The following is a 1,153,433-nucleotide window of genomic DNA, read 5'->3' on the forward strand; positions in this document are numbered from 1 at the left end:
CCATACATGTACCACCTGCTGTGAGAAAAAATTATGCCTCAGGTCCTTATTAAATCTTTCCCTACTCACCTTAAATCTATGCCCTCTGGTTTGGGATTCCCCCACCCTAAGAAAAAGACCTTGGCTATTCTCCCCATCCATGCCCCTCATGATTTTATAAACCTCTAAAAGGTTACTCTTCAGCCTTCAACACTCAAGGAAAATAACCCCAGCCTATTCAGCCTCTCCCTATAACTCAAACCCTTTCTACATCCTTTGAAGTTTAACACATCTTTCCTATATAAAAGCGACCAGAATTGCATGCAGTATTCAAAGAGGGGCCCCACAAATGTCCTGTACAGTCTCAACATGCCGTCCCATATCTTATATTCAATGTTCTGACCAATGAAGGCAAGTGTGCCAAATGCCTTCTTCATCACCCTGTGTACTTGCAACTCCACTTCCAAGGAACTATGCACCTACACCCCAAGATCCCTTTGTTCAGCAACACTGCCCAGAGCCCTACCACTAACTGTGTAAGTCCTGTTCTGATTTGCCTTACCAAAACGCAACACCTCACATTTATTTCAATTAAACTCCATCTGCCACTCCTCAGCCCATTGGCTGATCTGATGAAGAGTCATATTGGACTTGATACATTAACTGTTTTCTCCTCAGATGCTGCCAGACCTCTGAAATAAGGAAACACGTAGCCAATATACAAATAGCAAAACCGATACAAACACCAATGTGATCAGCTGTCTTTTGTGATATTGATCAGGTCTCTTTTTCTTCATCAAAATAATGAAATGGAATGGTTAACATCCAGCTGAGCAGGCAAATGGGACTTCAGTATAATCCAAAATGTGGCATCTCCAGCCGTACAACACTTACTCTATACTGTACTGGATAGTGAGACTTGGGATTTCTGTTCAAGTGTGGGACATAATTCGGAGTGACATTGATCATGGTATGGCTGTATTTTCAAATCAAAATAAGCACTGCCACTGACTAACATTTGACATATCCAAGGTCAATGCAAAGTCATTGAAATGAAAAGAATTTTGATTATCTTAATAAACCAAAATTGTGTTCACTTTAACAAAAAAGATACTTGTTACTCAATATTGAATTTAAGTGCTTTGGGGAATTGCTGGAAAAAATTAAGCTGAGGGAAAAATAAAATATAGTAAATTTTGCCTGATATTTCAATACGCCGTCTTGGTCTCATGCGCACATTCTGTCTGAGGCCTGTTGCAGTGCTCCGGTGAAGCTGTACATAAACTGGAGGAGTGGCACCTCATTTTCCACTTAACTATTTTGCAATGTTTCAGGGCTCAACATTCAGTTGAACAAGTACAGATCATGAACATTATATTGCCTTTTTTGCTGCCTCATACCTGTGTTTCGTTTGCTTGGGTTTGCCCTGAACAACCTGCCTGACCTGTTGCGCTTTTCCAGCAACACATTTTCAGCTCTGATCTCCAGCATCTGCAGTCCTCACTTTCTCCTGAACAACACTGACCCATTTCTGCTATTAAAACTGGCAATTGATGCCTCATTTTACTTTTCATTTATATTATGCTTCTCTGCTACCTAGAGTAGTTATTTTACTTTTTCCATTTATTGCCATGGGTTTGAATCCTACCATGGCAGTTGGTGAAATTTGAGTTTAGCAAAAGTCTGGAATTTTGAAAAGCTGGCCTAAAGGTAACCGTATAACCACTGTCGATTGTCATTAAAAAAAATATTTTGTTCACTAATGTCCTTCAGGGAATGAAGTCTGCTGTACTTACCTAGTGTAGCTAATTTCTGATTCCAAACCTACAGAAATGTGGTTGACACTTAAGTCTCCTCTGGGCAATTAGGGATGGGTAATAAATGCTGATATAGCCAACAATGCCCACCTTACATGAAAGAATAACCAAAATGCCCTGTCAGGATAAGTACCAAGTATTGGCTAAAACAATGCAAATACTCAGTAAGTTTCACATTATTTATTTGATATTGAGGTCCTTCTGTTCTGTTGGTAATACTAACTGCTTACTAGTTAAACCATCGAGAGTTGGGCAGGAAGGAACATTTCAATATAAATTCCGGATATACTGTAATTTTTAAAAATGTATTTATCATATGTGGGCATGGTTGGCTGGGCCAGCAGTAATTACCCATCCCTAGTTGCCCTTGTGAACATGAGAAGTACAGGGAAGGTAGATTTCATTGAATTGCTCATTCCCAAAATTATGTTACTCAATCAGACACTGAATGCCTCACAACAAGAGATGGGCTCTGCATGCTCATCCCTCCCACTGATCATGGGGTTAGAAACAGTAGCAGAATCATGGGACCATTAAATGAAGATCGAGTCAATCCTTAGAAGAGTATAAAGGCAGTAGGAGTATACTTAAGAGAGAAATCAGGAGGGCAAAAAGGGGACATGAGATAGCTTTGACAAATAGAGTTAAGGAGAATCCAAAGGGTTTTTACAAAAACATTAAGCAGTAAAGGGTAACAAGGGAGAGAATAGGCCCCCTCAAAGATCAGCAAGGCGGCCTTTGTGTGGAACTGCAGGAGATGGGGGAGATACTAAACGAGTATTTTGCATCAATGTTTACTGTGGAAAAGGACATGGAAGATACAGAATGTAGGAAAATAGATGGTGACAGCTCAAAAAAATGTCCATATTACAGAGGAGGAAGTGCTGGATGTCTTGAAATGCATAAAAGCGGATAAATCCCCAGGACCTGATCAGGTGTACCCTAGAACTCTGTGGGAAGCAAGGGAAGTGATTACTGGGCCTTTTGCTGAGATATTTGTATCATCGATAGTCACAGGTGAGGTGCCAGAAGATTGGAGGTTGGCTAATGTGGTGCCATTATTTAAGAAAGGTGGTAAGGACAAGCCAGGGAACTATAAACTGGTGAACCTGATGTTGGTGGTGGGCAAGTTGTTGGAGGGAATCCTGAGGGATAGGATGTAAATGTATTTGGAAAGGCAAGGACTGATTAGAGATAGTCAACATGGTTTTATGTGTGGGAAATCAGGTCTCACAAACTTGATTGAGTTTTTTGAAGAAGTAATAAAGAGGATTGATGAGGGCAAGAGTGATAGATGTGATCTATATGGACTTCAATAAGGCGTTCGACAAGGTTCCCCATGGGAGACTGTGAGCAAGGTTAGATCTCATGGAATACAGGGAGAACTAGCCATTTGGATACAGAACTGGCTCAAAGTTAGAAGACAGAGGGTGATACTGGAGGGTTGTTTTTCAGATTGGAGGCCTGTGACCAGTGGAGTGCCACAAGGAACGGTGTTGGGTCCACTACTTTTCATCATTTATATAACTGATTTGGATGTGAGCATAAGAGGTAAAGTTAGTAAGTTTGCAGATGACACCAAAATTGGAGGTGTAGTGGACAGCGAAGAAGGTTACCTCAGAATACAATAAGATCTTGATCAGATGGGCCATTGGGATGAGAAGTGGCAAATGGAGTTTAATTTAGATAAATGCGAGGTACTGCATTTTGGGAAAGCAAATCTTAGCAGGACTTATGCACTTAATGGTAAAGTCCTAGGGAGTGTTGCTGAACAAAGAGACCTTGGAGTGCAGGTTCATAGCTCCTTGAAAGTAGAGTCGCAGTTAAATAGAATAGTGAAGAAGGCATTTGGTATGCTTTCCTTTATTGGTCAGAGTATTGAGTACAGGAGTTGGAAGGCAATGTTGTGGCTGTACAGGACATTGGTTAGGCCACTGTTGGAATATTGCATGCGATTCTGGTCTCCTTCCCATTGGAAGGATGATGTGAAACCTGAAAAGGTTCAGAAAAGATTTACAAGGATGTTTCCAAAGTTGGAGGATTTGAGCTATAGAGAGAGGTTGAATAGGCTGGGGCTATTTTCCCTGGAGCATCGGAGGCTGAGAGGTGACGTTTTAGAGGTTTATAAAATCATGAGGGGCATGGATAGGGTAAATAGTCCAGAACCTCTGGGAGGGCATAGGTTTAGGCTGAGATGTGAAAGATATAAAAGAGACCTAAGGGGCAGCTTTTTCACGCAGAGGGTGCTTTATGTGTGGAATGGGCCACCATAGGAAATGGTGTTGGTTGGTACAATTGCGACATTTAAAAGGCATCTGGATGGGTATATGAATAGGAAGTGTTTGGAGCGTTATGGGCTGGGTGCTGCCAGGTAGAACTAGATTGGAGTGGTATATCTGGTCGTCATGGATGAGGTGGAAGAGTCTATTTCTGTGCTGTAAATCTCTATGACCCTATGAGTCTAATTGCCCGCTTAAGGGCTTAAATTGGCAGTCGGGCAGAAATGTCATCCAGTAGCATTACTGGTATGGATTTATTCAAGAGCAGAGGTGGCAGCATTCCCATCTGCCATCCTCCTGACCAATTAAATACCTCCACTCCTCCGAGCCTGCTTTGGAAAAAGGCTCAAATTCTGGCATCCTCATGAGTTATTTTCATCCAAAACATCACATGCATGATCATCTGCAAGTGCTCAACTCCTCCTGGAGAGGTAAGTGAACCTTTAAACCAATGTTCCTCATTAATGTGAACAATTATCACCTGTAGTTCAGTTAGTAGCATTCTCACCTCTGAGTCACTAGGCTTTAGGGTAAAGTTGCCCTTCAGAGCCTGAGCAGCCAAAGCAAAGCTGGCATTTCATTGGAGTGTTGATGAAGCACTGCACTTTCAGAGATGTGGTCTTAAACTCAGTTCCTGTGTACATCACATGTCAATATTCCAAAGAAGAGCAGGGAGTTATCCCAGGTGACCTGGTGAATATCTACTGCTCAATCAATATCACCAAAACAGACTACCTGGTAATGTTCACATTGTTGCTTATGGAAGAATGACATACATGAGTGGCTGACTATATTTCCTATGTTACAGCAGTGACCTAAACCTCAAGAAGCACTTCATTAGTTGTAAATGCTTTTGAGGCACTTGATGGTTATAAAAAAAACTCTACAGAAATGCAAGTCTTTCTTTTCTTTAACCTTACGTGTTGCTTGGAAGGGATAGTGGGACCCTATCACTCAGAAATCTTCCTGTACAGCATTAAGGAATTGAAGATTAGGCAGAGCAAGAAACTTTAGTTAAAGATCGCAGGCATATGAAACAAAATGTATTTTAATTTTACATGAATTTATTTCATAAAATGTAAAAATATTGGTGGGGAATAAAAGCTTCTTTACAAGTAGTCAAGAATCAATCAAATTGAAAGGAGTCTGATATCCCTCTGGGCCATCAATGATGTTAACAATGTTCAATAGATAAAAAACAAAGCACTGTTGTTTATTTCTGAAGGAATAAAATTGAAAAGTTATGTTAAACTTGTATTGAACCATTGTTATACCACACTTGAAGTTCAGCACACAGATCTGGTCTCCATGGACTGGAAAAAATGCAAATAAAAAACTACAAGGTTATTCCAGAATTGAACAGTGCTGGACATCTTCCTCTGGAAAATGAGAGGAGACAAACAGATCTTTAAAATTCTGAAGAGTAGACTCTAAGAAAATATTCCACTTATGGGAAACCAACCTTAGGACCCATAAATATAAGATAATCACTAATAAGTCCATAAAGGAATTCAAGAGAAACCTCTTTACCATGGTCAAAATATAGCATAAAAACAAAATTCTGCAAATGTCGGATAAACAAAATGAAAACCAAAATCACCAAAAATGCTCAGTAGGTCTGGCACTGTCCATGTACATTGAAATTGAGTTAATGTTTCAGGTGTGGGATATTTCATCAGAATACTGTAAAGAAAAGGTGGTGGATGGTTGGAACAAGGGGAACCTTTTGGGAGGAGAATGGATGAGAACAGAAGTGAGGGAAATGGAATGGACACAGCAACTGTTTCAAATTCAGAGACCTGTAACTTTTAAAAGGCGATTTGAATTTCCACTCAGTAACACAGGAGTTTTGCTCCAAAATCCACAAATGGGTCTGCTCTGGCAGACTCTTTATTTCAGCTTGTTCTGCTTTATTGAACTTTTTTTTTCCAATGCCCCTCCCCCAAGTCCCTCCTCCCTACCTTTTATCTTAGCCTGCTTGGCACACTCTCCTCATTCCTGAAGAAGGGCTCATGCCCGAAACGTCAATTCTCCTGCTCCTTGGATGCTGCCTGACCTGCTGCGCTTTTCCAGCAACACATTTTCAGCTCTGATCTCCAACATCTGCAGTCCTCACTTTCTCCTGAACTTTTTTTTTCCCTATCATGACTTTTTTCTGCCCCTTGTCCTCCCATCTACATTTGTGATTCTTCAAATGCTTTATGCTAGCTCCACAATTTCCAATTTGTTGGCCCCATCCACCTCTTCTTCAGTGCGACATACAATCTCTCTACACCTCTGTCACTAATCAGGATGGTCTGAGGGCTGTCTGTTTCTTTCTTGTAAAGAGGCTTGAACAGTCCCCAATCACCACCAATATCCCTGAAGTGACCAAACTTATTCTCGCTTTAATCAATTTTTCCATTAACCCATTTCACTTTCTCCAAGCCAAAGGTGTGGCTTTGTATTCCTGGATGGATCCGAGTTATGCCCATCTCTTTGTGAGCTATGGGGCCCTTACCCACAATTCTTTCTTCAATAGATTGATGATGTCAATGGTGTTTCCAGCACTTCTTTGGAATGAGAAAAATTCATCAGTTTTGCTTTCAATTTTCAACCTTCTTCATGGGACCTTCACCTGATCCATCTCTGACACTTCCCTTCCTCAACTTCTCTGTCTCCATTTCTGGGGAAAGTTAAAAATCACACAACACCAGGTTACAGTCCAGCAGGTTTATTTTGGAAGCACTAGCTTTTGGAGAGCTGCTCCTTCATCAGGTGGTTGTGGAGAATAAGATTGTAAGACACAACCACCTGATGAAGGAGCAGTGCTCTGAAAGCTAGTACTTCCAAATAAACCTGTTGGACTATAGCCTGGTGTTGTGTGATTTTTAACTTTGTACACCCCAGTCCAAAACTGGTGTCTCCAAATCATTTCTGGGGAAAGGCTGTCACAAGTATTTATTATAAACCCACCGACTTCCATAGCTACCTTGACTACACTTCGTCACACCCTGCTTCCTGTAAGGACTGTATTCTATTCTCTCAGTTTCTCCATTTCAGTTGAATCAGTTCCGATGGAGCCACCTTCCACATGGGTGTTACCAACACTTCTTCCTTTTTCCTCAACTAAGGATTTCCTCTACTGTGGTTGATGTGAACCTCAGCTGGATCTGAATGATTTCTTGCACTTCAACTTTCATCCCTTCCCCTCCCTCCTCGAAAATAATAAGGTTCCTCTTGTCCTCACTTTCTGCATTCAAAAGACCATCCTCCCCATTTCTGCACATCAGGCAGAATGCCAACACTATATGCATCTTTCCATCTCCCCTTCCACATGGCCTATGCCAGCCATGACACCCTCATCCACTTCTCACTCACTTTTAACAACTTTCCACTTTACCATGACATCTTCACATACAACTGGAGAAGGTGCAAAACCTGACCCTTTACCTGCTCCCTCCTCACTGTCCAAGGGCCTGAAAACACCATCCAGGTGAAGCAGCAATATATTTGGGACTTAATTCAATCCAGTCTGCTGCTCACAATGTGATCTTCTCTACAATGGTGAAACCAAACAAGGCTGCATGACCACCTTGCAAAATACATCTACTCTGACTGCAAGAATGACCCTGGCCTTCTGCCTGATTGTTATTTCAATGCACTGTCTTGCTCTCTACTAACATTCCTGTCCTAGGCCTGCCACAGTGTTCTAGCAAAGCCTAATGAAAGCTGGAGGAGCAGCACCTCATTTTGTGTCTGGCACTTTACCCAGTTTCATAATGTATAAAACCCCATCACTGCCTATGGCCATGCTAGTTTGAAAAGGTCTGATCCCAGAAATTAAGCAGACTCAGGCCTGGTTAGTACTTGAAAGGGCCACTGTGGTACAATGTGAGTGTCTCTACCTTTGCATTAGAAAGCCTGAATTCAAGTCCTACCGGCTCCAGAGGTGTGTTGTCACATGTCTGAACAGGTTGATTAAAAATATCAAAAAACCATCACTTTTCTATCCCCCTTCAATCCAGTGGAAGTCATGTTGGAATCATCTTGTTAGGTCTGTTTCTCTCTCACAGATGCTGCTGAGTTTCTCAGCACATTCTGTTTTAAATCATAATTTCACTTTTACTGTAACAAATGACTAAAAGCATTGTTGACTAATAACTATTTTCTTTTTGCAAATAATTACAGTCTACAGAGAGGAACATTCCCCTGAATTATCACATGAATCATCAATTAGAATAACAGTCTGTTCCTTTAGCAACCAGTTCACAGTTGCTTCCAGTTGCTTCACAGTCAACCACCGGATAAAGGAGCAGCGCTCCGAAAGCTAGTGCTTCCAAATAAACCTGTCAGACTATAACCTGGTGTTGTGTGATTTTTAACTTTGTCCACCCCAGTCCAACACCGGCACCTCCAAATCGTGGCTTCCAGCTTAAACGGGTTCCCACATCCTTGGTTTCATTGACTAGTGATTTCAGTGACCTTCTGCTGATACTTTTCTCAATTTTTAGACAGTTCTTTAAACCCACCACCAATTGTAAGGTAATGATTCAATGTTCTTCTTCTTTGACCAAGCCAAGATTATTCTCCTGAAGTCCTTAGATGTAGAATGTGTCTCTTCAACCAGAAACTGTCTCCGTCCCGTATCTGGCTGACATCACTCACAAAGTCAAGCAGCCTTATCTCTATGCCGATCACATCGCTGTCTGTCTGTGATTTTTTATTGAGTTGTAGAGATACCTGTAACCAGACCTTAATAATTGTATCCCCATGACAACAGGAAAGTTATTCAGCTTTCAAATAGAAATGCTAATTGGCTATTCTTAACCTAACTCCCTATCATCTGAGGAGAAATGGACAGATTTCAACACAACTGTTTATAAACAGAGTTAAAAATCACACAACACCAGATTATAGTCCAACAGGTTTAATTGGACGCACTAGCTTTCAGACCGCTGCTCCTTCATCAGGTGGTTAAGGACCGGCGTTCCGAAAGCTAGTGCTTCCAATTAAACCTGTTGGACTATAACCTGGTGTTGCGTGATTTTTAACTTTGTATACCCCAGTCCAACACCGGCATCTCCAAATCACGTTTATAAACAGATACATCTTGAATTGTTTGAGACTGAGAACCTACTACTTGTAAACTCAGAGACTGCTGCCATTGTCTCCAAGAGTAACATTTTGCACCTTGTTTTTAGTAAGTAATTTCAGTAAACAAAATAAGCTTACCTTTGATCCCTGGTGATCAAACCAATCAGACTTACTGCAGCACAGGACATATGACCTCTTTGTTTATCCTAAATGTAAAGATAAAATCCCAAAACATAACAATCTTACCAGCCTCACAATTGTCACTGCAATATCACTGAAAAAACACATCTGATTCCTTCTGTTGCCAATGCTTAGTTTTACCTCACCATTGCCATCTCTCTGCAGCTTACCCCTTGCCTTTAATTTGCCATACTACTTATGTCATGTCCATTTTAATACAGAGTCATAGAGTCAAACCGTGCAGAAACAGACTCTTTGGTACAATTCGTCCATGCCGATCATTTTCCAAACTAGACTAGCCCGATTTGGCCCTTATCCCTCTCAACCTTTCCTATCATGCATTTGTCCAAATGTTGTAATTGTACCTGCCTCTACCAATTACTCTGGCACTCATTCCATATATCATCTGTGTGGTAAAGACCCTTTTAAATCTTTCCCCTTTCTCTTTAAACATATGCCCTCCAGTTTTGGACTCCCCTACCCTGGAGTTTCCAAATTTGTTTCCAAATCCCTCAGTACTTTCATTTATTTTCATCCCTGTCATCTCCTTCAGCTCTAAAGCCCTCTGTGATATCTGTGCTCCTTCAAACCTGGCTTTTTCCAACTCCACTGTTTTAATCTTTGGCAGCTGGAGATTCAGCTGCCCGGGCCCCTATACTCTGAAATTCCCACCCTAATTCTTTTCAACTCTTTACGTTCCTATCAACTTTGTTGATTCTTGACCAAATTTTCACAGTCACCTACTCTAATAACTCTTTATATGGCTAGGTGTCTAACTTTCTTTGATAATTACTCCTGTAGAGAGATATTTCATGACTCTAGGGCATTATAGGGGCTGAATTTAATCAGCTATGTCAGTCACTTGTGGCACTTTGACTGCACATTTTGCTCAGCTGGCTACTGGTTAGTTGCTATCAGGGCTCAGGTCCCTTTTAAGCAGAGACCGTGGAAATGTCATTGGATTTATATTCCAGAGGTCTAGGTCAATATTCTGGCAATATGAGTTCAAATTCCACAATGGCAGCTGCCAGAATTTAAATGCAACGCATAAAACTAAGGAATTGAAAGCTTGTCTGTGTAATGAAGACTTTTTTATATGTTAAGCACTTGAAATAACATTTATTGGAGTTTATGGAAAGGAAGATGAACATTTTATGTGAAAAAACAATGCTTCAAACAAAGACAGAAACAAAAACCATCACAAATAATTTCATGCATAACTTTACTCCATTACTGTAGGCATTGAAAGGAAATACTACAAATGGAAACCCTCAGTTATGCAAGAAAATATCATCTTATTGATTGTTGTAAAAATACACCTGATTCACTCATGTAAGATAATGTATATCTTTTAACTGTATTTCTTTATTTTGTGGCTTGTGGCTTTTTTCTCTATCTGTCTAATTTTGTACCGAAAACCTAAGATTTGCAGCTAGGTACTTTTACCTAAGATGGTACTGTATGTGGCGACATTATACACTTTTCACTGTGTTCCTGTACTTTTGTACTGGAGTACGTCTGACAATAAATCTAATTCTAAAAACAAAAGTCTAGTGTCCTTTAGGGCAGGAAAACCACCATCATTACCCAGTTGACCCACATGTTACTCCAAATCCACAGTGAAGAGGTTGACTTTTAATTGTCCCCTAAAATAACTTGACAATCCATTCAGTTCAAAGGCAATTATAGATGGGGAGAAAAGTACTGGCCTCACCAATGACAACCAGATCCCATTAAAGAATAAAGGAAATGGCAAGAATCCATCTTGAAGAGCTGCTGGCCAATCAGAGGGCAGGCTCAGCAGTCCAGATAGTGCTAATGTGAGCATTAAGCCATAGAATCTTACAGCACAGAAGGAGGCCATTCAGCCTATCATACTTGTGTCAGCTCATTGAACTAGCTGGCTATTCATTCATGCAGCAACTCCCTCCCTGCTGATCCCTCATGTCCCTGTCGGATTTTCCCTTTCAAGTGTATATCCAATTAGATTAGACTAATTACAGGGTGGAAACAGGCCCTTCAGCCGAACAAGCCCACACCAACCCGCCTAGACCCATTCCCCTACATTTACTCTTGCACCTAACACTATGGGCAATTTAGCATGGCCAATTCACCTAACCTGCACGTTTTTGGACTGTGGGAGGAAACCAGAGCACCCGGAGGAAACCCACGCAAACACTGGGAGAACGTGCAAACTCCACACAGTCAGTCGTCTGAGGCAGGAGTTCAACCCGGGTCTCTGGCGCAGTGAGGCAACAGTGCTAACCACTGTGCCACCGTGCCACCCACATCTGCTTCTAAAATTTACTATTTAATATGCTTTCACCTTTCAGGCAATGCATTCCTGATCACAACAATTTGCAATCTCTAAACAAAGATGAACAAAGAACAAAGAAAATTTACAACCCAGGAACAGACCCTTCCACCCTGAATATTGACTAATCAAGCAGGACAGGCCCCTTGCTTCTGTTCTTAAATAGTGCCATAATTCACCTTGTGCAGACAGTCAGGATCTTGACATATATCACATCTGAAAGACAGCAACCCTGACAGTACAGCACTCCATCAGTACTGTGTTGAATATTGCAGTCTTCAGAGTTGGATTTGAACATGCACCCTTTGATTCTGTGGCTGGTGTTAACCCACAAATACCGACACCTATAAGTTACAAAAGTCATTAATAATCAAATTTATTTGAATGAGATTGCAACTCTTATTATTTGATCTATGAAGTGAATGAGGTAAAAGACTTTCTATTGTCATTATATAATTCTGTGATAACTTTGTTAGATTATTATTTCATTCACTATTTAATAAATTCACTTGATGTCTTCAAAAAGCAGTTCAGTTCAGCTACCTTACTGCTTTCATAAATTGAAGTTACTTGTTATCTAATTGTAAGACAGCATGAAGCAGCAACTTATCTGTTTCTGAATCTTTAGTTGATTCTCAAAGCAAGGGTCAGCACTTCCAAAAGCATAGAAAATCAGGATTGATCAATGGGTGGGAGCAGAGTCTTTGAAGATCTTTGAGGCAGAGTTTGATTGATTCTTGGTGATCAAGGGAGTGTAAGGTTATCAGGGTTAGGTGGAAATGTGAATTAATTGAATCAGTTGTTATTGAATAGCAGAGCATTCTCAAGTGGCTGAGTAGCCTGCTCTTGCTCCTAATTTGTATGTTCACATGCTTGTACAGCAGTGATTTCAGGTAGGAAGGTCAGAATAATCTGGAATAATAAACTTTAAAAGCAACAATAAAGAAACTGTTGATAGCAGTTGTTTTCTGTGTAAATACAATGTAATGATAGCCATTTAACAGATCAGGATGCAATGCGAAAATCAAGTATCTACGAGCAAGGAAACATGGGGTGGCACAGTGGCTTAGTGGTTAGCACTGCTGTCTCACAGTGCCAGGGACCCGGGTTCAATTCCAATCTTGGGTGATGGCTGTGTGGGATTTGTTCATTCTGCATGGGTTTGCTCTGGTTATCTCCCACAGGTCAGGTGAATTGGCCATGCTAAATTGCTCATAATGTTTGGCGCATTAGAGTCATAGAGATGTACAGCACGGAAACAGACCCTTCGGTACATACTGACCAGATATCCCAACCCAAACTAGTCCCAACTGCCAGCACCTGGTCCAAATCCTTCCTATTCATATACCCATCCAAATGCCTCTTAAATGTTGCAATTATACCAGCCTCCACCACATCCTCTGGCAGCTCATTCCATACACGTACCACACTCTGTGTGACAAGGTTGCCTCTTAGGTCTCTTTGATATCTTTCCCCTCTCACCCTAAACCTATGCCCTCTAGTTCTGGACTCCCCCACCCCAGGGAAAAGACTTTGTCTATTTATCCTATCCATGGCCCTCATAATTTTGTAAACCTCTATCAGGTCACCACTCAGCCTCCGACAATCCAGGGAAAACAGCCCCAGCCTGTTCAGCCTCTCCCTGTAGCTCAGATCCTCCACCCCTGACAACATCCTTGTAAATCTTTTCTGAACCCTTTCAAGTTTCACAACATCTTTCGATAGGAAGGAGACCAGAATTGCATGCAATATTCCAACAGTGGCCTAACCAATGTCCTGTACAGCCGCAACATGACCTCACAACTCCTGTATTCAATACACTGACCAATAAAGGAAAGCACACCAAACGCCTTCTTCACTATCCTATCTACCTGTGACTCCACTTTCAAGGAGCTATGAACCTGCACTCCAAGGTCTCTTTGTTCAGCAACACTCTCTAGGACCTTACCATTAAGTGTATAAATCCTGCTAAGATTTGCTTTCCCAAAATGCAGCACCTCGCATTTATCTGAATTAAACTCCATCTGCCACTTCTCAGCCCATTGGCCCAGCTGGTCCAAATCCTGTTGTAATCTGAGGTAACCCTCTTCACTGTCCACTACACCTCCAATTTTGGTGTCATCTGCAAACTTACTAACTTTACCTCTTATGCTCGCATCCAAATCATTTATGTAAATGACAAAAAGTAGAGGGCCCAGCACCGATCCTTGTGGCACTCCACTGGTCACAGGCCTCCAATCTGAAGAACAACCCTCCAGTATCACCCTCTGTCTTCTACCTATGAGCCAGTTCTGTATCCAAGTGGCTAGTTCTCCCTGTATTCCATGAGATCTAACCTTGCTAATCAGTCTCCCATGGGGAACCTTGTCGAACGCCTAAGTCCATATGGATCACATCTACTGCTCTGCCCTCATCAATCTTCTTTGTTACTTCTTCAAAAAACTCAATCAAGTTTCTGACATCATTTCCCACGCACAAAGCTATGTTGACTGTCCCGAATCAGTCCTTGCCTTTCCAAAATCCTGTCCCTCAGGATTCCCTCCAACATCTTGCCCACCACCAAGGTCAGGCTCACTGGTCTATAGTTCCCTGGTTTGTCTTTACCGCCCTTCTTAAACAGTGGCACCATGTTTGCCAACCTCCAGTCTTCCGGCACCTCACCTGTGACTATCGATAATACAAATATCTCAGCAAGAGGCCCAGCAATCACTTCTCTAGCTTCCCACAGAGTTCTCAGGTACAGCTGATCAGGTCCTGGGGATTTATCCACTTTTAACCGTTTCAAGACATCCATCACTTCCTCCTCTATAATCTGGACATTTTGCAAGATGTCACCATCTATTTCCCTGCAGTCGATATCTTCCATATCCTTTTCCACAGTAAATACTGATGCAAAATATTCATTTAGTATCTCCCCCATTTTCTGTGGCTCCACACAAAGACCGCCTTGCTGATCTTTGAGGGGCCATATTCTCTCCCTAGTTACCCTTTTGTCCTTAATATATTTGTAAAAACCCTTTGGATTCTCCTTAATTCTATTTGCCAAAGCTATCTCGTGTCCCCTTTTTGCCCTCCTGATTTCCCTCTTAAGTATACTCCTACTTTTCTTATACTCTTCTAAGGATTCACTCGATCTATCCTGTCTATACCTGACGTATGCTTCCTTCTTTTTCTTAACTAAACCCACAATTTCTTTAGTCATTCAGCATTCCCTATACCTACCAGCCTTCCCTTTCACCGTGATAGGAATATACTTTCTCTGGATTCTTGTTAACTCATTTCTGAAGGCCTCCCATTTTCTAGCCGTCCCCTTTACCTGTGAACCTCTGCCTCCAATCAGCTTTCGAAAGTTCTTGCCTAATACCATCAAAATTGGCCTTTCTCCAAGTTAGAACTTCAACTTTTAGATCTGGTCTATCCTTTTCCATCACTATTTTAAAACGAATAGAATTATGGTCGCTGGCCCCAAAGTGCTCCCCCACTGACACCTCAGTCACCTGCCCTGCCTTATTTCCCACAAGTAGGTCAAGTTTTGCATCTTCTCTAGTAGGTACATCCACATACTGAATCAGAAAATTGTCTTGTATGCACTTAAGAAATTCCTCTCAATCTAAACCTTTAACACTATGTCAGTCCCAGTCGATGTTTGGAAAGTTAAAATCCCCTACTATAGCCATTTGTGGGTGGCACAGTGGCACAGTGGTTAGCACTGCTGCCTCACAGCGCCAGAAACCCAGGTTCAATTCCCGCTCAGGCAACTGTGTGTGTGGAGTTTGCACATTCTCCCCTTGTCTGCGTGGGTTTCCTCCGGGTGCTCCGGTTTCCTCCCACAGTCCAAAAATGTGCAGGTTAGGTGAATTGGCCATGCTAAATTGCCCGTAGTGTTAGGTGAAGGGATAAATGTAGGGGAATGGATCTGGACGGGTTGCTCTTTGGAGGGTCAGTGTGGACTTGTTGGGCTGAAGGGCCTGTTTCCACACTGTAAGTAATCTAATCTAATAACTACCTTATTATTCTTACAGATAGCTGAGATCTCCTTACAAGTTTGTTTCTCAATTTCCCTCTGACTATTGGGAGGTCTATAATACACGGTCCTGTCCCCATTAGTCCAAGAACTCCCCACCTACGTTCGTGACACCACCCACGCCCTCCACCTCCTCCAGGATTTCCGCTTCCCCGGTCCCCAACGCCTCATCTTCACCATGGACATCCAGTCCCTGTACACCTCCATCCCCCATCACGAAGGACTCAAAGCACTCCGCTTCTTCCTTTCCCGCCGTACCACCCAGTACCCTTCCACCGACACCCTCCTTCGACTGACCGAACTGGTCCTCACCCTGAACAACTTTTCTTTCCAATCCTCCCACTTTCTCCAAACAAAAGGAGTAGCCATGGGCACCCGCATGGGCCCCAGCTATGCCTGCCTCTTCGTAGGGTATGTGGAACAATCCATCTTCCGCAACTACACTGGCCCCACCCCCCATCTTTTCCTTCGCTACATTGATGACTGTATCGGCGCTACCTCGTGCTCCCACGAGGAGGTTGAACAGTTCATCCACTACACTAACACCTTCCACCCCAACCTCAAATTCACCTGGACAGTCTCGGATTCCTCCCTCCCCTTCCTAGACCTTTCTGTTTCTATCTCAGGCGACCGAATCAACACGGACATCTACTACAAACCAACCGACTCCCACAGCTACCTGGACTACACCTCCTCCCATCCTGCCCCCTGTAAAAACGCCATCCCATTCTCCCAATTCCTTCGTCTCCGCCGCATCTGCTCCCAGGAGGACCAGTTCAAAATACGTACAACACAGATGGCCTCCTTCTTCAAGGACCGCAATTTCCCCCCCGACGTGGTCGACGGTGCCCTCCACCGCATCTCCTCCACTTCCCGCTCCTCCGCCCTTGAGCCCCGCCCCTCCAACCGCCACCAGGACAGAACCCCACTGGTCCTCACCTACCACCCCACCAATCTCCATGTACAGCGCATCATCCGCCGTCACTTCCGCCACCTCCAAACAGACCCCAGCACCAAGGATATATTTCCCTCCCCTCCCCAGCTTTCCGTAGAGACCACTCCCTCCGCGACTCCCTTGTCAGATCCACACCCCCCACCGACCCAACCTCCACTCCCGGCACCTTCCCTTGCAACCGCAGGAGGTGCAACACTTGCGCCCACACCTCCCCCCTCACATCTCTCCAAGGCCCCAAAGGAAACTTCCATATCCGCCACAGATTCACCTGCACCTCCACCCACATCATCTACTGCATCCGCTGCAGCCGGTGTGGCCTCCTCTATATTGGGGAGACAGGCCGCCTACTTGCGGAGCGATTCAGAGAGCACCTCTGGGCCACCTGGACGAACCAACCCAACCAACCTGTAGCACAGCATTTCAACTCCCCCTCCCACTCCACCGAGGATATGCAGGTCATTGGACTCATCCACCGCCAAACCATAACAACGCGACGGTCGGAGGAGGAGCGTCTTATCTTCCGACTGGGAACCCTCCAACTGCAGGGGATGAACTTGGACTTCACCAGTTTCTTCATCCCCCCTCCCCCCACCTTGTCTCAGCCGGATCCCTCCAGCCCGGCATCGCCTTCCTGACCTGCAGTCTTCTTCTTGACCTCTCCGCCTCCATCCTACTCCGACCTATCACCCTCACCTTGACCTCTTTCCACCTATCACATTTCCAACGCCCCTCCTCCAAGTCCCTCCTCCCTACCTTTTATCTTCTCCTGCTGAACACTCTCTGCTCATTCCTGAAGAAGGGCCTGTGCCCGAAACGTCGAATCTCCTGTTCCCTGGATGCTGCCTGACCTGCTGTGCTGTTCCAGCAATAAAGTTTCAACTTTGATCTCCAGCATCTGCAGACCTCACTTTCTGCTCTATAATACAATCCCAATAACGTGATCATCCCTTTCTTATTTCTCAGTTCCATCCAAATAACTTCCCTGGATGTACTTTGAGGAATATCCTCCCTCAGCACAGCTGTAATGCTATCCCTTATCAAAAATGCCACTCCCCCTCCTCTCTTGCCTCCCTTTCTATCCTTCCTGTAGCATTTGTATCCTGGAACATTAAGCTGCCAGTCCTGCCCATCCCTGAGCCAAGTTTCCGTAATTGCTATGATATCCTAGTCCCATGTTCCTAACCATGCCCTGAGTTCATCTGCCTTCCCTGTTAGGCCCCTTGCATTGAAATAAATGCAGTTTAATTTATTAGTCCTACTTTGTCCCTGCCTGCCCTGACTGTTTGACTCACTTCTGTTCTCAGCTGTACCCGCCTCGTATCTCTCTGGGTCCCACCACCACCACCCCTCCCCCCCCCACCCCACCTTACTAGTTTAAATCCTCCCAAGCAGTTCTAGCAAATTTCCCTGCCAGAATATTAGTCCCTTTCCAATTTAGGTGCAATCCGTCCTTCTTGTACAGGTCACTTCTACCCCAAAAGAGATTCCAATGATCCAAAAATGTGAATCCTTCTCCCGTACCCCAAGCATTCATCTGCTCTATCCTCCTATTCCTGCCCTCACTAGCTCGTAGCACTGGGAGTAATCCAGATATTACTACCCTTGAGGACTTCCTTTTTAAATTTCTGCCTAACTCTCTGTAATCTCCCTTCAGAATCTCAACCTTTTCCCTGCCTATGTCGTTGGTTCCAATGTGGACAATGACCTCCTGCTGGCCCCTCTCCCCCGTGAGAACATTCTGCACCCTCTCTGAGACATCCTTGATCCCGGCACCAGGGAAACAACACAAAAATTCTGCTTTTTCTCTGCTGGTCACAAAAACGTCTGTCTGTACCCCTGACTATAGAATCCCCTAACACAATTGATCTCTTGGAAGCCGACGTACCCCTCGTTGCATTAGAGCCAGTCTCAATCCCAGAAACTTAGCTATTTGTGATACGTTCCCCTGATAATCCATCACCCCCTACACTTTCCAAAACAGCATACCTGTTTGAAATGGGTATATCCACAAAAGACTCCTGCCCTAGGTGCTGACCTCTCTCACCCTTCCTGGAGTAAACCTGTCTATGTGACTGTATCTGAGACTTTCCTCCCTTCCTATAACTGCCATCCATCATATACTGTTGCTGTTGCAAATTCCTGATCACTTCTATCTGTCTCTCCGATCCACTCGATCTGATAAGATTCGCATCCAACAGCATTTATGGCAGATATAATCCGCAGTAACCCTTAAACTCTCTTTAAACTCCCACATCTGACAAGAAGTACATATCACTGCAAAGGCCATTTTTGCTCCTTCACAATCTACAGACCCAGAAAATAACACCGTCTTATTCCTCTACAAACACTGCCCCAGGTTAAATTAATAGCTATGGCTTATATGTTAAGTTTAATCAAGAGACTTATCTCCAAAAACATATAATCAAGAAAGAATCCACTATACTCACTACTGCAGCCTTTCCCTTGGACAGATTTAAAAGAACAATTAACTTATCTGATTCTGTGCTGTGAACTTCGCCCAACAGTTCCTCCAAGATTAGTTATGAATTTCATCGTTTGTTAATTTTCCCAGATGTACTCCGATGTCCAGCGATACACGAGTTCAAACACCAAAGGTGGTAACTGTGCTAGTCAGAGGGAAATGACTCAGTGAGGACTTGGGCTGAAAGGCCTGTTTCCACACTGTAGGGAATCTAATCTAGTAAGAAAAGATGATCATGCCTGATCTTTTCATGAACTCAGCTCCACTCACCTTTCTGCTCACCGAAACCCTTAATTCCTTTACTGTTCAAAAATCTTTGCCTTAAAAACATTCAACATTCAACAAAAATTTAAGTTAACAAGGTTGCTCTTTTATGTTCTGTATTGACTAACACATAGTGGCATCCAGACTGATGACTAGGTTTCTGTTTACATTCTCACCAGGGGAATGTTAAGAGTTGAAAAGTGTGGTGCTGGAAAAGCACAGCAGGTTAAACAGCATCCAAGGAGCAGGAGAGTCAACATTTTGGGCATAAGCCCTTCATCAGGACAATATGCACAAAACATCGACTCTCCTGCTCCTCGGATGCTGCCTAACCTGCTGTGCTTTTCCAGCACCACACATTTCGACTCTGACTCTTCAGCACCTGCAGTCCTCACTTTCTCCAAATAGAATGTGAAGGGCTTATGACTCCATCGGTTCACCATTGTACAAATTTCATTCTTCCTTTCCTCCCATTGCCACAAACTATCTGTACAATAGATAATAGATGGAGAAACTCAGCAGGTCTGAAAAACAAGAGTTTACCAGTCAGTTCTTCAGAAGGTTGACCAGACTCAACATGTTAACTCAGATTTTCTCTCCACAGATGCTGTGTTTCTCCAGCATTTTCTAGTTTTATTTAAGACACCCTGCATTTGCTGCACTTTGTTTTAACTTTTGTATGTTAGATGATGTTTGCTAAGCTGTTATCAAACCTCTTCAGCAAAGTTGGAGGTATCCAGATAAGCCCTGAGTTAAATTTGGCAAAAGTGAGGACTGCAGATGCCTGAGATTAGAGTCAAGATTAGAGTGGTGCAGGAAAAGCACAGCAGGTCAGGCAGCATCCGAGGTGCAGGAAAATTGACGTTTCAGGCATAAGCTCTTCATCAGGAAAATAGACAATAAACAATAGACAATAGGTGCAGGAGTAGGCCATTCTGCCCTTCGAGCCTGCTCCACCATTCAATATGATCATGGCTGATCATCCTTAATCAGTATCCTGTTCCTGCCTTATCTCCATAACCCTTGATTCCACTATTCTTGAGAGCTCTATCCAACTCTTTCTTAAATGAATCCAGAGACTGGGCCTCCACTGCCCAGTGGGGCAGAGCATTCCACACAGCCACCACTCTCTGGGTGAAGAAGTTTCTCCTCATCTCTGTCCTAAATGGTCTACCCTGTATTTTTAAGCGGTGTCCTCTGGTTTGGCACTCACCCATCAGTGGAAACATGTTTCCTGCCTCCAGAGTGTCCAATCCTTTAATAATCTTATATGTCTCAATCAGATCCCCTCTCAGTCTTCTAAACTCAAGGGTATACAAGCCCAGTCGCTCCAGTCTTTCAGCGTTAGGTAGTCCCGCCATTCCAGGAATTGACCTCGTGAACCTACGCTGCACTCCCTCGATAGCCAGAATGTCTTTCCTCAAATTTGGAGACCAGAACTGCACACAGTACTCCAGGTGTGGTCTCACCAGGGTCCTGTACAGATGCAGAAGCATCTCTTTGCTTCTATACTCAATCCCTCTTGTTATGAAGGCCAGCATGCTATTAGCCTTCTTCACTACCTGCTGTACCTGCATGCTTACCTTCATTGACTGGTGTACAAGAACACCCAGATCTCTCTGTACTGCCCCTTTACCTAAATTGATTCCATTTAGGTAGTAATCTGCCTTCCTGCTCTTGCCACCAAAGTGGATAACCATACATTTATCCACATTAAACTGCATCTGCCATGCATCTGACCACTCACCTAACTTGTCCATGTCACCTTGTAATCTCCTAACATCGTCATCACATTTCACCCTGCCACCCAGCTTAGTATCATCAGCAAATTTTCTAATGTTATTGCTGATACCATCTTCTATATCATTAACATATATTGTAAAAAGCTGCGGTCCCAGTACTGATCCCTGCGGTACCCCACTGGTCACTGCCTGCCATTCCGAAATTGAGCCGTTTATCACTACTCTTTGTTTCCTATCAGCCAACCAACTTTCAATCCAAGTTAGTTCTTTGCCCCCAATACCATGCGCCCTAATTTTGCTCACTAACCTCCTATGTGGGACTTTATTAAAAGCTTTCAGAAAGTCCAGGTACACCACATCTACTGGATCTCCCTCATCCATCTTCAGAGTTACATCCTCAAAAAATTCCAGAAAATTAGTCAAGCATGATTTCCCCTTCATAAATCCATGCTGCCTCTGACCTATCCTGTTACTACTATCCAGATGTGTCATAATTTCATCCTTTATAATAGACTACAGCATCTTTCCCACCACCGAGGTCAGACTAACTGGTCTATAATTTCCTGTTTTCTCTCTCCTACCTTTCTTAAAAAGTGGTACAACATTAGCCACCCTCCAATCTGCAGGAACTGATCCCGAATCTATCGAACTCTGGAAAATAATCACCAACGCATCCCCGATTTCTCGAGCCACCTCCTTCACTACCCTGGGATGTAGACCATCAGGCCCCGGGGACTTATCAAACTTCAGACCTAACAGTCTCTCCAACACCAATTCCTGGCAAATATAAATTCCCTTAAGTTCAGGTCCTTCAGCCACTGTTACCTCAGGGAGATTGCTTGTGTCTTCCCCAGTGAACACAGATCTGAAGTACCAATTCAATTCTTCTGCCATTTCTTTGTTCCCCGTAATATATTCCCCTGTTTCTGTCTTCAAGGGCCCAATTTTAGTCTTAACCATTTTTTTGCCTTTCACTTACCTAAAAAAAACTTTTACTATCCTCCTTTATATTCTTGGCCAGCTTACCTTTGTACCTCATTTTTTCTCTGCTTGTTTCCTTCTTAGTGTTCCTCTGTTGTTCTTTAAAAGCTTCCCAGTCCTCTGTTTTCACACTTATCTTTGCTGTGTTATACTTTTTCTCTTTTAACTTCATATGTTTCTTAACTTCCCTCGTCAGCCACGGCCACCCATGCCTCCTCCTAGGATCTTTCTTCTTTTTTGGAATGAACTGATCTTGCAACTTTTGTATTATACACAGAAATATCCACCATTGTTCCTCCACTGTCATCCCTGCCAAGGTATTGCACCATTGAACAAGCTCTTCTCTGGATGCTACTGGGCAATTTAACATGGCCAATCCATGATTTTCATCATTTATATAAATGATTTGGATGTGAACATATGATTAGTAAGTTTGCAGATGACATCAAAATTGGAGGTGAAATGAACAGTGAAGAAAAGCTTTTCCTGATGAAGGGCTCCTGCCCGAAACATCAATTTTCCTGCTCCTCAGATGCTGCCTGACCTGCTGTGCTTTTCCAGCACCACTCTAATCCTGAGTTAATTTTACCTCTTGATTTCTCTTTGCATTGTGCAGGAAAACAATTAGGATAAAAGTTACTCTTTTCATCACATTGAGTGAATCCACAAACTTTGTCTGTCATAAGCACATTTATAATATTATAGAGGAGATTCCACCTTGGGATTCTTTTGTTGGTATCTCTCTTGCATTAAAGGGATAATTATAATCATAGAATGATAAAATCCCTAAAGTGCAGATAGAGGTCATTCAGCCCTTTGAGTCTGCACTGACCCTCCAATGAGCATTCCACCTAGACTCATCCCCCTATCTCCCTTCCCTGTAATCCTGCAATTGGCATGACTAAACCACCTAGCCTGCACATCTCTGGATGCCATGGGGCAATTTAGCATGACCAATTCATGATTTTCATCATTTATATAAATGATTTGGATGTGAACATATGGTTAGTAAGTTTGGAAATGATACCAAAATTGGAGGTGTAATGAACAGTGAAGAAGGTTACCTCAGAGTACAATGGGACCTTGATTAGATGGACCAATGGGTTGAGGAGTGGCAGATGGAGTTTAATTTAGATAAATGTGAGGTGCTGCGCAGCGTTGCTGAATAAAGAGACCTTGGCGAGGAGGTTCATTATTCTTTGAAAATTGAGTCAGCGGTAGACAGGATAGTGAAGAGGGTGTTTGGTATGCTTGTCTTTATTAGTCAGTGCATTGAGTTGGGAGGTCATATTGCGGCTGTACAGGACGCTGGATAGGCCACTTTTGGAATATTGTGTGAAATTCTGGTGTCCCTACTGTAGGAAGGACATTATGAAACTTGAAAGGGTTCAGAAAAGATTTACAGGAACATTGCTAGGGTTGGAGGGTTTGAGTTATAAGGAGAGGCTGAAATAGGCTGGGGTTGTTTTCTCTGGAGTTTTGGAGGATGAGGGTAACCTTATAGAGTTTTATAAAATCATGAGGAGCATGGATAGGGTGAGTAGCCAAGCTCTTTTCCTGGGATGTGTGAATCCAAAACTAGAGGGCATCGGTTTAAGGTGAGAGGGGTAAGATTTGAAAGGGACGTAAGGGGCAACTTTTCTAAGCAGAGGGTGGTGCATGTATGGAATGAGCTGCGAGAGGAAGTGTTGGAGACTGGTACAATTACAACATTTGAAACACATCAGGATGGGTATATGAACAGGAATTATCCATAGAAGGATATGGACAAAATGCTCACAAATGGGGCTAGATTAATTTAAGATGTCTGGTCAGCATGAACAAGTTGGACCATAGGGCTTGTTTCCATGCTGTGCAGCCAGATGACTCTCTGACTGGGTGACTCAATCCACCTATCCTTTGGACTGTGGGAGGAAATCGGAATACCTGGAGTAAACCCATGCAGACATGTCGAGAATGAGCAAACTCCACACATAAGTTACCTAAGGGTGGAATTGAGCCCAGGTCCCTGATGTTGTGCAGTCTATAATTCTTCACATGGGCAACAACAGACAAAAGGCCTGCATTTTTATTGCGTCGCAATGATTTGTCAGCCCTTTAAAAATGGGTGGCAGGTCCCCATTCTAGGATTTCTAATCCTATTCCAAGTGATTCCAATGTTCACCACAGCGTTCCACATATGCTACTCACATCCTGCCTGGAACCATTGTGTTGATGGGGAAGTGCCAGTCCTCTACAGTGTTGCAGAATTCAGCCAGCTTTTCATAGAGTTGTGGTCATCAGTATCTCAGAGATCTTGTGCACCATGAACTCCATGAAGGAACCATCTGAAATATAATTTGAAAACGTCTCCCTTATGCCGATCAATGCTAGACTTTGGGCCCCCACCTACATCCCCATGTCATGATCTTTTCTGCCCTATGCATTTCACTTTGGCATTTCACCCACTCAACTTGGCAGCTCATGCTCCCAATGCCTATTATATATTGTAGAGGAGCAATGAACCCTGGAGTGACACAATGCTTATTTACACAAGGTTAAAAGGCTTCAAGTGCTTACAGTTTCTATTATTGATATTTCAAATGTATGGATTATTGGCACTTTTATTGGCTTATAGTCAGTGGAAAGTACTGAATGCATTTTTATAAAGACACCGTATTGTTGCTATACAGTCTATTACTTCCACACAGTGTATCATGAGTGAATGATCAATGATGGGGCTTGGCAGGGGTGTGACATGGCAAACCAGTTGGCATAGGGAGCCAAACAGGGTATGGGGGAAATAGGTGAGTGGCACATGAGATGGCATCGATGGGACAAAAGAAGCATGTGGGAGGTGAGGCAGTGTGAGAGATGAGGGCTAGAGGATCATTGTAACTGAGGCAGGTCTTTTAAACTGTCCACTACAGCACCCTCCAGCTCCTGTGGCCTTCTGGCCTCTTTCTCAGGTCAGCTAGTTTGCCTGCACTGAACATAACTAACACCCTCTTCCCCTCCCTACCTCCACCAGCAATGAAAATCCCATAATTGTTGTGGTTCTGTTCACCGAGCTGGGAATTTGTGTTGCAGACGTTTCATCCCCTGTCTAGGTGACATCCTCAGTGCTTGGGAGCCTCCTGTGAAGCGCTTCTGTGATCTTTCCTCTGGCATTTGTAGTGGTTTGAATCTGCCACTTCCGGTTGTCAGTTCCAGCTGTCCGTTGCAGTGGCCGGTATATTGAGTCCAGGTAGATGTGCTTATTGATTGAATCTGTGGATGAGTGCCATGCCTCTAGGAATTCCCTGGCTATTCTCTGTTTGGCTTGTCCTATAATAGTTGTCCCAGTCGAATTCATGTTGCTTGTCATCTGCGTGTGTGGCTACTAAGGATAGCTTGTCGTGTCATTTCGTGGCTAGTTGGTGTTCATGGATGCGGATCGTTAGCTGTCTTCCTGTTTGTCCTATGTAGTGTTTTGTGCAGTCCTTGCATGGGATTTTGTACACTACATTAGTTTTGCTCATGCTGGGTATTGGGTCCTTCGTTCTGGTGAGTTGTTGTCTGAGAGTTGTTGTTGGTTTGTGTGCTGTTTTGAGTCCTAGTGGTCGCAGCAGTCTGGCTGTCAGTTCAGAAATGCTCTTGATGTATGGTAGTGTGGCTAGTCCTTTGGTTTGTGGCATGTCCTCATTCTGTTGTCTTTCCCTTAGGCATCTATTGATGAAATTGCGGGGGGTATCCGTTTTTGGCGAATACATTGTATAGGTATTCTTCCTCTTTTTCCAGTTCTGGTGTACTGCAGTGTGTTGTGACCCAATTGAATAGTGTCTTGATGCAACTTCTTTTGTGTGTTGGGGTGGTTACTTTCGTCGTTTAGGACTTGGTCTGTGTGTGTGGCTTTCCTGTATACCTTTGTGGTGAATTCTCCATTCGGTGTTCTCTGTACCATCACGTCTAGGAATGGGAGTTGTTGTCCTTTTCTTCTTCTCTCGTGAATCGGATTCCTGTTAGTGTGGCGTTGATGATCCAGTGCGTATTCTCTATTTCTGTGTTTTTCATGATTACAAAGGTGTCATCCACATATCTGACCCAGAGTTTGGGTTGAATTTGCGGTAAGACTGTTTGTTCTAATTTTTGCATTACCGCTTCTACTATGAGTCCAAAGATGGGTGAGCCCATGGGTGTGCCGTTGATTTGTTTGTATATTTGGTTGTTGAATGTGAAGTGTGTTGTGAGGCACAGGTCCAGTAGTTTGAGTATGCCGTCTTTGTTGTTAGGTTCAACGTTCTGTTGTCTGTTCTGTATGTCCAGCAGGTTGGCTATTGTTTCTCTGGCTAGGGTTTTGTCGATAGAGGTGAACAGTGCCGTGACATCGAATGAGACCATAGTTTCTTCCTTGTCTATGTGTATATTTCTGATGATGTCCAAGAATTCCTGTGTTGATTGTATAGAGTGTCTGGATCCGCTGATCAGGTGTTTCAGTTTCTGCTGTAGTTCTTTAGCCAGTTTGTGTGATGGTGTCCCTGGTAGTGATACTATGGGTCTGAGTGGGATGTCTGGTTTGTGCACTTTAGGTAGTCCATAGAATCTGGGGGTGTTGTTGCTTTCAGGTTTCATTCTTTGTAGGTCAAACCTGGTTATCTGTCCGTTTTTTTGTAGGTTCCTCAGTGTGTTGTTTATCCTATTGGTGAGCTGTGGGGTGGGGTCAAACTCCCTCTTTTGGTAGGTGTTGGTATCTGCAAGTAGTTGTTGCGCTTTTTGGATGTAGTCTGCTTTGTCCAGGATGACCATCATTCTGCCTTTATCTGCTGGTAGTATGATTATGTTCTTATCATTTCTTAGTGATTTCAGTGCTTCCCTCTCCTTGGTGTTGAGGTTATGTGTTTGTCTTTTCCTTGTTATCAGAGGTACGATACTTTGTCTCACTGTTTGTTGGGTCTCTTCTGTCAGTCCATTGTTCCTGAGTGTGCATTCTAGTGCTGCTAGGAAGTCTGCTGTCTTGGCGTCCCTGTGGTTGTAGTTGAGTCCCTTGGCCAGTATTGTTCTTTCCGTGTCTGTAAGCTGTCTGTGGGAGAGGTTTCTAACCCAGTTGTATGTTGTGGTGTCCTCTCTGTTGTGTGTTAGTTTGGACATTTTTTTCTTCTAGTGCCGTTTTTTTGCGGTGTGTGGTCCTGTTCTGTCCTATGCTGATGTCCTGTTCTATGGTTCGGGTTAATTCCTGATTGGTGGTTTTTGAAATTAACGATTTTTGGCACGCAATTTCTTGTCTGTATTTGTGAAGTCTGTTGTGAGCGTCTGTAATCATTACCTGGATCATCCTGAATCTGTTCTGTCTGGCTGTGTCCCTGGCCTGTGGGTTGTTGATTGGTGGTCTGTATCTGACACATGGTGGAAGGATTCGATTCTTTCGGCATTCATGCAGGAACCGGAGTTGTTCATATGTGACGCTTAGGTGGTTGGCACAGGATTCCCATTTCCTGGCTTGTCTTAGCGTCTCTCGCCTGTAGGTGTTTGGCTTGTCCTATAATAGTAGTGTTGTCACAGTCGAATTCATGTTGCTTGTCATCTGCGTGTGTGGCTACTAGGGTTGGTGGTCGTGTCATTTCGTGGCTAGTTGGTGTTCATGGATGCGGATCGTTAGCTGTCTTCCTGTTTGTCCTATGTAGTGTTTTGTGCAGTCCTTGCATGGGATTTTGTACACTACATTGGTTTTGCTCATGCTGGGTATCGGGTCCTTCGTTCTGGTGAGTTGTTGTCTGAGAGTTGTTGTTGGTTTGTGTGCTGTTATGAGTCCTAGTGGTCGCAGCAGTCTGGCTGTCAGTTCGGAAATGCTCTTGATGTATGGTAGTGTGGCTAGTCCTTTGGGTTGTGGCATGTCCTCATTCCGTTGTCTTTCCCTTAGGCATCTATTGATGAAATTGGGGGGGGTATCCATTTTTGGCGAATACATTGTATAGGTGTTCCTCTTCCTCTTTTTGCAGTTCTGGTGTACTGCAGTGTGTTGTGACCCAATTGAATAGTGTCTTGATGCAACTCCTTTTGTGTGTGTTGGGGTGGTTGCTTTCGTAGTTCAGGACTTGGTCTGTGTGTGTGGCTTTCCTGTATACCTTTGTGGTGAATTCTCCGTTCGGTGTTCTCTGTACCATCACGTCTAGGAATGGGAGTTGGTTGTCCTTTGCTTCCTCTCTAGTGAATCGGATTCCTGTGAGTGTGGCGTTGATGATCCGGTGTGTTTTCTCTATTTCTGTGTTTTTAAATGATTACAAAGGTGTCATCAATGTATCTGACTCAAAATTTGGGTTGAATTTGCGGTAAGACTGTTTGTTCTAATCTTTGCATTACTGCTTCTGCTATGAGTCCAGAGATGGGTGAGCCCATGGGTGCGCCGCTGATTTGTTCTCTGGAGAGAACAGCCAGGGAATTCCTAGAGGCATGGCACTCATCCACAGATTCAATCAATATACCGGCCACTGCAACGGACAGCTGGAACTGACAACCGGAAGTGGTAGTTTCAAACCACTACAAATGCCGGAAGAAAGATCACAGAAGCGCTTCACAGGAGGCTCCCAAGCACTGAGGATGTCACTTAGACAGGGGACGAAATGTCTGCAACACAAATTCTCAGCTCGGCAAACAGAACCACAACAACGAGCACCCAAGCTACAAATCTTTTCACAAACTTTGAAAATCCCATAATTGTGTGCAGACAATAATTGTGTGCAGAGGATAAATCTCCATGATAAATTTCAACACAGCGCGCAGGGCTTTTAGAGATTTGCTGATGGCAAATGCAGGTGCCAGCAGTCATGGTGCCGGTTGTGGTTCCATTGTGCTGGCTACATCCTGTCCCTTGACCATTTTTCTGGAAGTAGAATGAGAGGGAGCATGATGACCTGATCATATGTGGCATAGACGGTCGACTAAAGGCCCCGAGGAATGGGGAACCTGTATTCCAGGCCTCACCCCTGCATTAGCCCGGTCACAGCCAGACACTGCCCTGAGCAGCATTTTCCGCCACAATGCTGCCAGGCTGCTCAGGTTTCAAAACTTCCAACATGCATTGAGGATGTACCCCAAGATGGAGATTCCTCTTGCAAAGACCGTGTATTTTTAGTTTGCTGTATTTTTGTTTGTGGACTGAAATGGGAAAGGGAAAATGTAAAAATGTTTTAAAAACCAAGGATGACTTTCAAAAATAAGTTCTGATGCTCATGTAAGGCTTGTTTACATTGCTGGGTGTTCAAGCAGTGGAGTGATGTTTGTTTCCAAGTTAAATGAAGCCAAGCAGTGTATATGAATGGAGATTTGGCCAGCGATAAGTAGCTGATTGGTCTCGGGCATGGTCATCCATTATCAACAACAAAGATCTTCAGCCTGCTACTAATAATGTGATTGGCTGCCAGGTGGCTTGTAGGTGTGATTTTCTTTGGGGTCAGAAGCTATTAGACCTCTGGAAAGAAGATGTTACCCTTTACTCCACAGTAAAAAAAAATTCCAAGCCTGAAGTAAGCCAATTTGTTTTTCTCTCATTTAGTTGCTGTAATCTGGAGCTTCTACCCAATAGGTCAGCGATGTTCTAACCCAGAAGCCATCACCTTTTGCCTCCTACAAGCAAGTGAACTATCTGGAGAAGGAACAGTGAGGAGCAGCAGATTTGACAATCAATCTTGTGGACAGGAACCAATGCACTACCTTCCCAGTCTTTCCCTCCACTCCCCACATCCCTTTCTCTCGTCTATCAGTATGCCTGTGTGTACTACATGGGGGTATTTATAATAGGATTACAGTTTTAACCAGTAGAATGATATGTTGACAGTTCATAATTAGAGTGTCATAAAGTCATACAACACAGAAGCAGACCCTTCAGTCCAACCAGTCCATGCCGACCGTAATCCCAAACTAAACTAGTCCCACCTTCCCACTCCTGGCTCATATCCCTCCAAACATTTCTTATTCATGTATTTCGCCAAGTGTCTTTCAAATGTTGCAACTGCACCCATATCCACCACTTCCTCTGGAAGTTCATTCCATGCATGAGCCACTCTATGTACAAAATAGTTGCCCTTCATGTCTTTTTAAAATCTTTTACTTTAAAAATATTCCCCCTAGTCTTGAAATCCCCCATGCTCAGGAAAAGACGCCTGCCATTCACCTTATCTATACTCCTCCTGATTTTATAAACCTCTGTAACTTCACCTCTCATCCTCCTATGGTCCAGTGAAAAAAATCCCAGCCTATCCAGCCTTTCCTTAAAACTCAAGCCCTCTATTCTCAAAAACATCCTGGTAGCTCTCTTCTGAATCCTCTTCAGCTTAATAATATTGTTTATCTGTAGTTAGAATCTATTTTTCTGTAAGGAACAATAATTCATATTGATTAGAGATCTGTGCTTTCTGTCAATTTGGGTCTAACAGACGGCTAAATTGGAGAATTTTGCATACTTTTATAAATTTTTAATGTTTGTGATGTCTCAGGGAATAGCAGGACATGGTTTCCAGTGCAATACCCTGCAAGTGAGAAGTAATACTGTCTCTCTATATCCTACTTGAACTCAAGGCTGTTGTTGCGTCCTATTGTTCTGTTGTCCTGCCCATAGTAGACATTGACAATGCCAACTCATGGACATCTCTTCCTACTGCCCCCTTGACCACAACCACACCTCCCATCACCAAATCATCAGCTCCTAGACCATCCACAACCTCATCACCTCATGGGATATCCCATCCACAGCTTCCAACCTCATAGTCCGTGAACCCCGCACTGACCAGTTCTACCTCTTACCCAAAATTCACAAACCTGACTGCCCATTGACCCATTACATCCAGCTGCTCCTGCCCAACTGAACCTATCACCCCCTTGGTCCAGGAGCTCCCCACCTACATTCAGGACACCACCCATGCCCTCCACCACCTCCATGACTTTCGTTTCCCAGGCCCCCAATGCCTCATTTTCACCATGGACATCCAGTCCCTGTACACCCACCATGACAAAGGCCTCCAAGCCCTCCGTTTATTCCTCTCCCGCCGACCCAAGCATTACCACTCCACCAACACACATTCGCTTGGTGGAACTGGTCCTCACCGTCAACAACTTCACCTTCAAATCCTCCCACTTCCTTCAGACCAAAAAGGTAGCCATGGGGACCCGCACGGGCCCCAGCTATGCCTGCCTCTTTGTTAGATACGTGTAATAGTCCATCTTCCATAGTTACGCTGGCACTATGCACCAGCTGTTCCTCCGTTACATCGATGACTGTATCAGCTCGTGCTCCCATAAGGGTGTTGAACAGTTCATCAACTTCATGAACACCTTCCAGTCTGACCTCAAGTTCACTTGGACCATCTCGGACACCTCCCTCCCCTTCCTGAACCTCTCCATCTCCATTTCCGGTGACCCACTCAACATGGATATCTACTTCAAACCCATTAACTCCCACAGCTACTTGAACTACACCTCCTCCCACTCCCCCTCCTGTAAAAATGCTATCCCTTACTCCCAAATCCTCCACCTCTGCCGTATCTGCTCCCAGGAGGAGCAATTTCACTCCAGAACATCCCAGATGGCCTCCTACTTCAAGAATCCCAATTTCCCCTCCAACTTGGTCCAGCCCTTGAACACTACCCCTCCAATCGCAACAAGGACAGAACCCCTGGTCCTCAACTTCCACCCCACCGATGTCCAATATACCACATCATCCTCCGCCATTTCCACTATCTACATTCATACCCCACCATCAACGATATATTTCCCTCATCACCACCATCAGCATTCTGCAGAGACCATTCCCCGTAACTCCCTCGTTAGGTCTACACCCCCCACCAACATAACCCTCCACTCCCGTCACTTTCTTTTGCCACCACAAGAGGTGTAAAACGTGCGCCCATTCCTCCCTGCCCCTCACCACCATCCAGGGCCTCAAAGGATCCTTCCACATTCGGCAGAGATTTTCCTGCCCATCTAAATATCTCATCTACTGTGTCTGTTGCTCTCGATGTGGTCTCCTCTGCGTTGGGGAGACAGGACGCCAACTCGCAGAACGTTTCAGAGAACACCTCTGGGACACACGCACCAAACAACCCCACCGCCCTGTGGCTGACCACTTTAACTCCCCTCCCAGTCCGCCAAGGAAATGCAAATCCTGGGCCTCCACTGCTGCCAAATCCTAGAGGAAGAACGCCTCACCTTCCGCCTTGGGACCCTCCAACCACACAGGATCAATGTGGATTTCAACAGTTTACGCATCTGCCCTCCTCCCATCTCATCCCAGATCCAACCTTCCAACTCGGCACTGCCCTTTTGAAATGTCTTACCTGTCCATCTTCCTTCCCACCGAACCGCTCTGCTTTGACCTATCACCATCACCCACCACCTGCATCTACCTTTCACCTTCCAAGCTATCTTACCCCCAGTCCCATGCCCCCCCTGTTTCTCTCTCAGCTCCTTCCCCCACCCACATTCTTGATGAAAAGCTTATGCCCGAAACGTCGACTCTCCTGCTCCTTGGATGCTGCCTGACCTGCTGTGCTTTTCTAATGCCACACTTTTTGTCTATGATCGCCAGCATCTGCCATCCTCATTTTCTCACAGCAGACATTGAGCTCATCCTTGGCTACTAATTGATTGATCCAAGTCAAAATCCTACCAGGTGATTGTTTCGCACTCAAAGCAGACTATGATGCTCTAACTATGTCTGTAAATCAAATCCTGACCCTAATTAGATCAGATTCCCTATAGCATAGAAACAGCCCTTCGACCCAACAAGTCCACACCGACCCTCCGGAGAGTTACCCAGCCCAGACCAATTCCCCTACATTTACCCCTGACTAATGTACCTAACACTATGAGTAATTTAGCATAGCAATTCACCTGGCATGCACATCTTTGGATTGTGGGAGGAAACAAGAGCACCTGGAGGTAACCCCCACAGACACAGGAGAATGTGCAAACTCCACATAGTTAGTTGCCCAAGGCTGGAATTGAGCCTGGGTCCCTGGCGCTGTGAGGCAGCAGTGCTAACCACTGAGCCACCATGGCACCCCTCATTGAGCCAGGAAAACCATTACATATGGAGCCCATATGTAATGATATGGCCTGATTCAAAAGGCAAAGTTCTGTTCTTTTAATGTTTCAATAAGCATTGCATTGCCCATATTTACAAATTGTAAAATTGCCCTCTTATTTTCTTGTTAGGAACTTGTGCTTTACAATGGAACAGATTCTCCTGTTTGGACACCACGGGTCCATAGCAAACATTTTCACTTCAATTATTTTAAACATGCTTAGACAAGAGCTCTTGTGGTGCAAGGGTAATGTATCTGCATTTGGGCTCATGTCACACTCGCCCCAGAGTGTACTACAACATGTCTGAAGAGGTTAATTAAAAACAATTGCCAGCACTCTGTATTCTTCTGAATATCTGGACTTGTGACATTTTTAGATTGATTTGATTTAATTTATTTTTGTCACGTACTAAAATACAGTGAAAAGTATTGTTTTGTATGCTAAGAAGACAAGTCATACCTCACGTAAGCACACCAGTTTGGGATTAATTGTTAATTATTGGTGGGGTCAACACTACAGCCATTAAGTTTAGCCTTCGGAGTATGGAGCCCATATACGTAATAACCCAATTTTCCTAGTTGCAATGAGTTAAGCCAGTTGCTGTCAATTAAATTTGGAAAGATCTTGGTTTACATGACTTTGAAACTTGCTGCTGACCTATAGGAAATCTATATTGCCATAATGATACTCAATGCGTATATCAGGGAAGACAGTGCAAATACATAAATATAATTGGAACTCTTGCATATTTCTGTGTTGATTTCGATCTTCAAATTTTGAGAAACAACTCATTTTCACTAAAATAGAATTTCGGTCATTTAATTGTAATTGTACAGTGGCTTGATCTTTGATGTGCTGCAACTTAACTGTTGCGTGGCCATCAAGACTAAATAATGATTTATCCCAGAATTTCACCAGAATCCTTATTCGTCTGAATTCAGTAGTTACTGCCTCTGGCCTTTCTGTGACAAGAAAACCAGATTTTTGCAATCACAACCATAAAGAAACCTCCCTGTGATTGGAACTATTCTCATGGAGTCGTCTTAAATCCAATCAGTTGCCACGTAATCAATAATATTCTGAAAATGAACCGTCAAATGTTAAAGTCTGCAATATGCAATATTTTTACAATCAGCTCAGTAAATATTCCACTGATCAGGTGTTCCGTTGTGGGCTAATTTAAATTGATTCCACACAATGGTTTTATTTGTTTTTATTTATTTTTATTTGTGGTTTTATTGTGGATTTGATTGGGACTTGTTAAATTTGTTTGGGTAAACCAGACTGCAATTTAACTGGGCGAGACTGGTATAGTGAAGGGATTAAACCAGAATATGCAAGTGTACAGCAGTGCAGTGGAGAGAGAAAAGAGATGATGATGAAGAACAATCACAAATTTAAATCATTGAGTTTAAAGTGCTGACAGGAAACTGATGGTTGGATGAATTCTGGATTCTGAACTGATGCCTCAAATGCTCATGTAAGGCTAGTCTGGAATGCAAATACTGTCATTGAGCAGGAGGTGAGTTCAGTGTCAATTTGTGGCATTGACCAGGTCCAGGGAAGCAGGAGCTATCAGCCTGGTGCTGCCTGCAAAGGTAGGCAACAGCCATTTTGGGACCTGCTTCTGTTTTTCTGAAGAAAGCAAGCATCTCATCAGAAGACCCAAAGGATAAATTCTTATGTTTGATGGCGAGCAGACTGAATCAAGGTAACATGGGAGCCTGATAAACTTTACTGCCAGTGGCTTCTTTGGTCTTTTGGTGAAAGTAACAGATATACACCAATACACACCCGTTTAAAAATTACATTCTTGACTTGTAGTTCGCTAGTTTGTGAAGCAGCTGAATGAGGCGTTAATTGGGGGTGAGTGGATTCCTCAACTCTCCCCAGTTCCTCTGCCAGCACTTTGAAAATTCCAAAGACATCCTGAGTGCTGTGAGAACCCGGAACAAACACTGGCAGAGTAATTTTCAAATTGTGCCTCCCTCAGATCACAACTTCACCATCATTTGAAAATTTGGTGCAGTAACTCAATTACTCTGTCCTCAGATTTCAATGCTGACTGTTTCCAGCATTGTATATCATTATTGCAAATTTCCAGCATCTGCAATATTTTTATCTTGTGTGGAATACCAGTAGCCCCCTGTTGGGTTTGGTTTGCAATCAATTATTTTCTGATCTTTAAGCTGTGTGAATCACCCCCAGCTCCCTGGTTCTGGACACTGGACTTTATTTAGGGAATGTGAAATGAAGAGGGAGCACACAGGTGATCCAGGGCAAAAGAATCTCCACATTTATTTAAAATATTAAAGATAATTATGACACAAGAAGACAAATAATGCAATAAAACAGGAAAATTGATACAATCAAGACACAGGTGAACAATACACTAGTAACTAGGTAACCACTCTAAGAAGGTAAAAACAATGACTGCAGATGCTGGAAACCAGATTCTGGATTAGTGGTGCTGGAAGAGCACAGCAGTTCAGGCAGCATCCGAGGAGCAGGAAAATCAACATTTCGGGCAAAAGCCCTTCATCAGGAATACAGGGCTTTTACTAATCCAGAGGCACTCTAAGAACACTATCCCACTGACCCACAGGAAGCAACAGTGTTTAATTTCAGACACTTTTAAAAAATAGATTTCCTATCCTTGGGGTCCCAATGCACTGTCACCACTTGCCTTCTCCTCCCTGCTAGCTAAGTCGGAACTTTGGGGTCTCGGGGGCTTACTAATGTTTTGAAGTATGCTGAAGTTCTTGCTTTTGATTCGTTTGGTTTGAAACAAGCCCGTTATAGCTAATTCACACTGAAGAAACATGCCTTATAGCTGAACTGATTGTACTGGACATTCAACCTTGCTTAAAACACATTCACACACACGGAAAGCCAATGAACTTCAGAGAAGAACATCAAGGAAGTGGGAAGCAGTTGTTCAGATAGCGTTGGCTTCCCACTTCCTGGATGTCCTTTGTTCTGACAATGGTTTGGCTTCTTGAATCAGTTCCTCGGCTCAGCCCCTCGATTTAGCTTCTCTTCGAAAGCTGCTTGTTGGGGGTGGAAGCCTCTGGAGAAGCAGATCACGCAGGAGCTTGTTGTTGAAAAAGGCTCTCCTCAAGTGAGGCCAGGCTGGCAGTTATATGGACTGTGGGCCCCGTTATCTCCCCTGAAATTGGTATTCTTCATCGAGCTCTTGATGTTCTTCTCTGAAGTTCATTGGCTTTCCGTGTGTGTGAATGTGTTTTAATCAAGGTTGAATGTCCAGTACAATCAGTTCAGCTATAAGGCATGTTTCTTCAGTGTGAATTAGCTATAACAAGATTGAAGAATTTAGACTATTACTTGTAGAGTGCAAACTTTTCTTAACTGTATTGGCTATAACACAATTTTGGTCCCATTGATTTAAACAATGCTGTTATTATGTGATTTTCCTATAACGCAGGATCACACAGGAACAGAACCATCGTGATAAACAGAACAGACTGTATCTCTGTTGCCCCATACTGTCTACATTGTGTAGCCTGAGGTGTAAAAGCAGTCTCCAGCTAGGGTCTGTTGGTTTTGATTGATTGTCTTTCTAGAGAGGAGGCGTAAATTGGAATTCCAGGCTGAACAATGATTCCAGACAGCCACCTCCATTCCATGAGTTGTGTTTGTGTATTTTCCACAGATCAGCTGTCTCCTTTACCTTTTACCAGGGTTTTGTTCAGTATTTTAAGTACTGGGGATTTTTGCTCAAACCTATACCCAGAAAAAGACACGTGTACCCAAATAAAAAATGCAAGTAATTTTAGGAGAGAGCTAGCTTGCCCATATCATACAGAATCTCAAGTGTGGGAGCTTAAGAAAAATTCATTCTCAGGATTTGGGTGAAGCTGAAATGGTCTGGATTTATTGCACATCCCTTCGTCTCTTGGGTCTTGAACCACTGTAGTCCGTGTGGCAAAGATGTTTCTTCAGTGCTGTTCAGTGAGAGATGGTTTATTTGTTTTGGAGATGAGCTGGTGTAGTGATAATTAGAAAACTAGTGGCCTAGATTAATAACCGTGGTGTGGGTTCAAATCCTACCAGGACAACAGATAGAATTGAAATTCAACTACTAAAAATCTGGAACTGAAAGCTAATCACAGTAACATGGACCATTAAGGTTTTCTTATTCCCTTTTCATTCTCAAATGGGACATGGCATCACTGGCTGGGCCCAGCATTTACTGCCCATCACTAGTTGTTCTTGAGAAGGTGGGAATGAGCTGCCTTTTTGAACTATTGCAGTCCATGTGCCATAGGTTGACCAACAATGCCCCTAATGAGGAAATTCCAGGATTTTAACCCAACGCCACTGAAGGAATAGCAACATATTTCCAAATCAGGATGGTGAGTAGTTTGGAGGGGAACCTGAAGGTGGTGATGTTCCTGTGTATCTACTTCCTTTGTCTGTCGAGATGGAAGTGATCATGCATTTGGATGATGCTGTCTTGGTGAATTTTTGCAGTGCATCTTGTAGATAGTACACACTGCTGCTACTGAGCATTGGCAGTGAAGGGAGTGGATGTTTGTGGATGTGGTGACAATAAAGTAGGTTGCTTTGTCCGGGATGGTGTCAAGCTTTTTGAGTGTTATTGGAGCTGCACCAATCCAGGCAAATGGAGAGTATTCCATCTCATTCCTGACTTGTGTCTTGTAGATAATGGGCAGGCCTTGGGGAGTCAGGAGGTGAGTTATGCGCTCCTGATTCCGAGCCTCTGACCTAGTCTTGCAGCCACTGTGTTAATAGGATGGGTCCAGTTGAATTTCTGGTTAATGGTAACTTCCAGGATGTTAATAATGGAGGGTTCCATGATGGTAACTCCATTCAATGTTGAGGGGCTTTGATTACGTTGTCTCTTATCGGTGATGGTAATTGCCTGGCATTTGTATGGGGTGAATATTACTTGCTATTTGTCAGCCCAACCCTTGATATTCTCATTGCATTTGAATGTGGACTATTTCAGTAGCCGAGGAGCTGTGAATGGTACTGAATATTGTACAATCAAGGGTGAACAACAACACTTCTGACCTTACGATGGAGGGAAGCTAATTGATGAAGCAGCTGTGGTTGATTGGGTCTAGGACACTACCCTGAGGCAATTCTGCAGAGATCTTCTGGAGCTGAGATGACTGACCTCCAACACCCACAACCATCTTGCTATGTGCCAGGTATGACTCCAACCTGCGGAGAGTTTGCCCCGATACCCATTGATTGCAGTTTTACTGGAGCTCTTTGATGCCACACTCAGTCAAATGGAGCCATGATGTCAAGGGCTGTCCCTCTCCCCTCCCCTCTGGAATTCAGCTTTTTTGTCCATGTTTGAACCAAGACTGTAATGAGGTCAGGAGCTGTGTGGCCCTGGCGGAACCCAGACTGGGCTTCACTGAGCAGATCACTGTTGAGCAGTTGCTGCTTGACAGCACTGTTGATGACACCTTCCATCACTTCACTGATTACCGACAGGAGAAACATGGGACATAATTTGTCGGATTTGATTTGTATTTCTGTTTTGTGTACAGGATGTACCTGGGCATGTTTTCTGCTGTACTGGAAGAGCAACAAGCTCTGGAGCACAAGTCATTAGTGCTACTACTGGGCCAATAGCCTTTGCTGTAAACTATTATTATTAAGAAATTGTTATCGATTGTCCTAAAAACCTATCTGGTTTGTATAGCCCTTTAGGGTAAAAAATCTGCCATCTTTGCCCAGTCTGCCCTATATTTTAATCCCAATCCACATCAATATGGTTGACTCTTAACATATCCCTTATGGCACAGGAAACCATTTCATTAAAGGTCAATTAAGGACATATAGCAAATGCCAGCGACACCCATGTGAATAATGAAAACAAAGAGGTTGTGAATTCCAGCATTGCGAGCCAGTGACAACATTGTGCCTGTGTTTGCCTTGCTCCACGCTCACTAACGTGTGAGCTCAATCATAGCTGTTACTGCCGGTTACCCATGTCACCCATATGCTCAAGGCGCCTATTTAATTTCGAGAAAATGAAACAGCCAATCAAAAACCGAGCATAGGACCATGGATTCATAATGAGCTCCAAGGCCTGTGTCAAGTTCATTTTAAACTGCCCATCAGGCAAGTTGCCTGGGATCAAGTCTTCCAGCATCAGTCTTCCCCATCCATGGAAAAGCATCTGATCTCTGCTTCCCATTGTGGTTCAACTTGAATTGAAGATTCCAGAATAGTAGAAATATTCATCTGCAGCATATCACTCCATAGTGCAGTCAAAGGAATTTTTTGAAAGCTTAATGCCTTCCAGTTCTTTTCTCTATTTCCCAGAGTCTGCTATATTTTACAAGAGGAGGATAATCTCCTTCCAGGTCATCATTGATGGCATAATTAGTAGCTGTTAGTATTTCCTTTCTACACTATGGGCTCTTGTCAATGAAGCCTTGAATTGACACCCTCTTGCACTTTGGAGGAGTGAGATCTCAGAGGAGTGAGGTCTTAGAGGAGTGAGATCTTAGAGGAGTGCGATCTTAGAGGAATGAGATCACATATGGAATGAGATCGCCAGAAAGTGGAGCAGAGCGTTCCTTTATTCTGAAAGTAAGAAGATTGAGGACTCAAGCCTCATTCTGACAGTGATACTCCAGTGCAATGTTGAGTGAGCACTGCATTGTCAGACCTACTATCTGAATTTTTAATCTGAGGCTCTGTCAGCCCTGTAAGATGGACGTAAAAGATATTTAATGCTATTTCGAAGAAGAACAGGAGAGATCTCCCATTTCCTGGCCACTATTTCTTCTCAAATAATATCAATAGAAAAAACTAGTCATTAGCACATTGTGGACCCTGATGTTCACTGCGTTTCCTATGTTAAAATAAGAATTGACTTTGGAGAATCTAGTTCTTCCTTTCTGGACTGATATTCAAATAAAAGCAATGAAAATTAAGTTTTTAAAATAAGACTTTATTTTGGTCCTATTGCTAATTTTAATAAAAAGGCTCAAATGAAATCAAGAATAGCTGCTTATTTACAGCTAGAAATTCCTACCCCCAGCGCTCCCAGAATTTCTCCTCCATGGCTAAGTGAGCTGACGTTAACCATGACCGTACCATAGAGATTGGATCCCAAATCTCCACAGGAACAGTATGAACATTTAGTACAATTCTCCTTACTGTGTCAATGGCCTGTGTAAGTGAAATTTCCGCTCCACATGTCAAAGGCAGACTGCAGTGCAAACAACCAGTGAACCATCAGCCATGGCAGTGAAGGCAGTACATGAAGGTTTCTGCGAATTCACAGATGCCTGTGGTTCTGTGTTCAAACACTTCAGTGGTTTGTGTGAGGAGATGCCCTCCAGTAGCAGCATGTGTGGAATAGCAGAGTAGCTGTCAGCCTAATGGTGTTGCGTGTCCCCGTGCCAACTTTTCATTTTTGCGTTTCTCCTGACTAACCTGCCTCTAACCTGACAGCAAACATGACCATGCAAATGGCTCCTCACAGAATGATTCAGAACATAACAAGGACACTGAATTTCGAGAACAGTGACTACATTTCAAACATGCTCCAGTAGCTGTAAAACACTTTGGGATATTGAGAGTTTGTGAAAGATCTTTAATGGATGCAAATCTTTATTTATTTAATAAAAAGAGCCATTGTTCAGTTCATCAGACCTTTGCTGGATCTTTGAGAGAGATAACCAAATAATCCTGTAGCCATTCCTTGTCCCATATGGTGTAACCTGTATGTGAAGTGAAATACTGAAATAATTATTGGTGCAAAAGTTACAAGCAAATTAATAATGAATTTAATATAACCACTATTAGTGCATAAAAACCCAGAAACTTGTTTTGAGGAAGAAATATGCCATGATTTCCAAATTGCTGGATAATTTGAGATGCTCTGCAGTTAGTTTCACTAAGATAGTGGTTCACTTTAATCTCCACTGCATTTACACTGCTAACATTAAAATATGATTCGGAGGTGCCGGTGTTGGACTGGGGTGTACAAAGTTAAAAATCACACAACACCAGGTTATAGTCCAACAGGTTTAATTGGAAGCACACTAGCTTTCGGAGCGACGCTCCTTCATCAGGTGATTGTCTAGGAGCGTCCTGATGAAGGAGTGTCGCTCCGAAAGCTAGTGTGCTTCCAATTAAACCTGTTGGACTATAACCTGGTGTTGTGTGATTTTTAACATTAAAATAGTTCACCCCAGAAAATGAGAGGGTTGGTACTGCATAATGTGAAGATCTTTTCATTACAAAATCTTCTTTCCACAATGTCATGCAAACTCTCTGGTCCAGAAAGACAATCCAAACTATAGCTTTCCAAAAGGATGAAGGTGTGGCACAAGTTCTTGCATAAAATGAGATCTTGTGGATTGGGGGTAAAGTTTGATCATTGACGAAATATTGTTAATGGACAAGGAGGAGGAATAAACAGGTTATTTTTGGGTTGGTTGATTGTAACTGGAAATGAACTGGGGGCTGAGTTTTCTCATTTTCCATGAGGGTTTTGTCAAGGGAGATTCATGGATCCTGCTCTGCCATGGCTTACTGTGAATTATTTTACACAATATTTCACTTTTCCCTGTAGTTGGGCTCCCATTTGGAATCACTGGGCAAAAGAGGTGAAAATGCTCACCGCTGCTGGGATTCTCATCCAGCTGGCACTATGTTTGAGGTCCAGCTGCAAACCACTTTGTACACTGCAAGCCAGGGACTGGGCCCTCCCTCTGTGATGCTTGATCTGAAGAAATGTCCCAGGTTGTAAAGCTCACTCAGGAAGTAAAGTTCCCTCTATGCTTCATGGACAGGGAACTGGTGGATGGGATGCTAGAGAGGAGGGCCATCACTTCTCTTGCTGACTGCCACAGGAGGATTACAAGATAGCTATCTCAACAAGAACCAGATTCACTTTGCTATGTATCATATGAACTAACATATACAAAAATTGCAGCAGTTCGTTAACTTTTGTTCAGGATAGGAGGCTCAGGTGCAAGTTCCACTTGCTGCAGAGATGCCTTATAGTATCTCTGACCAGATTGGTTAGAAAATATCTAAAGAAATCTATTGAAATTAAACAGTCAATCCAGAAGTCCACATTAGGAGACCATATCAGTGTTAGTCTCCTAATCTAAGAAAGGACATAATCGTGCAGAAAGAGTGCAACAAAGGTTCATTAGATAGCATCCTGGGATGAAGGGACTGTCTTAAAAGGGGAAATTATTCAAACTAAGCCTGTTTTTCCTGGAGTTTAGAATATTGTGAGCTGACCTATTGAAACATAAAATTCCTAAGGGACAGGATAGTTCCCCTGGTTGGGGTTATAGTCTCAGAATGAGAGTTGGCTAGTTAGGACTAAAATAAGAAGACATTTCTTCACTCAATGGGCTGTAAATCTCTGGAATTCTCTACCTCAGAGAACTGTGTATACTCGATCATTGAATATATTGATGAGGGGATGATGGATTTTTGGATATGTAAAGGAGTTAATGGTTAAGGGAGCAGATCAGAAAAATTGAAGCAGACCGTGATCTTGATGAATGATAAAGAGTTTCGAAGGGTGTTGGGTCTTGTTCCTTAATCTTGTGTTCTCATGTAAACAATGAGAAGGTTATGAACAGGCACGAGAGGATATGGACTGGTAAAGTGAACAGGCACAGAGCTGATGTTATTCAAAACAGAAATGTGACGTCATGTAACTTATTCTTCAGAATGAGACAATATAAACTAAATTATGCAATTTTAAAGGTTCCCAGGAACAGGAAGGCCAGTGACTGTATGTACAAACGTATTGGAGAAAATGATAAAATATGAAATGAATGTTTCACTTTGATGACACAGGCAAGGGATTGAATTTTATCACGTTTGTAGTCTCAGCATAGGAAACAAGCAGGGTGGTCTGAAAACTCAGGAGGCCGCGGGTGTAGGGAGTTTCTGTAACCAGCCAGCATCATGGCATTTTGCCAGCTGCAGGGAAGGTGGCAGACAGCCCGAGACTAATTATGTCACACAAATAGCCAATGAGGGATATTTTCCTGCTGCTGCTGCCAATGTCATTGGTGTTTGGGATGGGGGTCAGAGCTCTCTCCCATGTGGAGGGATGCTGTGGTGATCTTTGTGCACACTCATCGGATCCTTCCTGATTAGATACTCTATGGATTACAGAGGTGCCTCATGTGGTAATGGCAGCCCCTGAAGCAACATTCCCCTTTGCCCTCGCCAACCACATCTCCCTTTCCCACTGGCCCTGATAATCCTTACCCCACATAGCCTGCTGTCCCATTGATGAGCATCTTGGCTGATGCAGTGCCTACTGAAGCCAAGGCAATGAGTCCTTGTGTCAGTGAGTGACAGGGACAATGGATCAGTGGGTCATTAAGAGGAATGGTCCAGAATGATCAGGAGTATCAAAAAAAACAGGATGAGTTGGGGCGGCATTGTGGTCAGCACTGCTGCCACGTAGCACCAGGGACCTAGGTTTGAATCCAGCCTCTGGCAACTGTCTGTGTGGAGTTTGCACATTCTCCCTGTGTCTGTGTGAATTTCCTCCGAGTGCTCCAGTTCCCTTCCACAATCCAAAGATGCACAGGTTAGGTGATTGGCCATGCTAAATTTCCCATAGTGTTCAGGGATGTGTGAGCTAGCTATGGTAAAAACCTCATACAGGGATGTGGTGATATCCCTGTATCCCTGTTTGGAGGGTCGGTGCAGATTTGATGGGCTAAATGGCCTCTTCCTGCACCTTAGGGATTCTGTGAACTGCTGTCAGCAGGAGGCAATATAATTAAGAAATTACCTTTTTATATTTATACAATGACTGCATTTAATAATACTGAAATTCAGTATGGAATCTACAGTGCAAATAGAGGTCATTCAGCTCATCAAGTCTGTTCCAACCTTCTAAAGAGCACCCCACCCCATATCCATTCCCCCACCCTATCCCTGTACCCCCATTACCCCAGGCTAATCTACCTAGCCTACACAACCCTGGGCACCCTGGGGCAATTTAGCATTGCCAATCCACCTAACCTACACATCTTTGGAATGTAAATGTAACACATTGTATTTCAATTTAAAGGGTATAATGCTTTCTCTGTCTGGAAAAGCACAGCCAGTCAGGCAACAACTGGGAGCAGGAGAGTCAAAGTTTCAAGCATAAGCTCTTCATCAGGAATGTGGGAGGGCTCAAGGGAGCTGAGAGATAAATACGGAGGGGTGTGGGAATGGGGGAAGGTAGCTGGGAATGCGGTAGGTAAATGAAGGTGGGGGGGGGGGGTGCTGCTGATAGGTTGGAGTGAAAGGTGGAGTAGATAGGTGATAAGGAAGATGGATAGGGAGGACAGTTCAAGAGGGCGGTGCCGAATTGAAGGGCTGGATCTGGGATAAGGTGGGGAGAGGGGAGATGAAGAAACTGGTGAAATTGATATTGATCCTGTGTGGTTGGAGGGTGCCAAGGCGGAAGATGAGGCGTTCTTCCCCCAGACATTGGGTGGAAGGACGCCAACTTGCGGAACATCCGCCAACTTGCACCCCGCTAAGGACATGCAAGTCCTGGACCTCTTCCACCGCCAAATTCTAACCACCCAACATCTGGAGGAAGTACGCCTTATCTTCAGCCTTGGAACCAACCCTCCAACCACACAGGATCAATATTAATGAGTAAGGCCGCTGTCCCCTTTAAGATAGTTACTATCAAAAAAGCGCTTCTGTGAAGTTGAATGAATGAATGAGTAAACTGGCAATAAAGAATGAAATCTCAGGACCCAGCTGTGGTAATCAGTTTACTACGCCTTCTGCTTTTATTAAGTACATTTTTAATTTCTGATTTGGTTAAATCACACTCCTCATTCCTCTTCTACAGTCCCATCTTCTGGTCCATGACCAACCCATATTACCATGAGACCAATCTGATACTTCCTCGCTGTTGGGGTGGGGGGTAGTCTGAATACAGCTGAAAATGTGTTGCTGGAAAAGCGCAGCAGGTCAGGCAGCATCCAAGGAGCAGGAGAATCGACGTTTCGGGCATGAGCCCTTCTTCAGGAATGAGGAAAGTGTGTCCAGCAGGCTAAGATAAAAGGTAGGGAGGAGGGACTTGGAGGCAATAAATGATGTGTGTGGAGGTGCAGGTGAATTTGTGGCGGATATGGAAGGATCCCTTGGGGCCTTGGAGGGAAGTGCGGGGGGGGAGGTGTGGGCGCAAGTTTTGCATTTCTTGCAGTTGCAGGGGAAGGTGCCAGGAGTGGAGGTTGGGTTGGTGGGGGGGTGTGGACCTGACGAGGGAGTCACGGAGGGAGTGGTCTTTTTGGAATGCTGATAGGGGAGGGGAGGGAAATATATCCCTGGTGGTGGGGTCCGTTTGGAGGTGGCGGAAATGACGACGGATGATACGATGTATATGGAGGTTGGTGGCGTGGTAGGTGAGGACCAGTGGGGTTCTGTCCTGGTGGCGATTGGAGGGGCGGGGCTCAAGGGCGGAGGAGCGGGAAGTGGAGGAGATGCGGTGGAGGGCATCGTCGATCACGTCTGGGGGGAAATTGCGGTCGTGAAGAAGGAGGCCATCTGGGTTGTATGGTATTGGAACTGGTCCTCCTGGGAGCAGATGTGGTGGAGACGAAGGAATTGGGAATATGGGATGCCGTTTTTACAGGGGGCAGGGTGGGAGGAGGTGTAGTCTAGGTAGCTGTGGGAGTTGGTCAGTTTATAGTAAATGTCCGTGTTGATTCGGTCGCCTGAGATAGAAATGGAGAGGTCTAGGAAGGGGAGGGAGGAGTCTGAGACGGTCCAGGTGAATTTGAGGTCATGGTGGAAGGTGTTAGTGAAGTGGATGAACTGTTCAACCTCCTCGTGGGAGCACGAGGCAGCGCCGATACAGTCATCGATGTAGTGGAGGAAAAGGTGGGGGGTGGTGCCAGTGTAGCTGCAGAAGATGGACTGTTCCACATATCCTACGAAGAGGCAGGCATAGCTGGGGCCCATGCGGGTGCCCAGGGCTACTCCTTTGGTTTGGAGGAAGTGGGAGGATTGGAAAGAGAAGTTGTTCAGGGTGAGGACCAGTTCAGTCAGTCGAAGGAGGGAGTCAGTAGACCTCAAATTTATCTGGACCGTCTCAGACTCCTCCCTCCCCTTCCTAGACCTCTCCATTTCTATCTTGGGCGACCGAATCAACACGGACATTTACTACAAACCGACCGACTCCCACAGCTACCTAGACTACACCTCCTCCCACCCTGCCCCCTGTAAAATCGCCATCCCATATTCCCAATTCCTTCATCTCCGCCGCATCTGCTCCCAGGAGGACCAGTTCCAATGCCATACAACCCAGATGGCCTCCTTCTTCTAAGACCGCAATATCCCCCCAGACGTGATCGACGATGCCCTCCACCGCATCTCCTCCACTTCCCGCTCCTCCGCCCTTGAGCCCCGCCCCTCCAATCACCACCAGGACAGAACCCTACTGGTCCTCACCTACCACCCCACCAACATCCATATACATCGTATCATCTGTCATCATTTCCGCCATCTCCAAACGGACCCCACCACAGGGATATATTTCCCTCCCCTCCCCTATCAGCGTTCCGAAAAGACCACTCCCTCCGTGACTCCCTCGTCAGGTCCACACTCCCCACCAACCCAACCTCCACTCCCGGCAGCTTCCCCTGCAACAGCTAGAAATGCAAAACTTGAGCCCACACCTCTCCCCTTACTTCCCTCCAAGGCCCCAAGGGATCCTTCCATATCCGCCTCAAATTCACCTGCACCTCCACACACACCATTTATTGCCCCCAAGTCCCTCCTCCCTACCTTTTATCTTAGCCTGCTGGACACACTTTCCTCAGTCCTGAAGAAGGGCTCATGCCTGAAACGTCGATTCTCCTGCTCCTTGGATGCTGCCTGACCTGCTGCGCTTTTCCAGCAACACATTTTCAGCTCTGATCTCCAGCATCTGCAGTCCTCACTTTCTCCTCGTAGTCTGAATACAGGTTTCTTCATTCCTGCCTTGTCAATTAAGGGGAGAAGTTTTTGCCTGCATGCAGTGTGGGACAACTTTCTTTCCATATGGTAGACGAGAATGATAAGGATGATCAAAACAAACACTTGTGACATGACGAGGATGTGAAAGATAATTCTGATTCAAGGGTGGATATTAGCCTTTAGTCAAAAGGCTTTCCAATCCTCCCACTTCCTCCAAACCAAAGGAGTAGCCATGGGCACCCGCATGGGCCCCAGCTGTGCCTGCCTCTTCGTAGGATATGTGGAACAGTCCAGCTTCCGCAGCTACACTGGCACCACCCCCCACCTTTTCCTCCACTACATCGATGACTGTATCGGCGCTGCCTCGTGCTCCCACGAGGAGGTTGAACAGTTCATCCACTTCACTAACACCTTCCACCACGACCTCAAATTCACCTGGACCGTCTCAGGCTCCTCCCTCCCCTTCCTAGACCTTTCCATTTCTATCTTGGGCGACCGAATCAACACGGACATTTACTATAAATCGACCAACTCCCACAGCTACATAGACTACACCTCCTCCCACCCTGCCCCCTGTAAAATCGCCATCCCATATTCCCAATTCCTTCGTCTCTGCCGCATCTGGTCCCAGGAGGACCAGTTTCAATACCGGACAACCCAGATGGCCTCCTTCTTCTAAGACCGCAATTTCCCCCCAGACGTGATCGACGATGCCCTCCACCGCAACTCCTCCACTCCCGCTCCTCCGCCCTTGAGCCCCGCCCCTCCAATTGCCACTAGGACAGAACCCCACTGGTCCTCAACTACCAACCTCCATATACATCGTATGATCCGTCGTCATTTCCGCCACCTCCAAACGGACCCCACCACCAGGGATATATTTCCCTCCCCTCCCCTATCAGCGTTCCAAAAAGACCACTCCCTCCATGACTCCCTCATCAGGTCCACACCCCCCACCAACCCAACCTCCACTCCTGGCACCTTCCCCTGCAACTGCAAGAAATGCAAAACTTGCGCCCACACCGTGGGTGGCACGGTGGCACAGTGGTTAGCACTGCTGCCTCACAGCGCTGGAGACCCGGGTTCAATTCCCGCCTCAGGCGACTGACTGTGTGGAGTTTGCACGTTCTCCCCGTGTCTGCGTGGGTTTCCTCTGGGTGCTCCGGTTTCCTCCCACAGTCCAAAGATGTGCAGGTTAAGTGAATTTGCCCGTAGTGTTAGGTAAGGGGTAAATGTAGGGGTAGGGGTATGGGTGGGTTGCGCTTTGGCGGGTCGGTGTAGACTTGTTGGGCTGAAGGGCCTGTTTCCACACTGTAATGTAATCTAATCTAACCTCCCCCCTTACATCCCTCCAAGGCCCAAAGGATCCTTCCATATCTGCCACAAATTCACCTGCACCTCCACACACATCATTTACTGCATCTGCTGCACCCGAGGTGGCCTCCTCTATATTGGGGAGACAGGCCGCCTACTTGCGGAACCTTTCAAAAAACACCTCTGGGACACCCGGACCAACCAACCCAACCACCCCGTGGCTCAACACTTCAACTCCCCATCCCACTCCACCAAGGACATGCAGGTCCTTGGACTCCTCCATCGCCAGGCCATAGCAACACGGCGGCTGGAGGAAGAGCGCCTCATCTTCCGCCTCGGAAACCTCCAACCACAAGGGATGAACTCAGATTTCTCCAGTTTCCTCATTTCCCCTCCCCCCACCTTGTCTCAGTCCCAACCCTCGAACTCAGCACCACCTTCCTAACCTGCAATCCTCTTCCTGACCTCTCCACCCCGACCCCCACTCCGGCCTATCACCCTCACCTTATCACGCTCACCTTGACCTCCTTCCACCTATCGCATTTCCAACGCCCCTCCCCCAAGTCCCTTCTCCCTACCTTTTATCTTAGCCTGCTTGGCACACTTTCCTCATTCCTGAAGAAGGGCTCATGCTCGATTCTCCTGCTCCTTGGATGCTGCCTGACCTGCTGCGCTTTTCCAGCAACACATCTTCAGCATTAGCCTTTAGTCCCCAGTTCCAGAACTGCTCAGACCATTTGATCCATTCTTCAACCTTGGCTTTGGTCTCCTTAATCTGGATTCCTTCTTTTATTCACTGGTTAAAAATCATGCAACACCAGGTTATAGTCCAACAGGTTTATTTGGAAGCACTAGCTTTTACAGCACTGCTCCTTCATCATGTGGTTGTCTATAGATTTGTTCCTTCAGGTTAGTCATAATGTCCCTCAAGGGAGCAGAACAGGTGTCTTTTGGTATAGTGTGCTGCTGAGGTAGCAACATTTACTTGCTAATTTACGAACACATAATGCAATTGTTGGATTTGGTCCTTTTGGATGTCACAATTGTCACTGTGGTGAAGTCCACAGTGGGTGCTTTCAGAAATCACATCTGTTGGGCAAATCCAAAAAGAGTCCCAGTTCAAGTAGCCTTCCTTGTTGACAGCTTTCAATTATCTGTGTTTTGTGATTTTTAACTTTGTACACCCTAGTCCAACACCGGCATCTCCGAATCATGATTATCCACTAGTTTTCCACATCCTGAGCCTCAGTTAATAATTATTGCCAGTCATGGTAGATGGGGGTTGAGGGTAGGAGAAGGTCTTGCTGAAATTGCATTAGGTCAGCCTCCAATGTGGAAGATACTGTGAAATTTGCCTTTACCTTGATATCCTGGTGCGGGGGCTTAGGGTTGGGTCAATAGTCTCCCCTCCAGCAGCGATTTGTTCCTTCAGATTAGTCATAACCGGATAATGTCCCTCAAGGGAGCAGTACAGGTGTCTTTTGGTATAGTGTGCTGCTGAGGTAGCAACATTTACTTGCTAATTTATGAACACATAATGCAATTGTTGGATTTGGTCCTTTTGGATGTCACAATTGTCACTGTGGTGAAGTCCACAGTGGGTGCTTTCAGAAATCACACCTGTTGGGCAAATCCAAAAAGAGTCCCAGTTCAAGTAGCCTTCCTTGTTGACAGCTTTCAATTATCTGCGTTCTTTTACTTCTCTGCTCGAGAGTCCCTGGGGTCCAATGGCCAGTTCCACTAAAATGTGTCAGATTGTGGTGACAGAACAGAGGTTTGGATGATTTAGGGTATTCTGGAACCTTTAGACTATCCCGAGTACATTTGGCACATCATGGGGCATGACAACAAAGATGGGGCATGGTGGCTCAGTGGTTAGCACTGCTGCCTCACAGAGCCAGGGATCCTGGTTCGATTCCAGCTTCGGACAACTGTCCTCTGGGTGCTCGGGTTTCCTCCCACAGTCCAAAAATGTGTGGGTTTGGTGAACTGGCCATGTTAAATTGCCCATAGTGTTCAAGGATGTGTAGATTAGGTGCATTAATCAGGGAAAATGTCAAGTAATAGATTAGGGGAATGGGTCTGAGTGGGTTACTCTAAGGAGGGTTGTTGGGGACTTGCTGGGCCAAAGAGGCTGTTTCCACACACTGTAGGGATTCAATGAGTGAATTTCTATGAACTTAATGGTAACTATCCACCGGTTTCTGAAGTACTCTGATATGTAAGGGTTCTATGGTTAAACTGTCATTCTGTAAATATATCATATTTTCATTACATGTCTGGGTTTCTGGGGTAGATCACTGCCCAATCCTAATCTGTTATGTCAACTTCCCTGTGCACTTCGATCCATTATCTTGCCTACATCAGATTATTTTTGTCCCTTCCTCACATTGTCAATACTCTATGGCATAATTATATGAATCCATCCTGAATTTCCTAAATTCCTTTCCTGTCCTAATGTTAGCTTGATTATCTGCTCGTGACCGTTTAAGTGAACTGCTATGTCCTTTGACAACCACACTACGCTGACCCTGCAAACTGGAGCCTTTGATACTGTTGAGGACAGAACTTAGGCAGGTCGTCTGAGAGGTGTACAAGGAGCTGTTACTCTTGCAATCTGTCACCCAAAATCCATCATAGTTAGATATCGAAAAGGGAAACCCGGCAGAGTTCAATGTCCTTTCTCGGATGGTTCAATCCTTAACTCTCCATTTGTGCTGGAGTCCTTCTAGTTGGTATAATAAATCACACTATTCTCTGAATGTTTTTACCAGGTGTCATTGCTGGTGTCGGTCGACCCAGGCAGTGTGATGGTATTGACGCCAAAGGTCCCCACTGAGCATGCTCCAATCAGGTATCATCTGTTAAGGCAGAAAGAGGAATCGCAAAGCTTTGCCAGTTGACAGTTAGTGATTACATATTTTTATCTGTGAAGGGTGGCACCATTTCCCTATGTTGGCTTCATTTACTAAAACTCCATAATTACCTGTTCTCATTACTTCATAAGGTCCTTCCCATTTCAGAGTGAAGCCCCCTGCCTCTCCTAGGGAAATAATCAAACCATGATCTGATCTCCCAGTTTAATCTGCATGGCTTCTGTTTGTTCTTCCTCTATCTCCCAATCTCCTCTCTCTCCCAATCTCTGACTGCTTGCTGCTAAGTGACTTGCATTTCCAATCTATCTAACTGCTAACACAGGATTCTGCCACTGTTGGGGTAATCGTATTTGCATACTTGTTCAGGCTTGTATAGTTGATGGTCAATCTATATGAGCCATCTGGTGTCTTTACTGGCTTCTTCATTGTGAGTTTATAGTTTAGTTAGTTTCTTTACCTATTTCTCATTCCTTTATTTACTGCACTGACCTTTCGGCAGCCTCTCTTGTCCCAGTCTTGTGGGGTACTGCGGTTGAGGCGGATGTACTAGCCCAGGTATCTGGATAGGTGGTATTTCAACTTGCCCGCACTCTGCTTTAGTGGTAGCCCACAACAAAGGGGGGAACTGTACTTTTCCTCTACTTGTTGCCTGCTGTCATCGCCCAATTGACTATCTGATTGTATGGATCTCCAATTGGTATGCCATTTGAATCACTGACTTCAAATGCGGGCATATTCCACCCTTCAATGCCTGCAGAAATATAGCATCAGGGACTCTTACTTCCCCCATGGTCACAGTACACTTTAAACTTCATTTCTGCATAGACCTCAAAAAGCTTGCCTTTTTTCTGGGTTATCAGAGTGACATGGGTCCAATGGCCTCAGTCATCGCCCAGGGCGACCTCTACACTTTGTTTAAAATCATTGTATTTAGTCTGGTTGGTACCTTGTTGGGATGTTATCCAATCACTGCCCTGTTAGGCATGTTAGCCCAAACTGCTACTGTTGGTACTTCTGTTTTCACTAGTACACATAGGTCATCTAAAGTTAAATCATTAGATTCCTTGTAACTTTTCCCAGAATTCTACATTGCTGGGGTTTTGGGAAGTAATCTAACATTTGTTGCTTCCCCTGGGGTTAGGGCCACTTCTATTTGTTTGGTTTGAGTTTGTCCCCGGCCTGTAATCACTTGTGTTCTTGCAGGTAGGACCAGGTATAAGGTACTTGTTCCCCATTCCCCGATCCAATGATCGCCATTATCATGGTGTTTATATGTAACGCAGTCAATGGCTATGTCCCAGTCAGTGTCATTACTGGCCACCTGTCCTTTAATTATGGGTTCCAAGGATGTATCGCTACCTGGGGTTACTGTTCGGGAGGGTGGAGAGGCGCTAGGTGGAGTGGAGAAAAGGCCTCTGTTGGCTGGTTCCTTGCTACTTCCTCCTGTTTCCTAGCAGACATTATCTGCCTCTCCTGTCGTTTACAATGAAAACCATGTTTATATTGTGCTGCTATTATAACAACTCCTTTCTCCTTGTCATTATTTTGTCCCACCCACAAGGTTCTCTGCTCAGCTGCTGACCTGTGCTAATTTCACACAACCTTAGCCATTTTAAAAATCAACTGTTGATTTGCCTCACAGAATATTTATATGATGGAGCAGTTGGGGCCCTAAATCTCCTCATCCAAAGGATAATTACTCATCATGTTCCTATCTTTTAAACAGTCCTTTCTTGCAACTGTGTCTGTGCCTAGCTTCCGGCTGCAGCACTCTCAAAACCACATCAGTCTGTCGGAATTAATTATACTAGGCTTGTGCCAGTGTGTCGGCACTGCTTAGAGTCATAGAGATGTACAGTACGGAAAAGACCCTTCAGTCCGACTCATCCATGCCAACCAGATATCCAAACCTAATCTCGTCCCATTTGCCAGCGCTTGGCCCATATCCCTCCAACGCTTTCCTATTCATATACCCATCCAGATGCCTTTTAAAATGTTGTAATTGTACCAGCCTCCACCACTTCCTTTGGCAGCTCATCCCATACCTGTACCACCCTCTGGGTGAAAAGGTTGCCCCTTAGGTCCCTTTTAAATTTTTCCCCTCTCACCCTAAACCTGTGCCCTCTCGTTCTGGACTTCATCACCCCAGGGAAAAGACCTTGTCTATTTACCCTATCCATACTCTAATGATTTTATAAACCACTATATGAACACCCCTCAGCCTCCATCACTCCAGGGAAAATAGCCCCAGCCCCTATTCTCCCAATAGCTCAAATCCTCCAACCCTGGCAATTTCCTTGTAAATCTTTTCTGAACCCTTTCAAGATTGAAAACATCCTTCTGATAGGAGGGAGACCATAATTGCACACAGTATTCCAAAAGTGGCCTAACCAACGTCCTGGACAGCTGCAACATGACCTCCCAACTCCCACACTCAATGCTCTGACCAACAAAGGAAAGTATACCAAACAACCTCTTCGCTATCCTATGAATCTGCACTCTAAGGTCTCTTTGTTCTGCACCACTCCCCGGGACCTTACCATTATGTGTATAAGTCCTGCTCTGATTTACTTTTCCAAAATGCAGCATCCCACATTTATCTAAATTAAACTTCATTTGCTACTTCTCAGCCCATTGGCCCATCTGATCAAGGTTCCGTTGTACTCTGAGATAACCTTCTTCGCTGTCCACTACACCTCCAATTTTGGTGTAATCTGCAAACTTACTAACTAAATCTTCTATGTTCACATCCAAATCATCCATATAAATGACAAAAAGCAGTGGACCAGCACCGATCCTTGTGGTACACAACTGGTCACAGGCCTCCAGTCTGAAAGGCAAACCCCCACTACCACCCTCTGTCTTTCTACCTTCGAGCCATTTCTGTATCCAAATGGCCAGTTCTCCTTGTATTCCATGAGATCTAACCTTTCTAACTAGTCTTCCATGAGGAAGTTAAACTCAGTAATTTAACAAGAAAACAGCCAGGAATTGAAAGCCCATCGCAGTAATAGTGACTCTGAAATTATCACTTCAGTGACCCATCTGGTCCATTCATGTGGAATCTGCTGTCTTTCCCCAATCTGGCCTACCTGTGACTCCAGACCCACACACTCTTAATCACCATCAGAAATAGCCCAGCAGGTCACTCAGTTCAATTCGGGGCGGTCAACAAATGTTGGGTTTACCAGAAACACCTACATCCCGTAAAAGGCAAATCCAGGTTATATCTTTAAACTAAAGGGGGATATTCAAACAAGGCCATTTCATACTAGTTCAGGTAAAATGAGAAAGATGTTTTCTTTCACAGATGCAGTGATGAAACTGTTGACAAAGTGCAACCCAGCAAATATCTATCAAATGAAAAGACACTACTGATTGGAGAGAGGGTTGCGTTACTCCTCATAGATAGGCCTAATGGCCATCCACATCCATTAGGGTTAGTCAGCTGGCAGCGCCACTGTCAGTGGTTAGGGCTTTGGGGGTTGCCCAGGGTTGCCACAGGCTCCTATTTCTGCCAACACTTCAGCTTGACGTTAGAGATGTACAGATTCTTTTCACATTCTTTCCAGCCTATTCAGTCAGTCTTAGACTGAGTTTTCCAGGTGTCAATGTTGAGACATTTCAAGGAGGCTTTGAGGTTGGTCTTTGAACAGCTTCTTCTGTCTTTTAGGGCTTTGCTCATCGTGTCAAAGTTTTGTGTGAGGCATGCAGACGATGTGAACTCTGCCTCCCGAGTAGAGCTGATTGAGGCTGGTTAATGTCTCAGTGTTGGGAAAGTGGGCCTTGAGCAAGTACTCTCACATTGGTGAGCCCAGCCTGCCAATGTATCTTGCAGAGGCAGGGCTGGAGGTATCTCTCCAGAAGACCAAGGTGAGCACTGTACCCAGTCCTTGTCTCTGGGCCATTATCACTATTGCTCTGTAGACCATGAGCCCGCCAACCGAAGAAGGTATTGAGTCTTGTTGTTGGTGTCTGCCCTTGTTGACAGTAGGCGCCCACCCCCCCCAAGGTATGGAAAGTGGGCAGTGATCTCCAAGGCCTCATCATGGATTTTGGGAAGAGGATCAAGAACAGCATCGGTGCGATGACACACATTGACTGATCTCCATCCAAATGTTGGATCTGTGCTGAGGGAAACAATTAAAGGGCACTGTTTTCACGCAGAGGGTGGTGCACGTAAGGAATGAGCTGCCAGGGAAGTGGTGGAGGCTGGTACAATTACAACAGTTAGAAGGCATCGGGATGGGTATATGAATAGGAAGAGTTTAGAGAGGTATGGGCCAAATGCTGGCAAATGGGATTGGATTTACTTAGCATATCTGGTTGTTATGAATGAGTTGGACCAAAGAGTCTGACTCCATGCTACACATCTCTATGACTCTAAAAATGCAGGGTACAACACCAACCCTTCTATGTATCTTCCTTTACCTCACAAAGGTCATCAACATTCTCAATCACCAGGGATAATGGACTGCCATTCTTTGTTTCAACTTCCCTCCCAAATTTTGTTGCAATTTTCCTTCTGCTCTGCCTCCTGCCATACAAGCTGTGATCCACCACCACCCTCTGTCTTCTAACTTCGAGCCAGGTCTGTAACCAAATGGCTAATTGTCCCTATATTCCATGTAATCTAACCTTGCTAACCAGTCTACCATGAGGAATCTTGTCGAACGCCTTACTGAAGTCCATATTGGTCACGTCCACTGCTCGGCCCTCATCAATCCTCTTCGGTATGTCTTCTAAAAAACTTAACCAAGTTAGTGAGACATGGTTTCCCACATGCAAAGCCATGTTGACTATCCCTAACCAGTCCTTGCCTATCCGAATACATGTACATCTTATCCTTCAGGATTCCCTCCAACAACTTACCCACCACCGATATCAGGCTCACCAGACTTTTGTCCCTTGGTTTGTCCTTACCACCCTTCTTAAGTACTGGCACCACGTTAGCCAACATCTAGTCTCCTGGCACCTCACCTGTGACTATCGACGAAACAAATATCTCAGCAAGAGACCCAGCAATCACTTCTCTAGCTTCCCGCAGAGTTCTGGGGTACACCTGATCAGGTCCTGGGGATTTACTCACCTTAATGCATTTTAAGACATTCAGCCCCTTCTCCTCTCTAATATGGACATTTTTCAAGATGTCACAATCTATTTTCTCACATTCTATACCTTCCATGTCCTTTTCCACAGTAAACACTGATGCAAAATACTCGTTTAGTATCTCGCCCATCTCCAGTGGCTCCACACGTAGGCTGCCTTGCTGATCTTTGAGGGGCCTTATTCTCTCCCTAGTTACCCTTTTGTCCTTAACATATTGATAGAATCCCTTTGGATTCTCCTTAACCTTATGCCTATGCTTTTTTTATTTTCTATTGTGCCAGTCTGTTGGCACTAATTGTGCTCAGATTCTGGTTGCAGCACTCTTAAAACCACACCAGTCCTTCGGTGTAAATGACTTAAAATGCCGCAGGGACTGGTTGCTGTTCCTCTGTGCTCCAGGCACCCTCACACTCTCATTTTTTAAATTTACCAATGGATACCATGGTTTACAGGGTCCCCCGAAACATGCCTGCTCTGACCTACAGGGTTGTAAAATTAAATGTACCCCTTTTAGCAGTTGTATCTTGGTGGTTCCAGGCAGGGTGCCCTGATTTTGTGGCATCAAACTGTCAGAGTGACCTTGGTCTCTCAGGTTAGAAGAGTCCGAAGGTGTCGGGAATTCAGCAGGACAGCAGTTTACCCGAGCGGTAATCAATTACAACAAAGAGTGGAACTCAAGATCATCATGTAGGACGACCAAGCTCACTCTGTCAAACACCCTCACAATACTACTTATGTACTTTCTTACATTAAAATTACGTAAGTCTACAAATTAACTGTTATTATGTAGTTAATCATATCAAGATCATAAGTCAATCAACTGGGCGATGATTACTTCAAGTCTGTAAATAAATTGCCTAAGCAGTTAATTAGATCAGGTCTGTAAATTAACCACATCAAATTTATAACTCAATTAACTAGACATTTTGATGATATCAGATCGTTGTGCATTACATATCGACTCGTTGGATTCAAACACATGTTCGCATATGTGGTCACTTGATTGTCATGTAACCTTTGCCCTTGGATATCCCGTGATCTGCTAAGGTTCTGCCCAGCTTACTCATAAATGCTCGCAATTAACAAAGCCTCCATGCTCTGGGTGGCATGTCTTTAGAGATGCAGAGAGTCAATCGCCTTAAAACATCTTATTCTATGGTTTTGTATGATAAGTTTCTTTATTTTTGTATTTAGATCCTTTTTTTACCAATCCACTCAGAAGTGCTCTATATTTAATACTATTGCATTTCATTCATCCAATCATAAAACTGTGGTCTCTCCACTCCCCAGCAAATTATGCCACCTGAAAATATGAAAAGAATTCATAGCTAGGTAAATTAGCCATGAGAAATGCAGGGTTGCAGGGATAGGGTCAGTGAGCTGAGTCTGATTGGGATGCCTTTGGAGGGTCAGTGTAGACTTGATGGGCTGAATGGCCTCTTTCCCTGCTGTATGATTCCAGTAATATAAATTGTGTCTGTAATTGCCCTTACTTCAAATATAAAGTATCTTTTTAAAGGGGCACTATGATTGTTACCAAATTAAAAATTAAGCTTAACATTTGCATGCCTTCATAACAAGATGTTTTGCAATATTTACTTCTGGTCAATTGATGCCAATTACAGAAACAATGTGCTTTTTCCTTCCATCCATCCTGCTGTCTGTCTTTTCTCCTTTTGTCATTTCCAAAGAGTGGTCCACATCAACGGGCAAATTACTGTTGGACTTTGGAACTGCCTTCTGCAGGATGGCTAACCCAGGAGACTCAGTAGCTGTTACCACTAGCCAACAAGGGTATTGGAAGGATCATCAAACTGAAGAAGGGTCAATGAACTCGAAACATTAACTCTGTTTCTCTCCACAGCTGCTGCTAGACCTGCCGAGTTTCTCCAGCAATTTCTGTTTTTGTGTGTTTCAGATCTCCAGCACCCACAGTTCTCTGTTTTCTTTTTATAATAGTTAACTTGTTTAGCCATCTTACAAATGCTTCTTCCATGAGCAACAAGTATGAGTTTCAAACCCAGAGTTTCTGACTCAGAGGTAAGGACATTATTAACTGCGCCTCAAACCCTCTTGGTCATCTTGTTAGGTTCTTGAATATTTAATGTGGAATTCATGGTGAATTTTTTTTATATTTCATAAATGGGCTTTATTCATAAAAATATCTTTTTACATATACATAGTCACAAATGCAGTTTGGTTCTGTCCAATAGTGCATGAGGATAGAAACAAATTGGAGTTTGCCTATCTAACAAACATAACGAAGGCATCTCTTACTTGTACAAAATTATATTTACATGCATTTGAGGCACTGGGAGGGTCTGATTACTGGATGGTGCCCCATTTAACTTCAGCAGGAAGATATCAGATGGTTGTCGTTCCCCACTGCGCCTTGGTAGCAGCTGGCTCAAGCTTTAGTGTGTCCCTTAGCACGTAGTCTTGGATCTTGGAATATGCCACATAGTCAGGCTATCCTTCTTTAGTAATCCTGAGAACTGTTCTACTGATCCCACCCAATATTTGATGGCGTACTACAGTTAACAGGTTCATGACTGCATGCAGGATCTGATTACTAAATTAGTCTTTTCTCTGCTGCTGCTCCTTTTTTCTCCAAAACTGTAGACCTCAGAACTGGATGAACCAACTTACTTGCATTTACACAACTGAGGTATCTCATTAACTAACTGAGAGGCAAGAAAAGTTATTAGTTGACAGTCCTGCACTCTTGCTGAAGAAAAGTTGGGCACTGTTCATTGGGGATTTTGTTCGTGGAAATTAAACATCTTCATGTTTTGTGGAAATATTGTTGTTAATTACTTAATTTTATCCAATTATTTTCAATCGTAAATGGGATTTCAAAGAAAATACCTGGCAGGGAACAAGACTAAAAGACTAAAATCACTGAAAATCTAACTGTTGTTCATTGAGCACCTTCCAGCATATTTATACTATTGTCTTAACAGGTTTCTGAAAATGGTAATATTAAGGGGCTAATTGCTCTAACACCCATTGATGTCAACAGCTGAGGAGTCAGCTTCTCAGTCTTGTTAACATTAAATTTAGCTGCATGTAGAATTCGCTGTTCTTGCATGAAACAGATTGAAGAGAAGTGTTACCACCTTCAAGTGAAATGATAATTTTGTGTAGCATTTTACTAAAAGTCAAGAGTTCAATGAAAATTTAAGAAAATTCACATGAACTTTGTCGTTTTTGCAGCAATTAGTACACGTCAGTACAGTTAAATGCTCACCCAATGCACTGTAAATATAATACCTTTCTTGATTACATCCACACTGCTCCCACTAGCAGAAGGAAAAGTGAATCCAAAAGGAGTGGAGGAAGATTTTCTTAATGGAGTGAATTGTTCTGATCTGAAAAGGGCAGTGGAAGCATATTCAAAAGCAACTTGCAAAAGAGATTTAGATAAGTACTTGAAAATAAATAAAAATGCAAGGAAATAAGGATAGAAAGTGGGGAGAAAAACAAATTGGATATCTTTAAAAGTTCTGCCGACAAGCATAGAATCAAATGGTTTAATTCAGAGGTGTCTGATACTAAGAAACATAGAAATAATTTTCCTTCCTGACATGTATAACTGCTCCTACTTTTCTATTTGCAGATGAAATATCTTCATATTTTAATATCCCCACAAGGGAAAGAATGCAAGGTTTGTGAAGGTTTGTAGCTCAGGTTGAGGTTTAGGGTGTAGCTTTGCTCGCTGAGCTGTAGGTTTGATATCCAGATGTTTCATTACCTGGCTAGGTCACATCATCAGTGGCGACCTCCAAGTGAAGCTTTCTATTTATATGTTTGTCCTGGATGGGGTTCCTGGGGTGTGTGGTGATGTCATTTCCTGTTCGTTTTCTGAGGGGTTGATAGATGGCATCTAGCTCTATGTGTTTGTTTATGGCGTTGTGGTTGGAGTGCCAGGCCTCTAGGAATTCTCTGGCATGTCTTTGCTTAGCCTGTCTCAGGATAGATGTGTTCTCCCAGTCGAAATGGTGTTTTTTTTCCTCCATGTGTAGGACTACGAGGGCTAACCAGGATACACGAACACCAGCTAGCCACAAAAAGACACGACCCTCTCTCCCTTGCAGCCGTATACACGGAAGAAAAAAAACACCATTTCGACTGGGACAACACATCTATCCTGAGACAGGCTAAGCAAAGACATGCCAGAGAATTCCTAGAGGCCTGGCACTCCAACCACAGCGCCATAAACAAACACATAGATCTAGATGCCATCTATCAACCCCTCAGAAAACGAATAGGAAATGACATCACCACAAACCCCAGGAACCCCATCCAGGACAAACATATAAATAGAAAGCAGGAGACAACAGCTTCGCTTCACTTGGAAGTCGCCACTGATGATGTTACCTAGCCAGGTAATGAAACGTCTGGATATCAAACCTACAGCTCAGCGAGCAAACCTACACCCTAAGGGAAAGAACATTTATCAATTTCTCTTCATCTCAGGTGTCCATTATGTGGGGATGCTGGTGTTGGATTGGTGTGGACCAAGTTAAAAATCACACAACATCAGGTTATTGCCCAACAGGTTTATTTGGAAGTACTAGCTTTCAGAGTGCTGCTCCTAGTTACTTGATTTAGGAGCAGCACTCAGAAAGCTAGTGCTTCCAAATAAACCTGTTGGACTATAACCTGGTGTTGTGTGATTTTTAACTTTGTCTCAGGTGTCACCTGTGACTGAGGTTTCAGTGCACTCGTCGTTGAGTCAGATGGATGAGGATTCAAGACTCACCTCAGGAATAGACACAAAAATCAAGGCTGACGTTTCAGTGCAGGACTGAGGGGGCCACTGGAATATTGGGAGATGTTAAAACCAAGGCCTCTCTACTCTGAGAGGTGGATGTGAAAGATTGCATATTACTGTATTAAAGAGGATTACACCAATCTTCTCTCCATTAGCAACACTAAAGCAGATTATCTGATCATAGTAGTATTGTTATTTGTGAGAGCTTGCTGTGCATGATTGGCTGCTATATTTCCATCTTAATATACTGAGAATGTACCGAAGGTACTTAATTGTCTGTAAAGTGCTTTGTGATGTCCTAGGGTCATGAAAGGTGCTTTATAAAGGCAAGTTTTACTTTGTTTCTAAATGAATGAATCTTTTCCTATATTTCTATAGCACCTTCTTGTATAGGACAATCAGGACCTGAAAGGGTTAACTAGCATCATGATATAAGCTCCACCCATCAGCATATAAAGGACTGATTTGGCTAGTGTTCCATATGTTTTAATTGCATCTTGTTAATATATGTAACTGTATAAACTGATGGCTCACGAGAGACTACCACGTAACTCAAAGGCAATATAACTGCATTAAGTACTATCAAGTACTATGTAATGAACAACAAATCACATTGTTGAGGAGTATCCACTGACTAAACTTGAAGGTGGGCTTAAAGAACTTCAGCCTGGCACTGACAAGGCTACTGCTTAGCTCTGTGACTATGTACACAAGAAATAAGCAATTCAAGGATGACGGAGCTAAGGCTTTTCTCATTGGAGCGAAGAAGGGTGAGAGGTGACTTGATAGAGGTGTGCAAGATGATGAGAGGCATAGATTGAGTGGATAGTCAGAGACATTTTCCCAGAGCAGAGATGGCTACTATGAGGGGCATAACTTTAAGGTGATTGGAGGAAGGTTTAGGGGAGATGTCAGAGGTTGTTTCTTTACACAGAGAGTGGTGGGTTTGTGGAATACACTACCAGCGGTGGTAGTAGAGTTAGACACATTAGGGACATTTAAGCGACTCCTGGATAGGCATGTGGATGATTGTAAATCAAAGCGTATTTAGGTTAGTTTGATCTTAGAGTAGGATAAAAGGTTGGCACAACATTAAGGGCCGAAGGGCCTGTACTATGTTGTACTATTCTGTGTTCAATGTTCTAAATAACTCTCCCTATGAGAGAATCTTCTCTTTATTTCTATTATCTTCCAACTCTCAAGCAATATCACAATATAATGTCCAGTTCTGTGCACTTACATTTTGCTAATAATCTCTTTATCAGAATGTTATTGAATGACTTATGGAAATCCACATAGCCAACATCCAAGACACTGTCCTATCCTCAACACTAATTATCTCCTCAGAAAAGTTAATAGAATTAGTCTTATATGATGTAAACCTATGTTGGGTTACATAAACCCATGTTGCATCATACTTGGCCAAGTGTTCCGTCATTTTGCCACCTCTTCCTCTTCTAGTCCAGCACCCATAGTGTAGTAGCTTTCCATTGATCTTCATTCATGTTAATGTTTGTTAGACCATAAGACATAGGAAGAAAGGCAGGCCATTCAAACCTTGAGTTTGCTCTGCCATTCGATGAGATAATGGCTAATCTGCTAATTCTCAACTCTATTTTTCTTCCTTTCCTCCATCACCTTCGATTCCTTTCTTGACTGAAAATCTATCTATCTCAGCTTTGATTTTTTTTAAAGACCCAACTTTGACAGCCATCTATGGTAAAGAATTCCACAGATTCACTACCCTATGACAGAAGAAATTCCACCTCATCATTGTCTTAAAAGGGCAACCCCTTATTCTGAGATTTTGCCCTCTGGTCGAAACCTTTCCATAAGAGGAAATATCCTTTCTGCATCTACCCCGTCAAGTTCTCTAAGAATCGTGCACGTTTCAATAAGGTGGCCTCTCATTTTTCTATATTCCAATGAATACAGGCCCAATCTACTCAACGTCTCCTCATAAGCCAGCCTCGCCATACCTTGTATTAGCCTCATGAAGCTTCTCTGGACTGTCTCCAATGTTAGTGTATCTTTCCTTCGATAAAGGAGCCAAACTGTTCACAGTTTTCCAGCTAGGGTCTGACTCGTACCTTATACAGCTTTAGCAAAACCTCCATACTTTTATATTCCATTCCTTTGGAAATGACGGCCAAAATTATTTGCCTTCCGTATTACCCACAGAACTAGAACATTAGCTTTTGAGATGCACGAATGAGGACACTGTGTTCTGCAGCTTTCTGCAGTCTTTTTCCACTTAAATGATATTCAGCTCTTCTAGTTTTCTCGCTAAAGTGCATAACCTCACATTTTCCCACATCATATTCCATCTGCCAAGATTTTGCTCACTCACTTAACAAAGAGCAAAAAAAAACAGCACAGGAACAGGCCCTTTGGCCCACCAAAATATTTAATCCTGCACAGATCTTTAATTCTTATTTAGACCCACAACTTATTGCCTACATGTGGTTTCTATCCCTCTATTTGCCTCCTGTTCACGTGTCTATCAACATACACCTTAAGCATTGCTAATGTGCCTGCTTCCACCACTTTCAATGGCAGTGCGTTCCAGACATCCACCATCCTCTGTGTGAAAAGTTTTACCCACACTTCTCCCCTCTCACTTTGAACCTGTGCCCCTTTGTAGCTGACCTTTGCAGCCTGAGAAATACCCTCTGACCATCCACCCTGTATATCTGTCATAATTTTGTAGACCTCAGCCTCCATCTTTCCAGTGAAAACAGTCCGAGTTTATCCAACCTGTCTTCATACCAAAACCCTCTACACCAGGAAGTATCCCAGTTAACCGTCTCTGAGCCACTCCAAAGGTTCCACATTGTTCTGGTAGGGTGGCAACTAGAACTGCATGCAATATTCCAAATGTAGCTGAACTACGAGTTTATACGGCTGGAATATAACTTGGCAACTTTTTATATTCGATGCCCTGGCCAATGAAGGCAAGCATGCTGTATGCCTTCTTGATGACCTCACCCACCCATATTGCCACTTTCAGGGATCTGTGGACCTGTATGTCCAGATCCCTTGGTATGTGAATTTTGAGAAGATTTGTAGCTCAGGTTGAGATTCTGGATGTAGGTTTGCTCGCTAAGCTGGAAGGTTCGTTTCCAGACATTTTGTCAGCCTACTAGGTAACATCTTCAGTGGGCCCCATCTACCACCCCCTGAGAAACAGAACAGGAAGTGACTTTACCACAGGAAATGACATCACCAACCCAAAGAAACGCAAGCATATAAATAGAAAACAGGAATTATCAGCAGTGCTTCGCCTGAGGCCCACTGAAGATGTTACTTAGTAGGATGATGAAACGTCTGGAAATGAACCTTCCAGCTCAGTGAGCAACCCTACATCCTCAGTATGTCAATGATCCGAATAGTTTTGCCATTTATGATATAATTTGCATCTGAATTTTAATTACTGAAATGCATCACCTCGCATTTGTTGGATTAAGCTCCATCTGCCATTTCTATGCCCAAATTGACAATCTATCTATATCTCACTGTATCCTTTGACAATCCTCACTATCTGCAACTCTGCCAGTATTGGTGTCATCCGTAAACGTACTAATTAGACCACCTACATTTTCCTCCAGATCATGTATATATATTACAAACAAAAAAGGTCCCAGCACTGATCGCTGCAGAAAACCACTAGTTACCAATCTCCATTCCGAAAAGTACCCTTCCATCGCTACTTTGTTTTCTATGATCAAACCAGTTCTGTATCCATCTAACCAGCTCATCCCAGATCCCATGAGAATCTACCTTTTGTACCAGCTTGCCATGAGGTACCTTATCCAATGTATTGCTAAACTCCATCCACGGCCCTTCCCTCATCAATTATTCTTGTCACCTCCTCAAAAAATTCAATCAAGTTGGTGTGATGTGACCTTCCCCGCACAAACTCATGCTGCTATCACTAACAAATACATTCACTTCCAAATGTGAATAGATCCCACCTCTCAGTATCTTCTCCATCAGCTTCCCCACCATCAACATCAGGTTCACTGGCCTGTAATTACCTACATTATCTGTTTCACCTCTTAAACAAAGGAACAACATTTGACATTCTCCAGTTCTCTAGAACCTCACCTGAGGCAAAGGAGGATGCAAAGATACCTGCTAAGGCCCCAGCTACTTCTTCCCTTGCCTCCCACAGTCTCCTGCGATAGATCTCATCTGGGGGCTGGTCCAACTTAATGCATTTCAAGACACCCAACACTTCCTCCTTTATTATGTTGACCTGCCCAAGAGTGTTCACGAACCTTTCCCTAACCTCAACATCTTTCATGTCCCACTTTGGTGAATACTGATGTAAAGTACTCATTAAGGATCTCACCCAATTCCTCTGGCTCCACACATACCTCCCTCCTTTAACCACGAGTAGGCGTACTCTTTCTAACCTGTCTATTCTCTGCAGATTCCTTGCGTCATTCTTACCATTTGCCTTTCCATATATTTTTGTGTCATCTGCAGACTTGGCTATAGAACATTCACTGCCCTCATCCAAGGCATTTATATATAGATATTGGAAATGATTGTGAGCTCAGCTGTCATCCTTGTGGCACAACCAGTAGTTACAGTTTGTCAACCCAAAAATGCCCCCTTATGCCAACTCTCTGCCTTCTCTTAGTGATCCAATCCTCTATCCTTGCTAATACTACACCCAACACCAAAGACTCTTATTAAGTAGCCTAATGTGTGCAACCTTATCAAACATCTTCTGAAAATCAAAACATATTATATTCCTTCATCTATCCTGTTTGTTACTTCCTCAAAAGAATTCCAGTAAATTTGCCCTTCATGAAGCCATGCTAACTCCACTTGATCATATTCTGTATTTATAAATGCTTTGTTATTACATCCTTCATAATAGACTCTAAAATTTTCCCAATAACAGACATTAAGCTAACTGCCCTTTGGTTACTTGCTTTTTGTCTCTCCCCTTTTAAAATAAAGGTGTTGCATTGATAGCTTTCTATTCCTCTGGGACTTTTCTAGAATCTAAGGATTCTCAGAAAATGTCTGCCAGTGCATCCACTATCACTGCAGCTAATTCCTTCAATATCCAGTGATGAATCACAGCAGGTCCGGTGATTTGTTGGTCGTTAGCTCCAATCGGTTCCCCTAGTATTGTTTCCTCTAGTGACAGTTTATAGAATCCCTACAGTGCAGAAAAAGGGCATTTGGCCCATCAAGTCTGCACTAGTCCTCCAAACAACCCACCCAGATTCTGTGGCCCACCCTATCCCTGCATTTTCCATGGCAAATCCACCCAGCCTGCACAGTACAGGGCAATTTAGCATGGCCAATCCACCTAAACTGTACAACTTCGGATTGTGGGAGGAAACCAAACCACCGGAGGAAACCCAGGCAGACACAGCAAACTTCACATAGACAATTACCTAAGGGTGGAATCAAATCTGGGTTGTCGGCACTGTGAGGCAGCACTGCTAACTACAGAGCCATGTGCTGCCCTGTGAGCAGTTATTCTATTATCTCCTGGCCTTTTGCCCCTTGAATATTTAGTATTTTGTAATGTTATTAGTATCTTCCAACTCGAAGACTGATGCAAAGTATTTATTCAACTCCTCTGCTATTTCTTGTATCCCCATTATTATTTCCCAGTCTTACGTTACATGTGTTTGTACTGAATCTGCTTGAGCTCCCATTCCTTGGTTCAGCAAAGCCCTTTCAGAGGCAGCCAGGTTAGGGAGGTGCAACCAGATCTACTTTCATATGTCCACAGTAACATAGAATGGTATCGCCATCCCTGCCACTCTAATAGTGTGGTTTTATATAAGACATGTTAAAGAACAGTTTTACTTTAAATTAAAATAAAATTAAAATTAAAGTTAGAATGTTTCTTCAAAATAGAGGCCATGTCTGTTACACTGGGCAATTCAAAACCTATTGAACTCTGATTTGGAGGAGCCAGCGTTGGACTGGGATGGACAAAGTTAAAAATCACACAACAACAAGTTATAGTCCAACAGGTTTATTTGGAGACACTAGCTTTTGGAGTGCTGCTTCTTCATGAAGTGCTTTGAAACCTCATGCCTCCAAATAAACCTAATGGAATATAACCTGGTGTTGAACTAAGCTATCTTAGCCTCAAATCACAGAAGGGAGACAGTTAGAGTAAGCAAGTATAAGCCTGTGACCCAACCCTGCTTTTACTTGATTAATGGTGAAATGTGGCCAGGATGTCAACCAACAGATACCTGTCTCCGAATTTTCCATAGTTTGATCCTTGTGCAGTGTTGTTCTTTAAAATTTTGCTAACATGGAGTTTTGGTGTTTGATTCTTATACAAATTTTCATTCTTTGATCTATGTGTGATATTATTGATGATTTTTAAAAAGTCTTTTCATCCAAAATGCTTCAAACCTGCAGCTGGTTTCCTTATCTGAAGTAATTTCTTTGTTTCTTCTTACGTTTGGCATTGACTGTCTGTTCAAAGACAGCGCTTTCCTGTGATTAACTCCTTAAATTCTTCTGCAGGGCAATCAGTTATCCCTGTGGCATAAAGCATCCAGTTAATCGAGCAGCTATCAAAGTAATTTTGTCTGTGTAGCCTCCATTCCCAGACATGGCTAATTGCTTTCAATTCCTGTATAAGTTTGTCCTTGTCCTTTTGTAGTTTATTCCAAACAGAGTTATTACTGATTCTTTTTGCGTGTGATTGTTTCTCTTTTTTGATTCATTCAATCCATGAACAGTTATTAAAATTCTGAAGAGTACAATATCATAGTCTCCTCTTTGTCCATTACTTTTAATATGATGAGTGAACAGTAGTCATTTGGCCATTTACCACAACATTGGTTCATACCGAGTTCGCTACACCATACACTATTTAGAAATGTACCATTCCACTATGCAGTACAGATATAAGCAAACCAATAAGCAATAAATGAAGTAGAGAATAATAATCCTAAGTGTAATAAACATGGATTATGTTTCACCGATTACAGCTGTTAAGTTTATCATGTCTTAACAGGACAGCAATAAAATGTGAAATAATATTGACCCATTGTGTGTATATTACTTCCCAATTTCAGATGCCAGCTCACCAAAAATGTTCCTTAATGTTTTTACTTTCTCTCCTGATTCACTGACTATTCTGCTAAACCTTAACATGTCACCTGTATGTTTTTCTCAAAATCCCTTTTATTTCCTCCAGATGTTCCCTTTGCAGGACAATATGGACCTCATATCTTTGCCAAGAAGACATAACCATTTCTCTAGCTGAATCAGTCACGTCAAAAGTCACAGATTTTCTCCTCCTGATATTAATCAATTCCATTGTTCCAATGGGCATGGGCATTTAGAGGCATAAATGCAAAATGTTGACTCAATGATGGGACAAGGCAGGTTATGATAATGATATTCTTTTAAAGATGTTGTGATGCAGTTTTCTCTTTCGCCTGCATATCCAAATTCGATTATGTTGTCTCGAGTGGTACTTGAAGTATCAAAAGTACAGTTAACTGTTTAATTACCACTGGATTCAAAACTGCATGTGACTGGTCCATTTGTGTTAATGGGATAGGGACAAAAAATAGTTTTATTGGTCTGTTGACATTCCTTAAGTGCTGTCACTCCAAGTCTTTCCCCCCTTTCCTACCTCAAAAGGCACAATCCTCTTTAACTCTCATCCTGATGGTGTTTTGGATCACTGCAATTTTTTTACTGTTGTAACGTTTAATGGTTTGTGATCTTTAGATATAACAGGACTCTAACACAAGACCCATTCCATTCCTTCCCATACATGAATCATGTGTCCATATTTTTGTTAATCTTCTGAGCTCACAGATAGAGATTTTACTTAAAGTTCCTGTCCCGTCATCTAATTTCCATAATCTAGTGTCATCAATCCATGTGGGAATTTCTCCCTTTCTAATTCTATTTACATTTTCCATGTACTGATTTAGCGTTCAATTGCCATATACACAGAGGAACCTCGATTATCCGAAAGAGATGGACCGGCACTGAATTGTTCGGACAATTGATTTTTCCGAGAATTGAGAGTATGGTGCTGGTAAAACACAGCAGGTCAGGCAGCATCTGAGGAGCAGGAGAATTGACATTTCAGGCAAAAGCCCTTCATCAGGAAAGTAGCTTGTGAGCTGAGGGAGTGGTGAGATAAATGGGAGGGGGTGGGGCTGGGGGAAAGGTAGCTGAGACTGCGATAGGTAGAGGAAGATGGGGGGTAATGGTGATAGGTTGAAGAGGAGGGTGGAGTAGATAGGTAGGAAGGAAGATGGACAGGTAGGAAAGGTCATGAGGATGGTGCTGAGTTGGAAGGTTGGATCTGGGATAAGGTGGGGGGAGGAGAAATGAGAAAACTGGTGAAATCCACATTGATGTGGTGTGGTTGGAAGGTCCCAAGGCAGAAGATGAAGTGTTTTTTCTCCAGGCATCGGGTGGTTAGGGTTTGGTGATGGAGGAGGCCTAGGACCTGCATGTCCTTGGCGGAGTGGGGGGGGGAGTTGAAGTGTTTAGCCAAGGGACGTTCTCTGAAGCACTCTGCAAGTAGGTATCCTGTCTCCCCAATGTACAGGAGACCGCGTCGGGAGCAATGGATACAGTAAATGATGTATCCATCACAAACGGCACTAAGTCAGATAACTTTAATATTGGGAGACGTAGTCGACAGGGGTGTCCTCTGTCACTGCTGTTAATTACCTTGGCAATTTAGCCGTTAGCTGAGGCTCTCTGGAGGGATCCTGAAATAGTGGCACGAGGGGTGGAATGGGGGCCATAAAATCACCTTATATGCTGATGATGTCCTTTTGTTCTTGGCCAATCCAGGGGAGTCTGTTCCTCGATTGATGGTGATGGAGCATCTCCCTCAACACTACCTCACAAATATAGCGCACCGTGAAATGGAGCAGTTTTACAAGACGTGGTGGCCCTTTTAAAATTATATTGACGCAGACATATCAGCAAAATTAATTAAGGCCCGTATAGCCGTGGGAATTAGTCTGGATGCCCATGGGGCCCTGGGAGGGGAGGCTGGGGGAAAAGAATACGGGTACAATGACTGGTGCTCCCAGGAATGGGAGCCTCAGTGGCGGTGTGGTGAGTGAAATAGAATAAAGTAGTGAGATATAATCTAATTTAAGTTAATTTGAATTCAGATTAATTTAATTTTTATTTAATTTGTTTGTAGTTTACTTTAAGTAGATATATTTGTTCTGGTAGAATATTAGGTAGTTCATTATTAATAGCATCATGATATGACATTGTTGTACGGCCTCTATCTTTCTGTATTTTGGTATTATTCTTTTTTGTATGTAGATGTTGTGTAAAAGATTTAAAAAGGTTTCTAATAAAGATATTTATAAAAGAAATAAATTAATCTTTACATTCTGCAAATTACAGGTGACACTGAGAAGGACTAAACCCTGACCATCACACAAATACTGGATATGAGATCCCAGCATTAGCAAGGTCCCAAACAGCTTTTACAATCGCAAGAGCATTTGTCAGTTTCTGGGAAGTCAGTCTCGCGATAGAAACGCACGAGCGTTTACTGTCTCTGCCAATCTTTCATGAACGGCCCGGTAATGTGATGGGAATACTGTAAAACACTTACTTTGCAAAGGGCTGTGTAACTAACCCTTACCTAAAAAATATCCAGTCGCTGATGCTTTGTTTTTGCCAGCAGTTTCACATTTTGTGGGCGGCACGGTGGCACAGTGGTTAGCACTGTTGCCTCACAGCATCGGAGACCCGGGTTCAATTCCCACCTCAGGCGACTGAAGGTGTGGAGTTTGCACATTCTCCCTGTGTCTGCGTGGGTTTCCTCCAGGTGCTCCGGTTTCCTCCCACAATCCAAAGATGTGCAGGTCAGGTGAATTGGCCATGCTAAATTGCCCGTAGTGTTAGGTAAGGGTTAAATGTAGGGGTATGGGTGGGTTGTGCTTCGGCGGGTCGGTGTGGACTTGTTGGGCCGAAGGGCCTGTTTCCACACTGTAATGTAATCTAATCTAATCTTCTTTCGTACAGGCAAATCGAGTACACTTACTTCTTTGATGTAATGCTTTTGCGGGACCTTGAGATCTTTGGATAATCCGAAATTCGGATAACTGATATTCGGATAATCAAGGTTCCTCTGTATTACATAAGGTTCCATTTACTTGATGTTGTCTGCTCTTATCTGCTTTCTTTGTTAACTTATTAATCCATCCTACATGTGATTCTAAGATGTCAACAAAATGAAATGCCATGCTGTTCAGACTTTCCCTGCCTGACTACTAAGTTTAGTGCACCTAGCATTCCTCTAATTTTAGAAGTTAATTGATTTAATCAATCACGTTTAACACTGATGTCTATGCCACTAACTGTAGAAATGTCTGCACACCACAAATGCCCACAGCATCTCCTGTCAAACTTCAGTGCTTCCTGTTTTTCTCTTCAATTCTCTAACCCTCTCAATTAAACAACCTCTTGACCAAGTCCTTCTAAATGCTAGGTGAAGGTTTTGGACACCATGATGGTACCTGAATACCTGAGAGATTCAGACTTGCTGAATTAAATTCATAATGGACGTTTTCATACATTACTTCACCTGTATATTGCATAACTATCCGTCCTCTGGGTCCTCGTTTTCCTACAAGACACATAACAGAGTTTTCAGTCGTTTCTAATGTAAGCGTGAGTATGACCTTAAGTTCTGTGCAAATCATCAGCGCAAATGGACTTTACTTCCATGTTGCATGTAAAATTATTGCTTGAAGCTGTGGGCAGAAGCATCACCCAAAGCCGTCAGTTTGCACATTTCAGTGTGTGGTTCTGTTTACAAACCATGCCCACTTCCACTGAGCACTGAATCCCAACTGCTGACTCTGTACTTCACTTGCAAAAACCAAGCCAGCAATATAATTCCAATAGGAATTCCTGAACAAGGGCTCATGCCCGAAACGTCGATTCTCCTGCTCCTTGGATGCTGCCTGACTTGCTGCGCTTTTCCAGCAACACATTTTCAGCTCAATATAATTCCAATAGTCAGCTTCATAGTTTATCGAAAGCTCCGAAACAAAAAATCAAGATAGTTCCTGCACTTATTTACAGTTCCAGTTTACACAGATCTTTAACTTGAATGTTCTTCTTCCAAAATTTGCACTCTTGTTGTCTGTAAAATGTTTTATTCTGACACTTCAACAAACTTATTACTGTAAAAAGACCTTTACCTGGGTGCTGTTACTTTATCAGACCAACAAAACGCTGCAGCTCAAACTTAGTTTTATTCCCTTTCACTCTCTCTCTCTCAAAGGTTTGCCACAGAATTATGGGAATCATTGGGTTTGGGGTCCGGTTTTTGCTAAATTCGCATTGCTGTCTCTCTAAGTTTAAGGGGGGCACAATCCTGCCTGATTTGATTCCAGCCTTAGGCAACTATCTGTGTGGAGTTTGTACATTCTCCCTGTGACTGCGTGGGTTTCCTCTGGGTGCTCCGGTTTCCTCTCACAATCCGAAGATGTGTAGGTCAGGGGGATTAGCCGTGGAAAGTTGCCCATAGTGTGCAGGCTAGCTGGATTGGCAATGGGAAATATAGGGTTGGGCTGGGTTTGGATGGGATATGGAAGGTTGGTGTGGACCTGTTGGTCTGAAAGGCCTGGTTCCACAGTGTAGGAATGTATGATTCTAGGTGAATCAGAAAAGCGCGTCACATGCTAGGAGATGGGTCTTAATCCTACTCATGGCTGACTCTAGAGTTTACCACACCCTTAACTAACTTAGCTTCAAATTCTGCCATTTGTTTATCTCACTTTTCAAAACAGCTGGTTTAATGCCAAATTATTAGTCGATCGCCTGTTCTCAGTGTGTTGTTGGATTTTCATTAAAGCTTTATCCTTACCTTGGGTATGTATCAGACAGGCACAGGTGGATACAGGAAACTTTTATCTGGGTATGGCAGAGGGGTGCTGGAGTCAGGATTATAATTATACTCCCTGCCCTGAACTGAATAATATACAGCTTCATCCTCAACCAGTCCCCAGTTGGGATCACACCTTTCATTGCTTCATTTTTGTCTGGGTCCCAAAGCACAGCAAAACCGTGTCTGGTTGAAAAGCTGTGACTTTAAGGCAACAATTTTTCATTGACATTTAGAATGATCAGCATTTTGCACTTGTTGCTCAAGTTGTACTTCATACAGTACAGCCCGGATATCTTTACTTACTAGTTCCTGAATCTTAATTCCTGAACTTGTTTCTGTGACTTCGCAGAATTTCTGCTCACTGTCTCAAATTGACTTTGATCATTTAAGAGGTAAACTATCTTCTCCTGTTTGGTAATCTCTTGAGGTTTAACTTTTCCCTCTAATGTTGGATTTTCCAGCTGGAACGCTGACCATAATGCCATGCTTCTTCTCCCGGCTTACAGGCAAAAGCTCAGGCAGAAGACCCCTCGCAGATACAGGCCCAGTGCTGGTCGGGGGAGGCAGAGGATCAACTCTGGTGCTGTCTGGATTGGCTGATCAGGCCATGTTCAAACGGGCCGCAGGTACCTTGGATGAGTACGCCACCGCCGTCACAGACTTCATCAGCAAGTGCGTGGAGGACTGCATACTGAGGAAGTCAGTCCGAGTGTTCCCCAACAGGAAACCCTGGATGAATCAGGACATACAGAACCTGCTAAAAACCAGGCGTGAGGCCTTCAGATCAGGAGACCCATCAAATATAAACAATCCAAGTATGACCTTCACAGAGCCATTAAGACAGCCAAGGACCAATACTGATCCAAACTAGAGACCCAGACAGACACTCGGCGACTATGGTAAGGGCTGAATGATATCACGGGTTCTAAACAGAGATAGTGCAAGATAGCAGATGATGACATATCCCTCCCAGATTGTCTCAATGCCTTCTATGCTCGCTTTGAGCAGAATTTCGGCGGAGAGGGAAGTCCTATTCCGACAAGTCCTGATGAACCTATCCCAACAGTCACTGCATCAGAGGTCAGATCAGATTTCCTTCGTGTGAATCCAAGGAAAGTGATGGGACCAGATGGAGTACCAGGCCGGGCACTCAGAGCATGCACAGGTCGACTGGCAGAGGTGTTCTCGGACATCTCCAACCTCTCCCTACAGCAGGCCACTGTCCCTGCCTGTTCCAAGAGGGCCAACATTATCCCTGTGCCTAAGAAGGCTCATGCAGCATGTCTCAATGACTACCGCCCAGTGGCCCTAACTTCAGTGGTCATGCAGTGCTTTCAAAGGCTGGTCATGGCATTAATTAACTCCAGCCTCCCCACTACTGTTGACCCATTCCAATTTGCCAATCGGACCAACAGATCTACGTCAGATGCCATCTCACTTGCCCTTCCCTACTCCCTAGAACATCTTGACACCAAGAACAGCTATGTAAGAATCCTACTCATTGACTACAGTTCAGCCTTCAACATTATTATTCATTCGAGATTGATTACTAAACTTAGTGATCACAAACTAAGCCCCACTCTCTGCAACTGGATCCTCAGTTTCCTGACCCACAGGCCACAATCAGTGAAGATTGGGGACAACATTTCATCCTCACTAACACCTAACATTGGAACCCCCCAGGGTGCATATTCAGTCCCCTACTGTACTCATTGTATACCCATGACTGCGTCGCCAAATACCAGACTAATGCCAGAAGTTCATTGATGATACCACCATAGTCAGGCAAATCTCAGATTGCGACAAAACAGACTACAGATGGGAGGTGAAAGACCTGGAAAAATGGTGCACTGAGAACAACCCAGCTCTCAATGCCGGCAAAACCAAGGAACCTTCGACGGGATGTTACTCATGCCCCCTACACATTAACAGCACAGAGATGGAACGAGTGGAGAGCATCAAGCTCCTGGGAGTGGTCATCCACAACAAGCTTTCTTGTACTCTTCAGTGGATGCACTGGTTACAAAGGCCCAACAATGTCTCTTCTTCCTCAGGCAGCTGGGGAAATTTGGCATGACGGCAAATTCCCTTGCCAACTTTTGTCGGTGCGACATTGAGAGCATTCTGTCTGGACATATCACTACCTGGTATGGCAACTGTACCATTCAAGACTGGAGATGGTTACAGAGAGTGGTGAACTCAGCCCGGACAATCACAAAGACCAACCTCCCATCTATAGAATCCATCTACCAGGCCCGCTGTCAAGGAAAGGCCGCCAGCGTTCTCAAAGATCCATCCCACCCTGGCAATGTTTTTCTACAGCCTCTACCATCAGTGAGAATGTGCAGAAGCCTGAACACATGCACCAGCCGGTTTCGAAACAGTTTCTACCCTACTGTTATTAGAATACTAAATGGACTCACAAACTCTTAACATTCGCCTGTACCTGTGTTTTTGTTTTTGCCGCTGTTTACCTATTATTTACTTATCTATGCTATTTAAGTATGTGATCTGCCTGTATTGCTCACAAGAAAAAGCTTTTCACTGTACCTCGGTACACGTGACAATAAATTAAACTCAATTCAACTCAACTCAATTCAACTCAAAACAACCCTTTTCTGATTTAGCTCTGCATTTTCTGACTTTAATTCCATATTTTCTGACTTCAACTCACTTATTTCAGCATTTCTCTGCTTTAACACATACTCTCTGAACCAAGTTTTTGCAAAGAGCCAACAAATTCCCATCAGCCCATCCTCTTTGGGTGTGCAATTTCCCACAGGCTTCCCGATTGGCTGATCCACTGCTCTAGGGCTCGTAACATCACAAAGCATTCCAACACTCTACCCACTTCGGTAAGTTCTAATTCAAGTATTCCTTAAACAAGTTCTCCCATTCAGGTTGATTGCCATGCTTTTAAAGCTGAATTCTGATGCTAAATTCAATCACATAAAAATTTCAATGTTGCCTCAATCTTCATCCATCCACTTGAATGGGGCAGCTGCCTGCTTAATCAGACTCAGGCAGGCTTTCTGAGAATACAACGATGTCAAGTTCAACTACAGAGCAACTTAATGTCAGTTCTTATCGAAGCCTACCCAGGGATGCCAATTGGAGGTAAGTCACCACAAGTTACCTTTAATTCAACTACTCGTTTAAGAAATCTCATGGATGGGGGGACCCAAGATGGCGATGATCTGAGCAGATCTGCCTTGCTGAGCTCTGCACCCCAGCTCAGCAGTGGTGATATTTTTTACCCCCAACCCCCACCTTACCTTTTTTTTGGGAGAAAATTGATGTTAAACGCTTATGAAACCGTTTAAATCCATTTGCAGTGGAGCCTTGAGTGTCTGGACAAGATGGGTGGGGAGTATTTTGTTTGGATGATTGATCATTCGGGTGGCTGGAAACAAGCGGTAATCTATAAGTGCCGGTTTTAAAGCATTTCCCGATTACCTGGCAATGCATGCCATAATGCCGGTTAGCCAAGAGCTGCCAGTTATTGAACATCTCTTGGATATCTGACAATGCCATTTAACTGCTAACTGAATGCTGGGTTGCCTGGTACCACTTGTGCAGGGTCCAGCATGGGATTTGGTTGGTTGATACTTGGATGGTTCTACTGTAAATCCTTTTTGAGCGAGCGACGATGACGAAAGGAAAGTATACAGCCAAGCTCCAACACACGGGACACTCGCTGAAGACATCGGGTGGGCCTGCGACTGTGACTGCGGATGCAGCTGCAGCTCCCTCAGCAGCAGAGAAAGAGGTACCTGCGTAGCAGAACGTCGCTGACAAACTCGTGGCGATCTGAGGGAGGATCAAGGAGTTGATGGAAGACAATCGTACTCGGCTGGAACCGATTTTGGTCATGCTGCCAAAGCATGAGAAGGAGTTGGAAGGGCTCGGGAAGCGAGTTGAGAAGGTCGAGCAGTGGACCGCAGCGTCGGAGATGGAGGTCAAGTCCTTGATAGGGCGGATCCAGGCCCTCGAGAAACAGGTCCAGGGCCTTGACTGAACAGGTCGATGATCTGGAAAATCAAGGTAGGAAGAAAAATATCCAGGTTGGTGGGCTGCTGGAAGGAGTAGAAGGTGGGCAGTTAACAAGCTTTTTTGAAGACTGGCTGCCACAGTTTCTTGGCTGGGATGCCGAAGAGGACCAGGTGAAGGTTGACAGAGCTCATCAGGTTACGCTGTGCAGATTCTGATCTGGATCGATGCCCCCGCCTGGTACTGGTATGACTTCAAAGCTACAGGGACAAGCAGAGAGTCCTGGAATCTTCTAGAAGAATGGGGAAAGATCCACAGGCCCTGACTTATCAGGGAACTAAGGTAATGTTTCTCCAGGACTTTTCTGCTGCAGTGATCCATAAAAGGAAATTGCTTGTTGAGGTCAAGAGAAAATTAAGGGACCATGGCGTTCAATAGTCGATGAGATACCCAGTGGTGCTTCTTATTATTCACAAGGAGATAGTGTGGTCATTTGATGCCTCAGAACAAGTGAAGCAGCACGGTGGCACAGTGGCTGGCACTGCTGCCTCACAGCGCTAGAGACCTGGGTTCAATTCCCGCCTCAGGTGACTGTGTGGAGTTTGCACATTCTCCCTGTGTCTGTGTGGGTTTGCTACGGTTTCCTCCCACAGTCCAAAAATGTGCAGGTTAGGTGAAATGGCCATGCTAAATTGCCCGTAGTGTTAGGTGAAGGGGTTAATGTCGGAGAATGGGACTGGGTGGGTTGTGGGTCGGTGTGGACTTGTTGGGCCGAAGGGCCAGTTTCCACACTGTAAGTAATCTAAAGCTGCTGTTGGTGTGTTTTTTTCTCTCCGATTAAGATTGGTGTTGGTATATAGTTGGGGTGGCAGTAAGCTCATTATTTTGTTTCCTTCTATTGCTTGGGTCTGGGGTGCGGCTCGAGCTGGACAGGGGAGCGGAGATGTGTGTGAGAGGTGTAAGCGCCCTCTATGGGCAGGGGGTACAATCTCTCATTAAGTGCTTTAGTGATTTGTAGTTCGTTTAGTGTTTTGGTTTTTCATAAATAAACTCCACGAGTTTTCTTTTGTATATGCCCAGCATGCTGTAAGTCAGATTCTTCATCTCAGCAGGTCAAAGATGTTTGTAAAGGATCATAGAACATAGAACATAGAACAATACAGCACAGAACAGGCCCTTCGGCCCACGATGTTGTGCCGAACATTTGTCCTAGCTAAAGCACCCATCCATGTACCTGTCCAATTGCCGCTTAAAGGTCACCGAAGATTCTGACTCTACCACCCCCACAGGCAGCGCATTCCATGCCCCCACCACTCTCTGGGTAAAGAACCCACCCCTGACATCTCCCCTATACCTTCCACCCTTCACCTTAAATTTATATCCCCTTGTAACACTCTGTTGTACCCGGGGAAAAAGTTTCTGACTGTCTACTCTATCTATTCCTCTGATCATCTTATAAACCTCTATCAAGTCACCCCTCATCCTTCGCCGTTCCAACGAGAAAAGGCCTAGCACTCTCAACCTATCCTCATACGACCTAATCTCCATTCCAGGCAACATCCTGGGAAATCTTCTCTGCACCCTCTCCAAAGCTTCCACATCTTTCCTAAAATGAGGCGACCAGAACTGCACACAGTACTCCAAATGTGGCCTAACCAAAGTCCTGTACAGTTGCAACATCACTTCACGACTCTTGAATTCAATCCCTCTGCTAATGAACGCTAATACACCATAGGCCTTCTTACAAGCTCTATTGACCTGAGTGGCAACTTTCAAAGATCTATGAACATAGACCCCAAGATCCCTCTGTTCCTCCACCTCACTAAGAACCTTACCGTTAACCCTGTATTCCGCATTCTTATTTGTCTTTCCAAAATGGACAACCTCACACTTGGCAGGGTTGAACTCCATCTGCCACTCCTCAGCCCAGCTCTGCATCATATCTAAGTCCCTTTGCAGCTGACAACAGCCCTCCTCACTATCCACAACTCCACCAATCTTCGTATCATCTGCAAATTTACTGACCCACCCTTCGACTCCCTCATCCAAGTCATTAATAAAAATTACGAACAGTAGAGGACCCAGAACTGATCCCTGCGGAACTCCACTTGTAACTGGGCTCCAGGCTGAATATTTACCATCTACCACCACTCTCTGACTTCGACCGGTTAGCCAGTTTTCTATCCAATTGGCCAAATTTCCCTCTATCCCATGCCTCCTGACTTTCCGCATAAGCCTACCATGGGGAACCTTATCAAATGCCTTACTAAAATCCATGTATACTACATCCACTGCTCTACCCTCATCCACATGCTTGGTCACCTCCTCAAAGAATTCAATCAGACTTGTAAGGCAAGACCTACCCTTCACAAATCCGTGCTGGCTGTCCCTAATCAAGCAGTGCCTTTCCAGATACTCATAAATCCTATCCCTTAGTACCCTTTCCATTACTTTACCTACCACCGAAGTAAGACTAACTGGGCTGTAATTCCTGGGGTTATTCCTATTCCCTTTTTTGAACAGGGGCACAACATTCGCCACTCTCCAGTCCCCTGGTACCAGATGAAAAGATGAAAAGATCATTGCCAATGGTACTGCAATTTCCTCTCTTGCTTCCCATATAATCCTAGGATATATCCCATCAGGCCCGGGGGACTTGTCTATCCTCAAGTTGTTCAAAATGTCCAACACATCTTCCTTCCTAACAAGTATCTCCTCTAGCTTACCAGTCCATTTCACACTCTCCTCTTCAACAATATGGTCCCTCTCATTCGTAAATACTGAAGAAAAGTATCATGGCGAGCAGTGTTCTTAAATGGTGCACCTGGAATATTACAGGGATCCATTCGCCAGTTAAAAGGAAAAAGGTATTGTCAAGCCTCAAAAAGGAGAGGGTGGATGTTGTCCTGTTGCAGGAGACTCACCTTAATGACAAGAAACACTTGAAGTTACAGCAGGGTGGGTTTGATCGAGTGTTTTTCTCGTCCTTTAACACTAAGAGTAGGGGTGTGGCCATACTTGTCCAGAAGAATCTTCCATTTAATTTAATAGATTGTGTTAAAGATGAATATGGTCGTTTTTTTTATCCTTAAGGCCCTAATAGATGGTGAGGAAGTTGGTATTCTGAATGTCTATTGTCCTCCGGCCCAACCCCTTAAATTTCTGACTGATGCCCGATCTAAGTTGATGGCCTTTGCATTGCGGCATATTATTATGGGTGGTCTTTAACTGCCTTATGTATCCTGTGCTGGATAGACTGCCCAAAGGGCCCCCAAAACTTTCTGCACACTATAAACAGTTGGGTGTCTGTGTGTGGAACTGGAGTTGGTAGACGTTTGGAGATGTCTCCACCCTACGGGCACGGACTTTAAGTTCTTTTCCAATCCTATAAGTGACACACGAGGATTGATTTTTTTTCCTAACTCCTGCGGCTCCTCTAGATTCTGTGGTATCTTGATCAATTGAGAATATTGCCATCTCTGATCATGCAGCAGTATATTTAGTGGTTGAGATTAAGGATAACGCAAGGAGCTCACGGTACTGGGGAATGGATCCTTCATCCTCAAGGACAGCAGGTTTATTGAGTACTTTTCCAGGGAATTTGAAGCATTTTTGGCCACCAACTTGGGTACAGCTAATAATCTATCCATTCTTTGGGAGACTGCTTAGGCCTATGCTAGAGGGATAATTATCTCATACTCAGCCAGTCAGAAGTGAAAGCAGCAGCGTCTGCTTGAGGCACGACTGAAGGCAGCTGAGATGGCATATTACAGTAGTCTGTCAGTCACAAAGCTGCAGCGGATCACAGCCCTTCGATCCACTAGGAAGGAACTTGCTTTTGCGAAGCAAAGGCTGTTTGAGCATGGTGATAAGCCGGGTAAATATTTGGCATATCTGGTGAGGAAGAAGAATGCTTTCCAATCTATTGTTTCTATTAGGGGAGGGAATAAGACTCTTGTAATGTTAAAAAGATCAGAGTGGCATTTCAGAGGTTCTGTTCTGAACTGTTTCAGTCTGAATGTTGTGAGGATAGACGGGATAAAATGGAGTCTTTTTTGAGGAACTTGGATCTTCCTGGGGTGTCTGCTGAGCAGGACGTCTCTCCTTAGTGCTCCATTAACAACACAAGAGATGCAGGAGGCAGTGAGGCAACTTCAAAGTGGGAAGGTGCCCGGACCCGATGGTCTTCCCAGTGAGTTTTAGAAAGAATTTGTAAACATACTGTCAGGACCAATGCTAGACATGTGTAGCTATTCATATAAGTGGGATTGCCTTCCACCATCCTTGAGAAAGGCTAATACCACTCTTATCCTCAAGAAAGGGAAGGTCCCAGAGGACTGTGCTTCTTATAGGCCTATCTCGCTCTTAAATTCTGATTATAAAATTTTGTCTATGACTTTGGCATTGAGATTGGATGGGGTGTTAGCTTTTATTGTTAAAGAAGATCAGACAGACTTTATAAAGGGTCACAGATCCTCTAATAACGGTAGGAGGTTGTTTCACATGATTCAAGTGTGCCAGCAGTGATCGGTTCAAGGGTTGGTAGTCTCTGGATGCGGAGAAGGCATTTGATTGGGTGGGATGGCTGTATCTTTTTTCTACCCTGGAGTGGTTTGGCTTGGGTGAAGTGTTTATTCGATGGGTATGGGTCTTTTACAGTGATCCTCTGACGGTAGTTCTTACCAATGTTATAAGGTTGGCAGAGGCCATTCGTGGGGACCCTAATATAGCTGCCCAAATGTGGGGTCAAAGGTGCATAAGATTACACTATATATGGATGATGTTCTCATTCTTCTCTTGAACCCGGCAGTCTCGGTGCCCTGTTTGATACGGTGTACTAATTCATTTGGTTCTTACTCAGGTTACAAGATCAATATTTCAAAGTCAGAGACCCTGCCTATGGGAGAGGGGGGTCTTAGGGGAATGCCTCTCTGGGATCCTCTTTAAGTAGGCACAGGGAGGTTTTCTTTACTTGGGCCTCTCTGTTACCCCTAGTTTTGATCGGTTAGTCAAGGCTAATTTTGTTCAGTTGTTCGACAACATTAAACAAGACCTTCAAAGATGAGGGGCCCTTCCAATATCATGGCTGGGTCGAGTCGCTCTTATCAAAATGAATTTTCTTCCTCGCTTATTGTACCCTTTGCAGATGCACCCTTTGCTCTTTCCTAGGCATTTGGAAATTGAATGGCTGGTTTACTTCTTTTATTTGGTGCTATAAGCGCTCCCTTATTAAGCTTGTGAAACAGCAATTGCCTCAGTGATTGGGGGGAGTGGACCTCATCTTTGAAGGTCTTGTTTAATGTTGTCAAACAACTGGGGGCCCGTGGGGACTCGGCGTCGACATGGTTGGACATTGAGGCCTCCCAGATGAAGTGTCCTCTTATCAACTTATTGATTTTAGATAAAATGAGGACAATTGCGGAATATTGCCATAATCCAATGATTACTGTCAAAGCAAGGAGGGCAATGAGGCAGATGCAGGGTCATAAGTCCAAAACATCTTTTCTTACTCCCATAGTTGGCATGCCGGGTTTCTGGCCAGGGACAATGGATCCCAGGTTTAAATTTCGGGGGGATAGGGGAGTTTCTTGTGTTCTGTTTGAGGATGAACATTGATGACATTTGACTAAATAACTCGGAAATATGAATTGTTGAGTAGGGATCTCTTATGTTTCTTTCAGATTAGAGATTTTATCCGAAAGGAGACCACAGTTTTGACTGAGGGTTATAGATCTGATATGGAAAAGAGGATGCTTCAGGCTAAGAATGCTCTTTCAGGGAGTACTCTCTATCAATTGTTGGGGGAAGGTTCCTCAAGCGACATCGAGCCTCTATGTGAGGTCTGGGAGAGAGAGTTACGAGTTGAGATCACTTCAGAAACTTGGAAGGATATTTATGAGAATGCAAAGAGGATTTTGCTATGTAATATGACCCATGCTATGCAATTATAGATTCTTCATAGGACTCATCTGGCCCCAGATTGTCTTGCAACATTTAAGCAGGGAGCGTCGTCAATGTGCACCAAATGTAAAATAAATATGGGGACCCTCACTCATTGTCTGTGGTCCTGCCACAGGCTCCATTTGTATTTACGTGCTGTGGCAGGAATAATAGAGAGGATTTTGGAGACTGAAGTCAAGGTGGACCTGGTCTCTTTGCTCTTGAGTCTGCTGAATTTACCCCCTTAGATGTACATGGGAAAAAGCTTTTTTACATGCTCACTTTTTGTGCAAGGAAGAACATTCGGATGTGCTGGGTGTCTGAGAACCCTATGGGTCTGTCAGGGTGGTGTAAGTTAATTATGGAACACATTCCTTTAGACTTTCTTACAAATATGGTGCACTGGAAAATGGACATTTTTCACAAGACGTGGCATCCTTTTTTGAATTACTTGGAAGCAGATCTGTCCGCCATTTTGATTAGGGCTTTTGTCTGGTCATGATGATTTGGTCTGATAAACCTAAGGGCATGAGAGGAAGAATTTTGAACAAATGTGGGTTTAATAATTGATGCTCTCGAAGGTTGTGAGCTATGGTCTATTTGCACTGAGTGGTGTTATGGTGAATTGGCCATGCAAAATTTATTTATTAATTTGTATTAAGTGTAGTTTTGATTTCTTTTGTAGAGTAGTATTGTAGTTGGTTTATTGTTTGTTGTTGTTTTTGATGTATTTCATATTTGTGTAACTTTCTAATTTTGGAAAGAAATATTTTTCAATAAAAATACTTAAAAAAAAGAAATCTCATAGACAACCAAATATCGAAACAACAATTTAAACTTCATTGCATGGAGCAACCAAATGTAAGATCCTTCAAGTAAGCCAGTATAAGTCCATGACCCAACTTAGCTTTTACCCGATTAATAGTGAAATGTGGCGAGGACTTCAGTCAACAGTCATCTATCTCGTTGGAAGTTTCCAGGGTTCGGTCCTTCTGCTGTGTTGTTCTTCAGAGTTCTGCTAAGATGGAGTTCTGGTGAATTTTTTTTCATAGTGTGGAAACAGGTCCTTCAACCCAACATGTCCACACTGACCCTTTGAAGAGTAACCCACCCAGACCTATTCCCCTACCCTATTATCCTATATTTACTCTGACTAATGCTACTGATGTGCACATCCCTGAACACTACAGGCAATTTAGCATGGCCAATTCACCTAACCTGCACACCTTTGGATTGTGGGACGAAACTGGAGCACCCGGAGAAAACCCATGCAGACATGGGGAGAATGTGCAAACTCCACACAGACAGTCACCCGAGGGTGGAATTGAATCTAAGTCCCTGGTGCTGTGTGGGTTTCCTCTGGGTGCTATGTATGTCCCACAAGTCCATCATTAGCCAAATGGTCGAACTGTTAATGGAATTCAGGAATAAAGTGAATATGCATTAATAAACAATAGACTTGTCACCAAATATTGCTTTACAAATGTTTCTTTTGATCCAATAATCTTTAGAGATGAACACATGGTAGGGTGCTTTGATCTCAATTCCCTCTGTTGGCATTCTGAGTGAATACAGTATTTTGATTCATCCTGCCATCCAATGCCTTGCATTGGGTGATAAGGCAGTGAGAGTTCAATGTAAGCAAGTGTGAGGTAATCCATTTTGTACCAAAAGAGGAAAGACCACCCGCACCAACCAATCCCACCATCCCGTGGCCATACACTTCAACTCTCCCTCAGCAGGTCCTGGGCCTCCTCCATTGTCACACCCTCACCACCCGATGACTGGAGGAAGAACGCCTCGTCTTCCACTTTGGGACCCTCCAACCCATGGCATCAATGTGGATTTCACTGGTTTCCTCATTTCCCCTCCCTGCACCTTATTCCAGTTCCAACCTTTCAACTTGGCACCGTCCTCATGATCTGTCCTACCTTTCCATTTTCCATCCCACCTAACCACTCCAGCGTCCCCACTGACCTATTACCTTTACCCCCACCTCCATCTACTTATTGCACTCTCAGTTATCTCCCCCTGCCCCACCCCCTCCCATTTATCTCTCTATCCCCTCGGCTCACAGCCTTATTCCTGATGAAAGGCTTTTGCCCAAAACGTCAATTCTCTTGCTCCTCGGATGCTGCCTGACCGGCTGTACTTTTCCAGCACCACTCTAATCTTAACTCTGATCTCCAGCATCTGCAGTCCTCACTTTTGCCTTGTTCTAGATGTTATGAAGTTAAATACTGTGGATGGCCAAAGAGACTTGGGGGTTTAGGTGCATAGATCTTTAAAATGTTGCAAACAGGTGCAGAAAATAATGAATACATCTATTGGAATGCTGGCCTTTAAGTGTCTTGTATCACAATGGTAATGTCCCTACCTCTGAGCCAGTCGGCCCACATTCAAGTCCCATATGTCCTAAATATATGTTACAACATGTCTGAAAAGGTTGATTAAAATAGTGTTGGCCTTTATATCTAGAGGACCAGAGTACAAGGATGCAGAAGTTATACTGCAGTTATACAGAACCTTGGTTAGACCACACCTGGAGCACTGTGAGCAGATCTGATCTTAGGAAGGATATATTGGTCTTGGATGGAGGACAACATAGGTTTACAAGAATGATAGTTAGAATTCAGGGGTTAAATTATAAAGAGAGATTATACAAATTAGGTCAGTTTTCTCTAGAATTTAGAAGGTTAAGGGGTGATATGTTCAAAGTCTTCAAGATATTAACAAGAAAAGTCAGGGTAGATAACAGCTTGTTTCTACTGGTTGGGGATTCTTGAACAAGGGGGCATAGTCTGAAAATTAAGGCCAGGCCATTCAGGAGAGATGTTAGGAAGCACTTCTACACACATCTCTATATACATCATATAGGAAGGATGTTGTTAAATTTGAGAGGGTGCAGAAAGAATTTACAAGGACATTTCCAGGACTGGAGGATTTGAACTATAGGGAGAGGCTGAATAGGCTGGGGCATTTTTCACTTGAGCATTGGAGGTTGAAAGGTGACCTTATCAAAATTTATTAAATCATGAGGGGCATGGATAGAGTGACTAGCCAAGGTCTTTTTCCCAGGGTAAGGGAGTCCAAACCTAGAGGGCATAGGTTTAAAGTGAGAGGGGGGGGGGGGGGAGATTTAAAAGGGACCCAAGGGGCAAGTTTTTCACACAGAGGGGGATGCACAGAACGAGCTGCCAGAGGAAGAGTTGGAGGTTGGTACAGTCACAACATTTAAAAGACATCTGGATGGGCATATGAATAGGAAGGATTTAGAGGGATATGGGCCAAATGTTGGCAAATGGGACTGGGTCAGATTGGTATGTCTGATTGTGTTGCGGATGAGTTAGACCGAAGGGACTTATGCTGTATGAATCTATGATTGTATGACAAACGGTGGTAAAGTTTTGTCTCTTCCACAAACAGCATTTGATTCTAGGTCGGTTGTTAATTTTAAATCTGAGATGGATAAATTTTTGTTAAGCAAACATATAAAAGGCTCAAGGCAAATAGATGGAGTTAGGTCACAGATCAGCCATGATCTCACTGAATGGTGGAACAGGCTTGAGGGGCTGAATGGCCTCTTCCTGTCCCTATGATCCGATATGTTGTGGTCGATTCTCTGGAGGTCTTTACTAATAACTGGGAGACACTGGAATACTGGCAGCATTTGTTCCCAGTGATACGGTAAGGTAATCTGCTCTCTCAGTTTACTCCCAGCTGTGAAAACAGAGACAAGCAGCAACATTGAAGTAAAATTTCACTTTGGACACCAGATTTAAATATAAAGGAGCAAATGTGGAACAGTCTATCAATAATTACCATGACCTGGGCTTTCCCCACTCTGCACAGTTGGTAAACAATACAAAGTGACTTCAAAACCAAACAGCCAACAGTAATCAGCAGAGTCAGACATTACACTGAAACATCAGGAGAGAGAATCCATGAAAATACTGCATGCATTTCTTGCCAAAATGAAACACAAGGCTATCATACAGAGCTAGAGAAAGGGAGAAGAGTCCAATAACTGGCGATGAAAATGAGTATGAATCTGTGACTGATAGCGTGTGAGCATTTCCAGATGAATTAATTAACGTCACAGCTACAACTGAATGAGGAATTTCATCCAAGTCTCAGCAATGTTCGTACACATTTGCACCAAGATGGTGATGAAATCAGAGAGGGGTAACTACCCATCATTTTGTCTAACAGACATCTTCCATCAGCTTGTAATTATATTTAAGCACCTAATGATTTGGCGGGGTGGGGGGGGCAAAGAAATCTCACAAATTGGGAGAGCAGAGGAAGACATACAAGGCTTAACATGTTTGTACCATCTCTCCACCCCTTTCTTCAAGCTTATGAACCAGACGTGGCCGGCTAGGTATCCCTTGTTACTGGTGCTGACCAAATAATGTCCCTCTAGAATTGCTGCTATTGGCATTTGCCATGTGCGCCTGCACGAAGCAGGTTTGTGCGACCTGACCTTTTGGGGCAGGCTGTTATTTTGAAGGTTTGTGTCTGTAAAGGAATGGATCCTTGACTGATGACACATGGATGGCAATTAAACAACCAATGAATTGACTTTAAAGGGATTCAGGGACAGTCACATAGAGGAAGAAACCATTCTGCATCATGCTCCTGGCCATTTGAAACCTGACAGGCACAATAGTGCCTCAACTGGGAAAGGATGTTATGAAAACATTTTTCAGTATTAACATGGAGAAACAAACCAGTGGCACTGGGGGTTGAGTTGTCAAATAAATGGGGCTAGATGAGGTTGGGATATCTGGTCAGCGTGGACAAGTTGGACCAAAGGGTCTGCTTCCATGGTGTACAACTCAATGACTTAAAAGGCCTGCAGCAGGCTGCTGTTAGAGAGTCAGGTGAGAGATGGGCTTTGGTGTTTGTCATTACACCTACCATTAACATCAAGAGAGGTACTTGGCTTTTTGAGTGAATTTGAACTAGATATTTATTCCTTTGCCTGTCTATGCTGATAAGCTATTGTTCATCAATTATGGATACAGACCATATCTCTGACACCTTCGCCCTCTATCACAGAACAGCCTCCTATTTTTAGCAAACAGCATTAACCATTTACTCTTTACACTGACTGAAGTTAATTCCAAAAGCAGTCGTTGGAATTCATTAGGCCTGTGGCTATCTTTGCCATTAATCAACATCTTTACACCATCATTGAGTGTGCCTCAGAATAAGTGGCAGGTTATAATATCAAGAGAGTAAAAGAAGCTACCTAAAGTTTCTAATCCAGATGTTAATATCAGAAATAATGTCTGATACATGCAATGGAGCTGCATCGACATGGTGACTTTGGTGATTTCCCCAGGCACAGCAGTAAAGAGCAGCACAATGCTATTTCAGAAAAATAAATGACCTTTCAGCAACAAAAATATATCATCACATCAGGAAGACATGGCATCAGAGATAATATTGCTGGAAATATTAATACATTAATGTTTTCCCGACAAACATGAGGTGATGCATTTTGGAAGATCAGATTCAGGTACAAATTATACAATATATGACAGAACCTTTAGAAGCATTGACATACCGAGGGATCTGGGTATACACGTCCAAAGTGACAACATGATGAATAAGGAGGTCAAGAAAGACATAGAGCACACTTGCTTTCATTGGTCGGAACATTGAAATAAAAATTGGTAAGTTATGTTACTACATGAAACTTTAGTTAGGCCATATTTGGAATATTACGTGGAGTTCTGATTGTCACACCACCAGGAATGATATGGATGGTTTGGAGAGGGTACAGAGAAGGTTTACCAGGATGTTGCCTGGTCTGGATGGCTTTAAATATGAGGTAAGGTTGGATTGTTTTCACTGGAAAGGCAGAAGCTGAGAGGCAACCTGATAAGAGATCTTCATAATTATGTATGAAGAGTAGTCAGAGGTTTTTTTTTCCAGGGTGGAAAGGTCAACTACAAGAGGGCACAGGTTCAAGGTGAGGGGAAGAGGTTTAGGGGAGAAATGCGGAGAAAAATTTTCAAACTAAGAGTGGTCAGTGTCTGGAACTCACTGCCATTGGAGGTGGTGGAAGCAGGCACGTGAGCTATTTTGATTTGAATAGAATTGAACACCTTGAACAATTTCTGAGATAAAGAATAGTTTTCAAACTATATACTAAGTTGCACAAGTAATTACTTTCTATACACAGCTGGCAATGGTATAGCTCGCCATGGCCTAAAAGGAAGAATAGATACTTACAAGTTGGTCCTAAGAGCTTTTGTCAATGATTTCAGCTTCGGTACTAATGGTAGCAACAGCAATAGAACAGTCCAGTATCCAAGTAAATCCATAAATGATTGAATCAATGATCGCTAGTGTGAACAAATGTGGTTATGGTGATTTAAACTCAGAATTCATAAGAGATAAATTGCTATAAGAATTGCTGCTGAGTCTTTGTCAGATTTATTACAATTCAATGAAGACCTGACTGGAGAAAACCAATTAAATGCTGACTGATGCACAAGTCTGGAAGCATTGCAGATCAACCCTAAGAAGAGAAGATCAATTTTGGCACAAGAGATAGCAGAATCTATTTAATTATTAAAACAGAAAGCAAAACACATAAATCCCCAGGATCTGATCAGGTGTACCCTAGAACTCTGTGAGAAGCGAGGGAAATGATTGCTGGGCCTCTTGCTGAGATATTTGTATCATCAATAGTCACAGGTGAGGTGGCGGAAGACTAACGTGGCTAATGTGGTGCCACTACTTAAGAAAGATAGTAAGGACAAGCCAGGGAACTATAGACTGGTGAGCCTGACATCACTGGTAGGCAAGTTGTTGGAAGGAATCCTAAGGGACAGGATGTACATGTATTTGGAAAGGCAAGGACTGATTAGGAATAGTCAACATGGCTTTGTGCATGGGAAATCACATCTCACAAACTTGATTGAGTTTTTTGAAGAAGTAACAAAGAGGATTGATGAGGGCAGAGCAGTAGGTGTGATCTATATGGACTTCAGTAAGCCTTTCGACAAGGTTCCCCATGGGAGATTGATTAGCAAGGTTAGATCTCATGGAATACAGGAAGAACTAGCCATTTGGATATAGAACTGGCTCAAAGGTAGAAGACAGAGGGTGGTGGTGGAGGGTTGTTTTTCAGAATGGAGGCCTGTGACCAATGAAGTACCAAAGGGATCGGTGCTGGGTCCACTACTTTTCATCATTTATATAAATGATTTGGATGCAAGCATAAGAGGTACAGTTAGTAAGTTTGCAGCTGACACCAAAATTAGAGGTGTAGTGGATAGCGAAGAGGGTTACATCAGATTACAACAGGATCTGGACCGGATGGGCCAATGGGCTGAGGAATGGCAAATGGAATTTAATTTAGATAAATGCGAGGTGCTGCATTTTAGAAAAGCAAATCTTAGCAGGACTTATACACTTAATGGTAAGGTCCTTGGGAGTGTTGCTGAACAAAGAGACCTTGGAGTGCAGATTCATAATTCCTTGAAAGTAGAGTCGCAGGTAGTTAGGATAATGAAGAAGGCATTTGGTATGCTTTCCTTTATTGGTCAGAGTATTGAGTACAGGAATTGGGAGGTCATGTTGCAGCTGTACAGGACATTGGTTAGGCCACTTTTGGAATATTGCATGCAATTCTGGTCTCCTTCCTATCGGAAAGATGTTGTGAAACCTGTAACGGTTCAGAAAAGATTTACAAGAATGTTTCCAGGGTTGGAGGGTTTGAGCTATAGGGAGAGGTTGAATAGGCTGGGGCTGTTTTCCCTGGAGTGTTGGAGGCTGAGGGGTGAACTTATAGAGGCTTATAAAATCATTAGGGGCATGGATAGGGTAAATAGACAAAGTCTTTTCCCTGGGGTGGAGGAGTCCAGAACTAGAGGGCATAGGTTTAGGGTGAGAGGGAGGGGAAGATGTAAAAGAGACCTAAGGGGCAACTTTTTCACACAGAGGGTGGTGCGTGTGTGGAATGGGCTACCAGAGGAAGTGTTGGAGGCTGGTATAATTGCAACATTTAAAAGGCATCTGGCTGGGTATATGAATAGGAAGGGTTTGGAGGGATATGGGCTAGGTGCTGTCAGGTGGGACTAAATTGGGTTGGGATATCTGGTCGGCGTGGACGAGTTGGACTGAAGGGCCTGTTTCTGTGCTGTACATTTCTGTGACTCTCTGACTCTGTGACGTGAGAAACTAATATAGCACGTAAAACTAGTTCTAGGCACTACACGCCCATGTCAGTGCTGCAGAGTAAAGAAACCTCACAGCTAAAGACAATGCCTCGCCAATAAAAGTGAATACTATATCTGCCACACAATAGGTCACTTGCAGAAAATGAGCAGAAGCAGGACACAGTTTTAGAAAAGAAATTAAATAGCTACCCACATAAAGCGGATAATGAGGTAGAATAATCTACAACAGGAGAAAAATCTAAAGTGTTGTTTGGAGAAGTAGATGACCCAGACTTTACATTTTGGCAAGTCAACATTTCGGTTATTTGCCATCTCATTAATTTCAATTAGAGACTGGGGTGAATGTCACTACATTATGAGAGAGTGATTGAAGGTTAAGAAAACATTGTACACAACTGCAACAGTGCAAGTACTTGGTCAAGGAGGCATACCAATCAGATTAATGGTATTCTACAAGCAATGGAACACTATGGGAGATGCCAAATTGTAGAATACCTGCACATACTGCATCATACATACCTACATAATCAGGAATGCTCACTCGAGTAGCAAAGCATGTCTTGACCTTAATCTTCTTCAATAGCAGAAGGAATTCAATGTTATAAAGTCAAGGAACAGCCAGTCAAGGAATAGTGAGTCCAAGAACAGCAGAGTAAAGAATTCATTGAGTTCCCTCGACTCATGGTGGAACTTAAAACATTTGTTTCACATTATCAATGGAATGGGAGCCAGTGACCATCCTGTATTGACACAAATGTTTCCAACAGTGGAAAGCTGTGCAGGTTAGGTGGATTGACTACACTAAATTGTCCATAGTGTCCAGGGATATTTAGGTTAGGTGGATTAGCCATGGGAAATGCAGGGTAACTGGAGGGTGGAGGGGGGTAGGTTCTAAGAGGGATGCTCTTTGGAAGGTTAGTGTAGACTTGATGGACCGAATGGTCTGATTCCACACTGTAATGATTCTATGATTGACTTGGTTTCCTTTTTCAATTGGCATAGCTGTACTTGGTTTCTTTCTGGGAATCTTCTGCATTCACTCAATGCTATCTTCTTCAGCTAACGTCTATGCAAAAACCAGGTGCCAACTCAGCTCACTTATTTCTTAGCACCAAACTGTAAGGTGCACACTAGCAGCCTCAGGATTGGAGGAGTTGATTCATCTGTCCCTTTTCTCTTGTTTTTGCTTTGAGCTATATGCGACACAGTAAGTGCTTATTGCAAAGAACAAGTGGGGAAATCATCAACTCATTTTCTTTTCTTTGTGAGATATTAATTATCAATCACACATAGAAGCAGGAGCCAGTTCCGCAACTTCAGCTAATTCTGTGATGATACAAAGAGAAAAACACAAGTCTGCTCTGTCATTCACTTTGATCATGGATCATTTGTAACGCAAAATTCACTTATATGTCATTGATCCAAATTCCCCCCTTGAAAATTTCATTGATCCTTCGCATTTTGGACAATCCCAATTTTCTGCAGATGTGCTCCCTACATTTCCTCATAAGTGGTCTAGGTTTTAAGATTGCTCTCCTTGTTCCACGTTCTGCTAAGCAGACAGAGCCAATTGTTTTTAGGAAGCAAGAGTGGCTTGTGTAGGTTATTAACAAATATTAGACAGTGATGCAAGCAGCTTCAGTTGTAAAGAAATAATAACAGACTCAAAACATTAACTCTGTTTCTCCCTTCAAGATGCTAGCAGACCGGCTGAGTTTCTCTGTGATTGTAGATTCAGTTGTGAGTAGCACTGGAGGCTAAACATTCTGACTGAAAATGTGTTGCTGGAAAAGCGCAGCAGGTCAGGCAGCATCCAGGGAACAGGAGAATCGACGTTTCGGGCATAAGCCCTTCTTCAGGAATTCGTGAAGAAGGGCTTATGCCCGAAACGTCGATTCTCCTGTTCCCTGGATGCTGCCTGACCTGCTGCGCTTTTCCAGCAACACATTTTCAGCTCTGATCTCCAGCATCTGCAGACCTCACTTTCTCCTAAACATTCTGACTGGCAAGCATCACATTCTGTAGTATATACTAACTACCTGTCTGGGGGCTTTCAGCAGCGTGAACCAGTACCTTTATGCAAAACTATACTTTATTCATCAATTATCAATAAGTAAGTACAAATGTCAAAAACAGATCTATACAGACTTTGCAGAAAATACAGTAAGACTTGACATTCCTCATTTAATCTTTAATCCAGTTATAACAAAAAACATTTTTCTAGTCATGGAACGAAATTATTTCCATTTCCATTCAGGCAATAAGGGGGTCTCAGATCTTAACAGATCCTTGTTTTTTCTTGTCAGAAAGATCTTACACTGTGGTTTTTCCCCACTGCCCCAAGCTTTACTGCACGTCTCAGCACGTAGTCCTGGACCATGGAATGTGCCAGTCTGCAACACTAAATCGAGGAAGATTAACAAGTTTCGGGTAGACCAAAGAGCATTTTTCACAAATCGATGGTCCTCCAAGTGCAGTCAATGTTTGCCTCAGTGTGTGTTCCAGAGAACAGACCATAAAGCACAGGGTCCTGTGTCACATAGCTGCGCAGGTCAAACCTCAACAAAAACAAAAATGTCCTTTCCAAAGGCACGTTCCAGTAGGAGATGTGTGACAGTCTCCACTCCCCTGCAGCCACTTCGAGGGCAACGTATAGTGGTGTGGACAGACCAGGCGGACATGAAGGATCTGATGGGCAGTGCCCTCTCACCACTAGCCAAGCGATGTCTTGGTGCCTGTTGGAAAGGTTTGGCGATGAAATATTCTGCCAAATAACTTTGACAGTCTGTTCAGGGAACCAGGCAACAGGGTCCACCCTCTCCTTTTCCCATATGGTCTTGAGGATGCTATGTGCTGACTCCTTGCTGATGGACTGGTGGTCAAAAGTGCTTTTCAAGACATTCAAGATGGTGACAGTGTGAGTTGGTCTCTGTGCCATACCCCGGGCAAGGTGGGCTCCAACACCACCCCTCTCCCCCCGTTAGTCACCCCTGAGGAAATATTTTAGTATAAAGTAGGTAGAGCACCTAGAATCCCTTTAAATTAGGATTTGGAGGCTTTGGAGTTGAAATGAAGACATTGAAAGGAAAGGGGAGCGAGGGGAGTGCAGCAGGCAGAGTACTCCCCTGCTGTGTCAGGCACACCCACAGCTACTGCCTCGAGTCCCACGGTAGTGCTTTTAACTTTGCAATCGAAACAACGCTGGAGTCGATAACTGCTATGCTGACAAAGCACGAGGAGATCCAGGCTCTGGATCGGTGCATGGAAGTGGTGGAATGAACGACTGTGGCCTCAGTGACCACGACAGAGAACTCCGAGGGACGGGTCCCAACCTTGGAAAGTGAGCTTCGGGTCTTGCTGGAACAAGTAGACGACCTCGAAAACCGAGGTCGGAGAAAATACTTACGCTTTGTGGGTCTTCCGGAGCATGAGAAGGGTGGAAGCCTTGTTGAATTTCTTGAGAGGAGGCTCCCGGTGTTCCTGAGGCTGGAGATTGAGTCGAGCTGGATGAGTGTGGAGCGGGCCCACCAGATTGTGATGTGCAGCTCCAGGCCAGCCCAGTGCCCCCGCGCAGTCCTAGTGCAACTCCAGCACTATAAAGAAAAGCCGTCAATAGTAGAAACAGCCAGAAGACTGGGAAGAGATCCACAGGCTCTGGTTTATATAGGTTCGCGGATAATGTTTTTTCTGGGGCCACAATTAAGAAAGGGAAGACTTTTGATGATGTAAAGAAAACATTAGGAGACTTAAATATTCAATAATCTCTGGGGTACCCGGCAGTGCTACATTTTAATTATGGAGGGATTTGTCTATAACATCGACTCGGCGGAAAAAGCAAAAGAATTTTTGAACTCGCTGAAATAATAGACTTGGACTGAGGGGGAAAGAGGAAAAGATGTGTACGGACAATAGCATAAATTTATTTTAATCTTCTCTTTCTTTGTTCTTTTTCCTTTTGTGGTTTCGGGTCTGATAGGCTTGGGATTGCTTTGGGGTAAAACCTAGTTTGTTTTATATTACATCCATTTAATAGTTATCTATTATTCTACTGTACTGTTTTTCTGGGTGAGGGGCGGTTACTTTTTTTGGTGTAAAGATGTGTGGGGTTGAGATGTGGGAGGGGAGGGGAGGGAATCCATTGTTAACTTACAGGAGTGTAAATAACATGTTTTTTTCCATTGCCTGGGTTTGGGGCATGGCCCTAACTGGAAGTACCAGGACAGCTGTAAGGTTGGGAGTGAATGCCCCCTATGGAGGGGGGAGATCTCTGGAGATTTGTGGTTTTTGTATTTATTTGTTCAAGTTAGGTAGTGGTTTTTCTTCCTTAGTTTTAGTAGTTTTAGTTGTGTTTGTAGGAATAGTTTTTCGATTTGATAAGGTCTGTGGTTTTTCCACTCGCTGCACATTGAATGGGTTACTTCCTCTCGGGGGACTGCGGGCTGTAGTGTGCGGTCATGGCTAGCGATCTGTTCAGGTGGTGCACCTGGAATATAAAGGGGAGCCATTCCCCCATTAAAAGGAAGAAGGTGCTTTCAAATCTTAAGAAGGAATGGGTTGACATCGCTCTGTTGCAGGAGATACACTTAACCAATAGTGAACAGCTGAAGTTACAGCAGAGACACGATAGAGTATTCTTCTCCTCCTTCAACTCCAAAAGCAGAGGAGTGGCCATACTGGTACAAAGGAACCTCCTATTTCAGGTGACAGACCACATTAAGGAAGAATATGGATGGTTCATCATTCCCAAGGCTCTGGGACACAGAGAAGAATATAGCATCCTGAATGTTTACTGTTTCCACTCCCCCACCCCGGTGCATCCTCTTAAATTTCTATTCCACGCGGTCTCTAAATTAATGGCTCTTGGGATGCGCTGTACGATTATAGGAGGACACTTTAATCGTCTCATGGACCCTGGGGTAGACAGGATGCCAAAGGGTCTGCCGGGTACACCCCTGAAGTCTAGACAGTTAGTGGACATGTGTGAGGAGTTGGGGCTAGTAAATGTGTGGAGGTGTCTCCATCCTAATGGGAGGGATTTTGACCTTCACTTCAACTCACACAAGTTCCACACAAAAATTGACATGTTCTTTGTTCTGTTGGTGTGTTTGGACTTGGTGTTGGCCTGCAAGATTGGGAACATAACTATTTCGGACCATGTAGCAGTGTATTTGGATGTTAAGACCAAGGTTAGTGGAATAGACACACGGCAGTGGCACATGGATTCATTTCTGTTGAAGGATGGCAACTTTATACAGTACATTACAAGGGAGTTCAGGGCTTTTTGGGACATCAATTGGGATACGGCCAGTAACCCATTGGTGCTCTGGGAGACTAAGAAAGCATTCTTAAGGGGTCTGATTATTTCATACTCAACATCGAGAAAGAGACAGAGAGGGGAGCAGCATCTGAAGGCAGCCTAGTCGGCGTGTTATAAAAGACCATCTGTGGTTAAATTACAACGGGTTACGCCTCTTTGGACTGCTCCGGACTCAGTGCTCACACAAGCGGCGAAGACCAGGGGTCTACTTTGCAAAGCAAAGGCTGTTTGATTATGGGGCTTACCTGGCTAGGAAGAAAGTGCCCCACAGTCCATTGTGTCTATTAGGGAGAGAACTGGCAATGTCACTCATGAGCTGAAAACAATTAATGCCAGATTTCAGGAATTCTATGCAGTTATACTGGTTAGAGGGCTGTGGGGATGGACTAGATTAGATTCCCTATAGTATGGAAACAGGCCCTACAGCCCAACAAGTCCACACTGACCCTCCGAAGCGTAACCCACCCAGACCCATTCCCCATACTTACCCCTGACTATGAGCAATTTAGCATGACCAATTCACCTGACCTGCACATCTTTGGATTGTGGGGAGAAACCGGAGCACCTGGAGGAAACCCACACAGACATGGGGGGAATGTGCAAACTCCACACAGTCAGTCACCCAAGGGTGGAACCGAACCTGGGTCCCTGGCGCTGTGAGGCAGCAGTGCTAACCACGGGGCCACTGTGCCACCCTGGTGCCAAGGTCCACTCCATGGTGGCAAGGCATCCGGTTCAGAGGAGTTCCCAAGTGAATTTTATAAGCAGCTTACACACGTTAGCTGAACCACTGCTGGAGATTTGTATAGCCAGGACTGCCGTCTGCCCTCTCTAAGGGAGGTCAATATCTCCATTATTTTAAAGAAAAGGAAAGAATAGAGAGAATGGAACCCTTTTTTGAAAACCTGGACCTTCCTGGTATAAATGTAGATCAGGCTTCCCTTGTAAATGCCTCTCTGACTATAAAGGAAGTGCAAGAGGCAGTGAGGCAGCTCCAAGGTGGCAAGGCACCAGGTCCTGATGGGTTCCTGAGTGAGTTTTACAAGGAGTGTATACATGTTAGTTGAGCCACTGCTGGAGATGTATAGTCATTGGCATAGCCAGGACTGCCTACTGCCCTCTCTTAGGGAGGCCAATATCTCCCTTATTTTAAAGAAAGGGAAAGACCCTGAGGATTGTGCATCGTACAGACCCATCTTGCTGTTGAATGTGGACTTCAAATTGTTATCAAAGGTGTTGGCTCTGAGGTTGGAGAAGGTTCTGCCCGTTATTATAATAGAGGACCAGATGGATTTTTTCAAGATCTGCAACTCCTTCAAAATATCAGACGGGTTTTGAATGCAGTGCAAATATGTCACCAGAGAATGATTCTGAGTTTGGTGTTCTCCCTAGATGCAGTTCAATCGGGTGGAATGGTTGTATCTCTTTTCTGCTCTCAATTGCTTTGGTCTGGGAGGAGGCCTTCGCCAGGTGAGTGGCAGTGTTATACAGAGACCCCAAGGCGGCAGTAATCATGAATGGGGTTAAATCGAGCAATTTTGGTGTGTGGGGAGGGGCAGCCAGCAGGGATGTCCCCTATCGCTGCTGCTGTTAACCTTGATACTTGAACTGTTGGCAGAGGCCATCCAAGAGGACCCTGAAATAGTGGTACCAAAGGTGGGGATTGGGGAACACAAAATTACTCTTTATGTGGATGATGTCCTTCTGTTTTTGGCTAACCTGGAAAAGTCCGTACCCCGATTAATACAAAACATTAAACCAGCAGTCTTTTGGGATACAGGATAAATTTTGCAAAGTCGGAAGTCTTGCCCGTGGGGGGATTGGTGAAAGTACTGAAGCTGGAGGATGGAATGGAATTTCCTTTTAGATGGTCACAGGAAGGTTTTCTCTGTCTGGGAATTTTTTTTAGCCTTACCTTCCGTCAGCAGTACAGAGCTAACTTTGTAGAGTCGTTTCAGAAAATAGAACAGGACTTGCAGCGGTGGGAGGAACTAGCCATATCATGATTAGGCCGTAAAGCCTTGATTAAACTGAATGTTCTTCCTCGGTTGTTATATCCTATGAGGATGCTTCCGTTATTATCACCCAACCAGGAGCTGCGGAGGTTTGCTGGTTGGCTTGGATCATTTATTTGGTTCTGTAGGCGCCCCCTAATTAAATTTATCAAGCTGCAACTACCACAGGATATGGGGGTGTAGGGGTGGGTGGACCTCCCAGAGATACTAAATAGGTGTCCTGCTGTGATATGTGGGTGAATGGGTGTGTAAGGACTCACGGTCAATATGGCTTGATGTTGAGGCTTTGCAGGTGAGATGACCCCTCATCAGCTTATTGTTAATGGATAAGATGAGATCTGGGATTGAGCCCTGAGAGCCCGATTATTATAAATGCGGTGAAGGCATGGAGGATAATGCAGCAGGGTGAGAGCAATTTGCTTAAGACTTCGCCATTCACCCCATTAGTGGGTGCCCCAGGATTTAGACCGGGTTCAATGGGCTCCGGCTTTAGAGCATGGGAGTGACTAAATAAGCAGGCAGGGAAAGAGTTAAGTTCTGAGTTTTGTGAAACAAGAAGTTCAGCTGAGCATGACTGAGATCAGATACAAAGTTATAGTTAACAGTGGGGTACTGGAGGCAAGGGTAATGGGTTAACAAGGTGGAAAAGCATTCATTATGTAGAGCCATTTAACAAGATGAGGTAGCATTCAGTATGGAATGTCAGTTAACAAGGTGAAAAGTATTCATTATGTGAAGCCAGTTATTCATTGTGTAACAGCAGATGGATTAATCTTTACTATTGACATTCACTGATTGTAACGGTCACCCAATCAATATGCGTGTTGCCTTCTCTGGATGCTCCTCCTTGTAAAATGACTATATAATTAATTCAGAAACTGCTCTTCCAGAGAAGATCATGAACTCACATCTCTGTGCACATGGGCAATCGTTCTCTCTCCGTCCAGGCCCCAGAATAAAGATGAAGGAGGTGAAATCATACTGTGTCTCTGAATGCTTTGCTTTGACTGAGGGGGGAATGGGACGACAATATTGGCGTAGTCAGCAGGATTCAAACGGATGGTTACAAGCAGACGGTGTCAGCAGCCATCCGGAACATTGGTAACTCGAGACGGACGGGCCCAGAAGGTAAGATTTTAAACCTTGGTCCCTCTCAATATTCCTGTGTGCTGGAGATGATCCCCTTGTTCAATCGCTCTCTATTCTACGGATTCCTCAAATTAATTCAGTTGAGAGACACAGTTTTGCAAGCGCGCTGGCAGGCAGAGGTTCGGGTCCTCTGTACTGCATTGGCAGTAGGGAGGTGTGATTAAGGTTCAAGTCCTCTGCATGGTACTGGGGTTAGAGTCCCCTGGGATGGGTTTGGTTGAGGTTCGAGCTCTCTCTGTTTGAGTGAGGTTCAAGGTCTCCATATGTTTGAGTGAGGTTTAAGCTCTCTGTGTTTAAACAAGGTCCGAGCTTTCTGTGTTTAAGTGGGATTTGGGTTTTCTGATTCAAGACCCCATGATGAGTAAAGTGAGAAAGGGATTAAAGACTCCTAGTGGCGAAATTTGAGGCTCTCCAAGTCTTTGTTCTGGGGGAAGAGAGTGGCTTAGACTGCGGTGCCATGTGGTCTGCTGCAAGGGCTTTCTCTTTTGATATGTGTAATTTCAGTGAGAGGATGCGAAAATAAACGAGAAATGCTGAATTGAAGGTTGTTCTAATACTTGGGTTGTAAAAGGAAAGTTTGAATGTAAATTATGCTGTGAGTGCTTGATGTTTAAAAATGTTGGTTTGTTAAAATACTGTTTCGGAAAATCCTTTTAAATAACTGTTTTACCTTGATTGAATCAGGATCTCAATTCAATGTGTTTTGTGGGTGATGTTATGGGGCAGATTTTGTTTTTACATTGAAATTGTACAACATTATGTTCTTTTTAGAATTATCAAACTTGTAACCTTAAAACAAATTGATTGAGTGCCTTGATTTGTTTGAAATTCTGCAATGCCTGTTTAAAAAGGAACAGTTGGGTCAGTGGTCATGCTTTAACCAGATGAGAGTATTGTATTATTGTATCTGTGTTTTTAATGCAGAGTGTTCACAAAAAGAAGAGTGCATTTTGAGTTTGATATTTTGTTAAGATTTTCTAGAGAATATCAGAACTTGAGGCTGAGCTGTTTAAATTCTGCTAATTAATGTTAAGACTTCACGGGCCCCTTTCATACTGCTAATTCAAAGAAAGTTGATCTCCACCAAAGTTGTCATTGTAATTCCAACTTTTTTTGGGAGAAGTTTCATTTGGAGAAAATATTTTAAAACATTATGTGTTTGTTTCCCATGAACATTTGAGATTTAAATCTGAACTGAAACTGCCTCTTCAATTGCTAAAGTACAGAAACATTTTGTTTACTTGCTGTTCCAAACTTTTAAAATACTTTTCCTGACAGCTTTCACATTAGCCAAGTATCAATTTGTTAAAAGAAAATAATTTTTGAATAATCTGAAAGGAGGCCCCCAAGGGTTTGATTTTAGGACCATTGATTGTTGTTTTAATTGACTGAATTGTTTAGGCAATACAATTTAGAAGTTTATGATTGTATAAAACTTGATAATATCATAAATAGTGAACAGAGTAACAGGCTTCAAGAATTCAAAGAATATTGAAATGGGCAAACCCAATTTGGTGTAGTTAAATGTGTGACTGTCTTCATACTGATAACCACCTTGGCAAGGAAGGAACGAGAGAGGAAGTGCAGAGATATTTTCAGCAGCTAACATTGTCTCTAGAATTTCTCCATTCACAGGTAAAGCACACCTTCAGATCACTGCCCACCTGATCCAATGGATTCAATCAGCTCCCCAGTCATGAAGACAAAAAGTGAATAATTTAACAACAGTGAAGAGGAGGTTGGTATGCTTTTTGTTAGTAGTCTTCCTACGGACATTAAATCACATGAGCTTTACCTTGTCTTTCATCATTTAAGGGATATGAAGGTTCACAGATCAAGCTAACATCAAAACAGCCAGTTGGCTTTGTTACATTTAATACCAGAGTGGGAGCAGACACAGCATGAATGCTGCATTCACCCAGCCTGCAGCTGCTACACTGCACACTCAGATGCGCTGGTATCTTCCATTTGAAACATCTCTGCAAGGACAGAAGTCTCCTCAGCTTTATTAAGTATTTAACTGCCCTTATCCAAGAATTCAGATTTCTCCGTGGAGTGGTCTAGAAGGACAGATTGGATTTTGTTTTCCGGTTGGACTTTACTCAAGGAGTTTTTTTTGGAGAACTGGCCAGTTTCCACTTGACTTGGAGGGGATGGAGTAGTCACTAAGGACTGTGGATTCAAGAACTTTATAGGTGAATTATAATTACCTAATTACTGTAACGGACTAGTAATTTTTGTTGTTATAATCATTGTATGTTGTGTGTTAATAATTTGCTTAAATACTGGCTGTCAGAGTCTTATGAAAGCTGGTAGTGCCACCTCAGTGGTTATCATGAAATGATAAAAGGAGGGAATGAGAATGTGGATAGGGTATAAGCAGGCAGGGCAAGAGTTAAATTCTGAATTTTGTGGAACAAGAGGTTCAGCTGAGCAGGACTCAGATCAGACAAGACCCTACAGTTAACAATGGGGTGCTGGACGCAAGGATGCTGGTTTAATAAGGTGGAAAAACAGTCATTATGTAGAGCTATTTAACAAGATGAGGTAGCATTTAGTATGTAACATCAGTTAACAAGGCGAAAAGTTTTCATTTTATGAAGCCAGTTATTCACTATGTAACAGCAGATGGCTTAATCTTTACTATTGACACTTGCTGATTGTAATGATCACCCAATCAATATGCATGTTGCCTTATGTGGATGCTCCTCCCTGTAAAATGACTATATAATTCATTCAGAAACTGCCCTTCCAAAGTAGACTAAAAAGCCATGTCCTTGTGCACATGGGCAATTGTTTGCTCTCCCTCCGGGGCTTGGAATAAAGATGAAAGAGGTAAAACTACACTGTGTCTCTGAGCGTTTTGCTTCGACTGAGGGGGAAACAAGAGGTGAGGCCATACTGGATTTGGTTCTGGGTAACGAACCAGGCCAGGTGTTAGAATTAGAGGTAGGTGAGCACTTTGGGGATAGTGACCATCATTCGGTGATTTTTACTCTCGTGATGGAGAGGGATAAGTGTGTACTACAGGGCAAGAGTTATAGCTGGGGTCAGGGAAATTATGATGCGGTGAGGCATGACTTAGGATGTGTGGCTTGGAAAAGTAGACTCCAAGGCAAGAGTGTAAATGATATGTGGAGCTTGTTCAAGGAGCAACTATTGAGTGTCCTTGATAATTATGTACCTGTCAGGCAGGGAGGAAAGGGTCGTGCGAGGGAGCCGTGGTTTAATAAGGAATTGGAATCCCTTGTTAAATGGAAGAGGGCGGCCTATCTCAAGATGAGACGTGAAGGTTCAATTGGGGCGATTGAGAGTTATAGGGTAGCCAGGAAGGACCTGAAGAGAGAGCTAAGAGCAGCAAGGAGGGGACATGAAAGGTCCTTAGTTGGTAGGATTAGGGAAAACCCTAAGGCTTTCTATAGGTATGTTAGGAATAAAAGAATGACTAGGGTAGGAATAGGTCCAGTCAAGGATAGTAGTGGGAAGTTGCGTGTGGAGGCGGAAGAGATTGGGGAGACACTGAATGAATACTTTTCTTCAGTATTTACTCAGGAACAGGGCATTGTCGTCGATGTGAATACTGAGTCACAAATAAGTAGAATGGATGGCTTTGAGGTTTGTAGAGAAGAGGTGTTGGAAATCCTGGAAAAGGTGAAAATAGATAAGTCCCCTGGGCCTGATGGCATTTATCCTAGGATTCTCTGGGAAGCAAGGGAGGAGATTGCAGAGCCATTGGCCTTGATTTTTATGTCCTCTTTGTCTACTGGAGTAGTGCCAGAAGACTGGAGGATAGCAAATGTGGTTCCCTTGTTCAAAAAGGGGAGTAGGGATAAACCTAGTAACTATAGGCCGGTGAGTCTCACTTCTGTTGTGGGCAAAGTCTTAGAGAGAATTGTAAGGGATAGGATTTATGCACATCTGGATAGGAATAATGTGATCAAGGATAGTCAGCATGGTTTTGTGAAGGGCAGGTCGTGCCTCACAAACCTTATTGAATTCTTTGAAAAGGTGACGAAGGAGGTTGATGAAGGGAAAGCGGTAGATGTGGTATATATGGATTTTAGTAAGGCGTTTGATAAGGTTCCCCATGGTAGGCTACTGCAGAAAATACGGAGATATGGCATTGAGGGTGAGTTGGAGGTTTGGATTAGGAATTGGCTGGATGGAAGAAGACAGAGGGTAGTAGTTGATGGCAAAGTTTCTTCATGGAGTGCCGTCACTAGCGGTGTTCCGCAAGGATCTGTTTTGGGACCATTGCTGTTTGTCATTTTTATAAATGACCTGGAAGAGGGGTTAGAAGGTTGGGTGAGCAAGTTTGCGGATGATACGAAAGTCGGTGGAGTTGTTGACAGTGAGGAAGGATGTGGCAGGTTACAGCAGGATATAGAGAAGCTGCAGAGCTGGGCAGAAAGGTGGCAAATGGAATTCAATGTAGCTAAGTGTGAGGTGATTCACTTTGGGAAGAATAACAAAAAGATGGGGTACTGGGCTAATGGTCGGATACTTGGTAGTGTGGATGAGCAGAGGGATCTTGGTGTCCATGTACACAGATCTCTGAAAGTTGCCACCCAGGTAAATAGTGCAGTGAGGAAGGCATATGGCGTACTGGCTTTTATTGGTAGAGGAATTGAGTTCCGGAGTCCTGAGGTCATGATGCAGTTGTATAAGACTCTGGTGCGGCCGCATCTGGAATATTGTGTGCAGTTTTGGTCGCCATACTATAGGAAGGATGTGGAGGCACTGGAACGGGTGCAGAGGAGGTTTACCAGGATGTTGCCTGGTATGGAAGGAAGATCGTATGAGGAAAGACTGAGACACTTGGGGCTGTTTTCATTAGAGAAAAGAAGGTTTAGGGGTGACTTGATTGAGGTGTACAAGATGATTAGGGGGTTAGATAGGGTTGACAGTGTGAACCTTTTCCCGCATATGGAGTCGGGTATTACAAGGGGGCATAGCTTTAAATTAAGTGGGGGTAGATATAGGACTGAAGTTAGGGGTAGGTTCTTCACTCAGCGAGTCGTAAGTTCATGGAATGCCCTGCCAGTAGCAGTGGTGGACTCTCCCTCTTTATGGGCATTTAAGCGGGCATTGGATAGGTATATGGAGGATAGTGGGTTAGTATAGGTTAGGTGGGCTTGGATCGGCGCAACATTGAGGGCCAAAGGGCCTGTACTGCGCTGTATTCTTCTATGTTCTATGTTCTATGAAACGGGATGACAGGAGGATAAGGGAATATCCTGTTTGGGAGATGTATTCGAGGGAGCTGTCTTGATGTCTTTCAACCAATTAAGTCAGAAATATAGCATCCCTAATAGGGACCTTTTCCAATACTTCCAGGTTAGGGATTATATACAGAAGAAGACCACACTTTTGGCTCAGCCCTACAAGTCAGATATAGAAAGAACAGTGCTGCGATGTGGGGGCGCTCTCTTGGTTAATATCATATATCATCTGCAGAGATGGAACACCTTGGGGGATATGGAGAGACGCAATGGGATCTGGAATCAGGAGCTAGGGGAAGAAATCTAATTGGAAACATGGGAGGATATATCGGGGAATAGAAAGAAAATTTCAATATGCAATAAAACATGAGCAATGCAATTGAAGATACTTCACAGGGACCATATGGTGCCAGAGAGGTTAGCAAAGTTTAAGAAAGGATCTTCTCTGAAATGTCCTCAATGTAAAGTCTGTATAGGCACCCTTACACATTGCTTTTGGTCCTGCTATAAGATTCACGGATATTGGGGTGCCATAGTGAATGAGCTGGAGAGGATCCTGGGAATGGAAGTTAAGGAGGAGCTGGTATCCCTTCTTTTGGGACTGCCCAATCCGCCCTCTCTGGGTGAGCATGGGAATGGGTTATTTAACATTCTTACACACTGTGCATGGAAGAACATTTTAATAAATTGGATATTAGGAAAACCTCCAGGTCTTGCGGGATGGTGCAGACTTGTGATGGAGCACATCCCTCCAGATTATCTGACAAGTATGGTGAACCATGGAACAGAGCAATTTGATAAGACATGACAGTCCTTTCTAAATTTCATAGACATGGATCTATCGGCGATCCTGATTAGGGCCTTTATATAGCCACGAGGGCAGTATATGGTGGCCCGGGAACCCCGGGGTGGAGAGGCCTAGTAAATACAGGTATAGTGACTGTTACTCTCGTGGACGTGTGCTTCGGTGTATGTGCTGTGAGTGGAGTAAGGTAATGTAGTGTCATGTAATGTAACTTAATTTTAGTGGACTGTAATTTAATTTAATACTAGTTTATTTAGTTTGAGTTTATTCAAATGTGGATTAAGTAAAGTAAATATGAGACGATTGTTTTCTACCTCAAAGGTAGAAAACAGAGGGTGGTGGTGGCGGGTTGTTTTTCAGACTGGAGGCCTGTGACCAGTGTCCCACAAGGATCGGTGCTGGGTCCTCTACTTTTCATCATTTATATAAATGATTTGGATGCGAGCATAAGAGGTATAGTTAGCAAATTTGCAGATGATACCAAAATTGGAGGTGTAGTGGACAGTGAAGAAGGTTACCTCTGATTACAACAGGATCTTGATTAAATGGGCTGAGAAGTGGCAGATGGAGTTTAATTCAGATAAATGTGAGGTGCTGCATTTTGGAAAAGCAAATCTTAGCAGGACTTATTCACTTAATGGTAAGGCCCTAGGGAGTGTTGCTGAACAAAGAGACCTTGGAGTGCAGGTTTATAGCTCCTTGGAAATGGATTCGCAGGTAGTTAGGATAGTGAAGAAGGCGCTTGGTATGCTTTCCTTTCTTGGTCAGAGTATTGAGTCCAGGGATTGGGAGGTCATGTTGCAGCTGTACAGGACATTGGTTAGACCACTGTTGGAATACTGCGTGCAATTCTGGTCTCCTTCCTATCGGAAAGATGTTGTGAAACTTGAAAGGGTTCAGAAAAGATTTCCAAGGAGCTTGCCAAGGTTGGAGGATTTGAGGTACATGGAGAGGCTGATCAGGCTGGGGCTGTTTTCCCTGGAGCGTCGGAGGGTGGTACATGTATGGAATGAGCTGCCAGAGGAAGTGATGGAGGCTGGTACAATTGCAGCATTTAAGAGGTATCTGGATGGGTATATGAATAGGAAGGGTTTGGAGGGATATGGCCGGGTGCTGGCAGGTGGGACAAATCGGGTTGGGATACCTGGTCGGCATGATCAAGTTAGACCAAAGCGTCTGTTTCTGCGCTGTACATCTCTAAGGCTCGATGACTCTATGATTGTATCTTGTAGAGTAGTAGGTAGTTTATTGTTAACATTACTGTAACATAATAATGTGATATTATTTCTTTTCTGTACTTCAGTACTTTTATAACTTTATGGTTTTTTTTTGTAAGAGTAAAAATTTTTCAATAAATATGTATATAATGAAAAAAGGTTGCTTTTCTTCTCCACAATGGACAGGCGATATGGAACGGTCCAACTATTTGGAGCGTTCTGCGACACTGAGGCCAGGCCCATCCTTTGCAACACAAGGGACAGGTAGAACGTTAGTACATAGTGACACTTGTTGTTTGAGTACCAAAGCTCTACACACCGCTTAATAGAGCCACTCACAAAGATGGCCATTACGATGAGGGCGTCATTGGATAAATTTTTCCACATCACTCCCCACCCCCTGAACTCCTTATCCAGAGCTTTGGACATGGTGTCCCTGGTGACATTGTCCATCTTATACCACCAGATGAAGGGGAAAATGGCTCGGGTGACTGCAGTGGTGCAGATTCGGGCAGTTTCTGCTCACCTTGGCCATACCCTCCTCCAAAGATTTTGTGTCAGCCCTACTCCAAAACTCAATGCACTGACCAATGAAGTCTAGAGTATCAAATGCCTTCTTCACTATCTACCTAACTGCGACTCCACTTTCAAGGAATTATAACCTGCACTCCAAGGTCTGTTTGTTTGGCAACACTCTTTAGGACCTACCATTAAGTGTATAAGTCCTGCTCTGATTTGCCTTACCAAAATGTAGCCACCTCAAATTTATTGAGATTAAACTCCATCTGCCACTCCTCAGCCCATTGGTTCATCTGATCAAGGTCCCATTGTATTCTGAGGTAACTTTTCTTTGCTGTCCACTACATCTCCAATTTTGGTGTCATCTGCAAACTTACGAACCAATCCTCCTATGGTTACATCCACATCATTTAAACACTCTGCACCTTTGTTGCAGTCTGGAGTGTCCAATTCTGGATACCACAGTTTAGGAAGGATCTGAAGGCAATACAGAGAGACAAAAAAAAATTATTTATGTCTCTGGGCTCTTCACTGGCCCATTCTAGAATCCCTTGAGAAGGTATAAAAAAATTGTTTTCTTGAACTTCTGCGGTCCATTTGGTGCAACAGAATGTTCTTAGGGAGGGAATTCCAGGATTTTGACCCAGTGACAGTGAAGGAATAGTGATATATTTCCAAGTCAGGATAGTGAGTGGCTTGGAGGGGATCACACAGGGGGTGGTGTTCCCACGTATCTGCTGCCCTTGTCCTAGATGGAAGTGGTTGTGGATTTGAATGGTGCTGCCTAAGGAACCTTGGTGAATTTCTGCAGTGCACCTTGTGGATCGTACACACTGCTGCTTCAGAGCGTCGGTTGGTGTTGTGAGTGGATGTTTGTGAATGTGGTACCAAGCAAGTGGGCTGCTTTGGCCTGGGTGGTGTCAAGGTTGTTGAATGTTGTTGGAGTTGCAGTCATCCAGGCAAGTGGGGAGTATTCCATCACACTCCTGACTTGGGCCTTGTAGATGGTGGGCAGACTTTGGGAGTGAGGAGGTGAGTTACTTGCTGCAGTATGCCTAGTGCCTGACTAGTTGGGGATCAGGTTTAAATTTAATCAGCCAATGTTGCAAAAGCTAACATGAGGAAAATCATAGCGAGTTGTTCGGTTCCAGAATGTACTGCCTGAGAATATGGTACAGGCAGATACCTTTCAAAAAATGGTTACTTAAAAAGGAAGAATGCTCTAGGTTCCAGGGAGAAGACAGGGGAATGGCACTGATGAGGATGATGAGGGGCTTTTGCCCGAAACATCGATTCTCCTGCTCCTCGGATGCTGCCTGACCTGCTGTGCTTTTCCAGCACCACTCTCTCAACGCAGATGAAGATGCTCATCTATCTACATCATTGTAAGTTCCTCCCAGCCACAATGGGCTGAATGGCTTCTCCATGCTCTGTAACCATCCTCCGACAGATGGTTCGGACAGACCTACTCAGGCAGCAGCACCACAATATGAAGCAAAATCTGCCTCATTCTGAAAACACAACGGGTGATCCAATTTACCGTAAATTCAAGTGATTTTGCACGAGACAGGGGAGAGGGTTATAAACTGAGCACAACTCTCCTGAAGGCCATCCAGTCGACAGGTAAGCTGTATAAAGTGGAACTATCTGAGGACAGTGCTGAGCTCGCCAACTTAATGCAGAGCAGCACCTGGGTGCCCTTGCTTCTGTCTAAAATATGAAATGTTAATGTGCGTCCAAACACAGAAACAGGTACGTGAACAAAGATAAGGAAGAGGCCATTCAGCCCTTTGAGTGTGCTGCACCAATTCAATTAGACCATGGTTGATCTGATTGTGGTCTCAATGGCACCTTCCCACCCACTCAGTGGGATTTCATAGGGTACAGAGAGGGCTAGAAACTGGCTCCTGTACAATGCCGTGGGTAACAGGGGCTGCACATCACCTACAGGACACAGAGTTCTCTCCTTAGTTCGTCCCGTTTTAAAGACACTGGTTTGTAGACTAGACTGCCACCTGGTGTTATAGATGCTGCCCGTCAAACTTCAAAACCGGGCAACTGACAGCTCTCTGGAAAAACAAAACCAGAGCAGAGGCAGCTGTAAATGCTCAGTAGGTCCTGGCCACGGGTGTTGTGAGAGAAACACAGTTAGCGGTTCCCATATCCATGTTAAGATGAGGGGCAATTGTCTGGAAATGTTGGGCACAGTTTAATGGCCCCTGTGTTAACGGGTTTGGAAATTGGCAGGGGTCGGGGTTGGGGTGGGGGTAGTTTAGACAGGAGGGTGTCTTTCCTGCCTCTACCCCAATTTAATGGGTGCTGGGTGGGCCCATGGATTCTTACCGTATTGCCAAGGAAACCCTTTGAGGCAACTCCTTTCTCTCCGAGGGCCTCCACGGGCACCACTGGAGTTAGCCCAGTGCCGGCTGTGGGCAAGGAGACTCACCATGTGGGTACCACAACAAGCAGACCCGAGTGGATCTGTCCACAGGCTCTCTGCGTGTGTGTGCCTGTGTTTATGAGTGTGCGTGTTTCGGCATGTGACTGTGTATATGAGTCTCTGTGTGTGTGTGCCTGTGTATGTGAGAGTGTGTGTGCAAGTGTGAGTGTGTACATGTATGTGCAGGTATATCAGTGTGTATGTGCACGTTTGTTGTACGCCTGCGTGGGTGTGAGAGTATGTGTGCGGGAGTGTGTGTGCATGAGCAGGTGTGAATTTGTGTGTGCATATGCACATACATGTGTACGGATATATGCGTGTATATGTATATATGCATGTATGTGTGCTCTCGTGTGTGTATATACGTACGTGCATGTGTGTACATGCGTGTGTGTCTGAGTATGTGAATGAGCATGTGTACGTGTTTGTGTATGTATGTGTGTATGTGTCTACATTTATGGGGGAATCAAACCAGCCATTACCTCTCCTTCACTGACTCCGTCTGGCTGGGCGGCTGGTTTCAATTCCCGCTCTGGCGGAGGTTAATGAAGACTCTCCTTCTCAACCTCTACCCTCACCTGAGGCATGGTGACCCAAAGGTTAAACCACTACTTGTCGGCTCTCTCTCTAATGAGAGAGCAGCCCTCTGGCCTGGTCAGAGTATGGTGACTTTTCTTTACCTTTCACAAATAGAGGCATAGAATACGAGAGTGGGAGGTTACGATGAACTTGTATCATGTACTGATTAGACCTCAGCTGGAGTTCTGTGTACAGTTCTGAGAGCCAAACTTAGGAAGGATATGAATACATTGGAGAGAGATGTTTTATGAGAGTGTTCCAGAGATTGGAGGAGCCTGGACTAACTTCCCCATGAAAGGAGAGGGCTGGGAGGAAATTTGAAAGAAGTTTTCAAAACCATGAGGGAGAAACTGAGATCCAGAAGGCAGAGTTTTAAATTGTTTCGCAACATAAACAAATATAAGGTGAGAAACGTTTTCACACAACGAGCAATTAGGGCATGGAATGCAGTCCCTGCAAATATGGAGGCAGGTTCAGTTGAGGCATTGAAGAGGGCATTGTTTATATTTAAATCATCAACCAATGTGCAGAATTACAGAGAGAGGGCAGGAGACTTGCACTGAGTGAAAATGGGCTGAATAGCCTCCTCCTATATTATAACAATTCTGCGGTTCTGTTGGTGATGTTCAATGGGGTTAAGACAAGGTCTTGTCCCTGTGGTGTATTACAGATCTTTGCTGGTATAGGGTCAAAGTACATAGGATGACTGTATTCCTTCATTCAGGAGAATGCTTTTTGTTCAACTCTCAATATCTGGGCAGCTAACATTGACCAGAAATTGACCTGGACTCGCCACATAAACACAGTAGCGACAAGAGCAGGTCAGAAGCTAGGAACACTGTGGCAAGTAACTTACCTCAGGACTTCCCAAAGCCTGTCCACCATCTACAAGTCAGCAGTGTGATGGAATACTCCCCACTTGCCTGAATGGATATAGATCCAATAACACTCAAGAAGCTTGACACCATCCAGGACAAAGCAGCTCACTTGATTGACACCACATCTACAAGTATCCAGTTCCTTCACCACCAACGCTCAATGTGTACCATCTACAAGATGCAGAAATTCATTAAAGATCTTCAGACAGCACCTTCCAACCCCTGACCATTTCCATCTGGAAGGACAAGAACAGCAGATATATAGGGACAGCGCCACCTGCAAGTTCTCCTCCAAAACACTCACTATCCTCACTCACTCACTCAATCATTTCAGTGTTGTTTGGTCCAAATCCTGCAATTCTGCCCTGTAGGGCCTAGCTACAGCACACGGTCAGCAGTGGTTTAAGAAGGAGGTTCACCACCACCTTCTGCAACTAGGGACAGGCAATAAATCCTGGCCAAGCCAGTGTCACCCACAGCTGACAAGTCAATAAATTAGAAATCATGATACAATTCAAATATTCCATTTAATTTCATGGGCTCATCACTCTAATTTGAGAAACCCAAGACATAAATCCTTGCTTTAAAACAAATGATTTATTTACAGATCTGGCTGAGTGAGTTCCTTCAATCACGAGACCTCCCATGTCACATCCCTGATCAACTGACATCGATTCGTTGTAGTTTCGTCTCTCCCCGAACAGGGGAGACAGAATCCTCATTCCTCAGTTGGGTGGCCATGGGTATGTTTAGACAGATGATGGAATATGTGCCTGATGAAAGTCGAGGATGTGTGAAAACAGAAAACCACTTCCCATAGTACGGAAAAGGTCCTGATCAAACTGTGGGGTGCAGGTTCCATGTGGAAGTTTCGGGATTTCATGCCGATAATAAATTGCACGCTTATGGGAATAAAACTGGACACGATCACACGCAAAGCAAAGTCTCCCACAAAAAAGACATCGGGACAGGTACATGAATAGGAAAGGCTTAGAGTGTTAGGGGCCAAGTGCAGGTAGATGGGATTAGTTTACTTTGGGAAACTTGGATGACATGGATGATTTGGACCGAAGGGTCTGTTTCTGTGCTGACTCTGTCTGTGCTCCTATGCCTGCTGGAGTAAAAGTCATCTCTTGGATAATGCTACAATCCTGGGTTGGAAACTGCACGGGGACACTGAGGTTCCCAGTGCCACTGGGCAACAACCAGTCTCTACAGGTGCCACCCAGTCTCCCCTTGAGTAAACACTGCAGCCCAGACCCTACTCTCTGCCAGGTACTCAGACCTGATACTGTTTCGAATGGCCCTTTATCTCAGAGCAGGGCTGGATCCTGATAAAAGGCAGGCAGATCCACACAGGACACGTGTACTATGCAACTTGATAAATGGGCACAAACTTAGCGCGTTGTCTGTACCCACTCAGCCATGGGCTGCAGTGGATTAAGGAAGCAGCTCGTCACGATTTATCAAGGGTAATTATGGACAGGTAATAAATGCAAGTGCAGCCAGCAATGCTCACATCCTCTGGACAAATGAGAAAACCCCAAACAGAACCATCAACAATAGGCAGAGAGCTGCAAACGCCTGAAGAATTAGTGTCAGGGACCCAGGAAATCACAACAACAAACATCTTCACTCATGATTTAATTATAATTCAATTATTTCAGTCTGCACAAACAAAACCCATGCAGTAGGCACCAACAGTTGGATCATATCGACAGGACACCTCATTAACAAGACTCTGTACAACACTGACTCAAAATAACATCGGTCAACTTTACAAGAAAATAATACCTGGACATATAAAATTTGCAAATACTTTCTCTTTACAAGCCAATGTTAAAAAAATTGAGATGGTGACTGATTATAGACAGAAGACACATCTCGAAGTGAACAAGGGTGCTGTTGCAATGTTTAAAAGATATTTTGCTAAGTACGTGAATAATAAATGTTTGGAGGGATATGGGCCAAGCACAGGCAGGTGGGACTAGTTTAGTTTGGTATTATGGTCGGCATGGACTGGTTGGACCGAAGGGTCTGTTTCCGTGCTGTATGACTCTACCCCTTTGGGTCCTGAAGGCAGCTTTGGTGTCCAGGCCACAGCCTGACTCTGGGTTAGAAAGGTTTTAAGATCAATCTGTTCAGAAATGTTATGACACACCTCTGGGGCTGATGGGACTTGAATGTGGGCATCCTAGCTTAGAGGTAGGGACACTACCAGTGTGCGATAGAAGCCCTCGTATTCATGGATCCACAGCAAGACAAGGAGTTAATAAACAAACATAAATTCCAACTGCCTAAAAATACCAACTGATCAAGGTTCATTTCTTTAATTCATTTAAGGGATGTGGGCTTTGCCGACTGGGTTAGCATTTATTGCCCCTCCCTAGTTGCCCTTCAGGTGGTTGTGCCTTCTTGAACTGCTGCAGTCCATGCTAACTACACGTCCTCTTACTCCTGACATCTCAATCGTTACATCACCCAGGAGACCTGGTTCACATTGACATCTTCACCTAGACAGTGCCACCTTCTTTCTCTCAGTGCCACTACAGCTGGCTGAGTGTGCTCCAGCGGGTTCAATCATGTGACCTCCCATGCCCCACCCCTGATCACCTGACATTGATTTGTTGTGGTTTCTTCTCTCCCCGAATCGGGGAGACAGAATCCTCATTCCCCAGTTGGGTGGCCATTGACCCAGTTTTCTCCCCAGACTTTAATACCAATGAAACAAGAATTCAAGTGAAACCATTTATTTTAATGGCTACACCCACTCCTCGACCAGTCATTGCTCTCCCTCATGGGTCTGATCAGCATCTTGAATTTCACGCTTCAATACCAGGTGACTCCAGGAAAGTCCTGACAAATCAGTAACTCACTAAGTGTTGTTCTTTATATGGAGGCTTCCATACTGAGTGCTGCCATTTTATTTTACCATTGGTCTCTCCTGCGGTTCACATACGTAATAATTTCCATGTATAATTACCAATCTCAAGCAATCTTCCCTCCTCTATCGCTCCTGAAATAATATGATCTCTGAGTGGCATTCCTCAGACTTAAAAAGAATGAACACGCGTGGTCAATATAATTCAATTCTGCATTCTAGCAGCGGGAGGCACTCACTCTGACAGATGGAGAATGTAACTTGGAAAACCTCAGCCTGGGAACACAGAGAGAACAGTGCTCCTGAAATAAAAAGGCCCACTGGACATGAGTCACTCGCTCTGTTTTATTCCTCTCAAACTCGGACCTGCTGAGTTTCTCCAGCACTGTCTGGTTTTTATTTCAGATTTCCAGTATTTCACGTGTTTTATTGAATAATCAACACTGCTTCAATCATTTAGCTGTATTGATAAATGGAACTGATTTGTATTAATCACCCCCAGGATGTGGGGTGGGGGTGGGGCACTGGCCTAGCCCGTTTGCTTGCCCAACTCTAGCTGCCCTTGAGAAGGGAGTTTTCTTGACTGCTACAGTGTAGGTACACCCACAACACTGTCAGGGAGTCAGCTCTAGGACTTTGACCCTATCACATTTGTTACAATTTAATTTGATTATATTTAATTGCCAGTGAGACAGTAATATTTTTATTTGAAAAATAAAAACACTTTCTCTGCTTTACAATTACCTAAACACAGGGAGCAAAGTTATATCCAGAACACTGGGCCTTTCATTGAGATAGTAACCTTAAACAGTCCTAGTCCTAGTTAAACACTGTATGCGAGAAAACAGTTATACTGGCTTCCCTGCAAATTCTGATTTTAATGCATGGTGGTGAGAGGTAAGAATCTTGAGATTAAATACAGGGAGAGTTGCTGACTGGGAGATGGACAGACAAGAGGTTCGGAGAGTTGAATGGAATAAGTACTGCAGCTGATAAGTGTGGTCATAACCAGCATGAGCCACAGTCCCATCCAAGCATCATCCCGTAATATAAAGTAACCTATTCATAAACCTAGCCCATAATCAATCCTCAAACCACACCACCTCTCCTCAATCCCTTTCCAGCACTTAGATTGCCTTCAGTTGTTAACCTGCAGTTGTATCCCATTCCACTGCTAACACTCTGTCCCACTGATCAATCGGCAGATTATCTTCCTGCGGGTTCCCCTCCACCTCACTCTCAATCCAGGCTTGGGAACTGTATTATCATTCCTTCACTGTTGCCTGGTAAAAATCCTGGAACTCTCTCCCTCACAGCACCGTGGGTGTCCCTACACCTCAAAAAGCTGTTTAAACAGGGCAGCTCACCACTACTTCATCCAGGGCAATTAGGGATGGGCAATAAACACTGGCTCAGCTAGCAGCGCCCACACCATGTCAATGAATTTCAGAAAACAACTTTTTTTGGAGACAAGTGATTGGCAGAGCTGGCAGCGAACACAGGGACTCCTCATTTTGGGCAGTGTTATGTTCAAGATTAGACTAGTGTTGATGAATTCCTGATGAAGGGCTTTTGCCCAAAACTTCGATTCTCCTGCTCCTCGGATGCTGCCTGACCTGCTGTGCTTTTCCAGGACCACTCTAATCCTGACTCTAATCTCCAGCATTTGCAGCCCTCACTTCCTGATGAAGGGCTTTTGCCCGAAACGTCGATTTTGCTGCTCCTCGGATGCTGCGTGAACTGCTGTGCTCTTCCAGCACCACTAAACCAGAATCTGGTTTCCGGCATCTGCAGTCATTGTTTTTACCTAGTCCTCACTTTTGCCTACTGTTATGTTCAAGCCTTGTGGTTTCAGTCCATGTCAGTCCCAAGTTTTAGGATGGATCATCTCAGCAATTGAACCCAATCACCTTTAAATTACCTTCCTCACTGACAAGTACAGAAGAATCGAATGGTGTTTAGAACCTGGAGGCTTTCAGATTGACAGTTCTTCTGTAATCATCTCTTTTCTCTAGCAGCAGGATTCGAAAATGAGGGTGGGGGGGGGGGGGGGGGGTGGGGGCGTCATCTTAAGAATAAAGCTGTACATTTCACAAAGAAATTTGGGATCCACCCCACATCCCTGCATTTCCCCCCCCAACTCAATACCAATGGCCAGGAGGACTGTGAAACTCCCACCTCCAGAAGCCCGCAGGCGACTGTGAGGTTTTCAGCGAGAGATTGTGGAAGGCTGTGAAGTGATACGGGTGAAACGTGGAAACATAGAGGTGCGGTAAAGGTCAGCCATGATCTGAAATCTCAGTCAGTGACTGCTCGGGTCTTGCGGAAAGAAAACACAGTCACAATTGGAAATGGATTTCCTGGAGCACTGTTCTGAGGTCAAGTTGGGCCAATATGCGTCATTCACAAGTTTCCATGGTTTCTCCTTACCTGCAATTATGGATCATCTTCGGCCAGCAATCCAACTCCCAGGGTCATACCTGCACTGACGTTTACACAAACCTGCTGCAGTTCTGTTTCGAATAGCCTTGGCCCAGAAAGGGAAAACATTCTCGCCCAGTTTCACCTTGTGATTTCTTTCCAGGCGTCAGCGGTAGCACTGAACCAGGTTATGATTTCCTTCAGTTTCTCAAATTAAAACACCAAATTTTGCAAGCACCGTAATTCCATGCTGGATCCACCTAATGGACCTGGCCGTAGAACCCTACAGAGTGATAGTCATCAGCGCATTGTGCTGGTGCTGGCCTCTGTCCAAATCAGGCCCACTCATCTTCATTCTTTTCTTGTAACCCTGCCATTTTAATTTGTTTCGATGTATCGCATTAGAGCCTTTGTTCAAACATGGACATAAGAGCTGCATTGCAGAGGTGAAACGAGAGTGACATTCCTTGACATCAAGGCTGCTTTTGACTGAGTGTGACATCAAGGAGCCCTGGCAAAACTGGAATCAATTTGTATCGGGGGCAAACACTCTGCTGGTTGGAGTCATACCTGGCATACAGGAAGATGGTCGTGGTTGTTGGAGATCGGTTATCTCAGCTCCAGGACATCTCTGCAGAAGTTCCTCAGGGCAGTGTCCTCGCCCTAAGCATCTTCAGCTGCTTCATCAATGACCTTCCATCCATCATAAGGTCAGAACCGAGGGTGGTCACTAAGGGTTGCACAATGTTTAGCACCATTTGCAACTTCTCAGTTAGTGAAGCAGTCCATGTTCAAATGCAACAAGATGTGGACAATATTCAAGCTCGAACTGACAAGTGATAAGTAACACTCATGCCACACAAACGCCAGTCTATGACCATCACCAATAAGACGAAGGTGAGGCCTGCAGATGCTGGAGATCAGAGTTGGGAGTGTGGTGCTGGAAAAGCACAGCAGGTCAGGCAGCATCCGAGGAGCAGGAGAATCGATGTTTTGGGCATAAGCCCTTCATCAGGAATGATATGTGAGCTGAGGGGGTGGAGAGATACATGGGAGAGAGGTTGGGGCTGGAGGGAAGGAAGCTGAGAGAACGATAGGTAGATGGAGGTGGAGGTGATGGTGATAGGTCGGAGAAGAAGATGGCACCACCCTCATGACCTGTCCTACTTGTCCATCTTCCTAGCCACCCATCTGCTCCACCCTCCTCTCTTTACCCTCACCTACATCCACCTATTGCACTCTCAGCTACCTTGCCCCCGGCCTCACGCCCCTCCCATTTATCTCTCCATCCCCTCAGCTCACAGCCTCATTCCCGATGATAGGGTTTATGCCTAAAACATTGATTCTCCTGCTCCTCAGATGCTACCTGACCTGCTGTGCTTTTCCAGCACCACACCCTCGACTCATCACCAATACCAAGAGACAATCTAACCACTACCCCATGACATACCATCACTGAATTCCCCACTATCAACATCTTGGGGGGTTACCATTGACCAGAAACTCAACTTGACTCACCACATAAACACAGTGGCTACAAAAGCAGATCAGAAGCTAGGAATACTGTGGCGAGTAACTCACCTCCTGACTCCCTAATATCTGTACACCATCTACAAGGCACAACTCAGGAGTGCAATGGAATACTCCCCACTTGCCTGGATGAGTTCAGCCCCAACAACACTTAAGAAGTTTGACACCATCCAGGACAAAGCAGCCTTCCTGATTGGCACCACATCCAGAATCATCCACTCCCTCCAGTCGCTCAGTAGCAGCAGTGTGTACTATCTACAAGATGCGCTGCAGATAATCACCAAAGATCCTTAGACAGCATCTTCCAAACCCACAATCATTCCATCTAGAAAGACAAGGGCAACAGATACATTTGAGCACCACCTCCTTCACATTCCCCTCTAAGCCATCCACAATCCTGAAAAACTATCTCCATACCTTCACTGTGGCTGGGTTAAAATCCTGGAATTCCCTCCCTCAGGGCATTGTGGGTCAACCCACAGCAGCTCACCCCCACCTTCTCAAGGGCAATTAAGATGGGCCAGCGACACCCATATCCCACAAAAAATGAAGAAATATTCAGTTCCGATTGGGATTCATTCCTGAATCTGCTTCCACCACCCTTTATGGCAGCATGTTCCAGATCATTCTAACTCACAAACCAAAGAAACATGCTTCTCTCTCGCTCTCTGGTCCTTCTGCCAAACACCTTGAGTCTCTGACCATGCTTTCCCCACAAGTGCTCTCTCAAAAGAGTTCAATTTTGAGAAATTACACTTCCCCTTAACATTCTCTGCACTGAGACCAGGTGCAACTTCTCCGGCCTCTCATCCTTGGTCCAAGTTAGGCAAATCTTCTTGACATCCACTGCAAGACTTTGACAACTTTCTTAAAGTGTGATGCCTAGAATTGTACACAATCCTCCAGCGGAAATCAAACATTTCTTTCTCATATTTCATTCCGAAACTAAAAGGCCAAAGGTGTTGCATAGGAATTATGACATTTTCTCCTCCATCGGTTTGATTTGAGCTTCCCAGAATCAATCACTGACAGTGCAGACTACAAACTACACACGCACATCTCATTAACAAGCACAATCATTTGCTTTCACAACAGAAATGAAATCAATTAAATCCCTAGAGAACACACAGAATATCAAAGTTGCTAGAAAACATGAGGGTGAAATGATGGAAGGATATGTTGGATGAAGTATGAAGAACAAACACCAGCATGGACTAGCTGGGCTGAATGGCCTGATCGTCTGCTGTGAATTCCATGAACAATGCCTTCTTTGTTAATGTCTCTCATCCTGACTTCATGCTGGACTGCAGTTCGAACGTTCCCACTCCCCCATACAGTCTTTCACTCAGATGGCCATTGTTGGTGTGAGTTAGCAGCCAATTGAGCTTAGCCCTGCACCAACCCAACGATGATTCCTGTACTTCACAATGAGCGAGTAATCAAATGTGATGCCTGGTTTGATAGCTACTCGTTAGGAATTAAGAGGATCACTGAAAAATTGTATCAACAAAAGCATTTACACAGGATTTTTTTCTTACACCAGTTAACAGTACACTCTGTAAACATCATAAAGACATTGTCCATGGATGGATATGACAAAGGGGACAGAATGAATTTGTAAAGTCTTAAAACAAAACAGACCTCTTAAAAACACAGACTTCTGAAGTCCACATTGTGTTTTTGATGTGTCCATAGAGGGGCTTATATCTCTTTTCGATTGACCTGTAATGTTCGAGAGAGCAGTCAAGACAGATCTGTAATCATTGGTATTTAACTCTGGTGTTCTGCATTGCAAATTATCTCAAGAAAGTCAGATCAAATTTGAAACCTTTATGGAGGTTATTCATCACAGTTCTGAAGAATTATATTGGACCCACATTTACTGCCAGACCTGCTGAGCCCCTAAAACATTCTGCGCTTTGATTTCAGATTTCCAGCAGCCAAGGCATCTCACTTTTATTTGCTGGTTATTCTTTGCAGAGAATCATAGCCTGAGGGTGGAGGATTTCACAACAGTTTCACAGTAGATGTCGAAGTGGGAGACCAGCTCCTGTCACAGAGACAAGTCCACATAGCTACCATTCCAGCAGAGGAGAATGTGTCAGTTTTCTAAAGGCTTCACCAAGTGAACAATCAAAAACAAAAGAAGAATGTTTCTTTTCTGTGATGTTGCTGCTCCATTGCGCTGTGCTAATGGTAGAGATGCCTAGATCCACAGAATTAGCAAATGAAGGGAAGCAAGGAGTGATTCTAGTGACAGTGTCACTAGGACATTCACACCCTCCTGCTAGCAAGTGAAATTACGGTTTGCAAAAACAGTAAAATGAGGCAAAACAGTAGGATGGATCATGGAAAAATGAGTCAAATAGTAAGTATAATATTCAGCCCAGATACCAACCATATACATATATTTTATATCTATTACAATGGTGTGGTAAAGGCCAGTGGTATTTAGTTAAATTCACATATATCCTTTTGACATTATTACATTTTCACTACATCTTCAAATCTCTTCCACATCATGGGAGTTCCTTGACCCCAAGATGATACATTTCCTCTTGCCCACTTTCAGCAAGGCTTCTGCAGCCTTAGCATTGGGAAGATGAAGTAAATCAGAGGGGATGTAATTGTAAGGATGGAGCATGGTGGAGCATCAGAAAGCTGACATCCTGTTGTAGGTGTTAGTGCTACTGCTTCTCTCAGACTGAAAGAGGATTTGGGAGGGGGGGCATTTAAATTTGTTTTTCTTTGAAAGTAGTTATTCAGAATTGGGGAAGTAATGTCCCAGTGATATTATCGCTAGACTATTAATCCAGAGACCCAGGTAATGTTCTAGGGACCTGGGCTCAAATCCTGCCAAGGCTGATGGTGGAATTTGAATTCAATAAAATGCTGGAGTTAAGAGTTTAATGATGACCATGAAACAATTGCTGATTGGCTGAAAAAAGAACCCATCTGGTTCTGTAATGTCCTTTAGGGAAGGAAACAGCCGTCCTTACCCAGTCTGGCCTCCATTTGACTCCTGACCTACAGCAATGGTAGTTGGCGCTTTACTGCTCTCTGGGCAATTAGGGCTGGGCAGTAAATGATCACTGAGCCAGCAATGCCCTCATTCCCATGAATGAATTCAAAGAAAAGCATAATATTGTCCATCAAAATATAAGCCTTCAGCTTTAGAACTCAAGTTACATCAAAAGGTGGATGTGAATTAAAGTGAGTTGATTTACAGTTGCAATGTGCGGTAACTTATTAAAGCAGAACATAAATGCTCTGAATCAGAGGTAGCACCAGCCTAACTTTGGGTCTTACCAACTGGGTAATGAGGGCCTAGTGGTATTGTTGCTGAACTGTTAATTCAGAGATCCACGTAGTGGTATGGGGACATGGGTTCAAACCCTGCCACTGCAGATGGTGGAACTCAAATTCAAGAGAACAAAATCTGGAATTAAGAGTGTAATGACGACTATGAATCCATTGTCAATTGTGGGAAAACCCATTTGGATCATTAGCGTCCTTCAGGGAAGGAAACTGCCATCCTTACCTGGTCTGGTCAACATGTGACTCCCGAGCCACAGCGATGTGGTTGACTCTCAACTGCCCTCTGGGCAATTAAGGATGGATAACTAATGCTGCCTAGCCAGGGATGCCCACATCCCTTGAATGAATAGATGTGCACCGTGGAAACCAATCTACCATGAGCTGCCCATATCACACACATTCTTCAAATGATAGAATCTCATCAACCCCCTTCAACTCAACTCACTAATCCCCTTCAACTCACCAAACCCCTTCAACTCACCAAACCCCTTCAACCACGCCGTCCAACATGACCTCTACCACCCAGAAAGACAACAGCAGAAAGTGCACAGGAACACCATCACCTGCATGGATTTATTTGTAGGTGTTGGTGAGTTAATTCATCCTGTCCTGTTGCAGTGAACAGCACTACCGACGCAATCCTATTCTGTCTGAAACATACTTCACTGTTCACTGCAGCTATAAGGAGCAGTCACCTTCATAACTAGACTTAGACCATTTGATCCTCTCCACCTCATTTCCACTTTGACCACAATCATCTTCACATGAATATATGCAGAGGAATAGGCCATTCAGCCCCGCAAGCCTGCTCTGCCATTCACAGCTGATCTCCGTGTGCTTCAAATTCTACTTTTCCATCTATCCCCAAATCCTCGATTCCCTGTCTAGCAAGACTCTATCTATGTTCACCTTAAAAAACATTCAACATCACCCCCCTCCACCACCCTCTGAGGCAGAACAGTTCAAAGTCTTTCAACCCTCTAAAAGAAAAAAACTCTCATCTCTGATCTACAACACTGACTCTGAATGTGATATCCGTGCCCCATAATTCTGGGAGAGGGAGGTCGGAACGCTGATAGGGGAGGGGAGGGAAATATATCCCTGGTGGTGGGGTCCGTTTGGAGGTGGCGGAAATGACGGCGATTGATACGTTGTACATGGACTGGACTGACCTTCATCAGGAAACACCCTGTCACAAACGTTCAGGATCTTATACACTTCAATCAAGTCACTCCTCACTCTTTTGAACTCCAGCAGAAACAAATTCCAGCTGGTCCAACTTTTCTTCATGGGTAAACCCACTCATTCCAGTATCAGTCTATCTAAGCGTGGAGCAAGACAGGTATCTGGGATCTTTCTGTTCACCCATTATACTCCCTCAAAGAGCACTCACGGTTCACATTAAAGTAGGTTTTAAGCATGCGGGCGTTGTCTATCTGCCCCTAACAGTGGGCCAGGTCCCTCCTGAAGGTGCAGTGATCTCTGTTAGATTATACTACTACCACATTCCCAATGTAACTTTTTAACATCATGGTGGTAAGAAGCTGACCTTGAGTACTCAGGGCATGGCTCTGGTAAGATGATCAGAGATAGGCCAGGAACACCCCAGCTTGCAAATGAACCCACCAACATGCCAATGGAGCTAATTGAAAAGCAAGGGCTTAAATAAAAGCAAGAAACAATCTTTCTCCAGGATATCCTCAGCCTCCTGCAGGAGTTCACTTTAGTGTCAGTATATGAGGGGGCAAGGCAGATTCGGCAGTTAGTGAAGGGTTTGAGCACTTGTCTGTCTCCCCCCAATCTCCGGCCAGGTGAAGGGGCAAAGTGCACAAGAGAATGACTGTGTCAAAGTAATGGGTAGGAAACACTGAGAATGGGCAAATGAGGCAGATAACATTCAGAATTTCTCTCTCAGATTAAATTACATTTCAGTGTACTTAGTCTGAGGCAGGTACACTCCACATAAGACTACAAATGATAAGCAATATCAAAAACCGACACCGGGAATATCCTGGGAATGTTCCAACTTTGGCAGAAGAGACCCATTTGCCAGTGCAATCAGGGATCCCCTCAGAGACACAGAGATCCATTGCAAACCCCCAAGGGAATCCCTCAGTCACATTCTTTTACAATGTTAAGTATTCATTTTACTGAATAGAAATAGTTAGTTAAAGTGTGTGATGTCCTGCAGCAAATCAGCAATTGTTGGTTTTTTTTCTGGTGATGATTGTCCTTCTCTCTTTGAACAACACTGTCCAATATCACCTGGATACTTGGTCACTTGCGGGGTCTCACAGGTTCCAGTAGCATCCACTGTTTGGGAAACCGAGTAAAAGATTCACACTGTGCAATTTGCAGGCTTTTCAATAAAATAAACCTCCCTCCGCTGGGAGGCAGGGTAACGTCCTGATTGAGGACTCGCCCATCCCCTCACAATGTCTCTCCCCGCTTTGTTGCTGCAGGAATTTCAGGCGTCCCATTCTCCACACTCACCACACCTCACACTTTCTCACAGGGTTCATCGGGCTGCCCAGGGGGCAGTTGAAGTGTTTGGCAAATTCCACCGAGTTGGCCACAGTTCCAATCACCCTGTACATCGAGGGGCTGTGGGGATCCGTGACAAGCCCCTCGTGGGCACTTTCCGGGGTCCGCACCGAGCACCAGACCTGAACGGAGCAGAAACTAACCATACTACTCACTTCATAACACCGATTGCATTTCTAAAATACTTCATCAGCTATGCGGCGCTTGGGGAGTTACTGAGTTCACAATGGGTGCTAGTTGAATTAAACTGATGAGGAAAACATTAAAGAATTCTTATGTGGGACATGAGCAAAACAAGTGCTTGTAGGCACTGGTGTGAGGCATTGTGACAGGGTAGGTAATCCAGAAACCCAGGCTGATGTTCGAGAGCCATGAGCTCAAATTCCACCATGGCAAATGTGAAACTTGACTTCAATAAAAATCTGGCGTTAAAAAGCAAACCCAGTGGTGACCACTGTCGATTGTAAGAGCCCATCTGGCTCACTAATGTTCTTTAGGCTGGGAAATCAGTCTGTCCTACACGTGACTCCAGACGCACAGTGACGTGGTCTACTGTGAAATGCCCTCAAGGTCATAAGGGATGAGTATCAAATACTGTCCTGGCCAACAATGCCCACATCCCATTAAACATACTCAAAAAAAATCCACAGTGGCCCTTGAACTGATTGGTTTGCTGGGCCATTTCAGAGGCCAGATTAGATTCCCTACATTGTGGAAACAGGCCCTTCGGCCCAACAAGCCCATACCGACCCTCCAAAGAGTAAACCACCCAGACCCATTCCCCTCTGAGTAATGCACCAAACACTATGGGCAATTTAGCACGGCCAATTCACCTGACCTGCACATCTTTGGACTGTGGGAGGAAACCGGAGCACCCGGAGGAAATCCATGCAGACACGGGGAGAATGTGCAAACTCCACACAGACAGTTGCCTAAGACTGGAATCAAACCTGGGACTCTGGTGCTGTGAGGCAACAGTGCTAACCACTGAGCCACCATGCCGCTCTTAGAAAGCTAGTTAGAAGTCATATGTAAGGTCATACCAGGGCAGTTTTCCACATTGTTGGGCAGATGCCAGTGTCATAGCTGTACTGGAAAAGCTTGGCTGGGGTGGGGGGGGGGGGGTGGTAAGTTTGGGAGGGCAAGTGTTTGAAACTATTGCCGGATTGGTGTCAGAACCATAAGCATTTGCAGCATCCAGAGCCTCCAACTCTTTCTTGATATCACATGGAGTGAATAGAATTAGCTGAAGACTGGTGTCTGCGATGCTGGGGAGTCCGAGATGGATTATCCACTCGGCACTTCTGGCTGAAGATTGCTGCGAATGCTTCAGCCTTACCTTTTGCACTGATGTATTGGGCAAGAGTCCAGAGGAAGGGTTACGTTCGGGTAGGAATGCTATTGGCAGTGGCAGAGAAAGGGAGCCAATGGGCCCGGGGACTCCAAGAAGCAAGTCTGACTGGGCAGCTGAAGGAGTTGGGCTCACTGCACAATTTCAGCCTTACCATGCGTGTAAAGTAGTGATGGCGGTGGGATGATGCCCCCAATTCACTGGCTCCTCAAGGCTGTCAGTAGGCCTCAGGATGGGTACATTGCTTGGCATCTCCTTTGAACCCTTGTAATCATCTGGACATGGGTAATGGAGAAGCCAGCTGGTGGGTTTGACTTGCCCCTTGACCGGCAGATTTCCAAGTTATTGGTCAATACCATTCCAGTGGTAAAAGTGGGAAATTTCAGGTACTGACTGCCTCAGACCCAGAAGGACATCAAGAGTATGATCATTCGTACAACCAGAATTCTGAGGGGAATGGCCGGGCGAGATCGGGATTGGATCAGAAATCCTGACATCCACTAACAAAGTGCCGCAGCAATGTGAGACTTCTGTGCGGTTAAATACCATTTCGCCTCACCTGAGCAAATCCAAGGAAGAAGAGCTGCCTATTGCTGAGGCCCAGCGTGGGCAGAGTCAGTTCTTCACCGTTCTTCTTCACCCAGTTCTCATAGGCCTGAGGAGCAGATTTGTTTATTAACGTCAATAGATTAATGTAAACAATCCTTATGGCATCATCTCTGGTTTACGAACAAAGTCAAGTTGTTTTGAATCATTTACTGGGAATAAAGGACAAACTTGCATTTGCGTAGCACCCATAGAGCTATTGAACAGTATTATAGACTTGAGGAGGAAGGACACGGCCTCAGTTTAATGGCATGTCTGAACTAATGCAGTGTGGGACTCTCTCAGTGCTGCACTCAGCCGAGGTAGGTGCTCACTTTACGACAACTACAACCCCTGACTCAGAGACTGAAGGACAGCAGCTCATTACAATACTGGGAAGTGGTCTCAGGCAGGTTCAGGTTCAGCAGTGTTCTGCCCTGCTTTGCACATTTGCAGCAGCAGAACTGAATCTCAGCACGTGACCTAAGGGTATAAACATCTCATATTCCACCATAACTTGGATCACTTGAAGCATGGTATGTTACTGAAAGCATACCTCTCTGAGTCACTCATTAGCTTAACATTAGACCAGACACTCACGTGCCCAAGAAATGCAATGTTTGCGTGTAGTAGCTCGCTGCCTTTGATGGCCGAAAAGCCTCTTCTGTACTGTTTACCTCTAGTACAGGATAGACTGAAACAGAGGGAGGCCTGAGGGATCAATCCAAGGCCTGAAACATTTGGGGACAATTCCCTGATAACATCATGTGAGAGTGATTCAATGACACCTTCCCACCTGCTGTTAGTTATTCTCGGTTTAAGAGGAACAGGAGCCGTCCGCAAGGCTCAGCCAGGATGTTCCACAAGTGAAACAGAGAGCTAGACTCTTCTCCCACACACCCCCCACCCCTTCCTTCCAACCCCATCCTGCCCCTCGGTCATTTCCCAAGAAGGGGGATGCAGGGCAACTCACTGGAAAGTGGCATTTAGCTGAGCACACTCGTTAAGGACCACTGAAGGCCAATTGGATAGGGCCAACAGGAATATTCCAGGGAGTACAGGCTAGAGATCTCAGCTGCACAACAGGCCTTTCTAGCAGCCTGGGGCTGCAGAGCTCAGTGCAGAGGTGCACTTCAGTCCCAAACCCACCAAGCCATGACTGTGTAAGCCTTCTCTTTCAATATGAAAAAGTCAGCCAATTGCCTCCTCCATGTTGAATCATCTTTCTTACCTTCCACTGCAGTCACCGTCTCTGGTAAGCAGGGAGGTCTCTGATTGGCCAAACAGCTTCAGGAGCACCCAACCTCAGTCCCTGCCTTTGGTTGGAGGATGGACCCAATTGGGGAAGATCAGGCCAAGGGACTGACATGGGGGGGGGGGAGGGGTGGGAGCGTCTGACTCTCTTCCAACTCCTGCAGTTCAGCCTGTGTTTGAGGAACGGAGCCAGAGGTGGAGTCTGAGAAGCTCTTTGAATCGATCATGCGTCGTGTTTAACAGATGCCTTTGACAGTCACCAGGAATCTCAACCAGAAACAGGTACTTACATGGTAGGCTGCTTTCAGACCTCCGTTGTCAGCAATATTCTCCCCCAGTGTCTGCTTGCCATTCACTTGCTCGCTGTTGACGGTGAAGTTATTATACTGCTCTATCATGCACTCAGTCTGTTGCTTGAAGGCCTCCACTGAGGAGTTCTTCCACCATGACCTCAGGTTGCCATCTTTGTCGTACTCCCTCCCTACGTTTTTAAAAAAAGAATTGCTTTCATCAACAATTACTTCAGCGAGGAATTAAATGAAATAGGAGGAGCTGTGTCAGAGGAGCCGGCAACCAGAGGACAAAACCTGAACATGATTAAAAAAAAAATCAAAAGTGAGTTGAGGAGAGTTTGATTTTTTAGCACAATGCATTACAATGGTCTGGAAAGTGATGTCGAGAAGGCAGATGCTCCAACGTTCCATAGGGTTACGAGGCAGAGCTCTTTGTGGGGTAAGAGTAGCCAAGTGGGACAAATTGAATTACTCTTTCGAGATGGCAGCAAGATGGGCTGGATTGTTTCATTCTGAGATGGTGAAAAAGAGACATGATGGTTCTCTCCAACAAGTCCTTTGGGATGCAAATAAATCCTGGTTATAGTATCTCAGGGCCAGCTAATGTGCTGGAACACTATCGTGAATAAATGGGAATGGACTGGGAGATCAGAGTGGGAGCAGTCACTGCACTGCCATGGGATATACAGAGACAGCACATTGGGAATGTGGCCCCTGACTCAGGAAGTGGGGGGGGGGGGGGTCAGGTTTTCTTGACCGAGGAGCTTGGAACTTAAAGCCATGTGTGATTTCCGGATGGATTTCCATTGGTTTCTGATGTACCTCAGCTCAGGGATCGATGAACCTTCCTATTTCTCAATGCCTTGCTTTATATCATCATCTTATTGTCTGAACACCTTAGTGACCAGAGTATGTTCGAGAGAAATTGCCCTCATGTAAGCAGGTCACTGTTAGTGGCTTACACTACCTACTGACTGTGCCTATCAATGGCTGCCAATGCTAATGGCTGGACCATTTCTACTGCATTGGTCAGAGCAAGAAAAAAGGAGGAGGCTGACAGAAGGCGAGGGTGAGAGACAGAGAGAAGGAAAACCAGAATCTTCACTTTAACGCCGTTCACAAACTGAGGCTCTCCCAAAGCCCTTTACAATGAAGTGTACATTGTAGCAACATAGGGATCGCACAGCAAGCTCCCACATGTAGCAGTAAAGGAAAGGACTGGATGATCTGTTTTGGTGACACTGGTTGAGGGATAAATGTTTCCCGGTCACCAGGAAAACCCACCTTCATGTCTCTTAAATAACCAATCAGTTTATCATCATATCAAAAAAAAACCAAATCATCATTGATCCTTTCTGAATTTTTGCACATTGTATGTGGGACATAAATGCCCGTGTGCTGTTCATCACTGGTGCTTTTTGGCTTCTGTATCCCCATCACAAACAGGGATTTTTGTATTTACTGTTATTTGAGAATAAATAGTGAAGAAGGTGTTTGGTATGCTTTCCTTTATTGGTCAGAATATTGAGTACAGGAGTTGCGGCTGTACAGGTCGTTGGTTAAGCCACTTTTTGAAAATTGTGTGCAATTCTGATCTCCTTCCTATCGGAAGAATGTTGTGAAACTTGAAAAGGTTCAGACAAGATTTCCAAGGATGTTGCCAGGGTTGGAGGGTCTGAGCTACAGGGAGAGGTTGAAAAGGATAGGACTGTTTTCCCTGGAGCGTCAGAGGCTGAGGGGTGACCTTATAGAGGTTTATAGAATCATGAGGGGCATGGATAGGATAAATAGACAAAGTCTTTTCCATGGGGTGGGAGAGTCCAGAACTAGAGGGCATAGGTTTAGGGTGAGAGGGGAAAGATATAAAAGAGACCTAAGAGGCAACTTTTTTATGCAGAGGATGGTACGTGTATGGAATGACCTGCCAGAGGATGTGGTGGAGGCTGTTACAATTGCAACATTTAAAAGGCATCTGGATGGGTATATGAATAGGAAGGGTTTGGAGGGATATGGGCCAGGTGATGGCAGGTGGGATTAGATTGGATTACGATATCTGGTCGACATGGATAAGTTGGACCAAAGGGTTTGTTTCCGTGCTGTACATCGCTATGACTCTATGACAAGATGTGATGACTTAAAACAGAGACTGCACTACAGTTTTGATGATTTATATTTGAACAGTCAGATCTACAACTCTCTGGTTAAAGAAAATAGCATGTTACATAACACAGATACTAGAAGGTGTGAAAAGAATTAATATATCCAAAACCCAAAAGAATTCAGGAGTGTATTCCCTCAAATTAAAATGATGAGGAGAGAACAGGATACACCATTAATTTTTCTGCACAAGGAGAGCGTCATCGAGCACGGAAACAGGCCTTTCGGTCCAACCAATCTCTGTTGACTATAATCCCAAACTAAACTGGCCCATATCTCTTTCCTGTTCATGTACTTATCTAAGTGTGCTATAAATATTGTTACTTTTAAATGTTGCTACCTCCTCAGAACATTCATTCCACACACAAACCACCCTCTGTGTAAAGAAAACCCTCTCTCCTCTCACCTTAAAAATGTGCCCCCTAGTCTTGAAATCTCCCATCTGAGGGAAAAGACAGCCACCATTAGAAGACACCTACCATTAACCCATCATGATTTTATAAACCTCTATAAGGTGTGATGGTGAAGAAGGATCACTCCCATTATTTCAGAAAATAATTTAATTAAATAATTAACTTTTGTTAGTCTATTTAATGGATGTTATATTTGGGCTCAAATTCAACCAGATGGTTTGTGAGCCAAACCTTTACTTGAACTTATGTTATTTATTTTGATTCGAAGTTTGCTTGATGTAATTTTCAATCCCATGGAGTAACACAGTGTAATCTGAGACACTGTGGGGTAGTCTACCAAGCCCTCAGAGGGAGGATTGGAGGTGGGGGGGAGGTAAGGGTGGGTGGAATGAATGAAGTTAGTTATAAGTGTGACAGGCTAGTTGGTGGGTATGCCCCCCCACCTTCAGGTGCCTCTCCCAGGGGCAAGTGGAGTCTTGCCTGTAACTGGGCAACTCATCACCAACAGGTCACCTTTACCCAGAGTCAAAGGAGATCCCATGTTGTATTAACATGTCAGTGAACCCAGGGAGTTGGCTGCACAGTGGGAGGTCAGACAGGAATGAGAATTCAGGGTTTCGGATCATTTACACAGGTATAGTGATGCTAATGTGTTCCAGTGACAGAGAGCTGCTGGGACCAAGGGGGCACTTGGAGGATGCTGGGGCTGTTGACAGCTCCATGCGTGGTCCTCCCCACCTACCCCTCCACGATGCCCTCAGCAGCACTGGCACTGCAGACCCAGAGAAAGCAGCCAGTCTCATTGACAATGAGGTGGTCTGATTTCAGTTCCCACCTTCTGACACAGCCCACTGGCTCTCATCGAAGGCAGGGGAGTGATTGTCTGCCTTCCGGGAGGTTGAACTGAAAATGATCCCAATGGTCAACAATCTTCAACTCTTATATGTTGGACATTCAGAGTTGTTCTTGTGATGGCATTAGCCTGGACAAAGCAGCCCCTTCCCCAACATCTTCAGAATTCACTCCCTCTACCACCGATACACCAAGCATGTACCATTTACAACACACACTGCAGTAACTCACCAAAATTCCTCCCACAGCACCTTCCAAACCGTCCATCACTCCCACCGCAAAGGACAATAGACACAGAGGCCCACCATTGCTTGAGCCACACACCATCCTGACTTGAGATTATGCCACCGTTCCTTCACTGTCACTGGTCCAAGTTCTGGAACTTCCCCTTTATCAGTCTGTACACCATGCAGCATTTTAAAAAGGGCAATTAGCGATGGGTGACACAAATGCTAACTCAGCCAGTGCTGCCTCCATCCCATGAGCAAATTTGAAAAAAAAAGTTCATTGATAAGAGCAACAGAGACTGGGAAACTCAAACCAGTTCATAATCTTTCCATGTTGTTGTAGTGTTTACCATGAGGAAATTACAATAGCAATCTGCGTTTAAATAGCGCCTTCAATGTCGTGAGGTATCCTAAGGTGGTTCCTAAGTAGTAGTATAAAATAAAGTTTGACACCGAGCCTCATAAAGAAATTCATGGCAGATGCTAAGTCAAAGCCTGCCCTAAAGAAGGAAGACGAGGCAGAGAGATTTAGAGAAGAAATTCCAGACCTTGGTAGCTCATCGGTTGAAAGTGAAATGGTGAGTGATAAAAATCAGTGATGTTCACTGGGGTCAGAATTGGAGCAGTGCTGATATTACAGAGGGTTGTAGGGCTGGAGGTGGCACAGCAGTTAGCACTGCTGCCTCACAGCGCCAGAGACCCGGGTTCAATTCCCGCCTCAGGCAACTGTCCGTGTGGAGATTGCACATTCTCCCCGTGTCTGCGTGGGTTTCCTCCGGGTGCTCCGGTTTCCTCCCACAGTCCAAAAATGTGCCGGTTAGGTGAATTGACCATGCTAAATTGCCCATAGTGTGTTAGGTGAAGGGGTAAATGTAGGGTAAATGTAGGGGAATGGATCTGGGTGGGTTGCTCTTCGGAAGGCCAGTGTGGACTTGTTGGGCCGAAGGGCCTGTTTCCACACTGTAAGTAATCTAATCTAATCACAACGCAGAGATCGGGAGAGGTGAAGCAGGTTTGGAAGTCTGGAACCTACTGGGGAAAAGCAACTTGAGAGAGATATTATTCTTTGCCTGGACAGTTTAAATCTTGTGGATTGGAATACAGAACATGCAGAATTCTCAAATCCATGGAGATTTCCAATTAACCTACCCTGATGGAGTATAGCCAGGTTCAAGACTGACATTAATCCTGTGTGCACAAAAGACTTCGTTGGGTTACCTGATACGGAATATAAGTAGCCTACGGGCCTCTTAAAACTAATGACCGTAAAATTTATCTGCCCAAAGAGGGGAGTGGGGATTTGAGAAAAAAGGATATTCTGTTCTCCAGTGTGCAAACAGTAATCCCATGTGATGGTTACACCATAAATGCTAATGAATTATATCAGGTTCACATCATTTTAGAGACTTCTGTAAGTGAAATTTAAGCTTGACCTGAATCAGTGGCGCTGACAAGTTTAAATCAACTCCATTACTCTTCAGTCTCTTACATACTAGTGTACGGCAGGCAATAGATTTCACCTGGAAACTTCGCTAAGAGAAGGGTTGAGATGGTTAAACAGACCAGGCTGATGAAGTGAGGTCATCCTGAAGATACACTTCCATTTTTAACAGCTCAGAAATAACCACGACTGAGACACAAACATCAAATCTCCTCATGTTAAATTCTCTGAGTAAAGCAAACTGAGCTGTAAAACTGTTTCATAGAATTACTACAGAATGGAAGCAGGCCATTCAGCCCATTGAGTCCACACTGACCCTATGATGAGCATCCCACCCAGTCCCACTCCCCACCCTATCCCTGTAACCCTGCATTTCCCAGGGCTAATTCCACCTAGCCTGCAGATCCCAGGGCAATACAGGCAGTTTCCCAAGGCCAATCCACCTAATCTGAGTATCTTTGGACTGCAGGAGGAAACCAGAGTACCCAGAAGAAACCCATGCAGACACGAGGAAAATGTGCAAATACTCGCTCAAGGCTGGGATCGAACCCAGTTCCCTGGTGATGTGAGGCAGCTGTGCTAACCACTGAGCTACTGTTTATGTTGAACTAGCTGATCTTCCCTAGTTGCATGTTTCCAGGTTTGGTTTACAAGCTATAAATGTTACACCATCACTTTGGGGGGAATGGTGGCATAGTGGTAATGCCACTGGACAAGTAACTTAGAAACCTAGCCTGATGTTTTGGGATATGGGTTCCAACCCGACTTCAGCAGATTGATCTAAATTTAGAATGTAAAAGCTCGCCTACCATTGCTGATTGTTGTAAAATCCCATCTGGTTCATTAAACTCCTTTACAGAAGGAAGTCTGTCATCCTTATCTGGTCTGACCTACATGAGACCCAAAGCTACAGCAAAGTCGGTGACCCTTAGCTGGGGATTAATTAGGGATGGGCAATAATTGCTGACCTAGCCAGTGACACACACATCCCATGAATGAATAAAGAAAAATAACTGACACTCATCGAATCTGTCGATCATGGGATTTCTTACTGAGATTGAGTGTCACTTGAGATTTGACTGAAAAAGTCGTGCACACCCATCCGCAGAGATAATTGTGGCTCTTTTTACAAAGATTACCCATCAATCCTCACACACATCCTACTTTGGTATATTGACAAATCATAAACAAAAGTTTTCAATGAGTGTGTTACTCCTCCCAAATCTTTGGTGTGAATGTTGTAAAAGTTGTGAGTATAATGTCAGACCTCAGAAATGTTAAATTATAAACCACCAAGGCTCTCTCAACCTCAGCTGCCATCTTGGATGGAGTCACGCAGATTGTGTTGCCATGGTTACTACTATGAAGGATTGGAGTTCCACTGCTATCCTGGCCTTCCCCAAATTTAGTGCTGCCTGAGCTGGTCAGAGCCTGGTCACTCAAGCACTGTGCTTCATCAGGATCTATTTTAGATTAGATTCCCTACAGTGTGGAAACAGATCCTTCAGCCTGACAAGTCCACACTGACCCGCCGAAGAGTAACCCACTCAGACCCATTCCCCTAACACTAAGGGTAATTTAGCATGGCCAATTCACCTGACTTGCACATCTTTGGATTATGGGAGGAAACCGGAGCACCCGGAGGAAACCCACGCGGACACTGGTAGAATGTGCAAACTCCACGCAGTCAACCGAGGCAGGAATTGAAACCAGGTCCCTAGTGCTGTGAGGCAGCAGTGCTAACCACTGAGCCACCGTGCCGCCCTGCCTCTTCCTCAGAGTCCGGATGCGTTTGCGCGCATGAGTATTCAATGTGCAGTCCCAAATATGTATTCCAGAATCACTGCCCCATCGCCCTGATTTTAAAGAAGCTGTTGGGAAGAGAACTGTCATTCAAAATGGAACACCCCCCAGAAACCTGTTTCATTCACTAACTCCACAAACCAAAGGTCAAAGGTTAGTGAATGAGACTCTCTTTGTTGAGTCAGAATGCACAACTGTTAAGATTTTTGAAAAGTTTATTGCAAACCACTTTCAGATGCAGTAAGCTCGACTTAATTAAAATAACTGTTGGTAAATTTGAACCAAATCTCTTGATCTTTAAGAGTTTGAATCTTGATTTAAGGGATGATGGGGTTTGAATTGACTGTTGTAACGGTGAAGGGCATGCTTAATTTAATTGATTAAGACTACAAGATGGTTATTATCTTGAGGTGGTGATCGTCTAGTGGTATTTTTGCCAAACTATTAGTCCAAAGACACTGGTAATGTTCTGGGAACCGAGTTCAAATCCTAACACAGCAAATGGTGGAATTTAAATTTAATTTTAAAAATCTGCAATTAGTAGTCTAATGACGACCACAAAACTATTGTTGATTGTTGGGAAAAACCCATCTAGTTCACTAATGTCATTTAGGGAAGGAAACTGTCATCCTTACCTGGTCTGGCCTACATGTGACTCCAGACCCACAGCAATGTGGTTGACATTTAACTGCCCTCTGGGCAATCAGGGATGGGCAATACATTCTGGCCTAGCCAGCAATACCTTCATCCTGTGAAGGAATTAAAAACAAACTACAGTAAACAGACACTGAGGTGTAAATGCGATCAGACATTTCCTTCAATACCTTGTTAAAAGGTGTGACTCCTGATTAAAAGGATTTTCCAATTATTTAAATTGTCTTCTTTTCCTTTTCAATGTCCATTTTTACAAAAATTATGGCATTAATCTACACTTGAAAGTGTGACAGAAATCTTGCAGCTTTCATATCCAGATTATACTCAGCTTTTCTGTAAAATACCCACTTTCAGTTGGATGTTGTCTGTCGCACTTTTCTCGTGATGATGCTGTTCACTAATTGGTGACCATTTTACTTTGAGCCAATCAGAAGAGACTGAGTATAGAAAATGCCAGTCAGAAACAAGGGTAAGAGTAATCCCATCGCTATGAGTCTGGAGTTACTTGTAAGACCAGGTAAGCGCTGCAGTTTCCTTCCCCAAAGGACATGAGTGAACCAGATGGGATTTTACAACTATTAACTGTGCATATGTGGTCACCGTCAGACTTGCTATTAATTCCACATTTTTAAAAACTGAATTTAAGTTTCATCATCTGCCGCAGTGGTACACAAACTCTTGTCTCAGAGTGTTCACCCAGTGTGCTAGTTTACAAATCCAGTAATATTATTGCCATCACCAGTGTAATACTGAGGGAATACTGTCTTTTGATGCCCTTTGGATGTACATTGTCCCCCATCACAATCTCAAAGAGGAATTCTCCATGGAACCCTGGCCAATTGTCATCCCTTGACCAAGGGTGGGATGGTGGCTCAGTGCCAGGGACCTCACAGTGCCAGGGACCCAGGATCAATTCCATCCTCGGGCAACTGTATGGAGTTTGTATGTTCTCCCTATGTCTGCGTGGGTTTCCTCCCACAGTCCAAAGCCATGCAGGTTAGGTAGATTGGTAATACTAAATTTCCCATAGTGTCCAGGGATGTGCAGGCTAGGTGGGCTAGCTATGGGAAATGCAGGGATAGGTTAGCAGGGCAGATCTGGGTGGAATACTCTGTGAAGGGCTGGTGTGAACTTGATGGGCCAAATGGCCTGCTTCCACACTTGTAGGAATTCTCTGAAGATTGTGAAAACAGGAGATCTGGCCATGATGGCACTGATGTTTGTGGGAGCTTGCTGTGCATACATTTGCTGCATTTCCTACATTACTATAGAGTTCAGAAAGGTGTCAGTAAAGTGCACTGGCAGGGTAGAAGGTGGTGAATGGTGCTATATCCAATGGAAGTTCTCTCTATGACACTCACACACACACACTCTCTCACACACACACACGCGTGCGTGAGCACGCACACTCTCACACACATACACACACCTTCCTGTTCTTAGCCAATGCTCAGAGACAGACATTCACCAGCAGAGGCTGCTGGGTTAGCGTGAGGTCACATGACATCAGTTTAACCCCAGGTGCTGTATGATGTGGGCGGCGTTGAGTGGGTGATTGGCTGGTCAGCCCTTGAACCTGTTTAACCATTCATTTTGATCTTTTAGGATTTGTATCTGAACTCTGTTTATTTGCTTTGGCTCTTTAATGGCACCATTTACAAGATGCACTGCAGCAATTATTACAGCCCCTTAGACTGCACCTTCCAAACCCATGTTCTCTGTCAGTCTGAAGGACAAGGGCAGCAGATACATGAGAACACTTCCACCTGCAAGTTCCCCTTCGAACCACACACTATCCTAACTTCAAAGTATATTGCTGTTCCCTCACAGGCTAAAATCCGGCACCCTGTTCTTAATGGCACTGTGGGTGTACCCACAGTACATGGTCTACAGTGGTTCAAGAAGGCAGTTCATCACCACCTTTTCAAAGGTAAGGGACAGCCAGGTGTGTGTGGTGCGTGTTTATGTGGTGGGGGTGGGGTGGGGTGGGGTGGGTTGCTTCTCGACATCAGCTCAGCTCCAGTTTGCAAGTTCAGCCCTGTGTTCAGGATTCCCTCATCAGGCAAAATAATGCACACCAACCCTACCAAACTCTTGTACGGGGGGGGGGGGGCTCCGCTATTTACAAACATCATATTTGCAAACGTAATCTCATACAAGGATGGAACTTTAAAGGTCCGACATATGAGCAATTCCTTTATTTATGAACGAGTTTATCATATTGTCCTGCATTGTCTTCCAACTTGCGTACAAATCCGGGACCTGCCCGTATCTTCACAACCCTTTAACCCACCATAACAAATCTTCTGTTCTCGTGGGATGACCAGGGCAGCCTGTGGACCAGCTCAACTTGTGAAGCTGCTGGAATCCTAGGAATCTATTTGTGCCTAAGAGCTCAGCTTGTCCTCCCCAGATCTGTGGGGAGGACATTCTGAGGACATTCTGTGTTGGACATGAGTTGGATTCAGCTCCTTCAACAACACTTCAACCTGCAAGAGAGCCCAACACAATGTAAAACGTAAGTTGAAAATTTCCATACCTTGATCATCAAATGCATGTGTTAACTCATGGCCCATAACCACTCCAATTCCTCCAAAATTTAGAGCCCTAATAATAGAGAAATAAGTCTCATTAGACGGTGCAATCATTGCTCAGGGTCACTGACACCCCCCCCAGCTTATGGCCAGTTTGTAAATGCCCCCATGGAAGCACGTTTTCTGGCGATCAAAAAACACCCAAGGGTCAACAGAGTGGGAGCTCAGATATTTATCCCTATAGAGTTCATCCATAATCCCAATAATTAAAGTCACAGCTTTATCCTTATGTTCACAAAAAGAACAGCAAGAAAGATGGGTTTTTCGAGCAGTCCCCGAGAGCACTAAATTATACAAGAGGTCTAAACAATTTCAATTAACACCAAGATGGAAGTCGTGCCAAGCAGGTTGATGTGCCCAGCGATATCAAATTCATCACACCTGGGCCAGCGTGGCTCCTGCTCCAGGATTCACCCGATGTTCTTGTGAGTGGAAGGAATCAGTTCAAACATTTTGTTGAACAAAGATAGGTTTCTGAATGGAATAAAGTCATCAACGCAAGGAGTGCATTTTACAAACTTAATGGGCATCTCCAGTGTTCAAAGTCAAATAACTAAGGGGTTGTTGTTAAAATAGACTACACAAGTTTAACTTTCTCCTTTAGTAGGATAGATGGGTTTGTGATTTGTGCAGATGCAGGAGTACACTCCAAACGCTGTAATCTATCGGGCAGTAGATCATGCGGGTGGGATTAAGTTGCATAGCTACTTTCCAGCCAGCACTGGAGGTGGGGGTGGGGGTGGTGGGACATGACTAAAGGACATTACTGAACTGGTCTGTGATCTGTCATCAGACATGGGGAGACCAGCATAAAGGGACCCAGTGATGACCAGCAATCCCTCCTTCACTATGTAATATTGGGTTGGAGAATATGCAACCTGTCCTGAGAAGCCTTGTAACAGAGACTGAAGCCTCTAAGTCCTGCCCCTGACTTCAATGTGTTTTGGCTGAAATCCCATGTGCTTTTTTCACAAAGTCTGTGGTCAGGTCCCAGGACACCTTCCCAACTTGGGAATGAAACCTTAATAAAGATTGATGTCCAAGGGAAGTTGTGTTCTTTAAAATCTGAGCCCCTGTACTTTCTGTCCTCTTGAGAATTGACCTTGCAGTCCCCTCAGCCTTTTAAAAGCAGTCAGCTGCTTTATTTCCTGTGACTTTGTTTTAATTAGTTCCACACAAATACTCCACATTAATAGCAAGTGCTGGTCTAATTGCACCGATTACCACATCATATGTTGAAGCTCCAGGTTTGATGGACCCACCTAATGAGTGGTTTATGAACTGGCCCATCTTCAATGCCATCACTTTTAGTCAGCACACTCACTTAAAGTGACTTCTTGATCAGAAACCGCCATTTATCGTGAGACTTTAGGAAAAACAAGTTTACCAGTCATTTGAAGCTCAGTTAGGTGAAAGTGCATACTGCAGCTGCTGCAGATTACAGCCAATATTAGAGTCGTGCTGGAAAACGTCAGGCAGAATCCGAGCAGCATTCCTGATGAAGGGCCTTTGCCTGAAACATCGATTTTCCTGCTCCTCGGATGCTGCCTGACCTGTTGTGCTTTTCTAGCACCACTCTAATCTTGAGTTGAAGCTCAGTGCCCAGTTGTGAACCCTTCCCTTTGACAATCACACAGTAGGACCCAGCCCCATAAAACAGAAAGGACTGCTTTGATGAGATTCTCTCAGCCCTGGGGTTGCGACTTCTCCAGAACCACACACAGCTCTGTTCAGGGGCTTCACTTCCACACTGTACAAGCTCAAAATCGGACCCGTGTACCTTTATTCCACACACCATGTGACACAGGATCCTGTTTTTGCCCTTCAGCCAGGCAAACAGAGCATCCCTGAATCTTCCTCTTCTCTCCTGGAGACCTGAATTCATATCATATTTTATCAGTGACTTGGAGACAGTAAGGACTGCAGATGTTTGAAGAGGTTTGCAGCACAGATGGGTGGTTTGGGGCTTTCTGCTCTATGAGAAGGCTCCTCCAATCCATTTCCCTTCACCGTCTCAACATAGCCATCTACCCCTTCCTCCCTCATTCTTACAGTTTCTCTTTAAATGGGTCTATTCATTTCCACTTCATCAAGTGGGTCTGTGAGTCACTTATCACCACAATCCACTCGATCTAACACCTCAGACTTACTTCGGATAATCCCTGGTGTAGAATGGAGCCTGCAGTATTCCAGCTGGGAATACAATTTCATTCTTTGTCGGGGAGTAGTAAGCATTAACTGTGGGAGGGGTCATACTCCACCTGATGGGGGAAAAACCATGATTAATATCAAATAATTGCTCAGTAAGACAGAACTTAAACATTGCTAAAAGGAGACAAGGAGCTGAAATTTCTCATCTTCTGCTCATCAGGACTGAGATGCAAGAACAATAATTTTGGAGTACAACCATTTATCCACATATCTCCATGTTAACCCTAGTCCAATCAATTAGCTCCTTTCCCTCATGCTGTAGAAATTGTTAGTTCCTTTCTGATATCAGTTTTCTTGCATCCTAATCCCAATAAGTGCAAGTTAAAGTCACTTCTAAAGTAATATCACGGGAAAGTCAAATTCAAAATCACCACCAGAAATGCAGATTGATGCATAAATGTAAAGGAAAGGCCTTTTCTGGGTGTGAGTTTCTGGTTATGGTTACGGCCCATGTCCCGAGAAAAGAGAGGGAGAGACTGATGTCAAGTTGATGAACACTGAAACTGTTAAATACACGTCACGGGTGTTGTCCGCATTAATTCTGTGCAGCCACTAGAGGGAGCAGCGAACACAGTGTAAAAGGCAGCGACGTTAAAAATCACACAACACCAGGTTATAGTCCAACAGGTTTATTTAGAAGCACTAGCTTTTGGAGCACCGCTCCACAACCACCTGAAGGAGCAGCACTCCGAAAGCTAGTGCTTCCTAATAAACCTCTTGGACTATAACCTGGTGTTGTGTGATTTTTAACTTTGTACACCCCAGTTCAACACCGGCTCCTCCACATCATGAAAGGCAGCAGGTTCTGTAGGCTCAGTTTGAACAAGGAGTCCCTTGTAGAATTTGCCCTCCCTGTTAAACCCGACTCCTATCGTCAGCCTGCTGAAACCCAACATACAGATTTCTGTAGTCCAGTATAGATTCAGCCAGTAACATTTACTCCAAGACAACGTAGCTGAATTCAAGTAGAACCTTTTGCATATGCAGAATGTTCCCAAGTGCTTTCCAGGCAATTAAGTACATTTTGAAATAAAGGCCCTAATGATTATGATGTGGCATCCAATTTGTGCACATTAGCAGCCTGTGAATTGTGATACTGTATTTTTCACTGGCACTGATTGAGGGATTAAAATTTTATCAGGGTACAGTGTGTAAACTCCCTTGTCCCCCACTTTGATCTTGTGTATCTATCTGAAAGAGGAAACAGGGTCCTCCTTTATTGTCACATCTGAAAGATAACACCTTTGACAGTGTAGTACTCCCTCAGCACGAACCGACAATCTCTGACTTGAGCTGAGAACACTGCCTGCTGACAGCAAATCCCTGCAGATTTTCCTCGCTCTCCAAACAGGCAGCTTGTACTGTTGATGGTACAGAACAGGTAGCAAGCACGGGGACTTCTGTTGAGGATTGACCCTTTTGGTGACCACAAGGCTAGCCTTCATGAGGGAGGCCATGTTTGAACTCTAACCTTCCCTTAGCTGTAAGCGGCTTGTACAATAACTGGAGATGGCGTGGGGGTGAGGGTGGGGGTGAGGACACACTGTCCCTGGGGAGGGTAACTGAACGCACTTGTTGCTCTGCACAATCCCTCCAATGCTCCCCCCCCCAGCTTCAGATTGTACATGAGGTGTAGTTGCTCTGACATCAAGCACTAACCAGTGACAACAGACAATAGGTGCAGGTGTAGGCCATTCTGCCCTTCGAGCCAGCACCACCATTCATTATGACCATGGCTGATCATCCTCAATCAGTATCCTGTTCCTGCCTTATCTCCATAACCCTTGATTCCACTATCCTGAAGAGCTCTATCCAACTCTTTCTTGAAAGTATCCAGAGACTTGGCCTCCACAGCCTTCTGGGGCAGAGCATTCCATACACCCACCACTCTCTGGGTGAAGACGTTTCTCCTCAACTCTGTTCTAAGTGGCCTACCCCTTATCTTTAAACTGTGTCCTCTGGTTCGGGACTCACCCATCAGCGGAAACATGCTTCCTGCCTCCAGAATGTCCAATCCTTTAATAATCTTATACGTCTCAAATAAGATCCCCTCTCAGTCTTCTAAACTCAAGGGTATACAAGCCCAGTCGTTCCAACCTTTCAGCGTAAGATAGTCCCGCCATTCCAGGAATTGACCTTGTGAACTTATGCTGCACTCCCTCAATAGCCAGAATGTCTTTCCTCAAATTTGGAGACCAAAACTGCGCACAATATTCCAGGTGCGGTCTCACCAGGGCCCTGTACAGCTGCAGAAGGACCTCTTTGCTTCTATACACAATTCCTCTTGTTATGAAGGCTAGCATGCTATTAGCTTTCTTTACTGCCTGCTGTACCTGCATGCTTGCTTTCATTGACTGATGTACAAGAACACCTAGATCTTGTTGTACTGCCCCTTTACCTAGCTTGACTCCATTTAGGTAGTAATCTGCCTTTCTGTTCTTGCCACCAAAGTGGATAACCACACATTTATCCACATTAAACTGCATCTGCCATGCATCCGTCCACTCACCTAGCCTGTCCAGGTCACCCTGTATTCTCCTAACATCCTCCTCACATTTCACCCTGTCACCCAGTTTTGTATCATCAGCAAATTTGCTAATATTACCTTTAATACCTTCATCTATATCATTAATGTACATTGTAAAAAGCTGCGGTCCCAGCACTGATCCCTGCGGCACACCACTGGTCACCGCCTGCCATTCCGAAAGGGAGCCGTTTATCACTACTCTTTGTTTCCTGTCAGCCAACCAATTTTCAGTCCATGTCAGTATTTTGCCCCTAAATACCATGTGCCCTAATTTTGCTCACTAACCTCCTATGTGGGACTTTATCAAAGCCTTTCTGAAAGTCCAGGTACACTACATCCACTGGATCTCCCTTGTCCATCTTCAGAGTTACATCCTCACAGAATTGTGGAAGATTAGTCAAGCATGATTTCCCCTTCATAAATCCATGCTGACTCTCACCTATCCTGTTACTGCTATCCAGATGTGTCGTAATTTCGTCCTTTATAATTGACTCCAGCATTTTTCCCACCACTGAGGTCAGACTAACTGGTCTATAATTCCTTGCTTTCTCTCTCCCTTCTTTCTTAAAAGGTGGGACAACATTAGCCACCCTCCAATCCGCAGGAACTGATCCTGAATCTATAGAACATTGGAAAATGATCACCAACGCATCCACGATTTCTCGAGCCACCTCCTTCAGTACCCTGGGATGTAGACCATCAGGCCCCGGGGACTTATCAACCTTCAGACCTAACAGTCTCTCCAACACCAATTCCTGCCTAATATAAATTCCCTTCAGTTCAGGTCCTTCAGCCACTATTACATCTGGGAGATTAGATCTGTCTTCACTGGGGAAGACACGAGCAAAGTACCAATTCAACTCTTCTGCCATTTCTTTGTTCCCCATAATAAATTCACCCGTTTCTGTCTTCAAGGGGCCAATTTTAGTCTTAACCATTTTGTTCTTTTCACATACCTAAAAAAAGCCTTTACTATCCTGCTTTATATTTTTGGCCAGTTAACCTTCGTACCTTATTTTTTCTTTGCATATTTCCTTTTTAATTATCCTCTGTTCTTTAAAAGCTTCCCAGTCCTCCGATTTCCCACTTATCTTTGCTATGTTATACTTTTTCCCTTTTGTCTTTATATGGTCCTTAACTTCCCTCGTCAACCACGGCCACCCCTGCCTCCCCTTAGGATCTTTCTTCCTTTTTGGAATGGACTGATCCTGCATCTTCTGCATTATACCCAGAAATACCTGCCATTGTTGCTCTACTGCCATCCTTGCTAGGGGATTGCACCATTGAACTTTGGCCAACTCCTCCCTCATAGCTCCATAGTTCCCTTTGTTCAACTGAAATATTGTCACTTCCGATTGTACCCTCTCCCTTTCAAACTGCAGGTTAAAGCTTATTGTATTGTGGTCACTACCTCCTAATGGCTCCTTCACTTCGAGGTCCCTGATCAAATCCGGTTCGTTGTACAACACCAGATCCAGAATTGCCTTCTCCCTGGTAGGTTCCAGTACAAGCTGTTCTAAGAATCCATCTCGGATGCACTCCACAAACTCCCTTTCTTGGGGTCCAGTACCATCCTGATTCTCCCAGTCTACCTACATGTTGAAATCCCCCATAACAACAGTAGTGACATCTTTGCGACAGGCCAATTTCAGCTCCTGATTCAACTTACACACTACATCCAGGCTACTGTTTGGGGGCCTGTAGATAACTCCCATTAGGATCTTTCTACCTTTAGAATTTCTCAGCCCTATCCATACTGACTCTACAACCCCTGATTCTAGGTCCTCTCGCGCAAGAGACTGAATATCATTCCTTACCAACAGGGCTACCCCACCCCGTCTGCCGGTCAGTCTGTCCTTACGATAGCACGTATAGCCTTGAATATTCATTTCCCAGGCCCTGTCCACTTGAAGCCACGTCTCCGTTATCCCCACAACATTGCAACTGCCAATTTCCAAATGAGCCTCAAGCTCATCCACCTTATCTCTAATGCTTCGTGCATTCATATATAATATTTTTAATTTGTTACTCCCCTCACCCTTCCTATCAATCCCTATTTCATTTGACCTTACAGAATGATCCTTTTTTGAGTTTTCTGCTCCATTGATATAGTTGTCTTTCTTGACTTCTCTTGTTCTAACTTTCCCTTTAACTTCCTTCTTAAACTTCCATTTCCCCCCCCTTCCCTCCCCCCCCGCCCCCGCAGTGGCAAACCTACCTGCCAGAATGCTGGTCCCCCACCTATTAAGGTGCAACCCATCCCTCTTGTATAATTTATCCTTACTACTGAACATACCCCAGTGATCCAAGAATTTAAATCCTTGCTTCCTGCACCAGTTCCCCAGCCACACGTTCAAGTCCATTATCTCCCTGTTCCTGTCCTCTCCAGCCCGAGGAACTGGAAGCAAACCAGAGATAACCACCCTGGACGTCCTGCTTTTCAGCCTTCTTCCGAGTTTTCTGAAGTCCCGCGTTAGGCTGCAGGTTAGGGCCAGGTGGTCCTGTCCTTGCACTCAGTACTGGGCCAGCCCTCATTGGCTGATCCCCCACCAACCGGGAGGTGCAGGTGGCTGTAACCGGTGGTAACAAAACCCCGCCATGCCAACATGGACGTGTCGGGCCGAAGGGCCTGTTTCTGAGCTGTAATGGGCTCCAAAACAGCAGAGGAGGCCTCAGGATTGGGCTGGGAAGAGAGGATTGCTTCGGAGAGCTGCAGCGGTTGTGGATTACTCACTGATCCTTGTTGGGAGGTTTCCGTAGCTGATCGGCTGTCACTCGAGCAGAGAAGTTATAGAACTGGAGAACGTTCTGGAAGTAGAGGTCAGGAACCACTTCGTACTGCGTGAAAACAAACAATACTCAGTCAGCAAGTACTCAAAGCCCCAACCCCCCCCACCGAAACGATTCTTCATGACCAGGAACCAACATCCCTTTCCACCTTAATTTGGGAATGTGAGATCAGACCGATTTACCCCAGATGGAGACAGTGTTGGATTATGGCTCATGGCTGAGCTCTGCCATCTCTTAGTCAAAAGAATCTATTTACCTCCCTCTCGAGCTCCAAGTGGAATCACAGCCTTATTGTGAAGCGTCTCCCACTTTTTCAGAACCCTTTGAATTCCCTGATTTCACTCCTCATTGATCCAGATGAAATTCTAATGTTGCACCCCTCCCAATAATGGGGCACTTGTAGTACAGTGGTAGTGTCTGTAACTCTGGGCCAGGAGGCCTGGGTCCATGTCCTACTTGCTCCGGAAGTGTCCAATAACATCTTTGAACAGCTTGCTCAGCAAATCTCTGCCCCCAATCCCAGCAAAACTGCACCTTTTCCCCCCAATCCAATCTACCCCCTTTCCAATCGTTTTCCCTATTAAACACCCCCACCAGATTTCACCTTAACTTCTGAAGGGGAGGGAATGTGCAGGATTTGATTATACAGATTGACAATCTGAATTTTGGGTAGCGAGGACATCATTTCAATGTTTGCGACGACAGGAAGCTCTGAAATGTCCCGACAGTGGGAGGTATGGCAGTCGATCGGGGTTTGGGATTGGTCAGAGGGCCTCAGGTTCATGGATGCCCATTGGATGAGACAGGTACAGAAACACAGAAACCAAGAGCAGGATTGCATCCATTCGACCTGTCCAACCTGCCCCACAGTTAACATGATCACAGCTGAGTGTCCATCTCAATGCCATATTCTCACATTCTCCCCATACCCCTTTAAAATTAAAACAAAAGTATCAATCTCTTTCTTAAAGATATTCGGTGATGTGGCCTCCACAGCCTGTGGTAGCGAGTTCCCCAAGCTCACTATGCTTTGAGTGAAGACATTTTTCCCTCATCTCAGTCCTAAATGGTCTATCCTGTCTCCTGACTCTGTGTCCCATGATTCAGGACTCCTTAACCAGGGACTCCCCGCATCCAGTCTGTATAACCCTGTCAGAATTATAGATGTTTCAATCTGATTCCCTTTCATTCTTCTAAACTCCAGTGAATACAGGCCTAGTCGAATCAATCTCTCCTTATGGGGCAGTCCTGACATCCCTGGTATTAGCCTTGCGAACTTCTGCTGCACTCCCTCTACGGTCGGTATATCCTTTCTTAAGTGGCTGCCCTGTTAGCGACAAACCCATCCCAGTCTAACAAGCCCCTGCCTCATTTTTTGGCCCTTGTGTATTGGGGAAAGCAGGCAGGAGGAGGAAATGATGAAAGGACAGGAAGATTGGCCCTTTCCCCTTCCAGGGAGATCCCAATCCAAGAGTACGCTGAGCTGGACAGCCACTAACTATTAAAAGTGAGTTTTGGTGGGGGTGTGGGTAGGAGGAGAGGGGAGGGCACGCTGGGTAAAAGGCACCAAAGGCAATTTCCGGATAGGAAGCGTTCCGGTAATCCGGAATATGAGAGCTTCTGATGTCACAGCGAGTACGAGGAGCCCTCTTTGTTGAGGGGCAAGAACGGACAGAGACATGAACCTGAAACAGAGTAGAGGGCAGTGCCCTGAGAAACTGAACTTCTTGACAACATACCACATGTACCCAGAGGACACGATCAAAACCAGAAAGCTGCTCTGTGTGTCGCTACGGTTTCAGTGTGGAGATGTTCTGCTCCCTGACTCTGTAATTCTGCATTGAGTGAAGCCTTGGAGAAAGAGGAGGCCATTCTGTCTTACAGACCTTGACTGGAAGTGGGCTGGTACTGGCAGTCAAGTCCAGGCCTCTCTGCTGAATATCACAAGTACAAATCCAAACAGAGGGACAGGCACCAGTCCAAATTCCACTAGGCCTTACCTAGAAAAGCTGTCTATTTCTGTGTGTAATCAAGGTCAGTGCCCGAGTGCTGTATTTCAGGTTTGCAAAAAAAAAACCCTCAACTTCATTGCACGGTTCCAGCAATGCTCACAGCTGGGTGCTGTCCTTTAAACATTAACTACACACTCATTTGGCAGACCGCGCGGCCTTACTTTGACCTTGCGGTACAGATATCTGCATGGCACGGCCCACCAACACACAAAATTCACACAGCACTGGCCAGACACGACGGGACAGATGCAGAGGTTAGAACGCAAGGTTACAATCTCAGAATGAACATTCACGACCATGATAAGGGGACTTTTCTACATGCAGAGGGTTCTGAATCTTTGCTCCGTGGAAACTCGGCTGCTTGGTATATTCAGGATACAGATTTTGGGCATTACTGCGGAGATCAAATGAGATTGATCAATAAATCCAGTCGTGACCTTATCAAAGGGCAGTGCAGCCTTGAGGGTTCATACATAGCAGCTGCTGCGTAGTGATAAAGACAGATACAGGAATGTATAAATAATCTGTATATCTGTTTCACTGGATGTGTATCACTGTTACATTCTGGGAGTTTTTGACCAAATAGTTGAATGGCTTCCAACTATTTCTGAGATTGTTTATAACGAGATGAGAGCAATGTGCAAAGCTGATACTGCTCAAACATCCCTCCTTATGTGTGTGCTTCCCAGCTAACTCAGTGCTTTTGATCTGCTCTCCTGTCCGCCAGGAAATAGCGACTTACGTCACTGAAGAGTTTATCCAACTCCTTAGGATCCATGATGAACTTTGGGTAGCCAATCATGTCGTAGATTGAATCAGCCTAATTCAAGACAAAAGCACAGTGTTACTCAAGGAGCGGTGATGAAAATGGCATTCTGCAAACCGGTGACACCGGTGTAACCATATGAACACTAACCCCTCTCACTGTTCCTGACAGAGCTCGCTTACAGAGTCAAGTCTGTGAATCAATGTTTGAGGCACACATGGGGTTCCTCAACTGTTAACTGTGTGCATGAAGGTATGGGTTGGGGGGTGGTCATTATATCTGCTCATTGAGATATTTCAGGCTCATGTGATGCAGTGGTAGTGTTCCTATCTCTGGGCTGGAAAGTCTGGGTTCAAGTCCCGGTTGCCCTTGGAGGAGTGTTACAACATTTCTAAGTAGGTTTTCCAAATAAAAATAATAAGGCACTTTAATTAATATTTAACATTCGTCCACGCTTTGGATCTTGTACAGTCTCCTTTTAAGAGGCTATCACCAATTAATTTGTTTAATTAGTTTCCTGCAAACAAATATAATGAGACTATTCCTGTTTGTGGAGAGATGGTGCCCATTGGCACACCTCTGCGACTGGTGGGCACCACAGGAACTGCACTGCATCATCACCACCCCCCCAAAATGGTATATCGATGCAAATTTCTTCACGTTCTTTTCGAATGTGTTTTCTTTTCTAAGTATTCTGTTGGCTGGCTCCAGTAATCTGAAGAAGGGCTTATGCCCGAAACGTCGATTCTCCTGTTCCCTGGATGCTGCCTGACCTGCTGCGCTTCTCCAGCAACACATTTTCAGCTCCGGTAATCTGCCCTTTCAGCTCCATCCTGACCTGTGACCTCTCGCGCTGCTCTGTGGCTCTCAGACTTAGTGTTACCTTTTCCTTTGCAGCTTGTTTGGTCTGCTCATCCATCCACTCGGTTTGCTTCAGACTCTGCTCGAATGCGGCCTTAATTTCTGAAATCATCTCTTCCGCCTGAGGAACAACACAACAACTGAATCCATTGCTCCGTCCCACACAGGAGACAATACAATGCAGAGGATAATCTGCCTGCCATGCTGCCTTGTTTCCTGGATTTGAAAGGCTTGCCACAATGAGTGTTGAGGAGGAAATGGTCTACATCCAAATGCAATACTTTCTAAACATTTACTTTTGTCCTTAAACTCTCCTCTCTTTTCTGACTACAGCTGAACGGGTTGTAGAATTGTCATAGACACCCTACTGTGCAGATAGAGTCCATTCTGCCCATTGAGTCTGCACCAACCCTCCAAAGCACTTCTTACCCAAACCAACTCCATCCCCATAACCTCACATTTCCCATGGCTAAGCCTCATACCTACACAATCCTGGACAGTACAGGGCAATTTAGCATTGCCGATCAACTTTACCTGCACCTCTTTGAATTGTGGGAGAAAACCCATGCAAACATAGGAAGACTGTGCAAACTCCACACAGACACTCGCCTGAGGCTGGAATCAAACCTGTGTCCCTAGTGCTGTGAGACAGTATTGCTAACCACTGAGCCACCATGCCTCATCAGACGTGATGCATTCTGCAAAAAGTAACTCCCCAAAGCCTTGTCCACCATCTACAAGGCACAAGTCAGGAGTGTGATGGAATATTCTCTGGATGGGTTCAGCTCCAACAACATTCAAGAAGCTTGACACCATCCAGGACAAAGCAGCCCGTTTGATTGGCACCACATCCACAAACATCCCCTCCTTCCACCGTCTGTGTATGGTGCCTAACTTCAACATCTCTCCCAGAGTTTAACAAAGCAACTTTATCACTTCACATAAGTAGAATTCAGTATACAAGAACAAATGCCCCCCAACCAGGCTTGCTCTGATGTCCAACAAATTGTGGCTGATTCTTGGCCATAACTCTGCTTCCCACTTGCAGCCTTTACCTCTGATAGTTTAGAGACCAAAATTCTGTCTGTCTCAGCCTTTTAACAATAAGGCATCCACAACCCTCTGTGTCCTTGTTATAGACACTATTATTCCAAATCTATCACAATTATTGCGTAAAATGTCTTACAACGGTCTGGTCTACTCAGGAATACCAGAGGATTAAGACAAACACTGTTTGAACTTGAGACCATATTTTTAAAGAGAGAAGTGTTAATAGAATAGAATCCCCACGATGTGGAATCAGGTCATTCGGCTCAACAAGTCCACACCGACCTTCCAAAGATCACCCTACCCAGACCCATCCTCCTACCTTATCTCTGTAACCCTGCATTTCCCATGGCTAACACACCTAACCTACACATCCCTGAACAGCATGGATAATTTAGCATGGCCAATCCACCTAACCTGCACATCTTTGGACTGTGGGAGGAAATCGGAGCACCCGGAGGAAACCCACGCAGACACGGGGAGAATGTGCAAACTCCACACAGAGTCACCCGAGACTGGAAATCAAACTTGGGTCCCTGGTGCTGTGAGGCAGCAGTGCTAACCACTGGGCCACCGTGCTGCCCCTTGGGGGCTTTGTGATAAACAAAGTAAACGTTGAGATACAACTTAAGAGTGGGGTTTTGTTGTCGCACGTTATTGTAGCTTTTCTCTGAAACCTGGGTAAAGGGTATACACAGCTGCAGTGTATTTGATTTTGTAGATGTCCACATGCCACGAAGAGAAGATTTGCCTCAGTCTGACCCTCTCTTCAGTAAGTGATTGCTGATTGAAGAACATAGGGCAGTAAGCCCGACAGCACACACCTCCTTTAGCACAGAGCTCAGGGAGAGGGGTCAGCACTGCTCAAGAGAAAGCTCTGCTTTGTGTGACTCTAGTGCTCAGACACGCTATAGGTGAATGGCCTTTCTCTCAGGCCTCATTCTAAGAGCTCAGTCAGATGGAAATTTCAAACAAATACAGAGAATGCTGGAGAAACTCAGCAGGTCTGGCAGCATCTGTGGCGAGAGAGTCAGTTAGTGTTTCGAGTCTGGTATGACTTCTTCAAAAGAGTTATGTGACTCAAAATGAACACAGACATGGAACGCAGAATAGTACATCACAGTACAGGCCCTTCGGCCCATGATGTTGTGCCCAGTATTTATCTTAATCTAAGATCAACCTCACTTACACACTCAATTTACTGCCGTCCATGTGCTTGTCCAGCAGTCACTTAAATGTCCCTAATGTCTCTGACTCTACCACCGCTGGCAGTGCATTCCATGCACCCAGCACTCTCTGCATAAAGAACCTACCTCTGACCCACCTCTCCCCTATACCTTCCTCCAATCACCTTAAAATTATGACACCTCATGACAGCCAATTCTGCCCTGGGAGAAAACTCTCTGGCTTTCTGCTCTATCTATGCCTCTCATTACCTTGTACACCTATATCAAGTCACCTCTCTTCCTTCTTCTCTCCAGTGTGAAAAGCCCTAGCTCACTTAACCTCTCTTCAAAAGACAAGCCCTCTAATCCAGGCATCTACATCCTTCCTATAATGAGGCAACCAGAACTGGATGCAATATTCCAAGTGTGGTCTAACCAGAGTTTTACAGAGCTGCAGCAAGCCTGCCGCTCTTAAACTCAATCCCTCTGTTAATGAAAGCCAAAACATCATATGCCTTCTTAACAATCCTATCAACTTGGGTGGCAACTTTGAGGGATCTGTGTATGTGGGCCCCTAGGTCCTGCTGTTCCTCCACACTGACAAGAATCCTGTCTTTAACTCTGTATTCAGCATTCAAATTCAACCTTCCAAAATGATCAAAGGATTCTGGGTAATCCAAGATGGAGGACAGGAAACATTTCTGGCTGTAACAGGCTGCTCCTTTTTGAGGTATTTTAGGTGTTGGAGGTGATTTCCTCGAATTCCAGGAGCAGTGGTTACTGTTTTATATTGCATTGTTTTGGAACTTTGGAGAAAAAAAAGGCAAAACAACGGCACTTTTAAAAGGGAGAGAGACTCACAAAGGCAGCACATGATCAGGTCAGTGCAGGAGAGAGAGAGAGAGAGAGAGAGAAAAACCCACACCGCTAACTGACACAGCAGTGAAACTGCGCAGTTACTGCCTTTGCTGCTGAATTCATGTGTCGCTGGACATCGGAGTGCGTCCAAGAAAATTAATGAACTGTGAAATTTACAGCTAATCTTGGAGGAATCTGTTTGGGAAAGGTCACAGCACAGAAATAGATAAGTGAATAGTCTTAAGTACAGCCTTGCTGTACATCTACAATAGTGAGTAGAGTTGGTTCTTTCTTGATTATATGTCTTCTTTGAGATGTGTCTCTAGATTAAACTTAAAAATATAAGCCATAAGCATTAAGTTAGCCTGGAGCAGTACTTGGAAGAGGAATAAGATGGTGCTATTTTCTGAGTTTGTAGATTGAAAGAAGCAAAAATAGCCTTTAGTAGAGTAATATGCTCTTCTTGTCGGATGTGGGAGTTCAGGGAGAGTTTACGTGTTACTGAGGATTATGTCTGCAATTAATGCCGTTGGTTGCGAATCCTATCAGATTGAATGGAACAGTTGGAGAGACAGTTAGAGGTAATGAGGAATTTACAAGAGCAGGGGGGTGAGTTGGAAGGCAGTTATAGGAAGGGAGAAGAGCCACAGGTACAGTCAAATAAAGGTACCCATGAAAGGTAAGACAGGTAGGCAGATAGTGCAGGGGTCTTCTGTAGCTATCCCCATTTCAAACAATTATGCTGTTTTAGAAAATGTAGGAGGTGATGGATTCTCAGGGGAACGTAGCACGAACAGCCAGGTTTCTGGTATTGAGACTGGCTCTAATGCAATGAGGGGTACGTTGGGTTCCAAGAGATCAATGGTGTTAGGGGACTCTCCAGTCCGAGGTACAGACAGACGTTTCTGTGGCTAGCAGCGAGAAATCAGAATGGTGTGTTGCTTCCCTGGTGCCAGGATCAAGGATGTCTCAGAGAGGGTGCAGAATGTTCTCAAGGAGGAGAGGGGCCAGCAGGAGGTCATTGTCCACATTGGAACCAACGACATAAAAAGGGTAAAGGAAGAGATTCTGAAGGGAGAATATAGGAAGTTAGGGAGGAATTTAAAAAGGAGGTCCTCAAGAGTGGTAATATCTGGATTACTCCCAGAGCTACGAGTTAGTGAGGGCAGGAATAGGAGGATCGAGCAGATGAATGCATGGCTGAGGAGCTGGTGTATAGGAGAAGGATTCACATTTTTCAATCACTGGAATCTCTTTTGGGGTAGAAGTGACCTGTACAATTAAGGACGGATTGCACCTAAATTGGAAGGGGACTAATATACTGGCAAGGTGATTTGCTGAAGCTGCTCAGGAAGATTTAAACTCATAAGGTGGGGGGAGGGGGGAGGGGGAGCTATGGTGAGGAAAGGGATCAATCTAAGATTGGTAGAGTTGAGAAAAGAAATGAATCAAACAGTCAGGGCAGGCAGGGACAAAGCAGAGAAAAGGTAGGACTGATAAATTAAACTGTATTTATTTCAATGCAAGGGGCCTAACAGGGAAGGCAGATGAACTCAGGGTATGGTTAGGAACATGGGACTGTGATATCATAGCGATTACAGAAACATGGCTCAGGGATGGGCAGGACTGGCTGCTGAATGTTCCAGGATACAAATGCTACAGGAAGGATAGAAAGGGAGGCAAAAGAGGAGGAGAGTTGCGTTTTTGATAAGGGATAGCATTACAGCTGTGCTGAGGGAGGATATTCCCAGAAATACATCCAGGGAAATTTTTTTGGGTGAAACTGAGAAATAAGATAGGGATGATCACCTTATTGGGATTGTATTATAGACCCCTTAATAGTCAGCAGGGAATTGAGAAACAAATTTGTAAGGAGATCTCAGCTATCTGTAAGAATAATAGGACGGTTATGGTAGGGGATTTTAACTTTCCAAACATAGACAGGGACTGATAAAGGTTTAGATGGAGAGGAATTTGTTATGCATGTACAAGAACATTTTCTGATTCAGTATGTGGATGTACCTCCTAGAGAAGGTGCAAACCTTGACCTACTCTTGGGAAATAAGAGACCTTGGAGTGCAGGTTCATAGCTCCTTGAAAATGGAGTCGCAGGTAGATAGGATAGTGAAGTGGGCATTTGGTATGCTTTCCTTTATTGGTCAGAGTATTGTGTATAGGAGTTGGGAGGTCATGTTGCAGCTGTACAGGACATTGGATAGGCCACTTTTGGAATATTGCATGCAATTCTGGTCTCCTTCCTATCGGAAAGATGTTGTGAAACTTGAAAGGGTTCAGAAAAGATTTACAAGGATGTTGCCAGGGTTGGAGGATTTGAGCTACAGGGAGAGGCTGAACAGGCTGGAGTTGTTTTCCCTGGAGCATCGGAGGCTGAGGGGTGACCTTATAGAGGTTTACAAAATTATGAGGGGCATGGATAGGGTAAATAGGCAAAGTCTTTTCCCTGGGTTGGGGGAGTTCAGAACTAGAGAGCATAGATTTAGGGTGAGAGGGGAAATGATATAAAAGAGACCTGAAGAGCAATTTTTTTTCATGCAGAGGGTGGTACGTGTATGGAATGACCTGCCAGAGGAAGTGGTGGAGGCTGGTACAATTGCAACATTTAAAAGGCATCTGGATGGGTATATGAATAGGAAGGGTTTGGAGGGATATGGGCCGGGTGCTGGCAGGTGGGACTAGATTGGGTTGGGATATCTGGTCAGCACGGACGAGTTGGACCGAAGGGTCTGTTTCTGTGCTGTACACCTCTATTACTATGACTTCACATTTATCCAGGTTGAACTCTATCTGCAACTTCTCAGCCCAGCTCTACATTCTGTCAAGGACTGTAGCCTGCAACAGTCCTTGACAGTATCTACAACACCACTGACTTTTGTATCATTAAACTTACTAACTGACTCTTTCACCTCTTCATCCAAGTCATTTATAGAAGCTACAAAGAGCAGAGGCCCAAGAACAGATCCCTACGGCACACCACTGGTCACCGATCTCCAGGCAGAATACATCTACTACCACTCACTGTCTTCTTTCGGCCAGCCAATTCTGTATCCACTCAGCCACATTTCCCTATATCTCATACCTCCTATCCTTCTGAATGAGCCTACCCTGGGGAACCTTATCAAATGCCTTATCCATATACACCACATCCACTGCTTGACCTTCATCAACTTGTTTCGTCACATCCTCAAAAAAACTCAATAAGGCTTGTGAGGCATGACCTCACAAAGCCATGAGTGTGGTGCTGGAAAAGTACAGCAAGACAGGCAGCATCCAAGGAGCAGGAAAATCGATGTTTTGGGCAAAAGCCCTTCATCATGTCGACTCCTGAAACGTCGATTCTCCTGCTCCTCGGATGCTGCCTGACCTGCTGTGCTTTTCCAGCACCACAATCTTGACTCTAATCTGCAGTGCTCACTTTTGCCTCACAAAGCCATGCTGACTATCTTTAATCAAAATATGTTTTTCCAAATCGTCATAAATCCTTTCTCTCAGAATCCTTCCAGTACCTTGCTTACCACAGATGTAAGACTGGCTGGTCTGTAATTCCCAGGGATTTCCTTATTCCCTTTTTTGAACAGCGGAACAACATTCGCTTCCCTCCAAACATTTGGTACTACTCCTTTAATAAAATAGTTAACTCATCCTCCCTCCACAGATGCTACCAGACTTGCTGTGTTTCTCCAGCATTCTTGATGTTTTTTGAAGCGTTTAAATGTTTCATGGGATTTAAGGAAATGGTTATGTTTGGCTCTGCTGTGACTTTGTGAAAGTTTCTATTTCCATTCAGTGAAAGTGAATAATACACTGAGCAGAGGGTGGGGCTGGGTGTACTTGAGGGAATGATGTGCATGTACACTCAGATTGAGGGAGAAGCAGAATGAACTAACGATGAGGTAAACTGATGGTCATTCAGTGCGTTTACGCTGTCAAAGTTGGCAAAACTCCAGATGCAGTTTCCTCGATATCGTTGTGAGCACAGCTTTAAATGAAAAGTAAACTCTGAATTAAATCTACACTCAGAACTGTTCGCAGGCTCTTGGTGATCAGAATAAGCTGCTCTCGACTTACGATCTGCTTGCTGTCCTCTGCAAATGTTGCTTTGACAAATAGAGCTCCGAGCGAAAACCCGAGGGTACCATCCGTGTCGCTGACACACGTCTTCCATCGAGTGTCACATGTCTGGAGGAGAGGAGACACAGTGAGAGGTCAAGGTTACAGCAGGTCAAGAAGATGAACACAGAGAGAGACACAGAGAGAGAGAGTGTCTGTCAGAAGCTAATTGTTGGGTCCTGCCTGGGACTGAGACGGATTGGAGCACTTTTCCAGGCTTTGATCCCAGACAGACACTGCGTTCCCCCAGACTGTATTGGCATTCCCAGTGCTTTTGTTGTCTGGTACCAGAGTCAATCCAGTTTCACCGTTTCAAAACCAAAAAACACCTTGGAATTCTATCACCTGTAATTGTACGAGCAAGAAGTTATGCCTGTAACTGAATTACATCCAGAGAGTATTTGTGGTTTGACTAAACTGAGACTGAATATGCACAAACACCTTTTTGTTCGGATGATGGTCGTGGGAGGTTGAAGCAGAAGGGGTTTGTAACACGCCCCCTCCAGTTCTCTGCCAGCACCTTGTGCTGTCACCCTCAAATCTACACACAGTGACGCCCCCCACCCCCCCCAGGACCAAACCCCTGCCTCAGAGTAGCAGCCCCTAGCTACCAGAATCAGATCTCCTTTCCTGATTGGCTTCGGGCCTTTCTTCAATGAGATCCTGATTTTTCACCAAATGCAACACAAGAAGCTTAGCTCTTCAGGCGTCTGTGCACCACGGTCTGGACTGAGACTGTTTAAACTCAGTAGATACCACGTACAAAATGGCTGGATTGAAATTGTGACACCAAAGTAGATCGCGATCAGCTTTAGTAATCCTGCACACTTTAGAGGAAGTTTTTCTTCTGGCTTTATTGTTCTAGCAGTGATCTATTCTCTTAACACGCCATCCTGTCACACACAGACAACTTCAGAATCCTGGAGGAACTTTCACTGTAGTCATAAATCAGGACATATTACAGTCAATGTTGTCATTCCATTGCCTAATATTGTTTCAAGGTAGGTGGATAGTATTGATTTGAATGCTGCAAAAAACTCATAGAATTCCTACAGTGTGGAAACAGGCCCTTCGGCCCAACAAGTCCATATTGATCCCCCAAAGAGTAACCCACCCAGACCCATTCCCCTAACTAATGCACCTATCCTACACATCCCTGAATGCTACAGGCGATTTAGCATGGCCAATTCATCTGCACATCTTTGGACTGTGGGAGGAAACCGGAGCACCCGGAGGAAACCCACACAGACACGGGGAGAATGTGCAAACTCCACACAGACAGTCGCCTGAGGGTGGAATTAAGCCTGGCTCCCTAGTGCTGTGAGGCAGCAGTGCTAACCACTGAGCCAGTGTGCCACTCCAAATAAAATCAGCAAGTTGGAATTGCTGCTGAGATTGAGTTCTTTATTTGAATATATTTTCCAATCTCAATGGGGCAGCATTGAGGAAGCATTTCAGACTGTAAAACACAATCAGTCCGGGCTCCCTTTCCTTTTCATCTCCCCCACACCGCCCTCCCCCCCCCAAAAAAAGTGATGAAAACAGGAATGGGACAAAATAATGAAGACTGAAAGGCTCAGTTATAGTGAAAATAAAAGCAGTAAGCACTATAGGAACTGCATCCGTCCTGAAGAAAAATATCGGACTTGAAATGTTAAATGTGCTTCTCTCTGTTGACAGATGCTGCCAGACCGGCTGAGTTTCTTCAGCACCTGCAGTATTTTGCTTTTATTTGAGATGTCAGAGCAACAGTGAATGTTACAGCTGTGGATGGATGCCTCAATGGGCAAACTCTTTCTGAAGTCACTATCCATCTGGACAGGAAAGGGCACAGCAAGTCACCATAGTCTTACTGGACCATGAGGCTGCTCTCTTATCAGAGAGAGGCGCCTGGTGAGGGTTTAACCTGAGGCTCGCCACACCTCCAGGTGAGGGGAGAGGTCGAGAAGGAGAGTCCTTCATGGTAACCTCAGCTGGTTCGGGAATTGAACCCACATTGTTGGTATCACAGTGCTTTGCAAGTCAACCAACCAGCCAACGGGGGGGAGGGAGAGGAATTTGTTGCCCTGGCCTTGGGCTGTGTGGCTTGCTCGGCCATTTCAGAGGTAAATTAAAACTCAACTGTATTAGTGACAGCCTGGACTCACGTGTAGGCCCGATCGGGTGAGGACAGCAGATCTCCTTCCCTGAAAGGTATTCGTGAAGCAGATGATTTTGTTTTTACATCAATCATTGATAAGAAGCCTCCAAATTTTAAGTTCTATTAGCGGTGCTGGGATTTCAAACCATGCCCCAGAGGATTAGCCTGGGGCCTCTAGATCATTAATTCAGTGACATTACCACGATATCACAACCTCCCCTGTTTTTGAAGCTTTTAGATTTTGAGTGTGAAATGTTTAGGGAGAAAGCCCAATTAAACTCAAGCTTAGACCTGAAGGAAGACACAAAGTTTGAACCCATGGATTCAAACACGAAAAGAAACAAAAGGTCCACATGCTGGTGTTGCTAAGTGACCAGATTCAAAGTCTATTCTCATAGAATCCCTCCATTTGGCCCATCGAATCTATACCAACCCTGCAAAGAGCACTCCACGCACCACCCCATAAATACAGCATTTCCCATGACTAATCCCGCTAACCTACAGACCCCTGGACCACTATGGCATGGCCAATCCACCCTAACCTGCACAACTTTGGACTGTGGGAGGAAACCAGAGCATCCAGAGGAAACCCACGCAGACACAGGGAGAATGTGCAAACTCCACACAGACAGTCGCCTGAGGCTGGAATCGAACCTGGGTCCCTGGTGCTGTGAGCCACCACGTCACCTCTCATCCAGTTAGTTTTCCCTCTGAATTTATATTCTTGTACAATGCCATCGAGAATGAGCAAAAATGAAAAGCTTAAAAAAAATGTAGCTTCAGCAATACTCAAAGCAAAAACTATTGTCCTCCTTTGCCCTTGATTTAAATTAACAATTTTCAGAGAAAGCAGAATTAATGTTTCGGGCCCAGTGGCCTTTCTTCAGAACTTTTCCAGCAATTCCTGTTTTTGTTTCTGATTTCCAGCATCCACAGTGCTTTGTTTTGTTTTCAGAGTTTAATCTGCTGCTCAGGTCCCACAGCAGCAGTTACTGATCTTTGACACACGAGCGCGTACACTCCCCAGGGGAAGTTGGAGTTTGACGTGGTGACAGATGATGAAACGCTGGCAGCAAGAAAATTGAAAAAGAAACAACGTCAAATGACTCAACAGCTCTGGCTACAAAGCACTCAACTTCTGTTTGGAGAAATTGGTTCAAATTGTTTGCGGCAAGAAAATTATCTTTAAAAATAAGTTTTTGAATCACGATCTTAAGTTCGTCTCTGCTGGCTTAGCAAGTCAGGGGGAACAGCATTGGTGAAACCAGCCAGATGTTTTGGAAAAAGGCATCTGGATGCGTATATGAATAGGAAGGGTTAGAGGGGTAGGGACCAAATGCTAGCAAATGGGACTAGATTAATGTAGGATATCTGGTCGGTATGGACGAGTTGCGAAGGGTCTGTTTCCCTGCTGTACGTCTCTATGATTCAATGTTATATTTTATTCTTGTCCCTTCTTTAAAAGTTTTAATTTATTTGTGGGATATGGGTGTCACTGGCTGAGCCAGCATTTGTTGCTCATCCCTAATTGCCCTTGAGAAGGTGGAGGTGAGTTGCTTTCTTGAACTGCCGCATGTGGCAGGTTGACCCACAATGTCCTTAGGGAGGGAATTCCAGGATTTTGACCCAGCGACAGGGAAGGAACAGGGATATATTTCCAAGTTAGGATGATGAGTGGCTTGGAGGGGAACTTGAAGGTGATGGTGTTCCCATGTATGTGCTGCCCTTGTCCTTCTGGATGGAGGATGTCATGGGTTTGGAAGGGGCTGTCTGAGGATCTTTGGTGAATTTCTGCAGGGCATCTTGTAGATAGTACACACTGCTGTTACTCGGTGTCAGTGGTGGAGGGAGTGAATCTTTGTGGATGTGGTGCCAATCAAGCGAGCTGCTTTGTCCTGGATGGTGTCAAGCTTCTTGACTGCTGTTGGGGCTGCCCCCATCCAGGCAGGTGAGGAGTATTCCATCACCCTCCTGAGTTGTGCCTTGTAGCTGGTGAACAGGCTTTAAGCAGTCATGCGGTGAGTTACTCATTTGTCAGTCTTCTTGGGGCAGGGAGCAACTACTATAGAAGGGATGTTGAGTTGGGGGGTGGGGGGGGGGCACAGAGGAGGTTGGCTGGGTTTTGACATTTAGTAATATCACTCTGAGACGCCCAATGCAGGAAAGGCTGGTGCTCAGTACCTTTCTCCTTGTCTGACCAACTTGACTTGGCTGCTGAGGTGGAGAGAGAGAGAGAGAGAGAGAGCGCGCGCGAGAGTGAGAGGTTTAAAGTCCAATATGACTCATCCAATTTGTTTGCTATGACTGCACCAGTCAGTGCAGTTGGCTGTTAATTGAATGGTTGGTGGTTCAAGACTACCCAGGGCTGGAGCTTTCACTGTTTAGGGAGGGTCAGTGGTTAGCACTGCTGCCTCACAGCGCAGAGGACCCAGGTTCGATTCCAGCCTCAGGTAAATATCTGTGTGGAGTCTGCACTTTCTCCCTGTGTCTGCATGGGTTTTTTCTCACAGTTCAAAGATGTGCAAGTTAGGTGGATTGACTATGGAAAATTGTGCATAGTGTCCAGGGATGTGTAGGTTGATTAGCCATGAGAAATGCAGGGTACAGGTATAGGGTGGGATGCTGGTTGGACAGTTGGTGAAGATTCGATGGGTCAAGGGGCCTCTTTCTACACTTTAGGAAATTCCACCATGACTTGACCTCACACCCTGCTTCCTGCTGTAAACTCTGATGCTTTCTCCACAGGGACTGTCAGACCTGCTGAGTTTCTCCAGCCCATGTTGACTTTATTCCATCATCCACAATATTTTGCTTCTATGTTTCTGTTGAATTAAATAATAATACAAAAAGGGCAGTAACACAGATGGGGAAGCTGAATAAACTAATGACGGTGGAAGGATGGCAGAGATACAGTGATGGACAAACGATGGAAGCATGATCACGTGGAGCATAAAGACCAGCATAGATACCTTGGGCTGAATGGCCTGCTGGCATAGATGAATTGGTGGGAGATGAAGAAGGGATACGTTTGGATTTTGACTCAGGGTGCACCTGGGTCAATGTGACCACTAGGTGGAGCACTGTGCATGCAGAGAGTGCTGTTTTAAAGCTTGCATCCCTCAGCCAAGTGCAGTGTCTCATAACACAATGTCACAAAGTCACTACCCAAGAAAGAAACACAGAAATAAATTTCAGGAATGATTCTAGGGAGAAAATATAAAGTGTTGGTGTTAACATTTGGTGTTAAAGAAGGAAAGTTACATCAATATTCTCTCTCCAGTATTTACAATTTGAAAATTGCAAAATATTGTTCTAAAATGTGAAAGTTTAATCCTGTTTGGGAGTCACAATATATTTTACACAAAGCTACTTCAGTCAGCGTGGATAGCAGAAAGCCACTGTATATTTGAAGTGTTACACCACTTCCTTTAAATTTAAGACTGAGATGAGGAGGAATTTCTTCTGTCAGAGTTGAGGGTCTTGTCACAGAGAGCTTTAGGGGAACAGTCCTCATGTATATTTAAGCCTTGGATAGACAGAGTCTTGATCAGTCAGGGAATCGAGGGTTATGGGCAGGAATGCAGGCATGAGGAATGTCGGATCAGCCATTGAATGGTGGAGCAGGCTCGAGGGGCCGAATGGCCTACTCCTGTTCCTATTCCTTATGGGCTAAATCATACATACCTTATTTGGAGAGGTTTCAATTACCGTCAAAAGCTAGCACTAGGTCATGATGCAGATAGATCCTGGCAACCATATCTAATGGCGGTGCTTGTCTCTTGTGTTGGAAACGCAAATTCCTTTCTCTCAAAGGGCAAAGAAGCTAAATAATGCCCACCTCAGTTGTGGTCAGTGTGGCCTGCTTGTCATATCCAAGGAAACTGCTGGCAATTGGTTCCATTCACACAGTGCAGACCCATCATGTGCTGGGCTCGCTATTGACCCTAGTGAAACACTGAGTTTGAATTTGACAACGACTTTAAGAATTTATCAAGAGGCTGGCATTATGCTGGGCAGCACGGTGGCTCAGTGGCTAGCACTGCTACCTCACAGCTCCACCGGGTTCAACTCCACCCTCGGGCAACTTTCTCTGGGAGTTTCCATCTTCTCCCTGTGTCGGGGTGGGTTTCCTCCCAAAGTTGGATTGGCCATGCTAAATTGCCCACAGTGTCTAGAGATGTGCAGGCTAGGTGGATTGGCCATGACTGATCTTGCTGCAGTCTCATTTCTGTTTGTTCCCCATAATCCCGGACTCCCTTGTCTCCCAAAAAGCTGTCTCACTCAACCTTGAAGACAATCAATCACCCAGATCTCTCAGAGTCATAGAATACAGACTTCAGACCAACTCGTCCAACCGAGTTAGTCTGCCAAACTGAACTAGTCCCACCCGCCTGTGTTCGACCCACATCCCTCTAAACGTTTCCTATTCATGTACCTGTCCAAATGTGTCACTGTACCTAAATCTACCACTTCCTCTGGCAGTTCATTCCACGTACAAACCACCCTCTGCGTGGAAAAAGTTGCCCCTCAGGTCCCTTTAAAACCTTTCTCCCCTCACCTTAAAAATATACTCCCTAGTTTTAAACTTCCCTACCCTAGAGAAAAGACCTTTGCTATTCACTTTACCTATGCCCCTCATGATTTTATAAACCTCTATTAGGTCACCCCTCAACCTCCTACACTCTAGTGAAAAAGTCCCAGCCAATCCTTATAACTCAAACCCTCCATTCCCAGCAACATCCTGGTCAATGTTTTTGAACCCCTCTCCAATTTAATAATATCTTTCTTACAGCAGGGCCAGAGCTGTACACAGTACTCCAAAAGTGGCCTCACCAACATCCTGTACCACTGCAACATGACGTCCTAACTCCTATACTCAATGAAGTTGGGGCAATGACGCCGAGCATGCTAAATGGTTTCTTAACTACTTGTGATGCAACTTTCAAGAAACTATGTACCTGAACCCCTTGGTGTCTCTGTTTGACAACACCACCCTATTAACTGCATTAGTCCTGCCCTTGTTCATTTTGCCAAAATGGAACACATCGTATTTATCTATCTGTCACTCCTTGGTCCATTGGCCCAATTGATCAAGATGCCTTTGTAATCTGAGATAACCTTGTGCAGTGTCCTGTACCACCAAGTTTCTGGCATAGAGAATGCTACAGACTCAAGAAAAAAATCTTTTCCTCCTCTCTAAAAGGCATGACCTCTTCTTCTAAAACCAATCCCCTAGTTCTAGTCTACAAGAGGAACATCCTCCCAACATCAATCAGGTCCAGTTCCCTTAGGATTTTATCTGATTTAATAAGATCACTTCTTCTGAACTGCAATGGATACAGGCCAAGTCTCTTTCAGTATGGGCCGGGTGCTGGTAGGTGGGACTAGATTGGGTTGGGACATCTGGTCGGCATGGACATGTTGGACTGAAGGGTTTGTTTCCATGCTGTATATCTCTACGACTATACCACAAACAGTAGACGCTTCACCCCAGGAATCAGTCCAGTGAACCTTCTTTTAATTATTTCTAACACAGTTAGGTCTTTCTTTTTAAGATGAGGTCCAGACCTTGTACACAGTGTTCCAGATGTGGTCTCACCAGATGTTGTTCGGAATCATGGAGAGATTCCCACTCTATTTTTCGGATTTGGAACAATTACTTTCATTTTGCACAAATCAACCAAGTTGCAACTGCTGGCCTGAGGGAGATCACTGGGTACGACACTGGAATCTGGATAATCGGGGCTTGTAATCGAGTAAGGGAGATGAAAGAGCCTGAACCATTCAAACGGTGCAGAGCCTGACAGGATAAATAGTGCGTCTTTCACAATGATTCGACTGTCTTTGCTCAGCCACTCCCTCCGACCATTCTAATGTTGGCAAGGATTGCAGGAGCTGGAATCAAAACGCTGCACGCATATCACCAGAGAAGCCAAAGCATCTAAAGACTTGAATGTCTTGCTGAAACTCAGTAATCTGGTTTTTATTTTGTAAAAGCTATATATTCATTTGATCAGATTTTTATGAAGTGGTGTTGGCTGGTGACAGGCAGGATTGAATGATTATTTATGAGCATGGACACAAAGTGAATACCACATGTCAGGCTGCCTCAGCTTCCTGACCCTGTGTTGTTACAGAAGCGTTATCCATGTGTCTTTAATTCACAGGGCAGAGGTCATCACGTCAGCAGGATCTGATAGTAGGAGAGGCTGGTTCCTGTGATTTCAGACTTCTCCTCCAAATAATTACCGCATGTTATTTCATTCTCGCTTTCAAGTTAAGGCTGAGTCGTGCTCTCTGCAATTAACCCTCTGATACGGCCTGCAAATTATTTTTAATTGCTTATTGCAACTGTGCAGGCAGGCTGCATTAACCCCTCACCTGCTGAACATACAAGGAACAAATCTGAATTTGAAAAGTCTTACATCTGAAATTTGAGCTGATAATTAAGTGCTGGTTTTGGGAGCCCCTGTGAAAAGGTTTGAGATATGGGGATGGACCAACCTTGCTCTGATCGCCAGTGGGACTTTTGCTCTTCCTGGGATATGGGTATGGCTGGCTACCATCCCCAATTGCCCTTGAACTGCTGTTCAATTTCAGAGTCTGTGGGTCTGCAGTCACATGGACAAGGATGGCAGATTTTCTTCCTGATTAGTGAACCAAACCCAATGGGATTTTACGACCATAATAGTCGCCACGGTTGCCATCACCAAGTCTTCATTGTATTCAAATTCCATCAGCAGCTGTAGTGGGATTTGAACCATGCCCATAGAGCATTGCCACGTGACAGAACCACAATGCCAGCTTCTCAAACCTAAATCCCGGAACTCACACCACATCCGATCAGTGGCAGCCCATTAACAATGGCCATTCCTATTAAGGCCAGCCCCTTGCTCCCAACAGCATCCAACCAGAGGACTGGCAGCTCAGCAGCACCACCAGAACCAGTGGCCGCTGCAGGAGTTGCACCTGGAAGAATGAGAGTGAGCTATTGTAGAGGTTTAAAAAATCATGAGGGGCACAGGTAGGGTGAACAGCAAGGTTATTTTCCCTAGGGTGAGGGAGTTCAAAAGTTGGGAGGCATATCTTTAAGGTGAGAGGAGTTGATCTAAAAAGGACATGAGGGGCAATGTTTTACATAGAGAGTGGTTTATGTGTGGAATGAACTGCCAGAGCAAGTGGTAGATGCGGGTACAGCTACAGTGTTTAAAAGACATTTGGATAATTTCATGAATAGGAAAGATTTGGAAGGATATGTGCTAAACACAGTCAGGTGGGATGAGTTTAGTTTGGGATGGTTATTTCCGTGCTGCATAACTCCATGACTCTAATTCCTGAGCCTCATGGAATGAGATAAGATGTTAGGGACAAATTAATGGATATTGGATTAGAAAACATGATCAATACAGGGAGCTAGTAACCACTGGGGTGAATTGCATGGAGTGGGGCTAAATGAAATAAAGCTTTCACTGAAGTTATCTTCTGTGCAGTCACTCATTAACATTCCTCCAAAAGCACCTTCCAAACTCACAGCCCTTTTCTATCTAGAAGGACAAGGGCAGCAGATGCATGGGAACACCATCCCCTGCAGGTTCCCCTCCAAACTACTCACCATCCTGACTTGGAAATATATCACTCTTCCTTCAGTGTTGCCAGGTCAAAATCCTGGAACTTCCTAACAGCATGGTACCTACAGCCCCAGGACCGCAGCGGTTAAAATACACAGCTAACTACCACATTCTCAGGGGCCTCTTGGGATGAGCAACACCAGACAGTGACACCTGAATGAATTTCTGAAGAAATTGGTGTATGCCCTGTTTCCATATGTTGACTCCATGTGGTGGTGTGACACATAGGTGCAGTGGCAACTTGCACTGTTATATATTCAAGCTATGGATAGTAATGGTTGAGACTGCAATACTCCTTCCACACGGGCGAGCAGGAATCTCTCCCACTCTTAAACGTGCTGCCTGTGTTGTGTGTACGAAGGATTGATAATCTTCCTGTTTGGCTGTAATCTGAATACACCTTTCTCAGGCATCAAGTCATGGAAGGGGACTTGAACCCAGAGCTTTTGACTGAGAGAGAGAGAGAGAGACAAGATCAGGGGTGAACATAGTTTGTCTTTATTGACGGCTAGTTTGAGATTTTGTTGAGGGCTACTTTTTAAATTTTGGGGGCTACTTTTTCATTCTCACAGTGATGAGGTCATGTAGTGACGTCTTTTGTATTTATATTGACACATATTTGGAGTCACACACAAGGATTAGAATCATTTCGCAGCCCCCTCAATAATCATCTGCTCTCCTATAATCTTAAAGTCATAACACAAGGAAGGCAGTAAATCCTAGACACCATAGTTTTTAAATTGGTACCAGATAACAGACCTAAATTAACAGGAGTCTTTTTCTAAAATATCTGATGCATGTCTACATATGAAAATCCATAACACTAAAAACGCCTTCCACACACCAGAACAGTCACTGCTCATGTATTGGCACCACAAGCTGGGATAATTTAACAAGACAGTTACAACTATATTTACTACATCTCAGATCTCACACTCAGATTTGAATTTAAGAATTGACAAGGCATTCATTATAGTTAGACTCACTACATCCAAGTATAGTGATTCCTGAATTTATGCAGTCCTAAACTAGAGATTCCATTTTCAAGGAATTAAATATCTTGGATCCCAGTTAGCAGAGTAACTATATTTTCTGACAGGTTTAAAACTGTTCTCATTGCTCCAACCCTCCCTCCACAACATTTGCAGCATCCCTCGCCCACCCCCAGACTTTTTGTAACCCTCCTTACCCTTTCCCAAACCCTTCCTCCTCTTATCCCTGCCCTCTTCTGGCTGGTGCCCCCTTTTGAGCCCTGGCAGCAGGGTTTTACCCTGCACTCGATTAAGGGACCCCCCACCTCAACCCCGATCTGCACCTGCTGTTCGCTCAGAGAGCAAGTGGAGAATGGAGCATGGCTCTGGTAGGTCCTAACACGTCTGTGGGAATTCTTTCACTGCTTGGTAACAAGGTCCCTAAATCTATTGGAAATATCAGCAGCAGCAAACAAACCACCTGAGTTGAAACTTCCAGAAAGTTGTTGGTCAGGCAACTATCTAAAACACCGAGGTAAAAACAATGACTGCAGATGCTGGAAACCAGATTCTGGATCAGTGGTGCTGGAAGAGCACAGCAATTCAAGCAGCATCCGATGAGCAGCGAAATCGACGTTTCCGGCAAAAGCCCTTCATCAGGAACAGACTGCTTTTAGACATCTCAAGGTCCTCACTACTCTGTCCTTCACCAGTACAAAGGCTCATTGTCCAATATTCAAGAATCTGTTAATTTTCCATCACTCTTTTTATGTTAATGTTGAAGATTCATGTAGGGAGTCAAAAATAAGAATTTCGACACTTCCTATGCACATTAAATAAAAGATAATCACAGAAATTGCTGTGGCTTCATTCCCTTACATCACTTTCATAGCAAGATATAACTAGCATTCTGTTTGAATAAAGCATGCAGCTTAAGTAGGGTTGATAAGATTTTATGAAACAGACTTCAAACTAACATGGGACAGTACTGGGAAAGCCTTGATGCTTGTACTGGACAGAGTAGTGAAGGTCTTCAGGAGTTTACAACCAGCTGCCTTTTAGATAGCTGCCTGCCTAACAAACCTCTGCAAGTTTCTAGTTAGATGGTTGCTTGCTGCCACTAATGTTTTTATGCCTAAACTGGGTATAAAATGTGTGATCAAACTCGGAAGCTTCTTTTGAACTATCACTGCTCAAACCCCACAGCTCAAGGTGAATGTCAAACTATCAGGATCAAGGTCCTCTCATTGAGCTTCATTGACTCAGTTCATCCATAAGGACGTAAAGATAAACAGGAATGGATCCAAATGTCTCCTGGATTGAACCAAATGTGGAATGACTCGGATCTATTCATTACAATTTTAAACAGTCACTTATGCGATTATTACTGGACAGCCATTTGTAAGACATTACGCTGTGTTCTGTCTATGATTTGCATTAAACAAAAGTACTGGAAAAGTTTGCTTTTCCCTCAATCCATCCCGCAGCAATATGCACATATCTATCAATTTTCATTACCTGAAAAAAGTGAATCCAGGGCAGTTAGGGATGGACATTAGGCATTGGTCTTGCCGATGATGCCCACATCCCCAGGATGAGAAAATGATTCCCATCTTGAAAACTCTCCAGCATCCATAATCCCCTGGGATAAGGAGTTTACAACCATTTTGTGTGAAGTTCTCCTCATCTCAGCTCAAAATGGCTGCCCCCTTATCCTGAGACTGTGGCCCCCATCTCAGCCCGGTGGGATATATCCTTCCCAGCACCTACCCTCTATCAAGTCCTGTGAGAATTTCAGGAATTACAAGAGGTCAGCTCTCATTCTTCTAAATCTGACGGAAGGTAGGTCTGCTCACCATCTCACTGACCGAGGGACTTTGAAAGTCTTTCACTCACCTTTTTCATTCCCGACATGGCCATTATGAGTTTCTCCTCAGCTTCCTGGAAGCGATGATCCAGATTGTAGGCAGTTTTCTTCACAACGTTCCATATCATGTAGTTGTTGAGAATGCTGGAAGCAGCAACATAAGAAACACCTTCAGTGCTTCAATGACACAAACTGAGATCGGAGCAAGGCGCAGCTGGGAGCACAGTAAAAGGGCTACTCGGTTGATTGGTGGTCAGGGTGACACAGGGGAGGACATGCCAACATCATGGTGGGCATCAATCTCCCAGTGGCATCAGAATGCAGGTTGGCAGCCACCAGAATGGTTGCAGATAGATCTGCATGCAGCTCCCAAGCTCTGTCCCATCCTCCAATCACCATCCTGGAGCAGGTCCCATTCCTCCTGCAGGTTTAATGGCCAACCAAGCTTCTCAAGGGCCAGGTGAAGGTAGTGAACTGACATTGTCCAGCTGACCTGCTGATGCCTAGAAGAGGAGTTTGTGGGAGTGGGTTTTTTATACTAGGAGGTGGCCTCCATTGGCAGGCTGGAGTTTTTGGGAGGGGTTGGGTAGGGAGCATGGTATGGGGGTAAAGGTTCAGCTACAGAACACCAGGGTGACTCGACAATGCCAGCCTGCCCTCTCTCTCTGTGTAAGCAGTGTGCTGCATCATAAGAGACAGTCCCCTTTGGATCTGACATTAAACTGAGAGGCAATGGTACAAGTGGAGGTTCTAGATGCCAGGGCAACACTGATTCTGGTGGGCGAGTGCTTTAACCAGTACCTCCATTGGTATACCCTCACTCCTACATAGGAACAGGAATAGGCCATTCAGCCCCTTAAGCCTGTTCCAACATTCAAGAAGATCATGGCTGATCTGCAGCCTAACTCCACATATCTGTCTTTGACCTAATCCCCTATATAATTCAGCTTCGGAAAAATTTCACTCTTTTGGATTTACAGTCAACAACTGATTCAGCATCCACTGCTGTTTGTGGAAGAGAGCTCTAAATCTCCACCATCTTTTGTGTATAGAAGTGCTTCCTGACATCTCTCCTGAACACTCTGGCCCTAATTCTCAGACTATGCCCCTTAGAATCCCCAACCAGTGGAAATAGTTTATCTTTATCTCCCCTGTGGTTTTCTTTCCATGTCTTGAAGACTTCAATCAGATCACCCCTTAACCTCCTAAATGCTACAGAATAGAGGTCTAATTTGATAATCGCTCCTTAGAAACCTTAAGTCCAGGTGCTGCTGATGGGAGCCTGAATGAGACAAAATGGTGGCCACCTTTGCCTCACTTTGAGGTAATTCACAGTTGGTGAAGTTATACGAGACTTTCCTAGAGGACTTGACAGATGCTTTATAAATGTGCTACTTTCACAATTTTTGAGATGGAAATTCTCGAGGTTTGTGGGTCTTTGTTAGTGCAAGCCCAGTTGCAAACAATATAAAGGCTTGATTTGCCCCTTTGTGATGGTCTGGTCCCTTTAAGTTGACCCGAAATGGGTATCTCTCAGGCAGGGCACAAAGAGCGAGATCTAATGTCAGTGTCAACTTTCTATGACATACCCGTCACGAGATAACAAAATGACAGAAAGACAACAAGAGATGGATTCTGACCATTTATCGGTGGAGTTTATAAGGTCAGAGACCTTCTGTAGATATTCCTTTGCGTATACAACCACAGGCTCAGAGTCATTCAACTCGACTGGATAGAAGATGGCAGAAAGCAATGGCAGCCAATCAATAACAGGAGCTAACGCCTGGAAAAAAGCAAAGAGAATCTTACTACAGGAAAGTAGGGCACAGGGAGAAGACAAAAATGTTCTAGACTGAGTAAGTAGTGTAAACATTGGACTCTGAAATCAGAAACGGCACCATGAATGAGCAGGACACTAATATTTATCAGTTAGTAAGTGAGTTGTGCTAAAGGACGATTCAAAACCCAAAGGAATTAAACTCTCCACTCAGTAGCTATTTCAGAAGCAAATTCTTTCTAAACTTCACCTGGTGGCACGTTCCAGTTGAGACTGTGTGGAAGTGGTTGGATATGGAGGTTGGGGGAGGGAAAATATTTGTCCCTTTCACTTCGAGAGGGTCAGACTATAGCTCAAGAAGAAGCATCATCTGGGTTTTATTGTTTTTCAGAATATTTTTGTTATTTTTTCAATAGGATCCAGGAGGATTGAAAGACGAGATGGAATTAAGCAGCTGAAAATTTCCTTGTTTGTCATATCTCTAACACTGACTGTGTGCAGACTCGATCATTGTAATCAAATGCTAGCTGCATGTGGCTAATTGAATTTCTTTTGACTTAAATAAATGGATTCATGGATACTGTTGTGAGCTTGAACCATTTTGTGCATCTGCTGGTAAAATGGGAAGGGGAAGATCAGAATATGTTCTTTGATCACTGGACACACTGAATTATTGTGGGGTCTGTTTGTGAAGTCAATGGAAATGCGAAGCACATTTTCATGTATTGACCATACGGAGCTTTCCACTTACAATGAGAACATGTGGGTCAAACGTTAGCATTTTTTTTATTTCTCTATTTTTGTATCTAATCTATTTTCGTAACTATGATTTGTAACTCGGTACGTTGCATTAAGATGGCATGCCGGCACCATTGTACACTTTTCACTATACTCCTGTACTTTAATAAAATCCCAATTCTAATTCTAAATTCTAAACTGTTAAACCTTTAGCTGGTCAATGATTTCTATTGGATAAAACTGTAGTTTGTCAGTTTTTTGACCCTTTGGCAAATGGAGACGGCTCAGTTCAGAGGAACGACATTGTGAATCCCTTTACATAACCTCACTACAGCAAGGTCATGTCATGGCCATGGCTAATACTCCAGCTGAACCCGCTGCTCAAGATACTTCAAGCCCCCACCACTAACAAGAAGCTGAAAGTCTGTGCAATTACAAGTTCCAAAATACAAAGGAATCTGTTGTGTATACTTTAAGATTTTATTATGCACATCTACCCCAAACGTGTAGATATTCACTGTTAATAAATTGCTCTGATGCAAGAAAGGTCATGCGGTGCAGTGGTAGTGACCCTGCCTCTAGTACAGAAGGTCCATAGAACGTAGAACCTAGAACGTAGAACCTAGAACATTACAGCACAGCACAGGCCCTTCGGCCCTCGATATTGCGCCGACCTGTGAAACGCATCTGAAGTCCAACTAACCTATACTATTCCATTATCATCCATATGTTTATCCAATGACCATTCAAATGCCCTTAAAATTGATGAGTCTACGACTGTTGCAGGCAGTCTCTGAAGAAACTACCTCTGACATCTGTCCTATAACTATCACTCCACAATTTAAAGCTATGTCCCCTCGTGCTAGCCATCACCATCCCAGGAAAAAGGCTCTCACTGTTCACCCTATCTAATCCTCTGATCATCTTGTATGCCTCTATTAAGTCACCTCTCAAAGTTCTTCTCTCTAACAAAAACAGCCTCTGGTCCCTCAGCCTTTCTTCGTAAGACCTTCCCTCCAGACCAGGCAATATTTTGGTAAATCTCCTCTGCACCCTTTCCAATGCTTCCACAAACTTCCTATAATGCGGTGACCAGAACTGTATACCGTACTCCAAGTACAGCCACACCAGAGTTTTATACAGCTGCAGCATGACCTCATGGCTCTGAAACTCAATCTCAATATAAGCTAACACACTGTATGCCTTCTTAACAACCCTATCAACCTGGGTGACAACTTTCAGGGATCTATGTACATGGACACCGAGATCTCTCTGCTCATCCACACTACCAAGAATCTTACCATTAGCCCAGTACTCTTTGTTCCTGTTGGTCCTTCCAAAGTGAATCACCTCACACTTTTCACATTAAATGCCATTTGCCACCTCTTAGCCCAGCTCTGCAGCTGATTTATGTCCCTTAGTAACCTGCAACACCCTTCAGCACTATCTACAACTCTACCAACCTTAGTGTCATCCACAAATTTATTAACCCATTGTTCTACGCCCTCATCCAGATCATTTATAAAAATGACAAACAGCAGTGGTCCCAAAACAGATTCTTCTGGTACACCATTAGTAACTGAACTCCAGGATGAACATTTCCCATCAACCACACCCTCTGACTTCTTTCAGCTAGCCAATTTTGATCCAAACCACTACATCACCCTCAATCCCATGCCTCCATATTTTCTGCAATAACCTACTGTGGGGAACCTTTTTATCAAACACTTTACTGAAATCCATATACATCGCATCAGCCACTTTATCCTCATCCACCTATGTGGTCACCTTCTCAAAGAACACAGCAATGTTTGTGAGGCATGACCTACCCTTCACAAAACCGTGTTGACTATCCCTAATCAAATTATTCCTTTCTAGATGAATATAAATCCGATCTCTTATAATCCTTTTTAACACTTTACCCACAACCGAAGTAAGGCTCACTGGTCTACAATTACCAGGGTTGTCTCTACTTCCCTTCGTGAACAAGGGGACAACATTTGCTATCCTCCAGTCTTCTGGTACTATTCCTGTAGACAATGACAACATAAAGATCAAAGCCAAATCTCCCCCCTAGCTGACCAGAGAACTCTAGGCCCAGGGGACTTATTATTTTTCACACTTTCCAGGATTGCTAACACCTCCTCCTTGTGAACCTCAATCCCATCTAGTCTAATTGCGTGTATTTCAGTATTCTCCTCAACAACAATGTCTTTTTACAATGTGAATACTGACGAAAAATATTCATTTCGTGCCTCTCCTACTCCTTGGACTCCTCGCACAACTTCCCACTACTGTCCTTGACTGGCCCTAATCTTACTCTAGTCATTCTTTTATTTCTGACAGACCTATGGAAAGCTTTAAGGTTTTCCTTGATCCTATCTACCAAAGACTTCTCATGTCCCCTCTTGGCTCACCTTAGCTCTCTCTTTAGGTCTTCCCTGGCTAACATGTAACTCTCAAGCGCCCTAACTGAGCCTTCACATCTCATCTTTACATAGGCCTCCTTCTTCCTCTTGACAAGAGATTCAACTTCTTTAGTAAACCACAACTCCTTCGCTCGACCACTTCCTCCCTGCCTGACAAGGACAATACTTATCAAGGATTTTTATCTCTGTAATCTTCCCCAGCCCTACATCCACATATCAAGGATCCACAATGAGATTTTCCTAAACTTTAGAGAATAATGGTCTAGTCTCCTCAAAATTTTTTCATAGAGCAATCTTGTTATGATTATGATTAGATTAGATTCCCTATGTGGAAACAGGCCCTTTGGCTCAACCAGTCCATACCGACCCTCCGAAGAGTAACCCACCCAGACCCAGTTCCCTCTGACTAATGCACCTAACACTTTGGGCAATTTAGCACAGCCAGTTCACCTGACCTGCACATCTTTGGACTGTGGGAGCAAACTGGAGCACCCTGAGGAAACCCGCGCAGACACGGAGAATGTGCAAACTTTATGTCGGCAATCAGTCTGCTGAACATCTGCTGCAGTCCCTCAATGGCATGCCTGTCTATTCATTGGTAAGGGGACCAGAAATGTATAGGTGCAGTCTCACCACTTTTCTATATAAGTGAAACAAGACTTCTTTACTCACTAAAGAGGTACGGCATAGAGAAAGTCACTCAGCCCATTGCGTCTGCACCAACCCTCAAAATCAGCGCCATGACTTGATGCCATTTTCCTGCCGTTTCCCAAACCTGTGCTTTTGAAAGAAGGATTTTACAAAGATGGCTGAACAATTACCCAGCAAGCACAGGATCTATTGTAAACTCTGTTTTCTGTGGCTATGGGTTCCTGCAATCTGTAGACGATCACAAGCTGAGGAGTTGCTTACAAGTGAAGGTGACTGGTTCCCAGCTAACTGAGCAGGTTGGAACTGGGCAAATTGCAGAGACACAGACAGAGAGTGAAAAAGACACGCAAGAGTGTGCAGTTGCTCTCTCCAGCAGAAGGTATCTGTTCTCTGCTCAAAATAAAAAGCCAGCTTGAATTTGAAGAAAACCAGTTATCCTTCCTGCACTTTCTGTACCATTTGAATTGATAAATTGGAGACATTTTTAGAGTGAATGTGTTGCTCTGTACTTCTTACAAACCAGTGGAAGTTGCAGAGAGACAGAAAGAGAAGGAGAACTGAACACCAAGGATCTGGCTAGCTGCAGATTGATCATCTCAGCATCGGGATCAGGAAGATCACAGAACGGACTTTCCAGATTTTTTTTCTACCAATAATTTATTTTCCCTATTTGTTAGAGTGAGTGAGTGAGTGAGTGAGTGAGTGTGAGTGAGTGTGTGTCTAAATATAAGTAAGGGGGTGGGGAGCAGTTTATAAGGGGATTAAAGCTGTTGTCAGTAATGTTATGTGCCAATGGTTTATATCTGGTTCCAGGTAGTTCTGCTATAACATGATGGTTGCGTTCTTGTGCAACCCTGCATTATAGAAAAATCGCTTAAAGTGTTGGCGATGTAATTGCGTTACAGCCAACACACATTTTAAATGTTCCTGCTTTCGAAACATTGTCCCCAATTTGTCAATCATGAATCAGTGAATTTGCATCAATGAAACGTGTACTATAGCTGAACGACCTGTACTCGTAGCTATAGTCTATTTACTTAGTACAAAAACTTGGTCTGAAAGTCAGCTAAGTTGGGCCACTGTGTGTACCTTAAAGAACAATGTTAAGGTCTAGGAAGAGCAGGCCTCAGTTTATGACAAGGTTAGAGTGATGCTGGAGAAGCACAGCAGGTCAGGCAGCATCCAAGGAGCAGGAAAATCAACGGTTCAGGCCAGAGCCTTAGGGCTTTTGTCCGAAACGTCAATTTTCCTGCTCCTCGGATGCTGCCTGACCTGCTGTGCTTTTCCAGCACCACTCTAATCTTGACTGTAAACTCCAGCATTCTGCAGTACCCACTTCTGCCTACTTGATTTAAAACACTCTACCCCATTGGACCATGATAAAGTTCCAGAGGTTAACCTGGATCCTGACCCTCTTCCCAGCCACACACTGTTTACCTGCAGGTTCCGCACACTCATCTTGTTGTAGATGAGCTCTTCATCTCGCCGGTTTTCCTGGGGGACAGTGATGTTGGCAAGGGCAGCCTCAAAGTCCAGCACCTGCTGCATCTGTGCCCGCGTGGAGATCTCCTCACCACCCAGGAGCACTCCCAGCTCCACCATGTAAGTCAAGTAGGCCGTGAGAATCTGGGTGAAAGGCAGGAACACAGCGAGGTTAACAGCACAATTACAAGATCACACCGTCAAATACAATGCAAATCTAAGGTTGATCAAACTGGTTAATTTCAGCTTTGTTTTCAAAAGCTGTTGAGTTTTATTTTTTAAATTCTGGGGTAACTGGTCTGTATTAGAGTTTTAGGTAATCATAAACAAGGCTTGAAGATTTAACACAGAATTTCCTGGCATGACATTGCTATGGTGATCACAGCTTCCTTGTAACAATCTATAAAGCATTGATAGCTGGGTTCCCAGTGAGCAGTTTCTTCAAGAGTCACTTTTATACCCTGTGAACTTTGTGTCCTGGTTTTCAGCATGTGACCTGTTTGACCTCTCACGTTGGTGGCCCTGACAACATGATGCTTCTGACAAGGAGTTATTGTTGCTGGAGTCTTGTTTTGACTTGTTCTGTCATGAGATTTGGTTGTTGTTGGCAAGACCAACATTTATTGCCCACTTCTAATGCCCTTAACTGAGTGGCTTGCTCAGCCATTTCAGAGGGCATTGCTGAGTCTCTGGAATCCCATGTAGGCTAGAGTGGGTAAGGTTGGCAAATAACCTTGTCTATAGGACATTAGGTGTGTTTTTACAACAACCTGTTTCCACGCTGGGATTGGAACCATTCTGCCAAGGTCACCAGTCCAGTGACATTACCGCTGTCACTATAGCCAGTGTCCCTTCAACTTCTGTACCTTGCAGCACTTTCAGAGATGCATGTCATCTCTGACCAGGTGGGCTGGGGGCCTCAGAGTCTCTTAGCACTGCGGGCAATGCTCCCTCAGAAGGCCCAAGCAGTGACCCCCAAATCTGCATCTAATGGGAGTACAGCGACAAAGTGGTAATGTCACTGAAGTACAAATCCAGAGAGGCAGCCTAATGATCCGGGGAAATGGCACCCAGGGGAATTTAAATTTAATGAGTAATGCTGGAATATTAAGCTAGTCTCAGTGATGGTGACCACGAAACTATCAAGAATTGTCCGAAGAGCCACCTGATTCACTAATGCCCTTCAAGGATGGAAATCTGCTACCCTCACCTTGTTTGCTCCAAATGTGACTCCAGAGGCAAAAAGGCAAAATGTCATTCCTGATGAAGGGCTTATGCTTGAAACGTCGACTCTCCTGCTCCTCGGATGCTGCCTGACCTGCTGTGCTTTTCCAGTACCACACTTTGTGACTTTGATCCCCACCATCTGCAGTCCTCACTTTCTCCTAAATGTGACTCCAACCCACAGCAATCTGCTTCTCTCTAACTGCCCTCTGAAGTAGTCCAGCAAAGCTACTCAATTTTCACTGCAGTGGAAGATGGGCAACAAATGGGGGCCTTGTTCACATCTCATGATGCGATTAAAGAAAAACTACTGAGTCTCAGGGGATCTCCTGCTCAAACACTCTCAAATGTTTGCCCTGATATCAAGCTGGGTTAATGATCATGGTCCCAGCCATAAGGAGATAGTAAAGCCTTTCTGAGGGCAGCACAATGACTCAGTGGTTAGCACAGCTGTCTCACAGCACCAGGGAACCAGGTTCAATTCCAGCCTTGTCTGTGTGGAGTTTGCACATTCTCCCAGTGTCTGCATGGGTTTCCCCCCACAGTCAAAAGATGAGCAGGGTAGGTGGATTAGCCATGGGAAATGCAGGGATACAGTGATTGGGTGGGATACTCTTTGGAATGTTGGTTTGGATTCGATGGGATGAATGGCCTGCTTCTGCACTGTGGGAATTCTAGGATTTAGTAGCAGAACTGATCTTTGACCGCCCTTAGATAAAAACCATCAGCTCTCATGACACCAGATTTTAGATTCATCTTTAATTTTTGGAGATATTTAGTTAACAAAATGGGAAGGTAACTACAATACTGCATATAATTATAAATAACGTCAACATAATCCTTGAAGAAAATGGAAATATTTGCCATTTTACTGCCAAGTTATTTTGTACTCAACACTTACTTGTGCCTCCTGCCATGCCAACCAGCTGTTGGCATTAATTGGCACCATGCACCTTGCTGAGAATTTAAAACTATTTGACAATTTTAACAAACTACAAATTCAAACAAATTTGAATTAGCATGCTTAAAAACTTTTTTAACAAGTAACCAGGGTGTACTGGATTGAAGTAACTGTCAACTTGATTGTAAAGGAGTTGCTGACTGCGGAAGTAAATGGACCGAGTACATTGCAATGTTTATTTCTGAAGTGGCATCGTTTCTCATTCTAACTGCAGCTTGTCTTTAAAGTTCCTGTGAGTTGATGAGAAGGATTACTGCCAAGCCAAAACAAGCCAGACGCGTCCTGTCACATACGGACAGCCTAACTATATACCCGTACCTCCTTTGTCCATCTCATCCTCATCTCAACACCATCTCATCCATGAGCAATGCCACAGGACGTCAGCTAGCCACTTTTTCTAAAATACAATGCGCACTATAGTGTTGCGGTCCAAATGAAAACGAGGCTGCTGCAACTGCAATGTTTAAGAGGCATCCGGATGGGTACATAACGGGAAGGGTTTAGAGGGATATGAGGAGAAAGTGAGGACTGCAGATGCTGGAGACCAGAGTTGAAAAATGTGGTGCTGGAAAAACACAGCAGGCCAGGCAGCATCCGAGGAGCAGGAGAATCGACGTTTCGGGCATAAGCCCTTCTTCAGGAATGAGGCTGGTGTGCCAAGCGGGCTGAGATAAAGGGTAGTGGAGGAGGGACTTTGGGGGAGGGGCGCTGGGAATACGATAGGTGGAAGGAGGTGAGGGTGAGGGTGATAGGCTGGAGAGGGGGTAGGGGTGGAGAAGTCGGGAAGAAGATTGCAGGTCAAGAGGGTGGTGCTGAATCCGGGGTTGGGACTGAGATAAGGTGGGGGGAGGGGAAATGAGGAAGCTGGAGAAATCTGCATTCATCCTGTGTGGTTGGAGGGTTCCTAGGTGGAAGATGAGGCGCTCTTCCTCCAGGTGTCATATGGTCAGGGTCTGGCGATGGAGGAGGCCAAGGACCTACATGTCCTTGGTGGAGTGGGAGGGGGAGTTAAAGTGTTCAACCGCGGGGCGGTTGGGTTGGTTGGTGCGGGTGTCCCAGAGGTGTTCCATGAAACGTTCCGCAAGTAGGCAGCCTATCTCCCCAATGTAGAGGAGACCACATCGGGTGCAGCAGATACAGTAAATGATGTGTGTGGAGGTGCAGGTGAATTTGCGATGGATATGGAAGGATCCTTTGGGGCCTTGGAGGGAAGTGAGGGGGGAGGTGTGGGCGCAAGTTTTGCATTTCTTGGCGGTTGCAGGGGAAGGTGCCGGGAGTGGACGTTGGGTTGGTGGGGGGTGTGGACCTGACGAGGGAGTCGCGGAGGGAGTGGTCTCTCCGGAACGCTGATAGGGGTGGGGAGGGAAATATATCCCTGGTGGTGGGGTCTGTTTGGAGGTGGCGGAAATGACGGAGGATGCTACGATGTATCCGGAGGTTGGTGTGGTGGAAGGTGAGGACCAATGGGGTTCTGTCCTGGTGGCAATTTGAGGGGCGGGGTTCAAGGACGGAGGTGCAGGAAGTGGAAGAGACGCGGTGGAGAGCATCGTCGACCATGTCGGAGGGGAAATTGGGGTCTTTGAAGGAGGCGGCCATCTGGGTTGTACGGATTTGGAACTGGTCCCCCTGGGAGCAGATGCGGCGGAGACGAAGGAATTGGGAATATGGGATGGCGTTTTTACAGGGGGCAGGGTGGGAGGAGGTGTAACCTAGGTAGCTGTGGGAGTCAGTCGGTTTGTAGTAAATGTCTGTGTTGAGTTGGTCGCCCGAGATAGAAATGGAGAGGTCTAGGAAGGGTAGGGAGGAGTCTGAAACGGTCCAGGTAAATTTGAGGTCGGGATGGAAGGTGGATGAACTGTTCAACCTCGTCGTGGGAGCACGAGGTAGCGCCAATACAATCATCGATGTAGCGGAGGAAAAGGTGGGGGGTAGTGCCAGTGTAGCTGCGGAAGATGGACTGTTCCACATATCCGAACAGGCAGGCACAGCTGGGGCCCATGTGGGTGTCTATGGCTACTCCTTTGGTTTAAAGGAAGTGGGAGGATTGGAAGGAGAAGTTGTTAAGAGTGAGGAACAGTTCAGTCAGTTGAAGGAGGGTGTCAGTGGAAGGGTACTGGTTGGGTCGGCGGGAGAGAAAGAAGCAGAGGGCTTTGAGGCCTTCGTGATGGGGGATGGAGGTGTATAGGGACTGGATGTCCATCGTGAAGATAAGGCGTTGGGGGCCGGGGAAGCGAACATCATGTAGGAGGTGGAGGGCGTGGGTGGTGTCCTGAACGTAGGTGGGGAGTTCATGGACTAAGGGGCACAGGACAGTGTCGAGGTATGCAGAGATGAGTTCGGTGGGGCAGGAGCTCTGCCTTCATTGCCTTTTGGTATCACTGACAGGGGGTCTCCCAGCGTCCAACTCTGATTTTTGGCTCCTACTCAAGTTGAACAACCTGTCAAACCTTATTATTTATTGGTGGGATAACAAATTTAAACAAATTTAATTCCAGCGTTAGCAATTGTTATTATTGAGTAGTAGGGTCTGGCAGTTATTTCTGAGACCAAATGGAACTAGGGAAGTAGTGTTGTCTGTTATGTGAGGGATAATTGGGTAAGACAAAAACAGAGATTGCTGGAGAAGCTCCGCAGGTCTGGCGGCATATGTGGCGAGAAAGCAGAGTTAATGATTTGAGTCCAGTGACTCTTCATTCATCATCGGGCCCAAAACATTGACTCAGTTTTCTCTCCACACATGTTGCCAGACTTGCTGAGTTTTTCCAGCAGTTTCTGTTTTTGTTTCTGACTTCCAGCATCTGCAGTGCTTTGTTTATAATATAGTAGGGTGAGAACTTGAATGGGTGTATGAACTGGGGAAATAGGTAATCAGTGTGTTGGAGTTGGAATAAAACTCCAACTCATTTAGTTTGTCTGGATTCTGCTGTTTAACAGCCATTATAGTTCACAATAACCTTCAAAAACTGCACAGCACAAGTTTAGATTAAATGAAGCTTTGAAATGAAAATAGCTCATTACTTATAAATAGATATTATATCCTGTTAATCTAAACACTGTGGAATGGACACTAACAGACCAGGACAATATTCTAACAGTTTGGCACAATGGCTCAGTTGGGGTGGCACAGTGGCTCGCACTGCTGCCACACAGCGCCAGGGACCTGGGCTGTCTGCGTGGAGTTTGTACATTCTCCCAGTGTCTGTGTGGGTTTCCTCCCACAATTCAAAGCTTTGTAGGTCAGGGGTAATAAGTTAGGGGTACGGGTCTGAGTGAGTTACCCTTTGGAGGGTTGGTGTGGACCTGTTGGGCTGAATGGCCTGTTTCCACACTGTTGGGATTCTATGATAAACCACTTGTCGGAAGGTGTGAGCTACTTGCATGGTGACCACCAGTATTACTTTATCTGGTTTAAGTCACTAGCCGGCTGAAATCACTCTCACAAAGAAAGCTCAAATTCAAAGAACAGTCCGGACTGCAGAAGGCTGCATGGCGCTATATACTCACACCCTCCCTCCTTCATCAACCCCGCTCCACATTTTCAAAGTGGGACCTTCTCCATTGAAGTAATAACCAAATATTTTGGATTTGTGGAACTGGCCGACAGAGAACTCCAGTGGTGAGCTGAAGAGCTGTTTCACTTCTTTCTGACTGTATTTTGCTGTCAGTCTTTGTATGAAGAAGCTGGCGGTAGGACAGAGAAGTGAGTTGGGAGAAGTGGCCAAGATTCCTGACCTCAGGCCCCAGTCCATACACACATACTGGAGTCACAGCCAGTGCCTTTTCACTTTCAAATCTTTTTTTTGGGGCTCCTTACACACTTGATGGAGGGAAGTGAGAGGGAGGGAAATGTGAAGTTGTTTAATCGTGTACTAACCACCAGCATTGAATACCTTTTAAAAGGTGCTTCTCCTCAAAGATTCCCAGCTGCTGCTCCGAACCAACAAAGGCCAATGAGGGTGGTAATGAGGCAGGGCAGAAGGATTTGCAAGGAATTGAAGATTTTGGAAATCTGAAGCTATTTCCAAATCCTGAGCGTGTCTAGACGCACTGAATTGTTGGGGAGTATCAATGCAATCACCGATAGCGCCCAAATGTCAGCCTTTCCAAGTGGCGTGGCAAAGGACACGCGTGCCTGGCCACCAGGCCCATGATGGAGCACTTAACAAGGAGAACTGTGAAGGGGACCGGAGAGGGGAGACACTATGCAACACTTTCCACGAATTTTGTCACAAGATACACATGCCAATAAATAAGTCAAGGTGCAGTGAGTAGCACGGTATCCTCTGAGCCTGTAGGTTGTGGGTACACCTTAGATTCTTGAGTACAAGAGCTAGAGTGACAGCGCTAAGTGGGTGCTGCATTGTTGGAAATGCTAACTTTTAAACAAGGCAAAGCTCTGCCTGCCACCTTACCCTAGATGTACAAGATCTCTCGCCATGATTTTGAATGGAATAGGAGCTCCCTATGTGCTTTGGTGAAGGTCTTAAGTCACGTTCAGACAAATGCCACACAATGACCACCTCCAATAAGAGAGAATCTAAGGACCTTCCGATGACAACAAGACTATTGCCACATCTTTCATCATCCATAGTCTGGGATTCATCACGAAGCAGCTCAGAAACCCAGAGCTCAACTGACAGGGGTTCACCTCCTGAGTCTTCAAAGCCTGTCCACTATCTACAAGGCACAAGTCAGGAGTGTGATGGAATACTCTCTGCAGCTCCAACAGCAAACAAGAAGCTCAACACCATCCAGGTGCTCAACCAGTGCGCTCGACAGGCATCCAAACCCCCCAACATTCACAATCACTCCCTGCACCACAGGCGCAAGCTACTGAAAACCACACACCACTCTGACATATCACAGTTCCCTCACTCTCGCTGGGTTAAAGTCCTGGCACTCCCCTCCTCGCTAATGACACTGTGTGCCCCGACACCAAAGGGACTGCTGCGGTTCAAGGTGGGATAGGTGGGAATGTGGAATTCAAACCACAACAGATCAGCCATGAACTTCCCGAATGGCGGCGTGTGGGGCTGAGTGGCCTCTCTCTGCTAGTGATAGTGTAGAACTATCCTTTTCCTGCTAAAAGCGATGTACGTATTTTACAATGGGTTCAGAATCAGAGGAGAAGCTACAGAGACATCTGGGTAAATGGGTCCCTACTGTGTTTTTTGGAGCACTGGGTGGTCTCTCCTCTGATTCTACCTTCAGGCTGAGAAAATTATAATTTAACGATGAGAAACTCTACTTTGACTGATTATTTTGTCACTCAGTATGCTGGCAATTTCTTTTCCCTTAACGAATGAATCTTAGTGCACAGACCGTAGTCCCACATCAATCCCAAATGCAGCTGCTATTAACTGTACAGAGAAGTGAAATGAGCTACTTTGCACAATGTCAAACAGTACGGTGAGCTTAGGAAAACAAAGGTAGTGACAGCCGGAAATAGCAACAGGTTAACAGAGCCAAATACATGAATGTGCTGGTTACTGTGTGGTTATGGATTCTGATCTATGTCACTCTCCGGTTGCATGCATTATCCCCTTATTATACAAAGATGCCTTGCATATTGGGTGACTCAGTGGCTAGCACTGCTGCCTCACAGCACCAGAGACCTGGGTTTGATTCCAGCTTTGGCAGACTGTCTGTGTGGAGTTTGCAGGTTCTCCCTGTGTCTGCGTAAGTTTCCTCTCAGGATCCAAAGATGTGCAGGCTGGGTGAATTGGCCATGCTAAATTGCCCATAGTGTTCAGGGATGTGTAGGTGAGGTACATTAGTCAGGGGTAAATGTAGAGTAATAGGGTAGGGTAATGGGTTTTCCTGAGCTACTCTTCAGAGGGTCAGTGTGGACTTGCTGGGCTGAAGGGCCTTTTTCCACACTGTGGGGAATCTATGATTCCAGCATTTATTACTTTCTTGGCTCAGACTCCCTTTCCAAAGGTTTGATTCTCAAAGCCTCTTCATGTAAAATCCTTATTGTCTGAGGATCACTCATTATGGCTAAATATTTCTGAGGAAGGGTCACCGGACCCAAAACGTTAACTCTGATTTCTCTCCACAGATGCTGCCAGACCTGCTGAGCGTCTCCAGCAATTTCTGTTTTCATTTCTTATTTCCAGCACCTGCAGTTTTCTAGGGTTTATGGCTCAGTGATGCAATGTTACCACAACAGAGCAATGGAAGAAACAGCAGAGGTTCAGTCCACAGACATGGGGACTGTTAATTTTATTAAGCAACTCACTGTGAGTATCTGAGCCAACCAGCTTTACTGACCAGTTTGCTCAGAAGTCTTCACATCTGTGATGGGGCACGTACATATTATATATACACACGCTTGCCTTCCCTGATCTAATGCAAACAGAACAGGTGGCTGAACATCTAACCTTCACTAGGTTTTGTCTGTGATTGGCTGTCTTCTAGGTCTCTTTAATCTTCAATGCAGTCAATCCAATCTATACCAGTGCCAACTCTGTAAATGTGCCCAAACAACTAGACTAAAAAAGGTCTAGTTAAGGTCGCAGTGGGGACATTTGTCAGTCAAACAGAAACTGTGAGCATGTTTTTACTGAGGGGCTGTAGAATCCTTGGCTCTCACCTCCTCACTATGTGACAGCATGCCTTTTCTTCTACTTGTTGATGGGATGTGGGCATCACTGACTGAGCTGGCATTTATTACCCATCTCTGGTTGCCCTTGAGAAGGTGGTGATGAGCTGCCTTATTGAACCGCAGCAGTCTGTGTCTATGAAGCCAGTGTTCCTTGATATCCCTCAAAAGGAAAGATTTCCTTGGGGGGGTTTGCAACATCACAGCTACTTCCCGCCTCAGGCAACTGACTGTGTGGAGTTTGCACGTTCTCCCCGTGTCTGCGTGGGTTTCCTCCGGGTGCTCCGGTTTCCACCCACAGTCCAAAGGATGTGCAGGTCAGGTGAATTGGCCATGCTAAATTGCCCGTAGTGTTAGGTAAGGGGTACATGTAGGGGTATGTGTGGGTTGCGCTTCGGCGGGGCAGTGTGGACTTGTTGGGCCGAAGGGCCTGTTTCCACACTGTAATCTAATCTAATCTAATCTAATCTATTTTGACCACAACGGGCTTGACCCTGGTCCTCAGAAACATTTCTGCCCCTCGGTGCTTTGACAGTCAGTGGGAAAATGTATCAGGTGCTGCACTAAACTATCTGTGGAGGGCCTAGAGGGTGAATACCCCTACCAATGCTAAATTAGCTCCTCTCCCCTGGATTGGTATGTTACAATTGGCTTTACCATTCCTGGGTCATGGCAGCAGACAGTGAGGGCTAAATATTCATGGGGTAGAAAATACTCTGATGCCAAAGATTGGTGAGTGAAGAATCGTTGTACAGCCTCGCCATCAAACCACCACCAAAACCCCCCTGGCACAGGCCCGAGGAGTCACTTACAAATGCTTTCAGGATGTCAACCTCTTGGAGTGCACCTACCTTGTCATTGGCTGTTGCATTGAGATAATAATCTCTCGAGGGTAACCCAAGGCCTGATTGGTCCACCTGTGGGGCAGGAAAACACCAAGTGAAGGTCAGAGAACTAAAACGTAACTGAGCTCAGGTTCCGGAAAGTTCCAGCTTTTTAATTACCTCCTCATCAAGGCTATGCCTCTCCTGAAAGCAGCAAGCTTCTCACTGAATATGGCCTCAGACATGGATCCTTTCAGAGGGCAATTAAGGGTCAACCATATTGCTGTGGACCTGGAGTCACATGTGGGCCCAGACCAGGTAAAGACAGCTGATTACCTCCCCAGAGGACATTACTGAGCCAGATTGGTTTTTAACAGCAATTGATGGTGTTCACAAGGTTATTTTTAATTCCATATTTTACTGAATTCTAGTTTCACCATCTGTAATGATAGGATTTGAACCCTTTGTTCCCAGACCATTAACTTATGGTCTCCGGGTTACGGGTCCAGTGACGTTACCAGGGAACCACCTCCTCCCCTCGAGTCAACGATACAGTTCAGTGAGCACTGGCTAAACTGCGGTTGCAATGGCTCACACATTTGGTAAACCCTTTGCTGTGCGTCTCCAATGGACTCAGCATTGTGCTGCTGCAACCCACTGTTCTGGACACAAGCCCAGCCTGTGGCTCACAGTCTCTCTCCACTCCCCAACGTTAACTCAGCTAGCTCCTCCCCATTTACTGTGCTAGACCCCTGAGCCTCCTGCCCCTATCAGCCAGGGCTCTGGCTGTCTAACCAGCCACCTGCCTGGATGACGTTACTGTTGGAGTTTTTCGAGTCTGTGCTCAGGTAGATGGTGAAGAATGGGGAGGTCCGGTAATGAGCTGTTACAGACTGAAGCACTTCCTGAAAGTTGTCCTTATCCCATGGTCTTGTGATATTCCAGCCTCCGAGCTGCAAAAGGAATTCAAAGAGATTATCATACCGCACGGAAACAGACCCTTTGACCCAGCTCATCCATGCCGACCAGGTTTCTTAAACTGAACTAGGTCCATTTTCCTGCATTTAGCCCATGTTCCTCTTAACCTTTCCTCTCCATATATCTGTCCAAATGCCTTTTAAATGTCGAAATTATACCTACATCTACCATTTCCTTCAGCAGCTCATTCCACACACGAGCCACTCTCTGTGTGAAAATGTTTCCCCCTCTGTTCCCTTTTAAGTCTTTCCCCTCTCTCCTTAGACCTGTGCCCTCTAGTTTTGGACACCCCCTTTCTGGGAAAAAGACCGTGGCTATTTAGCCTATCCATGTCCCTCATAATTTTATAAACCTCTATCGGGTCACCCCTCAGCCTCTTATGCTCCAGGGGGAAAAGGTCCCAGTCTATCTAGCCTCTCCTTATAACTCAGACTCTCCAGGCCTGGCAACATCCTGGTAAACCTGTCCAGTTTAATAACATCCTTCCTGTAGGAGGGTGACTCGAATTGTACGCAGCGTAAAGTTATTGTGGAGGGAGCAACTGCAAAGTCACAGCTTTGTTTATCTGCAATCATGCCTCTTTTTGCATTCCAAAATCATATGGCACAGGAGGAGGCTATTTGGTCCATCTAGCCCATACCAGCACTGTGCAAGGATTTCAATTCATCCCACTCCCCTCCTCTTTCTCTGATACGCCTGTAAAATTCTGCTTCTCAAGTTTACATCCATTTCCTTTTTAAAATGCTGTTGAATCTCTACTCAGGCACCTCCTTCCAGATCTATATGGCATACGTCTGCTGCAAATAAAAATGTCTCCTCAGCTCCAATTTTTTTTTTCTTCCCAATTATCCCAAACCTGCATCCTCTACTCATTGTCCCTTCTGTGGAGGGAAATAGCTACCTTCTGAAAAGGGAGGAGCTTAGAGGCAACTACATTTTTTGAGCTTGGTGTCACATGTAATTAAAGATCAGTTAAAGGTGCCAGCTTAAATTCCTTAAAGGACATTAGGGACCAGCTTGGTTTGTCCTGACAACGGATGACTGTTTCACGGTCACTATCACTGAGACTACCTTCATACTCCCGCAAATTCCACGACAGCATTATCCTGGGGTCTTCAACAAGTTGCCCGGTGACATAAACAATCCACCATTGTCTCTCCGCCACCCTCTAACTGCTGGCAAGGTGTCAGTTGCATTCGGTTCCAGTGGTTATAAAATCAGGGCCTAAGTTAGTCAGACTTCCTGCCTGGGGCTGGAAAATGGGTTGTGATGCCCACTGTAGCTAATCAAGGAGTGTGAGCGCGCAAGACAGGAATAGCTGCTGGGTCAAGGATTGATGGCCATCACTGCACGGTGAACATGGGACCTTTTTCTTGTAGGGACTGGTTCTGGTTGGGGGTGGATGGGACTCCGATGTTATTACACTTATATAGCCTAGTCGCTAGAGTGTACTGGGGACAGAGTGTTGATGGGGGAAGGGATTGTTAGCATGTGGTGCATTGTCAGATTCAAATAGGCTGACGAGGTCAGCTACAAGTATTGAGATTCTAAAGATGGCCTCTTCTTGGCTGTGACAATAAAAAGGGGGGAGTTCCTTTAGCAGAGAGGGAGATGGAAAGGATAAACACAGAGCACATCAGGTGTTGATACATGGTTATTTCACAAGGAAGCACCACTATAATCAAGGCATACACCAGTGACACACTTTAACTGGTTTATCGTGGTTTTTAAAATACATGATCTGACATGAACTGTGTCTGCCAGCATCTTCTATATAATCAGAGTAAAATACAATCTCTCAATGCCGACTCTGTGTTTTGAGAAGCAGATAGTGGCTGTCCCACCAAGCTGTGTCAGGCTGCGGGCTCTGACCTTCCCCAGTACATTCAGCATGGAGGTGAGGCTTTGCTGTCCTTTCTCAGATGCTATCCTCTGATGAGACATCATCCCAAGGCCCTCCGTGCTGGCTGAATGATATTTTCACTCCACAGGGTTGGGGGGGGTGGTGTGGGGATGTTTATCTTACCCCCTGATCACTGTCTCAGGAGCTTTCTCTCTCCACAACGCAGTGAAGACGGGATCACAAATACTCCGAAGACTCGGGCAGACTGAGCGGTTTGTTAGACAGTGGGGCAGGGAGGTACAGTTAAGGCACCGTGATCCCACTGAATTGCAAAGGCCTGACGGGCTGAATGGCCTACTCCTGCTTCTCATCTTCAGGGGATGGATTAAATAAGCTTGCTAGGTACCTCGGAGTTGTTATGTTACAAAGGGAGTGGAAGCTTGTTATAATCGCTGAAGCCTGGGGAGGGAAAGATGGACAACAGTGAACGTGGGAGAAAGCCTGCGCAGGAAGGAGCTTTTGCAACTCAGAAATAAAGAAAGGGGAAATGAGGGATCAGACTCAAAAAATTGTACAATCCCATGAAGGAGGAGGGGACTGAACTGGATGATCAGCCATGATCATATTGAATGGTGGAGCAGGCTTTAAGGGGCTCAATGGTTTACTCCTGTTCCTATTTTCTATGCTTCTATCTGCTGCCAAACGTCAGACAAACTTATTCAAAGCAGGGGCAGCAAAACAGTCCATAGTGGCTCGGTGGCTAGCGCCTCACAGCACCAGGGACCTGGATTCAATTCCAGCCTCAGGTGACTGTGTGTGTGTGTGGAGTTTGCACATATACCCGCCACGTAGAACATTCAGCACAGTATAGACCCTTCAGCCCTCGATGTGACCTGTGAAACTAATCTGAAGCCCATCTAACCTACACTATTCCATTTTCGTCCATATGTCTACCCAATGAGTATTTAAATGCCCTTAAAGTTGGCGAAACTACTACTGTTGTAGGCCCCGACTACTCTCTGAGTGAAGAAACTACCTCTGACATCAGTCTTATATCTATCACCCCTCAATTTTCAGCTATGCCTCCTCATGCTAGCCATCAGCATCTGAGGAAAAAGGGTCTCACTGTCCACCCTATCTAACCCTCTGATTATCCTATATGTCTCAATGAAGTTACCTGTCAACCTTCTTCTCCACAACAAAAATAGTTTCAAGTCCCTCAGCCTTTCCTCATGAGACCTTCCTTCCATACCAGGCAACATCCTAGTAAATCTCATCTGACCCCTTTCAAATCTTCCGCATCCTTCCTGTAATGCGCTGTTTTGCGTAGCTGCAACATGACCTCATGGCCTCAAAACTCAATCCCTCTACCAATAAAAGCCAGCACGCTGTGTGCCTTCTTAACAACCCTATCAACCTGGATGGCAACTTTCAGGGATCTATGCGCATGGATACTGAGATTTCTCTGCTCATCTACACTACCTAGATCTTACAATTAGCCCAGTATGCTGTATTCCTGTTACTCCTTCCAAAGTGAATCACCTCACACTATTCCACATTAAACTCCATTTGCCACCTCTCAGCCTAGCTCTGCAGCTTATCTATGTCCTTCTGCAACATCCTTTGTTACTATCTACAACTCTATCGACCTTCGTGTAATCTGCAAATTTACTAACCCATCCCTCTATACCCTCATCCAGGTCATTTATAAACAGCTTTGAGAGAAAGTGAGGGCTGCAGATGCTGGAGATCAGAGCTGAAAATGTGTTGCTGGAAAAGCGCAGCAGGTCAGGCAGCATCCAAGGAACAGGAGAATCGACGTTTCGGGCATAAGCCCTTCTTCAGGAACCTTGGTATTTTGTGCAATAGCCTACCGTAGGGAACCTTTTCAAATGCCTTACTGAAATCCATATACAACACATCAACCGCTTTACCCTCATCCACATGTTTGCTCACCTTCTCATAGAACTCAGTAAGTTTTGTAAGACATGACTTACCCTTCACAAAACCGTGTTGACTATCCCTAATCAACTTATTTCTTTCTTGTGTCTGCGTGGGTTTCCTCTGGGGGCTCTGGTTTCCTCCCACAGTCCAAAAATGTGCAGGTTAGGTGGTGTGGCCATGTTAAATTGGCCATAGGATCCAGGGATGTGCAGGTAAGGTGGATTGGCCATGGGAAATGTTGGGTTGGAGCAGTGGGCCTAGGATGGGTGTAGACTTGTTGGTCGAATGGCCTCTTTCTGCATTGTAGGGAGTCTGTTAGAGATGGTGGAAATGTAAAGATGCATGCAGAAGTGATGTGCCTGTAGATAGTGGTACCAATAGCCAGTGAGTAGTGGGGAAATACAGGAACACCAAGGATGAATCCTCTGGAACACCAGAGATAACCAGTTTTGGAGTTGCGAGAGAAGCTATTGATGATGGATGGACAGATAGGCTCGGAGCTCAAATGGAATTATGGCTGGACAACACAGCTGGACAATTGAGCTGAGGCACCAAAAGATAGCGATGTGGTCAATAGTGGGAGAAATCCTGATGGTAGCAGTTCACACATGGATATGTAGGACAGAGGTCCAGTTGGGAGGCAGTATTGACTGATAACACCTTCCATGATGCCTCACTGAATAAGTGCTCATTTTGGTCTCTTAGAGCTTATGAACATAAGAATGAAAAACAACAAAAAGGCCATTCAGCCCCTTGAGAATGCTGCACCATTTGACACAATCATGACTGATATCAGGACCACAACTCTGCACAGCTCGACAACATTTGACCTACTTGTCATTGAAAAATCTATGAGGCTTTTTCTTGATAATATTCAATGACCTCACCCCCACTACTCTCTTTATCTTCAGGAATTACTCTAGACTAAGAAGGAATTCCTATTAATAAAGATGGGGATGCTGGTTAACTTCCTCCTCCTGAGGTCCTTGTGTATAATCCCAGTCATCTCAGCGAGCTTGTTGAAGACCGAAGGTCAATTCCAGAACCTGACAGTGCTCTGCAATGACGTACATGTGCTACAGAGACTTCAACTGAACCGAAGCACAGCTGACGGGGTGGATGAGTTCACAAGGACTCAAAGCAATCATTATCCCAAACCCAAGTGACTGAATGAGCATAAAAACATCTGTGTGGCTCCTAGCACAGGGCTGGGAAAACAATCAGATCTTGGTTTAACATTGAGTAACCTTAGTAGCCTGTCTGAAAATGAAGAACTGGAAAAACGATTGATGTAAGAAGGTTAGGTTGTGTAAGGGCTTCAGGACCCTACAGTAACCTTGTGATGATGATGATGATGACATGAAGCTGCACATCACTGGGTACAAATACCACACTGTGGGTGGTGTCACAACACACTGGATTTGGATGATTAGTACGACCACTTGCAGAAGATACATTAGTTCTTTGCTAATGTGATGCTAAGGTCAGATCCTGGTATATCTATGATTACTGTGGACAGCAGTGTTGAATATTCATGTATAATATACAGAGTTGAAAAGTGTGGTGCTGTAAAAGCACTGCAGGTCAGGCAGCATCCAAAGAGCAGGAGAGTCGACGTTTCAAGAATAAGCCCTTCATTAGGAATGCTTATGCCCCGAAATGTTGACTCTCAGATGTTGCCTGACCTGCTGTACTTTTTCAACATCACACTTTTTGACTCTGACTCTCCGGCATCTACAGTCTGCACTTTCTCCTGTATAATTAACAGCGCTACTTTGGAATCTCAGGCATGAATACCGTTCTTAACTTTGCCCTCTCTCAACCAGTCTGTCTTGAACCCAAACTCGGAGTGTCAAACCATGTGATACAAACTGCTGGCAGAGATGGGTTTGTCCTCATGCTCGCAGTCCTCACCTTGTTAATGATGTCAAGAAGTGGCTGTCCTTGTAACTCCTCGATCTTCTGCTCGTTCATGCAGGCCTGGAAATAATGCTGGGCTTTACGTTCAGCTTCACTGGTGGTGTTCAATGTCGTGTTTTCTAGTGAGGAGACAGAAACTTTGTTTCACAAACAACTAAGACTACATTTTTGAATCATTGAATAAATGCAATGGAAATCTTGATGCTTCCTAGTTAATTAAAACTTATTAAAAAGATTAGCTGATACATCCCTTTGGGGTGGTGGTGGGGGGTGTTGCCTCATAACGAGAGGTGGGACAGGCTAAGCCTGTACTCATTGGAATTTAGAGATCGAAATGTGTTGCTGGAAAAGCGCAGCAGGTCAGGCAGCATCTAGGGAACAGGAAAATCGACGTTTCGGGCATTAGCCCTTCTTCCTGAAGAAGGGCTAATGCCCGAAACATCGATTCTCCTGTTCCCTAGATGCTGCCTGACCTGCTGCGCTTTTCCAGCAACACATTTCCATCTCTGATCTCCAGCATCTGCAGACCTCACTTTCTCCTCATTGGAATTTAGTGGACTCTGAGGCAATTGTATTGTGACACAATGACCCAGTAGATGCTGAAAGGATGCTTCCTGTTCTGGGAAGGTCTGGAACTAGGGGGCAAAGTTTCAAAATAAAGGCTTGCCTATTTACAATGGAGCTGAGGAGGAACTTGTTCGTTCAGAAGGTCATGAGTGTTTGCCCAGACAGTAGCGCAGGTGGGGATCATTGAATACTTTTTAAGCAGAGGTAGATAGACTCTAGATAAGACCATAAGAAATAGAAGTGGAAGAAAGGCCATTCGGCCCATCAAGCCCACTCCGCCATTCAATCATGGCTGATGGACATTTTAATGCCACTTACCCGCACTTTCCCCGCATCCCTTAATTCCTTGTGAGATTAAGAAGTTATCAATCTCTACCTTGAAGACATTTAACATTCCTGCTTCCACTGTGCTCCATGGCAGTGAATTCCACAGGCCCACCACTCTCTGGCTAAAGAAATGTCTCTTTATTTCCATTTTAAATTGACCCCCTCTAATCCTAAGGCTGTGCCCACAAGTCCTAGTATTCCTGCCTGATGGAAACAATTTCCGAGCGTCCACCCTTTCTAAGCCATGCATTACCTTGTAAGTTTCTATTAGATCTCCCCTCAACCTTCTGAACTCTAATGAATACAATCCCAGGATCCGCAGCCATTCATCGTATGCTTGGCCTACCATTCCAGGGATCATCCATGTGAATCTCCACTGGACACACTCCAGTGCCAGTATGTCCTTCTTAAGGTGTGTGGCTCAAAACTGGACACAGTATTCTTAATAGGTCCTAACCAGAGTTTTATAAAATGTCAATAGCACATCGCTACTTGTACATTCCAACCCTCTTGAGATAAATGACAACGTTACATTTGCTTTCGTAACCATGGACTCAACCTGCAAATCAACCTTTAGAGAATCCCAGATCCCTTTGTACTTTGGCTTTATAAATTTTCTGACCATTTATAAATAGTCCTTGCCTGTGTTCTTTTTTCCAAAGTGCAAGACCTCGCATTTGCTCACATTGAATTTCATCATCTATTTCTTGGACCATTCTCCTAACTTGTCTAAATCTTTGTGCAGCCTCCCCACCTCCTCAGAACTACCTGCCTGACCACCTAACTATGTATCATTGGCGAACTTTGCCAGATTGCCCCCAGTCTCTTCATCCAGATCATTAATATATAAAGTGAACACTGCGGCCCCAACACTGAACCCTGCGGGACACCACTTGTCACCAGCTGCCATTCCGAAAAAGAACCTTTTATCCCAACTCTCTGCCTTCTGTCAGACAGCCAATCCTCAATCCATGCCAGTAGCTCACCTCAAACACCTTGGGCCCTTACCTTATTCAGCAGCCTCCTGTGAGGCACCTTATCAAAGGCCTTTTGGAAGTCTAGGTAATTAACATCCACTGGGTTTCCCTGGTCTAACCTGCTTGTTACCTCTTCAAAGAATTCTAACAGGTTTGTCAGGCACAACCTTCCCTTATTATGTCCATGCTGACTTGTTCTAATTCGACTCTGCACTTCCAAGAATTTAGAAATCTCATCCTTAACGATGGATTCTAGAATTTTACCTACAACCAAGGTTAGGCTAATCGGCCTATAATTTTTCAACTTTTGTCTTGATCCTTTCTTGAACAAAGGGATTACAACAGCGATCTTCCAATCATCTGGGACTTTCCCTGACTCCAGTGATTTTTGAACGATTACAACCAAAGCCTCCGCTATTTCTTCAGCCACCTCCCTCAGAACTCTAGGATGTAGCCCATCTGTGCCAGGAGATTTATCAATTTTTAGACCTTTTAGCTTATCAAGTACTTTCTCCTTTGTAATGACTACCATACTCAACTCTGCCCCTTGACTCTCCTTAATTGTTGGGATATTACTCACGTCTTCCACTGTGAAGACTGACACAAAGTATTTATTAAGTTCTTCAGCTATTTCCTTATCTCCCATCACTGCATCAATTTGGAGCAGCCCAATCTCTACTTTTGCCTCTCGTTTGTTTCTTATGTATTGAAAGAAACATTTACTATCAACAAGATATAAGGTTACAGGGGTAAGAGAGAAAATGGGATAAGCTAATCAGCTGTGATCTTGTTGAAAGGCAGAACAGGCTCAAGGGATCGAATAGTCTGCTTCTGGTGAAACTTAAGAATAGGAAGAGGCCATTCAACCCCTTCAGCCTATACTGTCCTTTCAATTGGATCACCACTGATCTGTACCTCAACTCCATTTTCCTGCCATTGCCCCATCCCCTTATAAACTATACCCGAAAAGAAACCTCAGTCTTGAACATTTCCCCTAACCCAACATCCTTCTGAGGGAAGCTAGTTCCAGTTCTGGCCCGGTCGCTCAGTGGTTAACACTGCTGCCTCTCAGCGCCAGGGACCCAGCTTCAATTCCACCCTTTGGGTGACTGTCTGTGTGGAGTTTGCATATTCTCCCCGTGTCTGCGGGGGTTTCCTTTGGGTGCTCCAGTTTCCTCCCACAGTCCAAAGAAGTCCGGGTTAGGTGGATTGGCCATGGGAAAGGCAGATTTACAGGGAGAGGGTGGGTCTGGGTGAGATGCTCTTCAGAGTGTCAGTCTGAACTTGATGGGCCAAAATGGTCTGCTTTCACACAGTGGGGATTCTATGATTTCCAGCGTGACAAAAGCTTTCTCTTGAATAAAGGAACAATTCTAATTTTGAGATGATGTTATTTGCTGTGAATCCTATTGCATTGGTAAAGTAATCGTGCGGTTCTCCCTCTGTCCTGCCCAAGCTACTGCCTCGTTTATCCTGTTGATGCTTCATGGAGTTTCTTGTGCATAAACCGACTGCTGCTTTTCCCACATTAGAACAGCAACTGCACTTTAAAAATACATCACTGGGAGAGCCTTGGAACTAAGTATTATTGAAAAAATCTCTGTAGAAATTACAATGGCCTTTACCTCACCTAAAATATTTAGTCAGTCTTGTTCTGTCTGCTACAAATCTGAGGTGATGGATGAGTTATTCAACATAAATCCTACTGAGTATTCATGTAATTGTACCTGAAACAAAATGATCTTCATCTGGATTATACACTAAACAAACAAAACTTAAAAACCACGGATACTGGAAATCAGTAACAAAATCAAACACTGTTGGGAAAACTCAGTAGGTCTGGCAGCATCTGTGGAGAGAAAAAAATAGAGTTAACATTTCAGGCACAGCAACCATTCTTCAGTTCAAGACTGGACTTGAAGTGTTAACTCTGCTTTCTCTCCACAGAAGCTGCCAGACCTGCTGAGTTTCTCCAGCAATTTCTGTTCTAGTTTCAGAATCCAGCATCTGCAGTTCTTCAGTTTTATTCTCTTGACTTACTGGCTGCATCTTTGAACCTGTCCAATGGCAACAAAGGAAGGACTGTATCAATACCATTACACTCACTCTGCCTTGGGTCAGGCAAAATAATGACTACTCGTGCCCAAAGCCCTGGGAGAGATTCCATGCTCCACAAGGTAGAAATCCTGCACCTGCCAGCAATGCCCCACCAGTGTCTGTCTGTCCCTAAATCTTCAGATCCAGAAATCCCTTCCTCAAACTCTCTCCTGTGAGACGTTCCTATAAACTGACTGAATTTTAATCATTGCTTCCATCACTTGGTTTTTGTTGATTTCACACCCATGAAGCACCTCGGGATGTTCAATATGTTTGGCTGCTACTTCAATGCAAGTTGTTGATGACTTTTTTAAAGCCAATGATAGCTGTGTGAGAGGCTCGGCCAGTTACAGGTGGCAGTGTTGTAACTCCAGCTGTTAGCTGGGTGCAGTATAGTGGAGTCAGAGTTGGAGTCCAGTTAACATCTTAAATAAAGGCAGTGCTCCGAATTGGCACTTAACCACTCAAACTGCTAAAATGCTCTTGCCAAGCAATTAACGAGGAAGGATTTTAATGCAAATGACCTGCCACATGCTAACATTTCTCATACACGCCACCTCAAGGAAAGGAAACAGCAATTTCTGTGGTTTGAGTGTATGGTATTAGCTCACACTGGGGAAACAAAGCATTCCCCTCTATCAATTCACGAGCTGAAGTTTGATGTTTTACAGAATTTCCTCCTGCACAGTTTTAGACCATTTTGGCTAACTGGGCTACACCAGTTTTTTTAAATTTAAAATTTAAGATTGCTGCGTGTACTTAGTACAGGAGTACAGTGAAAAGTACAAAATACTGAGGTACAAAGTCGTAAAAGAAACAAACATTTAAAACATTAAGCATTACCTTCACAGATTGAGCAGAAAATAAAGAAATAAGGTAAAAGTTAAACTTAATTCACGCAACGCGGACATTGTTGGCTAGCTTGGCATTTATTTCCAAACTCTAACAGCTCCCCATATTCAATTCACCTAATTACCTGGTTACCCAGCTAATAAACCCCAGCTGTCCCATTTAAGCTGCTGCCAGTAACTCCATGATCATGACCTCCATTTTGTTCCCCTCCCAGGTGTGCACTCAGGCAGCAGCAGCTGATGTGTAAACGTCTCGGGTGACTGTCTGTCTGGAGTTTGCACATTCTCCCCGTGTCCGTATGGGTTTCCTCCAGGTACTCTGGTTTCCTCCCACAATTCAAAGATGTGCAGGTTGGGTGGCTTAGCCATGGGGAAAACAAGGTTACAGGGACAGTGTAGGCGGCTGGGTCTGGATGGGAAGCTTTTCGGAGGGTCAGTGTAGACTTGATGGGTCAAATGGCCTGCTTCTACACTGCAGGGATTCTGTGATTGTATTCTATGATTCTAAACAGTGTATTCGCACTGATCTGAACTTATGCTACTCCAGCTCATCTACAACCCCAAACCGTTCACCCCTTTCTACACAGTATCGCAGTGATTAAAAACCTGAAACAGAAACATAAAATACTGGGAATTCTGAGCAGCATCTGTGCTGACAGAAGCAGAGTTACTGTTTCAGATCAGAAAGCTGTCCTTCAGGGTGTGGACCTGAAACATGAACTGCTTTAGACTCTGACTGACCAGTTTAGCAGCATTTTCTTTTCACTTCTATGTCTGCAACATCACAAGCTCAACTCTGATTTCACCACCTTCCCTAAGCCCCACTCCATTGCTGCTGAAACATTTATCCTCATGCCTTTTAATCTCAATCAATATTCCACTTCCATTTGCCTCCTCACTCCAACTTGCTCCAAAAATTGGACTAAAAGTTGTGTGAGAAAGAAGTGGAAAGTTGGAGTTGACAGAAGGGATATTAAAAACACAACTGACAAGTATCCCTGGTTCCAACTGTTGCATCTCTCAGTGCAGTTTGATACGGTTTGAGAAAGGTTAACGGCCTGGAATCCCCTCAAAGCTGAACAACTGTGCAATGACAGTGCAAGGCCGAAGGCTGGTGGAAAATCTTAGGCACACACAGCTTCTTAACACCATATTGTACCAATTCTGCAAATCCTCTCAAATCTCTGTCGCTCATTGACAATAAGCTTCCCAACCCAAGCAAAAATATAGCACATGATCTCATTGAAATATTTAGCATTCTTAAGAGCCTTGGCAGGGTAAATGCTGAGAGGATGTTTCCCCTCATGGGAGAGTCTAGGACCAGAGGACATAGTCTCAGAATAAAGGAGTGACAATTTAAGACTGAGATGAAGAGGAATTTCTTCTCTTGAGGGGTTGGGAGTCTTTGGAACTCCTTGCCACAGAGAGATATGGAGCCAGAGTCCTTGTGTATATTTAAGGTTGAGATAGATTCTTGATCAGTCGGGAAATCAAGGGTAACGGGGAAAGGACCAGGCCCAACAAACCTCACCCCTCTCCCCTCCAATCCCTGCCTCTTCATTACTGTAGAAGCACCAGCGGACATTTAAAGTCAAAATGTCTAAGCATGTTTAAGACAGCAATTGATCTCTAGATTTTATAGACATCGAGGGAAACTGGGGAGCAGTGCAGGAAAATGGTGTTGAGAGAGCAGACCAGCTGCAGAATGGCGGAGCAGGCTTGAAGGGTCAAATATTTCCCACCTTCCTTTGTAAGCAAAACAGTGGATGTGTTTGGGGAAGAGGATGACCATTTTCAGAACATTCACGCCAAGTGTCAGTGAGAAATACCATAAAGCCTTGAAAGAAAAATTGATTTTGGATAGGACAGAAATAGGGCAGCCCAGTCCCAAAGTGAATGGGCAGTAGCTTTTAGTTGGAAATACAATATGGTGTATTGTATGCAGCACACTGGATTACATAAACGTGTCACAAAAAGCTGTCCTTCCCTTTTTAACTGAAGTAAAAAAGCACATACACACATTTTCACTCAAGGTTAATGTTCCTTTAAGTCTCGAGCATTGAAAATAAAAGGGTTCAAAGAACAGACAAAGGAGACATCATGCTGATAGTTCGCCTTTCAGCCATAAAAAGGTAGTTTTTAAAATGTGATTGGGAATCTGAGTGCGTGAAAGAGAACCATCTCCTGTGAACTGCTGTCATGTCTCCATGGTGACAAGATTACAGAGAGGAGGCTTTTTCAATGGGAACGGGAGCCTCACAAATGGGAAAAGGCAGTTCTGAAAGAGGAGACACTGAATCAGAGAAAAGGGACAAATGGACATTTACACTAAACCTCATTCCCCCACACCCCCTTCAAACGTAAAGCTCTTTTCAAAGCAGAGGTTAAATGTTGCATGTGCCATTTAATTCTTTGAATTAATGTCTTTGTAACCTAGATTTTCTCTCTTCTTCTCCTGAAGGTTTCTACTCGTACCAAAGACCCCCAGGAAGACCATAAGAATCACGAGCTAGAATAGGCCATTCGGCCCTTTGAGCTTGCTTCACTATTCAATATGATCATGGCTGATCTGACATTCCCTGATGCCCACTTTCTTGCCCTTTCCCTATAACCCTTGAGTACCCAGCTGATCTGTCTCAGCCTTAAATATATACAAGGACTGTGCACGAACAGAGGCAAGGAGTTCCAAAGACTCTCAGCCATTTGAGAGGAGAAATATTTAAAAAAAGTTTTAATAAGTGCATGTGGAGAGATGGCCAGAGTCGATGTGGGGTTGCCTGCCCTCCAGAAGGGTCTTGAGATCTCTGCACAGGCCTCTGACCGATTCTTAGAACTGACAAAAAGAGTTGGGTGAGTCTGTCAAAAATTTGACAAAAGTGTCAAAAAATAGACTTCTGAGAGCTCTTTGGCATGCACCCAAACCTGCCATTCAAGTGCTCTGTCCGTGGAACCACTTTTCAGATGCCTTTTAAAGTGGTCCTGCACCGCCATTTTGTTCTGTTCGACAAGATTCCCCATGGGAGACGGGTTAGCAAGGTTAGATCTCATGGAGTACAGAGAGAACTAGCCATTTGGATACAGAACTGGCTCAAAGGTAGAAGACAGATGGTGGTGGCGCAGATTTGTTTTCAGACTGGAGGCCTGTGACCAGTGGAGTGCCACAAGGATTGCTGCTGGGTCCATTACTTTTCATCATTTATATAAATGATTTGGATGTGAGCATAAGAGGTATAGTTAGTAAGTTTGCAGATGACACCAAAATTGGAGGTGTAGCAGATAGTGAAGAGGGTTACCTCAGATTACAACGGGATCTTGATCAGATGGGCCAATGGGCTGAGAAGTGGCAGATGGAGTTTAATTTAGATAAATGTGAGGTGCTGCATTTTGGGAAAGCAAATCTTAGCAGGACTTATACACTTAATGGTAAGATCCCAGGGAGTGCAGGTTCATAGCTCCTTGAAAATGTAGTCGCAGGTAGCTAGGATAGTGAAGAAGGTGTTTGGTATGCTTTCCTTTATTGGTCAGAGTACTGAGTACAGAAGAAGGGAGGTCATGTTGCGGCTGTACAGGACATTGGTTAGGCCACTGTTGGAATATTGCGTGCAACTCTGGTCTCCTTCCTATTGGAAAGATGTTGTGAAACTTGAAAGGGTTCAGAAAAGATTTACAAGGACGTTGCCAGGGTTGGAGGATTTGAGCTATAGGGAGAGGCTGAATAGACTGGGGCTGTTTTCCCCAGAGCATCGGACGCTGAGGGGTGACCTTATAGAGGTTTACAAAATCATGAGAGGCATGGATAGGATAAATAGACAAAGTCGTTTTCCATGTGATGAGGTGTCCAGAACTAGAGGGCATAGGTTTAGGGTGAGAGGGGAAAGATATATAAGAGACCTCGGGGGCAACCTTTTCACACAGAGGGTGGTACGGGTATGGAATGAGCTGCCAGAGGAAGTGGTGGAGGCTGGTACAATTACAACATTTAAAAGGCATTTGGATGGGTAGAGGAATAGGAAGGGTTTGGAGGGATATGGGCTGGGTGCTGGCAAGTAGGACTAGATTGGGTTGGGATACCTAGTCAGCATGGAAGGGTTGGACTGAAGGGTCTGTTTCCATGCTGTACATCTCTACGACTCTATAATTCCTCCCCATCTCAGTCTTAAATTGGCACCCCCTTATTCTGAGTCTAGGTCCTCTGGTTCTAAACTCTCCCATGAGGGAAACATTCTCTCAGCATTTACCCTGTCAAGACCCTGAGGAATCTGATATGTTTCAATGAAATCCATCTCTCATTCCTCTAAACCCCAGTGAGTAGAGTGCCAACTTGCTTAGCCTTTACTCATAACTAAACTCCTCCATACCAGTGATCATCCCAGGGAACCTTTACTAACCTACTTCCAAAGAAACAATCCCTCCTTAAATCTGGGACCATAATTGCTCCAGTACTCCAGATTTGGTCTCACCAGAATTCTATAGTTGCAGTAAGACTTTCTTACTATTATACTGTAACTCATTGAAATAACAGCCAATACTCCATTAGCCTTCTGATTACATTAGCCTGCTGCCCCTGTGCACTAACTTTCTGTGTTTCATGCACATGTACCCCCAAGTCCCCTTGTGTTACAGCTTTCTGCTGTCTTTCTCCATTTAAATCATACTCTTCTTCTGTTCTCCCTTCCAAAATGAACAACTTCACATTTTCCCTCATTGTTACTCAGCTTGCCAGCTTCTTGTCTATCAATAACCTTAACCTATTATTTGCAACTTGCTTTTCCACCCATTTTAGTGACAACTGCAAATTTAGCTCCAATACATTCACTTCCTTCCTCCAAGTCAATAATACATACTGTAAACAGTTGTGCTCCCAGCTCTGATGCTTGTGGAACCTCACTGGTCATGGGTCGCCAACGTGAAAAGGAATCCCTTATCTCCACTCACCATTTCCTTCCCATTAGTCAGTTTTCTATCCAATATACTACCTCCAACATTCTGGGATCTTATTTTGCGACCTATCCTTTTATGAAGTATTTTGTTGAACACCTTCTAGAAGTCCAAATACAGCACATCTACTGGTTCCCCTCTACGCACTGGTTGAGATATCCTCAAAAAACTCTAATAAATTAGTCAGGGACCATTTCCCCTTCATGAAGCCATGCTGATGCTGCTTGATTAGATTATAATTTCTCAAATTTAGATTATAATTTCTCAAATGTGCTGCCCTTACTTCATTCACAATTGATTCCAACATTTCTCCAACAAGAGATGTTAGGCGAATCAGCCAATGGTTATCCACTTTTTGCCTTCCTTCCTTTTTGAACAGAGGTGTCACATTGGCAGTTTTCCAATCCTCCATTACTTCTCTGGAATCCAAGGATTTTTGGAAAATTACAAGCAATACATCCACTAGCTCTATAGTTATTTCTTTTAGCATCCTAGGAGGTAAACCATCAGACTTACCTGCCTTTAGCCCCATTAGCTTATCTAATGCTACTTCTTTAGTGATGGTGTTGGCACTTAATTCCTTCGCTGTATTCTTTAGTGTTGAAGGGGTCATTCTTTATTGGTGGGTCTTCATGGCAAGACCATAATATGCAATCTCACATCCAATTGATGGGTTCTGGATTAGGTTTGAAATGACTCCCCATTGTCATGGAGTAGCTGGGTCTGATTTCTTGCCTCAGCATGACCTCCCCAGTCCGGTGACCTGGCACTCCGTCCTTCCCCTGCATAGAGATGCTCAGTTCAACATTCTACACCTGTCAAAAACCACATGATTCTGGCCAAGCCTCCCCGTAGTAACCATCATAGCAATACCCCCTCCCCCATAGGAACCAGGCCGGATGTCTCCTTCCCCATAGTAACTAGACCTGACACATCCTCCCCCATAGTAACCATCACAGAAATACCCCCTCCCCCATAGTAACCAGACCTGATACACCCTCCCCCATAGTAACCATCACAGAAAAACCCCCTCCCCCATAGTAACCAGATCTGATACACCCTTCCCCATAATAACCATCACAGAAACACCCCCTCCTCCATAGTAATAGGACCGAATGTCCCCTTTCCCACAGTAACAAATACTGTATCAACCCACCCTTCTGGTAACTATTGTCAAAACACTCCCTTCCCCACTGTATCTGGGAGTGTCACACCATCCCCAAAGTAATCAAAAAGAGGACCCACATCTCAATAGGAATAAGGATTAACACATTCCTCCCCATAGTAACAGGAGCTAACACACCCCTTCCCCCATTGAAACTGAGACTGACACACCCCTCCCCCACAGTAACCAACATACCCTTCTCCCACAGTATGCTTTCCTTTATTGGTCAGAGTATTGAGTACAGGCGTTGGGTAGTCATGTTGTGGCTGTACAGGTCATTGGTTAGGCCACTTTTGGAATATTGCATGTAATTCTGGTCTCCTTCCTACGGAAGGATGTTGTGAAACTTGAAAAGGTCAGAAAAGATTTACAAGGATGTTGCCAGGGTTGGAGGATTTGAGCTATAGGGAGAGGCTGAACAGGCTGGGACTGTTTTCCCTGGAGCGTCGGAGGCTGAGGAGTGACCTTATAGATGTTTATAAAATCATGGGGGTCATGGATAGGGTAAATAGACAAGGTCTATTCCCTGGGGTGGAGGAGTGCAGAACTAGAGGGCATAGGTTTAGGGTGAGAGGGGAAAGATATAAAAGAGACCTAAGGGGCAGCTTTTTCACACAGAGGGTGGTACATGTATGGATTGAGCTGCCAGAGGAAGTGATGAAAGCTGGTACAAATACAACATTTAAAAGGCATTTGGATGGGTATATGAATAGGAAGAGTTTGGAGGGATATGGGCCACATGCTGGCAAATGGGATTGGATTAGGTTAGAATATCTGGTTGCCATGGACGGGTTGGACTGAAGGGTCTGTTTCCGTGCTGTACATCTCCATGACTCAATGAGTAACTAAAACAGCAAACCCCTCCCCCACAGTAACTGGGACTGATCCTAACTCCCCAGAAGTAACTGTGACAGGTACACTCCCTCCTGCTAGTAACCACGCGCTTCCACAGTGTCCTGCCCTTGCGTGTTTGGAACTTCACACTAATATTTAAATTTTACAAGTGACCAAGACGACTGACAAACACTGACTGTCTGGGGTTGTCCAACTTCTCTCGTGGTTTTAAACATTGCCCTGTCTCAAGAGGGGAGCAAAAGGAACATTCCAGACTGACACTGATTCAATGCCTTTTCCTGAACCTGTACCAAGAGAACATTAACAATTGATCGTGCCCTTCCAAATATAATGATATTGACGGTTTTGAACGCTCCAGTTGTGAAAGCCACAGCAGGAACAATAATTGACGTAACTATCGAGAAAAGGTCTCTGCAATGTCACATGATAAGGCAGCATTTTGATCTGTCTGGAAGCTTGGTTTAGACAGTAGATTTGGATCAGCTCAGGCTTGGAGGGCCGAAGGGCCTGTTCCTGGGCTGGAAACTTTCTTTGTTCTTTTTAAAATGGCAGCAGAGTTTGTTCTGAAGACAGGTTTCCATCAGAAAACCACCGAAACAACTGAAAGTCAGCAAAGCAGTGAGATACCATGAAGTTAGAAATGGGTTCGACTGAATCAACTGCCTGGATGTTTGGTGACAATAAACCTTACTGCATACTGAGAAACTTCTAAATCCAAACCGAAAGGACTGCGGACGCTGTAAACCAAGGACAAAAATAGAAATTGCTGGAAAAGCTCAGCAGGTCTGGCAGCATCCGTGGAGAGAAATCAGAGTTAACGTTTCGGGTCAAGTGACCCTTCCTGTTCGGTGGCTCAGACCTCTGAGCTCTTCCAGAAATTTCTATTTTTGTCTGAGGAGCTTCTACTTGATAAGCTCTTTAATTTAATCAACCAATTGAAGAAACTAAGGCCTGCCATGAAAAAGACTGAACTGCATTGTTCTAACTTCATCTGTATCTAATCTGTGTGTATGTGATTGTGAGAAAGAGACATATGGAGTGAGATGTAGCATCTTAAACTGGACAAATCTGTCATAATAAATAAACTATTTTTTGTTTTTAAAGTCACAAAAATGCTTGCCACTGTAATGATTTAGTTCAGGTAATCACTATCATGATAATAGAAAGGGACACAGTTCTTACGTCTGTGACAAATGAAGAATTAGAAGAATTTATCAATATCATCAATAACAATCAACACTCCATTAACTTAAAGCCAAAACACAGCAGCACAGTATTTAAAGTGGCATTAGACAATGGCTTTAAGTAGGGACATTTTCAAAATCACGGACACACAATTCTACACACAAAAAGCCATCACCCCAAACAGACCGCTTACAGACTAAATGCAGAATACTGTTGATGCTGGAAATCTGAAACAAACAGACACCCCTGGAGAAACTCAGCAGGTATGAAGTTCTGAAGAAGTGTTTTACCAAACTCAAAATCTGTTTTCTCTGCACAAATGCTACCAGACCTGCTGAGGTTCTCTAGCATTGTTCTTCGTTTCTCCCACTGATTGGTGAGGTTACAGCCAATGCATTTCCATCACATATGCTCAAAGTTGAATATTTTTAAAATGCATCAACAACCTTATATACTGCATCTCAGATCTCAATCTCAGATTTAAATTTAAGAGTTGGCACAGGATTCTTTACAACAGCATTCACAACATACTTCTACACCCACTTTGTAAGTCGTGAATATTCCTAGCCTTAAGCTAGAAATTCCACATTAATTTGCATTAGGAAGAAGTGCATTATCTCAGGTATTCAAGATTTCCTAGTTCCTTGTTTGCTGAGTACTCTTTTGCTGGCTGATTCAAAACTGCTATATTTCCTTGCAGTTTTCCACTCTAGCCCAACTTCTTACACAGCCTCTTTTCTCCCCCCACTCCATCCTCCCAGAAGATTGCTTCCCCCATGGACTGCGGCTGCTGGAAATTAGAAACACAAACAGAAATTGCTGGGGAAACTCAGCAGGTCTGACAGCATCTATGGAGAGAAAGCAGAGTTAATGTTTCAGACCCAGTGGCCCTTCTTCAGAACAGAGCCTCAACTCTGCTTTCTTTCCACAGATGCTCCCAGACCTGCTGAGTTTCTCCAGCAAATTCTGCTTGTGTCATAAGTAGTTTAGAAGAATCAGTAGGGAGCTGCTCCTCCAATCACAGGCTGCTTTTCACATTGCTGCTGATTAGCTCGTTTTGAGCCAATCAGCAACAAACACAGGATAGAAACAGCCAATCAGCAGATGGAACTCTTTGCACTTGGTTCTTTGGCCTTGGAATCCTAAGCTAAAGCCTTTCGCAGCCCAACTCGGTTGTCTCCCCCTTCACAAACAGCCTTGAAAGATCCCAGCAAAAAGCCTCCTGGTCTTGGAACCCCGAGTAAAAAGAGACCCATCTCTGACAACTCTGAACCCCGACCCACTCCATCCTTCACCCTGCCATCTCAAGGGCTTGCTGACTTCCTTTCCTTTCCTTTCCTTTCTCACTGCTCTGCCAATAGGCTGTTTCTATCCTGAGTTTGCTGCTGATTGGCTCACAATGAGCCAGTCAGCAGCAACGTGAGATAGAAGTGACCTGTGATCGGAGGAGCAGCTCCCTACAGATTCTTCTAATTTTCTTATGGCACAAGCAGTAATTGCTGGAGAAACTCAGCAGGTCTGGCAGCATCTGTGGAGAGAAAGCAGAGTCAACGTTCTGTTCTGAAGAATGGTCACTGGGTCTGAAACGTTAACCCTGCTTTCTCTCCATAGATACTGCCAGACCTACTGAGCACCTCTAGCAGTTTTTGTTTGCATTTCTGATTTCCAGCATCTTTTTTTGTTATCTTCTATGGTGTGGTGTTTGAATATTTTCGGGAGTTTTGGAAATGGTGTCTACCCACCAATGTAACCAGAACAGTCTACGCCCCCAACCAAGGCACTCTGACAGACAGCCTTCCCTTGTGTTAATGCCAATGAAATGCAAGCTGGTGCCCACCTTATTTTGCACTGACCAGGTGAGGGAGGAGAGACGATGGGAGGTGGGAACATGGACAGAGCAAATGAAGCGAAAAGGGTCTTTCAAAACTTGGGTTTACATATCGAAAAGAGAGGTCTGAGAGCCTCAGTTCATTATTCGCAATGATGATTTAAACAGCCCTGTGGGGGTAAGTGGTTGAGCCGAGGTGGTGCACATTTGCAACGTTACTCAAGCCAAACTTCAGTGGGACTCAGGAAAACTAAATTGAAAGGAAAGGAAGTCAATTGGCCAGGTTTATCCTCGGCCGACCCATGCCAAACACTGAATTTCTTTATTCTCAATTTTCTTTCTCAAAATGCAAGACAAAAGGCGATTTGTGAAAAAACGAATAATTTAAATCTCATTAGCATACAGAATATCTGATCTCGTGAATGGTATATTGTTTTCTAATTCAATTGCCCACTGTCAATATGAAGTACTCCCAGGTCACACATAAAATAGCCAGCTGCCAAATGACCTTTATTCAGCACTATTCCACATCCTTGTACACAGGCGCACCTGTCGGAGTCTCTCCCACACCCACACAGACACTTCCTGACCACTACTGCCAACTAGTGTTCATTCAGAGCCTTGTCACCCATGGCAAAATGTCTTATTGACATTTGTTAATGAAACTCACCTTGTTTAATGTGACCATTTGACAAAAAGTAACTTTAGATACATTTGGCTTCTTCATTTGTATTCATAAAATCCCTCAGAGTGTGGAAACGGCCATTTGGCCCATTGACTCCACACCAACCCTCCAAAGAGTATCTCACCCAAACCCAATCGTACACTATTCTTACATTTCTCATGGCTAACCTACCTAGCCTGCACAGCATGGGCAATTTAGCATGGCCAATCCACTTAACCTGCACATCTTGGGATAGTGGGAGGAAACCAGAGCACTAGGAGGGAACCCACACCGACTTGGGGAGAATGTGCAAACTCCTCATGGACAGTCATCCAAGGTTGGAATCGAACCTAGGTCTCCAGTGCTGTGAAGCAGCAGTGGTAAGCACTGAGCCACTGTGCCATCCTGTATCGTTTGATTTGCATATTATTATGTGTGAGCAATTCCATTGTTACATTTTGTGTCATGTCAATCCCAATGCTTCTGACCCACAAACGGATTACTCAAATCTCTCCTCAAGGTAAGAACATTCACAATTTGGAAGGTGAAGGACTCGATGATGAACATTACAAGATTGTCTGCAACATGCTCAATAACTATGAGTGTTAATACCCAGTGATGGGATACCCACTGACTGCAAATCTCACTTCCACTGATATTGGTCATATAACATGGGTGGAAAGATTTAATACACAAGACAGAACAAAGACCTGAAACCTTTCAATCATTACTGCATACCAAAGTTCCAACTCTGAAGAACTGGATCACAATGGTGTACCTTTTACTGGTTCAAATGCAAGATACCGACCAAACGAAGGATCTAGTTAGTCACTTCTCGCAGGATTTGAGCTCCCAGACAGCATGTAACATGAGGAAAAACTACCTGTGAGGATCGCTTCAGGCTTGTTCCTGCTCTGCTAATGTTAATGCTAACACGACAGTGGTGGAGTAGGAAAAACTCTAAGGAATTCCAGACTGTACCCTGATGCTCATCAGAAGACAGTAGTGTAGTTATAAGCCACTGGACTAGTAAGCTAGAGGCCCAGGCTAATGCTTTGGGGACATGGGTTCAAATCCCACCCAGGCATCTGGTGTAGTTTGTATTCACTTAATGAATCTGGACTCTAAAGTTAATCATGAGCAATAATGACCATGTAACTCTTATCAACTGCTGTAAAGCCCATCTAGTTCAGAAGACCTGCGGATGCTGTAAATCAGAAACAAAAAACAGAAATTGCTGGAAAAGCTCAGCAGGTCTGGCAGCATCCGTGGAGAGAACTCAAAGTTAATGTTTCAGGTCAAGTGATACTTCCTCAGAAAACCTGAGCTTTTCCAATAATTTATGCTTTTGGTTCCATTAGGGAAGGACACAGTCTCCCTGAGTTCCGTTTTCCCGACTCTCAGGTGGCAGTACTCTGGGAAGGACAGTGAAGATATTCTAAAGCTCTCCTTCAAGCACAGCAGCTGAGTGACTTGGAGGAGCTTGTCCATCATCGTTCAAAATGGCTGCTTGATCTGAGTGATTTTTTTTCCTCCTGGTGGATTCTTGAACTAGGAGACCCAGATTCCCAATGAAGGATTGCAATGGGGAAGAATTTCTTCTCTCTAACGGTCCTCAATGTTTGGAAATTTCTTCCCAGAGAGTGGTGAAAATGAAGGCTGGGAACTATTGAATACCTTCAAAATTGAGTTAAACAAACATTGATCTATGCTGGAGATGAGGATTATAGAGGGAAACAGACCAGAATGGAGAATCAAGATCACAATCCAATCAGCCATGATTGTATTGAATGGTAGGATAGGCTTGAGGGCTGAATGGCCATCTACTACTTCCATTTCTTATGATCTTATTTTGTCATTATCGATCCTTCAGTTAGCATCACTGTTGCTGCTCGTGTGAGCTGGTGATACACATTTTAGGGGTGGTATTGCTGCCTCACAGCACCAGGGACCAAGGTTCAATTCCAGACTGTCTGTGTGGAGTTTGCACATCCTCCCTGGGTCTACGTGGATTTCCTCTGGGTTCTCCGGTTTCCTCCCACAGTTCAAAGATGAGCAGGTTAGATGGATTGGCCGTGGGAAATGCAGGGTTACAGATTTAGGGTAGGGCTATGAGTCTCGGTTGAGATGGTCTTCAGAGGGTTGATGTGGACTTGATGGGCTGAGTGGCCTGTTTCCACATGGGAGGGATTCAATGACATTGGCTGCCACATTTCCTGCGTGCAACGGTATCCACATTTCAACAGCGATTAATTCAATTTAAAGTCTTTTGGAAAGCTCTCCAGTTGCATGCATTATCCTCTTTTTTTAGAAGATGCTTTGCATGTTGGGTGGCCCAGTGCCTCAGTGGTTAGCACTGCTGCCTTACAGTGCCAGAGACCTGGCTTCGATTCCAGCCTCGGGCGACTGCTTGTGTGGAGTTTGCACATTCTCCCAATGTCTGCGTGGGTTTCCTCCGCGTGCTCCAGTTTCCTCCCGCAATCCAAAAGACGTGCAGGTCAGGTGAATTGGACATGCTAAATTGCCCTTGGTATTAGGTGCATTAGTCAGGGGTAAATGTAGAGAACTGGGTCTGGGTGGGTTACTCTTTGGAGGGTCGGTGTGGACTTGTTGGGCAGAAGGGCCTGTTTTCACACTGTAGGGAATCTAATCTATGACAAAATGAAACTGGGCATGAAAAGTCAACTAGTTCTGGCAAATCAGTGGATTTACAGTTTACACAATCCAGACATAAATGTGTTCCTTTAACAAGTCCTAATTTGTTTATAATAAAATATTAAGCAGGGTTTACTGGCATAAGGAAAGGAAAAAAAGACGAATTATCTTGGGCTCCTTTGGTAGTTTGTTCATCTACCTTTTTTGTGCTAAAAGTCAGAGACAAGGATACAGGAGTAAGGGACAATGAGTACATTAAACTTAGTTAAAAATCACACAACACCAGGTTATAGTCCAACAGGTTGAATTGAAAGCACACTAGCTTTCGGAGCGACGCTCCTTCATCAGGTGGTAGTGGAGGGCTCAATCCTAACACATCATCCAAATCATTAAACTTAGAGAAGAGATCACTGATAAATGTGATCCATGTAAAACATTTGGAATGACACCATCACGGCCCTCGGTGTGACTCCTCCTAGTAGAGACTTTTCAATGAACTTTAATGTCTGAGATAAGGCACTTTGCAGACACCGCCAATATATTTACTTTGTCTATGATAAGGTACAGTAAAGAGAAAACAATAATAGGAGAAGAGGTAATGGAGAGATACAGAGGGATCACCATTGGGGACAACAGCTAAATTCTTAAGCTGCAATCTCAAGTCAGTGGGTGCAGTGAAGAGTTTGCTGATGATGAATTGAGGGACATGTGTGACAAATTGAACATTGTGGTAATGAACACAGCAACAGAAAGTCTCTTTCGTCATGAAGTGTGTGAAACAAGTTAACGAAGTGACAGATGAAAACCTAATCCAAATGGGCAACCCAATCTGAACAGTCACATCTGTCCTGGCTTAGGGAATCCATGTGAAGAGCTCACTGCAAATTATTGGGTACTCCAGTCCCGTTACAGTGGGAGAAAACCAAACATTCCTTCAGTAGTGAGTGACCATTTCCCAGTTTGGGAAGGCACTGCAATTAACTTCACTTTTTCTGTGCACTGATATGACCTGCATTCACTAAGGCTGAGTTTTTAGAGAAAACGTGGTGAGCCATAGTCCATCAGAAATAAGTGAGAATCCAGGGGAACATGGTAATTACAAAAGAGAAAGGCAGAAACAATGGAAACGTCTGGGTAAGATTAAAGGGAAGTGACAGAAAAACAATAATTTTACAGCACAGCAACCAAGCAATTAAGGCACACTCTTCAATGTTAACTGGCACTGATTATATATTTATAGAATCTGAACAAGTCACAGAAAGAGATGAGGCATCATAAATGTTGCATACACAAATGCTGGAGAGTTCTACTGCCACAGTGATAGTGTCCTTACCTCATCTCAAAGAGACATGGAGATCAACAGCACAGAAAAAGGCCCTTTAGCCCATCGTGTCCACGCCAATCATAAATAGCCACTATTCTAAGCTCATTTTCCAGGGCTTGGCCCTATAGCCTTGTTTGCCTTAGCATCTCAAGTGCACATCTAAAATCTTCTTTCATGACAGGAGGTTTCTGCCTCTAACCCCTTTTCAGATTGAGATTCCCACTAACCTCACAAAAACAAACCTCACATACCCTCTAATTCTCTTGCTCCTTACCTGAAATATATACCCTCAGTCATTGATCCCTCTACTAAGATTGGCTTCTTCCAATCTACCCTGTCTATGCCCCTCATAATGTTATACATTTCAAATCATGTTCCTTCTTAATCGCCTCTGCTCTAAGGAAGACAATCTCTCTTTATAACTAAAACTCTCCTGCCCAGGCAACGAACTGTTAAATCTCCCCTGCATCAACTTCAGTACAATAACATCGCACCTACAATATGGGTTCCAGAACCACATGCAATACTCTCGCTGTGGCCCAACCAATGGTTTATACAGTTCCTGCTCTTAAACTCCATTGTCGGCTAATAAAGACAAAGACATCATGTGCCCTCTTACCCAACTTATCTACGCGTCCTGCTACCTTGGGGGAACAGTTTCATACACACCAAGGTCCTTCTGATTCTCAGTGCTTCCAGGGTCCTCCCATTCAACATGCTTTCCCTTGCCTTGTTTGTCCCACCCTAAGGTACTACCTCACAGAGAGTAGTTCGTGTGTGGGATGAACTTCCAGAGGAACTGGTGGATGTGGGTATAGTCAAAAAGTTTAAAAGACACTTAGATAAGTACATGAATAAGAAATGTTTGGAGGGATGTGGGCCAAGTGCAGGCAGGTGGGACTAGTTTAGTTTGGGGTTATGGTCGCCATGGACTGGTTGGACCGAAGGGTCTGTTTCCATGCTGTCTGACTCTATGACTGGCACAAGGTGCAATAAGAGAACAGGAGCAATCACGCAGTCAGGACCGTACGCTTCGATGCTCTTCATCTGAGTGGCATTGCCTCCTCAGTTTCCTGCCTATTCCTTCAGAGTGATTATTTTGGCAACATTTTGAATTCTGTGCATGACTTTAAAGAGCCAAAAGATTTGAATGCTGACAACCCAGACTGCAAGTTTCCACAAATGATTGTGGACTCTCCATCCCCAGTGCAGTTCCTTTCCAGGTTCTTATCTTTAAGTTCCTTGTTTGAGAGCCAGGTCATTATATTTTTCCGTTTCCTCCTCTGGAGAGCAGTCCTCCTTTTTGAGGACAGGATTGAATTTGAGCCTGTACATCCTGTAGCATTGCGCGTGGGTCCATAGGACTCTGACCTTCAGTTGTGAAGCAAGATTACACACCACTGGAGAAAATGTTGCCCCGGCAACATGGAGTTGCATAAAAAGTGCCAAACACAAGGGTTGGATTTGGCCAGTTACCAAGTATATTTCTCTGATTACTTCAATCTGCACTTAATGACACTCGCTTTTCAATCAACCCTTTCCATGCATGTTCACAGTTCAAACCACCATTTCCCAACTGAAGTTTTAAAACGTGATGTAAACGCCACGTGAGAAACTGAAAATTCATCAACCATTCAATGGATCCAACAGTTACTCAGCAATTGGACTATTTGTGGACAACTGTGTCCAAATGTTAATTACTAAGCTTCACCCTTCAGAGGTCCTGAGTTCTACAGAAGTCTGCTTGACATCCTCCATTTAGGAGATAATTAATTTCATATCTTTAATCCTTTTCATGACACTTACATTTTAATATTTTCATTAAAATTTTTCAGTTATGTTCTTTGGCTAGATGTTTACTGCTGTCATACCTGTTTTACAGACACAAAGTGGGAATCTAAGCGCATACTGATTGGTTTGCAAGTGGTAGAGGTATTGTCTTAGAGAATGTACCAGTTAATGATGATTGACAGATAAGTGCCAGATTTGAGTGGCTTCTCAAGTGTAATGTTAAATATTATAATTGGGGACCAATATTTCCAAATTTGCTCATGACAAAAAATTGGGTAAAAGCTGGTGTGAGGATGCTTCAAGCAGGCTTGGATAGATTAAGTGAAGAGTGACAGATGGAATATAATAAGAACAAAAGGGATGTTATACACTTTGTTAGGTGAAGAAGGAAGGCAAAACATTTATGAAATTGCAGAGGCACCTCAAATATCCAAATATCAATTATCCAAATTTCAGATTATCCGAAGCAGATCTCAACGTCCCAATAGACGTCAAAGAGCTGTTTCAACACTGATCATGTCTTTTGTTTACAATGATTAAAAACGGGAGTGGGGGGGGGCAATGTTGGATGGGGATGGGGGGGACGGGGTGGCAGTGTTGGACGGGGTTGTGGGGGTGTGGACGGGGGGCAGTGTTGGATGGGGATGGGGGGACGGACAGGGGGCAGTGTTGGACGGGGTCGTGGGGATGCGGATGAAGGGCAGTGTTGGATGGGGATGGGGGGAGACGGATGGGGGACAGTGTTGGACAGGGTCGTGGGGGTGCGGACGAGGGGCAGTGTTGGACGGGGATGGGGGGACGGACGGGGGCACGGACGGGGGCAGTGTTGAACGGGGATGGGGGGGACAGACGGGGGCAGTGTTGGACGCGGTCGTGGGGATGCAGACGGGGGGCAGTGTTGGACAGGGATGGGGGGATGGATGGGGGCAGTGTTGGACAGGATCGGGGGGTGCGGACGGGGAGCAGTGTTGGGCGGGGTCGTGGGGGTGCGGACGGGGAGCAGTGTTGGACGGGGATGGGGGCACGGACGGGGAGGCAGTGTTGGGCGGGGTCGTGGGGGTGCGGACGGGGGGCAGTGTTGGATAGGGATGGGTGGATGGATGGGGGGCAGTGTTGGACAGGGTCGTGGGGGTGCGGACGGGGGGCAATGTTGGACGGGGATGGGGGGAACAGATGGGGGACAGTGTTGGACGGGGATGGGGAGGACGGGTGGCAGTGTTGGACGGGGTTGTGGGGGTGTGGACGGGGGGCAGTGTTGGATGGGGATGGGGGGACGGACGGGAGGCAGTGTTGGACGGGGTCATGGGGATGCGGATGAAGGGCAGTGTTGGATGGGGATGGAGGGAGATGGATGGGGGGGCAGTGTTGGACAGGGTCGTGGGGGTGCGGACGGGGGGCAGTGTTGGACGGGGATGGGGGGACGGACGGGGGCAGTGTTGAACGGGGATGGGGGGGACGGATGGGGGCAGTGTTGGACGGGATCGTGGGGATGCGGACGGGGGGCAGTGTTGGACAGGGATGGGGGGATGGATGGGGGCAGTGTTGGACAGGATCGTGGGGGTGCGGACGGGGAGCAGTGTTGGACGGGGATGGGGCGACAGACGGGGAGGCAGTGTTGGGTGGGGTCGTGGAGGTGCGGACGGGGGCAGTGTTGGACAGGGATGGGTGGATGGATGGGGGGCAGTGTTGGACAGGGTCGTGGGGGTGCGGATGGGGGCAGTGTTGGATGGGGATGGGGGGGTGTGGACGGGGGCAGTGTTGGATGGGGATGGGGGGACGGACGGGGGGGCAGTGTTGGACGGGAACGTGGGGGTGCGGATGAAGGGCAGTGTTGGATGGGGTCATGGGGGTGCGGATGGGGGGCAGTGTTGGACAGGGATGGGGGGATGGATGGGGGCAGTGTTGGACGGGTCGTGGGGGTGCGGACTGGGGGCACTGTTGGACAGGGTTGGGGGGTGCAGATGGGGGGCAGTGTTGGACGGGGATGGGGGAGACGGACAGGGGGCAGTGTTGGACAGGGTTGGGGGGGACGGACGAGGGGCAGTGTTGGACGGGGTCGGGGGTTGCGGACGGGGGGTAATGTTGGACGGGGATGGGGGGGACGGATGGGGGCTGTGTTGGTCGGGGTCGTGTGGGTGCGGACGGGGGGCAATGTTGGACAGGGTTGGGGGGTGCGGACGAGGGGCAGTGTTGGACAGGGATGGGGGGATGGATGGGGGCAGTGTTGGACAGGATCGTGGGGGTGCGGACGGGGAGCAGTGTTGGGCGGGGATGGGGGAGACGGACGGGTGCAGTGTTGGACGGGGTTGGGGGGGACGGACGTGGGGCAGTGTTGGATGGGGTCGGGGGTTTCGGACGGGTTGTGGGGGATGGATGGGGGGCAATGTTGGACGGGTTCGGGGTGGACGGACTGGGGGCAGTGTTGGAAGGGGTTGGGGGGGTGGATGGGGGGCAGTTTTGGACGGGGATGGGGGGGATAGACAGGGGGCAGTGTTGGACGAGCCGCGGGGGATGGATGGGGGGCAGTGTTGGACGGGGATGGTGGGGACGGATGGGGGGCAGTGTTGGACAGGGTTGTGGGGGATGGACAGGGGGTCAGTGTTGGACGGGGATGGGGGTGCGGACAGGGGACAGTGTTGGACGGGGTCGGGGGGATGGATGGGGGCAGTGTTGGACGGGGTTGTGGGGGTGCGGACCGGGGAAGTGTTGGACGGGGATGGGTGTGGATGGATGGGGTTGGATGGATGGGGGGGCAGTGTTGGATGGGTCGTGGGGGTGCGGACGGGAGGCAATGTTGGACAGGGTTGGGGGGTGCGGATGGGGGGCAGTGTTGGACGGGGATGGGGGAGACGGACAGGGGGCAGTGTTGGACGGGGTTGGGAGGGACGGACGGGGGACAGTGTTGGACAGGGTCGGGGGTTTCGGACGGGTTGTGGGGGATGGATGGGGGGCAATGTTGGACGGGTTCGGGGTGGACGGACTGGGGGCAGTGTTGGAAGGGGTTGGGGGGGTGGATGGGGGGCAGTGTTGGACGGGGATGGGGGGGATAGACAGGGGGCAGTGTTGGATGAGCCGCGGGGGATGGATGGGGGGCAGTGTTGGACGGGGATGGTGGGGACGGATGGGGGGCAGTGTTGGACAGGGTTGTGGGGGATGGACAGGGGGTCAGTGTTGGACGGGGATGGGGGTGCGGACAGGGGACAGTGTTGGACGGGGTCGGGGGGATGGATGGGGGCAGTGTTGGACGGGGTTGTGGGGGTGCGGACGGGGGAAGTGTTGGACGGGGATGGGTGTGGATGGATGGGGTTGGATGGATGGGGGGGCAGTGTTGGATGGGTCGTGGGGGTGCGGACGGGAGGCAATGTTGGACAGGGTTGGGGGGTGCGGATGGGGGGCAGTGTTGGACGGGGATGGGGGAGACGGACAGGGGGCAGTGTTGGACGGGGTTGGGAGGGACGGACGGGGGACAGTGTTGGACAGGGTCGGGGGTTGCGGACGGGTTGTGGGGGATGGATGGGGGGCAATGTTGGACGGGGTCGGGGGCGGGGACAAGGGGCAGTGTTGGAAGAGGTTGGGGGTTTGATGGGGGGCAGTGTTGGACGGGGATGGGGGGGACAGACAGGGGGTCAGTGTTGGATGGGGTTGGGGGGACGGACAGGGGGCAGTGTTGGAGCGGGATGGGGGCTGCAGACAGGGAGCCGTGTTTTACGGGATTGGGGGGGGTGTGGACAGGGGACTGTGTTGGATGGGGATGGGGGGACGGACGGGAGGCAGTGTTGGACGGGGTCGTGGGGATGCGGATGAAGGGCAGTGTTGGATGGGGATGGGGGGAGATGGATGGGGGGGCAGTGTTGGACGGGGTCGTGGGGATGCGGACGGGGGGGCAGTGTTGGACAGGGATGGGGGGATGGATGGGGGCAGTGTTGGACAGGATCGTGGGGGTGCGGACGTGGAGCAGTGTTGGGCGGGGATGGGGGCAGTGTTGGACGGGGTTGGGGGGGACGGACATGGGGCAGTGTTGGATGGGGTCGGGGGTTTCGGACGGGTTGTGGGGGATGGATGGGGGGCAATGTTGGACGGGTTCGGGGGGGACGGACTGGGGGCAGTGTTGGAAGGGGTTGGGGGGGTGGATGGGGGGCAGTGTTGGACGGGGATGGGGGGGATAGACAGGGGGCAGTGTTGGACGAGCCGCGGGGGATGGATGGGGGGCAGTGTTGGACGGGTATGGTGGGGACGGATGGGGGGCAGTGTTGGACAGGGTTGTGGGGGATGGACAGGGGGTCAGTGTTGGACGGGGATGGGGGGACGGACAGGGGACAGTGTTGGACGGGGTCGGGGGGATGGATGGGGGCAGTGTTGGACGGGGTTGTGGGGGTGCGGACGGGGGAAGTGTTGGACGGGGATGGGTGTGGATGGATGGGGTTGGATTGATAGGGGGCAGTGTTGGACAGGTCGTGGGGGTGCGGACGGGAGGCAATGTTGGACAGGGTTGGGGGGTGCGGATGGGGGGCAGTGTTGGACGGGGATGGGGGAGACGGATAGGGGGCAGTGTTGGACGGGTTTGGGAGGGACGGACAGGGGACAGTGTTGGACAGGGTCAGGGGTTGCGGACGGGTTGTGGGGGATGGATGGGGGGCAATGTTGGACGGGGTCGGGGGGGGACAAGGGGCAGTGTTGGAAGAGGTTGGGGGGTTGATGGGGGGCAGTGTTGGACGGGGATGGGGGGGACAGACAGGGGGTCAGTGTTGGATGGGGTTGGGGGGACGGACAGGGGGCAGTGTTGGATCGGGATGGGGGCTGCAGACGGGGAGCCGTGTTTTACGGGATTGGGGGGGGTGTGGACAGGGGACTGTGTTGGATGGGGATGGGGGGACGGACGGGAGGCAGTGTTGGACGGGGTCGTGGGGATGCGGATGAAGGGCAGTGTTGGATGGTGATGGGGGAGATGGATGGGGGGGCAGTGTTGGACAGGGTCGTGGGGAGGCGGACGGGGGGCATTGTTGGACAGGGATGGGGGGATGGATGGGGGCAGTGTTGGACGGGTCGTGGGGGTGCGGACTGGGGGCAATGTTGGACGGGGATGGGGTTCGGATGGGGGGCTGTGTTGGACGGGGTCGTGGGGGTGCGGACAGGGGGCAATGTTGGACGGGGATGGGGGAGACGGACAGGGGGCAGTGTTGGACGGGGTTGGGGGGGACGGACGGGGGGCAGTGTTGGGTGCGGTCGGGGGTTTCGGACGGGTTGTGGGGGATGGATGGGGGGCAATGTTGGACGGGGTCGGGGGGGACAGACAGGGGGCAGTGTTGGAAGGGGTTGGGGGGGTGGATGGGGGGCAGTGTTGGACGGGGATGGGGGGGACAGACAGGGGGCAGTATTGGACGAGCCGGGGGGGATGGATGGGGGGCAGTGTTGGACGGGGATGGTGGGGACGGATGGGGGGTAGTGTTGGATGGGGATGGGGGGACGGATGGGGGGTAGTGTTGGACAGGGTTGTGGGGGTGCGGATGGGGGGGCAGTGTTGGATGGGGTTGTGGGGGTGCGGACGGGAGGCAGTATTGGACGGGGATGGGGGGTTGGACAGGGGACAGTGTTGGACAGGGTCGGGGGGGGATGGGGGCAGTGTTGGACGGGGTTGTGGGGGTGCGGACGGGGGGCAGTGTTGAACGGGGATGGGTGTGGATGGATGGGGTTGGATGGATGGGGGGCAGTGTTGGACGGGTCGTGGGGGTGCAGACGGGTTGTGGGGGATGGATGGGGGGCAATATTGGACGGGGTCGGGGGGGACGGACAGGGGGCAGTGTTGGAAGAGGTTGGGGGGTGGATGGAGGGCAGTGTTGGACGGGGTTGGGGTGGACAGACAGGGGGTCAGTGTTGGATGGGGATGGAGGGACGGACATGGGGCAGTGTTGGATCGGGATGGGGGCTGCAGACGGGGGGCCGTGTTTTACGGGAATGGGGGGGGATGGACAGGGGGCTGTGTTGGATGGGGTCGGGGGGGGCATGGATGGGATGCAGTGTTGGATGGGGATTGGGGGGACGGACAGGGGGCAGTGTTGGACGGGCCAGGGGGCGGGATGGATGGGGAGCTGTGTTGGATGGGGTCGTGGGGTTGCAGATGGGGGGCAGTGTTGGATGGGGATGGGGAGGACCGACGGGGGGGCAGTGTTGGACGGGGCTGTGGGGGTGTGGACTGCGGGCAGTGTTAGACGGGTATGGGTGGGCCTGGGGGACAGTGTTGGGTAGGGTTGTGGGATTGCGGATGGGGGGCAGTGTTGGACGGGGATGGGGGGTGCAGATGGGGGGCAGTGTTGGACGGCGATGGGGGGGACCGACGGGGGGGGCAGCGTTGAACGGGGATGGGTGTGGATGGATGGGGTTGGATGGATGGGGGGCAGTGTTGGACGGGTCGTGGGGGTGCGGACGGGTTGTGGGGGATGGATGGGGTTGGGGGATGGACGGGGGCATTGTTGGACGGGGTTGGGGGGAGTGGATGGGGGGCAGTGTTGGACGAGGTTGGGAGGAGAGGACGGGGTCAGTGTTGGACGGGGGGTTGGGGAGGAATGGACGGAGGCAGTGTTGGACAGCTTTGGGGGAGTGGACAGGGTCAATGTTGGACGGGGTTGGGGCGAATGGACGGGGTCAGTGTTGGACGGGGTTGGGGGGGAGTGGATGGGGGGCAGTGTTGGACGGGGATGGGGGGGACAGACAGGGGGCAGTGTTGGACGAGCCGGGGGGGATGGATGGGGGGCAGTGTTGGACGGGGATGGTGGGGACGGATGGGGGGCAGTGTTGGACAGGGTTGTGGGGGTGCGGAGGGGGGCAGTGTTGGATGGGGATGGGGGGACGGATGGGGGGCAGTGTTGGACAGGGTTGTGGGGGTGCGGATGGGGGGGCAGTGTTGGACGGGGATGGGGGGGAATGGACAGGGGACAGTGTTGGACGGGGTCGGGGGGGGGGATGGGGGCAGTGTTGGACGGGGTTGTGGGGGTGCGGACGGGGGGCAGTGTTGGACGGGGATGGGTGTGGATGGATGGGGTTGGATGGATGGGGGGCAGTGTTGGACGGGTCGTGGGGGTGCGGACGGGTTGTGGGGGATGGATGGGGTTGGGGGGTGGACGGGGGCATTGTTGGACGGGGTTGGGGGGAGTGGATGGGGGGCAGTGTTGGACGAGGTTGGGAGGAGAGGACGGGGTCAGTGTTGGACGGGGGGTTGGGGAGGAATGGACGGAGGCAGTGTTGGACAGCTTTGGGGGAGTGGACAGGGTCAATGTTGGACGGGGTTGGGGCGAATGGACGGGGTCAGTGTTGGACGGGGTTGGGGGGGAGTGGATGGGGGGCAGTGTTGGACGGGGATGGGGGGGACAGACAGGGGGCAGTGTTGGACGAGCCGGGGGGGATGGATGGGGGGCAGTGTTGGACGGGGATGGTGGGGACGGATGGGGGGCAGTGTTGGACAGGGTTGTGGGGGTGCGGAGGGGGGCAGTGTTGGATGGGGATGGGGGGACGGATGGGGGGCAGTGTTGGACAGGGTTGTGGGGGTGCGGATGGGGGGGCAGTGTTGGACGGGGATGGGGGGGAAATGGACAGGGGACAGTGTTGGACGGGGTCGGGGGGGGATGGGGGCAGTGTTGGACGGGGTTGTGGGGGTGCGGACGGGGGGCAGTGTTGGACGGGGATGGGTGTGGATGGATGGGGTTGGATGGATGGGGGGCAGTGTTGGACGGGTCGTGGGGGTGTGGACGGGTTCTGGGGGATGGATGGGGGGCAATATTGGACGGGGTCGGGGGGGACGGACAGGGGGCAGTGTTGGAAGAGGTTGGGGGGTGGATGGAGGGCAGTGTTGGACGGGGATGGGGGGGGCAAACAGGGGGTCAGCGTTGGATGGGGATGGAGGGACGGACATGGGGCAGTGTTGGATCGGGATGGGGGCTGCAGACGGGGGGCCGTGTTTTACGGGAATGGGGGGGGGGATGGACAGGGGGCTGTGTTGGATGGGGTCGGGGGGGGCATGGATGGGATGCAGTGTTGGATGGGGATTGGGGGGACGGACAGGGGGCAGTGTTGGATGGGCCTGGGGGGCGGGATGGATGGGGAGCTGTGTTGGATGGGGTCGTGGGGGTGCAGATGGGGGGCAGTGTTGGATGGGGATGGGGGGGACCGACGGGGGGGCAGTGTTGGACGGGGCTGTGGGGGTGTGGACTGCGGGCAGTGTTAGACGGGGATGGGTGGGCCTGTGGGACAGTGTTGGGCAGGGTTGTGGGATTGCGGATGGGGGGCAGTGTTGGACGGGGATGGGGGGTGCAGATGGGGGGCAGTGTTGGACGGGGATGGGGGGGGACCGACGGGGGGGCAGTGTTGAACGGGGTTGTGGTGGTGTGGACTGGAGGCAGTGTTAGACGGGGATGGGGTGGACTGGGGGACAGTGTTGGGCAGGGTTGTGGGGTTGCGGATGGGGGGCAGTGTTGGACGGGGTTGTGGGGGTGCAGACAGGGAGGCAGTGTTGGATGGGGTTGGGGGGTGGACGGAGGCATTGTTGGACGGGGTTGGGGGGAGTGGATGGGGGGCAGTGTTGGACGAGGTTGGGAGGAGAGGATGGGGTCAGTGTTGGACGGGGGGTTGGGGAGGAATGGATGGGGGCAGTGTTGGACAGGTTTGGGGGAGTGGACGGGGTCAGTGTTGGACGGGGTTGGGGGGGAGTGGATGGGGGCAGTGTTGGACAGGTTTGGGGGAGTGGACAGGGTCAATGTTGGACGGGGTTGGGGCGAATGGACGGGGTCAGTGTTGGACAGGGTTGGGGGGGGGAGTGGATGGGGGCAGTGTTGGACGGGGTTGGGTGAGTGGAGGGGTGCAGTGTTGGACGGGGTTGGTGGGGATGGAAGGGGGGCAGTGTTGGACGGGGTTGGGGGGTGTGGATGGGGGGCAGTGTTGGATGGGGTTGGGGATGTGGAAGGGGGGCAGTGCTGGACGGGGTTGGGGGGTGTGGACGGGGGGCAGTGTTGGACGGGTTTGTGTGGGACGGGGGGCAATCTTGGACGGGGTTGTGGGGGTGCGGATGGGGGGCAGTGTTGGACAGGATTGGGGGGTGTGGACAGGAGGCAGTGTTGGACGGTGTTGGGGGGTGTGGATGGGGGGCAGTGTTGGATGGGGTTGGGGATGTGGAAGGGGGGCAGTGCTGGACGGGGTTGGGGGGTGTGGACGGGGGGCAGTGTTGGATGGGGTTGGGGATGTGGAAGGGGGGCAGTGCTGGACGGGGTTGGGGGGTGTGGACGGGGGGCAGTGTTGGACGGGTTTGTGTGGGACGGGGGGCAATCTTGGACGGGGTTGTGGGGGTGCGGATGGGGGGCAGTGTTGGACAGGATTGGGGGGTGTGGACAGGAGGCAGTGTTGGACGGTGTTGGGGGGTGTGGATGGGGGGCAGTGTTGGATGGGGTTGTGGGGGTGCGGACAGGGAGGCAGTGTTGCACGGGGTTAGGGGGTGCGGACGGGGTCAAGGGGGAGTGGACAGGGGGCAGTGTTGGATGGGGTTGGGTGGGAGTGGACGGGGTCAGTGTTGGACGGGGTTGGGGGGGTGTGGACGAGGGGCAGTGTTGGATGGGGTTGGTCGGGGGGCAGTGTTGGATGGGGTTGGGGGGTGTGGACGGGGGGCAGCGTTGGATGGGGTTGGGGAAGTGGATAGTGGTGTAGTGTTGGACAGGGTCGGGGGTGATGGATGGGGGGCAGTGTTGGACGGGGATGGGGGGGACGGACAGGGGTAGTGTTGGACGAGGATGGGGGCTGCAGACAGGGGGCAGTGTTGGATGGGGATGGGGGGGACGGACAGGGACAGTGTTGGACGGGGTCGGGGGGGGATGGATGGGGGGCAGTGTTGGACGGGGATGGGGGGGACGGACAGGGCGTCAGTGTTGGACGGGGATGGGGGGACTGACGGGGGGGCAGTGTTGGACGGGGATGGGGGCTGCAGACAGGGGACAGTGTTGGACGGGGATGGGTTGGACGGACGGGGGGGCAGTGTTGGACGGGGATGGTGGCGGCAGACAGGGGGCAGTGTTGGACGGGGATGGTGGGGACGGACAGATGGCAGAGTTGGATGGGGTCGGGGGTGGATGGATGGGGGTCAGTGTTGGATGGGGAGGGGGGGACGGACAGGGGGCAGTGTTGGACAGGGTCGGGGGTGATGGATGGGGGCAGTGTTGGACCGGGATGAGGGGTACGGACGGGGGGCAGTGTTGGACGGGCCGGGGGGGATGGATGGGGTCGCGGGGGTGCAGACGGGGGGGCAGTGTTGGACGTGGATGGGAGTACGGACAGGGGGTCAGTGTTCGACGGGATTGTGGGGGTGCGGACGGGGGGCAGTGTTGGATGGGGATAGGGGGGGACGGACAGGGGGCAGTTTTGGACGGGGTTGGGGGTGGGATGGATGGGGGGACAGTGTTGGACGGGGATGGGGGGGACGGACAGGGGGCAGTGTTGGACGGGCCGTGGGGCGGATGGATGGGGGTCAGTGTTGGACGGGGTCATGGGGGTGCAGATGGGGGGCAGTGTTGGATGGGGATGGGGGGGACGGACAGGGGCTCAGGATTGGACGGGATTGTGGGGGTGTGGATGGGGGGGGCAGGGTTGGACGGGGTTGGGGGATGCGGATGGGGGCAGTGTTGGACGGGGTTGTGGGGGTGTGGACGGGGGGCAGTGTTGGACGGGGATGGGGGGGTGCGGACGGGGAGCAGTGTTGGACGGGGTCGGGGGGGTGCGGACGGGGGGGGCAGTGTTGGACGGGGTCGTGGGGGGATGGATGGGGGGCAGCGTTGGACGGAGATGGCGAGGACAGGGGGGCAGTGTTGGACGGTGTCGGGCAGGGGATGGATGGGGAGGCAGTGTTGGATGGGGATGGGGGGACAGACAGGGGGCAGTGTTGGACGGGCATGTTAGGGGTGCGGACAGGGGGCAGCGTTGGACGGGGATGGGGGTGCGGAGGGGGGGCAGTGTTAGACGGGGATGGGGGGGGTGCGGACAGGGGGCAGTGTTGGACGGGGATGGGAGGGACAGGGCGGCAGTGTTGGATGGGGTTGTGGGGGTGCAGACGGGGGGCAGTATTGGACGGGGTCGTGGGGGGGATGAATGGGGAGCGCAGTGTTGGGCGGGGGATGGATGGGAGGAGCAGAGTTGGACGGGGTCGGGAGCTGCGGACGGGCGGCAGTGTTGGATGGGGATGGGGAGACGGACGGGGGCAGTGTTGGATGGGGATGGGGGGGACGGACAGGGGGCAGTGTTGGACGGGGATGGGAGGGACAGGGCGGCAGTGTTGGATGGGGTTGTGGGGGTGCAGACGGGGGGCAGTATTGGACGGGGTCGTGGGGGGGATGAATGGGGAGCGCAGTGTTGGGCGGGGGATGGATGGGAGGAGCAGAGTTGGACGGGGTCGGGAGCTGCGGACGGGCGGCAGTGTTGGATGGGGATGGGGAGACGGACGGGGGCAGTGTTGGATGGGGATGGGACGGACGGACAGGGGGCAGTGTTGGACGTGGTTGTGGGGGTGCGGACAGGGGGAGCAGTGTTGCACAAGGATGGGGGTGGCGGACGGGGGGCAGTGTTGGACGGGGTTGGTGGGGATGGAAGGGGGGCAGTGTTGGACGGGGTTGGGGGGTGCGGATGGGGGGCAGTGTTTGATGGGGTTGGGGGTGTGGAAGGGGGGCAGTGTTAGACGGGGTTGGGGGGTGTGGACGGGGGGCAGTGTTGGACGGGTTTGGGGGGTGTGGACGGGGGGCAGTGTTGGACGGGGTTGTGGGGTGTGGACGTAGTGCAGTGTTGGACGAGGTTGTGGGGGTGGCAGACGGGGGGCAGTGTTGGACGGGGATGTGGGGGACGGACGGGGGGCAGTGTTGGACGGGGTCGGGGGCTGCGGATGGGTGGGGCAGTGTTGGACGGGGTCATGGGGGGGATGGATGGGGGGGACAGGGGGGCAGTTTTGGACGGGGCAGTGTTGGACGGGGTTGTGGGGGGGGATGTGGACAGTGTTGGACGGTATCGAGGGGGGATGGATGGGGGGGCAGTGTTGGACGGAGTCGGGGGGTGCGGACGGAGGGCAGTGTTGGACGTGGTTGGGGGAGACAGACAGGGGGCAGTGTTGGACGGAGATGGGGGACGGACGGACGGGGGGGCAGTGTTGGACGTGGTTGGGGGAGACGGACAGGGGGCAGTGTTGGACGGGGTTGGGGGGTGTGGATGGGGGCAGTGTTGGATGAGGATGGGGGGGCTGGCCAAGGAGCAGTGTTGGACGGGGTTGGGGGAGTGGATGGTGGGGCAGTGTTGGATGTGGTTGGGGGTGTGGAAGGGGGGCAGTGTTGGACGGGGATGGGGTGGAACGGACAGGGGGCAGTGTTGGACGGGATTGTGGGGTGTGGACGGAGTGCAGTGTTGGACGGGGTTGTGGCGGTGCGGATGAGGGGCAGTGTTGGACGGGGATGTGGGGGACGGACGGGGGGCAGTGTTGGACGGGGATGTGGGGGACGGACGGAGGGCAGTGTTGGACGGGGATGTGGGGGACGGACGGGGGGCAGTGTTGGACGGGGTCGGGGGCTGCGGACGGGGGGGGGGGGGGACAGGGGGGCAGTGTTGGATGGGGTTGTGGGGGTGCGGACAGGGGGGCAGTTTTGGACGGGGCAGTGTTGGACGGGGTTGTGGGGGTGGGATGGGGACAGTGTTGGACGGTATCGAGGGGGGATGGATGGGGGGGCAGTGTTGGACGGAGTCGGGGGGTGCGGAGGGGGGACAGTGTTGGACTGGATGGGGGGGACGGACAGGGGGCAGCGTTGGATGGGGATGGGGGTGACGGACGGGGGGGGGGGCAGTGTTGGACGGGGTCGTGGGGGTGCGGACGGATGGCAGTGTTGGACGGGGATGGAGGGGTGCGGATGGGGGGGCAGTGTTGGACGGGGATTGGGGGGGATTGACGGGGGGCAGTATTGGACGGGGTTGTGGGGGTGTGGACTAGGGGCAGTGTTAGATGGGGATGGGGGAGCGGGGGGGGGACAGTGTTGGGCAGGATTGTGGGGTTGCGGACGGGGGCAGTGTTGGACAGGGTTGGGGGTGTGGACGGGAGGCAGTGTTGGCCGGGGTGGGGGGTCCGGACGGGGGGCAGTGTTGGACGGGATTGTGGGGGTGCAGACAGGGAGGCAGTGTTGGACGGGGTTGGTGGTGGACGAGGTTGGGTGGGAGTGGACAGAGGGCATTGTTGGACAGAGTTGGGGGGAGTGGACGGGGGCAGTGTTGGACGGGGTTGGGTGGGTGGATGGTGGGCAGTGTTGGACGGGGTTGTGGGGTGTGGACGTAGTGCAGTGTTGGACGAGGTTGTGGGGTGTGGACGTAGTGCAGTGTTGGACGAGGTTGTGGGGGTGTGGACGGGGGGCAGTGTTGGACGGGGCAGTGTTGGACGGGGTTGTGGGGGTGGGATGGGGACAGTGTTGGACGGTATCGAGGGGGGATGGATGGGGGGGCAGTGTTGGACGGAGTCGGGGGGTGCGGAGGGGGGACAGTGTTGGACTGGATGGGGGGGACGGACAGGGGGCAGCGTTGGATGGGGATGGGGGTGACGGACGGACGGGGGGGGGCAGTGTTGGACGGGGTCGTGGGGGTGCGGACGGATGGCAGTGTTGGACGGGGATGGAGGGGTGCGGATGGGGGGGCAGTGTTGGACGGGGATTGGGGGGGATTGACGGGGGGCAGTATTGGACGGGGTTGTGGGGGTGTGGACTAGGGGCAGTGTTAGATGGGGATGGGGGAGCGGGGGGGGGACAGTGTTGGGCAGGATTGTGGGGTTGCGGACGGGGGCAGTGTTGGACAGGGTTGGGGGTGTGGACGGGAGGCAGTGTTGGCCGGGGTGGGGGGTCCGGACGGGGGGCAGTGTTGGACGGGATTGTGGGGGTGCAGACAGGGAGGCAGTGTTGGACGGGGTTGGTGGTGGACGAGGTTGGGTGGGAGTGGACAGAGGGCATTGTTGGACAGAGTTGGGGGGAGTGGACGGGGGCAGTGTTGGACAGGGTTGGGGGCGTGGACGGGGTCAGTGTTGGACGGGGTTGGGGGGGAGTGGATGGGGGCAGTGTCGGACGGGGTTGGTGGGGACGGACGGGGGGCAGTGTTGGACAGGGTTGGGGTGTGGATGGGGGGCAGTATTGGACGGGGTTGGGGGCGTGGACGGGAGGCAGTGTTGGACGGGGTGGTGGGGGTGCAGGCTGGGAGGCAGTGTTGGACGGGGTTGGGGGAGAATGGACGGGCTCAGTGTTGGACGGGGTTGGGTGGGTGGATGGTGGGCAGTGTTGGACGGGGTTGTGGGGTGTGGACGTAGTGCAGTGTTGGACGAGGTTGTGGGGTGTGGACGTAGTGCAGTGTTGGACGAGGTTGTGGGGGTGTGGACGGGGGGCAGTGTTGGACGGGGTTGTGGGGTGTGGACGTAGTGCAGTGTTGGACGAGGTTGTGGGGGTGGCAGACGGGGGGCAGTGTTTGACGGGGATGTGGGGGACGGACGGGGGGCAGTGTTGGACGGGGTCGGGGGCTGCGGATGGGTGGGGCAGTGTTGGACGGGGTCATGGGGGGGATGGATGGGGGGGACAGGGGGGCAGTGTTGGATGGGGTTGTGTGGGTGCGGACAGGGGGGCAGTTTTGGACGGGGCAGTGTTGGACGGGGTTGTGGGGGGGGGGATGTGGACAGTGTTGGACGGTATCGAGGGGGGATGGATGGGGGGGCAGTGTTGGACGGAGTCGGGGGGTGCGGATGGAGGGCAGTGTTGGACGTGGTTGGGGGGACGGACAGGGGGCAGTGTTGGACGGGGTCGTGGGGATGCAGACAGGGAGGCAGTGTTGGACGGGGTTGGGGATGGACGGGGTTGGGGGGGAGTGGACGGGGGCATTGTTGGACAGGGTTGGGGGAGAGTGGACGGGGGCAGTGTCGGATGGGGTTGGGTGAGTGGAGGGGTGCAGTGTTGGACGGGGGCAGTGTTGGATGGGGTTGGGGGGAGTGGACGGGGGGCAGTGTTGGATGGGGACGGGGGTTGGACAGGGGGCAGTGTTGGACAGGGTTGGGGGAGTGTACGGTGGGGCAGTGTTGGATGGGGTTGGGGGTGTGGAAGGGGGGCAGTGTTGGGCAGGGGGGGTGTGGATGTGGGGGCAGTCTTGGACGGGGTTGTGGGGGTGCGGATGGGGGGCAGTTTTGGACAGGGTTGAGGGGTGCGGACGGGGGGGCAGTGTTGGATGGGGTTGTGGGGGTGTGGACAGGGAGGCAGTGTTGCACGGGGTTGGGGGGTGCGGACGGGGGGGCAGTGTTGGACGGGGTTGGGGGGTGGACGGGGTTAAGGGGGAGTGGACAGGGGGCAGTGTTGGATGGGGATGGGGGGACCGGGGCTCAGGTTTGGACGGGATTGTGGGAGACGGGGGGCAGTGTTGGACGGGGTTGTGGGGGTGTGGATGGGGGGGCAGGGTTGGACGGGGTTGTGGGGGTGTGGATGGGGGGGCAGTGTTGGACGGGGTTGTGGGGGTGCGGACGGGGGGCAGTGTTGGATGGGGATGGGGGGGTGCGGACGGGGGGCAGTGTTGGACGGGGATGGGGGGGTGCGGACGGGGGGCAGTGTTGGACGGGGTCGGGAGGTGCGCACGGGGGGCCAGCGTTGGACGGAGATGGCGGGGACAGGGGGGCAGTGTTGGACGGTGTCGGGTAGGGGATGGATGGGGAGGCAGTGTTGGATGGGGATGGGGGGACAGACAGGGGGCAGTGTTGGACGGGCATGTTAGGGGTGCGGACGGGGGGCAGCGTTGGACGGGGATGGGGGGTGCGGAGGGGGGGCAGTGTTGGACGGGGTCGGGGGGTGCGGACGGACGGGGCAGTGTTGGACGGGGATGGGAGGGACAGGGGGGCAGTGTTGGATGAGGTTGTGGGGGTGCAGACGGGGGGCAGTGTTGGACGGGAGAGTGTTGGACGGGGTCGTGGGGGGGATGAATGGGGGGGCAGTGTTGAGCGGGGGATGGATGGGAGGAGCAGTGTTGGACGGAGTCGGGAGGTGCGGACGGGGTCAGTGTTGGATGGGGATGGGGGGGACGGACAGGGGGCAGTGTTGGACGTGGTTGTGGGGGTGCGGACGGGGGGCAGTGTTGGATGGGGATGGGGGGGCGGACAGGGGACAATGTTGGACGTGGTTGTGGGGGTGCGGACGGGGGGGGCAGTGTTGGACAGGGATGGGGGTGGCGGACGGGGGGCAGTGTTGGATGGGGATGGGGGGACGGACAGGGCGTCAGTTTTGGACGAGGTTGGGGGTGATGGATGGGGGCAGTGTTGGATGGGGTTGGGGGAGTGGATGGTGGGGCAGTGTTGGACGGGGGTCAGTGTTGGACGGGGTTGGGGTGCGGACGGGGGTCAGTGTTGGACGGAGTTGAGGATGTGGACAGGACGCAGTGCGGGACAGGGTTGGGGGTGTGGATGGGGGGCAGTGTTGGACTGGGCTGGGGGATGAACGGGGGATAGTGTTGGACAGGTTTGGGGGGTGTGGACAGTGGGGCAGTTTTGGATGGGTTGGTGGGGATGGACAGGGGGCAGTGTTGGACGGGGTTGAGGGGTGGGGACGGGGGGCAGTGTTGCACGGGGTTTGGGGGGCGGACGGGGGCAGTGTTGGATGGGGATGGGAGGGTGCAGATGGGGGGGCAGTGTTGGGCAGTGTTGTGGGGTTGCGGATGGGGGGGCAGTGTTGGACGGGGTTGGGGGCGTGGACGGGAGGCAGTGTTGGACGGGGTGGTGGGGGTGCAGGCTGGGAGGTAGTGTTGGACGGGGTTGGGTGGGTGGATGGTGGGCAGTGTTGGACGGGGATGGGTGAGTGGAGGGGTGCAGTGTTGGACGGGGATGGGTGAGTGGAGGGGTGCAGTGTTGGACGGGGATGTGGTGGACGGATGGGGGGCAGTGTTGGATGGGGTCGAGGGCTGCGGACCTGGGGGGCAGTGTTAGACGGGGTCATGGGGGGGATGGATGGGGGGAAGAGGGGGGCAGTGTTGGATGGGGTTGTGGGGGTGCGGACAGTGGGGCAGTTTTGGACGGGGCAGTGTTGGACAGGGTCGTGGGGGGGGAATGGGGACAGTGTTGGATGGTATCGGGGGGATGGATGGGGGCCAGTGTTGGACGGAGTCGGGGAGTGAGGACGGGGGGCAGTGTTGGACGTGGATGGGGGGACAGACAGGGGGCAGTGTTGGACGGGGTCGGGGGGGGGATGGATGGGGGGCAGTGTTGGACGGGGATGTGGGGGACGGACAGGGCGTCAGTGTTGGACGGGGATGGGGGGACGGACAGGGGGCAGTGTTGGACGGGGATGGGGGCAGACAGGGGGCAGTGTTGGATGGGGATGTTGGGGGTGCGAATGGAGGGCAGTGTTGGACGGGAATGGGGGGTGCGGACGGGGGGGCAGAATTGGATGGGGATGGGGGGGGACTGACAGGGCATCAGTGTTTGACGAGGTTGGGGGTGATGGACGGGGGGCAGTGTTGGACGGGGTTGGGGGAGTGGACGGTGGGGCAGTGTTGGACGGGGTTGGGGAATGGATGGAGTTGGGGGTGTGGACGGGGGGGCAGTGTTGGATGGAGTTGGGGGTGTGGACGGGATGCGGTGTTGGACGGGGTTGGGGGTGTGGACGGTGGGGCAGTGTTGGATGGGTTGGTGGGGATGGACAGGGGGCAGTGTTGGACGGGGTTGGGTGCAGACTGGGGATCAGTGTTGAACGGGGTTGGGTGGGAGTGGATGGGGGGCACTTTTGGATGGGGTTGGGGGTGGGGACGGGGGGCAGTGTTGGACGGGGTTGGGGGGATGAACGGGGGGGCAGTGTTGGAAGGGTTTGGGGGGGATTGACGGGGGGCAGTGTTAGACGGGGTTGGGGGGAGTGGACGGGGGCAGTGTTGGACGGGGTTGGGGGGGATGGATGGGGGGCAGTGTTGGACTGGGTTGGGTGGGAGTGGATGGGGGGGCAGTGTTTGACAGGTTTGGAGGGATGGACAATGGGGGCAGTGTTGGATGGGTTTGGGGGGTGTGGACTGGGTTGGGGGAGTGGATGGGGTTGTGGGGCATGGACGGGGGCATATGAGCCTAGAGCCTGTTTAGTCTCATTATCGTAATTCAGCTTCCCTGGAAACAATAGTCTTCCTCAAGCTCTACTCAGGATAGCTTAAACCGTAACACATAGGAATGTAGGCCATTCAGCCCACTGGGTCTGCTGCACCATTCAATGGGATCATGGTTAATCTGTTAATCCTCAACTCCACTTTCCCACCTTTTCCCTGTCATCCAAAGCAATTCCTTTACAGTGTTAAACAATATCTACAGTTTTTTATAAGAGAAGGCTGTGCAGAAGAGTGAGGCAGTTTACCAGCTGCCCCCAGTAGACCTGAAGACTGCTGCCACCTGGCACCTCCTCACTTGCTCCTGATAGTCCCAATGCCCTGCTCTTCCCTCCCATCTGCCCCCTATTATACGGCATACCCTGCTTCACCTTGTGAACCAGTAACCTGTCTTTGCACACCGGAGTTATTGACTTCAGCTCGATCTGCCAACGGTGCATTTGTGGGTGGCCCTCAAGTTTCAGACATCTTGGTATCTCTCCACGGGCATTTATTTCACTCTATCAGAAACGGGAACATCTATCATGTTAAACAACACTTCCTCCATTGCTCGCACCTCAAATCAAGCTCCTTTTACTCAATAATGCAACCAAACCCAGGAATCATCCGGATTCCTCCGCCCGTTATCCTGAACAATGACCAAAATCTGGCTCTTGTTTTACATATGGTTGAATTTAAATCAAAGAATCGCATTTGTTTTCTTTACCTCACAGCCTGACCTTCCTGATCCTAACCCAGAATTGATGCACTATCCGGCAATGAGGTTTCCACATTCAGTCGGTGATCATTGCCAAATGACTTTGAATTCGTTTGCCAGATGTCATTTTGTCCTATTGCTGGAAGACTCTGCGGATCGAGGATTGATTGGGAAACACGGGAAGGCACCAGTCCCTCGTGGCAAACCACATCCGCTTTGAACTCCCAGAGTGAGAACTGTTGTTGCTAACTACGTTCAGGCCAAGTCAGGGGTCCCGTGTTGTCAACCTCCAGCATTGGGGCCTCAGGAAAAACTCCTTACGAATTTGTAGAGACACACACACATACAAACAGGGCCACGCACTACTGAGGAGCATCTACTCTACAGACCAAACCTTTAACTCAGCAAGTCTGGTGACTTTCATTGGTGACCGAAATTTCTCTCAGTAAATAGTGGTGTGACGCTTATGTTGCTGCAGTGCTAATCCAGAGAGTTGGATGAATAATCCAGAGAATAAAAACTTGATTTTTTTTTTAAAAAGTCCTGTAATTTTGAAAGGTGGCAAGCAAATAATTACAGAGCTGTTGATTGTCACCTGCCTGGTCCTCGAACACTCTTTGGGTGAAAGGTATCTGCAGTCCTCACCTGGCCCGATCTAGCCCCGTACAACTAGAGTCCCTACAGTGTGGAAACAGGCCCTTTGGCCCAACAAGTCCACACCAACCCTCCAAAGAGTATCCCACCCAGACCCAATCCCCTACCTTGTTACTTGACATTTACCCCTGACTAATGCATCTGGCGTACACATCTTGGATTGTGAGAGGAAACCGGAGCACTCGGAGGAAACCCACGCAGACATGGGACGAACGTACAAACTCCACACAGACAGTCGCCCGAGGCTGGAAGCAAACCCTACCGCTGTGAGGCAGCAGTGCTAACCACTGAGACACCGTGCCACCCTCAACTGGAAGGATCTCTAAGCTCACTTAACCAAACTGGGATTGCAGCCATTCAAACACCAGCTTCCTGAAGGAGGTGCTGGAGTGGGGATGCTGGTGGACAGTGACGAGGGGACGGCTGGCAGAGGGATGAGCACAGGACTCGGCATTGGCTGCTACGCTGATGAGGCAAAATCGGTGAGGTAGGCCCAGCGGTGTAAGATACGGCAGGGGATCACTGACTCCAACGTTGGTTGGGTCTGGCACTGGCAGTAGCGAAGGGTTTTGGACTCTCTTTAAGATGTCTCATTTTTCTCATCATTCACAAACTATTCAAAATGGTGCCATGGCGACAGTGGAAGCTTTCCACGATATTTTACTGTATTTTTACTGCAAAATACACGCGACAACAAAAATCATTCAATCATTCCCTATCACAAGGCACACAATCTCACCAGCAGAAACTTTGTAGCATTTCCTAAACTGCAGCTTACTTTGTAGAAATTCAGACACAGAGAACCAATCTGTGCCAACTCTAGGATTTTACTGCAGACCGAGAGGATGCTTTTCAACCAGTTGCTAGCCAAGGACTAATTCTGCCATTGAGTGCTTCCTGTGTCGCAACTAAGGCTACCATCAGCTGATTACACCTGGGCTCACTGCTCATAAAGGTCTCCATTGAAAGCTCACACCTGGTGGTCAGGTCCTCCCGTAGTCACTCTCAGACAGCCCCTTCAGAGACCCCTGCATTCCTCCAACTCTTGTCAAACTTGGATGGGCATCATATCATCACTGCCAGCCGTGATTTTAAACTCATTGACACACATCTGAAATAGAACATCTGCAGGCTATTCGGGCCCTCCAGCCTGTTCTGCTACTCAGTAAGATCATGGCAGATTTGGACGGCGTCAACTCCATTTTCCTGCTGTCCTCAATTCCCATTAGTCAAAAATCTATTAGCTCGGTCCTAAAAATATTCAATGAGCCTACCTCTTTTGCTCTTTGGGGAAGGGAGCATCACTGGTACCACCATCCTCTGAAAGAAAAGAATTCTCACCTCCATCTTCAAAGGCAGACCCTCTGTGTTTAAGCTGTGACCCCTATGCCCCCTGTGACTCTCCTATAAGGGGAAACGTTTTTCAGCAGGCAGCTTGTCAAGTCCTGTCAAGATCTTATGTTCCAATCAGATCGCCCCTCCCAATTCTTCTAGACTCTCAGTGGGTGGCACAGTGGTTAGCACTGCTGCCTCACAGTGCCAGGGACCCAGCAACTGTCTGTGTGGGGTTTGCACATTGTCCCTGTGTCTGCGTGAATTTGCTCCAGTTTCCTCCCACAATCCAAAGATGTGCAGGGCAGGTGAATTGCCTGTGCTAAATTGTCCAGAGATTTCAGGGTAAATGTAGGGGAGTGGGTCTGGGCGGGTTACTCTTCGGAGGGTCGGTATGGACTTGTAGGGCCGAAGGGCCTATTTTCAAACTGTCGGGAATCTAATCTAAAGCATACAGTTGTGGGGCGTGTCGTTGGCTGGTCAGTATTTATTGTCCCTGAGAAGGTGATGCTGAGCTGCTGGAGTTTACCTGCTGTGGGTTGACTCACAATGCCATTAGGGAGGGAATTCCAGGATTTTGACCCAGTGACAATGAAGGAACAGGGATCTATCTGCAAGTCAGGATGGTGAGTGTAACTTGAAAGTGGTGTTCCCATGTATCTGCTGCTCCTTGTCCTTTTACACGGAAGTGGCCGTGGGTTTGGAATGTACTGTCTCAGGAGAACTGGTGAATTTCTGCAGTGCTTCTTGGGTAGATAGTACACACTGCTGCTACTGAGTACTGGTGGTGGAGGGAGTGGATATTTGTGGATGTGGATGAGAGCAGTCCCAACAACACTCAAGATGTTTGACACCATCCAGGACAAGTGGGGAGTATTCCATCATACTCCTAATTTGTACCTTGTTGTTAGTGGACAAGCTTAGGGGAGTCAGGAGGTGAATTAATCGCCACAGTATTCCGAGCCTCTGACTCTGCTCCTGTAGCCACTGTGTTTATGTGGCGAGTCCAGTTGAGTCAATGCCAACCCCCAGAATGTTGATAGTCGGGGATTCAGAGATGGTAACCCCACTGAACGTTAACAGGTCCTCGTTAGTTAGGCTCTTATTGGTGATGGTCATAGTCTGGCTGTCATTAATAAGAAACAGTTTAACCACAGCCCCTGGACATTTCTTCATAAGATAACCCTCCACCATCACTCCAGGCATCAGTAGAGTGAACTTTCTTGGAATAGCTTCTCATATAACTATGCTTTTCTTAAATAAGGAGACCAAAACAGCACACCGTCCTGCCTTTGTCCTTATCTCCCCCTTTGAGCCAGTTCCTAAAATCTTCCTCTTGGCTGATCAATCCCAATACTAATTTTTGATTTGATGTCGATTTCTCTCACACTCAGCTCCTGCGAAGCATTACAGGATGTTTCAGTATACATATAAAAGGTTAAAAAGTTAAAGTACATAAAGTTAAAGACCTTCAGACAATTGCCGAGAATATAAAGACCAGCCCATATCAAGGTTCTTGTAACAGAAACCTCCAGGGAAAAGCTTTAAGTTCTGAAAGAATCCCAGAGTTCGCTCCAGAGAATGGCTCACTTGGAAGAGGTCCAGCAGCTAGTGTGCCGTGTTACAGATCAGCTCCTCGCTTTCTGTTTGAACTGGACGATGAGAGTGTTGGCCATGGACAGGGGGATTATGTGCCAGGTAAATCTGTCAGCTTTAAGGCTCTTGGCACTCAGTGCTTTGTGAGCTCAGTCCAATCACCCACATTCCAAGCCTCCACATTCCCTCCAATACCACCACCCCCCTCCCGCCCGCCCAACCCAACCACCACAAAACATGTCATTCCAATAACCCAGACAGAAAGCCTACCTCCCTTGATCTACACCACCACTCTACCTCACACACAAAGGTCTGTACTGAGCCAGGGATCCCTTAGGGTATGGTACTGACTTCAGCAGGTCAACAGTCCTAAAAAGACTTTTTAAATTGAAAAGGAAGACACAATTCATTTGGCAGCAACTGTTTTCTGATTAGCCTGCTCCTCACGGACACCATTCCTCCGGCTGTTGGGCAATTGTGCAACTCCAGATGTGTCCGCACATTTCTGATTCTGTGTAACTGCCAGTTTAGCAAGGCTTATCACATTAAATAAAAGGCTTGTATGAACAGCTGTGAATTGTGACTCCAAGCATTAAAATTCAGCGTCATAGCATGAGCCTTAGAGATGAAGACTGTTAGAAAGGCCTCTCTCGCATATACACCTCAACAACAGCAACCAAGACTAGCACTGGTGTGGGTCAACAAGCATGTGCAGTGTACACGCACACTGTCAGTAATAACCCCCCTACCCCGGGGCTCACTCTTGCCTCCATGTTGTAAGGCCATAGATTCAAGTCTCACTCCTCAGACAAGCACCGAATCAAGCCTGACAACCACCGCGCAGTGTTGAGGGAGTGCTACGCTGTCAGAGAGAGGCACCATCTCTCAAATCACGGAATCCTTTCAGTGCGGAAAGAGGCTGTTTGGCACATTGAGTCGACACTTAACCTCCGAATAACATGCCAGCCAGATCCAAACCCCAACCCGTATCCTTGTAACCGCATTTACCATGGCCAATCCAGCGAAAGGTGCACATCTTTGGACTGAAGCAGGGAGAGCTCAAGAATTCCTTATCCCTAAGTCCTTAAAGAATCTAGAATCATAGAATCCCTACGGTGTGGAAGTAGGCCATTCAGTCCATCGCCTCCGAAGAGCGTCCCACCCAGACCCACCCCTACCCTTTCTCTGTAACCCTATATTTCCCATGGCCAATCTAACTAACCTGCAGATCTTTGGACTGTGGGCGGAAACCAGAGCACCCAGTGGAAACCCACACAGACACAGAGAAAACATTAAAATCTACACACTGTCATCCGAGGCTGGAATCAAACCCATGGCCCTGGCACTGTGAGGCAACAGTACTGACCACTGAGCCACCACACCACTCAAGGTAGCATTTCAATCAGCACACTCAACACATTGTACATCCAATGTCGTTCACAGCGCACTCTACCTAGTATCCTGTCAATATTCCCCTCCACCTACATCATCCTGAAGAGGAATAATCTGCTCCGTGTTGCTCAGTTGCTCGTGGGGCCTTACTGTTCACAAATTGGTTAGCCTGGTCTCCTACATTGCAACAGTGAATAGGCTTCAGAACCATTTCACCAGTGTGAGGTACTTTGGAATGGTCCAAGGTAATGAAAGGCACTATGTAAATGCAAGTACTTTCTCATCAGCCTAGGACCTGGGAGGAAATAGTAAAACCCTAATGAGCTATTGATTACACTCCCTGTGAAACAGTCCTTTTACACACACACACTTCACCCATATGGGCTACACTCCAGCAAGCTGTTAAATGACATCTGTATAACCTGCTGGAGCTGTCTGTAAGCGAGTTTGAGAAGATTTCTGGAAACCTCACATTAAAACATCATCATGATTTTTACCTTGGTTCGACAAAACAAGGTCACGACCATAGCACTGACCTCCAGCTCAACATCAAACAGATGGTTCAGACCATTCAACAGGAAATAATAAATGTGATCGAGACAATTTTTGTTTCTTTTCATTCCTTTAAATTTACTCAGTAAGAAACACAAAAGATAACACAACAGGAGGCCTTTTCAGCCCATCATTCTACATTTGAACAAACCAAAACTAACCTCCCACCAGAAGGGGAAGCCAGTCACACTCAGGAATGAATAAACTGAAGCTCTGTTTTGAGTTATACAAGATGAACTGGATCAGTCATGTGCCAGTTTAGCAGTTTCTTTTCTTTTTGAGTATAAATTGACGCTCAGCTGGAGGCCAGACTGTAGGCTTGTGAGAAAGTACCTGCATTTATATAGTGCCTTTCAGGGTCCAGTGTTCCTGAGGCAAACACTTACCAAGGAGATGCTTCATGATGGCCTGGTTGTGGTCCCACAGGTTGTTGAAGGTTCCCCACCGGGACTTCCCATCAGGCAATGGGTTGGCCTTAATCCAGCCGCCACAGGCATAATTGTAGAAGTTCTGGCAGGGGTCCGCAGATCGATCCAAGGATTTGAGGACGTTGCTGGCGACGATGACACAGGACTCGGTCAGACAAACCTTTGGGGTATCTGAAAGGGAAGCCAAAGAAATCCGGTGGGTTCGAAATGTTCCACCCAGATCCCTGAGCACTATAGAGGCACCCGCATCGAATTATCAGTGAACTGAGACTAGTTTGACACTCTTATTGGGGCCCAGTTAAAAGGAGGGCATTGTCTGTGAATCATGGAATCAGAATCATAAAACCCTACAGTGAGCAAGCAGGCCATTTGGCCCATTGAGCCCGCACTGACCCTCTGAACAGCGTTCCGCCAGGACCCAGCCCCCAACCTATCTTTCCCATGGCTACTCCACCTAGCCTACACCTCCCTGGACACTATGAAAAATCCACTTAGCCTGCACATCTTTGGACTGCTGGAGGAAACTGGAGCACCCAGCGGAAACCCACACAGACACAGGGAGAACAGTGTGGTGGCTCAGTGGTTAGCACTGCTGCCTCACAGTACCAGGGACCTGGGTTCAATTCCAGCCTCAGGTGACTGCCTGTGTGGAGTTTGCACATTTTCCTATTGTCTGCGTGGGTTTCCTCCCACAGTCCAAAAATGTGCAGGTTAGGTGAATTGGCCATGCTAAATTGCCCATAGTGTCCAGGGATGTATAGGTTAGGTGCATTAGTCAGGGGTAAATGTAGAGTAATGGGGAATGGGTCTGGGTAGGTTAGTCTTCGGAGAGTCGGTATGGGCTTGTTGGGCCAAATGGCCTGTTTCCATACTGTAGGGATTCTATGAATGTGCAAACTCTAACACAGACAGTCACGCCAGGGTGGAATTGAACCCAGGTTCCTGATACAGTGACGCAGTAGTGCTAACCACTGAGCCACCATGCTGCCACACTGTGCAAGACATTCACAATAAGAATTTACCCCAACCTGCTGAGATTGAAAGGAAACGTGAAAATGAAAGCATCAAGTCAGCGGACCATGGTGTGCTATGCTCACTCAGCCCATACCAGGAACAAACCCCTTCCAATTCAGGAAGGAGGTCACCTTGCATTGAAGGTGGTGAGGGAGATGGGCATGTACCAGCTGTAAGGCAGTGAAAACACCGACACCCTGCCGTGCCCCACCCTGCCGAGCTGGATCACAAATCTGTCAGCGGCAAACACTAAACTACATTTGCATAGCAACTTCCATGTGCCACAGTGCTTCCCCATGATGATCACAGTTATATTTCAATGAGTCAATCACTTCACTCTCAAAAAAGCTCATTCGTTCCACAGGAAAATAGTCCAAATTTAACCCTTTCAGTCACAGGCTGCAGCTTCCAATTCTACTGCGTCAGTCAAAGGGAACTGGCTTGTTGTGGTCTACATTATCCCCTCTCTTCAGGATTCACCACTCAGCCATCATTTCTCAAAACTGAGAACAAACAGTCATCCTCCATTCACCATCAAAATCCCCCGGCAATTATTACAATGCAACAGGAGGCCATTCAGCCCATCATAGAGTCAGACAGCACGGAAACAATACCATCAGTCCAACCAGTCCATGGCGATCACAATCCCAACCTAAACTTGACCCACCGGCCTGCGCTTGGCCCATTTCCCTCTTATTCATGTACTTATCCGAATGCCTTTCAAACCTTGTTAACTGTACTTCCTCTGGCAGTTCATTCCACATACTAACTACTCCCTGTGTTAAAAAAAATTGTCCCTCATGTTTTTTTAAAATTTTTCTCCTCTCAGCTTAAAAATATGCTCCCAGACTTGAAATCCCCTACCCTAGGGAAAAGACACTTTGTCATTTACCTTATGTATGCACCTCATGATTTTATAAACCTCTATAAGACCACCTCTCAACTTCCTACACTCCAGTGAAAAAATTCCCAGTCTATCCAGCCTCTCCTTATAACTCAAAGGCTCCCTTCTCAGCAACATCTTGGTAAATCTTTTCTGAATCCTCTCCATATCAATAATATCCTTCCTACAACATGGCAACCAGAAGTGGAAACAGTTGTCCAGAAAAGGTCTCATGAACCTCATCATGTCTACACCATCTCTTCAAATAAGCATCATGATTTGGTGCCATTCTCTGTCGAGTTCTCCATATCCCCGCACATCATTACTGTTTAAATAATCATCAATGGCTTCTTGAATAACCCAATTAAATTGGTTTCCATCACATCTGTAGGCAATGTGTTTCTGACCCAAACCACTCACTGTGCATAAAGGCCTTTTCTCACATCACATTTAATTCTTTTTATAAATCAGTTTAAATCCTTCCCCTTATGTTCTGTTTATGAGTGAGAATAATTCCTTCCTGACACATCAAATGTTAGTCAAATCTCCTTTTAGATTAGATTAGATTAGATTAGATTAGATTAGATTACAGTGTGGAAACAGGCCCTTCGGCCCAACAAGTCCACACCGACCCGCCGAAGCAAAACCCACCCATACCACTACATTTACCCCTTACCTAACACTACGGGCAATTTAGCATGGCCAATTCACCTGACCCTGCACATCTTTTGGATGGTGGGAGGAAACCGGAGCACCCGGAGGAAACCCATGCAGACACGGGGAGAATGTGCAAACTCCACACAGACAGTCGCCTGAGGCGGGAATTGAACCCGGGTCTCTGGCGCTGTGAGGCAGCAGTGCTAACCACTGTGCTACTGTGCCACCGTGCCTTCTCTTCTCCTTGGAAAACAGCCTCAATACTGAAGTTTGTTATTCTCTTACTCCTCTCCTGCATTCTCTCCAATGCTTTGTTATCATTGTTAAACTGTGGTGCTTGGAAATGTAGAGGTCTAACTAGTCTCGTGTACAAGGTCAGCATAACCTGTTTGCTCTTGAGATCACTATTAACAAAGACGAGAATGCTGTTTGCTTTATGAACTGCACTTGGTGCCTGTCTTACAACCTTTCATGATTTGTACACATATATGCCCAGCCCTCTCTGCTCCTGAATGCCCATTAGAGTTGCACTTTAACTTTATACTATCTCTCCCTGTGGGTGTGTCATCAGTGATGTTCCACAGGGATCGGTTCTGGGTGCTCTCTTGTTTGTCATTTATACAAACAATTTGGATGAGTATATAGAAGGCACGGTTAGTAAGTTTGCAGACGGCACCAAAATTGAGTAGCGTTAGACACAGTGAAGCAGGTTTTCTAAGATTACATAGGGATCTTGATCTTCTATGTTTCTATAGTTGGATGATCAGCCATGACAGACTCGAAGGCTGAATGGCCCTTTCCTGCTCCTACCTTCTATGATTAAATGGGTCAATGGGCTGAAAGATGGCAGAGAGAGTTCAATCTGGATAAATGTGAGGTATTGCACTTTGGTACAACAAGCAAGGGTAGGGCTTATACAATTAATGGTTGGGTCGTTGGGTCATGTTGTAGAACAGAGGGACCGAGGGGTGCAGGTATATAATGCTTTGAAGTTGGCATCACATGTAGATAGGATGGTTAAAAAGACCTTTGGCATGCTTGCCTTCACTGTTCAGTCCTTTGAGTATGGGAGTTGGGAAGTCATGTTGTCGAGTCATTGAGATGTACAGCATGGAAACAGACCCTTTAGTCCAACACGTTCATGCCAACTAGATATCGTAAATGAATCTAGGCCTATTTGCCAGCACTTGGCCCATATCCCTCAAAGCCCATCCTATTCATATAGCCAGCCACATGCCTCTTAAATGTTGTAATTGTACCAGCCTCTACCACATCCTCTGACAGTTTTTTCTACACACGCATCATCCTCTGCTTGAAAAAGTTACCCCTTAGGTCTCTTTTGTATCTTTCCCTTCTCACCTTATTCCTATGCCCTCTAGTTCTGGACTCCCTCCAATCAACCTTGTTTGTTATTTATATGTCTATTTACTCTATCCATGCCTCTCATGATTTTATAAACCTCTAAAAGGTCACCCCTCCGCTTCCAACGTTCCAGGAAAAATCGCTCCACCCTATTTAGCCTCACCCTGTAGCTCAGATCCTCCAATCCTGGCAACATCCTTGTAAAAATTTTCTGAACCCTTTCAAGGTTCAAAACATCCTTCCTATAGAAGGGAGACCAGAATTGCGAACAGCATTCCAAAAGTGCCCTAACCAATGCCCTCTGCAGCTGCAACAAGACCACCTACCTCCTGTACTCAATGCACTGACTAATAAAGGCAAGCATACCAATACCTTCTTCACTGTTGAGGCTGTACAGGACATTGGTGAGACCTCTTCTGGAGTACTGTGTCCAATTCTGGTCATCCAGTTATAAGGCTAGGAGAAAGTGAGGACTGTAGATGCTGGAGATCAGAGCTGAAAGATGTGTTATAAGGCGGCTAGAATTAAGCTGGAGAGGATTCAGCAGAGATTTACCAGATGTTGCCAGGAAAGGAGGGTTGAGTTATAAGGAGGGGCTGGATAGGCGGAAACATTTTTCACTGCAGCATAGGAGGTTGATAGAAATTTATGACATATCGAGAGGTATAGATAGTGTTAATAGTACTCGTCTTTTCCCTAAGATGTGGGATTTCAAGACTAGGTTGCACATTTTTAAGGTGAGAGGGGAGAGATTTAAACAAGACATGAGGGCACCTTTTTACACAGAGGGTGGCTCGCATGTACAATGAACTTCCTGGGGAGGTGATGGGTGCAGGTACAATTACAATGTTTTAAAGACATTTGGATAAGTACATGAGTCGGAAAGTTTGGAGGGATATGGGCCAGGAGCAGGCAAGGTGGGAGTAGTTTAGTTTGGGACTGGTTGGACCAAACGGTCTCTGAAGTTCTATACTGTGCTAACAGCTTACAATCTTCCTAGTTTTGTATCATTTGCAAACTTTGAATGTACCCCCCTGCACTGCAAGTTCTAGATCATTAACCTATATCAGGAAAAGCAAGGGTCCCATTACTGAGGCCTGGGGAACTCCAGTACACACCTTCCCACAGCCAAAAACATATCCATGATCCATTGATCTGTTTCCTACCCCTCAGTCAATTCTGTATTCACATTGCTACTGTCCCTTTTAGTCCATGAGTTCCAACTCTTCGCACAGGTCTGCGGCACTATAGTACTCACCTTCTGGATGTCCATGTACACCACATCAACTTCGGCACCCTCATCAACTCTCTCTCTCTCAATTACTCAAAGAATTGCAGCAGGTTAGCTAAACATGATTAGGCAAATAGGCCTAATCCATCCTCTATCCCAGTAAATATCCTTTTAGCTGATCTTTGTTCTGCACACGATGATCTGAGTGCAAATACATTGGTTTCAGCTTCTAGATGTCATTGTCATATATGGACCTCAGAAATCCAGACTACATTGTCATTGGGAGTGGTGGTTTACAGCATCAAACAGTTCCAATGTCACACAGGAGGCGCGTTGTTGATGTTACACATGCCGATGATGAGGTCTCTTCTGGACTATTTTGTGCAGTTCTGGTTGCCCTGTTATAGGAAGGATATCATTAACCTGGAGAGGGTTCAGAAAAGATCTAACAGGATGTTGCCAGTATGGAGAGTTTGAAGTATAAAGATTGACTGGAAATTCTGGGACTTTCTTCACTGGAGCATAGGAGGTTGAGGGATGACCTTATAAAGATTTATAAAATCATGAAGGGTATAGATGAGGTGAATGACAAGGGTCTTTTCCCTGGGATGGGGGATTTCAAAACCGGGGGGCATATTTTTAAAGTGAGAAATAAAAAATTTAAAAAGGACATGAGGGGCAACTTTTTTTACACAGAGTGGTTTGTTTATGGAGTAGTGGTGCCCCCTCCTCTTGAAATCCCACATCCTAGAGAAAAGACAACTACCATTGACACTATCTATACCTCTCATTATTTCAGAAACTTCATAAACCTCTCAACCTCCTATGCTCCAGTGAAAACAGTTCCAGCCTATCCAGCCTCTCCTTATAACTCACAACATTTAAAAGATATTTGTAAAAGTTCACAAACAGGAAATAGTTGGAGGGATATGGGCCAAGCACAGGCAGGTGGGATGAGTTTAGTTTGGGAACATGGTCAGTGTGGACTGGTTGGATGAAAGGGTTTATTTCCATGCTGTATGATTCTATGACTATCATAGAGGTAATTACAATGTCCCATTTTTCTGATCATTGAGTGAATCTTTCGTGTACACAAAGCTGTCGAGTGTCTGCTTTGGCAGCTGCAATTGGCAAATTGGTTGCAACCTGAATTGCTTTTCCAAAATGATCACAAATATTATCATCCATGAACCATTACATTAAAAAAAAATCCTGATGTCTTTGCCTGATGCCAACCTCACACAGTTTCACTAATAAAATTGGATTTATTCCAAGTTAGTGCAAATCAAGTCTCACACCTGAACAATCAGATGTTAAACATTTGTACAGTCACTTCAGAAAAAAAAACTTCATGCTTTGGTTCTTGGGTGTACACAAAGCAACTTTTTCTCCAAGGTAACTTTGCGATTTAAAAAGATGGCTTAATTTCCAGGGCATCCTCAGAGAGTTGCAAATGGATATGATTAGCAGAAACCCTGGTGATTTATACAGTGTGGGGAGTGGTCAGTTTTAGCGATGGAAATGGTTTCCAGAGAATTTTTTTTTTAAGAACTAATGTTTAAGATTATGAATATTTACCTTTGGTGCAAATTGATTGTTTATAATTCCTCATTTGTTTTCACGGTTTAAGCCTGTGTTAGAAAAACCAGTAGAAACTTGCAGAAACTGCATCCCAAGATATTAATGCTTTTTGTTCAAAGGGCGACTCCAAACTAGACACAATATCATAATTAAAGTCTAACCAATGTCCTGTACAAATTCATTATAACCTCTTTGACCTTGGACTGTGTACCACTTTTCTGCTGGTAGTTTCTATTGCTTTATCTGATATTTGTTACTTCAAAGTTTCAAGGGACTGGGTTTCACTGTTTTTCTACTTTCCAGTACTGTACAATGCATGTCAACCTGAAAAAGAGTCCAAAAGACAGTGCCCTTGGTTTGAAAGTTGCTTCAATCAAACTGCACTTAGTATTTTCTAGGGACAGCATGTTTACATTGACTGCAGGCACAGGGTGCATGAAGTGACACTGACAACTGATTTAGATTGTCAGTTCAGCTCACTGAGTTGTGCACTTGTCAGAACTGGAAGTTTCATATATCTTAGTACACTGTGCCCTGCAGAGAAAACATGCACTACAACATGTACCTCTTCCAATCCAATGTATTAACTGACTGGCTCATTTCTCAGGGAGAAATGCCTTGATCAATTCCAGTAAAAGTGCCAGGTTTAAAAAACAAGGAAACCTTGACAGTTTATTGTCAATCATCACCTAACTGGTGCATTCTTTATGGCAATGCCTTGACTAATACGCTGCCAACCATCTCAGCACTCTCCTCTGATACCGTATAAACGTCATTTTCTTTTGCATTGGTATTCTTGGGAATTGTCTTGATGAGTGTAAGATGGAAAGCTTTGACAAAATGTGTTAAACGCAAGTGATATGTTAGCTCTCAGACCAAGAGGATTCAAGTACAGCAGGAGGGATGTCTTGCTGCAACTGTACAGGGCATTGGTGAGACCACCCTTGAGGCATTGTGCACAGTTTTGGTCTCCTTACCTGAGAAAGGATATCCTGGCTATAGAAGACGTGCATTGAAGGTTTACCCAACAGATTCCTGGGTATAGCAGGATTAATGGACGAGGAGAGACTGGATTGGTTAGGATTATGTTCACTGGAATTTAGAAGAATAAGAAGGGGTCTCATAGAAACCTATATAATTCTAAGAGGACTACAAGGGTAAATGCAGGATGTTCCCAATGAGTGTGGAGTCCAGAACCAGGGATCACAGTCTAAGGATATAAGGATAGACCGGTTAGGACTGAGATGAGGTGAATTGTCTTCATCCAGAGAGTGGGGAGCCTGTGGGATTTTCTACCATATAAAGTGGTTGAGGCCAAAACACTGAATGTTTTGAAGAAACAGCTAGATATGGGGGAGAAAGCAGGAAAGGGGGACTGAGTTGGATGTTCAGCCACCATCATATTGGATGGCAGAGCAAGTTCAAAGGGCTGAATGACATACTCCTGCCTGTATTTTCCTTGTTGCTGTGTGACCTTTCTCAGCAACACTGAAGCACATGATCTTCCGTGTCCCTGTAGCAAATGGCTAAGGTCAGGACTGGGGTTACAGGGGATGAGGGTGGTTTGTAAATTAGACACAGTCCACAACCTGGTTGCCATCCAATGTTTCTTCCTATAGTTACATTGGGCAGGGGACAGAATTATGGCTCGCTCGTGACCTTCCTATAACCAAACACAGCTCCAGAACTTATACAAGGTTCCTGCTCCGGGCCTACCGCAGCTAGGATTCCCCAATCTGCCATCGCTGCTACCGACACCTCATGGCCAAATCCAGGAGTCCACCCATCGGGCCAGGGGTCCCTGCTCCGGTCACTGCCGACACTGCTCAGGCCTACCCGTGACATCAGCAAGGTGAAGAAAAAGAAAAAAGATGAAAGGGAGAGAGAGGAAAAAGAAAGGAATGGAGGCCTACCACGATGGTGCCATCATATAATTGTACCCCACAGGAGGAGAGAAGAGATATGCATGACCAATGGAAGTCAGACATCTATCGTCAACAGATGCATGACTTTGGTTCATGGATGCATTATTTTATAAAGTTATTCTTTCATGGATGAGAGCTTTGCTACCAAGACCAGGATTTGTTGCCCATGTCTAATCGCTCTTTAATGGAGTGGCTTTTTGGATCATTTCAGAGGGTTCCAGACCCACAGCAGTGTGATTGACTCTTAAACTGTCCTCTAGGCAATAAACGCTGGCCTAGCCAGTGATGCCCACACCCAATGAATTTAACAAACAAAAAAAAAAGAATTTCCCATTCATTGTCTCAATGTTGGCTTATTAGCCCCTCCTCCAGGGGACTGCTCTTTATTTGCACCAACAGTCGGTTTTCAGCTTTTGAAGTGGATGGAGGCTTAACTTGGTGCAAATGAAACAAAGGGCAAGAAAGTCTGATGCCCTTTGCTCCCTGACATCACATAGCTCATATCCAGCAGGATTGTTCTGGCCAGGCACTCGGTTCAACTGGATGTCCCATCTCCTATGTCATGGAATCATATGAATCCCTACAGGGCAGGGAGATGCCATTCAGTCCATACCGACTCTCCAAACAGCATTCCGCCCGGATCTACCTCACCACCCTATCCCATAACCTCATATTTAGCATGGCCAATCCACCTAACCTGCACATCTTTGTGACTGTGGGAGGAAACCCACACAGTCACAGGGAGAATGTGCAAACTCCACACAGTCACCCGAGGCCGAAATTGAACCCGGGTCCCTGGTGCTGTGAGGCTGCAGTGCTAACCACTGAGTTACTGCGCCAGCCCTATTTCTGTCAAAAGCTCTAATTATCTGTTCATCCCCTTTTATTAAACTCTGCAGCACTCAACAAATAACTTTGGCTTCCTCGATTGCTTAGGCCTGACCCTCCTCAAGAATCAAAAATGAACTACATTTATAATACACCTTTCATGAAATCCAAATATCTAAAAGAAAGATATTTTATAGCCAATTTTTGAAGCACAATTGCTCGATAGGTGAAAGAAACTTAGCAAGGATCCCACCTATACAGATAATTGATCAGATAATCTGATATGGCAATGGCCAATGAGAAACACTGTGTGACTTCTCCTTCCAATGGGATCTTTCACACCCCTCTGCAGAAGCAGTCGGTCCTTCAGGTTTATCTTAGGCTCTCGTCCATCTCTCAACAGGGCAGCACTCACTCTGTATTCAGATGTTGCCAGCTTGGAATACATGCTCAAATTGGGCAGTGTCACGATGCCACTGGGCACCATCCGCCATGGATAGGCACCAGTACACTTCCCGTTGAACAGCATAATCACAAAGGACATGGGGTTAAATATGGTATTTGACATTTTTGTGGTGAGTTGAATGTGCTGTTATATTTGGAACATAGTGACTAATTCACTGGAAGTCTCTTTGTTCTGCATCAATACTCCAGGGCTCCCTTTGTGGGATGGAAAGGATTAAACATTGGTGCAAGTCTGACTTCATCCACCAACACTCTGGAGCTCTTATCACTTCAGTCACAAAGCAGGAGTCATAAGGTGTCTTTCATCATGGGCTTGGTCAAACTGAAGTGCTTCATTAGATTGCAATCTTTCAGAATCTAATGACCTTCAGATTGAGGCAATTTGTACCAGACCTAGAAACGGGATTGGAAGTTGCTATCTGTTTTGAACTCCTACATTGGATAGAACACACTCTACGATAAACTATCCAGTCATTCCCAATGGGCCATTCTTCCCCCACCTACAAACTGCACCTGTTTAAGAATATTTCCAAGTCCCTTCTGAATCTTCAGGCAATGCATTCCTGATCATCAGCTCAAAGAGAAGTTGCTGGAAAAGCTCAGCAGGTCTAGTCGCATTTGTGAAGAGAAATCAGAGTCAATGTTTCAGGTCTGGTGACCCTTCCTCAGAACTGACGGGAACTCAGAAAATGTTGGTTTAACTGCAGAAGATACAGTGGGGGAAGGGGTAAGGAGTAAACAATTGGTCAAGATGGAGTTCAAAGAAAGAGAAGAACAGTCAGACAGACAAAGGACTAGATAATGATCTGGCTTGGAGGGTGAATAACAGAGACTGTTAGTGGCTAACAGTAGGTAGTGTGTCATGGCAGACTTTGTGATAACAAGGCCTGGTGTGCACGGTAAGGCGCTATGATATGGGAGAGCTCAGGCCATAAAATTATTGAACTGGATATTGAGTCTGGAGAGCTGCAGAGTTCCCAAGAGGAAAGTGAGGTGTTGTTCTTCCAGCTTGCACTGAGTTTCGTTGGATCACTGCAACAAGCCTGAGACAGAAATGTTGGCCAGGAAACAGGGTGGTGTGTTAAAGTGGCCAGCAACGAGAAGCTCAGGGTCTTTTTGTAGGTGGTCACCTAGTCTATGCTTCTTTTCCCCAGTGTAGAAGAGACCACATTGTGAGCAGCGAATGCAGTAGACTAGATTGTGGGAAGTGCAGGTAAAGTGCTGCTTCACCGAGCGGTTATGTTTGGGGCCCTTGGATACTGAGGAATGAGCAAGTAAATGGACAGGTGTTACACCTTCGGCGGTTGCAGGGGAAGGTGCCATGGTGCTGGAGGAGTGTGTTGGGAGTGAAGGAAGAGTGGACTAGGGTGTCTTGGAGGGAACAGTGTCTGTGGAAAGTGGACAGGGGAGGGGAGAGGAATGTGTGTGGTGGTGGAAATGGCAGCTGATGATCTTCAGGATGTGGAAGCTGGTGGGATGGTAGGTAAGGACAAGGGAACCCTATTGCTGTTGTGGGAGGGAAGAGAGAGGGTGAGGACAGAAGTGCGGGAGATGGGTCAGACCTGGCTGAGGCACCTGTTGACAACAGTGGTGGGGAATCCTTGGTTGAAGAAGAAGGGGGACATTCCAGAGGCGGCCTTGTCAAAATTGACCCCATCAGCGCAGATGCGTCGGAGATGGTGGAACTGGGAGAATGGAATGGAATCCTTACAGGAAGCAGCATGGTGGCTCAGTGGTTAGCACTGCTGCCTCACAGCGCCAGGGACCCAGGTTCAATTCCAGCCTTGGGCGACGTCTGTGTGGAGTTTGCACTTTTTCCTGTATCTGCGTGGGTTTCCTCCGGGTTTTCAGGTTTCCTCCCACAGTTTAAAGATGTGCAGGTCAGGTGAATTGGCTGTAGTGTTCAGGGTTGCGTAAGTTAGGTACATTAGTCAGGAGAAATGTAGAGTAATAGGGTGGGGGAATGGGTCTGGATTGGATACTCTTCAGAGGGTTGGTGTGGACTTGTTAGGCTGAATAGCCTGTTTCCACACTGTAGGGATTCTATGATTCTTAGCAGGGTGTGAGGATGTATAGTCCAGGTAGCTGTGGGAGTCAGTGGATGTTAGTGGCCAGTCTATCCACAGAAATGGAAATACAGATGTTGAGGAAGGAAAGGGAGGAGTCAGAGATAGACCAGGTGAAAGTGAGGGCGGAGTGGAAATTAGAAGCAAAATCGATGAACTTTTCCAATTCCAGATGAGTGCGGGATATCATTGATATATCGGGGAAAGAGTTTTGAGTGGGGAACAGGACTGAAACAAGGAGTGTTCCACGTACCCCACGAAGAAACAGGCAATAACTGGGGCCCATGCGAGAACCCACAGCCACCCCTTGACCTGAACAAAATGAGAGGAGTTAAAAGAGAAGTTGTTGAGGGTGAGTTGTACCCGGCCAAGCAGAGGAGGGTGGTGGTGGGTGGGGACGGTTCAAGCCTTTGTTACAGGGAAAAGTGGAGAGTCCTGAGACCATCCTGGTGGCAGATAGATGTCCATGGTAAGGAGGTGGTGGCTGGATCTCAAAGACAATTCTCTTGATGTCAATTTTCTTAAATGAGTATCTTCCAGTTGCTGACCCTTCTGTAAATGGAATCCATTCCACCACCTTCTTTTTGTGTATAGATGGGATCTGAGCATTGATGGCTGAGCTAGCACACGTTGTTCATCTCAAGCTGGTTTGAGGTGGTGGTGAGCTGTCTTTTTTAACTGCTGCAGTCCCAGATTATTAAGGTGAAAGAGTTCCAGGATTTTGACTCAGTGAACGAGCAGTGACATAGTTCCATATACGCAAACAAAACTCAGGATTTCGAACACTTCTATCAGACCTTCCGCACTGCGTTTGCTCTAAAGACAATAGGCCCATTTTACTTAATCCCTGCACATTCCTTTCATGACAGTTACACCCACACACATCTCCCACATCAGCAGCTAGGAGGGCCCAGCCTTGTGAAAGGTGAGAGCTGATACACTCGCTGTCCCTGCGCCCCAGGCTATGTTCCAGGAAGTGACACGTAGTTGTAGAGTTGTTTGGTTACTTAGTGAGTATTCATACATTCCTCCCTCAGAAACATTCACAAGGCATCAACCCTGAACAAAAAAAACCTATGAAGAAATCATCATAGTTAATATGCACCTTTAGAAAGGAAGAGACCGCTGGATGTTCGAAAGCGAATGAAGTACCTTGGAGGTCCCATCACAATGCACAGCAGGATCCCACGTTCAGCACTATGATACCGACTTAATAATCTGTTTTGTTTTCTGGGATTGTTGGGGGTCTGGGTCAGGTACCTTCTTCAAAATAACAGCACAGTCTGTTTGAAGTCCACCCGAGAGATCAGATGGTGCCTCAGCTTAACGTCCCATCTGAAAGAAAGCACCGGGACAGATGCAGTGCTGCACTGGAAAGCCAGCATTGGTTTTTGGTGTTCAATCCTGGAGTGGGACTCAAACACATGAGTTTCTAACTCAAAGGCCAGAGACTGCCACCCACTGAGCTGTGGCTGACATGGCATGTATGCAAGGTGCTACATAAATGCAAGCCTTTCCTTAAAAAGGCATGTTCCGCGATCGTTTTTCTTATTACTTTACAAAGACTCAAGTCACTTCCAGGGATACAGCTTTGTCAACATCTGAGATAGGATGAGGATAGGTAGATGAAGGGAGAGAGATTGAAAGGGATTTGGGGACAGTAACTCCGCACTGTACAGCTAGAGTCAACTCGCCAACCAATCAGCACCTGGTTCTCAGGCATAAATTGCTGTTCCCTTTGAAATGTGAATTCTTGAGATGTATCCTGAAAATCTTCAACATGACGAGCCTGTTTTCAGTAACGTTTCCGAGTGACTCTGTGTATCTGAGATGTTGTTCCTCTGCTCCCTCACTGAGCCCTGTGATGGGAATGGGGAAGCAGCCCTTTGCTTGCCTCCTGAGTAATCCCTCTCAGAGTGAACCACAACAGACTGCTGCACAGTTTTATTCTGCTGTCATGAACAATGTATCACCAAGTATTGCCAGTAGCTCCATAGTGAGACCCAAAAGTTTCAGTCTTTTTAATTGCCTTATCAGTCGCTGAAAGTAATAATCACTGAATTTATAGGTTTGAGTTTGATAATTTGCTCACACTGCTCATCATCATGGAATCCCGACAGTTTGGAAGCAGGCCATTCAGCCCATCAAGTCCACACTGACCCTCTGAGCAGCATCCCAACCAGACGTACTCCCTATCCCTGTATTCCCGTGGCTGATCCACCTAACCTACATATACCTGAACACCACGGGCAATTTAGCATGGGCAATTCATCTAACCTGCATATCTTTTAGATTGTGGGAGGAAACTGGAGCACCCGGAGGAAATCTACGCAGACACAGGGAAAATGTGCAAACTCCACACAGGCAGTCACCTGAGGCTGGAATTGAACCCGGGTCCCTGGTGCTGTGCTAACCACTGAGCCACTGTATTGCTCCACTCAATGCGAGTGAGAGTTCATTCAATCCATTAGGTACATATTTTCTAATCAACTTGTTCAGTGATATAGTGACACACCATCTGGGATTGAACTCAGTTCTCCTGGCTCAGCGATTGGGACACAACCACTGCAGCACAAGAGCCCAGACACCATGAGGTAATGTACACTGTAGAACATGATCCTGTTTCACCAGTAGCAGGTTCAATACTGACTCATTACCACAATGGACTGATTAACCATTTTACACTAGTGGGAGATGAACTCAAATCCAGGAAGAAAATAGACTTCTCACTAAGCTTCCTGAACCAGCAACACCAGCAACTGATTGAAAATATCCCTACGAAAATTACCAGCACTTCTCCTTAACCCTTTCTCACTTCCATTTGGCCAAGTTCCAGGACTCCAGGAGAAGCCAATCAGCAACACCATTATCCCCCAACACAGAGTCAGAACAGCAAGCAGGAGACCATTCAGCCCATCAAATCCAGGCTAGCCCCCTGGACAGCAATCCAACAAGGACCTTATCCCTGCTCTATCCCTGTACTTCAATTTCCTTCATGTGATTCTAACTTATGGTTGATCTATATTTTAAGTCCATTTAGCCCTTGGTTCTAGAACCCTTAACCATGGGTACTTAACTGAAATAAACTCCACCTCCAGTCTGAAATGCTCTGGTGGCCATTTTAGATTCCTGTCACACACAAGCTAATAAATGTATCAAGTGTTATCTATTGGGAAGGTGCACTTTTCATACAAATCTGAGGTTTGAGGTTGGATTTAATCTTCTCTCTTTATCCATTCAGCCTTGTAAAATGAAAGTTTATTGTTTGGGGAAAGGTTGTGTCTATGTTTTATTTGAAACCAGAGTTCAATATACACAGGTAAGAGGATAGTTCCGCAAGGAGCTGTCCTTCCAATTGGAAGAGCAGGCTCATGGAGAGCCTATCAGCAGCAAATGCAGGTGAGAACGAGGCTCTGATTGGAGGAGCAGGGGTGGCCCGAGGCCTGCAGAAGAGAACGGCCCAAGGCCTGAAGCCTGGGGAGCCCAGCGCAGTACGAGGCTTGGGACCTATCAATGAGGCCAGGCCTGAGAATAGGAGTGTCTCAGGGAGACTCTGGGGAAGAGTCGCTGGTTATGAGAGCCACAACACGGGGAGTAAACAGTGAGAATCAGGTGGAGAGAAAGGATCATAGAATCCCTACAGTGTGAAAACAGGCCCTTGGCCCAACAAGTCCACACAACCTTCCCAAGAGTAACCTACCCAGACTCATTCCCCTACCCTATTACCCTACATTTATCCCGACTAATGCACCTATCCTACGCATCCCTGAACACTAGGGCAATTTAACATGGCCAATCCCCCTAACCTTCACATGTTTGGACTGTGGGAGGAAACCGGAGCACCTGGAGGAAACCCACGCAGACACAGGGAGAATGTGCAAACTCCGCACAGACAGTCACCTGAGGTGGGAATCGAACCAGAGTCCCTGGTGCTGTGAGGCAGCAGTGCTATTCACTGAGCCCCTGTGCCACCTGGTTGGGCTGTAGCTGTGAGCGGGGATTGACAGTTAAGCCATCGGATCATTCCTGCTAATTTTTCTTTGATTTCACTTTTGAAAAAGAAATATAGAATATAGAATATTCCAGCACAATACAGGCCCTTTGACTCTCGATGTTGCATCGACCTGAGAAACCAATCTGAAGCCTATCTATCCTACACTATTTAATTTTCATCCATATTTTTATCCAAAGACCATTTAAATGCCCTTAAAGTTGGTGAGTCTACTACTGTTGCAAGCAGTGCACTCCATGCCCCTACTACTCTCTGAGTAAAGAAACTACCTCTGACATCTGCCCTCTATCTATCACCCTCAATTTAAAGTTATGTCCCCTCATGCTAGCCATCACCACCTGAGGAAAATGTCTCTTCAGAGCCCACCTTACCTAAGCCTCTGGTTGTCTTTTATGTCTCAATTATGTCACTTCTCAATCTTCTTCTCTCGAACAAAAACAGCCTCAAATCCCTTAGCCTTTCCACATAAGACCTCCTCTCATAAGACGTTCCCTCCATACCATGCAACATCCTAGTAAATCTCCTCTGCACCGTTTCCAAAGCTTCAACATCCTTCCCGTAATGCAGTGACTAGAACTGTATGCAATACTCCAAGTGCAGCCGCACCAGAGTTTTGTACAGCTGCAGCATGACATTGTGCTCCAAAACTCAATCCCTCTGCTAATAGAAGCTAACACACTGTATGCCTTCTTAAGAACCCTATCGGCATGGGTGGCAACTTTCGGGGATCTATGTACATGGACAGAGATACCTCTCTGCACATCTACACTACCAAGAATCTTACCATTAACCCAGTACTCTGCATTCTTGTTACTCCTTCCAAAATGAATCACCTCACACTTTTCCACATTAAACTCCATTTGCCACCTCCGAGCCCAGGTCTGCAGCTTATCTATGTCCCTCTGTGACCTGTAACATCCTTCAGCACTATCCACAACTCTACCATCCTTAGTGTCACCCGCAAATTTACTAACCCATCCTTCCACTCTCTCATCTTGGTCATTTATAAAAATGACAAACAGCAGTGGCTCCAAAAAGATCCTTACAGTGCACCACTAGTAACTGAACTCGGGGATGAACATTTCCCATAAACCACCACCCTCTGAGTCCATTAAGCTAGCCAATTTCTGATCAAAACTGCAAAATCACCCTCAATCCCATGCCTCTGTATTTTGTCCAACAGTTTATCATGGGGCACCTTATCAAACGCCTTGCTGAAATCCATATACACCACATCAACCGCTTTACCCTCAATATCTTTCAGGGGGAGATGGGGGAGGGGGTGGCAGTGGTGGAGCTTGGCTGCTTTGCTTTCAACACAAAGCGTTCGCAGTGGGGGAGCTAGGTTAGGGTTAGAGGAGACTCTGGGACAGCAAAACCCCATAGAATACTTCCTTGAAGTTAAAGGTGGGGGCAGATTAAGAACGGAGAGGGGAAAGAGAGGGGTGTTAGGGCAGGGGAGAAAGAGAGAGACAAAGGAGTGTCAGAGAGAATGAGGGAAAGGGCTCAGAGTACAGGAGAGAGAAAGGGGTGAGGGAGAGAGGGAAAACGGGCTGATCTCACCTCTGACTCCCACTTTCATGTGAATTGGACTGAGGCCAGTTCAGAGTGTACCTCACCAGGAAGTATTAGTGTAACTGAACTACAGCCTTCTGATGTTACCACAGCCTTCTGATGTGATCATGGGGCTGATTCTCTCTCTGCCTTCTTTACCAAAGAGCAAGAACTGGCTTTGTTAAAAAAAAACGTTGCCGCTGAGCATGTTTCAATGGTCATTTCTATTATTTACTTGTGTAAAATGATCAATTTATTGCTTTTGAAATTCTTTTGAAGAAGTTCACGTTTATTGCTGTGGCAGCCATAGAGTCATACAGCACGCGAACAGACCCCGTCAGTTCAACCAATCCATGCCAAACATAATCCCAAATTAAACTAGTCCCACTTGTCTGCTCCATATCTCTCCAAACCTTTCCTACTCATGTGAATATTCAAATGACCTTAAACATTGTAATGGTAACCACATCCACCACTTCCTCAGGACATTCACTCCACACGAGAACCACCCTCTGTGTGGCAAATTTGCACTTCATGTCTTTTTTAAATCTCACCTTCAAAATGTGCCTCCAGGTTTTGAAATTCCCCATCCTAGGGGAAAAACCAACTAGCATCAACTCTATTTATACCCCTCATTATTTTGTAAACTTCTATCAGGTCATCTCCTAGTGGAAAGAAATCCCAGCCTATCCAACCTTTCTTTACAATTCAAACTTTCCACACCTGGCAACATCCTGGCAAATTTCTTCTGAACCCTCTCCAGCTTAATAATATCCTTCATATAACCAGAACTGTACATAATTAGATTAGATTACATTACAGTGTGGAAACAGGCTCTTCGGCCCAACAAGTCCACACCGACTCGCCGAAGCGTAACCCACCCATACCCCTACATTTACCCCTTACCTAACACCATGGGCAATTTAGCATGGCCAATTCACCTGACCTGCACATCTTTAGACTGTGGGAGGAAACCGGAGCACCCGGAGGAAACCCACGCAGACACGGGGAGAACGTGCAAACTCCACACAGACAGTCGCCTGAGGCGGGAATTGAACCCGGGTCTCTGGCGCTGTGAGGCAGCAGTGCTAATCACTGTGCCACCGTGCCGCCCACAAATATTCCAGAAGAGGCCTCACCAATGTCCTGTACAACCTCAACGTAATGTCCCGCCTCCTGTCTTATGTCTTTTTGAAATCTCTCTCCTCTCACCTTCTTCCAGTTTGCTCAATAGCAGACACCTCCAATGAGGAAGAAAAACAGTGAAATGTAACCCACACCACGAAAAGGCTGCCTACCCTGATCGAGCTCAGTCAAACGCGAGGTCTGAGAGGCAGAATGGCCTCTTCTACTTCCTATCGCCTGTCTTGGCTGTGATCAGTTCACTCTAAGTTCAAGGACTTACGTTTGTATTTAAAGACGAGTGCGAGAATGATAGAGAACAACACCAGCAGCACCAGCAGGATGGCAGTCAGAACCAGGAGACATTTCTCAAGATTGGTCCGCTTGGTCCAGCAGACCCTTAGGTCTTTTGACTTCCTGAAAGTCATCTGGGGAGAAAAAGAAAGAAGGAATTGGTGGAATGATCCCGTTAGTGCAACAAAACACATTTCAGTTTTTTCAAGTAAAGGTCACAACAAAGGGCAGGGCAACGAATGCTGATCTTGTAACTGGTGCCCACATTCCAAGAGTGAAAAGCCCTCAAGCACGGTCACCCAGTGGTTGCCGGGCGAGTGTAGGCCCAGCAAGGGACCTGGCATCAGCAGCCTGTTGGTGAGGTGGGCCCAACGACGATGAGATGGCCCCTGAAAAACGGCGACTCTGGTGGGTCTGGTGAAGGTGGCAGAAGGATGGCAGTGCAGGTGTCATTGGTCAGCCTGCTCAGGGCTCATGGTAGAGATGCCAGAACAAAGATGGCTTCTCTTTCAGCTATATCTTTTTATGCTTAGTCTATTCACAATGGCACCGGATTGGGGCAACAATTGAAACTTCTCACTGTATTTTACAGTGATGTTCATTGCAGAGTACAAGTGACAGTAAATCATCATTCATTGCTTCATTCAGTCAGTTCCTAACCACAAGCTACATTAAACAGGGTTTCCTCGTAATCCTGCTTTTGTGTTTCACCTCAAGTAGATGCACTTCAATTCCAGTCCCTTCTGCCAGTGGCAACCATTTCTCCATCTCCACTCTATCCAGGCCATACTTGCACATGGAATAATTTTATTGAATCCTGAAAAACCCATGTATATCCTTTTGGCCAAGTCTCCTGGATGTAGACTCCCAAGGAGGAACAGTCCCTTCAACACTGAAAAGTTTGAACAATTTGTTCGTTAAACTTCGAAACTCCCGAAAATCCAACCGTAGGCTTCATAATTGCTTGTCATAGTTTTTCCTGTTACTCATTCGTGGGAACGTGAGCATCACATGGTTGTACCCATCCCTAACTGCCCGGGTGAGCTGCCTTCCTGAACCACTGGTGTTCAATCAGTATAAATGGACCCACAATGCCCTTAGGGAGGGATTTCCAGGACTTTGACCCAGCGACACTGAAGGAATGGTGATATATTTGGTGCGTCATGGAGGAGATATTAGGGGTGATGGTCCTCCCATGTGCCTGCTGCTCTTCTTCCTCCAGTCAGTAGAGATCGCGGATTTGGAAAGTATAAATATCCAACCCACAGCAGTCCAAGACTCATTCTGCTAATTCTATGCTGCACTCCCATCAAAGGCACATGTATCCTTTTGAGCTGGGTGCCAACAATTGAATACAATACTTCAGGTGAGGCCGAAATAAGAGCTTCTCTTGGGGACTGCCCACACACACAAATCCAATCCATGCTACAATAACGTCTGTCAGGCCACTGGAAAATTCCTGCCAAGGGAACTAGCTATCAAGTGTTATGTTATAAACCTTCACTGTTTCTCATGAATGAGGTTCTCTTCTGCCGAAGTCAGCTTGTGGACATCCTTCTACTGCATCCGCTGCAGCCGGTGTGGCCTCCTCTATATTGGGGAGACAGGCCGCCTACTTGCGGAGCGATTCAGAGAGCACCTCTGGGCCACCCGGACGAACCAACCCAACCACCCTGTAGCACAGCATTTCAACTCCCCCTCCCACTCCACCGAGGATATGCAGGTCATTGGACTCATCCACCGCCAAACCACAACAACCCGACGGTCGGAGGAGGAGCGTCTTATCTTCCGACTGGGAACCCTCCAACCACAGGGGATGAACTTGGACTTCACCAGTTTCTTCATCCCCCCTCCCCCCACCTTGTCTCAGCCGAATCCCTCCAGCCCGGCACCGCCTTCCTGACCTGCAGTCTTCTTCTTGACCTCTCCGCCTCCATCCTACTCCGACCTATCACCCTCACCTTGACCTCTTTCCACCTATCACATTTCCAACGCCCCTCCTCCAACATCCTCCCTACCTTTTATCTTCTCCTGCTGAACACGCTCTGCTCATTCCTGAAGAAGGGCCTGTGCCCGAAACGTCGAATCTCCTGTTCCCTGGATGCTGCCTGACCTGCTGTGCTGTTCCAGCAATAAAGTCAACTTGTGGACATCCTTCCCCATTTGACATTTATAATGTGGACTGCTACAAATAGGAATTGGCGATTGTCATTTATCCCAAGGCATCCTGCGGTTCCAACATGTACAATACCAATGACCTGACCAACATTAGCCCTTACAAATCATTTGTAAAACACCATTTCACACATTGAAGTTTTAGCTAGTTTGCCATGCACTGTTTGTTATTCTTTTAAAGTAGCAGTGCACTTCAAAAAGTACATCATTAACACTGAAGCAGCTTCAGTGTCCTCTGGATGTGCAAGTAATATGTGAATGCAGGCTTTTTTAAAAAAATAAGCTCTTTCTCAGATACAAGTAGCATGGTGCATTGATCCCAGTTCTGATATCAGTCAGCAGGAACCCTGTGTTACTACAATGCGTGGCACTGACAGCATTACACTGGCTTTTTTCAAGATAGGAATGTTCGATGAGAGCAGAAGATAAGAATTTTCATAATATTACACTGTGTGTCTATCAACTGAGATTTCAACCCAACATCTGATTTGTTTGACATTTAAGTTGATTGGATGATGGGCCAAATGGGGGCCTTGCGTTTCAAGTAAAATACTTCCCTTCTTGGGATCTGAGGCCTACTTTCCTCCTATAAGATTAAAAAGCATACTTATGCCATCAGCCCATCGAGTCTGCTCCACCATTCAATACAATCATATCTAACCTCATATCAACTTTACTCTCCTGCCCTTTCCCCCAACCCTCAATTCCCTTCCTGATTAAAAGTCCGTCTATCTCAGCCTTGAATATGCTTAATGACCAGTCATGACAGTCCTCTGCAGTAAAGAATTTCACAGATTCACTACCCTCCAAGAGAAGAAATTCCTCCTTTTCTCAGTCTTAAATGGATGACCCCTCAGTCTGAGATGAAGCTCGCTGGTCCTACTCCCTCCCACAAGGGGAAACAACCTTTCCACAGCTGCCCCATCAAGGCGTTTGTAAAACCTGAGGAATACGAGGCTGTCAGGGAGACTCTGGTCTAGGGGTGGAGATGAGAGTCACACTTGGGAGAGAAGGCAATTCCAGTTGGATTGTTGGAAACGATGACAGGGGGGTGGGTATTCCTATGTGAGTCGTGACCATGAGTAGGAAGGGTTGGGGGGGGGGGGGGGTGGGTGGGTGGGGAGGGGGTAGTGAGGTTGCTGACAGGAGGCAGAGCTAAACTTAAACTAGAGATCAATCCTGCATCTTGGGCTTGCCGGTCTTTAGAGAAGTTGTAAATGCCCTGAAGGTTGGATGGGTCTGTTGAACAATTGAGCTACTCATATGGATAGTCATACGGACAAAAATGGCAACTGTGTAGGTTACATGGGCTTCAAGTTGGTTTCACAGGTCAGTGCAACATCGAGGGGCGATGGGCCTGTACTGCGCTGGAATGTTCTTTGTACTCAAATGGCCAGCCCTTTAAAACTTGAGGTGAACTGCTTGCCTGTGTCTGTTAGTTGAAAAACAAACTGTTCTGCTGGTTTAAATAGCTGTGGGCTTACGTAATCCCAACTGTTACCATTACAGCAGTATCTGCAATCTGTATCACCGGGAGGAGGGGGGGGGGGGGGGAGTGGGGATGAAAGTCCACATTTTGATTGTCAGCTCAAAGAGGTTATTGAAGGATGAGCTGTCTTTAACAAGGGGCTATGAATATAAATCAGTTTGTTCTGATGAGGGTTTAAAGTACTTGAAGAGATTTAAATCACTTCTTGAATGTGTTATATTAGGGAACTTCATAACAGATGTTTAGAACTTCATTTCATCCCACCAGGTCCCTGAGATAGCCCACGGTAAATACTCAGTGAATTGGTGTCAGCGCTTAAAAGGGCAGGTGGAAATGGATTGGAGGTCATGAGTTGGCATCACGCTAGCACAGGGGCTATAAGAGTCATTGGGATGACGAATCATGGATTGGCATGGAGGGAGCTCTATGGGTGGATGGAGGGCATGAATTGGCAAGGGTTGGCATAGGGAGTAGGACTGGAACATCCACTGTTTAATAAACCAAGGGAATGGAGTCAGGAGATTTGGACAGCCTGCCTTCCAACATGGCAGCCCCCTCCAATCTGCTTCTGGGAGCAGTGAGCCTGACTCCATTTTACACCCACCTCCTTAAACCAAGATCTGGGTCACCCCCACAGCCTCCTAAACTCCAAGCAAAAAAGTCCCAGTCTATCCAGCCTGTCCTTACAACTCAGGCCTTCCAGTCTTGGTAACATCCTTATCAATCTTTCTTACACCCTTTCCAGTTTAATAACATCCTTCAGGAATTGTGTCCTTGTCATGTTTCAGTTATAAGGAGAGGCTGGATAGGCTGGGACTTTTTTGTAACATCACAGGCTGAGAGGTGACCTGATAGAGGTTTATAAAATCACGAGGGGCATTGATAGGGTGAATTGCAAAGGTCTTTTCCCCAGGGTAGGGGAATCCAAAAATAGAGGGCACAGGTTTAATGTGAGAGGGGAAAGATTTTAAAAGGACCTGAGGGGCATCTTTTTCACACAGAGGGTGGTGCACGTATGGAACAAGCTATCAGAGGGAGTGGTAGAGGCTGGTACAATTACAACATTTAAAAGCTAAATATCACACAACACCTGGTTATAGTCCAACAGGTTTATTTGGAAGCACCAGCTTTCAGAGCACTGCTCCTTCATCAGATGGCTGTGACAAATAAACCTGTTGGACTATAATCAGGTGTTATGTGATTTTTAACTTTGTCCACCCTAGTCCAACACCAACACTTCCACATCATAACATTTAGAAGACATTTGGACAGGTACATGGATAGGAAAGGTTTAAAGACCAAAGGCAGACAAACAGGACTAGTTCAGTTTAGAAAAACTGGCTGGCATGGATGAGTTGGGCCGAAGGACCTGTTTCACTGCTGTATGACTCTACATATCACCATCAGGGAGACAGCCAGGAAACTTCAGCTGGAAATGGGCAATCCGCTTGTGTGGGACTTGGTGTTGACATCTATGCACGGAGTAAACACAGAAAAGCATGAAGCGTCAATGTGATCAGAAATCTAGCTGGTGGGCCGAGCACAAAATACAAGACTACTGTGCCTGAATGTTGCCCAATCGATGCTGAACAAGAATCCAGGGTATGGGGGCTCAAATTTCCCAAAAGGCTGGGCGATGGCATTTCTGCAACATAGAGTTAAGGGCTTCCTCTTGTTTATTTTCCTGGTGGTGTACATCACAGAGAGAGCTGAAAGGAATGAGGGGAAATAAAAACATTGTCTGGGAGTTTCAGGCCTGAGCAGGCAAACAGTTAAGCTTAGTAATCATTCTATCACAAGCCATTACCATTTAGGGTCATTGCCCAGTACTGCACCCTTCAAATATTCCAAATATTGTACCGGGTCGTCAAAGAACAATAAAGGAACGTAATGAATTGAAGTCATTTGCAGGTCAGAAGTGAGTAATAGAACAATCGCTGACTGGAATTTTACAGAACGGAAGTTAACTGGAATATGCCACAGTATTAAGAATGAGGTATCCCTAGCTGATCAGCTCCTGTCTGATACCTGATGGCCCAGATCTAGAAATAAACAATAAGATCAGATCATTGCAATTTGATAACATGGAGTTATTGCAAGCGGTACTCACACACACACAATGTCCAAGTCAGGTTTAATTCAATTAGAACAAACTCAGCCAAAATATAAATTGCCTTCGAGGGACCATTACTTACAACGTCACAGCCTGAACTGCACACGCTTCCAGGAATTATTTCATTAACCAGTACAATCCATGCTAAGGGCATAAAACCTGAGATATGGCATGGCTATTGGATAAGGCTGCAGCACAAGGTACAGGTTTGATCGATATTTGAGGAGTAACGGCAATACAGAAAGAGGAGAGATGGGCTAAACCTTGATTGAAACAGTGCTGGGAGCTCAGCTAGGTTATAATCTTGATCGAAGAGGTTCAGGCAGGAAACATGGGAGTAATGACACTAAGGATTGCAGATGCTGACATTCTGGAACACATCTGGAAAAACTCAGCAGATCTGGCAGCACCTAGGGAGAGTCATAGAGATGTACAAGATGGAAACAGACCCTTTGGTCCAACTTGTCCATGCCGACCAGATATCCTAAATTTGCCAGCACCGGGCCCATATCCCTCTAAACCCTTCCTATCCATATACCCATCCAGATGCCTTTTAAATGTTATAATTGTAGCAGCCTTCACCACTTCCTCTGGCAGCTCATTTCACACACATACCACCCTCCCTCGGGTTGCTTTTAAAGCTCTCCCCTCTCACCCTAAACCTCTAGCTCTGGATTCTCCCACTCCAAGGAAAAGGCCTTGTCTATTTACCCTATCCATGCTCATGATTTTACAAACCTCCATAAGGTCACCCCTCAGCCTCCGATGCTCCAGGGAAAACAGTCCCAGCCTATTCAGCCTCACCCTGTAGCTCAAACCCTCCAATCCCAGAAACATCCTTGTAAATCTTTTCTGAACCTTTTCTGTAGCAGGGAGACCAGAATTGCACACAATACTTCAAAAGTGTCCGAACCAATGTACTGTACAACCACAACATGACCTCCCGAACCCTATACTCAATGCACTTGACCTATGGTCAGTGGACTCAAAACAAGCTGTTTCTTTCTCCTCAGATGCTGCCAGACCTGCTGGGTTTCTCCAGGAATTTCAGGAAACGTGGGGGTCCAGTTTTTCCTTCTAGTTGATGAAGAGTTGACTTCTGACAGGCTCCCTGACTGGATGTCAGCTTGATTGACTGTCTCGGCTTCCGGCCAGGCAAGCAATCCTCCAGAATGGGTTGCAGCCAAGGGGGAGAGAGGCTGCAGCTCCAGTAAGAGGGGATCCATTTGCAGAACATGGGAGAAGGAGTTATTAAAAGGAAGAAAGTGAACTTGGGAGGGGCGGGGTAGAAAGCAGATCCTCTCATTCCCACAAGCTCTCAATCCACAAGCACTACTTTAAAGGCACTTGTGACTTTTCCCTTCAGTTTTCCAAGGTCTGGGAAATCAGAGCAACAAGGGTTAATCTTGGAAAGCAGATTATACATAGGCTGCCAGTATATTTTTACAATGTTTAAATTGCTAACCCACATCCAGCAAGGCTGACTCTCTATCCCTGGTTTGTTAAATCTTCAGGGGGATGGTTGGGGGGAGGTATGGGGGGGGGGGGGGGGGGGGGGGGGGGGTGATGTTGACAGCTTTTATTTGGTTCTGATTCGGAGATGCCGGTGTTGGACTGGGGTGTACAAAGTTAAAAATCACACAACACCAGGTTATAGTCCAACAGGTTTAATTGGAAACACTAGCATCTGGAGCATTGCTCCTGGTGAAGGACTACAGCCTGGTATTATGTGATTTTTAAACTTTGTTTGGTTCTATTATTTTAAAGTTTTAACACTTTGCTAGACCCCAACACAGCTATTTTTTCATGTGTGCGTGTTGGGGGTGGGTGGATATATAGGTGTGTGTGTGTGTTGGGGTATGTGTGGGGGTGGGTGAAGGTGTGTGTGTTGGGGGGGTGGGTGTATGGGTGTGTGTGTGTTGGGGTGCGTGTGGGGGTGGGTGGAGGTGTGTGTGGGGGTGGGTGGAGGTGTGTGTGGGGGGGTATGTGTTGTGGTGGGCGTGTGTGGGGGTGTGGATGTATAGAGTGTGAGGGTGTGTAGGTGAGTGTGTGTGCGTGTGTGTGTGTCTGTGTGGTGCACATCCAGTTGATCACAATGGTATCAGGGGATAATGAACAAGTCCAGTTAGATCCAGAGGCTGCGGGAACACAGGAGGTTCTCCTCAGAGCACAACAGGTTAAGAGTATATTTCAAAGATGCTTCACGTTGATGAGGGCAGTTAAGGATCAGCCCTTTCCACAAGTAGGAGGATTAGATACCAGAGGATACAGAATTGAGGGAACAGTAACGGAACTGGAGGGGAGATGAAAGCAATAAACTTCCATAATACAAGTCCTGATGATTTTGAGTAAGGATGTACTGGAAGCAAATTTCATAATAACTTTCAAGAAGATACTGGATAAATATTCGAAAGAGACAACTTGCAGAGCTCTCGGCACACAGCACAGGGGGAGAGTGACTGGACAGTGCTCTCCAAGAGCTGGCATAGGGACAATGGGGAAAATGGGCTTCTCTCCACTTCTTAATTTTGGTAACACTGCTGCCAGAGTTACATTCAATATTGAGTCCTTGGTTTTCAGGTTGCTCTTTTATTAAATAAATAGGGGATAGGCATCAGACTCCCAGACGCCAGTGACCAGTTCCTTCCCTCCTCCATATTCCTTGGCACATCAATCCCAGAAAGCACACAGTTTGATTATAAACACATACCTTGATTGCTGAACAATGACTAACTTGGCAAGCGGTAGGATCTGCTGCCTCCCAGTTGTGTGCTATCAGAAGGTTCTGGGCAAGTTCTACAGGAGGTTGAAAGGTGAAAGCAAACGCATATACCGCTTACCGCCTGCAAAACACTAAATGTTGGCCCACTTAGCATTAAATCTCGGTACTTAATGTAAGTAAAAACAGGAGTGGACTACGGGGTTGAGGGAAGTGCCGAATTGCAGGAGTGGGGCTTGTAGCAAACATTGGCTTCTTCTCCTGCTTATCCTCAACTGGTTAGAATGACCGAATGCCAATGTTCTCGGCACTTGGGATCTCGGCTGTGTCTGGAGCCAGTGAGTAAACAATAGGAAATACCAATGCCCAATCTGCAGAATGTTCATTGTTTTTCTATAGTCTGCACTTCCTGCAGAAGTGAAAGGCATGACTGAATCTGAACTTGCATTCCATGCGCTGTGTGTTGTTTTATTGGGCCCAAAGGGACGATTCAGGATCAAGCTTGCATTAATCTCCAATCTCACGGCTAGAATGTTGAACCAGGAACTCAACAGGCAATTCTCCACCCTCTCCCCCTCCCATCGGGGGGGGACAGGTGGGTTTGGAAGCAGTAACGGGGGGGGGGGGTTCATGTCAACATTGTTTCAAGGCTCACCCTGCTTATTTCTTTTTTTTTAAACCAAATGAAGGCTTCTTTCAGATCATCCTTCCATGAAAAAGCAATCTGGAAAGGTCTTTAAGGATGCAACAATAGTGAGGGAAACACACAAGAAATTTGTTCCATTCTTCCATTTGGTTTTATTATTGTCACACATACTGAGATGCAGTGAAAAGTATTGTTTGCGTTCATCCAAGGCAAATCATTACCTTACATAAGTCCATCAGGGTAATAGAATAGAATACAGTGCTACAATTCTGAAGCAGGGTCACTGGACCCGAAATGTTAACTCTGATTTCTCTCCACAGATGCTGCCAGACCTGCTGAGTTTTTCCAGCAAAGTCTGTTTTTGTTCCTGATTTCCAGCATCCACAGTTATTTCGGTTTTGATACTGTTACAGCCACAGAGAAGATGCAGAGAAAGACCAACTCTAATATATGAGAGGTCCACTCACAAGTCTGAATACAGCAGGGAAGATGTTCTTAAATCTGTTGGTACCTGTTTTCAAACTATTGTATCCTTTGCCCATTGGAAGAGTTTGAGGGGGGGGGTCTTTGATGTTGGCTACTTTCCAAGGCAGTGGGAAGTATAGATGGAGTCAATAGATGGAAGACTGGTTTTCATGATGGACTGGGCTCTGTTTACAACTCTGTAATTTCTTGCAGTTTTGGGAAGAGAAGTTGCCGTACCAGGCGGTGATGCATCCAGATAGGATGCTTTCTATGGTGCACCTAGTAAAATCTATAAAAGTCTTACCACCTTTCACACACTTGAGATCTCCGAAAGCCGATATTGCCTACTAAAATATAACCAGTGGTCTTTTGGAGGCAGCCACTGTGCATGAGCCTATGAACAAGGAGCAGTATTAGGCCACTTGCTCCCTCTGGTCTGCAATTTGTTTAAATTGTGGCTGATCTGATTGTAACCTCAAATCCCCCCCAATGGCCTGTCACCCCTTCACTGAACAAGAATCTATCTACCCTCTGTCTTAAAACAGTCAAGGACTCAGCACCCACCCCTTTTGCTGGTAGAGAGTTCCAATATTTGAAGACCCTCAGAGGACACCCTTTGCCTCATCGCATTGCTCAGCTTGGCTCCCAGACGGTGGCAATGTGAGAAATGGCGAGTGGAGGTTATCAAAGTGCCGGGCAGGGGCACAGAGACCACTCACATTCATAGGCTGAACACCTCCGACAGGGTTGCACTCTGCGTGCACTGCACTCAGTGTCAGCTGCAGTGTTGCACGGCAAAAGGACAGGGCAAAGGGGTAGGGGATCTTCTCAGATCATCCCAAAGCAGTTCATAGCAAAAGTACTTCTCAAGGGCAGTCACATAATTCCAGCAGCCCAGCTGGGCACAGTATCATCCCACAAACAAGATGATGACGCACAGCTCATGTGTTTTATTTTTAGTAACTTTGTTTCACCAAGTTACCAAGTGTCATAAAACAGGCTACAGGGGGTTTCTCAGTTTGAAATCTCATCCGACAGCTGACTCTCCTAACTGTGTGGCATTCAATAGTGCACTGAGGTGTCAATCTGAGCATTGCTGAGAAAAGGCACATGCTCTTGAAGGTTTCCATCTGCTTTCATCAGGACAGAATCGCAAGAATGCAAAATCCGAAAGAGACCAACAATTTCTATCTGATGTTGCTTCAGAAGAGGATGCTGGTTGCTTGGAAATTGGACTCTGATTGGTCGAGGCATTGCCTTGGAGAATGCAGCAGGGAATAGTTAACTGCCAAGTTTTTGTTTAAATTCACACCAGGAATGCCAACTTTGATTGGTCAAGATGTTGCTATGGGGAACTGAAGGTCCGCTCGACCAGGCAAATATTTGAAGTGACAAAGTGGATGCAGTGCGGTGCTCACATCACTGGACTGGAACTTAATGTGTGCTTTTGTAATGTAGAGGAGAGTGTGTCACCACTGAATCACAATCAGCATGCTATTAAATCATGTTAAACATATTTACAATTGAACAATTATAGGGCTGTGGCTATGGGTTTGCCTGGAATTCTGAACAGCAATTAAAAAAAAAACTGAAAGGAGACTTGGGTATGAAATCCTTGGCTTGAGCAGAACTGGTGTTGCTCTGCTTCCATTGGACACATGAACAGAAGCAGGCCATTCAGCCCATCGAGTCTGCTCTGCTATTCAATGAAATCTGATAATCCTCAACTCCAATTTCCTGCTCTCTCCCCACCCCACCCCAACGCAATCCTCGATTTCCTTCTTGACTAAAAATCTATCTCAGCCTTGAATATTCTTAAGGACCCAGCCTCAACATCCCTCTCCAATACAGCATTCCACAGCATTACAATCTTCTGAGAGAAGCAATTCCTCCTCATCTCTGGCTTAAAAAGGGTGATCCCTCATTCTGAGGTGATGCCCTCTAGTCCCACTCTATCCCACATGGGGAAATGACCTTTCTGGATTGAACCTGTAAAGTGCCCTAAGAATTTCAATCAAGCCACCTCTCGTTCTTCTAAACTCCAGTGAGTTCTTGAACTGCCGCAGCTTGCTGCTAACCAGAAAAGCCTGTGCTCCTCACTTTTTTGCTTTATTCATTCATGGGATACGGGCACCGCTGGCTGGGTCAGCATTTATTGCCCATCCCTAATTATGCAAAGGACAATTAAGAGTCAACCACTTTGCTGTGGGTCTGGAGTCACACATAGGCCAGACCAGGTAAGGATGGCAGTTTCCATCCTGAGAGAACATCAGAGACCCAGATGGGCTTTTCCAACAATCAACAACGGTCATCAGTAGACTCGTAATTCCAGATTTTTACTGAACTCAAACTCCCCCCATCTGCGATGGCAGAATTTGAACCCTAGTCCCCAGAACATTACCTGGGTCTCTGGATTAATAGCGATAATAGCACCTCCCAACGTTGCCCCCCCTGTGACCTTGTTCCTGCATCCTATCTTGTCCCTCTGGCGCACTATCTTCAGCTGTCAGAGTCTCATGCTAGCATTAAACCATTTTGCTTCCTTCTAACAACGTGTCTCCTCAGTCTGCCTTTAGCTCAGTTTGCCAACGTGCCTGTGCATAGTGCAGTTTGCGCTTGGCATCAGGTGATCATTGCTCCATGTATTGTCTCTTCCTCCAACTGAACCAAACGTCGCTCCCTTTAGGATCATCTGGGACACACAAGGAAAAGAAAAACACTCCTGAAAACAACTGCCTACTTTGAGCAGTCAGAGAGGAAAGCCCATCTTGCCATCCCTTCCAATTAAGTTCTTTACAACCTCTCACTTCAATCAAGTATCTTCACATAACAGCATTCTGAGGGACTATTCCCTCCGTAATGTCGTAGTCCAGTCTCTAGTCAGTCCCATACATGCTGCCCACCCACAGCTGCTACAGCTGTCCTTCCACCTCCCACTTCACACTGTCCAAAGGCCCAATCGCCCCTTCCAGAGATCTCGTCTGGTCATGATGCTATCCCTCCTGCAACGGGGTGACTAGACATAGACCGAGTGACCTCCAGTTAATGCTGACCACTGCTGTTAGTCAGGGCTAGCTCACAGCACTGTAGGAGCTGCTGCTCACATTCAGAGTTACTGAACACCCTCTTCAAGTGTAGAAACCTCCAGGGCCTGTTGGTCTAGTGCAGTAGTGGATAACCATTCTTGGTCTAACTAGAAGAGCCTGTTGTCGATACCAAGATGTAATTCATTGTGTGTTACCAACTCGTTCCAGGTTCCAGTCATCTGATGGACATTATTACAGAGACCAGGTGTTACGTCTCACCTCTTGGGGATTTTAATCTGCTCTGTCTTCTAATCCAAATGACATCACAGTCCATGCTTCTGGAAATCCTCTATATTAACCCTTTTTCAACAAATCTCTCTGTTCCAGTACGAGGCCCAGCTTCAGGTCTGTTGAATTCCCAGCCCCACTCACGCCTGGATTCCCCTCTCCTTGGCCTTCCTCACTTTTCCGATGAAGACAAGTTAATCTCAACGCAGGTTCAAGAAGGAGCAGCTCAGCTTTTCACGAGGCACTCCACTGCCCTTCCATACTCAACGGAGTTCATTTCAAGTCCAACAACTACTGCCTGCCCTGCCAGGATTTATTTTATTGATTTCAATTTATTTCAATTTAGATTTATTTTACTCCTTTCTGATGTTGCTATGGAACTGGCTCAACCCTTCGATATTATCCTTGTGTCCACTCCTCGAGCAAATTACCTCAGAGCCTTGAGATTTGATCGCACTATAATGTGTGCCATGCTGTATTCCCAAAAGACGTGAATCCATACAGAAAATTCAGCATCTCTCGTACTGGTCACTAATAGTCGGAGGTTTTATGTTGTCTGGTGAAAAGCATCTCCCTTGTTTGCCATCTCCAGTGGGACATACCTTGTGTTCAAAGAATGTTTTAATGGTATCACTGATTCAAATCCAGCCTCTTAAAACAAAAGTGCAATCTATTAAGTTATAAAGTGTACTTTATGACCTGCAGAAAGTTTTCGTGCTAAGGGATGGTGAGTTGAACATCCCCAGGAGCAATTCCTGGTTTGTGCCATACCTAAGGATCATTGCAAAGCTGCTGAAACAATCGGTCTTTGCCCAAGGCACCTTCCTGTCCAGGTTCCCTGTCCTGAACTTTAATCAATGGTCCCTGCTGGAGAAAACTCGGGCCTCGATAAGGACAGGATTCAGCAGGGTTACGATGCCACACAGTGGGTCGACACGCAAAGTCTAGGGTCAGTCACGTGGCACGGCCTCATTCTTTGAGGCCCTGTGCCATGGAACTGTGCTCCTGCTGGGAGGGAAGTAATGGGGGGGGGGGGGGGGGGGGAAATGTAAGATGAAAGGTGAGAGCTTCAGGGATTCCTTGCGCGTTAACAAACCTCCGATTCCAACAAGGGCAGCCACCAAGATGGCTGACCATTTGGTTTGATGTCAAAAATGGTGAGGATAACTTCCATTAACATTCAGGCGTGAAGCCTTGTAGCAGGAAATGGAGGGCGGGGGGGGGTCAGTGAAGGAAAATCACCTTGGGAAACACGTCACCAATTCCTCTCACCAGAGAATGGAAAGGAAATGTTAGGGGATTCATTTGGACTTTGTGCCGTGAACTGAAAGCATTTAAATCTCTTGCTCCCACTGAAATCACATTGTAAACTCTCGCCTGTAAAAGAACACAGTACACTAAACCTAATGAACCAGAGACCTTTAGAAGATGACCCATACTTTCGCAGTCATCATTATGGAGGTGAGTCTCCAATTCCAGATTTATTAAGTGAATTCAAATTCTATCAATGGCGGTGGTGGGATTTGAATGCATGACCCATAGCCTGGGCCTCTGGATTATCGTGCCGGTGACATTACTGCCATGTTTGTTGCGGCAAGCAGACCAGAATTACAAGCCAGCTGGTTTCCAAATGATACGACTGGACCGCCTTCATTACCACCGAAATCAAACTCTTTCTGCAGCCCGAAACCTACAGCTGCCGAACACCATGACCCCACATTGAAAATCTCCTGTTCCACATCCAGTCACTGAGAATGTTATACACACACAGATGAAACCCTGAGCCTGCCCTGCTGGTCAGGAAGGTCATGGCTAATCTGTTTGTATTTTGACTTCCACCTTATCCCCCAATAGATTTGATTCACTTGTCTGAAAAAAGTTGCAAGCAAGTTCCAAATTCACACAATCATTTCAGAACGAAGATTTCTCCTCATCTCAATCTTAAAGCCTCTCATTTCAAAATAGCACCTCCTATTGATTGATAGACTCCAGCTCAAGGAGAAACAACCTTTTCACATCCATCTTGTCAAGACCATTCACTTCAATCAGGTCTCCATTCTCTCTTCTCAACTCCAGTGGGAGGAAGCCCAGCCTGCTCATTCCATCCTCATTAAGATAACCCACTAATTCATACAATCCCTACAGTGTGGAAACCAGCCATTCAGCCCATCAGGTCCACACCAATGACCGACCCCTCCACCTTATTAGCCTGCATTTCCCACGGCCAAGTCACCTAACCTGCACTTCTTTGGATTGTGGGAGGAAATCAATGCAGACACAGGGAGAACAGGCAAACTCCACACAGACAATCACCCAAGGGTAGCATTGAACCCAGATCCCTGGTGCTATGAGGCAGCAGTGTTAGCCACTGAGCCACCATGCCGCCAACAACTGCAGGTCTCAATTTGGTAAACGTCTTCTGAACCACTCCCAATGCACTTACACCCTCCCTTAAATAAGGAGACCAACACTGCACACAGTATTTGATATTTCAGTTCCTGTAGAACTGAAGCACATTTTTAAGTTCTCTAGTTTAATTTCTCTTGTACTAATGAAGAGAATCCAATTAGCCCATATGATTGCAGGCTTCTTGTGACTCATTTACTAGAACATCTTGATCCCTTGGGACTTCAGAATTCTGGAGTTTTTTTCCCACTTTTAAGTAATACTCTGTTTTTTACATTCTTTCTGTCAAAGTAAAAGAAGAGTCTTGTTTTCCCAGATTATAATCCATCTGGCAGATTTTTGCCCATTCGACTTATCTATGTATTTCTGCAAACTGTGTGGCATGTAGCTCAGTGGTTAGCACTGCTGTCTCCCAATGCCAGGGACCTGGGTTCGATTCAACCCCTGGGTAATTGTCTGTGTGGCATTTTCAAATTCTCCCTGTTTCTGTGTCGGTTTCCTCCCACAGTCCAAAGATGTACAGGTTAGATGGACTGGCTATGCTAAATGTTCCATTGTGTCTAGGTGGATTAGCCATGGGAAATGCAGGGTTACAGGGACGGGATTGGGTCTGGGTGGGATGCCCTTCTGAGGGCTGGTGTGGGCTGAATGGCCTATTTCCACACTGAAGGATTCTATGAAACTCCTTATGACTTCTTCACAACATACTTTCGTATCTATTTTTGAAGCATCTGCGGAGTTAGTAACCATGTATTCTCCCGTCATTGAAATAAGTTGTTGTAAATTATAAAATATCAAAGCTCCGGAATGGAATCCAGTCACATTCTGCTAACCAGATAATTAACCTTCCTCTCTGTTTTCTGTTAGCCAGGCAATCTTCTATTTGTTCTAAGGAAGGGTTACTGGATCTAAAACATTAACTCTGATTTCTCTTCACAGATGCTGCCAGACCTGCTGAGCTTTTCCAGCAATTTCTGTTTTGGAATTTTCAATCCATGCCAATATGCTACCCACTACATCATGAATATTTATTTTCCACAAAACCTTTGATGTGGCACATTATCAAATGCTTTCTGGAAATCCAAGTACAATATGCCTACAGACTCCTCTTTATCCACAAGGCATATTGTTCCTTCATGGACCACTGTAAATTTTTAAACGTCATTTTCTTTTAACAAAACTATGCTGACTTTTTCCAACCACCTTGTTTTTTTTATCCTAAGTGCCTGGCTATTATTAGATTGTCTCAAACACCTTCCCATGACATACACCATGCTAACTGGCCTAAAAGTTCCTGTTTCCTGCCTCCCTCCCTTCTCGAATAACGGTGTTATTTTTGCCATTTTCCAATCATATCGAATCTTTCTAGAATCTAGGGAATCCTGGAAAATCTATGTTAATGTACCCACTACCTAAGACCTAATATGAAATCTATTTGGATTCAGAAACTCATCAGTCTGCAGCTCTGACAGTTTGCTCAGTATCACTGAATATCATTATACTGAACTCCTCTCTCTCTTCCTCCTCCCTGGTTTACAGCTCTTCCTGAAATTACTGGCAAATTACTGGCAACCAGAGCAAACTATTTTACTCATTTAATCTGCTGTTTCCCCATTCTAACTCTCTGGAGCACTAACAATCACTTTACTTATTTGTTTCATTTCAAAATATCTGTAGAAACTCTTGCTGTCTATTTTTACATTCCTAGCTAGCTTTGCCTTATACCCTTTTGGTTATTCTCTGCGGGGGTCTAGCCTGACCATTCACACAATTGTCTTTGTTCAATTCCATTCTTTTTCCTTTGGTTTAATGCTTTCCCTAACATTTTCCTAGTTCGTCCTATGCCATTGGTATATACAAGGACCATTACAGTGGATCCTCCACTTCCCAATGCAGGTCCTGCTCCAGCTCTGAGGAGATGTCCTGGACTCTGGTACCGGACATGTGACTTGCATTCTTTGTTGCAGAGAACAGTGCCAACTCTCCTCACTATACCATCCCCAACTACTATTACATTGCTTTCCGCTCTCCCACTTCAACATCCTCCTGTACCACAGCACCATGGACACGTGTTCATTAATCTGGCAACCTTGACTCTCAGGCTTCGGGAACTTCAAACTGACTGGCCAAATGCAGAGACTGTGGCTCCTATACTCCTGCCCTCTGGGTCCCTTTACCTGGCTCACTCTCAGTCATACTCACCTGTCCCTGAACACTTACCAATCAGAAGATCCTATCTAAAGTGGTGTAACTGTCCCAGTGCAAAACATCAAGATAACTAATCCCCTTTCCTCATTTGCTGTGGTGCCCTTTATAGCTTGGCTTCCGATTCCATCTCTGAGCCAAAGTTTCTTGCGCCACAAACACTGATTGCCAATGTGTTTGTCCTGGAGTACAATAGTATCCAGCGACTCCCACATGCTGTAGACGTGACACACCTGTTTTAGTTATAAGGTTAATTACATATTTATTACCTGTACCACCTATTTATATACAATGATGAAACTGAAGAGGAGAACAAGCCTTAATCACTTACCACAAAATAGCAAGAGAAAGAACCAATTCCTACAGAAGAGTAGAAAAGTACACAAATATCGTCTTCCTTCATTTTAGCAGATTCCTTACCTTCCAAACTCTCAGGTTTGCACTCAGCTGTACATACAGTCATAGAGATGTACAGCACAGAAACTGATCCTTTGGTCCAACTCACCCATGCCGACCAGATATCCCAACCTAATCTAGTTCCATTTGCCACATCTGGTCCACATCCCTCTGAATCCTTCATATTCAATTACCCATCCAGATGCCTTTTAAATGTTGTAATTGTCCCAGCTTCCACCATTTCCTCTGGCAGCTCATTCCATACATACACCACCATTTGCATGAAAAAGTTGCCCTTAACGTCCCTTTTAAATCTTTCCCCCTCACCCTAAACTATACCTTTTAGTTTTGGACTCTCCCATCCCGGGGAAAAGACCTTGTCTATTTATCCTATCTACATGATTTTATAAACCTCTATAAGGTCATCCCTCAGCCTCCGACGCTCCAAGGAACGTTTGCCATACTGAGATTTGCCCTCAGGCTGACCACTGACTGAGCTTGGTTGGATTGAGGAGGGTTTGCTGAAACTATTATTTTTCTTCCTGTGATGGTGATGTCACTAGCAAGGCCAACATTAGAATGTCTTCAGTCGAGCTGATGCAATCACCAGCGCAGGGGGTGGCAATAGTTGGAAATGCTACTCAAATGTCTTGCAAAGTCACGTTTACAAGGTGTGGTGTCACAGTGGAATTAGTCAGTTTTGAGATTTGTAGCTCAGGTTGCGGTTCTGAATGGAGGTTTGCTCACCGAGCTGGAAGGTTCATTTCCAGACATTTCGTCACCCTACTAGGTAACATCTTCAGTGGGCCTCCTGGTGAAGCACTGCTGCTGATTCCTGCTTTCTATTTATATGTTTGGGTTTCTTTGGGTTGGTGATGTCATCTCCTGTGGTGATGTCATTTCCTGCTCTTTTTCTCAGGGGTTGGTAGATGAGTATTGTCACTGGTGTGAACTAATGCTCTGGGAACTCAAGTTCAAATCCCAGCACAGCAGCTGGGGAATTTATACTGACTTCATTAGATAAATCTTGACTTCAGCAATGAAGCAAACCAGTTCACCAATACCTTAAAAGGTGGCAAATCTGCCATCTTTATCTGGTCTACATGTGACTCCAGACCCTGAGCAATGTGGCTGACAATTAACTGTCCTCTGAAGTGGGCAAAATCAATCAGTTGCATTCAAGAAGGTGGCTCAGCACTATTCTCTCATTCAGGGGTAAATGAGAATGGGCATGAAGTGCCAACCTTGCCAGGGAAGCCCAACAGCACATGAATTGATTAAAGCAAAACGCACAATGGTACTGACTGGATGCCTATGTGTCCCCAGTCTGTACGGCGTGGGAAGGATAACATGGATGGACAAAATAGAAGCAATGCAAAGGGATAAACATAACAGTAGAGTAGTCCACCAGCAATTACAACATTTAAAAGACATTTGGATATGTAAACAAATAGGAAAGGTTAGGAGGGATATGGGCCAAATGCAGGCAAGTGAGACTAGTTTAATTTGGGAACATGGACTGGTTGGAGCGAAGAATCTGTTTCCTTACTGTATGACTCTATGAATACAGAAAAGCCAAAGAAATGAGGAGCTTGAGGGAAGCTTGAAATAAAATATGTTAAAGGGCTTTAAAAGTTTCCAATGTACACGAGAGGTGATACATTTTGGCAAAAAAGCATTAATGACGTCAGTCTGAACGGGAGTAAGCTCAGCGTTTGGGAAGAGCAAGGATGCAGCAATTGAAAAGTGGGGCAGAACATGCATTTTGACAAAAAAAGAGGATAGATTTTCAATGTCCTACCTGGTGGCCCTCTGGGTACACTTCGTCAACAGTGGAGTCGATCAGGTCATCCTCGTCAAAGGTAGCTCGTTTGTAGGTCGACATCTGAAGAGCCAAATGGACAACAGACTCTCTGAGTGTTTCCATCTCTGTTAGAGTCACCCTGTGGGCCTGCCATGTGCTGGGTCAGGATACAGTGACCCCACAAAACCTGCAGAAACCACTTCTCAAACACCGTTGGTGTGCCTCATCACACCTGAACACAAGTATTCCTTTGAGGTGGGGAGAAAAAGCTTCCTGAAGTTACTAACGCTTTCCTTTTGGGACTGACTGACCTCTGCTGCAGCGAATTCGACTGAATGCACCTCTCGAAGCAGGAACACTTTAAGATTCCTTTTGTAGTATTTCACAATGTGATTTGCGAAAAGTGCCTCAGCATCGAAAACACCAGCTTAAAACACAAAGGTTAGCTTTCTTAAAAAAAAACCCGACACTTCCTTGTTCCTACATTCCCACATGGGCAGCTCTCAAAGATCTTGGGAAAGTAAATATCCTGTCCTGATACAAATCGCACACAAGAGCTCACTCGTTTGTCAAGAGTCTTTTGTTACTTTACAAATGTTGTCGTTGCTGCTGTTACCCCAGAGTGGTTGGACAGGGGGAGGAGCTTGTTACTACATTCCCCAAGTGCTTTAACTTCCCTGCTGCACTCAGAATGGTTGGAGTTATCGCGGTCAGATCTGACTCACCAAACAGCTGGCCAGGTGAATCAAAAACTCCGTCTTAACCCTTTCAGGGACCTGTCTGCCTCTCAGGAGGAAGAGTTTCCTCTCTGAGTGCAGAGCTGCAGCTGTGCACTCTCACCGACTGAATTTTCACCCTATATTCCCATTAATGCCATACCCTAATAGACTGTGCCAACACAGTGGAGCAGCAGAATCCAGGGCACTTGCTGTTTAAGAACTGAAGGAACTGTGGATACTGTAAATCAGAAACAAGAACAGAAAATGCTGGAAAAGCTCAGCAGCATCTGTGGAGAGAAAAATAGAGTTAACATTTTGGATTGAGTGACCCTTCCTCAGAAGTTCCTAGGAAGGGTCACTTGACCCAAAACATTAACGCTGATTTCCCTCAACAGATATTGCCACACTGGCTATTAACATGCTGAGGTAGTGTGCTGTCTTGTAATTTGTAAGGAGGATGGTTGACTCAGTTGACTTGAAAACCTTGAACACTTTTATTATCAGTTCAGATCGCAACCTGCAGTCATCCATCACTGTGAACATGAGTTTCTGCTGTCTCCTGCAGCACACTAATGTGGTCTCAATCCTGCTCCTTGGGTCTGAGTGGGATGCTCTTTGGAGGGTCAGTGCAGACTCAATGGACCGAATGATCTCTATCTGCGCTGTTGGGATTGTACGATTCTAAACGATTCCATGGTATAACTTGTGGATGAGAATGGTGTGTCTGACACTGACACCCCACGTCTCTTTGCCTGTGGTGCTTTGCTTGTGATCACAATTACCTATTTGAAAGTGCCTAACTACAAAGGTAATGCTCACAGTTTTTGCTATATAAATGCAAGTATTTGCTGTTTACCTGGGAGCTCAATAAAGAAAGATAACAATGCCATGAAATTGTACACCGCTACAATATTGTGAGATAGATTAGTCTCAAACTCACCTCTAATTTACCAATTCAGGTTTGGCTCTAAACTTAAAAGGAAGCACATTTCGTTCTCAGTAAGTCAAGTGTGTCTATTTACACGCACATTTCCAACTATTCAGTCACCAAAGGAGTGTTTGCACTCAAGCTTTACCAAACACTCACGCTCTGCTTTTGGTTTCCCATTTTACCAAATAAACACAAAGGTTGGCACGTGTAGGAGCAGATCTAAAAGCCAGACGATATGTTCACTGCTCTATACTTTACTGCTCAGAAATCCAGTTAGGTGCATCCAATAAGGTTCACAACCAGCCACATGGGATTAATATACTGGTCTAACATGATCCAGTAAACAGCCAGTAAAATAAAGGGGCTAGATGACAGTAAACATTATATTAATGGGGCGGCACGGTGGCACAGTGGTTAGCACTGCTGCCTCACAGCACCAGAGACCCGGGTTCAATTCCCGCCTCAGGCGACTGACTGTGTGGAGTTTGCACGTTCTCTCCGTGTCTACGTGGGTTTCCTCCGGGTGCTCCGGTTTCTTCCCACAGTCCAAAGATGTGCAGGTCAGGTGAATTGGCCATACTAAATTGCCCGTAGTGTTAGATAAGGGGTAAATGTAGGGGTATGGGTGGGTTACGCTTCGGCGGGTTGGTGTGGACTTGTTGGGCCGAAGGGCCTGTTTCCACACTGTAATGTAATGTAATGTAATCTAATCCAAAGATGTGCAGGTCAGGTGAATTGGCCATGCTAAATTGCCCATTGTGTTAGGTACATTAGTCAAGGGGTAAATATAGGGTAGGGGAATGGGTCTGGATGGGTTAATCTTCAGAGAGTCGGTGTGGACTTGTTGGGCTAAAGGGCCTGTTTCCATATTGTAGTGAATCTAATCTAATCTAATCTAATTAAAGGAGGCCGGTTTAACAAGACTCGTTGACATTTACAGCACAGAACAGGGCCATTTGGTCTATCGGGCCTGCACCAAAGATCTGACTGTACTAAACCCATTTTCCAGCTCTTGCCCTGGAGGCTATGGCAATGTAGGTGAAGGCTTAAGTGTTGTGAGAGTTTCTGAGTCAACCAACCCTGTCAGGCAGTGAGTTCATGACACCGTCTTGAGGAGAAATCTTTTTCACTTACTCTTCTCTGAGCCTTCTACCTCTTACATTACATCTATATCCCCTGGTTACTGATCCCTCTAATAGTGGGGAAAAGTGCCTTAATATCCACTCGACCAATTTAAGTCAGTCTTATACACCTCTATCGGGCCCTCTCTCAATATTCACTGCTTCAAGGAAGATAACCCCCAGTCTATCCAATTATTCCTCACATCGCAGACTTTGCAGCCTACAGGCAGCATCCGAGTAAAATGTCCTCTGCCCCCTCTCTAATGTATTCATATCCTGCCTATTATGTACTGGATGCAGTACTCTGGCTATGCCTCATCAGCGTTTGATATGGTTTCAACATAACCATCTTGCTCTTGTGTTTTATTGATAGGCCCTGATCAGTAACCCATCTATTTTAAAGCAGGCAACCTGAGCACTAAATTTTCTGTTCATCAGAAAGTATAGACTTCAATATTAAAACAGCTTTACACTTGCAATGCATCTTTTAGATTGTAAACATTTTAGTCCTGGTAGACTTGAACAATTAGACTTTGAATTAGTTTTATTGTCAAACGTACTCAGGAATACAGTGGAAAGTCGACAAGTCACCACTTACAGCTCCACCTTCAGTACCTGGGTACAGATTCTTAAGTACAAACTCTGAGGGAAAAAAAATAAGAAAACTAAGGAAATAAGAAGTTCAGCAACAAGTTAGAAAAGTAGCAAAAGAAGATTTCAGAATAACAGTCTTTCTAACCCAGACTTCATAAGGCACTGGTTAGGAGGAACCCGCTATAGTCAAAGAGAGAGACTTGAGATGGCTCTTGAAAGAGCAAAGTGATATAGAAAGAAAGGAGCTCAGGAAGTGATTTCCTATTTGTGAGACAGCTCCTGGACTTGTGCAGTGGAACTTAGGGGTTCACACAGCAGAGCATAGGATACAAACCTGTACAGCGGGCTTGAGGTGATGTGGGGTGGGCTTAGATAGAGACTTCACAATTCTGAGCTTATTCTCTGGTACTCCCCATGCTAGGTAGAGCAAGAAATACTTGCGTTTGGGTAGCATCTTTTGCATCCCAAGGCACTGCACATGCTCAAGACTGTGATGTCCACATTCCACAAATGGAAAAAAAGGCAGAGGAGCCAAAACTCCCCCATGCCCAGACAATGAACCTGTAGATGGAACAAGCAATTTGAAAAGTCAATGCTTTCCTCTAATCCCTAAGAATAAAGGACTATTGCTGCAACTCTATAGCACCTTGACAAAACCATGTCTGCTGTAACAGGGAAGGAGACACAAACTGTACAAAAGGAAGGATGTGCAGTATCTGCATATTCTCGAGGGAGTGCAATGAAGGTTCACTGGACTGACACCACAGATGAAGGCACTATCCTGTGAGACCAGACTTGACCTCCACTCATGAGAGTTTGAATGGGTTAGAGGTGACTCTACGGATTTACAGCTGACTCTTCAGGGAAATGTTTCTTCCTTCAAGATTGCGAACATCAGTAGAATTGGCAGCTTTTGAAACCCAGAGGAGGTTGCAATTCTTTGATAATGGAAGGCTTATGAGGAGAATACTTAATTTAAATGGTTTAACTTCTGTTTACTCTTTGTGCTGCCCATCCCATACGGTGTGTTCATTGTATGTGCTGATTTAATTGAGGTTTCACTTCAGCATGTTGCTAGGACTGTCATGGTGCAATGGTAGTGCCCCTACCTCTGACCCAGCACATCCAGGTTCAAGTCCCACTTGCTCTGGAGGCACATATTGAGAGCAGACCGACAAAAAAACACCTCGAGCAGATTACTGTGTTTCATACCTTGGACATTTGCAGAGACAACACGTCTCTACATCTAATAGGCACTTTATTGAGAAATACTTTTGAAATGTTTGCAGCGAAAGTTTCCAGTTAATGTTCAGTTCAGTTGAAACAAAGCAAAGAACTGTGGATGGTGGAAGTCTAAAACAGAAATTACTGGAGAAACTCAGGTGTGTGGAGAGAGAAAATAGAGTGGATGTTTCAGGCCAAGTGACCCTTCTTCAGTTTAGTTTCTTGTTCTCAATAACCATACCCAGGCCTGGTGAACAGCACACAGAAAAGAGAAAGTATCAGGCACACAACACAGTTTCACCATTAGTCAGTGTTAAGCTGAAGAAAGACTGGCTCTGGTAGTCTGGTGAAAGGCTCTTTTTAATCTCAATCAAACCTACGGGCCTTCCAGGGCACAGACACCTCTTGTGAGCGGATGGACACATTCCAAGATTTGGGATCGTGTCGCTGTGGGGAAAACAGAGGCTTGGGGCAGCAGGGGTAATGTAGAAAGGGAGGGAGGAGAAAGTTACTGTAGATGCTGGAATCTGAACTGAAAAGAAAATGTGCTGGAGATCGCAGCGGGTCAGGCAGCATCCATGGAGAGAGAGCAAGCTAACCTTATGAGTCGAGATGAGTCAGAACAAAAAAAGGTGGCCACTGTCTAAGATCCACCTGCTATAGTGTAGACAGAGGGACTGCAAACTTTGTAAAATATCCAGTAGCTGTTTCTTTGTCATGGGATGTTTATTGTGAATGTTGTGTGGAGTTGAAATTACACTGAGGCACCTCAGAGCGCCAAATGCTACACAAGAATAACTGAACTTCATCTTGGTGCCCATGCCAAGAACCAATCTTGGTGATGTCCAGTTTGAATTACTGCAGTACATCATTTTACACATGTTTAAGAAGTAAGGATATTTTTGAAGGAAAAAGAAAATCCCTCTTCTTGTAATGCATTTGCCTGTGATTTGCTAAAACGTGGACTTGAATGTTCAAATACAAAACTTGCACCAATTCACAAATTGCTGAATGTTGCAGGTAAGATTAGTTCCACAGTAGATCTGAAACATCTCCCCTGCGCCTCTGATGTGACAGCTGGTAATGAGGTACAGTCTCCCAGTCCCTGTGTTCCATTGGTATTCTAGAATTAACCGACTCAGAGATGTTATAATCTCTGGAGCAGGTGGGGCTTGAATCTGTGCCTCCTGGCCTAGAGGTAGAGACTCTACTGCTGTACCACAAGAGTCAGACTGACCTGGATACTGTAAGAGACACCTGTGTTTCGCATCTCGCTGTGATAGGATCTTTTCTGGTGGAACTGGCTAACAACCAATAACAAACCGGAGCTGATCAGTTATAGATTAGAGCTATTCCAAAACTTCGGGGTTAACCCTTTCAAGCCAGCAGATGATCCACACTGCCCATGCCAAGGGCTAGTGTGGGCAAACTGGCAGGCCATTGATTTGATGCCTAACTGATATAAAGATGGTAAGGAAGGGTGGCATGCATTCAGGGATGAGTAAGGAGGGCGGGAGAGGGGCATCATTGCACTCACATGCCATCTGCCCACCAAAGTCCAACTCCACCACCCTCGCCAGCCATTGTCAGCCCCTCCCTAGGGTCTGGCATCCCTTCTGGTTTTATACACCTGGTCGTTCTCTGTCACAGCTGTCCATCAATCTCTGGGCTGGAATGATCACACCCTCCACAATAAAATCAGACCATAGAAGCCAACAAATAATGCTGATGGTTAAGGTCAGCTGTTGTCTCATTGTCCATTCTTTATGGGATAATACAGACAGGGCATGAGGTATTGGACCATCAAAACCAAATCCACATGGATCAGATCCACTCTGATCTTGAGGGTTTCTTAACCTGACACTAGATCAGAGGTAAAAAGGTGAAATAGACAGTTCCTGGCTATGGAGTGAAGGGGAGAATGTCCTGTTCTATTGGGCCAACTATCACAATGGTTTGCAAACGGTTGAGCTCTGTGATGTGAAATCAAACCTCACTGGGATCAGATTTGTCTCCAATCCAAATTCAATGGCCCAGAACCTTTGGTACTTTGACCCTGAGGCTACCAGAATGAGACCTAGCACTGTTCCTACGGCAACGCAATCCATTGGCTACCTGCAGCCTTTCCACACACCAAGACTTAGTGACAGCCCTTCTCTCTATTCTCACAATTCAGATGGAGTTTTCAATGTGTCAAAGGTCACAGGTCTCCAGAGAGGCCAGAAGGTGCCAACTGTTGGAGCTGGGGAGGCCTTGTTATGTATTACACCTCAATGTCTTTGAAAGCTCTCGATGATGTTCCAAATCTGAGACTATTAAATAAATGTAAAGCTCTGGCAAATCCGGGTAAAGGCTGGGAATAGATAAAGAAATGGCAGAAAGCTCAAGGAGAGAATCACAGAATGGTTACTGCACAGGGGGAGGCTATTCAGCCCATTGCGACTGTGCCGGCCTGTCATAGGAGCAACTCATCACGTCCCACATTCCCCACCTTCTCCATGTGAAGCTTCCTTTTCAGGCAATCATCCAATTCTTTTTGCAAAGACTTGAGTGAACCTGCCTCCCCCACAGTTGGATAGTACATGCCAGACCCTAACCACATAAGTGAACCTGCCTCCCCACACTGTCAGTCTCAGAAGTGACCAAATGGAGTTCGACAAGATAAGTAACTGGATGTGACAATAGAAGACTGAAGGTATAATAAGTAAATAAGAAGGCAATTTGAACGTGTGGAGTGAATTGGAGAAGCTAAAAGTGGCCCAGAGGTGTTTCTTGGTACAAGTCCACCCAATGTGAAATAGCAATCTACAAAGTTAGTGAAAGGTGCAACTACATAATGGGAAGAGTGATGCTTACTTGGGTCAGTGGAAATAATGATCAAACCACTTAAGGCTCTCACCAAAACATACTTTGAATAGAGAGTTTCCACTTCTGGTCACCCAGGAACCACTTTGTAAAACTCTGGAGGTGGTGCAGATAGGAGCTAATGTCAGCATCAGCTAAAGAGAAATGAGGAAATTTTCAGCGCAGGAAATGCTAGCTGAGAGTTGATAACCTTGTGATACACTGATGCTGCAAGTGTAGAAAAACATGGGGTATTACTGTGAATTAAACCGGGGGAGTAGGACCAAAGCCCATGGGCTCAAAATGATAAAGGGTGAATTTAGAGCTCTAATCAGGAAGAAATTCTTTACACAGAGTTTGGTCAAAGTGTGGAATAAATAAATAATGAAAACTAATCTTTGGAATCATTGAAGAAAGAGAAATAGGATGGAGTGGGGGAGGCAGGGGAAAACCACACTTTAGGATTGTCCTGAGTGAACGAGTTAAGACGGACTGAGCAGTCTCTGTCAATTTGAGAGATAACACCCATCAATAGATAAATGACATTGCAGCTCAACATGACTCATCTTAATGTCATGATTCGGAGATGCCGGTGTTGGACTGGGGTGTACAAAGTTAAAAATCACAAAACACCAGGTTATAGTCCAACAGGTTTAATTGGAAACACTAGCTTTCGGAGCGACACTCCTTCATCAGGTGGTTATATGAAGGAGCGACGCTCCGAAAGCTAGTGAGCTTCCAATTAAACCTGTTGGACTATAACCTGGTGTTGTGTGATTTTTAACTTTGTACACCCCAGTCCAACACCGGCATCTCCGAATCATGACTACTATCGACACCACTAACTGCCGGCTTAAAGTGGAGAGGATCTCCAAGAAGATTGCACATATCGACACAGACATCTTAATGTGACAGCTCTGAAAATAGATTTGGATAGGTGTTGGCTGTTTGAAAAGAAAGAAAAACCAGTTCAGGTCCTGTTTTGTAAAAGATAAAAATAAACAAATCTTGAAAATTGGACAAGACAATGTTAACAATGTGATGAAACCTGCCCATCCCATCAGGAAGTATTCTCCAAAATATAGGAGTCACTAAGACATCGATTGGACAGCAAACCACTCACATTTTTTAAACTTTTGACAGCGAGCAGCTGGGCTGAGGTAAAGGTAACATATAAATGAATGTTTATAAAATATTGTCATTTGATTCTAAAATGGAGGTAAATGGGTTTTACATTTTCAGTTCTGTGAGGTGATTTTTCTTGCTATGGGCCAGAAATATGCTTTTTTAAAACAATGTGTCAAAACAATATTTCCAAGAAATCACATCATAGAATATAGAAAAGTACAGCACAGAACAGGCCCTTTGGCCCACGATGTTGTGCCGAGACTTAATCCTAATCTAAAATATAGTAACTTAACCTACACAACCCTCAACTCACTGCTATCCATGTGCATGTCCAGCAGTCGCTTCAATATCCCCAATGACTTCGCTTCCACCACCACAGCTGGCAACGCGTTCCATGCATTCACAACTCTCTGCGTAAAGAACCTACCTCTGATGTTTCCTTTATACCTTCCTCCTAATATCTTCAAACTATGACTTTTCATACCAGTCAATCCTGCCCTGGGGAAAAGTCTCTGGCTACTGACTATCCATTCCTCTCATTATCTTCTACACCTCGATCAGGTCTCCTCTCTTCCTCCTTCTCTCCAGAGAGAAAAGTCTGAGCTTATTCTTCCTTTCTTCATAAGGCAAACCCTCCAGTCCAGGCAGCATCCTGGTAAACCTTCTTTGCACCCTCTCCAAAGCCTCTGTATCTTTCCTATAGTAGGGCGACCAGAACTAGACACAATATTCAAAGTGTGGTCTCACCAGGGACTTGTAGAGCTGCAGCAAAACCTCACGGCGCTTAAACTCGATCTCCCTGTTAATGAAAGCCAAAACACCATATGCTTTCTTAACAACCTTATCCATTTGGGTGGCAACTTTGAGGGATCTATGCACTTGAACACCAAGATACCTCTGTTCCTCCACACTGCCAAGAATCCTGTCTTTAATCCTATATTCAGCATTCGAGTTCAACCTTCCAAAAAGCATCACTTCGCATTTATCCAGGTTGAACTCCATCTGCCATTTCTCAGCCCAGCTCTGCATCCTGTCTATGTTGTGCTACAGCCTGCAGTAGCCCTCTATACTATCGATGACACCTCCAACCTTTGTGTCACCCGCACATTTACTAAGCCACCCTTCAACATCCTCATCCAAGTCATTTACAAAAACTAAAAAGAACAGAGGCCCAAGAACAGAGCCCTGCGGGACCCCACTCAACACTGACTTCCAGGCAGAATACTTTCCATTTACAACCACTCTCTGCCTTCTGTCAGCCAACCAATTATGAATCAAGATAGCCAAATCTTCCTGTATCCCATACTTCCTGACTTTATGAGATGAATATCGAGAAAAGGGGTGGTACGGTGGCACAGTGGTTAGCACTGCTGCCTCACAGCGCCAGAGACCCGGGTTCAATTCCCGCCTCAGGCGACTGACTGTGTGGAGTTTGCACGTTCTCCCCGTGTCTGCGTGGGTTTCCTCCGGGTGCTCCGGTTTCCTCCCACAGTCCAAAAATGTGCAGGTTAGGTGTATTGCCCATGCTAAATTGCCCGTAGTGTTAGGGGAAGGGGTAAATGTAGGGGAATGGGTCTGGGTGGGTTGCGCTTCGGCGGGTCGGTGTGGACTTGTTGGGCCGAAGGGCCTGTTTCCACACTGTAAGTAATCTAATCTAATCTAATCTAAAAAAAAGCAACCGGAGATATTTTCCTTCAAAGTGTGTTTGAAGAGCATGGATAGGATGAATAGCTAAGGTCTTTTCCCAGGGTAGGGGGATCCAAAACTAAATGGCATAGGTTTAAGGTGGTGAGAGGGGAAAGTATAAAAGGGACTCAGGGGGCACTTTTTCATGCAGAAGGTGGTGTGTGAATGGAACGAGCTGCCAGAGGAGGCTGGTACAGTTGCAACATTTAAAAGGCATCTGGTTGGGTATATGAATAGGAAAGGTTTAGAGGGATATGGGCCAGGTGCTGGTAAATGGGACTAAATCAGATTAGGACGCCTGGTTGGCATGGATGAGCTGGACCAATGGGTCTATTTCCATGTTGTACAACTCTAACAGGTGCAAAAACATAGCTTATGATCTATCAAGTCAGTAAATTCAAATTCTAGAATAAAACCTATCAACTGAGATCAATACAATTAACATGTTTGTAAGTTAAGCAAAAGATGGAAGCTAATTGTATGTGCTAGACTTGCTGCGAGAGAGTTAGAAGCTATCCTATTTCACAATTCACTCATCCAGCCCCCTTCTTCAGTCCACCACAGTCAGCTTCAGTCAATGGGCTATTTAACAGACTGACATCCAGCTGCTAAATTAGGCAGCAAAAGAGTTTCAGAGATTTACAAGGGGCTTATTGTAAATCTATAGTTTAGCACCAACTGCAGTTTTCACCTTTTCTTTCTGGACCCTTTGCCTGTCCCCACCGGGAAGAGCCCAGCTCCTAAACACAACGTCCACTGGGCACCACCTCCCTCTCAATAGACTCTGGAGCTGTTTAGGTTGGCCCTGAAAAGGGATCTACTTTTCTAACCCAAGCAGGAGATAACACGTGCTCCAATATCTTTTTCTCTCTCTTACCTCCTTTTCCGAAGGCTCTCCCTGCAATCACCTTTGTGACCCCTTTGTGGAGTTTGCACATTCTCCCGATGTCTGTGTGGGTTTCCTCTGGGTCCTCCAGTTTCCTCCCACGGTCCCATTTTCTCTTCCATACAGAGATCGAACCCCAGATACATCCTCTGAACACGGCCACTGTGCTAATGACTACAACTGGATCTGACAGCTTGACTGCAAATGCAATCAATCACTCATAGAAAGCCTAACTTTGGATGGGAAGCGACCAAATCACACAGATCAAACCCTGTCCTAAACAGACAACTGTTTTAATATTAATATCATCTGGGAGGGGTGTAGTCAGTATCACACACAGGTAATTTGCTTTTTTTTAAAAATGCGACTACATTACTGATAGCACAGTGAGCTGTGTGGAGTCCTTCTGTGTGGGTTTCCTCCGGGTGCTCCGGTTTCCTCCCACAGTCCAAAAGATGTGCAGGTTAGGTGAATTGGCCATGCTAAATTGCCCGTAGTGTTAGGGGAAGGGGTAAACGTAGGGGAATGGCTCTGGGTGGGTTGCACTTCGGCGGGTCGGTGTGGACTTGTTGGGCCGAAGGGCCTGCTTCCACACTGTAAGTAATCTAATCTGATCTAAAAAAAAGCAACCGGAGATATTTTCCTTAAAAGTGTGTTTGAAGAGCATGGATAGGATGAATAGCTAAGGTCTTTTCCCAGGGTAGGGGGATCCAAAACCAGATGGCTTTTGTTTCACCCCATCTATTGATTTACTGGGAAAGCCACAATAATTAAATACTATTTCCTACCTCCTCGAAAATTATACTTGATTCGTAACATAGGAGGTGCATCACAGTGCAATTTGAGATTGCATCCTCACTGCCATTAAAATTCCTGATGTGTATAGCTGAGAGGGTTTCAGCTCCTGTGTGAAATACATCAGGGCCCTAAGCCTAGCTCACTGCATGGTGAAACTACTGCCATGTCTCATTGCATGTGGTACCAGAGCTGTGAGAGTCTGCAGTGCAACTCCCTTCCATTTACAGGTTCTGCTCAAACCTCTATTTGCTATTCTGAGTGCGATGTGCAGCAGTTTATTTAAATATCTGCCCAGAGGAAAGAATCATAGAACTCCTACATCACAATAGCAGGCCTTTCAGCCCACTGAGTCCACACCGACCCTCTGATGAGCACCCCATGCAAACCCCCCCATCTGCCCTATCTATGTGCAGCCTCATGGCGCCATGGACCCAGGATCAATTCCAGCCTCAGGTGACTGTGTAGAGTTTGCACATTCTCCTCATGGCTGCGTGGTTGTCCTCTAGGTTCACCAGTTTCCTCCCACAGTCCAAAGATGTGCAGGTTAGGAGGATTGGTCTTGCTCAATTGCTCCATAGTTCAAGATTTGTGTAAAGATTTGTAGCTTGGGTGCAGGTTGTTGTGGTTGTGGGTATGTTTGCTGAGCTGGGAAGCTGATTTTGTTATGACACAGTGTAAACCCTCCTGCTTAATTTAAAACTAGCAATACAGAAAATATTTACCCTGTGCAGTAATCTGTAAAAATTTGAGTGGCCAAGAATTATTTAAAGTAAAAATTAACAACTTCATTTCTTAAAGTATAACTGAGAATAGTTAACTAACAACTATTTACAATTCCTTCCTCTAAGCTATGCTTTACCTTGCTTTCTATGATACTAGTCTGATAAAACTCCCAATTAAGATTTACTGAAAAAGTCAAATTTTAAAACCAGCCAGTGGTCGAATCTTCCCTTTATCTTCATCGGTAAATTGGCTCTCCAGGTCAGCATTGAGGTTTTTCTCCATGCAAACTCCTTCTCTAGACAGGTACCTCTCCCAGAATTCTGACTAGCAGTCTACAGCAGTTGGACTGGTGGCAGTTCTCCTCCCAACTGTTCAATTTTCCCCGGTCTTATACCCCAAAGCATCGGATTGTGTCATCTCTTAAGATGGTCAATATATTCAATTTAAACTGGATTGGAATTTGGTATTTTCGGGCTATAATTCAAACTGATTGGCCAAATTCGAATCTGTTTTGTCGTTTCCAGGCAACCAGCTACCCCAGTAGCTGAAGCACATGTTACATTGTGTCTTATTGAGAACACTTGGTGCTGTCACTGCTAGCGTTTACTCTCTTAAAGGGACAGTACAATCACATCTTCATAACAATTTGCAGGTGTTTCATCCCCTGTCTGGGTTACATTGTCAGGGCTTTGGAGCCTCCCGTGAAGTGCTGCTGTGCTGTCTCTTCTGGAATTTGTTTGGCTCTGTTTCTGCTGCTTCTGTTTGCTGGTTCCGATTGCGCGTTGTAGTGGTTGGTATGTGTGGTCCAGGTCAATGTGTATATTGATGGAGTCCGTGGAGTGGTGCCATGCTTCTAGGAATTCTCTGGCTGTCCTTTGTTTAGCTTGTCCTATGTTTATTGTGTTGTCCCAGTCATATGTGTGGTCCTTGTCATGTGTGTGCATGGCCACTAGGGACAGCTGGTCATGGCGTGTAGTGAGTAGTTGGTGCTTAGGAATGCGGAGTGTTAGCTGTCTGCCTGTTTGCCCTGTATGGTGTTTCGTGCAGTCTCAGCATGGAATCCTGTAAATTACGTTAGTCTTGCACATGATTGGTGGAGGGTCTTTTGTCCTGGTGAGTTATTGTCTGAGCGTGGCTGTTGGTTTATGGGCTGTCATGAATCCCAGTGGTCGGAGAAGTCTTGCTGTCAGTTCCAAGACCTTATTTTAAAATCAGGCAGCATGGCTAGTGAGTTAGATCATGGCATGTTCTCAGCACGTTGTTTGTCTGTTAATGTCCAGGGATGCATACATTAAGTAGACTAGTCATGGGAGATGCAGGCTGCAGGTACAGGGGGTGGGTCACTCTTCAGAGAGTTGGTGTAGATGGGCTGAATGGTCTGCTTCCACTCTGAAGGGACTCTATGATTCTTTCCTCTGGACAGCGCACTCATTGGGTTATTTAATTAAGTAGCTGTGCATCACACCCAGGATGACATTCCGGCACAGGGCTAAGCCTTTTAAAACAAAAGACCGCAGAAATATTCAGCAGACCAAACTTGCACAGAAAAACAGGAATCAGCTTTCAAAAGGAGCGTACTGATGACATTAAGTAGCCCCACACCCTCGAACGTTGGCATGTAGTGGGTTACTGGTCTGCTCAGCAATGTCCCCATTCAGGAGGGGGAAGGGAGATCAAATCCAGCCTCTGCCCACAAGCCCTCCCTGTCTCAGGGAGTCGAGAGGTGTGTTAGCTCCCCCAACTCCAAATCACAGGATTCCACACACCAGATTAAAAACTGCAAGTGCAAAAATACAAGGACATTAGAAGGGAAAAAAATAGAAAGGAATGGAAGTGCCCCATTGCATTCTAAACTGTAGCCCTTCTGGATATAATCCCTGTTTCAAAACATTCAGCCCTGTTACTGCGCAGAGTGAAATTGTTCCCACAGAGTGAGACTGTCACTGCAAGAGGCTGGAAAAGGTGAGAGATGAATTAGGGCTGAAAGATCCTTATAAGTAGCACATGCATGTATTACAGAACACCTCTGTGAGCGGTTAAAGTGGGATCTGCCGTTCGCAAACAGTCAATCTAATGCAAAGTGGTTTTGGGTTTGCCCTTCGATGTGCTTCCATTATCAACCCTGCGGCACGGAGCGTGAAAACTTTCAGTCAGTCGTGTGGCTCCTGACGTTAGTTGTCAGCCCCAATCTACTATACATGACTAGGGGCTGCATTTTCACACACCAACAAAATACAACAGCTTACATATACAGAGAGGTGACCAGGAAGTGTTTCCGTGATCTGCTGTAATCTGCTCAGGAACAGTATCCATGTACACATCTGGTAAATGAAACGTAAATCTAGTTTAACCAACCTGTTGTTGTCAGACCATGTTGGGACATGTCCCTGGCACAGGTGGGACTTCAATCTAGGCCTTCTGGCTCAGAGGTGGGGGAACTACCACTGTGCCAGAAACCAAGGAGTAATGAGTCTTTACTTCAATAAAATGGCAGCTTGGCCAGTGACACACATATCCAGTGAATGAATAAAATAAAATAATCCTGCAGCGAAGTCTGACACAGGCCAATTCTTCTCACTGGATGCTTCTGCCCCAAAGATGGATTTAAAGCGATGTCTACTGGTGCTCTTGTGGAGGCACGAGAGAGAGAGAGAGAGAGAGAGACTTGTTCTGTGCTTTGTAGACTGTCATAACTCAAACATAGTACACCTTCACAAATTAGGAAGTCTATTCATATTGGGGGCAGGGCAGGGCAGGATGTGGGATGAAGATCCACTCAAGGATCTTGCACACCTGGAAACAGAGAAAACCAGAACAGCAGGAGGCCATTTGGCCCTTTGAACCTGTTCTGCCATTCATCCAACTCAGTTCCCTGTTTCTGCATTCTCCCCTTAACCTTTGATCATTTTAGCCCTAACAACTAGATCTAATTCCTTGAAAACATCCAATGTTTTGGCCTCAGTCACATTCTGTGGCAGAGAATCCTGCAGTGCTGTGGGTGAAGGTATTTCTCCTCAGCTCAGTCCTAAATGGCTCACTCCTTATCCTTATCTGACTGTGACCCTTGCTTCGGGACGCCCTGGTTATTGGGAACATCCTTCCTACGTTTACCCGGTTAGAACTTGATAGGTTTCTATGAGATCTCCCTTCCTTCTTTGAAATTCCAGATTTCATGCTGCCACGTCAGTGTTATACTGAGGGAGTGCTGCACTGCAGAGGTAGTGGGACTTTAATGGGACTTTAAATTGAGGCCTCTATTTGTCCAAGGAAGAACTTGGTCACCTTGCTTAAAGACTTGTGTTCCCCCAAAGCCCTGCCAATGTTCGAGAGTAAGTAGCTCATGAAGATCTTTGTCCAGGTTTTATTGGAACTATTTAACTCAATCCGATTGCATTGGTCATCAGGAACATTCTTCCTGCATTTACCTTGTCCATTCCTGTTGGAATTTTAGAATTTTTCTTCTAAACTACAGCGAATGTAGTTGCAGAGTGTGGTGCTGGAAAAGCATAACCCTTCATGATGAAGGGCTTATGCCCAAAACGTCGATTCTCCTGCTCCTCGGATGCTGCCTGGCCTGCTGTGCTTTTCCAGCGCCACACACTCTCAACTCTGACCTCCAGTATTGGCAGTCCTCACTTTCTCTGACACTGAATGTAGCCCCCTAGCTGATCCTGCCTCTTTTCATACGTCAGTCCTGACATCCCAGGAATCAGTCTGGTAAACTTTTACTGCAGTCCCTCCATAATCAGAACATCCGTCCTCAGCTAAGGAGACCAAATCTGCTCACTATACTCCAGGTGGGGTCTGACCAGAGTCCTGTACTACTGCAGCAAGACATCCCTACTCCTGAACACAAATCCTCTCACTGTGAAGCGCAACAAATTGTTTGCCACCTTCAGCACCTGCATGCTTACTTTCAGTGACTGGTTTACAAGGACATCCAGGTCGATTGAGCGATAAAGATTGGCCAGGGCACTGGAGAAAACTCCCAGGCGGTTTTATTTTTGTGAAATACTGCTCGATTTGATTTAATTTATTTATTGTCATATGTCTTTTGCGACAAAATACAATAAGATGCATTGTATACTGTCACCATTCTCCAGCACCATCTAAAACACAGAAAACTCAAAACACAGAAGATAAAGGCAGAAAAGTAAAGAAACAAAGGAAAAAAAGTGTCCAACTTTACAGTCCTTCTTGCTAAGTGCTCCGTCATGGGCCTGGTAGCCAGGCATGAGTCTGTTTTGCCACGCTGCCTCTGCTTGACTGAGAGTCGCCCACTCTGTGGTGCCATCTTGCTTCCACCAACACCCTCATCACTGAGTCCTCGCTGAACCTCACCAATACAGACACCTCCAATACTGCCAGGTACTGAACCAGCCCAAACTCAATTCCACTGCTGCCATACGTCTACATCAGGCCCAGCTCACTCACGCAGCTGCTGCTGATGCCACTTCGTCTCATACTGGATCCAAAATCACCTCTGACGTTGCCAACTGGAGTCCATGCCCAGCCCACTCCAGCCCTTGCCCTGGGCCCACTCCAGCCCACGTCCAGCCTGCCCTGGGCCCACTCCAGCTCGCGTCCAGCCTGCCCTGGGCCCACTCCAGCCCGTGTCCAGCCTGCCCTGGGCCCACTCCAGCCCGCGTCCAGTCTGCCCTGGGCCCACTCCAGCCCGCGTCCAGTCTGCCCTGGGCCCACTCCAGCCCGCGTCCAGCCTGCCCAGGGCCCACTGCAGCCCTCGCCCTGGGCCCACTCCAGCCCGCCCTGGGCCCACTCCAGCCTGCGTCCAGCCTGCCCTGGGCCCACTCCAGCCCGCGTCCAGCCTGCCCTGGGCCCACTCCAGCCCGCGTCCAGCCTGCCCTGGGCCCACTCCAGCCCGCGTCCAGTCTGCCTTCGGCCCACTCCAGCCTTCGCCCTGGACCCACTCCAGCCCATGCGCTGGGCCCACTTGGGCCCACTGATGTTGTCACCATGACCAAGCTCTTCCAGAAGAGGCAAGCAGAATAAAGGAGAAGAAAAAAGGAATGAGAGAAGAGGGGGAAAAAATGAAAAGAAAAGTGGACGGAGCAGACAAGCCGTGACCTCAGAAGCCCTCCTCCACCGCCATGTTTCCATTCATTTGGGACACTGGCAGACAGGTTACAGATTACAGATTACAGACAGGTTACAGATCTCATCCGACAGACACAACCTTCTACAATGCTGTACTGCCTCAGGACTGCACTGGAGTATTTCCACTGATTCATGCATTTGTGTCTCTGAAGGATAGGTGCACGATAATTTTTATTTCCTGTATACAAGTCTTGCCTGTTGGAATGTGATTAGGTTCAATAACAGAGTCAATTCAAGAAGACTGACAATAAAGAATATTAGGCTACAGTTCAGACCTCTGGCACGTACAGCTGAACTGCAGACTCTTGTATTTAGGTGTGTGAACTTCGGTTCAGTCAGTGACATACTTGTTCAAGTCAGAGCTTTCTCAGGCTACTCCCAAAATATGAGAACACCAAGGTCAGCAATTCAGCACAATGTAGATTGTGCGAATTTGAGTCTACATTAACTTAAGGCACCATTTGTTCTTTACAGTCAAACAGAAAAGACTCCCACTGCACTAAGTGCTGCCAACCCTCTAGGATTGATCTGAAGTGTCCAGTAGTTGCAGTCAGAATCCTGGACCACGCTCCCTAACATCACTGTGGGGTTCCCAGCATCACATGAGCTGCAGTTGTTCACAAAGACGGCTCCTCTCTGCTGTATGTGTACCTTGCCTTGAAGGGAGTTTACATTTAAGGACTCCACATACACTGGGTACACAATGCTGTGACTCTGCTTGACAGTAGTCTGCTTTGTGCTTGAAAGCCATGCAATCTCTCCTCAATTCCTGCCAATCTGAGGGTAGGTAACATCAGAGACTACCCGCCACAAGGGAAAATCACCACCTCACGGTTTTACCCTCACATGGAGTTAACATTTATGTTGGTCAGAATGAGATATGTCTTTTGCCCTTTTGTGGGAATTTTCCGATTGGGAATTCGATGCATGGAATACTAACTGTTCAAAAAGTGCTGAACATTTATTTCTTTTCTATCCTAATAAATATTTAAACATTTTTTTTTCAGTTCCCCAGACTGCTCACAATTTACTGTTTCATCAAGGGCTAATCCTCGTTCCTGAATCTGGACTGGTTTTGTTGGGGTGATGGAGAGGGAGTTTAAACAGACTCCACGTGCCCGTTGGCATCTTTGCTACTTCTACCTATTTGGAGATGGCACTGCCACCTACAGGCAGTACATGGACATGCCCTTGATTCCTACACAGAAAGCTCCCAACCATAGCAGCCGCTCTGAGCACGGCTCAGGCTAATTCACACTCTAGCCCGGCAGATTTGGGGTTAAGTAAAGTGCACTTGTTGGATTTCAAGACTGCAGTGTCTGCACCTCGAGTCGATTAAGGCTAGAGTCAAAAAGTGTGGAAAAGTACAGCAGGTCAGGCAGTATCCAAGGAGCAGGAGAGTCGATGTTTCGTGCATACGCCCTTCATCAGGAATGACCTGCATGTGGTGTAAGTACCACCCCTACCCACAGTGCTGTTCCGTGTATGTTCTGGGATTTTGACCCAGTAGCGATGAAGGACCATTGGGATGTTTCCAAGCAATGCCCCTTGGAATCATCACTGCCTGATAAAGAGCTTACAGTTGAAACATCGATTCTCCTGCTCCTCGGATGCTGCCTGACCTGCTGTGCTTTTCCATCACCACCCTTTTTGACTCTGATCTCCAGCGTCTGCAGTCCTCACTTTCTCCTGGTCAATTAAGGATAGTTATGACAGAAGGTTAAGAATTCCAAGTCCTCCTCCAGAACTTGAGCGTACAACCCAGGCCCAGAGCTCAGTGTCAGACTGGGGGTCTGCTGCTGGAGCCTTGGTCTGAATGAGACTTTGAAGACAGTCTCTCAGTCAAGATTGTACAGTGACTCCCACCCATATTCCAAGGGGCACGGCCGCACTCACGTCCATCATTTATCCATCAGCCAACACTTCCAACAGGTTTCTCTGGTCATCAGCACACATTGTTACTGGAGGGGCCTTTCTGTGTGCAAACCTCCGGCTCTCACAATGTTCCAAAGTGCTTCACGACCAACAGCAAGGCAGAAAGGCGAATCTTGCAGGTGTTGAGAGATTTTTACACTGGCAGTTCTCTCAGTGAGGAAATCTTCCAGTCCATCATTGGCCAGCTTTAGTCAAAAAATCAATGTAGTAGTGTTGGACCTGTCCTCTGACTCCTGTTGTTCAACTGTGTGAACTCCAAGGTAGTAAATCATTTATTGCAGAACAGCAAAATTAGAATCCGGTTTGTATCCGCAGGGATATTCGATAAGAGTATTTCCGATCCTAACCCTGGAAGCAGTTTCCTCACAGCAAGGTGAACGACCCTAGTGTGACCTCTCCAAATGGAGAGCAGACCCCAGCCAACTTCGGGTCCAAAGGTGAAGGTCGAATCTGTCAATCTTCAACTGGAAAGTCTTTAGATGGCATCTAATTGCAGTTTGCCATTACATGATGATGCGTGAAGTTAGGAGGAGGGAGAAAGGGAATGCTAACCTAATGAAGAGTCACAACTTTAAGACAAACTTAAGCTCAAATTTTCTTTGAAACCTCCTGATGGAAATCAAGTACGAGAACTAAAAGTCTTCGAGTACACAATCCTGAACCATTTAACAGTGCAGCCAATTCTTCCCTGCTTATAAATATTTACAAGGAGCAATGTGTGGAATGTGAAACTGGATTGAGATATGCATTTGTCTCCATATTCTTCACTGGACCACGATGACAGTTACATGTGTTTATCAGACACTGCTCGGTTTGATTCATTAGTAAAAGGTTAACGTTTCCTTTAGTATTTACTTGCTGCACAAACATAAAATCCATCTACTTCCAAGTCCCACTTCTTAAAAATCAATGATGGAAGTTATTTTACAGAATCATGGAGAGAGGCCATTCAGCCCATCAAGTCTGCACTGACCCTCCGAAGAACTTTCACTTCCAGAATTTTATTTATTGCTGATGGGATTTGAACCTATAACCCCACAGCATTAACCTGGGCCTCTGACTTACTATCCAAGTCATTGTTCACTCGAATGCACTTTCCACTAATTCTATGTTTTGAACGTTTATCTATAACGGCATGAATGTGGACTTTATATGAAGAAACATTGATAATTGAGGTAATAATGGTTGGCACATATGCTGAGGACAGATGCAACAGTGAGGATGCTAAATGACAGTTGGACAGAGCAGATATCTGGATTGACACCTACCCACCAGCATAAGCATTCACTACCCCACCCCCCGCAAGCAGCTAGGGCAACGCAGTGGTTATGTCCCATGTGCAAAATACACTGCAGCGCCTCACCCAGACTTCCTGAGAGATTACCTTGCAAACTCATGGCCCCTAACATGGAGTCCCAAGAGAGTTGGGTTTGTGATGACATCATCACCTCCAGAGGGCACTGCTTGAAAACATTTCATTGGCCTTTCATTGCCACTGGGTCAAAATCCCAGAACACATGAGCAAACAGCACTGTGGGTGGGGGTGGTACTTACACCACATGCAGTGACTTCAAAGGGCCTGTTTATTACGCTCTACTCAAGGGCAATTGGGAATGTTCATCTTGCCTCATTCCAAAACGAGATAGAAAATGTGACTGAATGGCAGGTTATAATTTGAGACTTCACCATGGGGCCAAGACTTTTCAGAATATCCTGCTCCTGCCCCAGCGAACATCCAACCATATCAGAAACCAAAACCACTGGTATTTCCTCTGGCCCAGCCTTCCGGACTGGGGAGTTACATAAATCTTCTGATTAGCACAGGATTCTATATCATTTTGCCTCATTGCCTCATTGAAGATTGGCTGGGGTCTGCGCTCCATTTGGAGAGGTCACACTAGGGTCGTTCACCTTGCCGTGAGGAAACTCATTGTGGGTGGCACGGTGGCACAGTGGTTAGCACTGCTGCCTCACAGCGCCAGAGACCCGGGTTCAATTCCCGCCTCAGGCGACTGACTGTGTGGAGTTTGCACGTTCTCCCCGTGTCTGCGTGGGTTTCCTCCGGGTGCTCCGGTTTCCTCCCACAGTCCAAAGATGTGCAGGTCAGGTGAATTGGCCATGCTAAATTGCCCGTAGTGTTAGTTAAGGGGTAAATGTAGGGGTATGGGTGGGTTACGCTTTGGCGGGTCGGTGTGGACTTGTTGGGCTGAAGGGCCTGTTTCCACACTGTAATGTAATCTAAAATCTAATCTTAAGAAATTATATAAAAATAACTGTCAAATCAACCTGTTTCAAGATGTCATTACATACTTCTGCAGCAGATGGGGCTTAGAGTCATGGAGATTTACAGAATCGAACCAGGCCCTTCGGCCCAACTTAACAGAGTTCCATTTGCCTGTGTTTGGTGCATAGCTATCCTTCCATACCTATCCCATCCACATACGTGTCCAAATGCTTCCTTAATGACAAAATCGTACTTGCCTCCACTACCACTTCTGACAGTCTATTCCTGACAACTCACCACCCTCTGTGTGAAAGAGTTGCCCCTCTGGACCCTTTCATATCTCTCCTCTCTCGCCTTAAACCTACCACTACGCGACAGGAGTGCTCACTGGATCGGGGGTCGCCCTGCCATCTTTGACACTCGAGGGAATGAAAGCCACATTCAGAAAGCGGTCGACATTTTGGCTTCCCACAGGCCATTGCAGTTTTGCAGTCAGGTTCCTCCTATGTCGCTGAAGGCGTTACTCCATTTTCTTCTTGGAGTCACCAGTATTTGACTGAAAGCGATGTGTTCAGACTACAGCACAACACTACAGCTTTGGTCTAGGCAGTGGACGGTTCTCAAACACGGCAGAGTTTAATCAAAGCCATGCTGGATGTAATGGGGGTTAAGAATTCAGCCCCAGGAATGATCACCAGACGTCTCCCCCTGATATGAGGCACAGCTGAAAGTGAACCCACTCTCGGGGAACAAACTGTCTGGGCCTGCCATTTCTAGCAATCCAAGCGTTAGAGATAGAGAATTATTAACTGCACTTAGCAACTGCTAGCAGATGATAGCTCCAACCCATTTCACAAATTCACAGCAGCTGAAACCAAATTAAATCACATCATTACAGGCAATTGCTGCTCATTTTGATACAAATGAAAACACAGGCAGCTGTTCTCCTTTGCGAAATGAATCAATTCTGAATCCACTCAAGGTGACTCTCGCTTTTAAATCTATCCCTTTTCTTTCCCCACAATGGGATAGATTGCTCCACAGGAGGAGTAAAGCGGCTGGGAACACTTTCAAACACTCGCTAAAACAGAAAATGGGGCCATTTCTCCACAGAAGGGATATAATTTACAGGTTAGTGTCTTGCGCAAAACAATTCGGACCATCCTCAGCAAAAAAAAAATGCTCAAGAAACTCAGCAGGTCATAGAGTCACTGAGATGTACAGCACGGAAACAGACCCTTCAGTCCAACCTGTCCATGCCGACCAGATATGCCAACCCAATCTAGTCCCACCTGCCAGCACCTGTGGAAAGAGAAACTGTTTATGTTTCAGGTCAATGGTCTTTTATCAGAACCAAAGAGAGAGAGGGAGAGAGAAAGCAATGTGACAGGTTTTTAAAAAGTGAGAGGAGGGAAGTTGAGGGACGGGTGAGGAGGAACAAAATGGAAGATCTGCGTTGAGGGTTAGTGACATGAAATGAGAGAAGACAACAAAACTGAATTGTCACCACGCCTTGAGCTGGTTCCAAGTTTCTAGCGAACTCTACAATAACGGTAGCCTTCTCTTGGGCATGGGGAGCTGTATGGTGTTACACTGGGGCTGAAAGAGCAAAGTCCCGGACTTCGTGGGGCCCACTGTGCTCAGGTTAGAGGGAGGTTGGGGCCTTTTTTATTATTTTTGAATAAAGCATATTTTTGAAATATCTTTGTATACCTGTACATACATCACAGTTTGGATCTGTACAGTAGCATATGAAGAAAACAAATGAATATTGGAGTTTGACTCTATCCAACAAACAAAGCAAAGGCATCTCTTACTTGTGCAAGATTATATTTACGTTTATTGGAAGTACCGGGAGGGTCCGATAATTGAACAGACCCTTGTTATGCGCGGACTGTGGTCTTTCTCCACATTGTCTTGACGGCAGCTGCCCCAAGCTTTAGTGTGGCCCTCAGCACGTCGTCCTGGACCTTGGAATGTGCCAGTCTGCAGCACTCGGTCAGGGTCACCTCTTTACACTGGAAGACCAACGAGCATCTTTCACTGATGGTCTTCCAGGAGCATTCGATATTTGTCCCAGTGTGCGTCCTGGGGAACAGCCCATACAGCACGAGAGGCCTAGGACAGGAGTAACACCAGGGTCTATCATTTCTGTCCCTGGCCTCTAACATCTCGAGCTGAATCCTAACAGAAGGCGGCTCTCTCACAGTTGTAGCTTATTCAGGGTGTAGAGTACGTTGAACAGCTCCACAGTGTCATACTTCTCCACAGCCCCTATGAGCTCAACTGATGTTCTCTCAAGCTTTGCTGTTGTCAGGGTTACATGATCATTGACTTTGTTAGCGTGTTTATCATATGACAGCAAGAGGCTGATAAAAGAAAAACAAGGCTTGGCCGGAGGAGGTGCAAATAGTTGGACAACAGTTGGCTCAAAGTGATCAACTGCAGAAAGGGGATACGATGGAGGCTGAGGTTCTGCTGACTTCAGTGTTGGGGCCAGAGGTGGAGGTGGAAGGTGATAACTGGTTATCGTGCTGCTGTTTCAGGATTGTGTTTTGTAACAAGTTGCCTCTTTCTCTGCCCTCCTTTACAACCGACATGTGACTACCTTTCAAACCCAGTTTATTGGCTGTGAACCATCCCCAGGTTATCACGTCTTTTCAAAGGTCTTACGCTGATTACATCAGAGCGAAAAACAAACATCTCTCTGCAAATAATCAGTGCTAACACTAGCATGTACTGCTCAGACATGGTTACACTCTGTTCCAGACAGGCCCAACTCAGCTCCAAGCAGGATCTGCCTGCCGTACATTCCTCTGATGTTGTGAGGAGCACCCAGAAACTGTTAAGGGAGGCAGGCTCACATTTTATCGTCATCAGTTTGGGTTATAATGCGACCCTCTCACTAAAATTCAAAGCTGTCAATACAGAAAGAAAAGGAGGGAGTGGAGGGGTGGAACAAGAAGAGTACAGAAGGTAAAGTCCATTGGAAGCAGGTGTAATGTCAGACTTAAAAATGATCTCTCCAAACTGGATTGGACAGGATTAATGGTTAAAGGTGAATTGAACACGGCAATAAGCAACTGAACAGAAATCTGTGAAAAGTGTGACAGCAGCCTGGTGCTGCTGGAGGGTAACTGCAACGACCTTGGCTGATTTGGGAACAGACTGTTGCACAAAGCCACAGAGACTGTTTCTGCATAAAGGAATGCTGGGAAAAGCACTCAGAGTTGGCAGTGCACCAGGAGATATCAGATTCACAACCAGATTAATATTGGGGGCTTTCCCCAGCTCTCGGGACAGCTTTCACCTTCGGACTGGGCTTTTCCAGCCTGAAACTGGGATTCAGAGAGTGCTCGGAGTGCCCATTCTTACCCCAGAGTCCCATGGGATAGAAATCAGTGAGACTCACTTGTTGAATATGTCTAAAGTAGTTTGAGCCGATACATTTGCTGATTAGTTTCTATTATTATTTAGGTTATGGTTATTATCTGATTAGAGTTTTGTCACATGTACCTAGGTACAGTGAAAGGTTTTGTTTTGCATGCAGTACAGTCAGATGATACCACACAAAGATCAGAGGGTAATAGAACAGAGCGAGGAATACAATGTTACAGCTGCAGAGAAGGTGCACAGAGGGTGAGATCAACATTAAATTAAACATTTGAGAGGGCCATTCAGAAGCCTGAGAACAGCGGGAAGAAGCTGTTCTGGAATCTGTTGGTACATGTATTTAAGCTTTTGTACCTTCTGCCTGATGGAGAAGGTTGGAAGAGATTCTAACCCGGGTGGGAGGGGTCTCTGATGATGTTGGCTGCCTTCCTGAGGCAGTGGGAAGTCAAGATGGAATGTTTGGAAGGTTGGCTTGTGGGATGGACTGGGCTGTGTTCACAACCCTCTGTAGTTTCTTACAGTCCTGGGCAGATCAGTTGCCATTCAAAACAATGATGCATTTGGATAGAATGGTGTTAGTTTATTAGATTGGCATATAATTAAATTATATCAATCTAATATATCTGCTTTATATCAAAATGTGTGTGCCCTCTTCCGTGCATTTTGATCAGGTCTTAAAAAAATCTGTTAGGAACTTGCATCCTAACAATGTAGCAGGTCAGCAAAAAGGAAATAGCAGATCTCAGTCAGCTGTTACCACCAGCTACAGACACAGAGTGTGTGCTGGAGAAACTCAGCAGGTCTGGCAGCATCACTGGGGAGAGAGAGAGAGAAACAGGGTTAATGTTTCCAGTTGAACATGACTCTTCTTCAGTTTAGATTCACACTCGAAGGCCATACGAGCCTCAAAATATTTCACTCTCCACAGGTACCACCAGACCTGCTGAGTTTCTCCAACGCTCTCTGCATTTCATTCAGATTTCCAGCATCTGCTTTTATTCAAGTGACTGTAGTCAGCCACTCAGCATTCCTGTCTGGGTTTCACTCACTTGTTCCCAATCAGGAGGGACCACAGTCACTCTGAAGAAAAGAATATTAAAAAAAACCTGCAACAGATGTCACCAATGGAATGGTTGTCAGGCTGGAGTGTAGAGATTTAAAGGGTCATTATGTGTGTCAGAGTTACTTAGCGACTGAACACGGGCAGCTCGATGCATTCTGACACGAGATATGGAGACTGCTCTTTGACAAACAAAGGATGATGACAATTCCCCAACCCACGCGCTCCCTGCTCCCCCCCCACCGGGAGTTTATCCTGTTTTAGTGACAGGAAGATTATACTATGCTTGACGTGCATTTTAAAAAGACACTGGAGCCACTGTGAGGCAGGAATCAATTCTGAGCTCAGCAAAGCCTCACCTTCATCTTGAAAATGAACTTCCAGAGCCATACCAGGGGAAAGAAAATCAACTAATCAAATCTGAAGACAGAATATTGATCCACATGACAAAAATGAACAGTGCTGGCATTCAAACTGATGGTCTGTGTATTTAAGCCCTTAATAGAAGGAGCAAAATCTTATTTTCTTGGGGTGTGGGTGATACTGGTAAATATTTGATTCCCCACCTCAGAACGGCACTGACACCACATGGCAGCTAGATCCAGAGAGGGTATTACTGGGGTGACGCAGGGCAACCCTTTCACAATGCCAGCCTGAAATTACATCAGATTTAAACTCATTGTTTACACTGAGACAGAGGCGGAGGCTGAGGGGGCGACCTATAGAGGTCGACAAAATTCAATAGGATGGATAGTCAGAGGCTTTTTCCCTGGGTGGAGAGGTCAACGATAAAAGACACAGATTCAAGGTGAGGGAAAGGAAGTTGAGGGGAGAGGTAGGGGGAAAACTGTTTCACACAGAGGGTGCTGGGCGCCCAGAACACACTGCCTGCAAAGATGGTGGAAGCAGCCACGTTAACAACGTTAAAGGCATGTCTCGATAGACGCGTGAACGGGATACAAACAGAGGGATAGGAACTGCGTCTGGGTAAATGGGTCTAAACACAGACTAGGAATCGACACAGGCTTGGTGGACTGAAGGGCCTGTTCCTGTGCTGTACTGAATTGTATCAATTGTGTACAGCACTCGATTATCCAAATTTCAGTTTATGTGACCAAGATTACTAGTTCCCGATGCTTGGCTAAACCGCGTTATCCAGCATCCGATTATCCTAGTGAAATATCCCCGCCTGTGTCCTTCGGATAATTGAGGTCCCTCTGTAATTGTATTGATTGGAGTACAGTTCAGGAGGGGATTTGGACTCAAATTGCCTGTCCCTGTCCCCTCTCTCAACCAAAAGGCCAATTTTGCCAATGTCTCCCCCCACCCACACATTACTTCTGCAAAATAAACTGCAGGCAAAGTTTATCAAAGATAATCTAGTGACACGAAATAAATTCCTTCACGTTAGATATCAATTGCAGGAAGAGAGAGCTGGAGCTCAGAGCAGGGCGATTTCCAGCCAGTGGCTCGAATGAAATTCTCTGGTTCGGGCTGCAGTCACCCCACTGCTGCCATCTAGAGGCCATCAGGAAATACACCGGCTGCTTTTCCGAGGCAGGAGAGGGAGTCACTCATTCAAACTGAGCCCACAATGTGACTCTGTCCTGCTAACCCCACAGTATTTATTGCCCATCCATAATTGCCCAGAGGGCAGTAAACAACCAACCACATTGCGGTGGGTCTGGAGTCACATGTAGACCAGACCAGGTAAGGCTGGCAGTTTCCTTCCCTAAAAGGACATTAGTGACCCAGATGGGTTTTTCCAACAATCGACACTGGTTTCACAGTTTCATCATTAGATCATCAGTCCAGTGACAATGCTATTAGGCCATCACCTTCCTTAAATTCGATGTAAAAGAGCCAAAATGCTTGAAAGTGAGCCCTCTAAGTTGGCCACAATGACAGTTCTACAATCCCGACACCCCTCTCTCGTCCCCATGTCCCCAATCCCTCTCAAAGGGGAGCTCAGATTGTTCACATAATGAACAGCCAGTGTTCCTAAGACACTGCCCACATGATCTTAGTTACAGAACATTAAAGGGTTACAATGCTGGCGAGGATGAGCTGCAGGAACACACACACAGAGACTTCGGAAATCTGCTTTGTGAGTAACTCCCAGATATTTGGCCGTAAAATACAGGTGCAGAGCCACAGGGAGGGATGGAGAGACAGAGAGGGAAAGGCAGAGAGGAAAATGTGCAGAGAGAGATAGAGGAAGAGAGAGAGAGAGACAGATATACAGAGAGACACACACAGGCACAGAGAGAGAGAGAAAGACAGACTGACACATACACACAGCTCCCGTTTGACTGTTCCTTCAGTGCTGTAATATGGGAGTCCTGGCATTGCCTCCCTGATGGCATTGTGGGTGTCTGTACACTCCAAGGACTGAGGCCCACCCCCCCCCCCCCCCCAAGCAGCATCTTCTGCAGGGCAATTAGGGATGGACAATACTCACTGGGCCAGCCAGTGATCTCCACATCCCACCCTGAATAAAAACAAAGCACAAGTCAGCCCAGCTGCTGCTGACAGGAGGCCAGGAAATGCAGCTCACCACAGGCTTCCTTCTGAAAGATAAGGAAACGGAGGATGTTTAAAAACAACAAACACGGAGAGGCGGCCCCTGGCAGGCACGGAGAGAATTCTGACAGCGCAATCTGACAGTGAAAACATTGGAATCAGTGCTACCCAGATTACTGGAACCTCGGGCTGTCAGTAATCAGTGAACGGCCTCCTACATGAAGCTTTAAGCTCAGCTGCCACGTGCAAGTGACTGAGAAACAGTATAATAACAAGCAATTGCCAAATCAGAGCCAGTTTCTATGAGAAAATATTAGTTCCCTTATAAGGCCTAGTCACAAGATGGAACAGTTATAAAGGTGATAGAGGGCAGGAAATGAAGTACACTGGAGCACACAACATGTCAAACAGACCGACAGAATGGAAATGGAGGATGGGGCAGCCTTGTTCGTAAAGGATGGAGGAAACGATCAGGAAGTCGATTCCGAAGGCTCAGGGTGTAGATTCATCCTCATTAACTTGGAGCCAAGTCTGTAGGTGATGAGGCCTTTCTTCTTGTGATGGGGTTTATTGAGTAAATAGCCACCCAGCCTCAAAGTACCACCTCCACCCACTTACAAATCATTCTGAATCAATTTTGGGACAGCTGATGACATACCTCTGGGGCAGGTGAGATCTGAATTCAGATCCTCTGGCCCAGAGGCAGGGACACTGCCACATGATCTTTTTGGGTGCTCCCCCTTTGCACCTACCCAGTCGCACACAGCCTCTGTTGGCAGCTTAACCCTTGAAATACTGACTGGGAACACAAAATTAGCACCTAGGTTTAGAAAGCATTTAAGAAAGCAAGTGACCCATTGGCCTTTACCACATGAGGATTGGTGCATAAGGAATCAAAACGTTAGTTACAAGATCAGGCCTTGGTAAAAGCACAGCAGGAATACTTAGTTAAAGAAAGGATACATCGGCATTGCAGGCTGTGCAGCAAAGACTCCTCAGATTTGTTTGAGGTGTGTCCCAGGATGACAGGCTAAAAAAAACGTTGGTTCCCATTCACTGGGAGTTTAGAAGAATGAGATGTGACCTTTAAGGAAAGGTACCAGATTCTGAAGTGGTTGGACGGAGGGAGATCCTGAGCTGGGGAACTATATAAGGTCGCACCCGTTTTGGGTTAAGAGTCAGTCCTTTAGGAGTGAGACAAGGAGACACGTCTTGTTTCAGAGAGCTGGGAAACTTCATGATTCTCTACTTCAACGAGATGTGGCTGCTCCTTTCCTGAGTAGTTATAAAACTGAGACTGACAGAGTGGCTGGCGGCTGGAGGTGAAACCTGAAGATGAGCTGAGCCTATTTTGAATGGCACAGAACTCTTCTACGTAGCTACTGATTGTTGTAATCGCCCACATGGAGGCTGCAATTACTGACAGTAGTCTGACAGATGACTGACCCCCAACCGGGTCTGACCCATCTTCTGCATCTTGGCCTTTGCCCCCTCTCTTCCATCCCACAACAGCGATAAGGTGCCCCTTGCCCTTACTTACCATCCCACCATCCTCCACATCCAGAGGATCGTTAGCTGCCATTTCCACTACCTCCAGCATGATGCCAGCACCGACACGTATTTCCCTCCTGGCAGTCTTCCACAGGGACTGTTCCCTCTAGGACACACTGATGCACTTCTCCTTTACCTCCAAAACCACCCTGCCCACTTCTCAGCACCTTCCCCTGCAACCACAGAAGGTGTACCACCTGCCTGTTTCCCTCCTCCCTGCTCAGTATCCAAGGGCCCAGATACACCTTCCCAGTAAAGCAGTGATTGACCTGCACTTCACACAATCTAGTCTACTGCATTCACTGCTCACAATGTGGTCTCCTCTACATCGGGGCGATGAAGCAGAGACTGGGTGACCATTTTGCAAAACAACATATGTTCTGTTCATTAAAAAAAGACTGAGTTTCCAGTTGCATCCTGCTCCATGGTGAATATCTCTGTCTCAGGCCTCCTGCAGGGTTCCAACAAAGCTCAGTGTAAACTGGAACACCACCACTCATTCTCCACTTGGGAACTCTGCAGCCATCAGGACTGAATAACTTCGGGGCTTCTCCCATTTTAAAAAAAATTAATTCATGGGTTGTGAATGTTACTGGCCGAGGCATAGAGCTGTATAGCATGGAAACAGACCCTTCAGTCCAACTCGTCCATGCTGACCAGATCTCCAAAATTATTCTAACCCCGTTTGTCAGCAATGCTGCCTGGACCAGCATTATTGCCTCTCCCCCAGAGGGCAGTTAAGAGTCAACCACATTGCTGTGGGTCTGGAGTCACCTGGAGGCCAGACCAGGTAAGGATGGCAGTTTCCTTCCCTAAAGGAGATTAGGGAACCAGACGGATTTTTCAGGCAATTGACATGGTCATAATTAAATGATCATTTCCAGATTATTATTGAATTCAAATTTCACCATAACAGGATTCGAATCCTGAACATGACCGGGGTCTCCGGATTAAAAGTCTAGCAATAATAACACCTATCACCTCTCCCAAGTCCTTACCTCAACCCCCGCATACCAGGCCTTTAGTCATCACACAGGCTGTTACCACACCAACCTATTGTCAGCCATAACAGTCCCCATTTGCAGCTATTTATTCCCTCAGAGTGACCTTCACCCTGGAGGAGAAAGTTAGGGCTGTAGATGCTGGAGATCAGAGTCAAAAAGTGTGGTGCTGGAAAAGCACAGCAGGACAGGCAGCATCCGAGGAGCTGGAGAGTTGACAGTTTCAGCATAAGCTCCTATTGCTGATGAAAAGCTTATGCTCAAAATGTCGACACTCTTGCTCCTCGGATGCCGCCTGACAGACTGTGCTTTTCTAATGCCACACTTTTTGACCTTTACCCTTTGTCTGTCTGACTGTTTTTCTCTCAGTCTGGGCTTCATCTCGACCTCTCATTTACTCCCCCCACAACCCCATCTTCTGCATGAACACCAACTGTTTCCTGCCATCTAGCAGTTCTTGAAGGAGGGTCACTGGACCCGAAATGTCAACTTGGATTTCTGTCTAAAGATGCTGGCCCACCTGCTGAGTTTTTCCAACAATTTCCATTCGCGTTTTTGATTTCCAGCATCTGCAGTTCTTTCTAGGTTTTTTTAAATTTGAAAAATACTATTTGGGTGTTTCCACTATGTTATGCAGCAACCTCCTCCCACTATTCGGCATAGTAACACAATGCTAACATGCAGTGACTATGGGTTTGAATTTACTGTCATCTCCCCCCACTATGAGCTAAAATGCACCTCGACCCAGTCTGTCAGCAGCACCGCACTTCACTAACTCCAGGAGGATAAGCCTTGGTGGTGCAGCTCGCTCCAAAAGATCAGACTAAAGAGGTCACAGAGAGGATGTGACACGATGAGGTAGGCCTTACAGTTGGTTTGGCTTGTACAATCACTCATAGAGCCCTGAGCTTCCCCTCTAACTGTTGCTGCTGTTACTGAACAATTCAAAATGATCTTAACTCCAAAATGTGGGCTAGATTGTGTGAAGACAATTGTCTCTGACACCAGGCTTGAATTTTTTTTTTTGATAACTTACAGTGTGGAAACAGGCCCTTCGGCCCAACAAGTCCACACCGACCCGCCGAAGCGTAACCCACCCATTCCCCTACATTTACCCCTTTACCTAACACTACGGGCAATTTAGCATGGCCAATTCACCTGACCCGCACATCTTTGGACTGTGGGAGGAAACCGGAGCACCCGGAGGAAACCCACGCAGACACAAGGAGAATGTGCAAACTCCACACAGTCAGTCGCCTGAGTCGGGAATTGAACCCGGGTCTCTGGCGCTGTGAGGCACTAGTGCTAACCACTGTGCCACCGTGCCGCCCTATTTTTGCTTTCTATTTTTTTTTAACTTATGCCCCTTTGTCCAACTTGGTCACTTCAAATTGTGTAGCTGGTTTGTCTTCTCTATCCTTTTTATCCCCAACTTTGTTCAAGGCCAGAGTGAGTCATCCTTATTCAAAACCTTCCCTCAGAACTCAATCTAATGCTACAGAATGAACAGTTTTGCTTTCCTCTCTCCACTGCATCTCTCTGCACAGTCCAGGCATTGAGTCATTATGTGAAGGTTCACACCTCCTGGCCACTTTAACAGAGTCAAACTGAAAGAACATTCATAAATGGCTCTTTCTCAAGGTCATAACTGTCCCATTTTATATTCCTCCCTCCAACATCTTTGCCAACTGGGCAAAGCTGCTCGGGTCACAAGTTTTCTCTGCCCTTGACACCATGGCCTGTGGAACAAGGCCTTGTTTGTTCAAAGTTAATTAGCACTGGTATGTGGACTGCCAAATACCCACCATCCTTGCTGAAGCCAACACTGAGAACCTCACCACGCTCCCCAATGCCCGCAACCACCTGCCTTTGTCTAATTGGTGAGGGTGACCCTCCCAAAAAGAGGCATTGGAGCTGAACAGGGGGCTCAGATGATCTTATACACAAATATCAGAAAGTCAACATGGTGGTAGAGCCAACAAACAGGAGGACAATTTGGTGCACTTGTTGAATGAACTGCCAGAGGAAGTGGTAGATACAGGTACAGGTACAACATTTAAACGACATTTGGACAAGTACGTGAATAAGAAAGGTTTGGAAGGATATGGACCAAATGCAGGCAAATGGGACTAATTTAGTGTGGAAAACTTGGTTGGCATGGACAAGCTGGACCGAAGGGCCTGTTTCCGTGCTGTATGTCACTATGAGTAAATAAACCCTCAGGAATTAAGAGTCACTTTGGGCTGGGAGCAGGGAAAAGCAAATGGCTACTCTGTGTAAGGTTTACCCGAGAAATAAGCTCCACTGATTAAATTGCAAATTGTCTCTAAAAATTGTGTTTAGTCAATCCTGCTTTCAAAATGTTTGCTCCAGTAAACATCTTAAAAATGCGAAGTTTTGCTGGGACGCCCAGGGGCAGGGACAGAAATCAAGGGCCTCAGGTCCCTAGCTCCCCCAGCCTGAATCCACTAGATTCCCTCGAGCTGTACATCCTGTTAACTGGGGCCTGATTTACACCCAACCCTCCAAAAGCCGATCCTGGACCCTGGTGTCATTTCCTTTATCTATTAATTGGAAGGCTGAATTTCTCATTGAGGGTTACACATCTCCACCCAGAGACTGTAATACAACAGTCAGTGCAGTCGGTGGTGCCATTGTAAACCTTTCAACACTCCGTCAGAAACTGCCCATGAGTGACTGGATTCGCCAAACTGTTAGCAAGTACTTGACATGTACACTCAATCTGACAAGAGGAGGGTAGGTGAATGCATTCATTTCTCTGCAGGAGCTCAAGTTGGAGCCCAATCAGGAGATCTCAACTGGGAAAGGGTGCTAATCAAGTGACAAAGCTGAGCTTGTGCAGGTACAAGCAAGTTCAAAGAGAGCAGGAGGCAGCTGGAAGTAAACATTATCAACATTTCATGGCCTCCACAGCCACTCTGGTGACGTCAACTGACTCAATCCCTTCCAGTCATACAACTCTGGAAATTCAAAGAAGTAGGCCATTCAGCCCCTCAAGCCTTCCCTCCCTTTCAGTAAAGTAATGGCTGATTTGTTTGTGCTCGAACTCCAGATTTTCATCTACCACTGATAATCTCAATTTTCCAACTAACAAGAATCTATCGCCACCTTAAGAATATCCAAGAACGCACTTTCACGGCTTCTGAGGAAGGGAGAGTGTCACAGTCATATGACCCCTCAAAAGAGAACATTTCTCTTCAAGGGTGCAGGTCCATAGTTCCTTGAAAGCAGAGTCACAGATAGACAGCCTAGTGAAGGTGGCATTTGGTACGTTTGCCTTTATTGGGCAGTGCATTAGATTAGATTAGATTAGATTACATTATATTACAGTGTGGAAACAGGCCCTTCGGCCCAACAAGTCCACACCGCCCCGTCGAAGCGCAACCCATCCATACCCCTACATTTACCCCTTACCTAACACTACGGGCAATTTAGCATGGCCAATTCACATAACCTGCACATCTTTGGACTGTGGGAGGAAACCGGAGCACCCGGAGGAAACCCACGCAGACACGGGGAGAATGTGCAAACTTCACACAGTCAGTCGCCTGAGGCGGGAATTGAACCCGGGTCTCTGGCGCTGTGAGGCAGCAGTGCTAACTGCTGTGCCACCGCGCCGCCCACAAAGTAGAGCAGTTGGGAGGTCATGTTGTGGCTGTGCAGGACATTGGTGAAGCCACTTTTAGAATACTGCATTCAATTCTGGCTGCCTTTCTATGGGAAGGATAATGTTAAACTTGTGTGGGTGCAGAAAAGATTTACCAAGTTGTTCCCGGGACTGGAGGGTTTGACACATAGAGAGAGACTGAACAGGCTGGGGCTTTTTTCCCTGGAGAGTCGGAGGCTGAGGAGTTTTATAGAGTTTTATAAAATCATGAGGGGCATGGATACAGTGAATAGAAAACGTCTTTTCCCTAGGTTAGGGGGGTTCAAAACTAGAGGGCATAATTTTAAGGTGAGAGCAGAAAGATTTAAAAGGAACCCAAGGGACAATTTTTCACACAGACGGTAGACTGCACATGGAATAAACAGCCAGAGTAGGTGGTAGACACAGGTACAGTTACAACATTTAAAAGACATTTGGACAGGTACATGAATAGGGAAGGTTTGGAGGGATAAGGGCCAAATGCAGGCAAATAGGACTAGTTTACTTCGGGAAACTTGGACCAGTTGAACCAAAAGGTCTGTTTCTGTGCTGTATGACTGTATAGCTGGACAACTCCTTAAGGTTTAAGTTACAATGTGAGATGAAACAAATTAGGCCAGTTTTCTCTAAGTGCTGATCAAAATCTTCAAGACATTAACAGGAGGAGATGGAGTTGATAAAGATAAACTCTTCCCATAGATTGATGATTCTATATCTTGTCCAAGAATTAGGGCCAGGAGAGATATTAAGAAGCACTTCTACATATAAAAGAATGGTAGAGATTTGGACTGCTCTTCCACAAATAGCAGTTGATGCTGGATCAGTTGCTAATTCTAAACCGGAGCTAGATAATACTTTTGCTGAACAAAAAATGCAAGGAATACATATGGAGTAAGGCCAATAATCTCACTGCATGGCAGAACAGACTTGAGGGGCTGAACGATCAACTCCTGTTCCTAGATTCCTTCAAAGAATCAGTATAGGCATGATGGGTTGAATGGCCTTCCGGTGGTCTGCGAGACTCTACATATAGAAAATAAATCTCCACCACCAGCTGACGGGAGGAGCAGTACAGATGGGCTGAATTGCCTTACTCTGCTATTCTAACCATATAGTTTTAAAAAAAAAATCACACAACACCAGGTTATAGTCCAACAGGTCTAACTGGAAGCACTAGCTTTCGGAGCACCGCTTCTTCATCAGGTAGTTGTGATGAAAGAGCGGCGCTCCGAAAGCTCGTGCTTCCAATTAAACCTGTTAGACTATAACCTGGTGTTGTAAAGATTTTTAACTTTGTCCACCCCAGTCCAACACCGGCTCCTCCACGTAATATGGTTTTAAGGATTGTGGCTAAACAAGGGGGAACACTCAATCACACAGTGAGTCTCATTGCTGTAGAGATCTCATGGACAATCTCCCTGCCTCTGAGCCAGAGATCTGGCTTCAAATCCCACTCTGGGATTTGCTGACCATGGAAGAAGCACTGAAGGCGACAAACGAGCGCGCTAATCTGAGCAACACTTTGCTACTATACTTCTTGAAAGTACAAAACCAGACACCATTTGAGATTATACAGGCGGCCTCTTCTGGAGTATTGTGTCCGGTCCTGGTCATCTTGTCATAGGAAGGATGTTATAAAGCTGGAGAGGGTTCAGAGGAAATTTCCCAGGATGTTGTCGGGAATAGCAAGCTTATTTTATAAGGATGAGGCTGGATAGGCTGGAATGTTTTTTCATTGAAACATAAGAGGTTGAGGGGCAACCTTACAGAGCTTTATAAAATCATGAGGGGCATGGATAAGGTGAATGACAAAATGTCTTTTCCCTAGGGTGGGGGATTTCAAGACTAGGGGGGATATTTTAAATATGAGAGGAGAAAGATTTTAAAAAGACACGAGGGTCAGTTTTTTCTTATTGACACAGAGTAGTTTGTGTGTGGAATGAACTTCCAGAGAAAATGGTGGATGGGGGTACAGAGACACTTGGAGAAGTACATAAGAACTGTTTGGAGAAATATAGGCCAAACACAGGCAGGTGGGACTAGTTTAGTTTGGGATATCTGGTCGACATGGACTGGTTGGACTGAAGGGTCTGTTTCCGTGCTGTATGACTCTATAAATCTATAAATACAATCATTGACAGTTGATACTTGAGAACGAAGACAGCTGGGTAGGAAAGGACAGACAGAAAGACTTGAACACGTAAAAGATGTTTAAATCATTCCCTTGATGGCAAATGACCATTACCACAGCAATAGTGAAATGTAACAAGTGCAAGACTGGAGTTAATACTAAAATTTGCCCTGTGTTTGAGTGGAATGGAGAGGGCTGCTTTCCCTTGTTGGCGAGATTCTGGAACAGAATAACAACGCATGGTGCTGGAAAAACACAGCCAGTCAGGCCACATCCGAGGAGCAGGAGAATCGATGTTTCAAGCATAAGTTCAAGCATAAGGGAATGAAGATTCTTCAAATGTGCTGAGAGATAATTGGGAGGGTGGGTGGGGCTGGGTGGGAAGGTAGGTGGTAAGGTGGCTGGGAATGCAATAGGTGGATGAAGGTGGGGGGTAATGGCGATAGGTCGGAGAGGAGGATGGAGCGGATAGGTGGGAAGGAAGATGGACAGGTCGGACAGTTCAAGAGAGCGGTGCCAAGTTGGAACGCTAGATCTGGGATAAGGTGGGGGGAGGGGAGATGAAAAAAACAGTGAAATCCACATTGATCCCATGTGGTTGGAGGGTCCCGATGCAGAAGATGAGGCGTTCTTCCCCCGGGTGTCAGGTGGTTAGGGTTTGGCGGTGGAGGAGGCCCAGGACCTGCATGTCCTTGGGGGAGTGGGACGGGGAGTTAAAAGTGTTCAGCCACAGGACAGTGGGTTGTTTCATGAGTGTGTCCCAGAGATGTTCTCGGAGAAGTTCTGCAAGTTGGTTCTGGAGCAGCATATAGTTATCGTTTAACCTTAACCTTGTTTACAGTGCATAGGTTGAAACTGAACATTGAGAAAAGTGAAATAGACCAATTGTCTGGCAGGCAGTAATTTTCACAGAGCTGCTCAACCAACCACCAACAGCTTGAACTTTGCACTCCCCCCAGCGGGATGACAGCTCAATGATTAAATTGGCGCCACTTAAATGCAGCTCAAGCCACAGAGGTCAGGTTGGGACTAGGACAACAGACCAGACTGAAATCAAAAGCACAAAAACGGAGCTGGGAATGGTTAATCCGACTGGATCATCCTTGTAGCCCGAACTATCACAGCAGGCTCCAGGAACTAAGAGGCCTTGAATTTTGAATCCATTATGCACAATCCCATTCCCAGCTTTGCGACAACACCAATTGCCCCCTTCGTGCCTGTAATTCCAGAAAACTACCAAAACCCATGAAGGGAGTCTGTCTCTCCCAACCTGATTCCTTCTTTGCCCATACACCGGAGGAATAAAACATCATAAACATCCCCAGTGCCAAAAACTTTCAGATTGAACATTAAATTCCACAGCTGCTGACTCACTGGAAGCATCATTATACACAGATCAACATCAGCCTGACCCTAAGACAGTGGTTAACACTGCTGCCTCACAGTGCCAAGGACCCAGGTTCAATTCCATAGAACATAGATCACTATAGCACTGTACAGGCCCTTCAATCCTCAATGTTGCAACGACCTGTGAAACCAATCTGAAGCCCATCTAACTTACAGTATCCCATTACCATCCATATGTTTATCCAATGACCATTTAAATGCCCTTAAAGTTGGTGAGAGACGGTTGCAGACAGGGCATTCCATGCCCTTACTACTCTGAGTAAAGAAACTACCTCTGACATCTGTCCTATATCTATCACCCCTCAGTTTTAAGCTATGTCCCCTCATGCTAGCCATCACCATCCAAGGAAAAAGGCTCTCACTGTCCACCCAATCTAACCCTCTGATCATCTTATACGTCTCTATTAAGTCACCTCTTAACCTTCTTCTCTCTAACGAAAACAGCCTCAAGTCCCTCTGCCTTTCCTCATAGACCTTCCCACCATACCAGGCAACATTGTGGTAAATCTCTCCTGCACCCTTTCCAACGCTTCCACATCCTTCCTATAATGTGGCGACCAGAACTGTACACAATGCTCCAAACGTGGCTGCACCAGAGTTTTGTATAACTGCAGCCTGACCTCATGCCTCTAAAACTCAATCCCTCTATTAATAAAAGCTAACACACCGTACGCTGTCTTAACTACCCTATCAACTTGGGTGGCAACTTTCAGGGATCTATGTACATGGACACCGAGATCTCTCTGCTTAGCTACACTACCTAGATCTTACCAGTAGCCCAGTACGCTGTATTCCTGTTACTCCTTCCAAAGTGAATCACCTCACACTTTTCTGCATTAAACTCCATTTGTCACCTCTCAGCCCAGCTCTGCAGTTTATCTATGTCCCTCTATAACCAGCAACATCCTTCAGCACTATCCACAACTCTACCGACCTTCTGTAATGGCCAAATTTACTAATCCATCCTTCTACACCCTCATCTAGATCATTTATAAAAATGACACACTGCAGTGGCCCCAAAACAGATCCTTGCGATACAGCATTAATAACTGAACTCCATGATGAACATTTCCCATCAACCTCTGTCTTCTTACAGCTAGCCAATTTCTGATCCAAACCGCTAAATCACCGTCAATCCCATGCCTCCGTATTTTCTGCAATGGCCTACTGTGGGGACTCTTATCAAATACTTTACCCTCATCCACCTGTTTGGTTACCTTCTCAAAGAACTCAATAACATTTGTGAGGCACGACCTACCCTTCACAAAACCATGTTGACTATTCCTAATCAACCTATTCCTTTCTAGGTGATAATAAATCCTCTCTCTTATAATCCTTTCCAACACTTTACCCACAACCAAAGTAAGGCTCACTGGTCTATAATTACCAGGGTTGTCTCTTCTCCCCTTCTTGAACAAGGGGACAGCATTTGCTATCCTCCAGTCTTCTGGCACTATTCCTGTCGTCAATGACGACATAAAGATCAAAGCCAAAGTCTTGGCCATCTCCTCCCTGGCGTCCCAGAGAATCCTAGGATAAATCCCATCCGACCCAGGGGACTTAACTATTTTCACTCTTTCCAGAATTGCTAACACCTCCTCCTTGTGAACCTCAATCCCATCTCGTCTATTAGCGTGTAGCTCAGTATTCTCCTTGACAACTTTATCTTTTTCCTGTGTGAATACTGGTGAAAAATATTCATTTAGCACCTCTCCTATCACTTTGGACTCAATGCACAACTTCCCACTACTGTCCTTGATTGACCCTGATCTTACTCTAGTCATTCCTTTTTTTCCTGACATACCTATGGAAAGCCTTAGGGTTCTCCTTGATGCTACCTGCCAAAGACTTCTCGTGTACCCTTCCTGGCTCTTCTTAGCTCTCTCTTTCGGTCCTTCCTGGATAACCTGTATCTCTCAAGCACCCAAACTGAACCTTCACGCCTTATCTTTATATATGCCACCTTCGTCCTCTTGACAAGAGATTCAACTTCCTTAGTAAAGCACGATTCCCTCGCTCAATGACTTCCTCCCTGCCTGACAGGAACATACTTCTCCAGGACCCGTAGTAGCTGTTCCTTGAACAAACTCCACATTTCAGTTGTTGCCCATCCGCTGCAGTTTCCTTCCCCGTCCTATGCATCCTAAATCTTGCCTAATCGCCTTTCCCCCAGCTATAACTCTTGCCCTGTGCTATGCATTGCTAAAGTAAACATAAAGGAATTGTGGTCACTATCACCAAAGTGCTCACCTACCTCCAAATCTAACACCTGGCCTGGTTCATTACCCAGTAATGTTGCTTTGCCGCTTATTGGCTTGTCTACATACTGTGTCAGGAAACCATCCTGCACACACTGGTCAAAAACTGACCCATCTAAAGTACTCGAACTATAGTGTTTTCAGGAGGAAGTGAAGACTGCAGAAGCTGGAGCTCAGAGTCGAGAGTGTGATGCTGGAAAAGCACAACAGATCAGGCAGCATCAGAGGAGCAGGAGAGTCGACCTTTCAGGCATAAGCCCTTCATCAGGAATCAGGGTATAGTGTTTCCAGTCAATATTTGGTAAGTTAAAAACCCTTAAACAACTACTCTGTTACTTGCATTCCTATCCAGAATTATCTTTGCTGTCCTTTCCTCTACATCTCTGGAACTTTTCAGAGGCCTATAAAAAACTCCCAACAGGGTGAAAACCAATTCCGCCTTGGGTGACTGTCTGTGTGGAGTTTGTACATTGTTCGTGTTTGTGTGGGTTTGCTCCAGTTTGCTCCCACAGTTCAAAGATGTGCAGGTTAGGTGGAATGGCCATTTTAAATTGCCCTGTTATGTCCAGGGATGTGCAGGCTGGGTGGGTTAGTCATGGGAAGTGCAGGGTTACAGGGATATGGTAGGTGTGGGTGGGATGCTCGTTGGAGGGGTGTAGACTTGAGGGGTTGAATGGTCTGCTTCCACATATAGGGATTCTATGCCCTGCAGTGTTTTAATTGTGATATAGTGTCACGTTCATTGAAAGTGAGGGCTTTGTAACAGTGAGTGATTAAAATCCTCTCACGTCAGTGAGTATAACATGGAGAATGTCACAGCCCATCAAGAATGCCATTGAACCGATTGTTACAACTCTCCATGGCAACATTTGAAGAGTTAACAAGTGGCAAGCCCTTCACTCAAAATGCTTCATCTCACGCAGCCAGCTGGACAGGTTTTTGGGCAGTGCCATTATCTTGTGCTGTAGAGTTGGGGAGTTAGGAGGCAGATCCCGAGTTTAACTCAGCCGGAGAGTGGGGATTGAACCCATGCTGTTTGACATCATTTAAAAGCACACCTCAGCCATTTCGCTGAGTGAGCTAAATGGCCCACTGTGGTGGTAAGGCACCAATTTACCAAAAAAGCCGCAACAGGGCTTTTTTTTTTAAAAGAAAGAAAGCACTGGTCAAAGGAGACTGCATGCTGCGTGATTCCCTTCCCTCATGTCCTACTATCAAACTTTTGTTCTTCTCTCCATTGAAGGCAAAGTTAGCCTCTGGGAATACTCAGTTCCCGGCTTTGGAGCCCAATCCTGATTTAACGGACAGTTACACTTGGGATTTTATCGCTCCCTGATACAACATGGAAACAGACCCTTCGGTCCAACCAGATACCCCAACCCAATCTAGTCCCATTTACCAGCCCCTGGCCCATATCCCTCCAAACCCTTCCTATTCATATACCCATCCAAATGCCTTTTAAATGTTGTAATTGTGCCAGCCTCCACCACTTCCTCTGGCAGTTCATTCCATACACGTATCACCTTCTGCGTGAAAAAGTTGCCTCTTCGGTCCCTTTTAAATCTTTCCCCTCTCGCATTAAACTTATGCCCTCTAGCTTTGGACTCCCCCAGACTAGGAAAAAAAGACCTTGGCCTATCCATGCCCCTCATGATTTTGTAAACCTCTATAAGGTCACCCCTCAGCCTCGGACCCTCCAGGAAAAGCAGCCCCAACCTGTTCAATCTCTCCCTATAGCTCAAGCCCTCCAATCCTGGCAACGTCCTTGTAAATCTTTTCTGAACCCTTGCAAGTTTCACAACATCCTTCCTATAGCAAGGACACCAGAACTGAATGCTATATTCCAAAAGTGGCCCGACCAACGTCCTGTACATTTCACATCCATTGTTCAATAACTGGCCCAGGCTCCTGAAGAGAAAGTCTGCCAGCCTGTTCGTTATTTTATGGCTTTGTTTTTCAAATGAAACAGAACATGCGACCTGGAGATTAATCACCATGGAGACCAACAGCCCAGAGGAATACCAATCCACGTTACCCAGAGGATGCACATCAAAGAGCCGGCAGCAGCTCCTGAGCTCAGCTGACACCTCCAACAGCTGCTGGATCTCTGTGAAACCTCTCGAGTGGGGCTGTCACTGTCTCAGTCAGGGCTCACTGCACTCTAGGACGGGGACATACACGATGCTAGCTCAAAGCATGCTTCAGCTTCTCCTCCAGAACAATACGCCACTGACCAGGGAACTTAGGAAAAATCATAGACTAGAATCCCTACAGTGTGAAACAGGCCCTTCGGCACAAAAAGTCCATATCGACCCTCTAAAGAGTAACCCACCCAGACCCATTCCCCCTGACTAATACACCCAACCTACACACCCTGATCACAGAGCAATTTAGCATGGCCAATTCACCCTATCCTACACATCTTTGGACAGTGGGAGGAAACCCACACAGACGTGGAGAGAGTGTGCAAACTCCACCCAGACAGCTGCCCGAGGGTGGAATCGAACCCGGGTTCCTGGCGCTGTGAGGCAGCAGTGCTAACCACTGAGCCACTGTGCAGCCCAAGGGACGGAGAATATGCAAACTCCACAGGGAAGGGAGGGATAGCGAGACCAACAGTGTGACTGGGCTGCACTTCCATAAACACTCCCAGCAGTTGAGGCACTAACTTAAAAGTCCTGTATGAAGATCAGGGAATTCTCCCAGTTTTCCTCACCAAACAGCACAAAGAAAACAAAAAATAGTTAGCTGCCTATTTCATCTGTGTGAAAGTGAAGTGTCATTGCAGGTCAAGTTAACTCATTTCCCAAATTAATCTCCCATTGTACTGCTGCACATGAGGAGAGGTCAGGAAATAATTGGAACCGAACAAATGGTGCTTAATTTAAGGCCCATATTTTTGAATGGAAAATACCTATGTAAATGAGTCATGCTGTAAATGCACCACCTTGCCATGAGTGGCACAGCTCAGTGGTTAGCACTGCTGCCTCACAGCACCAGGAACCCAGGTTCAATTCCCACCTTGGGTGACTATGTGTGTGCAGTTTGGATGTTCTCCCTGTGTATGTGTGAGTTTTCTCCCACAGTCCAAAGATGTGCAGGTTAAGTGGATTGACCATGCTAAATTGGCTATAGTATTCAGAGATGTGTAGGCGAGATGGGTTAGCCCTGGGAAATGCAGCGTTAGGAGGATAGGATTTCTTCGGAGGGTTGGTATGAATTCAGTGGGCTGAATGGCCTGCTTCCATTTGGTTGGAAGTCTATGATGATTCTAAACTCCTCCCACCAATATCCCACCAGACCTGTTCAATTATGGCATTACATGTTTCACCAGGATGTTTGATCAGAACCAAGCAAATCCTCAATTTTTAATCAACTGCAAAAGGCTGCCTTTATAAAAAGTAAATAAGCATTTAGTTTATTTCTTTTTTAAGTTTCAACCTGTTCGGATATTATGGCACTTCTATGGTCATCATATCCTAGCCCAGAGATGGTGGAACTATCCTTGGAAAAACAATAACCTGCCTCAACAGGTAATTTATTAATATAAGCTTCTCAATGCTGTTTGTGGGAATTCAATGTCTGCCAACCGGCTGTCACATTTACCTACAAAAGATTAAGTCACCATCGTCCCAGAGGACTGCTCTCTCATTGCACAGAGACACAACTGGTGCTGAGTCTAAACTGAGGGGAAACCAAATCCAGTAATACATGAGAGGCCTCAACTGGTTGTGAAAGACTTTGGGGACAGCCCCAGATCACAAAACGTGCTACAAGAATGCATGTGCACTCCCTTCTCCAGCTCCTGTCGCTGTTATAGTCGTAGAGATGTACAGCATGGAAACAGACTCTTCGGTCCAACTAGCACATGCTGACCAGATATTTTACATTAATCTCGTCCCATTTGCCAGCATTTGGCCTATATCCAGGTCACACTCTACCTTAACACCTTAATTAATTCAACATTCATTCTGTTACATCAATTCCTTTGTGAAAAATCATGCACAGACAGTTCCTTATATTTCCCCCATCATTTCCCAAACAAATTCTTACTGAAAGCAAATCAGAAAGAATTGGAACTTGCCTCCAGTCTTGTTTGGCCACTCTGTAGTAATGCATGTTTTACTTGGCGCAAGTTCATTTGATCCTAACAGTGAGTTTTCCAACTGTTTGATCGACTGACACGAGGTTGGAAGTGCTGGAAAAGTTACCAGATTTATTTTCTTTTGAGTAATACACAGACAATTTTCCAGTTTTCCAGGAAATGTCCATTTGCAAGATTGTTTTGAAGACGGAATGTCTGCTGTTTCTGACCGAAGTAAATATTGTGGATGCTGGAAATCTGAAACAAACACCAAATACTGGAGAAACTCAGAAGCAGTTTGGATGAAGAGTCATATTGGACTCAAAACATTAATTGTTTCTCTCTCTACAGATGCTGCTAGACCTGCTGAACTTCTCCAGTATTTTCTCTTTGCTCTTATAGCTGGATGCAGACTTGCCCAATTTGACTATCTTTTATTTTTGATCGTATGTGACCGTATCCAATGCCCCAGCTTATGACGTTCCCTCCACCCTCCCCCCTGTCGAAGCAAAATGCTCAGAGACACAGTTGTTTACCTCCATCTTTATTCCGGGCCCTGTAGGGAGAGAGAACGATTGCCCATGTGCACAGAGATATGAGTTCACAGTCTTCTCTGGAACAGCAGTTTCTCAATGAATTATGTAGGCATGTTACAGGGAGGAGCATCCAGATAAGGCAACATACATATTAATAGGGTCACCGTTACAATCAATGACTATCAATAACAGAGACCAAGCCCTTTACTGTTATACAATGGGTGTTCTTAACTTTGTTAACTGGTTTCATACAATGGATGCTTTTCCCCTTGTTAAACTAACCTCACATACTGAATGCTTCCAATCCTGTTAAAATGGCTCTATGTAATGACTGTTTTTCCACCTTGTTAACCCATTACCCTTGCTTCCAGCACCCCACTGTTAACTGTAAGTTCTTATCTGATCTGAGTCATGCTCAGCTGAACCTCTTGTTTCATAAAACTCAGAACTTAACTCTTCCCCTGCCTGCTTATACCCTATACACATTCTCACTTATGTCTGATGTCAACACTAGCTCAGTGGGAGCATTCTCACCAGAGACAGAATGCTGTCAGTTCAAATTCCATTTGGGAGATTACAGCACAAGGTAAGCTGATGGGCCACTGATGTACTGAGGAAACACTGCACTGTTGGGAAGTTTCATCAATCAGATGGAACATTGAAGGAAGGAGCGCTCTGTTAGCCCAGGTAAAAAGATCCTACAACACTCTTCAGCAAAGCGCAGAGATATTTCCCTGCATAGCATTTATCCCTCAATCAGTATTGTCAAAACAGAAACACAATCTGGCCCCTCATGTTGCTGTTGGTGAGAGCTTGCTATCCACAAATTAGTGATTGTGCTTCTTCTGTCACAAGAGAGTGACCAGACTTTAAAAGGATTTTAATGGTTGTAAAACTTTTTAGTACTCATCATGATCATGCACAGATCCTGTATAAATGCAAGTGTCCCAACCTTGGACCAGTAGATCTGTGTTCAAGTCTCACCTGACCCTGAGATGTGCCCAAATACAGTGATTAAAATAACTATAAACCTAATTTTTCTTTTTCAAAAAACACATCCATTACTTGTGAAAGCCAAGGCAAATACTTGGAGTATCTGACATTCTTCTGCTTCCAAATACACAGTCTCATCATTAAAACTTGTAACATTTATTTAGTTCACAAAACATTTTCACCAACTTTACAGATCCCCGTTTTCTGGATTGACTTTTTAAGACATACATGCAAATTTCATTTAGCTTCATAGAACATAGAAAAGTACAGCACAGAACAGGCCCATTGCCCCATGATGTTGTGCTGAGGATTAATCCTAATGTAAAATAAAATAACTTAACCTACACACCCCTGAATTCACTGCTATCCATGTACATGTCCAGCAGTCGCTTAAAGTGTCTCTATAGACCCACCACTACCGCTAACAACTCATTCCATGCAGCCACAACTCTCTGCGTAAAGAACCTACCTCTAACATCCCCTCTCTACCTTTCTCCTAATATCTTCAAAAACTATGACCACTCGTGCCAGTCAATCCTGTCCTGGGGAAAAGTCTCTGGCTATTGACTCTATCCATGCCTCTCATTATCTTGTATACCCTGATCAGGTCACCTCTCTTTCTCCTTCTCTCCAGAGGGAAAAGTCCGAGCTTAGTCAACATCCCTTCATAAGGCAAGCCCTCCAGTCCAGACAGCATCCGGTAAGTCTTCTTTGCACCCTCTCCAATGCCTCTGTATCTTTCCTATAGTAGGGCGACCAGAACTGGACACAATATTCCAAGTGTGGTCTCACCAGGGACTTGTAGAGCTGTAGCAAAACCTTGTGGCTCTCAAACCCGATCCCCCTGTTAATGAAAGCCAAAACACCATATGCTTTCTTAACAACCCAATCCAGTTGGGTGGCAACTTTGAGGGATCTATGCACTTGAACACCAAGATCCCTCTGTTCCTCCACACTGCCAAGAATCCTGTCTTTAATCCTATATTCAGCATTCAAGTTCATGTAAATCCTATGTTCGATTCTTTCAATATAATAAAGTGACAAGTGATTTTGAAATAGACGTTAAAAGTTTGCAAGCCAGGGACAAAAAAAAGTCTACTTATTGAGGTAGAAATCCAGAGTACTGTCTATGCACACATGGTGAATGTGCAAGAGGAAAGCCAAGGCCTCAAGATGTGGTCTAGGTTCAGTGCCGTGAATCTGAAGATAGGAAAGGCAGGAAGACACAGAGATGGAGCTCTGAAAGGACACCCAAAAATCAGGAGTAAAAGACAGCCAGAGCAGACCAAGGTGTCTTTTGGCTTGCAGTTTTATGCTCCCATCTAGGAGTCTGGGTTCAAGAAAGAATAGTTGAGGAGAAGGCAAGGTCAGGAACTCTCTTCAGGCTTAGGCTTCTTTCTAATCGGTACAAATTAAGACTAAATTCAACAAACCTTTTATTATCCGACATTTGTGTGTGCCAGTTGGTCTAATCTTCCAGATAATATACATTAACCAACACAAAAACACCACTAAGTAATGGAAACGTAATGCGGGGGTATATATATATATCATTGCTGTTCTTTATTTACAGTATAGATCACTTCAATATTATTGCAACTTTGCCTTAGATTAAACTTAGAGACAGAGAGCCTTCTCACTCACACCCTGAACTGACCACTCTGACATTATGACAGATGTATTTGAGGAGGAATCGACTTGAAACCGAATCCTCCATCTGGTAATTTTATATGGAAATTTGATTGAACAGGTATATTCAGACAGAGGTAGATAAATTTAAAACCTATAATAATTGGTCAGAATAATACAGCAAACTTCAGTAAAATACAGTAAATTGCAGTAAACAACTGTTATATTATATAATTTCTGCCGTTTTGTTGAGATTGCTGGTTCATAAGGAGCTGGGTAACACAAAGTTTGGTGTACTGCTATACATGGCAATCTGAGATATACTGCACTCTAATCTTACTGGACATTATTGAAAGATTATTATGTAGCAGAGCTTCTCTCTATCAATCTCAGGCACACCTCTTCTAACTAACTCCACCTGCACTGCGCTATTTGTACCCAGGGTGAAGCATGACATCATCACAGGATTACTCCAGGGCCCTAAACACAAGGTTGGCGCAGGGGAATTGCTGGGACATAGGATTTCCAGGATCTGGAAATGATGGGTGCTGTGTATTTTAGGTTTTGATTAAAACCTAAAACCAGCAAACAACTTGATGCTGTAAAAGGAACTCAACAGTGCAGGGGTGCAGGGAGCATGGACAGTGTTTGGTGATATGTTTGCTGTCTATAGGAGATAACAATAATCGAGATGATAAATTAAATATACACCAATTGGTAGAATCCACTGCTTTAGCTGGATCATTAGCCTGTTGTTGAGGGTTGCTTTTCAGACTGGAGGCCTGTGACCAGCGGTGTTCCACAGGGATCAGTACTTGGTCCACTTTTGTTTGTCATTTAGATTAGAATATAGAAGGTGTAGTTTGTAGGTTTGTAGATGACACCAAAGTTGATTGGACAGTGAAGAAGGTTATCTAAGATTACAAAGAGATCTTGATCAGTTGGCTGAGGTGTAGCAGATGGAGTTTACTTTGGACAAATACAAGGTAAAACAGTTTGGTGAAACAAATATGGGCAGGACTTACCCAATTAAAAGGAGCACCTTGGTCAGTGTTGTATACAGAGAGACCTAGAGGTTCAGGTACATAATTCTTTGGCATTTGTGTCACATGAAAGTAGGGTGGTTATGAAGCTTGCCTTCATTGCTCCGATCTCTGAGTATAGGAGTTGGGATGTTATGGTGAGGTTGTATAGGGCACTGGTGAGGCCTCTTCTGGAGTACTGTGTGTAGTCATGGTTGCCCTATTATAGGAAGGAGATTATTAAACTGGAGAGGGGTTCAGAAAGACTTACCAGGATGTTGCCAGGAATGGAGGCTTGAGTTATAAGGATAGGGACGGCTGGATGACTAAATAAATTGAGGTTTTGGTTAAGAAAAAGAAGGAAGCATATGTCAGGTATAAACAGGATAGATCGAGTGAATCCTTAGAAGAGTATAAAGGCAGTAGGACTATACTTGAGAGTAATCAGGAGGGCAAAAATGGGACATGAGATAGCTTTGGCAAATAGAGTTAAGGAGAATCCAAAGGGTTTTTACAAATACATTAAGGACAAAAGGGTAACAAGAGAGAGAATAGGCCCCCTCAAAGATCGGCAAGGTGGCCTTTGTGTGGAGCTGCAGGAGATGGGGGAAGATACTAAATGAGTATTTTGCATCAGTGTTTACTGTGGTAAAGGACATGGAAGATATAGAATGTAGGGAAATAGAGGGTGACATCTTGAAAAACGTCCAAATTAGAGAGGAGGAAGTGCTGGATGTCTTGAAACGCATAAAAGTGGATAAATCTGCAGGACCTGATCAGGTGCACCTTAGAACTCTGTGGGAAGCAAGGGAAGTGATTGCTGGGCCTCTGACTGAGGTATTTGTATCATCGATAGTCACAGGTGAGATGCTGGAAGATTGGATGTTGGCTAACGTGGTGCCACTGTTTGAGAAAGGTGGTAAGGACAAGCCAGGGAACTATAAACTAGTGAACATGACGTCGGTGGTGGGCAAGTTGTTGAAGGGAATCCTGAGGGACAGGATATACATGTGTTTGGAAAGGCAAGGATTGATTAGGGATAGTCAACATGGCTTTGTGCGTGGGAAATCATGTCTCACAAACTTGATTGAGTCTTTTGAAGAAGTAACAAAGAGGATTGATGAGGGCAGAGTGGTAGATGTGATCTATCTGGACTTCAGTAAGGCACTTGAAAAGGTTCCCCATGGGAGACTGGTTAGCAAGGTTAGATCTCATGGAATACAGGGAGTACTAGCCATTTGGATACAGAACTGGCTCAAAGGTAGAAAACAGAGGAGGGTGGTGGTGGTGGTGGTGGTGGTGGAGGGTTGTTTTTCAGACTGGAGGCCTGTGACCAGTGGAGGCCACAAGGATTGGTGCTGTGTCCACTACTTTTCATCATTTATATAAATGATTTGGATGCGAGCATAAGAGGTACAGTTAGTAAGTTTGCAAATGACCCTAAAATTGGAGGTGTAGTGGACAGCAAAGAGGGTTACCTCAGATTACAACAGGATCTGGATCAGATGGGCCAATGGGCTGAGAAGTGGCAGATGGAGTTTAATTTAGATAAATGTGAGGTGCTACATTTTGGGAAAGCAAACCTGAGCAGGACTTATACACTTAATTGTACGGTCCTAGGGAGTGTTGCTGAACAAAGAGACCTTGGAGCGCAGGTTCATAGCTCCTTGAAAGTGGAGTCGCAGGTAGATATGATAGTGAAGAAGGCGTTTGGTATGCTTTCCTTTATTGGTCAGAGCATTGAGTACAGGAGTTGGGAGGTCATGTTGCGGCTGTACAGGACATTGGTTAGGCCACTGTTGGAATATTGCATGCAGTTCTGGTCTCCTTTCTATCAGAAAGATATTGTGAAACTTGAAAGGGTTCAGAAAAGATTTACAAGGATGTTGCCAGGATTGGAGGATCTGAGCTACAGGGAGAGGCTGAACAGGCTGGGGCTGTTTTCCCTGGACCATCGGAGGCTGAGCGGTGACCTTATAGAGGTTTACAAAATTATGAGGGGCATGGATAGGATAAATAGACAAAGTCTTTTCCTAGTGGTGGGGGTATCCAGAACTAGAGGGCATAGGTTTAGGGTGAGAGGGGAAAGTTGACCTTAGGGCCAACGTTTTCATGCAGAGGGTGGCACGTGTATGGAATGAGCTGCCAGAGGAAGTGGTAGAGGCTGGTACAATTGCAACATTTAAAACGCATCTGGATGGGTTCATGAATAGGAAGAGTTTAGAGGGATATGGGCCAGGTGCTGGCAAGTGGGATTAGATTGAGTTCGGATATCTGGTCGGCATGGACGGGTTGGACTGAAGGGTCTGTTTCCGTGCTGTACATCTCTATGACTCTATGACAGGCTGCAACATTTTTCACTGGAACATAGGAGATTGAGAGGTGATCTTATAGACGTTTATAAAATCATGAGGGGTACAGATAACGTGGATGGCGAAATATCGCTAGGGTGGGGATTTAAAGACAAGGGGGCATATTTTTAAGGTGAGGTGAGAAAAATTTTAAAAAGACATGAGGGGGAGCTTTTTTATACAGAGAGCGATTCACATGTGGAATGAACCTCCAGAGAAAGTGGTGGATGCGGGTACAGTTACAACATTTAAAAGACATTTGGATAAATTCATAAATAGGAAAGATTTGGAGGGATATGTGTCAAGTGCAGGCAGGTGAGACTAGTTTAGTTTGGGAACATGTTCGGCATGAACTGGTTGGATGGGAGGGTCTGTTTCCATGCTGTATGACTCTATAACACGCGGGGTATTGTGCATTGGGTCGTGCCCACGCAACTGTTATTTTAAAAACTTCTTCAGAAAGTGCAGAGGCTGCATTTTGTTACAGCTCTTTAGAGGATTAGACAACAAATCTAGTCAGAACTAGTCCAGAGGAAGCAGTACATCAGAGCGCATGACCTTTGCAGTAAATTCACGACAACTTCTGTGAAAATACCTTCTCTAATTACAAACAGAAATCACAATCAGTTTTCCTGCTCTGTACCGTCCCCTCAGACCTTCTCTCACTGCCAAAAACAATAGAAGTTTTCGAACCCTCCGCAACAATTCATGTTTTGAAGTGAACCACTGGATAGGCCTCACCTAGATCACATGATGGCTGAGGTCATTCACAGAAGGGAGACACAGATAAGGAGGATATTTTTCCCCTTCAGCTAATGGGTTTGTGCAGCCGTGAAAGGTCTCAGCCAGATCTTTGCCAGGAACCAGCTGGGACAGGACAAGACTCAAAAACATTCAGCTCCTCGTCCCTCACACAAATGGGAGCTTCCCTTCTGCCCAAACGGCACAACTCAAGCCTTCAAAAGTTGTCTGAGGGAGATTGCTGTTAGCCAAGAGGAGCAAAGACTGATGGGAAATAAGTGGGCCAAAATGCAGATCGTCTATGATCTGAGCGAATAGCAAGGCAGATTGGAGAGACTAAGTAGTGCAACCCTGAGAATAGTGGTTGTCCTGAAGAGTCATACAATCCCTAGCATGTAAGCAGGCCACACGGACTCTCCGAAGAGAGTCCCACCCAGACCCACCCCCTTCACCCTATCTCTGTGACCTTTCAAAAGGAGGGTCACTGGACCCAAAACTCTACTTTCTCTCCATATGTGCTGCCAGACCAGCTGAGTTCCACCAGCAATTTCTGGTTCTTTCGCTCAAGAATAACAGGTTCAAAACAGTTACAAAATGGGCCACTATTGTACTGAATAAATGGCCTACGACAGCAGGACTTTGATAGGGAAGAATTCCAAAAGGCAGGCAACGGGAGGCCGGGTTGAGTTCTCTCTGTTCTGATTCTCCTCCTCTCCTATGGGATCCCCTGGCACCGAGCAAGGCTACCTGCCCACTTCTGGCAGATCTAGCACTTCCAGACCCTGTTGCTTTCCCTCGTATTCTCCCCATACAACAACAACAACAATTAGCAACAAGGATCGATAGATCCATCACTAGCTTTCAGAAGCTCCCATCACTGCTGCATCTTTTCTAGGAGCTGATAACATAACAGCACTGCAGGGGGTTTAAAAAAAAAGCATTTCCCTTTCATCCGTTAATTTAAATGGCTGAACTCTGGTTATTGAACACCATAGGAGAAAGTGAGGACTGCAGATGCTGGAGATCAGAGTGGAGCGTCTGGTGCTGGAAAAGCACAGCGCATCCCATCCAGATGCATCACAGCTCGGTATCGCAACTGGTCTGACCAAGACCATCAGAAATTAAAGAGTAGTGAACACAGCCCAGTCTGTCACAAAAACCAGCCTTCCATCCACTGACCCCATCTATACTTCCCACTGCCTTGGGAAAGCAACCAGCATAATGGAAGACCCCGGTTATAATCTCTTCCACCCTCTATTTGGCAGAAGATACAAAAATTTGAAAACATATACCAACAGATTCAAGAATAGCTTCTTCCCCACTGTTATCAGACTTGTGAATGGACCTCTCATACGTTAGAGTTGGACTTTCTCTGTATCTGTAACACTATATTCTGCATTCAGTTCTAATGCCTTGATGTACTCATGTAAGGTATGACTCGTCTGGTGAGAGCACAAAACAATATTTTTCACTGTACATGACAATAATAAATCAAACCAAACTTGGATGATCCATCATTTCTGGACAATTTCATTTCCTTTTCGATCAGCTCAGCTCCAAACTGAGAACAATACCAGCTTCTCTGATCACGCAAGTTCCACCATCCTAATTCAGGAGCTTCTGAACTCAGGAGCTGGAGGGAGAAGATTTAATCGACAACACACCTGCTGAGGCTTGCACAGTTTCAGCAGAGTTTCCTTGATTCTGTATTCCTCCATCGAAATAAAGCCATCCATTCAACCATCAATCAATCAATCAATCAATCAGCACAACAACACATCGGAAAGGCAGCACCTCCAAAAACCAATATTGCTGCCTTGCACTAGAATCCTTGCTCAGTGTCCTGGAAACTAGGAGGCGAGATTTCAACCAGTGGGACACTATCGGGGGGGTCACAGTCTTTGAGGGGGGAGGGGGCTGAGAGGACGGAGATCAACCATGCCCTCAGGAACCTTGCTGTTTGTATCAATAATTTGTCCAGCTTTTGCAAACACAGCCCACTTCAAAATCTGATGATTTCATATCAAATTAATTCCGATCAGAGTTTTCCGAATTGAACTTGAACTCTTGGGGATGTTCTCTTGCTGAGTAAATCCTGCAGAACCCATTTCAGGGAATTAATTAATAATGCTAGAGTCACAGTCGCTCGCGGTTAGCACACAGATCAGAAAGACTTGTAATTAACCTTCAAATTATTAATAGAGAAGCGCATCCCCTTGGAGACTGAGGGACTAAAAGGCGTTCTGAAACATGTTTAATATTATAATATTAGAGGAGAGCTCGTAGTGATCCCTCTCACAGTGATGAACGTTGACCCACCCTTTACATCACTTCCTCTCAGACTCGAGCCCGTCTTGGAGCCAGCTTTCAGATAACCCACAATGTTGTTGGAAACAAGATAAGATTTAAAAAGAGTGACATAATATATCTGATACTAAAGGGAACCGACAAAAAGCAGATGTAGGGTGGATGCTTCCCCTTGTAAGGCAATCTAGAACTAGGGATCAGTGTGTTAGGATAAGGGCTGACAGATTTAAAGCAGATGAGGAATAATTACTTCTCTCAAAACTTCATGAATCTGAGGAATTCACTCCCCCCACAGTGCGGTGGATGATGGGACACTGAATAACTTTAAGAAGGAGATGGTAGGTGGTTTTTAATTAGTAATGGATTGAAGGGCGATGGAGAGCAAACAGGAAAGTGGAGTTGAAGCCAGGATGCGATGAGCCATGATAGTATTAAACGGTGGAGCACAGTTGAGGGGCTGAATGGCCTACTCCTGTTCCTAGTTCTTACATTCATATTAAAGAGTGCCTTAAGCACCATTCACTATGTTGGTGGATGGTGGACTTGGTGAGAGAACAGCTGAGGATCTCAAAAGAGTAAGCCCAAGCATCCAGGTCATCCGAAAAGTCTCCGTAACTACATTCATTATGTTAACATAACTAATACATGCAACAAATTACACTTCAGAGTTATTGATTCAGAGAATGATACTGCACGGAAACAGATTCTTTAGCCCAACATGTCCATGCTGACCAAGTTCCCAAACTAAACTAGTCCCATTTGTCTGCGTTTGGCCCATATCCCTCTAAGCCCTTCTGATTCATGCACCTGTCCATGTGTCTTTTAAATGTTGTAACCGTACCTGCATCAACTTCTTCCGCTGACAGTTCATTCCACATCCAAACCACCCTCTGTGTGAAAAAGTCTTTCTCCTCTCACCTTAAAACTTGCCCTCTAGTTTTGAACTCCCCTATCCTGGTTAAAAGACCTTTGCTATTCACCTTATCTATACCCCTGATGATTTTGTAGAACTCTCTAAGGTCACCCCTCAACCTCCTACACTCCAATGCAAAAAGTCTCAGCCTATCTAGCCTCTCCTTACTCAAACATTCTAATGCTAGCAACATCCTGGCAAATCTTCTCTGAACCCTTTCCACTTTAATAATATCCTTCCTACAGCAAGGCAACTGGAACTGGACACATTACTCCAGAAGGGGCCTCATCAATGTCGGGTGCAACCTCAACATGATTAAGACAAAAATCTCATTAGATCTGGATGCAGCAGGCTCTGTAGATCCCTATGAGGGAAGAGGATTGGGCCAACAACTTGCAGAGTACTCATACAATGAGTTAAACATGGGATGGATGGATGGATGGATGGTCAAACCACAAACGCCAATGTACACCAAGGGAGAAGCTCCTCCCAGTTCCCTCATCACTTAGTGTCTGCCAACACCTTCCTGCACAGAACATAAACAAATGGTGGTTGCATTGACCTCCAGGTCTACACTGTCAGCTAGACCTGCGTACAAAAACTGTGACGTTATCTGTGCAACTGCATTCGATCTAAAGCACAACATTAAATATGAGTGCCATGAGGACAACATGTTTGATCTCTGGTGTGAGGGAGCTGGAAGGATCAGGAGGGCTGATGCTCCCCCCCAGATTGAGGAGAGCTCAATATCTCAGACACTGAGGAGGGAGACGGACATCAGTGAGAGCCTGGCCTTGCCTTGCCTTTCAGCGGATGGGCACAGCAATAAAATCGGGCAAAGCTGTAAACACTACTGTTCACCCAGCTAGCCACAAATGTAAACCCCAAAAATAAATGCATTTTGGGAATGATGGTGTTTGGGGTCAGACTGAGGCTCTCCCAATAGTGGAAGGTAAAATGGGATGGGTTTGTCAGTTGTCCACCTTCATTGCCGAGTTAGGGTTCCAACGATAGGATATAGCAGGTATAGTGACTCTTACCCGCCCAAAGTGAGAATTCCTGGGCACAGTATACAAGATGTGTGATCAATCCCTTCAGAATCTTCTAACCACACTGCTACCGTCTGCGGTAATGTTTATTAGAGAAGGATGAAAAAGAAAGGAAATAAAGTCACAAATCTCAAATTACATCTCTGTAAATCATTAAAGATTTGTACAATCTAATGTCTTCATGTTCCAATTTTTAAAACAGGGAGGAGCTAAAAGAAAGGAAAATGAAATGGAGACAAGATGGCTCCAAGGTTATAACATTCCCAGGTTTGGTTGGAGTTCAATTCCTGTCAAATTATCAGTTCCCCTCGCTTCCTGGTCGTTCATTTCTTTTACTCGTATACGACATGGGAGTGTCACTGACTAGGCCTGCATTTATTGTCCATCCCTAATGGCCTACAGGGTAGTCAGGAGTCAGTCGCATTGCTGTTGGTCTGGAGTCACATGGAGGCCAGACCAGGTAAGGATGGCCCTTTCCTTTTCCAAAGGACATTAGTGAACCAGATGGAATTTTCTGACAATCGACAACAGATTTACAGTCATCATTAGATTCTCAGTTCCAGATTTTTATCGAAGTTAATTCCAACCTCTGCCACAGCAGGATTCAAACCCAGGTCATTGGATCATTACCTGGACTAGCAGCCCAGCAAGCCATCGCCTCCCCCAAATTAGGGAACATTGGCAAATTTCAAACAGAAGCTGTGTCTTCAAGGATCAAACTTTTTCCCTCACTAGCGTTGTCATTGAAAGGAAACCAGTCACTGCGATGGTTAAATGAGGAGTTCTCTCTCACTCACACACCTTCCATACTGACAGTGATTTGCCATCAGTTTTCTATGTTTTCATTATGGTCTGTCACATTTGAAAGGCCAACACTTCCCGAAAACAAATCCCTGGAAGGTGGGGTCACCGACACAATTACCAACTCAAATGGGACTTGCCCGCTAATGTCCCATTGGGAAAGAGGTTCTCTGTAGTGCAGCATCTTTGCTCATTGCTTCACTTTGGTAGTTGTGCAGGGAGCTTCAAGCGCCCATGGCTTGAATGTCACCCCACCACAGGAAGATGATCTTCCTCTCAAGACCTCTGGCTTTTGTATCTGTCATTGCAGGCTCCCCCCCCCCCAGCCGAGTTTCACTTCAACTAATGGTGCACCATTTGCAAACCTTTGCATACATTCATGATACCGGTAGTTTTATGGAAGTGGGGTTTAACGGACATACTCAATACCGCTACCGTTCAAAAAGAAACAAGTGTTTATACCCCCCACTGCTTTTCCTGCTCTGCCATGTGGAATAGGGATGGGGTTTGGTGGCGTTCGATACACAGACGGTGCACAAGGCGGGAGGTCCAGCACTTGGACCCTGCAGGATTCAATTGACCATGCTTGACCATGTCAGTTTAGTTAATAAACTATGATCACTGATCTTGATTGGTTAAGCCTACATCAAACAAACAGGCAGCCTCAGAGTTCTGGAGAAAATGTTGGAATTGGCTGCTTTGTCTCGTTCTAATTAAGTACGTTTTAGTTGAAGAGTGTTGGCTACGTCTTCTAGAAATGGTTGTGACCAACCCAGAGGAAGTCACTTTTATTCACTTATGGGACATGGGTGTTGGGCCCAGTATTTATTGCCCATCCCTAGTTGCCCTTAAGAAGGTGGGTAGTGAGCTGCATTCTTGAACTACTGCAGTCAAATGTGCTGGAGGTTGATCCACCATGCTGTTAGGGAGGCAATTCTGGCATTTTGACCCAGTGATAGTGAAGGACCAGCGATATATATGCCAAGTCAGGATGGCGAGTGGCTTGGAGGGGAACTTGCAGGTGGTGGTGTTCTCACCTAAAAGTAAAGTAGATTATCACCACTCCACCTGACACAACAGCCTCTGGTTATTAGCTCACTGCACAGGTTCAGAAGAACCAGCTGAAAATGTGCTTACACCAGGTAAGCAGGCAAGTAATGGAAGCTCCACGTTCAAACCAAGTATGTGATCCTGTTTAAGTGGTGACTATCCTTCCCAGCAGTTTAAACAACATCAGATACAGCTTAAGGGCAGGTTAATGAGGTGGATGAACAGGAACAAAAACGTTAAGAATTTTACTCTCGAGATGCCATAACACTACAGGCTTCTGAAACAGGCTTGGGTTTTAATGTGTCAAAGACTGGTTAACCCCAGGTTAAAGACAAGCTCAAGAGTTCGCTTGCTGCCTCTCAGTGTGCCCCCTGGTAATGTTGGCAACTGTACAGGTGCCACAGGGGCAGTCACAGGGAAAATTAAGGCCAATTCCAAACAATACCTTGAGTCCTACACTCCCAAATACCAGCGGCTCAGAAGCAAAGTACTGTTGGATGCTGGGAGATCTGAAATTAAAAACAGTAAATGCTGGAGAAACTAGCAGGCTTGGCATTGTCTGTGCAGAGGGAGTCAGAGCTGCTTCCTCAGCACAGTAATGTGGCAGGTAAGAACATAAAGGAATAGGAGCAGGAGCAAGCCACCTGGCCCACTGAGCCTGCTCTGTCATTCAGCAAGATTGTCACTGATCTGCTCATGGGCTCAGCTCAGCTCCACTTACCCGCCTGCTCACCATAACTCAGACCAGAATGACCCACAACTGCCCCAGGCCCGCTGCCCATTTTCCAAACCATAATGGAAAAGAGGAACAACTATATGGAGGCATAAGCAAGACAGGCTGCTGCGAAATTGGCCCATCTTCAACTGGAGACAGACATCCAACAAAGGCCAATGGCAGAGGTGGCTAGTGAGATCGGCATTTTTGATACTGCCAACTGGCACCATCTCGTGGCATGGATTAGTCTCCTTGCCAACTGTGCAGCTCAGACTGTGGCCTTGTGATGATGGCACTAGATTAGAGTGCGTGCATCTTTGTCAATGTGGCATTGCATCAGTACACGGAGGAATGTGGCCAGACATTCCTTAACAGGAAGACATTGGTGGGCACGCACCCAAGTGCTAACTGAACACCAGAGTGCGGGGGAAGCAGTTTCCACCCTGTTTTCTCGATGCTCAATTTAGTAACACTTCTAGTGGGAAGATAAGTTGATAGTAATGTGACTTCATTCTCGAAACATAATCCGAGAGGATAATTCTGGAAGAAATGCAGCAGAGGATATGGCATAAGAGAACTGGATAGAGAAGGGCAAGGAGTGGGAAAGGAAAGAGACACCAATGAACCCTGGCTCTGCTTTTAAAGGGTGGGGGAGTTCTCTCAGTGTTCTGGCCAATATTTATCCCTGAATTAACTTAAGATCATCCAATTACTTATCCCGTTGCAGTTTGTTGTGTCAGTCCAGAATGCAATGAGGCCTTTTGAGTTTCCTCTTCTGCGACATTGACTGCATCATTGCCTTAACATGGCTGAAAGGCAAGTGGATGCTGAACTCTCTCCCCGATAGGAGTTATTTGGAGGATTTAAGCCTGGCAGATTGGTGATGAGGTTATGAATACCAGCTTACCCCAACTGTTCAGGGCAGGCCAATACCCACCACAAACAGACATGGGGTCCTCTGCTTTCCAAAATGCCCCACAGGAAGGGGCTGATGGTTGATGAGAGCACCCAATGTATCAACTGCAGGTTCCTGTGGGCTTGTCACACCATTCCACTACTCAATCACAGGAGAAAGCTCTTCCACAGGTTCTTGGTATTCCCTAGTTAACATGTCCATCAACACGGTCCTTCGTGGACTCGAGGAGTTTGATCCCAAAGCTTCCAGCAAAACAAAGAACACGCAAAAAAAAAATGCTACTGTGCACATTGACATCATCCTTACAGGTACCACAGTTGCTGCTCAATCTTTTGTATTTCCTTTTGCATTCTTCACCCAACAGCTGCTTTCCAAACTTGCATTTGTGCTCCTGAAGCGGCTTAGGTGGCCTTAACCAGGTTGGAACCTTAAAGGACAACAAGGAGGCCTATTACAGTTAGGCCCACTTCACCATAGCAACCAGCCTCCTTCCCTGACCCATCAACTCCCTCTCTGCAATGGTCATTACATGTTTCCTTCCAAGTCACCCCAGCACATGTATCTCCCAGTGGATGCTTTTACAAAGAGGACAGGGTACTAAGCTCAGCCACGAATCCACTTTACATCCAGATCTTGCACATCTTCGATGGAAAGGCTAAACCAGCCAATCACAGCCTCTGTCTCCAGAATTCATATATACAAGCAAAACAGTGAGAAGAAAGTGGAGGCCATTCAGCCCCTCGAGCCTGATCTTCCATTTACAAAGGTAGTGGGCTGATCGGACTACTGTGTTGTTAGTCAAGAATCTATCTAACTCCTTCTTAAGAAAAACTGTGCAATGACTTTGCTTCTGTACATCCCGATTAACACTGGTACACCTCACCCAGCAATGCGACAAAGTTTACCTTTGTTCCTAAACCAACAGCCTCCTTAAAATATTCCATCCTTGCAGCTCCCCACACCCAAATTTAACAAAACCACTTCATCTTCCGGAGTGCAACACACCATCAGAACATCGGCAGACTGTGCCAAGAAACGCCAACTGCAGATGATTGTTTGTCATTAGGATCCTGCAAACACCCCATTAACTCGGAACATCGACTCATTCTGATGGTGCAATATTCCAACTCTCACAGGGCTGACAGGCCTCGCCTCATTTCCCTCCACCTCACCTCCACATGAGGTTACGGCCATGATCACATTCTGACAGCGCATTCCCTTTTTGCAGAAAAAGGATTTGGTTATTTTAAAATTTCGAGAACCAGAAGTGAAATAGCGGGTATTGAGAGGAGGGGGAGAAAGAAGCTTGCTTTTGAACTATTGTTTAGAGAGTTGGGGGGGGGGGTGTCTGTCAGTGCAAGGATTAGGAAAATACTGGAACAGCGACAGCTCAACGAGACCCATGTCTGTACACGTCAGGCGGTCACTCCTCTCTGCATTAGACTCTGAACAAGTAAAACCTTTAATCAAAATACTACAGCCTTTTGTCCTAAAGCATGGAAACAACCTTCCTTCCAACCAATCTATGTCGATCATGATCCCAAACTAAACTAGTCCCCATCTGCCTGTGCCTGGTCCCTGTCCCTCCAAACCTTTCCCATTCATGTACTTATCCAAATGTCTTTTAAATGTTGCAACTGTAGCTGCATCCACCACTTCCTCTGACAGTTCATTCCACACACAAACCACTGTCATTTTTTTTTACATCTTTCTCCTCTCACCTTAAAAGTATGCCCCATAGACTTGAAATCTCTAACCCTAGGGAAAAGACCCCTGTCATTCACTTTAGCTAAGCCCTCATGATTTTATAAATGTCAATAAGGTTCACCTCTCAACCTCCTACACTCCAGTGAAAAACGTTCCAGTCTTTCTGGTCTATTTTTATATCTCAAACCCTGTATTCCCAGCGGCATCAATAACAGCATACAGATATCCTTTAGGCAGTCAGGTCTGCACTTTCCTGGAGAATATACAGACTGCTTGATCCTTGCTCTTCGGTTGATTTGCTCAGTTAGTCTCACTCGCCCCCTCTCCATCCCCATATGCCTGAAAAATGTTCCAAACTGAACTGGATCCAATTCAAAAGTCCAAAAAACAGAGTTTTGCCAAGGCTAGAAATTGAAAACAAAAGAAAAAAAATCCTTTGTGGAAGCCATGATTGAATCTTATCACAGCACCCTTCCTCAGGCTGTGATAAGATTCACAATTACCATTCACAACAGGAAGTGCAAAAACTATTCTCATCTTACCTCTTGCCAATGAATCCCACACCTTCTCACTAATTGAAACAGTTTCTTCTTGCGTACTTCACAAAACCTCTCAAAACTAGGAACAGCAAACAGGACCAGAGATGGGCCATATACAGCTTCTTCAGTCCACATAGCCATTCACTCAGATCATGGCTGAACTTCCAGTTTAACTTTTCCTTCCCACGTTGTCCCAATATCCTTAAATTCCAAAAATCTATCACAGCCCTGAACAATCACGGCTCTGTTGGATAGAGAATTCTAAAACCCAACCATTCCTGATGAAGGGCTTTTGCCTGAAATGTTGACTCTCCTGCTCCTCGGATGCTGCCTGACCAGCTGTGCTTTTCCAGCACCACACTCTCAACTCTGATCTCCAGCATCTGCAGTCCGCACTTGCATCTAGAGAATTCCAAAACCCAAGTGGAAAAATTGCTCCTCATCTCAGTAATACATGATCAACTCATCTGTTTTAGACTCTTCGCCTAGGACAATAAATGCCTCAGTGTCATCTGATTTATATCCCAGAGCTACAGAGGGATGGAATTGATCTAATGAACTTCATTGTAATCTCTCTCTTTAAAAGAAGAGTACATTCTTCCTTAGACAATGTTGCAGTTTTGGTCTCAAGTCTTCCTCAGAAAGAGAAACAATTCCAACTTCTCCAGTCGTAACATAATCTTAAATCCTTTATCCTTGGTACCATTCAAGTCAACTGCATCCACACTGGATCCAAAGGATTTGGCAACCTACTCCTACGAATTAGAGTTTGGGACCAGTATCTTCCACAAGGACAACCTAAAACAATTTGTTCATTGAGCTTTTTCAGTCAGAGAGCAGACAGAGGGATACAGACAGGGAAACTCCAAGCAATGTGGTCACTGATGTGCGATGGGGCTACATATTGGTAAATGAAGACAATGGTGTCTTCTGTTAGTAAAAAGAGTCACGTAGCAATCAAACCTCAAGACCTTCAGGTTTGCTTTGTTATTCTTTGGTGGAATGTCCTTCGTATGTGGAAAGAACTGTTAAGGCAGTACAGTTGCCCATCTCACAATGAACCAGAGAGTCAACCAATGATTGGAATTAGTTTTAGGTCAGATTAGACACTGGTAGTCATAGTAGTGAACTGGCTTCATTTTTAAAACAAGAAGTGAGCATTTTTCCCCATGTAGCCAGTTGTCTGCGCATAGCTCGCCAAGTTAACAAAGGCAATATATAATGTGGGTCCATGGAAAGCAATGTCTCTGGTATTTGGAATAATTGGGCCAAAGTGTTCTATTTGTCTGCAGCTCATTCCATCATTTCAAGATTGTTCTGAGGAATACTTGAACCTGTGGCCCCTTAGCAGCACATCCAGTACGTCAAACACCGATCTAACATAGAGTCGAGGCCTACAGCACAGAAAGAGGCCCTTCAGCCCAACCTGTCCATGCTGCCCAATTTTCACAATTAAAATAGTCCCATTTTCCTGAGTTTGTTTCATATCCCTCCATGCCCATCCCATCCATATACTTATCTAAATGCTTCTTTAAAAAAAATTGTATTCACTTCCACCACTACCTCTGGCAGCCAGTTGCAGACACTCACCAACCTGCGAGAGAAAAACTGACCCTCTGGACCCTTTTGTATCTCTGCCTTCTCACCATCAACCTTTTAGACTCCCCTACCATGGAGAAAAGCTCATGGCTAGCTACCTTATCTGTACTTCTCATGATTTTAGAAACCTCTATAAGGTCAACCCTCAGTCTCCTATGCTCCAGGGAAAAAAGTGCCAACCTATCCATTCCTCCCGATAACTCAAACCTTTCAATTCAGGTAGCATACCAGTAAGTCTTTTCTACACTCTTTCTAGGTTAACCATATCCTTTCCATGTATGGCAATCTGAACTGCACACAATAACATACACAATTGTTCTGGATGTAGGTTTGCTCACTGATCTGGAAGGATTGGTTTCAGATGTTTCATCACCATACTAGGTAACATCATCAGTGAGCCTCCGGATGAAGCACTGATAGCATAGCCCACTTTTTATTTGTGTGTTTAGGTTTCCTTGGGTTGGTGGCATCACTTCCTTTGATGATGTGATTTCCTGTTCTTTTTCTCAGGGGTTTGTAAATGGGATCCAAGGCAATGTGTTTGTTGATAGAGTTTCAGTTGGAATGCCATGCTTCTAGGAATTCTCGTGCAGGTCTCTGTTTGGCTTGTCATGGGATGGATGTGTTGTCCCAGTTGTAGTGGTGTCCTTCCTTATCTGTATATAAGGGTACTAGTGTGAGTGGGTCATGTCTTTTTGTGGCTAGTTGATGTTCATGCATCCTGCTGACTAGTTTTCTGTCTTAGTGAGTTTTGAGAAGATTTGTAGCTCTGGTTAAGATTCTGGATGTAGGATTTCTTGCTGAGCTGAAAGGTTTCAGTGGGTAATATTTCAGTGGGCTTCTGGGCGAAGCACAGTTGATAAATCCTGCTTTCTATTTATATGTTTGGGTTTATTTAGGATGGTGATGTCATTTCCTGTGATGATGTCATTTCCTGTTCTTTTTCTCAGGGGGTGGTAGATGGGGTCTAACTCGATGGGGTCTAACTCAAAGTGTTTTCTGTCTGTTTGTCATATGTAATGTTTGTTACCGTTCTTGCAATATATTTTGTAAATTAATTACTCTACTGATGTCTCATTACTGTATCAGGGCTTATGCCCGAAACGTCGATTCTCCTGTTCCCTGGATGCTGCCTGACCTGCTGCGCTTTTCCAGCAACACATTTCCAGCTCTGATCTCCAGCATCTGCAGACCTCACTTTCTCCTCATTACTGTATCACTCTTGTAGGTTGTCGGAGTGACTGAACGGATTTGAGAAAGACAGACAAGTTCGCAAAACGCCGATGGGGAAGGACCGAATGCAGATGGTAGGAAGCTATGTACTGAAGTGTGACTCAGCTTGGCTTGGGAAGCAATTATTGAGGGTGTTTGTGGGATAGTAATCCATTTGGTCTGGAGGAGGAGGAATTCAAAGTTGCTCACCCTTCGACAATAAACAACCAACAACCAACCAGTGAACATTCAGGCGCAGCAGTCTACTGTCCCACTCTAGTGAATCTCTACTCTATCCGATATGTGAGCTGCAGGCAATGAGTCAGCATGAGGCTTCAAATGATCCAGAAGTCAATATTCACATTCGGGAAGAAATGAGTACAATTGGGAGATGCATTGGAAACTTGGAAGCAAGAGCAGAAATCAAACTGCTGGTGGGGTTTGGATTGCCAATGGGAAGGATCAGGAAGAGAGTAGTAAAAAAAACCCCAAATCTCAGGAAAATGAAGGTTACATTCAAAGTGCTACAGAAATGGTCCAATGTAAATTATGGGCAGTAAGACCACCTTCATCTTTATCTTGACAAACCAGGAATTGGATATGGTTTAAAACTCAGGCTCCTAATGTGAACATACCTCATTACCAACATGCCTGGCAGTGCTTTGAGTGTTTTGTACTGTACAAGTATAATGCTACATCCAGGGTAATTTGTGTAATCGCAGCACTAATACCTGAATTAGAACTGAACTGAAATTCAATCGTGGCTTGTTATGCCTTGGGGGCTCAGTTTGCTTTCTCTGGCAGTCACCCAACCTTTCTCAGCCCTTCCACACTGTGGAACTACTTATTACTCTCATCGTTATTGTCTCTTATTTTAAGTGTTCAGGTTGTGGGTTTAAAACCCCACCACAGAGACTCAGTATTTATTCAGAGCTGCTACTCCATCATCATTTATTTATTCACCTCGTTAGACACTGGTGCCATTGGCCAGCCAGTATTTACTGCCTATCCCTTAAGCTGGTGAGCTGCATTCTTGAAGTACTGCAGTCCGCCTGCTCTAGGTAGACCCGCAATGCCCTAAGGGAAGGAAGTCAGGATTTTGACCCAGTGACACTGAAGGAAGGTGAGGAGTCAGGATGGTGAGTCGCTTGCAGGCGAACTTGCAGGCAGTGGTGTTCCCATGTATCTGCTGCCTTTATCCTTCTGGACAGAAATGGTCATGGATTTGGAAGGCACTCTCTAAGGAGCCTTGGAGAATTTCTGCAGTGCATCTTGTAGATGGTACACATTGTTGCTACATTGGAGAGAGTGGATGTTTGTGGGTGTGGTGCCAAACATGCTGGCTGCTTTATCCTGGATTGTGTCAAGCTTCTTAAATGTTATTGGAGCTGCTGCCAGCCATGCAAGTGGGAAGGATTCCATCACCGTGGTGACTTGGGCCTTGTAACATCAGATGGGGAGTTACTCGCCACAATATTTCGAGTCGCTGACTTGCTCTTGCGGCCACTGTGTTTATGTGGTGAGTCCAAGTTGAGTTTCTGGTTAATGGTGACCCTCCCCCCGCCACCCAGGATGTTGATATTGGGTGATTCAGTGACAGCCAGAGGTGCCAACTTTCAGCAGAGACAGAGGCTCCCCATTTGTCCTGTAAAGTGTTCACAAAATTATCCAAAAGCAATACTTCTAAACAAACATATGAGCTCCCCCAGAGAGTTCTAAATAATATTTAAGTCTTTCAACTGTCTGTCTCACAGCTGGTATACCAGTATACCTTTAAGAAATATACTCACATCATCACAGTATTGTAACACATGACCGAAGGTATAAAGGTCTCTTACTGCACCTTAATTGGGGTCACTTGAAGCATGATATGTTTGTGTGAGCCTGCTACTCTTTCAAGACGAACAGCTTAATACAAGCCCAGACACTGAACAGCCTGATACGTGTATATATCCGGGACTGTAATGAACATCTGTTAAATCTTTAAATACCACATCACTCACATCTAACTCTTATGTTTACAGAAACTACCAGAAGGACTGCTGTGTCTGGTACAACCACCCAGAGGAGGCAGTTCATGGAGTCTGACGATATAGTCATTGTCATATTCAAGTATGTGGGAGCTCACTGTGTATAGAAAGACAGCTTTGTTCACAGAAATTCAGAAGTACAGCATTAATTGTAGACCACTTTAAGACACCCCGAGGTTGTGAAATGAATTAGAGTTCATCCTCAGAACCTTAAAAATGACAAGCCAAACATTAATGAGAAACATTGCTGCAGGACTCTATTGGAGTCAGAGTTCGACAGCATGGAAACAGACCCTTCGGTCCAATTCATCCATGCCGATCAGATAACATAATCTAGTCTCATTTGCCAGCATATGGCTCATATCCCTCTAAACCCCTCTTATTCACATACCCATCCTAATGCCTTTTAAATGCTCTAATTGTACCAGCCTCCAGCACTTTTCCTGGCAGCTTGTTCCATACACACACCACCCTCTGCGTGAAATAGTTGCCCTTTTAATTCTAAAGGAATCTTTCCCGTCTCACCCTAAACCTATGCCTTCTAGTTTTTCCTCCCCTACGCCAAGCTAAAGACCTTGTCTATTTACCCTTTCCACATCCCTCATGATTTTATAAACCTCTATAAAGTCGCCCCTCAGTCTCCAATTCTCCAGGAAAACAACCCCAGCCTATTCAGCCACTCCCTGTAGTTCAAACCCTCCAACCCTGTCAACATCTTTGTAAATCTTTTCTGAACCCTTTCAGGTTTCACAACATCCTTCCTATAGCAGGGAGACCAGAATTGTGCACAGTATTCCAAAAGTAGCCTAACCAATGTTTACACAACCACAACATGACCTCCCACCTCTTAGAATCAATGCACTGACCAATAAAGGAAAGCATACCAAACGCCTTCCTCACTATCCTATGTACCAGCGACTCCACTTTCAAGGAACTATGAACCTGCACTCCAAGGTCTCTTTGTTCAGCAACAGTCCCCATGACCTCACTATTAGGTGTATACTGCCCTGATTTGCCTAAAATGCAGTACCTCAGAATTATCGAAATTAAACTCCATCAGCCACTCCTTGGCCCATTGGCCCATCTAATCAAGATTCCGTTGAACTCGGAGGTAACCTTCTTCGCTGTCCATTACACCTCCAATTCTGGTGTCATCTGCAAACTTACTAACCATACCTCCTATGTTCACATCCAAATCATGTATACAAATGATGAAACGACACAGCACTGATCCTTGTGGCATCTCACTATAATTTTCAGGAGTTCTGTAAATGTTAAACAAACCATTTCCTGTTTCTCACCCAAGGTGAGATTTTATTAAGTAGAAGCAAGGAGGGGGAAAAGAAATTGAGGAAAGCAATGACAACCCTGTGTTTCATGAAGCTGTCCTTAGTAGATTTGACAGAAAGTAACTGGGTTTGTCGGCACCAATTTTAACAGGAGACACGGATCGGGGAGATTGAAATAATGTTAACAATGTTAAACATGAAAATGTCCAACCTCCAACTCCATAGCCCAAGCTCCCAGTTCTTTCTCTGAACATTGAAACACATCTGGCTCCAATCCAGATGTACAAGAGACGACAGACTCACTGACAAGGCAGCTGCAAATCCCCAATGTGTCACTTGTAATATCCAGAGCTGGTCAGACTTGTGCAAGTCACTGCCTTTGACAGCAGAGTGTAACTGATACCGCAGCCCAGTACAAGCAAATGCCATATTTGTTTAAAAGTTGTATATACATTCTCCGATGTCAAGGAATACTTAAAAACAAATCCCAAGATGCTTTGTCATTTGAAAGTTGAGCGCATGAAAAACAGTCATTATTACAATTTCAAAAGCTTCAGGCTATTTTTAAACTTTTCTTTTGCAGTAACATGATTGTAAAGTTGTTGATTTGATCCATGATCCTGAGGGTCTACTGGGTGTAACGTTGCCACCTTTTCACACACCAATCTTGAGCCATAAACGAAAACAAAACCACAATCATATTTTAAATGTATCTCTCCACTACCTTTATATAGGCACAAGTTAGGAGTGTGATGGAACCTTCTGCACTGATCTGGATGGGTGAGGTACAGCAGCAGGAACACAGAAGGAATGCTCAATGCCATCGTTTTGAATTAGGCTCCATTTAAGATATGCACTCCCTCCAGCACTCCACACAGTTTGGCTGCACTATGTGCTGGCTAGTGATGACCATGTTAATCTATCTAGTTCCCATGGTTCTTTCCTGCTACCATGCCAACTTATAACATTCCCATTCATTCTCCATATGCTCTATATAGAAGCAATGAAACTTGTAGCAACAGGTTAAAAAGGTATCTGGATAGGCATATGAATAGTAAGGATTTAGAGAGGCTGGCAAATGGGCTCGATTAATTTACAATATCTGCTCAGTGTGGACGAGTTAGACCGAGGGGCCTGTTTCCATGCTGTACATCTCTATGACTCTAAGATATGTCTGAAAGCTTTTTAAGTAGTCTTAAGTTTCTACTTAATTAAAAACACTGCAGCCCTATAATACTGTCAATAACGTACCAATTGCAGAAACTGCAAGCACTTAGCATTCTATCTTCAATAAATAAACATTGTGCAACTGATAAGAGATCACAGAGCAAGAGTTATCAAACAAAACTATTCTGAGTAATCTGCCAAGCCTCATTATAGTTTGTTGGCAAATAAATTAGCCCATCCGGTTCACCACTGTGCTCAAGGGAAGGAAATCTGCTGCAAGTGACTCCAGAGCCGAAGCACTGAATCCAGAATCTGAAATGTACCCTGAACTGGTCAAGTAAGCCACTCACCTCAATTGTAACAAAAAAGAAAGAGGGCTACATAAGGCCTGACTTGGGAAGGCCAACTTGCCCAAAAGTTAATCTGATCTAGAATTTGGCTTAATGAAGATTGTACTTTTGAAACATGAACCTCTGTTTCACACTCTCACTTGGTAATGAGAGCAGTGGAGGTAAAACATTGGAATCATTGGAGGTACAATTAAATGTTACAATCAACAAGTTTTTTTTAGATTAGATTAATTACTTACAGTGTGGAAACACGCCCTTCGGCCCAACAAGTACACACCGACCCTCCGAAGAGCAACCCACCCAGACCCATTCCCCTACATTTACCCCTTCACCTAACATTACAGGCAATTTAGCATGGCCAATTCACCTGACCTGCACATCTTTGGACTGTGGGAGGAAACCGGAGTACCCGGAGGAAACCCACACAGACACTGGGGGAATGTGCAAACTCCACACAGACAGTTGCCCGAAGCAGGAATTGAACCCAGGTCTCTGGCGCTGTGAGGCGGCAGTGCTAACCACTAATTCCAATCTGATGAATGACTTTATTGATCTGTTAGAACTCATTGGATTCAATAGGCAAATTTTTGTTTTAATCCCTACAGTTTTAATCCCTGGAAGCAGGCCATTCACTCCGAGTCCACACCAACCCTGTGAACAGCATCCCACCCAGACCCATCCCCGACCCCATCCCTGTAACCCTGCATTTCCATATGGCTAATCCACCTAACCTGGACACTATAGGTAATTTGGCATGACCAATCCTTGGACTATGGGAGGAAACCAGAGCACCCGGAGGAAATCCATGCAGGCATAGGAAGAAACGCAAACTCCACAGTCACCCTAAGGTGAACTGAATCTGGGTCCCTGGCACTGAGAGACAACAGTGCTAGCCACTGAGGCACCGTGTCAAATAGCATGAGTCAAACTCTTTCAAAATCTAGAGACTGGGAGACTGACACTTTGACTACGTTTTATATGGAGCCTTGTTTTGAACATAATCCAATATCTGTTTGAAATTCCAAACCCTGGTGAATGGTCCAAATGGGGCCCAACAACATCAGCAATAGGAGGAAACGATCTGCTAAGGGAGATTCAGAAGCCAGGCTACAAAATCAAAGGCAAGACATCAGAAAAAGACATGAATTTCTGATTACTTTACAAACCATGTGAACACTAGCACTGAGCCAGTTCAGAGGTTTAAATTCATGGCTTGAAGACAATGGGAGACAAGGAGCCAAGAGCACTTTCACTGGGATGAAGTTTCCTTAAACTAAGCTGGGACTAGTACCCTCATGAACTGAATAATTAGGGTAATAAAAAAGGGATTTAAACTAATAATTAAGAGGGAGGATTCAGGTAAAGGTAATTTTTTTTCTAAAGAGAGGAGTCACCTGGTAAAATTAAGCTGGTTATGTCAGGAAGGGAGCTTAATAACTGGTGACTAGTGAGGCATGATTAGTCAAGTCAGCCTGATGGCTACAAGTTAGTTTAGCTATCGACAGAGCACCACTTCCGGTATGCTAATGCAGCCTTTGGCCACCAGAGCAGAATGCTGTGAGGACAACAACATCAAGCTCATCGTTTACAGAGCTGTGATGGTTCCTGCACGCCTGTATGGCTCGGAGACATGGACTGTCTACCACTAGGGTCTGGAACAGTACCAGCAACACCGCCAGTGCAAAGTCCTGCAAATCTACTGGGAAGACAGACGCGTCAACACCAGCATCCTCAACCAGGCCAACATTGAGGCACTGATCTCCTCCCCCTCCGCCCCGCATCAGCTTCGATGGGCTGGACACATCGTCCCCATGATCGACACGAGCCTCCCCAAGCAGGTGCTCTCCTCCCAACTCCAAATCGGCAGGCAAGCCCCAGGTGGACAGAGGAAAGTGTTTCAGGGACTCCCTCAGGGCCTCACTGGCGAAGTGTGGCAATCCCACAGACACAAAGGCAAATCTTAGCAGGATTTACACACATAATGGTAAAATCCTGGTAAGTGTTGCTGAATGGGACTAGATTAGGTTAGGATACCTAGTTGGCATGGACGAGTTGGACCGAAGGGTCTGTTTCCATGCTGTACATCTCTAAACTCTATGACCTAGGAATCACTGACCCAAGACCTTCCAACGTAGAGGAGCCGCATCCAGCAAGGCGTCAAGCATCTGAAGACTTGCTGCTTGGATTAAATGGAATTCAGGAGGAAACAGCAAAAGGAGTGCACTGTCACACCAAATGTGCCACCCATCCCTTTCCATGAACACCTTCTGCTTCAAGTGTAACAGAGCCTGCAATAGTCTGTACCGATACCAAGGGACTCACCCTGACAATGGAAGAGAGTCCTCCTCATCGGTGAAGGACTGCCGATGATAGTGATGAGGAGGTAGTTGAGCAGAATGCCAAATTCATGGTCTTTAACTTCCCTTCCAGGTGCCGTTGGGGTCTATCTCCTCTGCCTGACCCACAGTAAAACCATGGCTTAGTGATCAAATATTTGAGGATACTCCCATTAACAGAAAGCGGGACACTGGAACTAAAGCTACATCAGGTAAAGCAACAGAAGCACACTATCTGAATGCAACTTAAAACACTCATGATAAGATGGACAAATGTTTGAATATGAATCCTTGCTATTGATGTCTCTTATCTCCTGAGACTTGAGAAAGATTGGAAGCTAAGTCGAAAGCAAGTATTCCAGGTCACTTGGGCTTTTAGATAAAAGCAAAAACGGAAAACAGAACTGGAGTAGAACTGATTAGGAAAGAGTCTTAACTGCACAGAATCAATGTGGGTAGATCGAAGAAATAACAGCAGACAGTCACTAAGTTTATAGGCCTCCTAACAGTAATCAGCACTGGGCAGAGTATTACGGAACAAATAACATAATAATCAACAGAGATTTTAATCTTCACAGAGAGAAGCCAAATCAAGTTTATGAGATGTACTGAAGACATATTTGAAAACAGGACAGCAAGAATATAAGGGAGTGAACTATCTAAGATTATATTAAGTATTGCAACAGGCTTAAATCAGTGGTGTCTCGTACTGTAGAAGGTCCTCTGGGGAAAAGCAACGATAAACTTTATGTCAGGCTTGAGAGAGATGTGGTCACGTCCAAAATTGAGAGTTTTAAAATTTAAACAAAACTAATAGTAGAGTCTTAAATATAAATAAAATTAATGGGTGATGAGGGATGCATGTCGAAGGCAGACTAGGAAATTAGATTAAAAATAAATGCCCTCATTGCTTATCTAAAAAGATTGTTAATAACTGTCGATGAAGATCTATTCCTTGAAATGTAACCTCACGACTCAAGAAATGAGAGAGAGAGACAGAAACTAGTGAAGGAGAGACCAGAAAGCCTGGCATCAGTAACAAGGAAAACATGCTGAGGGCAAATGGGTGTGGTCATGGAAGGCTCATGGCATCAATGACAAAGTGAAATGTCCCGTTGTTAGATGCATCATTTGGCTGTTAAATCAAATTTAATTTGGCAGCTTCTAGTTTGTGTTGAAGTGAAAAAAGGATGATTCTTAAGGAGGCATTGGCATAATGGTATTGTCATGGGACTAGTAATCTGAACCTCAGGGGATAACGTTCTGGGGATTGGCATTCAAATCCTATCATGGCTGATGGTGAAATTTGTATTCAATAGAAATCTGTAACAAGCAGCTGCTCTTTTGTCAATCATTGTAAAACCCAGCTGGTTCTCGAGTGGCCTTAACAGGTCACACTCTACATGTGACTCCACACCCAAGCAGAGTGACTGACTCTTATCTGTCCTCTGGGACAATAAATACTGATGCGGCCAGGTACGGCCACGTTGCATGAACAAATATGAAAAGAAAACTCAGTAACTTCTCCATTTGGAGTGAATCACTCAATCCCTACAGTGTGGAAGCAGGCCATTCAGCCCATCGAGTCCACACCAACCCTCTGAACAACATCCTAGGACACTATGCGCAATTTATCACAGCCAACTCATCTAACCTGCACACCTTTGGATTATGGGAGGAAACCGGAGCACCCAGCGGAAACCCACACAGACACGGGGAGAATGTGCAAACTCCACACAGACACAGTTAGGTTTCTGGCGCCGTGAGGCAGCAGTGCTTCACACTAACCCATGCTGTTCATTACATTTGTTTTCTTTTGTTTAACAATTTGTTTGTGGGATTTGTAACATACAGCAAGTTCCTCTGAACATCAACATTTGAAAGTTTCATACCTTTTCAAAAAAAAATTGCCTATGTTCTTATTACCAAAATTAACTTCCTCAGACTTCTCCACATTGTAGTCCACCTCATAGGACAAGTGAGTACACAATCTACATCTCTTCACAGCCTCTTTGTATCCTGCTCACAGCTTACGACCCCACCTAACTTTGTATTATCAGTAAACCTAGAGGCATTACTACCTGTCTCTTCATCGGAGACATTAATATAGAATTGCAAAGCAGCAGAGGCCTCAGCACGGATACTGGCCTTGCTGTCGTCACAGCCTGCCAACATTAAAATGCCCCAGTTATCTCTACTTTCTCATTCCTGTCCATTAACCAATCCGTCCAAGCTTGAAGCCAAGGAAATCAGTGAATATAGAATACTTGGATTTCCAGAAAACACTTCAGGAGAGAGTGTGGCTATCAGTTTCATGATTTTATGGTAACGTTAGCCTGGATTGAGGACTTATTAACTGACCGGGGTAAATCCAGGTTGCTAACGATACAAACCTGGTGGAAATGTGAGCTGAGGAGGGGACAAGGAGACTGCAAAAGGATTTAAATCAGTAAAGTGGGTAGGGAAACAGTGAAACTCACCACTCTGACATGAACAGCAGCACTGGCGTTTCTGAGAAATGGACAGCCATTAGCACATTTGTGTATTCAGTAAGATTCAGGTCCCCTGTACATGAACTGCAAATGCAGAGTTCGGCCCCTTCTTCCCGCATGGGATGTGGGCATCATTGGCTGGGTCAGCTTTGTGTCTGGAATAGCTGCACAGAGGCCCCGATTCCATCACCAAGTCACCCTTTACTTCCACGTGCACAGTACATACTCTGACCAGCGAGCTCAGAGCCAGGCCCTAGCCGGAGGAGAGTCTCTTAAACTCCTGCTCATATCTGTCAGCCAGGGCTCCCTGATCGTTCCAGGTCAACAACCCCAATCAGGGAATGTGTACTCAATGAAATCCACCTGGCTAACCTCATTAAAAATCACTAGAGTCCCAACCCTCACTAATCTAAACAAAATGGCTTGTGAAACCATTTCAGAGGGCAGTTATAACAGAAATATTTTTCACCACAAAAGGGAACTAAGAGATATGGCAAGAAAGCAGAGTTGATATGGAAGTTAAGCCAGTGTCTCAGTAGCTGGAGCAGCTCAAGAGGGTTATGTGATCAGCTCCTGGTTGTTACAAGTTCCTAGCTTGGATGTGTCTGATGTTTTCTTCATACATTACTACATCCTGATCGCCCCAAGATCCATCCCTCACACAACAGAGGAGCTCAGAGCAGAGATGGCGAAATAGGCAGATGTGTCAGTTGTTCATGAACAGACATCATGTGATTTTAAAAACAGGCACAGAAAATCAAGTAGAAGCCATCACAACACATGAATATTACAGGTCTGTGGGGTTGACTGACACTGCTCAGTTCATAACAAAACATGGCTATGTGTTCCAAAACAGCATTCTTCCCTGCAGAGAAGTTAACAGGGGCCAAAGATCAGAGCTGTTCATAACACAAGATTTACAATCCTACAATGACTGGTTGTAAAAGCTGATTCAACAAACTGGATAATTTCAGAGCCGGGATTATAATGTTTGTTAAAATGCTGTTTGGGATGTGGGTTAAGCCATCATTGCCCACCAGAATGCCAGGTGAGCCACTACTACACTCCATCTGAAGAAAGTACTCCATCATGCTTTTAGGGATTCTAGCATTTTGACCCAGGGATGCTGAAAGAACAATGGGATCCTTTCTAATCCAATCCTCTGCGACTGGAGAGATGATCTTAATTACATTACTCCTGAGATGAGGGCATCACTAGCCGGCCAGCCTTTATGGTCCATCACAAATTGCCTTTGGGAAGGTAATGGTGAGTTGCTTTCTTGAACCGCTGCAGTCCACCTGCTGTAGGTATACTCAGAGTGCCCTTTGGGAGTACCAGGAATTGGACCCAGCATCAGTGAAGGAACGGTGATATATTTCCAAGTCAGCATGGTGAGTGGCTTGGAGAGGAACTTGCAGGGGATGGTGTTCCCGTGTATGTGCTGTCCTTGTCCTTTTAGACAGTAGAGATTGCGGGATTAGAAGGTGCATTTTGTGGATGGTCCACACTGCCATCAATGTGCGTCAGTACTGACAGGAGTGAGTACTGAAGGTGGTGGCAAGGTACTTAATGATAAGAATCATACTAACTCCCACAGTGAGACTAATTGGAATTATTTACAGTTTCCAATGGAGCAATGACAACAACAAGACGATCCAGTGTACATGCTCAATTGCACAGATTGCCTTTTACCTTGCAATCCAACCAAGTTTCATTTTGGTGCATTTTCCACCATCAGCAACTTACAGTACACCCTAATGTCAGGAGTGTAGGGGATGCTTAGTTAGACCACAGGAGCTGCTAGGTAAAATAGTGCAGATGCTGAAAATCATAAATAAAGACAGAGAACATCAGAAACACTCAGTAGGGCTGACAGCAGCTATGGAGAGTAAAACAGAGTTAACCTTTCATCAAGGAACTTGAAGCAAGGGAGTGGGGGTAGGGGGTGGGGAAAAGGGGAGGGGGTGTTCAACAAGTTAGGAGACAGGAGAGATTCAAATGGCAAAAGGATTGTGGATGCAGGGCCAAGTGAGGGCTAATAAGGACAAAAAAAAATGAGTTCAGAGAACACCAGTTAGAGGAAACACAGAGGGTGGCAAGGGTATCAAAAGCCCTTTGGGTGGGTTCGGCAGTAGCACTGCTGATTGAGCTGGTCGGGTCCTGAAAGACATAGCTGCTAGACTGGGTCTGCAGCAAGTGGTGAGGTAACCAACAAGAGAATAAAGCATACTTGACCACATACTGACCAATCTGCCAGCTGCAGGTGACAGTATCGGTAAGAGTAACCAAAGCCCCCGTTCACATTGAGAATAACCTCCATTGTGTTGTGTAGCACTATCACCGCGCTAAATGGGACAGACCTGGAACAGATCCAGCAGCTCAGGACGGGACATCCATGAGGCACTGTGGGCCATCAACAGCAGCAGAATCTGTACTCCAGCACAATCTGTAGCCTCATGGCCTGGCATATCTCCCACTCAACCCTTACCATCAAGTCAGGGGATCAACCCTGGCTCAATACAGAGTACAAAAGGATATGTCAGGAGCAGCACCAGCCACATCTAAACAGGAGGTTTCAATCTGGTGAAGCCACCCAAATTGCTCTACTTGCGCACCAAACCGCATAAGCAACTTGTGGTAGAGAACGCTGAACAATCCCATAATCAATGGATCAGATCTAAGCTCTGCAGTCCTGCCACATCTAGTCATGAATAATGGTGGACAATTAACAACTCATTGGAAGAGACTCCACTAATATCCCCATCTTCAATGATGGAGGAGCCCAGCACATCAGGGCAAAAGATAAGGCTGAAGCTTTCGCAGCAATCTTCAGCCAGAAGTGCCGAGTGGATAATCCATCTCAGCCTCCTCCAGAGGTCCCTAGCATCACAGACACCAATTCACTCCACATGATATCAAGAAGTGGTTGGAGACACTGGAGACTGCAATGGATGTGTACTCTGACCATATTCCGGCAATAGTAATGGAGAGCTGTGCTCCAGAACTTGCTGCATTCCTAGCTGTTCCAGTACAATTGCAACACTGGCATCTCCCCAACAATGTGGAAAATGTGCCCAGTTATGTCCCATGTACAAAAAGCAGGACAAATCTAACCCAGCTAATTATCGCTCCATCAGTCTACTCTCGATCATCAAGCAACATCTACTCAGTGATAATCTGCTCTGTGACACCCAGTTTGGGTTTCGCCAGGACCACTCAGCTCCTGACCTCATTACAGCCTTGGTTTAATCATGGACAAAAGAGCTGAATTTCAGAAGTGAGGTGAGAGTTATATCTCTTGATATCAAGGCCGCACTTGACCAAGTATGGCATCAAGAAGCCCTGGCAAAACTGGAATCAATGGGTATCGGTGGCTAACTACTGCTGTTTGGAGTCATGTCTGACACTTAGGAATATGGTTGTGGTTGTTGTTGGAGGTCAGTCATCTCAATTCCAGGACATCTCTGCAGGTGTTCCTCAGGGTAGTGTCCGAAGCCCAGCCATCTTCAGCTGCTTCAATGACCTTCCCTCCATCATAAGGTCAGAAGTGGGAATGTTCATTGATGATTGCACAACATTCAGCACCATTCACAACCCCTCAGATATTGAAGTGGTCCATGTTCAACAAGATCCTGGACAACATCCAGGCAGGGGCTGAAAAAGTGGTAACATCTTGGTGCCAAATAGTGCTAGACAATGACCACGTCCAAGGATGAATCTAACCACTGAACCTTGACATTCAAAGGCATTACCCTCACTAACTCCCCGATTATCAACATTCTGGAGTTGTAATTGACCAGAAACTAAACTGGACTCACCACACAAGTACAGTAGCTATAAAAGCTGGTCAGAGGATAGGAATACTGTGGTAAGTAACCCACCTCCTGACTCCCCAAAACCTGTCCATCATCTACAAGACACAAGTCAGCAGTGTTAGAATGCTCCCCACTTGCTTTCTATGAGAAAACAGCCTACCTGATTGACACCACATCCACAAGCATCCACTCCCTCCATCAGTGATGCTCAGTAGCAGCAGTGTGTGCTACCTACAGGATGCTCTGCAGAAATTCACCAAAGACCCTTCGACAGCACCTTCCAGCACAACCTTGACCACTGAGATGCCAAGATACATGGGAACACCACCATTTCCAAGTTCCCCTCCAAGCCACTTGCCATCCTGACTTCCCAACATATCATTACTATTAAGTGTCACTGGGCCAAAATCCTGGAATTTCCTCCCTGAGGGTATTGTGGGTCAAACTACAGGAAGTGGACTGCAGCAGTACCAGAAGACAGCTCACCACCATCTTCTCAAGATGGACTAGGGAACAAAGGTCCTGATGTTCAACAATTCAAAAATTGTTGAATGAGTCCACAGGGCTGTAGCATAGCTGGTTGAAAGGGCACGAGCTGTTCCTTGAACTGACTTTGTGCCTCACTCGAAGACTGCAGGAAGCTGCAGGCAGACTGTAGTCCTGGTAGTATCAAGGTATCAATATGGATAATAGATGTACAAGGGGTCAGGAGCCCTGGGTCATGGGCTGAATAGAGGTCCTCCAATCTGCGGTTGGTGTCCACTCTCTACAGTAGACTGCATCATGGGGAGTGAATACAGTCAACCAACCTGAAAGAACAGCATGGAAAGGTATTGCTTACCTTGGGGCATTTAAAACCGTGGCAGGTGAGGAGTCAGGAACTGGAATTAGAACTGAGATTTTATTGTCAATAACGCATGAGTACAGTGAAAAGTGTATAAAGTCACCATTCTCAAAATACCAGCTTAAAACACAAAACCAGAATTCTAAAAACAAACAGAGCCATAAACAAAAGAACAACTGTCCAGATCTTAAAGGGGCTTATCCAAAACAAAAGGAGAAAGTCTAGATTTTAAAGTGAGCCTTCCCTGGACCTAGCCCTGGCCTGGAGTTTCAATCAGCCTCAATCTGCCGCCCAGAACTGCTTGCTAGCAAATGGTGAGAGGGGGATTAAATGTTGTAAACGATTTATTTTTTGTCCCTCCATGTCCAATCCTGGGAGGTGGGTGTGGCTGGCTAAGGAAGCATTTATTATCCATCCCTAACTGCCCCTTGCACTGGGTGTCATTTAAAGAATGGTGTCGAATCAGCCACATTGTCGTAGGTCTGCAAACCAGACCAAGTAAGGCTGGAGATTGCCATCGCCAAAACAAAGGCATCAGTGAACCTTTTTTTATTATGAAAACAACTTTGGACAGCAGTTACCGCTAAACCTGCTCTGAATTCCAGATTTATGAATGGAATTTCACTATTTACTGTGGTGGGATTTGAACCCACGTTCCCAGAGCTTTAGCCAAGCTCCGTGGGTTACACGTTAAAAGGGAATAGCTCTCTGCCACTGTTTCACCTTCAGAAATTGGAATTAGGTTTATTATCACATATAGTCAAGGACAGGGAGACATGAATACAGCAAAAAATGCACAAAGTCACCAATTGATTAGATTCTCCTCAGGGTGGAAACAGGCCCTTTGGCCCAACCAGTCCACACCGACCCTCTGAAGAGTAATCCACCCTGACCCATTTCCATCTGGCTAATGCACCTAATGCTACGGGCAATTTAGCACGGCCAATTCACCTGACCCGGACACCTTTAGACTGTGGGAGGAAACTGGAGCACCCGGAGGAAACCCACGCAGACACAGGGAGAATGTGCAAACTCCACACAGATAGTTGCCCGAGGCTGGAATCGAACCCGGGTCCCTGGTCGTGTGAGGCAGCAGTGCTAACCACTGAGCCACCGTGCCACCCCATCACCATCTTAGGTACAAATTTACCCCAAGTACAAAATCTTAGATTTAAAATTAGAAAATTGAAGAAATAAAGTTAAAAGATCAGTGGACTGGAGTGTCCCAAAGGGAACAGTCATTTCTGCAGGCAGAAGACAAAACGCGTTTGGTGGTGACTTCACAGTGGCTTTGATGGTGGATGGTCAACTGAATACCGAGGCTGATTGGCTGGAACGGGAGGTCAACAGGATTCAAATCATCTTTCTGGGGGGTGGGGATGCAGGGGTAGGGGTGAGATGAGAGGTTGAGGAAATGGGATGGACACAGTGGAGGTTGAGGTTAGGGGTCTTCAGTTGAGGCAAAATGAGTTCCATCAGGAATGTTGGTGCGGAAAGTTGCTTCACCAGAGGTGGCAGAGATGGAGGGATGGGGTGAATGGATCTGGAACCCCCCCCCCCTCCCCCCTACAGCGAGGAGGGTATAGAGGGTGTAAAGGGTGTCACTGATGCACCCACAACAACTGCCATCATGCTCAAACACAGCCCTCCACACAACACACTTGTTTCCAAAACAGAACAGCTCGAGAAAAGCAGGAGCTGAGCGATGGATTGGGCTCTGCAGTGACACTGAGAACAAGGAGAAGAATTTCACCAAGTTTCACTTTGAGGAGCATCAATTATAGACGGATGAGCGAGGGATTGAATAGGGTAAAAACAATGACTGCAGATGCTGGAAACCAGATTCTGGATTAGTGGTGCTGGAAGAGCACAGCAGAACTGCTGTGATCTTCCAGCACCACTCTAATCTAGAACGAGGGATTGAATAACCTGACGTGCACAGAGCTGGACAGCCATTCTCCCCTGTCACTTTCTCAAACGTCTGCTGGCTTTGGGTGCTCTCTGTTTAACAGCAGGAGCTGCTGCACATTTCCAATGCAGCTGTTTCCACTGGAGGATGGAACAGAAAGAAATGCTGGGGCTCGTCTCTTGCCTTTCCTAAATTCTTTGAAAACTCAGTCAGTGCGGTGATCCTTTTATCTCAGTATGAAAGGAAATGAATTATAACTTCACTCATCAAACGGGAAACCTGGCAATCAAACTGTGTTCCTCCCCGTTCACTTCACCAGACCCCATCGAGGTGAAAGCTCAGCCCAAAAGCGTTGACTCGAACCTGGGCTGTGGGCCACACAGGGCACATCAAGAGGGGAGAGTGAGACAAGTGATTACCGAAATGTATGGAGGAGGTTGCTGCAGTGGACTGGGAATTGCAAACAAATGCAAAACCGAAAACAAGGGGGAATGGGAGCGAGTCGCTAACCCCACGCGTGGCGGAAAGTGAACAGATGAAAATTCACAGAGAAGTGAAACTGTACTGTGTACAGCAACTGGACTCGTTTACGCTCAGCAAAAGTCAACAATTAGCTCCAGCAGTTCACCGGCAATCATTAAACTTCCTTCTCCTGCGTTAGAATCAAAGCTGCAGTTACCGGGGGGGGGGGGGGGGGGGACACAGCATGAAGAGGAGTCAAGGTGGGAATTGGCTGCACTCTCCTGCTGGTATCTAATTTCACACGATCAACACAGACAGAAACAAAATATTCTTCATAAAACATCCATCAAACACAACTCCCCTTCCTCCCCCCCCCAATTAAAAAAAACCTTCCCTACCATGCTGGCCATACGCTGTGCTCTGCTGTACCGTTCCTGTCTGTGTTAAAGGAGCCTCTCCCTGCTATTGCACAACGTGAGGCAGCACCGAAACGCCCACTCCCCCGATTGACAGCGCCCTTCCACCAATGGCAGGGTCAGGGGCAGGCTGTGGGCGGGGATCTTGGCACGGCATTCACCAATCTCATTCCAGGGGAGGCGGGGCTATGGTATTTGCATTAACCTCTTCGGTGCTGGGGGCTGTGTTTTGGAGAGTCTGAGTTTCAGCAGCGTTTAATGATGACAAAGGTGTCATCCACCTACCGGATGTTTCCTGAATTCCTTCCAAGAATTCCTGAAGACCATCAAAGGCATCAAGAAAGAAGAGGATGAAACAGCCCTGTTCACATCCATCAACATCAACCTGGCCAAGGAAACACTGACTACACTATTAGAAGACCCAAAGACACATACACCAAACACCACCAACTTCACCAGCCAGGATAGTATCACCAAGATGGTGGGCCTATGCCTTACCACCCACTTCTCCTGCAACAACAAAACCTACAGACAAACCTACAAAACACCCATGGGATCTCCGATGTCAGGGTTCTTAGCAGAGGCAGTAATGCAGAGACTCAAACAAACAGCTCTGCCAAGCATCCACTCCAAGATTTGGGTCCACTACTTGGATAATGCCTTTGTCATCACTAAACCAAACATGTTAGAGGAAACCTTCAAGACCATCAATAATACCCTTACTGGCATAAATTTGACTAAAGAGGAGGAAAACAACAACAAGCTGGCATTCCTAGATGTCGTAGTAGAGCTAAACGCCAATGAGTTAGAGTGGTGCTGGAAAAGCACAGCAGTTCAGGCAGCATCTGAGGAGCAAGAAAATCGACGTTTCGGGAAAAGCCCTTCATCAGGAATAGGCTCTTGCCCGAAACATCAATCTTCCTGTTCCTCGGATGCTGCCTGAACTGCTGTGCTTTTCCAGCACCACTCTAACCTAGAATCTGGTTTCCAGCATCTGCAGTCCTTGTTTTTACCTAAAAGCCAATGGGGAAACTTCAAACCAGTGTCTACAGGCAAACAACACATACGGGCCAAATACTGCACTTCAGAAGTAATCATCCCAACACCCACAAACAAAGCTGCATTAGAACATTATTTCAATGCACCACCACACACTGCAGCACAGAGGAACTATGCAGAGCAGAGGAAAATCATCTATACAGTGTATTCCAAAAGAACAGGTGCCCAATGAACACAGTCCGCCGATTTCTCAATAACAAACCCAAATAAGCAGACAAAACATGTCCAGAAACCATAGCCACTCTCCCCCTACATTAAAGACACCTCAGAAATGACTGCTAGACTACTCAGACCCCTTGGCATCATGGTAGCCCACAAACCCACCAACACACTAAAATAGCTGCTGATGAACTTGAAAGACCATATACAGGCAACAAGCAAAACTGTCATTTACAAAATACCATGCAAGAACTGTAACAAACACTATATTGGACAAACAGGCTGAAGACTAGCTATCAGGATACACAAACATCAACTACCCACAAAACGACATGACCCACACTCACTAGTATCCTTACATACGGTTGAGGAAGGACACTACTTTGACTGGGACAACACATCCATCCTAGGACAAGCCAAACAGAGACACGCATGAGAATTCCTAGAAGCACGGCATTCCAACTAGAACTCTATCAACAAATGCATTGAGTTGGATCCCATTTACCACCCCCTGAGAAAAGGAACAGGAAATGACATCACCACAGAAATGATGTCACCAACCCAAGGAGACCTAAACACATAAATAAAAAGCCGGCCAGACCACCAGTGCTTCACGAGAGGCTCACTGATTATGTCACCTAGTAGGGTGATGAAATGTTTGAAAACAAGTCTTCCAGCTCAGCGAGCAAACCTACATCCAGAACCTCAACCTGAGCTACAAATCTTCTCAAAACTCACTAACATATCCATTTTGTAAAAGTTCAGCATCTAGTCAGAAAGCCCAGTAAATGTTAGTACACGGCAAGTTCCAACATACTGCACTGAGGTGCATAAACAGTTGGTTGAGTTAGAAATTTTGACTCTGTCCCCAGGAAAACAGTTTGTTCTCTTGTTTCTTAAGCTAAGGCTATGGGGATCTGTGATAGCCACACAAAATTGCACCACAGTCAGTGGGATCATGGTTGAATGCCTCAGCCAAAGGGTTGCTCCACTGACACACTCCGTCCAAATTGAACTGAAGGAGAGCCAGTGAGAATGATGATGCTGATAGAGTGAGAAAGCACAAGTGAGAAAGAGAGAGTGCGAGAGAGAGAAAGATAGAGGGATAGAGGGAAAGGGAGAAAGAGAGAGGGACAAATAAAGTGAAATGAGAGAGAGAGAAGGAAAGAAAAGAGAGACAATGAAAGAAAGGAAGAGAAAGCAAGAAAGAGAGAGAAAAAGAGAAAGCAAGCAAGAAAGAGAAGGAAGAGAGAAAGAAAAAAGAGAGGCTGAAAGAGGGAAAGAAGGAAAAAAAGAAAGACAAAGAGAGAAAATGCAAGTAAAGAGATAAAGAGAGAGAGTAAAAACAAGATGAGGTAACACTTCTTGATGTAAATAATAGGAAAGGACTTTTCCTGTTTACAGTGTGGGAGTGCTGTGTTGTCTCTAGCTTTGCAAATCACTGGGATCACTGTGCAGCATCCCCAGTGCTGGAATGAACATGCTTGATAGCTTCCAGGAGACAGGGTGTATCAGCAACACCCTGACTTGTTGGATAATGGCTATGGTCAGAGTCAGGGTCAGATTTAGTCTGCACTCCAGAATTCCCTGATAAACCACGGTGCAGGCTCTGAGTACTGGGTTGATGCCCATGAAGGGTACTTGTGCTGTGTGTATGTGTGTGTGTGTGTGTGTGTGTATACCCTTCCCCATCAAAGCAGGGCTCAGCTCAGTTCAGTTCTCCAGTGAGTGAGTGCAGGTTGGGGATCATTCACAGGTTCCATGCCTCCACCTGTACCATGGAGTCATGCAGCTCAGAAGTGGTCCTTTAGACAATTGAGTCTACATCTCGGGATCAGCTTGACCCCCAGTCATGGCACTGCCCTAGATTCCTGTTTTTGCAATCATCTGCTTTGCCTGTAAGCACATTCATCTCTCACCTTCAACCTCAAAGATCAATGCCTCATGAGTTTCTTGATACAAGGACAATCTGTACTGCTACAACATCTGAGAAACACTAAAGTGGAATTGGAATGGAACCTGAAGGGGTCTTGTGGTGCAATGGTAGCATCCCTACCTCTGAGCCAGGTTCAAGTCCCACCCGCACTGGAGGTGTGGAATAATATCCCTGAACAGGTTGTTAAGAGAAGGTTCAGAAAAGATTTATTAGGATGTTGCCAAAAATGGAGGATTTGAATTATAAGGAAAGGCTGGCATTTTCTTCACTGGAGGTTAAGGGGTGACCTTATAGAGGTGTTTAAAACCATGAGGGGTCTGGATAAGGTGACTGGCAGGTGTCTTTTTCCTAGGGTGGAGGATTTCAAGACAAGGGGGCATATTTTTAAGGTGAGAGGAGAAAAACTGTAAAAGGACATGAGGAAGAACTGTTTTTACACAGGGAGTGATTCGTGTGTGGAATGAACTTCCAGAGAAAATGGTGGGGCCATCGACAGTTACAATGTTTCAAAGACATTTGGATAAATACATGAATAGGAAAGGTTTGGACTGATATGGCCAAGTGCAGGCAGGTGGGCACTAGTTTAGTTTGGGATTATGGCAACATGGACTGCTGTGGTTCTGTTCGCCGAGCTGGAAGTTTTTGTTGCAAACGTTTCGTCCCCTGTCTAGGTGACATCCTCAGTGCTTGGAAGCCTTCTGTGAAGCGCTTCTGTGGTGTTTCCTCCGGCATTTATAGTGGCCTGTCCCTGCCGCTTCCGGTTGTCAGTTTCAGCTGTCCGCTGTAGTGGCCGGTATATTGGGTCCAGGTCGATGTGTTTGTTGATGGAGTTTGTGGATGAGTGCTATGCTTCTAGGAATTCCCTGGCTGTTCTTTGTTTGGCTTGCCCTATAATGGTAGTGTTGTCCCAGTCAAATTCATGTTGCTTGTCGTCTGCTTGTCGTCACACACACACACAACCTAGACTCGGGACCATCTTTCCTGGTTTGAACAAGAAGCAGCTCGTTTGGGGGTGAATTTCTGCAAGGTTCCCCAACTGGAGAACGAAAGAGGAGGTGATGGCCTGTTGGTATCATTGCCAGACTATTCACCTGGAAATGCAGGAATTGTTCTGGGTGCTGAAATGTGCCATGGTAGATGGTGGAATTTGAATTCAACAAAAATCTGAAATTAAGAATCCCGGGATGGCCGTGAATCCATTGCCAATTGTTTTTCAACCAATTAATGGTAGTCCTTTAGGGAAGGCACGGTGGCACAGTGGTTAGCACTGCTGCCTCACAGCGCCAGAGACCCGGGTTCAATTCCCGACTCAGGCGACTGACTGTGTGGAGTTTGCACGTTCTCCCCGTGTCTGCGTGGGTTTCCTCCGGGTGCTCCGGTTTCCTCCCACAGTCCAAAGATATGCAGGGTCAGGTGAATTGGCCATACTAAATTTCCCGTAGTGTTAGGTAAGGTGTAAATGTAGGGGTATGGGTGGGTTTCGCTTCGGCGGGTCGGTGTGGACTTGTTGGGCCGAAGGGCCTGTTTCCACACTGTAATCTAATCTAAATCTAATCTGAAACTGCTGTCTCTACCTGGCCTGGCCTACACATGACTCCAGAGCCACAGCAATGTGGTCGACTCTCAACTGCCCTCTGGACCATTAGGGATGGGCAAAAAATGCTAACTTGGCCAGTGACACTTTCATTTTGTGAATGAAAACAGAAAAAAAACCCTTTATGATTGGCCAAAACCGTAAGGAAAAGCCACAGGGACAGAACTCATTGCTTGAAAATTAAATGAATGCAAACTCGATGTGAAACTCTGTTTGTGTCATGAACCTTCACATCCAGTCATTTACATTTTCCAACTGCTGCTCTCTGAAGACTCCGAGTTAAATCAAAGTATTGAACAATTCAGCCTTGTTTAAATATCCTGGAAATAATCCCAGAAACATGTATCAATAGAGTTAAGAATATCTTCTCTCCCCGCTGGTTAATAGACTCTCAAATATTAAATTTAATGTTGATCTCACTGTCTGTGCAACTTCTCTGCAGCCACAACACTATATTCCTCGCTCTGTTCTATCTCCTTAATGCACTTTGTATGGTATGATCTGTCTGTACTGCACACAAAACAAAACTTTTCACTGTACCCAGGCACATGCGACAATAATACATCAAATTCGAGCTCGATCGATTGAAGTAATGGCAATCCCACACTGGTACAATCAGCTGAATTTGAACTGTCCCCTGCAAGTAAAATTCTCCAACTGCCTTTTTAACCATTTACTTCGCTAGCCTGACCTGACTGGGATTGAATAAGCAGTAGGGTGAGACTCAGTTGGCTTTCCTATTCTGGCATCAGTCAAGGCCCTAACATTGACCAGCGTATGGCCACTTAACTGCCTCTTCGTGTCTGGCCGTACTTTGTCAGCCAGCAGGAGGTTAGCTACATGCAAGATGCTGCCCGGGAGAAAGGGATGACCCTTCATCATGAGTCCCATTTTCAATAAGTGATGCCCCCACCCCAAATGTCTGTCCCTCCCTCCTGCCTGGACTGTGCATTTCAGTGCCCCCTCATCCCTGAGGCATCCTGTCGTGGTGCCAGTGAGAAGCTCCCATCCTCCATTTAACAAACCTGCCATCTGCCTCATGGCTCCCCCTCTTCAGGAATGAGATGAAGTTCCAGTGGTAACCACTGGTCCCGGTGGTGCTGTTAAGACCAATCCAATTGGTCAGTTACTCTCTGACCTTCTCCTCAGAGTGTTAAGTGATTGCACGGAGTGCAGAATGGGGTTTAGAGAGAAAGAGTGTTACAGTAATATTTTCAGGGGCAGGATATTGTCAGTTTTTCATTTTTAAAATGTCTGTTCATGGTTTATGGGTATTGCTTTAGTGCCCATTGGCTATTAAGAGTCAACTACGTTACTGTGGGTCTGGAGTCACATGTAGACCAGACTTGGTAAGGATGGTAGATTTTCTACCATGAAAGACATAGTGAACCAGATGGATTGTTAACAATAATTGACAGTCATTGTATGGTGGAGAAAGTGAGGACTGCAGATGCTGGAGATCAGAGCTGAAAAATGTGTTGCTGGAAAAGCGCAGCAGGTCAGGCAGCATCCAAGGAGCAGGAGAATCGACATTTCGGGCATAAGCCCTTCTTCAGGAAAAGTCATTGTATGGTCATCATTTAACCAGCTTTATTGGATGTTTCTTGGGTTGGAGAGTTTGAACTATATGGAGATGCTGAATTTTTTTTAGTGTGGAAACAGGCCCTTCAGCCCAACAAGTCCACACCGACTCTCCGAAGCTCCCTCCACCACCACCCTCTGTCTTCTACCTTCGAGCCAGTTATGTACCCAAATGACTAGCTCTCCCTGTATTCCATGAGATCTAACCTTGTTAATCAGTCTCTCATCGGGAACTTGTCGAACGCCTTACTGAAGTCCATATAGATCACATCTACTGCTCTGCCCTCATCAATCTCCTTTTTACTTTTTCAAAAAACTCAATCAAGTTTGTGAGACATGATTTCCCACACGCAAAGCCATGTTGACAATCCCGAACCAGTCCTTGCCTTTCCAAACACATGTAAATCCTGTCCCTCAGGATTCCCTCTAACAACTTGTCCACCACCGATGTCAGGCTTACTGGTCTATAGTTCCCTGGCTTGTCTTTACCACCCTTCTTAAACAGTGGTATCACTTTGGCTAACCTCCAGTCTTCCGGCATCTCACCTGTGACTATCAATGATACAAATATCTCAGTAAGAGGCCCAGCAATCACTTCCCTAGTTTCCCACAGAGTTCTAGGGTACACCTGATCAGGTCCTGGGGATTTATCCACCTTTATGCATCCACCTGGAAGATATCCAGCACTTCCTCCTCTGTAACCTGGACATTTTGCAAGATGTCACCATCTATTTCCCTACATTCTATATGTTCCATATCCTTCTCCACAGTAAACACTGATGCAAAATACTGGTTTGGTATCTCCCCCATCTCCTGTGGCTCCGCACAAAGGCCACCTTGCTAATCTTTGAGGGCCCTATTCTCTCCCTAGTTACCCTTTTGTCTTTAATGTATTTGTAAAAACCTTTTGGATTCTTCTTAACCCTAATTGCCAAAGCTATCTCATGTCCCCTTTTTGCCCTCCTGATTTCCCTCTTAAGTATACTCCTACTGCCTTTATACTCTTCTAAGGATTCACTCGATCTATCTTGTCTATACCTGACATATGTTTCTTTCTTTTTCTTAACCAAACCCTCAATTTCTGTAGTCATCCAGTATTCCCTATACCTACCAGCCTTTCCTTTCACCCTGACAGGAATATACTTTCTCTGGATTCTCGTTATCTCATATCTGAAGGCTTTCCATTTTCTAGCCGTCCCTTTACCTGCGAACATCTGCCCCCAATCAGCTTTTGAAAGTTCTTTCCTAATCCTGTCAAAATTGGCCTTCCTTCAGTTTAGAACGTCTACTGTTAGATCTGGTCTATCCTTTTCCATCATTATTTTAAAACTGATAGAATTATGGTCACTGGTCCCAAAGTGCTCCCCCACGGACACCTCAGTCACCTGCCCTGCCTTATTTCCCAAGAGTAGGTCAGGTTTGCACTTTTCTCTAGTAGGTACATCCACATACTGAATTAGAAAATTGTCTTGTACACACTTAACAAATTCCTCTCCATCTAGTTTGGAAAGTTAAAATTCCCTACCATAACCACCCTATTATTCTTACAGATAACTGACATCTCCTTACACACTAGTTTCTCAATTTCCCACTGACTATTGGGGGTCTATAAAACAATCCCAGTAAGGTGATCATCCCTTTCTTATTTCTCCGTTCTACCCAAATAACTTCCCTGGATATATTTCCAGAATATCCTCCCTCAGTACAGCTCAAATGCTATCCCTTATTAAAAATGCGACTCCCCCTCCTCTCTTGTCTCCCTTTCTGCCCTTCCTATAGCATTTATATCCTGGAACATTAAGCTGCCAGTCATGTCCATCCCTGAGCCATGTTTCTGTAATTGCTATGATATCCAGTCCTATGTTCCTAACTATGCCCTGAGTTCATCTGCCTTCCCTTTGGCCTCTTGCGCTCAGAGGACTTTGCATGAAATTTACATCAGTTGATACACATGGGTGATTTACTGGTGCTGATTAATAGGTGAAAAAAATGCCCTGGGTGATTTGGTGATAAAGAATAGAGGCACTCGGTTGAGTGAAAATGCACCTCTGGATATAAAACAAAAAAAGAAATAAATGTACAGCCAGAGGATTGCCATCAGTAGATTCCTTTAACTGTCTCGAATGTTATCTCTGGTATCCCTCAAGGATCTATCCTGAGCCCCTTCCTATTTCACATAGAGTCATAGAGATGTACAGCACAGAACCAGACCTTTCGGTCCAACTCATCCATGCCAACCAGATATCCCATTTGCCAACATTTGGGCCATATCCCTCTAAAGGGTGAATAGTCAAGGTCTTTTTCCCAAGTTAGAGGAGTCCAAAGCTAGAGGGTGTAGGTTTAAGGTGAGAGGGGAAAGATTTAATAGGGACCTAAGGGGCAACTTTTTCATACAGAGGGTGGGACGTGTATGGAATGTGCTGCCAGAGGAAGTGGTGGAGGCTGGTACAATTACAACATTTAAAAGGCATTTGGATGGGTATGTGAATAGGAAGGGTTTAGAGGGATATGGGCCAAATGCTGACAAATGGGACTAGATTAAATTAGGATAACTGGTCAGGATGGGAAAGTTAGACTGAAGAGTCTGTTTCCATGCTGTACATCTCTATGACTCAATGACTGTTGTTGTGTGTGTATATTTCCAGGAGGTCTTCTGACTGAGTGGTTAGCATCCCTGTGATAGCTGCAGCTCCAACAACCTCTCCATGTTGAAGGGTTCCAATTGCAAGCTCCCAGCCCAGTATAGGCCTATACTCCTTCCTGAGATGGGCAACTGATGGTTTCACCAGAACTTGAAGAACTTGAATGCAGTGTTGGAAGTTGGTTCAGATATGATAACTAGGCCAACTGACATTGCGGCACTTCAGCAAGGTAGAGAAAACTTGGGAGACTCCTTGCCTCTTTAAGCTTCAAAAGACATACATTTCCATGGACAGTGGACGAGAGGGGCTGCCTTTGGATCGGAGATGACAGGCCGGGACAGTATTTGAAGAGGAAGTGAGGTCCTCTTGTGTCTTACCAATATTCATCTCACCATTAACTTCACTAAGCAGATGACCTGGTACCATCTCATGTGCTGTTTGTGGGAGTTTGCTGTGCACCAATCCCTGCTGTGGTTCCTACGCTAGGAGGGAGAGGATTAGTAATCCAGGACAATGTTCTGGAGATACACAGTCAAATCGCATAATGATGCAATTTAAATTCAACTCAAAAGGTTGTTGAGTTTCAGGAATACCGACGGCGTAACTATCAAAATCCAAGATAGTTCACTCAGGTCCTTTAGGGAAGGAGATCTGCCATCCTTGCCTGGTCTGGTCTATACAGTATATCCTACTGTGGGGAGGTGATGGCCTAGTGCTATTATCACTAGACTGTTTACCCAGGTAATGTGCTGGCATCCAGGTTTCTATCCCACCAGAGCAGTGGGTGGAATTTGAATTCAATTGAAAAAGAAGTGTGGAAATAAGAGTCTAATGAAGACCATGAATCCATTGTCGACTGATAGGAAAACCCCATCTGGTTCACTAATATCCTTTTGGGAAGGAAACTGCGATCCTTACCTGGTCTGGCCTACCTGTGACTCCAGGCCCACAGCAACGTAGTTGACTCTTAACTGCCCTCTGGGCAATAAATGCCGGCCTAGACAGTGATGGCCTCATCCTGTGAATATTTTATCAGGAGATTAGAAGAAATGGAAGTCAAAGCAGTTGCAGCTCTTCCAGTAATTGACAAGTAGATGGAGGAATCACACTGGCCAGCCCCTGGTTGTAGAACAAGAGGATGCAGAATATGAGGTGGACCATTTAAAACTGAGAATTTTAAGAATTTCTTCACTTAGAAGGTCGTGAAACTTTGGAATTCTGTCTGAGAGAGCTGTAGGATCTCATTTATTGAATATGTTCAAGACAGATATCACTAGATTTCTACATTGAAGAAAACATGAAGGGATTTGAGGATAGAGTGGGAATGTGATATGGAAGTATGATCTCATTGAACAGCAGAGTAGGCTGATGGGTTGAATGGCCTGCTCACCCTCGTATATTTTTATATTCTTATATACATGCATGCAGATTCACAGCATTGTTGTTGACTCAGAACGGGCTTCTGAAACGGCTCAGTTCAAAGATAATTAGGGATTGGGCCCAAAGGCCAGTCTTGCCAGTAATGTCCATATCCTCTGAGAGAATGAATTAAAATGAAAAGTACTTTCAAAGTACTCAATTAAATGTTGAATAATGTAGGAACATTGTGAGGTTGGAATTGGACATGAACATTGACTTGCTTTTTGTATTGTAGGTCCACGGGTCTAATTTGAAAAGCTTTCTTGCCAACGAGATCATCTTACAGTGATTTGGCATTGAAATCCCAAATACCTCTTCAGTTCTAATATTTCTGACCAGGTGCTTCACATTAAATTGCTCCCTTGAATAGATAGTTGCTCACATTCCCATCCACATTGCAAAGCCAGCCAATAAATCCCAATTTGAATTTACTGTGCAACGATGATCTTGACTGCATCTTGGAGAAAATCCCACCTCCTGGAAAACAGGAAATTCATTTCCGCCTGGATGCAGAAAAGTAATGGAAATTCTCACGGTGACTGTGCTGCCTGTCAGGATAAGAATATACGCAAATTTCTCAATGTCCTCGCTGGAAAAACAAACAGGAAATTCTTTGGAAGACTGGCGATAACAGTAGGGATTAATTTTTGCTGTGAACTGGACAAAACCCTTGTACCAAGTGCACACAGTAACTCCGCACATTTCGCTAGTGGAAGAAAAGCTATGTTTAGCACAGGCTGCTGAAGTTGCTCCTTCGAGCAATTTGGTTCCAACGCACAACTATACATTTCTGCCTTTTTTATTTAACTTCATAGAATCCCTACTACATTAGGCCCATACTAACCCACCAAAGAACATTCCCCCCCAGACCAACCCCCTCCCCTGCAACACTGCATTTCCCATGGCTAGTCCAGTTAGCCTGCATATCCCTGGACACAGTGGACAATTTAGCAAGACCACTCCACCTAATCTGTACATCTTTAGGAGGAAACCAGAGCACCTGGAGGAAACCCATGTGGACACGGGGAGAATCCACACAGACAGTCACCCAAAGGTAGAATTGACCCCAGGTCCATGGCACTGTAAGGTGGCAGTATTAATCACTGGGCCATCATGCTGCCCTACTTAGATTAGATTAGATTTTTTTTTTTTAGATTACTTTACAGTGTGGAAACAGGCCCTTCGGCCAACAAGTCCACCGCAAACCACCTTACCTAACACTATGGGCAATTTAGCATGGCCAATTCACCTGACCTGCACATCTTTGGCCTGTGGGAGGAAACCGGAGCACCCGGAGGAAACCCACGCAGACACGGGGAGAATGTGCAAACTCCACACAGTCAGTCGCCTGAGGCGGGAATTGAACCCGGATCTCTGGCGCTGCGAGGCAGCAGTGCTAACCACTGTGCCACCGTGCCGCCCACTAACTTGTTAACTTCTGTTGCGCAGTAATTAATGGGAACCACACTGAAGCACTCAAAGATTTATTTTATTCCCATTTAATTCCGATTTGTCCTGATTTAATTTTGCTCGAGAATGTTGGGATCTGAATGGTGAGCAGATTTGGTCAACACTCTCTGCCGACGGTAAAATGGAAGACGATCCTGTTGAAACTCTTCAAGGGCTCAACAGAATAAATGTGGGGACTGCTTCCACTCAGCTGAAGGCTCTAGTACTGGGAGCCAGAGTGTCAGGTTAAAGGTGCTAGTGCTTAGGGCTGAGATGAAGAGAAATTAGGCTCAAATCGGAGCAGAAACACCACCGTGGGCTAGTTGGATCAAAATGTTTCCACGTGCTGAGAGTGTTTTATAATTTTCTTTCCCTGTGGGATTTGGGCATTGCTGGCAAGCCCAGAGTTTGCTGCTTTTACCTCATTGTCCCTGAGCTCTTGTTGGACCATTTCAGAGGGCGGTGAAGAGTTGAACACATTATTGTTGACCCTGAGGTGGTCGGACTGTGGAAGGAATGATTGATGTTCTTTGCTGAAGACAATCACCAGACCTGACACTGGATTTCAATTCCAGATTTATGAAAGGAAGTTAAATACCACCAGCTGCCTTAATCTGATTTGAACCCATGACTCGCGTTCAGAATTACTAGGCCCAATGCCTTGACCACAATGCCAGCAACTGCTTCCCTCAGAGAATTGTGAATCTTTGAAATTTTTGATTGCAGAGCACAGTGTGTATTCAGTCGGAGAGTATTTTGAAGGATTGAAAGATTTCTGGGTACTAAAGGGATTCAGGCAAATGGAATGAAGTCCCACCATGATTTTTTTGAAAGAGGCCATAAGGCCTAGTCCGGCTCCAAGTTCTTGTCTTTTGGAGTAAAGTGGTAATCAAACTGCAACCCATTCTTGCTAATTCGGCCTTTAGTTTCCTCCATTTCCTCTGCCTTTTCCTCATCTGTGAGCCATGACTCACTTCCTGACTGAGTTCTTTACTTTGTGAATGGTGCGGAGTGTGATGTTTATTGCAAATGTCAAAAGTGCGAACTCCTTTAACACATAGGAACAGAAACTCAGCACTTATTGTCCATCTTTAACTGTCCGCAGCGTTAAAAAAGAGTGTCCCTGGCCAACACCCCCCCAATCCCTGAACCAACATCACCGAAACGGGTGATCTGGCTATGGTTTTGTGGGATCTTGCCGGACGTCTGGCCTCTATGTTTGCTTACATTACAATAGTGATCACACTTTCAGAAAGGTACTCCATTGGTTGCAAAGTTTTGAAGATACAAGCAGCACTAGACAAATGGAAGCTCCTCAAGTCTTTCTTGAAGTGAAGATTCGAGTTCCAGCAGCAGGGATCTCTTTCTAAGATTGTGGAAAGCCTTGCTGAAATCACACTTGGAATAGCGTCTGTGGTTTTGGTCTCCTTCAGAGAAAGGATGTTCTCATTGTGCAGGGACCAGACTGATTCCTGGGATTGCAGGACTGATTTATGAAGAGAGACTGAATGGGTTAGGACAATATTCACTGGAATTTAGAAGAATGAGTTGGTGATCTCACAGAAACCTGTAGAATTCTGACAGGATTAGACAGATTATATTCAGGAATGATGTTCCGAATGACTGCGGAATCCAGAACCAGGAGGCACAGTCTAAGGACATGAGGACTTTAGGACTGAGGTGAGGAGAATTTCTTCACCCAAACAGTGTGGAATCCTCTGCCTCGGAAAAGCAGTTAAGGCCGAAACATTGAATGTTTTCAAGAAGGAGTTCAGTACAGTTCTTAGGGCCAAAGGGATCCAAGATAGAAAACAGCAACTGAGGGGACTGAGTTGGATGATCAGCCATGATTACATTAAACAGCACAGCAGGTTCGGTGGGTCGTATAGCCTGCTCCTGCATCTACTTTCTCTCTTTCCTTCCCTCTCCTGCGTGACGCCATAATGATAAGCTGGAACTGCTGAACAGCAACTTCTTTAACAATAGCTAAGGGACACTTTATTGCTTTTCAGGGCACATTGTTTCTCGAACCTTCTACACTCTGTCCCTTGAGCTGTGACGGGATGTGGGGTCCCATTCAGTCGCTGGGCAATGATGTCCCAAAATCTTTGCATCCATTCAGCCTTTAAATGGTTGTGTGCCTTTGACTGAGATTGAGCACACAGGCACTTCCATGGCTCCCCCCTTGGTGAAACGGGCCTTCCAAGTCCGTATTCAGCTCATTGACACTCCAGGGTATGCCACTGCCTCCGGGATTTCCAGCTGGAATATTACTGCAACACCTTAGATTATGATCAGTTGTGTAGTGATTTGAAGCAGTGCCATGTACATTTCACTGACAATAGGATCCTTGACTGGGGTTGTTAACTTGGGCCAATCAGGGAGCCCTGGCTGATGGATATACACAGGGGATTCAAAAGGTCTCCTCAGTCTAGGGACTGGCTTTGAGACCATGTACTCTGCACATGTAAGTAAAGGGTGACTTGATGACATAATATGGCCCCTCTGCAGTTATTTCATTCGGTTATCTCAGGGTGGAAAAAATAGGACAAAGTGAGGCCTGCAGATGCTGGAGATCAGACTCAAAGATCACGGTTGAATATACTTGAACAACTACTGTAGACACTCTGAGATAACCCAAGTCAAAGAGTGTGGTGCTGGAAAAGCACAGCAGGTCAGGCAGCATCCCAGGAGCAGGATGAATCGGCGTTTCAGGTTCCTGCTCCTCGGATGCTGCCTGACCTGCCCACACTCTTTGACTCAGGTTATCTCAGGGTGTCTGGAGTAGCTGTTTGAGTATATTGTGATGCAATATACTCTTGTAGCAAAGTGGTAGTATCCTTACCTCTGAACTCAGAGAACCTGGCTCAAGTCCAACCTGCTCCAGAGGTGTGGAATAATATCTCAGAGCAGGCTGATTAGAAAATATCTGTATCTGTAGGCACTAACTTGCGAATTAAAGACTTTGATAGTATGCAAAAGAGGTCGTTGTTTGAGAACCAGACACAGGAGCATTTTATGATACGTACTAAAGAGAGGCCAAACAACCTGGCTTTAACAGTCACTTCAGTAACTTCAGGGATGAGTAGCCTCAAAGCATTAGTCAGGGAAATATAGAGTATTATGATAGGGGAATGGGTGGGATACTCTTCAGAGGATCAGTGTGAACTGGTTGGGCCAAATGGCCTGTTTCCACACTGTAGGTAGGGATTGTATGATTCTATGAGATGTGACCTGGCTAATGTGCTTTTACTGCCTCAGTGTGAAATTTTATCCAGTCATACTCCATTGATATATTTTAGGATGTTTTATTACAACAGAAGTGTCATATAAGCATATTTTTGCAGTTATACTCCCTCGGATTTATTGAAATGCACATTTGTGTCAGAAGGTCCTCCACTGTTTCAAAAATAATCGAAGCATCAAAATATCTGCAGAGGTGTGAGCAACAAAAATCAATACGGCACCTAGTAAACATGAAAACATTAAAATAAATCACACCGTAGCAAAACTGCACGACAATTAATTCAAGTCTGTGCCCAAAAAATGGACTTAGATTAAAAATGGGGAATCGATAGTCAGCAGAAAGCACACACCCTCGACAGTATTTGTATATGACGCCGGTCGTTCAGCACAGGACTGATTGATAGCAATTCTCATCTCTTCTGCTGTGCTGGAGAAAACCACAGTGTACAGCAAAATTCTGCATTCAATCAATGCTGTGGACTTTTGTTTAACCTGGGAGCCTGCATCAGAGGTTGAGCATTCCATACGCCTTAATTGAGATGGGACTTTATGACCTAGACATTTTCCTTTCTTTTCAGCTGTGTTTCTCGATATCTGCAGTTGTTTTGTAGCCAAGTTGACGCTGGTGAATGGCGACTTAGGTGGATGGCCTATGGTTAGGAGGATTGGCCATGCTAAGTTGCCCATTGTATCCAGGGATGTGCAAGCTGGGTGGATTGGCCATAGGAAATGTAAGGTTATGAGGTGGGGAGTGGGTTTAGTTGAGTTGCTCTGCAGAGACAGCTGTGTGGATTTGATGGGCTGAACGGCCTGCTTCTACACTGTAGTGATTCTATGATTCAATTACTTTGTACACTTTTCATTGTTCTCCTGTAATCCTGTACTTGAGCACACATGACAACAAAATCTAATTCTAATTCTAATAAATGACAACTTTATCCTTCGTTTTGAAGTTGGAATGAATTTGGAATTGGACGAGGGGTTAACTAATGAAGAAACGTCCCTGTGTCTGCCTGAGATTCTTCTCTCTCTCGTTACATTCCAGAGATTAATCCAAATCGTAGTGACAGAACTTTCAAGATGCCACCCAATCCAACGTCAAAAGCTGTTTGTGGAAGTGTTTGTCAGATAGGACCTTGACTTTACAGAGCTCTTGCTTTCTCTCACTTCAAGTTGATAAGGAACCTCATTTTTAATTATACTTGTGACTGATCAGTAATTGTTCATGAATTGGATTATTCCCACAATTTAAATATTGAGGATCTGAAATATTCCAATTCCCTAATCTACCAGAAAAACCGGCTCCCTCCCTCAGCTTGAACCATGTGGTGTAAAGCTCAGAGTCAGATATTTTATCCCCAGATCCATCAAATGTCAGGATAGAGTGGGTGCACTTTAAAGCATATTCGTGCCACAGGGATTGGTTAAGGTGAGTTAGGCAGCACATTGGCTCAGTCATTAGCAATGTTGCCTCATCAGTGCCAGGGACCCGGATTTGATTCCACCTTTGGGTGACCGTGTGGAGTTTGCACATTCTCCTCATGTCTGCACGGGTTTCCTTCCACAATCCAAGGATGTGCAGGCTAGTGGATTAGCCATGGAAAATGCAGGGATAGGGTTGGGATTGGGATGCTCTTCTGTGTGTTGGTGTAGACTTGATGAGCCAAATGGCCTCCTTCCACACTGTCGGGTTCCTATGTTTCGATGAACAGCACAGTTGGATTTAAAAGGAGGAATCTGGTGAAGCAATGAGGGAGAAAGGATAAGACAGTAAAGTTGCCAAGGCCGGATGAAATAAAAAGGGTTGGAGTGAGGTTTGTGTGACTAAGAGCCAGACGGCAAGGAAACAGACCAATTTGTCCATGCCAACCAAGGTTACCAAGACAAACTATTCCCACATGCGGGGCATAGATAAGGTGAAGAGCAAAGGCCTTTTCCCGAGGATGGGAGAGTTCAAAGCTAGAGGGCAGCGTTTTAAGGTGAGAGGCGAAAGATTTAAAAAGGACCTGAGGGGCAGCTTTTTCACACAGAGAGTGGTTCATATAGGCCAAATATCTCTGATATATACGAGAAGGCAGCCAACATCTGGGGAAGCAATGTCTTGGTGGTATTATCACTACACTATTCATCTTCTGGGGACCTGGGTTCAAATCCTGCTATGGCAGATGACTTCAATTAAAAAGAATCTGACAATAGGGTATAATGATGGTCATGAAACCATTGTCAATTGTTGGGTAAGACCCATCTGGTTCACTATTATCCTTTAGAGAAGGAAAGTGCCATCCTTGCCTGTTCTGGCCTTCATATGGCTCCCATCCCAGGCATGTTGGCCTGGCCAGTGACACCCACATCCTGTGAGTAATAAGAAGAAAACAATCTTGCCCAGCTCAAATCCTTGGAGATTTCTCTGCAATGGCAGGATGGAGCTCCATTATCATTATCGTCTCTCAGGACAATATCGAGACCCTGGGATACAGCCAGTCAGCTACAGCTGGTGGATCACATTGCTCACATGGCACAAGACTCCAAAAAGAAGCTGTACCACGGCAAGTGGTTCCCATCAAATGGTGTCCTCAAAGCCTCCCTAAAGAAATGCACCCTTCCCACTGACTGGGGAAATCCCTTGCCCAAGACTGCCCAACCTGGGGAAGAAACGTGGGCAAAGGTGCCAGCCATTTCACTGCCTCCAACAGACCCAAGTGGAGGCTGAGGGCAAACTCACAACAAGAAGAGAGAGCTGTGTGAGAATCCGAGCGTCCAACCCCACCTCAAATCTCGCCTTCCCCCACCCGTGGCTGAGTGTGTGGATCCAGGATTTGTCTCTTCAGTCACCTCAGCATCCTCAACTCCGCAATGGAAGCCTCCATCCAGAGGAAGCTGCCTACAGAGAAGAGAGAGTGGGCCGAATGGCCTATTTCTGTCTTGCGATCCCAATAAAACAAGTTTCCTCAGACTAAAAAGTGCTTAACCGTGGGAAGTTAATAGTCGAGCACCCTCTGTGGATGTTTATCATCTTAGTGGTATTCTGTTCCCCAGCAACAAAAGAAAAACATTTAAGAAAAAAAAATATTTCTTGCTCGACAAATTTTGTACTTCTGAAATCTTATAAATATATGTAATTCAGTGCAGGTCATCACAGAGGGGAGATTTCACATTGACTTCAACAATCATTTGAATGTATTCAGCCGGAAAGGAGAGTGTGGGAGGATGGGGAACAATTGTCTCACTGTTTGAAACAGTATGTGGCCATGCAAAGTCTCAATCTGTGATGTAAGATTCTATTATTCAGATTTGAACAATATGGGTTAAGTGGGAGGTACACACAAGAGGAAGTTAGCACAATCCCGTTAAAGAGTTTTTAATGGTGCCACAGTTACACTTTAGATAAATGTATGCAGCTCTGCCAAATTTGAGCCACACAACCTAAACTTAAAGGAAAACAGGAACAGGAGTAGGCCATTCTGCCCGTCGAGCATGTTCTGCCATATCATGGCTGATCAGTGGCCTAATTCCATATACCTACCTTTGGCCCATTTCCCTTAATACCCTTTGAAATAACTGCACACAGACCGGGTCCCGCCACTAAATCACTCTTTATTTACTGGTGTATCAGAGCATTGGCTGTGGCCAGCCGGCTCAGAGTCCACTCTCAACTGAGGAAATTCGAATGCCCTGGTTATATTGGTCAGCCAAAGGCCCAGGTTAACAACCCCACTCAAGTTGGTCCCAATCACTATCTCTCTCCCCCTATCTCACCCTGCACCCCCCTCCCCGGCCTACCCCTCCCCCAACCCCAATCCGAGGATGTAGGCCTGGTCGATCGCTCGTAGCTCCTTTTGGGACGCTTTCAAACAGGTCCCGTTCCTCTGCCTCAGACCCAGACACAGGTGGCGTGTACTTGACCGTGGCCCATCTATTGCGTCCAGAATGTCTTGGAAGAGTCTCCTCCTCTTCTTCAGGCAGCAACAGTATCGAGGTTGCATCCATTTCAGACTGTGATGTTTCCTCGACATTAGCTGCAGTTTCTGCCTGGCCTTCAGGCTGTTCTGAGGGGCCAGTTTTGTTTTGCTCCTCCCCCATTTGTGAGGTAACAGCTTTCAGGTGATCCATGTGTTTGTTCTGGACAGAATCACCTACCCGAACTTTGTATGTCACAGGATCTGACTTCGCGTCAACCTTGCCTTGTATCCATAAAGGGCCATTTCCATGATTCCAGAATCAAACTTCATTCACTGAATTAAACTGTATCTCTCACTTAGAGGAGATATTTGGTCAGTATTGGCATTCCTGCTACTGTTTTACCCTCCCTCCCCAGGTCTGCAAATATCAGATTTAACCTGGTGCAGACTCAGCAAATCTGCTGGAGCTACCCTGTTATTGTGTATGGGGTAATCCGATAATCAAACAGGAACCGGGACAGTTTCGTCACAATTGAGGCTGTAGGCTGTTTCTTTAAGCCTTCCTTCAATTTTTGGACCACTCTTTCTACGAGACCATTGGACAAAGGATGATATGGAGCTGTTCTTATGTGCTGAACGCCATGGGACTTTTGGAATATTTGAATTCCCTGCTGGTAAATAATATCCCATTGTCCAAGACCAATAACTCTGGGAGTCTGTCTTCTGCGAACAATGCTCACAGCTTCTCAATTGTCATTCCTGAGTTTGCTGAACGAACCTTATGCATGTCCAACTACTTTGAATGGGCGAACACAATGACCAGGAGCATTGACCCATGAAAGGACCACCATAGTTGACATGCAACCGAGTCCAGCCATTTCCATAAATGTGGGGTGATGGCAATTTTTGTCTTTGTTGGCAACTGCCGCATCAACGTAGCTATGTTGGCATCCAACCCTGGCCACCAGACATAGCATCTTTATCTTGGAAACCTGTTGATTACCCTGTGGAGTTCGGCCAGTACCTGGCGACGACCATTACTCAGGTCAATCACCCTTGCTCCCCATAGTACTATCTTCGAGGAGAAAGTGAGGACTGCAGATGCTGGAGATCAGAGCTGAAAATGTGTTGCTGGAAAAGCGCAGCAGGTCAGGCAGCATTCAAGGAACAGGAGAATCGACGTTTCGGGATAAGCCCTTCTTCAGGAATGAGGAAAGTGTGTCCAGCAGGCTAAGATAAAAGGTAGGGAGGAGGGACTTGGGGGAGGGGCGTTGGAATTGCGATAGGTGGAGGGAGGTCAAGGTGAGGGTGATAGACCGTTGTGTTCCCAATTCCTTCGTCTCCGCCGCATCTGCTCCCAGGAGGACCAGTTCCAAAACCGTACAACCCAGCTGGCCTCCTTCTTCAAGGACCGCAATTTCCCGCCAGACATAGTCGACGATGCCCTCCACCGCATCTCTTCCACTTCCCGCTCCTCCGCCCTTGAGCCCCGCCCCTCCAACCGCCACCAGGACAGAACCCCACTGGTCCTCACCTACCACCCCACCAATCTCCATGTACAACGTATCATCCGCCGTCATTTCTGCCACCTCCAAACGGACCCCACCACCAGGGATATATTTGCCTCCCCTCCCCTATCAGCGTTCCGAAAAGACCACTCCCTCCGTGACTCCCTCGTCAGGTCCACACCCCCACCAACCCAACCTCCACTTCTGGCACCTTCCCCTGCAACCGCAAGAAATGCAAAACTTGCGCCCACACCTCCCCCCTTACTTCCCTCCAAGGCCCCAAGGGACACTTCCATATCCACCACAAATTCACCTGCACCTCCACACACATCATCTATTGCATCCGCTGCACCCGATGTGGCCTCCTCTATATTGGGGAGACAGGCCGCCTACTAGCGGAAAGTTTCAGAGAACACCTCTGGGACACCCGGACCAACCAACCCAACCACCCCATAGCCCAACACTTTAACTCCCCCTCCCACTCCACCAAAGACATGCAGGTCCTTGGACTTCTCCATCGCCAGACCATGGCAACACGACAGTTGGAGGAAGAGCGCCTCATCTTCTGCCTGAGAACCCTCCAACCACAAGGGATGAACTCAGATTTCTCCAGTTTCTTCATTTCCCCTCCCCCCACCTTGTCTCAGTCAAATCCCTCTACCTCAGCACCGCCTTCCTAACCTGCAATCTTCTTCCTGACCTCACCGTCCCCACCCCACTCCGGTCTATCACCCTCACCTTGACCTCCCTCCATCTATCGCAATTCCAACGTCACTCCCCCAAGTCCCTCCTCCCTACCTTTTATCTTAGCCTGCTGGACACACTTTCCTCATTCCTGAAGAAGGGCTTATGCCCGAAACATCGATTCTCCTGTTCCTTGGATGCTGCCTGACCTGCTGCGCTTTTCCAGCAACACATTTTCAGCTCCCCACAGTACTATGCCATCCTCTAGGGTGAGCTGGTCTCGCAGAGTCTAAAAAGGTTTCAATCCTGGTTGCGATGGCCCTTCTGTACTCTATGCTACTCTCTCCCCACCCCCACCCTCCCCTAGCTTATCTCTTCACGCTTCAGGCTCACTGCCTTTATTCCTGATGAAGGGCTTTTGCCCGAAACGTCGATTTCAAAGCTCCTTGGATGCTGCCTGAACTGCTGTGCTCTTCCAGCACCACTAATCCAGAATCTGGTTTCCAGCATCTGCAGTCATTGTTTTTACCTACTATCCCAAAACCGTGTGGGGTGGTATCACCTGTCAGCACTATTTCTCACTTTTAATCATTGTGGGCCAACACCTTAGATGACAATGGCTGCTTTTTCACTTCCCTAAGGCTGCTTCTTGGTTTGGCAACTGTTTCCAAGCCTGACGTTTTTTTTTAGAGGTGCCAAGATGGACGCCAGGTTACGGGTGAATGTTCTGTCATAATTCACTAACCCAAGGAGAAACCTAAGCACCAGTACAGACCTGGGAGCCAGGGCTCCTTTGATCACCCTCACTTTCTCTTCCAACGGGTGTAATGCGGTTTTGTCGACTCTGTAACCCAAAGTAGGTCATTTGGGGCTTCTGGAACACATATTTTTCTCTTCTAAGGCGTGCGCCCACCTGGGAAAAACATTTAAGCACCATGTCCAAGTTCTCCAAGTGCTATTTATTGGTCCTCCTTGTCATTAGTATGTCAACCAGATTAATGGCAACCATGGGGTCCCCTCGTAAAATGTTTTCCATGGTCCCCTGGAAAAGAGCACAGGCTGATGATATCCCAAATTGTATATTGATATAAACCCTAATGGATATTAATTGTAGCATATGTCTGGGTACCAATTGTAGCAATGTCTAACTCCAGTCAGGCATTGTACAATGCCTTTGCTGTCTTGAGTGCATATACCGGCAGCAACTACAATGGCTTGCTGGGCCAGATCCTGAAGAATTGCTTAGCCACTTGGGGTTCTGCTGTGGATTGGGCTACCAGGGCCCTCTGCTCAGGACATGCCCTGCATGAGGCTCTGCAATTGCCTACTCTCAAGTGGTGTTCCCCAAGCTCAGTTGGACAGGTGAGGTTGTCCACTTCCATTGGGATGCCCTATAGTGTCCATGGTCCACTTGGCTACGTCTTTAATTCCACACACCAAATGGTCTCTCAGCATCTCATTCATGGTTAACCCAAAATCACACGCCTCTCGTCAAAACTCCTGAGATGATCTCCCCCCGTTCTCTAACAGCCGAATATAACCAACGTCATGTCAGGATTAGAGGGTGTTTGGGGTGGTAATATTTCTTAACCAACTCTGTCAACTCTTGGAAGGTTTTAATGCCTGGTATCACTGGGTAAGTTAAGCCTCTTATAGCTGAGACTGCTGGGGTCCACACGCAGTCAGAAGGATTACCCGTTGTTTTTCATCTGCCCCAATATCATTTGCCCAGAAAAAAAATTGCATTCTTTCAACATACTGGGGCCAGTCTTCCATAGCAGGATCAAATGAGTCAAGCTTCCCAAATGAAGGCCTGATGCCAGAAATGCTTACCCCATCTCCTGTTGTGAGGGAATGTTCTTTCGGAAGGTCCTGTTTTCTCCTGTCGGCGCTGAGATAACTGCACAGAGGCTGGGCCCTGTCACCACGTCACCCTTTATTTACTCGTGCACAGTACACTGACTGCAGCCAGTCTGCTCGGAGTCAATTCTCAACTGAGGAGATTCTAATCTCCTGGTTATATTGGTCAGCCAAGGCCCAGGTCAACAACCCCAATCGAGCATTTTGTAGTTAACAAGGTCAACCTGATCCCAATCACTATACCCTTGCTTGACAAAAATTTATCCATCTCAAACTTAAAATTAACAACCGATCCAGCCTCAACTGACATTTGTGGAAGAGATTTCGAAACCTCTACCACCGTTTGTCTGTCAGAGTGCTTCTGAATATCCCTCCTGAGTGGTCTGGCCCTAATTCTCAGACAATGCCTCTGCTTCTAGCATCCCCAATCAGTGGAAATAGTTTATCGTTATCTCCCTTATGTTTTCTTATTCATATTTTGAAGACTTTGTCAGATCACCTCTTAGCCTTTTAAGCGCTAGTGGAAACAGGCCTAACTTGTATAGTCTCTCCTCATATCTTAACCCCTGAAGTCCAGTTATCATTCTTGTAAACCTACGCTGTTCTCCCTCCAAGGGCAATATATCCTTCCTCAAATGTGGTGCCCAGATCTGCTCATTGTACTCCAAGTGGGGTCTAACCAGGACTTTATACAACTGCAGTATAACTTCTGTGTCCTTATATAAGATAATCAGAGGGTTAGATAGGGTGGATAGTGAGAGCCTTTTTCCTCAGATGGTGATGGTTAGCACGAGGGGACACAGCTTTAAATTGAGGGGTGATAGGTATAGGACAGATGTCAGAGGTAGGTTCTTTACTCAGAGTAGTAAGGGGCGTGGAATGCTCTGCCTGCAACAGTAGTAGACTTGTCAACTTTAAGGGCATTTAAATGGTCATTGGACAGACATATGGATGAAAATGGAATAATGTAGGTTAGATGGGCTTGAGATGCGTATCACAGATCAGCGCAACATCGATGGCCAAAGGGTCTGTACTGTGCTGTAATGTTCTATCAACTATACTCCAGCCCTCTGGATATAAAGGCCAGCACTCCATTAGCTTTCTTGTCATTCCTGATGAAGGGGTCTGGCCCGAAACGTCGATTCTCCTGCTCCTCGGACGCTGCCTCACCTGCTGTGCTTTTCCAGCACCACACTCTCGAATTTTATTAATCAGTCAACTCATAACATCGCTCAGCTGTGTTTGTTGGAAGTGACGTTTCGATGTGACCCTGATGTTCTAACCTTGTTTGTGTTTTGACTTACTAGGGGCTCTATACTTTCCCATTGTTTTCTCTATGGCAATGCCCTGGTGGGAATCTATTGCCAACCTATCAAAACTCTTTCCTCCCATGTTGTTGTCACTGTCTGTAATTTTGCCTTTATCCTGTCGAGTGTACATGGAGAAGCTAAGGCAACAAGCTTCCCTTATCAGCAAGAGTGGTCTATTCTTAAATGCTTTATCCTGGGTTGTCAACTAAATAGTCTTTACAAAAGATTTCTCAACAATCTTACATTAGGTAAATTGGCCATGCTAAATTGCTCATAATGTTCAGGGATGTGTAGATGCATTAGTCAGGGGTAAATATAGAGTATAGGGTAGGGGAATGGGTCTGGGTGGGATACTCTTCAGAGGGTCGGTGTGGACTTGTTGGGCCAAATGGCCTCCTTCCACACCGTAGGGATTCTATGATCCTAATGAATCCTAGGAACTGTCATTCAAAATCCATGTCCTCTAAAGTTTAGCAGCATTATTTCCAGAGATGTGACATGATAATAAATCAGGGAAGTTCACGCACAAATTCCATTAGTCAGGGAGCTACATTAGTTCCTCGACAAGAACATCTCTCACTTTTTCATTATTTTTGAGTAGATGGTAAAAGGGTGAGGGAGCTGGCAATGATTTAAATATTCCATTGTTTTATCTGGTCAGATAAGTGGATCCACTGATTGTTTGAAACTTGATTTCACTGTGGAAACTCAGCCCACAGCCTTGGCAAGTCAAACATTGACACATTAGTACTAATGTGCTCAATGCACAACATTCTGTCACTCTGTCTGAGCTGTTAGAGTCCGGAACCACCTCAGCAACGTTTACAGTTGGTGTCTTCCTGTGATCAGGAGCTGCATTGGCAATCAAAGCTTGTGGAGCGGTCAAATGTAAAATGAGGTTAAAAATAGGAATGCCAGCTGGTTGGCACTGTGGGTTGGTGATTAACAATCTCTATTGAGGGGTGTAAGGGGGAAAGAGTGTGACATATGCCCCCTACTCCTGATACGAAGAATCTCGGATCATCATGATTTCAGGTACAGAAAGTTCCAACAAGGAAAGTGGGAAAATGTTTGGGAATTTCTGGCAAATATGACCTAAGTGGGCCATTCAGCCCCTTCAAGCCTGCACTGCCATTCAATAATGTCATGGCTGATCAATTTATTTTGAACAAACCCATCTATCTCCCAAAACTTCCGATTTCTTTAGCCCAACACTAATTCTGCTTTGAAAGGATTTTCTAGAAAGCCTAATTGGAGGCAGAGAGTTCTAAAGGTTGCATGACTTTGAGAAAGCAAAACCTCTCCTCACCTGTCTGAAAAGGGTGACCGTTAATTTTCGAAACAGAGCACCCTCATTCAGGATGCACTTGGTTTCTCTGAGATGTTGAGAAAAGATTGGTCCCTCCGTGAGCTGGTAGATAATGCTAGGCTTTTTAAAAACAATGTCCATTCAGCCCGTTGTGCCTGCTTCCCCATTCAATAAGATCATGGCCCCAGACCACTTGCTGCTCAATCCCATAATCCTTCACACCCTTCTTAGTCATTCTGTTAAATGTATTCAATAATCCCATCACACACTGCAAAAGGATGGCCTATTTCTATACTCCATTCTGTTTCAGGCAAAACACCAGCCTTCCATTTGCCTTTCTAATCACTTACTGTACCTGCATTCGAAATGATGGATCAATGTATTTGCTGGGTTTTAACTGGGGAGGGGTGAAGGGGTCACAGACAGCTGGGCATGTACCCCTAGAATCAGGCAATCTGACATTCCTCTCCAGTACACATCAGGAATAATGGTGTGTGTGCTCTGTCCCTGATGGAACGCCATGCAGTGTGCCAGAGCATGAAGGTGCGAGGCTGTGCCTACACTCAAAACCACAATTCAGTGGGAGTGAACATAACAATCACCATCAAGGTGTAACAAAACCAGAAATTGCTGGAGAGACTCAGCAGGTCTGGCAGCATCTGAGGAGACAGAAAGCAGAGTCAATGTTTCGGATCCAGTTACCCCGCTACAGACTAACAGCGGCTAGGAGAGGTGCTATATATGCTGGTGACAGGGGGCGGGGAGGTAAACGAGTAGGTGATAGGTGGAAGCAGAGTGCAGAGCGAGAGAATGACAGACATACAAAGAGATGGATAATGGGAAGTGAAGGTGAAAGAAGAGCTGATGATGGGGATGATAGGTAGCTGAGAACGCGTTGGCTCCACTGAAAGCAACCCATGTCAGGGCCTGGGGGGTATGGGGGTGGCTAAAGGACATGGGAGAAGGTGCCTCAAACCCTAAAATTGTTGAACTCAATACTGAATCCTAAAGGCTGCAGGGTTCCCAAGTAGAAAATGAGGTGTTGTTCTTCCAGCTTACACTGAGCTTCACTGGAGCACTGCAGCAAGCCTGATGTTGGTGAGGGAACACAATGGTGTATTGAAATGGCAGGCAATTGGCATTTTTGCAGGCAGGTCATAGAATCATAGAGTCATAGAGATGTACAGCATGGAAATGGACCCTTCGGTCCAACCCGTCCATGCCGACCAGATATCCCAACCCAATCTAGTCCCACCTGCCAGCACCCAGCCCATAACCCTCCAAATCCTTCCTAATCATATACCCATCCAAATGCCTCTTAAATGTTGCAATTGTACCAGCCTCCACCACTTCCTCTGGCAGCTCCTTCCATACACGTACCACCCTCTGTGTGAAAAGGTTGCCCTTTAGGTCTCTTTCATATCTTTCCCCTCTCATCCTAAACCTATGCCCTCTAGTTCTGGACTCCCCGACCCCAGGGAAAAGACTTTGTCTATTTATCCTATCCATGCCCCTTATAATTTTGTAAACCTCTATAAGGTCACCCCTCAGCGTCTGATGCTCCAGGGAAAACAGCCCAGCCTGTTCATCCTCTCCCTATAGCTCAAATCCTCCACCCTAGCAACATCCTTGTAAATCTTTTCTGAACCCTTTCAAGTTTCACAACATCTTTCCATTGGGGCGAGACCAGAATTGCACGCAATATTCCAACAGTGGCCTAACCAATGTCCTGTACAGCCGCAACATGACCTCCCGACTCCTGTACTCAATACTCTGACCAATAAAGGAAAACATGCCTTCTTCATGATCCTATTTACCTGCGACTCCACTTTCAAGGAGCTATGAACTTTCACTCAAAGGTCTCTTTGTTCAGCAATACTCCCTAGGACCTTACCATTAAGTGTATAAGACCTGCTAAGATTTGCTTTCCCAAAATGCAGCAGCTCATATTTATCTGCAAAGCAGTCACTCAGTCCACGTTTCAGCTCCCCTCCCCACCTCATCCCAATATAGAGGAATCCACATTATAAGCATCCAAACTTCTGTGGGTTAAAACTGCAGCGAGCACAAATAAATCTCGCATAAAACAGTTGTGTAACACCAAACAGCAGGCTAAAAGAATTAGATAGGAACACAGCAGCTAGTCAGCATGAGAATAACCTAGGGCAACCACACAAGATTCAAAACAGTATGAAAATTAGCCCACACAAGAGAAAAAATAAACCTAATGTAAAGGCAGTTAGTGGAAGAATTGGAAGTTAAGGTTGTTGGAAGCTTGAAAGTAAAGAACACAGAAAGCCAACGTGTGCTGTAAAACCAGCAGCTAAAGACTGCCAAGCTCATATCGGAGTTTATTGGGATGTGGGATTCTGCTGTGAGGCCCATGTCCTAACACCTCCCTGTTTACTCTCCATCAAATGTTGCTTTTTAAGCACAGTGCTGATTTGAAAGTTCTCCCTCTGTTTGTCAAAACTTCATGGCTTCACTTTCCCAATCACTTGAATCTACTCCAGCCTGACAGGAATATCTCTACTGCTCTGAAGATGACCCTTTGAGTAACTCTGACTGCTCTTTGGCAAACGGTGCCCAGATGCTAAGCTCTGGGGCTTCATCTCAAAACCTCCCCCTGACTTTCTACCTTGTTTTATTTCTTCAAAACACTCCTTTAAAAAAAAACCTCACTGCTTTAGCCAAACGTTTCTTCATCTGCCTTAATATTTCCTTAAATGGCTTGATGTCAAATTTTGTTCTTAAATGGCCCTTTTTAAGGGAAACGATGGTATAAGGATAATGCAGATCAATGTTTTTGGGACATGGGCTCGAATCTCACCAGGGCAGCTGGTGGAATTTAAATTCACTGAATAAATCTGGAATATAAAATGTTTCTGAGTGATTGTGAGAAGGTCATGATTATCGATTGTTGTAAAAACCCATCTGATTCACTCATGCCCTTCAGGGAAGGAAATTGCCATCCTTACCTGTTCTGCCCTACATGTAACTCCAGACTCGCAGCAATGTGGTTGACTCCTAACTGCCCCCGCTGAAAAAGCCAAACAGGCCACTCATTTCAAAGATAATTAAGAATGAGCAAGAAATACCAACCTTACCAGGATACTCACAGAATAAAGAGAATGTGTGTTGGGACATTACATTATATGTTAAAGGCCCTACATGGATACTGGTGAGCCATAAATACTGGGGTGTAGTAACATGTAAGAATGCTGCAAGGGATCAGTCGTTAAGACAAAAAAAAGTGGCACCTTTTGGTGGGAGCAAAAAGCCAAGGGCCAAGATTTAATTGAAAGTTTGATTTCTTGGAGGCCTCTCCTAATCTTCCAAAGAAACGCTGGCTAGAAACTTTTTTGAGTGTCAACAAGGTTTCTGGAAAGCTCCTAGAGTAATGTCAAAGAAGAAGCTCCAAGAATTTAGAATTAGAATTAGGTTTTATTGTCACATTTACTCAAGTACAGAAAGGCATGAGTACAGTGGAAAGTGTACGTTGTTGGCATTCCTGGCACCATCTTATTTCCGAAGTACCTCGGTACAACATCTTAGGTACAAAGTAGAAAAATAAAGAAACAGAAACAAAAGTTAGATGTTACAGTCGTTAGAGTCATAGAGATGTACAGCACAGAAATAGACAAAGTGGAGAAATAAAGAAATGAAGTTGAAAGTTAAACATTATAGTCATTCTTAGTATAAAGTTGAAAAATAAGAAAATGAAGAAATTGTACAAAGAAGTTTATCACTCTTAGACCTGGAACAGGAAAACTGAGGAGAACATTATCGCAGGTTAATATGGAACCACTTACAATAACAAGCAACTATTGAGGCAAGGACTTGGAAATCATTTCAAATGGAGTTGGATAAATATTTGAAAAAAATTGTACAAAAGTGGCTTGAAGAATTAAAATTTGATATCGTCAGCTGAACAACAGAAGGGTGGTGGGCATAATGGTTAACTTGCATGCTACAATTTCTATGATTCCCTATTTCACTCACAAAATTAAGTTTATTTCTTCCTGTTTTGAATTATAGTGGATGCATTGACAGTAAACAGCAACAGAATAGGACAGGAAGAAGAATATGGCTAGCACAGGAATGATGGGCCAATTGGTCACCTTTGCTGCAGTATGATTACCAAAGTTAAAAATGGAACCATGCAAGCTGGAAGAATCATCTGGGACAAGCCAGAGTTAATTACCCACGATGTGCATCAAACTGTTTCTGAAAATTCTACTGCAAATATGTCGGTAATAACGATTCTGGAGATAATTCCACTGAATCAAACTCCTTCGCAGTCTCAAATCCTGTGTCAATCTTGTGATAACATTTCTGTCCCATGTGAAAATCATTCTCACTGGCCTATGGACTCCCTTCTAACACAACGAAAGTAGATTCAGTGCATTACAATCTAACTCAGTCACACTAGTCTAGTTAAACGTGGAGAATTATTGGAAGCTTGGCTCAGTGTCCTTTTGCAACCAGTCAACTTTCTCTGGCGACAGATGCAGCAATAAGGCTCAATGCTAGAACATCAGCTGGCAGCCGAACATACTTGGGAGCAGGACAACCCAACCTTGCTCCATTCATTTCATTGATAGAAAACCACGTCAGACAGACACTTAAATTCTCAATATAAAGGTCTGGGGTCAGGGAGATGACAAGAGAAACAAATGTTGCTCCTCTGGATCCGATAAAAATAACCCGGATAGCTGCAGTTATGTCCATCTCCTTTCTCAAAAGTTGGCGTGTGTTGTGCGTGGACACATAACTTACTGGATCTGAGAGTCTATGTACATATTGGGGGGGGTCAGCCTGGGAGATTCAGAGGCTGCAGGTCTGTATGAAAGGCCTTGGATGGTCTCGTGGTATTATCACTAAACTATTAATCCAGAACTCAGTTAATGTTCTGGGGACTTGGGTGAAGGTATCAACTCTTAATTCTTCAAGCCACTTTTGTACAAGTTAATTTTTAAATACTAATCCAATTCCATTTGAAAGGATTTCAAAGTCCTTGCCTCAATATTTACTTGCTGTAGAGTAATTCCATAATAACGTGCGGTGTGGACAATGTTCTCCTCAGTACTTCTCGTGATAAACCTTTTGCACATTTTCTTCATTTCTTTATTTCTCCACTTTGTCTGTTTCCGTGCTGTACGTCTCTATGACTCTAACGACTGTAACGTCTAACTTTAAACTTTGTTTCTTTATTTTTCCACTTTGTACCTAAGATGTTGCACCGAGGTACTTCAGAAATAAGATGGCATCAGGAATGACAACAATGTACACTTTCCACTGTACTCATGCCCTTCTGTAGTTGAGTAAATGTGACAATAAAACCTAATTCTAATTCTAAATTCTTGGAGCTTCTTCTTTGACATTACTCTAGGAGTTTGGCAGAAACCCTGCTACACTCAAAAGAGTTTCTTGCCAGCATTTTTTTGGAAGATTAGGAGAGGCCTCCAAGAAATCAAACTTTCAATTAAACCTTGGCCCTTAGATTTCTGCACACAAAGGGTGGTGAGGGCCTGGAATACACTGCCAGAGGTGGTGGTGGAGGCAGACATAATAGCAGCATTTGAGAAGCGCCTGGATGAATACATGAATAGGAAGGGAATAGAGGGAGACGGATCCTGCAAGTGGAGACAGTTTTAGTGTGGAAGGACAAAATGTATTGGCTTGGAGGGCCAAAAGGCCAGTTCCTGTGCTGTATTGTTCTTTGTTCTTGGATCCTGCTAAGGCATATGGTGCAATTTGAATTCAATAAAAAATCGGACAATACGAATCTATTGATGACCGTGAATTCATTGTCGATTGTCAGAAAAACCCACCTGGTTCACTGATGCCCTTCAGGGAAGGAAATGGCTATCCTTACCTGGTCTGGCCTATACGTGACTCCAGATCCTCATCAATGAGGGTGACTCTTAAACTGCCTCTTTGGGCAATTAGGGATGGGCATCAGCCAGAGCCCGTGAACAAATATGAACGATGAGAGTGAGCTTGCCCACCCAGAAAAAGAGAAGTGAAAAGCCAAAGTACAAAGCAAAATCAAATGGGATAAGTGGACCTTGGAAGAGTGGGAACACGGTGACTGGAAAGGCTCAACTTCAGAACAAGATTAAGTGGCACCAATGCACAGAGGAAGAAGTAATGTATGGTGACAGGGCAGGATTGAAAGGGTGCCCTACACATTCCATACATGTGGCACACACACTGATGGACTTTCCCATTATGATACAGTTTGGCAGGAAATGAGCGCAGTTCAAAGAGAAGTTGGTCACGCCATTGGCTCAGGATGGTTAACCTTAGTGGAACAGCCTCTTTGCACAATCCTCGACCATGACTGGTCTCTCAGAATCTACTGCAGCAATCAGGCTTCTCCTATGGGTGAATGCAATAGACGAGCAGCTATAAGGTCATTAACCAGGATAAATGTTAACCAGGATATTCACAGAACCTAAATCAGAAAGTGCTGGAGAAACACAGCAGCACAGAACAAAACAGAGTTAGCATCTCAAATCCAACTTGACTCTTCTTCTGAGTCTGTAACTTAAAACTCTGGTGTCTCTTGACCCAGATGCTGCCAAATCTGCTGAGCTTTTCTGGTTTTAGTTCAGATTTCCAGCATGTCCTTTGGTTTAAATTGGTGGATCTCCCTGCTCACCTCCGATAATCGTACCAAGGGCATCTTGAACAATCACTAGAGAGAGTTGGGCTGACCCTTTATCCAGCAAGTTGCCCCTCTGACAGTGAAGCACTCCATCAGTTGTGTTCTGCAGTATCAGCATGAAGATGCACTCAAGACTTTGTAATCGGGCTTGAATCTTTGGGTTAGGAATCATGGAATCATTCAGATCAGAAGAGGCCCTTTGGCTCATCAAGTATGTTCTACCAAAGCCACACTAAACCTACACTCGTCCCACGTTCCAGCACTAGACCCATAGCCTTGAATGTTATGACATTTCAGGTGCTAATCCAAGTATTTTTTAAAGGCATGAGGGTTCGACTATACTCCCAAGCAGTATATTCCAGACCTCTACCTCCCTTTGGGTGGAAAAGCTTTTCCTCAAATCCCCTCTAAATCTCCTGCCTTTCACTTTCAAATTATGCCCTGAACAGCTACTTTTTATTCACCCTGTCCAGGCCAGGCCCCTCGATAATCTTATACACCTCTATCAGGTCTCCCTTAACCTTCGCTGCTCTAAAGAAAATAACCTGAGCTAATCCAACAGTGGCACAGTGGTTAGCATTGCTGCCTCACAGCGCCAGGGACCCGATTTTGATTTCAGCCTTGGGCGACTGTCTGTGTGGCACATTCTCCCTGCGTCTGCCTGGGTTTCCTCTGGGAGCTCCGGTTTCCTCCCACAGTCCAGAGATGTGCAGGTTAGGCGAAGTGGCCATGCTAAATCACCCATAGTGTTCAGAGATGTGTAAGCTAGGTGGATTTGCCATGGGAAATGCAGAGTTAGAGGGATAGGGTGGTGTGTGGGGCGGGTCTGTGTCAGAAGCTCTTGAGAGGGCCAGTGTGAACTCAATGGGCTGAATGGCCTCCTTCCACACTGTAGGGATTCTATGATTCGATATGATTATTCAGCCTCTCTTCATCACTGAAACGTTCCATCTCAGACAACATCTTACCAATGTGCAAATTCTGAGCTGAGTTGAATACGCAGCCAAGACCAAGAAATGCGTTTCCATTAAAGACAATCGATGCAGCCTTGATTTTTGCCAGTCTGTCTCAGCTCATGCGGAATGCCAACATCCCCCACCCCCTCCAGTGCAGGAAGGGAGGGAGTGCCACCACTGAGCTGTAAACATCGACGAAAGCAGGAGGACCAGGTATCGCAGTCATCATCAACACACATCGGTAAATCATCAGTGGACCAGCCAGTGTTGAAGGACCCTGCTGCAGTACACCCACCCCCACAGAGGCTGACCCCTCACTAACATGTACAGAAGACCATGGATCACAAACACAGCCGGGTCTTTGGTGTGTTACCATACAACACACATTTTCCGATGGACATTCTGGTTTTGTTGTTTCATTCCCTGCTTGTACAGCAAGGCAGTTTTTAAGCATCTCATTGTTAGTTAGTGGCTGCTGCATTCTACATGAAGGAAAATCTGGAGAAAATGGCAGCTACACTCAAAATAAAGATGGTTAAAACCTGGACATGAGTTTGCACTCATCGACCCTCACCAAGGGTGTTCCGCATGAACTAAGACAGAAGGCTGCATCAATTGTCTTTAATGGAAACACATTTCTTGGTCTCAGCTGTGTATTCAACTCAGCTCAGAATTTGCACATTCGTAAGAAAAGACATCATAAAATCTATCTCCAGCTCACATTGCTACTAAGCTTACGACTGAAATTCCATCTCTTACAGTCTCCATAAAAGGCTCAGGTTTCATGTGCACAGTTAATGGTTTTGTCAGAAGATTTCAATAGGCCTATAAATCACTGCCATCTGCTGTTAATGGACTGTAGTCTACCCCAGGCCTTGTCTCCAGGGCAACACCACACGTTCTCCATTGGGTGTTGCCGTTAGTCTTCAGAACAAACATCATTGGTTCTTGCCCTGGCTGACACACAAACCTCTCCCAGGACAACACCGCCATGAATATTCCATTTACACATCTCAAGAGCTTCCATTTGAAGTCTTTGAGCAGAGAATGTGCAAGATTTATTATGGCCTGTCGGAGAACATCAGTTTTATGACTAAATGAGGAAAAACTGGCTATAGCCACAATGATGAGGTGATTTATCCAACTGCCCAGCATTGTATTTACTTGATGATGGCACCAAGACCATTTCTGGTCTTTAGATATCTTCCAAAGCTTGCTAATGGGCCCCTTGTGATGAAAGCACTTTTCACACATTGGTTTCATGTAGAAAATAATTGAATTTTGCAGTGCATTTATCGCCTTCAAGGCAGCCCAAAGCACCTCTTAGCTAATGAAGTATTTTTGTTTTGTCCATCGTTGTGAGGCAGGAATGCACAGCAGACAGGCTGTGCACAGCAAGATCCCACAAACAATGTGCTTCCTCTGCCACTCCCATACAAATAGGCACCACAGTGCAAGCAAGGTGGATGGTATAGAAACTGCAAACGACAGTCTGACATGAATGGTAAGATGCCAATTGAGTGTTTGGGGATATCTAAATAGGACTGACTTTGGGGTTCCATCAGGCGGTGAGACAGGTGTTAAGCAACATTGAAAAGCTGACATTGCACAGTGGCATCTACGTGTACTGAGTAACAGTTAGCTCCTATACTTGCGTTGATCAGAGGCTCTCACAGCCTCCTGCCTGCCTACCACCATGTGCCTGATGCTGCCCAGGGAGGTGGCTTTGCGTGCCCTGTTGAAGGGCACAAAGGCGGTGACCCTGTACAACAGCTCAAAGAGAAACCCCAAGTTGTAAGGCTAACTCCCCCCACACAGAGAGATCCTGGGAGCAGCTGTGTACGGCACACCAGTACTGATGACATGAATCCACACATTGATAAGAGCAGTAACCACTTAGCAAACAGAACTACTATAATTTGCTTGTTTTTCTGCTTCATTAACTATGCCATATGGCTGCTTCAGTAACACGTCATGAATCACCACAAATGTGAGGGTATCTGGCGCCCTCTCTGGTGGGAGCCATTGTGACACAGAGGCTCGGACATTTCCTGTCACACTGTACTGTCCTTCAGTCCTTTTCCTGAGGGGTGTCTGACCCCCAACCTCCCCACGGATACAGGCAATGAAACAGTTCCTGAACCTACCCCAGCTTCAACAGGCATTGAACCACACATCATTGGGATCAAAGTGATCACTCTGTCCATCCAAGTAACTACCCTCCCCAGGCATGCTGGTTGCCATGGCAACACTCCTTTCTCTCTCCATGTTGTTGTCCAAAGCTGTGGTTGGCCATGGCTGGGGCTTCCAATTTCTAACCATGACCAGAAATCTCTCTCACTCTCACCACCTAACATTGGCCTGGACCTTAGAAATGAACTTTGGGCTGGATATCACGAATGAACCTTCCTTGGCCATCAAGGGCAGGAGGAGATCACGAACCTGGAGCTTCTGACTCAGAGGCAGGGACACAACTTGCTTTATCACAAAATCTGTGCACTCTTGAGGTACTAGCACAGTGCTGCCCACAAAACAGAGGTACCCTTCCTGCCCACAAAACAGACATACTCTTCCTGCCCAGTGAACAGAGACACCTTTCCCGCCCAGAGAAAAATATAAAACATAGGTACCACATTATCCTGGAGCAGTGTTTTTTAGAGCAGTATGACTGCATTATTTTCTGGGTCTGTAAATTGTTAAGGTGCAAAGGTGGTCTTTAGTAGAGTGATGTGTCCTTCCTCTCGGATGTGGGAGATTAGGGAGAGTCTGAATGTTCCTGAAGGTTGCGTCTGCAGGAAATGTGGTTGTGAATCCTATCAGATTGTATTGGTCAGTTGGAGCAGCAGAGAGTCATGGAGTCAGAGTCCTACAGCAAGGAGACAGGCCCTTTGGCCCAAACTGGTCCATGCTGACCCAAATGTTCATCCACACTAACCCCATTTCCCTGCACTTGGCCCATATCCTTCTAATCCTTTCCTATTCATGTATTTGTCCAAATGCCTGTTAAATGTTATTAATATACCTACCTCAACTACTTTCACTGGCAGCTCATTCCATTACCCTCTGTGTAAAAACTTTTGCCCCTCAGATTCTCTTTCATTCTTTCCCCTCTAACCTTAAACCAATGCCCCCGAGTCCTCAATTCCCCAACCCTGGAAAAAAGACATATTGCATTTACTCTATCCGTGCCTCTCATCATTTGACACACTTCTTTAAGATCCTCCTTCAGTTTTCTGTGCTTTAAAGAATAATGTCCTAGCTTGTCCAACCACTCCCTATAACTCAAATCGTTGAGTCCTGACAACATCCTTGTAAATTTCTTCTGCACTGTTTGCAGTTTAATAACCTCCTTCCTGTAGCAAGGTGACCACAACTGAACACAATACTCCAAGTGCAGCCTCACCAACGTCCTGTACAACTGCAACCTAACTTTCCAACTTCTACACTCAATGCCCTGACTGATGAAGGCCGGAGTGCCAAAAGCCTTCTTCACTGCCCTGTCTACCTGTGACTCCACTTTCAGAGAACCATGCACCTAAACTCCAAGTCCCTCTGTTCCACTACACTCCTTAAGGCCCACTCAGCATAACACTCCTGCCTTGGTTTGACTTTCCAAAATGCAAGATCTCATCCTTATCTATATTAAACTTCGTTTGCCATTTCTCAGACCACTTCCCCAGCTGACCAAAGTCCTGCTGCAATTTCTGAGAACTTTCCTCACTGTCCATAATACCACCAATTTCAGTATCATTTGCAAACTCACTAATCATGCCTTGTACATTCTCATCCAAATCATTGATATCAATAACAAACAGCGATGGGTGCAGCACCGACCCCTGAGGAACCACCACTAGTCACAGGCCTCCAGTCTGACGAGCATCCTTCCACTATTACCTTCTGCTCCCTACCATCAAGCCAATTGTGTATCCAATTTGCCAGCTCCCCCTGGATTCCATGCGATCTAACCTTCCAGAGCAGCCTATCATGTGGGACCTTATCAAAGGCCTTACTGAAATCCATATACACTACGTCTACCACCCTGCCCTCGTCAACCTTCCTGGTCACTTCATCAAAGAACCTTAACAAATTTGTGAGGCATGATCTCCCATGCAGAAAGCCATGCTGACTACTGCTAACCAAATCTTGTCTTTTCAAATGCATGAATATCTTGTCTCTCAGAATCTTCTCAAGTAACTTACCTACCAATTCAGCTTATTGGTAGATAGTTCCCAGGCTTTTCTTTGCAGCTTTTCAGGAAGGAGAAAGTGAGGACTGCAGATGCTGGAGATCAGAGTCAAGAGTGTGGTGCTGGAAAAGCACAGCCAGTCAGACAGCATTGAGGAGCAGGAGAAGAAATGTTTCGGGCATAAGTCCTTCAGGAAGGTAGAAAAACCCCAGAGACAAGTCATGTAGATGGGTTATTTCAAGGAAAGGTAGGAGAGATAGGCAGGTCATGCAGAAGTCTCCTGTGACTTTCCCCATCTCAAACTGGTATGCTGTTTTGGAAAATGTAGGGGGTGATGGACTCTCAGGGGAATGTAGCATGGACAGCCAGGTTTCTGGTACCAAGACTGGTTCAACTATAATGAGGTGTACATCAGGTTTCAAGCAATTGCTTGTGATAGGGGACTGTCTAGTCAGAGGCATAGACAGACGTTTCTGTTGCCAACAATGAGACATCAGAATGGTATGTTGCCTCCCTGGTACCAGGATCAAATATATCTCAGAGAGGGTGCAGAATATTCTTAATGGGGAGAGGGATTAGCAGGAGGTCATTGGACTCATTGGAACGTTCAACATTGAATGAAAAAAGAATGAGATTCTGAGGAGAGAATATAGGAAATTAGGCAGGAATTTAAAAGGTAGGTCCTCGAGAGTATCTGGATTACTCCTGGTGCTATGAGTTAATGTGAGAAGTTTTGGAAGGATAGAGTAGATTAATGTGTGGCTAAGGAGCTGGTGTGGGGGAGAAGGATCATTAGAATCCATTCTGGGGTAGAAGTGACCTTTACAAGAATTGTACAGATTGTACCTGAATTGGAAGGGGACGAATATACTGGTGGGGAGCTGCTCAGGAGGATTATACTGGTGGGTGGGTGGGTGGGAGATAGTGAGGAAAGGGATCAGTCTGTGATGGTGTAGTTGGGAAAAAGAGTGAGTCAAACAGTTAGGGCAGGCAAAAACAAAGCAGAGAATGAGGTAGGACTGATAAATTAAACTATATTTATTTCAATGCAAGGGGCTTAACAGGGAAGACAGATGAACTCAGGGCATGGTAAGGAATATGGGACTGGAATATTATAGCAATTACAGAAACATAGCTCAGGGATGGACAGGACTGGCAGCTTAATGTTCCAGGATATAAATGCTACAGGAAGAATAGAAATGGGGGCAAGAGAGGAGGGGGAGTGGTGTTTTCAATTAGGGATAATATTACAGCTGTACTTAGGGAGGATATTCCTAGGATTAGATTAGATTACTTACAGTGTGGAAACAGTCCCTTCAGCCTAACAAATCCACACCAACCCTCCGAAGTGCAACTCACCCAGACTCATTCCCCTACCTTTACCCCTTCACCTAACACTACGGACAATTTAGCATGGCCGATTCACCTAACCTGCACATCTTTTGGACTGTGGGAGGAAACCGGAGCACCCAGAGGAAACCCATGCAGACACAGGGAGAATGTGCAAACTCCACACAGATAGTTGCCCGAGGTGGGAATATGAACCCGGGTGTCTGGCGCTGTAAGGCAGCAGTGCTAACCACTGTGCCACCGTGCCACCCGTGGGAGTACACCCAGGGAAGTTATTTGGGTGGAACTGAGAAATAAGAAAAGGTTTAGCACCTTATTAGGATTGTACTATAGACTCCCCCAAAAGTCAGTGGGAAATTGAGAAACATATTTGTAAGGAGATCTCGGTTATCTTTAAGAATAATAGGGTGGTTATGGTAGGGGATCTTAACTTTCCAAACAGAGACTGGGACTGTCATAGTGTTAAGGCATTGGATAGAGAGGGATTTGTTAACTGTGTGCAAGGAAAGTTTCTGATTCAGATGCAAAACTTGACTTACTCTTGGGAAATAAGTCAAGGCAGATGACTGAGGTGTCAGTGGGGGAGCACTTTGGGGTGAGCAACCATAATTCTAAAATAATGAAGGAAAAGGATAGACCAGATCTAAAAGTTAAAGTTCTAAACTGGAGGAAGGCCAAATTGGAGCGATTAGGCAAGAACTTTCAAAAGTTGATTGGGGGCACATGTTCACAGGTAAAGGGACAGCTGAGAAGTGGGAAGCCTTCAAAGCTAAGATAATGAGAGTCCAGAGAAATTATATTCCTGTTAGAGATAAGGACAAAGCTGGTAGGTGTAGGGAATGCTGGATGACTAGAGAAATTGAGGTCTTAGTCAAGAAAAAGAAGGAAGCATATGTCAGATACATGCTGACATATACCTGACAGAGTTTGAATGAATCCTTAGAAGATGGCACGGTGGCACAGTGGTTAGCACTGCTGTCTCACAGCGCCAGGGACCCTGGTTCAATTCCATCCTTGGGCAACTGTCTGTGTGGAGCTTGCACATTCTCCCCGTGTCTGCGTGGGTTTCCTCTGGGAGCTCCGTTTCTGCCCACGGTCTAAAGATGTGCAGGTCAGGTGATTTGGCCATGCTAAATTGCCCATAGTGTTCAGGGTGTGTAGGTTAGATGTATTGGTCAGGGAAAATGTAGGGTAATGGGTTTGGGTGGGATACTCTTTGAAAGGGCAGTGTGGACATGTTAGGCCAAAGGGCCTGATTCCACACTGTAAGAATTCTAATTCTCATTCTAAAAAAAGTACTATAAAGACAGTAGGAGTATACTAAAGAGGGTAAAAAGGGAACAGGATACAGCTTTGGCAAATAGGGTTAAGGAGAATCCATAGGTATTCCACAAATACATTAAGGACAGAAGGGTAACTGAGGAAAGAATAGGGCCTCTCAAAGATCAGCAAGGTCACCTATGTGTGGAACTGCAGGAGATGAGGGAGATACTAAATGAGAGTATATTGCATAAATGTTTACTGTGGAAAAGAATATGGAAGCTACAGAACTTAAAAAAATAAATAGCGACATCTTGAAAAACGTCCATATTACAGAGGAGGAGGTGCTGAATGCCTGAAAACACATAAAGGTGGATAAATCCCCATGACCTGATCAGGTGTACTCCAGAACTCTGTGGGAAGCGAGGGAAGTGATTGCTGGGATTCTGGATTAGTGCTGGAAGAGCACAGCATTTCAGGCAGCATCTGAGGAGCAGTAAAATCAACGTTTCGGGCACAAGCGCTTCATTAGGAATACAGGCAGAGAGCCTGAAGGATGGAGAGATAAGTGAGAGGAGGGTGGGGGTGGGGAGAAAGTAGCATAGAGTACAATAGGTGAGTGGGGGAGGGGAAGAAGGTGATAGGTCAGAGAGGAGGGTGGAGTGGATAGGTGGAAAAGAAAATAGGCAGGTAGAACAAGTCATGGGGACAGTGCTGAGCTGGAAGTTTAGAATTGGGGTGAGGTGGGGGAAGGGGAAATGAGGAAACTGTTGAAGTCCACATTGATGCCCTGGGGTTGAAGTGTTCCGAGGCGGAAGATGAGGCGTTCTTCCTCCAGGCGTCGGGTAGTGAGGGAGCGGCGGTGAAGGAGGCTCAGGACCTCCATGTCCTCAGCAGAGTGCAAGGGGGAGTTGAAATGTTGGGCCACGGGGCGGTGTGGTTGATTGGTGCGGGTGTCCCGGAGATGTTCCCTAAAGTGCTCCGCTATGTGGCGTCTAGTCTCCCCAATGTAGACGAGACCACACCGGGAGCAACGGATACAATAAATGATATTAGTGGATGTGCAGGTAAAACTTTGATGGATGTGGAAGGCTCCTTTAGGGCCTTGGATGGAGGTGAGGGAGGAGGTGTGGGCGCAGGTTTTACAATTCCTGCGGTGGCAGGGGAAGGTGCCAGGATGGGAGGGTGGGTTGTTGGGGGGGTGTGGACCTGACCAGGTAGTCACAGAGGGAACGGTCTTTGCGGAAGGCAGAAAGGGGTTGGGAGGGAAATATATCCCTGGTGGTGGGGTCTGTTTGGAGGTGGCGGAAATGTCGGCGGATGATTTGGTTTATGCAAAGGTTGGTAGGGTGGAAGGTGAGCACCAGGGGCGTTCTGTCCTTGTTACGATTGGAGGGGTGGGGTCTGAGGGCGGAGGTGCGGGATGTGGACGAAATGCGTTGGAGGGCATCTTTAACCACGTGGGAAGGGAAATTGCGGTCTCGAAAGAAGGAGGCCATCTGGTGTGTTCTGTGCTGGAACTGGTCCTCCTGGGAGCAGATACGGCGGAGGCGGAGGGATTAGGAATACGGGATGGCATTTTTGCAGGAGGTAGGGTGGGAAGAGGTGTAATCCAGGTAGCTATGGGAGTCGTTGGCTTAGTAAAAATGTCGGTGTCAAGTCAGTCGTCGTTAATGGAGATGGAGAGGTCCAGGAAGGGGCCCTGTGGCCCAACATTTCAACTCCCTCTCCCACTCTGCCAAGGAGATGGAGGTCCTGGGCCTCCTTCACCGCCGCTCCCTCACCACCAGACGCCTGGAGGAAGAACGCCTCATCTTCCGCCTCGGAACACTTCAACCCCAGGGCATCAATGTGGACTTCATCAGTTTCCTCATTTCCCCCACCTCACCCCAGTTCCAAACCTCCAGCTCAGCACTGTCTCCATGACTTGTCCTACCTGCCTTTCTTCTTTTCCACCTATCCACTCCACCCTCCCCCCTGACCTATCACCTTCATCCCCTCCCCCACTCACCCATTGTACTCTATGCTACTTTCTCCCCACCCCCACCCTCCTCTCACTTATCTCTCCACACTTCAGGCTCTCTGCCTTTATTCCTGATGAAGGGCTTTTGCCTGAAACGTCGATTTTACTGCTCCTCGGATGCTGCCTGAACTGCTGTGCTCTTCCAGCACCACTAATCCAGAAACATCTCAAGGCGCCTCACTGGAGATTTAATATATGGTACAAAGCCACATAAGTACAGGTAAGATCAAATGACCAAACATTTAGAGTTTTATAGAATGTCTTTAAAGGTAGAGTGGCCGAGAAATGTAGGGAGAGAATTCAAGCGCTCGTGACAGAGACTTCAATTGCCTCGCCCTCCCCCCCCAGGGTGGAATGATTATAAAATCGAGAATGCGCAAGGAGAAAAAAATTTTAAAAATGCAGAAATCTCAGGGTTGGGGGCGTTATTGAGATAGGGAGGACCGACTTCATAGAGCGATTTGAAAAATGTTTACAGCCTAAAAACAAGATGTAACTGGAGCAAAACAAAATGGGCAAACACTACACTGATGTCTGCTGCTGAAACAAACAAGCTGTCAGAGTTCAGCATTATTCTGGGTGACTGACTGACTGTTTAAACTGGAGCTTAATATAAACCAGTGGAAATTAATAAATAACTTTTCCAAATGCAGCAGGGAAGCTTACGCCTTTATTATTACAGATCACTTGGCTAACGGCAGTAAGTGTAGGAGAGATTCCTGGTTAACATATAACAGAAAGGAATTGGGGCTTGATCTGTGACAGTGAATGTGCTGCAGCAGGTTAAACAGCCAGGCAGTAGAAGCTAACATGTTCAACAGCACCTACAGCCTCTGGGCATTGTACAGCAAAGTGCTATATGGTCCTTCCTTTAGGAAGAAACAAAGGTGAGTCTGTTGGGACACAATGCATTACGTAAGACTGGTACATTAGATTAGATTACATTAGATTACATTACAGTGTGGAAACAGGCCCTTCGGCCCAACAAGTCCACACCGACCCGCCGAAGCGTAACCCACCCATACCCCTACATTTGCCCCTTACCTAACACTACGGGCAATTTAGCATGGCCAATTCACCTAACCTGCACATCTTTGGACTGTGGGAGGAAACCGGAGCACCCGGAGGAAACCCACGCAGACACGGGGAGAATGTGCAAACTCCACACAGTCAGTCGCCTGAGGCGGGAATTGAACCCGGGCCTCTGGCGCTGTGAGGCAGCAGTGCTAACCACTGTGCCACCGTGCCGCCCATGTGGAGAGTGCAGTGATTGACAATAGATCTCTGTGCCCACCAGGAGTGCAATACAAGAGAATATTACATGGAAGGGGTCCTGTGACGCAATGATAGTGTCCCTACCTCTGGGCTAGGACAGCTGGGTTCAAGTGCCAATGCTCCAGAGGGGTGTAATAACATCTCCGAACTGGTTGATTCAGAAAATATCTAACATCACCCAGATGGGACTCTTGTGGTGCAGTGATAACATCCCTATTTCTGTTCTAGGAGGCCCAGGTTCAATCCAGAGCTGTGCCATAATATGCCTGACCAGACAGATTTGCAACCATCTAATTACACAGCTGGGTAAGGTAAAGAAAGTCACCTTGAGTTTCTGGGAATAAAGCATGTGGCGATGCAATGGCCATGTGGGATTAGTAATCTGGAGACCCAGCCTAATGCTCCATGGCAAATGGTAGAATTTCAATTCAATTAATCAATCTGGAAGTGAATGCTCATCTTAGTAATGGTAACCATGACAATTATTGCCAGTCCAGTTTACTAATGCCTCCATAAGGGAGGAAGGCTGCTCTCCATACCCATCAGGACTATATGTGACTCCAGACTCAGAGGTTATATAAACCTCTATATGGTCACCCCTCAGCCTCTGATAATCCAGGGAAATAACCCCACCCTATTCAGCCTTCCACTTGAGCTCAACCCTCCAACCCTGCAACATCCTTGTAAATCTTTTCTGAACCCTTTCAAGTTTCACAACATCCTTTCTATAGCAGGGAGATCAGAATGGAATGCAATATTCCACCTATCCACTCCACCCTCTCCTCTCTGACCTATCATCTTCATCTCCTCCCCTACTGACCTATTGTACTCTATGCTACTCTATCCCCACCCCCACCCTCCTCTAGCTTATCTCTCCACGCTTCAGGCTCTCTGCCTTTATTCCTGATGAAGGGCTTTTGCCCGAAACGTCGATTTTGCCTGTCCTCGGATGCTGCCTGAATTGCTGTGCTCTTCCAGCACCACTGATCCAGAATCTGGTTTCCAGCATCTGCAGTCATTGTTTTTACCTCATATTCCAAAAGTAGCCTCACCAATGTCCTCTAGCATCCACAACATGACCTCTCAACTCCTATACTCAATACACTGACCAATAAAAGCAAACATACCAAATGCCTTCTTCACTATCCAATCTACCTGCAACTCCACTTTCAAGGGACTATGAGCCTGTACCCCAAGGTCTCTTTGATCAGCAACACTCCCCAGGACCTTACCATTAAGTGGATAAATCCTGCTCTGATTTGCTTTTCCAAAATGCAGCACCTTATATTTATCTGAATTAAACTCCATCTGCCACTCCTCAGCCCATTGGCCAATCTGGTCCAGATCCTGTTGTAATCTGAGGTAACCCTCTTCACTGTCCACTACACCCCACTTTTGATGTCATCTGCAAACTTACTAACCATACCTCCTATGTTCACATCCAAATCATTTATATAAATAACAAATAAGAAATGGACCCAGCACCAATCCTTGGGGCACTCCACTGGTCATAGGTCTCTGGTTTGAAAAGCAACCCTCCTCCACCACCCCCTGTCTCCTAGCTTCGAGCCAATTTTATATCCAAATAGCTAGCTCTCCCTGTATTCCATGTGATCTAACCTTGCTAACCAGGCGACCATGTGAAACTGATCGAACACTTTACTGAAGTCCAAATAGACAATGTCCACTGCTCTGCCTTCATCTTATCCTCTTTGTCACTTCTTCAAAAAACTCAATCAAGTTAGTGAGACACGATTTGCCATGCATAAAGCCATGTTGACTATCCCTCATCATTTCTAAACCACTGATTCTTGATGCATTGCCACAAAAGCACTTCTGCCTATTTGAACAGCCTGTATTGGGTATCAGTATCACCCAAACCCCAAATCTTAGAACAGGTTGGCATGGATGTTTTGATTGGGGAAATGATGAATTGGTATGGATTGATCATGGGGACATGTGTTGGGGGGAGGATTGCTGAGTGGGTGTGAAAGTTAGTGGGCTTTGCTGGTTTATATTATAATAGTGACAGAGTATTAGAGCATTTGTAAATGGCTACTTGTGAATAGCCCACCTGTGGCTGCCTTAATCATACTCTACAACCCTGTCATCCAAGTGGAAATCTGAATGCTCCCCAAGCCATCCATATAACTGAAATGCTTCAATTTTGAAAATAGTCTCATAAAACTTCTTGAAACCTTTGTTGAAGTCTTCCCCCGTTTCCTGATGCATGGTGCCCAGAATTGGACACAAAACTCCAGATGAGGCTGAATCAGTGCTTTATATAAAAAAAAGCTTCAATACCTCCTTGCTTTTGTGCTCTTATACCTCTACTTTGAAAGCCGAGGGTGCCTTTTTAACCATTTCACATCCTTCACTTGGGAATATATACCTCTGGGTCCCTTTGTTCTTGCAATTGCCTGCAAAACACAACTGTTTGTTTTTGTGTATCCTTCTAAATGCACATGGAATGGAATCTGCCTGCCATGTGCCCTGGAAGTTGATTATTTTCATGATAATTCACACAGGATTATTTTGTGTCATTTGCACATCAGGATTTGATTTGGTTTTGATTTTATTATCAGGTGCACAAAAGTACTGGAGTACAGTGAAAGGTGTAAGATGTTGCCACACAAGTCGCCATCTTAGATACAAGTTCTGAGCTACAGAATCTTAAGAACAAGAAAGAAACAGGTAAGTTAAAAGTTAAACATCGCAGTGCTTATAGTACAGTGACACCTTCATTATGCCCCATACATCCTCCACTGTTCTTTAATGCATAAATCAAAGAAAGCTATTGTTCGAGGACTGACCCCTTGGGTTCCTACTATATACATTTGTCCAGTCTAAAGACACTGTTTCACAGAATCCCAACAGTGTGGAAAGAAGCTAATCAGTTCATTGAGTCCCTCCACAGAACGTCCCACCCAGATCCAGTGCCCTACCCAAACCCTGCATTGTCCATGGTCAATCCACCTAACCTGCACATCTTTAGACTGTGTGAGGAAACCAGAGCATCCTCACGCAGAAATGGGGAGAATGTGTAAATTGCACACAATCGCCTGAGGGTGGAATCGAACCCGGGTTCTGGGTGCTGTGAGGCAGCAGTGCTAACCACTGACCGCTCCTAACCTTCATATGTTGCATGTTCTCTAAAGCAATCCTGAGAATCATGTTGTTTTATAATTCCATTTTAATCAGCAACTTTAACATAGTAAGGCATCCCCTGGCACTTCACAGAAACAACACACCTTCCCAAAACATTACAATGAGTGACCTCGGAAAGGTGGGTCAGCTGACCTCAAGCTTGGTCAGAGATGTTGGTTTTAAAGGGAGTTTTAAGAGATAAAGGGTTCATAGAGAGGTGAGAAGAGCTTGCAGCCGAGACCACTGAAGGCACAGCACCTGTGGTGTAAGGGATTAAAACTGGAGAAAGTTCGACGAACACAGAATTTGGGGAGTGCAGATATCTGAGTGGGTTGGAGGGCAGCAGGAGTTGGGGGGGGGGTCAGGGTGAGTGGTGATAATGCAAGACCATGCAGAGATTTGGGAATAGGGATGAGAATCAGAATGTTAAGACCCGTTGGTAGGCAGTTAAAAAGGTCACTCTGGACAGGGGGAGGCAGCTGAAAGGGGCTTGGTGTGGAGTTAAGACATATGTTTGGGAAGAACTCAGTTGTAAAGAGGTTGTCATGTGGGAGATGAATCAGGAGTGGTCAGGTCTGGAGACAATGACAGCATGAAAGGAGGGTTTCAGAAGCAGACTGGCTGAGGCAGGGGGTAAAACGTTTGGGCAATGTCCACATTGGAATCAGTCAGCGTGAATGGTCACTATCAAACAAACATGATGTCAAAGGTCTCGCTCAGACAGTTGCCGGGGAACTGAATGGATATTGCACCTTGGGAGTGATGTCCTTCCAGTTTTCCTGATAATTAATTGGAGGAAATCTATGCCTAGCCCATTGCGTAAAGAAGTAGTTTGATAATTGACCAACAGTGCGGAAGCTGAGAGTCGGGGTTGAGGCAGAGATGCATACAGGCAATGTGGGAGAGGAGTAGCCTTTAGATAATGTTGTTGAGCAGCAGCAAGAAAGTGAGAAATAGCAGGGGGTCAAGGATCGGTGGCGGCGAGCAGAGGCAGCAGCGCAGGAACTGGAGTAGGAACATATCAAAATAAGTTTTCTTCACATTCACCCCATCACACTGTCCCAGACAGATATAGCACAGGTTACATACATAGTGAATCTCCCTTCACATTAACACCATCACACTGTCCCAGACAGACACAGCACAGAGTAGACACACAATGAATCTCCCCTCAGATTAATCCTGTCACACTGTCCCAGACAGATACAGCACAGGTTAGATACACAGTGAATCTCCCCTCACATTAACCCCATCACACTGTCCCAGACAGACACAGGACAGGTTAGATACACAGTGAATCTCCCTTCACATTAACCCTGCCACACTGTCCTGGACAGATATAGCACAGATTAGATACACAGTAAATCTCCCTTCACATTAACCCCATCACACTGTCCCGGACAGACACAGCACAAATTAGAAACACATTGAATCTCCATTCACATTAACCCCATCACACTGTCCCAGACAGATACAACACAGGTTAGATACAGAGTGAATCTCCCCTCACATTAACCCCATCACACTGTCCCGGACAGATACAGCTCCAGAGAGATACAGCACAGGTTAGATATACAGTGAATCTCCCTAAACACATTAACACCATCACACTGTCCCAGACAGCAACAGCACAGGTTAGATAAACATTGAATCTCCCTTCACTTTTATTCTGTCACACTCTCCCAGACAGAAAAGCACAGGTTAGATATACTGTGAATCTCTCTTCACATTAACCCCATCACACTCTCCCAGACAGATACAGCCCTGGTTAGATACAGAGTGAATCTCCCCTCACATTAACCCCACCACACTGTGCCAGACAGACACAGCATAGTTTAGATACACAATGAATCTCTCTTCACATTAACCCCATCACACTGTCCCGGACAGACATAGCACAGGTCATATACAGAGTGAATCTCCCCACACATTAACTCCATCACACTGTCCCGGACAGACATAGCACAGGTCAGATACAGAGTGAATCTCCCCACACATTAACCCCATCACACTGTCCCGGACAGACATAGCACAGGTCAGATACAGAGTGAATCTCCCCACACATTAACCCCATCACACTGTCCCAGACAGATACAGCACAGGTTGGATACACAGTGAATCTCCCTTCACATTAACCCCATCACACAGTCCCGGACAGATACAGCACAGGATAGATACAAAGTTAATCTCCTCTCACATTAACCCCATCACGCTGTCCCGGACAGACACAGCTCAGGTTAGATAGACAGTGAATCTCCCTTCACATTAACCTCATCGCGTTGTCCGAGACAGACACAACACAGGTTAGATACACAGTGAGTCTTCCCTCACATTAACCCCATCACACTGTCCCGGACAGACACAGTACAGGTTAGATACACAGTGAATTTCCTCTCACAATAACCCCATCACACTGTCCAAGACAGATACAGCACGGGTGAGATACACAGTGAATCTCCCTTCACATTAACCCCATCACACTGTCCCAGACAGAACAGCACAGGTTGGAAACACAGTGAATCTCCCTTCACATTAACCCAATCACTATGTCCCAGACAGATACAGCATAGGTTAGATAAACATTGAATCTCCCTTCACATTTAATCTGTTACACTCTCCCAGACAGAAACAGCACAGGTTAGATACACTGTGAATCTCCCTTCACATTAACCCCATCACACTGTCCCAGACAGACATAGCTCAGGTTAGATACACAGTGAATCATCCTTCACATTAACCCCAACGCATTTTCCTGGACAGACACAACACAGTTAGATACACAGTGAATCTCCCTGTACATCACACTGTCCCAGACATTTACAGCACAGGTTCGATACACAGTGAATCTCCCTTCACACTGACCCCATCACACTGTCCTGGACAGACACAGCACAGGTCAGATACAGAGTGAATCTCCCCACACATTAACCCCATCACACTGTCCAAGCCAGATACAGCATGGGTTAGATACACAGTGAATCTCCCCTCACATTAACCCCATCACACTGTCCCGGACAGACACAGCTCAGGTTAGATACACAGTGAATCTCCCTTCACATTAACCCCATCGCATTGTCCCAGACAGACACCACACAGTTAGATACACAGTGAATCTCCCTTCACATTAACCCCATCACACTGTCCCAGACAGATAGCACACAGGTTAGATACACAGTGAATCTTCCCGCATATTAACCCCATCACACAGTCCTGGACAGACACAGCTCAGGTTAGATACAAAGTTAATCTCCTCTCACATTAACCCCATCACACTGTCCAAGACAGATACAGCACGGGTGAGATACACAGTGAATCTCCCTCCACATTAACCCCATCACACTGTCCCAGACAGACACAGGACAGGTTGGATACACAGTGAATCTCCCTTCACATTAACCCCATCATACTGTCCCAGACAGATACAGCGCAGGATAGATACACAGTGAATCGCCCCCTCACATTAACCCCATCACACTGTCCGGGACAGACACAGCTCAGGTTAGATACACAGTGAATCTCCCTTCACATTAACCGTATTGTGTTGTCCTAGGCAGACACAACACAGGTTAGATACTCAGTGACTCTCCCCTCACATTAACCCCATCACACTGTCCCGGACAGACACAGCACAGGTTAGATACAGAGTGAATCTCCTCTCACGTTAACCCCATCACACTGTCCAAGACAGATACAGCACGGGTGAGATACTCAGTGAATCTCCCTTCACATTAACACCATCACTATGTCCCAGACAGATACAGCACAGGCTAGATACAGAGTGAATCTCCCCTCACATTAACCCCATCACAATGTCCAAGACAGATACAGCACGGGTTAGATACACAGTGAATCTCCCCTCAAATTAACTCCTTCGCATTGTCCTAGATAGCCACAACACAAGTTAGCTACACAGTGAATCTCCCTTCACATTAGCCCCATGACACTGTCCCGGACAGATACAGCACGGGTTAGAAACACAGTGACTCTCCCCTCACATTAATCCCATCACACTGACCTGGATAGGTACAGCACAGGATAGATACAAAGTGAATCTTCCTTCACATTAAGCACATCATAATGTCCCAGACTGATACAGCACAGGATAGATACACTGTGAATCTCCCTTCACATTAACCCCATCACACTGTCCCAGACAGATACAGCCCTGGTTAGATACAGAGTGAATTTCCCCTCACATTGACCCCATCATACTGTCTCAGACAGATACAGCACAGGTTAGATACACTGTGAAACTTCCCTCACATTAACCCCATCACACTGTCCCGGACAGACACAGCTCAGGTTAGATACACAGTGAGTCTCCCCTCACATACACCCCATCACACTGTGCCAGACAGACACAGCATAGCTTAAATACACAGTGAATCTCCCTTCACATTAACCCCATCATTCTGACCCTGACAGATGCAGCACAGGATAGATACAAAGTGAATCTCCCTTCACATTAACCTCATCACACTGTCCCAGACAGATACAACACAGGTTAGATATTCTGTGAATCTCCCTTCACATTAGCCCCATCACACTGTCTCAGACAGATACAGCACAGGATAGATGCAAAGTGAATCTCCCTCCACATTAAGCCCATCATAATGTCCCAGACAGATACAGCACATGTTAGATACATTGTGAAGCTCCCCTCACATTAACCTCATCACGCTGTCCCAGACAGACACAGCATAGTTTAGATACACAGTGAATCTCCCCTCACATTAACCTCATCACTCTGTCCCAGACAGATATAGCACAGGTTAGATACACAGTGAGTCTCCCTTCAAATTAACCCAATCGCACTGACCCAGACAGATACGCCATAGGTTAGATATAAAGTCAATCTCCTTTCACATTAACACAATCACATTGTCCTGGACAGACACAGCACAGGTTAGATGCATAGTGAATCTCCCCTCACATTAACCCCATCACACTCTGCCAGACAGATACAGCACAGGTTAGAAACAAAGTGAATCTCTCTTCACATTAACCCCATCACACTGTCCCAGACAGATACAGCACAGGTCTGATACACAGTGAATCTCCTCTCACATTAACCCCATCACACTGTCCCGGACAGACACAACACAGGTTAGAGACACAGTGAGTCTCCCCTCACATTAACCCCATCACACTGTCCCGGACAGACACAGCACAGGTTAGACACACAGTGAATCTCCCCTCACATTAACCCTATCACACTGTGCCGGACAGACACAGCATAGTTTAGATACACAGTGAATCTCCCTTCACATTAACCCCATCGCGTTGTCCCAGACAGATACAGCACATGTTAGATACACAGTGAATCTCCCTTCACATTAACCCCATCACACTGTCCAAGACAGACACAGCACGGGTTAGATGCACAGTGAACCTCCCCTCACATTAACCCCATCCAACTCTTCCAGGCAGACACAGCTCAGGTTAGATACATAGTGAATCTCCCCTCACATTAACCCCATCACTGTCCCAAACAGATACAGCACAGGATAGATACACTGTGAAGCTCCCCTCACATTAACCTCATCACACTGTCCCAGACAGATATAGCACAGGTTAGATACACAGTGAGTCTCCCTTCAAATTAACCCAATCACACCGTCCCAGACAGATACGGCATAGGTTAGATATAAAGTCAATCTCCTTTCACATTAACCTAATCACATTGTCCGGACAGACACAGCTCTGGTTTGAAACACTGTGTATCTCCCTAAACATATTAACCCCATCACACTGTCCCGGACAGACACAGCACAGGTTAGATACACAATGAATCTGCTCTCACATTAACCCATCACACTGTTCAGACCGACACAACACAGGTGAGTTACACTGTCCATCTCCCTTCACATTAACCCCATCACACTGTCCCAGACAGATACAGCCCTGGTTAGATACAGAGTGAATCTCCCCTCAAATTGACTCCATCACACTGTTTCAGACAGATACAGCTCAGGTTAGATACACAGTGAATCTCCCTTCACATTAACCCCATCGCGTTGTCCTAAACAGACACAACACAGGTTCGATACACAGTGACTCTCCCCTCACATTAACCCCATCACACTGTGCCAGACAGACACAGAATAGTTTAGATACATCGTGAATCTCCCTTCACATTAACCCCATCACACTGTCCCAGACAGACACAGCTCAGGTTAGATACAGAGTGAATCACCCTTCACATTAACCCCAACGTATTTTCCTAGACAGACACAACACAGGTCAGGTACACAGTGAATCTCCCTGTACATCACACTGTCCCAGACAGTTACAGCACAGGTTCGATACACAGTGAATCTCCCTTCACACTGACCCCATCACACTGTCCTGGACTGACACAGCACAGGTCAGATACAGAGTGAATCTCCCCACACATTAACCCCATCACACTGTCCAAGCCAGATACAGCACGGGTTAGATACACAGTGAATCTCCCCTCACATTAACCCCATCACACTGTCCCGGACAGACACAGCTCAGGTTAGATACACAGTGAATCTCCCTTCACATTAACCCCATTGCATTGTCCTAGACAGACACAACACAGTTAGATACACAGTGAATCTCCCTTCACATGAGCCCCATGACACTGTCCCGGACAGATACCGCACAGGCTAGATTCACAGTGAATCTCCCTTCACATTAACCCCATCACACTGTCCCAGGCAGATAGCGCACAGGTTAGATACACAGTGAATCTTCCCGCATATTAACACCATCACACAGTCCCGGAGAGACACAGCTCAGGTTAGGTACAAAGTTAATCTCCTCTCACATTAACCCCATCACACTGTCCAAGACAGATACAGCACGGGTGAGATACACAGTGAATCTCCCTCCACATTAACCCCATCACACTGTCCCAGACAGATACAGCACATTTTAGATACACAGTGAAGCTCCCCTCACATTAACCTCATCACACTGTCCCAGACAGACACCGGACAGGTTGGCTACACAGTGAATCTCCCCTCACATTAGCCCCATCACACTGTCCCAGACAGATACAGCACAGGTCTGATACACAGTGAATCTCCCCTCACATTAACCACATCACACTGTCCAAGACAGACACAGCTCAGGTTAGACACACAGTGAATCTCCCCTCACATTAACCCTATCACACTGTGCCAGACAGACACAGCATAGTTTAGATACACAGTGAATCTCCCTTCACATTAACACCATCACGTTGTCCGAGACAGACACAACACAGGTTTGATACACAGTGAATCTCCCTTCACATTAACCCCATCATTCTGACCCTGACAGATGCAGCAGAGGATAGATACAAAGTGAATCTCCCCTCACATTAACCCCATCACACTGTGCCAGACAGATACAGCACAGGTTAGAAACAAAGTGAATCTCTCTTCACATAAACCCCATCACACTGTCCCAGACAGATACAGCACAGGTCTGATACACAGGGAATCTCCTCTCACGTTAACGCAATCACTCTGTCCCGGACAGACACAGCACAGGTTTGATACAAAGTGAATCTCCCTTCACATTAAGCACATCATAATGTCCCAGACTGATACAGCTCAGGTTAGATACACAGTGAATCTCCCTTCACATTAACCCCATCGCGTTGCCCTGACAGACACAACACAGGTTAGATACACAGTGAGTCTCCCCTCACATTAACCCCATCACACTGTCCCGGACAGACACAGCACAGGTTAGGTACAGAGTGAATCTCCTCTCAAATTAACTCCATCACACTGTCCAAGACAGATACAGCACGGGTGAGATACACAGTGAATCTCACTCCACATTAATCCCATCACACTGTCCCAGACAGATACAGCACAGGTTGGTTACACAGTGAATCTCTCTTCACATTAGCCACATCACTATGTCCCAGACAGACACAGCACAGGTTAGATACAGAGTGAATCTTCCCTCACATTAACCCCATCACAATGTCCAAGACAGATGCAGCACGGGTTAGATACAAAGTGAATCTCACTTCACATTAGCCCCATCACACTGTGCCATACAGATACAGCACAGGTTAGATACAAAGTGAATCTCTCTTCACATTAGCCCCATCACACTGTCCCAGACAGATACAGCACAGGTCTGATACACAGTGAATCTCCCCTCACATTAACCACATCACACTGTCCAAGACAGACCATGCTCAGGTTAGACACACAGTGAATCTCCCCTCACATTAACCCGATCACACTGTGCCAGACAGACACAGCATAGTTTAGATACACAGTGAATCTCCCTTCACATTAACCCCATCATGCTGTCCTGGACAGACACAGCTCAGGTTAGATACACAGTGAATCTCCCTTCACATTAACCCCATCGCGTTGTCCCAGACAGATACAGCACATGTTAGATACACTGTGAATCTCCCTTCACATTAACCCCATCACACTGTCCCGGATAGACATTGCATAGGTTAGATACACAGTGAATCTCCCCTCACATTAGCCCCATCACACAGTTACGGACAGGCACATCACATGTTAGATACACAGTGAACCTCCCTTCACATTAACCCCATCACACAGTCATGGACAGATACAGCACAACTTAGATACACAGTGAATCTCCCTTCACATTAACCCCATTACACTGTCACAGACAGATACAGCACAGGTTATATACACAGTGAATCTCCCTTCACATTAACCCCATCAGACTGTCCCAGACAAATATAGCTCAGGTTAGACACACAGTGAATCTCCCTTCACTTTAGCCCCATCAGACAGTCCTGGGCAGTCACAGCACATGTCAGATTCACAGTGAATCTCCCCTCACATTGACCTCATCACACTGTCCCTGTCGGAGATAGCACTGGACTGACTCACAGACACTCTCCCTTTACACAACCTCCATTACACTGTCCTGGGCAGATACAGCATTGGACAGACACACAGAGACTCTCCCTTTCCACATCTCCCTTACATTGTACTGGGCAGATACAGCTTTTACAAGTGTGTTTTTGGCTTAAACTAAATTGATATGAATCCAACCATTTGGAAGCCATGCTACCTAGCATGAAAGGTGTTGGAAGACAACAGTGTGGCCACATCAGTTGTCCATTGGGTGTACACCTTACCTTGCCAACAGCAAAAGGAAAATGTTACACATAAGACATCACAACTATTTCGAAATCTTTTGAAAATCATCTGTTTATAAAAACAAATAGTCATTTCATCCAAAAGTTGGAGTAGGGGTTTGCTGGTTTTACAGAGAAGTTTTTTTTTGAATAATCAGCCTTCATCTTCCTATGCTTGTGTAAATGAATCCCATTGCCTGTTTATTATATGAGCTACTGAAGTCAATTCGCAGTCACTCATGGCTGATAATGCTCCAGATCTCTCATTCCCATGCAGAAGAGCTCCTCAAATGTTGTATTACATTCAAAATTGAAGGCACGCTCTGCTACCTCCTTATAGGACATTGATGCCACTCTGGTTATATTGAAAAGCTCATTACTCCAACATACAAATAAACTTGATTAATGATCCTCAACTCTGCAAGGCGCCTAACTCAAGATGTGCAAAACCCACTCCCAGTATTTCAAGTCTATTCATGGGATACAGACATCTCTTGCAAGATCAATACAAATCGTCCATCTCAATTTGAGAAGGTGATGGGGAATTGCCTTCTTGAACAACTGCAGTGCTGGAGTGTAGAGACACCAACAATATCATGAGGGAGGGATTTCCAGGATTTTGACCTCGCGATGATGGAGGAATGGATATGTGGTCAGGGTAATGTGTGTGACTGGGGAGGGGAACTGGGGAGGTGGAGGTGTTCCCATGTGTGTGCTGCCTTTGTCCCTTGACGTGGCATAGGCTGTGGGTTTGGAAGGGGCTGCCAACTGGATTGTGGTAAGTACCATCTTGTTGTGGTGCACACGGCTACCACTCTGTGTTAACGGTGAGGGGAACCGAAAGTTTAAAGATGGAGCGTGGGGTGTTTGCCCAGGGGCTGCTTTGTTGGAGCTGCACCCATCCAGGCAGGTGGAGAGCATTCTGTTACGCTACTGGCTTTTGCTTTGCAAGTCTGTCTTTCTGGTACCTCCCAAAGATCTGTACCTGATCATTGAGTGGCATTATTGAGAACAACATTCTGGTTCTCCAGGAAGTACATGAATTGTTAACAGAGAGCTCATACAAGCACGGTAGCTCAATGGTTAGCATGACTGCCTCACAGCACCAGGGCCCCAGGTTCGATCCCAGCCTCGGGCGACTGTCCGTGTGGAGTTTGCACATTCTCCCTGTGTCAGTGCAGGTTTCCTCCGGGTGCTCTGGTTTCCTCCCACAGTTGAAAGATGTGCAGGTTCGGTGCATTGACCGTGCTAAATTGCCCATAGTGTCCAGGGGAGGTACAGGTTAACCATAGAGAATGCAAGGTTATGGAGAAAGGGTTGGAGGTGGGATGCTCTTTGGAGGGTCAGTGTGGACTTGATGGGCTGAATGCTTCCACACTGTAGGGATTCTATAACAGCCTCATGACATTGTCACAGGAGACAAAGAGCAGAGGCTGAGGGAAAACAGTGCCACAGCAGCTGAGCTCAAACTCCACCTACTGCCCAACTGAAGAGTGACACTAATATCAAAGTCTAAAGAGTAGCGCAGTTTAACCTGAACTTCAAATTTTAGATGTCCTCCTGTCTTTGCTAGTGCAGTCTTAGGGGCACAGCTGTGAATTTGAGTTCTGCTTGAGGAGATGGCAAGATTAAGATCAAGAACTGCCTTCACAGAGTCACCCAGCACGGAAACAGACCCTTTGGCCCAACTTGTCCATGCTGACCAGGTTTGCCAAGCTAAACTAGTCCCTCTTGCCTTTGTTTGGCCTATACCCTCTAAACCTTTCCTATTCATGTATCTGTCCGAATGACCTTTAAATGTTGTAACTGTACCTGCATCTAGGACTTCCTCAGGCAGTTCATTCCACAATCGAGCCACCCTCTCTGTATGAAAAGGTTGCCCCTCATTCAGTCTTAGGTTTCTGTCAAACTTTATTTTGATAGGTGGTTCAGATTTTATTGCTGCATTGTCAGGAGACATGTCCCTGAACCCCAATGATCTTCCACCTTTGATCGAACTACTTTCAAACTAACTCTGTCCACACTGTGTTATTTATACCCTGGGGAAAGCAGCTCCGTGACATCATTATAAGGCTGTGGCAGGGTCCTGAAACCCTTACAGAACATAACGCATCAAGAGTCACATGCAGGCCACAAAGCACACGCTTACATTGGTTTTATACAGCTCCAGGAAAAAGCTCTCAGTCTGAAGCCAGAGGTATAAGCTTGAGGAGGTGCCTGCCCATGTATCCCTCCTACCCTTACCATCAGCATACATGTATTGGAATGCTAGTCATTAAGCCCTCCTCCAAGGAGATAAGTTCCTTTCTGTCTATCTTTACAATACCCCTCATAATTCTATATATCTCATTGATGTCCCCCTCCCCTCAGTCTGCTCTGTTCCAAGGAGAGTCTGTCCAATCTCTCTTCAACAACTGAAACTCTCCAGCCCAGGCAACATCCTGGTAAACCTCCTCCGCACCCTCTCCAGTGCTATCATATCCCTCCTTTAATGTAGATTCCAGAACAACACACAAAACTGTAGCTGCGACACAAACTACTTGTTGTACTTTGTCCTGTCAATCAACTCCCCACCAGCAGAAAGCTTCATGGAGCTGGGGGTAGTGCGTTACAGCTAAGGTGGAGAGGAGGAGCTTTGGTACAATTACACGACATTGTTTGACGCCAGCTTGCACACCTTTCTGACCTATACTGGATCCACTGGTGAGGATCACTGTTTGTTTACTGTCATCCAGCAGTATGGGATGGGCACTCCACTCTCAGTATCCTCTCTCAGGCTAACAATTCCAGCATCGATGAGAAGCAGTGTCTCAATCCACTGTGTGAGGTCAGTTTTATCACAACAAGCAGTTCCTGTCAGTGACAACGTCAAAGGTACCCCCCTAAAAAATGTCACATTCCTGCTCAAATGTGGGGATCTTCAGAACTGCTAGATCAGAGGAAACCATTTACAATGGAAAGGGAAAATGGAAAGAAAGGAAGAAAAGGAGACAAAGTGAATCTAAAATTACTATTTCTTTATATTTTAAAGCGAAAAAGAGCAAGAGGGAGAAAGGGAGGGCGAGGAAGAGAGTCAGAGATAAAAAAAAGACAAAAAAAAGGTAAAAAGAAAGAAAGGCGACAAAGTGAATCTAAAATGACTTTTTTCTGCTTTTTCCTTGATATTCTGGAGCATTCTACAGATGAGAAAAAAACCTCAGCTTAGAGATGAGGCTGTTGATGAATACACAGGTAATGAGAGCAGCAGTGCAGAAACATCAAATAATACTTAGCCTTGGTATTTACCTGGGAGAGGAATGCAGTCTATTAAAAAGCCATAAAAAAACATTGGCAATACAAGGAGAGATATAATGATTCAAAAATGGTGAGGATAAAATCCACTGGTCCAGATATATTTTATCCAAGCTTATTTAAAAAGGACATGGGGAACAGATAGCAAAGACACTATTACAGAAATATAACCATTCATAAGAAAAAGGAACAGTGCCAGAGTACGGGCAGAGTCTCATGATTGCTATGTGTAAAAAGTAAAATAAAACATGTCCAGGGAGTTCTGGGCCAGTTAGCGTAACATTAGAAATAGGGAAGATGTATAAAAGATATAATTGAAAAGCATCTAGAAACAAAAAGTAATTGATCCCACATTGATTACTCTTGGTCAATCTGTGATGTAAATCGTATGGTTTTCTGTGTGTTTAAGTTAATAATTAACTTGTATGCTTTTCGGTAGCCATGGTGATTTCTTTTCAAACAATATTTGAGCTTTAACATTAATAGGTGGATTTTCTTTTGTGACCTAGCAGGATTAATAATGGGGGTCTCAATCCTAATCAGAGATTTCAGGTCCTTGTTTCTTTTTAACAAGGAAAGCACATGTGGGTGGAGAGAGATATAGATTCTTATTTTGAGGCTTGGGCCTTTGTGTGAAGTGTTTGTGAAGACGGCTGTGCTTCTGAGAAGGAAAATATGGTGAAACTTGATTATCTTTGAGTGAAGAGTTAGTGATAGTCCCAGACCAGAAGTGTTGAGATAAAACCCTGAAGAGATTACTTAAAGGTGAATATATTTAAAGCCAGGTGTCTAATTGTTCCAGGGAGAAGTTATCCCCAGGTCCAGTCTATATGTTAAAGTCGCAACTGACTTAAACTAATTGAAGTGTTCGAGACAGGAGCTCTGAATTGAGTACTGTAAAAATGGTGTTTTTGTAATACACAAGATGCTTATTGGATACTTTACAAAGACTGCTGCTTCTCTTTCCAATATATAAATAAATATTTTGGGATTACTGGGATTATACTTTTATAGTATTCTTAAATATTCCTGAATTTGTGTTATAGTAGACAGTTGGATTTGTTCTATTTGATCTTAATTTCTTCGGTGTGCTGTGTTCTGGGACTTTAATGTCCAGAAGCACACTCAGCTACTTTGATAGCTTCTCTGAAAGAATATGTTTGAGATGTAAGCATGCAGAATGCCCGGTGGGTAGGGTGCCTGGTTGGTAGTATGCCAAATGGGTAGGGGGCCTGGTAAATGACTGAGTGCTTGGGGTAGGTTGAAGCGGTGATGATGTGGACAATTGGTGTGGGAAGGGAGGTGGGGGTGTCTCACATTCAGGAAGAGGTCATGCAGTGATGGTTTGGAATTGCTGCTTGGCAAGTCCGCTGGGGAGAGTAAGGTGACGGAGTATAAGAAAGAGATAGAGAGCTCAGCGGCATGGTGTAAAGACAACCACCTCTCCCTCAATGTCAGGAAAATGATGGGGCTGGTCATCGACTTCAGGAAGCCGAGTGGAGGACACACCCCTGTCTGTATCATTGGTGCTGAGGTGGAGGAGGTTGAGAGCTTCATGTTTCTAGGAGTAAACATCACCTATCCTGGTCCATCCACATTGATTCTATGGTCAAGACAGCACACTAACGCCTCCTCAGAAGGTTAAGGAAATTTGACATGTCCACGACGACTCTTACCAATTTTTATAGCTGCACCATACAAAGCACCCTATCCGGATGCATCTCAGCTTGGTACGGCAACTGCTCTGCCCAAGACCACAAGAAATTACAGAAAATCATGAACACAGCCCAGTCCATCATGAAAACCAGCCTTCCATCCATTGACTCTGTCTACACCACCTGCTGCCTCAGGAAAGCAGCCAACATCATCAAAGACCCCTCCTCCCACCCCAGGTATACTCTCTTCCATTGGGCAAAAGATACTAAAGTTTGAAAATGCACAGCAACAGATTCAAAAATAGTTTCTTCCCCGCTGTTATCAGACTCTTGAACAGACCTCTCGGATATTAAAAGTGATCTTTCTCTGCACCTTCTCTGTAACACTATATTCTGCATTCTGTTCTGTTACCCTGATGTACTTATGTAAGGTATGATTTGTCTGGTTAGCTAGCAAAGCAATACTTTTTACCATGTAAAGTTGTTGATCGGTTTGCTGAGTTGGTTGACTTACTTGCAAACATTTTGCCTCCCTCTTGGGTGACACCTTCAGCGCTGGGTAGCCTCCAGATGATGCACTGTCATTATGATCTGCTTCATGAGTTCACAACAACAGCACTTCATCTGGAACAACCCAGCGCTGAAGGTGTCTCCCAAGAGGGAGGCAAAATGTTTGCAAGTAAGTCAACCAACTCAGCAAACTGACCAACCAACAACCCGAGCTACAGGGTATTCCCTAAAACTGTTCACTGTATCTCGGTACATGAGCCAATAATCAATCAAGTCAAAATCACATCAAATGTAGGTGATATCAGAAACAGAGCTGGCAAGTATGATATTTGTTAATAAACCCAACAGGGATTTCAAGAGTAAAGCTTTTGGCTAGAGAATGGTTGGAATGTGGAATTCACGACGACAAGCTGAGGTGAAAAGCAGAGACATATTTAATGAAAAACCAGACATACACTTAAATTTAATGTTGACCTCACTCTTTGTGCACCCCCTCTGCAGTTGTAACATTGCATTCTTTGTTCTGTTATCCTAATGCACTTTAAAAGGTGTGATCTGCCTGAATTGCACACAAAACAAAACTTTTCACTGTACCTAGGTACATGCGTTATGGACCAGATCAGGCCAACTCAAAATATTTTAAGAAGGTAGCCTAGACTCTAACGTTTTCTTATTTTGAAGGTAGATGTGAAGTGCCGTGCTTCTGATGCAACGCAATCGGTCAAACTGTTTGACGTTAAGCAAAATATAGTTTATTTGAACACTATAGTTAAAATACAAACAAAAGAAAGAGGAATTTAGAATAACTTGACTATTGGGAACCTCAACTGACTAATAGATACAGTACCTATTACTAACTGATGTTTCCAGCATAGAAACATCTCATAAACACACCCCTTGGCAAAAAGGTAAATTCAGACACAGATTCTCACATGCAGTTCTCCAATCCAGGAGGAAAAATCATTGAGAGAAAATTCAGGGAAAGTAGCAGCTAGGAGACATTCACCGAAGCTCCTACCTCTTTTGATAGTCCAATGGCTTCTGTTTAAAACTAAACCTAAAAACTAAGAAAAACAACATAGCTTACCCAATCTTTCCTCATAGTTACAATTTTCCATTTCTGGAAACATCCCAGCAGCTGTCCTTTATCTTCTACAGTCGCTGCACTTCTGATTTCCAACCTCTGCAGTGATTGGTTTTTCTAATTAAATAAAAACAAGGAGCCCCAGAAGCATCTACATCACCATTTAGCTCCCCTCCAACAGTGTGTGACCGATCAAATAATTCCCAAAGAAAAATCTCATAGAAAACCTATACTGTAGAAACAGGCCATTCAGCCTACCAACAACTATCTGAAGAGCATTCCACCCGATCCCTGCATTTCCCATGGTTAACCCATCAAGACTCCATAGTATGGGCCAATTTAGCATGGCCAATCCACCTAACCTGCACACCTTTGGACTGTGGGAGGAAACCCATGCAGGCACAGAGCAAACCTGCAAGTTCCCCACAGCAGCCACTCAAGGATGGAATTGAGCTCAGGTCCCTGGTGCTGTGAGGCAGCAGCGCTGACCACTGAGCCACTGTGGCACCCACTTCAGACTCCACAGCCTTAATACTGTTTCTTTCCACAGATGTGACTAAACCTAAGTCTGTCCAGCAACTCGGGAAATCAGGAGGGAAATAAAGGGATGTGAGACAGTTTTGGCAAATAAGGTTAAAGAGAATCCATTGAGATTCTATGAATACATTAAGAACAAAAGGGAAACTAGGGAGAGAATAGGGCCCCTCAAAGATCAGCAAGGCAGCCTATGTGTAGAGCCACAGGAGATGGGGGAGATGCTAAATGAGTATTTTGCATCAGTCTTTACTGTGGAGAAGGGCATGGAAGATATAGAATGTGGGGAAATAGATGGTGACATCTTGAAAAATGTCCATATTACAAAGAAGGAGGTGCTGGACGTCTTAAAACGGATAAAGGTGGACAAATCCCGAGGATCTGATCAGGTGTACCCTAGAACTCAGTGGGAAGCTGGGGAAGTGATTGCTGGTCCTCTTGCTGAGATATTTGTATCATTGATTGCTACAGGTGAGGTGCCGGAATACTGGAGGTTGGCTAACATGGTGCCATTATTTAAGAAAGTTGGTAGGGAAAAGCCAGGGAAATATAGATTGATGAGCCTGATGTCGGTGGTGGTCAGGTTGTTGGAGGGAAACCTGAGAGATAGGATATACATGTATTTGGAAAGGCAAGGAATGATTAGGGATAGTCAATGTGACTTTGTGCATGGGAAATCATGTCTCGCAAACTTGATTGAGTTTTTTGAAGACATAACGAAGAGGATTGATGAGGGCAAAGCGGTGGACGTAATCTGTATGGACTTCAGTAAGGCATTCAACAAGGTTCCCTATGGGAGACTGGTTAGCAAGGTTAGATTTCATGGAATACAGGGAGAACTAGCCATTTGGATACAGAACTGGCTCAAAGGTAGAAAATAGAGGGTGGTGGTGGAGGGTTGTCTTTCAGACTGGAGGCCCCTGTGAGCAGTCGATTGCCACAAGGATTGGTGCTGGGTCCACTGCTTTTTGTCATTTCTATAAATGATTTGGATGTGAACACAGGAGGTATGGTTAGTAAGTTTGCAGATGACACCAAAATTGGAGGTGGAGTGGACAGTGAAGAGGGTTACCTCAGAGTACAACGGGATCTTGATCAGATGGGCCAATGGGCTGAGAAGTGGCAGATGGAATTTAATTTAGATAAGTGTGGGGTGCCTTATGTTGGAAAAGCAAATCTTAGTAGGACTTATACACTTAATGGTAAGGTCCTGGCGAATGTTGCTGAACAAACAGACCTTGGAGTGCAGGTTCATAATTTCTTGAAAGTGAAGTTGCAAGTAGATAGGATAGTGAAGAAGGCATTTGGTATGCTTTCCTTTATTGGACTCAGCACTGAATACAGGAGTTGCGAAGTCATGTTGCGGCTGTAGAGGACATTGGTTAGACCACTGTTAGAATATTGTGTGCAATTCTGGTCTCCCTCATAGCAGAAGGGTGTTGTGGAATTTGAAAGGGTTCAGAAAAGATTTGCAAGGATGTTGTCAGGAGTGGAGGATCTGAGCTATAGGGAGAGGCTGAACAGGCTGGGGTTGTTTTCCCTGGAGCGTCGGAGGCTGAGGGGTGACCTTGTAGAGGTTTATAAAATCATGAGGGGCATGGATAGGATAAATAGACAAAGATCAGGTTGGCATGGATGTGTTGGATTGAAGGGTCTATTTCTATGCTGTACATCTCTATGACTCTATGACTTTGTATTTATTTTAAAATAATTTAATGAGTTTGGTTTCTGTATTTGAATGACTCAAAGTCTCTTTATTTTCATTGTTGGTCTTTATTCAAATGACATTGCAAATTCTAAACTTTGGCTTCAAAAGTTCCACGTGGTTCGAGAGCATTTAAATATCCTGGATTTAAGCCGAACGAGGCAGGCTGAAACATAACTATTATTGACACCTCAGGTGAATGGGACTAAAGTTTGGGAGCTTGCCAGAAGCAGACTGACCCAGAATTCCCTGCTGCCTATCAGATCTCTCCTCTGTTAGTCCAGCAGATGTAATCATTCATAGAGTCAGAGAGCAATACAGCATGGAAACAGGCCCTTCTGCCCACACTGGTCCATGCTGCCCACTCAGCTAGTTCCAATCAACTGCATTTGGTCCATAGCCCTCGAAACCCTTCCCATCCATGCACCTATCCAAATGTTTTTTAAATGTTGCGATAGTGACCTGTCTCAACCACTTTCTCTGGCTGCCAATTCCATATACAGTACACACCACTCCCTATATGAAGAAGTTGCCTCTTAGGTCCTTCTTAAATCTTTTCCCTCTCACCTTAAACCTATGCCCTCTAGCTTTCAATTCCCCATCTCTAGGAAAAAGATTATGCATTCATCCTATTGATCCCCCTCATGATTTTATACACCTCAATAAGGTCACCTCTTATTCTCCTGTGTTCCAAGGAATAAAGTCCTATCCTGGCCAACCTCTCCCTATAACTCAGGCCTACTGGTCCAGGCAACATCCTCATAAATCTTCTTTGCAGTCTTTCCAGATTAACTATGTCTTTCCTATAACAGCTCTCAAATCTTTGAAAAGTGATCAGAGGGTTCTATCAACTTGAGGTGCCCTTTCTACCCCTTGTCTGCACTACTGCAGGCTGGTGATTTCTGCTCCTGTTGACCAGCCAGCATAAGGAGCTTGACCACCGCGTTCTGAGCAGACCCTCCGGCCTCCGCACTTCAGTGGGATGGGGTGTCAGATCCTGATGTCAGGGTCCAGACCTGAAACCAAAGCCCTGCCCCTGGTGCGTTACCGACCTGTAAGGTGAAGCAACATGTTACAAATGGTCAATCACCTCGTTCTGCTCAAGAGAACGTGTTGACCACTTCGGATGCCTCCCTGGCACTGGCATTTTATAAAGGGTGAAGAAGCTTACCAGAGGGAGTTCTCATTGCTCCCTTCAAACAAAATATACAAACATTCAGGAGGTCAATACCAGAGTCACCGTTAGTGCAAGTTTGAGACCAACATGGTGTCTTAACTAAATCATTGCCATTTCAGGTGTCTCCCTAAACGTAAGGAATTGGGCTTGGATACCATGGTATTGAAGAATCCAACAGACATTTATTACAATGAACTATGAAGCACAAACAGTACATTCCTTAGGAATCTAATTGGCTGAGCTAGTATTAAGCAACATATAACATGCTTCCAATGCAGTGTGATTGGAGATAAGGCAGAGACTGGGATCTTCATACCCTCAGGTCCCATGCTGTAAGCCACTGATGATATTATCAGAATGTCCGTCAGACTGGTATATTGACCATCTGACAGTGTGATATATCAGGAATAACCACCACCAGGTTTTCCTGAGATGCGGGGTAGAAGATGGTGATGGAGTCAGGTCCAATTTGTTTAATAACTTATGAGACTGCAGTGAATTGGCCCTTGACACTCTTGCCAATTATCATTAAGTCACAATAGTGACAATTACTGTAGGATGTTAATAAATAATTAGTAAATTGAGAACAATCCAATACTCACCAACTTTATGTTCTATTAACTTACTCCTGTCCCACTTACAGTCATCGAGTCGTCGAGACGTACAGCACAGAAACAGACCCTTTGGTCCACTCGTCCGTATCCTAACCCAATCTAGTCCCACCTGCCAGCACCTGACCCATATCCCTCCAAGCCCTTCCTATTCATATTCCCATCCAGATGCCTTTTAAATGTTGCAATTGGACTAGCTTCACCACCTCCTCTGGCACCTCATTCCATACACGTACCACCCTCTGCGTTAAAAAGTTGCCCCTTAAGTCTCTTTTATATCTTTCCCCTCTCACCCTAAACCTATGCCCTCGAGTCTGGACTCCCCCACCCCAGGCACGAGACTTTGTCTATTTATCCTATCCAGGTCCCTCATGATTTTATAAATCTCTATAACGTCACCCCTCAGCCTCCGAAGATCCAGGGAAAACAGCCCCAGCCTATTCAACCTCTCCCTGTAGCTCAAATCCTCCAACCCTGGCAACATCCTTGGAAATCTTTTCTGAACCCTTTCAAGTTTCACAACATCTTTCCGATAGGAAGGAGACCAGAATTACACACAATATTCCAACAGTGGTCAAGCCAATGTTCTGTACAGCTGCAACATGACCTCCCGACTCCTGTACTCAATACTCTGACCAATAAAGGAAAGCATACCAAACACCTTCTTCACTATCCTATCTACCTGCGACTCCACTTTCAAGGAGCTATGAACCTGCATTCCAAGGTCTCTTTGTTTAGCAACACTCCCTAGGACCTTACCACTATGTGTATACATCCTGCTAGGATTTGCTTTACCAAAATGCAGCACCTCACATTTGTCTAAATTAAACTCCATCTGCCACTTCTCAGCCCATTGGCCCATCTGATCAAGATCCTGTTGTAATCTGAGGTAACCTTCTTCGCTGTCCACTACACCTCCAATTTTGGTGTCATCTGCAAACTTACTAACTGTACCTCTTGTGCTCGCATCCAAATCATTTATGTAAATGACAAAAAGTAGAGGACCCAGCACTGATCCTTGTGGCACTCCACTGGTCACAGGCCTCCAGTCTGAAAAACAACCCTCCACCACCATCCTCTGTCTTCTACCTATGAGCCAGTTCTGTATCCAAATGGTTAGTTCTCCTTGTATTCCATGGCATCTAACCTTGTTAATCAGTCTCCTGTGGGGAAACTTGTCAAATGCCTTACCGAAGTCTATATAGATCACATCTACCACTCTGCCCTCATCAATTCTCTTTGTTACTTCTTCAAAAAACTGAGTTAAGTTTGTGAGACATGATTGCCCATGCACAAAACCATGTTGACTATCTCTAATCAATCCTTGCCTTTCCAAATACACATACATTCTGTCCTCAGGATTCCCTCCAACAACTTGCCCACCACCGAGGTCAGGCTTACTGGTCTATAAATCCCTGGCTTGTCCTTACCACCCTTCTTAAACAGTGGCACCACGTTAGCCAACCTCCAGTCTTCCGACACCTCACCTGTGACTATTGATGATACAAATATCTCAGCAAGAGGCCCAGCAATCACTTCTCTAGCTTCCCATGGAGTTCTAGGGTACACCTGATCAGGTCCTGGGGATTTATCCACTTTTAACCGCTTCAAGACATCCAGCATTTCCTCCTCTGTAATATGAACATTTTTTCGTGATGTCACCATCTATTTCCCTACATTCTATATCTTCCATGTCCTTTTCCACAGTAAACACTCTGCCCTATGGAGACAGAAATACTTTAATCGTTTTTACTAAAGCCCCAAGTACTTTGTGATTAATGCCAAAGCAAAATACTGCAAATGATGCAAATCGGAAATAAAACAGGAAATGTTGGAATGAGAGCCATCCACTGTTGATTGGCTTCAGCTGTCGATGGGTGGGACCTCCTCCCCCATCCCACTGTCTGACTTCAGTGAGCATTCCCAAGTAAAGGAGACCAAGGCTATTCACCAGCTCTTCAGCCAGTGGGCAGGATCCCTGTCTCTTCCAGGAAATCCAGGCCAAAGACCATCATCAGAACTGGGCATACTAAGAATCATAGGATCCCTACAGTGTGGAAGCAGGCCATTTGGCCCATCAAGACCACCCTGATCCTCAGAAAAGCATCCCACCCAGACCCACATCCTTACCTTATCCCTGCATTTCCCATGGCTAACCCACCTAGCCTGCACATCCCTGGACATGATGAGTAATTTAGCTTGACCAATCCACCTGACCTGCACATCTTTAGACTGTGGGAGGGAACAGGGCATCCAGAGGAAGCCCACACAGTCAAGGGGAGAACGTGTAAACTCCACTCAGACAGTTACCCAAGGACAGAATTCAATCTGGGTCCCTGGCGCTGTGAGGCAGCAGTGCTCTGTGTCACTGTGCCACCCCTAGAGAGAACATTTTTGAAGTAAACAGAGGAGGGGTTGATTAACAGAATGATGGTGCATGACCAAAGGAGACTGTAGTGTTGTGGTGGGATAAGAACAGACAGAGATAGGACCGATGTAGAAATTGGGAGAATGGAAGAGATAGTCTTTCCAGGATTTTGGGTGTGAGGGAGAGTATTCATGTTCGCTGTGTGAGAGTGGGGGAGTTTGGAAATTGGTTGACAGCCTATCCCCAGAAAAGGAGACAGAAGGCCTCAGCAGTGGAAAGAAAGAGTCTGAGATGGGCCATGTGATAGGGAACAGAGAGAGAAAAAAAGGAATGCCATTTTCCAGCTCAGGGAAGAGTGGGAAATGGCACCAAGTCTGTCTTGAATGATCAATATTGATCAAAACAAAGCAGAAGGCAATGGGCAGAACTGGAACAAAGGAAGTTCCATCTAGTTTCCCACAAAAGGACAAACATGGCCAAGTCTCCTGCAGTTAGCCATAGCAACACACTGAGGTAGTGAATAGAATTGAAATTGTTCAAGGGGACAATAGGTTCAGCCAGTGGACAGAGGGTGGTGAAGGAGGGAGAGTAGTTGGGTCTCTGTTTGACAGAGATGTAGAGAGTCCTGGATGTGTACTGACAGACCCAGAAACACAGGAAACACTGGCAGATGGGAACAACGGAGAATCCAATAAGATGAAGAGCGCTCAGTGAGGCCATACCAGTTTGAAAGGAGCTGTCTACGAGGGTCAGGCCTTTGCGGCTTTTAGTAGAATATAGAAGCAGATTGCTCGCAAATGGAGGACCAGGATGTTGGAGGGAGGATTTCCAGACGAGAGGGGGTCACTGTCAATCTTAGAAGTGACACCATGAGGTTTGGTGTTCGGGTCAGAGAGAGAGACAGGAGAGGTGATAATGAGTTTGATTTTGGGGTCAGAGACAGAGAGTTGGTAGAGTTGATAATGTGGTTTGGTGTGAGGGTCAGAGGAGTTGATAATGAGGTGTGGTGTGGGGGTCAGAGGGGTGATAATGTGGTTTGGTGTGAGGGTCAGAGGGGGTGATAATGAGGTGTGGTGTGGGGGTCAGAGGGGTGATAATGAGGTGTGGTGTGGGGGTCAGAGGGATGATAATGAGGTGTGGTGTGGGGGTCAGAGGGGTGATAATGAGTGTGGTGTGGGGGTCAGAGGGGTGATAATGAGGTGTGGTGTGGGGGTCAGAGAGGTGATAATAAGATCTGGTGTCGGGGTCAGAGGGGGTGATAATGAGGTTTGGTGTGGGGGTCAGAGGGGGTGATAATGAGGTTTGGTGTGGGGGTCAGAGGGGGTGATAATGAGGTCTGGTGTAGGGGTCAGAGGGGTGTTAATGAGGCTTACTGTGGGGGTCAGAGGGGGTGATAATGAGGTTTGGTGTGGGGGTCAGAGGGGGTGATAATGAGGTTTGGTGTAGGGGTCAGAGGGGGTGATAATGAGGTCTGGTGTAGGGGTCAGAGGGGTGTTAATGAGGCTTACTGTGGGGGTCAGAGGGGGTGATAATGAGGTTTGGTGTGGGGGTCAGAAAGTGTGATAACGAGGTTCAGTGTAGGGGTGAGAGGGGGTGATAATGAGGTCTGCTGTAGGGGTTAGAGGGGTGTTGATGAGGTTTGGTATGGGGGTCAGAATGAGTGATAATGAGGATTAGTGTAGAGGTCAGAGGGGCTGATAATGAGGTCTTGTTTAGGGGTCAGAGGGGGTGATAATGAGGCCTGGTATTGGGGTCAGAGGGGGTGATAATGAGGTCTGGTATAGGGGTCAGAGAGGGTGAGAATGAGGTTTGGTATGGGGGTCAGAGGGGGTGATAATGAGGTTTGGTGTGTGGGTCAGATGGAGTGATAAAGAGGTTTGGTGTAGGGGTCAGAAGGGGTGTTAATGAGGTCTGGTGTAGGGGTCAGAGGGGGTGATAATGAGGTCTGGTGTAGGGGTCAGAGGGGTGATAATGAGGCCTGGTGTCGAGGTCAGAGGGATGATAATGAGGTTTACTGTGGGGTTCAGAGGGGGTGATAATGAGGTTTAGTGTAGGGGTCAGAGGGGGTGATAATGAAGTCTGGTGTAGGGGTCAGAGGGGGTGATAATGAGGTCTGGTGTAGGGGTCAGAGGGGGTGATAATGAGGTTTGGCGTGGGGGTCAGAGGGGGCGATAATGAGGTTTAGTGTAGGGGTCAGAGGGGGTGATAATGAAGTCTGGTGTAGGGGTCAGAGGGGGTGATAATGAGGTGTGGTGAGTTTGATGTTGGGGTCAGAGACAGAGAGTTGGTAGAGTTGATAATGAGGTTTAGTGTAGGGGTCAGAGGGGGTGATAATGAGGTGTGGTATGGGGGTCAGAGGGGTGATAATGAGGTTTGGTGTAGGGGTCAGAGGAGGTGATATTGAGGTCTGGTGTAGGGGTCAGAGGGGGTGATAATAAGATCTGGTGTCGGGGTCAGAGGGGGTGATAATGAGGTTTGGTGTAGGGGTCAGAGGGGGTGATAATGAGGTTTGGTGTGGGGGTCAGAGGGGGTGATAATGAGGTTTGGTGTGGGGATCAGAAAGTGTGATAATGAGGTTTAGTGTAGGGGTCAGAGGGGGTGATAATGAAGTCTGGTGTAGGGGTCAAAGGGGGTGATAATGAGGTCTGGTGTAGGGGTCAGAGGGGTGATATGAGGTTTGGCGTAGGGGTCAGATTGGGTGATAATGAGGTCTGCTGTAGGGGTCAGAGGAGGTGATAATGAGGTCTGGTTTAGGGGTCAGAGGGGGTGATAATGAGGTTTGGTTTGGGGGTCAGAGGGGGTGATAATGAGGTTTGGTGTAGGGGTCAGAGGGGGTGATAATGAGGTTTGGTTTGGGGGTCAGAGGGGGTGATAATGAGTTTTGGTGTAGGGGTCAGAGGGGGTGATAATGAGTTTTGGTGTAGGGGTCAGAGGGGGTGATAATGAGGTTTGGTGTAGGGGTCAGAGGGGTGTTAATGAGGTTTGGTGTGGGGGTCAGAGGCGTTGATAATGAGGTCTGGTGTTGGGGCAGAGGGGGTGATAATGAGGTCTGGTGTAGGGGTCAGAAGGGGTGATAATGAGGTTTGGTGTAAGTGTCAGAGGGGGTGATAATGAGGTTTGGTGTGGGGGTCAGAGGGCGTGATAATGAGGCTTAGTGTAGGGTTCAGAGGGTGTGATAATGAGGTTTGGTGTGGGGGTCAGAGGGGGTGATAATGAGGTTTGGTATCGGGGTCAGAGGGGGTGATAATGAGGTTTGGTGTCGGGGTCAGAGGGGGTGATAATGAGGTTTGGTGTAAGGGTCAGAGGGGGTTATAATGACGTCTGGTGTAGGGGTCAGAGGGGGTGATAATGAAGTTTGGTGTGGGGGTCAGAGGGGCTGATAATGAGGTTTGGTGTAGGGGTCAGAGGGGGTGATTATGAGGTCTGGTGTAGGGGTCAGAGGGGGTGATAATGAAGTCTGGTGTAGGGGTCAGAGGGGGTGATAATGAAGTTTGGTGTGGGGGTCAGAGGGGGTGATAATGAGGTCTCGTGTAGGGGTCAGAGGGGGTGATAATGAAGTTTGGTGTGGGGGTCAGAGGGTGTGATAATGAGGAGAAAGTGAGGTCTGCAGATGCTGGAGATCAGAGATGGAAATGTGTTGCTGGAAAAGCGCAGCAGGTCAGGCAGCATCTAGGGAACAGGAGAATCGACGTTTCGGGCATTAGCCCTTCTTCAGGAATGAGGAAAGTTGGTCCAGCAGGCTAAGATAAAAGATAGGGAGGAGGGACTTGGGGGAGGGGCGTCGGAAATGTGATAGGTGGAAAGAGGTCAAGGTGAGGGTGATAGGTCAGACTGGGGTGGGGGCGGAGAGGTCGGGAAGAAGATTGCAGGTTAGGAAGGCGGTGCTGAATTTGATGGATTTGACTGAGACAGGCTGTGGGGAGGGGAAATGAGGAAACTGGTGAAATCCGAGTTCATCCCTTGTGGTTGGAGGGTTCCTAGCCGGAAGATGAGGCGTTCTTCCTCCAACCGTCGTTTCGCTGTGGTCTGACGATGGAGGAGTCCAAAGACCTGCATATCCTTGGTGGAGTGGGAGGGGGAATTGAAATGTTGAGCTACAGGGTGGTTGGGTTGGTTGGTCCGGGTGTCCCAGAGGTGTTCCCTGAAACGCTCCGCAAGTAGGCGGCCCGTCTCCCCAATATAGAGGAGGCCACATCGGGTGCAAAGGATGCAATAGATGATATGTGTGGAGGTACAGGTGAATCTGTGGCGGATATGGAAGTTTCCTTTGGGGCCTTGGAGGGAGGTGAGGGGGGAGGTGTGGGCGCAAGTCTTGCACCTCCTGCGGTTGCAGGGGAAGGTGCCGGGAGTGGAGGTTGGGTTGGTGGGGGGTGTGGATCTGACGAGGGAGTCACGGAGGGAGTGGTCTTTACGGAATGCTGATAGGGGAGGGGAGGGAAATATATCCTTGGTGGTGGGGTCCGTTTGGAGGTGGCGGAAATGGCGGCGGATGATGCGCTGTACATGGAGGTTAGTGGGGTGGTAGGTGAGGACCAGTGGGGTTCTGTCCTGGTGGCGGTTGGAGGGGCGGGGTTCAAGGGCGGAGGATCGGGAAGTGGAAGAGATGCGGTGGAGGGCATCGTCGACCACGTCGGGGGGGAAATTGCGGTCCTTGAAGAAGGAGGCCATCTGGGATGTGCGTTTTTGGAACTGGTCCTCCTGGGAGCAGATGCGGCGGAGTCGAAGGAATTGGGAGAATGGGATGGCGTTTTTACAGGGGGCAGGATGGGAGGAGGTGTAGTCCAGGTAGCTGTGGGAGTCGGTTGGTTTGTAGTAGATGTCCGTGTTGATTCGGTCGCCTGAGATAGAAATAGAAAGGTCGAGGAAGGGGAGGGAGGAATCTGAGACTGTCCAGGTGAATTTGAGGTCGGGGTGAAAGGTGTTGGTGAAGTGGATGAACTGTTCAACCTCCTCGTGGGAGAACTCATTATCACGGTGTGATAATGAGTTTGGTATAAGGGTCAGAGGGGGTGATAATGAGGTTTGGTGTAGGGGTCAGAGGGGGTGATAATGAAGTTTGGTGTGGGGGTCAGAGGGGGTGATAATGAGGTTTAGTATAGGTGTCAGAGGGGGTGATAATGAGGTTACCATGTAGCACCTGCTCATTAAAACCATTTCTTCTGAGGATAACCAATTAGATGTTTGGATGATCTAGGCCAGGCGGTAAATATTTTTCCACCTTCCGTGATTGTGGCCATGAAATGTCCACACAAGGTGAGCCAGTTGGGTTGCACATTGATCTGAATAGATCCCTTCACTGAAGATCATTCATGAACAACTGGGGTCTTCGCGAAACACTGAGGCTTGCAGTGCTCTCTTTGTTTCAGGCCTGTGTCTTCAACTGACTCTTCACAATCATTTCAAAATTTTGCAGTGTGACACTGTGTTGGGGAAGTTACCCATAGGCTCTGTGTCATTAGTTCACTTCCATAAACACAAGACCAGTCGGCGCAGGGCGAGCAAATTTTAAAACAAGTCCAGCTGACCCAATGATGTGGTTAAGCAGTGCATCACTCTCCAATACAACAGTCCCCAAGTACCTCACTTCCCACTATAATAGACTCCAAGACATCACACTCCAATACAGCAATCCCCAACTACATCCCTCTTCAATACAGCACTTGCCAAGTACATCACTCTCCAATACAGCTGACCTCACAGGCTTCACACTCCAATACAACAGACCCCAAGTACATCACTCCCCAATACAACAGACCCCAAGTACATCACTCCCCAATGCAACAGTCCCCAAGTACATCACTCCCCAATGCAACAGTTCCCAAGTACATCACTCCCAATACAACAGACCCCAAGTACATCACTCCCCAATACAACAGTCCCCAAGTACATCACTCCCCAATACAACAGACCCCAAGTACATCACTCCCCAATACAACAGTCCCCAAGTATGTCACTCTCCAATACAACAGTCCCCAAGTATTTCACTCTCTAATATAACGGACCCCAAAGAAGATCACACTCCACTATAATGGACCCCAAGTACCTCACTCTCCAATACACAGACCCTAAGTACATCACTCTCCAATACACAGACCTCAAGTACCTCACTCTCCAATACACAGACCCTAAGTGCATCACTCTCCAATAGACAGACCCCAAGTGCATCACTCTCCAATACACAGACCTCTGAGGAACAAGTGGTGACAAGGATTCAATCCATATCGAAGCATTAGCATACACACAGGCTGCTGTAATATTAAACAGGTCATTAATTACCTCTGAAACCAGACAAAACACAGAGCAGACATCTGTCACTGTTTGTATTCATTAAACATAATCTTGTGAAAAGATACGCTATCTATTGAACAGAATACGCTAAAGAAATGGGCTGAGAGAAGATAAAAGACTGTTAGATTTTAAAAGCAGCAGCCATCCCTCTTCACCTTGCCAATGTTCTGTATGTGAGCAGCATTATGCAGTCAAGGTTTAACAAGACGCTGGGTTTTGTGTGTAGTAGTGGAAACAAGACACATCAACCTTGCCCATTTGGTTCCAGTAACTTAGACTGGTATCCATAAGAAGGACTGGGGGCAGTAAATCTACCCAAAGAATCTCAGATGTGTGGTGACACTATGGCATTAAGGTGCACATTTGGTTCTGGTTTATTTTTGTGAAGAGATATTAAGACAGAGGTAGTGAGCAGTCTGTTCCAAGCCAATAAACAGTTGGGTATTTTTAAAAAGTTGCCCTGGGTATTTTTAAAAAGTTGCAATAATTGAGTGAGCATGAGTGAGAATGTTCGGGTCTGGAAGCTGCTTCACACCTCTCCCTTCTCCAGCAAAATGCTGGAGTTCTCTCTCTCTGTTTCCCAGAATTTTTTCTTGCTGATCTTTCCTCCTGGACTGAAGGCACGTTGCATGTGATACAATGTATAATACTGACTTTCCCTTTGGCAAAGGGTGTGTTTATGAGAGTCAAGATTAGAGTCAAGATGAGGGCTCATTCCTGATGAAGGGCTCCTGCCAGGAACGTCGATTTTCCTGTTCCTTGGATGCTAACTGACCTGCTGTGCTTTTCCTGCACCACTCTAATCTTGACTCTGATCTCCAGCATCTGCAGTCCTCACTATTGCCCTGTGTTTATGAGATGTTACCATAATGGAACAGTTGGTTATTTTGCTTAGTTTTCCAAGAATTAAAGTTAGACTAATTCTTCTTCCTGTGTTTATATTTTAACTGTAGAGTAAGACAAAAGTCTGTTTTGCTTACTGTGCCAATCAAACTACATCTGGAACACAGCACCTTACACTTGCTTTTAAATAAGGTGAAAGTTAGGGTCAAGGTTATCTCCTTGATATAGATTTGAAGGGGGTTTGAGCTGGTCCATTACAGACAGTTCTGGGGGGTATAACCACAAAGGATATCACACTGGCTGAGCTGGTATCCAAACAGAGATTGTTTTGTCCAAACAATTCATAGCAGCAAGAACCTTGATTCCATGTCCCTTTATCCATCACTCTCTTCTTCAGGGATCTCTCTAACCATTTCAAACAAGCTTCTTCCCTCTCCTGCTTCCATGTCTCTCCATGCAGGGCCTTGACCTCCTATCTACCTGGTGACAATAGTTTGACCATCTTCCACCCTTTGACCATGTTAGTTTGGTTCATGAATGACAGGGAGACAGTGAGGTCTGTAGATGCTGGAGATCAGAGTTGAGAGTGCATTGCTGGAAAAGCATAGCAGGTCAGGCAGCATCCAAGGAGCAGGAAAATCGACGTTTTGGGCCAGAGCCCTGATGATGCTTTTCCAGCAACACACTCTCAACTCATGAATGATAGGGCAGACTGCTGGGCTGAATAGCCTTCTTCCACACCTACATTTTACAGCTAGAGTATTTCAGTGACTAACTCTGCTTTTTAAGAATAAACAATAATCCAACAACTTTATGGTGACTCATATAGATATCAGCTTATGCATTTTCGCTTTTCAAAGAGAAGCCCGATTTCAAATTTTCCAAATGGGATTTGAACTTGGGTCACTGGATTATTGATCAATTAACACCACCGTTCTCTGGGACATCCTTTAACGGAATTAATTTTCGTTCCATGATTTCTCATTGAAATACTGAACCAAGGATCGATGTACCAGCTGTAAACTATTATTAGTAGATAGTAGGTTCAAATCACCCAGTCTGTCCATTACTCCAATTTTAACAGCAATGATTGATTGAAACTATAATAATGTGTGCAGAGATTGTGTTTTATCTGAAAACTTTGCTTTTTTCGAGTAATGAACATAAAACATAGGAATGTGCAGCAAACTTACATTAATTACACCTTTCAACAGGGATTTTAAAATGAAATGGCTTAGAGTCAATATTAAAATAGCAGACAGAAACAGAATACCAGGCAAGTGCATTCCGAGTTAATGTATGAATATGGTGAGTGACGTTTGAACGCCTTCCAGTTTGATATGATTACAGGGCTCTTGCTGTGTCAGTCCTGCTGGTGTGAGTGCACTGCTCTCCTTTAATGAGCATCATTCAAACCAGAGGCCTGAGTTTAATGAGGGTCTCGATTCTGCAAGCACTGGTGAACTGTAATCACTGAAACGGGGTCTGAGCTGGCAATTACAAATAAGAGAGTTCCTTCAGCTATCTACAGCTTTCACATCGGAGATTGGTTAGGCTCGTGATCCATGGCAAATACAAATTTGAGGACCCCACCTTCTTCAGTCGATTACTTTCTTCAGTTCTCTGAATGTTTGGTCTGACTGTGATCTCCACATGGATCACACCACACACTGGTCATTCAAAGAAACTGATCCCTAAGGAGTCAGAGTTGGGGCATCTTACTTTCATGTATTTTATATTATACTTTGGAATTGTTTTCTGTTAATCACATGAGTAACCAGGAGTCTTACCATGCATCACTGGGAGATATTGGAAGAGTTTACATTCTGAATACACCTCCTTTGGCATCAGGTTCTGGTGTAGAATCGGCTCTGAGGCAAGAACGCTACCCACTGGGCCACAGACCACCTCTGAGAGTTCATAACCATCGCTGTTTCAGGGATACTTTTCCCCAGTTCCTGTTCTACCCCTTTGGATTATCTGCATTTTTTCCAGCAGCATTTCCTCCCATCTCACAACTAAACCTTTGTTAAGAATACTTCCAACTCCCTTCGTTATCAAAAGCATCTCAATGAGTAGCATTAACTAGCCGCCGAGTCAGAAGACCATGCACACAATCCTCAATCCTGAGCTTTGAAGACTTTGCCTCGGCTGCCACTGCAGGACCTCTGCAACGTCAGAGGCACTGTCTTCTGACTGAGCTGTTGAATGGAGACCTTGTTTCTTATGGATGGTGAAAGACCCCAAAGCAGGATTGAAAGAAGAGCAGGGGAAATCCCTCTCAATGACCTGACCAAAATCTTGTCCCTTCGACCAACACCATCCAGACAGATCATGATGTTGCTATTTGAGAGGGTTTGCTGTGTACCAGCTGGCTGCTGTGTCTTCCACAAAACAGAGGCTGCATTTTGAAAAGGATTGGAACACGTTAAATACAAGTCTTTTGCGTTCTTTTGTTAAATAGCAGTCATGTAGTCTCAACATTCAGGGTTGTTCTATGCACCAAGCATCTTCTGCTAACGCAGTTCATGAGCACATAGGCTACAGAAACATTAACATATTCCCATTCAGCAGCCATTGGTGGCCTCAGTGGTTAGCACTGCTGCATCACAGGGCCAGAATCCTGGCTTCAATCCCACCCTGGGGCAAATGTCTGCATGGAGTTTGAATATTCTCCACATGGGTAGTAGGTTTCTTCCCACAGTCCGAACATGTGAAGGTTAGGTGGGTTGGCCAGGTTAAATTATCCATTGTGTCCAGGGATATGCAGGCTAAATGGATTAGAACGTAGAACAGTACAGGCCTTTCACTCCTCAATATTGTTCCAGCCTTTTATCCTACTCTAAGATCAAACGAATCTATATACCCTTCATTGTACTACCATCCATATGACTATCCAAGAGTCGCTTAAATGCCCCTAATGTACCTGACTCTACCACCATTGCTGGCAGTGCATTCCGCACACCCACCACTCTCTGAATAAAGAACCTACCTCTGACATCTCCCCCAGATCTTCCTCCAATTGCCTTAAAATTATGTCCCCTCATGACAGCCATTTCCATCATGGGAAAAAGTCTCTGGATATCCAATCTATCTATGCCTCTCATCATCTTTGATTCCTGATGAAGGGCTTTTGCCCGAAACTTCGATTTCGAAGCTCCTTGGATGCTGCCTGAACTGCTGTGCTCTTCCAGCACCACTAATCCAGAATCTTGTACACCTCTATCAAGTCACCTCTCATCATTCTTTGCTCCAATGAGAAAAGCCCTAGCTCCCTCAACCTTTCTTCATAAGACATACCCTCCAGTCCAGACAGCATCCTGGTAAATCTCCTCTGCACCATTTCTAAAACTTCCATATCCTTCCTATAATGAGGCAACAAGAACTGAACACAATATTCCAAGTGTGCTCTAACCAGAGTTTTATAGAGCTGCAGCATAACCTCACGGCTCTTAAATTTAATCCCCTGCTAATGAAAGCCAACACACCATTTGCTTTCTTAACAACCCTATCATCCTTAGTGGCAACTTTGAGGGATCTATGGACATGGATCCCAAGACCCCCAGTTCCTCCAAACCGCCAAAAATCCTGCCTTTAACCCTGCAGTCTGCATTCAAATTCAACTGTTCACAGTGAATTACTTCACACTTTTCCAGGTTGAACACCATCTGCCACTTCCCAGCCCAGCTCTGCATACTGTCAATGTCCTGTAACAACCTACAACAGCCATCCACACTATCCAAAACTCCACCAACCTTCATGTCATTGGCAAACTTACTTACCCACCCTTCCACTTCCTCATCCAAGTCATTTATAAAAATCACAATGAGGAGAGGCCCCTGAACAGATCCCTGCAGAACACCACTGGTCACTGAGCTCCAGGCTGAATACTTTCCATCTATCACCACCCTCTGTTTTTTATGGCTCAGTCAATTCTGTATCCAGACAGCTAGATTTCCCTGTATCCCATGCCTCCTTACTTTCTGAATGAGCCTACCATGGGGATCCTTATCAAATGCATTGCTAAAATCCATATACACCACATTCACCCTTCTACCTTCATCAATGTGTTTTGTCACGTCCTCAAAGAATTTAATAAGGTTTGTGAGGCAGGACCTGCCCCTCACAAAGCCATGCTGACTACCTCTAATCAAACTATGGTTTTTTTAAAGTAAGCATAAACCCTGTCTCTCAGAATCCTCTCCAATACTTTGCCAACCACTGACACAAGACTGTCTGGTCTGTAATTCCCAGGATTATCTATATTCCCTTTCTTGAACAAGGGAATAAAATTTGCCACCCTACAATCATCTGACACTATTCCAGTGGACAGTGAGGATGCAAAGTTTATCACCAAAAGTGCAGCAATCTCTTCTCTCACTTCCTGTAGTAACCTTGGGTATATCCTGTTTGGCCCAGGGGATTTATCTATCCTTATGTTTTTCAAAATTTTCAGCACATCCTCCTTTCTAAAGTCAATGTGTTCGAGCATATCAGTCTGTTTCACATTGTCCTCAGAAACATCAAGGTCCCTCTCAGTAGTGAATATTGAAGCAAAGTATTCATTAAGGACCTCCCCTACTTCCTCTGACTCCAGGTGGAGGTTCCCTCCACTATCCCTGATTGGCTCCATCCTAACTCTGGCCATCCTTTATTCCTCACATAAATGTAGAGTGCCTTAGGGTTTTCCTTAATCCTACCCACCAACATGTTTTCATGCTCCCTTTGAGCTCTCCTCAACCTATTCTTCAGTTCCTTCCTGATTACCTTGCAAACCTCGAGAGCCCTGTCTGATCCTTGCCTCTTGAACCTTAAGTAAGCTTCCTTCTTCCTCTTGACTAGATATTCTACATCCCTTGCCACCCAAGGTTCCTTCACCCTACCATCCCTTCCTTGCCTCAGTGGGACAAACCTGTCCAGCACTATCAGCAGGTGCTTCTTGAACAATCTCCAAATTTCTATTGTGCATTTCCCTGAGAACATCTGTTCCCAATTTAGGCGTCCCATTTCCTGCCTAATAGCACTGTAATTCCCCTTCCCCCAATTAAATACTTTTCCACACCATCTGCTCCTATCCCTCTCCTTGAGTATAGTACAGGCCATGGAGTTGTGGTCACTATCACCGACATGCTCTCCCACCGAGAGATCTGACACCTGGCATGGTTTGTTGCCATGCACCAAATCTAATATGGCTTCCCCTCTGGTCATTGGGAAATGTGGGGTGATAGGATCGGGTACTAGGCTGGGTCTGGGAGGGATGTTCTCTGAAGGGTCAGTGCAGACTTGATGGAACAAATGGCCTCCATCTGGTCTGTAGAGATTCTGTGATGATGAACGACAAGCAGAAATAAGGATGGTTGTCACTGAGTGTTTATCATTTCGTTTATATTCCCAAAACAAATTCATCAAATATAACTTCACAACTTAAATATCCTTTGCAAACCTTGCACAAAATGACTAATATGAAGTTACCTGCTCGTCCCTGAGCTGGTTTTATTGTCTTCATATTGTTCCACTTCACTGATGTTCACATTTCTTCACTGAGACGGGCGATAGAGTTGTTTATTCATTGGTTATCTATTTTGTATATATCCAACTTACCACAGAGGAATGCAGAGAGATGATTTTAAGTTTACAAAAGGTTTATTAAGAGTGCTCTGAAGTACGTCAGCTTTCGCAGGATTTTCATATCTCTGCTTTCTGTTTCTTTTTGGAAGCTTCTGTTTACATTAGGCCTCAGAGACTTTAAAATCAAATCAAGCATAGCAAATATAGGTCAGTCACCAGACTAATGTAATCAAATGGATTAATAAATGTGTTGGAGAGAGTGCAGGAGCGATTTACAAGAATGGTTTCAGGAAAGAGGAACTTCAGTGATGAGGATAGATTGAAGACGTTGGGACTGTTCTCCGTGGAGAGGAAAAGGATGAGAGGAGAATTGATCGAGGTTATCAAAACCATGTGCAGGCTGGATAGATTAGATGGGGAGAAGCTGTTCACATTCATAAAAGAAACAGGAACAGGATGTTGCCGGGAATGGAGGTTCTGAGTTGTGGGGAGAGGCTGGATCGGCTGGGGCCTTTTGCACTGGAGCACAGGAGGTTGAGGGGTGACCTTGTAGAGGTTTATAAAATCATGACGGATATAGGTAAGGCGAATGGCAGGTGCTTTTTCCCTAGGGTGGGGGATTTCAAGACGAGTGGACGTATTTTTAAGGCGAGAGGAGAAAGATCTGAAAAGGACATGAGGGGCAACTTTTTTACACAGAGTGTGGAATGAACTGCCAGAGAAATTGATGGATGTGAGTACAGTTACAACATTTAAAACACATTTAGGTAAGTACATGAATAAGAAATGTTTGGAGGGATATGAGCCAGGTGCAGGAGTGTGGGACTAGTTTGGTTTGGGATTATGGTCGGCATGGACTTATTGGACCGAAGGGTCTTTTTCCGTGCTGTTTGGCTCTATGACTCCATAAGAATGAGAGGACATAGATGTGCATAAAAGCAAAGGTGCTGTGTGAGAGTTTCCCACACGGTGTCATTAAGGTCCAGGATGCACTGCCTGAAAATGTGGTGGAGGCAGGTTCAACTGAGGCATTGGATGATGATTGGGATTGAAATGGTGTGTGAGGCTATAGAGAAAAAGCAGGAGATTGGTTATCGGTAAAAAATGATCGTCTGAAGAGCTGGACACCCAGGTCTCATTGCACCTCCCCCTATCGTCATTCGGATAATAGTCTGCTTTCCTGTTTTTGCTTCTAAAGTGGATACCCTCACATTTATCCAGATTATACTTCATCTGCCCTGTACTTGCCCATTCCCTGTTTGTTTCCTGCCCATTCCCTGTTTCATTCTTCCCCCCGTCCCACTACCCCCGCTACACCCTTTCACGTTATTCCTGTAAATCGACTTTTACACCGACAGCATTGCTGTTAATGACCAACTGAGTGTACAACAAAGACTTATTTAAAAATATGATTGGCCCCTTGACAGTTTGTCTACAGTTAAAGCCAGGAAAGTAGGCATCGAAATATCAATAAAGCCATTTTAACTGCTTGACATCAATGCAGGAAGAAAAAGTTGAGGTTAGTGAGAAACAGGCTCCCAGAATCACAACCGGCACATTTCATACTATTCAAATAAGTCCTGGTCCACCTCCATCCCAGTTCTGGGTAACCCCATCATGCCCTGCAACACTCCAAGAAATTCATGATCCATCAGATCCTGCCTCTTGCGTATCTCCAGTCGCTTTCAATCCATGGTTAGTTTTTAGCTGCCAAGGTTTGAAGATGTGAAACTGCCTTTGCTAATTTCTCGGTTTGTTCCCCTCTCCTTCAAACCTTTAAGAAGTCTATGCCCACTGCCCTGATGGCAAAATGTTTCTTCTGCTTGCCTCCTTGCTCTTCTGTGCAATGCCTTGTCATGTTTTATAACCTTATGTATTTATTGCAAATTGTTGCTAAAGGTGTAGGATAATAAAATCTAATTCTAATTTGTATTAGTTTACATTTTTGCATGCGTTCAAAATTCCTCGGCCTGCCCTTAACCCAACTTAATCAAATTCACCCTCTTTGGGCTGTTGGCATTTTCCCAGTCAGCCAAAGTGTTTCTCAAGAAGATAAATGGCTCTTGTGCAAGCAGCAGACTGGGAGCCTTTGTTAAACTCTTTTGAAACAGTGACATTGAAAAAAATTGTCAAGAGCGTGGAGCCCACTGTATTGACACTGGCTTCCTTGGTACCACTACCTCAGCTCTGGTCGCATCTCCTCTCTCCCAAAGCATACAATCTGTACAAATCAATTCACAGAATTGTTCCAATACAGAAGAAGGCCAATCAGCCCATCGTGCCTGAGCCAGCTCTTCAATGAGATCTGGGTGTCCCTGTACATTAGTCTCTGAAAGTGAACAACACAGTTGTGGCAGGTGGTGAAGAAGGCAAATGGTTTGTTGGTCTTCATAGTGAAAGGATTCAGGTACAGGAGCATGGATGTCTTACTGCAATTGCACAGGACCTTGGTGAGACCACATTTGGAATATTGTGCACACAGTTTTGGTCTCCTTATCAGAGGAAGCTTGTTCTGGCTACAGAGGGAGTGCTATGTTCCCAATGACTGGAGAGCCCAGAACCAGGAGTCTCAAGCCAGGTCTCTGTGATGTTTAGAGACAGCATCCGTGGAGAGAGGGAAACCCAGTTCACATTTCATGTCTGGCTAAACATTCATCAAAACATTCATCATAAACATTCATTTAGTCAGATGTATGGGATGGTACAAGGACCAGAGGAATTCTGGGATAGGGCGGAAGGCAATAGAGTGAGTCCCTCAAGATCATAGAGAGTGGAGAAAGAGCGAGGCAAGAATCCCTCCTTCCTTCTATCCCTTCATGGAACTTCCTCTTTGTTGTTAACACACACTCCACTTGCTCAAAACCCACCTCACAAATTATTTTCCCAGTTCTGATGAAAGATCACAGCCATTGAGTCACAGAGTCAGATAACACGGAAACAGACCCTTCAGTCCACGCAATCCATGCCGACCATAATCCCGAACTAAACTGGTCCCACCTGCCTGCGCTTGGCCCACATCCCTCCAAACATTTCTTATTCATGTCCTTATCTAAATGTCTTTTAAACGTCGTAACTGAACCTGCATCCACCACTTCCTCGGGCAGTTCATTCAACACAGGAATCTCTCTCCATGTAAAAAATCTCATGTCTTTTTTTAAAATCTGTCTCCTCCAACTTTAAAAATGCACCCCATTGTCTTAAAATTCCCCATCCTGGGAAAAGACACCGCCATTCACCTTCGCTGTAACCCTTATGATTTTATAAACCACGAAAGGTTGACCCCTCAAGCTCCTACCCTCCAGTGAGAAAAGTCCCAGCCTAACCAGCCTATTCTTTGAACTCAAACCCTCCATTCCCGACAACATCCTGGTAAATCTCTTCTGAACCTTCCCAGCTTACCGTAACAGGGCAACCAGAACTGGATGTATTAATATTAACATATTAACTCTGCTTCTCTCTGTTTCTCATGTTGCCTGATCTGCTGAGTATTTCCAGCATTTGTTTCCTTTCTTGTTAAGTTTAGATTTCCAGCATCTACAGCACTCTGTTTGTGTGTGATTTATTAGTTGAAATCTCTCGGATTCATTTTCAGCAAATCACCAGTGGTCTTTCTTACACCTCCTGCATCTCTCACTGATAAGTTGCTTGAAGCATAGAAATTAGGAGGGGGAGTAGGCCATTCAGCCCTTCAAGCCTGCTCTACCTCCTGCTCATTGATGCTGCCTGACCTGTTGTGCTTTTCCAGCGCCACACTGTTCAACTCCACCACTCAATATGGAATGGCTGACCATCCAATTCAGTGCGTCATCCTGCTTTCTCCCTATACCCTTTGATCCTGTTAGCTCTAAGGATGACATCTAACTCCTTGAAAACACTCAGTATTTTGGCTTCAGCTGCTTTCTATTGCAAAGAATTCCATAGATTCACCACTCTCTGAGTGAAGACATTTCTCCCAATCTCAGTCCTAATCGGCCTACCTCATATCCTTAGGCTGTGACATGAATAAGAAATGTTTGGAGGGATGTGGGCCAAGCGCAGGCAGGTGGGACTAGTTTAGTTCGGGATTATGGTCGGCATGGATTGCGTGGACTGAAGGGTCTGTTTCCGTGTTATCTGACTCTGTGACTCAATGGCTGTGATCTTTCATCAGAACTGGGAAAATAATTTGTGAGGTGGGTTTTGAGCAAGTGGAGCGTGTGTTAACAACAAAGAGGAAGTTCCATGAAGGGATAGAAGGAAGGAGGGATTCTTGCCTCGCTCTTTCTCCACTCTCTATGATCTTGAGGGACTCACTCTATTGCCTTCCGCCCTATCCCAGAATTCCTCTGGTCCTTGTACCATCCCATACATCTGACTGAATGAATGTCCATGATGAATGTTTTGATGAATGTTTATCCAGACATGAAATGTGAACTGGGTTTCCCTCTCTCCACGGATGCTGTCTCTAAACATCACAGAGACCTGGCTTGATACAGGGGCTAAACTGCTGATGTCAGTGTCATACTTTTAAACAGCTTTTCACCGAATGCCAGTTAATTGTTCACTCAAACGTGCAAATGCATACTGTTACCCCAAAAGGCTAACACTACCTTTATGTTCAAATTAATTGGAAATACGCCACAGCTCTATCTCGTAATTCTGAAGGACATTATGAAGGAACAATGCTGACGTACTGCTAATTAATTCTGGAACCAAATTAGTATTTTATTTGAAATTAAAACAAAGTACTAGAGAAATTGAACAGGTCTGGCAGTGTCTGTGAAGAGAGAGATAGAGCCCAATATGTCTCTTCTTCAGAAGTAGCATTCTTTTTACGATGGCTCAGTTTATAATCTCACGGGAGCCAGCTACTTTTTTTGAATTCATGGCATTTATTAACCATCCCTTATTGCCCAGAGGGCAGTTAAGATTCACCCATGTTATTGTGGGTCAGATAAGGTCTGCAGTTTCCTTCTCTAAAGGACATCAGTGAACCCAGTGAGTTTTTCCAACAATGGTTTCATGATCATTATTGGATCCTTAATTCCAGGTTTTTATTTCAATTTAAATTCCACAATTTGCCATGGTAGGATTCAAACCAGCATTCCCAGAACAAGGGCTGAGTTTCTGGACTAATAGTCTAGTGAATATACCACTAGCCCATCACCTCCCTGATACATGGCTTCATCCTAATTTACTCATGAACAGGTGAATTACTGTAATCCTCTGTCTTTATTTCCATGAATACCATGATGTGTAAACTTTTCATTGTAGCTTTTTAGTTCGAGGATCCCTCTGGAATTTATCAACATGTGATATATTCCCTAAGACTTGATAAACACATCACCTACATAAAAGGTAAATGATGCTTTTAAGAAGTTTTAAAATAAAAATCTTTTGACACTCTGTCATTTTTGCAATGTTTACTGCTGAACTGCTGAATCTCTACAGATTGATGATAATCTACTGTTTTGTTAGTCGGATTCTTCAATATAACCGATCTTTGTATCAGGTGGTTATTGTATCTCCAAACATTCAACTGTGAAATATGAACTGTAGAATGTGAAGTGATTGCTGCTGTTAAGGTCTTAATGACCCTGAAGCTCCCTTGTGATGATGTCACAGAGCTACACCTCACTGGGCATAATTAGCAGAGTGTAGGCGGAGTTCAGATGCAAGAGAGGCAGAAGCTTGACGTCCAGTCATGTGAAGGTTAGAAACACGTGGAGAAATGCATGTAAAGTAGACTGACGAGCATTAAGTCGTTGAGTTTATGGAATAATCTTTCAATAATGAGCCAGTAAGATTAGAAGCTGGTGTATCTCTGAATACCATGTATTGCAGTATTTAGTCTTATAAGTAATAAACAGTGCTGGAAAGTCTGAAGGTAGGTCTAGTTTTTGCCTTCTTAATGAATCTGCCTTGAGCCAAACTCATGGATGTCAGCATAAAACCACACAATAAAAGAACTGCTTTTGAGAATGATTAATTTGCACTTTTCCATCTGCTAGGGAGGACGGAACTAATTCTGAATTCCATTTGGAAAAACATTGACAGGTCACAAAGCTCTCTCACAATGCCTTGAACTGCAAAACAACCTCCCTCCTCTCTCTTTCTCTAGCAAGCGATCATTCTCAGCTCTGCTCACCAGCATAGCAGGCTGAGCTCTACCCTTGTGCACGCGCTATTCCAGGTCCCCTCAGTCCCACACAGTCACACCATCCTCAGCTGAAGACACTGGCCAGTGACCATTCCACAAGCAGTTCTCATGAAAGATGCTTTAAGAGCAACTTCTCAACACTGCTCTCCATACGGAAGTGTCCTCCCGTTCAGCGCCCGTCGACAATTCAGGTGAGATGGAGCGATGTTGGGTGGTCTTAGCCAACCGAGACAAAAATTGAAACATCCACCCAAATCCAAGATAACCCAATCTCGGCATTCGAGAGGGGGTGAAACCTGTTAGAAATAATTCCTAAAAAGCAGACCGATTTTAGCTCATCTTTTTCTTGCACAACTCTGGTTGCGAACATGTTTCCAAGCAATATTACCACACACAACTATCATGCTCTTTGCCCCAGATTTTAATTCAATAAACAGACATTGCAATTCATGGAAAGGAAAACAATTCCACATTTGATAAATGGGCTTTAAATTCAAACAATTCACATTTTTTGACCTGCAAAATGTAACAGCTGTGCATGAATCCTCACTGAAATAGCACATTAACATTGGTACAGGACCAAGTTCCTTTCCTGTATTAACTTGGAGATGACTGGATTGAAGTCTCTTTGTGAATTGTCTTTTGCAGACTGTACCAAGGGCAGAGAAAACAGAACAAAATGTTCTTACACCCTCCCTTGTGTACTGCTGAGGCTTTGCAAATGTTTGTTTCCTCATCCATCAGTTCCTTGGTTAAATCGGCTGAACCATGCCGACAGGCAGTCTCCTCATATCAACCTGTGACAAACGTCAACTTGCACTCGGATGTTGCACAGAAATGACATCCTTTGCATTGATCATGGGTGGAGGAAGTCTTTATCGCTTTACCTTTCCGTTGGTGTTAGCCCCCCTGTGGTTGGGTTCAGTGTTCTGTGCAGCGGTGTGTTATCTGTCAAACCCCTGCCCAATGTGCCAGCTCCTCACTTTCCACAGATTGCCTTGTCACCTGCTTCCCAGCTCACTGTACCGTCTTACAACATGGATCATTTCAAATAAAAACAGCCACTGTCATTTTATCGAAGAGATCAGAGCTGTCACTTACCATGCAATGACTCCATTGTAACTGCAAACAGCAGAACCCTCTTGGCTAGTGTTATTTAGATTGCTGTACAGGGCAGTGCCTCTCTCTCCTACTCCTTTAGCTCTCTCTTCTTCCCCCCCCCCCCCCCCCCCATCCCAACACTCTGCACCGATACGGACACAAACTGCATTCTTGCATTCATTTGCTGCTGGCTTTGACTTTGCACTCTTGGAAAAGAAGCGCACTTCAGTCTTGCAAAGCAATTAAATGCCTCTTACCGTTCCTCCCAGGTCACGCAGAGCCACATTCATGGTGAGGAAGGCAGCTCTCTCAGTCCTCGGTCCTGTGGGTTGTTCAGTCAACACTCAAATCTGGAGAACACATGGACGCACTCACTGGGAAACAAGGCATGGTTTGCAGAGATAGTGTTGCAGACACACTGTGCAGTAGCCTGTCCATCTGTGTGTGTGTGTGTGTGTGTGTGTCCTTGCCAGATAGTAAATCTAAAAACAAGTCTATTCCATCGCCAGTTTGCAGATAGCAGTCCCGAGAGGTTTTATTCCTGTCCCCAGTCAATTTTCAGGAGGAGAGGGCGAATCCACAGGCTTCACTGACATCTGGTGCTGCAAGGTGGTACTGTACCCTCATCTCCTCGCGACTGGTCCCCTGTCAAACATCTACAGCTTCTGGTACAGAGCTTGCCAATTTGTACCTTTAATCATGATTTGGAGGTGCCTATTTTGGACTGGGGTGGACAAAGTTAAAAATCACACAACACCAGGTTATAGTCAACAGGTTTATTTGGAAGCTAGTGCTATTACCCAGTGTTGGACTATAACCCAATGTTGGACTATAACCCAGTGTTGTGTGATTTTTAACTTTAATAAAGTAATGGAGGCTGGAGAGAGATGGTCGAGGGACAAGTACCTTCAAAGAAATGTTGTCAACTCCATAACAATCCATATTGCACAGTATTGATCCTTTATCCCAAACCCAATCCCCATCCACAGGTTTCTCCGTGAAGCAGAGAGGGATTAAAAATTCAGTGGGAGAAGTTAACCCCTTACTTACCTGTATATGATTTCTGATGCATTTTATTTTCTGTTTAAAATCGTAGTCATAGAGTCATCCAGCACAGAAACAGACCCTTTGGTCCAATCACACCAAGCTGAACATCATCCCAAACTGAACTCTTGCTACCTGCCTGCTCCTGGCCCATATCCCTCCGAACCTTTCCTATCCATGTCCTTATCCAAATGCCTTTTAGATGTTGTAACTGTCCCTATATCCATTACTTCCTCAGGAACTTCATTCCACCCACAAACCACCCTCTGACTAAAAACGCTGCCTCTTCTGTTTTTTTAAAATTTCTCTCCTCTCACCTTAAAAATGTAACCCCTAGTCTTGAAATCCTCCATTCTAGGGAAAAGACAATTGCCATTAACTCTATCTATACCCCTCATTATGTTATAAACTTCCATAAGGTCACTTCTCAGCCTCTCAGCCTCTTAGGTTTTGAAGCAAAGCTATTAACATTATTTCCATAGCAACATAGCTTCCTTCTGAATTTGTCAAGACGGATTCAGGCTTTGAGTTAAGCTATCTGTTTTGCTATTGATTCAGCTAAATAGAACAAGCAAATGGAATGTGGATGAGATTTTAAGGATTGATTCATGTGGATTCTAGTGCATTAGAATCTGCTATAGTCTACTCTGAGTGTGAATTGGGATTGACCTGCAGAAATGGGTGGCACGGTGGGCGGCACGGTGGCACAGTGGTTAGCACTGCTGCCTCACAGCGCCAGAGACCCGGGTTCAATTCCCGACTCAGGCGACTGACTGTGTGGAGTTTGCACGTTCTCCCCGTGTCTGCGTGGGTTTCCTCCGGGTGCTCTGGTTTCCTCCCACAGTCCAAAAGATGTGCAGGTCAGGTGAATTGGCTATGCTAAATTGCCCTTAGTGTTAGGTAATAAGGGGTAAATGTAGGGGTATGGGTGGGTTGCGCTTCGGCGGGTCGGTGTGGACTTGTTGGGCCGAAGGGCCTGTTTCCACACTGTAAGTAATCTAATCTAATCTAATCTAAAATAATCCACTTGTCTCTGACTGACATGACTATTCTCTCCCCCTCCCCTTGTATCATCTGCGTCCAGTTATTGACCTAAATAAAAACTGAGAGAACTGTAGATGCTGTAAATCAGAAACAAAAATAGAAATTGCTGGAAAAGCTCAGCAGGTCTGGCAGCATCTGTGGAGAGAAATTAGAGTTAGGGTTTCAGGTTGAATGACCCTTCCTCAGAACTGAGAAAGGGCCACTCGACCCACGACGATAACTCTGATTTCTCTCCAGTTATATTCTGTTCCTTCCCTTTCAGCCTCCACTCAAGGGGCTATTTAGAGGCACTAACACCTCATGTTCCCATGGGAATGGGATCAGGAGCATTATTGACAGGATCACCAAGTTCCCAATTCATAAACTGGATGAGGAATCTCACACAGAGATGGTCAGATTGATAGATTAAAGAGACACCCGCTCACACATTCAACAACTGGAGGCCTAGGGATGAGTTGGGAAAATGAGCAGGGCACAGGTTGATGGAATTGAAAATGCTCAATGCATCTTGGGAGAAGCCTGTGACTTTGGTGATGGTCGCTAAAGTTCTCCACCATGGGGGCTGGAGGATCAGCCCCTCACCTTTTCATTCAGCACTTTACAAAATTCCAGACTCAACATTAAGGCCAAGAATTCCAACCCACGAATGTTGTCCTTTTTGTTCTGTACCTGTGATTTTTAAAATTTCAGTCAGAACTGTTCACTAACATGCTAGTCACACTCACACTGGCCCAATTAATCGATTCTTTCCTTTAACCAGAACCACTCCTCTTGCCTATTCTTTCATGATATTTTCTGCCCGTCAACTTATCCATCACCTTCCTTTACATTCCAACTCCCTTCCTCTTTTCAATAGCATCAAACCAATCATATTTCCACCTTCCTTCGTTCTGAGGAAGGGTCCCATTGCTGAGAAATTCTATCTCTGTCTCCAGAGATGCTGCCAGACTTGCTGCATTTCTCCAACTCCCTCCGCAACAGCATTGGGGGGGTCTACCTGCAGTGATTTAAGAAGGCAGCTCACCACCACTTTCTCAAGGGGTAGTTAAAGATGGGCAATAAATACTGACCAGGGCAACGATGCCCACATGCCTAAAATGAATTAAAACTAAAGCAGCTCTCTTTCTTTGTTCATCTCACATCACTCCTGGGTCTGGTTAAGACTTGAGATTGATTGTGATGATTTTTCAATCACCCCAGTGCGGTTGTTAAAACCAAAGAAACGGAGAAACCAAACTGGATGGATTGTGGTCTTGTAGTTATTAGCCTAGTGTTTGGAACAATTTCAGCCAGGTGGCCGTCATAGAATATGAGTTCCCTGATTGGGGCTGTTAACCTGATCCAATCTGGAACCCTGGGGGACAGACAGGGTTCAGTGTTGGGGCCGCAACTGTTCACGTTATATATTAATGATCTGGATGAAGGGACTGAGGGCATTCTAGCGAAGTTTGCCGATGAAACAAAGTTAGGTGGACAGGCAGGTAGTACTGAGGAGGTGGGGAGGCCGCAGAAGGATCGAGACAGTTTGGGAGAGTGGTCCAGGAAATGGCTGATGGAATTCAATGTGAGATAAAATGCGAGGTCTTGCACATTGGAAAAAAGAATACAAGCATGGACTACTTTCTAAACGGTGAGAAAATTCATAAAGCCAAAGTACAAAGGGATCTGGGAGTGCTAGTTGAGGATTCTCTAAAGGTAAACATGCAGGTTGAGTCTGTGATTAAGAAAGCGAATGCAATGTTGTCATTTATCTCAAGAGGGTTGGAATATAAAAGCACCGTTGTGCTACTGAGACTTTATAAAGCTCTGGTTAGGCCCCATTTGGAATACTGTGTCCAGTTTTGGTCCCCACACCTCAGGAGGGACATACTGGCACTGGAGCGTGTCCAGCGGAGATTCACACGGATGATCCCTGGAATGGTAGATCTAACATACGAGGAACGGCTGAGGATCCTGGGATTGTATTCATTGGAGTTTAGAAGATTAAGGGGAGATCTGATAGAAACTTACAAGATAATACATGGCTTGGAAAGGGTGGACGCTAGGAAATTGTTTCCGTTAGGCGAGGAGACTAGGACCGTGGACACAGCCTTAGAATTAGAGGGGGTAAATTCAGAACAGAAATGCGGAGACATTTCTTCAGCCAGAGAGTGGTGGGCCTGTGGAATTCATTGCCGTGGAGTGCAGTGGAGGCTGGGACGCTAAATAGCTTCAAGGCCGAGATTGATAAATTCTTGATGTCACAAGGAATTAAGGGCTACGGGGAGAATGCGGGTCAGTGGAGTTGAAATGCCCACCAGGGCCTCAGTGGAATGCTGTTTGGAGGTTGGTGTGGGCTCAATGGTCTGTTTCCACACTGCAGGAATTCTATGATTCTATGTAAGGTGTAATGGACAGACTGCAGATTGTAACCAATATTGGACTTGATGAATCTGACAAATTGTTCCAAGTCAAACTTTAGGGATAGAAGGGGAGATTGGTTAAACTTAGCTAATGGTAAGCAATCTTTTTCACTCAGTGATCAATCCATTGGAGCCTCTGAGGAACACGACAAAAAAAATCCTTAGAAATATTTTAAAATAGGAGTGTTTGGGCACAGCAGAGAGGAAATGTGCTGGATTAGTTGAGACGTAGTGAGAGATTGTGTGGTCCCTGTATCTGAACGAGACACTTAGGCTTTGCGTCTTTGTTGCTGAAAGGTGGTTGTGTCAGTTAACAGAATGACTGATATGGGCCCGATGTGTTCCAATAGTACTTTCTGCTCTGGCTGGGATGAATAGAGCACCTCCTCACCCTGGATTGGACACAATGTTCCATTTCAGGTTTATTGTAATTTGCTTTTGTTTTTTTTTAAAGTTTAGGATCCTGTGGATGTAAGTTAGTTCGCTGAGCTGGAAGGTTTGTTCCCAGACGTTCCATCACCACGACTAGGTAACATCGTTGGTGAGAGTCTCCGGTGAAGTCATGATGGTGAAACATCTGAAAACAACCCTTCCAGCTCAGTGAGCTAACTTACACACATACCATCCACCTGAGCTGCCAACCTTCTCAAAAATCGCGAGCCCATGGCCCTGTCAGTCGTTAAAACGGCTCTCTCAATCTGCCCTATCATCTTCATTCATCTGTGCCCACCGCGCCCTGCTTCATCCTCCCCTTTACCTTTGGATCCTTTATTTTTAGATTAGATTAGATTCCCTACCGTGTGGAAACAGGCCCTTCGGCCCAACCAGTCCACACTGACCCTCCGAAGAGTAACCACCCAGACCCATTTCCCTCTGACTAGTGCCCCTAACACTACGGGCAATTTAGCATGGCCAATTCACCTGACCTGCACATCTTTGTGACTGTGGGAGGAAACCAGAGCACCCGGAGGAAACCCACGCAGACACGGGGAGAATGTGCAAACTCCCCACAGACAGTTACCCGAGGCTGGAATTGAACCCAGGTCCCTGGTGCTGTGATGCAACAGTGCTAACCACTGAGCCACTGTGCTGCGAATATATATTTTATATTGTCCCTCCTCAATCAGTCATTATAATGTGTCACTTCATACTTCTATGCATTAAATTTCATCTTCATTCCATTTCTGTCCTCTTCTGAATCGGTCTCACTCTTTTCACAATCCTTCCAAGTGTTGAGTCAACAACAGAAATTCAAAGTGTGCCACCCACAACCAAGACCGGCCATTCACGCAGATGAAGCAAAGCAATGATCCTAATAACAGGAAATCCAACCCCACACCTTTCTCGAGTGTTAATATCTCGTCATCTGGACTCTCCGTTTCCAGTTCCTCAGCTAGCCTGACACAGTCAGAACTTCCTCATCTACAAGCCTTGTCTCAGTCAGGCTGGACTTGCAGTCCTGAGTCAGAAGCTGTGCAGGTTAGCCCCCCTCTTAACACAGTGATTCTGAAGCAGGGTCACTGGACCTGAAATATTAACTCTGTTTTTCTCTCTTCCCACGGATGCTGCCAAACCAGCTGAGTTTCTCCAGCAATTTCTGTTTTTGCTTCAGATTTCCAGTATCCACAGTTCTTTGCTTCACTTTCAGTGTTTAACTCACTGCGATATCTCTTCCAGTTTTGCCCACTTTGAAGAGGTTCTGCTCCTCTCTCTGACAGGCAGATTGTACCATACAAAGATCACAGGGTGATTGAACTGAGCGAGGTATACAAAGTTACAGCTGCAAGGAGGGTGTATAAAAGACAGAGCATTGTTAGTCATCTTTGCAGACTTAGAATTGAGGTTTAAAAGTGCAGAATGATTGGAAGAAATGGGGGAATAATATCTACTGAAGAGAGCTCACAAACAGTCGCACTATCCAGCGCCATCTTGAATCTCACGTTCCACCTCAGCACTTCCTGATCATGGAAGGTGTGTCATAACCTGACTGAACAGCTTCATTATTAATCTGCAAATCCTCCTGGTATTGCAATAGCAGGCAGTAAGGAGATTGTCAGCCACAATTCTGTAGTAGTTAGCAACATGTTCCCTTATAAGCCATTCACCATCCTGACTTGGAAATATATCACTGTTCCTTCACTCTCGCTGGGTCAAGATCCTGGATTTCCCTTCTTAACTGCATTGTCTACCGACAGCACATGGACTGAAGCGGTTCAAGAAGGCAGCTCACAACACCTTCTCAAAGGCAACTAGGGATGTGCAATAAACGCTGGCCTAGCAGTGAGGCCCACCACGTTCCTCAAAATAAAATCCGTTCATCTACCGCAGGACATTTTATCAAAGGGCTCTTGGAAACTAAAGCAATTGCATTATTCCTTGTCTACTCTTCCTGTTAATGATGCAAATAAAATCAATAAAGATGGGTCAAGGAAGACTTTTCCTTTCCAAATCCATGCAAATTATTCATTATTAGACATTCCCTTCTCTTTGTTTCTAAACATTTTCATTTTCTCCTTCTGCATTGTGTTTCAATTGGCAGTGGTCACATGGTCAGCATTAGGCTGGCTTCTTTTTAAAAAAATTCTGTATTTTTATTCAATTCAAATTTCTCCATCGGCCATGGGCAGATTTGAACTGATTTCCTCAGATGTTTGTCGGTGACACTACCACACCTATCAACTAATTGGATTACAGTTCCTTGGACATTTTAAGTCGTCTGTCCAAATAATAGTAAACATAGAAACGAGGTGCAGGAGTTGGCCATTCGGCCCTTCAATCCTGTACAACCATTCAATCTGATTATGGGTGATCAAGAAATCTCAGTGTCCCATTCCCACTTCCTCCCCTTGCCCTGATCCCTTTAGCTGCAAGGGCTATGTCTAATTCCCTCTTGAATACATCTAATGACCTGGCCCCAATAGCTTTCTTTAGGAGAGAGTTCCACAGCTACACAACTCTATGAGTGAAGAAATTCTTCCTCATCTCAGTCCTGAATGGCTCACCCCTTATTTTTAGACTGCGACCCCCAGTTCTAGACTTGCCCCAACATCTGGGACATTCTTCTCACATCTAGCCTGTCCAGTCTCATCAAGATTTCATTTGCTCCTATCAGATTCCCCCCTCATATTTTAAATTCCAATGAGTTCAAGCCCAACCGATCCAGTCTTTAGAGTCATACAGTCAGAGATTCCTACAGCATGGACACAGGCCTTTGGCCCAAACGGGTCCATGCCAACCAAAATGTCCATCAACACTAACCCCATTTCTTGCACTTGGCCCATATCCTTCTAAACCTTTTCTATCCATGTATTTGTCCAAATGCTTTTTTAATGTGCCCACCTCAACCACTTCCGCTGCCAGCTCATTCCATGTGCTTACCATCCTCTTCATAAAAAAGTTGCCCCTCAGGTTCACTTTTATTCTTTCCCCTCTCACCTTAAACTGATGCCCTCCAGTCTGTGATTCCCCAACCCTGGGAAAAAGACTGAGTACTTTTACCTTATCTACACCTCTCATGAGCTTATACATTTCTATAAGATACCCTGCAGTCTCCTATGCTGTAAAGAAAAACGTTCTAGTTTGTCTAAACTCTCCCTATAACTCAGACAGTTCAGTCCTGACAACATCCTTGTAAATTTCTTCCGCACTCTTTCCAGTTTAATAACCTCCTTCCTGTAGCAAGGTGACCGAAACTGAACACAATTCTCCAAGTGCAGCCTCACCAACGTCCTGTACAACTGCAATATACCTTCCCAACTTCTATACTCAATGCCCTGACTGATAAAGGCCAGTGTGTCAAAAGCCTTCTTCACTGCCCTATCTACCTGTGACTCCACTTTCAGAGAACCATGCACCTAAACTCCAAGTCCCTCTGTTCCACTACACTCCTTAAAGCCCTACCATTCACTATAACACTCCTACCTTGATTTGAATTTTCAAAATGCAAGAACTCACACTTATCTATATTAAACTCAATTTACCATTTCTCAGCCCACTTCCCCAGCTGATCAAGGTCCTGCTGCAATTTCTGACAACCTTCCTCCCTGTCCATGATACCACCTATTTTGGTGTTATCTGCAAATGCACTAATCATGCCTTGTACATTCTCATTCAAATCCTTAATATATACGTATAACATAACAAACAGAAATGGGCGCAGCACCAATCCCTGAAGCACTCCACTAGTCACAGGCCTCCAGTCCGACAAGCGTCCTTCTGCTGTTGCCTCCTGCTCTCTACTGTCAAGCCAATTGTGTATCCGATTTGCTAGCTCCCCCTGGATTCCAGGCGATCTAACCTTCCAGAACAGCCTACCATGTGGAACCTTATCAAGGGCCTTACTGAAATCCATATAGACCACGTCAACCGCCCTGTCCTCGTCAACCTTCCTGGTCACTTCATCAAAGAACTCTAATAATTTGTGAGGCACGATCTCTGAAAACACACAACGCCAAGCTGACTATTCCTAATCCAACCCTGTCTTTCCAAATGCATATGTATCTTATAATCTTCTCATGTAACTTACCCACCACGGATGTCAGGCTTACCGGTCTACAGTTCCCAGGTTTTTCTTTGCAGCTCTTCTTGAATAAGGATGCAATATTCACTACCCTCTAGTCTTCCTGGACCTCACCTCTGACTAATGATGGTGCAAAACTATCAGCCAGTGCCTCCGCAATTTCTTCTCTGGTCTCTTGCAGGGTTCTTGATTATGTCTGGTCAGGAGCAGGAGGTTTATCCACCTACATACGTTATAATATGTCCAACATCTCCTCTACTGTGATATGGACTTTCTTCACATGTCAGTCCTGTCAATCTGGGAATCTTTCTAATGAACCTTCGCTGAACTCCCCCAGTAAAAAAAGGTCCTTCCTCAGACTAGGAGACCAAAACTGCACACTATGCTCAAGGTGTGGCCTCATCAAGGTCCTGTATAACTGCAGCAAGACATCCTTACTCCTGTACTCAAATCCTCTCACTATGAAGACAAGCGTGCCATTAGCTTTCCTCATGACACCATTCACACATCAGGTCTCTGTCTATCCTCTGGAAGTCCACCTTTTACTAATGAATTATCACATGTGCGTAATGTAAACGTCTCTCCAGGTCTAAAGTCAGGAGTTCAGGAGAGGTGACCACCTGGCGATCTGCCTGAGGTATAGCTGCTGTTCTCCCTCTCTGTCAGCCTCAGGAAATCACAGTATCAGCCAAACATCGAGCCCCTGAACCCGTGAGAACCACTGTTCCCACTCGGAGGTCACCTTCATCTCAAACCTTGAGATGGGGCTCACAATAAGAAAACATTTGTATGATGTGCTGCTCTGGACTCTTTTAAAATTTCTGCATTTAATCATACAGACAGGCAGTTATTTCCTTTATGTTTAGTACTTAATGGTTTAATTTACAAGATTTAGCATTTCTCATTGTGTTGTTTTATTCTCAAGTACACATATTCTCATCTCATGTTCATGTGAACTATCTTCCTGTTAAATACTGAATGAGATGAAATATTTAATATTATTTAATTGTTATGGCATTATCACTGCCTGTGATTGTTATCCAGTGACCCTATTTCTGTGCAATTTATTTAATAATATGCTCCCGGGTAAGTTCCGGTTTCCGTTGCTAATTGCTCGATTTGGTTTCTTTCCTTGTGCCCCTCTTTGTTCTTCTTTAGCCCTCATTTGAATTTACGGGGTCGCATTTCACACAACCAATGTTACAGAAGGTCACCCCTCAGCAACAATACACTGGGGACAACTTCAATGAGACGATTGGGACCCTTCAGCCCCGCTGGGATAGGAGGATCCTGCTCTCAAGAGCTGCTGGCCAAACTGATTCATTGGCAGCACCCAGCAACAGCGCCAGGACGTGGTAGAGGATGCTGCTGGAACTGCAAGGGCTCTCCGAAAAGCCAACATGGTCGACGTACATTGGGAGCTTTAGGCACTGGGAAGGCTCAGCAAACCCGAGGGAGTTTGGGAGACAGGAGGGAGGTGAAGGGGCGAGGACAACAGTGGAGTCACCATGAGGGGTTACCATGTTTGAGGGAATGAGTGAGCGCCCTATTATCATTTACAGAGGAACCTCAATTATCTGATATTCAATTATCTGAACATCGGATTATCTGGCAAGATCGTAAGGTCCTGATGCTCGGCTAAACGATGTTATCTGGCATTCCGTTAACCAGAATTTGATTAACCGAACGAAATACTGCCTGCCCATGTCATTCTCAGATAATCAAGGCTCCTCTGTATTTTGGTCTGAAGGAACACCTGAGACCTAGTGGAATGAGGGAACTGATGGTAATTATATTACGAAAGAGTTCATTGGGTTTGAATTGATTGTATAATTATGAGGAGCTGGTAATCAATGGAGTGCGAATTTTATGTAGTGTAGTTAATTGGAATAAAGCTCATATAAAAGTTGAATTCTGTTTAAATGCACTTGTCTTTTGGAGGACAGCATGATCCACGGGGCAAAAGGCACTTACCTCCCACATTTCCAGCTTTCCATCAAGATTGGGATAAAACAACTTCCTCTGTTCCCACCATCTGCTGCATTATGGCAACCAAGACAGATTTAGACCTTTAATCGTCCAATTAGGGTCTCAAGCGACCTCAGCTCCATTAGATTGGTTGATGCATCACCTTGGGGGCACAGTTCAAGGATGGGCAGAAAGGCATTAGGGTACATTTGTGCTTTACTACACTCCCCCATACCCCTGCAAAAGTTCAAAATGGCAGCTGATCCTGGGCTGTCAGCTCTGAGCGGTTTTCTTTGCCTTTTTTTCCCTCTTCTCTTTTCACTTTCCTTGGCCTGAGCTTGGATGGCATCGGTGGCGGTGAGAGCCTGGGGCACTGACCTTGAGCCAGGCCCAGGGTGTGCACTTCGGGTGGGCCCAACGCAGAGGAGAGAGAGAGAGAGCGAGAAAGCGAGAGAGAGAGAGAGAGAGAGAGAGAGAGACCCTGTTTATTTTTCTGGAGCAAACACAAGGCCTGGAATCGGCAGCTGCCATACCGGCAGTGCGGTGTCAGTGAGGCAGGAACACCGGCAAAAGCTCGGCAACTTCGATGTGGGTTGTGTCCGGTGTAGACGGCGGTGACGCTGGAGCAGAGGGATGGTGGCACAAGCGTCATTGATGGTGATAAGCTGCTCAGGACCAGCAGGCATTCTTCAAGCCAAATCCTTTTTTTTCCCCATATTCGTAAATTATTCAAAATGGCGCTATATTGTGGTGACAAATGAAAGCTTTTCACTATATTTTATTGTATTCTTATTGCAAAATACACATGAAATAAAATCAAAAAGAAAGAAAATAAACATGTCCGCCAAGGGGTTGCCAACACCCCCCCCCCCTCACCGACCCCCCCCCCACATTAGAGCAAGCCCCATTCCTCACCCTCCGTTGTTCTTCAATATCTTCACTTGTCGATCTGGTCTCGCTGGTGATCAGTTTCTTCCTGACGTTTGGCAGATTATGTTTTTCCTGTTGCCCACTGTTTGAAATGTTTACACATTGCTTGTCAAAAATGGTGGCCACTTTATTTTCTGAGTTCTATTTTAAGTTCTAATACAGAACGTCACGATCAGCGTTCCCCCGAGCTGTTACCAGCTGAAGCTGATGGAGCCTGTGTGACTTAGTTATTGTTCCCCAGAAATGCTGGGCGGTATGTTTCTGTGTGCAGAGCTCCCACTGCGGGAGACGTGCATCACTCAATCTATCTTCCTGATTTCCCCATTCTTTCTCAGGGCACCTGGCGATGTTGAAATGTTGGACCGATCACCCACACACACACAGACAGACACACAAATACAAACACAGACACACAAACACATACACACACAGACACACAAACACACACACATAAACACACAAACAGACACACACACACAAACACAAACACACACACAAACATACACACAGGCACACAAACACACACAGACACACAAACACAAACACACAGACAGACAGACAGACACACACACACACAGTTCCTTCCTAACCTGCAATCTTCTTCCTGACCTCTCCGCCCCCACCCCCACCACCACTCCGGCCTATCACCCTCACCTTAACCTCCTTCCATCTATCACATTCCCAACGCCCCTCCCCCAAGTCCCTCCTCCCTACCTTTTATCTTAGCCTGCTTGGCACACCCTCCTCATTCCTGAAGAAGGGCTCATGCCCGAAACGTCGTTTCTCCTGCTCCTTGGATTCTGCCTGACCTGCTGCGCTTTTCCAGCAACACATTTTCAGCTCAGACAGACATGCACACACACACACACACACACACACACGCAGTTACAACAACAGCCTTGGCTCAGTTAATGACACTTTCACCTCTGGGCCATGATGTAACTGAGTTCAGGCCCCACTGCAGAAACTGAACCCAACAATTTAAGCATCAAGTGCGTGGAGGTACTGTGGGAGCACTGCACTATTGGAGGTGCTGTCTTTCAGGTGCGATGTTAAACTTTATTAATCTGTGGAGGTAAAAGATCCTTCACAATACCATTTGAAGAATGTTCTTGCCAGTGTTCAATATCTATTCCTTAACCACCTTAAATAAAAAGCAGACAGAGGACCATTTTGGCTTTGTCAGACTGCAAAATGGCTAATAGCAAACAGCTCGATAGTTTTTCTGATTCAAATCCTGGCCAAGAAACTTCCAGTCATTGGATCCAATTATTCTACTTGCCTGCCCTTGTAACCTTTAAATCTGTCTTTGTTCAATAATTCAATTTTGAAAATCATAATGAGATGTTTCCATCACCATTTCATACAGTGCACTCCGACCTGGACAAATTACCCTGTGAAGAAAATTACTATTTCCTTTGTATGGTTTTGTACTTTAAGTTGGTGTGCATGGGATCAAACCTTCAGAAATGGTTTCAAAACTCTCAGTTCCTGCAGCTTCTCTCCAATCTCTGATGCCCCTCCTCCCTCAGCGGAAATCCTGGCAAGAAAAGCTAAACTGCAAATCTCAGGGCCTCCATGTTGTATAGGTCTTACATCAGAGTTCAGTTTAGCCTCATTGCTAATCAATATCTTTCAATTCCTACATCAGCACTAACTCAACAAGGAGTCTTAAGACTCTGGGCTTGTGCACTCACAATTTGAGATGATGTACCACTTTCAAATCTTGCATTTGCTTGTGATTCTGAGAAATCAAACAATTATTTCGGATTCCCTTGACCCATATGTGACCCTGTGGTACCACTTTCCATAGGTATGTCAGGAATAAAAGAATGACTCGAGTAGGATTAGGGCCAGTCAAGGTCAGTAGTGGGACATTGTGCGTGGGGCCCGAAGAGATAGGTGGGCGGCACGGTGGCACAGTGGTTAGCACTGCTGCCTCACAGCGCCAGAGACCCGGGTTCAATCCAACCTCAGGCGACTGACTGTGTGGAGTTTGCACATTCTCCCTGTTTCTGCTTGGGTTTCCTCCGGGTGCTCCGGTTTCCTCCCACAGTCCAAAAGATGTGCAGGTCAGGTGAATTGGCCATGCTAAATTGCCCGTAGTGTTAGTAAGAAGGGGTAAACGTAGGGGTATGGGTGGGTTTCGCTTCGGCGGGTGGGTGTGGACTTGTTGGGCCGAAGGGCCTGTTTCCACACTGTAAGTAATCTAATCTAATCTAATCTAATAGGAGAGGCGCCGAATAAATATTTTTCGTCTGTATTCATAGTGGAAAAAGGCAATGTTGTGGAGGAGAATACTGAGATACAAGCTGTTAGACTAGATGGGATTGAGGTTCATAAGGAGAAGGTGTTAGCAATTCTGCAAAGTGTGAAAATAGTTAAGTCCCTGGGCCGGATGGGATTTATACTAGGATTCTCTAGGAAACTAGGGAGGAGATTGCAGAGCGTTTGGCTTTGATCTTTATGTCATCATTGTCTATAGGAATAGTGCCAGAAGTCTGGAGGATAGCAAATATTATCCCCTTGTTCAAGAAGGGCAGTAGAGACAACCCTGGGAATTACAGACCAGTGAGCCTTACTTCGGTTGTGGGTAAAATGTTGGAAAAGGTTATAAGAGATAGGATTTATAATCATCTTCAAAGAAATAATTTGATTCGGGATAGTAAACATGGTTTTGTGAAGGGTAGGTTGTGAGTTCTTTGAGGTAGATGAGGGTAAAGCAGTTGATGTGGTAAATATGGATTTCAGTAAAGCCTTTGATAAGATTCCTATGGTAGAAAATACAGAGGCATGGGATTGAAGGTGATTTGTCAGTTTGGATCAGAAATTGACTAGCTGAAAGAAGACAGAGGCTGGTGGTTGTTGGGAAATGTTTATCTTGGAGTTCAGTTATTAGTGGTGAACCGCAAATATTTTGGGGCCACTGTTGTTTCTCATTTTTACAAATGACCTGGATAAGTGTGTAGGAGGATGGGTTAGTAAATTTGAGGATGACACAAAAATGACCTGGATAAGTGTGTAGGAGGATGGGTTAGTAAATTTGAGGATGACACAAAGGTTGGTGGAGCTATAGACAGTGCAGAAGGATGTTGCAGGTTCCAGAGGGACATAGATAAGCTGCAGGGCTGGGCTGAGAGGTGCCAAATGGTGTGGAAAACTGTGAGGTGATTCATTTTGGAAGGAGTAACTGAAATACAGAGTACCGGATTAATGGTAAGATTCTAGGTAGTGTGGATCTCGGTGTCCATATACATAGATCCCTGAAAGTTGCCACCGAGATTGATAGGGTTGTTAAACAGGCATATGGTGTGTTAGCTTTAATTGAGAGAGGGATTGAGTTTCGGAGCCATGAGGTCATGCTGTAGCTGTACAAAACTCTGGCGTGACCGCACTTGGATTATTGCATGCAGTTCTGGTCACTGTATTATAGGAAGGATGTAGAAGTGTTGGAAAGGGTTCAGAGGAGATTTACTGGGAGGTTGCCTGGTAATGGAGGAAAGGTCTTATGAGGAATGGCTGAGGGACTTGAAGCTGTTTTCATTAGAGAGATGAAGGTTGAGAGCTGAAAATGTGTTGTTGGAAAAGCGCAGCAGGTCAGGCAGCATCCAAGGAGCAGGAGAATTGACGTTTCGGGCATAAGCCCTTCTTCAGGAATGAGGAAAGTGTGTCCAGCAGGCTAAGATAAAAGGTAGGGAGGAGGGACTTGGGGAGGGGCTTTGGAAATGCCTGTTCCTTGGATGCTGCCTGACCTGCTGCGCTTTTCCAGCAACACATTTTCAGCTCTGATCTCCAGCATGTGCAGCCCTCACTTTCTCTCAAAAATGAAGGTTGAGAGGTGACTTAATAGAGACATATAAGATGTTCAGAGGATTAGATAGAGTGGACAATGAGAGCCTTTTTCCTTGGATGGTGATGCTTAGCATGAGGAGAGATAGCTTTAAAAAGAGGGGTGATAAGATACAGGACAGATGTCAGAGGTAGGTTCTTTACTCAGAATAGTAGGGGCCTGGAAGTGTTGGCTGCAACAGTCGTAGACTCACCAACTTTAAGGGCATTGGATAAACATATGGATGGTAATGGAATAGTGCAGATGAGGTGGGCTTTAGATCGGTTTCACATCAGGTTGCTGTAATGTTGAGGGCCATAAGGCCTATACTGTGCTGGAAGGTTTTATGTTCTATGTTCTATGCCCCCCTTGTTTGAAACGGTGAGCTGGTTTAATCTGAACTGGTCTGCTCGCATGGTGTATGGATGACCAGCAGATGGCAGCATTTGAGCAGCGGACAATAGAGATCTGTTTCCTGATGCTGGAGCTCAATGTCCGAAGAGGCAGGACACTGAAGGTGACATACTGCTTTGTAAAAATCCTCACTAACACAGAAATAGTGGAATATTCAAATCCTTGAAGCTGTTCTGCTAGCAATGGCCGACTAGTCCCTCAGTTTCATTTATCTATATCCCTTCCTAACACAAGCCTCACCATTCTTGTCTTGATGATCCTCATCATCTACAGTCTTGGGGGGAGCTCATTTCCAATCAGAGGCTACCCTGAGGATGAGGAAAATAACAAAATAAATAGCAGTACGTGGAAATAGGGCGGCCATTTTGAAGTCTGCAATTCGGCCAGTCTGTGTCATTCCCAAGGTTTTGTCAGACCCAGAGCAGATTGGTTGGGGTCTGAGAGGGATGGAGGAGCTGACTTTGGGATGTTTGGAGCTGGTATGTACAGACAAGGGAAAGAGACTTCCTGCACCTGATTTTCAGGTTTCAGTTGAGGGCAAGTTGTTATGAGGCATCCAAGAGAGGGGCCTTGTTTGTTAGCCCCACACAGTAAGGAAATAACAAATGGGCTAATTGATGGGCCTGACAGCACAGGACTGCTGGGTCCAGAGATGTGTGAAAATCTGCAGAATGTCCTTTCCCCCTCCATCCTAGACATCCACATCTCAAGAGTGGGGCAGCGTCAGCCCCAACTGAGCTGCAGATACCAAAGAGCACCAGGCAGGAGCAGAGATGCCCAGACACTTTGTACCAGGGCATTTAAGGCAGGGCGTTCCAGTTAATGGCCAACAGTAAGGGGACAGCGGGCTATGACTGTCAACCTGACAGCTCAAGATATCCAACTGGGTAGCAATCCACTTGACTTTGTCACAAGAGGCATAAGATGTTTGTTACCTCTGGGACACCCGCACCAATCAACCACACCGCCCCGTGGCCCAACATTTCAACTCCCTCTCCCACTCTGCCGAGGACATGGAGGTCCTGGGCCTCCTTCACTGCCGCTCCCTCACCACCAAATGCCTGGAGGAAGAACGCCTCATCTTCCGCCTCGGAACACTTCAACCCAGGGCATCAATGTGGACTTCAACAGTTTCCTCATTTCCCCTTCCCCCCACCTCACCCTCATTCCAAACTTCCAGCTCAGCACTGTCCCCATGACTTGTCCGGAGTTGTCCGACCTGCCTATCTCCTTTTCCACCTATCCACTCCACCCTCTGTACCCTGACCTATCACCTTCATCCCCTCCCCCACTCGCCCATTGTACTCTATGCTACTTGCTTCCCACCCCCACCCTCCTCTAGCTTATCTCTCCACGCTCCAGGCTCTCTGCCTTTATTCCTGATGAAGGGCTTTTGCCCGAAACGTCGATTTTGAATCTCCTTGGATGCTGCCTGAACTGCTGTGCTCTTCCAGCACCACTAATCCAGAATCTGGTTTCCAGCATCTGCAGTCATTGTTTTTACCTCTGGGAATGAGGAGAGGGATGAGAATTGTGCAAACTGACAGCCTGCATCACTGCAGAGAGGTGCACCTTGGGAAGGAAGCTGCCATCTTGAACAGCCGCAATCCTTCAAGCACATGTACGCACCCAGCGCCATTGTGGGGGGAGTTCGAGAGATTGGAGTCAGTGACACTGATTGTTACAATCTGTACCAGGTCAGGAAGTGAAGACTAGTACGATGTGAAGGATGACACAGGTATGAACAAGTTCAAGTTATTGGGAGAGATACATGAAGCAGGGGCTATTCTCCCAGAAAGACACATTATTAGGGAGACAGAGAAAACTCAAATACTTTTTTTCAGGTTATCTAATGTGAAATTCTTTTCAACAGCTGCAGGGTCAGTAATAGGAGAGACAGATCGCAGGGTCAGTAACTGGGGACAGAGATCGAAGGGTCAGTAACGGGAGAGACAGATCGAAGGGTCAGTAACTGGAGAGACAGATCCAAGGGTCAGTAGCGGGAGATACAGATTGAAGGATCGGTAACTGGAGGCACAGATCGACGGGTCAGTAACTGGAGATACTGATCGAAGGGTCAGGAGTTGGTGAGTCAGATCGAAGGGTCAGTAACTGGAGAGACTGATCGCAGGGTCAGTAACTGGAGAGACTGATCGAAGGGTCAGTAATTGGAGAGACTGATCGAAGGGTCTGTAACTGGAAATACTGATCGAAGGGTCAGTAACAGGAGATAATGATCGAAGGGTCAGTAACTGGAGATAATGATCGAAGGGTCAGTAACTGGAGATAATGATCGAAGGGTCAGTAACTGGAGAGACAGATCGAAAGGTCAGTCAATGGAGATACTGATCGTAGGTTCAGTCAATGGAGAGACAGATCGAAGGGTCTGTAACTGGAGATAATGATCGAAGGGTCAGTCAATGGAGAGACAGATCGAAGGGTCAGTAACAGGAGATAATGATCGAAGGGTCAGTAACTGGAGATAATGATCGAAGGGTCAGTCAATGGAGAGACAGATCGAAGGGTCAGTAACTGGAAACAGTAACTTGGGACACTGATCGAAGGGTAGTAAAAGGAGACATTGATCGAAGGGTCTGTAACTGGAGACAGATCTCGAAGGGTCAGTAAGTGGAGAGACTGATCGAAGGGTCAGTAAGTGGAGATATTGATCAAAGGGTAAATAACTGGAGATACTGACCAATGGTCAATAACTGGAGACCCTGATGGAAGGGTCAGTAACTGGAGAGACAGATCAAAGGGTCAGCAATTGGTGAGACAGATCCAAGGGTCAGCAATTGGTGAGACAGATCCAAGGGTCAGTAACTGGAGATATAGATTGAAGGGTCAGTAACTGGAGATACTGATTGAAAGATCAGTAACTCGAGAGACAGATCGAAGGGTCAGGAACTGGAGATACTGATCGAAGGGTCAGTAACTGAAGAGACTGATCAAAGGGTCAGTAACTGAAGATACTGATCGCAGGGTCAGTAAGAGGAGATACTGTTTGAAAGGTCAGTAACTGGAGATAATGAAGGCAGGGTCAGTTGCTGGAGATATTGATCGAAGGGTCAGTAACTGGAGATACTGATTGAAGGATCAGTAACTGGAGGCATTGATCGAAGGTCAGTAAATGGAGGGACAGATTGAAGGGTCAGTAACTGGAAATATTGATCAGAAAGTCAGTACCTGGAGATACTGATCGAAGGTTCAGCAATTGGTGAGACTGATCGAAGGGTCAGTAACTGGAGAGACTGATCAAAGGGTCAGTAACTGGAGATAATGATCGAAGGGTCAGTAACTAGAGAAACTGATCGAAGGGTCAGTAACTGGAGATACTGATCGAAGGGTCAGTAACTAGAGAAACTGATCGAATGGTCAGTAACTGGAGGTAATGATCGAAGGGTCGGTAACTGGAAGCATTGATCGAAGTCAGTAAATGGAGAGACAGATGGAAGGGTCAGTAACTGGAGATACTGATCGAAGGGCTAGGAACTGGACATACTGATCGAAGGGTCAGTATCTGGAGATAATGATCACAGGGTCAGCAATTGGTGAGACAGATCGAAGGGTCAGTAACTGGAGATAATGATCGAACGGTCAGTCAATGGAGAGACAGATCGAAGGGTCAATAACTGGAAACAGTAACTTGGGACACTGATCGAAGGGTAGTAAAAGGAGACATTGATCGAAGGGTATGTAACTGGAGACAGATCTCGAAGGGTCAGTAAGTGGAGAGACTGATCGAAGGGTCAGTAAGTGGAGATATTGATCAAAGGGTAAATAACTGGAGATACTGACCAACGGTCAGTAACTGGAGACCCTGATGGAAGGGTCAGTAACTGGAGAGACAGATCAAAGGGTCAGCAATTGGTGAGACAGATCGAAGGGTCTGTAACTGGAAACATTGATCAGAGAGTCAGTATCTGGAGATACTGATCGAAGGGTCAGCAATTGGTGAGACAGATCCAAGGGTCAGTAACTGGAGATATAGATTGAAGGGTCAGTAACTGGAGATACTGATTGAAAGATCAGTAACTCGAGAGACAGATCGAAGGGTCAGGAACTGGAGATACTGATTGAAGGGTCAGTAACTGAAGAGACTGATCAAAGGGTCAGTAACTGGAGATACTGATCGCAGGGTCAGTAAGAGGAGATACTGTTTGAAAGGTCAGTAACTGGACATAATGAAGGCAGGGTCAGTTGCTGGAGATATTGATCGAAGGGTCAGTAACTGGAGATACTGATTGAAGAGACAGTAACTGGAGAGACAGATCAAAGGGTCAGTAACTGGAGGCATTGATCGAAGGTCAGTAAATGGAGGGACAGATTGAAGGGTCAGTAACTGGAGGCATTGATCGAAGGTCAGTAAATGGAGGGACAGATTGAAGGGTCAGTAACTGGAAATATTGATCAGAGAGTCAGTACCTGGAGATACTAATCGAAGGTTCAGCAATTGGTGAGACAGATCGAAGGTTCAGTACTGGAGAGACAGATCGTTGGGTCAGTAATTGGAGACACAGATCCAAGGGTCAGTAACGGGAGATACAGATTGAAGGGTCAGTAACTGGAGACACTGATTGAAGGGTCAGTAACTGGAGATACTGATGGAAGAGTCAGTATCTGGAGATACCGATCAAACGGTCAGCAATTGGTGAGACAGATTGTCGGGTCAGTAATTGGAGACACAGATCGAAGGGTCTGTAACTGGAGACAGATCTCGAAGGGTCAGTAACGGAAGAAGCCAATCGTAGGGTGAGTAGCTGGAGACAGAGATCAAAGCGTCTGTAACTGGAGATACTGATTGAAGGGTCAGTAACTAGAGAAACTGATCGAAGGGTCAGTAACTGGAGATACTGATCGAAGGGTCAATAACTAGAGAAACTGATCGAATGGTCAGTAACTGGAGGTAATGATTGAAGGGTCGGTAACTGGAAGCATTGATTGAAGTCAGTAAATGGAGAGACAGATGGAAGGGTCAGTAACTGGAGATACTGATCGAAGGGCTAGGAACTGGACATACTGATCGAAGGGTCAGTATCTGGAGATAATGATCACAGGGTCAGCAATTGGTGAGACAGATCGAAGGGTCAGTAACTGGAGACACTGATTGAAGAGTCAGTAACTGGAGATAATGATCGCAGGGTCAGTATCTGGAGATACTGATCAAAGGGTCAGTAACTGGAGATACTGATCGAAGGGTCAGTAACTGGAGATACTGATCGAAGGGTCAATAACTAGAGAAACTGATCGAATGGTCAGTAACTGGCGAGACTGATCGAATGGTCAGTAATTGGAGATACAGATCCAAGGGTCAGTAACTGGAGACACTGATTGAAGGGTCAGTAACTGGAGATACTGATCAAAGGGTCAGTAACTGGAGATACTGATCGATGGGTCAATAACTGGAGATAATGATCGCAGGGTCAGTATCTGGAGATATTGATCGAAGGGTCAGTAACTGGAGAGTCAGATCGAAGGGTCAGTAACGGAAGAGGCCGATCGTAGGGTCAGTAACTGGAGACACAGATTAAAGCGTCTGTCACTGGAGATACTGATCGAACGGTCAGTAACTAGAGAAACTGATCGAATGGTCAGTAACTGGCGAGACTGATCGAATGGTCAGTAACTGGAGGTAATGATCGAAGGGTCAGTAACTGGAAGCATTGATCGAAGTCAGTAAATGGAGAGACATACTGATCGAAGGGTCTGTAACTGGAGAGTCTGATCGCAGGGTCAGTAAGAGGAGATACTGATCGAAAGGCCAGTATCTGGAGATAATAAAGGCAGGGTCAGTTGCTGGAGATATTGATCGAAGAGTCAGTAACTGGAGGAGACCCTGATGGAAGGGTCAGTAAATGGTGAGACAGATCGAAGGGTCATTAACTTGAAACATTGATCAGAGAGTCAGTATCTGGAGATACTGATCGAAGGGTCAGCAATTGGTGAGACCGATCGATGAATCAGTAACTGGAGACACAGATCGAAGGGTCTGTAACCGAAGAGACTGATCAAAGGGTCAGTAACTGGAGATACTGATCGCAGTGTCAGTAACTGGAGGCTTCGTTCGAAGGTCAGTAAATGCAGAGACAGATCGAAGTGTCAGTAACTGGAAATATTGATCAGAGAGTCAGAGGGTGGACTCTCTCCTCCCTGACCTATCACCTTCACCTCCTCCCCCACTCAGCCATTGTACTCTATGCTACTTTCTCCCCACCCCCACCCTCCTCTAGCTTATCTCTCCACGCTTCAGGCTCTCTGCCTTTATTCCTGATGAAGGGCTTTTGCCCGAAACATCGATTTTGCTGCTCGTCGGATGCTGCCTGAACTGCTGTGCTCTTCCAGCACCACTAATCCAGAATCTGGTTTCCAGCATCTGCAGTCATTGTTTTTACCATACAGATCGAAGGGTCAGTAACTGGAGACACTGATCGAAGGGTCAGTCACTGGAGATACTGATCGAAGGGTCAGTCACTGGCGATACTGATTGAAAGATCAGTAACTGGAGATACTGGTCGAAGGGTCAGTAACTGAAGTGACAGATCGAATGGTCAGTAACTTGGGACATTGATCGAAGGGTAGTAATAGGAGACATTGATCGAAGGGTCAGTAACTGGAGAGACTGATCGAAGGGTCAGTAACTGGAGATATTGATCGAAGGGTAAGTAACTGGAGATACTGACCAATGGTCAGTAAGTGGAGATACTGAGCGAAAGATCAGTAACTGGAGACCCTAATGGAAGGGTCAGCAATTGGTGAGACAGATCGAAGAGTCAGTAACTGGAAACATTGATCAGAGAGTCAGTATCTGGAGATACTGATCGAAGGGTCAGCAATTGGTGAGACAGATTGATGGGTCAGTAACTGGAGACACAGATCCAAGGGTCAGTAACTGGTGATATAGATTGAAGGGTCAGTAACTGGAGATACTGATTGAAAGATCAGTAACTCGAGAGACAGATCGAAGGGTCAAGAACTGGAGATAATGATCGAAAAGTCAGTAACTGGAGGCATTGATCGAAGGGTCAGTAAATGGAGAGACAAATCGAAGGGTTAGTAACTGGAAATATTGATCAGAGAGTCAGTATCTGGAGATACTGATCGAAGGTTCAGCAATTGGTGAGACAGATCACAGGGTCAGTAATTGGAGACACAGATCGAAGGGTCAGTAACTGGAGGCATTGATTGAAGGTCAGTAACTGGAGATACTAATCAAAGAGTCAGTAACTGGAGAGACAGATCAAAGGGTCAGTAACTGGAGGCATTGATCGAAGGGTCAGTAAATGGAGAGACAGATCGAAGGCTCAGTAACTGGAAATATTGATCAGAGAGTCAGTATCTGGAGATACAGATCGAAGGTTCAGCAATTGGTGAGACAGATCACAGGGTCAGTAATTGGAGAGACAGATCGAAGGGTCAGTAACTGGAGATACAGATCGAAGGGTCAGTAACTGGAGATACTGATCACAGGGTGAGTAACTGGAGATACTGATCGAGGGGTCAGTAACTGGAGATACTGATCGCAGGGCCAGTAACTGGAGATACTGATCGAGGGGTCAGTAACTGGAGATACTGATCGCAGGGCCAGTAACTGGAGATACTGATCGAGGGGTCAGTAACTGGAGATACTGATCGCAGGGCCAGTAACTGGAGGTGATGATCGCAGGGTCAGTAGCTGGAGATATTGATCGAAGAGTCAGTAACTGGAGAGACAGATCAAAGGGTCAGTAACTGGAGGCATTGATCGAAGGTCAGTAAATGCAGAGACAGATTGAAGGGTCAGTAACTGGAAATATTGATCAGAAAGTCAGTATCTGGAGATACTGATCGAAGGGTAAGCAATTGGTGAGACAGATCGATGGGTCAGTAACTAGAGACACAGATCGAAGGGTAGTAATAGGAGACATTGATCGAAGGGTCAGGAAGTGGAGACAGATCTCGAAGGGTCTGTAACTGGAGAGACAGATCGAAGAGTCAGTAACTGGAGATATTGATCAAAGGGTAAGTAACTGGAGATACTGATGGAAGGGTCAGTAACTGGAGATACTGATGGAAGGGTCAGTAACTGGAGATACTGATGGAAGGGTCAGTAACTGGAGATACTGCTCGAAGGATCAGTAACTGGAGGTGATGATTGCAGAGTCAGTATCTGGAGAGACAGATCGAATGGTCAGTAACTTGGGACACTGATTGAAGGGTAGTAATAGGAGACATTGATCGAAGGGTCAGTAAGTGGAGACAGATCTCGAAGGGTCTGTAACTGGAGAGACTGATCGAAGGGTCAGTAACTGGAGATATTGATCAAAGGGTAAGTAACTGGAGCTACTGATCGAAAGATCAGTAACTGGAGAGACAGATCGAAGGGTCAGTAACTGGAGATACTGATCGCATGGTCATTAACTGGAGATACTGCTCGAAGGGTCAGTAACTAAGGGACAGATCGAAAGGTCAGTAACTGGAGATACTGATCACAGAGTCAGTAACTGGAGAGACAGATCGAAGGGTAAGGAACTGGACATACTGATCGAAGGGTCAGTATCTGGAGATACTGCAGAGTGGACTCGATGGGCCGAATGGCCTTACTTCCGCTCCTATATCTTATGGTCTTATACTGATCGAAGGGCCTGTAATTGGAGAGACTGATCAAAGGGTCAGTAACTGGAGATCTTGATCGAAGGGTCATTAACTGGAGGGATTGATCGAACGTCAGTAACTGGAGAGCAGTTCGAACAGTCAGTACTGGAGAGACAGATGGAAGGGTGAGTAACTGGAGATACTGATCGAAGGGTGAGTAACTGGAGATACTGACCAACGGTACTGATCAAAAGATCAGTAATTGGAGAGACAGACCGAATGGTCAGGAACTAGAAATACGGATCGAAAAGTTACCAACTGGACACACTGTTTGTAGGTCAGTAACTGGAGGCATTGATCAGAGGTCAGTAACCGGAGATACTGATCGAAGGGTCAGTAACTGGAGGGACAGATCGAAGGGTCAGTAATTGGAGACACAGATTGAGGGGCCAGAAACTTGAGACACAGATTGAAGGGTCAGTATCTGGATATACTGATCGAAGGGTCAGTATCTGGAGAGACAGATCGAAGGGTGAGTAACTGGAGACACTGATTGAAGGGTCAGTAACTGGAGACACTGATCAGAGAGTCAGTATCTGGAGATACTGATCGAAAGGTCAGTAACTGGTGAGACAGATCAATGGGTCATTAACTGGACATACTGATCGAAGGGTCAGTTACTGGAGATACTGATCGAAGGTTCAGGAATTGGCAAGACAGATCGAAGGGTCAGTACTGGAGAGACAGATCAAAGGGTCAGTAATTGGAGACACAGATCGAAGGGTCAGTAACGGGAGACATCGATCGAAGGGTCAGTAACTGGAGATAATGATCACAGGGTCAGTAACTGGAGAGAATGATCGAAGAGTCAGTAACTGGAGATACTGATCGAAGGGTCAGTAACTGGAGATACTGATCGAAGGGTCAGTAACTGGAAGCATTGATCGAAGGATCAATAACTGGAGACCCTGATGGAAGGGTCAGCAACTGTAGAGACAGATCGAAGGGTCAGCAGTTGGTGAGACAGATTAAAGGGTCAGTAACTGGAAACATTGATCAGAGAATCAGTATCTGGAGATACTGATCGAAGGATCAGCAATTGGTGAGACAGATCGAAGGGTCAGTAACTGGAGACACTGTTTGTTGGTCAGTAACTGGAGGCATTGATCAAAGGTCAGTAACTGGAGATACTGATCGAAGAGACAGAACTGGAGAGACAGATCGAAAGGTCAGTAATTGGATACACAGATTGAAGGGTCAGTATCTGGAGATACAGAACGAAAGGTCAGGACTGGAGAGACAGATTGAAGGGACAGTAACTGGAGACACAGATTGAAGGGTCAGTATCTGGATATACTGATCGAAGGGTCAGTAACTGGCGAGACAGATCGAAGGGTCAGTATCTGGAGATACTGATCGAAGGGTCAGTAACTGGCGAGACAGATCGAAGGGTCAGTATCTGGAGATACTGATCGAAGGGTCAGTAACTGGAGAGACAGATCGAAGGGTCAGTAACTGGAGAGACGGATCGAAAGGTCAGTAACTGGACATACTGGTCGAAGAGTCAGTAACTGGAGACCCTGATGAAAGGGTCAGTAACTGGAGAGACAGATCGAAGGGTCAGTAACTGGAGATACTGATCGCAGGGTCAGTAACTGGAGAGACAGATCAAATGGTCAGTAAGTGGAGATACTGATCGAAGGGTCAGTAACTTGAGATACTGATCGAAGAGACAGAACTAGAGAGACAATTCGAAGGGTCAGTAATTGGAGACACAGATCAAAGGGTTAGTAATTGGATACACCGATTGAAGGGTCAGTATCTGGAGATACTGATCGAAGGGTCAGTACTGGGGAGACAGATCAAAGGGACAGTAACTGGAGACACAGATTGAAGGGTCAGTATCTGGATATACTGATCGAATGGTCAGTAACTGGCGAGACAGGTCGAAGGGTCAGTATCTAGAGGTACTGTTCGAAGGGTCAGTAACTGGAGATACTGATCGAAGGGTCAGCAACTGTATATACTGATCGCAGGGTCAGTAACTGGAGAGACAGATCGAAGGGTGAGTAACTGGAGACACTGATCGAAGGGTCAGTAATTGGAGATACTGATTGAAAGATCAGTAACTGGAGATACTGATCGAAGGGTCAGTTACTGGAGATACTGATCAAAGGGTCAGTTACTGGAGATACTGATCAAAGGGTCAAGAAATGGCGAGACAGATCGTATGTGCAGAGGTAAAGGGTCCGGAACTAGGGACAGAGATCAAGCGTCAGGAACTGGAGAGACAGATCGAAGGGTCAGTAACTGGAGACCCTGATGGAAGGGTCAGTAACTGGAGAGACAGATCGAAGGGTCAGTAACTGGACATACTGGTCGAAGAGTCAGTAACTGGAGACCCTGATGGAAGGGTCAGTAACTGGAGAGACAGATCGAAGGGTCAGTTACTGGAGATACTGATCAAAGGGTCAGTTACTGGAGATACTGATCAAAGGGTCAAGAAATGGTGAGACAGATCGAAGGGTCAGTACTGGAGAGACAGATCAAAGGGTCAGTAACAGGAGACATAGTTCGAAGGGTCAGTAACTGGTGATATTGTTCGAAAGGTCATAACTAGAGATACTGATCGAGGGTCAGTAACTGGAGATACTGATCGTAGTGCCAGTAACTGGTGACACAGATCGTAGGTGCAGAGGTAAAGGGTCCGGAACAAGGGACAGAGATCAAGCGTCAGGAACTGGAGAGACAGATCGAAGGGTCAGTAATTGGAGATACTGATCAAAGGGTCAGTAACTGGAGACCCTGATGGAAGAGTCAGTAACTGGAGAGACAGATCGAAGGGTCAGTAACTGGACATACTGGTCGAAGAGTCAGTAACTGGAGACCCTGATGGAAGGGTCAGTAACTGGAGAGACAGATCGAAGGGTCAGTAACTGGAGATACTGATCGAAGGGTCAGTAACTGGAGAGACAAATCGAAGGGTCAGTAATTGGAGACACAGATCGAAGGGTCAGTAATTGGATACACCGATTGAAGGGTCAGTATCTGGAGATACGGATCGAAGAATCTGTACTGGAGAGACAAATCGAAAGGTCAGTAACTGGAGATACTGATCGAAGGGTCAGTAACTGGAGAGACAAATCGAAGGGTCAGTAATTGGAGACACAGATCGAAGGGTCAGTAATTGGATACACCGATTGAAGGGTCAGTATCTGGATATACTGATCGCAGGGTCAGTAACTGGAGAGACAGATCGAAGGGTGAGTAACTGGAGACTCTGACCGAAGGGTCAGTAATTGGAGATACTGATCAAAGAGTCAGTAACTGGAGATACTGATCAAAAGGTCAGTAACTGGAGATACTGATCGAAGGGTGACTAACTGGAGATACTGATCGAAGAGTCAGTAACTGGAGATACTGATCACAGGGTCAGTAACTGGAGGCATTGATCAAAGGTCAGTAAATGCAGAGACAGATTGAAGGGTCAGTAACTGGAAATATTGATCAGAGAGTCAGTATCTGGAGATACTGATTGAAGGTTCAGCAATTGGTGAGACCGATCGATGGGTCAGTAATTGGAGACACAGATCGAAGGGTCAGTCACTGGAGACACTGATCGAAGGGTAGTAATAGGAGACATTGATCGAAGGGTCAGTAACTGGAGACAGATCTCGAAGGGTCTGTAACTGGAGATATTGATCAAAGGATAAGTAACTGGAGATACTGACCAACAATCAGTAACTGGAGAGACAGAGCGAAGGGTCAGGAACTGGAGATACTGATCGTCAGGTCAGTAACTGGAAATACTGTTCGCCTGGTCATTAACTGGAGATACTGATCGAAGAGTCAGTATCTGGAGATACTGCGAAGTGGACTCGATGGGCCGAATGGCCTTACTTCCGCTCCTATATCTTATGGTCTTATACTGATCGCATGGCTGTAACTGGAGAGACTGATCAAAGGGTCAGTAACTGGAGATCTTGATCGAAGGGTCATGAACTGGAGGGATTGATCGAACGGCAGTAACTGGAGATACTGATCGAAGGGTCAGTAACTGGAGAGACAGATCGAAGGGTCAGTAACTGGAGACACTGATCGAAGGGTCAGTAACTGGAGACACTGATCGAAGGGTGAGTAATTGGAGATACTGACCAACGGTCAGTAACTGGAGACACTGATCGAAAGATCAGTAATTGGAGAGACAGATCGAATGGTCAGGAACTGGAAATACGGATCGAAGAGTCACCAACTGGACACACTGTTTGTAGGTCAGTAACTGGAGGCATTGATCAAGGGTCAGTAACTGGAGATACTGATTGAAGGGTCAGAACTGGAGGGACAGATCGAAGGGTCAGTAATTGGAGACACAGATTCAAGGGTCAGTAACTGGAGACACAGATTGAAGGGTCAGTATCTGGATATACTGATCCAAGGGTCAGTAACTGGAGATATTGATCGAAGGGTCAGTAACTGGAGAGACAGATCGAAGGGTGAGTAACTGGAGACACTGATTGAAGGGTCAGTAACTGGAGACACTGATCAGAGAGTCAGTATCTGGAGATACTGATCGAAAGGTCAGTAACTGGTGAGACAGATCAATGGGTCAGTAACTGGACATACTGATCGAAGGGTCAGTTACTGGAGACACTGATCGAAGGGTCAGGAATTGGCAAGACAGATCGAAGGGTCAGTACTGGAGAGACAGATCAAAGGGTCAGTAATTGGAGACACAGATCGAAGGGTCAGTAACGGGAGACATCGATCGAAGGGTCAGAAACTGGAGATAATGGTCACAGGGTCAGTAACTGGAGATACTGATCGACGGGTCAGTAACTGGAGACCCTGATGGAAGGGTCAGCAACTGTAGAGACAGATCGAAGGGTCAGCAGTTGGTGAGACAGATTAAAGGGTCAGTAACTGGAAACATTGATCAGAGAGTCAGTATCTGAAGATACTGATCGAAGGGTCAGCAATTGGTGAGACTGATCGAAGGGTCAGTACTGGAGAGACAGATCGAAAGGTCAGTAATTGGAGATACTGATCGAAGGGTCAGTGACTGGAGACACTATTTGTAGGTCAGTAACTGGAGGCATTGATCAAAGGTCAGTAACTTGAGATACTGATCGAAGGGTCAGTTACTGGAGATACTGCTCGAAGGGTCAGAAATTGGCGAGACAGATCGAAGGGCAAGTACTGGAGAGACAGATCAAAGGGTCAGTAACAGGAGACATCGATCGAAGGGTCAGTAACTGGCAATATTGATCGAAGGGTCATAACTAGAGATACTGATCGAGGGTCAGTAACTGGAGATACTGATCGTAGGTGCAGAGGTAAAGGGTCCGGAACTAGGGACAGAGATCAAGCGTCAGGAACGGGAGAGACAGATCGAAGGGTCAGTAACTGGAGACACTGCTCGAAGGGTCAGTAACTGGACATACTGATCAAAGGGTCAGTAACTGGAGACACTGATTGAAGGGTCAGTAACTGGAGACACTGATCGAAGGGTCAGTAACTGGACATACTGATCGAAGGGTCAGTAACTGGAGACACTGATTGAAAGGTCAGTAACTGGAGACACTGATCGAAGGGTCAGTAACCGGACATACTGATCGAAGGGTCAGTAACTGGAAACCCTGATTGAAGGGTCAGTAACTGGACATACTGATCGAAGGGTCAGTAACTGGAGACCCTGATGGAAGGGTCAGTAACTGGAGACACTGATCGGAGAGTCAGTATCTGGAGATAGTGATCGAAGCATCAGCAATGGGTGAGACAGATCAATGGGTCAGTACTGGAGAGACAGATCGAAAGGTCAGTAACTGGAGAGACAGATCAAGGGTCAGTAACTGGAGATATTGATCGAAGGGACAGGAATTGGTGGGACAGATCGAAGGGTCAGAACTGGAGAGACAGATCGAAAGGTCAGTAACTGGAGAGACAGATCGAAGGATCAGTAACTGGAGATACTGATCACAGGGTCAGTAACTGGCAGTACTGATCGAGAGTCAGTAACAGGAGACATCGATCGAAGGGTCAGTAACTGGAGAGATGAATCGAAGGGTCAGTAACTGGCCATATTGATCGAATGGTCAGTAACTAGAGATACTGATTGAGGGTCAGTAACTGGTGACACAGATCATAAGTGCAGAAGTAGAGGGTCCGGAACTAGAGACAGAGATCAAGCGTCAGTAACTGGAGATACTGATCGAAGGGTCAGTAACTGGAGAGATAGATCGAAGGGTCAGTAACTGGAGATACTGAACGAAGTGTAAGCAACTGGGGAGACAGATCGAAGGGTCAGTAACTGGATTTACTGATCAAAGTGTCAGTAATTGGAGGCAGAGATCAAAGGGTCTGTAAGTCGAGAGACAGATTGTGGGGTCAGTAACTGGAGACACTGATTGAAGGGTCAGTAACTGGAGAGACAGATCGAAGGGTCAGTAACTGGAGAGACTGATCGAAATGTCAGGAATTGGTGGGACAGATCGAAGGGTCAGTTATTGGAGAACACAGATCGAAGGGTCAGTAACTGGAGATACTGATCGAGAGTCAGTAACAGGAGACATCGATCGAAGGGTCAGTAACTGGAGATACTGAGCGAAGGGCCAGGCAATAGGACAACATCTTTGTCACAGATTGATCTATTATGTCTTCTGTTGGCAAAGCTGGTGATTCAGAGATTTTTTGGAATCCAGTGATGATCGCAACCCTCTACTGTCACTCCCAACAATTTCCTGGCAGGAATCTTTTAAGCTTGGTTGTAACCTACCCTCCAATGTGGGGTTTCTTACTTATGCACCAGATGCACACCAGACTATATGTAACCTTGTTGATTTGGGATTTTCTGACAGTTCTCCAGAGACGAGGGCTTCTGAGAGCTGAATCTCTGAGCTGGTGAAGATGTTGACTAGGGGATCAGGAGAGAAGTAAATGTGGATATTTGGGATAATTCGTCATTCTTTGCCCGCTGAGTGTAAACCGTCACAGCTGTATTTTGAAACGTGCACTTCATTTCAGCATTTACATTTATTCAGCTTGTTTACTCAGGGAAAAAGAAAAGAGGTAGAAATTTAAAATCACTTAAAGATTGAAGTGGTCACACACTACCCTTTGTTGTTCGGTGATGGGATGTTGGTGCCCAGCACTTGTTGCCCTTGAATCGGGTGGCAGAGGTAGTTAAGAACCAACCATGTTGCTGTGGGTCTGGAGTCACATGTGGGCTAGAGCAGGTAGGCGTGGTAGATTTCCTTCCTAAAGGACATTACTCGGTGTTTATGATGATGGATGACCATTGTCATGGTCAGCATTATTGAGACTAGCTTTTCATTCCAAATCTATCTATCATTGATTTTTACCCACTGCACTGGTGGGATGTGTACCAGTAGGATTTGTATCAGTGGGATGTGTACCAGTGGGATGTATACAAGTGGGATGTGTACCAGTGGGATGTGTACCCGTGGGATGTGTACCAGTGGGATGTGTACCCATGGGATGTGTACCAGTGGGATTTGTACCAGTGGGATGTGTACCCGTGGGATGTATACAAGTAGGATGTGTACCAGTGGGATGTGTACCCGTGGGATGTATACAAGTAGGATGTGTACCAGCGGGATGTGTACCAGTGGGATGTATACAAATGGGATGTGTACCAGTGGGATGTGTACCCGTGGGATGTGTACCAGTGGGATTTGTACCAGTGGGATGTGTACCCGTGGGATGTATACAAGTGGGATGTGTACCAGCGGGATGTGTACCAGTGGGATTTGTACCAGTGGGGTTTGTACCAGTGGGATGTGTACCCGTGGGATGTATACCAGCGGGATGTGTACCAGTGGGATGTGTACCAGTGGGATGTGTACCCGTGGGATGTGTACCAGTGGGATGTGTACTAGTGGGATATGTACCAGTGGGATTTGTACCAGTGCGTTCTCATGAGCTTAGGCCACTGTCTAGTGATATGACCATGTCACCAATTGAACCTCCCGGCTGTTATAGTCCACTCTCAGCAATATGTGATGTTTTCCCAAATACGATGCCTGATTGTGTTCTCGATAAATGGCCATGTAATCAGCTAAAGTAGCCTGGTCCTGTTGTTTGTGGCTCAATAATTGGTCACGTTTGTTCCTTGTTGATTGCAGCTCTCTGTCTGAGCTCTTGATCAATGGTAACAAAGCTACAACCTCTTTTCCTTTCAATGATAAACAGGACGTTAGATCACCAAAGCATCATTGACCTCTCCAGGGTCATCTTTGATTGTGATGGCCAGTAATTTATCATGTTTTTGCCCAGAAAAATGATCATTCAGTGTAAATCTTGAACTCACTCCCCAATGGCTTTATATTAGATTAAATTAGATTAGATTACTTAGTGTGGAAACAGGCCCTTCGGCCCAACAAGTTCACACCGACCCGCCGAAGCGCAACCCACCCATACCCCTCCATTTACCCCTTACCTAACACTAGGGGCAATTTAGCCTGGCCGATTCACCTAACCTGCACATCTTTGGACTGTGAGAGGAAACCAGAGCACCCGGAGGAAACCCACGCAGACACGGGGAGAACGTGCAAACTCCACACAGTCAGTCGCCTGAGGTGGGAATTGAACCGGGTCTCTGGCGCTGTGAGGCAGCAGTGCTAACCACTGTGCCACCGTGCCGCTTTGTTGGTCTAATAGACTGCAGCGGTTCAAGAAAGCAGCTCATCACCAACGGTAACTAGGGATGGGCTATAAATGCTGAGCAGCCAGTGCTGCTCACATTTAACCCGCGTGACCCTGTTTATCTTCCTCAGACTTCCTTTCCATGTAGCTCATTGCCTGGAGATCACAGTAACAGTCGGTTGGCAGGAGAATTCATGCCATTGTGGGAAATATATGGCTTTTAGTTGACAAGTAGGCATCATCCAATTGGGTAATGCATCTACGTGCTTTTCTATTGGTGGAAGAAGGCAGGGCATCACAAGGACAGATGCATTGACCAACTAAAGGCTGGAGCGTGGGGATGGGAAGGTTAAATCATGTGACAAAACCTCAGGGAGACATCTAATCAACCCTACTCAGCAGGTTTCAATTGCAAAACAAGATTACATCCATCAGCAACAAAAATAGAAATCGCTGGAAAAGCTCAGCAGGTCTGGCAGAGTCAGTGGAGAGAAATCAGAGTTAACGTTTCGGGTTGAGTGATCCTTCCTCAGAACCCCTGGATGGGTGCAGTTCCAAAAACATTCAAGAAGCTTGTTACCACCCAGGACAAAGCAGCCTGCTTGTTTGATCAGATCCAGGTGATATGTTAGTCATAGAGTCGTAGAGATATACAGCACAGAAACAAACCCTTCGGTCCAACCCGTCCATGCCGACCAGCTATCTCAACCCAATCTAGTCCCACCTGCCAGCACCCGGCCCATATCCCTCCAAACCCTTCCTATCCATGTACCCATCCAAATGCCTCTTAAATGTTGCAACTGTACCAGACTCCACCACTACCTCAGGCAGCTCATTCAATACACGCACCCTCTGCATGAAAATGTTGCCCCTTAGGTCACTTTAAAATCTTTCGCCTCTCACCTTAAACCAAAGCCTTCTAGTTTTGGACTCCCCTACCCTAGAAAAAATACCCTTGTCTATTTATCCTATCCATGCCCCTCATGGTTTTATAAATCTCTATAAGGTCACCCCTCAGCCTCCGACGCTCCAGGGAAAACAGCCTGGCTTTGGCCTGCCAAAAACTAGATGAGAATTGAAGTCTGTTGTGATTACAATATTACTCTTTTTGCATACACCGCTAAAATTCTAGTTTACACCATACCCAATGCTGTGACTACTGTCCTGGGGCCTGTTAAATATTTCCACCAGTGCTTTCTGTCCCTTAGATCCACCCAGAATGATTTTACGCTTTGATTTTCAGAGTTAAGATCCTTTTCCAGTTCTTGTCTCCTCCCCATTCTTTAATGTTAAAGAACACCCCGTCCCATTTTACATTTTGCCTGTCATTTCCAAAGCTCAGGAATGCTGGAACATTTCATCCCCTATCTGCAATTAAATCTCCTTACAGCCTGGTGTCAGTTATAGCATCGCCATTTCTGGCCTTTTTGGGATCAGTTCACGTTTGCTGTTATTCGTTCTTGGGATGTGGGAATCACGGAAAGCCACTACTTCCTCATCCCAAGTTACATAAATGTTCAACCACAGAAGTGCGGAGTGATTTCGACGCAGATTAGCAACCCCAGTTTGGTTTTGAACAGCAACTCTAATGGCCGTTTATCTGGGAGGATTTAACCTCACAACCTCCTGGTCTGCTACCATCACCACGAGCTCAGTGGGAAACACCAGCTGGGAATTGTAATTTTAAACGTGCGGAGGACTGAATGAAAACCTGCAGACACTTGTAACGGCTGTAGAGGCCGTCAAACTCTGGGGGAAATGGCTGCACATTGACACAGTTTCTCTGTGGCCGCTGAGCATTGCAGCCAATTGCCTGTCATAGCAGTTTTTCTGTGTGGACTCACGCCGACAGAACCCAGACTGTTTTAGATTCGACTTGGAGAGGAAACATTTCATCCTCATCTGACTGACACATTCATATCGGCTGCCAAAGAGAGTGAGAGGTCAGAGACCAGACTGCTTTACTGCCCTGTCTTAGCTGTAGATGTGTGTACGTGCTTTTTTTAAAAAAAAAACTTTTACCCACTTGAATGAAGATGTGCAGCTGGGAATGGTCTCAGTGAGGTGGACAGACTCAGTCAAGACCTCCAACAATGCGAGCAATGTACAAATCACAGCCACCTCTATGCAAGTGCTGTTTATTTAAACATTCAGATTCTGGAAAGTTGAATATTTTTTGGTATTTGCCTAACTATAAACACAAACAAATATTCTAAATCAGTCGCTTCATCGAAGTGTCCAGTCAGAGCATGCACTGATGTATTTGTATTTCAAAATATTTAATCTGGAGATTTAAATTTACTGTCGCCTTTTGGGAATGTTGGTCATTCCCACAGGCCAAAATCTAAGATTCCCATGTGCATATTATTAAAAAAAAACCCCATCTCATACAGATCGCTGATGGGAGATTAAGGAAATTAGACCTCTGACTATTTTGTGAATTAGCATGTCGTTTCTGTTTTATCACTGAATAAAGATTTCTCTTCTTCAATCCAGTTAAGGAGCTGTCATTATCTGTGGATAAATTTTCCACGCAGGGCCTTACAGTGGTTTCAAGCTAATTCCACAACAGGGGCCAAAGGACTTTGAAAACAAACAGTTGAAAGGAAACATCCTGTCTCCAGACCAGCTCCAGCGACACGACTTTGCAAAACCGGGACTCAAATCAGGGTTTCTTCATCTCTCTGAATGTCGTGCAGTGCTGCAGACAGCTTTGTTCACTTTATTATTTTTCTGTGGCCGTTAGCTCCACACAGAGACCACAGTGACAGCTTGACTCAGCACGAACTGATACGGCCATGGGGAGTACTCTCAGCTCTCGGTCAGGAGGCGTGTGGGTTTAAAAACTATTCCAGACAAACTTCTCGGCTGACATTTCAGTGTTTTACTGAGGGAACACTGCAAGCGGAAGCCCCATTTCCTGGTGACCAGTCAAACCAAGGCCTAGTGGGTCCTCTCAAGCCTAAGGGTGAGGTTAAAAAGACCATGATTCTGTAAAAGAGGGGTCGCGATGGGTTGGTTAGCCCTCTGCCTCCCGGGTCTGTTGGTCCAGATGACTGGTGGAAACCCTTCACAGTAGGCTCGAGACTTCTCATTGACCTGGAAAAAATTCCTCTTGGTTTTGTGGCACTGGTGAATTGTGGAATTCGACACCGCCAACTCCTGTCTCTCCTGAACTTTGGTGCCTGACCCTCATGGATTGTGCAGGGCCCTTTTTTAAGGCATGCAACGGCCCAGTGGGATTATGGCTGGACTGTAAATCCAGAGACCTAGCTAATGATCTGAGGACCAGTGTTCGAATCCCACCACTGCAGAATTCTAATTCAATGAAAGAAATCTGGAATTAAGAATGAAATGATGACCATGGAACTATTGTAGATTGTTGGGGATAAAAATCCATCTGATTCACTAAATGCCCCTTCAGGGATAGAAACTATCATCCGGCCAACAGGTGACTCCAGATATACAACACTGTGGTTGACTCTTAACCGCCCTCTGGGCAATTAGGGCTGGTCAATAAAGGCTGGCCGAGCCAGTGATGACCTCATCCTATGAAAGAATGAAAAAAAGAGTGGGCCTCAGAGCAAGGCTTAATTGTAAACTTCACCCTATCCTGGACATCCCTTCCACAGGGCCGTGGTTAATGAGGAGATGAGATTTTGTAAACCTCCAAAATCCCCTCCCCCGACAATGCTTGGATTGTCCTGGAAGTGATTGGGAAAAGGGAAGGAAGCCGAGCATCAATGATTTGACTCTCCCTGACATCTGAACCTATTAGTCCTGAGCTCACTAACATATAAAAGTGGATTGGGGTTACATTTCCCACTCATATCCCTTTCACCCGTGACTTTGTTTTTTACGTTCTTCTGGTATGCCTGAAATCAGGAACTCCGTAGAGAGGACCATGGTCTCATTCTCACCTCTGGCCCACTGATCCATGCACAGCAGGCAACATGGTGCCCGGGATCCTGGTTATTGATCCCTGCCCTGGACCCTGGACCCTAGTTATTGAGCTGAAAATGTGTTGCTGGAAAAGCGCAGCAGGTCAGGCAGCAGCCAAGGAACAGGAGAATCGACGTTTCGGGCATAAGCCCTTCTTCAGGATTCCTGAAGAAGGGCTTACGCCCAAAACGTCGATTCTCCTGCTCCTTTGCTGCCTGACCTGCTGCACTTTTCCAGCAACACATTTTCAGCTCTGATCTCCAGCATCTGCAGACCTCACTTTCTCCCCTAGTTATTGATCCCTGCACTGGGCCCTGGTTATTGATCCCTGCACTGGGCCCTGGACCCTAGTTATTGATCCCTGCCCTGGACCCTGGACCCTAATTATTGATCCCTGCACTAGACCCTGGGCCCTGGGCCCTGGTTATTGAGCCCTGCCCTGGACAATGGGCCCTGGGCCCTGCTTATTGAGCCCTGCCCTGGGCCCTGGTTATTGAGCCCTGCCCTGGACCCTGGGCCCTGGGCCCTAGGCCTTGTTATTGATCTCTGCCCTGGGCCCTGGTTATTGAGCCCTGCCCTGGACCCTGGACCCTGGACCCTGGTTATTGAGCCCTGCCCTGGGCCTTTGGGCCCTGGTTATTGAGCCCTGCCCTGGGCCTTGGGCCCTGGACCCTGGTTATTGAGCCCTGCCATGGACCTTGGGCCCTGGGCCCTGGTTATTGATCTCTGGCCTGGGCCCTGGGCCCTGGTTATTGAGCCCTGCCATGGACCTTGGGCCCTGGGCCCTGGTTATTGATCTCTGCCCTGGGCCCTGGTTATTGAGCCCTGCCCTGGATTCTGGGCCCTCCACCCTGGTTATTGAGCCCTGCCATGGGCCCTGGGCCCTGGTTATTGAGCCCTGGGCCCTAGACCCTGCTTATTGAGCACTGCTGTGGGCCCTGGGCCCTGGTTATTGATCCCTGCACTGGGCCCTGGGTCCTGCTTATTGAGCCCCGCCCTGGACCCTGGGCCCTAGTCATTGATCTCTGCCCTAGGCCCTGGTTATTGAGCCCTGCCCTGGACCCTGGGCCCTGGGCCCTGGTTATTGAGCCCTGCCCTGGGCCCTGAGCCCTGGACCCTGCTTATTGAGCCCTGCCATGGACTCTGGGCCCTGGTTATTGAGCCCTGCCCTGGGCCCTGGTTACTGAGTCCTACCCTGGGCCCAGGTCCTGGGCCCTGGTTATTGAGCCCTGCCCTGGACCCTGGGCCCTGGGCTCTGGTTATTGAGCCCTGCCCTGGTTACTGAGCCCTGCCCTGGACCCTGGACCCTGGGCCCTGGTTATTGAGCCCTGCTCTGGGCCCTGATCGGGATCCCTGGGTTTCTATTCAGTACATCAGAAATCCTGAAGCCAAGCTTCAGGGTGGGGGTCCAGGGTGGTGGGTTCAGCAAGATTGCAGTAAAAGGTAAGGGCACTCACAGACCCATGCAGGGGACAGATGGCAAGGCTTGGCAGACAGGCAGTGGACAAGGCCGGACGGGCCAAAGCCCATCTTGGAGTGTCTGGATCAGAATGGTGAGGTAGAGCTAGGCCTCACAACGTGAATCTTCCCTCATTAACCACCACAAGCGCTGACATACTTAGTTAGCAGGGCCTGGTTGTGAAATCATAGCAAACAGTGACCCAAAACCACCTGACCCAAGCGATTGTACCAACCAGAAACAGCAGGTGGCAGTGTTTGCAAATACACAGGGAGACCTAAACAAAAACATTTATAAACCATCCTCCAGCGAGCCATGGAAAGGGTAATCTCTGCCAACTGCCTGCCCCCTTCATTGGTCATGCTCAGGCCCGGGTATTGTTAGAGACAGAGCATGTGGTGTCCAGCAATACTCTCGACACCTTTAGGGAGACGTGGGCACCCAGGAGTGGAGTGCTTTATTTCCCCCTCCGACTCCATTTTGATTTAGCCCCCTCCCTCTCTCCCAAACGCCCCTCCCTCATGTTTTGATGACAGCTTTACCCTTAACAGCGTTGACTTGTGAATGTTCACTTGGCCACATGGCTGTCTTCCTGGTGGGGCAAGGAAAAAGTACAATAAAATATTTACACAGTGCTGTCTCTCCTCTATGTCACTATATATTAGAAAATAAGGAATACATATATATAAAACCATGGGTGATTTTGAAACGAAAAATAAATGGCGCTATTTGGCCCTATAGAAAAACAATCAGAAAAAAACCCAGGACAACTGCCCTCACATATCACTGCACACAGAAGTTTTCCAAAACATTTCCTCTGACCAGGCTCCCAGGGGATGTTTCGAGCTATGGGAGGGTAGGGGTAAGATGATGTGAGGTAGCTGCAGGATCTCCTTTCTTCGATGGTCCACTCTGTGGAACTTCCCAGCCCCAGGGGAGGGTGGGAGACACATAGAGAAGTGGGGGAGGAGGATGTGAGAAACATATTCTCAGAGTTAGACCATAAGACCATAAGACATAGGAGTGGAAGTAAGGCCATTCGGCCCATCGAGTCCACTCCACCATTCAATCATGGCTGATGGGCATTTCAACTGCACTGACCCGCATTCTCCCTGTAGCCCTTAATTCCTTGTGGCATCAAGAATTTATCAATCTCTGCCTTGAAGACATTTAGCGTCCCGGCCTCCACTGCACTCTGTGGCAATGAATTCCACAGGCCCACCACTCTCTGGCTGAAGAAATGTCTCCGCATTTCTGTTCTGAATTTCCCCCCTCTAATTCTAACGCTGTGTCCACGGGTCCTAGTCTCCTCGCCTAATGGAAACAATTTCCTAGCGTCCACCCTCTCCAAGCCATGTATTATCTTGTAAGTTTCTATCAGATCTCCCCTTAATCTTCTAAACTCCAATGAATACAATCCCAGAATCCTCAGCCGTTCCTCGTATGTTAGACCTACCATTCCAGGGATCATCCGTGTGAATCTCCGCTGGACACGCTCCAGTGCCAGTATGTCCTTCCTGAGGTGTGGGGACCAAAACTGGACATAGTAGTCCAAATGGGGCCTAACCAGAGCTTTATAAAGTCTCAGTAGCACAACGGTGCTTTTATATTCCAACCCTCTTGAGATAAATGACAACAGTGCATTCGCTTTCTTAATCACTGACTCAACCTGCATGTTTACCTTTAGAGAATCCTCGACTAGCACTCCCAGATCCCTCTGTACTTTGGCTTTACGAATTTTCTCACCGTTTAGCAAGTTAAAGCATCATACCGCACGGAAACACACCCTTTGGTTCAACGCCGACCAGGTTTCCCAAACTAAACTAGTCCCATATCCCTCTTAACCTTTCCTGTCCATGTACCTGTTTTATAAATGTTGTAATTGTAACAGCCTCTATCACTTTGTCTGGCAGCTCATTCCATACACGCACCACTCTCTGTGTGAAAGTGTTGCCTCTCAGGTCCCTTTTAGATCTTTTCCCTCACACCTTAAACCCATGCCCTTTAGTTTTGGACTCCCCTACCTGGGAAAAAAAATGTTTGCTATTCACCTTATCCATGCTCCTCACGCTCGAGGGTAAAAGTACCTATCCAGCGTCTCCTTATAACTCAAGCCCTCCAGTCCCTATAACACCATTGTAAATCTTTTCTGAACCCTCTCCTGTTTTTAATAACATCCTTCCCCTCACACAGCAACCAGAACTGTACACGGTACTCTAACGTAGCTTCACTAATCTCCTGTACAGACATAACATGGCGCCCCGCCTCCTGTAGTCAGTGCTCTGACCAATGAAGGTAAGCACGCTAAATGCTTTCTTTTGTGTGGAAGCTACAATAGGGTTAAACAAAAAAGGCTGTCCTTAAAAAAGCTATGATGTGGAAATGCCCGTTTGAACTGGGATGGACAAAATCAGAAGTCACACGACACCAGGTTAGAGTCCAACAGCTTTATTTGACATCACAAGCCTTCACAGCTCTGAAAGCTTGTGATTACAAATAAACCTGTTGGACTATAAACTGGTGTCTTGTGATTTCTGACTTTAAGAAGCTGACTCAGCATTGATTTTTCTGCATTCTACCCTCGCCTGGCCTTACCATGAACAGAGTTACACATCTTGCTCAATGCCACGACAGACTGCACCAGTTTATTACACATTTTCGGAGCGGTCCTCCATTACAGCATCCAATTGCTTCCTAATTGATTTTGGAGGTTGATGCTCTCAAGATTCAAGTTGATGTTGATCACTCTCTTAGCGAAGAAAATGTTACTGGGTAGCTGTTCTGAAGTGACTTTAAACTGGGTTCTCTGCTCCGACTCAGTTTCATTTGAAGTGAAACCTGCATCCTGGTATTTCCCACAATCCATGGTGAATAGCAGCAGTTCAAACACTGAGTTCTTAATCTCCACACGGTGCAATGAGCTGTGGAAAGGCCTCCTCTCTCACTTCCACCTTCAAGCTATTGTCCAAGAACAGCAGAAAATGGAGGATTTTAGTCCGTGCGCAAGAATGAATGAGCCATGTCACTGAAGGAAGCAAGGGAGCAGAATGCAAGATCAGGAACCACAAGTTATCTAGGATCATGGAAGTGTGGAAGCAGGCCATTCAGCCCATCAAGAGCACATCGATCTCCAAAGAGCATCCCACCCAGAACCACAAGTTATCTAGGATCATGGCAGTGTGGAAGCAGGCCATTCAGCCCATCAAGAGCACATCGATCTCCAAAGAGCATCCCACCCAGAACCACAAGTTATCTAGGATCATGGCAGTGTGGAAGGAGGCCATTCAGCCCATCAAGAGCACATCGATCTCCAAAGAGCATCCCACCCAGAACCACAAGTTATCTAGGATCATGGCAGTGTGGAAGCAGGCCATTCAGCCCATCAAGAGCACATCGATCTCCAAAGAGCATCCCACCCAGAGTCACCCGCCTGCCCTATTCCTGGATGTGTTACCTGGGGTGTGTATTTGAAGCTGGCAGGCCATTGTCTCACAGGTTCCCTGCCAGATTGATGCTAATGGCATGGCCCCATGATTCCTGAACTGCTGTAAGCTCTCTCAATTCCTGCTGTTGTTCAGGGGTAACTGACAGATAATTTCTGTGAGTATCTTCACCCAATAAAGTCAGAAAATAATGAGGAATGCATGCCATTTCCTCTCTTCGTTACCATGGTTGAGTAGACATCTTCTTGTATCCAAGGTTACATGCGTCTGTGTAGCTCTAACCGATGACAGGCAACTTACCCAAAGTCACATTTTTAGCAGGAACACACATTTTCGGTCCCCGTGACGTTGTGCCCTAACACTATCCTGCTTGAAAGTGGCCAAGTCAGCTCACATACCGAACTGAAGAGAAGATCCTAAATGCCCTGAATTAGTCTCAGGTTTTCTGCCTCTCTCTTCAAGGTGGCAACACCCTCAGGGCCGGGGCCTCATGATTGAATGCGTAGCGTGCCAACCTCGAAGTCAGAAACTCCAGGTTGAAGTCCCACTCCGGCACTTGTCGGCCAAGGATGATGTGTTCATCGCATGGCCAAACAAGTTAGTTATCAGCCTCTAAAGGCTTCCATCGGGCCTGAGGGTGGGAAAGTCTCCTGGTCAGCAAACCCTGAAGAAGAGACGACCCAGTGGAAGGTTATGGTTGCCAATATCCTCTTCGGGCATGGCACCTGAAGAGAGAGACAGAGCGATGCTTAGGTGCAGGAGTAAATTACTGCAGATGCTGGAATCTGTACTGAAAACAACAAGTGCTGGAGATCATGGGTGCTGCCTGGCCTGATCTCCCACAGTTTTTGTTTTCAGGTGCTTAGATGCAGTTCTGCAAGTATTCTTCAGGGGCTCTCTATCCTTCAGTGAACAGAGGTGGTTGATTTAGTGTGAGAAACAAAACTTGCACATTAATAAATTTCAGTCTGAGTCAAATTCTGAAGCAGCGAATTTTATTGATAGGTACTTGCAAGAACGGGTGACTAATGAGTAAGCGCCCCAATCTGAGGGTTACATTCTGATTTATGTGTTCAGCTGCGTCTCTCTGTCCTTCCCTTTCACCCCATTGGTTACCTTTACTGTAGCATGTAGCCTATCACAAGCTCTAGCTTCACTCCACCTTTGTCTAGCATCTCTCTGCCTCTGTTTACTTCTCCCATTACTCTAAGCCTGTCGCCCCTTACTCTTATTTATCTCATTCCTTATATGTGGCTATCCTGGCATAGTTGGCTGTCTTCGTGCGATCATCCTGCCAAACTAAATTCCATCCATTGGCCACATCCCTCCTGAGACTGGCACACTATTCTCCTGTTACTGGTACATCCTGCTACACGGTCGCTCTGCCCTATTAGTCACAGATAATTCTACCTGTTTTTGGTTCTCATTGTTTAGTATTGGCATGTGCAGCCTAATTTTATAATGTAAACTTTTGCAGAAGCAACACCTGTTCCCTTATTCTGCACAATTTTAACCCTATACCTGACATTTAGCAAACTTCTTAACCTGATGGCACAAATCAAACCCTACGTCTGCTCTCCAGCATGTCCTGACTCAGTGCTTTGAGTCTGCGCTTGATCGAGATATAAATCCTCAGACTGGGTTCAGTGTTGTTCTGCTCAAGGTACTCTCAGCTCATTGTTAATATCCATGTCCCCAGCTGAGTGATCCCATTGCCCACACAACGCTGTCAGCCACAGCGAGCTTTCTCACCTATGGCCCATAGACGAGTTACTGATCTGCTGGTTCTGAATGTTCGAGGCACCAAAGTACAATGGAAGTACTTTGAAGGGAGTTTCTTTCCAAGATCACTACAGTGTGGAAAGAGGCCATTCGGCCCATCAGGTCCACACCACCCCTCCGAAGAGCATCCCACCCAGACCCACCCTATTCCTGCATTTCCAATGGTTAACCCACTGAGCCTGCACATCCCTGGACACTATGGGCAATTTAGCATTGCCAATCCATTTAACCTGCACATCCTAGGATTGTGGGAGGAAACCCATGCAGACTTAGGGAGAACATGCAAACTCCACACAGGCAGTCGGCCGAGACTAGAATCGAATCCGGGTCCCTGGTGCTATGAGGCAGCAATACTAACCACTGAGCCACTGTGCCACCCCAATGTTTTGCCCTCCTAGTCATTGCTGTTGATTTGGAGACTTGACTTAACTTTTAACAACCAACAGTGCATGGAGATATCAACAGCAAGGAAACTGAAGGCACTTACGAGATGAGAAATAAACATGGGTGCGTTGGAAAAAGACCCATCCTATTGCAAATTACAGAACGTCAATACATAGAATAACATCTAATAGACACCTCCGAAAATAAACTGACTCGATATAGTATTACAAATCTTGAAAATGTTCAAAGTCACCTTCTCCTTATCATAATTTGTGGTCAATTCTCTCTCAAAACAAAATCACTTTGCAACCACCTATTTAAGTCCTTTGACTGGGAATTCTGGATGTAAACAGATTGCCTATAATGATGTTGTTACAAACTCTGGCCGGAAGGTGGTGTGTGGGCACAGGCTGTTGAGTCTCCCAGCAATGACGCCAACAGGCAATGCCAGGGGCGATTCACTGCCAACGTTGATAGGTTAGAATTTGCTTGGGATTTTCTCATCGGGGCTGCCTTCCTTGATCGCTACCCATTTTTAAGCACTTTATGGTGAACCCAAACAACTGGCTTCCACTCTGAGGTAGGAGGTGGCGTAAATAATATCGATCTGGGGAGTAATTCAACCTGCACGTCATAATGCTGTGCAATAAAAATTTGTATAGAATGTAAAAATTGCTAGTGGGCAAAGAAGGAGGATATTTGAATAACTGGCTAATTATGAAGTTAAAGAGGATGTTTTTAAGAAGTCCCTAAAAGGCAGAGAGAGAATTGATGAGGTGAGGAGGGCATTCAGATTATGTTCTGATTTTAAGCCCTTTAATTAGATCCCCCATCCTCCCTCCCACCTCCTCCAACTCCCCAGACTGAATTCTAGCTTGCATTTTTGAAACAGAAAAGCACGCCATTATTAAACGGTCATTGCCCACTGTGTGTTTGCCTGACTCTTGCTGCCTTGAAGTGGACTTTGCCCGAGTAGAAATTCGATGTTTTGCATGGCGACACCACAAAGGCTGGCGCAGCGACTTCTCAGAGAAAACAAGAAATATACGACTTGGAAGCTGCCCTGCTGTAACACCAACCACCAACCCGACTCCTGGCAACGGGGGAGGGGTTGTGCAAACAGAAAAGGGGCACTGGGTGCTGCCTCATTCAGTAAATGTAACACGACCATTATGTTCCAACACCAATAGGGTTTAAAATAAACGTTGAGTGCTCTACAGCAAGAACAACTCGTTTTGTAACTCACAGACAGAGACAGTGGGTCTAAAGGACCACCTAAGACATCCTACTGGAAACACATAGCGACTTCATTATGCATCAATGTTCAGGAAGTTTCTTGTGTAAGCCTTTTTATAAATGACCTCCAACAAACACATGCACGGATATAAGGTACAGTAAGTACGATTTTTTGTTTAGCTTATGTTGGCAGCCTTTGACACATTTCAGTGTATGAGCTGCAATAACAATGAGTGCTTAGCCTAGCGTTTAACATGTTTAGGTTTTAACTCATCAGGAGCAGCAGCGTGAGTGGGATTAATGCTGACCATCAGAAATCTGAAATGATACAGACCAGCGGGGAGAAACATAACTAAGAAGCACACAGCCCAATCTGTCATCATCTTAAAAAGGGAAGACAGCTCCATAATGTATCTGACAGAAATAGTAAGAATGCATTAGGGAATGTTGTTTCAGGTCGTGATTTGTATTTACACCAATGAGACTTTTATTCTCATGATTATATAAAGATCAGTCATAGCTATTGTCTAACACTGGCTAGGACATCCCAATGTGCTTCACAAACTTCAAAGTACTTTTGAAGTGTAGTCTCTCTGTTGTGTTAGAGTAAAGTTAAACCGTCAACTTGACCACAATGTCTCAGAAGCAGCACTAAAATAATAAATGGCCTATTTCTGTGCTGTAAACTCGATGGAATTAAATCATTCCTTAGAGGTGTGCATTTAGGGATAAATGACACTGGGTTCTTTCTCACTGTGTGGGGCTGGAACTTTAAAGAATAGGCTATGAGTTTAATGTGGTGTTCGATATAAATGAAGGCTGACCCCTGTCAGCGTAACCCCTGCTCTTCACTCTCCTTGGTGCTGTGTGTTGTGGGCACTGTCCATTCGGTACAACCAAGATACAGCAACAATTTGGTCAGAATTACCACAAAGATGCAGCAACCCCTTTGCTCAGTGGAAGCAGCTGTGTGTGTGAATTAGGTGCTGTGGTCCTCAAACCCTAATCTGGGCAAGGCCCACAAATGGGAACTGGAATTCACACCTCTGCAAGATATTGGATAACAGAATCTCTACAGTGTGAAGACAGGCTATTCAGCCCAACAAGTCCACACCAACTCTCCGAAGACTCATCCCCCTACCCTATCATCCATCTAACCATACATCTCTGGAGACTTTGGGCAATTTAGAATGGACAATCCAACTATCTGCACATCTTTGGGAGGAAACTGCAGCACCTGAAGGAAACCCACACAGACAAGGGGAGAACGTGCAATCTCCACACAGGCGGTTGCCTGAGGTTGGAATTGAACCCAGGTCCCTGGTATTGTGAGGCAGCGGTGCTAACCACTGAGCCACCGTACCAGAAGCTTTCAGAGTTGCTCATTTCTCAGGTGAAGTACCTTCACAAGTGACTTCACCTGATGAAGGAGAAGCCCTCCAAAAGCTTGTGGCTTCAAATAAACCTGTTGGACTATAACCTGGTGTCATGTGACTTCTGACTTTGTCCACCCCAGTCCAACACCAGCATCTCCACATCTTAATTTAAACTGAACCGGACTTACCATGTAAATACAGTGGCTGCAAGAACAGGCCAGAGGCTGGGAATACTGCAGTAAGTTATGTCCTGACTCTCCAAAGCCTGTTCATCAATTACAATGAGATGCTCCCCATTTGTCTCGTTGGGTGCAGCTCCAACAACACTCAAAAAGCTTGACACCATCCAGGACAATGTAGTCCACTTGGTCGTTACCACATTCATCACTTTCCATATTCCCCCAACACTAACACAGCAACAGCATGACATGATGCACTGCAGCAACTCATCAAGGATCCTTTGACAGTACCTTCCAAACCCATTGCCTTTAACATCCAGAAGGACAAAGGGAGCAGATACATGGGATCACTACCATCGGCAGGTTCCCCTCCAAGTCACTCACCATCCGGATGTGGAAATACATAACCACATCACCACACTGTCGCTGGGTCAAAATACTGGAACTCCTTCCCTAACAGCAGTATAGGTGTTCCTCCATCTGAAAGATTGCAATCCCTACCACCTTCTCCACAGTAATTCAATAAATATAAATTTGGACCCAGCCAGTAGTGCCCACATCTCAGGACAAGTGAAACACCCTGCTGGCTATTGGGAACCAATGTGCGTTGTGTTCATTTTGTAGTTTGCTACCCTTTCTGGGAGGTAACAAAAGAGAAGGACATGAACATATGAAGAAAGCAATGCAGAGGTTTCCCAACAGACAACAAATATTGGAGTGGTCATTTACACACATACAACCTGGTGAAGGTGCAGGATAGCATGAAATCCATATAGGAGCATATCCCAGGAAAGGCCGGGAGCGGGAGGGAAAGTTCTTTTCAAAATCTTTGACAATGTGAGGTTTTGAATGAGTGAAAGGGTTAAAGGTGAAACCATTGTTGATTATCAGAAAACCCCATCTTATTCATTAATGTCCTTCAGGGAAGGAAACTGTCATCCTTACCTTGTCTGGTCTACACGTGACTCCAGACCCACAGCAACATGGTTGACTCTTAATCTCCCTGTGGACAATCATGGATGGACATAAATGCTAGAGGTGCGCAGATCCCATGCATGCATAAAAAAAGCCTATTCTGTCGTCATTGGTAGGCATAAATTGTCTGGTTTCTGTGGCAGTGGGAAGCGAAGGATGGTGTGCCTGATCCTACATTTTGTACAGGGATCCATACTTGGAGGATGGTTGAGATTCAGTGACCTAACGTCGTGTTGGACACATTGCTTCCTGCTTTGATCATGACATTGGGAAATTCACGTTTAACAAGCGTGTCTGTTTAGCAGATTTCTGTATTTACCCAAACCACTCTACATTCAAAATAAATCCGTGATTGCTGTCAGAAAAAAAAACATACAGCAGATATCAATGTATAATTATACAGCTGTGTGTATATTTAAGAAGATAATTTGTTTTGATATTTTTGCTTCATGAGTGAGCATGAAACAGTGTTCATTCTCACACACCTCAGATGTACCACTCGGCATACACTCTGCTGAGGTCTACAGTCACACCCAGTGCTCAGTTTCTGCAGATCTAACCCTGCTCCGTTTTGTGCCCACAAACACATCATGTCTCTGTTTAACAAAGAGCTGCCAGTTGTTTTTGTGAGTAGCCTCTGTCCTTAAGCCCCTTAACCGAGAGGTAGTGGATCCATTGATCCCATCCCATTCCAATTCTACCAGAACCTGCTCCGTGACAAAAAGCAGAAACTCAGCAGGCCTGTGGAGAGAGAAACAGAGTTAAAGTTTTGAGTCTGATTTGACTTTTCTTCAGAACTGATTCATAGAATTTCTGCAGAAAGAGGCCGTTCGGCCCACTGGGTTGGCACTAACCCTCTACAGTTCACCCACCCACTCACCACACCAGACCCACCCAATCCCTGTAACCCTGCATTTCCCATGGCCAACCCACCTAACCTGCACATCTTTGTACTGTGGGAGGAAACCGGAGTTCCCAGAGGAAACCCATGTAGGTTTTGAGCTGTTCCTCCAGCGTGTTTGCATTCAAATGGGAACATTCCCTCCAGTCTTCATAGGGAGACGATGAGGAGGCTGTGAGATCATGGTTGGTCTGTACCTCATCTCCATCTTGTTCAGCTTTGCCCCAAATCTCAAACTAACAGAACTGATTGACCCCAGTCTCGAAAGCTTCAGTCGTCACCCATCATCTAGCCCTTGTGAGTGAGTCAATTCTGGACGTCCACTACCCTTTATGTGACAGGGTGCTTCTTAATTTCGTATTGGGAAAGATTTAAATTTAAGATCCAGCTCCTCCTTCCCCCTTCCACCCACCTCCTCCCCCAAAATTGCCTCAACAGGGAAAATTAGTTTTCTGAACCAATCTTATCAAATTCTTTGAAGATTTATTTTTAATTGTTCATGGGAGACGGGTGTCTGAGCTAACCCTTATTGCTTGGCTCTAATTGTCCTTGAGAAGCTGGTGGTGACCTGTCTTCCTGAACCACTGTAGTCCATCTGCTGTGGATTGTCCCACAATGCCTTTAGGGAGAGAATGGCAGGATTTTGACCCGGTGAAGGAATGGCAATATATTTCCAAGTCAGGATGGTGAATGGCTTAGAGAGGAACTTCGAGGGGGTGGTGTTCCCATGTATCTGCTGCCCTTGTCCTTCTAGATGGAAGTGGTCTTGTGTTTGGAAGGTGCTGTCTAAGGATCTATGGTGAATTTCTGCAGAGCATCTTGTAGATGGTACACACTGTTGCTACTGAGCATCGGTGGTGGACAGAATGGATATTTGTGGATGTGGTGCCAACCAAGCAGACTACTTTATACTGGATGGTGTAGATATGTTTGCATGGTTTTGAAGCTGCACTCATCCAGATAAATTGAAAGGATTCCCTTTTTAAACACATCACTCTGTTCCCTCCTCCTCCCAGAATGCTGGGCCTCTTGCTGAGATATTTGTATCATCGATAGCCACAGGCAAGGTATCGGAAGACTGGAGGTTGGCTAATGTGATGCTCCTATTAGAGAAAGGTGGTAAAGAAAAGCCAAGGAGCTATGAACCTGTAAGCCTGATATTGGTAAGTGGGCAAGTTGTTGGAAGGAATCCTGAGGGACAGGATTTATATGTATTTGGAAAAGCAAGGACTGATTAGGGATAGTCAACATGGCTTTGTGCGTGAGAAGTTGTCTGTGAACTTGATTGAGTTTTTTGAGGAAGTAACAAAGGAAATTGATGAGGGCAGCGCAGTGGACATGATCTCTATGGACTTCATGGTGTGGAGGTGCAGGTATTTGACTGGGGTGGACAATGTTAAAAAACACATCAACACCATGTTATAGTCCAACAGGTTTATTTGGAAGCACTAGCTTTCAGAGCACTGCTCCATCATCAGGTGAAAGCAGTGCTTCGAAAGCTAGTGCTTCAAATAAACCTGTTGGACTATAACCTGGTGTTGTGTGATTTTTAACTTTATTATATCCTTGTAAATCTTTTCTGACATTCTGGAGATAACATAAGGTTTTATAAAAAAAATGTTGACATCTCAGCTCAGATAACTGCGCATCAATCACCTGACAGGGATGTTCCCTTCCACTCGGGGAACACTTCGGCGGTCAGGGATATTCGCCTCAGATCTTCGGGTAACCGTCCTCCAAGGCAGACTTCGGGATCCGAAACAACACAGAGTGGCTGAGCAGAGGCTGATAGCCTCAAATGGGAATGGCCTCAACTGGGACCTTGGGTTCATGTCACACTACAGGTGACCACACACAGACACACACACGCTCCCATTTTCTCTCTCTCGCTACCTCACATGCACATATAAATCTACGGGGTGAACTTTGCAGAATTGTGAATGCAGATACATTCTATTTTTGCTCAAGAAGCACACAACCTGCAGGCAGTCAATCCATGTGACATTTTATAAATTCCTCCTTTGGCAATAGAACCAACAGAACCTCAGCTTTTTGCAGGTCCCATTATCCAATGCTTGTAAAATCCCTACAGTGTGGAAGGAGGCCATTCGGCCCATCAGATCCGCATCAGCTCTCTGAAGAGCATCCTACCCAGACCACCACCCTGCCCTATCCCTATAACCCTACATTTCCCAAGGCCAATCCACACCTTTGTGACTGTGGGAGGAAACCAGAGCACACCCGCACAGACATGGAGAGAATGTGTCACAAACTCTACACAGGTAGTTGCCCCGAGACTGGAATCAAACCCAGATCCTTAGTGCTGTGAGGCAACAGTGCTAACCACTGAGCCACCATACCATGGCGTGCCTCCCCGGTAGCTCCATAGAACTGGCCTCGGGTCTTATCACAGATTATGAGCTCCAACGTCCCTATCGCCTGTGCAAAAAGCAACTTTTAGAGTGTGTCAACCACTTTCACTATCTTTGTTTGGAATCCAAGCAGACTCTAACCTTACACCTTTAATGCATTGTCCGAGCTGAGATGTTACCATTTTTTATTAAACCTTATGTTATTTTGAGAATGTGACTTAAAAGAAGTTCTTGGATTTACTTATTAATGAACCAAAACCTAACAGCAATCTTAGTTTGTTCTAAATATTGTTTTAATTGCATGACGCTATAAATTCTGTTACAAGGATGTTGCCAGGATTGGAGGATTTGAGCTATAGGGAGAGGTTGAATAGACTGGAGCTATTTTCCCTGGAGAATCGGAGTCCGAGGGCTGACCTTATCGAGGTTTATAAAATCATGAGGGGCATGGATAGGGCAAATAAACAAGGTTTTTTTTCCCCTGAGCTGGGGGAGTCCAAAACTAGACGGTATAGGTTTACGGTGAGATGGGAAGATTGAAAAGGGATCTAAAGGACAACTTTTTCACACAGACGGTGGTACGTGTATGGAATGAGCTGCCAGAAGGAGTGGTGGAAGCTGGTACAATTGCAACATTTAAAAGGCATCTGGGTGGGTATATGAATAGGAAGGGTTTAGAGGCATAAGGGCCAAGTGCTGGGAAATGGGACTAAATTTATTTAGGATATCTGGTCAGCATGGACGAGTTGGACTGAAGGGTCTGTTTCCGTGCTGTACATCTCTATGACTCTATGACTCTATCTAGGCTGAATTGATCACAAGCTAAGGTACTTTAGTGTGTTGAGGTTGGGTATTATACTGATGAATCGCATTGCATCAAGGTCAACAAGTCTTTTCTGAGGTTCACTGCCCAGAACTGAACACAGATAATCAGAAGGTTAGATAGGGTGGATAGTGAGAGCCTTTTCCCTCGGATGATAATGGCTAGCACAAGGGGACATAGCTTTAAACTGAGGGGTGATAGATACAGAACAGATGTCAGAGATAGTTTCTTTACTCAGAGAGTAGTAGGGGCATGGAATGCCTGGCCTGCGACAGTAGTAGACTCATCAACTTTAAGGGCATTTAAATGCTCATTGGATAAACATATGGGTGAAAATGGAAGAGTGTAGGATAGATCAGCTTCAGACTGGACTCACAGGTCGGCACAACATTGCTGTGCTGTGCTGTAATACTCTATGTTCTATGTTCGGTGCTCCAGGTAGCATCTGACCAAGACTCTATATAATAGAACATCAGTTCTTCCCATCTCTTTGTCCTCCAAGCGTCTCAGCACAAACACCATTTGCCTTTGTGTTTTTTTTAATGTAACTTGACCTCTGGCTTTTAGTTGTTTGTCTCCTCACCATTAAATATCCCTTGGTACACAAAATGTGCAGTGCACAGAAAGGAGTGAGACTTTGCTAAAGATTCTCATCTACACTCATCAGGACCAATGCAAGAATGCCAAATTTCAATTGATCACAACAATTTTTCTAATAGAAGAGAGGGTACTGATTGGTTGGCAACTTGATCTTGATTTGCCAAGGTGAATGCCATTGTAGAAAGCAGTGGTGAACTATAGGCTCCCCAAGCCCTCCCGTTATTCAAAAAAGACACAAACCTCATATTCCTGGGAACCTATAATTCTCTGAGCGCATGAGGAACATTTTCGGCAATATGTCTGTCTTTTCACAAACCTCAAAATATTCTGACTTAAGTTCCTTCTTTCAAAGTGGATGAGATTGGATTTTCCCCCAGTGAACTCCATCTGCCAAACTTTGGCCCACACATATTCTCTTGTAAATTGCAAATTTACAATACGAGACAGTTCTCTGGGTTATACCTAAGTTGAGATGTGATTTAAGATCAGCAGGATGTGCCAGGGCTGAAACAGAGGTGGAGGTGGAACCGTGTTCCTACTTAACTGTCAGAATGATGTGAAGCAGCATGTTGAAATGAGAAAAGACAAGAGTTAAAATGACTACTGGCGAAAATTATGTTGAATCAAGGTTTTTCATGTGGACTGGTGGGTTTTTTGAATGGAGTTTTAGATGCGTTACCTTATGCACACATGTAAGTGGTACCTATAACATTGTGAATTAGCTGCTGACACTTTGCCTGTGTTCAAATTCAGACGGAAGAAAGTGAAACAGTGCAGATAATCTGTACTCTGTAGAAAACAGGCAACAGTTAAACAGCTATTGCTAGGCAGCTCTCCAGCTTCTAATCTCTGAATGCATTTGGTTTTGTGTACTACACCTCAGGAAGGATATATTAGCCATGGAAATGAAAATCACAGGGAGATGTATCCGCTATATCACACCAACTTAAACTTTTGATTAAAGTCAACATCAGCTGCAGTGGGATCTGTGACAAAGGTAGTGAAAGTGGTTGACACACTCTAAACGTTGCTTTTTGCACAAGCGATAGGGACGTTGGAACTCATAATCTGTGATAAGACCCGAGGCCAGTTCTATGGAGCTACCGGGGAGGCACATCATGGTACGGTGGCTCAGTGGTTAGCACTGTTGCCTCACAGCACTAAGGATCTGGGTTTGATTCCAGTCTCGGGGCAACTGTCTGTGTAGAGTTTGTGACACATTCTCTCCATGTCTGTGCGGGTGTGCTCTGGTTTCCTCCCACAGTCACAAAGATGTGGATTGGCCTTGGGAAATGTAGGGTTATAGGGATAGGGCAGGGTGGTGGTCTGGGTAGGATGCTCTTCAGAGAGCTGATGCGGATCTGATGGGCCGAATGGCCTCCTTCCACACTGTAGGGATTTTACGAGCATTGGATAATGGGACCTGCAAAAAGCTGAGGTTCTGTTGAACTGTATTAGGAACTTAAATAGTGTTTAAAGGTCCCACAGCATGACTTAAGGAAGGGTGTAGAGTTCTTATACTTTAGGGAACCTCCCCTCCATTGCCAACAGCCCTGAAAACAGGTTCGCCTCATTACTGATTGTGGGATTTTGCTGTGTACAAAATAGCTACTTTATGATCGCTGTGCTGACATTAACTGATGACATCTATAAAAATATTCCGGATGTCTCTGAGTGGTGTAATAATTAGGAACTCAAAGCTTTATTTTCTTTAAGATAAAAGCCCCTGGGATGTTCTAGAACATATTATATTGGAATTTATGACCAGTTGACGAGCCTGTGCTCAAGAGTTTGGGTACATCCCAGGTGACCTCACAGTGTGCTTGATCTGTGGAAGGGATGTGAAAGTGAGACTCATTTATTCTTTTAAAGACCCCCCACCCCCTCTCTCCTCACTGTACTATTGTCTTCAGTCAGCCCAGAAAAGTCTGGAATCCAAACTCCCTCACCACCTTCTGCTTATGAACTCACAAGAGGTATGTGATGACTGCAGGAAAGTTGTAATTGAGTGAGAGATGGGCCCTTTAAGGTGTAGGGTTAACAGATCAGCCATTCTGGTCTGTTTCAATGCTGACGCTATGTTGCTGTGGAGAAGCACCAGGGTACATTGATACCTGAGGGTCACTGGACTCTGAATTGCCACCACTGCAGGGGGTTCCTCACCATGCTTCCAGTACTCTCGCAATAGGGAGATGTCAGTCTGCAATGCCCCCTCTCTCAGGGTGGTAATGGATTACAGAGCATTGCTCTGAGAATACGGCACTCATCGCGGTTACTGGGATAGCTCTTTGATGCTTCTGTGGTGGATGAGTCATTGAAGTGTTGAACTGTTTAATCCTTGGAGTTCTGAATAAATGACAACTCAAACCAGGAAAAAAACCACATTAAATACACTGATCATACTAGAGCACCATTTTGAGGTCCCAGTGTGTACCATTCACAATTTTTACTGCTTTATCATATGGGAATGCTTCTTCTGTCTATTGTTACAGTACTGGTTTTGATTTTTATAGAGTAAACTGAACACCTTTCTGCACAAAGTTTTTTTATATATTCATCCATGGATATAGGCCTTTCTGGCTTGGTCAGCATTTATTGCCAATTATTGCCCTAATTGCCTAGAGAACAGTTAAGGGTCAACCACACAGCTGTGGGTCTGAAGTCACATGTAGGCCAGACCAGGAAAGGATGGCAGCTTTCCTACCCTAAAGGGCATTAGTGAACTAGATGGGTTTTTATGACAACTGACAGTTGCTTTACGGTCATTATTAGACCCTTAATTCCAGATTCTTTACTGAATTCAAATTCTACTCTTTGCCATGGTGGGATTTGAAGCTGGGTTCCCGGAACATTTGGATGAATAGTCTGGTAATAATACCACTAGGCTATTACCTCCCCTAAGGTCAAATTAGCTGTTTTTTAAAATCAAAGCCAAAAGGTGTGGTGCTGGAAAAGCACAGTCAGTCTGGCAGCATCTGAGGAGCGGGAGAGTTGATGTTTCGAGCATAAGCCCTTCATCAGGAATGTGATGGAGGCCTAAGGGAGCTGAGAGATAACTGGGAGGGGTGTGGGGCTAGGGGGGAGGTATCTAGGAACATGATAGGTAGATGGAGGTGGGGGTAAAGGTGATAGTTCAGAGAGAAGGGTGGAGCAGATAGGTGGGAAGGAAGCTGGACAGGTAGGGCAGTATCGAGTTGGAAGGTTGGATCTGGGATAAGGGTGGGGGAAGGGGAAATGAGGAAACTAGTGAAATCCACATTGATCCCATGTAGTTGGAGACTCCCAAAGTGGAAGATGAGGCGTTCTTCCACCAGTCATCAGGTGGCTACGATTTGGCAGTGGAGGCCCAGGACTTGCATATCCTTGGCGGAATGGGAAGGGGAGTTTAAGTGATCGGCCACGCGCAGTGGGGTTGTTTAGTGCGTGTGACCGAAGATGTTTCAGAGAGGCAAGGGGAGGTGATGGTGTAGTGGTATTATCGCTGGATAATTAATCTAGAGACCAGGCAACATTCTGGGGACCTGCCATAGTCTAATGATGACTATGAAACCATTGTTGATTGTCAGAAAAACCCATCTGGTTCACTAATATCCTTTAAGGAAGGAAATCTGTCATCCATACCTGGTTTGTTCTACATGTGACTCCAGATTACTTACAATGTGGAAACAGACCCTTCAGCCCAAAAAGTCCACACCAACCCTCTGAAGCGCACCAACCCACCCAGACCCATTCCCCTACATTTACCCCTTCACCTAACACTACAGGCAATTTAGCATGGGCAATTCACCTAACCTGCACATTTTTGGACTGTGGGAGGAAACCGGAGCACCTGAAAGAAACCCACGTAGACATGGGGAGAATGTGCAAACTCCACATGCACACAGTTGCCTGAGGTGGGAATTGAACCCGGGTCTCTGGTACTGTGAGGCAGCAGTGCTAACCACGGTGCCACTGTGCAGCCCACGGTGTAGTTAGTTCTTTACTGCCCTCTGGGTAACTAGGGTTGGGCAATAAATGCTGGCCGAGCCAGTGATGCCCATATCCTATGAATGAATAAAAGAAATCTCCCTCTCATTTCTGGTTTCTCTTTATGTTCACATTTAATGTCACGTACTGTGTTCTAGGCAGCAAGTTAGGATATTTGGATCTTGGGATTATTTGTATTGCTGGTTTAAAACATGGAAGGGGAAGGGATTCCTGTTTTGTCCATGTCATTCTAACTCCTCAAAGAACAGAAAATGCTACAGAAACTCAGCAGGTCTGAAATTATCTGTGGAGAGAGAAACAGACTCATTGTCTCCTCACTCCCTCGACACCCATAGCTCTGGGGTACTTTGTCCAAATGCCAGATTGAGACCGAATCTGCACTGAAGCAAACAGCTTTCCCCAGCAGTGACAGGGAATTAAACCTGCCATCTCGCATTAAAGCACCGATTCAAGTTATTGTGTATTTGATTGATATCAGAATAAGTTAGGAGAGCGAATCTTTAATCTCTCTCCTGTTTTCTGTGTATATTCCAGCATTAAATCACTTCCTTTTTTTGGACATATTTAGAATATTGCAATAATGGGAATGCGCAATAAAACTATTAGACCTCATTGTAATCATCACCCTTTGGCTTTTCAGTGTTACCAACAATTCTCTTGAGAAGCTGCTAAATGTCAGAAGGTGCAGATTTTTTACATTCCTCTGCCGAATTTCTGACAACTGAACCACATCACAAGGATGAATGGAAAATCATAGAATCCCTACACTGCGGAAAGAGGCTGTTCGGCCCATCAAGAATGCACCAACCCTCAAAGAGTACCAAACCATGCACCGGCCTCCCACCTTAGCCCTTGAACCTTGCATTTCCCATGGCTAATCCACCTAGCCTGCACATCTTTGTGACTGTGACAGGACACCAGAGCACCTGGTGGACATTTGTTGGTTTAGCGTTTGGTTTGGATCAGGCAAGATCAAGCTTAAATCTGATCCCATCTTGATCCCCAAGTCGAACTCCCCAATCACTGACTCTCCCTGATGGACTGAAGGGTCTGTTTCCATGCTATATGACTCTATGAATCTATCCTTTGCAATCTCTCCCTGAACCATCCCTCACCTCATAATCGATCTAGTTCAAGCTCCCTATGTCCCTCCTTACCCCTGACTTTCAGTGTCCCAACTAGGAACACAGGAGCAGGAGTAGGCCTTAATCCTGCTCTGCCATTCTCGATCTTGGCTGATCAGCTCGATGTTGTTTTCCTGCAATGATCCCCATATACTCGATGTCACTCATATCTAAGAATCTATCAATCTCCACCTCAAATCGTATGATCAATTGAGCGTCCATAGCTCTCTGAAATAAGGTGCAATAATTTCCAAAGTCATGGGCTCTGAGGGTAAAGTGGACACATTAATTATATTGTTAAGGGGCTCAATAGAAATGGTAGGAGGCTGAAATGTCATAAGTGTCACAGAGATAACAACATAAAAGAGAACATGAAGGATGAAGGGAATATCTTGTGTCAACTCATCAGGACATAAAGTTGGATGCTTGCCATGTTGGATTGCAATTCAACTGTACAAGAACTGCACAAAATTGCTAATGTCACGTGCGAAGTTGGTGGAGCAAGTTATTATTTCTTTTCATCAGTGGCAGGGTAAAACTCTTGGAATCAGAAGCCTTGCTTGTGGCAATGACAGTAATCTTGCCTCCATTGCTTCACTAATGCCACCCATCAGGCTTCAATTCACATTTTGTTCACAAGACACTCACTGCCCAAGAATGTACATTCCATACATTGCCCTCAGACAACCAGCAGCATCACTTTGTGCACATTAACTCCCTCCTTGTTATGACCGACCCCAGGCTGGCTTGATATGGTGGCGTGGCATCGCAAGCTTGGTGTAAGAGTAAGCTTCACACAGACAGGAAGGAGAGGTCCAGGGTGAGATCAGCCTGAGTGAATATATAGCTCAGGGAATTTGATGCAGAGGGGATTGAGGTGCTTTTTGCTTGCTTTCTTTGACCCAGGTACTGTCAGGTTTTTTAAACAGGATAAATTGAAGACCAGCATCAAGAGAATGCCATTATAGGTAAAGTTAAAAATCACACAACACCACATTCGACAACAGGTTTATTTGGAAGCACCAGCTTTCGGAGCGCTGCTCTTCATCAGGTGGTTGTGCGGTGATCGGGGCTCTGATAGCTAGTGCTTCCAATTAAACCTGTTGGATTATAACCTGGTGTTGTGTGATTTTTAACTTTGTCCACCCCAGTCCAACACTAGTATCTCCAAGTCATTACAGGTAAACTGTAAGTTCATTGGTTGACCATGGCTATCAATTTGACTATCTGTTATAGTTTACTTTCAGATTTAAGGTAAATAGGCAAAATAGTTACAGGTTACAAACTAAAAGACCAAAATTTTTAAACATCAAATTAAGAAAGAAATAATTAACATAGAGATGCCGGGCTCGGCAAGATGTTGGACCTGCATGTCACGGGAGCTGGTGGGCTCCATTGTGATCATATCTGGAGAATGAGTTGTTTGCTTGAGGAACTCCTGAGGAACTCAGGCTCAGATTTGATGAGCTGGATTCTGAGCTTCAAAGAGTGCCACACATCAGGGAGTGGGAGAGCTATTCGGTTGCTGTGTTTCAGGAGGCAGCCACACCCCTCAGATTAACTGCCTCAAATTCATTCAGAGATCAAGGGCAGGAGGGTGTGACTACCAGTGAGGTAGGTAGAGGGATCCAGGAGGTAGTGCTGAAGGAGCCTTGGCCCTTGAGCTTGTCAAAGAGGTTTGAGATTCTTGCTCCCTGTGGGGGTGAGAGCAGGGCCTATAGGGAGGATGAGCACTGTGATACAGGGAGCCACTCAAGAGGGGGGAGAAAAGGGGAAAGTATTTGTAATCAGGGATATTATAGTCAAGGGGATAGACAGTGTTCTGTGTGACCGGGAACAAGAGTCCCAAAGGCTCAGGAAGAGATTGCCTGCCTGGTGCCCAGATTCAGGATATCTCCATCTGGGCTGCAGAGGAACTTGGAGTGGGAGGGGAATAATCCAAATTTCACGGTCCATGTAGGTACCCAATAGAGAGAAGGGAAGAGGTTTTGCTGAGAGAATATGAACAGCTAGAGGCTAAATTAGAAAACAGAACCAAAAAGATAACAATCTCCAATCAGTTCAATATGCAGGTGGACTGGGAAAAGCAAATTGGGAGCACATCTCAAGAAAAAGAGTTTGTGTAATATATATGAGATTGTTTCTTTGGAGCAGCTTGTGGTAGAGCCCACTAGGCAACAAGAATTGGGGACATGTATTGAGGCAGACTTGATTAAGGAGCTTAAGGTGAAGGAACCCCAAGGGGCAGTGACCATAATATGATCGAATTCACCCTGCAGTTTGAGAGGGAGAAGCTGGAATGGGATATAAAGACATTCCAGTTGAGTAAAGGTAACTCAGAAGAGATGAGGGAGGAGCTGACCAAAGTTGATTGGAAGGGAAGCTGAGCAGGGAAGATGGTGGTGCAGCAATGGCAGGGGTTTCGGGGGCTAATTCAGGAGGCACAGTAGAAATTCAACTCAAGGAAGAAGAGACATACTAAGGGAAGGACAAAGCAGCCACGGCTGACAAAGGAAGTCAGAGACAGCAGACTAGCAAACGAGAAAACACGCAATGTGGTGAAGTGTCAAAACATGCGGTGCTGGAAAACCATAGTAGGTTAGATAGCATCTGAGGAGCAGGACAGTCAATGTTTTGAGCATAAGCTCTTCATCAGGAACATGCCTGAAATGTCGACTCTCCTGCTCCTTGGATTCTGCCTGACCTGCTGTGCTTTTCCCGCACTGCACTTTTGGTAGTGTTGAGGAAGTGGGGAGGCTGCAGGAGGACTTGGACTGGCTAGGTGGGTAAAGAAGTGGCAGAGGAATACAATGTGGGAAAGTGAGAGGTTATGCACTTTGGAAGGAAGAATAGAGGCGTAGATTATTTTATAAATGGGGAAAGGCTTCAGAAATCTGCAGCACAAAGGGACATGAGATTTCCTAGTTCAGGGTCAACTTAAGGTTAGCATGTAGGTTCAGTTGGCAGTTAGGAAGGCAAATATCATGTTAGCATTCATTTCAAAAGGGCTGGAATACAAGAGCAGAGATGTATTGCTGAAGCTGCATAAGGCTCAGGTCAGACCACATTTAGAATATTGTGAGCAGTTTTGAACTCTGTATCTAAGGAAGGATGTGCTAGCATTGGAGGAGGTCCAGAGGAGGTTTACAATAGCTATCCTGGGGTTGAAGGACTTGTCATATGAGGAGTGGTTGAGGACTCTGGGTCTGTACTCAATGGAGTTTAGAAGGATTTGTGGGGGGGGGGGGGGGGGAGGGGATACGATTGAAACTTTCAGAATACTGAGAGGCAGATAGAGTGGACATAGAGAAGATGTTTCCATTAGTAGGATCTGAGGTCATGGCCTCAGAGTGAAGCCTTTTGAACTGAGATGTGAAGGTATTTCTTCAGCCAGAAGGTGGTGAATCTGTGGAACTCATTTCTGCAGAGGGCTGTTGGAGGCCGAATCATTGAGTATGTGTAAGACAGAGATAGATGGGTTCTTGATTCGTGAGGGAATCAAGGAATAAAGGGAGAAGGCAGGAGAGTGGGGTTGGAAAAGGCGGCATGGTGGCTCAGTGGTTAGCACTGCTGCCTCATAGTGCCAGGGTCTCAGGTTCGATTCCAGCCTTGAACTGTGTGGAGTTTGCACATTCTCCCTGTGTCTGTGTGGGTTTCCTCTGAGTGCTCCCGTGTCCTCCCACAATCTAAAGATGTGCAGGTTTGGGTGATTTGGCCGTGCTAAATTGCCCATAGTGTTAGATGCGTTACTCAGGGGTAAATACAGGGTAGGGGAATGAGTCAGGGTGGGTTATTCTTCAGAGGGTCGGTGTGGACTTGTTGGGCCGAAGGGCCTGTTTCCACACTGTAGGGAATCTAATCTACAATCCTAAACAAAATGCATCAGCCATGATCGAGTGGCAGGGCAGACCTGATGGGCTGAATAGTCGAATGTCATCCCATGGCAGTCAGTTGGTAAAAGGATGGCTCTGCACTCCATCACCGAGTCCAACAGCTCCAGCATCTGGTCTGTGAGCTTTCCTGGCAGTGCCATATTAGAGATGTCCAGCACCCACAGTGTGAAGGGCTTACAGCATCTGAGATGGCATCGAGCACAATGCTCAATGATGTGAGGACTGAAAGGTCCCAGCGCTGGTGAGGAAAACCCAGCTCCAGCCATTCGCCAGGATGGGTGCCCATGAGCCCATTTCTGTCAGTAGTATGGTGAAGGGTGACAGATAGTGTGAGCAAAGTCAGTTCGGATCTTAGTGGATCAGGTGCCCTGAAGCTCACCCGACAAAGACACTTTAGCTGCAAATTGGAAGACTTCAGCCTGTGGGTTAACTTTTGTACTCAGAGTCAATACACAGGCTTGCATGTTCCTCCCAATGTCACCATGCCAGACTGAAGTCCTTACTGCCTTTACTTCAATAGAATTAAGTAAACTCTGGCTCCTGCTGTGTACATTTGCAGGCAATGTAGCTTGAAGAGTTATGTTCTTGATGTACTGTTGATAATATTCCATGTAAAAGAACAGGTTGCTAGAAAACTGTTTGCATTTTCTTGTTTGACAATACAACCCTAAATCTTAACAAGGAGATGATTTTCACAATGTGTGGATTGGCCCAAAGTTGATTGTTAAAGTGTCAATGTTATATTCAGAAACAATTCCCATGTTTTCTGTATTAATATGAGAAAGACTTGAGTCTTTATCAGATCCGAAGAACATCCCATCCAGACTCACTCCCCTACCCTATAAACCTTCATTTCCCATGGCTAATCAACCTAACCTACACAACCCTGGACACTACTAATCTAGCATGGCCAATCCACCTAACCTGCACATCTTTGCATTGTGGGAGGAAACCAGAGCACCCAGAGGCAACCCACACAGGCTGGGCGAGAATGCGCAAACTCCACACAGGCAGTCACCCGAGAGTGGAGTCAAGCCCCGATCCCTGGTGCTGTGAGGCAGCAGTGCTAACCATTGAGCCACAGTGCCAACTCATCTAGCCCCATTTCCCTACCTTCCCCCCAGAGCCCCGAACAGGTAATTTGTTTTTCTCCAGATAGTGGTCTAATTCTCTTCTTCAATAAAATCTTCCTACGGCACACTCTCAGGCACTGCTTTACAGATCCAAACCACTTACACCATAAAAGATTTCTCCTTACGTCTCCATTTCTTCATTTGCCAATTTGCTGTAAATCCATGCCCTCTGTTTCCTCGATCTCCTGCCAAGCCAATGGGAATAATTTTCCTCAAAGGCTACTCTGTCAAGACCCCTCATGATTTTGAACACCTCTATCAAAAACCCTTTTAATCATCACTTTTCCAAGAGAAATAGCTACAATGTCTCAATTTATCCTCGTAACTGGAGTTCCATATCCCTGCAACCATTTTTTTTTAAGCACTCTCTCTAATAATGGTGGTCCAATCTTTCCTAAAGTATGGTTCCCAGAACTGAATGCAATAATCCAAAAATTGTTTTGTCGAAATTAATCCTGACTTTTTTGTTTTAGCATTCTATGACACTATGTACGAAGCCCAGGATTCTGTATGTTTTATTAACCATACTCGCAACTTTCCTGTCATCTTCAATGATTTGTGTTGATATAAATGCAGGCCCATTTAGAGCTGTAGTCTTTATATTGTCTCTCTGTGTTTTTTTCTACCATAGCAAAGGATTTCCCACCCCTCCTTACACAATTTAATTTGACAATCGTCTGTCCATTGTGCCAACTTGCCTCTGTCCTTCTAAAGTTTAACAGTATCCTCCTCACAATTCACAGTATTATTTTTGCATTATTTGTTATTTTTGACTGTCTGTAGCCAGTGGTAAGTCAGCATTCCAATCTTTCATTATCATTTTCAATGGCCCAGTTCCCCCAGTGTTTGATTCCAATGCTTTTTATCGGATCTCTTGTCTTGTATTTTCTGTAGTTTGCCTTGAGTTAAATCACTTTCTGCTCTTTACCTTGAACATTATTCTGGGCTTGCTTTATCCACTCATTAAGACTTGCACACATTCCTCCATTTCACCCTCTTCTCACGGAGAAGACGGGGTTGAACTTTTCCAATCTTTCCTCAGAACTTTCCCATTTATTCGGAGTCATTCTTAGTTCTGAAGGTGGGTCACTGGACCCAAATGTTAACTCTGCTTTAGTTCAGCATGGACTGGTTAGACCAAAGGGTCTGTTTCTGTGCTGTATGACTCTATGACTCTATGATGCCAGACGTGCCAGACTTGCTGAGTTTCTCCAGCAATTTCTATTTTAGTTTCTCATCCTCACTGATCTTCTATGTGTTTTTCCAACATTTATCTATCTCTTTTCATTTTGTTCTGAATAGCGTAGGTTACAAGGATGTCCTAAAGCTGTCTGTAATCCCTGTTTTGATTACAGATCCTATTGTTTGATTTGAGTTTTAAGTCCTTCCCCAAACAGTCTTTACATTGGACATGGAGAGATTACAAATGCGCATATGTCCATTTTGTGATACATTTCTAATGCCCTAATTGATGAAGTCTAAGTTACTTCTGATGTTAAGTCCTTGGCCAGTGTAGCAGCTGATCCCTACACTTACTGTAGGGTTTAGGACTTAGGGAGGGAAGTTGACTTGAGCAGCTGTTCCCCTTGGTTGAGGGGACAATCATGATAGGGCACAGTTTTAGTTAAGGGGCAGGGGATTCAGAGGGGATTTGGGAAAGAAAACTTTTACACTGGGTGGTGGGAAACTGGAATGCACTGCCTGGGAAGGAAGTGGAGGCTGGAAATCTTACAAACTTTAAAATATATTTGGATGAGCACTTCAAATATTACAACATTCAAGGACAAGTGCAAAAAAATTGGGATTAGTGCACTTTTAGCGGTTGTTATCATAGAATCATAGAATCCCTACAGTGTGGAAACAGGCCATTTGGCCCAACAAGTCCACACCGACCCTCTGAAGAGTAACCCACCCAGACCCATTCCCCTACCCTATTACTCTACATTTACCTCTGACTAATGCACCTAACCTACACATCCCTGAACACCATGGGCAATTTAGCACGGCCAATTCACCTAACCTGCATGTCTTTGGATTGTGGAAGGAAACCGGAGCACCCAAAGGAAACTCACGCAGACATGGGGAGAATGTGCATGTGTCAGTGCAGACTTGATGGGCCAAAGGGCCTTTTCTGCTCTCTATGAATTAATGACTGGAGCTGCTCTTAATAGCTTGATCACCATTTCCAACATGGCACGCCCTGCATTTATTGTATCTTTATCCTTTCATGGGATGTGGGTGTCACTGGCAAGACCAACATCTAATGCCCATCCCTAACTGCCCTTGAACTGAGTAGCTTGTCAGCCATTTCGGAGGGTAGTTAACAGTCAACCCCAGTGATGTGGGACTGGAATCACATGCAATCTAGATTGAGTAAGAATGGCAAATTTCCTTCCTGTAATGACCTTAGTGAACTAAATGGGTCTTTATGATAATCAGTGATAGTTGACATGGTCACCGAAACTGAGATGGGCTTTTGATCCAGATTTGTTAACTGAATTTGAGTTGAATCAAATTGAATTAGCCTTATTGTCACATGTGCTTAAATGAGTACAGTGAAACGTTTATGTACCACCCTACTTAACGACACCATCTTAGGTACAGGTTACCTAGGTACAGAATCTTCAGTCCACTTTCTTAGGAAAATGGAATTAGAAACATGAAGAAATAAAAAGTCCAGCATTACAAATCAGAGGAGTAAATTAGAAAAACAGAGAAATAAAGAGTTCAGAATAACAGTCCTTCCAACTCAGTCCACACCAGCACCTTGCCACCAGTGTACACCGGGCCTGGAAGTCCATGCTGAGGCCACACTGGGCTGGGAAGAAGCCACGTGGGCTGAAAGGAAGCCACAGCAAGTCAGCGGGAGGCCAAGAGTTCAAGGCATTGCTGAGAAGAAAGAAGAGAGAAAAACACAAAAACACGAAAGAATGGTCAAGATCTGCTGTCATCTTGGAAAGTCCACCAGCTGCTATGATGGGATTTGAACCCATGCACTCACAGAGCATTAACCCAGGCCTCTGGATTAATAATCCAGTAACATTATGTCTGTGCCATAGTCTCCCAATACTTGCAGCAATACATGTGCAGGCAGTTCACTAAACTGAGGGTGTATGAAGCCAGTCAGCACTCAGAAAGCCAGAATACACAGGCTAAATTCTCAGACAGGGTCACATTTCCTGCAGCTCAGACAAAAGCTGCGGCGGTTTACAAGTTGTCTCCTTGATTTGGTTCAGCCAAAAAGATGGAAGAAAATAAATCGCAAGTAGTTTTCCACCAGGTGATAACGAAGGGCAAGTTTGATCTCCATCTTTAAGGGAGGCTATACTTATGTTGGATGCAATACAGTGGCATTTCGCTAATCTGGTCTAAAACTAGAGGGCATAGGTTGAAGGTGAGAGGGGAGAGATGCAAAGGGTTCAGAGGGGCAAGTTTTTTCACAAAGAGGGTGGCAAGTGTTTGGGATGGGCTGCCAGAGGTAGTGGGGAAGGTGAGCACAGTTTTGTCAATTAAGAAACATTTGGGCAGGTACATTGATGGGTCAGGTATGGAGGGACATGGAGCAAACACAGGCAAATGGGACTAGATTAATTGTGAAAACTGGGCAGCATGGACACGTTGGGCCGAAGGGCCTGTTTCTGCTGTAAACATCTATGACTCTATGGTCCCTGATGTTGTCCTCCAGTGAGGGACTAATTACATGGGGTCAATATTTCCTGAAGGTTAGAAGAGCCATAGAATTATCGAATCGCAGATTCCCTACAGTATGGAAACAGGCCATTTGGCCCAACATATCCACACCCACCCTCCGAAGAGTAACCCATCCAGACCCATTTCCCTTCCATGTTACTCAATTTACTTCTGACTAATGTACCTAACCTAGGTGAAAGTGAGGACTGCAGCTGCTGTAGATTCAAGTCAAGATTAGAGTGGTGCTGGAAAAGCACAGCAGGTCAGGCAGCATCCGAGGAGCAGGAAAATTGACATAGATTTTCCTGCTACTCGGTTGCTGCCTGACTTGCCGTGCTTTTCCAGCACCACTCTAATCTTGACTCGAATGCACCTAACCTACAAATCCCTGGACAGTATAGGCAATTTAGCCTGGCCAATTCACTTAATCTGCACATCTTTGGACTGTGGGAGGAAGCCGGAGCACCCGAAAGAAACCCACACACAGGAAGAATGTGCAAAGGGGATTTCATTCAAATATGTAAGATTGTGCAGGGGCTTGATGAGGTAGATACAGAGTGGTTTCTTTCCGCCCTTGAAGAAATGAGAACTCAGGATAAGGGGCCAAGGTGGGGCGGCACGGTGGCTCAGTGGTTAGCACTGTTGCCTGACAGCACCAGGGACACAGGTTCAATTCCTGCCTAGGGCAACTGTCTGTATGGAGTTTGTACTTTCTCCCCGTGTCTGTGTGGGTTTCCTCCCACAGTCCAAAGATGTGCAGGTCAGGTGAATTGGCCATGCTAAGTTGCCCATAGTGTTAGGTGCATTAGTCAGAGGGAAATTGGTCTGGGTGGGTTACTCTTTGGAGGGTCGGTGTGGACGTGTTGGGCCAAAGGGCCTGTTTCCACACTGTAGGGAATCTAATCTAATCACTTGGGATTGAGATGAGGTTAAATGTCTTGACACAAGGGGTTTTGGATTTTTAGCTGAAAATGTGTTGCTGGGAAAGCGCAGCAGGTCAGGCAGCATCCAAGGAACAGGAGAATTGACGTTTCGGGCATAAGGAATGAGGAAAGTTTTGGATTTTTAGAATTCCCTACCCTCAGAGAATGAGCTACTGTTGAATATTTACGTTTTGGATAGACAAACTTTTGGTTGTCCATGGAATCGAAGGATATAGGCAGGAAATGGGGAGATGGAGTTGAAACTCAAGGACAGTCATGAATGGTACACCTCCCACACTCACTCCCATGCGCATACCCTCTCACAGGCTTATACTCTGTCACATTCACACAGACACTCTACCAAACATGTATGCACACACACACTCACACTCGCACTCTCCTACACACACTCGCACTCTCTCTCACTCTCTCTCCCTCATATGCACACATACGCATATAAGTCTATGGGCTGAATTTGCATTTGCAGAATTGTATTTGCAAATACATTCTATTTTGCTCAAAAAGCATACAAGGAATTTATAAATTCCTACTTTGAAAATAGAACCAGTCTGAGTCAAGGTTGGAATACAGATAGACTCTAATCTCACACCTTTAATACATTGTCTGAGCCGAGATGGCACCTTTTTTTATAAAACCTTAAATTATCTCGGGAATGTGAGTTAAAAGAAGTTCTGGGATTTACATGTTAATGAACCAAAACCTGCAACCCATTCTAAAAGATGAGACTTAACAGCAATCCACGTTTGTTCAATACATCACATCAGTTGCATGACACTTCGATCTTTTACTATGAAGTCTGCGTCCTGTGATCCTGCCCCACTAGCTACCAGATAAAGGAGCAGCACTCTGAAAGCTTGTGCTTCCAAATAAAGCTGTTGGACTATAACCTGGTGTTGTGAGATTTTTTTTAACTTTGTCCACCTCAGTCCAACACCAGCACCTCCACATCATGGCAACCATCAACTGCATTACGAAACAAGCCTGACCTCTTCCAGATCCGCTCGCCATTCAAAGGAACGTCTGTCGGACCAGGAGTGGTGCTTTAAGTGAATGGAAAAGCAAAGCTTTGGAGACCGTCTCGCCAGTCCAGCAGTTAGAGCGAGAGAGAGCGAGAAGGAACAGATATTGGCATGGCACTCCTGAAATAACTTGGAGTGCCAATATGAAAGCAGAAACGTGCCTTTAAATCACTCATGGTGCCTGCAGGCTTCATCACCCCTCATTTACATTGCAGGATGAGTGCACGCACATTTCAAACTTCTGTTCAAGCATTCCCAAAACGTCTTGAAGGGAAACAATCGAATTGACTGTCTTCATGGCCCAAGTAAAGCATGTTGCAGAGATTCCATTCAAATAAATGGGGAATCCCATATAAAATTATGGATAAAGCAAGGAAACAGCCAGTCAATACTGAGTAGATTGAAAACAGGTCACAGTTGAGTGATGCCTGACACTTGCTCTTTGAAACTGGATGCAGCTCAGGCTCTGGGTGCCACTCCATGGGCAGCACTATTCCCTCTTTGATACAGAAGGCGGTCCCAATCGAGAAGCTTCAGTGCACCATCTTGGCTGACTCTCTTGCGTAATGCTCAGGGACAGCTGTGCCAAATTCAAATTGAGACACTGAGATGGACAGGTGGGACAGAGGGAGAAGAGACATTCCTCCCTGGTACTCTGCACTGATCCTCACCCAATCCCACTGAGTCACAGCATCATTGCTGTTCAGGAGGGAATGCTGTCCATTCATTGACTGCTTTTTGCAATTTTGGAGAAGGTTTGTAGTTCAGGTTGTGGAACGGATTGTAAGTCTGCAGAGCTGGTAGCTTTGTTCTCAATTGTTTCGTCACCATGCTCGGGAACATCATCAGTGAGCCTCTGGTGAAATGCTAGTGTTCTGTCCTGCCTGCTCTTTATCTGTCTTGGTCTGTTGTGGTGGGTGATATCACTTCCAGCTCTTTTTCTGAGAGGTTGGGGTCCCAATATACTCCATATCTGAATATTTTACTGCTGCTCAGCCAGCTCCTGGAGAACATGTGACCCTCTAGTGTTAAATGTTTCTGAAACTTTAGCTTTGAAGCCGAGGCTGAGAAATATGGTCAGGGAAACTGAGGGCAGGACCAGTCGCTGGGTGATGTAATACCAGCTGAGCAACATCAGGGCAAATGATTCCTAACTCCTGAATGGCTTGCATCTATCCTTTAGAGACACCAGTCTGTGTGTCCTCATAGGTGAACAAACATTGGCAAAGATGTATACTGTCACTCTGAATAGCATTACACTTTAATAAATTATAGGTGATATAAAGGATAAAGTAAAGGGAAAGCAATGGCCTAGTGGTATTTTCACTAGACTTTTAATCCAGAGACTCAGCTAATCATAGAATCCCTACAGTATGGAAACAGGGCATTTGGCCCAACAAGTCCATCCAGCCTCATTCTCCTAACCTATTTACCCCTGACTAATACACTAATACACATCCCTGAACACTATGGGCAATTTAGCATGGCCAATTCACCTGACCTGCACATCTTTGGATGGTGAGAGGAAACCGGAGCTCCCAGAGGAAGCCTACGCAGACGTAGGGAGAATGTGCAAACTCCACGCAGTCACCTCAGACTGAAATCAAACCCAGATCCCTGGTGTTGTGAGGCAGCTGCGCTAACCACTGTGCCACCATGCTGCTCGGGTGAGCTGGGTTCAAATCCTGCCGTAGCAGATGGAGGAATTTGAATTCAATAAAGAATCTGGAATTAAGGGTCCAATTATAAAACCATTGTTGATTGTGGGAAAAACCCATCTGGTTCACTAATGTCACTTAAGGAAGGCAATCTGTCATCCTTACCTGATCTGGCCTACATGTGACTCTCCTATGTGGTTGACTCTTCATTGTCCTCTTTGGGCAATAAACGCTCGACTAACCAGAGACACCCACATCCCTTCAATGAATAAACAAGTGGGAATTCTAGTCAGGGCTGGCGAAGTCTTGTTGTGGCAGTGAGTGGTGCCCCTGCTTCTGAACCAGACGCTCCGGGTTCGAGACTCACTCCACATGTGGTTGGCCAAGGCAAGTGTGTTTGTAAAGCAGCCAAGCTGATTGTAACTTGTAAACCTTCCCAAAACACACCAATAGCTAAGAGTCGGAGTGCCATTGCTATCTATGATGCAGGTGCGATGCAGGTAAGAGAGCACATTGCTATATAACCCATAACCTTTCGGAGTTAGGGGAGGTGCAGTGGGCTGGATGCCTGGTGCAGATCCAATTGGTGTCATCAGCAGGGGGTTCAATCCCAGTTGGGGGGTGGATACTGGATCTCCATCATTTCCCTCCCGAGGTGGAGGCTGCAGGCATTATGGGTTGGACTTGTTGCTATGTAGAGAACCCAAGAAGACGGAGTCAAGGTTGGTGGTGGTGGTCCCTTGTCTCCTGATACCCTTCCAACACACACTTGTGTTTACTGCCAACAAGAATCATAGAGTCATGAAGCATGGAAACAGATCCTTTGGCCCATCCTGTCCATGCTGACTAGGTTTCCCAAACTAAACTAGCCCCATTTCTCTTTCCTATTCATGTGCCTGTCCAAATTTCTTTTAAATGGTGTAACTGTACCTGCATCAACCACTTCCTCTCGTTCATTCCACATATGAACCACCCTCTGCAAGAAAATGTTGTCCCTCAGGTCCCTTCTAACTTTTGCCCCCTCATCTTAAAACTATGCACTTCTAGTTTTGACCCCCCTACCCTGGGGAAAAGACCTTTACTATTCACCTTAACTAGAGCACTGAGAGAAAATCTTTCTCCACTCAGGGATAGACATTGTCATTATGAACTGGGCTATGCAGAAGGTGTCTGCCTCATATTCCGAAGATGCAAGGTGAAAATCCTACTACTGTTTCCAAATGATATTGTTCCTGTTTCAATCACTTTCTGCAATCACATTTCCCATTTACCAAATGTGGTTTTCCTGGCTGCCAGAGAAGTGGGTCTGGTGCCCACTGCCTGTGCCTCAATTTAGTGCCATCCATGGTAAGATCTGCAATCAGGTAGCTCCTACTTTGGTAATGCCACGGCAGCACACAGGAGGGCCCTGCATGTTGGCTTGCCTATGACTTTGTGTCCCATTGTGGCACTAATTCATGATGTCACAGCACAGGGCACAGTGCATGGGGATATTTTCAAACTCTGCTCCTTTCACCACTGGCTCACAGCGGCAGGGTGGCACAGAAGTAAAACCCAGGGCAAGAGGGCACAATGCCCTTTCATCCTTTCGACTCAGCCTTGAGCTCAGTCCAGACTGAAAGAGGTTTCCTATGAAAATCGAGGAATACAGGATCAATGCAGAAATCTGGTCACAACATAGTTCAAAGCAACACCTTGTTGAAGACTATCATATTCAGGGACAAGACTACAAGACAAATGGCAAGATTTTGTAGGCAGCTTTTAGAGATTGGTGTGGTTGGGGTGAATAAAAAGCATTTTGTATCTGGCTGTACTTAACCTGGCCAATGCTAGGAGGCCAGAGTGAATATAATCTCTACTCTTCGATGCAAACATTGTCATGTTGTTTGGCAGAAAGATCCTGCAAAATGTACAACTTAGAAGGTTGTGGAGATGAAGCAAAACCTGACAGGATCCAATCTGGACCTCCTAATGGGTTGAATCCACAGGAACAGAGCACTTTACGGATGCATCCATGGAGATACAAACCCAAGGAATAATCCCTGGGAAAGGAATAGTAATGCTGCTAGGACTTGGGCTTTAGTGAAAGGAGATAGACACACCACTAACATAGTATGCATCCTGAAGAAGATCATTAGCAAATCAATATTGGATTCCAGATCCCCGTGTTGCTAGAAATAGTCCTCAGGCCGTTCCAATTAGTGAGGTCTGGGGGAAGACAAATAGGACAAGGGACAAGGAATTGGGTGGGAGTTGGGAAATCAAGAGGAAGTATCCAGCACTATAATAGGGTTTAGCATGGTATTGAAAAGGACACTGCTGAGACCAGAGGTGGTTAGTTGGAAAGAGTGAACTATATTATATCTTTCTAAATCATGTCACAATTCATTAAGTAGGTTTGAATGTTAGATAATTTATGCATGCCATAATTCCAGACTCAGCAAGTGACTGCATCATCTCTTTAATGATGTTGGCTGAAGGATTAATGGACAAAATGGTCAAATCGCCTTGGTCTTCAAGTCATGCTCTGAAATTTTTTGCTCCATTTCAGAGAGATAAAGAGGCCTTCGTTTAACATCCCAGCTATAGAATGGCACCTTTGATTGGGCAGCACTCCCTCAATATATCACCAAAGGCTGGAGAGATTGTGTATTCAGGTCAGGGAGTTAACCCCCATGACCTTGTGGTTCAGAGACTGAGGTTGTTCACTGAGTTACCTCCGACACCTCAACACACAAAACAGCTTTGATTCCAGAGGCAATACTGCCAAATGTCTTTCAGGCACTGCCCACTAAACCACAGAACCCAACGTTTGTAAGTTAATTCCCAGATCGTCCTGAGTTAATGATCTTACCTTGAAAAGCAGATGAGAAATTGGCTCCTGGAGGGAAGAGGCTCCATACTTGACTACTACCTGCTGGAAATATGTGCCAGGACTTTAGTCTAAGATTGGATAGGTCCTGACCAGCGTACTTTGACATCACTGATAAGAATATCTGCTCATTGAGTGACAGGCTTTGTGACCAGTGCTGCTGTTAATACATTTGCCTTTTTTCTTTCATGGAATTTGATTACTTACAGTGTGGAAACAGGCCCTTCGGCCCAACAAGTCCACACCGAACCGCCGAAGAGTAACCCATCCAGACCCATTCCCCTATATTAACCCCTCATCTAACACTACGAGCAATTTAGCATGGCCAATTCACCTAACCTGCACATTTTTGGACTGTGGGAGGAAACCGGAGCACCCGGAGGAAACTCACGCAGACACGGGGAGAATGTGCAAACTCCACACAGAGAGTCGCCTGAGGCGGGAATTGAACTCGGGTCTCTGGCGCTGTGAGGCAGCATTGCGAACCACTGCCAAGATTTGTTCCCATCCCTAATTGACCTTGAACTGGAAGCTTGGCTAGGCCATTTTAGAGGGAGTGGAAGAAAGTGAGGACTGCAGATGCTGGAGACCAGAGTTGAAAAATGTGGTGCTGGAAAAACACAGCAAGCCAGGCAGCATCCGAGGAGCAGGAGAATCGACGTTTCGGGCATTCCTGAAAAAGGGCTTATGCCCGAAACATCGATTCTCCTGCTCCTCGGATGCTGCCTGGCCTGCTGTGTTAGACCATTTTAGAGGCCAGTTAAGAGCCAATCACATGTGGTTGGCCTGAAGTCATATATAGTCCAGATGGGGTGAAGACTGCAGATTCTTTTTCTTAAAGACCCAGCTGGATTTGCATAACAATCACTGATCGTTACCATGGTCACCATCACCAAGACTAACTTTATATTCCAGATTCGTTAACTGAATTCAAATTCCATTATTTACCATGGTGGGATTTGAACCTGTGTCCCCATCATCTTTACCTGGACCTCTAGTTCAGTGACATTACCGCCATGCCACTATCTTCATCATTCAATATCCAGCGCTATCAATTTCCAAACTAGGAATTATAGAGTCTCTTCCAGAATACTGTACACCAAAAAGGCCCATGGATACTCACCGATGACTAAAGGCAAGATAATCATCAAAATGCCCTGAGAAATAAATAGTCCACAACAGTGAAGACGAGAACATTGAAATCATCAAGGATAATCAATGTACAAAGAAACTCCCTCACGCAATATTACATAAATATATCTCAAGGCAAAAGTACACAAATCCTGGTCCAAAGGGAAAATGCACATCTGATTACTCATCCACTGGATTCCAAGCAGGTTAAATATTGCTGCACTGAAGGTGGGCAATAATGGAGCCAAGGAACCAATTTTGATTCAAATTGGTGTTTTCATGAGCTTCCAGGGCCAACAGTAGGTTGGTGACTTGGTCCAAAGTCAATAATAGTTCAACCTCTAAACCAAACGGCTCTTTGGCACACAGTCCAAGCTACTCATCGGGCCCATAGTAACATATACTCTCTAATTATTTCCTTTTCCCTGCAAGTTGAGTAAGCATTTACAGGAACATTCTTATCGATTGAGAAAATAAACAACAACTGTTAGTGTTCTCGCCTCATTCAAGTGCTTGGCTCTGCTGTGGATGACCAGGGCATGTGTAAGAAATATTTTAGAGGCAGACAGTATGAAGTCCAAATTAGTTGGATGGTTAATTCTGGAACTGAAATTGATGCAGACCACCTCAGTGCCAGTCTTGGTTCTATAACCCAACCAAACACTACCCACCCACCAAGCAGTACATTATGTTGTTTTCTGTCTGGGCCAAGAGGAACCATTTGAAACATCTACTTTGTTATTCTTCCTCAAATCTTCTTAGGTCATTTACTTTCCTTGTCAACAGGAGATCTACTCTTGGCTCCCTGCCGTTGGCATCCCATAATGAGCCATTGGAAAGTCCAGTTTTCCTTCTTTCCCTGAGGAGACATTGACCTTGCCCGGTGTTGTCCACACCTCGTGTTTCACTGTGTAAAGACTCAAGGATACGAGAGCATGCCCTGAGTCTCACTTGATCCCACCTGCCTTGGGTTACAACCTTGGGTTCTGATCTCCCACAGAGTATATCACTTAGCAACCAGATTAGCAGCAAGATTCCAATAGTGGAATGACTTTCTGGCATGCACTATCTCGTTGGTGAGGCTGTGGAGGATAATTAGTATTGGCTGAACCACCCTCCAGGTTTGGTCACTTCTCCAAGAGACAATTTTAATAAAGTTGAGCCTATCATCTGATCAGGGTGGAATCAATCTCAGACACCATTTGGAAACTCCCATATACTCACTTAAAAATTATTTTAATCCTCAAATGGCAATTGAGTTTAATTATTCGTGTTTGGAAGCACCTACGAGCAACTGAAATGCTGTATCAAAGACAGCTGCTTCTGTCTTGGTTAATGTGCATCTACGGTGGGATTGATGTTGGTGTGGAGGCTTTATGTTGAAAGCATGAAAACAGATGTTGGTTTAAGGGTCTAAAGGTCAAGAGGGGTCCTGTGATCTCTTATTAGAGGAAATGATTTTGGGTTTAAGGAACACATTTGTTCACCTCTAAAGTCTGTAAGAAGATACGACAAGTTGGAAATCCCTGCTCAGAGTGGAGCTAAGGTTAAAGACTCAATTCAAAGCCATATTCATAAAGGATGGTTTCGGATGTTTGCATTATACATGGTTCATATAAAGGTATATAAATATGTGGATGATTTATATAAGCTGTGTGTATGGGGTTTCTGTACACAGTGTAGTTGCAACATTAGTTGATTATTCTGTTTCATATCTAATTGCATATCAAGATATCAATAGTTCTGTTCTGTGTAGTGTTAACACCATCTGGATAATGGAGCACAGTGAGAGACTCCATTAAATCCAATAAGCAGATTATTGTAAGGTTACTTATTGTCAGCCCCTCAGGTTAGTGTGCTTTTGTAAGAACAGATAGAGAAAAGGTACAGTTCTCAGATCAGGCGGCACAAGGGAATAACTGTTAACTCTCAAGGCAGAAGGTTGCTTTGAAAAATAACAATCATTGGCAGGACATGAAACATAGGAAATCATAGAGTTGGCCAATTGCACAGCACAAAAACAGACCCTTTAATCCAACTCATCCATGCCGACCAGATATTCTAAATTAACCTAGTCCCATTTGTCAGCATTTGGCCCATGTCCCTCGAAACTCTTACTACTCATGTCCCCGCCCAGATGCCTTTTAAATGTTGTATTTGTATCAGCTTCAGAATAATGGAAGAAAATAGCAATTCTATAAGCATATGAATCCTTGAGGGGACCCAGAGGTTTTTCAGAGCCAAAGCCACCCAGAGATTTGGGTGTAACAAGGTAACAACAACAGGGCAAATGCCACATGCCTTTCCAATTGACTGTTGTGAACTAATATTTACAGCTACACAACGATAACTTGAACCACTGTCAATTTACTCAACTGTGATTGATTCCCAGGATAACACTGTCCACACAAGGTCTCAGACTTTGCTGTGAATTATGATGTCTGGCTATCACCTCGCTCAGCTGATAAGGATCGGAACTTTGGCAAGGATATTGAGATTATGATTGGTCTCTGTGGTGTATTCAGACACAAAAAAGCTGCAGATGCTGGAATCCAAGGTAGGCAAGCAGGAGGCTGGAAGAATGTCAGGCAGCATCAGAAGGTGGAGAAGTCACCATTTTGTGTGTAACTCTTCTTCAGGACTTGGGGTGGGGGTGAGGGGAGCTGCAGTTAAAGGGGGGAGGGGCAGGGTGGTGAAGCAGAGATAGGTGAACACAGGTAGACGGTACAACCTGGATGGTTGTTGGGAGGGATGAATCTGGTTGGTAGCTGGAAGGAAGGGTCGGTCAGAGGAGTGAAAGGGAGGGGGAGGGCCTGGGAAGGGTATCAGAGGATGGGGAGGAAGATTACTTGAAATTGGAGAACTCAACATTGAGTCCTCCAGGCTGTAGGCTGCCCAGGCGGAAGATGAGGTGTTGTTCCTCAACAGGGAGTCCAAACGTATCTTCCCTACATGGGGGAGACCAGACGTATACTAAGGGAACGTTTCACTGAACATCTCAGCCAGGCTCACAGCGGCCGACTGGACTTCCCAATCACTGCCCATTTCAATTCCCCTTCCCACTCCCTTTCCAACATGACCATCCTTGGCCTCCTCCATTGCCACAATGAGCCAAACCGCAAATTGGAGGAACAACACCTCATCTTCCGCTTGAGTGGCCTACAGCCCGGAGGACTCAGCATTGAGTTCTCCAATTTCAAATAACCTGCGTTACCATCTCTCCCTTCCCAGCAACTCCCTTCCATTCCTCTCATCGACCCTTCCTTCCAGCTACCAACCGGATTCATCCCTCCCATTAACCAGCAGGTCGTACCCTCTACCTGTGTTCAGCTATCCTTACTTCACCATCCGTCCCCTCCCCCTTTATCTGCAGCTTCCCTTACACTCACCCCCAGACTCTGTGGTGTATTTGGCTATTACCTGGGAGCCTGGGAATTCAAAACTACTCAGCAATTAAGCTTTAGTACAGAATTTCTGTCATGTCGTGGTTACCATGTTGACCAGAAGCTCCAAGTTCAACTTCCACCTGCCTCCAAATAGCGTGTATCCAAATAGGTTGATTTTTAAAAAACCCTAGTTTTCAAATGAAAACAGAAAATGTTGAAAAGTCTCAGCAGGTCTGGCAGCTTCAATGAAGACTGATGCTCGAGGTCAATGACCTTTTTTCGGAACTGTTCTGATAGAACATCGACATTCTGAGGTTTTCATGCTGCCTGCCCAGTTTGAGGGAATGTCCTGACTTAGTGCTGACAGCACCCTCTAAAAACCTCCAACACATGGTGGGAGTCACCAATCCCGGTTTTTAAATAGACACTGGGCAAAGTTGCAGAATTGGCATATTCTTTGCAGTCCCTCCCGCCAGAGATTCCCAGAAATCAGGTCACTGCCAGGATCCAGGACTCCGCAAGACTTTATTTAAGTTCAAACATCTTTGTCACTTTGGCAATACCCATAACTGTCCTTTAAGAATGCTTTTGATATTCCTTTGTGGCATCCACATTAGAAAGTAACAGTGAATAGAAAGCTATAATCTTGAATGTTCAGAGGACATCCCTAAACCACTTTGGGTTGCACTCCTGTGGTTGATGATGTAAACTAAGTCTCCACTCTTCAATTACAGTCTCATCTCTCCCGCGCAGCCACCAATAATGTATCAGAGAGTAAATATTTTGGTAAGACAGCCAAGGGAGTATTTCTTACTTACCTGCTCTTTCTGCTTGAGTGGGTCTGAATGATGAACTGCACTGGTCGAGTTGGAAGACATGATTCTTAGCAGTAGATGTGGTGTTTTTGTATCATTTGGTGTATTAGAGCGGTCAAGCTAATGTCTTCCAGGAGTAACTGTCACCACCATATGATCTCTCCTGTATGGTGAGCACTCTATCTCATCTTGGCTGCTATTGGCTGCTAATAGGAATCAGTCATGGTACAGCTGGTAAATCTTACTACTGAGTCAGATTTTTATGAGTTCAAGACACACTGAAGAAACTTAAAATGGAATTCAGCTAGACAATCCATTGGAGCAGTACTGAAGGAATGCTGCACTGTCAGTGGGAGCAGTGCTGAAGGGATGCTGCACTGTCAGTGGGAGCAGTGCTGAAGGGATGCTGCACTGTCAGTGGGAGCAGTGCTGAAGGAATACTGCACTGTCAGTGGAAGCAGTGCTGAAGGAATGCACTGTCAGTGGGCATTCTGGCCAATATTTATCCCTCAGCCAACATTGTTAAAACAATTTTGGATAATTAACACGCTGTTATTTGTGTGAGAGCTTGCTGAACACAGCTTAGTTGCAGCATTTTTGACATTGCACACATTTGAAGAGTAATCACTGTTGTGAAGTGGTCTTATATTAGGTTAGATTGCTTACAGTGTGGAAACAGGCCCTTCGGCCCAACAAGTCCACACCGACCCGCCCAGACCCGTCCCCCTACATTTACCCCTTCACCTAACACTATGGGCAATTTAGCATGGCCAATTCACCTAAGTTGCACATCTTTGGATTGTGAGAGGAAACCGGAGCACCCAGAGGAAACCCACGCAGACACGGGGAGAATGCGCAAACTCCACACAGAGAGTCACCTGAGGCAGGAATTGAACACGGGTCTCTGGCGCTGAGAGGCAGCAGTGCTAACCACTGTGCCACCGTGCCGCCCCTATTCTTCCTTTCTCAGGTACTGCCCCTTATTCAGAGAGCAAATGGGCATGACACTGTCTGGGCTTTCACTGCTGATCTCATTCCCGGGTGTATTCACACCAGCTCTGAGCCCCTTTCCTGGGGATGCTGTGAGAACTGGAGAATTCATATACATCCTGATCCTTCTCCCTCACCAAGGAGGAAGAAACAGGGGAATGGGAGGGAAGGGTGAGCAGAGTGGAAGGATGAAATTAGGAAGAGAAACAGTTCTTGGAGGTTTGAGAGTTGTGCTCAGGACCTTCTCTGAGGCGAAGTGCCAGTGAGGGGAATTGACAGAGTGGGGACCACACTGGGAAACTGGCCTTTAAATAATAGTGATAGCAGCAATGTAAAGAAATATAGGGAAGGTATAGACCATTGAGCCCATGGAGTGTGCTCCACCATTTCCACATCATTGACCCCAGGATCTCTTCCATGTGCTAGCTCCACGCCATGAATGTCATTAATCTCCAGAAACCTACCCTCTGTCTCAACAATTGAAACTCGACAGATCTGGTGGGGGCGAGGACAGGAAATTTCAAAGATTCAACGGCCACCCCATAGAGTTCCTCCTCATCTCGCTAATTCCCCACAATGGAATGAGGTTGCGGTGACTGATGAGGACTTGGTCATAGACAGGGGCCGAAGGTAAGTGACAAACTCAGGGCCAAACACACTGCCCTCTCAGACTGAGCCAAGGGCACGCTTGAATTCCGCTGCACACATCGCAGAAGCCTGTGTCGTTTGTTGCTGCGGGTTCGGTTCCCCAGTTGCTCCTCACAGAGACAGAAAGAAAATATATAAAGCAGCCGACGGTAGGTGGAGCTCTGTCTTAGAGCAAACCCCCTTTCACACATTCAGTCAGCAACAGCCAGACAGGGGCTGGGACCTTCCTCCCCCCAGGGCAGGCACTGTCAGCACTAAGTGAAGAGCTATAAAGGGGGGAGCCCTTCAGACTCGGAACACTCCCCACACCGGCTTTCAGCTGGGCAACTTTCTCACCCCATCCTCTGTCAGGTATTTAAAGGCAAGGTCCCAGGCAGGTGAGTTTCTCTGGCAACCTTCAGAACGCTTTTGATGAATTTGATCAGTCATTTCTTTTCTCTCTCCCTCACTACAGCCGGCGCCTAAAAGTTATTCTCGATGTTTGGAGTTAAATTCGTTTGAATGAAATGTTGATTTGTGAACGCTCTAGGGTTCGTGATTTTTTTTTTAAAAAATGAAATTTTACCCAGAAAATCTGTGGCAGGTGACATTGTTCATTTATCTGGTATTTCATGATGACAACCTGCAAAAAAATGATATTCACAGAAACCGTTCTTCAATTCCGAGGATCAGGGGGACAGGTACAAATATCATTTGAACCAAAATTAAAGCATTTATGAAAGGCATCCGAATAGGTGATTTCATTATTTAATTGTGTGTAACTGCCGATTTTAACCCTAAAGAGCAGTAAAGGCATCTTGCACAGACTTAAATATTCGAAATATATTCTTACATCTTCATATTCTGCTCCAACTCCGCTCAGCCGGAGCTCGGTTATTGTTAAACTGAACCAGCTCTTCGGTCCACGGCGTTTCTTTTGACAGGTTGATCAGTACAGATTAAAGAGGGACAGTCAAGTGCAAACTGGAGAATTCTAATATTGGATGAGGGATCTTGTGGAGCACAGTCTACTGGGAATACACAGAGCACTGGAAATGGGAACAGATGTCAGTGCAGTGAGAGCGACTGGGGGACACTGTCTGTCTCTTCAATGAGATTAAGAATTGAGGAAGGAACCGAATACGATCATGTGGAGTTAAATCGGAAAGTGAAATAAAGAGAGAAAGAAATACAGATTTAGTGAGTTCAAAAGAACAGAATTTGGAAATTAGAAGAGCATGTGCCTTTTCCCTTTCCAAATTTCTGAAGTGTTCACTGTGTGGGATGAGACTGAACAATTAAAACATAATAATTTAAATCAATCTGTTCAGACATCCATTTGAGGCGAAAAAAACCCAGAAATCGCTGGAAAAACTCAGCAGGTCTGGCAGCATCTGTGCAGAGAAATCTGAGGTCCAGTGACACCTCCTCAGAACCTCCTTCTGAGGTTCATCAGTTCTGAGGAAGGGTCACTCAACCCGAAATGTTATCTCTGATTTCTCTCCACAGATGCTGCCAGATCTGCCGAGCTTTTCCAGCGATTTCTGTTTTATTTTGCCTCTGATTTACAATTCGCAGTTCTCTGAACGTGGAACTTCCGGCTGAATTGTTTAAGATGTTCCCTTTCTGGGTCAGTGAGTGTTGCATCAACAGTTATCATGTTGTTTAAAGGATAATTAAGAGCCTTAATTTTCAGTGGTAAGTTTAATGAGTAGTTAATGTGCAAATCCAGCAGGTTCTTGAAAATAATAGATGAGTTTGTGGGGGTGGTGGGGAGGCTAGAATGCAGGATGGTATTTGGATGAAGCAGTTTGTGGTGCAAGTCACTCAGAAAAACAGGGAGATCTACAATTTCTGGGGTATCCATGAAAACTTGCTGAGCGATTTGTATGACACATCCAGCATTCACGTACCACTGTACCTCCCACAAACTTTTTGGACTAAGAGAAAAGGCGATGAGACCACAGGAAGATCTCGGAACAGAGTTTCTGCTTTGACTGTTATTCAGCACTGTGTGTTTAGCACTGGTGGAGTGTTCAGGCCAATACTTGGGGAAGATCACATATCCAGGAGTGGGATGATTGTAAGGCGACCTGAGAGAACCCACTGCCTCAGGTTAAGTGCGAAGAGATGATCTTAGACCTAGTGGAAACATGGAGTCAGTACATAGTAAATTGTCTCATTTGATCAGCTTGATTAGTTTTGTTGTTCTTATTTCAGATTTGGTAGTTTTAAACATTTGGCCTCAGCAGCCGGTAGATCATGAGGAAGTGTCCTGTTGTTTATTCTATCTGCCCTTTGCCCCAGATTTCTCCGTCAACCTTCTCCCTCAGGCCACCTCGGAGAATTCTCGTTGCCGGTTGATTTCCTTCCTGCTCTCCTCCTAACTCCCTGTCTGCTAATGTTAGTTTAAAAATGTGTTGCTGGAAAAGCGCAGCAGGTCAGGCAGCATCAAAAGAGCAAGAGAATCGACATTTCGGGCATAAGCCCTTCTTCAGGAATGAGGAGGGTGTGCCAAGCAGGCTAAGATTAAAGGTAGGGAGGAGGGACTTGGGGAATACGATAGGTGGAAGGAGGTTAAGGTGAGGGTGATAGGCCGAAGATGCTCTCTGCTCAGGCAGTTTTAAGACAACTGCGATTACTTCCCCCACATCACAGTAAATAAACCTCCCGGACATTGCTGTCCTGATTATCCAGCTCACTGCCTCACCAGTCAATCGAGAGGGTTTACCTAACAAAGAGACAGAAACCCTTCATTGTCAGCTCCAGATTGAATTATTTCAGCTGTACCCCAAACCATGCTGTGACTAGGTGTTCTTAACATTTACTCTGTCCCTTGTTGTTTCAAACTTAATTTTAAAAAAAAAATCACTCGTGGGTTAAGGGTATTGCTGGCTAGACCAACATTCATTGGCCAGAGGATAGTTAAGAATCAACCACATTGCTCTGGGTCTGGAGTCACATGGAGACCAGACCAGGTAAGGATGGCAGTTTCCTTCCCGAAAGGAACCAGATGGGATTTTTCTGACAATTGAATTATGGTCGTCATTAGACTCATAATTTCAGATTTTCTTTTGAATTGAGTTCAAATTTCACAATCTGCCGTGGCGGGGTTTGAACCCAGTCTATGGAACATGATCTGGGTCTCTGGATTAATAGTCCAGCAATAATACCAGCAGCTCATCACCTCCTCCAGTGATGTAATTAGAGTCCTTTTGTCCTAAATCCCCTTGTGGGCACATGCTTCCCAATTTCTTGATCCTCTTTCAACTTTCCAACTCTCCTCATGTTTTTGGTCTGTGTTGGATCTTCCTCAGCAATGCAGCCTCCTCTACCCCAGCACTGGCAGCAGGACCTCCAGCCTTCTTTATCTCATGATCACAGATTGTACATCCCGTGATAGCTCCACATCCTTCTGCCCGCTCCTTATCTCCTTGATTAAACTTCTCGTCAGCCTTCCCAATATTTTGTCCTTCACTTCACCAGTGTTTGTCCTTCACCATTCAATGCTGTTCTTCAGGTTGTGAATCATAGAACATAGAACTGTACAGAACATTACAGGCCCTTCGGCCCTCGATGTTGTGCTGACTTTTTATCTTATTCTAAGATCAAAGCAACCTACATTTTACTATCATCCATGTGCATAGCCTAGAATCGCTTAAATGTTCTTAATCTATCTGAGTCTACTACCACCGCTGGCAGTGCATTTCACACACCCAGCACTCTCTGTGTAAAGAACCTGCCTCTGACATCTCCCCTAAACCTTCCTCCAATCACCTGAAAATTATGCCCCCTTGTGATAGCCATTTCCACCATGGGAAAAAGTCTCTGGCTATCCACTCTATCCATGCCTCTCAAAATCTTGTACACCTCTATCAAGTCACCTCTCATCCTTCTTCACTCCACTGACGAAAGCCCTAGCTCCCTCAACCTCTCTTCATAAGACATGCCCTCTACTCCAGGCAGCATCCTGGTAAATCTCCTTTGCATCCTCTCGAAAGCTTCCATATCCTTCCTATATTGAAGTGACCAGAACTGAACATAATATTCCAAGTGTGGTCCATCCAGGGGTCTATAGAGCTGCACCATTACCTTGCGGTTCTTAAACTCAACCCCTTGCTAATGAAAGCCAACGCACCATACACCTTCTTAACAACCCTATCAGTTTGGAATCCTATCAGCTCGGGTGGCAACTTTGAACGATCTATGGATAATGTCCCCAAGATCCCTCTGTTCCTCCACACTGCCAAGAATCCTGCCGTTAACCCTGTATTCTGTATGCAAATTTGACCTTCCAAAATGAATGACTTCACACTTTTTCAAGTTGAACTCCATCTGCCACTTCTCAGCCCAGCTCTGCATCCTGTCAATGTCCCCATTGCAACCCACAACAGCCGTCCACGCTATCCATAACTCAACCAATCTTCGCATCATCGTCAAACTTACTAACCCACTCTACCACTTCCCCATCCAAGGCATTTATAAAAATCACTAAGAGCAGAGCTCCCAGAACAGATGCCTGCAGAAGACTATGGATCACTGAACTCCAGACTGAATATTTTCCATCTACTACCAGCCTCTGTCTTCTATGGGCTAGCCGATTCTGTATCCAGACAGCCAAATGGCCCTGTATCCCATGCCTCCTTACTTTCTACCATGGGGAACCTTATCAAACGCCTTGCTAAAATCCATATGCACCATATTCACTACTCTATCCTCATCAATGTGTTTTGTCACATCCTCAAAGAATTCAATAAGGTTTGTGAGGTATGACCTGCCCCTCACAAAGCCATGCTGACTATCTCTAATCAAACAATGACTTTCCAAGTAATCATAAATCCTGTCTCTCAGAATCCTCTCCAAAATAATTTGCCAAACACAGATGTAAAACTGACTGGTCCATAATTCTCAGGGTTATCCCTATTCCCTTTCTTGAACAAGGGAATAATATTTGCCACCCTCCAATCATCTGCCACTACTCCAGTGGACAGGGAGGATGCAAAGATCATCGCCAAAGGCGCAGCAATCTCTTTTCTCATTTCCTGTACTACCTTGGGTATATCCTGTCTGGTCCAGGGGATTTATCTATCCTTAAGTTTTTAAAAAAATCTCCTTCTTAACATCAACCTGTTTGAGCATATTAGCTTATTTCACACTGTCCTCACAAATGTCAAGGTCCCTCTCAGTAGTGAATACTGAAGCCAAGTATTCATTAAGGACCTCCCCCACCTCCTCTGACTCCAGGTACAAGTTCCCTCCACTATCCCTGATCGGCCTTACCCTCACTCTCCATCTGTTGTTCCTCATATATGTGTAGAATGCCTTGGGGTTTTCCTTAATCCTACCTGCAAAAGGTTTTTCATGCCCCCTTTGAGTTCTTCTAAGTCCATTCTTCAGGTCTTTCCTGATTACCTTGTAACCCTCTAGAGGCCTGTCTGATCCTTGCCTCCTCAACTTTAAGTAAGCTTCCTTCTTCCTCTTGACTAGATGTTCTACATCCCTTGTCACCCAAGGTTCCTTCACCCTACCATCCCTTCCTTGCCTCAGTGGGACAAACCTATCCAGCACTATCAGCAAGTGCTTCCTAAATAACCTCCACATTTCTGTTGTGCATTTCCCTGAGAACATCTGTTCCCAATTTAGACATCCCAGTTCCTGCCTAATAGCTTTGTACTTCTCCTTCCCCTAATTAAATACTTTCTCACGCCATCTGCTCCTATCCTTCTCCATGACTACAGTAAAGGTTTGGAAGTGGTGATCATTATCGTCGAAATGCTCTCCCACTGAGAGATCTGACACCTGTCATGGTTCATTGCCAAGCGCCAAATCCAATATGGCTTCCCCTCTAGTCGGCCTATAGAGTCAGGAATCCTTCCTGGACACACCTGACAAAATATGCTCCATTCAAACTATTTGCACTGAGGAGATTCCAATCAATATTAGGGAAATTCAAGTCACCCATGACAACAACCCTGTTACTTCTGCATCTTTCCAAAATATGCCTCCTAATCTGCTCCTCTGTGTCTCCGTTGCTATTGGGGGGGGTCTGTAGAAAACTCCCAATAAAGTGACCGTGCCTTTCCTGTTTCTGACTTTCACCCATATTGACTCTGTCGACAAACCCTCCTCAACGATCTCCCTTTCTGCAGCTGTGATACTGACCCTGATTAACAATGCCACTCTCCCACCTCTTTTACCTCCTTCCCTATTCCTTTTGAAACATCTAAACCCTGGAACATCCAACAAACACTCCTGCCCCTGCGATATCCAAGTCTCTGTAATGGCCACAACATCACAGTTCCAAGTATTGATCCATGCTCTAAGTGCATCACCCTTATTCCTGATACTTCTAGCATTAAAATATTCACACTTCAACCCATCACACTGACTGCAACTTTGCCCTGTCAACTGTCTATCCATCGTCCCAGACTCCCTGCACACTGTATCTGGCTGTACATTAGCTACTCCATCATCTGATCCATAGCTCCAGTTCCCAGCACCCCCACCAAACTAGTTTCAACCCCCCTGAACAGCACGAGCCAACCTTCCACCCAGGATATTGCAGCCCATCCAATTCAGGTGCAACCCATCCTTCTTCTACAGATCCCACCTTCCCCAGACGGTATCCCAATTTTGCACACATAAGTGCCATCTCTAAATGACGCAAGGAGTGGGCATGTACAGAGGTTAATGTTGATGTCATTCATCAGCGACAGAAGGAGTTGTCTTGTTAAGGGGTTAACTCAGGCCTGGTAGGTTTCTATTTGGGGGTTGACCCAGGCCCATTATTTATGAAGTGCCCTTTCTCACGCCTCTGTCTCTCGCAGACTGAGGAGCAGGAATGGCTGCGTCCTTCCAGCTGTGGCACCACAATGCATGTGTGCACCAATCTCACTCTAACACACACACCAGCTTCCACTTGGCCTTCACAGATGGCTCCTGGAGTGAGGATGGGCCATGTGCCTTTACCCTACACAATTTGGGTAACAACCCCCCCCCCCATCGAGAGGTCTTGGAGAGGGTGTGCCCGTCATTTCAAAATCTGATTGGTATGGAGCACAGGTGAAGCAGTCTGCGCATGTACTGGTGCTGGCATAACTGCCCGTGGAACATCACATGGTCAGCAGCACATGCTTGGCTGCATCCTGAAACTTATCGCAGCCATCCCCCTCACCTGCCACCATTTTGTCAAGGTCCTGTGGAGTGCTATGTTCCATGTTCCTACGCGAAGGCTGCTACATGAACAAAAAGCATGCCATTGCCATTGATTAGTGCTTCCATTTTCTTATGTGGTTCCCTCTTACTCAATCTGCCCGGTGAACTGGAATGAGCAGTTTTGCACTCTCTCACTCTGTGGAGTTTGTCGATCTCGAGATTGATAATCAGTATAACTCTGGTTAATGGTTAATCCCTGGGCCTCAAAATCTGTCATGTCAACAGTTGAAAAGAAACCCAAAACCAATTTAATAGTTGGTGGTCTAAGTAGGATGAAACACTCCCACAGAGCTGAAGTTAAACTATGAAATGTAAAAGATTAGAGGTTAGATAGTGATAGAGAAATCTGAGTGAAAGGGATGTGGCGAGCTCTCCCACACAATAGTTCTTGAAGTGAAGCCCAAGGAAAAGTTTCATAGAGGAAGTGTAAAAGAATATTTTTCGTCAATCTGTTTGGATGGGTTAAGACACAGCTGTGGAGCTAGTGGGGCTTGAGTCCATTGCTAGGGCCATGCGTACTACTGTAGAATGGGTTGGGAAATTGGGATATTGAAGAGTCAGAGGAGTGAGCAAGAGCAGGAACAGGGGATTAGATGCTTGTCAATGTGAAGTAATCCAATCCAATACTATCCTATGAAGGAGCTAGATTAGCAATGGAGGAAGAGTCAGAAGGCATTCTGAAAAGGGTCACTGGACCCAAAATGTTAACTCTGATTTCTCTCCACAGATGCTGCCAGACCAGCTGAGATTTGCCAGTAATTTCTGTTTCTGTTTCAGATTTCCAGCCTCCGCATTTCTTTCTGTTTTTTTTTGAGGAAAGTGAGAGCCAGGTCTCAGCTCCATTATGAGACAGAGCTGGCATAGTGGCACTGGATTACGGGGAGAGGGCAGGAGAATGGGGTTGGGAAATGTATCCGCCGTGATCGATTAGTGAAGCAGACTCGATGGGCTGAATGGCCTAACTGGACTGCTGTAACTTGTTATTACGGTCGTGGAAGAGAAGGAGACCAAACAGAAGACTGTTAACTGAGAGCACATTATAACAAGTCTTCAAAAATCATAGCTTGCAAGCCAGACATAGTGCTGTGGGCATCATGCCATAGGTACTGGCGCTGAATACTGTGCTCACCCATGGATAAATTGGTTGACCTCACTGGAAATGGGGAGTTTAGCTCTTTGGCATAATTTGTTGGTGCATTGCACATTAGTCTTGTGGTGCAAGGGAGTGCTTTGGGAACCTTCAGTGTGCAGTGTCGACTCGGTCTAGACACCTGCAGGTATCAGGCTGGACTTTGTACGCGGCTTTGTGGAGTGGGATTTGAAACGCCAAAGCTTACAACACCTGAGGTGAACTGAGCTAAGGCTGATTCCAGGAAGATGGTGCAAAGTGGGACACAGGTTTTCGGCAGGGGTAGGAGCCCAGATAGGCATCATAGGCTGGAATTCTGTTTCAATACATCAATTAATAAGAGAGTTGAATACATTGGGTGGATGCTTCTTTGTGAGGAGCGTGTGCCCATATTGCCAGCGATGTTGCCCCACATTGTTCCAGCGTCTCCACAGTCTCCAGCTACTAGACAACATAGGAGGTGAAATGTTCTATATAAAGGAACGGGCTCTCTTACATGTCACATCCACCTGAGGTGGCATTGAAATCCCCAGGCACATTGTTGTCCTCCTCAGGCCTTTGTGCCCCCTGTACCAATCGTAAGATGGTGGTTTTGGCACTGGTCTCCTCCTCTGTCAAAACTATAACTAACTATCCCATTTCCCAACATCTTTCAGAACTGAAGAAGAATCACACTGGGCTTGAAGCATTCCTTCTTTCCACAGGTTACTGACAGACCTGTATTTTTCCAATATTTTTGGTTTTAATTTCAGATTTCTAGCATCCACAGTCGTTAGCTTTCATTGTTGTATGATGTGGGCGGCATGGTGGCACAGTGGTTAGCACTGCTGCCTCACAGCGCCAGAGACCCGGGTTCAATTCCCGCCTCAGGCGACTGACTGTGTGGAGTTTGCACGTTCTCCCCGTGTCTGCGTGGGTTTCCTCCGGGTGCTCCGGTTTCCTCCCACAGTTCAAAAGATGTGCAGGTCAGGTGAATTGGCCGTGCTAAATTGCCCGTAGTGTTAGGTAAGGGGTAAATGTAGGGGTATGGGTGGGTTACGCTTCGGCGGGTCAGTGTGGACTGGTTGGGCCGAAGGGCCTGTTTCCACACTGTAATGTAATCTAAAAAAATCTAATCTAATTTGGAGGTGCCGGTGTTGGACTGGGGTGGACAAAGTTAAAAATCTAACAACACCAGGTTACAGTCCAACAGGTTTAATTGGAAGCACTAGCTTTTGCAGCGCTGCTCCTTTATCAGGTGATTGTGGTACAACCATCTGCTGAAGGAGCGTCGCTCCGAAAGCTAGTGCTTTCAATTAAACCTGTTGGACTATAACCTGGTGTTGTGTGATTTTTAACTTTGTTGTCTGATGTTAAGCATATTGAGGAACAAATGTTGAAATTTGTTTGGATTTTAGAACCAAAGGAATCGTAAGATGAATGAAAGATCAAGATGTGTAATTCACCATCTACCATCCTGCTAGACTCTAATGGGCTGTTTGACTCATTCCAACTGTTAGTCTGTGAACAAGACAAGTGAGAGATAATAGAAAACATGGGGAGCTAGAGATCTCAGGCATGTTACACTTCTTTTCTGTTGTGTACAGATGAAACATTAACAGCAGTTCTTTTTAATTAAAGGTCTAAGTAGGTGATAATTCTTTACATAAAAAGACGGCTGCTTTAGTTAAATTCTTTTCATTTTTAATTTTCACTTGGCTAACTATAAAGTGCTACACACAATGTTCCTCTCAAAGTGTTTAACTGTACCACTGTCTGACAGGATCGAGTTTGTTATGGTTTCATGCCAGACAGAAATTGTGGGTTTTAAATGCTATTTGTAAAGATAACACTTACCCGTGAAGTACATTCTGATGCGACTGTCCTGTCTGGCCCTGGGCTGGTCAGGGTCTCAATGCTTGGGTTCCTAAATTACAAAGAAATTGCCTTCTATCAGCAGTAGAGAGGATATTAGACTGAGGAGCTCTGTGTTTCAGTTTTATCTGCCTCCTATTTCTCAGATGGGGAAGAGATTCTTTGTTAAGTCCTGTTTGAATCTGAGGAATGTTTGAGCAGTGTTCCAAATTTACAATCCCAGTACAGGCTTGCGAGCATTACTGTTGTGGCGTAAAGGGTAATTAGTCCAACAGTTTGATGATAGCTCCTGAGCATTTGCTTAAGAACATACATGTTGCACGTTGTACACTGAATGATTGGACAAATCATTGGACAGACTTTGTTACCAAAAATAAATCCATCAACCTGTCCAGACAATCCTCCATATAGATAAGACCTAAAGCAAGGGTTTCTGTATCAGAGATACAGGCCACTACGATTGTGTGATGGCACCCCTTAATGTCCTTTTTACGATTTTAAATTAAACAAATCAAAGCTAAATAGGATACATAGCTCGTACAGAGCACAGTAACAAGTATCAAAATGCCGAAAGAAGCTTACAGATTTAAATTAATTTTTTTGTGGGACAAAGATGAACCCCATACCCTGCGATGCCCCAGTCATGGGAGGCTTGGATATACATGTGGGGCGTGGCATGCTCCCTCTCTAAGGACACATGGGCATGAATGTAACCACAGCGGGCAGTGGGTATAATAGGCTTCTCCTGGTCTTGTTATTGACCACTCTGGCAAGACCTCAGGAGCTGGTTCCCTATAGCTCTCTCCTTCTCTATGTCACACTGTCCAAAGATCTGGAGTCCAAGTGCTATTTAACAATAGCTCTTTTAAAAAGCAAGCATGGGTTTGAAGGCTATATAAATATAACTCAGAGACTCCTCGAGGCTGACATAATTACAGGCTGTCTGTAAACCTACTTAACCTCAGATGGTAGAAGGCCACAGGCTCTGAGCTGGAAGGCCTACCATCTACCAGGTCCCCAGAAGATATTTTTAGATCAACCTTTTTGGATATAGAGTCCCTACAACATGTAAACAGACCATTGAGCTCATCAAGTCCATACCATAACTCTGAAGAGAAGCCTATGCAATCCCTGTAACCCTGCAATTCCCAAGTCTAACCCACCTAGTCTATAGATCTCTGGACACTATGGGCAATTTAACATGGCCAATCCGCCTGACCTGCACATCTTTGGGTTGTGGGAGGAAACCGCAGCACCCAACGGAAACCCACGCAGACATGGGGAGAATGTGCAAACTCCACACAGACAGTCACCTGAGGGTGGAATCAAACCCTGGAGCTGTGAGGCAGCAGTGCTAACCACTGAGCCACTGTGCTATGAGCGAAAAATCTTCAGGGACTTGAACACAGATTTTCTGATCCAGAGGTAGACACTACAACTGTCCCCTGGATTCCTAGGCTGAGTCTAAATGGTGACCTAATTAATTAGCCATGGGAGAGAACGAACAACAATTGAATCTTAATGAGATGAGGCTCTTACCTTACACAAGATGTGCCTTATTGCATGAAAGTAATCGGTTACACTGACGGTATGGGAATAATTAGAAAGATTAACCAGAGTCAGAGATGGCACATCTGTCTCCATGGAGACCTCATGCTAGGCTCTGCTGCACAAAGAGATTTGACATTATAGGTTTGGGAAGACCTTAATGTAGCTTCAACATTAATGCCTCCAGAGTCAACAATGCAAACATACAAATTAGGTCCAGGAGAAGGCCATTCAACCCCTTGAGTCTGTTCTGCCAGTGAATATGTTCATGGCTGATATGAAACGCCACTTGCTGTCTGCCCCCCAGTAGCCATTGACTCTTCATCAATCTGTCTATCTTTGCTGTGGAAACATTTAATGACCCTCAGCTCCACGGTTGTCTGGGGAAAAAGAGTTCCATAAACTCTCAGTCCTCTGAGAGAAAATAATTGGTTTGATTTCTGCTGTAAATGAGGAGCCCCTCATTTGTAAATGGTGTCCTCTAGTTCTAGGTCCACCCAGCAAGGGGAAACAATATTTTCAACGTCAAGAAGCAATGTCAGATGATGCCAGATCACGTAGGCACTGATGGTGAAGCTCAACTTGGCGTAAAGTTTACAGGCAATAACCATTAGCAGTTGCCTTGTCTTTAGCCCAGCCTTCTGGAGAGAGCTTTGGGGGACATTTAGAAAGAGAGCAAGAAAGAAATTGACAAAATGCAAGCAAAGGGATGTGATTGGCATGTGAATGGGAGAGCCAAGGAAGGGTAGGGAAAACAAGAAGTGATAGTTATCAGAGCAGGAGTTTGTGAGGTTGGATGAATAAGACTTGGAGGGAAAGGGAGTGGGAGGTGGAGTGAGGTGAAAAGAGTGCAGGAGCTAGAAAGAGATTGAAAGAGTTTAGAGGGATATGGGCCAAACATTAGCAAATAGGACAAGTTCAGTTTGGGAAGCCTGGTCGAGTTGGGCCGAAGGGTCTGTATGACTCTGAGTGAAAGACTTAATCAGGAGTTTAGAAAAAAATTGACACGAAACTTAAAAATGTCAGGATCTAGAGATGCGCTAATCTGCATATTTTGTGTGGTTTGTCTGTTACAACTGTGGTATGTACTATGTTCTTCTCTGGGTTTTGAACTTTGAAATGTTGGCCACCCATGGTTTCCCTTGTGGTATAAAGCTGTGAGACTGTGGATCATGAAACCGCACTTTGTTGTAATCTCAGGAAAAGCCTGCTGCTTTGTGACATTTGTTTCTTTATGTGATGCTGTTTTTTTGTCCGGGGTTTTCTTTGACCCACTACCTCAATTACCACTCTGAGCAGCCCACACATAAATGGCAAAGCCCTGAACTCATGCCATTGCAAATCCTGAAGGTAATCTCAACAAAGGGAGTTTTAAATTGAAAAATAACCAAATCCACAAGACAGGAAGTCATTTGGAAGAGACTGAAACCATTTGCCTTTTCAATGAAAGGCTAAGGAAAGTTCTTTGTGTGTTTCAATGAGACGGAACCCTGATTCCAAAGTGAGAGGCAAAAGGCATTTTAACACTAACCAGGAGACAACAAAGAGCTAAAATCTGCTTCAATTCTGTTTTCAGGCTGAACATCATTATCAGTTCCTGTACTAACTCTGGCATTGGCATTTGATAACGCAAGTCAGTGACTCACGCCTAGAACACGGGAAGATTACAGAGAAGTAAGTTCATCTTTTCTTTTGAATTATATTTACTCCAAAAGCTGGTATCTTCTTTGTGTGAAGGTTTACTTGGTGTTAACCATTGTTTTTTTTCACAATTTCTCTACTCCCCCGCCTCCTAAGACCATCTGCTGACAATCCTCAGCCAATGACAGGCTGTTCCATCCATGAGGGGGCTGAGTGTCCTTAGAATTTTCATTGGGCTTCTACCTAGCATTTCCCCAGAGGGAAGAGACCAAAATATCCCCTAGTCCGACCTAGCAAATGTCTCCGCCTTACCTCTGGGTACTCTGCTCTTTCCCCGTTAAGACCTTCAGGATGGAACTGTGAAGAATAGGAGAAAGGTTTGGAGTGTACTGCTGCGATTTCACAGTCAGAGAAGGATGTGGGTTACAAAGCTGTTGTTTTTTTCCCAAACCTAACCATTCGCTGTGCAAAAAAAAACCCTTCCCACATGACGCCATTGTTTATTTTGCCATTTGTCTGAAACCCATTTTTCCATATTTCTAACCAACTGCAAATTGGAACAGCTTCGCTTAATTGTTTCAGTTTAGAGTCCTCATAATTTTGAACACCTCTATTAAACCCCCATTTTAGCTTGCTCGCCTGTAATGAGAACAGCCTTGGCTTTTCCAATCTAACCTCAAACTCAATTTTCTTACCTCTCAGCTCAGTCACCGACATGTCAATACCCTGTTTTTTTCCTGCAGCATAAATTGATGCTCCCTCCAAAATCTGAGATTCTTACACCCGTCCTGATGAGTGTGAGATGAAAAGCTATGACATGCCTATCTCTCTTTTTAATCCTTTCCAGACAATTAGTTGATGAGTAAAGTTGATGTTCCATCCCCAAGATGTTCAGCCACTCTCCCCTCCTGCTCCAAAGACATCCAACGCATGTTAACAGAGAAATTATTATCTCTGTCACCAAGATAAATTTTCAGAAATATCAATTTGAACAAGACCTAATGCAAACAGATGGTTCCGTATCTTGTCAATTCAAACAGCAACCAAATTCAGTTTGATACATTCTTTGTCTTTGAATAAGTTCACAAATACAATTCAGCCAGTTTAACTATTGGTTACTACGCATTCTCTTTGATAGAAAGAAGAGGAAAATTTAAAGAGTTAACATCTCCAACTAACCCCCGCATCCTTTACAAAGAGACATAGCTGGCTGATACCATTTTACGTCTTCTTCTCCTTCCGTATTCTGAAATGACACAAAGTAAAGACTAACAGAATTCTTTGTGATTGCACAGGGACAACCAAGAGTTTTGTGTTTTACACAAAAATACCTGCCCAAATGAATATTGACGACCGTTGTCAGTTTGGGAAGCAGGTGACCACAGAAGGGAGGTCTGACCTGCCTTTAATCTCAGGTTTGGTTTGGCGCAGTCCCCTTAATATTGATCTAGTCATCTGCTGTATTTAAACAGTGCCCTTGACGTGGGCATTATCACTCTTTATTCACACTGTATACAATGGCGTATCAACTTCTTAACCAAAGGCTGTCACAGTCCCTTAGTGAGGGGGGAGGGAGACCTGTCAGAGCAAAGGTAGGGTGGCAGTGTGCAAGTGTGGGCTCTGTCTGTTAGCATGGGATTCAGTCCTTGGAACCCAGTTACAATGGCGGCCATTTCTTCCTTGAAGCTCACAATCTGAAATTTCCAGAATGTGACCCCATTTCCTGACCTCCCACTTTGGGAGGCTCTGCTATTTGCATTAGTGCTGCCTAGTACGGACTGTTGCTTCTCACTCTCTCTGTCTCTATCTCAGCTTTTAAATGTCCCCAGCTTACATCTAGCCTGTATCCTCAGTTACATCACTGACTGATTTATGTTAACCACAGACTCCATAATAGTTTCAGATATTTTATTCGCTCCATGGAGCAGTGACAAGAGATCCAGTATCCTGTAGCCAACAAGCACTGTACAAGGTATAAAGATTTACACAACTACTTAGTATGATCGCGGTTGACCTTCTGCCTAATCTTGTGCAAACTCACTGTGCCTCTGATCCCCCACAGCCTTTTGCCACTTCCGATTAATAAGGAAAGAGAAACAAGATAAACAGATGCTTATTGTGGTGCCCCTGGGAATTGGTTTAGCTCCATTGGCTGGATTGTTGGTTTATAGACCAGTGTGATACCCAACAGCATGGGTTCAATACCCATCACCGGCTTGAGGTTACCATGAAGGCCTCTCCTTGTCTCTTGTCTGAGGTCTGGTGGCCCTCACGTTAAATCACCACCAGTCACTTCTCCGAAAATGAGAGCAGCCCCTATGGTCTGGTAAGCCTATGGCAACATGACACAACACTATGGTGTTCCTCAATGTAATGGGAAACTGGATTTAAATCCTGAGACTTAGGATCATGGTGTTCAGCGATGTGTTTGGGCATCATTAGGAAGGGGTTCAAGTCAGTGAAGACCAACTTCCTTGGAATTGAATGAACAAGGAAAGGAAATCTGCTTTAGATCATCTGAGGAATGAAACTGAGAGAAGCTAGAAATGGCCATTCAGTATCTCCCCCATTTTCCTTTCAGTCTTCCAGCTAAATTGATATCGTTCTCCCTAAGAACACTAAATGCTCGCTGAAGGCTTTGTTGCCAGGGTTGGAGGATCTGAGCGACAGAGAGAGGCTGAGCAGGCTGGGGCTGTTTTCCCTGGAGCGTCGGAGGCTGAGGGGTGACCTAATAGAGGTTTACCAAATTATGAGGGATATGGATAGGATAAATAGGCAAAGTCTTTTCCCTGTGGTCGGGGAGTCCTGAACTAGAGGGCATAGGTTTAGGGTGAGAGGGGAAAGATATAAAAGAGACCTAAGAGGCAACTATTTCACACAGAGGGTGGTACGTATATGGAATGAGCTGCCAGAGGATGTGGTGGCGGCTGGTACAATTGTAACATTTAAGAGGCAATTGGATGGGTATATGAATAGGAAGGGTTTGGAGGGATATGGGCCGGGTGCTGGCAGGTGGGACTAGATTGGGTTGGGATATCTGGTCAGCATGGACGGGTTGGACCGAAGGGTCTGTTTCCATGCTGTACATCTCTATGACTCTATGATTCTATAATGGTTGGCTTGTGTTCCTTTTTCTCCCAACTTAGCTGAATAAGGAGATGTTTGCTCCCGCTTTTAATAAATGGGTAAGTATCTAGACTCAGGGCTATGTTCCCAGGCTGAACTTAGAGAATGATTTAAACTCAGTCTGGATGAATTCATTTCTTTGTTGTGTGTATGAAGCATAATTTTCCATTCAGTGAACAGAAGAATGAAAGAAGAAAATATAGCGTGTATTTAGTGACTGTCTGACCTTTAATACATAGATTCAGCATCATCCCCTTTAACATCCAAACCTTGGGAATGATCTACCATCCAGGACCCAATCAGCACAGTAAAGGAAATTGTATCGTTTCGGGGCTAGTTTGCAAGTTGAAAATCAAGATAAATATATGTACCTCTGACTTTAACCATGGTCTGATGAATGTGACACTTTAAATCTTCTATGTCTATGCTATTCACTGCTGTATTGGGATATCTCTAAATGGAATCTCCATAGACACCCAGGTAGCTCTGATTATTCAATGAATAAATATGCAATAAGATAAGTCACTGAGACCAAAGGAGTCCCAAATACAAATTCTGATCTGTGCTAATCTCAACCAAACCCTTTGTAGGAGCATGTATAAACATACAGAAACAGGACAGGCCATTTGGTTCATTGTGCCTGCAACATTGTTGCATTGCTAGAGAGTTAGCAGAGGTAAGAAAACTTTATTTAAGATACATGTCATTGTGGTGCCATGTTGCCTGGGGCTGCAAGAGAAAGCAAGGTCATGTGACATTGCATCACTTCCTGTGGTGTCTACTGTCTCATTAGCATGTCACGCAGCTAACACTAACCTCTTCTATTACTTCTGTCTGTAGTCCTCTGGTTCTACTCATTATAGTACAGGAAGGTCAGTACAGGTCACTTGTAAAATGAGAATTGGTCTGACTGCCATTTGTAAATTACCCAATAGCACTCCTTATCCACACACAAGCTAGAATCAATATTGCAGCTTTAATCGTCACTGGCAGGGGCAATTAGTTAATAAATGGAGGATGTTTTGAATTTCGTGTTTAAACTTTGTAAAAATTCATCGCAATTTATTGTTGCCAGGTTACGGCTTGCTGGGAACCATTCTTTCCCTTTCCATCATTGTGGTCAGAAATATACAAAAAAATTAAAATGATAAAGAAAAAGTACACTGAACTGATGAGATATTGGTGGAAAGTGAAAGTTTTCAGAAAAACTGCAAGAAGAGAAAATCTTCCTTTCCTCACCCTTCTCTGCCTTCCGCGAGGACTGTTCCCTTTGCTAATCCTTGGTTTGAGCCACTCTCCCCACCAACACCACCATAAGCCCACCCGAACCCCAAGGTACCTTCCGCTTCAACGAGAAAAGATGCAAAACCTGCTGGCACATCACCCCCGACCCCTGCACCCATGGCTCCAAACAGTCCTTCCAGGTGAGACAAAAGTTCACCTGCCTCTCCTATTTGCAATCTGATTTGTTGTGGCAATGGAGGCAGCCAAGGATGGTCATGTCAGAAAGGGAGTGGGAAGGGGTCTTAAAATGGGCGGTGACTGAACTGGTCCTCACCCTGAACAACTTCTCTTTCCAATCCTCCCACTTCCTCCAAACCAAAGGAGTAGCCATGGGCACCCGCATGGGTCCCAGCTATGCCTGCCTCTTCGTAGGATATGTGGAACAGTCCATCTTCCGAAACTACACTGGCCCCACCCCCCACCTTTTCCTCCGCTACATCGATGACTGTATCGGCGCCGCCTCGTACTCCCACGAGGAGGTTGAACAGTTCATCCACTTCACCAACCCCTTCCATCCCGACCTCAAATTCACCTGGACAGTCTCAGATTCCTCCCTCCCCTTCCTCGACCTTTCTATTTCTATCTCAGGCGACCGAATCAACACGGACATCTACTACAAACCGACCGACTCCACAGCTACCTGGACTACACCTCCTCCCACCCTGCCCCCTGTAAAAACGCCATCCCATTCTCCCAATTCCTTCGTCTCCGCCGCATCTGCTCCCAGGAGGACCAGTTCCAAAAACGCACAACCCAGATGGCCTTCTTCTTCAAGGACCGCAATTTCCCCCCCCCCGACGTGGTCGACGATGCCCTCCACTGCATCTCTTCCACTTCCCGCTCCTCTGCCCTTGAGCCCCGCCCCTCCAACCGCCACCAGGACAGAACCCCACTGGTCCTCACCTACCACCCCACCAATCTCCATGTACAGCGCATCATCCGCCGTCATTTCCGCCACCTCCAAACGGACCCCACCACCAAGGATATATTTCCCTCCGCTCCCCTGTCAGCATTCTGTAAAGACCACTCCCTCCGTGACTCCCTCGTCAGATCCACACCCCCCACCAACCCAACCTCCACTCCCGGCACCTTCCCCTGCAACCGCAGGAGGTGCAAGACTTGCGCCCACACCTCCCCCCTCACCTCCCTATAAGGCCCCAAAGGAAACTTCCATATCCACCACAGATTCACCTGCACCTCCACACACATCATCTATTGCATCCTCTGCACCCGATGTGGCCTCCTCTATATTGGGGAGACAGGCCGCCTACTTGCGGAGCGTTTCAGAGAACACCTCTGGGACACCCGGACCAACCAACCCAACCACCCTGTGGCTCAACACTTCAACTCCCCCTCCCATTCCACCAAGGATATGCAGGTCTTTGGACTCCTCCATCGCCAGACCACAACAACACGACGGTTGGAGGAAGAGCGCCTCATCTTCCGCCTAGGAACCCTCCAACCACAAGGGATGAACTTGGATTTCACCAGTTTCCTCATTACCTCTCCCCCCACCTTGTCTCAGTCAAATCCATCGAATTCAGCACCGCCTTCCTAACCTGCAATCTTCTTCCTGACCTCTCCGCCCCCACCCCAGTCTGACCTATCACCCTCACCTTGACCTCTTTCCACCTATCACATTTCCGACGCCCCTCCCCCAAGTCCCTCCTCCCTACCTTTTATCTTAGCCTGCTGGACAAACTTTCCTCATTCCTGAAAAAGGGCTTATGCCCGAAACGTCGATTCTCCTGTTCCCTGAATGCTGCCTGACCTGCTGCGCTTTTCCAGCAACACATTTTCAGCTCTGATCTCCAGCATCTGCAGGCCTCACTTTCTCCTCTCCTACAACCTAGTTTACTGTATCCAGTGCTCCTGATGTGGTCTTCTCTACATCGGGAAGACCAAACGTAAACTGAGGGAATGTTTTGCTGAGCATCTTGACCAGGGGTTGACCCGACCTCCCAGTCACCGCCCATTTTAAGACCCCTTCCCACTCCCTTTCCGACATGACCATCCTTGGCTGCCCTCATTGCCCACAACAAATCAGATTGCAAATTGGAGGAACAACACCTCATCTTCTGCCTGGGCAGCCTACAGGCCGGAGGATTCAACATTGAGTTCTTCAGTTTCAAATAACCTTCCTTCCCATCCCCTGACTCTCTTCCCAGCCCCTCCCCCTCCTTTTCATTCCTTACATCAACACTTCCTTCCAGCTACCAACCGGATTCATTCCTCCCATCGACCAACCAGGTCATACGCTTTATCTGTGTTCACCTATCCCCACCTCCCCACCCTGCCCCCCCCCCCACCTCTTTTCTCTGCAACTTCCGTTACACCCACCCCCAGTCCTGAAGAAGGGTTACACCAGAAACGTTGACTTCTCCACCTCCTGACGCTGCCTGGCTTGCTGTGTTCTTCCAGCCTCCTCCCCGTCTACCTTGGATTCCAGCATCTGCAGTTTTTTTGCCTCCAGCCTAGTTTTTGGCAACTGTCCCACTTACCTTTTCTGATGGAACCTTTTCCAAATCTAGGGAATTTTGGAAATTAAATTCAAATCATCAACTATCTCTCAAGTCACTTATTTGCAGAGCCAAAAGGAAATGCATTGGGACCCAAAGGCTTGTCAGCCTATAACTCTAACAATTTACTCTTTACTATTTCTCTGATGTTTGGAATTTATTTGAGTTCTTCACTCACTTTCATTTCCTAATTTATCGTTTCCTAAATAAATATTTTTCTCTCTTACTATGTCGCTACTCTTTGATTTATCACTTTTATTATTATGATCCCATGCCATCATTATTTCATTTAAAAACTTCTCTGCTTCCCGACTTGCATAGCTCATTGGAACATTGGTTCCACCAAGATTCAAATATGGACCATCCCAATGGGGCAGCTCTGACTTTCCCTAACACTGATGCCAGTGTCTCATAAAGCATGGCCCATGTGTTAACATTAACCAGCTATTTTACCCATTCGTATTTGCTTTGTATTTCTATGTCACACAAACTTGATTGAGTTCTTTGAAGAAGTAACAAAGAGGATTGATGAGGGTAGAGCAGTAGATATGATTTACATGGACTTCAGTAAGGCATTTGACAAGGTTCCCCATGGGAGACTGGTTAGCAAGGTTAGATCTCACGGAATACAGGAGAACTAGCCATTTGGATATAAAACTGCCTCAAAGGTAGAAGTCAGAGGGTGGTGGTGGATGGTTGTTTTTCAGACTGGAGACTGTGACCAGTGGAGTGCCACAAGGATCAGTGCTGGGTCCAGTACTTTTCATCATTTATATAAATGATTTGGATGTGAGCATAAGAGATATAATTAGTAAGTTTGCAAATGACCCCAAAATTGGAGGTATAGTGGACAGCAAGGAAGGTTACCTCAGATTACAACAGGATCTTGATCAGATGGGCCAATTGTTTGTGAAGTGGCAGATGCAGTTTAATTCCGATAAATGCGAGGTGCTGCATTTTGGAAAAGCAAATCTTAGTAGGACTTATTCACTTAATGGTCAGGTCCTAGGGAGTGTTGCTGAACAAAGAGACCTTGCAGTGCAGATTCATAGCTCCTTGAAAGTGGAGTCGCACATAGATAGGATAGTGAAGAAGGCGTTTGGTATGCTTTCCTTTATTGGTCAGAGTATTGAGTACAAGAGTTGGGAGGTCATGTTGTGGCTGTACAGGACATTGGTTGGCCCACTGTTGGAATATTGCGTGCAATTCTGGTCTCTTTCCAATCAGAAATTAGCTGTGAAACTTGAAAAGGTTCAGAAAAGACTTACAAGGATATTGCCAGGGTTGGAGGATTTGAGCTATAGGAAGAGGTTGAGTAGGCTGGGGCTATTTTCCCTGGAGCGTCGGAGGCTGAGGGGCGACCTTATTAGAGGTTTACAAAATTATGAGAATAAATAGACAAAGTCTTTTCCTTGGGGTTGCGGAGTCCAGAACTAGAGGGAATAGGTTTAGGCTGAGAGGGGAAAGATATAAAAGAGACCTAAGAGGCAACCTTTTCATGCAGAGTGTGGTACGTGTATGGAATGAGCTGCCAGAGGAAGTGGTGGAGGCTTGTACAATTGCAACATTTAAGAGGCATTTGGATGGGTATATGAATAGGAAGGGTTTGGAGGGATATGGGCTGGGTGCTGGCAGATGGGGCTAGTTTGGATTGGGATATCTGGTTGGCATGGACGGGTTGGACCAAAGAGTCTGTTTCTGTGCTGTACATTTCTATGACTTTATGACTCTAATTGGAATCATCAAGTCATGGAGCTGTACAGCTATGTCCAGCTGTCCAGCCTATTCAACCTCTCCCTATATCTCAAACCCTCCAACTCCAGCAATATCCTTGGAAATCTTTTCTGAACCTTTTCAAGTTTAACAATATCTTTCATAAAGTAGGGAGACCAGAATTGAACACCGTATTCCAAAAGTGGTCTGAACAATGTCCTGTACAGCTGTAACATGACATCCCAACTCCTGTACTCAATGCTCTGACCAATAAGGCATGCGTACCAAGCGTCTTCTTCACTACCTTGTCGACCTACTACTTCAAATTCGAGGAACTATGAGCCTGCACCCAAGGTCTTTTTGTTTGGCAACATGCCCCAGGCCTTACCATTTAATGTATAAGTGCTGCCCTGACTTGTCTTCCCAAATGTTAAGATAATATCAAATATCATATTTAAACTTTTAACAGGAAATGAGCGAACAAACACTTGAGTATAGAATATTTGATTGCAGGGCTTCTCATTTCAACTCTTTGGACCAGATCAGATTCCACTGGCACATAGGTGGCAACTGTTTTATTCTGTCACCCCTCATCTGTTGCATCTATTTTGTGACTTGGGCGCTGTATGCTTCTACGGCATATAACGTGTGTTCCACAATAGTAAAATTAAAAATCGTGAGTTTCCAAGAACCAAGGTCCCAAGTCCTTCTTTTTAAATAGAGAAATGGCCGTTCCATCTATGATTAACATTCCATGGCCACACAATGCCATATATTTATCACAGGGCTAGAAATTACCGAGGGCAAAATCCAAAAGATGCTTCCCACAAATTAAACATTTCAATAGTTAAAAAAAAAATAGGTTAACTCATTTATTCATTCCTTTCTAGTGCATATGAAGCATCATTTTCCATTCAGTGAACAGAAGAATTAACAAAGGAAATATAGTGTGTATTTAGTGACTGCCTGACCTTTAATACATAGATCCTTTGCAGCGCCTTCCCCTTTAACATCCAAATATTGGGGATAATCTACCATCCATGATGCAATCAGCACAGAAAAGGAAATTGTATCAAGTTGAAAATCCAGATACAAACGTACCTCTGACTTTAACCTTGGCCTAATGAATGTGACATTTTAAATCTTCTATGTCCTATACTATTTACTGTGTATCTCTAAATGGGATCTCTATCCTCTTTGGTCTGGGGACTGCTACTGGTTTGGTCACTGACATTTTGTTTTTTTAATGAATGAAATTTCAAAAGGACACGACACATCACAATTTGAAACTTACATTTCTTTGTCCTTTTCGAAATTTATAACCAAGAGATTTCGAGCAGTTTGAAAGTGTGAAATCAGGTATGAGTGAGGATACAGTATTCCATGATTGTGAACGCTGAGATTTTAAACACAGTGCAAGTGATGAAGTTTCGTCATCAAGGACCTTGCAAAGAAAGAAATCAGAAATTTAACAGCTGATGTTCCTTTCTGTTGCAGTTCATTTTAGTTGGTTTTTCCAAACAGTAGAAAGCACCGTCTCAAAGGGTTCATTTGCGCAAAAGCTGAACTGGGGAAGAAATTGTAAAGTCTGGAATTATTCAAGTCAGGCTCTGAATGTTAATTCAACTGCGCCTTGCATGCTTGGCTTTCAAGTCAGTATCTCAATGACATTGAAGCATAATACTCACAATTGTCAAAGGGGAGAGGAGGAAACCAATTGACTGAGGACAAAAGAAATAGTAAGGACGGTCGTATAACCCTTTGTGATTGATTTTAAAAGGGTTCTGGATGCTGGGACCCTCTCGCAACTTGGCTTTTCTGAGTAAAGAAAACTTGAAACTTTGTAGCATGTCCTCAGCTTCTCACAAAGCCTTGTGGGTCAGTTCATTTGGTTGATTGTCAAGAGAAGTTGACCTTGTGTTAATTCTTTGCCAAGCTTCTCAAACAGACTGCAGTGTTCACAGCAGAACTGAACCCGTCAAACATTGTGATTCTAATTTCTGTTGCGCGCCGTGGCGTCACTGAGCAAGCAGATGGTCCATTGTATTCGGCGATCTGACCCTTCAACTCTGAACAGGCAAGTTCAAAGCCAACTTAGAGGAAGGCAGATGGAGGTGTCTGTTTAGAGGCTCGTGGTAAAAGGCACAGAGTCATTTTCAGTTGCTAGTTTTTTGTTTTAAAAGAATTTACTGTAAATTGGGAAACCTTAACATCAAGGTACATGTTTTAAAAATCTTTGAATACTAGGCACTAATTAAAATAAAATACTTAAAGCGACGATACACAAGAAGAGGCAATTTGATATTTCTGATGTGGAACCTTTCTTATAATTACTCAAAATCTGTATTTAACTAATTTCTTCATGGATTTGGTGATTTGTCCTTTCAGCTCTTTTTTTCCATTTCTTTTTCGAGCACCTAATATGATGCCATTTGGAGTGGTATCAGGTAAAATGCCCATGCCGCAAGTTGTGCTGCGTTTCTCCTCAGAAGTACAAGTTAATTCTGCACTTTTGGTTGCAGGTCAGTAGTTGCAATTGTAAATGACTTTAGTGCTCCCTTCCAGTGTCCTGTAGATACTGATAGAGGACTGAGAATACAATGAAGCTTGGTTGTAATGAGGTCTGTGTAATAAGGATTATCTGATGTGTGCTATGGTCAAACTGATGCACTGTTTCCAGGTTGGAGGACAACACCTCACTCTGTTCACTTCGTTTCAAGAATGAGAGGTGATCTTGTTGAAGTGTATGAAATTCTGGCTTGTCTCCTTGCTATAGGAAGGATGTTGTGAAACTTGAAAGGGTTCAGAAAAGATTTACAAGGACGTCGCCAGGGTTGGAGGATTTGAGCAGGGAGAGGCTGAACAGGCTGGGGCTGTTTTCCCTGGAGCGTCGGAGGCTGAGGGGTAACCTTATAGAGGTTTACAAAATTATGAGGGGCATAGATAGGATAAATAGATAAAGTATTTTCCCTGGGGTGGGGGAGTCCGGAACTAGAGGGCATAGGTTTAGGGTGATAGGGGAAAGATATAAAAGACACCTAAGGGGCAACTTTTTCACATAGAGGGTGGTACGTGTATGCAATGAGCTGCCAGAGGATGTGGTGGAGGCTGGTACAATTGCAACATTTAAGAGGCATTTGGATGGGTATATGAATGGGAAGGGTTTGGAGAGATATGGGCCGGGTGCTGGCAGGTGGGACTAGATTGGGTTGGGATATCTGGTCAGCATTGACAGGTTGGACCGAAGGGTCTATTTCCATGCTGTATATCTCTATGACTCTATTTGATGGTTTGAGCTATAGGGGGAGGCTGAATAGGCTGGGACTGTTTTCCCTGGAGTGTTGGAGGCTGAGGGGTGATCTTATAGAGGTTTACAAAATCATGAGGGGCATTGAAAGGATAAATACTCAGAGTAGGAGTGTTCAAAACTACAGGGCATAGGATTAGGGTTCTGGGGAAAGATTTAAAAGGAACCTTACGGGCAGCTTTTTCACGCAGAAAATGGTGTGTGTATGGATTGAGCTGCCAGAGGAAGTTATGGAGGCTGGTACAATTGCAACATTTAGAAGGCATCTGGATGGGTATATGAATAGGAAGGGATTAGAGGGGTATGTGCTGAATGCTGGTAAATGGGTCTAGATTGGGTTGGGATATCTTGTCAGCATGGAAGAGTTGGACTGAAGGGTCTGTTTCCGTGCTTGTACATCTCCGTGACTCAACTCTGTGACTCGATAGGGTAGTTACAGAAGTGATGTTTCCCTGGCCTAGGAGGGTACATGATTTCAGAGTAAGCAGCAGGTCATTGAGGACAGGAGGAAAGAGGATGGTGATCATTCTTTAGAATTCCCAACCCCGTCAGATTCTGGAAGCTCAATCCATGAGTATATTCAAAATGGAGGTCAATAGATAATAAAGTCATTGAGAAATGTGGGGATAGTGTGGAAAATGATGTGGAAAACAGGAACGATCCAGCAATATGGTTGACTCTCAGCTGCCGTCTCAAATGGCCAAACCAGCCACTCAATTGTATCAGTCACTATGAAGTCTGAACAAGGAAATGAAACCAGATAGGTCCCCTGGCTTCTAACTGGGCACTGGCAAAAGACAAAGGCAGAAACAGCTTTGTCAATGCTGGAAAGTCCTCCTTCCTAATATCTGAGGGCGAGTGTCAAAACTGGGAGAGCTGTCTTATCAAGTCTGAGCAAGCAACAGCCTGACATAGTTATCAGCATTGTGTACCATCTACAAAATGCACTGCAGGAATTCACCAAAGGTCCTTTAACAGCACCTTCCAAACCCACGGCCACTTCCATCCAGAAGAACCAGACAGCAGATACAGGGGAACACCAACACCTGCAAGTTTCCCTCCAAGTCACTCAGCATCCTGACTTGGAAATGTGTTGCTGTTCCTTCACTGTTGCTGGGACAAAATCAAAGGACATTGTGGGTTTATCCTACAGCATGTGGACTGCAGCAGTTCAGGAAGGCAGCTCACCACCACCTTCTTAAGAGCAACTAGGGTGGGGCAATAAATGTTGGCCCAACCAGGGACACCCATGTCCCACGAATGAATAGAAAAAAACGGCAGAACAGATTTGATGGTTCAATTGGCCAAGTTCCTAAGCAGCTATGAAAGCAGTGTTAGTGTTTTAGATCCATGAGCTTTCCTGATAACTGCAGTTCCAGTTACATAGCATTCCCTCCACCACTGATGCTCGGTATCAGCAGGGTGTACTATCTACAAGATACACAGCAGAAACTCACCAAAGATCCCTCCACAACCCCTTCCAAATTCACAACCACTTTCATCTAGAAGGACAAGGGCAGCAGAAACATTGGGAACACCACCCCCTGCAATTTCCCCTCCAAGCCTTTCACCATCCTGACTTGGAAATATATCACCATTCCTTCAGTGTCACTGGGTCCAAAACCTGGAATTCCCTCCCTCAAAGCACTGTGGGTCAACTTAAAGCACGTGGACTACAGTGGGCCGAGAAGGCAACTCAAGTGCATCTCGGAAGGGGCAATAAATGCTGGCCGGCCAGTGATGCCCACATCCTACGAGTTACAAAAGAATTCCCAGGATTTAAAGGGCCTTTGAAGCTGTCAGTAGTCACTTGGAACTCCACGGCAACCATTGATGTTCAGCAGATTGAGACTTTAAAGGGAACCTGATCCACTCCTTAGGAAGCTCTGCCCTTGTGTTTCCTGTTCAATGCATGTTTATCCTTTGTCACAATAAGTTGATGTAATGCCAATGCTTGATATTTTCCCTTAAACTTGTTTGTTCATGTTGGCTTTCTGGGTCATGTCACTGTAGAAATAACTTAATTCCCTATCAGCTGCCTTTTCTGCTGACATCCTTTCCTGACACATCTTGACCTGACACATCTTCCTTGCCAGAGACTAATCCCACCATCCGTCTCCAAGGTCACCTGCCCTTTCCCCCTCAGTGTGGCTGCTGAAGCTGCTGCTTATCTCCTTGGAGGTTGTCCTGACCTTTGCTTGGTCTTTCAGTCTCAAATCTTTCATTCCCTGAAACACACAGAAAATGCAGGGATTTGCGAAGATTCCAATGCTGGAACCTCCAGTCTCCAGAATCCAATTCCGGTGTAAATTCAAGAATTCATGGCATGCCATCCAGGAAATGTATGAAAAATTGGTTTGGCCCTGGTCCTAAGTGGCAGGGGAAAGTTTTGTAAAACACGTCCACAGAATATTCATTAGGGGCCGATACAAGGTACAGAGGGACTGGATGAGAAGATGTTAAGAGGATAAGAGGGTGGCATCGTGGCTCAGTGGTTAGCACTGCTGCCTCACAGCACCAGGGACCTGGGTTCAAATCGGGCAACTGTCTGTGTGCAGTTTGCACATCGTCCCTGAGTCTGTGTGGGCATCCTCTGTGTGCTCCGGTTTCCTCCCACAATCCAAAGATGTGCAGGTTAGGTGAGTTGGTCATGCTGAATTGCCATAATGTTCAAAGATGTGTAGGATAGGTGCATTAGTCAGGGGTAGGGTTTCTCTTTGGAGGGTCAGTGTCGACTTGTTGGGCCGAATAGCCTGTATCCACACTGTAGGGATTCTCAGATTAGGTCTGTACTCATGAATATAAAGAAGAATGTAGGGTGACGTTATTGAAATGTACACGACTCTCTGGAGACTTGACAGAAAGGTTGTTTCCCTTTCTGGAGAGTCTAGGACCAGAGGGCAGAATCTCAGAATAAGGGATTGCACATTTGAAATGGCGATGAAGAGGAATTTCTTGTCTCAGAGGGTAGTGAATCTGTAGAATTCTTTACCACAGAGGGCTGCGTCGCATGTTCAAAGTTGAAACAGAAAGATTTGCAGGCAGTCAAGGAATCAAGGAAAAAGCAGGAAAGTGGAGCTGAGGATTATCAGATCAGGCATGATCTCATTGACTGGTAGAGCAGCCTGCGTGGCTTGAATGGCCTATTTCCACGTCAGAGCTGAAAATGTGTTGCTGGAAACGCACAGCAGGTCAGGCAGCATCCAAGGAGCAGGAGAATCGACGTTTCGGGCATGAGCCCTTCTTCATGCCCGAAACGTCGATTCTCCTGTTCCTTGGATGCTGCCTGACCTGCTGCGCTTTTCCAGCCACACATTTTCAGCTCTGATCTCCAGCATCTGCAATCCTCACTTCCTCCTATTTCCACGTCAACATGTTTTAGCTCTTGTGGTTTAACTTAGCTCTGATGATGTTTGTTCCTGCTTATTGACTAAACTAAGTACCTGTACAACAAAAAGCAAGTTAAACTAAAGGCTCTCTACTACCTCAATAGGTGAAGTATCCTCCTTCAGAAGTAGAAGCCTTGGATGAATTTATTTTAAAAATTGTTTAGGTAAATCATTGCACCGGTGGAGTTGGGGTTGAATGTGGAGATTGGATATTGCTTGGGGACTGAAGGAGGAACTGAGACAAAATCAGTGGGAGGAAGAAAGTTTGAAGGGAACCATTACATCTGCAAGAGATTTTGGACCAATGTGTCATTGAGCCTTTGAAAGGAACAAGATGGTTTTTGTCCCTTGTGAATAGAATGGCGATCTGACTGTAATCATTTGGCCATTTCACTGAGAGTGCTGACCCTCATGAGCACTGAGCTTACGAACTATACAGGAAAGTCTGCAGTAAATGGTTAAATGGTTTAGGTAAGAAGTCAAAGAGTTGACAGTCCATTGTATAATTGCAGGTCTATTAGAGCAAGGCGTTTGCTTGGATTCAAGCAATACAATGTAGGTCAGTTGGAGATAAGATTACAATGGAGCGTGTATAATTGTTTTTGTAGCCTCCCTCTTGCCCGATCACAAAGGCGCCATGCCACAACCAGTGATATGGATGGACGGATGGGATCACTTGGCCTACTCAGTGTGAAGTTTTCTTCAGATTGAAATTTCAACAACACACTGCACAGAATTCTTCAATAATGTGTGTCTTTTAGAAGCTGCATCTCTGACAACCATCAGCATAAATTCTACTCCAATCCACAGCATCCCTGATACAAGTATTCATTATAGTTGTTCTCACCACACAGTGTGTGTTTGCCTGGACTTTACCCATAGCCTTTACTGACCTCAAATTCCATTTGAAATGCTCCTCATTCACAAAAAGCTTCTTCACTTCTCAAAATATCTCCTTTTTTTTGGCTTACGGCTCTCTGTTTGCTCTATTTTCCTATGTTTAAAGGCACTGTTTAAATGTAGGTCATGTCTGTCAGAGTTACATCCTACCCTTCCCTGTCCTTTCAGTTTGTAGATAATGTTCTATTAATGATTTTGCTTTCCCAATCATGTTACACTGAGTGATAGCACAGAAATGGGCCTTTTTTTCTATTTAGAGTCATAGTCATAGAGATGTACAGCACGGAATCAGACCCTTCGTTCCAACTCGTCCATGCTGACCAGATATCCCAACCAAACCTAGTCCCAACTGCCAGCACCCTGCCCATATTCCTCCAAACCATTCCTATTCATATACCCATCCAAATGCCTTTTAAATGTTGTAATTATACCAGCCTCCACCACATCCTCCGGCAGCTCATTCCATACACGTACCACCCTCTGCATGAAAAAGTTGCCCCTTACGTCTCTTTTATATATTTCCCCTCTCACCCTAAACTAATGCCCTCTAGTTCTGGACTCCCCGACCCCAGGGAAAAGACTTTGTCTATTTATCCGATCCATGCCCCACATAATTTTGTAAACCTCTGTAAGGTCACCCCTCAGCCTCCGACACTCCAGGGAAACAGCCCCAGTCTTTTCAACCTCTCCCCATAGCTCAGATCCTCCAACCCTGGCAACATCCTTATAAATCTTTACTGAACCCTTTCAAGTTTCACAACATCTTTCTGATAGGAAGGAGACCAGAACTGCACACAATATTCCAACAGTGGCCTAACCAATGAGCTGTACAGCCACAACGTGACCTCCCAACTCCTGTACTCAATACTCTGACCAATAAAGGAAAGCATACCAAACGCCTTCTTCACTATCCTATCTACCTGCGACTCCACTTTCAAGGAGCTATGAACTCCAAGGTCTCTTTGTTCAGCAACATTCCCTACATAGAATTTTAGTTAAAGAGAGGATGTAGGAGAACATGTGTTCAGTCATGAGGTGAAAGTGAATAGGGGCGATGGCGTCATTCCAAGGTGTGCGAAAGGCTCGACCATTGACTATTTCGGCAGAGGAGAATCGAGTTTTCCTACTTTCTGGGCGGCTTTGGCCAGGCCAGCATGTATTGCCCATCTCTAATTGCCCTGAGGGCAGTTAAGAGTCAACCATATTGCTGTGGGTGTGGGGTCACATGTAGGCCATGGATTTCCTTCCCTAAGGGACATTAATGAACTAGCTGGGCTTTTCCTGACAATCAACAATGGATTTGTGGTCATTATTAGATTCTTAATTCCAGACTTTTCATTGAATTCAAATTCCACCATCTGCCATGGTGGGATTCGTACCCAGGTCTCCGGAACATTTGTTGAGCTTCTGGATTAACATTCGAGTGATAATCCCCCTATTTGGCCCATCTGATCTCTGTTGCCATTAATGATCCAAACAAATTTCCTCTCCCTTGGGGTGGAACCTTCTGAGCCTTGAGCCTGGAGCTAAGAAGGCAAATTGATTGGAGGGGATGGTAAGACCCTCAAACTCTGTTACCTTCCAGCTTCTGCCTGAGTTACTTTATGTACATGAAGACTAAAGTGGTCATAATGCTCCACTTCAGGAGGAATTATCTCAGTTCTAGATGTGATGAGAAAACGTTGACCCACTTGACTGTTAAACTAGTGTGGGTTGTGTAACCTATGCATGATGAGGGCACTAGACATGAGGTAAGGGGTGGACACTGAGAGCGTCTGATGCACACACGCACACATATACCCCCCCCCCCCACCAAAAGTGACTAGTCCTCACCATCTTGGTGTTCCTTCTGGCACAAGCCGTGGCCTGCTCAGAATGGCTGCCAGGTGTGCAAGAAGTGGCAGCCTCTTATTGATAAAAATGACATGGATGACCGTGTGGGGCCTTGAGTTAGTACATTTGCTGATGACACAAAGATTGGTTGAGTGGGTTAACGGTGAGGTTGAGCATCTTGGACTACGAGAAGACCAAATGGCATGGTCATCTAGGCAGATAAGTGGCAGTTGGAATTCAAACCTGAAAAGTGTAATGTGATACACGTTTGGAAGGAGTAATCTGACAAGAAGGTGTTCAGTGAATGGCATGACACCAGGACGTTCTGTGAAACAATGGGACCTTGGCGTGTTTGTTTACAGAGCTCTGAAGGCAGAAGGGTGTGTTACTATGGTGGTGAAAAATGCACACGGGTCACTAACCTTTATCAGTCGAGATATAGGTTACAAAAGCTAGGAAATGATGTTAGAGTTGTGTAGAACTTTAGAGAGACCACACCTGGAGTATTGTGTGGACTTCTGGTTGCCACATTCCAGGAAGGATGGGATTGCAATGGAAGGGGTGCAGAGGAGATTCACCAGGATGCTGCCTGGGATGGAAAATGTAAGTTATAGGGAAAGGGTTGATAGGCTTGGGTTTCTTTATTGGAGCATTGCAGTGTACAAGATTATGAGGGATGTGGACAGAATGGATATGGAGCAGCTTAGTTGAAGGATCAGTCATGAGGAGACATGGATTCAAGGTGAGGGCAGGAGGCTGAGGGGAGATGTGAGGAGCTGAAACTTTATTGCTGGAACAGCACAGCAGGTCAGGCAGCATCTAGGGAACAGAAGATTCGACGTTTCGGGCACATGCCCTTCTTCAGGAAATTCTTCAGGAGATGTGAGGAAAAATGTTCTTATCTGAAAGGTGGTGACAGTCTAGGAGAAAGTGAGGACTGCAGATGCTGGAGATCAGAGTCGAAGAGTGTAGTGCTGGAAACGCACAGCTGGTCAGGCAGCATCCGAGGAGCAGCAGAGTACAAGCTCTGGAATGCACTGCCTAGGAAGGTGGTAGAGGCAAGTTGCCTCATGGCCTTTTAAAAGTACCTCATGAGCACCCGGCATGTCATAATGTACAAGGCTATAGCCAAGCGCTGGCAAATGGGATTACGTTGAATATCAAAGATTTCTCATTTGTCAGTTCAGACACAATGGGAGGAAGAGCCTCTTTTGCACTGGATGTTTGCATGATTCTTGCCTGGCTTGAGGAATGTCCACAGCTGCCCTCCAAATTGCCCGACTGGAGGTTGAGTTTCCTCAGAAGTGTTAGGCCAGGACTCACCACTTTTCTGAACAGGCGAACAAGGTAGTAATGTAGGATTCTGCTCTCTGTTTCAGCTAACACCATAACACAGCTTTATATTCCTTTCTGTCAGGATGTATTGAGCTTCTTATTCAATGAATCGATGCTGTACTCAGCCAAACCCTTGTCGTTGTGCATTTTACTTCCTTTCTATAGTACTGTCTGACTGGAGGAGTTCTCGTGAAGTCCATACCGGATTTGATAGTGATTATCTTGATCTCTAGACCTGGATCCCTTTGGGACAGGCTGTCCCTTACACCTACATTGTCAGTTGTATCATTATCCTATCCTTTTTTCCATGGATAATAGCCTCAGCCTTCTCAACCTTTCTTCTAATTAATGCATAAAATTCAGCATTCCAAACTTGTATCTGCTGATGCTCTGTTGTAAAGTTATTACATTGAGTTTTGTTTATCAAATCATCCCTCACCGGAACACCAGCCCTTAGTTAAAATTAGGGCAGCCTTTTATTAACAGTAAAAATTTTAATTATAGAGTCCCTGCAGTGTGGAATCAGGCCATTCAGCCCATCAAGTCCACATCAGCCCTCTGAAGAGCATCCCTCCCAGACCCACATCATCCCTGTAACCTTGCATTTCCCATGGCTAATCCTGCACATCCCTAAACACTATAGGCAATTTAGTACTGCCAGTCGACCCTAATCTGCACATCTTTGGACTGTGGGAGGAAACTGGGAACCCAGAGGAAACCCACACAGACGCAAGGAGATGTGCAAACTCCACACAGACAGTCGCCTGAGAGTGGAACCAAACCTGGGTCCTTGGCGCTGTTAGGCAACAGTACTAACCACTGAGCTACCATGACACCCAGTATAGTAAAAGTTAACACCTGAGTTTAGATTAGATTACTTTACAGTGTGGAAACAGGCCCTTCGGCCCAACAAGTCCACACCGACCCGCCGAAGCGCAACCCACCCATACCCCTACATTTACCCCTTATCTAACACTACGGACAATTTAGCATGGCCAATTCACCTGACCCTGCACATCTTTGGACTGTGGGAGGAAACCGGAGCACCCGGAGGAAACCCACGCAGACACGGGGAGAATGTGCAAACTCCACACAGTCAGTCGCCTGAGGCGGGAATTGAACCCGGGTCTCTGGCGCTGTGAGGCAGCAGTGCTAACCACTGTGCCACCGTGCCGCCCACGGAGTTGTTCCAGGCATGAGACACTTAAGTTGTGAAGGTCAATTGGCGAGGTGAGGAGTGTTCGAGGAGAAAGTGAGGTCTGCAGACGCTGGAGATCAAAGCTGAAACTTTATTGCTGGAACAGCACAGCAGGTCAGGCAGCATCTAGGGAACAGAAGATTCGACGTTTCGGGCACATTCCTGAAGAAGGGCATGTGCCCGAAACGTCGAATCTTCTGTTCCCTAGATGCTGCCTGACCTGCTGTGCTGTTCCAGCAATAAAGTTTCAGAGGTGAGGAGTGTTCCCCATGGAGGGGAGGAGGTGACAGGAGATCTGATACAAGATTGCAAAACAATGAGAGGTCTGAACAGAAGAAACCAGGAGAAGCTGATCTTGCTTGTAAGAGAATTGAGAACTGAGGGGGCACAGGTTTCGTGTTTTGGAAAAAAAAAGCAAAAGTGGGCTGAGAAAAAAGTCTTCGTCATTCATTAAGAGTGCTTAAAATCTTAAATGCACTGCCTGGAAGGCATTAGGGGGAGAATTGGAACATTATTTAAATAGAAATAAGGTGCAAAGGTATGTGACAAAGGCAGGAAAATTGCACAAAGTGAAAATGGTCAGAGAGCCGGTGTAGACGCGATGGGCTGATTGGCCTCCTTCTGCCCCATAATAATCCTGTGGTTCTGTAAAACCATGCTGTGCAGTGAATATAATGCAAACAAAAGCAGTCAAAGGAGTTAATTAGCAGTGACTTGGTGCTCAGAAGCTTGTCAAACTAAATATTAATATTTGGTGTGTCGTTTAACCTGACCTAATCCCCCCTTCTGAATGAAAGCTCTTTGTGAGTTTTCAATTTGCTTAATGCTGTCATGGACAAAGACTAGAGCAAGACTGTGTAACCTACTTTTGTTTTGGAATCCCTGCTCAGTTCTGACCCATGTAGTGCAGACTGAATTGGGATCCTGACCTCGAAATGGGATCACAATTTTCTTTCTATGTTAGCCAAGCTTCGATAACCCTTTCTGACTCAAGAACAAAAGCTTGACATTAGCAGATCACTCAGCAGTCTTGATCCTGTCATTTCATTCTGTCTCAATCTGACCAGGTGCCACTTTTAATTTTCGAATTACACTGGGCTGCTGTGGGTGAAATAAATTATTGCGCTTTATTCTTCGTGAGATTGGGATTGAGTGTAAGGTTTACGACAAAGTGTTTCATGAAAATAACATGTATTTGGCATGAAACTACTTTGCAGTTGGTCAGAGATTGATCCCCGGTTAAGTTGTTCACTGCTCTACTGGGATCAAAATACCACAATTTAATAACTGAGCAATAAGTGCAAAAGGGGATTCAGGCAATCTATTACAAACAGGGTGATTGAGTAATGTGAGAAATGACGGGTAAAGGGGACTTATGCATTAAGAATAAAAAGGAATGGAATAACATTGGTTCCCCAGTTCATACCATAGACCAGTGACTATAGCTCACAGGTACATCGTTGCAGGTCAGGATGGCGTGAGATTGTGAAAAGCCCATTAGAAATGTTTTTGCAAAACACATTTACTACTGCTGTGTAGAAGCAGCCGTGTGGCTTTAACGAACCCCACTGTGTTCTGTATTAGTGATACAGCCGTGCTGCAATATATGTGATTGTAATTATTTACTTGTCTGGTATTTCGCTCAGCTTTTGATCTGGTTTTAATGACACTTGTTCAGACGTCAGTTGGAGCACATTTGAACCCACTGGTCTCAAAACAAATTTACGAGCCTTCTTGAGATGATTCTGAAAATGCAAAGACTCTTCCCAAACTGTGCTGCCTCACGGATTCCTTGGAATTATTTTGATGCTTACCTGGATTAGACTAAAGGGGGTTTTTATTGTGTGCTGGTTTTTTTAAGTGACTGTGGTGACATACTTGGTGCTCTGCCTGTCTCTAAAGAGTGGCTAACGTTGTCTGATCATAGCATGTTGAGAGATTGATAGCTGGGAGCTGCAACTATAATTTTCCAGCCTTTAATCCATCATCATGGGGGCTGTTTAACCTCGTTCTGACCCCTCCCAGGACCATCTGATGGTCACCAAAAATCAAGTTAGTTACCAAAAATGATCAGTATTTGAAAACAGGTCAGATTTATAGGATTGAGGTTATCAACAGTTTAACTGTGACCAAGCAAGTAGTAGGTTGGACAGTCCAGTCAGAAGATAAAGCCAAGGAAGTAACAAAAACAGAAATTGCTGGAAAAGCTCAGCAGGTCTGCCAGCGTCTGTGGAGAGAAATCAAAGTTAACGTTTTGGGTCAAGTGACCCCTTCCTTAGAACACTAAGAAGTGGAGAATGTAGTTATTTTGCTCTTTTGGTGTCACAAGGGGTGTGTTGGTTTAGTCCCCACAGCTAAAACTGAGGTGTTCACACCTCATGCTCATGATCACACAATGGTTATAACACAGAAAGAGGCCATTCAGCCCATTCTCCTGCTCCATCGCCTTGCAGGGCTTCAGGTACGTTTGTAAATGAGTTAAGGGTTTCTGCCTCCACCATCCAACTGGGCAGTGAATTCCAGACACCCGCCACCCTCTGGGTGAGAGTGTTATTCCTTGTGTCTCCTCGAATCCTTCTATTAATCTCCTTGAATCTGAAATCCCATGCAATTTACAGTTCCACTGGGGGAAACAGATCTTCTCTGTCTGCTCTGTCCAAGCCTCTCATTAATTAAATCAGACAAACAAATGCATGAATTACGAGTGGAGTAAGGCCATTCGGCCCTTCAAGCCTGCTCTGCCATTCAATAAAGATCACAAACTTGTTGAGATGATTAATCCCATTGAGGAGACGGACCTGGGAGCCATCTCTGCCACCCACACTGTGTTAGTCTGTCACCTTCAGGCGGTGTGATTTCTGACTGCTCCCTGGCTGCAGTGAAATGAAGTTGAAGAAGCCAGGGTCAGAGTTATGGAGCAGTAGCCTAGGTCACACATGCCTCATTGTCCAGATGCTAAGAGGCAAATGTATGCCCAAAGATGTCCCAGCCTGGTGACAGCAGCTCAGACAGTGAGGATAAACCCAAACACCGGGTCAGTGAGGATCAACTCAAACACCGGGTCAGTGTGGATCTACCCAAACACCGGGTCAGTGTGGATCTACCCAAACACCGGGTCAGTGAGGATTTACCCAAACACCGGGTCAGTGAGGATCTACCCAAACACCGGGTCAGTGAGGATCAACCCAAACACCGGGTCAGTGTGGATCTACCCAAACACCGGGTCAGTGTGGATCTACCCAAACACCGGGTCAGTGAGGATTTACCCAAACACCGGGTCAGTGAGGATCTACCCAAACACCGGGTCAGTGAGGATATACCCAAACACCGGGTCAGTGAGGATCTAACCAAACACCGGGTCCGTGAGGATCTACCCAAACACCGGGTCAGTGAGGATCTACCCAAACACGGGGTCAGTGTGGATCTACCCAAACACCGGGTCAGTGTGGATCAACCCAAACACCGGGTCAGTGAGGATCTACCCAAACACCGGGTCAGTGTGGATCTACCCAAACACCGGGTCCGTGAGGATCTACCCAAACACCGGGTCAGTGTGGATCTACCCAAACACCGGGTCAGTGAGGATCAACCCAAACACCGGGTCAGTGAGGATCTACCCAAACACCGGGTCAGTGAGGATCTACCCAAACACCGGGTCCGTGAGGATCTACCCAAACACCGGGTCAGTGTGGATCTACCCAAACACCGGGTCAGTGAGGATCAACCCAAACACCGGGTCAGTGAGGATCAACCCAAACACCGGGTCAGTGAGGATCTACCCAAACACCGGGTCAGTGTGGATCTACCCAAACACCGGGTCAGTGAGGATCTAACCAAACACTGGGTCAGTGAGGATCAACCCAAACACCTGGTCAGTGAGGATCTACCCAAACACCGGGTCAGTGTGGATCTACCCAAACACCGGGTCAGTGTGGATCTACCCAAACACCGGGTCCGTGAGGATCTACCCAAACACCGGGTCAGTGTGGATCTACGCAAACACTGAGTCAGTGAGGATCTACCCAAACACCGGGTCAGTGAGGATCTACCCAAACACCGGGTCAGTGTGGATCTACCCAAACACTGAGTCAGTGAGGATCTACCCAAACACCGGGTCAGTGAGGATCTACCCAAACACCGGGTCAGTGTGGATCTACCCAAACACCGGGTCAGTGAGGATCTACCCAAACACCGGGTCAGTGAGTATCTACCCAAACACTGGGTCAGTGTGGATCTACCCAAACACCGGGTCAGTGAGGATCTACCCAAACACCGGGTCAGTGAGGATCTACCCAAACACCGAGTCAGTGTGGATCTACCCAAACACCAGGTCAGTGAGGATTTACCCAAACACCGGGTCAGTGTGGATCTACCCAAACACCGAGTCAGTGTGGATCTACCCAAACACCGGGTCAGTGAGGATTTACCCAAACACCGGGTCAGTGTGGATCTACCCAAACACTGAGTCAGTGTGGATCTACCCAAACACCGGGTCCGTGAGGATCAACCCAAACACCGGGTCAGTGTGGATCTACCAAAACACCGGGTCAGTGTGGATCAACCCAAACACTGGGTCAGTGAGGATCTACCCAAACACCGGGTCTGTGAGGATCTACCCAAACACGGGGTCAGTGTGGATCTACCCAAACACCGGGTCAGTGTGGATCAACCCAAACACCGGGTCAGTGAGGATCTACCCAAACACCGGGTCAGTGTGGATCTACCCAAACACCGGGTCCGTGAGGATCTACCCAAACACCGGGTCAGTGTGGATCTACCCAAACACCGGGTCAGTGAGGATCAACCCAAACACCGGGTCAGTGAGGATCTACCCAAACACCGGGTCAGTGAGGATCTACCCAAACACCGGGTCCGTGAGGATCTACCCAAACACCGGGTCAGTGTGGATCTACCCAAAGACCGGGTCAGTGAGGATCAACCCAAACACCGGGTCAGTGAGGATCAACCCAAACACCGGGTCAGTGAGGATCTACCCAAACACCGGGTCAGTGTGGATCTACCCAAACACCGGGTCAGTGAGGATCTAACCAAACACTGGGTCAGTGAGGATCAACCCAAACACCTGGTCAGTGAGGATCTACCCAAACACCGGGTCAGTGTGGATCTACCCAAACACCGGGTCAGTGTGGATCTACCCAAACACCGGGTCCGTGAGGATCTACCCAAACACCGGGTCAGTGTGGATCTACGCAAACACTGAGTCAGTGAGGATCTACCCAAACACCGGGTCAGTGAGGATCTACCCAAACACCGGGTCAGTGTGGATCTACCCAAACACTGAGTCAGTGAGGATCTACCCAAACACCGGGTCAGTGAGGATCTACCCAAACACCGGGTCAGTGTGGATCTACCCAAACACCGGGTCAGTGAGGATCTACCCAAACACCGGGTCAGTGAGTATCTACCCAAACACTGGGTCAGTGTGGATCTACCCAAACACCGGGTCAGTGAGGATCTACCCAAACACCGGGTCAGTGAGGATCTGCCCAAACACCGAGTCAGTGTGGATCTACCCAAACACCAGGTCAGTGAGGATTTACCCAAACACCGGGTCAGTGTGGATCTACCCAAACACCGAGTCAGTGTGGATCTACCCAAACACCGGGTCAGTGAGGATTTACCCAAACACCGGGTCAGTGTGGATCTACCCAAACACTGAGTCAGTGTGGATCTACCCAAACACCGGGTCCGTGAGGATCAACCCAAACACCGGGTCAGTGTGGATCTACCAAAACACCGGGTCAGTGTGGATCAACCCAAACACTGGGTCAGTGAGGATCTACCCAAACACCGGGTCAGTGAGGATCAACCCAAACACCGGGTCAGTGTGGATCTACCCAAACACCGGGTAAGTGTGGATATACCCAAACACCGGGTCAGTGAGGATCTACCCAAACACCGGGTCCGTGAGGATCTACCCAAACACCGGGTCAGTGTGGATCTACCCAAACACCGGGTCAGTGAGGATCTACCCAAACACCGGGTCAGTGAGGATCAACCCAAACACCGGGTCCGTGAGGATCTACCCAAACACCGGGTCAGTGTGGATCAACCCAAACACCGGGTCAGTGTGGATCTACCCAAACACCGGGTCAGTGAGGATCTACCCAAACACCGGGTCAGTGTAGATCTACCCAAACACCGGGTCAGTGAGGATCTACCCAAACACCGGGTCAGTGAGGATCTACCCAAACACCGGGTCAGTGAGGATCAACCCAAACACCAGGTCAGTGAGGATCAACCCAAACACCGGGTCCGTGAGGATCTACCCAAACACCGGGTCAGTGTGGATCTACCCAAACACCGGGTCAGCGAGGATCTACCCAAACACCGGGTCAGTGAGGATCAACCCAAACACCGGGTCCGTGAGGATCTACCCAAACACCGGGTCAGTGAGGATCTACCCAAACACCGGGTCAGTGAGGATCAACCCAAACACCGGGTCAGTGAGGATCTACCCAAACACCAGGTCAGTGAGGATCTACCCAAACACCAGGTCAGTGAGGATCCACCCAAACACCGGGTCAGTGAGGATCAACCCAAACACCGGGTCAGTGAGGATCTACCCAAACACCGGGTCAGTGAGGATCTACCCAAACACCGGGTCAGTGAGGATCAACCCAAACACCGGGTCAGTGAGGATCCACCCAAACACCGGGTCAGTGAGGATCTACCCAAACACCGGGTCAGTGTGGATCTACCCAAACACCGGGTCAGCGAGGATCAACCCAAACACCGGGTCAGTGAGGATCAACCCAAACACCGGGTCAGTGATGATCTACCCAAACACCGGGTCAGTGAGGATCAACCCAAACACCGGGTCAGTGAGGATCTACCCAAACACCGGGTCAGTGAGGATCAACCCAAACACCGGGTCAGTGTGGATCTACCCAAACACCGGGTCAGCGAGGATCTACCCAAACACCGGGTCAGTGTGGATCAACCCAAACACCGGGTCAGTGAGGATCTACCCAAACACCGGGTCAGCGAGGATCAACCCAAACACCGGGTCAGTGAGGATCAACCCAAACACCGGGTCAGTGAGGATCTACCCAAACACCAGGTCAGTGAGGATCCACCCAAACACCGGGTCAGTGAGGATCTACCCAAACACCGGGTCAGTGAGGATCTACCCAAACACCGGGTCAGACAGTGCTGGCCAATGAGTGGTATTTAATCAATTCACATAAGGATCCACCGCAGTCTTGTACTTGGGATTGGCAAAGGATGTCTTCATACAAGGAGATGTCAGACTAGAATCTGAAATGCAATCGTCACAGAGGGAAATTGTCGCACATATCTAAGGAAAACATCAGTCACTGATCCCCCCCCCCCCCCACACACACACACACACACATTTGGATTTAGTCAGCTGTGAGTTGGGGCTTAATAATCTATGAGTACAAGCATTGTTGATTGTTGGAAAATCCCAAATGGTTCACTGAAATCATTTAGGGGAGGAAATCCGCCATCCTCACCAGTCTGGCCTACATGTGACTCCAGGCCCACAGCAATGTGGTTGACTTTTTACTTTCCTCTGGGTAACTAGGGAGAGGCAAGGACCGCTGGTCTAGCCAGTGCCCATACTCCATTAATGAAGAAAAAAACAACTCAGATAGCATTGCCTACCATTCAGGTGTGCCAAGGCTGACTCACAAAAGACCAGGCGGCATCTATAACTTCAAGGTGCCACTTCTTTAAAACAGGAATCTTAATTATATATAATATTGACATAATACTATACATTTGCAGCTTCACAATATCCATTAGCACTTTTCTTGGATTGTGCACCATAAATTAGTTGTTATGTAATCTCCCCTGCCCTCCACCCTATCGCAAAAACTTCTCTTTTGCTTTCCCAATAATTCCCTGTCACTGGCTTAAAAACCCTTAAATCTCTATTCCCCTTCAGTTTTCATGTGAAAGGCGAGAGACCTGAAATCTTCTGTCTATCTCAGTCTATCGATGCTGCCATACCTGCCGGGATGTTGAGACTTTATCTTTGCTCTTATTTCAGCTTGCCAGCCACTGTGGTATTTCACTCCATAAGCACATACCCTGGGGTCTAATGAATACATGGTGTACATGGGGGCTCAGTGAGTTACGAATGTACTGTGGGTGGAATATATGGAGATGGGTGTGGTGCCAGCTAAAACTGGGCAAGGGCTTTTGTCCGAAACGTCGATTCTCCTGCTCCTCGGATGCTACTTGACCTGCTATGCTTTTCCAGTGCCACACTCTCGACCCATTTAGCTTGAGTGCCTTCAGAGGTGAACCCCAGATACTGGCACAGTGGGCATTGCCAAATACCTAGCTCAGAGGGCTGTCTCCAATGCTATTGTAAACAACATTGGATAGCAACCAACATTGGAGGCAGCCATAGTTCAGTTGGCCTGAGGAACAAGCATTTCGAGAACACTAACCTGGTCCACAGAAAATCCTGTTGGGATGCCCATTCTTTACCCCTCCCCCTAGCCACAGGGGAAGAGATAGTCATACACTCACAAACCACGGAAACAGACCCTTCAGTCCAGCCAGTACATGCCAATTACAATCCCAAACTTAACTAGTCCCACCTACCTGCGCTTGGCCCACATCCCTCCAAATCTTTCTTATTCGTGTACTTATCTCAATGTATTTTAAATGTTGTAACTGTACCCACACCTACCACTTTCTCTGGAAGTTCATTCCACACACAAACCACTCTGTGTAAAAACATTGCCCCTCAAGTCTTTTTCAAACTTTTCTCCTCTCACCTTAAAAATATGTCCCCTAGTTTTGAACTCCCCCAACCCTTGGGAAAAGATACCTGCCACTCACCTTATCTATACCCCTCATTATTTTATAAACCTCCATAAGGTCATCCCTCAACCTCCTACACTCCAGTGAAAAAGAGTCTCAGCCTACTCAGTTCTCCCAATAACTCACACCCTCCAGTCTGAACCCTCTCCTCCTATAACAGAGTGAACACATCTCTCCACAGTCCTGTACAACATCAACCCAACTCCTATATACAGAGGACTGAGCGATGAAGACAAGCTTGCTAAATGTCTTCTTAACCAGAGCAGGAGTTTTAAAATGAAGGCACATGATGTTAAATGTTGGTTATGATGTGGAGCTGGCTACTGTAGGAATGATCCGCAATCCCAGAGACACACAGTTTGGAAGGAGGACTAGGCCATTCGGCCCCTTGAGACCTCAGTGCTGTTAATTAAGGTCACGGCTGATCCGACCGCTGCCTCAACTCCACCTTCTTGCTTGTCCTCTCCCTCCCAATCTCCCAACCCAACCAATGATTCCCTCTGTCATCAAGGATCGCTTCCCTAACCTGCTCTGCCACCTTCTGAGCCCGAGGGCACAGCCTGGCACTGATCGAGCCGCAGTCAGTCGCGATGTAAATGTGACGGAGCTGTTCCAACAGTGTGAGGAGGTGCTATTGAACAGTCTGTGGCGGAACCGTTCCCATTATCAACCCATTCCAACCGGTGATTCATGAAGTAGATTTGAGAAACAAATCTCACCCTCAGCATTTGGAATTGTAATATCCTGGTGTTTTTGTAGCTTTCCGATTTGCCTACACATCTTGTCAGGATGTAATTCTCAAGTGATCTCAGGGTAGCAGGCTGTCTGGATGTCTGTCACCTTCATACTTTGGCCCTGCCCTGGGGAGATTGCTGGCTAACTCCCAGCACTACAGCAGTCTTTCAGTGAGTATGAGGCACTACGGAATGTTCTAAGCACAAGAGGAATGCCAGTCTTTGTCTCTTTCTGTTATTGTGGCCTGTCAGAGGTAAACACAGAAGGCACAAATAGAATGCTTTTATATTGATTAAGGCAGCTCTTATAACGTGGGCCTGATGCTCCAGGTCTCCCTGTACCTTGGCTGTGTCCAGTGACACAGGATGTGACAGGGTACCAATACTCACATGCCTGATCCATGATCCATGCCTTGATCGGGACCAAATACAAGTCTTCTTATGTTTTGTATTGAAGTGTGGCTTGAAATCCTGATGGTACGTGATTGTCTCTGAAAATGATTGCCGTCAGTCAGTCAGTCAGAACAGGCAATTTTTTTTTATACATTCAGCACCAAAACAGGGGTTGCAGAGACATAAACCGTCTTCCTTCGTGGCTGAGCCAATCTCTTGGATTAGCGTCTGTGCAAACTTGGTACCTTAATTGACACTGAGCTGAACCTCGCAACTGTCCATTGCCATGACCCTTTGATCTCAGATCTGTCACATGACCTGCCTCTGACTTGACTTCTTCTCTATTGCACTGAAACTCTTACCCATTTTTTCATTATATCAGACTTCACCTCTTCGACGGTTCCTGCTTCTCTGTTGATGGCTTTCAGATTTCCATTCTCCCTCTATCATTTGCAAAAACATCTGTAATCTGAACCCCTCCCCCTCCCTCCACTACCCCCACTCCCTTGCTGCCATTACTGACTTTATTGGTGATTTGGAATCTGTGCCTCTGGTACTTCCAGACATGGGAATACTTTACTCAATTTACCTTGTCCAATTACCTCATTGACTTTGAACCCTTCCACCAAATGTTCTTTCAAGAACTCCATCAGAAATTGCCGGAAAAGCTCAGCAGGTCTGGCAGCATCTTTGGAGCAAAACCAGAGTTAATGGTTGAGAGTGACCCTTCCTCGGAGAAAGGGTCACTCACTCTGAAACGTTAACTCTGATTTCGCTCCACAGATGCTGCTGGACCTGCTGAGCTTTTCCGGCAATTCCTGTTTTTTGATTCTGATTTACAGCATCTGCAGTTTTTTGGGTTTTTAAATCTCCTTTTGACATTCTCTTCTCCAGGATAAAGAGCCCTAATTTCTCCAAACAACTCGTTTATGTTAGGTTCCTCATCCCTGAGACCATTCTTATTAACTTTTTTCCTCAATTCACTTTAATGTCCTCACATCCTTCTTAAATGGAAGGCCTGGAATGGCACACAGCACTCCAATCAAAGTTGAACTTGTTGTTCTACACAAATTCTTTGATTTTGTTGCATCCAGGGCAAAGCAGCCCGCTTGATTGGCACCACACCCACAAATACTTACTCCCTCCACCCACCAACGCTCAGTAGCAGCAGTGTGTACCATCCACAAGGTGTACGGCAGAAATTCACTGAGGCTCCTTCAACAACCCCTTCCAAACCCACAACCATTTCCTTCTAGAAAGACAAGGTACACAGTGCAACACCTGTGAGATCCCCTCCAAGCCACTCACCATCCTGTCTTGGGAAATATATCAATGTTCCTTGAGTATTGCTGGGTCAAAATCCTGGCGTTCCCTCCCTAAGGACATTGTGGATCTCCTTACAGCATGTGGACTGTAGTGGTTCAAGAAGGCACCTCACTACCACTTTCTCAGGGGTATGAAGGATGACTAATAAATGCAGGCCCACCAGCAACCCATGCATCCCATGAACGAATAAGAGACAAACAAAACCCTATGCCACTATTCATAAAAATCCAGATGCTTATTACAGAATCCCTGGTCACACAGTTCCCTCTTACTGCTGTCTGGCTGCTATCATTCAGTATTAGTATCTTTACACTTCATTAGTTCTCTGCTATGACCAGAATGAAGAAACTCCCACAATTTGCCTTGCATAAGAATGGGTTTTGTTGTAGGCAGCACATTTTTAATTTGGCTGACCCACATTTATAGACTCAAAGAACACCTAGGGCAGCATGGTGGCTCAAAGGTTAGCATTGCTGCCTCACAGCGCCAGGGACCCGGGTTCGATTCCAGTCTCGTACGACTGTCTGAGGGGAGTTTGAACATTCTCTCTGTGTCTGCGTGGGTTTCCTCTGGGTGCTCCGGTTTCCGCCCACATTCCAAAAGATGTGCAGGTTAGGTGAGTTGCCCATAGCGTTAGGCACGTTAGTCAGAGGTAAAAGGGTCTGAGATAAGACTCCCCATAGCGTGGAAACAGGCCCTTTGGCCCAACTAGTCCACACCGACCCTTTGCAGAGTGCCCCATTTCCCTCTGACTAATGCACCTAACACTATGGGCAATTTAGCAGGGCCAACTCACGTAACCTTCACATCTTTGGACTGTGGGAGGAACTCCACACAGGGAGAATGTGCAAACTCCACACAGCCAGTTGTCCGAGGCTGGAATCTATAACCTTGGACCCTGGTGCTATGAATCAGCAGTGCTAACTACTGAGCCACCGTGCCGCGTCTCATGGGTTACCCTTCGGAGGGTCGGTGTGAACGTATTGGGCCAAAGGGCCTGTTTCCATGCTGTAGGGAATCTAATCTAACCTTTAAAAAAATCCTGTCCTGTGAACTAGTGGTAATGGTAATGGCGGTGGGAGACTGAAGGGTAAGGGTTCAAGGCCCATTCTAGATGTTGGAAGATACAACCTAAACTGACATGCTGATGCGGTATAGACAGACCTCTGACTGTGAGGTATTAAACATCTTTGTACTGCATGGGATGCACCATGGGTTTCTTCAGGAAGGTTGGGGAGCTCTTTCTTGTTTCCAGATGAACACTTACCCCACAATGGGCACACAGTGAAGAAGATTATCATTGTCCAAACTGGAGATTTATGGAATGGTTACAGAATATAGAAAGGATGTTACTCCATTGGAGAGGGTTCAGAAAAGAGTTATCAGTGTTTGGTAGGTTTGAATTATAAAAATAGACTGGGACTTTTTTTACTGGAGTGTAGGAGGTTGACACGTGTCCTGATAGAGGTTTATAAAACCATGAGAGGCATGGATGACTTTATTTTATGTGGTGACTTGTAAAGATTTCATTTGAGTACGTGACAATAAACCGAGCATTTGTTGACTGTCCTGAATTGAACTGAGTGACCTGCTGGGCTATTTCTGAAGGTGGTTAAGTGTGCGTGGGTCTGGAGTCACAGGTAGGCCCTAACCACTGTCAGTGGTGCTGCCAGCTGACTAACCTTAATGGATGTGGATGGCCATTCGGCCTATCTAAGTCTATCTCTGAGGAGTAGCACAATTCTCTCTCCTATCAGCTGTGTCTTTTCATTTAATAGATATTTGCTGGATTGCACTGTGTCAACGATTTCATCACTGCATCTGTGCAAGAAAACATCTTTCTCATTTTACCTGAACTAGTATGAAATGGCATAGTTTGAATATCCCTCTTTAGTTTAAAGATATAACCTGGATTAAATATTTGCATCTTTGCCTTTTATGAGATGTGGGTGTTTCTGGTAAACCGAGCATTTGTCGACTGTCCCGAATTGAACGTGGGTGACCTGCTGGGCTATTTCTGAAGGTGGTTAAGTGTGCGTGGGTCTGGAGTCACAGGTAGGCCAGATTGGGGAAAGACAGCAGATTCCGCATGAATGGACCAGATGGGTCACTGAAGCGATCATTTCAGAGTCAGTATTACTGCGATGGGCTTTCAATTCCTGGCTGTTTTCTTTTTAAGTTACTGAGTTTAACTTCCGCAAGCTCCTGTGTTGCAATTTGAGCCCATTTCCACGCAGTGTTAGCTGGGGTGCACAAGCCTAGTAATAAAACCCTCCCACCCAAACCAATCAGCCGACACCTCTATTGCAGTTAATGGAACTAAGTATCATGGTGTACACTGGGCAGCCTGCCCCCTCTCAACTGTTTTGCATCACCTTCTCAACCAAATTTCTCTCCCAGTCTAACACGAGGCCCCAACATAGATACATATATAGGAGCAAGAGTAGGCCATTCAGCCCTTTGAGCCTGTTTTGCCATTCAATATGGTCATGGTCCAACTCAGGCCCCTATTCCAATCTTTGCCTTTGATCTCTTTAGCTCTAAGAAAGATATTTAACCCTTTCTTGAAAATATTCGATGTTTTGGTGTTGACCGCTTTCTGTGGCAGAGAGTTCCACAGGTTCTGGGGATGAAGTCATTTCTCTTCATCACCCCTTCATCTTTGAGTTGTGATCCCTGGCTCTCACCTCCTCGCTCATTGGGAACATCCTTTCTGCATTTAGATTAGATTCCCTACAGTATGGAAGCAGGCCCTTCGGCCCAACAAGTCCACACCGACTCTCTGAAGAGTAACCCACCCAGACCCAGTCCCCTACCTCATATTTACCCCTGACTAATGCATCTAACACCATGGGCAATTTAGCACGGCCAATTCACCAGCTGCACACCTTTGGACTGTGGGAGGAAACCGGAGCACCCGGAGGAAACCCACCCAGACACAGAGAGAATGTGCAAACTCCACACAGACAGTTGCCAGAGGCTGGAATCAAATTCGGGTCCCTGGCACTGTGAGGCAGCAGTGCTAACCACTGAGCCACTGTGCCACCCCAATTTACCCTGTCAGTTTACCCTGTCTAACCCTGTTTCAATTTTATATAGGCCTCGATGAGACACCCCCCTCATTCTTCTGAACTCCAGTGAATATCTTCCTAACCAATCCAATCTCTTTTCAAACGTCAGTCCCACCATCCCAGGAATCAGTCTTTGTTGCAATCCCTGCATCTCCTTATCCTTTCACAGATAAGGAGACCAAAACTGCAGACAGCACTTCAGGGTGTGGTCTCACCTGCAGAGTTGCAGCGAAACATCCCTGCTCTTGCACCCGCATCCTCTCAATAGGAAGACCGACAGAGCATTCACTGCACCTACCTGCTTACTTTCAGAGACTGGAGGACAGCCTCTGGCTCTTTGCCACTGGATAGCAATGCCCTCCATAATCAGAACTTGGTCCAGACCACAAGGAGTGGTCTGACCGGTGCCCTGTACAGTTTAACGAGGATTTCACAGAATTCCTGATAACTCACCGATTGTTCGCACACCCACCCTGTAACTCGTAAGACTCGGTTACAGCACCCCACCTATTTTGGCGTTGTCTGAAAAGTTGACTAAGTTTACACCGAGTCATTGATGCAAGTTTGCTGCTGTATTTGTCTCAACATGCAGGGATGGCATAATATTGACATAGTTTGTGAATTGCTCTTGTTATCCTCACACCACTTTAATAACACAGTTTTAAAACAAAACTTCCTTTTTTTCAGAGAATCTTTAAGGAGTTTGATGCGGTCGAACTGGAAATTTGATCACTGAAGACAGAATTAAATCTCAAGGAAGTGCCATGGAGTTTGTGTTGCTTCTGCTGATTTCTCATCTAAATTTCATTTGCGGATTCATCCCAGGTAAAGTCACTCCAAAATCCCTGGCTGTATTAGACCCTGAACAAAAGAATTCCTTTCAGTCTAGCAGGCAAAATAAAATCAAAGATTTCACCTCTGATGTTGCATAAGATTTTAGATATTTATGAAAAGAAGCAAAATCTGACTGTGTTTTGTTGAACTCTCTAGTAATCACCTTCTGTCTGATGGTATTCAGATGTGTTTGAAGGTAGGAGACAGAGGGTGGTGGTGGAGGGTTGTTTTTGGGACTGGAGGCCTGTGACCAGTGTTGTGCCACACAGATCGGCGCTGGGTCTACTGCTTTCCATCATTTCTATGAATGATAAAGATGTGACTGTAGGAGACATGGTTAGTAAGTTTGCAAATGACACTAAAATTGGAGGTATAGCGGACAGTAAAGGAGGTTACCTCAGAGTACAACAGAATCTTGATCAATTGAAAAAGTAACAAAGAGGATTGATCAGGGCAGAGCGGTGGACATGATCTATATGGACTTCAGTAAGGCATTCAACAAGGTTCCCCATGGGAGACTGGTTAGCAAGGTCAGATCTCATAGAATACAGGGAGAACTAGCCATTTGGATACAGAACTGACTCAAACGTAGAAAACAGACGGTGGTGGTGGATGGTTGTTTTTCAGACTGGAGGCCTGTGACCAGTGGAGTACCACAAGGCTTGGTGCTGGGTCCACTATTTTTCATCATTTATATCAATGATTTAGATATGTACATAGGAAGTATAGTTAATGAGTTTGCAGATGACACCAAAATTGGAGGTGTAGTGGACAGCGAAGAAACTAACCTCAGATTACAACAGGATCTGGACCAGATGGGCCAATGGGCTGAGAAGTGGCAGATGGAGTTTAATTCAGATAAATGTGAGGTGCTGCATTTTGGGAAAGCAAATCTTAGCAGGACTTATACACTTAATGGTAAGGTCCTAGGGAGTGTTGCTGAACAAAGAGAACTTGGAGAGCAGGTTCATAGCTCCTTGAAAGTGGAGTCGCAGATAGATAGGATAGTGAAGAAGGCGTTTGGTATGCTTTCCTTTATTGGTCAGAGTATCGAGTACAGGAGTTGGGAGGTCATGTTGCGGCTGAACAGGACATTGGTTAGACCATTGTTGGAATATTGCGTACAATTATGGTCTCCTTCCTATCGGAAAGATGTTGTGAAACTTGAAAGGGTTCAGAAAAGATTTCCAAGGATGTTACCAGCGTTGGAGGATTTGAGCTACAGGGAGAGGTTGAATAGGCTAGGGCTGTTTTCCCTGGAGCTTCAGAGGCTGAGGGGTGACCGCAGAGAGATTTATAAAATCATGAGGGTCATGGATAGAATAAATAGACAAAGTCTTTTTCCTGGGGTGGGGAAGTCCAGAGCTAGAGGGCATAGGTTTAGGGTGAAAGGGGAAAGATGTAAAAGGGACCTAAGGGACAATTTTTTCACACAGAGGGTGGTACGTGTATGGAATGAGCTGCCAGAGGAAGTGGTGGAGGCTGGTACAATTGCAACATTTAAACGGCATCTGGATGGATATATGAATAGGAAGGGTTTAGAGGGATGTGGACCAAGTGCTAGATTAGGTTGGGATATCTGGTTGGCATAATCAAGTTGGACTGAAGGGTCTATATCTGCGCTGTATACCTTTATGACTATGACCCTAAATGGGCCGACGAGCTGAGGAGTGGCAGATGCAGCTGAATTTAGATAAATGTGAGGTACTGTGTTTTGTGAAACTTGAAAGGGTTCAGAAAAGATTTACAAAGATGTTGCCAGGGTTGGACGCTTTGAGCTACAGGCAGAGGCTCAATAGGCTGGGGCTGTTTTCCCTGGAGCATTGGAAGCTAAATGTTTATAAAATCATATGGATAGGCTGAATAGGCAGGGTCTTTTTCCCAAGATGGTGGCATCCAAAACTAGAGGGCATAGATTTAAGGTGAGAGGGGCAAGATTTAAAAGGGACCTGAGGAGCAAGTCTTCATGTCGAGGGTGGTGCATGCATGGAATGAGCTGCCAGAGGAAGTGGTGGAGGCTGGTATAACTGCAGTATTTAAAAGGCATTTTGATGGGTACATGAATTGGAAGGGTTTAGAGGGATATGGGCCAATTGCTGGCAAATGGGACTAGATTAGATTAGAATATATGGTTGGCATGGAGAAGTTGGACAGAATGATCTGTTTCTGTATTATGACTTTACCTTATTTTGATCCCTTGAGCATTATTCCATTATTTTCACATTATTTCACATTAGTTGCCATTATTCCACATTGCATTCACTTGTCTAAACTTTATCAAGTGGAATTCTCTCCCTAAATAATTAAAGCTGAGGGTCTTCCATTTCAGGTGGCGCCAAGACAGACTTTTGTTTTCATTCCACCCATGGACAGTGGGGTCTCAGGATAACTTGAAGGCACAGGTATCAGGGTTTGAGCAGGGGATGAGCTGTTGTGAGACCAAAATCAGGCAATGTTATAGAGGTGGTAATCGGAGGCAATTGGGAAAAATAGATAGTTTAAAGCTCATCTCAGGGTCAGTTGTGATACCAAGGTTGCAAAGAGATTGGTTTGATTTCAAACTATTGCCATGGAGAGGGCTGGAGTCAATAGCTCAGCAGCAGAATTTGGACCGGGGAGCAAAAGCAATGGCCTGAGCCATGGGTCAAGGACAGGATAATTGGGCCGAGGATTCCAAAATGGCCCCCACTGTGCTTGGAGTGAGACCTGGCCTGGAAGTTGCGGCGGGGTGAGGGGGAGTGGGGTGGGGGCGGTCATGATGGACAGAGCGGGCTCCTGGGCAAGGGCCGAGTCGAGGGCTCTGATTTCTCTCCCTATCCTTGCTTCAGACTTCCCAATATTCAACAGCAGGGAGTTTCTGCTCATCCTTACTGGGTAAAAGATAGGCCACCCCCTGGTGAATTAGCGACAGTGGAGAAATCGAGAGAGTTGATGGTGAGGTAAAGCTGATGTTGTCAGTGTACATGTGAAAACATGTCAATTGTTGAAGATTATGAATGGCTGAAGTTCTGTGTATGTATGTTAAAACCATTGGGTGCTGCCATCTGCATTAAATTGCGGCTGTGTCGCTGCCTGGGAACCTCCCTAAAACCAATAGTTCAGGCCAGCTCTGCTTTCAATGCTGTCTCCGAGGAGAAAGTGAGGTCTGCAGATGCTGGAGATCAAAGTTGAAACTTTATTGCTGGAACAGCACAGCAGGTCAGGCAGCATCCAGGGAACAGGAGATTCGACGTTTCGGGCACAGGCCCTTCTTCAGGAATGAGCAGAGAGTGTTCAGCAGGAGAAGATAAAAGGTAGGGAGGAGGGACTTGGAGGAGGGGCATTGGAAATGTGATAGGTGGAAAGAGGTCAAGGTGAGGGTGATAGGTCGGAGTAGGATGGAGGCGGAGAGGTCAAGAAGAAGACTGCAGGTCAGGAAGGCGGTGCCGGGCTGGAGAGATCCGGCTGAGACAAGGTGGGGGGAGGGGGGATGAAGAAACTGGTGAAGTCCAAGTTCATCCCCTGCGGTTGGAGGGTTCCCAGTCGGAAGATAAGACGCTCCTCCTCCGACCGTCGGGTTGTTGTGGTTTGGCGGTGGATGAGTCCAATGACCTGCATATCCTCGGTGGAGTGGGAGGGGGAGTTGAAATGCTGTGCTACAGGTTGGTTGGGTTGGTTCGTCCGGGTGGCCCAGAGGTGCTCTCTGAATCGCTCCGCAAGTAGGCGGCCTGTCTCCCCAATATAGAGGAGGCCACACCGGCTGCAGCGGATGCAGTAGATGATGTGGGTGGAGGTGCAGGTGAATCTGTGGCGGATATGGAAGTTTCCTTTGGGGCCTTGGAGAGAAGTGAGGGGGGAGGTGTGGGCGCAAGTGTTGCACCTCCTGCGGTTGCAAGGGAAGGTGCCGGGAGTGGAGGTTGGGTCGGTGGGGGGTGTGGATCTGACAAGGGAGTCGCGGAGGGAGTGGTCTCTACGGAAAGCTGATAGGGGAGGGGAGGGAAATATATCCTTGGTGCTGGGGTCTGTTTGGAGGTGGCGGAAGTGACGGCGGATGATGCGCTGTACATGGAGATTGGTGGGGTGGTAGGTGAGGACCAGTGGGGTTCTGTCCTGGTGGCGGTTGGAGGGGCGGGGCTCAAGGGCGGAGGAGCGGGAAGTGGAGGAGATGCGGTGGAGGGCACCGTCGACCACGTCGGGGTGGAAATTGCGGTCCTTGAAGAAGGAGGCCATCTGTGTTGTACGTATTTTGAACTGGTCCTCCTGGGAGCAGATGCGGCGGAGACGAAGGAATTGGGAGAATGGGATGGCGTTTTCAATGCTGTCTCCACTACCTGGTGTGTATTAACTATACTGTCTGTCGAAACGTAACTATTTCAAGTCTGGTTGACATTTTGGATCACAAACGTGTTAACACTTATCCTGACTTGCCCGGAGATTAGGAAAAGCAACACTCCTCTCAAAACCTGAAGCAGGATGCTCTCCAGCTGACGATTAAATAAATCGCTGCCATTTCTTGGTAGATATTGTGAGAGATGACATTTCCCGTACATTTTCCCACAGGGAAGGTGGTTGGAGCCTGGCTAGCTTTATGCTGACCTTCAGTTTGATATAGCAAAGAAAAAGAGTCCAAGTCAACCCCAATGTATTAGTATTTATGTTGACTCACACTTTAACAGGCTCGATCTCCAGCTATTACCTGTTTCTGGATAAATTATTTATACTTGCAGGATATGATCACCTGACGATCGATAACTTTCCAAAGATGAAGTTTCATTTCAAGATGGCTTCCTCCTGAGGACTAATCACCTTTGATAACTTCTCTCCTTCCAGGTCTTTATCAACCTCCATGCATTGAGAATAGCAGCAGGGTTTATTATGTAGCTTTTACTTCATGTTTTGCCTATCTGGCTCCCATTCACGGGTTCTCCTAACCAGCTTGGTCAATAAGGGTGGATTATCTTAGAGGACTAGCGAGGAGGGATGTTAATGTAGAAGTGAAGTGAGACTCACTGCAAATGTTATTTTATATGTTTATGTCAACTCAGCCACATTTGTTGATTTTTACATTCAGTCTTGGTTCAGTTGAAGTGTGAATCAGTATAAAAAGTGTGATTCTGGTCAGGCAGCATCCAAGGAGCAGGAGGGTTGACATTTCAAGCATAAGCTCTTCTTCAGGAATGATCAGCTTATGTTCGAAACCTTGATTCTCCTGCCCCTCGGATGCTGCCTGACTTGTTGTGCATTTCCAGCACCACACGTTTTGACTCTGACCTCCACCATCTGCAGTCCTCACTTTCCCCTGTGAATCACTACATCTGAGGATTGAATCACAAGTTCATTTCTTAGTCAAGGCCCCATGAATTAAACTGTGTTTGGAGAAATGCCTTTGTATCTTTAATGTACTGACTGGCTCGCCGTGGTCATGTGACTGCTACCTCTGCTGGAAGTGCCTGTGTGTGCGATCTGTGGGGGCCAGGAACCACACTTCACTAATGACATGCTGCCTTATGACTACATTACACAAGCTTACATAAGAAATATGGCACAGAAACAGGCCATTCTGCCCAACTAGCCCATGCCAGTGATGGTGTTCCATTAGAGATAGCTCCCATCATTCCTCATGTAAACCTATCATATTGGCAGATCAAGGTAAATTCTTGATATTAATGGACATGGGATCATTTAGACAAACATTACTGATACTAAAAGGGAATTTTCAGACTACATCTGATCCAGATAGCAGTGGTTATGTGAATCAGTCAGTTTTTAATCATTTCGGAATGGACTGTTGTAGACACTCAAGCATTTCTCATTCCAAATTAATTATTTTACTTCCCATGATTTATTCAAGTTTCTTAACGTATGTGTAGGATGAACTTGTTCAATGTTATTCCTTTTCTTTCCCAGTGAAGCTGATTTACCACGTCAACATTCTGTACAATTGTGTCTGGTTCTGATGATCTACCAGATGGTTAAATCAATGACGTTGACATCATATTTTCCCTTGATCTTAAATGAAATGTGAAGATGTGTGTTCAGTGTAATTTCTAACCATCTGTCTGTTGCCCATGTGTTCATCTTGTTATGTCATGTGTTACCATGTTTCACCTGTTTTGTTACATATGGGCATTGTTTTTGTCATCACCTCTGCAGCAACTTCAGATCCCCCACTCCCGCCACGTGACTGATTTGATTTCATTTGATTTCTTACTGTCACCTGAATGTGTACAGCGAAAAGCATTGTCCTATGTGCTGATCAGGCCCATCATATTATACACGTGCAGCAGGGTAATGGAACAGAGTGCAGGATACAGTGTTACAGCTGCTGAGAAGGTGGAGAGAGAGATCAACATTAACGGATCTTCACCCCTTGGTTCAAAACACTCTTGTTCCATCATAGCCTCGTAACTTCCTCACATCCCCACCACCTTGGTGTTAATGTTGTGCATTTGGAACATTAGAGACACTATTCCCATGATAAGCTCCATGTTGTTTCCCCTTGACACTTTCATAGTGGGAGTAAAAGAGTGAGATAACTCCTTATGATTAAAGGCTCTCTATCCAAGGGAACTGAATGCATTAACCCTAACCCGAACCCTAGCCTTAACCCTAACCCTATTGCAACTTGGCCCAGTATAGGGTGTGATGAGGAGACATGAGTTTCATACTCAAAACTCTAGGAGTGAAACCAAGGATGGATCAAGCAAGGGAATGTGGACTCTGTTAAAACTGATCCTAGTCAGAAGTCACACGATACTGAGTTATAGTCCAATGGGTTTATTTGAAATCACACGCTTTCGTATTGCTGCTCCTTCGTCAGGTGGACTTTACCTGACAAAGGGGCAGTGATCCCAAAGCTAATGATTTCAAATAAACCTGTCAGATTATAACCTGGTGTTGTGTGAGGTCTGACTTTGTCCACTCCAGTCCAATACCAGCATCTCCACATCGAAATTGATCCTAGATATGAAACATTGATTGGTGTTTTTTATTCCACCATGTATGTGTGTTCAAAACGATTAGTGATGGAGAGCCTGGGATATAAGTCAGTGAGGTTCAGTGAGTTAGCATCAGGTCCAAACAGCTCTTGGTAACCTGAGTAGAGTAGATGCGCTCCCAACCCCTGATCTCATTAATCATGATGATTAGCTATGGGGTGGTGTGCAAGACATATTTCTCTGGGTTTGGCTCAGGTTGGCATTTACCAAAGGCAGAGCTGTGAGAGGTGGCACCACATCAGAGCCAGTCTGATGCCACCTCCATCCTGTAGGATTTTAATGCCTCCCTTTTGGACAACTGCCCTACTTCCTGATGTCATTGATCTAATCAGAAAACCCGGTGGGTTGTGCAGCGCAGGAATGAAGCAAAAAGAAATTGCTGGGCAAATCCATAAAAATACATCTGCAAGACTATAGAGGTAGAGAGGGGAATGAGACTGACTGCATTGCTGTACAGAGAGCTGGCAGGACCTCAATGGGCTAAATGGCCTCTCTGTTCTGTGAACTCTGATTTAATAAGTGCAAGATTCCTGCTACTAGCCTACTGTCCACAGAAGACTTTGCATCACCTCAAGGGCTGTAGGATTGGGACAGCCCAGTACGCTGCTTCCTACTTGCCCTTTAATTAAGTCTTCAATTTTTTTCAATGCCCAGTCACCTCAAATCCCTCTGAAGGTCACAGACTCCATTGGAGCCTCCCAGTTGAAGTTTATTTGTATTCACCTTTGTACTGTTGCTGTTTTCTGTATCCCGTGGTGGAAAATAAAGCCCTTTCAAGCAAACTTCATGTTCCTGTCTGTTCGACTTCAATAGGCCTCGCCCCACCGGCTGGACTCAAGAAAAAACGAATCTATCATCAGATCCGCAACCCACCTCCAGGTTAGGTCAAGCTCAGAGGTCCATCTTCTCTCATTTTATGTTCCATTTGTTGTGTCATTGCTGTTAATCTGCTGGGAGCGGGATGCTGTGGTGCTCTGATCTGACTGTTCCCAGGCGCATGCGTACAGTTCTGGATATCTGCTGAATCATTACAACTTGCCTGGAGGGACTTTTGCTGGCGAAAACTTGCTTCTCCTCTCTTCCTGCGCATGTTTGGAATTTGCTGTGCATCATTGCAGATTAACTGTTTCCTACACGTGCAATAATGACAAGTCTCTCACTAACATGAAGTGCTTTCTCTCCTCCAAGTGCATATTATTACTGTGTGTAATAATTGTGCCCTGAACAGGAACTGTCTTGTGAATCTGTCACCATCCCACTGAGTGTGGAAGCAAAGGACTGTATTGACAAGCAAAACAAATTAAGCAGACATTTTCTGTGCATGCCTGGATCTCTCTATTCTTTGAATGATTTAAGGGTTGTGTTTACAGTGCGTGGACAATCCATACCCAGAGCTAAATAGCATTTACTTGTAAGTACCATTATGTTTTGGACGAATTGCCCCGAGTCTTTGGGTGAAGAATGTTGCTTCTTCTCTACTGAAAACAAATGGTTGCAAGGACATTTCTATCCAGCTTTGGCTCTCCTGCAAATGCTTTCCTCTTCTTACTCACATACTCCTTTGTTTCCAGTGAAAGGTGTTGGTAAGTACATTTGAATTAACTCAAAACCTCTGCTAATGGTTTAGAGGAAAACCAATTTCTCTCAACCAAACAGGAGTCAGTTGTAGAGAGTTCCGTCGTGTGGTAATGTTGCTGGATTGGTCATCTAGAGATGAGTGCTCTTAGAGCATGGTTTCCAATCTCCACTATGGCAACTCCAGGAATTTGAATCTGACTCTTAAATCTGGGATATGATGATGGTGACCATTGAACTCTTATTCATTGTTGTTTAAAACCCATCTGGTTCACTAACGTCCTTGAGGGAAAGAAGTCTGCCATTTCTCTCTGGTCTGCCCCTATCTGGGACCCCAGACCCACAGCAATATGGTTGACTCTTGCATCCATTGAAATGGGCCCAGCAAGTTTCTTAATTCAAGGGCAATTTGGGTTGGGCACTCACTTTAGGCTCTGCCAGTGATGCTCGCATTCCATGAAAAGAAATTGGCTTTAACAGATGTGTGAGGGATTAAGACTTCTGGCTCCCATTCCAGCTTAAACTGATCATGGCATCACAGAAATGTTGTGGCATAGATGGAAGTCATTTGGCCTATCATGCCTGAAATAGTTCTATTCTCCAGTGCCAATCTCCTCCTTTTCCCCATATCCTTTACTGCCACCTTCATTTCATCTGGCGGTTCCATGAGGCTAACACTAAATGGAATCTGACTGTACAGTTGCATAGACTCGTAGGTAATCCTATGTATCATTGAAATTAATCACCATCTGTACTTGCATTAGGGTCCTTCTTAGTTGCCAGTAAAGTGAGGAAAGTCAATTCGATATTTGATTCCTTTGGGTGGCTCAGTGGTTAGCACTGTTGCCTCACAGCACCAGGGTCCCAGATTCGATCCCAGCCTCAGGCGGCTGTCTGTGTGGAGTTGGCACATTTTCCCAGTGTCTGTGTGGGTGTGCTCCGGTTTCCTCCCACAGTCCAAACATGTGCAGGTCAGGTGAATTGGCCATGCTAAATTGCCCATAGTGTTAGGTGCATTAGACAGAGGGAAATGGGTCTGGGTGGGTTACTCTTCGGAGGATCGGTGTGGACTTGTTAGGCCAAAGGGCCTGTTTCACACTGTAGGGAATCTAATACAATAAGTATGAGAAATTTGAGGAACACCTGTTTGGAACTTGCAACTAATGTAAAGAATTATTATGTAATGGCATCTGAAAAACTATAATGTAAATGGATGAATTTTTGGCACGAGTTATGGAGACCAAAACATTTTGTGTTTTTGTCTGGAACTTTTGGGAAATGCCCTTCTCTGAGATTTTGGTTTATTATCTTTTGATGGATCAACCAGGTCCCAAAGATGTGGAGATTCGTTTGGTCTGATTGCCTTGTCTTCCATTTTGTAGAGCATGAAATGAACCCAACGTACTGGAGGAACCAAGCCCAAGAAACACTGAAGCGAGCACTTAACCTACAAAAGCTTAACACGGGTGTTGCAAAAAATATTATACTTTTCCTTGGAGATGGTATGTTCCCTATTATCTGGACGATTTACTAAGATTTGTTGAGTTATTCATTGTTTAACCACCAGCATGGAGAAGTTGCTTTGAATTCCCAGTTTCCATCTATAGATTCTTAGTGTTGTAGTTCTCGTCACTGTTCCCCCTGTTAAGATCCATTTCTTGCCTCCTGGCTTGAAGCATAGAATCACAGGCTCCCTACTGTGTGGAAACAAGTCCAGATCGACTTTCCAAAGAGTAACCCACCCAGACCCATTTCCCTACATTTAACCCCCTAACTAATGCACCTAATATGCACATCCCTAGATTGTGGGAGGAAACCCGTGGAGAACATGCAAACTACACACAGACAGTTGCCCGAGGCTGGAATCGAACCTGGGTCCCTGGCACTGTGAGGTAGCAGTGCTAACCACTGAGCCACCGTGCCACCCCTTGTAAGTCTGTTCTGCTTTTCCCTCTGAATCTTCATATCCTTTCAAACGTACACTGTCCAGAACTGGAAACAGTGCTCCACTTGAGGACAAAAGACGGTTTTAATATATTTTATTAGTCTTAATCATTCTTAACCACTTTCTCAATCGGTCCTGTCACCATCAATGATTTGTGCACGCATATCTACATGTACCTTAGAATTGCATCCCATACTTTGTTTTGCTTTTCTTGATTGCTCTGACCAAGATGAGTCACGCTGTATTTTCTTACATTGAATTTCACTGACTACTTGTCCATCCATCCCAGTGACCTGCATGTTCCTCCTGAAGAGTTTCTCTATCTCCCTCACAGTTCACCAAACTGCCAAGTTCTATTTGCCGTTTAAAAGCTTTGAACTTTTGCCTTGTATACCAAAGTACAAACCATTCATACACACCAGGAAAAGTCGAATCCTTTGCATCTGCATTTAGCAAGGAAGAAAATGCTGTTAAAGTCTGAGTCAAAGAGCAAGTTATTAAGATGTTTGATGGTCTTGCTGACAAAAGAATTTGATCAGATATGCCTTTTTTCAGCAAAATCAAAACTTGGTCTATCAAATAACTAGATGGGATAGTCTGAAAGATGATAATGAGAAGGTGTAGAAAGGCTGCCTTTATGAAAGTTGGTATGTCATAAGAACTTGGGAATTGTCTAAGGACACTAAGGGAAAGAAGGATGGAGGAAGAGACCATAATAGACCTCCTTAGAAAGAGGAGTATTCCCAGAGGACAGGGAAATTTTAGATGATGCAATCTTTTTGTCTGACACTCATACAGCACAAAAACAGAACTTTTGGTCCAACTAGTCCATAATCCCAAACTAATCTATTCCCACCTATCTACACCTGGACCATATCCTTCCAAACCTTTCCTATTCCTATACTTATTCAAGTGTCTTTTAAACATTGTCATTACACCCACATCCACCACTTCCTCTGGAAGTTCATTCCACATGCAAACCACCCTCTGTGTAAAAATAAAATTGTCTCTCATGTATTTTTTAAGTCTCTCTCCTCTCACCTTAAAATGTGCCTCCTAGTCTTGAAGTGGCCCAGAGTAGGTACAAGACACCTACCATTAACCCTATCTAAAATGAGAGGCGTAATCTTAGCAGTGAGAAAGCATTTTGAAACAGATGTGAAGTACTGATTTAATGCCTCAGCAATGCCCTTTGCCCCCGGGCCCTAATTTCTCTTTTGTTCCTGAATGAGCCCTACTGCTCTTTTTACTATCACTTTGCGATAGAAGCCTTCTAGATTCTTCTTCATGTTAGTTGCTAACTTCTTCTTACGCTCTCACTTTGCCTCTTGCATCTCCTTTCCCACTACCTACTGAGCTTTCTTAATTCAGCCTGGTTCTCACTTTTATTACCAATCTGAAACCTGTCATTCTTTTAATGTAGGGGAATGGGTCTGGGTGGGTTGCTCGTCGGTGTGGACTTGTTGGGCCGAAGGGCCTGTTTCCACACTGTAGGGAATCTAATAAAAAAAGAATCTAATAAACATTCAGGATAAACCTGCAAGCAATTTCAAGACAGACAGCAACAGCATTTTGAAATGTATAAAATAAAGAGAGAGGCCAAGGTGAGTGTATGCATTCTAACGTTTCAAACCTAACATGGAAGCACTGGTAATAGTCTTCAAAGAATCCTTAGATTCTGGATAAGTGCCTTCGAATTAGAAAATTGCCAATATAACATCTTTATTTAATAACAATGGAAACAAACGAGAATGCATCCGCAATTTTCCACATTGTATTCCATCTGCCACGTTTTTGCCACTCATTTAGCCTCTACATCCCTCCGTTGACTCCATCTGTCATCCTCACCATTTGATTTCCCACCTACTTATTTATCTTCTGCAAACGTGGCTATCGAATATTCACTGTCCTCATGCAGCTATTGATGTATATTGTAACTAATAGAGCGCCCTTGCACTGATCCCTGTAGCACCGCACTAGTTACAGTTTCGAGAGTGTGGTGCTAGAAAAGCACAGCAGGTCAGGCAGCATCCGAGGAGAATTAACGTTTCGGGCATAAGCCCTTCAGCATTCATCATTCCTAATGAAGGGCTTATGTCCGAAGGGTCGATCTTCCTGCTCCTCAGATGCGGCCTGAGCTGCTGTGCTTTTCCAGCACCACACTCTCGACGCTTATCTCCAGTATCTGCAGTCCTCACTTTCTACTAGTTACAGTTTGCCAACCTGAAAATGCCCCCTATTATCCCAACTCTCTGCCTTCTCTGAGTTAGCCAATCCTCTTACCTATGTGAATATACTCGTTCCAGTACAGTGAATTCTTATTGTATTAAGTGGAATGTCTGGTCCTTTGTCAAAAGCCTTTTGAAAATCAAAATAGATTACACCTGCTGGCTCCCCATTGTCTATTCTGCTTGTGGCCTCCTCCCTTCTCTCCATCCCTATTTCCCCTGAATATCTATGATTGAGGAATATTTATACCCTGGCCACTTTTCTTGGGCCAGGGCTCCATTATCGTTATAAGCACATGGCTATTTACCCCTCACTGACATTATTTATCATGCACACAAACCCATGCACTGTTAAAACTAATATACAGCGTATTGGCTCCCTCCTAGTCTGACCACACCTTTATATTATCTCACTCTCATGCCCTTCAACCCTCCCAATGTTTTGTGCATCTTGTTTCCCCTCACACACATTTCACCCGGGTTCCCAAGTATGCTTCAATCCTCCAGACTCCTTCTCCTGTGGATAGAATTGCCCGACCTAGTCAGTGACAGCTACTTCCAAGATGTGTATTGCAAATCTGAAACACCTAATGCAGATCTGTTCACTAGCTCTGTGATGTCAGTCACTGCCTGAGGTGTTCTGAATGGTAGCTTTTTCTTCAATGTTTGTTAACCACATGTTGTTTGCAGACTTGTGAGAGTGAGATCCAGTTACAGAGAAGCACCCTTTGATCTGGATCCGATTCGTTTAACTTCACTGAGGACAAATTGGGTTAACACTAGGTGATGTGGAGGTGTGTACATGGGAGAGACAGCACACTCGCAGGCCATTTAGCCCAGTCAGTCCATGCTGGGCTTTGTCCTGCACTCTATTCTCCTCGCAACGTTTCTCATCTAACTATTATCGTAATCATCTAGTCACTTCTGTTCATGTTTTCCCTTAATGCATCAATACCATTTAACCACTCCTTGTGACAGGTTTTTTGACATGTAGTGTTATACCACGCTATGCATTTGGGGTTAAGACAGATTGGGCATGCAGAAAGCACTGTCAACATTTGATTCAGGCTTAGTCCTCAAAGTGACACTGTTTGTTACACATGAATACAGAATACTGCTGTTCATTGTTACCATTGATATACTAACCTCTAGTTAAGGCCTAATTTATCTTTGTTCATGTCCACGTGCTGTCAAGACTCTCTCTCATCCCTATGCTAACTCTGCTATTTATATTTAATGATGTGTAGCTACATGACATCATCGTTAGGTTGTTCCAGGGTCCTGAAGCCCTCATGCCACTTTAATAAATTTCACAACTTTTCAGAATTCCCTGTTGGATGTCTCGGTGACTATCTCATGTGGTTGGTCTCCAGCTCAATGTTTTGCTCCACAGATGGAAACTGTCCAGGTGATCCACTCCAACAAAGCTTTTGTCATTTTAAAGGCCTCGATTGTGTCACCCATCAGTGTCCTCTCATGAAGAGAGGAGACAGCCCATCAATTCTTTCCTGATATGTACGCCCACAGTTCTCTCATCTGAAAATGCGCAATTTTTTTTTAGATTAGGTAGTACAGGGAGAACAGTACAGTGAAGTGTGCACAATGTCACCACACACTGTGCCACCTTGGGAGAAAGTACCTAAGCATAGAATCTTAGTCACGGAAATGGAAAACTAGAGAAATAAGTTTAAACATTCAGCACTATAGTTTTCTTAGTATAAAAGTATAAAAATAAAGAAATAAAGTTTAGAAAGTCAAACGTTACAGTCTTTTCATAAGCCATGAGCCTACAGACACTCCAAGCTGTCGCATTAGACTTGGTGTTTTCTCTGAGGATAGAATTCAGTTGATGAACTCGATGCCCTGTTGGCTGCATGAAGGAAATAGTCCCTGTGACAAAAATGGTCAGAGTTAATCCATTACTCTATTCATTAATCCATAATGAAAGCACAAGTGCTTTCAACAGGTCACCTAAAAGGTGCTGATGTCTAGGGCAATATTAGTTGGAGCTAACACTAAGGTGTGTGTAAAAACATTGTTACGACCCACTTGGGAAAGTGTACTTGAGCCCCACTCCTCCTGGGGTCACTACAAAATTAATGATTTAATCAAAGTATGGAAAATGTCCAGTTCCACTGTCTGATGGAATTAGTCTCACGGAAAACACTGACCACTTTACTGAAGAAGAATTACTGTTTACTTCAACAAGGTAATTCTAGCCCCAGGTAAACAGAATTATAGACTATCAGCATATGACTCTACTGATTTAAATTGTAACTCTCTTTTAAAGACAACCAGGTGGACATAGATAAATGAAAAGATTTTGGTGCTATGGATGAAGGACAAAAGTACTGGGGAAACATAGTTTCATGAGAACGTAAGAACAAGGAGCAGGAGTAGGCCGTCCAGCCCTTCGACATTGCTGCACCATTCAATGGTCCTTTTCATGGCCTCAGCTCCACTTACCCGCCCTCTCACCGTATCCCTTAACATTTTTATTATTCAAAAAAAATCTATCTTCACTTTAAAAACATTGACTGAAGTAACTTCAGTAACTTCACTGGGCAAGGCATTTCATAGATTAACAACCCTCTGGGTGAAGCAGTTCCTATAGCACCAGTCCACAGGATTCAATGAGATGCTTCCTAAGTGTTCTCATCTTCAACATCCATCTCCAGGCTCTTTCACTTCTTCACAAGGAGGCCAGGGTAATCCATACACAAATTACAAAGTCTCTTCCTTCCTGGTGAAAGGCAACAGCTTAGAGCAACTGGTGGGTGAAAGCAACAAGCTTTCTTCAAACTTTGGGTACTTTTACTGCAGAGAGATGGAGACACACAAGCTGCTTTTCCAGCAACCCAGAGGTTTCTTGCATTCTTTTGTAAAGATCCAAGCTGTCCAGCTGCCCAGGAGCTGATCAGAGAGGTTGATGACATTCACCAAATCGCTGTGTGCGCACACTCCCAGTGCCATGTCATCATAGTTCACCTCCCTAACTGCCTGAGCAGAGCAGCAATGTAAACACAACTCACAATGAGTTCCAGAAACTTGTTTTTAAAAGTACGATACTTCTGTTCACAATCATTTGGCTTAAAAAAAAACTTTTTTTTTACATTTTACATTTTAGCCAACAATCAAAAAATGAAGAAAAATAAAAAGATCATCACAGCCAGATGTGGACAAACATTGAGGGAAAGGAAGAACTCAGTGCTGATGTTATAACTGTCTGAAACTCTTTGGTTTTTGTATTTCTAGGAATGGGGATACCTACAGTGACAGCTGCTCGGATACTGAAAGGCCAGCTGGAAAGCAAAACTGGAGAGGAAGGCTTCTTGGAAATGGATAAGTTCCCCCATGTAGCGCTTTCAAAGGTAATTCATTACCTACATGAAGTTTGTGCTTATTTATTACAAAGAGCTTTCAGCCTTAGGGTCAGTGTCTGAATTTTATCTCCTGCTGATCTTGGAGGGCCACACTCCAGGTAACACCCGTTAGCAATTTCTTAATTATTCAGAAAGAGGTATTTTTCGCTCCATAAAGTGGCAAGAATGTCTTGATTCTCCTTCGGATGGAGGTGGGTCAATATAAATCCCGGCACAGGAAATAATCCCTGCCCTGACAGCTATGATAACAATAGACTTGCTTCCTCCTGATTCCCCTATGGAATTCTGGCAGTAAATGCAGCAGAGCCAGCTGTAAATCGATTATGTAATTGTGGCCAATGACACAAAGTAGTCAAATGCACAGCAAAGTCTCAGGTTGTGAGAATGCAATTTTTAAAATCTTATTTTCAAATTGCGATTTTGTTTTGCCGTCTGTATTGGATTTATTGTGACTGTGACTCTTCCAGGCAGAAAGACAAATTTCAGTACCTTTGATCTGGTTGCCACCTCTTGCCCTTTTTTTTTGCCAGACCTATAACACCAATGCCCAGGTACCTGACAGCGCAGGCACAGCAACGGCCTATCTCTGTGGCGTCAAGGCAAACGAAGGCACCGTGGGTGTGAGTGCGGCTTCAGTTCGGAGACAGTGCAATACCACCTTTGGCAATGAAGTGACCTCCATCCTGAAATGGGCAGAAGATGCTGGTTAGTTTATCAATGTTGCAGACACTGTCAGTGCAAGAACATTGATTGTTCTTTACAGAACATTCTGTCTCAAGCAATGGAAGGATTTGCAACCTCAGGCACCTGAGGGAATATCAGGGAGCAGTTGTTCAACCTTTTAATAAGAAGGAGTTGCGCTCACTCCTTTGCTCATGATTTTGAATAATTCAGAGTCAAAAAGTGTAGCGCTAGAAAAGCACAGCAGGTCAGGCAGCATCGGTCAGGGCAGCATGGTGGCTCAGTGGTTAGCACTGCTCCCTCACAGCACCACGGTCCTGGGTTTGATTCCCGCCTGTCTGTGTGGAGTTTGTACATTCTCCCTGTGTCTGCGTGGATTTCCTCTGAGTGCTCTGGTTGCCTCCCACAATCACAAAGATGTGCAGGTCAGGTGAGTTGGCAATGCTAAATTGCCCATAGTGTTAAGTGTGTTATTCAGGGGTAAATATAGGGTAGGGGAGTGGGTTTCTCTTTGGAAGGGCAGTGTGGACTTGTTGGGCCAAAGGGCCTATTTCCACACTGTAGCGAATCTAATCCGAGGAGCAGGAGAGTCAATGTTTTGGGCATAAGCCATTCATGCATTTTGACTGCTTGCTGGTCTGACAACTGTGAGTGGTGCTGTGAAATGGTCTCATTTAAGATGTAATGGATTGAAAATGAAAGATTGTTCCACGTTTATGATACAGATTAAGCTGGCCTTTCTCTTCAGGACAATAATTTTGATAAATGGCTGGGAGCATTCAGACAGCAGTTCTAATGACTTGGAAATGTCACCCTGTAGGTCAGTTATGTGGCTTTCTTTTCTAGTTCATATTTTTTTGCAGTCCTGAGGATGTCCCAAAGTAACTTATAGTCCATGGAGGTGCAGTCAATGTTACAGCATCAGAGACTTGGCCAGATCTAAGGCTTAGTTGGTTTCTTCTCATGATGTTATTGAGGGAATGATATTGACCAGGGCAGTTGGGTTCTGAGGAAGGGTCACAAGACTCAACACGTTAACTCTGATTTCTCTCCACAGATGCTGCCAGCCCTGCTGAGTTTTTCCAGCAATTTCTGTTTTTGTTTCCAGCATCCACAGTTCTTTCAGATTTCTTTTTGTTTCATGGGGAGAATTCTCTGATCATCTTTAAATGGTGAATTAGAGCTGAAAGGGAAGACAGGGACTTGGAGGTGGGCTTTTGCTGATTGAGGTGGAGAACTTAAGTGGGCGGCATGGTGGCACAGTGGTTAGCACTGCTGCCTCGCAGCGCCAGAGACCCGGGTTCAATTCCCGCCTCAGCCAACTGACTGCGTGGAGTTTGCACATTCTCCCCGTGTCTGCGTGGGTTTCCTCCGGGTGCTCCGGTTTCCTCCCACAGTCCAAAAATGTGCAGGTTAAGTGAATTGGCCATGCTAAATTGCCCGTAGTGGTAGGTGCAGGGGCAAATGTAGGGGAATGGGTCTGGGTGGTGCGCTTTGGTGGGTCGGTGTGGACTTGTTGGGCCAAAGGTCCTGTTTCCACACTGTAAGTAATTGTAATCTAACTCAGTTTTGAAAATGCCCAAGCCAGCTGAACCTGGAAAGGCAACTGCACTGTGTGATTTTCATTCTGGTGGGAGGTCAGTGTTAATGCTTCGGGTATTTGAACTTTAATTAATACTGATTGCTGTGCTTTCTCTACTTCACTCTAGAGAGAGGCTTAAACCCACGATGTTGTGGTTTACAGCCAGAAGGACTAATAACTGAGCCACTTTGCACAAGGATGACCTTTCTACTTTGATTGAAATGTACTGCTTGGTGTGCACACTAAGAGTCATACAGCACGGAAACAGACCCTTTGGTCCAACCTGTCCATGCTGACCTGATATTCTAATCTAATCCAGTCCCATTTGCCAGCACTTGGCCCATATCTCTCTAGCCCTTCCTATTCATGTATCCATGCAGTTGCCTTTGAAATGTTGTAATTGTACCAGCCTCCACCACGTTCTCTGGCAGCTCATTCCATACGTGCACCACCGTCTGTGTGAAAACGTTAGGCCTCAAGTCCTTTTTAAATGTTTTTCCTATCACCTTAAACCTGGGGCCTCTAGTTTTGCACTCCACCACCCTAGCAAAAAGACCTTGTCTATTCACCCTATCCATGTCCCTGATGATTTTATAAATCTCTATAAGGTCAACCCCCTCGCACCCTTCCCCCCCCCCACCAATGCTCCAGGGAAAACAGCCCCAAACTATTTAGCCTCTCCCTGTAACTCAAACCGTCCAACCCTGACAACATCCTTGTAAAACTTTTCTGAACCCTTTCAAGTCTAACATCTTTCCTATAGCAGGGAGACCAGAATTGAACGCAGTATCCCAAAAGTGGTTGAACCATTGTCCTGTACAGCTGCAATATGACATCCCAACTCATATATTCAATGCACTGACCAATAAGGGCTAGCATATCAAACGTCATCTTCACTATCCTGTCTACCTGCCATTCCACCTTCAACAAACTACGAATCTGCACCCCAAGGTTTCTTTGTTTGGCAACACTCCCTAGGGCCCTACCATTAACTGTGTGAGTCCTGCCCTGATTTGCCTTACCAAAATGCAACACCTCACATTTACCTAAATTAAACTCCATCTGCCTCTCCTCAACTCATCGGTCCACCTGATCAAGGTCCCATTGTACTCAGAAGTAACCTTCTTCACTATCCATAGCACCACCCATCTGCAAACTTAACATTTCTTCTGTCTCCTGTTGGGTACAGCAACCTATCTTTATACTAAGCTTCACCTTGCCATAAAGTTCCCCTATCCACCTTCAAGCAGATTGGAGAGCCGTACAAGGGCGTGCCTATGTTGTGATAACTAGATATTGGGGAGTGCAGATGTTCTGTGGTATATGATCCACTTTGTGAGGTGACTAAAGGCATCAGCTGATCTGTGTTGGCCGTACTCATCCTCAGGGGGCCCTTCCCCTGCTTTTGTTTGATTTATTGGTGATAAAGTTGCTGTTGTTTACTTGCATGTAGCAAGCTCACAGCATTGAGGGATGATTCATTTGGAGGACATGTTGAAAGCATCATTTTCTCAACATCTTAATTTGCTGTTTTGCACTTAGTCAAGTGGATATTGAGTGACACAGTGGCTCAATGGTTAGCATTGCTGCCTCACAGCACCAGGGATCCAGGTTTGATTCCACACTTGGGTGACTGTCTGTGTGGAGTTTGCACATTTTCCCCATGTCTGTGTAGGTTTACTCCGGCTACTCTGGTTTCCTCCCACAGTCCAAAGAGGTGCAGGTCAGGTGGCTTGGCCATGAGAAATTGCCCATAGCATCCAGGGATGTGGATGTCTAGATGGATTATGTGGGGTTTGGTGGGTGTGGGTGGGATGCTCTTTGGTGGGTCAGTGTGGACTTGATGGGCTGAATGGTCTGTTTCAACACTGTAAGGATTCTATGATATTGATGAGCCATTTAATTTCAAGTTGAGTTGAAAGAACATTTATAGACTTTAAGACTTGTATTTATTTATTTTTTTGTGATATAAGAACAAGCTGAAGGGTTTCACAGATATCGAGTTGTAATCATTACTGTGACAGAGAAACCAGTATCATCAAGCTTTTAAAAACAAGCTCACATTTCACGTGATGTGGCTTTTCTCTCCATGTAATTGGCTGATTTTAGGAGCAAATAGGACAGGATTACAGAGGATATCTGTCAAAGAACCAGTCCATTCAGCCCGTAGAGCCCTTGCCAGCATTTATGTTTCATTCAAGCCTCCATCTTTCTTCATCAAACTTACCATCGTAACCCTCTACTCCCTTTTCCTCAGATGCTGTCAAGCTTTCCCTTAAATGCATCTGAACTATTCACTTCAACCACTCCCTGTGGGAGTGAGCTCCACATTCTCTTTACTCTTGAGGTAAAGGTGTTTTTTCTGAATTCCCTGTTGGATATACTGGTGTCAATTTTATGTTGACAGTCTCTAGTTCTGCTCATTCCCACAAGAGAAAGCATTATTTCTGTATCTTTGCTATCAAACCTTTTCTTAACTCTTAGACTTTTATAAGGTCTGCCTTCGATTTGCAGGAGAGATCCTTTCTTGCGATTTATACCTACGCACTTCTGCTGTCGTCCTTGTAATTTTTCTCTGCATCCTTTCCAGTGCCTCTCTTTTTTTTAGATTATGACAACCAGATCTACGTACGGAACTCTTGAGTGTGGTCTAACCAAGGTTTGCTGCAGGTTTAGCATAATGTACCTATTTTTAAAATTCTATCCTGCTCAGAAATAAAGCCTTGCTTTGTTTCTTTATGGCCTCATTAGTGTGTAGCGCAACAATAATCAGACCTCAAGCAGCAGGAGGCGATAGTGAGGAAAGGCACCTGTAGCAGTTAAGCAGATGCTTGCTAGTAAAGAGAGGCTCTTAATGAAAGGATTGCTGGTGGGAGGGGAAGTCGATAGGCAAAGGATTCTTTAGCCTAATGTAACCCAGAGGCTTCATTCCATGTACACACTGTAAATAGCTCCTTTCTCATCCTGCATTGTCTTTCCTGTTCATCATACCTGATGCCAGTGGAATAAAGAATCCCTGCTTCATGATCTTTGGTCTGTCTGTGTGTTCAAATCTCATGTTATTGCAATGTCTTTCACTGATACATTTAGACTAATGTCCTTTAGGGAAGGAAACTGCCTTCCTTATCTGGTCTGGGCTATATGTGGCTCCAGACCCACAGCAATGCGATTGATTCTTAACTTCCCTCAGGGCAATTAGGGATGGGCATTCAATGTTGGGGGGTGAGGGGCTTAGCCAGTAATGACCTCGTGCCATGAATGAATTTTAACAAATTTCCAAGACCGCTTTGTCCCTTTACCCCACTTAGACTTGGACCATCCAAGTGCCAGGCAATTTCTTTATTCCTTTTACCAAAATGTATTACCTCACATTTATTGAGCTTCAATTGTCAATTATTTGACCATTCCGTAAGCTAATTTCTGACCTTTTGTAATTTCTCCACATTGACCATAACCCTCCGCACTTTCGTGTCTGGCAAATTCCAAAGTTGCTTTTGATTCCCCAGTCAAAGTCATTACTGTGGTCAGCATCAGTCAAATCTGTGTGGGACTCTCTGCGTTCTATCATGAAGGCAGCTAGCAATACAGTCTGCCACCTGTCCCCTGACTCCAACTTTGCTGAGTGTATTTATTATTTATCATGCAGCTCCTTATTAAAGGCCCTTTGAAAAGCCAGATAAATTACATCTACTGCTTGACCACTGTCTACTCAATCTTTTATCTCCGCAAAGGTTTTTAATAGGGTTGGTCCAGCATGACTTTCCTTTTAGGACTAGCGCAGGAGAAACTCTGACTCCTTGCGATTTTATCCCCGAAACATTGACATCTCCACCTCCTGACGCTGCCTGGCTTGCTGTGTTCTCCCAGCCTCCTGCTTGTCCACCTTGGATTCCAGCATCTGCAGATTTTTTTGATCTTTGTTTTGGCTATGTGCCCTGTAGGTGGCAATATGTCTGGGGTTAAGACCTTTTAATGAGGTAACATTTTCAAAGCTTTGGGAGCCGGGAATTAATGTGCGGGAGACAGGAGAGAAGTCATAAACTAGCTCAGAAATGGGGGCATTTTGGTTACTGATGAGTAATTTTTCACTTGAAAAAAATTAGAGTAAACATAGCAGAATTTAAGAACTATGTTTCCAGGTTGCCATGGAATTGAGTTGATGTTATCTTATTTTTATAAGAAATCAGTTATAGTCACAGATGGATTTAATATGAGGCAAAATCCCCATGAGTTTAGTCATTACTTTCGTACACTGTTGTCACTCAATTCACCCACTTCAATGGAATGGAAATGCTATGGATTCTATCAAACATGGATCACTTGGTCTTTAAAACTATTAGCCAGAATATGAAGACAGAATTTGTACCTGAATTCTGAGTTCAGTCATTACTTTCAACCAGCTTGAATGCTACCTTTTTATTTTATTTTTGCAAACTCTCTTTTGACACTCGGATGGGGAATGATGTCTACCTTAGGGTTATTGGATCACAAGTGGGAACCCACAAGATCCTGTGCAGCAATGTGTGTAGTAATGTACTACCAGGAGAGCAGATGTAGAGTTTGCTTAAGGGATTGCATTCTTGAAATTCTCAAATATAGCCTCCAACACGCTCAAACTGTTTCATCCCAGTTAACAGCTCAGAGGGCTCTGCTGTTCACTTGCAGCAATCCATTTTAGAGAAACCAAGTGTTACCTGACCAATCTCTGCTGGATAAGCTATCTCCCTCATACAGACTGCTGTCCGCAGTGTCTCTCGCTCAGTCCCTCTGTCATTTGCCACTACCATTTGCTGTTGCTAGTGAATGTATAAATAACAGACCCTTTAATGGTAACTGACATCGAGACAATAGTACTCTGAATAGAAAGTCAATACTTGGACATATTAGAGCATGGATCTTTTTTTTTATTCACTCTTCGGATGTGAGTGTCACTGGCTGGAACAGAATTTATTGCACGTCCGTTAATGCCCTGGAGAAGGTGAGGGTAAGCTGCCTTCTTGAACAGCTGCAGTCCATGTGCTATGGGCAGACCTACAACTCCATGGAGGGAATTCCAGAATTTTGTCTCAGCGACGGTGAAGGAAAGGTGATAAATTTCCTAGTCAGGATGGTGAGTGGAGGAGAACTTGCAGAGGATGGTGTTTCCATGTATTTGCTGCCCTTGTTCTTCTCGATGGAAGTGGTCACGTCTTTATCAATTTCTGGTGTTTAGTGCCAATATTTCTTCAACCTAAGAAAGAGACGTAACTATCCATAGATAAACCGCAGGACTAAACCCCAAACATTGAAGTCCATTGTCCACTCTTAGCTGGAACTAACAAAGGACATGCCACGTTTGATTTAGATTCAGTAATGAATCAGATGTAGTTAGCAGTCACATTGGGTTTGGACATTGCTCTAGTATGAATCGTATTTGGAAAGAAAAATGCAGGACAGCTCCTGAAATTTCTGGATTTATTTAAAGATGATTATAATGCAATGAGTCAAGATTAGAGTAGTGCTAGAAAAGCGCAGCAGGTCAGGCAGCATCTGAGGAGCAGGAAAATCGACGTTTCGAGCAAAAGCCCTTCATGAGGAATCTGATGAATCCTAGTACCTGCAGTACCTACTTCCGCCTATAATGCAGTGAGGCACGGACTGTCCACAGTAAACAATTAGAATCTGTTAATGGATAAATTAAAGTCAGTGCAAAGTGCTTTTAAAAGAAAACAAATTTAATGTGACATAAAACAGTTCATAGCCCTGAGGGGCAAGAGTTCTACTTGCCGAAGAACATCCACGGATAACTAAGGAGGTCAAAAACATAAAACTAAAAGAAAAAACATACAAAGGTTAAGAAAAAGCTGAGATGCTGGTGATTGGGCAATAAATGAAGAACAGAAAAGGGTGATAAAACAGTTGTGACCTATAAAAAGGGAGTATGGAAATAAACATACAGGGAAGTGTGGAATTGCCAAATCATTGCTACAATTATCTTGTGAGAAACAGGAACAATATGAACTGTGTTAGTACTGATAACAGAGATCTTGTCACTGAATATATGAGTAAAGAGTTTGCAGCAGCATTACAGTAGAAGAATGGGCCAAGATAGTTAACATTGAAACAGGAAGTCCTGAGCATTAATCTGAACAAAATCTTAGTAATGATGGAAATCATGGTCCAAACGAGTGGCAATTCACATGCTTTCCATTGAAAGGTTTTCATGAAAGTTAGCGAGGACATTGTAGATGCTCCTTTAGTCACAGCAGCTCATTTTTTTGGCACCTTCACAGCCATCGCAAAACTCACTTCACTGTTTTCAGACCGGAATCTCTACTCTAATTCTGCTTCTTTTGTAAGTTCCATTTTCCTCTCATCTTTCTCTTGAGTTTTGCTTTCCGATGGCAAATTGCTCATCCTTCTGCCATTCTCTTCCCTTCTGGACATCACTTCAGTCCTGTTACCTGAACTATCAGCTCTCCCTGCACTGCCAGCTCTTTGACATGTTTTTTATAGCTCTCCAATATTTCACTATGACAGATCTTCCCTTTGCTCATTTTCTATTCACTCCCAATCACCTGCTTTTCAATGACATTTCTATCTTTCCTCAGCTCTGATGTAAGGTCATTAACCTGAAACATTAACTCTGTGTCTCTCTCTGCCAACATTGCTGACCTGCTGAATATTTCCAGCATTTTCTCTTTGTAATCTCCAACTTCAAGCTTTTTGAAAAGTTTTCCAGAATTCTTTTGATTCAGGAATGTTTCCTTTAGATTTGGGAATTGTGCATATCAGTCCCTATTTAAGAAAGGTGACAGAGAAGTGCTTTCATGGAGGAATTATAAGCTAGGCAAAAGTGAGGACTGTAGATGCTGGAAACCAGTGTTTAGATTAGAGTGGTGCTGGAAAAGCACAGCAGGTCAGGCAACATCCGAGGAACAGGAAAATCGACGTTTCGGGCAAAGGTCCTTCATCAGGAATCATAAGGGGAATTATAAGGGTGTTAACCTGAAATCTGTCTTTGGGAAATTGTTGGAGTCTCTATTTAGACTCAAAGGCATTTATAACACAGAAGGAAGCCATTCAGCCCATTACATCCATGCCAGTCAACACAGATCTAACCACATTAATCCCATTTTCCAGCTCTTGGTCCATAGCCCAGAGGTCATTGGCAACACAAAGGATTGTCGAAACACTGTTAAAATGCTTCTGAGTTTCTGACTCAATCACACTTTCAGGCAGTGAGTTCCAGATACCCACTCCCTTCTATGTGGAAATATTTGTCCTGGACTAGTCTTCTATACCTTACGTGGAGATGCCCTGTGCCGGGCTGCTGCGGACAGCCCTTGGAGAGAGACTGTGATCTTTGTCTTTTTAATTTTGCTTCTTGTGTTTCTGACCTGTGGTTATCCTGTGGATAGCTGATACGTGACGCTTTTTCCTTCATTTCTCTGATCTGTGGTGAAGGATTGTACTGAGTACCTTTGTACCTGAGACGGCGCTGTAAAAGGCAACTTATAAACATGCAGCAATAAAGCTAATTCGAATTCCACTTCTAATTCGATGGAAATCTATGTTCCCAGGTTGTTGACCCCTGTACTAATGAAAATAAAAATGTCATCCTATTACCCTATCAATGCTACTCATATTCTTGTACACCTCTATCAGGTCACCCACTCAACCTTTCCTGCTCTAATCCCAGTCTCTCCGATCTTTTGCACAGCTCAGACTCTTTAGTCCAGGTAGCATCTCCTCTGCACCCACTTTTGTGCAATCACATCTTTTTCTTTAATTTAGTGACAGGCTCTCCTTGCTTTCGTATTCTCTGTCTCACCGAATAAAGGTGAGTATCTCATAGCCTCGTTGTATCTACCTGCTACCTTCAGGGATCTGTGGATATCCACGAAAGTCTCTTTGAGTTTCAGTACTTTCCAGGGTGACATAATTCACTGTGTAATTCCTCGCCTTGTCGGCTCTCTCCAAAAGCAATACTTCCCACTTTTACAGATTGAATTCTGTTTTGCTTTCCTCAGGTGACCTGTCTGTTGATACCCCACTGTTTTTTGGGTCCACACACAGATTAACTCGATTGTCCCTAATGGGCTCTTGTCATTCTCTTGCTCTCTATATCTTTAAAACCCTTTGGGTTTTCCTTTATTCTTCCCACTAGTCCTGCCATATCGCACCCCGGTCTAAGCCCAGTCTGTCTGAGATCGCTTTGCTCCTTTAACCTTGCTGCCAGGAAACCAATGTGCAACGTCCAATCCTGGTCTGTCTGTTACTCTGGAAGTGTCCTCACATTTCACACTCCTTTCAGTGTTTAAGGATAGCATGACCTTGCTTTGGGCAAATCGGCTGCCTAGTTTCCCACAGTGATTGCAGTTCAAATGTGTTCTTTGGCTGAAAACACTTCGGGGCATCTTGCAAATGTGAAGGTGCCGTGTAAGAGCTCTTTTTAAATTAGATTAGATTACTTACAGTGTGGAAACAGGCCCTTCGGCCCAACAAGTCCACACCGACCCGCCGAAGCGGAACCCACCCATACCCCTATATGTACCCCTTACCTAACACTATGGGCAATTTAGCATGGCCAATTCACCTGATCTACACATCTTTGGACTGTGGGAGGAAACCGGAGCACCCGGAGGAAACCCACGCAGACACGGGGAGAAAGTGCAAACTCCACACAGTCAGTTGCCTGAGGCGGGAATTGAACCCGGGTCTCTGGCGCTGTGAGGCAGCAGTGCTAACCACTGTGCCACCGTGCCGCCCACAAATTGTATGAGTATAGAAATCGATTGATCATCCTTCGATGTGATTTGATTCGGTTTATTGTCATCATGTATACCTGAGTACAGTGAAAAGCTTTGTTCGTGAGCAGGACAGGCAGATCATAGGGTGCTTAGACAGAGTGAGACATACTGGTTACACTTCACAGGAGGTGCAGAATCAACATCATTTGAAGTTAGAGAGTCCATCCATCAGTCTAATAATGGCAGGGAAGAAGCTGTGCCTGAACCTGCTGGTGCATGTGTTCAGGCTTCTGTATCTTCTGCGTGATGGAAAAGGTTGTAGGAGATCATTACTGGGATGTGATGGGTCTTTGGTGGTGTTGGCAGCCTTTCCACGGCAGTGAGCCGTGTAAATAGAGTCCATGGATGGAAGATTGCCTTCCATGATGGTCGGGTTGTGCACACCACCTTCTGTAGTTTCTTACTGTCCTGTGCAGAGCTGTTATCATAGCTGAAAATGTGTTGCTGGAAAAGCGCAGCAGGTCAGGCAGCATCCAGGGAACAGGAGAATCGACGTTTCGGGCAGAAGGGCTTCTGCCTGAAACGTCGATTCTCCTGTTCCCTGGATGCTGCCTGACCTGCTGCGCTTTTCCAGCAACACATTTTCAGCTCTGATCTCCAGCATCTGCAGACCTCACTTTCTCCTCAGAGCTGTTATCATAGCAGGCTGTTATATACCTGGACAGTATGCTCTCAGTGGTGCATCTGTAGAAGTTGGTGAGGGTCCTTATGGACATGCCAAATTTCCTGAGCTGCCCGAGGAAGAAAAGATGTTGTGCTTTCGTGACTGTTGTATTTACGTGGGAAGCCCAGGTTGTTGGTTATCATCACCCCGCTCTCTTGTTACCTTTCGCAAAGCAGAGAGCACCATCTCTTACTTTGAGTCAATCCCACTCGGGAATTAAAAACCAAGCAGGTTTTCACTTCCCTTAGCTCCACCTTTGTTGTCCAATCTTTTAGCTTCAGATGCTCCAAGTTTAACCTCCTGGTTGCATCTTGCTTTCTCCAAACACGGTGCTGTTCGACTCTGTAAGCCTTCACTCTGCACGTTGGTTTCCTTGGTCATGAAAAGCCTGTCTCTCTGCATAGGTGATTACTATTCAGTAACGTAGACATTACCTTTAAGAAAGCAAACTACAATGGCATCTTGTATGTATGTAGCACCTTTAATGCAGTCAGATACCTCCAAGGTATTTCACAATAATCTTACCAGATGGGATTCGATATTAAGATAGACCACCAAAAGCATGGTCAAAATGATTTTTAAAATGTTTTCATTTGGAGCGATGAGATCAGCACTTGTAAATCATTTCTAACTGGGCTTGAGAACCTGGGTCGTTGGATTAATATACACAGTGCTGTTCTGTACGCTGTCTCGAGCAACATTATGAGGTAGAGTGGAAAGGTTTAAGCAGGTGTTTCAGAGGTGAGGCCCTAGGCAACTGAAGACACAGCCAGTAACATTGGACAAACAAGAGGCAGAGTGCAGACACTGCATTGGAAACGGATTAATCTCCCCTTTCGACCTTAATTTTCTTCACAGGTAAATCCACAGGGATTGTAACTACGACCCGGGTACAGCATGCCACGCCCAGTGCTTCCTATGCCCATTCTGTGAACAGAGACTGGTACGCAGATTCCGACATGCCCTCTGAGGCCCTGGAGCAGGGCTGTAAAGACATTGCTCAGCAACTTATTTTCAACATTCCTGGCATCGAGGTAACTATATCGCTCTGTCAACTTCCTGTAGTACAGGGGGTCTGGCTGCCGAGCTGCTGTACTCACACTGTTCCAGTGGAAATAGATGTTGAATGTTGCAGATATCACAATCAGAAATCAACACAGTCCATGCTCCAGGGACCGGAGCCAATCTCCTGCTCATAGTTTTGCTGCCTTTAATAGGGATCTATTGCATTTTATACCACAGTCCCTCATTACATTCCTGCTGAAGGGTTTATGCCTGAAATGTCGACTTTCCTGCTCCTCGGATGCTGCCAGACCGGCTGTGCTTTTCCAGCACCACACTCCCCACTCTGATCTCCTGCACCTGCAGTCCTCACTCTCTCCATATTAAAGTCTGTACCACTATCTCCCTATTATTGCCTGTCCCACTGTTGCTCCATTACAGTCTGTCCCACTGACTCTCCCTATTACACTGTCCCAGTGACTCCCCTATTACAGTTTGTCCCACTGATTCTCCCTATTACAGTCTGTCCCACTGACTCTCCCTATTACAGTCTGTCCCAGTGACTCCCCCATTACAGTCTGTCCCAGTGACTCCCCCATTACAGTCTGTCCCACTGACTCTCCCTATTACAGTCTGTCCCACTGACTCCCCCTATTACAGTCTGTCCCACTGACTCTCCCTATTACAGTCTGTCCCACTGACTCCCCCCATTACAGTCTGTCCCAGTGACTCCCCCTATTACAGTCTGTCCCACTGACTCCCCCATTACCATCTGTCCCGCTGACTCCCCCTATTACAGTCTGTCCCACTGACTCCCCCATTACCATCTGTCCCACTGACTCCCCTATTACAGTCTGTCCCACTGACTCCCCCATTACCGTCTGTCCCGCTGACTCCCCCTATTACAGTCTGTCCCACTGACTCCCCCATTACCATCTGTCCCACTGACTCCCCTATTACAGTCTGTCCCACTGACTCCCCCATTACCATCTGTCCCACTGACTCCCCTATTACAGTCTGTCCCGCTGACTCCTCCACTACAGTCTGTCCCACTGACTCCCCCCATTACAGTCTGTCCCAGTGACTCCCCCTATTACAGTCTGTCCTGCTGACTCCCCCATTACCGTCTGTCCCGCTGACTCCCCCTATTACAGTCTGTCCCACTGACTCCCATTACAGTCTGTCCCACTGACTCCCCCTATTACAGTCTGTCCCACTGACTCCCCCTATCACAGCCTGTCCCAGTGTCTCCCCCTATTACAGCCTGTCCCACTGACTCCCCCTATTACAGTCTGTCCCACTGACTCCCCCATTACCGTCTGTCCCGCTGACTCCCCCTATTACAGTCTGTCCCACTGACTCCCCCATTACCATCTGTCCCACTGACTCCCCTATTACAGTCTGTCCCACTGACTCCCCCATTACCATCTGTCCCACTGACTCCCCTATTACAGTCTGTCCCGCTGACTCCTCCACTACAGTCTGTCCCACTGACTCCCCCCATTACAGTCTGTCCCAGTGACTCCCCCTATTACAGTCTGTCCTGCTGACTCCCCCATTACCGTCTGTCCCGCTGACTCCCCCTATTACAGTCTGTCCCACTGACTCCCATTACAGTCTGTCCAACTGACTCCCCCATTACAGTCTGTCACACTGTCTCCCTATTACAGTTTGAATCTGTCGCACTATACAGTCTGTACTGCTGACTCCCCCATTACAATCAATCTCACTGTCTCCCTACTGCAATCTGTCTCACTGTTTCTCTATTACAGTCTGCCCTGCTGTCTTCCCCATTACAGTCTCTCCTACTTTCTCTCCTATTACAATCTATCCTACTAGTATCAACAGTGACTGAATCGTTTTCCGCTAATTATGATCCCTCCCTTCCCCCGACCTCAGTAGCTGTGTGATGGTTATGGCCATCTCTCCCTGAGGGTGTGAACAGCTGATGACCCATAAACTTTCCTGTTTTGCTTCGACTGCCTTATTTCATGGCTATCCTTGACTGATTGTCACCTCAGTTTCTGATCCCATTTAAGCATCTTATCAGGCTTAACAAATGATAATGAATATTACATCCTCTCTCTCTGCTGGCTCTTGTGGGGGGTTTATGGGGCCGAATTATGTGTTTGTGGCACAGACGTACGTCCTCTCCATTAACCTCGATGTCATTCAGGAAACAACCCAGCCTCTCTCCCACTGCATTGCCCAATGGGGCAGGACGGAGCTCCTTTCTGGATTCACTGTGGGCGCAGAGTGAAGGAGGATGGGTCCATTTTCAGCCTCCTGCTCATCTTTCTGATCTTCCGAGTGAATTAGGGCTCTCTGAGGAAGCCTGGCGTGCGGGTGCAATGTAATGGAAACCACATCAGCCCTCCACCCCCACACCCCACCCCCACCCCCCAAAAGACTCAAACCAAGGTTTGAGGAACACCCTTCTGAAATGATTTCACACACTTGCTGAGCCTTCCTCAGATAGGCTTGTGTACACTGTCACCTCTAGCCTGCAGGACCCATGGCTGCTCAATTATAGGGCAATACCCAGGGAAAGGAGATGGGTCTGGACTCAAACCACACATAAGGCACGAAGGTGTTGGTGACCCAGTTAAATTAGAGGCATGGAAGGCCCTGTGCACCCAGTCAGAGGCTTGCTGGGAGAGGAAAGGTCACCGGATCCGAAATGTTAACTCTGCTTTCTCTTCATGGATGCCACCAGATCGGTTGCGTTTTTTCCAGCAATTTCTGTTTCCGTGGCTTGTTGAAGTCTGCTTTTCAAAAAGATCAGTAGTTCTTGAGATGTGGGTGTCACTGGGTACACCCATCCTCAATTGCCTTTGAGATCATAGAATCCCTACAGTGTGGAAGTTGGCCATTCGGCCTGTCGAGTACATACCGACCCTCTGAAGAGCATCCCATCCAGACATAGCCCCATCCCTGTAACCCTGCATTTTTCATGGCCAATCCACCTAGGACACTATGGGCAATTCTGCATGGCCAATCCATCGAACCTGCACATCTTTGGACTGTGGGAGGAAACCCACAGACAATCACCTGAGGGTGGGATTGAACCTAGGTCCCTGGCACTGTGAGGCAGCAATGCTAGCCACTGTACCATCCCAAGAAATCAGGACTCATCCAGTAGGGTCAAGTGGCCAAATGGCCTACTCTTGTTCATATGTAGCGGCTGAGGTGAGATTTGAACTCACATCCAGTGCATTAGTTGGGCTTCAGGCTTCTTAGCACATTAATATTAGCACAAGGCTACCCTCCTTCCTTACTTTTCTTCAGTGGAGTGTAAGGCATGAATTCTCATCCTTATAGAACATAGAATCTGTACAGTGTGGAAACAAGCCATTTGGCCCTACATGTATCCCACCCAGACCCATTCCCCTACCCTATTTGTCTACATTTTCCCCTGACTATTGCCACTAACCTACACATCCCTGAACACTATGAACAATTTAGCATGGCCAATTCACCTAACCTACACATCGTTGGACAGTGGGAGGAAACTGCAATCCGTGATTAAATCACATCAACCCCCTTCTTCTTAATGGGAGCTTGTAATGAGAATGCCAAGATTTGTGAAGGATGCCAAGGTTTGGGAAACATTGCATTTGTTATTGAAAGCCTGACATAAAGATAATCTCGTATCATTCTCCCACAGGGCATGCATAATGTCATGAGCACTCACCACATAGTGTCTCTGAGGCTCCAAGAAAGCTCTTTGAATTTCCGAGACTGTGTGAAAAAAATCCTATGATTCATGTAGCAGAATCGAAAATGTAGAGAGAGAGAGATCAAGAAACCTATTGTTTAATGAGAGCCATCTGCAAGGAGATGGTAGCCAAGTGTGTGTTTGCTGTTTAGCTGCTGAGACTGGTTTTGCTGCTGATAGAAAAGAAATCAGAAGTGTGGATGGGCGTGGGTTCACAAGGGACGCTTTGTGCTTGGAGCTAGCAATGCTGGGACTGAGTTTTGAGCAAGGCCATTTTTCAGATATTGAGGGTGGTTAGTGCCCACCTAGTTCCAAGTTTGCACTGGATATTGGGGAACACGATAAAATTAAATTTAAAAATAAATTAACTCTGCCCAAATTGATTTGTTAGCCTTCAATGAGCTTTTAGCTCATTCGGTCAAAGCAGACAATGTAGTGAAGTCCCATCAGAGTCATAGAGCTTTTAACAGCATGGCTCATCATGTCCATTCCAGTCTCTCAGCATCTATCTATTCTAATCCTAATTTCCAACACTTGGCCCATTGTCTTGTATGGCAAAACTGAGGACTGCAGATACTGGATATCAGAATCAAGATTAGAGTGGTGCTGGAAAAGCACAGCAGGTCAGGTAGCGTCCGAGGAGCAGGAATATTGATGTTTTGGGCTGGAGCCCTTCATCAGGAATGAGGCTGATCATTTTGCGGGGTAGAGAGATAAATGGGAGGGAGGGTGGGGAGCGGAACTGGGGAAAGGTAGCTGAGAGTGCAATAGGTGGATAGAGGTGGGGGTGAAGGTGACAGGGGCTCTCTGACCTATCACCTTTGCCCCCACCTCCATCCACCTATTGCACTCTCAGCTATCTTCCTCCCAGCCCCACCTCCCTCCCATTTACCTCTCCGCCACCAAGGCTTCCAGCATCATTCCTGATGAAGGGATTTTGCCTGAAACATTGATATTCCTGCTCCTCGGATGCTGCCTGACCTGCCATGCTTTTCCAGCACCACTCTAATCTTGACCATAGTCTTGTATACTATGGTGTTTCAAGTTCTCATCTAAATACTTCTCAAATGTCTTAAGATTTCCTGTCTCTACCATCATTTTAAACAGTGGGTTCTAGCTCTGCCTCGCAGCGCCAGAGACCCGGGTTCAATTCCCGACTCAGGCGACTGACTGTGTGGAGTTTGCATGTTCTCCCCGTGTCTGCGTGGGTTTCCTCCGGGGGCACCGGTTTCCTCCCACAGTCCAAAGATGTGCAGGGTCAGGTGAATTGGCCATGCTAAATTGCCCGTAGTGTTAGGTAAAAGGGGTAAATGTCGGGGTATGGGTGGGTTACGCTTTGGCGGGTCGGTGTGGACTTGTTGGGCCGAAGGGCCTGTTTCCACACTGTAAGTAATCTAATCTAATCTAATCTACCTGAATTGTTTTCCCTCAACTCCTTTTGAAATACCTTGTTCCCTGCCAATAAAGCTGTACCCCAAGCTTATTGACCCCTGCACTAATGAGAGAGGTTTCTCCCCAACTACCCTCAGAATATGAGACACCACAGTCAGATCTATCCTCAGCCCCCTCTGCTGTAAGGTAAGCAATCCCAGCCTATCCCAGTCGCTGTTCTCCAGCCCAAACACTAGCACTGTGATTCTCCTCTGGGGCCCGACCACCAGCTAAGTGCTCTGCTGTATGATGCGTGTACCCATGAGGGGGGCAAGCGTGCAGGCTAGCTCCAGCTAGACAGACTGAGCTGCTTCCCCAATGGCTCAAATAGAAATTCTGAAGGACTTCTGAAAATTCTCCTTTCCAGATTCCAGCACATCCTGAACCTCCATGTCTTCCCCCAGCCTCCTCATGTTTGTCATTAGTTCCTCAGTTCTACTCGATGCCCATCCTCCTCTGTCAACCCAAACCTTCACTGTTAACCCTGGGTAAGATTGGGAATTGTTCTGCTGGTACACAGCTCTATCCCCACTATGCCCTTTACCCAGCCCACTGTGCCCTTTACCCAGCCCACTATGCCCTTTACCCAGCCCACTGTGCCCTTTACCCAGCCCACTGTGTCCTTTACCCAGCTCACTGTGTGCTTTTCCAGCAACACATTTTCAGCTCTGATCTCCAGCATTTGCAGTCCTCACTTTCTCCACTGTGTCCTTTACCCATCCATTGTCCCCTTTACCCATCCCACAATGCCCTTAACCTACTGTGCCATTTACCCACTGCACTGTGCCTTTTGGCCATCCTGTTGTGCCTTTAATCCATCCCACCATGCCCTATTATCCACCTGTTGCTTCATTTCCCAAGCCTCTGTACCCTTTACCTATTCCATTGTGCTCTTTATCTATCTTGCCATGCCCTTTTAACCACCCAGCTGTGTCTTTTATCGACTCTGCAGTGCCCTTTTCACATCCCACAGTGCCCTTTCCCCATTTACTGTGCCGTTTATCCATATCATCCACCCAGTTTGGAGAAAAGAGTGAAGCCAGGTTCTAGTTCTGAAGTTGTCTGGACAGCTGAACTCACCCTGGCTTTGAATGATTTCCTCACAACCTGTTGGTAAGGCTGTGAGATTGCCAAACAGAGGAAATGAAAGACGTGTGTGTGTGTTGTGAGTGAGTTTGTAGGAAGGATTCAACTGTCTGGCAAGGTCACTGGGACAAAGGTGATTTATGTATTCTTGCATAATTTCCCATTCAGAATTAAAAACACTAATCTTTGACCAGCTATTTGATAAAACCTCCACTTCCGTTCCCACTGTAATGGTTACTAAATGTATTTTGCCTATTGATTACAAAATCTTTTCTTGTGGAGAGAGTTTGTTTGTTGGGAGGCTGACAATATTACACTGCAACTGTGAATGCTTCAATACTGATGGGAAGCGAAAATTCTCAGTTGCTCAGTTTTTTCTTTGCTTTCATGGGATTTGAGCATCAGGGGTTGGAGCCAACATATACTGTACTCCCTGGCCTTTCATTGCCCTGGAAAAGGTGGCAGTGAGTTACCTGTTTGAACCACTGTAGTCCATTTGATGTAAGCACATCTTTAGTACGGTTAGAATCATCGGATTTTTCTGTACAGAAGGTGGGCTATTTGACCCATCGTGTCTGTATTGTTGGGACGACATTCTAGGATTTTGACCCAGTGACAGTGAAGGAATGGTGATATAGCTTCAAGCCAGAACGCTGTGTGGCTTGAAAGGGGGCTTGGAGGTAGAATTCCCATCAATCTGTGCTTTGACCTTCGAGGTGGTCAAGGTCATGTGTTTGGAAGATTCTGTTGAAGGAGCCATGGTGAGCACAGTGCATCTTGTTGATGGTACACACTGCTGCTACTGTGCATTAGTGACAAAGGAAATGACTGCTGAAGGTGGGCTACCACCCAAGTGGGCCGGATGGTATTGTCCTGGATGGTACTGAGCTCCTTGAGTTAGCACTGCTGCCTCACAGTACCAGGGACCCGAGTTCGATTCCACTCTTGGGTGACAGGCCGTGTGAAGTTTGCACGTTGTCCCTGTGTCTGCATGGGTTTCCTCTGGTTTCCTTCCACAGCCCAAAGATGTGCAGGTTAGGGTGGATTGGCCATGCTAAATTCCCCCTGGTGTCCAGCCATGTGCAGGCTGAATGAGTCAACCATGGGAAAGGCTGGGTTACATGGATAGGGTAGGCCGGTGGGTCTGACTGGGATTCTCTTCGGAGGGTTAGCGCAGACTTGTTGGGCTGAATGGCCTGCTTCTATACTGTAGGGATTCTATGGAGTGTTGGAGGAGTTGCACTCATCCATGCAATTAGGGGGTGATCCATCTCACTGCTGACTTTTAGAAGGCAGAAGGGTTTCATTGAGTCAGAGGGTGAGCTAATCGCGACAGACTTCCCAGTCTCTGACCTGCTTTTATAGCCATCGTATCTCCCATGTTATCTGCCTGGTACTAGGGAGGTTCAGTGGGGATAAGCCCAGGTGTTATGATTCAATAAACTTTGTGGATTCTCAAACCACTGCACTCAAATAAGCTGCAGAATTAAAAGTTTTGAATTTCTCCCTATCTGATCTGTGCATGTGAAATTTTCCAAGAAATGTTTACTTGGCAGAGAATAAAAGATAATTCTGTTATGTAGCAATGGATAGGCTCACTTGCGGAATCCTTAACCACAGTTCCTACAGTGTGGAAACAGGCCATTTGACCCAACAAGTCCACACTGACTTTCCAAAGAGCATTCCATCCAGACTCACCCATCCCGACACTATCCCTGTAACCTTGATTTTCCCATGGCTAATCCACCTAGCCTGCACATCTCTGAATGCTATGGCCAATTTAGCATGGCCAATCCACTCTAACCTGCGCATTTTTGGATTGTGGGAGGAAACTGGAGCACCCGGAAGAAACCCACACAGACATGGGGAGAACGTGCAAACTCCACGCAGACAATTGCCTGAAGTTGACAGGCTGGCAGGGATCTGGGTCCCTGGTGCTATGAGGCAGCAGTGTTAACCACAGTGACATGAGCCACAGTGTCAGTTAGTGAAATGGTGTGTTTGTAATGTGCTTGTGTAATCTTTAGCTTTCAAGTGCTCCCTATTTTCTGTTCCAGGTGATCATGGGGGGTGGCAGGAAATACATGTTCCCAAGGGACACTCCCGATATTGAATATCCTAATGACTGGAAAGCCAATGGAACGCGACTTGATGGGAAGAATCTGGTGGAAGCATGGAAAGACATGAAAAAGGGCAAGGTCAGCTTTTAGTTCAGTTTAATAACTGACATTGTAAGCCTTAGTTTTGCAGATATGTGCAAAAATGTTTAACTAATTCTTCACCTCACTTGTATTCTGAGAATGATTAAAGTGGAATGTGTTACCAAGAGTACTTACATTAGTCAGTGGCAACCATTAATTCTACTTACAGTGCTGTCTTTTCCCTCTCTGTCATGCCTGGATGCACTAACCATTTCTCAACTGTATTCCTCTTTCTCAATTTCAAACTGTTCCTGATACAGAGGGTCTTCAGATGACTTCAGAGGTTTTGATTTTCAAACTCATTGTCACGCAAGTGCCTGACCCCACAATTCAAAATCTGGCCTATGATTTCAAACTAAGAAATTCAGAATAGGTTCAGAGTGATTGGGATTTATTTGAAACATCTAATAAGGATTTTAGATTTGATTCAAAGCTTTAGTTCTAACCTGTAACAAGGCCCCTCCTCAACTGTCATATTTGCCTAGATATTTTCAAATCAATCTGTTCAGAGCTGTTATTGCACAACTAGGAAGCTAGTGGGATCCGAACTGAGGCCTGGTCCAGAGGTAGGGACACTACCACTGTACCACACTCTTAGACACACACAAACATACACCCCCACACACACATAGATATATACACAGACACTCATATACACACACAGAAGCCCACACACAGACCCACCCACACAGACACAAACACATCCCTGCAACCCTCTTAAATTCTGGCTTCTTTTTCCATTCACACTGCCTTCATTCTACAATTGGTGACCCTACTGTAGACAGTCCTGGCCCTAAGCTCTGCAGTTACCTCCTTAAATCTTTCCATCACTGTCTCATTTTTTTTCAAGACACCCCTTAAGAAGTATATCTCTGACCAAGCCTCTCTCATTTGTTCTTCTTGTTGTAGTTTCTGTTTGAGAAAGTTTTGGGGCATGTTACTATGTTAAAGGTGCTACATAAATCCAGTCTGTTGGTTCTGTATCTAGACATGTTACTTTTGCGGTGCAAAGAAAGTTTAAATTTCAGAACTGCCCTGCTAACCAATTTTCCATCTTCTGCACGATTGCTCAGTCAAGCCTCCAGGCTTGGATTCAACCCTGAACTATAACTGTCCCCTCACCAACCACCCCCAGCAATTTCACTGACCCTCATTGGATCTTAGCCCCACCCCATTTAAAACACTAAGCTCATCTCTAACTCATTGCACTATCTTCACCCTCCCCTATTTCTTGTAACTTGCCCCCAGTCCTGATGAAGGGGTCTTGCCTGAAACGTCGATTCTCCTGCTCCTCGGATGCTGCCTGACCTGCTGTGCTTTTCCAGCACCATACTCTTGACCCCAGTCTACAACACCTCCAAGATTTCCATTACTTGGATTCCTGACTCCTCATTCATAGACTCGCAGAGGTACACAGCATGGAAACAGACCCTGTGGTTTAACTTGTCCATGCTGACCAGATATCCCAAGTAAATCTAATCCCATTTGCCAGCATGGTCCCTATCCCTCTAAATCCCTCATGTACCCATCCTGATGCCTTTTAAATGTTGTAATTGTCAACACAATCCAACAGCTTATAAAACAGTAATTACTGCTCCAAGAATTCGAGGAAATCAGGTCCAACATTGAAAAACCTCAAACTCTTACAACCAAACTTTTTCCTGTCCTCCATCTTGGATTACCCAGAATTCTTCCTTTGCCTCATTACTGGCCAGTGTGCTCTCAGTAACCTTCATCGCCCTCTCAGATTGCCTGCCTAATCCCCCACCCCCTTCACCCCCTCCCCTCTTTTTGGACCCCCTCCCCTCCTTTTAAAGGATACCTCTCTGGATTGCCTTTTCAGGGGCTAAGTCTCTGTTTTCCTTTCAAGGTTTGTAAAGGAGCTTCAGATAATTCTATTCACAGTCAGGACAGGTCCAGATATATCTAGTTGTCTCCTCAGACACTGTAATCCCTGTCTGTGGAAGTATTTGGAACTTATACAAGAGCAGACTTAGTGGTCTGAATTGATGTGCTTTGAGAAAAAGGGCATGGTAACATGCTTTGATAAGCTTTTACCAATAAGAACATTCTTTTCTGTGTCAATGATACACTAACAGGTATTCCTATTTCCTTAGAACGCTCATTATGTCTGGAACAGAGAGCAACTCAAAAGCCTTGACCTGACCAAGATAGAACATTTACTGGGTAAGCAGATGGAATGTGTGTTATCTACTGCACCCTGGTAGGAATGTAGTCTCGGGTTAAGAAACACACAGTGTGTTCCGTTTTATCCACTTCTTGCCAACTCCCTTTGCCTTGAGAATGTGAGTTGAGAAAAGTTGTCAAAGTAGGATTGAGCTTAAGGATTTATCATGGGGGCCGTTGGAGTAATTTAGGTGATAGGACCAGATAGAAAATCCCAGCTGAGGACCACAAGCCCACTGGGGACTATTAGTGAGATATTGGATATCTGGTTAATTGTATTTTCCTCTAGTCTCCACCTTCCTCCTCCTTCCTAATCTACCGAGCCCCAATCGTAGTGCCTCAATTAAACCCAACTAAATCAGTACAGATAGGCAGAAAGTTGGGATTTTTCTGGCCATAGTGACTACTTGTGCACCAGCACCTTTGATGTTCATCATTGAGTTACTGTTGAAGATGTGGGTTCAGATCCCACCCCAGCAGGAGGTGGAACTTCAATTCAGTCCATACGACATTAGCCTCAGTTTGATGATTAGATTACTTACAGTGTAGAAACAGGCCCTTCGGCCCAACAAGTCCACACTGACCCACCAAATCGCAACTCACCCAGATCCATTCCCCTACTATTACTCCTTCACCTAACACTATGGGCAATTTAGCACGGCCAATTCACCTAACCTGCACATTTTTGGACTGTGGGAGGAAACCGAAGCACCCGAAGTAAACCCACGCAGACACGGGGAGAATGTGCAAACTCCACACAGACAGTCACCTGAGGCGGGAATTGAACCCAGGTCTCTGGTGCTGTGAGGCAGCAGTTGTTACAACATTAGCCTCAGTTGGGTGTGATGTTAGCCTCAGTTGGCTATCAATGGTTCAAATTGGCCGGATTTACTGTAATCACTGTGGTCTGAGGAAAACAGAATATAGGGAAGCGAAGGAGGGGGGAGGCTGTGGTGAAAAGGGAGCATGGGGTGTAGGGAGTAACTGCTCAGTCCCCTGTTTCACACTGATACAGCGCGAAAACCTGTGAAAGAATGGTTGCTCAGTTTGTGCGAGTGTGGATTCATCCTGAAGTTAGTGTCACCAGTCCTATCTACACATGTGTGGGATTTAAACAGCTATTGGAATGGTGATTTTGGCTTTCAGAGTAATTACTATGGTCTTAGTAACAGTGACCCCAAAATGATTGTCATAAAACCCACCTGTTTCTCTCATGGAAAGGAAATCTGTCATCTTTACCTGGTCTGGCCTACATGTAACTCCAGACCCACATTGAGGTAGTTGATTCCTGAAATAGCACAAGGGAGCCACTCAGTTCAAGGGACAATTAGGGATGGGCAACTGATGCTGGCCTTATCTGTGGCATGCACATCCTGTGAAAATAAAGAGAAAGATAGCAATGCTATGATGACTTCTGCTCATCCCAGGATGGTGAACCGACTGGGATGGACTCCTGTAGCACAGTTTTGATGTTGAATTAATAATTTATCACTGAATTAATCACTTTTGAAATTGGCTGGCTGTCATGGGCATCACCAGAAAGGCTGGCAGTTCCTGCTTATCTTTGGTGAAGGTTGTGAGGGAGGGCTGTCTGTGCCAATTGTGAGGTGATGCATTGAAGTGGCACGAGGTGGGACATTCAGAGGATGGTCATGAGTATTAATTGGCTGGAAACAGGATTTCTACTCCTCACTCAATGGGTTGACCTGGCTCGGGGAAGCTGCTGAGCTGGCATCGCCCTAGACCCAGTGCCCGCAGTGGCCAGGACAGGCAATGACTATGAGCTATGCCCAGGAACAGGTAAAACTGGGCAGTCTCGTTGTTGAGAGGGGAGGCGAGAGGGAAGTTGTTGATGCTGGAAAGGGCACCTACCTTTTCTATTCATACAGGGGCTGTGGGAGTTAGGCTGCTGGGCCAGTAGTTATTACCCATCCCTTGATCTGAGTAGAAAAGTGTGGTTCTGGAAAAACCCAGCAGTTCAGGCAGCATTCGAGTAGATAGCTAGGGCCATTTCAGAGGGCATTTCAAAGTTTGCCACATTGCTGTGGGTTCAAAATCACACACAGACACAGGTAAGGATAACAGTTTCCTTTCCCTGAAGGGCGTTAATGAACCAAGTAGGTTTTTTGGACCATGTCACCATGACGCTGACTCTCACTTCCAATTTGTTTTAAAAAAGTTGAATTCAAGTTTAATTATTTGCCTTACCAGGATTTAAACTCATGACACAGAGCGTTAAAATTACAATGACGCTACTCCTGTGCCCTTGCCCCCCCGCAGTTAGATTGTTCCAATATGGCCTTGCCCAAGATGACTCTCTGGGCATTTCTCACTCCCAGAATGCTTCCCACCAGCCTCAGAATTCAGGCCAGGCAGGAACAATTGGCCACTACTAGGCCTCAAAAAGGGTGAGGTGGGGCAGAAGACCCGAAGGCCCGACGAAGCATTTGTAGACAAGTTGGATTTGGGAAATCGGCAGGGGAGGGTGATGGATGTAGGCCCACCAAGTGTTAGCAGTTCCCTGTGTGATTTCTATGCCATGCTACATTGAGCCATGTGTCATTTCTCAGTACAGAGCTTATCGAGCTCAATGATGGAGATTGCTGTGATGTACTCACTCTGTGCCCCTCTCTCTGTTTGCCAGCCCTTTTTGAACATGGTGACCTCCAGTATGAGCTGGAAAGAAATAAAACCACGGATCCCTCCCTGGAAGAAATGGTGACAACAGCAATCAGGATTCTCAGCAAGAATCCAAAAGGCTTCTTCCTACTTGTGGAAGGTAAATGGACAGTGCAGTCTGTAATCTGGGTCATGATTGAATTGCGAACAGAATGATGCTAAACTGATCAGAAAAAAAACTCTTGAGTTTCATTTCTCCCTCTATTTTCTGACATAGCCCACTTGAGGAAATGCTCCCAATGTTTCCAGGTACAAGACTATGCAGTATGTTCAATCATTTCCATTAGATTGAGCACTACCATAGACCCCAATTAAATATTTACTGATAAATCAGTCACAATCTTTTGTAATGCTGTATCATAACCTTCAATTATTTATCACTAAGTCACAGAGGGTACAAATTAATATGATGGGTTATAATCATTGAGACTTGACTCCAGTTATAATGGTTACAGTTGGTAAATCCAGGAAGGTTGATTTTCTATCCACCTAATGTGTTTTATTGGTGAAAACTGCCAAATCAGAGAAGCCCATTTGGGATCACTATTGATCGGGCCACAACATCCAAGCTGAAACAGTGCAGGACTGAGGGAGTGCTACACTGCCTGAGGTACTGCCTTTTTGATAAGAAGGTCAATCAAGGCCCCGTCTATCCTCTTAGGTGGCTGTAAAGGGTGGCACGGAATGACTTCAAAGAAGAACTGGGGAACTCTTCCAGTGTATTCAAACAACATCAGCAAACAGAGATTCTCTGTGCATTGTTACAGACATTGTGACAGTGACTGCTTTATAATAGTCATGTCCCTTCAGAGCTTGCAATGTTCCTGATCAAATGGGAAGGTGCTGTCTAATGAAATTCTTCACCTAATACCTCATTGTGAACTCCGGACATGTTTTAGAGAGCTATTTTGGGAAAAATCTAGAAACTTTGCCCATGATGGTTTTGGTGGCAGGGGCATTTAATCGGAGGGAAGCGGCAAATGGGGACAGCACCACCTTCCTGCCTCTGCCCCAGTTACATCTGTGGCAGGAGACTGTCTACTTGGGCTTCTGACAATGGAGGACCTTAAATAGACAATTAATGCCAACCTTGTTTGCAGGTTGTCAGGAATTCCTGGTTAGCAGGCACTCGGTGTTTGATTGAGGGACGTGGCATAGAGATGGGGGTTGTCTATTGAGAGTGACCCCCTACCCCAGTTACTGACTGTCCTCATCTGTGTAACCCCACCCCCCAACTCTCTGAACTCCTCACCTCTGCCTCAGTCCATCATAAGCTTCAGTACTAGCAGCAGCCACCAATCTCCCAGTGGCGCTGCCAGGCAATGAAGAGTTGGCAATTGCTAATGTGTATGGTCTTTCCTGCCACTGACCTGTTAAATATCCACTATGGCACTTAATTCAATTGGCTTTTTCGAAATTTTTTAAAAATTAATTAATGGAATATGAGCATCACTGGCTAGGATGCATTTATTGCCCAATCCAGAGGGCATTTAAAAGTCAATCATATGGTTTGGGTCTGGAGTGACATGTAGCCCAGACTAGTTAAGGATGGCAATTACCTTCCCTAAAAGGCATTAATGAACTAGTTGGGATTTTTCCTGATAATTGACAGCGGTTTCACAGTCATCATTAGACGCTTAATTTCAGATTTGCACTGAATTCAAATTCCACGGCGTACCCTAGCAGGATTTGAGTTCAGGTCTGCAAAACATTGCCTGAGTCTCTGGTTTAATTGTCCAGTGATGATACCACTGTCCCATCCCCTTCCCCAGAGGGTCTGGCTCTCTAGCTAGTGGGTGGTACTCCTGTTGCCTCCATTAAACACCCCTCAATAAGTGGAATGAACAATACACAGGCTGTAAACCTGGCAGTGATCTGCTCCCTGAGACTTTTGCCTGTCGTATAACAATGACTTAAGAGTAATAGGTTTCAGCCTTTGCCATCTGGGTAGAATCACACAGTTAATTTGAGTGTGTCTTCAGTACTATTTATCATTCATGTACGTGTACAACAGAAGGGGCTCTCAGGAACACACATTGCTCATGTTGTTTACGTCAGTTAAATAATTACAGATGTTGTCTAACTCATTCCATTTTCACACAGTCATAAAGTTCACTCTACATAGTTTGGATTTCAACATATTTTATGACATTAAGAATTCCTTTGAAACTCCTTAACCAGCTTGCAAAATAACTAGTGGCGTTATATTAAATTAGATGAGGATGTTAAGTGATATTTATAGAGTTGTCAAGGGGAAAATTATTTCAGGCAATCTTCTAATTTTGTACATCTGGTGCTGAGTCCCAGCGATCGGAACAGGGTGAGGGCTATGTTTAGGATTCAGGTAAGGTTTAGAGTTAATATTTGAGTTTTGGTTAGGTTTTGGGTTATGGTTAGGACTTGGGTTAGCGTTTGAGTTTGGGTTAGAATTATGACCTGGGTTAGTGTTTGGGTTAGAACTTGGGCTTGTGTTGGCTTTTGAGCTTTGGTTAGGGTTAGAGTTTGGGTTCGGGTTAGGGTTAGAGTTTGGGTTTGGGTTAGACTTTGGGTTAGGGTTAGGGTTAGGGTTAGGGTTAGAGTTTGGGTTAGGGTTAGGGTTAGAGTTTGGGTTTGGGTTAGGGTTTGGGTTAGGGTTAGGGTTAGGGTTAGGGTTAGAGTTTGGGTTAGGGTTAGGGTTAGAGTTTGGGTTCAAGTTTGAGTTTGGATTCGGGTTAGAGTTTGGGTTCGGGTTAGGGTTAGAGTTTGGATTAGGATTAGAGTTTGGGTTAGGGTTAGAGTTTGGGTTTGGGTTAGGGTTAGAGTTTGGGTTAGGTAAGAGTTAGAGTTTGGGTTAGAGTTTGGGTTAGGGTTAGAGTTTGGTTTAGGGTTAGAGTTTGGGTTAGGTTTAGAATTTGGGTTCGGGTTAGGGTTAGGGTTAGAGTTTGGGTTCGGGTTAGAATTTGAGTTTGGTTGGGGTTAGAGTTTGTGTTAGGGTTAGAGTTTGGGTTAGGGTTAGGGTTAGAGTTAGAGTTTGGGTTAGGGCTAGGGTTTGGATTAGAGTTAGGGTTAGGTTTAGAGCTTGGATTAGTGTTTGGTTTAGAGCTTGGGCTAGATTTGGGTTTAGGGTTGGGGTTAGGCTTATGGTTTAGGTTAGGATTAGAGTTTGGGTTTGGGTAAGAGTTAGAGTTTGGGTTAGAGTTTGGGTTTGGGTTAGGGTTAGAGCTTGGTTTAGGGTTAGAGTTTGGGTTCTGGTTAGGGTTAGCATTTGGGTTAGGGTTAGAGTTTTGGTTAGGGTTAGGGTTTTGGTTAGGTTTAGAGTTTGTATTCGGGTTAGGGTTAGAGTTTGGGTTAGGGTTAGAATTTGGGTTTGGGTTAGAGTTTGGGTTCGGGTTAGAGTTTGGGTTTGGGTTAGGGTTAGATTTTGGGTTAGGGTTAGAGTTAGAGTTTGGGTTAGGGTTAGGGTTTGGGTTAGGGTTAGGGTTAGGGTTAGGGTTAGGGTTAGGGTTAGATTTTGGGTTAGGGTTAGAGTTAGAGTTTGGGTTAGGGTTAGGGTTTGGGTTAGGGTTAGGGTTAGGTTTAGAGCTTGGATTAGTGTTTGGGTTAGCTTTGGGTTTCGGATTGGGTTAGGGTTAGGGTTAGGGTTAGGGTTAGGGTTAGGGTTAGGGTTAGGGTTAGGTTTAGAGCTTGGATTAGTGTTTGGGTTAGCTTTGGGTTTCGGATTGGGGTTAGGTTTAAGGTTTAGGTTTGTGTTAGAGTTTAGGTTAGAGTCTGAGTTTGGGTTAGATTTTGGTGAGGGTCCCTTTTTGCATTTGGGATTGGGTTTGTGTTTGCATTTGGATTAGGGTTTAGGTTTTTGTGTTAGGGTTAGAGTTTAGGTAAGATCTTGTGTGAAGGATTGCTTTAAGGTTAGCTTTTATATTAGGATTAGAATTTATGTTAGGGTAAGGGTTGGTGTTAGTTTTGGTGTTAGGGTAAGGGTTTGGATTAATGTTTTGGCTGGGGCTAGAGTTTTGGCTTTGGCTAAGGCTAGTGCTAGGCTGCCTAGGTCAGGGGTCAGGGGTCAGGGTTGAGGTTTGAGTTAGGATTAAGATTTGGGTTAGGTTTGGCCTGATGTTACATTTGAGTTAGGATTAGTGTTTTGACTAGGGTTTGAGTTAAGTTTAGAGTTTGAGGTAGGGTTAGGTCTTAACGAGTTTCGAGTAGATTTGTAGCTCAGGTTGAGGCTCTGGATGTAGGTTTGCTCGCTGAGTTGGAAGGTTCATTTCCAGACATTGCATTTTGGATTAAGGTTAGGTTTTGGGTTAGGGTTAGGGTTTACATTTTATTTGAGTTTGGGTCAATGCTTAGGTTTGTGTTAAGATTAGAGTTAAGAGTTAGGGCTTAGTTTTATGTTTGGATTTGGTTTGGTGTTTTGGTTAGTAATATGACTGGTTGGATTAACTTGATGATTATCAATGGTTATTGTTATGATAAGAATGTTTGGTTCAGTAGCACTCTCCAAGTGATAACATGTCTGGAGGTGCTTCATAGGAGCATTAAACAAAATGTTGCGATTCACATAAGGAAATATTTGGTTCTGTGATTATGAACATGGTATAAGGAATCACTGAAAGGAGTGAAGAGAGCTTGAAAAGGAGAGGGCATTACGGAGAGAATCCCAGCACCAGAGGTCTAGTTAACTTAGGACATGTTCATTTATTGGTAGAGCCAGTAACATCAGAGATACACAAAAAACTAAGAGTAAGTAAGTGCAGCTATCTCAGAGGCTTGTGGTGGCTCGAGGAGGTTACAGAGATGGGTTGGGATGAGGCTATGGAAGAGTTTTGGAAAACAAGGGTGAGAACTTTATCATCAAGATGCTACTTGACCAGAATCCAGTGTGGGTCAGTCAGACTCATGGGGGCCTGAGACTGGCTGCAAGTGAAGTCGGAGGAGTTGTAGACAGTGAGGAAGGATGTGGCAGGTTACAGCGGGATATAGATAAGCTGCAGAACTGGGCAGAAAGGTGGCAAATGGAGTTCAATGTAGCTAAGTGTGAGGTGATTCACTTTGGTAAGAGTAATAAAAAGATGGGGTACTGGGCTAACGGTCGGATACTTGGTAGTGTGGATGAGCAGAGGGATCTTGGTGTCCATGTACACAAATCTTTGAAAGTTGCCACCCAGGTAAATAGTGCGGTGAAGAAGGCATATGCGTACTGGCTTTTATTGGTAGAGGAATTGAGTTCCGGAGTCCTGAGGTCATGTTGCAGTTGTATAAGACTCTGGTGCGGCCGCATCTGGAGTATTGTGTGCAGTTTTGGTCGCCATACTATAGGAAGGATGTGGAGGCACTGGAACGGGTGCAGAGGAGGTTTACCAGGATGTTGCCTGGTATGGTAGAAAGATCGTATGAGGGAAGGCTGAGGCACTTGGGGTTGTTTTCATTGGAGAAAAGAAGGTTTAGGGGTGACTTGATAGAGGTGTATAAGATGATTAGGGGTTTAGATAGGGTCGATAGTGAGAATCTTTTTCCACGTATGGAGTCAGCTATTACAAGGGGGCATAGCTTTAAATTAAGGGGGGATAGGTATAGGACAGATGTTAGGGGTAGGTTCTTTACTCAGTGAGTCGTGAGTTCATGGAATGCCCTGCCAGTAGCAGTGGTGGACTCTCCCTCATTATGGGCATTTAAGCGGGCATTGGATAGGCATATGGAGGATAGTGGGCTAGTGTAGGTTAGGTGGGCTTGGATCGGCGCAACATCGAGGGCCAAAGGGCCTGTACTGCACTGTACTCTTCTATGTTCTATGTTCTATGTTCTAACTTCCTGAAAAGGCCTCAGGTATTGGTGTAGCTGTGGCCCAGTCACCTGCAAACTTACATGAAAAGGATCAACTGTGATGGTGAAAAGTCATTTAAACTCTCCTGGAACTACCAGTTCTCAGATTTGTTTGCTGTGTCCAGTTACAGGTTCCTGCGTACAGTCACATATTCTTGTATACAGTCACCGATTCCTGCGTACAGTCACATATTCTTGTACACAGTCACATATTCTTGTATACAGTCACCGATTCCTGCGTACAGTCACATATTCTTGTATACAGTCACTGATTCCTGCGTACAGTCACAGATTCCTGCGTACAGTCACATATTCTTGTATACAGTCACCGATTCCTGTGTCCAGTTACAGATTCCTGTGTGCAGTCACAGATTCCTGCGTACAGTCACATATTCTTGTATACAGTCACCGATTCCTGCGTACTGTTACAGGTTCCTGCGTACAGTCACATATTCTTGTATACTGTCACTGATTTCTGCGTACCATTACAGGTTCCTGTGTACAGTTACAGATTCCTGCGTACAATTACAAATTCCAGTGCACAGTTACAGATTCCTGCGTACAGTTACAGATTCCTGTGTGCAGTCACATTTTCTTGTATACAGTCACATATTCTTGTATACAGTCACCGATTCCTGCGTACTGTTACAGGTTCCTGCGTACAGTCACATATTCTTGTATACAGTCACCGATTCCTGTGTCCAGTTACAGATTCCTGTGTGCAGTCACAGATTCCTGCGTACAGTCACATATTCTTGTATACAGTCACCGATTCCTGCGTACCATTACAGGTTCCTGTGTACAGTTACAGATTCCTGTGTACAATTACAGATTCCAGTGCACAGTTACAGATTCCTGTGTACAGTTACAGATTCCTGTGTGCAGTTTCATATTCTTGCATACAGTCACATATTCTTGTATACAGTCACCGATTCCTGCGTACAGTCACATATTCTTGTATACAGTCACCGATTCCTGCGTACAATTACAGATGCCTGTGTACAGTTACAGATTCCTGTGTACAGTCACAGATTCCTGTGTACAATTACAGATTCCTGTGTATAGTGCCATTGTCAGTGAGGGATCCCAGTAAGTGGTCACTCGGCTTACTACCCAGAGTTTGTGTGTGTGGACTAAGAGCGAGAGAAGGGAGTAAGGTCAAAAACAAGAAGGAAAACTCACACGAATGTGTAACAAACGCAGAGAATTCTCACGTCCTTTGTGTTGGTTTCAGATTTCCATTGTCCACAGTACTTTTTCTTTTCAATGAAAGATTGAGAGAGCTGTGCTGCCCTTTGCAAGACTGTTACATGCTGCAGGAATGCTAGAGTCTGACCAGAGCACAGTCTGATAAACAGCTTCTGTTTTATTTGACTATTGTGGCTGTGTGTGTCATATGTCATCCAATTGGCTTCCTCTCTGGCTGTTACTGGATCTTGTTGCCTAGTGCCACATCCACAAAGGCTGTGCAGTTTCATCACTGCCTGGCTAGTTCAGCACCATTCCCCAAACACACGTAACCATCTATCTCCTTCCTATTCCAAGCTCCTTCAACATGCCTGGATCCCAATCCATCTGCTGCCACTCTGCTCTTTTACACCTTTGTCATCGACTCAAAGGGTTTTACAGCACAGAAAGAGGCCCATCGGCCCATCATGTCCAAACTGGTCACCAAGCGTCCAACTATTCTAATCCCATTCTCGAGAGCCTTCAGTCATTTCTCAGCTTCCTTCTCTCAATCAGCTGACCTGTCTGGTTTGGTGCCATCTGTACATGTGACCAATTTGGCACCAAGTTTCTGAATCATGGTCAGTCATATAAAGAAGACAGTGCCAGTGATGATCTTATCAATAAATCCTGGACTCTGGAAAGCCTCCCAATCCTGTTTTGTTTTCTTTATCCTTTCATGTCAGTGTTAGCTAGCAAAGTCAGGATTTATTTTTTTGCCCATTCCTAATTGCCCTGGAAGTGTGATGGCACTTGAGAGGACACTTGAGAATTGACTGCCTTGCTGAAGTCACATGTAGGCCAGACCAGGTAAGGACAGCAGATTTCCTTCTCCAAGGGGTATTAGTGAAGCCGATGAGATTTTACAATAATCACTGCTGACTTGATGGCCATCATTACTGAGGTTAGCTATCAGTTCCAGAGTTTACTAACTGAATTTAATTCCAGCACCAGAATATTTATCTGGGCCAGCAACCATGTGACATTACCACCACACTACCATCTCCCTCCTCGAGAGTTAATCAATGTTTATTGTTTCCGTCTCCACACCTAGTTTCATACACCTTCTCTCGGTTTACCCTGAACTCCCCAAATGTTGTGTTTAGTTCAGAATCTCAACATGCAGAACTACCAATTGAGCTCTGCCAGACTTTTTTGATCTACTTGGGTTGTAACTTTCTCAATGGCTGGCCCAGTAGGATTCTCTGCTTACAGATAAAGTCGCACATCCCTGCCTTGCTAAACGTCTGAGGTAACACCGCTGTTGGTCTAAATGACCATATCTTCCAACTTACCTCAAGCAAAGCCACAGAAGCTACTGTATACTTGAGTTGTGCAGAGCTTCACCTTCAGCCATTTCACTCCCTGGTACCTTTCGACAGCCAATAAAGAATGGCTTGTTGCAGAAGTGAGGATGGTGAACTACAGTAAGCCATTCAGCCCCTCTGAATTTTGCTCTGACTCCTTTTACCAGACTTTGCATCTCATCTGTTCTCCATGAGACACATCAGCAGTTCCCAAACTGTCAATGGTGGACTCAAGAGCTCTGAGGCATCTTCATGAAGCCTCTTTAAATGTCCTTGTCTTTTAAATATATATCCAGAAGTGCTCTTACACACAACTGAATATTTTCTATGACCCCATCACCAAATCCCCTGTAGTATTTTTTTCACCGATAACCACCACCAGTAACTCACCCATGCATCCAATTGATTCATTTACATACAAAGCCCATGAAGGGCAAGGCAGACCATCAAAGGTGAGGGAGAGGGGGAGGGGGCTCAGTCTAAATGCAGTTGGAAAGGGAAATAAAGCACTTTAACCCCGAGGGTGCCCACCTCTCTAAAGGCATCAAGAATATTGATACACACCATGCGCTCCCTTTCCAAGGACCCCCCCCCAGTATAAATGTATCTGTTTCTTCTGATTTGGCTGATTCATTGAGGCCTGGGTGGTGCCACAACCAGAATCTGTGAAAATGTGCTCTTTTGCCATTTACAGGGTCAGCTCAGCAGCTTTAATGCCCATTACTCCCACCCTGCAGACCCACCCCACCCCAGTACCCACCATTAGAAAGGTCTCTAACCATCTCACCTGCCAATCACCCAGTCCCTCCCTCCTGCTCATATACTCTAATCATTCTCCCTCCCTACACCGTCCCACCCCCCGACCTCCTTTTACCAGCTTTCACTGTGGGATCACAGGAACCTTTGAAATGGGGTCACATTGGGGGAAAAATATTGGGAATCACAAATGTCAAACAAGGCCATTTGGTCCATCTTGTCTGCATTGACTCTGTGAGCAATAGTCCTGCCTTTACTCTGTAACTCTGCCCATTGTTTCTATGCCCCTCCTGAATGCCTCAATTGGACCTCCCTCCATTAGTTTTCCAGGCAATGCATTCCAGACGTGAGCTACTCGCTGGGTGAAAAAAAGAAGGTCTTCTTTCACCAACTGATTGCATCTTTTGCAAATTCTTGTAAAACTATATCCTTTGGCTCTCCCTCCTTCCATGAGGAGGAACAGTCTCTCCCTGTTGATCTGTCCAGACTCCCTCCTGAGGAAGCTGAAGCCCATTTTGAGCCACTCCACTCCCCCCATGCTGATATTTTTGGTGGAGGTAATGCCCTGGTAGTATCATTGCTGGATTGCTAATCTAGAGAACCAGGATGTGTTCCGGGGACCTGGGTTCAAATCCCACATTAGCAGGTGTTGAAATTTGAATTCAGTGAAGTCTGGAATTAAGAGTCTAATGATGACCACAAAATGATTTTCAGAAAAAAAAAACATCTGGTTCATGATAGGGAAGGAAATCTGCCATTCCTAACCAGTCTTGTCTACTCGTGACTCCAGACCGACAGCTATGTGGTTGACTCCTCACTGGAATGATGACCTCATCCTGTGAAAGAATTTTTAAAAATCACTGTTTTCTACCCTTGGTGGATCTTTGCCCTTCTGAAGTTGTTTTTTTTTGCATGGAAGGGTAAGTCCTTTATTTTTAAAGTTGAAACATTTAAGAGATACTCCCAAGTCCAAGGCAATGACTGAATCTTTCCTTTTCAAAGGTGGAAGAATAGACCATGGACATCACGAAGGGAAAGCCAAGATGGCTTTGTATGAAGCTGTGGAGATGGATAAAGCCATTGGGAGGGCTGGCTCCTTAACCAGAGACACGGATACATTAACGGTTATCACAGCAGACCACTCTCACGTTTTTACCTTTGGTGGCTACACCTTTCGGGGAAGCAACATATTTGGTGAGTTCAACAACTGTAGCAATCCTTTACAGGAGGAAATGTCACAGAAGCCTTGTCAAACAAGTTTATCATCGAGCAACAGGCGGTGGTTTTAGGACAGGTGACCAATGGTTTGGTCAAAGACGTGGGTTTTGAAGTAGCGGGCTAGGAGACGAAGAGAGATAGAGAGGTGGGAAGTCAAAGGGACAGAACTCCAGAGAGGATGGACTTGATCTCTGAAGAGGAGAAAGTGAGGACTGCAGATGCTGGGGATCAGAGCTTAAAAATGTGTTTCTGGAAAAGCGCAGCAGGTCAGGCAGCACCAAAGGAGCAGGAGAATCGACGTTTCGGGCATAAGCTCTTCTTCAGGAATCCTCTGAAGACACAGCCAGCAATGGCAGAGAGATTAAAACTGGGGAAGTGCAGGAGGTCAGATTTGAAGAATCACAAGACTCCCAGAGGATTGGAGATTTGGAAGATATGGGAAGGAGTGAGAACAAGGAAGGATTTGAAAACCAGGGCGGAAAATTTTAAATTGAGGCATTTATTGATGAAAGTCTCTTAGTATTTGCGAAAAAGGTGTCTCAATTGGTAAAGAAATACCAGGATGATTGACTATAATAATAAAAACAGGAAGAGTTCGAGCAGGTCTGGCAACCTTTGAGAGAGTTCTAGTCTCCAGTTCTGAAGCAAAGTCATTGTATTTCACCAATTCCCTTCCTCACACACAGCTTTGAGTTCAAATGCTTCTCCAAAGTGACTGCCGTTTAATTCTGAACATAGAACAGGAAATCATTCTTTCCTGTGATCCTATTCTATTAGGTACTAAGTGATCTGCATCCCAATGCGAGTTACTGGAATTTGCTGCAGATCTCTTGACAATCTTAGATCATAAGATGTCAAAGCAGAAATAGGCCATTCGGTTCATTGAGTCTGCGCTGCATGAGATCATGATTATTCATGAGATCATGAATAATCTGATAATCTTCAACTCTACTTTCCTGTTTTTTTCCATATCTCTTGATACATTTATTGATTAAAAATCTGTCCATCTTGGCCTTGAATATACTTAATGAGGTTTGACGGTGCTCTGTGGTAAAGACTCACTATCCTCTGAGAGAAGAAATTCCTCCTCATTTCTGTATAAACTGGTCCCTTATTCTGAGTTTATATTCTGTGGTCCCAGACTGTCCCACAAGGGGAAACAACCTCTCCTTGTCAAATCCCCTCAGAATCATTTAGGTTTCAATAAGGTCACCTTTCAATCTTCTAGACTTAATGAGTACAGGCTCAATTGACTCAACCTCTGATAAGAACTTCCCTCCATACCCGAGGTAAACCTCATTAACCTTCTGTGGGGATGTGCCTCCAATTCAATGGACCAAAACCATTCACAGTATTCCAGCCATGGTCAGGTTAGGGCCTTGTATAGTTTTAGCAAGGATTCCCTATTTTTATACATCATTCCCTTTGAAATAAAGACCAACATTCCATTTGCCTTCCCCGTTACCTGCTGAACTTATATGCTCGTTTCTTGTGATTTATAAATCAAGACTCCAAATCCATCTGTGCTGCATATTTTTTGTGGTCTTTTCCCATTTAAATAATATTCAGTTCCTCTTCTTTCTGCAAAAGTATGTACTTTCCCACATTACATTTCATCTGCCAAATCTTTGTGAACTTGCCTAACTTGTCTGTATCCCTCTGCACACTCATGTTATTCTCACCACTGACCTTTCCATCTATTTTTGTGTCATCGCAAACTTCATCCTGGCACATTCGCTTTCCACATCCAAGTCATTAACATATTGTTCCCAGCTTTGATCTCCTTGTAACCATGTCTATGTATTGGCTGTCAGACCATAGCTGTTAACTTATATCTGAGGTTATATATTAACCATTAACTTATATATTAATTTGTTTATTTTGTTCCAAATACAATGTGTATTCAAGCAGAGGCATTATATTAGATTAGATTAGATTATCTACAGTGTGGAAACAGGCCCTTCGGCCCATCTAGTCCACACCGACCCTCCGAAGAGTAACCCACCCAGATCCATTCTCCCTAACTAATGCACCTAACTCTACAGACAATTTAGCATGACCAATTCACCAAACCTGCACATCTTTGGACTGTGGGAGGAAGCCGGAGTACCTGGAGGAAACTCACGCAGACACGGGGATAATACGCAAACTCCACACAGACAGTCACCCGATGCTGGAATCAAACCCAGGTCCCTGGCGCTGTGAAGCAGGGCGCTATTATTAGTTCCACCATTTTATCATTTGTTCCCTCTTTAATCCTATTGCTGATATGTTTCTACATCCTGTCCCACTCTGGGTGTTAGTATCCAACAAGCTACCCTGTAATTCTACCATATTGCCTTGCTTTGAAAGCCTACATATCCCGTCCCCCAAACCATACCCCTCTATAATCAGTTTAAACCACCCCCCCCTCACTAAAGACTGAATCTCCAATCTCCTTCACTTGATGTAAGAGAAAGCAATTTAACTGAGTGTCACAGCTACATATCAATTCAGTTTGAGGAACGAAACGTTATTGGAAACAGGCATTGGATTATGGTAACCATTCTACTCCAGGATCATCACTGCAGCAGAATGTGAAAGGTCAAGTTTGGATTAATGTTGAAAATGGCCATGTTTGAGCTGTAATCCTAGTAATGCAGGAAAGTGCTGCAATCAATGCATACACAGCAAGATTCCACAAAACCGAATGCGATAAATGGCAAGGTAACTAATGCTGTTAAAGGAGAAAGGTTGACCAGGACAGTAGAAGAAGTTCTGCAGAACTGTCATAGTAGTCTTTAAAAGTTAACTCTATTTCATTCATCACACATGCTGCCAGACCTACTGAGTTTCTCTAGCAATCTCAGATTTCAGATCTACAGCATCCGTAGCGTTTTGCTTTAAATGTTATTGATATGATGTCTTTTTCCTGGAATTAAATGACTTTATATTTTAGGTGGCTCCAGGCGCTTTGGGAATAGACTTTATCTTGTCACTTAGTTCATAGTAAAATCGAATGCATCACAGGAAAGGCTCCTTCGATGATGGATATTAGTAAGAGAATGTCAGGTTGTTTTTGATGTGGTTTTGTCTCCAGCATGGTACTTTACCTGATGTTATCTCTCGTAACATCAGAAACAGGATTATAAGATGGCATTGAAGAATCTAACAGACAATTATTACAACTAACTATTGTGTACAAACATTACTTTAGTGTCTGGATTAATACTAAGGTATTAGATTGTGATGCTTTAGATGATCTGAGGTCATATGAAATGTCTTTCTACCTCAGGTCATGTGCAGCGATAACATCATGAGCAAGTCTCTTAAAGGGATAGTGACTACATGAACGTATCTTTTAAAGGGATAATGACATACTGACCATGAGACATATTATGTTAGAGGAGAGAAGTTTGAGTAGATCTTTAATCGATTGCTGAACATCCTGAGGCATCCAGAGAAGATCGATAAAGAGAAAATATGCCCATTGACAGAAGGGTTGAGAATGAGTGGATACAGACTTAAAGTGACTTGCAAGAGAACTGAAGATGACATGAGAAAAACCTTTTTTTTCTCAATTAAGTGAATAATTAGGATCTGGAATGCAGGGATTGGGAGTTGGGATTCGATTGTGGTTTTCAGAATGGAAGTGGCTAGGCACCTGAAGGGCAAGTATTTGCGGGGTTATAGGGGTAGGACAGTGAAGGGAGAGCAGTAGAACTTGCTCAATAACTCTTGCAGAACGCTAGCTCGGGTTAAATGGACTGAATGGCCTCCCCCATGCTCGAACTGTTCCGCAATTCGATTTTCCATTCCTGAGCAGACTGCAAGCTAAAGTCAATGGCGTCTGGTTGTTTTGACCCAATGACCTGAACTAAATTGTTCAATTCATCTGCTGGGAAGTGTATTAATGATCAGCCTCAGAACTCAAATTTAATTAGACGATCAATCTGCAAATGTGAATTGTTATGGATGCTTCTGAGCGTTCTGTTGAACCACTTATGGTCTGCAATATCCACAAATTAACTGGGTAGCTGCTGCGTTTTAAGCAGTTGGTTTCCTGGGTTACAGTCCACTAAGCTCGAACGTATCACCTGGAGACCTTCACTGACAGGGCTACGAGTTATTACTGGGATGATCTGGGGATAGAAATACATCTGTTCCTGTTTTCCACAGCAGCTACAGTCATTTGACAGTGACTCTTATCCAAGGTGGTGACTCCTTCATGTTAATTGGGTGCGCTCACAGCACTAACAAACCCTCCAGGGTGACCTGGCCTTTCCAAGTAGGTCCATTCAAGTGGCGGTTATGGAGAGCTATGAAATATTTCCCGTAAAATAATGCCGAGTGTTCTAAAGGTTCCAGCTGTACCTCTCCACAGAACAAGGAGGGAGGGATGTCTCATGATATCTGCTCACAAACAGCACCGAGACGGCATAGGAGGTGGACTATGGTCATGAGGACCAATTTGATTAAAGGTGTTACATAGCAACAGTCACAACTGGCTCTCCCAATGGCTCCAGGAAATTGTCAGAAATGCCTGAAAAATGCAGAATTCTAAGATACTCTTTGGGCTCAGATATTGTTCGCCAAAATTGACCCTTTTTTAATTTAGGTCTGTAAAGGGTGTGAGGGGGACATGAAGTCTCATTGACTCAACATTGTGTTCAGTGTTCTTGCCCAACAGTGGGTGTTCTGTACAATATAATATCGTTAGTTGTGTGCTTCTAAAGAATATTTACAGAGGTATAAGGAAAAGTATAAACACTTTTATTTAAGGTACACTTGACACTATCTTACCTTGAGGAGAAAGTGAGGTCTGCAGATGCTGGAGATCAGAGATGGAAATGTGTTGCTGGAAAAGCGCAGCAGGTCAGGCAGCATCTAGGAAACAGGAGAATCGACGTTTCGGGCATTAGCCATTCCTGAAGAAGGGCTAATGCCCGAAACGTCGATTCTCCTGTTCCCTAGATGCTGCCTGACCTGCTGCGCTTTTCCAGCAACACACTATCTTACCTTGAGGTTGTAAAGCAGTGAGATCATGTGACATTGCATCACTTCCTGTGATGATGTATACTGTGCCTCGTTCGCATGTCATGCAGTCAGATTTTGGATTAAATTAGAATCCCTACAGTATGGAAACAGGCCATTTGGCCCAACAAGTCCACACCGACCCTCCGAAGAGTAACCCACCCAGACCCATTTCCCTACCCTATACTTACCCCTGACTAATGCACCTAATACTATGGGAAAGTGAGGACTGCAGATGCTGGAGATCAGAAGGGCATGATCCCTTTCTGAAGAAGGGCTCATGCCCGAAACGTCGATTCTCCTGCTCCTTGGATGCTGCCTGACCTGCTGCGCTTTTCCAGCAACACATTTTCAGCACCTAATATATGGGCAATTTAGCATGGCCAATTCACCTGACCTGCACATCTTTGGATTGTGGGAGGAAACTGGAGCACTCGGAGGAAATCCATGCAGACACGGGGAGAATGTGCAAACTCCACACAGACAGTTACCCGATGCTGGAATCAAACCCTGGGTCCTTGGCACTGTGAGGCAGCAGTGCTAACCACTGAGCCACCGTATACTACAGTCTGAGGAAATACTGAAGCTTGGATTTGGAATACTTGTGACTGTTGCCATGTAACACCTTTAATCAAAATGGCTGCCATCACCATAGTCCACCTCCTATGCCATCTCAGTGCTGCTTGTGAGCAGATATCATTAAACATACCTCCCTCCTTATGCTGTGGAGAAGTACTGCTGGAATCTTTAGAACGCTCAACGGTATTTTACTGAAAATATTTCACAGTTCCCCATGCTGTCCCTTGACACTGCTGCAGTCCTTGATATGCTGCAACACCTCAGCCTTTTGCAGTGAGTATTGTCCTTAAATGCTACTGTTGAAACTGGGCACTCCAGGAGAGTTTTACGTACTTCACAGCCAGTGGATCAAACCTCACACACCAACATCACACACAGACACACACACTAACATCTCACTCACTCACTCTCTCTCTCTCTCTCACACACCCACATTAACATCTCACTCACTCACTCTCTCTCTCTCTTTCACTCTCTCACACACACACAAACATCTCTCTCACTCACTCTCTCTCTCACTCTCTGTCTTTCTCTCTCTTGCTCTCACACACACAGTAACATCTCTCTCACTCACTCACTCTGTCTCTCACACACAGACACACACACACTAACATCTCACTCTCTGTCTGTCTCTCTCTCTCTCACACACACACACACTAACCTCTCACTCATTCACTCATTCACTGTCTCTCACATGCACGTGCACAAACACACACAATTGGGTTGGCACTCTGCAGCTTTTTTCTTCTGTCAATGACTTCTGTCCCATGTTATAAGGCACTTGTTGCACTTTCGTATATCCACAAATGAATTTATATGTTGCCCATAACCTGAATCTGCAAACTATGGCAACTAAGTGAAATTGGGAGTGAGTCTGGCGTGATTTGATGCCAACAGATGATGGGAACAGCAGAGTCTATCTGCGTTGAGATGTGCTTTATTTCCAAATCCAGGGATTAGGTACAGGCTCTGTAATCCAGCCTTCTGGGAATGAAATAGCACTGCGCATACCCAACAATGGCATCACCTCCACAAAGCACACTCTGCTGTTGCCTTGTACTGAGATTGAAGAAGAACCCTTTCTGGCAGTGTGGTAAATGATTAGCTGCCTTAATAGTTTCCAATGAGGAACACTGCATTGGCTCGCTTCCTGTCATCCTTTTACCTCTTGCTGTCACTTTTACCCAGCTTTATTACCCATTCATCCAAAATGATTTTGTCTGGCTAATGTCAACACACAACAGAGTTTATTCACCCAACTTGGCAAAAGTAGGGTTATTAAAGAATTCCTTTTGCATTGAATCCCTGCAGTGTGGAAGCAGGCCATTCAGTCCATCAAAGTCCACACAGACCCTTCAAAGGGTATCCCACCCTATCCCTGCATTTCCTCTGGCCAATCCACCCGAACCTGCACATCTTTAGATTGTGGGAAGAAACCATAGCACCCAGAAGAAACCCACGCAGACAGGGGGAGAATGTGCAAACTCCAGACAGAAAGTCGTCTGAGGGTGGAATTGAACCGGGGTCCCTAGCGCTGTGAGGCAGCAGTGCTAGCTGCCGTGCCATCCCAAATAGCTAGTAGCATTCCCTTTTACCAGCAAGCAGGCGAGGGGACGCTGCTGTTTCTGCCCACTTTCGCATCAGAGACCTTTCGTGTGTTAGGCAAGCGTGATAACCAGTATACTACAGAAATATGACACAAGTTATTAATGCTGTGTGTCTGCTAAACATGATATAAAAATTTCCACTGCACCAGTCTACGAAAAAGAAGAGATTTCTCCTGGTGTCCATGGCTGTTAGCCCTCTCTCAGTGATTACAGGCTGTTCTGCTGTAATCGCATTTCGTTAACGCAAATTCACTAGAATACAATTGATGAATTGGAGAGACTGTTTCTAAAGTGCGAACTTTTAAAGTGTGTATTGGTTATAATGCGATTCTGTCCCCATTGTTTAAATGGTGCTGCTACTTTGCAATTTTCTTGTAACATGGGATTACATGAGAACGGAACTACTGTGTTATAGCAGAACTGACTGTACACCAAAAACAGATAACCTAATGGCTTGTCCATTCTCTGCTTTTGAATCCTGCTCTATGTGAGTTGATTTGCTGTTTAGTGCTTTGGGAGAAATCCTGATCTGTCCGGCTCATTTAATTCATACTTTTGATGTTTGTCTCTGCTTCTCATCTAAAAAATAATAGAGCCAGATGTGACACAGTGACATTAACAGTTCAGTTCGACTTCCAGCAGTGCGAGTGTTAATGATGGTGTCACCCTCTGTTTGTTCATTTTGAGGCCATGAGAGAATTAGAATTAGAATTACAATTAGAATTCCTATAGTGTGGAATTCCTGTAGAATTCCTACAGTACTCATTTCCAATCTTGTGTCAGTTTTAAATGTGCCAGTGATTCTTGCAGTGATGAATACCTTTTTAACTGGCTTTGAATGGACTTAATTCGGTAAGTTATAGAACATAACGTTAAGGGTTAGAGATGTTTATTGAATTAGAATTCCACCATCTGCCAAAGTAGGATTTGAATCCAGGTCCCCTGGGCATTACCTGGGTCTCAGGATTAACAGTCCAGACCATTAGGACATCACCTCTCCAAATTAAGGAGCTGCAGAGTGATTTATCTCAGTGAAGTTTAAAATCTCAGTGATTGAGTTTTTTGAAGAAGTAACAAAGAAGATTGATGAGGGCAGAGCAGTAGATGTGACCTATGTGGACTTCAGTAAGGCATTCGACAAGATTCTCCATGGGAGACTGATTAGCAAGGTTAGATTTCATGGAATACAGGGAGAACTAACCATTTGGATACAGAATTGGCTCAAAGGTGGTGGTGGGGGGTTGTTTTTCAGACTGGAGGCCTGTGACCAGTGGAGTGCCACAAGGATCGGTGCTGGGCCCTCTACTTTTTGTCATTTACATAAATGATTTGGATGCGAGCATTAGAGGTACAGTTAGTAAGTTTTCAGATGACACCAAAATTGGAGGTGTAGTGGACAGCGAAAAGGGTTACCTCAGATTACAACAGGATCTGGACCAGATGGGCCAATGGGCTGAGAAGTGGCAAAGGAGTTTAATTCAGATAAATGCGAAGTGCTGCATTTTGGGAAAGCAAATCTTAGCAGGACTTATGCACTTAATGGTAAGGTCCTAGGGCTTGTTGCTGAAGAAAGAGACCTTGGAGTGCAGGTTCATAGCTCCTTGAAAGTGGAGTCGCAGGTAGATAGGATAGTGAAGAAGGTGTTTGGTATGCTTTCCTTTATTGGTCAGAGTATCGAGTACAGGAGTTGGGAGGTCATGTTGCGGCTGTACAGGACATTGGTTAGGCCGCTGTTGGAATATTGCATGTAATTCTGGTCTCCATCCTATCGGAAAGATGTTGTGAAACTTGAAAGAGTTCAGAAAAGATTTACAAGGATGTTGCCAGGGTTGGAGGATCTGAGCTATAGGGAGAGGCTGAACAGGCTGGGACTGTTTTCCCTGGAGCGTCGGAGGCTGAGGGGTGACCTTATAGAGGTTTACAAAATTATGAGGGGCATAGATAGGATAAATAGACAAAGTCTTTTCCCTGGGTTCGGGGAGTCCAGAACTAGAGGGGCATAGGTTTACAGTGAGAGTTGAAAGATATAAAAGAGACCTAAGGGGCAGCTTTTTCATGCAGAGGGTGGTACGTGTATGGAATGAGCTGCCAGAGGAAGTGGTGGAGGCTGGTGCAATTGAAACATTTAAGAAGCATTTGGATGGGTATATGAATAGGAAGGGTTTGGAGGGATATGGGCCGGGTGCTGGCAGGTGGGACTAGATTGGGTTGGGATATCTGGTCGGCATGAATGGGTTGGACCGAATGTTTCCATGTTTCCATGCTGTACATCTCTATGACTCTATCTATGACTCTATCAGGAGGTGCTTGTTTGATTGTGTTTGTTTTGTGGAAAACAACGGAACAAGTCATTCACATCCACAAGTTGTAAGCACTCCATCCACAGGTTCAAGTGGATGTTTGCCCAGGAGTTTACTTGTTGAATTGGTCTTTTTCTGGCCTTCTAACCCAATGTTAGTGAGTGGTGTATTGAATTGCTAGTAATGGAGAGAGATCTCATGGCCTTGGTTCATGCTACATGGAGTAGGACGAGTTCGCCTCTCTAATAGTCGCAGCTCCCAAGTTGAAACTTTATTGCTGGAACAGCACAGCAGGTCAGGCAGCATCCAGGGAACAGGAGATTCGACGTTTCGGGCACAGGCCCTTCTTCAGGAATGAGCAGCTTCTGTGCAGAGGAGATGACCTGGGGTGTGCAGTGAGAGAGGGACTCACTGAGATCTTTGTAGAGAGAGGCAGAGAGCTTCTTCAAGGAAGGCATCCTTGTAAGAGGATTCGCAGTAGGTTGAAATCTTTGATCAACTTTGATCTCCAGCATCTGCAGACCTCACTTTCTCCTCGAAGATTTCAACCTACTGCGAATCCTCTTACAAGGATGCCTTCCTTGAAGAAGCTCTCTGCCTCTCTCTACAAAGATCTCAGTGAGTCCCTCTCTCACTGCACACCCCAGGTCATCTCCTCTGCACAGAAGCTGCTCATTCCTGAGGAAGGGCCTGTGCCCGAAACGTCGAATCTCCTGTTCCCTGGATGCTGCCTGACCTGCTGTGCTGTTCCAGCAATAAAGTTTCAACTTTGATCTCCAGCATCTGCAGACCTCACTTTCTCCTTGCAGCTCCCAAGTGCCAAGTGAACAGACGCCAACAAAAAAAATACAGAAATGTTATTCACAAGGAAAGATATGCGTATCGTGGCTTCCTTAGTGGGGGGATCCTCAGATACTGAGTTTATAAAAATTACTATAAAGGAAAAGAGAGTCGAGGACAGCCTGAAAGGAACCAGCACCACTAACTCTGACATCAGGAAGCTGGGTAAGGCAGATGTGATCACATGGGAGTCATTGGACATTCAGGAGGTATCATTATGTTAGAAACAGGCAAATATTCAAAGTGACTGAACAGATACTGTCAACTATACAGTGTCAAGCCTTTCTTAAAGTTTGTCTAAACTGATGACCAACAACAACCTGTATTTATGTCACCTTTAACGTTCCAGGGCAGTTCATGGGCCGGGTGTAATAAAATATCATCCCTCTCAGGAGACTGTAATTTAGGAGGATGCTCTTTCGAAACCTCAAGTCTGACTCAGTTCAGGGTTTGGTTTTTTTGTGTGTATCTTTCTAAAAAGCATGAGAATTGATCAAACCAGCTACGTAACAGACTGGTATAAACAGCCGCAGATACCAAACAGCAGGATCCCGCTGACAGTGTTGACAACAATCCATTCATAATAAGTAGGAAGTCAATCTATCCTCTAGGATGACTGAATAACAAATCAGTTGTTTCCCTTGTCAGTGCACCCACAATCTTTCAGTATTAGCAAAAGGGCTGGAGTTCCTCTATAATCAATCTAGTTTTGCTACGTACCCAATAATTATATGTTCATTAATTGTAGACAGATGCTGCTTTCAGGCAAGAGTCAGTTCCGTTAAGGATCTGGAGGCAGTGAACTAACTTGATGGTTTCTGAGGGGCATCACTTTGCCTTACTCGATGGTTTAGCTTTTCAGGATGTGGGTGTTGCTGGCGAGGCTAATATTTATTGTCCATTAATAGTTGCTTTGAGAAACCACTGGTGGGAACTCTTCTGGAATCACTGAACTGCATAATGGTTTGATACGAGGCCACGTTAGTGGGCAGACGTGAATTGACCACATCTGTGTGGGTTTGGAGTTACATACACACCAACTGGCTAAGGTTGGCAGAGTTCCTTCCCTCATGGGCATTCCTGAGCAAGATGGTATTCAACGACAATCTGAAAACTTCATGATCAGTTTAGCTGATAGCGGCTTTTAATAAGCTGATTTTTTTTTAACTAAATTCAAATTCTCAATTTCACGGTGGGAAATCTGAACAAGCAAAGAGCAGGAATTAGGTCATTTGGTTCATTGGGCCTACTCCGCCATTTTCTAAGGACATGGCTGATGTGATTGTGAACTCAAATCCACATTCTCTCCCACACCAGATAACCTTTCACCCATTTCCTCATCAAGAAGCTAGTGACCTCAGCCTTAAAAACATTCAAACACTCTGCTGCCAACCCACTTTCGAAAAGAGAGCTCCAAACAAATCATGACCTACTGAGAGTAGGCGACCCTAATTTTCAAACAGTGACCTCTAGCTCTTATTTTTCTTGGAAGAGGAAAAATCTTTTCCACAATCATCCGATCAACACCCCTCAGCATGTGCTGTTATCTTAGATGCTTAATCTGGATTTTGATGGTTTTTTTAATACTTTCCTGTTGACTAGTATATATATATCTCATGCTGTACACTTTATTATATATTGCACTTGTTTTTGAAATATAAATGAGGTGAAAGTGAGGACTGCAGATGCTGGAGATCACCCTGCTCCTCAGATGCTGCCTGACCTGCTGTGCTTTTCCAGCACCACTCCAATCTTGACTTTGAAATATAAATCTCCAGTACTCGCTGTTCCTTCCTCTATTTTCAGAGTCCTGATAGCATCATGCCATTGACACATGTGTTCTCACACCGCATTTAGCCAAGCATAGCAAACACAGCTTCCAACAATGTGAACTGTCTATTAATCACTGCAAGGAACCACACAGCTGTATGTGAACAGTTTCTATTAGAACTGACAGGATCTCAAGGGGTGAGGGTCCAAATGAGTAAACACAAAGGATCAGGACAGGTGTTGGGATGAATCAGCAGTTGGAATGGGCTCTGACAGCCATCCTTCAGGAATTTGAGAAGCCTCTGTTGTGTTGGGTGTCCTTTGGGGAGGGTGTGAATGGGTGAACTACATTGTACCAGAGGGCACTCCTTCCCTATTTCTACTTAATGGTCTTGTCATCTATTCAGGAGTGAGCAGTGAGCTGTTCAGATGATAATGCGACCTACTGTGTAAAGTGGCTGAGATTAACTCAGAGTGCCCCTCTGGAATTGAAGCCTAATTCCTATCATATCGCCGTGAGGAAACCAAGACAAAAGTGTGAGGGGGTTGATGTTTTTACCCGTCTTCTTTGAACATTTGTTGTTTATTTGTTGTAAAAATACAAGTTAGGGAAGAAAAGTGCCATTTGACTGGATCAGGGGATGAAATCCCCTGGCAGTTTGAGTTACCTGTACCATGGCAGCATGGGATCTGCCATGTGATCGCTGCAGCCTTTGGCAATGCCAAGGTGACTTTTAGACCTTGAGAGCTTATTTTTAAAATAAATTATCTGTGGGACCTGTTTCCACCCTGAGCTTGGGGAATGTGATGTGAGCTATATTCCTGATGGTAATTTCTGAAATCTGTGCTCTGTCTTTCAGGACTCGCTCCATATTTAAGTGATGTGGACAGTAGGCCATTCACTTCAATACTATATGGAAATGGACCAGGCTACTCCCTGCAAAATGGAGAAAGGCCCAACGTTTCCAACAGTGAGATCTGTAAGTCTTTGAAAATGTTCTTAAATTACCTTCAAGTGAAAAGTAGAATTGACCCAAAAACAGTACAGCCTGTGTGCCATCTAAAAGATGCACAGCAGTAGCTTGCCAAATAGAACATAGAACAGTACAGCACAGCACAGCACAGCACAACACAGTACAGCACAACACAGTACAGCATAGCACAGCACAGCACAGCACAGCACAGCACAGCACAGCACAGCACAGCACAACACAGTACAGCACAACACAGTACAGCATAGCACAGCACAGCACAGCATAGCACAGCACAGCACAGCACAGCACAGCACAGCACAGCACAACACAGTACAGCATAGCACAGCACAGCACAGCACAGCACAGCACAGTACAGCACAGCACAGCACAGTACAGCACAGCACAGTACAGCACAGCACAGTACAGTACAGCACAGCACAGCACAGCACAACACAGTACAGCATAGCACAGCACAGTACAGCACAGCACAGCACAGTACAGCACAGCACAGCACAGCACAGTACAGCATAGCACAGCACAGCACAGTACAGTACAGCACAGTACAGCACAGCACAGTACAGCACAATACAGACGCTTTGGCCCTCGACATTGTGCTGACCTTTTATCCTACTCTAAGATCAAACAAACCTACATATCCTTCATTTTACTATCATCCATGTACCCATCCAAGAGTCAATTAAGTGTCCCTAATGTATCTGACTCTACTCCCACTGCTGGCAGTGCATTCCACACACCCACCACTCTCTGTGTAAAGAACCTACCTCTGACACCTCCCCTAAACCTTCCTCCAATCACCTTAAGATTATGTCCCCTTGCAATAGTCATTTCCACTCTGGGGAAAAAGTCTCTGGCTATCCACTCTATCTTTGCCTCTCAACATCTTGTACACCTCTATCAAATCACCTCTCATCCTTCTTCGCTCCAATGAGAAAAGCCCTAGCTCCCTCAACCTTCATAAGACATGCCCTCCTGGTAAATCTCCTCTGCATTCTCTCTAAAGCTCCCACATCTTTCCAATAATGAGGTGACCAGAACTGAACACAATATTCCAAGTGTGGTCTAACCAGGGCTCTATAGAGCTGCAGCATAACCTTGCAGCTCTTAAACTCAATCCCCCGCTAATGAAAGCCAACACACCATACGTCTCCTTAACAATCCTATCAGCTTGGGTGGCTACTGTGGATATTGTTCCCAAGATCCCTCTGTTCCTCCACATTACCAAGAATCCTGCCTTTAATCCTGTATTTGGCATTCAAATTCGACCTTCCAAAGTGAATGACTTCACACTTTTCCAGGTTGAACTCCATCTGCCACGTCTCAGCCCATTTCTGCATCCTGTCAATGTCCCATATCGGTGTCTTCCAAACCCTTACCATCCTGAGGGACAAGGGCAGCAGATAAACAGGAGTGCCATCACCTGCATATTTCCCTCCAAGCCACCCACCAACGTGACTTGGAGATATATCGCTAACTCTTCAGTGTCACTGGGTCAAAAACTTGGAATTCCCTCCATCAGGATATTGTGGGTGAACATGGAGTTAATGAAGAAGGTGACTCACCACAACCTTCTCAGGGGTAATTAGGGATGGGACACAGGCCCAGCCAGCAACATTCACAACCCAGGAAGAGATAAAAAGAATGTGACATTTAGTTTTGGGATAGATGTATTTGTTTCTGTATCTGTGTGGGAGGTAGTTTATTCTAACCTCTTTTTTTTTGTATTTTATGCCTCTTGATCTCTCTCCATCCTGTTCTACCTATCTCCTTCTTTCTCTTGTACTTTTTCTATTGCTTTTCTTTCCATGCTTCCTCCCCACCTTTCTCGCACTCTTATCTCTCCCCCTCGCCATCTCTGTTCCCCTCTCCCCTTACTCTCATTCTCCCCTTATCCTCTTCCACACTGCTGTCCTCCCAGATGAGAACAACTACCTGGCGCAGTCGGCGGTGCCGTTGAGGCAGGAAACGCACGGGGGCGAAGACGTCGCCATCTTTGCCAAAGGCCCGATGGCTCACCTCTTCCACAGCGTCCATGAGCAGAACTACATTCCTCACGTGATGGCATACGCAGCCTGCATTGGTCAGAACAGGGAGCACTGTGTCAAGTTTGAGCGTGGGCCCTGTCCCAGTGCCGCATGGGTCCCTGTTGGGTCTGGCACCATCTTACTGCTATTGTTGACGCTACTTTCCTGCTTCTAAAGGAGCGGCTTCTCGGAAGGGTGGACTGCGCTCCCCCATTCATCAGGAATTTCCCCCCTCCCACAATCCCTCCCACCCCCTTACAAACGCAGTGATTCTGGTCTGTGGAGCAGTGCGATCGCAGCAGAATGGGAGTAGGACTAAGTGTTAGTGCTCCAGCAGACATAACCCTCACACTGCTCCATGCAACAGAGCAACCATCACCCTTCCTCTTACCCTACCCAATCTCGTTTACCCCCCTGCCAACCTCATGTTGAGACATGCAATGAAAAGCATGAACCTGAACTAAAAACCACTAGCCAACTGCATAGCAATAGGAACATTCAAAGATCAGTTATTTTTGTGCTCTTTTCAGCACCTGGCCCCCTCCTTCCCCCTCCCTATTGCAGCTTGGCTGTTCTGCAGGCTTGACTCCAGGTGTCTTTGTTTATCCCCCTGCTGGATGCGGCCCATGCTGGGAATGTTGGACTAAATGGGCCCTACATTGTTCTGTACAACTACCTTCCTCTGCGAAAGGACAATGTTCATTGCTCAGAGTCGTTTCCTCACCTCCACTCTGACCCTGTTTAATCTTAATCAGACCAGTATCAATGTGTATGAAGGAGAGCTAGCACTCCGCCCATTGCAGTGAGATTCTCTCAGGGCTCGAACTAGATCGAGATCTAGACAGCAGGGGGTCTCCTGTTCAAGCTGACACTCTTTACTGGCTTATGGGTTAAAAAGCAATGACATTTAATGACAGAATGTATCAGCTTAAACAATCAAGTCGTATGGCCAATTGTTCGATTTCCATCCTGGGTTTTAATCACAGGATAGCTTTCAGCACAAGCTGATTATGCAGGGGCATCCCTACTGTCTTGTTAGTAAACCTGGAAGGTAACATGAGTGAAATGTGGGGAAAGCAGCCCAGGCAAAAGATTATTCGGAGCTAATTATCCAGGGAGTGAGGTGCAAGAGCTGGCAGAGTGAATTAATCATGTTTCTTGTGGTTGCAATGGATTAGTACTAGCTGACAGTGCTGGCCTTGCAAAGATTCTTCATTTCAAATCCCCCTAAAGGGTAAACATAATCCAATCGGCCAAAATGCCCTGCAATGTTATCTGTTTTTGTGTAAGCCAATCATTCCTCTCATATCCTGCCTCAAATCACTAATGTTTCAGACAGTCATTGTAACTGGAGAATGAAAGTTACATTTGCAGAACACTTATTTCATTTTATTGCACTTTTCCATGTATAAGGAGCAGTTTAAATATCAAGCATTAAGCCAGCAAGTTACTTCTGTCTGCATGTTCTGTTAGTATTTATCCCTTGTTTTGTTTTAATGAAGTTCGAAGTTTGTTGGTATTGGGACACTGTTGTCATCAGCGGGAGGAGTTGGTTTCCCCATTCTCCATCAACGCCCCGCTCTGACCAATGACGCGGTGATATATGATGCAAGGCAGCTTGGCTGTCACTGTGTCTTGCTTCTTCTCCTCTCCCCTGGGACTGAGGGCAGTGCGAGGGGGAGACAGCCCAATCGATGTGTCAGGGATGTCAGTTTCGATATGACGAACAACACACCAAGATCTAGGAATCCCAGAATCCCCCAAGACGTCGTTCAGAAAAGGGGGCGTTCTTCATTCCTGGAACTCGAGTCCAACTTGGAGTGACCTCTCTGACCTCTAGCTTGGTCAGAACATCTGGATGACTCCCCCAGGTTCTACAAAACGACGAGTTGTTGGGGCAAGATTGCAGATTTAAAAGTACACAGCACGTCAATAATCCAACTGACTTACTCCTGAGGAGCAGAAATATTTTAACAATCATGAGATCAAATATACAACACATTTTGTAAATCAAATTTCAAACGTCAGTCCCATTTTGTTGTGTTACTGATGTCTGTCCTGTTTGAAATTTCAGAAATCTTTTATAAAATAAAGTTTTCTTTTCACTGTTTTATCCAATGTCTTTGGAAATCCTGTTATTTTCAGTTCCCGACTTATTTAGTTACTGAATTCTGACAGCTTATTTTTATTTGACTTTAGAACTACAGAATCATAAAATTTTACAGTTTGGAGCAAGAGGCCATTTGGCCCATAAAGTCTGTATCAGAGCCCAGAAAGAGATACTCAGCTAGTCCCATTCTTCGTCCTATAACCATAGCCTTCTAACTCACCCCTTTCAAATATATCTCCATCTCTCTTTTGAAACCTCCCCATGGAATCCGCCTCCACCTGTCTCCCAGGTAGCACACTCCAAATCTTAATAGGTCTCTGAGGAACAAAGTTTCTCTTCATCTCATTCCTCGCTCTCTTACTGACAATCTTGAAACTGTGATCTTTAGTTATTGACATTCTAACCAGTGGAAACAGAATATCTTTCTTTACCCTGTTAGAATTGTTCATAATTTTAAATCCCTCAATAAGGTCACCTCTTAACCTTCTCTACTCCAAGATTATTAAACCCAATTTCTCTCATCTTCCCATGTACCTATAACCATACATTTCTGGTATCATTCCAGTAAATCTCCTTTGCAATCGCTCTAGGGCTTTCACATCCTCTCTTGAATAAGGTGCCCAGAACTGAATACAATACTCCACATGTGGTCTGACCAATGACTTGTAGAGGTGTAACATCACTTCCTTGCTTTTGTACCCTATGCTTCTATTTATAAACCCAAGGATCCTCTAAGGTTTCTTAACAACTATTTCAATTTGCCCGATCTCCCTCAGAGAGTCCTGCACGTGAACCCTGAGGTCCATTTGCTCCTGTATTCCCCTCGGCGTTTTACTATTGAGCCTGTATTGTCCCTCTATGTTTCTTCTACCAAAATGCGTTACTTCACATTTCTCTGCATTGAAATTCATCTGCCTGGTGTCTGCCCATTTGGCCAGTTTGTCAATATCCCTCTGAAGTCGCTTATCATCGCTTTCACAATTCTCCCTAACTTCCTATTGTCTACAAATTTAGAGATTTTTCTCTCAACACCAGACTTTGACTCTTAATACAAAATCTTCTCATTGCAAATCATGGTCAGCATGTAGATCAACTCATCCAATGGCACTGGAGAGGTCAGTTGGCTGGAGATACCTGGGTGAACCTGCCTCTCTCTTGCCTTCACTTTTCCCATTGTGACCTTACCATGAAACATTAAAGCTATTTAAAAGGGGAAAATCCACCTTTTGCAAGGTTTTCAGTCAAATACTCCATAGGATCCCTGCACAATGCCAGTCTGGAGAGCAGGTCATTACACTCTGAGATTGCAAGGAGTTGAGCAGGAAAGTCAGCCACTGATGGCTGTCAGGGGGTCAGCCAGTCAGAGGCAGGAATCTCTTCCCAGTGACTCCAGTGTACCCAACGTTAGAGCAACATGTACTCCCCGAATTTGAAACAATAGTGCCCGACACTAATGATGAGTGTGGAGGGAAAAGACTGACGTTTAGAGAATACCTTTTACCACTCATGATATTTCAAAGTCATTTTCGGACTTTCTGAAGTACAGTCGTTGTTACAACATTTGCACGCAGCAAGCTCACACGATAAGCAGTCAGTCCCTGCTCTCTCAATAACGTTGATCAAAGGTTAAATATTGGCCAGCATGCCTGTCCTTCTCTTCAGAACCTGGACTTCGAACTCCTGACCTCCTAATTCAGAGGAAAGAGTGCTACAACTGAGCCACAGCTGATTCCAAGGCTGTACCTCAACATGACAAATAAACAGACACAACACCAATCATCTGGACACAGGTAATTTTTAAAAACAAATTATTTCACTAGAACGGCACAGTGACTCAGTGGTTAGCACTGCTACCTCACGCTACCAGGGACCCAGGTTCAATTCTACCCTTGGGCGACCGTCTGTGCAGAGTTTGCACATTCTCCCCTTGTCTGCGTTTGTTTCATCTGGGTGCCCAGGTTTCCTCCCACAGTCCAAAGATGTGCAGGTTAGGTGCGTTGGCCATGCTAAATTGCCCATAGTCTCCAGGATATGCAGGCTAGGCGGGTTAGCCATGGGAAATGCCAGGTTACAGGAAAGGTGTAGGTCTGGGTTGAATGCCCTTTGCAGGGTTGGTGTTGACTTGATGGGATTCTATGTGGGCATCACTGGCTGGGTCAGCATTTACAGCTGATCCTTAACTGCCCAGGAGAAGATGAAGATGAGCTGCCTTCTCGAACAGCTGCAGTCCCTGGGGTGTAGGGACCACGGTGCTAACTGATGTGAATTCCCCTATTTTGACCCAGCAACACTGAAGAAATGTTGGCATGTTTCCTAGTCAGGATGGTGAGTGGCTTGGAGAGAAACTTGCAAGTGGTGGTGTTCCCATGTATCTGTTGCACTTTGTTTTTGATTTCAAAAATATACTTTATTCATAAAATCATCTCTAAGTACATACAAATGTTCCAAATCATATTTGTACAGACTTTGCAGAGAAAAGCAAACAAACAACACATTGCAGCTTTGACATTTCTCTGAGCTTCTCGACAGTAACAAACAACAAAAACATTTTCTCCTTATGCAGGAAGCTATTTATGTTTGTGTTGAGGCACTGATAGGGTCTGACATCTGAACAGATTCTGGTTATACTTTAGCAGCAAGACCTCAGACTGTGGTCTGTCCCCACCGCGCCTTGGCGGCAACTGCCCCAAGTTTTAGTGTGGCCCTCAGCACGTCGTCTTGGACCTTGGAATGTGCCAGTCTGCAACACTCGGTCAGGGTCACCTCCTTGCTCTGGAAGACCAACACATTTCAGGCAGACCAACAAGCGTCTTTCACCCAGTTGCTGCCCTTGGCCTTGATGGAAGGGGCTGCAGCTTTAGGAAGTGGTAGAGGTTTGGGGAAGGTGCTAAATTAACTGGCCTGTTTCACCCACATTGACAGATAGAAGACTCCTGTGCTAATCTGCTCTACCTGGCAAAAGTGGGAGTATGGTCAATATTTGAAGCACACAATATTAATTGTACATTCATTCCGTGTTTAATTATTTTCATGCAATGAACATTAAATGGGAATTCACTTGATCTGTAAATAGAAGCAGCCTGAGAGTGTTCTTTTGATGTTTGTGTTGTGCTTCTTTGTAAATGCAAGCTTATAAATGTTTAAAGATCAGAGTTGGGATCTACCCTTCACTATTAGGTTTTCCGGAGTAGATCACAGAATTTCAGATTACTACCAATTCTACTCCACTTGAAGAACTTATGAAATCAGCAAGGGTAAACGTCAAGTTAAGTGACTCCAAGTTTGATCTAAATATAACATTCTGTACATTCGGGATTCCACAACACTGGCTCAGATTGGGGAACATCAGTCTATTCATTACCTGAAGATCAGATACACAGTAATTACTGCATCAGAAACCTGGAACGTCCTTCCTAAAGCATTGTGCTACATCTACGCCACATGGAGTGCAGTGTCGCAAAGTCATAGAATTACACAGCACTGAAACAGGCCCTGTGGTCCAATGTCCACGCTGACCAGACATCCTTATCTGGTCTAGTCCCATTTGCCAGCATTTGGCCCATATCCCTCTAAACCTTTTTGATTCATATACTCATCCATATGCCCTTTAAATGTTGTAATTGTACCCACTTCCACCCATTCTTCTGGCAGCTCATTTCATCCACACACCAACTTCTGCGTGAAAACATTACCCCTCAGGTCGCCTCTCACCTTTAACCTATGCATTGTAGTTATATACTTCCCTCTCCCAGGGAAAAGGCCTTATCTATTCACCCTATCCATGTCCCTCATCATTTTATAAACCTCTACCAGGTCATCCCTCAGACTCCAATGCTCCAGGGAAAAAAGCCACAGCCTATTCAGTCTGTCACTGTAAGTCAAACCCTTCAAACCCAGCAATATACTTGTAAATTCTTTCTGAAACTTTTCAAGTTTAACTTCGATCCTAAAGCAGGGCGGCGAGAATTGTATGCAGTACAGAGGAACCACGATTATCTGGCACTCGATTATCTGAATATCAGATTATCCGGCAACATCGTAAGGTCCCAATGATTGGATAAACAATGTTATCTGGCATTTGATTATCCAAAAGAAATACTCCCCACCAGTGTCCTTCAGATAATCGAGGGTCCTCTGTATTCTCAAAGTGGCTTCACCAATGTCATGCAAAGGTGTAACATGACATCCCAAATTCTGTACTCAGTGATCTGATCAATGACGGAAAGTGGTTCAAGAAGGTGGCTCAGCACTGTTGTTACAGAGGTTCGACAAGGTAGCTAATCACAGATAAATGCGAGGTGCTACATTTTGGGAAAGCAAATCTTAGCAGGACTTATAAACTTAATGGTAAGGTTCTAGGGAGTGTTGCTGAACAAAGAGACCTTGGAGTGCAGGTTCATAGCTCCTTGAAAGTGGAGTCACAGGTAGATAGGATAGTGAAGAAGGCGTTTGGTATGCTTTCCTTTATTGGTCAGAGTATTGAGTACAGGGGTTGGGAGGTCATGTTGCGGCTGTACAGGACATTGGTTAGGCCACTGTTGGAATATTGTGTGCAATTCTGGTCTCCTTCCTATTGGAAAGATGTTGTGAAACCTGAAAGAGTTCAGAAATGATTTACAAGGATGTTGCCAGGGTTGGAGGATTTGAGCTATGGGGAGAGGCTGAACAGGCTGGGGCTGTTTTCCCTGGAGCGTTGAAGGCTGAGGGGTGACCTTATAGAGGTTTACAAAATTATGAGGGCATGGATAGGATAAATAAACAAAGTCTTTTCCCTGGGGTTGGGGAGTCCAGAACGAGAGGGCATAGGTTTAGGGTGAGAGGGGAAAGATATATAAGAGACGTAAGGGGCAACTTTTTCCTGCAGAGGGTGGTACGTATATGGAATTAGCTGCCGGAGGATGTGGTGGAGGCTGGTACAATTGCAACATTTAAGAGGCATTTAGATGGGTATATGAATAGGAAGGGTTTGGAGGGATACGGGCTGGGTGCTGGTAGGCGAGGCTAGATTGGGTTGGGATATCTGGTCGGCATGGACGGGTTGGGCCGAAGGGTCTGTTTCTATGCTGTACATCTCTATGACTCTATGACTCTATAACACAGATTCAAAAAGGTGGCTCAACACTGTTAAAACAGAGGTTCAAAAAGGTAGCTCAGCACTGTTATAACAGAGGATCAAGGAGGTGGTTCAGCACTGTTATAACAGAGGTTCGATAAGGCGGCTAAGGACTGTTATAACAGAGGTTCCTGATGATAGCTCAGCACTGTTATAATGGAGGTTCGAGAAGGTAGCTCAGCACTGTTAAAACAGAAGTTCAACAAGGTGGCTCAGCACTGTTGTAACAGAGATTCGAGAGGGCAGCTCAGCACTTTTGCAACAGAGGTTCATCAAGGTGTCTCAGCACTGTAATAACAGAGATGGGAGAAGATGGCTCAGCACTGTTGTAACAGAGGTTCAAGAATGTGGCTCAGCACTGTTATAACAGAGTTTCGAACACTAGCTCAACACAGTTGTAATAGATGCTCGAGAAATTAGCTCAGAATTGTTAGAACAGAGGTTTGAGAAGTTAGCTCAACACTTTTATAACACAAGTTTGAGAAGTTAGCTCAGCACTGTTATAACAGGTTTGAGAAGGCAGCTCAGCACTGTTATAACACAGGCTCGTGAACTAGCTCAGCACAGTTGTAACAGAGGTTCACGCTGGTAGCTCAGCACTGTCATAACAGGAGATCAAGAATGTAGCTCAGCACAGTTAAAACAGAGTTTCGAGAAGTGAGCTCAGCACAGTCATATATGAGGTTACAGAAGGTAGTTCAGCACTGTTATAACAAAGCTTCGAAAAGGTGGCTCAGAATTGTTATAACATACGTCCAAGGAGGTGGCTCAGCAGTGTCATAAAAGAGGTTTGTGAAGATAGCTCAGCACAGTTATAACAGAGGTTCGAGAAGGTGGCTTAGCACTGTTATAACAGAGGTTCGTGAAGATAGTGCAGCACTGTTATAACAGAGATTCGAAAAGGTGGCTCAGAATTGTTATAACAGAGGTTCAAGGAGGTAGCTCAGCACTGTTATAATAGAGGCTGGAGGAGGTGGCTCAGCACTGTTATAACAGAGTTTCTTGAAGGTTGCTCAGCACAGTTATAACAGAGGTTCAAAAAGGTATCTCAGCACTGTTATAACACAGATCCGAGAAAGCAGCACAGCACGGTTATAACAGAGATGGAGGAAGGTGGCTTAGCACGGTTGTAACAGAGGTTCGAGATGTAAGCACAGTGCTGTTGTAACAGAGGTTCAAGAGGTAACTCAGCACTGTTATAACAGAGTTTCGTGAAGGTAATGCAGCACAGTTACAACAGAGATGAAAGAAGATGTCTCAGCACTGTTATAACAGAAATTCATCAAGTTGGCTCAGGACTGTTGTAACAGAGGTTCGAGAATGTGGTTCAGCTTTGTTATAACAGAGGTTCAAGAAGGGGACTCAGCACTGTACAACAGAGGTTCAAGAAGGGGACTCAGCACTGTTACAACAGAGGTTCGAACACAAGCTCAACACAGTTGTAACAGTTGCTCAAGAAGGTGGATCATAATTGTTAGAATACAGGTTCACGAAGGTAGCTCAGCACTCTTATAACACAGATTTGAGAGGTTAGCTCAGCACTGTTATAACACAGGTTTGAGAAGGTAGTTCAGAACTGTTAAAACACAGGTTTGAGAAGTTAGCTCAGCACTGTTATAACACAGGTTTGAGAAGTTAGTTCAGCACTGTTATAACACAGGTTTGAGAAATTAGCTCAGCACTGTTATCACACAGGTTTGAGAAGTTAATTCAGCACCGTTATAACAGAGGTTTGTGAACAAGCTCAGCACGGTTGTAACAGAGGTTCACACAGGTAGCTCAGCACTGTCATAATAGGAGCTCAAGAATGTAGCGCAGCACTGTTATAACAAGAGTTTTGTGAAGGTAGCTCAGCACGGTTATAACAGAGATGGGACAAGATGGCTCAGCACTGTTATAACACAGGTTTGAGAAGATAGCTCAGCACTGTTATAACACAGGTTTGAGAAATTAGCTCAGCACTGTTATAACACAGGTTTGAGAAATTAGCTCAGCACTATTATAACACAGGTTTGAGAAGTTAACTCAGCACTGTTATAACACAGGTTTGAGAAATTAGCTTAGCACTATTATAACACAGGTTTGAGAAATTAGCTTAGCACTGTTATAACACAGGTTTGAGAAGTTAGTTCACCACGCTTATATCACAGGTTTGAGAGGTTAGCTCAGCACTGTTATATCACAAGTCCGAGTAGGTGGCTCAGCACTGTTATAACACAGGTCTGAGAAGGTGGCTCAGCACTGTTATATCACAGGTTTGAGAAGTTAGCTCAGCACTGTTATAACACAGGTTTGAGAATGTAGCTCAGCACTGTTGTAACAGTGGTTCTCAAACCTGTGTTATAACGGTACTGAGCTAACTTCTCAAACCTGTGTTAGATTAGATTAGATTAGATTACATTACAGTACAATGTGGAAACAGACCCTTCGGCCCAACAAGTCCACACCGACCCGCCGAAGCGCAAACCACCCATACTACCTACTTTTACCCCTTACCTAACACTACGGACAATTTAGCATGGCCAATTCACCTGATCCTGCACATCCTTTGGACTGTGGGAGGAAACCGGCGCACCCGGAGGAAACCCACGCAGACACGGGGAGAATGTGCAAACTCCACACAGTCAGTCGCCTGAGGCGGGAATTGAACCCAGGTCTCAAGCGCTGTGAGGCAGCAGTGCTAACCACTGTGCCACCGTGCCGCCCAAGATGGCTCAGCACTGTTATAACACAGTTTTGAGAAGGTAGCTCAGCACTGTTATATCACAGGTTTGATAAGTTAGCTCAGCATTGTTATAACACAGGTTTGATAAGTTAGCTCAGCACTGTTATAACACAGGTTTGAGAAGGTAGCTCAGCATTGTTATAACATAGGTTTGATAAGTTAGCTCAGCATTGTTATAACACAGGTTTGAGAAGGTAGCTCAGCAATGTTATAACACAGGTTTGAGAAGTTAGCTCAGCACTGTTATAATACAGGTTTGAGAAGTTAGATCCGCACTGTTATATCACAGGTTTGAGAAGTTAGCTCAGCACTGTTATAATACAGGTTTGAGAAGTTAGCTCAGCATTGTTATAACATAGGTTTGATAAGTTTGCTCAGCACTGTTATAACACAGGTTTGAGAAGGTAGCTCAGCAATGTTATAATACAGGTTTGAGAAGTTAGCTCAGCACTGTTATAATACAGGTTTGAGAAGTTAGCTCAGCATTGTTATAACATAGGTTTGATAAGTTTGCTCAGCACTGTTATAACACAGGTTTGAGAAGGTAGCTCAGCAATGTTATAATACAGGTTTGAGAAGTTAGCTCAGCATTGTTATAACACAGGTTTGAGAAGTTAGCTCAGCACTGTTATAACAGAGGTTCGTGAGCTAGCTCAGCACGGTTGTAACAGAGGTTCGAACAGGTAGCTCAGCACTGTCATAATAGGAGCTCAAGAATGTAGCTCAGCACTGTTATAACAGAGTTTCGTGAAGGTAGCTCAGCACAGTTAAAATAGAATTTCGAGAAGTGAGCTCAATCCTGTTAAAACAGATGTTTGTGAAGGTAGCTCAGCACAGTTAAAACAGAGGTTATGGATGGTAGCTCAGCACTGTTATAACAGAGGTTACAGAAGGTAGTTCAGCACTGTTATGAGGTTCGAAAAGGTGGCTCAGAACTGTTATAACATACGTCCAAGGAGGTGGCTCAGCAGTGTTATAACAGAGGTTCGTGAAGATAGTTAGCGCTGTTATTGCAGAGGTTTGAGAAGGTGGCTCAGCACTGTTATAACAGAGGTTCGTGAAGATAGCTCAGCAGTGTTATAACAGAGGTTCGTGAAGATAGCTCAGCACTGTTATAACAGAGGTTCGTGAAGATAGCTCAGCACTGTTATAACAGAGGTTTGAGAAGGTGACTCAGCACTGTTACAACAGAGGTTCGAAGAGGTGGCTCAGAACTGTTATAACAGAGGTTCAAGGAGTTAGCTCAACACTGTTATAATAGAGGATCGAGAAAGTGGCACAGCACTGTTATAACAGAGTTTCTTGAAGGTTGCTCAGCACAGATATAACAGAGGTTCAAAAAGGTGTCTCAGCACTGTTATAACAGAGATGGAGGAAGATGGCTCAGCACGGTTGTAACAGAGGTACGGGAAGGAAACTTGGCCTGTGCCCGAAACGTCGAATCTCCTGTTCCCTGGATGCTGCCTGACCTGCTGTGCTGTTCCAGCAATAAAGTTTCAACTTTGATCTCCAGCATCTGCAGACCTCACTTTCTCCATGACTGTTATAACAGAGTTTTGTGAAGGTAGCTCAGCACTGTTATAACAGAGTTTCGTGAAGGTAATTCAGCACAATTACAACAGAGATGGAAGAAGATGTCTCAGCACTGTTATAACAGAGGTTCATCAAGTTGGCTCAGCACTGTTGTAACAGAAATTTAAGAAGGTAGCTAAGCACTGTTATAAGAGAGGTTCGAGAATGTGGCTCAGCTTTGTTATAACAGAGCTTCAAGTAAGTGGCTCAGCACTGTTATAACAGAGTTTCGAACACTAGCTCAACACAGTTGTAATAGATGCTCGAGAAATTAGCTCAGAATTGTTAGAACAGAGGTTTGAGAAGTTAGCTCAACACTTTTATAACACAAGTTTGAGAAGTTAGCTCAGCACTGTTATAACAGGTTTGAGAAGGCAGCTCAGCACTGTTATAACACAGGCTCGTGAACTAGCTCAGCACAGTTGTAACAGAGGTTCACGCTGGTAGCTCAGCACTGTCATAACAGGAGATCAAGAATGTAGCTCAGCACAGTTAAAACAGAGTTTCGAGAAGTGAGCTCAGCACAGTCATATATGAGGTTACAGAAGGTAGTTCAGCACTGTTATAACAAAGCTTCGAAAAGGTGGCTCAGAATTGTTATAACATACGTCCAAGGAGGTGGCTCAGCAGTGTCATAAAAGAGGTTTGTGAAGATAGCTCAGCACAGTTATAACAGAGGTTTGAGAAGGTGGCTTAGCACTGTTATAACAGAGGTTCGTGAAGATAGTGCAGCACTGTTATAACAGAGATTCGAAAAGGTGGCTCAGAATTGTTATAACAGAGGTTCAAGGAGGTAGCTCAGCACTGTTATAATAGAGGCTGGAGGAGGTGGCTCAGCACTGTTATAACAGAGTTTCTTGAAGGTTGCTCAGCACAGTTATAACAGAGGTTCAAAAAGGTATCTCAGCACTGTTATAACACAGATCCGAGAAAGCAGCACAGCACGGTTATAACAGAGATGGAGGAAGGTGGCTTAGCACGGTTGTAACAGAGGTTCGAGATGTAAGCACAGTGCTGTTGTAACAGAGGTTCAAGAGGTAACTCAGCACTGTTATAACAGAGTTTCGTGAAGGTAATGCAGCACAGTTACAACAGAGATGAAAGAAGATGTCTCAGCACTGTTATAACAGAAATTCATCAAGTTGGCTCAGGACTGTTGTAACAGAGGTTCGAGAATGTGGTTCAGCTTTGTTATAACAGAGGTTCAAGAAGGGGACTCAGCACTGTACAACAGAGGTTCAAGAAGGGGACTCAGCACTGTTACAACAGAGGTTCGAACACAAGCTCAACACAGTTGTAACAGTTGCTCAAGAAGGTGGATCATAATTGTTAGAATACAGGTTCACGAAGGTAGCTCAGCACTCTTATAACACAGATTTGAGAGGTTAGCTCAGCACTGTTATAACACAGGTTTGAGAAGGTAGTTCAGAACTGTTAAAACACAGGTTTGAGAAGTTAGCTCAGCACTGTTATAACACAGGTTTGAGAAGTTAGTTCAGCACTGTTATAACACAGGTTTGAGAAATTAGCTCAGCACTGTTATCACACAGGTTTGAGAAGTTAATTCAGCACCGTTATAACAGAGGTTTGTGAACAAGCTCAGCACGGTTGTAACAGAGGTTCACACAGGTAGCTCAGCACTGTCATAATAGGAGCTCAAGAATGTAGCGCAGCACTGTTATAACAAGAGTTTTGTGAAGGTAGCTCAGCACGGTTATAACAGAGATGGGACAAGATGGCTCAGCACTGTTATAACACAGGTTTGAGAAGATAGCTCAGCACTGTTATAACACAGGTTTGAGAAATTAGCTCAGCACTGTTATAACACAGGTTTGAGAAATTAGCTCAGCACTATTATAACACAGGTTTGAGAAGTTAACTCAGCACTGTTATAACACAGGTTTGAGAAATTAGCTTAGCACTATTATAACACAGGTTTGAGAAATTAGCTTAGCACTGTTATAACACAGGTTTGAGAAGTTAGTTCACCACGCTTATATCACAGGTTTGAGAGGTTAGCTCAGCACTGTTATATCACAAGTCCGAGTAGGTGGCTCAGCACTGTTATAACACAGGTCTGAGAAGGTGGCTCAGCACTGTTATATCACAGGTTTGAGAAGTTAGCTCAGCACTGTTATAACACAGGTTTGAGAATGTAGCTCAGCACTGTTGTAACAGTGGTTCTCAAACCTGTGTTATAACGGTACTGAGCTAACTTCTCAAACCTGTGTTAGATTAGATTAGATTAGATTACATTACAGTACAATGTGGAAACAGACCCTTCGGCCCAACAAGTCCACACCGACCCGCCGAAGCGCAAACCACCCATACTACCTACTTTTACCCCTTACCTAACACTACGGACAATTTAGCATGGCCAATTCACCTGATCCTGCACATCCTTTGGACTGTGGGAGGAAACCGGCGCACCCGGAGGAAACCCACGCAGACACGGGGAGAATGTGCAAACTCCACACAGTCAGTCGCCTGAGGCGGGAATTGAACCCAGGTCTCAAGCGCTGTGAGGCAGCAGTGCTAACCACTGTGCCACCGTGCCGCCCAAGATGGCTCAGCACTGTTATAACACAGTTTTGAGAAGGTAGCTCAGCACTGTTATATCACAGGTTTGATAAGTTAGCTCAGCATTGTTATAACACAGGTTTGATAAGTTAGCTCAGCACTGTTATAACACAGGTTTGAGAAGGTAGCTCAGCATTGTTATAACATAGGTTTGATAAGTTAGCTCAGCATTGTTATAACACAGGTTTGAGAAGGTAGCTCAGCATTGTTATAACACAGGTTTGAGAAGTTAGCTCAGCACTGTTATAACACAGGTTTGAGAAGTTAGCTCAGCACTGTTATAATACAGGTTTGAGAAGTTAGATCCGCACTGTTATATCACAGGTTTGAGAAGTTAGCTCAGCACTGTTATAATACAGGTTTGAGAAGTTAGCTCAGCATTGTTATAACATAGGTTTGATAAGTTTGCTCAGCACTGTTATAACACAGGTTTGAGAAGGTAGCTCAGCAATGTTATAATACAGGTTTGAGAAGTTAGCTCAGCATTGTTATAACACAGGTTTGAGAAGTTAGCTCAGCAACGTTATATTACAGGTTTGAGAAGTTAGCTCAGCATTGTTATAACACAGGTTTGAGAAGTTAGCTCAGCACTGTTATAACAGAGGTTCGTGAGCTAGCTCAGCACGGTTGTAACAGAGGTTCGAACAGGTAGCTCAGCACTGTCATAATAGGAGCTCAAGAATGTAGCTCAGCACTGTTATAACAGAGTTTCGTGAAGGTAGCTCAGCACAGTTAAAATAGAATTTCGAGAAGTGAGCTCAATCCTGTTAAAACAGATGTTTGTGAAGGTAGCTCAGCACAGTTAAAACAGAGGTTATGGATGGTAGCTCAGCACTGTTATAACAGAGGTTACAGAAGGTAGTTCAGCACTGTTATGAGGTTCGAAAAGGTGGCTCAGAACTGTTATAACATACGTCCAAGGAGGTGGCTCAGCAGTGTTATAACAGAGGTTCGTGAAGATAGTTAGCGCTGTTATTGCAGAGGTTTGAGAAGGTGGCTCAGCACTGTTATAACAGAGGTTCGTGAAGATAGCTCAGCAGTGTTATAACAGAGGTTCGTGAAGATAGCTCAGCACTGTTATAACAGAGGTTCGTGAAGATAGCTCAGCACTGTTATAACAGAGGTTTGAGAAGGTGACTCAGCACTGTTACAACAGAGGTTCGAAGAGGTGGCTCAGAACTGTTATAACAGAGGTTCAAGGAGTTAGCTCAACACTGTTATAATAGAGGATCGAGAAAGTGGCACAGCACTGTTATAACAGAGTTTCTTGAAGGTTGCTCAGCACAGATATAACAGAGGTTCAAAAAGGTGTCTCAGCACTGTTATAACAGAGATGGAGGAAGATGGCTCAGCACGGTTGTAACAGAGGTACGGGAAGGAAACTTGGCCTGTGCCCGAAACGTCGAATCTCCTGTTCCCTGGATGCTGCCTGACCTGCTGTGCTGTTCCAGCAATAAAGTTTCAACTTTGATCTCCAGCATCTGCAGACCTCACTTTCTCCATGACTGTTATAACAGTTTTGTGAAGGTAGCTCAGCACTGTTATAACAGAGGTTCAAGAAGATAGCTCAGCACTGTTATAACAGAGTTTCGTGAAGGTAATTCAGCACAATTACAACAGAGATGGAAGAAGATGTCTCAGCACTGTTATAACAGAGGTTCATCAAGTTGGCTCAGCACTGTTGTAACAGAAATTTAAGAAGGTAGCTAAGCACTGTTATAAGAGAGGTTCGAGAATGTGGCTCAGCTTTGTTATAACAGAGCTTCAAGTAAGTGGCTCAGCACTGTTATAACAGAGTTTCGTGAGGGAGCTCATAACTGTTATAACAGAATTTCGTGAAGGTATCTCAGCATAGTTATAACAGAGATGGCAGAAGATGGCTCCGCACTGTTATAACAGAGTTTCAAGAATGTAGCTCAACACTGTTATAACACAGGTCCGAAAACGTGGTTCAGCACTATTATAACAGAGATTCGAGAATGTGGTTCAGCACTGTTATAACAGAGGGTCAAGAAGGGAGCTCAGCACTGTTGTAACAGAGGTTTTAGAAGTTAGTTCAGCACTGTTAAAACAGTGGATCGAAAATGTGTCTCAGCATTGTTATAACAGAGGTACGTGATGGGAGCTCAGCACTGTTATAACAGAGGTTTGAGAACGTGGCTAAGCACTGTTGTAACAGAGGATCGAAAATGGAGCTCAGCACTGTTATAACAGGTGTTCAAGGAGGTGTCTCAGCACGATTATACCAGAGGTTACAGAAGGTGTCTCAGCACTGTTATAACAGAGGTTCGTGTAGGTCGCTCAGCACTGTTATAACAGAGTTTCGTGAAGGTAGCTCAGCACTGTTATAACAGAGGTTCACGCAGGTAGCTCAGCACTGTCATAATAGGAGCTCAAGAATGTAGCTCAGCACTGTTATAACAGAGTTTCGTGAAGGTAGCTCAGCACAGTTATAATAGAGATGGGACAAGATGGCTTAGCACTGTTACAACACAGGTCCGCGAAGGTGGCTCAGCACTGTTATAAAAGAGGTTCGAGAAGGGGGCTCAGCACCGTTATAACACAGGTCCGAGAGGGTGGCTCAGCACTGTTATAACAGAGTTTCAAGAAGGTAGCTCAGCACTGTTATAACAGAGATTTGAGAAGGTGGCTCAGCACTGTTAAAACAGAGGTTTGAGAGTGTGGCTCAGCACTATGATAACAAAGATTCGAGAAGTTAGCTCAGCACTGTTTATAACAGAGGTTTGAGAAGGTGGCTCAGCACTGTTATAACAGAGATTTGAGAAGGTGGCTCAGCACTGTTAAAACAGAGGTTTGAGAGTGTGGCTCACCACTATGATAACAAAGATTCGAGAAGTTAGCTCAGCACTGTTTATAACAGAGGTTTGAGAAGGTGGCTCAGCACTGTTATAACACAGGTCCGAGAGGGTGGCTCAGCACTGTTATAACAGAGGTTCATCAAGTTGGCTCAGCACTGTTGTAACAGAAGTTCGAGAATGTGGCTCAGCTTTGTTATAACAGAGATTTGAGAAGGTGGATCAGCACAGTTAAAACACAGGTCCAAGAAGGTGGATCAGCACTGTTATAACAGAGGTTCGAGAAGGTGGATCAGCACAGTTAAAACACAGGTCCGAGAAGGTGGTTCAGCAGTGTTATAACAGAGTTTCATGAAGGAGCTCAGCACTGTTCTAACGCAGTTTCAAGAATGTGGCTCAGCACTGTTATAACAGAGATGGGAGAAGATGGCTCAGCACTGATTAATAGAGGTTCAAGAAGGTAGCTCAGCACTGTAATAACAAAAGTTCAAGAAGTTAGCGCAGCACAGTTATAACAGAGGTTTGAGAAGGTGTCTCAGCACTATTATAACTGAGATTCAAGAAGGTAGCTCAGCACTGTTATCAGGCAGGATCGAAATGGTAGATCAACACTGTTATAACAGAGGTTCAAGGAGGTAGCTCAGCACTGTTATAACAGAGCTTCTTGAAGGTGTCTCAGCACAGTTATAACAGAGGTCCGAGCAAGTAGCTTAGCACAGTTATAACAGAGATGGAAGAAGATGGCTCAGCACTGTTGTAACAGAGGTACGGGAAGGTAGCTCAGCACTGTTATAACAGAGTTTTGTGAAGGTAGCTCAGCACTGTTACAACAGAGGTTCAAGTAGGTAGTTCAGCACTGTTATAACATAGTTTCGTGAAGGTAATACAGCACAATTATAACAGAGATTCTTCAAGTTGGCTCAGCACTGTTGTAACAGAGATTCGAGAAGGTAGCTCAGCACAGCTATAACAGAGATGGCAGAAGATGGCTCATCACAGTTATAACACAGGTACGAGAAGGTAGTTTAGCACTGCTATAACAGAGATTCGAGAATGTGGCTCAGCTTTGTTATAATGCAGGTTTGAGAAGGTGGCTGTTATAACTGTTATAACTGTTATAACAGAGATGGGAGAAGGTAGCTCAGCGCTGTTATAACAGAGGTTATAGAAGATGGCGCAGCACTGTTATAACAGAGGTTACAGAAGGTGGCTCAGCACTGTTATAACAGAGGTTACAGAAGGTAGCTCAGCACTGGTATGACAGAGGTTCAAAGAGGTGGCTCAGAACTGTTATAACATGCATCCGAGGATGTGGATCAGCATTGTTATAACAGAGTTTCGTGAAGGTAGCTCAGCACAGTTATAACAGAGATGGGAGGAGGTGGCTCAGCACTGTTATAACAGAGGTTCAAGAAAGTAGCTCAGCACTGTTATAACAGAGGTTCAGGGAGGAAACTCAGCACTGTTATAACAGAGTTTCGCGAAGATAGCTCAGCACTGTTATAACAAAGGGTCTTGAAGGTTGCTCAGCACAGTTATTACAGAGAGAGGAGAAGATGACTCAGCACTGTTATAACGGAGGTTCAAGGAGGTAGCTCAGCACTTTTGTAACAGAGATTCAACAAGGTAGCTCAGCATCGTTATAACAGAGATTCAACAAGGTAGCTCAGCATTGTTATAACAGAGATTCAACAAGGTAGCTCAGCATTGTTATAACAGAGATTCAACAAGGTAGCTCAGTATTGTTATAACAGAGATTCAACAAGGTAGCTCAGCACTGTTGTAACAGAGATTCAACAAGGTAGCTCAGCACTGTTGTAACAGAGATTCAACAGGGTAGCTCAGCATTGTTGTAACAGAGATTCAACAAGGTAGCTCAGCACTATTGTAACAGAGATTCAACAAGGTAGCTCAGCACTGTCGTAACAGAGGTTCAACAAGGTAGCTCAGCACTGTTGTAACAGAGATTCAACAAGGTAGCTCAGCATTGTTGTAACAGAGATTCAACAAGGTAGCTCAGCACTGTTGTAACAGAGGTTCAACAAGGTAGCTCAGTATTGTTGTAACAGAGATTCAACAAAGTAGCTCAGCATCGTTATAACAGAGATTCAACAAGGTAGCTCAGCATTGTTATAACAGAGATTCAACAAGGTAGCTCAGCATTGTTATAACAGAGATTCAACAAGGTAGCTCAGTATTGTTATAACAGAGATTCAACAAGGTAGCTCAGCACTGTTGTAACAGAGATTCAACAAGGTAGCTCAGCACTGTTGTAACAGAGATTCAACAGGGTAGCTCAGCATTGTTGTAACAGAGATTCAACAAGGTAGCTCAGCACTATTGTAACAGAGATTCAACAAGGTAGCTCAGCACTGTCGTAACAGAGGTTCAACAAGGTAGCTCAGCACTGTTGTAACAGAGATTCAACAAGGTAGCTCAGCATTGTTGTAACAGAGATTCAACAAGGTAGCTCAGCACTGTTGTAACAGAGGTTCAACAAGGTAGCTCAGCATTGTTGTAACAGAGATTCAACAAGGTAGCTCAGCATTGTTGTAACAGAGGTTCAACAAGGTAGCTCAGCATTGTTGTAACAGAGATTCAACAAGGTAGCTCAGCATTGTTGTAACAGAGATTCAACAAGGTAGCTCAGCACTGTTATAACAGAGATTCAACAAGGTAGCTCAGCACTGTTGTAACAGAGATTCAACAGGGTAGCTCAGCATTGTTGTAACAGAGATTCAACAAGGTAGCTCAGCACTGTTGTAACAGAGGTTCAACAAGGTAGCTCAGCGTTGTTGTAACAGAGGTTCAACAAGGTAGCTCAGCATTGTTGTAACAGAGATTCAACAAGGTAGCTCAGCACTGTTGTAACAGAGATTCAACAAGGTAGGTCAGCACTGTTATAACAGAGATTCAACAAGATAGCTCAGCACTGTTGTAACAGAGATTCAAGAAGGTAGCTCAGCATTGTTGCAACAGAGATTCAACAAGGTAGCTCAGCACTGTTGTAACAGAGATTCAACAAGGTAGCTCAGCACTGTTGTAACAGAGATTCAACAAGGTAGCTCAGCATTGTTGTAACAGAGATTCAACAAGGTAGCTCAGCACTGTTGTAATAGAGATTCAACAAGGTAGCTCAGCATTGTTGTAACAGAGATTCAACAAGGTAGCTCAGCACTGTTATAACAGAGATTCAACAAGGTAGCTCAGCATTGTTGTAACAGAGATTCAACAAGGTAGCTCAGCACAGTTGTAAAAGAGATTCAACAAGGTAGCTCAGCATTGTTGTAACAGAGATTCAACAAGGTAGCTCAGCATTGTTGTAACAGAGATTCAACAAGGTAGCTCAGCATTGTTGTAACAGAGATTCAACAAGGTAGCTCAGCACTGTTGTAACAGAGATTCAACAAGGTAGCTCAGCACTGTTATAACAGAGATTCAACAAGGTAGCTCAGCACTGTTGTAACAGAGATTCAACAAGGTAGCTCAGCACTGTTGTAACAGAGATTCAACAAGGTAGCTCAGCGTTGTTGTAACAGAGATTCAACAAGGTAGCTCAGCACTGTTATAACAGAGATTCAACAAGGTAGCTCAGCACTGTTATAACAGAGATTCAACAAGGTAGCTCAGCGTTGTTGTAACAGAGATTCAACAAGGTAGCTCAGCACTGTTGTAACAGAGATTCAACAAGGTAGTTCAGCACTGTTGTAACAGAGATTCAACAAGGTAGCTCAGCACAGTTGTAACAGAGATTCAACAAGGTATCTCAACACTGTTGTAACAGAGATTCAACAGGGTAGCTCAGCATTGTTGTAACAGAGATTCAACAAGGTAGCTCAGCACTGTTATAACAGAGATTCAACAAGGTAGCTCAGCACTGTTGTAACAGAGATTCAACAAGGTAGCTCAGCACTGTTGTAACAGAGATTCAACAAGGTAGCTCAGCACTGTTGTAACAGAGATTCAACAAGGTAGCTCAGCACTGTTGTAACAGAGATTCAACAAGGTAGCTCAGCACTGTTGTAACAGAGATTCAACAAGGTATCTCAACACTGTTGTAACAGAGATTCAACAGGGTAGCTCAGCATTGTTGTAACAGAGATTCAACAAGGTAGCTCAGCACTGTTATAACAGAGATTCAACAAGGTAGCTCAGCACTGTTGTAACAGAGATTCAACAAGGTAGCTCAGCACTGTTATAACAGAGATTCAACAAGGTAGCTCAGCATTGTTGCAACAGAAATTCAACAAGGTAGCTCAGCATTGTTGTAACAGAGATTCAACAGGGTAGCTCAGCATTGTTGTAACAGAGATTCAACAGGGTAGCTCAGCATTGTTGTAACAGAGATTCAACAAGGTAGCTCAGCACTGTTGTAACAGAGATTCAACAAGGTAGCTCAGCACTGTTGTAACAGAGATTCAACAGGGTAGCTCAGCATTGTTGTAACAGAGATCAACAAGGTAGCTCAGCACTGTTGTAACAGAGATTCAACAAGGTAGCTCAGCATTATTGCAACAGTGATTTAACAAGATAGCTCAGCACTGTTGTAACAGAGATTCAACAAGGTAGCTCAGCATTGTTGCAACAGAGATTCAACAAGGTAGCTCAGCATTGTTGTAACAGAGATTCAACAAGGTAGCTCAGTATTGTTGTAACAGAGGTTCAACAAGGTAGCTCAGCATTGTTGTAACAGAGATTCAACAAGGTAGCTCAGCATTGTTGTAACAGAGATTCAACAAGGTAGCTCAGCACTGTTGTAACAGAGATTCAACAGGGTAGCTCAGCACTGTTGTAACAGAGATCAACAAGGTAGCTCAGCACTGTTGTAACAGAGATTCAACAAGGTAGGTCAGCATTATTGCAACAGTGATTTAACAAGATAGCTCAGCACTGTTGTAACAGAGATTCAACAAGGTAGCTCAGTATTGTTGTAACAGAGGTTCAACAAGGTAGCTCAGCATTGTTGTAACAGAGATTCAACAAGGTAGCTCAGCACTGTTATAACAGAGATTCAACAAGGTAGCTCAGCACTGTTGTAACAGAGATTCAACAAGGTAGCTCAGCATTGTTGTAACAGAGGTTCAACAAGGTAGCTCAGCACTGTTGTAACAGAGATTCAACAAGGTAGCTCAGCACTGTTATAACAGAGATTCAACAAGGTAGCTCAGCATTGTTGCAACAGAGATTCAACAAGGCAGCTCAGCACTGTTGTAACAGAGATTCAACAAGGTAGCTCAGCACTGTTATAACAGAGATTCAACAAGGTAGCTCAGCATTGTTGTAACAGAGATTCAACAAGGTAGCTCAGCATTGTTATAACGGAGATTCAACAAGGTAGCTCAGCACTGTTATAACAGAGGTTCAACACGGTAGCTCAGCACTGTTATAACAGAGATTCAACAAGGTAGCTCAGCATTGTTATAACAGTGATTCAACAAGGTAGCTCAGCACTGTTATAATAGAGTTTCAACAAGGTAGCTCAGCAATATTGTAACAGAGGTTCAACAAGGTAGCTCAGCATTGTTGCAACAGAGATTCAACAAGGTAGCTCAGCATTGTTGTAACAGAGATTCAACAAGGTAGCTCAGCACTGTTATAACAGAGATTCAACAAGGTAGCTCAGCACAGTTGTAACAGAGATTCAACAAGGTAGCTCAGCATTGTTGCAACAGAGATTCAACAAGGTAGCTCAGCATTGTTGTAACAGAGATTCAACAAGGTAGCTCAGCACAGTTGTAACAGAGATTCAACAAGGGAGCTCCGCATTGTTGTAACAGAGATTCAACAAGGTAGCTCAGCACTGTTTTAACAGAGTTTCAATAAGGTAGCTCAGCATTGTTGTAACAGAGATTCAACAAGGTAGCTCAGCACTGTTGTAACAGAGATTCAACAAGGTAGCTCAGCACTGTTATAACAGAGATTCAGCAAGGTAGCTCAGCACTGTTGTAACAGAGATTCAACAAGGTAGCTCAGCACTGTTGTAACAGAGATTCAACAAGGTAGCTCAGCACTGTTTTAACAGAGTTTCAACAAGGTAGCTCAGCACTGTTGTAACAGAGATTCAACAAGGTAGCTCAGCACTGTTATAACAGAGATTCAACAAGGTAGCTCAGCACTGTTGTAACAGAGATTCAACAAGGTAGCTCAGCAATGTTGTAACAGAGATTCAACAAGGTAGCTCAGCACTGTTGCAACAGAGATTCAACAAGGTAGCTCAGCACTGTTGTAACAGAGATTCAACAAGGTAGCTCAGCACTGTTGTAACAGAGATTCAACAAGGTAGCTCAGCACTGTTGTAACAGAGATTCAACAAGGTAGCTCAGCACTGTTATAACAGAGATTCAGCAAGGTAGCTCAGCACTGTTGTAACAGAGATTCAACAAGGTAGCTCAGCACTGTTGTAACAGTGATTCAACAATGTAGCTCTGCATTGCTGTAACAGAGATTCAACAAGGTAGCTCAGCACTGTTTTAACAGAGTTTCAACAAGGTAGCTCAGCACTGTTGTAACAGAGATTCAACAAGGTAGCTCAGCACTGTTATAACAGAGAGTCAACAAGGTAGCTCAGCAGTGTTGTAACAGAGATTCAACAAGGTAGCTCAGCACTGTTGTAACAGAGATTCAACAAGGTAGCTCAGCATTGTTGCAACAGAGATTCAACAAGGTAGCTCAGCACTGTTGTAACAGAGATTCAACAAGGTAGCTCAGCATTGTTGTAACAGAGATTCAACAAGGTAGCTCAGCATTGTTGCAACAGAGATTCAACAAGGTAGCTCAGCACAGTTGTAACAGAGATTCAACAAGGTAGCTCAGCACTGTTTTAACAGAGTTTCAACAAGGTAGCTCAGCATTGTTGTAATAGAGATTCAACAAGGTAGCTCAGCACTGTTGTAACAGAGATTCAACAAGGTAGCTCAGCACTGTTATAACAGAGATTCAGCAAGGTAGCTCAGCACTGTTTTAACAGAGTTTCAACAAGGTAGCTCAGCATTGTTGCAACAGAGATTCAACAAGGTAGCTCAGCACTGTTGTAACAGAGATTCAACAAGGTAGCTCAGCACTGTTGTAACAGAGATTCAATAAGGTAGCTCAGCACTGTTGTAACAGAGATTCAACAAGGTAGCTCAGCACTGTTGTAACAGAGATTCAACAAGGTAGCTGAGCGTTGTTGCAACAGAGATTCAACAAGGTAGCTCAGCATTTTTATAACAGAGATTCAACAAGGTAGCTCAGCACTGTTGTAACAGAGATTCAACAATGTAGCTCTGCATTGTTGTAACAGAGATTCAACAAGGTAGCTCAGCACTGTTTTAACAGAGTTTTAACAAGGTAGCTCAGCACTGTTGTAACAGAGATTCAACAAGGTAGCTCAGCACTGTTATAACAGAGATTCAACAAGGTAGCTCAGCACTGTTGTAACAGAGATTCAACAAGGTAGCTCAGCATTTTTATAACAGAGATTCAACAAGGTAGCTCAGCATTGTTGTAACAGAGATTCAACAAGGTAGCTCAGCATTGTTGTAACAGAGATTCAACAAGGTAGCTCAGCACTGTTGCAACAGAGATTCAACAAGGTAGCTCAGCACTGTTGCAACAGAGATTCAACAAGGTAGCTCAGCACTGTTATAACAGAGATTCAAGAAGGTAGCTCAGCACTGTTGTAACAGAGATTCAACAAGGCAGCTCAGCACTGTTGTAACAGAAATTCAACAAGGTAGCTCAGCATTTTTATAACAGAGATTCAACAAGGTAGCTCAGCATTGTTGTAACAGAGATTCAATAAGGTAGCTCAGCACTGTTGCAACAGAGATTCAACAAGGTAGCTCAGCACTGTTGCAACAGAGATTCAACAAGGTAGCTCAGCACTGTTATAACAGAGATTCAACAAGGTAGCTCAGCACCGTTATAACAGAGATTCAACAAGGTAGCTCAGCACTGTTGTAACAGAGATTCAACAAGGCAGCTCAGCACTGTTGTAACAGAAATTCAACAAGGTAGCTCAGCACTGTTATAACAGAGATTCAACAAGGTAGCTCAGCACTGTTGTAACAGAAATTCAACAAGGTAGCTCAGCACTGTTATAACAGAGATTCAACAAGGTAGCTCAGCACTGTTGTAACAGAGATTCAACAAGGTAGCTCAGCACTGTTGTAACAGAGATTCAACAAGGTAGCTCAGCATTGTTGTAACAGAGATTCAACAAGGTAGCTCAGCACTGTTATAACAGAGATTCAACAAGGTAGCTCAGCACTGTTGTAACAGAGATTCAACAAGGTAGCTCAGCACTGTTGTAACAGAAATTCAACAAGGTAGCTCAGCACTGTTGTAACAGAGATTCAACAAGGTAGCTCAGCATTGTTGTAACAGAGATTCAACAAGGTAGCTCAGCACTGTTATAACAGAGATTCAACAAGGTAGCTCAGCACTGTTGTAACAGAAATTCAACAAGGTAGCTCAGCATTGTTATAACAGAGATTCAACAAGGTAGCTCAGCACTGTTGTAACAGAGATTCAACAAGGTAGCTCAGCATTGTTGTAACAGAGATTCAACAAGGTAGCTCAGCACCGTTATAACAGAGATTCAACAAGGTAGCTCAGCACTGTTGTAACAGAGATTCAACAAGGCAGCTCAGCACTGTTGTAACAGAAATTCAACAAGGTAGCTCAGCACTGTTATAACAGAGATTCAACAAGGTAGCTCAGCACTGTTGTAACAGAAATTCAACAAGGTAGCTCAGCACTGTTGTAACAGAGATTCAACAAGGTAGCTCAGCACTGTTATAACAGAGATTCAACAAGGTAGCTCAGCACTGTTGTAACAGAAATTCAACAAGGTAGCTCAGCATTGTTATAACAGAGATTCAACAAGGTAGCTCAGCACTGTTGTAACAGAGATTCAACAAGGTAGCTCAGCATTGTTGTAACAGAGATTCAACAAGGTAGCTCAGCACCGTTATAACAGAGATTCAACAAGGTAGCTCAGCACTGTTGTAACAGAGATTCAACAAGGCAGCTCAGCACTGTTGTAACAGAAATTCAACAAGGTAGCTCAGCACTGTTATAACAGAGATTCAACAAGGTAGCTCAGCACTGTTGTAACAGAAATTCAACAAGGTAGCTCAGCACTGTTATAACAGAGATTCAACAATGTAGCTCAGCACTGTTGTAACAGAGATTCAACAAGGTAGCTCAGCACTGTTGTAACAGAGATTCAACAACGCAGCTCAGCACTATTATAACAGAGATTCAACAAGGCAGCTCAGCACTGTTGTAACAGAGATTCAACAAGGTAGCTCAGCACTGTTATAACAGAGATTCAACAAGGCAGCTCAGCACTGTTGTAACAGAGATTCAACAAGGTAGCTCAGCACTGTTATAACAGAGATTCAACAAGGTAGCTCAGCACTGTTATAACAGAGATTCAACAAGGTAGCTCAGCACTATTGTAACAGAGGTTCAACACGGTAGCTCAGCACTGTTATAACAGAGATTCAACAAGGTAGCTCAGCACTTTTATAACAGAGGTTCAACACGGTAGCTCAGCACTGTTATAACAGAGATTCAACACGGTAGCTCAGCACTGTTATAACAGAGATTCAACAAGGTAGCTCAGCACTGTTATAACAGAGGTTCAACAAGGTAGCTCAGCACTGTTATAACAGAGATTCAACAAGGTAGCTCAGCACTGTTATAACAGAGATTCAACACGGTAGCTCAGCACTGTTATAACAGAGATTCAACAAGGTAGCTCAGCACTGTTATAACAGAGGTTCAACAAGGTAGCTCAGCACTGTTATAACAGAGATTCAACAAGGTAGCTCAGCACTGTTATAACAGAGATTCAACAAGGTAGCTCAGCACTGTTATAACAGAGGTTCAACAAGGTAGCTCAGCACTGTTATAACAGAGATTCAACAAGGTAGCTCAGCACTGTTATAACAGAGGTTCAACAAGGTAGCTCAGCACTGTTATAACAGAGATTCAACAAGGTAGCTCAGCATTGTTATAACAGAGGTTCAACACGGTAGCTCAGCACTGTTATAACAGAGATTCAACAAGGTAGCTCAGCACTGTTATAACAGAGGTTCAACACGGTAGCTCAGCACTGTTATAACAGAGATTCAACAAGGTAGCTCAGCAATATTGTAACAGAGGTTCAACAAGGTAGCTCAGCATTGTTGCAACAGAGATTCAACAAGGTAGCTCAGCATTGTTGTAACAGAGATTCAACAAGGTAGCTCAGCACTGTTATAACAGAGATTCAACAAGGTAGCTCAGCACAGTTGTAACAGAGATTCAACAAGGTAGCTCAGCATTGTTGCAACAGAGATTCAACAAGGTAGCTCAGCACTGTTGTAACAGAGATTCAACAGGGTAGCTCAGCATTGTTGTAACAGAGATTCAACAAGGTAGCTCAGCACTGTTGTAACAGAGATTCAACAAGGTAGCTCAGCACTGTTATAACAGAGATTCAGCAAGATAGCTCAGCACTGTTGTAACAGAGATTCAACAAGGTAGCTCAGCACTGTTGTAACAGAGATTCAACAATGTAGCTCTGCATTGTTGTAACAGAGATTCAACAAGGTAGCTCAGCACTGTTTTAACAGAGTTTCAACAAGGTAGCTCAGCACTGTTGTAACAGAGATTCAACAAGGTAGCTCAGCACTGTTATAACAGAGATTCAACAAGGTAGCTCAGCACTGTTGTAACAGAGATTCAACAAGGTAGCTCAGCATTGTTGCAACAGAGATTCAACAAGGTAGCTCAGCACTGTTGTAACAGAGATTCAACAAGGTAGCTCAGCACTGTTGTAACAGAGATTCAACAAGGTAGCTCAGCATTGTTGCAACAGAGATTCAACAAGGTAGCTCAGCACAGTTGTAACAGAGATTCAACAAGGTAGCTCAGCATTGTTGTAACAGAGATTCAACAAGGTAGCTCAGCACTGTTTTAACAGAGTTTCAACAAGGTAGCTCAGCATTGTTGTAATAGAGATTCAACAAGGTAGCTCAGCATTGTTGTAACAGAGATTCAACAAGGTAGCTCAGCACTGTTGTAACAGAGATTCAACAAGGTAGCTCAGCACTGTTATAACAGAGATTCAGCAAGGTAGCTCAGCACTGTTGTAACAGAGATTCAACAAGGTAGCTCAGCATTGTTGCAACAGAGATTCAACAAGGTAGCTCAGCATTGTTGTAACAGAGATTCAACAAGGTAGCTCAGCACTGTTATAACAGAGATTCAACAAGGTAGCTCAGCACTGTTGCAACAGAGATTCAACAAGGTAGCTCAGCACTGTTGTAACAGAGATTCAATAAGGTAGCTCAGCACTGTTGTAACAGAGATTCAACAAGGCAGCTCAGCACTGTTGTAATAGAAATTCAACAAGGTAGCTCAGCATTTTTATAACAGAGATTCAACAAGGTAGCTCAGCATTGTTGTAACAGAGATTCAACAAGGTAGCTCAGCACTGTTGCAACAGACAATCAACAAGGTAGCTCAGCACTGTTGCAACAGAGATTCAACAAGGTAGCTCAGCACTGTTATAACAGAGATTCAACAAGGTAGCTCAGCACCGTTATAACAGAGATTCAACAAGGTAGCTCAGCACTGTTGTAACAGAGATTCAACAAGGCAGCTCAGCACTCTTGTAACAGAAATTCAACAAGGTAGCTCAGCACTGTTATAACAGAGATTCAACAAGGTAGCTCAGCACTGTTGTAAGAAATTCAACAAGGTAGCTCAGCACTGTTATAACAGAGATTCAACAAGGTAGCTCAGCACTGTTGTAACAGAGATTCAACAAGGTAGCTCAGCACTGTTGTAACAGAGATTCAACAAGGTAGCTCAGCATTGTTGCAACAGAGATTCAACAAGGTAGCTCAGCACTGTTATAACAGAGATTCAACAAGGTAGCTCAGCACTGTTGTAACAGAGATTCAACAAGGTAGCTCAGCACTGTTGTAACAGAAATTCAACAAGGTAGCTCAGCACTGTTGTAACAGAGATTCAACAAGGTAGCTCAGCATTGTTGTAACAGAGATTCAACAAGGTAGCTCAGCACTGTTATAACAGAGATTCAACAAGGTAGCTCAGCACTGTTGTAACAGAAATTCAACAAGGTAGCTCAGCATTGTTATAACAGAGATTCAACAAGGTAGCTCAGCAATATTGTAACAGAGGTTCAACAAGGTAGCTCAGCATTGTTGCAACAGAGATTCAACAAGGTAGCTCAGCATTGTTGTAACAGAGATTCAACAAGGTAGCTCAGCACTGTTATAACAGAGATTCAACAAGGTAGCTCAGCATTGTTGCAACAGAGATTCAACAAGGTAGCTCAGCACAGTTGTAACAGAGATTCAACAAGGTAGCTCAGCATTGTTGTAACAGAGATTCAACAAGGTAGCTCAGCACTGTTTTAACAGAGTTTCAATAAGGTAGCTCAGCATTGTTGTAACAGAGATTCAACAAGGTAGCTCAGCACTGTTGTAACAGAGATTCAACAAGGTAGCTCAGCACTGTTATAACAGAGATTCAGCAAGATAGCTCAGCACTGTTGTAACAGAGATTCAACAAGGTAGCTCAGCACTGTTGTAACAGAGATTCAACAATGTAGCTCTGCATTGTTGTAACAGAGATTCAACAAGGTAGCTCAGCACTGTTTTAACAGAGTTTCAACAAGGTAGCTCAGCAATGTTGTAACAGAGATTCAACAAGGTAGCTCAGCACTGTTGTAACAGAGATTCAACAAGGTAGCTCAGCACTGTTGTAACAGAGATTCAACAAGGTAGCTCAGCACTGTTATAACAGAGATTCAACAAGGTAGCTCAGCACTGTTGTAACAGAGATTCAACAAGGTAGCTCAGCACTGTTGTAACAGAGATTCAACAAGGTAGCTCAGCATTGTTGCAACAGAGATTCAACAAGGTAGCTCAGCACTGTTGTAACAGAGATTCAACAAGGTAGCTCAGCACTGTTGTAACAGAGATTCAACAAGGTAGCTCAGCATTGTTGCAACAGAGATTCAACAAGGTAGCTCAGCACAGTTGTAACAGAGATTCAACAAGGTAGCTCAGCATTGTTGTAACAGAGATTCAACAAGGTAGCTCAGCACTGTTTTAACAGAGTTTCAACAAGGTAGCTCAGCATTGTTGTAATAGAGATTCAACAAGGTAGCTCAGCACTGTTGTAACAGAGATTCAACAAGGTAGCTCAGCACTGTTATAACAGAGATTCAGCAAGGTAGCTCAGCACTGTTGTAACAGAGATTCAACAAGGTAGCTCAGCACTGTTTTAACAGAGATTCAACAAGGTAGCTCAGCACTGTTGTAACAGAGATTCAACAAGGTAGCTCAGCACTGTTGTAACAGAGATTCAACAAGGTAGCTCAGCATTGTTGTAACAGAGATTCAACAAGGTAGCTCAGCACTGTTTTAACAGAGATTCAATAAGGTAGCTCAGCACTGTTGTAACAGAGATTCAACAAGGCAGCTCAGCACTGTTGTAACAGAAATTCAACAAGGTAGCTCAGCATTTTTATAACAGAGATTCAACAAGGTAGCTCAGCATTGTTGTAACAGAGATTCAACAAGGTAGCTCAGCACTGTTGCAACAGAGATTCAACAAGGTAGCTCAGCACTGTTGCAACAGAGATTCAACAAGGTAGCTCAGCACTGTTATAACAGAGATTCAACAAGGTAGCTCAGCACCGTTATAACAGAGATTCAACAAGGTAGCTCAGCACTGTTATAACAGAGATTCAATAAGGTAGCTCAGCACTGTTGTAACAGAGATTCAACAAGGCAGCTCAGCACTGTTGTAACAGAAATTCAACAAGGTAGCTCAGCATTTTTATAACAGAGATTCAACAAGGTAGCTCAGCATTGTTGTAACAGAGATTCAACAAGGTAGCTCAGCACTGTTGCAACAGAGATTCAACAAGGTAGCTCAGCACTGTTGCAACAGAGATTCAACAAGGTAGCTCAGCACTGTTATAACAGAGATTCAACAAGGTAGCTCAGCACCGTTATAACAGAGATTCAACAAGGTAGCTCAGCACTGTTGTAACAGAGATTCAACAAGGCAGCTCAGCACTGTTGTAACAGAAATTCAACAAGGTAGCTCAGCACTGTTATAACAGAGATTCAACAAGGTAGCTCAGCACTGTTGTAAGAAATTCAACAAGGTAGCTCAGCACTGTTATAACAGAGATTCAACAAGGTAGCTCAGCACTGTTGTAACAGAGATTCAACAAGGTAGCTCAGCACTGTTGTAACAGAGATTCAACAAGGTAGCTCAGCATTGTTGCAACAGAGATTCAACAAGGTAGCTCAGCACTGTTATAACAGAGATTCAACAAGGTAGCTCAGCACTGTTGTAACAGAGATTCAACAAGGTAGCTCAGCACTGTTGTAACAGAAATTCAACAAGGTAGCTCAGCACTGTTGTAACAGAGATTCAACAAGGTAGCTCAGCATTGTTGTAACAGAGATTCAACAAGGTAGCTCAGCACTGTTATAACAGAGATTCAACAAGGTAGCTCAGCACTGTTGTAACAGAAATTCAACAAGGTAGCTCAGCATTGTTATAACAGAGATTCAACAAGGTAGCTCAGCATTGTTGTAACAGAGATTCAACAAGGTAGCTCAGCATTGTTGTAACAGAGATTCAACAAGGTAGCTCAGCACCGTTATAACAGAGATTCAACAAGGTATCTCAGCACTGTTGTAACAGAGATTCAACAAGGCAGCTCAGCACTGTTGTAACAGAAATTCAACAAGGTAGCTCAGCACTGTTATAACAGAGATTCAACAAGGTAGCTCAGCACTGTTGTAACAGAAATTCAACAAGGTAGCTCAGCACTGTTATAACAGAGATTCAACAATGTAGCTCAGCACTGTTGTAACAGAGATTCAACAAGGTAGCTCAGCACTGTTGTAACAGAGATTCAACAAGGCAGCTCAGCACTATTATAACAGAGATTCAACAAGGCAGCTCAGCACTGTTGTAACAGAGATTCAACAAGGTAGCTCAGCACTGTTATAACAGAGATTCAACAAGGTAGCTCAGCACTGTTATAACAGAGATTCAACAAGGTAGCTCAGCACTGTTATAACAGAGATTCAACAAGGTAGCTCAGCACTATTGTAACAGAGGTTCAACACGGTAGCTCAGCACTGTTATAACAGAGATTCAACAAGGTAGCTCAGCATTGTTATAACAGAGGTTCAACACGGTAGCTCAGCACTGTTATAACAGAGATTCAACAAGGTAGCTCAGCACTGTTATAACAGAGGTTCAACACGGTAGCTCAGCACTGTTATAACAGAGATTCAACAAGGTAGCTCAGCAATATTGTAACAGAGGTTCAACAAGGTAGCTCAGCATTGTTGCAACAGAGATTCAACAAGGTAGCTCAGCATTGTTGTAACAGAGATTCAACAAGGTAGCTCAGCACTGTTATAACAGAGATTCAACAAGGTAGCTCAGCATTGTTGTAACAGAGATTCAACAAGGTAGCGCAGCATTGTTGCAACAGAGATTCAACAAGGTAGCTCAGCATTGTTGTAACAGAGATTCAACAAGGTAGCTCAGCATTGTTGTAACAGAGATTCAACAAGGTAGCTCAGCATTGTTGCAACAGAGATTCAACAAGGTAGCTCAGCATTGTTGTAACAGAGATTCAACAAGGTAGCTCAGCACAGTTGTAACAGAGATTCAACAAGGTAGCTCAGCACTGTTGCAACAGAGATTCAACAAGGTAGCTCAGCACAGTTGTAACAGAGATTCAACAAGGTAGCTCAGCATTGTTGTAACAGAGATTCAACAAGGTAGCTCAGCACTGTTTTAACAGAGTTTCAATAAGGTAGCTCAGCATTGTTGTAACAGAGATTCAACAAGGTAGCTCAGCACTGTTGTAACAGAGATTCAACAAGGTAGCTCAGCACTGTTATAACAGAGATTCAGCAAGATAGCTCAGCACTGTTGTAACAGAGATTCAACAAGGTAGCTCAGCACTGTTGTAACAGAGATTCAACAATGTAGCTCTGCATTGTTGTAACAGAGATTCAACAAGGTAGCTCAGCACTGTTTTAACAGAGTTTCAACAAGGTAGCTCAGCACTGTTGCAACAGAGATTCAACAAGGTAGCTCAGCACTGTTATAACAGAGATTCAACAAGGTAGCTCAGCACTGTTGTAACAGAGATTCAACAAGGTAGCTCAGCACTGTTGTAACAGAGATTCAACAAGGTAGCTCAGCATTGTTGCAACAGAGATTCAACAAGGTAGCTCAGCACTGTTGTAACAGAGATTCAACAAGGTAGCTCAGCACTGTTGTAACAGAGATTCAACAAGGTAGCTCAGCATTGTTGCAACAGAGATTCAACAAGGTAGCTCAGCACAGTTGTAACAGAGATTCAACAAGGTAGCTCAGCATTGTTGTAACAGAGATTCAACAAGGTAGCTCAGCACTGTTTTAACAGAGTTTCAACAAGGTAGCTCAGCATTGTTGTAATAGAGATTCAACAAGGTAGCTCAGCACTGTTGTAACAGAGATTCAACAAGGTAGCTCAGCACTGTTATAACAGAGATTCAGCAAGGTAGCTCAGCACTGTTGTAACAGAGATTCAACAAGGTAGCTCAGCACTGTTTTAACAGAGTTTCAACAAGGTAGCTCAGCACTGTTGTAACAGAGATTCAACAAGGTAGCTCAGCACTGTTGTAACAGAGATTCAATAAGGTAGCTCAGCACTGTTGTAACAGAGATTCAACAAGGTAGCTCAGCACTGTTGTAACAGAGATTCAACAAGGTAGCTCAGCACTGTTGTAACAGAGATTCAACAAGGTAGCTCAGCACTGTTATAACAGAGATTCAGCAAGGTAGCTCAGCACTGTTGTAACAGAGATTCAACAAGGTAGCTCAGCACTGTTATAACAGAGATTCAACAAGGTAGCTCAGCACTGTTGTAACAGAGATTCAACAAGGTAGCTCAGCACTGTTGTAACAGAGATTCAATAAGGTAGCTCAGCACTGTTGTAACAGAGATTCAACAAGGCAGCTCAGCACTGTTGTAACAGAAATTCAACAAGGTAGCTCAGCATTTTTATAACAGAGATTCAACAAGGTAGCTCAGCATTGTTGTAACAGAGATTCAACAAGGTAGCTCAGCACTGTTGTAACAGAGATTCAACAAGGTAGCTCTGCACTGTTGTAACAGAGATTCAACAAGGTAGCTCTGCACTGTTGTAACAGAGATTCAACAAGGTAGCTCAGCACTGTTGTAACAGAGATTCAACAAGGTAGCTCAGCATTGTTGTAACAGAGATTCAACAAGGTAGCTCTGCACTGTTGTAACAGAGATTCAACAAGGTAGCTCAGCACTGTTGTAACAGAGATTCAACAAGGTAGCTCAGCACTGTTGTAACAGAGATTCAACAAGGTAGCTCAGCACTGTTGTAACAGAGATTCAACAAGGTAGCTCAGCATTGTTGTAACAGAGATTCAACAAGGTAGCTCAGCATTGTTGTAACAGAGATTCAACAAGGTAGCTCAGCACTGTTGCAACAGAGATTCAACAAGGTAGCTCAGCACTGTTGTAACAGAGATTCAACAAGGTAGCTCAGCACTGTTATAACAGAGATTCAAGAAGGTAGCTCAGCACTGTTGTAACAGAGATTCAACAAGGCAGCTCAGCACTGTTGTAACAGAAATTCAACAAGGTAGCTCAGCATTGTTGTAACAGAGATTCAACAAGGTAGCTCAGCACTGTTGCAACAGAGATTCAACAAGGTAGCTCAGCACTGTTGCAACAGAGATTCAACAAGGTAGCTCAGCATTGTTATAACAGAGATTCAACAAGGTAGCTCAGCACCGTTATAACAGAGATTCAACAAGGTAGCTCAGCACTGTTGTAACAGAGATTCAACAAGGCAGCTCAGCACTGTTGTAACAGAAATTCAACAAGGTAGCTCAGCACTGTTATAACAGAGATTCAACAAGGTAGCTCAGCACTGTTGTAACAGAAATTCAACAAGGTAGCTCAGCACTGTTATAACAGAGATTCAACAAGGTAGCTCAGCACTGTTGTAACAGAGATTCAACAAGGTAGCTCAGCATTGTTGTAACAGAGATTCAACAAGGTAGCTCAGCATTGTTGTAACAGAGATTCAACAAGGTAGCTCAGCATTGTTGTAACAGAGATTCAACAAGGTAGCTCAGCACTGTTATAACAGAGATTCAACAAGGTAGCTCAGCACTGTTATAACAGAGATTCAACAAGGTAGCTCAGCACTGTTGTAACAGAGATTCAACAAGGTAGCTCAGCACTGTTGTAACAGAGATTCAACAAGGTAGCTCAGCATTGTTGTAACAGAGATTCAACAAGGTAGCTCAGCATTGTTGTAACAGAGATTCAACAAGGTAGCTCAGCATTGTTGTAACAGAGATTCAACAAGGTAGCTCAGCACTGTTATAACAGAGATTCAACAAGGTAGCTCAGCACTGTTGTAACAGAAATTCAACAAGGTAGCTCAGCACTGTTGTAACAGAGATTCAACAAGGTAGCTCAGCATTGTTGTAACAGAGATTCAACAAGGTAGCTCAGCACTGTTATAACAGAGATTCAACAAGGTAGCTCAGCACTGTTGTAACAGAGATTCAACAAGGCAGCTCAGCACTGTTGTAACAGAGATTCAACAAGGTAGCTCAGCACTGTTGTAACAGAGATTCAACAAGGTAGCTCAGCACTGTTATAAGAGAGATTCAACAAGGCAGCTCAGCACTGTTGTAACAGAAATTCAACAAGGTAGCTCAGCACTGTTGTAACAGAGATTCAACAAGGTAGCTCAGCACTGTTGTAACAGAGATTCAACAAGGTAGCTCAGCACTGTTGTAACAGAGATTCAACAAGGTAGCTCAGCATTGTTGTAACAGAGATTCAACAAGGTAGCTCAGCACTGTTGTAACAGAGATTCAACAAGGTAGCTCAGCACTATTATAACAGAGATTCAACAAGGCAGCTCAGCACTGTTGTAACAGAGATTCAACAAGGTAGCTCAGCACTGTTGTAACAGAGATTCAACAAGGTAGCTCAGCACTGTTGTAACAGAGATTCAACAAGGTAGCTCAGCACTGTTGTAACAGAGATTCAACAAGGTAGCTCAGCACTGTTGTAACAGAGATTCAACAAGGTAGCTCAGCACTGTTATAAGAGAGATTCAACAAGGCAGCTCAGCACTGTTGTAACAGAAATTCAACAAGGTAGCTCAGCACTGTTGTAACAGAGATTCAACAAGGTAGCTCAGCACTGTTGTAACAGAGATTCAACAAGGTAGCTCAGCATTGTTGTAACAGAGATTCAACAAGGTAGCTCAGCACTGTTGTAACAGAGATTCAACAAGGTAGCTCAGCATTGTTATAACACATGGTCAAGAAGGTAGTTCAACTCTTTGATCAAGGCGGCTCAGCGCTGGTTTAACAGGTGTTCGAGGAGGTGGCTCAGCACTATTATAACAGAGGTCTGAGAAGGCGGCTAAGCACTGTTATAACAGAGGTTCAGAAAGGTAACTCACCACTGCTTTAACAGAAGTTTGAGAAGGTGCCTTTGCACATTTGTAACAGAGGTTCGAGAAGGTAAATCAGCACTCTTTTCACAGTGGTTAGAGTAGGTGCTCTGCATCGGTAAAACAGAGGTTCGAGAATATTGCTCAGCACTGTTATCACAGAGGTTTGAGAAGATGGCTCAGCACTGTTATAACAGAGGTTCACGAAGGTAGCTCAGCACTGCTACAACAGTTTTGCGAAGGTAGCTCAGCACTGTTATAACAAAGAGTCATAGAGTCATAGAGATGTATTGAATGGAAGCAGACCCTTTCAGTCCAACCTGTCCATGCTGACCAAATATCCCAACCCAATCTAGTCCCACCAGCCAGCACCTGACCCATATCCCTCCAAACCCTTCCTATTCATATACCCATCCAAATGCCTCTTAAATGTTACAATTGTACTAGCCTCCACCACTTCCTCTGGCAGCTCATTCCATACGCGTACCACCCTCTGCATGAAAAAGTTGCCACTTAGGTCTCTTTTATATCTTTCAACTCTCACCCTAAACCTATGCCCTCTAGTTCTGGACTCCCTGAACCCAGGGAAAAGACTTTGTCTATTTATCCTATCCATGCTCCTCATAAACTCTATAATATCACCCCTCAGCCTCTGACGCTCCAGTTAAACAGCCCCAGCCTGTTCAGCCTCTTCCTATAGCTCAAATCCTCCAACCCTGGCAACATCCTTGTAAATCTTTTCTGAACCCTTTCAAGTTTCACAACATCCTTCCGATAGGAAGGAGACCAGAATTACATGCAATATTCCAATAGTGGGCTAACCAATGTCCTGTACATCCACAACATGACCTCCAAACTCCTGTACTCAATACTCTGACCAATAAAGGAAAGCATACCAAACGCCTTCTTATCTATCTGTGACTCCACTTTCAAGGAGCTATGAACCTGCATTCCAAGGTCTCTTTCTTCAGCAACACGCGCTGGGGCCTTACCATTAAGTGTATAAGTCCTGCTAAGATTTGCTTTCCCAAAATGCAGCACCTCGCATTTATGTGAATTAACCTCCATCTGCCGCTTCTCAGCCCATTGGCCCATCTGGTCCAGATCCTGTTGTAATCTGAGGTAACCCTCTTCGCTGTCCACTACACCTGGTTCAAGAAGGTAGCTCAGCACTATTATAACAGGGATTTACGAAAGTAGCTCAGCTCTGCTATAACAGAGATTCATGAAGGTAGCTCTGCACAATTATAACAGAGGTTCCAGAAGGTAGGTCAGCACTGTTGTAACAGATGTTCGAGAAGATGGATTAGCACTCTTGTGACAGAGGTTCAACAAGGTAGCTCCGCACTGTTCTAACACAGGTCTGAGAATGTAGCTCAGCACTGTTATAACAGAGGCTTGAGAAGGTGACTCTGCACATTTGTAACAGAGAATCGAGAAGGTAAATCAGCACTGTTTTCACAGAGGTTAGGGTAGGTGGCTCTGCAGTGGAAAAAACCGACGTTTGAGAATATGGCTCAGCACTGATATCACGGAAGTTCAAGAAGGTAGCTCAACACTCTTATAATAGGAGTTCGAGAACATAGCTCCGCACTGTTAAAACAGTGTTTTGAGAAGATGGCTCAGCACTGATGTGACAGAGGTTCAACAATGTGGCTCAGCACTGCTATAACAGAGGTTCGAGAATGTAGCTCAGCACTGTTGTAACAGAGGTTTGAGAAGGTACACAGCACTGTTATAAGAGAGATTTGAAAAGGTTGCTCTGCACTTTTGTAACAGTGGTTCGAGAAGGTAGTTCAACTCTGTTGTATCAGAGGTTGGTCATGGTGGCTCAGCACTGTATCAAGAGAGTTTCGCAAAGGCAGCTCATCACTGTTACACCAAGGATTTATGAAGGTAGATCAGCACTGTTGTAACAGAGATTCACGAAGGCAGCTCCGCACAATTATAACAGAGTTTCGTGAAGGTAGTTCAGCACTGTTATAACAGAGATGGGACAAGATGGCTCAGCACTGTTATAACACAGGTCCGAGAAGGTAGCTCAGCACTGTTGTAAAAGAGGTTCGAGAAGGTGCTCAGCAGTGTTATAAGAGAGGTCCAAGAAGGTGGCTCAGCAGTGTTATGACAGTGGTTCAAGAAGGTAACTCAGCACAGTAATAACAGAGATTCACGAAGGCATCTCCGCACAGTTATAACAGAGGTTCCAGAAGGTAGGTCAGCACTGTTGTAACAGAGGTTCGAGAAGATGGCTCAACACTGTTGTGATAGAGGTTCAACAAGGTAGCTCTGCACTGTTCTAACACTGGTCCGAGAATGTAGCTCAGCACTGTTACATCAAAGGTGCGGGAAGGTGGCTCAGCACTGTTATATCAAAGGTGCGGAAAGGTGGCTCAGTTTCAAGAATGTGGCTCAGCATTGCTGTGACAGAGGTTCAACAAGGTAGCTCCGCACTGTTATAACACAGGTTCGAGAATATGGCTCAGCACTGTTATAAAAGAGTTTCAAGAAGGTAGCTCAGCACTGTTATAACACAGGTCTGAGAAGATGGCTCAGCACGGTTATACCAGTGGTTCAAGAAGGTAGCTCAGCACTGTTATAAAAGAGTTTCAAGAAGGTAGCTCAGCACTGTTATAACACAGGTCTGAGAAGATGGCTCAGCACTGTTATACCAGTGGTTCAAGAAGGTAGCTCAGCACTGTTATAACACAGGTCTGAGAAGATGGCTCAGCACTGTTATACCAGTGGTTCAAGAAGGTAGCTCAGCACTGTTATAAAAGAGTTTCAAGTAGGTAGCTCAGCACTGTTTTAACAGAGGTCCCAGAAGGTAACTTAGCACTGCCATAACAAAGGTTCAGGAAGGAAACTCAGCACGATTAAAACAGAGTTTCGCGAAGGTAGCTCAGCACTGATATAACAGAGATTTACGAAGGTAGCTCAGCACTGTTATAACAGTGTTTCAAGAAGATTGCTCAGCACTGTTATAACACAGGTCGGAGAATGTAGCTCAGCACTATTATAACAAAAGTTTGGGGAGGTAGCTGAGCACTGTTATAATAGAGTTTTGAGAAGATGGCTCAGCACTGTTGTGATAGGGGTTCAACAAGGTAGCTCAGCAATGCTATAACAGAAGTTTGAGAAGGTCGTTCTGCACGTTTGTAACAGAGGTTCGAGAAGATGGCTCAAAACTGTTGTGATAGAGGTTCAACAAGGTAGCTCCGCACTGTTCTAATACAGGTCCGAGAATGTAGCTCAGCACTGTTATAACAAAGGTTCGGGAAGGTAGCTCAGCACTGTTATAACAGTGTTTCAAGAAGGTAGCTCAGCACTGTTTTAACAGAGGTCCTGGAAGGTAACATAGCACGATTATAACAGAGTTTCATGAAGGGAGCTCAGCACTGTTATAACAGAGATTTACGAAGGTTGCTCAGCACTGTTATAACAGTGTTTCAAGAAGATGGCTCAGCACTATTGTGACAGAGGTTCAACAAGGTAGCTCAACATGTTATAATGCAGGTCTGAGAATGTAGCTCAGCACTGTAATAACAAAGGTTCGGGAAGGTAGCTGAGCACTGTTATCATAGAGTTTTGAGAAGATGGCTCAGCACTGTTGTGATAGGGGTTCAACAAGTTTGCTCAGCACTGCTATAACAGAAGTTCGAGAAGGTGGCTCTGCACGTTTGTAACAGAGGTTCGAGAAGGTAAATCAGCACTGTTTTCACAGAGGTTAGAGAAGGTGGCTCCGCATTGGAAAAAAAGAGGTTTGAGAATATGACTCAGCACTGTTATCATAGAGGTTCGAGAAGGTAGCACAGTTCTGTTACAACAGAGTTTCGTGAAGGGAGCTCAGCACAGTTATAACAGAGGTTCAAGAAGGTAGCTCAGCACTGTTATAACAGAGATTTACAAAGGTAGCTCAACACTGTTATAACAGAGGTTCTGGAAGGTAACTTAGCACTGTTATAACAGGGTTTCACAAAGGTATCTCAGCACTGTTATAACAGAGTTTCTAGAAGATGGCTCAGCACTATTGTGACAGAGGTACAACAAGGTAGCTCAGCACTGTTATAACACAGGTCTAAGAATGTAGCTCAGTACTGTTATAACAGAGTTTCGAGAAGTTGGCTCTGTACATTTGTAACAGAGGTTCGAGAAGGTAAATCAGCACTGTTTTCACAGAGGTTAGGGTAGGTGGCTCTGCAGCAGAAAAACAGAGGTTCGAGAATATGGCTCAGCACTGTTATCATAGAGGTTCTAAAAGGTAGCTCAGCACTGTTATAACAGGGATTTGTGAAGGTAGTTCCACACAATTATAACAGAGGTTCCAGAAGATAGGGCAGCACTGTTGTAACAGAGGTTCAAGAGGATGACTCAACACTGTTGTGATAGAGGTTCAACAAGGTAGCTCAGCACTGTTATAACACAGGTCCGAGAATGTAGCTCAGCGCTGCTATAACAGAGTTTCAAGAAGGTAGCTCAGCACTGTTGTAACAGAGGATTGAGACGGTAGCTCAGCACTGTTATAATACAGGTCCATGAAGGTAGGTCAGTACTGTTCTAACAGAGGTTCAAACAGGTAGATTAGCACACTTACAACAGAGATGGGAGAAGATGGCTCAGCACTGTTAGAACAGAGGTTTGAGAAGGTGTCTCTGCACGTTTATAATAGAGGTTCGAGAAGGTAATTAAACGGGCGGCACGGTGGCACAGTGGTTAGCACTGCTGCCTCACAGCGCCAGAGACCCAGGTTTTATTCCCGCCTCAGGCGACTGACTGTGTGGAGTTTGCACGTTCTCCCCGTGTCTGCGTGGGTTTCCTCTGGGTGCTCCGGTTTCTGCCCACAGTCCAAAGATGTGCAGCTCAGGTGAATTGGCCATGCTAAATTGCCCATAGTGTTAGGTAAGGGGTAAATGTAGGGGTATGGGTGGTTTGCGCTTCGGCGGGTCGGTGTGGACTTGTTGGGCCTGTTTCCACACTGTAAGTAATCTAATCTAATCTAATCTAAGTGTTTTCACAGGTAGGTGGCTCAGCAGCGGAAAACAGACGTTCGTGAATATGTCTCAACACTGTTATAACAAAGATTCAAGAAGGTTGCTGAGCACTATTGTAACACAGGTCCGAGAAGATGGCTCAGCACTGTTATAACAGAGGTTCGTGAAGGTAGCCCAGCACTGTTATAACAGAGGTTTGGGAAGGTCGCCCAGCACTGTTATAACACAGTTTCGTGAAGGTAGCCCAGCACTGTTATAACAGAGGTTCGGGAAGGTAGCCCAGCACTGTTATAACAGAGGTTCAGGAAGGAAGCTCTGCACCTTTGTAACAGCGATTCGAGAAAGTAATTAAACAGTGTTTTCACAGACGTTAGAGTAGGTGGCTCAGCAGTGGAAAAACAGAGGTTCGAGAATATGGCTCAGCACTGATATCACAGAGATTCAAGAAGGTGGCTCAGCACTGTTGCAACAGATGTTTAACAAGGTGTCTCAGCACTGACTTAACAGCGGTTCGAGAAGTAGTTCAACTCTGTTGTATAAGAAGTTGGTCATAGCGGCTCAGCACTGTTATCATAGAGGTTCAAGAAGGTATCTCAGCACTGTTACAACACAGTTTCATGAAGGTAGCTCAGCACAGTTATAACAGAGATGGAAGAAGATGGCTCAGCACTGTTATAACACAGATCTGAGAAGGTAGGAGAAAGTGAGGACTGCAGATGCTGGAGTATCAGAGCTGAAAAATGTGTTGCTGGAAAAGCGCAGCGGGTCAGGCAGCATCAAGAAGGTAGCTCAGCGCTGTTATAGCAAAGTTCGAGAAGGTAGCTCTGCGCTGTTATAACAGAGGTTCCAGAAGGTTACTCAGCACTGTTATAACAGAGATTCGTGAATGTAGCTCAGCGCTGTTATAACAGAGATTCGTGAAGGTAGCTCAGCACAGTTATAACAGAGATTCGTGAAGGTAGCTCAGCACAGTTATAACAGAGGTTCCAGAAGGTTACTCAGCACTGTTATAACAGAGATTCGTGAATGTAGCTCAGCGCTGTTATAACAGAGATTCGTGAAGGTAGCTCAGCACAGTTATAACAGAGATTCGTGAAGGTAGCTCAGCACAGTTATAACAGAGATTCGTGAAGGTAGCTCAGCACTGTTGGAACAGAAATTCACAAAGGTAGCTCCGCATAGTTATAACAGAGGTTCCAGAAGGTAGGTCAGCACTGTTGTAACAGAGCTTTGAGAAGATGGCTCAGCACTGTTGTGATAGTGGTTCAACAAGGTAGCTCCGCACTGTTATAACACAGGTCCGAGAATCGGGATGGGACCATTTGCCACAGCAGATTTGCCGCCAACGATTAGCCACTGCCCTTTGACCACCGCGGACACTTAGCCACCGGCCATTGGCCACTGAAGACGATTCACCACTGCAAATCCACAAATAGAAGTATATACAATATTGGATGAAACCGATCAAGCATTTTTGCTAAAATACAATATACCTGAGAGAATAAAATAGTGGCTATGTTGAACGTACCATCCACAAACCACGACGATTCTGCTAAATGATGTATCCAAGATTCCCTACCAAATATGATTATACGATTACTTCCTTGACCATCCAATAGTGTATATACTTCTACCAAATAAGCAGTATTCAACAAATGTATGCATGTTTGAAATGGTGAGGTCCTTGGTACCTAATCCCAGACCACAGTATATCCATTGTGACTTTTGAGCAGGCAGCTATCAGTGCTATGAGAGAATGTTTTCCTGAAGTTAGAATTAGGGGCTGTTTCTTTCATTTGGCACAAAGTATGTATAGACATATTGCTGCAGTTGGAGCAACTCGTCAATACAACAACGATCCTGATTATGCTTTAAAAGCAAAAATGATAATTGCTTTGGCTTTTATCTTTATAAATAAATCGCGCATAACTATCACAATGAACTAAAATTTCATTGTTTACTATTAATGTGAGATTTTACTGCCATTATAAAGATTTTTAAAATGTATTTCCTTTTTCTGGTTAAAGTTTGTAACTCATTTTTATATATATATTTATTTTACCTCTTTTTTTATGAATATATAGTATGTAATCGCATAAATAAAGGGGACTGAGAAGTATGAAAGAATAGGTGGGAGGCAAAACAATCAGTACATATATATATTTCCAGTGGCGAATAGTTTCCAACGGTCAAATGACCCCAGTGGAGAAACGCTGGTGGAGAACTGGCAGTGGCTAATCGGTGGCGGTGAATCAGCCGTGGTGAATCGGCAACAACCCTCGAGAATGTAGCTCAGCACTGTTATAACAGAATTTCAAGAAGATGGCTCAGCACAGTTGTGATAGAGGTTTAACAAGGTAGCTCTGCACTGTTATAACACAGGTTTGAGAAGGTGGCTCTGCACATTTCTAACAAAGGTTAGAGAAGGTAAATCAGCACTGTTTTTGCAGAGGTTAGGGTAGGTGGCTCTGCAGCAGAAAAACAGGTTCGAGATAATGGCTCAGCACTGTTATCACAGAGGTTGAAGAAGGTTGAAGTTGGTAGAGGAATTGAGTTCCGGAGTCCTGAGGTCATGATGCAGTTGTATAAGACTCTGGTACGGCCGCATCTGGAATATTGTGTGCAGTTTTGGTCGCCATACTATAGGAAGGATGTGGAGGCATTGGAACGGGTGCAGAGGAGGTTTACCAGGATGTTGCCTGGTATGGAAGGAAAATCGTATGAGGAAAGACTGAGGCACTTGGGGCTGTTTTCACTAGAGAAAAGAAGGTTTAGGGGTGACTTGATTGAGGTGTACAAGATGATTAGGGGGTTAGATAGGGTCGACAGTATGAACCTTTTCCCACGTATTGAGTCGGGTATTACAAGGGGGCATAGCTTTAAATTAAGGGGGGGTAGATATAGGACTGATGTTAGGGGTAGGTTCTTCACTCAGCGAGTCGTTAGTTCATGGAATGCCCTGCCAGTAACAGTGGTGGACTCTCCCTCTTTATGGGCATTTAAGAGGGCATTGGATAGGTATATGGAGGATAGTGGGTTAGTGTAGTTTAGGTGGGCTTGGATCGGCGCAACATCGAGGGCCCAAGGGCCTGTACTGCGCTGTATTCTTCTATGTTCTATGTTCTATGTAACTCAGCACTGTTATCACACAGGTCTGAGAAGGTGGCTCAGCACGGTTGTAACCGAGGTTCTAGAAGGTAGATCAGCACAGTTATAACAGGAGTTCGGGAAGGTAGTTCCGCACTGTCAAAACAGAGTTTCGAGAAGATGGCTCAGCACTGTTATCACAGAGCTTCAACAATGTGACTCAGCACTGCTATAACAGAGGTTCGAGAATGTAACTCAGTACTGTTATAACAGAGGTTCGAGAAGGTATCCAGCCCCGTTATAAGAGAGGTTTGAGAAGCTGGCTCTGCACATTTGTAACAGAGATTCGAGCAGTGTTTTCACAGAGGTTAGAGTAGGGGGCTCAGCAGCGGAAAAACAGAGGTTAGAGAATATGGCTCAGCACTGCTATAACAGAGGTTCGAGAAAGTGACTCAGCAGTGTTAAAACAAACGGTCAACAAGGTGGCTCAGCACTGTTGTACAGAGGTTTAACAAGGTGGCTCAGCACTGATATAACAGAGGTGCGAGAAGGTAGATCAACTCTGTTGTATCAGAGGTTGGTCAAGGTGGCTCAGCACTGTTAAACCAGAGGTTCAAGGAGGTAGCTCAGCACTGTACCAACAAAGGTTCAGGATGGTGGCTCAGCACTGTTATAACAGGGGTTCGGGAAGGTAGCTCAGCACTGTTATACCAGAGTTTCGAGAACGAGCTCAACACTGTTGTGATAAAGGTACAACAAGGAGGCTTAGCACTGTTATAACAGGAGGTCAACAGGTTTGCTCAGAACTGCTGTAACAGAGTTTCAACAAGATGGTTCAGCACTGTTGTAAGAGAGATTTGGAAGATAGCTGCACATTGTTTTAACAGAAGTTCGTGAAGCTACCTCAGCACTGTTGTGACAACGGTTTGAGAAGGTAAATCAGCGCTGTTTTCACAGAGGTTGGAGATGGTAGCTCAGTACTGTAATAACAAAGGTTCAAGAAGGTACCTGAGCACTGTTATAACAGGGATTCAAGAAGGCGACTCAGCACGATTATAACAGAGTTTTGCGAAAGTAGCACAAAGGTTCCAGAAGGTAGAACATAGAACATAGAACATAGAAGAATACAGCGCAATACAGGCCCTTCGGCCCTCGATGTTGCGCCGATCCAAGCCCACCTAACCTACTCTAGCCCTCTATCCTCCATATGCCTATCCAATGCCCGCTTAAATGCCCATAATGAGGGAGAGTCCACCACTGCTACTGGCGGGGCATTCCATGAACTCATGACTCGCTGGGTAAAGAACCTACCCCTAACATCTGTCCTATACCTACCCCCCTTAATTTAAAGCTATGCCCCCTTGTAATAGCTGACTCCATACGTGGAAAAAGAATCTCACTGTCAACCCTATCTAAACCCCTAATCATCTTGTACACCTCTATCAAGTCACCCCTAAACCTTCTTTTCTCCAATGAAAACAACCCCAAGTGCCTCAGCCTTTCCTCATAGCTCAGTATTGTTATAACAGAGGCTCATGAAGGCGGCTCAGCGCTGTTATAACAGAGGTTTGCACATGTAGCTCAACACTGTTATAACAGAGGTCCGAGAAGGTGGCTGTGCACTGTTATAAGAGAGGGTCGAGAATGAAGCTCGGTACTGTAATAACAGAGGTTTGAGAAGGTGGCTCAGCATTGTTATAACAGAGTTTCGAGAAGATAGCTAAGTCCTTTTATAACACAGGTTCAGGAAGGTACCTCAGCATTGTTACAACAGAGGTTCAAGATGGCAGCTCAGCACTGATACAACAGAGGTTCTAGAAGGTGACTCAGTACTGTTATAAAAGAGGATCAAAAAGGTGGCTCAGCACTGTCATGACAGAGTTTTGAAAAGATGGCTCTGTGCAGTTATAATGAAGTTTCCAGAAGGTGGCTCAGCACTGTTAAACCAGAGGTTCAAGGAGGTAGTTCAGCACTGTACCAACAGAGGTTCAGGAAGTTGGCTCAGCACTGTTATAAAAGGGGTTCGGGAAGGTAGCTCAGCACAGTTATAACAGAGATGGGAGAAGATGGCTCAGCACTGTTATTACAGAGGTTCAAGAAGGTAGTTCAACTCTGTTGTATCAAAGTTTGGTCAAGGTGGCTCAGTACTGTCATAACAAAGGTTCATGAATGTAGCTCAACACTGTTATAACTGCGGTTCGGTAAGGTACCTCAGCACCGCTATACAGAGGTTCGAGAAGGTACCTCAGCACCGCTATAACAGAGGTTCGAGAAGGTATCTCACCACTGCTATAACAGAGGTTCGAGAAGGTATCTCACCACTGCTATAACAGAGGTTCGAGAAGGTAGCTCAGCACTGTTATACCAGAGGTTCGAGAAGGTAGCTCAGCACTGTTATGACAGGGATTCGAGAAGGTGGCTGTGCACTGTTACAACAGAAGTTTGAGAATGTGGCTTAGCACTGTTATAACAGAGGTTCGAGAAGGGAGCTCAGTACTGTAATAACAGAGGTTTGAGAAGGTGGCTCAACATTGTTATAACAGAGGCTTGAGAAGATACCTAAGCCCTTTTTCACACAGGTTCAGGAAGGTAGCTCAGTATTGCTATAACAGCGGTTCGAGATGGTAGTTCAGCACTGTTGTGATAGAGGTTCTAGAAGGTGACTCAATATTGTTATAAAAGAGGATCAAGAAGGTGGCTCAGTACTGTCATGACAGAGTTTCGAAAAGAGGGCTCTGCACTGTTATAATGAAGGTTCCAGAAGGTGGCTCAGCACTGTTATAACAGAGGTTCGAGAAGGTGACACAACACTGATATAACAGAGGTTCGAGAAAGCATCTCAGCACTGTTATAATACAGGTTCGAAATGGTGGCTCAGCACCGTTATAACAGAGGTTTGATAAGTTAGTCCAGCACTGTTATAACAGAGTTTTGTGAAGGTGGCTCAGCACTGTTATAACTGAGATTGGAGAAGATGGCTCAGCACTGTTTTCACAGAGGTTAGATTAAGTAGCTCCGCAGCGGAAAAACAGAGTTTCAGGAAAGTGGCGCAGCATTGTTATAACAGAGGATCGAGAAGAGAGCTCCCCACTGTTATAACTGGTGTTCGAGAAGGTACCTGAGCACTGTTATAACAGGGATTCGAGAAGGTGGCTCAGCACTGTTAGAACAGAAGTTTGAGAAGGTAGCTAAGCCCTTTTATAACACAAATTAGGGAAGGTAGCTCAGCATTGTTATAACACAGGTTCGAGATATTAGCTCAGCACTGTCGTAACAGAGTTTCCAGAAGGTAGCGCAGCACGGTTATAACAGAGGTTCACGTAGGTAGCTCAGCACTGTTATAACAGAGTTTCGTGAAGGTAATTCAGCACAGTTACAACAGAAATGAAAGAAGATGGCTCAGCACTGTTATAACAGAGGTTCATCAAGTTGGCTCAGCACTGTACCAACAAAGGTTCAGGATGGTGGCTCAGCACTGTTATAACAGGGGTTCGGGAAGGTAGCTCAGCACTGTTATACCAGAGTTTCGAGAACGAGCTCAACACTGTTGTGATAAAGGTACAACAAGGAGGCTTAGCACTGTTATAACAGGAGGTCAACAGGTTTGCTCAGAACTGCTGTAACAGAGTTTCAACAAGATGGTTCAGCACTGTTGTAAGAGAGATTTGGAAGATAGCTGCACATTGTTTTAACAGAAGTTCGTGAAGCTACCTCAGCACTGTTGTGACAACGGTTTGAGAAGGTAAATCAGCGCTGTTTTCACAGAGGTTGGAGATGGTAGCTCAGTACTGTAATAACAAAGGTTCAAGAAGGTACCTGAGCACTGTTATAACAGGGATTCAAGAAGGCGACTCAGCACGATTATAACAGAGTTTTGTGAAAGTAGCACAAAGGTTCCAGAAGGTAGAACATAGAACATAGAACATAGAAGAATACAGCGCAATACAGGCCCTTCGGCCCTCGATGTTGCGCCGATCCAAGCCCACCTAACCTACTCTAGCCCTCTATCCTCCATATGCCTATCCAATGCCCGCTTAAATGCCCATAATGAGGGAGAGTCCACCACTGCTACTGGCGGGGCATTCCATGAACTCATGACTCGCTGGGTAAAGAACCTACCCCTAACATCTGTCCTATACCTACCCCCCCTTAATTTAAAGCTATGCCCCCTTGTAATAGCTGACTCCATACGTGGAAAAAGAATCTCACTGTCAACCCTATCTAAACCCCTAATCATCTTGTACACCTCTATCAAGTCACCCGTAAACCTTCTTTTCTCCAATTAAAACAACCCCAAGTGCCTCAGCCTTTCCTCATAGCTCAGTATTGTTATAACAGAGGCTCATGAAGGCGGCTCAGCGCTGTTATAACAGAGGTTTGCACATGTAGCTCAACACTGTTATAACAGAGGTCCGAGAAGGTGGCTGTGCACTGTTATAAGAGAGGTTCGAGAAGGTGGCTGTGCACTGTTATAAGAGAGGGTCGAGAATGAAGCTCGGTACTGTAATAACAGAGGTTTGAGAAGGTGGCTCAGCATTGTTATAACAGAGTTTCGAGAAGATAGCTAAGTCCTTTTATAACACAGGTTCAGGAAGGTACCTCAGCATTGTTACAACAGAGGTTCAAGATGGCAGCTCAGCACTGATACAACAGAGGTTCTAGAAGGTGACTCAATACTGTTATAAAAGAGGATCAAAAAGGTGGCTCAGCACTGTCATGACAGAGTTTTGAAAAGATGGCTCTGTGCAGTTATAATGAAGTTTCCAGAAGGTGGCTCAGCACTGTTAAACCAGAGGTTCAAGGAGGTAGTTCAGCACTGTACCAACAGAGGTTCAGGAAGTTGGCTCAGCACTGTTATAAAAGGGGTTCGGGAAGGTAGCTCAGCACAGTTGTAACAGAGATGGGAGAAGATGGCTCAGCACTGTTATTACAGAGGTTCAAGAAGGTAGTTCAACTCTGTTGTATCAAAGTTTGGTCAAGGTGGCTCAGTACTGTCATAACAAAGGTTCATGAATGTAGCTCAACACTGTTATAACTGCGGTTCGGTAAGGTACCTCAGCACCGCTATACAGAGGTTCGAGAAGGTACCTCAGCACTGTTATAACAGAGGTTCGAGAAGGTACCTCAGCACTGTTATAACAGAGGTTCGAGAAGGTACCTCAGCACTGTTATAACAGAGGTTCGAGAAGGTACCTCAGCACTGTTATAACAGAGGTTCGAGAAGGTACCTCAGCACTGTTATAACAGAGGTTCGAGAAGGTACCTCAGCACTGTTATAACAGAGGTTCGAGAAGGTAGCTCAGCACTGTTATAACAGAGGTTCGAGAAGGTACCTCAGCACTGTTATAACAGAGGTTCGAGAAGGTAGCTCAGCACTGTTATAACAGAGGTTCGAGAAGGTACCTCAGCACTGTTATAACAGAGGTTCGAGAAGGTAGCTCAGCACTGTTATAACAGAGGTTCGAGAAGGTAGCTCAGCACTGTTATAACAGAGGTTCGAGAAGGTAGCTCAGCACTGTTATGACAGGGATTCGAGAAGGTAGCTCAGCACTGTTATGACAGGGATTCGAGAAGGTGGCTGTGCACTGTTACAACAGAAGTTTGAGAATGTGGCTTAGCACTGTTATAACAGAGGTTCGAGAAGGGAGCTCAGTACTATAATAACAGAGGTTTGAGAAGGTGGCTCAACATTGTTATAACAGAGGCTTGAGAAGATACCTAAGCCCTTTTTCACACAGGTTCAGGAAGGTAGCTCAGTATTGCTGTAACAGCGGTTCGAGATGGTAGTTCAGCACTGTTGTGATAGAGGTTCTAGAAGGTGACTCAATATTGTTATAAAAGAGGATCAAGAAGGTGGCTCAGTACTGTCATGTCAGAGTTTCGAAAAGAGGGCTCTGCACTGTTATAATGAAGGTTCCAGAAGGTGGCTCAGCACTGTTATAACAGAGGTTCGAGAAGGTGACACAACACTGATATAACAGAGGTTCGAGAAAGCATCTCAGCACTGTTATAATACAGGTTCGAAATGGTGGCTCAGCACCGTTATAACAGAGGTTTGATAAGTTAGTCCAGCACTGTTATAACAGAGTTTTGTGAAGGTGGCTCAGCACTGTTATAACTGAGATTGGAGAAGATGGCTCAGCACTGTTTTCACAGAGGTTAGATTAAGTAGCTCCGCAGCGGAAAAACAGAGTTTCAGGAAAGTGGCGCAGCATTGTTATAACAGAGGATCGAGAAGAGAGCTCCCCACTGTTATAACTGGTGTTCGAGAAGGTGGCTCAGCACTGTTAGAACAGAAGTTTGAGAAGGTAGCTAAGCCCTTTTATAACACAAATTCGGGAAGGTAGCTCAGCATTGTTATAACACAGGTTCGAGATATTAGCTCAGCACTGTCGTAACAGAGTTTCCAGAAGGTAGCGCAGCACGGTTATAACAGAGGTTCACGTAGGTAGCTCAGCACTGTTATAACAGAGTTTCATGAAGGTAATTCAGCACAGTTACAACAGAGATGAAAGAAGATGGCTCAGCACTGTTATAACAGAGGTTCATCAAGTTGGCTCAGCACTGTTGTAACAGAAGTTCGAGAATGTGGCTCAGCACTGTTATAACAGAGGTTTGAGAAGAGAGCTCAGCACTGTTATAACAGAGGTTCATCAAGTTGGCTCAGCACTGTTGTAACAGAAGTTCGAGAATGTGGCTCAGCTTTGTTATAACAGAGGTTTGAGAAGAGAGCTCAGCACTGTTATAACAGAGGTTCATCAAGTTAGCACAGCACTGTTATAACAGAGGTCCAAGAAGGTGGATCAGCACTGTTATAACAGAGTTTCGTAAAGGAGCTCAGCACTGTTATAACAGAGATGGCAGAAGATGGCTCAGCACTGTTATAACACAGGTCCGAGAGGGTGGCTCAGGACTGTTGTAAAAGAGGTTCACACAAGTAGCTCAGCACTGTCATAATAGGAACTCAAGAATGTAGCTCAGCACTGTTATAACAGAGTTTTGTGAAGGTAGCTCAGCACTGTTATAACAGAGTTTTGTGAAGGTAGCTCAGCACGGTTATAACGAGATGGGAGAAGATGGCTCAGCACTGTTTTAAGACAGGTCCGAGAAGGTGGCTTAGCACTGTTGTAAAAGAGGTTCGAGAAGGTGCTCAGTAGTGTTATAAGACAGGTTTGAGAAGGTGGTTCAGCAATGTTATAACAGAGGTTCAAGAAGGGGGCTCAGCACTGTTATAACAGAGGTTTGAGAGGTTAGCTCAACACTGTTATATCACAGGTTTGAGAAGATAGCTCAACACTGTTATATCACAGGTTTGAGAAGTTAGCTCAACACTGTTATATCACAGGTTTGAGAAGTTAGCTCAGCACTGTTATATCACAGGTTTGAGAAGGTAGCTCAACACTGTTATATCACAGGTTTGAGAAGTTAGCTCAGCACTGTTATATCACAGGTTTGAGAAGGTAGCTCAGCACTGTTATATCACAGGTTTGAGAGGTTAGCTCAGCACTGTTATAACACAGGTTTGTGAAGTTAGCTCAGCACTGTTATAGCACAGGTTTGAGAAGTTAGCTCAGCACTGTTATATCACAGGTTTGAGAAGTTAGCTCAGCACTGTTATAACACAGGTTTGAGAAGTTAGCTCAGCACGGTTATAACACAAGTTTGAGAAGTTAGCTCAGCACTGTTACAACACAGGTTTGAGAAGTTAGCTCAGCACTGTTATCACACAGGTTTGAGAAGGTAGCTCAGCACTGTTATATCACAGGTTTGAGAAGGTAGCTCAGCACTGTTATAACACAGGTTTGAGAAGGTAGCTCAGCACTGTTATAACACAGGTTTGAGAAGTTAGTTCAGCACTGTTATAACACAGGTTTGAGAAGGTAGTTCAGCACTGTTATAACACAGGTTTGAGAAGTTAGCTCAGCACTGTTATATCACAGGTTTGAGAAGGTAGCTCAGCACTGTTATATCACAGGTTTGAGAAGGTAGCTCAGCACTGTTATATCACAGGTTTGAGATGTTAGCTCAGCACTGTTATAACACAGGTTTGAGAAATTAGCTCAGCACTGTTATATCACAGGTTTGAGAAGTTAGATCCGCACTGTTATAAGACAGGTTTGAGAAGTTAGCTCAGCACTGTTATATCACAAGTTTGAGAAGGTAGCTCAGCACTGTTATAACACAGGTTTGAGAACTCAGCACTGTTATAACACAGGTTTGAGAAGTTAGTTCAGCACTGTTACAACACAGGTTTGAGAAGTTAGCTCAGCACTGTTATAACACAGGTTTGAGAAGTTAGCTCAGCACTGTTATAACACAGGTTTGAGAAGTTAGCTCAGCACTGTTATAACACAGGTTTGAGAAATTAGCTCAGCACTGTTATATCACAGGTTTGAGAAGTTAGATCCGCACTGTTATAAGACAGGTTTGAGAAGTTAGCTCAGCACTGTTATATCACAAGTTTGAGAAGGTAGCTCAGCACTGTTATAACACAGGTTTGAGAACTCAGCACTGTTATAACACAGGTTTGAGAAGTTAGTTCAGCACTGTTACAACACAGGTTTGAGAAGTTAGCTCAGCACTGTTATAACACAGGTTTGAGAAGTTAGCTCAGCACTGTTATAACACAGGTTTGAGAAGGTAGCTCAGCACTGTTATATCACAGGTTTGAGAAGTTAGCTCAGCACTGTTATAACACAGGTTTGAGAAGTTAGCTCAGCACTGTTATAACACAGGTTTGAGAATGTAGCTCAGCACTTATAACACAGGTTTGAGAAGGTAGCTCAGCACTGTTATATCACAGGTTTGAGAAGTTAGTTCAGCACTGTTACAACACAGGTTTGAGACGTTAGCTCAGCACTGTTATATCACAGGTTTGAGAAGTTAGCTCAGCACTGTTATAACACAGGTTTGAGAATGTAGCTCAGCACTGTTATAACACAGGTTTGAGAAGGTAGCTCAGCACTGTTATATCACAGGTTTGAGAAGTTAGCTCAGCACTGTTATATCACAGGTTTGAGAAGGTAGCTCAGCACTGTTATAACACAGGTTTGAGAATGTAGCTCAGCACTGTTATAACACAGGTTTGAGAAGGTAGCTCAGCACTGTTATATCACAGGTTTGAGAAGGTAGCTCAGCACTGTTACATCACAGGTTTGAGAAGGTAGCTCAGCACTGTTACATCACAGGTTTGAGAAGGTAGCTCAGCACTGTTATATCACAGGTTTGAGAAGGTAGCTCAGCACTGTTATAACACAGGTTTGAGAAGTTAGCTCAGCACTGTTATAGCACAGGTTTGAGAAGTTAGCTCAGCACTGTTATAACACAGGTTTGAGAAGTTAGTTCAGCACTGTGTTATCACAGGTTTGAGAAGGTAGCTCAGCACTGTTACAACACAGGTTTGAGAATTTAGCTCAGCACTGTTATAACACAGGTTTGTGAAGTTAGCTCAGCACTGTTATAGCACAGGTTTGAGAAGTTAGCTCAGCACTGTTATATCACAGGTTTGAGAAGTTAGCTCAGCACTGTTATAACACAGGTTTGAGAAGTTAGCTCAGCACGGTTATAACACAAGTTTGAGAAGTTAGCTCAGCAATGTTACAACACAGGTTTGAGAAGTTAGCTCAGCACTGTTATAACACAGGTTTGAGAAGTTAGCTCAGCACTGTTATCACACAGGTTTGAGAAGGTAGCTCAGCACTGTTATAACACAGGTTTGAGAGGTTAGCTCAGCACTGTTATAACAGAGGTTTGAGAAGTTAGCTCAGCACTGTTATCACACAGGTTTGAGAAGTTAGTTCAGCACTGTTATAACACAGGTTTGAGAAGGTAGCTCAGCACTGTTATATCACAGGTTTGAGATGTTAGCTCAGCACTGTTATAACACAGGTTTGAGAAGTTAGTTCAGCACTGTGTTATCACAGGTGTGAGAAGTTAGCTCAGCACTGTTATAACAGGAGTGCGAGAATGTGACTCAGCACTCTTACAACAGAGATTCAAAAAGTGGCTCAGCACAGTTAAAACAGAGTTTCGAGAAGTGAGCTCAGCACTGTTAAAACAGAGGTTACAGAAGGTAGCTCAGAACTATTATAACAGAGGTTCGTGAAGGTGGCTCAGCACTGTTATAACAGAGATGGGAAAAGTTGGCTCAGCACTGTTATATCACAGGTTTGAGAAGTTAGCTCAGCACTGTTATATCACAGGTTTGAGAAATTAGCTCAGCACTGTTACATCACAGGTTTGAGAAGTTAGATCCGCACTGTTATAAGACAGGTTTGAGAAGTTAGCTCAGCACTGTTATATCACAAGTTTGAGAAGGTAGCTCAGCACTGTTATAACACAGGTTTGAGAACTCAGCACTGTTATAACACAGGTTTGAGAAGTTAGTTCAGCACTGTTACAACACAGGTTTGAGAAGTTAGCTCAGCACTGTTATAACACAGGTTTGAGAAGTTAGCTCAGCACTGTTATATCACAGGTTTGAGAAATTAGCTCAGCACTGTTACAACACAGGTTTGAGAAGTTAGATCCGCACTGTTATAAAACAGGTTTGAGAAGTTAGCTCAGCACTGTTATATCACAAGTTTGAGAAGGTAGCTCAGCACTGTTATAACACAGGTTTGAGAACTCAGCACTGTTATAACATAGGTTTGAGAAGTTAGTTCAGCACTGTTACAACACAGGTTTGAGAAGTTAGCTCAGCACTGTTATAACACAGGTTTGAGAAGTTAGCTCAGCACTGTTATAACACAGGTTTGAGAAGTTAGCTCAGCACTGTTATAACACAGGTTTGAGAATGTAGCTCAGCACTGTTATAACACAGGTTTGAGAAGGTAGCTCAGCACTGTTATATCACAGGTTTGAGAAGTTAGCTCAGCACTGTTATAACACAGGTTTGAGAAGTTAGCTCAGCACTGTTATAACACAGGTTTGAGAATGTAGCTCAGCACTTATAACACAGGTTTGAGAAGGTAGCTCAGCACTGTTATAACACAGGTTTGAGAAGGTAGCTCAGCACTGTTATATCACAGGTTTGAGAAGTTAGTTCAGCACTGTTATAACACAGGTTTGAGAATGTAGCTCAGCACTGTTATAACACAGGTTTGAGAAGGTAGCTCAGCACTGTTATATCACAGGTTTGAGAGGTTTGCTCAGCACTGTTATAACACAGGTTTGAGAATGTAGCTCAGCACTATTATATCACAGGTTTGAGAAGTTAGCTCAGCACTGTTATATCACAGGTTTGAGAAGTTAGCTCAGCACTGTTATAGCACAGGTTTGAGACGTTAGCTCAGCACTGTTATATCACAGGTTTGAGAAGTTAGCTCAGCACTGTTATAACACAGGTTTGAGAAGTTAGCTCAGCACTGTTATAGCACAGGTTTGAGAAGTTAGCTCAGCACTGTTATAACACAGGTTTGAGAAGTTAGCTCAGCACTGTTATAACACAGGTTTGAGAAGTTAGTTCAGCACTGTTATAACACAGGTTTGAGAAGGTAGCTCAGCACTGTTATATCACAGGTTTGAGAAGTTAGCTCAGCACTGTTATAATAGGAGTACGAAAAGGTGGCTCAGCACTCTTATAACAGAGATTCGAAAAGGTGGCTCAGCAATGTTTTAACACAGGTCTGAGAAGTTGAGTCAGCAATGTTATAACAGAGGTTCGTGGGTAACTCAGCACTGTTTTCACAGAGATTCAAGAAGGTGGCTCAGTACTGTTAGATCAGAGGTTGGAGAAGGTAACCCCGCACTGGCGTAACAAAGGTTCAAAACGGTAGCACAGCACTGTTATCACAGAGGTTCGAGAAGGTGTCTCAGCAACATAAAAATAGAGGTTAAATAGAGGTTCGTGAATCTAGCACAGCTATAACAGGTTCAAGAAGGTAGCTCAGCACTGTTATAATAGAGGGTCAAGAAGGTAGCTCAGCACTGTTATAATAGAGGGTCAAGAAGGTAGCTCAGCACTGTTATAATAGAGGGTCAAGAAGGTAGCTCAGCACTGTTATAACTCATATATATATATAAAACAGGACATTCGACCTCGGACTTTTGGGTGACCATCCTCCAAGGCGGACTTCGGGACAGGCAGCAGCGAAAAGTGGCCAAGCAAAGAATGATAGCCAAGTTCTATACCCATTGGGAGGGCCTCAACCGGGACCTTGGGTTCATGTCACACTACAGGTGACTACCATTGCATTATACACACACACACACACGCACAGGCACTGCTATACACACACTCGTACACACAGACACACCTATACACAGACAGGCACACAGACTGTCACACACACCCTTACAGACACACACACTCCCACACTCACACATGCATCCTCTCACAGACTTAGACCACTTTACACTCACACACACACATATACACTCTCTCTCACAGACACTCACAACCCCACACCCCAGACACACACACGCACACACACAAAACCCATATGCACACATATACAGATACATTTGTGGGGTGAATTTGTACTTGCAGAGTTACGTTGTACTTTGCTCAAAAATTGCATGAATCCACGTAAGACTCTGTTATCGCACTTTTTAGATTAGAATCAGTCTAAAGATTATGGCACAGACAGGGAACACAGGGGGCTAACACCTTCAACATCTTATCTGGCTGACACCAATTAGATTAGATTAGATTACTTACAGTGTGGAAACAGGCCCTTCGGCCCAACCAGTCCACACTGACCCACCGAAGCGTATACCACCCAGACCCATACTCCTACATTTACCCCTTCACCTAACACTACGGGCAATTTAGCATGGCCAATTCACCTAACCTGCACATTTTTGGATTGTGGGAGGAAACCGGAGCACCCGGAGGAAACCCACGCAGACACGGGGAGAATGTGCAAACTCCACACAGAGAGTCGCCTGAGGCGGGAATTGAACCCAGGTCTCTGGCGCTGTGAGGCTGCAGTGCTAACCACTGTGCCATCGTGCCGCCCATTGTTACAGTTAACCAGAGAATGTAACTTTTAAAAAAAAGTTTTGTGATTTACATGTGAAAGAAGTGAAACTATCATGGTCATTCTAACAGATGAGAGACTTAACAAACAATCAAGGTATTTTTCAATGTATAATTTCAGTTACATCACACTGTAAACTTTTGCTATAAATTCTGTGTCTTACAATTGTGTCCTCCACAACCACCTGATGAAGGAGCGTCGCTCCGAAAGCTAGAACTTCCAATTAAACCTGTTGGACTATAACCTGGTGTTGTGTGATATTTAATTTTGTAAACCCCAGCCCAACACTGGCATCTCCACATCATGACTACCTTCGATAAGGTAGCTCAGCACTGTTATAACAAACTTCGAGAAGGTACTCAGCACTTTTGTAACACAGGTTCAAGAAGGTGGCTCAGCACAGTTATAATGGAGGTTCGAGAATGTAGCTCAGCGTGTAGATCTCTGGGGTGGGAGGCCCACTCTGAAATGATTAAGGCTGGCCCCAGCATGTTATTGCTCAGGGGCATGTTGACATGGTGCCAGCGTGGTATTATCCAGTTTGGACTACGGGTAATCTGTCTCCCATGTGAAATGCACTCACTGTGGCTAATGTGCATTCCTCGTCTCTATCCTGATTTTTTATTCTGCTATTTTTGACTGAGGAATTCTTTATTTTCATTTATACTCTTTGATAATATTATTTTGTAATGTCTAGGCTAAAACTATTTTTTTTACTTCTTTTCCACTCTGCTGGTGTTTTGCCATCCCTGTTACTATCCTTTCTGTATTTAGCGCATACCTTAAGTTTACAAATTGCCCTTATTTCTCTAATCATCCTGGTGTGTTATTGCTGGCAAGTTGGTTCTCGAGTTTTAACATTTTATGTTTTTCCTCGTCTCTGTTGATCCTCATTTTAAGTAGTTTCCTTGGATCTCCAATTTCTTAATCAGAACGTAACAAGAAAATGGGAGCAGAAATTGGCCAATCAACCCCTCTAGTCTGCTCTGTCGTGCAATAAGGAACGGCGAGACATTGGTTTAGGTGGTGATACTACTACATTAACGATCCAGAAATGTTATGAGGGCATCAGTTCAACTCTCACTTATTATTCAATTAAATAAATTTGAATTTACTAAAACAAATCTGGCATATAGAGCTGGTCAAGTGGTAATCATGTAGTCACAGTCAACTGTTGTAATAACCCATCCAGTTCATTTAAGGTAGGAAATCTGCTGTCTTTACCTGTCTGGCCTACAGGTGACTCCAGACCACAGTGATGTGGGTTGACTCTAAATAGGTCTCTGGGTGAATTAGTGCTGGCCTAATGAGTGACACCCACATCCCACTAATGAATTAAGAAAACAAAATCCAAAACCTTTTGAAGAAATTGCTTCTCATCTCAGTAAATACTTTGTCCCTTACCCTGGGACTGTGTGTTGTGTTTTCAATTCACCAACCAGAGCAAAACAATCTCTCAGTATTCACCCTGTCAAATTCTTTCAAGTATTGTATGCATTGTCTCTTCTTCCTCAGGCAGCTGAGGAAATTTGGCATGACGGCGAATACCCTTGCCTACTTTTATAGGTGCGCCATTGAGAGCATTCTGTCTGGATGTATCACTACCTGGTATGGCAACTGTACCATTCAATATCGGAGACGGTTACAGAGAGTGGTGAATTCGGCCTGGACAATCACAAAGGCCAACCTCCCATCTTTAGAATCCATCTACCAGGCCCGCTGTCAAGGAAAGGCCACCAGCATTCCTAAAGATCCATCCCACCCTGGCAATGTTTTTCTACAATCGCTACCATCAGTGAGAAGGTATAGAAGCCTGAACACACGCACCAGCCGATTTCAAAACAGTTTCTATCCTACTGTTGTTAGAATACTGAATGGACTCACAAACTCTTAACATTCACCTGTACCTGTGTCTTTGTTTTTGACACTGTTTCTCTATTATTTACTATCTATGCTACTTAACTCTGTGAACTGCCTATATTTCTCACAAGACAAAGCTTTTCACTCTGCCTCGGTACACGTGACAATTAATTCAATTCAATTCAATTCAATTCAATATAGGTCCAATTTGTTCAGGCTCTGATCATAGACACACCTATCATCTCAGAAACCAATCCAGCGCACCTTCAATGTAGTGCCTCATTATTTTTGGAGTCCAGAACTATACACAGCACTCTGGGTGTGGTCTCACCAAATATGCAACTGTACCAAGACTTCCTTATTGTCCATTTTTGACAGACAAGAGAACCAGCAGCTGTGGGGTTTGGACAAACAGGAAGATGGAGTTGCGAACACAACCAGGTCAGGCCTTACCTTTTTGAATGATGCAGAACAGGATCAAAGGGCCAAAAGGTCTACTCCTGCAATAATGGCCAACATGACATTTATCGTCTTACTTGCTTACCTATCTGTTGGCATTCTGTGTTTCTTGAATATGAGCATCCTCTCTGAGCATCATTATTTATATATTTCACACATTTTCAAACATATTCTGCTTTGCTATGCTTTTCTTACCACCTCACATTATATTCCATCTGCCCACACACGTAACCTATCCGTCTCTGCTCACAGCCTCTTTGCGTGCTCCTCACAGCTTCCCTTCCCACCTAGCTTTGTATCATTAGCAACCTTTTATACACTATCCTCACTCCATTGCCCAAGTCTTTGACATAGACTATAAAGGGCCAAGAGCGTCAAATTCTTAGGAGTGACGATAACCAACAATCTACCCTGGCCTTCCACATAGATGTGACAGTCAGGAAGGCACAACAATGCCTCTTCTTCCTCAGGACCCTCACCATCTTTTACAGATGCACCAAATTTGCATACATTCTATCTGGGTGTGTCACAGCTTGGTCTGGCACCTGCGCTGCCCAGGACTCTAAGCAAGTGCAGAAAGTTGTGAACACAGACCAGATTATGACACAAGCCAACCTCCAACTACACCTTTCATTGCTGCAGAAAGGCAGCCAACATCATCAAAGATCTCTCCTACCCCGATTAGACTCTCTTCCAACCTCTTCCGTCAGGCAGAAGACACCATAATCTTAAGCGTACATACCCCACAGGTTCAAGAGCAGCTTCTTCCCCACTGTTATTGGATACCAAATGGACCAGTCAAGTTTCAAATCTAATGCTGATCTTGTTTTTGTGCATCTCCTGTGCAGATGTAACCTTGTATGCCTTGCTCTAGGCACCCTACGATCGGTATGTCCTTGTACTGCTTGCAAAACAAAGCTTTCACTGTACTTAGGTACACATGACAACAATAAATCAAATCAATAAATAGCTGAGACCCCAGCATTGATTCCCATGGCATTCTGTCTACCAACTTGAAAATGCGTCACTTATCCCCATCTTCTGCTTTGTATCTGTTAACCCATTCTCTGTCCATGCTAATATGTTATATATATGAGCCCTTAACTTGTTCATTAGCCTTTATATGGCATCTTTTATAATGGCTGTTGAAAGCCCAAACATATTTCATCTGCTGTTATTCCTTTATCCAGCCGAATGGGCACATCTTCAAAAAAGCTTGAAGCAATTTGTCAAAGATAACTTTTTTTTTGACTGTTTTTGTCTAATCATACTAAGATTTTCTTAATGTATTGTTAAGACTTCCCAATGATAGATTTTAGCAATTTATGGATAATTAAGGTCAGACTAAAAGGCCTGTAGTTCCCCACTTTCTTTCTTGAAAAGTGATACATATTATAATTGCAAACTCCCAATTTAATGGGACATTTCCAAAATCTAGGCAAGTTTGAACACTCCATTCCAATGCATCCACAATTTCTGCAGCTACTGAACCCAAGGTTATCAGGTCCCTCCATGTTCTCAGTTTTTATCCTTTAGAAGTTTTTGATGTTTTTTTCTACTGATATCAATTATATTATGGATCAATTCCCGCCTCAGGCGACTGACTGTGTGGAGTTTGCACGTTCTCCCTGTGTCTGCGTGGGTTTCCTCCGGGTGCTCCGGTTTCCTCCCACAGTCTAAAGATGTGCAGGGTCAGGTGAATTGGCCATACTAAATTGCCCCTAGTGTTAGGTAAGGGGTAAATGTAGGGGTATGGGTGGGTTGCGCTTCCGCGGGTCAGTGTGGACTTGTTGGGCCAAAGGGCCTGTTTCCACATTGTAATCTAATCTAATCTAAACAAGGTATTAGCTAGAATCATTACTGTTTGGTTCCTCTGGGACTTACACTTTGTGACTTCTTTAAAAAAATTTTTTGCTAGGACAAATGTTTGGCACAACATCGTGGGCCGAAGGGCCTGTTCTGTGCTGTATTGTTCTATGTTCTATGTTCTAAGCCAGACTATCTCAAAATATTTTAAGAAAGTAGCCTGGACCCTAACTTTTCCTTATTTTAAAGGCAAAAGTAATATCCTGTGTTCCAGACGCCATTTGATTAGTCAAACTACTTGATGTTAACCAAAATACAATTTATTTAAACACTTTAGTTAAAAAGGAAAGAGGAATTTATAATATCTTAATTCTATTGGAAAACTTAACAGAATGATAGATGCAGTAACTATTATTAATTAACTGTTCCAGTGTAGTAACATCCCATTAACACACCCTTTGGCAAAAAAGCAAATTCAGAAAGATAGATTTTGCCTCACCTGCAGTCTAGCAGCCTAGGAAGAGAACCCCCAGCCTTTGACTATAATTGAGAGAGGGAAAAATAACTTCCACTTCTTCAAGCCCACAACAGCAACTGCCCTGTTGAGACTCCAAAAGCAGTTGCTTAAAGCTAAACCTAAAAACTAAAATAAAACTATAAATCCTGGTCTGTGAGAGCTGGCCACACCCATCCAGGCTGCCTCTATTATTTCAACTTTTTAAAAACACCCCAAGACCTTCCAAGCTGTTCACTATAGTGGTTTTGGTTGACTACTCTCCACCTCTGCCTTGCAACCTCTTTTCAAAATTAACAGGGGACAAGATGACCTCTTGAAGCCACAGCATTGTCACAATTACTTTAAGAGGTAAGTAGAAGAGTCATATTAGAAACATGAACTCTGTTACTCTCTCCACAGATACTGCCAGACCTGGTCAGTTTCTCTACCATTTTGTGTGCTTGTTGTAGCTTTCCAGCATCTGCGGGATTTTACTATTAACCAATCACCTTATGTTTTTCACTCACACCATTTCATGACCCTTTATTTCTGGTATGCAACTTGTGTCACCTCCTATGAAGACAGACATAAAATATTTGTTCAGGATTTCTACAACTTCCTCATTCCTCATGGCAATTTCTCTAATCTGTCTCCTTTTTATATACAGGTATAAAAACTTTGACAATTTTATGTTATTTATTTCTGGTGATTTTACTCAGTTTTTTAAATCAAACTTATTGTCATGACAAATGGAACTAAATTAGGTTGGGATATCGGGTCAGCATGGACGAGTTGGACTGAAGAGCCTGTTTCCGTGCTGTACATCTCTATGATTCTAAATGTTTCCTCAGTTTGTTTTTCCTTTATTCCATTTTCATATTGCTTATTCCAATCAATTAGTTTAATTTTTATCCTCTTTCTCAGTTTTCTTTAATGTTTTGCACATAAATTGTGATCATTATTGCTCAGCTGCTCCCCTCTGCTTACTCGGCTTAATCAATTCTGGTTTATCTTCTATTATTAGATGCCCTCCATTCATTAGGTTCACTTTTTCAATAATGTGCAGGCAGTTGGCACTGTATACATTGTAAGTGGTTCTCCACTCCTTAGATATTGTCCACTTCCTTTCAAACTGTCAAAATCACACAGTCTTTAAAAATAATATCCTGAATTGCTTTGTCCTTGAAAACCATTTCTCTACCTCTACCTTCAATCTGAATTGATTAGGGTTGATTTATTATTGTTACATGTACCTATGTACAGTGAAAAGTTTTGGTTTGTGTGTAGTACAGGCAGATCGTACCATACAACGTTCATAAGGATAATAGAACAGAGCAAGGAACACAATGTTACAGTTGCAGAGAAAGTGTACAAAGAGTGAGATCAACATTAAATTTAAAATTTGAGAATTCGATTCAGAAGTCTAATAACGCAGGGAAGAAGCTGTTCTTGAATCTGTTGGTACATGTGTTTAAGGTTTTTATATTGTCTGCTTGGCAGAAGAGGTTGGAAGAGATTATAACCAGCGTGGGAGGGGTCTTTGATGATGTTGGTTGCCTTCCCGAGGCAGTGAGAAGCGTAGATGGAGTCAATGGATGGAAGGTTGGCTTGTGTGATGGTCTGGACTATGTTCACAACCCTTTGTAGTTTCTTACAGTCTTGGGCACAGCAGGTGCCATACCAAGCCGTGATGACTCTGGATAGAATGCTTTCTATGGTGCCTCGATAATAATTGAATGAAGTCTTTATGGACATGCTGAACTTCGTTAGCCGCCTCAGGAAGTAGATGCATTGTTGTATTTTCTTGACTATCGCATCAACTCGGGTGGACCAGGTCAGATAGTTGGTGATCATCACTCCTAGGAACTGTCGATCATCTCCACCTCAGCACTGTTGATGTAGCCTTGCACCTTGCTGGCCAGCTGTTTTGTTTTGCTGACATTGAGGGAGAGATTGTTATCTTTATACCATGCCACCAAGCACTCCAACTCTTTCCTGTATTCTGTCTTGTCATTGTTTGAGGTCTGGCCTACAGTGGTGGCGTCACTGGCGAACATGTAGATATTCCATTCCAATGTTTCAATTTGATGTTCTATTCCAAAATTGTGCACACATTTCCCATAACTCCATATTTGAATCTATGCCCTAGCCCTTGATGTCTGTATCAATTCTCCCAGTAAATACATAAATTAATTCATGTAGCAGAGACCTCCATATTAACACCATTCTCTATCAAGAAACTTTTCCTGTTTGTTAAATTTGATCTCCTCAGGCATTGTAGCAATATGTAATCATTCCACAGACCCATTTCTTCGTACATCTTACGACAGGTTTGAATAGGTTGAGGGATGTGGAGGGTGTTGGTGGAGGATCTATAGAGATTTCTTGATGCGCAGGGCTGCTGAGAATCTTCGATGTGGAATAGGACAGGCAATGCTGGAGAGTCACAGTAGCTCTGGCAGAACTTGTGGAGACAAAAACAGAGTTAACGTACCTAGTCAAGTAGGGCTCTTCGTCAGAACTCAGGCATATTTTGCTTTTACATTGCAAGATAATTGCAACCTGGAATCTAAAATTCCATTTACTAGCTTTTATTTCCAAATAAAATACAAGTAGTCCATGCAGTTTTCAACACTGAGGTTGGGCCCACAGATTGTTCCTGGTGTTTATGTTTCAGGAGAGCAATCTCCAACCTATTTAGTTAGAATAGCATAGCACCCCTACAGTGTGGAAGCAGGCCATTCAGCCCGTCGAGTCTACACTGACCCCCCCCAAACAGCATCCCACCCAGACACAGTCCCCCTACCCTATCTCTGCATCTCCCATGGCTAATGCACCTAGCCCACACATATATATACTGTGGGAGGAAGCCTGAGCATCTGGAAGAAACCCACACAGAAACGGGGAGAATGTACAAACTCCACACAGACAGTCGCATGAGGGTGGAATTGACCGGGGGTCACTGGCACTATGAGGTAGCAGTGCTAACCACTGAGCCACTGTGCCACCCAGTTGAACCTTAATAACAATACATTTCCCCTCAATTTAACTCATTTCCCCTTAAGTGCATTTATGCAGTTTGTTTCATACACTCAATATGGTAGCTGGTTTGACATAGACACTGTCTGGGTAAATAACTTTCTCTTGAATTCTGTGTTGGGTTAATTAGTGACAATCTTAAATCCCAATGACCTGTTGCTCACAAAGTGCCTGAGGGCTGGAATAATACCCATGGATGAATTTCTAACTAATTGTGCAGTCAAATAATGATACCAGCTCATGTTGGAGTTACTGGAGGAATCTTAATTAAGGTTAGCAGGCACTGTGTAATAAGGAACACCATATTATCTGATTAGGAGGCATTTATAATGAATTATAGTAAGTGACTGCGTCTCAGCTCATGGATGTATTTATAAGTTCAGCCATCTATGCCACCCAGGTGGATATAAAGTGAGGAAAGCTGATTCAGTTTTACTCCAGTGTATAATTGCAGTCTGTGTTTTATGTCTGGCTAGGCACTAACAAAATATGTGCCTTTTTGAGTTACATAGGGAGGATTGAAGCAAATATGTGGAAATATATGAGGGAGAATTAATATGTGGAAGGGAGGATATTTCCCCCAATCAGTCATTTTTTAAAATAACTCTGATGTTGGTGGGGTGGGGGGAGTGGGTGTGGTTGATCACTGACAAGGTCAGTATTTGTTATCCATTCCCAATGGCCTTTGAACTAACTATCTTTCTAGGCTGTTTCCAGTTGTCCACATTGCTGGTGAGAGGACTCTGGGAAACCAGCTGGGTTTTTGTAACCATCAAGAGTAGCTCCGTGGCTCAGTGGTTAGCATCGCTGACTCATAGCACCTGAGTGCATGGGTGCAATTCCACCCCCAGGTAACTGTGTGGAGTTTACACATTCTGCCCGTGTCTGTGAGGGTTTCCTCTAAAGATGCGCAGGTTAGGTGGATTGGTGGATTAGCCATGGTAAATACATGGATTGGGTAGGGACTGGATCTGGATGGGAGATTCTTCAGAGGGTCAGTGTGGAGTTGATGGATCAAATGGCCTGCACCCACACTCTAGACGTTCTATGATTGGTTTATGGTTACAACTTCTCAGGCAGAAAGCAAATTACTGTGCCACAGTTTAACCAAAGGCTGTCTGATTTCTTCACTGTTCACGTGTCAATGAAACTCTAAGGAGAGTTTCATTTGGAAATAAAAAATGGAATTTTGGAGTCCTAATTGCGCTTCATTTTACAACATGGAGTCATCATTTGTTTGAGCTCCGATGGAGAGTTGTACCTGAGGCCTGCTATACAGGACTACACCATAACTTGGAAGGAATTAGCGAGAAACTGCACACATTTCATACATCACAAAATGAGGAGCACAATTTTAAAATTAACATTTAAAAAGAGATGAAGTTAGAGGCAAAATTAAATTGTTTTGTGCAGCAGGCTCTCCCGACGTGGATAAATAGGGAAAGAATAGAGAATCCTTCGGATTACAGTGGTGATGCTGAACAGTTTGGGAACGGGACAAACTGCTCAAGTCTTTCAGAGAGTTGGCACAGGTGAATGTTCCCCTTCGAAAGTACAGAATGCTATCATTCTATATGGGGCGGTTAAATGAAACCACATCTGGGTTTTAGAGGCCCACCAAGTGCAGATGTTTTATGTATACATAGGTTCTATGTTGTTGGCTTGGTAATGAACTAAAATAAAGAAGCTATTGGCTGATCGTCAAGGTGAATTCCCCACTATGAGGCTTCACAGACTTGACTTCAGGCAGCACCAAATATACTGAATCCTCGAGTTTTACAGCACTCTTGTAAAAAGATTGCATCTTTTGTTTTCAGATATTTTAAGTTGTTATTGGTGTTTCTGGCCCTTCTTTACCAGTCTTATCGGTTGGATGCTTGATTTCCTGTTCTTCATACCGACTCAGTGAGTAGAGTTTCCTCCTAATTTTCTCCATGCTGACTGTTTTTGTCAAATCTCTGGTAGTTGTTGCTGTCTCTAGTCTAATAAACTCATCCCCACAGTCGCCCATCACGGGCTTCATTTTTTTTAATTGGCCAAGTGAATCCCTTCTCTTTGTGGGGGCCCTGACCTTGGTTAAATTCAAAATTTCAAACAGCAGTCCACGCAGAATTACAAAGGTATACGAGACAGAATTTGGCCATTCAACCCAACTAGTCCATACTGGGAGCCTCCTCTCCGCTTTCTGAAGTGAAGTCTATCAGCTCTCTCTTTCACTCGTCTCGTCCCTCTGTAAAGGCATCTATTTGATTCCCTGTGAGAGCGAGTTCCCCATTTGCGCCACTCTCCAGGTAAAGACATTGCTTCTGAATTGCTGACTTTTTACTTGTTTTCTGACCATTTTATTCTTTGCCTTGCAAGAGGAAGCATCTGGGCCTGATCTTACCCTTTTTAAATATAAGCACAGGTTGGAACCTGCCTCCCCCCAACTTGCTGGAACTGAACGTGATTTCACAGAATCACAGAATTGTTGTGGCATGGAAGGAGGCCATTTGGCCCATCGTACCTGCACTGGACGTGGTGGGAGACAGTCAGCCAGTTGGCCAGCTCTGTGTTTGCTGATCCATTGAGGCCCAGTCAGGGAGGCCTACCATTTTGAAAGAGCATCAGTCCTTATGGGTACTCATTGGCGCTGCTGTAGGATGAGGACCTTGAGTGTGCCACCATCCTGAGGCAGGTTCTGAGGGGATCTATCAATGACCTTCCCCCTGTGGAAGGGACAAACCTCCCAAGCATGGTCTGCAGCCTCAAAGGCGGATGGTTAATCCTGCAACCTTTCATGGAGAAAGTGGGGGAGGTATAACAGGCCTTACAATGCTCCCCAGCCAGAGAGGAGGGAATGGTCAGTAAGCTGACTTGGGTGGATGGCTGGTCTGCATTACGGAGTAATGCCGAACGCATGGGTTCACTTCCTGCACAGGAAGAGGCCACCATGAATGCCCCCACAGCCCCTTAGCTGAGGTGTAGTGACCCTCAGGTTAAACTCACAACCAGTCACCTCTCACTAACAAGAGACCTGTTTAGGATCCATGGAACTATAGAAATGATACAGCACAGAAGGGAGCCACTTGGACAATCTGATCAATGCTGACCCAAAGGCACCCACCTTCCTGCACACAGCTCATTGCCCAGTAGCTTACGGCACTGAAGGTGCAGATCCAGATTATTTTTGAAAGAGTTTAGGGTCTCTGCCTCCATCACCAACTCAGGCAACAAATTCCAGACCCCCACCACCCTCTGTAAAAAGGTTATTCTTTACGTTCACTCTAATTCTTCTGGCACTTAGCTTCTACGACCCCTGCTAAGGGATATGGTTCCCTCCTGTCTGCTCTCTCTCTCTTTCTCAATTTTGTATACCTAAACCATACCGCCCCTTAGCCTCCTCTGTTCCAAGGATTACGACTCCAACCTCTGCAACCTTCCCTCGTAGCTACAAATTTCCAATTTTAGTAAATCTTCCCTGCACTCTTGAGAGTAATCACCTCCTTCCTGTAATGCAGTGACCAGAACTGCATACAATACTCCTCACCAGTATCTTACATACACTGACCAGCTGGGACGAAAGCAATATTCACTTCACTGCCCCCTCTGGCAGAGTGACCAAAAGAAAGAGGAGGTTTCCAGACTCCATCTCCCACAGTTGGCTCAAGGAGTATAAGACAAAGCGGTAACTATTGAGGGACAATTCTGGGTGGTACAGGGTTTGGCAGCTCAGTGGTTAGCGCTGTTGCCTCACAGCACCAGGGACCCAAGTTTGATTACACCCTCAGGCGACTGACTGCATAAAGTATGCACGTTCTCCCCGTGTCTGCATGGGCTTCCTCCTACAGTCCAAAGGATGTGCAGATTGGGTGGATCAGCCATGCTAAATTGCTCATAGCATCCAGGGAATTGCAGGCTAGTTTGGTTAGCCACGGGAAATGCAGAGTTACAGGGTTAGGGAGATCTGGGTGGGATACTCTTTGGATGGGTGGTGTGGACTTGATGGGCTGAATGGCATGTTTCCACTCTAGGGGATTCAATGAAATGTTGAACCTTTGATCAGCCTGTTTTACCAGGCACTCGCAAGACTTTGATTCCCCAACCCTCCCCCACCACCCCTAACCCCCGGCTGAATTGGTAGTGGGGTTGTCTCTTACCCAAGTGAGTGTGGTCTTTTCTGGAGGTGGGAAAGTGTCAGACCATTAGCTGTGATGCCCTCACAGCTGACTTTCCTTACACTGTGTCTGATCGCTCGAAACCTTCCATCATCTGAAAGACCTCTGTCAGCTCAGCATCCTTGCTACATGAGAGAAAAGGATACAATCTATTCACCCTTCCCCACCCACCGTAATCTCTCATCTCCAGAAAAGAAGCGCAAGCGGGTGACCTTCGCCTCTTAGATTTTGACCTCGATGGTCTCATTTATAAAATCTAGCATTCCATGTGCTTCATTTTTATTCCAGCTTTATCAACGTTGTCATCCCAGAGCAACCACTAAAATGTAAAGCAGCGTCTTGGGTTTCCAGGTACAAAGAGAGAGATTCAGAAATGAGGCTGGTGCTTTTTGACACGACGAGAAACGAGCTGTGTTGGTAAAGAAAACAGCTGGTGACCAACAACAACAAGCAGCCCTTTCAGACAATTTAAAATGCATACTCAGGGAAAGCGGCTGTGGTGAGCAGGAGAAAAGTGATATTGAGTGCCAGAGCACTAGAATGCAAAATATTAGTATGGCGAAGAAGGGCAGATATAATGGAGGTGCCTGTGTGACCCAGACATAGAGCAAACACACAGGGGAAAAAAAAAACTCGAGATTCTTAGAAACCAAGGCTGGTTCACGAGGTAAATGTCTGACACTGGATGAATGTTGAAGCATAAACTGATAATTCCCGAGGAACGGCCAATCAGTTCTGAGGAAGATCAAACGTTGCCTGTGCTCTCAGAACTTACCAAGGCTCAGTCCCATCCAAACCCACAACCTCTGCCACCGAGAGCGACCAAGGACAGCATTTGCATGGGAATGCTGCCACCTATAAGCTCCCTCCCCTCCTCCAAAGCCACTCACCATCCTGACTTTGTTGATTGTAGGCGGTTTGTGATTGGGGTTATCTAATATCGATGATTTGTAGCCATTTTCTGATACAGGTAGCTCTTCGATAACGTGATGGTTGCGTTTTTGTGCAATCCCGTGTAATAGAAAAATCATGCTTTAGAAAAAGTGTTGGTGATGTGATCGTGTTACAACCAACGCATGTTTGAAAAGTTCACACTTTAGAAACGGTGTCCCTAATTCGTCAATCATGTTACAGCAAATTCGTGTTAATGAACCGCATGTTCCAGCAGAGCGACTTGCAGTTTATTGGGTTTATTAAGTAGCAGCAGTTTAGACATCATGCAATGGTTAACTAGAAAAAGTATGCAACTTGTTACAGATGGGATGCTCTTCAGGGGTCTGTGCTCATTCAATGGGCCAAATGACCTCTTTCTGCAATGTAGGGATTCAATGATTCTATGATGAAAACCTATTCAAATGAGAATGCTACACTGATCCTGAGGACATCCTGGAGAATGGAGGAGTAAATAGAGCAGACTCCTACACCCTAGAGGTCTTGCAGGCTTTGGTTGTGGCTGTCTTTGCTCTTTACTCACTGTGCCAGGTTGCCCGGTCTTCCTGTAGGAAACTGGAGGCTCTTGCTTCCCCCCTCCCTCCCGTTCTTGCCCCTTCCTCCCTGCCCATCTCTATTGACATATCGTATTGGTTGGGGGGCTAACCATCATGGCTGTGCCAATTACCTCTTGGCCAATGACCATAGGCACCTTGTCATGGTGCCAGGATAACTATCGCTCCCTCGTCCACCTCCATTTGAAGGTTAGCTTTTCATTATAGTCAAGAACAAAACCTTCTTATTTTTCAATACACAGTATTGATAATAGAGTAGGGTGGCACCTGATATATCTTTGATCTGACTCACAACGTCAATGATTCTTGATGAGGTCGCCTATGTTTACATTTAAGAGAGATTTGTTTATTTTTGCAGAAGGCTAGTTCCCCTAAAGTGACACAGCTAGATGAGGTCTCATTCTACACAGGAAATACAAAATATTGAATAAAAACCATTGGCAGCCGGATGCCATCCTTGCCATTGGCCACTCGACTTGAAACATTCACTCTGATTTCTCTCCACTGATGCTGCCAGACCTGCTAAGCTTTTCCAGCAATTTCTGTTTTGTGGCAAAATATTGAATGCTGAGTTAACACGGATCTAAGGGGAATTCCCATTTCCAATGACGTGGGACTATATCATTGGTTGTTCACTGTCGTAGGGTGGAAATCCTGGAATTCCCTTTTCTAATAGCATCATGGGCGTCCCTACACCCCCAAGGACTGTAGTGGTTCCTGAAGGGAGCTCCCCATCATCCTCTCTGAGCTACAGCCCCTTAAACTTTTTCCACGTGGACCTCCTAGGTGTGAGCACAACAGTGATTTCTGGAACTGGAGGTCAATCCATCCATATGCCTGTCAGCACGCATGGACTCTCCAAATGACCACGGGGTTAGAGGGAACTTTGTCTCTAGTGCAGTTAGCGCTGGCCTCACTTTGCTATGACCCACAGTCAGTATACCTCTAAGACACATGCTCATAATATCATCACTGCATCTAGTATGTGATCTGAAGCTATGTAGGTCTCAGACTCCAACTCAGATCACTCGAAGCATGACACTCTATTGAAAGTGTGTTGCTCATTGTAACTGATTAGCTCCATGCTAGCCCAAATGCTGATGTGCCTGTGATTGTAATAATTATACATATTAGTGCGCTATTATATTCCTCAATTCCATTTTATCCAAACCTAGTTTTTTATGTTACGAGGGATGACAGAAACATTGCCTCGTCAGGTAGGTTAATGTGATGGGGGCAAAACCCATGGACTTTGGTCCTCGGTTGTGAAAGACCTGCTCAGAGTCTCCACCAGGTCCTGTATCGCTTTCAGTTCACCAGCACCTATAGTAATTCATTTGTTATTTGATTAATTTCCATCTTGTTGTTACATAGAAACATAGAAAATGTGAGGAGAAGGACATTCAGTCATTCACTATGGTCATCAAACTCAGTCACCCGTTCCTAATTTCTCTCCATACCCTTCCATCACTTTCGGCCCAAGAGCTATGTCCAACTCCCTCTTGGCCAATGATCATTGTTTCCAAAGAGCAATTTTTTTTTCTCAGTAGTGCATCCAAATATTTTGGCTCACTTCTGTTCAAAATGCTTTGTATGAAAATATCGCCCCATTGTACTGAATGATTCAATTGGAAGAAAGAACATGGAACGGGCATGTCAGGAGCAGCAGCTGGCATACCTGAAAATGAGGCACCAAGCTGGTGAAGCAACCAAGCAGGTCCACCTGCATGCCAAATATCGAGTAATAGACAGAGCTCAGCGATCCCACAACCAACAGATCAGACTCAGTTCTGCAGTCCTGCCACGTTCAGTTGTGAATGGTGGCAGATGATTAAACAATTTGCTAGAGGAGGAGACTCCACAAATATCCCCAACCTCAATGATGTAACACATCAATGCATTAGGTTTGCAATAATCTTCAGCTAGAAGTGTCAAGTGGATGATCCATCTCGGCCTCCTCCAGTGGTCCCCAGCACCACAGATACCAGTCTTCAGCCAGTTCAATTCACTCCAAGTGATCACAAGATACAATTGGAGGCACTGGATACTGAAAAAGCTATGGGCCTTGACAACGTTCCAGCAATAGTAATGACGACTTGCATTCCAGAACCTGCTGCTCCCCTAACCAATAGAGTTACACTACTGGCATCTACCCGGAAATGTAAAAATCTGCCGAGATACGTCCTGTACACAGAATGCAGGACAAATCCAACCCAGCCAATTCCTGCCCCATCCATCTAATCTTGATCATCAGTGAAGTGATGGAAGATATCATCATCAGTGCTGTCAAGCAGCAGTTACTCAGCAATAACCTGTTCTGTGACACCCAGTTTGGGTTTCATCAAGGCTACTCAGCTCCTGACCTCATTACAGCCTTGGTTCACGCCTGGACAAAAGAGCTGAATTCCAGAGGGAGGTGAGAGTGACAGCACTTGGCATCAAGGCCATATTAGACTAGGTGTGGCATCAAGTAGCCCTGGCAAAACTGCAATCAATGGGTATGAGGGGGCAAAGTATTGCTGGTTGGAGTCCTACCTGGCATGTAGGAAGATGGCTGTGGTTGCTGGAGATCAGTCATCCTTGCTTCATGTCATCACTGCAGGAGTTCCTCAGGGCAGTGTCCTAGGCCCAACCATCTTCAGCTGCTTCATCAATGACCTTCCCTCCATCATAAGGTCAGATGTGGAGATGTTCACCAATGACTGCATAATGCTCAGCACCATTCGCGACTCCTCAGATACTGAAGCACTCCCAGTCCATATCTGGAAAACTTCCAGCCTTGAGCTGAAAAGTGGTAGGTAACATTCATGCCACACTAGTGCCAGAAACTGACCATTTTAAACGCAGCCTTTAAGGATGGCTGGACTGTTAGTTGCACGTTAGAGCCCAGTGACTGTGTTAGCGAGCCTCAACGGAATTAGCATAAAGTCCTAATTATTCCTTTAAGTTCATTGCAGTCCATAAGCATGCATAATATTCATTATTGAAGTGTTAACAGTGTGAGATCTTAAAGGGTCTTTTCCAAATGCACCCACTAATCCAACTGAATGTATACATGGGAGCTGTGAAACATCTCACAATATGGACTTACGTCTGAATTCACCATAACATACAGGAATGTGGATGCATGAAATCTCCTTCAATAGTGTCTATTTATCGTTTATTTATCATTTCAGTTATCATTTATTGTTATTAATAAAAGCGACAGTACTGAAAGCAGAGATGATGGTGAAACCGAAATCTTCATCATTCTCAGTGATGAATGATGATGCTGTCTGTCAGGATGTTTCCTGTACAGTTATATGAATAATTGATTGTTAGCCTATTAAGAGCACCTAATATAGGGTGGTATGGTGGGTTTGTGGCTAGCACTGCTGCCTCACAGCGCCAGGGACCTGGGTTTGATTCCAGCCTTGGGCGACTGTCTGTGTTGAGTTTGCAAGTTCTCCCCATGTCTCTTGTGGGTTTCTCTGGGTGCTCTGGTTTCCTCCCGCAGTCCGAAGAATGTGTAGGTTGGGTGGATTGGCCATGGCTAAAGTGTGGTTATGGGTTAGGGTGGGGTGAGTTCGGGTGGACTGTTCTTCAGGGACTTGCTGCAGGCCAAATGGCCTCTGTCTGCAGTGTCAGGATTCTGTAATACTCCATTGTCCTTGGTCTGAAGGAACTCCTGATGAAGAGCTTATTGTTCAAAACGTAGACTCTCCTGCTCCTCAGATGCTGCCTGGTCAGCTGTGCTTTTTCAGCGTCACATGTTTTGAGTCTGATCTCCAGCATCTGCACTTTGAGGTGCCATCAGATTGCTAAGGGTCTAGTGAAAGGTAATGTAGAATATTGCCAGTAATTAAATGACAGGAGTGGGATCAGAAAGCAAAGGGTCAAGTAGCTGAAAGGTAAATGTAGGATTAATTTGAGAGAATTCTGCACAGAACATGATGAACATGTGGAATCTGGTAAAATAACTGAGGCAAATAATCCAGGAATCATTTGAGGAGCAATTAAATATTGCACTGGTTGGTGAGGGGAGTATGTTAGCATCTGTCTGGTCGATTCAGAAGCATCAAACATCATTAATAACCATTTGCACATATTTTCCTTTATTTGGATTATTTTCTATAAAAGCATTTGAAATTATGGGATGAGACAAGGTCATCTCGTCCAGTACATCATGCTCTACACAAGATTTCTGTCATCACAGACACTGTTATGTCTTTTAATCTCTCAATAATGGTGAAAAGACATAAGTGAATAAAGCTCCATGTGAATTCTTTCTGATCCAAGAAACAAACTATTCAGCAAGATCTCAGGCCGCACAATGAACACAAACTATTTCCAAGCCTTTCATTCCCAAAGAAGTAGGAGAAAGTGAGGACTGCAAATGCTGGAGATCAGAGTCGAAGAGTGTGGTGTTGGAAAAGCACAGCGGGTCAGGCAGCATCCGAAGACCAGGAGAATCGACGTTTTGAAATCCTGATGAAGGGCTTATGCCGAAAACGTTGATTTTCCTGCTCCTCGGATGCTACCTGACCTGCTGTGCTCTTCCAGCACCACTCTCTCGATCCACATTCCCAAAGAAGACAATTGCAAAAGGAACCATTGTGTTCCAAACAACATTTCATTTTCTGCCTCTATACTTATACCTATAACCCTTAATTCACAATTAACTAGATAGCTCATTGACATCACAATAACTGCATGTGTTTGAGGGTCTTTTCCTCTTATTTCAAAAATATATTTTATTCATGAAATTATCTTTGCACACATAAATAGTCACAAGAACAGTTTATTTCTGTGCAGTCTTTGTATACTGAGAACAAACAAATATTGTAGTTTTGACATTCCAGATAGTTCTAACATCTCAAAGGCATTTCTTACTTCTGCAACATATCATTTATATATAACTAAGGCACTAGGAGGATCCAATAACTGAATGAATTCTCACTGTACTTTGTCCGAAAGACCTTATTCGTGGTCTTTTCTCATTGCGACTTGGCGGCTGAGGGACAACTTTGAGAATCTAGTTATTTGACGACTAGCCCAAAGGGAAAAAGCTTCTGGTTTCATGGCTGACTTGTGACTTGACTAGTTTTACGGGTGCCATTGTAGCCCAAGTGACATTCCTCATGCTTCTGATTGCTAGCAAAACTAATGGCATTGTTTGCTTAAATGACCATCCCTCTCCAGGAAACCCTTTTGTTTATGAGTGCCCCTCCTCTCTCTCTCACTCTATTGCAGAGAACCTTGAATCTTAGTGTCACGAATGTTGGTCAGTTCTATTGCATCTTGATGCAATGCTGGTCTTTGAGTCCCTCAAGGGAAGTTCACTGCTGAGCTATGGATATTAACCGTTTCAATATTGAGGTTGTCCCGATTTTTTAGTTTTCTTTGCAAGTCACAACTCCGCTTTACCAAGATATATTTGGTAAACGACCAACATGAAGCTGAGAAGATCATCGGGGTCTCTCTTCCCTCCATTACTGACATTTACTCCACACGCACACCCCTCACTCAAACTCTTCTCCCTCCTGCCATCTGGCACAAGATACTGGATCATTCGGTCCCTCACGACCAGGCTGTGCAACTGTTTCTTCCCCTCAGCTATCAGGCTCCTTAACACAGTATGATCACTTTCTATTCCATCTGCAATTCTTTGCACAACTTCTTAAATTGTTGATAAAAACAATGGCTTCTTAATGATCATTTATTATTAGAGTGTAATTTGTCCACCAATGTGCCTGTTGTCTTCTCTGGTCAGCAATTACTGTGCTGTTTGTTATATTTTGCACTTTTCTTGTGCACATTACGCTGCCCTGTGTATGACTGCACTCTCATGTAGTTTGTGATGACCACGTAACATCTTGGTCCTGAAGGAACACTGTCTTGTTTTTACTGTATCGGTTGGATATGGTAGAAATGACAAATAAAAGCTACTCTTGATTCTTGATAGATGGCAAATCAAAGGTGGTTTAAGAAAGGTGGTTCAAAACACAAACAGATCAGCCATAATTGTGCTGGGGAACAGATGAGGCTCAAGGGGCTGAATGGCCTACTTTGGGTCCTGGATTCATATGTTCCTAATAATCACGTTTGATTTTTCTTCAGACAGTTTGTTATTGCAGGGTGTGCCCACAACTATTGTCCCAATTTGCCGGTCTAACTGTAGCAGAAGATCAGTGGTAACCTTGGAGACATCATAAGATCATCCATCTTGGATACATCTGTGTAGAAGGTTTTAGAGAAATGGTTTGGATGAAGCCCCAATGCTTGCATTTGCACGGTGCTATTCGTTGTCATAATTTAAAGAGGAAACAGACTGATTCTCAATTAATAACAGGTTGAAGGGTTATGGAGAGCAGGCAGGAAAGTGGAGTTGAGGCTAAGGTGAGATCAGTCAAGATCTTATTAAATGGCAGTGCAGTCTTGAGGGTTTGAATTTCCTCCTCTTCTTCTTTGTTCCTAGGCTATTTTCCCTGGAGTGTCAGTTGCTCAGGGGTGACCATATAGAAGTTTATAACATCATGAGGGGCACGGATAGGGTGAATAGTCGATGTCTTTTTCCCAGGTTAGGTGAGTCCAAAATTAGAGGGCATAGTTTTAAGGCAAGAGGGGAAGGATTTAAAAGGGGCCTAAAGGACAACCTTTTTATGCAGAGAGTGGTCTGTGTATGGAATGAGCTGCCAGAGGAAGTGGTGGAGGCTGGTACAATTACAGCATTTAAAAGGCATCTGGATGGGTATATGAATAGGAAGGGTTTAGAGGGGTAGGGGCAAAATGCTGGCAAATGGGATGAGATTAATTTAGGATACCTGGTGAGAATGGACGAGTTGCTGTACATCTCTATGACTCGATGACTGTATGAATCGATGCAAGTGCGGGACTCAGAAGGGATCATTGGCTGGCATGGAGTGCCAGTGTGGAAAAAGTACCAGTGGATAATATATCAACTCTGTATTGCATTGCGTTGTCAGTAGTAATATCAAGGTATAAAATGAGGAATTACTGTTGATTCTTCAATCAATGGAAACATAACATTGTTGAGATTCACATCTACAAGATGTAAGTAAATTGCTAGGTCTGTAAGTTAGATCACTGAGCTTGAAGGTTTGTTTTCAGATGTTTCGTCACCATTCTGGGTAACATCATCAGTGAGAGTCTCTAATGAAGCGTTTCAATGGAGACTCTCACTGACAATGTTACCTAGTATGGTGATGAAACATTTGAAAACAAACCTTCAAGCTCAATGATCTAAATTACAGACGTATCATCAACCTGAGTTACAAATCTTCTCAAAAATCATGATAAGTAAATTGCATTTATGTAGTTCTTTTCATGACTGCAGGATTTCCGAAAATGTTGCATTGTCAATGAACTGCTGTTCCTAAAACACTTTACATCAATTTATGCTGTGATTTACAGTGATAACCTTTGCCTCTTATACACAAAACATATTTCTTTGACCTAGGGTTGCTGTGAGGAGTTAAGGGATGCTGTAGATGGGCATATACATGGAAGAAAAAGGAAGCAGACATAGCGTGATATAAATAAATGATAAAATGTTGCTAAGGTACATTAAATGGAGAGATTTCAATTACATAGTTCTGTAAGAGTCTTGATATATTTCTAAACATAGGTCTAATCATTAAGATTGTGCTCCAAGCAAGCAATGGTATTGCACATTTGTAATACGACAACATGTTTAGAATGCGAATACTGTTTGCAGGAAGATATTGAGGATTCTTTATCGGAGCTGATTACAGGATCACTGAATTATTACAATGCAGAAGTAGGCCATTCAGCCCATCATATTTCACTGACTATCTGAGCACAGTGGCTCAATTCCCATCTTCCGCCTTGTTCCTGTAGTCCTGCACATCGTTTCTATTTAACTAACCATCTGATGCCTGTATTAAACCGTGGACACAGCATCACAAGTAGTCATGAAGTGAAGAGTATAATTACGATTAAGTGTAAGCTAGGCAGGTACACAAGTGGAGAAGGAATGGAATGTGCTGTTTGTGCAGTTTGATGAAGTGGTGTGCAAGGGAGCTCATATGAGACATAATCATGGAGCACTGGGGTCTGTTTCCACATTATAAGATGTCTATAATTCTTGCAGCATATTATGCTTTTATTCTGGATTTCCAAGTTTCTTCTTTCAACTTTAACTTGAATGTTTGGAAAAAACAGAGACTGTCAACACCGCAACGGAGTTTGAAAAGGGACCTATTGGGCGGATATATGTGAGAAAGGTATACTTCAATCACCACATCCTGGTCTGACCATCTCAACTGTATCAAGCATAAACCCAAGCACGTTATACGATAGGCCTCGTTGCCCTTTTGAAGGTTCAGTGTCTGGCCTGACGTGTGGAAGCAGGAGTGAAGAGTCCAAACAGAGGAAAAAAAACAACAAAGTGCTAACAAGACCATTTAAAGAACATTGCCCAGTCTTGGGGAGAGGGGAAAGAATTAACTGATGAGGAAAATGACTGTGGCCACATGGAAACAGAAACTTGGTAAGCTTAATTAGAATTCAGCATGTGAGGAAACCAAAGGGTGAAGTGAATTTTCCTTCGCTATTCTGAAGGAATTGGAAAATGTAAATAGGGAAACTGTTTCCACTGGCAGGCAGGCTGGTAACCAGAGATTTAAGGGAATTGACTAGATACCCCAAGAGAAGATGAGGAGAATTTCTATATGCAGCAAGTTGGGATGTGGAATATGCTGCCTGACAAAATGATGAAAATATATGCAATAATAGCTATCAGAAGAGGGCCCTATTTGAAGACCCAAATGGAAAGCAACAGGGGATAGGAACTGGGTGCCTCTTTCAAAGGACTGACTGACTGCAAATTAGATTAGATTCCCTACGGTGTGGAAACAGGCCCTTCAGCCCAACCAGTCCATGCTGAACTTCCAAAAAGTAACCCACCCAGACCCATACAGACCCATTTCCCTCTGACTAATGCATCTAACACTACGGGCAATTTAGCATAGCCAATTCACCTGACCTGTACATCTTTGGACTGTGGGAGGAAACCGGAGCACCCGGAGGAAACCCACGCAGACAAGGGGAGAATGTGCAAACTCCACACAGACAGTTGCCTGAGGCTGGAATCGAACCTGGGATTAAGCCTGGGATTAGGCCAAAGGATTCTTCTGAGCCAGATGATTGGATGATTTTCTGTCTTGTCAATGTGTGGGAGTAAAGTCAGTAAGATTCACAGAGGACAGAGCAGAAAGGATTATTTCAATGTGTCCTTTCGCTATCAGCTGTAAAAGTATCTGATGGTTGCCTAGACGGTGGATCTTGTGAGAGTCATTTACTGTGAAGAAGAAACCATGCAGCCTGTGAGTATCAGTAACTGGCACTATTGGTGAATCTATTTCCTTGGGGTCAGGATGTTTACAGTTCAAATCCCACTCCAGGAACGGCAGTACAACTGGAGATGTTGTTGGGATGCCTGCTCAGAGATAGAGGTAAACAATCCTGCAGCACCATTTTGAAGAAGTGTTGGGAGTTTTTTCGAAAGCCCAGGCCAATACTTATTCCTCATATAACATTGCACAAGAGATATCACAGATTACATTGCTGTTTCAGGGAGCTTTCTGTGCACAAACTGGCTAATCTGTTTCTGACATTAATTATACGCAAAAGTTGGCTGTGACTAAGTTTGGGAAGACCTGAGATTCTTAAATGTGCTAAAGAAATGCTAAAAATTACACAACACCAGGTTATAGTTCAACAGGTCCAACAAATCAACTTTTAATTTTGTCCACCCAAGACCAACACCAGCACCTCCACATCATGTCTAAAGAAATGCAATCGGTCTTGTTTTCTTTTCAGTTCAATAAATGGACACCTGTTTGACCTACCTTTAAAAGATAAATCAGGATTATGTAGTCTGACAGCCCCATGAGCCTCTGGGACAATGGCGACTTTATCTTCACATCTTTATAAAGTGTATTGAAGCCAAACGTCAACTCGAAAGGATAAAGGGGGCGCAGTCTGACGCACTGACCTCTACAAACGCCAACTCGAGGACACCTCTTCCTACTGCCCCCTCGACCATGACCCCATGCCCCATCACCAAACCATCATCTCCTAGACCATACAGAATCTCGTCACCTCAGGAGATCTCCCACCCATAGCTTCCAACCTCATAGTCCGGGAACCCCGCATTGCCCGGTTCTACCATTCCTGAAGAAGGGCTTATGCCCGAAACGTCGATTCTCCTGTTCCCTGGATGCTGCCTGACCTGCTGCGCTTCTCCAGCAACACATTTTCTGCCCGGTTCTATCTCCTTCCCAAGATCCACAAGCCTGACCATCCTGGCCGACCCATTGTCTCAGCATGCTCCTGCCCCACTGAACTCATCTCTACCTACCTCAACACTGTCCTATCCCCCCTAGTCCAGGAACTCCCCACATACATTCGAGACACCACCCACGCCCTCCACCTCCTCCAAGACTTCCGTTTCCCCGGTCCTCAACGCCTCATCTTCACCATGGATATCCAATCCCTCTACACCTCCATCCGCCATGACCAGGGCCTCCAAGCCCTCCATTTTTTCCTCTCCAGACGTCCCCAACAGTACCCTTCCACCGACACTCTCATTCGTTTGGCCAAACTGGTCCTCACCCTTAACAATTTCTCCTTTGAATCCTCCCACTTCCTCCAGACCAAAGGAGTACACGTATGGGCCCCAGCCGCGCCTGTCTCTTTGTTGGCTATGTAGAGCAGTTGATCTTCCGTAATTACACCGGCACCACTCCCACCTCTTCCTCTGCTACATTGATGACTGCACTGGCGCCACCTCGTGCTCCCGCGAGGAGGTTGAGCAATTCATCAACTTCACCAACACATTCCACCTTGACCTAAATTTACCTGGACCATCTCTGACACCTCCCTCCTCTTCCTGGACCTCTCCATCTCCATTAATGATGACCGACTTGACACTGCATTTTTTACAAACCCACCGACTCCCACAGCTACCTGGATTACACCTCTTCCCACCCTACCTCTTGCAAAAATGTCATCCCGTATTCCCAATTCCTCCTCCTCTGCCGGACCTGCTCCCAGGAGGACCAGTTCCACCACAGAACACACCAGATGGCCTCCCTCTTTCTAAAGACCGCAATTTCCCTTCCCACATGGTTAAAGATGCCCTCCAACGCATCTCATCCACATCCCGCACCTCCGCCCTCAGACCCCACCCCTCCAACCGTAACAAGGACAGAACGCCCCTGGTGCTCACCTTCCACCCTACCAACCTTCGCATAAACAAAATCATCTGCCGACATTTCCGCCACCTCCAAACAGACCCCTTCACCAGGGATATATTTCCCTCCCCACCCCTTTCCACCTTCCGCAAAGACCGTTCCCTCCATGACTACCTGGTCAGGTCCACGCCCCCCTACAACCCACCATCCCATCCTGGCACTTTCCCCTGCCACCGCAGGAACTGTAAAACCTCCTCCCTCACCTCTATCCAAGGCCCTAAAGGAGCCTTCCACATCCATCAAAGTTTTACCTGGACATCCACTAATATCATTTATTGTACCCGTTGCTCCCGATGCGGTCTCCTCTACATTGGGGAGACTGGGCGCCTCCTAGCAGAGCGCTTTAGGGAACATCTCTGGGACACCCGCACCAATCAACCAAACCGCCCCGTGGCCCAACATTTCAACTCCCCCTCCCACTCTGCCAAGGACATGGAAGTCCTGGGCCTCCTTCACCGCCGCTCCCTCACCACCAGACGCCTGGAGGAAGAACGCCTCATCTTCCACCTCGGAACACTTCAACCCCAGGGCATCAATGTGAACTTCAACAGTTTCCTCATTTCCCCTTCCTCCACCTCACTATAGTTCTAAACTTCCAGCTCAGCACTGTCCCCATGACTTGTCTGGACTTGTCCTACCTGCCTATCTCCTTTTCCACCTATCCACTCCACCCTCTCCTCCCTGACCTTTCACCTTCTTCCCCTCCCCAACTCACCTATTGTACTCTATGCTACTTTCTCCCCACCCCCACCCTCCTCTAGCTTATCTCTCCACGCTTCAGGCTCACTGCCTTTATTCCTGATGAAGGGCTTTTGCCCGAAACGTCTATTTCGAAGCTCCTTGGATGCTGCCTGACCACTAATCCAGAATCTGGTTTCCAGCATCTGCAGTCATTGTTTTTACCACCTTGAAGATTCTAATATACTGCTTTACCATAACAACTTTGCTTATTCAGTAGCTTTCTACCCTCCGGGTCAGAAGTAATGAACATATCAATGTTCGTGACTTTGAACCCACAATGATATCTGAGTGCACAATCTTAATGAACACACAAGTGCTGTGTTCAGTGCGTGACACCTTGTTGGAGCTGCTGCCTCTGATTTGCATTGCCAGTGAAGGCATTTATCATTTAGGACAGAGTGTTGGGCTAAGGTTTGGTTTTGGTCCTGACCTTTCACCTCTTTTAATCTAGATTGTATTTGGAAGATAAAGAACAACTTGAGTTTAATCTTTTTAAGGTAGAATCTCATCAATTTTGTGTTATTTCCTCATCCCTCCCTATCTTGATAATCTTCGCCGAGCACACAGCCTTCTGAGATCTGCTCTTTAATGCTGGCTTCTTGTGCAACTCCAATTATAATTGCGACACCATTAGCAGCTGTATCTTCAGCTTGCTTGACCCCCCAGGCTCTATAATTCCCTTCCTACATCTCTCACATTTCTTTTTTAAGACACTTAATGCTTAAAGTCTGACTCTCTGAGCAAGTTTCTGCTCATCTGACCTGACATCTCCTTATGTTGCTCAGCATCATATCATGTTTTGCAAACTGAAGTGCCCTGGGCTGTTTTACTAAATGGAAGTGCTCTATAAAGCAAGCTGTTGTAGAAAATCTCACAGCTAACCCCAGAGGGGATCAGACAAACAGAAATGAGCTCTATGCCATCGACGAAGATGTTGTGAGCGGAATTTTAAAGAGGTCCTTGTGGAAGGAGGAGGAGGCACAGTCAAGATGGTGAGATGATGAGAAGTGTTTCTGATGTCATCTCAGTGTGGATGCTGACTGTTTACATTTGGAAAGAGTTTCTTTCTCTGGTCTTTCATCACTTGTCAACAAAGAAAATGACATCAAATTCATAAACATTGGCATCAACATTGAAAATGATGATATTTTTTTTGTAAATGCAGCATCCCTGTCTCTGACACGATTCTGTACTGTGGAATAAAGTAATGATCACAACCTGAAGGTGAGCTAATGGGAGGAGTATTTTCTCAAAGTGAATTGCCTTTAATCAGGACTGGAGGTGCTCAGTCCTGTCTGCAGGTATCTCTAGGAACCCAACACACTTCAACGCAATGAGAGGAGAATTGTGTTTGTAACTTGTACGTGTGAAGGGTTGGAAGACAGTGCTCCCATCTTGCTTAGGTGTTGCTTTCATTAGAATTCTGAGGAAATGTGAAATCATAAATTTGCTACTGAATGTAATAAAGTTTACAATCTGCCAGAATTACCGACAAACATTGATAGTTGCTGAGTTTCTCTGCTCATGTCTTGCTTGGGGTGAAACTCTTTGTTTATGAGAGAAATCTCCCATCGACAGCACAGAAAGCAACTCACTCCTTGATCTCCCTTCATTCCAAAATGGCTTCTACTTTATAGACTCATGAGATTGGGCCTTTTCCCTCGAATCCCTACAGTGTGGAAACAGGTCCTACCGACCCTACAGAGAGTATCCCACCCAGATCCATCCTCCTAACTACTGCACCTAACCGACATACCCCTGAACACTATGAGGCAATTTAGTATGGCCAATTCACCCTGACCTGCACATCTTTGGATTGTAAGAGGAAACCAAAGCACCCAGAGGAAACCCACACAGACACGGGGAGAATGTGCAAACTCCACACAGACACGGGGAGAATGTGCAAACTCCACACAGACAGTCGCCCAAGGCTGGCAGCCAACCTGTGCCCCTGGTGCTGTGAGGCAGCAGTGCTAACCACTGAGCCACCGTGGTGCCCATAATTCCTTCCACATATGAAGCAGCTTCTGACTGATTGAAACCTGGAACCTGGGATGTTAGTCCTAGATACCACAGTCTTCCATGACCCTGATTAACCAAAACGGCTCAAAATGTTCCTCTCTTGTTTCATTAGATTTATTTCATATATTGTCACTTGTACTTAGGTTCAGTGTTCTGGCGCCATCTTGGATTACGGAATAAATTATTGAATAACTTGAATAAATGGTAAAATACTGAATAAATTAATATTAAATTGACGTTACTAAAACTGAAACAGTTTCAGAAGTCCACCTTTCCCTCTCCATAGCCTTCGCCCTCTCAGCTCATCCAATCACCGCCGTCTTTAGTCATGGGAATTGTAGGGTTAAGGGAAAGGGTGGGAATCACGGTCTGGGTGGAATGCTCTTTGGAGAGTCAGTGTGGAACTTGTTGGGCCAAATGGCCTGTTTTGACACGGTAGGGAATCTGTGATTCAGTGACATTATCCCTGAGGTCCTAGCCATCTGATCCTTTTCTATCGTCACCGTCTCTTCCATGCCCTCTGCCTCCGAACTGGAGAATGTCATGCTGTGTGGATCCTGCACACCCTCTGATGCTGGACATCAACTGATGGGATCCTGGTTCCAAGTCTACCAATTATGTCCTGATTCCTAGTCAACCGACAGGGTCCTGGTTTCGAGTCGACCTGTAGGGTTTTGTTCCGTCTCTGACTTGACTGACGGGGTCCTGGTTCTGAGTCAATCAATGGGGTCCTGGCTCTGAGTCGATCAACGGGGTTTTGTTCTGTCTCTGAGTCGATAAACAGGGTCATGGCTCCGAGTCGACCAATGAGGTTCTGCTCTCTCTCTGACTTGATCGACAGGGTGCTGACTCTGAGTCAACTGATGGTGCCCAGGCTCGTCTTCCAATGTTGCCACCTGAGGTGGAGTGGGAATGGAGATATGTGGGGCCCTGGCCGTCCACTGGAGGACCTCAGGACAACTAAAACACCAAAAAAAACATAACCCATCTGGAAAAACAACGATGAAGTGGGTGCAGCAGAACTCATCGCATGAGCAGCAGCCCCACGCTCAGAAGTCAAATGGTACAGCCCCCTCCTTGCCCACCGCCCACCTGCTGCCATTATCCTGTTTTCCCCAGGAGAGTATGAGAGATGAGGGGAGAGGGGTGGATCGATTTAACATAGTATTAGACCTGAAATACCCCAAGACAGGGCAAGAGAGAATTCTGTCCTTTCTAAAATATTTGAATGTTTATATAAAATTGTACATGGAGGTTATTCCTCCACTGCGTAGGATCCAAGAACGAGCAGTTGTCCAGGGTTAACATCACAGTATTTTTAAAAGCATTCCTCTCTTCCCATTGGACCAACCATAGTGGCACAAAAAAAACACTTCAACCCAAATCTCTGCATTAGATTTAAGTCTTTTGTTGTTGAGTTCTTTCGTGGGATATTGTTGTTAGTGGGGCCAACATATGTTGCCCGTTCCTATTACCCTCAAATTGAGGGACTTCCTTGACCATTTCAGAGGGCAGATAACTGTCAACCCTAGAGACATACGTAAGGATGACAGATTTCCTTCCCTAAATTACATTAGTGAATTAGTTCAGTTTTTACAATGATCATTGATAGTTTCATGGTCTCCAGCAGTGGGGCTAACTTTCAATTCCAGATTTGTTAATTCATACTGTGATGGGATTTGAACTCCTGTACCCAGAGTATTAGCCTAGGCCTTTGGATTAATAATCCACTGTCTCCCCTACATTTAACTTTTTTTTTATTGTTTCATGAGATAGAATTTCATAGAATCCCTGCAGTGCGGAAACAGGCCCTTCAGCCCAAAAGTGTACACCGATACCCCGAAGAACAACCCACCCAGACCCATTCCTCCTACCCTATATTTACCCCTGACTAATGCACCTAACCTACACATCCCTGAACACTATGGGCAATTTAACGCATCCAATTCACCTAACTTACACATCTCTTGGTTGTGGGAGGAAACCCACACAGACACGGGGAGAACATGCAAACTCCACACAGACAGTCACCCAAGGTTGGAATTGAAGCCAGGTCCTTGGCGCTGTGCAGCAGCACTGCTAACCGCTGAGCCACTGTGTCGCCCCGATGTGAGTGATGCTGACTTTGCCAGCATTTATTGCTAGTTGTCCTTGAGAAAGTAGTGTTGAACTGCCACCTTGAACCGCTGCACTCCATGTGCTGTAGGTACCCACATAATGTTCAGGACGGAATTGTAGATGTTGACCCAGTGACAGTGAAGGAATAGTGTTATGTTTCCAAGTCAGGTTGGCTCCGAGGGGACCACCCATAATTGTTAATTGTCCATTTAGAGACGGTACTGAAGCTGTTCAGGACTGGAGTGAAACCTTCCGTCACTCTTACTCATCAAATGTATTCCCATTAGGATCAGAATTTGGAATGTACTGACAGTGATAATGGATACAGATTCAATTGTTGCCTTCATAAGGGAATTGACAATATATTTAAAGGAGAACAGATTGCAGGAATTTAGGAAGAGAGCAGGTAAGTGGGATTAATCAGATTGTTCTTCAAGGGAGCCAGTACAGACTCACATGCTGAATGGCCTCTTTCTTCTTTGTGGTTATAAGTTTCTATGATTCTATTCAATTAATGGGACATTACTGACACAGCTATTTTCAAGAGCTTCCTACTGGAAAGCCAGGTCCCAGAAATAAGCATATATTGGAAAAACAAGCATGCACAGATTTCTTGAAAGCTAAATATCTGATTATTTTCCAGATAAGTCAAGTTAATTGCTCCAGAAGTTTTAGAATTGTGTGTATTTAGATTATAAATGAAATTATTTGGTGAATAATTAATCTGAATTAAGAGAAAGAATAGTGTTTGGAAACATAACAAAGGAATGTTTGAGCAGATAATTTATTTTTCTTGATAATTTGTCAGGTTTGGAAAATGTGCTCTTTGATTGCTTTAGCCTCCTGCCAGACACTCATTCCTCATTTTACCTTCTGTTTGATCTTTCAATCCTATATTGAATGGCAATCTAACAAATGAGAGATTATTTGAGGCGTTTTCCATTTCTTCATGCTTTAGCAGATGTGTGATGCCTTGACGCTCTGAGCTGATGTCTTCGAAAGTATAGATAGTGGGCTAGATGCAAGGCTTTACTGGAGGCTGGACATATAACCCAAGATGTGCATCAGGACCTGTGGAACATCTGATATGTCTTTGTGGGAATTTTCTTTTTAAACCATGCATGAGATGTGGGCAGCACGGGCTTGATTTATTGTCCATTCCAAATTGCACAGAGGGCAGTTAAGAGTCAACCACATTGCTGTAGCTAGTCTGGAATCACATGTAGGCCAGACCAGGTAAGGACAACAGTTTCCTTCCCTAAAGGACATTAATAAACAGGATGTCTTTTTTCCCCCTCAACAATTGACAACAGTTCCACAATCCTCATTAGACTCTTAATTCCAGATTTTTATTGAATTCAAATTCCACCATTTGTCATGGCAGGATTTGAATCTGGGTCCCCAGAACATTGCCTGGATATCTGGATTGATAGCCTAGTGCTAATACCACTAGGTCATTGTCTCCCCTTTAGAGTTTCCCAGAAAGTTTGAAATTCTAGTGGGAACTTCACTTTGACTCCTCTGCGACAGACTCTAACTTTTTAAGAGAACTTTGAACAGTCTGATTTACTCACCTAGATCATTACTCAGGACATGTTACCGGTCTAACTGCTGTGTAGCTACACAATGACCCCACACCCCTTCCCACTCTTAACCAATCACTGAGACTGGCCTTTCTGACTCCTCCCTCACCCTCTTGACGCACGCACCTAAATAGCCCATCCCAATTATCCTGACCATCCAATTATCAGATTGGATGTCAGATAAGCTAAATACAAGAAGGATATTCCTAACGACGGGGGGAATCCAGAACTAGGAGTCACAGTCTAAGGATATAGGTAGGCCTTTTAGGGCTGGGATGAGGAGAGTGGTGATTCTGTGGAATTCTGCATCACAGAAAATGGTTCAGGCCAAAGCATTGAATATTTACAAGAAGGAGTTAGATATAGTTCTTAGGGCTAAAGGGTTCAAAGGATATGGAAAGGCAGTTGGAACAGAGTATTGATTTGGATGCTCAGACATGATCAGATTGAATGGTGATCTTGGTTGAAAGGCCTACTCCTGAGCCTATTTTCTATATATTTATTATCTCACCAGCCAGGCCTGACTGGCACCCACCACATACCTGAAGTAAACTCCTGACTTCTCCTGATCCAATTAAACCCCAAATACTGTGCATGGCAAAAATCTGAAACACACACAGAGAATGCTGGAGAAACTCAGCAGGTCTGACAGTCTCTGAGGAGAGAGAAAGAGAGTTAATGTTTCGAGTCCAATATGACTCTTCCTCAGAACTGAAGGGAGACATGATGGTTATTGTATTGTTTGACAACGTGGGAGGAGGAACAAATGCCCAGCATGCTAATCGTTGTTAAGGAGAGACTGAGTTGTAAAGTGGGTGTTAATGATAGATGCAGAAAATAAGTCAGCTGGGTTGAGAGCAAACTCATGCCATTCAAATACATGGGAAATGGGGGTGGGATATGAAATGCAAGAACATGCTCGTTCTCTGAAGTTTTTGAACTCCATCCTTCCTGAACCACTCTGTCTGCAAAACCCCACTTCGCCCCACCCCAATCCTACTAAGCTCTCATTTTCCTGTGGCCTGGCATCCAGTCACAATACTCAGCCTCAAGTGGGTGCAGTACCGGCTCCAGCCTCTGCCTTGCCAGTGGCACTGTCATTCAGCAGAGCCATCAGCCTCTGATTGGTTTGAAGCTTGTGGCGGCTGGGATCTCTGCCTTTACAGGACCTAGGTGCTGGGCAAGGTTCTCTGACTGTCCAATAAAGTATCTGAGTGGTAGGCTTTCCCTGTTGAGGTAAAACAGTGGGGAAGGGTGTGCTCCCACCAGCACTGCAGCTGATAGATGAGACCCCTGTTGACTTCATTACATTCTGCTGAAAGAATCACAAGGAATGGTGAAAAATCAAATACCATAAGGATGAAGAAAATCTGAAAAGTTGTTCTCTTTCCCCTCTGAACCAGATTCCTGCATCCTATCAGGTGTACATGTGAAAAATTCTGTCCATTATTGCTCTTATTTAACCCAAGCCTGCATTAGGCAGGACCTGACTGGTGGTATTTTATATCTTGGATTTATGTAGAGATGACACCAGTTTCTATGGTGCAGTCTTACCAGATCACAGGGCTGCTCTTTCATTAGAGAGAGATAACTGGTCATGGTTTAACCTAAGGGTCACCACGCCTCAGATAAAGGGAGAGTCCTTTATGGTAAACTCAGCTGGTGTAGGAGCTGAACCAACTCTGTTGACTTCACTCTATGTCACAAGCCAGCCATCCAGCCAACTGAGCTAAATTTTTCTGTTTCTAGGTAACCAGGAACAAGAGGATACAAACCCTGTGACAGATGTGGGCTAAACTGAGGGAGAGTGGCTGGGGGCAGGTGTATTCAAGGTCAGGACAGAGCTCTCCCTTGGTTGATAAAAACAGATAATCTGGGAGGGGAATTTATGGGTGTCAGTTAGTCAGATGGCTGATGCAGCGAGACACTGAGGATCCCACCTTCTCCATCATTCCCCTCGCTTGGTGTGTGGTGACCCTCAGGTAAACCATAACCAGTTCCTGTCTCTCTCTAATGAGAGAATAACCCTCTGGGATTATGATGACTCACTATTATCCAACAGGAGCACAGAACCATTTGACAGGATCAGGAGATCACACAGAGACAAACAAATTATGTCAGTGGATAGAATTGTCACAAATGGAGTTCAATGTTGTGAAGTATGAGTCTATTTGGGACTCCAGGCTGAAAAAAGAAATCAGAAATTCATTGTAATGGCTAAGGTTAGGAAGTTGAAGAATTTTTGAATCTGTGATACAAATCTACAAAAGCTTGTGGATGTAAACCGAACATAACAAATTGTGAAGTTTTGACACTTGTCTTATGGGGCAAGAATACAAAGGAAACTGCTGGTCCAGTTATAGAACTGTCTCCCTGCTAAAGGAAAGATCTTGTTAAACTTGAAAGAGTTCATAAAAGATTTACAAGGATGTTGCCAGAGTTGGAGGGTTTGAGCTACAGCGAGAGAATAGGCTGGGGCTGTTTCCCCAGAGCGTCGGAGGCTGAGGGGTGACCCTATAGAGGTTTACAAAATTATGAGGGACATGGATAGTGCGAATAGTCAAGATCACTTTTCTCGTGTGGGGGAGTCCAAAACTAGAGGGCATAGGTTGAAAGTGAGAGGGGAAAGATTTTAAAGGAACCTGAGGGTTAAACTTTTTCACACAGAGAGTGATGTGTGTATGGAATGAGCTGCCAGAGGAAGTAGTGGAGGATGGTACATTTACAGCATTTAAAAGGCATCCGGATGAGTGCGTGAATAGGAAGGGTTTAGAGGGATTAATTTAGGATACAGTCGGTTCTTCTATAATGCGATGGTTGCGTTCTTGTGCATCTCCATGTTATAGAAACACCGCGTTTCAGAAATAGTGCTTAAAGTGTTGGTGATGTAATCATGTTACAGCCAACACACGTAGAACTTAGAACAGTAAAGCACAGTCCAGGCCCTTTGGGCCTCAATGTTGTGCTGGCCTTTTATCCTACATGCTTTGAAAGGTCGTGCTATAGAAACAGTGTCCCCAGTATGTCAATCATGTTACAGCGAATTTATATTGACGAAACACGCATTATAGCAGAATGATCTGTACCTGGTCAGCATGGATGAGTTGGACCGAAGGGTCTGTTTCCATGCTGTACAACTCTATCACTCCATGAAGCCCAGAACACTGCATTCAGTTTTAGGCACCTGGAAGGATATTTAGAGGAACCTCAATTTTCCAAAGGACACAGGCGGGGAGTATTTTGTTCAATTAATTGAAATCCAGATAACTGAATTCGGGATAACTGAATTCCGGATAACTGAAATCCAGATAACTGAATTCGGGATAACTGAATTCTGGATAACTGAATGCCAGATAACTGAATGTCGGATAACATACTTTAGCCAATCATTCGGATCTTGCGATCTTGCCGGATAATCCAATATTCGGATAATCGAATGCCGGATATTCGAAGTTCTTCTGTATTGGCCTTTATGGGGATGCACCAAGAGCTGAACTGGTTAGGTTATGAGGTGTGTTGCAAAAATCATTTCTTGGGCTTAAAGGTTTCGAGGGGGACCTGATTAAGGTCTTTAAAAGAGTGAAGGAGTTTGATAGAGCATGAGCAGAAAAGCTATTGCCATTGTCGGCAATCCCAGAACAAGAACCCACAAGCTGGGCCCTTTCAGAACTGGTCCCTTTAAGCTGGGAGCTACTCACTAATAAGGGTCAACCTGACTGGCTGAAAGTCAGCTGTACGGTGCTGCCTCACAGCACTAAGGTCCCAGGTTCAATTCCAGCCTTGGGCGACTGTCTGTGTGGGGTTTGCACATTCTCCCCGTGTCTGCGTGGGTTACCTGCGGGTACTCCGGCTTCCTCCCACAGTCCAAAGATGCGGGGTCAGGTGAATTGGCCATGCTAATAGTGTTAGGTGCATTAGTCAGAGGGAGACGGGTCTGGGTGGGTTGCTCTTCGGAGGGTCAGTGTGGACTTGTTGGGCTGAAGGGCCTGTTTCCACACTGTGGGGAATCTAATCTAATCTAAGCAAAGCCTGGTGGTTAACTGTCAGTCATCATTAACTGCTACATTCTCCATGGCAACAGCTTGACAAATTAGCGTCCACTTTCTAGCTAGTCAGTACTCCCCTCTCACATTGAATCAATGTCTTTTCTTCCCTCCTTGAATTGGCATTCTTGCAAATTGTCCTGAAGACAACAAGATGACCGTCCACAAGATATGTCTTTTTTTTTAGCAAACACTACCAAACAACAAATTTCATTGCTGTTCATGGGACCCTGCTGCACATTTGCAACTGTGGCTGAGCACATTTGTTGGTTCTGAAACTTTATAACAGCACTGGAAATTCTGAGTAAATTGGCAGCATCTATAAGGAAAGCAAAATATTAATATTTCAGGCCCAGAGTCCAAGTTGTGTTGAAGAGCTATGTTGGAAACCCCAATATTTTCTTTTCTTTACAGATACTGACTGATGTTTGGAATGTTCTAGTGCAGTTTGTTAGTCAGTCTTTCTGTGGCACTTTGATACAACTGAGTTACTTGCTGAGATTTTTCAGGGGACAGTAAAGATAAAGTCGTATCCCTTGAGGTCTGCAGTCCTGGGGCTTACAGCACAGATCGAGTCAAGACATCAGAATTCTTTACTTCATTAAAATTCATGAAGCAGTTAGCTCTTGATGAGAAGCTAAATGTTTCGTGGTTAATCATTATTAAGGTTAATTTGGTTTAAAATCCAGATTTCTTATGAAAGCTTTGTCCGTTGCTGAAGGGATTTGAACTCACAGTTGCTGGGCTGACTTGGGTCTTTCCCACTGGTCAGAGTACAGGTGGGGCACTCCCATTAGTTCTGTGGGGGAGGGGGAGACACAGATGGAATCAAGTTCATTTCAGGCACTGAAGCGGCCACCCATTGGTCCTTCTCTGTGATTGAAGCACCCTAGCAGCAGGCATTCTGCCCACTGAGAGTGGCCAGCCACTGAGAGCACTTGGAGTGGCTCTTATTTAATCCCCAAGGTTCCCTCTGAATACAGCTGAGGGAATGTCTGGATCCATGATGGAGCTGAATCCCTGTAGAGCTTGTGGGTTGAGGAAGCTGAGATAGGGTTAGGGGTTTCCTTTGGGAACAACAAGCTTTCCCTGTAAATCTTTATGATCCATCCAAGCTGTTCACTTCAGTCATCTCCACCTGACCCCACTCAATCCCCCACCCAATCGCTGAAACTTCCACAGTATCCCTGCTCAACACTCAAAACTTGCCCGATACCTATCCCACCAACAATCGCTGACATATCTCCAGATTACTGTTCACTTTATCATTGAGCCCTCCACAATATCCCCCTCACCTAGCTAAGCTTCCAATCTGATCTTCCTCCCCAGCAACAACAAACCTACTTCAGAAAACCCCCTACCAGACGAAGAAATACCAGATACACCAATGAGACAGCCCATCACCCAGGAAGCCCTGTATCAAAACTCCACCAGATCCTTGGGGTTAGGAAAATTAACACAATGTTATGGTTTATTGGGAAGGGAATTGAATGCAAGAGTAGGGAGGTTGTCCTTCAGAATCTTCCTCTTCTATTCAATTTCTCTCATAGTAAACCATAACATTCTATTAGCTTTCCAGATTACTCATTGTTAGTAAGCTTCTGTGATTTGTGCAATAGGATACTCAGATCTCTCTGCATCACAAATGGCCTCCAATCTCTCACTGTTTAGGTAATATGCTTTTTTTTCACTCTTTCTGCCTTGTACTCCTTTTGCCAGATCTTTGCCCACTCACTTCAACTATTATGTCCCTCTTTGGCTCCTCTTCACAACTCAATCAGGTCTGCCTCGGACTTCTCTGCTCTAAGGAAACAATCCTGGCCTACTTAATCTTTCAAAGGATTAATATTTGAGTTGTTAGTAGGCCTTTACTGCTGCGAATTGGCCACCTATTTCTCCCAGGTGGGTAACCCTGTCCTGGCCCTGTTAACACCCTTTGGAAAATACCCCTGAGTGGGATGCCAGCAAGTGCAAGTTCCATGGCAACCAGCCTCACACAGAACTCTTCCCTAAAACTGAGGCCTAAACAGATCCCACTCTGCCTTAGCTCTAAGAATTAATGCATTGGAACGGGGGTAAATCATCAAACCCTTTGAACCTTATCTCCTTATATCATGATGGATCTGTAGATGTTTCTTCCCTGCCTCACTCCCACACAGCACCTCACAAGACCCTCATCAAAATGTTCCCCTGAGCTATGATCACAATCTTGTGGGGGAACTAGATTCACACTGCACTTGATGCAAGGACATCCCTCACATTTGAGCAGTTTAACTTTAATTTTAAAGTTGTGCAGCTCCCTCCTCCTGCTCTGGATTTGCTCAGTTTGTGCCTACCCTGACTATTTGTTCAGTTTGTGTCTACCCTGACTATTTGTTCAGTTTGTGTCTACCCTGACTATTTGTTCAGTTTGTGTCTACCCTGACTATTGTTCAGTTTGTGTCCACCCTGACTATTGTTCAGTTTGTGTCTACTCTGACTATTGTTCAGTTTGTGTCCACCCTGACTATTGTTCAGTTTGTGTCTACTCTGACTATTTGTTCAGTTTGTGTCTACCCTGACTATTGTTCAGTTTGTGTCTACTCTGACTATTGTTCAGTTTGTGTCTACCCTGACTATTGTTCAGTTTGTGTCTACCCTGACTATTGTTCAGTTTGTGTCTACCCTGACTATTTGTTCAGTTTGTGTCTACCCTGACTATTTGTTCAGTTTGTGTCTACCCTGACTATTTGTTCAGTTTGTGTCTACCCTGACTATTTGTTCAGTTTGTGTCCACCCTGACTATTGTTCAGTTTGTGTCTACCCTGACTATTGTTCAGTTTGTGTCTACTCTGACTATTGTTCAGTTTGTGTCTACCCTGACTATTTGTTCAGTTTGTGTCTACCCTGACTATTGTTCAGTTTGTGTCTACTCTGACTATTGTTCAGTTTGTGTCCACCCTGACTATTGTTCAGTTTGTGTCTACTCTGACTATTTGTTCAGTTTGTGTCTACCCTGACTATTGTTCAGTTTGTGTCTACCCTGACTATTGTTCAGTTTGTGTCTACTCTGACTATTGTTCAGTTTGTGTCCACCCTGACTATTGTTCAGTTTGTGTCTACTCTGACTATTTGTTCAGTTTGTGTCTACCCTGACTATTTGTTCAGTTTGTGTCTACTCTGACTATTTGTTCAGTTTGTGCCTACCCTGACTATTTGTTCAGTTTGTGTCTACCCTGACTATTTGTTCAGTTTGTGTCTACCCTGACTATTTGTTCAGTTTGTGTCTACCCTGACTATTGTTCAGTTTGTGTCTACCCTGACTATTGTTCAGTTTGTGTCTACCCTGACTATTTGTTCAGTTTGTGTCTACCCTGACTATTGTTCAGTTTGTGTCTACCCTGACTATTGTTCAGTTTGTGTCTACCCTGACTATTTGTTCAGTTTGTGTCTACCCTGACTATTTGTTCAGTTTGTGTCTACCCTGACTATTGTTCAGTTTGTGTCTACTCTGACTATTGTTCAGTTTGTGTCTACCCTGACTATTTGTTCAGTTTGTGTCTACCCTGACTATTGTTCAGTTTGTGTCTACCCTGACTATTTGTTCAGTTTGTGTCTACCCTGACTATTGTTCAGTTTGTGTCTACCCTGACTATTGTTCAGTTTGTGTCTACCCTGACTATTTGTTCAGTTTGTGTCTACCCTGACTATTGTTCAGTTTGTGTCTACCCTGACTATTTGTTCAGTTTGTGTCCACCCTGACTATTGTTCAGTTTGTGTCTACTCTGACTATTGTTCAGTTTGTGTCTACCCTGACTATTGTTCAGTTTGTGTCTACCCTGACTATTGTTCAGTTTGTGTCTACTCTGACTATTGTTCAGTTTGTGTCTACTCTGACTATTTGTTCAGTTTGTGTCTACTCTGACTATTGTTCAGTTTGTGTCTACTCTGACTATTGTTCAGTTTGTGTCTACTCTGACTATTTGTTCAGTTTGTGTCTACCCTGACTATTGTTCAGTTTGTGTCTACCCTGACTATTGTTCAGTTTGTGTCTACTCTGACTATTGTTCAGTTTGTGTCTACTCTGACTATTTGTTCAGTTTGTGTCTACCCTGACTATTGTTCAGTTTGTGTCTACTCTGACTATTGTTCAGTTTGTGTCTACTCTGACTATTGTTCAGTTTGTGTCCACCCTGACTATTGTTCAGTTTGTGTCTACCCTGACTATTTGTTCAGTTTGTGTCTACCCTGACTATTTGTTCAGTTTGTGTCTACCCTGACTATTTGTTCAGTTTGTGTCTACCCTGACTATTGTTCAGTTTGTGTCCACCCTGACTATTGTTCAGTTTGTGTCTACCCTGAATATTGTTCAGTTTGTGTCTACCCTGACTATTGTTCAGTTTGTGTCTACCCTGACTATTTGTTCAGTTTGTGTCTACCCTGACTATTGTTCAGTTTGTGTCTACCCTGACTATTGTTCAGTTTGTGTCTACTCTGACTATTGTTCAGTTTATGTCCACCCTGACTATTGTTCAGTTTGTGTCTACCCTGACTATTGTTCAGTTTGTGTCTACCCTGACTATTTGTTCAGTTTGTGTCTACCCTGACTATTGTTCAGTTTGTGTCCACCCTGACTATTGTTCAGTTTGTGTCTACTCTGACTATTGTTCAGTTTGTGTCCACCCTGACTATTGTTCAGTTTGTGTCTACCCTGACTATTGTTCAGTTTGTGTCTACTCTGACTATTGTTCAGTTTGTGTCTACCCTGACTATTGTTCAGTTTGTGTCCACCCTGACTATTGTTCAGTTTGTGTCTACTCTGACTATTGTTCAGTTTGTGTCTACCCTGACTATTGTTCAGTTTGTGTCCACCCTGAGTATTTGTTCAGTTTGTGTCCACCCTGACTATTGTTCAGTTTGTGTCCACCCTGACTATTGTTCAGTTTGTGTCTACTCTGACTATTGTTCAGTTTGTGTCCACCCTGACTATTGTTCAGTTTGTGTCCACCCTGAGTATTTGTTCAGTTTGTGTCCACCCTGACTATTGTTCAGTTTGTGTCTACCCTGACTATTGTTCAGTTTGTGTCCACCCTGACTATTTGTTCAGTTTGTGTCTACCCTGACTATTGTTCAGTTTGTGTCTACCCTGACTATTTGTTCAGTTTGTGTCTACCCTGAATATTGTTCAGTTTGTGTCTACCCTGACTATTGTTCAGTTTGTGTCTACCCTGACTATTTGTTCAGTTTGTGTCTACCCTGACTATTGTTCAGTTTGTGTCCACCCTGACTATTGTTCAGTTTGTGTCTACTCTGACTATTTGTTCAGTTTGTGTCTACCCTGACTATTGTTCAGTTTGTGTCTACCCTGACTATTGTTCAGTTTGTGTCCACCCTGACTATTGTTCAGTTTGTGTCCACCCTGACTATTGTTCAGTTTGTGTCCACCCTGACTATTGTTCAGTTTGTGTCTACCCTGACTATTGTTCAGTTTGTGTCTACCCTGACTATTGTTCAGTTTGTGTCTACCCTGACTATTGTTCAGTTTGTGTCTACCCTGACTATTTGTTCAGTTTGTGTCTACCCTGACTATTGTTCAGTTTGTGTCTACCCTGACTATTGTTCAGTTTGTGTCTACCCTGACTATTTGTTCAGTTTGTGTCTACCCTGACTATTTGTTCAGTTTGTGTCTACCCTGACTATTGTTCAGTTTGTGTCTACCCTGACTATTTGTTCAGTTTGTGTCCACCCTGACTATTGTTCAGTTTGTGTCTACCCTGACTATTTGTTCAGTTTGTGTCTACCCTGACTATTGTTCAGTTTGTGTCTACTCTGACTATTGTTCAGTTTGTGTCTACCCTGACTATTGTTCAGTTTGTGTCTACCCTGACTATTGTTCAGTTTGTGTCTACTCTGACTATTGTTCAGTTTGTGTCTACCCTGACTATTGTTCAGTTTGTGTCTACCCTGACTATTGTTCAGTTTGTGTCCACCCTGACTATTGTTCAGTTTGTGTCTACCCTGACTATTGTTCAGTTTGTGTCTACCCTGACTATTGTTCAGTTTGTGTCCACCCTGACTATTGTTCAGTTTGTGTCTACCCTGACTATTGTTCAGTTTGTGTCCACCCTGACTATTGTTCAGTTTGTGTCTACTCTGACTATTTGTTCAGTTTGTGTCTACCCTGACTATTGTTCAGTTTGTGTCTACCCTGACTATTGTTCAGTTTGTGTCCACCCTGACTATTTGTTCAGTTTGTGTCTACCCTGACTATTGTTCAGTTTGTGTCTACCCTGACTATTTGTTCAGTTTGTGTCTACCCTGACTATTGTTCAGTTTGTGTCTACTCTGACTATTTGTTCAGTTTGTGTCTACCCTGACTATTTGTTCAGTTTGTGTCTACCCTGACTATTTGTTCAGTTTGTGTCTACCCTGACTATTGTTCAGTTTGTGTCTACCCTGACTATTTGTTCAGTTTGTGTCTACCCTGACTATTGTTCAGTTTGTGTCTACTCTGACTATTTGTTCAGTTTGTGTCTACCCTGACTATTGTTCAGTTTGTGTCCACCCTGACTATTTGTTCAGTTTGTGTCTACCCTGACTATTGTTCAGTTTGTGTCCACCCTGACTATTGTTCAGTTTGTGTCTACCCTGACTATTTGTTCAGTTTGTGTCTACCCTGAGTATTGTTCAGTTTGTGTCTACCCTGACTATTGTTCAGTTTGTGTCTACCCTGACTATTTGTTCAGTTTGTGTCTACCCTGACTATTGTTCAGTTTGTGTCTACCCTGACTATTTGTTCAGTTTGTGTCTACCCTGACTATTTGTTCAGTTTGTGTCTACCCTGACTATTGTTCAGTTTGTGTCTACCCTGACTATTTGTTCAGTTTGTGTCTACCCTGAGTATTGTTCAGTTTGTGTCTACCCTGACTATTGTTCAGTTTGTGTCTACCCTGACTATTTGTTCAGTTTGTGTCTACCCTGAGTATTGTTCAGTTTGTGTCTACCCTGACTATTGTTCAGTTTGTGTCTACCCTGACTATTTGTTCAGTTTGTGTCTACCCTGACTATTGTTCAGTTTGTGTCTACCCTGACTATTGTTCAGTTTGTGTCTACCCTGACTATTTGTTCAGTTTGTGTCTACCCTGACTATTGTTCAGTTTGTGTCTACCCTGACTATTTGTTCAGTTTGTGCCTACCCTGACTATTGTTCAGTTTGTGTCCACCCTGACTATTGTTCAGTTTGTGTCTACCCTGACTATTGTTCAGTTTGTGTCTACCCTGACTATTTGTTCAGTTTGTGTCTACCCTGACTATTTGTTCAGTTTGTGTCTACCCTGACTATTGTTCAGTTTGTGTCTACCCTGACTATTTGTTCAGTTTGTGTCTACCCTGACTATTGTTCAGTTTGTGTCTACCCTGACTATTTGTTCAGTTTGTGTCTACCCTGACTATTTGTTCAGTTTGTGTCTACCCTGACTATTGTTCAGTTTGTGTCTACCCTGACTATTTGTTCAGTTTGTGTCTACCCTGACTATTGTTCAGTTTGTGTCCACCCTGACTATTGTTCAGTTTGTGTCCACCCTGAGTATTTGTTCAGTTTGTGTCTACCCTGACTATTGTTCAGTTTGTGTCCACCCTGAGTATTTGTTCAGTTTGTGTCCACCCTGACTATTGTTCAGTTTGTGTCTACCCTGACTATTTGTTCAGTTTGTGTCTACCCTGACTATTGTTCAGTTTGTGTCCACCCTGAGTATTTGTTCAGTTTGTGTCCACCCTGACTATTTGTTCAGTTTGTGTCTACCCTGACTATTTGTTCAGTTTGTGTCCACCCTGACTATTGTTCAGTTTGTGTCCACCCTGACTATTGTTCAGTTTGTGTCTACCCTGACTATTGTTCAGTTTGTGTCTACCCTGACTATTGTTCAGTTTGTGTCTACCCTGACTATTTGTTCAGTTTGTGTCCACCCTGACTATTGTTCAGTTTGTGTCTACTCTGACTATTTGTTCAGTTTGTGTCTACCCTGACTATTGTTCAGTTTGTGTCTACCCTGACTATTTGTTCAGTTTGTGTCTACCCTGACTATTTGTTCAGTTTGTGTCTACCCTGACTATTGTTCAGTTTGTGTCCACCCTGACTATTGTTCAGTTTGTGTCTACCCTGACTATTGTTCAGTTTGTGTCTACCCTGACTATTGTTCAGTTTGTGTCTACCCTGACTATTTGTTCAGTTTGTGTCCACCCTGACTATTGTTCAGTTTGTGTCTACTCTGACTATTTGTTCAGTTTGTGTCTACCCTGACTATTGTTCAGTTTGTGTCTACCCTGACTATTGTTCAGTTTGTGTCTACCCTGACTATTTGTTCAGTTTGTGTCTACCCTGACTATTTGTTCAGTTTGTGTCTACCCTGACTATTGTTCAGTTTGTGTCCACCCTGACTATTGTTCAGTTTGTGTCTACCCTGACTATTGTTCAGTTTGTGTCTACCCTGACTATTTGTTCAGTTTGTGTCTACCCTGACTATTGTTCAGTTTGTGTCTACCCTGACTATTGTTCAGTTTGTGTCTACTCTGACTATTTGTTCAGTTTGTGTCTACCCTGACTATTGTTCAGTTTGTGTCTACTCTGACTATTTGTTCAGTTTGTGTCTACTCTGACTATTTGTTCAGTTTGTGTCTACCCTGACTATTTGTTCAGTTTGTGTCTACCCTGACTATTGTTCAGTTTGTGTCTACCCTGACTATTGTTCAGTTTGTGTCTACTCTGACTATTGTTCAGTTTGTGTCTACTCTGACTATTTGTTCAGTTTGTGTCTACTCTGACTATTGTTCAGTTTGTGTCTACTCTGACTATTGTTCAGTTTGTGTCTACTCTGACTATTTGTTCAGTTTGTGTCTACCCTGACTATTGTTCAGTTTGTGTCTACCCTGACTATTGTTCAGTTTGTGTCTACTCTGACTATTGTTCAGTTTGTGTCTACTCTGACTATTTGTTCAGTTTGTGTCTACCCTGACTATTGTTCAGTTTGTGTCTACCCTGACTATTGTTCAGTTTGTGTCTACTCTGACTATTTGTTCAGTTTGTGTCTACCCTGACTATTGTTCAGTTTGTGTCTACCCTGACTATTTGTTCAGTTTGTGTCTACCCTGACTATTGTTCAGTTTGTGTCTACCCTGACTATTTGTCCAGTTTGTGTCTACCCTGACTATTTGTTCAGTTTGTGCCTACCCTGACTATTGTTCAGTTTGTGTCTACCCTGACTATTTGTTCAGTTTGTGTCTACCCTGACTATTGTTCAGTTTGTGTCTACCCTGACTATTTGTCCAGTTTGTGTCTACCCTGACTATTTGTTCAGTTTGTGCCTACCCTGACTATTGTTCAGTTTGTGTCTACCCTGACTATTTGTTCGGTTTGTGTCCACCCTGAGTATTTGTTCAGTTTGTGTCTACCCTGACTATTGAATCCTTCAATCACTTTCAGTATCACTCGTCCCATTCTCAAGATGCCTAATCTGTGTAACCTGTCCTCGCAATATAACCCTTTTAGTCTCTGTACCATTCTGATCAATTTCCATTCCATTTCCCTCTGGAGGTTAATATAACCCTCCAGAGATGCACAGGTCTGGATACAGGTAGCCACTGATGTAGATAAACAGGACTCTAGAAGAACACAGCATGCCAGGCAGCATCAGGAGGTGGAGAAGTCGAAGTTTCGAGTGTAACCTTTCTTCAGGATTGGGGGTGGGTGTAAGGGGGTGCTGCAAATAAAGGGGGTTGCGAGGTCAGGGTGGTGAAATGGAGATAGAGATAAAGGAAGACAGATAGAAGGTACGATCTGATTGGTTAATGGGAGGAATAAATCTGGTTGGTGGCTGGGAGGGATGGAAGGGAGGGGGAGGGGGAGGGGGAGGGGGAGGGGGAGGGTCTGGGTCTGGGTCTGGGTCTGGGTCTGGGTCTGGGTCTGGGTCTGGGTCTGGGTCTGGGAACGGTGTCGGGGGATGGGGAGAAAGGTTATTTGAAATTGGAGAATTCAATGCTGAGTCCTCCGGGCTGTGGGCTACCCAGGCGGAAGATGAGCTGTTGTTCCTCAAGTTTGCGGTTTGGTTCATTGTGATAATGGAGGAGGCCAAGGTTGGTCATGTCAGAAAGGGAGTGGGAAGGGGAATTAAAGTGGGTGGTGACTGGAAGGTCTGGTCAGCCCCTGTGGGCCTGGCTGAGACCCTTGGAGAAACATTCCCTTAGTTTACGTTCGGTCTCCCCAATGTAGAGAAGACCACATCGGGAACACTAGATGCAATAAACCCGTTGGAAGAGAGGCAAGTGAACCTCTGTCTCACCTGGAAGGACTGTATGGGGCCCTGGTTGGAAGTGAGAGGTATGGAAAGTGCTTGGTTTGCGCCACTCTCCCCCCACCCGGACTCACAGGTACCTTCGCCTGCAACCGGGAAAGATGCAAAACCTGCCACCTCACCCCAGTTCCAACCTTCCAGTCCTCATGACCTGTCCCACCTATCCGCTCCATCCTCCTCTCCCAACTGTCACCTTTAACCCCACCTCCATCCACCTATTGCACTCTCAGCTTCCTTCTCCACAGCCCCACTCCCACCCCTCCCATTTATCTCTCCACCTCTGAGGCTCCTAGCCTCCTTCCTGATGAAGAATTTTTGCCTGAAACATAGACTCTCCTGCTCCTTGGATGCTGCCTGACCTGCTTTTCCAGCACCACACTCTCAACTCTGATCTCCAGCATCCTCACTTTTGCATTGTTCAAAGCTCCTCATTCCAGTGACTGTTTTGGAGGGATTGCAAGGTGAGAATTCTGTGGGGCTGCTAACATTGAGAAGTGGCTTGTGGGTAGTCTCTACTTCATGATGGGCAATGACCTAATGGTATTAACGCTGAGCTATTAATCCAGAGACCCCTGATTTGAAAGAGTCATAACCCCGTCTCAGTTCCAAAATTCCTCTTCATCTCCAACCTTTACAGCCTACATCCTAGTTGGAAACAATGTGAGCCCTGGTTTTACATTCCAGCCAGGATAAGCATCCTTCCTGTCTCTACCTTGTCATGTCCTGTAAGAATAGTGCACGCTTCAGTAAGGTTAGCTATCAAACTTTGAAACTTTTAAAAAAATACAGGGCAAGTCTGCTCAATCTCTCGCTGGAGGACAAACCTCTCATCCCAAGGGACATTCTGCTGAGCCGTCACTGTGGCCTGCCTATGGTAAGAATATCTCTTCCTAGGTAAGGAGACGGAATGGTAAGAAATTACATACTATGTCATCTGGACCAATGGCCTGACTGATGGAACACATTATTATCTGCAGGCCCTTACATTAAGGACAGCTCTCAGTGGGAGTTATAACTCAGCTTCAGTGGCCAGCTAAAGGCACCAACTAACTGAAAACAAAACCAAAATCGTCTCAATCTCTCTGTGAGCCTAACCCTGCCCACTTTTGTCTCACTTTTTTTTAAAAAAGGGAGAACTCAAAGCTGTTTACCAACAGGAGACATTTTGTCAACACTGACAATGGAAGAAAGGTTTGGCTCTATTTTGGGGTTTTGCTGTGGGCTGGCTGTGAGTCCCTCTGTTCTGGATTTGCCCTGAGTGAGGCTATACAATTGCCTTCACTGGTGTTCCCCAAGCTCAGTCAGACTGGTGAGGGTGTCCACAACCATCACAATATCCTAAAACCCATACGCTCCTCTTGCTGCATTTCCCAATGATAGAGCCAGTTGTAGTACCTGCTTGAAGTCCAGTTGGTCTTCAGCTAGTAGACACTTTGCACGGTTACATCTGTACAACTGTAAGGTAACTAAGATTCATAAGAGTGCCTTTGTCAGCTCTCTGCGAGAGAGATTACAACCACAGATTGAAGTAGCACTGCATGGAAATTAAGATGAAAATCCTCAGAATGTCTAAACTGCAGAACCACATGTTTATGGTCTCCTACATTTATAGTCCTTTTGTGGCATAGAGGCTCAGTGGTTCGTACTGCTGCCTCACAGTGCCAGGGACCCGGGTTTGATTCCACCCACAGGTGACTGTCTGTGTGGAGTTTGCACATTCTCCTCATATCTGCGTGGGTTTCCTCCCACACTCTGACGACGTGCAGGTTAGGGTGGATTGGCCGTGCCAAATTTCCCATAGTGCCCAGTGATGTGCAGGTTAGGGTGGATTGGTCATGCTAAATTGCTCTGTAGTGCCCAGGGATGTGCGGGCTAGGTAGATTAGACATGGGAAATGCAGGGTTACAAGGATAGGGCGGGTCTGGGCAGGGTGCTCTTTGGAGGGTTGGTGTGGACTTGATGGGCCGAATGGCCTGCTTCCACATTGTAGGGATTCCATGATTATAAAATATGTGCCAGAGGGGTGTGGTACCTATTAGGTTATTGTGTTCATCACCAACCTAACAACTTCCAGGCATTCTGGGTGGCCAAGGACTACAGAGGTAAGTACCATCTTTGCAATAGGGGTAGTTGAAGCAAGGTGCAATCTACAGTCTCCCAAGTGAACTCAACCAACATGTAATGCAAGTATTTACAAGGCACACTGAGGAGCTGTCTTTCTGTTGCCACGTTATGGATACAGATTCCAGTTTCCATGTGATCTGTCATCATAATGACAGAGCTGCTTTGGCACATGCTCAGTAGCTATTCTTGGAGGAAAGGTATAATTAACCCTTTCCACTACATCTCTCACTTGGTCCGCTCCCTAATGAGAGAGCAGTTATGCTGGCAATGGGTGACCGCAACACAGCAAAGGAACACCTTGAACTCATAAACCACTGAGAATGATAGCACAGCAGCATTGGGAGAGGTGGAACAGGGCGGAAATCAGGCACCACGCTGTTCTTTGCACATCTATATGGTGTGAAGTTTCACACCAACAGCAAAGTCTTAATTGCTGAGACAAAAATGTTCCCGAGGCACTTTGATGTATTTGCTTTTGATGAATCTGCTAGTTTTTTTTATGGTCAGTACATTACTGAATTAATTATTCCTGGCTGTGTTTAATGGGCATTTTTAAAATTCATTATGCTTTCTGTGTTGGATATTTCATGAGTTCAGTATAGTTGTCAAAAATATCCAGTTCCTAATATACTGCTTGTTTCTAGAGAAAGAGAATCCAAAAGGCTTTATTGTGCACAATGCTTCAGGCTAGTTAATAGCTTTCTCTGACAGATCTTGTTTAGTGGTCCAGCTATTGCCCTAGTTTCGTGTCCTCATTATTCTAATACTCAGCTGTTTCCAGGGCCCTCTTATGGCTCAGTGGTAGCATCCCTACTTCTGGACCAGGAGGCCTGGGTTCAAGTCCCATCTGTTTCAGAGGTGTACTATAACATCTCTGAAAAGGCCGATTGGAAAAATAGGCTAAATTTTTAAAAATAGACTTAGGGGCTCCCGATGGTACAGGGGCAATATCCTTGCCCTGGACCAGAGAGATCAGGGTTCAAATTAAAAGAAGATAAGGCAGACACAGGGGCTCCTGTAGCACAGTGGTAGTGCTCCCATTTGTGGACTGGGAGGCCTGGGTTCAAGTCTCATCTGTTCCAGGAACGGAAAAACAGACACAATGTCATGATGGTTTGGTGATGCGCAAGTTATTCGATCGCCCTTCTGGATGTAAAGAAAAAATATTCAGTTATTTGGTAATCTATATTTGTCAATGTATAGAATTCAATCTTACGTGATGTTTTTTGCTGTAATTTTCAGTTCTGATGGAAGATATCTAAACAGAAATTACACCACTCAGTCTGGACGGCTTGTATGGGTCCTTATCTTTACTTTGCAAATTGTCTGAACCCTGTTTCCTATCTTTCTCCCAGACTGACAACAAGTTGCCTTTACATAGCCTTTAACATATGAATGGGAGCCACAGTGGGGTGGTGAGACAAAAATTAGCATCCGTCCAAAAACAGGTATGAGGAGGAGTGTCTCAAAGGTCTATCAATATGACTGGTTTTATTGTATTGAAGGAGGAGAGTGGGGCAATGAATTGGAGAGATTTCAAACACAGAGCAATAGGAGCTGCGGCCCAGGCCATTCCATTCCTGCTTTTGAGTCAACAGGTTGTGATTCCATGCAAGTGATATGATTGGAAGGTTCCAGGAAGTGTAGCTCCGAGTGCGGTACTCTAAAGGCTCCTTCTTTCAAATGAGGAGTTCAGCTGAGGCACATCTACCCTCCCGGGGGGATGTCAAAGATCTCTGGCACTATGTTAAAAATCACACAACACCAGGTTATAGTCCAACAGGTTTAATTGGAAGCACTAGCTTTCGGAGCGCCGCTCCTTCATCAGGTGGTTGTGGAGGACACAATTGTAAGACACAGAATTTATAGCAAAAGTTTACAGTGTGATGTAACTGAAATTATGCATTGAAAAATACCTTCATTGCCTGTTGAGTCTCTCATCTGTTCGAATTCCATGATAGTTTCACTTCTTTCATGTATAAATCACAAAACGTTTTTTTAAAAGTTGCATTCTCAGGTTAACTGTAGCAATTGGTGTTAGCTAGACAATATGTTGAAGGTGTTAGTCCCCTGTGTTCTCTGTCTATGCCATGATGTTTAGATTGATTCTAATCTAAAAAGTGAGGTAACGGAGTTTTACATGAATTCATACAGTTTTTGAGCAAAGTACAATGTGACTCTGCAAGTACAAATCTCTGGCACTAGCTTGAAAGAGAGCAATATAGTTGTTCATGAGTATTCTGACTGATACTTATCCCTCAAACAACATTATTAAAGCAGATTATCTGGCCATTATCATGTTGTTGTTTGTGAGATCTACCTGTCTTTCCCCACAATAAAACACTTCAAATATCCAAATACCTTGAGGTAATGAATGTTGCTATATAAATGCAAGTCTTTCTTTCCTTTTGCCTTTCCATCAAAAATGTGTGTGACCTGACATTATCCAATCATTAACACCCCTGTCATATGATCTATGGCCTTGCTGTGTTATTCCCTAAAATGTCAGGGGTCACCGGTTTCTGCCGTTGCAAGTAAACTCCTGGATTCCTGGCTGTTTCTTTGATTTGTTATGGATTTGTGATTGCTGCTGACATCATCACGTGGAATCATCTATCATGAACAACCAGGTTACGATGTCAGCCACAATCCTGACAGAACAATGAGCTAATTTTCATGAACTGGCAAAGTAAATCAGACCGTAAGTCTGTAAAAGAAACAGCAGTAGAATTCATCTATTCAGCCCATCACGTTGGCTCTGCTATTCAATCATGACTGATATATTTCTCAACTTCGTGCTTCTGCATTCTCCCCATAGCTTTTGATTACCTTATGGATCAAGAACCTGTCTATCGTTGTCTTACATACATTCAATAACTTGGCCTCCACAGTCCTCTACACCGATGAGTTCCACAGGTTGACCAGCATCTGCATGAAGAAATTCCTCCTCATCTCAGTTACAAAGAGTCTCCCCCTCACTTTGAGGCTGTGTCAGATCGATGACTTTGGTTGATTGGTTCCTGCGTAGACAGTGGTGAGCTCAGAACTCAGATGTTGGTGGACTTCTCCTTAAACTATATCCTTTGATTTTTCTCTTTCTCTTGGAGTATCAAAATACCGTGGCGACATAAGAAAGCTTTTCACTGTATCTTATTGCATTTCTCACTCTAAATACACATGACAATAAAAGCCATTCATTATTCATTCATAAATTCATAGTCTCTCCCTGACAATGAAATATCTTCTCAACATCCACTCTATCTAGGCCTCTCAGTATTCTGTAAGTTTCAATGAGATCCCTTGTCATCTTTGAGTCCTCAACCGCTCCTTATATCCTTAATATACGGGATTATTCTTGTAAAGCCGTCTGGAACCCCTCCAATGCCAATACATCTTTCTTTAGATATGGGGCCCAAAACTACTCACAAAATTGCAAATGCGGTCTGATCAGAGCCTTATGCGGCCTCAGCAATGCATCCTTACTCTTGTATTCTAGCCCTCTTGACATGCTAACATTGGATTTGCCTTCTAACTGCCAACTGAACCTGCATGTTTACCTGAAGAGAATCCTGAACTAGGACTCCCGAGACCCTTTGTGCTTCAAATTTCCAAAGCTTTTCCTGTTTCGAAAACTGTTGAAGCGTGTGGCGCTGGAAAAGCACAGCCAGTCAGGCAGCATCCAAGGACCAGGAGAATCGAGCATAAGCCCTTCATCAGGATGCTGCCTGACTGGCTGTGCTTTTCCAGCACTGCACTCTTTAACTCTGATCTCCGGTATCTGCAGTCCTCACTTTCTCCCTGTTTAGAAACTAGTCTATGACTCTTTTCTTCTTACCAAAGTGCAAAACCTCACACTTTCCCACATCACATTCAATCTGCCGCCTCTTTTCTCACTGTCCTAGTCCTTCTGCAGCCTCCCCACCCCCAAAATTGTGTCATCTGAAAACTTAGCAACAATGTCCTCAGTCCCTTTGTCCAGATCATTAATATATAATGTGAATAGTTGTGGCCCCGACTGTGAGTCCTGCAGAACTCCAGAAGTCACAGGCTGCCATCCTGGCATCCCCTTTATCCCCACTCTCAGCCTTCTGCCAGTCAGTCGATCTTATGTCCATGCCAGTACCTGGCCCCTAACACCATGAGCTCTTATTTCGCAGCCTCCTGTGTGGCACCTTGTCAAAAGCCTTCTGAAAATCCAAATAGATGATGGCCACTGGCTTTCATTTGCTCATTATCTCTTCAAAGAATTTTACTAGATTTGTCAGGCATGACCTCCCCTTGATGAAGCCGTGTTGATTCAGTCCTACTTTACCACACACTTCCAAGTACTCTACAATCTCATCCTTAATACAGGACTCTAAAATCTTACCAACAACCGAGGTCAGGCTAACTGGCCTGTAGTTTTCTGTCTTCTGACTCCTCCCTTTCTTAAACAGTGGTGTTGCATTTGCCATTATCCAATCCTCTGGGACCCTCCCTAACTCCAGGGATTCTTGAAAGATCACTACCAATGCATCTGCAATCTCCTCACCTATCTCCTTCAGAACTCTGGGGTGTTGTCCATCAAGACTGGGTGATTTATCCACCTTCAGACCTTGCAGCTTGCCCAGCACCCTTTCCTGAGTGATGGCCACTCCGGTCCCTGATTCTCTTAAAGTTCTGGTATGCCACTGGTGTCTTCCACTGTAAGAAATGATGTAAAGTACCAATTCAATTCCTCCATTTATTTGTTCCCTGTTTCTACTTCTCCAGCCTCCTTTTCCAGTCTCAACTCTTGCCTCTCTCTTACCTTTTAACTGTCTGAGGAACTCTTTGCCATCTTCTTTTGTATTGCCAGCTAGCTTACTCTCGTATTCCATCTTCTCTCCCTTACTGCTTTCTCAGTTGGTTCTCTACTGGTTTATAAATTCCTTCCAATCCGTTGGTACCTCCTAGTCGTTGCCACGTTGTAAGTTTTTCCTTTTGCTTTCATGCTGTCCCTGAGTTCCCTTGTCAGCCCACAACATCATACTCATCCATCTCAATCTGTGCTACAAGCTCTTTTACCTTCTGTTGTGTACTTCATGCAATTAAGTACAACATCCTCCTGTCATATATAGGCCACCTGTTACCATATTTACCTCCTTATCTGCTGTACTTGAAGTTAGAATATTCACTCCTTCTATACATTCCATCCTATCTCTTGTTCAGGAAACTTTACTACCCTCCCTGACCCCTCCCTCATTTTAATTACTTTAAAGTCCTTGTGACCTTGATGTACCTCAGTTTGTGCCATCAGTTTGTCTATCTTATTCCAAATGCTTCATGCATTGAGATAAAAGCCTTTAACTTTGTTCTACTACTGAGTTTCTCTCGACTTTTACGGTTCTTTGGTGAAAATATAACATTCACATGTTCTCTCCCTTTCTTTCATTTTCTGGTAAACACCTCTCCCCAACTATTTAGCTTAAAGCCCTATCCACAGCGCTAGTTATGTGAATTGGCAGGACTCTGGACTGAGCATGATTCAGATGAAACCTGTCTGGATAAAGGAAGTTAAGGTATGATAATGTTCAGGTACATAAATAGATGAAGTTTGCATCAGATATAGGTGGGGTGGTTAAGAAGGCATTCAGCATGTTTGCCTTCATTGCTCAGACCTTTAAATATAGGAGTTGGGACGTTATGTTGAGGTTGTAAAAGATGTTGGTGAGGCCTTTTCAGGAGTACTGTATCCAGGTCGGTCACTCTGTTATAGAGGAGAAAGTGAGGTCAGCAGATGCTGGAGATCAGAGCTGAAAATGTGTTGCTGGAACAGCGCAGCAGGTCAGACAGCATCCAGGGAACAGGAGAATCGACGTTTTGGGCATAGGCCCTTCTTCAGGAATGAGGAAAGTGTGTCGAGCAGGCTAAGATAAAAGGTAGGGAGGAGGGGCGTTGGAAATGCGATAGGTGGATAAAGGTCAAGGTGAGGGTGATAGGTCAGAGTGGGGTGGGAGCGGAGAGGTCAGGAAGAAGATTGCAGGTTAGGAAGGCGGTGCTGAGTTTGAGGGATTTGACTGAGTCAAGGTGAGGGTGATAGGTCAGAGTGGGGTGGGAGCCGAGAGGTCAGGAAGAAGATTGCAGGTTAGGAAGGCGGTGCTGAGTTTGAGGGATTTGACTGAGACAAGGTGGGGGGAGGGGTAATGGTTGGAGGGTTCCTAGGCGGAAGATGAGGCGCTCTTCCTCCAACTGTCGTGTTGTTGTGGTCTGGCGATGGAGGAGTCCAAAGACCTGCATATCCTTGGTGGAGTGGGAGGGGGAGTTGAAGTGTTGAGCCACTGGGTGGTTGGGTTGGTTGGTCTGGGTGTCCCAGAGGTATTCTCTGAAACGCTCCGCAAGTAGGGGGCCTGTCTCCCCAATATAGAGGAGGCCACATCGGGTGCAGCAGATGCAATAGATGATGTGTGTGGAGGTGCAGGTGAATTTGTGGCGGATATGGAAGTTTCCTTTGGGGCCTTGGAGGGAGGTGAGGGGGGGAGGTGTGGGCGCAAGTCTTGCACCTCCTGCGGTTGCAGGGGAAGGTGCCAGGAGTGGAGGTTGGGTTGGTGGGGGGTGTGGATCTGACGAGGAAGTCACGGAGGGAGTGGTCTTTATGGGACGAGGGAGTCACGGGACAACCCAGATGGCCTCCTTCTTCAAGGACCGCAATTTCCCCCCCGACGTGGTCGACGATGCCCTCCACCGCATCTCTTCCACTTCCCGCTCCTCCGCCCTTGAGCCCCGCCCCTCCAGCTGCCACCAGGACAGAACCCCACTGATCCTCACCTACCACCCCACCAACCTCCATGTACAGCCTACCATCCGCCGTCATTTCCGCCACCTCCAAACGGACCCCACCACCAAGGATATATTTCCCTCCCCTCCCCTATCAGCATTCCGTAAAGACCACTCCCTCCGTGACTCCCTCGTCAGATCCACACCCCCCACCAACCCAACTTCCACTCCCGGCACCTTCCCCTGCAACCACAGGAGGTGCAAGACTTGTGCCCATACCTCCCCCCTCACCTCCCTCCAAGGCCCCAAAGGAAACTTCCATATCCGCCACAAATTCACCTGCACCTCCATACACATCATCTATTGCATCCGCTGCACCCGATGTGGCCTCCTCTATATTGGGGAGACAGGCCGCCTACTTGCGGAACATTTCAGAGAACACCTCTGGGACACCCAGACCAACCAACCCAACCACCCTGTGGCTCAACACTTCAACTCCCCCTCCCACTCCACCAAGGATATGCAGGTCTTTGGACTCCTCCATCGCCAGACCACAACAACATGACGGTTGGAGGAAGAGCGCCTCATCTTCTGCCTAGGAACCCTCCAACCACAAGGGATGAACTCGGATTTCACCAGTTTGCTCATTACCCCTCCCCCCACCTTGTCTCAGTCAAATCCCTCAAACTCAGCACCGCCTTCCTAACCTGCAATCTTCTTCCTGACCTCTCCGCCCCCACCCCACTCTGACCTATCACCCTCGCCTTGACCTTTTTCCACTTATCACATTTCCAACACCCCTCCCCCAAGTCCCTCCTCCCTTCCTTTTATCTTAGCCTGCTGGACACACTTTCCTCATTCCTGAAGAAGGGCTTATGCCCGAAACGTCGATTCTCCTGTTCCCTGGATGCTGTCTGACCTGCTGCGCTGTTCCAGCAACACATTCTCACTCTGTTATAGGAAGAATAAGTATAAGCTGGAGAGTGTTCAGAAAAGATTTAACAGGATGTTGCTAGGATTGGAGGGTTTGAGTTAAAATGAGTCACTGGGACTTTTTTCTCTGGAGTGTTAGAGGTTGAGGGGTGACCTTAGAGTGGTTAATAAAACCTTAGTGGGTATAGATAAGGTGAATGGCAGATGTCTTTTCACCTAGGGTTGGGGATTTCAAGATTAGGGGCCATAGTAAGAGGAGACTGATTTAAAAAAGAGATGACGGGCAATGTTTTTACCCAGAGAGTGGTTAATATGTGGAATGAACAGCCAGAGGAAGTGGTGGAAGCAAGTACAGTTACGATGTTTAAAAGACATTTGGATAAGTACATGAATAAGAAATGTTGGGAAGGGCATGGGCCTAACACAGGCAGAAGAGACAAGGGATTATGGACAGCATGGACTGGTTGGACCAAAGGGTCTGTTTGTGTGCCGCATGACTCTATTTCTATGACTACGTTACTGACTGTGGAATGGAACCATGACAATGACATAGAAAAATTGACACAGATCTACGACTGAAGTTGTGAATGTCAATCTCTTTCCTCGCGCCATTTCCTCATGAATTATTCATTCGTAAAACCATAGGAAGACATGAGGGAATAGGGAAAGAGGAGTTTGACTCATGTAAGGTGAGTTTCAAATACTCTGTGCGCCTGGAGATATTTCCCACTTTTAGATGAAAATAAAATCCTGCAGATTCTGGAAAGCATGAGCAAAAACCAAACGTGCTGGAGAAACTCAGTCACAGTATCTGTGGAGAGAGAAACAGAATTAACGTTTGCAGTCCAATCTGCCTCTTCTTCAGAGCTCCTCGGAGGGAGGGTCCTATCAGAATGTGCCACTTCTTTCGTTAAAGCTGCTGCAAACCTTGTTGAAATTTTCCGACAGTTATTTCTTATTTTCAGCCTGTTTCAATTCTCACCTATTAACAAGATTATTTGCAGAAATTGTTGTAGGTAGAACAGAACTTGAAACAAGCGACACATTCTATTAAGGCTTTTCATCTTGCTCTCATGAGGACACTTTGCAAGAAATGCCAATGTAGGAAAGCAACACTTAGATTACATCAGAAGCGAGTGCTTATTGAAATGGATGCTGATGACTACAGGCATTGCCATGCAAAATGCAACTGTTAATAATGCTTGACATATAACTGTCAAGCTTTCTTTAAGTTTTAAACATGGAATGTTGACTCTGGTTGTTCTACTGTCAGAAATCCAATGGCATCCACTTGCTAACTAATCAGCATCTGCTCTCATGCAGCTTGAGTTTTGCTTTCCTTTATTATTGCGTGAGAATTACCCTGATGAGAACAGGACAAAAAGCCTTAACAAAGGATTGCACAGTGGCTCAGTGGTTAGCACTGCTGCCTCCTAGTGGTAGAGACCGAGGTTCGATTCCAGCCTCCGGTTACTGTCTGTGTGGGTTTCCTCTGGGTGCTCCAGTTTCCTCCCAGAATCCAAAGATCAGGTGAATTGGCTATGGGAAATTGCCCAAAGTATCCATGGGTGTGGAGGCTATGTGAATTAGCTGTGGGAACCGGGATTGGGTGGGATGTTATTTAGAGGGATGTCATTGTGGATTTGGTGGGCCAATGGCCTGCTTCCACCATGTAAGGATTCTAAAACTGAAAATGTGTTGCTGGAAAAGCGCAGCAGGTCAGGCAGCATCCAAGGAGCAGGAGAATCGACGTTTCGGGCATGAGCCCTTCTTGGATGCTGCCTGACCTGCTGCGCTTTTCCAGCAACACATTTTCAGCTCTGATCTCCAGCATCTGCAGTCCTCACTTTCTCCTCGAAGGATTCTAAAATCCATCTTGGTTTTCAGCACGACTCAAGATTATTTGTGGGAGTTCTAGACTTTGTGCAATTGACTGGCAGCTGAATTATTTGCATTGAAGTCGATGGAGAGACAATGTGTAGAGACTATCTCCCATACATTTACTATTTCCATGTTACTGTACTTTGGAATCTACTCAATGTGTTATTGAACATTTATTGTTTCATGTGATACAGACATCATTGGCAAGCCCAGAATTGAGAAAGGTTTTCGAGGTAGTGAGAGTTGAGTTATTTTGATGGTTTAATTCCCTGATTGGTTTGAATGGAAACCTATTTCTAGACATTAATGGGGAGAATTAGCATTGATTTTGAAAGTTTGAAAGTTTCCCACCATTAGAACAGTGCTTGTTTCACAGACAGTTGTGACTGAGATTTGGATGGTGCCAGTGTGACTTTGGACATTGCATTCTTTAATCACTCATGGCACGTGCCTGTTGCTGACTGGGCCAGCTTTGACAGTCGCCCCCCCCCCCCCACCACTTGCCCAGAAGGCAGTTAAGAGTCTACAACATTGCTGTGGGCAGGGAGTCACATATAGGCCATACTGCATAAAGATGAGAGCTTTCCTTCCCTAAAGAACATTAGTGAACCAGATGAGTATTTCATACAATCAATAACGGTTTCATCGTCATCTTATCTTAAAGAGGACTGGAGTATGAGAATAGGGAAGTCCTTCTGCAACTGTACAAGGTGCTAGTGAGACCACATCTGAGTACAATGAGCAGTTTTAGTCTCCTTATTTAAGGAAAGATTTAAGGGTCATAGCTTTAAATTAAGGGGTGGTAGGTATAGGACAGATGTTAGGGGTAGATTCTTTACTCAGCGAGTCGTGAGTTCATGGAATGCCCTGCCAGTAGCAGTGGTAGACTCTCCCTCTTTATGGGCATTTAAACGGGCATTAGATAAGCATATGGAGGATAGTGGGCTAGTGTAGGTTAGGTGGGCTTGGATCGGCACAACATCGAGGGCCAAAGGGCCTGTACTGCGCTGTACTTTTCTCTGTTCTATGTTCTCTGTTCTATATTATTTCACTGGAAGCGTTTCAGAGAAGGATCACTAGGACGATCCCCGGTGTAGAGCGATTGTCTTTTGAACAAAGGCTAAACTGATTGGGATTCTACTCACTGGAATTTAGAAGAATGAGAGATGATCTCATTGAAACATATTGAATTCTTAAGGGGCTTGACAGAGTAAATCATGAGAGGATATTTCCCTAATTAGGGTGTCTCGGAACAGAGGCCATAATCTCAGAATACAAGGGCACCAATTGAGATGAGGAGGAATTTCTTCTCTCGGGGGGGGGGGGGGGGGGGGTTGAGAGTCTTTGGAACTCCTTGCAAGGAGCCGTAGGGGCAGAGTCCTTGTGTATATTTAAGGCTGAGATAGCTAGATTCTTGCTTGGTCGGAAAGTGAAGGATTATGGGGAAAGGGCAGGAAAGTGGGTGTGAGGAATGTCAGATGAGCCATGATCCTATTGAATACCGGAGCAGGCTCAAGGGGCTGAACGGCCTACTCCTGGCCCTATTTCTTATGGGCTTATTTCCAGCTATTGAATTCAAACTCCACCATCTGCCATGGTAATATTTGAACCTCTGTTCCCTGAACATTACCTGAATATCTAGGTTAATAATCTAGTGACAATAGGACTAGGCCATCACCTCCCTGTGATGATTGAACCATGAAATACAAACCAGCAGAAACACGTAGCAGCCGAGAAAGCACATGTACAGTTTATTTTACTAGCACCACTTGCAATGCAAGCGGTTATCAAAGAGGAGGACACCCTTTGCTGGTCTGTAAAGTATTCTTCTGCAATGCTCTCAGTGGTCATTTTGATGTTGGGTGAGTGTGTAAGTTAGGCGATGATCAGGCCGTTCAGCCTAACTTACGTTGCAAGTGATGCTAGTAAAATAAACTGTACATGTGCTTTTTTAGCCAGGCTTTGATCATTGCATAAGTGATGCACTGAGGACTTGGTGTGACTCTTAAGTTTCTGCCAAGTCTAACAGGAGGAACCACTGACAGCTGCTGTACTTTATGACCACAAACGTTGCTTTGCTGGTGTCACTGACTAAGGTATACACTGTCAAAACCCCTCCATTGCCAAAACTCCACAAAGGCCTCCTTAAGACAGCATTGACCTGAAGAAAGATTTAAAGTTACCTCCGTCAGTATTAATTAGGGATGTCTTTTCACCGTTTAACTTAGTTTGAAAGCTTTCACCTCAGTTTGGAGGATTGAAATGAAGGAGCTGATTGATATGTAAGCTTTGCAATTAAACCTTATTTCATTCCTAATTACTGGTTGAAGTCTTCAAAGCCCTAAGTATCATGCTGAATGAACCAGATTTATTAGCAAAATGAATATCTCATAAAAATACGTTAATCTTTGGAGTCACTGCAGTAAGTGAATTGTGTATGTAATTTGTCAGGCTGGACCACATACAGCACTGGATTCTGGATCAGTGGTGCTGGAAGAGCACAGCAATTCAGGCAGCATCCAAGGACAGGCAAAATCGACGTTTCGGACAAAAGCCCTGGGCTTTTGTCCGAAACGTCGATTTTGCCTGTCCTCGGATGCTGCCTGAATTGCTGTGCTCTTCCAGCACCACTGATCCAGAATCTGGTTTCCAGCATCTGCAGTCATTGTTTTTACCACATACAGCACTGCCCTACACACCTCTGTCAAAGCTGCTCATTACTTCAAGGCCTTCGGGAATTAAGTAAAACTATTTGTTCCGCTATGAACCACTTCATAGAATACTATCCCCTGCTTCCTGTACGTTCAGCAGCAAGTGTAAGGGGCTCGTCAACCTCTTTTTTAGTCAGTGCGAGATCGTTCCATGGGCCATCTCAGTCACTTCCTTGCCTCTCCCACCAGACTGCCAGGCTGGACGTTTCTTCAGGTTCCCCTGGGCCGAGGCTCTAAGCTTGCATCTTTCTCTAGCTCTCATCCTATTCCCCTTGTGCTCTCTTCCAGCTCATCTTGTTCATGAGACCTACTTCCTAGACTCTGGATCTGATTCCTATTGAATGTTTCCTCCTGGCCCCTCCTTAGCTTACTTGTGATGAACTCTCTCTCCTCTCGTGCTGTTCCACCTCTCCTTCAAATCTGTCTTCATCCCCTCTTTTCTCAAGATATACAATCCTTGATCCCTCCATGCTTGCAAGCCACCATGATATCTTCAATTACCCTTTCTTTCCTTGTCAAAGACATCTAGTGTATTTCTGCCAATGAAAACCATACCCATTTTTCTTGCAATCACTGAATAGTAATTGGGCCAGCTCTTATTAAAGTCACAAATAACATCCTATGCGACTCAGGCAAAAGTAAACTCTCTGTCCTTGTCATTCTTGACCTGTCTGCAGACTTTAACACAGCTGACCGTACCATCTTCTGTGGCACATCTCCACCATCACCCAGCTGAGTGGGTCAGCTCTCTCCTGATTCCGTTCTGATCTATCTAACCACAGCCAGAGAGTCATTCTCAATGGCTTCTGCACTCTTACGTCTCGGAGATCTCGGATACCCTTGCCCCACCCCCTCCTGTTTCTCAATTAAATGTTGCCCCTTAATGGCTCTATCCAGGAACACAACATCAGATACCGTGCACATGCTTGTAACATGGGTAGCGTGGTGGCACAATGGTTAACACTGCTGCCTCACAGCACTAGGAGCATGGGTTTGATTCCAGCCTTGGACAATTATCTGTGCAGTGTTTGCACATTCTCCCCGTGTCTGTGTAGGTTTCCTCTGGGTGCTCCAGTTTCATCCCTCAGTCCAAAGATGTGTAGGTTAGGTGGGTTAGCCATGGGAAATGCAGGATTACAGGGCTAGGGTAGGATGCTCTTCGGAGGGTCAGTGCAGACTTGATGCACTGAATGGCCTCTTTCTGCACTGTGGGCATTCTATAACTCCCAGCCCCATGCCAGTAGCACCTTTCCTTCCTGTCTCTGATTTGTTTGACTAACATCCTTCAGTCAAGTCGGTATTGGCGAGACCAAAACCATTGCTTTAGGGCCCAGCTTGCAAGCTCTGTTCCCTAACTCCCTGCTCCATCTCTCTCTCTCCCTGGAAACCAGCTGAGACCTTGATCTTGGAATTCATCCTGAAATAAGCTTCCAGCCAAGACCATCTACTTCCATTATTGTTATATCAGCCTTGCTGCTTCTGAATACCCTTACCCATGCCATTGCTGTCTCTTGGGCTTTTCAACACTCTCCAGATGGTCTTCCATCTTCGATCCTCCGTCACTTTGAGCTCATCCAAAATATGGATCACATGTCCTGCTCACCCATCACCGCAGCTCATTTTAGCTCTCATTGTGCCAACACCACATTTTTGGTTTAAAATCCCTCTACCATCTCACACCACCTTTACAATCTCCTCCACCATTTCTACACCTCTGAATCCTTCCAGTTCTGTCCTTGTCTGGTTTTGATGGTTATGCCTCCGGCTGCCAAGACCCTAGGCTTTAACATTCCCTCCTTAAACCTCTCCACCTCTCTACGGCTCTCTCCTCCTTTAATACCCTCCAAAAAATCCTCATGCTTTGGCAAAGCTTTCGGTCATCTATCCTAATATCTCTTCATGGTTTGGTATCATGTTTTGTCTGGTAGTCAGTCCTGTGAAACACTTTGGATTGCTTCACTGTTGAAGGTGCTATATAATCGCAGCTGCTGTTGTTGCTTAGGAATTTGAGTTATGAGAACACTATAACACAGAGAGGGTGTCAGAGGGAGCGAGTGAACAACTATTGTGGCAGGATTTGGAGAAGTGTCTAAGAGCTTGAGACAGACACTTGGAGTTTAGAAAGTTCTTAAAGACAACTTGGGAAACAGTCCCAAAGAGTTGGGAGGAAACAGACAGCTCCATGTAGTGTCTTTTTTTAATCCTTGAGATGTTGCACATAAATATATGGTCCTTACAGCTCAGGACCAGAATATTCCCCACATCTGGTCTCTGCTGAACATTATCCTCCATGTGAGTCTCTTCCCAACCAATTCCTCCAAGGATTCCACTGTATCCATCTAAAGGCGGCCTGGTGGCTCAGTGGTTAACACTGCTACCTCACAGCGCCAGGGATCTTGGGTGGCTGTGTGTGTGGAGTTTGCACATTCTCCCTGGGCCTGTGTGAGTTTTTCTATGCAGATTAGGTGGACTAGCCATAGGAAATGTGGGCTTACAGGATGTGGTGGGGGCTGGATTTGGATGGGATGTTCTTTGGAGGGTTGGTGCAGACTTAATGGGCCAAATGGTCTCTTCCCAAAATTCTAGGATTCTTCCTTATGTATGAATCTCCCCTCAACCATTCCTGATGGTATGAAAATTATAAAGGAGAGCATACCAGATAATTATCATAACGTCAGATTGACCAAGAGTAAGCCACTCAGCCCTTCATGTCAGTTCTACCATCCAATACGATAATTTTTGATCTGAAGACGGCTTCAGTTCTACCTTCCTGCCTGGCCAACTTCAGCCTTGACTAGACAGCATCAGACAATCATTATGGAATAAGGAAACTTGTTCTTTTTAAATAGAGTTAAGCAGAAAGCAGACTGATAAATGCAGTTTGTTTGTCTTGACGAATTCTGAGGGGCGCTCATTGAGATGAGGAAGTTTGAAGTAAAATTCAAAGTCAGGCAGAGTGCTTTACCACCATCACAAAACAGCTAGTAGCAAAGAGCTTTGAAATTATGTGAAGGGATGGCGATAATTCCTTATCTTTGGAACCATGCTTATGAAGCTCTTCTGTGTTCTCTCCAGTGTCTTCATATCCTTCCCCTAAAGTTCAGCACCCATAACGGTGGCATCTTCCCAGATGACCACTCTTGGCATCTTATGGTACCCAGTATGTGGTAATGGGTAAGGGATGTTTGAGGTAGTCTGCCATCACCAATCCTCCTTTATGTTGGTTTTATCTAGTGGCTATTGGTAAAGGATTCACCACTGCGGAGTATCCACAGAAATGCGCTGTTCTTAGATAGCTAAGAGGTTTCTTGCAATATAGTAATAAGCGCAACTACATTTGGTCAGGAATAATTACTAGGGTTAGGGAACTGGTAGAGATCTATTTGCTCCCTGACAAAAACTAGAGTCTTTGTTTCTAACCCCAGACTGTGTGTCACATCAGTAAAATGGGTGGGGCCAAAGTCCATGAATGTTATAATCTTCAAAACCATTACTTTAGATAAGAATATCAGTTTAACATTACCCACCTGTACTCCAGGTCCCTATTCATAAACTCCAGGATGCTACATGCTTTGTCAACTGCCTTTCCCACCTGTGATGTCATCTTGAACAACTGATGCATTTCTGCAGACGTCAAGCTCCTCCAATCAGTGGACTCGGTGGTGTAGTGCTAATGGCACTGCATTGGTGATTTAAGAGGGGCTAGCTAATACTCCAAGAGCCATAGGTTCAGAACCCATCACAGCAGCTTCCAGTCTTTAAATTCAATTGGAAGCTGTTCTCAGTTTCATGACTGATGAATCTCAAGGAAATCTGCCTCTTTGCCTGGTCTGGCCTACGTGTGACTCCAGCAATGTGGTTGATTCCTGACTGCCCTCTGAAATGGTTTAGCAGGCCATTCAGTTGAAGGGTCAAAGGTGACAAATGCTGGTCTTGCCAATGATGCCCATTAAAGAATTCGAGGAAAATCCCTTGTAACATGTTGATCAATATCCATTCCCACTCTCATCAATTTCAAGTGACTCTGAAATTATTATTCAAGTGGCACGTTGGCTCAGTGGTTAACACTGCTGCCTCACAGCGCCAGGGACCCGGGTTCAATTCCCACTTCAGGTGACTGTCTGTGTGGAGTTTGCACATTCTCCCCGTGTCTGTGTGGGTTTCCTCCCACAATCCAAAGATGTGCAGGTTAGGTGAATTGACCATGCTAAATTGCCCATAGTGTTCAGGGATGAGTAGGCTAGGTCCATTAGTCAGGGTTAAATATAGAGTAATGGGTTTGGGGGACACTCTTCGGAAGGTCGGTGTGGACTTGTTGGGCTGAAGGACTTGTTTCCACACTGTAGAGATTCTATGATCTACCAGATTTGATGCTGAAACCCTGAAACTGGTTAAGCTGCAGCTGGTTGTGTTAAAAACAGATTATCATTCTTCCTCTGAATCTCTATCGAATATCCATGCTCCCTAAGGGCCTAGAAAGATATGAGAGAGACTAGCATTTATATAACATCTTTTACACCATTAGGAAGCCCCAACCTTCCTTTTCAAGAAGGATTTAAACTTAGTTCTTAGGGTTTAAAGGGATTAAAATGTACAGAGCAGAAAATGGGATAGAGCACCGATTGGATGATCAGCCATGATAATATTGAATAGTGGAGGTGGTACAAAGGGCTTAATGGCTTACTTCTGCTTTTACTTTCTATGTTTCTATGCTTTACACCCAATAGTGTAGTTCTGAAGTATCACATAAGGAACCTGGTAGCCAGCTTGCAAAAAAGCTATGTGATAATCTGTGTTGGTTGCGGAAACAATATTTTTCATGACATCACGAAGAAACCCCCTGTCATTCTTCAACCAAACCTTGTACAGGATGTGCTTGTCTCACCTACTAAGACAGTGCCAAGCATTTTGTGACATGTGTAACCCATGTTCCGCAAGGAGACATTGGGCTAAAGTGTGTAGGAAGTCAAGAAAAGCCATGCACAACACATCGCTGCACTGCAGCAAAGAGCCAACCAAGAGACAATACCAATGAATCTTTCAAAGTTCCATCTATAGCACAAGCAAGTCAATGATGTACAAAGGGTAACCACAATGTTAGAGCTCACAGATACCAGTCAGACAATACAGATGATAAATGTGATACATCATATGGATGCCCTCAGAAAGACTAAAGTCCCTTTCTGTATCCAAGTGATATATCCCAGAAGGAACGGAAATGTTGTAAAATTGACACTAGCATTGGTATAAATACCAAACCTTTATACATCTTTGATAAAGATGTGCTATGTGTTATGCGGACTTAACATATATAGAAAACCACAAATGATATCAGATACTAAGTTTCCCTCTCTGGAATAGGTTTCCCCAGTCCCTGATGTCATATAAAAAATAAAGCTCCTACAACCTTTGAAAATTATAGACTTTGATACTGAACGAGCCTTCACTTTTTCAGTCAGCTTGAATCTTTTACATTCATTTATAGCACAGGTTCGGTCACTCAGCTGCGAGCCAGTATCTCCAACACTGTAGCACTTCTACTAGTGCACTGGAGTTTTAGTGTAGATCTTATGCCCATCTCTCGAGAATGAAGTTTGGATTCAGAAACGTCTGATTCAGAGGCAAGAGCCTTACAACACAGTCACTGCTGAAATTTATGGATCTGATTATATCATCCAGACATTGCTCTAAGTATCTGGGAGCAAAATGAGATTTTTGTTATACATTGAAACAGTTTGGAATTCCATCCCACTTTAATCTTTGATTGTGAAGGTTTATAAGTAACTGGGCATTGTTAAAATGCTTGTGTTCTATTTCGAATAATGTAAACAGGAAATCTGAGGCCCATCACTGTTTACCATATTTAACATGTGAACTTAACTCTTCTCTTTCTGAAGAGTTCCACAAGGAGAATTGGAGGGGAGAGCAGTTTCTTTCCACAAACTTTATGAAAGCCCTAAATCGCGATCAAAATAGCTGGAGCTCTTTGTGAAGCAGACCTTCATGAGTGACTACAGATCTAGATGCTGGGTGAATTGTCAAATCTCCTGCTACAGTGACAGAAGCATGAGGAGCCCCAGTTCCATGTGAGTAATGGTGCCCCTCAGAGATTGCCCTTTCTGCAGTTTCTACAACTGAAAGTCCCACTCCAACTTCAGCTTTTGTGCACAGCTCTGCTGTCCCTGAGAGGGTCCATTGATAATCCAAACCCAAAAACTCATCACAAGATCTCGGAAAGGAAACAAAAGATTCCATATTAATTCTTGGGTGCACAGGAATTTAATCCCCCGAAACGCAATTCAGATGCTTGTCCCTTTGTAATGTGTCAGGTCAGGACCCACTATTCAGTTTGTTGGCCAATGAGAGATTGATTACCTCAACCTTTTTGGTCCAAACCCAGTGCCTGGCATCGCATTAGCTCCTGTTTTTCTTTTCACTTTTCTCCTCATGGAGCAAGGCAATTGACAGAAAGTCATGGCAAAGGCCCAGGGTCACATTTCACCATGGCAACTGAATCATAGAATCTCTACAGTGTGGAAAGAGGCCATTGGGCCCATTGAGTCCACACCCACCATCAGAAGAGCAATCCGACCCCCCTCACTCCCTATCCCTGTAACCTTGCATTCCCCATGGCTAATCCACATTGCCTCCACATCCTAGGGCACAATGGTCAATTTAGCACGGCCAATCCATCTAACCTGTACAACCTTGGACTGTAGGAGGAAACCAGACCACCCTGAGGAAACCCACACAGATGGGGGGAGAATGTGTGAACTCCACACAGACAGCCCCCAAGGGTAGAATCGAACCCAGGTTCCTGGCACTTTGAGGCAGTAATGCTAACCACAGAGCCATCATGCCGCCCACAGCAGTTGGTGGAATTTCGATTTAATTCAATAGTAAAAATCTAGATTGAAAACTCATCTCAGTAACAGTGGCCAGGTAACTTCTGTTTATTGTTGCAAAAATCCATCTGTCTTTAAAGAGGGCAATTTGCCAATGTTACCTCCAATGACTCCAGGGCAACAGCAATGCAATTGACTCTCAACTGCCTTCTGAGATGGCACTAGTAAACACTCAGTTCAGGGGCAATTAGGGACAAGTGAAAACCGCTGCTATGGCCAGAGATCCCCACATCCCATGAGAAAATGTTAACAGAGGGAATTTCATGGCGTCTAAGTCAACTGGTAATAAATAAGTGGAATCTTGACCTGTGTAAATAGGGATATGCAGGACCAAAACCAAGGCATCATGTAAAATCTTTAGCAAACATTAGTCCAGCGCCACCTGGAGCATTGTTCTGGAAATTCTGATCAGGATCAGAAACCCGGATTCCAACAAGAATAGGATTAAGCATTGCCTGCTTTCCTTTACATGTCCTGTAATGCTGGACATTTCTGGACAGCGGCCTCATGTAAAGGACCTGTCCAGGTATCCATGAATCCAGCAGCAAAGAGAACTGGTTTTGCAGCAGTCAGCGTACAGTGTTCTGCAGCACAGAGTGCCGTCGAGTTAGAGAGTCACACAGCACAGAAACAGACCCTTCGCTCCAACTCATCCATGCTGACCAAGTTTCCCAAACTAAACTAGTCCCACTTGCCCTGTGGTTGACCCACATCCCTCGAAACCTTTCCTATTCATGTACCTGTCCAAATGTTTTTGAAGTGTTGCAACTGTACTTGCATCTACCACTTCCTGATTAGATTACTTACAGTGTGGAAACAGGCCCTTCAGCCCAACAAGTCCACACCAACCCGCCGAAGCGCAACCCACCCATACCCCTACCCCTACATTTACCCCTAACCTAACACTACGGGCAATTTAGCATGGCCAATTCACCTGACCTGCACATCTTTTGGATTGTGGGAGGAAACCGGAGCACCCGGAGGAAACCCACGCAGACACGGGGAGAACGTGCAAACTCCACACAGTCAGTCGCCTGAGGCGGGAATTGAACCCGGATCTCTGGCGCTGTGAGGCAGCAGTGCTAACCACTGTGCCACCGTGCCACCTCTGGCAGTTCATTCCACATCTAGCCCTGTGAGAAAAAGTTGCCCTGGTGATCCCTTTGAAATAATTCTCTTCTCACTTTAAAAATATGGCTCCTAGTTTTGAATTCCCCCCATGTTAGGGAAAGGACCTTTGCTATTCACCTTATCAATATCCCTCATGATGTTAGAAACCTCTATAAGGTCACCCCTCATCCTCTTATACTCCAGTGAAAAACAGTCACAGGCTATCCAGCCTCAGAACTCAAAATATTCAGTCCCAGCAATATCTTTGTAAATTTTTTTCTGAACCCCCACCAATTTAACATTATCCTCCCTACAGAAGAGTGATCAGAACTGTACACAGTACTTCAGAAGTGGCCTCACAAAGTCCTGTATTAATATGACATCTCAAGTCCTATACTCAATGATCTGAGTAATGAAGGGAAGTATGCTAAATACCTTCTTAACCACCCTGTCTACCTGCGATGTAACTTTCAAAGAACTGTGTACCTGAACCCCTAAGTCTTTCTGTTTGACAATACCATCCAGGGCCCTCTTCTGAACTGTATAAGTCATGTCCTTGTTTTTTTTACCAAGGTGTAATACCTCACATTTATCCAAATTAAACTCCACCTGCCATACCTTAGCCATTGGCCAATTGATCAGGATCCCTTTGTGATCTTAGATAACCTTCTTCCTTGTCAATTCTATCACCGATTTTGGTGTCATCCACAAACCTACCAACCAGGCCTTCCAAATTCACATCCAAATTGTTTATATAAATGACAAACAAATGTGGACACAGCTAACTTTGCTAATTAGTTTACCATGGGGAACCTTGTCGAAGGCTTTACTAAAGTCCATGAAGACAGCATCTGCCCTCATCAATCATTTTGTTAATGTCCTCAAAAAACTCAGACAAGTTTGTGAGACACGATTTCCCACGCATCAAGCCACTTTGACAACTCCTGTGAAAGGGTAAGTATGAGGTGTAAGCATGGTGTGCCAGCAGGGTAGGTGTGACAGTGCCAGGTGGGGCAGAGGCAGGTGGGTGGGTGCCAGCTAGGCAGGTGACAGGTCAGTGATGGCGTGTTCAGGGTATGTCATAGATGATGGGCCAGGCTTCAGTGATGATTGGGAAAGCAACCTTAGCAGGGAGGGGAAGGGGTCGGGAAGGTTGGAGGCATGGAGCTGGAATGTTGGGCCCATCAGGATCAGTTTAGGAGTTGTAATTGACCTGTTTTGAGATGACTAGGAGAAAGTAAAGACTGCAGATGCCGTAGATCAGAGTCAAAGGTTGTGGAGCTGGAAAAGCACAGCCGGTCAGGCAGCAACCGAGAAGCAGGAGAGTCAACGTTTTGAGCATAAGGTCTTCATCAGGAATGAGGCCAGAGATCCCCACATTCCATCAGGGAATCTTAACAGAGGTGAGTTGCTCATCACAGTATCCTAGCCTCTGACCTGATCTTGGGACACAATGTCCCACATCCTTCGGTAACCAGAGAATTATTGGAACAGTGTAGACAGGTGTTTGTGGGCAGAACCATTCATTTTGCTGCTAGCCAATTCGCTACATTGTAACTCTCAGTCACAGAAATCAGAGCCTTCCAACTCGCTTAAGGTCCAGAAAAAAATACAGGATGATAAACCTATTCTACCTGCTGGATAACTATTAAGTTGAGGATAACTATTAAGTTACCTGCAAACTCCTGTCTACACTGCTCCAACCAACCCCTAATTATAGAAATATGTGGGACATTGTGACCAAGAGCAGGCCAGAGGCTAGGGATACTGTGGGGAGCAAATTACTTCACCCACCCCAAGGACATAACACCAAGAACTGCATTCCTGATGAAGCGCTTATGCTCGAAATATCGATTCTCCTGCTCCTCGGATGCTGCCTGCCCGACTGTGGTTTTGCAGCACCACATGTTTTGAGTTTGTTCTGGGATGACATTTGGTCAAGATTGTCAAGAGTCTAAGGTGGCTATAACAGACCAAGAGTGGGTTATTTGGGAGAGTCAGTTGGTAAGACTGGGGGTCAGATTAATAGTTATCCAGCAGGTACAGTAGATTTCTCATCCTGTATTTTTTTCTGGACCTTAAGCGAGTTGGAAGGCTCTGATTTCTGTGAGTGTAGTGGATCATCTGAGAGTTACAATGTAATGTAATTGGCCAGCAGCAAACCGAATTGATCTGCCCACAAAACCTTGTCTACACGATTCTCCGGTTAACGAAATATGTGGGACCTCCTGACTCACCAAAGCCTGTCCACCATCTACAAGGCACAAGTCAGGAGTGTGATGGAATACTCCCGACTTGTCTGGAGGTCTAACAATACTCAAGAAACTCGACATCATCCAGGATAAATCAATACTATTTCCACAAGCATCCACGCCCTCCACCACTGACACTCAATAACAGCAATGTGTACTATTTACAAGATGCCTTGCAGGAATTCACCAAAGATCCTTCAGCAGCATCTTCTGAACCTATGACTTCTAACTCCAAGGAGGACAAGGGCAGCATATGTAGGTGAATGGCACCATCTTCCATGATACACACCATCTTGATTTGGAAATGTAGCACTGTTCATTCAGAATAGTAGTGTTAGAAATCTAAATCTTCCTTCCTAATCTTGGGTCTCTACACCCCAAGGACTGCAGCAATCAAGATGGTAATTCATCACCATCAACTCCGAGGAGTTAGGGATGAGTAATAAATGGTGACCCATCCAGCGATACCCACATCCCATGAATGAATAAAACCACAACCTGAGCATCCTACTTTAGCTTAGTTGTGAATGGTCTGAAGAAGATACAGAAGAAATTTACTTGCATGATCCCAACAATGAGTAATTACAATTATCGGGATAATCTTTAGAAACTGGAGGTTTATTTTGTCTATTGAACAGAAAAGGATAAAAATGGAAATTGCTGGAAACAGAGATCTGCAGCCATTTCTGTTTCACGCTAATGAGCTTTTCTCAGGTCAGAGGCCTGCAATGTTGACTTTGACACTCTCTCCACAGATGCCGCCAGTATTTCCAACTTTTACAGATGGTATTTCAGGTTTTTAGGATCTGCGGTTTCTGCTTTGGTGTGAAGAAACCTGAAAAATGCATTTAAATATTTGAAGGCTTTTGCTGGATTTAGGAAAGGGAGACAGTTTCAATAGTGAAAGATCAATGAGCTAACAGCACTGATTATCAATGATTAAGAAGCAATTACTTGAGAAAAGGGTCTATCTGTCAGGATTTGGAATCCACTGCCTGGTATTAGGAACAGATATATTTGTGGCTTTTTAAGAAGGATAAATCCTTCTGAAGGTGAGAAAAACTGCAGGACTATAGGGAAGAATTGAGTTGTGGAATGAACTAGATTAATCATCAAAAGAGATGACACAGATTTGATGGGCAGAGTGGTCCCTCTCCTTTTCTGTGTTGTACTATTCATCAACTCTATGAATTTCATCTAAGTGCTAATATAGTAACTGTTCGCTCAGCTTAAAGTTCACTGTTTTATTAAACCTTTAGCCTACAATTTAAATTGACATTAATGGTACATTTAAGGGTCAACACAACTATCTTGTGTGCCTTGTTATGCTGATAGTGAAATGGGCACCATGCCCATGACCAACCTCACTGCCAGAGTTGGAACTCGAGCGGACCAGCTGAAGGCTGGCTGTTGGATCCGTATAACTGAAGCCTGTACTTTGCTGAGTCACAGAATGAGAGGCACAGCGCAGAATTGACTTGAAACAGTCTCCACTTCCCATCATTATAATGCTGATTTTGAAATGTCATTCAAAGGGTAATGCGGGGGCTTTGGGGAGAACGGTAGTGATAAAGGTCACTGAGCTAGTTGTTCCAGAACAGTAATGTTCTGCGGGGTCTGGGTTCAAATCCCACCATGGCAGGTGGAAGAAATTTTAATTTCATATGGAAAAAAATAAATCTGGTGTTGGGGAAAACATCTAGCCTAATTCTAACTACTATTAATTGTTGCTGAAAACATGAACCTAAAACTGTTCTGAGGAAGGGTCACCAGACCTGAAACATTAACTCTGATTTCTCTTTACAGATGCTGCCAGACAGCTGAGTGTTTCCAGCAATTTCTGTTTTTGTTGCTAAAAATCTAACTAATGACCTTTAGGGTTGCTTTAATTTGATTTATTACTGTCACGTGTACTGAGGTACAGTGAAAATGTTGTCTTGCATAATTTAGAGGCAGATCATACTATACAAGTGAATCAGGGTAATAGAACAGAGTGCAGGATACCATATTAAAGCTACCAAGAAGGTACAGAGAGAGAGATCAACATTAACGTTAAAGAGGTCCATTCAAAAGTCTCATAAGAGCAGGAAAAAAGCTGTTCTTGAATCTTTAAAGCAGGAAATCTGCTGTTCTTACCTGGCCTACATGTGACTCCAGACCCACAGCATGTATATGACTCTTAGCTGCCCTCTGGGCAATAAGTGCTGGCCCACCCAGTGATGCCCACATTTCTCTGAATGTATAATTCTTTGAAAATGCCCAGATCCCACCCTGATACTATCACATTGTCCATGCATTTGCCTACGTTCAACTGCAAACCTTTGCTTTCTCCCAGAAAGTCACCTGGATATAGGATTTCCCCAAATGAACAATTCATCTTTCCACAAATTGTATGTTCCCTGGAAACTATTGGCTGTACTTACTGACGGACAATTAGCAGCCTGACTGCCAAGATCAGATTCTAAGATTATTAAGAAGTAGATGTAAGGGAGGGAAGGCAGACCCCTATACTATGTCGAGGTTGAAATGCAATAATGTACAAATGTCCCTCCTGGTCTGCCATAGTCAGGTGACCTCTACCATGAGCTACACAGGTGGCAGGCAGCCATCTTATAGACACATCAATAACTAATTTCATTCTGATTATAACACACAGCAAAGTTCATTAGGTAGGTGTAATTGGGGTCATCAAAAGCTCCACTTTTGTTGTTACTCATTCATGAGATGAGGACGTTGCTGGCTAGACTAGCATTTGTCACTATCCCTAATTGTCCACAGGACAGTTAAGAATCAACTATGTTGCTGTGAGTCTGGAGTCACATGTCGGCCTGACCAGCTGTTTCTTTCCTTAAAGGGCATTTCTGGCAACCTCTACATGGTCATTATTAGACTCTTAATTCCAGGTGTTAATTGAATTCAAATTCCACCATCTGCCATGGCAGGATTCAAACCCAGGACATTACCTGGGTCTCTGGATTAGCAGTCCAGTGATAATACCACTCGGCCATCATCCCACCCGGTGCCATCATGTTTCTTGAGAGGGACATTGCGTACCGAGGGCGTCACAGCTTCTCTGTGTTAGGCCTAGGTGGACCCTGAAATGAAGGCTCCACAATGAGGTTGAAGTGTCTGAAGTGTGTTCCAAACCACTTGACATCCAATGAATCATGTCAGCTTCTCTCTGCCTTCTGCCATACTGGCTGCTCTTAAAGGGACCCTGCTTCACTGGTGCAACATTCTGTCAGAGCGATTAGTCTGGAATATTATCCCTAACTTGTGAGACTGAGAGGTTGGGATCTGTTCTGGTGCAAGTGATGAACAATGGTGGATGTGTGCAGCACATGCATGCAGAAGTTATTCCTGTCTGTCTGAAGGACTAATGGTTTGCAAAGAGAAAGGACAGAGGCTCAGGTCAGTAGAACCTTGCGCGTGTTTATCCTTATCCTGTACATCAAGAGTAATTCAGTGAGGCTGCCCAGCAACCCTTGTTGAAGAAGAGTATTTCCAGACAGCATATCTCAAGATGGCTGTCAACGTAGACCCGCTCCTGGAGAAACCAGTAAAGAGTATTGTGTTATGGGATGTGGGTGTCACTGGCTGGATCAGCATTTATGACCCATGTCTGATTGCCCTTGAGTTACAGGTAATTTGGTGCAGGGACACTCACAGTGGTGTTGGTAAAAGGAATTCCAGGATTTGACCCCTCGACACTGAACGAGCAGCGATATATTTCCAAGTCAGGATGGAGGGGATCTTTTATGTGGTGGCGTTCCCCTGTACCTGCTGCCCTTGTCCTTCTTGATGGAAGTGGCCATGGGTTTGAAAGGTGCTGTCTAAGGAACCTTGGTGAATTTTGGCAGTGCATCTTGTAGATGGTGTTGGGAAGAGAAAGCATAGAGACCCAGACACTACACGGCCTGTCCTAGCTGTTGACAAAATTACAACAGTGCTTTAAAGTCCAGTCCTCCTAGTCAGGAGGTACTCAGACACAGTCTCAACCTGAGTACAACATCATAGTCATTGTGGCTAATATGAGTAAAGATCTTCAATAGTGTCAACATGATACTGTATTGTCCTTCCTATTTTAACAACAAGTGACATTTATACATCACGTTGATCACTGCAGAACTACCGTGAAATGCCTCACTGGGGATTATCAAGTAAAATTATAAAATCAAGGCTCCCACTTTGGTGTGGTGCAGTGGCTCAGTTGTTAGTGCTGCTGCCCCACAGTGTCAGGGACCTGGGTTCGATTCTAGCCTCAGGCGATTGCCAATGTGGAGTTTGCATATTCTCCTCGTGTCTGTGCAGGTTCTCTTTGGTTTCCTCCCAGGTTAGGTGGATTGGCCATACTAAATTTCCCCAGAGTGTCCAGGGATGCGCAGGCTAGGGGGAATTAGCCTTGAGGAATGCAAGTTTGGGGTGGGTCTGTGTGCAGTGCTCTTCAGAGGGTCAGTGTGGACTTGATGGGCTGAATGGACTGCATTCGCACAGTCAGGATTCTATGGTAAGGGGAATGGTAAAAATCACATGGCTAATGGCATAATCAAAGAGGGAAGTTTTATGGAGCAAGTTAAAGAAGAGCAAAGTAATGAAACAGAGGAAGCAAATTCAGGGCTAGGTCTCCCCATCAAATAAATTGTGAACCATGAGCACCCCCCGAGGGGGTTAACACACTGCCAGATTTGTTGCCTGCCATTTGTCACGTTGCACAAAGAATGCAGGAAATTGTTTCCTAATAAACCGAAGCCTTGACTGAGAAGATAGTAAAGAGCAGCATTTTATATTACACCTTACAGGGGGCTCATGTGTTTAACAAAAATGGAGGCTTTTTGAAATGGAGTCACTATTCATTATGACACAGGGAACCTACAGTCTGGAAATATAAATTGCAGATGTACGTCTGTATTCACAATCAAATAAAGAATTTACTGCCATTCCAACAACCACGTTTGAACACTTGCTCCAGAGCAGCTTGGACTGCATGCAGTGTCATTTAACCATCTTGCATTATTACAGAGCAATCCACTAAGTGATAAAGTTCAGTGTCACGTCTCCTTTAGTAATGGTTATATTTAAATGAGGTGTGTACAACCCTTAGAAAACCCTCCTTCAGAATGGGGATGCTGCATTACATCATGACCTCAATGCTCCAATACATCGTTATTGAAAATCCTTATCATTGTGAGGGCAGAAATGTTAACCAGTGAGACAGAACTCCCAGTGAAGCACTGATTTCCCTGAGCCAGGGTTCAACCTCCAGTCTCCAAATAAAATCTAATGTAGAAATTCATGTGTGATTACAAAGGCTAATCTCCACCCTCCCACACCAGTACGCCAAAAATAGAGATTAGTACATTGGCACCGTGTTTGGTACTTCAGCATTTACTATACCCATATATGTCTGGTGCATATTACTGAGTTGTGATAAATACTACCCTTGATCATTTTATTGCGTGATAAGTATAGAGTCTTATTTTGGGAAAATGTCACACAGTAAGTCAAGAACAACAATTTGCGTTTATCAAAAATCAAAGAACTGAGAATGCTGGAAGTCAGAAATAGCTGGAAAAGCTCAGCAGATCTGTGGAGAGAAAGCAGAGTTAACATTTTGTGTCCAGTGAGCTTTCTTCAGAACTTCAGTTGATCTGATGCTGCTAGGCCTGCTGAGTCTTTCCAGCTATTTCTGAGTTTATGTTGATCATTCCCTATAACTAAACATCCCAGTTCACTTTGTTCAGGGCTAAGGAAGCTAAGAGGTGCAGCACGGTGGCTCACAGCACCAGGGACCCAGGTTCGATTCCCACCTTGGGCGACTGTGTGGAGTTTGCACATTCTCCCCGAGTTTGTGTGGGCTTCCACTAGGGAATTAGGGATTCTATTTCTAATTAATGTGCAGGTGCTGCATATTCTGAAGGTTGGCGCACTTTTCAGAGGCTCATAAAGAAGTTGAGGGAGGGTTTCAAGATGGATGGAGGCTCAAGGCCAAGAGCAGACTGATGGGTGAAAGGGAGAGATGTCAGGACAGGTCATTGATGATGAGGAACAGCATTGACATGGCACAATGAGATTGCATTGTATGAGTACTATGTTATTTGTTGACAGTTTTGAGTGGACTACTCTGATTGACATGCCACTCTCCCATATAATTTATTCTGTGGCAAGCCTTCGTTCCTGAAGGACTCAGCATCTTTGCCAACACGCGTTGTTTGTACCAGACACATGTCTCCTGTCAAAGCCCTGACTCCGGGCAAACCTTTGTTCCTGAGTCAACAGAACTGACATTGTGCTGCTGACTGGCCAGTATTTGGTGAACACCATCTAATCGTGGTGTCTGGCACTCCCAAAGACATCTGGATCAGAAATGCAGCTCTATTTCTGGTTTCTCTCTCAACCTCTTTGTGGTGGTCTGACAGTTTTTATATGAAAATGACACATAAAAGTCTAATGATGACGAATTGTGTTGATATTTTTGAAACAGCACTCAGTCACATTTCCTTCATTGGTTGGTTCACTGACATCACTGATTTACAGCACTGAGTTCAGTGGAAAATAATTGAACTTCGTCAAAGGGCCTCAGAGGGTTTGAAAAAGATGTGTTGGTCGCAGAAAAATTTGGTGTGGGGAAAGAGGGGCATCTTGTGTTTGGAGACCCACTGATTGGAGTGGTCAAGGGGAAATGATGGCCTAGTAGTATTATCGCTGGGTTATTAATCTCAAGCCCCCAGTTCTGGGGACCTGGATTTGAATCCTGCCATAGCAGATGGTAAAGTTTGAATTCTGTGAAAATCTGGAATTAAATGTCTAATCATAACCATGTTGATTGTCTGGAATAACCCATCTGGCTCACTAATAAGCTTTAGGGAAGGAAACTGCCACCTTTACCTGATCTAGCCTACATGTGACTCCAGACCAAAGCAATGTGGTTGGTTCCTTAACTGCCCTCTGGGTAATTAGGGATGACAATAACTGCCGTTCACATCAATGACACCCTCATGCTTTGAATGAATAAGAGAAAAGTAGACAGGCTGTGAATAAGGGTAGTGGTGATTTGGTTAATTCTGATCCATAGGCAACCTTAAGGGAAAGGGGGAAAGGACGTAGTTTAATAGCTAGTTGACATCTTGGCGTAGACTGTATGAGAGAATTGTGGGGCACAGTCATTGGTGGAAAAAGCTCTGCCAGCTCAACATAGGGCAGTGAGCGATTGTGAATATGTTCACCTTCTGTGCTACCCAATTATGTGGAAAGTCAACTTCAAGCTCCACAGACTATGCATTGTCCAAATGTAGCACAAAAAGTCACATCTTGACTTCCATTGCTATTGGCTTGTCCTTCAGGTAACCTCTGACCCTGTACAATTCACAAGGGTTGCTGTGTGGACAGGTGCAGGCAGCCTATTGTGGAGTTCTGCCCGATATTGTTCCCACCCAAGGGCTTTGGAGAGCTTCCTCATTGTGTTCTGTGAGAAGAGGGGCATTTTTGACTTGAAATATATCACAACTCGAAGAACTAGATAAAGTAAAAGTAATCAAGACTTTGTGCCACTTTGATCACATCAGCAATTAACCCAAGCTCTGAAGCTGAACATGAAACATTTGGTTTATGAGCATGGAATACTGACAATTCTCCTGAGTAATTGTAAAATCAGGCTGTAGAGTTTATAGCTCTTGGAGAGAATTTTTCTCAGATTCCTGGCTGATATTTATCCGTCACCTCATGTTGCATTAACATTTACAAGAGAGCAGTCTTTGATTGTAATGTGCTTTGAGGTGTAACAAAATTGTTATTGAGGGAGCCCAGCGAAGGTTCAATGGACTGATTCCAGGATGACAGGACTGACATATGGGGAAAGATTGGATCGACTGGGCTTGTACTCACTCGAATTTAGAAGAATGGGGGAGGCAGTCTCATAGAAACATAAAATCCGGCTGGGACTGGACAGACTAGATGTGGGAAGACTGTTTTTGATTTTGGGGAATTACAGAACTAGGAGTCACAGTCTTAGATTAAAGGTAAGCCATTCAGGACTGAGATGAGCGAAAATATTTTTCACTCGGAGAGTTGTGACCCTGTGGAATTCTCTCCCACAAGAAGCTGTTGGGGTCAGTTCGTTAAATATATTCAAGAGGGAGCGGTACATGGCCCTTATGGCTAAAGGGATCAAAGGGAGAGGGCAGGAATGGGATACTGAGATTGAATAATCAGCCATGATTGGATCGAACGGTGGTGTAGGCTCGAAGGGCCGAATGGCCTACGCCTGCAGCTATTTTCTATGTTTCTATGAAAAGTGTTGTGTAAATGCAAGACTTTCTTTCATCTTGGAAATCCCTTGAAAAACACACCAAACTTAAACACACTCTGCACAAAATCCGTAACAGTCAACAGTGGTGGAGAAAGGAAGGAACCATTTGATATCAGTTCCTTCTGATTTGACCATCATTGCGTCACAAGTTCAAACTTTCACCTCAATAAACTCAAAAGAATAAAAACAGAAAGTGCCAAAATTATTTAGCAGGACTGATGAGCTCTGCAGAGACAGCTAGAGTTAATGCTCTGAGTCTGATATGACCCTTATTATATCATGACGATTTCAAGAGGAGTCCTCTCTCTACAGATGCTGCCAGGTCAGCTGAATTCCTCCAATATTCTGTGTTTCTTTCAGATTTCCAACCTTTGCAGTTTTATTTTCTTTTGTTAATAAAGACATAATGTTCACAACTCTCTGCATGAAGAAATTCTTCCTCATCTCAGTCCTGAATGGCTTACCCATTGTTCTTAGACTGTGATCCCTAGTTCTGGACTTCCCCAACTTTGGGAACAGGACTGTAGTGAGGCCTCTTCTGGAGAACTGTGTCCAGTTCTGGTCGCCCTGTTATAGGAAGGATATTATTAAGCAGGAGAGGGTTCAGAAGAGATTCACCAGGATGTTGCTGGGAATGGAGAGTTTGAGTTATAAGGAGAGGTTGGATTTTTGGGACTTTTTTCACTGGAGTGTAGGAGGTCAAGGGGTGACCTTATAGAGGTTTCTAAAATCATGAGGGGTATGGATAAGGTGAATAGCAGCTGTCTTTTCTCTAGGGTGGGGATTTCAAGACTAGGGGGCATATTTTCAATGTGAGAGGAGAAAGATTTTTAAGACATGAAGGGCAACTTTTTTATACAACATGGTTCGTGTATGGAATGAACTGCCAGAGGAAGTGGTGGATGCAGGTACCGTTACAACATTTGGCTAAATACATGAGCAAGAAATGTTTGGGGGGGGGGTATGGACCAAGCGCAGGCAGGTGGGACCAGTTTAGCTTGGCATTATGGTCGGTATGGACTTGTTGGATCGAAAAGTCTATTTCCGTGGTGTGTAATTCTATGATTCCATAAAGACATTTGGAATAAGATAGTATAAATATTGCAGCTCTGGTGATGTTTGTGGCAAATGAGACTGACATGGATAGATGAAATATTAATTACAGGGATTGTTCAACAAGTGGTACAGTCAAACCAGTCATGGAGCTGCTGGAGATCTCTGCGAGGGTGGATTCATCCGTTATGACCAAACTAATCTGTTTGAAATATGTACAATGAGGATTTGTACATTTTGATAGCCTTTTATGTGATCTAGTAGTGTGTGTGTTTCGTGTGTGTTGCATTGTGTTGTGCACGTGTGTGATGTGTGTGTCTATATTTGTGTGTTGCATACGTGTTTTATGTTTGCTTGTGTGTATTGCATCATTATGTGCATTGCATGTGTGTATGTGTTTTGCGTTTGTATGTGCGTGTTACATGTGTGTGTGTTGTATGCATATGCTTTAAGTTGATCTTTCCCTGTGTACCTTCTCTGCAGCTGGAACACTGCACTTGTGTGGTGTAATTTGCCTGCAGAGTACACAAATCAACACACTTCTCGTATGTCTGACAACAATAAATCAAATAAAAATGTATGTTGTGTGTGCCTGTTTGTGCATGGGTGTTTTGTGAATGTATGTGTTTTGTTGTGTTGCAGGTGTATTTATGTGTGATTATAAGTGAACGCTATAAAGTGCGTGTCTGTCTGGGGAATGCAGGAAAGCAGTAGTTATTTTGTGCAGCACTGTCAAGCTTCAGCTCGGCTTGACTAGCCCTGGGTCATCTCCTGTAGAGTTTATCCTCTGCTCAATGAAGCGTGAGTTAAGTCCCATATTCACAACCTCTGTGAAGGCTGTTCGTATAGTAGATACTGAGCTGTGCAGAGTTAAGGGTTAACTATCGAGTATGCTTATCGGAAGCTACGTCAATGATAGTGGTATGATCACATGATTGTGGAGAGACGCTGAAGAGTGAACCAAGATCCTAGAGCTCATGTAGAGCCAGAACATACATTGTATCTTGGAAAAATTCTCAGATGTGAGGAATTTGGCTAAAATGTTCCGCTTTGTTATCGCAATTGGGCATTGCAGCTGGGATTTTCACACATTTTGATATCATGAAAGACAACTCTGAACAGTCATACCCTCACAATTCGTAACCTGCTGTTTTCCATCCTTGAAACGTGAGGCACCAGGAGGTCAGGGGTCACTCCAGGAATTGCGCCCTAGCATGTAGCAGGCTTTACGGGAAAAGAGCGAAGAATTCAGGAACTGACTGCATGCATTAAATTCCGAAAATAATAAATTGCTCAAAGCTCACGGTACAGCTGTTATGGGATGTACAATATTGAAGCAATTAACATAATAAACAGCAGCTGCTCCTTGGAACAATGCTGCAGGCTGAAAGATAGCGATTCTCTGGGACATCTCAGAACAGTCGCACACACATTGAAGCAATCTGGCTTCATTGCCAGTGCAACCCGGCATCTTCTGTGTCAGTTTTTTAGAAAAGGAAGACACCACAGAACTCAGTTTGTAGAGTGTCGCCTTAACCCCTTATTAACATGCCATCTAATCACCGTCACAAACAAGGCACCATCTTCATTTAAAAATCCTCAGCCAATGGTTTTTAATTCGTTTACAAACACGGCAAGGTCTGGAGAAGGGAGACAGTTGGCATGGATATTTGTGCTAGGCAAGTTAAAACATCTCGGAGAATCCAGAACAAGACAGGCCAAAATGCTACGGGGACAGAGGACCCTTCAATCTGATCAACACCAGATCTTGCAGGTTAAGGCTCTGTTTAGTACATTGTGATAGTTTGGTCACAGAGTGGTGGTTAGCACAGAGTCACAGAGCTGTACAGGATGGAAACAGACTAACTCAACCATGCTGACCAGATATCCGGAATTAATCGAGTCTCATTTGCCAGCATTTGGCCCCTGTCCCTCTAAACCCTTTGGAGAAAGAAGAGGGTTGAACCCATCAAAACCCCCCACTGATTTCCACGTCAGGTTTTCCTGACAGATAGTTTGAGAGTTTCACAAGATCACAGCCTGTAGCGAGTTAGGTTGTTAACAAGTATAACGAGCAATAATGCCCGCCACATGGAAACTGTCGACTGGTGACAATATTGTCATGCCACTCAAGGAAAGTTAAGGGGCACAGGGGAATGGGAAGTATTTGGCGGATTAATGGGCATTGAGGTGACTAGCTTACCATTGTTCATGGCACTCAGAGCCTGGTAAGATTCCATCTTGTGTTTCAAAGGGATCCTCCATTATTCCTCAAAACTCCAGTGAATATAGGCCCAGTCAGTCAACCTAATTTCTCCTCATGATAAACCTGACATCCAGGAATCTGTATAATAGAGTCACAGATGTACAGCACGGAAACATACTCTTCAATCCAACTCATCCATGCCAATGAGATATCCTAATTTAATCCATTCCCATTTGCCAGCATTTGACCCATATCCCTCTAACCCCTTCCTATTCATATGCCCAACCAGATGACTTTTAAATGTTGTAATTGTACCAGCCTCCACCACTTCCTCTGGCAGCTCATTCCATTCACGCACTACCCCCTGCATTAAAAAATTGCCCCTTAGGTCCCTTTTCAATCTTTCCCCTCTCATCTTAAACCTATGGCCTCTAGCTTTGGACTCCCTTACCCTGTGGAAAAGACGTTGACTCTTCACCCTATCTATGCCCTTCATGTTTTTATAAACCTCTACAAGGTCACCCTTCAGCCTCCACCTGTCCAGGGAAAATAGCCCCAGCCTATTAAACGTATAGCTCAAATCCGTCAACTCTGGAAAAGTCCTTATAAATCTTTTCTGATCTTTCTCAAGTTTCCCAACACCTTTTCTATAGCAGGGAGACCAGAATTGAATGCACCTCTCCAAACGTGGCCTAACCAATGTCCTGTACTCTGACATGCTCTTTATGAGGAATAATTGACACTGAAAATGTCTGACAGCCCCTATTACAAGTCCACATGACACTTTGATGGGTCGACTTATATTTGTTGGTTTCTACTGGAACAGTCTTGAGTCTCTTTCACTGCCAGCAATCTTTCTCAGAGGAATCAGTCTACATTATTGAGTGTCACTGGGCAAGGCAAGTGCCAGTATCAGATAGAGCGTATTTATATAATTACGAGTTACATTACATCAGAGCTATATCATTGTCTTCAGTAAGTCATCTGTTTTAAGATGAAGCACACATTGCCGTCGCTTAAACATGCTAAAGCCTGATAGGTAACAGGCACGGAACTGTACAGCACTCTGATGAGCCCCTATTGACACAGCCCTTTATGTGCTTAAAGGCAGAGTGTGTCATAGAGTCAGAGAGTCATACAGCACGAAAACAGTCCCTTCGGTCCAACCAGTCCGTGCTGACCACAATCCCAAACTAAACTAGCCCCACCTGCCTGTGCTTGGCCCATATCCCTCCAAACATTTCTTATTCATGTACTTACCTCAATGTCTTTCAAACATTGTAACTGTACCTGCATCCACCACTTCCTCAGGAAGTTCATTCCACACACGAATAGCTCTCTGTATAATAAAATTGCCCCTCATGAATTTTTAATAAATCTTTCTCCACCTCCAACACACTGCATCCACCTGGACACCCCGCCCTCGACGGCTTCATTTCCAACTGCCGCCGGGACATTAACCACCTCAACCTGTCTACCCCCCTCCCCCACTCCAACCTCTCACCCTCACAACGCGCAGCCCTCCAATCCCACTGCTCTAATCCCAACCTCACCATCAAGCCAGCAGATAAAGGGGGCGCAGTGGCAGTCTGGCGCACTGACCTCTACACCGCTGAAGCCAAACGCCAACTCGAGGACACCTCTTCCTACTGCCCCCTCGATCATGACCCCACCCCCCCATCACCAAACCATCATCTCCCAGACCATGCAGAACCTCATCACCTCAGGAGATCTCCCACCCACAGCTTCCAACCTCATAGTCCGGGAACCCCACACTGCCCGGTTCTACCTCCTTCCCAAGATCCACAAGCCTGACCACCCTGGCCGACCCATTGTCTCAGCATGCACCTGCCCCACTGAACTCATCTCTACCTACCTCGACACTGTCCTACCCTCCTAGTCCAGGAACTCCCCACATACGTTTGAGACATCACTCACGCCCTCCACCTCCTCCAAGACTTCCGTTTCCCCGGCCCCCAATGCCTCATCTTCACCACGGATATCCAATCCCTCTACACCTCCATCCGCCATGCCCAGGGCCTCCAAGCCCTCCATTTTTTCCTCTCCCGATGTCCCCAACAGTACCCTTCCACCGACACTCTCATTCGTTTGGCTAAACTGGTCCTCACCCTTAACAATTTCGCCTTCGAATCCTCCCACTTCCTCCAGGCCAAAGGGGTAGCCATGGGCACACGTATGGGCCCCAGCTATGCCTGTCTCTTTGTTGGCTACGTAGAACAGTCGAACTTCCGTAATTACACCGGCACCACTCCCCACCTCTTCCTCCGCTACATTGATGACTGCACTGGCGCCACCTCGTGCTCCCGCGAAGAGGTTGAGCAATTCATCAACTTTACCAACACATTCCATCCTGACCTTAAATCTTTCTGGACTATCTCTGACACTTCCCTCCCCTTCCTGGACCTCTCCATCTCCATTAATGACAACCGACTTGACACTGACAATTTTTACAAAGACATCGACTCCCACAGCTACCTGGATTACACCTCTTCCCACCCTACCTCTTGCAAAAATGCCATCCTGTATTCCCAATTCCTCCGCCTCCGCCGTATCTGCTCCCAGGAGGACCAGTTCCACCACAGAACACACCAGATGGCCTCCTTCTTTAGAGACTGCAATTTCCCTTCCCACGTGGTTAAAGATGCCCTCCAACGCATCTCGTCCACATCCCGCACCTCTGCCCTCAGACCCCACCCCTCCAACCGTAACAAGGACAGAACGCCCCTGGTGCTCACCTTCCACCCTACCAACCTTCACATAAACCAAATCATCTGCCGATATTTCCGCCACCTCCAAAAAGACCCCACAACCAGAGATATATTTCCCTCCCCACCCCTTTCCGCCTTCCGCAAAGACCGTTCCCTCCGTGACTACCTGGTCAGGTCCACGCCCCCTACAACCCACCTTCCCATCCTGGCACTTTCCCCTGCCACCGCAGGAACTGTAAAACCTGCGCCACACCTCCTCCCTCACCTCTATCCAAGGCCCTAAAGGTGCCTTCCACATCCATCAAAGTTTTACCTGCACATCCACTAATATCATTTATTATACCCGTTGCTCCCGATGTGGTCGCCTCTACATTGGGGAGACTGGGCGCCTCCTAGCAAAGCGCTTTAGGGAACATCTCCGAGACACTCGCACCAATCAACCACACCGCCCTGTGGCCCAACATTTCAACTCCCTCTCCCACTCTGCCGAGGACATGGAGGTCCTAGGCCTCTTTCACCGCCGCTCCCTCACCACCAGATGCCTGGAGGAAGAACGCCTCATCTTCCGCCTCGGAACACTTCAACCCCAGGGCATCGATGTGGACTTCAACAGTTTCCTCATTTCCCCTTCCCCCACCTCACCCTAGTTCCAAACTTCCAGCTCAGCACTGTCTCCATGACTTGTCCTACCTGCCCAGCTCCTTTTCCAGCTATCCACTCCACCCTCTCCTCCCTGACCTATCACCTTCATCCCCTCCCCCACTCACCCATTGTACTCTATGCTTCTTTCTCCCCACCCCCACCCTCCTCTCACTTATCTCTCCATGCTTCAGGCTCTCTGCCTTTATTCCTAATGAAGGGCTTTTGCCCGAAACGTCGATTTTGCTGCTCGTCGGATGCTGCCTGAATTGCTGTGCTCTTCCAGCACCACTAATCCAGAATCTGGTTTCCAGCATCTGCAGTCATTGTTTTTACCTACCTTAAAAATATGCCCCCTAGTCTTGAAATCCCCCACTCTAGGGAATAGATACCTGCCATTCACCTTATCTATACCTCTCATGATCATATAAACCTCTGTAAGGTCACCCCTTCAACCTCCAACATTCCAGTGAAAAAAGGTTCCAGCTCATCTAGCCTTTCGTTACAGCTCAAACCATCCCTGTGAAGTCAGTTAACCCTTTCAGGTCCTTACACAGCAGCTCGTAGTCTCAGTGCCCTCTCTTAACAGTGGCCAGGTTCAATTCATGACTGTTCAGCTGTTCAAAAACCGAATGAACTGTGGATGCTGTAAATCAGAAACAAAAACAGAAATTGCTGGAAAAGCTCAGCATCTGTGGAAAGAAATCCAAGTTACCATTTCACGTCCAGTGAACTTTGCTCAGAAACATCTACAGCATCCGCTGTTCTTTCGGTTTTTGTTCAGGATTTAACTCACTGCCCCTTCTCTTCTAGTCATGCCCATCTTGAAGAGATTCTGCTCCTCTCTCTCTCTGACAGGATTTCCATTCCAATCTTTTCTCTTGTCCACTGTCATTAATTTCACTGTCGCTCCTGGTGTTTGACCAGGTATTTGCTAATAATCATTTCCACAGCCACATCGCTTTGCTCAGTGACTGTCTCCAGCTCTGACTCACCCCATATGGATTCCAGTTCAAGTTTCATCCCCCGTGCTTTGAATCCACCCAGGCTCACAGGTATCTCCGCCATGTTCCACCAATGGCTGCTCTCACTGGACCCTGAGATCCACATTCAGTGCCAAGCATCATCATATGCACAGTCTCAACTTTTCTCTCCAACAGCATCACATCACGTTGGCTAGGAGTGGCACTACTCCCCAGTTCTGAAGAAGGGTCACTTGATCCAACACGTTAACTTTGATTTCTCTCCACAGATGCTGCCAGACCTGCTGAGCTTTTCCAGCAATTTCTGGTTTTGTCACTGTTTAGTTGTTCTCCTGTTTTCTCAGCAGTAGAAGTTTTAGGATGTTTTTCGAAGATATTTTTCACTGGGTACATCATTTGAGAGATGATAAATTACAGAGAGAAAAGGAGAGTGAAAGACAGAGATTGAAAAAGAACAAGTCTTCTAGGTTCAGTTGTAAATCTGTAGTTCTTTCTCTACTCTATCAAAAAGGCTCCTGAAATATGATTCATTTATATACTTCTGATTGTAGCTCCATTGTCTTTCCAAGCTGAATATTTCACAGACAACCTTTCATGTCCCACTGTGTGACCTTATCATGCAACTGTAAAGTACGCAGGAGATGTGAATTTCTTAGTTCCATGGCTTCATTGTCTTTCGATTAAATGATAAATTCATTTTGGCTGGTTTGGTGTATTCCAAATGGGCTTCCTGGCCTTGTCTCAATCTGTGGTCAGGTGGGATCAGAGAGCTATTTTGGGTTGTATATGTCCTTGCTAAAAATCACTTCTGCCAATGATGTTGCTGGAATTAAAATTTAATGTTATAACGTGACAGAGGCAGAGAGTCATACAACAGAGAAACAGACCCTTCAATCCAACCAGTCCATGCCGACCATAATCCCAAACTAAACTAGTCCCACCTGCCTGCGCTTGGCCCATAGCCCTCCAAACATTTCTTATCAATGTCCTTATCCAAATGTCTTTTAAACATTGTGATTGTACCCACATCCATCACTTCCTCCAGAAATTCATTCCACACACGAACCACTCTGTGTATAAAAAATTGTCCCTCATGTCTTTTTAAAATCTTTCTCCTCTCACCTTAACAATTTGCTCCCAAATCTTGAAATCCCCCAGGAAACAGATACCTGCCATTGATCTTATCTGTGCCCCCATGTTGGAAGTTGAATATCGAAAGTTTATGTTTGCCATTATCGTAACAATCTCAATGAGTTAAGTTATATGTTACTCCATCTTATAGGGGTCTCAAGGGGAAAGGAATTGGATAACCATTAGAATAGAGCACCCATGGTCTGAATTAGAAATGGGGGCAAGACTCAAGGGAAGAGGAAATAAAAGTTTAGTTTAAGGTGAAAAAGGTAGTAACAAAGGTGTAGAGAGAGAATATGTAGACCCGGTAAACTGTGGTGTTACTGTAACCAAATTAATCATGTGTTTTATTATGACCAGGCCCTGGATGTGCCTCCTCATTCACTGTGCTTGGAGATGGGATACCGCAAACTGCTAAACTCCTAGATTAGGAGGGATGAACTGGATCCATTTCTTCATTCACTCCACCCCCATTGTTTTTTGCAACAAGGACTGCAGCTTCCTTTGAGGATACCTCTCTCCCAGCCCCAACTGGACTAATGTTTAAATAGAGCCAATTTAACTAAATTTTCTTGCATTAGCAAAAAGTGTGTGTTTATTAACACAAGCAAAGATACTAATGCAACAGACATATAAATGGGTTAGAATTAGGAGATGAGTCTACGAAAAAGTTTAAAAATAGTATATGGATCATTTTCTGAATCGTTTGTGATGAGTAGATAGTTGAATCTTTCAATGGAGGTTACCGATAGCATTGACATTGGTAATTGAACAGTAACTGTCACATTCTTTAGATTAGTTGAGATTCTGCGGTTCAGATTCCTTTCAATCATGATTGAATTCCAGCATTCAGGGTGAGAGAGTGGCCTTTTGTTGGTCTGCTTCCTTTTGTCTGGTTAGCAGCACTTGGAGTAAGAGAACTCCGCTACCTGCAACGCAGGGGCAATCAGCTATGAGCTCCATTGCACACAAACATGCGAACCCAGGCATGGGACACGTAAGAGCATTCAGTCTTATCAGTATCCCAGTCAAGTTGAAACTGACTGTTTTACCTTAATCCTTATGTATTCTTCAAAGGAAAACACATAACTGTGCCTGCAGTTTGGATCATATTCCACAGGGGCGATTTCCTGTTTAGCAGGAGTTTGTTAGACCCATAGCATCTTTGTAGTCAGAAGAGATCAAAGTCCAGTTTTACCCCCTTTGAAGGGCTGTTGTTTGAAGGTCTCTTCACATCTGTGGGTCTTTACCTTGTTCTCTCTTTCTCTCTGTCTCTCACTCTCTCTCTCTCTCAAGGAGACCACTCAAGGGAATTATGAGTTAAAACTGCCCACAATACATCATGTTTCTAACCCATGTCCTAATCCTGTGTTTTATTATGACCAGACCTAGATGTGGCTCCTGATGCACTGTGGTTGGAGGTGGGATACCCCAAACTGCTAAACTCCTAGATTAGGAGGGATGAGCTGGATCCATTTCTTTATTCACTCCATCTCTGTGGTCACAACAGTCTGCGTTCTGCTAAGAAGCTGGACACTGCACAATATGAGAATGTTGCTCTGTAACCTTACCGCCTCATACAGTAGTTTGGAGGTGCCAGTGCTGGACTGGGGTGGCCAAAGTCAAAAGTCACATGACACCAGGTTATAGTCCAACAGGTTTATTTGAAATCACAAGCTTTCGGAGCACTGCTCCTTCATCAGGTGAAGTGGAGGGAAGTGCACAGGCACAGAATTTCTTGGTAGAGAGACCATTGCAAGTTAATTCAAGTTAATTAAGAGTGTCAAGAGATGCTACAAATGGTGTCAGTAGAGTGTCAATAGGCTGAATAATGAGTCTTTGCAGGTGATTGAAAATGTAAAGTAGTGTGAATGTCAATAGCTGAATGACAAGTGAAGGGGTGACTTATGATCCGATCAATTAAAGCAAAGAGATAATTACAAAAAAATCAAATATAAGATGGTGCTAAAGACAATCTAAATGGCTAAAATAGCATGATAGGTATAAGATTCACATGACGAGTGTCTAAACAAAGTAACAAATAATCCAAAATGGTTCGAGCTAATTAAGTTAGAGAGGTATAACAAGTTATCAAGGTATGGTGTCAAAGCAGAACAGTAAGGAAGATATTACCGAACAGTGTGGTGAGGTCACACGTAGCGCGACATTAACCCAAGATCCCTGTTGAGGCCGTCTTCATGGGTACGGAACTTGACTATCAGTTTCTGCTCGGCGATTTTGCATTGTCGTGTGTCTTGAAGGCCGCCTTGGAGGATAGTCACCCAAAGATCGGAGGTGGAATGTCCCTGACCATTGAAGTGTTCCCTGACTGGGAGGGAACACTTAAGGGTGGCACAGTGGCTCAGTGGTTAGCACTGCTGCCTCTCAGCACCAGGGTCCCAGGTTCGATTCCACAGTGTGGAGTTTGCACATTCTCCCCGTGTCTGCGTGGGTTTCCTCCGGGTGCTCCGGTTTCCTCCCACAGTCCAAAGATGTGCTGGTGAGGTGAATTGGACATGCTAAATCGCCCGTAGTGTTAGGCACATTAGTCAGAGGGAAATGGGACTAGGTGGGTTACTCTTCGGAGGGTAGGTGTGGACTTGTTGGGCCGAAGGGCCAGTTTCCACACTGTAGGGAATCTATTCCCTGTCTGGCAATTATTGTGCGAAGTCCCTTCATTGGTTGTCGTAGTGTCTGCTTGGTGTCACTGATATATCATGCCTCAGGGCAACATTGGCTGAATCAGATGAGTATCTGAAGCGTACGTGGTCGTGGTGTTCCTTGTGTAATGGTATTATCCACCTCGATGCTTTGACAAGTCTTGCAGTGGTTGCCATGACAGGGTTGTATGGTGTTGTGGTCGATGTTACCCTGAAGGCTAGGTGGTTGCTGCGAATGATGGCCTGTTTGAGGTTTGACAGTTGTTTGAAAGCGAGAAATGGAGGTGTCGGGAAGGCCCTAGCAAAATGTTCTTAACGTCCTTGAGTTAGGAGTCTCTAAGCTCAATCTAGGTCTGTTTAGCTGTTTAAAAACTGAAAGAACTGCGGAAACAAAAACAGAAATTGTTGTAAAAGCTCAGCAGGTCTGGCAGCATCTGTGGAGAGAAATCAGAGTTAACGTTTCAGGTCCAGTGACCCTTTCTTAGATCTTTTACAGCATCCACAATTCTTTCGGTTTTTGTTTAGTAATTAACTCACTGCCCCTTCTCTTCTAGTCATGCCCACCTTGAAGAGGCTCTGCTCCTCTCTCTCTGACAGGATTTCCATTCCAAATTTTTTTTCTTGTCCACTGTCATTAATTTCACTGTCGCTGCTGGTGTTTGACCAGGTATTTGCTAAAAATTGTTTCCACAGCCATATCGCTTTGCTCAGTGATTGCCTCCTGCTCAGACTCGCCCCATATGGATTCCAATTCAAGTTTCATCCCTCGTGCTTTGAATCCACCCAAGATCACCGATATCTCTGTGATGTTCAACGTTCCACAGACGACTGCTCTCGCTGTGTTCTGAGATCCTCACTCATCATATACACAGTCTCAATCTCCCTCTCCGTCAGCATCACACCACTCTAGCTCAGAGTGGTACCATTCCCCAGTTCTTAGGAAGGGTCACTTAATCCGACACATTAACTCTGATTTCTCTCCACAGATGTTGCCAGACCTGCTGAGTAATTTTTGTTTTCGTTACTGTTTAGATGCTCTCCTGTCTTCACAGCAATAGTGAAACTTGTGGAACTTTTAGAATTTTGTTTGGACGTATTTTTTACTGGGTGCATCTTTTGAGAGATGATAAATTCACTTTGATAATGAGCAACTCAACTCCACCTTGCCAGCTGGTCTCCACAAAGCCCAAAGCTGATTAAAAATAAACTAACTACTCTCCACCTTGAAATCTTTATCGTCAGCACATTATCTTTGGTCTTTCTGGAAAGGGAGAATGTTCCAGATTTCTCTAGCCTTCAATTTGAAAGAGTGCTTTTTCGCTTTATTCCAAAGTGACTGAACACTAATTTTAAGATTAAAGGACTTAATTTGGGCAAAAGGACGACAACTGGTATACAAGAGTGCAGTGCTAATAGACATACCAGTTTGAATATCTGGACCTTCTACACAATTCTGGTATTAAGTGTTAATTGTCATAATTAAAATTTACCTGAATCAACTAAATCAGAAATCTGCTTGTGTGGCACCTGAGTAGCAAGTATCAGATCAGCTACGATCACATTGAGTAGTAGAATAGCTTCGATGGGCTGAATGGCCTAATTGTGCTCCTGTATCTGATGGTCTAACTGCCTGTTTAGATGCAATTTTTCTGGAGCAATGCATCTAGGTTTCTTGCAGCCGCTTGCAGTGAAGTAGTCCTCAGGCCTGGTACACAGTGCTGAAAGCAGAATCAATAGTCTCTTTTCAAAGACAAATTAAGAAAGGGCAGGAACAAGAGAAAGGGCAGTGGATTGGGACTAATTGTGCAGCATTTTCCGAGAGCAATATCAACACAGCAGACCCCTGTGACAGAAGGTTCTTAATCCAGAAGCAACAGTTCAAACAGAAAACTTACTGAGGGGACCCACCTCATTTATACAGTTTCTGCTGATGTTTATTTGATTTAAGTGATCTATTTATTTACTGTCAGGTGGACCTTGTCACAAAACACAGGGGAAAGTGTTGCCACTTTCTGGCGCCATCTTAAAACACTGAAAAATGAACCAAAGCATAGAATATAAAAGCAGAGAAATGAAGAAATAAAGGAAGTGTCCAACGTTCCAGTCCTTCTTGTGAAATGTTCCGTCATGAGCCGTGGACCTGGTGACCAGGCCCGAATCCCCTTCTCAGCCGGAATGCAAGCAACGAGCTCACTCCTTCCTTCCTGACTTCTTACTGCTGTTTATTGTTTTCAATTGTTTCTTTGAGTCCTATCACAATAATCTTGCACAGTATCCAAGGTATTACAAGGAATTGCATAGCAAATACAGGCCATTTGGCCTTTTCATCACTGCTGGCCTTTGTACTCCCATCTGGGGCAGAATGGTTGTCCAGTGGTTAGCACTGATGCCTCACAGCGCCAGGGACCCAGGTTTGGTTCCAGCCTCATGCAACTGTCTGTGTAGAGTTCACACATTCTTCACACGTCTGCGTGGGTTTCCTCCGGGTGCTCCAGTTTCCTCCCACATTCCAAAGATGTGCAGGTCAGGTAAATTGGCCGTGCTAAATTGCCCGTAGTGTTAGGTGCATTAGTCAGAGGGAAATGGGTCTGGGTGGGTTACTCTTCAGAGGGTCGGTGTGAGCTTGTTGGACCGAAGGGCCTGTTTCCACACTGTAGGGAATCTAATTTCTTCATTTAACCCTATCGCAAGATACTTCTGCCCCTTTCCATCTCAAGTCTATCTAACACCTCCTCCTCCCCCCTTCCTATACCACATGAAAACTAGTTGCAAATTCAAAACTCTCTCTATGTACAAACATTATCTCCTGAATTCTGCTTCTGATTTATTCACAGCAATCCTGAAGGTGCTATTTCCAAGGACATTACCATGAAACATTAACTCTGTTTCTCCTGCTTCAGTCCAGCTGAGCATTTCCAGTGGTGTTTGTTATTTTATCAAATTTCTAGCATCTGCCAAATTTCACTTTTCCATATTAATGACCTTGAGACTCCCCCTAGACTTCTCTGCATTCATTATTATAATTTTAGAGCCCTTGGTTAGCCCAGTCTCTTTTATAGCGAAGGAACCTGATTGTTATAATACCTCTGGTCTGACATCAATCTTATAATGCTTCTTGGCTCCTTTTCCAGTGTCTGTATATTCTTTCTGTAATATTGAGACCAGTACCTCAAGCGTGACTTAACCTTTATTCTATCTACGTTTAACATAATTTCTCTGCTTCTCAATTCTCTCTCTTTAGAAATTAACCCAAGTGTTTCTTTGCATATTTAGCACCTCATTAAATTGCAATATGCCCCATGCATGAATCACATTGGGCTTCTGTAGGTAATAGGAAAAACAATTGGAAGTTGGCCTTTGGGAATAAAAGTTGGGAGATGCTGTACAAGGTACGAGTCTGACCACAACTGCAATTCCGCAAACAGTCTTAAAAAAAATCACACAGCGCCAGATTATAGCCTAACAAGTTTATTTGGAAGCACTAGCTTTCAGAGCACTGCTCCATCAGGTGGTTGCGGAGTATAAGATCATAAGACGCAGAATTTATAGAAAAAGTTTACAGTGTGATGCAACTGAAATTATATATTGAAAAGGACCTGGATCGTTTGTTAAGTCTCTCATCTTTTAGAATGACGGTGTTCTGAAGAAAGAACTGAAACCAATATGTTCATATGTCTTTTAGAAACAAAGGTGTGCCCCCAGACAGCACGTCAGGACTGATAAAGTGGCTTCCCTTGCAATGATCCTCCTCACTAAGTGAATCTAGCTAACACTTTAACCAAGCAGTTCCACACACTGTTGTGGTGTAATCACCAATTAACACAAGACAGTGGAATGAATCTATGACTGACACCCTCATCACTGCAGAAAAGCTCCTTGTGACGATTACAATTCCTTCTGGCTGATTGTTATAATCTTTCTCAGCCTTAAAACACTTTGTCAGGGTTTTGTGCTTTGTATACCTCATTGCACACCAACATTTCACACCTCAGGTATCTATTAACTATTTCCCAGGGCTTCATCCACATAATATTGATGTTGTAATCCAGGTCGATGAAAGATGCTTTCATTCTCATTCTTCCTGGCTGTAATTCTGTTGTATTGGTGCCCGTATCCACTGTCTGGGTGATCATAAACAGAGGCAATCGTGAAGTTTTTTTAATCTTTGTGATACTGTGGAATGGTGCACTTATTTCATCAAAGTTAAAAATCACGCAACACCAGGTTATAGTCCGACAGGTTCAATTAGAAGCACTAGCGTTTGGAGCACCGCTCCTTCTTCAGGTGGTTCCAATTAAACCTGTTGGACTATAACCTGGTGTTGTGTGATTTTTAACTTTGTACACCCCAGTCCAACACCGGCATCTCCAAATCATGTTTCATCAAGACTGCCAGAAATACGAGAATATGTTTTTTAACACACAGATGTCTAATCCAACAGGGAGTCTCTCTCTCTCTCTCTCTCTAAAATTGAACATCAGTTCAAATCAGGAGCCTGTCCACATATGAAACTCTGGCGCTATCCAACAATTTAAATGCTAACAATGAACCAGGGATCTCCAAACTGAATTCTTCAATTTCTTAGAAGGTCCAGTAAAATCCCATGATATACTCCTCCATGGAATGACCTCTGCCTTCCTAAATTCTATCAAAGTCTGACCGGGACTTCTAGCCCTTCCAAATAAATTAACTCACATGTCAATTTCATCCATGATTCCTGATAAACAATCCAAAACATTCTTTCATATCCAACTGCTGGGAATTCAGCTCTCAAAATGATTTTCTACTGGGTTTAGTTTTGTTATGAAGTATCAATGCCAAGGCTACACCTTGCTTGCTCCATATAGAGGTAGAATCTTTGTTCACATTATTCACTTCATTCTCCCATTGATCATAGCGTCATAGAGTCACACAGCATGGAATTAGACTCTTCGGTCCACTTGACCGCACTAACCAGACATCCCAATCTGAACTGGTCCCATTTCTCAGCATTTGGTTCAGTCTCTGAGAACTCAGACAGTAACTGACCTGTCACAATACACTTGCATTCTATTATTTTCCTCAATGGCCACTAGGATTGTTTAAGGTAAAAATACAATCATTTAATTTCCATTCGCCATCAGATAACCTCCCCCTGCCCTGCTGTTATGTTATACTCAATACTGACAGCCAGTTGGTGATAAATGAATCAAAGGCTCGTATTTTCTTTTAGATATATTTATTCAGAGTGAAACTTTACAGAGATACATCTCCTGGCTCAACTCCTGTGTCTTTACTGGTGGCTTTGTATGCTATCCAATCGGTGCCCACTGCTAATGCTTCTGAAAGGGTTAATGTTGTACGCTGCATAAGCTGTACCCAATCTGATAGTGTCACACAATTCTGAGTGGAGAATCAAGGAGCCCAGCTCTAGACCCTAGACCTGCTTATATTCCTAGTGCCTATTTCTATTTAGCCAATGGAATTTGTTCCCATTCCTATCCAACATTGAATTCTATCTTGGTGTTAAGACGAGTACCTCTTCTTGTTAAGATTCATTCGTGGTTCATCCTCCACCGGTGTTAACTGAACATACTCAGCATAGAAAAGAGTATGGTGGCAGCACTCCACCCCAACCACAACCTGCCAGTGGTTGGTCCTACAAACATACAACATCCTCTCCCTCTATATACTTAACACCCAATGAACAGTCACAACCTGCCAGCCTGGCCCTAGCCGGATCTTAGATGTACCTTTGTCAGGGCTCCATGGCTCCTCTACTCTGGGGATTGCAGTCCCAGTAGTGACCACTTGCTCCCAGTGATGCTGTTGGGGCTAGAGTGTTGTTGGCACCAGAGAGCTGTTGGACCACTTGGGTGGCAGTTCTCAGAGGTGGGATCCCCTCTCCAAAGATAGTATAAGTCATTTTGTGAGGCAGAGGTGAGGGTAGGCGCACAGTAGATAATCTCTAAGTAGACTCTTTGAATGAGGTGCAAGATGTCTCTTGATTTTTTTCAAGATTGTTATAACATTTTTGCATCTGAATAGGTGACTACATTTCTGCTTACTTGCTGCAATTGAGTGCATTTAAGTAACCCACACAAAAAAGGGACCAAAGCTAGTCTCTCACCAATAGTACCATTGACTCAGGGGACATTATAATTCAGGGTACTTACATCAGCTCCTTATTTATCCTAAAAGACGGCCAAGCAGCACTTTCAAACATCTGAAGATCCTGCCGTGTATTCTCCTTCTCAGCCTCCACCCATCTCTGAGCCCTGTTCTCCCACCCCACTATCCATCCATTCCTCATTGACCCCTGTTGTGTTTCTTTACATCCCACTTACTAAATAGCTGCTGGTTATAGCAGGGCCATCAGATTGAGGAAGGGTTTACTAGTCCAGTTCCCTGATTCTGACCTGCCCTGTGAGTGCCCAATGTGGATTTCTTTTAGATGCCAGCATTTGCTGTTCATCTCTTATTGTTCTTGGACAGTGGTGGTCAACTGCATATTTGAATCGTTAAAGTCCTTGACTTATAGGAACACACATAAAGCTGTTATGGAAGGAATTTGAGGATTGTGACCCAGTGACACTGAACGAACAGTGATATATTTCCAAGTCAGAATGGTAAGTAGCTTGGAAGGAAACTTGCAGGTGTTAGTGTTCCTATGTATCTGCTGCCCTTGTCCTTCTGGATGGATTCAGTCGTGGGTTTGGAAGGTGCTGTTTAAAGATCTTTGGTGTATTTCTGTGGTGCATCTGACAGGTAAGGCACACTGCTGCTACTGAGCATCAGTGGTAGAGGGAGTGGATGATTGTGGATCTGGTACCAATCAAGCCAGCTGCTATGTCTTGGATGGTGTCAAGCTTCTTGAGGATTATTGGAGCTGCATCGATCCGGTCCAGTGGGAAGTATTCCATCACACTCCTGACTTGGCCTTGTAGACGGTGGGCAGGCTTTGGGGATTCAGAAAGTGACTTAGCAGCTGCAGAATTCTTAGTCTATGGCCTGCTGCTGTAGCCACAGCATTTATACGATTAATCCAGTTTCCGTTTCTGATAAATGGTTATGCTTTTGGAGACAGATAGTGGGGAATTCAACAATGGCAATGCCATTGAATGTCAAGGGCAGCTGGCTGGATTCCCTCTTGTTGGAACTGGTGATTATTGCATTGAGTGGCATGGATGTTACCTGCCACTCATTGAAATAAGCCTGAATATTGTCCAGCACTTGCTGCATCTGGACATAGAGGGCTTCAGTCTGAAGATTGTTGGACTGTAGACACAACCCTGAGGAACTCCTGCAGTGAAGTCTAAGGACAGATATGATTTGCTTTCAGACTCCAACCAATGAAGAGTTTTCTCCTCGATTCCCATCGATTCCAGTTTTGCTCGGGCACCTTGATGCCAGACTCAGTCAAATGTGGCCAGGGTGTCTAGGGCTGAAAATTTCACTTCACCTCAGGAATTCAGCTCTTTTGTCCCGATTTGAACCAAGGCTGTAATGAGGTCAGGAGCTGAGTGGCCCTGGCGGAACCCAAACTAGGCGTCACTGAGCAAGTTATTGCTGAGCAGGCGCTGCTTGATAGCACTGTTGATGACCCCTTCCATCACTTTACTAATAAGACTGATAGGGTGGTAATTGGCCGGGCTGGATTTGTCCTGCTTTGTGTGCATAGGTTTCTTCTGGATAATTTGCCACATGGCTGGAGTAAGGCCAATGTTGTAGCTGTTCTGGAACAGCTTGACTAGGGGCCTATGATATAAATGATGTGGCAATAGTATTTGGTGGTTAATGTTTACTGTCTAGATGTCCTTGAGAAGCTCTATCTATTATAACATCACAAATATTGGCAGAATAAAAAATAGGAAAATCACCAAGCTCTGTTTTCAGGAAAGGTCAAACGGAGTTTGAATCTTTTACAAATATCTGCAAGAGCTACACAGCTTGCTTTGAAATCATTCAAAACAGGGCACAGATACAGGTGGGTACAATGGCTCAGATTTCCAGCTGTCATTCAGGGTGTCAATGGGAGATGTGAGTGGGCACCCTGTAGCAGACTCCCAAGGAATTATCTGGGAAATTGACAATTCCCCTGTGCTTCAATTCCTCCAAAAGTATCCGCTTAAATCGGAGATTAAGTAATCAGTACTTAGAAATGGAATTAAGTAATCAGTACTTAGAAAAAATGAGACTATTAAATTTGTTTAAGTGTCTATTCAACGGACACCATACTTACCCCATAGACCCAACTACACCTCTCACCAAACACTTACAGCTCCCAGACCCTGACCTGATACTTTGTTATCTTCCTGGCACCCGAGATTCACCCGCATTCCCCTTCTCCAGATCTGATCTGCCTTCTCACTGAACTCCCCCTCGACCTCAGGGCCGATCACCCTCCCCCACTCTGGACCTGATCTACCTCTGCTACTGACCCTTCCATCCCCAGGACCCAAATGCCAGCACCCTGAAGGCAACACAAACCATCTCCCTCAGTCCTAATATTTTCCACCCACCCTGACCTACACTAACTGCTGTACCACTTACCTGACTCCCTTGGCACCTTGTGGCCTGTCCCTTTCCTCTCTGGCACCCTACCCTCTACTCAGCATCTTACCCACCTGGTTCCTTAACCCCACCATCCCACATACTTGGAACCATGCCCCCTGGCACCCTACTGCCTAGCTGGGATGGGATGTTAAAACAGAGTTTCCATCTGCCCTATGAGCCAGATCTAAATTATTTGATGGGGTTCTTTGTAGACGTGTAGGGGAACAATTTCCTGCATTCCGACCAATGTTGAAGTAACCTCAGTGAAACTGAGCATGTTATCATTATCACATGGCTGTTCGTGGGAGCTTACTGGTTGGAAATTGAATGCCGTGTTTCCTACATTACGACAGCGACTTGGCTCCAAAAGTCCTTTGTTGGTTAGAAAGAAGTTTTTAATGTCTCGAGATGCTGGAAGTTGCTATACAAATGCAGGCCTTTCATTCCTCCCTGAATTGAGATGATTAGAGTGAATGGCATATTGTTGCTGATCCGTGTATAGCAGAATGAGAAAGATGTGTAGCAACAAGTTCATAATCAATAATAATTTCTCTGTAATGTTTCTTTCAATCATGCCAATTCAGTGATAATCCTTGGCCTGATTTTGGTCCCTGGTGAGGATTCAAATTTCTGCCCAAATTGTCCATATAACACCGATTTAAAATTGCATTTGACCAGCCTTCTAATAATGACAGTTACAGTTAATCTAAGCAATTTATTCAGTCCCATCATTAAGCCTCTTACATGATTTTATGGTTGGAATTGCTTTTTGGAGTAGGCCATGATTAGATTAGATTAGATTACATTACATTACATTACATTACAGTGTGGAAACAGGCCCTTCGGCCCAACAAGCCCACACCGACTCGCCGAAGCGAAACCCACCCATACCCCTACATTTACCTTTTACCTAACACTACGGGCAATTTAGCATGGCCAATTCACCTGACCCTGCACATCTTTGGACTGTGGGAGGAAACCGGAGCACCCGGAGGAAACCCACGCAGACATGGGGAGAACGTGCAAACTCCACACAGTCAGTCGCCTGAGGCGGGAATTGAACCCGGGTCTCTGGCGCTGTGAGGCAGCAGTGCTAATCACTGCTATGTTATGTATAATGTCCTGGAGTTTAATAATCAAATTGTTATTAATTTAATTGTCAAGTTGAAGGCAGAAAGAGTTGAAATTTATTCAGATGCATGAACTAATCTTCCTAGGCAATATCCAAAATGGAAAAAAATATGCAATTTGTTGGGTTTCCCCCTATTTTAAATGTTTCTTTTCTGGTATGTTGATAATTTCCTGACTGAGCTGTTTTACACACGCTGCTTAAGAATAAAAACACGGATAAAATTTGTAAGTTTTACCACACAAATAAAAACATTTGATTTTGGTTTAGGAAATTCCAAAGATTGTGCAAAATAAATCTGAAAGCTGAAAAATAATATGTGCTCTTTATTCACTGTTTCACTGGGCAAATTCAAGAAAATTTGCAACTACTGTTTCAGCATGAATATCACATTATCTGTCTAAATTTGTGTTCAAACCCGTTAATAAATCGTTGAATTCAGTGAATGTACATTTGAAACAGATGGTAGATTCAGAGCAGTAATTTATAACTTCTTACATGATGAAACCTGGAATGATATACCAGACCTGTTAAACAGTGTTAAGCTTTTTCTGCTCTCACTATACTTTACTGCTTCTGTTTAATAAAATTATAATGTGGATTTATTAAATGATGAAAATATACAGACACTCAACTACCTAATTCTATCTGCTTATTACCTACAACAGACTTTGCAATTGGACTGAGTGACAAAGATCATTATTTGGGGCTCGATCTTGTGGCTTTGTTTTAAGTTAAAGGATGCTGACCCATTCTGTTTCATTGACTTGGTCTCAGGGCCTACTTGGTTGACAACAGTCAGGGCACAACCATTACCCAGTCATAATAAACATGTGCACTTGACTTACCATATTGTGGCTTATTGCATGATAGAAATTCAGTACAAATAACATTAACTAAATATAAACCACTAAATAAGGAACAAGAGTAGGTAACTCAGCAACAAGTGCAACACGATGTGGACAATATCCAGGCTAAGCTGCAAGGTGGCAAGTAATAATCATGCCACACATTCCTCAGACACATAAATGTCTGGGCTAGTGTTAAGCTACTAGGTTACACAGTGCAGTACCTTCCCAGTACAGTGTGTTGCTTCATGAGAGCTCAATAAGATGGAATCACTTTACGTTCTTAGGTCACGTGCAATGATACAGAGATCATAACTTGAGGATATCTATTTTAAGGTGTGTTGCATACTGACAGTGAGATAGAACACAATATCTGCCTCCAGTCTTGCCACTTCTGAGAGCAGTTGATTCTGCCCCAGTTGCCAGTGAATGTATACTGCTGGGATTTGGAGATTAAACATCCACATGTTAGACCGGAAATATGATGAAAGAAGCCACATGGGAGATGCTTCTGGTACGATCTGAGTCACATTCTGCACCTGGGAAATATGTAAAAAGACGTTTTGTAACAGACGTAAATTGCGGAAGGCAAATGATGAGGATTTTTTTATTGCATCTTCTCTGTTGCGATTGGATTTGCCTGCACTGGAAAGTGGTGGTTTCACTGGCAGTGCTGCAGGCATAACATAATGATGGCAAACCAGTCTACCTGCAATCACTACTTTAATTGTTGTCTGGCTTATACCAGTCGCTAGCCAGGGCTTAGTCCCAACTAGGTCAGGAGATCATAGATTCAAGTCCCACTCCCAGGACCTGACCAAAGAATGGAGGAAGATGATCCAGTACCCCTCTCAATGTCACAGCCCTGACTGTATTCGTTGAGGAGAGGTAGTGCAGAGTTTCCTTGTCTTAGAGACTGAAATAAGCAGCTGGACTGGCATCACCTATGGAGAGTATAAGAGTTGAGCCTAATATAATTCGTCCTTAAAAGCTGTCCTATTCTCCAGGCCAACTTTTACCCCTCCAAACAGCATAAGCTATCTTGTCATTTACCTCTTTTTTTGTGAACTGTTGCTGTGCACAAACTGACTGCAACACTTTCCCATATGAAAAGAACAATTACAGTTCAAAAATGATCATTTCCAATACTTACCCAAACTTGACCTTCTATATCTGATTCAGTCATGATCCAGGAATGGAATTGTTACCATAAGCCAATGCTTGTTTCCAAACAAGTTTTGTTCCACTAAATGAATTGATATGTAGCTGTGATGCTCAGGAATTACTGCTAAATTGTTTCATCTTCTGTTGAAAGAAGGAATATGGGGATTCAGTAAGATTACCAGGGGATCTGGAACAAATTCCAGTAAATGCTGCTCAAATATAGATCACTCAGAATCGGATGGAATTGGTTCATTAGATTATTCTATCTATATTTAGAACTGAAAGACAATCACTTATGGGAGTTATTTTGAAACTAGCCCACTGTGTGGGAATACTATGGAAATGGTTGAGACACAGGAATTATATCTGCTGTCTGTTGACTTCAAAACCTTTGTTGCATTGGATCCCATCGCTTTCCTTGGAGGCAAGTTTAGTTCAAATACATCCTTGAAATTGAGGAAATTCGAATAGGCATGCTGAAATAGAGGAAAGAAAACTTGGAAGCAGAAGAGCCAAGTTTCCCAAGTTGACCAGCAATTGCTTTGATTGTTATATCTTGTGGAAGGCATGTGGAACCAGCTAACTCCTGAATGAAGCAGAAACTGGCTAATGCAAGGCAGTCAGCATAAGCCCATGAGCTGCTTCCTCATTAACTGGTGGGATAGTTACTCAAGGGTCACCACATCTCAGGCAAGGGGCAAGGTCAAGAAGGCTAGACCTTCACAGTGACCTCAGCCAAATACAAGAATTGAATCCATCTTGTTGGTGCTACTCTGTGTCACAAATGAGCGTGACAATACTATGGTTTTAAGAGGTATATTTTGACCTGTGAATTTTTAATGAAGAAAGATTGAGAGAGAGATGATAAGCAGTCTACTTAGAGTCACTCCAGTAAACAGTTTGTAAGGTGTTTTATTTAAAGTTGGAAGAATAGAATAGACCTGGATGGGTGTGGCCAAGCTCCCAACGAACTGAGGGTTTTAGTTTTAGTTTTCCGGGAATTGCAGCTGCTGGGATCTTCAAGCTGGATGTGGAAGCTGTTTTCCTCTCTCTTAGTTAGAATTAAAAGCTGGGGATTCTCTTCCTGCTGCTGGAGTTACATTTGAGACAAGCTTTTTCACTGAATTTGCCCTTTGCCAAGGGTGTGTTTATGGGATGTTACAATATTGGAACAATTACTGTTCAGTAGTTAAATAATCTGTTATTTTGTCAAGTTTTCCAGTAGAGCTAAGTTATTTCAATTTCTTCTTTCCTTTGTTGTATTTTAATTATAGCGTATGAATAAAGTGTGTGTTTGCTTCAAATCTGGTAGTTTGACCAATCAAATAGCATTCGGAATTCAATGCCTGACACTTGCCTTTAATAATAAGAAAATGTTAGGGTCTAGGCTACCTTCTTAGTATATTTTGAAGAGGTTTGGTCTGGTCCATAACACTAGCTATCTGGCCAACTGAGCTAAACAACTCATCAGAATTGTAGTCACTGTGAAATTTGATGAAGCTTCATGATTCAGTTTCTACTGCTTCCATTAAAACAAGAGGCAGGATATTCTCTTCTATATGAAGGAAAACAACTCCTGAGAAGGACAATTCTCGCCTGAGCGTAGCTGTCGGGATCCTGGTGTTGATGGATAAATTGAAACGGTTGACTAACAGACAAGCTGGCAATCCAGCTCCTTGGGGCGTGGGTCAGACAGCTGCTCATTGCCCTATAGCGTGGAGAGAGGCCATTTGGCCCATTGAGTCTGCACCAACCCTCAGAACAGCATCCCACCCAATCCCTGTACCCCCACATTCTGGTCACCATAGGCAATTTAGCGTGGCCAATCCACCTAACCTGCACATCTTTGGACTGGGAGCGGAAACTCACGCATACACAGGGAGAATGTACAAACTCCACACAGACAGTCACTCTAGTCTGGACTCAAACCTGGGTCCCTGGCGCGGTGGGGCAGCAGTGCTAACCACTGAGCCACCATGCCAAGGGCAATTAAGGATGGACAATAAATACTGGCCTAATCGATGGCTCCCACATCCAGGGAATGTTGTGTATCAGAGGGTAGCAATCTTAGCTCTGAATCAGAAGTTATTACTGTCTGTGTGTACAATATGTGTGCAATCATTTCAATCAATGAATTGGCTGCAATGGAAACTTGGGTGTTCTAAGGTTGTGAGGGGTGCTATGCAAATGTAAGCCTTCTCTTATAGTGTTTGCTGCAGGGAACAGTATGCTTGATTCAATATCCTTCCAAAAATGTAACTTTTTCCATTGCATTTTGACAGCGAGTCAGTCCCACAGTGTTCATGTGTCTATAGACAGGCCAAAAATACTTGAGGTTCCAGTAAATTTACTTGGCGACATGTTGTTGAGACAGGCTGCTTGTGGGATTGCTCCTTATGTTAAATGAGCCCAATCCAACTGATACACTACACGTTACAGGTCTATGGACTGTCAGCCTGACCAATGCATCACAATAAACGACAGGACCCAGTCATCACAAGGTAATCCAGGGTATTCCCTACAACACAATGTTTCTAATTGCTGCTAAACCAATGTGGCGTGTGAGTCAGTGTTCAAAAGCCGCTTGCAGGGCCCATGTTACCATGGTCCCCACCCTATGGTTACGAGAGCACTAAGGTAATGCTGCAATGCTCTGCAGTGCTGTCCCAGAGCCTCTGTGCACAATGCCCTGAGTGAATATTCAACTTGTAGATCTTTCTTCTTATTACTTATAACTTGTCATGCTCATCCCCAGGGATTGGCCTTCTCTTTAAAATTTCCTTTTGCCTTGTCAGGAGAAACCAGAGTTTCCTCAGTGCCCCATTAGTGATGTGCACCCAGAGGCAAAGAGGAACAAAGAACAGGCCTTACATTCTCAGCACTGCCACATGCAAAGCTTGAAGCAGAATCTATCCTCCGTTCTCTACCCTGTTGTCTTTACCTTTAAATACCAGTGTGGCTCCTCCTGGCAATGCTTTGAGCCAGATCCGGGTTGGAATTTGACATCACCATCCACCGCCTCCAACCTCATAGTCCCACAACCCCCCACCGCCCATTTCTACCTCCTGTCCAAAATCCACAAACCTGACTGCCCCGGCCGACCCATTGTCTCAGCCTGCTCTTGCCCCACCGAACTCATCTCTGCCTACCTCGACACGGTCCTGTCCCCCTTAGTCTAAGAACTCCCCACCTACTTTCGGGACACCACCCACGCCCTCCACCTCCTCCATGATTTTCGCTTCTCTGATCCCCAACACCTTATCTTCACCATGGACGTCCAGTCCCTGTACACCTCCATCCCCCATCACGAAGGACTCATAGCGCTCCGCTTCTTCCTTTTCCGCCGTACCAACCAGTACCCTTCCACTGACACCCTCTTTCGACTGACTGAATTGGTTCTCACCTTGAACAACTCTTTCCAATCCTCCCACTTCCTCCAAACCAAAGGAGGAGCCATGGGCACCCGCATGGGCCCCAGCTATGCCTGCCTCTTCATAGGATATGTGGAACAGTCCATCTTCCGCAGTACACTGGCACCACCCCCCACATTTTCCTCCACTACATCGATGACTGTATCGGCGCTGCCTCATGCTCCCACGAGGAGGTTGAACAGTTCATCCACTTTACCAACACCTTCCACCCCGACCTCAAATTCACCTGGACAGTCTCAGACTCTTCCCTCCCCTTCCTAGACCTTTCCACTTCTATCTCGGGCGACTGAATCAACACGGACATTTACTATAAACCGACCGACTCCCACAGCTACCTAGACTACACCTCCTCCCACCCTGCCCCCTGTAAAAACGCCATCCCATATTTCCAATTCCTTCGTGTCCGCTGCATCTGCTCCCAGGAGGACCAGTTCCAAATCCGTACAACCCATTCTTCTTCTTCAAGGACCGCAATTTCCCCCCAGACGTGGTCGACGATGCCCTCCATCGCATCTCTTCCACTTCCCGCTCCTCCACCCTTGAGCCCCGCCCCTCCAACCGCCACCAGGACAGAACCCCACTGGTCCTCACCTACCACCCCACCAACCTCCATGTATCATCCGCCATCTCCAATTGGACCCCACCACCAGGGATATATTTCCCTCCCCTCCCCTATCAGCATTCTGAAAAGATGACTCCCTCCGTGACACCTTCGTCAGGTCCACACCCCCCACCAACCCAACCTCCACTCCCGGCACCTTCCCCTGCAACCGCAAGAAATGCAAAACTTGCGCCCACACCTCCCCCCTTACTTCCCTCCAAGGCCCCAAGGGATACTTCCATATCTGCCACAAATTCACCTGCACCTCCACACACATCATCTATTGCATCCGCTGCACCCAATGTGGCCTCCTCTATATTGGGGAGACAGGCCGCCTACTAGCGGAACGTTTCAGAGAACACCTCTAGGACACCCGGACCAACCAACCCAACCACCCCGTGGCTCAACACTTCAACTCCCCGTCCCACTCCACCAAGGATATGCAGGTCCTTGGAGTCCTCCATCGCCAGACCATAGCAACATGACGGTTAGAGGAAGAGCACCTCATCTTCCGCCTAGGAACCCTCCAACCACAAGGAATGAACTCAGATTTCTCCAGTTTCCTCATTTCCCCTCCCCCCACCTTGTCTCAGTCAAATCCCTTGAACTCAGCACCGCCTTCCTAACCTGCAATCTTCTTCCTGACCTCTCCGCCCCCACCCCACTCCGGCCTATCACCCTCACCTTGACCTCCTTCCACCTATCGCATTTCCAACGCCACTCCCCCAAGTCCCTCCTCCCTACCTTTTATCTTAGCCGGATGGACACACTTTCCTCATTCCTGAAGAAGGGCTTATGCCCAAAACGTCGATTCTCCTGTTCCCTGGAGGCTGCCTGACCTGCTGCGCTTTTCCAGCAACACATTTTCATCACCAACATAAACCAACAAGATTATTGTTGTGGAGAGGATGAAAGGACGTTACAGGCAGATATAGATTGAGTGATTGAGGGCAAAAAGAAAATCTGGCAGATGCCATAAAAATGTGGGAAAATGTGAACTTGCTCACTTTGGCCTGAAGAATGAAAAGAGACAAAAAAAACTGCAGATGCTGGAATCCAAAGGAGACTGGCAGGAGGCTGGGTGAACACAGCAAGCCAGGCAGCATCAGGAGGTGGAGAAATCAATGTTTCAGATGTAACCCTTCTTCAGGACTGGGGATGGGTGGAAGGGGAGCTGCAGGTAAAGGGGGTGGTGGGGGCAGGGCGGTGAAGTGGGGAGCCATTGCCACAATGAGCCAAACCACAAGATGGAGGAACAATACCTCATCTTCTGCCTGAGCAGCCTACAGCCTGGAGGAATCAACATCGAGTTCTCCAATTTCAAATAACCTCCCTTCCCTTCCCCTAACACCCTTCCCAGTCCCTCCCCCTCCCTACCACTCCTCCCATCTACTGGATCCATCCCTCCCATTGACCAACCAGGTTGTACCCTCTACCTGTCTTCACCTATCCCCACTTCACCACCCTGTACCCGCCAACCCCTTTATCTGCAGCTCCCCCTACACTCATCCCAGTCCTGAAGAAGGGTTATACCTGAAATGTCGACTTGTCCATCTCCCGATGCTGCCTGGCTTGCTGTGTTCTTCCAGCCTCCTGCCTGTCTACTGAAGAATGAAAAAGCAATTACTTAAATAGAAAACAAAAAGCATTCTGAGGTGCAGAGGGGTCAGTCACATTAGCTTGGTATGTAGCTACATCAAGTAATCAAGAAGACCAACAGATTCAATAACAGCTTCTTCCCCACTGTTATCAGTGTTTTGAACTGATCTCGCATATATTGGAGTGGATCTTTCTCTGTACCTTCTCTGTAGCTGTGACACCATGTTCTGCATTCTGTTCTATTACCCTGATGTACGTATGTAAAGTATGATTTAGTGTCATACAGTCACAGAGTCATATAGCATGGAAATAAACCCTTCAGTCCAACTTGTTCACACGACCAGACATCCCAATCTGACCTAGCCAGCATTTGGCCCCTATCATTCTAAACCCTTCCCATTCGTATACCCATCCAGGTGCCTTTTAAAAATGGTTCCTAGGGATTCCAGCTGGGAATGTGGAGTCAAACACTCCAGGTGACGGAACAGAGGATGTGTCCAGTTCTGAACGACATCTCAGATACCAATGAATGCCCACAGATATTAACAGCCAGGATGGCCTTTCTTCAAGCACAATGACAAATAGCTGAAAGGAAATGCTAAGGTGTGAAAGGGTGGAATAGTGAGGAAAGAGACTTCAGACTGTGAAATTAAATTACTCCCGTGACTTATTTGGAACATATTTTGGCACTTGTTACAAGGTCATATGACACACCAGCTCCCTTCCCTCCCTCTTCAAGATACAACAAACTGGCTCCAGTTGGCAGATCAGATGGCACGGAAACACCCTTCAGTCCATGTCGTCCATGTTGACCAGGTTTCTCAAACTGAAATAGTCCCATTTGCCTGCATTTGGCCCATATCCCTCTAAATCTTATCTATTCAGGTACCTGTCCAAATGTCTTTCAAATATTGTAATTTTACCTGCATCTACCACTTCCTCTGGCAGTTCATGCCCCATATGAAGCATCCTGTGTGTGGAAAAATTGCCGCCCTCACCCCACCCCCGGTTCTTTTTAAATCTTTCTCCTCTCAAGTTTAAAATATTGTCCCTCGGCTTGAACTCCCCAACCGTAGGGAAAAGACATTTGCTATTCACCTTATCTGTGCCTCTCATGATTTTATAAATCTCTATACGGTCACCTCTCAACCTCCAACGTTCCAAAGAAAAAAGTCCCAGCCTGTCCAGCCTCTCCTTATAACTCAAACCCTCCTGGTAACATCCTGATAAATCAGCTACAAGTCATGGAGAGAGATATCAACAAATTATCTATTACATCAGACTGAAGTATTTAACTGGGCTGTAACAAATATTAGAACCGTCATGGGTTTTTCATTAGTTTGGTTTTCTTCTTTTATCAATTTTGAATTGTGAGCTGGAAGTGCTTGATAGAATTTGGGATCGCTTGTGTTATAAGGAAAAGAACAGGACAAATGAGCTCTGTTTGTTTGTGAGGCCGGGCCTGGGGTTAATTGCAGCATCAGCCTTGATTTAAAAGTTCTAACAGACACAGTGGCCTTTGGGAACAGCATTGTGTTTAAACAGATAGCAGGCGTTGGCTAATGAGGTCAGTACCTGGGAATTGGTTATACAGAACATTACATTACGGCGCAGTATAGGCCCTTCGGCCCTCGATGTTGCGCCGGCCTGTCATACCAATCTGAAGCCCATCTAACCTACACTATTCCCTGTACGTCCATATGCTTGTCTAATGACGACTCAAATGTACTTAAAGTTGGCGAATCTACTACCGTTGCAGGCAAAGCATTCCATGCCCTTACTACTCTCTGAGTAAAGAAACTACCTCTGACATCTGTCCTATATCTATCACCCCTCAATTTAAAGCTATGCCCCCTCATGCTCGCCGTCACCATTCCTGGAAAAAGGCTCTCCCTGTCCACCCTATCTAACCCTCTGATTATCTTATATGTCTCTATTAAGTCACCTCTCAACCTTCTTCTCTCTAACGAAAACAGCCTCAAGTTCCTCAGCCTTTCCTCGTAAGACCTTCCCTCCATACCAGGCAGCATCCTAGTAAATCTCCTCTGCACCCTTTCCAAAGCTTCCACATCCTCCTTATAATGCGGTGACCAGAACTGTACACAATACACCAAGTGCCGCCGCACCAGAGTTTTGTACAGCTATAGCATAACCTCATGGTTCTGGAACTCAATCCCTCTATTAATAAAAGCTAAAACACTGAATGCCTTCTTAACAACCCTGTCAGCCTGGGTGGCAACTTTCAAGGATCTGTGTACCTGGATACCGAGATCTCTCTGCTCATCTACACTACCAAGAATCTTACCATTAGTTAAGTACTTTGCATTCCAGTTACTCCGACCAAAGTGAATCACCTCACACTTGTCCGCATTAAACTCCATTTGCCACCTCTCAGCCCAGCTTTGTAGCTTATCTATGTCTCTCTGTAACCTTCATCACTATCAACAACTCCACCGACCTTAGTGTCGTCTGTGAATTTACTAATCCACCCTTCTATGCCCTCATCCAGGTTATTTATAAAAATGACGAACAGCAGTGGACCCAACACCGACCCTTGTGGTACACCACTGGTAACTGGACTCCAGGATGAACATTTCCCATTAACCACCACCCTCTGTCTTCTTTCAGCAAGCCAATTACTGATCCAAACTGCTATATCTCCCGCAATCCCATTCCTCCGCATTTTGTATAATAGCCTACTGTGGGGAACCTTATCGAACACCTTGCTGAAATCCATGTACACCACATCAACCGGTTTACTCTCATCTACCTGTTTGGTCACATTCTCAAAACAACTCGATAAGGTTTGTGAGGCACGACCTACCCTTCACAAAACCACGCTGACTATCCCTAATCAAGTTCGGTGGAGTTGTGGATAGTGACGAAGGATGTTGTAGGTTACAGAGAGACATAGATAAGCTGCAGAGCTGGGCTGAGAGGTGGCAAATGGTACTGGCAAGTCTGGAGTAGACCATATGTTCAAGCAGATGTCAGTTGTTGAAATGGTGATTGAGATCCCAGGGTGGGGGTGAGTGGATCAAACGATGAGGGTGGAACTAGATATAAGGTTGTTTATGTGATCTATGTTTTCTGAGATCTGTTTGGGACACTGCTGAGATAGTGTAAATATTTGAAAGTGCCCTGTCTCATCTGATACACCAGCTTCTGGAAGCTCAAAGTATAGAAAACTGAGTTAGAAATATTACTGCCTTCGATCATGAGCAGTATTTCTGTGGTGACTGAGGAGTCCATGTTTATACCTGAAGTGAATCAGCCACCTTCCTGCAGACTCAAACAGTTATTGGCTTTGTCCAAGAGGAGAGAAGTGGAAAGTTAGCTGCTATTTTGTACGCCAGGGCACAGCAAGAATGAATGGACCAAAATCCCAATTCATTTTACTTTGTGATTGAAGAAACTGTTTTAGACATTGTACTGGTTTCGAATTCTTGTCCTTTAACATGAGGCTTTGTCTTGAAAATCAGAAGAGGTGCAGTTTATGTCTTGTTCTTTTACTTGTCCACAAACACACTGATGTTTCACCTTTTGCATAAACTTACGCAGAGTGTACATCATAGAAAGAGTCCATTCAACCAACTTATTTCCCGTTTGCATGATCCACTAAAGCCACATCCCACCCTTTATCATCCAATCTTATTACCATGTCCTTTTATTCCATTCCCTCTCATGCAATGAACCAACTTCCTCAGAAACACATCTCTGGTGCCCACTTCCTAGTGTCTCTTTTAATGGCAGGCTCCCATTCTCCCCAGTCTCTGAGTGTGTCTGACTCCCGCATTGGGGTGACCCTCGGATTTTAGTGCCCTCCACCTTCATTTGCTTCTGTGTGGAGTAGGTCTGTTTGTGATCAGGGTGCAGGTCTACTTCAGAAGCATAGGGCAGGTTCGGATCACAGCAGCAAGCGAGAGTGAAATTTGGATATTGTTGGCTTTACTAGTTGGGTGCCCTGACAGTTGTGGAGGAACTGGGTAACAGCTCGATCTCATGGTCCAATGATCGTGTATGGTCTCATGGTTGTGAGAGAACTTGGACCGAAATCCCTTGGAGGAGACATTCGGAGTTCGAGGAGATCCATGAGGGTGCGGAGGGTCTGTAAAAGGAAAGGTCATTAGAATGTACAGAGCCAACTGCAGAATCAGATAACAGACAATCAGAACTCTCACCACAACAGAAAGGTGATAAAAGGGCATGTATTTGTGGGGGAGAGAGAGAAAGAGAGAGCATGTGCGTGTTTCAGAGTGGGTATGTGTGTGTGTGAGACAAAGAGGGTATATGTGTGTGTGTGTGTGTGAGAGAGAGAGAGGGTGTGTATGTGTGTGAGAGAAAGGATGTGTGAGAGACAGAGTGTGAGAGAGAGAGAGGATGTATGTGTGTGAGAGACAGTGTGAAAGAGATGGTGTATGTGTGTGACAGAGAGGTGTGTGTGTGCATGAGAGAGTGTGTGAGAGATTGTGTGAGAAAGAAAAAAAGAGGATGTATGTATATGTGTGTTTGGTGTGTGTCTGGGTGTGTATGTGCGTCTGTGTGTGTATGAGAGAGAGAGTATGATAGAGAGAGGGTGTGTGAGAGAGAGAGTGGATGAGAGAGTGTGTGTGTGCATGTGTGAGAGAGTATGTTAATGAGAGAACGTGCGAGAGAGAGAGACAGTATATGTGTGTGTGTGTACATATATATGTGTGAGATGGAGAGTGTGTGAGAGAGAGATTGTGTGTGATTGTGTCTGTGTGTCCATATGTGTGTCTACATCATGTATTTATATCTACATATGTATGTACATATGTGTGAATATATCTGTATGTTTACATGAGTGTAGGCAGGGGTGTGTGTGTCTGTGTGTGTAAATGTCTGTGTGCCAGTGTGTTTTTTTGTCTGAGTGAATCTGTGTGTGCTTGTATCTGAGTGTATCAGTGTGTGAGTTTGTGCATGTGTTTGAGTGTATCAGTGCATTTGTGATATATGTGTGTCTGAGTGTATCTGTGTTTCTGTCTGACTGTGTCTGTGTGCATGTCTGAGTGTATCTGTGTGTGTGTGTGTGCATTTCAATTATGTATAGCTTTAACTCTACATTCCCTCCGTTCAGAACCAGAAAAAAATTAGCACTGGCTGCCGAGTTGTGGTTTCAGAAAGTGCCTGGATTAAGCTACCGCCCAGTTTGGTCAATCTTGAAAAGGGATTTTCTGTCCCCACAAGACTGAAGTCTTAATTTGGATAGAAAAAAAGCTCACAGTAGACAGTGTGGCACAATGCCCTGAAGCCAAGTTCCCATTAACCAAGATTTGTACGACATAATACCCCATGCTGTGGTGACTACATTACCAATGCAGGAATGCTGGAAACCACACATTGTTACAGTCCCTCTCTGGTGGCAGAAGCCAGGAAGCTGCCACAAGACACAGCAGTCTCCGTAAATGTCCAAAAGCTCATTACAGGGCAAGAGAGAGCAGTCCTGAGCTGAATTCAATGAGCAAGAGAAACACTTTCTAATGGACAGTGGCAGTGAACAGAAATGATGACCATGGCTGATGAATTAAGCAATGATGGCTTTACTGTCAGAGGCTTCAAGACATGCACACGTGCACACACACACACACACACACAAACACAGATACACACGCACAGAGACACACAGCCATAGACACAGACGCAGACAAACAGACACACAAGCATAGGCACAGACACATACATAGAGACACACACACATAGACGCACACTCAGACAGACAGACAGACACACAGATATAGACACAGGCACAGACACACACACACGCGCACAGAGACACACACACACACACAGACAGACACGTAGACATGGACACAGACACAGACACACACAAAACACACATACAGACACACACACAAACACACACACACAGTCACACAGTTACACACACGAGATTTGTCTGATGTGACAGTTGTGAAACTCACTGAGCTCTAAAAAAGCTGATAAAAAAAACTCTTGATTTATAGGAAGAAGAGCTAAAAAAGGAGGGTCAGGTCCAGAAATCATCCTGATCTTGAAGTAAAGGTTTTTCACACATTTCTGTTCCCTAATGATAACTATCGACAAGTTCTGTCCCATTGTTTATATGGTGAAAACATTGAAAGACACATAGTAACAGGCACAGAAAGTGGAGGAATTTAAACAGTGAAGAGAGGCATACAGTGGGCCAGAGAATATTGCCCAGAGTAGATGTTCTGGAAGGTAACGGGGTGGGAATAGCTCAGGTGAGAATAGCAGAGAGTGTGTAAGAAGCAGCTGAAAGCAAGAGTGAGGCAGTGGGTGAGAAATACAATATCAGAGGAACCTGGCTGTGTTAAAGTGTTGGAATTTCTTACCTCATAGTACTGGACCATACATACATCACAATATCCACGGCAGGGTAAGGAATCAGCTCACCACCTTCTCCGGGGCAATTAGGGATGGGGAACGAATATTGGCTTCATTATGTCCTGGGAAAGAATTTTTAAGACACAATTGAGGAAGAGACAGTGCAAAAGATCTTTACAATGAGATGAGGACATCTATGACTTGGTGTCAAAGAAAGTTGTCAAAAAGTAAACTTGCTGGAGTCTGTGATGCCTCAAAGGTGAGTGTGGGACTTTTCTCAACCAAATTGGAGTTAGTGCAGGATGGGCAGATGGTGAGGAAGGCAATGCACAAATCCAGGCTCAAGGTGTAAGCGGGTGTCTGAAAATCTGTTATGGAGAGAGGTGAGGCTGATGGGATGAGACAATGGTTGAACTAGGCATTAAGATTCAATGGAGGAGAAAGTGAGGGCTGCAGATGCTGGAGATCAGAGCTGGAAATGTGTTGCTGGAAAAGCGCAGCAGGTCAGACAGCATCCAGGGAACAGGAGAATCGACGTTTCGGGCATAAGCCCTTCTTCAGGAATGAGGAAAGTTTGTCCAGCAGGCTAAGATAAAAGGTAGGGAGGAGGGACTTGGGGGAGGGGCGTTGGAAATGTGATAGGTGGAAAGAGGTCAAGGTGAGGGTGATAGGTCAGACTGGGGTGGGGGCGGAGAGGTCAGGAAGTTCCTTGGATGCTTCCTGACCTGCTGCGCTTTCCCAGCAACACATTTTCAATTAAGATTCAATGGCAAGGGTTCTATGGAGTGCTGGGTTATATCTGTGTGTGTGTGTGTGAGTGAGTGTGTTTGTGTGTGTGAATAAGCATGTGTGTGTGTATGGCTGTATGTATGCATGTAAATGTGTGAATAAGTGTTTGTGTTTATGTATATATGTGTTGGAGTCAGGGAGTGTGTGTGTGCATGTCTGTGTGTGTGTGTGTGTGTGTGTTTGTGCGTATGTATATGTGTGTGTTTTTGATGGGTGTCATTAGGGATTATCAGTTAGGAAGTCAGGCCAAGAGATGAGGTGAAGGAACAATTTGACTAGCTCTGAACTGCAGAAGATTTCAAGTTATTCCGAGCTTAATGCTGGGTCAGATATTTGTGCAGGATAGCAGGACCGAGATGTCAATGGTTTGAGTGGAGATCATTTGGACACCAACCAATTGATCCTGTGACTGTGCACATTGGTGCTAGGAGGTTGGCATATAACTGTTGCTGAAGAGAAAGTCAGATTAGAACTCTGGGATTTTCATCTGAATATTGGTGAAGAATAGATGAGCAGGGAATTGAGATCTCCATTACAGAATGCTTAATAAATAGGATAGGCACTAAACAGTTTAAGGCCAATTGGCTAAAGCAGCTTCTGTCCATAAGGTGTGTTTTTGCATGATTGTTTCCATTGGACAAGAGGAGTGGGTGGTGGGGAAGTTGGGGAAAAGGGTGGTGAGCCAATGGGGCTGGGGCTAAGTCTTTAACCGCGACCCAGATTCAGGCCTTACCAGCATCTGGTCAGTACAGATTGAAGCAGTTTCTCAATGGAGAGCTTGGAAAAATCACAGCTGGTCAGGGAAGCAGACAAGCTGGGAGGTTGTGGGATGTGGGTGAGTAGTCTGTGCAGTTTTGGATTGGATTGGAAATGGTTCGGGGAAGGTTCACTTGGCTTGGAATAAATGGATTTACTCATGAGGAAAGGTTGAGCCTGTGGGCATGTACTCATTGGAGATTAGGGAAAAGAGAGACAGAATCACAGAATTGTTTCTGGCACTGAAAGAGACCATTCAACCCATCGTCAAGTGAGCACTGAATGCTAATCTCCTGCTTTTCTCCCCTATCTTTGCCCACCATTTCTAACCAAGCAAATTTCCAATGCCTCGATTGAACCTGCTTGCACCACGGTTCATACCCTAAATGTTGTGGTTCTGTTCGCCAAGCTGGGAATTTGTGTTGCAGACGTTTCATCCCCTGTCTAGGTGACATCCTCAGTGCTTGGGAGCCTCCTGTGAAGCGCTTCTGTGATGTTTCCTCCGGCATTTATAGTGGCCTGTCCCTGCCGCTTCCGGTTGTCACTTCTGCTTCCGGCAGAGACAAACCACTATAAATGCCGGAGGAAACATCGCAGAAGCGCTTCACAGGAGGTTCCCAAGCATTGAGGATGTCACCTAGACAGGGGACGAAACATCTGCAACACAAATTCCCAGCTCGGTGAACAGAACCACAACAACGAGCACCCGAGCTACAAATCTTCTTCCAAACTTCATACCCTGAATACTCGAGGTGTGAATACTCTCATCAGTCTTGCTGCTTTACAGCTTCTCCCTACCCACTCTATCCCCCCACTGATGATTTTGAAAACCTCTATCAGATCTCCTCTCAGCTTTCCTCTCCAAGGAGACAGCTCAACTTCTTTAATCTATTCTCAGCATGCAAATAAGGTCTGGAAGCGGCTTTACATAACAAGAGAATGTTTTCCTCAGGGGTGGGAGTCCAGGGTGCACAATTTTATAATAAGGGGTATTTGAAAATAAGGGGTTGGGGAGGAGGAATCTCTTCTCTCAGAGGGTCATTAATCATTGGAATTCACTGCCCCAGTCAGCAGTGGATGTTTGTTATTGAATATGTTCAAGGCTGAGTTAGATAAGTTTTTGATCTACAAGAGAACCAAATCTTATTGGGCAGGAAGCTGGGGTTAAGGCTGCAATCAAATCCACCATGATCTTAGCAAGTGGTGAAGCAAGAGCCATGGCCTGTGCTACCCTGTGTCTACTTATTCTTCTAAAAGCAGCTACTCGTGGTATAATCCTTCGGGACATGATGTGAATGCAATGGCCATTATGTCAATAACCTTCTAAAATCCCACGCCATTTTCTATAATTAATTTATGTTGAGACTGCAAACTTTTAAAAATAGAATTGTATTTCCAGTGACCAACTGAAAGGATGGCATGATAAGTTTTCAAGTTTTAAGTTTGTTACTGCAACAAACAAACTGAAAGTGACATTGTTTAATCATTACTCACCAGGAAATGCACACGTTAAACTATAGAAAAGAAATTCCCCTTAGTGTTAGCATGGTGAGATTTCCCTCAACAGTTATAATTGAGGTGGTCTCTTAGGTGAAGATTTTACCCTCTCAGAAAGAGTCCAAATTGACTCTCAGCTACTGACGGTCTGTTTCCTTTTCCCTTTCCTAAACTGGTAATGTTCGATCTCAGAAGAGATTTTCATCCTGAAGGCAATATTGATGATTGCTTCTCTTGAAACCAAGTTAAGAAAATCTTCCAGCCTTCCTCATGAACTGCAATTGGAGGAAGATTTATTTTCAGTGTAGTGGCCAAGTGTCAACATTTTCTGTGCTTTTGTTCAAGACTGATGCCTGCAATCTCTATCCCACAGATAGCTGCAGACTGTGACTTGCAAAGAAACCTTAGAAATTCTGTAGCCCAATTCTGCAATGCATTACTATGGACTTTTCCCTTCCTGAAGTTCATTTCTATGACAACTCAAATATTATGATTGTATGTAGGTAGAAATGCTATATATTTTTATCTAGACCCCTAAACTCCGTTCTACCTTGGAATTAAATAAACAGTTTGAAGTACAAGCATTTACAAAATTTGATTTCCCTTTATGGGTGGCCCAGTGGCTTAGTGGTTAGCATTGCTGCCTTGCAGCCTCCAGGACCTGGGTTCAATACCAGCCTCCGGCAACTGTCTCTGTGAATTTTGCATGTTCTCTTTGTGTCTGTGCGAGTTTCCACCCACAATCCAAAGGTGTGCAGGTTAGGGTGAAGTGGCCATACTTAAGTTGCCCGTAGTGTTCAGGGATGTGTAGGTTAGGTGCATTAGTCAGGGGTAAATGTTGGACTAACAGGATAGGGGAATGGGTCTGGGTGGGTTACTTGTTTGAGGGCTGGTGTGGACATGTTGGGCCAAATGGCCTGTTTCCACACTGTAGGGATTCAATGACTACCTCCCTGTGAGACTTGGAGATGACAATCTGCCCAAGGTCACAACAAGTGATGTCAGCAAATATCTTGACCTTAATTACCAAGGAAGTCAACTTGGCCCTCACTGGCAACCAATGTTCCCCAAGCAACCAATCTTCACAGACTTGTTGGCAGAAATCAGAGCATACCATGCCAACCTTTCACTAATCCATTTTAGCTTAAAGAGACAATCAGTAAACATAACAATTGTACAAACTTCATATTCAGAGCATACTCTGCTTAATTAATTCTTATGGATTATTAAAACCAGCTTTGATCAATCTTCAGAGAGGGGTGGTCTAAACGGAAACTCTCTCCATTTGTGTTTTCAAATGGTCTAGGTCTTCAATAAGTTCACATTGAACATGCAGGAGCTAACAATGCTTCAACTGCTCAGATTTCTCTTCTTGCTAAAAGAACACTTAACTGAATATCTTTACTTCCCTTTTCCATTTTGACTTTTCTATTGCCTAAAGTAATGGTTCTGAAGGAGTTAATGTTTATGATATATTGAGCTTCACCTAATCTGATGGGGATTATAATGCCTGACAATATCACACAGTCCTTGGGTGGACACGGTAGATTCTGCAAGAGTACAGATGAATTCTGTACAGTTTCTGAGAATCCTTGGAAATTACGCCTGATTATTAATGTGAACTGTGTCTGTTGCCATCATGCAATAAGATATGTCCATCAACAAACCCAAAAGAATTGTGGAATTCAGAAACAAGAATAGAAATTTCTGGAGAAACTCCGCAGGTCTGGCAGCATCTGTGGAGAGAAATCAGAGTAAACATTTCAGGTCCAGTGACCCTTCTTCAAAACTGATAGTAGCTAGGAAATGTTTATGTGGAAGAGGGTGAGGTGAGGAGATAAGGAATAAATGATAGGTGGAGATGGAGCCCAGAGAGAGAGAGAAGCACAGTTGGACAGACAAAGGACTGGGTAAAGGTCAGTTTTGGGGGAAATGAATGGCTGCTAGTGGGGATTATAATGCCTGACAATGGGTTAGTTATGTGTAGTAGCCCATGTGATGACAAGGCCTGGTGTGTGGGGGTTAAGGTAAGGGCATGCGAGAATGTGTCTCATGCCCTAAAATTGTTGAACTCCTTATTGAATCCTGAAAGGCTGCAGGGTTCCCAAGCAGGAATGAGGTGTCGTTCTTCCAGCTTATGCTGAGCTTCACTGGAGCACTGCAGCAAGCCTGAGGCAGAGATGTTGGCCAGGGAACAGGGTGGGGTGTTAAAGGACTGACAACTGGAAACTCAGGGTCCTTTTTGTGGATAGAACATGGGTGCCCTGCAAAACAGTTACCCAGTCTGCGCTTCATTTTCCCAATGTAGCAGGGACCACATTGTGAGTGGTTCATCCTCCACTGATAATGAAACAGGCTGGAGATGCAGCATGGAGCTGGTGACATATTCATCACAGTGAATGCCATAATCCCTTGTGCTAGGTGCAGTGGTATCTGAAAATATAACTCCCCCTTGGAGTTTTTCAGTGTCCCTGTGCCTTTACCAATTGCGGTTGATATTTCTGAAACCCCAGCATGGTTACCATGGAGATCTTGCTCTCTCTTTTCAACCCCTCTTTGCAGCAGACGCCTCGTGCCTTTTCACTGGGCAGTGGACTCTAACCTCTTGATAGTGCTCACAAATCTTGTACTGCAAGGGACAAAGGAGAGAAATCTTTGAAAGAAAGTCTTGGGAATGAAGCAGAAAATATTTGCAAGGTCTGAATTTACACTTACCCTAGTGAGAGCTGGGTTATTCCTGTGTAAACATCTGGTTTCACTCTGAGGGACCTAAATTAATGCCGAGCTTTAATGGAATGAGTTCAGGCAGCAGAAAGCCACTGCACAAAATAGCTCACATGTGGGAACATCGAATAGCAATGTTCTCGTCCAAAGCCTGTCTTTATAAAATGTTAGATTAAGGTTTCTGGATTCCTGTCGCATGTTTTATGTGGTTCACTGAGTCAGACTTTTAGAAAGAGCAATGTAATCTCTCTTACGCTGGCAAGAGCTACTGTGCCGAGGGTCACAGAATCACAGAAATGCAGAAAGGGAAGACATTCAGCCCATCACGCCGGCTCCAGCTTGTTAAATGAGCGTCATTACCTCAGGTCAAGTTCTTGTGTTCTCCCAGTCTTGCACATTAACACTGATCAGATGCAGACATGACATTGGCCTGTCTCAGTGTTAATGGGAAGGGGGTCAGCTAGTTGTCAAGCTGACTCTCACATTTGGCTGGAGATAAAGCCAAGACAGGAGGACACAGTTTAGAAACAAGGGGACTCCCACTTAAGATGGAATTGAGAAGACGAAGGGTTGTGAGTCTGTGGAGGTTGTCTGAAGGCTGTGTTGGGCCAAATGCTTTTGAGGCAGAGACAGATTGGTTCAGGACTAATGAGAAGGTCAAAGGGTATTGTGGGTAGGTGAGTTGAGACCATAATCAGTCCAGCCATGATTTTATCGAATGGCAGTGCGAGGTCAAGTGGAACTTGAGGGGCTGAATGGCCTACACTTCCTCCTTATCCATATGTTTATATGAATCCTACAGCAGTCACCTAATATCAATCAGCAACAAACTATTTGATCATGGTGTTGCTTAATTTGGGCTTTCAGTATCATTCCTAGTCTCCAATAATTGATTGTAATTCATCATTCTTGTTAATGGGCATATGTGGCACTTATTCCTCAGGCACTCCAGTTGCAACCTAATCAGGCCCCAAAAACCATAGAATCCCTCCAGTGTGGAAAGAGGCCATTTGGCCCATTGAGTCTTATACCAACCTGTGAGGAGCATCCAACCCATCAGACCCTGCCCATCAGCTGAACCCTATAATCAGTAGCTAATCCACCTAACCTGTCCATCTTTGGACTGTGGGAGGAAACTGAAGGAAACCCACGCAGGCACAGGGAGAGTGTGCAAACTCCACATAAACAGTCACTCGAGGCTCGAATCAAGCTGGGGTCGCTTATGCTATGAGGCAAAAGAACTAACCACTGAGCCACCCCAAATGGTGGCACAAAGTACATCAACTGTTCTATTAGTAAAGAGCAAACAAGTGCTACCTTTAACCACACTCAAATGCTTTTGGGTCCTTTAAAAATGCAAATAAGGGTCCTGGCATCTGCGTGATATCTCTAATTCAGCCCTCACTTTACAATAGTGTGGTCTACATTCAGATAGAGAGCAGCCCTTCAGAGCACCTGGACACATTGAAGCTAAGCAAGCAAAAGTAAATCAAGTTAGCTCCTTCCAACTCTACTCCCAATTGGCACTGCTCTGATGCCCTACCCACACCCATGCCTCTAACCCAGGATTCCCCTGCTCCTCTTCCTGGGACCCTGAGATCCCCCATCTCAGATCTCCCATGTCTCCAGTCTCAAAATGCACATTGTACTCCAAAGTGTAGCAAACCACCCCCGATCAACTTGCTCATTACAATGGCCGGACTCTCATGTTATGACTCGTCACCATTTCTGCCTGGGATTTGCGGTCTGCAGGGTAGACATCTTGTTAGTTAGTTAACCATTTCTTCCTATCTCTATTCTTCCATCATTTAAGAATTGCCTTGGAGTATCTCCCCCATAACTGCGCATCACACATATGCAAAATAAAAGCAAGGCTAGGGGAACATTCCTGATGAAGGCCTCCTGCCCAAAACGTCAATTTTCCTGCTCCTCGGACGCTACCTGACCTGCTGTGCTTTTCCAGCACCGCTCTAATCTTGACTCTAATCTCCAGCATCCGCAGTCCTGACTTTTGCCTAGGGGAAACCACTTGTTGAGTTTGGCCTGCAAGATCATGGTCATCTTTGACTGCAATCCCACTCATTTTCCTGCTTCACCTTCCCTCCCGTCCCAATCCTTGATGCCATTAAATGTGAGCTACCACCTCTTAATGGCCACATGCAACATCTTCATGCTCCCTGTGCTGGGTCATATCACCACAGGAAACACAAAGGACTACTTGAAATGAGTTAAACTCAGGGCTTGTGGCTAGATAAACTCACTATTTAACAGAGTGCTTACCTACATGTCTTGAAATCTGGTCTATCAGATACATAGTTATTTGTAAAAAGTTTCACATGACTATTAGGCTCCTTAATCACATATTGAAAGTGCTTAGTGCCCACTTGGCCATAAGTAAAGGATAGCAAGGGAATACATGAGGAATGGGAAGCTATGATCCAAGGATCATAAGGACCTCAATGTGCATGTCCACCAGTCCCTTAAGATAACGGGACAGGTAGACAAAGTGGTTAAGTCCAAATAGGAGAAAGTGAGGACTGCAGATGCTGGGGATCAGAGCTTAAAAGCTTCTTCAGGAAGGGCTTATGCCCGAAACGTCGATTCTCCTTCTCTTTTGATGCTGCCTGACCTGCTGCGCTTTTCCAGCAATACATTTTTAAAAAGTGGTTAAAGCAGCATATACCTTTATTAACTGAGACATAGTGTTTAAGAGCAGGGAGGTGATGTTGGAAATGGAATCCACATTAATGGAGGGATGTGATTACTCTGGAGATGGTGCAGAGGAGATTGACCAAGCTGATGCCTGGCCTAGAGAGTTTCAGTGCTGAAGTGAGATTGGATGGACTGGGGTTGCTTTCCTTGGAGCAGAGGAGATTGTGAGGGGACATGATTGAGATGTATAAAATTATGAGGAGCATAGATAGGGATATTCCTGACAGGAAATTTTCCCCTTGGTGGGGAGAATCAATGATGAGGGGGCATGGACTTAAACGTTTTGAGGAGATATGATGAAAAACGTTTCCCCCAGAGGGTGGTTGGAATCTGGAACTCACTGTCTGTAAGGGTGGTCAAGCCTCTTAACATTTAAGGAGTATTTAGTGTGCACTTATGATATCACAGCATGTAAGGCTATGGGCCAAGTCATGGAAAATGGGATTAGAATATTCAGTTGGCTGTTTTTTGACCAAGGTGGACAAGGGACCATTTTGTTCGAGAGATCTCTATGACTCAAGGAGTCTAAAGCTCTTGTTTGCTCTCTACCAACATGACGGTTTGCTACTCCCATTTTGGAGTCTTAGCAGGCTGTGTAATACCTGAGGAATGAATGCTGCATAGTTCTAAGATCCAAAGGTGTCAACAAAACTTCAAACAAACTGACCTGTGGTCTCCTGTGACGACACAGATAATGAGGTCCTGATAACCCACTCACAACTGCAGATCATATGCCAAACTGCAGGCACATTTTATGTTGTCCCCTTTGACAAATACACAAGGTCAGTCATTAAAAAGCCAGCTTCAACTCTACTGGAATGTGCTAGTGAGACTGAAGACATGTGCACCGGTCTGAATACAAATGCAGGTTTGTTGTGAAGTTTTGCAGCCAAAGAACTATCCTTTAATCACCCTCTGTGTTGCAGGTAAAGACCTTATATTACTGTGAGTGCTAGCTCGCAGCCAACTGAAAAGGAAATGGGAAAACAAAAGACTCTCTCAACCTGAATCCTGAAATTTAACTCGAAAGGAATCATAATTACAACATCTCAACTAATTTTACAAAACGAACAATAAGGATATTGAAGCTGACTATTCGACTACCAACATCAGGTAACTGGTAACTTTTAATGCAACAGTCAATATCCACACTTCACAAATACTACAGACTGACTTTTTTTTTACTTTTATCTTTTTAGGCTGACATTTTTTTATTCGAATCTGTGTGTAAGTATTTTAGCTCATGATTTGTACTTAATTTCCTCACTCGTTCTTTACTCAAGAAAGGACGAAAGTGAATACTGCAGATCTTGGAGATTAGAGTCAAGAGTGTGGTGCTGGAAAAGCACAGTAGGTCAGGCAGCATCCGAGGAGCAGGAAAAATCGACATTCCGGGCAAAAGCCCATCATCAGGAATGAGATGAAGGGCTTTTGCCTGAAATGTGATTTTCCTGCTCCTCGGATGCTGCCTGACCTGCTGTGTTTTTCCAGCACCGCACGTCTACTCTTAACTCAAGAAAGCCTGGTTAAATTTGTACTTCTTAAGGCATAGGATCTGGGAGAAAGGTATTCACAAGGGAAAGGATACATTTGTAAATTGCTCTTGTTGTGATCGACCTAAAGGGGTAGCTGAATAAAGTCAGAAAGCCAGTTCTCCCTCTTCACCCATGACCTTAGCAATTTGGTGTATCCTGTGCAAAATCATAACAAGTTGGAGAATCTCATCTGGGATCTGGGTACAACATTACCCTTGCTGGTATTCTACATATGGTCAGGTCTCCAGACAGCCTTGAGCACAGAGTTCCTCAAATCTATCTGTGGTTGTGGCTGGTATTTTATTTTAGAAGTGTGGGTTTTGGGTGTGGATCCCACACCTCAGTTTAGTGGCCAGGTCTGAAGTGAGTCCAGAACAGACTTGGAATCCGAAAGGAATCCAGAATGTCTGGCATTTAGAATGGGCATCCAAATCAGCAAAAATTAGCAGTGAAAACCAAATCTCCTCACCAGAGACTGTATGGGTCACTTTGTGACATCCAAAACTCACAGTCATTGAACTTACAAGGCTTAACCTGCACAGCAAATACCGGGCTTTAACTCACAGTAAATATCCCTCCTGTGCATTTAGGATGATGGTAAATCAACATGGACTGACCCTTTGAGAATAACTCTTCCAGACACCATACTCTCTGGAGGGATGGTGGCATAGTGGCTGGGCTAATTACCCAGAGTGGCCACTCCAATACCCTGGGCAATGGATTCAATTCCTACCACAGCTGCTGATGGCATTTGAAATCTATTGATAAATAAATCATTTAAGGTCAGCTGGTAATGGTGACCACCACAGTTATCATCAATTGTTGTAAAAATCCATTTTTGGTTCACTAATGTCCTTTAGAGAAGGAAACTGCCATCCTTACCTGGTCTGGCCTATATGTGACTCCAGACCCACACGTGTTTGACTCTTAATTGCCCTGTGAAATGGTTTGAAAGACCACTCAGTTCAAGGGAAAATAGGAATAGATTAAATGTTGGTCTTGCCAATGACCCATGAACAAATAAAGAAATAAAACCACAATGTACAGTCAACTCTAACATGAAATCTATCCTGTGTTTGTGATCATGAGCTTGAAATGTTAGCAAAAGGTCTCTGTCGGCCCCAGCATTTGCAGGGTCAGTGAAAATGGTCAATCACTCAGCTGACCTCACACAACTCATCGCAATTTCACCCGAATGAGCTCTGTCTGTCCCTAATCCCAACTGCTCAGTAGATCTTGAGAGAAATTTAGTGAAGAGTGGCAGCAATTTGTTTAAATGAATTTCATGAGAAATAAGCTTTTGGGACTGAGTAAGAAATTGTTAGCTAGAAAGAAACAGAAGACCAGGGCAAAGCCTTGGATTGGATCTGCTCCTCTTTCATTTGGGCATTAACATTAATTCTGATATTCTTTACATTGAGAGCAGAAATCTGATATTAATGGATTGCTTTCATTCTATAATAGAGGTTATAGAATGGGCGGCATGGTGGCTCAGTGGTTAGCACTACAGCCTCACAGCACCAGGGACCCAGGTTCGATTCCAACCTCGGGCAACTGTCTGTGTGGAGTTTGCACATTCTCCCTGTGTCCGTGTGGGTTTTGTCCAGGTCCTCTGGTTTCCTCCCACAGTCCAAAGATGTGCAGGTTAGATTAATTGACCATGGTCAATTGCCCATAGTGTTAAGTGCATTCGTCAGAGGGAAGTAGGTCTGGGGGGGTTACTCTTCGGAGGGTCGGTGTGGACTTGTTGGGCCAAAGGGCCTGTTTCCATACTGTAGGGATACTAATCTAATCATAATACAGATGTTAAGCCTTGGAATTCCCTAGTGAGATTGACTTGGAAGATCTGTTCAAAGCAAGGCTTCCTGATAGTTATGAATTTGTTTTATTGGTGTGACAGTTAGTCAACTTCAGAAAACTTGGAATGAGGGCTAATCCAGTTCCAGCCAATCCTCAACCTCAGTTCAAAAAATGAAGGATAGTCCTGGGACTTATTTTCACCCAAGCCAGTTTGTCCTTTCCTCCTTATGTTAACGATCGGTATAAATGATGTTCTAAAGATTTCAACCCATCAACATTGAAGCAAGTTTCCAATTGGCTATTCCACCAAGACAGTACCACTGGCAAAATAACGGTAGGGCCACCAGAGGGCAACATGCCAATGTGCCATCATTGTGCCATCATTGTCCCTTTCCCCATTTAATCAAGGCTCTCTCGGATTAATTGCTATTGTGGCAATAAATTGAAAAGGCACCAATCTGGACAGTTCTCATTTTTTTCCTAACCAAATAATTTGTTAAGAACACAGATCAGTTATTAGTATGAAATTCAGATGCATGAAGTAGCCATCAATAGGTCTAGGTAGTGGCTCATGGAGTCAGGTCATGGAGTGGCTCAGAAAGTCTGACTGCCTACTTCTTTTTTTGTGATATATTTGTGCCCTGATGTCCTTAGTAAGGGAGCATGCATTGCCTGCTAACATCCTGGAGGTGTTTAGAGAGAGGTGAACACCATAGGGGCTGGAGTACATTATTTCCCCCACCCAACTCCATTTTCATGTAGTTTCCCCCTTGATTTCTACACTTGCTTTATTTCTATGATTGCTGATCTGTCCCTAGTGGCAGTGCTGGTAAATTGTCCCTTGTTTTAGTGTGGTAACTGGTGGTGCTTATCAAAAATAAGGAGTAGGGAAGGTTGAGAGGAGATTTGATCAAGGTGCTCAAAATCACACATGGATAGAATTGAAGGAAACTGGTCTTACTCGTGAAAGGACTGAATACCAGAAGGACATAGATTTAAGGGATTTAGCTGAACAAACAACAACAACTCAAGGAGAACCCTTTGCATGGACTGAGTGCTTAGTGTTGTACTCAGAGATGCCTGTGGAGCAGGTCAAAACAACCAGAGCCACTGACTGAACTTTATGTAGAGAGCATAGAGAGATCCCGCCATCTCCATCTCACAGTAAATCCTTCTATATACTGAAGGATAGATGAGCTGCTGACACTGTCAAACCTATTATTCCCTTATACCAGATAGAAACTGGAATGTCTGAGTGTGTGGTGGAGGCAAGGTCACTCGAGTGGTTAGTGTCTAGAATGCACTGTCTGAGAGGGTAGTGAAGGCAAGTTCACTTGAGTGGTTAAGATCTGGAATGTCGTTCCTTTGTTTTAGAAGGGCAAGAGGGATAATCCAGGAAACTATAGACCAGTGAACCTTACATCAGTGACAGGGAAATTATTGGAGAAAATTCTTAAGGATAACATTTACTCAGGTTTGGGGAATTAATAATTTGGATGAAAATGTAGGTGGTCTGATTACTAAGTTTGCAAATGACACAAAAATGTGGTGGAGTTGCAGATAGTGAGGAAGGATATGAAAGGACACAGCAGGATCTAGCTCCCTGAAAGTGGCAACGCAAGTGCATAAGGTGGCATGCTTGTCTTCATCAGTCAGGGCATTGAATATAAAAGTCGGTAAGTCATGTTGCAGCTGTCAAAGACTTTGGTCAGGCCACATTTGGAGTGTAAAAAATCTTTCCTCGCCAATCTCCTTTAAACTTTCCCCATCTCACCTTAAACAGGCATGCCCTGCCTGAGAGTGTGGTGGAGACGGGTTGAATCAAGAAGGAACTGAATTATTATCTGAAAAGGAAGGGTGTGCAGGATTACAGAACGAATGTGGGATTGGCAAGAGATAAACTATTCCTTTGGAAAACCAGCACTGACATAATGGGCTGAATGGCGCTTTATGTTCTATAACCATTCTATGTTTTTATTATAGGATTCCCCAGTACACATTATGGAGCAATGATTGTTCGTTATGCAGTGAGCATATGTTGATAGCAACAGCTCTCACTCCAACCTGTGAACCAGGTAAGGCTGATTGAGAGCAGACTCTACAAATGAACAATATTCAAATCCTAGACCATGACCTCGTAGCATTATCGCAAGACTATTAAATCCAGAGAACCCGGTAATATCCTGGCAACCTGGATTCGAATCCCATCACAACAGATGGTGAAATCTGAATTCAATAAAAATCTGGAACTCGGAGTTTAATGATGATCATGGATCCATTGTTGGAAAAACTCATCTGATTCAGTGAAGTCCTTTAGGGAAGGAAGCTGGCATCCTTATTTGGTCTGGCTTACATGTAAATCCAGACCCATGTGTGGTTGAGACTGGACGATTCGGGAAGGGTAATAAATGCTGGCCTCGCTAGTGATGCCCACAGTCCATGAATGATCAAAAGAAGAGGAGCCTTTGCTTTGATCCCACCTTTTGTAAAACTAAAAGGAAAACTTGCAGGGGGATGACGTCAGTTGGTATCATGTGACATCAGTTCAAAGGCTATAGTTCAAGTACTTAAAGCAGCAACCTTAAAACAAAGTCTCTCGGAGCCGATGCAGAATTCAGAATGTTACTTCGCAAATCACGAAGGAAGGGATTTGTCCAAATCGTAGCTGATTCTCGGGCCACAGATCTTTGGCATGTGATTCTTTATGAAGATGTTGGAGACAATAGTCTGAACAAAGCTGGTCCACCGAGGGAGCGCATCACAAAAGAAAGAGGGAAGAGAAATGTTTAATTCAACAGTGAAAGGTCATTCACTGTTAAAAAACAATCTGGGTCTGGTGACTTGGCAAAATGGATTTGGCCTGATGTGTTCTGGCCAAGGCTTTACAAATTTTTTTTACCAGCCTCTTGGGATGGTAGGACTGACATTTGAAGAGAGATGGGATTGGTTACTATGTTCGCGAGAGTTTTTAAGAATGGGAGGGGGAGATATTACAGAATACAGAATATTATAGCAACCTAATGACCGGGGAGTCCAGAATGAGAGATTACCATTGAAGGGAATGGGGTAGGCCATTTCAGACTGAAATGAGAAGAAACATCTTCACCCAGAAAGTGGTGAGCCTGTGGAATCCTCTGCCTCAGAAAGTGGTTGAGGCCAAAACATTGAATGTTTTCAAGAAAGAGTTAAATACAATTCTTGGAGCAAAAGGGATCAAATAATATGGGGAGAAATCAGGAATGGGGACTGAGTTGGATGCTCAAAGCTGATCATATTGAATGGTGGAGCAGGCTCAAAGGACTGAATGAAGCTTCTATTTTCTATATAGATTATACAAAAGCAAGTTATCTGCGGTTGCCTTAAATCACTGGTTCCAACTACACATTTAGAATTAGATTAGATTACTTTACAGTGTGGAAACAGGCCCTTCGGCCCAACAAGTCCACACCGACCCGCCGAAGCGCAAACCACCCATACCCCTACATTTACCCCTTACCTAACACTACGGACAATTTAGCATAGCCAATTCACCTGACCTGCACATCTTTGGACTGTGGGAGGAAACCAGAGCACCCGGAGGAAACCCAAGCAGACATGGGGAGAATGTGCAAACTCCACACAGTCAGTTGCTTGAGGCGGGAATTGAACCCGGGTCTCTGGCGCTGTGAGGCAGCAGTGCTAACCACTGTGCCACCGTGCCGCCCTTGAAAAAGAAATGATTCGAAGATGCCGGTGTTGGACTGGGGTGTACAAAGTTAAAAATCACACAACACCAGGTTATAGTCCAACAGGTTTAATTGGAAGCGCTGGCTTTTGGAGTGCTGCTACTTCAGGTGGTTGTGGAGCACTGCTCCAAAAGCTAGCGCTTCCAATTAAACCTGTTGGACTATAACCTGGTGTTGTGTGATTTTTAACTTTGAAAGAGAAAGAGAGTCCAGTGAGTTATCCAGCCAATCCACTTCCTGCCCTTTAACCTAGTTCCTGCTCCTTAAACCATTTCACCAAGACTCTCTGGAGTGAACAGCCATCAATATAACTGTCATTCTGCTCTAGGGAGAAAGCTTCACTAACTGCTTATGCCTGCAACACTATTGTGTCATGGGTCCCTGGAGTCGATCTGGAATTGGTACGATAGCGGCAAATGTGTAACAACAAGATTGCTTTACGGCCCCCTTCATGTTCAGTTACTAGAGAATTAACATTCTCATGCCAAGTGCAGATCTGTCCCCTTTGTATTGAGAACCATCATTACTGCCAGCATCACTGTAAATACTGACACTAAGTGCTTTCATCTCACTATTGGTTAAATCATCTGTTTCACTCGTTTATAGATAAAAGGACAGCATCCTAGTAGCTGAGACTGATTTATTCATGTACATAGGTATCTTTGCTAAGTCAACATATATTGCCCATCTCTAGTTGCCCTTGGGAAGCTGATGGAGAGCTGTTGGAGTTCCTGGTGGTGTAGGGACACCCACAATGCCTTGAGGGAGGGAATTCCAGGATTTTGGCCCAGTGGCAGTGAAGGAAGGGGGATATATTCCCAAGTTAGGATGGTGAATGGCTTGGAGGGGAACCGGAAGGTGGTGGTATTCCCATGTATCTGCTATCTTTTTCCTTCCAGATGGAAGTGGTCACAGGCTTGAAAGGGGGATAAATGCCAGGAAATTAGATCAATTTGAGCTACAAAGTAGCTATGATTAAATTGAAGAGGCTTGAGGAAATCCAAGGTTACAGAGATAGGGTAGGGGGCTGGGTGTAGGTTGGATGCTCTTCAGAGGGTTGGTGTGGACTTGATGAGCTGAAGGGTCTGCTTCCACACTGTAGGGATTCTATGATTCTATAACTGAATGGCTTACTCCTGTTTTTTTTGTTTACAAACACAAACTTGAGAGAAGAAAAAGACTTAAATGAAGATGCTTAAAAAAAACCCACAGCGGGATTCATCAGCATTTAAATCAGTGAACTATTTTCTCAGATTCAAATCTAAACAAGACATGATCATTAGATTTAAAGAGGAATATGTTAAAAAGCAGAGATTAATTCGGGAGATAAAGCCAGTCAGATGCTGGATCTGTTTTTCCAACACAAACCTTCAAATGCAGTTTGGATCCTTTCAGGCTCCTGCTCTTTGATTTAGAGTTTTAGTGTTACTGCTTGATGTTCTTTATTCCTTGCTGAACTCTGAGTGAAAGATGACAGTCCTCCCTCAATCAGTTATTTTCCTAATGGACCCTGCAGCTCTGGGACCAATACTGACTTCGCAGACTTTCCGTGAAAAAATTAAGCTGTGACCAGAAGGTGAGTTGGGATGAGATAGGTGGGCTTTAGCTGGCCTGTACGCAGGGAAAAGATGGGATGATTAATATCACCTCAGAGAAACGCAGACATGGAGGGTAGATGAGAATGGTATTGAGACTGCCTGGTATCCCTTACCCCATCCCATCCCCTGGTTGTTAAAGCTAATGATGGGCAACATGCAACTTTCTGCTTTTGTCAGGAGAAGGGAGTTTTTATTTTAAATCAAAAGCTTTATGTATCTCACATATCATCAAGCCCTTACTGTGCAGAAAGAGGCCATTTGGCCCATCGAGCCTGCACCAACCCTCCAGAATGCATCCCATCCAGACCCAGTTCCCCCCACCCTATCCCCATGGCCAATCCATAGTGTCTAGGGATTTGTCCTGCAAATCCCTAGACACTATGGGCAACTTAGCATGGGCAATTCACCTAACCTGCGCAACTTTGGACCGAGGGAGGAAACTGGAGCACCCAATGGAAATCCATGCAGACACACGTGCAAACCCCACACAAGCAGATACCCAAGGCTGGAATCAAACCCAGGTCCCTGGCACTGTGAGGCACCCTGTCATCCTTAAAGTGCAGTTGTGCACATAGTGCAATAAGATGCAGGAACAGCCATGTCATCAATACCTGGAAGTAAATACCTGTTTTTGTAAAGCTATAGTTAAAAGTTGCTCTGTGTGCTTTGATATTTTGAGGACTGTTATTCATTATTTCAAAGTAAGAGCTCATGAGTGCAGCTGCTTTATGGAACGAAAATATCTAATGTTGTGTCAGTGAACCAAGCTCTCTCAGAGGCAGTTAAAAGACATCGGTGCCAACATTTGCTGTTTCCAGTCATTTGCTATGAGCCGAAACAGCAACATTAGTGCCCAGACTGGCAACAGAGATTTCTGTACGCCCAGCAACAGAACTGTTGTGGCAACAGTTCAAAAATAGAGTCATAGAGTCTTTAAAATAGAGTCATAGAGATGTACAGCACAGAAACAGACCCTTCGGTCCAACTCGTCCATGCTGACCAGGTATCCCAACCCAATAAAGGTCCCACCTGCCAGCATCTGACCCATATTCCTCCAAACCCTTCCTATTCATATACCCATCCAGATGCCTTTTAAATGTTGCAATTGTACCAGCCTCCACCACTTCCTCTGGCAGCTCATCCCATACACGTACCACCCCCTGTGTGAAAACAAATGCCACAAGTAAGTGCAGACAATAACCAAGGAAGCTAATGGAATGCTGGTCTTTCTATTTACAGGACTGGAATACAGGGTGTAGTTACACAAACCTCTGGCTGAACCCCAGTTAGAGCACTGTGAGAGGATCTGGGCACCACACCTTAGAAAAGATATATTGGCCTCGGAAGGAGTGCAATACAGATTTAGAAGAATGATAGCATTAAGTTATGAGGAAATATTATGCAAATTAAGCCTGTTTTCTCTAGAATTTAGAAGGTTAAGGGGTGATCTGATTGAAATCTTCAAAACATTAACAAGAAAGACAGGGTAATATAAAAATATTTCAACTGGTTGGGCATTCAAACACTAAAGGGCATTGTCTGAGAATTCTGGCCAGGCCATTCAGGAGGGATATTAGGAAGGACTTCTACACCCAAAAGATGGTAGATAGAATCCCTACAGCGTGGAAACAGGCTCTCCAGCCCAACAAGTCCACATCGAGCCTCGAAAGAGTAACCCATCCCCCTACATTTACCCTGACTAATGCACCTAGCCCACACACCCCTGAACACTATATGGGTGGCACGGTGGTTGGCGCTGCTGCCTCTCACCGCCGGAGGCCCGGGTTCTGTTCCTGCCTCAGGCGACTCTCTGTGTGGAGTTTGTACATTCTCCCCGTGTCTGTGTGGGTTTCCTCTGGGTGCTCCGGTTTCCTCCCACAGTCCAAAAAAAGAAGTGCAGGTTAGGTGAATTGGCCATGCTAAATTGCCTGTTGATGTGGACTTGTTGGGCTGAAGAGCCTGTTTCCACACTGTAGGGATTCTATCTACCATCCTTTGGATGTGGAAGTGCTTCCTAATATCCCTCCTGAATGGCCTGGCCAGAATTCTCAGACAACGCCCTTTAGTGTTTGAATGCCCAACCAGTTGAAATATTTTTATATTACCCTGTCTTTCTTGTTAATGTTTTGAAGATTTCAATCAGATCACCCCTTAACCTTCTAAATTCTAGAGAAAACAGGCCTAATTTGCATAATATTTCCTCATAACTTAATGCTATCATTCTTCTAAATCTGTATTGCACTCCTTCCGAGGCCAATATATCTTTTCTAAGGTGTGGTGCCCAGATCCTCTCACAGTGCTCTAACTGGGGTTCAGCCAGAGGTTTGTGTAACCACACCCTGTATTCCAGTCCTGTAAATAGAAAGACCAGCATTCCATTAGCTTCCTTGGTTATTGTCTGCACTTACTTGTGGCATTTGTTTTCACACAGAGGATGGTACGGGTGTGGACTTGTTGGGCTGAAGGACCTGTTTCCACACTGTAAGTAATCTAATCTAATCTAAACTATGGGCAATCCACCTAACCTGCACATCGTTGGACTGTTCAGGGAGGAAACCCGCACAGATACAAGGAGAATGTGCAAACTCCACACAGACAGTCGCCCGAGACTGGAATTGAACCTGGGCCTCTGGTGCTGTGAGGGAACAGTGCTAACCACTGAGCCGCTATGGCACTCAAGATGGTGGGACTCTCATCTACAAATGGAAGCTGGCGCTGGATTAGTTGTTAATTTTAAATCTGAAATAAATAATTTTTTGTTTAGCAAAGATAGTAAGGAATATGGGCCAAAGGCATTGGGAGTTGGGCACAGATCAGCCGTGATCTCATTGAACAGGCTGAAGGAGCTGAATGGCCTATTCCTGTTCCTATGTTCCGAGATGATTGACATGGGAAACAGTGTTCACAAGGAGACTGGATATACATATGCTGCTCCTCATTGGTCTTTTGCCTGGTTTCATCATCAAATCATGGGAAGCTATTAACCTGCAAACTGTCATCAAATCTGGGGAATATCCAACTGAGTGGATAGAAAAGAAGGTAATTCATTGTAAAGGGATGATTCTGGAAATGGAAACGCCACAACTTATCCAGAGAGGGATCCTTGCAATGATTCCATCTCCATAGTGACTCAATGAATTCGATGAACTCTGCTTTGGATGTCAAAGAAAATACATTTGACCGTTTTTAAAAGTCATAAATAGATAGCTAATTGGTTTATTGAAAAACTGTCATGCTGAATTGTGGTGAGAATATAAATAAAGCTAACAAATATCATTTTCATTGAATTATCCACACAATAATTGCAAAATAATAAAACAAATGCATTTCTATATATATGGGTGGCACGGTGGCACAGTGGTTAGCACTGTTGCCTCACAGTGCCAGAGACCCGGGTTCAATTCCCGCCTCAGGCAACTGTCTGTGTGGAGTTTGCACATTCTCCCCGTGTCTGTGCGGGTTTTCTCCGGGCGCTCTGGTTTCCTCCCACTGTCCAAAAATGTGCCGGTTAGGTGAATTGGTCGTGCTAAATTGCCCGTAGTGTTAGGTGTAGGGGAATGGGTCTGGGTGGGTTGTTCTTCAGAGGACCGGTGTGGATTTGTTGGGCCGAAGGGCCTGTTTCCACACAGATTAGGGAATCTAATCTAATCGTTTCAGTGTGTAAGTTATTGCAAAATTCATGGGAGAAAAATGAAAGGGTATTCTGCATTCTATGTTTCAGTCCGTACATTAGATATTGTCATGTTCAGCTCATTAATCATTTACGTACTATTTATGAGTTTGATTATTAGGGCATTGCTCTTCCTCAGTCTATTGATTCTGTAACTTATTTGCAGAAAGGTATCTGATCTCTCTATGATTGGGGTTCGGACTATCCTTGTAGGATTACTTCAGTGAATAAAGACAACACACTGATTTAATTTGAACAGCCTGAGATATGTTTTGTTTTAAAAAAGGTGACCCAACTGCACCAACACTGATGGTTCACATTTTACACTCAGTGTAGACGTTGACTCCCAGGAGATTGTTTTGGTGCAGTGATAGCGTCCCTACCTCGGAGCCTCAAAATGAGCCAGTCCTGGAGATGTGCCACACCATTTCTGACCTGGTTCATTAAAGTAACTAAGTCACCTCCTGCTTTTAGAGGGATCTTTCAAAGCTATCATTAACTTATGTGTCATGATCTACAGTGTATAATATTGTAACTGGTATTATTGCTAGACTGTTAATCCAGAGACCCAGGTTACGTTCTAGAGACTTTGGTTCGAATCCAGCCACGGCAGGTGTTGAAATTTGAATTCAGTGCAAATCTGGAATTAAGAGTCTAATGATAACATGAATCCATTGCCAATTATCTGGTTCACTAACATCCGTTAGGGAAGGAAATGGCCATCCTTACTTGATCTGGCCTACATGATTCCTGACCCACAACAATGCGGTTGACTCAGCTGCCCTCTGGGTAATTAGGGATGGGCAATAAATACTGGCTTGACCAGCGTCACCCTCATTTCATAAATGAAAAATATGTAACTACAAGGGCCCTTGTGTCACAGTGATAGTGACAGCATCCCTATCTCTGAGCCAACAAGCCTGGTATTAAGTCCCACCTGTTCCAGAGGTGAATCATTACATCTCTGAATGGGTTGACAAGAAAAACTATGGTATTATAAATTAAGTGGAGGAATCTATGATTACCCAACCACTTGGAGATGTCCATCTGCCGAAGGAGCTTACGAAGCAGAGACTGGAATCCTACAACTGATCTGATTTGTGTCTTCTGTAGGAAACTCCTGTATCTCAATAGGGTGGGAGAGGTGCAATACCACCACCTAGAGGCTACCATAGGAAGACCAGGACCAGGACCTCAGACAGTCTCCCTAATCAATCAGACACCGACAGGACTCACAGTTTCAGAGCAAGTTGCCATCTGTTTGGAATGTGTTCTATTCGAAAGCAAAGGTGGAAGAAAAAAATCTAAACATATTCCATAGAGCCCCAACTTCAATGAAAGCTTTGGTTATCTGTATTAGCCAAACAATAATATGGCACCCTGACTGACATCCAACCTCTACCACGTATCACACTGACCTCCCATTACCATCCACAGCCTGTTACCCACACTGCTATTAACCAGACGCTGATCCTCTAGCAGCCAAATCCTCTGCTTGAAGTTCACTCCCCTCAGGCTCCCGTTCTCCATATGCTCCAACATCATCAGTCCTTCTCTCCACTCCCCAGTTTGAGGACAATCTCTTACCAACTGATCCCAGAACATGGGACCACTAGTTTTATAAACTATCAGAGCTTAGTATCAATTAAAATCAGCAGGGAATGTTAGATCAGGAACTGGCAAATCAGGCTGGGTGCAATAACATGGCTGGGTGTGATAATGGGGCTAGGTGTAATAATGGAGTGGGGTGTAATAGTGGGACTGGGTGTAATAAAGGGAATGGGTGTAATAACAAGACTGGGTGTAATAATGGGGATAGGTCTAATAATGGACCTGAATATGATAACAGGACTGGGTGGAAAAATGGTGGTAGGTGTAATAATGGGGGTGGGTGTGATAATGGAGCTAGATATGATAACAGGACGGTGTGTAATAATAGGGCTGGGTGTAATAATAGGGATGGGTGTAATAATGGAGCTGGGTGTAATAATGGAGCTGGGTGTAATAATGGGACTGGGTGAAATAACAGGACTGGTGCAATAATGGGAGTGGGTGTAATAATGGAGAGTGGTGTAATAATGGGACTGGGCGTAATAATGGGAATGGGTGCAATAACGGGACTGTATGTAATAATGGGCCTGGGTGTAATAATAGGGCTGGGTGCAATTACGGGACTGGGTGTAATAGTGGGGGTGGGTGTGATAATGGGGGTGGGTGTAATAATGTGGGTGGATGTGATAACGAGACTGTGTGTAATAATGGGGCTGGGTGTAATAATGGAGGTGGGTGTGATAATGGGGGTGGGTGTAATAATGGGGTGGATGTAATAATGGGGTGCGTGTGATAATGGAGGTGGCTGTGATAATGGGGGTGAGTGTAATAATGGGGTGGGTGTGATAATGGTGGTAGGTGTGACAACGAGACTGTGTGTAATAATGGGGCTGGGTGTAATAATGGGGTGGGTGTGATAATGGAGGTAGGTGTGATAATGGGGATGGGTGTAATAATGGGGGTGGGTGTGATAATGGGGGTGGATGTGATAACGGGACTGTGTGTAATAATGGGGCTGGATGTAATAATGGGGTGGGTGTAATAATGGAGGTGGGTGTGATAATGGGGGTAGGTGTGATAACGGGACTGTGTGTAATAATGGGGGTGGGTGTAATAATGGAGTGGGGTGTAATAATGGCACTGGGTGTAATTATGGGGCTGGGTGTAATAACAGCTGGGTGTGATAAAGAGGCTGGATGGCACAGTGGCTCAGTGGTTAGCACTGCTGTCTGACAATGCCAGAGACCCAGGTTCAATCCCAGTCTTGGGTGACTGTCTGTGTGGAGTTTGTACATTCTCCCCAGGTCTGTGTGGGGTTTCTTCCCACAATCTAAAGATGTGCAGTCTGGTGAATTGGCCATGCAGAATTGCCCAAAGTGTTAGGTGCATTAGTCAGAGGAAATGGGTCTGGGTGGGTTACTCTTCGGAGGATTGGTGTGGACTTGTTGGGCTAAAGGGCCTGTTTCCATACTATAGGGAATCTAATCTAATCTAAAAATGGGATTGGGTTGTAATAATGTGGGTGGGGTTAATAATGGATTGAGGTGTAACTACAGGGCTGGACGTAATAATGGAGTGGGGTGTAATTCAGGACTGGGGTGTAATAATGGGACTGGGTGTGGTAATGGGACAGAGTGTAATAATTGGGTTAGGTATAATAACAGGGCTGGGTGTGGTAATGGGTCTGGGTGTAGTAATGGAGCTGGATGTGATAATGAGTCTGGGTGTAATAATGGAGCTGGATGTGGTAATGGGTCTGGGTGTAATAATGGAGCGAGGTGTGGTAATGAAGTTGGATGTGGGAATGGGGCTGGGTGTGGTAATGGGTCTGGGTGTAGTAATGGAGCTGGATGTGATAATGAGTCTGGGTGTAATAATGGAGCTGGATGTGGTAATGGGTCTGGGTGTAATAATGGAGCGAGGTGTGGTAATGAAGTTGGATGTGGGAATGGGGCTGGGTGTGGTAATGGGGCTAGGTGTAATAATGAGTCTGCTTGTAAAATGGGGTTGGATGTAGGAATGGGGCAGGGTGTAATAATGGGGCTAGGTATGGTAATGGAACTGGGAGTAATAATGGGGTTGGCTGTGGTATTGGGTCTGGGTATAATAATGGGGCTGGGTGTGGTAATGGTGCTGTAGTGTAATAACGGGATTGGGTGTAATAATGGGGCTGGGTGTAAAAACAGGGCTTGGTGTGGTAATGGGGCTGAATGTGGTAATAGGGCTGTGTGTAATAACAGGGCTGGTATAATAATAGGGTGGATGTGGTAAAGAGGCTGAGATGTAATAATGGAACTGGGTGTGATAAAGAGGCTGAGGTTTAATAATGGGGTTGGGTGTGATAAAGAGGCAGAGGTGTAATAATGGGGCTGGGTGTGATAAAGAGGCAGAGGTGTAATAATGGGGCTGGGTGTGATAAAGAGGCTGAGGTGTAATAATGGGGCTGGGTGTGATAAAGAGGCTGAGGTGTAAGAATGGGGCTGGGTATTGTAATGGAGCTGGATGTGGTATTGGGTCTGGGTGTAACAACCATGCTGGGTGTAATAATGGGGCTGGATGTAATAATGGAGCTGGGTGTAACAACAGGGATAGGGTGTAATAATGGGGCTGGGTGTAATAACAGGAATAGGGTGTAATAATGGGGCTGGGTGTAATAATGGGGGCTGATTGTAATAACAGGAGTAGTGTGTAATAATGAGGCTGGGTGTGGCAATGGGGCTGTGTGTGGTAATGGGGCTGGGTGTACTAACAGGGCTGATGTAATAATGGGATTTGGTGTAACAGGGCTGGGTATAATAACGGGGCTGGATGTGGTAATGGGGCTAGGTGTAATAATGGGGCTGGGTGTAATAACCATGCTGCATGTGGTAAAGGGATTGGGTATGGTAATGGCGCTGGATGTGGTAATGGGGCTGGGTGTAATAATGGGGCTTGGTGTAATAACAGGCTGGGTGTAATAATGGGGATAGGATGTAATAATGGGGCTGGGTGTGGTAATGGGTCTGGATGTGGTAATGGGGGTGGGTGTTATAAGGGGGGTGGGGATGGTAATGAAGCTGAGGTGTAATAATGGGGCTGGATGTAATAATGGAGCTGAGTGTAATAACAGGGATAGGGTGTAATAAAAGGTCTGGGTGTAATAGTGGACCTGATTGTAATAACAGGGGTGGTGTGTAATAACAAGGCTGGGTGTGGTAATAGGGCTGGGTGTAATAACAGAGCTGGTGTAATAATGGGGCTGGGTGTGGTAATGGGGCTGGGTGTGGTAATGGGGCTGGGTGTGGTAATGGGGCTGGATTGTAATAACAGGACTGGGTATAATAACGGGGCTGGATGTGGTAATGGGGCTGGGTGTAATAATGGGGCTGGGTGTAATAACCATGCTGTGTGTAATAACGGGGCTGGGTATGTTTTGGGGCTGTGTGTAATAACAGGGCTGGTGTAATAATGGGGCTGGGTGTGGTAATGGGCCTAAGGTGTAATTACTGTGCTGGGTGTAATAATGGGGCTGGGTGTAATAACAGGGATCGCATGTAATAATGGGGTTGATTGTAATAACAGGAGTGGTGTGTAATAACAAAGCTGGGTATGGTAATGGGGCTGGGTGTAATAACAGGGCTTAGTGTAATAATGGGCTGAGTGTGATAATGGGCTGGGTGATATGGGAGCTGGATAAGATATGATGTCACACTGGAACAAGTTGTCTGTTTCGGATGGATAATATCAACAGCTGGCAGATATAATAAAGGAGCAGGATAGATAGCCAGATGTAACTTTGTAAAGATGGTAATGTATTAACAACAAGTAAAATCAAGTCTCTAACAAGGAAAATAGCCTCTCTGATGCTGTATTCCATCCACTGTCCTGTCTGCCTCAGACACCTGGACAATAAATAAAGATCTGTGGATGAAAATAGAGGCCATTGAAATATGAATGCTAAGACATAGACATAACAATTCCACGTAGAATGCAGAAGACAGAAAAATGAAGACTTGGAAATTCTAAAAAGAAATGAAAAAGTGGCATCCAGTTAAGAAAATGCCAATAATTTGATGATTTGATCGGAGGGCCAACTCGAGACCAGCAGAAAGAGGGGTCAAAAGGTGTGAAGGGATGACAGCTGGTATAGCATAGTTGTAGACTCACTCCCATGAAAGTGTCAGCATAGTACAAGAAAGATGAACATAAGAGTGGGGGGGTGTTCCTGGCAGAAGGAGCGACAACCAGCAGCTGTAGTCAGTTTGGGTGGGGTGTAAATCACACAGGGGTAGGCTAGGGGTCTTGTCAGCTCCCCAGCCAATGGCTGAAATCCTTGTTTCTTCCCTGAGCTGCTACACCAAAAGTTCCAATTCCATCACATTACTTCAAGGTAAAGGAGTGGCAGTCACCTGATATAGATTAGATTACTTACAGTTTGGAAACAGGTCCTTTGGCCCAACAAGTCCACACTGACCCTCCAAAGGGCAACTCCTACCTTTACCCCTTCACCTAACACTACGGGCAATTTAGCATGGCCCTGCACATTTTTGGACTGTGGGAGGAAACCGGAGCACCTGGAGGAAACCCATGCAGACACGGGGAGAATGTGCAAACTCCACACAGACAGTTGCCTGAGGCGAGAATTGAGCCCAGGTCTGTGGCGCTGTAAGACAGCAGTGCTAACCACTGTGCCACCCATAAATATAGGGTTAGGGTTAGGGTTAGGGTTAGGGTTAGGGTTAGGGTTAGGATTAGGGTCGGGGTTAGGTTTGGGTTAGGGTTAAGGTTGGGTTAGGGTTGAAATTAGGGTTAGGATTAATTTTAGAGTGATGGTTGAGGGTTAGGCTGAGTGTTAGGTTTAGAGTTAGATTTAGGGTTAGGGTTAAGGTTAGGGTTAGGGTTGGGGTTAGGTTCAGGGTTAGGGTTAAGGTTAAGGTTGGGGTAAGAGTTAGGGTTAGGGTTAGTGTTGGGTTAGGGTTACTGTTAGGGTTAGGGTTGGAGTTAGTGTTAAGGATAGAGTATGGGTGATGGTTGATGTTAGGCTTAGTGTTAGGTTTAGGGTTAGGTTTAGCGTTATGGTTAGGGCTGGTGTTAGGGATAGGATCAGGGTTATGTTTAGGGTTAGGGTTGTGGTTAGGGTTAGGGTTAGTGTTAGGGTTAGGGTTAGGGTTAGGGCTGGTGTTAGGGATAGGGTCAGGGTTAAGGTTGGGGTTAGGGTTGAGGTTAGGGTTTGGAGTGGAGTTAGGATTAGGTTTATGGTTTGGGTCAGGGTTGGGGTTAGGTTTAGGGTTAGGTTTAGGGTTAGGCTTAAGGTTAGGGTTTGGGTAAGAGCTTTAGGGTTAATTCGTACCCTAACTAATGCTCATTTCCCAAAATAAATCTAAAACCCTATTTTCTGGTTAGTATCATATTGCTGATGGTAGGAACTTGATTTGTGCAAATTAGTGGCTGTGTTTCTTACAACAGTTCAAAAAGCGGTTGTAAATTACTCTGAGAGGTGATGTGGCTGTGAGAAGCCAAGTCTGGATTTCCAATTTTAATTCACTCTTTATCACTTCCCACCTGATAATGCCAGGTGTTTGTTTACAATCTGGCAAAACATACATTGATTTCTTCTTCACTCAGGTTGTTAAATGGATACAATAGTGTTAAAGGGTAAAATATTGTTACATGATGCAATATTGTTAAATGGATACAATAATGTTAAATGATACAATAGTGTTATAGGGTAAAATATTGTTACATGATGCAATATTGTTAAATGGATACAATAATGTTAAATGATACAATAACGTTAAATGATACCATATTATTAAATGGTAAAATATTGTTAAATGATGCAATATTGTTAAATGTTTACAACACTGTTAAATGATACAATAATGTGAAATGATACAATATTGTTAAATGATACAATAATGTGAAATGATACAATATTGTTAAATGATGCAGTACTGTTAAATAGATACAATATTGTTAAATGGATGCAATAATGTTAAATGATACAATAATGTTAAATGATGCAATAATGTTAAATGATACAATAATGATAAATGATTCAATGTTGTTGCTCTGTTTCTGTCTGCTAAACCAAACATACTGTCTCTGCTATGAATGGAACACACTAACTCTGTTGAAAAACATCTCACTGTGGTTTCATCTTGCAATGAGTCTGTAGGTGAGATTCAGAGAGAGAAAGGGAGCAAAGGAGAAAGAGGTAAAGAGAGAGAGAGAGACAGAGACACAGTGAAAGAAAGAGAGAAACAGAAAGAGAGGCAGAAACAGTGATAGAGACAGACAGACAGAGTTAGAGAAAGCAAACATAAAGAGAGAGGGAGAGAGAGAGAGAGAAATTTACAACATTTCAAACCTTCTTAGGATCTTTATGCTATCACACAGTCAGACCTAACCCCTTATATTATTTAAAACTCTCATCCTTCTTTCCAAATATCTCCACAGTCTAATTCCTCCCTCAGCCAACCAACCCTCTAACTGTTCTAAATACTTTTTTCTCTTGTGCATTCGCTGTTTGAATTGCTGATCCACTGGTGGTGGTGTCTCCAGTCACCTTAACCCAAAGCTCTGAAATATCCTCCCGAAGCACCACTGCCACTCACCCTGTCTTTACTCCTGTGAGACATTCCGTAAGACCCACCAATGTAATCAACTTGTTCTGTGCCCTTCTATGTGGCCCAGTGACAAACACTGTTTAACTGAACCACTGTGGATTGTCCCCGGATGTTTTATTATCTTAAAGTTTCTGTGTCAGTGCAAGTTGCTTTATATCACTTTTATATCCAACTTCTTGTTAATTTTGCTGCGAGCCAGATGACAATTCCGTTACAATTGAGTTATCCTTTGGGAGATCCTACCTGACATGGAAAAATAATAAATTGCTGTAGAAACTTTATCTCACTCAATCAGCTGTTGTGTTGGCACAACGTCTTGTTTGCCATTTAGCAGCAATTAAAGGCATCGTATGCCTGAAAGAAAGTCTACATATTCTTCATTCTGACAGCAAATCCCAGGACAGAAAGGAACACAGTGCACTAGGTACTGCAACGCTTTATTAGTTGCTGGATTGGTAAAGGCAATTAAGCAAAACCAATAGTGAAACTGTTTAAACTTAATTAACCATTACAATGCTACTCTGTGAGGGGAAAGGGCAGTGTGAAGTATGATTCTCAGTATTAACAACATTTCCTTTCCCGAGACCTTTTTATAATGAGGCCCTTGTTCCAATGTAGTCTGTAAAAAAAAAAATTCAGAAAAGGTCTCCGACCCACCATCATTGCCAACACCAGTCCATCTCCATCCTGACTCTTCAAAGACTTGGAACCCACTCCCAAATCCAAATGTATCACCCATTTCCAACCCATTTCAGTTGATCTGCTGCTCAGAACTCTCATTCATCCCATTTGTTACCCCTTCACATGACCATCTCAATGCTCCTCTGGTTGCTGTCTTAGCATCCAACTGTCATGAACTTCAGCTCATCCAAAGCTCTGTTGCTCCATAACCAAACTTGCGCCAAATCTCTATGTTTGCTGATCTACATTGACTCCTTGCCTGGCAAACATTGCAATTTTAAAATTCTTAAAACTCATTTTCAAAGCCCTCTATCATCTTGTCCCTTCCTCTCTGTCACCTTTGGGATAATGTACTGCAGGAGGACTGTTTGCATAAACAGGCTAGGAGGACTGTTTGCATAAACCTGACTGTAGAAGATTCAGAGATCTAAATTAACACGATTAAAATGCTAAACTTCCCAGATCTCATGTAGATTTTTCAAATCTGTGATCTACACCATCTAGGAGAATATGGAGAGCAGGTACATGGGAACACCACCACCTACAAATTCCCTTCCAAGCCACCCTGACTGTGGTGTGTCATTGTTCTTTCATTGTCACTAGTTCAAAATTCTGTCCCCATACTATATCATCTCCAGAGGTTCACTGAATCGAGGGCAATGAGAGGTGAGCAATAAATGTCTTGCGAGCAAAGCATTTATCCTGAGAATGAATCTTCTTATAAAAACCTTACAGTTGGTGCCAACTTATCCATGTTGCAGAGAAATGGACTTTTCTGTGATTCGGTGTTGGATTGAGTAGGGTGGCATGTAAGACAAATGTAGTGTTAAGCACTGTTACACTTGATCAAATTGAGCTAGCTGCAGCTAATGGAAAGGAATGGTATAAGAAAAGTGTTTGACATGTATGTCTCAATAAGGTCACCTCTCATTCTTCTAAACCTCAATGAGTAGATTTAATATGACCAACTACCTGACCCAGAGGGATCAGTCCTTACAAAAGCCTTATATTTGTCCCATCACTGCCCAGCCTCAATGACCTTCAAGCTCAATGTGATTCTAGTCTCTTCACCGGCCATCTTTGCCTTCTATGGCCAATGTTTTAATCTGGAATCTTCTTCTGGGAGCCAATTTGAACATCAGAGAAATGGGGTGGCATAGTGGACACAGGACCTAGGTTCAATTCTACTCTCAGGCAACTGTCTGTGTGGAGTTTGCAATTTCTCCCCATGTCTGTTTCATCCAGGTGTTCCAGTTTCCTCCCACAGTCCAAAGATGTGCAGTTAGGCGGATTAGCCTTGGGAAACTATCCAGCAAGCTAGGCTTGCTGTGTTCTTCCAGCCTATTGTTTGACTAGTCTGGATTCCAGAATCTGCAGTTTGTTGTCCCATGCTAGATTTCCCATTGTGCCAGGAATGTGCATGCCAGGTGGATTAGCCATGTGAAATTCAGGGTTACAGGGATAGGGTAAGGGTGCAGGTCAGGGTAAGATGCTCTTCGGAAAGTCAGTGTGGACGCAATGGGCTAATTTCCACACTGTAGGGATCCTATGGTGATCTGAACTGTTCATGGAGGGAGGGTGTGCTGGAAGAATAAGTTTTCAGGGGTTTGGATGATCATGTAAGACTTAGCTCAAATATGGATGCAGGGAGGTAGCGACAGACAAATTGTAAGCACTATCGGCAAAAGGTTTACTCAATTGGGAAGCACTCCCATTCATCCTGGTCCACATGAAATGTTGTAAAATGCACCACTCTCTTCTCCATTTCTGTGCTTTCATAAAATTGGGAAGCCCTGCATTTGTTTAATTTAAATCATGCTGCACTGAGGGAATATGGGCGATAAATAGGATATTGTCCTTTATTTCAATGGGAATGGAGTATAAAAATAGGAAAGGCTTGCTACAACGATACGAAGTTCTATTTAGACCACTCCTTACATACTGTAAACAGTTTTGGCTTCCTTTATCTAAGGAAAGATATATTGGCATTGGAGGCAGTCAAGAGAAAGTTCACTAGATTGACCCCAGGTATGGAGGGACTGTCTTATGAGGAGAAGTTGTGTAGATTGGATCTCTGCTCATTTAAGTTTAGAAGCATGAGAGGCGACCTTATTGAAACTTACAAGATTATTAAGGGGCTTGGGAGATGTGGAAAGGTTGGTTCCCATTGTGGGAGAGTCTAGAACCAGAGAGCATAAACTCAGAGTAAGGAGTCACCCAGTTATGGTAAACATGAGGAGGAATTTCTTCCCACAGAGGGTAGTGAACCTGTGGAATTCTTTACCTCAGAAAGCTGTCGAGGTTGGGTCATTAAGTACATTCAAAGCTGAGATAGGCAGATTTTTTTTTTAATCAGTAAGGTCTTCAAGAGATATGGGGAAAAGACAGGAAAGTGGAGCTGCTGATTATCAGATCAGCTGTGATTTCAGTGACTGGTGGAGAAGACTCGATGGGCTGAATGGCTTGCTTCTGTTCCTATGTCTTATGGCCTTAAGACATATGCAAATATCAGCATTTGGAAATACAGACCTTGAGTATTGCTGAAAAAAGACACATTATAATGAAGCTTTTAATCTTGCATTCATCAGGATATTTGCAAGAATGACTAATGTAAAGGACAATGTGTTTTTCTTCACTCCTCAGGATATTTGCAAGAATGCCAATGTGTGAGAAGTCTCAGATAATAAAAACATGTTGTTTGCCTTTTTATTGCCAGTTCTTGTATAAGTCTTGATGTGTGCCAGATGAAAAGCTTTAATGTGTCTTTTCCAGAGTTAAATACATTAACAAGGTTTCCCAACTCCCAAAGTGACAAATTTGCTTTATCACACAATCTACGATCTACAAATCCATCAGCAGTCAATTGCTTATTGACACTACCCCACCCCCTACCACCCCCCCCCCCCCCCCCTACCACCCCCCCCCCCCCCCTGCCCCTCAAGAACCTCTGGCTGCTCATCAAAGAGAAGGTTTTTAATATGTAATCGTAAGGATTAGAAACATAAATAGATTATTTGGATCCTTGAGCCTATATCCACTGATCACTAAGATCATGGCTGAACTGCTTATATTTGATTGGAACAAGGTTGGCAAGGTGGATTTCACTCAGTATGAGTTCCCTCATTGGGGTGGCTAACCTGAGCCAATCAGAGAGTCCTTGCTGAGAGGTGTAAACAGGGGTCTGAGGGATTCTCCTCATTCTTGGCTGGTCAGAGTCCAAATGTAAATATGGAGTGACTTGGTGATGGGATATGGGATTCAGTGGAGATATTTCAATTGCCTTCTGAGGCAGAGAGTTCCAAAGTCACACAAAAATTGGAGAGAAAGAGAATCTCCTCATTCCTGGGCCTAAGACAGTGAGCCGTCATTTTAAAACAGTGCTCCCTAATTCTGCACTCACCCACAAAAGGAATTTCCACATCTACTTGATCTGGACTGTTCAGGATCTTATACATTTTAACCCTCACATTTGTAAACTCTAGTGGAAACAAGCCTAGCTTGTCCAATCTATCCTCACAACTTGAATCACCTTACTTCTGTTGATTTCTCACTATACTGCCTAGCCTGCTGAGTGCTTTCCGGAGTTTTCTATTTGGATTTTCAACATCCTCTATATTTTGCTTCTGAGTTTTGCTCTTAACTTGACAACTGTTTCATTTACCCTCAATTATTCTATTTGTTTGCCTTCCCAGAGCAGGCTGTAGGAATATTCTACAAATAAATAACCACAAATACTTCACAAATAATGTGTATAAACATGTCCCATTTTCAAATAAATGTGCTGCTTTGCTCCAGAGTCCAAATGTGAGCATGTTTAGTAATATTTCCTCAAGACACAATGGTGGAATTCAGTAATTGGACTAAAAATAATCTCTTGCTATATTGTAACTGCTGTTGAATATTTTTTAAAAGGACATGAGTCACAGTGTTGACTTAAATCTTGTTCTATTTGTAGATATTCCTAATGGAGACACTGGTAACTGCAGTTATCACTTTCTTTGTGGTCTATTCTGGTTATGATCAGCTGTTACATTTACTGATATCCAAAGAACATGCATCAAAATGAACTTAATTACAGTACAGTCAGTGGGGCAAAATAAAACAATGCAAACTGCATCAAAACATCACAAGGTTTAGCAACATCTGTGAAGAGAAATCAGAATTAACATTTTGGGTCTACTGACCCTTCCTCAGATATGATGGTAGCTAGGAAAATGTTGGTTTATATGCAGAACATAGGGTGGAGGGAGAGGGTAATGAGTAAACGATAGTCAGGATTGAGCCCAGAGTGAGAGAAGAACAGGTGAACAGGCAATGGAATGGAGAACAATCTGGCTAGGAGGGTGAAAAGCTGTGAATGGAAACTGTTGGTGACTAACTATAGGTAGCGTGTAATGGCAGACTACGTGGTAACAAGGCCTGGTGTGTGGGGTTCGAGGCTAGGATGTGAGAAAGTTCAGGCCCTAAAATCATTGAACATATTATTGAGTCCAGAGGGCTGCAGGTCCCCTGAGTGAAAAATGAGGTGTTGCTCTTCCAGCTTGCACTGAGCTTCGCTGGATCACTGCAACGAGAATGAGATAGAGATGTGGGCCTGGGAGAGGGTGGGGTGTTGAAATGGCAGGCAACTGGTCTTTCAAGGCCCAAAACTGATCACAATATTGTAAATACTGTCTGACCAGGGCCTTATACAGCCTCAGCATTACATTTCTCCTCTTGCATTAAAACCCTCTTGAAATTAATGCTACCATTGCATTTGCCTTCCTGCCAACTGAACCTTTTTGCTAACCTGAAGAGAATCATAAAGTCAATTCCCAAGTCCCTTTGCACTTCTGATTTCCAAAATCCTTCTCCGTTTAGGAAATAGTCAATGCCTCTACATAACTTTGCCACATTGTATTCCGTCTCCACTTCCTTGCCCACTCTCTTGGCCAGTCCAAGTCCTTCTGCAGCCTCCCAGCTTCCTCAGCACCACCTGTCCCTTTACAAAACTTAGCAACAATGCCCTCAGTTCCTTTGTCCAGATTTATAATGTATAATATATAAAGTTTTGATATTGTCTCTCTAAGCTTCTCCAAGCCCCTCGCTCTCTTTTCTCCCAAATAAGATTCTTCAATCCTATCCTATACCAGCAGAATTACTTGTTTTTAGTATTCTCTGTGTAAATGGCTCATTTTTTATACAGAGGGAGACTTTTGGTTCATCATGTTTGCAGTGGCTCTCTAAAAGCATTATGGCCTAGTACCATTCTCCTGACTTTTCCCATATCCTTGAACATTATTTCTATTCAAATAATCATTCAATTCTCACTGGAATGCCTCACATCACTCAACCCCTATTCCTGAACTACTCTTAGGAATTCATCAGGTTTACAAATCACTTTACAATTGTGGCCTCTCATTCTTGATCCTTTTACAAGCAGGAAGAGTTTCTCCATATCTAATCAAGACCTCTTGTGATTTGGAAAACTTTGATCAAATCTCACCTTAGACGTCATCCGTCCAACAAGGGCAGCCCCAAGCTCTCCAAACTACGCTCATAACTCATGCTTCTCATTAATGGACCCATTCTTGTAAATCTCTTGTGCCTCTCTCCAATGCATTAGCATCTTTCCTTTAGTGTGGTATTCAGAATTCCATAAAATGCCCATCTGAGCTCTAACAGGTGTCTTGCATAAGATCAACACAACCTCCTTGCTCTTGTACTCTTTACCCCTGTTACTAAAGTCTAGGATATTGTATGATTCTTTAAAGCTTCAAGTATGAAACACCTCTGGAGCAAGTGGGACTTGAACCCAGGTCTTTCAGCCCAGGGTTAGAGACACTACCACTGCACCTCAAGACATGCTTTTGAAATAACTCTACAGAGACCAGTATCCCATCACCAAGTCTTCCTTTATTTACACATGGAGAGTCCTTAACTCTGCTGCTATTGAGCGTCAGTGGTAGAGGGAGTGGATGTTTGTGGATGTAGTGTCAATTAAATGAGCTGCTTTGCCCTGGTTGGTGTCAAGCTTCTTGAGTGTTGTTGGAGCTGCACTCATCCAAGCAGTTGGGGAATATTCCACCTCATTCACACTTGTAACCTGTAGGTGGTGGACAGACTTCGGAGAGTCAGGAGGTCAGTTACTCACTGCAGGATTCTCGGCCCCTGACCTGCTCTTGTTGCCACTACATTTATATGGCAAGTCCAGTTCAGTTTCAACAGTATTGTCCAGAACATTGATTGTGGGGATCCATTGACATTAACACCATTAAACGTCAAGGGGCAATGATTCGATTCTCTCTTCCTGGAGATGGTCACTACCTGGCATTTGTATGGCATGAATGTTCCTTGCCACTTTGCCACTAGTCAGGCCAAGCCTAGATATTGTCCGTACTTTTCTGCATTTAGACATGGAGTGTTTCAGTATCTGAGGAGTCACAAATGATGCTGAATATTGTGCAATCTACAGCCAACATCCCCACTTCTGACTTCATGATCGAGGGAAAGTCTTTGATGAAGCTGGGCCTAGGATACAACCCCGAGGAACTCCTGCAGAGATGTCCTAGAGCTGAAATGACTGACCTCCAACAACCATATGCAGTTTTCTTTGAGTCAGGTGTGACACTAACTAGTGGAGAGTTTTCCCCTGAATTCCCATTGACTCCAATCTGTGTCAGCTTGAAATGCTAAATGCAGTATGTTAATTGCATAGGGAAGAATTATTAATACTATGCATCACCTGTTGACAACCAATCAGATTACATCAAGAGGTAAGGGTTTTCTAATATATATTGACGTTCTTGGAGTGCAGGGGTTTTCTCTGTGCTGAAGGTTTAAGGATTGAGAAATATAAAAATTAGGTGCTGCAGCACCATCAGTGGTGGGAGGGTGTCATTACAGTGTGACAGGTTGACATGTTAAGTTTTTATTATAAATGTGAATACAGGAAATTGTAATGGAGAAAATTGACTTAAAAATGAATTTCAGTATTTGTACTTCTGGTGCAATCACAAAACAATTAGTCTGGTTTATATTTAGAAAAAATATTGCAGTATTTCTCAACATACTGCAAGTGGTCTACAGGACCAACGATTGCTCATTCCTGAAAACCTGTCTGCTGGCCCTTCTGCAGATGAAGATTCTGCCACACGAGCTGGCCAGCTGGTTTAAATGACTGACGCAATAAATTACATTAACTTCACAGAAAAAAAAAGTCTGTATTGATAGCCAACACCACCACTAGATGGAGCATCACCACATGCAGACACAAGTTGCTTCGTTTTCTAATTTACAGAGGGACCTTGATTATCCGGTATTCGATTAACCGAGCTTCGGGTCATCAGCACAAGATCGCAAGGTCCCAATGTGTGGCTAGCTATGTTATCCAGATTCGATTAGTCGAATGAAATACTCCTCGCCTGTGTCTCTTGGATAATCGGATTTCCTCTAAGGTTTTATACCTAGGTATCTTTATTCCTAACTTTATAAGGACTGCAGCACTGATCTTTTAACTTCATTTTTTCTAGTTTATACCTATGATTTTGAAACTAGGTATTTTTGTTCCTAAGATGGCGCTGGAAGTATGGAAGCAGGCCATTTGGCCCATCAAGTCACACCGTCCCTCTGAAGAGCATCCCATCCTGACTCACCCTTTACCTTATCCCTATAACCCTACATTTCCCATGGTTAACCCAACTAGCCTGCACATCCCTGGACACTATGAGCAATTTAGCATGGCCAATCCACCTAACTTGGGCATCTTTGGACTGTAGGAGGAAACCAGAGCACTAGGAAGACCTCGCGCAGACACGGGGAGAATGTGCAAATGCCATACTGACAGTCACTTGAGGCTGGAATTGAACTTTTCTGCTGGGAGGCAGCAGTGCTAACCACTAAGCCATCGTGCCAAGTACCCAATACACATTTAATTACAATGGGAAAGCAGCTAAGGCAAAACCATAAATGCAAGTCTGTAGATCTCTAAAATATCTAAAATGTAACCCAGAGGAAAATTCCAGTTAAAAGAAGTAATATTTGGAAATGTATATTCTGGGTGTACTAGGGTTCTATTTTGAGGTACATATGCTAGGCTTGTCTGATCAGTATGTCTCATTTGCCAGTTTTACTGATTTTTCTTTCTGGTAAGTTATTTTTTATAATTCTATTTTTTAAAATCTTACATTATTAAAGAAAGTGTATAAAATAGAAGAAGCTTTGCACTGGAGTGCAGATCCATTTTGAACTTTGAAGAGTACAAAACTGTAGAGGAAACAAAATATTGAACATGGATTGGCGCTCCAGTAACAGTCTGTCAGAATTTATTTTATTTAAAATGAGCATTTAAACCAATAGCAAACAGATTTGCTGCAGCCTGGCTCCACAAATTTTCACCGACTCCCAGACTAAAGCAAGCACAGCGTCACAGAGGTGATTAGCACAAATAATTCAAGGTGCCATCTTGAATGCATTTGGGACCAATTAAGTGCTGTTTCCTTCAAAGGTTTTGATAATTAATACAACTGAAATTTAATTTTAGAAGAACGAAGAGTGGAGACAGTATTGTGAATACTAGTGCTTTCACCATAAAGTCTTCACCACATTGTTAAACAGAGTCATTAACTGCAAATTACAGTATGGTAATTTTAATTACAATTCGTACACACATGATCAAACAGAACAAGAATGTAAGCAGCATTCCAACTAAGCAACAAAACTGAAATTAATTTTGTGTAACCTGTGTGACATATTTAGTGTCTGCTATCTCTCCAAGCATATTCAAACAGGGAAATATCCAATTAATGCTGTTCATCATCCAGCAAAATTAATTCAATTTTATCTACTGCAGTCTTGAAGGTCAGCAATTTGTCTGATAGAGTAGGGCAGAGACATCAGTCAGAATGCAACAATCACCTTGAGAGAGAGAGAGAGAGGGACAGAGAGAGGGAGAGAGGGACAGAGAGAGAGAGAGAGAGAGAGGGACAGAGACAGACAGACAGACAGATAGAGAGAGGGACAGAGAGCGAGAGAAAGACAGAGAGAGGGACAGAGAGAGAGAACGAGAGAGAGAGACTAGTCAGTATACAGATATCTCCCTGAGAGAGAGGAACCAAAATGTATCGCTGAGGCAGAGACCAGTCATTGTGCAGAAATCTCTCTCAGAGAGACAGCAGTCATTGTACAGATAGATTCCTGATGGAGACAATGAAACATCAGTCAGTATGCAGGTATTTCCCTGTGAGAGACGGACAGAGGAGCATCAGTCAGTATTTTACGGCTTTTGTGGTGCAGCGGTGGTATCCCTACCTCTGAGCCAGGAAGCTCATGTTGAAGTTCCAGCTGCTCCAGAGGTAGATAATATCACTGACTAGGTTGATTAGACAATAGCTACAAATATCTCACTGATAGAGAGGAAGTAAGGACCAGTGAGAATGAATTAGAATTAGAATACCAACAGTGGGGAAACAGGCCCTTTGGCCGAACAAGCCATACACCGCCCCTCCGAAGAGTAGCCCACCCAGACCCATTCCCCTACCCTATATTTACCCCTGACTAATACTGTACACTATGGGCAATTTAGCAAGGCCAATTCACCTAACCTGCACATCTTTGGATTGTGGGAGGAAACTGGAGCACCCGGAGGAAACACACATACACAAATTTCACACAGACAGTTGTCCAAGGCTGGAATCAAACCCGTGTGCCTGGCAGCAGTGCTAACCACTGAGACACTTTGCCACCCAAATATATATGAGCAGATATATCTTGGAGAGAGGTATAGAGAGACTAGCCAGTATACAGTTATCTCCAGGAGAAAGGGGCAGAGACAGACACCAGGCAGTGTAAAGATATCTCAGAGTGGGGACTGAGGTACGCCAATCAGTATACAGATGTTTCCCTGAAAGAAAGACAGAGAGAGCCACTCAGGCAGTGTACAGATATCACCCTGAGAGAGGCAGAAAGAGACACCCAGTCAGTGTACAGATACGTCCCTGAGAGAGAACGAGACAGAGAGAGACACCCAGGCAGTGTACAGATATCTCCCTGAGAGAGAGAGAGAGAGACAGAGAGAGACACCCAGTCAGTGTGCAGATATCTCCCTGAGAGAGAGAGAGAGAGAGAGACACCCAGTCAGTGTGCAGATATCTCCCTGAGAGAGAGAGAGAGAGACCCAGGCAGTGTACTGATATCTCCCTGAGAGAGAGGGACAGAGAGAGACACCCAGTCAGTGTGCAGATATCTCACTGAAAGAGGGACACAGAGAGATACTCAGGCAGTGTACAGATATATCCCTGAGAGAGGCAGAGAGAGATGTCAGTCAGTGTACAGATAAATCTCTGACAGAGAGGCCCAGGGAGATGCCAGTTAGTGTGCAGTTATCTTCCTGAGTGAGAGACAGTATACAGATATCTACCTAAGAGAGGGGCAGAGACACTCCAGCCAGTGTACAGAAAGCTCTCTGTGAGAGAGGGGGCCCTCAGCAGATCATCACTCTTCCAAACAAATTTATGTGAAACTCCTTCACTGTTCATTCATAATAAGCATATTTACCAAACAAATTTATTTATTTGTCTTTATGTATCTTGGTGTGATTTTTCCGTTGAGCTGAATGTCCTTAATGTTGTCCTTTGGTGACCTGAGTAACTGGTGTTGTTAACACTGCTCCACCTCTCAATGTCCCTGGGGTTTTTTTGAACTCACTTACACTCCATGTGCCCCTTAATGACAACAAGGAGCCCTCATTAATAGGAAAGATTTTTCCTGGTCTGTTTCTGGTGATGAGTCATTGCATTGACAGTGTGAACCTAAGCTGGACTCGTAGTAGACAGTAAACAATGAGCTCATGTGTACTGAGGAGTTCTAGCTATTTAGAGTTTTGAAGAATGGGAGGTGATTGCATTGAAACATGGGATCGTGAGAAGACTTGACAGAGTAACTGCTGAAGGAAGGCTTCCTTTGTGTTGGAGACTACAACTAGGGCACACCATTTAAAAATAAAGGGCCTTTCATTTACGCCATCGATGAGGGGAAATTTTTGTCTTTCCACAGCTTGTGAATGTGTGAAATTCCCTTCTCTGCAGAGTAGTGAGACCTTGCTCATTGAATTCATTCAAGGCCGAGTCACATAGACTTTTGACAAACAAAACAGCTAATACTTCTGAGGGGTGGACAGGAAAATTGGATCTGAGACTATAATGTGATCAACCATAATCTTATTGAATGGCAGAGTAGGTTGAAGGGGTTGAATAGCCTCTTCCTGATCCTCATGCCAGTGTTCGATGCCCTGCCTGATGATTATTTACCACTTTGCCATTATTTTCAACCATTCTTGGGCCAGTAATTTATGCCCGTCCCTAATTGCCCTTGAGAAGATATTGGGGAACTGCCTTCTTGAACCTCTGCTGTCCATTTTGTGTAGGTAGACACACAATGTCCTTAGGAAAGGAATTCTAGGATTTTGACTGGGCAACACTGAAGAAACTGCCATTTATTTTGATTTCTCTCTTTTCCTTGGAACTGCACGGTGGCTGAATGGTTAGTGTTGCTGCCTCACAGTATCAGGGCCTCTGGTTTGACTCCAGCCTCAGGCGGCAGTCTGTGTGGAGTTTGCACATTCACCCGTGTCTGTGTGGGTTTCCTCCTGGTGCTCCGGTTTCCTCCCACAGTCCAAAAGATATGCAGGTTAGGTGAATTGGCCATGCTAAACTGCCCATAGTGTTCAGGGATGTGTAGGTTAGGTGAATTAGTCAGGGGAAATGTAAAATGATAGGGTGGGGAATGGGTCAGGGTGGGTTGCTTTTCGGAGGGTCGGTGTGGACTTGTTGGGCCAAATTGCCTGTTTCCACATTATAGGGATTCTATGATCCCCGTGCTAGAGAGGGACTGTAATGCTGAACTTATAACCTTATTTCTTTAATTTATACCTAAGATTTTCTATTTCGGTACCTTTTTACCTAAGACCATGCCAGAAATGGCAACTTTCTACACTTTTCACTATACTCATGTAACCTTGAGTACATGTGATAATAAAACCTAATTCTAATCCTCATATTTCCAAGTCAGAATGGTGAGTGTCTTAGAGAGGATCTTGCAGGTGGTGGTGGTTCCCCAATGTAGCTGTTGCCCTTGTCTTTCTGGATGTAATGGTTGTAAGGTGCTGTCTAAGGAGTCTATTGCTGTAGAATGGACAAGGCCACAGTTCAATCTTCTGATTTGTCGGGGAGTCAACTGAGCCTCAATATTCACCTGAAAGTTGTTCAAATCCATTTTAAGTTGACAGGCACAGAGATGTGTGATCTTCCTTCCTTGCCTCTGTATTGACTGTACTTCAGAGGTACTGCATTGGCTGCATTAATGGTGCTTGCCCTCACCTTCAAGCATCACTGCAAGACATCTCTTCCATTCTGCTGCCTTTATCACCCATGCTAAACAATTGCGTAAGACCATCCAATTGTTTTTATTGCTAACACCAACCTTGTGACAGGCATTATTCTTGGAAAGAATGAAGATTAGATTCCCTAGAGTGTGGAAACAGGCCCTTCAGCCCAACAAGTCCACACCGACCCTCCGAAGAGCAACCCACCCCAACCCATTCCCCTACATTTTACGTCTGCACCTAACACTACAGGCTATTCATCATGGCCAATTCACCTAACCTACACATCTTTGTTCTGTGGGAGGAAACCAGAAAACCCAGAGGAAACCCACACAGACACAGGGAGAATGTGCAAACTCCACACAGACAGTTGCTCGAGGTGGGAATTGAACCCGGGTCCCTGGAGTTGTGAGGCAGCAGTGCTAACCACTGTGCCACCGTGTCACCCCCACAAAAAATATTTAAGGCAGAGATAGATTTTTGGTGGACTGACTCTATTGAGAGAAAGAGCAGTTGCAGGAGTATTCCAGAAGCCATTCCCTCCATCACTATGGCAGTGGCTCAGTGGTTAGTACTGCTGTCTCACAGCACCAGGAAGGGCAATTCCATTAGGGTTTGATTCCAGCCTCGGGCGACTGTCTGTGTGGAGATTGCATATTCTCCCCGTGTCTGCATGGGTTTTCTCTGGGTGCTCCAGTTTCCTTCCACAGTCAAAAAATGTGCAGGCTTGGTTGATTAGCCATGGGAAATGCATGGGATTACAGGGATCGAGTCAGGGGGAGGGGGTGGATCGCTCTTCAGAGAGGTGGTGAAAACTCAATGGGCTGAATGGCTTGCTTCCACATTGAGGGGATTCTATGATCACCGATGCTCAGTGGCAGCTGTATGTACCATCTACAAGATGCATTGCAGACATCCACCAAAGGTCCTTAGACAGCACCTTCCAAACTCATGACCTCTCCCATCTAGAAGGACAAGAGCAGCAGATACAAGGGAACACCACCACTTGCGAGTTCCACTCTAAGCCACTCACCATACTGACTTGGAAGTATACCGCTGGGTCAAAATCTGCTGGGATGAGTAATAAACACTGGCCAACCAGCAATGCCCACTTTCCGTGAGAGGATTTTACAAAATACAATTAGCCACAACTTTACTGAAGGATGGCAAACGCTCAAGGAACTGCATGGTCCATTCCTGGCTTTACTTTTAACAAAGAAGGAGAATTGTGAGGGAGCAGTCTTCAATGTTCAGGAGACAGCGTGAACTGGCTGCCTCTAGTTTACAAGGACCGACAGTAATAGAATTTTTGCCTTCTCATGAGACACCAGTACTGAGCAGAGATGATATATAATCTACATAATCATGTATTTAATAGCAATCCATGCTGCTGACATGATGATTACTTTATTTGACTAATTTGTACTTGTCGATCTGTTGCAGAGTTGTTCGCAGACAACAAGATAAAAAGTATCTTTCCCGTGCTTTGTGCAGAACATCATCACATTAGTTCTGCCGCCTTAATGCAGGAACCATCAGTTTCAGGCGTCCTTTAAGATAATCTGAAGCTATGTTACACATATATCATTAATTGCTTTAGACTTTCCTAAGAAGCCAAATTCCAGTTCTTTCTCACACTCTGTAATTTTTTTCTCCCTGTCTTCTCAGTGAGTCTTGTAATCCCTCTGTTCGTCTCCCAATCATTGCTCACCTTCTCCTCTCCTTTCATCTCAAAGTAGGTGTTGTAATTTGTACATTACTCTGTTTGTACATATCAAGGCATCTCTGTAATGCCTATCTTTGCTCAGTTGACTTCAGCAGCCTTTTAAGTTCATGATTGGACTTAATTTCTGTTTGTTTTGAAAATGTTGTATGTTTACAGCAGCTGAAAACATGCAAAGGTTAGAACAAAAACAAGCAAAATTGCCGAGGAGGAAACATAACCTAAAGAAAGGTCACAAACACACTGTGCACAGCAAATTAAGGAAATGGCAAATGTGGGAGTGGCTCAATATTGCTGCCTCACAGCACCAGGAGCCCGTGTTCGATTCCATCCCCAGGCTGTAAAGTCGCAAGTTCTCCCCATGTCTACGTGGTTTCGTCTAGGTGCTCCAGTTTCCTCCCACAGTTCAAAGATGTGAAGGTTATGTGGAATGGCCATGGGAATTGCAGGGTTATAAGGTATGGGCGTTGGTTCCCGTTGTACCATCAATTTCCCTCATTGAGTCATGCAACTGCCAAGATGGTAGAAAGCAACCTGATGGAGCTGGGTGTTCAAGTGTTTACAATCTCTATGCTTCTTTATGTCTAGATTGTCAGCTTCATTGCTGTTAGGCATAGCTGCCTTAGATTGATGGAAAAGCAGTGCCTTGGGAAGTAGAGGCAGGAACACGGCTGACCCCATTTTCTCCAGTGAGATCTCTTGGCAAACGCTGGTTGCTATGGATACCACAGGAAAACATTGCCTGGTTACTGTGTATCTGGATACCTCCATGCCAGAACTAGAGATGATGTGGAGGTGCCAGTGTTGGACTGGGGTGGAGAAGGTCAAATGTCATATAAGACCAGGTTATAGTCCAACAAGTTTATTTGAAATCACAAGCTTTCAGAGCACTGCCCCTTTATCAGGGGAAGTGAAGAGAGCATCCAGGCACAGACTTTATAATCAGAGAGATCAAAAGATCATATAAATGTTGTGAGTGGAGTGTCAACAGGCTGAATAATAAGTCTGTACAGGAGATCAAGAGTGTCAGATGGACTGAGTAAAGCATCAATAGCTGAGTAACAAGTGAATGGATATCCTATAATCCAATTAATTGAGGCAGAGAGATAACTACAAAAACTTAGAAATAAGGTGGTGCTGAAGACAAAACAATTGACTGGAATAACATGCTAGGTATAAGAGTTACATGCAAGGGTCTGACCAAAGTAACAAGTAATCCAAAACTGTACAAACTAATTAAGGTAGAGAGATCATAATAAGTTATCAAGGTATGGTGTCAAAACAGGACAGTAAGAAAGATTTTACCGAACAGTGTGGTGGGGTCACATTTAGCGCGACATCAACCCAAGATCACGGTTGAGGCCGTCTTCATGGGTACGGAACTTGACTATCGGTTTCTGCTCGGCGATTCTGCGTTGTTGTGTGTCTCAAAGGCCGCCTTGGAGGATAGTCACCTAAAGATCAGAGGTGGAATGTCCCTGACCATTGAAGTGTTCCCTGACTGGGAGGGAGCACCCCTGTCTGGTGATTGTTGCACAGTGTCCGTTCACCCATTGTCTTAGTGTCTACATGGTCTCACTGGTATATCATGCCTTGGGGCATCCTTGCCTGCAGTGTATGAGGTAGGCAACATTGGCCATGTACATTTAATGGTAGTATCCATGTCGATGATCTGACATGACTCGCAGTGGTTGTAAGGCATTGTGGTCGAGGTTGACCTGAAGGCTGGGTAGTTTGTTGGAAATGATGGTTTGTTTAAAGTTTAGCAGTTGTATGAAAGCAAGAAGTGGAGGTATAGGGATGAACTTCATGAAATGTTCATCGTAATCGACTGAAGGCTGCAATGAACGTAGTTTCTCCCTTCTGGGGAAGTACTGGATGATGGAGCGTCCTTTATGAGTTGTGTCCTGTGTCTGTCTTCTGAGGAGGCCATTGCAGTTTTTCACCGTGGCACATTGGAACTAGTGATCGATGAGTTTAGCACCGTATCCTGTTCTGATGAGGATGTCTTTCAGCATCTTTAGGTGTCCTCGCATTCCTCCTCATCTGAGCAGATCCTATGTATATGCAGGACTTGTTCGCAGGGGATGGCTGTTTTAATGTGCTTAGGGTGGAAAATAGAGAAGTGCAGCATCGTGGGCTTGCGGTAGAGTGAGGCACTGAGGTGTCCATCCTTGATGGAGATGCATGTGTTGTAGAATGAGACTGATTCTGAAGAGTAGTCCATGGTATCTCTGATGGTGGAATGAAACCTATTGATAGCGTTGTGTGATCATCTCAGTGATTCCTCACCATAAGTCCAAAGGAAGAAAATGTCATCAATATATTTGGAATATTGTGTTTGTTGGAGGCCCTGTGCAGCAAAGACATCTGTGTGAAAATCTTGGCATATTGGAGTGCAAATTTGATTCCCGTGTCTGTTCCATGTGTCTGGATGAAGAGTTGGTTGTCAAGGGTGAAAATGTTGTGGTTGGTGATAAATTGGATAAGTTGTAGGATGGTGCTCGGAGATTGGCAGTTGTTGGTGTTGAGTACTGAGGCTGTTGACGCGATGCTGTATCATGGAGAGTGCTGTTGTAGAATGCCTAAAACGCCCATTGTGGCAAGGAATGTTCCTTTATCAACTGGTCCATGGGTACTGATTTTCTGTAAGAAATCTGTAGTGAAGCTGAGGGTCCCCTGTACAATGGGTTTCAAGATGCCTTTGACATAGCCAGAGAGGTTCTCAGACAGGGTCCCATTGCCTGATATGATGGGACATCCAGGTGCGTTGGCTTCGTGTATCTTCGGAAGGCAGCAGAAGACTCCTATACAAGAAGTACATGTGATGAGAGTGCATAGGATACTCGAAGGACTGGATCAAAGGTCTTGATGAGTCTGTTGAGTTGACAGGTGCGTTCTTTGGTCAGATTGACAGGGAGTTGTCTGCAGTGCTCCTACTTGTTCAGTTGTCGGTACATTTCATTGCAGTAGTCCGTTATATTCTGTATGACGATGGCTCCTTCTTTGTCTGCTGGTTTGATGACGAGGTTGCAATTGGTCTTGAGAGCATTGTGTTGTGTTTGGGTGAGGTTCTGCACTATGTTGTGTGCTTGGCTGATGAATCCAGCATTAAAGTATCTCCTGATGGCCGGAGCATATACATGTCGAGCCTTGAGCAGCGGCCTTCTGGAGGGATCCAATGTGACTCTTTCTTCTTTGGTCGCTGTACTGTGGATCTCTCTGTTGGCTGTTTCAGTTAATTGGTTGTCTCATTAGGCTCGCTGCTGACATCTTGGGGTTTATGGCAGATTTTCTGGAGCCCTGATGAAGTACACTGTGCCTGCTGTGAGACCAATGTGATCCTTCACTTGTTACTCAGCTGTTGACACTTTACCCTCACCATCTGACAACTCTTGATCCTGCAAAGACTTATTATTCAGCCTTAAATGGTGTCGGCATTCCACCATTTGTATGATCTTTTGATCTCTTTGATTATAAAGTCTGTGTCTGGGCGCTGTCTTCACTTCAATTCACCCGATGAAGGGGCTGCACTCCAAACGCTTGTGATTTCAAATAAACCTGTTGGACTATAACTTGGTGCCATGTGACTTTAGAGCTAGAGATGTCAGCCAGATCCGTGACGGAAGTGGGGAATAAATGGTTTAATACTGATAGCACCATCATCACATTCTCCATTCAACAAAACCAGGACATGAGAGCAGTTCAATTCATCAGTCTGCGAACTCTACACAAGACAGCACTTACATGGACTGTCAGTCCACTGCACATCAGATCATCACCAGAACAGAAGGAGCTTTATTCTATCAATCTAAGACCCCACCTTACCTCCACCTTGCCAGCACAGAATCGTACAATTGGCAACGTTTTGTCTAATAAAGCTGGCAAAATTCTCTGTAGCTGACGGTTGTTGCCTTTATGGATGAGTTGCAATTAGAAGACGGATTGAAGAACAAACTGGGGGATGGTGTCTCATTGTTTCCTTGATTTTGCTCCAGGTGCTAGAATTTCATTTCCCTTTCAAACCTGTAATTTAATGATAGCAGGAGAATAAACCATGGACTGGAGATGGCCCAGGTTAGTCCAAGAAAGGGTGTGAGGATCTGTACTGAAAGGTTCTCCAACCTGTACCGTGTACCTCAGTCAGTCTGTACCATGTGCTTCAGTCAGTCTGTACCGTGTGCTTCAGTCAGTCTGTTCCATATACCTCAATCAGTCTGTACCATGTACTTCAGTCAGTCTGTACCATGTACCTCAGTCAGTCTGTACCATGTACTTCAGTCAGTCTGCACCATGTACCTCAGACAGTCTGTACCATGTACTCTAGTCAGTCTGTACCATGTGCTTCAGCCAGTCTGCACCATGTACCTCAGTCAGTCTGTACCATGTACCTCAGTCAGTCTGTACCATGTGCTTCAGTCAGTCTGTACCATGTACCTCAGTCAGCCTGACCATGTACTTCAGTCAGTTTGTACCATGTACCTCAGTCAATCTGTACCATGTGATTCCGTCAGCCTGACCATGTACTTCAGTCAGTCTGTACCATGTACATCAGTCAGTCTGTACCATGTGCTTCAGTCAGCCTGACCATGTACTTCTGTCAGTCTATACCATGTGCTTCAGTCAGTCTGTACTATGTACTTCAGTCAGTCTGTACCGTGTACTTCAGTCAGTCTGTACCATGTGCTTCAGTCAGTCTGTACCATGTGTTTCAGTCAGTCTGTACCATGTGCTTCAGTCAGTCTGTACTATGTACTTCAGTCAGTCTGTACCACGTGCTTCAGTCAGTCTGTACCATGTGCTTCAGTCAGTCTGTACCATGTACTTCAGTCAGTCTGTACTATGAACTTCAGTCAGTCTGTACCATGTACATCAGTCAGTCTGTACCATGTACCTCAGTCAGTCTGTACCATGTGCTTCAGTCAGTCTGTACCATGTGTTTCAGTCAGTCTGTACCATGTGCTTCAGTCAGTCTGTACTATGTACTTCAGTCAGTCTGTACCACGTGCTTCAGTCAGTCTGTACCATGTGCTTCAGTCAGTCTGTACCATGTACTTCAGTCAGTCTGTACTATGAACTTCAGTCAGTCTGTACCATGTACATCAGTCAGTCTGTACCATGTACCTCAGTCAGTCTGTACCATGTGCTTCAGTCAGTCTGTACCATGTGCTTCAGTCAGTCTGTACTATGTACCTCAGTCAGTCTGTACCATGTACCTCAGTCAGTCTGTACCATGTACATCAGTCAGTCTGTACCATGTACCTCAGTCAGTCTGTACCATGTGCTTCAGTCAGTCTGTACCATGTACCTCAGTCAGTCTGTACCATGTGCTTCAGTCAGTCTGTACCATGTACTTCAGTCAGTCTGTACCATGTACCTCAGTCAGTCTGTACCATGCGCTTCAGTCAGTCTGTACCATGTACTTCAGTCAGTCTGTACCGTGTACTTCAGTCAGTCTGTACCATGTACCTCAGTCAGTCTGTACCATGTACCTCATTCAGTCGGTACCATGTACGTCAATCAGTCTGTACCATGTACATCAGTCAGTCTGTATCATGTACCTTAGTCAGTCTGTACCATGCACTTCAGTCAGCCTGTACCATGTGCTTCAGTTAGTCTGCAGTAAGTCTGTTTCATGTACTTCAGTCAGTTTGTACCATGCAATTCAGTCAGTCTGTACCATGTACTTCAGTGAGTCTGTACCATGTACTTCAGTCAGTCTGTACCATGTACTTCAGTCAGTCTGTGCCATGTGCTTCAGTCAGTCTGTACCATGTACCTCAGTCAGTCTGTATAATGTACCGCAGTCAGTCTGTTTCATGTAATTCAGTCAGTTCGTACCATGCAATTCAGTCAGTCTGTACCATGTACTTCAGTCAGTCTGGTACCATGTGCTTCAGTCAGTCTGTATCATGTATCTCAGTCAGTCTGTACCATGTACTTCAGTCAGTCTGTACCATGTACCTCAGTCTGTCTGTACCATGTACCTCAGTCAGTCTGTACCATGTGCTTCAGTCAGTCTGTACCATGTACCTCAGTCAGTCTGTACCATGTACTTCAGTCAGTCTGTACCATGTGCTTCAGTCAGTCTGTACCATGTACATCAGTCAGTCTGTACCATGTACCTCAGTCAGTCTGTACCATGTACATCAGTCAGTCTGTACCATGTACATCAGTCAGTCTGTACCATGTACCTCAGTCAGTCTGTACCATGTGCTTCAGTCAGTCTGTACCATGTACCTCAGTCAGTCTGTACTATGTACTTCAGTCAGTCTGTACCATGTGCTTCAGTCAGTCTGTACCATGTACCTCAGTCAGTCTGTACCATGTGCTTCAGTCAGTCTGTACCATGTACCTCAGTCAGTCTGTACCATGTACTTCAGTCAGTCTGTACCATGTACATCAGTCAGTCTGTACCATGTACATCAGTCAGTCTGTACCATGTACCTCAGTCAGTCTGTACCATGTGCTTCAGTCAGTCTGTACTATGTACTTCAGTCAGTCTGTACCATGTACATCAGTCAGTCTGTACCATGTACCTCAGTCAGTCTGTACCATGTGTTTCAGTCAGTCTGTACTATGTACTTCAGTCAGTCTGTACCATGTACCTCAGTCAGTCTGTACCATGTGCTTCAGTCAGTCTGTACCATGTACTTCAGTCAGTCATCCTTCGCCATTCGGGCCATGAAGGAATCAGCATTTCCGCTGATTATGGGGCTGGCCTCATCATGAGAACATTGGAGGCAGCTGAATTCCAAGACGGATTGGGAATTGATATATCTTCTGTGTGTCCATACTAATGGTGGCCAATACATGCACTGTTGGCATAACCATTCAGTTTCTTGCCTGGTGTTACAGTCCCCCGTAACTGGCTCAATGCAGTGAAGTCTTGCCTCCCCCTCCTCCATTAAAGGAATCCTTCCATAAGCACATTCTCTTTTCCATTTCTGTTTCATTCCTGACCTTCTTCATGAAGCAAGACTCTCCAGTGCTAAGTATTTAGGTGAAATGTGAAATCTGAATTTCATAACAAACTGGGTATGATGTTTCCTTATTGCTTACTTAAGGGATGGTTACATTGTTCTCGGTATGTCAGGGACATATTTGCATAAGAATTCCTGGATCAACCACAGGATGTTTGGATGTGGATAGATTTCTATCTGACTTGACTGCCCGGAGGTCAGGGGAAAAAAAACAGTTTCTGGAAATAAATATAAGGGGCAAGGGAAATATCCTGTGTTGACCCTGTTCATTTAAGAACAAGATATGACCTTGATGTCCTATTGTACAGTGTTTGGAACTTTCCACTTATAGTGCATCAGGAAGAGAAACAGAGTAATTTGGCCAAAGTTCATTATTGTGAGTCTTGCGAAGGACCAGATAGAGTCATAGAATTATACAGCGCAGAAACAGACCCTTTGGCCTCACTCGCCCATGCCGACCAGATATCCTAAATTATTCTAGTCCCATTTGCCAGCATTTGGCCCATATGTCTCCAAACCCTTCCTATTTGTGTACTCATCCAGGCGCCTTTTAAATGATGTAATAATGAAAATAGCAATAACTAAATTCAATTGTAAATAACTGATTTGTGCTGGCACAGCTCTGGTCAGCAAAAGTCCACAAGAAAATAATGTTGACTCATTAAAATCACTCAGAACTATATGGGTAACACGGTGGTCAAATGATAGTACATTTCAAAATTAGTGTTAGCTCACAGTGAATTTATAATTATAGCATGATTTCATGGCATGAGTACATAATATACATATAGGAGACCCAAAGAGAATCAGTAAGTACAATTTCCCATCTCGGTTAGCTATTATTGTTTGGGATCTCAACCAGCCCTAATTTACACTGCCTCTTGCAAACTTCCAGTTAGCTTTTTCTTCAGTTAGAAGTCATATCTCAAAGCTGGGGAAAACATTAGTAAAACAGTTTTTATCTTACTGCTGTACTGATTGATTTACTAGATAAAAACAATGACTGCAGATGCTGGAAACCAGAGTCTAGATTAGAGTGGTGCTGGAAAAGCACAGCAGTTCAGGCATCATCCAAGGAGCAGGAAATCGATGTTTCGGGCAAAAGCACTTCATCAGGAATAGAGGCAGAGTGCCTGCAGGGTGGAGAGATAAATGAGAGGGGTGGGGGGGGGGGGGGGGGGGGGGGGGTGTTGGGAGGAAAGTAGCATAGATATGGTGAATGGGGGTGGGGATGGAGGTGATAGGTCAGAGAGGAGGGTGGGGGAAGGAAGCAAAGAGTACAATGGGGAATGGGGGTGGGGATGGAGGTGATAGGTCAGAGAGGAGGGTGGGGGAAGGTAGCAAAGAGTACAATGGGTGAATGGGGGTGGGGATAATTGATTTACTAACAATGAAAGCACATAAAATGTGATTTCCCTGTTTTTGAAATAAATCACTTTCAGTACTCAGTGAAACAGTGGATTTGTGCACTGCCTTCTTACTTCTCGGCTCTGTGCATGAATCCAGCCCAGAGTGAACAGATGAATATCCCCCCTCACTGTTAACGAGAAGGGTCATAGAGTCATAGAGTCATAGAGGTGCACAGCATGGAAACAGACTCTTCGGTCCAACCCGTCCATACCGACCAGATATCCCAACCCAATCTAGTCCAACCAGCCAGCACCCGGCCCATATCTCTCCAAACCCTTCTTATTAATATACCCATCCAAATGCCTCTTAAATGTTGCAATTGTACCAGCCTCCACCACATCCTCTGGCAGCTCATTCCATGCACATACCACCCTCTGTGTGAAAACGTTGCCCCTGAGGTGTCTTTTATATCTTTCCCCTCTCACCCTAAGCCTATGCCCTCTAGTTCTGGACTCCCCGATCCCAGGGAAAAGACTTTGTCTATTTACCTTATCTATGCCCCTCATAATTTTGTAAACCTCTATAAGGTCACCCCTCAGCCTCCGACGCTCCAGGGAAAACAGCCCCAGCCTGTTCAGCCTCTCCCTGTAGCTCAGATCCTCCAACCCTGGCAACATCCTTGTAAATCTTTTCTGAACCCTTTCAAGTTTTGCAACATCTTTCCGATAGGAAGGAGACCAGAATTGTACGCAATATTCCAACAGTGGCCTAACCAATGTTCTGTACAGCTGCAACATGACCTCCCAACTCCTGCACTCAATACTCTGACCAATAAAGGCATGCATACCAAACGCCTTCTTCACTACCCTATCTACCTGTGACTCCACTTTCAAGGAGCTATGAACCTGCACTCCAAGGTCTCTTTGTTCAGCAACACTCCCTAGGACCTTACCATTAAGTGTATAAGTCCTGCTAAGATTTGCTTTCCCAAAATGCAGCACCTCACATTTGTCTAAATTAAACTCCATCTGCCACTTCTCAGCCCATTGGCCCATCTGGTCCAGATCCTGTTGTAATCTGAGGTAACCCTCTTCGCTATCCACTACACCTCCAATTTTGGTGTCATCTGCAAACTTACTAACTGTACCTCTTATGCTCACATCCAAATCATTTATGTAAATTACAAAAGGTAGAGGGCCCAGCACCGATCCTTTGTGGCACTCCAGTGGTCACAGGCCTCCAGTCTGAAAAACAACCCTCCACCACCACCCTCTGTCTTCTACCTTTGAGCCAGTTCTGTATCCAAATAGCTAGTTCTCCCTGAATTCCATGAGATCTAACCTTGGTAACCAGTCTCCCATGGGGAACCTTGTCGAACGCCTTTACACAGAGGGCGGTTTGTGTGTGGAATGAAGTGGTGGATGTGGGTACAGTTACAGCATTTAAAAGACATTTGGGTAAGTATCTGAGTCGGAAATGTTTGGAGAGATATGGGACAGGAGCAGGCAGGTGATACTAGTTTAGTTTGCGATTATTTTCCAGCTTGGAGTGGTTGGACCAAAGGGTCCGTTTCCATGCTGTCTGATTTTATAAGTCTATGTCAGTCAACCGTCCCTGAAGTGAGCATGCATACTCTAGATCTGAACCAGATACAAACTGCCTCAAATAAAGGAGCTGATGTTACACAATGTTGTGGACTAACATATTTTACTGCTGGTTTTCTACTTTGTCCCATTCCATCCTGAGTTCTAACCGGAAAGCTGCATGCCGGTTTGTGACTCCAGGTCTCACATTCTCGCTTCGAATTCACAAGGGCAGTGAGTTCAAGTCCCAGTCCAGAGACTTAAGCAAATGGTCAAGGCCCATATTTGTGAAAGGTGCCATACAAATCCAAGTCTTACCTATTACACATTGACCACTCTCCATGGACAAGGCCAGAAAACATGCACGAGGAACTTGTCTTGACCTGCAGTTTGGATGTAAATCTGTGCAAGGGAGTGGGAAGTAACTGAATTGTACATGAGGTTGAAAGCTAGCATTAATCTATCTACAGCAGGCATTTGGGGAACTCAGCATGGGGAGAACTTTCGATTTTATAATATTATGATGATCAGTTACGGGAAGAGTGAAAATATAGAGTGAGTTTTCTGTATGAATGAATGAATGATCATGTAAAATGTTGATGTAAAATAGGTCAATTACTGCCTACTTCAATGAGAAATGACAGATTTTGAACATTTAGTTAATCACAGAGTGTTGTGCGATTTTGAATAGACAATGTTTGCAATTGCAGCGAACAAGGTGATGATTTTGAAATGATACCACCACATCACAGAGACACCCCTGTGCTGTCCCGGTCAGGTCCACATTGTGATGGTCTGAATGTAGTCTGGAGACCATGGGAGATAAGTTTGGTTTTCTGAGTGGGCAGGTGCTGAGGAAGAAGACGTTGCTGTGGTAGTGAGTCTGCTTCAGGACATGGATGAAGAACTTCAAGGCAGAGGAGATGGCCTGCGGGATGCAGTGGGAGACAGACGCACTGAGATCCTTGTGCAGGGAGGAGGAGAACTTCTTCAAGGTGGGCATCCTTGGAAGAGGCTGCGCAATAAGGTCTTCAATCAACCAACCAGCTCTCGAACTCTTCTGATCTTTTCTGCAACACCCAGCTCCATCAGTTTGCCATCTACCTTCTCAGCAGTTGCATGATTCAATGAGGGCAATTGGTGGTGTCGAGGCAATATGACCCAACTCCAAAGGCTGCAGCTAACACTCTGGAATCTGGGTTCAAATCCCTGCCATGCTGACTTGTCAGAGTCACTGCAACAGGAACCCCTGCTCTATGATATTAACCAGAATCAGTGAGAAAGGTGACAGTGGCATAAAGCTGTAGGCTGTTTGTATGAAACTAATGAACAGTGAGATGTGATGGCTGCAGCACTGGTGCTCAGAACATGCTGGGCTATGGGGGAAGCTGTAATGCTCAATGGTGAATGAATGTTTCAATATTGTGATTGGATCTGAAACTGTGAGCATCGAGACTGAATGGAAATAGATTGGATCAGCTGGGATTCAGTGTTTGAATCGGATTCAGCTCTTTCGACGGCCGGCACTTTATCCAGACTGGGTCAAACAAGGTCACAGTGGGAATTAGGCATAGTCAGTATGGCATTGCTGGTGAGGGAGGGGGGAATTAGGGTTAGTCAGTGCAGCCTTGTCAGGGAAGGTCATTCCTAGCAAAACTGGTGGAATTGTTTGAGGAGGTAGCCAAGTGTTTGGAGGAGTTTAAGGCAGTGGATGTAGTTTATATGGATTTCAGCAAAGCCTTTGACAAGGTCCCATATGGGAACTTGATGAAGAAGGTAAAAACCAAGATAACTTGGCAAGAATAGATCCATATAAGCTTCATGACAGGAGACAGAGGGTTGTGATAGAAGGTCAACTGTGTGATTGTGTGTGCAGCTGCATACCACAGAGATCAGTGTCGCGTCTCTTCCCATTTGTTATAGTCATCATTTGTGGAAGAGAATATGGAAGGATGAATTGTAAGTTTGTGGATCACACAAAGTTTGGCTGGGTGGTTGACAGTGAGGAGGAAGGTGTTTGATTACAGGAGAATATAAACGGATTGGTCAGATAGGCAGATCAATGACAGATTTAATTTAACCTTGATAAATGTGAAGTGTTGCACTGTGGAAGAAGAAACAAGACAAGGGATACTCAAGGGATGGCAGGAGACAAGGAGGCTCAGAGGAACAGAGGGATCTTGGGGTGCTTGTCCTTACACACCCAAAGGTGGTAAGACAGGTTATTCAGATGGTTAATAAGGCACATGCCGTACTTGCCTTTATTTGTCAAGGCATAAGTTATAAAAGCAGGGAGGTCATGTTGGAGGTGCACAGGACTTTGGTTAGGCCAGAGTTGGAGCACTGAGTGCAGTTCTGGTCTCCACATTACAGGAAGGATGTGATTACACTGGAACTGGAACAGAGGAGATTCACCAGGATGTTGCCTGGGATAGAACATTTCAGCAATGAAGAGAGACTGGACAAGCTCAAATTGCTTTCTTTGGAGAAGGTTGAGGGGAACTTCCTCCGGGTGCTCCAGTTTCCTCCCACAATAAAGGAAAGCATACCAAACGCTGCCTTCACTATCCTATCTACCTGTGACTCCACTTTCAAGGAGCTATGAATCTGCACTCCAAGGTCTCTTTGTTCAGCAACACTCCCTAGGACTTTACCATTAAGTGTATAAGTCCTGCTAAGATTTGCTTTCCCAAAATGCAGCACCTCGCATTTTTCTGAATTAAACTCCATCTGCCACTTCTCAGCCCATTGGCCCATCTGGTCAAGAGCTTGTTGTAATCTGAGGTAAACATCTTCTCTTTCCATTACACTTCCAATTTTGGTGTCATCTGCAAACTTACTAACTGTACCTCTTATGCTCGCATCCAAATTATTAATGTAAATGACAATAGTAGAGGACCCAACACTGAACCTTGTGGCACTCCAGTGGTCACAGGCCTCCAGTCTGAAAAATTACCCTCCACCACCACCCTCTCTGTCTTCTACCTTTGAGCCAGTTCTGTATCCAAATGGCTAGTTCTCCCTGTATTCTGTGAGATCTAACCTTGCTAATCAGTCTCCCATGGGGAACCTTGTCGACCACCTTACTGAAGTCAATATCGATCACATCTACAACTCTGCCCTCATCAATCCTCTTTGTTGCTTCCTCAAAAAACTCCATCAAGTTTGTGAGACATGATTTCCCACTCACAAAACCGTGTTGACTATCCTTAATCAGTCCTTGCCTTTCCAAATACATATACATTCTGTCCCTCAGGATTCCCTCCAACAACTTGCCCACCACCGACATCAGGCTCACTGGTCTATAGTTCCCTGGCTTGTCCTTACCACCCTTCTTGAACATGTCCATAAATTACATTGAAGAAATAGGCTAAACCCTTTTGTCTCAATGCACCCATGAAGATTCTGAATCCTCCAATCAAACCACTTGAGAAGCAACTTGAGAAGCAATAAAAGTAAGTGGAGTGGCTCGGTGGCTCAGTGGTTAGCACTGCTGCCTCACAGTGCCAGGCTCCCTGGTTCGATTCCAGCTTCGGGCAACTGTCTGTGTGGAGAGGCATTCTCCCCGTGACTGCGTGGGCTTCCTCCGGGTGCTCCAGTTTCCTCCCACAAAGATGTGCGGGTCAGGTGAATTGGCCATGCTAAATTGCCCATGGTGTTAGGTGCATTAGTCAGAGGGAAATGGGTCTGGGTGGGTTACTCTTCAGAGGGTCGGTGTGGACTGGTTGGGCCAAAGGGCCTGTTTCCACACTGTAGGGAACCTAATCTAAAGCATCATTGCCATTGATGTAACCAGTTGAACGGTATTTGGGGATGATTACTGTAGCCAAGCATAACTATCCTGCGTGAATATGTGCTGATCTTCCTCAGATCCACAAAATGGTACTGAGAGAAGCCTACCCTCTGCCTATGGATGGTAGGTACTCACTGAGAGAAGTCTACTCTCTGCCTATGGATGGTAGGTACTCACTGAGAGAAGTCTACCCTATGCCTATGGATGGTAGGTACTCACTGAGAGAAGCCTACCCTATGCCTATGGTTGGTAGGTATCCACTGAAACTACAAAGAAATAGAGTCTTCACAAATCTAAGTGCAAACAGTGTCTTTTGGCAGATGCATTTGGACAAGAAATCTAAATTGCTTACTGCAGTCAAAACTCCTTGTGGAGATTTTGATACAACAGATGACCTCAGACCCAGAGATCTTTCGATGAATTATGTCCAATAGTTTACAAGGACTTCATGAAGTCATATGCCACATGGATAATGTACTGATACATGGAAAAACAGGAGAGAAGCATGATTGGCGTGTTAACACATTTATAAACAGAAAGGTTCATCCTTAATGAGAAACTTGAATTCTCCAAGGAAACTATTTGGTTCTTGGGACACATTTTCTGAGTAGAAGGAATAATGGTAGATCCTCAGAAGACTGAAGTCTTTACAGAATTTTCTCCTGAATCATAGTTCAGGATGGTAAATGAGTTGGTGAAGAGTTTGTTTTTTTAGATTAGATTAGGTTCCCTTTGGCCCAACCAGTCCACACCGACCCTCCGAAGAGTAACCAACCCAGATCCATTTCCCCTCTGACTAATGCACCTAACACTATGGGCAATATAGCACAGCTAATTCACCTGACTTGCACATCTTTGGACTGTGGGAGGAAACTGGAGCACCCGGAGGAAACCCACGCAGACACGGGGAGAATGTGCAAACTCCACACACAGACAGTTGCCCGAGGCTGGAATCAAACCTGGGACCCTGGTGCTGTGAGGCAGCAGTGCTAACCACTGAGCCACCGTGCCACTCATACTTGGCAACTGCTAAGAATTCTTTAACCAACCCCTCAAGGTGACACAGAATGGTGTTGGAGCCCACATCAACAGACTGCTTTCCGGAGGATCAAGGACATACTGACACTATGGATCTTTCCAATCATCAGAGCAACCAATTAGGATTTCAGAGCAGATCTCTTCAGGGAGGTGGGTATCACAGGCTGGCTTGTTGTACATCACAAGTATTATCCAACACACATCCTGTGATTGAGAAGGAGGCTCTCTCAGTGAACATGATCTGCTGAGAGATTTTCAGTTTATATCCTTGTTCTCCAGGTGATCACAGAAACAGATCACAAACTCAAGTCTCCCTGGCGGATGAGATGGAACCAATGAGGGCGGGTCCAGGAAGACAAAGCTTTTGAATTTGTCTGATTAGGTTTGCCTATGAAACAGTACACGTGAAGGGAAAATTGCAATCACTGCACATGCAGAGTGTTGATCAATAGCTTTATCAGGCACAACATGGTGTTTATTTGCAAAATTGATTTGTTCACTCAGCCTACAGCAAAACAATGACAGGCAAGCCACCAACAGCTTCACCAGATATGACAGGAGCAGTTGAGGGGCCAGGATCTCTCTCATTAGTCAACATTGGTTTGGAGGTGGATCAGACCAAAAGCCCCAGTGGGTTGGCCATGACTGCTTATTTTGAGCACTGACAGCTATTTATAAATGGGGTTGCCATCCTAGTGTAGGATAAACAACTGGCCATTCCAACTTCACTTCAGGGAAGTGCTCGAGAGCAGCTGGTCTCTCAGCCAAACACAGCAAGATGTGACACAGCTTGAACCCCAAGGTTGACAGCTTTGAGACAGTGTACCTGTACTTCTTACTCCAGCCAAATTCAGCACTAAAGCTACAAAACCCATACAGCAGATTCCATTATAGAGTCGTAGAGTCACACAGCACGGAAACAGACCCTTTGGTGTAACTTGTCCATGCTGACTATACATGTTACATTAATCTAGACCCATTTGTCAGCATTAGGCTCGCATCCCGCTAAACCCTTGCCACTCATTTTCTGACCCACATGTTTTTAAATGTTACAATTGTACCAGCCCCCATCACTTCCTCCATACACACACCACCTTCTGCACGAAAAAGTTCCCCCTTATGTCCCTTTTAAATCTTAAACCTATACCCTCTAGCTTTGGACTCCCCTACCATGGGAAAAAGACCTTGACTATTCCCTATTAATGCCCCTCAATAGTTTTATAAACTTTGATAAGGTCACCCCTCAGCATTTGACACTCAGCCCTAGCCTATTCAGAAACAAAAACAGAAATTGCTGAAAAAGCTCTATTCTTACTTCCTGATATGATTGAAACCTTTGCTTAGATTGTTTTTAGAACTGAAGCTTTCTTCTCATGAATGGGAAACAAAAAAACAGTCTTTTTGCTTTGGCTAAGTCACAGCTGTAAAGGTCAAAATGCAAAAGCTACGAAATTAGAAAGGGTGATACAAACAGAGTCCGGGGCAATCTTTGACATGAGGTTACATCAAACACAGGCAATGCCTGCTTCAGATGAATGTTGCTGAGTTCAGCAGTACGAAAATACCAGAACAAATGAAGTTGCTTAACTGAAAAACTTTAGTTTTGGCCCAACTCCAATTTTCAACAACATTAACTGTCTGTTGTGGAACTCTGCACCCACAGCATTTGCAACTGCATTGTTTCCATCCATTTTACATATCACGCTGCTTCAATAAAAATGTAAAATGAAACTTGGTTTAAACAGAAAGCATTATATAAAATTGGTCACACCTGTTGATATGTGTGCCAAGAGATTTTGGAGACAGGAACAAGTCATTTATATAAGCAATTTGAATAGGAACGCTTAATAAATTTGCAGATGACACCAAACTTGTTGGTGTAGTGGACAGTGAAGAAGGCTAAGTGTACAATGGGACCTTAATCAACTGGGCCAGTGAGCCAAGGAAGGAAGTTTAATGCAAGTAAATGTGCGTTGTTACATGAGAGATTGAACCCACATGTCCACCTGCATCTGCAGAGGTGGTGAGATTGGGGGAGAGCAAGCCCAATGCAGAGGAGATTGAGTCCTTATGGGGAGTATGAGCATGGCTAAACACTTAAGAAGGACTAATGCTGAATTTTTAACTTTATTTCCTTATTTTTCTACTTTGTACCTAAGATTTTGTACTGAGGTACCTTCGTACATAAGATGGCACTGAGAATGGCGACATTGTACACTTTTCACTAAACTCCTGTAACCCTGTCCTTGAGTACACATGACAATAAAATCTAACTCTAATTTTGAAAAGCCAAACCAGGGCAGGACTTGTACGGTTAATGGTCGGGCTCCGGGGGGTATTGTTGAACAGAGAGATATATGGGTGCAGGTGCATAGATCTTTGAAAATGGAACTGCAGGTAGATAATGTGGTGAAGAAGATGTTTGGCACATTTGCCTTCATTGGTGTTTGAGCATTCGGTGCAAGTGTTGGGACATCATATTACGGCTGTACAAGAAATCAGTAAGACCACATTTGGAATACTGTGTACAATTCTGGTCACCCTACTATAGAAAGGATGCTATAAAACTAACTAGGCTGCAAAAATGATTTATAAGGATGTTACTGAGACTAGAAGGCTGAAGTTATAAGGAGAGGCTGAATAAGCTGGAACATTTCAGAGAACATCTCTGGGGGAACACACACACCAAACAACCCCACCGCCCTGTGGCTGAAAACTTCAACTTCCCCTCCCACTACACCAAGGACATGTAGGTCCTGGGCCTAACTACTGCCAAACCCTAACCACCTGACACCTAGAGGAAGAACGCCTCACCTTTCACCTTGAGACCTTCCAACCACATGGGATCAATGTAGATTTCACCTGTTTCCTCATTTCCCCTCCCCCCACCTTATCCCAGGTTCAACCCTCCAACTTGGTACCGCTCTCTTGACCTGTCCGACCTTCCCACCTATCCACTCCACCCTCCTCTCCGACCTATCACCTTCACCCCCCACCTCCATCTACCCATCCCATTTTCAGCTACCTTCCCCCCAGCCTCACACCCCTCTCATTGATCTCTCAGCCCCCTTGGGTTAGAAGCCTCATTCCTAATGAAGAGCTTATGCTCGAAAGATCGACTCTCCTGCTCCTTGGATGCTGCCTGACAAGCTGTGCTTTTCCAGCACCACACTCTCGACTCTGATCTCCAGCATCTGCAGTCCTCACTTTCTCCCATCCAAAATGGATCCATGGCAATAATATCCTTGGTGTTGTTCTGCTGCTTACAAACATTAACAGAGTTTGCTGACATAAGGAAAATATTAACTTTATTTAAGAACATCTTACTCTGGTTTCATCTTGCCAAAAGGCTGCGAGGGAGGGTAAGATCATGTGACAGTCGATCACTTCTCGCTACGGTAGACTCCTGTTTCTCACAGAATCAGACATAACCCCTCATACTACAACAGTTCTCATCCTCAAGGGAATCGCATACAGCAAAGAAGTGGGATACTCACCGTACAGTGTAACTCGGGTAATTATTCAAGGCTATCATCATACATCATGTGGGAATGGGCATCTGCTGAGATGCCCTCTAATAGGAAAATGTCTGGAGTTTGCACATTCTCCCCGTGTTTGCGTGGGTTTCCTCTGGGTGCTCCGGTTTCCTCCCACAGTCCAAAAATGTGCAGGTTAGGTGAATTGGCCATGCTAAATTGCCCGTAGCGTTAAGTGAAGGGGTAAATGTAGGGGAATGGGTCTGGGTGGGTTGCTCTTCAGAGGGTCAGTGTGGACTTGTTGGGCTGAAGGGCCTGTTTCCACACTGTAAGTAATCTAATCTAATTTAATCTAATCTGAAGAAGGGTAATTGGGAATAAATCTGTTTTATGCTCCACTTCATTTTTAATAAACTCTTTTCTGGGTTATGGGCATTGTAGACAAGGTCAGTATTTGGTGGCCATCTGTAATTGCTCTTGCTCAGCCCTTTCAAAGGACAGTTATGAGTCAGCCACTTACTGTGTCAACTGCAGGTTAGACATAAGGACAGCAGTTGTCCTTCACTTCACACTTCACGTCAGGTGGCTCAATGGTTAGTACTACCATCTCACAATGCCAGGGACCTGAGTTCAATTCCAGCCTTGGGCAACTGTGTGGAGTTTGCATATCATCCCCATGACTGCATGGGTTTCCTCCTAGAAGTTTATAAAATCATGAGGAGCGTGGACAGTCAAGGACTTTTCCCCAGGGTAGGGGAGTCCAAAACTAGAGGTTTAAGGTGAGAGGGAAAAGATTCAAAAGGGACCTAAGGGGCAACTTTTATACGCAGATTAATTTCGAATATCTGGTCAGCATGGACACATTGGACCAAAGGATCTGTTTCCATGCTGTAACCTCTATGACTCAGTCCAAAGTTGTGCAGATTAGGTGGATTGGTCATACTAAGTTATCCTATAGTGTCCAAGGATGAATAGGTTAGGTGGATTGGCTGTAGAAAATGCAGAGCTACAAGGTCTGGATGGGATGATCGATGGAGGGCTATTGTGGACTTAATGGGCTGAATAGCCCGCTTCCACAATGTAGGAATTCTATGGCTCTACATTGAACCAGATTGGTTTTTACAACAATTAGTGACTCTAAATTATATGCTAGATTTATTTCTTGAATTTAAATTCCCACCTACTGCCGAGGAAGGGTTTGAATCCATATTCTCAGGACTTTTGGATTATGAGGCCAGTGACTTTACCTCATGCCACAGTGTCCGCCGGACATTGCCAGTCTGTCACCATTTCCTCTATCAATCTCACTTTCTTAAATTGGATTGCCATTTCCCTCCATTGAGAGTCAAGTAAATGGAGCTCATCAACACCAATGGATTTTTCTGGGAGTTCAGTTTTCTGTTGCTGGTCAGCTATATACAGTGAGTATTCACTGCAAACAGGCAGACACTTGTATATAGGAAAAAGTGATTTGCAGAGGCTGGAGATCAGAGTTGAGAGTGTGGTGCTGGAAAAGCACAGCAGGTCAGGCAGCATCTGAGGAGCAGGAGAGTTGGCATTTTGGCGCTAAGGGGCTTATGCCCGAATAGTCACTTGTATACGAAGATGTGATTTAATCCTGTCACCGTGCCTGCTCAAAATCACAGTTTTCAGTCTGTTTTTCAACATGCCAAAAGACAGGGACAAAGAAAATACCGTCCTCGAGCAATTCAAAAACCTTGAGTCTTCTTACATCGAATTGAATTAACTTTATTGTCACATGTACACAAATGAATGCAGTGAAAAGTTTATACGTCGTCATGTACAGTGCCATCTTAGGTACAAAACTATCTAGATACATTCCTTAGTTACAGAATAAAGAAATGAAGAAAAAATGTTTACATCAGTTATACACAGTATGCCCATAGGTCAGAAACAACATGAAGCAAAAGTTAAAAAGACAAACATCACCCATTTTATCCCCATCACCCTGATTTATACATTCACAGATTACTCAGCTCAAAAAAATCCAACAGCCGTTCATTGTTAAATTTGTGGGAAAAGGGGAATATATTTGTGTTAATATTAACTCTTTATGATCACAAAGCAATTTACGATTTGAACCATTGAAGGGTGGTTGCCATTCTAACCGCAGTCAATTCACACACAGCAATCTCCTGAGAAAGAGTTTTAACAATATCGGCCGAGGAAATTCTCCATCCTCTTTTTCTGGAGTGGAGACATTTAATCTCATACGTTCACCTGAGAGGAGCTCAAATGGCAGCACGGTGGCTCAGTGGTTAGCACTGCTGCCTCACAGTGCCAGAGACCCGGGTTCAATTCCTGCCTCGGGCAACTGTCTGCGTGGAGTTTGCACATACTCCCCGTGTCTGCGTGGGTTTCCTCCGGGTGGAGAAAGTGAGGACTGCAGATGCTGGAGATCAGAGCTGAAAAATGTGTTGCCTGGAAAAGCGCAGCAGGTCAGGCAGCATCCAAGTTGCAGGAGAATCGACGTTTCGGGCATAAGCCCTTCTAATCTTCGGAGGGTCAGTGTGGACTTGTTGGGCCGAAGGCCCTCTTTCCACACTGTAGGGAATCTAATCTAATTTCATCCAAAAGGCCAATGAGATTTGCTGTGACTGTAGATCGTGCTGATGATAAGGTCAATACAGCAGGATCTGTAACCCAAATGGTTGATTTGCCCCTGTCTCTGAAATGGCTGAAGGTCTCTCAGCAATGCTCGCAGGATCGTACGACAGTCCACATTTGCTCATGATACATTGTGAGTCGATTTTTGCAGTGAGCTTATATGTCTGCAGAGCTTGCTGCCTGCTGGCATCTGTGCACGTCACATTAAGAGGGAATGGGCTCTCTCGCCAGCTACCTCATGTAATTCAATCTTGCGGGTAAGGCGTTTGCTGATAAAAGCTGACTGAATGAGGGCAGGGTTGCTACAGGGTTAGAGGTGCTGCACCACTGCAGAACTTGAATGGGTACGAAGTATTGTCTCTGTTTGGAATACACATCGGTTTGGCTTTGTGTTGGCTGTGCTGAAAGCAGGTGAAAACTGAAAGAATTTATCAGTCAAAAATATATTTTCAAAAATATATTACTCAGCGATCCTTCATTTGTATCTGCCTCAGCTCTCTTGAGGGGATGTGAACACCATTGACAATATCAGCATTTATTACCCAGCCTAACTACCCTTGAGAAGGTGGTGAGCAAGCCACACCCTTGAACTGCTGCTTGAAGACACGCTCGTAGTAGTTGGTTTGACATAACCTTGAGTCTCACTGAGCCACTACAGTTACAAGTCGATCCCATTGTTGTGGGACTGGAGTTAAACAGGCCAGAATAGGCAAAGTTGCAAGTTTATTGTAAGACAGGTTCAGCCTGATGCCAAAAAGAGAAAATGCTGGAGAAACTCAGCAGGTCTGACAAAATCTGTGAAAATAAAAAGCACAGTCAGTGTTTTCCAAGCCCAAAGATTCTGCTTCAGAGATTATCATATCTTGGTAAAGATCGTGTATTTGCAGAAGGTAAAGGGTGGGGGAATGGAGAAAGTGGATAGGTGAAGATGGAGCCCAGAGAGAGAGAAAAACATTTAGGCAGACAAAGAAGTGGGCAATGCTGAGGCGAGGAGAAAGAAAAGCTGATAATGGGCACCATAAATAGGTGAATTTGGGTTGGCTGTGCTGAGAGAAGCCCGTGTGATGACAGGGCCTGGGAGATGGCTAAAGAACATGGAAGGTAGTGTTTAGGCCCTAAAATTACTGAACTCCGCATGGAGGCCTAAAGGCTGCAGGGTCTGCAATGGAGTTCTGACTGTTTGAGACCTTGACCCTTGAAATGGGGAGCTATCTCAGAAATGTATCGCTACCAACAAACCCTGACCAGAAACTGGGGTTAAATTTAAGCAGATTTGGTTCCTCTGTAAATCCTGTACCTCTCACCACCACACAGTAGGCACTACCCACACACTCCAACTACCTCATCCCCATCCCAAGGTGTTCCTAATGAGGGGGAAGGTGAGAACCAGGAGTCACCATTTAAGGATATAGAATTCCTACAGTGTGGGAGCAGGCCCTTTGGCCCAACATGTCCACCTCGATCATCTAAAGAGTATCCCACCCAGACCCCTATGCTGTTACTCTACATTCACCCCTGACTGATGCACCAAAACTGCACATCCCTGAACACAATGGGCATTTTAGCACTGCCACTTCACCTGGCCTACGCATCTTTGAACTGTGGGAGGAAACCAGAATACCCGAAGGAAACCCATGCAGACACAGGACGAACATGCAGACTCCACACAGACAGTAGCCAGAGGCTGGAATTGAACTCAGGGCCCTGTGCTGTGAGGCAGCAGTGCTAACCACTGAGCCACCATGCTACCCACATGGGGAAGATGAGGAGAAAAGTCTTCATCCAGAAAGTGGTGAGCCTGTGGCATTCTCTGCCAAAGAAAGCTGTTAACACCAAAGCATTGAATGTTTTTAAGAAGGAGTTAGATATAGTTCTTGGGGCTAAAGGGATCAAAGAGTATGGGGAAGGAGTAGGAACCAGGTTGGATGATCAATCAGGATCAGATTGAATGACTAAGCAGGCACAAGTGGCCTCTTCTTGGTCCTATTTTCTATGCTTTTGTTTGTATTACCAGCATGCCAACATCTCCCCAAATTAACATGTGTGCATGACTTGGAACCAAGCAGCTTGACAGGAAATAAATTGGTTCTGAAACTCAGCATTGACAATTGTACAAATATTCAAGGACAGCACTTGCCTCCGACCATGTGATTAGGAAAGTCAACTGATCAGGGGCAGGACGTTGATCTGATGGAGACAGAAAACAAAGACATCTCCTAACAACAAGACCAATTCCATGATGCAAGAAAACGCAGAATGATAATTTAACTATTTCAGCTGTCCAACTTGTTGATGCATCTGTAGTTTTGGTTTCATCGATTCTGCTAAAAAATCTATTAAAGACCAGGATTTATTTCCCATCCAGCTAAGATTCACCGACATTGCTGTGGTCTGGAGTCACGTGTAGGCTAGGGTGGGTAAGGATGACAGATTTCCTTCCCTAAATGTAAATAAAGAACCACTTGGGTTTTTAACACCAATAGTTACTTTCAGCACGCATTTTATTGAATGTAAATTTTACCATCTGCCATGGCAGAATTAGCCCAGTGTTATTGTCGTTACATCACTGCCTCCTGCTGTTGGGTGAAAGAATAGCTTGCCCTTGGTTTAAGAATTCCACTGAATTTCTGCCTGAATTCGTGGTCTAATGGTTCTAAATGGTCTACACTGAATTGACAGACTGTGACCCCTGGTTCTGGACGTACTCACCATCAGGAACATCTTCCCTGCATCCACCCTGTTTAGCCCTGTTAGAATTTTATAAGTCTCCATGAAATTCCGCCCAACCCCCCCCACCTTCATCTGAACTCCAGTGAAAACAACCCTAACATGGTCAATCTCTCCTCATACATCAGTTGAGCCACCCTGGGAGAATCAGCCTGGGAAACCTTCACTGCACTCCCTCGAGAGCAAGAGCATCCTTCCTCAGAAAAGGAGACCAAAACTGCACCCAATTCTCTAGGTGTGGCCCTGTATACCTGCAACAACACATCCCTGCTCCTGTACTCGAAACCTCTCACAATGAAGGCCAACATACCATTTACCTACATTACCGCCTGCTGCACCTGCACGCTTACCTTCAGTGACTGGTGCACAAGGACACCCAGGTCCCACTGCACACTCCCCTCTCCCAACTTATTGCCATTCAGGTAGTCATCTGCTACCTTGTTTTTGCTTCTAAAGTGAATAACCACGCATTTATTCAAATTATACTGCATCTACCATTGATTTGTCCACTGTTCAGATCATACTGAGGATTTTTGCATCCTCGTCACACTTCACCCTCCCACCCCCTCGGTATCATCTGCAAACTTTGAGATGTTACATTTTGCACCCTCATCCAAGTCATTGTTATACATTGTGAATACCTGGGGTCCCAGCACTGATCCTGGTGGCACCCCACTAGTTATTGCCTGAGAATTTGAAAAGGACCTTCATTTCTCTAATAACTGGATGGGCCTGTTTTTAGATTACATTACATTACAGTGTGGAAACAGGCCCTTCAGCCCAACAAGTCCACACCGACCCGCCGAAGCACAACCCACCCATACCCCTACATTTACCCCTTACCTAACACTACGGCCAATTCACCTGACCTGCACACCTTTGGACTGTGGGAGGAAACTGGAGCACCCGGAGGAAACCCACGCAGTCAGTCGCCTGAGGTGGGAATTGAACCCGGGTCTCTGGCACTGTGAGGCAGCAGTGCTAACCACCGTGCCGCCCTGTTGTAGTTCATTACCATGGCACTGCACAGGAGCTTTACAAAATAAAATATGACACCCAGCCACAATATTATGTCAAATGACTAAAATCTTAGTCAAAGAGGTAGGCTTTGTTGAACATCTTGAAGGAGGGGTGTGAGGTAGGAAAGTGGAGAGGCTTAGAGAGGGAAAGAGGGGTATGAGGTAGAGAGGAAGAGAGATTTAGAGAGGGAATTCAGAACTTAGGTACAACATAGTAGAAGGTGTTGTACTATGTTGGAGGAGAGTGAGGTAGGAAATTTCAATTAGGTAAATTCAAGAGGGCAGATATCGATGAATGCAAATACTTTGAAGGGTTGTGGATCTGTTGGGTTTATGGGGATACTGTGGCCATTAAAAACCCAGAGTTAGAATTTTAATTGATAGGTGAACAGCACTTGGTATGAGTTAAGGCACTTTCAGGTGGTGGAGTGGTTAGTGTCCCTACCTCTAAACAAAAAGCTTTAGGTTCAAGTATCGCTCCAGAACTCACAAACTAAGGAAGATACAATAATCACTCGGCCAGTTAACCTGAAAATCCTTCTGATCAGGGAGATGGAGAGTGAAAGAGCTTCCTTGTTAGACACACCTCAGGAAGCAATGGCAAATAATTACAATATCTTGTCAGCTTAATCACAGGCCAATACAAATTCAATTGTGTGGTAAAGGTGTATTTTATGTATTATTGCCATTTGGAAATTTGAATTTATAAAATTGAAATGAATTCAGATGAACTTTAGGTTTAGTTCTGTGAAGTTAACTGTGCTTCTTAAGAGATCACAAAATCATTATGAACATAAACCAAAATAAATCATTTTCAAAATATATATAATATATTAATTGATGAAACATGGAAACTGCTGGGTTTATGACAGATGTAGTGAACTGGCTAGGGGCCATTAGGTAACTTTGACTTCAGTTCAGAAGAGCCAGGAGTTTTGTTGGGGAGAACAGTTGCCTCTGAGATAAAGGATTTTAGTTTATGATGTCTCTAAGCTGTGAGATTTTGCATGGAAGCTTTCAAGTTGTATAAAGGATCGTCTACCTGTACCATCAATTGTATCATAACAGTGGACATTCATGCTTCCCAGTGCCTTCTTCAGTCATGGCACCTGAAGGGAGACAGAGACAAGATCCATCTTTGATATTTGGGGCAGCATGGTGGCTTAATGGTTGGCACTGCTGACTCACACACCAGGAACACAGCTTCAATTCCACCTTTGACTGAAAGTCTGTGTGGAGTTTGCACATTGTCTCTGTATCTGTGTTGGTTTTCTTTGTGTGCTCCAGTTTCTTCCCACAGTCCAAGGATGTGCAGGTTAGATGGACTGGCCATGCTTTTTTGCTCATAGTGTTCAGGGATGTGTAGGTTGGGTGGATTAGCCATGGGAAATGCAGAGTTACAAGAATAGGGTAGGGAGATGGGTCTGGCTGGGTTGCTCTTCGAAGGATCAATGTGGACTCAATGGGCTGAATGGCCTGCTTCCACACTGTATGGATTCTATGATCTTTCAATAAATAATTAAGGGGAATATAGATGGAATGTAGAGTCCAAGCCCAAGGTCAGTCACATCGTATTGAATGGTGGGGTAGACTCTTACTGTTATCTCTTGTGTTCTTGCAGAGATGGAAGATGGGGCCTCCCTCCAAGGCTAATCGAGACAGTGGTGAACTGGCAGTGGGATTGTCACTGAACCAGTTAATGCAGAAGCTGAGGACACAGGTTCAAATCCCAACATAGCAGCTGGTGACATTTAAATTCGATAAAGACATCTGCTGCTTTCAAGTTAATCTTAGTGATAGTGGCATTGCAACTCATTGATTGAACCTATAAGGTCCTTTATAGGGAAGCAAATATGCTATCTTTGTATGGTCTGACTGATCTAACTACTGACCCATAGAAACGTCACTTACTTTTAACTGCCCTCAGTTTGAGGGGCAATTAAGGATAGGCAACACCAGGCTGGCTTACTAGTGACACCCAAATCTCATGAAGGAATAAAAATTTTTTAAAAACTCTGGTTGTACTACAGCTGAGGAATACTGCAAACAAACTACATTAACCCCAACGCACTCACTAATGACATTGGGTAACACACCTCACTTGAATTTCCTGGATGGGTTTATTGAGACGATGGAGAACAGCAAATGACTGCTTGGCTGTGGATATGGTCACAATCCCAGCCTGAGTCTGTGTTATATGCGTTCCATACAACAGGTCCTGACTATCCTGCTCAGAGATCCATGAATGGGTGACCAGCAGAGTTCCAAGGTTACTATGGGAAGCAAGGAATGAGATTGCTGCGCCTCTGGCGATGATCTTTACATCCTCACTCTCCATGGGAGGAATACTGACTGATTGGAGGGAGACCAATATTGGGAATAGGGAAATCCCTGGGAATTCTTACATCTGTGGCAAGCAAGGCACTGGAAAGGATTCTGAGAGATAGGATTTATGACTACCCTGAATTTGGAAAAACGTAGTTTGATTAAAGATAGTCAGCATAGCTTTGTAAGGGGCAGGTCATGTCTCACAAGCCTTATTGAGTTCTTTGAGGAAGTGACGAGCCAAGTTGATGAAGGTCGAGCAGTGGCTGTGGTGTATATGGATTTCAGTAAGCCACTTGATAAGGTTCTCCATGGAAGGCTCATTCAGAAAGTTAAGAGGTATGGAATACAGGGAAATTTGCCTGTCTGGATACAGAATTGGCTATCTGCAAGAAGACAGAGAATGGTAGTGGATGGAAATTATTCCACTTGGAGGTTGGTGACTAGTGGTGTCCCGCAGAGATCTGTTCTTGGGCCTCTGCCCTTTGTAGCTTTTATAAATGACGTGGATGAAGAAGTGGAAGGGTGGGTTAGTAAGTTTGCTGATGACACAAAGGTCGGTGGTGTTGTAGATAGTATCGAGGTCTATGGCTACAAGACATTGACAGGGTACAGAGCTGGGCTGAGAAGTGGCAGATGGAGTTCAACCTGGGTAAATGTGAAGTGATTCATTTTGGAAGGTCGAATTAGAACGCTGAGTACAGGGTTAAAGATAGAAATCTTGGCAGTGTGGAGGAACAGCAGGATCTTGGGGTCTATGCACATAGATCCCTCAAAGTTACCATCCAGGTTGGTAGACCTGTTATGAAGATGTATGGTGGTTTGGTTTTCATTAACAGGGGGATTGAGTTTAAGAGCCGTGAGGTTTTGCTGCAGCTCTATAAAACCTTGGTAGACCACACTTGGAATATTGTGTCCAGTTCTGGTTGCCTCATTATAGGAAGGATGTAGATGCTATAAGAGAGGGTACAGAGGAGATTTACCAGGATGCTGCCTGGATTAGAGGGCTTGTCTTTTGAAGAGAGGTTGAGTGAGCTAGGGCTTTTCACACTGGAGAGAACAAGGAAGAGAGGTGGCATGATAGAGGTGTACAAGGTAATGAGAGGCATAGATAGTGTAGATAGCCAGGGACTTTTCCCCAGGGCAGAAATGGCTGTCATGAGGGGTCGTACTTTTAAGGTGATTAGAGGAAGATGTCAGAGGTAGGTTCTTTACACAGAGAGTGCTGGGTGTGTGGAATGCACTGCCAGCGGTGGTAGTAGAGTCAGAGACATTAGGGACATTTAAGTGACTGTTGGGCAAGCAGATGGATGGCAGTAAATTGAGAGGTGTGTAGGTTAGGTTGATCTTAGATTAAGATAAATGCTGGGCACAACATCATGAGCTGAAGGGCCTGGACTCTGCTGTACTGTTCTGTGTTCTATGTTCCTCCCAAGGCACACGTTGGTACAGTGAGTATCAGGATTGGCATTCCTGATGGAATGTGCTCTGAGGATTCAGGAGATCCACCTGTGGATACTTGGGAACATCTCGTGGGGTAAAGCAAAGCAAAAACACACCATCTGGCAAAGAAAACAACTGACAGTAACCAAACCAACAAACCATCCAATCTCAGCACGAGAGCTTCTCTCTGTTTTTGCAGGATGCGTGAATTCTCAATAATTAAACAGGAATAAAGCAGCAATTACATCCAGATCCTCAAAGCAACCTGGAAATATTTCGAAGGGCTATGGTTCAGAATCAGCACCACTTTCTGTCCCCTGCCAACCACTAATTCCAAGTTATGTATTCAGTGCATAGAGGCATTTTCTCAAAGTATGTACTTTTTCTGCAAACAGAGGGGAGTAATTTATTGCTAAAGATGTCTCTGGCTGGTTACACTGTCTGAACTTCAAACGGCTGCTGTTAGTTTAAAAATGGGATAAGGATATTTAGTCTGGTCCAGAGGAAGAGGCTCTTGTATATAATGTATGTTTGTGTAAGTGAGGGGACTGGTGTGTGCTACCCAGCACATTCCCACTTTCAGACATCTCCATAATCACTGCAGCCCCTATCACCCCTTCCCACATTTTGGGTCACACACACACTCTCTCACGCACACTCCCACACAGATCCACACACACACACTCCCACATAGACCCACACACTCTCATACATGCACGCGCACACACACGCACACACATGTTCACACACTTTCACAGACATAACAGACAGATATACTCCCACACAGGCCCACACACACACAGACACGCACACACACACAGGCACGCACACGCACACACACAGACATAGACATAACACACAGATATACTCCCACACAGGCCCGCACACACAAATGCACACACACATACACACACACAGGCACGCACACACACACAGAGACATAGACATAACACACAGATACACTCCCACACAGACCCACACACACACAGACCCACATACTCCCACACACACATACACATGCACACACACTCTCACAGACATAACACACAGATACTCTCCCACACAGGGCCCCCCCCACACAGACAGAGATATAACACACACACTCCCACATAGACCCACAAACACACACACGCATACACACACACACTCACAGACACACACACACAAACAGAGTGATATACAAAACACATATACACACTCACACACTCAAACAGACTCATGATTTCAAAGTTGCTAGTCCACCTACATCACCACTCACAGACACACATGCAGATCCGCAGATGCACACACACACACACTATTCTATAGTGCTTGGTCCAATTACATTTGCTCAGTTTTGAGTCTCCTGCTGATGTAGCGTGTCAGATTCAGCACAGAACCTGAGCCAAATAGCCACTCTTGAGTAAGTGGTGACTGGGAGTGGTCACGATCCTAGATCTGGGAAGGGTGTTCCACTGGGATGGAAACTTGGATTATGTCAGTGAACATCACAGGAGTACTTTACCAGCGCTCCAACAAGAATAATTTGGTCCTTCTGTATAGGGGACCTTTTCCCTTCGGTTGCTAGTGGAGCAGCACTGTCAACACTTTTTACAAACTTCAGTCACAGAGCCTGGATGTCACTGGGACTGTTGCTGGAGATGGTGATGGTGAGCTGCCATCTTAAACTACTGCAGTGCCTGTGCTTTAGGCTGACACACAGTGCCATTCAGGAGAAAGTTCAGGATCTTGACTCAGTGACAGTGAAGAAACAGCAATATAATTCCAAGGCAGTAGCTTGAAGGGGAACTTGCAGGTGATAGTTTTCATGTATCTTCTGCCCTTGTGTAAGGTGGAAGTGGCTGCGGGTTTGGAAGGTGCTGTCTAAGGATCTTTGGTGAATTTCTACCATACATCTTATACACTTTGCTGCTACTGAGCGTCAGTGGTGGAGCAAATGGATATTTATAGATCTGGTGCCAATCAAGTGGACTGCTTTGTCCTGGATGATGTCAAGATTCTTGAGTGTTGTCAGAGCTGTGCCCACAGGGACAAGTGGGGTGTATTCCATCAGAGTCCTGACTCGTACCTTGTAGATAGTGGACTGGCTTTGGGGAGTCAGGAGGTGAGTTACTTACTACAGTATTCCTAACCTCTGATCTGCTCTTGCAGTGACTGCATTTATATGGCAATTCCAGTTGGGTTTCTGGTCAGGACATTGATAATGAGGATTCAGTGATGGTAACACCATTGAATGGTCAATGGTTAAGTTGTCTCTTCTTGGATATGGTCATTGCCTGGTATTTATGAGGCGTGAATGTTACTTGCCACTTGTCAGTCCAAACATGGATATTGTCCAGATCTTGTTACATTTGAACATGGAATCTGAGGAGTCATGAATGGTGCTCGACATTGTGAACTCCTTGGTGAAGGTCCTCACTTCTGACCTTCTGATTGAGGGAAGGTCATTGATGAAGCAGATGAAGATATTTGGGCCTAGGACACTACCCTGAGGAACTCCTGCAGTGAGGTCCTGGAGCTGAGATGATTGACGTCCAACAACAACCACCTTCCTATATGTCAGGTATGACCCCACCAGCTGGAGAGTTTGCCCCGATACCCATTGATTCTAGTTTTGCCAGGGCTCATTGATGCCACGCTCAGCCGAATGCAGCCTTGCAGCCAAGTGCTGTCATTCTCCCCTCCCCTCTGGAATTCAGCTCTTTTGTCCATGTTTGAACCAAGGCTGTAATGAGGTCAGGAGCTGAGTGATCCTGATGGAACCCAAACTGGGCGTCACTGTGCAGGGTATTTCTGAACAGATGCTACTTGACGGCACTGTTGATGAACTTTCCATCACTTTACTGATGATCAACAGCAGCCTGATGGGGTAGTAATTGACTGGGTTGGATTTGTCCTGTTTTTTGTGTACACAACATACCTGGGCAATTTTGCACAATGTCAGCTAGATGCCAATGCTGTAACTGTACTGGAAGAGCTCGGCTAGAGGAGTACCAAATTCTGGAGCATAAGTTTTCAGTCCTATTGCCGGAATGTTGTCAGGGCCCATAGCCTTTGCAGTATCCAGTGCCTCCAACTGTCTCTTGATATCACGTGAAGTGTGAATTGAATTGGCTGAAGACTGGTGACTGTAATGCTGGAGACCTCTGCAGAGACTGAGATAGACCATTCACTTGGCACCTGAGGCTGAAGATTGCTGCAAATGCTTCAGGCGTATCTTTTGCATTGATGACTCACCCATCAATGAGGATGGGGATATTTGTTAAGTCTCTGCCTCCAGTGAGTTGTTTAATTGTCCACCACTATTCACAACTGAATGTCACAAGACTGCAGAACTTAGACCTGATCGGTTCATTGTGGGATCACTTAGCTCTGTCTACCACTTGCTACTTATGTTGTTTGACACTCAAGTGGAGCTGTTTGCTGGCTTCACCAGGTTGGCAACTCATTTTCAGGTATGCCAACTGCTGCTCCTGGCAAACCATCCTAAACTGTTCACTGAATCAGGGTTGATGGTAATGGTGGAGTGGGAGCTATACCGAGTCATGAGGTTACAGATTGTGGCAGAGTACAGTTCTGCTGCTATTGATGGCCCACAGTGCCTCATGGATGCTCAGTCTTGAGCTGCTAGATCTGTTTGAAGATTGGGATCGTGGTTTTGAGATGAGCCATGGTTCTGAATTAATTAGTATTGTAAAGTCAGGGGATATATATTGTGGGTGTTCCCAGATTCTAATCAGATGTTTTCCATAGCGTGTGAGCTCCCTGCTCTGAGTCTTGCCACATATCACTGTTTAATGCTAGTGAAAATGCCAATACTCAGGCAGACACACCCAGAAGTTTATGGAAGCAAACTGCCCAATATTCTCAGCCTTGCCCTGATACAGGGCAGTAGAAGGACAAATACGTGGCAGAGGAGGGATGAAATCCCATTGAGTTAAATAGTTAGGTGTGTGAATGAGTCTGAAGCTCAGAATGGCAGCCTACTGTCATTGGTAAAAAAAACTTAGAAGATGGTAATACTTGGAAGTTAATGTCCTTGTTATTGTAAAGCTCCATTTGAAAAGATACAAGATGAGTCAGGCCTGTAGGCCTCATTTGCAATTTTTCCTGCTTCTCCCTTCCCAGATCTGCATAATGTAAAGTTTAAAATTTCATCAGAATTCATGAGTGGCTTTGGCTGCGATCTCTCTGTTTATAAACAAGTATACATTTCTGTGGTGATGCCTTACATTCAATCAGAAAAAAGGCCAGACTAATGATGGAAACAAGGGTGTGATTAAACTGCAGCCCTACTGGATCCCCTCCTGAGAAAATGGAGAGATCAAATTCTTCATGGTATACCCCTGGCACCACACTCCACCAATTATTATTGACATCAAGAATACCAGCAAGGTTTAAATACACTCCTTTTAAAGGTTTAACACCAGATGAAATCCAGGGCAATTCAAGCCATGCTACAAAAACAATAATTACTGTTAAAAATAGCACAAGAGTTGGGTCTTACTGAGGGAGGAGCACTGTATTACAGACAGGGAGAGCATCGTGGGTTAGAACCCAGACAAGCAGGGACTGTGCCGTCCCCAAAGCCTTGCTCCTTGTGGTTCTGGGGATCAGCTTGCTCCCATCTGGGACATTCCTCACTTCTAAGAGCTGAGGTTGTCTCCCAGACAGCTGGAGCATGGTCAACGCTCATTTTGTGGTCTCTGCTATTGAGTTGTGTTCTGTTCTTGCTTCAAAACCTATTGAAACTTATCACCTCAGTCCATTTTAACCTCTCCACACTTCCCCTTTCATTTCAGTTCTCATTTCAAAACAAACAAGAAACACCCCCAACTTTTAAAAATTTATTCATTCACGGAATGAAGACATTGCTGGCTAGGCTAGCATTGATTACCCATGCCTAACCACCCAGAGGGTAGTTAAGAGTCAATCACTTTGCTGTGGGTCTGGAGTCACATATCAGCCAGGCCAGGTAAGGATGGCAGTTTCCTTCCCTAAAGGACATTAATGAGTCACATGGAGTTGTTTTCTTAACAATCAACAATGGATTCACAGTCATCGTTAGACTCTTAATTCCAGAACATTATCGAATTCAAGTTGCACCATCTGCCACATCAGGATTCAAAGCCATGTTCCCAGAACATTGCCCAGTCAACTGACAATACCACTAGGCCATCACTGACCCCTACCTGGAGGCCGATGGACAATGAGCGAATGAGCTATGGCTGAGTCGCTCTCACTTCCAAATCTCCAGGTTCAAATCCCAGAAACCACTACAGTTTAATACGGAAAGGCTGCTGCTTTCCCAGAGGTGCGGACTCGTGCGTGCAGGGTTAAACTGAGACCTTGGCTGCCCAGTGCTCTGTTGGGCATGAAAGATCCTGGAACAGTTGTTTTGAAGTGGTCAGCTCTCGTCAATATTTATCCCTGAATCAAGGTCAGATTACTTGGGTCACTTCCGCAAATTGCTATCTGCAGGATCTTGTTGCACACAATTTGGTTGCAGTGTTTCCTACAAAAGCAGCAAACTGGCTGAAAGGTACGTTGAGATGTCCAGCCTTGAAGAGTGTAGGTCTTTTCCTTTAAAAAGAACTAGGACTGTGCCTGAGGAAGAAGGGTATAGAGTGCTATGAGTGTAGATATGTAGATATATGTAGATATGTAGGGTGCAGGCTTGAGTGAAGCCGAATGCCAGGCATGGAGGGTTTGAGCAGATTCATTTATTACTGCTTCCTCTGTACGAGACCACCAGGGCAGCACCCAATAAAGCCAGAGCTAACAGATTTGAGAAAAATGCAAGCCTCCAAATTCAGGAATCCAGCTATTTTCCCTGGAATTCCCGAGAACATCGGCTCACATCAAAGGGAAGGAATGGGACAAATCCTAACATGCAAGACGTCATGACCCCAGACTTTGGAATAACATGCCAAACACTTGGAGATGAAGCAAGACTAATTTCCCAGGATGGGCAATCTCACTGCAGGGAGAGACAGGAGAGACAGGAATTGGCCACCTTTGACAAAGGGCTTTACACAGGGATATACAAGACAGGATCAACAAATAAAGAGTGTTGTCAAAATAAATCCAGAGAAAAACAGGGACAGATTAAGAGAAAACAAGGGGATACACAACTTTTGAAGCCATGTTGTTAAGTTCCGGGCTGCACTGATTGAAATGGGTGGCAGAAACTAAAACAGGAATAACTTTAAACTGGGAATCTGATACAAACATGCAGAGGAAAAGGATGTTAAAACTGTTGTGCAAAGGTGCAGGATGACTGGAATAACCTGATAGTCCTTTCAGAGTGCCAGCACAGATATTGGGCTGAATGGCTTCCTGTTTATTGTGAATAATTTACTTCTTTAGTAGGATGTACATATGCTGTAATTACAAGAAGGATTGATCTGACACATTGCAAAAATGAAGAATGTGGGTGTGCGACAGGAGCGTTTTTCCTTTATTGTCAAGATGAATCAGATCAGAATCATCGGAACAAAGTATTGCAGATGCTGGAATCTGTACTGAAGATAACAAAACTGGAGATCACAGTGGGTCAGACAGCCATGGAGAGAGAGCATGCTAACATTTTGAGTCTAGATGAGTCTTCATCAGAGCTGGTTAGTTTGGTCTCCCTGTCTCTCCACGGATACTGTCTGCCCCACTGCAATCTCCAGTATTTGTTGACTTCACTACGTAGACTCATATAGATATACAGCACGGAACAGACCCTTCAGTCCAACTCATCCATGCTGACCAGATATCCCAAATTAATCTATTCCCCATTTGCCAACATTTGGCCCATTTCCCTCCAAACCCTCCCTATTCATATATCCATCCAGTTGCCTTCTAAATATTATAATTGTACCAGCTTCCACCATATCCTCTTGCAGCTCATTCCACACGTGCACAACCCTCTATATGAAACACTTGCCCCTCAGGTCCCTGTTAAATATTTCCCTTGTCACCATAAATCTTTGCCCTCTAGTTTTGGACTTCCCTACCCTGGGGAAAAAGGCCATGGGTATTCATCCTATCCATGCAGCTGATGATTATAGAAACCTCGATAAGGTCACCCCTCAGCCTCCGACACTCCAGAGAAAGCAGCCCCAGCCTATTCAGCCTCCCCCTATAGCTGAATCTCCCCAACCCCAGTAACATCCTTGTAAATCCTTTCTGCACACTTTCAAGTTTAACAACATCCTTACTATAGCAGAGAGACCAGAATTGTACACAGTCTTCTAAAAGTGGCCTAACCAGTGTTGCAATATGACACCGTCAACTCTTATACTCAATGCGTTTAAAGGCAAGCATACAAACATCTTCTTTAGCAATAACATCTCCAGATGCTTATCTCACTGGCCTCAATTCCCCCTTAAACATCCACAAAGTCCTAGAAACCATTTCAGACAGACATGTGGGAGCTGGACTCCTGCATTCACAGAGTCATGGAATAATTCAGCAAAGGAGAAGGGGGAATTCTGGAGGTCTTAGAAAATATAAAGATAGATAAATCTTCAAGACCAGCATTGCAGAACGCTGTGGAAAGTAAGAGAGGAAATAGTGAGGCCACATGCAGAAGCATTTGCATCATTTATCACTACAGGTGAGCTATCTGATGACTGGAGGGTGGCTAGTTTTGCCTTTGTTTAAGTAAAATTGTGAAGAGAAAGTGGGGATCTATAGACCTGTGAGTTTGACTTTGGTTGTTGGTGAATTATTGGAGGTGATTCTAAAGTGCAGGATTTATAAATGTTTAGTTTAGATTATCTACAATGTGGAAACAGGCCCTTTGGCCCAACAAGTCCACATCGACCCTCTGAAGAGTAACCACCCAGACCCATTTCCCCTCTGACTAATGCACCTAACACTCTGGGCAATTTAACATGGCCAATTCACCTGACCTGCACGTCTTTGGACTGTGGGAGGAAACTGGAGCACCCAAAGGAAACCCACGCAGACACGGGGAGAACGGGGAGTGCTAACCACTGAGCAACCATGTGGAAACATGCCCTTTGACCCAACCGGTCCACACTGACCATCCGAAGAGTAACCCACCCAGACCCATTTAGAGAGGCAGAAATTGATTAGGGATAGTCAACATGGTTTTGTGTGAAGAAAATCGACTCAAAAACTGGATTGAGTTTTAAGAGGAAGTTACCAAAAAGATTGATGAGGGCAGAGCAGTAGATGTTGTTTACTTGGACCTTAGTAAAGCCTTCGACAAGGTTCCGCACAATTGACTAATTAGTAAAGTTAGGTCGCATAAGATTCAAGGTGAGTTAGCCAATTGGATACAAAATTGGCTTAATGACAGGTGACAGAAAATGGTGGTGGAGGGTTGTGTTTTGGACTGGAGGCCTGTTACCAAGGGGAGTTCCACAGGGCTGTGTTCTGGGTCCTCTTTCGTTTGTTATTTACATAAATTATTTGGTTGAGAATATAGAAGGGATGTTTAGTAAGTTTGTGGGAGGCACCAGGATTGGTGGTATAGAGGGCATGAGGAAAGTTATCTAGATTACAAAGAGATCTTGATCAAATGGGTCAAGGGCTGAAAAATGACAGATAGAGTTCAATCTGGGTAAATGCAAGGCATTGCATTTTGATACAACAAACAAGGGTAGGGCTTACACAATTAATGGTAGGACCTTGGGCAGTATTGTAATACAGAGAAATCTAGGGATTCAGCTACTTAATTCTTTGAAGTTTGCATCATGCAGGGTGGTTAAAAAAGTGATTTGCACACTTGTCTTTGTTGGTCAGTCCTTTGAGTGTAGGACATGTGTGAATCTGGGTGCCATCTGGTGGAGACAAAGAGAATAACCTGAAAGGCTTTGTGTGTGAAGAGAGAATTGAAGTTAGCTTTAGCTGTTTGAGCCAAGCTGCTCAGATACGTCATGCTGAGGTTGTACAGGACTTTGGTGAGGCCTCTTCTGGAGCACTGTGTGGAGTTATGGTCACCCTGTTATAGGAAGGAGACTATTAAGGTGGAGTGGATGCAGAAGAGATTTACTCGGATGTTGCCAGGTATGGAAGGTTTGAGTTATAAAGCAAGGCTGGATAGGCTGGGACTTTTTTCACTGGAGCGTAGACGTTGAGGGGTGACCTTACAGGGATTTATAAAATCATGCGGAGTATAGATAGAGTTAATGGAAGGTATCTTTTCCTAGGGTGGGGGGGTGGGGGGGATTTCAAGACTATGGGGTATATTTTTAAGGTGAGGGTAGAGAAATTGAAAAAGGACAAGAGGTGCAGATTTTTCACAGATAGGCTAGTTCTTGCGTAAAATGAACGTCTAGAAGAGGGGGTGAATAGATATAACATTTAAAAACATTGGATAAGCTCAAGAATAGTAAATGTTTGGAGGGATATGGGTCAAGAGCAAGCAGACGGGGCTAGTATAGTTTACGTTTGGACTGAAGGGTCTGTTTCTGTGCTGTCTGACTCTATGATGCTATGATTCTAGAGAGGCCCTTTGGCCTTCAAGTCTGGGACCTATGTACACCAATCCCACTTCACACGCACTTGGCCCATTGCCTTGAGATTCGGATGAGTTCACGGCCTCTTCTCTCCTGAACCTTCCCTTCGATTTGAGGGGGACGTTCCTCAACGTGAAACAAGGACAGACACTGAGACTTTCAACAACTGCAAATGGGGAGAGTGGAAACACAGGCTGAAAACAACAATAACGCAGGTCAGGAAGTGAGAGTGTGAGGAAAGGTTAGAGGTTTAAGGTGCACTGTGCTCTATCTGTGCAGAAAGCCAAAGGACAAGACAAAGGCCAACAATTCCAGCAGGCACCGTCCCAGGTCACAGACATGTGTGTATCTGGGTCCATCTGGTGGAGACAAAGAGAATAACCTGAATGGCTTTGTGTGTGAAGAGAGAATTGAATTGGAGATGCTGGTGTTGGACTGGGGTATACAAAGTTAAAAATCACACAACACCAGGTTATAGTCCAACAGGTTTAATTGGAAGCACATAGCTTCGGGGCGTCGCTCCTTCATCAGGTGAGAGAATTGAAGTTGGCTGTAGCTGTTTGAACCAAGCTGTTCAGATAGGTCATGCCATTCTCTGGGAGTTGGATCTGGACTGTCTGGGGTGCCACCACTGGACTACAACAGCTTTGAAGCTGCATGTTAATTGATGAGTTGGAGTTAAGTCGGTTAAGGCAAGGTTTCTGAGTACCTTTAGATTTAAAGCTGCAGGAATCTCCCACAAACAATATATTTATTCAACTCCATTTTGGCACTCTTTATACTCTAATAGTGATTAGTGTGGTGGTAGTGCCTTTACCCCTGGATTGGAGGCTCAAGTCTGACATGCTCCAGAGGTGTGTAATAACAGCTCTGCAAGGGTTGGTTAAAAATATAGGTTGAACTTTTACAAATTCTTTTTAAATTAGTGATTAGTCACTCATCGAGGACTGGGTGTCTGTGGCGGGAATAGTCCATGCAAAATAAAGACAACTCATTAACATCTATTCTTTAGTGTCAGTGAATGAGGGTTGGACTTTATACTTTAGTTTGCTGAAATGTTTTGGAGGTCTGAAACAGTAAACTTGCGATTTCACAATTTTCTTCCTTGATTTTAAATCCCTCTACCACCTCCTCCAGCCCCACCAACCATTGATCTTTCTATGCTGTTGTAAAGCTGAGCTCTCCCATTTTAATCTCTCCACCATTTCTCATGCATTCAGGTGATGAGACTCTGGAACTTCCATTCCGATCTCCCTGCCTCTCTATCTCACTGTTCTCCTTCTGGAAGCTCCGAATAACATTATCTCCTTCACATTGTCTGGAATCACTGGTGTTAGATTATATGCCTGGCCTGTTGTTATTTTACAATGTCGTAGGTGCCAAATAAGTATCAGTTGGAGATGTCTGTAATGTCATTCTGTACCTAAAAATGAAAGGGGTCAAAAACTGGAATTTCTGTGGTAGTCCTGACTGCTATTTACAATGTGAGGCAGTCTTTAGAATGGCTTATATTGGTACATAGTACACATCGTGTCACATTGTGATAGTGGAGGAAATTTCACTGAATTGTGGAGTCACGATCTGGAAAGCAAATAATAACTTCTCAAGTAATTGGATAAACAGCTGAACTGGATCAGGGAAGAGCAATGGTGCATTAATAACTGGACAGTCCTTTCAGAGAGTCAGCACAGACACAGCAGGCCAAATGGCTTCTTCTGTGTTTAAGGATATTACTCTCACAGTGATTCATTTCTGTTGTAAATAAAAGAATTCACACTATACAGTGCAAAAATGAAGAAGGTGGATGTGAGACAGGAGGGCTTTCCGTGAATTAATTCATTGTTGAGATGAATCACATCTCCAGCTGTTTATCTCATTGGCTACAATTCCATGTTAAACATCCACAGGGTCCTGGAAACCATTCCAGATGGACAAGTGGGAGCTGGACTACTGTGTTCATAGAGTCGTTGAATCATTCAGCACTAAAGAGCGCCTTCGGTCCATTGAGTCTGGGTCCTATCTACACTAGCCAAGATGGCCGTGGAATAGGACTCCTTCAGACGGAGCTCATCCGCTCCCTCTATATCATTTCTGGTCTCTCATGTTTTTTTCTCTTTTGTGTTTTTGGTCCTTCTTTCGCCTTGGCAATGTCCTGAGCTCCCAGCCTCAGTGCAAACCTGGCGTGGAAGTCTCTCAGTCCGACGTGGTCACAGTGTGGACTTCTGGCGTTAAGAAGATTCCAGAATGGCCTCAAGGGCCTCGAGGTGAAGCCCGGCACAGACAGGCGTCAATTCCCAGTGTGGAGCAGGAGTCAATTCCCAGTGTGGACCAAGAGTCAATTCCCAGTGTGGACCAAGAGTCAATTCTCAGTGTGGAGCAGGAGTCAATTCCCAGTGTGGAGCGAGAGTCAATTCCCAGTGTGGACCAAGAGTCAATTCCCAGTGTGGAGCAGGAGTCAATTCCCAGTGTGGACCAAGAGTCAATTCCCAGTGTGGAGCAGGAGTCAATTCCCAGTGTGGACCAAGAGTCAATTCCCAGTGTGGAGCAGGAGTCAATTCCCAGTGTGGACCAAGAGTCAATTCCCAGTGTGGAGCAGGAGTCAATTCCCAGTGTGGAGCAGGATTCAATTCCCAGTGTGGACCAGGAGTCAATTCCCAGTGTGGAGCAGGAGTCAATTCCCAGTGTGGACCAAGAGTCAACTCCCAGTGTGGAGCAGGAGTCAATTCCCAGTGTGGAGCGAGAGTCAATTCCCAGTGTGGAGCAGGAGTCAATTCCCAGTGTGGAGCAGGAGTCAATTCCAAGTGTGGACCAAGAGTCAATTCCCAGTGTGGAGCAGGATTCAATTCCCAGTGTAGAGCAGGAGTCAATTCCCAGTGTGGAGCGAGAGTCAATTCCCAGTGTGGACCAAGAGTCAATTATCAGTGTGGAGCAGGAGTCAATTCCCAGTGTGGAGCGAGAGTCAATTCCCAGTGTGGACCAAGAGTCAATTATCAGTGTGGAGAAGGAGTCAATTCCCAGTGTGGAGCAGGAGTCAATTCCCAGTGTGGAGCGAGAGTCAATTCCCAGTGCGGAGCAGGAGTCAATTCCCAGTGTGGAGCGAGAGTCAATTCCCAGTGCGGAGCAGGATTCAATTCCCAGTGTGGAGCGAGAGTCAATTCCCAGTGTGGAGCGAGAGTCAATTCCCAGTGTGGAGCAGGATTCAATTCCCAGTGTGGAGCGAGAGTCAATTCTCAGTGTGGAGCGAGAGTCAATTCCCAGTGTGGAGCAGGATTCAATTCCCAGTGTGGAGCGAGAGTCAATTCCCAGTGTGGACCAACGGTCAATTCCCAGTGTGGACCAACGGTCAATTCCCAGTGTGGAGCGGGTGTCAATTCCCAGTGTGGTGCAGAAGTCAATTCCCAGTGTGAAGCGAGAGACAATTCCCAATGTGCACCAAGAGTCAATTCTCACTGTGGAACAAGAGTCAATTCCCAGTGTGGAACAAGAGTCAATTCCCAGTGTGGAGCAGGAGTCAATTCCCAGTATGGAGCGAGAGTCAATTCCCAGTGTGGACCAAGAGTCAATTCCCAGTGTGGAGCGAGAGTCAATTCCCAGTGTGGACAAAGAGTCAATTCCCAGTGTGGAGCAGGAGTCAATTCCCAGTGTGGAGCAAGAGTCAATTCCCAGTGTGGGGCAGGAGTCAATTCCCAGTATGGAGCGAGAGTCAATTCCCAGTGTGGACCAAGAGTCAATTCCCAGTGTGGAGCAAGAGTCAATTCCCAGTGTGGACCAAGAGTCAATTCCCAGTGTGGAGCGAGAGTCAATTCCCAGTGTGGTGCAGAAGTCAATTATCAGTGTGGAGAAGGAGTCAATTCCCAGTGTGGAGCGAGAGTCAATTCCCAGTGCGGAGCAGGAGTCAATTCCCAGTGTGGAGCGAGAGTCAATTCCCAGTGCGGAGCAGGATTCAATTCCCAGTGTGGAGCGAGAGTCAATTCCCAGTGTGGACCAAGAGTCAATTCCCAGTGTGGAGCAAGAATCAATTCCCAGTGTGGACCAACGGTCAATTCCCAGTGTGGAGCAAGAGTCAATTCCCAGTGTGGAGCAGGAGTCAATTCCCAGTGTGGAGCAGGATTCAATTCCCAGTGTGGAGCGAGAGTCAATTCCCAGTGTGGAGCAGGAGTCCATTCTCAGTGTGGAGCGAGAGTCAATTCCCAATGTGGAGCAGGAATGAAATCCCAGTGTGGACCAAGAGTCAATTCCCAGTGTGGAGCAGGAGTCCATTCTCAGTGTGGAGCGAGAGTCAATTCCCAGTGTGGAGCAGGAATGAAATCCCAGTGTGGACCAAGAGTCAATTCCCAGTGTGGACCAAGAGTCAACTCCCAGTGGGGAGCAGGAGTCAATTCCCAGTGTGGAGCAGGATTCAATTCCCAGTGTGGAGCGAGAGTCAATTCCCAGTGTGGAGCAGGAGTCCATTCTCAGTGTGGAGCGAGAGTCAATTCCCAATGTGGAGCAGGAATCAATTCCCAATGTGGAACAAGAGTCAATTCCCAGTGTGGAGCGAGAGACAATTCCCAGTGTGGAACAACAGTCAATTCCCAGTGTGGAGCAGGAGTCAATTCCCAGTGTGGACCAAGAGTCAATTCCCAATGTGGAGCAGGAGTCAATTCCCAGTGTGGAGCGAGAGACAATTCCCAGTGTGGACCAAGAGTCAATTCCCAGTTTGGAGCGAGAGACAATTCCCAGTGTGGAGCAGGAGTCAATTCCAAGTGTGGTGCGAGAGTCAATTCCCAGTGTGGACCAAGAGTCAATTCCCAGTGTGGACCAAGAGTCAATTCCCAGTGTGGAGCAGGAGTCAATTCCCAGTGTGGAGCAGGAGTCAATTCACAGTGTGGAGCAGGAGTCAATTCCAAGTGTGGTGCGAGAGTCAATTCCCAGTGTGGAGCAGGAGTCAATTCCCAGTGTGGAGCAGGAGTCAATTCCCAGTGTGGAGCGAGAGTCAATTCCTAGTGTGGAGCGAGAGTCAATTCCCAGTGTGGAGCGAGAGTTAATTCCCAGTGTGGACCAAGAGTCAATTCCCAGTGTGGAGCAGGAGTCAATTCCCAGTATGGAGCAAGAGTCAATTCCCAGTGAGGAGAAGAAGTCAATTCCCAGTGTGGAGCGAGAGTCAATTCCCAGTGTGGAGCGAGAGTTAATTCCCAGTGTGGACCAAGAGTCAATTCCCAGTGTGGAGCAGGAGTCAATTCCCAGTATGGAGCGAGAGTCAATTCCCAGTGTGGAGCAGGAGTCAATTCCCAGTGTGGAGCGAGAGTCAATTCCTAGTGTGGAGCGAGAGTCAATTCCCAGTGTGGAGCGAGAGTCAATTCCTAGTGTGGAGCGAGAGTCAATTCCTAGTGTGGAGCGAGAGTCAATTCCCAGTGTGGAGCGAGAGTCAATTCCCAGTGTGGAGCGAGAGTCAATTCCTAGTGTGGAGCGAGAGTCAATTCATAGTGTGGAGCGAGAGTCAATTGCCAGTGTGGAGCAGGAGTCAATTCCCAGTATGGAGCAGGAGTCAATTCCCAGTGTGGAGCGAGAGTCAATTCCCAGTGTGGAGCGAGAGTCAATTCCCAGTGTGGTGCGAGAGTCAATTCCCAGTGTGGACCAAGAGTCAATTCCCAGTGTGGAGTGAGAGTCAATTCCCAGTGTGGAGCGGTGACCCGTTTCCACTGTGGGCTGGGTTTGAAGGACCATGATTTTGAACGTTTTATTTCTTTATTTTTCAAATTCGTTTTCCCAAAAAATTTGTACTTAAGAATCTGCACCTGGGTACCTTTGTACCTCGATGACATTGTAAGTGAAGACTTGTAAAATTTTCACTGTATTCAATTTGAGTACATGTGACAAAGAAGCTAATTCTATTTCCAATTCTAATCCCACTTCCCAGCACTTGGCCCATTGCCTTGAGATCCCAATGAGTTCACGGCCCCTTCTCTCCTGAACTTCCCTTTGATTTGAGGAAAAAAACATCTCAAGGTGAAACAAGGGCAGACACTGAGACTTTCATCAACTGGAAATGTGGGTGAGTGGAAACACCAGCAGAAAACAATAATAACGCATGTCAGGAAGTGAGGGAGTGACGAAAGGTAAAATGTTGAAGGTGTGACTTAGTCTGCCTGTGCAGAAAGCTGAAGGACGAGGAATAGGCAAACAATTCCGGCAAGCACCGTCCAGAATGTTCCCTGCAATGTTGCTGTCAGACTGGGAATGGTAACCAGTGTTTGGCTTTTGGTGGATGGACTTGGTGTTGTCCCTGTCTAACAGAGCTGGTGTTGGACCGGGGTGGACCAAGTTAAAAATCACACAACACCAGGTTATAGTCCAACAGGTTTAATTGGAAACACACTAGCTTTCGGAGCGACGCTCCACAACCATCTGATTAAGGAGCAGCATTCCGAAAGCTAGTGCTTCCAAATAAACCTGTTGGACTATAACCTGGTGTTCTGTGATTTTTAACTCTGTCTAACAGAATTTAGGATTCTCATCAGCAACGAACATTTTAAAAGAGTGTTTCTTCATTGGCACTGAGTGTCTCCAGGTGGAGATAACTCACAGAGCCCCACTTCATTCCACACACGACAATCTATCTAATTCTAAATCTAATCTCATGTGTGTATCCGGGTGCCACCTGCTGGCAAAGAAAGGAACAGCCTGAATGTCTTCGAGTGTAAATAGAGAAATGGGGTTGGTTTTAGCTGTTCAGTCATGCAGTTTTGCAGAAAAAAGACACATTTTGTCAAAGTTTTTTGTCTTGCTTTCATTGGAGCAATTGAAATGATATCAAATCAAGTCGAATATCAAAATTTATCCCCTCATGCACATAAATGTTGGTTTCTCCTTACATTGGTGTTGTAAACCTTCCTGAAGAGTGTAAAATGAAAAGCTTTGACAAAATGAGTCTTTTTCCAACAATACCAAAGTTAGTTTTATAATGGAAGTGAAGATTAGCCAGAATTTAGGATATTATGATGAACAACAGTGACTGAGCACGACAAGGTGATATTTGTTTTTATTTGTTCTTAAGAATCTGCACCTGGGTACCTTTGTACCTCAGATGACATCGTAAGTGAAGACTTGTAAAATTTTCACTGTATTCAATTTGAGTACATGTGACAAAGAAGCTAATTCTATTTCCAATTCTAATCCCACTTCCCAGCACTTGGCCCATTGCCTTGAGATCCCAATGAGTTCACGGCCCCTTCTCTCCTGAACTTCCCTTTGATTTGAGGAAAAAAACATCTCAAGGTGAAACAAGGGCACCTTGTGAAAAATACTCGTGAAAAATATTTATTTGGGAAGAACACGCACTGCCGAGTGAACCAATGGTCTGATCTCCATGAGAATCCCTACTCCCATCCCAGAATGGACAGCAGGGTTGTCTGTCACCGATCAGGGGTTTACCAGCCCAGCCTCCAGGGCAGGGACATTACTAACTGAGATCCCATGGTCCCGATCAGGAATTGCCACCCACAGCTGTGGAGTAGATCGGTTCTGAGACCGTGTCCCACACCTTATAGCAGGAGCTGCAGTATTCTGAGCTCTCGAGGTCCCAAAGCAACACTGACGGTGTCTGAGAGATAATAATTTGTGTAAGATAAGTGACGGGATAGAATTAGGAGAATTCGAATGAGAATTAGCTTTATTATTACGTGTATTCACATCTGTATGGTGAAAAGTGGACAAGTCACCACTTACCATTGTAGGTACATAGAACATAGAACAGTACAGGACAGTACAGGCCCTTCGGCCCTTGAAGTTGTGCTGACCTTTTATTTTACTCTAAGATCAGACTAACCTACATACCTGTCATTTTACTATCATCCATGTGCCTATCTAAGAGACACTTAAATGTGCCTAATGTCTCTGACTCTACTCCCACCGCTGGCAGTGCATTCCCCACACCCACCACTCTCTGTGTAAAGAACCTACCTCTGACATCTCCCCTAAACCTCCCTCCAACCACCTTAAAATTCTGCCGGGCTTTTAATAGTCATTTCCACCCTGGGCAAAAAGTCTCTGACTATCCACTCTATCTTTGCCTCTCGTCATCTTGTACACCTCTATGAAGTCATCTCTCATCCTTCTTCACTCCAATGAGAAAAGCCCTAGCTCCCTCAACCTTTCTTCATAACAATGTCCTCCAGTCCAGGCAGCATCCTGGTAAATCTCCTCTGCACCTTCTCTAAAGCTTCCACATCCTTCCTATAATGAGGCAACAACAACTGAACACAATATTCCAAGTGTGGTCTAACCAGGGCACTATAGAGCAGCAGCATAAACTTGTGGCTCTTAAACTCAATCCTCCTGCTAATGAAAGCCAACACGCCATATGCCTTCTTAACAACCCTATCAACTTGGATGGCAACGTTGAGGAATCTATGGACATGGGCCCCAAGATCCCTCTGTTCCTCCACACTGCCAAGAATCCTGCCTTTAGCCCTGTACAGTATTCTGCATTTAAATTTGACCCTTCAAAATGAATCACTTCACACTTTTCCAGGTTGAACTCCAAATGCCACTTCTCAGCCCAGTTCTGCATCCTGTCAATGTCCTGTTACAACCTCCAACAGCCCTCCACACTATCCACAACTCCACCAATCTTCATGTCATTGGCAAACTTACTAACCCACCTCATCCTCATCCAAATCATTTATAAAAATTGCAAAGACCAGAGCTCCCAGAACAGATTCTGTGGAATACACTAATCACCAAGCTCCAGGCTGAATACTTTTCATCTACTACCACCCTCTGTCTTCTGCAGCCCAGCCGATTCTGTATCCAGACGGCCAGGTATCCCTGTATCCCCATACCTCCTTACTTTTTAAATGAGCCGACCATGCGGAATATTATCAAGCACCTTGCTAAAATCCACGTGCACCCCATCTACTGCTTCTCCTTCATCAAAGTGTTTTGTCACATCCTCAAAGAATTCAATAAGTTACTGACGTATAGATTTTTAAGTATAAAATCTTAGGGGAAAAGGAATCAGAATTTTAAAATAACTTGCAACATTACAAATCATCGGAATAAATTACAAAAATAGAGAAATAAACAAAACAGAATAACAAACCTTCGAAACCAGTCCACACTGACACCAAACCCCTATTCCCCACCCAGTCCATACTGACACCAAACCCCTATTCCCCACCCAGTCCACACTGACACCCAGCCCCTATTACCCACCCAGTCCACACTGACACCCAGCCCCTATTACCCACCCAGTCCACACTGACACCCTGCCCCTATTCCCCACCCAGTCCACATTGACACCCAGCCCCTATTCCCCACCCAGTCCACACTGATACCCAGCCCCTATTCCCCACCCAGTCCACATTGACACCCAGCTCCTATTCCCCACCCAGTCCACACTGATACCCAGCCCCTATTCCCCACCCAGTCCACATTGACACCCAGCCCCTATTCCCCACCCAGTCCACACTGACACCCATCCCCTATTCCCCACCCAGTCCACACTGACACCCAGCCCCTATTACCCACCTAGTACACACTGATACCAAACCCCTATTCCCCACCCAGTCCACACTGACACCCATCCCCTATTCCCCACCCAGTCCACACTGACACCCAGCCCCTATTCCCCACACAGTCCACACTGACACCAAACCCCTATTCCCCACCCAGTCCACACTGACACCCAAACCCCTATTACCCACCCAGTCCACACTGACACCCAGCCCCTATTCCCCACCCAGTCCACACTGACACCCAGCCCCTATTCCCCACCCAGTCCACACTGCTACCCAGCCCCTATTCCCCACCCAGTCCACACTGACACCCAAACCCCTATTACCAACCCAGTCCACACTGACACCCAAACCCCTATTACCCACCCAGTCCACAGTGACACCCAGCCCCTATTCCCCACCCAATCCACACTAACACCCAAACCCCTATTCCCCACCCAGTCCACACTGACACCCAGCCCCTATTCCCCACCCAGTCCATACTGACACTCACCCCCTATTCCCCACCCAGTCCACACTGACACTCACCCCGTATTCCCCACCGAGCTTCACCTCCTGTTTCCCGAGGATTAGAGACTGCTCTGGAATCACCTGGAGGCTGGAAGTCCATGCTGAGGCGATGCCAGGCCAAAGAACACCACGTGGGGTCAAATGCTGAGGCCAAGAGTTAACATACCTCCTATGGCCAGGAATTCTGGGCCATCGCTGAGAAGGCTGAAGGGAAAAAAATGCAAAAGAGTAAACAAATACAATAAGTGGGTGGAGCTGGTGAAGAGTCCTACTCCTACTCCATCTTGGAAGGGTATTAAGCTGAGGGAGCAAGGTATCAGGTGGCTGCAGGTAGGTTTGGGGTGCCAGATGAGATACAACTTGCAGGAGGGTAATGGGAGTGGGGGAGACTGTGTGACAGTTAACAGGACGAGGGTGTGAGATAAGCTGTGGGTATCTTGGGGACCGGCAGGCCAGGCAGGTTGCAAAGTTCATTGGGGGAAGGAGTCTCCGTGGGAGACAGTGAGGTGTCAGTTGTCTGTTTGGGAATGTTGTGTTGGAGATGACGTTGAGAGAGCTCAGGGCACCGGGACAGGGTAGGGAGTTAAGGACAGTATCAGAGGGTTCCAAACACCAAGCAAATGCGTTGTGTTTTCTTTCAGTGTACCTTTGACAGTATCAGTGTATCACAGCAGGGGACCTAAGGGTATAAAGGTTTCAGACACCACCACAGGCCTCTTCTAGTGCCATACTCTAGCCACCCGATGCCTGGAGGAAGAATGCCTCATCTTCCACCATGGGACCCTCCAACCGCACAGGATCAATGTGGATTTCACTAGTTTCCCCATTTCCTCCCCCCCCCACCCTATCACAGATCCAGCCTTCTAACTCATCACCACCCTCTTGAATTGTCCTACCTGTCCATCTTCCTTCCCATCTATCCGCTCCACCTTCCCCCCCCCCAACCTATCAACTTCACCCCCACCTTCATCTACCTATCACATTCCTAGCTACCTTGCCCCCAGCCCCACCTCCCTCCCATTTATCTCTCAGCCCCTTTGGCCACACACTCACCCACCCCCACTCCTCAAACCGTTGTCTTTCCTGCTCCCTGGGTGCTGCCAGACCGTGCTTTTCCAGCACCACATTCCTTGATCCTGATCTCCAGCATCTGCAGGTCCCACTTTCTTCCGCGTAAAGGATGGCATGCTGATGTAAGCTTCCCACTGTGTGTAACTGAATAGCTCAGTCCTAGCCCAGGCACTAAAGTACCTGGGATTGGAATATGTCGATACAGGAGCTTTAGTAAACCTTTCCTGAATCTTTCAATGTAACTCATGTGTAGTCCCTATGTTAAATGAGCTGCGATCGTTATTGCTCCTTCAAGCAGACAATAACCGAATTACGGTGGCAGATTAATTGGAAGTTCCTGCAGAGTCAGTGACCTTGGGATTTCTCTGGTGCCCTAGCACATACCCCCCTGCCAATGCTGCTACAACAAACATCTTCTTATCAGAAATTTTGTGCTAAAGCAATCTAACAGGTTGCTTTGTCCTGAATGGTGCTGAGCTTCTTTAGTGTTGTGGGAGCTTTGCCCACCCAGGCAAGTGGGGAGTATTCCATCACACTCCTGACTTGTGCCCTGTGGATGGTGGACAGGCTTCCGGAAGTCAGGAGATGAGTTACTCACTGCAGTATTCCTCTGACTTGTGTTTATGTGGCAGGTTCAGTGGAGTTTCTGGTCAATGGTAACCCTCGAAATATTGATAGTGCAGGATTCCAGTGATGATAACTTCATTGAATGTCAGGGGACAATGGTTATATTGTTGTTTAGTGGAGACGGTCTTTGCCTGGCATTTGTGTGGCATGAACGTTGCTTGCCAGTTGTCAGCCCAAACTTTTGTCAGTCCCAGGTTCAGGCTGAACAGTTCACAGTGTGAGGTGAGGTCTCAGCAGTTAGAACCTGAATCTCAGTGTGTCAGAGTTACACTCTTAGCTGCCTGTTGGGGATTCTCAGGTGAGGATCTCTAACCTCCAGGTCAAAACAAGACCCGGTTCCCTCATTGTCATTCTGTAGTCGGTAAGAATTGGAACTCTGATCCTGTCACAGAGGCCCAGTCATGGAAGATTTACTTACATCTGACTTGCAGATGTGTGAGTTGACTAACTGTACTGAAAGCTGAATAACCTTTCATGAATAAATAAATTTTCATCCAACTAAAAAAAACTGCAGATGCTGGAAATCAGAAACAGAAATTGTTGGTAAAGCTCAGCAGGTGTGGCAGCATCTGTGGAGAGAAAGCAGAGTCAATGTTTCGGGTCCAGTGACCCTTCTTCAGAATAATCTTTTATTGACTGCTGCAGAAATCTTTCTTCTATGTGTTTGAAGAAACTAATCCAATTCGAAAGAAAAATGAAATGTTTGCATTTATATAGCACCAACTTATGCCATCCCAAAGTGTTCTGCAGCCAATTAATTCTTTTTTGAAATGTAGTCCCTATTGTAATATAGTGTTAGCTAATTTTCACACCGCAAGTTCCTAGAAACAGCAATGAGATCATTACATTACTGTCAGTGGAGTGGCATAGTTTCAGTAACTCCTGAAGCCTCCAACAATAGCAGATTTTATTTTAATACATTTACAGCTACAACAGTGCTCTTTTACACTAGTCTTGTTTTGAAATTCTTTCTCTTATAATCACAACTCGAGTCTATATGTCCCTTCCTTCGAGAACATCACACATTATTACAGTTAACTCTTCAGGGACGTTGTCCAATAGATTCCAATACATCTCAAAAACCATCCGTTCATCATTCTGTCCCAGTATTACCATTTAGGTGACAAATATTGACGAGATCAGTAGCTCCTCCCCACTGTTTGTCATATGGTACCAGTAAGAAATATTTGAGGATAGGCTCCCTTCACCATCTCTATGGCAATTCCCAGGCCTGGCAGCTTAGATCCTGTCTACCTGACTCTGGGCTGGGACTAAAAAGACCAGGAGACCAACATATGGGAACAGAAGTAGACCATTCAGCCGGTCGAGTCTCCTTTGCCATTTGGAGTCAAAGAGTCATTGAGATGTACAACACGGAAACAGACACTTGGGCCAAATCGACCAGATATCCTAACCGAATACAGTTCCATTTGCCAGCACTTGGCCCATATCCCTGTAAACCCTTCCTATTCATATACCCGTCCAGGTGGAATTTAAACCAGCCTCCGTCACTTCCTCTGACAGCTCATTCCATACATGCACCATCAAGGTTGATGTCTTTCTCAACCCCATGCTCCTGCCTTCTCCCCGTAACCTATTTTGATCGTAAATGCACTCAATGACTTGGCCTCCACAACCTTCTGCATCAATGAATTCTGCACATTCATCCCCCTCTGGCTGAAGAAATTCTGACGCAGCTCAATTCTAAAGGACCACCCCTTTACTTTGAGGCCCTCGAATCGTAGACTCTCTGACAAGTGGGAACATCTTTCTCCCTATCCACTCTACCCAGGTCTCTCTGTATTCTGTAAATTTCAACCAGTACCCACTCTCATCCTTCTAAACTCCATCAAGTATAAACCCAGAGTCCTCAACCATTCCTCATATGACCTCCATCTCCAGGATCATTCTTACTAACCTTCTCTGTTCCTCCTCCAAGGATAGCACATCCTTCCTTAAATACAGAGCCTAAAACCGCTCATAATATCCCAAATGTGGTCTGACCAGACCCTTGAACAGTACATTCCTGCTCGTATATTCTAGCCCTCTTAAAATGAATGCTGACATTATATTTGCCTTCCTAACTGCCAACTGAACCTACATGTTAACCTTCTGAGAATTCTGTACAAGGGCACCCAAATCCCTCGGTGCTTCAGGTTTCTGAAGCCCTTCCCCATTTTTAGAAAATAGTCTAAGCCTCCATTCTGCCTTCCAAAGTGCATAACCTCACATTTTCCAACATTGTATACCATCTGTCACTTCTTTGCCCACTCTCTTAGCCTGTCTGAGTTCTTCTGCAGCCTCCCTGCTTCCTCACCACAGCCCGTCCATTCACCTATCTTTGTGTCTTCTGCAAACTTAGTAACAATGACTTCGGTTCCTTCATCCAGATTGTTAATGTATAATGTGTATAATTGTGGTCCCATCACTGAGCCCTGCAGAACTCCACTCGACATCGGTAATCATCCTGGAAAAGATCCCTTTATCCCTACTCTCTACCTTCTGCCAGTCAGCCAATCCTTTACCCATACCAGTACCTTGCCCTTAACACCATGGGCTCTTCTCTTATTTAACAGCCTCTTGTGCCGAATGCCTTTTGGAAATCCAAATGGATCACATCCACTGGCTCTCCTTTGTCTAAGTTGTTTGTTATCCCCTCAAACAATTCTAACTGATCTGTCAGACATGATCTCCCCTTGATGAAGTTGTGTGATGCAGCCCTGTTATTATTTCCAAGTACTCCACAGTCTTATCCTTAATAATTAGATTAGATTTCATTACAGTGTGGAAACAGGCCCTTCGGCCCAACATGTCCACACCGCCCCGCTGAAGCGCAACCCACCCATACCCCTACATTTACCCCTTACCTAACACTACGGGCAATTTAGCATGGCCAATTCACCTGACCCTGCACATCTTTGGACTGTGGGAGGAAACCGGAGCACCCGGAGGAAACCCACGCAGACACGGGGAGAACGTGCAAACTCCACACAGTCAGTCGCCTGAGGCGGGAATTGAACCCGGGTCTCAGGCGCTGTGAGGCAGCAGTGCTAACCACTGTGCCACCGTGCCGCCCACCAATGAACACTAAAATCTTACCAAAGACTGAGGTCAGGCTAACCAGCCCTAATGATGTTGAAATGTGGGGCAGTGAAATGTCCTTGTTACTGAATTGCAGCTTGAGATGGGCATTTCACTCAGAACGTGCTCACCATATTGATCCCAGGCCTGGATGGCCTCGACAGACAGTTCATCCATTTTCTAGGCATTTCCCACCGCTGTAAGCACCCCTTCATGAGCTAGGCAATTGATGAGATCAACCTAAAAGCAACAAACCATTTGTAAAACTGGCAATTTCAAACTGTGCTCTTAAGACGGTTTATGATGCAGTCAAGAACCCTGTACTCACTGAGTACAGTTATTCAGAGCTGAATAACCAGGATCTGGTGGGCTCACAGGCCTTCTCTCCTTGGATCAAGGGCTTTGAGCTGGTGGGCCTGGTCAGGGATGGGTCTGATTCAGGGATCAAGACCAGGAGCAGCACCCCAGGGCCCTTGGTTTCTCTCCTGGTCCTTGTCCGCCTCACTTTGGCTCCTCTTTATTTGATTCCAAATCCATATCTTGCTTTGGGTTCACCGCTCAGGTTCCTGAAATAACCATCTCGACACCCTCCAGAAAGATGAAAGCAATTCTCCAAGTCCTGTTCACACAGGATTAGAAATTCATTTTCCCACCTCCAATATTTGTGGAGCTATAACAGAAATATTTTTTTTAAAAAACCACATGTATTTCTTGCCTTTGTGAATTCACTGGGTTTCTCATAGTGTCTTGAGGGTGAATTGTTCATTCTTGGAAACTCCAGGGGCACATGGGATGTTGCTAACCCTAATGTAGGGACCATCATCTTCCTTTGATGTTGCTCTCATAGCTCAATTCTTAATTTCTCAATCTAGTTTTTCTTTAGGCCATTGGAATAACGCAGTGTTCTGTTCTATAGGAGCCATGCTGAGTTAAGTTCCAACAGTCTTCACCTGCATCACTTTGATGCGAAGAAAATTAATGACTCTCAGATGCATGAGATGAGTTTATTCTAACTCTCTCCCAATGATCAGAGCCCATAGCTCCCCTCTCTCATACGGTGGCGAACTATGTCAATGCAAACAGGATCATTAGAAGCAACATAAAGCAGGTGATGACTGAGTGGGATTGTCACTAGCTTGCGAATCCAGCAATCTGGGTAATATTCCGGGAACCTGGGTTCGAATCCTGGCGTGACTGATTGTGGAATTTGAGCTCAATAAAAATCTGGAATGAGGAGTCCAATGATGACTATGAAGCGATTGTCAGGAAAAGTTTGTTAAAGTTCTTCAAGGAAGGAAATCTGCCTTCCTTACCTGGTCTGGCCTACATGTGATTCCAGACTCACTGCAATGTGGTTGACTCTTCACTGCCCTCTGGGCAATAAATGCTAGCCCAGCTGGTGATGCTCTCATCCTGTGAATGAATCAACTTTTAAAAACTAGTCAGGCTGTCCCTTGCAAGCAACATTGCGATGATAAAGTCCAAATGGTGAGGTCGAGAGTTGCATTTTGCAAGAATGACCATCAGGATATGGAAGTTATGTCTACTCCTTCTCAATCTATACGACGTTTTTCAAAAAAAAACCTCAAAAATTTCATTTGCCCTTTTTGATGGTGGACGGATGTGGCAGAGGGGTCCAAAATGTGATGTCAGCTGCCCCCCGCACACCCAACCACCCCGAAGTCTTGTTTTAAGAAGTTTGGATATCACCTCACCAGTTCTGTGTAGAAAATTATTTTAGAGACTAAACTGGACGAAGCATCTCAATACTGTGGCTATAAGAGCAGGGTAGAGGCTGGGAATTCTGCAGCCTATAAGTATCTACACAAGCTGTAGGGGCAACTTGCCAAAGTTCATTCACAAGTACCTGAGACCGCTACATTCTAGATGGAGAAGGCCCTCAGATAGAGAGGAACACCACAATCTCCCAAACTGTGTGTTCCTATACCCCATGTAATAGTGGGTTCAAGAAGGTAGCTCACCACTACCTTCTCCAGGGGCAATTATAGATGGACAATAAACATTGTCCCAGGCAGTGATGTCCACATCCCGTAAAGGATTACAACAAAATATCCTTTATGTGCAGAGCACTGACCCAAATATTGGCCTTTGTTGCACCAAATTGTGTGCATGTAAGAAACAAAAACAGAAATTGCTGACAAAGCTCAGCAGGTCTGGCAGCAACTGTGGAGAGAAATCAGAGTTAACGTTTCAGGTTGAGTGACCCTTTCACAGAACTGTTGAACCTCACGAGCTGCTCTGAGGCAGTTTCACTCGACTCAAAACGTTAACTCTGCTTTCTCTCCACAGATGCTGCTAGACCTGCTGAGCTTTTCCAGCAATTCTTGCTTTTGTTTCTGATTTACAGCTTGTGCAGTTCCTTTGGTTTTTATTGTGTATGTAAGCCAAGTTGAGATATTATAGAATCCCGACAGAGGCCATTTGGCCCCTCGGGTCCAGACGGAAAAGCATCCCACCCACACGGATCCCTAATGCCCCCACATTTCCCATGACTAAACCATTTAAGACTGTGCATCCCTGGACACAATGGGATAATTTAGCATCGCCAATCCACCTAACCTGGATTGGGGGAGGAAACTGGAGCACCCGGAGGAAACCCACGCAGCCACTGGGAGAATGTGCAAACTCCACACAGACAGTCACCCGAGGCTGGAATCAAACTCGGGTCCCTGGTGCTGTGAGGCAGCAATGCTAACCATTATGCTACCCTCAATTTTTAGTTTTAATCTATTTTTCTAATCAGTCTGATGCCAGATGTTATTACACAGCTCTGGAGCAGGTGGGACTTGAACCGAGACCTCCCAAGTCCAGAAGGTAGTGACTCTGTCACTGCAACACAAGAGTACCCTGATTGTCTGAGCTCCTGGGAAAATATTCAGTTGTGTGCATTGCTGGTAATCTGCATTGACACAATAGCTATAGGTTATAATCACCATCCAGGATGTGCAAGTGAGAGGCACACTCTGTGTTCCTGGTTTTGTGTGTATCGTTAACTAGTTGGAATGGAGCAGCTAAGTCCATCATCCATTAATTATACTAAAGAGAATAGGCCTTAATGGGCAGACACAAACTTTCTGTTCCTTGTTGCTCATTGACAGTTTAATTTGTGCCCTGATGTTCTATCTGAGCTGCAACATATTATGTAACAACCAAGAGCTGGGATTTATAAAGATAGTTGCAGCCTGTGGTGTCGAGTGAGTTTCTGAAATTCCTTGTCCAACACGGGTCTGATCCATCCTCTGAACATGAGAATCGACCTGACCTTCATCCTCCTCATCATCGCCCTATCACATTGCACAAGAGATATAATTGTTCGGGTAAGGGGAAAGCCATTATTCTTATTATACTTGCTCATTGAATCGTGTGTGCTGTAGAGCTGTTGCTATCGGTCCAAGGTCTTAAAACGAAGCCTATGCATTGGAAATGCCGCACGTCAAGACAGTGGATTTGGACTTGCTGCTGACAGTCTGGGCTGCTCAATGAGGAAAGTCAATCTGTGTGGCAGGCAGCTCTGTAGGTGGGTAGACAGCAGTTCGAATGGCAGTGTCGACTCTTTCTGCTAATCACGTTTACAGGCAGTGCAGTGCCCTCCAGACACAACCTGAGGGACATGACTGCATCATGGGGAGAGCTGGAGCCCATTTTTCTGTCAACGAGTCATAGAGCTGTACAGCATGGAAACAGACCATTCGGTCCAACTCGTTCATGCCGACCAGATACCTTATATTAATCTAGTCCCCATTTGCCAGTATTTAGCCCATATCCCTCCAAACCCATACGCCCATCCAGATGCCTTTTAAATGTTGTAATTGTACCAGCCTCCACCACTTCCTCTGGCAGGTCATTCCATGCACACACCACTCTCTGCGTGAAAAAGTTGGTCCCTTTTATATCTTTCCCCTCTCATCCTAAACCTATGCCCTCTAGTTTTGGACTCCCCCACCCCAGGGCAAAGACCTTGGCTATTCACCCTATCCATGCCCCTCATGATTTTAGAAACCTCTATAAGGTCACCCCTCAGCCTCCGACGCTGCCTTTTGAGTGTAGTCTCGATATTCTTTTCCTGCTGTACAGCAACGAGTCTGCACACAGGCTACAGAAAATAAAATCAGTAGTCGCTATGCTTTGTAAAAAAAATCCATTTTGATTTCCAGTTCTGCCTCAGCATCATATAGAATGTCCTGGCCCATATGTAATCTCTGAAACAGCCTATCTGGTCACTGTTGCTGCTTGTGGGAGCTTGGTGCATGCAAATTAGCTGCTGTGTTTCCTGCATTACAACAGTAACAAGACTTCAAAATGTACTTCATGAAATGGATTTGTTCTGAGGACGCAATGGCAAGGGCAGTATATAATGCCAATCTGTTGAGCAGGTTGTGGTGAACCACCCCATATGCTGTAGGTAGACCCAGAGTTATTAGGTGGGGAGTTTAACCCAGCAACTGTAAAGTAATGCCGATATTGTTCCAAGTCGGGATGGTGCATGGATTGGAGAGGAACATGTAGTTTGTTTGAAGAATTGCATTCGTATATAGACTCTCCATAGTCACGTGACCTCTTGCCTGCTATTGGTGCTTTCACTTTTGTTCCTAGTAGCCATAGAATAATAGAATTCCTACAGAATTGGAGCAGGCCCATCAAGGTCACACCGACCCACCAAACCTCATCCAGACCCAGCCCGTACCCTATCTCTGCGACCCTGCATCTCCTATGACTAATCCACCTAACCTACACATCCCCAGGCACTATGGGCAGTCCACCTAAATTGCATATTTTTAGACTGCGGGAGGTAAACCGGAGCAAACCCACGCAGACACGGGGAGAATGTGCAAACTCCACACAGACAGTTGCCTGAGGCTGGAATTGAATCCAGGTCCCTTGCGCTGTGAGGCAGCAGTGCTAACCATTGAGCCGCCGTGCCTCCCATAAAAGGCATTTCATGAATCCTCGTGTCAGAAATGTGAAGCTCAGATCGAGTAAGTTTTCAGCGGTGTGAGAGAGCTAGCTACTGTGTAAAGATTGACAAGTAAGTAGGAAAAGCACAGTCTGCAATTTTGAAGTACTAGTTGAGGCTGTGAACTTGGCACCTCCTGCTCTGCAGTGATCGGGCAAGCAGAGGAGAGACAGAATTGGAACATTTTCATTTCAGGAGTAAAACTATAAGGTTGCTGCAAACTGAAGAAAAAGATTGAGCAAATAAGGTTAGTGATCACTTTATCAATGTTGGGGTAAGAGTGATACAAGCTGTGTCGCACCCTAAGACCAAGGAGGAGAGATTTTGAAGGCTTTATGGATATGCTTTGAACTGTTTGATAATGTTATTTATGAAGAGTTTGTGTTCAATATTAAAACCTACAGAGAAAGGTAGCTGAATGATCAGTCTTTATGGCACAGACACATTCAGTTGAATTCCTTGACTTTGATAACTGAAAACTGACCTTAGGGATAGGATTGTCTTCAGAATAAAAGATCCTGGGTTGAGAGCAGTTGTCATAAAGCAGCTCCAAGCTTCTTAATGGGAGAACAGATGAGGCTTTGCATAGTGCTGAGAGACATTTAGATTAGATTAGATTACTTACAGTGTGGAAACAGGCCCTTCGGCCCAACAAGTCCACGCCGAAGCGCAACCCACCCATACCCCTACATTTACCCCTTACCTAACACTACGGGCAATTTAGCATGGCCAATTCACCTGACCTGCACATCTTTGGAATGTGGGAGGAAACCGGAGCACGCGGAGGAAACCCACGCAGACACGGGGAGAACGTGCAAACTCCACACAGTCAGTCGCCTGAGGCGGGTATTGAACCCGGGTCTCTGGCGCTGTGAGGCAGCAGTGCTAACCACTGTGCCACCGTGCCGCCCACCATTCTTGGCCCAATGAGGATAATGTGTTGGAAAAAAAAAGAAACATTTACAGAAGAGCCATCAGAGAGATCAAAGCCAGAGGGCAGGATGTAAATAGAGTCATAGAGTCATAGAATTACGGAAACAGACCCTTCGGTCCAACTCGTCCATGCTGACCAGATATTCTAAATTGATCTAATCTCATTTGCCAGCACTTCGCCCATATCCCCCTAAACCCTTCTTATTCATATGCCCATCCAAATGCTTCTTAAATGTAATTGTTCCAGCCTCCTCTGGCAGCTCATTCCAATCACACACCACCCTCTGTGTGAAAAAGTTGCCCCTTAGATCCCTTTCAAATTCTTCCCCTCTCACCTTAAACTTATGCCCTCTAGTTCTTGACTCCCCTGCCCCAGAGAAAAGACCTTGTCTATTTACCCTATCCAAGCCTTTATAAGGTCACCGCTCAACCTCCGAAACTCTTGGGTTAATAGCCCCAGTTATTCAGCCCCTCCTTGTGGCTCAAACCCTCCAACACTGGCAACGTTTTTGTCAAGCTTTTCAGAACCCTTTCAAGTTTCACAACATTTTTCCAATAGCAGGGAGACCAGAAGTGCATGCTTGTGGAGGAGATCACACAAAATAAAATAAAACATATCCAGTGTGGGTGAAAGCAGTGCTCTCGAAGCCGAATCACTTTGCCTGCTGGTTTTGAGCTAGAAAGAAGAAAAGTAAGCACATTCATATAGTTGATGGAGAGATGCCAGCCAATGGTTTTGATCAATATACACCATATAACAGGTTGGCATCGTTGTCGGGTCTAATCGTGATGAGTGGCTTGAAATGATTAGAATGAAGGAGAACATCAAGTGAAAGTGACATCTCAGCTTCGCACAACACTGAGCAATTCAAACCTCATTCTTGATTAAAAGCTTATGTTCGAAATGTCGATTCTCCTGCTCCTCGGATGCTGCCTGACCTGCTGCGCTTTTCCAGCACTACTCTCTCGACTCTGATCTCCAGCATCTGCAGGCAGCACTTTCACCCCCCCGATTCAAACCTATGCAGAGTGGCCCAAAAATGAACACCTCGAAGATAAGGTTGAGACCACATGATAGAGTGACTCCAAACTCCAAATTCATGTCACAAGAACAAATAAAGCTGAGAGCTCAATGCCACGGGAAGATTGAAGATCTGAATTCCCAGGCAGCAGATCTGTAGCGAAATGGACTCAGCACCACGGTAGCAAGTCTAAAGTTAACCGTACACCTGCCTGGGAGACTTGTATGGTTTGACAGTCCACCAAGTCATTGAGTACTGAAGCAGATCCTAAACGATTGCAAAGATTTTTTTATATAGATGTTCGATGTCTTCTTGGTGAACAGCAGCTTGAAGTACACGAGAGTGTGATATCAGCTCAGCATCTGTAAAACTCCTCAGTAAATGCCTCAAACCTAGTTCTGGAAGACAGCACAGAGGGACTGGCCGACCCACTCACCCAGGAGGCTCAATAACATGGAAAGATAAGAACTTATTGTTGTGTGGTTCATAGATCATACAATCCCTACTGTGTGGAAGTAAGCCATTCAGCCCATCGAGTCCACACTGACATCAAATATCATCCCACCCATACCCACCCTCCTACCCTAGACCCGTATCCCTGCATTTCCTTTGGCTAATTCACCTCACCTACATTAACTTAGACACTATGGGGCAATTTAGCAGGGCCAATCCACCTAACCTACACATCTTTGGGTTGTGGGAGGAAACCGGAGCACCAAGAGGAAACCCACACAGGCATGGTTTAATGCTCACATCAACAAATGTTGGCTCAAGACAAGCAGATCGAGGAAAAGGCAATGTCAAGAACTGCCTTCAGATCTAATGTTCTATATTCCACTGTGTATTTGCTGTCAAATACCATGATATATGGTATTCAGAGGTAAAGCAGGTTCTGATCTCACTGTTACATTATTGAACAATTGTTCCATAAACTCTACTGCCTAAATCTAGACAGTCTGCTCCACACGCCTCTCTGCATTTGCTTCTAACATTCACATGACCAGACTTCTGTCTAGCTTTCTGTGCATTTCTTAACTCCACTCACAATGTGCTATTTATACCCAGTGAGGACCAGGACCATGACATCATTGCAAGGATGCTCCAGGAACCTAGCCTCTTACTTGATATTCAATGAAATGGTTTTTCCATGGTGCTTGTAGCTGATGATGAGCAACTGGAAGCAGGAGAGGCAGTCATCCTTGTACAGCTGATGAAAAGAGTGACAAAACAGAAGGAATAGAACAAACAGTAAGCAATGCAGTTGAAGATATCTGGAGTCAAGTGTATTAGTCACGTAATGACAGAGAATGACTTTGACTGGATCCTGACAAGCTGAGAGTTGTACAGAGATGCAATAACCAACAGATACTCAAGCAGTGCAGCCACTTGTTGAGTTTGTAAACGGGATAGCTCTTGCCTCAGTTGTCATGAGCTCACTGCTAAAGGATTTCCAGTGGTTTTGACCAAAGAAGCAGCAGCTTTCACTGGAATCAAAAAGCAAAACAAGGAACAACAGCTCAGCATGTTCCGGAAGTCATCAACCCAGTGGAGACGTTGAATCGGAAAGAAAAACATGTTGCTTTGATCAAGCACTCATTGTGAGAATGGCACTGTCCAAGCAAGAAACATCACCCCTGGATCAAGCAGATAACAGACAAACTGGCACAGTGGCTCAATGGTTAGCACTGCTGCCTCACAGTGCCAGGGACCTGGGTTCGATTCCAGCCTCGGTTGACTGTCTGCACATTCTCCCCATGTTTGTGTGGGTTTCCTACGGGTGGTCTGGTTTCCTCCCATACTCCAAAGATGTGCAGGTTAGGTGAATTGGCCATGCTAAATTGTGCATTAGTCAGGAGTAAGTGTAGAGTGATAGGGTAGGAGAATGGGTCTGGGTTGGTAACTCTTCAAAGGGTCAGTGTGGACTTGTTGGGCCAAATGGCTTGTTTCCACACAGCAGGGATTCTATGAAACTAACAACAGCAATTGGCATTTGTGCCATGAAAGGACCTGAAGCTTTTAGAGTTAAAGGATGAAATACAAGTGAAGAAACCAATGAAGGTGGGACAGACTTCAATAATTACAGTTTGTTCATGAGTGATGGTTTTTCTTTGTTGACCACACATTCTGGGTAAGCTGTGCAACTTAAGCTGCGGACAATAACATATGCAAACTGTGCTTTCATTCATTTTTAATAAAGGGGGATGTTTGGAGAAATGTATTTGGGCACAGTATATTGGTTGGCTTCCCATAGTCATATGACCTGTACCTTTGCTGAGTGCTTTCAATTTAGTTTGTGGTAGCTGTCACACACATTGCATGAAGCAGAGGTCTTACTGTTCCCATGTATCTCTTGGCTTTGTCCTTCTCTGTGATGGAGGTCAGGAGTTTGTAAAGTGTTGTCAGAGGTATGTCATTGACCTTGAAGCATTTTGGGATGGCTGGTCATTGTGAAAGTTGGTGTCTTTCTCTCTTTTCATGATCAGGGATCACAGAGATGACCAGGAGTCTCCTTCATTCAGAAGAACACATTTTCATTTGCATGGTGATGAACAAGTGATCACTCAGAGAGTCTGAGTTGCTGTGGTGATATACACTTTTACATTTATGCTGCAGCCTGAAGCTATGGATAGTGATGGTAGAGATTCTAAATTAATCCCATGAAAGGTCATAGTTGTAGGATAAGGGGTAATAGATTTAAACCGAATGAGGAGGAATTACTTCTCTGAAAGAATCATGAATCTGTGGAATTCACGACCCCAAGGTGTGGTGAATGCTGGGACACTGAATAAGCTTAAGAAGGAGATGGACAGCTTTTTTGTGAGTAATGGGTTGCAGGGTCCTGGAGAGTGGGTAGGAAAGTGGAGTTAAGGCCATGAGAAGACCAGCATGTTCGTATTAAATGGCAGAGTAGGCTTGAAGGGCTGAATTGCCTACTCTTGCTTCTTGTTCTTACGTTCTTATGTTGGAAGAATTTACAGGCTGGTTGTCAAATCATTCAGTGGTAATTTTCGACAGTGAAACGTTCAAAGCCGTGGATAGACTGTGAGGGAATGAGGTTAACAAAGTTTAAGTGGAGACTCAATGGCCTTCTGCACTGCAAGAAATTGCAGGATTTTCTTTGAATGTTGGTATTTATTAAAAATCATGAGCAAAACCAGAAAGCTCCTGTAATGATATTTGACGCATTGTTTTCTTTGTTTAAAAACAACACAGATGGATGGACATGAGCTGACACTCACGGATATATTATATCTGAAAGAGTTGATTTACAGAGAGTCACATGCACCAGGGCGAGAATTCAGCTTTACTGGACTATGCAAGTACCAACCCATTCCAAAATCAATAGAACAAATCTGTTCCTCACAAAACAGCACAAGGATGTTTTACAAACTGAGTAAGTATTGGTATAAATCGCTGGGACCCTATACTCCAGAAAGTGGTGGATGGTCAGTCAATGAACATATTTGAGGCTGAGAATGAAAGTCCTTTTGAGGATGAAGATGAACCAAAGGGGTTTGAGAGTGGTAAGATGGTAGCGTGACCGAGCAGTCTCAGGCGCTGGTTTTAGATTCCAGGCTCTAGCAAGTCATAGGCTCAAATCCCAACACACCCAGAATCGTAGGTGATATACCTCAGACAGTTGCTGGCACACATTCTCCCCATGTCTGTGTGGCTTTCCTTCGGGTATTCTGGTTTCCTCCCACAATCCAAAAGATGTGCAGGTTAGGTGAATTGCCCATAATGTCCATGGATAGAATCAATAGCCAGAGACCTTTCCCCAGGGCAGGATTGACTGGCACGAGGGGTCATCGTTTTAAGATATTAGGAGAAAGGTATAGAGGAGACATCAGAGGAAGGTTCTTTATGCAGAATGCATGGAATGCATTGCCAGCGGTGGTGGTGGAAGCAGAGTCATTAGGGACATTTAAGCGACTGCTGGACATTCACGTAGATAGCAGTGAGTTGAGGGTTGTGTAGGTTAAGTTATTTTATTTTTCATTAGGATTAATCCTCGGCACAACACCATGGGCCAAAGGGCCTGTTCCGTGCTGTACTTTTCTATGTTCAATGTTCAATGATTTCCTTTTTGTAAGTTCATGCTATCTCTGTCGAATCCTATCAATGTTTTCCAAATACTCTGCTACTTAATCTTTTATAATGGATTTAATATGATTTACACGTGAAAGAAGTGAAACTATCATGGTATTCGAACAGATGAAAGACTCAACAAACAATGAACGTATTTTTCAATGTATAATTTCAGTTATATCACACTGTAAACTTTTGCTATAAATTCTGTGTCTTACAATTGTGTCCTCCACAACCACCTGATGAAGGAGCAATGCTCCGAAAGCTAGTGCTTCCAATTAAACAGGTTGGACTATAGCCTGGTGTTGTGTGATTTTAACTTTATAACGGATGCTAGCATTTTCCCAAATACCGATGACAACCTACTGGTCTACACTTTCCTGTTTTTCTCACCCCTTTTTTTAAGTGGTAAGGTTACATTACCTTCGAAAAGGGTGGCATTGGAAAAGCACAGCAGGTCAGGCAGCATCTGAGGGGCAGAAGAGTCAATGTTTTGGGCATCAGCCCTTCAACCGGAAGGATGAAGGGCTTATGCCTTAAATATTGATTCTCCTGCTCCTCAGATGTTGCCTGACCTGCTGTGAATTTCTAGCACGTCCTTTTTCAACTCTGACTCACCAGCATCTGCAATCCTCACTTTCTCCAGGTTATATTAGCTACCCTGCAAACTATAGAGGTTGTTTCAGAGTCTACAAAATCTTGAAAGATGACCATCAATGCAGTATTTGAGGGCCACTTCCTTAAGTATTCTGGAATGTAGATAATCAGGCACTGGGGATATATCATCTTTTCCCTACTAACCCTAATTTCTTTTAATTCCTCCATCTCACTAGACTCTGTGTTTCCCAACATTTTTGAGACATTATTTGTGAAGATAGAACCAAAGTATACATTTAATTGGTCTGTGTGTACTTGGTCCTCACTATAATTTCCCCTTTTCTGATTGTAAAGGACTTATATAGGTCTTCATTAACCTTCATTTACCGATAGAAGTTTTCACAATCAGTTTGCATGTTCCCTATGAGCTTATTCCCTTCCTCTACTTTCCCTTTCTTAATCAGTTCCTTTGTCCTCTTTTGTTGAAATCTAAACTACCTCAAGTTTGCTGTTGTTGGCCAATTTGTACTCCCTTTCTTCGGAACTAATACTATCCTTAATGCTTTTTTGTTAGTCATGGTTGGGTTAACTAATTAGAGGAATGTAGAGTCTAGAGATATGTTTGCAAGGAACTGATTGTTCTGTGGCAGAATCATACCGGACCCAAGACATTATCTGTTTCTTGCTCAATCAATGCTGCCAGACCTGCTGGATTTCTTCAGCATTCTCTTGAATGAATAATTATTGCAGATCCTCCATGCACTCTTTAAATATTTGCCATTGTTTATACTCCATCATCCTTTTAAGTAATGCTCCCCAGTTTATCATGTACATTTCAAGTCTCATATCAATGTAGTTTCCTTTATCTTAATTCAGGATCCTAGACCATCTCAATGAAGAATTCTATCATATTATACCGGCAGTATGTTTGTAGGTAATTTTCATTCTGATACACACTCCCTCCACAGATGTACAGATACATTAATGGGCAAAAGTGTATCTGAAATTTCCAGCATTTCTGTGTCCATATGGTAACATTTCCATGGTTACAAGGAGCAAAGCCGAGGTGAAACTAACTGTTATAGGAACTGTTACAGAGATATAGTAAATATTTTCCCTATGCTACTGATCTTTGCTTCTATAGTCTTCGATGACGTGTTTATCTTTCTCTGAGTCAACCCACATGCTTAAACACACGAGAACCAGACTCCCATAATCATCCACAATTAGACACTACAAATTATATCATCTTGGACCTTTGTTTTATTTTGAGGAGGTACTAAGAGTTCTTTCAAACTGTTAATTTCAGCCTCACGCAGTAAGGGATGCATGGGCCTTACATACATAAATTAGCATGGGCCTTCTATAGACATCTCTCTATGCTGTTGGTGGAGAATAAGTGATGTGGAGAAACTGGTGTTGGACTGGGGTGGACAAAGCTAAAAATCATACAACACCAGGTTATAGTCCAACAGATTTATTAGGAAGCACTAGCTTTTGGAGCACTGCTCCTTTGTCAGGTCGCTAGTGGAACAGGATCATAGGACACAAAATTTATAGCAGAAGATCATAGTGTAATACAACTGAAGTGATATATTGAACAAACCTGGATTGCTGTTAAGTCTTTCATCTTTTAGAATGGGTTGCAGGTTTCGATTCATTGATATGTAAATCCCAGAACTTTTTTCAAGTCATATTCCCGAGATAACTTAAGGTTTTAAAGAAGAAAAGGTGACATCTCAGCTCAGACAATGCATTAAAGGTGTGAGGTTAGAGTCTGTCTGTATCCCAATCTATTTCCAAAGTAGGAATTTATAAAATGTCACATGGATTGACTGCCTGCAGGTTGTGTGCTTTTTGAGCAATATTGAACGTTTCTGCAAATGTAAATTCACCCCGTAGACTTATATGTGTCTGTTAGTGCATGTGAGGGGGGAGAGAGAGAGAGAGAAAGAGAGAGAGAGAGAGAGAGAGTGTGGTGTGTATGTGTGTGTGTGTATCATGTACTTTGGTCACCTGTGTTGTGACATGAACACAAGATCCCATTTGAGGCCATTCCCATGGGTACCAAACCTGGCTATCAGCCTCTGCTCGGCCTCTCTATGTTGTTGCATATCCCGAAGTCCACCTTGCAGGACAGTCACCTGAAGATCCGAGGCCAAATGTCCCTGACTGCTGAAGAGTTCCCCTACTGGGAAGGAACATCCCTGTCTGGCAATTATTGTGCTGTGTCCATTGTCGTAGCGTTTGTTTGAGAAGAAAGGCAGTCTGTAGAAAAGCAATCTGTACAAAGGCAGTCTGTATAAAGGCAATCTGCGGACAGGCATTCTATAGAAGAATACAGCGCAGTACAGGCCCTTTGGCCCTCGATGTTGCGCCGATCCAAGCCCACCTAACCTATACTAACCCACTATCCTCCATATACCTATCCAATGCCCGCTTAAATGCCCATAAAGAGGGAGAGTCCACCACTGCTACTGGCAGGGCATTCCATGAACTTACGACTCGCTGAGTGAAGAACCTACCCCTAACTTCAGTCCTATATCTACCCCCCCTTAATTTAAAGCTATGCCCCCTTGTAATACCCGACTCCATACGCGGGAAAAGGTTCACACTGTCAACCCTATCTAACCCCCTAATCATCTTGTACACCTCAATCAAGTCACCCCTAAACCTTCTTTTCTCTAATGAAAACAGCCCCAAGTGTCTCAGTCTTTCCTCATTCTGTAGAAAGGCAATCCATAGAAAGGGTGGTTTGTATATAGGCAGTCTATATATAGGCAGTCTGTATAAAGGCAGTCTGTATAAAGACAGTCTGTATAAAGGCAATCTGCAGACAGGCATTCTGTAGAAAGGCAATCCATAGAAAGGGCGATCTGTATAATGACAGTCTGTATATAGGCAGTCTGTATATAGGCAGTCTGTATAAAGACAGTCTGTATAAAGACAGTCTGTATAAAGGCAGTCTGCAGACAGGCATTCTGTAGAAAGGCAATCCATAGAAAGGGCGGTCTGTATATAGGCAGTCTGTATATAGGCAGTCTGTATAAAGACAGTCTGTATAAAGGCAATCTGCAGACAGGCATTCTGTAGAAAGGCAATCCATAGAAAGGGCGGTCTGTATATAGGCAGTCTGTATATAGGCAGTCTGTATAAAGACAGTCTGTATAAAGACAGTCTGTATAAAGGCAATCTGCAGACAGGCATTATGTAGAAAGGCAATCCATAGAAAGGGCAGTCTGTATATAGGCAGTCTGTATATAGGCAGTCTGTATAAAGGCAGTCTGTATAAAGGCAGTCTGTATAAAGGCAGTCTGTATAAAGGCAGTTTGTTAATAGGCAGTCTGTACAAAGGCAGTCTGTATAAAGACAGTCTGTATAAAGGCAATCTGCAGACAGGCATTATGTAGAAAGGCAATCCATAGAAAGGGCAGTCTGTATATAGGCAGTCTGTATATAGGCAGTCTGTATAAAGGCAGTCTGTATAAAGGCAGTCTGTATAAAGGCAGTTTGTTAATAGGCAGTCTGTACAAAGGCAGTCTGTATAAAGGCAGTCTGTATAAAGGCAGTCTGTATAAAGGCAGTTTGTTAATAGGCAGTCTGTATAAAGGCAGTCTGTATAAAGGCAGTCTGTATAAAGGCAGTCTGTATAAAGGCAGTTTGTTAATAGGCAGTCTGTACAAAGGCAGTCTGTACAAAGGCAGTCTGTATAAAGGCAGTCTGTATAAAGGCAGTTTGTTAATAGGCAGTCTGTATAAAGGCAGTCTGTATAAAGGCAGTCTGTATAAAGGCAGTCTGTATAAAGGCAGTTTGTTAATAGGCAGTCTGTATATAGGCAGTCTGTATAAAGGCAGTTTGTTAATAGGCAGTCTGTATAAAGGCAGTCTGTATAAAGGCAGTCTGTACAAAGGCAGTCTGTATAAAGGCAGTTTGTTTATAGACAGTCTGTTTATAGATATCTGTATAAAGGCAGTCTGTACAAAGGCAGTCTGTACATAGACAGTCTGGAAAAGCACAGCAGGTCAGACAGCATCCGAGGACCAGGAGCATCGTCGTTTTGGGCATAAACCCTTCATCAGGAAGCTCCAGAATATTCATGAGGAACAGAATGAGATGTGACACTAAATAGAATAACTCTGGCTCTGAAGGTGAAACCCTAGGGTGGGAAATAGTTAACCACAGACACTAATTGGGAAGAAGGGGCTCAAAAATAGATTTGCCTGTTTATTGTACCAGCTCATGTTAAAATCAAATGCAATCTCCTTCCAATCCGTGCCTCTCTATAGGCTTCATTGTACTGTTGCTCCAAGCATAACAAATGTGAATGACATGCTGCCTAAGTCCCAGTGACTATACTCTGAAAAGACCTCTCAGAGCCTCAAATGATCACTTAACAACACTATCCTGGCTTAGAATTACATTGCTGGGTCAAAGTCTTCGAACTCCCTTTGTAACAGCACCAAGGTTGTACCATTCTCACCCCACCATTCCCCCCACTCCACTATTCTTCCCACCCCATCATTGAAGAAGGCAGCATTCAAGAAGGCAGCTCACTACCACCCTCTCCAGGCCAACTATCGAAAGGCAGTAAATGTTAACCTTACCAGCAATGTGCTTGAAGGAATGAATCACATCAAGTACATCATGATTTTTGTTTACAGTGAGCTATCTGCTCTATATGCAATCATCTTGCTATCTCTTGGTGTCAACAAGTAACTATTTCCCTCTGATGCTTCATTCTGAAGGCTAAAGCTATGCCACATTGGCACATATTTTGTGCTGGTTTAGTGTGTCGTCCTTGGTGTCATACTCTATACCCCTATTTACAAAACTCATGAGCATTTTAGGCATTTTAAATCAACCTGTGCAGACATGTTATCACTTACTTCTGAAGAATGACTATGCCCTCACTAGTTCGTAGCACTGGGAGTAATCCAGATATTACTACCCTTGAGGACCTCCTTTTTAAATTCCTGCCTAACTCTCTGTAATCTCCTTTCAGAATCTCAACCTTTTCCCTTCCTATATCGTTGGTTCCAATGTGGACAATGACCTCTTGCTGGCCCCTCTCCCACTTGAGAACATTCTGCACCCTCTCTGAGACATCCTTGATCCTGGCACCAGGGAAGCAACACACCATTCTACTTTTTCACTGCTGGCCACAGAAACGTCTGACTGTACCTCGGACTTGAGAGTCCCCTAACACCATTGATCTCTTTGAACCCGACATACCCCTCATTGCACTAGAGCCAGTCTCTGTACCAGAAACTTGGCTGTTTGTGCTACATTCCCCTGAGAATCCATCTACCCCCTACATTTTCCAAACCAGCATACTTGTTTGAAATGGGTATAGCCACAGAAGGCTCCTGCACTAGCTGCCTACCTGACATACCTGGAGTTAACCCATCTATGTGACTGTATCTGAGACTTTCCCCCCTTCCTATAACTGCCATCCATCACATACTGTTGCTGTTGCAAATTCCTCATTGCTTCTAACTGTCTCTCCAACCAATCCATTCGATCTGATAAGATTCACAACCAACAGCTTTTATTACAGGTATAATCCACAGTAACCCTTAAACTCTCTTTAAACTCCCATATCTGACAAGAAGCGCATATCACTATGCTAAAGGCCATTTTTGCTCCTTCACAGTCTACAGACCCAGAAAATAACACCGTCTTATTCCTCTACAAAACACTGCCCCAGATTAAATTAATAATTGTGGCTTATATTTTAAGTTTAATCAAGAGACATAGCGCAAAAAACATATAATCTTGCTGAGATATTTGTATCATCGATAGTCACAGGTGAGGTGCCGGAAGACTGGAGGTTGGCAAATGTGGTGCCACAGTTTAAGAAGAGTGGTAAGGACAAGCCAGGGAACTATAGACCAGTGAGCCTGACCTCGGTGGTGGGCAAGTTGTTGGAGGGAATCCTGAGGAACAGAATGTATATGTATTTGGAAAGGCAAGGACTGATTAGGGATAGTCAACATGGCTTTGTGCATGAGAAATCAAACTTTCCCCATTCCTGAAGAAGGGCTTATGCCCGAAACGTCGATTCTCCTGTTCCCTGGATGCTGCCTGACCTGCTGCGTTTTTCCAGCAACACATTTCCAGCTCTGATCTCCAGCATCTGCAGACCTCACTTTCTCCGCATGAGAAATCATGTCTTACAAACTTGATTGAGTTTTTTGAAGAAGCAACAAAGAGGATTGATGAGGGCAGAGTGGTAGATGTGATCTATATGGACTTCAGTAGGGCATTCGACAAGGTTCCCCATGGGAGACTGGTTAGTAAGGGGAGATCTCACGGAATACAGGGAGAACTAGCCATTTGGATATAGAACTGGCTCAAAGGTAGAAAACAGAGAGTGGTGGTGAATGGTTGTTTTTCAGACTGGCGGCCTGTAACCAGTGGAGTGCCACAAGGATCGGTGCTGGGTCCTCTACTTTTTGTCATTTACATAAATTATTTGGATGTGAGCATGAGACGTACAGTTAGTAAGTTGCAGATGACACCAAAATTGGAGGTGTAGTGGATAGCAAAGAAGGTTACCTCAGATTACAACAGGATCTTGACCAGATGGGCCAATGGGCTGAGAAGTGGCAGATGGAGTTTATACAGATGAATGTGAGGTGCTGCATTTTGGGAAAGCAAATCTTAGCAGGACTTATACACTTAATGATAAGAAAGTGTTGCTGAACAAAGAGACCTTGGAGTGCAGGTTCATAGCAGGTTCATAGAAAGTGGAGTCGCAGGTAGATAGGATAGTGAAGAAAGCGTTTGGTATGCTTTCTTTTATTGGTCAGAGTATTGAGTACAGGAGTTGGGAGGTCATGTTGTGGCTGTACAGGACATTGGTTAGGCCATTGTTGGAATATTACGTGCAATTCTGGTCTCCTTCCTATCGGAAAGATGTGGTGAAATTGAAAGGGTTCAGAAAAGATTTAAAAGGATCTGGCCAGGGTTGGAGGATTTGAGCTATGGGGAGAGGTTGAACAGGCTGGGGCTGTTTTCCTTGGAGCGTCAGAGGCTGAGGGGTGACCTTATAGAGGTTTACAAAATTATGAGGGGCATGGATAGGATAAATAGACAAAGTATTTTCCTTGGGGTGGGGGTGTCCAGAACTAGAGGTCATAGGTTTAGGGTGAGAGGGGAAAGATATAAAAGTGACCTAAGGGGCAACTTTTTCACGCAGATGGTGGTGCGTGTATGGAATGAGCTGCCAGAGAAAGTGGTGGAGGCTGGTACAATTGCAACATTTAAGAGGCATTTGGATGGGTATGTGAATAGGAAGGGTTTGGAGAGATATGGGCCAGGTGCTGGCAGTTGGGACTAGATTGGGTTGGGATATCTGGTCGGCATGGATGGGTTGCACCGAAGGGTCTGTTTCCGTGCTGTACATCTCAATGACTCTATGACTGTATAATGACAGTTAAAGAGTGAATTAGGTGAAAGTGGGTACTGCAGATGCTGGAGATTAGAGTTAAGATTAGAGAAAAGTACAGCAGGTCAGGCAGCATCCAAGGAGTAGAAAAAAAGAGTGAACTCAACTCATCTCCAGACGAATGTTTATTCTGTGCCCTGAACTAGATAATGAAGGAAATCTGACGTGTGTGTGTGTGTGAGTGAGAATGTGGGTGTGTGTGTGAGAGAATGTGAGTGTGTGTGTGAGAGAATGTGGGTGTGTGTGTGTGTATGTGTGTGTATGTGAATGTGGGTGTGTGTGTGTGTATGTGAATGTGGGTGTGTGTGTGTATGTGAATGTGGGTGGGTGTGTGTGTGAGAGAGAATGTGTGTGTGTGTGTGAGAATGTGGGTGTGTGTGTGTGTGTGAGAGAATGTGGGTGTGTGTGTGTGTATGTGAATGTGGGTGTGTGTGTGTGTGTGTGTTTGTGTATGTGAATGTGGGTGGGTGTGTGTGTGAGAGAGAATGTGTGTGTGTGTGTGTGAGAATGTGGGTGTGTGTGTGTGTGTGTGAGAGAATGTGGGTGTGTGTGTGTGAGAGAGAATGTGGGTGTGTGTGTGTGTGTGTGAGAATGTGTGTGTGTGTGTGAGAGAGAATGTGGGTGTGTGTGTGTGTGAGAATGTGGGTGTGAGAATGAGTTTCTCAGTGCAACTCTGTTTCTGTAAGCATGGGCGTCAGTACGTGTGTGTTTCTCTGTGTGTTTGAATGTGTGCATGCCTCTGCAAATGTCTTGCATCTTTCAAATGTGCCGATGTATGCCTGAGTATGCTTCTTGGTTTGTCTGTGTCAGTATCCAAGACCTTCTTAAAGGACTCGGTGATACGATGCCCTTTTTAATCTGCTCATAGCAATAAAATGGAGGAGCCAGTGTTGGGCTGGGATGGACAGAGTTAAAAATCACGCAATCACCAGGGAGCAGTGCTCTGAAAACTAAAGCTTCCACATAAACCTGTTGGACTTTAATCTGGTGTTGTGTGATTTTTAACATAGCAATGAAGATAACCTAACAGCACAACGTCTAATTGAATCTATTTAGAATATTTATTGTCAATATCACAGAGTCCACCATAGAATAGAATTAATGTTGTGCATCTGATCTAATAAATCTTATTGTTTCATTTAGATGATTGAATATTCCTGTAATTCTGCATCTATAATGAAAGGTAGCCTCACACTTCAACTTCAGACTTTGACATATTACTTTGCAACTGCTCTCTGTTAAGAAATACAATATGTCTGTGGTCACAAATCCCTGAAATGTCAAAGTACCCTAGAATTCCCATTGTGGCCATTTTCAAACCTGGTTTGGCTGTTGCAATGATCTGACATAATTTTTTCCCTCTCTATTTGTCGACATCAATCAGACTGCTGTGCCCTCCCTTCCAGCTGCAATCTATCTCATCCCTCTTTCATGCATTATCCTTTGCTCTTTGACTCCAGTTCTCCCTTTGCCTTATTCCCTTGAATATTTTCCGGTATTCTTTCATCGCTAGCAAGGTGAGAATGCGTTGCCCCTTTTTGGAAATGACTGGCTTGCTGGGTCAGTTCAGAGGGCAGCTAAGAGCCAACCACATGAGTAGAATCATATGTCACCACAGCTACATCTGCTTCATCAATGTGGACTTCACCAGTTTCCTCATTTCCCCTCCCCCCCACCTTATCCCAATTCCAACTTTCCAGCTCAGCACCATCCTCATGACCTGTCCTACCTGCCAATCCTCCTTCCCACCTATCCCCTCCACCCTCCTCTCTGACCTATCACCTCCATCCCCACCCCCATCCACCTATTGTACTCTTTGTGACCTTCCCCCACCCCCCCCCTCTGATCTATCACCTCCATCCCCATCCCCATCCACCTATTGTACTCTTTGCTACCTTCTCCCCAGCCCCACCCCCCTCCCTTTATCTCTTCACCTTGGAGGCTCCCTACCTTCATTCCTGATGAAGGGCCTTTGCCCGAAACGTCAATTTTCCTGCTCCTCGGATGCTGCCTGACCTGTTGTGCTTTTCTAGCACCACTCTAATCTAGAATCACATGTCGGCCAGTCCAGTTAATATTGACAAATTTTCTCCCCTTTAAGGGCATTAGATAGGTTTTTCCAATAATTGATGATCATTGTCATGGTCACCATTACTGAGACTAGGTTTTCAATTCTAGATCTATTAATTGAACTTAAACCCAACTGGCTGCTGTAGTGGAATTCCAGAGAGAGAAAAAAAAACGCCCAGTAATATTGGGAAATGAACATATCAGCCCTCTATTTTGAAGTCTATGGCAGGAACCAAACTACATATCACATTTGCCAATTTTACTGTGGCTCACTTCTGCAATTTGAGCTTTAACCTGGGTTGCTGGATTACTAGTCTGGTGAAATTGCCATTACACAACCTTCCCTTAGATTTCTCTTTGATGTGCCACTGCACCTGACTGCCTGACTCACCTTCTCCACCAGGTTGGTCATAGAACCCCCTAAGAGTAGAAACTCACTAACTGCCCTAGTGTTTTCTGCCACCAGCATTCTTGCCCAGAATTGAAAGCCTTACCTTTTTGCACTAGCCTTAGCTCTGCCATAGAGTGACATGCCGTTTCTCCCACACGTTCTGCCAATCCTTTTGGGTTCCATGTTATCGAATGTTGTTGACCCGGGCGACTTTATCTTGTTAAGCACACAATCTGTATCTCATGACTGGCACAGTCTGGAATGTATGATTTGAGCAAATCAGGCAGGAAAAGCCCATGCAGGCAGAGGAAACTCATCTACACCATCAATCTCTGTAATTCCATGGATTGCTTTAGAAAATGAGCAAAAAACAAATTAAAACTGCTATTGCTAATTTTGACATAAATGATTGAAAGGGAGTGGATGATTGAGGTTCCCAGACACTGATTAACTCATTGCCAATCTTTTCTCTGCAGGGCACATAGCTGAACATCAAGCCCTCTGTGCGTCTTGCTTCTACCCCAGTTGCTCTGGTTGTAGATGAAGTTTTTGTGGCAGTTGAAGGTTGCCCTCAGGCTGGTAACCCACGGAATCCAAAGTGAACACAAGCGGTGAACTTCGTCCAAAGTTGCTGACATTGCAATCATTTTTGATAAAGAAATCTTTCAATTCTAAATCGCTTTAACTTTGTTTAGCACTGCGGATACGTAGAGAGAAATTCTGGTAGCTGGCGCAGCTTGTCATGAAACTAAGTGGGCACTTTATTTGATAATGAGATTTCTTTCAGTCACCAATCTATGAACGACATTGTGGAGAAATCATACACAGCACAGTTGGGGGCCATTCAACCTATCATACCTGCTATCCAATTAACCCCAACAAAACCAAGGAACAGCAGATGCTGGAATTCAGAAATTGTTGCAAAAACTCAGCAGGTCTGGCAGCATCTGTGGTGAGAGTAAACAGAGTTAACATTTCAGGTTCAGTGACTCTCCTTCAGAACTGATTTTAGTGAGGAAAAGGTTGCTAGAGAAGGTGAAGGAGTAAATGACATCTTAGAATCCCTACAGTGTGGAAGCAGGCTCCTCAAGTCAACACTGACCCTCTGAAGAGTATCCCAGCCAGACCCATTACTCAACATTCACCCCTGACTAATGCAACTAACCTCCATATCCCAGAATACTATGGGCAATTTAGCATGGCCAATTCACCTAACCTGAATGTCTTTGGATTACAGGAGGAAATCCACACAGACACAGGGGGAATGTGCAAACTCCACACAGACAGACACCCAAGGCTGGAATTGAACCTGAGTCCCTGGCGCTGTGAGGCAGCAGTGCCACCATATGATTAGATTAGATTACAGATTACATTACAGTGTGGAAACAGGCCCTTCGGCCCAACAAGTCCACACCGACCCGCCGAAGCGCAACCCACCCATACCCCTACATTTACCCCTTATCTAACACTACGGGCAATTTAGCATGGCCAATTCACCTGGCCCTGCACATCTTTTGGACTGTGGGAGGAAACCGGAGTACCCGGAGGAAACCCACGCAGACACGGGGAGAACGTGCAAACTCCACACAGTCAGTCGCCTGAGGCGGGAATTGAACCCGGGTCTCAGGCGCTGTGAGGCAGCAGTGCTAACCACTGTACCACCGTGCTGCCCACGAGATGGAGATGGAGCCCAGAGAGAGAGAGCCTGCGGTCTTCCAAACTCAACATTGATTTCAACAATTGTAGGGCCTGAGCCCCTGTCCTTAGCCCAACCCTCATACACGAGGTCTTGTCATCACTTGGCTTGCTTCCACAACCAACCATTGTCAGCTACTATTGCTCCCCATTAGTAATTGATTCTTCCAGGCTGACCTTTACCCATTCCTCTGTCTGCCCAACTGTTTCTCTCTCTCTCTCTCTCTAACTGGGCACCATCTCCACCTATTGTTTACTCCTTCTCCCTCCCCACCACCCCTTCTCTAGGATATATCCCAACCTTTTCTGAGACACAATCACTCCTGAAGAAGGGTCACAGGATCTGAAACGTTAACTCTGCTTTCTCTCCACAGATGCTGCCAGACTGCTGAGTTTTTCCAGCAATTTCTAATTCGCTCCATTCTCTTGATCTCTCCTGTTGACTGTACAAATGTTCCATCTTCCAGCATTTTATCTAATTTTCCTTTCAGAAGTGACTGCTCAACCAACCTTCACCTCTCTTTTAAATGGAACATTCTAGATTACATCAACTTGCTGCATACAAAAAAAATCATTTCCCCTTAGAATTTTGTGCTCACAAATTTAAAATTTGTATTCTTTGATTACTGACCCAAGCTGCTAGTGGAACTAATTATCTTGTTTTGATCAAATCCCTCATAGATTTGATCACCTCCATTAACTCCCTCGTTAACAATATCTACTCTAGTGCCACCTCCTCTTGTCTCAACATAGAACTTAACTCTCTCAACCTGGTAATTCCCTGGTCAACTTTCTTCATCAAATTAATAGTCTGATCTAAAAGAAACAGTGTCCTTTTTAATCTCTTCTCATTCAAGTATGACTATGAAAAAAATTAATAAAAGATAGTGGTGTGAGGGTGTGTGTGATCCCAGGACTGTGTGAGAGTAAACGATGTAAATGTTCATACAGTAAATTGGTGGGGACTGTTTTGCTTCCAGTATTTGTAGTGGGGAGTAAGAAACAGGTATCTTCAAAGACAGATGTCAGAAAGAATGATTATGAAATAGATGGGACTGGTCGCATTTCCTGATTTCGATTGTAATGTTACTGATTCTAATCTATTTAATTAGAAGGAGCCATCTCGTAATGTTATGTTGGCAATTATATGATTTTATGAAATGTGAAGAGAATTACTGTATTTGATTAATAATTATTTCTCCATGTTAATATTGCATTAAGTGAATTGTTAATGATAAGGATAAATATGTGGACAGCATTGAATGATTACGCATCTAGAGCACATATGAGAAAGGACTGCTGGGATATTAGGTTGATTTGTACATAGGAAGCCATGACATATGTAATGTAACACTTCATAAATAAACATACTGCCAAGAAAAGGTTTTGTGTCTAGATTCATACTTTACCAACTGGCTTCGGATCCGTTTAATAACTTAAGTCTGGAAGGTAGAGGAAAGGACGATGTGTAGGTTGCTAATATGCTGATTCTTTACTCCAAAGCATAAAGTCAAACTATCGCACTTTGTGTATGACCGAAACGGTCACCAGAGAAAGAAAATTTCATCAGCCTAACTCAGATTCAAACCAAGACCTTGAAATCAAAAGAGTCCTAGCTGTGAATGTGTTAAAACAGGTCTACCAGCACCTTCAGCAGCAAATGGGAGTGTAAGCCCTTCTTGATGTTGCTTTGCTTAAGAATTTACTTGTTGAAGCTCACATGTCCCAACAAAACTACTTGGCTCTTGTTGTTCACCACAGCCTTGATGTGCACCCAAGTGGTAAACGTCAGGAGCTGTGATAAAATTAGCAGCTCCTAAATGTCAAAGCAGCTTTCAACCAGTGTAACACCAAAGAGCAGAGTAAAACTGAAATCAATGGAGGAGGAGGGATGAAGGCAAACCATCCAGTGGCTGGAGTTTAACCTGACACTAAGGCTGGGGTTGTCACAGACCAATAAGCTCAGCTGCAGGTCATGACGTGAGGAGTTCCTTGATGAAGTGTATTCAGCCTATTCCTTATGAAAGCCAGCATGGTGGCTCAGTGGTTAACACTGCTGTCTCACATGGTGGCTCAGTGGTTAACACTGCTGGCTCACACGGTGGCTCAGTGGTTAGCACTGTTGTCTCACATGGTGGCTCAGTGGTGAACACTGTTGTCTCACATGGTGGCTCAGTGGTTAACACTGCTGTCTCACATGGTGGCTCAGTGGTTAACACTGTTGTCTCACATGGTGGCTCAGTGGTTAACACTGTTGTCTCACATGGTGGCTCAGTGGTTAACACTGTTGTCTCACATGGTGGCTCAGTGGTTAACACTGCTGGCTCACATGGTGGCTCAGTGGTTAACACTGTTGTCTCACATGGTGGCTCAGTGGTTAACACTGTTGTCTCACATGGTGGCTCAGTGGTTAACACTGTTGTATCACACGGTGGCTCAGTGGTTAACACTGCTGGCTCACATGGTGGCTCAGTGGTTAACACTGTTGTCTCACATGGTGGCTCAGTGGTTAACACTGCTGTCTCACATGGTGGCTCAGTGGTTAACACTGTTGTCTCACATGGTGGCTCAGTGGTTAACACTGCTGTCTCACATGGTGGCTCAGTGGTTAACACTGTTGTCTCACATGGTGGCTCAGTGGTTAACACTGCTGGCTCACATGGTGGCTCAGTGGTTAACACTGTTGTCTCACATGGTGGCTCAGTGGTTAACACTGCTGTCTCACATGGTGGCTCAGTGGTTAACACTGCTGGCTCACATGGTGGCTCAGTGGTTAACACTGTTGTCTCACATGGTGGCTCAGTGGTTAACACTGCTGTCTCACACGGTGGCTCAGTGGTTAACACTGTTGTCTCACATGGTGGCTCAGTGGTTAACACTGTTGTCACACATGGTGGCTCAGTGGTTAACACTGCTGGCTCACATGGTGGCTCAGTGGTTAACACTGTTGTCTCACATGGTGGCTCAGTGGTTAACACTGCTGTCTCACATGGTGGCTCAGTGGTTAACACTGTTGTCTCACATGGTGGCTCAGTGGTTAACACTGTTGTCACACATGGTGGCTCAGTGGTTAACACTGCTGTCTCACATGGTGGCTCAGTGGTTAACACTGTTGTCTCACACGGTGGCTCAGTGGTTAACACTGCTGTCTCACACGGTGGCTCAGTGGTTAACACTGCTGTCTCACACGGTGGCTCAGTGGTTAACACTGTTGTCTCACATGGTGGCTCAGTGGTTAACACTGTTGTCTCACACGGTGGCTCAGTGGTTAACACTGTTGTCTCACATGGTGGCTCAGTGGTTAACACTGCTGGCTCACATGGTGGCTCAGTGGTTAACACTGTTGTCTCACATGGTGGCTCAGTGGTTAACACTGTTGTCTCACATGGTGGCTCAGTGGTTAACACTGCTGGCTCACATGGTGGCTCAGTGGTTAACACTGTTGTCTCACATGGTGGCTCAGTGGTTAACACTGCTGGCTCACATGGTGGCTCAGTGGTTAACACTGCTGTCTCACATGGTGGCTCAGTGGTTAACACTGTTGTCTCACATGGTGGCTCAGTGGTTAACACTGTTGTCTCACATGGTGGCTCAGTGGTTAACACTGCTGGCTCACACGGTGGCTCAGTGGTTAACACTGCTGGCTCACACGGTGGCTCAGTGGTTAACACTGCTGGCTCACACGGTGTCTCAGTGGTTAACACTGCTGGCTCACATGGTGGCTCAGTGGTTAACACTGCTGTCTCACATGGTGGCTCAGTGGTTAACACTGTTGTCTCACACGGTGGCTCAGTGGTTAACACTGTTGTCTCACATGGTGGCTCATGGTTAACACTGTTGTCTCACATGGTGGCTCAGTGGTTAACACTGCTGGCTCACACGGTGGCTCAGTGGTTAACACTGCTGGCTCACACGGTGGCTCAGTGGTTAACACTGTTGTCTCACATGGTGGCTTAGTGGTTAACACTGTTGTCTCACATGGTGGCTCAGTGGTTAACACTGCTGGCTCACACGGTGGCTCAGTGGTTAACACTGTTGTCTCACATGGTGGCTCAGTGGTGACCACTGTTGTCTCACACGGTGGCTCAGTGGTTAACACTGCTGGCTCACATGGTGGCTCAGTGGTTAACACTGCTGTCTCACATGGTGGCTCAGTGGTTAACACTGTTGTCTCACACGGTGGCTCAGTGGTTAACACTGCTGTCTCACACGGTGGCTCAGTGGTTAACACTGTTGTCTCATACGGTGGCTCAGTGGTTAACACTGCTGTCTCACACGGTGGCTCAGTGGTTAACACTGCTGGCTCACACGGTGGCTCAGTGGTTAACACTGTTGTCTCACATGGTGGCTTAGTGGTTAACACTGTTGTCTCACACGGTGGCTCAGTGGTTAACACTGCTGTCTCACACGGTGGCTCAGTGGTTAACACTGCTGTCTCACACGGTGGCTCAGTGGTTAACACTGTTGGCTCACATGGTGGCTCAGTGGTTAACACTGTTGTCTCACATGGTGGCTCAGTGGTTAACACTGTTGTCTCACTTGGTGGCTCAGTGGTTAACACTGCTGGCTCACATGGTGGCTCAGTGGTTAACACTGTTGTCTCACATGGTGGCTCAGTGGTTAACACTGCTGGCTCACATGGTGGCTCAGTGGTTAACACTGCTGTCTCACATGGTGGCTCAGTGGTTAACACTGTTGTCTCACATGGTGGCTCAGTGGTTAACACTGTTGTCTCACATGGTGGCTCAGTGGTTAACACTGCTGGCTCACACGGTGGCTCAGTGGTTAACACTGTTGTCTCACATGGTGGCTCAGTGGTTAACACTGTTGTCTCACATGGTGGCTCAGTGGTTAACACTGCTGGCTCACACGGTGGCTCATGGTTAACACTGTTGTCTCACATGGTGGCTCAGTGGTTAACACTGCTGGCTCACACGGTGGCTCAGTGGTTAACACTGCTGGCTCACACGGTGGCTCAGTGGTTAACACTGTTGTCTCACATGGTGGCTTAGTGGTTAACACTGTTGTCTCACATGGTGGCTCAGTGGTTAACACTGCTGGCTCACACGGTGGCTCAGTGGTTAACACTGTTGTCTCACTTGGTGGCTCAGTGGTGACCACTGTCGTCTCACACGGTGGCTCAGTGGTTAACACTGCTGGCTCACATGGTGGCTCAGTGGTTAACACTGCTGTCTCACATGGTGGCTCAGTGGTTAACACTGTTGTCTCACACGGTGGCTCAGTGGTTAACACTGCTGTCTCACACGGTGGCTCAGTGGTTAACACTGTTGTCTCACACGGTGGCTCAGTGGTTAACACTGCTGTCTCACACGGTGGCTCAGTGGTTAACACTGCTGGCTCACACGGTGGCTCAGTGGTTAACACTGTTGTCTCACATGGTGGCTTAGTGGTTAACACTGTTGTCTCACATGGTGGCTCAGTGGTTAACACTGCTGGCTCACACGGTGGCTCAGTGGTTAACACTGTTGTCTCACATGGTGGCTCAGTGGTGACCACTGTTGTCTCACACGGTGGCTCAGTGGTTAACACTGCTGACTCACATGGTGGCTCAGTGGTTAACACTGCTGTCTCACATGGTGGCTCAGTGGTTAACACTGTTGTCTCACATGGTGGCTCAGTGGTTAACACTGTTGTCTCACATGGTGGCTCAGTGGTTAACACTGCTGTCTCACACGGTGGCTCAGTGGTTAACACTGCTGGCTCACATGGTGGCTCAGTGGTTAACACTGCTGTCTCACATGGTGGCTCAGTGGTTAACACTGTTGTCTCACATGGTGGCTCAGTGGTTAACACTGCTGTCTCACATGGTGGCTCAGTGGTTAACACTGTTGTCTCACATGGTGGCTCAGTGGTTAACACTGCTGGCTCACATGGTGGCTCAGTGGTTAACACTGTTGTCTCACATGGTGGCTCAGTGGTTAACACTGCTGTCTCACATGGTGGCTCAGTGGTTAACACTGCTGGCTCACATGGTGGCTCAGTGGTTAACACTGTTGTCTCACATGGTGGCTCAGTGGTTAACACTGCTGTCTCACACGGTGGCTCAGTGGTTAACACTGTTGTTTCACATGGTGGCTCAGTGGTTAACACTGTTGTCTCACATGGTGGCTCAGTGGTTAACACTGCTGGCTCACATGGTGGCTCAGTGGTTAACACTGTTGTCTCACATGGTGGCTCAGTGGTTAACACTGCTGTCTCACATGGTGGCTCAGTGGTTAACACTGCTGGCTCACATGGTGGCTCAGTGGTTAACACTGTTGTCTCACATGGTGGCTCAGTGGTTAACACTGCTGTCTCACACGGTGGCTCAGTGGTTAACACTGTTGTCTCACATGGTGGCTCAGTGGTTAACACTGTTGTCACACATGGTGGCTCAGTGGTTAACACTGCTGGCTCACATGGTGGCTCAGTGGTTAACACTGTTGTCTCACATGGTGGCTCAGTGGTTAACACTGCTGTCTCACATGGTGGCTCAGTGGTTAACACTGTTGTCTCACATGGTGGCTCAGTGGTTAACACTGTTGTCACACATGGTGGCTCAGTGGTTAACACTGCTGTCTCACATGGTGGCTCAGTGGTTAACACTGTTGTCTCACACGGTGGCTCAGTGGTTAACACTGCTGTCTCACACGGTGGCTCAGTGGTTAACACTGCTGTCTCACACGGTGGCTCAGTGGTTAACACTGTTGTCTCACATGGTGGCTCAGTGGTTAACACTGTTGTCTCACACGGTGGCTCAGTGGTTAACACTGTTGTCTCACATGGTGGCTCAGTGGTTAACACTGCTGGCTCACATGGTGGCTCAGTGGTTAACACTGTTGTCTCACATGGTGGCTCAGTGGTTAACACTGTTGTCTCACATGGTGGCTCAGTGGTTAACACTGCTGGCTCACATGGTGGCTCAGTGGTTAACACTGTTGTCTCACATGGTGGCTCAGTGGTTAACACTGCTGGCTCACATGGTGGCTCAGTGGTTAACACTGCTGTCTCACATGGTGGCTCAGTGGTTAACACTGTTGTCTCACATGGTGGCTCAGTGGTTAACACTGTTGTCTCACATGGTGGCTCAGTGGTTAACACTGCTGGCTCACACGGTGGCTCAGTGGTTAACACTGCTGGCTCACACGGTGGCTCAGTGGTTAACACTGCTGGCTCACACGGTGTCTCAGTGGTTAACACTGCTGGCTCACATGGTGGCTCAGTGGTTAACACTGCTGTCTCACATGGTGGCTCAGTGGTTAACACTGTTGTCTCACACGGTGGCTCAGTGGTTAACACTGTTGTCTCACATGGTGGCTCATGGTTAACACTGTTGTCTCACATGGTGGCTCAGTGGTTAACACTGCTGGCTCACACGGTGGCTCAGTGGTTAACACTGCTGGCTCACACGGTGGCTCAGTGGTTAACACTGTTGTCTCACATGGTGGCTTAGTGGTTAACACTGTTGTCTCACATGGTGGCTCAGTGGTTAACACTGCTGGCTCACACGGTGGCTCAGTGGTTAACACTGTTGTCTCACATGGTGGCTCAGTGGTGACCACTGTTGTCTCACACGGTGGCTCAGTGGTTAACACTGCTGGCTCACATGGTGGCTCAGTGGTTAACACTGCTGTCTCACATGGTGGCTCAGTGGTTAACACTGTTGTCTCACACGGTGGCTCAGTGGTTAACACTGCTGTCTCACACGGTGGCTCAGTGGTTAACACTGTTGTCTCATACGGTGGCTCAGTGGTTAACACTGCTGTCTCACACGGTGGCTCAGTGGTTAACACTGCTGGCTCACACGGTGGCTCAGTGGTTAACACTGTTGTCTCACATGGTGGCTTAGTGGTTAACACTGTTGTCTCACACGGTGGCTCAGTGGTTAACACTGCTGTCTCACACGGTGGCTCAGTGGTTAACACTGCTGTCTCACACGGTGGCTCAGTGGTTAACACTGTTGGCTCACATGGTGGCTCAGTGGTTAACACTGTTGTCTCACATGGTGGCTCAGTGGTTAACACTGTTGTCTCACTTGGTGGCTCAGTGGTTAACACTGCTGGCTCACATGGTGGCTCAGTGGTTAACACTGTTGTCTCACATGGTGGCGCAGTGGTTAACACTGCTGGCTCACATGGTGGCTCAGTGGTTAACACTGCTGTCTCACATGGTGGCTCAGTGGTTAACACTGTTGTCTCACATGGTGGCTCAGTGGTTAACACTGTTGTCTCACATGGTGGCTCAGTGGTTAACACTGCTGGCTCACACGGTGGCTCAGTGGTTAACACTGTTGTCTCACATGGTGGCTCAGTGGTTAACACTGTTGTCTCACATGGTGGCTCAGTGGTTAACACTGCTGGCTCACACGGTGGCTCATGGTTAACACTGTTGTCTCACATGGTGGCTCAGTGGTTAACACTGCTGGCTCACACGGTGGCTCAGTGGTTAACACTGCTGGCTCACACGGTGGCTCAGTGGTTAACACTGTTGTCTCACATGGTGGCTTAGTGGTTAACACTGTTGTCTCACATGGTGGCTCAGTGGTTAACACTGCTGGCTCACACGGTGGCTCAGTGGTTAACACTGTTGTCTCACTTGGTGGCTCAGTGGTGACCACTGTCGTCTCACACGGTGGCTCAGTGGTTAACACTGCTGGCTCACATGGTGGCTCAGTGGTTAACACTGCTGTCTCACATGGTGGCTCAGTGGTTAACACTGTTGTCTCACACGGTGGCTCAGTGGTTAACACTGCTGTCTCACACGGTGGCTCAGTGGTTAACACTGTTGTCTCACACGGTGGCTCAGTGGTTAACACTGCTGTCTCACACGGTGGCTCAGTGGTTAACACTGCTGGCTCACACGGTGGCTCAGTGGTTAACACTGTTGTCTCACATGGTGGCTTAGTGGTTAACACTGTTGTCTCACATGGTGGCTCAGTGGTTAACACTGCTGGCTCACACGGTGGCTCAGTGGTTAACACTGTTGTCTCACATGGTGGCTCAGTGGTGACCACTGTTGTCTCACACGGTGGCTCAGTGGTTAACACTGCTGACTCACATGGTGGCTCAGTGGTTAACACTGCTGTCTCACATGGTGGCTCAGTGGTTAACACTGTTGTCTCACATGGTGGCTCAGTGGTTAACACTGTTGTCTCACATGGTGGCTCAGTGGTTAACACTGCTGTCTCACACGGTGGCTCAGTGGTAAACACTGCTGGCTCACATGGTGGCTCAGTGGTTAACACTGCTGTCTCACATGGTGGCTCAGTGGTTAACACTGCTGGCTCACACGGTGGCTCAGTGGTTAACACTGTTGTCTCACACGGTGGCTCAGTGGTTAACACTGCTGTCTCACACGGTGGCTCAGTGGTTAACACTGCTGGCTCACACGGTGGCTCAGTGGTTAACACTGTTGTCTCACATGGTGGCTTAGTGGTTAACACTGTTGTCTCACATGGTGGCTCAGTGGTTAACACTGCTGGCTCACACGGTGGCTCAGTGGTTAACACTGTTGTCTCACATGGTGGCTCAGTGGTGACCACTGTTGTCTCACACGGTGGCTCAGTGGTTAACACTGCTGACTCACATGGTGGCTCAGTGGTTAACACTGCTGGCTCACATGGTGGCTCAGTGGTTAACACTGTTGTCTCACATGGTGGCTCAGTGGTTAACACTGTTGTCTCACATGGTGGCTCAGTGGTTAACACTGCTGTCTCACACGGTGGCTCAGTGGTTAACACTGCTGGCTCACATGGTGGCTCAGTGGTTAACACTGCTGTCTCACATGGTGGCTCAGTGGTTAACACTGTTGTCTCACACGGTGGCTCAGTGGTTAACACTGCTGGCTCACACGGTGGCTCAGTGGTTAACACTGTTGTCTCACTTGGTGGCTCAGTGGTGACCACTGTCGTCTCACACGGTGGCTCAGTGGTTAACACTGCTGGCTCACATGGTGGCTCAGTGGTTAACACTGCTGTCTCACATGGTGGCTCAGTGGTTAACACTGTTGTCTCACACGGTGGCTCAGTGGTTAACACTGCTGTCTCACACGGTGGCTCAGTGGTTAACACTGTTGTCTCACACGGTGGCTCAGTGGTTAACACTGCTGGCTCACACGGTGGCTCAGTGGTTAACACTGTTGTCTCACACGGTGGCTCAGTGGTTAACACTGTTGTCTCACATGGTGGCTCAGTGGTGAACACTGTTGTCTCACATGGTGGCTCAGTGGTTAACACTGCTGTCTCACACGGTGGCTCAGTGGTTAACACTGTTGTCTCACACGGTGGCTCAGTGGTTAACACTGCTGGCTCACACGGTGGCTCAGTGGTTAACACTGTTGTCTCACATGGTGGCTTAGTGGTTAACACTGTTGTCTCACATGGTGGCTCAGTGGTTAACACTGCTGGCTCACACGGTGGCTCAGTGGTTAACACTGTTGTCTCACATGGTGGCTCAGTGGTGACCACTGTTGTCTCACACGGTGGCTCAGTGGTTAACACTGCTGACTCACATGGTGGCTCAGTGGTTAACACTGCTGTCTCACATGGTGGCTCAGTGGTTAACACTGTTGTCTCACACGGTGGCTCAGTGGTTAACACTGCTGTCTCACACGGTGGCTCAGTGGTTAACACTGTTGTCTCACACGGTGGCTCAGTGGTTAACACTGCTGTCTCACACGGTGGCTCAGTGGTTAACACTGCTGTCTAACATGGTGGCTCAGTAGTTAACACTGTTGTCTCACATGGTGGCTCAGTGGTTAACACTGCTGTCTCACACGGTGGCTTAGTGGTTAACACTGTTGTCTCACATGGTGGCTCAGTGGTTAACACTGCTGGCTCACACGGTGGCTCAGTGGTTAACACTGCTGTCTCACATGGTGGCTCAGTGGTTAACACTGTTGTCTCACACGGTGGCTCAGTGGTTAACACTGCTGTCTCACACGGTGGCTCAGTGGTTAACACTGCTGTCTCACACGGTGGCTCAGTGGTTAACACTGCTGTCTCACATGGTGGCTCAGTGGTTAACACTGTTGTCTCACATGGTGGCTCAGTGGTTAACACTGCTGGCTCACATGGTGGCTCAGTGGTTAACACTGTTGTCTCACATGGTGGCTCAGTGGTTAACACTGTTGTCTCACATGGTGGCTCAGTGGTTAACACTGCTGGCTCACATGGTGGCTCAGTGGTTAACACTGTTGTCTCACATGGTGGCTCAGTGGTTAACACTGTTGTCTCACATGGTGGCTCAGTGGTTAACACTGTTGTCTCACATGGTGGCTCAGTGGTTAACACTGCTGTCTCACATGGTGGCTCAGTGGTTAACACTGCTGTCTCACATGGTGGCTCAGTGGTTAACACTGCTGGCTCACACGGTGGCTCAGTGGTTAACACTGTTGTCTCACATGGTGGCTCAGTGGTTAACACTGTTGTCTCACATGGTGGCTCAGTGGTTAACACTGCTGGCTCACATGGTGGCTCAGTGGTTAACACTGTTGTCTCACATGGTGGCTCAGTGGTTAACACTGTTGTCTCACATGGTGGCTCAGTGGTTAACACTGCTGTCTCACACGGTGGCTCAGTGGTTAACACTGCTGTCTCACATGGTGGCTCAGTGGTTAACACTGCTGTCTCACACGGTGGCTCAGTGGTTAACACTGCTGTCTCACATGGTGGCTCAGTGGTTAACACTGCTGTCTCACATGGTGGCTCAGTGGTTAACACTGCTGGCTCACATGGTGGCTCAGTGGTTAACACTGTTGTCTCACACGGTGGCTCAGTGGTTAACACTGTTGTCTCACATGGTGGCTCAGTGGTTAACACTGTTGTCTCACATGGTGGCTCAGTGGTTAACACTGCTGTCTCACAGCGCCATGGATCCAGATTTGTTGCTGCCTTTGTGGAATTTGCATAATCTCCCCATGTTGGTGTGGGTTTCCTCCAACAGTCAAAGATGAGGTGGCCATGCTAAATTGTCAAGGGATGTTCAGGCTATGTGGGCTAGCCATGGGAAATATATAGGGTTGGATGGTTATAGCCCAACAGGTTTATTTGAAATCATAAGCTTTTGGATTGCTGCTCCTTCATTAGGTGAAGTCTCCGCGCTATTAGATCCCTTAGCCTTTCTCTTCAACTCAGTCCTAAATGTTCTACCTTGTATCCTTAAACTGTGACCCCTGGCTGTGGACACCCCAGTCATTGGGAATATTCTCCTCACCCTGTTCGAATTTTGTAGGTTTCTACGAGATCTTCTTTTAAACTCCAGTGAATGTCGTCCTAACTGAGCCAGTCTCTCTGTATCTCAGTCCTGCCATGCCAGGAATCAGTCTGGTAAATCTTCGTTGCATTCCCTGCATTGCCAGAGTATCCTGCCCCAGATAAGGAGACCAAAACTGTACTCAATACACCAGAGTGGTCTTCAGTGCAAGATCCTATACAACTGGGTTCAATTCCCGCCTCAGGCGACTCTCTGTGTGGAGTTTGCACATTCTCCCCGTGTCTGCGTGGGTTTCCTCCGGGTGCTCCGGTTTCCTCCCACAATCCAAAAATGTGCAGGTTAGATGAATTGGCCATGCTAAATTGCCCGTAGTGTTAGGTGAAGGGGTAAATGTAGGAGAATGCGTCTGGTTGGTTGCGCTTCGGCGGGTCGGTGTGGACCTGTTGGGCCGAAAGGCCTGTTTCCACACTGTAAGTAATCTAATTTAATCTAATCTAACTGCAGCAAGACATTCCTGCTCTTGTACTTGAATCCTGTCGCTAAAGACCAACAAACTATTTGCTTTCTTTACCATGAGCTGTATCTGCATACTGAGTGATACTTAATTACGTTATCTATTTCATATGTACCTTCTACTTAGCCAGTGCATATTGCCTAACTTTGCAAACTGCACACTCTGAATATCACATCGAATCCTTACAGTATTGAAGCAGGCCATTCAGCCCATTGAGTCCACACTGACTCTCCAAACAGCATCCCACCCAGACTCACACCCCTATCCTATCCCTGTAACCCTGCATTTTCCCATGGCTAATCCACCTAGACTTCACATTCTTGGATACTATTGGTAACTTTTTTGATTTGGTTTGATTTGTTATTGTCACATGTACCTGGATACCATGAAACGTTTTGTTTTGTATTTTCTCGGCGGCAGTTTCAGGGGGAGGAGCAACAGCGAGGACCAGGGAGGAGTAAAGTTTAAAAACTTTCCTTGTGTATAGGCAGAGCACACGCTGAGCAGGAGCAGACATGGGACTGCTGGGTAAGTGAGGCTTCATAGTCGGGTGGTTTCTGAACCCGAAACACTCCTCAGGTAGCGTCTCCCACCATCCTCCTCCTCTAACCAAAAAAAAAAGATTCTGTGTGCCGGATTGATAAGGTGACTAGTCTTTTTCTTCCCTCCCTTTAAGTTTTCAGTAGGCTCGTTGGGAATTTAGAACTGTGTGAATACAGGTTAGGGCGGTTGAATGTTCCTCCTGCCAGAATGTGGGAGGTAAGGGTCACCACCAGCGGCCCTGTTGACTGCATCTGCGGGAAGTGCACCCAACTCCAGCTCCTCGAAAACCGGGTTAGGGAACTGGATGAACTTCGGATCATTCGGGAGGTGGAGGGGTTTATTGAGAGGAGTTGCAGGGAGGTAGTCACACTTCAGGTACAAGAAGAAGGCAAATGGGTTACAGTCAGGGGGCAGAAAAGGAACCCTCAGGCAGTGCAGAGATTCCCTGTAGCCATTCCCCTCAACAACAGGTATACTGTTTTGGATACTGTTGGGTGGATGACTTACTAGCGGTAAGTAATGGGGTACATGTCTCTGGCACAGAGTCTGTTCCTGATGCTCAGAAGGGAAGGGGGAAGAGGAACAGAACATTGGTCTTTGGGGTTTCCATAGTTAGTGGGACAGATAGAAGGTTCTGTGGGAATGAGAGATACTCACGGTTGGTGTGTTGCCTCCTAGGTGCCACAGCTCATGATGTCCCAGATCATATTTTCGGGATCCTTGCGGGGGAGGGGAAGCAGCCCCAAGTTGTGGTCCACATAGGCACAAATGACATAGGTAGGAAAAGGGATGGGATTTAAGGCAGAAATTCAGGGAGCTAGGGAGGAAGCTTAGAGAGAGGACAGAGTTGTTATCTCTGGTTTGTTGCCTGTGCCACATGCTGGTGAGGCGAGGAACAGGGAGAGAGAGGAGTTGAACACATGGCTACAGGGATGGTGCAGGAGGGAGGGTTTTTGATTCCAGAATAATTGGGACTTTTTCTGGGGTAGGTGGAGCCTTTACAAACACAATGGTCTTCACCTGAACGAGAGGGGCACCAATATCCTGGGTGGGACATTTGCTAATGTTCTTCAGGTGGTTTTAAACTAATTCAGCAGGGGGATGGGAACCTAAATTGTAGTTTGAGTATAGAGGAGGTTGAGAATAGGGAGGTCTGAAATAAGGTTTCAGGGCCGCAAGAGGGCACCGGCAAGCAAAACGCTGGTTTGAAATGTGTCTATTTTAAGGCCAGAAACATCCAGAATAAGGTGGGTGAACTTGCAGCACGAGATTAGAAACAGGAAAGGAAAGGTTACCCTGTTGGGAGTTTTCTATTGGCCTCCAAATAGTTCCAGAGATTTAGAGGAAACGATAGCAAAGGTGATTCTCGATAGGAGCGAGAGTGACAGGGTAGTTGTTCTGGGGGACCTCAACTTCCCAAATATTGACTGGGAATACTATAGTCCAAGTACTTTAGATGGGTCAGTTTTTGTCCATTGTGTGCAGGAGGATTTTCTGACGAAATATGTAGACATGCCAACAAGGAGCAAGGCCAGATTAGATTTGGCACTGGGTAATGAACCCGGCCATGTGTTAGATTTAGAGGTAGATGAGCACTTTGGTGATAGTGACCACAATTCAGTTATGTTTACTTTAGCAATGGAAAGGGGTAGGTATATACCAGACGGCAAGAGTTACAGCTGGGGAAAGGTAATTGTGATGCGATTAGGCAAGATTTAGGATGCATGGGATGGGGAATGAAACTGCAGGGGATGGGCACAATACAAATGTGGACCTTATTCAAAGAACAGGGCGGCACGGTGGCACAGTGGTTAGCACTGCTGCATCACAGCGCCAGAGATCTGGGTTCAATTCCCGCCTCAGGCGACTGACTGTGTGGAGTTTGCACATTCTCCCCGTGTCTGCGTGGGTTTCCTCCGGGTGCTCCGGTTTCCTCCCACAGTCCAAAGATGTGCAGGTCAGGTGAATTGGCCATACTAAATTGCCCGTAGTGTTAGGTAAGGGGTAAATGTAGGGGTATGGGTGGGTTGCGCTTCGGCGGGGCGGTGTGGACTTGTTGGGCCGAAGGGCCTGTTTCCACACTGTAAGTAATCTAATCTAATCTAATCTAATCTAATCTAATCTAAAAAAAACACAGCTACTGTGTCATTGATAAGTATGTACCTGTCAGACTGGGAGGAAGTTTTCGAGCACAGGAGCCATGGTTTACTAAAGAAGTTGAATCTCTTGTCAAGAGGAAGAAGGTGGCTTATGTTCAGATGAGATGTGAAGGCTCAGTTAGGGCACTTGAGAGTTACAAGGTAGCCAGGAAAGACCTAAAGAGAGAGCTAAACTGAGCGAGGAGGGGACATGAGAAGTTGTTGGCAGATAGGATCAGGGAAAACCCTAAAATTTCCATAGGTATATAAGAGATAAAAGAATAACTAGACTAAGATTAGGGCCAATCCAGGACAGTAGTGGGAAGTTGTGCGTGGAGTCAAAGGAGATAGGGGAAGCGCTAAATGAATATTTTTTGTTAGTATTCACACTGGAAAAAGGCAACGTTGTCGAAGTGAATACTGAGAAACAGGCTACTAGACTAGATGGGGATTAAAGTTCACAGTTGTAGACTCGCCAACTTTAAGGTCATTAAAATGGTCATTGGACAGGCATATGGACAAGAATGGAATACTGTAGGTTAGATGGGGTTCAGATTTGTTTCACAGGGCGGCGCAACATCGAGGGCTTAAAGGTCTATATTGAGTTGTAATGCTCTATGTTCTATGTTCTCTGTATACAGTACAAATAGATCATGCCATATGAAGAGCATTAGGATAATAGAACATGGAGAGGAGGACAAAGTTACAGCTGCAGAGAAGGTGCACAAAAAGCAAGATCAACATTAAAGTTGAGAAGTCTATTCAGAAGTCTCGTAATAGCACAGAAGTACTTTAGATGGCCAATCCACCTAACCTGCACATTTTTGGATTGTGGGAGGAAGGCAGAGCACCTGGAGGAAATCCATGCAGACATGGGGCGAATGTGCAAACTCCACACAGACAGTAGCATGATGGTGGAATCAAACCCAGGTCCCTGGTACTGTGAGGCAGCAGTGCTAACCATTGAACCACCATGCCACCCTACAGATTGACAACATTACAGCATGGCATCCAATGCTATCTTTAGACTATTAGTGAAAAATAGCAAAGGGTTATTAATACCTCCAAAAAAAAAATTTGTAGTGATGCTATCTCCTTGTAAGTGTACTTAGCAAAGTGACTTGCACTTTATATAGCTTCCATGTACTCCCATGAACACAAATGTGCAGCAGTGATTGTGGGCTCGCAGGCTCACACTGCATAATAGTCTGTCCATCTCCTACACAGATCTGTCAGACTGGTCCCTGGTATTAAATAAGTGGATGAGAACACAAATCTAAAACGTGATTACAAGCCACACAATCATATCAGCCTTTACATTTCCTTGATACTTTATTAATTTACCACCTTGCGTAATGTCCATTGCTTCAGAAGGTACAAGACATTTTTGTCTTCTAGAAAGAAATGAAAGCAAAATCGTCCATACCAGGCTTCTCTGCCTTTGACATCAGTCACACTTCATGATCTGCTTTGTACACAGTGTGAAGTTCAGGTTAAATAATGCTAGTTTTGATGTTGTGGGGAACATCTTGCTCACATACAAAATGATCCATGTAATATTACAGACATAAAACTCACTGACTTGAATCATATACAAGTTCACAGCTCATTTGTGCTGCTTCTGGTCATAATGGCAATGATTTTAGGAGAGTTATCTCCCTTGCAAAAGTGGATCTTTAAATAAAGAAAAAAGAATACATTCTTCCATTTAAATAGCAACTTTATGATCTCAAGGCAGCCAACATTTCTTACGCCAAGATTACTTTTAAGATGCAGTCATTGATATAATGTATGAAGTTGCGCTCAGCAAGTTCCTACAGAAAATAATTGTGATAATGACTGGTTACTACTTTTTGTTGATGTTGATGGGGGGTCGGTGGGGGGTGAGGAGGTGGACTAGAGATATCAGCAAATTAGCCTGCTTATTAAAGTACTTGATAGATTCGGAATTGAGGTATTGACACATACTCCTCAAAATGTGCGAAACAGCCATTGCCTCCCTTTGGAATTCACAAAGCTCATTTTGAATAAAACCCACATTTTGTGTCAAAGTTTACAAATTATTCATTGGGGGGTGTTCCAAGATCAAATAATTGTAGAGAAGGACCTTGTGACTGAGGTGACACATTGGCTTGGTCTGCATTTCATTATTTCGCCTCTCAAATTGCGACAACGGCAACTGCATTGAGGATTCTTCACCCGTTCGTTTCCCTCAACACCCACCCAGCTTGTCTCTGGAGTGGTATATGTTGATGCTGTGATTGAGAAGAGGTTATTCAATGTCATTACATTGCAAAAAGCATAGGGTTGAGAACAAAGTGTTCCTGCCATTTCCCCAGTTATATTCATTCATGCTATATGGCAACATTACCCAGGCCAACATTTATTCCCCATCCTTACTTGCTCTTGAGAAGGTGGTGAGCTGCCTTCTTCACCTGTTACAGTCCCTGGGGTTTAAGAGCATCTGCACTGCCATTAGGGAAGGAGTGCCAGGATTTTGATGCAGTGGCAGTGAAAGAACAGCGATATATTTCCAAGTCAGAATGGTGAGTGACTTGGAGGGGAACTTGCAGGTGGATGGTGTTCCCAGCTCTCTGCTGCCTTTGTCCTTCCAGGTACTAGAGGTCACAGGTTTGGAAGCTGCTGTTGGAGGAACCTTTGTGTGTTGGCACACTGCATCTTGTAGATGGTACACACTGCTGTCAGGTTATGAGGGGGTGAATGTTGAAGATGCCAGATGTGGTGCAAATCAAACAGGCTGTTTTGTCTTGGATGGTGTCAAGCTTCCTGAGTGCTGTTGGAGCTGCTCCCATCCAGGCAGTGTTCCATCAAACTCCTGAATTGTGTTTTGTAGAGAGTGGACAGGCTTTGGGAAGTCAGAAGGTGAGTTAGTCTCCACACAACTCCTATTCTGTGACCTGCTCTTATTGACACTATATTTATATAAAACATAGAACACTGAAGAGTACGGCACAGAACGGCTTTTCAGCCCTCGATGTTGTGCCAACCTTTTATCCTATTCTAAGATCAAACTAATCTACATACCTTCTTCTATGTGCCTATCCAAGGATTGCTTAAATGCCCCTAATGTGTCTGACTCTACTACCACTATTAACAGTGCATTCCATGCACCCACTACTCTTTGTGTAAAGAACCTACCTCTGAAATCTCCCCCAAACCTTCCTCTTATCACCTTAAAATTATGCCCCCTCATTATAGCCATTTCTGCCCTGGGGAAATGTCTCTGGCTATTCACTCTAACTATGTCTCTCTTCATCTTGTACACATGTATCAAAGCCCTAGCTCCCTCAACCTTTCTTCATAAGACATGTCCTTCATTCCAGGCAGCCTGCTGGTAATTTTCCTCTGCACCCTCTCTAAAGTTTCCACATCCTTCCTGTAAGGAGGCAACCAGGACTGAACACAATATTCCAAGTGACATCAAACCAGGGCTCTATAGAGCTACAGCAAAACCTTGTGCCCTTAGACTCAATCCCCCTGCTACTGAAAGCCAACACATTATACGCCTTCTTGACAATCCTATGGCTGGTCTGATTCAGATGCTGGTCAATGGGGAGCCTTGAGATGTTGACAATGGGAGATCCAATGATGATAATTTCATTGAATGTCACAGGGCAATGATTAGTTTTATTTCTTGTTGGAGGTGGACATAGGCTGGTATTTGTGTTATGTGAATGTTACTTGCTTGAAGCGGTTTTCCTTGTATGAGTGAATATCAAACTACATGATTCTTAATATCTCAGATTCTGTAAACATTTTATTGACTACTCTGAAGCTTCTTTTGCTTTGACAACTGATTGAGCCAGCACAAGGTCACTCTCTTGCTTTCCTAATGGTTTAGCTATCTATACTGGGAGGAACTGTTGCATATCAACAGGATTACAGTTGCTTTTGACGGTCCTTTGTAACAGGCAGGTAATGCTACTTCTTCATCCCTTTCTTTAAGAATAGTCGAATTCTCCTCAAAAGAGACAACTGAGTTTTCAGGGACAGTGTCCACTAAACTGAAAAGTAAAGGGGAATCTGTAGCTTTTGATTTGAGTAAATGAATGACTTGTGTGCTGATTTCCTTGTCTGTAACTGTATTCTAAAAGAGCACACCACTGTCTGCAATGTCCTCCAATAATTCCTCATGCCTCCTTTGCCACCTTTTTACCCTGCTCTTTTCATTTCTGTTTCTCAGTTCATGCTCATGAGAGCCAGGACAGTCATGACTGGCTTGTATCTCTATCAGAACAGTTGTGTGATTCTGTTTTGAGAGAAATGGAAGGTCTTCCCCATCAGCTTGCAGTGCCAGTACTGAAGTGTCTTCAGTGCCCACTTATTCCACTCCACTCCACATAATAAAAAATCCTAACCACTTAGAATTATGTACAAGTCTCCATAACCTTATTTTCACCACATGTAAAACATAGATCACAGGTTCAAGACCAGTTTCTTCCCTGCTGTTGTTCGACTGCTGAATGGACTTCTCTAATTTCAAATGTAGTGTTGATCTTGCTTTGTGCACTTCCTGGTCAGCCATAATCTTGTATGCCTTGCTCTGTTCAATCACCCTATGATCTGTATGTCCTTATTTGCTATGATCTGCTTGCACTGCTTGCAAAACAAAAACTTTTTACTGTTCATATGACAGCAATAAATAATGAATATGACCATGGCTTAGTGGTTAGCACTGTTGCTTCACAGCACCAGGGACCCAGGTTCAACTCCCACCTTGGGCAACTGTCTGTGTGGAGTTTGCACATTCTCCCCGTGTCTGTGTGGGTTTCCTCCGAGTGCTCTGGTTTCCTCCCACAATCCAAAGATGTGCAGGTTAGGTGAATCGGCCAGGCTAAATTGTCCATAGTGTTCAGGGGAATGGGTCTGGCTGGGTTTCTCTTCAGAGGGTCGGTGTAGACATGTTGGGCCAAAGGCCTGTTTCCACACTGTAGGGAATCTAATCTAAATAATGGAGGTCGGTTTAAGGATTGGGTTTATACCATCAAGGGGGTTGGATTTCTGCTGTGGACCTATAATATTCCACTGCAAGAGTTCATCCCATTGCTCTGAATTCCCTGTGCAGTTCTGCAGTCTGTGTTTAATATTTTTGCGCTGCCAGTGCAGCCTTACCTCAGTTTCTCTATTTGCACTCATGACTCTCTATAAAACTGGCTGGTTTGGAGCCCTACACTGACGGAAACTCTTCATGGCTCAGACCGTGCCTTGTTTCTTCACATGCTTGCCTTCAGTATATTTTCTGAATTTCATCTCCATCTCCATCTCTGAATACTTTCTTTGCTGTAATACTATATTCATTACGTCTGATTGAATTCCTCCTGTTGCGAACTGCATATTCTTCCATGGGCCTTCTCTCCCACTTTGTTCAACTTCTGAGCGTGCATTCGTTCTCTCTATCCCTCAGTGCCTATGTGCCACACTCACTGATTCCTCCTCCCACTGAACCTCAGTTTGGGTATTTGCCCTACCTCTGGGTTTGGATCACTGGGCTGTTTTAGCAATCTATCATCATTGGTCTGTACTTTAGGCTCTCACTGATACTTTCAGTTCTAGTTTTGACCACCAATTCCACCGGGCCACAATTTGTGGTCTACACTTCTGTAAGTGAACAACGTCAAGCTTTATTGAACATAACTGCACACAGAGGTGGTAAGAGAGAACATCTTATCTGGAGACCTACACTCCCAGGCAGTGAATCATAGGATCATAGTACGGAAGCAGGCCATTCGGTCATCGAGTCCACATTGACCCTCCAAACTGCATCCCACCCAGACCCACACCCATCTCTGTATCCCATGGCCAATCCACCTAGCCTGCACATCTTTGGACTGTAGAAGAAAACTTATACCGACATGAGGAGAATGTCCATACAGACAGTCATCCAAGGCTAGAATCGAATGTGGGTCCCTGGCGCTGTGGGACAGCAATGTTAACCACTGAGCCTTCATGCCTCCCCAATCTGATGCCCTGGGAATGAAGCTTCATTTGAACAAGCTTAGAATAAAGGTACATGTTTCTTTGCTCCTCATTATATTCTTTCCCAACAAATTCAACAGAGAGAGTATTACGTGATTATCACATTGCTGTGTATGGGAGGCAGCTGTGTGTAAATTGGTTTCTTAATGTAAAAGTTTCTTTCTTTTAAATAAATGCATTGGCTATGAATAATTCTTGGATATCATTAGGATGTGAAAAGCTCTGCATGCATTCTGTTTTAGAATAGGAGTTTTACAAATCTTTTGCTAATCTAATGCTACATCCAAGAATTGTATGTTTAATTTTGGATACTCCCTTTCTCTCCTCTTTAGAGTTTAGGTCAGCAAACACATCCATTTAAGGATATTAACAAGTCTCTCACTTCAAGAGGTTTAGAAATCAAGAACAAAAATGTATTGTTGAGGCTGTATAAGGCTCAGGTCAGACCACGTTTGGAATATTGTGAGAGGTTTTGGCCCTGTATCCAAGGAAGGATGTGCTACTCTTGGAAAGGTTCCAGAGAAAGTTTACAAGAACGATGAGGATGAAGGGGATGATGGCCTTGTCATATGAGGAGCGATTGAGGTCCCTGGGTCTGTACTTGTTGGAGTTTAGAAGGATGAAGGGGGATCTGATTGAAACTTATAGAATACTGAGAGGCCTGAATAGAGTGGATGTGGAGAAGATGTTTCCATGAGTAGGAGAGACCAGGACCTGATGGCACAGCTTCAAAGTGAAGGGACTACCCTTGAGAGCTGAGATGATTTCTTCAGCCAGAGGGTGGTTAACCTGTGGAACTCATCCCTGTAGGGCTGTGGATGCCAAGCCATTGAGCATATTTCAGATAGAGATTCTTGATTAGTAAGGGGATCAAATGTTACAGGAAGAAGGCAGGAGAATTTGGTTGAGAAACATATCACCCATGATCGAGTGATGAGGAGATTTGATGGGCTGAATGGTCCAATGCTGCTCCTTTATCTTACAGTCCAATGGTTACTCTCCTGTAACACAAGAAAATGGCTATGATCAGCTGAATGGCTCTTTTTATATATTTAATAATGGCCAACCATTATTTTTCTATCAGATTAAAGCACATGCCAAGATTGAACTAAAGTGCAACATAAATTCAACTTTGCACAGATTGTAAATTTTCTCCCCTTTCCTCACTATGTTTCTCTCCAATACTGTATTGTCAGTGTTTCTCTGAACCTCATAGTTGCTAACTATGAATAAAGTATCCCGCAAACTGGGTGAAATCTGGTACACTCCCTATGATAGGTCTGGTGATGGGAGGACATTTCATTCTGCCAGAGGAGTGGGTCTGGTCATATTGCCACCCTCTTACCACCCCCACTTTAGTTAAGCTGATGTTAGGAGGTAAGGGAAAGGGCTTGCTGTATCACTACTGCCCTCAACCCACCGCTGCCAGAATTCATCAGGCATCTTTATTTGCAGGCTCCCAGTCAAACAGGGGTCTCGCATTCAAAGGCACTCAGTCACCACACAGGATACAGTGCTTTGTTTCCCCCTCCAGCTCCATTTTGATTTTGCCCCTTCCCTCTTTCCCTAACCCCCCTTCCCTTTTGATGGCTAGCATTGGCCTTAACAGGTTTTGCAATTACATATTGAATTAGCTGCATGGTGATTTACTGGTGGTGGTTAAGAGTTTACAAATAAAAATCCTGAGACAATCATGTAGATTTAATGGTAGTGTCCCTGTCTGTAAGCCAGAACAGCTAGGTTCAAGTATTACATGCTCCAGAAGTGTGCCATTGCATTCTTGAACAAGCTAATTCAAAAATATATTCCCCGAGGAAATCCTGGATCTAAAATGACTGCCTCAAAGAAATTTATAGTGATGTTATATGATTTAGTTTTATATTTGGAATAAAGAATTGCATGTGGAGCTATAACATTTACAAGTAACAGTTTCAAACCATTAAGTAGCTTGAAGGATTTGAACTCCTCTAGTGGAATCCCAATGAAATTTTAGCCAAATCAAGGACATTTCAAAATAGAAGAAAGTCACTTGGTGTCTGATAGAGGGGCCTGGCATTTCGCAGGAAGGGTCCCACTAAGAGCCACCTCAGTGCACTTACTACTGACCCCATCCTCCTCAGTGACCTCTTTCCCACCATCACTGACCTCTGAATGGGACCGTCCTCAATCCCAGGCCTCAGTGTGAGCACAATGCCATCAGCAGCCACTACCGTTCTGCTGGCATTTCTGAGCACAAAACGCAGGACTCTGATTGGTTAACATCTCTTGGTTACCAGTGTTTTATTCATTGTATGTTCTGTGAGAAAGAAAAGCTATATGATAATGCCAAGATTCTTACATTCCTAATTCATTCTCATGGTCACTGACTGCAGTAGCCATTTTAAACTCAGAAGACATTATTATTGGAAGTTGGAGATTTAAAATTGATGATTTTAGTTATTGATTCCCCTATACTTTAATACTGTTTGCATCATGGATCGCTTGAAGATGACATGGCACTGTTTTATAGAGGAACAGGGGAATTCTCCCTGGTGTCCTAGTCAGTATTTATATTCTTCAACATTACTGAAAAATACATTGTATGACCGTTGATCTCATTGCTGTTTGTAAGAACTGGCTGTGGGCAAATTAGCGTAGATAGATAAAATGGTGAACTAAAAATAGTGTAGATCTTGCAGCTGCTCCTGAGATTGTAGGCTTATTTACAGATTTCTTACAGTAATTACATTTCAAGAGTATAAGAAAGGTTTGGAGGGATATGAGCCGAGAGCAGGCAGGTGGGACTAGTTTAATTTGGGATTATGGCCAGCATGGATTGGTTGGACCAAAGGGTCTGTTTCGATGCTGTATGCCTCTATGACTCTAATATGAAGCAAGAATAGAACTAATTTTTCCAATAGTAGCGCAGACAGGGATGAAACACCAGCACTACCTTTGACATTCGATCTTGGATTGTCACCTAGGTTTTCACTCAAGGTAGTCACAAGATTTCTGTTTCTTTGTGTTCTTACGTTCCACATCAGCCACCAGGCTAAAGAGCTGTTGGTATAAAAATGCAAAGTAAAAAAAAATCACACTGTTCTGGCGAACGCACTATTTTGAATTTGGGTTCATAACACATTTGTCACAGACAGTGAACAGAGGAAACCTTTCCTTATTTGGAACTCAGAAGGGACACTTTGTTATTCATTTAAAACCTTCAAAAGTTTAAAAGAGTGGAAATCCTGTTAGCAATTCTTACAAGAAGAAATTTAATTGGGCTGTGATAGCTATGCAATTGACTTAGTGACCATTAACAAGGACCTTATAAAGTCAGTGCGAGCTGAAAGACTGCACAGAATTCCAGAGTTGATTTATTCCGTTGGGGGGGGGGAGCTTCAGAGATCAATGACCATGAGAGCTCTTTTTACCAGCATTCTACTCAGCATCTGTTTGCGGGGCTTCACAGCAACTGTTGTAGTCCGGGTAAGTTGAACACTCAAACTCTCTGTAAACTGGAGTACTGTGTGACCCAGTGCACCCCCTTGTTCATTAAGTTCCTTTCAGGTATAATTGATGTATTGGAAATACTTGGTTGCCAGAGTGTAAATATGCACCATACCTATTGAGTGTAATATTTTATTACACAATTAAAAGACCCTCCTGGTAATGATGGATCAATTTACAAACATTTGCAAACCTCACTAGTGTTTGGATTGTACAATGGCAATATCCTGCATTTTCATATCATCTCCCTGCATTTAACAATTCTAATAATCATTCTGATTCGCATTTGGTTCTTTCTCCTGGGTGACTAGAGAAATAAAAGGGTTAAATTATAAAGACAAGTTGCAGAGACCGGGCTCAAATTCCCTCAAGCATTGAAGATTAAGGGATAACCAAATTGAAAATCTTGAAAGGTTTTTGATAAGGTAGTCGGAGGTAGAATATTTTCTCTGTTGTTTGGGGTCCTTAGGGGTCATGTCAAGAAGTATATAGAGTCATATAGCACACAAACAGACCTTATGGTCGAAACAGTCCATGCCGACCATAATTCCAAATAAAACTAGTCCCACCTGCCTGTACTTGGCCCATATCATTCCAAACATTTCCTATTCATGTACTTAGCCAAAAGTCTTTTAAATTTGTAATTGCACTTGCATCCACCACTTTCTCTGGCAGTTCTTCCACAAACGAACCACTCTCTGTGTAAAGAAAAGCCCCTCATGTCTTATTTAAATTTTTCTCTTCTTACCTTAAAATTATATCCCTTAATCTTGAAATCCCCCTTCCTAGGGAAAAGCCCTCTGCCATTCACTTTAGCTAAACACCTCATGATTTTATAAACCTCTGTAAGGTCACCGCTCAACTTCCTATGCTTCAGCCTTTCCAGCCTCTCCTTTTAACTTCAAACCTCCGTACCTAGCAACATCCTGGTAAATGTCTTCTGAATCCTCTCCAGCTTAATAATATCCTTCTTATAACAGGGCAACCAGGACTGGACACAGCACTCCAGAAGAAACCTCACCGACATCTTGTATAACCTCAACATGACACCCCAACTCCTATACTCAACTGTCTGTGCAATGGAAGCGGGCATGCTAAACACCTTCTTGCCACCCTATCTATAAGTGACGCAAACTTCAAAGAATTATGTACCTAAGTCTCTCTGTTCTACAATACTGCCTTATTGTTAATTGTATAAGTCATGTCCTTGTTTGTTTTAACAAAATGCAATGCCTTACATTTATATAAATTAAACTCCAATTGCCACTCTTTAGACCATTGACCCAATTGATCAAGATATACTTTCATACAAAAAGGAAGTGAAAGTCTGGAAATATATTCTTAATAGAAACTGTTGAGACTGGGTCAATTGAACAATTAAGATAGATAGTGAGAAACCAAAATAAGCCAGTCTCCCTGTGTTTCTACTCTCAGGTAACCCCAAGAATCTGTTGCCATGTTGCATTCTTCATTTCCAGGTTTTATACATTAATAGGTTTGATAATAAGGGTTCCAGGTTTTATACATTAATAGGTTTGATAATAAGGGTTCCTGCAGTTGGCACTTATTGAGAAATAATTAAGCCAAAACATAAAGACAGCAAACCTAAAGAAAGATTTTGTTAAAATTTTTTCAGATGATTGCATTACTGTGGAATCTAATTACACAGATTTCTAGCTTTGGAGCAATTTTGCATTCAGCTATAACAGAGAGAAGACACACAACATACCTTAAAATTACAGTTTCAATATAAAACAATGACGAGATATATACATAGTGTTTCCCTCCTTCCCACATGCTCCCCTTGAGAAGTGGTCCACTTTGGGCATATTGACTATTGATTACATTTATCATAGGGTCTTAGCCAGGATAGCTCACATCTTTAAGCCATGCCCACTGGCTTCCAAAGCCATTTCAACTCAAGAATGGAGAACCTCATCACTAAATCTCCTCATGGTTACATATGGAATTACTTTGTTGAGCTCTCATTTAGTACATTTTAGCAACAATCTTTTTCCCCTCCTCAGGTGGATTTCAATCAATTCAAGTCCAATTAATTTCTTCTTCATTAACAGCCCCCTCTCCCAGACCCTTTAACTGCTGTACGTCAAAAAATCTGAAGTGACTCTGTTCGCTGAACTGGGAATTTGTGTTGCAGACGTTTTGTCCCCTGTCTAGGTGACATCCCCAGTGTTTGGTAGCCTCCTGTGAAGCGCTTCTGTGATGTTTCCTCCGGCATTTATAGTGGCATTTATAACCACTATAAATGCCAGAGGAAACATCACAGAAGCGCTTCACAGGAGGTTCCCAAGCACTGGGGATGTCACCTCGACAGGGGACAAAACTTCTGCAACACAAATTCCCAGCTCGGCGAACAGAACCACAACAACGACCACCCGAGCTACAAATCTTCTCACAAATTTTGAATCTGAAGTGACATGTCACCAGTCCTTTGACACTGATGTGAAGACGCTGAGTGGGTTTCAAATAGATAACATGAATGACAGTTTCAGTTATACAATTTCCAAGTGATATTCATATAAACCTCTGTTGTGAATCTGTGAAAGTTATTTGGTAAGAAATGTTGGAAAACTGTTTTATCTTGTTGAGGAGGAATTGCTAACAGAATCGAAAGGGAAAACCTGAATGAATTGAGGAAGTTATTGAAAAGTGGAGGCAATTACTTTAGATTAGATTACTTTACAGTGTGGAAACAGGCCCTTCGGCCCAACAAGTCCACACCGACCCGCCGAAGCGCAACCCACCCATACCCCTACATTTACCCTTTATGTAACACTACAGACAATTTAGCATGGCCAATTCACCTGACCCTGCACATCTTTGGACTGTGGGAGGAAACTGGAGCACCCGGAGGAAACCCACGCAGACACGGGGAGAATGTGCAAACTCCACACAGTCAGTCGCCTGAGGCGGGAATTGAACCCAGGTCTCTGGCGCTGTGAGGCAGTAGTGCTAACCACTGTGCCACCGTGCCGCCCAAAGTTATTGTAGGCGAAGTAAGTGTGTAGTAAAGTGTGTTGGTAGATTTCAGTTAAGTAGCAAGGTCTCAGTGATAGAACCAAGATGACTTGATGGAGTTAAAATTCAGATGATCTATGATCCAACTGAATGATGGAATAGACATGAAGTGATATCAAGAGACTGCTATGCCTTATTGCAAATCAAAGAGCATTTTAAATGATTTTTACTCCCAATGTGTTAACGCTTTCAATAAAGTAACTGGTAGACAATGTGATGTGCTATGACCAGGTGAGGAAAGATGGTTTGGTTCCTCTTTTTTAACCCCTAAGGTGTGTCATAATAAATTGTTGTTTTCTATTTTAGAACACAGCTGTCTCACCTCAATTAAAAAGTAGTTTGCTCAGTCAAAATGAAGGAGCCAATTACAAAGTTATCTTGAATGAAAGAAAGAGGTTTTAATACCTACTCCCTAAGAAGAAGATAATAAAATTGTAATATCAAACACATGCACATAAACATAGGTAATATGTTTAAAAAGAGAGAGTGGCACCAACAGGAAGAGTAAGGAAACACTGTTTAAAAGTCCAGAGTTTTAAGGTGTTAAATTTTTAACTTGAGACCACAGGAATTTAATTGTTGACTGATATGTTTCAATGTGGCAAGATTTGTAGATAGCTTTGAGCTCTCTAATTTCCTTTTCACTGAGTGCGATCTGTCCAAAAGGCTGAGTGAACCAGGAACGGAGAATTGCAATCCTTGCTGTTACCAAACCATGTTCTTCTCTGTGCTTTGCTGCTTGAAGCGGTTTCTGAAATGTGGCTCAGTGTGTATTTGTGACTCTAGCTCCATTGCAGGCTACCCTTTCATGTGCATTAGCGTACGATTCTGAATCAAATAGGAGACGTGAATTTCTTGATACTGGCTCAGTTGTCTGCTTTCAATGTCTTTACATAAAATGGCATTTTCAGTCTAGCTGATTGAGTTTATACCACATTGGTGTCCTGGACTTGCCGTAATCTATGGTCAGATTATCACATCAGCCATTTTATAAGTATTTATCCTTTTTAAATATAATTTTATTCCATGAATATTTATGGTCTTAAAATCTGATGATGGAAGTGGAAAATGGATAGTTCACTACGTCGGAATACAAATTGAGTCTGAATGTCTGATGCCAGCCACCTAGGTTTCTACAATTCCATCTCCAAGTTGATACTGGACCAATGGGAGAGACTGTGTGAAAATTCTCCCTGCGTCAATATCCCTAATAATATGATCTTAGGTACAACATGAATTAACCATGGCTTGGATACATGGGTGTGGTAACAGTTTACTGTGTTTCTCTAATCTGTAAGGTTGGATTGTTCGATTTACCACTGGCGGAAGTGATAGATCTCAAGGAGCTGATGGACAATGAGATCTTCGAGAGGCCCCGTTTCACTTACATGGGCACCAGCTTATTCTGCAACAACTCTGTTCTCCCAGTAATCTTTAAGCCCATCTGTGAAAAGGCAGATGCACCTCAGATTTTTTTTATGTTACGTGAGTATTGAACAAAATAATGGGAAATTAAAATATAAGCATTTATTATATACCTATATACGGCCCAAATGTGACTAAATATAAACATACAGCAGATGTTTTGGGGCGCAAAAATTGTGGAGTGATAGGAGGCCCACTCACCATTGTAGTAGTCACACAATATAATGCTGTCAGACACTTTTGTTTATTTAACCTATTTGAATGTCTTATGTACCTCAATGGCCATTGGCCTAAAGTAGGTCTTGAACTCTGACCTTTTAGCCCAAAGGTAGGGAACAGTGCTGTTGTACTACAAGACCTCCTATGGTATTGACCTGTTGATTAATCATAGTCATCAATCTCCATCAAGTATGGGAGCTAGGATGACTTGTTGGGGCTGTACAGGTCATCCGTTAGACCACTTTTGGAACACTGCGTTCAATTCTTATCTCCTTGCTATAGGAAAAACTTGAAAGGGTTCAGAAAAGACTTACAAAGATGTTGTTGGTTTAGAGGGTGTGAGGTACACGGAGAAGATGAATAGGCTGGAGCTATTTTCCCTGAAGCATCAGAGGCTGAGGAGTGGCCTTGTAGATGTTTATAAAATCATGAGGGGCGTGGAGAGGGTGAATAGGCAAGGTCTTTTCCCCAGGGTAAGGGAGTCCAAAACTACAGAGCATAAATTTAAGGTGAGAGGGGAAAGACTGAAAAGTAACCTGAGGGGCAAATTGAGGTGGTGAGTGTATGCAATAAGCTGCCAGAGGAAGTGGTGGAGCCTAGTACAATTACAACATTAAAAAGGCATCTGGATAAATGCCTGAATAGGAAGGGTTTAGTGAGATATGGGCCAAATGCTGGCAATTGAGACTAGATCAATGTAGAATATCTGGTCAGCGTGGATGAATTGTATGGAATGGTCTGTTTCCGTGCTGTACAGTTCTAACTCTCTGACTCCAAGACACTTGACATTGTGCAATACTGTAAAGCAGCACCCCATTGAACATCTCTCCCCACGTGCACTCAGAGCCTCAGATTTTGTTGCAATTCTGATGATGCAGCAAGGAGAGGCTACAGTGGGACTGGGAGCTCAGCCTCATGTCTGTTTTGCAATGCCTGTCAGATAAGTGAAAAGTGGGGGGAGGAGTGGAGTTGGGGTTGGGGTTGGGGTTGGGTGTGGGGTGGGGTATGGAGGAGGGGATTGGTGTAGGGAGGAAATGGATTGGCAAGCCTAGAGAGTGGAGCAGGAGCCAGAGTTTGCAGAGGGAGGGGGGGGGGGGGGGGTGGGAGTCGAGAATCCCAGTGGATTTGGATATTAATAATCATGGATATATTCTGGATTCGGGATGATTTCTGGGAGGTCAGAGTTCAGAGATGGTCTTTGACATGATTTAGCTTATTTAGCATTTAGTGGTTGCCTCAGGGCAAACCAAACTTGCAATACAGTAAAACAATTGTTAAGCATCTATGAAGGAACAAACACCCAATTTAGAGAGTTTTGAGAAGATTTATAGCTCAGGTTGAGGTTCTGGATGTAGATTTGCTCACTGAGCTGGAAAGTTCCAGCTTCGTGAGCAAATCTACATTCAGAACCCAATTTAGATGTTTACCATTCCTCAGTATTGTGAGAAGTCCCCTTTCTGTCCTCCATTTTGTTCACATAGCAGGCTGGCTAGCAAATTAAGATGGAGCTCTACATGCCCCAACCTGTAAACATTGTCGTCATTTGTGAAAGGAAAGGAGCATTAGGGCCTGGTTGAGTTTGGACCAATTCTGGCATTCACACAGAGGTTCCAGGAGGGGACATTTGATATTTGTTCCTGCCACAATCAGCTCTCTCAGTTTTATTACAATTATCTGTTTAAATTAATTAAAGAAATTAAGTTCTAAGCATAAATTGATGCATAAAAAAATAAATCGATTAAATAGATTTATTTTTGTAATATGTCAGACTATTTCAGTACAATTTATGTAATTAATTAACCCAGAAAGTTCAGTACTTTCCTCACCTTTGGTAGTTTACAACATCTATTTGTCTCTATATTGTATTTTTAATTTCGTCAAGATCCCTGAGGCAGTCCATATAGATGAGTTGTCAAATAAAATTAGACACTGGGTGATACAGTGGCTCAGTAGTTAGCACTGCTGCCTCACAACAGCAGGGACCTGGGTTCAATCGCTGCCTCGGGCGACTGTCTGTGTGCACATTCTCCCTGTGTCTGCGTCAGTTTCCTCCCACAATCCAAAGATGTGCAAGTCAGGTGAAATGACCATGCCGAATTGTCCATAATGTTAGGTGCATTAGTCAGGGGTAAATATAGGGTAGGGGAATGGGTTTGGGTGGGCTACTCTTTGGAGGGTTGTTGTGAAGGGCCTGTTTCCATACTGTAGGGAATCTAATCTAAAGGTAGCTGGCTCCATCAGGATAAAATCAATTCAAGGAAAAAAAGGAATTCATCTTACTTTTAAACAAAAATTAAAAGAAAGTGAGTTGTATAAGGCAGTGATACCTGAAAGGATTAATGGACATTGGAAGTGATCAATTTGAAGATTTTAATGAAAAAGGGGGTTAAGTTAAAAGGAATTACTTTGAGTAAATTGCACTATATCCAGCATTTGAATATATGCTAAGAAGCACTTTACTGAAAAGCGTAAGACTTTTAGGGAGGATGGACAAATACCTGTGACAGAAGCCAGAGGGAGGACGAGCTGAATCTATAAGAATTCATTAAAGAAATAGTGTAAGAAAAGTGATGACTTGTTTTCGTGGATATACAATGGATAATGAAAGCTGTTTAAACAGGACAAATTTCAAGGCAACACATATACAGCTATATAAGAAAAATCACACAGAAAACAACCATATTAGGACATTAGAAAAGTTGAGATTGAATAGAGTACACCTTTCAAAATATTGAGACAAAGCCATTTGAAAACAAAATTAAACTAGATTGAATTTATAGTACTCCTTACATCCATTCATTAAATATCTGTTTTTAAAATATACTTTTTGAGGTGAATTGAAATATTGTGTATAAATTCAAAGTAATTTTATAGTTAACTATAGTTACATTTATTATTAAGGAAATATTTGAATATTTGCTTTTATATGAATATGAGTTTTGAATACTTACTATTTTTAGAGTGGTTGTTATCTACATAAATGAAGAGATTGTCTTTGGGTGTTATATAATCTACGACACAATATTCACTATCATTGTGCAATTTAGAATTGATTCTTACAATCCCCACAAACATCCACTCCCTCCCCCACCGATACTCAGTAGCAGCAGTGGGTACCATCTACAAGATGCACTGTAGAAATTCAACAAGTTTTCCTGAAAGTTGTAACCCAGGTTGCAATTAGCTTCGCTAATGAGGAGGAGATTGCATTGTGAGCAGTGAATACAGCTGACGAGATTGAAAGGAGTACAAGCGAAATGCGGCTTCACCTGGAAGATGTGTTTGAGGCTATGGTAGTGAGGAGGGAGGAAATGAATGGGCAAGTTTTACATTTTCTGGGATTGTGTTGGGGTGGCATGGTGGTTCAGTGGTTAGTAGTGCTACCTCACAGTGCCAGAGATCCCAATTCTATTCCATCTCGGGCGACTGTCTGTGTGGAGGTTGTATGTTCTCCCTGCGAATGTTGGGGTTTCCTCTGGGTGCTCCAGTTTCCTCCCACAGTTGAAAGATGCACAGGTTAGGGTGGTTTGGCCATGCTAAATATCCCATAGTGTGCAGGGCTATGTAGGTTAGGTGGATTAGCCATTGGAGCCGAATATTAGCCAGAGTTACGCGGACAGGATGGGTCTGGGTGGGATGCTCTTCAGAAGGTTGGTGTGGATTCAATGGGCCAAAAGTCCTGCTTCCACACTGTAGGCAGTCTATGATTTTTTGCATTGGAATGATGGAGGCTAGACCAGCGTATTACAGAGGGAATAGTCCTTCTGCATTGCTGACAGAGAAGGGGAGGAAAGATGTATTTGTGGTGGCATCCTATTGGAGCTGATGAAAATGGCTGAGGGTGAACCTTTGAATGCAGAGACTACAGGGTGGAAAGTGCCCTCCCTGGCTGCCGGGCAAGTGCAGCTACAAAGACCATTCTGCAGGGGAACTGCACCTCCTGCACCCCCCCTCCCCCACCCCCCCACCCCCACCCCTCCCCCCCGTCGCCCCAGGCCCCCACCTTCCACCCCCATAGGTGACCTGGCTACTTCCAACATCATTTATCGAAATTTTTCTAAATGACTGGCTGAGAGGACGCTTTCATATTCCAGTCATGTCTCAGATACTTACCTCTGATGGCAGTCGTGTGATTCTCTGAGGCTAGCGGCCTCTGACTGACTATCCCAGCTTTGAGAGCTCATCCACCACCCTTTATTGGGCAGGAAGCATGTGACCAGGCCAATTTAGGTGACATTTCAGTTGAAACACCACAAACTTTAGAAAGGATGTGAATGCACTGGAGAAAGTGCAGAAGAATGATTCCAGGTGTGAAAAGATTGAGTTATACCAAGCTAAATTGGAGAAATTGGGGCTGTTTTCCTTACAAGGGAGAAGGTTGATGGCAGATTCGATAGACAGTTTCAAAATCATGGAAGATCTAGACTGAGTGTACAGGGAGAAACCAGTCCCACCAGTAAAACAGTTGTGAACCAGAAGATACAGTTTTAAAGGGCTTTGCAAAACACAAGCTGTAACAGGACATTTTCACACAGTGGCTTCTCAGGGTTTTCAGTGCACTGCCTGGAAATGCAATGGAGGCAGGTTCAATTGAGGTGATCAAGAGGATAACGGCTGATTGTTTAAATAGTGACGAGTTGCAAGATTATGGGGAAAAGCAGAAGTGTGGCATGAAATTAAAATGCTGACAGAGCTAGAGCACACCCAATGGGCTGAATGGTTCCCTTCTGGATGGCACAGTGGCTCAGTGGTTAGCACTGCTGCCTCACAGCGCCAGGGACCTGGGTTTGATTTCAGCCTCGGCTAACTGTCTGTGTGGAGTTTGCACATCTGCGAGGGTTCCCTCCGGGGTCTCTAGTTTCCTCCCAGTCCAAAGATGCACAGGTTAGGTGGATTAACTATGGGAAATGCAGGGTTATAGAATAGGGGTCTGGGTAGGATACCCAGTGGTGTGAACGAGATTGACTGAATAGCCTGTTTCTATGATGTAGAGATTCTATGGTTCTGCACCATGATAATTCTGTGATGCAGTGACCATTTCCCACCACAGCAGGTTCAGAACTTAGAAACAGTTCTATCACCTGTGTCCCACGCCCACAGTGAAAGCTCAGCATCTCATTTCACATTTCAAAGACAATAAAATAATAAAGAGCAAGACAGAACATGAAGCAAGTAGATTTCTAAAAGCATCAATGAGTTTGGAGAGAGAGTGGGAATATGGCATTATGATTGAGGATCAGCCATAACCTTTTGAATTATACAGCAATGGGCTGAATGGCCTCATCCTGCTCTTATTTTCTGTATTTCTATCTCATTCATGATGCATTCGCCATTAATTTTGTATCTATCTTTGCAGGGCAGATTGCGACTTACCCATATCCATGCACTATCTGTGCATATACTGCTTGTGTTGGGTGTCCTTAAGGGCCAGAGAACTACTTCACGTATAAAAGATGTGTTTGTTTAATATTCTGTTCAAGGCTCATCCATGGAATCTCCCGGGGAGGAAACAGAGAATTTTATTTTACATTTTTGTTTGATCAGTAAGAGAGATAAATAAATTTGCAACTTATTTTTGAACAATTTTGGATCCTACTGCATTTTAAACATGTTCGCCCTGCCTTGTGTGACAGAATAAATGGAAAAGGCCAACTTTAAGCTCAACAATTTTAGGCAGCACCATTTTCTCCACAATGCCTAATGTGGACCCTTCGCAAGATTAAAGCTGTTACCCATCTCCACTTTGGTTACTCTTCAATTATTAAGTTATTGCAAGAACAATGTCACTGAACAGTGAGATATCTGAGTTTTGTAAAGTTTCTTGTATTGCTCTTTAATCTTCTGACATGATATACATTCCTGTTCCTTTCGATTATTACTTTTTCTATTCATCGATGAGTGGTGAAACGTAAGGAATTGAACACAATTCCTTTTGACCCTCCTAGTGTCAGCATTAAGGGCTCTCAGGATGGGTGTGACAGATCATTCCAGGATACCTGAACCATTGAGGGTGGCATAGTGGCTCAGTGGTTAGCACCTGCTACTTCACAAGCCTAGGGACCCAAGTTCAATTCCACCCCCTAGATGACTATCTGTGTGGACTTAGCACAATCTCCCAATGTCTGTGTAAGTTTCCTCTCACAGTACAAAAATGTACAGGTTAGGTGGATTGGCTGTGCTAAATTGTCCATTGTGTCCAGAGATGTGCAGGCTAAGTGGATTATCCATGGGAAATGCGAGTTACAAGGGTAGAATAAGGGGTTGGATCTGGGTGTGATGATTTCTGGAAGGTTGATGTGGGGCTGAATGGTCTGCTTCCATGTTGTAGCGATTTTATGATTTTGAATCCATTAGAAATCAGGTCCAGCATTAGAAACTACATAACCTGTGTTGAAGGTATCATCCCTCGCTTTCACAGCTACAGGAAAAAGCCTTTGCAAATACTCTCCATGTGTAGCTTAGTGGCTCTGAGTGGTGGTATATCTCTTCTGTTGGTTGAGAAGCTGATGCAGACTGAGTTACAATCACAATTCAAAGCTGTTTCTAATATTAAAAGATGAGCAGACATTGTGTGCTGTGCCTGGCCCTGGATTCACTCACTCTTCCAGATATTCTCTGACTATAAAAGAGAAAGTCCCCTCCTTTTGTAACACTACATCAATGCCTCTGGTATTAGGTTCCCTTTATTCTCACTTTGCGACCTTATGGATTCTAAACCTGCAATGCTGCCACCGATCCTTCTTTCAAAGCAGGGACATCCTAGTGATTTGAGGTAAAGGATGGACCACAAGAAAGTCTTAACGGAAGCATCTCTCATCTGAAGATAAGACTTATTGCTTCAGATTTATTATATAACAGTAACTATACACAGTTGACACTAACTCTGAGGCAGGTAAACTATTACCAACTCAAGGTAGAACAGTCACAGGAGTCTCCATGAGGAAAATGAGCCCAATTACTTTGCCTGAATGATCTGATGTTCCACATAATCGCTGTGTTCTATATCAGTGTGGATTGTGCCTTGACACAGTTCAGATTTATCGTTTCACGTCTGTTCCTGTAACCAACACAACAGTGCCATCTCCCCAAGTCATGTCTGAACTCGAAAACTGCAATCTGATCCCTGTTTGGGAGTTGGGATTTGAGGTACTGCAACACTGCAAAAATTTCAGTGACAGTGCCTCTCTCAAATCTGTTTTAGAAATGTATAACTCAAACTGCAATCTAGGAATTAAACACTAAACTATGATTAACATTTCTATGTAGTATTAAAGGAGTGCTGCACTGTCAGAGGGGCATGCTGAGGGACTGCCACACTGTCAGAGGATCAGAACTGAGAGAGTGCTGCAGTGTTGGAAGGTCAGTACTGAGGGAATACTGCACAGTTGTAGGGTCAGTGCTGAGGGAATGCTGCACTGTCGGAATGTCACTACTGAGGGAGTGCTGCACTGTTGCTAAGGGAGTCATTACTAAGGGAGTGGTGCATTGTCGGAGGGTCATTACTAAGGGAGTGGTGCATTGTCGGAGAGTCATTACTAAGGGTGTGGTGCATTGTCGGAGAGTCATTACTAAGGGTGTGGTGCACCATCAGAGGGTCATTACTGAGGGAGTGGTGCACCGTCGGAGGGTCATTACTGAGGGAGTGCTGCGCTGTCTGAGGGTCTGTGCTGAGGGAGCGCTGCGCTGTCTGAAGGTCTGTGCTGAGGGAGTTGGTTAGCTCAGTTGGCCGGATTCCAACATTATGGGTTCAATTCCTACACTGGCTAAGTTACCATGAAGAACTGTCTTTCTCAACTTCTTATTTCATTTGAGGTGCAAAGACCCTTCGGTTAAACCACCTTTCTCTCTAATGAGAGAGCAGCTCCATGGCTCAATAGGACTATGGTGACTTTATCCTGACTGAGGTAATGTGGCTCTGTCAGAGGAAACTCTAAGCCATGACCCTACCTGCCATCTAAACCAACTCTCATTCAAGGCTGCCCTGGACATTTGATCATGTGATACCAGGTCACATGACCTCTGAGGGTATCTGGGATTGGTTCTGCATGTGTGTCTGCTATTACATCATCTACTGTCAATTTCACATTATTGTTCATTTGAAATGAATAAATCTGATAAAGTACTCAAAGAGTGTTTTGTGAATGGTTAAATCACCAAATGCCATCAGTTCCACCTGTGGTTTTGCTCTCTGGGGTCACAGGTAGCGAGTGCAGGAGAAAGTGGGAATGATGAGCAATTAGCCACCATCTGAGCTGTAGCATTCAATAATTCCTCATTCTCTTTCCACATAAACAATGGGACAATTTCGCTGAAGCCATGTGATGGGCAGTGGGCAGTGCAGTCCCATCATGCTTTTAGTGAGAAGCACTGTCTATATCGATGGCCAGATTTTGCCTGTTTACAATTGATAAATTGCTTTGCACAAGGGAGCTCTATGTTCAGAGAAAGAGAGAGGTGTTTATGCAATCCAGCAGGGCTTCTACACATCCAGTTGCTGCTGCTCCAATTTGCATCATAACATCAGCCTCCAATTTGCAACCTTAAAGTAGACAAATTGGATATGGTGGCTGGTGGATTGATATCTATCCATTCCCCCTACAATCAAGGAGAGAACATTTCTCCCCTTTGTGTCTCTGCTGTGCTATTATCTGCATGGGAGTTGCTTAGCTCAGTTTTTTGCACAGTTGGTTTGTAACGTGGAGTGATGCTAACAGCACAGGTTCCATTCCCACAGTAACTAAGATTGCCGGAAAGGATTCTCCTTCTGAACCTCTCCCTTCACCTGAGGTATGGTGACCTTCAGGTTAAATTGCTACCAGTCATTTCACTCTAATGAGAAAGTAGCTGAATAGTTCATCTCCAGCATCTGTGAAGTACTATACACCTGACAATATCCAATTAAATGCGACAAAAGAAAAATTAGAAATGCAGGTAGAACTTTTTGTTTGTGTTTAAAGGGTGTGAAAATAATTACTGTACAAGTAGACCTCCAATAGATTTCAAAATAAATCTTGAAAAATTTGCTAATTTCTTGGATTCTGAGGTTCCTTTAGGAGTTACATGGGTAGGTGATCAAATGGTGTTCTTTCTGAAAGTGTCACTATGATAAGTTGCTTGATGGGGAATATGTAGGATTCCTGTGAAATCTTCCATCAGTTCGGAGAATGGAAAAATATTGGAATGTTTCACCAATTTTCATGGTGTCAAATACATTCCAGATTTATTTGTGAATCAAGTTTATTAATTGGTCAAAAATATAGGCAAGATACTATACAGCCCACTCAATAGCTTACAAAAGACAATATTATGACTTGTTGAATAGTGTGCCATTCACCTAGTCTCTTGTGGTAAATTCTTGGAAAGACACAGGCTACTCTGTGACACATTCATATTCCAATGCCTGCAAACCTCCTAAAATTGTGTCCCAAACCAATAAAACCAGCCTGTAAAAAACTACCCCAATCTGATGTCTCTGTTCTGATAACGTCTCTGCGGCAGCGGTCTTCAGTAAAAAAAAACCCTACCCGCCCCACTGCTAACTGTGTTCTTTTATAATCAGAAATGGAACTAGATTAATGTAGAACATCTGGTCAGCATGGATGAGTTGGACTGAAGGGTGTGTTTCTGTGCTGTACATTTCTATGACTCTTTGACTCTAGGGGCACTGGTAAATTTTGGACACTTCCAGTTTCCTGCCTACTTACCACATATATCCCCCCTTCCCCCAGGAGTCCAGGGAATGGGTGGCCATTTGGAAAAGCAGGAAATACAGGAATCTTCAGCACTGGAGAATGCAGGGCGAGCGTGTATTGTGAGGGAATGTAGTCCCTTGATCCTTTAGCATTGCTGGTATCAGATCAATATCGTGCTCTCATCAGTTCCCACTGTGCACTCACCTTCTGTGCACAAAGCTAGTTGTTGAGGCCATTCAGCCCCCCCCCCCCCCCCCCCCCCCACTCTGCTGTGCCGTTTGCTAAGTCCATGGCTGACAGACCACATCCACATTGGGCAAAGGGTTGTGTGGGGAAAGCAGCAAAGAGAAATGTGACAGCCAGAATGTTCCTAATAATTACAGCTTAACATCAGAAGAGGGGAAGGTTATTGATACAATATTGAGGGAATAAAATCATGCGACACTTGGAGAGGTTTCGAGTTAATTAAGGTGAGCGAGCACAGATCTGTAAAAGGGAAATCATGTTTGATTAATCCAAATGAATTTTATTGATAAGGTAAACAAATGAAGCAAATGCAGTGGATGGAATTATAAAACAAACTGATAAAGTACCATATCAAAGGCTGGCTAACAAAGATGAATCTAATGGAATGGGATTGTCTGTGCTGGCTTGAATTGAAAATTGACTAAAGGACAGAAATCAGTGAGGTCTGGTAGACAGATGAATGGTGGGAAACGGGGTTTCCCAAGGCCCTGTGCAAGGACAAGGATAAAGGAAGAGAGAGAAAAATCTCAACATTTTCTGGTGAGACTACACTTGGAGGTTTGGCAAACAATGAAGGTGATTCTAATTGACTGTGACAGGGTAGAGACTGGGAGCAGAATGGACAGATTAGTGCATTTAAGGCAGAGAAATGTGAGGCAAAGTATTTTTGCAAAAGGGATATAAATGAGGCAAAATTGACCTAATGTTGCAAAGTAGAGAGTGTGCAGGACCAGAGGGAATGTGCATTTCACTTTGAGAGTGGCAAGAGCTATTGAGAGGGGAGCTAGCAAATGTTTTCATTTGAGGTGTCAAGTTGAAAAGCAGGCAAGTTATGCTGAATCTTTATAATGCTTGGAATAGGCTGCAGGTCTTAGAATCATACTGCATGGAAAAGACCCATGCCAACCATAATCCCAAACCAATCTGGTCCCACCTACCTGCACTTGACCCATACCTCTCCAAACATTTCTTATTCATGTACTTGTCCAAATGTCTTTTAAACGTTGCGACTGTACTTGCATCCACCTCTTGCTCTGGACATGACCCACTTCCTGTGCATCACTGTGACAACTGCAGGCAATGGCTGGCCTCCAACTCTAATTGGTAAGAGTCTCGCTCCAAGAGACTGTAGTGGTCAGAAAGAAAGTCAGAGTATTCAGAAGCAACGCTGTTTACATAGACAGAGAACGCTGACCCTTCTGGTTGCACTGAGGGAGTCACCTCCTTCAAGGGCCATCCCCAAGTCCATCCTTTCCATTCTGTTCAGCTGCGTGCAGTTGTAGAGAAGGCAATAGCTCCTTCGACTGGAGTTACTGTCCTGCTGCTGCCATTGCTGAGCCATAGGAGGCGACACCTCCTCATTAAAAGTCTAACCATCTTTGGAGTGTGTAACATCTGTTATAGGGAAATCTCAGAAGCAATGAGCTGAGATTGCCTTTGGTAGTACCCAAGTTAACTTATACTTGCTACTCTCAAGTAAATGGATGTTTTTAATAAGGCTGAATATATGGCCAAGTCACTGCAGGTCACCCCCTATGCTGGCTAGGGCCTTGCCCTTTCATCCTTTGCATTGGTCATATGGGATGAATTTCACATTCAGATCTCAGTTCCCCATATGCATATGAACACTCGTTTAGGAGCAGGAGTTTGCCATTCAGCCCCTCGAGCCTGCTGTAACATTTGATAACTTAATGACTGATCTAATTATGCTCCAACTTACTTTCCTCTGTCCCTGGTACTCTGGGGCCCCATGCTAATCAAGAATATATGCACCTTTATCTTTAAAATATTCAATGACCCTGCCTCCATTCCACCTCTCTCCACCTCTCTTTGAGAAAGAGAGTTTCAAGAACTCTCAATGTTCTGACAGAAGAAATTTCTCCTCATCTATGTCTTAAAGGGGAGACCCCTATCTTTAAAATGTGTCCCTTAGTTCCAGTCTTCCCTATGAGAAAAATCATCCTTCCTGTATCAACCCTGTCAGGCTCTTATATAGTCATAGAGTCATAGAGATGTACAGCACAGAAATAGCTCCTTCAGTCTAACTCATCCATACTGACCAGATATCCTAAATTAATGTAGTTCCATTTGCCAGAATTTGTCCCATATCCCTCTAAGCCCTTCCTATTCATATACCCATTCAGATGTCATAGAGTCATAGAGTCATAGAGATGTACAGCATGGAAACAGACCCTTCGGTCTAACCCATCCATACTGACCAGATATCCCAACCCAATCTAGTCCCACCTGCCAGCGCCTGGCGCATATCCCTCCAAACCCTTCCTATTCATATATCCATCCAAATGCCTCTTAAATGTTGCAATTGTACTGGACTCCCCGACCCCAGGAAAAAGACTTTGCTTATTTATCCTATCCATGCCCCTCATAATTTTGTAAACCTCTATAAGGTCACCCCTCAGCCTCCGACACTCCAGGGAAAACAGCCTCAGCCTGTTCAGCCTCTCCCTGTAGCTCAAATCCTCCAACCCTGGCAACATCCTTGTAAATCTTTTCTGAACCCTTTCAAGTTTCACAACATCTTTCCGATAGGAAGGAGACCAGAATTGCACGCAATATTCCAACAGTGGCCTAACCAATGTCCTGTACAGCCACAACATGACCTCCCAACTCCTGTACTCAATACTCTAAATGTTGCCTTTGTACCAACATCCACCACTTCCTCTGGCAGCTCATTCAATACATGCACCACCTTCTGTGTGAAAAAGCTACCCCTTAGGTCCCTTCTCAATATTTCCCCTCCCACCTCTAGTTCTGGACTCCCCGCCCCAGGGAAAAGACTTTGTCTATTTACCCTATCCATGCCCCTTATGATTTTATAAACCTCTACAAGGTCACCCCTCAGCCTCCAACGCTCCAGGGAAAACAGCCCCAGCCTATTCAGTCTCTCCCTATAGCTCAAATCCTCCAACCCTGGTAACATTCTTGTAAATCTTTTCTGAGCCCTTTCAATTTTCACAACCTCTTTCTTATAGGAGGGAAACCAGAACTGCATGCAGCATTCCAAAAGTGGTCTAATCAACAAGATCACCTCTCTTTCTCCTAAGCTCTAATGGATAAAAACACAACTTGTTGGGTTAACCTTATCTGAGCTGCTTCTGTCGCATTTATGTCCTCTTTAAGTAGGAGATCAATGCTGCATGTTTGTCTTTATTCTGCAATAAGTGTTTCTTTTTGATGTTGAGCCCTTGACGGAGTGCACGTGCTGTAGGGTTTTTCAGTTTTATGTTTCATGGCATGTGAACGAATTCAAAAGAGATTTCCAACCATCAAGGGTTGACCAACCCTATGAAAAATTTAACAAAATTTAATAACAAATCTGTAATCCATTGTCTGGAAACTGATTTTTTGCCTCTTACCCAATTATGTTCCCTGTCCACAATTCTAAAAGTTCCACATTGCCCAGAAGATTCAGCCCCATTAGCATGTTTGAAAACTCAGCTAAATATTTATAATGATTTTTAATGAATAACTGTGCTAACAAATCCTGCTGAGCTGTATACATTTAAGTCTTTGGTTAGCCATTTGTCAAAATATTTCAAATAACCAAATTGGTTTTAAGCTGAACTTCAAAGATAATGGTAGCTCAGTCATCTGTCAAACTTTGAAGCAATCAAATAGATGGTTAAGTGGAACATGAAGGAAAAACTAAAGCTGAGGAGATAATTCCCATAATCAAATCTGCAGAACAGTACTTTATTCAAGGGATGCTGTACTCCAATGCATTTGTGAACCATCCAAGATTGTTCTGTTTAATGTTCACTCAATTTTTCAAAACAAATACCTATCATCAATCACTATATGAAAAACATATAAGGACACATGTCAACACTTTTTGAATTTAAGTTTCAAATGTCTCTGGGCTCAAAACCATGGTTCACCTCTATTGTAGGAGAGCACTGAGCTGGTGTGAATTACATTGCGTTCCATGAGCCAGCCTGACTCCTCGAAAATCATAGCAGGTCTGAGAATGACTGAGGACCACAGACCAATGCTGATGAAAATCCTTGATACTGGTCATTTAAGTTAATGCCAAAAAGGATCGCAGCAGGCGACAGCTATTGCATTGAAGATCTGGAACTATCTCAAACATATAAACAAGGGCCTTACCAAAATGTTGCTGAGGTTAGACCCATTGAAATTAGGTACTGACTATTTAAATGCTGGATGGAGTGCAGGATAGTTTTATTTATTAACTTTATAATATTGAAATGAATAATAGACATAATGGTACAAATACACACATATAAATACACTGACAGAACATAGCACTTTTCAGCACTCTTCAAAGAATAGACCCTCCAATGAAATCAACACTCCTTGTGCTCAATCCTGCCATTCTAATCTTTTTTTAATTCCAGTTAACTTCATAAGGCATCTTCTGGTAGACATCAGAGAAATCTTCAATGCAATTCAGGAATGTGTTGATGCAAGTAGAAAGTAAAATTTTGACAATTTACAATAGCGAGGGAATCCCATTCCTAGGCCCACTGTCTCTCAGTCTCATCCCTATGCTTTGACTGGCTGGATCGAAATCTAATGTGATGATGAATATTACAAGGCAGAGTGCACCCTACAATACAACAGCTGGTCAAACCCTAAATTCATTAACATTTAAATCAAGACAAACGTCTAAGTTTTGGTCGTTTTCAGCCTTTTCACTGAATGGAACTTTTCACCTCGTCCAATACCCGAAGGGGAATTCACTCTGAACTGAAATGTATGTTGCTGCAGAGCACTTTGAGATCTACATTGGAACTTATTCACTAGCAATGAGCAGAGGGAGGTTGGGCTTTATAGAATCATAGATCGTAGAATTCCTACAGTGTGGAGGCAGGCAACTCAGCCCATCATGTCCATTTTACCCCTCCAGAGAGAGTGCCATCCAGCCAGAGAGAGTGCCATTTCTCCCTATCCCTATAACCCTGCATTTCCCATGGCCAAACCACCTCACCTGCACACCTTTGGACTGTGGGAGGAAACTGGAGCACCCAGAGGAAGCCCACGCAGACACAGAGAGAATGTGCAAACTCCACATAGACAGTTGCCCAAGGCTGGAATCAAACCTAGGTCCCTGGCACTGTAAGGCAGCAGTGCTAAACACTGAGCCAACGTGCTGCCCAATTGTGAGCCTGTATGACACTGAAATCTTAGTGTAAGACTGATCCACATGCATCAACACTCCAGGCAGGCTCATTTCGTGGATATACATAGAATAGAATAGAATCCCAACAGTGTGGAAACAGGCACTTTGGCCCAACAAGTCCACACTGACCCTCCGAAGAGTAACCCACCTCATTATCCCACATTTACCCCTGCACCTAATCTACATGCCCTTAAACGCTATGGGCAATTTAACATGGCCAACTCACCTAACCTGCACATCTTTGGATTGTGGGAGGAAACTGGAGCATCCCGGGGAAACCCACGCACACACAGGGAGAATGTGCAAACTTCATACAGAGAGTCAGGGAGGCTGGAATTGAACCCGGGTCCCTGGCGCCATAAGGCAGTAGTACTAACCAGTGAGCCACTGTGCCGCTCCAATGTGCCAATATCCTTCAGCTTCTTTTTGAAACTGGTTATTAGGGTTAAGAGGGTAACAGAGATGCATAAGAGGTGATAGTGAGAGTCATGGGATAGGGAGAGATGAGATATGAGCTAATCTTCAGCGCGTTAGATGCAGACGGACTGTTCCAGCAGAACAACTGTTGTCACTCCAACGAAGAAAGTGATACGCAAGGCAGGGATCCCAATAATGATCACAGAAAAACCATTTGCGGATTTAATTAATCATGGATCAATTAGTCTGGGGACAAACAAGATGCTGCCACACATTTCTGCAGCTTCAAAACAGGTTTTTAAACAGAGACTCGCGGTGCATCTGTAAGGTTGCTGTAACCTCGATCAGCAGCCCGTACAAGCAGCATAGGCGCAGATTTCACAGAGGTCTGCCTTCATTGTTAGTTTCTCTGTAAGCCAAAAAAAAGGGAAATAAATTGTTTGCACTTAAGCAGCACAGAACTAATCGAATTTCGAAACATTAAGACACAGAAAACCATCATTCGGCCCATCCACTCCATGCTGGCTCTCTGTAGAGCAATGCAGTCAGTTCCATTCCCCGCTCGTTAGTCATATCCCTGTAAGTTTATTCCACTCTAGTGCCTATTCAGTTTAATTTTGAAAAAATTGACCATGTCTGCTTCCATCCCTCTTATTTGATCTTGGACATTAGCACTTATTCCTTAAGATGGTTTTTCACTGTATCCTTTGTCCAAAACCTTAAATTTGTGTGTTCCCGTAGTTCGTGTAAGATCAGTGGGAATGGTTGTCTGCCTGATCTACACCTCTCAGAATCTTGCGCACGTCCATGGAATCTCCCCACAATCACTTTTACTTTGCTGAAAACAATTCAGTCTAGAGAATGTCATAAGGCTATTTTCCTGAGGCATGATACCTCCGAGTTTAGAATAAGCCCAAATATGAAGCTACGTTGTACAAGTAAAAAGACTTCACTGAGTTTGAAATCAGACTCATTTCTGTAAATATAGTGTCTAGCAATAAAGGACATTCTTAGGAAGCAAAGTTGGATATTTTGAACAAACTTTAAAAAATAAAACCTATTGTGGGTGGCACGTTGTCTCAGTGGTTAGCAATGATGCCTCACAGCATCAGAGACCTGGGTTTGATTTTATCTACAGGCATCTGTCTGTGTGGAGTTTGCACATTCTCCCCGTGTCTGCGTGGGTTTCATCTGGGTGCTCCAGTTTCCACCCACAATGCAAAGATGTGCAGGTTAGATGGATTTGCCATGCTAAATTGTCTATAGTGTCCAGAGATGTGACGGTTAGGTGGGTTTGCCATGCTAAATTGTCTATAGTGTCCAGAGATGTGACGGTTAAGTGGATTAGCCATGGGAATTGCAAGGTTATAGGGATAGGATAGAGGGAAGGGTCTGGGTGAGACAGTCTTCGGAGGGTCAGTGTGGACTCAATCGGTCAAATGGCCTTTAGGGATTCTATGAATGTAATATGGACTTGAATAGGTAAAGTTTCCAGGGCTTTTGGGAAAGCATGTGGTCAGGAGGGAGTGGAGCTAATTGAGAAACTCAATCAATAAACTAACACAGGCTGTTGAGCTGAATAGTGTCCTACTGTACTGAGTGATTCAATGAAACTAAGTTCCTGCTACTGCCATTGGTTACATCAAGGATTTTCTTCATCTGTAATTACAAAATCCTAGCAACCGGGGAAAATGAAGTTTCCTATTTTCTCAACCAGAGACACTTATGTTTGATTTAATTTCAGGTTTACTTACCCAGCCTGTTAAAGACCTGCAGAGCGTCACTTGAGCTGCAGACTGGCTGAAATGCATTTGGCAGCTTCGAATCGTTACACAGGGTAGAAACATAAGCTTTATCATCGTCAGGCAGTCCCAGTTTGTCTGTGTCCATCAATGCCCATAACTGTTTCACATCATCCAAGGGGAATTTATAATCGCCATCCTTACAGAGACAAAAAATTGTGGCACATGTTAGTCGTACACACCAAAGTGAAATATCGCAGGATATTTGAAATCTGACAGGAAAGGAAATCAGAAAATGCTGCAAGTTTAGCAAATCAATGGAGAGAAACATAGTTCACCATTCAGATTAATAACCCTGTTGCGGTTGGCAATAATTAAGAAAGTGGCAGTAAAAGGAGGAAATCCTACCATTTCCAAGACGCCTAGTACAATCTCAAGGCGTTTCAAAGCATTTTACAGCGATTGTAGTGGTTTCAAAGTGTGTTTGCTGTTATAATGCAGCAAATAGGATAACAAACATGCTTCCATAAGCTGTCATAAAGTCATACAGCACAGAAACAGACCCTTCGGTACAACTCCTCCTCACCGATCAACTGTCATTGGAGACAGGAGCAGGGAAGCTGCTTCACAGCTTTCAGATTTTCAGGAAATACCTTTTCTTTAAATTGTGCTGTGGATGTTTTATATACACTTTAGAAAGCTTAATGACCCAGCACCCTCAGCCAGTGCAGCACTCCCTCAGCACTGCAGTGAAGTGTCGGCCAGGCTTATGTACTCAGGTGGGATTTCTGCCCATAATGCCTTGTTATTGTTTGACATACTGCTGTTTAACTTGCAGATGAGTTAAGCCACCATCCTGGTTAAAACGTGGGAAGAATTTGAAACATTAGGTTATCAGTTCCCACAAGCAACAACCTGGTAATTTTTGCATGATAGAAAATGTTTTTAAAAACTGCATTTAAACTGATTTAGTAATTTTTAAACTAATTTAATAATTTTGTAACAGGGAGAGGAAGAGGGTACAACTATAGTGATTTGGCATCCGGTGCCTGACCGTAATTATCAATTGGTAAACGGTTCTCGGTTTTTGTTCGTTGAGAGTGAATGTCGTTGAGAGTGTATTCACCATACCCTTTTTATTTTTAACGATTATCTGCACACATGTACCACTCTTATCTTAGGAAACGCTGGGGAGCTGGTGGAAGGACTCCCTGGCATGGGACTTGAAACTGCAGCTTCTGCCCAGTGACGGTACCCACTGCACCACCAGACATTGCATCACAGATAGGTTCACCAGGGCTTGGATCAAAGACATTTGGATGCCAAAAGGAAGCTTTGATGCTCCAATTCCGAGGCTCCAACCTGCCCTCACCACCTCCCCTGAGGACATGTTAGAGGAGGATTAACTGCCCACACTTAGCTAACAAGGTTTTCTTATTTTAAATAGAGTAATAGAATCATACAGTACAAAACAAACTCTTCAGTCAATTCATTCGTGCTGACCAAGTCTCCCAAATTTCACCAATCCCATCTGTCTGTGTTTGGCCTATTTCCCTTTAAACCTCTGCCATTCATTTATTTATCCAAATATTCTTTTAAATATTGCAAATGTACCTCATCTATCACTTCCTCTCGCAGTTCATTCCACATATGAACCTCTCTATGTGTGAAAATGTTGCCTCTCAAGCCCCTTTTAAATCCCCTCTTGCTCTTAAACTCATGTCGTTTATTTTTGGACTCCCCTAGCCTGGGGAAAAGACCCTTTGCTATTCACCCTATCCATGGCCCTCATGATTTTATAAACCCCCTTAAAGTCACCCCGCCATCTCCAACTCTCCAGGAGAAATTGTCCCAACCTATCCAGCCTTTCTTTATAACTCAAACCCTCGAAGTTGAAAACAACACTTTCATGAAAGAGCAAACTTGCATTCATGTGGTGCCTGTCACATCCACAGAGCATTCTGAAATAGTTCACCACCCACCAGTTCTTTTATCAATGCTGTTTTTGAATGTGTGCAGTAAATGAATAGGTAGCTGGTTAGTGAGGATGTTAGTTGTCAGAAGAATGGGCTTTGAGAACACATCCCCCTCTGGTTCCTGCTGTGCAATGGGATCTTTTAGATCCACTAGGAAAGGCAGACAGGGTGTTGGTTCGATGTCACAGGAACTAAATATGATGGAAAAACTCAGAAGGTCAGGCAGCAACTGGAGGGGGAGAAAGAGAGACAGTTAACATTTTGAGTCTCATATCCCTTCGTTTCAGAAACTTGTACAATTTGAAACACTAACTCTTTATTGATTTATTTATTTACTTATTTATTCATTTATTTATTGCCACTTGCATTTTACAGTGAATAATAAAGTAAAATACAATGGCAGGTGGGACTAGATTGGATTGGGATATCTGGTCGGCATGGACCCGTTGGACCGAAGGGTCTGTTTCCATGCTGTACATCTCTATGACTCTATGACACTAATAAAATGGGGAAGGGATATAACAGAGACTCCTGAGCCATCTCACCAGTGATATCTGTGCCTCCAAACCTCCTGCACCACCTGCAGTGGACCCAGCAACATAGGAGTCACCACTCTTTCATCACCACCTTTTCACCGCTGGGCTCACCTTGCCGATGCTAATGCCACTGCCAGTGCCAGGTCTGGTGCTGAACCCACACTCGCCCCACAACCAGGAGTCCCTGAATCCACTGCCAGGCCAGGCCATCCTCGTCATCTCGCCAAGACTCCCATTCCGTCTGCTCTCCTCTGATATGCTGCCTTACCCACACAGCCATCTTGAAAAAGTCTGCTGCCACTACAGCCTCCAGTCACCATGAGGAGCTGCATCTGCTGCTGCTGCCAAATAACCTGCCACAAAAGTCTCCAAAAACATGTAAAAGGAAAGCAAACATATGAAAGAAAAGGAGCAGAAAAGTAAAAAGAAAGAAAAGAAAGAAAGCACAGGAGTGGTAGATGAAACCCAGGCAAGTGTTGCAAGCAGCCCTGCCCCTCCACTGCTATCTTGAACTCTGTCATTCTCTCTCTCTCCCGCTCTCCCTCCACAGATGCTCCCAGACCTGCTGAATTTCTCCAGCACTTTCCATTTTTATTTCAGACTTCCAGCATCCCCGGTGTTTAATTTTTGTGATTTTACATGCCATCAGTTCTGACAGTGTTGCATTCCCTCAGTGTTGGATATTGAAAGCTCTGCTTTGCTACTTTTGGAGGAATTGCTAAATCAATAACTTTAAATTGCATTTATAACAGTATTATATTAACATCAATTTGGAAAAGGGTAAGAACTTAATTTACCTGAACAATGACATTTGCCATAAGACTTGACAAGCCACAGGTGAGGAAAAAGATGACTAAAAGTGTTCTCATGTTGACTGGAGTCTGAAGATTAGCTCGAACTCCTCTTCAACAAGTTGTGTCAAGAATTCTGTAACTGATCAGCTTTTAAAGCCCTGGATCAAGGCAATAAAGTCATTTGATATGGCTTTACAGTGAAATTACAGTAAATCTTAGTACCATAAAAAAAGTCATTGATCAATAACAGATGCATAAAATGTGATTGCATCTGGAGGTGTTGTATATTTTTAGTGGCATTAATGGGTAACGAAGTAACCATCTACAAAGCTGCAGCTTTTTTGATCAGTAAGGGAATAAAAAGTAATGGGGAAAAGTGAAAGTGGAATTGAGGATTATCAGGTAAATCATGATCCCATTGAATGGTGGAACAGACTTGATGGGCTGAATGGCCTACTTCTTCTATGTCTTATGTTCAGCATGTGGTTGGAATGTATGGTCTACCGTGGTGGATATACAGTAGATTGAAGCCTATAAAAAAGGGAATTTGGATTAATATGCGAGGGACAGTAAACCTCGGGGGTATGAGGAAAGATTGGGGAGTGAGGCTGACTGGATGATTTTTCAAAGTGGTCAGAACAGATTCAGATGGGCCAAACCATCTCCTGCCATGCTCCACCTTTTTGTGGGCAGAGCCAATAGCAGCTCACAATTCCAGCAAATTACAGCACCGAGTTCTTTTTTGAGTGAAATGTTCACAGAAACATCTATCGGCATGCACCACAAGACGCCAAAACTTTGCCAAGAAATCCATCTTTTGTTGGGTGCAATTTCCAAACACTTCCTTTGTGTTTAATCGGCAATTTATTCATGTAACAGGCATCTAACCTGAAGTTTCCACCATGCAACAGATTTAACCTAATGCCCCATTGCAGGCCAAGGAATTAGCTGCCATAGAAAATTATAGTGTGGAAGCAGGCCACTCATCTCACTGAATCTGCAACGACCCTCTGAAGAGCATCCCACCCAGATCCAATCCCCACACTGTAATTCTACATTACTTCCAAAGGCTAAGCCATACATCCCTGAACACTATGGGCAATTTAGCATGACCTAACCTGCACATCTTTGGGCTGTAGGAGGAAACCCACGCAGACACAGGGAGAATGTGTCCACACAGACAGTCGTCCAAGGGTGGAATCAAACTCAGGTCCCTGGCACTGTGAGGCAGCAGTGCTAACCACTGGGCCACCGTGCATTGTACCCAATGGCCCAGTGCTCCAAGTTCGTGCTGCACAGGTGTAGGGACACTTCCCTATACAATACTATTCCTACATCGTAATGAGGAATGATTGGGAATTCATGGACACAAATTCCCAAAGTGCCTTCCTGCTGCCATAAGTGCACTAGCCAACGACTTCCCCTTGATTTACCAACAAGTTTGAAAATGGAAGACTTTTTCTCTTGGAAATCTAGATCTGCTTCTTCAGTACCTGTGTGCTTTATTCATCACTCCAAAGCATTCCATTGTATTTTATTTACTGACACCTTTAGATACTGTGCCTCCAGCCTTTTGTGAGTCTTCACATCCAATCATCACAACATCAATGATGTTTCAGGAAAACAGAGAGTGGGGATTAATTTTAAACATTACTTATTTCCCATTCATTGCTACTGCAGCTGTGGAGACAACCCCTTAAACAGATTGGGAGTCTTACAGCGATAATTAAGATCTCACACAGAACAAGGTGCATTTGGGAAATTCTCTGAGAATTTCACCTCAAACGACAAAGTGCTGTCTTACTGCACTGTGCAAGAGTCACCCAGCGAAATGGAGCGTGATCATCCACATTTTAGCAGGAGATATATCTCCACTCTCCCCCCCACCATCCCCCACACCAGATCCCCACCTCACCACCCCCCCCACCCCTCCCCCCGCACTCCCCCCAACCCGCAACAACCTTGATCCGGATGTGGAATGGGAAGGGAGCGAATGGTGAGGCAGACTCCTTCCCCACCCTACAGTTACTGGTCTTCCCCCTCCTCCAGGACACATCAGAGAATCCATGTCTCTTCTCCCTCAGTCCCTCATCCATCCCGCGATGTGCCACTTTATGTTAGTCAGGGTATTCCATGCCTTCAGTGAAAGTAGCTGGTGACCCACCTGTACCACTCTGTGAAACCTGTGCCCAAGTAGCACTGTGGTGCCAAATCAGCAGAATTCAGGGTTAGCCCTTTCAATGAGATTAAATTGTAATTCTGCAACCATGTCCAAAACCTCAAAATCCAGACGTGCAAACTGCTGCAACTTATTACTGTCGAGCACGTGATCCTTCAGTCAAAATTACTCCAGGAGAGGGATTAGTTGGTATATTAGTCTCAGCATTAACAGTGGACTCATAGTGAGTTGGTCAATGTATTTGAATGTTATGGAGAGACGGAACCTTAATGTGGTAAGTGTCGACAACCTTGAGGAACATATTCTTGGGAATGGATCAGCTGCAGAGTTGGCTGAATTCTGAATGTCAATGAAAATATTTACAACTGGAGCCATTAATCCACAACGCCTGTTATTTCTCACCACACACAACACACAAAAGTTTCCCACATTCCTTATCTCTAAGGCATGGTCACAGACTGCTGTACAAACACACACACAATGCAGTGATAAGTTGGCCAATGACGTAGGTATTCATGGAGAGCTACCATCTCCTATAATAAATTATTCTGGCAGTGAAAGGCTATGGATTATGTACAAACACACAGCAAAATTACTATGTGACTTAACAAGATTAACTATTAAAAGGTATCATTTCTCCCTTTCTCCTCTGCTGATTGCTAGCCGAGAAACAGTAGTTTAGTGGTAACACCATTGGACGATGAACCCGAACAGCTTCAGCTGCACGGTGGCTCAGTGGTTAGCACTGCTGTCACACAGCATCAGGAACTTGGGCTCGATTCCACCCTCAGATGATTGCGTGGAGTTTGCACTTTCTCCCCATGTTTGTTCCAGTTTCCTCTCTCAGTCCAAAGCTGTACAGGTTAAGTGGACTGGCTATGCTAATTTGCCCATACTGTCCAGGGATGAGTAGGTTAAATGGGCCAGCGATCAGAAATTCAGGAATAGGGTGGGTCTGGATGGGATGCTCCTCAGAAGGTCAGTATGGACTTGACAGGCTGAATAGTCTGCTCCCACACTGTAGGGATTCAGCGATTTTATTGTTGCTGGGACAGGTTCAAATCCCATCACAGCACCTGGTGGCATGTGAATTGAATTAAAAACTAATGTAAAAAATTATGTATGGGAGATGGGCATCAGTGATTTGGCCAGCATTTACCACCTTTCTCCAATTGCCCTTGAGAAGTTGCTGAAAATAGCCAAACTCCAAGAGCAATGAGGATACCACTTGTTATAAATACCCAATGAAGGGAATTTCTGATCCTACATGTCACTCCAGACCCACAGCAATGCAGTTGAATCTTAATTGCCCTCTGAAATGACTGAAGCGAGTTGCTCAGTTCAGGGGCAGTTAGGGATGGGTGAGAAATGTTGGCCTTGCCAGCAATGCCCCCATTCCATGAAAGAATAAAAGAAACAAAGAACTTTCACTTCAGTGCCAGAAGGTTCTAGATTCAAGTTCACTAGTGGAAGAATCCAGGCTGTTGTACTAGTGCAGCACAGAGGGAAAGCTACACGGTTAGAGATGCTTTCTTTCAGGTGAGATGTTAAAGCAAAGTGCTGTCTGCCCTCCTGGTTGTAAATGATGCCTGGACCTTGTGGATGGGGTGGCAGGTGGGCAAGGTGTACTGGCATAGGTGATGCTGTGCCCATTCAGGGCCGGTCCTGTGGCTTGGGCGGGGGAGGGGAGAGGGGGAAAGTGGGACAGTCTGCCTATCTCTGGATAGTTGAAGTCCATAAATACATGGTTGATACCACTAAGATGGCGGGAGGGGTGATCTATGCCAAGAGTCCAGGGGCACCCAGTAAAAGCTGGTGGATTGATCATGTGGCCAAGGTATGGGTACCTCCCATTTGGACATTTTGGGTGGGTCAGAGGCCATTCCAAGCCTCCCATCCTACATTTCCCCTCATTACCCCTAACCTCCACCACCAATAACCTGCTCTAACTCCACCAGCTCTGGCCTTGCGGCTTGCTTCTGATCTCCAGTCCTCTTCTTCAGGGGAGTCCTGTCAGTGTTTCAGGAAGAGGGTATTTGCTTAGCCAACAGCTCTCACACATGGGACTCCCTCTTGGATGGAGGTCGAGGTCCCAGTTCGAGCCAACGACAGACAACCCGGCTGCTAAATGGCAGTGAGGCAAAGTGACCAAACCCAGGTGCGCTGTCTCCCAAATGTTTACAGTAGTGGGGGAAGGAGAAGCCCTCCATATTGCCTCAGAATTAAGCCCGAAATATGGACAATCTGATTTTTGCCATTCTTCTGTTATGTGGGTGTGTGCCAAATGGCTGCTGTATTTCCTACATTACAACAGTAACTACATTGCAGTAGTGCCTGCACAGAGCAATGGGGCACCCAGCAATAATGTAAGGCTCTATACAGTGGAGTGGTGTGAGTTGAACCCATGTGCCCAGATCATTAGCCTGGATTTCTGAATGACTAGTCCCATGATAATACTGTTAAGTTACCTCAGGCACTATTGTCCTCTCCTAACATATCCACAGTCAGTGGAGAAACTAAATTTATTTGATATTAGTTTAGGATTGATTTTGCTGGAGTTCAGACGAGGGGGAGTTCATAGAGACCTCTAAAATTTTAACAGAACTAGACAGGGTAGATGCAGGGAGGATGTTCCCAATGGTGAGTGTTTCCTGAACCAGGCTGTCACAGATTGATGTTTCATGGCAGACCACTTAAGATGGAGATGAGGAGACATTTCTTCACCCAAAGAATAATAGAATCCTCTACAGCGTGGAAACACAAGACCTCACTGACACTTGGAGAGTAATCCACCCAGACCCATTCCCCAACCCTATAACTCTACATTTCCCCTGATTAATGCACCTAATCCACACATCCCTGAACGCTATGGGCAATTTAGCATGGGGTCAAGATTACAGTAGTGCTGGAAAAGCACAGCAGATCAGGCAGCATCCGAGGAGCAGGAAAATCAACCTTTCAGGCAAAAGCCTTCACCTAATTTGCACATCTTTAGATTGTGGGAAACCAGAGCACCCGAAGGAAACCCATGCAGACACGGGGAGAATGTGCAAACTCCACACAGACAGTCGCCCGAGGCTGGAATCAGCCTGGAGCTGTGAGGCATCAGTGCTAACCACTGAGCCACCGTGCCACCCAGGGTGGTGAGCCTATGGAATTAATTATCACAGGAAGTAGTTGATGCCAAAACATTGAATGTATTCAAGAGACAGCTAGATATGGCACTTGGGGCAAATGGGATCAAAGGTTATGGGGAGAAAGCAGGATTAGGTTCCTGAGTTGGACAATCAGCCATGATTGTGATGAATGACAGAGCAGGCTTGAAGGGCTGAATAGCCTCCTCCTGCTCCTATCTTCAATGTTCTATGTATCTATTCCATAGATTTGGAACATTAACATGGAAAACAACATAGGTAATCTCTATGTTGCCTCGGAACCTCTGCTACGAAACTAATGTTTCCCTGGGTCTGAGAACCATGCTTCTGTTGGTACAAGTGAGCAGTACCAGAGAGAGGTTCATAATTTTTGACCAATTATTTATTAGAAAAAGGCACATCAACAATCTCACCCCCATTGGCAATGCTGCCATCGTATTTTCTTTTGTGCGTCACGCTGCATTTTCTGACTGCCATCCTTCTTTCCTCAGTGTATCGTTTCAGCTGCCCACCTATCCCTTTCCTTAAAGCTTGTTATCTCCATTTATCCTGCTTTAAGGACCACCTCTTACTTGTTTACTGTTGCGGTATTGGCTGGTTTGCCTCACACCCTTTCATGAGCCAATCATCACTGACTTGCAATGATCCAAACTTTAGATCCTCTTCCTGTCCCAGCACCCCATCACCACCAGCTTCAGCACTGGCAACTGAGCTGGGTGGACGATGAGACCGGCAGGCTCAAATATCTAACCCATTGACTGGAGCATCAGCCCAATTTTATTGATGAATGTCAGACTCTCGATAATTCATTCTTCCTTCACCCTAACATGAGTAATTCCATGCAACCTCATGTTTCTTGTATCTCCTTCATGCATCCCCCTATACTGTCCATGTTCCCCACACCCTCGTGCCTGTCTATCATTGCATGGCCTCAACTTCCTTCCATGCTCCGGTGTATCCTCAACAGCTACTGATAAGTTATTCATGATGGCAGATCACAAGAACCATGCCTTTGGCATGGAGATGAAAACATCAAACAACCTCAGGCGACTGACTGTGTGGAGTTTGCACGTTCTCCCCGTGTCTGCATGGGTTTCCTCCGGGTGCTCCGGTTTCCTCCCACAGTCCAAAGATGTGCAGGTCAGGTGAATTGGCCATACTAAATTTCCCGTAGTATTAGATAAGGGGTAAATGTAGGGGTATGGGTGGGTTGCGCTTCGGCGGGGTGGTGTGGACTTGTTGGGCCAAAGGGCCTGTTTCCACACTGTAAGTAATCTAATCTAATCTAATCTAATCTAATCTAATCTAAACCTTCAGTGTTCAAATCTTTGAGTATAGGATTAAGGTTGTCATATTGAGGTTGTGCAGGATGTTGATGAGGCCTCTTCTCGAGTACTACGTGCAGTTCTGGTCAGCCTGTTACAGAAAGGAGATTATTAAGCTAGGGAGGGTTCAGGAAAGATTTACCAGGACTTGAGAGTTGCTGGGACTGGAGAGCTTGAGTTATAAAGGAGAAGTTGGATTGGCTGGGACTTTTTTCAGTGGAGCGTAGGAGGTTAAGGGGTAATCTTACGGACGTTTATAAAATCACGAGGGGTATAGATAAGGTGAATGGCAGGTGTCTTTTCCCTAGGTTGGGGGATTTCAGGACATTTTTAAGGTTAGAGGAGAAACAATTAAAAAAGACATGAGGGGCAACTTTTTTTTTACACAGAGAATTGTTCTTGTGCAAGATGAGCTTCCAGAGGAAGTGGTGAATATGGGTAAAGTTACACCATTCAAAAGACATTAAGTGCATGAATAAGAAATGTTTGGAGGGATGTGAGCCAAGTGAGACAGGTGGGACTAGTTTAGTTCGGGATTATGGTCAGTACAGACTGGTTGGATCAAAAGGTCTGTTTCAGGGCTGTATGACTTTGTGACTCAATAACTGAATAGAGGTCTCATTCAAACCTGTTTCATGTTAGGAGAAAAAAAAACTTGTCATTCACAAAACTCATTCAATATAATTAGTGGTCAACCTGCTGCAAAAACAAGCAAATGCCTGCTTTACTCAACGCCTTAAAGACATATTCATCTTTCTTAAAATGATCAACTTGTGAACACAGCTCCCTGCAGCGTGAAGGGATTCTGAGTTTATAGAAAATCAGTCAAACCTTCATAATAATCTCAGCTGCATTAGGAAAGCCTGGGAAATAATGGAATACACACACACAGACCAAATCCTAAACTATGAAAGCAACCACCCCAACACACACAAAAGAAGTTGCATCAAGACACTGTTCAAAAGGGCCACAACACACTGCAGTACACCAGAACTGCAAAAAGAGGAAGAAGAACACCGATACAATGTATTCGCCAAAAACTGATAACCCGGCAATTTCATCAACAGATGCCTAAGGGAAAGACAACGGAATGAGGACATGCCACAACCCAAAGGACTAGCCACACTACCATACATCAGGAGCATTTCAGAACTGACAGCCAGACTACTGCAACCACTAGGACTTATAACAGCACACAAACCAACAGCCACTCTCAGACAACAACTCATCAGGACGAAGGACCCGATACCCAGCATGAGCAAAACCAATGTAGTGTACAAAATCCCATGCAAGGACTGCACAAAACACTACATAGGACAAACAGGAAGACAGCTAACGGTCCGCATCCATGAACACCAACTAGCCACGAAATGACATGACCAGCTATCCTTAGTAGCCACACACTCAGATGACAAGCAACATGAGTTTGACTGGGACAACACTACTATTATAGGACAAGCCAAACAGAAAACAGCCAAGGAATTCTTAGAGGCATGGCACTCATCCAAGATTCAATCAATAAGCACATCGACCTGGACCCAATATACCGGCCACTGCAGGGGACAGCTGGAACTGACAACCGGAAGCGGCAGGTACAAATCACTATAAATGCCGGAGGAAACATCACGGAAGCACTTCACAGGAGGCTCCCAAGCACTGAGGATGTCACCTAGACAGGGGATGAAACGTCTGCAACACAAATTCCCAGCTCGGTGAACAGAACCACAACAACGAGCACCCGAGCTACAAATCTTTTCCCAAACTTTGAATGGAATACACAGACACTGAAGAAAAAAAGTTGGCCTTTTATTTCAAGCTTCTTCAAATGTGTTGTCAAACAAAGCTGAGTAGAACATGACCTGTTTGTTTCTTCTAATTTAAAGCAGGTAAAATTCTTTTGAAGATAACTGAGCTCTGGGAATTTACAACACTTCAGGTTATTAACTATATATCAAAAACAATGTCTTCTCCGATTTCGACCATGTTGTAGCACTTTTCCAATGGATAAAGTACTATAATGCATCTCAATATTTATACAATGCTGATCAATGTAATAGTAAACTTAGCTCTGCAGGATAGAGTCTTATGATCATTTATCTTATAAAACAAGTATAACATACTATACAAGATCCATTAAAACTGAGAGACAACTTTTGTTTGCTTTTCAAAGTTTGTCAATGAAATAATACCAGACACTGGTGGCTATATTTTTGGTCTCCCACTTGGTTTCCTTCACCTGTTCACAAACCCTTTTACATGTGGACCATGTTTGCTTGCAGAAATGGTCCTGACTCCATGAAAATATTAAGGATTGTTAATTTGCTCAAGCCTGCAATAGAATTAGGAAAGGCAGGAACATACACACAAGTGAATTGCCTATCTTTCTCCTTCTCTGGTGAAAATATTTAAAAAAAAACAAAAGTGAGGACAGCAATTCTGGAATCAGCTCCTGCCCAGAATTTCAAAATGGCTGCCAAATGACTACGAGAAGATCTGGGTCATCAGCTCACTTCTCTTTGCACAGATGATGCCTGACTTGTTTTATGCTTTGAATAATTTTGTATTTCATTTCGGGCTTTGAGAATCAGCAATGTTTTGTTCGGTTTTATTTTGCAGTTCCAATTACCTTATCATTTCCATTATCTTTGATCTCTGCTCAGTCTATCACTGTGTTGACTCAGCTGCACCCTGTTTGCAACTTCCAATAGGTTTCTCTCCAGTAATCGAGGATTTTGATAATGCATGTGGGTGGATCCTGCTTCTTTCCAGCATAAACAAGATCTATGAGGGCATGTTTTCAGGCCACCTGCACTGGCAGTACTCCAGTCACAACAGGAACACTGCTAACAGAGTAAAACATTCTCAAGCACTTGACACAAGTGTTACCAGACAGAATTTGACAGGAAACCACATAAGGCAGTATCAGTAACAGGATATTGAAAGCTCAGTTAAAGATCTAGGTTCAAGATGCATCTTAAAAGGAGAGAGAGAGTAAATTGTGCAGACAGGGGGAACTTCAGTAGCTCAGGAACGAGGCAGATATTAGCCTGTCTGCAAATAGTGAAAATTCAGATTGGGGAACGGGGACTGGCTGAGTTGTTCTTTCAGTGAGCTGACTTGGTTCGTGGTATGTTGAATCTTTCTGCACTGTAACCGTGATGCGATTTTACTTTATGAGATATTGCATTGAGAAAAACAGAAGCAGGTACAAGCTATTCAGTCCTGTGGGTCTGCTCCTTTATTCAGTAAGATCATGGCTGATCTTCAGACACTTCCTTACCTCAGCTTCACCGTGCTGGAGTCCATCATGGATCAAAGATCTTTCTTACTCAGCCTTCAGTACACTCAATGACTCAGCTTCCCACTGCTCGCTGAGGAAAAGAATTTCAATACAAATTACTATTTTGCGGAAAAAGCTCTTCCTCATCTCCATTTTAATTGGAAGACTTTGAAACTGGGCCTCCTAGTTCTACATTACACCACCAAACACTTCAACTCCAATTTACCCCCTCACAAGTTTATAAATTTCAATAAGATCACCTCTCGTTTGTTTAAATTAAAATGAGTATGAATTAATCTGCCAAACCTTTCCTCACAAGACACTCCCTAATCCTTTAGAGCTCTTTACTAATCATCTCTTAGCCCCCACTTCCTTACTGATCTCTCCATATTTTGTAATCCAAGTTATCATATGATTGAAGCAATTAAAATTGGTTACTTAACCTGCTTTCAGTTTTCAGTGTTAATAATTAGGACTATTTCACTGTAATCATTAACATCATTATTTAAACACAGCCAATGCGCCAAACCTGACAGATGAAGGCATCAGTTAGAGTTGGAATCTTGAACTAAAGGCAGAAACTGCTGAAAGGGGGAGCAGATGGTTCCATTATGACTGAGTCTGGAGTGGATCAGTGCCAAATACTGATACAACAAACAAATACATGCTCACACTCATGGGATGTCACAGTACTGCTTGCTTAGCTTGTTCAGTCTTCCGTTTCCCTCACACTTTTCCGGTGATAAACATCCGGATAGGGATGCTGTTGCAGATCACAGATGCCGTCCAGTCTAATGCTGCGGTTGAAGTTGCTGTTGCGTTGCTTTCATAAGCTGCCCCCATGTCTAACAGAGCATACAAACCTAACCTCATCTTTCCACGACAGACAAAGATCTGCTGTGGCTATGTTGCCCCTGGGTCAGAAAAATATGGTTCAAGTTCCATACCACTGGCTTGTAGCACAGAGTTAATGGTTTTAAATCATATTAATAAGTTTCAGAAGTTAAAAATATTGTTTTTGTAAGTACTTTAAGTACCTATAAAGACAGACTGCTAAGGACTTTCTTGTGGTACAGTGGTAGTGTTGCCACCCGTAAATTGAGGCACCCGTTTGCTGCAGAGGTGAGTAATAACATCCCTGAATAGGTTGATTAGGAAAATAGGTTAATTTAAAAAGAGAGAGAGAGAGAGAGAGAGAGACTGCAGGGACACAGGGCTTCATAGCAGGAAGTCAATATTTTCAATGCTACATGAATAAATCCGTTACAGAAGATTTATGAACATCTGACTTATGTATGCTTTTACTTATGAATGCGATCCTGTTACAGGGCTGCAAAGACCCAATATGCGAACATTTCCTGTACTTACAAACAGCTGTTTTATATTGTCCTGAACTGTGTTCTAACTTGGGAACAAACCGAGTTGTGAACAACTTCCAGAACAGACCCTCTGCACAACCTGGAGATTGCCTGTGGTGAGAATGGTTTTAGTGTCTTGTTTAATTCTCCAGCAACTATTTTGGGATTGGCGTGACAGCCAATCTAAACTAACACTTGAGGTGCTACCACCACCCCTGAAATCAAGACTGGGAAAGAAAAATTGGATACAAAAGAATAGCTGACTCTGCACCCAGTGATTTACTCACCCCCAGTCCTTCCTTGAAACTTTATTGCTGGAACAGCACAGCAGGTCAGGCAGCATCCAGGGAACAGGAGATTCGACGTTTCGGGCACAGGCCCTTCTTCAGGAATGATTCCTGAAGAAGGGCCTGTGCCCGAAACGTCGAATCTCCTGTTCCCTGGATGCTGCCTGACCTGCTGTGCTGTTCCAGCAATAAAGTTTCAACTTTGATCTCCAGCATCTGCAGACCTCACTTTCTCCCCAGTCCTTCCTTCCCTATCTACTCATTGTTTCACCAGTTACAGACTGTTTAATTCCCGTTATAGGTTAAGAGCACAGGAGAGAACCAATTTGTTATTAGAGGTGTTGCTCCTCACTTATTCACTGTATTCTGACTTTTCTCTGGCTGGTCTATCCTGTGAGTGGAATTTCCTGTGATTATGGGGCTTTAGGGATGGATTTGCCAGCTGCCTTTGAGTATTTTCTGCACTGAACCATAATTATGGGCAAAAGATGCACATCAAGTAAAGAAAGAAGGCCTTGCATTTATATAGCACCCTTCGTAACCTCCACGATGCTTTATACAAAGCAGTAGTTGTTTGAAATCTAGACACTGTTGCATTGCCGAAAGTACAGCAGCCAGTTTGCAGGCAGTAAGGCCACACAGACAACAATGAGATAAAAGCTGGACAATTGTTTCACTTGTAATAGGTACAAAATAGCTATTTATTTTTCATGTGTTTTTGTTTCTTGAAGTGATGGCTGAAAGGAATGTCGGTTGATGAAAAAAAATAGCTCAAGGCAACAGAGAATGTGTCCTTGCTCTTCATCCAAACTTAACCCGAGAGGGAAGCCTGTATTTGGTGTATTATCTCATATGAAAGTCAGAATTTTTTGGCAGTGCAGCACTCCCTTGGTACTGCTCTGGAGTTGGAGCTGAAATGTAATGCTTAATTCAGGGTAGCACATATAAGGTGTATGCAATTCTTGGTTGTGTTGGACCTCAAAACCTTTAACCTAAAGAAGGCGACTCCCATAAAACAGAACACTCCATTCTATTATTGTACATATCTCTAATAGATACTGTACCTTTCAGGCAGCAAGATAACATTACACTATGTGAACACCAATATAAAGATCTCCATCTCATTTTCATTTAGTCAGACATCCCAAACTCTGTTTATTCAGTGCAGTGCAATCTATCTTTTAGTTAAACAGCCAGTGTATAGAATATAGCAGTAATCTGAACAGATTATGTGTAAGAATGGGATATCAAACCAGTTTAAATGGTTATTGTTAATAAACATCAAGACATCTGTCTTCACAAGAATCAAGCCTCTGTGATAGACGTTCCATGGTTAACATATGGAAAAACATTCAGCATCACATTCTAAGGGAGTTCTGTAGTATTTACGCAGTTTACAGTTACACCTTTTGACATCTAATGTAGGAACATAGGAGCAGGAGTAGGCCATTCAACCCCTTGAGGTCGTTCTGGCATTCAATGAAATCTTGGCTGGATTGTGGCCTAACTCCATCTACCTGCCTTTGGTCATGAAACATTGACTTTGTTTCTCCACCAGAACTGCTAGATATTTCCACCATTTTCTGTTTTGATTTCAAAACTTCCAGCACACACAACTTTATGCATTTGGATTAGTTCCTTTCAGAGTCAATTTTGGGAAAATCAGCTCATCTCCCTCATGGACGTATTGAGCTAGCTGTGAAGGTAGATGTTGGAACTAAGGAATATCATATGGTTACGTCCTGGGTTGTGAATGGGGGATGAATGGAAATCACAGATGATAATTATCTATCACTGGAAATAGAAGCTCAAAGCAATCCTATTTTCAGCGAGATGTTAGAGTGAATTTATTGAGAATTAAAGCTGTCACATAAACTGGATTTGGGGTTACAGATATCTAAGAGAGGCAGTTGACTATTTTTTGCCATTTACAGGTAGTTCATTTAAGTTTATTGAGAAGCAATGGTTTAGATATGATTCACAAGCTAAATAGACAGAAAATGTGTATAACCCATACAGAGCAGAAAAGTTCATCGATCCCAGAGGAGGTGATCTTGTTCACTTGTGATGGCAGTGTCCTGCTGTCTGTCCAAACAGTTCGGGAACTCTTCCCCTTGGTTTTCCTCCAGGTGGAGAAGATTCCAGCTGGCATTCCCTCTAATCTTCCCTCTGGCTGCATGGGTCTCAGAGGTCAGTGTGTGGCAGAGACCTCTGGAATTGGAAGTTAATGTCACAATCAGCATGCCATTGCCAATTTCTGTGCTAGCATTGATCACCGCGCATGGAACCTTGGAGTGGCTGCACGTGGCCACACAGCCTAGGGGGAACAAAGGTGCCTGCTACACAAGGACTGACCGATAGGTTTTATTTTGAGAAGGTGGCAATTTACTCTGTTTCTGTCACCTCCTATCCAAAGAATATAGGACAAGAACCCACAACATCACAGAGTCACCTTCCTCCCAGTCCAATTTTAGGTCAGCTTTTTTGAGCTGAGGATCATTTCCTTAGCTTATACAGTCATGGGGTTACAACATATACATTCCCAAATTGGAAATGTCAAAATAGAATCCTAAACTTGGAGTCCCTGATGTTCCCAGGAACTTTTTATGAGGGTTTCCAGAGAAAGAGAGAGAAAGAGTGAAAATTTGTGTTGTGTCCACAATATACAGAAAACATTTGTTCATTAAGATCTCCAATTTCTCATTGTCCTTACCTTTAGACTACTTCAGAAACTGATGGTCAAATCTGAAAGTGTGAAGTTGACTTCTGATAGGCTTCAGTATGCAGACTTGATGGGCTGTATGGGCTTTCCATGCTGCAACAATTCTGTGATTTAAGTATGCTCTGGGTCTAGACATCATTTCATTCGATCTGAACTGTGCAGAATCACTTCACCTCTTCCATCTCAGGTTATCTCTCTGGTTCAAAGATGAGTTGCTTCTCCTCCGGTTCAATGGTTTCTGAGATGGAGTACAAATCCCAGGCAGGACCTACAGACTCTGTCAGACACAAAGCTTAAAGGATCTGGTAGATGGCTTTTCAAACGTTTCTGCAACGCCCCGATTTCATTTCTATACCTTCTGGATGAAGCCTTTCCATGGGTTCAGTATCTTCCTGAATGTACTTTTTGATCAGTCACAAGTCAGAGTCTCCCAGGAATCAGTGGGGATATTTCATTTCTTCAGGAATACTCTGAGACATCTCTGAAGTGCTCCGATTGCCTGCCAGGGAGACATCTGAAGTGATCAAGTTCCAGTTGGAGCAGTTGCACCTGGAGTCTAGTGTCAAGCATATACAATCCCTCCAACACCAACCACTCCCCCCCCCAAACCGGGAGCTGCTTTTTGAGTGATTAACACCTTGATCCTGAGAACATTGGCTTGGGCGAGCTGTTGGACTGCCCTTATAACTGGTAGGTCTTGACGCTCCTTGAACCGAAAGTGTATTATTTACATAGACACACACATTGGCAGCATGATGGCTCAGTGGTTAGCACTACTGCCACCCAGAGTCGGGGACTTGAGTTCAATTCCAGCCTCAGGCAACTGTTTGTGTGGAGTTTGCATATTCTCCCCGTGTCTGTGTGGGTTTCCTTTGAGTGCACTAGTTTCCTCCAATAATCCAAAGATGTGCAGGTTAGGTGAATTGACCATGCTAAATTGCCCATAGTGTTCAGGATGTGCAGGCTGGGGGGATTAGGGAAATGTGGAGTTTCAGGGACAGCTGGTGAGGAGGGAGGGGGTTTGAGTCTGGGTGGGATGCTGTTTGGAGGTTTGATGGACTGAATGGCCTGCTTCTACACTGTAGGGATTCTATGATCTTATGACTGAGTACAGGAGTAACTCATCATGTACTTAAAGAACAGGTTACTGCTCCTGGCACCAACATATTCAGCACTCGGAGAATGAATGCATCGCCACGGAATGGGCTTTACGGAAACTCAAATCTTCTGATGTGCTGAATTATTTTTAATCATTTATGGAAGGTGGGCATTGCTGGCTGGGCCCAGCATCTATTGCCAATCTCTAGGTGCCCGAGAGGTGGTAGTGAGCTGCCACCTTGAATCATCACAGTCCATGTGGGTGTAAGTACATCCACAATGTCCTTAGGGAGGGAATTTCAGGATTTTGACCCAGCAGCACCGAAAGAACAGTGCTATATTTCCAAGTCAGGACTGTGAGTATGTTGAAGTGGAACTTGAAGGTGGTGTTTCCTATCCTTCTAGGTGGAAATGGTTGCTAGCTTGGAAGGTGCTGTCTAAGGAGCCTTGGTGAATTTTTGCAGTGTATATTGTAGTTAGTGCATATTGCTGCTACTGTATCTCAGTGTTAATTTAGTACTAAACTCTCAGTCTTAATTCAAGACACATCTTGGGTAGCACAGTGGCTAGCACTGTTGCTTTGTAGTGCCAGGGACCCAGGTTCGATTCTAGCCTCGGGCGATTGTCTGTGTGGAGTCTGCACATTCCCCCAGTGTCTGCGTCGGTTTCCTCCCACAGTCCAAAGATGTGCAGGTTAGGTGAATTGGCTATTCTAAATTGCTCATTATGTTCAGGGATGTGTAGGTTGGGTACATTAATCAGGGGCAAGTGTAGAGTAATAGGGTAGGGGAATGGGTCTGGGTGGGTTACTCTCTGGAGGGTCGGTGAGGAGTTATGAGCCTAAATGGTCTGTTTCCACACTGTAGGGATGCTATCTTCATTCAGGAGGTGTATCGTGTCTGGCCGGTGATGCACAGACATTGGATAATCATACTTCCTGCACTCATTTCCAGGCACCATACACCTTGTGTGATGTTGGTTCGGTGGACATTATCAGTTGGAAGCCTGAAAGATTTCCCTGAACTTTAGAATGGTATCAGGCGCCATGTGTGCTAGTATTCAAAAGACAGCATAAGGGACAGTCCAATACTCCCTCTAAAGTGCATAGGAATATCTACGTAGATGGTAAACGCACTCTTAGAATGGATCTTGAACCCAATTCTAAACTTAATTCCAACTCTGTGTGACAGTGCTGCAACTGAGATAAGGAATTAACCTGAAGAAATATCAGAACACCTCATCGTGAGCATTAATCTGAAAAAGCACTGTTGATGGTACAAACCAAATGTTGGTTTGTGGAATGATGTGTCATTGTTCAATCAATAAAACATTTAAACATCAAACAAAGCACTCACTTCAAACAGGGAGATTAAAACCTGATAGATATTATAAACCAAAATCCATTTAAACTCAGCAAAGTTAATGTTCAAACAGCTAGTCCAACCCAGTCTCACTCATCCACAAACTCATAAAAATTCTATAATGGAAGATAAGAAATTGTGCAATTCCTTTAAAACATGAGACTTCAGTGCATTGTTGTGGGGTATTTCCTTTGTAGAAGTTGAAAATGTCAGATGAAGATTACAGCAGTTGATATTTAGCAAGACCCTTTGACACAAATGACACCTCCATGATGAAGTATTCACTCAGGAGAACCCTCTCATTGTTCATGAAAGCCCCTCTTGTTTCAGAATGGTTTGGGAGTGGATTAGACCAGTATTGTCAACTAGATCATGTAGACTAGGCACAAATGTGGCTGCAGTTGTAATGTTAACAATATGCACCAATGAAATCAAAGGGTTTGGGATCGTGTGGGAAAATAGCATTGAGAAAAATGTTTCGGCATGCTCTAGGAAGGACAGCTTGAAGGGCTGAATAGCCTGCATCCACATTTGTATGTTTCTTATAATAATTGAACACAGCACAGGAAAATGTACTTCACATGTGCAAAGCTACCAACAAACACAAAGTCCACCATTCAGTAAATGATCAAGTAAATCACCATGATTTAAAATCAAACACTTACAAACTCTGCCTTTTCTCTTAGCAATATATGAACAAAAAGGTTGACATGGCTACCCACACTCTGGGCAAATGTGAACATTGGGGTCATGTTTCCAGCAGCATAGTTGTTTTATTCACTGCTCAAAAACAAAAGAAGCCTCGTCTGGATTTGGTGAACACATTGTACCAGGTTAGACTCTGCTCTGTACATCAAGGGGACCATGTTACACAACACCAGCAACCTTAGACTGAACTGGAACAAGGCTGTGCACCTCAGGTGATAGATTATAGAAACAGATAACAGTCAACTATCAGATTTGGCTGAGATAGTGCTGAGGAGACAAGAAGTTGCACAGGTGACAGTGGGTCTGCCACCAGGTTAAAAATCACACAACAGTCCCTACATCTACACCTGATGAAGGACTGGCGCTCTGAACGTTAGTGCTTCCAATTAAACCTGTTGGACTACAACCTGGTGTTATATGATTTTTAACTTTGTACACCCCAGTCCAACACCGGCATCTCCAAATCATGGCCACCAGGTTGAACACTATCCCATTACATGGAAACGTTTGAGATCAATGAATGCTATTTGCCCAGGGAAAAGGTGCGGTCTTAATTCAGCAACATGGTCATCATTCAGCTTCAGACTGGTAAGCTAGAAATGTCCTCTTCCCAGCCCACTCAATTGGAAAATATATGGCCATACTTGCATCACAATCAGCAAATGGAATTGTGGCTCTTTAGGAGAGAAATCAGACCTGTTTCTCTGGTGCAATTGACCAACATGTCCAGCTGTTAACTGGAGATTTGGTTGTTCAAGGCCAGCCAGAGACAATGTTTTTTGTGTTTGCGCTTCGGCGGGTTGGTGTGGACTTGTTGGGCCGAAGGGCCTGTTTCCACACTGTAAAGTAATCTAATCTAATCTGCCCTCAGAGAGGGGAGAATGGACTATGCATTAGTTCATTTCAGGTCTTTTATGATTAGTGGGCACCAGAGGGGTGCAGTCCATCATCAACATCAAAGTGACACATTGATTTAAATTTGGTCGGTTTCCTATGATATCTGGATTTTTGTCCTGTAGGGACGGATTAAACTAATTTTGTTTCATTTGTTCATTTTAAAATAGCAGAAGGGAAATCAGGAAGAGAAATCACACTTCCAATGCGTGGCAGAAACCTGGAGCTCTTGACCCCGGAAGGTCAAGGATGGTGGAACAATTGAATGTTTCAAGTCTGCAATGGATACATTAGGCAAAGATACTGATAGACATCATGCAAAGGTGAATAAATGGAGTTGTGATATAGATCAGTCATGATCAAATTGGAGGACAGAAGAGGCTTAAGAAGGTGAATGGTCTGCTCTTTTTTTTATTTACTTGTAAGATGTGGGCATAGCTGGCTGGGTCATCATTTATTGTCCATCTCTAGTCGCCCTTGCGAAGGTAATGGTGAGCTGCCATCTTGAACTGCTGCAGTCCACCTCCTGTAGCTTGGCCCCCAATATCATTAGGGAGGGAATTCCAGGACTTTGTCACAGCAACAGTGAAGGAACGGCAATACATTTTCCAAGTCAGGATGGTGAGTGGCTTGGAGGGGAACCTGAAGGTGGCAGTGTTCCCATATATCTGCTCCCGTTGTCATTCTAGATGGAAGTGGTTGTGGGTTTAGAGGGTGCTGTCTGAAGACATTTGGTAAATTTCTGCAGTGCGTCTTGTAGATGGTGCACTCTGCTGCTACTGAGCGTCAGTGGTGCAGGGAGTGGATGTTTGTGGATGTGGTGCCAATCAAATAGACTGTTTTATCCTGGATAGTGTCAAGCATCTGGACTGTTGTTGGAGCTGCACTTGTCCGGGCAAGTGGGGAGTATTCCATCACACCCCTGACTTGTGTCTTGCAGGTGGATAGGCTTTTAGTCAGGAGTTGAATTACTTGCCACGGTATTCCTAACTTCTGATCTGGTCCTGGAGCCACTGCATTTAAGTGGTAAGTCCAGTTGAGTTTCTGATGAATGATAACCCCCAGAATGTTGAGAGTGGGGGAATCAATGATAGTAACACTATTAAATATCATGGTGCAGTGTCAGATTGTTTCTTATTGGTGATGGTCATAGCCTGGTACTTGTGTGGTGTGCATGTTACTTGCCACTTGTCCTCCCAAGCCTGGATATTATCCAGATCTTGTTGCATTTGAACATGGACTGCTTCAAATATCTGAGGAGTTGCAAATGGTATTAAGCACTGTGCAATAATTGGTGAACATCTCTACTTCTGACCTTATGATGGAGGGAATATCATTGATGAAGAAGCTGAAAATGGTTGGGCCTAGGACATTACTCTGAGGAACACCTGCAGAGATGTCCTAGAGTTGAGATGACTGATCTCCAACAAACACAACCATCTTCCTATATGCCAGGTATGACTCCAACTAGCGTCTAGTTTTCCCTCTGATCTACATAGATTCCAGTTTTGCGAGGGCTCCTTGGTCAAATGCAGCCTCGATGTCAAGGGCTGTCACTTCACCTCCCCTCTGGAATTCAGCTCTTTTGTCCATGTTTGAACCAAGGCTGTAATGAGGTCAGGAGCTGAGTGGCCCTGGTGGAACCCAAACTGGGTGTCACTGAGCAGGTTATTGCTGAGCAGGAGTTGCGTGATAGCACTGTTGATGACCCTTTCCATCACTTTCCCGATGATCGAGAGTAGACAGATGGGGTGGTAATCGAATGGGTTGAATTTGTCCTGCTTTGTATGCACCAGATACATCTGAACAATTTTTCACATTGTCACGTTAATGCCAACGTTATAGCTGCACTGGAAGAGCTTGGCTAGAGGAATGGCATGTTCTAGATCAGTCTTTGGTACTACTGCCAGAATATTGTCAGGGCCTATAGCCTTTGCAGCACCTAGTGCCTACAACCATTTCTTGATATCCCAGGGAGTGAATGGAATTGGCTGAAGACGAGTATAATAATGCTGGAGACCACTGGACGATGCCAAAATGGATCGTCCACTTGGGGGCACTGCTGGGTAATGATTACTGTGAATGCTTCAGTCTTATCTTTGGCACTGTGATGTGCTGGGCTCTCTACCATTGAGTGTGGGTATATTTGCGGAGCCTCCTTCACCACTGAGTTGTTAATCGTCCACCACAGTTCATTACTGTTTGTGGCAGGATTGCAAAACTTAGATCTGATCCATTGTTTGTTGGATCACTTAGCGATCATTTGCTGTTCGGGATGCAAGTAGTTTTGTTTGTGGCTTCACCAGGTTGGCACCTTATTTTTAGCTATGCCTGGTACTGCTCCTGACATGCCCTCCTGCACTCTCTATTGAACCAGGGTGGATCCCTTGGCTTGATATGAGGAATATGCTGGGCCATGAGGTTGCAGATTGTGCTGGAGTATGATTCTGCTGCTGTTGATGGCCCACAGCTCCTTTTGGATGCCTAGTCTTGTGTTGTTGGATCTATTTGAAGTCTGTCACATTTAGCACGGTGATCGTGTTACACAATACAATGGAGGATATTCTCAATGTGAAGGAGGGACTTTGTCTCCACAAGGACTGTGTGGTGGTCACTCTTACCAATACTGTTATGGATAAATACACCTGGTAAGGACACAGACAAGTATGCTTTTCCCTCTTGTTGGTTCCCTCACCACCTGCCACAGACCCAGTCTAGCAGCTATGTCCTTTAGGAACCAATCAGCTCAATTAGTAATGCTGCTGCTAAACCATTTTTGATGATGGACATTAAACTCCCACACCCAGAGTACATTTTGTCCCCTTGCCACCCTCGATGCTTCCTTCAAGAGTTGTTCAACACAGAGTACTGATTCATCAGCTGAGAGAGGGGGTGATGTGGTAACTAGCAAGAGGCTTCCTTGCCCATGTTTAACTTGAACCCATGAGATTTTATGGGAAGGCAATGGTATTATCACTGACCGTTAATCCAGAGACCCAGGTAAATGTTCTGGGGGCCCCGGCTTCAAATCCTGCCTCGGCAGATGTGGAATTTGAATTCAATAACTATCTGGATTGAAGAGTCTGACGATCACCATAACTCCATTGTCAATTGTCAGAAAAACCCATCTAATGTCCTTTAGGGAAGGAAACTGCCATCCTTATCTGAGCTGGCCTCCATGTGACTCCATGTTAACTCCATGTTAACTCTTACCTTAGTGATTGGCAATAAAGGCTGGCCTAGCCAGCAATGCCCTCATCCCATGAATGAATAAAACAAATTCAATGTTGAGGACTCCCAGGGCAACTCCTGCCTGGACTGTATTCCATTACTTCTGTTGGAGCTATTCTGCTTGTGATAGAGGACATATTCCAGAATGGTAGGAGTGGATTCTGGGACATAGTCTGAGAGGTATGTTTCAGTGAGTATGACTATGTCAGGCTGTTGCTTGATTAGTTTGTGAGACGGCTCTCCCAATTTTGGCTCTAGCCTCCTGATGTTACTAAAGAGCCCTTTGCATTACCAACAGATCTAATGTTCTAATGAAATAACTGTATGGGATACAATAGTTTCTTAAACACACATACTTCAATACTCCTAATTATTAATAGTACATACTACAAAAAAACTTTATCACACTAATGTCTGCTGAAAATTTTTTTAGAAAATATTGCTTAGCTTTATTAGAGTAGCAAGTGTTTAATTCATACTGTGTAACAAACTTCATCAGCACCATAGCAATTTTACTTGGTCATAATTATGCCAAATTATAAATATTATTGGAAATAAACTGCCAGCCAATGGTATGTGGATGCCACGTGACTGACTAAGGACTTCCATTTATTGAGTGTATTCTGTGTGCTCTTGATATCTCTTTGAGGTGGAGTTATTGTTTAACATAGACAAATGTGGCAACCAATTTATAGACAGCAAGCACCTACAATCAACAAATGAAACAATGAAGCAGTTAATCTGTTTTCCTCATGTGAGGTGAGAGATACATTTTGGTCAAGATTCAAAGACCCACCTCTTCTTTAATCATGCAACGACACTTTTTACATGTCAATGTAATGTTCCTCCATACTCGCAGGATACATATTTATCAAGTGGCTCTTCAACTTTTATTCCAATGTTTATGTTTTTTATTAATTTTCATCAGGAAAGGGAGTGTCTCTGGCTGGGCCAGTTTTTATTGCCCATCCCTACTTGCCCTTGAGAAGGTGGGGGTGAGCTGCTTTCTTGAACCGTTGCAGTCCATGTGCTGTAGGTTGATCCAACAATGTCTTTAGGAAGGGAATTCCAGGCTTTTGGCCCAGCAATAGTGAAGGAACAGTGATATATTTCCAATTGAAACTTGAAAGGGTTCAAAAAAGATTGACAACGATGGTGTCAGGGTTGGAGGGTTTGAGCTAAAGGGAAAGGCGGAATAGGCTGGTGCTGTTTTCCATGGAGCATCGGAGATTGAGGTTATAAAATCATGAGGGTAAACAGACAAGGTCTTTTCCCAGGAATGGGGGAATCCAAAACTAAGTTAAAGTGAGAAGGGAAAGATTTAGGGGACAACTTTTTCACGCAGAGGGTGGCGCGTGAATGGATTGAGCTGCCAGAGGAAGTGGTGGAGGCTGGTACAATTACAACATTTAAAAGGCATTTGGGTGGGTATATGAATAGGAAGGGTTTAGAGGGATATGGGCCAAACGTTGGAAAACAGGAATAGATTTATCTAAGATAAATGGTCAGCATGGACGAGTTGGCCTGAAGGCTCTGTTTCCATGCTGCACATCTCTATGACTCTATCAGTCAGGATGGTGAGTGGTTTGGAGGGGAACCTGAAGGTGATGGTGTTCTCATGTATCTGCTGCCCTTGTCCTTCTAGATTGCAGTGGTCATGGGTTTGGAAGATGCTGTCTGAGGATCTTTGGTAAATTTCTGCAGTGCATCTTGTAGATAATACACACTGCTGCTACTGAGTGCCAGTGGTGGAGGGAATGGATGCTTGTGGATGTGGTGCCAATCAAGTGGGCTTTTCCCTCGATGGTGTCAAGCTTCTTGAGTGCTGTTGAGGCTGCACTCATCCAGGCAAGGGGGGAGTATTCCATCACACTCCTGACTTGTACTTTGTACATGATGGACAGGCTTTGGGGAGTCAGGGGTTGAATTACCCGCCGTTGTATTCCCAGCCTCTGTCTACTGTGACCTTGGTAGCCACTGTGTTTATGCGGTGAGTCCAGTTGTGTTTCATGTCAATGGTAACCCTCAGGATATTGATAAGTGGGGGAATTCAGTGATGGTAACACATTGAATATCAAGGAGCAGTGATTAGATTGTCTCTGATTGGTGATGCTTATAGTCTGGCATCCAAACTGGAAAGTTTATTATCAGACCTCGGCAGTGATATGAGCTTCAAGGACAGCAGCATGTTATTGTAAAATCTTTTGCGTCACCACATTTAAGACATGGCAATAAAACATTTCACTCACCCTGAGCCACAGTCCTAAACGTTTCGTAAACTCGGTAGAAGGAGTGGTCTGTGAATGCACTGGATTGTTTCTAGAAATCCGCTTCTGTATAAACAAACATCTCTGAAGGAAAATATTTCACTGGGGTTCACCTCCCCACACCCAACCCCCCCAAAAAAAAACTCCAGTTGCAACTTTGACTCTTGGAGAAATGGTGAAGTAGTGTCTCTATGGGGCAAGGCTCCCTCTAATATCGTGCCAAATGATGGAGAAATGTTGCACCCTGGAGTTTAACAATAGTACACAGAGGAGTGGGTTTAGCCACACTGGGGACTGCTCCTGCAAAGATCTCGTTCCTGAGACAGCACTGAATTCAACAGCACTCAACTCAGTTTTAAACCTTTGGCAACATACCCTAAATCGCCAACCCCCAGAGTTTGGCAAAATAAGAGAAAACTGCAGAATTTAGCTGCACTTGAGAAAATTGAGGTATGGCAGGATTGCGGGGTGTAATATAGGTGGCATGGTGTCTCAGTGGTTAGCACTGCTGCCTTACAGTGCCAGGGACCCAGGTTTGAATCCAGCCTCAGGCAACCAATTGTGTGGAGTTTGCACATTCTCCCCATCTCTGAGTAGATTTCCTCTGGGTGCCCCAGTTACCCCCTTCAGTCCAAAGCTTAGGGTGGACTGGTCATGCTATATTGTTCCATTGTGTCCAGGGATGTGCATGCTAGATGGACTAGCCATGGGAAAATGCAGGGCTATATGGATAGGGTAGGGGGCGGTGTCGATGTGGCATACTCTTTGGAGGTGGGACTTGATGGGCCAAATGGCCTCCTTCTACACTGTATGGATTCTATGTGCTTGATCAATTGGTGTGGTTTAGATTTCTGCCAGCAGTGAAGGAAGAACAAAAGCAGATATCGGTGCAAGAGTCAGGGTTTCACTGTAGAGACTGATTTGTAACATTCTCAGGTGAACAGATTTTAGAAGGCTTAATTTGATTCTTTCTGATTCAACTGCAGGGAGTCTATTTCACCACCTGCCACTGATCCTGGACCCCACTTAAATCTCTAGCTGTCTTGTTCACATACACCAACAATTTCATTTTCTAACCACCAGCAGAACGCAGGTTACGATCGTTGGATAATTCAGTATTAACGAGTTTTGAGAAGATTTGTAGCTCAGGTTGAGGTTCAGTATGTATGTTTGCTCCCTGAGCTGAAAGGTTCACTTTCAGATGTTTTGTCACCACACTAGGTAACATCACTGAGCCTCCAGTGAAAAACTGGTGGTATGGCCTGCTTTTTATTTACGTGTTCAAGTTTCCTTGGGTTCGTGATGTCATTTTCTGTGGTGATGTCATTCCCTGTGATTACAAAATACCTTGCAAGAACTGTAACAAGCACTACATTGGACAAACAGGCAGAAAACTAGCCACCAGGGTATATGAACATCAACTAGCCACAAAAAACATGACCTACTCTCACTAGTATCTTTACATACAGATGAGGAAGGACACCACCTCAACTGGGACAACGCATGCTTCCTAGGACAAGCCAAACAGGGACATGCGCAAGAATTCCTCAAAGCATGGCACTCCAACCGGAACTCTATTAACAAACATTTTGGGCAACACGGTGGCTCAGTGGTTAGCACTGCTGCCTTACAGCACCAGGGTGCCAGGTTCAATTCCAGCCTCGGGCAACTGTCTGTGTGGAGTTTGCACATTCTCCCCGTGTCTGCGTGGGTTTCCTCTGGGTGCTCTGGTTTCTTCCCACATCCAAAGATGTGCAGGTTAGGTGAATTGGCCATGCTAAATTGCCTGTAATGTTAAGTGCATTAGTCAGAGAGAAATGGGACTGGGTGGGTTACTCTTCTGAGGGTCGGTGTGGACTTGTTGGGCCGAAGGGACTGTTTCCACACTGTAGGGAATCTAACCTAATCTTGACTTGGATCCCATTTAACACCCCCTGAGAAAAAGAACAGGAAATGACATCACCAACTCAAGGAAATCTAAACACATAAATGAAAAGCAGGCCATACCACCAGTGCTTCACCAGAGGCTCACTGATGATGTTACCTAGTATGGTGACGAAACTTCTGAAAATGAACCTTCCAGCTCAGCGAACAAACTTACATCCATAATTCGGTATTTTGTTGACTAAAATTTGAATGAATCACAGCATTGGGACTTGAAATTCATCCATAACTTTACTCAGTTATGGTGGAGACAGAACTTTGTGCCTGGAATGACTTCCAGCAGAATCCTGCTCTCACTGAATCATACAAGACACAGGTTGGATGCAGGAAAAGTTTTTACCAGGTTTGGGGACATTGTGGGGGATGGTCAGAATAAGCATTGAGCCCTCTCAGACTGAGATAAGGAGAAATGTCTTCACTCAGAAGATGGTGCAGTCTTTGGAATTCTTTATCCCAGAGGACTGTGGGAGCTCAGTTGTTGATTATGATCCAGTCAGACTTCAATAAATGTCTAGATTCAAAGGAGTCACTAATGCAAATATGTAAATTTTGTATCAACCAAATAATTGATAAATCGTTATTTGGCAGTGCAGAACTCGATCACTGCTGAAAAAATTGCATTTTGTTGCAGCTTTTCAAAGAATACCAATTCAAGGAGGCACCAAACACATACTGTTTGAGGGGAGAGGCTGGATGGCAGGCAAAGGAGAGGACTCCAGCCCATGGTTGACAACTCACCATATAAAGCATGAGCTGGTACCAAACAATATGGACCACAGGATGAAATCAGAACACTTAAATGTTCGAACTAGAGTGAAATAGGATCCTGCTACTTAGGCAGGTCTAGACTCCATACCAGCTCATCAAGCTCAATGACTGCCATGATTCTCAATGTCATCCAGCTCCACTATGTTGGCTTATCCAATACTGGCCCAAGGAAACCAAAGCTGAGAACACCATGACCTAGATTTATGTTTCTCCTGTATCTGTTAAAGTGTGACTGGTTGATGTCCAGCTGGAATCGTTTGCGATGAGCAAGTCTCTTAAAGATATACTTCAAGACAATAATACAAACAGATCAGGCAGTGCCTATAGAGAGAAAGCATCTTAAATTGATAACCTTTCATCAGAATTGAAGACATGTAGAGATTTATGCAATTTTAAGCCAATGAAATGGAGGAGGAGCAGGAAGAATTCAGGAGAAGCTTTTTGATAGGTTTGAGGGTGGAGGTGACATAATAACAGAAAATTTCATGGTTGATCAACCTATGGAGTGGTAACAGATCTTGTGAAGACATAAAGGTTGTGTCAAAATAAGACGTGACCCTTTGTATAAAACCCAGCTGGTTACAACATAAAAGGAGAAAGAAAGAGAGCAGACCAATACCAGCAAATTACAAAAAAGTATCACGGTGGGCGGCATGGTGGCACAGTGGTTAGCACTGCTGCCTCACAGCTCCAGAGACCCGGGTTCAATTCCCGCCTCAGGCGACTGACTGTGTGGAGTTTGCACGTTCTCCCCGTGTCTACGTGGGTTTCCTCTGGGTGCTCCGGTTTCCTCCCACAGTCCAAAGATGTGCAGGTCAGGTGAATTGGCCATTGTTAGGTAAGGGGTAAATGTAGGAGTATGGGGGGTTGCGCTTCGCCGGGGCGGTGTGGACTTGTTGGGCCGAAGGGCCTGTTTCCACACTGTAAGTAATCTAATCTAAAAAAAACATTCGAAAAGCACATCAAGCAAGACTGAGGCGGAGATGATGATCAAAAGTTTTGTTTGCAGTTGTAGCTAACTTGGGCAGAGTGATTCCAGTCTGTTCCAGACATCGATCAAGGCAGGCCATTGAAATTATGGTCTTGGACATGGCCCAAACCAAAGGGTTTGAGTTAGGTTTATGACAGAGATAAAGGGGATTAACATCCTGCTGGAGGAAGACATATACGGAGTCATGGAGATGGACAGCATGGAAACAGATCCTTCGGTCCAACTCATCCATGCTGACCAAATCTCCTAAATTAATCTAGTCCCATTAGCAAGCACCCAGCCCATATCCCTCTCAACCCTTCCTGTTCATATACCCACCCAGATGGATGTTGTGAACATTTCCTCCGACTTACTCGGTCCAAGCAGCTGGTGATTTTGAATATTTCAGTCAGATCTCCTCTCACACTTCTCTTTTCCAAGAGAATAACCCCAACATGTCTGTTCAATCTTCATAACAGAAATTCCTCCTCCCTGGATTCATTCTTGTAAGCCTCCTCTGCACACTCCCTTATGCCTATGTACTCTTCCTAAAGCGCGGAGCCCAGAACAGGATGCTATGTTCAAATCACCTCCTTACTCTTGTACTCCATGTCCCTGTTAATAAAACGTGGGATACATAAGCTTTGTGAAAAGTCACCTCAACCTGTCCTGCTCCCTTTAATTACTGCTGCACATCATACATCTAGGTCTCCCTGCTTCCAGCATCTGCTTCAGAGCTGTGCCTTTTATTTTATGCCAATTCTAGTAAGATATAAATGTACCTGGCATTTATGTATGACCTGCATCTCTCCAAAGGTGGCACAGTGGCTCAGTGGTTAGCACTGCAGCCTCACAGCACCAGGATCCCAGGTTCGATTCCACCCTCAGGCAACTGTCTGTGTGGAGTTTGCATGTTCTCCCCGTGTCTGCATGGGTTTCCTCCGGGTGCTCCAGTTTCCTCCCACAGTCCAAAAATATGCAGGTCAGGTGAATTGGCCGTGCTAAATTGCCCATAGTGTTAGATGCATTAATCAGGGGGAAATGGGTCTGGGTGGGTTACTCTTGCGGAGGGCCAGTGTGGACTGGTTGGGCCAAAGGGCCTGTTTCCACAATGTAGGGAATCTAATCTAATCAAATAATCCTCACTGCTACAATTACTCATCTCCCATTGAGACAGTGTTTCTTGGTTGAGCTCACTGCTGCAACCTGGTGGTCAGTCTCTGACTCTACACACTTAGATTACATTAGATTAGATTACATTACAGTGTGGAAACAGGCCCTTCGGCCCAACAATTCCACACCGACCCGCCGAAGCGCAACCCACCCATACCCCGCTAACCTAACACTACGGGCAATTTATTATAGCCAATTCACCTGACCCTGCACATCTTTGGACTGTGGAGGAAACCGGGGAGAACGTGCCAACTCCACACAGTCAGTCGCACTGAGGCGGGAATTGAACCCGGGTCTCTGGTGCTGTGAGGCAGCAGTGCTAACCACTGTGCCACTGTGCCACCGTGCCGCCCATACTTAATGATGCTCATTCATTAAGACATTGTGGTATCAAAGGAATTCTTTGGTTTTTCAAAATAAATTAGACATACTACTCATTAAAATTATCCTGATTATTAAATATTGGATTTATTTGAATAACATTTTGGCAATTTGTGGTAATATGTTAAAATTGTTATTTTTTTCTTAAAAGAGCACAGATTTTTTTTATCTACAATATTATTATTTATTGTAACTAATAGCCCAATCGAGGAATTGTGGATTTCCATCTCAAAGCTGTTCAACAATTGGACTTCCTCAGCTCTCTGGGTAGAGAATTCTAAAGATTCACTACACTTTGAATGAAGGAATTTTTCCACATCTCGTTCTTAATTGCCCTACTCTTTATTCTGAAGTTTTGTCCCTTTGTTTTTGACTCAAAAAGCCAGGGGACACATCCTTCTCGACACTTCCATACCCTATAAGAATTGTGTTAGTTTCAATGAGGTCAACTCTTCAAAACTCTAGAGAATAAAAATCCATTTTCCTCAATTGCTCCCAGCCCAGTGTTCTGTCTGGTTTCTCCATTGCACTCCCTCCATGGCAAGTATATCCTTCTGTTGACCATGGGACCTGAACTATACACAATATTCCAGGTGAAACTTCATCAAGTCTCCAAACAACTACAGCAAGACATCTTTACTTTGGTACTCAATTCACTCAGAATGAAGGCCAACATGCTGTTAATAGTTTTAATTGCTGTCTGCACTTGCATGATAACTTTGAGCAACTCATGTAGCTTCTTTTGAACTCCCCAATTCTCACCATTGATGAAACAATCTCTCTTTCTGTCTTTTTATACCAGAAGGAACAAATTCATGCTTATTTACATTATATTCCATTCACCATGTCCTAGCCCAGTCACCCAGTCTGTCCAAGTCATCGCAAAGTGACTGTCCAACCTCCTCATAACTCATGTTCCCATCAAATCATAGCGAATTTATAAATATTATAATTGCCCATTCCAATTCAAATCATTTACATAGATTGTGAATAGCTGTAGACCTAGCACTGATCCTTGCAATATCCTCTAGTGACAGATTGCCATCCTGACAATGATCCATTTTTTCCTACTTTCTACCTGCAATCCATTAATCAACTCTCAATCCATTGTTGTATATTACCTCAACCCCAATTCCATATGCTCTAATTTTATTGACTAATCTCCTATATAGGATAATTTTCACTGACTGCCACTGTGTATTCACTGAGAGTTAGGCCCATTGTGGTGCAGTGGTAATGTCACTACCTCTTAGTCAGGAGGCCCAGGTTCAAGTCCCCACCTACTCCAGAGGTGTGTCTGAACAGGTTGACTAGAAAATATCTATGTTTACTGACAGTGTTAAAATCACACATAATGTACTATAAATGAATAAACTAAATTAAATCATGTAGTGTTTTAAAGGAACATGTTGTCAAAAGGTAGTTCTTTGTAAAAAAATTAGAGGTTGAATTTCAGTTCCCACTGAGGCCAGAATCAGAGGCTGATGGAAACTTAAAAATTCATGAGGGTGATTAACATGTTCTTTTCCCAGAATCAGCCATTTTATCCAACGAGGGCTTGGTCCCCAGCAAGAATGAGGTGATGAACAATTGGACCATTCACAATTAGGATCTGGTTATAGAAGGTATTGAGATTTTCCAAGTGCTCTCCAGTTTGCCCTGTGATGGGGAGAAGACAGCTAAACTGCCTGTAACTGGGACCACAGGGGCTGTGTGGGATACAGTATTTCTGGCAGGACTGTAGGTACACCTCTGCCTAGCTAGGTGGCACTATAACCACCGGTCTTACAAAGATACTGCCCACATCCCATACAAACCCTGTGACAGTATAACCTAGCAACATTTTATAATTTATTTTGATTAACTTTTTTTTTAAAAGGCCACCATTGGCATAAAGAGTCCTCTCAGATCTGTACCCTTTCCTGTAGCTGGCTGTGTCTCTGATATATCAAGGTTTCATTGGTTGCTCCAGCTTGAGGTCATAACACTACACTCCCTGCCGCACTTATGTGGACAGGGTCTCTGTCACCAAGCCACAAGGTGTGATCAAAATTCCAACAAGTGACTGTGACCTCCCCAACCCAGGATCCAAAACAAAATGGCTCCTATTTCCTGACTCTCAAAGTGAAAACTTTGCCATTGTTCTCAGGAAATGGCCATTCTAAAAAGGACACTGTTATTGTCCATCCTTACTTGCCCCAGACGGTAAAAACAGTGACAGCTGTTCATTTAACCTGGTATTAAATACTTTACACCTATGGATTGGAAACATTATTTTAGACAATTACTACAGCTGAATCTAGTAGAGATGAGCACATGGCAAATTTCAAACACTAGAATTCAGAATTCACATCCTTTACTTTATTAGTTCTCCCCAGTGCACTAACTCACACATTTTTAGGTTGAACACTAGTTGCCCATGTATAAACCCCAGCATTCCAGGAGACTTTAATGATTTTTTTGTACCTGTACAGGACTTTTTAGCGAACTTTGCACCTTTGCGCTCAAGTTCTCGGTTTTACACCATTTTGTAAAGAACCCTATTTCTACCCATTTTACTTCCAAGGTGAATTGCTTCACATTTGTCTGACTTTGTTTTTCTCCTTTCACCACAGTTTTGTCAATTCACTTAACTCAACAATAATTCTTTGCAATGGTTATTTTCTACATATACTGCTATCTTTGTGGCCTTTGTCCAATCATCAAGTCAACATCTAAACATATGATTTTGGGGCAATAGGCCATATGGCCTCTTTCCTGAGGAAAGGCTCTTGCCCGAAACGTCGATTCTCCTACTCCTCAGATGCTGCCTGACCCGCAGTGCTTTTCCAGCACCACTCTCTCGACTCTGATCTCCAGCATCTGCAGGCCTCATTTTCTCCATATGGCCTCTTTAGCCTTATAAGATTTTAGCTGATTGGATGGTATCATTCACTCCACCTCTGAGAGAAGTTAGTAATAAATAGTAAGTTGATGACTGTTATCAAGTACCATTCAAAGCAATGACCATCCCCAACAGGAAAGAATTCAACCACCAACCCTTGACATTCAATGGCATCATCATCACTATCAACATCCAGAGAGTTTTTCATTGATCAGAACTGAACTCGACTGGATATATAAATGCTGTGGCTACAAGGGCAGCTCAGAGATTAGGAATTCAGTGGTGTGTAATTCACCCCCTGTTTCCCCAGTGCCTGTCCACCATCTACAAGACGTAAGTGTGATGGAATACTCCTTATTGATCTGTAAGACTGCAGCTCCAACAACAGTCAAGAGGTTTGACACCATCTGGTACAAAGAAGCCACTTTACTGGCATCCCATCTAAATTTGCTGGCACCACAGCCACTAAGATATGGTAGCAGCAGTGTGTACCATCGACAAAATGCACTGCAGTAACTCACTGAGGTTTCTTCGTTAGCAACTTCCAAACTTGTGCCATCTGCCACTCAGAGGATAAGGGCAGCAGATACATGGGGACAGCACTGATGTGATTTTCTAATGTCAAATTGTTTAACATATACAACAGAGACTCAGATTTCTATTGAGACAGATATCTGGAAATTTATTAACAACCAACTATGGTCAACTAATACGACATCTCAGAATTACAAAGAGCCTGGTCTGTTGCTTACTTATGTCACTATTACACCAGTTATTATTACGTGGTTGACTGGCTGCTTCACTGACCAACTGAAGGCTTGCAGATGGTAAATGTCGTACTCCAGCTTCACATCTGTGGAAGTGGCTGGTGATGGTATAATTACAACATTTAAAAGACATTTGGATAAGTACATGAGTAAGAAAGGTTTGGAGGGATATGGGCCAGGCGTAGGCAGGTGGCAATAGTTTAGTTTGGGATTCTGTTCAGCATGAGCTGATTGGTCTAAAGAGTCTGTTTCTGTGCTGTATGACTCTATGTGATGTAATTTAGCTGTCTTAAAGGTGTACTGCCTTTCTGAGATCTGCACAATAATGTAACAACCACCCGTCTAAAAGTTCCCCTCCAAGACACATATTGTCCTGCACTGAAACACAAAATCCTGCAACTCCCCTCCTAAGAGCTGTGGAGTATACCTACAGCACAGAGGCTGCAATGATTCAAGACGGCAGCTCTCCACTATCTTCTCAGGACAATTGGGGATGGGCAATAAATGCTGGTTCAGCCAGTGTTGGTTATATTATAGAACAAATTAGAAAGTGTACATGAGGCAGTTGCAGCACAAGCATATCACCCTGCAAGACATCACTGGTCACATCCTGTCAATTAGAGTCCTTGCCCATTATCCTTACGCTCCATATCCTGTAACTGAGCTAATTTCTTAACAGGCCAATAATGTGCTTTCAATTCCATGATTTTCAACTTTACCTAAGGGGTGATTAAGCCAGATTTCAACAAGCGCCATCAGGAATTCCCAGTCAACTCCTTTAGTCACTTCTTCAATAAAATTCACATTCATTAGGCAAGGAGCGCCTCTTAAAGTTTGATGAGTCCATACAATGCATGAAAGGTGCAGAACCTCAGGTTTATTACAGCACAGAAGGCCATTCAGTCCAACCAAACATGTTTGTGTCGTTCTCCCATCTTCTTCCCTTAACCCTGTACATTATTCCTTCTCAAATAACAATCTAATGCCCTTTAGAATGCCATCATTGAGCCTGCCTCTGTCACACGCTCAGGAAGTATATTCCAGACCGCAAACGACTTGGAATTTTTTTTTCTCTCTCAAGTCAATTTTGCATACTTATTTGTAATTTGAATAGAATTAGTATTTCAAAATTGCAGGGCAATAGTTTAGAAGGTATAACATTGCAGAGATTGATGTTAACCTCACAGTGGAGTAATCAAAAGGGAGGTGGCATTGTAAAGCATCTGATTTCCAGTCAGAGTGGATGTTTGCAACTTGGCTTTGACTTGATTTTGGTTTTGTGAGTTGAGCGGTTGCTGCTCAATGACTTTCCTGACAGACCCATTGCAAATGCTTACCATCACCGTTCCTGGCTTTTCCATAGACTCCTTGTGAATTCTTGTTAGTCCTTTCACCAGTTGGTTATATAACCAGTAGATTGGTATTCCAGAATATGTATATTGCTATAAAAAGCGATGTGCTGTCAAAGATTTTCATCTTGCACTAAACAGAATGGAATTGTAAGAATAGCAAATTGCAACGGGATTAACAATTTATACTCAATGAGAAGAGGGTGATGATTGTTGTCAGGTTGATTCTGATTGGCAGAGCTGCTGCTATAGAAAATCCACCAAGGAGCAATTCACTGCCATGTTTCCATTTAAGATCAAAGGAGACAAGTCAACTCTGATTGGTTAAGGCTCTGCCACGGGGAATGGCTGACCCTGGAGGCTTTGTTCAGCCGAAAGAGGCAGAATATCCCTTTCTTTCAGCAATACTGACATTTTTCTCAGTTCCATTGAACCAGTTACAGTCAGGCTGGTCTATGTCAGATTTTATGTTCCACAGATCTTCCTCCTTCCATCTTCATCTAACTTTATCTAATCTCATCAACCTGGCCCTCTATTTCCACCACCTTGCCTAATCCAGCTTCCTCTCAACTGCCTCAACGCTACTCAACTCAACCACACCTTACTGTAGAGATTCCACACCCTAACCCCACTCAGTAAAGACATTTCTCATGAATTCCTTATTTAATTCATGGCTTTCCTGTATTGAATGAGAATCATGCAAAACAGAAGAGGCCCTTCAGCCCACTGCTAAAATACACCATGAACTACTTTCCAACTCTTGTCCCCATTGCCTTGAATGTTATAACACCTCAAAGGCTCATCCAAGTATTTTTTTTAAAAAGGTTGTGAGGTTTCTGCCTCATGCACCCTCCCAGGCAGTGCATTCCAGACTCCACCACCCTCTGGGTAAAGTGTTTTCCTCAAATTCCCTCTAAACGTCCCATCTTTCACCTTAAAATTTCGCCCCTTGTTCCTGACTGTTAAGGTTTCCCTCAAGTACATCAATACTAACTGCTTCGACTATTCTCATTTGTAATGCCTCGGAGTAGAAAAGTTCTTTCCAACTTCTTTGTGAGATTTATAAGTGCCCATCACATGCTTATGATTCACTGCAAGTGGAACCAACTTCCCTGAATCTAGTGTGTCAAAGACCTTTGAAATTTTAATGATTTCTGTCATGTTGCTCAGTCTTCCCTATTGGATCATCGTTCCTTCCAAAGGAGATGGCTAAAGGCACCTTTCAAGCAAATATCGTTCATTAATTGGCTTACAAATCAGGGCAGACCACAACTCATCCAAAAACAAATAGGAGGACGATGAGGAAGAACAAACCAAATGCGTTTATTTATGATCAATCTACAGGACTGATGGCACAGATTAAAACCACCTCGTGCAATGATGCCCACCTCCTCAAATAGCTGGATTACACTGCCTGTCTGTTGTCACCATGACAATCATGTTCAGTGGCATCTTAGTAATGCCACTCATCATACCAACATCTGTATATGGAAAAAAAAAGGAGGCAGGAGATACAACATGAAAATAACTAGCATTGTGTATTCTTCCTTACATCCAAGTTGTGGGCATCTACACGTATATGCCATCCTCAAAAATATCTCTACCGAATAAAATGTATTAACGTGAGGCTAATGTTAAATAAATCCAGGCACTTAAAAACTATACAAGCACTGCTTTAAGAATAAATTACAAACAATCAAACATAATATGAGATGTAGTTCATCTGAACCAGAAGATTCATGTTTAAACTGTAGAAAACACTTCTTTACGTTTGTCTCAATAAGTGGAGCAGAGGAACCTGCTGTGCAAATCACCAACATATCTGCAGTCTGGTTTACATCTTTACCAAAGGTATGTGATCACCTGCAGGCTATTGTTCTCTTGCTTTAGTTGCTACTCATGGTCTGGAATAAAGAAAGTGAATGATTAGTGGATATAAAAACATCAAAAGCAGGTTAATCTGGCTATTTACAGTCTTGGACCTTAGCAATTCTGTTATTTAGATTGAATCTCAAGGTACAGACTCTCAAACTTTGGTCTTGAGTTAGCTGTTTGGGGGCAAACTGCTGAAAATGCGTCACACTGCTCACGTCAAGTCACTCCCGGGAATGAATAGGGATAAAAGAAGTGCCAAACCTCCATGGGACTATTCCTTCTTTCACTTTATTAACTTAAAGCTTCAATCATCCAACCATTGATCATTTAATTTAATGTATAGTCAGAGAAACATTTTTTAATGTGACTGCTATATCTAGGCTACTACTGCTTCCTAAGTATTAAGATATTCTCTAAAGCTGTGGGCATGTGCATATATATTGTACCTAACCCTGTTTGATTCTTATTGCTAAGTAAGATTCTTCAATTCCTCCTGTATTGTAACACTAATTTATTTACATCTGTACATATTTGGTTCTCACATCCAGCTCTCTCGTGTAGTGTTTAACACCTCTCTTGTCTCATGCTCAGTCTAGACTGGTACATTCTCCTTTTAATGATATCAGAGTTAGTTATGACATGTTAACGTACATGAACTCATTACATCACAGTGACTGATTCAGTAACCATAAAATCGCCATTAAAAGAAACAGAAATTAAAGAGTTTGCTTCAGTATGTTTAGGTGAACACAAAAAGCAATTGAAGGATTAGAAAGTGATTTTATTTCCTGTTATTTTTGAAAATCTAGTCAATGTTGAGATATCCTGGGTGAATATTTGGATGATACTGGTGCTGCCTGGGCTGAGGTGTGGCCGGTTCTGAAGGTAGAGATTCAGTTGGAAGTTGGGTTTGATGGAAAGATGAAAAAATTCAAGGGGACTTTGGCAAATTGCAATTACATCCAAAATTTCACAACTTTCAAGCCATGTACTTCACTTCAGTTCAGAGTGATCATGTCTGTCAAAGTAATTATAAAGGAAACTCCAGGCTTCTCCAGAACAAGAATTTAGTGACAAAAACAGCATTTAACTAAAGCTCTGTATCCAGGCCCTTTCTAGTTGTTTTATGAGGAACAGCTGAGCCATTGGGCTTATAATCACTGGAGTTCATAAGAGATGAGTTGAGGAGTGGTTTCATCACCCAGAGAGGGTGTGCCTGTGGAATTCTCCGCTACAGAAAGAGGTTGAGGCCAAAACATTGAATGCTTTTAAAAGGAGTTAGATATGGTTTTTAGTAACAAAGGGGTCAAAGAGTATAGGGAGAGAATGGGAATCAGGTAGTGAGTTGGATGATCAGTCATGGTCATATTGAATGCTGGACCACATTCAAAGGGCTGAATGGCCTACTCATATATATTTCTATGAAGAACGAGCAGTGATTTTATTGAACATAAAAGATCTTGAGGGGGCTTGACTGAATAGATGCTGAGAGGATTCCGTCCCATGATGGAATCTGGTTCCAGGAGCACTAAGAAAAGGGATCTCCAATTTAGCAGAGATGAGGAGGAATTTCTTCTCTAAGATGGTCATTGAAATATTCTTCCCCATGGAGGTTGGATCATTGAAAATATTGAAGAATGAATTCAATCAATTTTTAACCTAGAATGAAGTGAAGAGTTATGGGGGCAGGCAGGAAGGTGGAGATGAGCCATAATTAGATCAGCCATGACATCATTGAATGGTGGAGCAAGCTTGTTGGGCTAAATGGCCTCCTAGTTGTAATGATCTGATGATATTACATCACATGATCTCGCCATGTTTCTGGAACTAAAGCTGACTCCTTTATCAGAAATGATCTGATAGTCTTCGGTCTAATCCATTAGAGGCAGTAGGGCTGAAGTTTCTGACTGGTCTTTTCTTGGTCCATGCTCAGACACCAGCCCACATCTCTAACTGGGTCCAGAATCCGCTGTAGGTTCAGGGGGATTGGGAACATACAAAAAGTAGGATCATCTGAATGAGGAGGGAGAGTAGGCCACTCAGCCCTGCTTTGCCATGGCTGATCTGATTGTTCCCTCTTTGCCATATTCCCACCATCCTCTTGTCTACTGCTACCTTTGAGGAAGGGCGTTCTGAAGACTCAGGACTCTCTGCAAGAAAAACAATTCACCCAATTTTTGTCTTAACTGGATGACTCCTTATTTTTAAACAGTGACCTGCAATATCAGGTTCTCATAAAAGAGGAAGCATCCTTTCCACATTCCATCCTGTCAACATATCCCAGGATTTTATGTTTCAATTCACCTCTTACTCTACTGGTTCCAGTGGATACAAGCCTAGACTGTCCATCCTTACCCCATTAAACAACATGCCCATTCTAGGTATCAGCCTGAATTTACCTGCCTCAGGTAAGGTGGACAATACTGAAAAGATACTGTACTCCAGATGTGATCTCACAAGTGCCCTGTATAACTGAAATATAACCTCCCTAACATTAGGTTTCATGTCCCCAAGTGATCAATGAAAGCTTTCTGTTAGCTTTCTTATTTACTTGCTGAATCTGCATACCAACCTCTGCAATTCATGCACTAAAACACCCAGATCATCTGCATCTGTGTACTCCAAACCCCTACCATTTAAATAGTGTTTCTTTTCTACTTTCCATGTTCAACATTTTCCCAAATTATACTCCATTTGCCACATCTTTGCCAACTCACCTATCTCTTTGTAGTCCTGTTATTTTCTCTTCACAGATTACTTTTATTTGTGAAACGGTTTGTGATTGGAGGAATACCACCTTGTAGAATCTTTCAGCTGCAGTTCCTGCATTTGGAACCTTAGCAGCTGGCTGTATACAATCACAAAATCCCTACATTGCAGAAAGAGACCATTCAGCCCACCGAGTCTGCACTGACCTTCTGAACAGCATCCCACCCACACCCATTCCCACTACCCTACGCCACCCCAGTGACCCCTCATTTACCCTGGCTAATCTTGGACAGTACAAGCAATTTAGTATGGCCAATCCACTTAACCTGCCCATCTTTGGGCAGTGGGAGGAAACTGGAGCATCCAGCAGAAATGCATGCAAATTTAGGGAGAACAGTGATCCAAGCCTGGAATCAAACCTGGGTCCCAGCACTGTAAGGCAGCAGTGCTGAACAATATGCTATCCATTCCCCAACCCTACTCTTCCCCTTGACCAAAGCACCTAACCTACACATCCTTGAACACTATGGGCAATTTAGCATGTCCAATCCATCTAACCTGCACACCTTTGGACTGTTGGAGGAAACCGGTGCACCCAGAGGAAACCCACGCAGACACGGGAAGAATGTGCAAACTCCACATAGACAGTCGCCCAAGGCTGGAATTGAACCCAGGTCCCTGGTGCTGTCAGGCAGCAGTGTTCACCACTATGCCACTGCGCCAGTATAAGGAAAGGCTGAGACTCCTTTTCCCGAGCGCAGAACACCAAGAGCTGACCTCATAGAGGTTTATAAAATCATGAGGAACGTAGATAAGATGAATATCCAAGGTTTTTGCCCCCAGTGTAGGGGAGTCCAAAACTAGAGGGCATAGGTTTAAGGTGAGAGGGGAAAAGGTCTCATGGAATACAGAGAGAACTCGCCATTTGGATACAGAACTGGCTCAAAGGTAGAAGACAGGGGATGGTGGTGGAGGGTTGTTTTTCAGACTGGAGGCCTATGATCAGTGGAATGCCACAAGGATCGGTGCTGGGTCCACTGCTTTACATCATTTATTTAAATGATTTGGATGTGAGCATAAGAGATATAGTTAGTAAGTTTGCAGATGACACCGAAATTGGAGGTGTAGTGGACAGTGAAGAAGGTTATTTCAGATTACAACGGATATCTTGATCAGATGGGCCAATGGGCTGAGAAGTGGCAGATGGAGTTTAATTCAGATAAATGCGAGGTGCTGCATGTTGGGAAAGCAAATCTTAGCAGGACTTATACACTTAATGGTAAGGTCCTAGGGAGTGTTGCTGAACTAAGAGACTTTGGAGTGCAGGTTCATAGCTCCTTGAAAGTGGAGTCGCAGGTAGATAGGATAGTGAAGAATGCTTTTGGTATATTTTCCTTTATTGGTCAGAGTATTGAGTACAGGAGTTGGGAGGTCATGTTGCGGCTGTACAGGACATTGGTTAGGTCACTGTTGGAATATTGCGTGCAATTCTGGTCTCCTTCCTATCGAAAAGATCTTGTGAAACTTGAAAGGGTTCAGAAAAGATTTATAAGGGTTTTGCCAGCGTTGGAGAAGTTGAGCTATAGGGAGAGGTTGAATAGGCTGGGGCTGTTTTCCCTGAAGCATCGGAGGCTGAGGGGTGACCTTATAGTGGTTTACAAAATCATGACAAGCATAGATAGGATAAATAGATAAAATCTTTTCCCTGGAGTGGGGGAGTCCAGAACTGGAGGGCATAGGTTTAGGATGAGAGGAGAATGATATAAAAGAGACGTAAGGGACAACTTTTTCATGCAGAGGGTGGTATGTGTATGGAATGAGCTGCCAGAGGAAGTGGTGGAGGCTGGTACAATTGCGACAGTTAAGAGGCATTTCGATGGGTATATGAATAACAGGGGTTTGGAGGGATATGGGCCGGGTGCTGGGCAGGTGGGACTAGATTGGGTTGGGATAGCTGGTTAGCATGGACGAGTTGGAGTGAAAGGTCTGTTTCCGTGCTGTACTCTATCAGTCAGTCTATGATCTGAGGGTTAACTTTTTCATGCAGAGGGTGATGCATGTATGGAATGAGCTGCCAAAGGAAGTGGTAGAGGTGTGTACAATTGCAACATTTAAAAGGCATTTGTATCGGTACATGGATTGGAACAGTTTAGAGGGATATGGGCTAAATGCAGGCAAATGGGACTCGTTCAGTTTAGGAAACCTGGTCGGCATGGACCTATTGGACCGATGGGGTCTGTTTCAATGCAGAATGACTCTAAGTGCTGAAAGAAACCTTATGCAGCAGAAAGAACATGAACAGAATCTGTGACTTGGCTATGAATCACCTCCAATATGCCACCACATATCAATGGTGAAGCAGTCAAAACGTGGTACATGAATAAGCAATTCACCAGTGATAGCACAACACCAGCACATCCCTTTAAATAGCTGAGGATTGCAGGTTACAAAATGATTCCTTAAAGAAAAATAATGAAGCAATACAGAACAGATAATGGGGGAAGAAATGTCAAGCATGGCATGCATCCAACCAGCCGGACTACACGCTGAAAGATGGCATCGGCTTGAGTGATGAATCCCTCGCTGATTCCGTGTTATCATGTTTTCCTGCTGCAGTGACCCTCAGTCCTGCACTTTGCTCACTCTCAATGACTTTGCCCTGTGGGTGTGGCTTATTGCACCTTTCCAGTCATTACCAACATGCATGCCTCTCTCTATACGGCCAAGTTTCTGGTTATGCAGACATGTAACATTCTTCTAACCCTCTCTTCACAAAAAGAGTCATTGAGGTCAACAGTATAGATAAAGGCCATTTGGTCCATTCAGCCTGTACCAGACATAAACAACCAATGAAGTCTTCTCACCTATGACCAACACATGGCCCATTGCCTTATATGCCTTGGCATCTAAATACTTCTGGCATCTGGAATGTTCCTCATCTTAGAGCCATCATCAGTAAGACCATGATGTGTCTTTTGGAATGAAGTCACTATTAGCAACAAGCCCTAATGAAGATTAACTTAGAATGTCTATCCCCCGTTACACCTCAAGAATCCCACCACAACACAATCATTTGTTTTGATGCCGATTTCAGGTCTTTTTTGTCCAGGACATCAGAAAAAGTGCTTTTGTTCATCTTCAACATAATGGGCCTTATTTGTCCACCCAAGGTGGAAGATGAGGCAACTCATCAGAAGGAGGCAATCACAATCAATTGCCTCTCTGCTCCTTTCTACTTACTCTGCCTCCAAACTCCCCATTTCCATTTAGAGAAACATGAAGTGCAGCTGAACTGGAAGCTTGTCAATGCATTGCAGGATCCCTGCTAGAGGCCAAACCACGTTCCCCTTCTACAGCAGTAACTGCTGTATTCCAGTGTTCAAAAGCTCAAAGACACTTTGACAAGGAGAGAAGGAAAGTGTGGAAACTCTGTGGGTCAGGAGGTGGGGTGGCACCTAAGTGGGTTAAAGAGGTTAGATGAAGAACGTGTCCGCGGTGGCAGAGCTGGCCATTGGGTGTGGAGATTGGAAGATAGATGTGAGGGAGGATAAGCTGGAAATAAAATGGCTAAGACTGGTTAGATGTTGAGGGAAGGTATTGGGATTAGGTATCTGATGGGGTTTCATGTGTCCCTGTGAGGGCCGAGTGTTCTAGGGACACAATTGGATCTTGGGGAGGGAGTGGGGTATTAGCTGTTGTTGGGGGAGGAAGATGCAGACATTATGAATGAGGAGTCAATTTTAATCACAGTTTCAAGCAGGTTTTAATGTCCTCAATTATCCCTGGCCCACCATTAATGTGGGCAAGCCTGAACCTCCCAAAGTCTCCAAATCTAACTCAGAGTTGGGAAGCTTTTGGCGTCACATAACTGCCCATGGGCAGTTTAAATCCTGGGCAGTTACCAGTGTGCTGTCCCTTCTAAGTGGTCCCAATGTCAGTCTCAGCCCATCTGGAGCCCAAAGAGTTTGACCAATGTCTTATCCAAAAACCAATATCAAGCGAGGAGCACTCCTTCAATACTACAATGGAGAGGCATCTTAGATCCTGCTGTTGGGATGGAGTGGAACTAGAACCCAGGACCCTCTGACTCAAATGTGAATGTGTCACCAGCTAGACCTAATCTCTGAAAGATGTTTTTCACATCGACTTATAAAACACTGCATGTGCATAAAACCTGAGAGGCATAAAATGAACATCCTAATTTCAAACCATTCTAAACATGGCGTAGAGTAAATGTCTTAAAATAAATGCCATAAAGCTGCGGTCATGATTTATCTTAACTACAAAAGGTTATCAAATCCAAGTCACTACAGCTACTTAAAGAAAGAAAGAAATAGGTATTTAAACAATAAAGCTGTTAAGGAATATGGCATTGAGATAAAGGGTCAACTCATTAAGATAAAGGATCAAATTGAATGGTGATGCAGCCATGAAGGGCTGAATGCCCTCCTCCTGTTGCTATACTTCTGTTTCTATGTCTTCATGGAGATAAACTTTCTTTTTCAAAATTTCCAAAAACAAAGCAAAATCTGCAAAACAGTAATTACAGCTCCAAGAAATGTTCAGCTCCAGCTGAACAATATCTCAAAAAAAAAAGGAGCAGCTTTTACAGCCATGATTCTCTCCAGTCCATCATTTTGGATTTTATTGGTCAATGCATTGACTATAGGAGTTGAGAGGTCATGTTGCAGCTGTCCAGGACTTGGTTAGGCCACTTTTGGAATACTGCATTCCATTGCGGACATGGGCCAAATGTTGACAAATGGGACTAGATTAAATTAGGATATCTGGTTGGCATGGACGAGTTGGACAAAAGATATGTTTCCATGGCTGTATGTTTCTATGACTCTATAACTTACACTTTCTCTGCATGTAAGATCGAAAACTATATGATTGCAAATTGACTAGCTGACCATTAATTTCACATGATGAAATAATGCCACATGCATTGTGTGTATGGCACATTATTGGTGGATTCCTGAACATCATAATATACAATATCAACAGGATTGCCAGTAATCTTGGCATTTCTTCGTGTCAATTCAGTCAGGTTATTGAACCAAAACCTAAAGCTATGTTAAAATTCTTTAATTCCAATCTCTTCAGGTGATCATACATTTGATTCCGATAATGACTCCCAACATCTTTCCCAATACCAGACCAATACGCTCCTTCAAATCTCAAGGTCCGATTTCCTCCCCTTTCAAAAGATTGGAATCATACAAGCTTCCCTCAAGCAAGGAACAACAATATAGCAGAGAACAATGGAGAGGAGTGTGCTGATTTAAAAATTCAGAATACAAACTCAAACATCTAACTTTGTTGAGGTTTTTCACATTTTCTTCCAGTATTTTGGCTCAGGGCAAAGACAAATCAAAAATATTCCAAGCAAGCTGAGAAAAAAAATGAAGAAACCAGAGTTAGTGCGTGTCCAAACTGAGATTGCTCTTGGGCCAGCTCATGGTGATTCCATCAGTTGGAGAGGCAAGGCTTAAAGAGCAGCTCCTTCACATTGTAGGAACACAACTGTGTCAGACTCTGAGCCCTACATATCAGAGTATTTCATAAGCAGCCGCAAAATAATGATCATAGTTCAAAGCACCAGTGTTTCCTCACCAAGTAAACAACAGGAAGTATGGATTATTACAGGCCAACTTGTGGTAGTGATCCTCGTTCACTACCCTGAACCAGGTCATATTGCTTTGACCTGATTAATACTCTATGGTTTGGCAAACAGACTTTGGATAATGAGGTCAACTTTCTTCCGGCAATAAATGTTCATCCTCCCATCCTTTTCACTTCTGCTTTAATTCACTCCACAACATAACTCTGCTGTTCACACACACACACACACCCCACAGAGTAGCCTTTCTCTCTACCCTGGACTTCAGGGTTATAGTGTAGCTTAAACTTGGAGCTTGTAACTAAGCAGTTCCACATCAGCAATGAGACAATATATTGAATGCGCAAAGGGAAAGAAATTAAAGTCTTGCATTTACGTAACACCTTTCACTACCTGAGGATGGTACAACATGCTTTACAGCCAATGAAGTCCTTTCGAGATGTAGCGACTGTTACAATTTAGGAAATGTGCAGAGCAAGCTCCCACAAACAGGTGAGAGAATGGCACAAAGTGAGGTGGCCTTTATGAGAGCCAGTGCTGATGTGATGGACTGAATGGTCTCTTCTTGCATTGCAATAATACTGTGAATCTGTGAAGAATAATATTGGTCAGGGAGAGTTCTCAGACTCTATAAAAGTGCACTTTAGGCCCATTTACATAAACCAAGGCCTTTCCTGATGCAATGTCCCATTTGAAAAATGACACTGCAGTCCTTCCTCAGCACTGCCTTATCTTAGTCTCAGTTAAATATTTATAGTCAATGTGAGTTACACAACCCTTTAGTACTTCAATGAAGTTTGCTTCGGTACATGCACTATAGCCTGGAAGCAGTTACCCCTGCACTGAAGAGCAGATCATCATGAGCTGGGTATCAAGGAGTGCTTAAGACCCAAACACTACATCACAGTAGTGTTACCAGTAGTGCATGGGGAGAGAGATGTGCTGTTGCATAAGTAGTTGGTAGCAGGGTAAATAGTGAGGCTTTAGAGAGCAGTAGCTCAGCAAAAAGTACAGGTAAACTCAAACTCCTTTGAACTTTCCTCTTTGGTCTTACAGCGTTTAGGGAAGTCGCATGTACCTCCTGCAGGATGTGGACATTCAGGGAGACTTCCATCGTCCCTGATGACTACACCAGCTGCAGCTCCTGGGAGATTGTTTTAGGGAGCTGGAGCTGGATGCACTCAGGATCATCCATGATGTGATGATGCATCAGAGTTTTAGTGAGGTGCTCACAGCTAAAGGTGCAGGCAGAGAGTAGCTGGGTGACCACCAAGAAAGGCAAAGGGAGTAGACAGAGATTGCAGGAATCCCCTGTGGCTATTCCCCTCGAAAACAAGTGTACCATTTTGGATACTGTTGGGGGGGGGCAGCGGTGGGGGGGTGGGGGGGGGGGAAACGAGAGAGGAGGTATGACCATTCAGGGAAAGCAACAGTAGCTAGGTTGGTGGCAGCCAGGTTGGTGGCACTACGACTGGCTCTGGAGCACAGCCAGAAAGGGTAAAGGTAAACAAGAACTTAGTGATAGGAGACCCGATAGTTAGGGGACAGACAGGAGATTCTGTGACCATAAATGGGAATCCAAGATGGTGTGTGGCCTTTGGGGTGCCAGGATCCAGGATATTTCGGAGCGGCTGCAGAATATTCTCAAGAGGGTTGGTGAGCAGCCAGAAGTCATTGTGCATTTAGAAATAGGGATGAGGTCCTGTGGAATAATTATAGAGAGCCAGGAAAAAAGTTAAAAACCAGGACCTTGTCAGTGGTAATCTCCGGATAACTTCCAGTGCCACGCGCTAGCGAGGGTAAGAACAGAAGGACTCAGCACATCAAGTGTGGCTAAAGAATTGGTACGGGGGCAGGAATTCAGAGTTTTAGATCATTGGGATAATTTCTGGGACATGACAGGGAACGAGGAATTTCTGTTGAATAAATTGCATTTATTTCAATGAAAGAGTGCTGACAGGTAAGACCAATGAACTCAGGGTTTGGATAGGTACATGGGACTGGGATATTATAGCCATCACAGAACATGGCCAAGGGAGGGACAGGACTGGCAGCTTAATGTGCCAGGGTACAGGTGCTTTAGGTGGGACAGAGCTCGTGGAAAGAGGGGAGGGGGAAGTTACATTTTCGATTAAGCCGTGTATCACAGCAGTAATCAGAGATGAAATAACTGAAGGACCATCCAGTGAGGCATTGTGGGTAGAGTTAAGAAATAAGAAGGGGATGGTGACATTGTTGGGGTTGTACTGAGGACCCCCAAGTAGTCAATGGGAATTAGAGGAACAAATATGCAGGGAGATTGGGGAGACTTGCAGGAGCAATAGGGTTGTCATAGTATGGGATTTTAATTTTCCGAACATAGCCTGGGACTGCCATAGCATTAAGGACTTAGATGGGGTGGAATTTGTTAAGTACATTCAGGAAAGTTTCCTCAAGCAGTATATAGAATCACAGAATCCCTACAGTGTGGAAACAAGCCATTTGGCCCAACAAGTCCACACCGACCCTCCGAACAGTAACCCACCCAGACCCCATTCCCCTACCTATTACTCTTTATTTACCCCTGACTAATGCACCTAACCCCCACATCCCTGAACACTCTGGGAATTTAGCATGGCTAATTCACCTAACCTGCACATCTTTGGATTGTGGCAGAAAACTGGAGCACCCAGAGGAAACTCACGCAGACACTGGGAGACTATGCAAATTCCACACAGTCACCCAAGGCTGGAATCACACCCGGTTCCCTGTCGCTGTGAGGCAGCAGTGCTAGCACCATGCCATCCCCCTACTTGGTCCTACTCAGGAAAGGCAAACCACGACCAACTCTTGGGAAATAGGGCCGGCCAGGTGACTGAAGTGACAGTGGGAGAGCACTTCATAGTTATGGAGAGGGACAAAACTGGTCCACGGGTTCAAGTGCCAGATTAGGGCAAGGCGAATTTTGATAGAATTAGACAGGAACTTGCAAGGATTGACTAGAGTAGTTTGTTTGCAGGCAAAGGGACCTCCAGCAAGTGGGAGGCCTTTAAAAGTGACATAGCTAGAGTTCAAAGTCTATATGTTCCTGTGAGGGTGAAAGGTAAGGTTGACAGGAATAGGGAACCCTGGATGATAAGAGATATTGAGGCTTTGATCAGAAAGCTATAATCAAACTGGCCCTAAAACCCTTCAAACCTAGATCTCCCAGAGTGTCTTGATTTACAAACCCTCTGAAAAAAAATCAAGGACAACGTAACCTTGTAAAAGGAACAGCATCATCACAATATTAAAAGGAAAAGAATAACTAGAGAGACACTCCGACTCCTCAAGGACCAAAGTGGACATATATGTGTAAAACTGCAGGAGATGGGTAAGGTCCTCAATGAATATTTCTCTGCTGTGTTTACCGTGGGGAAAGACATAAAGACTTGGAAACTTGGGGATGCTAGTGGTGATATCTTGGGGACAGCCCAGATCTCAGTAGAGGAGATGGTGGATGTATTAGAATGTATGAAGGTGGATAAATCTCCTGCTCCTGACCCAAAAACACTGCAAGAGGCGAGAGAAGAAATTGCAGGGGTCTTGGCTGATATTTTCGAGTCATCGTTCGCCACAGGTGAGGTCCCAGAAGAGGGTAGCAAATGTTGTGCCCTTATTCACGAAGGGCTGCAAAGAGTACGATAGACTAGTAAGCTTAACATCTGTGGTAGGCAAGTTACTTGAGAAGATTCTGCACGATAAGATATACATGCATTTGGAAAGACAGGGTTTAATTAGGAGTAGTCAGCATGGCTTTGTGTATGGGAGATCATGCCTCACAGATTTGTTAGAGTTTTTGATGAAGTGATGAAGGTTGACAAGGGCAGGGTGGTAGACGTGGTCTATATGGATTTCAGTAAGGCCTTTGATAAGGTTCCGCATGGTAGGCTGTTCTGGTAGGTTAGATCTCATGGAATCCAAAGGGAGCTGGCAAATTGGATACACAATTGGCTTGATGATAGGAAGCAAAGGGTAATAGTGAAAGGATGGTTGTCACATTGGAGGCCTGTGACAAGTGGAGTATCTCTGGTGTCAGTGTTGGGCCCATTGCTGTTTGGCATCTATACAAATGATCAACGAATGTACAAGGCATGATTAGTAATTTTGCAGGTGACACTAAAATAGACGGCATTGTGGACAGTGAGGAAGGTTATCAGAAATTTCAGCAGGACCTTGGTCAACTGGAGAAGTGGGCCAAGAAATAGCAAATGGAGTTTAATATAGATAAGTGCGAGGTCTTGCATTTTGGAAAGTCAAATCAAGGTAAAACTGTCATGATGAATAGTAGGTCCTTAAGGTGTGTAGTGGAACAGAGGGGCCTTGGAGTTCAGGTGCATGGTTCTCTAAAAATGGAGTCACCGATAGACAGGGTAGTGAAGAAGGCTTTTGGCACACTGGCCTTTATCAGTCAGGGCATTGAGTATAGAAGTTGGGAAGGTATGTCGCAGTTGTACAGGATGTTGGTGAAGCCCAACCTAGAGTATTGTGTCCAGTTTTGGTCACCTTGCTATTGGAAGGTGTTGTTATTTAACTGTTTTAAACTGGAAAGATTTCAGAAGAAACCATTCAGAAGGATTTTGCCAGGACTCAGTGGTCTGAGTTATAAGGAGAAGTTGGACAAGCTAGGGCATTTTTCTTTAGAGCAGACTAGAATGAGGGGGAATCTTATAGAAGTGTAAAATATCATGAGAGGCATGGATAGAGTGAGTGCACAGTCATTTTCCGAGGGTGGGGGAATCGAGGACTAGGGGGCATCAGTTTAACATTAGAGGGGAAAGAACAAAAGGGAACCTGAGGGGCAACTTTTTTTACACAGAGGGTGTATGCTTATGGAATGAGCTGCCAGCGGAAGTGGTTGAGGCAGGTACATTAACATTTAACAGGCATTTGGACAAATACACTGACAAATTGGATATACAATTGGCTTGATGGTAGGAAGCAGAGGGTAACAGGGAAGGATGTTTGGAGGCCTGTGACTAGTGGAGTGTCTCTGATGTCGGTGTTGGGCCCATTACTGTTAGTTAACTCTATCAATGATCAACGAATGTACAAGGCATGACAAATACAAGGATAGGAAAGGTTTAGAAGGATATGGGCTGAGTGCAGGGAAATGGGGTTAGTGTGAATGGACATTGGCCCAAAGTGGTCTATGCCAGCCAAAGGGCCTGTTTCCATGTTGGAGGACTCTATGACTCTCAACAGAACTGAAGTGAACGGAATATTAGAAGTCTGAAGATTTTTAATGGATTTTGCAAATCCATTAAAGAGGTTAGGACCTTTTAAAAGCACCTGCTTATTGTGGTTGCGAAACAAAATGGCCGGGATATGGAAATACACAGTTATGAAGAAGGCAACTCCCAAAATTCAACCGGCAGCATGGATCATCAGAATAATTAAATAATCTGAACAGCCAATTACTGAAGTCTGAGATCTTCTTATTGATACCAGTGCAGCTTCCTGCTAGGTCTTCACTTCTGAAGATAACAATGAATCCCAGTGCGAGAGCAAAGTCTTAAATACTATTCAGGCCAGATCCTCAATATTTTTCTAAGCATTTAAACAAGAAGACCAATGTTTTCAAGCACTCTGACTTCTCTACACCTAAGAAATAGGAACAGAAGTAGTCCATCCGGCCCATCATTATGGCTGATCACTTACCTCAGGGTTCCACCTTTTCACATGGGGGTGTCACGCCTCAATTTTTCTATCACTGGTGAGATGGTGTAATTAGCAAATTTCGAAAAGGCACACAGCAGATAAGATTTTCATTGGACAAACAATTCCAGAGCAATTAATTAATTAGTGGAGTGTAATTAACAAAAAAACAGTCATTGAAAAGAGTTATGCGAGTGAGCTGACTAATCAAAACACTGAGTAGTCTTTCTGTTGGAGGAAGGGGTGCAGAAGGAAAAAGATTAGGCCCCAAGATCTGATTGCCAAGGAAGAGGATGGGGTCCAGGTCTGAGTTGGATTAATATTGACTGACCTTGGTTTGTCTATGGTCAGCCACACTCCGAGTGGACTTTGTACAATTCGCATGAAGGTGGGAATTAGAAGCAGGTTGCTGCTTTATTGTTGGATGATGGGGGCAATGTGGGTGTGGGATGTGTTTGGCTTGGTCCCATTGACCTCTAAACTAGAAAGTCACTGTCATTCTCCACAAGCAACCCCGTTCCACTTCCTTCCCAGTTGGTGTACACATCACCCCCACTCGCAAGAACCTGCAACATACAGCCACTTACACAGCCACCTTTCACTCTAGTCTCACACACCCAACCTCCATCTCCCTGGCCTTCTCCCAGCAGCTTCACTCAACCTCAATGCCTCTCTCCAGCAGCTTGCCTGACTCTCACCCTCTCCCAGCAACCTCTCTCACCCTCAATGCCTCTCCCAGCAGTCTGCCTAACCCTCACGCCCCCCCTTCCAGCAGTCTGCCTGACCCTCACGTCCCTCTCCCAGCAGCCTGCCTGACTCCCACCCTCACCCCCTCTCCCAGCAGCCTGCATGACTCTTACCTTCACCCTCTCTCCCAGCAGCCTCCTACACCCCCTCTCCCAGCAGCCTGCCTGACTCTCCCACCAGCCCACCCCCAGTAGCCTCTCACACCTGCTCTCCCAGCAGCCTGCCTGACTCTCACCCTCACCCCCTCTTCCAGCAGCTTCCCTCACCCCCTCTCCCAGCAGCCTCCCTCACCCCCTCTCCCAGCAACCTCCCTCACCCCCTCTCCCAGCAGCCTCCCTCACCCCCTCTCCCAGCAGCCTCCCTCACCCCCTCTCCCAGCAGCCTGCCACATCCCCTCTCCCAGCAGCCTGCCTGACTCTCCCACCAGCCCGCCCCCAGTAGCCTCTCACACCTGCTCTCCCCCTCTCCCAGCAGCCTCCCTCACCCCCTCTCCCAGCAGCTTCCCTCACCCCCTCTCCCAGCAGCCTCCCTCACCCCCTCTCCCAGCAGCCTCCCTCACCCCCTCTTCCAGCAGCCTGCCACATCCCCTCTCCCAGCAGCTTGCCTGACTCTCACCCTCACCCCCTCTCCCAGCAGCCTCCCTCACCCCCTCTTCCAGCAGCCTGCCTGACTCTTACCCTCACCCCTCCCCTCCGCTCACAGCCCATCTGACTCACATTCTGTTCATTCTCCTCCCTCCTCAGCTCTGGGAAGCTGTCACCCAAACTTCTTCCTCCCCCGAAGGCCCATTGCACCCTGACTCTCCTCGTGATGATCAGAGAGCAATCCATTTCCGTTCCACCCCTGAATCCCTTCTGTTCTCTACCACACAGATTCAAAGGCATGGCTTAGGACCTCAGCCTGATTGGTGCACTCACTACTTCCTCCCATTGGACGGGCTGTTTCTCTCCAACAGTTATTGCAAATGGACTAAAGCCTCTGATTGGACAAGCAGCTTGTTACAAAAGCTGTTAGTTACACCCACCTGCATTTTGAACAATGTGCTCGCTGGCTGCATTGTCACCCGTGGACTTGTCTTTGGGCCAGTTGGATCAACCTCAACTATACCTTCCTGCAATGACTCCATATTCACTGATTCCCTTAGCAGCGTCTACTATAAGGGGGCAATAGTCACTGAACTAATACTCCAGAGGCCGAAGCTAATGCTTAGAGATAATGGGTTCAAATCCCAGCACAGCAGACCTTGGAATACCAACCAAACCCAATCCACTAATGCCCTTTAGGGTAAGAAATGCCCCACTCATAATCAGCTGAGACCCACGGTAAATTGGTTAGCTCTTAACTGTCCTCTGAAAGGGTCAAGCAAGACCCTCAGTTCAAGGGCAATTAAGGATGAGCAATAAGTGTGAGTCTTGTGAGTGACTAAGTCTTTTCCCTGTGGTATGGGAGTCCAGAACTAGAAGGCTTAGGGTTTAGGGTGAGAGGGGTAAAGATTTAAAAGGGACATAAGGGGCAACTTTTTCACGCAGAAGGTGGTGCGTTTATGGAATGAGCTGCCAAAGAAAGTGGTGGAGGCTGGTACAGTTACAACATTTAAGAAACATCAGGATGGGTATATGAATAGGAAGGGTTTAGAGGCATATGGGTCAGGTGCTGGCAAATAGGACTAGATTAGGCTGAGATATCTGGTCGGCATGGACTAGTTGGACCGAAGGGTCTGTTTCCATGCTGTACATCTCTATGACTCCATGACTCCTATATCTCATTAATAAATAAAAGAGAAAGATGTGACATCATAAATTCCTCTAACACTGCTTTTAATGGATCCACATTTGTCTTAACCAAATGATTCTTTTTTACACAGTCCATTTTCATTGGGTTTTTTGTAGATTGTATCCATATTCTAATATCACTTTCCTTATGAATTTCTTGGTCACCTTTTGCTGTTTTCTATAAACCTCCTGATCCTCAGATTTACGAATATTTATGGTGACTTTATAAATCCTTCTATTTAATCTTACATAGTCAATAACTTCCTTTGTTATCTACAGTTGACTGACCTTTTAGAGTTCTCAAGAAGGGTCATTGGACCAGAAACATTAACTCTGCTGCCTTGCCACAGATGCCTCCAGACCTGCTGAGTTTCTCCAGCCATTTCTGTTTTTGTTTCTGATTTCCAGCATCCACAATTCTTTCAGACCTTTTGGAGTATTTGAACCTTGAAGGAATGTTTCGTTTTAAAGACCATACCTTTGAGTGGCATGGTGCCTCAGTGGTTAGCATTGCTGTCTCACAGCAGCAGGGATCTGGGTCCAATTCCAGTCTCAGGGGACTGTGTGGAGTTTGCACATTCTCCCCGTGTCTGTGTGGGTCTCCAACCACAGTCCAAAGATGTGCAGGTTAGGTGAATTGACCATGATAAATTGCCCGTAGTATGCAGACTATGTGAGCTAGCCATGGGAAATGTAGGGTAACAGGGATGGGTGGGTCTGGGTGGGGTGCTTTTCGGAAGCTTGATATGGGGCTGAAAGGCCTGCTTCCACATTGTAGGGATTTTGTAATACTTAGGACAAAACACATTGTCACTCAGTTCAAAATGTGAACTCCAATTTCTCTCCAGCTGCTTCCAGACTCGCTGAGCTTTTCCAGCAATTTCTGTTTTTTGTTTCTAATTTACAGCATCATCACTTCTTTTGGTTTTTATATCAAACGTTCAAATGGACTATCAATTCATCATCGTCTAATTGCTCAATAAGGCTGAGCTAATTTTATATTCACAGTTTACTTGAAGCAGAGAAATGTAAATCAGGCAAAATGATGCTTAAAGATGGACTTACATCATTGATCCAGCTGTTGAAGGCAGATATCCGAGTGTAGACAGTGGGCTTCCTCGCTGTGTTACATGGGTAGGACCCTGTGAAGCTCCCCACTCCATTGACGTACCATCTACCATCACTACCAAAACAGTTCAAAGGGCTGCCTGGGTCACCCTGAGGTAAAAGAAGTCTCTCCGTTATGTTGAGTATCTTTTTGTAACAAAGAAAACACATTGTTGTTTTGCTGCCTCAGTTGGATTTTACTAGTTAATCTGATTAACATCTCAGAATTGAAAAAAACCTTTCCGGTTTTGAGGGAGCTGAAAGTTCCATTAGCGCCTGCTGAGCTCCACACAGCATTGTCCACACCATAGAGTCATAGAGTCACTGAGATGTACAGCATGGAAACAGACCCTTCGATCCAACCTGTCCACGCCAACCAGATATCCCAACCCAATCTAGTCCCACCTGCCAGCAGCCAGCCCATCTCCCTCCAAACCCTTCCTATTCATATACCCATCCAAATGCCTCTTAAATGTTGCAGTTGTACCAGCATCCACCACATCCTCTGGCAGCTCATTCCATACACGTACCACCCTCTGCATGAAAAAGTTGCCCCTTAGGTCTCTTTTATATCTTTCCCCTCTCACCCTAAACCTATGCCCTCTAGTTCTGGATTCCCCGATCCCAGGGAAAAGACTTTGTCTATTTATCCTATCCATGCCCCTCATAATTTTGTAAACTTCTATAAGGTCACTCCTCATCCTCCGACGCTCCAGGGAAAACAGCTCCAGCCTGTTCAGCCTCTCCCTGTAGCTCAAATCATCCAACCCCAGCAACATCCTTGTAAATCTTTTCTGAACCCTTTCAAGTTTCACAACATCTTTCCGATAGGAAGGAGACCAGAATTGCATGCAATATTCTAACAGTGGCCTAACCAATGTCCTGTACAGCCACAACATGACCTCCCGACTCCTGTACTCAATACTCTGATCAATAAAGGAAAGCATACTAAACGCCTTCTTCACTATCCTATCTACCTGCAACTCCACTTTCAAGGAGCTATGAACCTGCACTCCAAGGTCTTTTTGTTCAGCAACACTCCCTAGGACCTTACCATTAAGTGTATAAGTCCTGCTAAGATTTGCTTTCCCAAAATGCAGCACCTCGCATTTATCTGAATTAAACTCCATCTGCCACTTCTCAGCCCATTGACCCCTCTGATCCAGATCCTGTTGTAATCTGAGGTAATCCTCTTCGCTGTCCACTACACCTCCAATTTTGGTGACAGATGCCAATTCTCTATCAGGAGCACAAATCAGAAAGTCACATCTGATTTCTTGGGTTCTTCCAATTCACGTTTGGAAAAGCAACAGATGGAGGTTTGTGGGCTTCATGTCCACTGTCCTTCAATATGAATCCCAACAGGTGAGACTGCAGGACCACATATTCTCAATGTTTTATTATTACTCTGCATCTTCCAAAAAGGAATTAACTTGAACGCCAAAGGAGCTGACGGGGCGGGTGCGCAGGGGGGTGGGTAGGGAGATGGTGGCATTGTGGTAATGCCACTGGCCAATAATCCAGAGACCCTCCCTAGGCCTGTACTCTAAGACTGTGGGTTCAAGTCCCACCATGGAACGTGATGGAGTTTAAATTCAGTTTTTATTCATTCATGGGATTAGACTAGGCCAACATGTATTCCCCATCCCGGAGGACAGATACGAGCCAACCATTTTGCAATGTGTCCGCAATTACATGTAGTCCAGACCAGGTACACACGGCAGTTTCCTTCCCTGAAGGACATTAGTGAACCAGATGGGTTTTTCCAACAATCGACAATGGTCCTTATTAGACTCTTAATTGCAGAGATTTAATGAATTCTAATCGTAAAGCTGGAATGGAAAGCTAATCTCAGCATTGGTGACCGTAAAATTACCACCACTTGTAAAAACTCATCTGGTTCACTAATGTCCTTGAAGGACGGAAATCTGCCGCCCATACCCTGTCTGGCCTAAATGTGACTCCAGACCCACAGCAATGTGGTTGACTCTAGAATGGCCAAGCAATGCAACTCAGTTCAAAGGGCAATTGGAGACAGGTAATAAATGTTGGTCTTGCCAGCAACACCCTTGAAAGAATAAAGAAAACTGAAAATCCCAATGCAGACCAATATTAAACAGAACATTACAATCACTTCATTTACTTCAGAATTATTTAACAGACATACTTTGCTGCCTCTTAATTTATCACATCTATACTTTTCAAGCTGGGTTGAATTTTTAAGTATAAAATGTGCATTTTGTATTTACACATTATACACGTGATACATGATGAATAACTTCAGCAGATGGATTTAATGCATTGCCAATTAATATATATAAACTGTTCGTTAGGTAGTGGAAATCTGGAAATGTCTCTCCAAAAAACTGTTGATAATCAGTCAATTGAAAGATTCAAACTGAAATTACTGGGTTTTTATTTGAAGTTAAGGCGTTTACTAGAGAGGTACAGGTAGCTTGAATCTGAATCAGATCAGCCAACAGGTGGAAGAGATAGGATTAAAGGAATCCTCCTTTGCTAATTACCCCAGTGCTGAGGATATAAACCATCAGGCCATTGATTTGTTTTAGAATAGCCTGATGAACAGAATTCACTGCAGAACGGCACATTTTCGATAATTACATATTTCACTTTATCCCTCGGTATCCTGAAAGCAAAATTGTGTGCCTTCGGATCTATTGTCAAACACAGAATTGAACCTTGCAGTTACTTATTCACCTCTTCATTCTGAAGCATTCTCACAAATTAGCCCAGTATTTTTTTTTGGCCAATTTGCAGATTGACAGTATATTCATTGTTGCACTTGATGGAAAGGTTGATGGGTTGTACATCCACATCAGAACAAATAGCGGGCATAATGGAATTCCTCAATGTAGGGTTCAGCGATGATGATACATGATTGACTAGCACCTCATATCAAGCACTGTGAACATGGACTTCACCCACATGGACTGTTTTTCAAAGGTGGCTCATTATTACAGACTAACCATCAGCTTGAAGAAGATGGAGATACTCCATTGACCAGCACAACATGCTGACTAAATCTCACCTACTGTAACACAACCCTGGAGGCTGTAGGTAATGTTACAGTTGAGTTTGGATATGTGCCCCAGTTCCTTCATACTCCCACTCCTCTGCTAATCACAACAAATTTTAATTTACCCAGGTTGATGAGATGGCCAATTTTCTAGGTTTTCGAATACATCTGTTTTGTTATTGGAAACAAGTCAGACAGGTTTTTTTTAGTTGATAAAAAATAGTGCATTTATTTGAATTAAAATAATCAAACATGCAAACTTTATTGAAACAAAAACAGATATGGCTTATACGTAAGGAGTGTTGACAGCCTAGTGGTATTATCACTAAACTATTAATCCAGAGACCCAGGTAATGTTCTGGAATCCTCGGTTTTAATCCCACTACAGCAGATGGTGGAGTTTGAGTTCAGTAAAAATCTGGAATTAAAAATCTATTGATGGCCATAAGACCATTGTTGGAAAAACCCATCTGGTTCCCTAATGACCTTCAGGGATGGAAACTGCCATCCTTACCTGGTCTGGCCTACATGTGACTCCAGGTCCACAGCAATGTGTTTGACTCTTACCTGCCCTTTGGAATGGGCAATAAATGCTGTCCTAGCCAGCAATTCTCTTATCTTGTGACTATAAACTTCTAACATCCCAAAATTAATGAGGCAAATATAAGTAACATAAACAGTGGGTACACTCCTACAGCTTTGATAGACCCATTAGCTTCATCATCAAACTCGCCACAGCCCTCCCAAGATATTAGTTGCAAGATAAGTCACTAAATCTCAAGAAACCTTCGTAAAGGGTTTACAATTCTTTGCTTTCAATGAAAATAATTTTCTCCATTGTGCCATGGATTTCCTCAAGGTCTGTAAACATTCTGAATCTTTGTTTTCTTTTCCTGGGTCAACATTCCCCTGGGATTTTGAAACTGCGCTTCAGCACTTGCTCAAAGGGACAGTTCCATTTTTTCACAAATAGTGAGCTTCACCAAACCAGCACCGTGCTTAGATTTGTTTCCTGGGCGCTAAGGTGGCTCACGTGCAGAAAATAAATATTCCATGTGAGTTTTTTTCATCCTCATTCACAGCTTCACTGAGATATTAGTGGCACATGGCTTCTTCTGAGCTCCAATAGTTCACAGAGTGACCCAAAGCCCTGACTCCAACAGGGAGTGTTCCAGAGTTCTACATACCAACTCGAAAAGCATTTTGCTGAGTTCAAACAGTACAGAGCTATCTAAATGTTCATGACACCTTACTGAGTCAATAATTACACAAACCCAGTGTAGATCATTTGCCTTTTTAAGGTGTATAGCATGGAGATTGCTTGTGTCATTGTCCGTCTTTTCCAAATAACTGATCTGAGAACTGGTCTTCAGTGACTCCCTTATCTGTTTTGAGTAGGTCACTGAAAATCTTGCACAGGTTTGCAGACAACACCAAAACTGGTGGCATATCAAACAGTGAAGAAGATATTTTAAAATTACAAAGGGATCTTGATCAAATGGGTCACGGGCTGAAAAATGACAGATGGAGTTCAACCTGGATAAATGCAAGGTTTCGCATTTTGGTACAATGTGCAAGAGTGGGGCTTATACAATTAATGGTAGGGCCTTGGATAGCTCTGTAGAATAGAGGGGCCGAGGGGTGGCAGGTACATAATTCTTTAAAGTTTGCGTCACATATAGACAGAGTGGTTAAAGGGCATTTGACACACTTGCCTTCATTGCTCTTCCTTCGAGTTTAGGAGTTGGGACGTCATGTACTGGACATTGGTGAGGCCTCTTCTGGAATACTGTGTCCAGTTCTGGTTACCCAGTTACAGGAAGGATATTATTAAGCTGAAGTTAAAAATCACTCAACACCAGGTTATTATCCAACAGGTTTATTTGGAAGCACTAACTTTCGAAGCGCTGCACCTTCATCAGGTAGCTTTGGAAGAAGATCATAAGACACAGAATTTATAGCAAAAAAATATAAAAGCAATCTAGGTTTGTTCAGTATATCATTTCAGTTGCATGACACTGTAATGTTTTGTTATAAATTCTCTGTCTTATGGATCCTCTTCCAAAGCTACCTGATGAAGGAGCAGCACTCTGAAAGCTAGTGCTTCCAAATAAACCTGTTGGACTATAACCAGGTGTTGTGTGATTTTTACCTTTGTCCACCCCAGTCCAACACCGACCCCTCCATAACATTATTAAGCTGGAAAGGGTTCAGAAGAGATTTAACAGGATGTTGCCAGGTATGGATGGTTTGAGTTATAAAGAAAGACTGGATAGCCTGCGACTTTTTTCAAGTGTGGTGCTGGAAATGTACAGCAGGTCAGGCAACATCAGAGGAGCAGGAGAGTCAACATCTCGAGCATAAGGCCTTCATTAGGAATACTTATGCCCAAAACGTCAATTCTCCTGCTCCTCGGATGCTGCCTGACCTGCTGTGCTTTTCCAGCGCCACACTTTTCGACTCTGACTCTCCAGCATCTGCAGTCCTCACTTTCTCCTGGGCCATTTTTCACTATAGCATAGGAGTTAATTCCATCTTTAAGATGATGTTCTGAACTCAATCTCAATAAACTTTGGCAAACCACTTCAAAATAAATTCTATGCGTTAACTGTTCATTTCTGTTCTGACCAGAATCCTATTTGTAGGTTTCAAGAGTGTTTTTTGATGTTCAAATACAATGTTTTGCATTTCTGAGCTGATGCCTGGTTGTTTTGAGCTGTGATCACTTTGAGAATTTCAGTTTCTCCTGATCCCATTCCCAACATGCCCTAATTATTTTTTTTCTAAGTGATGTCAATAGCTTCCTAGTTCTGGACCTTTATTTTTCTTGTTAGCAATTCTGGTCTTCCACACAATTCATGGACCATATCTTTTCAATCTCTTGGGATTGTACCTGTCCTCTACTGATTGAAACACACTTGCTGCTGAAAAAAGATAAATTTTGTCAGTCTTTTTGCCTTTCACTCATCAAGACAATCCACAAGAATTCCAATTCAAAGGAATAAAAAAACATTTTCTGCGACCGAGGAGAGTCCTGGGTGATTGGAAAGTGAGCTCTGACTGGTAGTTACACTGCCATGAAGAAACCATCCAAACAAAGAAATAAAAATGTTCATTTTCCCCTTGACTTGTCCTGACAAGGGCAAAATGAAAAGATCCACCAAAATATTTCTTTTCTCAGCAATACACGATTCTGTGAAGGAAAACCTCAGGAAATGTGGAACATCCACCGTGGATGGAGAGAAAATCGTGCAAATAAGAACGACCTGGGGAGCATTCTCAAGGAGTGATTCTGAATCCTTCAGACATCAAAGCTGGCAAGCAACTAAGACCAGCTAGAAAGATAGGAGTCCCAACCAAACCACATAACACATCCTTGCAAGTGTGCCAGGACCTCTACAACCCAGTTAGAAAATACAATCAATGGCTTTATGTGCACAGGAAACAGCTATCACCCACAACAAAGGACAACTGGGTTTCAGTTATAGGGAAAGGCTGAATAGGCTTGGGGTTAGTTTTCCCTGGAGCATCAGAGGCTGAGGGATGATCTTATAAAGGTTTATAAAATCATGAAGGGCATGGATAGGGAAAATAGCCAGGGTCTTTTTCCCAGGTGGGGGGGAGTCCAAAACTAGATGCATAAAGTTTAAGATGAGAGGGGAAAGATTTAAAAGCAACTTTTACTAGCAGAGGGTGGTGTGTGTATGGAAGGAGCTGCCAGAGGAAGTGGTGGAGGCTTGCACAATGACAACATTTAAAAGGCACCTGGCTGGGTATATCAATAGAAAAGGTTTAGAAGGATATGGGGCAAATTCTAACTGGGACTAGGTCAGATTGGGATGTCTGGTCAGCACAGATGAGTTGAACTGAAGGGTCTGTTTCTGTGCTCTATGGCTCTATAACTGATACCGACTGATCGATTAACACCCACCCCAAGGTGGATCAAAGAGCATTAGTCTAAATCTTTTCAGCAGATATGAAAACAAAGACCAAATTTTAAAAACAAATATTTGGGATAGATTTGTATTTGCCACTGCCTTCAATGTAGTGCATAGTGAGAGAGAGAGTTCATGTTGGAAGGGTCCAGTTCCAACCTATCTGTTCCTGTCATACATCTCAAACCCATTCTTCCTTTTTAACATGTTCCTCCAAACCTATCTCTTTGACAGCCTTTTTTGTCCCCTACCTTAATATCTGCTTGTGTGGCTTGGAGCCAACATTATTTAAAAATACACCTGGGAATTGCTTAGAGGATCAGCTTTGTTCTGGGGTGTTGCATATCCTTTAGCTGACAAAACACAAAGGAGATTGAACCTTCAAACACCTCCCAGTCCTTACGCAGGGCACCCAGGTTCTGTAATCAATCCTTCACGGGTTTCACTTCAGCGAAGGTGTGATACAACAGCGCTGTTGGTGATGCCCACTTCCTGCAAATGGCGTGGGTTTCCTTGGCAAGGGGACGGCTGTGTTCTCTCTGCCAAATAATGAGCAAATTAGCTACTCTTCCAGCCCCTGAAGCAATACCCTTGGTCGTACCAGAAGCAAGGCAGACTACCCATAAATGTCATTTTTAATATTTGAATTTTAAACTAGAGGCAGTTGGGTGGGAAAATAAGTCAGAGAGCAGATCACTGCAAACATTGTGGAGTGTTAATGGAAGTTTGTTTATACTGTGAGGTTAATGACAGCAGGAACTAAACATTGAAAAGCGTTGGCTTCAAAAACCCAGTGACTGAAAGTTTTTATGGTAGTTTGGAGGAGACTTGAATAATATTGTTCTTTTCTTCCTAGAAATGATAATAGGACAGATCAGCAAAAGCACACTAACCTTGGGGTGAACATTTTGCTTGTGAAAGACTAGGAATGTTTGATTAGATTAGGATTGTAACAAAGCCAAGCTTATCAATCTGCAACCACGTACTTACTGGGCACAGCTTGCCACAGTCATCCACCATTACCATCTCAAGCACCCTCAGAAGGGGTTAAGTGAAATCCCAACTCCTATACTCTTGAAAGGTGGATGACCAAGCCTTACCTATATTGAATAGATTAGAATCACTGTCAGCAAGAACATTAGCACTTTGAAACATTACAATACTGGTGTTTGAAGAGGTCAGAGGTGTTACTGCCTCTAACACCTGCTAATTCCAGTGGGAACTTTAAAGTATGAGGATAGGTAGTCAAACTCACTGAAGAGTCTTGGAGGGTTTACCCAGGGGAAAATGAAGCAGACATCAGCTGCATAGCCATTCTTCACATTCAGGCTGGAGTGTATCTGAATAGACTTTGATGAGCTGTTGTTCTTCATGAAGTTGGGCATTTTAAGGGTAAGTGGGTCAGATGAAAGGAGGAAGTGTCAGTGCTCTGGGTGTTTCAGCAGAATCTTGTAATGTTCTTAGTCTCAGAACTCAGTGGACTGCATCTTTGTGTTCTTCTTCATCTTCCTCCTTATCTTTAGGAAATTCCAAGTCAACCCTCTTTGTATTCAGGTAACACCAGTATAAAGGCCACTGCCACCCTATTAAAATAAGGTTCCCTCATGTACTGTCCTCTGTGAAGCCTAGTTACAGCATGTTATTCCTGAAGACTCATGTGTTCTTTCACCTCCTTAATTCATTTCTTTTCTGTGCAGGTCTCTCTGCTTCCCTTGCTGCTCCTCCCCCTGTTGGCGGCGACATCCTTCAAATGAGATATTACATTGAGGTCTAATCTGTTCATACAGTTAGAATATTTGGAACAAGAGCAGGGGAGTGATCCTTTGTGACCCTGGACATAATTTATCCCTCAATTACCATCACAAAACAAACAGATTACTTGTTCATTATCACACTGGTATTTGTGGGAGCTTACTGCTGGAATGAGATCTCATAACATTCCTTACAACCAAAAGCAAAGGCTTTTATTCCATCTGACTAGACTAAATTTTAACTCAGGTCTAAGAGGTGAAGGGCCATTAACTCAATGAACTATATCACACATCGTTCCTGTCTTTATGATCCACCACCACCATCTTCCCAAGGACTGTACTAGCCAATGATGCCCACATGCCAAAGACAAATTTACAAAATGTCACCAGGCATAAGCAAAGGTGACTGTACCTTTTAATGAGCGCATACCACAACAATGTATGATTGAAATGTACAGATTTAATGACATACTTCACATGCAGTCTTGGAATACCCTCCAACACAGATCATGGTGTCTATCACGTTCGTTGCCCACCAGTCAGACCGGCTGCAGATATCATGTTCGACTACTGGAAGTAGGGCTTGCTGCATCTTGCGAGGTTTAGGCCCCTTGGCTACATAATGTTAAACACAGGGTGTCAGTTATAGAAAGACAGATAATGTTTCACTCTGAAAAAATAGAAAGGAATGCCAAATAATACCCAAGTAGAAATTGCCAAGTGGCAGTATTCTATCCCTACGAGGTGGTGGTGACTTACAGAACACTCTGGGAGTCCAGGTTGCTATGGCAACATACACTTTTACAGGCATGATGCAGCAAAGAGCTTTGGGCAATGATGGTAGAGGCTCCAATTCTCTTTCTATCATATGAGCGACCAGGAATCTCTCACTCTATCCATCTGCCTCTGGTGTGTGTATGAAGTGTTTACACGTGGATAATCATTTGGCTTGGCCATGTCACGAAGGCACCTTCCTAGACCATCAAGGCCTAGAGTGAGACTCAAACCCAGAACCTCAGGGGCAGGGACACTAACCATTTCACCTCAAGACCTCCCCCCCACCCCCTCCATCCACATGTACTTGCAACAAGTGCCACAATTATCAGGTTAAGTACTGGGGAAAGACCTCATCACCTAGGTTTGTACTCCCTCAAGTAGCGGAGGACTGGGGATAACCTGATGGAGTTATTTAAGATTTTTAAATGATTTGGTAGGGTCAAGAGATAGAGACTATTTTCTTTGTTGGGGGTTGATGGAGTGTTTGGAGGGAGCGTGATCTAGACAATTGTGCTTTGATCTTAAGATGAGTCTTACACTGTTCCAGCCTGCTATCAGGAAGCAGAACCTTCCACCAAAGGGAGGGACTCTCTACCCCGCACTAGCCCCAACAAAATTCAAACATTGTTGAAACTGAGAATAAGTTTTCACTTTAGAAACTGAGAGAGATATGTTTTGATGCAGACGGTGTATTAAGGTTAATGGAGTCGGAATGGGCAGATAGAACAGGAACAGGCCTTTCAGCCCACAATGTTGTACCAAACATGACACTAAATAAAACTAATCCCTTCTGCCTGCCCTTAGTCCATATCCCTCCATTCCTTGCACCTACGTGTAGTTATTTCAACACCCCTTTAATGTCCTTATTGTATCTGCTTCAACCACCAGCCTGACAGTACATTCCAGACTCTTACCAAACTCTGTAAAAAAAAATCTATTCCCCACAATATCTCCTTTGAATTTTCCCCCTCACCTTGAATGCATGCCCCATGGTATCACAAAGTTGGTGTGCAAAAATATTAAAATTGTATAATTGTGACATTCTTTTAAGAGAAAGTGCTTTTTATGCTTTAAAAATGATTGCCTGTGGGCAGCAGTTACAGGTGCTCAAATTGACACAATGTGTCAAAAAGCCAATCAGTTCGCAGACCCAAACAGATTTTTTTATCCAGACAATAGTTTAAATTCAGCCAGTTAATTTAAAAAGGCACTTGCAGACTAAGGACCAATTAAATTTAAATCTGATGGTGTTGACATCCTGAAATGAATCATAAGAATTTAATGTGTCATGGGGGTTATATGGACTGAGAAAGGAAAGCTAACTGCCATTTGAAGGGGTGAGTTCGAAGTGCAATCTGAGAAAGTAATACTAGGCTCTCACAAGAAATCTCCAAACTCTCTAAAAAGCACTATCTTTTAAGGTACATGGTATGTTCAGCGAGTACTCTTGACACTGGAAAACAATTGAAAAGGCATTTTGAACAAAGGAAGATGACAGAAGAAAATACAGAAAATTCAGGAGGATCCATTCTGTATGAATTTTGAGAGACTAAGATTTAACTTATTGTTCGTATTTCCTGGATCTTTATAAGTGGGATCTGTATTATTGAAACAGCATTCCAATAGAATCTCTTGTTTTATTCAGGAGTAGGTATCTAGAGCAGGATTGTTCAATTTGTGAGGAATTATGTTAATTTGTTCACTGTTGGAGTTAGATAAATTGTTACTTGTTAATTGTAGAGTGAGTAAAAGAACTTCATTTCACTTAACCACTCCTTTAGAATAGACTGGGGGAAGAGAGGTAGGTTGTACCCCTTGTCACAGTTCTTCATCAGATTACGAGGTGAAGTGCTCCTCTCTGGATGTTTCAGTTTTAACTATCAGAGGAATGTCGACCTCCTCTTTGTAACACTAGTATTAGACATTTTAACTCTGAGGAAAAAGATTCTGACCATCAACTCTATCCACGCATCTTATAATTTTATAGACTTCTATCAAGTCTCCCCTCAGCCTCCACTACTCCAAAGAAAACAAGCAGAATCTTTTTAGCTTTTCCTTATAGCTCATACCCTCTAATCCGGGCAGCATCCAGGTAAACCTCTTCTACAAGTTTCCAAAGCCTCCACATCCTCCCTTTAATGTGGTAAGCAGAATTGAATGCAGTAACTGTCAGTGTGGCCTAACCATAGTCTTTTAAAGCTGCATCATGACATCCAGATTCTGGTACTCAATCCACTGACCAATAAAAGGCAAGCGTGCCATATGCCGTTTCTACTACCCTATCTACTTGTGTGGTCACTTTCAGGGACTATGGACTTGAACCATAACATTTCTCTGTACATCAGTGCTGTTCAGGGGCCTGCCATTATCTATACTTTTCCTTAACATTTGATCTCCCAAAGTGCAGCACCTCATATTTAACCAAATGGAGTTAAAATATAGATTTGCTAATTCAAACAGAACAGGCTCAAGTGGCTGAATGGTCTTTTCTTGCTGTTAAGTTCATATTAGGTCATTTCCAGTTGGTAAATAAAACGCTCATTGGTTTTTGGCTGATTGTGTCTGCATTGTCCATAGTCCATTTTAGCTGCGGGTGCTTGTCTCTGTTTCATTTCCAACGCAAGAGCACTCAAATATTTTATGTTGCCACTTCACTGTCAGCTAAAAAATCCTTTGAATAGAGAGGCCTTTGAGCATGTCTACAGCAGTCCTGCCTCTGTAAAAGGAAGACTTACTGAAAAGTGTTAATATTTTCTGAGGATTCCTGTTTAAAGGATTGTGGGCAATGGTTCACTTAAAAACACTGAGGAGATACCTGGACTGTTTTATTTTATTTTACAAAGAGGTGACTAAAAGGACAAATGGAGACCTTTTATTTCTAAAGGTACATCTTAGATGTCATAAGGGATAAACTAATTGCCAAGGTTTATTTTCTGGAAATCATATGCCTGTGTTTATGGTTGTCAGGAGTTAATTGTTTTTGATATTATTTGGAGTTCAGTTGGCATACAGCCTGCTGAGTGAGGGAGAAACAGAGGGAGACAGGGAAAGGAAGAAACAAAGAAAGAGAGGGAGAGACAGAGACAAAATGAGAGAGAAGCTACCCTAGCTCCTCCTCTGATCTCCAGGAAAGGCATTTTGAAGGTCCAGTGTACTGACTGAAATACTGAGCCACCTATCCTTTGAAAAGCCTCTGAAAGAAGTATTCCCCTTGCTTCCTGAATGAACCACATCCACAAAAGTCCCACAGACAAGTGCCTTTATTTAGTGAAACGTCAAATGTCATCCTGAACATTTCATACCTTATCCCTTATTGCTTCAAGAACTAGCAATTATTGGCCAAAGTATATTTTCCTCCTGAAGTTATTCTCTGAAGAGAGAGCTCCTTTATCTTTAATTGATATATGTGCCTAGTGTTATTTAGAAGGGTAAAATATTTATACTTCCACATGTCAAACTGTTTGATCTGGTTTGCACATTAGCTGAAAAAGTCTTATTTTATAATAGATCAATAATTTTTGTTTAAGGTTCCTGGTTAATGGATCTTTTTATCTTAAACCTAATGGAGATGAAGAATATAACTGACCATATCAGAAACAATGTGGAGCACTTCAAAGTATGTTGTCACCACTGGAAAGAGACAGAGCACTCAATTGTACAAAAAGCTTGAGATGTTAATGTTTCAGATAATTTAAGAAATATTAAAATAACAAATTAAAAAATAATATTCTAAGTCTAGTGTGGATGATTCTATTCATGTCAGTCCAGCCTGAGGTGCCTACAGAGGTCCTGCTCTTGGGAAACCAGGCTGATTCCACAAAGGGCAAGGAATCCGAGGCAGGCACCACCTTTCAGAGGAGACCTTCAACCAAACCCTCATCTTCCCTCTACAGTTGACATCATGTAGTTCTACCTGATGATGAGTACAAGAATTCTCCAGGAGAATTCATCCCTCAGTCAACAGCTGGGGAAACTGATTAGCAAGATTTGATCTCATAGAATACAGGGAGAACTAGCCATTTGGATTCAGAACTGGCTCAAAGGTAGAAGACAGAGGGTGCTGGTGGAGGGTTGTTTTTCAGACTGGAGGCCTGTGACCAGTGGAGTGCCACAAGGATCGGTGCTGGGTTCTCTACTTTTCATCATTTATATAAATGATTTGGATGTGAGCATAAGAGGTATAGTTAGTAAGTTTGCAGATGACACCAAAATTGGAGGTGTAGTGGATAGCGAAGAAGGTTACCTCTGATTACAACAGGATCTGGACCAGATGGGCCAATGGGCTGAGAAGTGGCAAATGGAGTTTAATTCAGATAAATGTGAGGTGCTGCATTTTGGGAAAGCAAATCTTAGCAGGACTTATACACTTAATGGTAAGATCCTAGGGGGTGTTGCTGAACAAAGAGACCTTGGAGTGCTGGCTCATAGCTCCTTGAAAGTGGAGTCGCAGGTAGATAAGATCGTGAAGAAGGCGTTTGATATGGTTTCCTTTATTGGTCAGAATATTGAGTACATGAGTTGGGAGTTCTTATTGTGGCTGTACAGGATATTAGTTAGACCACTGTTGGAATATTGCATACAATTCTGGTCTCCTTCCTATTGGAAAGATCTTGTGAAACTTGAAAGCATTCAAAAAAAGATTTACAAGGATGTTGCCATGGTTGGAGGATTTGAGCTATAGGGAGAGGCTGAACAGGCTGGGGCTGTTTTCCCTGGAGCGTCAGAGGCTGAGGGGTGACCTTATAGAGGTTTACAAAATTATGAAGGGCATGGATGGGGTAAATAGACAAAATCTTTTCCTCGAGGTGGGGGAGTCCAGAAGTAAAGGTTTAGGGTAAGAGGGAAAGATATAAAAGAGACCTAAGGGGCAGTTTTTTCACGCAGAGGGTGGTACATGTATGGAATGAGCTGCCAGAGGATGTGGTGGCGGCTGGTACAATTGCAACATTTAAGAGGCAATTGGATGGGTATATGAATAGGAAGGGTTTGGAGGGATATGGGCGGGTGCTGGCAGGTGGGACTAGATCGGGTTGGGATATCTGGTTGGCGTGGACGGGTTGGACCAAAGGGTCTGTTTCCGTGCTATACATCTCTATGACTCTATAACAGCTGAAATAGATTCCCTGCCCATTCATCTCAGTGCTGTTTTTTGGGAGCTTGCTATGTAATTAGCTATTAAATATCACAACAATTATCATTACTCTTCCAAAGTATGTCATTGGTTGTTGACACTTCTGGATGTCCCAAGGCTGGTGAAGATGCTGCAAAAATAGTTTGTTTCTAATTTAAATCTTTATTCTAGTGGTGTATAGGTATTGTTTGAACAAGTGTTAAACTAGTGTGGAAGTGAGTAACCAAATAGGAGGATTCTTTTTTGTGTAGTGTCCACTGGCACCATTTGAAGGGGCAAAGAGATGACTGAACCTGCTGCCTGGTGAGTACTCGAACTCTGGCTACTGATGAACAAATACAATCCCTGATCAATCATTGGCTGAGGGGAAAGATAACATGAAAAATCAGCATTTCTATTGCACCTTTCACTACTTCAAAGTGATTCAAAGTGCTCTCCAATCAATGAATATTTTAAAAGTGTAGTCATTGATAATATAGCAATCATAGCAGCCAAATTGAGCACAGCTAGTTCTCACAAACTGTAAGGAGATAAGCAGCCAACTGGTCTGTCTTTGATTAACAAACAGAGCTGGAGAAGCTCATCTGGTAGGGCAGAATCTGTAGAGAGGGAAATAATGTTAATGTTTCAAGTCCCTTGTGACTGTCGTCTTTAGAACACAAATATCGAACTTGAAATTTAACTGTGTTTCTCTCTCCACAGATGCTACTGAGTTTCACTAGCATTCAGTGTTTTATATTTCAGTTTTACAGAACCAACAGTGTTTTGCTTCTATTTTAATTCTGATTTAGGTGGTAGTTTGATACAAGTCTAGAGCAGAACCCCGCTCTTCTCAAATGTACGCGCTTGAATTCATCTGAGAGGGTAGCTGGGGCATATGTTTAACATTTCATTCAAACAACAGGGTGTGCAACAGTACAGCACTCCTGCAGACCTGGTACTGGGGAAAAGGGAAAGTCACCAGGGGACCATAGTGCTGCAGTCTCACTATAGAGAGCTGACTGGGTTAACCTGAATCACTATGCCTCAGGAGAGATTGAGAACGAGAGTCCTTCATGATAACCTAAGCTGGTACAGAAATTGAACCACACTGTTGGCTTCACTCTGCATCGCAAAAGGTTTGAGTCACATGCGGACAGGGTGGTTAAGAAGGCATTTAGCACACTTGCCTTCATTGCTCAGACCTTTGAGTGTAGGAGTTGGGACATCATATTGAGGCTGTACAGGATTTTGATGAGGCCTCTTCTGGAGCATTATGTTCAGTTCTGGTCTCCCTGTTACAGGAAGGATATTATTAGGCTGGAGAGGGGTTAAGAAAAGATTTACCAGGAGTTATAAGAAGAGGCTGGTACTTTTTTTGCTGTCACATAGGAGGTTGAGGGGTGACACCATAGATGTTTTGTTGTTGTGTCACCATAGTCTCTGCTCTCTCAGTAGAGAGAAACAACTGGTGGTGATTTCATCTGAGGGCAAACAGCCCTCAGGCTAGGGAAGAGGTTGAGGAGGAAAGTCCTTCATGGTAATCTCAAACCGGTGATGGGAACTGAACCCACACTGCTCTGTAAACCAACAATCCAGCCAACTGAGCTAAATTGATTCCCATAAAAGTCTATAAAAGGGGTATAAATAAGGTGAATGGCAGGGGTCTTTTCCTTTGAGAGGGGGTTTTCAAGACTGGAGTGCATATTTTTAAGGTGAGAGGAGAAAGATTTAAAATAGGAGGGGCTTTTTTAAACATAGAGGTTCATATGTGGAATAAACATCAGAGGAAGTGGTGTTAGTGGGTACAGTTACAACATTTAAAAGATATTTAGGTAAGTACATGAACAAGAAATGTTTGGAAGGATACAGGCCAGGTGAGGCTGGTGGGACTAGTTTAGTTTGGTATTGTGATTGGCATGGACTGGTTGGACCGCAGAGTCTGTTTCCATGCTGTATGACTCTATGACTGAGCTAACAGTTTTTATCTAAATTTTATTCTTGGAATTAAGACTTAAATCCACATCCATTAACTAAAAGGGACCAGTGCTATCATTAAACCACTAGATGGTGCTATAACTCAATTTGTTTTCACCAAACTCTTTTAATGATGGGGGAATCTGAACCGTGATCCGATATGACCCAGTGAGCCTCTCAGTTTAAGGGCAGTCCAATATGACCCAGTGAGCCTCGCAGTTTAAGGGCAATCCAATATGACCCAGTGAGCCTCGCAGTTTAAGGGCAATCCAATATGACCCAGTGAGCCTCGCAGTTTAAGGGCAATCCAGTATGACCCAGTGAGCCTCGCAGTTTAAGGGCAATCCAATATGACCCAGTGAGCCTCGCAGTTTAAGGGCAATCCAATATGACCCAGTGAGCCTCGCAGTTTAAGGGCAATCCGATATGACCCAGTGAGCCTCGCAGTTTAAGGGCAATCCGATATGACCCAGTGAGCCTCTCAGTTTAAGGGCAATCCGACATGACCCAGTGAGCCTCTCAGTTAAGGGCAATTAGGAATGGGCAACAAATGTTGGCCTTGCCACTGACTCCTACATCCTTTGAAGGAGTAAAGAAAATAAACCCTAGCCCATTCTTGGCCAGTTCAATCATTCTGACCACAATACGATGATTTTGCAAACATTATGCCATACATAAAGGAAAGGGCAATTAGCAGTCAAAATGGCCAGCTGCAAGGATAAGTTAGACTCAGACAAAAGTACTTCCTGGGATGAAAGGATTATGACTAACAAGAAAATTTAAAGGTGACTACTTTACTAAAGTTAGAGAACTTACTGAGAGATTAATGAAGAAAAATTAGGCAATTGCATTGGTGTAATACAATGGTCATGATAATGAGATGCTGATGGTTATCATGATGTTACAGCAGTCACGTACAAGAGACGGAAGAAGGAATGGAATGGTCTGAGAGCTGAGGGGAGAACAGGATTATGTACAATAACAGAACCATAAGCATTTTTATTTATTCTAGAGTCAGGCAGCATCGCTGTTTGGCGAAAGTGAGGACTACAGATGCAAGAGATTAAAGTTGAGAGTGTGGTGCTGGAAAAGCACAACAGATCAGGCAGCATCCGAGGAGCAGGAAAAATCGATGTTTTGGGCAAAAGCCCTTCATCAGGAATGATGAAGCATCACTGTATGCAAGAGAGAATTATAATAGACCACAAATTACCAGCAGAGTTGAGGACAGAGTATGTACAGAATAGAATCATAAGCACAAACCTCATGGCAACACAACCCACAAACTAGTTCTGTTTGAAGTTAGAGTATTACACACTTGGAGAGAGTTATTGAACACAGCCTCAGACAAATAAATATGGATTCACAAGATATGACAGTGGTGTCACATGAGTAATTTGCAACAACTTCCACTCCTGTGTTCGAAGCTAAACTATTAGTTGTGTTGTAGATAAGAAAACAGCAAGATATTATTTAATAGCCACAGTATAAAAGGCGTTGTTATAGATTGCATTGCTGCTAATGTCCACCAGATTAAAGATAAGGGTTGTGCTATGTTGAGCTCGTCCCTGTGTCTTTAAGAGCTTACTCACACTACGTTTTCTTCAATTGCAAGAAAGTTCCGCACATCTTCTGAATTACTAACCCCTCGGAAATAATTTGAGGATCACAGGTTTGCAGATGAGGTTTTCTGAACAAATATTGACTACTCTAATTTTCAGAAAAAATGTTTAATCACAAAAAAGTCAGAACCTTGCAGAATCAGCAGTGAGCTGTCACAATGAGTGAATATCCGATGTGATCCCACTACTAGAAGCTGTGAGTTTGCCTGGGTGCCAGTTGCCAGTGGTGTTCTATAGAGATTGGGACCATTGCTTTTGACCATCTTCAAAAAGAAGCAGGAGGTAGGGAATGGAGGAATGGTCTATAGCCTTTTGGATGTTACAATAATATGTGCATGGTTTTAGGACTGTGCAGGAGAGTAATTTATTTCCAAATAAATAGGGAAATGTTGGGAAATGAGTTGATTTCTGGCAAATGGCAAATAGTATTCAATCTGGGTAAAGGTATTGTTTTGTATTTGGTATGAGCGAAGTGCAAAATGTTAATATGGAACAGGACTGACAATGGTTGTGAGAGATCTTTCATGTATATAACGTCCAGAAGGGTCTCGCTATTTTCGATGTCAGGAGGTTCATTTTCCTTCAGAGAGCATTGTCCTGTAGAACAAGTTACTGAATCCTGGTTTATCAATGACTTGTAAGTAAGCTGCAGCAATCTCTCAACCAGACCCTAGAGAGTCTCCAACAGGTCAATGGGCTGAGGAGTGGCAGATGGAGTTTAATTTAGATAAATGTGAGGTGTTGCATTTTGATAATACAGACAAGGACAGGACTTATACAATTAATGGTAAGACCCTGGGTACAACACTACCCAAGAGAGATCCATGGGTTCAAGTACATAGTTCTTTGGAATTTGTATCATAGGTAGACAGAGTGATTAAGAAGGCATTTAGTATGTTGCCTTCATTGGTCAGACCTTTGAGTATAGGAGTTGGGATGTCATGGTGAGGTTGTACAGGACATTTGTGAGGCCTCTTCTAGAGTACGGTGTGCAGTTCTAGTCACCCAGTTATAGGAAGGAGATTATTAAACTGGAGAGGGTTGAGAAAAGATTTACCTGGATTTTACTGGGAAGGTTTGAGATATAAGGGTAGGCTGGGAGTTTTTTTCACTGGAGCGTTGGAAGTTCAGGAGTGACCTAATTAAGTTTTATAAAAACTTAATTAGTCCCTCGATAGGTCACACTTTTTGCAGCAGAGAAGTGTTTGACCCTGTATATAGCTAGTTCTGGTGCCTGCCCTGTTATGGTTCCTCCTTGCTTCACAGAGGTTTATTGAAACAGGGAATCTATATCACAAGTAGCTGCTGAAGCTGAAATTTAAAAGAAAGATAACAGCTAGCAAAATTGAATTTAGAGGACGTGCTGCATCGATTAGAGGCCGAATTATTTTACGTAGTTAGGAAGACTCAGCAGGCATTTAAAAATGCCAGATGAGACCCAGATGCAAATGTCCCATCCTATTTCCAACATTTTTACTGGCAAGGTTTGCAGGAGGAAAATTAAAATTTAGCAGAGCCTTTTCTTCTGCTGTTCTTGAACTGATTGAAGGTTTTTGTTGACTATGTGGTAACTATAGATGCCTTTCACCTTCTCCAGCACTGGTTCCCACTGCAGTAAAGTGGGAGATGACTGATCAGGGGTCAGAAATTAGACTGGACCCAAAAACATAAACCCTGCCCCTTAAAGAAGAATCTGCGAAGAGTCCTCACTGGGGGGGCAGGGCTCCTTCTGCACTCACATGATATGTTGAGTCAATGTGATCCCCTGGATTTCCCACAGCTTTTGTGTCCTTTGTGGCTCAGGGTGCCAGTGTGATTCACATGGTCAATGGCGTTACAAACAACTGAAGCCACCATAATCAACATCCTGGGGTTATTGACCTGAAGCAGAACTGGTCCACGTACACATACAGTGGCTACAAGAACAGGTACATAAAATAATTCTGGCAATTCCACAGTGAGTAACTCACCCCTTGACTCCTCAAATCCTGTCCACCATTTACAAGGCCCAAGTCAGGAGTGTGATGGAATACTTTGCACTTGCCTGGATGGGTGCAGCTCCAGCAACACTCAGTGAGTTTAATACCACCCAGGACAAAGTAGCCCAATTGGTTGGCACCGCATGCATCACATTCAACATCCACTCCCTTCACTATGATGAACAGCAGGAGGACCGTGTACAACCTAGAAGATGCACTGCAGAAACTCACCAAAGAAGCTCAGGCAGCACCTTCTAAACCCACAACCACTCCCATCCAGAAGGCCTGGGGTAGCAGGTACATGGCAAAACCACCACCTGTAAGTTCCTCTCCAAGCCACTCACTGGGTCAAAATCCTAGTATTCCCTCCAAAGGATAATATGGGTCTCCCTACCTGCACTTTGGGTGCGTCTACACCACATAAACTGCAGTGGTTCAAGGAAACTCATCACCATCTTTACCAGAGCAATTAGGGATGGGCAGAAAATGCTGGTCTTGGCAGTGAAGTCAACATCCCATGGATGATATATTTTAAAAAAAGGTACAAAGTTGGTGGAACGGGGGAAAATACTTAGGTATTATCCCAAGAAATCACAGAACAGCGAAATATTGTGGAGTCCTCATGCACCAGCAACGATCAAAATAATTGACAGGTGATCAGATTAACTATGGGGAAAATCCTTAAATATCCCAGATCGTACAAATGGGAAGCAGGAGCCAGTCAGTGCTTAGTGTTGTTCTGATTGTGGTCTCAGACCTGCTTTTGTGTTGGCCCATGATATCCTTTCACTTCCTTGTCAAACATTAACCTATCTAACTTAGCCTTAAAGTGATCCAGCCTCCAATGCTCTCCAGAGTAGAAACTTTCACAGTCGAAAATTGAAAAAAAAACTCTCCTCTTTCAAATGGGAACCCTTTGGGGCAGCACGGTGGCTCAGTAGTTAGCACTGCTGCCTCACAGTGCCAGGGACCGGGTTTGATTCTCACTCTGGGCAACTGTGTGGAGTTTGCACATTCTCCCCGTGTCTACATGGGTTTCCTCCAGGTGCTCTAATTTCCTCCCACAATCCATTGCTGTGCAGGTTAGGTGAATTGGCCATGCTAAATTGCCTATAATGTTAGTTGCATTAGGTAGAGGGAAATGGGTCTGGGTGGGTTACTCTTTGGAGGGTCGGTGTGGACTTATTGGGCCAAATAGACTGCTTCCACACTGTAGGGAATGTAGTCTAATGTTAAGTGTTAAACTGTGTCCCATAACTCTAGTCTCTCCCATAAGGGGAAACACCAGCTCATCATTCGCCCTGTCAAGCCCCTCAGGGCTCAATAAGATTATCTCCCATTCTTCAAAAGTCCAATGGCCCAGCCTGTCCAATATTTCCTCCAAATATAATCAGTTCATCCCAAGATTCAGCTAAATGAACTTTCTCTGAACTACTTTTAATGTGATTATATTCGCTGCCTAATGACAAGACCAAAACTGTGTACAGTACTTCAGTTAGGTCTCACTAGCTCCTTGTCAAACTGGACCAAACCATCCCTGCTTTGATATTCAATTCCCCTTGCAATGAAGAACATTTCATTTGCCTTTCTAAGTGCTTGCTCCAGCTGCATAATAATATGATTCATGTACAGATCAGCCAGAGCCCTCTGTACCTTAGATTTCTGAAGTTTCAAACCATCTCTATGCTCTCATATGCAGTCAATGACATGACTCAAGTCAGTCTGGGCTGAAGCACTACGCAGACACTTTACTTATATTAAAACAAAATAAAATTTGGGCTTTAAAACACTAATGAAAAATTACATACTGTACCATTCAGTTTTCCCCATCCAGTGACCACGCATGTGTAATTGTCTGGTAGTTCTTCACCCGCTGCAGGGAGACAGGTTAGCCTAATTTTGTCAGTGAAAACGACGGGCCAGGAGAGCTTTAATAAAGCTAAATCAAACCTACAAAGAATAATGTACAGCTCACCATCACATGGTATTGTTTTAAGTCCCAATTGTATTGAAAATGATTATGGCAATAAACGTGGAGATTATAATTCACTGTACAAAGATTAGATACCTATTGGCAAGAGTTATTAAAATGGAATATCTCTCCAGACAAAATCCCAAAGCAAGGTTTTATTGAGCATTACCCCAAGCATAAATCTTTACCACTTAGAGGGACAAGGTTTATCAGAACACCATCACGTTCACTATTTCTCTGTTTATAGAATACTTCTACATTCTACGCCACATTAGCTGCCAGTATTTTCTCATACTCTCTTATTTCCTTCTTCACTTCATCTCTGAACTTTCTATTTTCAGTCTGCTTCTCACTTGTATTATCAAACTGACATCTGTCATCTATTCCTTCTTGGCTTCATCTTACTGTGAGTGTGGTTTTTCTCTCCCTAGAGATAGTGAGGTAAGTGGCAAAAGAGGGGAAATTACTGAGCAAGTTGCCTCAGGTAAGATACTCTCCCTCTTCTTGCCATCTCACTAATTGTATTCTGAATGAAGAGGTCACTGGGTGACCCTTTTAATCCACCACCAATTAAAGCTCTTGAGTGATTAATGAATGGTCACATGTTGGCCTCAGCCCACCACCTTCCCAATTACCCAGCTCCCCAAAGGGTGAGGAAGTTGGCTCGTTTCCTAGGAAACCAGGATGTCCTGCCTACTAGGTTAATGGGTGTGTCCTCCAAGTCTGGGGGTCTTTCAAAAGACTGAAGGGGGTGTTGGCAAGGAGTTGACCTCTGAAAGCCACCTAATAAGCCTGCCTGGACATACAAAACCAGAACTCTCTGGATAGTGCAAAAGACAGAGGCCATGAATTTTGAAATAAAATTGAAAAATCACAGCCTGAAACTCTTTTACAATCCAGGGAGTTCCAGTTCTGTTTGTCCTAGTCTCTTCTCTTTGTATGAATGTATTTTGATTGTTCTCCTTATCATAGAAAGACCATATGAGACTACAGAGCTTAGGAGGAAAGCAAATTTCCTCTTGGATCTGGGAGAGACGTCTGTGTGGTGTTAGATGCTGTTGTAACATTCACATCAACCAGCCAGAGTGGTCTTAGCTACTGTTTCCACTTCCCTTGAAACTAATGTATGGTGAAGATAATATGTGGATTTGTCTGCTCCAAAGTCACAATGAGCTACCTATTTGTTGGGCCTGTGGATAGATCCTCATTAGACTGACTCTGACAAATGTAAGGACCATGCCATCTTATTTTTCTGTATCTTTAATTATGGACTGAAGTGAGAAGCTGCTGGTTCCAGCAGTAGTTGAAATGTAGTTTGCAGATGAGCTGGAGCCAAAGGATTGTGTGCAAATGAAGATTTGGTTGGCAATAGTTGCTTGATGTGTGGATCAGTGATTAGTTATTGGTGACAAATAGCTTCAGCCTGCCCTCACAGCATGGAGCTGCGAGCAAGATAAGGAGACGCCATCAGATCTTCACCAGCCTCAGAGCTCTTCTGTTCTCTGCAGTAAAAACTACTTAAATCTGAAGTTTCCCCTAGCTGTGACTTTTAACTAATAAGTCAGAGACTTTTAGAAGTGTGAACCAGTCACTCCGTGCCTCCTGTAAACTAGTGAAAACATCCAGAGAAGGAAGACTGTGAAGGAATGTGCTGACCAGCATAGGGAATGTCTCAGCAACTCTGCAAACCGGAACTATTAAACTGTCTTGCCAGTCTTTCCCACTGTCCATAATACGTGTGTGATTGTATGTGTGCACGCGTGTGTATGTGTCATGTGTGTGTGTGAGTGTACAATTATGTGTGTACAAACATGTTTCTGTGTATGGGTAAGTGGTAGTTTATAAAGGGATTGGAATTTTAATTAATAGTTATATAACAATGATTCATAGTTGGTTACTGGTAACTATAATCTAATTAATGGTAATAAATGATGATTTTTATTAAGTACAGAATCCTGGTCCATGCTTTCTGTTAACCTATGTCTAAAAGAACAGCTAAATTGGGGAATTCTGCATATTTTAAAAATCTTTCATTTTTGTGATACTCGAAGGATAGCGGGGCTTGATTTCCAGTATGCTATCCCAGAAGGGGTAACCCAAAGGCCTTTGCAGTGACACTGAGGATTGAGATGCCTCAGTCATTGTTGCAATCCTATCGATCACCTTTCTTCTCATACAGGGTGAAAACTGTTTGCCATCATGCACATCCTGTAGGATACAATCTCCTCTCCAACAGAGGAAATGGAACATCCTGACCAAAGGTAACCTGATCATAGTTCACTCTACCTTTCCAATGAAGTAACCAGTCAATGAGAAACACGTGCCTTCAATTTTATGACTGTGTAAACATGGAGTGTGGTAGGTGAGGTTGTTTTCCTGGTGGATTTGGAGCAAGTACATTATTGTACATAGAGCTTGTTCAACTACTAGAGAGGAGGTAATGATGATTGAGATAAGGAGATGGCAGTCATACAGCCAAGGCGCTCAACTGACTGAGGGAGGAAGAAAGGTATCAGCCCTACTAGGTCCAATAGAGCATAGAGAGAAGAAGTTGGACTGTAGAAGGAAAGCCAAAGCCCGATAGAATAGGTGAAGCACGATTGCGGGAGATCAAGCGCTCTATGGAAAGGTCAAAAGCGAAGTCCTGAGTCAAGGGTAATAAATGAAAGGTCAAGGATGACCGAAAGTGGATGACAGATAGGGTGGAACTGTGCAGCAGTTAGCGTCAGAGAGTCTGACAGCACAGAGACAGGCCCTTCGACCCAAACTGGTCCATGCTGACCAAAATGTCCATCCACACTAATCCCATTTCTCTGCACGGCCTATATCCTTCTAAACGTTTCCTATCCATGTATTTGTCCAAATGCCTTTTAAATATTGTTAATGTACCCACCTCAACCACTTCTGCTGGCAGTTTATTCCATATGCATACCACCCTCTGTGTAAAAAAGTTGCCCCTCAGGTTCCCTTTTTATTCTTTCCCTCTAACCTTAAACTGATGCCCTGTAGTCCTCGATTCCCCAATCCTGGGAAAAAGACTGAGTGCATTCACCCTATCTATGCCTCTCATGATCTTATACACTTCTATAAGGTGTCCCCTCAGTCTCCTACATTCTAAAGAAAGAAGTCTTAGCTTGTCCAACCTCCCCCTACAACTCAGTCCCTTGATTCCTGCCAATATTCCTTGTAAATGTCTTCTGTACCCTTTCCACTTTAATAGCATCCTTCCTATAGCAAGGTGACCTATACCATGTCAGGGAAAAAGTCAGTGGGTTGAGGGTTTTAGACAGAAGAAGATTCAGGGAGGGTGCAAACTGGTGGTTTCCAGTTCCTGAGGTCCAGTTAAAAGGTCGAGATAGAGATGGCAGCAATTATGGTTTATGAAAGCTCCTGAGATGAGTCAGATGATGCTCCTGGCTTTAAATGCCTGTCCAGATGCTCTTTAAAGATAGTATCTCAACCTTTAACCTCATAAGACAATGGCAGGGTCCCCCAAGCCATGTAGCATATTATACTCCATGTTCATGAGGATGTAATTCACTAGCTGCTGTGTGATTGTGCTTGGCCAACCATCCAGCCTACAAGCAGAAGGCTGCAAACTTCCTGACCCACTACCGGAAAATTCTGGCCATCGTTTTAAGCTTTTGAAACAAAGGTCAAAATGGACTGGAAGGTTCTGAATGACATATATTGATTCCTCCTTTCCATTAAGAGTTTAAAGTTAGCTTTCTCAGGACTGTTAGTTTCCAAGTGATTATGAAAATAAAGATTTGGTCCCGAGTTCAACAGATTTTCTATCCTCGCCTGCTATTAGCGCAGGAAGCTCTATCTTCAATTTGTTTCAGTACTGCCTTGCCTTGCCAATGCCTTTGTATTGATAGTTGCTGCCTCACAGCACCAGGGACCTGGGTTCAATTCCAGCCTTGGGTGACTGTCTGTGTGGAGTTTGTACATTCTCCCCATGTCTGCGTGGGTTTCCTCCCACAGTCCAAAGACGTGTAGGTTAGGGTGAATTGGCCATGCTAAATTGCTCAGTGTTCAGGGATGTGTAGGTTAGTTGCATTAGTCAGGGGAAATGTAGGGGAATGGGTCTGGGTGGGATGCTCTTCAGAGGATCAGTATGGACTTGTTGGGCCGAATGGCCTGTTTCCACACTGTAGGAATTCTATGATTCTAAACTCATGTTTGATTAAGCTTGTCTGATCACAGATTCTGGTACAGTGCTTAATTGCTTTAGACTGAGGGTAGAGCTCAAAATCAAGTAACTGATTCCTGACTTTCAAGAAAATTCTAAGTTCTAAGGTGTTATAAGCCATGGAAATATACTGTTCACTCGTCTCGTGACTATCATACTGAGTTAAATCAATTTACAAGCTAGAAAGTTAATAAAACATTAGAAGTTGGCAGAATTCAACAAAACCCAGATTCTTGCAATCTAAAGTAAACATCCCACCTGCCTTTGTAGTCTCCGTACTGTATTGAAAATTACAATGTACTTGTTGTCCAATGAGGCTACTGTACATACATGTACCAGCAGAGGGAGTCTGCTCACAACAGGAATATTGGATACACGTTTAACAGCTCGTGCTGTTCTAATACTAAATGGTTCTGGCTAATTATAAAACCGTTTCTGTCCCAAGATCTTCACATCCTCAAAGCTTTCCAGCTACTCCCTTTCTGTTCCTATCTCACCTGTCTGTGCCCATATTCCAATTGTAACCAAACTGAATTTTCAGATAAATTAAAAGTTAAGCAAACTTGAGGTCAGGCACTTCTAAATGCTGTTTCTGGTTTAAAGGACATGTTCAATATTTGTACAAGTCATAATCTCCAAGTAGACATTTAATTCAATGCATGCTGGGACTTACCCACAGGTGATACATTTGGGATTAAACATTGGGTGAGAGATCAATTTGACAGGTTCAATGTATTGTTCTGAACCTTCAGTCAATGTCAAGTCATATTTCCCCAATACAACACGGTACTTCATACCTTCGCTTTAAAGAGAAGAAAAGGATATGACTGTTACTCATGGTAATATACAGACAAGAAGAGGGTAATTTATTGCTACTGTTCTGAAAGGGTATGCACACTAATTTAAAGGATGCAGAATATCTGAGTCCAGCACTCATTACTCACTTAATGCATTTCCCAGCAGTCAAGATCCACGTTGGGTCAATGAGGGCCCCTCCACACATATGGGAATATGATATTCCTCTTTTAGCTTGCAGTGAAACCTAGAAAATAACAGACATGCAATGATGTTTGCAGTATAATACAGTGGCATTTTGTGCACTGACCACGTTTCTGTCTGCGTTTACCTGCCACGGCCAGCTGAATGGTACTACATTGTTACTGTTCTCATTTAAATCAGGTTTGTAGACTGGATCTCCGCAACTGAAGTCAAAAGCATAGGCTGAAAACAAAGAATCAATGGTCAGTGATCCAAACATTGCCATCATCCATTCTCACTGAGCTCTAATCATGAGGCTAATGGTAACATGTTGATGCACATAATATTAAGGAGGAAAGAATGATTTGCATTTATGTAGCATTTCCACATCCTCCAGATGGCCCCAAAGCCTCTTGCAGTGAAAGAAACTGTAGCAAATGCAGTCAATTTGGTTAAGGCAGTGAGATAAATGAACTAATCACAATAAGATAATGACTGGAAAATATGTTTCAATGATAATTGAAAGTCAGATATCAGTCACATCATAGAGTCATAGAAATGTACAGCATGGAAACAGACCCTTTGGTTCAACCCATCCATGCCGACCAGATATCCCAACCCAATCTAGTCCCACCTGCCAGCACCCGGCCCATATTCCTCCAAACCCTTCCTATTCATATACCCATTCAGATGCCTTTTAAATGTTGCAATTGTACCAGCCTCCACCACATCCTCTGGCAGTTCATTCCATACACATACTACCCTCTGTGTGAAAAAGTTGCCCCTTAGGTCTCTTTTATATCTTTCCCCTCTCACCCTAAGCCTATGCCCTCTAGTTCTGGACTCCCCGACCCCAGGGACAAGACTTTGTCTATTTATCCTATCCATGTCCCTCATAATTTTGTAAACCTCTATAAGGTCACCCCTCAACCTCTGACTCTCCAGGGAAAACAGCCCCAGCCTGTTCAGCCTCTCCCTATAGCTCAAATCCTCCAACCCTGGCAACATCAATGGGGTGAATTCCTCCATTCAAGATCTTGAACACTACTTCAAAGAGCAGACACAACGTATACTCAACATCCCATCTAGAAGACAATAATAAAGCATTTTCTCAGCACTGTACATGGGAGTTTTTTTATTCACGACAGGACGTTGTTGGTTATGACCCATCCCATGATGCTCTTGAGAAGGTGATGGTGCTTGAGGTAGATCCACAATGTGCACAGAGAGAGAATTCCAAGATTTTGATCCAGCGACAGGAAAGAAAACAGCAAAGAAAGTCAGGAAGGTGAGTGGATTGCTGAGAAATGTGCAGGCGATGGTGTTCCCATGGAACAGCTGCCAGTGTCGTTCTAGATGAAAGAATTTGATGGTTTGGGAAGTGCTGCTGAAGGAGATTTGATGAGCTCCCCTCACAAGTAATCTCCCGACTTGACAAAATACATCAAATGTACACTCAAATTCTAATACATCAAATAATCATTGTATTGAGCTAAGAAAATAAAATGAATTATGTTCCTGGATTCATTTAGTGCCTGTTTTCCATGTTCCATTCCTTATTACGAGGCTTCAATGGAGTGCCACACCAGTGGCTGAAGCCTGGCCACAATGGACAACACTGAGCAGCTCGGAGTCCAAAAGGCCTTGTTTTCGATTGAATTCCAGCTGACTGGGCTGGCTGCACAGGCAAGAGTACTGGGATAGGAGAGCGGACATTGCTGCATTGAGAGGGGGAGTGGCTTTCTCTTCCCCAGAGCCATTGCCAATCTCCTAAGTTGGCATCTTGGGCAAGCGGATTGTTGGACTGCCATGGTCAATTGATGTCGTTTTTAACAATGGAGGGCAAACACATGGGGGCAGGAGGCAGCTGTTTGCTGGTGATGGCAGCTGTACCAATTAGATGGAAGGTAGCTGGGAATCCTTTCAATTCCTGTACTGCTTCCAGCATCTGAAGACATGAAATGTCCCTTTCCTACATCAGTATTTCAGTCATGTCTTTATCTTCCTGATCCATTTGTTGGCACAAGGCAAACTAGTCATCCAAGGTCAATGTGCGTTAGCGCTGCCTTTTTAATTTAAATCCAGAACACTCTTCAAGTTCTTTCTATGCCATAGGGACTATGACATCTTCATGGTCTTCATTCTCTTTTCCCAAATTCCTTTTCAGTCAAGCGCAGCAGGTCAGGCAGCATCTAGGGAACAGGAGAATCGACGTTTCGGGCATTAGCCCTTCTTCAGGCCTGAAGAAGGGCTAATGCCCGAAACGTCGATTCTCCTGTTCCCTAGATGCTGCCTGACCTGCTGCGCTTTTCCAGCAACACATTTCCATCTCTGATCTCCAGCATCTGCAGACCTCACTTTCTCCTCCTTTTCAGTCAAAGTGAGATATCCATTGTCCTGGCAACAGATGACCAACATGTCCTTTGTACTTTTATCAATGGAAAATGATACCTACTCCCTTTAATATTAAGCCCTCTTTTTAAAGATGCAAAAATGTGTCCGCAGTTTAATGGCTAATATAATTATCCTTTGCCCATCATCTCAAAAACTAATTACCTGCTCATTATCTCAATGCTGTTTGTGTATCATTTGGCCATTGTGTTTTCTACATTATAAAGTGACTACACTCCAAAAGCACTTCATTGACTGGAAAACACTTCCACTAGACAGGAAAGGTATTTTAGAAATTTAAGTTTTTCTTCCTTTCTCCTCCACTCAACCCCTCCCAAACAATTACCATGGCAAATCTGTTTCACAGTAATACAAAACTGTGGATACTGAAAATCCTTAACAAAACCTGAAATTGCTGGAGAAACTCAGCAGGTCTGTGGAGAGAAAGCCAAGTTAATGTTTGGGTCCAGTGACCATTCGTCAGAACTGATAGTAGCTGGGAAAAGGAGGGCTATATGCTGAAGACCATAGGTATAATACCGTTTCCTTTCTCCCTCCTCATTACCCAAGGCCCCAAACACACTTTCCAGGTGAAGGTCTTCACCTGCACTTCACTCATTCTCGTCTACTGTACTCTCTGTTCACACTATAATCTCCTTTACTCTGCAGAGAAGAAGTACAAACTGGGTGACCGCTTTGGAACACACACATGCTTTCTGCAAAATGACCCTGAGCTTCCAGTGGCCTGCCAGTTCACCATCCTGTTCCCATGCCAACATCTCTGTCTCAGGCTTGCTGCAGTGATCTAGCGAAGCTCATGCAAGCTGGAAGAACAGTACCTCAACTCTACAGCCTTCAGGATTCAATATCGAGTTCAATCATTTTAGGGCCTGACATCTTCTTTCATGTTCTTTCCTCAAAACCAACACACCCCAGGCCCTGTCATCCCACGGGCTGCTTTCAGCACAGTCAACCCAGTTTCACCTATTTATGGTCCCCATTAATAGCATTTCTTTCTCTCTGGTTTACTATTATCCATCTGTTTGTCTGTTTAACTGTCGTTCTCTCACTCTGGGCTCTGTCTCCACCCAACCGTTCACTCCTTGTCCACCATTCCTCCCTGTCACCAGCATACTTACCACCTTTGCTTGGCTACTATCAGTTCCAAAGAACGTTATCCTAAATATTGACTCTGCTTTCTGTCTCCGCAGATGCTGGCAGACCTGCTGAGTTTCTCTAGCAATTTCTGTTTTTGTTTCTTTTTCACTGTATCTAGGGCACCATTGCAACCATTATCTCTATAGCCTTTGCACTTAACCTCAAAAACCACAAACACTTTGTTTTTGTTGAGGATCCCCTTTGTGAGGTCCCCAGCACCTTGCTCTCCCATTCCCTACTACCCTCAGATATTCAGTCCTCTCTTTACCACCATCTCCTTGCTTGTTGCCTCAGTATTCCAGAGTAAAATGTGTAGACAACCCAATGGGTCATACTTCAGAGGGCAGTTAAGAGTCAACCACATTAATGTGGGCCTGAAATTACATGTAGGCCAGGCTGCATAAGGACAGCAGATTTCCTTCTCCAAAGGACAATAGTGAACCAGATGGATATTTATGAGAATTAATATCCTGTCATTGCAACATTCAATTCCAGATTTAATCATAGAACCCCTACAGTGTGGAAACAGGCCATTTGGCCCAACAAGTCCACACCAACCCTCTGAACACCATCCCACCCAGCCACATCTTTTTACCCCATTACTTTACGTTTCCCCTGACTAATGCACCTAACCTACACATCCCTTAACAATATGGGCAATTTAGCATGGCCAGTTCACCTAATCTGCATATCTTTGGATTGTGGGAGGAAACCGGAGCGCCGGAGGGAACTGATGCAGACACAGGGAGAATGTGCAAACTCCACATAGACAGTCACCTGAGGCTGGAATCGAACCCGGGTCCCTGAAGCTGTGAGGCAGCAGTACTAACCACTGAACCACCATGCCACCCTAAATGGATTTTAAAGTAAAGCTGCCTTGGTGGAATTGGAGTCCAGGCTCAAAAACATTAACTTAGGTTTGAATTACTCGACCTTGTGTCATTACCATTCCACAACAATGATAAGCACTTTGAAAGTATCATCTAACTGAAGCAAGATGCAATGTTAATGTCCTACCAACATTTATCTTCGAGATATAATGCAGGAAGAAATTGAAAAGTGTAGTCTCAGACTTACTGCTGGCTATAAGCAGAAAGGTAAGAAGAACTTCTCTCATTTTCCTTCAGTCGAACTGTGGAAACAAAAGAGTCATGTAGGTCAATTATTGTTCACTGTTTCTCCACCAGATTCCCTAACCATGCTGAAAACTTCCAAGACCACTGTAGTGCCTTACAGCCAGACTTTGGCACTAACCTCACAAAACCCTGATTTCAAATTTACAGGCAGGTGATTTCGGCACAATTTCAAAAGCCTTGCTGCCTCATGAGTGTGAATAGATGCACAGGCAGATCTCAACCTATTTCAGGGAAGAAAATATAGCCACTTTGTCTCAGGTGGGTGCTTCTAAGGTTACAGATTAAAATATACTCCCCATCCTGACTTGGAAATCTATCATTATTCCTTCACTATTGCTGCATCAAAATCATGCAATTCCCTCTCTAACAACATTGTGCATCCAAATACAGCACATGGATGGCAGTGGTTCAAGAAAGCAGCTCACCACCATCTTCTCAAGGGCAACTAGGGACAGGCAATAAATGTTGATCCAGCCAGCAATGTCCACATTCATGAACACATTTTAAAACATGCCACTGTGGAGTTTTGAGCACAAAGATTAACGCTCTAATACTGTATTGGACCCTTGTGGCCGAATCACAAAATAAAGGCCCCATCTGCCTCTCTTTGGGGTAATAAAAGAACACACTTCACCATTTTAAAGAATAGCAGAACTATCCCCAGTGCCCTGGTCAGTACTTATCCCTCAATTCATCACAACAGGTTATCTGGTCATTATCACACTGCTGTCTGCTGTGAGTGAATTGGCTGCCATTTTATTTTTCCCTGAACTGTGAAACAGTGATATGGTTTAGATCTTTCGACCAGGAATAGAAACCCCACTCTGATCAGACAAAATAAATACTTATGCAATCCTCTGAGCTTTCTGAGACTTTTTCTGTTGTTGAATCCTCAAAACTTGCCTCAGTTCAGCAAACTATGGAGGGAGCAGCACTGTGAATCTGAATCGAAGCCACATCCTATTTATACAGCACCAGCTGCCATACCCCAGTAAATAAAGAGGCTAAATGACTCAAAGCTTCTTTGCAAAGCTAATGGAGAGACGGTATGGGTATGGTGAAGGGTATATAGTGGGTGAAGTATGTGGGTTATGGGGGTTGGACAGTGGAACAACGGAGATGAAGAATTCTTGAAGTTTATACAGGGAGATTGTCTGCTTCTGTCCCGATAAAGAATGAAGCAATATCAGATGTAATTCTACGAATGAAGTAGGCAAAGTGGAGTGCATCATCATGAAACAGTGATCATAAAAAATTTACAATAGCGATGGAAGGGCATGAAGAAAAATCAAGGGCGTGAATATTCAAATGGAACAGTGTTAATTTCAGTAATTTGAGAATAGATTGAGTACAGGTGAACAGGAAGCTAATATTGGCCAGGAAAATAATGTTAGGCCTTCCAGACAAATTAAATCTAGGGTAAACCAAACATACTTCTAAATTAACTCCAGTCTCCCAGCCTGTCTCGATCCCCTATAATATTGACATAACAGGCCCACAGCAGATGCCATATCCCTGCACTCATCCCAGGAACATCTGGACAACAGGGACACCTATGTCAGAGTGCTGCTCATTGACTACTGCTCCACCTTCAACATCATCATCACCTCCAGACTGATCTCAAAATTATGTGACTCAGCTCCATCCTCTGCAACTAGATCCTCAGCTTTCTGACCCAGAGACCACAATCAGTGAAGATAGGTAACTACATGTCCTCCACAAAATAATCAACACTGGAGTCCCCCAGGGATGTGCCCCCTACAGTACTCTCTGTGTACTCACAACTGTGTTGCCAAATTCTAAAGGAATGCCATCTACAAGTTCACTGATGACACCACCGTCGTGGGATGGATATCTACAATGATGAGTCAAAATAAGAAGGGAGGTACAGGGCTTGGAGTTGTGGTGCAATGAGAACAACCTTTCTCTCAATATTGGCAAAACTAAATAAGTGGTCTTTGACTTCAGAAAGACAGGAGAACACACCCCCATCTACATCAGGCAAACTGAGGTTGAGAGGGTGGAGGGCATCAAGTTCCTCAGAGTGACGATATCTGACAATTTGTTCTGGATGTCCCACGTAGATGCAACAATCCAGAAGGGACAACAACATCTTTTCTTCCTCACATGGCTCAGGAAATTTGGCATGTCCATAAGGGCCCTCACCAATTTCTACAGGTGCACCACTGAGAGCATACTGTCCAGGTGCATAATAGCCTGGTATGGCAACAGCTCTGCACAAGACAGTAAAAAACTACAGAAGGTGGTGTGAACAGTCCACACCATCATGGAAGCCAACCTTCCATTCATGGCTCACTACCACAGTAGGGCTGACAACATCAAAGACCCATTGCACCCCAGTAATGATCTCTTACAAATTCTTCCATCAGGCAGGAGATACAGAAGCTTGAATACCCACACCAGCAGGTTCAGGAATAGCTTCTTCCCTACTGTTATTAGACCGATGGATGGACTCTCTAGTCTCACGTTCTGCAGAACTTGCTAACATTGCTCTCGCCTAATACGCGCCCTGTGCATTCTTGAAGAAGGGCTTATGCCCGAAACGTCGATTCTCCTGCTCCTCGGATGCTACCTGGCCTGCTGCGTTTTTCTAGCACCAGATTTTACAACTCTGGTCTCCAGCATCTGCAGTCTTCACTTTCTCCCAGTGTAACTGTACGCCTCTTTTTACAACATCTGATTTGTATATCCTTGTTTATGATCTGCTCATAAGCAGAGGTTTTCACTATACATAGGTAGACGGGACAATCAATCTACCAGGGAGAAAAGATATAGCCTCCAAAACTATAGGTGACAAAGGAGGATTAACATTAGAAAGGAACATTTATGACAAAATATCAGACAGAGAATTGATTCAATCATCAGGCAGAATACATCGAATGTTGGGGATATTGAGAAGGGTAAAAGAATGGCAAAGGGACAGTATGAAAGATTAGTGGAAAACATAAAAGCGAATCCAACTATCTTTCCTGAACATATCAAAAGATTAAAGGAATGTCAGTACTAATGTTATAGAAATCTCCTTATGGCATTGGAAAACAACTAAGGTACTGGATAAGTGTTTTACATCTTCTATTATAAAAGAATATGATTACTATTACAATTAATGAGGATAGGGGGTAGGTACTAATATTGATAAAATTGATAAAATTAAATACATTTTGTCTGAACGTTTCGTCTTGCACTGATGAGGACAAATCACATAAATACCAATACAAGGGGAAACCAACATTGTTGCTGTATGAGAGGGGAGTGCTGTGACAATTTAGGATTGTCAGCCAGTTTCATATCACATTGAAAAGTTGGGTACTGAAAGTTACATATATTAACAAACCAGGATCCTATAACAGACAAAGAACAGATACACTCAGCTCCTGTGTTAGCTGAACATAGTAGGTGACAAACAATCACGGCTTCATTTGTTAGGGCAGCATTTTCACTTCATTCAACTTGCCTGGTTTAAATTTAAACAAAACTTGGCAGTTAACTGTTAAATATAACTAACTAACTAATAGCAATGCCTCAACAATCAGTGGGCACTTTCCAACCAATGAGCACGCTCCTCTAAATGTTTGTTTACATCGATATTCGTCTGACTTATGCTGACAAGTTCAAGCTTTGATGATATGTGTCTTTTTCCAATGTTCAAATCCTGTCTGATAGAAGAGGAAAGCTTAATCCTGATATATAACTACAACTACAACAATGGAGTCAATGTGGAAGAGCATCATAAAGGACAAGATTAATTCTCATTTGTAGGATGATGGATTACTTAGGGATAGTCAACGATTGACAATATAAATTTTCAAAAGGCATCTGTTAAAGTACCAACAACAGACCTATCCAGAGAACAGAAGAATATGGTAGTAAAGAGATGGTGGTAACTTGGCTGAGGGATAGGAGACAGATAATTGTGCTGTGTAGAAAATGTCTGAATGGGGAGAAATAATGCCCCATATGCCATCAGAAGAACCATCCACAGAAGCTGGTGGAATTTACAATGAGCCAGTTACACACCTGGAATTGCATGCTCGGCCATGATCAAAGTAATCTGTTTCACTAACGTCCTTTAAGGAAGGAACTCTGCCATCTTTGAGGAGAAAGGTCTGCAGATGCTGGAGATCAGAGCTGAAATGTGTTGCTGGAACAGCGCAGCAGGTCAGGCAGCATCCAGGGAACAGGAGAATCGACGTTTCGGGCATAAGCCTGAACAGCGCAGCAGGTCAGGCAGCATCCAGGGAACAGGAGAATCGACGTTTCGGGCATTCCTGAAGAAGGGTTTATGCCCGAAACGTCGATTCTCCTGTTCCCTGGATGCTGCCTGACCTGCTGCGCTGTTCCAGCAACACATTTCAACTCTGCCATCTTTGCCTGGACTAGCCTACACGTGACTCCAGACCCACAATAATGCAGTTGAATCTTCAATGCCCTCTGAAATGGTCTAATAAGCATCGCCCCCACCAAGCTTTGCTTGTTACTAGTTCCCTGGTCACATGGGTGTTTTCTTGACGTGGAAATATTGAATGAAGATTTTCGCACGTGGTGTCTTCACCGAGTCCCTGCGCTTACACACACAGAACATGTGTGCCCGGGGAAAAAACATACAGGTCGATCAGGTATAAGATGACAGCTGTGTTCCTCTGTAGCCTTGTGCTATAGAAAATCACACTGTACAAGGACATGACAGAAAATTGCTATACTGGTTCAGTTCCAAACAGTGTTAGCAATCCATTAATTACCTTATAGCCGATTTGAGTTAACAAAACATGTATTACTCCAGAACGACATGTAAACATCACTGCTGTGCAGTGTTAGTGTAGGGGGAGAAAAAATATACAAATAGGGGATTTGGAATCTCCTCAGTTCAGGGACTGAATCTAACTGGTTGGCCATAGCCAGTGTACTGTGCACAAATAAATAAAGGGTGACTTGGTGATGGGATACTGGCCTCTGTCCAGTTACTTCAGTAACATGTGTTATTTCCCTATTCTGTCTCCTATATGCCCCATGTCCAATGCTGCTCTCCCACTTGCACGCGGATAATGTGAATGGGTGAAAGGGCAAATAAGAAAAAGAAATGAGATTGGAATAATTAAATGACATTTTTTACCAGCACAAACTCGATGGGCCAAAGGGCCTTTTCTCTGCACTGTAGACCTCTGTGACTAATAAGACATTCAGTTCAAGAGCAGTTAAGGACTTGAAAGATATTCAGACCTTGCCAGGGTATTAACATTCCATGAAAGAATTCAAGTTCATTTTCTTGCTCGATATAAATGACCTAATCATTGAATCCCTAGAGTGCAGAAAGAGGACATTCAACCCATCGAGTCAGCACTGATCCTCCATAGAGCATTCCACCCAGAACCACCCCATACCTGTATTTTAAACTTCTTGTGGCTAATCCCACCTAGCTTGTACATCCCTGGACACCCCAGGGACAATTTAGCATGGCCAGTCCACCTGAACTGCACAACTTTGGACTATGGGAGGAAACCAGAGCACATGGAGCAGGGCAACGTGCAAACTCCACACAGGCAGTCGCCTGAGGGTGGAATCAAACCCAGGTCCCTGGTGCTGTGAGGCATCTGTGCTAACCACGAGCCACAATGCCACCCTGATATCTGGAAATAAAGCAATATGAGCTTAATGATGGCAGCTGATGCAAAACTCTATGCCATATCAAATACTGAACAAAATAGACAAGGCAGACATCAGGAAGAATTCACAGACACACAGTTACACAACTAAAGATGGGTAATTGTGAAGTGATGCTCTTGGGGAGAAACAATATGAAGAGGCAGTACCATCTGAGATGCAACACAAGAGCTGGGGAACCTGTCGAGGCACATGGGACTGTAGCGGTTCAAGGAGGCAGCTCACCACCACCTTCTAAAGGACAACCAGGGAGAGGCAATACACGCCTATCAGGCCAGTCAGTGACACCCATACCCCACAAGCGAATCTTTTAAAAATTTGCAAAGGTAGTTAAGAAAGCACGTGGGAAACTAACATTCTAAAGACGGATTCTGAGTACAAAGGCAAGGAAATTATGTTAAGGCTTTGCAAATCACTGTTTATACTTAATTGGTGCATTGTGACCAATTCTGGGCCCCCTTGGAAAAAATACAAAGGTTTCACCAAGATGTCCGTGTGGAGTTTTTGCATTCTGCGTGGGTTTCCTCCGGGTGCTCCAGTTTTCTCCCACAGTCCAAAGATGTGCAGGTTGGGTGGATTGGCCATGCTAAATTGCCCATAATGTTCAAGGATGTGTTGGTTCTGCACATTAGTCAGGAGCAAATGTAGAGTAACAGGGAATGGGTTTGGGTGGGATACTCTTCAGGGGTTAGGTATGGACTTGTTGGGCCAAATGGCCTGTTTCCACCCTGTAGGGATTCTAGGAAGGAACTTTACTCTATGACCTGAGGGACTTCATTTTTGTAGAGAAGCTGCCATTATTCCCTTTGGAGCAGGTAAAGAATAACAGACTCAGGACAGAATTATGCAATGGCATTTCAAACTACTAGCAGCAAGAAATGACAATAAGTTCAGTAATAAGGGATTATAGGCTTAGAATAAATGACAAAAGAACAAGGGTGGAAAGGAGAAGAATTGTTTGCACACAGGGTTGTTAAACACGGACTGTACTTTCTGACAAGACAATTCTACAAGTTCATTGAAGAGGATTCATTTGCAAGGCTCTGGGGAAAGGCTGGTGCATTGGGAAAGCTCTGTGAAAGCACCAGCTCAGATCCAGAAGGACACATGGCCTCCGACTGTCATGAAGACATCTACAGCCCAAATTTCCACTCACAGGAATTGGAAAACCCATCTGCAAACCCGGTGTAGGTAAAAATGCCTTGGATGGTCAGACGTTCTGCTCTGGGAGATTGGGTACAAGCAGGAATCAATCCATATACCCAGGAATAAAGAGAAGGCAGCTCCAGGGTCTTCTAGCTGCAGAAGTGGAAGGCCTGGCCTCAATGCCCCAGGAATTAGAGCCAACTGTAAAATAATTTTAGAAAACTGCTATCTAGCCCCATCCCTCACACTCCCCATGCCCCATCCATTTTATAGGCCATTTGGCCAACTCAAAGCAGCCCATGCCTCCCACTCACTACCCTTTGCCCTTACAATCTCCATGGCAACACACCCAGTACCCATCATGGGCACACCTCATCAGCCATGCTGTGATGAAATAAATTAAAATTCTGGGTTTGAAATGTTTCCATTTTTTGTATAATTGTAGGCATGATTGGAAGGGAAAGCATGCAAGATAGTGTATAATGTCCCACATCTGTCACTGAGGAACATATCCAATCAACTGTGAATCCGCACATTAAGACCTGACAGACTGTGTGCAATTCTGGTCTCCCTCCTATTGGAAGGATGTTGTGAAACTTGAAAGGGTTCAGAATAGGCTGGGGCTGATCTCCCTGGAATATCGAAAGCTAAGGGGTGACCTTAGAGTAGAGTAGCTTTATGTGTCGTTTCTACCATATACAGCTGGTACAATAAAAACGAGACAGCGTTACTCCAGGACCAAAGATGCGAGATGAACCCACAGACTACACAAGAGTGCAGTCATACACAGGGCAGCTTAAAGTCCATAGGAAAGTGCAAAACATGCAAGACAGCACGGTAATTCCTTACAAGACAAGACAATAGGCACAGTAGCGGACAAATTACAATGTAACAAATGATCATTAATTGAGCATTCTTTTAGCAGTAGTTCAGAATGTTGTCTGAAAATCGCAAATGGATTTGCAAATGACAACTGTGTCAGCAGGGTGAACAGCAGTGGACTGAGCACACAGCCTTGGGGAGCTGATAAGAGAGGTTTATAAAATGATAACAAACATGGAATACGGTAAATATACAAAGTCTTTCCTCTGGGGTAGGGGAGTCCAGAACTAGAGGGTGTAGGTTTATGGTGAGAGGGGAAAGATTTAAAAGGGACCTAAGGGGAAACTTCTTCATGCAGAAGGTGGTGCGTGTATGGAATGAGATGCCAGAAGAAGGTGGAGACTTGTACAATTACAACATTTAAAAGGCATCTGGATGGATACATGAATAGGAAGGGTTTGGAGGGAAATGGGCCAAGTGCTGGCAAATGGGACTAGATTAGATTAGGATATCTAGTCAGCATGCACAGGTTGGACCACAGGATCTGTATCTGTGCTGTACATCTCCATGACTCTATAAGATAAGGGTGGGTAAGTTCCTCAGTGAATTACAGGCCTCAATACTGCCATCCTGGGATCCAGAAGCGAGCAGGTTCTGGGTCAAAAGTCTGCCACTTGAGGCCTACTTCTTAGTGGATCCACCAACGAGAAGGTAGGCATTTTTAATGTTGTTCTTATGGGATGTGGGTGGGCTCAGAGGTCAGAGGCAATGCCAGTGGGATAGCCTTCAGGGCCCATTCACTTTGATTACACCCAGATTGGGGTAATTGGAGGTTCCCCCAACACAGCAGGTAGATCAGCTCGGCTACCTTTCTCAATCATTGAGGGGCAACTGACAAGGAGGTGGTGAGTTGAAACCTTTAAATGGCCATTAACTGAACACTTAAGACCCTTAGTTGGTAGCAGGTTGATAAAAGAATGTAAATATTTCTAATTCTAGCCAGCCCTATCGCCACCTCCAGGAAGGCTCCAGAATTACATCTCGAGTGTCTAATGATGACTACGTTTTTTTAAAAAAGCTACTGAGAGACATTGAGTTGAGAATTATTTACATATTTATAAACATTGAGTCTATTGTGAGATAGTGAGTCTATGAAGTTATTTATTTGTTGAGAATTTGTTGCTCTTATTCATCTGGTGGCAAATTATTCATTGTCTATAACTACATTGACCTATCAGAAAGTCAGAATTATTTGTTGAGAAATTCTTGGGGCCGAAACAGTTGCATAATCAGCTGGAGACATTTGGACATACAACTGCATGAGCTCTTCAATACCAAAATGGCTGCCACACACCAGAAAAGTTAGCAATAACGTAGGACAAAGGAGACAAGGAATTGGCCCAGTGGAAAGCTGTGCCTGGCCTGCTCCATCTGCATTAGGTCTTTCTCAGTGTCAGGAGGCTGGCCACAGGGATCAGGCCCACAATTTCCAACTGCTCTCTGTTGCTCCCCAATGGTGTTTGGTTCCCTTCGTTTATGCGTACTAGAGACACCTAGAGACAGCATCTGCAGCATTCCCAGCCTTTGTGTAAAGCGGTCAAGCAAAGTCAGACCACTCTCTTACAGTATAAGGGATTATGGGGATTTCTGGGCATTCTATTTGTATCAATAAGACCTTCAGCACAAGGGGATCCAAAGCGTGTGGTATCATGCAAATAGCATATTCTTAAAAGTCAGAGTGTACATTTGTTTGGAATTTTGTGCAGGAGTACATGGTTGAAAGGTTGCGTTGATGTCTTACCTGCAAACTGCAGCCGTTCTGAGGAAGGCTGGTCTCAAAGTAAAGGCAGTTGACAATGAAGGTAACACGTGACTGAAACAACAGAAGCATTAAAAAGCATCGAGCAAGAAATAAGGGGTGTCGCTGGAGCTGAAATCTGAGCTAATTGATGTCATAATCTCCTAGATTTTCGGTAAGAATCAAGCTAATTGGTGACATCAAAGAATGGTGCCATGACAACAGTGACTACGAAATTCCAAAGTTTCAGTGGTACAAACCAACTGGTAAACAGGGAGGGTCTTTTACATTGAACTCCCTGTCCTCACCTCACAAAGCCACGCACTACACACACTACACTCACTCTATGCACCCACACACCACACACAACACACATCATACACCACATTCCCACACACCACACTGACACACATTACACACCCATACACCCACATACGACATGCACCCAACACTACACATCCACATACTACACTCCCACACACTACACCCACACACCGCATGCACTCATACACTACATGCACTATACTCACCCACACACAACATTCCCACACATCACACTGCCACACATTACACACCCATACACTACACATCCACACACCCACATACAACACACACCCACACGCTACACAACCACACACACCCACATACTACAATCCCACACACACCCCACACTACACACACCCACAATACACAAATCACACAGCACACTCCCACACACCACACTCCCACGCTACACACCACACACACCCACATACTACAATCCCACACACACCCCACACTACACACACCCACACTACACAAATCACACACCACACTCCCACACACCACATTCCCACACTCTACACTCCCAGATATCTACACATCACACTCCTACACATCCACAAACTACACACACCTACACTCCGCACACCTACACTCCCACACCCCTACGCTCCCACATACAACGCCCACAAACTACACACACCTACACTCCCACAAACCCATAAACTACACACACCACACTCTCACGCACCCATACAGTACACTCTCACATACCACACTCCCACACATCTACACTCCCCCACACCTGCACACCACACTCCCACACATTACACTCCCACACACCCACACACCAAGCTCCCACACACTACATACCCACACGTTACATTCCCACTCACCTTGCAAATGTACACAAGTAACATAGAAGTAGCGCTCTGGCTATCCAAAATGGTCCCAGATAATGGCCATCTCTATCAGCAGAGAGTCTAACCATCTGCCCTTGACCTCAATGGTATGATCAATGCTAAACCCTCTGCTATCAACATCCTGGGGTCACTCTTGATCAGAAATTCAACTGGATCATGAATCAATTCTGTGGATACAAAAGGAAGTCAGAGTCTGGGAATTCTGTGGCAAGTAACTCATCCCCTGACTCCCCAAAGCCTGTTGACTATCCACAAAGCACAAGCGAGGAGTGTGATGGAATACTCCCTACTTGCCTGGATGAGCACAACTCCAACAAGAGGCTTGACTCCATTTTGGATAAAGTAGCCTGCTTGATCAATACCCGATTGACCACCTCCAATATTCGTTCCTTCCACGACTGATGCATGCTAGCAGCAGTGTGTACCAGCTACAAGGTATAATGTAGCAATTTGCAAAGACTTCTTCAACAGAGCCTTCCAAACGTACAACCTCTACTGTTTGGAGGGACAAGGGCAGAAGATACATGGGAACACTGCCTTCTGCAAGTATCCCCCCAATTCACTCGCTTCCTGACTTGAAATATATTGCGGTTCCTTCAGTGTCACTGGGTCAAAATCCTGGAATTCCTTCCCAAAGGGCATTGTGGGTCTATGTACAGCGCATAGACTCAAGAAGTCAGCTCAGCACCACTTTCTCAAGGGCAACTAGGGACAAAAGCTGGCCCAGCCAGTGATGCCCTCATTTTATTAAACAATAAAACTAAAATGTCCCAGACCTGCTCAGCCTGTTCTGAGCTTCTGCCTCAGTTTGCTTCACTCCCAGTGACTGCACTGCAACTGACATGGAGCTCTGTCCTCTCTAACCACTTAGATTATATGTTTCTTCTTCATTCTTCCTGCAAAACAGAGACTTTCCTATTTCGCCCCATTGTGTTCCATTTGCAATATTTTTGCCCTTTCACTTAACCAGTGTCTTTTTGTAACTTCCGTTTGTCCTTTTCATAACATATTTGCCAATCAACATTTGTGTCACCAGCAAATTTCTGCCCCTTCCTCCAAGTTAGTTGTATAAATTGGAAACAGTTGAGGTCCCAGCACCGAACCCTGTCGCATTCTATATGTTACATTGAGTCATAGAGATGTGCAGTGTGGAAACAGACCCTTCAGTCCAACTCACCCATGCCAAATAGGTATCCTAAATTAATCTAGTCCTATTTTCCAGCATTTAGCCCATATCCCTCTAAACTATCCCTCTTCATATAACCATCAAAATGCCTTTAAAATGTTGCAATCTCCACCGCTTCCTCTGGCAGCTCAGTCCATGCACACACCACCCTCTGTGTGAAAACATTGCCCCTTACGTCCCTTTTAAATCTTTCTCTTCTCACCCTCCAGGTTTGGACTCCCCCACCTGATGAAAAGACCTTAGTTATTCATCCTATCCATGCCCCTCATGATTTAACAAACATCTTTCAGGTTAACCCTCAGCCTCCAATGGTCCAGGGAAAATAGCCCCATTCTATAGCTCAAACCCTCCAACCCTGGCAACATCCTTGTAAATCTTTTCTGAACCCTTTCAAGTTTCACAACATCTTTCCTATAGCAGGGAGGCCAGAATTGAATGCAGTATTCCAAAGGTGGCCTAATCGATGTCTGTACAGCCACAACATGACCTCCCAACTCCTGTACTCAATATTCTGACCAATAAAGGAAAGCATGCCAAACTCCTTCTTCACTATCCTATCTAATTGCGACTCCACTTTCAAGGAGCTATGAACCTGCACTCCAAGGTCTCTTGGTTCGGCAACACTCCCTAGGACCCTACCATTAAGTGTATAAGTCCTGCTCTGATTTGTCTTTCCAAAGTGCAACTCCTCAGATTTATCTAAATTAAACTCCATTCCCCACTCCTCGGCCCATTGGCCCATCTGGTCAAAATCCTGTCATACTCTGAAGAAACCTGCTTTGCTGTCCACTGCAGCTCCAATTTTGGTCTGCAAGCTTACTAACCATACCTCCTATGTTCACATCCGAGTAATTTATATATCTTGGAGCTCCAAAGTCACACAGTTCCTCCCATAAGTTTGTTCACTCAATGCATGTTGTGCCTGAAATCACTCCGATATTGTATCACAAAACATAGCATTTTCTAAAAGGTCAATTTAATTTGTTTTTGAATGAATCAATACTATTTGTTTTCACCTACAAAGGAAGGGGGTGGAGAGCTAGCACTGATGGGCCAAATAGCCTCCTGTTTGTAAATGCTTATGCTGCCATATAATATTATATAAGAAAAACTTAAAGACTATAGTCTACAAACGTCATGTCTATTCTCCACTGACATGACTTTGTAAGAATGTAATAAATAGGAGCAGTGTTTAAACTTATCGTGCCTGGGGTTGTTCATCAAGTCCACATTACCATCCTATCTCCTTGATTCTCTGTATCCAAAATTCCCCATAATCAAACTCAAACCCAAATTTAGTTAACTACTTTTTCAAGAAGGAGTTACATATTTCATAGAAATCATAGAATCTCAACAGTGTGGAAGCAGGCCATTCAGCCCATTGAGTCCACACCACCCCTCCGAATAGCATTCCACCCTGACCCACCCCATCCCCATAACTCTACCTTCCCCATGGCTAACCTACTTAGCCTACACATCCCTGGACACGATGGACAATTTCCCATGGACAATCCACCTAGCCTATGCATCTTTGGACTGTGGGAGGAAACCAACACAGACAGAGGGAGAATGTGCAAACTCCACACAGACAGTCACTTCAAGCTGAATTGAACCTGGGTCCCTGGCACTGTGAGGCAACAGTGCTGACCACTCAGCCACCATGCCAGTTCTTAGGGCTAAAGTAATCAAAAGGAAGTAGGGCAAAAGTGGGAACAGGGAATTGAGTTGGATGAACAGCCATGAGAACATTAAATGGTGGAGCATGTTTGAAGGGTTGAATGATCTGCTCTGACTCCTATTTTTTATGTTTCTATGTTTATTGAGCAGCCACAGCTCTGCAGCAGAAATTTTGAAAGATTCATAACCCGCTAAGTGAAGAAATCTGTTCTCATCTCATTCCTAAATAGTTGACTCCACATTTTAAGATTATAAAACCCAGAATTCTTGACTCACCAGCCTTGGGGGGGAAAGTACTTTCAGCATCCACCCTGTCAAACTCTGGAAGACTATATTTCAATGAGACCAAATCTCAATCTTGTAAACTCTAGACTTGACACGATCTTTCTACTTGAGCTTTCCTCACAGGGCAGGTTTCATTTCAAAGAATCGATTTATTAATCAATGAATGCGCTCCTGCTAAAGCATGAATATCCTTCCTCAGGTAAGATGACCAAAGTGGGGAAATCCAGTTGTGTAGCACTGAGACTTATGTAAATACCCCCAGACAGAACTGGTGCTGATAGCTCTACCTCTGCAGCCCATACTTATTCACAAAGGATATTGCACATAGCTTCAAGCAGCTCCACATCTACAAATACTAAAGTCTCAACCCCTAAAATTAAAATACAGCGATGTTAGACCAATAGACTTAAAAAAAAGTGAACTATCTCTCATATTTGAGTACTGTAAATTGGCAGTGTTAGGATAAATAGGATTGTGTGTATTTTACTGAGTGTTTTGAAATCTTTCAAATTGTACTATATCTAAGTTTTTTGGTTTACTCTATCTTCATTTCTTTTGTGAAATAAACATCCATTTTAATGTTAAAACAAAACTGGCTTTTATTGGTAGAGGAATTGAGTTCCGGAGTCCTGAGGTCATGTTGCAGTTGTATAAGACTCTGGTGCGGCCGCATCTGGAGTATTGTGTGCAGTTTTGGTCGCCATACTATAGGAAGGATGTGGAGGCACTGGAACGGGTGCAGAGGAGGTTTACCAGGATGTTGCCTGGTATGGTAGGAAGATCGTATGAGGAAAGGCTGAGGCACTTCGGGTTGTTTTCATTGGAGAAAAGAAGGTTTAGGGGTGACTTGATAGAGGTGTACAAGATGATTAGGGGTTTAGATAGGGTCGACAGTGAGAATCTTTTTCCACGTATGGAGTCAGCTATTACAAGGGGGCATAGCTTTAAATTAAGGGGGGGTAGGTATAGGACAGATGTTAGGGGTAGGTTCTTTACTCAGCGAGTCGTGAGTTCATGGAATGCCCTGCCAGTAGCAGTGGTGGACTCGCCCTCATTATGGGCATTTAAGTGGGCATTGGATAGGCATATGGAGGATAGTGGGCTAGTGTAGGTTAGGTGGGCTTGGATCGGCACAACATCAAGGGCCGAAGGGCCAGTACGGCGCTGTATTCTTCTATGTTCTATGTTCTATGTAAATACTCCCTCTATGACCGTACAGGGTGTTCTGGTATAAACCAACTGTTGTATTCCTCTGCAACCGCGCGCTTTAGAAAATAATGCAATGGAAAACTGCTTTAGAAAATCGCGATATCCGTTCAGTGGAAACATAACGTTAGCCCAACAGTCCACAATTCATCAATTGCATTATAACCAATTCGTGCTGATGAAATGTGCATTACACCAGAATGACCTGATTCTGTACTAAAGGTGTGGTCTCACCAAAACCCTATATCATTGCAGCAAGACTTCCTTACTGTTGCAACCAGTAAGCACTGCAGGTTTGTTGGTCTTTATAGTGAGGGGGTTCAAGTGCAAGAGGAGGGATGTCTTGCTGCAAAGGTACAGGGCCTTGATGAGACCACACCCGCAGGATTGTGTGCAGTTTTGGTCTCCTGATCAGAGGAAGGATTTTCTATCTATAGAGGGAGTGCAACAAAATTTTAACAGATTCCTGGGACGATGGGACTGACATATGAAGAGAGACTGGATCAGTTAGGATAATATTCACTGGTGTTTAGAAGGCCCTGATCCTAAGACTCTTCCTATTCCCAGTCACTATACCCTCCCTGATCCCAGCTTTCTCCTCATCAATAATTCAATACATTACATCGATCCTACATCACAACAGTGACTACACTCGCTGTGAGAACACGGAGTTACAAACCACTGGTCAGGCCATTCTGGGGTGAATATTTTCCAGTAAGGCTGGACCCCAGGCCGTGAATATGAAATGATGCAGCTCACCTGCAGATGGTGCTGAAAGACAAGTTCATGACTTTGATTTGAAACATGATAAAGCAAAGCATGATTGTGGAAATCAGCATGGAATTTGCAGCTATTCAGTGCAATTGGTCCTTGTCAATGTTTACACTCCACAAGGTTCACTTTCTATCCTATTCATCCACACCAATCGACAAAAGGGTCACCAAACTAATTCGTGGGATGGTAGGATTGTCCTGTGAGGACCTTGATGAGGCTGGGCCTGTAATCGCTGGAGTTTTGAAGAATGAAAGGTGATCTCATTCAAACACACAATCCTTGACAGGGTACATGCAGGAAGGATATTTCCCTTTGCTGTGGTTTTGAACCAGGGAACAGAGTCTCAGAACGTGGAGCAAACTATTTGAGACTGAGCTGAGGAGGAATTTCTTCCCTCAGTGATAGTGAATCCTTGAAATTCTCAACCCTGAAGGGCTATGGAGCTCAGTCATTGAGTTTAAGACAAAGAGAGATAAATTTTTAGATATTAAAGGATAGTACAGGAACATGGTGTTGAGATAGAATGTCAGCCATGATCTCATTGAGTGGTGGAACAGGTTGGATGGGCTGAATGTGATGCTGGAAAAGCACAGCATGTCAGGCAGCATCCAAGGAACAGGAGAATCAACATTCCTGATGAAGGGCTTTGGCCCGAAATGTTAATTCTCCTGCTACTCGGATGCTGCCTGACCTGCTGTGCTTTTCCAGCACCACTCTCTCGACTCTGATCTCCAGCATCTGCAGTCCTCACTTTTTCCTGGATGGGCTGAATGTCCTACTTCTTATGACATGCTCTTCACCTGCTTATTAACATTGTTTTAATTATGTTCAAGACATTCACCTCAATGACTCCATTTCTGCATGATCTCCACTCTCCTACATTGCCCATCGTATCCAGAGCTGTGTGGACTAGGTCGGTTAGCCTTGGAAATGTGGGGTTACAGGGATAGTTCGGGGTGTGGGTTGAGATAGGATACTCTCCAGATGGTTAGTGCAGATTTGATGGGCTGATTGGTCTCTTTGTAGGCATTCTATGATTCTTACACTTGTCCTGAATTCCTTATTGGATTTATTTGTGGTTTCCTTTTATTGTCCCCTATCCTTGATTTGGAATTAAAATCCTTTATGATGTCGATACCTGTCCGAGAATAAGAAATATGTCTGTTGTAGCTTCTATAAGGATTCCTCAAGATGCACAAAGTACTTGGAGCTCATTGGTTTTATATGCATTAAACATCAGCCGTAGCTCCTCCTATGGTATTGGCTGTCTGCTCAGCTCTCCTGAAAGATGTTTGACCACAGAACATCAACAGATAATGTCAGTGCAGCGTTGAAGGAGTGCTACAGAATCAGAGGTGCTGTAATTGGTCACTGTATTAAAAACTCAACAAGGTATATTGCAGGTTAGAGGCTGGAGATCCTAAGACCTGTGAACTGACTCCTGAATCTACACAGGCTCTCAATCAGCTATCAGACACAAAGCAGGAGTGTGACAGAATAATCCCCACCGACCTGGATCAGCCACTTATGTTAAGAATCTTAACACCATGCATGACAAGACAGTTCACAAGATGGATATCCAAACACCACCTTCAACATCCACACCCTCCACAGTCAGCACACAATGGGAAAAGTGTGTGCACCATCTACAAGATACACTGCAGAAGCTGACTAAGTCCCTTTTAACAGCACCTTCCAAACCATGAGCTCTATCAATAATCTGTACAGATACATACAGATACAGTCACACCATTTAAAAGACATTGGGATAAATACATGAATAAGAAAAGTTTGGAGGGATATGGGCCAAGTGCTGGCAGGTGGAACTAGTTTAGTTTGGAAACCTGGTCAGCATGGACTAGTTGGACTGAAGGGTCTGTTTCCATACTATATGACTCTGTGACAGCTAGATGCTTGAGAATATCACCAGCTGTAAATTCCTCTCCAAGACACAAACCATCTTGACTTGGAAATTGATCGCTGTTCCTTCAGTGCCAATTAGTCAATCTCCTCAAATTCCCTCAATTCAACACTTGAAGATGACCTTCTCAAGGTTACCAATAGCTTGTCAAGGGCAGTTAGAGGTAGACTATAAATGGGGACTGGACTCGCCACCAAAAATGATCCAGTGGACAGAGGGGGTGACCCTGGGCACAAATGTGACATCTGCATCCTTCTCTGTCAGAAAGGGAGACAAAAAGAACGTAAGTGGCTGGAGACAGAATTACAAATCTCCCTCATGAATATAGTTACTTCTTTTCACCAATGATTGAACTTTGCTCAGGTATATGGTGAAGGGTTATGATGTGCCTTTACCACCAGTAAATCATAGCCTGTTCATTTAACCTCCAGGACCTTCATGTACAGAGCATTGCAGGACATCCTCGAGCATTATTCCTTAGAGTGCACCTGTGAACTGCCTGCTGATCAGATAGTTAGTATTACAGTATAGACCAAATGTGCACAGGGAGACTATGGAATCACATCTCCATGCACCAACACCATTACTTGTCTTGTGATTTACAGCTCTAGGATGTCCCCCAACAGGATGACAGGAGGCAGGAGCATTGCCTTCTTCATGACTGCCTTGGCCAATTATAGGTGACTTACGAACCAAGTGAAACCTTTTCTTCCACAGTACGCGTTGTTGAAATTTGTTGCCCTTGCATTTATCCTGGTGACTATAAGATTGCAAGCTTTAGTAAATTGTTTCTTTATTCAGTGATATTCAAGTTTTGCACAACTCAAAGTGTTGTTTGTACCTCTTCCTCCTCAAGTTTGATATCAGATCGTTGGCTGGGAGAAGTCATGTGGTGCTGGATCCAGGAAAAGGCTGAGACTGAGAAGGGAAATGGCTGATGGTGATTCCACTCAGCATTCTCTCACTTGTCACCCATTGCCCCCACACAAGCTCCCAACACCCACCTCCTCCAACAGCCTCAACTCCCAATGGCTAAGCCTGCCCCTGTATGAATACAGACTGTGATCATTGCCGGGCCTATCATGGATTTGTACACCCAGCTCTCATTCAGCCAAGAGTACGTGAGCAATCAGAATTGGGTTCAGAGCAGCCTGCTCCGAACACTGCCAGAAGTAATGAGTATGCAACTTTTAGGAGCTGAAGAAATATTGGCCCTTATTCTCTGGCCCTCAGACAGTCATTATTCAGTAAAGAGTGAAGGTGCACAAGGGTACTGCAAAATCCCCTTTGCAGCACAGTCTGAAGGATTTACCCTTGGAAATGTATGTTTCTGCTGGGCAATTCCTCTAAACCCAGAACTCCCTGAAATTATCCATTTAAATTGGAGACTTCAGAGGAGTCTGATGAAATTAAGCAGTAACTCAAGGAAATAAACTCCTCAATCTAACTCTTCAGCAATGAAACAGATCCCATCCTTACTACACCTCCCCCTCCCAGAACCCTACCCTCGCCAGACCAGACCGATAGCCAATTCCCCAAGCTCATCGGAAGTCTAGTGGTATTACCAGTACAGCACCAGCGCCACCATTACGAAAGAACCATGGAAGTACAGCTCCACGTTTCTGAGCGGGCCTTGATCACAGTCTCCTCTCAGAAAAGAAAGAGCTCTCTTATTTAATGAGAAAAAGGAAACAGTGCCAATCTTCAGAAAATCCAGCCCTAGAGATCTGAACATTTGACCATATTGATAATGAGAAATTGGTGAAGATAAAGTTTCTTTTATTATTACATCATATTATATGGTGACATGCATCACCTCCAGATTTTATCCATTATTACATCCCAAAGATCACACTCTCTTTGCAATTAAGGTTACCTACTTCTAGAGATGTGTATTTAAGACAAAAAACACATTGTCTGCTATTTTATTTCCTGGAACACTCACCAGTCTGTTCAAACATGGCTAACAAGAAGCCTCTCCTATTCACCATAAGCACTTGCAGGCTCCTTATCAGCCTGATAGCCTGGAGAACCCAGATCTTCTGAATTCAGAGGCAGAGACGTAACCCACTGCACAACAAGACCTCACTCACTGACTCAATTTTTTTTTAAAATATGTGCCAATAGCTACCTGAACCAATGGGAATTCAAACTCTCCTCTAAGTATACATGATAAAAGTTGTTATATGCAAGATTTGTAACCTATCTTCATGAACTGCAAAACAGTTTGCAACCTCCTGAATGATGCATTGATATATATCCTTCTCTTTCATCCTTTCATAGAGAAAAGGAACTGAGAGCTAAAACTCAGTGATAAAAGGCAGTTTTGAAGGGAGAACTGCTTCAGCTCTGACCTTTCTGTGAGACTGGTTAATCACCACATCTATCCTGGTTAAAACAGAGCTTCTGAAATAAAGAGTGAATTCAAAGGAAACCACCCCATGTTAGGAATACAAGCCAGACATGCACAACATTCCCAATTGCCTGCATCATGAGACAAGACTGAGCAATGTAACCACAATGTGTAAATTCATAACCCTTTTCTTCTTCAAACACTGACAATCTTCATCTGACCACCAGATACAGTGTGAACACAGACAACAGTCATATTCAGTTACACTGGCTACGGCATCTCACTCCTGTCCCTTTCTTTTCACTAACTTTGATATTAATAGGAAGGGAAGCCAAGTTACTGACAAATTGGTTGATTTCCCTCCCTGCTGCCCATTCCACAGCCTCCTGTGGTGGAGCATTGTAGGCGGGTTCCCACACTGGGTGGCCAACCTCCATATAGTCCTTTTGTTTCTCATCGAACTGCTCCTTCAAGCTCCTGTATCTCAACCTATCCACCGCACCGCTAGAGAAAGATTGAGGTGGGATAACTCCGAGGAACCTCTAGTACTATGGAACTAACTTTGGTCTAATTCATAGAATTGAGAATGGCACAGATTTGTGGAATGTGACTTTCACACCCCATCCAATGTAGCTGTCAGACAGGGTTATGAACACGGATATTTCCAAATCAACCTGTTCAGAGTTGTTATTACGTAACTCTGGAACAAGTGGCTTGACCCCAGATGTCCTGGCTCAGAGTTGGGACACCATCACTGTGTCAGAAGACCCTCCAGGATATGAATATAGATATGTCATAGGAATCAACAGCAGGTGTAGGCCATTTGGCCCCTCTAGCCTGCTCTGCCAATTCAATAGAATTATGGCTGATTTGCATATAGTCAGAACGTTAAGCTTGGACTCCCTTGTTAGTCAGGAGTCAATTACCACTGCCTTCTAAACAGCTAATGACCCCACCTCTACAGCCATCTGGGGAAGGAAATTCCACAAGATAACAACTCTCTGAGAGGGAAGATTTCTCCTCATCTCCATGTAAATGGGGACACTACTAATCTCATCCTAGTCACTCTCACAAAGGGATATAATCTTCCAGAGTCCACTATCTCAGGATTGTATCCATTTCAATCTGATCCTCTCTGATTCTTCTAAACTACAGTAGATACATGGCCAACCTGCCAAGGGAAAACCCCCAGTGATAACTTTGGATAAACCAATGAGAGTCAATCCCATCAGCTTCCTGGCAGGATTACACTTGTCCCCAATGTAGGCAGTAAATATAAAATTCTTGACAAGATTCTGCATGGAGCTCACACTGAGTGTCTAAAATAGGAAGGAGAAGGATACACCTCATCTTGAAGAGCAGTAAAGACGTATTCTCAAAATTAGGAGAATGAGTGCAGAAAGCAAACACAAGAAAAGAGAGAACTAAAATGGTGAAACAATTGTATCCAGCAACACAGCAAGGTATTAAACTATGTTAACAATCCTGTCTGTATGCGGAAAGTTTCCATCTGTAAAACGTTTGCTTTGTAGTGGAACTCGAAACCGGAGGGGGCGGCAGTTGGAGTAGGGAGAAAACATTAATTCATCACATGGGTCAGCTTTTACACATTCTAAAAGCAATTCTTAAAAATTCAATCATGAAATGGGGTCACTACTGGTTCGTCCCTTGTTGCCCTTAAGAAGGTGATTGTAAGCTGCTTTTTTGAACCACTACAGTCCATGTGCTGTGGGTATACCTACATTGCCCGAAGGGAGGGAATTCCAGGAATTTGATCCAGTGTCAGTGAAGGAACAGTGATATATTTCCAAGTCAGGATGGTAAGTGGCTTGGAGGGAAACTAGCAAGGAGGTGGTGTTCCCACGTTTCTGCTGCCCTTGTCCTTCTCGATGGCAGTGTTTGAGCCTTTGGAAGATGCTGTCTAAGGAGCCTTATTGAATTTCTGCAGTACATCTTATAGATAGTACACACAACTGCTCCTGAGCATTGGTGGTTTAGAGAATGGGGATATGGGGTCAGTCATGCAGGCTGCTTTGTCCTGATGGTGTCAAGCTTCTTGAATGTGTTTGGAGCTGCACTCATTCCATCACATTCCTGACTTGTGCCTTGTAGATGGTGGTCAGGCTTTGGAAAGTCAGGAAGTGAGTTACTCGCCACAGTATTCCTAGCCTCTGACCCACTTTTGCAGCCACTTTATTTATGTAACTAGTCCCATTCAGTTTCTGGTCAAAGGTAACCCCCAAGAGGTTGATGGTGGAGGATTCAGTGATGGTAATATTGAATATCAAGGGCTCATAGTTAGATTCTATCTTGTTGGAAAAGGTCAGTGCCTGATACTTCTATGGCATGATGCTTCTTGTCGTTTTTCAGCCAAGTTTAGATATTGGCCAGACATTTTGTATTTGAACATGGGTGCTTCAGCATCTGAGGAACCATGAAGGGTGTTCAACATTGTGCAGTCATCGTGAACATCTGACTTTAATGTTGGAGGGAAGGTCATTGTTGAAGCAGCCAAAGATTTAAGTTGTAAATGTTCTGATCTTGACAGGCACTGAATGGGCACCTTAGCCTCGAATATAGAGATAATGAATCAACTCATTACAGGCTAGAAATGTGCCAATGATGATCATTGATAAAGGCAAAGATTAACATCTCGAGCCTTCATCTGAAATGGTGTTCGTCCCTTTGCTTACTCAGTGCAGAGGACTAATGCTTTGGCTATAAACAGGCCAAACAGTGGCCTGTGGAGGGGGTCATATTTGCTGACTCTCTACCCCTCTTCTGTGGTTACGTTTGTGTCCATGTGTCCTTGGAGAGGGAACACGCAGTATCCATCAATGCTCTTGATGCCATCAGAGAGAACTGGGCACTGTGGGGGGTTCAGTGCTTTATTTCCCCCTGCCCCAGACTCCATTTTGATTTAGTCCTTTCCGCTCTCCTGACCCCACCATCACTTTTTATGGATTGCATTGATCATAACAGGCTTTGCATGTAAGTATCTAATTGGCTACATAAGTGATCACTGGTGGCAGCTAGTAGTTTTTAAAAAATGTGATGGTGATTTGGTGGCGGAGAAAGAAACCTTTCGGTTGTGTGTGATAGTGATTCTTGAATTGAAAAACCATGAGGTCTAATGTTTAAGGCCTCCCATGTGAGACTGGGCCAGAGTGAACGAGATCTTGTCAAAGCCTAACTCGTAGTCTGACTAACTTCTGTAACTGTCACCTAACGAGCAGTGCTTAAACATCCAGAAGCTGGTTACAAATCATCAGTTTCATAATTAAGGCTAAATATAGAGTGTCTCCAGCTCAAACGCTCAGATCATTCCCCACACCAAAACAAATTTCTAGGCCTTTCCCAATAATGCCCCTATTGTTTGGGGGATGTTATTATATGGAGCAATGGAAACACAGCAAGTGTGGACTCGTGGTGACACAATGAACACAATTGTTATGCTCTTAATTCCGCAAGATCTTTTCAGAAATACTGGTCTAATGCCTTCCGTTTAATGTAAAGATTGTGTTATGGTCTGGAGCATCTGCTTGGCACTGACCATTATCACTGAATGTTGGTCTTTGAAGCTGCAAACACACAAAAGGGTAGAACTCCCTTCTTTGAATACACTTCAGCAGTCCACTGTTGAATATCACATGAAAGGGTGACTCTTTGTTCAAATTCCAGTCAAATATAAATAGATCCAAATGTTGACCTGGAGCCGAAGACATTCACAGATTTCCCTTGTGAAGGTCAAAGGTCGGATATTGTGGAGGGCCCAAGAATACCTGGAGCAGGAGGACACCACATGGCCCCTCGAGCTGGCTCTGTCTTTCAGCAAGGTCGCGGGTGGCCAAACCTTGGCTGTAACTCCCCTTCCGTGTCTCTTTTCCATAATCATCAACTCATTTGGTGATCAATTATCTTCCTTTACTATGTCTAATATTTCAATTCTCCACCTAAGACAATTCCAAACACTAACAAGCTGGAGAGCAGAAATTTCTCCAAATCTCTGTCTTAAATGGCATGGCCTTTTGATTTGAAAGCGGTTCTCTGCCAACCCCTGTTTCAGACTCCCCCATGAATGGGAAACATCCTCTCAGCGTTGACCCAATAAAGACCATTCTCTCCGTGACTCCCTCGTTAGGTCCACGGCCCCCACCAACTCACCCTCCACTCCCAGTACCTTCCCTTGCTATCACAAGAGGTATAAGACCTGCATCCTCACCTCCCTCTTCACCTCCATCCAAGGCCCCAAAGATTCTTTTCACATCCAGCCAAGATTTTCCTGCACATCCACCCACCTCATCTTCTGTGTCCATTGCTCTCAATCTAGTCTCCTCTATGTCACAGAGATAGGACACCAACTCACAGTGCAGTTCAGTGAACATCTCTGGGACACACGCACTAAACAACCCCACCGTGCCGGATCACTTCAACTTCTCCTCCCACTCCCCCAAGGACATGCAAATCCACTGCCATATCCAAGCCACCTGCCAATTGGAGGAAGAATGCCTCCTCTTTTGACTAGGGACCCTCCAACCACATGGGATCAACATTGACTTCACCAGTTTCCAAATCTCCTGACCCCACCTCATCCCAGATCCAAATCTCCAAGTCGGTACCACCCTCTTGACCCATCCTACCTGTTTATCTTCCTTCCCAGCCCTCCCCTCTGACCTATCACAATCACCCCACCTCCATCCACCTATCATCTTCCCACCAACCTTCCCCCACTCTCCTATTTATCTCTCAGCCAACAAACCCCCCCCCCCCAACATTCCTGATAAAAGGCTTATGCCCGAAAGATCGACTCTCCTACTCTATGGATGCTGACTGACCAGCTTTTCCAGCGCCATTCTTTTTAACCCTTCTGAACAAGAACTGACTGGATTTATCTGCTTGAGGCACCTTCGTGTCTCAACGTCAAAGACAACAACTGGCAAGATTACTCTTTTACTGACGTGGTGAGAATTGAATGTAAAGTCTCTGGAGTTTCAGTCCATAAGCCAAGGCTATAACACCGGCCTAATGCTGTCACTGGATCCAATACGGAAAACAGATCATTTTGAGATGGTGAACATGAAGGTTTTGCCAAAAGCCTAGCTAATTGAAATATTTGGGTGAGGTAGCACAGTACAACGGTTTCATGCCAGAATTCATAAACAGAATCCACGTCTCGTTTACGTGAGACTTTTATTTCAGTTTTCCACACTCCAGAAAACTCAGACACCCTGAATTACTATCCCACAATTATATACAACCAACTCAAAACCAATGAACTGTTAACTAATACATCCATCTCCTGTACCCTCACACCGTTAAATCTTGGGCTCTCCCGCAGACCATATCACAGGCTAACAGATAAAGCTTTTTTCTTTTTTAGATAAATCTATATTTAAAAATACAAAAACAAACAAAGCATATAAAATTATCACAGATTATATTTCAACCTTTCCTCATTATGCAGTAAAGTTCCTACTATCTTATTTGGACGGTGTCAAACACTTTCTGAGAACTTGCTGCTTTCTTTGTAAAACAATCAGATAGCTGACTAATGCTACCCACCCATTTCAGTCTCTGTTCTCCAGCATCTGCTTTAAAACTGTAATATCAATCCGAAGTCTTTTCTCATTTGCACATTTCATTGTGAATATGCTCTGCCATGATAGTATTGACACAGCACTCAATGGGCCTTTCATTTGAATTCCCTTTTTTTGAATTTTTCCAGTATTTTTGTTAAGGAAAATGCCATATGCACCACCTCAAAGATCGTGGGAGTCTCCATTGCAAAGATAGTGGGAGTCCCCATTACTAAGATAGTGGGAGTCCCCATTACTAAGATAGTGGGAGTCCCCATTACTAAGATAGTGGGAGTCCCCATAACAAAGATAGTGGGAGTCCCCATTACAAAGATAGTGGGATTCTCAATTACTAAGATAGTGGGAGTCTCCATTACTAAGATAGTGGGAGTCTCCATTACTAAGATAGTGGGAGTTTCCATTACAAAGATAGTGGGAGACTCCATTACAAAGATAGTGGGAGACCCCATTACAGAGATAGTGGGAGTCTCCATTACTAAGATAATGGGAGTCTCCATTACTAAGATAGTGGGAACACAAGATAGGGCGAGTCTCCATTACCAAGATAGTGGGAGTCTCCATCACAAAGATAGTGGGAGTCTAAGATAGTGGGAGTGTCCATTACTAAGATAGTGGGGGACCCCATTACAAAGATAGTGGGAGACCCCATTACTAAGATAGTGGGAGCCTCCATTACTAAGATAATGGGAGTCTCCATTACTAAGATAGTGGGAACACAAGATAGGGCGAGTCTCCATTACTAAGATAGTGGGAGTCTCCATTACAAAGATAGTGGGAGTCCCCATTGCTAAGGAACATTTTAGTACTCTTCTGATTGTGTTAGTTCCCTATCTAAAGGGCAACATTTACCTTCTTTACCACAAAGAAAATACTCAGGAATCCAGCATAGAGATTTGCATAAGAAACATCATTAAAAACAAGATGCTTCGTGCCCTTGGCATCTCCCGGGTAATGATTTCCTCATTTCAAAACACAATGCTCCATTGTTAATGTGTTCAATGTTTTGTTTGCCCAAGTAATACCTTTTCCCAGTGGTTCTTAACTCCAGTATTCAAATCTGGCATCTGGCCTTGTTTGGGTGCTCGCTAATTCAGCTATCCTATTTGGCTTTGCTATTCCTTTCGTTCAGATTTGGAAGCTGCTGCATCCTTTTGTAAAGCCCTACCTTTGGTTAATAGCAATGGGGTGCCATATTTCAAGTAAGATGGTTGATGTGAAGTGACATTCAGTGCTTCTGCCTGATTTCCAAAAGAATGGGCTTAAAAACCCCTCAAGCCTGATTTCCAAGTTTGAATTCTACTTCAATCCCATTTATGACAATGTTTTCAAATTCACTGCTCCCTCCCACTAAAGATGATCTACATGCATCATTAAGATGCTGAAAGCTGCAGTTTATGATGCTTGTAAAACATAGCAGAGCCTGCTTTTAACTGAACATAATTCCATTTTAATAAGAAAGACCTTACAGGGAAGTACCAAACGATAGAGGCAGCATTCAGGCCAAATACGCATGTCTATAACTTCCAGGGTATCCCCACTGCATGGTCCCTCTTTTAGAAAATAAAGAAACCCTCTTGAGCTGATCTTTCTGCAGAACTGCAGTTTTAATATCATTTGATTTACACTTCCAAGGTATTGCTGCTAATAGATAAAAAGGTAAAAACAATGACTGCACTTGCTGGAAACCAGATTCTGGATTAGTGGTGCTGGAAAAGCACAGCAGTTTGCTGCTAATAGAGTAAAAAAAAACTCAACTTAGCTTATGCATCTTACTGCTTGTTCCTCCAATTTTTCTTCAAAACCTTAGGTCACTAGCCTGCTTCCGCCTTACTTCCCCCATGTGGATATACCTTTTCAGTGCATATCCATGCATGTGATAGGTTATTTCTATATGGCATGTCTACGTACACTCTCAATTCTCTCCAGCTTTGTAATTCTTCCTGTTTGGCATCTTTTATTAACCTGTCTTCTAATTTGTTCATGACGACTAAGACTTCCTAATCACATGTGCTTCTGCTCAGGGTTGTATTTCCAGTTTGAACTATATTTTTTAACTTGGTAAAACGAGGTCTGCAATCTTACCTCTACCTCGTTCTGGACCGCTACTGTTTAACCTCCCTCTCCAACTTTATTTTGACAGTTTGTGATCTCTTTGTAGGGCCATGTTCTTTCCCAAACCCCCTGTTTCAGATTATCGTACTTTTTCTTGCCTTCTATCTATGTACTTTATGTTCTCTATTCATGGGCCTAACCTCCTGCCTCTCATATAACATAGAATATAGAAAATTACAGCACACAACAGGCCCTTCAGCTCACAATGTTGTGCCGAGGATTATTAGAGTCATAGAGTCATGAACAGTATGGAAACAGACCCTTCGGTCCAACCCGTCCATGCTGACCAGATATCCCAACCCAATCTAATCCCACCTGCCAGCACACAGCCCATATCCACCCAAACCCTTCCTATTCATATACTCATTCAAATGCCTCTTAAATGTTGCAATTGTACCAGCCTCCAACACTTCCTCTGGCAGCTCATTCCATACACGTACCACCCTCTGCATGAAAACGTTGCACCTTAGGTCTCTTTTATATCCTTCCCCCTCACCCTAAACCTATGCCCTCTAGTTCTGGACTCCCCGAACCCAGGGAAAAGACTTTGTCTATTTACCCTATCCATGCCCCTCATAATTTTGTAAACCTCTATAAGGTCACCCCTCAGCCTCCGACGCTCCAGGGAAAACGGCCCCAGCCTGTTCAGCCTCTCCCGATAGCTCAGATCCTCCAACCCTGGCAACATCCTTGTAAATCTTTTCTGAACCCTTTCAAGTTTCACAACATCCTTCCAGTAGGAAGGAGACCAGAACTGCATGCAAAATTATAAAAGTGGCCTAACCAATGTCCTGTACAGCCGCAACATGACCTCCCAACTTTTGTACTCGATACTCTGACCAATAAAGGAAAGCATACCAAACGCCTTCTTCACTATCCTATCTACCTGCGACTCCACTTTCAAGCAGCTATGAACCTGCACTCCAAGGTCTCTTTGTTCAGCAACACTCCCGAGGATCTTACCATTAAGTGTATAAGTCCTGATAAGATTTGCTTTCCCAAAACGCAGCACCTCGCATTTATCTGAATTAAACTCCATCTGCCACTTTTCAGCCCATTGGCCCATCTGGTCAAGATCCTGTTGTAATCTGTGGTAACCCTCTTTGCTGTCCACTACACCTTCAATTTTGGTGTCATCTGCAAACTTACTGACTGTACCTCTCATGCTTGCATCCAAATCATTTATGTAAATGACAAAAAGTAGAGGGCCCAGCACCGATTCTTGTGGCACACCACTGGTCACAGGCCTCCAGTCTGAAAAACAACCCTCCATCACCACCCTCTGTCTTCTACCTTTGAGCCAGTTCTGTATCCAAATGGCTTGTTCTCCCTGTATTCCATGAGATCTAACCTTGTTAATCAGTCTCCCTTGGGGAACCTTGTCGAACGCCTTACTGAAGTCCATATAGATCACATCTACTGCTCTACCCTCATCAATCTTCTTTGTTACTTCTTCAAAAGGCTCAATCAAGTTTGTAAGACATGATTTCCCATGCACAAAGCCATGTTGACTATCCCAAATCAGCTCATAATCTAAAACAAAATAACCTAACTACGCATCTCTCAATTCACTGCTGTCCATGCACATGTCCAGCAGCCATTTAAATGTCCCGAATGACTCTGCTTCCACCACCACCACTGGCAATGCATTCCATGCATTCACAACTCTCTGCGTAAAGAACCTACCTCTGACATCTCCTCTATACCTTCCTCCTAATATCTTAAACCTATGACCCCTCATACCAGTCAATCCCGCCCTGGGGAAAAGTCTCTGGCTATTGACTCTATCTATTCCTCTCATTATCTTGTACACCTCGATCAGGTCACCTCCCTTTCTCCTTCTCTCCAGAGAGAAAAGTCCGAGTTTATTCAACCTCTCTTCATAAGACAAGCCCTCCAGTCCAGGCAACATCCTGGTAAACCTTATTTGCACTCTCTCCAAAGCCTTTGTATCTTTCCCATAATAGGGTGACCAGAACTGGACACAATAATCCAAGTGTGGTCTCACCAGGGTCTTGTAGAGCTGCAGCAAAACCTCACAGCTCTTAAATTCAATTCCCCTGTTAATGAAGGCCAAAACACCATATGTATTCTTAACAACCCTATCCATTTGGGTGGCAACTTTGGGGGATCTATGCATTTGAACACCAAGATCCCTCTGTTCCTCCATACTGCCAAGAATCCTGTCTTTAATCCTATATTCAGCATTCAAGTTCGACCTTCCAAAATGCATCATTTCACATTTATCCAGTTTGAACTCAATCTGCCATTTCTCAGCCCAGCTCTGCATCCTGTCTATGTCGCACTGCAGCCTGCAGCAGCTCTCGATACTATCAACGGCACCTCCAACCTTTGTGTCATCTGCAACTTTCCTAACTCACCCTTAATCACCTTATACAAGTCTTTTATAGAAACTACAAAGAGCAGAGGCCCAAGAACAGAGCCCAGTGAGACATCACTCACCACTGACCTTCAGGCAGAACACTTTCCATCTACAACCACTCTCTGCCTTCTGTCAGCCAACCAAATCTGAATCCAGACAGCCACATCTCCCTGTATCCCATACCTCCTGACTTTTTGAATGAGCCTACCATGGGGAACCTTATCAAATGCGTTGCTGAAGTCCATATACACCACATCCACTGCTCGACATTCATTGACCTGTCTCATCACCTCCTCAAAGAACTCAATAAGATTTGTGAGGCACGACCTGCCCCTCACAAAGCCATGCTGACTGCCTTTAATCATGCTTTGCTTTCCCAAATTGTCATAAATCCTATCCCTCAGAATTCTTTCCAAAATCGTGCTGACCACAGACGTAAGACTGACTGGTCTGTAATTGCCAGGGATTTCCCTATTCCCCTTCTTGAAAAGAGAAACAACATTTGCCTCCCTCCAATCTTCTGGTACGACTCCTGTGGAGAGTGAGGAAGCACAGACCTTCACCAGTGGCTTAGCAACATCCTTTCTTGCTTCCTGGAGAAGCCTAGGATAAATCTGGTCTGGCCCTGGGGATGTATCAATCTTAACATTTGCCAAAATTTCCAGCACATCAACTTCATCAGTCTTGATCTGTTCCAGCCTGTATCCCAGCTCCTCAAAGTTCTCATTCACAACAAAGTCCCTTTCCCCTATCTGCTCAGACTCCACGCACAAGTTCCTTACGCTATCCCTGACCGGCCCTACCTTCTTCTTGATAATTTTCTTATTCTTCATGTATGAGTAAAACGCCTTTGGGTTCTCCCTAATCCTTCCTGCCAAGCCTTTTTCGTGCCCCCTCTTGGCTCTTCTCAGTCCATTTCTGAGCTCCTTTCTAGCAAACCTGTAATCCTCTAAAGCTGTGCTAGATCCTTGCTTCCTCCACCTTACGTTAGCTGACTTCTTCCTTTCGACGAGAAGCTCCTCTGTTCTTGTCATCCAAGGCTCCTTAATCTTACCCCTTCTTAACTGTCTCAGAGGAACAAATGTGTGCATCACTCGCAACAGTTGCTCCTTAAACAGTCTCCACATGTCTGCTGTGCCCTTTCTGTGGAACAATTGCTCCCAGTCTGTACTTCCCAACTGCTGTCTGATAGTATCATAATTTTCTTTCCCCCAATTAAATATCTTCCCTTGGTAACTGCTCCTTTCCCTCTCCAAGGCTATAGTAAATGTGAGGCAGTTGTGGACACGGTCACCATAGTGTTCTCCCACCACGAGATCTGACACCTGTACTGGCTCATTGCTGAGCACCAAATCCAAAGTGGCCTCTCCCCTAGTCAGCCTGTCCACATACTGAGGAAGGAAACCCTCCCGAACACACCTGACAAAAACGGCTCCATCCAAAGCATCTGCACTAAGGAGGTTCCAGTCAATATTGGGAAAGTTGAAGTCACCCATAACAACAACCCTGCTCCATCTGCATTTTTCCAAAATCTGCCGGCCTATGAGATCTTCAATCTCCCTATTGCTGTTAGGGGGTCTGTAGAAAACCCTTAATGAAGTGGCTGCTCCCTTCCTGTTCCTAACTTCCACCCACACTGACTCAGTAGACAAACCTTCCTCAACAACCTTCGTTTCTGTAGCTGTGGTACACTCTCTGATTAGCAAAGCTACATTCCCTCCTCTTATTTCACCCTCCTCCCACCCCCGTTCTTTTTAAACGTGAGATATTCCAAAGCCTGGAATATCTCACAACCATTCCTGCCCCTGTGAAACCCACGTTTCCGTTATGGCCACAACATCACAGCCAAAAGTACTGATCCATGCTCTATGTTCATCAGTCTTATTTCTGATACTCCTTGCGTTAAAGCAGACACACTTTAACCGATCCCTTTGTTTCACCACGTGAAAAATCTTCCCGATAGACTCACTACATCCTGTCACTGCCTCAGCTACAACTACTCCCATCTCAGATATGTAGCTGTGGTTCCTACCCCCATGCTAAACCCTCCTGAACCAATTCATAATTTCACAAAATGCTTCTAAATAACTGATATTTCATTAACAAGTTTTAAAACATTCCTTTGCTCATACAGCCCTGTAACTGTGATATTGTCTTTCCAAAGAAGATATGTTGGCTGGAGAGTACCATACATTAGTAATCATCTTTACTTGCTCATTAGCAATTTCGTCCGATGAGATTAATCCCACACGAGCTTTACTATTGCCTGAATTTCAATCCTCGCTAAGTCACTGATGGAGTGAAAGAGAAGCTGTGAAGTGAGCTGTGTACATTCAAATTAACTGAGGCTGTGAACCAGAGTCAGGGGCTGTTTGCATTTCAGAAAATCTGCAGGAAACATGCAGACACAAAATATATAATTTCCTGGGCAAACTCATCATGGGAAGTCACTGTGAAAATATTATGTATCATTTGCAACCAGCTGGCAATTGTCACTGTCTATATCTCCATCAATGAACAGCTGTCACAGCTATCACAGTGTGGTGTAAACTGCCTCCCACCAACTCTGTATTCCACTAGTTTCACAATTATTCCTTGAAATAATTCCTCATGTCTTTATAGCTGTACTTTCCTTGGAATGCCGTCTGTTTTATCTTATCTCCTTGCTCACCAAGATTGGAAATGTTCTCCCAATCACTTGCTGATGTCCTGTGGAGATTCTCCTATAGCCCCATTATGTCTGCTTTTTATTTCCAGTTCCAATATCAACAGTCCTGCTCACTTATTGTTTGGGTTCACTGCAACTTAAAGTATCAGGCAGCTGTAGCTCATGCCAGGCACCAGGGATGTTTTATGGTGTCCAGTGTTGACAACACCTGTTTTTTTGTTAGTACAGAGCCTGAACCAGACTTGGAGCTCAGTGTGGCTGGAATTAAAGAACACCAGAGCTCAGTTTTTCTCTGTCTAGAATATCCAAAAGGGAAGCGAAGAGGTTGCAAAAGAAAGTGATCTCCTGGAAGTCCAGAAATGTCCAGTGGTTCACAAGACACCTGGAGGAACCAACTACCCAAGTGTCTCCAGTCTAGCCACACTTCTGCCAGAGTGGGGCACTGCATTTAGTGATTTCTGGAGGATCAGCACAGGAGCTTTGAAGCTATCAGCCTGACACCGTATCAAACCAAGGCCCTTATACATGAGAGTTTAGAAGAACGAGGGACGATCTTATTGAAATATAGAAGAGTTTGAGAGAGTTTGAAAGGTTGAAATTGAGAAATTGTTTCCAGTGGTGGAAGAATCTTGAAAGAGGGGGTCATAGCTACAGAATAAGGGCACATTCATTTAAAACTAAGATGTAAAAACTTTCTTCTCCCAGAAGACAGTGACGGTCTGAATTTCTTTAGCCCAGAGAGTTATAGAGGTTACATAACTTAAAGTATTTAGAACTTAGAATCTCTACAATATGGAAGCAGACCCTTCAGCCCAGTAAGTCCACGCTGACCCTCCAAAGCGTAACCCACCCAGACCCATTCCCTTATTTCTCTGTTTCCTCTGACTGACGCACCTAATACCTAATACGCACCCATCTAGCCTGCACATCTTTGGGTTGTGGGATGAAACCAGACAACCCAGAGGAAACCCACGCAGGGGAGAATGTGCACACTCCACACAAACAGTTGCCTCAGGTGGGAATCGCCTGGCATTGTGAGGCTGCAGTGCTAACCACGAGCTACCAAAAAGGAGATAGATAGGCTTTTGAAATATCAACAGTTAACTGTTATGCTGAGCTGGCAGGAAAGAGGAATTGAGGCCTGGGGCAGATCAGCCATGATCTTGTTGAGTGGCAGGAAGGCTTGAGGGGTGAATCATCAACTCCTGTTCCTATCTCTTATGTCCAGTGTCAAATCAGATCCAGCTTAATAAATGCCTAAAAGGAGAAACTCTTCAAGGAGCTATCAGAGTATTTCTACAAGACTCCACCAGGATAAGTTACAGCTCCAACTGACATCTTGGAACTGATAGAAGGATGCAACAGAATCTAAGTGTGTCCTTGGCAGGTTTTGGTTCTTTCCAGCTTATTATGATTCGGCAGAAAATTCCCTGGGAAACCGCAAGCCTTGCCACTTTGACATAGATCACCCAAAATTAAATTTGCCAGAGCCCCCACCCCAATGGACTATCAACACAACTGGGTTTTCCTTCTTTGTTGTTCCCTAGCCCTTCTTGCTATCCCAAAGCAATATGTGAGACAGGTGCAAAGTCAGGATTTGGGCCTAAAAGGTCTAGAATTGAGGCAGTGGAGGAACAGGAGACAATCAGACAGAAGATACAGCACAGAAAGAGCAGTGTGTTGGAGAAACCAGACAAAACAAGGGCCAGGCAGCAGAGTATTTGAATAATCAGGACTTTCACTCAGCAAGGTTTTGTCCACTCAATTTTCATTTGATTCTGATTAAAACATACAAATGCCACAAGAATTCTTTTTAGCAGAGCCCTATAACTAAAGACCTAAATTCCCCAATGAATGGCATAAAGTAAATGGCTTCTTAGTAAATGTTGGCAGGTAGTTGACTTTTACATGCACGAGTGCACAGTTCCCTAACTAGCATAAAGAACATAAAGTTCTAAATCAATAATCCTGAAATGAACTGAAAAGATGAGATTTCTTTCTGAAAACAAACACAACACTGAACACGTCAAACAGATTGAGCCCAAATAATTGATGAAATGTGGATCCTGAGTTCAGACTCAGCCACTCTAATACTGACCTCGTTGGTCACCCAGCCTTGATCTCCATCAGCATATTCACACCGAGTCCTGTTCATCTGCTCGTTGACCTCCCCCAGCTTCTGGTCAAATAATGTCTCAAATAGAGAGATCAGGTCTTTTTGCACCCGATCCCGCCATGGCAATGCTCAAAATACACAGTATCATAAAGCCATACATCACGGAAATAGACCCTTCGGTCCAACCAGTCCATGCTAACCATAATCCCAAACTAAATTAGTCCCACCTGCCTATGCTTGGTCTATATCCCTCCAAATCTTCCTTTCCCATGTACTTGTTTTTAATAATTCATTCACAGAATGAGGACATCGTTGGGTAGGCCAGCATTTCTTGCCCAGAGAGCAGTTAAGAGTCGACCAGATTTCTGTGGGTCTGGAACCACAAGTAGGCCAGACCAGATAAGGATGGCAGTTTCCTTCCCTTAGAGGACATTAGTGAAAGAAATGGTTTTTTTATGACAATCAACAATGGATTCGTGGTCATCATTAATCTCTCCATTCCAGACTTACTAAAATTGAATTCAAATTCCACTATCTGCAGTTGTGAGATTCAAACCAGGGTCCTCAGAACATTAGCTAGGTTTCTAGATTAACAGTCCAGCGATAATACCACTAGGCCATCACCTTCCTGTGAAAAGCTGTAAAAAAATCCAAATTTTTTTTAAACATTGTAACCCAGATCCCCACTTTGCCTCAAAGTTCATTCCACACACTCCATGTAAAAAAAGTTGATCCTCATGTCCTTTCTCCTCTCATCTTAAAAATATGCCCCACCCTAGGGAAAAGACCCTTACCATTCACCTTATTTATACGCCTCTTGATTTAAAAAAAACCTCTATAAAGGCAGGTACAGGGAAATTCACCGACAAAATTCCCAAATCTCCCAGGGAAATAAATCCATCAGAAAAGAGTCAAATAAAAGTAGGATAGAAGGAAGGAAACGTGAGAAACTGCTCCTCCAATCACAGACTGGATCTCTTCCATACTTGCTACTCACTCATGAGCCTATGAGCAGCAAACCAGAGAGAGACATAGCCTGTGATTGGAGGCGCGGTTATACAATTCAGCATTGATGGAATGGCTTAGGGAGAAGGGAACCAAGGGAGGAAGAGTAGATTGGCAGAGAGTCAGGGGTCGGAAATGGGGGAGTGAGATCTGAAGCTGGCTTGGGAATATTGGAAAGGGGTTTGACAGATGGACTGAAGGGGAGAGCTAGGAGAAAGTGAGGACTGCAGATGCTGGAGATCAGAGCTGAAAATGTGTTGCTGGAAAAGTGCAGCAGGTCAGGCAGCATCCAAGGAGCAGGAGAATTGACATTTCGGGCATAAGCCCTTCTTCCGGAATGAGGAAGGTGTGCTAAGATAAAAGGTGCCGGGAGTGGAGGTTGGGTAGGTGGGAGGGTGTGGACCTGACGAGGAATTTGCGGAATTTGAAAAAGAAGGCCATCTGGGTTGTACAGCTACACTGGCACCACCCCCCACCTTTTCCTCCACTACATCGATGACTGTATCGGCGCGACCTCATGCTCCCATGAGGAGGTTGAACAGTTCATCCACTTTACCAACACCTTCCACCCCGACCTCAAATTCACCTGGACCGTCTCAGACTCCTCCCTCCCCTTCCTAGACCTCTCCATTTCTATCTCGGGCGACCGACTCAACACGGACATTTACTATAAACCGACCGACTTCCACAGCTACCTAGATTACACCTCCTCCCACCCTGCCCCCTGTAAAAATGCCATCCCATATTCCCAATTCCTTCGCCTCCGCCGCATCTGCTCCCAGGAGGACCAATTCCAATCCCGAACAACCCAGATGGCCTTCTTTTTCAAAGACCGCAATTTCCCCCCAGACGTGGTTGACGATGCCCTCCACCACCTCTCCTCCACTTCCCGCACCTCCACCCTTGAACCCCGCCCCTCCAATCGCCACCAGGACAGAACCCCACTGGTCCTCACCTACCACCCCACCAACCTCCACATTCATAGTATCATCCTTCGTCATTTCCGCCACCTCCAAACAGACCCCACCACCAAGGATATATTTTCCTCCCCTCCCCTATCAGTGTTCTGGAAAGACCACTCCCTCCGCAACTCCCTCGTCAGGTCCACACCCTCCCACCAACCCAACCTCCACTCCCGGCACCTTCCCCTGCAACTGCAAGAAATGCAAAACTTGCGCCCACACCTCCCCCCTCACTTCCCTCCAAGGCCCCAAGGGATCCTTCCATATCCGTCATAAATTCACCAGCACCTCCACACACATCATTTACTGCATCCGCTGCACCCGATGTGGCTTCCTCTACATTGGGGAGACAGGCCACCTACAGTACCAACCAACCCAACCGCTCCGTGACTGAACACTTTAACTCCCCCCTCCCACTCCACCAAGAACATGCAGGTCCTTGGCCTCCTCCATCACCAGACCATGGCAACACGACGCCTGGAGGAAGAGCGCCTCATCTTCCGCCTAGGAACCCTCCAACCACAAGGGATGAATGCAGATTTCTCCAGCTTCCTCATTTCCCCTCCCCCCACCTTATCTCAGTCCCAACCCTCGGATTCAGCACCGCCTTCTTGACCTGCAATCTTCTTGGGAGGGAGTGGATGAACCAATGCTGAGGTTGGGGGAGGGAGTGGATGAGCTGATTGCGGAGGTTGGGGGAGGGAGTGGATGAGCCAATTGCTGAGGTTTGGGGAGGGAGTGGATGAGCCAATGCTGAGGTTGGGTTGGGGAGTGGATGAGCTGGACCTCAATCCCTAATAAGCAAGAGCTGTGTCCAGAAATTGAGAACTGACAAGGGCAAGAGCTACCATTGGCCAGGATGTGGGGCTTATGACTTTGGTTGACTGTTCCTGGGTCAGACTGTTCTGTCTGCCAGATCCCAGGTCAACCAGAGAAGGATTTGCAAGAGGGTTTAGAGAGGGATCAGGATGTAGAAGAAAAAGGGAGAAGGAAGGTACAAGAAGGGTTTGTGGGGCAAAAGGAGACTGTAAAAGAAGTGTGTTGGGGGTGTTGAGAAAGAAGGCTGCAACACTGTTTCAGGGTGTGAGTGGGAGTTACTAGGGTGGGAGGGGACCGCTGCCATAAAGGAGAGAGAATAGTTTTATCTTGTCAACAAATGAATAGTTAGTGAACCAAATCACTGAGATAATGAATTCCTTGTAAATGAATGTGGAATGCCTAGTGTAGGACTATGTAATTTCAAGAGCTGCTATACTTTGGAAAAATGTTGTATATTCCATTGTAATCATCATAGTCAATTGATACATTCAAGTCTGAGGTTGAGATCAAAGATAGTGTTGTAAGTACCTGGTTGAAGTGCTCCAGCTTTGTGCATGTGTGATAGAAGCACATTAACTGTGACTTTACCCAATTGCAGAAGGCCTTTTTTAAGTGATGGCTTTGTGTGGATAGAGTTGTGTCAGTTATTTTGAAAAAAGTAAAGCTTTTTAAAAAATGTTTGTCTTTTGTGTCAATATAAATACTACGTTTAGCAAATTAATGCTTTCCTTGTATGATGTGGCTTCATGTTTAATGGAGGGTTGACAATTGTTAAGGATATTGATAAATTATAAAAAATCTGCTCATGTGTGAGTCCAATGCATCATATGGAAGGAAATGCAACACAAATATGGAAGGAAATACTACTTTGTGATGAGTGCAGATGACAAAGTAGCCCCTGAAACTTCCAAAGTAACCATCAAAAAGTAAAATCATTTTAATCCTTGCTCCATGGCCTTAAACCTCTTTCTATCTCTGTAAACTCTTCCAGCCCTCTGCCCACCAAGAACTCTGCATTCCTCCCACTCTGGATTTTTGAGTTTCCCTGACTTTCCGTAGCCACATCTGCAGCTGCCTTTTCCCTAAGTTCTGAACTGCCAAAGGGGAGAATTTATTGCCCTTCTCTGTGACGTACCTGGTGATAAGAAGATGGCAGGTGTGACCCCTGTCACTTCAGTTAGATACCACACTAAACCTCCTGCCTTTTCTCTTCCTCTTGAAGACACTCCTTAAAACCCAGCTTTCAATCAACTGTCACCTCCCCACTCTCTCTTTACGTGCTCAGTTTGGTTTCTATTTGTCCAAATACACTCTTTTGAAGTGCATTGCTATGTTAAAAAAAGCACTATATAAATGCAGGTTATTGGTGATGAACATTTTCCAAAGAGAACTCAATGACGGCTCTGCAAGCTGAGACCCAGAATTGATCCGAGTTTTGATTGATTCAGGGCCCTGGGATCACCACAACTAGTTTCAGTGGGCAAGGTAAATCTGATAATCTGTAACTCACCAGTAAATCAGCTCCATCATACTGAAAGAAAAGATTGAAGAATGGTAAAAGGAGCATTCATTTACACATTGTAAAAAGACCACACACAAAGGGATGGATCCCCATAGTAAAACAGATAGATAGAAACAGGAGGAGGTCAATTTGCCCCAAGTCTACAATACTATTCAATAAGATAATGTCTCATACTGACCTTTGCCCTATTCTTTAATGATTTCATTTAATAAAAATTGATTTAACATCATTCGCGGAAAGTAGTTGAACTTTTCACCACTGTTTGTCATGTAAATATGTCATTTTTAAGGCCACCTTCCCCAGTTCTAGACTCCCCATAAAGAGGAAATAGTTTCTCCCTATCTAATCTATCAGTTCCCCTTTATATCTTCAGAAGTTCAATCAAATCACATGCTTCGTTGTAAAATTCCAAAGAATCCAGCCCTTGTTTGTATAATGGGTTAGTGTCTTGGAGTCATTTTAGTGAACCCGCAGTTGATTAGATTAGATTCCCTACAGTATGGAAACAGGCCCTTCGGCCGAATAAGTCCACACCAACCCTCCAAACAGTAGTCCACCCAGACCCATTTCCCTTCCTGACTAATGCACCTAACAATATGGGCAAATTAGCATGGCCAATTCACCTGACCTGCGCAACTTTTGGATTGTGGAAGGAAACTGGAGCACCCGGAGGAAACCCACAGTCACAGGGAGAATGTGCAAACTCCACAGACAGTCATGTGAGGCGGGAATCGAACCAAGATCCCTGGCACTGAGAGGCAGCAGTGCTAACCACTATGTCACCCATTGCACGCCCTCCAATGCCAAAATATCCTGTCTAATGTACAATGCCCAGAACTGAACACAATATTCAAAGTGTGATCGACCATTGTCTTTTTCTAATTCCTTCAGGAGATGTGGACAATGCTGACATGGCCTGCATTTTTTGTGCATCCTGAGTTGCTTTTGAACTGATTGGCTTGTCAGCTAGAGTCAAACACATTGCTGTTGCTCTGGAGTCACATATAGACCAGGCTGGGTGAGGATGGCAGACTTCATTGCTAAAAGGTACTTTTGTGCGCATTATTAATGAGATGAGCTTTTAATTCTGGCTTTTATTCATTACATTCACATAAAGCCAGCTGTGGTAGGATTTGAACTCATGTCCCCAGAAAATGGTCAGTATGGTAGCTCAGTGGTTAGCACTGCTGCCTCAAAGCACCAGGGTCCCAGATTTAATTCCAGCCTTGGACGACTGTCTGTGTGGAGGTTGCACATTCTCTCCATGTCTGTGTGGGTTTCCTCCGGGTGCTCCGGTTTCCTCCCACAGTCCAAAGGTGTGCAGGTTAGGTGGATTGGCCATGCTAAATTACCCGTAGTGTTCGGGAATGTGTAGGTTAGGTGCTTAGGTCAGGGGTAAGAGTCAGGTGAATTGGCCATTCTAAAATTACCCATAGTGTTAGGTGCATTAGTCAGAGGGGAAATGGGGTCTGGGTGGGTTACTCTTCGGACGGTCGGTGTGGAGTGGTTGGGCCGAAGGGCCTGTTTCCACACTGTAGGGAATCTAATCTAATCAAAATTAGCCCTGGCCTGTGGATCATGAGTCACCATCACTGAACTCCTTACAACCAAAATAATAGACTCCATAACTGAGTTGTGACTTCTCCCCTCTTGTCCCAGACACCAGTATTCCATTAAGGTTATTTTGAACCTATTTGATGATATGCTAATGATCTTTGTACCTGGACTCCCAAATCATTTTGGACATCTGTTGCTATTAGATTTTCAGAATTTATATCATGTTGCATCCTTTTCAGGTCCAAAAGGAATTGCCATCACTTACCTGGGTTGGGATGAGAAAGATGTTATTAAACTAGAAAGGGTGCAAAAATGGTTTGTAAGGATGTTACCAAGACTGAGGGTTTGAGTTAGAAGGCGAGGCTGAAGGATGACCTTATAGAGATTTATAAAATCACAAGTCTATGAGATCCTTTTGCCACAATTTGGCCAGGATAAGGGCATTAATGGATCAGCCTCATTGATTGCCCATTCATAATTGCCTCAAGCTTCCTCATTGAACCACTGAAGCCCATTTAATCTATTAATGCTGCTACATAATTTTATTTTTGGTTTTCCATCTCAGCATTTCAGTTTTCCGAACACACTGAGTAATTGAGGTTCCAATACATCTTTGTGGTGTGACGTGGCATGCCATTAGTCACATCTTGCTGATGAGAGTTCTGGCTTATTCTTCCTCCTTCCTGCCCCAAGGCCCATAGCCAATCTCTTAATCAGTAAATAACTGGTCCTCAAATTCCATTAGAAAGATCTTTAACTAACAGTGATGCATTAGGGAATTTATGAAGTCTATATAAAAAACATCAACGTAAATTTCCTTGTCTGCTAATTTAGTCATTTAAAAAAAATCAGTTGGTTCTGTAGCATTGAGTTGATGTTAATATGTAAATAAGATAGTTTGCATCATCCATGATGTAGAATCACATAACAATGAAAACTATCAATGCCATGCATCATGTTAAGCTTCTTTTGTACATTGTTAGAAGACAATGCCCAATAAAAGATGTAGTTTACCATCAGCCTGACCTCCGACAGTCTCTATCAATCTGCAATCTACCATAACCCAATCAAGACCTCACAAGGATGATAAGACCATAAGACATAGGAGTGGAAGTAAGGTCATTCAGCCCATCGAGTCCACTCCACCATTCAATCATGGCTGCTGGGCATTTCAACACCACTTACCTACTTCCTGTATCCCTTAATTCCTTGCAAGATTAAGAATTTATCAATCTCTGCCTTGAAGGCATTTAACATCCACTGTGCTCCATGGCAATGAATTCCACAGGCCCACCACTCTCTGGCTGAACAAATGTCTCCACATGTCCGTTTTAAATTGACTCCCTCTAATCCTAATTCTGGATTAGTGGTGCTGGAAGAGCACAGCAATTCAGGCAGCATCCGAGGACAGGCAAAATCGACGTTTCGGGCAAAAGCCCTTCATCAGGAATAAAGGCAGAGAGCCTGAAGCATGGAGAGATAAGCTAGAGGAGGGTGGGGGTGTGGAGAGAGTAGCATAGAGTACAATAGGTCAGTGGGGAAGGAGATGAAGGTGATAGGTCAGGGAAGAGAGGGTGGAGTGGATAGGTGGAAAAGGAGCTGGGCAGGTCAGACAAGTCCGGACAAGTCGAGTTACTGGAGGTTAGAAACTAGGATGAGGTGGGGGAAGGGGAAATGAGGAAACTGTTGAAATCCACATTGATGCCCTGGGGTTGAAGTGTTCCGAGGCGGAAGATGAGGCGTTCTTCCTCCAGGCGTCTGGTGGTGAGGGAGCGGCGGTGGAGGAGGCCCAGCACCTCCATATCCTCGGCAGAGTGGGAGGGGGAGTTGAAATGTTGAGCCACTGGGCGATTTGGTTGATTGATGCGGGTGTCTCTGAGATGTTCCCTAAAGCGCTCTGCTAGGAGGCGTCCAGTCTCCCCAATGTAGAGGAGACCGCATCGGGAGCAACGGATACAATAGATGATATTAGTGGATGTGCAGGTAAAACATTGATGGATGTGGAAGGCTCCTTTAGGGCCTTGGATGGAGGTAAGGGAGGAGGTGTGGGCACAGGTTTTACAGTTCCTGCGGTGGCAGGGGAAAGTGCCAGGATGGGAGGGTGGGTCGTAGGGGGGCGTGGGCCTGACCAGGTAGTCACGGAGGGAACGGTCTTTGCGGAAGACGGAGAGGGGTGGGGAGGGAAATATATCCCTGGTGGTGGGGTCTGTTTGGAGGTGGCGGAAATGTCGGCGGATGATTTGGTTTATGCGAAGGTTGGTAGGGTGGAAGGTGAGCACCAGGGGCGTTCTGTCCTTGTTGCGGTTGGAGGGGTTGGGTCTGAGGGCGGAGGTGCGGGATGTGGATGAGATGCGTTGGAGGGCATCTTTAACCACGTGGGAAGGGAAATTGCGGTCTGTAAAGAAGGAGGCCATCTGGTGTGTTCTATGGTGGAACCGCTCCTCCTGGGAGCAGATACGGCGGAGGCGGAGGAATTGGGAATACGGGATGGCATTTTTGCAAGAGGTAGGGTGGGAAGAGGTGTAATCCAGGTAGCTGTGGGAATCGGTGGGTTTGTAGAAAATGTCAGTGTCAAGTCGGTCGTCACTGATGGAGATGGAGAGGTCCAGGAAGGGGAGGGAGGTGTCAGAGATGGTCCAGGTAAATTTAAGGTCAGGGTGGAATGTGTTGGTGAAGTTGATGAATTGCTCAACCTCCTCGCGGGAGCACGAGGTGGCGCCAATGCAGTCATCAATGTAGCGGAGGAAGAGGTGGGGAGTGGTGCCGGTGTAATTACGGAAGATCAACTGCTCTACGTAGCCAACAAAGAGACAGGCATAGCTGGGGCCCATACGTGTGCCCATGGCTACCCCTTTGGTCTGGAGGAAGTGGGAGGATTCAAAGGAGAAATTGTTAAGGGTGAGGACCAGTTCGGCCAAACGAATGAGAGTGTCGGTGGAGGGGTACTGTTGGGAACGTCTGGAGAGGAAAAAACGGAGGGCTTGGAGGCCCTGGTCATGGCGGATGGAGGTGTAGAGGGATTGGATATCCATGGTGAAGATGAGGCGTTGGGGGCCGGGGAAACGGAAGTCTTGGAGGAGGTGGAGGGCGTGGGTGGTGTCTCGAACGTATGTGGGGACTTCCTGGACTAGGGGGGAATAGGACAGTGTCGAGGTAGGTAGAGATGAGTTCAGTGGGGCAGGAGCATGCTGAGACAATGGGTCGGCCAGGGTGGTCAGGCTTGTGGATCTTGGGAAGGAGGTAGAACCGGGCAGTGCGGGGTTCCCAGACTATGAGGTTGGAAGCTGTGGGTGGGAGATCTCCTGAGGTGATGAGGTTGTGTATGGTCTGGGAGATGATGGTTTGGTGATGGGGGGTGGGGTCATGGTCAAGGGGGCGGTAGGAAGAGGTGTCCTCGAGTTGGCGTTTGGCTTCAGCAATGTAGAGGTCAGTGCGCCAGACAACCACTGCGCCCCCTTTGTCCGCTGGCTTGATGGTGAGGTCCGGATTGGAGCAGAGGGATTGGAGGGCTGCGCGTTGTGAGGGTGAGAGGTTGAAGTGGGGGAGGGGGGTCGACAGGTTGAGGCGGTTAATGTCCCGGCGGCAGTTGGAAATGAAGAGGTCGAGGGCAGGTAATAGGCCAGCGCGGGGTGTCCAGGTGGATGTAGTGTGTTGGAGGTGGGCGAAGGGGTCCTCGGAAGGTGGGCAGGAGTCCTGATTGTGAAAGTAAGCTCGGAGGCGGAGGCGACGGAAGAATTGTTCGATGTCACGGCGTGTATTAAATTCATTGATGTGTGGACGGAGGGGGACAAAGGTGAGTCTTAATTAGATTAGATTAGATTACAGTGTGGAATAGAATCTAGCAAGTTCCCAAAAACTTCCTTTGCTAAGGACTGATCATTCGTCCTCAGTGAGGGGGAGGTCTGGGGGGATGGTGAAAACTCGGCAGGGCTGGGAGCCGGGAGCTGGTGTAGGTGTAGAGCTGGGAGTGGGGTCGGAGCCAGTACCTGGAGTTGGTGTGATGGTGTGGGGAATGGGGGTAGAGTCATGAGCAGGGGTAGTGTTCCCCTCGGGGTTCTGGGGGGTGGGGATAGTGACAGTGGGGTCTGTGGGGGGCGTGTCAGCAGAATGCAGGTGAGTGGCGCTGGTGGGGTCGGAAGTGGTGGCAGACACGGCAGTAGGGGTGGCGGAAGTCACTGAGCGTGTGGCATCGGCGATGATGTGAGGGCCGGAAGTGGCTGTGGGAGTGGCCATGATGGGGGCAGAAGTGACATCATCAATCAGCGTGGGGGTGGTAGCTGCATCAGCCACATGGCTAATGGCGTTTCCGAGGCCAGGGGAATCTTCTGGAATGTTTGAGGAGCGCTGGTTATGGAGGTGGGTAGATAAAAGTTTGTTGTACTTACAGTTTTTGATGTTTGAGATGGAATTGAAATACTGTTTGTTGAGAGTATGAATTCTCCTGAGGATGTAGTACAGAGTGGGCCCTTTGCAATTCTGAGAGAGTGTGGCCCTCAGCTGAGGCAGGGCAGACTGTAGAGAGGTTAGGTACCGGCGCATTGCTGCAAGCGTGGAGCGGAGGATCTTGAAGGAGAACTGTTGCTGGTGTTTTTGAATCTGTAGTCTGTACTGTTTGTCCTGTTCGGGTCCGAACTCTGCTGGTTTAAAGGTGGTCCGGAGTCCGTGTGGGGTGAGTTGGTTACGGAGACAGGCACTGAGGAAGCAGATGTGGCTGTGATAGCGAGTTTGTTTCAGGACATGGTTGAAGAGCTTCAGGGCTGAGGAAATGACCTGGGAGTTGCAGTGAGAGAGAGACTCCCTGAGATTCTTGTAGAGAGAGGAGGAAAACTTCTTCAAGGCAGGCATCCTTGCAAGAGGATTCGCAGTAGGGTTAAAATCAACGAGGTTTTCCCTCTCATCCTCAGGCTGTGCCCACAAGTCCTAGTATCCCCATCTGATGGAAACAATTTCCCAGCATCCACCCTTTCTAAGCCATGCATCATCTTGTAAGTTTCCATTAGATCTCCCCTCAACCTTCTAAACTCGAATGAATACAATCCCAGGATCCTCAGCCATTCATCATATGTTAGGTCTACCATTCCAGCGATCGTCCTTGTGAATCACTGCTGAACATGCTCCAGTGTCCTTCCTGAGGTGTGGGGCCCAAAACTGGACACAGTACTCCAAATGGGGTCTAACCAGGGCTTTATAAAGTCTCAGTGATACAGAGATTCATCAGGCATGACATACCCTTTACAAATCAAACTCAGCTGTCTGTGATCGGATGAAAATGTTCAAGGTGTTCCATCACCTGCTCTTAATTATAGATGTAATACTGTTCTTGTATTACCTAACTGAAATACAAATAAGATACATGGATTATGTTTACTGAAAGATCTCTGGTGAGTTCATTTACAGCTAAACTAAACATACAAGCCAGAGTTATCTCAAGACACTGCCTGTGCCTACAGTGATACAGTGCAGAGAGTGTGGTCATGTGATAACATCCTGGTACTTGGCTTATTTACATGATGAGCTCTTAAAGGGATACTTTTGCAAAGATGATAATGCAACAATAGAATCTAGCAAGTTCCCAAAAACTTCAGCTAACCAGTCTGTAATTCCATTGATTTCTCTCTATGTCACTCTCTCTCACTTCACAAAAATATTAAAGTGACACAAGCAATCTGCTCTTTCAAAGGAATTGTTTTTGAATTAAGTGAATATTGGAAAATTATCCTTATGCTTCTGCAAGATTCTCATCTAATTCCTTTAAACTCCAGGATAAAAACTATCCTGTCATGGGGATTTGTTGCTCATCTTCATTTCTGTTACTTCCATTATTGTAATTTTCCAAAATCCTGTCCCTGATTCAATATTAATTCCCTTAGGGTGTCAGAAAATGTACTGTAATCACTGATAAAAAATAAATAACACATACAGCTATTCTTGCTTTTTATTTATAATACCACTTCTGTAAGATTTGTTAGACTCACATTGATCTTGGCTAGTCTCATTCTCCTAATAAATCAGTAGTTATCAGTGTCTCAATCAGTATTTGAGTCATTTTGGGGAGCATATAATGGAGTGAGGATAAATAGTTGTAATTTGAAATGTCATCTACATCTGATGCAGGAAGTGGGTGTGGGTGTAACTTCCTCCACATATTTCCAGCACAGCCTGTATTGTTTACTTAAGCCCTTAAGCACAGCAGCAAGGTACCAGTAAGTGCAACATTCATTCATGGAATGAAAAATGGAAGTTCGCTACTGATGAGAGAAATGGCTTGCTGTGACTGAAAAGGAGAAAATCAACTCTTGAACTGAGCATGTGTAAAATCATGGATTTTCGGACCACAAAATGGTGTTGTCTTATACATTGTGTTGACTTATACACCATGAACTATGGTAATTGTAAAAATGCTTATGTTGATTTTGATATTCTTTACAGATTTTTTTATTCTTAATCCCTGGTGGGAACAGTGTCATCCTTCACTGTTATGGAATCATACACATGGCATCAGACCCTTCAGTCCCACTCATCTGCGCCGATCAGCAATCCACTCTGACCTAATCCCATTTGCCAGCATTTGACCCATATCGCTCTCAACTCTTCCTATGCATAAATCCATCACGGTGACTTTTAACTGTTGTAATTGCACGCACCATTTCCTCTGAAAGCTCATTTCATGCACCCATAGCCTTGTGCATGAAAATTCTACCTGCCAGGTCCTTCTGAAGTCTTTCCCCTCTCACCTTTGCCATCTAGTTTTCGACTGTCCCACCCAAGGAGAAAGACCTGGGTTATTCACACCGCTCATGAATTTATAGAATCCCTACAGCTTGGAAACAGACCATTCAGCCTATCAAATGCACACCAGCTCTCCAAAGACTATCCCACGCAGACTATCCTACCCTATCCCTGTAACACTGCATTTCACATGGCGAATGGTCGAGCTGTCCTACACACCCCTGAACACCATGGGGAATTTATCATGGCCAATCCATCGAAACTGCACATCTTTGGACTGTGGAAGGAAACTAGAGCATCCGGAGAAAACCCATGCAGACAGGAGGAGAACGTGCAAACTCCATACAGATAGTCGCCCAAGGATGGAATTGAACCTGTGTCCCTGACACTAAGGCAGCAGTGCAACAGTGATGGCAAGTGTCAGCAAATATCGGATCCAACAAGCTCTCTCAGAGTGATTGGTTAGGGGTAAATACTGAGTAATAGGGTAGGGGATGGGTCTGAGTAGGTTCCTCTTCGGAGGGTCTTTGTGGACTAGTTGGGCCAAATTTTTCACATTTAAGTATTCTATGGATCTATCTTTCTCCTTCTACGAAGATATTCCATTGAGCAGCAAAATACTTTGAGATTTCTTGAGGTTGTGGAAAATGCTTCATAAACATGATTTATTTCTCTGAATGAAGAGGGCTTGTGGATTCACATAGTTCACATAGTAAGATAATTCTGAGAGCACATCAGAGACAGATTCAAAAATGACCTCCAAGTCAAAACTAAACAGTTTATGAGGGATGACCAAATGTGTGGTACAATATGTATTTTTAACATGATCCATACTAAAGAGAGGTATTTCAAGGGTGAAGGAGAAAGAATGGTTTAATATTTCCCACTATTCCTGGGTCCGTGCAACCTCCGTAGAACCATTGACTATGTAGGGGACTGGGAGCAGGAGAGCCCATGGAAGCAAGTTTCTTGGCAAACAGTCAAATCCACACAACAAAGTGGACTTTATCTGATGGCTTCTGGCTCACCACAATGGAATGATTACAAAAAGGAGATTGAAAGTGATAACATGATAATATGCCTGTGATTCCCGGCAGACAGAGCACAAAGGCTTATACAGTCTGTTCAGCTGACATTTCAGCAAATACTTCCACGCCAGACAGCTCACATTCCACTAGTTGTTACATCCCCCTCCCCATTTTCACAGGGTGAGAATGGGTGCACGGCTCATCAGCTCTGAAGCTTCGAAAGTTCAAGAGGTCAGAGTACATACACTATTGATTCTTTCACATCAATATATCACTGTGGCCAGATTTTCTCCTTTGCAAATACTTTGGACCTGAAAAATGTTCATATCTCTGTCTTTGAAGATAGATAGAGCAATGGTCCATCAGTAGATAAGCCACACAATTGAGAAAGGCAGAGTGTAGTGCAAATGTTGGTCAGGGCCAGTTTCAGACCTTGTTTTTAGATGTACAGGCAGACACTGGCATGTTTGGTATTGAACTGATTTAGATAGAATATAATATTACAACTGCTGAGGAAGATCATGCCCTGGTTGTACTTAACTATCAATTTACTTTTACATGCACCTTTTAGCCTTGCTTTGCAATCCAGGGTAAGTAAGTGAAGTGATTCTATCTGTTTATTCAATCTGTGTTTTACATGCAGGTTCACAGTCTGCCTTATCCCCTTTCTTCAGCTGGCTCTCCCCAGCCAGCACCATCACATTAGGCACATGCCCTTTGAAACTGGAATCTCAGTACATTATAATACAACAAATTTGCATTAACATAACATTTCTGGTGCCCTGATATTGCTGGTGTTGCAATGTATGAAACATAGTAACCAATTTGCACACAGTCAAATCCACACAAAGTAATGATATTACAATATTACATATGAAGGAACTGATACCACCATGGTCATTCTAAAAGATGAGAGACTTAACAAAAAAAAATCGGGTCTTTTTCAAGATATAATTTTAGTTACATCACACTGGAAACACTTGCTATAAATTCTGTGTCTTACAATCTTACGCTCCACAACCACCTGATGAAGGAGCAGCACTCCGAAAGCTAGTGCTTCCAAATAAACCTGTTGGACTATAACCTGGTGTTGTGTGATTTCTAACTTTGTACACCCCAGTCCAATACCGGCGTCTCCAAATCATAACAAAAAAAATAGATTAGATTAGATTACATTACATTACAGTGTGGAAACAGGCCCTTCGGCCCAACAAGTCCACACCGACCCGCCGAAGCGAAACCCACCCATACCCCTACATTTACCCCTTACCTAACACTACGGGCAATTTAGCATGGCCAATTCACCTGACCCTGCACATCTTTTGGACTGTGGGAGGAAACCGGAGCACCCGGAGGAAACCCACGCAGACACGGGGAGAACGTGCAAACTCCACACAGTCAGTCGCCTGAGGCGGGAATTGAACCCGGGTCTCAGGCGTTGTGAGGCAGCAGTGCTAACCACTGTGCCACCGTGCCACCCACAAAAATAGTTTGTGTTCATTAAGTTGAAGAATAAATATTGTCTTGGGAAATCCCACTGTACGACTTTAACTCAAATGGCCAGGTTTATTTTATGTTGATTTGAGGGAGAAAGTGGAAATTTTGGCTGAGTTGAGAGACAGAGAGCTGTATCGTAGATGATTATTTCTTCCTCATTACTGCCACTTGGGCCTTCTCTTTTGTCACTGTGATTCCATCCGATGTTGCCTCTCTAACCTTCTACATCGGAGAGAGAGAACGGCGACTTGCAGATCATTTCTGAGAACATCTCTGGGACCCCCGCACCACCCCCCCATGGCTAAACACTCTAATTCCCCCTCCCACTCCACCAAGGATATACAGGTCGTGGGCCTCCTCCATTGCCAAACCCTTACCACTCGACGCTTGGATGAAGAACTTGGGACCCTGCAACCACTTGAGATCAAAGTGGATTTCACCAGATTCCTCATTCCCCCTCACCCCAACTTATCCCAGTCCCAAGCCTCCAACTTGGCACCATCCCCTTGACCGTTCCTACCTACTTGTCCATCTTCCTTCCTTCCTTCCCACCCATCCACTCCAACTTATCGTTTCCACCTACACCTTCCTCTACCTATCACATTCCCAACTACCTTCCCCCTAGCCCCACCCCCTCCCATTTATCCCTCAGCTCCGGTCCACAAGCCTCATTCCTGATGAAGGGCTTATGCCCGAAATGTCAATTCTCCTCCTCCTCGGATGCTGCTTGACCAGCTGTGCTTTTCCATCACCACACTCTCGACTATAGTAAAGATTAGATTAGATTACATTACAGTGTGGAAACAGGCCCTTCAGCCCAACAAGTCCACACCGACCCGCCGAAGCGCAACCCACCCATACCCCTACATTCACCTACCCTTACCTAACACTACGGACAATTTAGTATGGCCAATTCACCTGACCTGCACATCTTTGGACTGTGGGAGGAAACCGGAGCACCCGGAGGAAACCCACGCAGACACGGGGAGAATGTGCAAACTGCACACAGTCAGTCGCCTGAGGCGGGAATTGAACCCGGGTCTCTGGCACTGTGAGGCAGCAGTGCTAACCACTGGGCCACCGTGCCACCCAGAATGACCCCAGCATCGGTGGTCCTCGCTGAGCTTGCTGTCTATATCTTCCAAGCTGTGTTGAATCCTACTTCTGGGTGCGACCTGGGCTGGAAGTGAAGCTGTTGGCTTACTGATGGCTTGCTGCACAAACAGAGCAAGAACACAGGGACATCGCATTGCAATGCACTGTCTGTGATTGCTCAATGGTTGACAATTTGCCCACCTGATCTATTATTACACAGATATTAATATTTCTTTAGTATCTCCCTCATCTCCTGCGGCTCCATACAAAGGCTGCCTTGCTGATCTTTGAGGGGAGAAAGTGAGGGCTGCAGATGCTGGAGATCAGAGCTGAAAATGTGTTGCTGGAAAAGCGCAGCAGGTCAGGCAGCATCCAAGGAGCAGGAGAATCGACGTTTCGGGCATAAGCCCTTCTTCAGGAATGAGAAAAGTGTGTCCAGCAGGCTAAGATAAAAGGTAGGGAGGAGGGACTTGGGGGAGGGGCGTCAGAAATGCGATAGGTGGAGAGAGGTCAAGGTGAGGGTGATAGGCCAGAGATGGGTGGGGGCGGAGAGGTCAGGAAGATGATTGCAGGTTAGGAAGGCGGTGCTGAGTTCGAGGGATTTGACTGAGACAAGGTGGGGGGAGGGGAAATGAGGAAACTGGAGAAATCTGAGTTCATCCCTTGTGGTTGGAGGGTTCCCAGGCAGAAGATGAGGGCGCTCTTCCCCCAACCGTCGTGTTGCTATGGTCTGGCGATGGAGGAGTCCAAAGACCTGCATGTCCTTGGTGGAGTGGGAGGGGGAGTTGAAGTGTTGAGCCACAGGGTGGTTGGGTTGGTTGGTCCGGGTGTCCCAGAGGTGTTCTCTGAAACGTTCCGCAAGTAGGCGGCCTGTCTCCCCAATATAGAGGAGGCCACATTGGGTGCAGAGGATGCAATAAATGATGTGTGTGGAGGTGCAGGTGAATTTGTGGCAGATATGGAAGTGTCCCTTGGGGCCTTGGAGGGAAGTAAGTGGGGAGGTGTGGGCGCAAGGTTTGCATTTCTTGCGGTTGCAGGGGAAGGTGCCGGGAGTGGAGGTTGGGTTGGTGGGGGGTGTGGACCTGACGAGGGAGTCACGGAGGGAGTGGTCTTTTTGGAACGCTGATAGGGGAGGGGAGGGAAATATATCACTGGTGGTGGGGTCCGTTTGGAGGTGGCGGAAATTACGGCGGATGATACGTTGTACATGGTGGTTGGTGGGGTGGTAGGTGAGGATCAGTGGGGTTCTGTCCTGGTGGCGATTGGAGGGGCGGGGCTCAAGGGCGGAGGAGCGAGAAGTGGAAGAGATGCGGTTTTGTCCTTAATGTATTTGTAAAATCCCTATGGATTCTCCTTAATTCTATTTGCCAAAGCTATCTCATGTCCCCTTTTTGCCCCCCTGATTTCCCTCTTAAGTATACTCCTACTGCCTTTATACTCTTCTAAGGGTTCACTCGACCTATCCTGTCTATACCTGACATATGCTTCCTTCTTTTTCTGAACCAAATCCTCAACTTCTTTAGTCATCCAGCATTCCTTAAACCTACCAGCCTTTCCTTTCACCCTAACAGGAAAATACTTTCTCTGGACTCTCATTATCTCATTTCTGTAGGCTTCCCATTTTCCAGCCGTCCCTTTACCTGCGAACAACAGCCCCCAATCAGCTTTTGAAAGTTCTTGCCTAATACCGTCAAAATTGGCCTTTCTCCAATTTAGAACTTCAACTTTTAGATCTGGTCTATCATTTTCCATAACTATTTTAAAACTAATAGAATTATGGTGTCTGGCCACACAGTGCTCCCCCACTTACACCTCAGTCACCTGCCCTGCCTTATTTCCCAAGAATAGATCAAGTTTTGCACCTTCTCCAGTCGGTACATCTACATACTCAATCAGAAAATTTCTTGTACACACTTACTAAATTCTTCTCCATCTAACACTATGCCATAACACTATGGCAGTCCCAGTCCATTTCTTCAATTTAGATTAGATTAGATTAGATTACTTTACAGTGTGGAAACAGGCCCTTCGGCCCAACAAGTCCACACCGACCCGCCGAAGCGCAAACCATCTATACCCCTACATTTACCCCTTACCTAATACTACGGACAATTTAGCATGGCCAATTCACCTGACCTGCACATCTTTGGACTGTGGGAGGAAACCGGAGCACCCGGAGGAAACCCACGCAGACACGGGGAGAATGTGCAAACTCCACACAGTCAGTCACCTGAGGCGGGAATTTAACCACTGTGCCACCATGCCACCCACTATTTTATTTTAAACCCATTTCTGGAAAGTGAACATTTGGCAAGCTCAGGAATTATTACCCTCAAGTGGTAATGAGCCATTGTCTTTTATACAAATGATTGGCTCACGAGGCCATATCAGAGGGCGATTAACAGCCAAACACATTGCTATGGGTCTGGAGTCATATTGACAATGGGAAAGGTCCCTGAGGGATATAAATAAAGCAGATAAAAGCATGGAAGGATGGTGTCATAGCGATAATGTTACTGTTTTAATATTTCCAGGTTTGAATCTTGCTGTAGCAGATCATGGAAATTTGAATTCAATAATAATATAGATTAGAAATTTGGTCTAATGAAGACCATCCAACCAGAGCTAATTGCCATTGACAAACCATTCTTACCTGGACAGGGCTATGTCTGGCTCCAGACCAATAACAATTAAAGATTCAAAGTTTGGGTGAAAATTTGTAGCTCGGGTGCTCGTTGTTGTGGTTCTGTTCGCCGAGCTGGAAATTTTTGTTGCAAATGTTTCGTCCCCTGTCTAGGTGACATCCTCAGTGCTTGGGAGCCTCCTGTGAAGCGCTTCTGTGGTGTTTCCTCTGGTATTTATAGCTCGGCAAACAGAACCACAACAATGAGCACCCGAGCTACAAATCTTCACCCAAACTTTGAACCCCTACGGGCGAGAGATGCTAAGACAAGCCAGGAAATAGGAATCCTGCGCCAACCACCTAAGCGCCACATACGAACAACTCCGGTTCCGGCATGAATGCCGAAAGAATCAAATCCTTCCACCATGTGTCAGATACAGACCGCCAATCAACAACCCACAGGCCAGGGACACAGCCAGACAGAACAGATTCAGGATGATCCAGGTAATGATTACAGACGTGCACAACAGACTTCACAAATACAGACAAGAAATTGTGCGCCAAAAGTTGTTAATTTCAAAAACCACGAATCATGAATGGACCCGGATCATAGAACAGGCTGTCACCATAGGACCCGGACCATAGAACAGGACCACACACCGCAAAAAAACGGCACTAAAAGAAAAAATGGCCAAACTAACACACAACAAAGAGGACACCACAACACACAACTGGGTTAGAAACCTCTCCCACAGACAGCTCACAGACACGGAAAGAAAAATACTGGCCAAGGGACTCAACTACAACCTCAGGGACGCCAAGACAGCAGACTTCCTAGCAGCACTAGAATGCACACTCAGGAACAATGGACTGACAGAAGAGACACAACAAACAGTGAGGCAAAGTATCGTACCTCTGATAACAAGGAAAAGACAAACACATAACCTCAACACCAAGGAGAGGGAAGCACTGAAATCACTAAGAAACGATAAGAACATAATCATACTACCAGCAGACAAAGGCAGAATGACGGTCATCCTGGACAAAGCAGACAACACCCAAAAAGCACAACAACTACTTGCAGATACCAGCACCGACCAAAAGGGGGAGTTTGACCCCACCCCACAGCTCACCAATAGGATAAACAACACACTGAGGAACCTACAAAAAAACGGACAGATAACCAGGTCGGACCTACAAAGAATGAAACCGGAAAGCAACAACACCCCCAGATTCTATGGACTACCTAAAGTGCACAAACCAGACATCCCACTCAGACCCATAGTATCACGACCAGGGACACCATCACACAAACTGGCCAAAGAACTACAGCAGAAACTGAGACACCTGATCAGCGGATCCAGATAATCTATACAATCAACACAGGAATTCTTGGACATCATCAGAAATATACACATAGACAAGGAAGAAACTATGGTCTCATTCGACGTAACGGCACTGTTCACCTCTATTGAAGAAACCCTAGCCAGAGAAACAATAGCCAACCTGCTGGACATACAGAACAGACAACAGGACGTTGAACCTATCAACAAAGACGGCGTACTCAAACTACTGGACTTGTGCCTCACAACACATTTCACATTCAACAACCAGATATACGAACAAATCAACGGAACACCCTTGGGCTCACCGATCTCTGGACTCATAGCAGAAGCAGTAATGCAAAGGTTAGAACAAACAGTCTTACCACAAATTCAACCCAAACTCTGGGTCAGATATGTGGATGACACCTTTGTACTCATTAAAAACTCAGAAATAGAGAACACACACCAGATCATCAACGCCACACTCACAGGAATCCAATTCACTGCAGAGGAAGAAAAGGACAACCAACTCCCATTCCTAGACGTGATGGTACAGAGAACACCGAACGGAGAATTCACCACTAAGGTATACAGGAAAGCCACACACACAGACCAAGTCCTGAACTATGAAAGTAACCACCCCAACACACACAAACGAAGTTGCATCAAGACACTATTCAAAAGGGCCACAACACACTGCAGCACACCAGAACTGCAAAAAGAGGAAGAGGAACACCTGTACAAGGTATTCGCCAAAAACGGATACCCGCGCAACTTCATCAACAGATGCCTAAGAGAAAGACAACAGAACGAGGACATGCTGCAACCCAAAGGACTAGCCACACTACCATACATACATCAGGAGCATTTCCAAACTGACAGCCAGACTACTGCGACCACTAGGACTTATAACAGCACACAAACCAACAGCCACTCTCAGACAACAACTCACCAGAACGAAGGACCCGATACCCAGCATGAGCAAAACTAATGTAGTGTACAAAATCCCATGCAAGGACTGTACAAAACACTATATAGGACAAACAGGAAGACAGCTAATGATCTGCATCCATGAACATCAACTAGCCACGAAACGCCACGACCAGCTATCCTTAGTAGCCACACAAGCAGACGACAAGCAACTTGAATTCGACTGGGACAACACTACCATTATAGGGCAAGCGAAACAAAGAACAGCCAGGGAATTCCTAGAAGCATGGCACTCATCCACAAACTCCATCAACAAACACATCGACCTGGACCCAATATACCGGCCACTACAGCGGACATTTGAAACTGACAACCGGAAGCGGCAGGGACAGGCCACTATAAATGCCGGAGGAAACACCACAGAAGCGCTTCACAGGAGGCTCCCAAACACTGAGGATGTCACCTAGACAGGGGACGAAACGTTTGCAACAAAAATTTCCAGCTCGGCGAACAGAACCACAACAAAAATTAAAGATGGACAAAAAAATGTTGGCCTGGCCATTGACTCTCGTATCCCATAAAGAGAAAGGTTATTTTAATGATTATTCCCCCACCTCATTACCCTTTTTAATTCCAGATCGATTGAATTAATGTACATTATACATTATGTACGTTGTACATGGGATTTTAATTGCTCTCCATATTGTTAAATTATTACCAATTCAATCAATGAAACATTACACTACCAAGTTTTCAAAACTAAGTTGAAATATACTAAGAAACGGTGAAATAAGCTGCTTCTTTTCCAGCTAACATAACTTAACTACATAGTGCATGCATTATTTTCTGGTATAGGCTGTGGACATTGGACGTGTGTCTGCTCCTTAAACACACAACATTCTGCTCATCTGGCAAGATGGACAGTACAAGAATTGGATTGATGGAGATTTCAGGAATCCCATGTTCCAAGGAGGATACCCTGAATGGAATTGACTATGTCAGAGAGGGAACAGGGACTGGTCAATTTGGAAATGCCATTTCAAAGGTCAAGGTTCATCCCAACCTCTGTATTGTTCCATTACTAACTCTGATGTGTTCTTGGGTCAAACAGCATTTCCAGTCAGTGTTTCCCTATATGTTAGCTCATGTAATATTTCAGACTAATACTGGGTTCTTGTTAAGACAGGTGTCCTGAAGTTTATGAACAACACTAATTATATACACCGTTTGAATGTCTAAGACTACCATGTTGTTTGGATTTTATGCTTACTGATTTGATTACATTATATGACTGTAACACTACAAATGGCTGACTGACTATACACTGCACTGGCTCCATTGCATTGTAGCTGCTCATGATGAAGAGAGGACCTTTATATTTGAACGTCACATATCCTGATACCATCTTACTGTCTTAAAGGTAACGGCCTTTTTGGGATCTGTGTAATAATAGAGCAGGTGAAAAAGGCACGGAAGATATAGAATGTAGGGAAATAGATGGTGACATCTTGAAAAATGTCCATATTACAGAGGAGGAAGTGTTGGGTGTCTTGAAATGCATAAAAGTGGATAAATCCCCAGGACCTGATCAGGTGTACCCAGAACTTGGTAGGAAGCGAGGGAAGTGATTGCTGGGACCCTTGCTGAGATATTTGTATCATCGATAGTCACAGGCGAGGTGCCAGAATACTGGAGGTTGGTTAACGTGGTGCCACTGATGAAGAAAAGTGGTAAGGACAAGCCAGGGAACTATAGACCAGTGAGCCTGACATCAGTCGTGGGCAAGTTGTTTGAGAGAATCCGGAGGGATGTACATGAATTTGGAAAGGCAAGGACTGATTAGGGATAGTCAATATGGCTTTGTGTGTGGGAAATCATGTCTCACAAACTTGATTGAGTTTTTTGAAGAAGTAATAAAGAGGATTGATGAGGGCAGAGCAGTAAATGTGAACTAAATGGACTTCAGTAACGCATTCGACAAGGTTCCCCACAGAAGACTGGTTAGAAAGGTTAGGTCTCATGGAATACAGGGAGAAGTAGCCATATGAATACAGAACTCGCTCAAAGTAGAAGACAGAGGCTGGTGGTGGAGGGTTGTTTTTCAGACTGGAGGCCTGTGACCAGTGGAGTGCCACAAGGATCGGTGCTAGGTCCACTACTAGGTCCATTATAAATAACAGGTGTAGTTAGTATGTTTGCAGATCACACCAAAATTGGAGGTGTAGTGGGCAGGGAAGAAGGTTACCTCAGATTACAACAGGATCTTGATCAGGTGGGTCAATGGGCTGAGGAATGGCAGATGGAATTTAATTTAGGTAAATGCGAGGTGCTGCATTTTGGGAAAGCAAATCTTCACAGAACTTGTACACTTAATGGTAAGGTCCTGGGGAGTGTTGCTGAACAAAGAGACCTTGGAGTGCAGGTTCATAGCTCCTTGAAAGTGGAGTCGTAGGGAGATAGGATAGTGAAGAAGGCATTTGGTATGCTTTCTTTTATTGATCAGAGTACTGAGTACAGGAGTTGGGAGGTCATGTTGCGGCTGTACAGGATATTGGTTAGGCCACTGTTGGAATATTGCATGCAATTCCGGTCTCCTTCCTATCAGAAAGATGTTGTGAAACTTGAAAGGGTTCAGAAAAGATTTACAAGGATGTTGCCAGGTTTGGAGGATTTGAGCTATAGGGAGAGGTTGAACAGGCTGGGGCTGTTTTCGCTGGAGCGTCGGAAGCTGAGGGGGTGACTTTATAGAGGTTTATAAAATCATGAGGGGCATGGATAGGATAAGTAGACAAAGGTTTTCCCCTGGGGTTGGGTAGTCCAGAACTAGAAGGCATAGGTTTAGGGTGAGAGGGGAAAGATATAAAAGGGGCAACTTTTTCACGTAGACGGTGGTACGTATATGGAATGAGCTGCCAGAGGATGTGGTGGAGGCTGGTACAATTGCAACATTTAAAAGGCATCTGGATGGGTATATGAATAGGAAGGGTTTGGAGGGATATGGGCCGGGTGCTGGCAGGTATGACTAGATTGGGTTGGAATATCTGGTCGGCATGGACGGGTTGGACGGAAGGGTTTATTTCCATGCTGTACATCTCTATAACATTCCATCTCCTTCCCATGGGCAATCAGCCCCATTGTGTGCACAGCAAATGAAACAAATTACTCATGAGTGTGCTTTAGGTTTAGACAGCAATGTTAGTCAGAATAACAAGGTATCTCTCCACTGCTCAGAAAGTGTTTTTGGAAATTGTGGATACCGTGTGAACAGGTAAGTGACACGCAGCAGCCTCTGTTAGCTTCTTTGGAGTGCCACCAGAGATGATATGGTCGCACACTTCTCGATTAAACATGAAACTTTTACCAAATGTTATTATTGAATATAACAGGAGGGAGGTTATGCTTCCTTTATACAAGGCACTGGTGAGACTGCATCTGGAGCACTGTTTACAGTATTGCTAACTGTACTTAAGGAAGGATATGAATGACCTTATCTAAGGAAGGATATGAAGCATTGGAAGCAGTTCAGAGAAGGTTTACTAGACAAATGTCTGGAATGGGTGACTTTTCTTCTGAAGGAAGGATGGACACATTAGGTTTGTATCCGCTGGCGTCTGAAAGAGCGAGAAGTGGCTTGGCTGAAACACAAGATCCTGTGCAGTCTTGACAGGGCAGATGAGGAAAGGATGTTCCCATTTATGGAAAAATCTAGAACCAGGGGTCGCTACTTATGAAATCAGGCATAGCCAATTTAAAATTGTGATAAGAAAGCTTTCCCTGAAGACTGAAAGTCTTTGGAACTCTCTTCCTGGAATGATTGGGGAAACAGAGAACTTGAACAATTTTTAAGGTCAGCAGGAATAGATTCTTGTTCAGGAAAGGGATGAAAGGGTTTTAAGGGTAGTCAGAAATGTAGATGTGAGATTACATTAGATTAGATTTGAAGTTATTGAATTGTGGAGCATACCAGAGGGCTGAATAACCAACTCCAGCTCCATGTTCATGTGTATGTTGTGTGAGGCACCTCGAACATTCAAATGGGTCAACAGCCTATTGACATATAATATACCTTTTACTTTTGCCAAGTCTCAATAGTAATTGATTGATTCATTGTTGTCACATATACCGAGATACTGTGAAAAGTGTTGTTTTCCATGCAATACAGAGTGCACAAGGTAGCAGAACAGTAGGCAGAATAGAGTGTTACAGCCACACAGGAGGTTCAGAAAGAGAGATAAGAATTAACATTTAAGAGATGGGTTCAAAGGTTTGATGCCAGTGGGGAAGAAACTATCCTTGAATCTATTCAATACCTGTATCTATATTAAATATATATTTGTGTTTTTCTTTGGAAATGGATATTGATAGGATGGCTGGCACTTACTGCCCATTGTAATAATCTCTGCCACTGAGGTAATCTTTTCATCTGTCAATTCTTTACAAGTCAATAATGTATACTAATAACAAATGGACAGATTTCAATGAAACTTTGTGCACAGAAAATGTATGGCTCAAGATAGACTCATTATTTTTGGCTCTGCATGCAAGTCTGGATCCCAAACCTGGAATTCTTTAAAATGATCTGTTAACATGAGGGTATTAGGTTGTTAAGAAGGTGTAGGTGTGTACTGTACCTTTAAGAAAGAGAGGAAGCTGACAAGGACTGAAAGCACAGAATATACTGAACAACTTAAAAATGTAACATTTGGTTGACACAAATTGCTGGTGCTGTGTTGCCATGGTACAAAATTCAGCGGATCAGTTTAAATTATGCCCCAGAAACCAAAGCCCAATCAAATTTGAATTTTACTGTTTGGGATAACATCAAACTAATGAAATGATGCAATGTTTTGGGGTATAAAACCGGACATGTTGAACAGTTAGGGGGAGAGCTGCAAAGAGCGCCACAAGTACAGACTGCTAGCCGAATAGCTCTCTGAAAGGTACCTATCTATAAGAAAAGTTGTGCAGCAGAAAACCGAAGAAAAGGAGACCCAAGAAAATACAGAGGAAAATCTACAAAGGAGAATCAACAAAGCTATCCCACTCCTCAAGGACTTCTTTATTTTTTAACGTATGTTGAAGCACATTATAATCCACAACATCTGGATTTGATTCCTTACTCTGCGGGGCAGTAACTAACACCTGTTTCTCCATAAAGAATTCACGTCTCTGGCTTTGTTTTATTAGACCAGTATTGTAGAGTGGGAGGTTAAAGATCGGTTTAAGAGAAAGGAGTTGTAAATGGTTGTGGTTTAATGTTCTCTATTGGACTTAAGAAAAAAAATTGTTAATTTTGCTTTAAACAGAGACATCTGGGATGGCTACTTGCCTCTGAAAATTTAACATATTCCAGGAGAAGGTGAGCTTCTCTGTGTGTTGGGTTTAAGGGGTTTGCCCCATGTCATAACAGTTTGGGTGCTCATCGCTGGGAGTCAAACAATTTGAGGGCTCTTGGATTTGTGTTTTGGACAGGTTTAGGCAGATCCAGTCTGATATTTGGACAAATTTGAATAGATTTGCGGTACACAAAAAGCCCAGCAGATTTAAACACTTGCTGGTTAATGTTCTAGATCTTTAAATAAAATGTAGGTAAGACAATTTGTTTACTTTCTGTTACTTGTAGTTGGTTAAATTGAAAGTGAAAGAAATGGCTCTTAAAATTGCTGAAGTGATTCTGGGGTTTGAAGATGATTCCCAAATTTGCCAAGAAAGTTTAGAAAGAAAAAAAAAAGACCATACTCTTAGAATTAGCAAAGAGGTTAGCATTGGATTTAACTAAGGACAAAAGTAAAGTTGAAATTGTAATGGAATTACTCAAACACTTAGAGGTGTCAGAGAAACAGACAAGTGCAGTAGTGTTAGAAAAACATAAATTACAATTGAGAAAAATGGAGTTAGAAGATAAACAAAGAGAGAGAGAGAGAGAGAGAAGAGAAAGGGGCGGAAGAAAGAGAGAGAAGGTTCTTAGCTGAGCAAAATGATAGAGCATTTGAACTGGAGAAGTGGTGACTTAGTCAGCAAAGTCAAGTTTACAGGATGGAGATTGAAAGAGCATGGGCAGCACGGTGGCACAGTGGTTAGCACTGCTGCCTCACAGTGCCAGAGACCCGGGTTCAATTCCCGCCTCAGGCGACTGATTGTGTGGAGTTTGCATGTTCTCCCTGTGTCTGCGCGGGTTTACTCCGGTTTCCTCCCACAGTCCAAAGATGTGCAGGTCAGGTGAATTTGCCGTGCTAAATTGCCTGTAGTGTTAGGTGTAGGGGTATGGGTGGGTTGTGGGTCGGTGTGGACTTGTTGGGCCGAAGGACCTGTTTCCACACTGTAATGTAATCTAATCTAGAAGTTAGTGATATATACAAATATGTCAAAACTCTACCACATTTTAATGAGAAAATTATCGAAGCCTTCTTTATTTCATTGAAAACTTGGCTAGGCAGATGAGGTGGTCCAAGGAATTATGGGTAATGCTAGTTCAGACTAAACTGGTAGGTAGTGCTAGTGAGGTATTTGCCGCGCGGTCAGTTGAGGGGTCAGAGAAGTCAAACAGGATATTTTAAGTGCTTATGAATTGGTACAAGACAGCGGTTCAGAAACATAAAGAAGGAACCAAGTCAGACTTACGTTGAGTTTGAAAGAATAAAACATAGTCATTTTGACAGATGGGTGCAGGCCTTAAAGATAGGTAAGACCTATAAGGCTCTAAGAGAGAGTATTCTGCTGGAGGAGTTTAAAAACTCACTTCCAGAGATTTAGGCATTCACGTGGAGGAACAGCAAGTTCAGGAAATGAGAAGGACAGCAGAATTAGTGGAAGTTGGTGCATAAGACAAGATTCCGGACAGAATTTCATCTGTGAGGGATAGAAGTTAGGAGAAGGGGAGATCCTACTGTACAACAAAGAGTGGAGACATTGGTAAGTGTTTACCACAGGTTGAAAAAAAAGCCCAAGAGAGTGGAAAGGAGGTGAAAGGCCTCTGGTGTTTCTACTGTGGTAAAATGGGACACGTAAAGTCACAGCGCTGGTCATTAAAGAAAGGCACTGTGGGAAAAGATGTGATAAAAGAAGTTAAGCCCGTGGCATGAGTGAAAGTAGTAAAGAAACCCAAGAGGAGCTGAGGAGCTGCAAGAGAGTGCACAGCCTAGGTTGGTACCGGCTATGGAGTTAGTGCCTGATCTCTATAAAACATTCGCCTGTGTGGGTAAAGTTTACTCAGAAAGAACAGGGGGAGAAGGACAAGAAGTTATAATTTTGAGAGATACAGGATCTAACCAGTTGCTGATAGTAAGGGATGAGTGAATATGCACTCTTTCTGATCTGAACCCAAAAGTGTGGCAATTTGTGGGATAGATGGACAAAAATTTATGTAAGATCAGGTTGAAGTGCCAACTTAAGACTGGGGAAGTTACGGTGGGAGTGATTGACAGAGGCTCAGTTCCAGGAATCCAGTTTGTCCTTGGGAATTATTTGGCAGGATCCAAGGTGGGAGACACCCCTTGTTGTGGAAAAGCCCAAGGAAGATCAAGAAACAGAGAGACTAAAAGAAAAATATCCTGGTATTTTCCCATATTGTGTAGTAACAAGATCTCACTATCATAAGTCATGACACGAAGAAAAGCTGAAGAGGAGGATGAAGGAGCTGAAGGTCAGTTAGCGGACACACTGTTTGATGTAATGGTGCAGGAAAAACCTGAACAGGCAGAGGGTCAGACACAAGTGTTTAGTCCTGAAAGGCTAAGGGACTTGCAACAGAAAGTTAAGATGATAAAGGATATGTATGTGGATGCTTACACCGACAAGGAAGGAGACAATATTTCTGAGGGTTATTATCTGAAAGATAGAAATGGAGACCCCAACAGATTAGTGCAGAGGAGAAATCTTTTTAGTTAAGATTCTCTACAGTGTGTAAACAGGTCCTTCGGCCCAATATGTCCACACCGACTCTCCAAAGAGCAACACACCCAGACTCATTTCCCTACATTTACCCCTGACTAATACACCTCACACTATGGACATTGTAGCCTGGCCAAATCCCTAACCTGCACAATTTTGGATTGCGGGAGGAAACCAGAGCACCCGGAGTCAACCTGCGCAGACACGGGGAGAATGTGCAAACTTCACACAGACAGTCGCCCGAGGCTAGAATCAAACCCAGGTCCCTGGCGCTGTGAGGCAGCAGTGCTAACCACTGAGCTACCGTGCTGCATGTAATGGGCCAAAACGCACCAGATTGTGTTGCTAGTACCATACAGACAGGAGGTGTTTCGGGTAGCACATGAACTATCTGTAGGAGGTCACCTAGGTATATGAAAGACTCAGGCTAAGGTACAAAAAATTGCTGTGGTTCTGTTCGCCGAGCTGGAAGTTTTTGTTGCAAACTAGCTATCCCTAGTAGCCACACACGCAGACGACAAGCAACATGAATTTGACTGGGACAACACTACCATTATAGGGTAAGTGAAACAAAGAACAGCCAGGGAATTCCTAGAAGCTTGGCACTCATCCACAAACTCCATCAACAAACACATAGACCTGGGCCCAATATACCGGCCACTACAGCGGACAGCTGAAACTGACAACCGGAAGCGGCAGGGACAGGCCACTATAAATGCCGGAGGATACACCACAGAAGCGCTTCACAGGAGGCTCCCAACACTGAGGATGTCACCTAGACAGGGGACGAAACGTTTGCAACAAAAACTTCCAGCTCGGCGAACAGAACCACAGCAACGAGCACCCGAGCTACAAATCTTCTCACAAACTTTGAGTACAAAAAATTGTTTTATTGGCCTAGACTGCACAAGGATGTGATAACGTTTGCCACATGTCATACATGTCAAATGATAGGTAAGCCACAGGCAGTAATAAAACCAGCACCTTTGTTGCCAATTCCCACTTTCGAAGAACATTTCACGCGGATTATAATTGATTGTGTAGGTCCCCTCCTGAGAACCAAAAGTGGGAACCAATACTTGTTAACCATAATGGATGTGTCTCCCAGATTTCCCGAGGCAATTCCATTATGGAGTATTATGGCAAAAAGATCGGTATAAGAGTTAGTAGCTTTCTTCACATGGTTTGGGCCATCCAGAGAGATTCAGTCGGACCAAGGGTCTAATTTTACTATTAGATTGTTTAAGGTGGTTATGGATAGCTTCGGTATAGAGCACTTTAAATCAAGTGTACATCATCCTGAATTCCAGGGAGCTTCAGAAAGGTGGCATCAGACCTTGAAGACCATGTTGAGAACATACTGTCAGGATTACCTGAACGATTGAGATAAAGGTAACCCATTAGTATTGTTTGCCATTAGAGATGCCCCAAACAAATCTACTCAGGTTACTCCCTTTGAGTTAATATTTGGACATGAAGTGAGAGGCCCTTTGAAATTAATTAAAGAAAACACCAAAGTCAGAGATCTCACACTTAGATTATGTATCAGAGATGAGGGAGAGATTAAATTGATTAGGTAAGTTAGCTAAACAGCACCTAGAGAGGACACAGTGTGGAATGAAGCAGGTAGTAGAAGATCCCTTCAAAGCCAGGTTTAGTGGTCCCTATCAGATTGAGAAAAAGTTGAGTCAGGTGAACTATCTAGTACAAGTGCGAGATAGAAAAAAAATGGTATTGGGCATGTCGTGTGAACATGTTGAACTATTTTATACTCGAGAAAAAGAACTGGAGAAACAGGTGTTAGTTACTGCCCCACAGACTGAGGAATGAAATCCAGATGTTGTGGATTATGATGTGCTTCAAAATATGTTAAAAATGAAGAAGTGCTTGAGGAGTAGGATAGATTAGTGAACTATTTGTCTCAGGAGCAAAGAACACTGTTGAAAAGTTTGTTACTGCAGTGTAAGAACATATGCAGGAATAAGATGGGGAGGACTAATGCTGTTATACATGAAGTAGACACAGGGAACACTGCTCTAATAAAACAACACCCCTATCAGCTTAATCTTTCGAGACCAGATAGGTCCAGATGGAGGTGGAGGCCATGCTCAACAAGAACATGATCGAAAAGCGCAGCAGGTCAGGCAGCATCCAGGGAACAGGAGAATCGACGTTTCGGGCATAAGCCCTTCTTCATAAGCCCTTCTTCATAAGCCCTTCGGCTTATGCCCGAAACGTCGATTCTCCTGTTCCCTGGATGCTGTCTGACCTGCTGCGCTTTTCCAGCAACACATTTCCAGCTCTGATCTCCAGCATCTGCAGACCTCACTTTCTCCTCCAAGAACATGATCGAACCAAGCCAGAGTGAATGGAGCTCGCCAATCATCTTAGTTCCCAAACCGGACGGGACTCAACGATTCTGCATGGATTACCGGGCTGTCCATGCTGTTACAAAATCGGACTTATATCCAATTCCTAGATTGGAGGACTATATCAAGAAAATCGGATAAGCCAGTTACATTACCAAGTTGGACTTACTGCGTGGTTTCTGGAAGGTACCTCTATCAGAGATGGGTGAAGGAAATTTCTGTTTTTAACCCCAAATGGGCTACATCAATTCAAATTGATGCCTTTTGGAATGAAGAATGGCCCCGCCACATTTCAAAGCCTCAGGAACAAAATTGTGGCTGGATTAGCAAACTGTGCAGTCTATCTGAATGATGTAGTGATCTTTAGTAAGTCCTGGAAAGATCACATGGTACAGTTGGCAGAGCTCTTTCAATGAATCCAAGAAGCAAAACTGGTATTAAACTTAAACAAAATGGAATTTGTGAACGCAGAGACATAACATCGGTCATGGAAGGTTGACCCAACGGAACGCCATCGAGGAATTTCCACGACTGACCTCAAAGAAAGAGGTGCTTCAATTTTTGGGACTAAGCAGGTTCTATTGGAAGTTTGTTCCAAACTTCAATAGTGTAGTGGCACCGCTAACCTATTTGCTGAAGAAGAAGATAAAATTTCAGTGAACAGAACAATGCCAGGAGGTATTTGACCAATTGAAAGCAATATCAACCACTGCACCAGTTTTAGCTACACCCAACTTTTCAAAACCCTTCAAAGTTGCCATCGATGCTAGTGACATAGGAGATGGAGCTGTACTGCTACAGGAAGATGATGATGGGATTGAACTGCCTGTTGGTTGCTTTTTGAAGAAACTCAACATCCACCAGAGGAAATACTCCACGATCGAAAAATAACTATTGAGTTTGGTACTGGCCTTACAATATTTTAATGTGGATGTCATGAATAATGTGTCAGAGACGGTTGTGTGCATGGATGACAATCCTCTTACATTGTTGAATCATTTTAAAGACAAAAATATGAGACTATTTAATTGGAGTCTTATGTTACAGACTTTTAATTTATAAATTGTACATCTTGCAGGTCGAAAGAATGTAATCGCAGATGCATTATCGTGGATTTAACTGATAATGTATACATAGGATTGATATCTATTATATATGTGTGGGAAGAAGTTAGTATAAACTTAGATTAAAGTCATATGTATGTCATGGTAATGTGGTTAATGAATAGAGAAAAATACTGAAGCCATCTTTGCATTATAATGGTTCGTTTTTCCTTAAGGGGAGAGGTGTTCTGAAGGTGTACTTTTAAGAGAGAGATGAAGCTGGCAAGGACTGAAAGCACAGAGTGTGCTGAACAATTTAAAAATGTAACACTTGGTTGACACAAAATAGCTGGTGCTATGTTGCCATGGAACAAAAACAAATTCAAATTCAGCGGATCAGTTTACATTATGCCCCAGAGGCCATAATCCAATCGAATTTGAATTTTACCATTTGGGATGACATCAACCCAATGAAATGATCTGATGTTTTGGACATTTTCAACAGTTAGGGGGAGAACTGCAAAGAGCACCAACAAGTACAGACTGCTAGCCGAATAGTTCTCCTAAAGGTACCTGTCCATAAGAAAAGTTGTGCAGCAGAAAAATACAGAGGAAAATCTACAAAGGTGAATCGACAAAGCTGGCAAGTTTTGAAACGTGATGAATTTTTAAATAAATCTTAATCAGGGTTTATTTTATCAGATCAGTGGTGTAGAGTGGGAGGTAAAAGATAGGTTTGAGAGAAAGGAGTTGTAAATAGTTGTGGTTTTAATGCTCTGTGTTGGACCTAAAGAATAAAATTGTTAATTTTACATTAAATAGTGAAACCTGGGATGATTCTTTGCCTCTGAAAATTTAACAGATTCCAGCGCAAAGTATGTCAAGTTTAAATTAGCAGAGGGGTTTACCCCCTGTTGTAACAAGGTGGATTAGCTATTGACTTAGAATGGTCTGGAACGTCTGTTGTGATGCAGTTTGCCAAAATTCATCCATTTCCTAGCTGTCAAAGCCCTGCAGTAGTTATTCCAGGGAATTATGTCTTTCAACAAAACTCTTCCTAGTATATGCAATGCTGGAAATTCTGTTAGTGGAAGGTTGAAAAGCCTGTATTGATGTAAAATGTTCTTTTTCTCCTTGACCAGGTGAGGATGCAGTAGTTTAATGGCTGCTGGAGACAATCAAATCAGTAGCAATTGTTGACTTTATTTGAATGTCTTCAGATATGGGAGTCTAGAATATTGGAGATTTGTGGGTTTGTGAGATTATTCATGGTTAACAGGCACCTTTTATCCGTAAGTTGCAAAGTAGCAGTTAACCAACTGTATAAGCACACAGGAAATTGAAGTTAATTTTTGAGATTCAGAATACACGAAGAGGAATAGTGCTGTTATGTGTTCCTGTAGGACATGGAAGTGGTACTGCCAATAGTTAGAACAGTTGCTAGGCTACACCTTGTGCTGCTCAGAAATGCTTGTGATCTGGACAAATTACCACACAGGCACATGAAACAAAGCCCTTAGCAATAATGGATAATGTGGTTGTGGAGCTAATTCCCAGCATAACCCACGCAATAAACGTGAACCTAATCGAACATTATGGTTTAATAGAAGGAACAATTAGAACCATTTTTTAAAAAAAGATGGGCAAGATTAGGTAATGAATTAAATGCATCAAATGGAATTCTGCAAATCTTTGCTACATTTTAAATGTAGTTGATGTGGAAAAATCATTCCATCTCTATGCATATGTTTCTGTGCCATAACTGATGTATTGATTTATCTATCTATCTATGCACATACCCAGCACTATATGTACAGCTATCTCCTTCTGTCAATATTTTTATTTCTGTATGCTGTTACAATTCCCATAGAGATGTGAACAACTTTCAAAAAGGTACTTAAATTTGCTGTAATTGGGAAGATTACACACACAAGACTGCAAATTTTAAGCATTAAGAAGTGTGGCGCTGGAAAAGCACAGCAGGTCAGGCAGCATCTGAGGAGCAGGAGAGTCGACACTTCGAACATAAGCCCTTCATCAGGAATGTGGTGGTGGGGGAGTGGGGGAAGGGGGCTGAGAGATAAATAGGAGGGTGGGTAGGACTTGTGGGGAAGGTAGCTGGGAAGTTGATAGGTAGATGGAGGTGGGAGGTGATGGTGATAGGTCGGAAGGGAGGGTGAAGCAGATAGGTGGGAAGGAAGATGGACAGGTAGGACAGTTAATGAGAGCAGTGCCGAGTTAGAGGTTTGTATCTGGAATGAAGTAGGAAGAGGAGAGATGAAGAACTGGTGAAATCGACATTGATGCCCTGTGTTTGAAAGGTCCCAAGGCTGAAGATGAGGTGTTCCTCCAGGCTTTGGGTGGCCTGGATTTGGTGATGGAAGAGGCCCAGGACATACATGTCCTTGGCAGAATGGGTGGGGAAGTTGAAGTGATTGGCCACAGGGTCTTGAGGTTGTTTAGTGCATGTGTCCCAGAGATGTTCCATGAAATTTTCCGCAAGTTAGCGTCCTGTCTCCCCAGTGTAGAGAAGACCACATTGAGAGCAAAGGACACAGTAGACGAGGTGTTTGGATGGGCAGGCAAGTCTCTGCTGTATGTGGAAGAATCCTTTGGGGCCTTGGACGGAGGAAAGGGAGGAGGTGTGGTCACAGGTTTTACATCTAAAAGGCAAATTCTAAAAAGCATTAAGGTGGACAAGTTCCCAGGTCCAGATGGGATCGATCCCAGGTCACTGAGAGCAGCAAGAGAGGAAATAGCTGGGGCCTTAACAATATCTTTGCAGCTTCCTTGAACACGGGTAAGGTCCTGGTGAACTGGAGAATTGCTAATGTTGTCCCCTTGTTTAAGAAGGATAGCAAGGATAATCCAGTTAATTATGGACTAGTGAGCCTGACTTCAGTGGTAGGGAGAGCGCAGCAGGTCAGGCAGCATCCAAGGAGAATCCAAGGAGGTTCCTGAAAAGGGCTTATGCCCGAAACGTTGATTCTCCTTCTCCTTGGATGCTGCCTGACCTGCTGTGCTTTTCCAGCAACACATTTTTAAGCTCTGATCTCCAGCATCTGCAGTCCTTACTTTCTTCAGTGGTAGGGAAGCTGCTGGAGAAGATACTGAGGAATAGGATCAATTTACATTTAGAAGAAAATGGGCTTATCAGTAATAGGCAGTGTGGTTTTGTGCAGGGAAGGTCATGTCTTACCGACTTAATGGAATTCTTTGAGGAAGTGACAAAGTTGATTGATGAGGGAAGGGCTGTAGATGCCATATACATGGACTTCAGTAAGGCATTTGATAAGATTCCCCATGGTAGGCTGATGGAGAAAGTGAAGTCGCATGGGGTCCAGGGTGTACTAGCTAGATGGATAGAGAACTGGCTGGGCAACAGGAGACAGAGAGTAGTAGTGGAAGGGAGTTTCTCAAAATGTCGAACTGTGACCAGTGGTGTCCCATAGAGATCTGTGCTGGGACCACTGTTGTTTGTGATACACATAAATGACATGGAAGAAGGTATTGGTGGTCTGATTAGAAAGTTTGCAGATGACACTAAGATTGGTGGAGTAGCAGATAGTGAAGGGGACTGTCAGAGAATGCAACAGCATATAGATAGATTGGAGAGTTGGGGGGAGAAATGGCAGATGGAGTTCAATCCATGAAAATGCGAAGTGATGCATTTTGGAAGATTCAGTTGAAGAGTGAACTATACAGTAGATGGAAAAGCCCAGTGGAAAATTGATGTCTAGAGAGATCTGAGTGCTCAGGTCCATTGTACCTTGAAGGTGGCAATGCAGATCGATAGAGTGGTCAAGAACGCATACAGCATGCTTTCCTTCATCGGACTGGGTATTGAGTACAAGAGTTGGCAGGTCATGTTACAGTTGTATAGGACTTTGGTTTGGCCACATTTGGAATACTGCATACAGTCCTGGACCTAACGAGAGAGTTGCCAAGGGAATGGTCTCTGCAGAATGCTGATGGGGTGGGAAGGGAAATATATCTCTGGTGGTGGTGTCTGATTGTAAGTGGTGGAAATGACAGACGATAATGCACTGTATCTGAAGATTAATAGATGGAAGATGAGGATCAGGGGGGTTCTTTACTCAGATTCTATAATCAGAATAGAACCTCCCTCGTCCTCATCGTCCACCCACTAATCTCCGGATACAATGCATCATCCTCTGCCACTTCCACCACTTACAATCAGACCCCACCACCAGAGATATATTTCCCTCCCCACTCCTGTCAGCATTCTGCAGAGGACATTCCCTCCACATATCCCTCATTAGGTCCATGCCCCCCACCAATCCACCCTCCACTCCCGGCACCTTTCCTTGCCACCACAAGAAGTGTAAAACCAGCACCCACACCTCCTCCCTCACCTCTGTCCAAGGGCTAAAGGATCCTTCCACATCCGGCAGAGATTTTCCTGCCCATCCAAAAATCTCATCTACTGTGTCGTTGCTCTCAATGTGGTGTCCTCTACCTTGGGGGATCCAGGACACCAACTCATGGAACGGTTCAGTGAACATCTCTGGGAAACATGCACCAAGCAACACCACCGCCCTGTGGCCGACCACTTCAACTCCCCCTCTCACTTCCCCAAGGACATGCAAGTCCTGGGCCTCCTCCACCACCAAACCCTAGACACCCGATGCCTGGAAAAAGAACGTCTCATCTTCCACCTTGGGACTCTCCAACCACACAGCATCAATATCGATTTCACAAGTTTCTTCATTTCCCCTCCCCCCACCTTATCCCAGATCTAACCCTCCAACTCAATACTGCCCTCTTGACTTGTCCTACCTGTCCATCTTCCTTCCCACCTGTCCACTCCACCCTCCTTTCCGACCTATCACCATCATTCCCCCACCTCCATTGACCTATCGCCTTCCCATCTACCTTCCACCCAGCCCATCCTCACCCTCCTATTTATCTCTCAGTACCCTTCCCCCACCCCCACATTCCTGATGAAGTGCTTAAGCCCAAAACATCGACTCTCCTGCTCCTTGGATGCTGCCTGAGTTGCTGTGTTTTTCCAGCACCAAACGTTTCAACTCTGATCTCCAGTATCTTCAATCCTCACTCTCTCTTAGTCACTGCAAATATTAAGACTTTATAAAATTCATTCACAGGATACAGAAGTTATTGGCTATCCCGGTGTTTATTGCCCATCCAAGCATTTTGACCCAGCGACGCTGAAGGAATGGCAATAGATTTCCATGTCAGGATGGTGAGTGGCTTGGAGGGGAACTTGCAGGGGTTGGTGTTCCCATATACCTGCTGCCGTTGTCCTTTCAGGTGGAAGTGGTTATGGGTTTGGAATGTGCTGTCTCAGGGTCTTTGGTGAATTTCTGCTGTGCATCTTATAGATAATAAACACTGCTGGCTACTGAGCGTTGGTGGTAGAGGGAGTGAATGTTTGTGGATGTGGTGCCATTCAAGCAGCTAACTTTGTCCTGGATGGTGTCAAGCTTCTTGAGTCTTGTTGGAGCTACCCCCATCCAGGCAAGTGGGGAGTATTCCATCACACTCCTGACTTGTGCCGTGATTGGTTTTTGGCGAATGAGGAGGTGAGTTACACACCACAGGATTCTAGTCTCTAGCCTGGTCTTATACCCACAGTATTTATATGACTGGTCCAGTTCAGTTTCTGATCAGTAGTAACTTCCCAGGATTTTGATAGTTGGGATTTCAGTGATGATAATGGCATTGAATGTAAAGGGGAATGTAAAAGGGCATGTCTCTCATTGGAGATGGTCATTGTCTGAAATTTGTGTCGTGTGAATGTTATTTGCTACTTGTCAACCCAAGCCTGGTGATTGTTCACATCTTACTGTATTTGAGCATGGACTGGTCTAGTATCTGATAAAGGGCTTTTGCCCGAAACATCGGTTTTCCTGTTCCTCAGTTGCTGCCTGAACTGCTGTGCTGTTCCAGCACCACACTCTCGCCTCTAATTTCCAGCATCTGCAGTCCACACTTTAGCCTGGTCCAGTATTTGAGGAGGTTCTCACTGAAATTTGAATATTTCTTATTCTAACTTTATGATGGGAATATATCATTGAAGCAGTTGAAGATGGGCCCAGAACATGACCTTGAAAACCTCAAGCAATGATGTCCTGGACTTGAAATGTTTTACCTTGAACAACCACAGCCATCTTCCCATGTGCCAGGTATGATTCCAAACAGTGGAGAGTTTGCCCTGGATTCCCATTGACATTAGTTTTGCTTTGGTTCCTTAATTCCACACTTGGTTGAATAAGACCTTGATGTCAGGGGCTGTCACTCTCCCCTCACCTCTGGAATTCAGCTCTTTTGTCCCAATTTGAACCAAGGCTGTAATGAGGTCAGGAGCTGAGTGGCCCTGGTGGAACCCAAACTGGGTGTCACTGAGCAGGTTATTGCTGAGCAAGTGCTGCTTAGCACTGTCAATGACACCTTCCATCACTTTACTAATGATCGCGAGTGTACAGATGGGGCAGTAATTGCTAGATTGAATTTGTCGTGCTTTTTGGAAACAGGACACTCAGCTTTGTTCCAGCAAAACTGGAATCATCACCTCAGCTCCAGGACATCTCTACAGGAGTTCCTCAGGGTACTGTCCCAGACCCAATTAGCTTCAGCTGCTTCATCAATGACCTTTCCTCCATCATAATGTCAGAAATGGTGATCTTTGATGCAACTACACAATGTTCAGTGTAATTTGTGACTCCTCAGATACTGAAATAGTCCATCAAATGCAGCAAGACTTGGACATTATCTAGGTTTGGTCTGACAAGTAAGAAATGATATACACAAATGTCAAGTGACAGCAATCTCCAATGACAGAGCATCTAACCGTTGCCCATTAACAGTTAATACCATTACCATTACCGAATCCCCCACCGTCAACATCTTGGGGATTACCATTAACCAAAGACTCAACTGGACTCACCACATAAACACAATGGCCACAAGAGTAGACAACTGAGGAACTCATTTCCTGACTTTCCAAAGCCGGTTCATCATCTACAAGGCACAAGTCAGAGTGTGATTGAATCCTCCCCACTTGCCTAGGTGAGTTCAACTTTAACAACAATCAAGAATCTTGACACCACCAGGAAAGCAGTCACAAAGCAGCCCGCTTAATTGGTACCACATCCGCAAACGTTTGCTCGCTCCACCACTGATGCTCAGTAGCAGCAGCCTGTATTATCTGCAAGATGCAATGCAGAAATTCACAAGAATTTCTGAGCATTTTCAAAACACACAGAAGGACAAGGGCAGCAGATACCTGGGAACACCACCACCTGGAAGCTTCCCTCCAAGCCACTCACCACCCTGACTTGGAAATACATCACCGATCCTTCAGTGTCACTGGGTCAAAACCTGGAATTCCCTTCTTCATGACATTATTATCTACCTATAGCACATGGACTACAGCGGTTCAAGAAGGCAGCTCACCACCATTTTCTTAAGGGCAACTAGTGATGAGCAATAAATGCTGCCAATGCCCACATCCCATGAGCGAATAATAAAACCTGATGTGAATTTGGTCTTAAATAGCAGTCAGTCAAGTAGGCAACTTGGTCATCTTGGTGGTCTAACTGGAATTATACACATTTTGGGATGTCTTGTGAAAGAGTGGGGCACAATTTATCCAAGTCTTTTCCCAGTTAAGTTATGGCAAAACTCTAACTTACAATGTGATGAACACATAGCCATCATAAGTGCACGATGTCCTGATGTCATGACTAAAATGGCAACGTATTGCAAAAGCAGTTATGGCCATGAGTTAATCCCTTTTCTAAACAATGTTGACTGCAGAAAATTCCTAGAATTGTTATTGTAACTCTGGTTAACTTTTAGAAAACTGATGCCCTTGTTGAGTGACCTTTCACCTCTGCCACAATTATAATCGAATCTTAATTGCTTTTAACTGACCTGGTGTGGGGGTGCTGAGGTAGGACTGGGGTGGACAAAGTTAACGATCACACAGACCAGATTATCGACAACAGCTTTATTTGGAAGTACAAGCCTTCGGAGAGCTGCTCCATCGTCAGGTAGCTACTGGGGCAGGATCATAGAACACAGACTTTAAAATAAAAGATCAAAGTGCCTTACTTAATAGATGATACTTTGATCTTTTACTATAAAGTTTGTGTCCTATGATCCTGCCCCACGAGCTACCTGATGAAGGAGCAGCACTCTGAAAGCTAGTGCCTCCAAATAAACCTGTTGGACTATAACCTGATATTGTGTGATCTTTAACTTTAACTAATCTGATATAGGGCATCTGCAAACCCTCAGATTACCTCTGGCACACCAATGCTCACCTTGGTGTCTTGCTCGACACCCAAATGCATACACCACACTCGCACACCATCAGGGTGAATTAAAGCATAGCTCAGGAGGTTGAAAATTTGGATTTTGGATTGATCTCAATGATTATATCTGTTTCATCAATTTTTACACATGTTTGCCTGTACTTGCCTAGATTCTAGGTATAAATTATGTAAGTGAACAAATACGTCATTGTGTACTGAATGGGTAATTTTGCCACCACTGTCTGGTAGTATTTCAGCAAAATAGAATATCATAATCCCAATGGACTTTCCAAAATCAAAACAGTGTGGATACTGGAAATCTGAAATAAGAACAAAATAAAGCTGGTAAACTCCTGTCTGCAGGTCAGACAGGAGTTTAAAGTGTCTTTTTTTTTGCTGTTTCATCAGGTTATTTAATTTGCCTTGGCCTTCACCCTATCACAGACCTTCCTTGTTCTTCCTGCTCTCTCTGCTCCCCTCAGTCCACAGTTTTACAAATTCTTCAATCCATTTTGCTTCGCTTCTGATGAGAGGCCATCGACCTAAAACATTAACTCTTCCTCTCTCTATGGGCACCCGCTTGAATTTTTCCAATAGATTTTCCGGGCCAGTTCATAGAAACTTGAAGATTTCTGTGTCTCAACAACCATGTGGTTGTATCTTTGTTATTGCAAAGTATCCAAAAATTCTTCTCAGATAAATGAATGGAGGGTTTGAGTTATAAGGAGAGGGTGGATAGGCTGGGATTTTTTTCACTGCAGCTGAAGAGGATGAGGAGTGATCTGAGAGAGGTTTATCTTGAGGGGAATAGATAAGGTTAAAGGCCAGGGCTTTTTCCTTGGAGTGGAGGATTTCAAGATTGGGGTATATTTTTAAGGTGAGCGGTGAAAGATTTAAAAATGACATGAGGGGCAATTTTTTTTTCCCAAAGTGGTAAATATATGTAATAAATTGCCAGAGGTAGTGGCGGATGCGTGTACAGTTACGGTGTTTTTTTAACATTTGGATAAGTTCATGAATACGAAATGTTTGGAGGCATTTGGACCAACTGCAGGCAGGTGGGACTAGTTTAGCTTGGGATTAAGGAATGGTTGGACAAAAGGGTCTGTTTCTGTGCTGTATGACTCTATGACTCTATAATTAGATCAGATTTGATACCGAATCAACGATGAGGAGGATATTATAACCGAAAGCTTGGTTGGGAGTAAATTATAAACTGCATTTTACAGGATAAAGAGATAAACAGCCATGTGACAAGACTAGATCATCTGCTTTTAAATGTTATTAAGGGATAAATTTGTTTTTGATGGGACAGATGGACCTTCAGTTTATTTGAAGAACAATACCTCCAGCCATTCAGCACTCCCTTACTATTGCTTTGGAGAGTGGTCCTATCTTACTGACCATGGAAGAGGGTATGAACCCACAACCTTCTGATCCAGACCCAAGTGTGCCACCCCACTGAGCCCACAGTTAATGTCAGCGGCAGCCCCTTCAAGAGCAAGGGCAATGGAGGTCTAAGAGTACACAGCTTGTCTCTTGACTAGCAATAGGGATGTTCCAGATGAGGAGGAAAACCAGCCTGGACACAAAAATGTCCCAACAATTAGTTTATTTCAAAATACTACTTATTTGCTTTTCTGCCCATCTACACCATGGTCCTGGCTTTGTACCTATGTTTGCAAATTGTATCGCAATTCTAATGTGTAGAGATTACATGAAAGAGAATAGGGCAGCTTAAGAGTTGGAAATTCTGACAGAAACATTTCCTGAGTCACTTCACAATTTGAAAATAGGTAAATCCATAGGGTCAGGAGAAAGGCTGAAGGTGGTTGTTTCTGTTACAGGATCCTGTGGTTGTCACTTTGAGTGCGAGTTTTCCTCTATTCCTATAAGGGGGGAGGGGTGAAAGTTGTTTATGTCTGGTTCCATGGGCACTGGCACATTTCTTTGTTCCTTCAAATATGGGCCTGGAATTTGGTGTATTGAAAGGTTGTTCAATCATGGGGCATCTCACAGCCAAACAAGGTCCTCTCCTCTCCAGTGAGGTCACCTTCAAGGCTGCAACCTGCAGCAGGAATCTTGCCCCATTTACGCTCATTGCCATTTCCTACTCGAACACATTGAGGTCCCTCACAGTGTCTTCACTACCAATTCATTCACCTCTGATCGGGGATGTCGTCTGGAGGCTGATCTCGATTGCTGTATTCACTCAGGGGATTTGAGAATCCTGGATTGATTGTGAAAGACACCAGGGTACTTGCCTGATGGAATGTCACCATTCAAGGTTTAATTCTGATCTATTGAACAGAATTCAAGGGTTCCTCCCCAAAATTGATGGGCTCCTTCCTTGCACAATGTTTGGATGCTGAGATTATCAGCAGAAGCGGGATTGCAACTTGATCTCTGATCTGCACAGTGGAGCAGATGTGACCTTCCTGGCAGTTGAGAACAGACAGCCTAAAAGGGAATTAGACCAAATGGCCCTCTGTAGAGCCAAAAGTAGCAAGAATGTTTCCTGAGTCCCAGATAGGAAGTCTCCTCTCCCTCCTCAATTCCAGGAGCTGGTGGAATTGACCTGGAAACTGATTCTGTTGTTGATCACATCAGTGGACAGGCTCAGGATTGTGCAATTTTCCATTATTTCTGTTGAATTCCTGCTCAGTTCATATAATTTAAATGAGATTCAGAAGTTAATATAATATTGTCCCTGTTTCCAGAACAGTGTCTGACTTTCAAGTTCACTTGGTCACCTACCCACTAAAGATTTACAAAGTTAAAATTGGAATAGCTTAGTGGACCATGGACGAGTGCAAAATTACTTGATAGGTTTTGTTGGTAAGTATATCCTGGTGCACAATGAACACACCTTGCATTCATGCAGCAGGTTTAATGTAGTAAAACACCCCAAGGCTCATCACAAAATATGATACAGAGCAACATAAGATGAATTTTTTTAGATCAAGTAGCTTTTGTTAAAGATGTATGTTTTGAGGAATGTCTCAAAGCAAGTTAAAGAGGCAATATGTTATAGGGAGAGCATTTCAATGCTCATATATAAGACAAGCTCGCCAGCAATGGAGATATTAACACTGGGGATGGTCAAAGGGTCAATTGAAAGGATGCAGGTATCTCAGAGTTTTGAGGCTGAAAGAGATGAAAGAGGTAGGGAAGAAGAGGCTTTTGAAGGCAGTTTAATATGGAGGGGCTGCTTGACCAGGAGCCTTGCTGTGAAGTAAGACATGAGCAGCAGGATTCTGGTGACCTCAACAGAAGATAGAATTTGAAAGACCAGTCAAAAGAATGCCAGAATAGAGCATCTAGAGATAATGAACAGGTGAATGAGGAATTCAGCATCTGATGATCTGAGACTGAGGCAAAGTTGGGTAATCTTACAGAGATGGAAATATACGGCAGTGGCATGTTTATATGGTCAGAAGCACACCTCTGAGTCAATTGTGATGGCAAGGTTGTGAACAGACTGGCTGAATCTTAGACTCTTGCCTCAAATGCATTTGATAATCAAACATTTGTGCAGAGTGGATTACTGTCTGATAATTATGCACCCTGTCTGTTCATGATTAATCATATCTCTGTTTCTTGATTCCCAGTGAAGTAGAAACAAATGATATGTTACAAAAGAAACCATCATGATGGTTTTGTTTCCGTTTGCTGCAGATTATCGTTTGTTTCGGTCACGAGATTTTCCACTGCCCTCAAACTGTAGGCTATTTGTAATCATTAGAATTTATGACAAGCAAGGTGACTCAGATGGGTTCTGCATCAGCAAAGGTTAAATTAACTTTGTGCTTATCTCCCGAATCACTGGCATGATTCAAACTCATCTGGTTGTTCTAAATAATCAAATGTTTTCCACACAAGCTCTAATACTTCAAGTAGGAGTTTTTTCCATCACTGCCCCTTAGTTGCAGGAGTTTGAATATTTTGCCAGTATAATTTCACTCATAACTATGTTGCTCATTAACTACTGCAAATCAAGTCTTAACAGAAGAACCAACTTGCACTAACACAACATCTTCAATGTTACAAGAGTCCCACAGTACTTCAAAGAGATTTAATATAAGGAATGGCCACATGCCAAAGAAGGGTGTGACCAGACGCTAAGTCAATGTTCCCATTATTGCTCAGATTGCTCATTAATATTATTACACTTCTGATTTTATCGTAGTGGGAGGGATGGCTGCTTTGGTTTGTCAAAGTGGCTTTTGACAGGGAAAATGTTCTTTCTCTTCACTTAAACTCTGATTCCTCCTCTCTCAAGGGATGTCATAGAGATATACAGCACAGAAACAGACCCTTCGGACCACTCGTCCATCCCAACCAGATGTCATAGAGTTGTACAGAATGGAAACAGACCCTTCTCATCCATGCCGACCAGATATCCCAACCTAATCTAGTCAGCATTCGGACCATGTCTCTCCAAACCCTTCCTATTCATATACCCATCCAGATGCCTTTTAAATGTTGCAATTATACCAGCCTCCATCACTTCCTCTGGCAGCTCATTCCACACGCGCACCAGCGTGAAAAGATTGCCACTTAGGTCTCTTTTATATCTTTCCCCTCTCACCCTAAATGTATGCCCTCTAGTTCTGGACTCCCCCACCTCAGGGAAAAGACTTTGTCTATTTATCCTATCCATGCCCTTCATGATTTATAAACCTCAATAAGGTCACCTCTCAGCCTCTGACACTCCAGGGAAAACAGCCCTAGCCTATTCAACCTCTCCCTATAGCTCAAATCCTCCAACCCTGGCAACATCCTTGTAAATCTTTTCTGATCCCTTTCAAGTTTCACATTTTTCCGAGCTTACCATTAAGTGTATAAGTCCTGCTAAGATTTGCTTTCCCAAAATGCAGCACCTCACATTTACCTAAATTAAACTCCATCTGCCACTCCTCAGCCCATTGGCCCATCTGATCAAGATCCCATTGTAATCTGAGATAACCTTGTTCGCTGTCCAATACACCTCCAATTTTGGTGTCATCTGAAAACTTACTAACTATACCTCTTATACTCACATCCACATCATTTATATAAATGATGATGTCCTAAATAAATCTAGTCCCATTTGTCAGCACTTAGCCTGTATCCATCTATACCCTTCCTATTCATATATTCATCCAGATGCCTTTTAAATGTTGTAATTGTACCAGCCTCCACCACTTCCTCTGGCTGTTCATTCCATACATGCACCCCCCACTGCAGTAAAATGATGCCCCTCAGGTCCATTTTAAATGTTCCCCTCTAGTTTTGGATGTTCCCAAAATGGGGAAAAGACATATCCATGTCTGTCATGATTTTATAAGCCTCTGTAAGGTCACACCTCAGCCTCCGACACTCCAGAGAAAATAGCCACAGTCTATTCAGCTTCTCCCTATAGCTCAAACTCCCCAACCCTGGCAACACCCTCACAAAACTTTTCTGAACCTTTTCAAGCTTCACAACATCCCTCCTATAGCAGGGAGACCAGAATTGCACAAAGTGTTCCAAAAGTGGCCCCACCAAATGTCCTACAATATGACCTCTCAACTCCTATACTCATTGCACTGACCAGTAAAGGCAAGCACACTAAATGCCTTCATGACTATCCTGTCTACCTGAGACTCTAGTTTCAAGGAATATGAACTTGTACACCAAGGTCTTTTTGTTCAGAAACAGTCCCCAGGACTTTACCATTAATTGTATAAGTCCTGCCCTGATTGCCTTTCCAAAATGCAGCACCTCAGGTTTATCTAAACTGAACTTCACCTGGAACTCCTCAGCCCATTGGCCCACCTGATCAAGGTCCCATTGTACTCCAAGGTAACCTGCTTGGCTGTCCACCACACCTCCAATTTTAGTAACATAGAACATAGAACATTAAAGCACAGTACTGGCCCTTCGGCCCTCACTGTTGTGCTGAACTTCTTTCCTACTCTAAGATCAAACTGTTCTACATATTCTTCATCTTACTATCATCCATGTGCATATCCAACAGTCGCTTAAATGTCCTTAATCTTTCTGGGTCTACTACCACTGCTGACAGCGCATTCCGCACACCACCACTCTCTGTGTAAAGAACCCACCTCTGACATCTCCCCTAAACCTTCCTCCAATCACCTCAAAATTATGTCCCCTTTTGATATCTATTTCTGGCTATCCACTCTATCTATGCCTCTCATTATCTTGTACACCTCGATCAAGACACCTCTCAGCCTTCTTTGCTCCAACGAGAAAAGCCCTAGCTTCCTCAACCTTTCTGCCTAAGACATGCCCTCCAGTCCAGGCAGCAATCTGGTAGATATCCTCTGGACCCTCACTAAAGCTTCCACATCCTTCCTCTAATGACCAGATCTGAACACAAGATTCCAAATGTGGTCTAACCAGGGCTCTATAGAGCTGCAGTATAACTTCGCAGCTCTTAAGCTCAATCCTCCTGTTAATGAAAGCCAACACATCATACGCCTTCTTAACAACCTTATCAGCTCGGGTGGCAACTTGAGAGATCTATGGACATTGTCCTCAAGATCCCTCTGTTCCTTCACATGCCAAGAATCCGCCTTTAACCCTGTAATCAGCATTCAAATTCAACTTTCCAAAATGAATCTTTTCACAATTTTCCAGGTTGAAAACCATCTGCCACTTATCGTCCCAGATCTGCATCCTGTCAATATCCCATTGAAACCTACAACAGCCCTCACACTATCCACAACTCCACCAACATTTGTGTCATCAGCAAACTTACTAACTCTTCCATTTTTTCATCCAACTTATTTATAAAAAGCACAACCAGTAGAGCTCCCAGAACAGATCCCTGTGGAATGCACTGGTCAGCAAGCTCCAGGCTGAATGCTTTCCATCTACTACCACCCTCTATCTTCTATGGACCAGCCAATTCTGTATCCAAACCGTCAAGTTTCTTGTATCCCATGCCTCCTTACTTTCTGAATGAGCCTACCATGGGAAATCTTATCAATGCCTTGCTAAAATCCATGTACACCACATGCACTGCTCTACCTTCTTCAATGTGTTTTGTCACATCCTCAAAGTATTCCATAAGGCTTGCGGGGATTGACCTGCCCCTCACAAAGCCATGCTGACTACTCCTAATCAAACTATGATTTTCCAAGTAATCATAAATCCTGTCTCTCAGAATCTTCTCCAATAACTTGCCCACAACAAAAATAAGA

The 1,153,433-nt window shown here is 44.8% G+C and overlaps 5 protein-coding genes and 2 long non-coding RNA genes across 20 annotated transcripts; 3 read left to right on the forward strand and 4 right to left on the reverse strand.

The window, feature by feature from the left end:
- Nucleotides 1-112,981: 112,981 nt before the first annotated feature.
- LOC122540197 (endothelin-converting enzyme 1-like) lies at nucleotides 112,982-447,918 on the reverse strand. Of its 3 annotated transcripts, none has more exons than XM_043675566.2 (19): nucleotides 447,711-447,918; nucleotides 276,753-276,836; nucleotides 257,013-257,157; nucleotides 237,988-238,200; nucleotides 192,014-192,138; nucleotides 186,141-186,287; nucleotides 185,362-185,427; nucleotides 175,677-175,865; nucleotides 170,285-170,427; nucleotides 168,674-168,788; nucleotides 155,997-156,107; nucleotides 148,862-148,960; nucleotides 147,955-148,032; nucleotides 145,145-145,248; nucleotides 139,823-139,933; nucleotides 137,618-137,685; nucleotides 127,529-127,719; nucleotides 125,959-126,054; nucleotides 112,982-124,170 (listed from the first exon to the last, which is right to left on the reverse strand). In XM_043675566.2, exons 1-19 carry the CDS (start codon nucleotides 447,741-447,743, stop codon nucleotides 123,994-123,996), a joined length of 2,295 nt encoding a protein of 764 aa, XP_043531501.2. In that variant the 5' UTR covers nucleotides 447,744-447,918; the 3' UTR covers nucleotides 112,982-123,993. The 3 variants fall into 3 exon arrangements, with proteins under 3 accessions (XP_043531501.2, XP_043531502.2, XP_043531499.2); XM_043675567.2 differs by lacking the exon at nucleotides 447,711-447,918 and adding an exon at nucleotides 358,931-358,985; XM_043675564.2 differs by lacking the exon at nucleotides 447,711-447,918 and having other exon boundaries at nucleotides 276,753-277,349.
- Nucleotides 401,141-458,444, forward strand: LOC148139798 (uncharacterized). Of its 8 annotated transcripts, none has more exons than XR_015753496.1 (5): nucleotides 401,141-401,271; nucleotides 402,555-402,637; nucleotides 445,467-445,550; nucleotides 447,723-447,839; nucleotides 457,621-458,444. XR_015753496.1 is itself a non-coding variant. In XM_087980627.1 (4 exons), the coding sequence occupies exons 1-4, from the start codon at nucleotides 401,911-401,913 to the stop codon at nucleotides 457,819-457,821; spliced, it is 429 nt and encodes a 142-aa protein (XP_087836753.1). In that variant the 5' UTR covers nucleotides 401,815-401,910; the 3' UTR covers nucleotides 457,822-458,444. The 8 variants fall into 8 exon arrangements, 1 of the variants encoding a protein (XP_087836753.1); XR_015753494.1 differs by having other exon boundaries at nucleotides 402,555-402,632; XR_015753498.1 differs by lacking the exons at nucleotides 445,467-445,550; nucleotides 447,723-447,839 and adding an exon at nucleotides 404,912-405,020.
- Nucleotides 458,445-482,532: 24,088 nt separating this feature from the next.
- LOC148139799 (uncharacterized) lies at nucleotides 482,533-488,501 on the reverse strand. The gene is made up of 3 exons (XR_015753530.1): nucleotides 487,693-488,501; nucleotides 486,779-486,828; nucleotides 482,533-484,384 (listed from the first exon to the last, which is right to left on the reverse strand). It is a non-coding gene; the product is annotated as an uncharacterized LOC148139799 (long non-coding RNA).
- Nucleotides 488,502-493,018: 4,517 nt separating this feature from the next.
- On the forward strand, nucleotides 493,019-645,036 carry LOC122540199 (alkaline phosphatase). 4 transcript variants are annotated; one of them, XM_043675572.2, is made up of 15 exons: nucleotides 527,835-527,974; nucleotides 540,899-540,996; nucleotides 542,861-542,935; nucleotides 576,602-576,739; nucleotides 584,539-584,604; nucleotides 586,683-586,802; nucleotides 592,729-592,844; nucleotides 593,387-593,561; nucleotides 605,434-605,609; nucleotides 613,870-614,010; nucleotides 616,131-616,200; nucleotides 618,845-618,979; nucleotides 628,971-629,162; nucleotides 642,156-642,275; nucleotides 644,206-645,036. In XM_043675572.2, the coding sequence occupies exons 4-15, from the start codon at nucleotides 576,679-576,681 to the stop codon at nucleotides 644,484-644,486; spliced, it is 1,653 nt and encodes a 550-aa protein (XP_043531507.1). In that variant the 5' UTR covers nucleotides 527,835-527,974; nucleotides 540,899-540,996; nucleotides 542,861-542,935; nucleotides 576,602-576,678; the 3' UTR covers nucleotides 644,487-645,036. The 4 variants fall into 4 exon arrangements, with proteins under 4 accessions (XP_043531508.1, XP_043531507.1, XP_043531506.1 ...); XM_043675573.2 differs by lacking the exons at nucleotides 527,835-527,974; nucleotides 542,861-542,935 and adding an exon at nucleotides 493,019-493,234; XM_043675571.2 differs by lacking the exon at nucleotides 542,861-542,935.
- A 333,529-nt stretch (nucleotides 645,037-978,565) lies between these two features.
- LOC122540185 (guanylin) lies at nucleotides 978,566-995,038 on the reverse strand. Its single transcript, XM_043675533.2, has 4 exons — nucleotides 994,948-995,038; nucleotides 985,012-985,166; nucleotides 981,715-981,901; nucleotides 978,566-980,369 (listed from the first exon to the last, which is right to left on the reverse strand). Exons 2-4 carry the CDS (start codon nucleotides 985,081-985,083, stop codon nucleotides 980,305-980,307), a joined length of 324 nt encoding a protein of 107 aa, XP_043531468.1. The 5' UTR covers nucleotides 985,084-985,166; nucleotides 994,948-995,038; the 3' UTR covers nucleotides 978,566-980,304.
- LOC148139800 (uncharacterized) lies at nucleotides 993,340-1,012,108 on the forward strand. The gene is made up of 4 exons (XR_015753501.1): nucleotides 993,340-993,553; nucleotides 999,502-1,000,004; nucleotides 1,003,546-1,003,698; nucleotides 1,011,449-1,012,108. It is a non-coding gene; the product is annotated as an uncharacterized LOC148139800 (long non-coding RNA).
- Nucleotides 1,012,109-1,020,473: 8,365 nt separating this feature from the next.
- LOC122540126 (proproteinase E-like) lies at nucleotides 1,020,474-1,105,546 on the reverse strand. Of its 2 annotated transcripts, XM_087980720.1 has the most exons (9): nucleotides 1,105,526-1,105,546; nucleotides 1,070,578-1,070,632; nucleotides 1,066,100-1,066,194; nucleotides 1,065,918-1,066,015; nucleotides 1,065,647-1,065,775; nucleotides 1,060,620-1,060,756; nucleotides 1,047,814-1,047,956; nucleotides 1,038,577-1,038,729; nucleotides 1,020,474-1,021,013 (listed from the first exon to the last, which is right to left on the reverse strand). In XM_087980720.1, exons 2-9 carry the CDS (start codon nucleotides 1,070,615-1,070,617, stop codon nucleotides 1,020,996-1,020,998), a joined length of 813 nt encoding a protein of 270 aa, XP_087836846.1. In that variant the 5' UTR covers nucleotides 1,070,618-1,070,632; nucleotides 1,105,526-1,105,546; the 3' UTR covers nucleotides 1,020,474-1,020,995. The 2 variants fall into 2 exon arrangements, with proteins under 2 accessions (XP_087836846.1, XP_043531368.1); XM_043675433.2 differs by lacking the exon at nucleotides 1,105,526-1,105,546 and having other exon boundaries at nucleotides 1,070,578-1,071,031.
- Nucleotides 1,105,547-1,153,433: the final 47,887 nt, after the last annotated feature.

The sequence above is a fragment of the Chiloscyllium plagiosum genome, unplaced genomic scaffold, assembly GCF_037043375.1.
Source record: "Chiloscyllium plagiosum isolate Xiang-an unplaced genomic scaffold, Cpla_swu_hap1 HiC_scaffold_37, whole genome shotgun sequence".
Classification (NCBI taxonomy): Eukaryota; Metazoa; Chordata; class Chondrichthyes; order Orectolobiformes; family Hemiscylliidae; genus Chiloscyllium; species Chiloscyllium plagiosum.

Coding starts and splice junctions, on each gene's coding strand:
- LOC148139798 (XM_087980627.1), top strand. CDS start 401,911: ATGGTCCTTCCTTTAGGAAGAAACAAAG. Junction 401,939..402,554: donor TCCTTTAGGAAGAAACAAAG/GTGAGTCTGTTG, acceptor TTTCTGTTCTAG/GAGGCCCAGGTTCAATCCAG. Junction 402,638..447,722: donor TAATTACACAGCTGGGTAAG/GTAAAGAAAGTC, acceptor CGTTCCTCCCAG/GTCACGCAGAGCCACATTCA.
- LOC122540197 (XM_043675564.2), bottom strand. CDS start 276,878: ATGGAAACACTCAGAGAGTCTGTTGTCCATTTGGCTCTTCAGATGTCG. Junction 145,249..147,954: donor TGGATAAACTCTTCAGTGAC/GTAAGTCGCTAT, acceptor GTTTTCACGCAG/TACGAAGTGGTTCCTGACCT. Junction 137,686..139,822: donor TACACCAGGGATTATCCGAA/GTAAGTCTGAGG, acceptor CTCTATTATTAG/GGCTCTAAATTTTGGAGGAA.
- LOC122540126 (XM_087980720.1), bottom strand. CDS start 1,070,617: ATGAGAGAAGTTCTTCTTACCTTTCTGCTTATAGCCAGCA. Junction 1,066,195..1,070,577: donor CTTTCTGCTTATAGCCAGCA/GTAAGTCTGAGA, acceptor CTTTGTTTTCAG/CCTATGCTTTTGACTTCAGT. Junction 1,047,957..1,060,619: donor TGGATGGGGAAAACTGAATG/GTACAGTATGTA, acceptor AACATTATGTAG/CCAAGGGGCCTAAACCTCGC.
- LOC122540185 (XM_043675533.2), bottom strand. CDS start 985,083: ATGAGAACACTTTTAGTCATCTTTTTCCTCACCTGTGGCTTGTCAAGT. Junction 981,902..985,011: donor TGGCAAATGTCATTGTTCAG/GTAAATTAAGTT, acceptor TGTCTCTGTAAG/GATGGCGATTATAAATTCCC. Junction 980,370..981,714: donor GCAGGTCTTTAACAGGCTGG/GTAAGTAAACCT, acceptor TTTGGCTTACAG/AGAAACTAACAATGAAGGCA.
- LOC122540199 (XM_043675573.2), top strand. CDS start 576,679: ATGGAGTTTGTGTTGCTTCTGCTGATTTCTCATCTAAATTTCATTTGC. Junction 618,980..628,970: donor CTTCTTCCTACTTGTGGAAG/GTAAATGGACAG, acceptor TCCTTTTCAAAG/GTGGAAGAATAGACCATGGA. Junction 629,163..642,155: donor TCGGGGAAGCAACATATTTG/GTGAGTTCAACA, acceptor TCTGTCTTTCAG/GACTCGCTCCATATTTAAGT.